The sequence below is a fragment of the Ambystoma mexicanum genome, chromosome 6p, assembly GCF_040938575.1.
Source record: "Ambystoma mexicanum isolate Mex_15411 chromosome 6p, UKY_AmexF1_1, whole genome shotgun sequence".
NCBI classification, from domain to species: domain Eukaryota; kingdom Metazoa; phylum Chordata; class Amphibia; order Caudata; family Ambystomatidae; genus Ambystoma; species Ambystoma mexicanum.
This window is the reverse complement of record NC_090935.1, coordinates 158,821,041-159,974,473: the sequence shown is the minus strand read 5'-3', so window position 1 is coordinate 159,974,473 and position 1,153,433 is coordinate 158,821,041.

The window sequence follows — 1,153,433 nt, the reverse complement described above, 5'->3', positions numbered from 1 at the left end:
TAAAAGTCCCTGCAGTGATGTATGCCCTTATTCCTCCAGTGTGCGGCCAATTGCACATCCAGCATCAGGGGGATAATGCTGTGTCCCAGATAGTCATGACTGGGTGATACAACACTGTACCATTGGCGCTGGCTGTGAGCCTGTTCCATGCTCTGCACGTAACCAGGGTGGGCTTCATGACATTGTCATTTCCTGTTTTCCTTACTGCCAGTGTGTGTAGGAGCCTTGTTGAGCCCCTTCCCTTCCTTTCAATGTCACATGTGAAGCCGCGGGGCCACCCTCCATCCAGTATGCCGCATAGTAGGCTTGAGCCGCGAGGAAGTAAAGCTCAAAGTCAGGGGCAGCTAGTCCCCCTTGCTCATGGTCTGGTTAACCCTTTCCATACAAACTTTGAACATGCCCCTTGGAGTTTGGAGAGGAAGGATCTACCCGGCCACACTGGGACCATGCTAAACAGATAAAACTATTTGGGCAAGATAATCATTTTAATTAGTGCCAGGCGGCCCATAAACGAGATTGGGAGATTGTTCCAGCGGTCTAGCTTGGTGCAGAGCGCTTCTATCAGATCGCTATAGTTGAGAGTGTGTGCTAGCTGTGTCGTGCAGGCTATCTCTACTCCCAGATATTTCACCTTTTGAGGTGCCCATTTAAGACCGTGTAATTGCCCAGGTTGTTTAGTAATGTCCGTGAGGGGAAACACTTCAGATTTGGCAGCGTTCAATCTCAGACCAGAGTATTCACCAAACTCTTTAACAGCTTCTAGTACTTTTAGTAAGTATCTCTCTGGGTTCCTTACATATAACATTATATCGTCGGTGTAAAGAGTTATAAGCTCCTTTCTGCCAGCGAGCCGTATCCCCGCTCGACTGTAACTAGCTCGCAGTAGATCGGCAAGAGGTTCGAACACCAGGGCGAACAGTAATGGGGACAGTGGGCAGCTTTGTCTCGTACCCCTGGCCAGTTTCAAGATTGACGATAGTGCCCCGTTGACACATACCCTCGCATTGGTTGAGTGTAGAGATATGGACCCATTTTATAAAGTTCGGGCCAAATCCATAGTTGTCCAGGACTCTGAACAGGAAAGGCCAATACACAGTGTCAAAGGCCTTTTGCATGTCCAGTGCCACTGCAACCCCTTCAGTGTTTTTAGGAATTTCTGGCAGTATGTTGTAGCAACATCGAATGTTTGGCACTGTGGATCTGCCTAGCACAAATACCGCTTGATCCTCATGGACGATGTGTGGCATTAGTGGGTTGAGGCCGTTTGCTAGTATTTTCGCGAAAACGTTTGCATCAGTATTTATGAGCGATAGCGGTCGGTACGGATCACACTCCTCAGGTGGCTTCCCTGGTTTAAGTAGCGAGGTTATGACCACTTTGCGCGAATTGTCCGGCAGCACGCCGGTTGTGAGTGCCTAAGACCACGCTGCGTAAAGATGTGGGGCCAGCACCTCTATGTACTCTTTTTAAAATCCTGCACCCAGCCCATCAGAGTCGGCTGCCTTCCCTCTCGGTAGTGCTTTTATGGCTTCTTTTATTTAAGTTAATGTCAGGTGGTTATCTAAGGTGTCTCTGGTTTCATTGGACAACAGGGTGGTGGGTCTCTTGGCTAGATAAGTGTCTATTTCTTCTCCTGTCGCCGTGCTTTGGGAGGAGTACAGGTCAGCGTAGAAGTCATAAAAGATTTCACTAATCGCCTCACAGTTCGTGACCACTACCCCATCTGCCCTGGTGATGCATGGGATATGTGTTTTCCCTTTCTCTCCGTGTACCATTTGCGCTAGCAGTTTAAATGGCCACTTTGCCATACCTCCATGCAGCCGTTGGCCTATCAAAGGAGCATATTTCGCGTTCAGCTGCTGCTCGGTAGTCGTCTAATTGTGATTCTATATCGGTCACTATCTGCGCTTCCAGGGCTGCAGCATATTGTTCCTGGAGCTTGGCTACTGCTATTTACCTCCTCTTTAATTCCCTCTGTATATCTCTAAGTACTCCCAGTTCTGTTGACATGGCAACGCCTCTGATGTAGGCTTTGAATGCTTGCCACAAAACTGCCTGACTTGGGCCGGAAAATTGTGTTTCATCCATTATTGTGTTTGAAAAATTCTGTAATATGCTGGAGCAGGCTAGTTTTATATAGTGGGTCCGCCAGTGCGGTTGTTTTGAATTGCCATGGTGACCTTTGTGGTGCGGCTTCAGGGTTAGCCAACGAAAGCAGACCGGTGAGTGGTCTGATAGCATCCTAGGTAGGATTCTAGCCTCCGTCAACCAGCTCAATACTCTCTGTGACACCAACCAAAGGTCTATCCTAGAGTGCATGTCGTGCACAGATGAGTTAAAGGTATAACAGATGAGTTAAAGGTATACGCCCTCAGAGGTCCCTTTAATGATCGCCAGGTGTCTTTCAGCTCCAGGTCTGCTAGGTGTGTACGTATTACCCGTGATGCACCAGTCAGGCGTCTGGGGGTGATTGATGTTCAGTCTAAATCTACGTCTTGTATAGTGTTAAAGTCCCCTCAACAAATTATCAGGACTGTAGGGTACCTGGCACATTTATGAAAGACCTTGGTGTAATAATCAGGATGTCAATGTTGGGGTCATAGACGTTTATCAGCAGTACTTCAATGTTGGCTAGTTTCCCATGTACCACAACGTATCTTACATTTGGGTCACTGTTGCAAGGTATGTGAAGGGTATTGTCTTATGTATCATTATCATGACTCCCTGGGCACTAGTTGAGTATGATGTGTAATATCGATGACTCCCCAACCCTGGCGCAAACTTACTGGCCTGATGCCCCAACAGATGTGTCTCTTGGAGGTATAATATCTGTGTGCTTATCCTATTCACATACGCCATTATCGTCCGTGCTTTCACAGGCATCCCAAGACCTCTAACATTCCAGCTCAGCAATTTTATCTCTGTTGGGGACCCATTAGTCATTTTGTCTCCTCTTTGCATGCTGCATTGTAACACTCCAATATCTTCCATATACATTGCAGTAACATATTGCTATTTGACTGTGCATTTTTTTAACTTTAACACCCCAACCAATTCCCTTTCCCACCTCCCTCACCCTCATAGTTCCCTGAACTTCAACTATGCATATCCCTTCCCTTTTACTCCCCTTTCCCAACCTTACCCTAGCCACTAAGCCTCTGCAGTGGCGGCCCGAACCCAGGATCAACCTCTAGTAATCATCACTTACAGTTCCCAATCTCCAATCATGTTTCTAGAACACATAGTTGAAAATCCCACAAACAAGGAGTCATACTCTTGACGCAATATGGTATATCAGTCGGTGGTAACGTCCAAAGTGTCCCCGCAGCACAGGTCCAGATCAGAATGACAGTTCAGTTAGAGATGTTGGCTACGCGTTTACGGCGGGAAGAATCATGTTGTGTCATCATTGTCTCCGGCAGGTTATTTCTCAGGGAGTGGAATGTTCGTTTCAACAAAACTGCCCGCCTCTTCGGGGAATGTGAAAAAATAAGTTTTGTTTTTATATTGCAAGCTCAGTCTGGCCGGGTACAACATTGCGTAAGGTATAATTCGTTCTTTGAACAACTTCTTCACTCCCATGAATGTGCACCTTTCTTGCTGTACTGCTAGGGTATAGTCTGGGAATATGTGGATCACATTGGACCCCATTTTCAGTTCTTGCTTGTCCCTAGAAGCCGTGAGTACCAGGACCCTGTCTCTGTAGTTCATAAGTCTTGCAATTATCGGTCTAGGATAGGCACCTGGTTTCAGGCATGCGGTAAGTGATCTATAGGCGCGTTCAACAATGAACGTCCCTGGCCAACCAGGATCTCCCAACAGGTTCTTCAGCATTTATTCAGCTGGTTGCTCCATGGGGCCTTTTAATGGGTCTTCTGGGATCCCTATTATACGAATGTTATTACAGCGTGATCTTCCCTCTAAGTCCTCACACTTTAGTTTGACTTCACTGAGGTCCTTGGCCATGCCAGTCACTGTGGCTTGTAGTGCTTCTAGTGTATCGTTGGTGGTGCTGATCCTGGTTTTGGCCTCCGTAATGCGGCTTGTGGTCTTTTCCAGTTAAATCCGGATTGTTGTGACATTGACATTGATGCTGTCTAATTTGTTGTTGAGCATGGCGTAGCTTTGCTGCATAGATGTGTTGACCACAAACACATCCATGGGTGCCATTTTCGTGGGTGAGGAAAGCTACTCAATGTGGTTTGAGGCGCTGGTGCTCATGGCGTTCTCCTTGGGTACTGGTTTCGGAAACGTATCTATTGTTCCACTCTTCTTAGCAGCAGCTCCTTTGGGCATTGTTCAGATTTGAGGGTTCCATCTCCCTGGTTATTGTTATATAATCTCACGAATTTCTCTGTGGTTGTTAATGCGTGTTTGTTTCATTCACTTGCTGCCACTTCTCCCCTGCTGATCTGTTTTCTCTCTCTGCACTGTGCACCTGGCCACCCTCTGTCCTTCGGGCAAAGGTACCTGCTCACCCTGCTACCTTACTGCACTGCCTCCAGGCCACCCCTTACAGTGGGGTCTGTATCTGTACCAATACAGTCCCCCACCCACTTCTCTTCTGCACTTATCAGATATACCCTATCTGCTTAACCTGGCACTTGCCACAGGCTGGCTGCGCTACCACCTTTATTTATTTATTTACTTGTACTTATTTATTGATTCTGTTCTCTCCTCTGTCCGCACTTTCCACCTTTCCCCCCTTCCATGCACTTTCCCCCTTTTCCCTTTCCCATGCACTTGCGCGTTCTCAATGTCACTGGACCTAGTAAGATTGTTGTTTTTGTTCTTCCCTGTTCCCCTCCCTTTGCCCGGTCGCGCTCTGAAACACTTGTGTACGAGCGCGATATAAATAAAATATCATTTCATTGTATTTCATTTCATATCATTTCATGTCATGGGTGGATGGGGCATACATGAGCTCAGTCATGTCAATGTCCGCAAGAGCTGATTACCTGAATGTCCTTGCTGTTTCTTCTGTGGTAATGCTTGTTGCGATGACCCTGTAGACTCAAAGTTGGACCATTCCCAGTCCTGCAGCCAGGCTGTTTGTGCCTTGTCCTCAAAGTGTAACTACTGCTTCTCTGCGTTTGTCATGGTTGTGTTGGAGTATGGAATGATCTGCTCCAGCGCATGCACGCATATGCTCACGTGGGTTATCCACCAGAATTTATTCAATGCTGCCCCCTGTGCTATGGGAGCTAGTGTCCCTCTGATGTGTGTCAGAGTCTGATGGTGGGTGGCTCCCAGTTGCTCTTGTGCAACCAGCGTGGGTTCTCCTGGCGCCCCCTCTCCGTGTCAGGGGCCGCATGTATGTTGCGGTCCAGTGCGTGCCATCCGCTGTTGTAAATGGGACTCAGTACCGTGTCCGCTTGTGGTCATTCGTCCCACAGATTCAGTAGGCCGTAATAGGCGCTCACACTCCGGGCCTTGGTACAGCTGGTGTCTGGGTGATCTGTTTTACACCACCATGCGATTTGTCTCGTCTTGTGAGGGGTTTGTGTGTCCTTAGGCAATTGTTCAGGTATGCTGCGCGCAATCTGTCTCATGTACAGGTTCAGGTGAGAGAATCTGTGCGGCTTGTTGTGTGCTGCACTGAACGTGTACAAAGAGGGTTGCGTCAATATGTGTCCCTCGTTTACCTCTGTTCGTCTCTCTCGTGTCAATCCTGCATGTGGCAGCAGTCTACGGGTCGGTGCTTGCACTGTCTATCAATGTTTCCTGCGCCGCCTTTGAGTAAAAGCAGAGGTCAGGTATTCCTGCTGGTTATGTGTGCTGCATGGTTGCCCCAGCGCTTCCGGATTGTTTAGCCCGATCCTTCCTGTGGCCCGTCTTAACGCACACAGCACTGCTATATAGCTTCTACGTCGTGCTGGCAGGCCGTGCTGAAAGCTCGGTCACTGGGCATTCCGATCCGGCGTAGCTTGAGGGGTCCGGGGAAGGTAGCCCAATTTCTCTCGCTCTGCGGGCTACGCTGGGGTTATGGTGTCTCTTTATGTTTGTAAAGTTCTCGCAATCTGGGCTCACCAACGCTTCTTCGCAGGTCCGGGGGTCCTTACAGACCTCAGCACTAATGATCCCTGCGTCGGATCGCTGCAAACAATTTGTGTTTTGGGTCTATGATACCAAGCGCCCAGTCCTGCTGCGGGTCACATGGTCCAGGCTGCAGTGTTCTCATAGAGCTCGCTGCAACCGAAAGTTTGGTGTTTCTCCTGTTCACCTCATATTCCTTTTTCACCAGAAATCAGATTAAATTCAGCTTCGTCGATGCTCTGGACTCAGACACACCACTGGAGCTCACACGGGATGCTGCATCTGGCTGTGGGCGCAACAGTGGCCCCTCACAGCATACTTAAAACTTTCTATCATCCTAATTGGTCTTGACCACTGGCATCCGTCTTCTCAATGTGGTAAGCAGTTGATTCTAGCCCAGTTTCGCACCTGCGTAGAATGGAATTTCCTGAAATGTCTATTTTCTTGCAGCACTTTGTTTTTTTTTATCAGCCTCGCTCTGATGCTCTCCCTTACATCATCCAACACCACTGCCATTCTGGTCACATCACCCATCTAACCTGGGGACAATTTAGAACTGGCCTTCCTCCCTCTGCTGTGCTCAAAAGGAGATCCCCAGTTGTGCACTGCGGTGTGAATCTGTGAGCCACCATTGTCCTCTTTACAGCATCATTGCAGTCTTTCCCATTAGACCACGCCCATCTAATGGCCTCTTTGATCACTGTATTATAGCTTTCCACAACCCTGTTGGTTTTTGAATAATATATTGTACTAGTTTTGTGCATAATGGCCCTCTCTTTAAAGTACTCACCCATTTCTCTCGATTTGAATCGGGAACCATTATCTGTAATAATCACTTCTGGATAGCCCTCACAACCACACAACTCCTTCAAAAATTCAATCACTCTCCCAGCTGTAACAGGTGGCGTCACTAAGAACTCCACTGACATGGTTAACACATCTATTACTACAACACAATGTGTATGACAGCCACCACTCCATATAGGTCCAATCACATCAATTGCCAGCTTCTACCATGATCTCCCTGGTAAGTCCATAAGAGTCACTGGGCATTTCTCACTCACACAAACCTTATCACTATTAGTAGAAAGGATACAGTTCTTCAAGATCCTCCCAATTTGTGTGTCACATGCTGGCCACCAATAGCTGTTCCGTATTCTGCATTTAGACTTCACAATTCCTTGATGACCTTCATACCCAAGATGCATCAGCTTCTCCCTGATGCCTTCTGGCGGTATCAATTTGTCTCCCCTCATTAGCATACCATTTGCGACACACAGTTCATTCCTTATGTTCCTGAAAGCTTCCATTCCTAATCTGTTCACAGTCGCTTTACACAACTCGCCTTCCATTAGTTCCTTGATGATTGCACTCACATTACTATCTTTCTACATTTCTTCATTCCATTCCTGCTTAGAAATCAATGGCTCTGATACTTCAAAAATTAGATCTTGATCTTCACAATCACAGTTGATCTCTATTGTTGTCATCCGAGAAAAACCATCTGCTGCATAATTCTTTTCTCCGGGTATGTATGTCACAGTAAAGTCAAAGGGCCTCATTACATGGTAGGCGGTAAGGGTTTACCGGTACCGCTAAACCCTTACCGCCTTACTACGAGGTCCCTTTGCGGTTTTGGGGAATTTAACGCCTGCTTTTTGCAGGAGGTAAAAACCAACCCGCAAAGGGACCAGGGAGCTAATTACGGTACCGCGATTTGCGGTACCGTAATTAGCGCCTTCCCCATTCCCATAGAGCCCTATGGGGCAAAAATGGGAATGGGGAAGGGCAATGGTGGAAGGGGGAATTACCGCCCCACCAACCTTGGAATAGGGCGGAAATTCCCCTTTCCACCAAGGCGGTGCCGTTATTTTACTGGCATGAACCATGGCGCTAATAGCGCCATAGTTCACCGCCATCCGTGTAATGAGGCCCAAACTCTTGTCATCTGGACACCGTGCTTCTTATTCTGCCTGACACTTTGTCCAGACCCTTCGTAGAAAAAATTTCAACCAAAGGCTTATGGTCGGTGTGCAACTACAACCTCACTCCCCAACCAAAACTTCTGAATTTGTCTGCGGTTAATCTGAAAGCCAAAGCCTCTTTCTCTATGTTTGCATAATCCTTCTCTGGACCTTTCAGTAAGTGTTATGTAGCACTTGTTCTGGGTGGTCTCCACTCAAATTCACAGCTGCAGGAAGATTAGCAGGGCTCACCGAAAGGACCGAAAGGCTCCTTGAACCGCTTCCAAAGTTGACAGACAAGTAAGTTGCGGCTCGCCGCGGTTTCTCGCTCGCTAGTCCATACTTTTTGTAGTTTTTCTCCTAGTGTCCATGCATAGTTGTACACACATGGACACTAGGATTATATTATATAATATTATTATTGTACAAGAAGGCTCTATAAGTATATTTCAGGATGCAGGTAATGAGCCCTGCTCTCTCCAGCCTCCTTCCAACGGTCTCTGCTTCTTCTGGATACCGTCACTCCATTCTGCAATCCTCCTATGTCACAGCATCCAGCAGACACGATACTACACATGTCCACCCTTCTATTTCTTCTCTCCTCCCTCATTCTCGCCTCCTCCCATCTTCCTCATTGTAAAGACTGGAAGGGGGGTATCTGTACTTCTGTCCTCTATTTGGTTGGCACAAAGGCACAGAGCACCCTAGCCAAGGTTCTCTATATGGTAGCTTGCACGAGCAAGCAAGGCTTAAGCACTCAGGAGGTGATACAGGCAGGTTCTTAAGTACAGTGAGTCCCCAAGCCACACAAAGGAATGTCCACACACTATGTTAGGTGATAACACAGCTTCTTTATATAAAAAAGATTCAGTAATATATACATTGAAATAATAACACTTTGAACTACTTTGGTAATACTTATTCAAAGATTGCAAATATATACACACTATGTGGTACCAAACAATGCTTGCATTCAGTAATAGATGCACTAACTACAGACAATATGAAATAGGCATGTGAATTCTTAAGTGAGGTGTAACAGCATAGAACAGGGAAGAAAGGCAGGTTAGTTATGAACAGTGGCAGAAGGCTTTCTTTAGACTAGATATACAATTCAGTGTGAGGATCCCCTACCTGGGCATCCTGTAATGGAAAAGTTAGAGAGTAACGTATCTTGTTTTCTACAGCCCAGTCCAAAAATGTTCAATAACCATCTACTTTCTTTTAAAAGGTTCTACCATCCCAAAATACCTGAGAGGGCACAGGAGAACAGGATCCAAGACGAATCTGGGACTCCTGGACGACTCCTGAGACTAGAAGATGCTAGTCCTCGTCACAGTACCTTTGGTGCCTTGGCAGACGAAGTGGCAGAGTTTCCCGGTTTCACTGAATGATTCCCTTGAGGATGTACTCCCCTTTGAAGAATGAGCCACTGCAATGCTGAGTCCAATAAGAAAAACGAAACCAAAGTCTTTCTGAAGTGCATCAGTTTTGCTCTTCGTGGGGCTCTTCGTTGGTCCACAATTTGCCCGACTGTAGAAGTCCTGGGAAGATGAAACTTGCTGTGGGCTCCTCAGAGGCTTGACAGATGTGACTAAGATACCTGGGACTCTTCAATGACTTCTGGTGCCGAAAAGTGCACAGGTCACTGTTGGTGTCGTGTTTCGGAATATTGCGGTTTTCGGACATTCAGTTTTTCGGTGCTGCAGTCACAGCACGGACCACTGGATGGCTCGTGGTGACCTGAACTCGACCACTGGAGTGGACCTTGGACCCTCACCAAGTCTGGATCCTCAGGACACCTTTGTTAACCTCTGGTGGCAGGAAACCCACCAGCAGACCCTTCTCTGCACTCAACGACTCTGGGCTCTCTCCAATGGGAAAAAGTAATCAATGAAGATGGCAAGGATGTACTTTGAATTATTCTTAGGCAGTTTGGAACTTTTGCACCTCCGGTGCCCAGCAACACTATGCCAGGGTATCCCCTCTTCTGGGCGGTAGACAGCAACTGCTTCCAGCGGTGACATCAATGGACTTGAGATGTCCAGGCACTCCTCTTCAGGACTCACGAAGACTCCTTCTACAGACGCCAGGCACACAGGACTGACTTCCAGGGTACTTCGGATGAAGAGTAGCAGGTTGCATGGTGGTCCCTGGTAGCACCAGGAGAGGTCTCCTTCGCAGGTCCTCTCTGGATCAGTGCTTGGAAGAACACGGCAGCTTTTGGATTACACAACGAAAATGCAGCAGCAGACTTCTCTAGATGGGCTTCCTCTTGCTTCAGCTTCCACTTCAGGTTTGGACAAATTAGTGAGCGAGAGGTCCACTGTTACACATTTGTTCCCATTCACTCAGCCTGAGACAGGCTCAGTCAACCAATCACGCAGAAGGGCATTCATGCAGGCAGGCAGCCAATCCGGCTCACAGGCATTCAGGCCATTCACTCCACCCAGACGACAACAAAGAATGTGGATTGGGGTAAGTACCCAGCCTTTCAGCACACTACACTGCATTCATGTTAGTTTCAGTCAGGGCAGTCACACACACCACACACAGACACCCATAACACAGAATGTGAGTTAACTTCAGACTCCATTCACACACGTCCCACCCCTAGGGTGTACCCACAACAGACAGCCTCTGGGAAGGCTCCAGTCAGTCTGACAGACAGCAGCCCCAGAGCCATACATGGTATTAGCACCCAACAGCCAGTCAGGAGGAAGGAAACAGAGACAGGGCTTCCCATGACTTTGGGAAACAAGGAAAAATACAATACAAACCAAGAGACCACCGTGGCCAATGTACCTTCTATCAGGAATCCATTGAATCCCGTGGCAGGGCCTGGGTGTCCAAAACAATGGAGAACACTCAGAGCCACTGCTAGGTCAGCGTGTACCTACCACCAACCCATACCCTGTTCTGTGGGCAACACACAAGTGCCCCAAACCACACATAAGGGGTACAAGGGTGTGCCCCCACCGATGGGTTACATAAGGGCAGATCATGGCTGTTGTTTACCAAAAGGAAAACATGAAGAGCTGCACTGCCAGAGGTCCAAGCTGGACCTCAGTGGCAGACAACCTAGAGAAAACACACACAGAGAAGTCGCAAGACAAGGACTGGGAGGCCCTGTCCCTCCTAAAGGCATTTCCAGCATCACACACACACTCCCCCCTCCCATCTTCCCCACACTCTCTTTTCTATCTCACTTCTCCTACACATCCCCCACTAAAGTTTGACCATGCTATACTCTGCCAACCCACCCTATGCTCTAATTGACCGCTTTGCACCACAAATTGTTCAGGAACTTTCGCCCATCACCTCTGCTTACCTCTATGCCTTATTCAATCTATCTCCCTCAACTGATATCTTCCAAGCCTGTTATAAAACAGCCACGGCCATACCTGTCCTAAAGACACCAACTGCTGATGCCTACAAGTGGTCATTCAACAGACATGCCTCTCATTCACTACCACTCCAAAATACTCAAGAGTGTTGTCTTCAACCAATTGTCAACTATCTCAAGGTCCGCTCACTTGCTGGCCCTCTACAATCTGAATTCTAGCTCAAACGGTCAACCGAAACTGTCTTCATCCATATCACAAAATATCTTATCACTTCCAATCACCTCCATTTGCATCCTTCTTGAACATTCAGCTGCCTTTGTTACTCACAAACTTAGCTCCCTCCTTGAAATTCTTTCCCTCCATGTCACACTTGGCTCGCAACTTTGGGGTTCTCTTTTACAGTGAGTCAAAACTCTACAAGTTCATCATGGACAGTACCACCACAGCCAGACCCACCCCCCTAAACATTAGAAAACTCCACCCACTTCTCGTGTACCACTCAACTAAAACTGCCATCTCTTCTCCTTTTATTCAGCAAACTGGACTACTTGACAAGCCTACTTCAATTTTTACACTTCTATTCTTTTACTCGACTCAACAAAGTCCTCAAGTTTGCAACGCTCACACTTTTTAACCTACCAGAACCTCCCCCCTTTACCTGCATTCACCATACTGGCTGTCTCTCCATGCAACCTCCATGTCTCTCTCTTTACATTCCTGCTACTTCTCTATAAATCTATCCAATCCATGGTCTTGCCCTCTACAGCCTCACTGAATAAATCTAACTGAACTCTCCTTCTCAAACTCCAGCTACTAGTCCCTTCAGAATCTAACAGTCCACCGCCACCCGTGCCTCTTCCCGATTTTGCTCCTATTCCCTACTTACCCAACGCTACTGGAATTCGCAGCAGCCTCGTGCCCAGTGGCAGCTGGTGAATATTTAATTGAAGGCTGGAAATGTTTTCCAATAATATGTAGGAGTGACTGGGCGTAGTGAGTGAGCCTGAACCAACCAAAGGCATTTTGGCTTGAGGGGACTGTTATCACCTGAGAATATTGTTTAAATAATGGGTTAAAATGGGGCATTATACAGCACACCTTCTGAGAAACATTTGTAAAAAAAAAGACAGACCGTTTGCAATCAGGTTTATAGGGTAAAACATGAAAAGATGCAATAGATGAGAGTCATCAACAGTGCACAGGACAATTTTCCAACTGTTTTCATGATACCTTTGCCAATATATGCAAACCACACCAATATATGCCACTATTACCAAATAATAACATACTCCTGATGGCTTTGCCGGTATATAAAATGCCATACCACAGTAAGAAAGTTTATCTAGACTGGCTATCCCAATGTAGACCAGTCTATCCATATATTAACTGTTATCATGATTGCTTTACCCTAAATGCCCAGTACACAAATGCTCTGCCACAAAAACAAAATATATACTGACTGGCTCACCAATGCAGGCCATTTTAGCTATGTAATAACACTTATCCTATTTGCATTGCCCTTGATACCCAGTAAAAATACCAAACCACTGTATGAAAACATGTCCAGGATGTCTGCTCCAATGTAGGCCAGTCTAGCCATGTAATAGTATCATGCTTGCTTTATACTTGATGCCAATTAATGAATTCCATGCCACAGTAATTACATATATCTAGATTGGCTGCACCAATGTAGACCAGATGAGTCCCATAAAAGCACTTATCATGTTTGTTTTACCGTTGATGTCCTGTACAAATGCAATGCCACAGTGCGACTACATGTCCAGACTGGGTGCACTAATGTAGGCCAGTCAAGCCACCTAATAACATTTATCATGTATACTTTACCCTTAATGTCCAGTAAAACAAGCCATGCAACAATAAGAAATATCCAGACTGGCTGTACCTATGTTCTCCAGTTTAGGCATATAATAACATTTATCATGTTTGATTTACCCTTACTGCCCAGTAAACAAATCCATGCCTCAGTAAAATGTATATCCAGACTGACTGCAGCACTGTAGGCCAGGCAAACCATGTAATAACACTTATCATGCCTGCTTTACACTTGATGCTCAGTAACAAATTCCATGCCACATGTAGCCTGTAGCTCCCCTTTCCCTGCTAAAATTGTAGGCCGAAAGCACACACACTTATTCAACATGCACACTCTCAATCAGATGCATATATATTAGATACACTTGCTCATTCACACGTACATTCATACAGCATTCAGACAACCCTTTACATACGCAATTACATGAAAACAAACATACATACATTCACATGCAGAGATATTGAAAAACTCATACTCAAGCAACCCCACGTTTCATGATTACATACAAACAAATGCACAAACATGCACATTCATAACTAATTGGCTTACCTGCTCGCTCCCTCAGCACACTACTGCCAGACACGACAAGATGGGACATCACTTTTCTCCTCTGAGCACGCTGACTGACAGCAGAGGAGTCCTCTCCTGTCAGTCAGCGGGTGTATGCTGTTAGTGCAACAACGAGAGCCAACGGGACCAGACTTTTGAAGACCCGCCGACAAACAAAGGAAAAATGTAGCGGGGGGGTACCAGAACCAGGCAGCATGCCCCCCCCCCATGCAAATAAATCACACAGGACGACTGCATTGCCTGCACCCCCATCCATTGTGGCTAGCCGCTTCTTTGTAGGTTGTGTTGCTGGTTTACACAATCTACAAGACGCATGTTATGTTTGCTTACCATCAAACCTTTACCTGGCATCAGTCTAGATAACATGTCCACAGGTGTGGCTATCACTACAAGTTACTAGATACGGTTTAGTGGCTAACTTGTTGGCTGTATTACCAAGAGTCCTAATTGTTGATCCAGGTGCGTGGAAACAGTCTAGTCATACTAATTCATATACATAAAATGCATCTACGTTCGCATGAACTCAGGGGGCACCTATCCAATCAACCTCCAGTCCAGAAGAATGAGTTGACCCGCAGAGGATTAATCCTCTCCCCTGCAATGCACACTGATGTCTGCACCATGTTCCCTCGCACCATGATATCTTCAGGAAAAACATACTTAGATGTTTTTCTTTAGTACCATTGCCATGTGGCTGTGGGCCTTAATTCAAGTAATGCACAGGACACCTCTCCAACCGCAAACACTGCCCGCCACCCCCTCTTTCCACTGTGTGTAATTTGAAAGGTACCGGCTTCAATCCCAGTAGGTCAACTCAGGGGGTTAATGCGCTTGTGGCAAACATCGTGTCTAATCTGTAAATCCTAGGTTTGACTGTAGGTGGCACAGAGAGTCAATGTGCCTGCTACAGAACTCAGCGGGAAACCTCCAGGTCACAGGTTTGATTCTTAGTAAGGTAGCTTGGTTTATCACATAAATCAACAAGCAGACGGAGAGGCCAGGCTCAGCAATTCGCCCATCTGGTGTGGATGAAACCAGTGGCAGTGTGCTACTGAGTTATATGATCTACGCTTATGAATCAGATCAGGATACAATGCACAAAGTGTATGATCACAGGTGTATGCACCGCCAGGCACACACTGCCTTAAAGAGCATCATTCCTGTCCCTCTGTAACTTGAAGACAGACGGACACAGACTGTATTTTTGTAATGCCCCCCCTTGAATGTTCTCATTAGAGACTGCCCCTGGGTGGTAGCGGTGTGTGGTATAAATCAACACATGGGCTCGCACCTTTATATCCCTTTTACCTTTTCTGTGAGATTGCGGTGGCATATTGGATTCATATGATAACAGGTTTCTATATAGCGTGCAAACCCGAATTCCCCAGGCTTCTAAGCACTGTAGGTTATTATTACCGAATTTAATATGCACCCAAAGTATTGACCTAGGTTGGAACTCGGAGGGATGGAGAGGCGTTTTAGCCCTGCTCGAACTTGTGGAGTGCAGGCTGGCTCTGTGTCAGTGACAGTGCTTAATTTGTGCAAAAGAAATAAGTGCCAGGGACCAAATATTTTCTAGCACTCCTATGACACTGTGGGTGGACACCACTGAGCTTCCCCGCCGAACCCCCATAGCTTCTCTCCACGATATTGACATATTTGGGGTTACACATCTGCTCATTGTGGTTGATGGTGGCACTGATTATCACTACTTCATAATTAAAATGAGCCTGAGACAATAAGTGCCTGGGCTGACACCCCCACAGTGAGCGTGGAATAGATTTACCTCGGGCTACTCTGATTGTCAGCTTGTGCATTTTGGATCCAGGCTGTAATTGTGGTTCCCGAGATTTCCCTCAGACCCCCTGCTATCTCTAGAAGTGAAGATGGGGGCGTTATTGTCATGGCACCAGCGGTGCTTCTTGCTAGTTTGTCACGCCTAATCCCAGCCGCTAAACGCTAAAGATTCCGACAAAAGGTGTTTCTGAATACCCTCCAGGGTGGTTTGGGTGGGACCACAAAGCTCGCAGGGGGTGGGCGAGGTTCCCACTCCTCAAAGGTTCGTTCCCTGCGGGGCACACGCATCACACGCTCACACATAGCATTGTTTACAAAGCCTTTACCAGCAGTATTGTGAGCGGAATAGGCAGGAGATGTTTAAAAGTAATGAATTTGGGGAGCGACCACCCGCCTAAGCGCCTGAGTTGGTACATGCCAGGGCACATTGTACAACCTGGGGCGGTTAGCACAAATCCTTGGATCAGACTGAATGAAACGTGAATGAACTGAACTCGTAATTCTGTTCTCTGTGTTTAGTAAGCCCAAGTGGTGCAAACTGGGTCAGGGCACCACAGGAGCTCATCGCATCCCCTGGAACCACCTAAGGGCCATGACTCCTTTTATTCCCCTCCTGATAATCATATGGTGGAGAGTAGAGGGGGATCCCATACACTGGGAAGAGCTTTACCGAGGTCACACCTGATTTAAGGGTGCCTGAGGCCAGGAGCACTAACTTCTGGCTTTCCTGGTGGATGCTGGTTCCCCCCAAAAAGAAACAATAGGCACTCTTACGCAGATGGTCTCTCTCCTGGGATGAGCCCCAGCCCCGCAGCACCCGCATTCTCAGCACCCCTATCGGGGGCAGGGCTGATCTGAGACCCAACAGTGTCCATATTACACCATGCAAGCAAACTCAGCAAGCAAGCCATACCCTCCTGGGGGATTATACACCAAGGATATTGCAGACCTAACTGGAGAGCAGGAGCGCTGTACTGGTTGTCGGTAGCCACATACCTTCCTACATTTGAAAATCATAAACCTTGAGATGTATGCCCCGCCCATAGCCACACAAGACTCAGTACTATTGCAAAAGGTTCCGCCCACACGACCTGCCCACATGTCAAAAAGTTAACTATACTGATTGTTTGATGGGGATGTGCAAAAAACGGCACCAAATGAAACTGTCCTGAGCATATTTCGTAAAATAGGGATTCCGTAGGTCTTTTTTTTTTTTAGCAAGTTGTTGCTTGTGTTTTTGGGAATAATTAATACATCAGCTGGGAGAGGTCTGCATTGTTTCTGCACATCCTTCAAAAGGAATGGTGGAACTGAATGGTTTGTGTTGACCCCAAGGTTTCATTGTTACTAGATGTAAACTCCAGAGGTAGTGCATGCACCCGGCCTCTGTCCCAGATGGGCTGGCTTGCTCCAGAGGTACTTCCATGCATTCAGCCTCTGTTCTGTCACAGACAGACTGGCTTGCTCCAGAGGTAGTTACATGCATTCCGCCTCTGTTCTGTCCCAGATGGGCTGGCTTGCTCCAGAGGTAGTTCTATGCATTCAGCCTCTGTTCTGTCTCAGATTGGCTAGCTTGCTCCAGGGGTAGTTCCATGCATTCAGCCTCTGTCTCAGATGGACTGGCTTGCTCCAAAGGTCGTTCCATGCATTCAGCCTCTGTCTCAGATGGGCTGGCTTGCTCCAGAGATAGTTCCATGCATTCGGCCTCTGTCCCAGATGGGCTGGCTTGCTCCAGAGGTAGTTCCATGCATTCGGCCTCTGTTCTGTCTCAGATGGGATGGCTGGTTCCAGAGGTAGTTCCATGCATTCAGCCTCTGTTCTGTCCCAGATGAGCCAGCTTGCTCCAAAGGTAGCTCCATGCATTCAGCCTCTGTTCTGTCCCAGATGGGCTGGCTTGCTCCAGAGGTAGTTCCATGCATTCAGCCTCTGTTCTGTCCCAGATGGGCTGGCTTGCTCCAGAGGTAGTTCCATGCATTCAGCCTCTATTCTGTCTCAGATTGGCTGGTTTGCTCCAGAGGTAGTTCCATGCATTCAGCCTCTGTCCCAGATGGACTGGCTTGCTCCAGAGGTAGTCCCATGCATTCAGCCTCTGTCCCAGGTGGGCAGGCTTGCTCCAGAGGTAGTTCCATGCATTCAGCCTCTGTCTTAGATGGGCTGGCTTGCTCCAGAGATAGTTCCATGCATTTAGCCTCTGCCCAGATGGGCTGGCTTGCTCCAGAGGTAGTTCCATGCATTCAGCCTCTGTCTCAGATGGGCTGGCCTGCTCCAGAGGCAGTTCCATGCATTCAGCCTGTGTCCTTGATGGGCTGGCTTGCTCCAGATGTAGTTCCATGCATTCAGCCTCTGTTCCGTCCCAGATGGGCTGGCTTGCTCCAGAGGTAGTTCCATGCATTCAGCCTTTGTCCCAGATGGGCTGGCTTGCTCCAGAGGTAGTTCCATGCATTCAGCCTCTGTTCTGTCCCAGATGGGCTGGCTTGCTCCAGAGGTAGTTCCATGCATTCAGCCTCTGTTCTGTCTCAGATTGGCTGGCTTGCTCCAGAGGTAGTTCCATGTATTCAGCCTCTGTTCTGTCCCAGATGGGCTGGCTTGCTCCAGAGGCAGTTCCATGCATTCAGCCTCTGTTCTGTCCCAGATGAGATGGCTTGCTCCAAAGGTAGCTCCATGCATTCAGCCTCTGTTCTGTCCCAGATGGGCTGGCTTGCTCCAGAGGTAGCTCCATGCATCCAGTCTCTGTTCTGTCCCAGATGGGCTGGCTTGCTCCAGAGGTAGTTCCATGCATTCACCCTCTGTCTCAGACGGGCTGGCCTGCTCCAGAGGTAGTTCCATGCATTCAGCCTCTGTCCTTGATGGGCTGGCTTGCCCCAGATGTAGTTCCATGCATTCAGCCTCTGTTCCATCCCAGATGGGCTGGCTTGCTCCAGAGGTAGTTCCATCCATTCAGCCTCTGTTCCAGATGGGCCGGCTTGCTCCAGAGGTAGTTTCATGCATTCAGCCTCTGTCCCAGGTGGGCCGGCTTGCTCCAGAGGTAGTTCCATGCATTCAGCCTCTGTCTCAGATGGGCTGGCTTGCTCCAGAGATAGTTCCATGCATTCAGCCTCTGTCCCAGATGGGCTGGCTTGCTCCAGCGGTAGATCCATGCATTCAGCCTCTGTCTCAGATGGGCTGGCCTGCTCCAGAGGTAGTGCCATGCATTCAGCCTCTGTCCCAGATGGGCTGGCTTGCTCCAGAGGTAGTTCCATGCATTCAGCCTCTGTCTCAGATGGGCTGGCTTGCTCCAGAGATAGTTCCATGCATTCAGTCTCTGTCCCAGATGGGCTGGCTTGCTCCAGAGGTAGTTCCATGCATTCAGCCTCTGTCTCAGACGGGCTGGCCTGCTCCAGAGGTAGTTCCATGCATTCAGCCTCTGTCCTTACTGGGCTGGCTTGCTCCAGATGTAGTTCCATGCATTCAGCCTCTGTTCCGTCGCAGATGGGCTGGCTTGCTCCAGAGGTAGTTCCATCCATTCAGCCTCTGTTCCAGATGGGCCGGCTTGCTCCAGAGGTGGTTCCATGCATTCAGCCTCTGTCCCAGATGGACTGGCTTGCTCCAGAGGTAGTTCCATGCATGCAGCCTTTGTCCCAGATGGGCTGGCTTGCCCCAGAGGTAGTTCCATCCATTCAGCCTCTATTCCAGATGGGCCGGCTTGCTCCAGAGGTAGTTCCATGCATTCAGCCTCTGTCCCAGATGGTCTGGATTGCTCCAGAGGTAGTTCCATGCATTCAGCCTCTGTCCCAGATGGGCCGGCTTGCTCCAGAGGTAGATCCATGCATTCAGCCTCTGTCCCAGATGGTCTGGATTGCTCCAGAGGTAGTTCCATGCATTCAGCCTCTGTCCCAGATGGGCTGGCTTGCTCCAGAGGTAGTTCCATGCATTCAGCCTCTGTTCCAGATGGGCCGGCTTGCTCCAGAGGTAGTTCCATCCATTCAGCCTCTGTCCCAGATGGGCCGGATTGCTCCAGAGGTAGTTCCATGCATTCAGCCTCTGTCCCAGATGGGCTGGCTTGTTCCCGATACTTTTGATGCTGCTGCATTGGCTTGTGCTAGCAACATGTTCTTTAAAGACCGAATGACGGCTGAATCTCCTGAGTTCCTCTGCCTCAGCAGCAGGGCCAGGGCCGGGCAGGCACCACGCTACGGCCACACACACAGACAGGTAGAGCTCAGCAGACAGGGCGGACTGCCCTGACATCCGGTCTCATACAGTTCGTGGTGTGAGCTTTACATGTAGCCAATATGAGTGTCCTTGCAGCAGAGACTACTAGGGGTGTTGATGGGGCTATAGCCCCGGGTGTTTTGGTTGTAGCCCCGGATAGAAGTTCAGGAGCTACAACCAAAAGACTAGCTAGCCCCGAGTCCCGACAGTCCCGACTTTAGGGTAGCCCCGGATCTTTTCCAGACCTAGCAACACCCTTGCTTGTAGCTATTACAATATAATTCAAAATGCTGTTTTGTCAAGCTTTCATTACTATGAGGGAAGCGTCAGGCATATAGTGGGGACACATTGCTACTGGGACACCGTCCCACTCATCTCTCCACCTGAGAGGCTACCAGCTGCAGTCTTTTGTAGCCAATCAGATGGAGACATGGGTGGAACCGCAGCAGCTCTGGGCGTGCGGCGTAAATCCCGGAGCCTCCGGGCTAAACCCAGATGTTAGGCATGTATGGGTAGCAAGTTTGAGCTGGCATCTTTTAACAGTAGTTACTGTGCATCATTTGGGATTAGTCCTTGGTGAGGTGTCCTTGAGAAAGCCACGTTTTGAGATATTTATGAAAATGGAGAATTGTAGGGGCATTCCAAGTCGATACTGGGATCAAGTTCCAAAGGGTGGGTGCTTGACAAGAGAGAGAGGGAAAGCAGGGAATCAGTTTGCCGATGCAGGGAGGGGGTTAGGCACGGACAAGTACAAAGGATCTCCCTGTAACCTGGGCTTTTCAACTTGGGCTTCTTAGTTTGGGTATAGCTGCAGAAGAAACTAACCTACTGACCATTCTCCCATGCCTTCAAAAATCCCGTCCCACTCCCGGGAGGCCTACGGCACCATGCAGTAGCATACAGTTGTCATTTCTGCCAATCAAACCTCATGTGTGTAGAATATCAGTGCATGTAAAAATCGCTCCTCAAACAAAATTCGTTCTTCTTCAAACAAGGACTCTGATGCTGAAAATCTACATTTACCCCACGCTTGTAATACTCCAGCCAGCATAAAACTATTTGAGTTCAGACCCATTACAGCCCAAGAAACTAGGAACATTATTCCGGTCCTCCAGCCAACTAACTAACCAGAAGACCCATGTCCCACTCGCGTCATGTGTCGATACGCCATGCCCCGCTATCATGCAATTTGTTAATGTATCTTTTAAAGACTCTACTTCCAGAAAAGCTTAAACAAGCATAGATTGCTCCAAAAACAACCTTCTCTTGACCCTAAAGTATGTAAAAACTACCATGCATTTGCAAATACATTGTTTCCCTTGAACGTACTAGATACGGCTGCCACTATTCAATGCCAAACTTTCTTAGAAAATCACTAGCTGCTGGGCATTGCCAGACAGGCTTTCCCCCACACAGAGGTAATGAATTTGCACTCAGGGATATTTGGTGGCATAGGCGGCAAAGCCTGCGAGGGGGCCCCAGAAACAACCAGACACAAATATTCTTTGGAATGCAAAATGGCTGCATTCTTTACATTTCTTACATCATCAACAAATGCCACAAAGCCAGACATGAATCTCATCACCAAAAGATTGTTACATCATCATTACGTCATAGTTACATCACCAATTACATCATACTAGAGTGGTGCCATCCCCTCAATGCTCCAAGATGGGCCTGAGGGAAATATGTTACCCCCTAAACTGGTCAGACCCACTCCCCTGGGCGATTGAGGACCGCTCTTTGAGCCCCTGGCATGACACCTCACCATTCCATATCGAACCTGGGACCATAACCTGAATCAGCAATAAATCACCCTTCCAGTGACCCAAATGGTTGAGCCCCTAACTCAATTCAATGCAATGTGCCCCAGCCTACCGCCACAAGGCCACTTGCCAAGGGCACTCCCCACCTTAAGCAATAGAGAATCCAGAGTTAAAATGGGAAACTTTTTTGATCATATATTGACCGTGAGGAATCCTGCATTTCCCCCATCCTATTTAACATCGCTATAAAACCCCTTCATGATAAATGACATCCAGGTCAACCCCACCACTCTATTACCTATTATAAATATAGCCTATATGTCTAAAGGTATCCATATTTAGCATTTATTTTAATTGTGTAGTGTAGCCTCAAACTGTTTATAGCCCATTTGTGTTAGTCAGCCATATCTCACACTTGGCATATTTATGTAAAACCTCACCTCTCCTATTTACTATAATATGCCTACATGCAGTAAGCCCAATTGTGCAAGCTAGCCAAATTCTGCTTTTAGCCGAACTGTGCCAATCCTCTTCTGTTAGCCCAATTGTGTCATGCAGCCATATTCTGCTTTTAGCCTAACTGTGTCAGGTAGCGATCCTCTGCTTTTAACCCAATTGTCATGCAGCCACACTCTGTATTTAGCAATTGCATGGACCACCCACACATCTCACTGAGATAGAATTTTGAAGATTAGCCACATGTTGCATTTAGATAGATTTGTGAAGATTAGCTACGCGTAACACTTAGATAGATTGGGAAGATTAGCCATGCGGCACATTTAGATAGAATTGTGAAGATTAACCATGCTCACTCTTAGATAGACTTGTGAAGATTAGCCACAAGTCACATTTAGATAGATTTGTGAAGATTAGCCACGCATCACACTTAGATAGACTGTGAAATTAACCATGCGTATATGGAATTGTGTCGATTAGCCACATAGACAAATTTAGAGACTAGCTAATGTACGAACCAACCCACTCCTGCTTCCCCCAACAAACCACCAAACACTATACACACCCACTGGGCTAACCAACCTACACACTAACACACACCCAACACAAGTAACACAAGCTTGCAACAACAAACCTGGACACTGGAACTTACCCATGCGGATACAACAAGCTTGTGCTCACAACCTGAAATACCATCCACTCTACACATGAAACACACAGACACACTCCTACATAACAAGTAGTCACATAGAAACAGTGGAGGCAATGGACCTTACCCTTATGGATACAATAAGCCAGTGCACGCAACCAACCATCTGCAAGCCAACACACACAGACAACAGTTTCTCCTGGTTCTGGACCTAACCAACCCTGTCCTCTTTCTTGCAGAGCCATCTGAGCCCCTAGAGACAGTGCTTCAGTGTTAGCAGTGCATGGTATAAATCAACATAACATGACATAACTTCATATTTCTTTTGGATATGGACTACCAAACTAGTATCTCTCGAATACAATATATGTTCAATCATCTGGAAAGATGGATGATGATAGACGATCTGCCACATGGTTTGCTTTATTTTTTCTTCTCAACAGATCTGTTGGGAATGAGTAGTGCATGTGCTTACCATGCATATGGGAGGAAGGACCCAGGAAGTAGCACCCTTCGGGGTCTCAGGTGAGGAGGGCGACTGGGTGAGGTCCGGTTGTGGTGTGGAAAGGTCATTGATGCGGGAGGGAGTTAGGGGGAAAAAGAAGCGAGATCTTGCCTTGATCTTGATTGGATTGTGTAAGAATACAGTCCTTACTCTCCCTTTTTACCCTCCCCCCTGCCCCCTGTCGGTCATGCAGCTCTTATTTCAGTCATTGCAGCTTGAAGCAGCAGGGGATCGAAGCTTTCGTGTTTTGTTGGGAGCACTGCCAGAGTGTGGGTTCATGAGAGTCACTCTTAGGCTCATTGTTCAGGTGGCGTCTTGTCCATCATCCTCGCGAGTGTCAGTTCTGTTATGAGAGAACCCACTGGGGAGGGCTTTGTTCTTAAATTCCATCCATAGGGCCTCAGTCCATGCCAATTTGCCATGTAATATTGGTGTTATGAGTTCCATTATACATATGTTGGTGGCAACATTGATCCATTCGCTTTTGGTAAGTGCTGACACAGATTTCCACTTCATGACGAGAGTCGCTCACGCTGCTAGTAGCAATTGTGGTGCGAGATCTTTTACCCTGACCCATTCATCTTCGTTTTTCTCGAGGCCAAATAGTATGAGATTAGGGTCAGCTGTTCTGGCGATACCGTCAATCTCTTTAATCCAGCCTAGGACTTCGTTCCAAAAGACTTGTGTGCGCCCCCACCACATGTGCCAGTAATCAGCGTCCTCGCCGCATCTTCTCCAACATTTCGGACTTGTTGTTTGGAACATTTTGGAAAGTCTAACAGGATCGTATTGCCATCTATGTAACAGTTTGATTGCATGCAGTTTGTATTGGTTCGAGATGGATATTTGTGTGGCAGCTTGGCACATTGTGTCCCATAGATCCGGGGTGATTTGTTCTCCGAGGTCCTTTTCCCATCTGTCTTTGAAGGAGTCCGTAGACCCACCTCTTCCCTTTATTAGTTCCTTATACATTGATGATATTAGGCCTTTCATTTCTGTCCTGGAGTCGAGTATCTTCTCAAAGGGTGTAAGGTCTCTCATCAACTTGGGCTTCCATATTGGCCTCGTCAGAATGCCCTTTATTTGTATGTACTGGAAAGTTTATAGCACGCCTATTCCAAGGGCTTCTGAAAGTTCTGGGAGTGGTATGAAGGAGTCTTTCCTTTGTAATTGTCCTACTCTCTCTAGGCCGGCCTCTCACCATGCTTGGAACCTTTCTACATCTGGGATGTGATCATTGATCCCAGTTGACCACAGGTGGCTGAGAGGAGCAGGCCATGTTGTGATGTCTTGCATATTTTTACCCTGCGTCCAAATGTCCCATATCGTGCTCAATATTGGGTGTTCTTTAAGTTTCCTATGGATCCTTTTCTTAGGGGACCAGAGCCATTCAGATACTGTAGCTGGCGAAAAGTAGTGGTTGTCCATGTTGACCCATTGGATGTTCGTGTGGTTGCGCAGGTGGGGAATCAGAACTCTAAGTTGGCAGGCTTCATAGTATTTCCGTAAATCAGGGAGCCCCACCCCACCCTTATCTTTTGGGAGTATTAGGGTCTTGTATGGTATTCTCGGTTTCTTCCCTTGCCAAAGAAATTTAAGAATGATTCTTTTGATTTCGATAAAGTAAGTGTTCAGGATCCTAATAGATAACATTTGGAAGGGGTATAAGAACTGAGGGAGAGATACCATTTTATTTGCGTTGAGTCGCCCCAGCCAGGAGATAGTAAGCTTATCCCATCTTATCAGATCGGCCCGGAACCCCTGTAACAAAAGGGGGAAGTTCGTCTCATATAGGTCTCTCAGGTCTCTTGTGATTTTTATCCCCAAGTATTGTAATTTTGAGTGCTCGATTTTAAGACCCATTGTGGAGAACCTGGTGGCATTCGCTTCTTCTTGCCCTTGTAGGGGGAAGAGTGTGGATTTCGCTTTGTTTACCTTAAACTCTGAGAGTTTCCCATATTCTTCCAACAGAAGGAGAGCCCTGGGGACCGAGGATACGGGATTGGTAATATGAAGAAGGATATCATCCGCATAGAGGGCTATTTTGTATTCTGTTGGACCCAATTGAATACCCTCTAGTATGGGGTCTGGTCTCATTGTGATTGCTAGAGGTTCTAGAGAGAGTGCGAAAAGGATAGCAGATAGGGGGCATCCATGGCGGGTTCCGCGTTTTAAGTTGAACCATCTAGAGTATTCACTGTTCACAAATATTGACACCTTGGGGTCTGTGTATACCACATGTATTGCCCTCCTGAACCTTGGGCCCATCCCTACTTTACGTAATACTGCTTTCAAAAAGCCCCATTCTACCCTATCGAAAGCCTTTTCTGCGTCGATGGAAAGCAGGACTGGGTCGTTGGGCATGGTTTGGGAGGCATGGATAAGATGCAATGTCTTCCGCATTTTGTCGGCTTCCTGTCTCCCCAGTATAAACATGACTTGGTCGGGATGTATGAGTTGCGGCATTAATGTTTCAAGCCTTGCGGTGAGGATTATCGTTTAAATCTTCGCATCGAGGTTGAGTAGGGGGATAGGACGGTAAGATCCACATTTTGTGGGGTCTCTCCCATCTTTGGGGATAACTGTGATCAATAATTTGGTGAAAGAGTATGGGGGTCTCCCTGAGTCCATTACTTCATTAAAGAGTTCTGTTAGAAAAGGCGTTAATGATGTAGTGAAGCTTTTATAGAATACGGCTGTAAAGCCGCCTTCTCCTGGGAATTTACCTATTGTAAGTCTTTTTATTGCCTCCTGGACCTCCTGCTCAGATATGGGGGATTCAAGTATTTCAGCATCTAAGCGAGGTATTCTCGGTATGTTTATTGAAGAGTGGTATGTATCTATCTGTGGGTGCTCAGGATCAGTTTCAGAGGAGTAGAGGGCCTTATAAAAGTTGGCAAAGCTTTCGGGGATAGTGGGATGAGGCAGGGACATCATTGACGATTTCCGAGACCCTTCGCTCAGCTCTTTGTTCTCGAAGTCCGGCTGCTAATAGTGCGTCCGCTTTGTCTCCCTTTTCATAGAATTTTTGCTTTAGGAGTCTTAACTTGCGGACTATGTGGTCATGTTCTAGCAATTTCAGTTCGTTTCTTTTCTGTTTTGCTCTGTTCATTTTCGTGGCGTCGATCTCTGTGTCTCTCCTGATGTCGTCTTCTAGTTGACGAATCTCCGTTCGTAGTCTCTGTTCGATGAGGTTTCGCTCCCTTTTCTTTGTCGCTCCTTCCCTTATTAGAATCCCCATCCAGATGTCCTTTCCCACTTCCCACACCGATTGTTTTGATGCTTCCCCATTGTTATTTATTTCAAGGAATTGGATGATTTCAGTTTCCAGCTCCTCCTTTCTTTCCAGAGGCTCTCATTACAGTGCCATTTCCCACCCTTAGTCGGTAGATTCGCCCATTGCATGTCCGTGAGGACCATGTCATGATCCGACCATGTGATAGGGGTAATTTACGAATGTGCCACAACTTCTGGAAGTTCCCTGGATAGGTATATGTATTCAATTTGGGTGAACGTACTATGGGGGGTTGAGTAAAAGGTGAAACCTTGTTCATCGGGGTGGAGGTCTCTCCACATGTCTCTCATGTTTTACACTTCCATTATCCTCGCCAGTTCAGTTTGCTCTGCTGTACCCTGGTTTTTTACGTTAGGGTTACCAGGTTTCCGACCTCTATCAGGATCTGCCCACTGATTAAAGTCGCCACCTAGAATGATGTGGCCCGTTGCTTCAAGCAGTATCTTGGGAATCACTCTGTTGAGGAATCTAACTTGTTACGTGTTTGGGGAGTAGAGGGTCGCAATCGTGACAGTCACCTTGCCTATATTTCAGTTATTAGTAAGGCTCGGCCCTCCACATCAGACCATGTCTTGATGAGTTCAAAGTCTATCCCTTTTTTGATGAGGATGCATGCCCACCGCACCCTTTCTCAATGTACTGGAACTCCAGAACTCTGTTCCGGTACGCTTCCCTAGAATCTTCCGTTCTTCCCCTTTCATGTATTTCGTTTCCTGCAGAAGGAGGACATCAACCTTTGCCCTGCAGAATTCTCTGGCTACAAGTGATAGTTTTGTTGGTGAGTTGAGCCCCTTTACGTTGAGTGTCCCAACTCTTAGATGGGCAGAGCTCACTGTGTCAGTGTTTGATGCCATTATTAAGTTTCATGGGAGAGTGCCCTTTGTTGTGTGATCAGTGTTGTTTCTTCGTTTTGGAATGTACGCTGCCTTGGTTATCTTGAAATAATATTGGTGCTGCTCTGGCCCCTTCCCCCCTTTCAAACACCTTTGTCCCCTCCCCCCTTCAGTTCCATGTTGATGGCGTCCGAATGAACTCGGTTGATCGTACCGAGTTGGCATCGAACCACCTGTGTGTGCCATTACATCACGCCCCTTGACCAGTTTTGACATTTCTATATTGAATGAGCCCCTTTCTGGTTCCCCCCTCATGTCTTAATTACAGTCCTGATAATTTGTGCATGCTATCGTTTCTTCAGGTTATTCCAATTTCAGTTAAGTAGATTTATCTTACCAGAATCGCCTAGTTTCAATTGTCCCCCTCCGGAGAGAGGTTACCTCTTCGGAACTTCTGCAACCCCTTCACTTTTCTTCTCTTGGGGCCTTGGATTCGCCACTCCCGATTTTCTCTCTGCGTTTCTCCTTGCTTGTCACCCTCTTCTTGAGGGCCAAGGAGGTCGGAGATGCATTTCTTAATCAGGCCTTAGTCTAAATCTGGTTCCTTCATATTCAAATGTGAGCGAGAAGGGGTAGCCCCACCTGTATCGGATGTTTTTCTCCTTGAGTTTCCTCGTGAGGGGACCACACATCTTCCTGAGGGCTAGTGTTAAGGAGAATAGATCTTGATATATTGAGATTTGGGCTCCCCCTAGGGAGATCATGTTGCTTCTTCTGGCTTTTTCGAGAATTCGAGGTATGTCTCGAAATCAGTGGAATCGGGCAAGAACTGATCGCGGTCCTCCCGGAGGGCCACCTGCTCTGTGGATCCTTTCTGTCATTGGTTCGTCCACAGCGTCGTCCGCTACCAGCAATTTGATAATATTATGATAATATTATGAAGAGTTTCTTTTAAGTCCGTTTCTGTTTCGCCCTTCTCTTTCCGGGATTCCAAAGATGCGTAAGATCAAGTTGCATCTCCAGGGTGTCAATGGAAGCCTGGTTGTTCTCTACCCCCTCCAGTCTCTCTTCCATGTCATCTAGTCTTTGGGTGATTTTATCTATCTTTCCTCCTATGTTGGAGCCCAGGTTTTTAATTTCCTCCAGCAAGGCTGCGATATCTCCTTTAGTTGTCACAGCAAGTTCGTTCCCCACAGCTGTAAAGTTCGCCATCGCGTATTGAGTGGTTGTGAGCGGAGTAGGGGAGTAGGAAAAGGGCGCCAATTTTTGTCTGACGCTCATATAGTTCACTGGCGGTAGGATCAGTTGTGCCCTATATGCTCTAGGGGCACCAGCGCAGCTTTAGATTGAGAGGTGGTAGGTGATGACTTTGGGGATAAGCTTCAACAGTAAGGCTCTGTTTTCACCGTTCCAGGAGACTTCTCCCCTCACATTGGATCCATAGGTGGGCACTGCGGGCTGCGGAACACATGCATACATGGTGGCGAGGGTGCCCAGGACCCTGAAGAAGGGGTGCGCTTTGGGCCATATGAGGTTCCCACCAGGCTTTTGTTACAGACGGGGTCAGCAATGGTTCCCTCCAGGAGCCTCGCGTGGAGTGTTGCCCTTCTTCTTTACCTTTTGAGACAATGGGGAGTAGGTTAATTCAGGCTGGGGAGAGAAGTCTTGGGGGTCACTTGCGATATCACTGCAGGGGGCGAAGGGTGTGCAGGGGCACGGACCTATCTAGTTCCTGGTGATGGTGATAGTTTCCCTCAGAGACTCCTGACGGGTCCTTGTGGTTCGTGATTCTTGGCTATATGCGTTCCATACAGTGCCGTGTCATGGCACGTGGGACCCGATGCTTCCCCCTCCGGCACTGTGCTGTATACGTATTCTGTGTCGCGTGACGGATTACTTTCACTTTACCTGGCCTCAGTGCTTTCTAGCAGCAGGGCCGCGTATGAAGGCGGTGGAAGTTGTATGCCTCTCTTCGTTGCACACTGCGAAAGCAGTATGGGAGCTACTCGGGTCCTCGCAATCATGTACCTTTCGGAGGGGGTCTGGTGGAAATCAGGCATCATCCCTACGTTGCCTGGTGTGCCCTGCTGTCTGCTGGTGCCGCGGCTTCTAGGGCAGTGGGGCCTGCTCCGCTGCGGCATCAGGAGCACCCCCGGAGTACTGGTGTCAAGTACACACGGGACGGGGGTGCAGCGACGGGAAGGTGGTTCGTAGGTTAGGACGTGCAGACTATCCGCTAGCGAAACTCCTTACTTGCTATGGAGCTGTGTTCTGCCGGGAGGATGGGTTCGCTGGGATGTGGGCGCTGAACAGGCCGCAGCTCCCCCGTGTGCGCCACACGTGGGGAAGGTCTCCGGTCAGGGCGCTTCTTATATCCCTCCACTAGAAATCCTCAATTTCGGATCGAGAGTCCGGGTCCTCTTCTGTTAGTCTATTCCACGCTGGGGTATCACAATCTTTCCAGGCGATCAGACGCCACGGTGTAGAATCCGCCCGCGGGGCTAGAGGTTCCACGAGCAGGATCTCACTTTCGATTTCGTCAGGTCCCAGGAGTCTCCGCTTCTCTTGTCTGTTTTGGGGGCTTCAGAGCTCCGATTTTCTTCGGAATTTTTCTCACCCAGAGGGGGGGTGTTGCGATGATATATTCATGCACTATTTTCGCGGCGGGGTCCCGGAAAGTAGGGGCTCAGTCCGTTTGTCGGGGCATTGGAAAGGGAGTTCACGCAAAGGACATGGTTGCCTCTGTGCCCCCTGGTGGCCAAGGTTGAAATTGGTTATTTATAACGTGCTTAATACTAGATGAAGTGTGGACCTAGAGATCGAACCTTTGTTGCTCTGCGTCGTCTTGCTTCCAAGATGAACACGTTGTCCCTGAGCTATCCTCCCGAGACCTGAGGATGCAGGCGGAGGAAATTATGAGGGTTGTAGGGGTGTCCACTGCATTGGAGGAGAGCCCCAAGGGGACAGGGAGAGAAATGTTGTTTTAACGCAGTGCCATAGTCGGGCCCGGGAACCTGGGCTTTGGCAAAACCAGCTGGCAGGAAAACATCATAGATCTTTCAAGAATTGGCTTGGATTAAATCAAGCCAAAACTGAACTATTACCGTTGTTGATTCCACAATTTCTGTAAAAACTCTTGACACTTATACTAAAATCCATTATCCAGACATACCATAAATTTGAAAAACTAAGATCAAAACCTTAGGGATTAGGCTTGAGTATGAACTCTCAATGACCCTTAAAATAATCAGGTATTTAGCTCAAAAAACGATCTTTTGATGCTCTTAATGCAGATCAGATCTATTTTATTAGACTCATATTGAGCCACAATTGCACCTACCATCATCTATTTGTAATGCTTTGTATGCTGGATCTACTGAAAAGATCACCTTGTAGTAGGCCCAGAATAAAATGCAATGCCACAATAGACAAACAGCGGGACCTCTTCATTAAAATGCCAGTCTATCCACTTTATTACACATACCATGCTGGCTTTATCATAGATGGCAATAAAAAAGTCATGCCACCAGAGTCGTTTTTATGGGAGGACAAAAGGGGCACTTGCCCAAGGCTCCCACCTTGGATGGGGGCCCCAAAAGGCTGCCTGATCTAAAGAAGTAAGATTCCTTTGTTCACAACACTTAAATAGCAAACATCAGGATATTGTATGGCATGGCGCTGAGGCTCTGAACCGAGTGCCTGTCTGTTTTGGCAAGTACATTCTGCCTCGATCAATTCACCATGTAATGCTTTCTGTGTTCACTGTGGTATATTCATTTTATTTTATTTTATTTTTTACATTTGTAAAGCGCAACTGCAGCCCGTGGGCATTGAGGCGCTGTAAGCGGTGCGTAGGAAGGCTTGATTAAGGGTTGCAAAAAAGCCACCGCAAAAGTGTTCTTAGACATGAATACAGTGTTACGTAGGCAGAGTTCCTAGGTTGCGGACCAAAAAGCATGCACATTTATTTGAAGAGGCTGGTCTTGATGGCCTTGCGAAAGGCAGTATGAGAGTCAATTTGTCTGGTGTGCGGTGGAAGAGAATTCCAGAGGGTGGCTGCCATGGTGGGGTGCCACCAGCACGCACTCTGCGGGTTTTTGGCACAGTGATCAAGTTGGAGTAGGCCTCTCTGGATGGCCTGGGTGCCCAGGGTTTAGAGACTCTCTGCACGAGATATTGGGGGGCCTGATCGTGGAGACATTTGTGCGTGAGGGCAAGAGTTTTGAAGATAATTCTTTCCTTGACCGGTAGCCAGTGGACCTGCCGCCTAAGGTCAGAGATGTGGTCCCTATGTGATAGTCCTGTGGCTGCCCTGAAGGCATTGTTTTGGACTAGTTGAAGTTTAGCAAGGTTTTTCCCTGACGTACCTATTAGAAGGGCATTGCAGTAGTCCAACCTTGAGCCAATTATTACCCTGGCGATGGTGAGGCAATTCTGTTGGGAGAGGTACGGTCTGGCTGCGGTGAGAAGTTTGGAGTAATAGGCTAAGGAGGATGCAATGGCATTGACCTGCCTATTCATGTTCAAGTTCGGGTCCATGTATATGCCCAGGGCCTTGACCGTTTGGGAGACGGGGATATGAATGTTATCCATGGTGAAGGAGTTGTATTGCTCGTCCAGTTTGCTCAAGGTGGACGGGGATCCAATAAGCAGAAGCTCAGTTTTTTCGCTGTTGAGGCATAACCAGTTTTCTGCCATCCAAGATTTGATTGTTGAGTAGATGGAATTGAGCGTGTTCAGGTCGGACATGTAATCCCCCGAGAGGGGGATAAGCACCTGGGTGTCATCAGCATAGTTCGTGTATGAGATGCCCAGGGCATCAAGGATCTTGAACAGCGGCCTCATGAAGTGGTTGTAAAGGGTTGGGGAGATGCAAGATCCATGTGGGACGCACATTGGATGATGCTCGGGTCAGCGCAGGAAGAGTCGGAGAAGACCTTCATTGCTCTTTCCTGCAGGAAATAAGTTATCCAATTGCAGATAGCAGGGGAGAAATTGGCTGCGGTGGCTAGATGGTGGCAGAGGGTTTTATGATCCACCAAATCGAAGGCAGCTGATAAGTCCAAAAGGAGGAGTAGAGCACGTTTGCCTGCATCTCTGAGGTCGTCCATCTGATTCTTGAGGTCCAGAAGAGCCGTTTCAGTGCCATGTCTTGGCCTGAAGCCTGACAGCCGAAGACCAAGAAGATGGTTCTCTTCGAGGAATGTTTGTACTTGCAGGTACGCGGCTTTGTCCAAGATGTTTAGTAAAAAAGGGACAGTGGTGATGGGCCTATAATTCCCTGGGACCGATGGGTCTAGGGAGGGTTTTTTGCGGAGCGGACGAACCCACGCTTCCTTGAGCTCAGCTGGATATATAGTTTGGTGTTCCTTGCGGCACAACTCTTGTAGCATTCTTTCCTTCCTGTGGGAATTATGTTGATCATGTGCAATAGCCAAATTTGAAACGCATATTGCTAAATTGAGTGCCACAATGATTCAGAAGTTAGCTCAGTGTGTTAAGCACGCATTGCAGAGATATGCGTTCCAATGCAAGATTAGAATAGCACATTCCTGTAAGGCTGGCTGAGCCTTTCCTATGTCTGAAGGTTATAAACCTGCCTGCGTATGTACTTGTTCTTGCAGCACAACAAGTGCTATTATCAGCAATGCACCTGCATCAGATAAGGGTTGCTTTAAAAACGAACTTGGGATCCTTATGGCGAAAGTCTAGAAATTGGGTTGTTCAAATGGGGTGTTATAAAACCTAGGCAATCGCCTCCAATGATGAGCATAAACTGTTACTCCAATAGATGAATAAGTATCCAAATTTGGAACCAAAGCATCAATGCTTGTATCCTTGCTTTACAAGTCGAAAATATAGTGATCCTGGCCAAATCATCTAATATCTCGCACATTACTGTACTGTCTTCTGTGAAGTCTGCCTCCTCGCATGCTGGGTGACAACATTTAGCCCATTACTTGATCTTTCGTCTTATGGAAGCCGTTTGAGTGGAAGGGGTGGTAGACAGAAGGGAGTGGACCAGATGGTGCAGGACTCTGGCAAGCATATTTTAAAGTCTGCTTGTTTCACACAAAAAAACACTTTGCATTTTTCTAAAAGTCAATGGGTTTTCTGCACGTTTATAAATGATAATTTCACAAGTGTTTTGGAACTATGTAAAACCTTAAAATACAAAAGACCTACCCAGATTAAATCTGTTAAATTACACTGATTGGTATGCTGGTACTTATATACTTCTCTTGATGATGGAGAGAATGAAACTAGAATAATTCTGTGTTACACCCTTCAATAATATTTTGTTTTTAAAAATGGTCATGTTTGGTAATGTGATTGGAGTACTTTGTAAATCAGTTTCATAAAATTAGATTATTTTAGTTCATGGTATTAACTGGTAATGAAAAGTGTTCAAATGCAGAAATTGCAGAGTTGGCACACATCTGAGATTCACCCCTTAACCAGTGTGTGTAATGCTGGGCATATCATTTAATCTTGTATTGCCTGGCCTCTCGAAATTGCCAGTCCCTAAACCTTTCAAAATTGTCAGCCCTTCAGAAAGATTTCCTTCTCAGGGTATGACCTTCAAAACAGCCTCACTCATGGTTTCACTGGCTATAGTGTTGCTTCCACTATAATAGTGAGCATTGATATATTGCACACCACAGGATCTCTAATGACAACACTATTTGAAAACCATGTCCAACTTATAATCTTTCTGGATACAGACACCTCCCTTGTAGTTTCTAATCTACATCCACTATCTATGCTATGGTATGTGTAATTTTCTCCTTCCTACCAATTAGTCTCCTCTATCCATGCATGAGCACGTTTGTGTTCTGTGAGGCAGCTAATGTGAGTTATCTGCCTATTCTGGGTTACATGTAGCTTTTACATACAGCCCTGCATTAAGACTACAGGCTGTGTACTTTCCTGGATTCTATTGATAAAAAAAGTCTCCTGAATCGATGCTAGAACAGAAGTAACCTCTTCGTAGACTGATAATGTTGGCCTTCAAATGGTACTTGTTTATCATTTCATTCTGATTAGTGCACGAAAGAAGAGGATAGGGGATTTAAACATCCTTATTTTTAATGCTGTGAGGCAGTATATCAACCTATGGTTTGTGATTGCGGCAGGGGGGGTGCCAGGGGACGGGGAGCAGGGCAGATAGTCTTGATCATGTAATTCCTTTGGTTTGGTGGGGGGGCCCAAAGATGTCCGTGCTCAGGGCCCCAAAAGGGCTTAAGATGGCCCTGCATTCCACAGTCAGAAATGGCTTAATTGGCTGCACCAACATTCTTGTTTACCCATGTAATAACGCAACCTCTGTGTGTTTTTATCATATATGCCCAGAAAAAAAAGCCATTCCACAGTAACAACGGGCTCGACTACCTGCCCAAAATGCCCGACTAGCCAAGTAATAACACGACCATGCTTCTTTTATAATAGATGCCCAGAAAAAAAGGTCCTGAGTACGAAAGGGCTAGACTGAATTGTTTGCCTTCTAACTGATATTATGGTCTGTAATTCATAGTCACTGTCTATATCACGGTGTCCATGTACCTCAACTTCGATTATTTGTATAACGCCATTTGGAATTTCATCATATGCCTGTATGACCCATTGCCTTGACCAGCCCGCCTGCTCTTTGCTTTCATTTGGCTTGGCTTGACTATGCCTATTGTATCTTGATTGACTACGCCCTTCATATCTTGATGCCCTAGCTTTCACCAGTGATTTGCATCTTAGTATTGCCAGAAACGCGCTAATTACAATATGATGCCATAGATCACACCATAGATCCCGATACCAGTATTGACCAATACTGATCTCCATATTAGCATTGCTGACTTGTCTATTTTAAAAATTGCCTGTTTGCATTGCTAGACTACTTACACTGTACGTTTATTATAATAGTATGCACAGTATGTACTGCTTATCCCCCTCGTAGCCAACTCCCCTATCAGACAACGGTGGACTAGTCTACCTGTTCATTGACCTACCCCTACTACTGAACTAGTCGACTACCAGATTGTGCATTAGCCCACACTGCCGATACTACCATGTATGTATGCAAATGTTGAACTAGCCTACTTTTGACCATCTTATTGACCTAGCCTGCACGATCTGCTTTAGTCTTGTCACACGCATTATCATCCTTTTACACCAGTCTGTAAAACCTATTGCACAAACTGGCTTAGTCGATACCCCTTCATCCACACGAGTGTGGCATTACTCTGATTGCCTCCAATACCACTACTGAAAGCCCATGATAATATGCTTACCACAGTTTATAACCCTGGTGCCTTTTGCATACCAATCATACTTAACGTCCTTGGATGTCTAGTTCAACCCCCAGGCACACAAGCCCTACCAAGCTTGTCTAAAATGTCATCAGTCTCACCTTTCATTGAACAAGTCAGTTATTCCACATTCAATATATTCCCAAGTAATCCCTGCACTCTAGGCTCCAGGAATTCTAGACTCCGTTCTAGATTATCTAAACTCTTTGAACCTCTCACCAGATCTATGCCACCGGCAAATATAAAAACCAACCTCTCTTTATGCCAGAAAGTATGTAGCTCTAACCTCGCCATTACTAGCCCAGGCCTTCAAGCTTCCACGAAGTTCCACAAAGTGCACAAACCCAAGAAAGTGGATTTAACTACCTCCCCTACCTGTGCCATGGCCAACACCACTGCCCACCCTCTTAAAGGAGCCCTAATAAATGCCAGATCCCTGGTTTCTCACGCAACAGACATCTCCGACCTGATATTGGCAGACAATTTAGATTTCCTCGCCATTACCGAGTCATGGCTGCACGCAGCAGCAGGACCTATGCTGGCACTAGCAATCCCGGTTGGCTACACAGTACTCAGACAGGATAGAGATAATGCACGAGGTGGAGGCATCACCATTATCTCCAAATCCAGCCTTGCCATGAGACTTTATCCCGCCCTAACCTGCCAGTCCTGCGAAATATGGTCAAACGCCCATTGGTCAACTCCCAGACTCTTAATATTTACTTAATCTGCAGACCGCCTGGCCCAATCGAAACTTTTGAGGAGGATATCTATTCATTAACTTTCCAATAATCTTAAAACTACCTCTCAAGTACTACTCTTAGGTGACCTTAACCTGGGTTTCAATGACCCTCTGGACAAATCTGCCATAGCCACAGCCAACATTCTATCAGAACTTGCCCTATCCCAAAAAATGTATGAACCTACTCACAACAAAGGCCGAACCCTCGACTCGGAGGCTGATTATAACTGCACTGCCAACATCACTGCTATTTCACCGCAACACTGGACTGGCCACTTCCTCCTGTCCTTTACATTCTCTACCACCAGACCTCTACCTCTAGTTATCCCTTCTGCCCCTCCCTGCCCAACAAAAATAAAAAGAGCATCACAGCTGACAAAGTGATTCCTGCCATCCTCCTTACTCTCATCTCGGCTGATAACCTAGATCCAGGAACATTGGTTAACGAATATAACAAAATCATGCTAACCACGCTTGACTCTATCGCCCCTATGAAACTCAGACTTAGTAAGCCCAAAACTCATTTGAATAAATGTTTCACCCCCATTTAAAAGACTTACGACTACTTAAGAGAAGCTGCAAAACTTCATGGAGATTACTCCCATCAGAAGTTAATAGAACCAAATTAACAGAAAAGGAAATCCACCAGGCTAAACGTGACTTCTACAACAGACGCATTTCCAACGCTAACTCTAGCATGAAAGAAGTATTCACGATCTTAAAGAAACTAGAGTCTCCTATCCCTACTGCCGATATCTGTACCAAAGATAAAACCTGGTGCTCAGACATGCAACAGGCACTCTCGAACAAAGTTGCCACCCTCCAACAAAAAATATCCCTGAAAAAGCAGCCCTTAACCCCCCATCTCACCCAAATAACATCACTCCCGAATCCCCCTGCATGGCTACATCTTCTGAAACCCGTGCCCGATTCAACTTCACTAAAACATCTACCCTAGAGATTGAAAAAGTTATTCTGTCACTCAAGCCTTCCAACTGCCAAGGCAACATTTGCCCAGCCCAGCTGAAAAAGGACGCTGCAAGAGACCTCGCCCATTTTTCTCCAAACATATCAATGCCTCATTTGCGTCACGCATTATCCCTGCCAACCTTAAAAAATCTTGGGTGCTCCCATTGCTAAAAAAACAAACCCTTGACCCGCTCATAACCACCAACTACGGCCCCATTACGACTGTACCCTTTCTGCTAAAAATTCTTGACAAGGTCGCCTACCTTCAAATTAAAACATTTTCGGGAATTTCACAAACTCCTAGTAGCACGACAATCATGCTTCCGTCCCCAACATGGTACAGAGACTGCCCTCATCGACTTGAAGACACAAGTTGATGAATTAAGAGACAAAGGGAAAACAGCCCTCCTCCTGCTGCTAGAGGTGTCAGCCGCATTCGACCTCGTGGACCATGGGGTCTTATGCAGCCCTCCAGGCTCGGCCACCCACTTCTCTATAGAGGCCATAGTCTGGATTGAGTCTTTCTTGAGCAACAAGACTATGAGGGTCTTCTCTCCCTTTGCAACGGCAGACCCCATCCCTATCACGTGCGGGGTTCCCCAGGGTTCTTGTGTTTCCCCCACTCTATACAATATATTCCCTAAACCCCTTTTTGATGATCTGGACCATCTTGGCATCACCTACACTAATTATGCAGATGATACTCAGATTCTCCTCCCACTTTCCGGGGATTATGTTATTGATTTGGCCTTGGTGAATAGAGTGTATCTCATCATTCAGGCATGGATGGTGACCCACGGTCTCTGCCTGAATGATGACAAAACTGAACTCATCATTCTGGGCACCCCTACCAACCTCAAGAGATTAGGCCAGGAATACCCCTCCTTTATTATCCATGGTAACCTCATCAAGGTGGCCAAGGATGTCAAGACCCTTGGGTTCTACCTCGATTCCACCCTCTCCATTGACAAGCAAGTGAATTCCATGGCCTCTGCCACTGCCTATACCTGTAAGGCAAACCCTTTCTGTCTGATGACAATTGCATTATCCTGGCCAGAGCCCTTATACTCTCTAGGCTGGACTATTGTAACATCCTCTATATCAATGCTAATAAATCAATTATCCAGACGATACAAATCCTCCAAAACAATTCCCTAAGAGCAGCACTTGGCATGGCTAAAAGATCACACATATCAGTGATTAGGCACCAAAATAACATATGGTTTGTAAACCATCAAGAAAATACAACTAAAAATAGCATCCCTCACCTACAAAGCACTGAATAACTCTGCCCTACGCTATCTTACTGATAGATTCCATAGGAGAACCTCAACTTGACCCACAAGACAAATGAACACCAATTGCTTCAACGTCCCGCGATTTAAGCTTTTTAAGGTTGGCGGCTGCAGCTTCCATGTCAAAGCAGCCCAACTATGGAACTCCCTGCCTAACCTTATCAGAAGAGACCAACACTATCTGAATTTTAGACACAGCTACATCAACCTGCTCAAGTCTACAGATCTTTAAGACCGTCACATGTATGACTCACACTTTGTACTGTATACGTGTGATCCATGTCTACACACTGTAGTTAAATCTGTATATCCTGTATGTATCCTGTGTATATTATCTGTATATTCTGTATGTATCTACTTTACTGTACTCTTCGATGCTTTTAGCTCCTATTTTGGTACTACTATTGCCTATATTTGTTTTGTAACCATTGTACCAAGCCTTGCATATTCTGTAACTGCTGCGCCCTGATACCCCAGGGTTTGGTGTGCATTACAAATGATTAAACAAACAAACAAACAAACATAAATGTGTTTTTTATGTTTTTCACAGAGATCTTGCTGTCAGACATCCGATGATGTCCGTTGTGCTCCCTGTTTTAGATAATTGTTATTAAAACAGACCACATCTTTTGCCAACTTTCTGAGTTGGTTTTAGTATTGATGTTTGAGTAATTTCTCCATCCCCATCCACCCTGGAGAGTGTAACCTTGTCTTAAAGAGCCTAAGGGTTCACGTGGTAGTAAAAAGGGGAAAGTTTAAAAGGCCCATCAATAAGTAGGTCAGTGGGGTAGTCTGAACATCGGACAGCCTCTGCCACCCAGCCGGAGGAATGCGAGGTTTCCTGTGGAGAACAGCCGATATCGTCAACTTGCAAATAAAGAAGATACAGGTGGGATGTGCCCCTCTTTCACAAAATCCCTCCTGGATCCCACAGGCGCTATGCAGACCGAAGGTGAAGGTGGCCCATTTGAGGAGGAGGCAATCCCGAGAGTCCGGACCCGAAAGGCGAATGGTGAGTGGATTGAGGAAACTGGCAAATTGTGGGAGCGGGGTTGTGGTACCACATAAATAAGTAACGCAGGGTCGGTGGACATAAGACGAGGAGCGTCAAGGGGGAAAAGGTGTTTTGGACTAGGAGAGTTCCATAAGAAAATCTCAGAGTCCTAAATTAGAGGAAGTAGAAAGAGTTGTCTTAAAACCCAAGGGAGTATTTTAGGGGCTAAGAGAGAAAGGGGTATATACCATGGTGTGCATGAAAAGAGTTGACTAGTTTGTTTGTTTGTTTTGATATTTTCTGTATTTAAAAAAGTTTCGAAGAGTGACAAAGATAGGCTGTGTTAAGTAGAGAAAAAGGTTATTATTCATCTTAGGTCATTGTTGGTGCCAACCATATAGATTGAGATTATTGAGAATTAGAGGCTTTGAGCGGCGATTGTTGGTGCGCGCTTATATTTATTATTTTCCTGAAATGTATTTTGTGTAAAATCGCTGGTAAGTATAGACAGTCAATTGAGACTTGTCCTAACGGTAGAGTTACACCACTGATGCACATGTGCAAGACTTTACCAAAAATATGCCCAAGATCAAACAGTACAGTGCAGAACGGATAAAAGGCATAGTAGATATTTATGTTTATGCCGTTGCCACAAGGGGGATCATTAGCGAAGGCAGTGTTACAACACATGACCACATACTTGCCTGTAGTGTACATGGGAAAGAAATTGGAGAAAAGGTTAGTTAGTTTAGAGCGATGGAAAATGTACCAGGAGGAGTGGGAGTTCTGACCCCTAAGGAATGGATGCTCAACTTGAGCAGGGAGGAAGGTGTTGAGCCTTCTGCTCCCCTTACTCCGCCAGAAGTAAATGGTGATAGCACAGAAGACGCAGGACTGTATCAGTTAAAGGAACTGAAAGCAGTGACTGGGTATAGCAAACTGATATATGAACTGCCCGCTTATGGTAGTGACGATAGTCAAGAAGAGACTAAAAGAAAGGAAGAGATCTTTAAGGTCTTACAGGGCAAGGAAGAGAAGACTGAAGGATCAAACGTATCTTTAGATGCGTAAGTGCTTGGCAGCTCTTTACAAATAAATAAATACAAATACAAATAGAACGAGAGATTAAAAGATGGAAAGGAGAAAAAGACAAAGCTGATGAGATTACACTTGTACAGAATGAATGGATGGGTGGACAAATATTATTAAAGCTTGATGGGAAAAGTCTTGATGAAGTTAGGCAAAGGGAAGACCAATACGAGCATGATAAAAAAGACAGGGAACGATAAAGGAGATTGAGGGAAGATGAGAAGAAGAGAAAGCACAGACAAAGACGAACACAGATGTATCAGGAGGAGGAAAAAAGAAAGGAAGAAAGGGCAGAGGGAGCAAAGAAAGTATGACAACAGGCAGAGAGCACTTGAAGAACAAGACAGGCTAGAAAAGAAGAGAGAAAAGGATGAAGCTCAGAAATTACGAGATAAAAGAATGCAAAGATGAAAAGAAGAGAAAATACGTAGAGCATACGAACGAAGGGAAAAAAAAGACAAGAAGACGAAAGGGTTAGACAGGAAGCAAAGAAATAAAGGGAATTAGATGAAGAAATGGAATAAAAAAAGGAGGCAGAGGGAACACGACATTGAGCATTTCGAAAGGGGTTATTGGAACCATGTCCACCAATATCATGGAACCATATAGAGAAGTTTCTCCTGCCACAGGGAGCAACGGCAGAACCACTTGGGATACATTTAGAAGAGTTTGCCTCGTTAAAGGAGGCAACGCCAGGACCATCTAGGGTAAACCTTGATGATAATTTTGACATAGAAAGCATCTGAGATAGGATCGATAAAGTTTATCAAGAAATGAGGGCAACAGGTGAATGCGGAAGATGAGGAAAAAAGGATCGATCTTCAATTGACTGGTCCGGAGGCAAAGAAGGAAGCCTGTTTAGTCTCGAGCATAGAGCCTTGTCTTTGGACAGGCTAAATTTGAATAGAGATGAAAGAGATGACAGCCTACAACTTGTGGACTACATATGTTGGACGAAGAAAGAGAAACCTTCTGAGGGGAGGAGGGAGAAAGCGCATATGGTCCTGAGGATGCATGTCGTCAGATAAGGAAGTAAAATGGTCTGATTTGGACATAAGGCTAGGATGCCAGATCCCTTAGCATATCCTGAGCGCCCTAAAGGACGATCACATACTGAAAAAGGAGAATTGCCACCATATTTGAGCAAGTTAATGTCATTGCCAGGTAGAAGGCAATGCAGAACCATTGTCCCTGCTTTAAATAGGCAAACAATGGGAGCTGATTGAAAATTTGGGTTCACACAATTCCCATTATTGGAGAAGGGAAGAGCTAGGCCACAGTATATTCCATGGCCACAGGTGGATAAAAATAATTTAAGATGTAAACTACCTAGTTTAACAGCGGGTGCAGGTAAATGGATTTATGAACTAGAAGAAATAACAGGAGGAAACACTCTAGCTATAAGGGACATTAAGGGTCTCCTAGCAGCCATTCTTGGGGCGAGGGCTGATGACATTTGGACACGAGCAGGCTACACAAGTGTCACGGCACAGAATTCAGCTGATGATGGAGCAGCATTTAATAATTACAGAGCAGACGTGTGGAGAGCTCTTAAGGTGCAATATCCTGACACGTCATATATGGGTGCAATTATGGCGCGTAAGATGCAAGAAGACGAAGATCTGCTTGCTTACATTTAAAATATTCAGGAACAGTGGACCTTGGAAACTCGTGAGCCATGGGGGAAAATAGTGGCAGTATTTTACCACATTTTATGTCAGGGACTACCGGAGCAAGTACAGAGACAGCTCAAGAAATTAGTGGGAATGGAAGCAAGGCCTTGGGCAGAGAAATAGTTGACTTTAGTGTACCACTGTCAACTATTGCAAGAGAAAAACAAAAGAAGGAAGAGGCTAGGAAGCTTGAGGAAGCTAAGTTAGTTCAGAAGAAATTGTCAAAATACTCCATAGAAGGAGCGGTATTGGCAAGCGGAGAAGGGCTGAGAATTCAGCAACAAGCTATGGGTGCATGACAGGAAAATAATCAATGCTAGATGGACCAAGGAGGAAATGGGTTTATGCCGAGAGGCTGAGGAATGGGTTACAGAGGGAGAGGTAATTTCCAATATAATCAGAGTGGGTTTCAGAATATGCAGAATGATAGCCAGAATATGCAAAGAGGGTTTAATGAAGGAGGGCAAGTTAGAAGAGCACTTTCTTTATGTTGGACGTGTGGCATGGCAGGGCACATAGCGTGCATATGTGGAAGCCAAGGGTTTGTACAGAATGGCCAATTTTCAATAGCGGGGACAGCTTATCCTCCTGCATAAGGTCCACAAGTTAGGAATGGGTTTGCACAAGATCAGACGGTGTATCAAGCACACGTGCTGCAAATGCAACAAGCACCACAAATACAGCAAGCACCATTGAACCCACTGCAAGGACAGACACAGTATGCACCCATGCAGATACAGCAGAATGCAAACACAGGGCAGTTATTAACTCCTAGAATAGGAGGTGCTTCTGTAGTGGGAGGAAGTCCTTTCACAGGTACATGGATGAGCATATATCCACAATAGGACAGCTCACAGGGCGACTTGATGTGTTCAGGACTATCGGTGACACTAGACCACCAAAAGGAACCAAGTGTTGATGTGTCGATAGGAGGTAAATCTTTTTCTTCTTTAGTAGACACTGGTGCAACTCGCTCATCTATACGAGAGGGAAAATATCCGTTATCGGGAAATGCCATGAATGCTCAAGGCTTCTCTGGAGCTACAAGTAGAGTTGCTTTTACTGATGCGTTGCCAGTCTCTATAGGAGAGTTTGACATGTCTGTTCCATTATTGCATTCATGGCAGACACTGCTTAATATCCCGGGACGAGATATAATGACGAAGCTTAATATGACGATTTCTTTCACTGATGACGGAATAGTGTTTATGACTCCAGGGATAAACTATTTAAATGTGGGCAAAATTATTATGGCATTTACAGGGCACATGGTTCTGCAGGGAGCGCCAATGGAACCTGAAGTCTTCCACTATGAGGTATGCATTTTGTTAACATGGCTACCCGGCTTAGTGGTAAAGACTATAATAATACCTAATGAATTTTTATTTAGACCACAGATACCTACGGACAAAGAGGCGGGACAAACTGTTCCTCTAGAACTAGTTGCATCCATAGTATGAGGGGAATTGGCCATGCTCGAAAGATTTGACAGAGGCATGCCATGGAGGACAGTCATTGCCATTGGGGAAGGGTATAGACTGACTGACGTCACAGATGAGGATATGTTAAGAGGTGATCCAGCAGATGATGAAGTGATATTTGAAATGAACATTACCTATTGTATCAAAATAGAGTAAAGAGATGTCCCACAGTAAATGATGATTGTGTGACAGCGTCCAGTATATTTTGACGAGGACTTAGAAAAAGTATCAGCCTCGTTATGCACTACCAGCCCCTATGGCAAAGGCCTATTTAAGGGGGTGGGAGAAGTTAAGATTAAACTGAAGCGAGGAGCAATTTTACCTCAAGCAAGACAGTATCTCCTGTCTCGAGAAACAGATGAGGGTATTTTAAAAACTATTTCTGCACTGATGGAACAAGGTATCTTGGTGACGACAGAGTCACTGTGCAATACCGCAGTGTAGCCTGTGAAAAAATCAAAGGGGGGGGGGTTGTGCCGTTTAATTCACGACATGAGGCCAATTAACAAGATTGTAGAGGCAGAGTTTCCTCTAGTTCCAAATCCTGTGACCATACTATGTAGTATCCCTGTTGAAGCACAATATTTCACTGTGAGTGACTTGAAAAATGAGTTTTTCTCAATCCTGCTGCATACGGACTCCCAAGATCTGACGTCATTTACTTCTCACCAGACCAAACTGAAAACCACTTGCTTACCTGAAGGGTATTGTGAGTCCTCCAGATGAACCTAGGCAATATTGATTTGAAAAGTATTGTTTTGGAGTATGTAGATGACTTTTGGGTTTGTTTATTAGGTTATAAAGCGCACCGAACCCTTAGGTATCTGGAGGCATTATAGGTAGGTTTCAAGTTTCGTTTACATAGATAGTTTCAGTCATTGTCTACAGGCATCAGTTCTCAACTTCGACGTTACAGGCATCATAAATGAAAATATTACTGACAATATATACAAAAAGTCCTAGTAATACATACATAGTTAGATTTATAAAAATAAATTACATGGCAAGAGACAGAGTTATGCCTTGACGAGGAAGCTCAATGTGTCCAATAACACTTCATACGTCCTTAGTGAGGAGCCAACCTTTAGTGTTTCTTCTAAAATTGTAGAATGACTGGTCTGTTCTCAATGAAATAGGAAGCAAGTTCCACATTTGGGCGGCCATAACAGGAAAGCTACTGCCTCCTGTTTTTTTCAGATTGTATCTTGGGACAAAAGGGCAGAAAGAATTGGCTGACCTAGTCGGGCGTGAAGATGTTTTTTTGATAATATTTTCCATTAATTAGAGCGGGGCTGCATTATTAAGACATTTGTAGGTGAGCGAGACAGTTTTGAACTGAATTCTGTCATGGATAGAAAACCAGTTAATATTCATTCTAGCCTCTGAGATATGATGTCTCCTAGGTATACTAAGGGATGTTCTGGTGGCATTATTTTGGAGTATTTGGAGTTTGTTGGCAATGTATTTACTCGCCCCTAAACAGAGGGCGTTACAATGATCAAGTTAAAATAGAATTAAAGCTCTCGCAAGCGTGATGCAACTTTCTATGAAGAGGAATGGTTTACAGGCCTGTATCAGCTTGCAAGTATAGGCTGTTGCGGAAGCAGTAGCCTTAACTTGTTTGCCTAGGCTGAGAGATTAATCTAGGTAAAAACCTAAGGTTTTTTCTTCCTTTGCCACTTTAATGTCTATGCCGTCGATGTTGAAGGCTGAGTATTTGCTACTGAGTTTGTTAATGTTGGCCGATGCTCCTAGAATTAAGGGCAGATATCGTCCTGACACCTTGATGGTTTAAGTGAGGCAATGATCTTTACCACCTCTTGGGTAGTGACTTATGTAAATTTGAAGCACAGATAGGGTTTCAAGAGTTGATCTCAAGCTTTTTGGTAAGAACCTGATGTAGACATGTTCTGATTTTGTTCTATGATTTTTCTATGGAGGAGTAGGATTTTGTTGGAAAGAGCATTCTGGATGTTGGTGCACCATACTTGATCCTTAGTTCACGTGTCCACAGGAGGAGTAGGGGCTTCCAATTCTCTAACGATAGTAAAGAGTTCCTTATTGCTTGAACTAGCTTTATTAATCCTGTTGTTGTAAGTCTCTCGTTTAGTTCGTAGTATTTCAGCTTTATATTTCGCAGAAATGTTCAGCTAGTTACATTTGTTATCCTTATTTGGTAGGTTTGTCCACTGAACGTCTGATTTACTTTTTTCTGCCCTCAAGGCTTTTAGTTGACGTGTCAACCATGAGTTCAAATAAGTTCTAGGTTTACTCTTAGACAATTTGAGTGGGGCAATAATATCTAGGGCTTGTGTGATAGTGGAGTTATATAAATCCACTAAGGTAGCTGGGTCAGAAGTGGCTGGCAGTGGGTTCAGGACCGGCAGCAGACGTGGCAGTAACCTATCTACTATGATGTTCCTTTTATCCCTAGGGATTAGCTTAGTATTGATAGGTGGCGCATTTGCTTGTATCTTGAATGATATTAAGTGATCGTTGGTCCATGACTTCAGTTCAATGGAGGTAATCTCTGTTTCAAAATTGAGATCAGCCCCAGTCTAAGGATTTATCTTTATTGTGGGTAGGCTGATTGACTCTTTGTGTGATGCTCAGTTCAGTAAGGGTGTTTGAAAACGGCAATGCATGTTGGTCGTTAGGGTCGTTAAGACTAATTTTGAAATCTCCTAGCACTAGTATTTGCAAGGTAAGTTTGGTGTTGGCTGATATTATGGTGGTAATGTCTTCATGGACGGGGCCAATGGGACCTGGAGGTTTATAAATTAGGTTCACCGTTACGGTGCATGACTCAGAGATGGGAGTTTCACAGAGAGTAATTCGCAAGACTGGACATGAGGAGACGAGGATATTCTCAGCCCTAGGTTCGATTTAGCAATAAAAGCAATGCCATCCCCTCTAGAAGCTTCTCTATCTACTCTCAAGATAGTATAGTTCTCAGGTATGACAAGAAGGAGACACAGGCCAGCCGCTGCATGGAGCCAAGTCTCTGTAATGGCTAAGAAGTCTAAATTATCAGCAGTGATCAGGTCCGCTATGTCTATGGCATGCGCTGCTAGAGATCTTGCGTTAATTAAGGCACCTTTAATAAGCACCGTGTCTGTATTTGGAATGTTAGTAACAGGGTTTCTTTGACTCGTTCTGTTTTTTTTTTGTATTGTTGGACTTAGTGGCAGGATTCTTAATCACAGGTCTTGGTTTGGTAAGCAAGCAGGTCTGTGGACGGTAGGTCTGAGTAAATCTTGAGCAAAGCCTGGCATTTCTAGCTCCGATAGAGCATGGTATGTTAGGTGCTAGTGTAGTGGTGGAACATTTTGGCCCTTGGTTAGGGGGTGATGTGCCTTCTGAACTGGTAGAAGTGGCAGCATCTATGTTATAAAACTTGCTTTCTAGTTTTAGCTCTGGTAGGAAGGTAGTCGATTTAACAGATATTTGTTGGAGGCAAGATTTAAGCTGAGGTAGGAATTTTGTTGGCTTAATCCAATGTGGTATTAGAGTTGGAGTGGACATGGCAAGGGACTGGCCCTCAAAGTGTACTGGAGTAGTTTTCAATCAGTAGAGGAAGCAACAATTTGTCAGGGAGACACCTAAGAGCATAGATAGTATAAGAGGAGCGGTGAGCTGGCTCTGAGGGTGAGGCAGGTGAAGTTGCGTCGAACCAAGGACTAAGGCCTCCAATATGCTTAACACTGAACCAGGAAGTTAAGGTACATGATTGCAGGGATTGGAGTATACTTATACAATGTGCATGAGGTAAACTTCCAGCTATGGCAGATGTCCTATCAAGTAATCACCAAGTTAACACTTTTGCACAAAGTCAATATAAACAGCCAGTAAGTACTGGCCTTGAACGACTATAGGTGCATCAGGATAAATAACTATAGTTGGCAGGTTCAATTTACAGGAATAGATGGATCAGGTGGTAAAATTCAGCTATTCCCATGCCTAAGGGCAAGTATCTAAAATCGTGATTTACAACACAAGCATACATTTATGCAAACAGGGAGTATCGATGGAAACAGACATAAGGTAATGCAGTTATGAGGAGCACTCATGAAACAATGGTATGAAGGTAACAGTAGGGACCACGGTTTCAGGTTAAGGACTGGACTAAGAGTCTCAATAGATCAGTAGGCAGAGTTGCAGGTATTCACATAATTCGGGCAATCACTGCCGACTTGGGTGGATAATGGAACACAGCAGCGTGGCCCCAGCACGGACCAAGCGCAGACAAGGCCTTTTTCTTTGGCTTTCTTTGCCTGGCCGGCTTCTGCCTGCCGGCGCACTGGATTGGAGGCTTAAGAGGCTTGGTTGCTGGGTGACAACACAAGCCGCCTCGTTGTGGTGCTGTGTGCCACCGCCCATTTTAAGATCAGGCAGTAACGAAGAGGGATGGACGAGGGAGGGATAAAATATAAAAAAAAATCCTAATTACGCTGCTCCGAACAGATACGAGTTAGGGTGCACCTCACCCATGTGGAGCTCACCACTTCACTGCGGTAAGGTAGAAGATTAAGAGTGCGATCCTGGCAAGGGTCGTACGGCACGCCTTGGGAAGTTGCAGCTGGACGCTCCTGTGCCAGCTGAGATCGGGTGAAGGGTCTCCTGCCCTCTTGGCTTCTGATTATGCTGTGTCTGCAACCAAACACAGACAAGGCCTTTTTCCTTGGCCTTCTTTGCCTCACCTGCTTCTGCCTACCAGCACACTGGATTGGAGGCTTAAGGGGCTTGGTTGCTAGGCGACCACACAAGCAGCCTCATTGTGGTGCCGTGTGCCACTGGCCATTTTAAGATCAGGCGGTAGCAAGGAGGGATGGCACACACCCACGTGGAGCTCACTGCTTCACTGCGGATTAGGTAGATGATGAAGAGTAAGATCCTGGCAACAGTCGTATGGCATGACTTGGGAAGTTGCAGCTGGACGCTCCCGCACCAGCTGAGATCAGGAGAAGGGTCTCCTGCCCTCTCCGCTTCTAATGATGCAGTGTCTGCAACCAAATGCAGACAAGGCCTTTTTCTTTGTCCTTCTTTGACTGGCCGGCTTCCGTCTGCCGGCACACAGGATTGGAGGTTTAAGGGGCTTGGTTGCTAGGCAATCACACAAGCAGCATCATTGTGGTGCCGTGTGCCACCGGCCATTTTAAGATCAGGCGGTAGCGAGGAGGGATGGCTGTGGGAGGGATAAAATGCACAAAAAGTACTAATTTGCTGCTCTGAACAGATACGGGTTAGGGTGCCCTCACCCACATGGAGCTCACCGCTTCACTGCGGATAAGGTAGATGATGAAGAGTGTGATCCTGGCAATGGTGGCCAGCTGAGATTGGGAGAAGGGGCTCCTGTGTTCTTTACTTCTGATGATGCAGTGTCTATTTTGTAGCACAACAGACGACAGCAGGCAAGACTCGATTCAGTTAATGATTATCCTAGCAGACAAGGGATATAAAGTGGACAAGGAGAAGTTACAGTATTGCCAAGAAGAGGTGTTGCATAGAGGCCAGTTGATTTCACATGAGGGAAAGAAGGTTACACCTGAAAAGGCTGAGGCAATTTTGAAAACTGCAGAACCACACACAATAAAGCAAATGCAGCAGTTTCTGGGACTATGCAACTATGTTAGAGCATGGATACTTGATTATTATTCATACACAACACCACTTTTGCAGGCTCTGAAAAAGGCACAAGTGAATAATGAGAAAATAGAATGGACTGAGGAAATGCAGGAAGGGTTTGAAGAGTTAAAGAAAGCAATTTGTACTGCTCCAGTTTTAGGAATTCCTAATTATTCTGAAGAGTTTCATCTGTTTTCGCACACAAATTGGACAGTTATGACAGCAGTGCTTACACGAAGGACTACACTGGGATATAAATCTGTAGCATATTATAGTGGGATTTTAGATACAGTTATGAGAGGACACTTTCCTTGTGAACAATCACTGGCAACAGCCGCATTCGCTATTCGGAAGTCTATGAGCATAGTGATGAGGTGTTCCATGACATAATTTGTTGAGCATGCTTTGTTTGCCATTTTGGAAAAACCTAAGGTTATGTTGACATCCCAGAGAGCATCTGCCTATGAAGGTGTTATATCTAATCCTGCAATTAAAATAGTCAGGCGCAGAATAGTGAAGCCTGCCACATTTGTGGCTGAACCAGCAGCAGAGGGTGAGCATATGTATGACTGCGCAAGTTATGAAGAGTCATATGAGGACATACCGTGTGTAAAATAAAACACGCTGACCTGAGGAGAGATTCTCTTAATTGACGGGTCATCAAAAAACTATCAAATGAATCGAGAAAAATTGACTGGGTCTGTTGTGGTGAGGCATAGAAAAAAACGGGGAATTTGAAATTGTGGCAAGCGTGAGGCTTCCATTAAAGTTTTTGGCACAAGCTGCAAAATTGGTGGCGCTTATTATCGTGCTTGAGAAATACCAAAGAGAGGAAGTGATGGTGTACAATGAATCCGCCTATGTGACGTCAACAGTGCATGCAGGGCTAGCATGTTGGAAAAGGAGGAGCTACCTCCGAGCGGACCGCACTGCCGTGCAACATGCAGATTATTAGACAGATTTATTAAGGGACTACAGCTCCCAGCAGCCATTGTGATAGTTAAATGCGCAGTTCATACTAAGAGATGTCATTTCATCTCAAGCAGAAATGAAGCCGCAGACGAAGAAGCCAAAAAGGATTCAAATTCTTCAGACATTTTGAGTTTTGATACTCCTCATATAAGAAAATGAGAAATTATGGCTGTGGTAATGCGGGAAGGTTTTAATCATTTGCCGAAAACACAGTTAATGGGTATTCAAGGTAGTGCACCGCAGAAAGAGCAAGAATTGTGGAAGCGGAGGGCATGTTCTCTATCCCCTCTGAAGCACTGTGGCGACAGGACAGCACAGGTAAACCAGTGATGCCTGTAGCCTTATTAAGGGTGGCGTTAGAACAGATACACTGCCCTGCATATGTAACTAGGAAAAGTCTTACAGCAGCTATTGTGGACGACTGGTTTGTACTGAAACTGTTAGAACATGTTGCATTTTATGTAGTAAATTGCATCGTATGTCAAAAGTTTACTGCTGGGCACACATTGCAAACAATCAGGTGAGTATTCCCTCGACCAAATGGTCCTTTTCAGCATTTATATATCGATTATGTTGATCTGCGAAAGTTTGTAGTGGATACATAAAGTGGTGGTTTGTCCCTTTTTACAGATGGATTCAAGCAGGTCCATGTAAACACCCTGCTGCCACTTGCGCTGTGAAGATTTCATTGCGAGAAGTATTTAGAAGATAGGGAGTATGTGACGTGTTGAGATCCGACAAAGGCCCACATTTTGTTAATGAATTGTTTGAACAGATTAGCTTGTTATTGAAAATAAAATACAAGTTCTCTTCTGCTGATTACCTGCAAATGAACAGGATATTTGAGCGTCTCAACAGTCTTCTAAAAGAGAGGATGGCTACATTGAAATTGTCACTAATAAGGGATGGCTCTATTGCCTGCCCTTAGCATTATATGAAATAAGGAATCAGCCCAGGTCAGACCACCATCTCACACCCCATAAACTAATAACAGGGAGGTAAATGAGAACGACTCTGACACCTCCATTGAGGAGTAGGAGTGATGCCCAGAGGAAAGCTGAAATGTTAGGAAATGAGTTACTTGCTTATTTGAAATGTATGACTGCTAGTATCTCTGTCATTTCAGATCAATACAAGCGCAATACAATACAATAGAAAGGCGTCTCAGACACAGATGAAGACCATTCAGCAACCGGATCAAAGGAACTTTTATCAGTACCAAGACTTTTTGAAGGAGACACTCTATTGATATGTAACTTCACTAGGAAGTGGCACGAGCACCATTTCAGTGGGCAATACATTGTAGAAGACAGTAAAGGTCCAGGGATGATGTGCATAGATTCACCTCGGAGACGTCAACCCATATGCTGGTGAAATTGGAACGTCCCCACCCAATTCGGAAGGAAGTCCACACGAAGTAGTTCAGCACATGCAGACTCGATTGATGACAATGAAGAAGGATCCTTAATAAATAGTACACAGGTATCACCAACATCAACTTCTTAATAGTCTATAGAGCCTCCAGCAGACCACCCAGACATTGAACTATCTCTTCTAATGACCCCACTCCCCAAGCCCAAAGCAAAATATATCATACTAGGAGATATCAATCTAGGCTTAATGATGCAATAGTCCACAAAACCACTGCCTTTCATAATGCACTGAGAGAAATGCAATTCACCCAAATAGTCAATGCCCCACCCCACTCCAAAGGTAGAATCCTAGATTGGATCTTAACTATAAACTATAAAATTATCCTGGACAGACCACTGCTTAATTCGCTTAAACTTAATTATTACAAATGATCGAGTCCTCCCACCAGCCCCGCCCATGCCGGGTGAGTAGAAATTCTCACAAACTCGCCCCGCAGACCCCCATTTTGGAGAAATTACTCACTGCACAACCCTCAATTAGCATCTCCCCTGACAGCATCTTTTCACACTACCAAATTGTCTGAGCACAGCCATAGATGAAGTAGCTCCTCGCAGACCTAAACCTTCAAGACTCAAATGCAGCAATTCATGGTACAATGAGGAACTTATTGAACTAAGAAGAAAAAAAAGAAGAGCCTGAGAACATCTCATTATAAAAAATCCTCCCAGTGAAACCAAAAAAGAACTGCTTAACATCTGTAAAACCTATAAACTCACAGTGATCACACATAAAGGCAATTCCATGAACCTCTGCCTCTCAAATGCAGCCTCCAACAGCAAAGAACTGTTCTCCATTATAAAAGAACTAGAAACGCCCTGCCCACCTCCTAACCCATCCTCAGCAAATAAAGATTGGTGTACCATCATTCAAGTTGCACTAGCCTCTAAAATAAACAAACTTCAAAACATTTCAATACAAAGAAAATCTCTAGAACATAAAAATGAATTCACCCCAACACCTCTAGTCGTTGCCTTAGATAACATACCCAAATTCCAGTTCAACCAAGTAACACCCACCCAGTTTCTCAACACCATAGCGTCACTCAAGCCTTCTAATTGCAAAGGCGATAGCTTCCCAGCTAAATTAATTAAAGCCTGCGCCCCTATTCTAACTCCCACCATTACCAACTTCATTAACACTTCCTTCAACACAAACTCCATCCCAGTCAATATCAAAGAAGCTTGGGTAACTCCCTTACTCAAAAAACCCTCACTAGACCCTACCATCCCCACCAACTACTGGCCCATCACAACATCCATTTTGAGCTGAAAATCATAGACAAAATTGCATATACACAAGTCCAAGACCACTTAGAAAATAACCATCTACTAGGAGACAGGCAATCGGGTTTCCGCCCCAGGCACAGTTCTGAGATAGCCCTATTAGACTTGAAAAATCAGATGGATGTCATCAGAGAATCTGGAAACCTCTACATTCTATTGCTGCTTGACCTCTTGGAGGCATTTGATTTAGTGGATCATAACAAACTATGCCACACACTAGCAAAAAACTTCCACTTCTCCAAGGATGCCACATTATGGATCAAACCATTTCTCTCTGACCGCACCTCCGGAGTAGCCATCGGCGATGAAGCAGCCGATCCCATAGCTGTTCCAGTAGGTGTCCCACAAGGCTCGTGCCTCTCCTCGACCCTCTACAATGCATATACCAAACTTCTTTTCTCGGCCTTAGATGCCATGGGAGTAATTTACATGAACTTTGCAGATGACACGCAAATAGTTATCCCCATCACAGGCAATCTAGAACAGGACACCATCAGCATCAACAAAATCTACGCACTCATCCAGAACTGGATGGCAACCACAAGCCTCTGTCTCAATGGAGAAAAAAACAGAGATCCTCATAGTAGGCACTCCCACCCACTTAGAGAAGCTACATCCAGACTACACATCCATAGTCATAGATGGTACTCCCATCAACATATCCAACCAAGTCAAAACCCTATGTGTAAACACATTACCTCACTTGTATCCTCCACATCATATACCTCCAAACTCAATACACTTAGTCGACCCCTCCTCACACCCCAAAACTGCATAACATTGGTAAAGAGCCCTTATCCTCACCAAGGTCGATTATTGATCGACCTTGAAGCGCTTTGAAACACATTGTGTATAGGCGCTATACAAATAATCAATTAATCAATCAATCAATTGTAACATACTCCTATTTGGGACCTCCAAGAAAAACATAAACAAACTGCAACTTCTACAAAATAAGGCTCTGAGAGCAGCATTAGGTTTAAGCAAAAGAGAACACATTACACATACTAGGAGAGAAGCACTTTGGCTACCCATACAAGCAAGAATACTCCACAAATCCCTCACTATCACTCACAAATGTGTCACCTCCAAAGCCCTGACCTACCTCAATCAATGCCTCACACTTAATACAATAGTAAGATCACTCAGATCTAGTGCCAACACCCACCTACGGGTCCCCAGATTCAAGAACACCAGATCAGGAAACTCCTGCTTTACCGTAGCTGCCCCCAGAATCTGGAATTCACTACCAGCCAATATCTGCAATGAGCTCTCCCACCCTCAGTTCACAAAACTACTAAAAACCTAGCTTTTTGATAAATATGAACCTTCCGATGAATACCACTGTTATGTAAATATGTTTCTGTAAGACCATTGTAACACTTCAGTCATAAATCACACTTATTAAGTCTGAAAGATTCCTATGCACTCCGACTATGTAACCGACAAATGTAATGTAGGTCTGTAAGTAATCTTGAAAAACTACGCTGTGATGCCTCCGGGTTTGGGCGTACAATCAAATACATAAATACATAAATAAATAAATAAATAAATAAACAAATAAATAAATAAATAAATAAATAAATAATGTGGAATCATGAAAATGATGCAGTGGATGGAAACGAGCAAGTTCAACATGGTATGGGAAATCGCCACTGGTGGGGACTAATGTATTGGTGCCTAATAGATGTTTGCACAGCATCTATTATTGTTTTCCTGGTTCCATCAATACATGCTGCTTACCTTGCAGGTACAAAGAAGGCAGCAGTCCCTCTGATTCTTCCCACACCAGTGACCCTTTCAGACATAACGGTTGCACGAAGGCCAAGACCATATGTGATTTTCCCTACACCAATGACAAATGCAAAGTTACCTAGCTCTCTGACAAGTGCTCCTATGTTTCTCCCTGAAAGAAGATCCATGTTTGATATATTACATGATCATTATGTACAGACTCACCTTGCAAAAGAGAGACCCAAGAGAAGTGCAAGAGAAGATGATTATGAGTTAAATAATTATCTAGACAGTACATCACACTTGGGGAACAACATGTGGTATCAGCACATGAAAGTGGTGGGCATGAGAACCTCTGAGGAGAGCTGTTATGTTTGTGCTCTCCTACCGTATGCATTGGGGAATTCTGAAATATTCATAGCTATAGAAATAGACATCCAAACTGCTCATTGCCTGACGCACCTTGCACTCTGCCATACAAGAGGTCAATTCCAGGGTCGAACAGCATACTTGGTGTGGGTGGCAGAATGGGTAGCACCAGAAGAAGGCGATTATGTTCAAGATTTGAAGACAAGAGTAAGACCACACACCAGAGATCATGTGATAAGATACAAACAGCCTGAAATGAAAAGGGCAGGAATCAGATGGGAGATAAACAGAAAGCTCAATTGCCAAGGAAAGACTGATGAAGAAATACAAAGACACTCTCCAACATTCTACATCACTACCGGGGGATCATCAAGACTGTCATCAGTTGGTTGAAATCCTAACTTGCTAACTGCAACAGTTCATCCAAATGGATTCCTAGAGATCACAAACCCTACCCATCACCTTTGTAGTCCAGTAAGGATCCATCCTCTTCCCCCTTAATCTTCAACTTGAACAGGGAACTGCCCATAATCCTCCAGATGACATGTAGCTCTACCTCAAGATACCCTCCATCAAAGACATCCACAGACTAAAGGCCTGCCTGCCTCACATCGTTATATTATTAGATCCTCAGTGCCTACCTAAAGCTCAACTCCTCCAAGACCGAATTCCTACTGCTGACCAACAACACCGAACACCCAGACATCCAGCTCTGGCTCTTCACTAGGAACCTCGAGGGCTTCATAGCCCAGCTGACCATTTGTGCCAAGTCCCTTTGGGTCTACACCGACCGACATCTCTCTTTCAAGGAGTACAGAGCAATTAAAACACAAACTGCTTGGTACCAACTTTCCTCCCTGCAGACAATCAAGCCCTTCTTCCCAGCACCCAACGTCAGATGTTCTGTCAAAGCCTTGGACCTCTACCACTTGATGGTAGCAATGACCTCTTGGAGGGTTTTCCGGCAACTGCCTGGCTGCCTTGCAAGTGTCCTCTGTGCTGCAGCATGACTCATCAAAGGACTAAACAAATTCGAGCACATTACCCAAAACTTCATCAAAATGGAATGGCTCTCACTGCAAACATGTTACACCCTAATTCCTGCTGAATCATCTACAAGGCTGCCATCTTAAGTCTCCAAGCTACCTCGCTGAGCTGTTCGGCATCTTCAGAGGCCTGCGATCCACCAGTGTTAAGGACATGTACAGACTTAAACTCTTGAACTGGAGAAGACGTAAAGAACCAGAATATAAAAACACCCAGACTCTGTAACCACTTCCCTACCAACACCAGACTTGCCCCCCTCTCTTCTACAAAGACTTGTGAGAATGTAATTGTATTTTCCCTTTTTCCCTCCCTTTCCCTGAAGCGCTTTGAAACATATTGTGTATAGGCGCTTTATAAATAAACTATCAATCAATCAATTTCAGGAACAAACTCGAGACCCTCCTCTTCAGGGATGGCTGCTCCCTAATATCTAAATGCACACATCCTCTTCTCCCCACAAAACCTAAGACTAGATGATCTGCTCCCTCCTGTTTACTCCTATTGTGCTTGAGGATCCCTTGCTTCCTTTTGCCTTCCCTGCCCATCCACGCTGTTATCTCCCCGCTGCCTTGTATCTGTGCTTCCTCCACTGTGTGCTCCCGCCTATCACTCAAAGTTTTCTGTTGCTTCCGACGCTAGGTCTGTGCTCAATAAATACAATAATAACAATAAAAATAATAATAATTCATAATAATGTATATATTTCTTTGCATTTGACTCATCTGCAGGGATCCATCACTGTCACTCTAACACGCTTTGTCCCCAGGAGGAGAAACTGAGCAAATGCGCAAGGCACTGTCCTGCTGCGGCAAGCAGGATCCAACAGTATCCCTTCCATGGAATCAACACTGCCTGCAGGTTACCAATTAGATGCACCTGCTCTCTGCCATACCCAAATAATGGCCGGGTCACATTTCAATGTACGTTTGACTTACGGAACAAGTTAGCGTCATATATGCTGTCTTGTGGACAGCTTTTAGTCCATGCAGACATTGCCTTATTCTTGATTTAGATAGCATCAATTAGCAAGGATGAGATACCTAAGCTTTAAATTTGTGTGTTCCTTAGAGGGTGTGTCTTGCATGTGTACATCAATCAAAAGAAATTGCAGTGCAAAAATATCTAAAATAGCTAAAATTTCCTAATACCTATAACTCCATTGAACCATACAATTATTTTCCATGCTAATATTGCAATTCCCATCTAAAAGCTTGAAATAATTGTGTGAAGGAGACACGAACATAGAGAGCTTATGATTGGGGTCATAAACATTTACTGAATCAAAAAGGGGTTGGAAAATGCCTCACTGACCCTAATCTACAAGGTATTTCCTTGCCTCAACCGAAACTAAGGGGTCTGTCATTTCTCAAGATGTCCAAAGCAAAAATATGTCCTGTGTCAGAAATCATATCCTGTCGCTCAGACTTTAAATCTAACTGTAAGGTGCAAAGGATATTGGGCTTCATCACAAGTTGGGCAGTATCCCGGCGGTAATACTGCCCAACTGTAATAGCGTTAGCACCGACCGGTCCGGAGGTATTACGGTTTGGCGTTTATTGTAAATCCCCATTCCCCATTGGGTCCAGGCGACCCAATTGGGAATTTTCAGCACTAATACCGCACGCTAATACAGCTGGCGGTAATACAGGGCGCTAAATGGGATTTTCACCTCCAGAACAAAGCTGAAGGTAAAACTGTACATTTAATGCCCAACTCGTGATAGAGCCAACTCTTAAATGCGGCAGTAATAATGTTACCACCTCATTTAAGGGCTACTGGGCAAAGTGCACAATTGTTCAAATCCAACACAAAGATATACCTCCAACTAAAAACGTCCAAGTGGATAATGTTCACAGTTCCAGGGAATGGCTTCCTTCCCCAGATTCATTTTGACCAATAAGAACAGTTCAAACAAAGAATATCCAATTTTTTTCATGTAAGAGGATAACTCCCTCCTCCTGGTGTGTTAACAGTTCTCAGGGAAATGGCTCCCTTCCCAGGTTTTCTCCTCCCATTCAAGACAGTTCAAAATTCCTTGGGTTTCTCTTTTAACTGTATTACAATTTGGATACAGGTTCCAGACTTGCATGTCACCTGGTATACTCCCCTTGCAGACTGTTTTCCACAATTAGTACAATTCAAACTCTCAAGGGGCTGGATCTTCCTTAATGTTCTCTTCCTACTGTACCGTATTACACGCACTTGACTTTGCCTGGTGTACTCTCCTGCCAGGACTTGTATGCAATCACTTTTCCTTTCATCCATGAAGTATTTGTACAAGCTTGGCTTGTCAAGGCTTGTTTCCTAAAGTTCAGTTCAATGTTTGCTTCTTCTCTCACACATTGGGTCTCTACCCCTTTTCTAAGACCATTCACTTTTATTCTGCTTTCTTTCCTGTGATATGGGTTCAGTGATCTGCTCGTAGCATGGTTCACAAATGTGTTAATCTCTTCACAGGCTTTACTTTGTGTCTCTTGCGTCACTTTCATGAACCAGCACACACTGTCAGGCAACCCAGTTACTAGTCCGTCTTGCCTTGGCTTACCGTTCAGTTTAATTGTCTTTCGCATTTCTCTGCTTCTGTTCCGCTCAGTTTGCTGGCTGGGCATGCATCCCATTAGCCACTGTGCCTTCGCTTTGTTCTTCTCCACTGTGCCCCATTCCCACTGTCAGGCATTCTCGGCTGGCAGGCTTTCTATATTCTGGCTTTCTCTCCGCTGTCTAGATTCGCCTCCACACCGCTTCCCATGGTGTGCTGTCTATCAGCGTTCTGACCGGTGTCAGCACAGGCCGCGGCACAACTCAGCCTCTGCAGCTCTCTCTCTGCTGTCTGCCAGCTGTGGCAGATTTAAACTTCCCGGCATGACTGAACAACATCCAAAGACTAGACCACTCTATTGGTTTACTGGCCGTAGTCATCTTCATTGCTCAATCCCTCTTTCTCGTCTTAGTTATTACTACACTGTTACTTATATGATTTTGAGGAAACAGATATTGGAACTCAGTGAGAGTGATCATTTCTACTCCTCGCCTCTTCCTCATCTCAGTTGTTGACACATTGTTTCTTGTGTGATATTGAGGAATACTTGAAGTAGACCTAGCAAGTGGTTGAGGGAGAGTGTTACAATATTCCATCACAGGATAAAGAATGGAGGGAAGATCCTGTAAAGGGTAAAGGTGTATGTGACTTTCTCCAATGATGTCATGTCATCTCCCTGAGGGTCGCCTCCCTCTGTGTTCTTCCCTCATATAGCCGTCCCCGGGGTCAGGATCAGGTAGCGACTGCCATCCACTCGCCACATGTTGAAAAGCTACTGCCAGAAAAGGAGTGATGACATTATCAGATTCATCACATGATATAAATCTTTAAAATCCTTCTCTCCATCCTCACCGAAAGATCAATCTGGCCACTGCACTAAATGACTTCTTAGGTATCCCTCTCACAGGGCAGCTGAAATAGGGATCACCTGCTTTATCCCAATGGCCTACTAAGATTCAGTAGCAGGGACTGTCTGGCTACCCCACATTGGTAAATCCAAACTAGAGAACAGCTGGCTAGCAATGGGCATCTGGATTATATGAATTCATGCTTTGCATTCGGGTGGATGCGGGCCTCCTCGCACTCTTGCAATATAAGGTTTGGGTAAATACATTTATATCCGAATGCCTCAGTGTCTTGTAGCATTTTTGCCATGGGATGTGCTAAAGGAAGAACTCTGATGGTTTGTTGCAAGTAAACTAGTTAAAAACATGTGGCTTTGCAGAGGTGATGCCTTTATTAAGATAATTTACTGTGTTGTCTTGAAGGCTCACAACCAAATATATTAGCCTGTTAAAAGTACCATCTCTCCATTAATTCTTCATTCTTCTTCCCAGTTCTAACCATATGATGTGTCTCACCTCAAGGCAGGCAGCCAGAGAAATGAAGGCCTAAATAAAAAAGATATATATATTCTAGGCCACTCCCTTGTGTCTTCCCTGTAGAGTGGGGTATAAGGGCCCAGCAATACCCATTATGCCTCCTGTCCATAGGGCAGGTACTCCAAGGCAAGTAGATATTTATGAATATTCTTTGTTCTTTTCTATATCTAGGGGAGGAGGCACAGCGGCCCACCATGAGCCTGCCTAGCCTTACTTTAATGGAGGTGATGGTGCTTTGCAGAACCCCTCCTCAGCGCAGCTTGATCCAGCTCCTCCGTTCCTGTTCTGTTCCTGCACGCCTGTGGAGTTGAGAAGACAGGTGAGGATGGATTGCACTCCTGGCATATGCAGGAACACTAGAAGACCCACAATCTTGATGCCAATGATGTCCTGTTTGTGTAACGCTCACCTGATTCCTGCAGAGGCGCCGGTCTTGACTGGGTGAATGCCGTATCTTCAAAGGTGATGTGTAACACACGGTTGGCTCTTTGGGCTGGACCTCTGTGCACTGTATGTCTGACTCGAAGAGTAAGATGTCTGCAGATAGAAAATATGGGATTAATGAACTGGGGTTATTGGGTGCCTCTCTCCTCTTCCCTTTCTCTTCTCCTGTAGAACCCCAAAGGTTAACACCCTCACCTTAGGTAAGTGAACGCCGAGCTCTCCATCTGCCTCGGGGCAGGGTGCCGTAACCAGTTTCTTCACTGGATAAGGGTGCAGGCCTCTTGACCTCAGAGGACTGCTGTCCGTCGTTAACTGCACGAACGGTAAGTTCTGGGCACTTCAAATGTCTTAAAAGTCTTTTGTAATGATATCTCTTGTTTTGCAGGGTTCCGGCGATGGCGGATGGCGGGCTGATGAGAGTTGAGGATCGAACCCGCGTGAGGAATAGAAGCGCCTGGAAGCACGTAAGTAAGCGCTTGTAGCCTGCTTCACAATGCGCACTAACTGTCCCTTTTATCTTGCAGGTACAAGTTCGGAGCTTTAGAGAAGCTGAAGGGTGCTGGAATACCCACTGGATTCGGCGTGGGAAGGAGTAATGGCACGTGAGTAATAAAGTTGCCCAATGTCTTTAAACGCACCTTCTTTTGTCTTTCAGATGCGGGATGCAGCGCCGAAGGCCTCCGGAGCGTGCAAAGAGCTGGTAAGCTTTTGTCTTTCAGATGCCGGAATGCAGTGCGAAGACCTCCGGAGCATGCGAAGAGTAGGTAAGCCTTTGTCTTTCAGATGCCGGAATGCAGCGCGAGGCGTTGGTGACAGCCGATGGACCAGGTAAGAGATGCGCTGCCACTGAAGACCATAGTGCTAACCTGTTCTTTCTTTGTCTTTACAGGTGCTGCTGAAGACCGGATTCCAGGATGGTAAGCCTTTGTTCCCTTAGGCCCAGGATCAGAAGCAGAAGACACGATGAGCGTTCTGCTGCAGAGAATGCAGAATAACGCAAAGCAAGATTCATCCATCGGGTGTGGTTTAAATAGCCTCCTGTAGTGCTTAGGTGTCTCCTTCCACAGCCACGCCTAAGAAAAGAGTTCCTGCTTTCCAGAAGAGTTCCAGTGTTCTGAACCTAGGGAGTGGCTCCTGCCCCACCCAACAGGAAAAGTAGTCCCAAACAGAAGAGGGTCAGGGGTTCAACTGGCAGGTAAGTAAGCAGCATGGTCTGCTGCAGGTAAGTCCACCCAAGCATTATGAGCCCGGCGCTTCCAGCGCCGGGACTGGGCATCTTTATGAGCCTGGTGCCACTGGCGCCAGGACAGGGTCCAAAAGGTCCCAATTGGGACTGGCTGGCACTCGGAACCGGGGTTATGGGTCTGCTTCCAAGGGAGTCGGGCAAGTCCTGATCTTTTGGAAGCAGAGATCATGACAGCACCCCCCCTCAAGGCCCCTCCCAAACCGGGCTTCTCCGGGGGTTTGGGCTTGTTAGGAAATGTTCGATGAAATCTTTTGATTAGACGAGGCGCGTGGACATATTCTGCAGGTTCCCAGGATCTTTCTTGGGGACCGTAGCCTTTCCAGTCAATCAGGTAAAATAGTTTAGATTTGGAGATCTTGGAATCCAGGATGCTTTTGACTTCAAACTCGAGTTCTCCATCAACTAGAATAGGTTTTGGAGATGTAGTTAGTCGGGTTTGAGGTTGCACGGGTTTTAATAGAGAGACGTGGAAGACCGGATGTATCTTCATGTGAGGGGGCAAGTCCAACTTGACCGCTACTGGATTTACTATGGTAGTGATGGAATAGGGACCAAGGTATCTTGGGTTGAATGTGCGTGGTCCTTTTAGAGGTAGATATTTGGTGGATAACCAGACTTGATCTCCTACTTGATATTGGGGGGCTTCATTCCGATGTTGGTCTGCTCCTTTCTTGTATTGTTCTTTAGCCCTTTGAAGGTGAGAAACGGCTTCCTTAAAGGCTTGGGTGATTGTAGAATGCAGGTGGTCTACTGCTGGTGTTCCAAGATCTTGGAGTGGATCCAACTCCGAGGTTCGAGGGTGACTACCGTATAAAAGAAAAAACAGGGTCTTCCCAGTTCCCGAGTGGACAGAGTTATTGTAGGCATATTCGGCTATCCAAAGGATATCTTTCCAGGTTTTTTCAGTTTGTTGTAGCATGCAGCGCAAATACTGTTCCAGAGTTTGATTGGTCCTCTCGGTTTGTCCGTCGGTTTGAGGGTGGTGGCTGGTCGAAAGTCTCACATCAATTTGAGCCGACCGACAGCAACCTCGCCAAAAATGAGAAATAAATTGACTACCTCGATCCGAAATTAGAACTGAAGGAAAACCGTGCAGTCGGACGATGTTTTCGAGAAATTCTCGGGCCAGAGTTGCTGCTGTTGGTAAGCCTTTGAGTGGAATGAAATGCGCCATCTTGGAGAATAGGTCCACGATTACTAGGATCGTATTGTATCCGGAGCATGGAGGTAGATCGGTGATGAAGTCCATAGAAAGCGTATGGCAAGGGCGAGGCGGGATGTCAACAGGGCGTAAGAGGCCGGCTGGTTTTTCCTTTTGACTCTTGTTTTGGGCGCATACTCCACAGGACATTATAAAGTCTCTGATATCTTTTTTCCAAGACGGCCACCAGAAGTAGCGCTTGATCTTTTCAGAGGTCTTGGTCATACCGGGATGTCCTTCCATTAAAGAATTGTGATAACAAGAGATTACCTTTTTCTGTAAATCTGTGCTGGGCAGGTATAACCGTTCTTGGAAATATAATAGGTTGTCCTTCACCGTAAAGTCCTTTCCCTGCAGATGCCAATTCTGTATGTCTGCTGGAGTTACCAGTAGCCTGGCTTTATCCTTAACTTCCTCTATGGATTGTGTGGCGATTACACCTAGAATTCTTTGTTCGGGAATGATAGGTACAGGTTTAGGATTGATCAAATGTTCTTCCACTCCCATCCGAGAAAGGGCATCAGCTTTACCGTTTTTTGTACCAGGTCGATAGGTAATTATGAAGTCAAACTCGGCAAAGAATAGTGCCCAACGGAGTTGCCTAGAGGATTGAGCTTTTGCGGTTTTCAAATATTGCAGGTTTCGGTGATCTGTAATCACAGTAACGGTGTGTCGGGCCCCCAGAAGATAATGCCGCCAAGCCTTAAAGGCGGACTTGATAGCTAGAAGTTCCTTATCAGTAATAGTGTAATTGATTTCAGGAGGCGAGAATTTGCGGGACCAAAATGCCACGGGATGCAACTGATTGGTTACTGGGTCCTTTTGTGATAGAACTGCCCCCATGGCAAGGCTCGAAGCATCAGTTTCAACGATGTAGGGGAGCTCTGGGCGAGGATGTTTTAAGATCGGTGCAGAGATAAATCTAGTCTTCAAATTCTGGAAAGCTTGTTCCGCCTCGGTAGACCATTCAAAACTTTTGTTTTTCTTTAACAAGGCGGTGATGGGCTGGACTATTCGAGAGAATTCGGGGATAAACCTGCGGTAAAAGTTAGCGAAGCCTAACATGCTTTGAACACCTTTTACGGAGGATGGCGATGGCCATTTGAGAATTGCATCGACCTTCTTTGAATCTATACGCACTCTGCTAGGTGATAATATGAATCCCAAGAATTCAACTTCAGTCACGTTGAAAACACATTTTTCCAACTTAGCGAAAAGTTTGTGTTGACGCAATCTCTCGAGGACCATTTTCACGTGTTTCCGATGTTCAGTTTCCGATGAAGAATAAACGAGGATGTCGTCAATGTAAACAACAACACACACATCTATGAGCTCTCTGAGGACATCGTTCATAAAATATTGAAAGGCGGCCGGGGCATTGCAAAGTCCGAAGGGCATGACCTGATATTCAAATAGCCCATACTTGGTGCGGAAGGCCGTCTTCCATTCATCGCCCTCTTTTACTCGTACCAAGTGGTAGGCTCCTCTAAGATCCGGCTTTGTATATATGCATGCTTTTCTGACTTGGTCCAGGAGTTCAGGGATCAAAGGTAACGGATATCTATTCTTAACGGTGATCTGGTTCAGGGCGCGATAATCTATACAAGTTCTAAGGTCCCCTTCTTTTTTTGGAACGAAGAACAAAGCTGAGGAAGCAGGGGACTTGGAAGGACGAATAAACCCATTCGCTAGGTATTGATCCAGGTATTGTCGGAGGTGAAGATTCTCAGGCTCGGTGAGGGCATACATTCTAATACAAGGAGGAGTAGATCCAGGTATCAGGTCTATCTGGCAGTCATAAGACCTATGAGGAGGTAGAGAGTTAGCCTGATCCTTCCGGAAAACATCTTGGAATTCTAGGTATTCAGGAGGTAACTGAGGAGCCTCCGAGGAAATTGCTGCCAGTGCAACACCAGGTCGAGGGTGACAAGTAGAGACACATTCTGGAAACTGAACCGTTCTTGCTCGCCAATCGATCTGAGGATTGTGCTTCTCTAACCAAGGAATTCCTAGAATAATCTGGAACTGGGGGGCCTTGATCACATCGAACACGATCTTCTCATGGTGTCCATCTTGACTTACTAGCGTCACTTCTTGGGTGGTATGCGTTACTGGTCCGGAGGCTATCTCCGTACCATCCACCGTAGTAATGACGTCCTTTACAGCCTTTGGACAAAGAGTCAGATTCATCCTCAAAACCATTTCATGATCCACATAATTGCCGATGGCACCGCTGTCGACGTAAGCTTCAATCGCATGTAATCGATCCGGATGTTCAGGGCTAATGAGGACCATAGGTATCACGAAATGCGAGGTCACGGAACTGGTTTTAACGCTCGGCAAGAGGACCTCTATTCTTGTCGGGCGAGGTTGTTTCCCTGCTCAGAGTTTGTGACCCTGGTAACTTCAGCTCCTACTGCCTTCTTGACTGGTTTCACCGGACAGTCTCGAAGAAAGTGCCCCGAGTTTCCGCAATAGAGGCATAATTGCAGCTGTTTTCTCCTTTCCCGCTCCTTTTGTGTTAGTGGTCCTTTCAGGCCCCCTATTTGCATGGGTTCCCCGGAGTCTACTCCTTTGGTAGGAGTTGGTGGTTTGGAAAATACTCGAGCATCAAACTTGGAACGATCGGCCTTCCTGTTCTGCAGTCTGTGGTCAATTTGAACGACTAAGTCAATATAGTCCGAACAGTCTTGCGGGGGATTCACTACTTGGGCTAACACATCTTTGAGCTCTCCACGTAGACCTCTATAAAACAGCGTAATCCTTTTGTCCTCAGGCCATCGAGTTTCCACTATCAGTCTGTTGAAAGACGCAATATAAGCCAAAAGGTCTTGATTACCCTGTCGCAATGAAAGGAGCTCATTGTCCAAGGCCTGCCCCTGTGAATGTCTTGCAAACAGTTTTTCCATACTGAGCTGAAAAGCTCGAAAATCATGGAGAACCGGATCATCTTGATTAACTAGAGGGATCGACCAGTCTGCCGCATTGCCACTAAGGTACGAAAGCACAAAAGCTACCTTAGCTTGATCAGTTGGAAAGGCTGCTGGCCGGCATAAGAAGTGCAACCGGCACTGATTAATAAATACTGCAAACCTCTTTGGGTCACCAGAAAATCGTTCGGGCGGAGCCAGAGGTACATTCCCAGGTAGGTTGATCTGCACTGGGTTCGTAGAGGATGTTGAAGGAAGATTTGCCCCTGATGCGGGTAACAGAGTTTGTCCGGCTTGTGACTGTAGCAATTGTCTAGTGAGATCGTGTGTTCGCTCCTTGGAAATAATCAGTTCCCTTCTTAGAACATTCGTTTCCTGACGGGCTGCATGCACTTCTGCTCTTAGTTCCCCAAGTAACTGGGCTAGCTGGTCGGTATCCGAGGTTTCCATAGCGCCTGGGTGGGAGTTTTGCGATAGGCTTTGCGTTCTGTAACGCTCACCTGATTCCCGCAGAGGCGCCAGTCTTGACTGGGTGAATGCCGTATCTTCAAAGGTGATGTGTAACACACGGATGGCTCTTTGGGCTGGACCTCTCTGCACTGTATGTCTGACTCGAAGAGTAAGATGTCTGCAGATAGAAAATATGGGATTAATGAACTGGGGTTATTGGGTGCCTCTCTCCTCTTCCCTTTCTCTTCTCCTGTAGAACCCCAAAGGTTAACACCCTCACCTTAGGTAAGTGAACGCCGAGCTCTCCATCTGCCTCGGGGCAGGGTGCCGTAACCAGTTTCTTCACTGGATAATGGTGCAGGCCTCTTGACCTCAGAGGACTGCTGTCCGTCGTTAACTGCACGAACGGTAAGTTCTGGGCACTTCAAATGTCTTAAAAGTCTTTTGTAATGATATCTCTTGTTTTGCAGGGTTCCGGCAATGGCGGATGGCGGGCTGATGAGAGTTGAGGATCGAACCCGCGTGAGGAATAGAAGCGCCTGGAAGCACGTAAGTAAGCGCTTGTAGCCTGCTTCACGATGCGCACTAACTGTCCCTTTTATCTTGCAGGTACAAGTTCGGAGCTTTAGAGAAGCTGAAGGGTGCTGGAATACCCACTGGATTCAGCGTGGGAAGGAGTAATGGCACGTGAGTAATAAAGTTGCCCAATGTCTTTAAACGCACCTTCTTTTGTCTTTCAGATGCGGGATGCAGCGCCGAAGGCCTCCGGAGCGTGCGAAGAGCTGGTAAGCTTTTGTCTTTCAGATGCCGGAATGCAGTGCGAAGACCACCGGAGCATGCGAAGAGTAGGTAAGCCTTTGTCTTTCAGATGCCGGAATGCAGCGCGAGGCGTTGGTGACAGCCGATGGACCAGGTAAGAGATGCGCTGCCACTGAAGACCGTAGTGCTAACCTGTTCTTTCTTTGTCTTTACAGGTGCTGCCGAAGACTGGATTCCAGCATGGTAAGCCTTTGTTCCCTTAGGCCCAGGATCAGAAGCAGAAGACACGATGAGCGTTATGCTGCAGAGAATGCAGAATAACGCAAAGCAAGATTCATCCATCTGGTGTGGTTTAAATAGCCTCCTGTAGTGCTTAGGTGTCTCCTTCCACAGCCACGCCTAAGAAAAGAGTTCCTGCTTTCCAGAAGAGTTCCAGTGTTCTGAACCTAGGGAGTGGCTCCTGCCCCACCCAACAGGAAAAGTAGTCCCAAACAGAAGAGGATCAGGGGTTCAACTGGCAGGTAAGTAAGCAGCATGGTCTGCTGCAGGTAAGTCCACCCAAGCATTATGAGCCCGGCGCTTCCAGCGCTGGGACTGGGCATCTTTATGAGCCTGGTGCCACTGGCGCCAGGACAGGGTCCAAAAGGTCCCAATTGGGACTGGCTGGCACTCGGAACCGGGGTTATGGGTCTGCTTCCAAGGGAGTCGGGCAAGTCCTGATCTTTTGGAAGCAGAGATCATGACAGTTTGGCTCTGGGGATTATAGGACAGTCACCGCAGATCCTGCTCTCTGTGGCAATGACATTGCACACTTTGAGCAATTGGCAGATGTCAGCTTCTCTGGACTAAGGTTACATTCAAGATGAGAGTGATAGACACAATAAACTTTAATGTGCTCCTAACCATCAAACACAAAAACATTGGATTTCACCTGCCTTGGCGTCTCAATATGTTCAGATCAATGGGAAGACCTATGCCAGCCTGCAGTAGCAACGCAAAAGGAGAGCCCTCATTAACCCTGGGGCAATGCAGTATGAACATGAATGCCACGAGATTACTATTAATGAATGTCCTTCTTTTAGCACATCTTGCTTAGTCGTAAAACCTTGGCACTCCCTCCCCAGAGAAATACAAACTATGAAGTACAATCTAAAATTTGGAAACCCTTTAAAAACCTGGCTCTTCAGCTCTGAACGAGATGAAAACGATTGAACACCCACGTACCAGGAAATGTACACACAACTGAGAAGGAGTGGGGAATATGCCGGATCGGAGTGGAGTACAGGGTAGAAGAGAGGCGTCTGAATGGAAGATGTGGTTTTTGGGACCTAGGGTGTACCCTTCTCTATGGAGGGTCAAAGGGGAAACAGGAGAGGGCGATAGGGCCGACTTAATTGGACAACTGATAGAGGGATTGAAACAAGAGGCAAGAGAGGTGTCCTGATCTCGGAACAGATGGTTCACAGGAATCAAACCGCTCCCCCAGAAGAACCCAAGGGGGTGGTAATTTTCTGCACAGCATAATGTAGGAAAGGGGAACGGATGTGGGCGGCACTTAGTCTTAACACATGGGTAGAAAAGGTACTGCCACTAAATAACCCTACTAAAAACCTGCCCTCCTGCATACACTGTAGAGGTGGTAATTGCAGCACACCAGAATATACGACAGGGAAGGTATATGGGCCACAGTTAATCAGAACAGAGGGGGTAGGAAAGGACACTACCACTAACCAACCCTATTAAAAACTCACCCTTATGCATACACCTCTCAAACGCAGAACAAAATACAACCATACCTCTACAGCACAACAAACCGCACACACATCACTACACAAGAACAAAACAAACCAGCCATAGCCTCGCCCAACAGCACATGGTGGCTCCCAACTGAAAAACCCACCTACGCTCAGTGAACAGTGTCAACCGAACTGACGCTGCCAACAGCACATCACAGCTCTCTTGCCCCTTTCTCCCGCTCAGTCCTACTAACTCTCCTCCTCCCTCCTCCCCCTTGCTTTACAGATCGGCCAGAGTGTCAAGAAACCATGCAGATGGCAACAGTGCACGGTATAAGAATCTTTAACATAACATAACCTAACATAAGGGATCTACATTAATAGCATGGAAGTAGATTTTCTGGGGAATTTAATGATGGATAGACAAGAGAGAAGATAGTGATCCTTCTTCGGAATCTAGGGGACAGTGAGAACTCTCCAGGCACAGAAGCAACAGGTCCACAAGAAGGTCAACATCAACCTCTTATAGATGGGATAGATGTCACCGGACACACCCAGTCCTCCCCAATCAAGGGGGGAGGGGGCATTGGTAATCTTCATAGCTCCATGTTGGCCCAGGAATCCTTGTTTTTACCCTTATTTACCGCAAGCTTGTAGAGCCTGAGCCTAAGGCACAGAAGATATTGATGATGGTCAAGGCATATAGGGCCTTTCATCTTTATTTATTCCATCAGTGGCAGCTGGTTGGGCACTGTAGAGTGAGGAAAGCCAAGGAAAGATGAACACTTCACTTGTATTAGCTCTGGGGTTGATAGAGGTCAAGATAGAGGTCTAATGTAAATCTTGTCACACCTGCTAAACTTCAGGCAAGGTGAGTGGCAAGTGGAAAGGGTGGGTATTGAAATAGTTGGTCCCATAGACTCTCCTACATTTCACACATAACAAATGTATTCTGATTAAGGTGGACCATGCCAGCATGTATCCTGAGGTGATAACTATGAGAATAATCAATTGCCAGAGCAGGGGCCAGGACTACTCTGGGGATGTTTACCAGAATAGGATTCCCCAAGGAAGTTGTCGGTGGCAGGGAACCAACTTCAAGTGACTTTACATGCAAACTTTGTGGCAGCGAAGTGGCGTGTCTTGCAAATCGTACACCACATACAATCCTAAGACCAAATGGTTAGTTTGAGAGATTCACCAAAACATTGATTAGCACGATGAGTGCTCTGGCTGAATCCCTAAAGCAGAAGAATTACATCTGGATGGAGTTTGATACATTTCCTTTGAGTTGCTCTTTGACCACACTCTAAAAGGTCCCCTAGACGTATTCACAAAGAAATGGGAAGACTATTACTGGCATGTTATTTTCTGTCACCTCCCAGGACCTGTGGACTCCCCACTTAGTCTCTACTTTCTCCGGTTTCTCCTATTCACCCATTAATGCTGGCACTAGATGGGCAGTACTCTTGGCATACTTTTCTTCTTCTTGGTGCATCATTAATGTCTTTCACTCATTAATGTCTTTCACAATGGCACTATCATGGCCCAAGGTTCTCAACCTACTCTTCGCCTTCTTGACCCTGCGCATGCCCTCACTCATTAACTTCCTCCCTTCTCCTACTATTCCTCCTTCCCCCTCTCTAACCTCTCCACCACCACCGACGGGGGTTCAAAGTTGGTAATTAGCTTCATGTAGCTACTTTGAATGCTTGTTCTGCTGTCAGACACTCCTCTGACATCTGTCTCCTGCTTGAATATGTTGACGTCGACATCCTAGCTGTTACCGAGACGTGGTTCAATGCCAGCTCTGTCACTCTTCTTTACACTCTCCTTCCTGAAAGCTACAAATTTCTCTCCAAACCCAGGCCCAACCGATCCGGAGGTGGAGTGGCCTGATTTTTCCTGAGTGGATTCCTACTTCTATCATACGTGCTCAATCCTACATCCCTTTTGAATTCCTCATCTGTAGCCTCAGGGTCTCTCCTACTCTCTCACTCACCCTTGCTACCATCTACAGGACCCCTGGCCCTACCTCTCGCTTCATCTCCGAATGGGCCGACCTCACCTCCTCCCTCTTGACCTCTTCCAAACTCCTCCTCCTCAGTGACTTCAATATCCACCTCGACTCTCCTGAATCAGCCACTTCATGGTTCCGTGACCTCTGTGACTCCCTCTCTCTCACTATTCTTCCTTCCGTTCCGAAACCACTCAGCCGGACGCAATCTTAATCCTCTCATCTCTGGATACATTCCTATTACTGACCCAGTCACCACCCCCCTGTCCTAGTCCGACCATTCTCTCCTCTCGTCCAACTTGGGGTCCCTCATCCCTCTGTACTAGCGGCCTCCCGCACTACCAACCTCCTTCGCGGTCATTCAACCGATGAAGTGAGTGTCAGTCCCTGCTTTTGCCTCCACTTTCATTCCCCTCCCACTCCTGCTTCTGACTCTCCCTCTGGCTCTGTTCTCGCTAACCTTCACTTCTCCATCTTTAACACTCTTGACACCCTTGCCCGTGTGATGAATATCCACCTGAAGCCTGCCTCCAAGTGCAACGGCTGGTATTCATCCTTTAACAAACTAGCCAGTCGCCTGCTCCAGAGGCAAAATCGTTTTTCTATCCGTTCCAAGAAGAGGGCCCACCGGGCACTGGACTGGATGACCTCTTTCCTCACTAACCACCCTTCCCAGCTGCAACTGGGCCCTTTCTCCACGGAATAGGATGAAATGTCTGAATAAAAATTACCGACCCCACCAAAAGTCCTAAAACACACACCACAAAAAGTTCTAACTACCAAAAATTCGAACTTTTTGTGGTATGTGTTTAGGTGGGGTCGGCGTGAAAACATTTTGTTTTAAAAAGGCTGCGAGGGGCTGGGGGACACCCCTGCAACTATCCCGACAGAACCACAAAAATAAATTAAAATGGGGGCTGTGGGGGTTTCCCCTGCAATATCCCGCTCACTATACTACAAAGTATAGTGAGCGGGGATTGCGTGGGACACCCCTGCATGTTCGTATGGGAAATGTACGAACATTTTGTAATTGCGCATTTCCCATGCAAACATTTCTGTTGCGGGAAAACTGCCACTGAGATATCACGTAGATCCTTCTCCACTACCACCTCACTCTCTAGTTGCAGCGCCCTCCTGGGCGCTATCCTATCAGCATGGCTCTTCAATATCTACCTCGCCCCTCTTGCTCACATGATCTCCTCCTTTTCTCCCCATTTCCAGTGTTATGCTGATGACACACAGCTCTCCTTCAAACTTCACTCTACTACCTTCTCTTCCTCCTCTCTCATCCCTGATTGTCTGACCGCCATCCAGGCATGGTTTTGGCTAACGAACTCTGTCTTAATGCAAGTAAGATGGAGATCCTTCTTATTGGGATACCTGCACCCTGTTACCCTCCTACTCTCTGGCTGCCCTCCTTGGGCTCTCTACCCTCACCATCCTGTGAAGCCAAAAACTGTGGGGTCATCTTCGACTACTCTCTCTCCTTCACCCCTCACATCTTGGACCTTGCGAAGAAAGCCCACTTCCAGCTCCACCTCCTTAATGGGATTCTCCCTTTCCTCACTTTTCCCCAGAAGCTCAATGTCTCCAGAGTTCTGTCCTCTGTCTTACGATTCCTGCTTCTGTCCTCGGTCTTACGATTCCTTCTACAGAGGTTTTGCTGGGTTTTGTCGAGAAGGGCAAGGTTGTTGTCTCTCCTCGTCAACCTCTTGATGTTTGCTGCCATTCTCCTCCTCTTGAACTGCCGGGTCTGGATAGCTGTCTCGTCGTGCGGTCTGCCTTGCTCGTACTGTGCTCTCTTGCTCCCCATTTTATCCTTGTGGTGAAGGGAAAGGGCCATCAGGTATTTGTGATTCTTGTCAATTGCCAGACTTTACTTGACCATTGTATTTGGACATGTCAGATCAATGGCTCTGGTGTTAGTCCGTTGTGCGAAAGTGTTCGTGTTGGGAAGGGGGGCAGTATTTCCAAATGTCCTATGTGGTAGGATGGGGAAGAGGTATTGAAGGGGGGGATACTGTGTCTCACCGGTCAGTGTCCCACTCCCACTCCCTGAGAGCACCCCATCCAGGTGATCCTCCCTCACTGGTCCAGCCCCAGGAACTAGATCCAATAGCAATGGCCGTGTCCTGGCCACTTGGATGACAGATCCATGGGGACTAGCTAGGGAGACACCTTCAGGTTTCTCACATAGCCATATTCTGCATTTGGCCTAATTGTGTAACACAGCCATATTCTGCATCTAGCCTAATTGGGTAAGGCTAAATTTGATGTTTGCATCTAGCCTAATTGTGCACGGTAGCCTTATTTCTGCATTTAGCCTAGCTGTGTAGAGTGGATGTATTGTGCATTTGGCCTAATTGTGTAAGGTAGCCCAATACACATCCACACTGTTGGTTTAGGCTAGTTATATTCCCCTGCTGCACTCTGAGATAGAACTGTGCTGCACGCTAAAGCTAGCCATTCTGTTCCACCCCATGGTTATTTTGTATTGAACAATTCTGCGCCCTATAGCTAGCCACTGTGTTGAACTGTGCTTTGCCCAATAGTTAGCCATTGTGCTTCACAATTAGATAGAACTAGCTGATATACCCGGCATTGCCTGGCCGTTCATTCCCCCATAGGTACAGGTAACTGTAAAATTTGGTGCAGATTGGTGAAACGGTATGCAATTGTACAAGGAACAATGCTTTGCACTAACCTACAAACACATTTTGACTTTTTCTGAAATACAGGGAAAGGCGTGGGGTGTCCAAATGCCATGAAGCCAGTAATGTGTGGAGGGTCCTAACAGGTGACTGTGCAAATTCTGGTGCAGATGTGCGAACAGATGTGGAATTGTATAGGGAACATTCACAAAGCAACAAACCCACCCACACACCCACACATTTTCACTTTTTGCTGAAGTCCAGGGGAAAAGTGTGGGATGTTCAAATTTCATGTAGTCAGTAGTCTGGAGGGTCCTAACAGGTGACGGTGCAACATTTAGCGCAAGTTGGGGAAACAGTGTGGAAAGCCAGAGACTTGTGCTGAAATCCAGGGAAAGAGGTGGGGTTTCCAGATGCCGTGTAACCACAAACCTACACATTTTCACTTTCATATATATAGATTGATTGTGAAGATTAGCCCTGCACAACTCCTCGAATACTAGCTACCAACCACGATCAATTCGGTCTAGCTGCACACATAATCCCACATACTCCTAATCACGGCATAGTGCCACATTCATTAGAATGCAGCTACCACACACCCCCCACAACAGCCTAGCTGTACACATACTATCTGTCCCAAATACTATGCAATCCACCTCCAGCATTAGAATGCAGCTATCCCCCGCGATAAATCAAGCCTATCTGCATACATACCTAGTGCACACACGCACTATTTATTTTTCTGACCATTTACACTTACTTGGACTGCGGTCCCCAAGGGCATTTAACCTATTCCCATCAACATAACATTTTAATTTGTATTTATTGAAAGACACAGAAGGAGGTTTAACAATAACATGTACATAGCACAAAAGCATGGCCGTGGGACTTTCAGAACCTGGTGCTTTACAATTTGTAGAAGTGCAGAAATTAATAGGAAAACATTAACGGATGCTTGGAGAAAGTGTGGTAAGTGGGTAGAAACCTATAAGGGAAGGAGAGTTGGAAAGAAGGGAACCCAGGAACTTGCCAAAGAGAGGCTCAAACCAGCCCAGGAAGCAGGGAAGCACCCAGAACCATCCCAGGCAGCAACAGAGTCAGCATGGGCCCAGAAACCAATCCAGGGAGCAAGGGCTGAGGGGATACCAAGAACCAGATCTAGGGTGAGTGGCAAGGAGTAAAGCAGTCAAGTAGGGAGCTAGACCCAGCCCAGGGAGAAAGGTGGGCAGGGGGCAACCCAGAACAGCCCAGTGAGCAAAGGGGAGAGGGACGAAAACCAGACCCAGGGTGTAAGGGGTGGGGGGACACAGACCCAGCCAAGGGAGCAAGGTGAGGACCCAGAACCAGCCCAGCGAGCAAGCGAGTCTGGTGGGGAACCTGAAGTATCACAGTGAGAAAGGGGGAAGCGGATGCCGACCTCAGCCCAGGGAGCAAAGGTGGGGAGGGGATGCAGACCCCAACCAGGGACAAAAGGGGAGGGAGGATGCAGAACCCGGCCAAGGGAGCAAAGGGGAGGAGGGGCGTAGACCCCAGCCAAGGGGGCAAAGGTAGGGGGAGCACAGACCACAGGTAGAAAAGGAGCGGGTGTACGCAGACCCCAGCCAGGAAGCAAAGGGGAGTGGAGACATAGAACCCATCCAGAGAGCAACGGGGAGGGGTACAACCTGAGTGCAGGGAGCAGGGAAGTCAGGTGGGGACCCAAAACCAGCTAAATAAGTCAGGTGGGACCGAGAACCTGCCCAGGGAATAAAGGGAGTCAGGTGGGAATCCAGAAGTAGCCCAGGGAGAAAAAGAGAGGGAAGATGCCGACCAAGCCTAGAGAGCAAAGGAGAGGGGGATGCAGATCCCAGTGCAGGGAGCAAAGCGGAGGGTGGACGCTAACCCCAGCCCAATGAAGCAAAAGGAAAGGGGTATGCAGACCCAGACCCAGGGAGCTAAGGGGAGGGAGTGCAGCCCGAGCCCAGGGAGCAAAGGAGTCAGGTAGAGACCCAGAAGTAGCCTAGGGAGCAAAGGAGAGGGAAGACACAGACACAGCCTAGAGAGCAAAGGGGAGGGCTACCAGGCCCAGGGAGCAAGGGAGTCAGGGACGACTCAGACTCAGGTGAGTGAGCAAGAAGGGAGGAGGGATTCATCCCCATCCCAGGGAGCAAGGGGGAGGGGAGACCAGAAAAAGCACAGGCAGCAAGGAAGTTCCCCTGAAACAGCCCAGGGAGCAAGGGAGTCGGGGAAGACTCAGGTGAGTGAGAATGCATGCAGGAGGGACCCATCCCCATCCCAGGGAGCAAGGGGGAGAGGAGGGCCAGAAAAAGCACAGCCAGCAAGGAAGTTCCCCTGAAACAGCCCAGGGAGCATTTTATAACACAATAGCTAAATGTTTTGGGAAATAAGATGAATTTTGGATTGCATCCATTTGAGACTAGAATTGTATAGAAAAAAACAAGTCTGTTTGTCTTCCGCTTCATTTGGTAGATCTGGATTTTCTTTGGCAGTGCTTTTCGGTACTAAACAGTGGAGAGTTATCCAAAGTCCATTTCCGTGCTTTAACATGGATACATCCTGAAATGCAAAAAGGATAAAATCTGTAGAAATAGTTTAAAAAGACCAGCAAAAAGCATCTAACCAACAGGTAGATCTTGAAAGGAGGTATTAAGGACTATCACTGATCTGCTGAAGATGTGCATGGCACAGGGATAGTTGGGTGAAAGGAAGCACAGTAGACAATTTGCACTGTACAATTTCCAACTAAATACATACAAAATGTGCATTGTGTGCATTTACAACGTCTTGTCGATGACAATCCAATGTTAATCTTCCCTTTTCTGCCATCAACTCTTCTTTGCCAAATTAAGGACCTGCAGTTTGTTCTGCAGGTAGCGTGCTGCTCGTCTATCTTTTATTACCGACATCCCAATCGCCCTTAGTTTCAGAGGGTTCGGCAAAAAATCTGTCACGAGAGGTATTTATTTCTGTGTATACAAGAAATTAAACATGATTAGGTTTCTCAAAACTGACAACCTGGATCAAGATATGGAAATTGTTTATATTTTCATATTTAATAAAACCACGTCCACAAGAACATTCCCACTTTTACTGTTTGTCCCATTTTCTCACACGTTTTCTATTTTCTGCATAATTGGTTATTTATTCACATTGTACCAACCTCGTGTGGAGTTTGCACAGTTCTTTGAAAAAAGCACAATACATAAAATATAGCACTGCAGGATTGGGCATATAGTTCCTTGTAGACCCTATCTACTGAACAACTTTACATGGGTATCAACGCTAGGATTGCTTCACATGAATGTCAGGGGAAGAGAGGAGAGATGCAGCAGGAGGAAGGATGAAGCTGATGTTTGACTTGAATATTGACAGAGAAAAATAAACATTTATTTTATTAGGAGCATCGACCAACTTATTTTTACTTAAGAGGTACTTGCTTCTTATGCGGTTGCTGTACCAGCAGTGGGATCAGATAAAACAGATGAAAGGACACATTTGAGCTATCTCTGTGTTTTTAATGGGAAGCCTATGTTATTTTAAGCCTTCTTTCTTAAGGTAACGGCTATACACCAGCTTCTGGTGTAATACAAGTGTCTTAACTGTGATTTGTAATCAATATGTGTGTCCTTGCATCTGTTCCTTGCACTGCAATCCTGTTAAACAGGTACTAGCAAAACCAAAGGTTTTGGCCCCTGTATAGGCATTTGATATGTACTGTCATAATATACCGAAGTGCTAACACCATTTGCCAGCTGTTGCCATTTTATGACCAGATAGTGCCATTATGTCAGTGCCTGCAAAATGACTTTCCCATACCTAAATAAAAACCCAAACTCTTGGCGTTGCCAATTTTTGTTTTAAATAGCAGTTATCACTGTTTGCTCTTTCATGGCACTATAATGTGCATGCAAATAAACTACAGAACTGTGGAAACTGATGAACTTGGCTCTCTCCCAGTGTCTAGGTCTGCTCCCGAGGAGCTCTGAAGTTCTCAGTTCATTGTTACACATGCATATGTGGTTTAAAGGGCCAGCACCACTAACATCAGTATCAGGAACAGGGAGTTGGGCGGTTGAGCATTTTAGTTTGGATTTGTTATCTTCCATTGTAGTTGTCTCTGATAGCAGGTTTCCCTTCTGGGTCCAGACCTCTACTTTCAGTAGTATGGCTCCAGTAGAGGCAGTCAGTGCCAGTAGTTTGCTCTTAACAAGTACTGTCATTGGCATACAGGTACACATTCAGAACAGCTGCCAGCCTGCACATAAAAAACACACAAACAAAAAGGAAGGCTGTATTTTTCATGCTGACTGGAAGTAACCCTTACCTGTTAAGACACCAATTTTACCAGGAGAAAACAAGCATTAGCAAAGCCAACAGTTTTAGCTTTTGGCTGGCATTGGATTCACATTTTCTAGGCACTGCCACAACAATACCACCTAGCAATAAGATGGCAATCGCTGGTACATGGTGCTATTTCTTGAGCATATTATGGCTGTGCCTGGCAAATGGCTAGATAATGGCAATAAAGTTGCATTTAACAGGAATTCAGTGCAAGGAACAGATGTAAGGATGCGTATACTGCTTATTAATTAAATGGCTGAAGGAACACTTAGTTAAGACTGTTTTATTATATAGGTGGACCGTTTAGATTGTTTGTAGAAGGATGCATAGAAAGCACACAGCTAGACAAAGAGAGATCCCAGAGGATATGTGTGGGTGGGAAGCGGCAAGTAGTGAGTGGGACTAACTATAGGGGCGAGCACGGCCTTAGGAGGTCAATGGATAGGTAAATGTCCAAAGACCACCCAGAACCTATGTGTCCCTCCTCACATCCCATCTCACACATCTTCACTTCTGATGACAATTGTATTGGCTTATATGTGGCACTTACAGCAGCAAACACCAGCCAAAGCTAAAAACGAATGACAACTGCTACCCACAAACGAGCAGCTACAGAGCAGTGGCAGCAGCAAAGACTGACACACCAGAAATAATCAGATGAGTGAAACACTCAAGAGACCAACAAGTGAGTCTGAGTGCGCAGAGCACAGAAGCATGAAGAAATTAAAGGCACATAGCAAGAAAAGACATGCAGTGACCACCACACGTAGAGGAAGAGATTGTCTCGTCCAAACACACACATCACTTCCCTTCTCGTTTTGTAACATTTTCAAGAGCTTGCCAAAGCAGCAGTGAAGGCACAATTTAAAACGTATAATACTACATACACACAACAAACAAGCATACCCTGAGCAAAAACATGCACATTTTCGAATAATTCAAATAATGGTTCATTGCATAACATATATTAAGACAATTACAAGAAGCTTTACTGTTTTCAAAAGGCTGTGGGCCTGATTTACAAAGGCATTGAAAAGCGCTTTGTAAATCACGCCCGTTGCCTTGTGAGGAACGCATTAGAACTGCATAGGCCCAATAGCTCGTGCTCCCAAACATTCAATCATGTAAAAGTGCCCACTCACGAGAAATTAAGGCTTATCTGCAAGCAGCCCGTTGCTGGCCTACAGAAAGAGAACAGCCGAAAAGATATCACCAGCAAAGGCAGAAAAGTCCAAAGGCTGCACGTAAAGAGTGCACAGCGCACGGAATAGCGACAATACCAAATCCCCACACTAGCGTGAGATGGGGGTTTAGATTCTATTAAAGACAAGAAGGCGAATATTATGCATCACAATCTTTACTCTGACATCACAGCAGCAAAGAAGAAAAAACTTTGTATAAAACTTTTTGAACAAATAACTCATTCCAGTTCCAACAATGCAATATAAAACATCCCAATTTAAAATGGAGGACAGGTCATGCCCCCAGTGTAGCTAATGGGCATAGAGCCAGTTCCATAAATGTCCCTTTCTCTAACACCAACTCCTCTTTCTGACGCTGCTCTTCCTTGGACGTTCACTGTAGAAATCATCCACGTAGCACGAGGAGTGATGATCCCAACGAAAACAGGTGAAACTTGAACTCTCCCGCAAACTGAACTTGGACGGATCTCCTATCAACCAGGACCTCTCACCCGAAATATGAAATTACCAAAGCACAAGTAAGGGTGGCGGGTGTTCTATAATATTCGCCTCCTTATCTGTAATAGAATCTAAACCCCCTTCTCACGCTAGTGTGGGGGATTTGGTATTCTATGGCAAGACAGGAGGCTCCTATTATGCAAGTTCAAAGCCCTTGCAGAACATCAACAGCTACGTGAGCAATGCATTTATGATAAAACGTTTTGAAAGTAGACTCTCTAGACCAATCAGCTGCTTTAAGAATCTATTCCAGGCTCCTGCCCAAGAAAGCGGCTTTTGAGGCCATAGCACCCCTAACCGAATGGGAACCAAAAGAGGAAGTGTCAACCCCCGCCTCCTTCATGACCCACCTAATTCATCTGGCCAAAGTGGAAGGGGATACTGTTTTATGGGGCTTCCTATAGGAAATCAGCAGCTGAGAGGTATTTGGAGGTCGCAGACTTTCAGTTTTCAATTCAAAACATTTCAAACATGCGATAACATACAATTTACTGTATTCTGTGAAGGCTGGATAGGATATTGAAGAAGTCATACACTTAGTCCTTTGTGAAACAAAAAAGGTAACCTCTTGAGGAGTAAACATTTTATTGTCCACATCTAAAGCTCTGATATCAGACACTCTCTTAATAGATATCAGGCACAACAACATAGCTAGTTTGGAAAATAACTTTTGAAAGGACAGATCCTCATTAGGGGGCCAGGCTCGGAAGAGATGTAATACCAAATTAACATCCCAAAGGACCGAATACTTAGGTTTTGGAGGGACCTTAATACAAATAGATTTAAGGGCTCTTCGCACTAAAAAATGTCTACCTACAGGTTCCCCTTTTACCAAAAGGTGTCCCGCTGAAATAGCAAACTGGAAGCCATTAATGGGTCTATAAGCTTTGCCTTCTTTAAATAAATCCACCAGAAAATTAACCACCTCTACAGGAGGGGCAGAAATGGGATCGGGGAATGGGACCACACACCAGCTAACCCAGCGGTGTCAAACTGAAGAGTAGCCCAACCTGGTAGAGGGGGCCCAAGAGTCCCTGATGACTGACACAGAGACCTGCGAAAGTCCTCGGAAGCACCAGGAAGAGCTGAAATCTTCCAAGCCATAAGGGAGAGGTGCTCCTGAAGGAACAGCTCGTGAGGAAAACCTCCCAGGCTCGTTAGTAACTGTGGATGAAGGGGAAGAAGACGAGGAATGTCTACTGACAACTCCAGGAGAGCTGGGAACCAAATCTGGGGAGGCCAAAATGGGGTTAGTATCACTAGCGTGACTTCTTGCCTGCGAACCTGAACCAATACCCTAGATATCATTGCAAAGGGAGGGAAGGCGTACAACCTCTGACCTGACAATCCTGTAGGAACGCATCGGTAGCTAGAGTGCCAGGATCTGGTCTCCAACTGAAGAACCTGGGCACCTGACAGTTTAGACTTGAGGCAAACAGATCCGCTGTAAACGGACCCCATAGAGATTCTATCTTGGCAAAGGGGTCCCTGTCTAACATCCAGTCGCTTTTGTCCTGAAGGTGTCTGGAGTTCCAATCCGCCACCTCGTTGCTGATCCCCAGAAGGTATTCTGCTTTTAACACAATATTGCGGTTGAGGCAAAAATGCCAAAATTCCCTTGCCAGATCGGCTAGGACCTTGGACCTGGTCTCTCCCAAATGATTGACATATCTCACTGCCAAGACATTGTCCATGCGGAGGAGGACACAACAATGATCCTTGAAGAAACTTCGGACTGGAAAGGACCCCGCTAACAATTCCAGACAGTTGATATGGAGCTCTTTCTCCCTCTCGGACCATTTTCCCCCTGTGGAAACCTGACCCAGCCTGGCTCCTTAACCCGCTGTGCTGGCATCGGACTCCAGAACTACATCCGGAGAGGGACCAAAAAATGCTTTCCCATTCCAGGCATCCATGTGCCTGAGCCACCAAAGGAGCTCCAACCTGGCTTCCGGCGACAGCACCACCATCTGAGAGTGAGAAATACATCTGCGCAGATGTCGAGCTTTCAGACGTTGCAACGCTCTGTAGTGGAGGGGGGCTGGGAAAATACCTTGGATGGATGCTGACAACATCCCTACTATTCTGGCCAACAATCTGAGAGAAATTTTGTCCTTCTTGAGGATAACCCGAATCTCTTTCCTTATCTTGGTTAACCTGCTGTTTGGGAGGAGAAGGATGCAAAGCTTTGAATCTATATCGAAGCCCAGAAACTGGATACATTGCGTAGGCTTCAAAATGGACTTTTGGATGTTTAACACAAACCCCAGGCTCTGAAGAAGAGTCACCGTAAATTGCAGATGACAGCGCAGATTCTGAGAGTTCTGGTCTAACAGGAGCATGTCGTCAAGATATATAATGATCCGGATCCCCTTGGACCTGAGAAGAGCCATCACAGGCTTCATCAACTTGGTGAAGCACCATGGGGCTGAAGACAGGTCGAATGGGAGGGAGGCAAATTGCCAAACCCGACCCCCCCACTGAAACTGGAGAAACTCTTGGTGTGGAGGGAACACAGGAACCACTAAGTAAGCATCCTTGAGATCCAACTTGACCATCCAGTCCGCCTGAAGAAGGGTGTCCCTGAGAAGATGGATTCCCTCCATCCTGAAGTGGTGGTATACTACAAAGGAATTGAGGGCCTTTATGTTTATCACTGGGCGAAACCCCTGATCTGGTTTCGAAACTAGAAAAATGGTACTCAGAAACTGAGAGGCCCTGTAAGAGGCTGGGACTACCGCTCCCTTAGAGATGAGGTCCTTGACCTCCAAATCTATTAGAGACTGTTTTACCTCATCCAAAACCAATGGATGGGGAGCTGATAACTGGCAATGAGGGGAATACATCTCTATGTGATAACCTTGGACTGTCTGTAACACCCAGGGGTCTGATATGAGGGACTCCCACTGTGGGAGGAACCTGGCCAGTCTGCCCCCTAGATCTCTGTGGGAAAAAAACTCTTAACACTTGAGAAAGTACCTGATGCTCCTCTGGACCTCCTGGTACCTCGTCCTCCATGTCCTCTCCAACCCGCATTTTGCTGAGGGAAAAATTGGTTATTCGCCCCCGAGCAGAGGAGGAATTATGTGCGCCTCGGGAGACAAACTGACGGGGACAGGAATGGCCCTGGGAGAAGCAGCTGGAAGAGCGGGCTCTACCTCGTCCGGCCTTGGGGAAAACCTTATGTGCAAACACCTTTTTAATGTTGGCCTGAGCTTTATCCAAACCTGTAAAAGGATGCACATACGCCGAAAGGTCTTTCAGAAAACTATCCCCGAACAAGTTTCCTTGAGCGGAAGGTCCTGCTTCCCTTTCTGACATATCTGCTAACTTTGAATCTAGTCCCATAAGCAAATACTTGAGCCTCTCTTTGGAGATTGAGGCATTTGCATTGCCGAGCAGGCAGACAGTCCTCTTGATCCAACCCCTTAAAACATTTACATCAATAGGTGAATTGGAGGACGCCGCCTCCTCAGCCATCTCAAAGATTTGTGTTACTGGGCCCAAAACATCTAACAGCTTATCCTGGCACTTACGCCAGGCCTTGTCAACCCCCTTTCTGCGGTCTTTACCCTTCTGAGCAAGAAAAACCGCCATAGGCTGATCTATTTCGGGAGTACAAGCCACCTTGTCTTGAAGGACAAGCCTAGGGCATTCAGACCTCAACTTAATTCTGTCTCCCTTAGGTAAAGGACGCCTGATCCAATATTCTAAGAATGAAGAAATCTCCTGAGAAGGTTGCCACTCTGACGATCTAGGGTGTAATATGATGGCAGGGTCAAAAAATGGAACACCATTAACATCTAGCACTGGACCCTTTTGTGCAGGGATAGAGCCCACCTTTCTTTTGCGTCTCTTAGGGGGCGAATCTGAATCCTCAGAGGTATCTGAGGTGGAAATAGGTATAGGGGATACTGCCACAGGGAGCTGTGCGTACGATGGCCAAGGGGTCGAGGAGAGGGGTTGCTGGGACTCATCCCGCTTGCGCTTCAGACCACTGCTAGGGGAAAACTCAGGGGACGTGACAGGGCAAGGACTGAGTTGTCCTGAGATATGTTTAGTTTTGCTGGTACATTTCTTAGGGGGCTGAGGCTTCACAGAGGGCCCCGCTTCCTGAGGGGGGTGAAAATCCCCAATGCGATTTATCAATCTGTCAAACGCTGAAGCTAGCGTATCATTGAGACCAGACAAAACAGAATCCAGAGAAGACTGGATTGCATGAACTACAGGCGAGTGGTGACTAGACTGCTCTACAACACTCTCCCCTTTCTTTGAACGCACCTGAGTGCTAGCATCCACAGACGCTGGGGCCTCCATAACAGTATAAGCAAGATTTGTGACAAAAGAACTGATAACCTCTGCACCAACCCAAAGTGCAGCTGAGGAGGCTGTCTAAAAGGTGCACCTTTGTGAAAAAAACAGCCGAGCAGGCTATTTAATATATATGTACACACACACCCTATCCGGGTGATCAAACTGGTTGCAGCCGAGCAGGCTAAATAAACAAATACACCCTAGCAGGGTGACAATACTGGAGGCAGCCGAGCAGGCTCTTCGTTAAAGGGAGTCACATACAAATACACCCGAGCAGGGTGGCTTTCTTGTGCTGGCTGTGAAAGCCAATAAAACCCACACCCAAGCAGGGTGACAGCATAAATGTTATAACATGCAACCAAACAGGCCTAGCCTGTGAACTCGTGGCTGTATACGCGAGCAGCGTATTATGAGGAGAACACGCAACATGTGTATTTCCAATAACGTTACTACAACAGCAGTACAGTATCTACATATAAATATAAATATAGTTAAGCGCAACGGTAAGAAGCTAAGCTTTTTTAGCAAACCGTGCGCGTCACTATGGACAATTAAAAGGAACGAGCGCCGGAACCAAAGGCGCTGTTGTAAACAAACATCCCCTGAGGGAGATTATGAAATGCGTGCGTCGCCGCCCCTGTCAGTGTGAGGCAGGCGCCGCAAACAAAAAGGAAAAACCAACCCGGCTGAACGCCGGCGTGTTCCATACAGAACGCTTCAACAATGTAGCAACTCAGGGAGCCCGGCGTTCTAAAGCGAACGCGGCTCCCAACACTTTCACGAATTCAGAACGTATTAAAAAAAGCAAACTCAATTTCAATGTCACAGTGCAAATAAAGGTCAAAATTCTTTCAAATAACACAAAGTAACAGTCTGAACTCCAACTGTCATACACTAAGGCAAGAACTAGGATGAGTGACTTAGCTGTGGCGTCAGCGGAAAAGAAAGAGGAATTGGTGTTAGAGAAAGGGACATTTATGCAACTGGCTCTATGCCCATTGGCTACACTGGGGGCATGACCTGTCCTCCATTTTGGATTGGGATGTTTTATATTGCATTGTTGGAACTGGAATGAGTTATTTGTTCAAAAAGTTTTATACAAAGTTTTTTCTTCTTTGCTGCTGTGATGTCAGAGTAAAGATTGTGATGCATAATAGGAGCCTCCTGTCTTGCCATAGAATCACTTCCGGCCACGCTCTCCATACAGGAAGTGATTCATCAAATTTGCTGGCCAGGGAACAGGCTTTTTCAGAAGGAATCCGTGCACAATTACTATGATTTACTTGCAAAGTACCACATACAAGCTAACAATGACAGGGAACACACAAATGCAGTGGCGGCAGGGCCATTGGGCAGAACGGGATGTAGCTTCCCCCCCCACACAGACAATACATAGTGCAGGTGGCTGCACCATTAACAAAGGTCTGGCAATTACTAACGTAAAACCTTTTATTGTTAGAAACTGCATTCTTATGTATACCTTTTAGGCAATTGAAATCTGGGTGTGGTATGCTTGCATGTCGGGAGTGATTGGTAAGAGGCTGGGGCAGGAGACAGCTCATTCTCACAACAGTTCTGAAGTGTCTGCTTTGAGACGTAAAGGAAAGAGTTAACTGCTTGTCACAGTGAAGCTGCACTAGAATAGTCGCTGGCGTTTGTCCATACGGGCTCCGGCAAAAATTCAGTGTACAGGCCGGCCTTTATTGGCATGGCTAGCTCACACGGGCAAATGACAGAGCCTTCAACCACTTCCCTTCCATATCTGCAGCCGATTCCAGTGTTGATCACACGTCCAGTTCAATTGTAATTGCAGCTGGCCGTATTGTGCACCCCATGATCCCTCCAACAGGTGACCTATGATCTTTTCTCAGGTAGATGATGGACATAAACCCATTTATATGGGCAGAGATGAACGACTCTGTGATTTTGCTTAGACTTTCATCTCTATCTATTGGGTTTGCTGTGCTGTTGGACTTGAGAGTAGGGGTCTGCAACCTTTCTCTCTCCAAATGTTTTGGACTGCAGCTCCCATCAACCTCAGCCAGTATATCCCAGTGCGGTGTCGAGCCTGTCTGGTAGAGACATCGGAACAGCTTGGCCATTGACTACTGCAAGGATTATTCTCTAAATTGCCCTCTATTTATTACGTTTTATTTTAGTCGAAGAAGATCAGTTATGTGCAGTGTTATCCAGATAATTGATTACACACTATGGGGCTCATTATGCGTTCCCCGGTCTGGAGAAAACGCTGGAAAAAAAGCAGGTAATTCCAGCACCAGCATTTTTTCCAGACCAGGGAAACACAAGTTTGCAGGTAGGGGCATTAAACTACCGGCAGGCCTGTCCTGCCAAGAATTGAAGCCCCTACTGGCAAATATATGCCGGAATTACTGGCACCGGTACTACCGGTGTAGGTAATTCCAGCAATCCTATCCCATGGAATGAAAACTTACCGGCGTCTCCGCCACCCTGTAATATTACGGTAATACCTGGATATCGGTCAGCGCAGATGGTATGGGCAGTTTCCGCCAGAATTACCGGCGGAATACCGAGAAGCTTGTAATGTGCCCCTGTATAATGAATAATGTGCACAAGAGAAATACGTATGTGTGCGCCACCGAAGAAACATCGCAGAAACCAAGCAAAGTATAAGAAGAGAAAGATGAGAAATTGCACAGAAAATAAATGTCCCTGCTCAACATGTTGCGTATGGCCTCCAAAAGTGAAAATTGCAGAGGCGCACGGCATTAATGTGGGGAAATGGAGAAACAACTAAGCATACATCTTGCAAAAATGTTTATCATCAAACAGCCTAGTAACTGAAAAAAGATAAAAGACTCAAAGTAGTATAATTCTAATTAGCCAGCATCAAAAGCGAAGTAACCTAAGTGTTTGGAACAAATGGTATGCAGTGATTATATCGAATACAAAACAACTAATTGCAAAATAACACATTTTGAAACAAACTAAAAATACGGTTGTGAGAGGGAATAGTGGTTTTGGGGGTGGGGAAAAAAGGATTAACAACAGGAGGGGTTCTAAAGGGGAGAACCACCCAAAAACAACGAAAAATGAATTTGTTATTTTGGAATTAGTTATTTTGTATTCGTTATTCTTTCATTAGTTATTATTTCATTAGTTATAATTGCATGTAACCGAACCAATTGTACCAGAGGTAATGGCCTGAGGTCTATGGCAGCATTCTCTTACGTACTGCAGACATGTTTTACAGAGCAAACAGGACCACACATGGCTGCTTGTCACTAGAGTTTGATACCATACAGTTTGAACCATGCAATTTAAGGAAGGGAAAACGAATAGTGCTCATACAGTTGCAGACCTCAGGAAGCCAGAAAAACAGCAGGTACTTCTCAGAGTTACACCACCATCCTCTATGCGAGGAGGGATTGTACTTGTCAAAATGGCTCTCACAAAACAGCAGAGATGCCGACAAGTTGTTTCTGCAGTTTTACCCAAGGCAGCGCAGAAATGAAAAGCAGCCTCTCAATTATGGAATCATACCTAATAGGGGTTTAACAAAACACTTGTCTACAATGCCTGCTTTTCCAAGGTTGCTCATCATTTCAGTTCTTATATGTATATTAGGTAGCAATGCAAAAATACTTCAGAATAAAGATTACCTTTAATGAAAATCGTTTACTTTGATAGCACTTTCGTGAAAGCAGCATACATAGAACATATTTACATCAAATTATCACCCAACCAAAGTTGGCTCTTATTTATCAACCTCAGGAGGATGACAGGCTGAGCTGACCATGCCGGCATTCCAAACTGGCCCTGCACATCGCTGCAGCTATCGCTCAACCTGCTAAGCTGCCTAACCTTTATAAGTGATAACCATTAAAACAGTATGGGCCACCTAACTCGGTTCCGGGTCCGTGGTCCCTGAATGGGGAAATACCGGGCCATTCCGACTTCTAGAGGGCCTGGTATTTCCCCATTCAGGGAATCCGGACCCGGACTGAAGTGGGAAAATGGAACACAAGGCTCCCACCAATCCCCTCACGCCCCTGGCCTAGAGGATCACGGCCCAGGCACCCGCCACAAGAGGAGTTTGCCCATCTACCAGACGATCAAATACCCTGGTACAAGAACATACGGATGTGCCCACCAGCCTGTCCTGCCCATGCCAACACCTGCGGCATGAATGAACTCGACTGAACCATGCAGCAGCAAAAGAACACATCGTTAGAGATGCCATGACGACTTAGCCACAGGTCAGCACACCCGTGCAAACATGCACACTGGACACTCCCACACCAATCCACACGAAGAACATATTCAGTGCTACGACGTAGGTGACGGACACACTCACTGACGCGCACCTTTATTATTTTTCACATAGGCTTTTCAAAATGCTGAAACGCAAGACGCATAATGAACTCATCTCTAACGCTTGCTCACGCTTCTCCTAAACCCATGCATTGCAATAAGAAATATAACGAAGACACGATACTGGGGATAAAACAATATGATACCATAACCTAAAGCGCGGTGTATCAAATGTCTCCACCTATGCACCAGGCCCAAGTAGGCCGCAAACAAGAGCTTCCATGAATATTGAATGAGCAAGAGTACAGTTGCTGACCCTGCAGAATAAGCCCGGCGATGACTGACAGTCAAGGGCACAATGTTGCAATCTCGTATGCCGCAAGCCGACGCCAAGGTCACTCCTGCAATTAAAACCAGGCACATAGTGGAAAATACAATATTAATTGTGCAGAATTCTGCCTCGACCACGGTCCCACCTCACGTGACCAAACCAAATCTGACAGGGTGCCAGGCCCAGGTGGAGGGAGGCACCGAAACCCCCGTTTCAAGACACCGGCAGATACAATGAAGCGATCCAATGGACATCTGCGGCAGTGGGAGTAGTCGGCCTTCAGGCATACCAATAAATCTTCACGTTGTCTGCACATAATCATAGTGAAACATTGTTGCAAATGACAGGTGCACCGCGAGCTGGGAACAACGATGGTCCCAGACTGGGGGGCTCGTGCGTGGACCAATCAGAATATGAGGCTCTTATCACTGACGCCATTAGCATTGACCAATCCCCAGGGATCCTCATGTAACAATTTTCGTGTATCAATTTGAAGGGACAACCAAATTATACCACCTGACTAACCCTTAACCACTAACAATGCTCTCTATACGTATGCTATACTAACCCTACCACTCGAGGAGCCAATCCAGGGTGGCGATAGGTTTTTTGCTAACTTTCCCAGGTGACGCAAGTAGCGCGTCATACTGAGGTAAAAAGGGCCTGCGAGCCCCACGAATTTCGAGAGAGTGTCAGGACGGACGCGTACGCTCCTTGACCATCCCTGCCGTTTTGTCTAATAAACAGCAGAATCACCTTGCTTCTTGCGTGTGTCTCATACTCATTTTTTGGGATATACGGGAGGAGTTGGGGTCTCCCTGCCCGGAGGTCCGCGGACGGCCCAGCCGACCCCGGCAGAATTTCCCCCCGACAAGTTTGAGGCACTTCTGAGATCTGTTTGAGGTCTGCTTTTATTTTATATTTCCTAGTGCTCCTGTTGCGAGGAGGCCCCCTCTGCCGCTGCCCCCTTTTGAGGACTACAGGACCATCGCGGAACTGCGAGAAGACCAGACAGTGCAATCCGGATATTGGCCTTCGGGAGCCGGTTGAGAAGTATCCCGCCCGCGGTTGGCGAGTGTCCGGACGTGGTCCAGACGAGGGGAGGTGGCGAGCCGCTTGGAGGGGTGCACGCAGCCGAGCGGCCCCGCATCAAGAGAACTTGGTGAGTATGCCACGCACAACAAGCAATGTGAAATTGTGAGGGATGGGGAAGGAATTGAATACGGGAGGTGTTACACAGGTGCGCGGCGAAGGTTTTGATAACTTAGTGTTGACAGTGCAATGAATGGTAACTGGACACGTGCGAGAGCAGTCCACTACGTTACGGAAGAGAAAGGGGCAGAGCACGAAAACATCACGTGCGGCTGCTCGTAGACACTGATTGGCCTAGGTCGCGACCGCGTGTAAGGGTGTGTGTGAGTGCGGTTTCTTACGATTTGGTGATTATTGATCAATGAGTAGATGAGGATCCCTATTGGTCGAGCAGGAAACTCGATAGATAGATGACGTTTCCCTGTAGGCGGTAGCTAGCTGGTTGCCTAATACGGAAGATAATTGGCTGGTTAAGCCCTCCTGTCGAGGGGCGTATCACACGCGAGGCGACGCAGCGTGCGCAGTCCGATTATATTGTTGATTACCTTGTTCCAGGCGTGACAGGAAGACAGCTGTGGGGTTAACGGGGGTAGATTGCATGCATACTTTTGAACCTTTAAAAACATATGAAGAACTTCCCGGTAGTTTGAAGAGATCGGTGACGTCACCAGTAGGGCTTTTTTTTATATAGGATATTCTCGAACACAAGGCATATTTTTTTGAGAGTGGTGGGGAAGAGAATTATGGTAAAGGTGTGGAAACGGAGGTAAATGGTAACGAGTTGATCGAGGGGAAGGTGAAAAAGGGGGCGTGGCTACGCACGGAGAACGCCGGCACGGCAAGCGAAAAAAAGGGGAGGAGGAGTAAGAGAAAGTGGGACGGCTGTATAAGAACGTCACAAAGGGCACGGAGCCGCAGGGGGCTATGTGCGCCTCGGCCGCAGGGGGCCGTACAGGTGTTCGGTAAAGGAAGAAAAGAAAGAAAAGAATATACAAATGCCAATTTTTCTTTAGCAGACTATCGCAAGTCCCCAAACTTACGGGGCCAGGTAAAGATCTAAGGCTGTATAGTGTAAACTGTTAGTAAGACAACCGCTACCAAATAAGGGAAGGACAACAAGTAAAGCGCTACTATGTCATACGGGGCAGGATCGGGAGGGTGGGGAACACCCTCACTACCCCGCTACAGCACATATGTAAAACACTGTTACCCCATAGAGAGAAACTGATCAAGTATAGCATAGAATGGACACAGGGGACGGACAACAAAATGACGACACCATGGCCGCCTAATGGCAGTTTCGATCCATATACCCAACATTAACTATTAAACCATCTGCATAACACATACAAGGGGAAGAAGTTAATGCACCACGTGGAGGTGTTTAACTTATGGAGGATGTTCCAAGGGTCCCGACCAGGACCGAACGGAATGTTTATTATGGGGGAACCAACGGAAGAAAAGAAGATTAAGGAGGAAAGAGAGAATGGGGAAAAAGTTAGTGAAAGCACACGGAACACGGGGAACGGAGAAGAGGGAGGAGAAAAGAGTAACAACAGAAACGAAAAGGAAGTAAAAAGGGAACAGAGCGACGACAAGTACTGTCATTGGCATACAGGTACATATTCAGAACAGCTGCCAGCCTGCACATAAAAAACACACAAACAAAAAGGAAGGCTGTATTTTTCATGCTGACTGGAAGTAACCCTTATCTGTTAAGACATCAATTTTACCAGAAGAAAACAAGCATTAGCAAAGCCAACAGTTTTAGCTTTTGGCTGGCATGGGATTCACATTTTCTAGGCACTGCCACAACAATCCACCTAGCCATAAGATGGCAATCGCTGGTACATGGTGCTATTTCTTCAGCATATTATGGCTGTGCCTGGCAAATGGCTAGATAATGGCAATAAAGTTGCATTTAACAGGAATTCAGTGCAAGGAACAGATGTAAGGATGCGCATACTGCTTATTAATTAAATGGCTGAAGGAACACTTAGTTAAGACTGTTTTATTATATAGGTGGACCGTTTAGATTTTTTGTAGAAGGATGCATAGAAAGCACACAGCTAGACAAAGAGAGATCCCAGAGGATATGTGTGGGTGGGAAGCGGCAAGTAGTGAGTGGGACTAGCTATAGGGGCGAGCATGGCCTTAGGAGGTCAATGGATAGGTAAATGTCCAAAGACCACCCAGAACCTATGTGTCCCTCCTCACATCCCATCTCACACATCTTCACTTCTGATGACAATTGTATTGGCTTATATGTGGCACTTACAGCAGCAAACACCAGCCAAAGCTAAAAACGAATGACAACTGCTACCCACAAACGAGCAGCTACAGAGCAGTGGCAGCAGCAAAGACTGACACACCAGAAATAATCAGATGAGTGAAACACTCAAGAGACCAACAAGTGAGTCTGAGTGCGCAGAGCACAGAAGCATGAAGAAATTAAAGGCACATAGCAAGAAAAGACATGCAGTGACCACCACACGTAGAGGAAGAGATTGTCTCGTCCAAACACACACATCACTTCCCTTCTCGTTTTGTAACATTTTCAAGAGCTTGCCAAGGCAGCCAGTGAAGGCACAATTTAAAACGTATAATACTACATACACACAACAAACAAGCATACCCTGAGCAAAAACATGCACATTTTCGAATAATTCAAATAATGGTTCATTGCATAACATATGTTAAGACAATTACAAGAAGCTTTACTGTTTTCAAAAGGCTGTGGGCCTGATTTACAAAGGCATTGAAAAGTGCTTTGTAAATCACGCCCTTTGCCTTGTGAGGAACGCATTAGAACTGCATAGGCCCAATAGCTCGTGCTCCCAAACATTCAATCATGTAAAAGTGCCCACTCACGAGAAATTAAGGCTTATCTGCAAGCAGCCCGTTGCTGGCCTACAGAAAGAGAACAGCCGAAAAGATATCACCAGCAAAGGCAGAAAAGTCCAAAGGCTGCACGTAAAGAGTGCACAGCGCACGGAATAGCGACAATACCAAATCCCCACACTAGCGTGAGATGGGGGTTTAAATTCTATTAAAGACAAGAAGGCGAATATTATGCATCACAATCTTTACTCTGACATCACAGCAGCAAAGAAGAAAAAACTTTGTATAAAACTTTTTGAACAAAGAACTCATCACAGTTCCAACAATGCAATATAAAACATCCCAATTTAAAATGGAGGACAGGTCATGCCCCCAGTGTAGCTAATGGGCATAGAGCCAGTTCCATAAATGTCCCTTTCTCTAACACCAACTCCTCTTTCTGACGCAGCTCTTCCTTGGACGTTCACTGTAGAAATCATCCGCGTAGCACGAGGAGTGATGATCCCAACGAAAACAGGTGAAACTTGAACTCTCCCGCAAACTGAACTTAGACCGATCTCCTATCAACCAGGACCTCTCACCCGAAATATGAAATAACCAAAGCACAAGTAAGGGTGGGCGGGTGTTCTATAATATTCGCCTCCTTATCTGTAATAGAATCTAAACCCCCTTCTCACGCTAGTGTGGGGGATTTGGTATTCTATGGCAAGACAGGAGGCTCCTATTATGCAAGTTCAAAGCCCTTGCAGAACATCAACAGCTACGTGAGCAATGCATTTATGATAAAACGTTTTGAAAGTAGACTCTCTAGACCAATCAGCTGCTTTAAGAATCTATTCCAGGCTCCTGCCCAAGAAAGCGGCTTTTGAGGCCATAGCACCCCTAACCGAATGGGAACCAAAAGAGGAAGTGTCAACCCCCGCCTCCTTCATGACCCACCTAATTCATCTGGCCAAAGTGGAAGGGGATACTGTTTTATGGGGCTTCCTATAGGAAATCAGCAGCTGAGAGGTATTTGGAGGTCGCAGACTTTCAGTTTTCAATTCAAAACATTTCAAACATGCGATAACATACAATTTACTGTATTCTGGGAAGGCTGGATAGGATATTGAAGAAGTCATACACTTAGTCCTTCGTGAAACAAAAAAGGTAACCCCTTGAGGAGTAAACATTTTATTGTCCACATCTAAAGCTCTGATATCAGACACTCTCTTAATAGATATCAGGCACAACAACATAGCTAGTTTGGAAAAAAACTGTTGAAAGGACAGATCCTCATTAGGGGGCCAGGCTCGGAAGAGATGTAATACCAAATGAACATCCCAAAGGACCGAATACTTAGGTTTTGGAGGGACCTTAATACAAATAGATTTAAGGGCTCTTCGTCACTAAAAAATGTCTACCTACAGGTTCCCCTTTTACCAAAAGGTGTCCCGCTGAAATAGCAAACTGGAAGCCATTAATGGTTCTATAAGCTTTGCCTTCTTTAAATAAATCCACCAGAAAATTAACCACCTCTACAGGAGGGGCAGAAATGGGATCGGGGAATGGGACCACACACCAGCTAACCCAGCGGTTCCAAACTGAAGAGTAGCCCAACCTGGTAGAGGGGGCCCAAGAGTCCCTGATGACTGACACAGAGACCTGCGAAAGTCCTCGGAAGCACCAGGAAGAGCTGAAATCTTCCAAGCCATAAGGGAGAGGTGCTCCTGAAGGAACAGCTCATGAGGAAAACCTCCCAGGCTCGTTAGTAACTGTGGATGAAGGGGAAGAAGACGAGGAATGTCTACTGACAACTCCAGGAGAGCTGGGAACCAAATCTGGGGAGGCCAAAATGGGGTTAGTATCACTAGCGTGACTTCTTGCCTGCGAACCTGAACCAATACCCTAGATATCATTGCAAAGGGAGGGAAGGCGTACAACCTCTGACCTTACAATCCTGTAGGAACGCATCGGTAGCTAGAGTGCCAGGATCTGGTCTCCAACTGAAGAACCTGGGCACCTGACAGTTTAGACTTGAGGCAAACAGATCCGCTGTAAACGGACCCCATAGAGATTCTATCTTGGCAAAGGGGTCCCTGTCTAACATCCAGTCGCTTTTGTCCTGAAGGTGTCTGGAGTTCCAATCCGCCACCTCGTTGCTGATCCCCAGAAGGTATTCTGCTTTTAACACAATATTGCGGTTGAGGCAAAAATGCCAAAATTCCCTTGCTAGATCGGCTAGGACCTTGGACCTGGTCTCTCCCAAATGATTGACATATCTCACTGCCAAGACATTGTCCATGCGGAGGAGGACACAACAATTCCCCTGATCCTTGAGGAAACTTCGGACTGGAAAGGACCCCGCTAACAATTCCAGACAGTTGATATGGAGCTCTTTCTCCCTCTCGGACCATTTTCCCCCTGTGGAAACCTGAGCCAGCCTGGCTCCCCAACATGCTGTGCTGGCATCGGACTCCAGAACTACATCCGGAGAGGGACCATAAAATGCTTTCCCATTCCAGGCATCCATGTGCCTGAGCCACCAAAGGAGCTCCAACCTGGCTTCCGGCGACAGCATCACCATCTGAGAGTGAGAAATACATCTGCGCAGATGTCGAGCTTTCAGACGTTGCAACGCTCTGTAGTGGAGGGGGGCTGGGAAAATAGCTTGGATGGATGCTGACAACATCCCTACTATTCTGGCCAACAATCTGAGAGAAATTTTGTCCTTCTTGAGGATAACCCAAATCTCTTTCCTTATCTTGGTAAACCTGCTGTTTGGGAGGAGAAGGATGCAAAGCTTTGAATCTATATCGAAGCCCAGAAACTGGATACATTGCGTAGGCTTCAAAATGGACTTTTGGACGTTTAACACAAACCCCAGGCTCTGAAGAAGAGTCACCGTAAATTGCAGATGACAGCGCAGATTCTGAGAGTTCTGGGCTAACAGGAGCATGTCGTCAAGATATATTATGATCCGGATCCCCTTGGACCTGAGAAGAGCCATCACAGGCTTCATCAACTTGGTGAAGCACCATGGGGCTGAAGACAGGCCGAATGGGAGGGAGGCAAATTGCCAAACCCGACCCCCCCACTGAAACTGGAGAAACTCTTGGTGTGGAGGGAACACAGGAACCACTAAGTAAGCATCCTTGAGATCCAACTTGACCATCCAGTCCGCCTGAAGAAGGGTGTCCCTGAGAAGATGGATTCCCTCCATCTTGAAGTGGTGGTATACTACAAAGGAATTGAGGGCCTTTATGTTTATCACTGGGCGAAACCCCTGATCTGGTTTCGAAACTAGAAAAATGGTACTCAGAAACTGAGAGGCCCTGTAAGAGGCCGGGACTACCACACCCCTTAGAGATGAGGACAATGACCTCCACATCTATTAGAGACTGTTTTACCTCATCCAAAACCAATGGATGGGGAGCTGATAACTGGCAAGGAGGGGAATACATCTCTATGTGATAACCTTGGACTGTCTGTAACACCCAGAGGTCTGATATGAGGGACTCCCACTGTGGGAGGAACCTGGCCAGTCTACACCCTAGATCTCTGTGGGAAAAAAACTCTTAACACTTGAGAAAGTACCTGATGCTCCTCTGGACCTCCTGGTACCTCGTCCTCCATGTCCTCTCCAACCCGCATTTTGCTGAGGGAAAAATTGGTTATTCGCCCCCCGAGCAGCGGAGGAATTATGTGCGCCTCGGGAGACAAACTGACGGGGACAGGAATGGCCCTGGGAGAAGCGGCTGGAAGAGCGGGCTCTACCTCGTCCGGCCTTGGGGAAAACCTTATGTGCAAACACCTTTTTAATGTTGGCCTGAGCTTTATCCAAACCTGTAAAAGGATGCACATACGCCGAAAGGTCTTTCAGAAAACTATCCCCGAACAAGTTTCCTTGAGCGGAAGGTCCTGCTTCCCTTTCTGACATATCTGCTAACTTTGAATCTAGTCTCATAAGCAAATACTTGAGCCTCTCTTTGGAGATTGAGGCATTTGCATTGCCGAGCAGGCAGACAGTCCTCTTGATCCAACCCCTTAAAACATTTACATCAATAGGTGAATTGGAGGACGCCGCCTCCTCAGCCATCTCTAAGATTTGTGTTACTGGGCCCAAAACATCTAACAGCTTATCCTGGCACTTACGCCAGGCCTTGTCAACCCCCTTTCTGCGGTCTTTACCCTTCTGAGCAAGAAAAACCGCCATAGGCTGATCTATTTCGGGAGTACAAGCCACCTTGTCTTGAAGGACAGGCCTAGGGCATTCAGACCTCAACTTACTTCTGTCTCCCTTAGGTAAAGGACGCCTGATCCAATATTCTAAGAATGAAGAAATCTCCTGAGAAGGTTGCCACTCTGACGATCTAGGGTGTAATATGAGGGCAGGGTCAAAAAATGGAACACCATTAACATCTAGCACTGGACTCTTTTGTGCAGGGATAGAGCCCACCTTTCTTTTGTGTCTCTTAGGGGGCGAATCTGAATCCTCAGAGGTATCTGAGGTGGAAATAGGTATAGGGGATACTGCCACAGGGAGCTGTGCGTACGATGGCCAAGGGGTCGAGGAGAGGGGTTGCTGGGACTCATCCCGCTTGCGCTTCAGACCTCTGCTAGGGGAAAACTCAGGGGACGTGACAGGGCAAGGACTGAGTTGTCCTGAGATATGTTTAGTTTTGCTGGTACATTTCTTAGGGGGCTGAGGCTTCACAGAGGGCCCCGCTTCCTGAGGGGGGTGAAAATCCCCAATACGATTTATCAATCTGTCAAACGCTGAAGCTAGCGTATCATTGAGACCAGACAAAGCAGAATCCAGAGAAGGCTGGATTGCATGAGCTACAGGCGAGTGGTGACTAGACTGGTCTACAACACTCTCCCCTTTCTTTGAACGCACCTGAGTGCTAGCATCCACAGACGCTGGGGCCTCCATAACAGTATAAGCAAGAATTGTGACAAAAGAACTGATAACCTCTGCACCAACCCAAAGTGCAGCTGAGGAGGCTGTCTAAAAGGTGCACCTTCGTGAAAAAAACAGCCGAGCAGGCTATTTAATATATATGTACACACACACCCTATTCGGGTGATCAAACTGGTTGTAGCCGAGCAGGCTAAATAAACAAATACACCCTAGCAGGGTGACAATACTGGAGGCAGCCGAGCAGGCTCTTCGTTAAAGGGAGACACATACAAATACACCCGAGCAGGGTGGCTAACTTGTGCTGGCTGTGAAAGCCAATAAAACACACACCCAAGCAGGGTGACAGCATAAATGTTATAACATGCAACCAAACAGGCCTAGCCTGTGAACTCGTGGATGTATACGCGAGCAGCGTATTATGAGGAGAACACGCAACATGTGTATTTCCAATAACGTTACTACAACAGCAGTACAGTATCTACATATAAATATAAATATAGTTAAGCGCGACGGTAAGAAGCTAAGCTTTTTTAACAAACCGCGCGTGTCACTATGGACAATCAAAAGGAACGAGCGCCGGAACCAAAGGTGCTGTTGTAAACAAACATCCCCTGAGGGAGATTATGAAATGCGTGCGTCGCCGCCCCTGTCAGTGTGAGGCAGGCGCCGCAAACAAAAAGGAAAAACCAACCCGGCTGAACGCCGGCGTGTTCCATACAGAACGCTTCAACAATGTAGCAACTCAGGGAGCCCGGCGTTCTAAAGCGAACGCGGCGCCCAACACTTTCACAAATTCAGAACGTATTAAAAAAAGCAAACTCAATTTCAATGTCACAGTGCAAATACAGGTCAAAATTCTTTCAAATAACACAAAGTAACAGTCTGAACTCCAACTGTCATACACTAAGGCAAGAACTAGGAGGAGTGACTTAGCTGTGGCGTCAGCGGCAAAGAAAGAGGAATTGGTGTTAGAGAAAGGGACATTTATGGAACTGGCTCTATGCCCATTGGCTACACTGGGGGCATGACCTGTCCTCCATTTTGGATTGTGATGTTTTATATTGCATTGTTGGAACTGGAATGAGTATTTTGTTCAAAAAGTTTTATACAAAGTTTTTTCTTCTTTGCTGCTGTGATGTCAGAGTAAAGATTGTGATGCATAATAGGAGCCTCCTGTCTTGCCATAGAATCACTTCCGGCCACGTTCTCCATACAGGAAGTGATTCATCAAATTTGCTGGCCAGGGAACAGGCTTTTTCAGAAGGAATCCGTGCACAATTACTATGATTTACTTGCAAAGTACCACATACAAGCTAACAATGACAGGGAACACACAAATGCAGTGGCGGCAGGGCCATTGGGCAGAACGGGATGTAGCTTCCCCCCCCCCCCCCCACGGACAATACATAGTGCAGGTGGCTGCACCATTAACAAAGGTCTGGCAATTACTAACGTAAAACCTTTTATTGTTAGAAACTGCATTCTTATGTATACCTTTTAGGCAATTGAAATCTGGGTGTGGTATGCTTGCATGTCGGGAGTGATTGGTAAGAGGCTGGGGCAGGAGACAGCTCATTCTCACAACAGTTCTGAAGTGTCTGCTTTGAGACGTAAGGAAAGAGTAAACTGCTTGTCACAGTGAAGCTGCACTAGAATAGTCGCTGGCGTTTGTCCATACGGGCTCCAGCAAAAATTCAGTGTACAGGCCGGCCTTTATTGGCATGGCTAGCTCACACGGGCAAATGACAGAGCCTTCAACCACTTCCCTTCCATATCTGCAGCCGATTCCAGTGTTGATCGCACGTCCAGTTCAATTGTAATTGCAGCTGGCCGTATTGTGCACCCCATGATCCCTCCACCAGGTGATCTTTGATCTTTTCTCAGGTAGATGATGGACATAAGCCCATTTATATGGGCAGAGATGAAAGACTCTATGATTTTGCTTAGACTTTCATCTCTATCTATTGGGTTTGCTGTGCTGTTGGACTTGAGAGTAGGGGTCTGCAACCTTTCTCTCTCCAAATGTTTTGGACTGCAGCTCCCATCAACCTCAGCCAGTATATCCCAGTGCGGTGTCAAGCCTGTCTGGTAGAGACATCGGAACAGTTTGGCCATTGACTACGGCAAGGATTATTCTCTAAATTGCCCTCTATTTATTACGTTTTATTTTAGTCCAAGAAGATCAGTTATGTGCAGTGTTATCCAGATAATTGATTACACACTATGGGGCTCATTATGCGTTCCCCGGTCTGGAGAAAACGCTGGAAAAGAAGCAGGTAATTCCAGCACCAGCATTTTTTCCAGACCAGGGAAACACAAGTTTGCACGTAGGGACATTAAACTACCGGCAGGCCTGTCCTGCCAAGAATTGAAGCCCCTACTGGCAAATATATGCCGGAATTACTGGCACCGGTACTACCGGTGTAGGTAATTCCAGCAATCCTATCCCATGGAATGAAAACTTACCGGCGTCTCCGCCACCCTGTAATATTACGGTAATACCTGGATATCGGTCAGCGCAGATGGTATGGGCAGTTTCCGCCAGAATTACCGGCGGAATACCGAGAAGCTTGTAATGTGCCCCTGTATAATGAATAATGTGCACAAGAGAAATACGTATGTGTGCGCCACCGAAGAAACATCGCAGAAACCAAGCAAAGTATAAGAAGAGAAAGATGAGAAATTGCACAGAAAATAAATGTCCCTGCTCAACATGTTGCGTATGGCCTCCAAAAGTGAAAATTGCAGAGGCGCACGGCATTAATGTGGGGAAATGGAGAAACAACTAAGCATACATCTTGCAAAAATGTTTATCATCAAACAGCCTAGTAACTGAAAAAAGATAAAAGACTCAAAGTAGTATAATTCTAATTAGCCAGCATCAAAAGCGAAGTAACCTAAGTGTTTGGAACAAATGGTATGCAGTGATTATATCGAATACAAAACAACTAATTGCAAAATAACACATTTTGAAACAAACTAAAAATACGGTTGTGAGAGGGAATAGTGGTTTTGGGGGTGGGGAAAAAAGGATTAACAACAGGAGGGGTTCTAAAGGGGAGAACCACCCAAAAACAACGAAAAATGAATTTGTTATTTTGGAATTAGTTATTTTGTATTCGTTATTCTTTCATTAGTTATTATTTCATTAGTTATAATTGCATGTAACCGAACCAATTGTACCAGAGGTAATGGCCTGAGGTCTATGGCAGCATTCTCTTACGTACTGCAGACATGTTTTACAGAGCAAACAGGACCACACATGGCTGCTTGTCACTAGAGTTTGATACCATACAGTTTGAACCATGCAATTTAAGGAAGGGAAAACGAATAGTGCTCATACAGTTGCAGACCTCAGGAAGCCAGAAAAACAGCAGGTACTTCTCAGAGTTACACCACCATCCTCTATGCGAGGAGGGATTGTACTTGTCAAAATGGCTCTCACAAAACAGCAGAGATGCCGACAAGTTGTTTCTGCAGTTTTACCCAAGGCAGCGCAGAAATGAAAAGCAGCCTCTCAATTATGGAATCATACCTAATAGGGGTTTAACAAAACACTTGTCTACAATGCCTGCTTTTCCAAGGTTGCTCATCATTTCAGTTCTTATATGTATATTAGGTAGAAATGCAAAAATACTTCAGAATAAAGATTACCTTTAATGAAAATCATTTACTTTGATAGCACTTTCGTGAAAGCAGCATACATAGAACATATTTACATCAAATTATCACCCAACCAAAGTTGGCTCTTATTTATCAACCTCAGGAGGATGACAGGCTGAGCTGACCATGCCGGGATTCCAAACTGGCCCTGCACATCGCTGCAGCTATCGCTCAACCTGCTAAGCTGTCTAACCTTTATAAGTGATAACCGTTAAAACAGTATGGGCCTCCAAACTCGGGTCCGGGTCCGTGGTCCCTGAATCGGGAAATACCGGGCCATTCCGACTTCTAGAGGGCCTGGTATTTCCCCATTCAGGGAACCCGGACCCGGACCATCCCCATTCCCATTTGAGCCCCCATAGGGCTCAATAGGAATGGGGAGCATACTAACAACGGGCCCGTTGTTAGCATGCTGGTTCCCTCGCGGGACTCGCAAAGGACGTCTGGTCTGACCAGACGTCCAGAGCGGGTCCTGCGAGGGGACCTCGTAATGAGGCAGTACAGGGTTAACAGCGCCGCACCTTTACCAGCGCCGTTAACCCCTTACCGTCTCACTTGTAATGAGGCCCTATGACTCTTTATGCAGTCTAAATCCATTACAGTCTCAATATATGGTCCGATCCTAATCTGAGTTGTTTAGATAGCTATTTACAGTTGACATTTTTATTTTCCTACTACATCTAAAATAAATGCAACACAAACTGTTCAGCTTGAATTGTTTATCAACCTTAAAAACGGTAAAAAAACTCTAACAAAAATGTTACAACTAGATCAACATTGTTTCCTTAACAATTAAATACTAGATCAATCCAGAAAAAATGTGTGGCTGGATATTAGTGAAACAGGATTACTTTTAATGAGAAACAACTTGTTAAAAATCCAAAATAAATCCTCCAACCTAAATCAAGAAAATCTTCTCTTGTAAACAATCCAAAATAAATCCTAAATAAATGCTCAAAACCTGATTACAAGCAAAAAGTAATCCAAAAACAATCAAAAAAGTGGATTTCTTTTATGCTAGGGCCTAGTGACATAGTGGGCCTCTACCAACAACAACTGGCTTAGTGGTCCTCTGGTAACCCTGAATTCTCGGTGACCTATTGGGTCTCTACCAATATCCCCGATTGCCTAATGGTCTTCTACTGGGCCTGAATTACCCAGTGGGCTAGTGAAAGCACCTTCCTCTTCCTTTCCAAACCCTAGTTATCCTTATGGGGCCTGAAGGGCCATCCAAGGAGCAGGGCCGACCTGCAGCGGTGGATCTCGCCTCCCTACAGACCCGGCCTTGCTCAGATCTTCTTTCCCATTGCGGCAAGACTAGATGTTGTCCTTACTGACGTGCCGTACAGTCTCCTCCTGCACCTGACTCACAGGGGAAATAGAAACACAAAGAAAACCAGAATGCCACCCTAACAGCTGAACAGCCGGAGCGACAAGCTCATTATGGGGGGACATCATTGTGCTGACGTCCTACACACAGGAAGCTGTGGAGAGTGGCGACCTTTCAAATGACGTCCCCACCCCCACAACACATAGACGTGTACATCTTAAATGTTCTCTGTAACTTTGATGTAAAACCTGAAATTAATATCTTAAGCGGCCGTGTAGGATTTCAGCTGCCATGAAAATGCCCTGGAACAACTCCATAAACAAATGGTAGTGACACCTTAAAAGTAACTTTCAGGAAATGCAGACAAGGGATAGATAGCTCAGCAAGTTAAACACTAGCTTCAGAGATGCCTTCAGATTAATATGTGCAGTCTACAGTCAAGGTTTCAAATCCCTAAGGGCTTGTTATGTTGTTATGACATTTATATAGCGCCAAAGCCCTAGGGAATCCAGGCGCTCACTCACAAGCAGAAAGAAGTACAGTGAAGATGGCTGATGTTTATGTGAACAGTGTCGTTTTCAAGGATTTTCTGAAAGTTAAATGATTTGTTTCTTCTCCAAGGGCTTGAGGCAGATCATTCCGTGCATATGCCGCAAGCACTGGGAAAGAACGTCCATTTCCACACACTCTCTTGGTCCTTGCCACTTTTAGAAGCTGGGCGGAAGTTGATCGAAGACTACTAGTGGGCTGGTATTTGGAAACTCTTTCCTTTAAATAGCTGGGTGCACGCCCATAAATGCACTTGATCAAGGTCAGGGAATTCAGTAACATTAAGCTGGAGATAATAACATGTTATTGCAAAGACTTTAGATGCCCGAGGACTCCAACTTGATGAGGCACTTCGCGTGTCTCCAATAGATTTCCAGCAATCGCCTTTTTGCACTCTGCTTTGCGTTCTTCGGTGTTGGGGAAGTGGCACGCTTTCGGAGTTAGCCATGCTTTACGATGTGGGCAAGAAGAAGAGGAAGGATCTATGTGATCACTGTGCCGCCGAAAATCCCGACAAAAGAAAATGCTGGCTACAAAAACGGCCAGGTGCCGTGATCACATCCATCACTTTTTCCAACATCCCCAGACCCGCTGCCCCATTATATATCGACTTGCCTTTCAGCTGCACATTTCTGCTAGGAAATTTGTGGGCTCCGATCGTTTACCCTTTTTATATATCGGAACCAGCAAAGATCTCCTACTGGAAATTGGTATGGGGCCTTCAATACCAACGTTTGTGTACAGAACAAAAACCAATTTAGACAGAAATTCCGGGGCCCTCTTCAGTACTATTTGAGAGACGGTGCGGTCCCGGTGATTCTTTGAGCGTGTTGATCTTAATCTCAATATCACCCTCACCAAAATAATGTTGTAGCTTTTCTTTGTACCAACTTCCTCACAGTGAGGTCACTCAGGATAGTCAAGGGTGCAGCTAATATTTTCAGTCTATACTTGTGCACCAATAATTCTAGTCACCTGCTTTGCTTTGATAGATTTAGTGCAACCTAGCAATTGCCACATCTTTCTTGGATCTTTTAGTCTTAGCCACTGCGATCAAATGCTGCCACTGGGTATTTTTACAGCAGCATTGCCACCATTTGACCCATCTCCTGTATTTGTTTTTATTGCCCGTATTACCGTATAAATGCCATGCGTGGTTAACTGTTCTTTTTTGATCTTGCGTACCGTCTTCCTCATTGTTCTTTTTGCATCTCTAATTTCTTTATCATAATATTGTCTATTATTCGTTCTGGACATATAGACATAGGTTCCCTTTTGCATCGCCAGCCCTGTCATATATGTTTGTTTGTTTTATTCACTTATAATGCGTACCAAACCCGAAGGTAACCGGGCGCAGCAGTAAAGAGTATGCAAAGCTTGAGTATGGTATCACTCATGGTATCAGTTATCCATGACTCAACCCCATCTGCAGTCTGTCCCTTTAAGTATTCGAACTTTCTCTCCGAGTTGGAGGCCATAAAATGACCCGCTTTTTTGATGTTCTTCTACATCCAACTTATCCTATTACCGCTCAGGTTTACTTCTAAGTCCCCCACTTGTATCAATTTGTCCTGAACTTCCCAGCCTTCTAGAGTTAATGCTAGTAAAATTCATTTTCTTTGGCCCATACTTTCCTGATGCAAGGTATCACAGGGTCATTGATGAAAAAACAATCCAATGTTGTAGTTTTTGTGTCACTTTGCCATGTTTGTTGTCCTTAGTGGTCACCCACTCACTCGGCCATTCCACATGTAGCATCCCCAATCGAGCAGAAAATCGAACCATAGGTTCCCTTTCTGGTTGACGATTTCATTTTAGATACACTATTAACAAAATCAGCCTTAGGTATTTCACTCTGGCAACAGAATTGTGCACTGAAATCCCCATCTCAATAACGATAGCCTTTTGGGGTTATAGGTTAAAGTTTTGAATCAAAAGGGTTGAATGTCAAAAGGGTCGAGTCAATTCGACCGAAAAAAAGGAACAAATCATTTTTTTGTATATTATTTTTTTTGGGGGGGGGTCCCCCACCCCAAACCCCTGTTTTTGGTGTTAAAACACCCTTTTTACCTATATAAATCCAAAAATAAATGATACATTAAAAAAAAAAATTCAATCCGTTTGTTTTCGGTCGAATGCACTCTCATCTTTGGCATTCGACCCTTTTGATTTCATTACTTTAACTGGACACCGCCTTTTGGTCCCACAGTGCGCAGGTGCCACTGATTATCTCTGAACCTGTTTCCATTATACTATCCATGTACTTGTTTCCCGGGAGGGGGGCTCCCGGGAGGGGGGGCTTCATAGATATTAATAATACTAGGCTTATTTCACTGTTTGGAAAGCTGGCTCTCACTGCCAATACCAATGTATTTTCACTGGAAGTGTTTATTCTTACAACCCTTATATGGTATTTTACCCCAATCACCAAACCCCCCTTTTTTGCCATTACTTGCAATATTTGGTATCATCTATATTGAGTGCAGAGGTCAGAAAGTTTTCCTGTAGGAGAAAAATGGCATTCTTCAAAAGCCCTCTAAGTGAGCCTTCTTCACTCATTAGATGACCAAAACCCTGGTATTCCAAGTGCAGACAGTCCAAGTACAGTTCTTAGATGGGGCCTTCTGTACATTGGATTCAATTCGCCATTTCAATACTCCCAATGCACTTGCCTGTAGTGTATCAGAGTTGTCCTTGTTTTCCACATGAGCACCTGCCACCATCCACACTCCAGTGGGTTTCCCATGTTTTGGGTCTGATTACTAATCGTGGGTACAGGGTCCACTGCTGCATCCAGCCGGTACCCTAATTCCTAAAATCTGCAGTGGTACCTTCGAACCTTGCCCACCGTTTTAGACGTGCTGCACTGCACTCCACTGAATTGATGGTTTAGGCATTTAATGGGTTCAATGTACTGAGAGAGCCCGATTCATGGAATATTTCCCTGGTTCAAAGTGAATTTGCACTGCTGAAAAATGATTTTCCACTGCCGACACAAGCCCTGATTCATGGGACCGTGTGCAAAGTGTATTTTTGTAGTGCAAAGCCTGGGCAAAGTCAGCACATAGTAATTTTTGCAGTACAAAATGACTTTGCCCGGACTATGCACTGCAAAAATACACTTTGCACAGTTCCATGAATCAGGGTTTGTGTCGTCAGTGCAGAGTCACTTTGAACCGGGCAAATATTCCATGAATCGGGGCCAAAGTCTTTAGTGTCCAGAATTCAAAGTGGTAGAATTAAACGTAATATGCTCATGAAGTCTGCTCGCTCTACTTATTTTTCCGGACCTTCTGCCCTCCGTTTTATCGTAAAAGCTGGTTGACCTTTGCTTAAATCCTCTTCTTCGACCGTGGATGGTTTATCCAACTTGTTTCCTTTTACCCCAGAAATAGCAGAGCCTATTTTCTCCTTTGTCGTAATTGGTACTGTAGGCATATCCTGCATTATTTCACCTGCCTGGGTATCTGGTCATTGCATTGAATGCAATAGCATCGAATGTCTTACCATCGAAAAAATTGCATCGAAAAAAATGCATTTAATACATATTATAATGGGTTTCAAAGGTTAAAAAAAGGGGGTTGAGGGGATCCCCCATTATATTAAAAATTTTAAAAAATGCATTCGATGCAATTTATTTTGATGCATTTTTTTTTATAATGAATGGTATGTCGATGTGTGGGATGTACTGATCCACTAGTCTCTGCCCTGTGACATCACAGTGTGCTGGTGGCACCAGAACCAGCAAAATGGCCGCAAAAAGCCCTATGTGAGATAAACCTATGAAAATTGCGCTGTGAAACCGGAAAAGATGGCTGCCAATCTACTTTGCCTGTGTCAGTGGTGGAACAGGAGACCACACTGCTGAAACCTGTCACTGGGCTGCCCACAGAGTGAAAATGGAAACTACATGAAAGGCAGTGTTTTCTTGCAAGTAAACCCAGAAGCACTCTGTAATCCCTGTTTCCTTGGTTGCTGAAAACACAAAGGGCCTCATTACAACTCAGGCGGTAAGGGGTTTACGCCGGCGTAAACAGCGCCGACCCTTACCGCCTGAGTACCAGGTCCCTTAGCGCCATGGCGGATTTAACACCTGCTTTTAGCAGGTGTTAAAATCCATGGCGCTAAGGGACCCTGGAGTTAATTACGCCACCGTAATTTACGGTGGCGTAATTAACGCCTTCCCCACTCCCATTATGCCCTATGGGGCAAAAATGGGAATGGGGAAGGGTAAATGGGGATTGGGGACTTACCGCCCCGCCAACCTCGGAATGGGGCGGTAAGTCCGCCAACCACCATGGCGTAAACATAGTTTACGCCATGGTGGTAAAGTCACGGCCCAGGCGGTAACTTACCGCCTGGGTCGTATTGAGGCCCAAAATAATGGTTCAAAACATCAGAAAATATCCAACATCCTTGCTGGGTGTTACCCATCACCTTATTTAAGGAATCCACATGAGCATACAATGTCCGGAAAAGCAGAATCTATCACCAGAATATCCACCTAAAAAAATGTGCTTTCCTGTGAAAATCGGTCAAAATATGGGCGCAGTACCACCGGCCACCTGTATGACAACTGTCATTTAATTCCATTAGAACAGGGGTGCACAACTGATTTGACAGAGGGCCGAAAGTACCTTACATGAGGACTATAGTGGGCCGAAAAGTAAATGTGGGCGGGGCGGTAGGGGGGCCGATAGGCGGGGTGTGGCAGGAGGCTTTTTAAACCCCCAATTTGTATTAAACACGTGGAAAAAGAATATGTTTTTGAGGGGTAACGATTTTTATTTGCATTTCAAACTTACATTTTGTACTACACATTTTCCATTGTTATAATTTATTTCTATTTAGTTATTGTATCTCGTCTGTTTAATTAACTTATATATATTTTATTTACCCTAGATTGGACATTCCGTTATTTTGGACTGCTATAGTTTGCTGTTTGGGTGTCCCAAGAGGAGTATGTCCTTTGTTGAGTCAGGTTTCCTCAAAAAGCAAAGGCTGTACATCTCCTAACTGTGCCTGTTTTAGCTTTATTATTGGGTTCACTCTTGGAGTGTAACACTATGCCCCATGTCTCCCACCCCCAACCAAACACTATGCCCCATGGCCGCCTCACCCCCAACCAAACACTATTCCCCATGGCTCCCTCGACCCCCAACCAAACACTATGCCCCATGGCCCCCACCCCTCAATCAAACACTATGCCCCATGGTCCCCTCAACCCCAACCAAACACTATGCACCATTGCTCGCTCAACCCCCAACCAAACACTATGCCCCATGGCCCCCACCCCTCAACCAAACACTATGCCCCATGACACCCTCACCCCCAACCAAACACTATACCCCATGGCACCCTCAACCAAACACTATGCCCCATGGCCCCCTCACCCCTAACCAAACACTATGCCCCATGGCCCCCACTCATCAACCAAACACTAAGCCCCATGGCATCCCCACCCCTCAACCAAACATTATGCCCCATGGCACCCTCAACCCCAACCAAACACTATGCCCCATGGCACCCTCACCCCCAACCAAACACTATGCCCCATGGCACCCTCAACCAAACACTATGCCCCATGGCCCCCTCACCCCAACCAAACACTATGCCCCATGGCTCCCTCAACCCCAACCAAAGACTATGCCCCATGGCACCCTCAACACCCAACCAAACACTATGCCCCATGGCCCCCACCCCCAACAAAACACTATGCCCCATAGCCACATCCCTTAACCAAACCCTATGCCCCATGGCACCCTCAACCCCAACCAAACACCATGCACCCATACACACACCCGAACCCCCCGCCCCCAACTCCGAACCCCCGACCCCCCAAATCTGCACACACAAACATGCACCCATACAGACCCGAACCCCCCAACCCCCAAATCAGCACACTCTCAAACAAGCACCCATACAGAACCGAACCCCCCACCCCCCAAATCAGCACACACAAACTAGCACCCATACAGACCCGAACACCCCACCCCCCAACTCCAAACCCCCACCCCCCAACTCAGCACACACACAAACATGCACCCATACACACCCGAACCCCCCACCCCCCAAATCAGCACACACTCTCAAGCATCCACCCATACAGACCCGAACCCCCACCCCCCCAACTGAGCACACACACAAACATGCACCCATACAGACCCGAAACCCCCACCCACCAACTGAGCACACACACAAACATGCACCCATACAGACCCGAACCCCCCACCCCCCAAATCAGCACACTCTCAAACAAGCACCCATACAGACCCAAACCCCCCACCGCCCAACTCAGCACACACACAAACATGCACCCATACAGACCCGAACCCCACCCCCCCAACTCAGCACACACACTCTCAAGCATGCACCGATACAGACCTGGCAGGAGAGGTGGGTGAGTGGGGTGAAGGGCAGGTGGATGTTCGGTGTTCGCGGGAAAGTGTCGGTGAAGGTGGATGCAGGGAGTTCAGAATGGAGGAGGGGGGAGGAGGTGATGCTGAATCGGTTGAGGATCGGTCATGTGGGGCTGAATGACTGTCTATTTCGAATAGGGAAGCGTGAATCAAGGGACTGTGCGGTGTGTGGGGTGCCTGAAACGGTGGGACATTTTTTGATTAGGTGTGAGAGACATGTTGCAGAGAGAGAATTGATGAGGGTTCGGTTGACTGCGTTGGGTGTGGCTGAGCTGAGTGAGAGGACTTTGCTGGGAGGTGATGGGGAGAGAGGCAGGAGGAGGAGTAGTGTGATGTTGGATTTTGTGAGGCAGACGGGGAGGTGGGAGGAGTTGTGAGCTTGGATGGAGTCAAGTGGTGATTCGTGGGAGCGGTGCACATCATCCTATAGGATGGGGTAGCGCCTGCGTGGGTCCGCCCACGCATCCAATAATTAAGAAGAAGAAGAAGATACAGACCCGAACCCCCCACCTCAGCACACACACAAACATGCACCCATACAGACCCGAACCCCCACTCCCCCAACTCAGCACACACACTCTCAAGCATGCACCGATACAGACCCAAACCCCCCACCACCCCCCAAATCAGCACACTCTCAAACAAGCACCCATGCAGACCCAAACCCCCCATCCCCCAACTCACCACACACACAAAAATGCACCCATACAGACCCGAACCCCCACACCCCCAACTCAGCACACACACTCTCAAGCATGCACCGATACAGACCCGAACCCCCACCTCAGCACACACACAAACATGCACCCATACAGACCCGAACCCCCACCCCCCCAACTCAGCACACACACTCTCAAACATCCACCCATACAGACCAGAACCCCCCACCCCCCAAATCATCATACAAACAAGCAAGCATGCACATTTACAGACCCTGCATCTCAACATACACCGCACTTACACTCCAAAACAAACATTCATGCACACCCGACACCCCCATACCCCGCATCTCAACATACACAAAAAAACATTCAAATCCAAACATTCATACACACCCGACACCCCCCCACACACCACCATCCCCGCATCTCAACATACACACAAAAAACATTCAAATCCAAACATTCATACACATCCGACACCCCCCCAACCCCACATCTCAACATACGCATAAAAAACATTAAAACCCAAACATTCAAACACATCCAAAACCCCCTCATCCCCGCATCTCAACATAACACACAAAAAACATTCGAATCCAAACATTCATACACATCTGACACATCCCACCCCGCATCTCAACATACACACAAAAACATTCAAATCCAAACATTCATACACATCTGACACCCCCCCACCCCCGCATCTCAACATACACACAAAAAACATTCAAATCCAAACATTCATACACATCCGACACCTTCCCCCACCCCGCATCTCAACATACACACAAAAAACATTCAAATCCAAACATTCATACACATCCGACACCCCCCCGCATCTCAACATACACACACAAACATACAGCAAAACAGACCCGACACACAAACACAAACAGACCACTTACCGGAGACGTGCTGGAAGGCAGGTAAGCTGGAAGTCGCTGGAATCGTACTACAGCTGGCGTGGTCCAAGGCTGAAATGCCTTCCGGCATTAAGCCTTATGGATCACGCCAGCCATAGTGCTGGCACTCCATTGGTGCAGCACACACGCACTACGTGGCTCGTAGGAGCGACGTGGTGCGTGTGTGCTAAGCCAATGACGGCCAGTGTTTTGTCTGGCCCGGAAGACAACAAAGACTTTCCTAATGGAGGGCGGGCAATGCTGCTTGCGGGCCGCCCTCCATTAGGAAAGTCTTTGTTGTCTTCCGGGCCGGACAAAAGAGCATGGTGGGCCGCAACTGGCCCACGGGCCGTATGTTGTGCACCCATGCATTAGAAGCTTAAACTTGTGCAGTTAAAATGAAATGGTTGGAATTAAGTGACTTGTCATCAAAAGTAATATAGGTTACAACTATTTAATCTCTATGTTTTAAAACACTGGAATTAGAGTTCTGTTTGCCTGTTTTAAAATTATAAGTTTATTTTAAGCATAGAAAAATGTAAACAAAGTGTTTTTTAAAGGGAGCTGATGCAAGCCAAAGAACTACAAAACTACAAAGCAAATTCCACAGCTTGCCCCAACAAAAGGCACCTCCCTTCTGCTCTCTGGCCCAGGAACTCACATTCAGGTGTTGATGAAAAGGGGAGGAGATTTGGGCTGCTGCTCCTTGGAGAGACAAAGGATTTCCTTGATTGAAAAGATATTAAGATGCAAGTGTCAACAGAAGCCCCTGCCAGAGGAAAGAGGCAGGGATTGATCTTGAGCCACCAGAATCTTTAGGGGTGGGAACAGACAGTTTTGTTTATTCTTAAAGCACAGAAAAGTATATTTTTGAAAAGGACTGACAAAGGACTGTGCGAATTTGTAAAAACTGGACAATTACAGTATTGTTAATGTGAAATTATTGGTCACGTTTTAAAAGTACTCAGAACTCTGTGCTATGTTGAGGGACATGACAGCAGAATTTGTGGTTTTGTAGCAATTGTGGTGATGCCAGAAACATGAAACTTCATATGATTATGCCCAGATATCATGCGCACATTTGTGTAAAATTGTAGATAAATCAGACATTGGGTCCCAGACCAAAAGTGTGAAAAATTGCCAAATCTAGACCCAAGCTCTCACCACGACAGGGCTCGGATGAATACTTGCTCCACAAAATATGGGATAGAGATATGCTATTGCTATCAAGTTTGTAAAATTGTAAATATGTCTTGTATGAAAAGTAGATTTCATGTGCAAAAACAGAGGGGAGGTCTTCGCTGGATCATGAAACACATCGTCATGATGACACTCTGTTCTTTTCTCAAATCAAGGGAGAGGAAAGACCCTAGCCAATAGAATACCAGGGGGTGTGCCTAGTAGAATTCATTCAGCATACCCACCCCTTTAGAAATTACTTAAATAGAGACAGCTTAGGACCTAAAAACACATACATTCACCCACCAACCGATTGCTGGCAGAGCACTTTGCAAGAGAAATCCATATTCCAGACTCCAGAACTTTGAAAGCAGAAAGGCCCATTTCTAATGCTGAACCCTTCTCAGCTTGGCCTTTAAAAATCCAGAAACCAGATTTTACCCCAGACCTCTATGGGGAAACCAAAGAACAGCCTGGTTGTGCTGTTGCTGCTTTCCTGCTAAGAATTATTGCCCGAATCCATAGATCCAACCCAGTAGAGTCGTGCTGTGACCAGATAGCTGCGAACCAGAACCCGTGAGATGCACTCCAGTCCCACCGTGCAGTGTCCAGAGTGCCTTGCTGATTGCAGAACCAGAGTGCCTTGGGTCTAATCTGGTGTGCTAGCAGAATTCCTGCCCAGAAAGTATCCCTGACCAGATCCCTGATGGGTCCATTCCAAACATTGGTAGTGAGTATCCATAGCATAGGATTGTCACTAGCATATGTATTGTCCATAAGTTATCTCTATCCAAACCCATTCTCTTATTTCCAGAACTGAATTGTTTGAATATTTTGTCTTGCCTGAACTCCTTCTTTTACACTAAAGTCCTTTGTAATAGTAGTGTTAAAATGATCTTTTGCGCTGATATATTTTCTGAAGAAAGGCAAGCGTCTCAGCAGGCCAAACCATCCAGTGATATCCTGGCTTGGTGGCTGAGCTGTCGTGGAGTTTGCATCTTCATAGTGTACCCCTAGTGTAAAGAAACCTTGTTTGTAATTTTAAAAAAGTGCATCTTTATTTTGCAAATTTTGCCTCTTTCTGAAAAAAACAACCTCCACAAAACCTTCATAACTTCACCGTTTATGCTAGAAACTAAATATAAGTGTCTACTTGAAGCTAACATCCTAAGCCTTCCAATGACCCCACTCCTTATATCGTTTGCCGCAAATTTTTCGTTGGGCTCAAATCTATCACGTGTGAAATAGCTTTTCTATGCATCCGACCTCAGAATTAAGTTTATAACTTGCTAGTTACTCAATAATCATTGCTAGTGTTTGGCTGATACCATACAAAGCGGCTCCCACAAGTATTGAACAATTTTAGTGAATTAAATCAATTTTCAGTGTTTTTACCATTTCATTCAAAGCCACATTCAAAACCATTTTTGACAAGTTTTCAATCATTCCTGTTTCTCTCTCTGTGTTTGCTGGGGGAAAATTGGGATTGATACTATTTTGTTGAATTCTGTATTCCTGAAACCTGTTTTATCTCCTTCCATCTCTTTAGATTGCATATTGGGGGGATAGAGTAGTGTACAGGGGGAAAGAGTAATCACATTGCATTTTGATTGAACCCACACAAAAGTATTATTCTATGCTGCATTATTTTTCCTATTATTACTCCGTGTGATTGAAGAGATTTATTGTGACATCACCCCATTAGGGATCATTGTATAACCATTAAAGTAGTGTGATATATATATATTGTGAAATACCTAAAATAAATATTTTTAACTTTGCAAACCAGCCTGTTTCCTGGTTCAGTGACACCGGGGTGGAGGATTCAAAGAGAGGGGCGTGATATAAGTGGTACATCATTCAGAAATTACAGATTGCTGAATTACATTTACAGATTGCTCTAGTACAGGTGCTCTTCTTATCCCCTCCCTGGGGGGTGGTCCGAAAGGACTGCCCTCGTCTTGGCAACCATACTCCCTGCCCTCGCCCACCCTGTTGGTGAGCCATGGTGCAACGAGCCCATAGGTCAAGGGCCCTAGTCCCCCAGTCCAACTGCATGCATGTCCAACACTTAGATGGAATTCTGAACACTGACCTGCGCCACATCTAGACAGGATTGTGAATGTTAGCATGTGCCACACATAGATGGAACTATGAAGGTTAGCAATTGCCACACTTAGAATTGTGAACATTAGTATGCGTCGCATCTAGATAGGATTGTGAATGTTAGCATGTGCCACAGATAGATGGAATTATGAAGGTTAGCAATTGCCACACTTAGAATTGTGAACATTAGTATGCGTCGCATCTAGATAGGATTGTGAATGTTAGCATGTGCCATAGATAGATGGAATTATGAAGGCTAGCAAATGCCGCACTTAGATGGATTTGGGAATGTTAGCATGTCCCAGACTTGGATAGAATTCTGACCGTTAGCCTGAGTCGCTTCTTTATGGGACTGAGAAGGTTAGCAAGTGCGACCCTTAGACAGAATTGTGAAATTTAGCATGTTAAATATCATATAACTCACTAACCAAAAAAAGCTTGACATTTCTGCATACTTATCTCACTCAAAACAATCACACAACCATCTCTCGCACAACAACCCGCACACACTTCACAACACCGCAACAACACATAAGCCGCACCAACAGCACACGAGGACTGACATCGATCCGATACTCGCACCAAAGCTCAGCACCCCGTGTATACCGAGTTGAAGCTGCCAACAGAACACCACTTCTCTCACTATCCAACTCCATCTTCACCCTACTAACCCATCCCACCTTCTCATTTGCAGATCCGCCAGAGCGCCTGGGGACCAACTCCGTTGGTGATGGTGCGCAGTACAAATACCTTTAACATTTAACATTTAACATAAATAAATAATTACGGGTTTCAATTGTGCATCACACTCTATGCATTGACTTAGGTGGAGTGCCGGGTTGAAATCACTTACAAGATGGTAGGAATTCGATGCAATGGCTAGGAACCTGTTACCAGTGTTTTCCAGATCTGACTGTTCACTTCTTGTTTTGTCATTAATTAACCAGCTTGTCGGTACACCATGTGGCCTAACACCCCTCTTCTTCTTCTTCTTCGCCATTTTTGTTGACATTCTTCATGGTTGTTGTTAGCTGTGGGGTGTTATTTATATGTTTTATTTGGTTATTTATTTTATTGATAGTGTCATGCGTCATCATTACTTTGGTTGTACATAGGTTGCCGGCGTGTTGTCTGTCACGTCGCTTCTTTTGTCGCCTTTGCTTTCTTGTTGGATAAATTGAGGAGGCATCATTAATATCCTCGCTACACTCATCCCGGTCGATTCTCGCTTCTACTGGCCTCGGTTCAGGAGTATTAATGACTTCTAAAGGCTGGGGAGCGGCCTTCTTGTAAGTCTGCCTCTGCAATCAGGGCACTCAGTTCTCGATCCTAACCAGGTGCGCAATCAGTATAAATGTGGCCTATCGGGTACCTTCTTACAGGATTTTACCACTCAGTCTCAGCAACACTTTCATGGCAAACTGTAGCGATGTTAACTGGGCTTGTACCTCATTTTGTGAGATATATCTGCGATTACACTTGCCTCGTCACAATCCCGCCATACACAAGTTTGGAGATGCATGGTGTGTGTATATGGCATTAGGCATAGAGATGTTTTTTTCATTTATAGCTTCCGTAAAATTTACAAGGCTTTTCATATCGCTTGCCACGTCTGTTCCCACACGCCTTTCATTACCAATAGTTTTCTGCAGCGTGTAGCCCAGTGCTAGCAAAGAATTGCTATTATCTATTGTTGCCAAAGAGGGGTCCATAATGGCCTCTGCATTGCTATTCGCTGGCCCCAGTTTCCATAGCTCGTTCTGAGATTGAACCTGTGAGACGTCCTTTGACTGGGTTGTGGTCTCAGGAGGAATAAATGCTGGGGTTTTGTAGATTTCCTTGGTTTTAACATCTGTGGTATGGGTCGGGCATGTAGCAGACGGATCCAATTTTTGCCCATTAGAACTAGTGCCAGCACTTACTTACTTACTTACTTATTTATTTATTTATTTATTTATTTATTTATTTATTTATTTATTTATTTATTTTGATATTTGTAAAGTGCTCCGAGCCCAAAGGCATCTGGGCGCTTGTTGCATAAGAAGTTGGTTACAGTGTTTGCATGTTACATTAGGATAGTATTCGGTTACAGTAGTTGCAAGATACATCTAGTTACAATTTGATGGTGAAGTTCTCTGGCAGATACAGTACAGTCATGACATAGTGAATTCAGATCCATGAAGGTATAGTTAGGATGCATGAAGCTGGTTGCAGGTGACTGTAGACATGTAGTTCTACTGGTTATCTTGGGTAAAGAGCAAGGTTTTGAGACCTTTAAGGAAGAACCAAATGGAGGGATCTGATCTCAGTTGAAGGGGAAGGGAGTTCCATTGTTTAGCCGCAATCACAGGGAAGCTGCTTCCTCCAGCTTTTTGGCGTCTGAATCTAGGGATAGCAAGGCACTTAATTTGTTTTTTCTGTATGGGGCATTGTTCCGCAGATTATAATTATTTGCCTGTGTTCTTAACTTGCCCGGCATTTTTTTATTATATGGACCCATAGCCAGGGTCGGACTGGGACAAGAAATAGGCCCGGACGCCCAAAAAAAAGTGTCCCACACCTCGCCTCAAAAAAGTGGCCCACCCCTCGCCTCAGAAAAGTGTCCCACCTCTCGCTCCAAAAAAGTGGCCTACCCATCGCCCCAAAAAAAGTGGCCCTCAAACCATCATCGGTGAATGGCGTCAATTCACAACTTTACAGAAAATGCTGCTTATGGAGGCTTCATGTGTCTGTTACATTACAACACAAATCATAAAATAACATAACTTTGCATACAGTTCTGTGACAGGGCCACAGCTCGTTGAGCCTCCATCCAGGGCCATAACGAAAAGAAGACCCGGGGCTACAGCCTCCCCAGATCCCCCGCCCACCGGCAACGCCCCCGCTCATGGGAACTCCTCGAGCTCACCCCAATCAGGCCCATCAACAAACCTTGCACGCAAAGTGCCCCCGCCAGCACGTTCCTCAAAGCCGTCCTCTGAGAGCCAATAGCTCAATTGGAGTTGCAAACCGCTACTGGTGCAATAAAAATGTCTTAACCAGGTCATCCCAGAGCCACTCGACCCATAGACATTCTGTGTGACCTGCTCTGAAGTCCTGTCGAAAACAAACACTGACAAAGTCAACAGCTGTGACCTGTACACAAGTGGCATTTCTCAGGCACTGCTATTATATGCCCAAGTACTCGCTCGCACCATTTTGCGCCTACTACCATCAATGGGCAGGTAATACCACTACAACCGTACCTGGCAAGTGCCTTGGCCATGCCTACACAGAAGCCCAAACTGTTGGTATTGCCAATGTCTTACACTTGCATACAGAATGCAGCCCAGGACTACTCCCATTCTTCAAAAGGCCTTTGAACATTTCACTCAAATCCAAGACTTGTTACTTTACTGGCTGAAACCCTTATGAATGCGATTGGCAACCGCATAAAACAACATTACAAATTCAAAGAAGCAACACCCTATGGGCCACAAGAAAGGGAGCGCCCTCCTGCCCCCTAGGTCACAACATCCGACCACATCTCCTTCAGAATATCACAAGGACAAAAGCTTTGCCTTTAAAATGACTGTATTTGTCAATGGGGGTCTGAGTAAGTATTTTTGTCCGATCCAACCACTTTATTCTCATGTTATCTTTTCACTGCTAGCACGTCCCAAGGCACCAATGGTAGCAACCACTGGCACCCAATGACCCACTTGGTGCCCCGTCATTCTCCCCCCCCCGTATCACCTCCACTGTACAAAGATCCATGCCACCTGCCTTTTGCCACAACTGCTGCACCCACCCTACCTCTGCATGTTCTCCACACAAGCACGTCACCCCACGCTCGTATAAATCCACAATAAACAAATACAGCGTGGGATTTTCAGCACGCACAGCTGCACTTACTCCGGTGATACCAGGGTGACTACTAGCTGCATTCCCTCTATTGATAGTGAGTGGCTCACAACTGCACTCACTACAGTGGCACCCGAGTGACACACAGCTGCACTCACTCGATTGCTCACAGCTGTACTCACTTCAGTCATACCTGAATTGCTCAGATCTGCACTCACCACAGTGGTACCCAAGTAACACACAGGTTCACTCACTACAATGATACCAGAGTGACTCAGAGCTGCACCCACACCGTGATACAGGGGTGATTCACAGGCGCATTTACTCAGAGCGCTCAGGTTTTCCGTGGTCATGCGTGAGAAGGCAGTCCAGACCTGTTTTTACTTGGAATTCTGGGGGTTGTAGTTTTCCATCTTTCAAATCAGAAATAAAAAAACGAAAAGTTCCAGAACTCAATGGGGAAAAAATGGGACTGGATGGCCAGGGGGTTCTTGAGAGCACTGATTAAATTGCACTGATGTCCGAATAACTGCAAACACACTGGCTGACTGAAGTCACAGCTGATCAAACCACTAAAACAGAAGTAACCCACAAATACTCTCACTAGTGCCCCCTCCCTCGCCTCCCACAGTAGTGCCAGAGCGCCTCATAGCTGCGCTCACTCGTCCCAGTGATTCTGAGGGGACCCGAAGCTTCCCACACTCTGCAGTGATTTACAGCAGCTAGGAATATACCAGCGGACCTAACCCCCCCACCCTAAAGGCTGGCATCAGCTGAAGGCTGACTACTACCCCAGTGCTGCTTCAAGTTGTTTTGGAAACAGTCACGGTTACATACTTACAGTTAGTTACAGTATGCTTACTTTGCTTGCTGTAGGAATACAGGATGGTGATAGCTAAACAAGCAAGATTGGTACATACAGTGAGAGAAAATAATTGCACGTATAGCTGATCCTATAGAGATATACACACACAGAGCAAACCATCTGTGCAGATTGTGGCCTCAGCGCACATGGCCTTTTCTCTGCAGTCTCCTCTCTGATGCAGCCTGCGTGGACCTGTCCAAAAGTCCTGCCAACATGCCCCATCCTACTCAGATGGCAGTCCAGTTCGGTTTTCCCCCTTCGATTTTCCTGATTTGTGGTCCTGAAGTTACCCAATTTCAAATCAGTGCTACAAACCATCCCCTGAATGGAATGGGTCGTGTTGACATGTATGATGCGATTAGTCCACACTGCTATTGAAAAGTCTCGAAAGTCTTGCAACCTTGATTCTAGGGACATGGTGAGCAGCTATTGGCCTATATTTACGTATCAATAGCATACGTGCATCTTCAGAATCCCAGTTTCTGGTCATGTAGAAAGAGCCAGCGAGTCAATCACAGCTAAAGTGAGAGTTTCGATTTGGGCAGAAAGTAAGAGGCCACTGCCCTTGCTTCGGCAGGTAATAAACATTTGCAATATCACCAAGTTAAGAGGTCGAAACACACCTAGCTCTCAATCAGCGGGCCACTCTCCTCTGCATGTAATTACTGCTTTCTCCCTTGGAACCAAAGCGATTTCTCATAACCAGTGATTTGCGCTAGAAGGGAGCCGCCCCCTCCCTCCTCATGGGAACAGCCTCCCCGGTCCAGTGCTTGCCGCATCCCCTGAGGACCACAGGCCAGGAACCGAAGGGGAATCCGAGAGAGCCTGGCCTATGGGACAGTGGCAAGATTGCACGCCAGGCCTGTGTTTCTGACACGCTGGCATGCCAGGCTAAGATAAAGCTATGGTTCTGGCAAAAGTATGCAAAGAAGCTACCTGTAAATTCAGCTCAAGCCACACTAGCACTCACCCAAGCGTCAGTTCCTTACAAAAATAAAAAGCACCTCTAAAAAATAATAAACAAACACACACACAATTTTCCTGCTCCGGTCTCCTCGATTCTTTGGAAGGGGGAGGGCAATGGTATTTGAGGGCCTTACCTTCTCCTGGCCGGTAGCCTACATTTCCAGGAAAAAAGCAGGCCCAGGAACAGCAGCTGAGGCATAAGCTGAAGGCTGACTCTCTGCACATGGGAATGACCGAGGCCAGACTCTGGGCTCCTGGGTCCAGGATCCCTGGGCTGAAGGATCGACCAGCGCTCGATCAGGTGAGATGTAGGGGGCCCAGCTGGGAAGCCTTGGATCCTGGTCCACCACGCAGCTCACTGCTTCAACTTGTGGCGGGCACTGGAGGCGGTTGCGGAGAGCAGAATCTGTGTAATACAAAACACTGGGAGGGAGCAGGCCGGGCTGAGGCAGCAGTGAGCACCGCCCAGCCCTGCCGCTCGCTCCCAGTGTTTTGTAACACTGACTGCTGCTGGCGCCAGGGTGTCGCGGGCCGCGGCAGTTGGCCGCTGACTCGCCGCATTTATCAAAGAAAGGTAGCACTTCAGTTTAACCTTTCTCTGCATCTGCGGCGGGTCGGCGGCAGCGGGCGCGGGGCTGCAATTGCAAAGGATCTGTAAGTTAATTACAGATCCTTTGCAACTTGCATCCGTCCGGCGAGGCAGAGGCCCTGGGGGCTGGTTCCTTAAGTGTGAAGCCTGGGCCGAAACCGGCCCACGTGGGCTTCAGGAACCGGCCCCCAGGTCTCTCGCCATGATTTTGCATCGGCCACGGGCCGATTGGCCGACGACCCAATCCGACCCTGCCCATAGCTCTTTTTGGCTTAATTAACTGCGTGCTTTGTGGATCAGAAGCTTGTGCTTTATATGCACATTCGTACGGAGGTACTACTGTAAATATCAGCGAGTAATGCTGTGTCCACAGATAATTGTTCCATACTAACTAAATCAGGCACTATCAAAAACGAGGTGTTTGGCAAATCACACTTGCAGTACCTCAATAATACAAATGGCAATCCACTCTGATCAGCCGTGCAGTCATGCAGGCCACATTTGATGATAGTCCGCAACTAGGCGAGAACCACTTGTTAATGGAGGCACCACAGCTATTCATGGCGCTTGCTGCGTACCATATTTTTGGCTGCTTCTGCTCCTCACAGCCCTCCTCATTTCCTGCCGCAAACTGCCACTGAATGTGCATAGTCAGAACTTTGCGCCAGCATTTTCTGTAATGTGTGAGATCAATTGTCGGCCTCTTCTCCAAGGCCCACGATTTTGACACATTAAAGAAAATGTATATAAGGATAGGGATAAGGAGGCAGCGTCCACAGCGAAATATTTTACTGAGTGGGCGTTCCCAGATACCGACCCTCCGTGCCAGGAACACCAGGAACACCAGGAACACTCTGACCACACTCCGCCACGCTCCGCTATCATGTGGAGTGTTTATCAGCTATGCACCGCCTTCTCCAAAGCAAATGAAGATAGACTGCCTCTCCTTTCATCAGGAACACTCGCACCACACTCTGCCACGTTCCCTCACAGTGTGGAGTGTTTATCAGCTGGGCACTGACTTCTTCAAAGTAACTGAAGATAGACTGCCTCTCCTTGCACTTTGCTGCAGTCTGTTCCCCCGGGAACACTCGCAACACACCCCGCCACGTTCCTCTACCATGTGGAGTGTTTATCAGCTTTGCCTATATTTAGGCAATAATGATGTTGGTGCCAGTAAAACCAGGAGCAACCGGTGTCTGTGCGGCTGTGTTTTCTAGGTGGGTATTGATTTATACACTGGAGATCTTTTGCTTCCAGGTGGAAGGCCTGAAGTGTTTGACTTGTCATGGTGTTTTGGTGCATTGGTGAGGTTTGCAAATTGATTCCAGAGATGAAGATTTTAGAAGTGTTTTGACTGGGGACTGGTGTTTTCTTGAGTCCTATTAACTTACCCCCCTCTCCCACCCTGCCTTACAGATCCGCCAGAGTGCCAAGAAGCCACGCAGCACTGTATATGAACTTTTAACATAACATAACCCCGTGTTTTGGCTTGTTTAATCAGCATGTTGTGAGTTAAAGGAATAGTGCGCTTAAAAATGTTACTGTTCCCATCGTTCGGACAAGTCGTTATAAGCATACAGTGATCAATCATAAAATATTTTCCTATGCATCTTACCTTAGTTTTCCTCACTTTTACACATGCGAAAACAACAGGTTGGGCGCGGCCATCTTGTGCGAATCCTTTCTGTGGATCGAACGCCCTAAGTTCAAGTGTGCTTGCAGCAATAAATCAAAACACCCGCCCCCGAAGCTGACATCAATTGTCCCAACGATCTGCTCCACCTATATTTATTGCATTTGTGGCCAGCGTAGCCCAACGTGCCACATCATGACCCACACCAGCAGAAACAGGAAGATAAACACAAGCTAAACACAGACTTCTTCACACAGAGCGTACCTTCTCTGTCTTGCCCTAAATAGCATTTGTGTATAGAATATTTCAATAATACATCAACAATAGTGTGCCATGTTGCAAGTTCTTTTATTTTTCAAAGAATGTTCACCATAAATGATAAACTCCAGGAAACAAATGATTTTTTAATTTTGCAGTTAAGTGGGAGCTGACGACAGTTGCATGACTCCTAAGCTACGCAGATTACGATAGACGCTCAATGTTCTTTGTCCTTTTGTGTCCTTGTCTTGACATATGGCACATCAGCAAAACAATTTAATAACCACCCTTGGTGCTCCATGTGGGAGAAGACATGTCTTTTTTGCAGTTTCAAAGCCGAACGTTCTTGCTTCTCTGAGTTCTTACATCATGAATGCTGACATGTTGCTCCTTGTTGCCCGAAACGCAAATGTACATATAGGGCTATATCTATCGTACCACTTAACGCTGATTGAAAAAACACAGTTTATGGTACTCTTTCAGTGTTGATTCCAGAAGCCGTCTGCTGGCACCTGGAAGCTATGGCATGGGCACTACAGTACAAAGTATCTGAAAACAAAACACAATAAAAATACATTTCAGTAGCCGTTCTTTATTTTAATATAACAAGTTACTGTATAACTCAACTGTTCGAAACCTAATCATAAGCACAACACAACCAATATTTAACACACAAATGAAAATGAGGTGTACTACTCGAGACCACGAGTTGCCTACAATTTGAGCGCTGTGAAGTAGGTATAGCTCCCAATGGAATGGAGAACCACATGGAGAAAAAAAGAACAAACATAGCAACCATTCAGCTTGAACCCCGGACAGATGTCATTGTAACAAAGCTTGCAAGATTACTGTTCGAAAAGCGATCACAGTGCACACGGACAACATTTACCCCACAGTCAATTAATTATTATGCATACAGCACCGCACCCTTCTCGTTTTTAATCCCAATAAAAATGTATGTAAACTGGAACGTACATAAATTCTGGAAATTCCATGGTTAGACTTTTTCCACAAGCAACCACTCTGTACGATGTATCACACACTTTCACACTAACTTGGCGGTACATGTCCACTCTCAATATAGTTAAAGTTATCTTTTTTTCCTTCTATTCCCCACAACTTATGTCCTTTGAGCAATTGCTGCCTAGAGTTCAAGGCCAAATTACAATATGGCACTTGTCCTATTCAAAGGCCGAGATGTTTAGCTTTCAATTTCGGCAAAGAATGTGGGTAAAAAAAGCAATTGAGGCGGGACAGTGTTTCAGAACAGGAACTACAGCTTGAAACATTCATCTAAAGATATGTTACGCCACGTAAACGTGTCTACATTCACGAAGTGTGTGCGTTGATGTAACGCACAAGTGTTTATCAGCCCTCAAATGAAATTCCAAATAAAGATAACTTCACCCTCCTCCAGAACTGTTTCATTCAACCAAGCGGATTACCTGTTGATAGAGTAGCCAGCTCTAGCATATTATCGTGTCTTTCGCAATGTAACTTGTGTGAGTTAGATAGACCTTAGCATTAGCTACATGGAGAGATGATCCTAGTTTACACATGCTGTAATCAATAGACGGATGAGCAAAAAACCAATAGTAGCCTTCTGCCCCCTATGTAATACTGTTATGTACACTGTCTTACCAATAAATGGTGCATGTTCAGACACTGTGTGTGACACACTCTGTGTGTCAGAAGGCTGAGCATACCTGGGTGGCAGGGCCATCATAAGCACTTTTGGGGCCCTGGGAACGGACATCTTTGGGGACCTGCTCCACCAAACCAAAAGAATTAACATGCTCAAGCATGGATAGAGGAGACCAGAAAGCTACACATACCATAGCATGGATAGTGGATGCGGATTACAAGCTACCAGGAAGGTGTCTGTATCCAGATAGAGTGAGATTATAAGTAGGACATGGTTTTCAAGTAGTGTTGCCCTTAGAGATCAAAAGAGTAAAGTGCCTTTGGTGTGCAATATATCAATGCTCACTATTATAGTGGAAGCAACACTATAGCCAGTGAAACCATGAAAGAGGCTGCTTTGAAGAATATACCCAAAGAAGGAAATCTCTCTGAAGGGCTGACAATTTTGAAAGGTTTAGGGACTGGCAATTTCGAGAGGCTAGGCAATACAAGATTAAATCAATCACAATACCAAACATGACAATTTATAAAAACTAAATATTATAGCATGGATTAACACAGAATGATTCTAGCTTCATTCTCTCCATCATCAAAAGAAGTATGTAAGTACCAGCATACCAATCAGTGCGATTTAACAGATTTAATCTGGGTTTGTCTTTTGTATTTTAAAGCTTTACATACTTCCAAAACACTGGCTTGTGAAATTGTCATTTATAAATGTGCAGAAAAACCTTTGACTTTAAAAAAAATGCAAAGCTTTTTTTGTGTCAAAGGAGCAGACTTTAAAATATGCTTGCCCAAGTCCTGCCCCATATGGTCCACTTCCCTCTGTCTACCACCCCTTCCACTCAAATGGCCTACATAAGAAGAAAGATCAAGTAATGGGCTAAACGATGCCACCAGCATGCGAGGAGGCAAACCTCACAGAAGACAGTACAGTAATGTACGAGATATTAGATGATTTGACCAGGATCACTGTATTGTCTGCTGGCAAAGCCAGGATACAAGAACGAATGCTTTGGTTCTAAATTCGGACACTCATTTATCGTTGGAGGTGATTAACTAGGTTTTACAACACCCCATCTGAACAAACGAATTTCTAGACCTTAACCGTAAGGATGCCATGTTTGTTTTTATCGCAACCCTATATGGTGCAGATACATTGCTGATAATAGTACCTGTTGTGCGGCAAGACCAAGTACATATGCAGGCATGTTTATAAACTTCAGACATACGAAAGGCTCAGCCAGCCTTACAGGAATGTTCTATTCTAATCTTGCATAGGAACAGACATCTCTGCAATGAGTGCTTAACACACTGAGCTAACTTCTGAACCATTGTGGCACTCAATTTACCAATATTAATTTCAAAATTGGTTATTGCACATGATCAACATAATTCCCAATATACCACCGTGAACACAGAAAGAATTACATGATGAATTGATCGAGGCAGAATGTCCATTCAATTCAATATTCAATTACAGTTTATTTTTAATTGAAATTTTATTTTTTGGCATTTATGATTTGTCATTGATAACACCTCCAGATGTGAACGTGAACGCATTTCACAGGGAGCTACAAATCATTTGAATCTGGAACTACGCTTTACGACAAGTTCGGATTTTGGAGGATGAATGCTCGTTTGCAATATTTTGTGGCATTGTATGGGCCCTGGAAACAAAATCAGCTTCCAGTCCATGAGTATGCAATGTCAGATCTTTGACAAATTCAAAATCCATTTCCTCGTATATTGGCTTGGCCACCCATTGTTTGCTTCATTTTGTAAAAAGCCATGTAGTAACGTGGCACCCGCAATTTTCCTGAAGCTCCCGCTTCATCCCTACCTAGGTTATTGTTATGGGCAAGTACGGCTAATTTCGTTCTCGCCTCCATACCATCTATGCCGAATGTGCATTCTTTTGGGCCTGTACTTTAGGCACATATTATGGAACACCTCCAAATTTCCAGTGTGACAGAAATCGGTGAGTCCCTTCAGGTTTTTGGAAAGTGTTTTATCGTACACAATCTTTTCAAGTGCTTTGTGTGGAGGTGAACATGGCACCAACCACTTCTTCTTCCGTTCCTCCTTCCTCGCCAACGGTCCATGTGCACATTCGTGGAAATGTTGGTTTTCTGTCCATGCGTGTACATTGGTACAATGGTGCATCAATGAACGACATTTCTCAAGTAGAATTTTCACAGATCCATCACAAGTTTTGGAACTCCACCAAAGATGGTTGCTGATGGACTGACACTATTTTATAAGGTTTTCCGAACCCTTCTTTTTCCCAGCAGCTGTCATTTTTTAATTGATTGATTTAGCAACGTGCCATACAACAAAATGATGCCGAATGTGTGGAAATTGCTCTCGCATGGCCTTCGCTGTTGAAACGTGCCTGTTGGTGGCTATCACGTCTATTTGCATTTCTTCACCTGGATTGCAGAAGTTGAATGAATTTGATGAAGCCATGTTTCTCCATGGCACCAGACGATGAACATTCAGACACCTGCACCACGACAGAACTCACAATTTTATTACTTACCATGTCTTGAAAGTGGTAAGTGCAGTACTTTGCGTAAAATCCTGGACTGTCACACTGTCCATCTCCAGCTAACCAGAAACGCTTGCCAGAGAATGTACTGTGCACTGACATCTGTTCAACATTCCAAGCATGACTAATAGTAGGGAATAAAAATTGCCTTTGATATTTGTAGCATTGAGTTTTAGCAAGGAACTCAAGACCCACAAACTGACAAAAACTGGAAATCTTGCTGAACAGTAAAGCTGCTGAACAAAGTAGATTCTCAGCTGGCACTTTGCCGAGCATCGGTTGTGCAGACCATGTAAATGTATTATGGCAGTGGACGCAGGTTGCTTGGATTTTCAGGTTGGTGCTTTGTAATACGTGAGACATTTTCACCAATGGATCCCCGCATATCTTGGCCCCGATTGTATGTTCACATTTGAGCATGTGTACAATCTCTATCAGGCAGCTATTAACACGATGGGCCTCATTACGAGTTTGCCGGTACAGTAAGAATGGTACTGGTAAGCTTGCCAGTACCGCTGTTACAGTACCTGCAAACGATGAGTGCTGCTCGCGGGTGCCTTTGCAGCACCAGGTCTGGCCTGGTGGCCGTCCCGGCACCCGCGAGTAGAACATGACGGTACCACCGGTACCGTATTAACAGTACCGGTACTACCACCCTCCCCATTCCTATGGAGTCCTATGGGGCTCAAATGGGAATAGGGAAGAATTTTTTCCGGCCCCAGAAAAGTGCAATTACAAGGTCGTAATGACTCGGTAATTGCCCTTTTCTGGGCGCCAGCCTCGTAATGAGGCCCAATGTACTTTTGCTCCTTTAGTAGCCAATCGTCCTGCAGCACTGATTTTTGTGAGTCGATGGTGGTGGAAAAATCCTCAAGACTTTGCAAACTGAAGTCGAGATCATCTGCAAGATCATCTGTCGATTTCGTTGAAGCTTCAACCTCTGTCAGTTTATGATGTGATAATTCAACATGAATTGGAGAAACAGCTAAATTTGAGTGATTTTTTGGTAGAGCATTTTTAGAGGGTGTAGATTGTGGGAAGGGGTCGGAAAGCAGTTGCCATGCATCATCACTTCCTTCATTTTCATGTGCTCGACTTTTCACAAAGTAGCAATGGTCCAGTCCGACTTTGTAAGGGTCGCATGTGACATTCCATTCATTTTCCGGCCACTGGACAAATGCATCACTAGTCTGCTTGTTGACTGAGCCATGCTGCGCCTGAGATATTAGTTGCTCCAATGTGAAATCGGTTTGGCAAGCGACAACTTTGGTTACAAGCAATGTCTGCGTCTTTATACTCCTCTTCTGGGCTTCTTAAAGAATAAATAGAAGAAGATTCTGAATGTATTGCACACATACAGAACATAAGATGTTGCAACTAAAAACCTAGAAAGACTAAAACTTCTGCTCAAAAGCTTGTGAAAATCAAACTGATACGTTATTTACCTTTGGTTTCTTGATTTGCTACGAAACAGTGGCCTTCGCTTTGCGGACGGCGACATCAAGCTGCAAAAAAAAAGTTTTATTTGGTTTTAATACAGCAAATTTCATTTCAAAGCAAACAAACCTAAGTACATATTTGCAAATCGAAATCAACTAGACAAACTGGAAAAGATTGCGACATAAATAAAATGTATTCATAATGCAATGTGATGCCCAATTTGACTTCATATATGTATACTTCAGTTTCATGCGCCTCTTCTAAATCCACAACTGGAGCACATTCCTTCAATCGAGTAATATACAAAAAAATACAATGTCAGCCAGAGCGCATAATAAATGTTTTCATTCGACAGAGCACCTCCAAGCTAAGTATTTTACATATAATTTGAACCATATACTGTTAGGGTTGCTGTCGCAACACAAATAGAACATTAGTAAGGATAAAACCTTGAAACGAGTGTACATGACTTGATCATAACATTCAGTTCATATTTCACCTGATATCCATTTGAGTTCAAACATGGACTTGATTTGAGGTCACCCTGTAAAACATAGTGACCACAATGTTGCACTGCAAAGTATTTTGCTTTGTAATGTGTCCTTGGTAACTGTTCTGCGTTAGGGCGAAGTACAACGTTACTACCAAAATCAGAAAAGTTTAAAACAGTGCCCAGCTAAATACATATATGTCTCAAAGTATATCCAAAGTCGGATGTACTGTGATTCTTGAAAGTGAAATGTAAATAAAAATACCTCAAGCTGTGGACCTATTCCAAAGGAGGACGAGATAGTAGTCGAAGTACCACCATCCACCTATAATACAGCACTTGTTTTAATATGGATTAAGAAGCGAAATGAAACAGAAAAAATGTTATGCAGAAAAAGGTACACACTGAACTGAAATGCAGACAATGGTACACACGTACACAAACCCATACCTGCCACTTTGTACAAATAGCCAGTACTGCACATAACACATTTTGATATGTTTACATTGAAAGCATACCACATGCAAGAAGTTTAATCGCATATAAAGAGTAGTGTAATATCATTACTTGGTATGTGTATTAGGTTGATGTTGACTCCAGAACAGAAATTGATGCAGAATCTTGCGTGTTCATTTTCAGCCCAATGTCTAAAAATAATACAATGGAAAAGGAAAATTAGTAATTGAAAAGTGGAATTAAGCAACGAGATAAAATTTCACTTTGTGCAGGTCGGAAGGGCTCACCATTGGGATAGAAGGCATGTTGGTGGTTTTGTTGCTTGAGAGGGTCTGTTCTTCCATCAATATGCTCTAATTGAAGAAGGATATGCCAACCAACACATTTTCTAAACATAATTTCTAAGGGGCACTGTGGAAGTTTTCATCAAGGATCACATTTACTGGTTAGAGGCTCGACAAAGCGGGTAAAGATGAAGTATACTAAGATGAAATATTTGACACTTGTGTTGAATCCGGTGACTATGGAAAATGGAGTAACAGAACAGTGATGTTGATAAACAGATGGAAGATAATACTTATTAATGCAGACCATCGTCACACATACCAACAAACATAACAAACTCAACATTCACTACTCACCTCACCAGCCGCATGAGGAAATTGAGTTGGGATGGTATTTGGAAGCAATTTAGGAAGAACTCAACAGTCGACGTTTTTTTGGGTACCTTGACTGATCATACATATCCTGGGTGAAGTGCAGACGCGGAATTGATTGGCCCTCACATCGGCCAAGATTTCCGGTGCCCTAATTTCAATCTCATCCACTTTACAACTGCAGTTTCTAAGGCATCTTCCTATTAAATCAATATCCTTTGGGAAAACATGTAGGATAGTACCCAGATCTTCTTGGTCATGGCTTGCAGAAGTGCAACCGAGAAACAACCATTATGGCATTCTTGAAAAGTGCGTGAGATCTGTATAAAAAACTATGAACTATTAGCACGGATAACACAAGATGAATGTGAATAAAGCAATTTGCACCAGAGATTTGTCTTTAAAGTTTAATTAGAATAAAAACAGAAAAGCTGTGTGACCTAGCCCAGTGAACTACGCCAACTTCAAAATGTGCATCCGAAATTTGATGGCATAGTTGCCCTTAGAAAAATGAAGGCGGGAACCCTTACAGCACAAGTCCCCACTATATGCTAAAAGAAATAATTGTAATACACCACAGAGGTTGGATCTACCATCTGACTTGCTTTGATCCTAGTGATATAGGTGGACGTGTGTTGCTTTTGGAAGAATATACTGAACCACAGCATTAGGGCTGTGGTAGGTGTTCAGGAATGATCAGTGGAAGGGGGTCAGATGAGTATCAGCATGAAAGCAACTGGGGGGTTGGGGCTGGTGGGACCCAGGACTAGAAAGGATTGGGGTTGAGAGGGCACAGGCAGTTTAGGCGAGATGAATTCACACTTTGGATATGGCTTGTCACAGTCCAACGCTCTCCGCAGATAACATTCTTTTGGTAATGATACTGCAGAATTGTAACAACGGTATGGCAGGACTTTTGTAACAACAGTGCTCGCGTAGTTCTGACAGGGGGATGTGATGGTGTGTTTGGGCTTGCGGTACAAGGCACTGGGGAAAGTAGAGCTGCATTTCTACAGAGGGATGGATCATAATTTGGAGAAAGTAGGAGAAAAACATGATATGTCAAAGTCTCTGTAGTAAAAATTACATCAGATCTAGAGTATATTTTCTCGTTACTTGGATTGCGCGGCCGAACTGTTCCATGAAGTTCGTGCATAAGCACCATCATAATCCTCAACACGGAACTTGTGAGGCAGGCTGCCCTAAAGTCATGCAGCTTAGCTTGGTAACGCAGAGCGGTGGTGTGTCGTCTTCAGCTATGTAGGCCGAGAATCCAGAGCTTTCTCGGCAACAGCGGTTCTTTACCTCGGTTGGCATGACCTCGCAACGATTGCAGGTACACCACGTTGAAACGTCTTCCATGCGACTCCGCTGCGGCTCATGCTCAGGTGATTGATCTTGTTATGTTATGTTAATAGCACTTTTAGAGCATGCGGTCACTCAAGGGCATCATGGCGCTAGAGAAAAGAGGAGGCAATATTCTAGGCAGAGGTTAACCAAACAGATATGTTTTCAGTGATTTTCTAAATGGCAGATGATTAGAGAGAGTTTTCATGGCCAGCGGGAGACTGTTCCACAGCTGTGCCGAAGCGAATGAAAAATACTGATCTCTGATGCGAGCCCGCCAGAAAGATGGAACTACAAGCAGACTAGCAGCTGCCGATCTTAGATGTTGTGTCGGGCAGTAACGACTGAACCTATCGCGGAGATCCTCTGCCCCTTGGTCATGTAGAGTGCGATGCACCAAGCAAAGGGCCTTGAATACAATGCGCTGTTTAACAGGCAGCCAATGCAGTGAACGCAGTACTGGGGAGATATGAGCTCCATAAGGGGAGCCAGTTGCCATCCAGGCAGCCATGTTCTGCAAACGCTGAAGCCTCTGGACTAAGCCCTTACGTTGGGCCAGATAAAAAGTATTACAGTAGTCCAGCTGACTTAGCACTAAGGCTGCCACCACCGGAGGGCGAAGGTGAGAAGGGAGAAATGGTAAGACCTTTTTTAGAATTTTTAGGTGAAAGTGGCCTGACTGACAGACTGCCGCCACCTGTGAGTCCATCAAAAGAGACGCGGACATCACAACACCTAAATTCTTCACTTTCTCAGTAGGGACCGCAAGGGAACCAAGAGAGGAAGGCCAAAAATAGGACACCCAGAGTGACAGGTCAGGGGGAGAACTGACCACCAGTACCTCTGTCTTGTCTCCGTTCAACTTCAGCCAATTGTGGCTCATCCAGGGCCCCACGGCAGTCAGACACCGCGGCAAGCACAACGGCACAGCAGCCCAATCCCTATCTAACCGGATCAGGATCTGTGTGTCGTCGGCATATTAATAGCACCTGATGCCGAAGGAGCGGATGAGACACACAAGAGGCCAGATGTAAATGTTGAAGAGAATAGGAGACAAGGCAGATCCCTGAGGGACACCACAGCAGAGAGAGAATAAGCCAGAAAGAAAGGGAGAAAGAGAAAGATTTTGGGTTCTGTTGGCCAGGAACGAGGCAAACCAATTCAGCACCTGGCCTGCATCTTGTTGTCTAATTCCCCATCGTTCCGGCAGCCTTCTCTTTCCATCAGTTCCTCCTCTGAATACTCAGGTTCGTACTGGTAGGGCTGTATTGTTGACATTGCACGACAAAGATTTAACCAAAATGCAAGTAACGAGTGAAATTGGTTCTGCTACTCTAAGTAACGGTTTGCAGGGGCTTTGTACTAGTAAAACAGCTCAACCGAGCAGAAACGAGACACAGGGGGATCTAAACTAAATACAGTGAAACTGTTGACTAAAAAACTAGAGTGTTGCCTGATCAGAAACGGTATATTTATACTTCTTGAGGAAAGCGGTGTCCTGCCATTTCCATGGAGACACGTCAATAACTTGTGGACAGAGAACTTTGAAACGAGATGTACATTGGCATTGTTGAAAGAGCCGAATCTGTCTGGTGATGTCTGCTTCAGAGGCGGGTGTTTTGATTTATTGCCGCGAGCGCACTTGAATTTAGGGTGACCGATCCACGGATAAGATTATCACAAAATGGCTACACACAACACGTTGTTTTCACATGTGTAAAAGTCAGGAAAACTAAGGAAATATTTTTAGGATCGATCAGCGTATGCTTTTAACGACTTGCCCGAACAATCGGGACAATGCAATTTTTGAGCGCACTATTCCTTTAAAATGGTTGAAATATGAGGTTCTCCATGTGTTTCTTGTTCCTCAAGGTGAAACACAATAGAGCACAACATAGAACCAAGCAGTGTGCAAAATTGGGGAAGCATATATGTGAACACAGCAGTGTACAATATAGAAACATTGTGCTTGCGTGGGTACCTAGATGCGAAACACAATTGAACACAATATAAAACAATGCAGTGTGCTATCTCCGGGAAGTCTAGGTGTGGACACCTAGGCTGCAATGTAAAAGCAGTGCAATGTACTTTCTTTGGGATGAACGATACAGCACAAGATACAGGCACCGCAATGTGTTTTCTTAGTAATACCTAGGTGTTGGCCAGTATAGCACAATATAGGAACAATTCAATACTCTTTTGTGGGTGCCTAAACATGAAAACCATTGAAATACCAAAAATTAACAATGCAAAGTGCTTTTTTGGGGGATATCTATATATGAAAACACAGTGCGGGCCAGTATGGACAATGCAACATGTCTGTGCTATCTTATGGATATCTAGCTTTGAAACATAATTGAGGGCCGTTAGTTGCAGCGGGTAGTTCTTGCAGCATCCCCACTTTCCCCCCACCGTCTCCCTCGCCACACCTTCACAGGAGTATGTTTAGGTAACGTGGGCAAATAAGGAGGCCCTTATTACAGCCGTTGCGATGCAGCCACAGCGGCATTTCTTGCAGGAGCCCTCCACAGAACTGCCCAGATATACGTGAGGACGTAGTCTCACATAGAGGGAATATGACCATCCAGAAAGCCCTTATTTCAACCACTGCTGCGCTTTAGCATGCACGACGGTTGCACCAGGCAGTTTTTGCAGATCCATAAGACACCAGATTTCAGCTGCATTGAGGATCTCCACTGGGGGGATGTGTAATGCTTAAGTATATCCCCCTCTGATATTTGATTTTCTATGGGGGTTTATAGAAGACTTTGCACTGTCTATTTGGGGAGCAGCCAAAACAACGAACAATTAAAAAATTATCAATTGGGCATCTAAATTAACTAATTTTACTTGATATTGGTTCCTTGCCCAGATGGTGAGAAATCCCCTTGAAAGGCAGGGAGGGCTCAGGATGGGCACAATGGCTCCGAGTGGCTGACTTTGACTCTGAATAGCCAGAACGGAAGCAGGTGCAAGTGGATCTAGTTCACCTGGCCGAAGCACCACCCAACTTCTTAGTCTCTTCGTTTCTGCTCTTAACTCTTAGATCAAGGGCATCTCTCGTCCGGGCAGACGAAGAAAAGGGCAATTCCTGTTCGAAGCAGGAGGGCCCACGGCCCGAACCCCTGCTCATACAGCAGGTAAGCATGAACCAACATGTGTTCTCTCCCACTGTCCCCACAGGCCATCCCCACCATCATCAGGCAACGCCAAAGTCAACTTCTCTGGTGCTGGGTTGAGGACAGGTGCTCCTCAACCCAGGCTAAATTGTGCATTTGTAAACGTTTTATTCCCGTACCGCAGCACATTTGGGCCCGCTCCTCCCTCCCTTTATCTCGGTTGCTTCCTTGTCTGTTGGCCCCCCCTTCCTCCATCCCAATGCGCTCCCATTTGGTTGGCATGCCCTTTAAATCGGCCACCCAAGTCACTCCCTGCTGGGGCAGACCCCTCGGCCAAGGATCAGAGGCTAAGGAAAGCTCCAGTGGTGTCTGCCGGTGTCCGCCGTGGTAGCACATAGCATGCAGCCGTCGACTTGCTGCGACTGATCAGGTAAGTGGAATCTGGGTATGTTGTATTGTGCTGTGCTCAAAAACGTAGCCTTTTTTCCCCCTTTTGGGAAAGTCGAATCTGGGTGTGTTGTATTGTGCTCAAAAGAATAGACGTTTTCCCCCTTTTGGGAAAGTCGAAACTGTGTGTGTTGTATTGTGCTGTGCTGAAATACTTAGCCAACAACTTGGCCATGTGCGTTCCCTCGCATCTTAGGTCCCCATATCCTGTTCTGTCCCCCCTCCTGCGTTTCTCTTCCTTCCTCTCTCATCTCAGCACTTCCCTCTTCGATCTATTGTGTACTATTCTGACACTGTCTTGTGCTCGACTATTTTTCTGGAATTACTTTTCATTGACTGAATACATCTTCAAGGTTTTCTCTGCCTTGTTGACTGTATTGTTGACTGCATTGACTTGGTGTTTGCTCTCTACGGTTCTTGATATTGTGCTGCTAGCCACAGTTTGTGTATCACATTGCAATTGCCTGCATTCTTCACTTCTAGGTCCCCTGCTGACCTCTGTGTTTTGCTTTTGGTCCCGTATTGCATCTGCTTTCTTTACTACCAGGTTCCCTGGTGTGAGTTGTGCTTTACCTTGGTTCTGTACTAAATCTGCATTCTCTACTTCTGGGTTCCCAATTGTGCTCTTTTCTTTCTGATAGTTCTGTACTGCATCTGATTTGCAGGTCCGTTCTTGTTCTTTGCTGTGCCCCCCTCCCTTTCGTGTCCCCCCGGTGTCTCCCTCCTGTCTGCTCCCCCCTTGCGTGAACTCCCATACCCCATCCCCTGCCTGGGCTCCCCTCTTCCCTTCTCCTTTTATTTCCTCCCGCACAACCTATGGTGCTCTCTGTCTCACCTATCTTTTATAACTGCTTTTCTATCAACTATCCTATCCCTCTCACAAAGTCTGGCAGGAAGAAGTGCAAAAGGGACATCCTGGTCTCCAACCCAGGCCTCCCTATCGCTGATACCTATACCAGTGCTTCCTCCAGACAAACCCTTACCAACATACTCTTTGTCGTTCCCTCTCCAGGCCTATGGACCCCCCATATAGTCTCTGTTCTCTCTCCTTTTTCCTCTTCTCCCATTAAAGGTGGCAACCGTTGGGAGGCCCTCATGGCCCCCTTCCACTCCTCTTCTACCATCATTAATGTCTACTTAAATGGCACCGTCTTGGTCCAGGGCCCTCAGGCCAATCTCCTCCTCTTTGATAGATGCTTCCTGCGCCTTATCATCTTCCTTTCCTCTCCTGCTATCCCTTCGTACCCCTCTCTGGCTCCTTTGCTGCCTCCTTCCTCTGCAACCTCTTCAGCACCCCCTGATGCTTCCCTAGCCACCCTTTTGCCTCACTCCTCTGGCACTCTATTCTCCCTCTCTGACTACCCTGCGTTCCTTTCCTTCCTCCTATGCCCATCCTCGGGCACCTCCAACACTTCCGCAGGTGTACCTCTGGTTGGAACCTGTCCCCGGAAGTCCTTCAAATGTGGCAACCTGCTCCACATCACTACTCTCAACTCTCGTTCAGCTGTCAAACACTCCTCTGACATCTGCCATCTCCTGGAAGAGCTTGATCTGGATGCACTTAGTCTCATCGAGCCTTGGTTCACGGCCAGCTCTGTCACGTGTTTCAACAATCTCCTTTCCGATGGCTACAAGATCCTCTCTGAACCCAGAACCAGCCGTCCCGGTGGGGGTGTGGCCTTGACTTACCCAGAGTAGATCCCTGCTTCTATCATTCAACTGCAGCACTACTCCTCCTTTGAATGCCTGGTCTGCAGGCTCTCCTTCTCTCCTGGCCTCTCTCTCACTGTGGGCACTATCTACAGGCCGCCTGGCCAGGACACCCTTTTCCTCTCTGAGTCGGCTGACCTCTCCTCCTTGCTCTTTGCCTCTACTTCCCAACTTCTCCTCTGGGACTTGAACTTCCACCTGGATGCTACCAGCCCTTTTTCAGGACTCTTTCGCAACCTCTGCGATTCTCTCTCTCTCTATCTCTCTATTCTTCCCTCGGGCCCGACACACTCTGCAGGGCTCACCCTGGAAGTTCTGATCTCATCAGACCTCCCCTTCTCTAACCCTCTCACCACTCCTCTCTCTTGGAGTGATCATTTTGTCCTTTCTTCCCACCTCTCTGTCGCATGAAACGTGTGTCAGTTGAGGCTTTTGCTGCTACTTTCTCTCCTCATCCTGCACCTTTGGCTGTCTCACACCCTGACACATCCCTCTCTAACCTTCATCTCTCTGTCTCTAACACTCTGGATATCCTTGCCCCTGTCATGAGGATCAGCTTGAAGCCAAAATCCAAGTGCAACTCTTGGTACGATTCCGACCTCGCCCCCTTAAACGCAAGTGTAGGGCAGCAGAGACGAAGTGGAGGAGCTCGGGCGCTCCCTCTGACAAACTAGCCTGCCGCCTGTTCCAAAGACAATAAGTGAGAAGAGAATCTACATCCAAACCTGCATCTCTGAGGCATCAAACAACTCGGCCAAACTTTTCAAAATCTGCAAGGAGCTGGCCAATCCTGCTGCAGTCTCTACCTCTCCTGTTCCCTCCAAGGCCTTCTGCATGGCCTTGGTCTCTCATTTCACTACTAAAACCGAGGACATCCTGTCCACCCTCTCTTCCTCTACTTCCTCTTCCTCCTCCTCTATCACTCCTGGCCCGTCTGAGGCCGTCTCTCCTCCTCCTTTCTCCTCCTTTCCCCTGTTCACCCCTGTTTACCCCTAATGATGTTTCTAGACAAGCCCGATCTATGAAAGTCTCTTCAGAGCAGGTTTTCCGCTGCTCATCCAGAACTATCAAGGACCACATCAACACCCTTTCTCCAGCGTTGGCCGATTTCTGCAATCACTCTTTTGCCACTGGAACCTTTCCCTCCCCCTTAAGCACTCCGATCCTTCTTCACCGGCTAACTATCGCCCGATCTCCATCGCTCCTTTCCTGGGGAAACCCTTGGAAAAGCTGGCCATCTCCCAGCTTAATCTACATACTGGATCTGTTGGTTACCTCCACGACCACCAGTCTGAGTTCAGAGCTGCAAGAAGCATGGAAACCGCTCTCCTGAACACCCGTGAAGACTTGCTCTCCAATCTTGACCCTAATCTCCCTTCTCTCCTCATTCTCCTTGATCTATCCTCTGCTCAAGACATGGTCAACCATGTCATCCTGCTCAATCGTCTCCAGGACAAACTTGGTATTACTGATCAGGCCCTGTCCTGGTTGACCTCCTTTCTCACCAACCAATCCTCTTAGGTCCAACTGGGGTCTTTCCTCTCTTCCATCCCTATCTCTACTCGTGGTGTTCACCAGGGGTCTAACTCTCTCCCTGGCTTTTCAGCCACTACCTGGCACCTCTTGCCCCACTGCATTGCTACTTTCTGCTACAATTTTCAATGTTATGTGGATGACACTCAGCTCTCTTTTAGACTCACCTCAGCCAGCTCTGCTTCTTCTCGCATACCAGAGTGTCTGGTTGCAATTCAGGAATGGTGTGCCGCATATGATCTCTGCCTTAATGCCAGTCAGACTGAGAGCCTCCTCATTGCGACACCCGCTCCCTCCTTTCCTCTCTCTCTCTTGCCGTCCACTCTGGGCCCTCTTCCTGCTCCTTCCTGTGAGGCTAAGAACCTTGGTGTCATCTTTGACTCCACCCTCTCCTTCTCCCCTCACATCTCTGACATCTCTAAGAAGTCAAACAATCAGCTGCATATCCTCAGAGGTATTCCTCCCTTTCTCACTTTCCCCCAGAAGCTCCTTTCTAGGATGGACTATTGCAACAGCCTCTTTCTAGATCTTCCTGACTTTACTCTTTGACCTTTACAACTTATCCAGAACTGGACTGCAAGACTTGTCCTTGGCCTCAGGCCCAGGCAGTGTATCTCTCCAGCTATGAAATCTGTTCACTGGCTCCCCGTGGCTGAAAGGATCAACTTCAAGTCCCTCTGCATTGTCCACAAGGCGTTCTGGGGCCTGAGACCGCTCTACCTCCAACTTTCTCTTCCAAAACATCTCTCTTCTCGAGCTCTCACTCATCCACCTCCAACTCTCTGAGGGTCAGACGCTTCTCCAAGCACAGAGTTGGGGGCAGATCGATCTCCTCGGCTGGTGTCTCCCTCTGGAACAGGTATTGTACGAAATTACCTAATGCAAAAAGTCCGACCCCCAAAAGTCTGACCCCCATTTTTCCGCAGATATATATGTGGAGGGCGGGGCTAAAGTTAATATTTTGGTAGTCAGACTTTTGCATTCGGTCATTTCACGCAGATACCTGGAACAGCCTCCCTGCCTCTCTCAAACTTGAATAGAACCACCTCTGGATCCGGAAGCAACTCAAGACCTTCCTTTTCACTTCCGCTTTCTCTTTTCCTCTCCCTTGCTGATGCACCCGACTGCTCTGCGCCCTGGTCACCCTCGAAACTCGTGCCCAGGCTCCTGCATGTCCAGTTGCCCTTGCATGGCCTCCGGGCTCCCCAGCATTTAAGGATCTGTATCTGCAACCCTACAGTCCCTTCTCTCTGCACTTAAGAGCCGCCCGCTGGCTACACTTGTCAGTTAACTGCACTTCCCCCTGGCCCACCATCTGGCACTTCTCCCCTTCCCTCTTCCCCGCACTTACGTGATCTGCATGACACAAGGGCTAGTAAGATCATTATTTGGACCTCCCTTGTTTCCCCCTCCTTGTCTTGTCACACCTGGAAACACTTGTGTACAGGCACGTTATAAACGCCACATCATATCATATCAATAGTGAGCAATTGTTTAGCTCTTACTCAGGGTTAGTGTTTTTGATTACTACTTGACCAATTACGGATGCTGAGAGTGTTCACTTCTCCCCTCACCTGCTTTACCTTTGTTATCAATTCTCCAACATATCAGAATTATAGTGGAAATGTCTGAGCTACTTTTACATCCCAAATATAACTTTTGAAGGGGGTGTCAGACTATGGTCATTCCTCAAGCCAGTGAGGCGTGCTCTTGCCTCTTACAGATACCTGAGACATGCAACTAGTTGACAGCTGCCGTAGGATCACATTGGCTGTGTATGTAACGTTGAATTGTCTAAATCTACACCTCGAAGTGCAAAATTGCGACAAGCCTATCACTGACAGCAAAACAAAATGATAACTCTAATAAATGAAGCAAAGGAACTGACTACAAAGTTGGACCTTGAAAACTCTTTTGATCCAGATAGATAAAAAGGGAACTAATCCCAGAGCGTCAATCTAAAAGGCAAACAAAGTCACTGATTTCATAGCCATGTGAGTTTTGAGATGATCCACGAAACAACTAAAAGTAAAGACAAAGACAGACAATTCTAAGGCTTCATTCAGGGGCATAAAAAAGACATGCAGTCACACAGCAATCCCTGGATGAACAGAAAGAAATTAATCGGATTTCCTCCCTGCCCCCATACAGATGTGGTAGAGCTGATTTGAGGAAGAAAAGGTTTAAAAGAAAAAAACGGTCAGATTGCAGTGAAACTTGGCCACCCAACCAGCATCTCTTAATGACTCTTGTCTTCTCTAAACTCATCCTCTTTGGTCCCCCCCAAATATGCTTTCTGCCCTTTCGACAAGATCATTAACTTCGCTACCACGACTTTCTTAGAACTCTGTTACCTCAGACCTACTTGCTTGTTCTGTCACCAGACTGGATGGCTAATCATGCAAAACAGGGCAAGACTGAAATTCCTTCTCCTGGGTCACAAATCTATCGACTGTAAGGCATTACTGTATACATCCTCCTCTGTCCAAATCTATAAGTCTTCTCGTAATCTCCGCTCTGCCTCCTCGACTACCCTTGTGGCTCCTCGCCCTCCCTGTGCTTCCTCTCGCTTCCGCTCTGTCCCTTTTCTTGCTCCAGGTGCATGGAATTCTCTTCCATGAGACATCCAAGAAATAGTCCACAGGCTAGGGTAGACCACCGAGGATGCTGCATGGCCTTTTGGAACACACCAGTTCCAATCCTAGTCACAGCACACGAGGAGCATCTTCAAAATCCCTCCTGATCAGGGAAAGTATTTCAGCAAGCATAATACGTAACCCTGACTCGAGAGAATAGCTTAGCAGCAACGTTCTCACCTTGGAAACAAGATGACGCGCAGCAACACGGGTTCGATCCCCGGGTGTGCGCTTAGAATCCTCTGGGTATTAAACGCATTATAAATAACCTATTATATCTCATCATAACCCTTTAAGCTTGACCTTCATAAACCCATGTATACGAGCCGCCCTAAAACTGTGAGGCACACCAGTGCACACCGTAGGCAGCCAGGCAACCAAGTCTTTGGAGCGCTGACCAAATCCACCAAACGATGCACCTCTTGAGTTACCGGATATAACAACATTTCCAAAACGAAGACCGTAAGAGTAGGTCCCTGACCTTTCGACCTGCTTGGAAAATAGGTAAGCCTTGACCTATTGGATAATGGAAGAGCCAGGAGGTAATCCAGTGAGGAATGGAGAAATTAAAACGTGGCCTGATTTAGAACTGAAAAGGGCAGTGCTCTATATAACCATTTAAGGGGCCAGTCACCAATGAAAGGGCTGTAGTTGCAACCCATGGATTGAGACCTTGAAGATCTGAACCCTGAACGAACCTGGGATTCATGGTGCTCAAACCAGATACAACCCAAGGGTACTGAAAAGACAAAAAGCAAACAATGTGTGCCCAGAATATGCGGAGCGTCTTTGGCAATCCTCACTACAGACCATCCTGGTTTCATAATTAAAAGTAATAGAACTAAAGGAGGCTTGAGCCAAAGCCGGACCCAATGGAGATATGATCATGGGAAAGGAAGCAAAGGACGGTGGCCTTGATCAAGCCTCTAATGGTGACCAACCCCCCCAAAACAAGGCTGGTTTGTTTGTTTGTTTGTTTATTTATTTGGTAATGCGCTCCAAGCCCATGGGCAGTTGGGCGCAACAATACAAGTATACTCGAAGCTTAGTTGCATAGCCTGACACAGGCTGTTACAAGGACAGAGGAGGTTACAGCAGAGGAGATCAGTGAAACAGTACATATGGGATCATAACAGGTGAGCATTAGAGGAGTAGCGTCTTGACATATGTATAGCAAAATCAGCTAGGTAGGGATGAGTATCATTACATATCATTGTCATGCAACCATTTGAGAACGTTACATCTAAATCTAGTGTAGGGTAATGGGCGTCTGAGGTCAGGAGGGAGTGTGTTCCATGATTGTGCAGCTCTAACAGGGAAGCTAGATTCCCCCGCCGTGGTAAGTTTGAATCTCGGGACTTCAAGTAAGAAGGCGTTAGCAGATCTCGTCAGTCGGTTTGAAGGGCCTCCAGTTGATTCTTTCAGCTAGGTAGGGGGGTGCTTGATTGTTGAAGCATTTGGACGCGAGAGAAATAGTTTTAAGGAGGATTCTATCCATTATCTTCAGCCAGTGGGCCTCAGTCCGGCATATGGAGATATGCTCTCTACGTGGGATATTCAAAGCTGCTCTTAAGGCATTATTTTGTAATCTCTGGAGTTTGTCAGTGACTGACCTATTTGCACCTCAGTATAGGGCGTTGCAATAGTCCAGTCTGGACATGATAAGGGCATTAGCCAAGGTGAGGCAGCTGGCACTGGACAGGAATGGTCTGGCAGCACGGATGAGTTTACACGTGTAAGTGGTGGTAGAGGTGAGGGAGTTCACTTACTTTTTAAGGGAGAGAGCTGAGTTGAGGTAAAAACCTAGAGTTTTAACCTCTCGCATAACCTTAATGGTGTTGTTATCAATGTTAAATGAGGCATAGTCCGGGGTGAGTTTAGTTAGGTTATGGTCTGAGCCAAGCAGCAGGATTTCAGTTTTATCATTGTTCAGGTAGAGGCCATGGGTGGCCATCCATGCCTGAATGAGGATGTATATTTTGTTCACCAAAGCCAGGTCCGCTACATAGTTGCCCGAAAGGGGTATGAGGATCTGGGTGTCATCTGCATAATTTGTGTAGGTGACACCCAATCTGTCCAACTTGTCGAACAATGGCTTGGTGAAGATGTTGTACATAGTGGGAGAGACACAGGATCCCTGTGGGACTCCACATGTAATTTGGATGGGATCAGCACAGGTAGAGGTGGAGAAGGCTCTCATGGTCCGGTTGGCTAGAAAAGATTGGACCCATGCTATAGCTTCCCCTGTGAAGTTGGCCGCGAGCTTGAGGTGGTTGCATAAAACTGCGTGATCCACCAAATCAAAAGCTGCTGACAAGTCCAGTAGGAGTAGCAGTGCTGTTTTCCCACTATCCTTGAATTCCTCAATTTTGGTTTTAAGATCTATCAGGGCTGTCTCATTGCCATGGAGAGGGCAGAGGCCCGATTGGCGCGAGCCTAGTAGATGGTTAGCTTCTAAGTAATCTTGAATTTGGAGATAGGCTACTCTATCGATGATTTTTAGTAGGAAGGGTACAGTGGTGATAGGCCTATAATTGGTTGGGATGGATGGATCAAGGGTTTGTTTTTTAAGAGGGGGGAGGAACTAGGATTCTTTAAGGTTGGCTGGCACTGTGTTAGATTTGAAAGAGGAGTTAATGAGCTTCGAGATAAACAGGGCTAGATCTCTAGCTGCGTCCTTTATTATTTGAGCTAGGCAACTGTCACCCTTACAGTTGGAGGGCTTCAGTGAGAGGATAACCTTTTCAGTGTCGATGATGGAGATCGGTTTGAAGCTAAAAGGGAGGATAGTATTAGGATCAGTCACTAAAGGTACTTGATGATCAGAGGGAGAGAGGGTGTCCTTTTTATTGGTTATTTTGAGTTGGAAGGTGGAGATTTTATTTGATAGGGCGTTCTGTATATTAGTGCACCATGTCTTGTCCTTGGGGACCGTGTCAGTTGGTTGGATGGGGGATTCCATTTCCCGGAGGATGGCAAAGGCGCAGGGAGGTGAGGTGCTGAGTCTGATAGGCAGAGTGGTTTTAGCGATGATGGCTAGTCCACCACCTTTACCATTAGGTCTATCTACTCTGTGGATCTGGTAATTGTCAGGTACAGCTAGCATCAGGGAGGGTCCTGCTGCCTTGCGGAGCCAAGTTTCTGTTACGACAAGGAGGTCGGTGCTGCTATTGTTTAGTATGTCAGCAATTTCAGTTGCATGGGCTACCATGGATCTAGCGTTGATAAGGGATCCAGTAAGTGATAAAGTATTCTTAGGAATGGGAAGGCTAACAGCTTTATCTGTGTACTTGTTTCGACTTAGGTGTTTCTTTTTGGGAAGGTGAGTGGGGTTTGTGGCCAGAGTTGAAGGTTTCGTGGCTTGAGTTTGCTTATCCAAGTGCGTCTGTATGGTTAGGGATCTAACGGTATTGTTAACGCTATTTCTTTTGGGTTCATATATGCAAGGTAATCTTGCCCTAAGTCTCAGGTTTCTGTCTGTGGGGGGGCTAGTGCTGTAGGTAGCAAAGGCCATGATTGTGGTTAGGAGGGTCAGGGAGGTCAGGTTTCTGCACATGGTAGTGGGAGAAATTACTCCCTTACTTCGCTAGAGTGTCTAGGTAGGGTGTCGCAATATAGAATGCGGGTGGCTAGCTGTAGCCAGGGGTACACCTGCTAAATAAATGGGAAGTCGGGGTTACAATAGTGGGCCAAACGTTTACTTAACACATACCACTGAGCTGGGGCAGCTATAGTAATTATGTGCTGCGGTGTAAGGACAGGGCCAGGGAAGAGTGGCGACATTTTCAAGCAATCTAGATGCGACAAGCTTCTGTAGACTAGAGATGGTAATAACAAGGCTAGCTGAACACACCAGGGCAATCAGAGTGCAGATTGTGCACCCATGTGCTAGAAGTGGCAGTAAAGTAACAGGGCTAGCAGGGCACATCAAGGCAGTAGCTGGCTAACTAGTGTATCAGGGCAAACTAAATGAAAAATGCAATCAGGCAATAGCAGGCTAACTAGGCATATCAGGGCAAACTAAATGCAAAATGCAACTGTGCACCTATGTGCTCGAAATGGCAGTAACAGGGCTAGTAGGACACATCAGGCAGTAGCAGGCTAACTGGCATATCAGGGCAAACTAAATACAAAATGCAATCAGGCAATAGCAGGCTAACTGGCATATCAGGGCAAACTAAATACAAAATGCAATCAGGCAATAGCAGGTTAGCTAGGCATATCAGGGCAACGTAAATGCAAAATGCAACTGTGCACCTATGTGCTCGAAATGGCAGTAACAGGGCTAGTAGGACACATCAGACAGTAGCAGGCTAACTGGCATATCAGGGTAAGCTAAATGCGAAAATGCAATCAGGCAACAGCAGGCTAACTGGCATATCAGGGCAAACTAAATACAAAATGCAATCAGGCAATAGCAGGTTAGCTAGGCATATCAGGGCAACGTAAATGCAAAATGCAACTGTGCACCTATGTGCTCGAACTGGCAGTAACAGGGCTAGTGGGACACATCAGGCAATAGCAGGCTAACTGGCATATCAGGGCAAGCTAAATGTGAAAATGCAATCAGGCAATAGCAGGTTAGCTAGGCATATCAGGGCAAAATAAACGCAAAATGCAACTGTGCACCTATGTGCTCGAACTGGCAGTAACAGGGCTACTGGGACACATCAGGCAATAGCAGGCTAACTGGCATATCAGGGCAGACTAGATGCTGCTGTGCCCCTAAGTGCCGCGGATATCTACAGTAGAGGGGCTATATATGAAAATAACAATACAAAATAACAATTACAAAATAATAATGCACTCTTCTAAAAAACGAAATGAAGGAGTACTGGTTTGACTTCGCAGAATACCATTTAAAATAAATAAGTAGCAAACATAATACCTTACACAGGAAAATGTTTTGGGTCGCTTAATGTAAAGAATAGTACAACTTAAAATATGTTCAGAAACTGGATGAATAAAATACTACTATCTAAAAGGAAACCAAGCGGAGCTGCCAAAAGCGCAAAGGTCTCCCCCCTCGGTGGCCTAGTGCCAGTTTCAGGTAAACCACTGAGCTGCGCTTCACAGAACATGATTTTTAATATCCACATCAACCAGTCTTTGATTTAGAGCCTTGCCTCGCAGCACTGCTGTTCTGACTTATCTCCCTTAAAGAAAAACTGATTTACATTGTTGTCTGTCAAATTCAAGAAACATATTAAATTGCAATTAGCATTGTGAATGGGATTCACTTACCCAGAAGTTACATCATCACAAAGGGGTTCATATCTTTTGGAACAGCAAAATGAACGTTGCCTTCAAAACAAGAACTTACATGTTTGATCTTTCTATATTTGACATGCGTGATACTGCAGCTTTGATTCCTATTGAGCGTTTGCGGCATTTTGCAGATAATTAATACGGAATCACAGGGAGATACATAATGTACTCCAGATTACAGACCCTCAGCCATGGTGGAAAGGCCAGCATGAACACCGAAACAATATTACTTTTTTTTTTCTCTTCCCAAAATAGATGTTATTAAAACATTTTGTTTGTGTTTTCAACACATGTGCATGTGATCTGGTAATTCAATGGGCCAAGGGACAGGAATTTACAGCACCTAGACATCCACCTTCATATTTTATGTTAACATTATCTCACAGATCATCAATCACTCATTACATAACGGCGAGCAATTTGAAAGCACAGATCCGATTCGATATCTGGGTATCCTTTTCAATAAATTCATCAGAGAATGGCAGTGGACGCAAGATCATAAAAAAGTGAGAATGAAAAGATTGGCCTTACAAGGAGCGAAATAACACGCAGAATATGGCAAACTCAGCTAAAAAACGGTAATTATGTTTTACCAGGCAGAAGGTGATAGCCGCAATAACATTTGGAAGCGAGGCAGGTTTGAATATAAGCCGGGCAATATGGGAAGTGTTACTTTTGGCGTAAGGTCCTCCATCTGCCAAGATACGTTTCAATCATCGCAATTCGCTACGAACTTGGACTGCAGTCACTGTATGAGATGGTTCTCTGGAAATCGGTGGCCCTGCTGAGTAAAATGAGCATGACCTCTTCAGCTGATCCCTACCTTATCCTGAACCCAACCCCGGGCAAACCGTATACTGGCATGCTAAAAGAATGGACCGGAAGGTCCGTGCTCAACTTGTTATTGCGGACATTACATTAGATAAACTTGAACATAACCCCTGAGCAGCAAACAGAAAATAGTTCTACTGCGATTGGATAGAAACTATTCAGAAAAAAATCTAAATTTGTAACCTCATTAGATCTGAGCCATGAGGCGAGGGCACTCACAATTATTCCAAAGTACTTAGAAAGGTTCCCTAGCCGATGCCACCGAGATCCATTTCTGAGGCTACAGCTAAACCTATATCCAACCAAGGAACTGTTGTACTTGAGGCATCTCCTAGACATCACGGATAATCGTTGTCACTTCAGTGATAATGATATGAAGTACCTGAAACATCTGACAATTGAATGCACAGCGTTAAACTTGCAAAGGAGCCTATATTTGGGAATATATTCACCAAAAAACCAGGACATGGAAGAGTGGTGGCAGACAATAATAACTGGCCGGAACTACAAGTACATTTGTGCCACAATTGATTTTCTTGACAACAATTTGATTAATTATATGCAATAAGCCAAGAAGGAGATAGATAAGAATAATACTAGCAGAATATCAAAAGTAAAAGAGTTAAGATTTTATGTTGGATTGGAATTGCATTCGTATGAAATTATTAAAATATAATAAAGTTTGTAATAAACTAAATTACAAAAAAAACCGAATTCCCAATTGTGGTGACGTGTTATGCTCGGCTCTGTGTGATTTCCTCCAGGAGATTTGGTCGAATCTAATGAGGATCAACAGTGAATCCAATTTTATGGACCCAGGAAAGGAATTCCCTCATATATGTCTTTACATGCTTGCATGACCGACAAATGGGCCAGTAAATGCCCCGGACCTGACAACCTTGCCAACAGTAAGGTCTGTTTCCTGGATACACCTGAACCAATCTCTGCGGGGGGATACTGCCAGCGATGTCAAAGCTTCAACGCATGTAATTTGTATTGAGCCACAATGGAGACTGATGTCATCGACCTAAAAAGTGAAGACCACAACCCATCATCATTGACTCTCTACGTCAGATTTCCATTGCTCCAGAACTCTGAACCTATCTGGTGGTTCAGCCATTAGGATCGTTTTATAGATTTGATTTATATCAGACCTTTTGCTCCTCCCCAGATCAACAGTACCTTTCCAAAAGGAGTAAGTTCTCCAGATAGATTATTTCCCCATTTTCTATCTGTGAGGACAACTTTAGGTTGGAGATACAGGAACATTTATTTATCTATTTGTATTTATTTATGCATTATTTATGCATTTGTTACAGTGCACAAGACCCGGAGGTATCACGGTGCTAGTACAGTTGCAGAAGACCTGCATCACAAGAGGAGTCAATAAGTCAATGATGGTATGAGATCTGGCAGCCTGTGAAGAATCGGTGGCAGCTTAGTTGTACTTGTTGAAGAGCCAGATGTTTAGGAGCTTTTTGAAGGCTGGGAGCCAGGGCTTGTTTCTAATAGTTGCGAGGAGTGAGTTCCACAGGGTAGGTGCGGTGAACACAAAACTGGAGCCGCCCGCCTGTTTTTTATTGAATCTGGGTTTTGTAGAACCAAGGCAGATGAGTATCGTAGGTGGTGGGTGGATTGACATTGGTCTACTTTTAATAACCCCTGCAATTAGCAATGGACCTATAATTCCCCCTTTCCCACATTTATCCTGCTCTGTCCAGTCCCCCATCGTACCGTAGATGAACCTACCAGGGTCAATCATGTTGTCCCTAATAAGGGGTACCCAAATACAACTCAGGGGTAAGGGCTATGTGGATAGCCATCCAATATCCTTGCTCTCCTTCCACAAGACCCACAAGACTCCCAGGAGGTTGTGATGCAGCACCCTCTCCTGTGATTTAATCCTACAGACATATAGCTAAACACCATATGGTACTGGAGACAGGAATGCATTTTCAAGCAAAACCGAAATCTTGGTGATCTGACAGACTGGATGGACTACCATGAACCTTAGCTGGGAGATCTATAGTATGTTTCTAGGTCTGGGAAACCCACTGAAGATGACAAGGGTCCTATATCCAATTTTATATGTTGCCACACCCCATGGAAATGTCAATAGATGGTTTCATATTTCAATAAAAAACGTTTTTAGACACTTAGATGTGTTGTCTTTAGCCATTTTTTTAAGTCTTCCTTGATATCACCCCATCCGGCCAGATAATTCTCAGCATACATAGTTTCAGATGGCTTTGTAATTACAATCCCTAAATACTTTATTTTATCTTCTCCATAAAGAAGGCGAAGGGTACTGAGTATACATATATAGTTTTACTGCTTTGGAAATCTCACCCATGGGAAAAGGCACAGACTTCCTGAGATGCACCTTAAGTCCTTAGTTCTGTCCATATATCCTGATTTCTTCCATAATCCACAGTATTGCGGTATAAGGGTCTTTAAGAAAAATCAAAGCATCCTCTGCAAAGATGGCCAATTTATAGTGTGTTCCCAGGATCTGGATCTCTTTTATCCTGTGATTTCCTCTTAAGCACAATGCCAATGGCTCCATAGCTAAGGCATAGAGTAACGGGGAAAGCAGGCATCTCTGGCTCATGCCTCTATGTAGGAATATGACCTCAGACTCAGTTGCGTTTACTAACACCTTCACAAAGGGTACTGAGTAGAAATTTCTTAACCAATTTAGCCAATTCCGTACCAAAGCTAAATGTCATCATGAGGCTTTCCAAAAAGCACTAGCTAACCCTCTCGTAGGCCTTCTCTGCATCAAAGGCCAGCAAGACTGAACCAGCTCCTGCCAGAGCTATCAAGTTGTGGGTTTTCCTCATATTGTCAGTACCTTGTCTGCCCATCATGAATCCCACTTGGTATGGGTGTTTAGGGGGCAGGTAAATGTTATTTCAGCCTAGAAGCTAATACCCTGGTTGGCATCCAAATTAAGTAGGGAGATTGGCCTGTATGACGAGTGTCCATCCTGTGCCCACCTTAGGTATCCTAGATCCAGCTGCTATAAATACCACTCTTATAGTGGCTTTGCTGCTTTCCTAGAACAGGATACAGGGAACAGTCTCATCATTGTTTGCTATCAGTGTTTTATTTCCTCCAGAGTGGATTCACAGAATACCTTATCCCTTACCACAATATTGTTCCATTGCCATCTATTCTAATTCTTCATGGTGGCCCCCAAATGAAGCTCCTTGTCCACCATTTCCTGGTCCAACCATCCCACAAATGTTATGAAAGACATCTGCAAGAACCCCTCCTCTTTAAAAAAAAGTAAATAATCTATTCTTGTAAAGCATTTATGAGGGTTAGAAAATAAAGTATATTCCCTAGTGTCTGGATTTAATTCCCACCAAATATCACATGTGTATTGGGCCATGTATTCTCCAAAACCCGAGCCTCCCAAACTCCTTTCTTTATCAACCACTCCAGACACGACATCCTGTCCAGTAATGGATCCCTTATGATTTTGAGATCTCCCTCCACTATCCTTATGCCCTCTGCCCGCCCATCGATCATTACTACAGATTTCTCAATTAAAGTCAATTGTTGAACATTCAGGTCATTGAGAGTTATCCATTTACCCATCCACTTACCCTTTCCCATCAACATCCCCACCGCGACATCTTCCTTGATCTATATTCCATCCAAACAAATATCAGGTGCTAGGATAACTCCTGTCCCATATATTTTTGTACTAGCTGAAAACCAGAAACGTTGGCCAACTTTCCTATACATTCCTATATATCCCTAACATAGCTGACGGTACTGCCTATCAGCACTTAAAAATGTCTAATGTTGATTGTCCCTAATCTATGTAAGTCTACCCATGCATTGTCCCTGGTGACTGTTCCATTTACTCTATACCACAACCTGGTCAATTCAAACTCACCCCATTGTAAGAAGCTCACTGCTTCCGGTTGCTCAAATCTGATATCTTTTCTATTGTACATTCTTTTGTAATCAATAGAGCATTGTTCTTTCCTGCATATAAATAAATAAAATAAATATATAGTGCATCTTCTGAATGAACAGTATTCATAGTTTATTCCTACCAATTGCCCTCCCCCAGCAAGGATCTCTTAACAGGAGAGTTTACGCGTTTAACATTTAGGGTGGAAATTCTTATTGTTTGAATAGCCATTGATGTAATTCATTCAAAGATAAGTCTGCAGTCTTTCTGAACCTGCGGGACAGGAGTTCCCCTTCCCCATCATAAATTGAGCTTGTTCTCCCAGGTTCAAATTTTCCTAACCCCCCAACACTCTAATTATTCTCCCCAGAACCATATGATTACCACTAAACATTATAAACTATAACTTCCACTCCAACAAGTGAGATGCCCGGATGATTCCAGACCACGGTAGCACTTCCCCTCCCACTCATCACCACACAGTAACACATTCAATCTCAAAAGCATCCTGCACTCTCACAGTTGCTTCATGAACGATATAAGCACTGTGTTACCATTCCTCTCACATGTTTGTGCCTTTGTAACCTTCCAAATATAGGCCCTCATTCCGAGTTTGGAGGTAAGTAACGTCCCTTACCGGCATGGTGCAAATAGCGTGTCCGTGCTGGCACCAGTCCGCTAATTAAGGACTTTTACGACTACCTAGCGCCATGCCTCAAAAGGCTCCCAAAAGCCCTTACTGGCATGATGCTAGGCGCATATAACACTTGCGACATAGTGCAATGCGACATTAGCGGTGACCGTAAATAGCGGTGACTGTAATTAGCGAACACCGCTATTTACGGTCACCGCTAAATAACGGAACTGGAAATAGCGTCATTGCACAGGAACGGGAAGGAGCACGGCGGCCATCTTTAAAAACACAAACCATTGTCATCCTCAGCACACAGGACCCCTGGGACACAGCTGATTGACTGAAAAGTACCCCCTACGAGCAAAGAATGCCTAAAGCTCAGAAGAAGGGATCTGCCCGCCTCCGAAAGGAGAGATTTAACCAGGACGAACTGCAGATGCTTGTGGACACTTTGTATGAGCATGCAGCCACAGTCTTCAGCAGCAACATGAGGAGAGAGGCAGTGCTGCGTAAAAAAGAGATCTGGGCACTTGTTGCCCAGAAGGTTAGCGCAGTGGGCAACACACCCAGCACGGTGAAGGATTGCCGTAAGCGGTGGGATGATCTGCGCCTAAAGGTGCGCAACATTTTATCTGTAAATCGCAACCAGGCCATGGAAACTGGAGGGGGACCTAGTTCACCCATAAAGCTCGCCCCGTGGGAGGACACATGTGCAAGCATGATTGGGTCTGAATCGATTGAAGCCGTAGGTGAGATGGAGTGTGGCACCACGACATCTGCTGATGGAGGGGAGTGTCCAAAGTAAACACTGCTAAGCCAAATCTGATGAAAGTCAATGCCAATGTCTGTCCAAAGAGTCACGCCATGGTCGGCCACACACTCACTCCTGTAAAGTAGGCTGAAGCAAGTGAGACACATGCTGATGCCTGCTGCAAGGCCATATCGTACATGACACATACCACACAAAGTAGGAAATTCCACGAGGCACACAGCGTGCATGACCAAAATAGTGAGCATTTCAGACAGCACTGTTCCTGGGAAACATGAGTGACTCCAACATATGGCTGCTTTTACCACCCATGTATCAAATGACGTGCCTATCCCAACACAAATGCCTCTTACCCAAAATTGTGTGGATGAGCAATTGTCCCAATGTATGTATGATGCCTATCCAAACATCACTCATGCCGTCTCTCTCTTCCACCCCCACAGGCAGTGAGCATGACAGCGAAGATCAGGACACCACCTCTGCACAGGCCACACCCAGTAAGAGGTCCCTGGAGGACATCAACCACCCGTCAACTTCCAGGGGACAAGTCAGGGGGCGCCGTGTCCCAGCAAGCAAGCCACTGCAGGGACACATAGCACCTGTCCCACCAAGGCCCGTGGGGGGCACACCATCCCCACCCACTGTTCTGGCTGGAGACACCTGTCAGACACCCCATTTGGAGTAGTCCAGTGTGGCTGGGGAGGCGGCAGCCACGGCACCCCTCACAGTGGAAGGCAGCCATGATGACATCTGGGGCACCATTGAGGATGATACAATCGATGTTGCCCATACCAAAACCTAAATTGCATCCCCCCAGGTATATACGAGCGATACCGTTAACACCAACACCCCAGAGCAGTTTGCCCATGACGACACCCAGGGACATATCAGTCCAGTATCCAGTGTTGGGGAGGATGAGCAGGCTGGGCATTCCAGCCACATACCCAGCACACCCACAGGTGCAGCCGCAGGACCACAGCGGTCTGACATGCTCACTGCACTCATCAGAGAATTTGTAGAGGACAACCGTCAGGCCACAGTTGAGTGGTGTACAGAGTTGTCAGCACTGGGCCGGTCCTTTACAGACAACACCAACCGCCTCTGTGAGGAGGTCTCGGGCCTCCGGCAGGTGCTAGGGTGCATCCCTGATGCCTTGGAGGCAGGTCGTCCAGCCCCACCACCTCAGCAGGAGGCCACACCATCCTCCAGCAGTTCAACCCAAACCAGCCCGCTCCGCCGGTCGGTCCGTGCACACGCCGACGGGACATGCCACCCCCTGTCTCTGGAAGTGCCGAGTGAATGTTATGGCAGCCTCATGTAGGCTTTGTGGACTCAATGGGACTTGTGTGGGGGAGTTGTGGGGGGAGCGGTAGGGGGGTGAGGGTGTGTGGGGGAGTTGTGGGGGGATGCGGGAGGGTGTGTGGGGGAGTTGTGGGTAGGAGGAGGAGGTGAGGGTGGTGGAGGGTTTTGACACTTACGTTAATATTGTTACAATCAATACACCAGTTGTATGAAAAAGAAGACCTGAATGGACATTAATCATTGCGCATGGGTCATTTAATCATTCACAGTGCATACTGTGCATGTACCCCCACACCCAGTGCCCTATGTCCAAACATTGGGCCTCATTACACGGTAGGCTGTAAAGGTTTACCGGTACCGGTATTTTACCGGTAGCGGTAAATCCTTACCGCCTTACTACGAGGTCCCTTTGTGGGTTGGGGAATTTAACGCCTGCTTTTTGCAACCAACCCGCAAAGGGACCAGTGGAGCTAATTATGGTACCGCAATTTGCGGTACCGTAATTAGAGCCTTCCCCATTCCCATATATCCCTACCACGGACTCCCCAGGAGATATTTGATACACAAGTTGCCTTCCATGCACTAGCAGGCATGCCAAATTGTGTAGGTGCCCTCGACTGCACCCATGTGGAGTTGGTGGTCCTGCATTCCATGGAGGTGGTGTACCGCAACCGCAAGCAATACGATTCCATCGTTGTGCAGATGGTAAGCGATGCCGGCAAGATCATCAAACATTGTTGTGCCCGATATCCCGGATCAACTCATGCCTCTTTAGTCCTGCGGAACTCCACGCTACCACGCTTCGACATGCTGGACGACGTGCCTGGCTGCTTGGAAAGTAGCAGGACTGGCACATGGCATTGAAAAGTGGGGAGAGATGCACACACTACCATGCTGCCAATGTTGATGAGACTGCACAATGTACACATCACCAAACATTGTGCCCCAAACCATCACATACCATACAAGACACACAAATCCAATATGAAGTTAGGTCCACACCTATCACGACATGACTAACAGGAAACCACACCACACCCCATGACACGTGCACCACCCATCAGCGACCCTCACCCTCCGTAACGCCATCCTGCACCATGCAGTGCATATGCACCATATTGATGTCTCCAGCATATGACCACACAGGACAAGCATCCCTGGGAGTGCATCATACTGAACCTACTAGGGAATCCACAGTCCGGCACAGGGCCGGCACAATCACAGGAGTGCTGCATGTCACCATGGGAATGCCAATGCTGATTGCCCAATATTGCACAGACTACTGCAGTTCTCACAGGACACAACACCTCACTATTTTGACACCTTCACAGTGGTATGCATACACCATGCATGTGCAACTAGACGTCACACCATTAGAACACGGCACAGAACACATGGAAGGACAGTAAATGGTGGCAATGCATCCAGGGACATGTGCATATGGGCAACCATAAACTGCAGGCATGTGTGACTAGTACAGCTGTCCTGCATGATTACCCTGACATTTACCTTCATTTTTCTCTCATACAGGTGATAGTGGCTATCCCTTGAAGCCGTGGCTCCTCACCCCTGTCCGAAACCCACAGAACAGGCACGAGGAGGAGTACAATCATTCCCATACCCATAAACGTGTGGTCATCGAGCAGACCTTTGGCCTGTTGAAGGCATGATTTCGCTGCCTCAGCCGGTCGGGTGGGGCACTCCTCTACAGGCATGAGAAGGTGGCCAAGATCATCATGGCATATGTCATGCTGCACAATATGTGCATCCGCCGGAACGTGCCCCTGCCCCCTGACAAGGAACTACTACCACCTGATGATGATGAAGGGGAAGAGGAAGATGTGGCAGGACCTCATCACGGTGCCGATGCACAGGAGGGACGTGCTGTGCGGCAGTCCTTGATCGCACAATATTTCTGACACACATGTCAGCAGAGGGTGACATAATGAGCCTCATTACATGGAAGGCGGAGAACCATGGCGCTATTAGCGCCATGGTTCATGCCGGTAAAATACCACCCTATTCCAAGGTTGGCGGGGCGGTAATTCCCCCTTCCCCCATTGCCCTTCCCCATTCTTGCCCCATAGGGCATAATGGGAATGGGGAAGGCGCTAATTACGGTACCGCAGGCGTTAAAATCCCCAACCCGCAAAGGGACCTCGTAGTAAGGCGGTAAGGATTTACCGGTACCGGTAAAATACCGGTACCGGTAAACCCTTACCGCCTACCGTGAAATGAGGCCCTATGATCTCGGGATTCAGGGCCTCATCAAAATCTGCTGGGATACCGCCCAACACAAATAGTGTTGCTGCAACTCCTTTTCACTGTATCCCTATGCACTAATAGCACTGCAGTAACAGTGCCGCAAATGGTCGGAAAGTGGCAAGATTTACCTCCATCTGAAAGCTGTGATGAGGCCATGAGTCTGTTTTGGGTTTTGAACATACATCGATGAGGTTTAGAGGCCAATGCTACACCCATGTGCTAGACAAGACCCCCAGAAATAAGAGCAAAAGAATTTCTTTCATGGAGAAAATCAGTGAATTCAGGAGCAGTAAAAACACATTTACACTGAAAACTGAACATCTACAAAGCATACAAAAACGGATGCTATGGCCCTCATTAGGACCCTGGCGTTAAGGGGTTAACGGCGCCGTAAAATGTTGCAGCGCCGTTAACCCCTTAACGCCTTACTACGAGGTCCCTTTGCGGCTGCCGACCTTAACGGCTGGTCTGGACCAGCCGTTAAAGTAGAGACCCGCAAAGGGACCTTGAAGGTAATTACGGTACCTCAATTTGCAGTACCGTACTTACCGCCTTCCCCATTCCCATTGAGCCCTATGGGGCAAAAATGGGAATGGGGAAGGGCCAATGGTGAATGGGGAATTACCGCCCCGCCAACCTTGGAATGGGGTGGTAATTCCCCATTTCACCATGGCGGAGTCGGTAAGTTACCAGCGTTAACCATGGCGCTAATAGCGGCATTGTTTAACGCCATAGTCCAAATGAGGGCCAATAGGTTTGTGGTCAAACGGATTTGAAGAAAATATAATACAGTCGAGAAAAGCCGTCCTGGTCATACCAAACCAAACCTGAATCCATTACGGGTCTACATGGCTGCCTACAAGCCAACCTAATTAATATATTCACTTTGAATGCTGTAGTTGCCCCCCTGCCATGGTAGCCCTGCCAACTCACCACTGTAGGTGTACCTTTTTTGCTAGTAGGAACCCAATCACCATGCATGGTGCACTCAAGAGTACCTACAATGAGCACCACCAGGTAACCTGTTTTCCCTTGGGGTCATTGGAACGTGGAAGGGCAGAGGGAAAATACTCAATGAAGTCATTCTGCTCAGATAGACCATTTCACCATGTATCTTATGTACATATATAGCTATGCAACTCCGTTAGAATGTTAGTTTGATATATCCATGAAATGACCAACACACATGAAAATATCTGGGGGCAGAATAATTTCAGCAAAATAGGAGCCTCATATGGATGGATTATTATTATTAGAGCAGATATTGAGCATGAATCTAAATTTCGGTTAGTGACTGAGCACTTTAGAATCATTGGGAGAAGAAAACAGTGAAGGAAGCAGAGAAAAAGAAAGCAGGGAGCTCACGGGGGTGGGGGGAGACAAGAGTGGGCAATTGGCACTATGGGATCTACAAGCAACCAGAGGAGGAGCCAGTGGGGAGCAGATCACAGAGTCTCAGGTAGGATGGGGAGTAGAGGGTGTGTAGACCTAGGTGTTAGGGAGGAGCCATTCCTTGAAGAGGAAGGTCTCAAGCTATTTCCAGAACTGTAGAAGCGATGGGGCAAGTGTGATGTTGACAGGGAGGAGGTTCCAGAGTCTTGGAGAATAGACAGATAATGGCTGTCCTAGGGTTCTTTATTTCATGCACCATCGGAGTTCAAGTCTGGATGTTGAGAATCTCAAGATACAAGGTTTTCTGGCCTGCACTTGCACTTAAGCAAAACGTGAATGGCATGACCCATTATTTTCTTTTCATTTTAATAAGTGGAACAGATTTTAGAACAGTACCTGCCTATAGGCAAAGGGAAGGGGCCCAGAGGACCCATAAAACACCAGGCCATGTGGCAGACATTAATTACCAAGATGCCAGACATGGTAACACACTTCACACAGGCTTTATTGAAATGTGAGCCCAAGTGGCGGGCAAAATAACAAAAGAGTAGGGCTAATTAAACTAACTGTTGTCAGGATGGTTATTACCAAAGGTGGGTAGTGCTCTGAGACCACTGGATGAAATAAACTGTTACACAGGGAAGTGGAGAGTTCTCAAACAAAGGTACCCCCTGTTCATAGAAAGTCTGCACTTGATGTCCCTCAGTGGCAAATCAAACCAATACCCAGTGAGTTTAGAGTGTGTCCTGGAAACATCTTTTAGTTCTTTTCATTGTGGGTTTCTGGCGGATTCCATAACCTTTTCCTCACAAATCCCGAAGGCCCCTTCCCCATGGTTGTCAGTTCCAGGTTTAGGTGCATGCTCACTTCTTGCTACAGTTAATCCTTCCTTCCCTATGCACTTTGGCCTCAGTTATGAATTGTAGCCTGTTTGGTGGATTCCGTGAGTGGGGCCTGAGCGACAGGCTTTCCAGCAAGGAGTAGAGCCACAGGAGGACACAACTGCACTAAAGCTGGGACGACATTCTTGCTCTCTCTCTTTCTCTCTCTCCCACTTTCTCCCTCCCTTCTAGGGTTCTTCTTCTCCAGCCACTTGCCCCACTCGCTCTCTCTTTTCCATAGGGGCTCACCTCAAGTCTCTCTCCTACAATGCTTTGCACTACAAAGTATGCTTTCTTAAGTGTATCGCTTTAGGTCTTAGGGCCAGCCTCTGTTCTTTACTAATGTTCCACTCCACAAGGCTCTCTGCTACTCCTCCTATAGGCCTTCAAAGTCCTCCTCTTCAGCTCTTCAGTCTGTCTGCTAACTTCCCCTTCACCTCTTTGAACATTCCACTCCTCTTCCTTCCAACATTTCCCTTTCTCTCCTTTCAACCACCTCCTCCTCACTGATTTCTCCTCTTTAAACAACTCTCCCAACAACTCTACATCTCTTTCTCTTGTTCTTTTCTCATTTACCTCTCACCAGTATTTTTTAGTCATTTTTTTGTCATCTTATCTCCTTCCCACCTTTTCCCCTTTTAGGCCTCTTCTTCAAACCGTTGGGTCCCTCTCTCATAGCAATTATGATTCCCCAACTCTCTAACTCCCCCATCTTTTTCACTGATTTGGCTGTTTTCTGCACCTATTTGGGCACTTCTCATATAACAGAAAGGGTCCTTTACTTCTGCACTATCTCTCCCACCTCCCCGGCCTTCCTATACCAGCCTCCTGGGCACTTCATTACAACACCTTGTGGGTCTTCCTTCTCTCTGCTCACTAGTTCTCTTAACTCACCCACTTCAGGATCTGTCTTTCCCCAACTTCTTGGGCTTCTCCTGCATCCTCCTGCTTTCTTCTTACCCAGTCATCTGGGTCTCTCTTGCAGTCTCCTCTCACCATAACCAAGAGACGTTCCTCCAGTCGCGTCTCTCCAGCTCCTGTCCTTCTCATTCTCCTTCTGTTTACCTCTTCGACCAGCACTGACCAGTAACTCTACCACCTACTGATTTATCCCTGTGTTTTCACAGGGCTCTGTTCCCTCCTTCTAAACTCTCTTGGGTCTAATGTGGCTCGAGTGTGGTAGATAAGACGGGGGTTGACTGTCAGGCTATGCCTCTGAGGAGGCTTACATACCAAGTGTGGGAATTGCAATTGGCTCATCCCCCCATCTTCTTCCTGACAAACTCTGGTCATGCCACCCAGTGGGTCTCCAATATCTGCTGAACAGCAGCATTAAGAATTGTGCCTGCAACATTTAAGTTCTAACACACAACCAAGAGGGAATGATTCCATCAGGTATTATTCTACAGACAATTTGGCCTATTCACTCAACTGGGCAAATGCTTCAGATTTGACCGTCTTGCCTATAAGAAATAGTTATGTGAAAGGAGGAGGAGGAAGCCGGTTGCCTGTAGAGAAATGCTGCTTTATTCCAAAACAAGGTACATAGCTTTTTAGCAAAAGAAATCTGAGGAACTTGCTTCAGTCCCTTCAGCTTCCCTTCTTCTCAGGGTTTCTGCAATAAGGATGAATCTGGAGGACCCATTGTCTAGTCCTAGCTCCGAGGCACGCCTTCCTACAAGAGAAAGAGAAAGTCCTTCCTTACTGTCAACTTTATACACAGGCTGGTGATATTTTAGCCAATCAGATCTCTGGTACTGTGGTTGTTCACATAAACCCTCGCAGGCCTCGCCCCCTTTCCCCGGGCTCGCGGCTTGCCATGATGCCTTGTTGTATTGCTCCACCGGAGAAGACTGGGCCCTGTGACCGAGTGAGGGATGGGCCGCGTTACAATACGGTGAGTGTCCTGGATCAAGATACAGTAACCCGTTCCACGGGTGACCGGCCAGCGGAACGTTTAGGGCCAGCGGCTCACCAGCCTTGCTGCTTTCCTTCACGTTGGCGGTAGTGGGGATTCCCCTTTGTTTTGCTGCCATCACGTCTCCACGGGTCAGGTCGGTGTCTGCCCCACGGTCAGACCTGCTTTCTGCCCCTTCCTTGGCCTCTGGTCACCCCAGTGGCCAGGTTACGACGTCACGGGCTCGCTGGTTAGTACCTCCGGTTGTTGCCTTGGTGAGCCGAATGAGGGGCTAGTTGAATCCTGCCAGCTGGGGTCACCCAGGGACATGGAGCACTGTGCACCTTTACAAGTTAATGCATCTTTTGTATGCCAAAGAGAACATTCAGAAACAATCAAAATGTTGAATTTATTTAAACACATATTCAAAGACATATACAAAAATGTAAAAAATGTACTGACTGCCAACTGAATTGATTTATTTTATTTTAACATGTTTTTATTGGCATTTGATTAGGTACAACCAAGAATTTCAGTGTGTCGCTTTCCGTGCATGTCATACATTTATGACAAAGTTCAACAGTAACCTTTAAACAATACCCAAATAGTTTCCTACACGAGTCTTACGGTGTGTTACATAGTTTGTCGGAGTACGCATCCTGGTGCCCGGGATACAGTTCATACTCCTTCTCTCCTGGTGTCACCAGCAGCCATTGTCAGTTGGGTGCGGGTGGGCGGCCACACAAACATGGGGCAGGTGTGTCTCACAATGTGTGTCTCGCTCAGGGGGGTTTATCATCAGATGGGTGGAACATGTCCCACACCAGTGCCTTCCATGCGACCCATTTGTCATTGCCATCCGGCTCCGATCTATTGACCCCATCCTCCACACCTTGGTTTCCGCCTCCACCCACCTCTCAAATTCCCTGTGCCATTTTTCATATTGTGGCCCCAGCCTTTTTCCAGGACATGGCAATGGTTCTTTTGGCTAGGACGCATGCCAGGTCCATGAATCTAAGCACATGCTTGTATTTGCTAACCCTGGGGTAGGCTCCAAGCAAGCATTCCTTTGGTGACCATTCAAACCTTACTACGCCAGCTGCTCTGCAGACTCGTTCTATATGTGCCCAGAATCCGCACACGTGCCTACACCCCCAGTACATGCTCCTTCGCCTCCACACCATGGGCACAGTGAACAAACGCTCCTGTTGAATGTGGCTGCCCTGTGCAGAGTCATGTAGGTGCGGTATAGCACATTTAGTTGTATCAATTTAAAGCAGTGATGCTTTGGGGTAACCCAGTATCCTCTCCCATTCCTTTTCCATTATTACTGTGCCCAAATCTGCCTCCCATTGCTCTTTTAATGTTATGCTCGTGGGGTTGGGCGCATCCATTAGCATACTGTGCAGCCTTGAAACTGGCCGCCAGCCGTCGCCCAGGTTGTACATCAGCGTGAGTATTGGTTCCGCTTGCGGTTCTTCCGGCCAGCCATTCTATCTAACTTTAGCCACCTTTTGGACTTGTTGGTATCAGAGGAACTGTCCACCCGGGATCCCTGCTATCTCTTGTATTGAGTTGAACTCCCTAAAGTCCCCCTCTTCGTATACATCCCCCCATGTGTTTATCCCTTTCCCTTCCCATCTACTCAACACCGCCATGTCTGTGCTGTCTCGGCATGTGTCCGCCGCTATTGGCACTTCTGGGGATTAAGGGCGTGCAAGTTTCAGTAGGGCTTGTGTCCTCTTCCATATCTTCCTGCCTAGCGTTACAACCATTGGGGTGTGTTCTGCATCCCCGTATGTTACCCACAGTATCTGCCAACTGAATTGATGCAACACATGTACATAAACAGGAATTGAACAGCACAACATTTTCATCCAACATACACAGATGTAGAAAAACTGCAGCAGGCTTCAAGCCTTCCGCTTTTAAAAGTTTGTAAGTTCTAAACTTCTCTTACCACTTTAGGTCACTGATATATGGACTGGGTGGTTGGTACTACCCGCGATGATGGCTTCCAGTTCTGCGATGGGAAATGAGTCTGGCATGTCCATTGGGCCATCATCTTACCAGTGGTTACACTCTGGCCCTACCCTCTACTGGACTGATTTAGCCTACCTGGGAGCCTAACTGTATGGCCGACTGCCTCTCAGATTTCCTGGGCTGCTTCATAACCCTCTCTTGCTCTGGGTGGTTTTAGGAGAGGTTTCTATACTATCATTGGATGGGGCTAAGCGTACAGGAACTGCTGGTGTCATAGGGACCCCTGCTCTTTAAAGTGGCAGGAGCATCTACAGTTGCAATGTGACAAACCTTTACCTTACGCCGGTAGGATGGGCGAGTAGCCAAGGGAAACCTCCCCATGCAGCCACTTGGTCCGGCCACTGGGCCTCTGATAGCTGGCTGTAGTATCGTACCCCTTCCGAAAGTCACGATGCTGGGCGTAATGATTGACCAAGAGTTGAGTATGAGAGCCCATGTTTCTGTCACGTGAAAACCTTGCTACCATCACTAGGGCAGTTCCTGGAGCCAAAGTGGACTATGGTTCTCGTCTGTTATAAGGCATTGATAAAGGAGAAATAATGCGCAGATTGTCCAAAATAACGCTGTCAGAGTGGTGGTAGGCCTTCGAAAAAAGGATCCTATCTCAGAGGCAATGCGAGCACTGCACTTGCTTCCTGTAGCCTGTAGCGAGCAGGATTTCTTTCCGCATCATGGAATGACACATAAGTGCCTTTACGGCACCAGCTCAGGATATCTATCCAACCACCTTGCATGGTTGCCATCACCCAGGATGCTGAGAGCCAACAATGCTAGTCTCCTGCAAACTCTTAGAGCTCAGCTCGAGGTGGTGGCACAGAAGTCATTTAGCTATGCAGCCCCCAAAAATGTGAATGCCCTCCCCTCTGATCTGAGACTGTATCAGTCTTTCCCGAAGTTTAAACATGGCCTGAAAACATTCATGTTATTGATCTACTCTTCCCTGCCTCAACTCGTTCCTGCTTCCCTGATGCCCTTCTGCGCTTGAAAATCACTGTAATTTGCCATAATTTTAGTAGTGCAAATATTACAGCATTTGCCACAAGGCTTGAAGCCACTCCAAAATGGCCGCTCGCCATTTTTGCAAAACTCTCTATGCCTGAACAGTAACAACGGACTAAGAATTGTCCTGATTGGACAATGGCACTTTTATTCTGACCAATTGCGAGCCGGCAGGGTCAAGCCGGCCCACAAACCAAGGCACACAGAATAAGACACTTCCCTGTTGTGAGCCTGTCTGGAGCCTTTCGGAGCCCAGGGCCACGAGCCTTACACCTGTCACCTCTCACCCCATGGATCACCTTGCACCCGCTGCCAAACAGCTCTGTCTACAGATAATTGCCTGATGCCACCTAGAACATGCAAAGCACATCTAGGCACTATGCTTGCATCTTGTTCTTGCGGTGCTTTCTGTCACCACTTGTGATCTTGCCTCTACCCTGCCTTGCCTACATCTGGTAGAAACTGCACCCAAGCGCTGTGTATTTACTCAATGTGACATGCCACCACTCTGTCTTGCCTGAATTTAGTAGAACTGTTTCTAGGCGCTGTGCTTCTCTCATTGTGCTGCACACCTGTGACCTTGCCTCTACCCTGCCTGCCTGCACTTGGTAAAAATTGTACCTAGGCGCTGGGTACTTACTCAATGCGCTACCCACCTGTTACCTTACAATCACTACTTCAGCCTACACCAGGAAACTGAACTTAGGGCCCACGTTTCACTTGTTTTATAATTATTGCACCCCAATTTAAACGGTATTGAAACCACTCTTACCTGTCTTTTTTAGTGCATTTTATCCCATTTTGTGATTTTCGAATTTAGACGGACCCTGTTGCCATAATTGCTCCTACATGTTTGCACATTGCATTTTAGCCCATACTGTGAATTTTCAATTTAGATGGACCCTGCTGCCATAATTGCTCCTACATGTTTGCACATTACATTTTAGCCCATACTGTGAATTTTCAATTTAGATGGACCCTGCTGCCATAATTGCTCCTACATGTTTGCACATTACATTTTAGCCCATACTGTGACTTTTGAATTTAGATGGACCCTGCTGCCATAATTACTCCTACATGTTTGCAAATTGCATGTTAGCCCCTACTGGAACTTTTGAATTTAGATGGACCTTGCTGCCATAATTGCTCCTGCATGTTTGCACATTGCATTTTAGCCCATACTGTGACTTTTGTATTTAGATGGACCCTGCTGCCATAATTGCTCCTACTTGTTTGCACATTGCATTTTAGCCCATACTTTGACTTTTTAATTTAGATGGACCCTGTTGCCATAATTATTCCTACATGTTTGCACACTTTATTTCAGCACATATTGTGATTTTTGAACTTAGGTGAACCCTTGCTGCTAAAATTTCTCCCACTTGTTTGCTGTGCCGTCTCTTTGCCTGTCTCATAGTGCTGTGACTACCGTGCCGCTATCTGTCTGCCCACCCTAAACAGAGGCACTAGTGCCCCTTGAGCTCACTCCACATACGTTGTACCCCTACCATTAGTTAGCGCACCCTCACATAAATTATGTATTTGCCAGTTACTTATACAGTCCTACTGAGGACTATCCTACACTTACTCATCACAATAGATGTTAACATGTCTCACACTCCGCCGTCCTTGGCGTCTGCGACACCCCCGAATGACCCTAATAACTTAAAGAACATGATCACTAGACCATGCAATCTCTCCCAAAGAAACCTCAAACTTCGTGCCAGACTCCCCAAAATGTATGAACCGACAGCCAAATCTCTATACCTCCTCTCTAACAATCTGTCTTAGAAACCTAAGAAGTGCCCAGCCCAATACCAAAACTTCTTCACATAACCTTACTATTACTCAGCACCCACTCCAGATCAACAGCCAACTCCTTCGCGACTCTGCCACTTGCCCTAAACCCCAAAATACTGCGATACCTCCCACTGAGCCTACACTGCCAGGTACAAGAGAAGCATTAATAAATGCCAGGTCTCTGGTGGCACATGCCACAGAAATAGCCAACCTTAACTCAACCGAACAAATCAACTTCCTCGCCATTACGGAATCCTGGCTGCATTCAGCAGCCGGCCCAGCAATTATGCTACCCATTCCTGAGGACTACACCCTCTTAAGAATGGACCACACTTCCTCTCGAGGCAGTGGCCTAGCCATAATCGCAAAAACCAGCCTAGCACTGAGACTTGCTCCTCCACTAAAGGCAGACTCTTGCGAACTCCTGTCCGCCAAATTAACTACCTCAACTACTCAAACTTTATCTATCCACCTTATCTACAGACCTCCAGGCCCTTTAGGATCCTTTGAAGAAGATCTCACTAACATCCTTTCGGATAACCTCAAAAATACTTCACCAAGTCTACTTCTAGGAGATTTTAACCTTGGTTACAAAGACCCCTCATACCCCAATGCCACACAGATCAACGAGTCCATCGAGGAATTAGGCTTCGCCCAAAATGTAACAGGCGCCACCCACACTAAGGGCAGAACCCTTGATTGAATAGCGGAACACCATCGTGTGCCATAATCCCCTTGCCCTGGTCTGAGCACCACCTGATCTCTTTCTCCCTTGAAGTCACAGCCCCCCATCATACCATCAGTTTAGCTCCTGCTATTCCTACAAGGAGTAAAAAGAACATTACAGCTGACAAACATATTCCTCTGATCATCCCAACCCTGAATTCTCTCCCTGACTCTGTAGACCCACTTACCTTGGTCGAAGAGTACAATAAGGTAATGTCATCCGCTTTGGATAACACATCACCCTTGAAAATCAGAAAATGCAAACAGAAAAAATATGTCAACTCATGGTTCTCTCCCTATCTAAAAGCCATTAGACTTGAGAAACGTAAATGTGAACAGATATGGAGATCATACCCTTCTGAAACTAACAAAAACAACCTCACTAAACTAGCTTCTCTATACAAAAAAGAAATAATCCTTGCTAAACAAGAATCCTACAACTTGCTATCACCCAACACAAAAGAACTATTCACAATCATTAAAGAATTGGAAACACCTATCCAAGCCCCTGAGACCTGCTTTAAGGACAAACGCTGGTGCACCAGTATTCAGAGTGCCCTAGCTAATAAAATGACGACCTTACAGGCCAAAATTAACAATACAAATGAATCCCTCCTCCTCACCTCCAATTCCAACAATATCTCGGCCCCTGCGCCCTCGAACACCTTACCTCACACCTTGTCCGAATCACCTAAACCCCTCTTCAACTTTAAGAAAATATCCACTCTAGAAGTTGAAAAAGTCATCCTAACTCTCAAACCTTCCAACTGCCATGGTGACCCTTGCCCTGCACAAATTATAAAGGATGCCGCAAGGGACCTTTCCCCTTTCATAACCAAACTTATAAATGCCTCATTCTCTACAGGCACCGTTCCCAACAATTTGAAACAGTCATGGGTCCTCCCACTTCTAAAAAAACAAACACTCGACCCATCCATTCCCACTAATTATCATCCCATCACGACAGTGCCTCTCCTGCTTAAAATTCTGGACAAAGTAGCATACCTCCAAATTCAACAATATTTGGAATGCAACCACCTGCTAGGAGTATGTCAGTCAGGTTTTAGACCACAACACGGAACGGAAACCGCACTGATCGACCTTAAAGCACAAATAGATACCCTGAGAGACAATGGTAACACAGCACTACTTATGCTGCTCAACCTCTCAGCGGCGTTTGACCTGGTTGATCATAAGACTCTCTGCCACCACTTAGACTAGGCCACCCACTGCTCACAAGAAGCCATAGGCTCGATTCAATCCTTCTTAAATAATAGAACCATGCGGGTCTTCGCACCTTCAGCAGCCGCAGACCCTATTCCTATCATGTGTGGGGTGCCATAGGGCTCATGTGTTTTGCCCACTCTGTACAACATCTTCACGAAGCCCCTTTTTGATGATGTAGATGGCCTGGATATCACCTACACTAGCTATGCAGATGATACACAGATCCTCATCCCGTTGACGGGAGATTACGAAAAGGATTTGTGAACAGAGTATATCTCATCATCTAGGCATAGATGGCCTCTCATGGACTATGCCTGATTGATGAAAAAACGGAACTCCTCATTCTGGGCACCACGGCGAACCTCAATAAATTAGGCCATCTCTACTCTAACTTCACCATAGACAACAATAACATCCCAGTAGCCAAGGAAGTGAAAACTATTGGCTTTTACCTAGATTCCACTCTCACATTCAAAACACAAGTTACCTCCATGGCCTCGGCTACCACCTATACGTGCAAGCAAATTAGAGCAGCAAAGCCATTCCTTACCCCCAACAACTGCATTACTCTAGCAAGAGCTTTGGTATTATCCAAACTGGATTATTGCAACGCCCTATACATAGGCTGTAACAAATACATTACCAACAAGATCCAGATCTTACAAAATAATGCCTTGAGAGCAGCCCTCAACATTCCCAAGAACGTTCACATATCTGACTTTAGAAGAGCCAACAACTGGCTCTCCACCAAAGATAAAATCTTCCTCAAATCAGCCTCCCTAACTCATAAATGCTTACATATGGCCGCCCCACAGTACCTTACTTCCAAATTCCGGAGACAATCTACTAACCGCCCTTCCAGAATAGCCAATACCAACCTACTTCAAGTGCCTAGATTCAAACGTATGAAGACTGGTAGTAGTAGCTTCCCGGTCAAAGCTGCCCAAAACTGGAACTCACTCCCACCCTCTTTAAGAGAAGACATGCCCTACCCACACTTCAAATACAACCTCATCCAATGGATTAAGGAGCATGACATTTGACCCTCTACCACACTGCCTTACCACTGCCCACTGCCACTACTGCATATAATTGTATGTATTGTATATAAATGTTGCTTGATGTTCTCTGCTATTATTTGTTCATTTGTATGATATAGGCCAGCACTGTTTATCAACTTTTGTATTGCAACGCACCGCAATGAAACCTAAGCTGAACAATCCTCTTTTCCTACTTCTGCGTCCTGATACCTTTGGGTCTGGTGCGCATTATAAATATTTAAACAAACAAACAAACAAACTCTTGATCTGGCACTGTACTCATGATTCTTGTTTAATGTTATGTCCGTCATGTCTGCACTCCTATGCACTCGGCCTGTGCTTATGCGCAATACAAATATAAATAAATAAATAATATTGCTTGGATCGGCCGCTGTTTTCTCTCTTATGAAAGGGCATTACTTTTGGTCCAGGAAGACAATGATGATGCTAAAGGACCTGTTGGAGCGCTTCCTCGGGATATGAGCGGGGCACCAAGCACCCCAGTACCCCCATCCACGCAGCGCAGCAATGCCTACCTTGCTCACACATGGTCATCACTCAGGGATCAAGGCAGCCTGCTGGCAATTGTGGGAGCACACCTTTGCATTCTAGTATTCATAAGCAATCCAGCTTTAGGACTACCTGTAAAAGGTCTACATAGTACCAGAGGGATCATCCCATGTTTACAGTGGGAAAGTGGCCAGAATCTTGGCAGATCCTCACCAGCTCTATTCTTTGGTGGACACTGAAGAATTCACAGTATTTTTTGAAGTCTCTTCTCCAGAACACCTTTATCTTCACAGCACAGTTTAGCATGTATATAGTATCTGATCATCAGATTTCCCTTTCAGGGATTGAATTACCTACCTCATTGTATTATTTACGAAAAATAAGAAAAAAGCCAGGGCTTTCACACCCTTACCAGATGGCAATTCATCAATCACAGTGGACATCAGTAAAGAGAGAGGAAGAATTAGTATGAGTGGATCGAAGGAGAAAAGACCAGGATGGAGGCAGGGGGAAGTGAGAGGGAGGAAGAAAGAACCCAAAGAAGGGGGCAGTGAGGAAAATGGGGCAGACAAGATCTAAGCTCCTCGAGAGGTTCCCACGTTGGTGGAGGAACAAACAACCACGCTAAGTGAATTTTCTTAAATCCAGTCACTTACTTCCTGGTACTTGTAAATAAAACTCTTAAATCCTACAGCATGGGTTTCAGTCGTCTGTTGAGCACTCTGACAGGACAAAGCTCTTTAGTTCATTCCACCGCTGCTTGAGATCCTTCAAGTTGTGAGGTTCTCGCCCGTCATATTGACCAGTAAATCAGATGGCCACCCACAGCCTGTTAGTTATGCATTATCTAGTTGTGGTCCTCAGGGGCCCAAAAGGTCCCACATCCCTGACAGTTCCAGCCAATGTTGTTTTGCATTATCCAGCAGATATTGCCAATTCATGGTGGTATGGGGCCGTTGGGTGGGGGGAGGCTGGAGATTTCAGTGTCAGCTGCAGGCAGGTCACATGAGGTGGTAGCCAGATGCAGTGGGCAGCATAGACAGGAAGAATGCCAGCAGGTCTTACTGTAGTTGACTGTCAATGGGCAGCCCACAGACTTTCTCATAGGTGGGTCAAAGTGTACAGGTTTTATGAGGGACAGAAAGATTTTCAGGTTGACTTTAAAAGAACATTGTATGGGACATATGTATATGAGCTAAACAATTAGCCTTTGGCGCAGGCACGCTTGATCCCAATTATCTGCATAAATAACCTGCAAATTACTCATACATGCCCTTTTTGTTGTAAGTCCCCGCAGTTGTCTCGTTCTGTTATAACTACAAGGCCGGCCCGGAGCTCTAGCTTGGCCCTAGAAGCCAAACCACGACCCAAGCCACTGGGAAAATGCTTGTAAATTAGACAGAATACATATTTTGTAAATAATAGACCTGGCAAAATAAAAACATGTATTTATAATCACCATAGTCTACTATAACACGTCTCTAAATACGTTAACCACTTGCACTGAAAAAGCCCTCAAGCCTGGCGGGACACTGTTTCCATGGAAACTGGGTGCCCCCTTGCAATACATGGAGTGGCATGTGCACTTGCTGTGGTGTGGCTCAACACAATTATACTGTGGAAGCAATGTAAGTTATAGAGCTCTTCAATGCTCCGGGCTCGGGGGTTGAACAGAGTTTTCGGGATTATGTTCACATCACAGGTTGACAGGGCCAGTCGAAATGTACTCAGGGTTACCTACACTTCCTAAAATGCCACTGAAAGTTACTACATATCTGCCATATGAAGCAGCTCTGCAGTTTTGTAATCCTGTTCGAGACTGGATATTTTGGGAGAAGGAGGAGCGACTAACGCCGCTCTTCCATCAACCGAGATTGCGCGTAATCTTATCTGTAAAATCGTCTTTATGGGAGGGCAAAAGGGGCACTTGCCCAGGGCCCCACCTTAGAGGGGGCCTGATCTAAAGAAGTAAGATTTATTTGTTCACCAAACTTAAATAGCACATCTCTGGATATTTTATGGCATGCTGCTGAGGTTCTAAGCCCATTGCCTGTCTGTTTTGACAAGTACATTCTGCCTTGATCAATTCATCATGTAACGCCTTCTGTGTTCACTGTGGTATACATAGTTTGTGTTCCAGACACCAAGAAATCTGGCAGCGAGGCAAAGGCACATGATTCAAATGCAGAGGCATTGGGGCGAAGGAATATTTTGCAAGAAAAGGGTCTTTAAAGGGTTATTTTAATTAAAAATAAATCAAAAATCCACATCAGACCCTCACAAAAAAGGGTAATTTGAGGGTTATGGTCAGAGGATCCTCATTTCAACTTTGATGGGTTGACATATATGTAGAAACCTAGTCACAGTAGCCGAGGCATTCTTAACAAAGCAGTGTAAATTGGCATTTAGTTAATAACGGACGTGAAATAATAAAAGATTGTAGTTATCTTCCTCAATATATTATGCAATAAAATACATTTGAATTATCTATGAATTATCTATGAAGTGAGAACAATGAAGAGTGCTAACTTTTTTATTGTGTTTTGGTTTAATTTTAAAACCTTTCACATTTAATTTACATATACAATTAAAAAAGAAATATTATAAAAGTCATTGCCTACATTCAGTTAATACATTCTATGATACTTGGTTGCGATGATTTATTGGAAACATTGTCTTTATTACAAAAGAAATGACTTCTCTGAGGGGCCTCAACCTGTAAGAAAATGATTCTGCGTGGTTGGAAGTCTCAAGTTGCACCACAATCAGCAGATAGAATTGAGGAAATGTATAGACTTGCAGGCGTGGAAAATGTAATCTACAGAAGACAAAGGAAATTGAAGATTTTTGATAAAATTTGGGGGAAGTTTTTAGATATGTACTAGTTCCACTATGTTTTTCTTGAATTGGGGATCTGAGGGGGATGTTGGGGGTAGGTTATGTAAATCTTTTATTGACATATACTGAGTTTCTAGGTCTTTCACTTCTTTGTTACTTGGATTAATACTGTTCAGTTTGCTGAATACCTTTTATTGTATAAAACATTATAAATAACAAATAAATACAAATTAGATCAATTCCTAACAGTATTCAATCCATTATACTCCACAAATCTAAATAACAGAAATAGATATATAAAATTCTGTGCATTTTATCTACATTCCTTCACCGTCTCATCCGCCTGATATTCTGGTGCAACCGGGATATTACAGGCAGAGGAGAAACGGTAAGTTCCCATTCCCCGGGAATCCTGTAGGACTCCAGGGGAATGGGAACCCTGAAGCACCAGCACCATTAGTAACGGTGCCGGTGCTTCAGTGAGAAATCTGCCGGTAGGGACGTGAACTACCTGTAGGTCAGGCCTGCCAGCAGTCCACAGCCCGTACTGGCAGACTCTGAGTGAGCCCGTCGGGAAAAGGTGGCAGTAACAGTTAACAACACCTTTGTTTCTGGATCGGCTCACTTATAATGAGGGCCACAGTCTTAAAACTGAGTTTTGTGCCAATGAAGGGTGTTGTGCTCCCCAAATCTAAAATAACGAATATGTATGTAGAATTGCCTTAAACCAATACAAATGCACTACCGTAAAAGGACGCTATCTGCTTCAGAAGTGCATAGAGGTATTAGAATAATAAATTAGGTGCTTTTTTAAGTTTCCCTCAAGGATTTCAAAGATTACCTGAAGAAAAGAGGCCACAACTAGTGTTAGGAATAAGTGCTTGCCCTGCACACATTGTGCCCAGAACTCTTCACGTTTAAGGAAGGCCTCATTGAGAACAAATCGCAGGAAATGTTTGTGTCTTCTCATCCAATCTGCTTCACAGTCTATGAGAAGATGCTTTAAAGATTCTATTGTTAATTTTATAAAATCTGCAATGATGCTCCAACAAAGCTACATTTCGAATTGGACAAACGATGTCTAAGGTGCTCAGTACGTTGATGCGAAATCTGAGACAGCATTGTCGTTTGACAGGACAAGGGAATTTCTTTATGTAAGCCATGGGTGAGTCATACATTGAGGGTATTTTACAAATTCAGAGAATCACTTGTGACCAGAAAGATGTGACCAATGTTCAATTTCATCCACTGTTTCAATTTAGATTTCACCATGTTGAAATTCTGTCTCGATATTCATTTCCTGGAGAGAACCCTCACAAGTGCACTTAGAGAATGTAGTCCCAATGTAAAGACTGGAGGGGGTATCTACTCCTGCTCTCTATATGGCAGAGTAGAGGCACAGAGCACCTCAGCCAAAATGCTCTATTTGGTAACGTTGGATGAGCAATCAAGGCTTAAGCACTGAGGAGGTGATGCAGGCTGGTTCTTAGGTACAGTGTAGTCCCCAAGCACCCACACAGGAATGTCCACACACTATGTTAGTGAAAACACAGCTCTTTATATGAATAAGGTTTTGATTATGTACACATACAATAACACACTTTGTGCTCAGGCATTACTATAATGATAAATATATACAGTCTCTATGTGGTACCACAATTACTTCTTAGATTCCATTAAAATGCACCAACTGCTGACAGTTTCCAATGGATCGAATAGCAAAAAGGTATCAACCATAGAATTGGGAGGAAAACAAGTTGATTAAGCAATTGGCAGAATAATACTCTAGCTACTAGGTCACAGTTCTGTGTTAGGATCCCCCCACCTGGGCAAACTGTAAATAAGATAAGAAACAAGCCCATGCCATATATTGATTTAGCAGGGTCATATTTCCTTCTATAATTGTTCTACCACCCCAATGTACCTGGTATAGCAGAGTTCGACGACGGGTCGTCGACGGATCCTTCTTGAGTGAACTCCATTTAAGGCAGGAGCCACGGATCGTCGAGATTCCTCAAAGAAAAGGCAAACAATGGCATTGAGGCAGCAGCAGCTCCGATCTTGGCGGTGCTTGCTTACGATGGGTCGTGGATGTTCTGTGATGATGAGGCGTGCAGTGCACCTCGACGATGATAGTTAGTTGCCTCATAGAATCAATGAAGAACATAGGCCCAGCAAGGGCGGCGAGTTGTCAGCTTTTTTTGAGTCGCTATCGGGACTCGACCACGGCTGGCTTTCTGATCTTCGTTGGTGTCTTTGAGGACTTCGGGTGGTGGGAAACTCACTGGAAGATTCTCCTCAGTTCCTCGGCGACCTTGACATTCACTGGCGGGACTAAGCAGTCGACGGTGATGAGCAAGGGAGTCCTTGATTCAAATGTCTTAGGCAATGGAGCTCTGCAGCTCCAGTCAATGATGATGTCGTCGACGGCGATGGACTTCAATGTCCGGGCACTTCGCTTTCTATTCCATCGGCGGTCTCCCTCTCCGGTCGGCAGCCTTTCGATGACTGACTTCCAGGGAGCCTTGGTGAAGGTTAGCTGGTGCACGATGGCCCCTTGTAGCCCGAGAAGAGGTCTCCTAGCCAGGTCCTCTCTTGGATCAGTCCGTGACAGTCACAGCAGCATTCAGATTGGTGAAGGAGAGCAGCAGCAATTCTTATTCTTCCAGCGGGCAGAACAAATCACAAATGTCCATGCGTAAGTTGCATGTATTTAATTGATTGTGGGTCAGCCTGACACGTGTTTCGAGCTATGTGCTCTTCGTCCAAGGCTTGTGTAGCCTTGGTGTCAATCAATTGTCGAGTGACCATGGGCGCACTTATTGTGCAAGCTGTCATCTATATAAACCGCTGTTGTGTGATTCTATTCAATAGGTAATGGTAATTACCAGCCTTTCGCACATTGCTCGAAACACGTGTCAGGCTGACCTACAAACATTTAAATACATACAACTCACACATGGACTTTTGTGATTTGTGCGCAGTGTGAATGCAACCTTTGCGCTATATGTAAACCCAAGGGGACCATTAACCTCACCCTGGTGGAAACCTTAGAGCCATGAATTACGTTACAGGGACTGAGGCTCATGGGATACCTAACTAATTAATTATATCAGTCTAGAGCAGACAAAGCAGGGTTGTCAGCATTGAGAAAGCAGCACTTTATACCATACATCTCAAGGTGGAATTCCACCTGTACTTGCGCTCTGTCTTCTCAAGCAGAATGCTCACACTTGTACAGAAGGTATTTTGTCTTGGGATCAAATACACTGTTTGTTTAACTAATATGATAAAAACACTGTCACAAATGAAAACCATTTTCCTAAATTGAAAACCACTGGTTGATTTCCATAACTTACTGTATGTTTCTACAGTGATGCTGCATGCATTCGTTTTAATCCATAAGAATAAAATCCATGACTACGGGCAAGAGGTGTTATCTCACATATATCACCAAGGAGGGAAATTAAAGACATTACAACTTAGCTCATATTGAGTGTGAGATGCAGAGTGAGCCCTGGCTACACTTAGAGTTGTTGTTCAATCTGCTATGTATCTTGTATTACTGTACACTTAATCCATGTTGTAACCCAAATTATTCTCCCGGATGCCCTTGGGCCAGGTGCGCTCTATAAATAAAGAAATTACAAAAAAAATACCAGTTTCGTATGCAGGATAGAATTGAATAAAATAACTGAGCATTGTACGTAAGGCCTGAATTGGCATATGTCCTGTCTATATCATTGGTCACGGGAACATACAATCCTCCCCGTAACCTCAGGTCCACCACAGTATGAGCACTCTCCTTCAGTGCCTCCTGAAAAAATAAACCTGGTCTTCTCAGGTGGCTCTGCTCTCTGAAATAACTTACCTTACATTCAGGAAAATGCTTAAAGCTCACCTCTTCAAACTGGATAACCCTGCTACCTGATGAGGATTGTTCCATAGGTTCTTGGTCCATGACATGAGTTGATGTGAGGCACTTGCCTGGCTCCCTCAGTTCCTCGTGGCTTCGTTTTACAAACTTTGGTCATGCTCTTGCACCCCTACAATGGGGCCCCTTCTGTTAGGTAAAATTTTCACATTAGTGATAAATCTTGCTGACCTGTTATAAATAACCTATCATAACCCCAGAACATTATGCTTGGACTTGGGAACTATTTTACCTTGTCCCTAGGTGAGTGGGAATCCTTTTCCCCTTTCACATAATCCTGTACTCTTTTTATGGATGACCTTTTTAATGTCTCTCCATAGTGTATGGTTGGAGTTATAGTTTCCTATAATGTTTTGGCTTAGTCTGGGTTGGCCCTTTGGGCTCCCCCGTTAATTTCTCTTTCAAATAGTTGGGTGAACTACTATTCCAAGTAGTATAAGTTACATTTTGTATAAGTGAGCCAGCACACCCCAACTCATGTGGAGTGCTGGGGGAATACAACGTATCCCCTTTCTTACTTACATGGTAATATTTTGTTGCAATTGCAAGTTTCCTTGAATGGCTGGTGGCAGTGGTTTTACCTTAATGACTTTTAGTCTTCCTTACTCGCAGGCTGCTAATTCAGCCTCAGTAATGCACAAAAGGGCCACCATTTTGCCATAATTGTGGGCTCCTTTGTTCACCATTTCTTCTGTGCTTGCTGTTTGAGGTCCTGCACTGCCACTCTAGGTGGGAACGACCTCAGTGGAGGTTTTGTCTTTGGCAGGAATCCTTTGGCTTCCCCGCCCAGGCTCCAGAGTGTCTGAGAAGGCAGAACTGCAATCTGCTGCGGAGTCGACCACAGGAGCTGAAACCAAAGAGTAAGATGAAGAAGCAATGCCAGAGAGTCTGCTGTGTAACTAGAGCCTGCTGTTACCCTTCCGTCCAAGCAACCTGGGGACCCCAAAAAGGACAACATCGACCCAGAACCTGGTGAGACCCACTAGACACAAGAAGACCTGCATTTTGAGCCATCCCATATCATTCTGCATCTTTGCAGGGCTGCAATACCCCAATACCCTGGGGCCTCAAGCTATTGTGCGGCACATGATCTTCCAAATTTGAACTCACTCTGAAACTTTGTTGGCATCCTGCTGAAACTACTGAGACTATATTTCAGTTGAAAATGTCACCTCACCAGAGTGCTGGTCCCGATAAATGACGACAATACAACTGGCGCTATTCAGTCTTCTTCTGGCTCCTTAAAAGGTGCCAAAACACAGAACCACATCCAGCCATGAAGAAACTCTTGCCTGAAGCCTTCCCCATTGCTCCCTGCTGCAAATTCCCTTCCAGAGTCCTGTCTTCAGTCTTTACAACAAGGAATTCATCGACCAGGTTTTTGGCTGCAGACCCTGAAGACGTCCTGCTACAAACTCTTCTTCTGTGCTGAGGTACTGTGTTGGCTGGGGTACTACTTACCATAATCCTTTTGTGATTCCTGTGAAGCTCTGGGGGTGATTCATGTGATTGAGAGTCTTCTCATACTGATCGCCCAGGGCCATTGCTGGAAGCGCTCAAGGGTTAAAGGGATGGTCTAGTAAAAACTTTTATTTAAAAAATAGACAGGCAACATAAAAAAAAAATACTAGCATTCTCCATTTTAAAACTTCCTATGTAAAATTTTGAACTTTCAAGCTCAAAATTCTCAAAAGCAAGCACATGGGCGCATCCATTTTGTGAAATGGAGGCCCTCCTGTGCTGGCTTTTTCTTTTGCGGCACTAATGAAGGAAAAGCCAGCCAGCTGTAGTAAACAAAGGCTACCGCTGGGTGGCTTTCCCTTCATTAGTGCTGTAGGCGGAGGACGGGGACCGGAGACCAGAGCAGGAAAGCTGCAGCTGAATCTCGGTAAGTGCTATTTATTTTTTTTTTAAAAAATAAGCCCTAGCTGCAGTTTTTTTTCTAAGTTTTCCGGGCTGGAGGAGCTCGGAAAACTTAGAAATAAAACCGCAGCTTTAAAAACATTGTATTTATGTTTGCGGTCGCTTTTGAAGCGACCGCAAACATTAATACAACGTTATTGTGTTGGAAAACGCTGCGGTTTTTCTTTCCAAGTTTCTCAGGCTCTGACTTTTCCTGCAACTGTACCCTCTCTCACCCTGCCTACAGCTGGAACATGAGGCTGATAGGGTCCCTCTTCTGCCTCTAAGAGAAATAATGCTCCAACACCTCATGCCCCTGGACAGACCACCATCTCATTCTCTCTGTCACAAAACCCAATTAACACTCCCTCACCACCAGCATTAGCCAGAAGTACCTGCAACCATACAAAAGACAAGATCCTACCCTTTCTCAAAGTCCCGGACCTCAAGCTGCCATTCTCCAAAGACCCCCTTTTCTGGTAGATTTATATAATCTAACAATCAAAAAAGCAGTCGGCTCCATTGCCCCTCTAGCAAACAAGAAAGCTAAAGGAAAAAAAAACACATATGGGGTAATTCATAGAATTCAGCGCACAAGTGGCGCACGCGGCTGGCGCACAGTGTGCGCGTGCGACTTTCTGCGCCAGCCGCGTGCGCTAAAATCCATTCCTGCGCACAGCGTATTCATGGATTTTACCTTCCAAAACTAGCCGTGGCGCAGCGACCCTGCAGCAGCGCCAGTTACGCTCCCAACCCCTCCCCGTGCGCCATGCACAGCGCACAAATCCCGTACATGGCGCACAGGCCCCCAACCATGAAAACGCCTGTTAAACTCCCTGCGCACCCCTCCGAATACACGTACCCCGCTGCACGGGGAGTTTCACACGCGATTGGAGCGGGGTACGTATATAACTGGGGTTCGCGGGAAGTTTCACACGCGATTGGAGCGGGGTACGTGTATTTCGGGGGTGCGCAAGAAGTTTCACACACGATTGGAGCAGGGTACGTGTATTTCGGGGGTGCGCGGGAAGTTTCACACGCGATAGGCCCTGTGCGAGTGGGGTACGTGTATTTTAGAGGTACGTGGGAAGTTTCACATGTGATTGGAGCAGGGTACGTGTATTTCGGGGGTTCGCGTGAAGTTTCAAATGCAATAGGCCCTGAGCGAGTGGGGTATGTGTATTTTGGGAGTACGCAGGACGTTTCACACGCGATTGGAGCAGGGTACGTGTCTTTCGGGGGTTCGCGGGAAGTTTCACACGCGATAGGCCCTGTTCGAGTGGGGTACGTGTATTTCAGGGGTGCGCGGGAAGTTTCACATGCGATAGGTCCTGTGTGAGTGGGGTACGTGTATTTCGGGGTGTGCGGGAAGTTTCACATGCGATAGGTCCTGTACGAGTGGGGTACGTGTATTACTGGGGTTCGCGGGAAGTTTCACACGCGATAGGCCCTGTGCGAGTGGGTTATGTGTATTTTGGAGGTACGTGGGAAGTTTCACACGTGATTGGAGCAGGGTACGTGTATTTCGGGGGTTCGCGTGAAGTTTCAAACGCAATAGGCCCTGTGCGAGTGGGGTACGTGTATTTTGGGGGTACGCTGGAGTTTCACACGCGATTGGAGCAGGGTACGTGTCTTTCGGGGGTTCGCGGGAAGTTTCACATGCGATAGGCCCTGTGCGAGTGGGGTACGTGTATTTCGGGGGTTCGCAGGAAGTTTCACATGCGATAGGCCCAATGCAGTGGGGTACATATATTCCGGGGGTGCGCGGGAAGTTTCATACGCAATTTCGCTGTCAGAGCGGGGTACGTGTATCCAGTGGGGTGTGAGTGGAGTCCTACACATGAATTAGCACTGTAGGTCCTCCCAGGTGTCCCCTCTACCCCCTCCACGGCCCCTGCAGGCAGCCCAAACCACAGGGGACTACCCTGCACCCCAGGTCATGTGCCGCAGGCAGTCCTTCCACCATGTGCATGCTCCCCAGCCATGCCACATGTCAACTTGCACTAGTGATTACCAACTCATGTCCCCCAGCACCCCCACTCCCCAGCATTCAGGGGCACCTGCCAGCAGGCCCCCACTCATTTCCCCCAGCACCCCCGCCCCCCAGCAGTCAGGGGCACCTGCCAGCAGGCCCCCACAGATGTCCCACAGCAACCCCACCCCCAGCAGTCAGGGGCACCTGCCAGCAGGCCCCCAATCATGTCCCCCAGCACCCCCACTCCCCAGCAGTCAGGGGCACCTGCCAGCAGGCCCCCACACATGTCACCCAGCACCCCCACCCCCCAGCAGTCAGGGGCACCTGCCAGCAGGCCCCCACACATGTCCCCCAACACCCCCACCCCCCAGCATTCAGGGGCACCTACCAGCAGGCCCCCAATCATGTCCCCCAACACCCCCACCCCCCAGCATTCAGGGGCACCTACCAGCAGGCCCCCAATCATGTCCCCCAGCACCTCCACCCCCCAGCAGTCAGGGGCACCTGCCAGCAGGCCCCCACCCATGTCCTACACATGTCCCCCAGCACCCTCACCCCCAGCAGTCAGGGGCACCTGCCAGCAGGCCCCTACACATGTCCCCCAGCACTCCCACCCCCCAGCATTCAGGGGCACCTGCCAGCAGGCCCCCAATCATGCCCCCCAGCACCCCCACCCCCAGCAGTCATGGGCATCTGCCAACAGGCCCCCACACATGTCCCCAGCACCCCCACCCCCCAGCATTCAGGGGCACCTGTCAGCAGGCCCCCAATCATGTCCCCCAAGACCCCCACCCCCTAGCAGTCAGGGGCACCTGCCAGCAGGCCCCCAATCATGTCCCCCAGCACCCCCACCCCCAGCAGTCAGGGGCACCTGCTAGCAGGCCCCCACACATGTCCCCCAGCACCCCCACCCCCCAGCAGTCAGGGGCTCCTGCCAGCAGGCCCCCACTCATGTCCCACACATGTCCCTCAGCATCCCCACCCCTCAGCATTCAGGGGCACCTGCCAGCAGGCCCCCACACATGTCCCCCAGCACCCCCACCCCCCAGCATTCAGGGGCACCTGCCAGCAGGCCCCCAATCATGTCCCCCAGCACCACCACCCCCCAGCAGTCAGGGGCACCTGCCAGCAGGCCCACAATCATGTCCCCCAGCACCCCCACCCCCAGCAGTCAGGGGCACCTGCTAGCAGGCCCCCACACATGTCCCCCAGCACCCCCACCCCCCAGCAGTCAGGGGCACCTGCCAGCAGGCCCCCACTCATGTCCCACACATGTCCCTCAGCACCCCCACCCCCCAGCATTCAGGGGCACCTGCCAGCAGGCCCCCACTCATGTCCCCCTGCCCCCACGTGATGACGATCCTCAATCATGGGCCTTATGGCCAGCCACATCACACCCCACGCCACCCCAGCCCAAAGACCCAAACAAGTATTGCATCCACCCACATAGAAATGCCCATTACATGATACAACCCGAATGGCAAGTATGTAAATTAACACATGTCCGTCACACACAGTATGAAACAAAAATGTATTGAACCCAAAATGAATGTAATGAAAAGAAGGTGTAAACACCGAACAATATATCCACAGGGATGACAAACACAAGATGAATGTCCCACATCAATCTGTGTTTCTAGGACAGAAACTTGTACAAGTTGGGTTATTGAGAAAGTACCAATAAGCCCTCATTACGACCCTGGCGGAAAGTGACTGACCGGACCGCCACAGCGTAAATAGCGTTTCCGCCATTGCACGAAGGAGCAAAGTGCGGCCCATTCCGACCCATCGGGCACGAGCACCACGCCATGGCGGAAGTGCAAAGTCCGCGATGGCGGAAATGACCCCAAAACGGCCCACACCGCCGCCGTACGGCGCCCTAGGTGCAATACCGCCACCCCTCTTAGCGGTCACCGCAGTGTGCGCCTACTGGAAAGTATGGTGACTGGAAATATACGGAAACGGAAGTTAAAACATGGCCCCGGAACGGGAAACATCCCGCCGTACACCTATAAAACCACTAAAACCACACAACCACTAAAATCACTACCCTGAAACACACCCCAACCCGTCATCCACCCTAGCGAAACCAAGACAAATGGGAAAAGTAGCGAAGAAAGCGTGCGACCGCAAGCGGCAGGTCCACTTCTCCCGTGAGGAACTCACCGTGCTAACAGAGACCCTCCAGGAGAATGCTGCCGTCGTCTTCTCCACGCAAATGACCAGAACGGCACTTGCAAACAAGAAGACCATATGGGCTCTGGTGGCACAGCGGGTAAGTGCGGTGGGGACCGCACCCCGCACCCCACAGCAATGCCGCAAGCGATGGGACGACCTGCGGATACGCGTCCGCAGCATACTCTCTGCCAACCGCAACATTGCCACAGCCACCGGGGGAGGCCCTGAATCACCCATCAAGTTGACCCCCTGGGAAGAAATCTGTGCCTCCACCATCGGAATGGAGAGCATAGAGGGAGTCGGAGGGATGGAGAAAGGAGTGCAGACATCCGAAGATTCAGGTAGGTGGGCCAAATAAAACAATGCCAAATCCACACAGTCCATCCATGTGAAGTACCATGCGTCCACATAGTGCAACAGAAACACATGTCCAGGAGAACGTCCACACACATCGGCCTGATAGCGCACGTCAAAACCCACAATAAATACATAAATAATTAAAAACCCCTAAAACACGCACTACACGTGCAGCAGGCACACCCTAACTGCAGGCTGCCAAACAACTGCACCCTCACTCCACACACAAATGAAAGCACCTCCAAGGCCCCGACCCAAATCACCCTCAGGTACCACTCCAATGCATGTGATACAATGCCATTCCAATTCCCACAGACCCATCAATAACCCTCGCCCTCCTTTACTCCACCACAGGGTCCGATCCAAACGACGAGCTTCAGGACACCCCTACCAGCACACCTGCAAAGAGGGCCAAGACCAACGGCCAGAGACCCTCCACCTCAGCTGCACGCATCAAGACACGGCAGCAGCACAAATCAGGTGGCAGCACAGAGGAGGGAACATCAACAGGCACCCCAGCAGCCAGCATGCCCACAACACCACTACCACAGGTCCCCCCAATGGATGCCACAGAAGGCACTGCCTCTGGTGGCAGCAGCACCATAGGTGACACCCCATTGATGGCAGCATGCTCGGACACCGAAGACGGAGATGTCGAAGTCAGACCCATCCATGACCTGTCCCAATCCCCCTGTCTGTCCCATCCCGTACAACATGAGGATACCACGCAGGGGCACCCACAAGACGACGACTGGCCATCCCCCACAAGCCCTGTGGCAAGGCAACATGAGGACAACAGCCCCTCTGTGACACCCCCGCAAATGGCCATGGCCCAGCAGAGGCAACAGTCCCTCGACCAGTTAATCGTGCAACAGCAGCAAATGGCCACGCTCCTCAAGGACCATGCCGATGAATGTGGGGGCACTAAGGCAGACATAGAAACATCAACTGAGACACTTAGGGCAGAAATGGAGAGAGGTACAGAGACGCTAAGGGCACAAATGGAGAGTAGCACCGAGAGCCTGAGAGTCCAAATGGAGAGAAGCACCGAGAGCCTGAGGGGGGAACTGCATGCGACGTCCAAAGACGTATGTGCCGAACTTGCCGCAGTGCGCCGTGTGCTCACAGAGCTCTCGCAAACCCTTAGGGACATGCATGGACGTGAGCAGGCAGACACATCATCCGTTGCAAGTTCCGTCCAGGGCAGCCCCCAACGTAGATCTGGGAGGAACCTGCGCTCCACAGGCAGGGGTGCCCCTGATACCCGCAGAGGGGGCTTGCAATAGCGACTGCCCACTGACAATGAGCATCTTTGGACACTGGTGTTCGGGGGGGAGGTAGGAGGGTGGAGGGGGTGTGTTGGGCTCACTTGGGTGGCGGGTCGATAGGGTGTTCAACATGATATCACATATGCCATAAACAGTGCACGATCAACCAATGAGATGTGTGGACATTGATCTTTGTGTACTAGGCCATCATAGGCGTACAGTCCATATTGTGCATGTCCCAGACATACACAGTGCCACGAGTCCCGTGTCCATGTATCAGCCACCAGGCGTGAGTGCTAGAAGCATGCATCAATGAGATGCTGACGAATGTCACGGGCCTCCGGTGCCTCGCAGACTCCATGAGGTGCTGCCACATCCCCACCCTCATCATGACCATCATCAGGTGCTTGCAGTTCTGCGTCAGGGGGCATGGGCACATTTCTACGTACGCACATGTTGTGGAGCATGACACATGCCATGACCATCTTTGCAACCTTCTCATGGCGGTACAGGAGTGCCCCGCCAGACCTGCTGAGGCAGCGGAAACGAGTCTTCAGTAGGCCGAATGCCTGTTCGATGACTACACGGGTACGTGAGTGGGCATGGTTGTAGTCCTCCTCATGCTGGTCCCGTGGGTTCCGGACTGGTGTGAGGAGCCATCTCTTCAGTGGATATCCAGCATCACCTGTATGTGGACGAGAAACGCATGATGTGGAATGCCATTGCTACGTACGCACACCCCCCCCCTTCCTGCCAGGTCATTGCCAAATCACATACCCCACATAATCATGCATGTAATGAGACTCACCGAGTAGCCAGGATCTGTTCCCTGCGTGTCGCTCCATGTAGCGTGGTATTGTAGAGTTCCTCAAGACCATAGAATCATAGGTTGATCCAGGGAATCGGGCACAACAATGTGTAATGATCCTGTTGGAGTCACACACCATTTGTACATTCAGGGAATGAAATTGTTTTCGGTTGCGGTACTGGGCCTCCATGGCATGTGGGACGACCAATTCAACATGGGTGCAGTCGATGGCACCAATGCAACCCGGTATGCCGGCAAGTGCATGGAATCCCACTTTTGTGTTGGTAATTTCCTGCTCCGAGCGTGGTAGAGAGATGTAGTCGTCTGCGTGCTGCAGGAGGGCATCGAGCACTTGCAATAGTGTCCGTGAGAACAGTGGCTGAGAAATGCCATGCAACTGTCCGACTGTGTGCTGGTAGGTGCCTGTGGCCAGGAAGTGGAGTACAGACACCACCTTCAGTAGGGGTGGGATGGCAGTTGGGCTATCTATCATGCTGACAAGGTCAGCCTGTGTCATGTCCACAATGGCGGCTATGGTGTCCCGGTCCAGACGGTAGAGGGTGTGGATCTGCTCATCAGTGAGGTTGAACGGATGTGCTCGGAGGCGTGGGATTGCGGGCTGCCTGCGTGGTGGTAGTGGCTGTGCTGGCGGCCCTTGCTGGCCCTGCCTTGGCCTCCTCCTCCTCCTGCGTCTCCTCCGTGCGGCCGGTTGTAGTTGGTGTTCGTCTTCTTCTTGGAGTTGGAGTACTTGCAGTGCTATCAGGTCCCCCAGGGCCAACATCGCGAGTCCTGCCGGTAGCATTTCGGTGTGGTTGTGGGAGGAGACTGGCTGTGCAATTTATGTGTTTTCAGGCTGTATGGCCTCCACCTGTGGTGATTCATTCCACCTGTGCAAACTGCTCTCCCCTTTGGCCGGGCACGTCCCGCGCACAACGCTGCAATTCGGGGAATGGCATCTTGCTATTGCAATCATGTATTTGTACCCGATGGCCGTGTAAGATTGGTTGATATGTTCATTCTGCTGTGGTCCCATTGTTTCCCATACTATCTGTGCAGTCGCGAACAGACTTGTGAAGGGTCAGTGGAACGTAGTACTCGAGTAACGTTGGGCCCTCATGCATCACTGTACCGAGTTGCAACGACGGGCGGGGCGTCCCATTTGTGGGTGAAGGCAGTTGCCATTTTCACACACAGCCGCACTCGATGGAATAATTAGTGATTTCAAACGGCCACAGATGCCTTTTCGACGTGATGTTGCAAATGAGGAATTCGAAGGGCGGCGCTTTCGGTTTCCAGCTAGCGGCGAGGAGATGCCCACAGGTCTGACTGCAAATATAACGTTCTATTGTTCAATGTCCTTGAGACAGGGGCCATGGCGAGGAAGCAATGATTGATATGAATAGTTTGGGATGCGCAATAGCTACGTCGGCGATGAGGCCGGCCGTTCCCAAATAAATGTTACTTCACGACACTGGAATTACGGGCTGGGGCACTGTGGATTTTGCAGGCTGCATAACGCACAGACTCAATGGATGTTTCTAATGTCATGTGAGTAATTATTCAGGCGTTTTGATCCCGGGATGAGGGAATGATGGATGGATGCATGGGCAGGTGATTTGATACAGAGTTTGCCATGTACAGGGCTTCTTGGGATCTATCCGCCTCCCCTACGCTATGTGATGCAGGGCTGCCATAGTGGGACCATCGTCTATCTGGCCTTGTTGAGCCCTCCCTGTCTCGACGCGCCCTCAGACACTTGTGTCCATGCACGTTAACATTCCCATCTGATGCATTCTGTTTTGACACACGCATGCACAGGTACACTCGTTTGTGATGGTGTTTGCACCTCGATATAGATGGTTATGAGTCGCAAGTGGTTTTGGGGTGGTGATGATCCTTTGGAGTGGGCTAGCATGCATATGGCTGTGGATTTAGTGTGATCATTGAAGTGAGTTGTTCGAATGTAGTTCTGATGGCCATTCTGTTCTTTTTCTTTTCTTTTGGTTGACAGGTATCTCCTCCCCTTTTGCCACTGCCATCTGTATGCCACTCCTGCAGATGGGTTTTACTCCCGACACCTGCTGCTTCGTGTTAATCAGTGGAGCAGCATTACGATCTTATGGGACGATCGCCAATGGCCCACATGCCCTTACGCAGTACTGGTGGCTCGGAGCAACATTTCGGCCTTTCAGCTGGACTAGTGCCTCCCCATTGGGACGGCCCTGCGGTTCTGTGCGCTTCCATGTTGCCTTTTCGTACGTGAATGTGGCTCTGTGTACCATGAGGGAACAGGGCGTCACACAAGTAGTGGCTGGTCATTTCTTGCGGATGCAGCCCACAATGGTGAAAAGTGTTTTGGAGTTCATGGCCTGATGGCTGTATGGGCTTGGTGATTTTGATGTGCATTAAATTTCCATTCTGATTTGGCCCGTGTAGCGTTTTTCTTTGCAAGTGATGTGGCATATGCCTATTTGGGGGGCGATGTATTGTGGGGAGATCTGCATTGGGTTCCAGCTTCGGAGTTTAGTTGCGTGGTACTGTACTGGGCGCGTTTGCCTACGAAGCCCGTGAGGTCAGGGATGGGGGCTGCCAATATGACAGTTTGAATGTTGTCATGCTCAGGGGCGGGGGATTGGGTTTTGTGTGACAGATGCCGGTCAGCCAGGTGGACTGGTGGAATGATGTGATTCTCGGAATATTGCTGGTCACAGGTGCCTGTGTTTGCGTGCGTTTCTTGGTGGGGGACTGTGGTCATGTCCATTGGGATGGCTTCTGTATTCGTGCCATCTGTGCCCTGCAGCTCCCATTGGCCCCTGTTGTGTTTCTTTTGTTTGTTGGCATGCATGGGTGACTTGTACATTTCAATGGTTGCATTGTGACTTCATTGCACCTACGGGGAGTTGTACTTTGTGGGCAGGGAGCGGTGTACAGGCACTCAGTGGGGCCGTTTACGGTTGATTCGCGATGCCGTACTTCTCACCATGGCGGAATGGTACATTCCGCCATGCTTGATGGCGTTAGGTACATGTCCGCTAGGGTCGGAATTGGCGTACCCTTGCGCCATGGTGGTGTTTGCGGTTTGGCATGGCGCGCGCGCGCGTGCTTGGTGCAGTTAGCGTTGGCGTTCACTACGGTGTCGCTAATGGCTTCGTACTTTGCGGTGACGGGTCATAGTCGCACCGAGCGCTATTCGATGGCGGTATTGCATTTCCGCCATCGTTTTCCGATTTCCGCAAGGGTCGTAATGAGGGCCCTAGACAAAAGAGAAATCACTCCAGTGTGGAGCTCCACACGGAGTCAATTTAAAAACCAGCAGAATCAACCCATAATTTGGGATTTTCATGTGTTTTGTGAAGTACAGTCTTTTTATATGTTTTATATATTGTGTGTTTGACTATGAATTTTATGTAATATGATCATTTTAAGAGTGTCATAATTAAATAAATATATGTATTGAGAAGTATATTTGGTAATATACGGTTTCTTGTGTTTGTCATTCCTGTGGATATATTGTTTGGTGTTTACACCTTCTTTTATACATATTATCAGTCTTATCCATGTGGTAAGGAGTGTGTTTTGATCCATTAGAACATGGTTTTTGCCGTTTGAGAAAAATGTAATGAAAAGAAAACACACAATAATGTGAAGAAGAAATTAAACGCAGGATGTCCGGAAAATAAGCAAAAATATGAAATCAGAATCCAAAGAAATCCAAATGAAAATGTGTCCAAACCTCAGTCCAACAAAGCAAATCCAAGAGAAAAAAATAAGTGAAATCCATTGCTCCATGGTGAAATGAAAAAACAAAGACAAATCCACTGTTCAACTACATACAAATCACCAATCCAGGGACCAGGAGCCCAACAAATGAAATGAAACCTACAAAAAAGACTACCTAATAAAGAACTATATACAAAAACGTGGTGCACTGTCCAAGTGCCCCAAAATAAACAAAAACAGAAAGGAAACCTAACACTATCTAACTATACAATGGCGGCGGGCAAGTCCTGCGGCTCACTCTGTGCTGTCCCGGGCCAGGGCATCATCAAACTCCATGTCGATGTCCCGGAGGCGGGCCTCAGTCCTGGCCCTGAGGTCTCGCAGGGAGGCACTCATGGCCTGTTCCAACTCCCTGCGAGTTGCCTCGAGGCACTCTGCCCGCCTCAACGCCCGACGCATGGAGAACTCTGCCCTGACCAGGGTGAGCCGCGCCTCTTACGCCCGCCGCCGCTCCGCATCTATCCACTGGCCCAACCGCTGCCACACGGAAGACACTCCCATTCCTGGGTCCTCCTGCCCTCTGGCCGATGCATGCCCCTCCGATGTTGATGGCCCCGAACCATCTTTGCTCCCACCTACAGCCTGCTCCTACTGCTGCTGCGGTCCATGTGCCCCGTCCGATGGTGCCTGCACATCCTCCATCAGCTGGTCTCCAGTTGTGGTGTCCACCCCTGCTGGACCGCCGACTCCCGACTGTGGCAGGGATGTGAGCTCCACCAAGCTGGCTGTGTTGGTCAGGCCAGGTCCACAGGGGGCCCTGGTGGAATCTGGGCCCAGAAGACGGCAGAGAGAACGACTGGCACATAGTCTCCACAGAGGAGGAGAGGTTTACCAGAGGGCGTGACACATGTAGGAACCCACCGACCAGGGCCCCTCCCAACAGTGCCACGTTGCGACGCTGCTGTTCGTGATGGCGTGTGTTCTCCGCCCAGGAAGAATGCACGTCATCACAAATGTCACGCATGCGCAACGCGTTACCAATCAGGACGGAGCCCATTCGGTCATGGGACCGCTTGTCCGCAGGTAGTGGAGAGGCAGATGACATGGCACTCTCCCCTACCTGCGGATGGGCCTGGGACGGGGCATCACTGCTGGTGCATGGTGGTGCAGTCACAGGGTCAAGGACAGGGACATGCACAGGCCCCTCCGCGGTGACCTGTTCTGCCTCCTGACCCTGGCCCTGGACTGCACCACTTGCACCAGTGGTACTACCCCCACCAGGCCCCATGTGCGTCTCGGTAGCGGGCTCCTCCTCCTCTGTGGAGACCACCAACCTGGATGTCTCTGTACCGTTTTCTGCCATTGCAAGCCCCTGTGGGGGCTCACCCGGCCCTTCTGCCACAGCCGTAGTGGCAGACGCGGCACCAGCCCCCTTACTCCCGGATGATGGCAAGTCCTGGGAGGGTGGCTGGGCCTTGCGTCGCTGCCCGGTGGAGGCATCCCCGCCGCTTGGCTCCACAGCGCTGTCTCCGCCCTCTTCTTCACTTGACGCTGCGTAGAGGGAGACATAGAACACAAGCATCAGGGTACAGTACAACATTCCCCTAGACAGGAAGCAATAACACATGAGTTGCAGTGTCTAACGTCACTTCCATCCCGTCCCTCCACAACACATGGGTGAATGCACACAACACACATGCATGAACAGGCACGGCACCTGCAATCAACATCAGCATCCATGTACAAGGGTCTCTATTAACCAAAATCTTGCCTTCAAACTCACATGCATCATGGCTCACACTGATCCCATGCACACATATCACCGGAGGGTCATGCATCATGCCTTGCACACCACAGACACAGTGGATAGACACAGTGCATACAACGGTAACCGCACTGCATGAGTGAATGTACACATCATCACAGACATGTGTCATGAATCCATGGCATACCTAAATCACACACGCACTTCTCAGACACACACACATGTGCACCATACATGTACATGACAGCAGCACCCATCCCTCACACCCCCACCATGTGCAAGAACAGACATTGGCATGCTTTCATGGGTGCATTTGCCATACAGCTACCCATGTTGCATTGTAACTCATGCACCAACCATGTGGTTCACACATTACTGGTCTCACATGCATGACCATGATGTCCATGCACACACACATCCATACATGGCCTATGTCACACATACCGGCAAGTATCAGACTACCAGCACACTGCAACATGCCCTGTCTCACACACCAATGCTTGGCCACTTACCGCTCAGCTCCAGAGGGGTCTTATTCTGCAGGATCTGGGCGTGGAGCGCTGGGCCTACGCGTTCCAGGACCCTCATCTGGATGTCACCAATGCTGACCCGGCCCCCCTCCGCGAGGCACCGGTCCTTGTAGAGGGTCCTGGACCTCAAGTCCTCCCAGCGCTTCTTGACGTGCTTGATGTCACGGGTTGCCACCCCCTCCACGTTGATGGCAACCACTACGTCGTCCCAGATCCTCTCCTGTCTGTCCTTGTTGGCGTGTGATGTTCCGAAGAGGGCATCAAAATGCCCCAGGACATGCTCCACCAGGACACCAACTTCCTTCACACTGAAGCTGGTGGCCCTCTGCCTCTCTGGCTGGGGGTCGCCAGTGGTCTCAGATGGTGTTTGCCCCGACTTGGCGACCCCTGAGGCAGGCGTGGGTGGGCAACTGGGTCCTGGGGCTGGGCTGTGGAGCGATGGTATCCCAGTCGGGAGTCTTCTGTTCCAGCAGGGGTGGGCACAGCAACTGGAACCCTGGCTGACGTGCAGGCACCAATTAGCAGGGCACGTGGGCAGCAGGCAGGCAGGCAGCAGCAGATGTCAGGTGGGAGCGTGCTCGGGGCTCTGGGGGGCAGTAATTCGGCCTTCTGGGCAGGAGCGTGGTCTTCCGTGTGTTGTTGCGTGGCCAGCTTGATACGGAGTGAATTGGCACGTGAAAAAATTGCACGTCAGTGTGTAATTGGAGGAAAGGCCCTTAGCGCGTAAGCGCGTCAGCACACGTATGCGATTTCATTGGACCAAATGCCCTTAGTGCGTAAGCGCTTCTGTGACATTACACACGCGGGCGTGTCCCTCGTGACGTGGGCATAGTGGTTCAGCGCGTGTGAAAAAACTGCACGTCCGCGTATGAATGCGTGTAATCCGAGGAAAGGGCCTACGCGCGTAAGTGACATGACGCACACAGGCATTTCCCTCAGCACAGGGCAAAGGTGAGCGAGGCCAGCAGATCGCTGTACGTGCCTTTTCGTGGAGACCGACGTGTGTTCCTGCTTTGTGTTGTTTCGCACGCCATCACAACTTCACAGCTATCAAAGACGTATCTCTTCTTTTGGCAGGGGTATTGGCTATGCGTGTTTTTCTGCATCGCGCTAGTCAGACGGTGAGTCGCGCACGCTATTTTTCCCACTGTGGGTACCCCTGTGTATCGCACCCATTTTCGAGGTCCTAGTAGCCTGCGTGTCCCATGCGTATGCGTTTTTCGTGTTACTGGGTGCCACCGCGTACTGCGGGAGGTTGATTCCATGCACATAGGCTGCAGGGGTGCGTGCACGGTTTTACTGCAGTTTTGGGGTGCCTGAGCGTTGCGTGACCCATCACTACATCACCGGGGTCACATACAGCCTTGCAGGTGAAGGGGGGGTGTTAACATCTTGCATCCCAACCCCTTCGCTCCAATTACCCAGGTCAATTGTGGTATACACCTCCCATTGGCACTCCTCCATCTGTGCCAGCACTACTACATCTGTGCCATGGTTGGGAGGCCACCAAAGGTGAGGGGCGCCTCAGCTGGGCATCCTCCTTGTGGTGGGCGTGGTCGGGGACGTGGTCGGGGTGACCAGGGAGTAGGGGGACTCCAGGGTGTCCAGGGTGGCTGCAGAGAGGGAAGAGGCAGGGGGGCGCCACTTGAGCATGATGTTGTGCCATGTGTCAGTGCAGTCATGCCACCACCCCCTGTGGTTCCGGGAGATGCAGCTTCTTCATTTGGCACTGGCGCCCGTGTGACCCGGCAGTCTGTTTCATCGACTGCCACGGGCCCAAGGGCTTGCGCAGCTGTGGACACCACCACCCAGGCTCAGGGTCTGCCGGCGCAGGCTGTGTTGGCACTTGAAGAGCCCTTGGAAGATTTCCAACAGGCCAGGAGGGAAACCGAGGGGCACGCAGGGCTGCCCTGACCAAGACACGTGTCCCTGGGGCAGTTATGTCATCTGCTGCCCCGAACAGCTGGGTGTTGGCAAGTGCAGGGGCAGATGCACCCAACAACACCCCGGTTGTGATTCTGCCAACCAGGACAGTTGCAGTCAATGACCCTGCCACAGCGAATGTTGCTGTGCAGGGTCCATTAGAGGGCACTCAGCTGCCACTGACACAAGTCAGGCCTTTGGTCGTCCCTCCACCTGCCACTCCCTTGGCTCAATCCATCGAACCCACTGGCCATACTGATCAGGGCGGCATTAGCCAGTCAGGGTGTGCGCCAGAATCCAAGAGGAGGAAGGTTGCACCTGCAGCACAGGCTGGGACCCCACACACAGCCACAACCTCCTGCACGTCGAAGGAGAAGCCTTTCTGCAAACAGGAACTGGACTTCCTCGTGGACTACGTGCGGGACCACAGCCGTGACATGCTAGTGGGTGCTAATTGTCAGACTACGGCTGCCCACTGTGATACCCACTGGAAGCAAGTTGCGGAACATGTGAGTGCATTCGGCCATGAGGTGCGCACCGCGCTAGAGTGCAAAAAGGGTTGGAATGACCTCAAACGCAGCGCTAAGGCTAAGCGTGCCTCAAATTACAACTTGACTCTGGTGACTGGCAGTGGGCCTGCACCAGAGGAGGAAGACCTCACTCCGCATGAGTCACTCGTTGCAGAGTTCATACCATCTGAATCGGTCGAAGGAGTGGGAGAGATGCCGGACTTTGATGTCCAGTCCAGTGAGTGTTGATGCATGTTTGTCGAGGACGTGTGTGTTTTACTTGTGTGATGTGTTGTGCATGACTGCCACTACATGTCACGTGTACATGGTTCTGATGTGCAAGTTATGCAATGCTTCCCTGATGCATGTCTACTCTGCTGGATGGTGGACATGTGGAGCAGACGGGGACTGTCCGCATCACCACTATTGCACCCTACTCACATGCTGGTTACCAGTATGCCCCTCCGGTCCATGTTCCAGCTCACTGGCCCTTCTGCATGTAGCGTGGGGTGACCTTCCTCTCAGCCCAGGGACAATGCCATAGCATGAGTGACGTGCATGTGTCCTCTGCCTGCATGTGGGTACTCCATGTAGGCATGCTCCCTTGCCCCTCCACCCCCCGCTCTGCACCCCAATTCCACCTTTGCACTGGTCTGCTTCAATATTGCCGTTGGGTACTTCCCTGTTTATGCGTCCTGTGTACATGCTAACTTCCAGCGGCCAATCTGCCAGACATATGCTGTGTCGTACATCCTTAGTACTTGATGCAGGGTATCTCACTTGTACTGTGCAGAGGTCATGCTCCATGTGCATTCCACGCATGCCCCTATGTGTCCTTGACTGGATGATCACTGTAATACAAGTCCTGGTTGACATACATTGCATGGCATTTCATCAGCCTTCCCATGTCCACTGTGGCTCAGTACTGCGTTGCACACATGTTTAGGGCCTGACAGTCTCTGTGTGTCACAGGCCTCAGCCTGTTTAATGGCCAATGACTCTGTCCAACTGGTGTAGTGTCTTCTTCACACGTAGGTGTACTCCAGAGGTTTCATCATGTGTCCTGCTTACTGTCCCATCATCATTTACTGTGTTGTCACTTGATTCACATGATGCTGTTGATTCTAGTCAACACTGTCTGTCAATACACAGTTCTATGTTCGCCCTTTAGATACCATGCTAGGCATCCCTGCATTTGTACTTGGGGGGAGGGGTGGTTTGTGTTAGGAAAGATTTCTTAATTGTGGGTAATTTTCCTTCCATGTGGCAACCCCTAAACTTTTTGCTGTTGTTTTCACCAGGATCTAGACTTTGCCAGAGAAGTGCAGCCTTCTGCCGCACTCCTCTGGGCTTTTGCTCCATTCTTACGGGGAAACTGACATGCCCTTAAGACAGTCAGTACCGGGAAACGTTGTTTTCCGTAGTTTCTTTATCATGTTGCAGCTTTCGCGCAACATGACACAAGAGGGCACTGTAAGCTAAGTTACTGCTCTCTTGGGTCTCTAGCCTTCTACAGGCCATAGATACCCTCTTTGGATTGATAACGAACGGTGCAAGTGAATCACGGACGGGACTGGTGGCAGTGATCGTTTCTTTGTGTTTTTGAGCTCCTTTTGCCGTTTAAGCGCGTTTCTCGCGCTTAGCCCAAAATGGTGGCCTGGCTCCCCCAAAATGGCCAGACCACAAGGCTTGTTGTCCTGTCCGCTGACCGTCTTGCCCCCTTCACCTTCCACAGGTCGAGCCGACCCGGGGCCTTCCTTATTTGGGCATGTACTTTCCCACGAAACACAGATGCTTTTGCGGGCTTCTACACGCCTTGTGTGTGCCTCCAGGATGTGGGCTGGGATGTCTGGTCCCAATACACATCATGGGTGCCAGAGAGTCTAGGGTGGTGTGAATGCCTGGGACCTCCGTGGTCCGTGATAGGTCCACGTATGGTGTGAGTGTTTTGTGAGCAGATCTCCCATTGGGTCCCCTCCGTTTTGGCGCGAAGGGAACCGTGGATAAGAGGGGCTGGAAATATCAATACCATGTCGATCTCCTGAGTTCTCACGAACAAAGGAATACAGGAGCCAAGTATCCTGCAACCACGAGGCTGAACCGAGGAATTGCTGGTGACCCGCTAAAGGACTGCTCCTCTGCACTGCTGTCGCTTTGTGAAACCCTTTCTACCTCGGATTGAACGAGAAGGCCTGTACTGGTACTTCGGCCCTTGGAATAGTGGGAACAACTATTCTCGGCATCTTCACCATCTCCTGCACGTAAGCCTTCGGAAGTGTCTCTGGGCCATCCAGCAGGCTGACCAGCCTACCCAGGAGTCTTGCTCTGTAACCGCCATCAGGTTGTGTTGTATTACGAGTCCTTGTCACTCTCACATGATTCGTACACTTGGCATTCCCAGGTCTGAAGTGAGGAGTGTACATTTGGCTGGAATACACACGGCCGCTCCGTTGCCCTGCTGTGGTAACAAACTGTGCGGGTTCATTGCATTTGGCACGTCCCCAACTCAACTTCTGCTGCTGCGGAATCTACACGACGACGAGACGTCCCCTGCTCCTATCTGAACCTGCCAGCACTGAAACGGACGCGGAGAAGCCTGGGTCTGCTTGCATCGGGGACCGGTGAGTAGCATTGCTAGGAACTGGTCGCCCTCCTGCAGGAGCCCATAGCTTTTCCCCGCTGTGTCAAACAGCATACCTTTCCGTACTCGCGCTCTGCTTCTGCCCACAGTGGAGGTTGCGCTTGAGTCACGGAGCTCTGTTCATCTTCATTTGTTCACCAAACTAAACTGCCTGATTCCCTCCAAGAGACTCCCCTTTTTGCCCGTTGGCACCAGCGTGTGCAGGTACTTTTGAGCACAAGGCTCCACTCTTCGTAGGGCTTGGACTTCCTTTTAGTTAGGTGCCTCTGAAGGCGGACTGGGTCTAATTATTATTCGCACTGCCTGTTTTCCTCCCCATCCAGGTGGTCTACACATTTCGTGCGTCTAACTCGTTAGACTCGTTTCTATTTGTATATATATTGTATTGGTTTGGTATGTGTTGGTTTACTGGAGTTTTATTGTGATTTCTCGCTACGGTCAATGTTACAAAGGCCTTGTAATAAATGTGTATATATTTTTAATATAACACCTGTTTGGAGTAATTTCTAAGTGTCCTTGCTTTGTGTGCTCATTGCGGGCTTTCAGTCACCCTCACCCCTCTTGAGACGTAGTCTTGACCGCCGCGATCGCTACCCTGATTGGTCTGGCTTGTCCAGAGGTTACCCTGTTCCAAGAAACTAGGTTGGCCTTCTGAACCTCTGCGCCTCCAGGACAGAGTTCAGAAATCCGTCTTAACAGTTTGCTTGTAGACATGCTACCCATTGAATGCACATTGCACGTGATGTCTGAAGTTGACCTTGCACTGCCTTCACATTTTACGACACACATCATGAAGTTCTTGTATATGTAGATAGTGAGTAATGTACATATTTGCTGCATTGCATTGACCCACTTCAGTGCAAACTGACACCTTTTGACATGCCTAATCACAGAAGCAATTTCAAGTTGACACAGCATGCATGGCAGGTTCTATTTTGTGTGTGACATGTCTGCTTGATGTGTTTGGTGTCTGTGTGTGTGTGTGTTGTGTGCTTCTAACATGTGTAGTGACCTTATTTCTCTCTACTTTTCAGATGATGACGCAATGGAGCCAGAGGATGGTGTTGTCATGCCAGGCACAGGGTTGTTATCACTACAGCAACCCGGCACAAGTGGGGGTAGTGGGGTGGTAGGCCACAAAAACCCACATGTGCTAGAGTCCATCTTGTCTCTGGCTGGCAATGAGTCCAGCCTTGATGACCACTCTGACGTCCATGTCGAGTTGGACGAGCATCAGGTCCATATGTCAGGGGTGAGTGATTCTGATGTGGACACTCCTCTGTCCGTGACACCTGCACTGAGGGGTCAGACAGTCTTGGAACCTCCGCCTGTGGTGGATCGGGACGCAGGGTCACCCTCCACACCAGTCACTGATGTGCCTGGGCCATCACGTCGACGGAGGCATGTAGTCGTGCAGCCGCGGGCAGTGCCAACACAATGAGGACACCCAGTCCTTGGGTCCCGCAGGGGTCAAGCCCAGCAATGCGGTCGCCGCGCGCAACCGCAGTATACTGAGTGGGAGCAAGACATGACTGCCAATTCGGAACGGCAGGGGGCAGCAATGGAGAACATCGCTGAGAGCATGGAGCGTGTTTCCGTGCTCCCCCTGCTAGGCAGGTGCTTCTCCAGCAGCAGGCGGCACGGTCCACGGCCCGCTCCCTCAGGCTGGGCATGGCGGCCTCAGACAGGGCACGCAAGGCTGAAATGTCGTCTCTGCGCCAAGCAATTGCTGCTCACGCAGAGGCACACATGGAGGCCTTGAGACACGAGTATGCTTCCCTCAGATCCACTCTGGGTCTCCTTCTGATGCCCCAGAGGGAGCGGGCAGAGGAGAGGTTTGCACAGCTTGAGCCTACCATCTCGGCTGAGCTACATGCTTGCCGGGAGGTGCAGCGGTTGTCCAGCCAGGCCTTGCAGGAGGAACTCTGTGTTACACGTGCTACCTTGCAAGAGGAAGCACGTGTATCACGGGAGGTTCTGCATGCAGATCTACGTGTCATCGCCACACAGAACCAGGCTCACCCGTCCGGCAGACTTGCTGCCGACGAGGGGCAAGCTGCGGCTAGGCGTGGTCATGCTCCTGTGTCACGTCCTCCTTTCCAGGAAGAGCCAGACTCGGACGACAATCTATCTCCCACATAGGTCGGGTTGTGCAGGCTTTGAGCCCATGGAGGTTTTTATTTTCCTCAGCATCTTCACATGAGGGTGTTGCCAGCACCCTGTACCTCCCCCCTCCTGGGTCCCTCCCCCTCGGGTCATATGTGCCCATTTTATATTTTTATTTTAGTTTAGTTAGTTAAGTTTCTGTTTGATAGTTAGTTTAAATAGGTAATATAGGTTTTTCATAATTAGTGTAATTAGTTAATATAGTTTAAAATTGCTTGTCTATTGTGCTTGCATGTGACGGTGTGGTGCTTTGTGGCTTTTGAAAGCATCCACTGTCTGTTCCAACTGGGCCCTTCAAGCTTGTCTTGTGTATGTGTTTGCTGCTTGGGGTCCTTGACTCACATATGCCACTCCTGCTTCCCTTATCCATGGGCTCGCAAGGATGGTTCGGTGTAACAGCCTATTATACAAGGGCTTTGGACTGTCATATCTGTGGCATGTCTGCTGCTGTGGAACTTGTGTTAACACCCCTAGTGGGGATGATTGGGGTGTAATTGACCACTGTTCTTCTTTTGCTAGATGGGGTGTTTCATGATTCATGTGTAAATTCATTGCTATGCATTGTGTAGTATGTTTCCTATCTTTACTGTACATGTGCTTGTTGCAATTCATGCCGTAGATAGTGTGTTCCACACTTTGGCTGTGAAAGACAGACTGATGGTGTGATTTCTGATGTACGTCTCTGACATGGTCCAGTCATGAAATGCCTGAAGAGACACACACAGATGAATCTAAAGCATTAATCATGTGTTTCATGGCTTTTCTGCAGGGGGATGAGGCTCCAGACCACCTTTGCCAGCAGACATGGGCCATTGGACGTCTGGAATCTGGACACATTTGGTGGTGCCGACATGCGCATGTGTGCGCAAGCAGAGGAACAGGGATTGCGATCATACATCCGAAAACTGCTGACGTGTTTCAAGGGACTCCAGGCAAGGTGAGCAGCACAGGGGGGTCACAACACAGCAAACCTTCCACCAGGCCAGTTGTACATGCATGCTTAGTAGCAGCACTGACGGTGAGCTTGGACAAATATTGGTGTTGAAGCGCACAATACAGCTCAGATGTGTTAGTGGACTGATGGCTAGTTGATGGGAAAGTTGTCTGGGGCACCTGCAGGGGCAGTGGCACATACCCTCCGATCCACCATGGTCCATTGAGGCACTTGTATTATCCATGTAGCGTTCCGAGACATGGAAAGAAGCAGCTCACAGGGACAGACAGCAAGGGACAGACTTGGGTGCAGTGCATTTCATTTCCAAGTAGAATTTGAAACATGCACTGCCTACTTTAGTTTGGTCATGGTGGTACACAACTTGTTCTGAAGTCATACCTTGCTATATGCGTCTGTCTGCTTACCCAGGGAACATTGTGTGTGAATCGTGACACATTGGTGTTCCATTTGCCACGCACCCACCAGCGCCAGATTTACTGCATTGACTCTGTATGAACCATCACAGGGGTAATGTTACGTATGGGAACGAAGCATCCACACAAGATTGTCTGTTTGTAGAGTAGTTTGTTACTTTGGGGCATATTTGGTGGTGTGTTTGTGTGTTTTGGGCACACACAGATTATTAACTGTGGCTCTCTTTGCAGCATTGAACTGCTCCTGTTACCGGACCTGAGAGTGCGCAGGCAGGAGGCCAGCACTCACCCCAGAGATAAGTTTCTCTTTGACTTCCATTTGAGTAATTTGCTGCTATGTGCATGATGAACAAGTTTGGTCTAATTGTGTATGTGTTAATGTGAGTACTACATTTTTGTGCATTCCCTACTTTCCCGTGTCAATTCTACTCCCCTCTCTTGCCCCTCATTCCGGTTTTCCAGTATGCCAATGCCTGTTCCGACTGCATATCCCTGGCCCTCCTTCCCCAGCAGGGTCTCAGAGGCCTGTGTGAGTTTGACCTTGCAGGCACCCAGACCACGGTGGGGGTGGTTGGTTCGTGCCACTCCTGCGCCTGTACACGGGAGCTGTGACAGTACACATCCGTTCATGGTGCATCATTCTATGTTATGTACCACACATGGTACACATCCTGTTGTGACATTGTTTTACTGTGCTACCTTGGTTGTTAACATCATTGTGGTAGTACTTGGCCTTTGTGGCGTACTGCTACTTCAAGTCATCTACTGGAGGCTGTTCTGGTTTGTTTTACTGCCTGCAGGCAATTTGCTTGGCTTCTGTGTTGGCCTGCTTAGAGTTCTCTTGGATTTGGTGCTTTTGCAAATCAAGGTGGACTCTGAGGGTGCTGGCAACCTTTTACACACAAGGTGGGAGATGGTGACAAAGGGGAAGGGTGATCCTGTGGCCAGGTGAAATTCAAGGATGAAGGCTGAATAACCCAGGTGCAGTTGTTCAGTGGGTCGTGGTGATTTGTGAGGGGGGGGTGTTTTGTTGTTGATAGTTGCCTTGCCCTGCAGTGTGATGGGCACCCTGACATTGTAATTGTGGTATCCTATGTACATGATGTATTCTGCTGATCAATGCCTGTTCATGTGTTGTGTTTACCTTTCAGGTGTGAGGGGATAGTTGTGGTTTGACATGCTGGGGTATACACATGGTGAATGTTCACATGTGATGTGTAGAGGACACTGATGGTCACTTGATTGCACATGCATATGTTGAGTGCATGTCCCTACTGACCCACACACTCACACTATAATCCACTACATGTACAACCACCCTTCCATGTCCACGTGTACACTCTGTTTGCCTTCTGGTGCCCACTGTGTCCCTGCAGCACATGTTCTATGACCAATTGTGGATGCTGTACATGCCTAATTTGCGTTTTGATGTAGTTTGTCGCTTAGATGTGATGCTCAGCATGTGCATCACACACAATGACTGTTCACTGTGTTGTGCGCTGAGCCGTGTGTTGCAGGAGGTGGACACGGCACACAGAAGCTGCAGTGTTGATTTTTCAATGCACATTGTGCATGTAAACAGGCATTCATTGTTATGTTACAACTTCGACTTTTGGAATGCATTTGGGTATGACTTATTTTGAGTGGGAGGTTGTTGGTCAGTCATTTCATCTGATTCCATGTCAGGCATCATTGTCTGATGCCAATTTACATTTATCACATGGCAATGTGTACTTTATTGGTACTGTGTTGGTGTATGGCTATTGCTTGCCATGTCATGTTGTGGTTTGGGAGGGTTTGAGTGACATACCAGTGATAGTCATGGCCTGTTTTGCAGGTCTGTGTGATTCACACCTTGTATGTGTGCCTTTTGGTCAAACAGGATTGCTTGTGTTTAAGTAGCCAGGGATGCACACAATGTGGCAATTCCATGGCAACAATCTCAGGGTGGTAAGGTTGTGACAGTTGACTGTCTCTTTGTCATCATCGATTGTCACCTGGTATGTGCCAGGCCTGTGTGCACTCCGCAGGGTTGGGAGTTTAGGTGAAAAATGTGGCCACAAGCTGAGTCCAGGCTTCCTCGCCATGTGCCCTATCACCTCCCATGGGCAGTGCCTGTGCCTGTGGTTGGGGATGTGGGGGCACCACCATGTCCACCGGTACGCCCTGCCATGTTGCAACATTGTGCAGGACACATGCTACCACAATGATCCTGCACACTCCTGGGGGTGCATAGAGTAGCTGCCCGCCAGAGCGGTCAAGGGAGCAGAAGCATGACTTGAGCACTCCGAATGTGTGCTCCACTATGGCCCTGGTTGTAATATGGGCCGCGTTGTATCTTACCTGGGGTGGTGTGGTGGGGTTCCGGATTGGCGTCATCATGTGGTTGCTCAGAGGGTAGGCACTGTCCCCTGGAGAGGTGACAATGGTTGTGATTATTGGGGTTTGTGTATTTATGTGTGTGTGTGTGACATGCATGCATGTGCACAGGCATTTGTACTCACCTAGGAGCCATGTGTCGTCATGCTGCCCAGCTTCCAGGGCCCGGCTCAGGGTGGACATTCTGTATATGAAAATGTCATGGGTGGAGCCAGGGTAGTTTGCATAGACAGAGGTGATGATTCCCTTTGCATCGCATACCACCTGTACGTTGATGGAATGCCAGTGCTTGCGGTTTCGGTAGATATGCTCAGTGGCCCTTGGTGGACGTAGGGCCACATGGGTGCCATCTATGGCACCAAGCACTTTGGGGAAGTGTGCCACCCTGTAAAAGTCCTGGACAACGGCCTGCCTTTCTGCGGGTGTTCTGGGCATGTATATGTGCCTGTGGACTGAGGGGCGCGCTGTCATGATTGCCAAGACCTGGTGTAGGCAGCGTGACTGCGTGGCCTGTGAGACCCCCCCCACTATGGCAGTAGTCTGCTGAAAAGACCCAGTGGCCAAAAAATGCAGGACATTGAGCACCTTCTCCAAGGGGGTCAATGCTTGGGAGCAGAGGGTAGGGGATTTAAGGTCATCTTCCCTCTCCCTGACCAGGTCTAGGATGATACTGGGTGGAAACCTATACCTGCAATAGACCTGGTCATCAGGCATCCCAAAAAGGCTTGTCCGTGGTGAAAAAATGCGTGCTCTGGCTATTCTCCTCCTCCTGCGGTGTCCCACGATCAGTGCTGCGACAAATGGGGCATTCATCGTAGCTGTATATACGTGTTTGTTGTTTGCGCGCACTTTTATACTGTGCGCGGGGACGCTTCTACCTGCCTTCGTGTGGCGGACGCGTTGACGCCTGTACTCGTCTTTTGATGTTCGCGGGTTTCCCGTATTCGAATCCATGAATACCGGTTCTTCGCGTGCGTGTGGGCGTTCCCTGCAGTACTTCCCCAGTTACGCCTTCTTTCTACGTGTTATTCCCCATTCTGTGTGTTACGCCCACTGTTCTACCTACTTTTGTTGTGTGCACCGCGCTATGTGTTCTTTTGCTGTGCGCGTAGCGCACGTCGTTTGATGACGTGTGGGCCCCGCGTGCGCCATGCACAGATTTGGTGCACAACCAGTGGGAAACAAGCACAGCGCCTTCCTTGAATCGTGTGCTTGCTTTCTCATGCTTGCGCCACCTTGCGCCTGCTTGCGCTGGGATTTTCGTGCACGTTTCTTCAATGAATCGGCCCCATAAACTCTTGGTACACTAAAGAACTCCAGGAACTACGCACCCTCAAGAGGACTGCGCTTACCAAGTGCAAATCTGATCCCCAGAACTCCACTCTAGAAGCCTACAAAAAAATTGCCACACAATACAAAAAAGCCATCATTCTAGTGAAATCCACATCCTATAACACCAGAATTTCAAATGCTAAATCAGAGTCCAAATAAATGTTTGCCATTTTCAAGGAACTAGCTACCACAGCCTCTAGCACCCAAGACCTTGTGAAAGACGAATTGTGGTGCTCGAGCATTCAGCCATGCCCAACAAAATAGATCTCCTGCAGAACAAAATTAAATCCCACTACAATGCCCTGCCTAAATCTGACCTGCCCAACTTGCCTACAAAAAAGTGTTAGCACTCCTTGAACACCTAAAAACCTCCAATTGCAAAGGGGATACATGACCGGCTAGCATCATCAAAGACTGCGCAGACACCTTAGCACCTTTCTTGACAGCATTCATAAATGCCTCTTTCACCGCTAGCATTGTCCCACCGTGTCTGAAAGAAGCCTGGGTTCAACCACTTTTGAAAAAAACATTGTTAGACCCGGCCTCTCCTAACAAATACACAGCCATCTCCACTGTACCTTTCCTTCTAAAAATTCTAGACAAAGCTGCATACACGCAAATCCAACAATTCCTGGAAAAGAACAGCATCCTTGGTAAGAGACAATCAGGTTTCTGCCAAGGTCACGGGACAGAATCTGCCCTACTAGATTTTAAAAAAGCAACTAGGTGAAATAATGGATGAAAGCAAGCCAGCACTGCTCCCCCTCCTCAACCTGTCTGCAGTGTTTGATCTTGTCGACCATAAGACACTCTGCAGATAACTCATGAATTCAGCCCATGTCACACCTGAAGCCACTTCCTGGATCACCGCCTTCCTTGAAGGGAGAGCTATGAAGGTGTTGCGCGGCTCCAACCACCATCCACTGCAGAGTTCCACAAGGCTCCTGCACATCACCAACACTGTATAATATGTTCACCCTTCCACTCTTCAGCAAGTTGGACAATCTCGGCATAGCTTACACAAACTATGCTGCGACACACAGGTCCTCCTTCCACTCACGGGTTCTTACGAAAAAGACTCAGAAACACTGTGCAAAACCTATGCCACCATCCGAGCATAGATAGCAGCAAATGGGCTGTGCCTCAACGGTGATAAAACCGAGATCCTTTTAGTAGGTCCCAAGGAAACGCTCAATAAGCTTGTCAAACAATACAGTACCTTTAACATAGACAACACCCAGATCACTGTCTCACCATCAGTTAAAACCTTAGGAGTATACATTGACTCCACGCTCTCCATGTCGCACCAAGTCAGCGCCATACCCTCCTCGGCTGCATTCATGACCAAACTGATAACTACAGTCAAACGCTACCTATCCTCTCAGAACTGTCTCTCGATAGCCAGAGCACTATTGGGTCAAACTGGACTACTGCAACGTCCTAATTGTATTTGTATTTGTATTTTATTGAATTTATATAGCCCTTTACTCCAAAGTGCTTTGCATAAGAACAAGTAAACATACAGCAATCATAAGATGACAATTGAACCACAACCTGATAACAGCATAAAGAACAACTTACAATATTGCAGCGGAGAGGAGGGTGTGGGAGGTGAGCAAGGGAGTGGTAGGTGTTAGAGGAGGTAAGGACGTGGGAAAGAGTAGGAATGTGAGGGAAGAAGAGCGGAGAAGGTGAGACAAGAATCAGGCGGGGGGGAAGGGAGGAAGGGGATCGGAGGGATGGAGAGGTAAGGAAGAGGAGGAGTAAGAGGTAAGGGTAAAAGGGAAGGAAGGAGGTAGGCAAGGTGGGGTGTTAGGGAGGTGAGTGGAAGAGGTAAGATTTTAGAGAAGAGCGAAAGGAAGGGTAGGAGGCAGAAGAGCGGATGTGAAGGGGGAGGCGGTTCCAGTGGAAAGGAGCAAGGAGTTGGAAGGAGCGGACGCGGGAGGGGGGGCAGGGTGGAGGAGGAGGAGAGAGTAGGAAAAGATTAGCAGAGCGGAGAGGACGAGAAGGAGTGTAAAAGGAAAGAAGGGAGGAGAGGTAAGGGGGAGCAAGATCATAGAGGGATTTGAAAACAAGACAGAGGAACTTGAACTTGAGCTGGGAGTGGAAAGAGAGCCAACCTAGTGAGGTGAGGGAGGATGAGATGGAGTCAAGAGGTGAGAGAAGGCATAGGGAGCGGATGGCAGAGTGGTAGATGGATTTAAGAGGGGAGAGATGAGAGGAGGGGAGTCCGAAGAGAAGGGAGTTACAGTAGAAGAGTCTGGAGAAGAGGAGGGAGGTAATTCAAAGTTTAGTGGCGTGAAAGGTAAGGAGGGGTCGAATTTTACGAATGTTATAGAGGTGAAAGTGACAAGATTTAGCAGTGAGAGAAATGTGGTGAGATAGAGAGAGGAGAGGGTCAAGATGGAGACCAAGGTTGCGGGAATGGGGAGAGAAGGGGAGCTGGGTGGGGGAAAGACTGGCACCTCAGGTAAAAATCTTAACAGATTACAAACCATTCTAAATAATGTGCTCAGGGCAGCTCAGAGCATTCCCAAAAGGGAACACATCTCAATTGCAAGGCGTCATGCCCACTGGCTCCCAGTGAAAGAATGCATGCTATTGAAGACCCTTGCCACAACACACAAGTGCCTCTCGCTCACAGCCAAACGTTCACATCAAGCAAATCAGTTTAAGGCCCCTACCTACAAATGAAACAGAGCGGGAGGCTTGAGCTTCCTATTCCTAGCTCCTAAACAGTGGAATGCCCTCCCTACTACCCTAAGGAATGAGAACTCCAACCTTTCCTTCCCCAAGTCACTCAAAACCAAGCTCTTCAACTAGCCCATGTCACCACAAGAGGCCCACACCTATTGTCATCATAGGCAGATCCTTTAATTTGCTCTGGCTCCTCTGTAACCATGGAACTGTCAAGATTGTAACTTTGCCCAATATGTCTTTGTTAATATAACCAACAACTGTCTTGTAACAGGGTCACTCTAACCCTGGAACCTTTAGACTGTAACTATGCCAATGTCAATGTATCCATCAAGTACCTTGCTACAGGTTCACTGTAACCAAGAACCACAGACTGTTGTTTCATTGATTTTCTTGCTTCATGTAACTAAGTAAGCCTCGCTGTAACAGCGCCACGATGCTCCAGGGCCGACTTGCGTGCTTTATAAATGTAAAAAATAAAATAAAATAAATAATGCAATAGATTAGGGAAGGAATGGATAAGAAAAGGATTCTGCCTTAAAAAGTATAACAAGTGTTTTAAGTTACTTACTTGTGAAAGAGTTGGTTGGTAACTGTCCTTCTGAAATACAAGCATTTACAAAAGTTCTTATTATCCTTTGAATGTGTTTTGCCATTCTGAAAAGTATATATAAGGTTATTTTACACACCTTTGACCTGTGACTTGGGTCCCCGTCTTCCCAAAAGTAATGCTGTTGGCTTCACCTAACTATTTCATTCAGTATATAAGTGTATAGGTTCACCAACTGGGTCTTGATTCCCCTGACCTGCTACATAGCCTGTCTAGAATAAGTCTGCCTTTGGTGTTACTTACCTTGAATTGCTGTGTCCAATTCTTAATATGTGTATTGTGGGTTTTACTAGCCTTGGTCTGCCTTGGGCGATTCTAAAATAAGTTAGAGAGTTATTGCTTGCCTCAATCCGTGTTCCACTGATATACAAAGCGACTGTAATAGTTTATTATGGAATCCGTACAGAAAAATGAAAAAAACAAACGAATGGGAGATTTGACCGATTTTCGGCCGTACGAAAATGATGTATGACTAAAAGTTTTGAACAAGTCCCCAATTAAGTGCCATTACAGTGAACAAGGGCTGCAGGGGCTGCAAGGGTGTCCCCAAAACCGTTGTTCACTGTAGTGTCCTCCAACACAGTCGGAATAAAGTTAAAAAAATAAAAAAAGAGGACCCTGCTGCGCCGGCTCCCATCCGCGCAAATGAAGAGAACTTGCGTTGAAAAGGGATGCAGGACACGGCGGGACACAAGGAGGTGTGCCGCCCCAGGTAAGTAAATGGGTGGGTGTGCAAGGGGGCAGTCCGAAATGTCTGGAGGAGAGAAAAGTAAAAATTATTTTCTGTAAAATAACTTTCAATTTGTTTCTCCTTCGGACATTTCAGATTTGTTCATTTCTCAGTAATCCAATTATTACACCATTAGGTCTTACTCAACTTGTCTAACTGAAGGTTATCCTAAATGTGTTGTAGGTTCATAGTGTCCCATGAAATGGTGTTCCACTATTCAATAAAGTATACTTGCAACACTGGGTTGTGCTTCCCCTGAATCTGCTTAGAGCCTTTCCAAAATATTCACAGGGTCCAGTACTTACCTGGAAATACTTCTGTCTTTCTTAAAAGTGTGATACGGTTTTACTTTCCCTGATTTGCTGAGTAAAATAGTTGGTGTGTTAATACTTGTCACTGAGTAGCTTACGGCACCACCAGAACGTATATGAGTTGATTTACTAACTCTGAAATGAGTTCTAAAAAGTAAGGTTAAAGGCATACATGTAACAAAGTTGGTTTGTTATGTGATTTCATAATTGAGTGTCACTGCATGACTGACAGGGTCTACTACCCTTGCATTACTGACTGTATTCAAAAAGTATACATAACCTGGTTTTACTCCCCAATAAAAGCTGATTGCATTCTGAATGTGAATAAGTTTACCTTACCTTGACTACTGATTGTATTCCTCATGAGGTATTGAGTTGGTTTTAATAATTGTGCTTATATTTATTGTGATAGTGCTTATTTACCCAGGATTCATCTTGGCCTACTTTTATTTAAATAAACCATTTACTTTTACAATACATAGGGGGTCATTACGAGGTAGGGGGTAACCCTGCTGCTTTATAGGCTCCATTACCCCTTACCGCCTCACTCGTAATGACCCCCATAGTGTTTAGTGTTTCTTTGGACCATATGTATGCTACAATTTCTTTGTATCATGCTACAGGCTTCTCTCCCTCATATGATAAGCCTGGCGTCTCTGTCTATGCTGCAAAAGCTCAGGTGGTACAGCATTATGCTAAGAGTGGAGTTGTGTACTGTCTCAGTTACATGGTTTTACTAAGCCCTTAGTTGGGCTTCGGAAAGACTGTCTTAACACCTTCCAATGGGGCCTGTGGCAGAGGCGTAGACAGAGTAGGGCCTGAGCGGGCAAAGCCCACCCAAAATCTGTAAATGTCCACTCAGCAGCGCTGTGTGGGCATTTATAAATGTGAATGTAACTGCGGTGGGTCTGACTAAATTTACAATCGCGGCTACGCCTCTGGCCTGTGGCCCTCACTGCTCTACTGTTTCTGCACTGTCTGTTATCACTGGAGTTATATGATGTCAGAGGTCCTCTAAAAGTGATTCTTCAAATTGTGTTCTACATAAGAAGTCATACTCTTACATGGTTTCATAGACTACAGTGTTTGGTCCATTTAAATAAGTTTTTTCTTTTGTGCGCATTGCAGGCCGAGGGGTCTCCATCTGCTACAGAGTTTGTGAGAGGGACACTGCTCTCCATCTTCTACACAGTATGTGAGTGGAACACTAGTCTTCATCTGCTACACAGTATGTGAGTGGAACACGAGTCCCCATCTGCTATACAGTATATGATTGGAACACTGGTCTCCATCTGCTACACAGTATGTGAGTGGAACACGAGTCCCCATCTGCTACACAGTGGCGGGCCTGGCGGGCTGTCAGGAACCCGTGAGCAGAACTCGTAATGCTGCGGCCCGGTATGAACGGTGCCGGTGCCGTACCGGCACCGTTCATACCGTGGCCGCCACCATTATAATGAGGCCCATTGTCCATGTGGAAGAGTAGAATGTACAAACTACTATCCAGGCATTTGATTGGATGTGGCGGTAACTAGAAGCTTCAATGAGGGCTTCAGGCTGGGGAATACAAGAGAATAAAAGATACCCTGTAACATTTAACAATATAAAAACATTTTAAATAATTTTCATTAGATATGTTGATTTACAGATACAATAAGTATAAGGTATAACAATATAAACGTATATTGTTTGTAGCATTTTCTGCAGTGCTGCAGTAATATAGTCTGAGTGCGCCGACAACAAAGCAATCTGGTGATTGCCTCCGTGAAGGAGGAGGGCCACAGAAACGCAGCGAGGATAAACTATTGACCGCTCGCGCAGCTGAGAAACGTGGACGTTTACCTCAGTGCAGCTGAAGGCTGTGCTCCACTATAAAAAGTGGGGGTTGGGAATTTCAGGCAGCTCCTCTTCCTCGTCAGGTTCAGGGGTTTGACCAACTGCCTTCACCTTAGGTGCAGTCGAGTTATGGAGAATGTTTCCTTTCCCTCTTCTTTGTTTCTTGAGTTCCTTAGCCTTGGGTTTCCCCTTTGGCTTTGGCTCAACCTTGGATTTGGCCATGGCAGCCTTGGTCTGCGACCTAGTGCGGGGTCGTACTGCTGTATACCCCACAAGGCCTAGGTCTCTGAGGTAATTTCCCAACAGAACTCTCCCAGGAACCTGCCTCTGCACACTCAGAGGTATCCTAACTCCTTCGCCATTCACTGTAAGAGTTACAGGCATAACTGGGAACTTGAGAGGGGGTCCATCAGCCAACTTGGTGGGCATCAGAGGAGCTCTGGCCAGTACTTCTGGGTTTACCAATTTGGAGTCCACCACAGTTCTGCTGGCCCGAGTGTTCCTAATGGCAGGGGTGTCTACACCATCTACAAGTACACTATCCTTACAGTAATGCTTTCTATTACCAGGGATGGAGGCATATGCCTCAGCTACCCTAGGTTCCCAGGATCCCCAGGAAAATAAGACTACTTCAGATCCTATCCCACAGGGTAATGAATCAGAAGAGAAGGATGCCCCTGTGAGTATCTCGTCCTCATCATGAGAGAAGGCCATATTCTCAGAGTGGACACCCAAGCTTTTGACCTTGGATCAGTGATCCCCCTTCACAGGGTCACTTGCTCCACAAGCCACACCATATTGGCTTGGTCTTGAGATATAGGGAGCCCTAGAGTAACCAGTGCTGTGCTTGACGTGGTCACTCCAACTACCCTGGACATGGTCTTGTGACATACCCTTATTAAACATGCTGTGGCCCTTATGGGAACAGGAATTTTTCAAATGTTCCACACACTTTCTCCTTCTGCTTCTTCCCCTCCTCCTGGTTACTAGAAGCAGGGTTGTCCTTATGGGACACCCCACTGGATACCCTCAAGTCAGCTGCAATGGCCAACTTCTTAGGATCAAACTCCTTAGAGTCAGCCAAATGCTGTTTAAGATAAGGGGATCACGAGGCAAAAATGTGTTAAAGCAAGACCAAATGAATCATACCCTCAAATTTGGTTGCCTAATAACCTTCCACCCAATCAATCAGTCAAGGTTTTCAGGGATTTCGTTTTATATGTGGCCTAAGTACTGCATTCTTTCTTTTTGTACTCTCTAAATTTCTTCAAGTATTGGGCAGGAGTCTTCCCAAACTTTCAGAGGTGAGTTTCCTTTAATTTCGCAAAGTCTTTTCTGTCAGCCTTTGACATTTCCCCAATAGCACTGAAGCCGGAGTGGGATAGTCGACTGAGGAACCATGCAATCATATCAGCATCCGCTACTTCTTGTACTTCACAAGCATACTCAAATGCAGTTAACCAGTCCATGATGTAATTCGTTTCATCATACACACTAAGCAGATCTTTAGAAAACCTAGGATGAGAAGAGGGGCCAGATCCATTCCCAGACCTTCTGAAGGAACTATTGATAGCCTGTAACTTGGAAAGCTCCAACTGGTTATCCCTGTCTTTCTGTCTTTCCAACTTCTCCAGCTCAAGCTTGGTTGTGCTGAACTCAAGCTCTTTCTCGCTGAGCCTAAGCTTCTTTCTCTCAAGCTCCTTCATGGCTTCTGCTTCAGAGGAGACAGATAAAACATTGGACAGGGGGTCACCCTCTTCCCCCTCTCTCTCTCAATGATGGCAGCAACCGTAACACCTTTACTGTTACTAGTGTTGGGAAGAAACTAGGATCCCCCTGAACCCTCAAGTGCTTTAGAGTTAGGCAAGACGTCTTTAAGGTGCTATAATGGACTAGGGGGGAGGAGAGGGACTGGGAAGGCTCTCTCATGAAAAAATAATCACATACACAGACTTAGATGAGCACTGAAGAAGGCAGTTATTGTCTAAATATAAGGCGCAATTAACTATCAGTTGGATAGATTTGTAATTTCAGATACCAGGCCTTTTTAAAAGCTTAACTAGTGCTGTAGATGAGTCAAACTCCCCCTCCTTCCCAGAAGGAATGTTGTCTATGGGATTCAAAATAGACCGCAGGCTTAGTGTGCAGTGTCTGTCACCATGGCCAGCACAAACTGACTCACCAGGTGTCCACTGTCCATCCAGGGTCCATGGGCGTTAAGAATAGGACTCACATGTTTTGTAACATTAGCAGGAGGAGTGAAATATGGGTAGAATTAATGAAAATTGTTTGTACATACATATCTTTCGTTTTTCCTTGGGCTAGGCCTCAAGGTGTGTAAAGGTCTGCAGTGTGTTTTTGCATAGCTAGCAAAATGTAGAACAGTATGCCCTAACAAAACCGTTGACAATGAAGAAAGAAGGCTTTGGAGCATCCCTATTATGGAAGAAGGAAGGATTTGGCTGAAGTCATGATCCAGCTAGAAGTGACTCTCCATACCAAGCCAGGCCTGTATAAACCCCTGCTTGAGACCACTTTGGCAGCCAGGAATGGCAAGAGGGACTGGAGAAGACTGTTCAGGCAGCAGAGTCCTTTGCTACCATCCTCATTTTGTAAGATGACACTTGTTATCCTTACAAGATCGCCTTTTTTAGTTGTTTACCTAGAGGGGTGTATTAATTCTGGACTGAGCGTAATTAGGGACACCCTTACACTAGGAACAGCCCTACCACCTTCTGCACGATCAATAGAGGGAAGAGGTGCAATCCTATTTTCTTGCCAATCTATAATCGTTTGGATTCATTCAGATTTTGTACCAGTAGGAGTCCTACCTCTTTATGGACAGAGCTTTCTTAAATTGTCAATATTAGAAAGATTTAAAGCAGTGGCCGTGTTTTTTCATATTATTAGTTTAGCAGATGATTTAAAATTACTAAGCGATCAAAACTCACAGTGTTTCTGTGTAACGGTAATTCAGGCACTACACCAATGTGCAACATCGGAGAACCTTAGATGTTATCCTCACCGCTGTACACCAATTTGTTAGAATGGATTTCTAAACTCTGGCCTGGTGGACAGATGTGTAGGAGGCCACCCTTGTTAGATGAGCAGGTGACACTTCCGAGAAGATAGCCAGACCAATTCACGGTTGCTTGGAGAGCAGTCAAGGCTAAATCCCAGGAGGTTTGAGGGTGACCATTTTTTCTTTTCTTTGTTACTTATCATGGGTCTCCAATGAGCACACAGAGTGAAACACCAAGAATCACAATTAGACAGTAGTATACAAAAATACACTATCTATTATAGGCCCAATAAAAACACAAATTGAATAATGAAAATGCACTAGTAAAACATCACACAAGCAACACACTATGGGCCTCATTACGGGTATGGAGATAGCCACGCCGCTTTTAGCAGCATGGTACCCCCATACCGGGTACCGGGTACCGGGTCCGGGTTCCTGGAATGGGGAAATACCGGGCCATTCCGACCTTGGAGGGCCCGGTATTTCCCCATTCCAGGAACCCGGACCCGGTACATCCACATTCCCATTTGAGCCCCCATAGGGCTCAATGGGAATGGGGAGGATGCTGACAATGGACCCATTAATGACGGGCCCGTTTTTAGCATCCTGGTCTGCTAGCTGGTCCCGCTAAGGATGCCTGTTTTTACCAGACGTCCTTAGCGGCACCCGCCAGCAGACCTCGTAATGGGCCGGTAGAGGGATAACGGGTCCGACAGCTCTACCGGCGCCGTTATCCCTCTACCGCATTCCTCGTAATGAGGCCCTATGTAATATATATTTACACACTCATTGGAGTCGGTGTGAGAACGTTTATAGCTACACCAACATCTGTAAGGGAAAAGGGTGAATAACTTGTAGCATCAACAGTCTTCAGAGATGGCAACCCTAACTTTATAAGTACAGCCCTAAAATGAATGTAACCTTGTGCTCAATGTTCAATGCGCGTGTAAAAGCACATGGTTGTGCGTAAAGTTCACAAAGTACTTCTTAGAGAGAAGGAAAAAGTTAGGGGAAGAATTCTGAAAGGGGTGAAACAGATTCCAAGAGTGAGGATCTGCTACGAGGAACAAAGTTGTCCCCGTCTTTCAGAAGGCTTTAGGTAGCGAATACTACCCAAGTAAACAGCAAGACCAAAATTGACCTTCTAGATTTAAATGCATTTGGATGAACAAAGGGTCACTGGTAAATGACGTCACTACTCACCTCACTTAGCTCGGTTTTGGTCCAGACTTGGCAAGTCTAGAGGTGGTCACCAGAGGTATGATTTCCTGCCCTTCGTTCGGCTTCCAGATGCACAGGCGCTGAGGGTGCTGACACAGGTCCGGTATGGGACAGGAGCTGTTATTCTTGATTCGGATGAAGAACAAAGAAAACACCAATGCAGCAGGACTCAGGGCACTGTAAGGAATGCGGGAAAACCACCTTTAGCGACCAGCACTGTCGCACAGTGATGCAGTGGGACCCGACTCTTGTGGTATCATGCAGCATCCTATTGAATGGCCCAACGGTGCTGGCATGATGAAATTCGGCAAATGGGTGCTTATTTGGATAAGATGGGATTCCTCAAAGAAACTCAAAATGGCGATGCTCCTGCACAGCAACCTAGGATTGAACTGGACTGGCCACTCGATGGCCCACTGACACTAAAGTGTCACTGGGCCATCCCACGGACACAAAAGAAGTTACAAGAAGTATGACTGTGTGGGGAAGTGTCTTTATATGGCTATACAATTCTCCAACAACTGGCCACGAAGAAAGCGGGGGGGGGGGGGCAGTCCATCAGGGGGTTTGATCACAGCAGTAAAGAATACACTGATAACTGAGCTGAAGCTGCGTTTGGACAATACATATGGTATTTTGGCCAGTGCAGTAAAACTGAAGAATATCTTAGGAGGGGCCCCAGTGTTACTGGTTAATGTGTATAATAACAATAACAAGACGAGTATCAAACTGTCTCGTATTTTGAGCAAACTATCCGAAATCCTTGAAGTTTCTTTGTGAACACGGTAGAGTTTATATGCTGATGGGGGGAGAGGGCGACTGGAACACATTCTGTTGTGAATTGGAAGGGAATAGGCAACCAAATCAACGTAGGAGACAGGACGGAAAAGAATGGGTGGCTTTTTTTTTTGTAAGTGGGGTCTCTTAATGCTTAACGGAAATTGCAAAGAAAAATGAATTTAGTAGGTTGTGTAGTGACTACACCGTAATGGAAAAATCTATTATGTCATCCTGCCTAGAACTTTAAATTCCACTAGGTGTGTTGAGTGTCATGATCCCCTAATAGCAATGATTGCTTTTAAAACTCAGTCAATCCTGATGCCTGGTTTAACACTGTCAAGAGGGGGTAATTGATTGGTGAAGAGGTCGTTTAATGAGCATAAATGCATGGAATACTTTAATGATCTCTTAAATAAAACCCATCTACCTGAAAAAATTGAAACTTTGAGAGTGGGCTCTTTCCCCTGCTTTCTTGATAGATTTGTTAAGGGAGGAAAAGTGAAGAGGATGAATACGTGGACCAGACTCCACCAATTTGATTGTTTGGCGCAGAAGCGGAAACAAATCGTGCAAAAAGAAATATGTTGGGCCTGGAAAGATTTGATAACTAAAGAATCTTTGATTGGACGAGTACAAAAACTGAAGCAAAAATTGATTGGTATAAATCGCTCCGATACTATTGGTCATATCTAGAAGGTGAACATTTTTTGAGAATCCTTCTTAGCAAGGATTCCCAAAATTTCTGGGGGGTTATTAACAATCTGGTTCATCCTCAGGATGATAAAATAGATAATCCCATCTCAGAAGCAGTATGGGGTGAACGTTTTGAACTCATTTACAGGGACCCAGCAATTATTGGTCAAGATCCACCTATTAATGGTCCATAGAGATTGAACATCTGGGTAGCACAAATTGAGGAAGTTATTAGAAAGTCCTCTAATTCAAGAGCAGCTGGACCGAATTGCCTTTCTAATGCTTGTTAGGAAATATTCTCAGAAATCTGCTAATTCCTTCCACCTTGGAGACCACCAGCAACTTTGCTGTATTTTGAGGACTTGATTTTTTTAACCTGGAGAGAGTGAGACCCTTTTTCCCACCCTCTCACATATTTTAATGTGATTTTTGAACTTTGTGTTTCTTTTGGTTATGGAGCCTGACAAACTTCATAGTCATCATCTTTTACATTGTGTCACAAAGAACCTTCAGTGCAGTGGCACAGGGAAGTCTTCCAGATTTTGCAAAGGTTTAAATACCTTCTCTGACATAAACTACTGTTTCCCAGAGCAGTAGAGTGAAATTGACGTTACTTACATTTGTAACTTTCTAGACCCAGCACACGCTATCTTACATTAGGGTGCTGGAGGGGTTACTTAGTATCCCCTTTGTCTAGCTTCTCATGTAACATTTTTATGTTACCCTTTCCTCACTGAATGGCTGGCGGAATTGGTTTACTTTTAACTACCATGGTGTGCATTTACCGCGGGCAGCGTTTGCAGCTGCAGTAAAGCACCCAAGGGTGCCATTTTTGTCAAAATGGCCCGATCTTCTTTTTTCACCATTTCAGATTGGAAAGGTCCTTCTTGAGATTTACTCTGCTTGCCAAACCAGGTTTGGTCCCTTTGTGTGCTTTGCCTTCGGCGGGTTTCATGAGTGAAGCCCGCTTCTGGCTCCCGGGTGTCTGCTGGGGGCAGAATGTGAGGGAGGTGCCCGAAACTCCCTGTGCTTAGTCTCCTAGGAGAACCAAATGCACTCTGTAGTGATTGGCCGGCTGACTGTCCGGCAAGGACAGCCACCCTGCTGGGTGACTGACAGCTAGGCTGGAATGAATGGGAGAGAACTGAATAAAAGGCGAGGCTTTTGGCTTGGAAGGCAGGGTCGACCACTGGATGAAGGAACCGAAAAAGAACTTGAAGAGGACGCCTGCTGCAATTCCTGGACCGTTGGTTTGCCCGATGAAGCCCTGCTGCTGTGCTGAAACTCCAAATTCGTATCGACAGAGAACCCCCTGCAAGGACAACATCTCCCCTTGAGTTGGTGGGACCAATCAACTCCAAAGTAAGCCACCTGGACATCTTCTCGGAGCTGGTTGAATTTCCACAGAGTTGCTGCTGGAAACCGAATAACCAGAGAGAGGAACACCAGATTGTGTGCATTGCTTTTAAGTTGGCCGGACACCCAGGAAGCAGGACTGACCGAGCCTGAGCCTCCTCAACAGAGTGCGGGACCCAGAAGCAAGGAAAGTCCATCTCAACAGCCAAGAACCACAGTGTTGCTATTTGCGGTAGCCTGAAGTGCCACTTGTTTGAAGATTGCCGGTTGCGAGCGGTTATCATCCCGTTGCTGTGCCGGAGTCCCCAGAAGTCCTCCCTCTTGTCCCCACGACTGAGGCCCAGGAACAGAGAGATCTGCAGAGCTGCACAGGAACAGAAGCCATCTGCTGCACTTTTTTTTCAATCCAAAGGTACTGAGAGAACTTACCTCTTATTGTAGAGTTGCTTGCATCCTCTACTACTCACAAGCCTAAACAGCTTGTGGCCCTACATTGATTATTCTTTTCTTACTTACCTACCAGAAGTGCTTCAGCTCATATAAACTTTTGCCCATTGACATTGGCTTAACCTATTAAACTGAATGACTCTGCTTAGGGAATCGAAAGTATTTGCCAGCTTAAGAATATTTGTGATCTCTTGTTTGTTCTAATACCCTTTTCCTTTGACCAACTCCTAAGAATGTTCTAAATACAATAGTAAGATATTAATGTCCCCAGCACCCTAGCTATTGAAGTCACCTAAGGGTGTAGGTTGTGGCTGTGGGCCATCCCCAAAAGGGTCTTTAATGATTTAGAAATTTAGGGGGTCATTACAACCCTAGAGGTAGCCATGCCTCTATTTGCGGCATGGCTACCTCCATTCCGGGTACTGGTTCTGGTTCCTGGAATGGGGAAATACCGGCCATTCCGAACTTGGAGGGCCCGGTATTTCCCCATTCCAGGAACCCATCCCCATTCGAGCCACCATAGGGCTCAATGGGAATGGGGAGGATGCAACCTGGTCTGCTTGCGGAACCTGCTAAGGACGCTTGGTTTTACTAGGCATTCTTAACGGGTCCTACGAGCAAACCTCGTAATGCGGCGGTAGGGGGTTGACAGGGTCAGTAGCTCTACCAGCCCCATTAAACCCCTACCGCCAGGGTCGTAATGACCCCCTAAGAGTGTGTCGTTTTGGAGTGTATTTGTATGTTACTTTTATATTGCTCCCTTCTGAAGAAGGCTTACTCTAACTGACTGATAAATAAATAAATAATTTCTTATTCAAGAAACCTTGTGTGTGTTTATTTGAATACTTGTCAATGTGAACCTTTGTCTAACTCCCCTACAGCTCACATTGACCCCTCTTGAGATAAGCCTGGCTACTCGATCACACTACCAACCTGTGTAGTACAGACCTATACCAAAGGTTGGATCCTATTGCCAGGAGGTCAGGGGTGTTGTAGTGCACCCAAAGGGTACTGCATACAGTCTTGCCTAACAAAGCTCCCCTAAAGCGTAATGTTGAGGCATGGGCTGTGATTTTATTCCTTCTATTCCATTAGGTGCCGGCAAATCAAGAGGCTCCAAGCCATTGGAAGCGATCACTGATTGTTCCTATTTTCAAGAAAGGCGACAGGAATAATCCATCTAACTATCGCCTCATTTCAATGCTGGCTTCTGAAAGTAAAATATTTGCCAGTGTGGTCTTGCAGGAATTGCAGGATTGGACATTAGCAGCTAGTCGCCTAACAAAATTTCAAATAGGTTTCAGGAAGGGCATTTCCACTTTGTTGAATGGTTTAGTGATTTCCTGTATACAGGAATATGCCAAGATGGAGTCGGCAAGGCAGGTATTTGACATGGCGATTGATTTCTCGATGGTGTTGGATTCGGTGATTCGTTCACGCCTTTGGGCAAAGTTGCATGCCTGTGGTATCCGCCATTCTCTCCTGGCAATACTAATGTATCTACATACGGGGACGGTTATACAGGTCAGACTGAACAGACACGGGCCTTGTCGAAGGAGTTCTAGGCCCATAGGGGGCTGATACAGATTTGTGTATTGGACCCCTGTCTGTTCAACCTGTACTTGGCTGACCTGGGGATATGGTTGGGTGCAGGGAGTTTAATTGCCCCAATCTTGGAGACCTGCGGGTATCTCACCTCACTTACGCTGATGATGTTATCCTGATGGACTACAGACAGATTGGGCTACAGAAACTGGCCAGTGCAGTGGAAACCTATGCTAAGTTAAATGAGCTTGAGGTAAATTGTGTCAAAACAAATGTATTGAGATTTTGTAAGAACAGTAAAAAGCCTCTGGACTTCTCCTGGTCAATGTGTAGTGAAACGGTGTTTCCGAAGACGAACCATACCTATTTGGGCTTCTCAGTAGATTCTGGCCCTAATAGGGGAGTTGTTCTTGGGCAGATGAGATCGAAAGCAGAATCACTGACTGCCCAGATGAGAAAAATGTGGGTGAAGTACTGTTCATTCTCACTTATCCCAATATTGAAGTTCTATAACATGAAGGTTGTTCCAGCTCTCATGTATGGACTGGAATAGCGCATGTTTATCAGGGTCTCGATTGGGACAAATGTAGGCTATTATTTGGAGAAAAGCATTGGCTCTGCCTAATTGTTGACCATTTGTCGTGCTTCGTTTAGAACTGGGCCTGAATTCTCTGGTCTATACTTTTAAGTGGAAATTGTTGGCCCAGTGTAGGCTCATATTAAAGCCTCTGTCGAATAGTCTATATGTGGATATGGGAATTGCTTAGGAGAGAGGTAAGTGTGCTCCACTGGCTGAATTTGGTAACGCACTGTAGCTCATTTTGAGCGAGTCTACTGCAAATGGGGATTTGTTGGTTTTTAACCCTGGATTGGTTAAGAAGAAGCTGAGAGAGTTGGATTGGTGCACTACATTAGAAAAGGCCAGTACATATTTGTATGGGCAACTCTTGAGAAGGTTTCCGAATCCTTATTGGCGGGAAGACTTCCTTAGACTGAGATTAAACCTGTTATTAACTGGAGAAATCAAGAAGATCAGGTCTGGCGGAGAAGTGAAATATGTGGAGGGCTTGGGAAACTGTCCAATGTGTAAGTCTACTACTACTCTGCAGACCCGAGAGCATACTGTGTGAGGCGCTACAGGCCGTACAGATGCAGAGGTGGGAATTAGCCAAAAGAATTTTCTTAGGAATCCAGATTTTGTGAATAATGAGATACTATGTTTTAGGCTGTCCAGTGGGGAGGAAACGTTATTAACTAGAGCAGCAGTGAAGTTGTTGTTTTTTTCGCAGGTATTGTAAAACCTTATTAATTGGCCCTTTAAGAACGCCCGCTAATTTGCATTTTGCCTTTTTCTTCTGCGTGTTTTGCATGGGAGGAACTTTGAAAGGGAAGGTAATGAATTGATTGTTGTTTGCTTATTTGCACATACAGGGCTTTCCCAATTAGCACTTGAAGTAAAAGTAGAAACAATACTGTGAATCAAATGTACATTTTTGAATTTTTAGAATTCCTTTTATAACGTTAGAATATTGATGTCATGGTTTCTAATTGTATTTTTTTAATAGTTTGTGTGCAGGTTGACCAGTTTCAGCCAGCATCGCGATAAAGATTGATTAGATATTAGATTACAGTGCCCTTTTGTAATGTGCTAAAATAATTATGGTATAGAAGTTATGGTATGGAATAGCAATGCTAGTGGTTCTGATTAATTTAAACCATTCCATCAATACATTTTTCGTTTTTTGGAAAAGCAGAGTGTCTGTAAACAATACTAGCCAGTGTGGCGCCCGCAGTCATGTGATGTCAGTTAGCGCGATCTCATTTCCAGCGACATCACCCTGCCTGGTCCAAGGTTCAGCCATAATGTTCCCCCTGACTGCCCATAACTTTAAATGTTGGCGTCGCTGGCACGACGGTGCTGGCACCCCGCCTAAACTGAAAACCATGCTACACTTAACCCAGCCGTCCATCTTTTGGTCAATCTTCGGTTTGCTGTGTTGTGAAGCCAGGAGTGGTTAGTCACTCAAGCATTGCTTCAAAAGCATGTCAGCAGGACACATAAAGAAGCTGTCATACAGCTGGGAGCTCTTGTGTGGCATTTGCTCAGCACACTATCTCCTAGGTGCATTGGAAGGGTTTTGTCAGGACTGTTGCGACGTGAGATAAAGATGCTTCGTTGCCGGAAGTCTGTGTCCCAGCTGGCTCGAGCTCATGAGTAGCAGCATGGCGCCCTGCCACACCCATGCGCGTGCTGTTCCGCCATGACTGCTGACTCTCAGTGTGGACACAGACTCCTCTTTCAAAAGCCGCCCTTCCTGAAGGACACGACGGCGAAGGCTGTCCAAAAAAGCTCCCCCTCTCTGGGGTTTGCAGTAAAAAGAGATATCATTAAGGCCGCTGCCGCCTTATCTGGCTGAAGACGTCCTGTACGGTCGTGGCTTTGCTGTACAGGCCATGGACCAGATAGGCTTCAGAGGGAGTGGCCTCAGCTATAAAACTGTTGCTGGACTTCTGTCAGGAGGTGCTTCATTTCTAGCCACTCAGAACATTCTAAGGGGCTCAACACGATTTGGGCGGTATTCCGGCAGTAAATCTTGCAGAATAGCAAGCAAGGGAATTACCATTACCGCCACTTTGTCCGCGGCATTACTGCCGGATTACAAGTGGAAGTGGCAGAGGTAATCCCCATTTTTTTAGAGCCTATTAGACTCTATGGTGCATTTTTTTGGTGGAATTACCGCTGGCGGAATTACAGCCACTGTAATTCTGCAGATTTTGACGATTTTCGGTAGAATGCGGGTGGATTTACCTCTAGCATGATGCCAGAGGTAAATCACCCAATCCAGGGCCATACTGGTACTATGGCGGTGCGGGAAATGTGGCAGTAATTCCGTTACCAGCAAAACAATATTTTTCTGCACCGCCATACTCGTAATGAGCCTCTTACGTCTTTAAGGCACGAATGCTGGTTTTCTTGCTTCTCAGTGGGCGGGATATGTACATTCTTTAGCTGGGATTGAATGAATTGGCTCATAGGAAACTGTGGCAGCAGGTGGACGGAGTTAGCATGTGGGTGAATGCAGGTGAGTATGAGTGAATGTGAATGAGTGTAGTTATGCGTGTGCATGTAGGGGCGAATGTGCATGATTGAATGCAAGTGACTTGGAGGCATACGTGGGTTAATGTTGGCAGTAATTTGAGTGAGTACACTTTTATATAGTGCAACAGTGAACCAAGTGGGTTCTAGGGTTTATAGTGATATTTTCAAAACACATATTTTTGAATGCCATTTTCTCGACACCAAATTTGCTGAATGTTTTTTTTCGAATGTTTTTTTTTAAAGTTTTCTTTTTAATGCGGGGTTCCCCCAAATCCCCGTTTTTTTAATTTAGACTTTTTGTTACTAACGAATCCCAAAAAGCATAAAATAAAAAAATAAAAAAATAAAAATATTTCAGCAAAATGTTTTCGACATAATGGTCATTCGAAAATATGTTTTCGAAAATATGACCGCATACCGGGTTCTAGATGTTGGCATATTTTTGCAAGTGGGTTATCATGCCCAGGAGCAGCCTGGGCCCCTGCTGTCACACTTCCACAATTCATTTTTCTCGAGTGTCCCACGCTACCACGGGTCACATACGCTTTCTTGGATGATCTGAAAGAGAAAGTTACCCGCAGTGGGTCAGTTTTCTGCATTTGCAGTCTAGAATCCGCGGGCCCGGAAATCCGAGGCACAAAAGGTCATGCACAAAAGTGTGGCATGCAGTGCGTCGGGCTTCTGAGGATGTAGTATCTAGAGCGCACACAAAGCAGGAAGGAGGCAGCTGGAGGCCGCAGCAGGTAAGTGCTGGTGGGTCGAGTGAGCGGGTGGAGAAGGTTGGAACGGTGCACTTACCGGCTAGGGATTCAGGGTGCATTCCCCAAAAGGAACCGGGAGAGGGCCGGTTACATAAGGCTGCACATGCAGTACGTGGCTTTTCGTGCTGGAATCCGCAGGTACGGCCTTTTCTACCTGTCCTTTTGACATAGATCCATTTTCTGTCTACGGTCTAGAGTCCGCGGCCCCAGAAGCCCGAGGCACAAAAGGTTGCACACATAAAACTAATCCCAATTACATAGGATGGGGATTGGTGAGATACCGACAGACTGTATGTGCAATGGTATGTTTTCCATGGGACAGTTGATTCCATGGCCAAGGTTTCCCAACAGAGGTGCAGTGGCTGTCTCTGGGAATTAGCTTGTGCTTTGGGTTGTGAAGATGGCATGATCTTGAGAAGCGAGGGGCTGCAACAGGGGATATGTTTAGATGAGTCAAAGGAGGTGTTTGGTGCTTCCCACCTTGTCATATCAGAACTTGGTTATAATCACTAACATGTCCCCCTCTGGTTTAGTTTGCAGTGTAATTGCAACATGCACTGCTGTACACATGGATTGACTCCTTTGCAGTGCCAGATAGTAACCGTCTGGTAATCTAGACATTTGGGGGGATACCTCAAGAGCAGCACATCCCTGGGAAATACGTGCATTCTGTGCAGCATGAGTTTGAAATCCTGGTTGGTCCAAATCACCCCTTCATCCTCCCGATGTTGATACATTGAGTACCACGAGTGGGTAATAAATGTGACACCGAACACTACAGCACTTAGAAGCTAGAACAATCCAATATGAAGCGCTAGATCACCAAATTAGTATATGAATACGAACACACATTAAAAATGATGATCACATAAACAACAATTGTTGGCTTAATCACAGGATTGACCTCTTTGGGATGCCTTTAGGGCTCATTATCAGTTTTCCGGAATCCTGGCGGTAAATCAGCCAGGATACCGGCAAACTGAAATACTGATACGGCACTCAGTCTGGCGTGATTACCGCTGGATTACGAGTGACAGTGTTGGATGTAAGTTCCCATTCATGGAGTCCCACTCGACTCCATGGAGTATTTTACCGTCACTGTTAATACGGTGCCGGTAATACCAGCAATATTTGCCAACAAGCTGTCTGATTTACCTCTAGATCTTATCTGGAAGTAATTCAAGCACCTCACTGGCCAACTTGTAGATGGCCAGTGCGGAAAGGTGCCAGTATACGTTAATACAAGCATGTAAATTCTGCACCGGCCGGCTCATAATGAGGCCATCCAGAGTCTTTTCATCCCCATAACTATCCCGGCATCACCTATCGGATCTTTGGAATACCCACTCTAAGTAAGCAAAATGACCCTATATTTGAGGATTTGGAGGGGGGTTTGCCCCTATAAGTGACCTTTAACCTAGCCCCGGTGTGATTCTCTTAAGAGGTTTTCATGCCAACCACTTTCTGTACATTTTGCTTTGAGAGAGGCTTCATCATGGCGGTTCTTGGAGTGTTTGCTTCCTTTATAATGAAGTGGTTCCCAAATGAACCTGTGTGTGCAGTTTGTTTTAGAGACAGTTGGGCCTCATTACGAGGTCGGCGGTAACCAGCAGGTGCGACCTGGGGGTTGCCGCCAACCCTGTAACACCGAACCCGGCGCCTGACTTCCCGGTGCCACCGGGACATTACAAGCCCCGGGAGCGCAGGAAACCAGGCGACAGATTTTGTCACTCTCCATTTCCATAGGAGAGGGGAGACGGAAGCGCTGGCACCATTGCGAATGGTGCCGGCGCTTCTGTGAAGAATCTTCCTCCCAGTGCCGCTGCGCCCCGGCATGGTCAGAACTGTCAGGCGCAGCTGCCGCAGCAGGCAGACTCGTAGTTTGCCGGTCCCGATAGAAGGGTGCCAGCAAGCTTACAGGCACCCTTGTTTCCGAACCGCCACACTTGTAATGAGGCCCAGTGTAATGGAATGAGCCCACATTCATTTAATGGGAAGGTGGGCAACAAAAATAGCCCCCGGACCTACCTTTAAGAGAGTGATTAAAGACATTCACATGCATTCCCCATTTATAAATAACTTCTACATGGGATAAAGTACACCTTACGGAACGTTACAAGGATATTGCAAGTCACAAAGCAGTTCCGTGACCAAATAGGGGAACGAGGCAGAAGTCTGAGCTCCTTTATAAGGTCACGGAATTCTGAGGTGACTTGCAAATATCCGTACATATGGGCATATTTTATTCCTTATCATATATACATGGCCACACACTGTCATCTGCTTTAATATCTGGCCTCTTGCTTAATCTAATGTAAGATATCTACCATTTGCTGTTCCATATAATTCACGTAGAATGTGTTTGGATTTAAAAAAGCTCACATGCAGCTTCTAATGTGTGACAGAAAAATAGTTTGAGCAGTTTCATAAAATGAATCGAAACAAACGTTTTTATTTTGTGCTTCAACATAAGTAAAAACATGCTGATTCTTGATCCCCGGAAGTGCACAAATTAGAAAATCTTCCATAAATCTCGTCAATAAATGTTTGTACAGTGTCACAGGAAACCATTTTTCAAGCACAGAATTTGAAAAGCTGTCACGGCTTTAAGTGCAGCAGTGACAGCAGGGGTTCTGCTCTGTGCTGGCTCAACCAGCAGGCATTGTGATGTCACAACTGAAGCGTAATAACTGATTACAGAGCCGTTGTGATGTCATTTTCATATTACAGGTCAGTTGTGATGTTACAACTAACCTGTAATAAGAACATTATTTCCAGACTTTTATACGGTTATTGCGGTTATTGCCATGTATTATATATATGATATGATATATGATATGATATGATATTGTATGCCATTTATAACGCGCCTTTACACAAGTGTTTCAAGATGCTCTAATACTGTCTGTGCATGGATCCAATCTCACCCCTATCTCTTCTTTAATTCAATGAGGCTCCTAGGTTTAGGCAAAGGAAAAATTATCTCCAGAAAGAAGAAGCAGGAGCACTCTTGGTGCCCGAAATAATAACAAATGTTACAGCCATTTTATCCTCCCATCCAAATCCAGAGGCTGACCAAATGAGTATGTATGGTTCATAGTTACACACTCTATAAAGTTAGGGTAACTGTTCTGAAAATTGGACATCAAGCCTGTGCATGCTGTACTTCAAGCACACAACCCTTTCAAAGAGGCGTGGTCATTCTTGTGATCCCCAAATGCTCTGCGTTTTAATGCAAATCAGTCTCCAGCCGTCATTGGTGCTGTTTGTTCCCTCTGCCTTTCGCATAGAGCAATTTTAAAAGAGCACGATATGAGTGTGCCAGACTTCCTTAGTTCCTTAGTTGGAATGTTAACAATCTTAGTACAGTTACAATATTTTCTTTTCTTTAAAAGCTCCTTTTGCCAAAAATACACAACATTTTGTGTCTCAAAATGTGGTGCTGATTGGAAAAGGTTGCCCTCAGAGTAAAACCAATAATCTGTTTCTTCTGTGAGCAATGAATGCATGAATCAACTTTATTCGGATAAAGTCAACATTCATTCAAGTCATGGTGCAATAATATATTAAACATAGAATAAAACAAATAAAAACATTAATTGATAAAAAAAACAAATACAGACCAATTAAAATCCATGCAAATTAAAGATCAAAAAGTGTTAATTAATTGGTGAAGAGAAACTCAAAAAAATATCAAGACCTTTCACACCATTCATTACCTAAATCCGCAATGATGAAAGATGCAATTTTTTTTATTTGTTTTTTAAGTCTGCCTTGGTCTATTAGAAAACCTGTCACACAAAATACAGAATAAAAAATATGAAACATCAATACACTGCAGCGTTATTTATTAGGCAATAAAAAACAAGAAGGGGGCATTACTGCTTTAGGTAATGCCCCGGGCCCATAGTTACAGGGCCGAGCGAATTGAAGGCTTTAGCGCAGGCCACAGGGCATTACCTGAAGTGGCAAATCCCCCCTGAGAAGGGCTTATTGCAATATTTTTCATTTGCGAAATGCTTTGCGTTTCGTAACTGTAAATAGAAAAATAAATGGCCACCAAGGAAGGGGAAGCGAAGTCTGTTCTCCCGAAAAAAGAGGAAAAGTAGACAAAGAAAATGGCCGCCATGGAAAGGTGAGAAGGGTAGTCCCTTCTTCCTTTCCACGGTGGTGTTTCACAGATCAGGAGCGGACGTCCTGTTGTTAGAAGTATTCCCAGCGCGTCTGCTCCTGAAAAGGATCCAAAAGGAGAAGTTCAGAGGGGGGAGGGAGGGACATGTGTGTATTAGGAGGGGGAGGGGAAGGGGTAGAGGAGCACTTACCTTATTCCCCGCACAGTGAAGATGGCGGCCTCCAGCCCTGAGGAGGCTCAAAGCAGCGGGATTACTGTGTGGTAATACCCCCGTTCTGAGCATCCTCATTGGTTGGGAGGCTGCCACCCCCGCCAGCTACCAAATAGGCAATAAGCCACGAGCAGGGGGCCATGAACACTTCAGGTAATGCCTCTGGGCCCATAGTTACAGGTCCATGTGAACCAAGGGCCCTAAATCAGGCCCCGGAGCATTACCTGACGCATGAATGCCCACTTACCTTGATCCCCGGCGGGGAAGATGACAGCCTCCATCCTGAGGAGGCTTGGAGCGGCGGGGTTACCATGTGGTAATGCCCCTGTTCAAAGCCTCCCAATATGCTGGGATGGGGCCACCCACGCCGCTTGCTAATGTCACATAAAGAATTATCAATTTTAAACTGATACATAAAAAGAGAGAAAACTAATTAAAATAATCATCTCATATCTTGCATGTGACGAGTAGTTTCCAGTTCAGAAAACATAATCTGCATGCTCAAGACTCATATAGAATTTTATGTTGCAGACCAAGAATCATCAAAGATGGTAATACATTGAATCGAAGCAGAATTGTGAATCTCCGTAACTGGCCGGTAGAAGTAATCACAAAATATTTAGTTGGCATTAGATAATTGAAACTTCGCCTCAAAAACTGTCAGAGTTTTTTTAGTGGCCAAATAATTGATGTTCGCACATCTGTCCATAGAGTAAATTCTAATAGTTATTTCATCAGGAGGGTGGAATGCATTGAAAGATCTATAGACCAATTAATTTTATCATGTAAGTTTATACAAGAGGTAACAAATTCCATCAGCACCCTGTCCGCCCTAATCATGTTGCCAAAAAACTCTAACAATGTGTTTCCATCACAAGTGATCACCTTTTTACCGAAGTACATAAAGAGACAAGACCCAGTCTAACAGCTTCAATGGGAGGCAAGTTGCCAATGCATAACATGTGGGAATGTCAGGGAACATTAACAAGAATTTGAAGGCGGGCTTGCAATTTAACAGGCCATTCAGGAGAGGAACTAAAAGATCTCTACCCTTTGGTTTATACAAGGGCTATAACAAAACAAAATGTATGAGCGTCTCTACTCTGGCCTCGACACAAGGTCACCCCTAACTCTTTTCGTTCTCACTTTTGAATCCCTTTTTTCCATTAAGTGTTCTTAAAGGGAGTAGGGCAAATCTGAATCGAGGCAGTGTTAGCCAGTGGGTCCTGTTGGTGACATTGAGAAAATAGCCCTTACAAACGTTTTGGGGAACATTTCCTCCTTCGTCCTACCCCTTAAGAATTGAAATTGAACCATATCTTTTTGAGAGATCTTTTAGAATCAGTGGGCATAGAATCTGTATTTTCTATTCTTGTAGATGGTAACAATATGGTCTGCTTTTCGAAAACATCTCTGGGGTTGCTTGTGGTTTAGCGAGCAAAGAATGATGGTCTTGAGGGTTCTCCAGAGCGATGACAGTGGTTAAGATTAATGCTGAACCTTCCAGCCATCACCTCTTTTGTTTTGCTTTAGTCACGCCGAGTGGGACAGGTATGGCCAGAATGGCCAGACGTGGGTCCTGTGCCTGCTGGGCCTAGAGACCCAACCTACACCTCACTGGTGACGCCCAATGAGACTGAAATATGTTTGGGGATGCGTGTGGTCTCGTGCAGAAGGCATGTGACCAAGAAGTTTGGGCTGGACTACCGCTTTGGGGTGGGACCGAGCTTGATTTGCATATGGTCTTTCCCCTTCTGTAATGGCTTGTCAGACGAAGAACGATGGTCTGAAGAGTTGCCCAGAACGATGCCAGAGGTTAGGATAAATTCTAAACCTTCCAGCCATCACCGCCTTTGTTTTCCACTTGTGGATAATGCATATTCTTGTGAACCTACGAATACCCCAATTTCCCTCGCTCTGTTGGGTTAGATGGTCATCCTATTTCACGTGTGAGTTAAAACATAAGGCCAGGTAATCATATTAATCACAGTGGGTTATGCTTTGGCCTTTGCAAAAGATATGATGAAATGTTTATTGGACCTAGCAATACACATAACATCTTATGTTGATGCCTTAACTACCAGACCATGATCTGCTATGCACCGTATATAAGTATCTACCAGTTCCTGGAGTACTCTGGGTGTCCTAGCAAGCATGGCAGCATCATTGGCATAGCAACAAACTGGTAGGCTCCTGCCTCCTGTATGGGGTACATCATATATAGCCTCCCCTAGTGCTACTGGCAAGGATTTAATACAGCATTTGAACCAGAGGAGGCCAGGACATAGCCTTGCTGGTGCCACCTTTTAACTTCCAAAAACCCTGTTAATACACCCTCTGCCACTCCACCAGAAGGAAAGATGGCTGTCCATTCACAGCGGCGTTGTTTATATGATGTACCTGTCCACGAGCTCAAAGGCAGATGCTGAGTCCATCATTGTCATGCAGACTGGTGGATGCAGCCTGTGGACACATATTCAACCAAAATCAAATGAAACCCTTCATTAAATATGAATCCATGTCACGTGTCAGATAAAAACCTCTCAAACCCATTCTAGCAATATTGATAAGAATCCTGGCAAAGAAGTGCTATCTAGCACAGTAATGGAACCAAAGGACTTCGGTAAAGCCCGATCACCCTTTTTAAATATTAGAACACAGTCTCCAGCTGATCGGAACCCTAGCAGTCATAATGTGAAGAACAACGCCAACAATGGAGCCCACGTTCCAGCGTGAACAAATTGTTGGGAACACCGTCAAGTCTAGGACTTTCCCCAATGTGTTGCCTCCCCAGGACTATTGAAATGTCCTTCAGCACCATGGGCGTGATTTGCTATCCCCTCAGAGATTTGATATCCCCTCAGAGATTTGATATCCCCTCAGAGATTTGCTATATCCTCAGAGATTTGATATCCCCTGAGAGATTTGATATCCCCTCAGAGATTTGATATCCCCTGAGAGATTTGATATCCCCTCAGAGATTTGATATCCCCTCAGAAATTAGTGACCGAGCTTGCTCAAGCCTGTCACTGTCCAGTGAGGTCCCTCCTCCTTACAGCGTGGTAGTCTGTAAAGGCGCCACATATGTCATGATCAGCTCTGCTTGGCCTTTATAATAAGCCTTTGTAATGTTTGCCACAATTCCCCAGAGAGTTTGTTTACACTTAGATTTAGCTGCTTTAAGGACGTGTATCCAATTCTTATCAGTAATTAGGGTGTGGCGTGCATTTAGTTCATGTCTTTTCCCGTCTGCCCTCTGTACTCAAGATTCAGTGGTTTCTCCTCCAGAGGTGATTAATAGTTTTGAAGCTTGAAAATACTATTCAGCCATAAGCACTTTGTTCTATTACACCCCCCGTACACACAGTCTTGTTCAACCATTACCAAATGCTACCAGCAGCTATTCAAATACAAGACATATAGCCTGTTGCATCACCCTGTAGACACCCTGTCATTTAAGAGATGACATCCCACAGCAACCTAACACAGGGTTTGTAGGGAAAGGATTGAGACCCTTTAACATGTATCCCATTATGGGCTAGGAAATGGGACATTAAAAATGCTGCATTTTGTGTGCTGGCCACTGATTAGTTGGTAGTACATTTAAACCACAGCATTTTTACAATATGCACAAACACTTATGATGAACAGAACAATAGGACCTGGTAGCATAGACCCATTGTCCCTTACAAGGTTTGTCAGAACCCCAGAACCACTTGCACAGCCTAACTGCATCCCCTTCTCCTCCTCATGTATGGGCAATTTGCCCACAAAGTGATAGTTACTACAGGATTCTTGCGCTTACAATGGGCCTCATTGTACATTTAGTGGTATCCCGCCAGTAAATCCGGCAGGAGACCACCAAATGGAATTACTGTATCTGCCACTTGGTCTACTGGAATTATTCATTCAACAAAGAAAAAGTCCACACTGTTGTGGCTGTGGTTGTGCCCGTGGGCTAACATACCAGTAAGAGGGCAAAGGGAACTAATATTAACACAAGGTACTAGTACGTGTGTAGGTTGGCCTATAGGAAGGTGTAAATGAGTTAAGGTCCTACCACTGGTCCAAACCTAAGTGCCCCATTTGGGGTAATAGCATCTACATATAATTGGTATCCATCATAATACAACACATCAAGGATAGTCATACAAATTATTGTAAGTTAGAGACAAGACTTTATGTGCAAACATCCATGCAAGAAGTGAAATAAATGCCCTAAACCATGAGGGCAAATACAATCAATAAAACATTTTTGAGGTTACATACATGTAAAATTCCTTCTAAACATAAATCAGAATGCAGGATTGCTAAACAGAAATTATGAATTTTATTTGTTTATTTATAAAGTTTACACATAGATAATCAATCAAACAATCAGAACAATAAATACTCAGCAAAAATACACAGAATAGCAGAATATTATATATACATAACTTGCAATAAATCAGTAAATACTCAGAAAGTCATCCCACACCTTTCCGTACAACCTCAACTTCCCTTGCCTCTTGTAAACCACCCTCTCCTTGGATGCAAGGGCAGACATCCCCTCAACCCAATCATCAAGAGAAGACGCATTCCGCGACTTCCAGCCCCTGAGGACCAACTTTTTGCCCAGACAAGCTCCACGGAGTAAAAACTTTTTCCGTGACACAGAGAGATCATCCAGCAATTCTCCACCTCCCAAAATCATTGTCATAAAATCCAATTCAACATCCAAATCCAAAACACGCAGACAGGCACCACAAACATCATGCCAAAATCCCCGTACACGCATACATTCCCACAACAGATGTTCCAGACTTCCCTGTCTATTCCCACAACACCAGCATTCATCTGAGTCCATCAGCCCCCTCTTAAACATTCGCTCCGGGCTCCAAAACACTCTATTGAGGATCTTTATCTGTCTTGACCGTTCCACTATATCAATTGCACAGAGTTTAACATTCGCACACATATCCAGCCACATCTCAGGCGAAATCTCACACCCCAACCTCCTTCCCCATTCATCTCTCAAATCAGAATTTTCGTTATAAGCAGACACAATACAATTATATATCCTACTAGCAATGGAAAAACCACCTGGCTCCCTCTCCATTAGATAGAGATTCACCATTGAACTTCCTAGCTCTGCCACATCACCGATACATCTTTTCAATTTCCTGAAGTCTTCAGTTCTGAAATTATCAATGTGAAACTTTGCTCGTAACTCATGTTCCCCAATCCACCCTCCATCCACCAGAACATCATCAATCCAGAGCACCCCGCCTAGAAACCAATCTGGCCAGAATAAAGACCTGCCCCCGATAGCAATCAATGTGTTCAACCAAATGGATGAGTGAATGGTCCTTGAAGCAACCGAGCCCAACAATTCATGAACCTGTCTCCACGTCTCTCTCAGAAAAACCGTCAAAGGTGATTTATTACATGACTTGTTTGTCGCCGTGAGAATTGCCCTTGGAGGGAGCGGACCCAACATACTAGCCTCTGCAATTACCCATTGATCAGGCAAATCCATCAAAAAAGGCACAATAAAATGACTTGAAAAGGCTAAATGATATGCCCTGAAGTTTGGTACTCCTAGACCACCTTTTTCTACTGGCAACTGAAGTTTCCACAATTTAAGCCTAGGCGGCTTATTATCCCACAGGAATGACTGCAACAAACCATCAATTTTTTTCCAGTAATGTTGACCAATTTTCATCGGAAGCATACCTAGAACATAATTAATCTTTGGAGCTGCATTCATTTTGATAGCGTTCACCTTGCCCCATAGGGACAAATGAAGCAAAGACCACCTCAAGATGCTCATTTTTAAATCAGTACAAACCTCATTCATGTTTACCACAACCATCTCATCCACCAGTGGGGTTAGACATATACCCAGGTACTTCAGTTTCCTTTCACACCATTGAAACCCAATCCCAGTAATCAAGTTCTTGTCACAATATCCTGAAATTGGCAACACCTCAGATTTAGACCAGTTAACCTTAAATCCAGACACTGCATGAAATCTATCCAAAACATTCAGCAAGGCCGGAAGGGACACTGTTAAATTCTGTAACAACAAAAGTAGGTCATCCGCATAAAACCACAACTTTTGGTCAGCACCATGAAAACTCAGACCCTGTATCCCCACGTCACTCCTTAAGGCAATCGCCAATGGTTCCATGGCCAAAACAAATATCAGGGGGGATAAAGGACATCCCTGTCTCGTACCCCTCCATAGCACAAAAGAATCTGACAATTGCCCATTAGTTCTGACAGCGTCAGTCGGACAAGCATAAAGCAAGGCGATCCAAGAAATAAATTCCTCTCCCAAATTCATGGCACGCAATACTGAAAAAAGATAGTCCCAATCAACACGATCAAACGCTTTCTCCGCGTCCAAGGAAAGCACCGCAACATCATCATCCATATCCTGTGCATGTGTCATCAACAACAATAAGTTCCTAATATTGCTAGATGTCCTCCGGCCATGAACAAAGCCAGACTGATTAGTGTGTACTAACTTCACAAGAAGATTCTGCAAACGAAGGGCCAATAGTTTTGCAAGGATCTTATTATCAGTATTAATCAAACTGATCGGACGGTAATTTGAAGTCAAACAACCATCTTTATCCTTTTTTAGAAAAAACGATATAATGGCATGACTAGTAGAAGCAGGAAGCAAACCTCCCACCCTGGATTCCATGAACATATCCCGCATAAGTTCTACCACCGAATCAGGTAAGAGGGAAATTATGAATTTTAGTTAAAAAGGAAAGAAGAAAAAATGGAAAAGTCAATGAAGCATAAAAAGAAATAAAGAAAATATTTCTCCCAATGTAGTAGCATCAACACTGGAAAAAGGTAACAAATACTTTTTTCAATATTATATGGTCATGATAAGTATCAATCAAACCCCAGTGTGAATATTTGTTCATACACCAATGGGGTGGGGTCTGCCAGCGCATGAGGGGGAAAAACAGGAAAAAAGAACAATGCTGATATGACAAAAATGAATAAAGCTAATTCACTAGACAGTGATCTCAGGAAAACAACTGAGTTACTGAACAAATGTTTTTGTAAATCCTGACTAACTGAAGAAACAACAAAACATGTATTGTTATAGACGAGAGGTCCAATGTAGATCAGATGTTATTCTGAGGGACCTCCAATCCCCTCTAGACAATATTGCGTTTGGGCGGTCCCAGCTCCGCCTTCATCAGGGCAGTGATAGCAAGACCCTGTGAAAAACAACGGGGAAAAAGAGGAAGGAATGTTTTAGTAAAAAGAAAAGAACTGAATTCGAAGGAAAACAGAAAAAAGAGAAACATGTGTAGAAAATGATGAAGAGAATGATTTATATGGAACAGAATTATGTAGAAGAATTGCTAGAGTAAAAAAAATGCAAAGTGCATGATCCTAGTCATGTTTGCAACTCACATCATGCCAAAGTCTAAATTTCCTAACGTGTTGGGATCACCTCGTAACATGCTAGTGTGACCCCCCCGAGGAGAACAAAAGGACCTGGCCAGAAATCCCCTTCTGAGAACAAAAACGCAAGGGACTTGGAACACACCAAACGGAACCCGCCCCCCCCCCTGGGGGATGGGGTGAGGGTGAAAGGGCGGAAAGAGAGTACAATTAAAATTAAAATTAAAACCCCAATTCGGGCATAAGTGGACAGTCAAAGCAAGAAATTGCCATGGAGATCGTAAAGATAACTTACCAAAGGTGATGGTAAAAAAATGAAAAAACCATGGCATGTAATAAACAGTTCATGCATCCAAAGAGTGCATGTGGCGTCTCTATAGAGAGCTGGGAAAAAAATGTATTAGTTCCCAAAAAAATCTTGCAGTCAGTAGCATCCGACCGTATTCCACATATCTGTGAATCTAGAGAGAGAAAGCATAGTAGGGTATAAGCATATCTGTAAGCTTGGCCCGTATGGAGGAGAAAAAACATGAAGCAAAAATATTACCTTGAGCGTGATCCTTATGCTGCGCTCAACGAAAAAAGTGAGCCCATTATAGCTCGTTGGGAAGTGACTAAGTCCTGTGTGGTGTCAGTTAAATGGGCGGCTGCCTACCAAAGGAGATTATATCACCAGATGCGTACGAGGTCCGTTGAAGAAACCAACCTGGACCAAAAGAAAGGAAACAAAACCCAAATAAAGGGCAGTTAGCCTTCAAAGTTGTAAAACACAGGAAAGAAAACTCGTGTGTAAGGAAGCTGTAGTGCAGGTGGTTCAGTACTTGTTATTAGGTGTAGCTAAGTTCCATAGCGAAGAGCTTAGGCAGATGGGGAAAGGAGGGAAAGACAGCCTCCGGCTGGCGCCTGTGCCGCGCTGCAAATTCTGCTGCGACTGGCTCCTGGAATGCGGAATGGGAGCCTTTCTATTTGGAAGGATGCCATGACGTGTGGAGGCGGGCGTTTGGGCCGGTGTCTGGTAATAGGCGGGGCACCCAATCAGGACCCTGTGTGTCCCCCGAGTGGCAGGGGGTGTGTGTCCCGCCTAGCCTATCAGCTGGGATAGAGAGTCGTAGCCGGGTTGTAATAAATACAACACAGCGTCAAGCAAGCAAGTGATAGATGTTGGGGCCGGCGTCTGCCTGGAGACACAAAGGAGATCGCGTTTCTTCGTGCCGCCTCTGACTAATTAGAGAATCCAAAGCCCGGGGGCATGATGGTCTCCACGGACCAGTCCAGAGGGGACACCCCCTTCTGCCAAAATATTGGTCGAGGAAAACTATGTAATTGAGAAGAGCAGATCCTTGTGCGTTTAAACACGCCAGGAATTAACCGCGTGAGATGGTTCTGGGACCCGAATTGCACCCGTATTGTTAGGATCTGTGTTACACCCATGTTGTTAGGACCCATGTGACAGGGACGTAAATCTCCTGACCGGCTCCCAAGGTATCTGGCTCTTGTGCAATGGGAAGTCTAACTAGACATGGAATTCTGCCAGGAAAGGAAAAAAATGGTGGGTGTGCATGTAAACAGTGTATGCATACCGGGACTGAATGGGCTTGTGGAGGCAGTCCCGGGTGTAAATGTATGCAGCAAGTTAAATAAACTGGCGGTCCCTATCTAGGGATAATATGGAAGACAATAAAACCATAAGAAAGCTCAGCTCGAAAAAATTATCTAAAAATAATCTCTGTTAACAGTGAAGGATTCAGGAAGGAGGTAGCTCATTGAGACCATTGTCCAGGGAGTCCAATCTGTACACCCATCTCTTTTCCAATTCGAGAAGTCTGTGCTGTACATTTTGACCTGTATGGATCCTATCAAGGACCCACCACAAGATGTCATCAGGGGTATGGGAGTTGGTCAGGTAATGTGTGACCAATGGAGATGTAGTTTTCTTACACCGGATCCTCGAGCGGTGTTCTAAGATCCGAGTCCCTACATTCCGCATGGTTTGTCCCACATATCTGAGCCCACAAGGGCATTCAATACAGTATATCACTTGACTGGTCTTGCAATTGGATTGATTGTTTAAGACCCATTGGGCCTCATTACGACTCAGGCGGTAAGGGGTTTACGGCGGCGTAAACAGCGCCGACCCTTACCGCCTGATTCCGAGGTCCCTTAGCGCCATGGAGGTTTTAACACCTGCTTTTAGCAGGTGTTAAAATCCATGGCGCTAAGGGATCTTGATGTTAATTACGCCACCGTAATTTACGGTGGCGTAATTAACGCCTTCCCCACTCCCATTATGCCCTATGGGAGTGGGGAAGGCGTTAATTACTTCCCCACTTCCCTAACGTAGTTTACGCCATGGTGGTAAAGGTACGACCCAGGCGGTAACTTACCGCCTGGGTCGTAATGAGGCCCATTGTCTATCGCCAATGTTGAATGTTTGGATCCTCTTAGTAAATTTACATACCGAACAGGATCCGCAAGGATAGTGTCCGGTGACCTTGCGTAAGTTCCACAGGCCTGTGCGGAGTGGAATTTTACTGTATGAGGAATGAACTAAATGATCTCTGATGTTTTTTGCTCTTTTAAAAGCAAAGCGAGGTATAGGCTCATCCACCAGTTGTAATCTAATAATGGGCCAATATTTTCTGATCATTTTTTTAAAATCAAAAACATTGGGTCCATGAGTCAAGACGCATGTTAACCTTGCTGCATCAGGAGTATTCGGTTCCGGCCGTGATATCAAAAGTGAATCCCGGTTCATGAACCTAGCTCTCTTGGTAGCAGTATTCACCAACCTTGGGGTATCCACGTATGTGTAGGCGCTGACCAAGTGCTTCGGCATTCTCATAGAAATCTTTCAGAGAAGTACAATTTCTTCTGATTCTTAGTAATTGCCCATATGGCAAGTTCTGTTTAATATGTAGTGGATGGTCACTTTGATAATGAAGGAGAGTGTTGCAGTCTGTAGGTTTCCTGAATAGGTTACAGGCTAGTTTGTTTTTGAGACCTGTAATCGCTAAATCCAGGAAGTGTATCTGTGTAGTACTATGTTCCATGGTGAATTTGATACTATTATCACAAGTATTCAACCATTCAAAAAATTGTTGGAGGGATGTGTCGTCGCCTGTCCAGATGAAGATAATATGATCGATATATCGATGCCAGTGAGAGATCTTGGTGCACCACTGGTTGATTTGACTGAAGATGTATTTTTTCTCAAAAGAGGCCATGAAAAGAATGGCAAGGCTAGGTGCAAATGTTGCACCCATAGCTGTACCTTTGACCTGCAAGTAAAACTGATTGTCAAAAGTAAAAAAATTCTTGCATAGAGCAAACGTGGCTAATTCAATGATGAATTCTGGTGGTACCCGGGATGGGCCGGTCTCAGTGTGGTCCCGGGTCAAATGTTCATAGATACAATCAATCCCTGCATCTTGTGGGATAGACGTATATAAGGCTTGTATGTCCATGGTAACCAAAAGTTGTTTGGAACCATCAAACGACAGGTTCTCAAACACCTGAATGGTATGTGTCGGATCCCTGAGATATGATTGGGTTTTGCTGCTCAAGGGTTTAAGGAAATAGTCAATAAATTGACCCATGGGTTCCAAAATGGAGCCGCAACCAGAGACATTGGGTCTGCCAATAATGGAATTATTGGCAGATTACAAGTTGCATGAAGGGTGGGAATTCCCCATTCCATGGGGGCCCATAGGAATCAACAGGGGGATTGCTGTTATCACCGGCACCGGGATACATAGAGAAAGAGAGAGGGAGAGGGCGATAGAGAGATATAGAATCTGCCTATGATATGCTGGGTATAACTAGCTGAACATATTTCCTTATGTTGTTACTTCAAAATTCTGTTCTGGATGCGCAGTTACCTCTGACCACAGAATGCAATAAGTACCTACACTTTGTCTTAAGGTAGTTAATGATATGTTCACCCATTAAAACCATTATGTTTATTTTTCTTTGACCATCATTCTGTTCATCCCTGTGATGGTATGTGGGGTTTGTAAGTGGCGGTCCTTCGGAAGGTCTCTAGTTCCTTTGAATTTTCAAACCAGAGGCATGCGGAGTGCGAACGCAGAGTGCAACAGTTCTATTCGTTTTTATTCTGTGTCTACAGCTATGGTTACGGGTGGAGTCCTCAATGGGAAGATTTGAAAAACACACAGATAGCATGTAGTGCTCGAGCAAACTGCGGCTGCAGAGGACTACAGTTGGAGCAGTTTTTTTGTTTATGGCTACCGTTGCAGATTGAGCCTTTCTTTGGCAGATTTTAAAAACACAGAGAGAGCATGTAGCATGAGTGTGGACCAAAAGTACTACAGTTGTAGTGGTTCTTTCTTCAGTGTCTATGACTACAGTTGGTCTGCAGAGTTAAAAAACACCCAGAGACTGTGTAGCACTGCTGTTGAGTGCAGGCGCAGAGTGCTACAGTTGGAGCAGTGGGATCAGGCTGTAGAGCTGGCAGGAGCATACAAGCAGCAAATCAGTTTAAAATCTTGAAGCTTAAAGGCAATGATGTATGCTCTAAGAAGTAAAGGTGAACAGGCAGTCTTGCCTAGTGCAGAAGAGATAGCTCCTTCAAAGGCTTTGAGTAAACAATGTGTAATGGCACTTGAGGAGAAAGCTAGGACATGTGATTGTGATTCCGCAGGTAATGAAATGGCCAAATCACAAATCACTGACTCCTTCAGGAATGTTGTTTCCAACATTATTACCAAAGTAGTGCACAGCAGCGCTCCCTCATGTGGTCCAAGGAAAAATCCAAAATACTATTTAAAAAAAAGGAGTGAACACGGTGCAAGAAAAAACACAGCTTTATTAACCCAAAATGGCCGGGAGAAAGACAAACGGTCGGAATTGAAAACCATCTCAATCTGCCACTTCCAGGCCACAGTATTTAAGGCATACAACCCATTAACGTAATCGTATCGTTGCAACACTTTTACGGTGATTATAACCTGTTGATTGGCTGCTCGTCAGCAAGCCCCTGTTGGTATGCACGTTCAGATCACAGCTCCTCCCAAACGATTCAGAGTGCGGAAAATATGTTAAAACTCTGAGAATGCACAAAGAGTAGTGTAGGGGAATGGGGGGTTCCTATGGGTGGAAATTATTGACAGAAGACACGTGTATTTCAGGAGCTTATAAACCATTGTTTTCCAATAGTATACTTTAGAATATTTTTGCATGTGTGTGACACTTACAACACATAGAGTTAACTTTAAGAACAGGCCTGAATCCTCGCATGCAATGTTGGAGACACAGAACAACGAGGCCTCATCTTTTTGCTTGATTATTGCATTGCATTGCAGTTCTCAGGCACAGTGAGGATCACACACGCACACCCATGTATAAGTGTATCAGGTTAGCCCTTTGAATAATTAGGCATGAATGTTAGAAGTTGAAGCAAACGAGTTGCCGTTCAGTACGAAACCCATATTCATGGGAGCCGGGGCAGAGGTCTTGGGCTTCCGAAACAGGAACTGAGATGTACGGTACTAGTGCCCCCCACAAGAATGGTAATTTTATTTGAACTACCAGATGCACAGGAATAGCACTCCTAAATCCTTCATGAATTGGATGGATTAGTGAGACACTAGGTCCATTTCCAGGGAGGGGTAGCTGAACTAGGGGGCTGAGCACAACAAGGACTCTGATTTGGACCAGGGAGAGCAAAGGGTGAGGTCAAATTATAAGATAATGATGGGAAGGCATGATGGGGCGCCTACGTGTCTGGGGTGAGAAAAGAGTTGCCTTGTTTGCAAGGACCAGACTGACCTCAAAGTTATCGGGCAAGTTCATGTTGACGACCAGTTGCAGATCACGTGATTAGGAGTGAAGATAGAATGTTGCCTTTTTAAGCTTAACCAATTAACTTGCAGTGTTCTGAGGTGAATAGCTTGTCACCGAAGTGGGGAGAAGATGGTGAAAGAAACGACAACACCAATCGGCACAGGGGCTATTTGGAACCATTAGCATGTAAATAGGCAGCAGTGAATGAGGGTGGGGGATTAATACTGTATGTCGAATGCGTCATGTATCACGATTTTTGTGTTTATAAAGTGAACTCCATATTGATGAAGAGAGAGAGAGACAGAGAGCTCTGTGGCAATGACTTATAATACCAAAAGGGTGCACTCGTTTTTTCCCTAGCGGGTTGTTCTTTCTATGTCTGTTTGTTGTGGAGTTACCCTACATTATTGAAGATCCCAACATGATCTCAGACTGCCCTCTGAAGACGGGGGATTCCTGGTCACACATCTGGAGGGGGCCGCGGCCACCTGCAGCAACCAGTCCCCTTTGTGCGCAGGTTCGAGAGGTTTACAGGAGCTATGTTATCAGAATTCTGGTCGCTTCATTTTATATAGAGGATTGCGGTGTAACAGTACCCTTTCCTATGGTAATAGGAAAGAAGACAGCACTGTGTAATGGAGTGAAATGGACACAGATAGAGGCCCCGTATATTTAGTGGGTCTGGGATCTCTCTGCCCAGTAAAGGGGGGCGTAAGAACATAAAGTAATTGTGGTAGATGCCCCTGTGGGCCTGGGATCTCCTCACCCGATTTAAAGGGGGTGCTAGAATGAAAGTAGACCTTTTCTGTGTGATTGTTATTGTTGGTAATTTGTTTTTGCGATTAGTAGAAGCTGCGGGACGGATTAATGTGCTGTGTTATGTTATAGAAGATTAAGAGGAGTGAGTGGGTGTGGGTGTGTGGATAGTATGTAAGGAAGTATTGATGGGAGGGGTGTTAGGGAAGGGTATTGGTTGCTGGGGTGGAGGCAAAGGCAGTCTTAACATTGTAAAGGAGTAAGTAGGGGTGGCTATGATGTGGAGCCGGCAACCCCCATTGGAGTATATGTGCAAAGCTCTTCCTTTGTATCGAGAAAAGATTCTGGATTATCATGAGGAATGGCTGGCAGAGACAAAAGGAGGAATGTATGAGCCATGGGCAGAAAAGGGAACAAATAACAGAGATATATTGAGTCATATGTATACATTTTTGGTAGCCAAATATTAGGGGAAATAGTTGAAAAATAGAAATGAGGTCTTAGAGTTATGGAAAATGGTAGAGGATCTGGAGGATGTCCCTACAGAATCCTTTAAGGTAGTGTGCGAGGTGGGCACCCCTCGTACTCAGACAACAATTATGCCCACTGCCCCGAGTGGCCCTGCTCTCCCTGCTGAGGCCAACCAATGTCCCCCGTTAGGATATTATCCTGCACGTACTGTGTCAGGATATACAAAGCCCACATATATCCCATTACCCGCTACAGCTCAACGGCCACCTTTGCTGGCTCAGTACCACAATCTCCCTTACCCTATAGCCTCTGCTGCTGCGAGGGGTAAGGCATCAGGCATCAGAAGGAACTGATACAAAACCTCAGAAGGAGCTAGTAGAGGCAATAAAGAATTTGGCTAAAATTGGATAGATGAGATGAACAGTGGATACCTGTGGGAACAATTGAATGGATAGCGGAAGATATTTAGTTTCAAATAGATAGTACAGCGATCAAGAATGCAAACATAGAAAAGGACATAGAGGAGAGGAGGAGGCTAGGTGAGAGTTTGGATTATGGTACAATACGGCCAAATGATGAATATGATCATACGCGAGAGGAAGAGGAAGGGTGGGATACGGTAGACGAGTTGGAGGAGGAGGAATGGCCGCCTGTCATTTCCCCATGGGTGGAAAGCTTGTGTGGACCTAGGTTGAGGAACAGGTATGGGTGGATGGCAGTAGCTAAGTGGCCAGTGGTGCAAAAAAAGAAAGTGGTAGAGAGGGTAGGAACACACTTTCCGTTGTTACACAAGGTACCTGGAAGAGCACAATATATACCATGGGCTCACATGGATAAAAACAGTCTCATAAAGGCACTCCCTTCACTTACCACTGGAGCAGGGAAATGGATATATGTTTTTGAGAAGCAAACCGCTGGTACATTTTTGGCTGTAGGGAACTTGAAAAGCTTGTTTATGTTGATACTGGGGGATCAGGCTGAGGACATATGGGTTAAAGCTGGGTACCCGGGTGGGAATTTTGGTGACAATAGTCACAATGGAGCTCATTTTAATGACATTAGGTACTAACTGTGGGTGGCACTATGGCGCACATATTCAAATATGCCTGATCGACAGTCAATCATGCAAAGGACAACGCAAGATGATGAGGATCCCACCCCTATATATTGCATATACAGGAAATGTGGTGGGCAGAAACGGGAGATTCCTGGGATCGAGCAATTCCATTATTCTATTTCTTAGTTAAAAGGGGTCTTCCGGATCAGGTACAGAAAGCACATGACAAGATAGTTTGGATTGAGGCAAAGGATTGGGCGTAAATTCAGTTTATTATTATTCATCATTGTAAATGGTTGAAAGAAAAGAGGAAGGAAGCCACGCAGCGATCACATGTGGAGGAAGCGAAACTGGTTCAAAAGAAGGTTGCAAAGGTCACGTTGGGGGAGCTGTAGCGACTGTGCAGACTGAAGGATCAGCAGAGGTCAGGGCAGTACAGGCCGATTTGCGAGCGTACCAGTGTGGGGAGGTGAAAATGATTGGCAGGTGGGTATCAGCCTCAGTATCAAGAGGGGGTTCCAAGGGGGTTTCAGCAGGGTAGAGAGGGGTTCTTAGGACCCCTTGGGGGATGAGGAGGGTTTGGAGGAATGAGGCCTCAGGGAGGAGGAGCAGGTCAGTGTTGGCCGTTTGGCAATGTATCATTTTTTGAGAAAATGTAGAAGCAGGCAATGATTTGTATATCTAAAGCAAAAAACTTGTCTGGTGAGACTGTCTGATGAGACCTGTTTGTATATCCCCACCAACAGATGTATCCTTATCCCCAGGGAGCTACGGCCCCATACCCACAGTAGTACGGACAGTTACCCCCAGCAGTTACATGGTGTGTCATTGCCTGCTGCCCCACCATCTTTTCTGCAGTTGCCAGCTCCAGGCTCCAGTAACATGCCACTGTATGCAGTATATCAAGGACTACAGCAGGGTCCTCAAATATTCACCAGTAATGCTGTGCCGAATGGCACAGTGACACATTATCAGCGGGTCACCATGATTGGAGGGAATCCATTTATTTTCCCAGGGACAAACACATATCCAGATTAGGACAGCCTTATCCTGTCCAGTCCTAGTGTTCACCACCGATCCAGATGAGGAATCGTTGGTGGGCATGGAGATAGGAAATAAACCGTTCATTTTTATGGTGGATACAGGTGCGACCAAATCATGCATTAGTGAAGGAGAATTCCATTTATCAGGTGAGGTCATGGATACGCAGGGCTTCTCTGTGTCAATTAAATTGGTCCTCTTTTATCACTTAGAAATTGATTGTTAACAGGAGAAGGATGATGATTTAATTGTAATGATAAAGGTTTTTCTTTTTAAACAGGATCATGTAACATGTACTTGTTCTTAATTTGTTATGTTTCTTTTAAAATCAATAAAACATTTAAATAAAAAAAATAAAATTAATTTGGTTCTTTTTTTCAAATAAATTACCTATTAAGGCAGTGGGCAGAGAGGTGTGGGCTCCCTTGTTGTATTTCACTGCGACCCTGATCAACTTGTTGGGAAGGGACATTATGAGTAGTGTGAAGGCATCATGAAGGAAGACACAGACTACAGACTTAACGTTCAAAATAAAACACTTTATTAAATCAAATGCCAGGATGGTAAAAGGCCTAACGTGCTCTATGATAAGGTGGGATTTCCCTACCTAAATGAAACTAAGGAAAGTCTGTGCCCAAGAGACCAACTCAAAAGTCTGTCTGTGTCCAAAAACCTATACTTGCCCTCACAACTAAAGCTAAATGTGGAGGGATGTCAACAATACAAGAAATAGTGTTCAACTCAAAGTTCTGAGTTTCTTCCAGCTCGTTGCTTTCTTTCAGCTCCCTTCCCCAAGTGTAAAACAGTTCCCCAAAAAGTCTTAAAATGACCTTTCTTAAGTTCAAAGTGATACCGTTCCAAACAGTCCTCGGGGGGCCCCCTCTCCAAGTTCCAAGTAACATAGTTGCATCAGGTGCATCATTAATGTCTATCACCATGGCACTATCATGGCCCAGTGCTTTCAGCCCAACCTCCTCCTTCTCGATAGGCGTCTTACGTCTCTTTTCAACTCCCCCCTCTCCTGCCACCCTGCCTTCTCCTACCCCCCTTGTCACATCCCCCCAGTGGTGGCACCCCGCCCCTGTTCCCCTCCTAAGAAAACATTTAAAGGGGGCAACCAGCTCCACGTAGCTACCCTCAATTCTCACTCTGCTGTCAAACACTGCTATGAAATCTGTCACTTCCTTGAAGACCTTGACTTTGACCTCCTTGCTCTCACTGAGACGTGCTTCAAGGCCAGCTATGTCACTGCTTGTGACACTATTCTCCCTGAGGGCTACAAGATCCTGTCCAATCCCAGACCCTCCCGGTCTGGTGGCAAAGTGGCTCTGATTTTACCTGAGTGGGTTCCTGCCACTATCATCCCCACTCAATCCTACTCATCCTTCGAATGTCTCATCTGTCTCTCCTTCCCTCTTCCTTATTCTCGCCACCATCTACAGGCCCCCCCAGACCTACCACCCTCTTCCTCTCACAATGGGCGGCCTGCTCCTCCTTTCTCCTGGCCTCCTCCCCCAAACATCTCTTCCTTGGGGACTTTAACATCCATCTTGACTCTCCATATTTGGCCACTGTACTCTTTCACGACCACTGTCACTCTCTTTCCTCCACCATTCTTCCCCCTGGCCCTACCAACTCTGCTGGGCACACCTTGGATGCTCTTATCTCAAAAGACATCCCTCTCGCCTCTCCTCTTCCGCCGCCTATCTCCTGGTCTGACCACTCTCTCCTCTCCTCCCCCTTGAGCTCCCCTGTCCCATGACAATTCCTCTGCCCAAACTGCCAGCATGCTTCTCTGTCACTCGATCAATGAAGCTATGTTAGTTGCTGCATTTGCCTCTACCTTCATCCCTCTTGCCGCCCCTTCCTCTGACTCTCCTGACTCTGCTCTGGCTAACTTCCATCTTATTTTCTCAAACACCTTGGACCTTCTTGCCCCTGTCATGAGGATCTGCATGAAGCCTGCCTCCAAATGCAACTCTTGGTATGACTCCCACTTGGCATCTTTGAAACACAAGTGTAAAGCTGCTGAATGGAAGTGGCAGGCCTGAGGGACATCCTCTGACAAACTAGCCTGTCGCCTGCTCCACAGTCATATATATGCCCACCATCTGCTCCAAGAAGAGGGCCCATGTCCAAGCCTGCATCACTGGGGCCACCAATAATATGGCTGAACGCTTTCAAATATGCAAGGAACTTGCCAATCCTACTGCAGTCTCATCCTCTCCTCCTCCCTCCCAGGCCCTCTGCAATGCACTGGCCTCCCACTTATGTTTGTTTGTCTGTTTAATTTATTTGTAGAGCGCTCCGGACCCATGGGTAGAAGGGCGCTTTAAGGATATGGTTACAGTCATGAAATATGCATTAACATTTACAAGGTACATCAATTTACAAAGAAAGATTTACATAATTCGACAATTTACATATAATACAGGTGTGGTTGCGGCTGTTAGATATTGGAGATGAGGGTGAAAGCTACTCTTTGTTCAGTAGCCAGCCAATAACCAGTTTCCTAAAGATCGGGAAGGACTCAGTGGTTTTAATTTTGAGTGGTAAGGTGTTCCAAAGTTGGGAGGCTAGCACAGTGAAGCTAGCGCCTCCTGCTCTTTTTAAGGCGAATCTGGGCACCAGTAGGCTTAAGGAGTTGGATGATCTGGTGATTCTGGATGAAGATTTTAAAGTACATTTGTTGGGAAGGTACGGTGGGGCTAGATTATTTAAGGCCTTATGAGTGAGGCAGATAGTTTTGAGGTCGATCTTTTGCTGTATGGAGAGCCATTTGCACGCTTTCCTGGTTGTAGAGATGTGTTCACGCCTTGGGATGTCGAGTGCTGCGCGTAGAGCATTGTTCTGCTCCAAAACCCAGGACATCCTGTCCTCACTGTCATCTACTCCCTCCCCAAAGCCCCCCTTCTCTCACCTCCCTTGGTCTCCTTACCCCCACACTCTTCTCCTTCTCTGCCACTATACCAGATGTGGTTTCTTGAGTAGTCTGTGCTATGAAAGTGTTCCCGTCCTTCAAAAGCCTTCAATGACAACATCACATCTCTTGCCCCACTCTTGGATGACCTCTGTAACCATTCCTTTGCCACTGGCTCCTTCCCACAACCCCTCAAGCACTCTCTTGTGCATCCACTCCTAAATAAACCACCTGCTGACCATTCTTGCCAGTCTAACTATCACCCTATCTCTATCGCCCCTTTCTTAGCCAAACTCTTGGGAGAAGCAGGTCATCCCCCAACTGACCCTCCACACGGAAGTGGCTGGCTGTTCAGGTACACCAGTCTGGTTTCAGAGAATCCAGAGGCATGCTAATTGCTCTCCTGAACACCAGTGAAGACCTGCTCTTGAACGTGGACACCAACTCTTTCTCTGTTATGATCCTCCTCAACCTTCCTTCTGCCTTTGACACAGTCAACCACACCATCCTCATAAATCGCCTCCATGATATCCTTGGCATCTTGGACTGGCCACTGGCATGGTTGACATCCTTCTCTTAAAACAACCCTCCCAAGTGCAATTAGGCCCTTTCCTCTCCTCTACCTCACTCTCTTCTTTAGGGCTGTATCCTATCGCCATGGTTCTTCAACATCTACCTAGCCCCTCTGGCCCACTTCATCTCCACTTTCTCTCCTCATTTCCAGTGTGACACTGGTGACACACAGCTCTCCTTTAAGCTCCCTTCCTGAGGTATCACGCGTAGTTACAGACATCGTAAATATACTTTAGTAGCATTAAGGTACATACATATTGGAAAAAACGGCAGATTACATATCATGGACACATTAGTTGTAATTGCATAGGTTATATTTACTTAGTTGCATAGTCAGAATAGTGGTACTTATTTAATTAACATTGATCCGAGGTGGACAGTGGCCTCCTCCTTTTAGTTGATCATCAACTGTCTAGAATTGGTTGAACAGCCAAGTTTTTAATAGTTTTTTTGAAGCATTGGAAGGAGTCTTCCTTTTTGATGTTTAAGGGGAGGGTGTTCCAGTGTTTAGGGGCCATGACTGGGAAACTGCGGCCCCCAGCTCTGGAGCTTTTATATCTGTGTACCACGAGCAGCGTGTTATTGTTGGATCTAAGAGTTCTGTTAGATTCTTTTTTGATAATTGATTTGTTAATATAAATAGGCGGTTTCTTCACATACTTGACTGCCATTCAGGCATGGTGCTCTTCCAATGATCTCTGCCTTAATGTCAGATTCTTCTCATTGGGGCACCTACTCCCTGTTTCCCCCCACTCTCTGGCCACCCTCTTTGGGTCCACATCCCCTCACCCTTTTGTGAGGCAAAAACCTTTGGAGTCATGTTTGACTCCTCTCTTTCCTTCTTGCCACACATCTCCGACCTTGCCAAGAAGTCCAATTTACGGCTCCACCTCCTCAGAGGCATTCTCCCTTTCCTCACCTTCGCCCAGAAGCTCAATGTCTCCAGAGGTCTGGTTCTCTCTGGGCTGGACTACTACAATAGCCTCTTCCTCAATATGCCTTGTTCCTCTCTTCGCCCCCTACAACTAATCCAGAGTAGGGCTGCAAGACTTATCCTTGTTCTCAAGTCCAGGGACTGCATCTCTCCAGCCCTAAAATCTTTCCACTGGCTCCAGGTGATTGCAAGGATCAAATTCAAGACCCTTTGCATCATCCACAAGGCTGTCTGCGGCCTGGGACCTCTCTATATCCAGGTTCCTCTCTCTAAATACCTCCCTGCTAGAGTTCTTCGTCCTCTAGCTCCAACCCTCTGCAGGCCAGATGTTTCTCCAAGCAGAGAGTGGGAGGTAGACCCTCTCTCCCCGGCAGGTTCCTCCCTGGAACAGCTTTCCTGCCACCCTCAGACTTGAGCCGGATCTCCTTCAGTTCTGGAAACTTCTCAAGACTTTCCTTTTCTCCTCTTCCTTCTCTCTACACCTCCCGTTCTAATGTCCCTCTGCTGCTGCGACTGATACCTGGTCCTTTCTGAGTCATATAAGGACAGAACACGCCCGACCAGTCCCCTCCAGCATCCCTTACCAGCACTTGCCCCTCGGTGCCCTCCCTGGACCAGCCCGAATCGGGTCCTTCTTGTCCATCGCACTTATCTGCCCTTCCCCCTTTCCCGTGGCACTTGCCCTCATTGGCCCCCTCCCCCTTGATGCCCCCTCTCCTGTACTTCACTCGCACCCAACCCTACCCTGCCCCTATTCCTCCCGCCCCAGCACTTATCTCCTTTGTTCCTTGCACTTTCATTGTAGGATTATTACAAGGGCAATATAACCGTCACTGTTTTCTTTTCCTTTCCTATGTCCCCCCACACCCCATTTTTTGTCTTGTGCCGCCTGGAAACACTTGTGTATAGTCTCCATACACATTCCCAATAAAATACATAAAAATAAACACGGAAAGTGTAGTTCCTCAAGTCTCAGGATTCGCTTCCACCACCACAATGTCCTTGCCTTCTTATGACTCTATGCTACACTTGCACCCTTTTCCATAATCAGTTTTCATGTGGGCACCTTGGCTGTTCCATTCCACATATAATATGCTTAACTTCAGGATAGCATGTAATTCTTAACTTCAGGATTTCATTTCATTTTGCTTTCAATATATATTCATACCGTTTGAAACTTACATTCAGTTCGGTATTCAATATGCCTTTGTTTTGCTTAAATTTAGCGTTCTATTCAGTTTGATGTTCAATGAGCTTTGGTTTTGCCTTTGTTTCGCTTACATTTAAAGTTCTGTTCAGTTCGGTAGTCAATGTGCATTGTTTTTGCTTAAAGTACAATTTCCATTCAGTTTGATATTCAATATTCATTTATTTTACTTCAGCTTAAGTTTCCAGCAACCAGAGATTTTTGAAAACATTCTCTCTTGAGACACGTGACCACTTCGATGCAAAGTATTTCTTCTTAAACTTCAACAATGGAGATATTCTCAACCGTAAAATTTTGAAAAAAACGCTCTCTATGCGACCTCTCTGATAAAAAGTAAACTTCAACAATGGATATGTTCCTGCTCATGCACTCGTGTACCAAGTTAAACCGGGTGTCTCATCTGTCAGAAACTTACCTGGCTCATCGATAGCTTTCAGCAACGTGGAGCACAGAAACTTCTGCTTCTGTTGCCAGGGGTCCAAATCCTGCCCCTCGGACACTCCTGTGTCTGTTCATCAGCACAGGGGAACAAGCACTTTAGTTGAAAGGGAAAGATGCAGCCTCTTCACACGGTTCCCTTCTCTGCCTTCAATCTGTCCCACGAGGCCCCAACTCCTACACGATGCTTCGTGGGTTCACCTCTCTCTGCAGTCCACAGTGTCTTGGCATGCTACACATGGCCAACCAACTCACAGCAGTTGCCTCTTACAGTTCGCCACACAGTGACCAGTAGTGCTGCTCCTCCCTGTGGTGCTCTCTCCATCTCATTTATACACCTGCAACCCTTTAACAGGTTGCAGGTGTGCTTTCTCAATTAAACTTGCCTGACCATGATTAAAGGGACATGCCTAACCTTCACAATACTTTAGAGGCATCTTCCTCGTCCCACTACTAAAGTGGTGAAATGGTATAGTGTTTATCACTCCTAGTTTCCTCTTCCTTGTCGGAAAGACCCAAAAAGATCAAATATAAAAGACTGAATGGGACATTTAGCTGAATTCCAGCCAAAGAAAATTCGAATGGCTGAAAAATGTGTCAAAATGCCCCATTTGGTGGCATTATAGTGAACAAGGACACCGGGGGCTGTGGCGGTGTCCCCCCGCTCCCGCTTGAAGAAAGTAAAAAAAAAGAAAAGGACCGTGCAGCACCGGTTCCTGATCACTGAAGACAATGGGAACAGGCGTTGCAGGGACACAGCGAGTCGGCGGCACACAGGTGTGTGTGCCGCCGATGGGTACGTGGGTGGGATCGGGTTATCCAAAATGGCTGCAGGAGGGAATACTGAATGTTATTTTTGAACAAATAACATTCGGTCATTTCTTCCTCTGTCAGTTCGGATACAGTAAATTCACCCAATTTCACACATTGAAGGGCACTTTCTTATGTACGGGTCAGAAATGGTATAACTTTGCCACGCTTCAATTGTACTGTTTGGCTTACATTCTGTTTGAAAATAAAGTAAAACCTAGTATAAAAAATATGGCATATTAAATGGCAATAACATTCCTGGTAAGGACATTATTAAGGGTTATGGGTAAAAGATGATGAGGTTCAATCCGAGTTTGGCAGCATTTTGCTGGGGTGTTTCTGCAGAAATTCCAATTTCACAGTTAGGGCCTCATTACGAGTCCGGCGGTAACCGAGGTGATAAAACCGCCTCGGTTACCGCCGGACTCGTATTACCATTCCTTCTCCGTGACTCCTGGAATTACCGGGGCATTACAACCCCGGTGTCCCAGGCATTCCGGAGGCGGAATGGTGTTAATCCCCATTCCCATTGAGTCCCAAAGGACTCAATGGGAATGGGGATCATGGAAACACCGGCACCATCTTGCGATGGTGCCGGTGTTTCCTTGTCCGCCTGCAGGCGGGCGGTGTTAAACCCGCCAGGTCAGACCTGGCGGGTTTGATGCCTCCGCCTGCAGGAGTCGTGATCACCCGGTATGGAAACAACGGTGGAGGCGGGTTTACTGCCACCGTTGTTTCCATACCAGGCGAGTTATAATGAGGCCCACTCTTATCGCCAATCTGTCTAGTGGATTTAACGAATGGCTGCATGGCAGTGGTATTCCCCACGTAGGACTCTGCTGGGGACTTGGTGGATTTACAGAAGATGGTAATTTCACCTATTGTAAATCGCATTGAAATGGAGGATTTACACCCAGTAAAGTAATGGAGGTAAATCCTTCACTTCAAGCAAACAATCAGAAGTCAGTGGTGTGGTAAAAGTGTCATTCATTCTGTTACTCCTCAAAAAGGTGTGGCAACAGAGTCGGACCATCCCGCGTTTTTTCGTGGCTCTTTAACCATTCCATCACTCTGGATACGACACGGATTGCCACCCACAGGGCTATCCCGCGAGTTTGCTGTTTGCCGTGACTGGGGCACGAGCTGAGTGCTCTCCACAGACTTCTGCGCTATTATGAACCAGCGCTGCAGTCTGCCCTGTTCATGACAACCACCTTGCATAGCCAGGGTCAGCCATATGTTCACGTGCTTGATGGCAAGAGTGGTGATGAAGATTGAAGGGTCATGACATCTGTCCATGCCGCCCTCAATCACTTATCCATAGTGAATTGAAGGCAGTCCTGAAGAAAGTGAGTACATTCATTTAGGAAACCAATGAAACCGGTCGACTTCGAAACCACAGAAATCACAGGTTCCTGCCTTGCCACACCTTTTGGGCACCGCATTTTTTCGGTGCCTTCGAGTGTGTGACATTTTTCCTATGTCTTCTTTACCAACTGCAATACCTGCATGTCAGTACGAACAAATTTAGTGTTAAAAAAACTCTTTGGGTTAACATAAACCCTAGTTAGTAGAAGGAAATAGATAAATTGTATTATCTTTTTTATATACAGTAGCACACACTAGTTTGGGTCTACAGGCCAATAAAAAGAAATCAGTTGCCAGAAGTAGAACAATCAACCGTGTGTGTTTTTATAATGCCAATGGCGCCACTCACAGCACTTTTCAAGCAGTTTTTGACGTCAGTGGTCAGCCCCAGCCAATACTTTTCCCAAGCAGCTGCATAATAGAATTGTGTTCAATTTCTTTCAAGTTTACTGTCTGCTTTTAGATAAGTGGCACACCAACGCAAGATAAGTGGCACACCAACGCAATCTAGTACAAGAGGGACACTAGGTAGGGATGGTTAGAAATTCTGTCTATCCTTCTGTCCTCTCTGCTTGAGCTTTTTTGATGCAAGCTGTAAGTTGGGGCTCTCCCTGCTGTGTTCCACATCGGTTCCCACTTGAGGAGCCCGTTTGGAACAACGTGTTGCTATTGCTATTTTAAAAAATCAGCTGGGTCTTTGTCCCCCAATTGTGTGATAGCAACAGAGTTACCGCCAAACATTCACTGCACCGCCAAACTCTGATGAGGCTCTTGGACTCTCTGGAATGGTTAGTCACATGATAGATGCTTCATAATTATAATTAAATGCACTCCTTTATTGATTGTATACAATTGCCCTTCAGTAAACCTCAAAGAAACAATGTAGCAAAGTGCAAGTTAAACTCTTTTTCTGACTATGCCAAGGCAGGGGTGCACTCTATCTGCTCTATTGTGTATTTTGACATTTGAGGTGCAACCCAGAGCTCACTGGAAGATTAAAAGGCTGGTTACAAATAAATCCCTGCAGGTCTGTAATCCTATTGAGTAATTGTCATAGTTTGAACAGAACCTTTTGCTGTTCAAGGGTTCACTCGTAGACAGCAATTTGCAGCATCTTTGCCACATGCCCCATTAGTCTAGAAAATGCTGTTCCCATCTCGCGCTACAAGTTCTCAACCTGAAAGTAAACGAGACATCTGTCCATTTTTTTTATTGGAGTCTAAAGGTGTAAATCCAGTCCAAAGCTTCTGCCTAAAATATAAAACCACATTGTGCTCCTCAAAAAATGAAACAATTTGATTCAGCATTTTGTTGGTACTAATGGAATAATGATTGATGGGTGTACTTTGAGGAACTCGATAGTGCACACGATGTGGTTTACTCCGCAGATGTAAGATTGCTACCCATTCGGTGCAAAGGATGATCGAGTCCGACATTTTACTATCTCAAATAAGCATTGCCTTTGGTTTCTTTGTAACTCTGTACACGTTATGCACTTGTATTTAATGTAATCTGCTCTATACCCAATTAATATGAATTTTCTAAAGGACACTTTCATCTTCTGTATGATCTCTTGGGAGACTTTTATGAGGCACTCAGTGTTACGGACTTGGTCTTGATGGTCGTGTAGATTAGTAAGCCTCCGTCCCCAAGTACCACACAGACAACGAGATATTCAGTGTCTGTGCAGTCTTTGAGGCCACAGGATTTTTTGTGAGCCGTCAGGTCTGGAACCGGGAACAGCCAGAAGGACCCCTGGAGCACTGCAAGGCAATAAGTGACTATCAAAACAATGTGCGTGTAGTACAATAATACCCAGCAAGGAAAAGAGCACCGCTTACCTAGTGTATAGGAAATGACACCCAGATGGATAGTGGGGCCCTAGACGGGGCTTAGTGTGCGAGACACTGTGGATGGGCGCACACCGAGGTTTGAGGCAATCCAGGTTATGCAGCCAGGCGAACGCCTTGCAGAGGCCGGTGGCCAAGAATACCAAAACACAACGAAATCCGTGAGGCAATCCAAATCCAAGTCCGAGGTCGTAGAAATATACAAGGCCAAAGTTCAAAGGTGCCAGAGGAGTAGACAAATCAATCCAGTAGACAAATCCGAGGTCGTGACAGAGTTCAAGCCAAAGTTCACAATGCCAAGGGTTAGACAAAGGCAATCCAGTAGACAAAATCCGAGGTCGTGACAGAATCGTAGGAGCAAGGTTCAAAACAAGGAACAAGAGCCGTCCAGTACTGAAAGAGTTCACCTGTGAAGCAACGCTTCCGTGTTCCTGGCCGCTTTTGAATCCTTGAGAGAAATCACGTGATGCGTGTCACGTGATGCGGAAGCGTTGTCGCCACGTGACTCCTGGTAGTGCTCGCCCCCTCACGTGATGCGTGATCGTGTTGGCCCTCTCACGTGACGCGAGGATCGTTGCAAACGATGTGGATTGTTACGGGCTGCCAGTGGGAGTCTCCATTGTGCTTTCCAGCGCTGGGATGGCCGGTAAACCCCTGTTCCAAACAGTGTCCTGGTATGGCGGGTAAGATGATGCAGTCTCCGACTGCCAGAGTGCATAAACGGGATCCCCTGATGGATTTTGGCAGAGACATGGCGTGCGGAGGGAGCAGGGAGAAAGCGTGACACTCAGAAACTTGTGTAACTAAATGTTCAGATTGTTGGAATAGAGTTTAGGATAAAGCGTTTGAGAAGGAGGAACCATTTAAAGAAAGACCCCCCCATTTGTTCATTCCTTTCTAAAGCTGTTCACTAGGCCTGTACCCCACCAGCTCAGCTGTTATGATTCCTCCTCTCCTGTCCCCCATCGGTCTTACATAGAAAGTAGTGTCAGTGAAGTATTGGAAGAACCCAACATAACCCTTTGTACTCGCAACATAAAGACACTATTAAGCTGAATGAGTACTTATTTGTTTGCCGTGGGGATCAGACCACTGCACCCGCCTGGTCCCCATATGACTTTGGATGATGCCCTGCAGCCCGGCCTTTACCCCTGCGACCATTCTGCTATTTCTTAGGGAGATATTTCATAGCATTAAGGGAAAGACAGGGACGCACAGGCTATATGCAGTTGAAATTTGAGGGTAACGGAAATCAAAGTCATTACAAAGTCGGCTAAATATATTTCTTTTGTGAGTAGTGGTAGGCACCCCAGGAGGAGCGGCTCCGTCTTGAAAGTGCCCCCCTGACGGTATCTGATTTCATAGCAGATACCCCTGGGAATCATTGGTGCCACTTGAATTTGGGGTGCCAGTTACAGCAAGCAATATTTACTGCAGAAGCCAATCTCAAACAGGCAAGAGGATTTCCCTGGATCGTTCACATAATATAATGGTTGGGATGGCTCTGTGTCGGGGTGCAGGAGACTTATTCCTTAAGATGGTCCTGAAGAGGTTAAGAGCACGGGCAACAAAGGTTGTTCCAATATTATTATGTCTGGAATAGGAAAAGGAAAAAAAAATCCCCAAGTGAACACTCTAGAGCCAGAATCATACCAATATGTATTACAAATGCTTGTGTGAACACTTTACCGTTGCTAGATTTAGGACTCTCAGCCGACTCGGCAAATGAAGGCTCTCGTGAAAAATAAGAGCGTGCAATTGGAAAAATTAGTGGCATATCCAGAACATCTCCTATTGCCCATCCAACTGTACTCTGATAGGGTGTGAGCATGCTTATGTTTACTGTGTTTGGTTCTAAAACTGCTGCTCAAACGTGCAAAATTTAACTTTTAAGACCGTTTCTTAAAATAAATTGAAATTGCTTTTACACCACTATACTTACCTTGCCTGATACATTTTACTATTTTAAGAATTATCCCTACTATACTCTGACTGGAATTGATTTTGAAAAAGGTTCAGTCTGTCGCAACTATAGCGAGCTACCTTAGTTTTGGGATACTTGTATGGTGTTTTCTTGCTTGGATTATTGGTTTGCTGCATGTGGAGCTTGAGACATTGCGACTGACCAATGCCAGAAAAACATGTAGAGGAAAAAAAAAACACAGAGACTCCACTTGTGCGCTCCAAATATCAATATACTGTGACTGGAACCTGTGGGGTTTGCTGAGAAAGAAAGACTTCTGACTGCTTTTAGAGAGGTCCTTCTCCGATTTCTGCCACTGCATCACGCTACCGCACCTTAAACAGTATTTACTGCAGGCTGGATGGGCCGCGTGGTGGACGTGCCCTGCATGCGCGCCGAGAGTGCAACAAAGGCAAGAGCGTCTCGGCCAAAAGGATGACTTTTGTTTACCCTTTTGTTAGAGAGGTGACTGATACTGTTACAAAGAAGTATACCCTCTCAGAGCTTCTCAATTTGGCCCCACTGGGCTCCAAGATGCCTGCCGGGTCTCTGAAGGGGACACAAATTTGCTCTAAAAGCAATGTTTTTCCTAAAAGTACAGATGTAACCTTGACTCTTGGAGGTAAAGAAATGGCAAGAAATGGCTAAGGGCCCTATGCAAGATCAGCTTGGGCATAACATACTTGAGGAAATGGTCCCTGATCTGTTAAGCATGACTGAGATGTGGTCCTCTGCTAACATCCGATCCGGATGTTTGTCAAATGCTACCCGATTCCTATACTATAATCTGCTGTGATGGGCACCCTCTCGGTTGGGGGGAGGGGTCTTGCGATAATCCATGGTATTTCCCTTAAGTGCTTGCATATCCCCATTGAGCATTCCCTGCCAAGCTGCCCCCAATTTGTCGATACATCTTTTAGTGATATATCAAACACCCTCACAAAGAATAGCAAGTGTTGTTACAGAATTCTCTCAGCTGATTACTGATTTGATATTGAAGTACCCCAATCTGGTTTTGCTGGGGGATTTTAATCTTCACCCCAATGATCCTTCTGACCTATATGCTAAAATTCTGGTGGCCAGCCTGACTCACTCTTCTCTCAGTCTTCATAATTCCCTCCCTACTCATCGTAGTGGAAATACAATTCATCTTATTTTCATTTTTTGTTGACGTTTATTGTGACAACATTAGTTTGCCCAGCAAAAGTCTCTCACTGCAGACCAGGTGGTTCTGGAGCAGAGTGGATGCCACCTTAATGGCAGATCATTAGGAGGAATTTGGGTGATTTTCACGTATCCAAAATGGCAGAGGAAGAAATGACCAAATGTCATTTGTTCATAAATAACATTCAGTATTTCCTCCTGCAGCCATTTCGGATAACTGGATCCCACCCACACCTTACTTACCCGTCGGCAGAACACTACGCTGTGTGCCACTGACTCGTTGTGACCCTGCGACACCTGCTCCCATTCACTTCTGTGATCGGGAACCGGTCCTTTTCTCCTTTTTTCTTTTGAAACTTTATAAGAACGGGTGCAGGGGATATCCCCGCATTCCTCGTTGAAATTATAGTGAACAAGTGTGCGGGGGACAACCCTGCAGTCCCCGCTCACCTTGTTCACTATAAAGCCACCGAATGGAAGATTTGGTGAATCTTTCGGACGTTCGACATTTTTGCACAGCCGAAATTCAGCCAAATCTCTCATTCAGACTTTTATATTCTGTCTTTTGGGTCATTTCCCATTTGGAGTAGGCTACCAACCACTTTATGATGGTCGATGAGCAAGAACCTTGTACTGCCCTTCTTAAGGCATTGTCTAAGGTAGCTGATGCCTTAGCACGAGTAGAGTCTCGGTTTGGTCAGTCTAAGCCCTCTGCGCCTTGGTTAAATGGTCATTTACCAGTCTGTAAACAAGGTTGCCGCTGCTTGGAGCTGAGATGGCGGACTAATTACAACCCGAAGCCTGCATAGCTTACAAACATGCAGTATAATATTATAATAAAATGATAGTTATGGAAAAATCAATTTTCTATGCTAACTGGATTACAGAGGCAACCTATTCCTCACGGGAGCTTTTCAACGTTGCCAATGAACTCTCTTCTATTCCTCCGATGACGAAAGACAAAGCACCCAATTCTCAGGTGCAGTGTGAGGCTATTAATGTCTTTTTAAAAAAATATGTTTAGCTGTATCCGGCCGGCCATCATTGACAAGAATCAGACATTCTGTATGACGCACCTGAAGATCAGTCCTACTACTAATCCGGATATATCTAACTCAAACAGGCTTTGCCAGTTTTAACCCATGGATGACCTTATTGTCTCCAGGGCTCGTAATCATCTTAAATCTGCATCTCCCCCAGATCCAGTTCCTCAGCCCTTCAACACTGGATCTCATCAGGGATGATTTCAACTTCTTTAAAGCATGCATTTGTGACCCCTCTTTTAAAAAAGAAAATCTTGATCCCACTAAAGTGGATAATTACCAGCCTATATCTTTGCAGCCGGTATCGATTATGCTTATGGAGGCAGTGGCTACCATGCTTTTTTCTCATTTTCTGGAAGTTAACAACTGCTTGCATCCGTACCAATCCAGTCTTAGGCCTTTGAGGGGTACGGAGTCTATCATGGACGTTCTCTTGGATGATCTAGCTTTGCTTCAGGACCGGGGAGGGGTCGGAGTTTTGATTCGTCTCTACCTCTCTGTGGCCTTTGATACAGTGTACCATGGCATTCTCCTGACCTGGTTGGAGTATGCAGGGATTTCAATGGTTCCTCCCAACTGGTTTGCCTCTTTTCTTTCAGAGCGTACTCAGACTGTTTCTTTCCAGGCCTGTCGCTCTTCTCCCTCGTTTCTTTCATGTGGGGTGCCGCAAGGATTGGCTCTTTCTCCACTTTTGTTAAATCTATATTTATGCCCATTGGCGATCTTATCTCTGAGTCTGGGGTTCACTTTTATGCGTGTGCTGATGATACTCAGCTGGTGTTTCGGTAGGGCTCCCCCACCACTGAGCCTCCCTGTGAACTGAGAGACTGTTTATCTCTATTGGTAAATGGATGTCCCCTAATTGGCTGTAGCTCAACGTGTAAAAAAACAAAGCCTTCAGACTGCTACTAACACCTGGAGCTCCCAGTTTTGTCCAGACTCCCTTGGCCAGTGCCCATTATGTCTGTGAAATGTTTAGGGGTGAGGCTTCTCAATTCCGGTTCCCATGAAGCCCAAATAACGGCAGTCTGCAATACGGTTTCTGGGAACCTCAAAATATTAAAGAAGATTCGTCTTCGTCTTGCCGTTGATTGCCAGACTAAGGTAGTTACTTTAGCGATCTTGGGAAACTTGGACTTTTGTAAGAGGGTCTATCTGGGGCAGGCAAAACAACAGGTGCAGCGGCTGCAACTATTACAAAATTCTGCAGCTAGGCTAATCTTAAATGCTCCCAGACTGACCCCATAGTGGGCCTGCTATGACAACTCCACTGGTTGTCGATGAAGGCACGAGTGAAGTTGAAAATCTTGTGTGTGATGCATTGGGCTCTTCGTGGCACAGGCGCCACTTATTTGAAAAATAAGCTGAACCGCTACCGTCCCACTATGTGCCTCTGATCGTCTTCTCTTGAGCTCTTGAAAGTTCCTCATTATCAGCGTGCTCGATTGGAGGGCCATTCCTTCTCGGTTCTGGCTCCCACTCTGTGGAATAAGATTCCTCTTTTCCTTGGGGAAACTGAGAAGTATTTGCCTTTCCGCAAGACACTTAAAACCACCTCTTTAACACAATTCTCTGCACACTTGGCTATTCTCCCTCCCGGAATGTCCTTTTCTGCTCAGCGCCTAGACGCCTACGGGCTGTAGCTGCACTTCATAAATCCTGGTACAATACCATACTCTAAAGGAGGGAAATCTGTTCTTAAAGGTTTGCAACTTAAACTGAAAATTAAATTCCCGAGCCCTGACTGGCCCTTAGTAGCGTAGATACGTATAGGGATAATTTACCATAGACACCTCAAATTGTGCCTGGTTCAAAGAGGCAACAGTAACTTAAAACTGTCTATATACTAAAAGAGCTAGTATTTGTTGACAGGTAGTGAGTAACCGCCCTCCCTACAATATTTTAACTGGGTCATTGACCCCTGGGTAGGAACCCGTTTAGAGGGGAGGACACGGTTATCTCACTTGTGACCTAGACAGTCCCTAGATCAGACCACTCAGAGCACTGCCATTAAGATATCATTCTCGAAGAATTTTTATTTGATATGTTGGCAGGTTTTTACAGTTATTTGTTTCAAACTGGATGGATACCATCTAGCCCATTTGCTCATAGGCCCATTTGCACGATGCCCATTTGTTCTCCTTTTTCTAACATATTTCCTCCCGAATATAGAATAATAGATTTCCTCCACGTTCAGTTTCCGAGGAAATGTGTTAAAAAGAAAAGAATTCGATCAAATGAGCCTTTAGCAAAGTTTCTTGAGCAAACATCATAGAACCGGTGGATATGTTTTGGATAAATTAACTTAGCAAAATAATAGCACCCCGGTTTTAGTATGGGGGAAAGCCCCTCTTGTAGTGAAATAGATCAAATAGATATAAGGTTGAGAAACTGGGGAAGGTTAGTTGGCCCTGTGTGGGAAGATGAAAAACCTTTCGGCATTTAGGGAATGATGAATTTGGTAATGTAAATGAGGACTGCAGTGAATGGTTTTATGATTTTCTACACTACAATGTGTGGGATACGAGGGTAATGACAATTGGTTACATGATAGGGACCCTGTAGTTATGGTTAAGTTGTCTTTCTCATGGGAATAGCAGTTTTTAAGTGGCTTATAACTTTGAAGACCTTTGATTAATTAGTTTGAAACTTTTCAAAGAAAGTATAGACCAACATCAAATGTTTTTAGAAAGTTTGACGGTTTCATCCAAGGGGTTGGGTGGGGCAAAGATGTAGAGGAGGTCCCAAAGCATTTGAAATCTATAATAAGAACCAATATGGTTTAAAGATCTTCTATGTTCCCAGTGCTCTCTTAGAGCTCTGAGAGACCATTTTGTTGCCTTTTGCTGAATTGCATTCTGGTATTTAGAGTCTTCCAGTCAGGGTCGGACTGGGACAAGAAATTGGCTCGGACACCCAAGAGAAAGTGGCCCACCCCTTGCCTCAAAAAAGTGGCCCACCCCTTGACTCACGACCCTTGACCTCTGATGACATCACCAGCAGTGATGTCATTTGACCCCACCCAAAAGTGACATCCCAGGAAGCGATGCAACAATACCTTTCAAACATTGACAAAACAGGAAGTGGCATTGTTCATAAGTACACTACGAAAAAAATGGTTATGATTTCACTAATGTGATATACATTTCATACAAGAATGAATCACCATATGTATCATTAATACCTGTGGGTATAGATCCATATTGTCAAATTACTGCGAATGCAAGCAAACGTCCAGGGCCAAATGATAACATATTATTGTATAGCACTTACGCATAAGCTCTTTTTTCTAGAACAAATATGCACACAATAGATCCCAATCTGTGTTGGTACTCATTTATCGACCTCAGAAGGATGGAAGGCTGAAATGGCTTTGCCGGGATTCGAACCTGCAGATCACACTCACATCATAGCAGCGGGCACTCAACCCACTGAGCTATCATATCCGCTATAGTAAAATGAAAAATTATTCTGTAGTGGATACCATTAAACTGATAACTGAGATTTAAGAGCAGACCAGTTAAGTTCATCTGCAGGTCTGGTGCAAAGTTGGCCGCATGCTGCAGCAGCATGTGAATGATGCATGCATCATAATTTGTGATGCACACATCATGCATGCAAATCAATCATCCTTACCTTGCTTTGATGAATTATGCCGTTGCGGGTGCTTTTTGTTTGTTTCAAAAAACAAACATTTCAACCGGCCCAGGCGTGGGCAGAAACCGGCCCCCAGGGACTACACATGATTTCGGCCCGGCCACGGGCCGATTGGCAGATGAGCCAATTCAACCCTACTCCAGTCAAGATGGGGGGAATAATGACACAATTGTACACTTTTTGCCCAACACAGTTATATAAGGATTTATATATTTGAGAGACACTATGGCATATGTAATTTTCAAGTTATCTTTATAAAGTAGAGAATTGTTGAAAGTCAGACAGGGGAAATGATGAGAGCAAGTAAGCCATGAGTAGTTGCCCATGATGTGACAGGAGAGGTTGCAATCCTGGACACTAGTGCAGTTATTTTCCCCTGATTGTGGCTGCTTTTCAGGGCACAAGTAAAGGACACATGTCGGAGGACAGCGTAACTTTGTTTCAGAGGTTGGATGCAACCCCTTGGTTTTTTGAGGTTGGAAAGCTTGCTCAAGTATTTGGCTACCATGATTTTGCTCAGCTTGTCATGTTCCCAGTGCAGACACTTACTCACAAGACCAGAAGCACTTGTCTCGCATTGAGATTTTGTTTTCATGGGAATATTTCAGTATAGATTGTTGGGTTTAAAGGTGAGCAACTTTAATACTTTGCCAGCCTATTTATTGGAACATTTCTCCAGTATTTTTAGTGAGCTCATCTGTGATGTCATCATTGTAGTCATAGACGGGGCAACAGGAGGCACAAAGTTAAGGTGGCTTTCGCTGAATTTCCAGGGTTTTGTTGTGTTATGTTTTCTACCTTAACTGATCTTTAACTAACGTTTTTTGCATTGATAATATATATATATATATATATATATATATATATATATATATATATATATATATATATATATATATATATATATATAATTACACAACCTATTGCAGTGGGTGTGTAGTTATTCTTAAGATGTTCAAACCATCGGAAGAGCACTTTGTGGGCGGCTTTTAACTTTGGTGCTGTTTGACGAATCCTCACCAAACCTTGCAAAATAAGTATATGTTAACTCCCTAAGGAGTATGCAATGTCTGGTGCGGTTTTGTCAAGGGGAGGGCAAAGTTATAGGGCGGGTCCCAAAACGGATTTGCACCAAACTTACACAAGGAGCGGCGGCTTGGTCTTGAAAGCATGCTTTTGCAAATTTGGCATAAATCCATCCAATAGATTTTTTTAAAATGGCAAAAAAGTAGGTGATAAGAAATTAGTGATATCTGCGTTTGGTACGCAGATTTACATCCTGATTCGGTGTCTGCAGACCATTCTGGACCAATCAGAAACGCGTGATGTTTGCGGACATTGTATGCACCCACTGATTGGTCATGTAAAATGTGAGATGCGTGAAAACATTTGCAATCCATGTTGGATTTGCGAACTGCGCCCGTAGTCCGCGAACATTGTGGTAAAAGAAATAAACAACACAACATTACACTTATCAAACTAACTAAACAATGTCTCGGGAGGTGAGGGGTGAAGAGGATGCGATGGGATATGGTCATGGAAATGCAAACATCTGGTGTTTTTTTCATCTCCAATTTCCGTGAACATCTCAGATGTTCGGGGACATTCCGGTAAATTTCACAAACTTGCCAAAAGTTCGAGGACATCAATGCATATTGCTGCATTATATGATCAGTGAAAAGCAGTTTTTGGATGGCTTATAACTTTGGCACCACTCAATGAAAATGCATAACCTTTTGCAATATTATCTAGGACCCAACCCCAAATGGATATGCAATGATTGGTGCTGTTTCGCCAAGAGGATGCAAAATTAGAGGGGGGAGCCCAAAATGTTTGAACAGCTTTTAAATTTGGTGTCGTTTGACAGATCTGCATCCATGTCTGCAAAATGATTTTAGACCGAGCTTTGAATGTTTTTTCAAAGTTTGGTGGGATTTTGTCAAGAGGGGGCAAATTTACAGGGAGGTCTCAACATTTTTTGATGGCTTATAACTTTGATGCTGTTTGACTAATCTGCACAAAAGTTTGCAAACATAATGTGTGATGTCATCTATGATGTCCTGGGTGTTAGTGTTAGCAGTGCATGGCAGTAGTGCAAGTTATGGTTGCATAGATTACGATAACTGGTGAATTTCTTTTATTTGTTTTTTTCAATTTTACTAGGAACCATAACATGCCTTTAAGAACGTTTTTTCAATTAATTTGATAGGTTTTTATTAGTGCACCTTAATCATAACTCCCCTTTAGCAAAGTATTTTCACTGAATTTATATATGTGTGAAAATCAGTAGTTAAGACAGAATTAAGGTGATCCAATTCATCACAACAAAACCCTTGAAATGTGGTTGTGTGGGAAGTGACAAAGCAAAAACAAAGAGGTGATGGCTGGCAGGTTTAGAATTATCTTAACCACTGGGATTGCTCTGAGCAACCCTTCAGACCATCGTTCTTCACCTGCCAAGCCAGAAGGGGAAAGGCCATATGCAAATCAGGCTTGGTTCCATCCCAAAAAGGGCAGTCCAGCCTGAACTGCTAGGTCACATACCTTCTGCACGAGAGCACAAGCATTCCCAAAAATGTTTCGCCCTTGTTGGGCCTCATCAGTGAGGAGTAGATTGGATCTCTAGGTCCAGCAGGCACGGGACCCACGTCTGGGCATACCCGTCCCACTCGAGGTGACAAAGCAAAAACAAAGGAGTGATGGCTTCAAGGTTTAGAATTAATCTTAACCTCTGGCATTGCTCTGGGAAGCCCTCCAGACCATCGTTCTTTGCCTGCCAAGCCAGAAGGGGAAAGACCATATGCAATTACTCTGGGAAGTCGTGTTATTTGTATCGATTCTTGGAGCTTTGTGCCTGTGCTGTATTGTCACAATTACTCTGGGAAGTCGTGTTATTTGTATCTATTCTTGGAGCTTTGTGCTTCTGCTGAATTGTTAAAACTGCCCGGGCAAGTTGCAACATTTTAACCGAATTTCTTGGCCGCAGTGAATTGGGAGGGGGAGGTGGCGGCGTACTGCAGGGAACCCTTTTTGTTAAAGTGATATTAGTTCGTATTACGCAGGGGCGGGGTTCCCAAATAAAGCCAAGACATGGCTAAAAGGAAAGCAGAAACGGCTTTATCCCCAGGGACAAAACCAAAGAAAACCTCACAGATATTCAGGCCGATCAAGGAGGTAAATACCCTCATTACAGAAATAAAGGGACCACTGTCAGACATCAACAGTATTGATTGTTTAATTGGAAGCGCACAGACAGTGAAGTGGAAGATAGCTTTCATTTCGATTGCGTGATATGAGTAGGGTTGACTTATAGTTTGAAGGGACAAGTGGATCTAAGATGCCCTTTCTGTATTGCTTCTGTTTTCTTTTTTAAGCTTGAATACATGCTCTCTGCTTTGCGGTGGGTCACAGGTTTCTACATTAAATCTGTTACATTTTGAAGCACATTTTGAATGTAGTGCAGTTTTCGCAGTTGTGAAAGACTAGCGCTTATTTTAGGACAGATCTAGGTTATTATGCACTAAGGATGTAAAGTCAGTATCAAAGCAAAAGTAGATTTAATGTTCTTCTTTTCATATTATTTCTAGGGTCGAGGAATTAAAATATATATATGAACCATTTCTTTAAAGCAGGTTATTCATTTGTTTATTTATTGGTCACTTATTTGGCTCTAACACAGTTAGCAAAACTGTTTCAAAGCGCCCAAAGGGCAAACCGGGTGGTGACAGGGGACAATGAATTACAGCAAGGATAAATAATTGCATTAATAGTACAAACAAATAATGAGAATAAAGGGAAGGGGGGACGGACCTACTATGCTTTTTGAGTGTTCAGAACGTGAGATACGTTCAGATGGACTTTAAATACAAAGCTTACTATAATTTAGTATTTTATTGACACCGTTTGAATTTTAACGGGTAGTGCATTACAACGTGCATGCTCGTTGTTAATTATTGCTATTTTTATAGTACTTGCTACATATAGTTATTGTACTTTCTAAGATATCGTGGGGTGTGCCTGATGTGTTTTTGAATCTAATTTAATACAGTGTATAAGGTGAGTGTGGACACATTTGTATGAACTATTTCTCCCCAACGGGTTGATGCTAGTTCCCACTTTTAACAATTCTAACACTGCTTATTAATTTAATGGAAAACAGATTACATACACCATGTCTGGCTATAACACACTATCAAACTTGTGGAGCTATATATTACTTTAACAATTGAAGGACTAATAGCGAGTGTTGCGTGATGGTTTAATCACTTTGTACATGTGCATAAGCAATGTATTCATGTTTTTAGATCACACCAAAGAGTCATTGTTTCTGAGCTTTGGCTAGGAGTGAAGTCAATATCCTTCGACAATCTCCATGTCTGTTAACGGTTCTAACTTGCCTTTGTTTTTCTGTCCATGGTGTTGAAGATGATTATGAGTTTTAATGATGGCTTTTGAGAGTTTGAATGCTTTAGGTGGGGAATGTTGAGACTTAACATTTCAGCTTTTAAGGAATTTGCTTGGTGGCTAGACATGTGGTAGCGTGGGATGTGACCAGGGGGTGTATGTCAACTCTTTGGGTTGGAAGGTTCTATTAGGTGCTCTCTATACATAGGGAGGGTGCAGAGAAATGGGGGTTTGTTGTTATGTTAGCTACTTGCAGTTGGATTCCTCTTTTGTCCAAGGATCCCCAAAGAAGGGTTCTTTTTTTAATTTTGACAATTTTACAAACTGTGTTATTATTTTTATTGGATCACCCGATATCACAGATTTCAAAAATGACACTAAGGGAGAAATTACGATAGGTGTTCTGGAATGTATGGTATAAATAACCCACTGAAGAGAATCAGATTTTGCGACATTTGAATGACTTGATCGCGGATATTTCCTTGTTACAGGAACCACACTGGACAAATGAAGAGACAGAAAAACTGCAAAAAGGATGGGTAGGAAAGTGTACGGTTCTTCTTTCAATTCACATTCTAGAGGTGTTGCCATCTTGATTAGGAAGAATATGGTTATTCAAATCCAGAATCAGTACTCGGACTTGGAAGGTAGACTGGTGACACTATTGGTAAGAGTAAAAGGTGAGATGTTAACTTTCTTTAACATTTGTGCACCAACAGTAGATAACGGTTCATTTTGCAGGTATGGAGCGCAAATCTTACACGAACAGAGCAATAAGAATATCATCTTGGGAGGAGACTTTAATGAGGTCTTAAACTCGTTGTTAGATAGAAGCAATAACAGTATTCTGAGATGCAGAAGCGGCCAATCAGTGGCCTTGAGTGACCTGGTTAAAGAACACAGTTTGGTGGACACTTGGAGGATGGAAAATCCTACCGCCAGAGAATAAAGTTTTTTCAAACGCTCATAGTTCTTATTCTAGGATAGATATGATTTGTATCAGCTGGATCAGCAACAAACTATGTTGGTGGAGCCTTTCGAAATATACATTTATCGGATCATGCACTGGAAGAAATGTGCTTGAACTTACGATTTAAAAATTCACTGAGTTCAGTTTGGAGAATGAACACCTCACTTTTGGATGATGATGCTCTGTTGAAATCGTTAGTGGGGCAAGTCACTACATTAAAGAGAATCATACAGGTGAATTGGATGCAAGGACCGCGTGGGAAGCCTTTAAGTGCACAATTAAGGGTTTTCTGTTCGGGCTGTATAGCGGGAGGAAGAGGAAAAACTTGGAAGAAGTGAAAGATCTGGATAAAAAGATTAAAGAGATACAACACGAAATGATGCTTAACCCCAGGAATGGTAGAGTCCAAGTACTACATATACTTAAAGGTGAATACAACAGGAAAATGTCATAACATGCAGAAAATAAACTTTTCTATATCAAAAGCAACTATTTTGAAAAGGGAGAAAAATGTGACTGCTGGCTAGCACATCGTTTGCGGAAACAGGAGGCGGATCGAGCGATTCCTATGATTATGAAGTTGGATGGATCAGTCACACATGACCGCAAGGAAATAAGTGATGTTTTTAGGGACTACTATATGGGACTCTATCCAAATGAGTCATTGGTGACGGGGAAACCTGATGGTTTTGGAGTAAGCTCTGAGATGGGTAGTTTGACTAACACAAAGAGAGTAGGCCTGGATGGTGATCTTAGTTTGGTCAAGTTAAGATATTTGGTATCAGGTCTGCATTCTGGGAAAAGCCCCTGTCCAGATGGGCTTCCTGTGGAATTTTACAAAAGAATGCCAGAGTCGGTCTTTGCGCTTTTACGTGATATGTATGTGGCCTCATTGTCCAATGGTGGATTACCGAAGACTACACATCATGCGTCTGTTTCATTACTATTGAAGATTGACAGGGACCAGTCTTCTCCTTCGAATTACTGACCAATAAGCCTACTAAACACAGACAATAATATCTTAGAGAAGGCCTTGGCAATAAGACTTGTAAAGGTATTACCTAATTTGGTCCACCAAAATTGGGCAGGTTTTGTGAAGACATGCCACGAATAACATGAGGAGACTGTTGCAAACAATTTCAAATTAATAGACATGAGGATTTTCCTTGGACACAGAGAAAGCGTTTGATCGCATTAATTGGGAATTTCTATATGCAGTATTGAGGAGAATGGTATTTGGTGAACCGTTTGTAAACTGCATGAGATTGTTAAACTCTTCTCCAATTGCAAATGTGATGACAAATGGCGTGGGTTCTAGCGGTTTTCCCCCAGGGTGTGGGACCAGACAAGGGTGCACATTATCACCCTTATTATTTGTACTTGCAATCGAACCTCAGACACGAGGAAGACATCTATGGAGTTCATTATGAAGGAATGGTTCAGAAATGATGGCTGTACGCGGATGACTTGTTGGCGGTACTGAAATATTTGGACAATTCTGTTCCTAAATTGATGGAGCTGATTACGGATTTCAGCACTAGGTCTGGTTATAAGATAAATTGGATGAAATCTGAGGCATTGCCACTGACTGTGAGCATAAGGAAGAAACAGATCGCCAAGTTGGGATTCAAATGGTACTTGGATAAGCTGAAATATTTAGATGTATGGTTAACAAGCGAGATTGAGAATATGGTACCAGAAAATATGAAAGCTATGCTGAATGGTCTAAAACAAGATCTGGAGAGATGGAAGCTTTTGAAACTGTCTCTGTGGGGAAAGGTGAATGAGCTTAAAATGGTCTCAACACCGAGGATTACATATGTGCTCAGCATGCTACCTTTGAAAACTACGAAGAAGATGTGGAAGGACTTGGACATTCTATTACACATTTTCTTTGGGATAATAAGCCACCCATGAAGAAACTGTGGAAGTTGCAGTTACCTTTGGAGAAGGGAGGTTTGAGTCTGCCGAATTTCTTTGCATATCACTGACCGTTCTCGGCCAGGTTTTTCATGCCACTGATGACCCGGGATCCAGATGAATAGGCTAGGGCTGAGGCGAATTTACGGGGCCCTTTGACACCTTAGCGACTAAATCCGTGAGGGTGACCAAAGCTGACTCAACTTCAGAATTCCTGAGGACGTCTTGGAGTAGTTTGATGGAACTGTTGGGGGAAAAGTCGCATAAACGTCTTGACTCTTCTATTTGGTATAACCTGGTGATTAAGGAGAAAAATAAGTTGTTTTTCTGGCCTGAATGGTTTCCTGGGGGTATTCATTTTTTTGGAGACCTGAGGAGAGGTGGTACATGATTACCTGTGGACCAAATGCAAGCACTGGTAAATCTTCCAAATTGTCGTTCTCGTGACTATTTAAGACTCAAAAAGGCTTTTGGGCAGCTTTCAGAGGAGAATGCGTTAAATCTTCAGGTTTTAAACAGACAAGCGGATGTGCAGGGGCATCTTGCGAGTAAATATTATACGTTGATTGTGTCAAGGGCAAGGAACAATGAGGGCTTGCTGGATGAATGGAAGGAGATATTGAGGTGTGACTTGCCAGAGGAGCGTTGGTGGAGGATTTGTAGGAATGTCTGTCTTTCGTCTGTGAGTTTGGGAGAGGGATCACGTCAAATTAAGAGAGATTGCAGACACGTGGTATGTCTGATTCTGATCATTGTTGGGGTTGCATCCATATGGTAGGCACCCATGAACATATGCTCTGAGAGTGTGTCAAAGTGAGGAATTTCTGGGGGAGAGTCTGCATTATTTTTAACAAGATTTTGGATCGCTCTATGTACTTTGATTTTGCCACCCTAATCCTAGGAGATGATGAGCTGCTAGAGAAACTTTGTTCTGCCAAAGGAAATGGATGTTCAGAGGCTCGCTTGTTGCAAACAAACTTATTTTGAGAGTATGGAAATCTAAGAAGACTCCGAAAGAGGGGGATTGGTTGGAGCAAAAAAATAAACTTGCTGTTATGGAGAGAATAATATTCTACCGACTTAAAAAAAGAACCTTATTTGAGAAGATTTGGGGTAGATTTTTGGAACTGTACTAACACTGTACTTTATTCTGTCTGTGGGGGTTAACTTGTAACAGGGATGTCATTTGGGGGTCACCAGGGGTCACATTTGCGACCCCTGAGGTCTCCCTTGCTACCCCTGTGGCATCATTTGTACCCCTAGAAAAAAAAGATTTTTTTCCAACTTTTTTTTTTTTAAATGTAACTCCTGGGCTGTGGTCAGTGTCATGTGGCTCTTTATTTTTGGAGTCGCTGACTTTCTTGTTCAGGCCGCTTTAAAAAAAACGGGGTTCCACAAGTGTATCACTTTGAGCAGTGACGCTAAATGGGAAAGAATAGGAATAACACTTAATTTGGCTTTCTGGAATTCTATCTAATAATTGCTAGACTCATAAAGGTTTATTTCAGGCACACTTCAGGGGGTGAGTCACTGATTTAGCCTGTTCTTAAACACCTCAACTCAGTATTTCACCGTTCTGAGGTCGATAAATGAGTACCAACACAGGTTGGGTGATATTATAGGTATATTTGATATATATAAAGCGCTTAAGCGTAAGTGCTATATAATAACATATTATCATTTGGCCTTGGACATCTGCTTGCATTCACAGTAATTTGGTAACATGGTCCCATGCACACTGATATTAAAGATACATATGGTGATCTATTCTTGTATGAAATGTATATAACATTATAGTGATATCGCAACCATATTTTTCATAGTGTTCTTAGGAACAATAAGTGATGTCCCTTCCTGTTTTGTCAAGGGATGAAAGGTCGTGTTCCATCGCTTCCTGTGATGCCACTTCGAGGTGGGGGGTTCAAATGACATCACTTCCTGTGATGTCATCAGAGGTCAAAGGTCATGTGATGTCACTTCTGCTACCCCTGGCATTTTGGTGAAATGACGTCCCTGACTTGTAAAGTTGTACATTTTATAAATTGCAAATCTTTTTTTACATAAAAACAAAAAAAAGAATACAACCTGAAAAAAAGCTGCTGGAAAGCCACTGGAGTTCGTGGCTCTTCTAACCTATGGTGTCTTAAGTGTCAGCAATATTTCCACCGAAGTAATTTTGTCTTCTGGACATCTTCCTGTCTAGCTCATCTAATACCTGAAGTGGGCAATTTTGAGCAAAATGTTGAGACATTACTCTCTGTACCTTCTCTGCAGAGTATAACCTTGCATTAAAGTCTCTCAATGCAGAAATAAAAGGAATGCATTATTCCCTGTGGACCAATGGTTGTTTCTGGCTATATTCCAAGTATACAGTTGGTCAAAGCCCACAGAAATGAAATATCACAATTAATGGACTATGATGATTATCAACTTGTTTGTCGACCAATATACCTTGCACTCGATGCAAGTCAGAAACTGAGACAATAGACGCTTGCCTAATATAGTGTCTCTGGTCTAGTGTTTCCTCTGGTGATATGCAGCATATAGTATCAAACTTAGTCCAGTGACACCAGACATGCATTTCCTGTTTCCCATCAATCCCATCCATTACAAAGATTTTCAATTTGCCTCATGCCATGGCCTCGCATTCGTCCAAATTTCACATGCCGTCAATAGCCCACTCCCTTGAAAATCAACTCTGTTCATTGGCATCATCGTCATCATCCTATGTATCTACTTAAAACATTTTCAAATAATTCCAAAAGATCTGGTAAGGAGAGTGCCAGCAACACTAGGAAAATCACTATTGTAAAGATAGATGTACCACAACAAAATACATGTCATTTCAAGGCAGATAGATTAAACAATGAAACGATACATTTTAATTTGAGGGCCTTATAGTGCACTTTTTGATCCTCCGGCTGGAATATGACAGATTGCATGACCTTCATAGAAGTTGCATGTTCACGTCCAAGGTTTTATTTTGTCTGGATGATTGCATAGTTTCACAAGAGATCCTGATAATCTGCGTTGCCTGCTTTGGCTACAGGACAGACCCCATTCTAGGACATCATTCTGCAGGTGATGTTCTAGTTCCATGGGAGCACTGATCCGTCTTCGTCCCATGGCAAGTTCATTGCTGGGCCGCTTTCAAGGCTGGTCTTTTTCACATCTGTGATACCAATTGTGACAGAATGCAATCTGCAAGGTGTACTCGCATGGATGTTTTCCAATTGTAGGATGAAAATGAAATTGATTCTGCTGGGACGTTTGTTGTGTCAAACCCATCCACTTTTAAAATATGCCCTTTAGTAAGAACGTGGGGTCAGTGGTTCATCTTGGGTTGGCTTTTGACCAATGATGTGAGTGACTTGGGCAATGCCATCTATATAGTGGAAACATGTGAAGCCTGAAATGTGATAATGATAAAACTGAGTGGTAGCTTTTCATGGTTTCTCCTTTTAAAAGAATCCGTTTGCATTAGGTAGATGAATTAATATTACAAAGGTTATTTTTCAGCACCAAAATATACTGGTCGGAGAAAGTATCATATTAGTTATGAAATGTATTTGATTGTGCCTGAATGCTCATGCCAGAAAAAATGCAACCCATTAGGGAAAAAAGGCCAGGAGATTCTTGTAAGGATAACAAGTTTTAATAGAACATAAAGTAGGTAGGCCAGCAAAGAAAAGTAGTACACGCAGAAGGTTATAAGGAAACACATTGTCACTACTGATGTCACATATACAGTGAAAATCTGCGTGTCTGGTTGGTAAGACCCTATACATGGGTGGCCTGCTCCATAGGGGATACCAGGCTGCTATTGGTCACAGCCCCGTCCGCACGTCTCCCATCACGTGGGATCAGCTGGGCTCATAATCTCCATGGAATGAAGGTCACGTTCCTCATTAGTTACTATTGTAAGACAATGCAATTCTATCGTTATGGCAGGCACCTGCGAAACTCTGGCACTGCCACAGGGCAAGTGTTAAGATCATGCTGACCCACACATTCTTCTTTGATTACATATCACACTATCCGCACCCACGGTTTCCACACCCACTTTATAGAGTGTGTCATTATCAAATAAGGTGGAATGTACGTGTTCATTTAGATCTTTTATGACCACTGGGTTTATAGTTGGTGGTCTGGGGGCAACTACTATGGTGGGATTTAGGGGCTTGTACTGTGGCAGTTGTTGGTGTCATAACTCCTGCAGGGCTGGGTGGTAGTTGGAGGTCTGGGATAAACATGCATGGTGAGGCCCATGCTGCTGTCTCGCGGCAGTGCAGGACGCATTCCTTCTTGGGATAACAAGTATTTGCAACAATTATAGAACAAAGAGAGGTTTCTATGGGTGCTAGCAGCGCAGGTCTTTCTACCATCAGTGCTAGGGCCTGTTCAGGTTTCTCCGTTGGGCCTGTGTTTACCGCGCGGCCATGCGTGACGTCTGTTTCAACCAGCACTACAAAACATGGTGCTTACTTATATGCACGCACTAGGTCTATACATCTGTGTTTCATGTAATATTGTGGTCGTGCAGGGTTTCTTAGCACACCATCTCCCCTGGTACATCACACGGTTATAGGTGATAGGATCTAAAACAAAAGGATTGAATGCCTTTTTTTCAACACCAAAAGGACCGAAAAAAAAGGGTAGAATTTTTAAAAAACATTTTTAGGGGGGTTGCCCCCCAATCCCCGTTTTCATTAAAAAAAACTTTTTTTTGCATACCAAACTAAAAAATATATAAATAAATAAATAAAAAAGCATTCAAACCTTTTTTTTCCGGTCCTTTTTGATTCGAAAAAAAGGGCATTCGATCCTTTTTTTTTCGATCCTTTGGCTGGACACCACATCACACATGTATGTATGGGATTCTCCTCACTCTAAGGGGCATAGGGGCGTGGGAGAGGTTGATTTCCTTCCCAACAATTGTTAAGCATTATCAACCTACAAATTTGATTGTAGATGCTCATAAATATAAACCAGTAAATTTCAAAATAATAATGCTGTGGTAAGTGCAGAAAGAATGTGATGTCCATACTACTTTAAACCTTGATAATTGTGTTAAACTTGCATTGGTTTGCTGTTGGGACAGAGCTCCCTCTCCCATTACTAAAAACAGATGGATGGCCCTTTGTCAAACAAAGCGATACATTTGCACCTCATCTCGATCTGAAGCAGGGAGTTTGGGAACTAGAGCTGAACCCATAGGAGTCTCCTGGAGTCTGCACAGCACAAGGTGATTACGACAGAGGATTAGTGAGTGCAGCCCGCAGCATTTGTTCTTGGGCGCATGGGTGGAGCTAGGGCAGACTGGCAGCTCAGTGGGAGAGTGGTTTATAGTGATTGCATCGAATGCCAAAGCATTGATTGCCTTAGCATCTAAAAAAAATCAATGAAAAAAAAGCATTGAATGCATTTCTTTTCTCTTTTTTATGGGGGATCCCCCACAACCCTTGTTTTTTTACTACTTAAAACCCATTATATTGAAAATAAAACCATTAACTTTGAAAAAAAATGCATTCAATGCTTTTTTAGATGCATTTTATCGATGCTTTGGCATTCAATGCTTTGTATTCGATGCAATGACTGGATACCGGGAGAGTGAGTCACTTCCACCAACTTACATCACCCAGAATGCTCAGCACCTGCCACTCAGCAGTTTCATCAGAACCAGTTCACCCTGAATATTAATGCAAAAGAGAGGGCACTCAGTTGGAACTGGCCAATCCCTGACTAGTGTTTGGGTGTCGAAACACTAGAAAAGGCACACTCTGTTGTTTAAACTAGTTGCAGATAAACAAACTCACATTCAGGAGTGACAGGAGAATCACCCATTTCCTAAACGTCCTCGAGGAACAGAAGGACTCCGGCTAAGTGAACAAATGGGCTGGTATGTTGATGAGGACTGTTGATGAGCACCAGAAACCCGGGATACCCAGTTACCTACAGGCCAGAGCAGAGGAGGCATCTGTTGTATTGTACTGCAGAGTCCCCCTGCAGTGTGTGGGACAGAGCTGCGCTATTGCTGGAGGCCCTGAGCCTGTCCGTGCAACGTTGGTGAGACACGCTACTCCTGTTTCACTTTCACTCCCGAACTGCCTGGTTTCCGGCTCTCCGGGTGCTTTATTCATGCGTCACGTCGCCCTGTGCACGTTGACGTGACGCGTACATAACAGCATCCAGTTGGTATGCTTCAGAACAGAAGAGCCCTCGGCACCCAATATCCAAGAAGACCAACTTCTGGCTGCTGCTGTTTCTCAGTGGACCCGAATGGATATTCTATTCTAGCTGCCAGTGGAACCATGACTCCCCGATGAATTGCACTGGCACCTGAGCCCTCCCGCCCTGCTTTGCATGGCCGTCGCGTCCAGGAACTGCTGCAATGACAAGAGTACTCTCAAGCCGACTCAAGGACCTCGATCCAACCAGACGGAACCACGCTTTGCACCCTCGAGCTGCCACCCGGCTGGGACTGAGCACTCCTTGAGCCGCATGCGCTCTACGCTCATGCATGCAGGACAGTGCATCTTTGCACGGCCACACAGTCCCTGATGAATGAGCATATCAACATGCTCATTTCTGAAAATCTGACAAATTAAAAAAGGACCCCTGTTCCACTTTTGTCATTTGCAGGATTCTCTGTGAATCTCGTCCCATGCGTTAATCTGAACCCTTGGCGATGGCTTGTGTCACTCTCTTCGTTATGCTTCTGCAGCATTAGTACCAGTGATCGAAGTGAGTGGGAGCAGTCGGGAGCGGTGTTCCACTACTTTTATTCTTTTCTATTTACCATTCCTCTACTTTTTATGACCATATTCACCATTCTATATAGAGGATGTGTCCATTCAGGTCCCTGTGCCAGTGTAAAGCTGCAATAGGAGCTTTAGTTACTGGTAATCTAGACTATTACAAAGCCCGCATAAACTCTCCTCTGCTGAGACCATAGTTCCACTAGTTTTTCCAGTACACTTCAACCACTGATTAGACCATAATTGTTTACAGCACCTCTTCTGGCATCTGTTCCCTGTAGCATCACAACCCACTCCTTCATGCCACGTACGCCATCATCTTTGTTGTGTAACATCTTGATTTCTAAATGAAACTGTAGCTCAAACAGATCAGACCCTATGCATAGAATGGCATGATAACTGCAACACCTGCTCCAGTCACTGATCAAAACGTAGCTGTTTAAATCCCACCTGTTAGTTGCTGCGTCAATAAATCCTGGAACAGAGCTCAGACTGACGTGTTCAGCCTGCAGGACACATGTTCAGTGCTTGACATGCTGGAACTCGACTCTTCAACCTGTCATATGTAATGCCAGAGACATGAACATGCTCCCAGACACTTCTTAGACAGTGGAACACCCAGCTTAGTAAAACTTAATGAGTTCATCTGCTTTGATGAATTCTGAATTATGCTGTCGGATGCACTTTGTTTAAAACCTTGCATTCAAGGAGTAATGATCCACCCTTAAAAAAGTAGCATCTGCACAGATTTTAGGCAGAACTGCAAAGTCACACCTAGATGAAAGAAGGCCTTGTGTTATAATTTCAAGAGAAATGAATCCTTAACCTCACATTTGGGAAAATAGGGGGAAATAAATTGAACATTTAATACTTTTACTGTATTGAGGGGGGAACGTTGTTATTTCTGAGCGGTTCAAGGTACAATTTGACAGTCACGTTCAACGATAATACATATTTAAAAAAAACAGTATTAGTGATAAAAACAAAACATCTGTAGCTGGTGCACATTTCCAAGCACCAAACTGAAGATTTCGAATAGAAGAGGCGATGTCCTAAGCTCCTGAGTGAGGAATGTGAACACACTAAAATGCATGGAGCCACAATGCATTGAAGACAACTAAGACTCCATTCTCTTCAATTTCAAAAAGATGCTGTTACTTTTTTACTTTCGGAGAGAGAGAGAGAGAAGGCAGAGAGAGGGACAGAGAGACAGAGAAAGGCAAGGGGTGTTAAAAAGAAGAACATTTGGTTAGCATGGCAACTAAACAAACGATTAGTATGCATCAACTGAAGAACAAATTGTTGCTGTCTGTGTCCTACTGCTCATCATACTTTCTTCTGGTAACATGTCTCACCTCAGACACGAGTAAAAAAAAGAACATGTCAAAGTCCTGTAATTTACAGAGTCTGAGTTAGTCCCAGTGCGTCTTCCCTTTCACTTCCTCATTCTAGACCATCTTCCTTGTCCTAGTCCCTCTTCCTTAATTCTGTTTCTCTTCTTAGTCCTAGTTCACCAACCTCCTTATGGATCTAGTTCTGCTCAGTAAAGATGAATTCTTGAAATCCATCTTCACCGAACCTGAGTAGCTGGAAAGGCGAGCTCGCCAAAGTGTCTGTCCAATGAACACATACTCATGGAACGTGTGGTCTGCTCTCTGTCAGGAAGCTGAGCAGGGTGGCACAAAACAGGATGTAAGGAGAGAATGTGGGCGGGATGTGGTGTTGTGGATTTGGTGGTGCCAGAGGGGACACACATTGGAATCTGGAGGGGGAAAGGGACGGAGACACTAGGCATGAGTGTGAAGTTGCTGAAAGGGGTGGGGGGAGGTTGCGGAGTATGGAGTCTGCACCCCCACTCCCTGGAGAGGACATAGAAAGCAGGGGAGAGGTAAGGAGCTGAATTGCATGGACCGATTCGGTGCAGAGGGTAGATTAATGACTCAATGACTCAGGGTCAGTGACTCATGATTCGGGGTGATGCTGTTCTGCGCAATCGTATAGAACCTCATCAAAGTTCTAGTCCATCTGCCTCTTTCTAACACTCCCTAATCCTTCTTCCCCTTTCTTATCCACTTCCTCTTCTTCATGCTCATCACCCTTCCTCTTCCTAATTTCTGTCCATTGTGCACGTGTCACTTCCAACTCCTAGTCCCCTTCCTCATCCGAATTCATATTTCTCTTTCAAGTCCTGGTCCTTCTTCCTAGACGTTCAGACTTGTCCTTCTTCTTAGTCAGTTTTCTATTTCCTAATCGATCATTCAAGTTCCTCATTTTAGTCCCTTATCCTTATAACTCGTCCTTTCACGAGTCCCTCATTCTCATCACGCATCCTAGTCCCTCTTCCTAGTCCCTCATCCTAGTCGCCTCCCTCATAATATTCCCCTCTCTGAGTCCACTTTTTACTCATCACAGTCCTTTGTGTTAGTCCCTACTCCTCAACATTACCATCCTCCTACTCCCAAATCCTAACTCCTCATCCAACTCCCTCGCCCACTTCTTACATTGTAGACTCACTTCTTTATCTGGGACCATTTTTCTCTTCCACATCCTAGTGCTTCATTCGTGTCCGTCATCCTCATTCAAATCCCTCTTACTTATCCCTCTTACTCTTCTACGTCGAAGTTCCTCATCTGCTTCCCCAACTCAACCCCTCTTCCTTGTCACTGACATGAAGCCGAGTGGTGATCACTGAGACACTCAAACATAGAGAATTGGGTTCAAATGAATATGGGTTATCATCATAAACCACCACCTCCCGGATCTTGGTACAGGATAATAGTCTTATCTTGCTGAAAATTATATCAAGTAGTGCATGCCTTCCTAGGGATGGTCACATATATCATATGTGACTGTAATATATTTTGGAGTGGTACAGTCCTACTTTTTATCACTGTAGTAAACTGATTGTTAGTGGTTACACCGATCATTTGCAGTCCAAGTTATAGTGACATAAACGTGTGTTCTAGCATTGATGATGCCATGCTGGATGGTACAGAGATTAAATCATTTTATTGGCCTTTATAACAGGCAGTTAAATATGCAGGCTTCGTGCCTCAGCTGGGTATGTAAGATGTTAGAAGTAATGAAACAGCGAGCAAAGGCTTGCAGCTCACAAAATAATAATCACATGATGACAGGGCCTTCAGCTTGCATGTTCTTTGAGCTGGGCGGTTCTTCTGTATATGTAAAATGCAATGAACAACTGCAAAACCCAAGACCTTTGGGTTTGCTAGTGCTTATAGTGACAGGACATCTACCTCCTACTCTGCTCTAGAAGATGTGACATTTCCAACCCAAGTGAAAAGGTGAACCAGACAACCACGTACATGTATCTGGAAACAGCTGCAATAGGTTTGAACAGTGGCATTGCCATGTTTCCCTAAAAACCAAATAACTTTGGAGTTCTTTTGTACGACCATACACACTTTAGCTCTGGCAAAAGGCTGCCAGCGTATGTACAATACTCATTGGGGCTAAGTCCACCCTGAATAGCATTGTCCACATAAAGGAGCACACCAGGACATTTGTTTAGCGCCATGGAGAAAAAGAGTTGGCACTACCAAGCCTGATTTTCAAATGGTGTTTCTCCTTCTGCAATGACCTGGTGGCTGGTCATAATGTAATTGTAATTGGTTATTTATAAAGCGCTTAATACCAAGCGGTTTCTAAGCGCAGACCCAGGTATCAAACCTGTGTTGCTCCACATCGACTTGCTTCCAAGGCAAGCATGTTGTCCCTGAGCTATCCTCCCAGGATAATGTTGTGGAAGGGGTCCCAGATCAATGCCAGTAATTATGATTCATCCAAAACCTTGAAACAATTACTCTTCAGTTTTGTAACCATGAGTGGGACTAGTATGCTCTGGTGTGGCCCCGAGTTTGCTATGCCTAGAAATCAAGTATATACCTTACTGATGACACCCAATGAGGCCCAAACATGTCAAATGTTGTTTGTGATCTCATTTACAAGGCAGACAACCTAGCAGTTTGGGCTTGTCTGCTCTTTCTGGGGTGCGATCAGCATGAACCGCCTATAGGCTTTCCCTTCTGCGTTGGCATGGCAGGCTGTAAAGCAATGATCTGAAGGTCTGCCCAGAGTAAACAAGTGGTTATGATTAATTCTGTACCTTCCGGCCATCATGTCTGCAGTTCTTCAATGGGAAGATGGACGTCCGACTCGTATTAAAACCAATCAAGCTATCTCAGAGACAGACCAGGACTGCAGAGTCAGGAGATGCTGGAAAAAACAGCTTTCTGTGAGGAATAAAGAGCAGTTTATTGGCCTGGGATCAAGGATGCTATTTCAAAGAATAATTGCAAGGTACAAGGGGAGTCATGTACGTAAGACATATTTCTCTTAGATTAAGCAAATGAAAAAACCTGTACGAGTCAAGTATTGAACAATTAAAGATGCAGAAAACCTATGTAAGATGGAGTGAGCAAGTCTCCAGAGGCCAAGAAGGGTGATGACACCCAGCTCAATTGAATCAAATAGCCGTAAATAGAAGGTTGAGATGACAAATTTGTGGTCTCGTCACACGTGATTCAGAAGTCAAAAACAAGGGCTATTCATTAAGCCCAAACAAAGATAATGGTGTGCCTGCACTCCCTTGAATGTCACAGAACAGGCTTGGAGATCAACTATAAATGAGAAGCCTTGGCTTGGGACCTGACCAATGAGATACAATGGACTAATTGGGAAAGTGGGGAGTAGTCAGACATCGCTTGCGGCGCATGAGTTTCATTTTGCTTATGTGCTGCTAACGAGCGAAAAGTCCATGGTTTGTCGAGCATGTCAACCAATCAGTGGGCTTATGTAGCGCCATGCAGTATTATACATATTATGTTCAAGGCGTGCCACCAGATAAGGGGCAGCCAATGAAGTTATTTATGCTTATACATAATATAGGTACATATGTTCCCTTAACCAATCCCTCCCTTCAATAGGTTTTTAATTTACCACGTAGGATGACATCATAGATGACACACATCGAAGTATAACACTTTGTATAATCATACTTGTGTGTGAGTGCGTGAATAACTGCCTGTTATTCACCAGATTGCCCTATTTTGTTTCTCTGCTGATAATAAAGTAGTATTTTGCCATATTCTTTGAGTCTGTTCAGTTATTTGGGTCCGAGACTATTATTGATAATTCCATCTAGCACATGAGACACTTCAAGGTGCTAGAGCACACATTCACAGGTGCCTAGCCTTCCACATTTTCACCACAGGTTTAGGAATGTTCATTTGCTGTAATTTTTCAGATATATGCCAAACGCGTACACTGTCAAATTCTGCATGGAAGTCAACACAACAGGAGCACAAACGTACACCAATAGCCATGTCTCCCCTGGCACTGGAGTAACCTTGCTGAAAATGTTCGGGGGGACTTGACATGTGATGAAAAGGTGCCCCAGCCAAATGAATGGGGACAAAATGGTGTGCCATGAAAGTTGGGGGGGACAAAAACCCCCATCCCCCCTAAAATTACGCCCATGCAGGCAGTGCATAACAAGGTGACACAATGATCTTTCAAACCTCTAATTTAGTAGAAGTCAAGTTTTTCCTTAAGCATTGTTCCTGCCTCCTACAGCTAAGAGTCCAAATAATACAATACCAATTTACTAAAGATTTTGCCGCTAGCGTCCAGAATGGTAATTGGCCTATCGGAACTGTCACACCTCAAGTAACTTTTTGTAACATGCGGCCATTGTTGCACTTCACGAAAATGTAGGCACCGTCCTTGAACCAAAGACCTCTGATAACAGTTTAAGCAGGAGGGGCGTCCACCAATCCGGGTACTGTTTATACACTAACAAGGTACGCAATCATGCTCAGCGTCCCACAAAGGTTCACATTATATTTCAAATGCCCTCAACTGACAGCGTGAAATGGTCAATATAAGGTTACTTGAAGGCGTCCCACAAATTCATTTAGCATTTACTGGTACTAACCACAAATAATTCTTTCAAATAATGTGCCCAGAATGGCTTATACCCATTATTTGAGCCTTGTAGCTAACTCATCGCAGTGGACTGTACTCACATAAATATATAAGTGCTCCATCGACCAAGTTCACACGGTTCGTTTCACGTGCTATGATATGGCAATTTGTCCTGGAAAATTAGACCTGTGAGATGTTGGAACACAATGCGCAGCAAGTCGAGACAGCTTCACAATTTTGGCAAAAATTGCAATGAAAGATGATCACTATGGAAAGGAGAAATAGAACGCAGAGTGACTCCTACAAATTTGCAGCTTATCGCAACACGTGTGCCCCCAACTGGGCGGCCCAAGGACCTTGAAGTGCAGTTTTTAAGATGACTGTATAGCAATGTAAAACAGGTGCAGTCACCAAGCCTTACATCTGAAATAATATGGTGTCATATTCAGAGAACTTGGATGACATTGAATTTCCACTTATGAGATTGTTGAAGTCCCGCCATTTCCAAGATAACATTTTAATATTATTTTCTTTTTATTTCTTTATTTTTATTGCATTTAATTGATTAACATTGTTTTGCAAAGAAAGAAAATAAAAAATACATTTGTATCCAATACCATTCCATCATGATTTTGGTTTGTCTATCAAGGATGTCCTTAAAACAGTTTGTCTAAGAGTTTGAGTACTGCAATCACGTATTGGGTTTTACTTCCGTTGACCAAAATATTCCACCATACTTCTGGGTCTAATACCGGGTGTTCGGACATCAGGATTCTGAGATGTTTAGTTCACTCATCTTTTAGGACTGGACAGAATAAAAGATGATGCTTCACAACTTCCACAGCAGATTCCTCTTTACAAAAACCACATCTGTTATCTTCTATCAAACCTCTTATTGCCCAGATCTCATTAGTTGGTTGAAGGTTTAATCGCGCTTCTATGAATTGATCCCGATACCGTCTGCTGGGAAATTGTTTTAGATAATTTGGTAACATTTTAATATTATTAGTGTTATTTTCGCATGCCACAGAGATATTATTTGCCAAATTTAGGACTGTAGGTAGTGAGGAACAGTCGCTCTTTGGTTCCCGCAGAAAGACCCTTTCCTTGACAAACTGTATTATGGGATTTCTTCAATTGCCCTCGAAACAGAACATCTGTAAATCCTCTTTCTGAGTAGTTAACCTTTTTTTGATAAACCCACTTATTAACAGATTTGTTATTTTCCCCTTACTTTTTTTGCACAATATAAATTAGAATCAAACAGTTCCTAACGCTATTCTATATACTCCCTGTTACACATTGTATGCTATGATATGATTTGATAGGTAATTTATAACATGCCTGTACACAAGTGTTTCTTGGTGCAACAAGACAAGGGAGGGAAGACAGAGGGAGGATAAAGCAAATGGCTTTGTGTCATTCAGATCCTGCAAGTGCGAGAACGAGAAGTGCAAGGGGAAAGGGAAGGGGGAGTACAAGGCAGAGGGGAAGGGAACACAGGGCAGCAATGCTCTGAGTAAGGGCATCCAGGGCAGCGCGGCTCTGGGTAGTGCAAGGAGAACAAAGGACTGTAGCGTTACAGTTACAGCCCCTAAGGGCGTGATAGGCCTGGAGGCAGTGCAGGGGTGACTGATCAGGAAAGAGCCTGGTACCCAATGAGACTCTGAGAGTAGCCAAGCAACCAGTCGCGACAGCAGACAAGCAGGTCAGCAGGCGAGGGAGAGAGAGAAAGCAGAGAAGAGGAAAGTTTTGAGCTATTTCAGGAGCTTCGGTTGGTCCGGCGCAAGTTGGAGCGATGCAGGGTGGCCATTCCAGAGAAAGGCACCTGCGGAGGAGAGAGATCTACCCCCACTCTCTGCCTGGAGAAAAGTCAAACCCTTAGAGAGTTGGAGGTAGCTGAGCGAAGGGCTCGAGAAGGAAGGTATTTTGGAAGAGAGAGTTGGATGCAGTGCAGGCCCCTGACCCAGAGAGCTTTGTGACAATGCAAAGGGTCTTGAACTTGATCCTTGCATCCACCGGGAGCCAGTGGAGAAATTTCAGGGCTGGAGAGATACGGTCCCTGGGCTTGAGGCCAAGGATAAGCCTTGCAGTCCTGTTCTGGATTAGTTGCAGAGGGTGGAGAGTAGAGGAAGGCAGATTGAGAAAGAGGCTGTTGCAGCAGTCCACCGTAGAGAGAGAACCTGGGCTCTGCACACAGTGAGCTTCTACGGGAAGTGAGAAAGGGAAGAGTCCCTGTGAGGAGGTGCAGCAGGTAGTTGGACTTCTTGGCAACGTCCAAGATGTGAGGAGAGAAAGAGAGAGTGGAGTTCAAGATGACACCAAGGTTTTTTGCCTCACAGGAAGGCAAACGAAGAGAGCCCAAGGCAGACGGCCAGAGTGAGAGAGGGATAGCAGGGGCAGGGTCCCAATGAGAAGGATCTCCGTCTTACTGGCATTAAGGCAGAGATCGTTGGAGGCACACCAATTCTGAATCATGGTTAGACAGTCAGGAATGAGCAAGAGAGGAGAGGAGCCTGAGGGGAGCCTGAAGGAAAGCTGAGTGTCATCGGAATAACACAGAAAGTTAGAGGAGAAGGTAGAGATCAGGTGGGCCAAAGGGGTGAAGTAGAGGTTGAAAAACCAGGGTGAGAGGATAGAGCCCTGGGGAACGCCCCAGGAAGGGAGAGAGGTGGCAAAGAGAAAGGGACAAAGTTGGGCCTGGGAGGGGCAGTCCAAGAGGAAGGAGTTCAGCCACTACAGGGCCTGATCCGTGAAGCCCAGGTTCTCACAGATCAATTGATCAGGATGGCATGGTTGACCGCGTCGAAAGCAGATGAACGATCAAAGAGGATGACGACAGAGGAAATGCTAGAATCAAGGTAAGAGAGCAGATCTTCACGGGTGTTCAGGAGAGCAGTTTCCGTGCCTCTGGCAGCTCTGAAGCCAGACTGATGGTCATGGAGACAACCAACATATTCATGGTGGAGAGTAAGCTGGGAGATGACCAGCTTATGCTGCCCACCTGTTGCTCAACCCTCAGACTTCTTAACCTATACTCTACATCTACCTGGCTTGCGAAAATCTCCAGAGCACCTTGGAGCGGCATGTAAAGCTGCTGCCCTCGCTCTATCATCTTCTCTCACCCCCTCCCCACTGAACCCTCTCGCTAACTCCAGGTGCTGCTGTGGCAGTCTCTGGCTACTTGGCGGATCGCTGGATTTCCCGCTTTCGCTTTCTACTTCTATGGCAGCTCTATTTTCTGCTCTATCCCTACTTGTTCTACTGGAACTTTCTTTAGAAACATCTTTTTCAGGCATCAGTCTATTTTGTTTTGCTGTGTGGGGACCTACTGGATCAAACACGCCTCAAAAAGTCATGACTCTTTCGTTTTTTGTCGGACCTGTTGTAACGTCAGCCCCTCCTGGACTTGTGCAATGTCATGTGGTGTGCATACATGGCACACCCCACGTGGTACGTTCAATAAAAAGGCTGCATGGCTTCCCGTGCGCCAGTTTCACACTAAATTCTCTGGCTCTTGTGTGTATGTCCAGCCAGCATGCAGGAGGGTGTCCGGCCCTAACGGCCCCCATAACAACTGGCAATGAGGTCTAATGAAACTCATGTGCTGCCTGGACTGACCATGTAATGAAGGGGGGGATCTGCCACGCAGAGCCCCACCATCCATGTCGGATCCTGTCCGGCAACCGTCAGCATGGCTGGCGAGGTCTGGTGGTTCAGGGGCGCCCACAGCTGTAGGTCCCAGTGTGGGCCTACATGCATCAACCAACATCGTAATTGACAGGCACAGTCCTGATGACGCTGGTCCTCCGACGAGATGGATGCATATTGAAGATTCCGGGGTGTGCAGTTGCAGTGCGTGAGTGAGAGGAGCGGTTTCCATCCCCACCCTGGAGTTGCCTCTGCAGTAAGGTGGTGCTACTGCCAGGGGTGGGGCTGGGGGTGGGGTGAGTTGGGGCGGCATCCGCCACAGTAATGGCACCAGAGGAGAAGGGCTGGCGTGGCAGACGCAGCCGCTGTGTCCACATGCAGCTGCCAGAGGGCACTCCTGCCTGGGGAAGGCGACGTGTGCCGCACTTGTTGAATGTAGATCCCTGCTGATACAAATGGTGAAGGGGTATGCTGCCTGCCCACCGCCGACACTTGCAAAACACTGCATCTCAGGGGAGAAATGGAGGCCGCGAACAAGCAAGGCTCCTGAGTGGGCGGAGTAAAGGAAAGAAAATCTCCTGCCAAAGAAAGAAAAGGTGGGTGCAGCGTTTGCCGGGTTAACAGCAAATAAAGGCTTCTGTATGTATGGTGATTCCCAATCCTCATGACTGTGCCTATCCTTGTGGCCCCACTCCACACAGTCAATGGTTGTGTTATGTCAGGCTGTCGTCCTGCACTGTCCTGAAGGATTCAAATGGATTCAGTAATTATGCACATTGAATGCTGGGGGCCCACATGTGGTAAGTGTGCTTAAAACGGTCCCATGTATGTTGGGAGCTGCGATCCCGCTCGTCAGTGGCAGACTTAAAGTGGACCCAGAGACTGTGCACGCTGTTGCTTGGGGGAGTTCCCACCTCCCATGTGAATTAGAGTTCCCCTAATGTATTTGCTGCCCTATAGACACCTACTTGACCCAAAGGGGGTATGTAACGGTAGAGCACGTGTTTGGCACTGTACGCTTGTTGCCTCATGTCATTGCTTTAATGTTTTACCCTTGGAATGGGATGTTGTAACTTAACCCCCTCTTAGTATCATGCAATGTCACGTGGTGTGCACACGTGGCACACCCCACTTGGTACGTTCAGTAAAAGGGGCGCACGGGACACTAAACTTTATGGCTCCTGTGTGTATGTCCAGCCAGCATGCAGGAGGGGGTTCGTCCCTGCCAGCCCCACTAAAAGGGCCTCATTCCGCGTAAAGGGAAACAATCCTCACCGAGACACTGAATTTGTTCCCAAATTGTTTGCTTTGCCTCTTATTGGTGTATTTGGATCCTCTACATCGACATCCTTTGGCCAACATTCCCGCTGTGTACCAGCCCGAATTTCAATGTTTGCCAATTGGCTTTCGATTGATTTTAAGACAAACATACCTCCACATTGTTATTGTTATATCATCTTCCAAGTGAACTTAAAACCATGTTTAGTGCAGAGAACGAATTTGATCCCAAATTATTTGGGTCTGTTGAGGTCTGCATTAGAGCGTTACAAACTAAAGTTTAGCACAGGAGAATCACTTTACATTGAGAGGGGAGGGATCGGCATTGAGTCTTTTTCTTCAATGATCTGCCGTTTATTGGACTCCTAATAAAATGGGGACTTGCAGAGAAAATGAGGACAAAAGGTCCGAGATTCCCGAGAGATTTATACTTGGCTCGACAAAAGTAACAGATTCTTCTTAAAGGGATGTTCCGGGACTTTTTTTTTATTGTCCCTACGGTTCGGCCATGTGTTTTTAAGCATAAATCGGTAGATCGTAGAAAACTTTCCTATGGACCTTACCCGACTTTTCGTCCATTAACGCACTCGAAATCAGCCGCCATTTTGTGATAATCCTATCACTTGCCGCATCGCCCTGGCTGACCTGCTTCTGCGGCACTAAATCAAATCCCCCGCCCTTGAAACAGACTTTATCAAAACATTCATATTCCCCACCTCTCTCCGTGACGTGACTGTGCTGCGTAGGCAAACGCGCCCAGGCGTCTTCTACGCGACTCCACACAAACCCGGAAACCAACACAGATCAGCTCACAACACAGCGCGCCACAATTCGGAATATGAAACTGTACTTTTAAATCAAACCGCAAGATTGTAAATTTGGTAAAGTACATTTATTGGACATCAAATGTTTAGAGAATATTCAGCGATTTGCATTTTTCTTTGCTCTCGATCCAAAATAGTTCGTCTTGAGGCAAGCGATGTTCGTGTGCAGTACACAGGGTGTTGGTTTACGATAAAATAAGCTCTTTGGTCGCACTGATAATCGCATGGCTGTTCCAACAACGAGGCACTATGCCACCACAACTGTATGTTGCATCTAGCCGTTAGTACCGCGTAAGGGCATACTTGTACTTGGCGATCGTCCCATAAAATGGTCAGGGTGGTAACGTTGTTCACGCGGAGAAGCAACTGGCGGTTGTAGAAGCCATCCGCCGGTGTCTGGTACTCGTGACACAGACAATAATGAAGGATGTACCTGTTTTAAAAACATAAAAAATGAAATTAGTCTCACCATCAGATCTTTATTAAAATTATTCATTTTATATATTAGGTCGGGAAATTATTTCATAGCTAGGACAGTGCAACTGGGTATTATACGTCAAGGGGGGGCTGTAGGATACTGAGACAGTCCCCCAGTGCAGGGGTTGACAGGGAGGCAGTGCAGGTGGAGAGTGGAAGGGCCCAGGACCGAGGTCGCAGACAGTGGACAAGTTGTAGCAGGGGAGAGGGAGAGAGAAAGCAGAAGCAAAGAGGAAGGTTTTGAGGTGCTTCCGTAAAAGGAGATGGTTCTCCTCAAGATAGTGCGCGGTACAAAACAATATGCCACATAGAACGAACAAGTACAACTTAACCCGTCTTTAAAGCTACTGTATAGTAATTAAATTGCGGTATAAACTCATCTAAAGAGTTACTTACATTATATTTGCATTTTCCATTGTGTCTGTGCGTAGGGCAGCCCCGAAATACCACTCCTTCTATGCCAACGTTATTTCTTCTAATGAACGAACATTAAATGGCTTTCGTTTCTGAAATTATATTCATTATCGTTTACGTTATTGCACCACACCCCCAAAAAGAAGTCTTTCGGGATGGTCCCGGCCTGTCAAGGTCAAATAACAATAGAACCTTATACTGAGTCGTGGGCCATTCCGGCACCCAGCAAAAAATCAAAGCAGCTGACCTTCACTTTGAACGAGCACACATTCCTAGTTAGCTACATTCAGTGTAAGGCCATCTCACAGGACTTGAAATTTACACTCCATCTTTGCATTTTGTCTGCGTGCATTTGCAGCCCCAGAGAACCATAAATACGGAGACATTGTATATTTTTTGAAAAATTATTTATATTACTGTTTGGTTTAATTTAATGCGCAAATGAACAAGGTTGGATAGACACATTGCATGCACACTGAGCAATCACTTTTATTTACACATTACATAGATACACATATTCAATGGGCCTGCAACATGAGGAGACTCGAGAGAACAGACAATCAAATTACAATCATTTAAACCGTGATGTGTATTTCTCAATGAGCTCTGCTTTAGGTGGACATGGAACAGAGGCAATGTTGGGTGGCAATGCAGTTGTCCCCTGCACAGGTTCGTTCACAACTCCATGTATGTGCCTATCTAGGACATCAACAATAAGTCTCTCAATAAACTCATATTGCATATCCTGAAACACTGGTTTGATCACCCATTGTTTACTTCTTTTAGTGAAGGCCTTATTGTAGCGAAGCGTCCCTAAAGTTCCGGTCGTCCTACTTTGTTGACGGCCAACATTATGGTTATGTGCCAAGACCGCTAGAAGAGTCCGATTTATCATGCCCTCCATGCCAAAATGCAATTGTTTTGGCCTGTACTTTAGGCACATATTGTGGAACACCTCCAAATCTCCTGTGTGGCAGAATTCCGTGAGTCCCCTCAAATCTCTTGTTATAGTTTTATCAAATACAATCTTTTCAATGGCTTTGTGAGTGGGTGATGAAGGAATCAACCACTTCTTCTTCCGTGCCTCCTCTGTGGACAAATGGCCATGTTCACAATTGTGGAAATGTTGGTTTGTGGTCCAGCGGTGAACGTTGCTACAGTGTAGCATTACTGACCGCCATTTTTCCAGTAGAATTTCCAACGACCCTTCACATGTTTTTGAGCTCCACCAAAGATGGTTGCTGATTGACTTGGACCACTGTGAAATACCTTGCATATCTTTTTTTTACCTGCAGCCGACATTTTTTTATTGATTGTTTTTGCAAGATGCCATACGTCAAATTGGTGATTTATATTTTTGTACTCTTCTCTCATTGTCTTGGCAATTGAAACGTGTCTGTCCGTGGCTATCAGGTCGATCACCATTCCCCGCGATTGTAGTTCTTGCAATGATGCTACAAAGCCAACTTTCTCCATGGCCACTGAGGATGTACTTTGTGACACCTGTACGACCACCGAACTCACAATTTTCTTACTTTCCATGTCCTGAAAGTGGTAGGTGCAGTACTTGGCTGAAAATCCTGGGCTGTCGCACTGTCCATCACCGGCTAGCCTGAACCGTTTGCCCGCGAATGTACTATCAATAGACATTTTTTCCATTCTCCAAGCTTCGCTAATGGCTGGAAATAGATAATCGGTTTGGTATTTGTAGAACTGAGTTTTCGCAATGAAATGGATTCCCACAAACTGAAAGAAAGACTCTAACTTTTTAAAACTTGAACCACTAAAAAGTGCAGCCGCTGCACAAAGTAGATTGCCTGCTGGCAGTTGCCCCAGCATGGGTTGTGCAGACCATGAGAAAGGATGATATTTTGTACAGGTGGCATGTATTTTAAGGTTAGTGCCTCGAATAGCACGAGTCACATTAATCAATGGCTCCCCACATACTTCCCCACCAACCGAATGCCCACATTTCATCCGAATAATAATATCAATCAAACAACTATCGAATACAATGAATTTGGCCTCTTTCCTTATACTGTCACTCTGCATCCCAGCTGGTTCGGCCTGTAACGTTGAGGACATGTCACTCACATGAAAGGTAGAATCTCTGATATCGTCTTCCGCTATGTTCAGTGATATTGATGGTGTTTCATTGTCGTCCACTTCATTCTCTTCCATTGCAACATCTGTTCCTTCTCCGGCGATGGGTGAATAAAACAATTTCTTCAACTTTCTCGCGGTCTTAGTTTTTGCGGGTGTGGATTCTGTGAATTGATCTCCGACTGCATCCGAACTACCAGGAGGACATTCACTATCAATGGCTGGTGGTGGTATAGCTCCGTTGTCAATCACTTCATATTCTTCCGATTGGCACGATGCATCTCCAGTCTCAAGTCCCTGCCAAAAGGTTTGACACGCAACATCTCTCGTTCGCTTCACTGTCTGTGTAGATCTAGTCCGTACACCCACTCGCAACTAGAGGACAGATTGGAAAAGGGATGTTCAGTTTAAACACAACTTACAGTATTGAACTATTAACAGTGAAAAACAACATAATATAGTGACCAGGACACTAACCTTCTTTTGCTTTCTTTTCTTTGAAACTTTCTTGCCTCGAACTTCAACATCAGGACGCTGTTGCTCCGACTCGTGTGTGCATGTCTCCACTTCCTCTTGCGCTGCAATGACTATATTTTCATGATAAGCACATCCATCACGCACTGACGCTCCATCGACTCCCTGAAACATAGAACTTTCATTAGTATGTATAATAATATTGAAAACACAAAATGTACTTGGGGACCAATACCCACGTACATCTCAATAGCAAAACACGAATGAACGCTTTGTGTAGAACATTCAAACGACAATTATTCACGCATTGTTGATCTAGTTAGATGGAACTGTCAAGATCCATACCTCGGGCTCCGCATAGACTTCCATTGATGATATTATTGAAGATGACGCTTCAGCAACTCCCTGAAACACAGTAATTGCATTAGTATGGTTTTCTATTTTGTTAAAAAGAACATAAACTTTGTGCAGGCGTCAACGGCTCATCTAAATAGACCTGCACAAATGATCAGTTGTCTAAAATAAATAATGGATATCTAAATATGATTCGATTTGCTCGATCGTTGGAAGTGTCACCACCCAGAGATCTGCATCAACTACTAGGGGTGATGTTCTTGTAGAAGAAGCTCCGTCATCTCCCTGAAACATAGTACTTGCGTTAATAAAGAAGGAAGTATAGCGGATGTAATCACGTCATATGATTTCGCTTGATCGAACTGTCAGTATCCATACCTCGAAATGCATAAGAACATCAAGGGACGATGTAACTGCGGTGCACACTTCTGCAAGCTGTTGCGCCGACCCGTAACTGCATGCTCCCCCTTCTTCTTGGACTAATGCTCCATCGACTCCCTGAAACATAGGACTTTCATTAGTAATGAACACAATATTGAAAAAAGAAGACACATAGGAGGGCGACGACAGAAGGACATATCAATGGCTAAAAACGAAAGAAACACTGTGTGTAACAATCACGCTACAAGAATGCAAGATCTAATGATCTCCATCGATGGAACTGTCCGGAAACGTACCTCGAGCATCTGAGTGACATCAACGGTTGTCGTCAATGCGTTGGACTCCTCAGCATCTCCCTGAAAGACAGTACTTGCATTATTTTGGATAACAATAATTATAACTGAAAACAAAGACTAGAGGACGAGTACAAGGGTGTACCATTAGGTAAAATAATCACACGATAAATTAAAACTATTGATTTACATGCCTAAAACAAGTCAGTGGCAGAATAGCTAAGTAAGATTACCCGATAGGCGCTTGAAGTGGCTGATGACTGCAATAACGACACGGATGGAGAATCTTCCGCCTTCATATTGAGTGGATACATAAATGGGGAAATTATTGTTAGCTAATGCTACACACTACCGCAAGGCCGAGAGATAAATCCGTAAACTTGACTCACCATTGGAGGGATGTGGACGAATACAGTGGGAATAGCGGTTGAGAGCAATTTTCGCTTCGCTCGCGGTGTGTTCTTCTTTATTAGCAATGATGTGGAGTACATGTCAGAGGTAAAGTGCCTGCTGCAGATGCGGTATCGATCACCCCTCTTGTCCGCAAAGACTTCTAGGACTCTACTTTCAAGCTCAGACGGTGGATATCCGCAATATCGGACCCATTCTCTTATCTGATCTATTGTCTTAGGGAAAACATGCATTATAGTACCTTCAGATTTGTTATGGGTCTTCGAATGGCAACCGCCAATGGAACAGGCAGGCATTGTGGAAAGTTCTGAAAAGTAAAGATCAACAATTCTCAATGAATACCAATGTGTTAAAAAATTAAATGACACATAAAAGGTTCAATGCAAGGTTCGTTTTGGTTGTTGGAACTATACACGTTATTCACATGCGGATAAGTATTTGAATAACTTTAAAAAAATAGAAAAATAATTTGACTAAACTCAGAACATGTGACTAGTTCCTTGCATGTACTGTCTTGAACGAAAAGAAAACATGGATGCAATTTGATGACTACTAGCAAATAGATATAATTTAAAAAAATTGGACGCAAAATGATTATGGTACATGGCCTTACCTTGACGAACAAACAGTTAGATGCAGGGATCAGAGTAGTTTCTTGTCGTAGAACAGGGAGCAGTTCACAGGTTGCAAACTGACGAGTTTGCTCGAAGTGGTCACGGAAGTTCACAGAGACGAAGAGCAGATAACCAGCACCTTCACGGGTTCTCATTAGAAATATGAAGTGGGTTATAAAGAATTCGAAACAGGGGTGTGTTTGTGAATGAATGACGTGAATATGTCGTGGCATTATGCGGATTGCAGGGGGGCATCCAGCGTGAGGGGGGATGCTTGGCAGGAGACACGGGGTCTGGAGGTAGACATGGGAACAACAACCCATGCTCTATAGACCACTTTGAAGTGTACATGGTCTTTGGCACCTCTTGGCCTTTATCGCTCCCTGACAGCTCCACTTGCCAGCGCAAGTACCCCGGTGCGAACTGCCTTTGATAGGGCGGGGGGGTTGGATTGGGGCGGTGGTCGTGCAGACAAGACACATGAAGACTCGTGAATGGAGACACACTTATGTGGATTGCAGGGGGGCGTCCAGCGTGAGGGGGGATGCTTGGCAGGAGACACGGGGTCTGGAGGTAGACATGGGAACAACAACCCATGCTCTATAGACCACTTTGAAGTGTACATGGTCTTTGGCACCTCTTGGCCTTTATCGCTCCCTGACAGCTCCACTTGCCAGCGCAAGTACCCCGGTGCGAACTGCCTTTGAGAGGGTGGGGGGGGTGGATTGGGGTGGTGGTCGTGCAGACAAGACTCGTTTGCCGCAGGGCCTCACCAAGGAGAGGCCATCTAACTGCATGTAAGAGGCAGGCTGCCGGATCTAGTACATGGAAGGCAGGGTGGTGAGTTTAGAAATACCTCAACCTTCCTGGAGAATATATGGGTGCAGTTCACCCTGGAGACCCTGGATGCCTAGGCAGTTAGTCAGCAGCAGGCTGGCCTGTGGTGGCTAGGCGGCACGGGCCAGAGGGGGTCATCTCTGTACCCGGTGCCCAAAAGGATGATTTATTATGATCAACCATATTGATTATTTACCTATAACCATATTTTGTATCAATAAAATCCAACAGCCTTTTATTGCCAACGCTTGAACAAAGTGGTGTGGTAACAACCATTGTTAAAATATATGTTGGGTTTTATTTTAGATCTTAATTTCAATTGAACATAAATAATAAACATTACACATTGTAAAGTTCCGGTTGCAGCACATCCAGGGAAAATCCGCGGTATTGTCCACTGTCGCTGGGGAAATGTTGTCTAATGGCAAGTACCGCACAGGCAGGTATTACTCTCCGAACGTGGTGTCCGAGCCTCCCGTGAAGCCACCAAGTGAAGCAACGATAGGCCACCAGCCTGTACCACCTGTGAAAAAGAAAGATGCAAACTGTATTAAAATGACAAAACTTTCTTATCAATGTCGATTCAGGTAAAAAATGTCATTCTGCTTTGAAAAAAATTCTATCTAGAAAATGCACAATATGGAACCAAGTGGCATCACTGACATCACAACCAGAGTATACTTACTCGTTACTCGGATTACGCGGACGAACAGTGCCGCGAAGTTCGTGCATAAGCACCATCATCATCCTCAACACGGTCCGTGAGAGGCAGGCTTCCCTGAACTCTGGCAGCTCGGTGATGCATTGCGGACTTGGCTCGCCTTCCGAAATGTAGGCCAAGCACCCGGAATTTTCACGGCAGCAGCAGTTCTCCTCCTCAGTTGCCATTAGCTCGCACCGATTGCACGTGCACCAGGTGGAGACGCCGTCCATGCGACATGGTCCAGGCTCTTCATCCGTTGACTGGTCCTCCCAACTGCCGTCCGAATCCCCATCGTTTTCGCGTGCTTGCCTTTCCAGTAGTTCCTCCTCGGTGTACTCGGGCTCGTACATATACGGCATTATTGTAGCCATTGTGTGGTAAAGAAAGTAAAATAATTTACAGAGATGGTACAGGTGTTCACAAGGCCTAGAAGCGGCGAAGGTAGCTGACCAGAGCACAGAAACGAGTCACAGAATACTCAAAGTAACACAGAGAGAGTAATGGAATCGAAAATCTGCTGCTGTGTGTTGTGAAACGGTGTGTTTATACTTATTGAGGAAAGAGGCGTCCTGCCATTTCCATGGCGACACTTCATTAGCTGAGGCGCAGCGATTGTTGACACGAGACGTGCTTTGGCGTTGGGAAATGGGCGGTACGGGTCTGCTGATGACAGGGGCGGGGGATTTGATTTAGTGCCGCAGAAGCAGGTCAGCTAGGGCGATGCGGCAAGTGATAGGATTATCACAAAATGGCGGCTGATTTCGAGTGCGTTAATGGACGAAAAGTCGGGTAAGGTCCATAGGAAAGTTTTCTACGATCTACCGATTTATGCTTAAAAACACATGGCTGAACCGTAGGGACAATAAAAAAAAAGTCCCGGAACATCCCTTTAAGTACTGGTTTCTGCCAGCAAGTACTACGAGTGCAAAGATGCAGAAAGAGCCCCCTGGAGGGGGCGCACCTTCAAGCTACGGGAGTGATGTGGTGACGCAAAGGTCATGGATTTAGTGATGTCACAGCGTATTTAAAATACACATAGTTGTGCTATACATCAGGGAGCTGGTGCTGCGCGGGGAAACACACGCGCAAAATGGCCCGTGCAGCAAAGCATTTTCACTGTACTTTCTTCCTTTTTATTCTCTTCTGTAGAGCGCTGTTATATTAGGCATGCAGCTTCAGCATTTCCTTGTTAAAAGAGACTTTTATATTACACGTGTAGCAAAGCTTTTCTTTTAAGGGTCTGTCCAACAGGCATATCTTTTAGCTTTCTTTCTAGCACTCTCCTTCGACACTCTTATATTATTGCATGGAGTAGGTAGGCAGGGCTAGGGTTAGTATGTAGCTAGAGCTGTATTAAGTAGATGTAGCAGTGAGCAAGAGATCCACCATGTTTTAACAGGCCCGTGTTAAAAACTGCAGTACTGCCATCTTTAGCTAAAGGCTACAGCTCGCATTTAATTGAATTTCATTTCTGCTGATGAGCAGAGAAACGCTGAGCAGTCACAGTTAGAATACAAGGAAGATGCCAGGTATTGTCTAATTAACTGTTGCAAGGAAGCATTTTCTCATCAGACCAAAGCTAACCCCCAGACAGCAGGTGCAATCCCACGAGATATGGGGCAACGCACAGTGGGCGCAGGGGACACAGTAATGGCGGTATAGAGACAAAATATTAAAATATCACTCTCAGTGGGTGTGGGACACAGCAGGGAACATGTTCCCATCATGCCGTGAGAGGGAACATTCGACAAGGAGGTGGTACAGCATATGTATACATATATACTGACCACATACAAGGGAAAAAATTTGAAGAGCAGGCAAAACATTTTGGAATTGTGGAAAATGTTCAAGGAGGTCGAAAATCCACCCACAGTAGGGGAAGGTAACAGTTCTAGCAACGTCACAATACCGTCCACCCAGTCTGCGTATCAACTCTTCCCGGTCAACACCCTACAGCCTGCAGTGCGATACACCAATCCTTGTCACATACCAGTAGGGGATGATAAAAAGTGAACGGTAAAAAAGAAATTAGATGGTAGTACCTTGGCCTCTGCAGGGCCTTTGAGTAATAGAGCTAGTGCCCCTACAACAACCAGAAGCATGGTTGTCGGAGATAGAGAAGACGCCTGTAGGCAGATATAGAATGTGTTAAAAAAAAGCAGAGGGGGAGCTAGAAAGGGTAGCACGAGAGCAAGAGGCGCGGACAGTGTTAACGCCAGACACATGAACAACAGGGAACATTTGGTTTAAATTAGATAGTACCCCATTCTGGATGCAGTCATTACTATCCAAAAAGAAGAGGACAGCTATTCTGCATGCAATGAATCAGTAAAGGAGGATGATGAGGGGGAAGAGGCGCAGGAGAATCTGAAATGTTGGAAAGATGTACGAGAGAAAGACAAGAGCAGAGATAGAGGAAGAGGTAGGGAAAGAACAAAAGGCCACCCAGAATATCAGTAGCAAGTAGTGCAACAAGCGAGAGCACAGCGCCGGCCCAGAAACAGCTCCCCTTGTTACAGAAAGGTCAATAGGGACCTCAGTATGTGCCGTGGCCACACATGGACAAAGAGAATTTGATTGACAGTTTTCCATCCCTCACGGAAGGGGCCGGCAAATGGATGTATGCCCCAGAGAAGCGTACAGCAGGGATTACTTTAGATATCAGAGACATGAATAGTTTGTCTGCCTTCATTGCGGGCAGAATATGGGCCCAGGCAGGATATGAAGGGGTAACCTTGAGTAATAATGTCCACAACAGAGTACCATTCAATAACTGTCGAACACAAATATGGAAAGTACTCAGACAGATGTACCCTGACACATCAGACATACAATCCATCTTCGCACACACTATGATGCCAGACGAAGACCCTGCACATTACATTCAGCAGATACAGGGAATGTGTTCTACCATATATTAGTGAAAGGTCTCTGTGAAGCAGTGCATGCAGAATTGGGGAAGGTGGTGGGAATTGAGACGAAAGGATAGCCCAAAAAGATATGATATGATGTGGAAATAGCACACAAATCACACTACAGGTGAGTAATGCAAGACAGGGAGAGAAATAAAATTATTAACGCCAAAAGGTCGAGAAAAAATTGGGGCAAAAGAAATTGGTTAAGATCAGCATGGAAGGTGCTGTAATTACTAACGTTATACCGAGGCACCCGGAGTACAACCTCGCACAGCGAGGGGGGCTCAATCAAGGTATGGGTAATGTCCAACATGTTGTGTATATTCCATGAGGGGGAGGATATGGTCAACAGGGATGGTATGCCCCACAGGGGTATGGCCAACCATGGGGATATTCACTGCAAGCAGGGTATTCATCCCAAGGAAGGAGGAACTATCAGAAAGGGAGGGGGCGGAGCTTGGACATGGAGGGCAGAGACCCAGACTTGGAGGACCATGTATTATTTGCGAGAGAATAGGACACTTTGCACGAGAAGTAGGAGCAGGCCCCAAGCACAGCATAATCAGGGTGGGCTCTCAGTGTACTAGACACCCACCTATCTCCCATAGCACCGGATACTGTCATGGGGCAGTAACCTGTTGACTAAAGACGCAGTATCACGCTATTCAGGGTTAACAGTGTTCGGATGGAGCCCCTTCCCAAATCCCCGATAGGCCAGCCACAGAGAGTTCTGATGTGCGCAGTCCTTTTGCTAACTGCAGACCCAGAAGAGGAACCCAAGGTTGCAGTCAAGATAGGCCAGAAAGAATTTTCATTTTTGGTCGACACAGGTGCTACCAAGTCCTGCATTAGGGATGGTAGATTTCCACTGTCGGACAAGATGGTGGACACGCTGGGATTCTCTAGGGCTGTTGTTATGGTTCCTACCACAGAAGATTTGATGCTCACTATAGGTGCACAACAAACTGTAGCACTCCTATTGTATTCGAGAGAAACACTGATCCACATATTGGGAAGAAACATAATGAGCAAATTGAATATTTTCATTTTCAGAAAAGGGCATCATGTTTTCCACCCCAGGCATTAATCACACACAAGTAGCAGCACTGATCCAAGCATTATGTGCACACAACACTCTGCAAGGTACACCGCTCCACCCAGAGATCTTTCTTTATGGGGTACTGGTATCGTTAGGATGGTATCCAGATTTTCCGATTGCCCACAGAGTTTTTATTCAGACCGGCAGTGCACAAGGAGATACCAGCACCGCGATCATAGTTCACCTAAAAGCAGCAATTTCAACAAAAGAAATGGTCATCTTGCATGACACAGATAATGACGCTATTGAAAGATGCACTGTAGTATGCATTAACCCCAACAACAATTGACAAATGTGACAATGGACAGCTCCTTGCAGATGACAATGATGTAGGGGAGGCTGTGTTCCAGATATGTATACCATGTCCGGTAGTTGTGGAACACAGAGAGGTCCCCAGAAAACATTGGTCTAAAAAATAGTGCTGCCATTCTTACAAAAAGATTTGAACAAGGTGACTAAGGAACTATGGACCAGCAGCCCACACGATGTCAGCCTGCTGAAAGGTATAGGGGTTGTCTGCATCAAACTGAAACAAGGGGCAATGTTACCCCAAGAAAGATAGTACCCTCTGTCAAGGGAAGTGGATGAGGGAATAGATGACACGTTTGTAGCATTATGGCAGAAGGGGAAAATTCAGATTTCAGAACCTCCATGCAACACAGGCATATACCATGTTAAGGAAGTGAAAGGGGGATCATGGAGAATGATCTAGGACCTGCGCTCATTTAACAATATAGTGGAGCCGGAGTTCCCAGTGGTACCGAACCCAGCCACCATTTTGTGTAGTACACCCACAGAAGTAACATGCTTCACAGTAATAGATTTGAGTAATGCATTCTTTTCAATACACTTGCACCCAGACTCACAGTACCTCATTGCATTCTCTTGCCATGGCACCAGATTCCAACACCCTGGATTACTACAAGGTAAGGTGAATCCCCACATATTTTCAAAACGGTGTTACAAATGGATTTTGGGAATGTGCATATGCCCAGCAAAATGAGGCAATACGTTGATGACACTCTTAGCTGACAATGGGCCTCATTACGACCCAGGCGGTAAGGGGTTAACGGCAGCGTTAACAGCGCCGACCCTTACCGCCTGAGTACGAGGTCCCTTAGCGCCATGGCGCTTAAAATCCATGGCGCTAAGGGACCATGGAGTTAATTACGCCACCGTAATTTACGGTGGCGTAATTAACGCCTTCCCCACTCCCATTATACCCTATGGGGCAAAAATGGGAATGGGGAAGGGTAAATGGGGATTGGGGACTTACCGCCCCGCCAAGGTCGGAATGGGGCGGTAAGTCCGCCAACCACCATGGCGTAAACGTAGTTTACGCCATGGTGGTAAAGTCACGGCCCAGGCGGTAACTTACCGCCTGGGTCGTAATGAGGCCCAATGGGTACAGTGTGGACAAGAACCTGTTGTTTCTTGTCTTTGCAGGTGCTACTGAAGGCTGGATACAGGAATGGTAAGCGTTTGTTCTTGCAGGTTCAGGATCGGAAAGAAGAAAACTGGAACAGACACGGTGAGCGTTCTGCTGCAGATGCAGAATAACGCGAAGCACGTTTCATCAATCGGGTGTGGTTTAAATAGCCTTGGAGTGATGAGGCGTCTTCCTCCACGGCCTCGCCTAGGTAAGAAAAGAGTTCCTGTTCCAGAAGAGTTCCAGTGTTGTATCCAGGGAGTGGAGCTTGCCCCACCCAGGTAAGAAAGTAGTCCCGGCTCACAGAGGATTCCTATGTGGCTGGTAAGTAAGCAGCATGGTCTGCTGCAGGTAAGTCCACCCAAGCATCTTCATACAAATTATGAGCCCGGCGCTTCCAGTGCCGGGACCAGTGACTTTGATGAGCCTGGTGCCACCGGTGCCAGGACAAGGTCCAAAAGGTCCCAGTGGGGACCGGCTGGTGCCTATGATGAAGGTTAGGGGCCTGCTTCCAAGGACGTTGGGCTGGTCCTAGCTCCTTGGAAGCAGTGATCATGACAGCACCCCCCCTCAAGGCCCCTCCTAAGCGTGTCTTCCCCCGGGGTTTTGGCTTGTCGGGGTGATTAAGATGGAATTTCTTGACCAGACGAGGTGCGTGGACATGTTCTGAGGGTTCCCAAGACATTTCCTGGGGGCCGTATCCTTTCCAATCAACCAGGTAATATAATTTAGATTTGGAGATTTTGGAGTCTAGGATGTTCTTTACTTCGAACTCAAGTTCTCCATCCACTAGAACAGGTTCTGGGAGTTCGGTCAATCGGGTTTCTGGTTGTACTGGTTTTAGTAAGGAGACATGGAGTACTGGATGTATTTTCATATGCGAAGGCAATTCCAATTTGACAGCCACCGGATTAATTATGGCAGAGATGAGATAGGGTCCTAGGTATCTCGGGATGAAGGTGCGGGGTCCTTTTAGAGGCAGGTGCTTAGTGGATAACCAGACCTGATCTCCCACTGCGTAGTGAGGGGCCTCTTTACGGTGTTGATCCGCTCCTTTCTTGTATAGAGCTTTAGCTCTTTGCAGATGGGCAGTGGCTTCTTTAAAAGTACGAGTGATCACTGAGTGCAAGTGATCCACAGCAGGTGTTTCGAATTCTTGGGGAGGATCCAGGTTAGAGGTCCTAGGATGGTTTCCGTATAATAGGAAGAAGGGAGTCTTCCCGGTTCCAGAATGGGTCGAATTGTTATAAGCGTATTCAGCGATCCAAAGGATATCCTTCCAAGGGTTTTCAGTTTGTTGGAACATGCAACGTAAATATTGCTCCAGAGTTTGATTTGTCCTCTCGGTTTGTCCGTCAGTTTGGGGATGGTGACTGGTTGAAAGTCTCACATCAATTTGGGCTAAGCGACAGCAACTTCGCCAAAAGTGGGAGATGAATTGACTTCCCCTATTGGAGACCAAAACCGAGGGAAAACCGTGTAACCGAACGATGTTTTCTAAGATTTCTCGGGCTAATACTGAAGCTGAAGGTAGGCCCTTCAGGGGAATGAAGTGAGCCATCTTGGAGAATAGATCCGCGACTACTAAAATGGTATTATACCCTGAGCATGGAGGTAAGTCCGTGATGAAATCCATGGACAGGGTATGCCATGGACAGGGAGGGATGTCCAGTGGGTGTAAGAGGCCGGCTGGTTTCTCCTTCTGACTTTTATTCTGAGCACACACACCACAGGAGATTACAAAGTCTCTAATATCCTTCTTCCATGATGGCCACCAGAAATGTCTTTTGACCTTTTCCATGGTTTTGGTAATGCCAGGGTGACCCTCTATTAATGAGTCGTGATAACAGGAGATTACCTGTTTTTGTATTTTCTCACAGGGCAAGTACAATCGTCCTCGGAAATATGGTAGGTCTTGGTCCACTGAGAAATCCTTCCCCTTGAATTGCCAGTCCTGTAATTCTGCCGGAGTTAGGAGTGATTTGACTGTAGTCTCGATGTCTTCAAAGGATTGAGCGCTGACCAAGCCCAAAATCCTTTGTTCTGGGATTATGGGTATTGGTTCAGGATTGGTCAAGTGTTTATCTATTCCCATCCGGGAGAGGGCATCTGCTTTTCCGTTTTTACTGCCTGGTCGATAAGTAATTATAAAGTCAAACTCAGCCAAAAACAGAGCCCAGCGGAGCTGCCTGGAAGACTGAGCTTTGGCCGTCTTCAGATATTGTAAGTTGCGGTGATCTGTCATTACGGTTACTGTGTGTCTGGCTCCCAAAAGATAATACCGCCAGGCTTTAAAGGCTGATCTGATAGCTAAAAGTTCCTTGTCTGTAATTGAATAGTTGATCTCGGGAGCCGAGAATTTGCGGGACCAAAAGGCTACAGGATGTAATTGGTGTGTGACCGGATCTCTTTGTGATAAAACTGCCCCCATAGCAAGACTAGAAGCATCTGTTTCTACGATGTAGGGGAGTTCTGGGCGAGGGTGTTTTAGAACAGGTGCAGAGATGAATTTAGCTTTTAAGTCCTGTAAAGCTTGTTCCGCCTCGGTAGACCACTCAAAACGTTTGTTTTTCTTTAATAGAGCGGTGATGGGCTGGACTATTCGAGAGAATTCAGGAATGAACCTGCGGTAAAAGTTAGCGAAGCCTAACATGCTTTGAACTCCTTTTACAGAGGTTGGTGAAGGCCACTTGATGACTTTCTTTGAATCCATATGGACTCCATTTGGTGACAATATGAATCCCAGGAACTCAACTTCAGTTACGTTGAAAACGCATTTTTCAAGCTTAGCAAAAAGGTTATGTTGACGTAATCTCTCGAGGACCTCTTTAATGTGTTTCTGATGTTCCTCTTCAGATGATGAATAGACGAGGATGTCATCAATGTAGACAACAACACACACATCTATGAGTTCTCTAAGGACATCATTCATAAAATACTGGAAGGCGGCAGGAGCGTTGCATAGTCCAAAGGGCATAACTTGATATTCAAACAGCCCATACTTGGTGCGGAAGGCCGTCTTCCATTCATCGCCCTCTTTTATTCGTACCAAGTGGTAGGCTCCTCTGAGATCCAACTTTGTATATATACATGCGTCTTTGACTTGGTCCAGGAGTTCAGGGATCAAAGGTAACGGGTATCTGTTTTTAACAGTGATTTGATTCAGGGCGCGGTAATCTATACAAGTCCTAAGGTCTCCTTCCTTTTTCGGAACGAAGAACAAAGCCGAGGAAGCTGGGGATTTTGAAGGACAGATAAATCCGTTAGCTAGGTATTGGTCCAGATATTGTCTGAGGTGAAGATTCTCTGGCTCGGTGAGGGCATAAATCCTGCTGCAAGGAGGAGTTGTTCCGGGTATCAGATCTATTTGACAGTCGTAAGACCTATGAGGAGGCAGGGTGTTAGCTTGGTCCTTCCGAAAGACGTCTTGGAATTCCTGTTATTCGGGAGGTAGTTTGGGAACCTCAGAAGAGATTGCCGCCAGTGAAACATCAGGCCGAGGATAACAAGTGGAGATACATTCTGGAAACTGAACCGTCTTTGCTCGCCAATCGGTCTGAGGATTGTGCTTCTCTAACCAAGGAATTCCCAGAATGATCTGGAACTGAGGGGCCTTGATCACATCGAACACGATTTTCTCCCGGTGTCCCTCTTGGCTCACTAACGTCACTTCTTGGGTGGCGTGAGTTACTGGTCCGGAGGCTATCTCCGTGCCATCCACTGTAGTAATGACGTCTTTTACTGCCTTAGGGACAAGAGGTAGATTCATCCTTGATACCATTTCACGGTCCACATAATTACCGGTTGCTCCGCTGTCGATGTAAGCTTCAATTGCATGCAAACGATCAGGACGTTCAGGGCTAATGAGGACCATAGGCACCACGAAATGCGAGGTCATGGAACAGATTTTAACGCTCGGCAAGAGGACCTCTACACTTGTCGGGCTAGGTCGTTTCCCTGCTCAGAATTTGTGGTACAGGTATCTGCGGCTCCTACAGCATTCTTAGCTGGTTTCACTGGACAGTCTCGAAGAAAGTGCCCCGAGTTTCCGCAATAGAGGCATAATTGCAGCTGTCTTCTCCTTTCTCGCTTTTTTTGGGTTAAAGGTCCTTTCATGCCCCCTATTTGCATGGGTTCCACGGTGTCAGCTCCCCTAGTAGAGGTCTGCGGTTTAGAAAACACTCGGGTATCAAATTTGGAATGATCAGCCTTTCTGTTCTGTAATCTGTGGTCCAATTGAACAACTAAGTCAATATAGTCTGAGCATTCTTGTGGAGGATTCACAACTTGAGCTAACACATCCTTGAGCTCTCCACGCAGGCCTCTGTAGAAAAGCGTTATTCTTTTATCCTCAGGCCATTGAGTTTCCACTATAAGTCTGTTGAATGAGGCAATGTAAGTCAAGAGGTCTTGATTACCCTGTCGTAACGAAAGGAGTTCATTGTCCAAGGCCTGCCCTTGTGCATGTCTTGCGAACAGTTTCTCCATGCTGGACTGGAAGGCCTGGAAATCATGAAGAACCGGATCATCCTGAGTGACTAAAGGGATCGACCAATCTGCGGCACTGCCACTGAGATAAGAAAGCACAAAAGCCACCTTGGCCTGATCTGTTGGGAAGGCAGCTGGTCTACATAAGAAGTGTAGGCGGCACTGGTTAATGAACACTGCAAATCTCTTTGGGTCACCAGAAAAGCGTTCGGGCGGAGCCAAGGGCACATTACCGGGTAGATTGATTTGCACTGGATTTGAGGAGGATGCTGAAGGATAATTTCCTCCTGGAGCGGGCAAAGGTGTTTGTCCTGCCTGCGTTTGTAGCAATTGCCTAGCGAGGTCCTCTGTTCGCTCCTTGGATATTATCAGCTCTCTTCTTAGAGCGTTTGTTTCCTGACGAGCTGCATGTACTTCTGCTCTTAGTTCCCCAAGCAACTGGGCCAATTGATCAGTATCCGAGGTTTCCATTGCGCCTGGGTAGGAGTTTTGCGGTGGGCTTCGCGTTCTGTAACGCTCACCTGATTCCCACGGAGGCGCCGGTCTTGGCAGGATGGTGTCTGTGACTCGAAAAGTGAAGTGCAGGACTCGATTGGCTTCCGGGGCTGAGCCTCTTCGCACTGTGTGTCTAACTCGAAGAGTGAGATATCTGCAGGTGAAAGAATATGGGGTTAATGATCTGGGGTTGTCGGGTATCTCTCTCCCTTTCCCTTCCTCGCTTTTCCGTGGAGCCCCAAGGTGAACGTGCTCACCTTAGATAGGTGAATGCTGGACTCTCCATCTGCGTCTGATGCAGGGTGCCGTTGCCAGTTCCTTCACTGGGTGAAACGTAGGCCTCTTGACATCAGAGGATTGCTACCGTCGTTAACTGCACGAACGGTGAGTTTCCGGACACCTTTTAAGTCCTTACAGTCTTTAGGTGCGTGGGCACGTTAATGTGGAACAGGGCTCTGTATAATGCTTTTTCTATTTGTCTTGCAGGGCTCTTGAGGTAGAAGATGGTGTGAAGAAAGCCGAAGTTCGAGCCAGAGTCTTGGAATGAAGCGCTTGGAAATGCGTAAGTAAATGCCGGTTGCCTGCTTTTCAAAAGCTCTCTAACTGTCTCTTTTCCCTTGCAGTTGTGAGTTCGGGTGTTAAAGAGACGCTGGAAAACGCCGGAGTATTTGCAGGCGCCCTATTGTGGCGGGCGCGATGGCGCGTAAGTAAAATACCTGTCTAATGTCTCTTCTTTTGTCTTTCAGGTGCAGGATTGCAGCGTTGAAGAAAACCGGAATTCGTGGAGTGCCGGTAAGTAATTCCACACAGGAATAACTATGCTTTTGTCTTCACAGGTGGAGGAGCAGCGTGAAGAGATGGTAGCTGCCGATGGATCAGGTGAGGAAAGCATTGCGCGTGAAGGTCGCCGTGCTAACTTGTTGTTTCTTGTCTTTGCAGGTGCTACTGAAGGCTGGATACAGGAATGGTAAGCGTTTGTTCTTGCAGGTTCAGGATCGGAAAGAAGAAAACTGGAACAGACACGGTGAGCGTTCTGCTGCAGATGCAGAATAACGCGAAGCACGTTTCATCAATCGGGTGTGGTTTAAATAGCCTTGGAGTGATGAGGCGTCTTCCTCCACGGCCTCGCCTAGGTAAGAAAAGAGTTCCTGTTCCAGAAGAGTCCCAGTGTTGTATCCAGGGAGTGGAGCTTGCCCCACCCAGGTAAGAAAGTAGTCCCGGCTCACAGAGGATTCCTATGTGGCTGGTAAGTAAGCAGCATGGTCTGCTGCAGATAAGTCCACCCAACCATCTTCATACAAATTATGAGCCCGGCGCTTCCAGTGCCGGGACCAGTGACTTTGATAAGCCTGGTGCCACCGGTGCCAGGACAAGGTCCAAAAGGTCCCAGTGGGGACCGGCTGGTGCCTATGATGAAGGTTAGGGGCCTGCTTCCAAGGACGTTGGGCTGGTCCTAGCTCCTTGGAAGCAGTGATCATGACAACAGGAAATGGTTGACTCACTCCAAGAATTAAAAAATGTGCTATGCTTAGCAACTACAAATTATGACAAAAGATATTTTTCTCTTCTACCATTCTAAGGGCCAAGTTATGATGGCTCTTCTTGCATAGGAGACATTAAAAGGCACAGCCCACTGGCCTATTAGAGTGGTCAACTAGACCCAATAATGCAGGGGCACTTTCCATGCAAACAAGCACTCGCAGCAGCAGCCTTTGCAATACAGAAAAGCTCCACAATCACTATGGGTTGTCCAGTGATGTTTCACATGAAACATGCAGTGTTTTCCATATTGGACATATCCAAAAGTACCCTCACCACTCAGCGAGCTTCAGGGTATGAAGTCACGGTGTCCAACCCTAATGTTAATCCAGCAACATTTGTAGCAGAACCATTGCAGGCAGGAGATTATGTGTATGATTGCACTAGCTACATGGTCACAGTTGATGGCCTCACCATAGTGCAGGAAGAATCATTAGAGGAGGAAGAAGTGCTCTGCGTTGATGGGCCATCGTCAATTGATCAGAAAACAGGTTTCGGCACACGTGGAGCATCAGTGGTGTGCTATCATGCAGAGGATTTTCCGGTTTGGGCCAAAATTAGATTACTAAAGCACTTTTCTGCACGAGCGGCAGAGTTGGTGGCATTAAAAACAGCAGTGGAAATGTCAGAAAGGCAGTGCGTCACCATTTACTGAGATCCAGTGAACGTTACCTTCTCAGTGTACTTGAGGTTGTCAAGATAGAAGAGGAGGGGATTCAGAAAAAGTGATGGCGCTCTAGTGCAATATGCATAACTATTATGATAATAATGTGTTATTTATGTAGCGCCTTAATCCAAAGCGCTTTACAGAGCACATATCTACATACAATATCACCCAAACGAATATGGTACCCATTTATTGACCTCGGAAGAACAAAAGGCTGAGTTGGCCTTGCCGGGATTCGAACCTGCGACCTGCACATCATACTCAGATCGCAGCAGCGAGCACTCAACCCGCTGAGCTATCTTACCGGCTATCTAGATTGATAGAGGCACTGACCCTTCCTGGATTACTGGCTACCATATAATTTGCAGCCCATACATAAGGTACAGATTTAATTTCCAATTGTAATAACAAGGCCAATTCAGCAGCCAAAGAAGCCTTCTATTTGCCACCCGATAAAAATTAATATGGGACACACAATACATAAAGAGATCCCATGCACACAACTGTGTCACGATCACCAATACTATTCACTGAGCCCTACACTGCTACACCTGTGACTCAGATCATAAAGCTACATGGATACATGCCACAAAAAGAGCAGGAACTATGGACAAAGAGAAGGTGCTCTTTATCACCTGCAGATTTGATTTGGAGACAAAACAGCACAGACAGGACTGTGCAGCCCCAAGAGCTGCGTACACCTGCCCTGGAGCAGTTACATAATCCAAAACACATTCAAAGAGTGCATTGCAACTGACATCCACAAACAGTGGTTTGTAGCAGATTTGCAGTACCATGTGGCAGTATAATACAATAGCCATCTAGAGACATAGAGCCAATTTACTGACGTGGTGACCAGACTCCTTAAATACAAATTCGGGACAATCCTAACACCAAAGGTCAAACCACGTCACCTTGTTCTCACCTCTTGTATCTCCCAAGTCAACCAACACCAAGTGCTTTTAACAAATAGGCACTCAGTCACAGTCACAATTTATAAATCACATTTTTAATTTCATAAACAACATAACACTTGATTTTATAAAACATTATTGATTAAAATTTGCAAAAATACATAAAATCCTTTTTACAAAAAAATCCCAATAAAACAATTCCCATGTGTTAATCACCTATGTGGTGTTCACCCTTGCATCACCTGCCTATACAAAACTTGATAGTGTACAACTTAAGGGTGACCACTTACTCTAAAGAGACCAAATGGTCGGTAGCTCATTAGTTCCCAGTTACTAAAGGATACTACTCTACAAGTAATATATCATTTAAGTGTACTCCTAACCCCATTAATGCTACCTTGGGGAGGATAAGTGTCCGAAATATCGGAATACTGTTTCTATTGTCACTTAATCACAGTATACTAAATTGCCCAACATGTTTCGTTCAAAACCAATTTACTATGACAAAGTATTAAAGAACTTCATCAGGGGGACCATCTGTACCCTTCACCAATATTTCTTCACATGAGGTAGATCCAATCTTAAAAACGACTCTTTGTTATGCACCATTAATTTTGTGCCACACAAATAATGACCGTATCATTCTTTGTCATAATTATTTCGACAACGGTTTCTGTAGGGGAGTCTTCAAACAAATATGTCTGACTGCTCAACTTCTGTTCCTAGGAGGTCCAAAAGAAAATAAGGTTTCAGGAACCATGATCTCAACTTTAATGCTGCCAACTATATCTGAAGTGGTTCTCTATACACGTGGTCGCGTTAACCAGTCAGCCTCTTCAAATCTTATGTGCCGGGGGGACCTTGATTCATGCTTAGAATGTCCAAAATATTGTGAGGAGGGTCTCTCTAATGTGTGTTCAAACCCGGTTTTCCCTGAATTCGGGTGCAGGGAAGAATGGGAGACAACGGTCTGCTGGGCTCCTGTCTCTGGAGTTGCTTTTCCGAGAGTGTCTTATTTTCAAAGTAAATGTTGCAAAGTACTGCAATATGTCCGAATCAATCCGGCAAACAGTGCTCTGACGAGTTTTGGCAGTATTCCTTATAATTGCATGACCTGTCGGTGGAACACCCGCAGGGCACACTCTCAAAATGATTAAGATGACATTGCCATACCCCGTAGGGCCTTTTTGGCATCTTCATATTGACTTTATCGCTATGACCCTCAGATGTATTACTTATCGATATGTAATTGTTGTGGCGTTTCCGTTTTCCCGTTGGCTGGAAGCAGGTCCATGCACCCATAATAGCAGGGGAGAATATTAATGTGAAGTTATTATATTTTTGGGCTGGTTTAGTATCTTTCTGTTTTTCTCTCTTTCCTTTTGTTCAAAGTAGAGAAGGGATCTTTTACTCCCACTGTAATAATGTACTTATGCCAGGGAGTAACAACATGTCTGTGCATAGGAGGAAGAGGGAGGCATTCAACCCAGATTTCTTTTGGACAGCATCGAGGACAGCATTGTGGGCAGGCTTCACACCGACTCTGACAACATGTGGTACAACCATATGAAAGCAGTAGGTGCAGAGTGGGCAAATGACATATGTTATGTGTGCTCTCTCAACCCACATGTTACGGGCACACCCAAACTATTCATCCCCCAAGAGGTACCACCACAAATAGCAAACTACTTGGTGCATCTGGCGTTGCATAACGTTGGGAACTGTTCCAAGGGCATAGGGTCAAAGTGAAGTGGGTGTTGGACAATTATATCAAACTGAAAAAGTTGGCGGTGCAGGAAGAAACTAAACATATAGTCCTGCATTATCTGAGAGGGGGGCAAGTCGGGGTAGCAGTTATTCATGACTCAGCACACACTGTCTGGCATAAATGAAATAGGGCATCCACTGCAGAGCAATGTTCTATAATGGCGAATGGGTGGAGTGTTGATAGGGTGTAGAGCAGAGGGATATATGTGGTGTGCTGAGGACATGGTAACACTTGAGTAGAAATTGGCACCCGAGTTGGCAAAGTAATATTAAGGCTCTCACTTGGATTGATGACAGAAATCAGCTTGTACATATAAAGGCACTCACAAAATATTCTTTATGTTTCAGGACAACAGGGACCATTCCATTGGGCAGTAACAAGAAATGTGTGAAAGTAATGGACCTCCTGAACCTGCAAGCTGGGACTGCAGCCCTCGTGGACCTGTATTGGGACTGTGGCATCCAAGCCTATGCCCAACTCCTACCATGCTGGGGCGGGCAATGCTGTTTGGTCACATTCCACTCCCCCACACTAGTAGTGCCGGAACAACTAGCTCTTTGAGGGGTGTCATACACACGTTCCAAATGGTCCTTAACTTTACAGAGGAAACACTGAGCAAGCAATCACTGGTCCCAGCAGTTGGCATATAGACTGGCAGCAATACCTGTGGAATTTCATCTTTTCAGCAAGGCTGCAGGGTTCTTCACTTCTCTTCTTGCACAAGGTGTACAGAAAGCTGCCAATGCAAAGTTGTTGCAGATAAATCGCTATGAGTTGCTGCAGATGGCTAATGGGACCGAGAGGGGGTGGAACGCCATCAAGGTGGAGTTGCGAGCCGTAAATTTTACCACTCTGCAGAATCGCTACGTACTCGATTTAATTACACCTGTGGATGGTGCGGTGTGTGCAAAAAATAGGAAGCCATTGATGCTTGTATGCACAAGCAAATGATGCAGAGTATGGCACGTTGTCAGAAGCTATCAACGCCTTGCACACCGCCCATGAGACAATAGTAAAAAGCACTAGCAGAGTGCTCGAACAGGATTGGTTTGATAAAATATTTGCTTGGATGCCAACTTGGTTGTCAAAGATTGTCAAAAAACATGTCCCAATTTTCATGATTGTTCTAATTACTTTCTACTCATGTCAAATGGGATTGAGATGTTATGAGGAGGGTGGGAGTAGTGGTAAATATTTGAAGTCACTTTCAGTTAAAGAATGAATAAAATATGTAAATTGATTTTCTGCAGCAGGCCCTCGCATGTTTTTTTCAAATTAAGTTGGCAGCATGTAATGAAAAGGGAGTTGGAACGGCAACGGGCCGAGCAGGTGCAGAGGGGCGAGGGGCTAAGGGAGCCAATCAGGAACAGGGGGTTGGGTGTTCCAGGGGATGCAACAATGTATTTGACCTTGCTGTTGTTTCCTTGAACTATCTTTGGTCCATTTGAGTGGGATGCTTTTGCCTGTGCAGTCTCCAACATAAGGATCCAATTAGTTTTGAGCAGTTTACCAACTTGTGTAATGAAGGATGCCAAATAAGTAAAATATTACGTTTTGTGCTAGTCAGCACTACATGATGTTATCGAGGGGTCGGATGTTCAGTGTTCTGAAGTCATGAAGAGGCAGTGTGTTCACGGTTCCAAGAAAGGGGCCTCCAATCAGAGTGTTTAATGTGTAGAGTTCTTTAGGGGTGTAGGGTAACTCTACAACAACCAGACATAGAAAGAACAACCAGCCAGGGGAAAAAGCTGGTGCACCCTTTTTCGACAAGACCAAGAGCTTTATTTTGTAGATAAAAAGGAAGATGGCGACAATGGTATTATATGTCCACTGCCACACAGCTCTCTCTCTTCATCAAAATGGAGTTCACTTTATAAACACCAGAATCGTCAATCATGATGCATTCGATATACAGTATTAATCCCCCACCTTCATTGGCTACCGGCTATTTACATGCTAATGGTTACATATAGCCCCTGTGCCGATTGGTGATGTTGTCTTCTCCACCATCTTCTCTGCACGTTGGTGACAAGCTCTACACATCGGAACACTGCAAGGTAATTGGTTAAGCTTACAAAGTCAACATTCTATCTTCACTCTTAATGACGTGATGTGCACCAGGTCGTCAACATGAATTCGGACGATAACTTCGAAGTCAGTCTGCTTCTTGTAAACCAGGCAACTATTTTCTCATCCCAGACACGTAGGCGCCCCACCATGCCTCCCTGTCGTAATCTTATAATTTTGCATCACCCTTTGCTCTACCTGGTACAAATCACAGAACCTGTGCTCAGCTCCCCCCTATGTCAGCTACCCCTCTCTGGAAATGGACCTGGTGTCCCACTAATCATCCAATTTATGAAGGATTTAGGAGCGCTATTACTGTCCATTTGGTAGTTCAAATAGAATGAGCATTCTTCTGGGGGGGGGGTGCTAGCGCCCTAAATCTCAGTTCCTGTTTTGGCAGTCCAAAACCTCTGCTCCGTCTCCAATTAATATGGCCTTCCTACTAAGCCGCAACCCGTCTCCCATTCAACTTCTAAGATTCCTGCCTAATTGTTCAAAGGGTTCACCTGATGCACTTATACATGGGTGTGCTTGTGTATTCCTCACTGCGCATGGGAACTAGAATGCAATAATCAAGAAAAAAGATGAGGCCTCGTTGTTCTGTGTCCCCAGCACGCCAGCGAGGAATCAGGCCTGTTCTTAAAGGTACATATTCTGTGTTATAAGTGTCACGCACATGCACAATATTCTAAAGGGTGCTATCGCAAGACAATGGTTTATGAGCTCCTGAAGTACGCGTGTCTCCGTCAATAATTTCCACTCATAGGTTCCCCCCTGTCCCCATACACCATTCTCTGTACATTCTCCAAGTTTTAATATATTTTCTGCAATCTGAATTATTTGAGATGGGCAGTGATCTGAACGTAAATCCTAACATTCCATGCCCCCTTTCGTTAATCCTTTATTAACTAGCCCAGCTAAATCCTTTCTTCTATAATCATCATCTTTGGGCACTCGTACCTCATGCACATGATGCAAACGTCCCCCATCTTCGTTTTCTGGGGTACATGTAATGTAAAGGGAATCCCTATCACCTGATAAATCGACCCAGTGTCCACATAATTCTCCGGGTCCAATGGGGGTGAAGTCAATGTTCCCAGGGGATCTATAGACCTCTCAATCCTCACCATTCATGGCTTATTTGCGTCCTCTGGTTGAGCCTGCCCATCCTTTGCACCTGGGAGAGCCATTCCCACCCCAATAGTGACCATCATCATTGTACTGTTCAGAATAGTCTTTGCACAGCATCGAAGCAACATCTGGCACATACAGAACACCAACAGAAGCACCACAGTCAGGACCAATATCTTCACTACTGCCCCAAACAAGGATGGCGCCCATGAAAACAACATGTTGAACCAATCTTCAATCTGCACATCTGCTTCAGTTTCCATGTCAGTCTTTAACTTGTTCTGTGTCCCTATGATGTGAGTCAGGGACCCCATCTCAGCATCATTTGGAAGTATATATGTGCAGCAGATAATCCTGTCTTTTTGCACACTCTGCCCACCATGGCTGTCAGGAGATCCAGGACATACCGTTTTTGGTGAGTTATTAACCAGATCGCCCTCAGCTCACTCTTCATAGCGTTTAAACCTTGTTTGGTATCATTTGCCAACTGGATCACTTCCCACCAGACAATCTGCAACCATTTGGTGTTTGCTGCAGCTTGGACTACTGGATCCAGGAGTGGAGCAAAGAATACATCAGTTTTGGTGTACAATTGATATTTATCTGTTATTGCTTTGAGCAACCATGACAAATCCTCCGACAGATAGGTTGACCTTCTCCTTCACTCGTTTATCGACCGTTTCTTCTTCTCTTTCTCAGGGGGTTGGATAGATGTTGAAATGGATTGCGACACTCCATGCTTGTGAGATGAACTTCAGGCACCACCAGTATAGCTGAGTGCAATGTTGTTAATGCTCATGTACCTCACCAGGAAGGAGGGAGATGCAGGTATGCTTTCTGACCGCATACCCAGTACAAATCCATCAAGGCTGCAGGTCCTTTTCCAAGATCTGGAGTGAACAGTGTCTTGTTGCACTTACCATTAGTGCCCAAAGGAACAGTTCCATGCCCTCAAAAACAAAACAGATAGTCTTCTGCTGATTGAGCTGTTACTGGTGTTTTTCATGCTTCAATCCATGTTAATTTTGATATATGTGCAGTCCATATTGTGAAACAGTTCTTGTGGACATTCCATGTCACTTCTTCTCTGAACCCTGTAAGCCCCCCTGCTGCGTAACTCACCACCGCCTTCTCCCATCTGTTTGACACAAACAGTACTCCATTCAATTTTAACATTGGCTGCGGCTGACATTGTGGTGCACCACCATTTTTAGCACACTTCTCTTCGTCCAAGTCCATTAGTACAACTTGTACTTTGTGCACCTGGAACAAACTGCGAAACTGACGCAGCACTAGATGCACCTAACACAGAGCCTCCAAGGTCGATATTTCTTGGGGTACTAACATTTTGGGTGCCCCAGACACATGGGGGATGAGGGAGCAGACATAACTCCTGTTATCCCTCTGTTTCCCTACTGAGTTCATATGGCTATACCACATGTTACTAAATTCTGGGTGGTGCACATCAAACATTGTATCAAACACTGCACCTTTGTATTGATTATACTCATTTTCTTAATTCAAGCCCCTTCTAACTCACCTCTTTAATTTCCAGATTACAGTATTTTGTATTCTCAATCCTTTAAAGTTCACTACCATGATAACATATTCGTCACTTGGTGTTGTGACGTCAAAATATGTGTCATGAAACTGATTGCACCACAACAGCCCACTTATATGACCTAACCGTATAACTTCATTAGACAAATACAAATAGAAACCAACATAAAATCCACACAAGAGAGGAATAAATGTTCTCCTGTTAAACCATATAACATTTGTCTCATAAAAAACTGCAAAAACCTGATAATTTATAGCAGAAAGCATCATTAAAAAAACACAAACCTTAAGTATCAATAGAACATTTAACCAGTAAAATGTGTCTTTACCTAAAGAAAAATCCCCTAGTTAAAAACACTCAAATAAAATACTTGTAGTTAGTGGCAATGTTTGCAGTGGTTTCCTAACATCAGACAAGTGCACCCACAGTCGCAATTCCGTAGCTTTGGCCTCAAGCAGAGTAGCATACATCACAGTGTAAGGTCTGTTGTATCGAGGCTCGCTCCACCTGCGGACAAGATGTTTCACATATACTCGATCCTCAGGAAACAATTGCAATTGTGGCGAGCTTGCAGATTCTAGTGCAACGCTATTCTCCCCATCTTCCATTCGACGTGGAGCAATCTGTTAAGAAAGGTATTTAATACACTTTGTTAACTGAGTCAAATACAAATGAAACTCGTCCCCCAAAATTAACACAGCCCCGTGAGCATCAGAGGCACTGCGCACCAGAGACAGCGGTGTGTGCATATGTCTCCCTGTCACAATTTCATGTGTAGAGGGGTGATGTTCTTTACAGGGCTGAGTCCTTAAACTGAACAGGGTCAGGGTAAGGCAGTTCACCCAGTTCTTCTTTGGGGTGGCAGAGCTTAGACAACTTTGTTTTCAATAAACCATTCATCCTTTCTACAACGCGGTTGGCCTGGGGGTAATAAATGGAGCACATATTATGTTTAATTCCAAAAGAGCTGCAGATTCCTTAAACAGCTCATTAAAGAAGTACGGCCCATTGTCACTTTTAAGAATTTTGCACACTCCCCATCGGGGGAACACTTTTCTTACCAAAAACATGGGTGCCGACTTGGCATCAGGATGTGCGCATGGACCAATCTTAATCCAACGGGAGAAAGGACACACTACAACTATAAATTAACAGAAGGAATTACACCTCTCACACATATCTACAAAGTCAATGTGGAGGTCACAAAATGGGCCAATCAGATGTGTCAGTGTGCCCCTGAAAGTTTTTAACGTTTGTCCCGTGCTATACATCTGGCAAACTGCGCAATTTGACATGAACATAGACAATTCCTGAATATTGGGCAGATCCCAATCTTATTGTATATCAACTGCAAAATGCTGTTTGGACACACGGGCGGGGTAGTGGAGTTGGTTGAACGCCACTAAGGTCAAATCCTGAGGCATCACCACCTTCCTGGTACTGGTCTGTCTCCACACTAAATCACTTAGGGACTGTTCGCACCCCCTTCCCTGCCATAATAATTATTCACTTTGTATCTCGATTATTTGTGGTGACAGGAAGCACAGTATATGGAACCTGCAAATGCAACTGCATTTTTGCAACCGCTGGGTGCTCAGGAATATCAGGTTCTGGCAAATAAGCGGCCTGTTTGGCTGCCGTGTCTGCTGCTTCATTCCCAAGCGAGATGAAGTCTGCACCACTTGTGTGAATGACACACTTAACAACTGCGGCAAGTGTGGGCTGTGACAGGACATGAATCAGCCAATCCATCAGGGCTACATGCTGCACTAGGGACCCATCCATGCTCTATGAAATCCTCTTCTCATCCATTTCGACAACCCAGAATAAACAGTTGTTGTAACAAAGGCTGAGTCTGAATAAATTGTAACTCAAGTGCTTGAATAAGAGCAACCAATTCTGCTGCCTGCACTGAATAATGACCTGGTAACCTCTGCTGCACAAAAGCCCCATACTCCCCTTCAACTAACTGTACTACTGCAGCCCCAGTATACCGCTGGTGTCAAGGAGTTCCCCCCCTTCTCACCTGAGTCCGATGTTTGCTGGATTTCTTGGTCGATGCCTTCTTGCGGACGGATCGGCTCTTGAATAAGGCTGCACGAGTCTCTTCCGACTCCAGCGTGTGTTCAAAGTTCCGGGATGCAACGATCCAGGAATCCGGGAATTTAAGAAAGTGCACAACTCAGCATACAAGTCCAGGAAGTAAGAAAGAAAGGAGAGGGACTAGGAATGGAGTTAGAAGGGACAGAATCAGGGAAGCAATACCGCGAGCTACGGCGCACACGTCTGGTCGCTACTTCGCAATAGCATTGAGACGCGAGGAGCCGTGGGGAGCGTGGTCTATTAATAGAACACGCTACATCCAACGTGTAAAGCGAGGAAGGTGTTTCACGCTGGACGGCCAGGTTGGGAGTACCAGGGAGTGCAAGCCCCGTTGAGACAAGGACCAGGAAGTCCAAAAGGGGAGCGTTCTGTAGGTCACGACAACATGCTTCCTCCGAAGACCCGTTCCTCCAGGTTTGCCCGGGTGTATGAGGTGAAATTTTCTGAGCAGTCGAGGGGCCGTGAGATTAGAAAGTGGTTCCCAGGTTCTTTCACTAGGAGGATATCCCTTCCATTCAACCAGGTATTGAAGCTGACCCTGTTTATACCTGGAGTCGCATATTCGGGACACTTCATATTCCAGTTGGTTGTCGACCAGCAGAGGAGGGGGTCTGCAGGATTTCCGAGAGGATTGGATGTAGGGTTTTAATAAGGATGTGTGAAAAACTGGGTGAATTTTCTTCCAGGAGTCTGGTAGTTTGATCCGGTATGAGACTGGATTTATAATTTCCTTGATAGGAAATGGACCATAGAACCGAGGGGCCAATTTGTTTGGTCGTAGATGTCGGGGTAGTAATTTCGAGGACTTGATCACCAATTGCATAAGAAGGCCCTGGTATTGGTCCTGATCCAGGAACATGAGTGATGTGGAACTGGTAATGGGCAAAGAAGTAGGCCCAACGCGCCTGATGACTGTTCCTACACTCCAATGACTGTAGAATTTGAAGATTCTGATGGTCCGTGCAGACCTGAACTGGATGTCTAGCACCCAGAAGTAGATGTCACCATTCAGTGAAGGCTTGGCGGATGGCTAACAGTTCCTTTTCCAGGACAAAGTAGTGTGTCTCACTGGGAGTCAGGGTTCGTGAAAGGTAAGCAATGGGGTGTTCCAGTTTATCCTCAAATTCCTGCTTCAACACCGCTCCTATGACGTAGTTAGAGGCATCCCTTTCCACTAGGAATGGTTGATTTGTGTCGGGTTGCGCTAAGATGGGGGCGTGCGTGAACTTTGCCTTTAAACGTTGGAATGCCTTATATTGCGGTGTAGACCAGATAAAGGGGGTGTCTTTCTTCAAGAGAGCAACGATCGGCTGAACGATCTCGGAAAAGGTGGATATGAACTTCCGATAGAAGTTGGCAAGCCCCAGGGAGGATTGAACTTGTTTCACGGACGTGGGAGCGGGCCATGCCAGTATGGCCTTTACCTTTGAAGGGTCCATACCAATTCCTTCTGGGCTAAGGATGAATCCTAGGTAGTGAACAGAAGTAACGTGAAACAAGCATTTTTCGGGTTTGGCTAAAAGTTTGTGTTCACTGAGTCATTGTAATACTGCCTTTACATGTTCTTCATGCTTTAGAAGGTCCTTGGAAAAGATCAATATGTCGTCCAGATAGAGAATGACGAAGAGGAATAACATGTCAAAGAACACCCTATCCATGAAACGTTGAAAAACTGCGGGGGCATTAGCTAGTCCAAAGGGCATGACTAGATATTCATAGTGACCAAAGGGTGTTCTAAAGGCTGTTTTCCATTTGTCTCCTTCCCGGACACGGATCAAATGGTAGGCACCCCGGAGATCCAACTTCGTGAATATTACGGTGCCTCTCACAGCTTCCAGGATATCCGAGATCAAGGGCAATGGGTACCGGTCTTTGAGGGTGCATTGATTTAAGCCACGATAGTCGAGGCAAGGTCTGAGTTCCTTGGTGTCCTTCTTGGGAACAAAGAAGAACGAAGCACCCGCGGGAAATTTTGAAGGTCTTATGGTGCCATTTTCAAGGTTGGTATCCAGGTATTCTCGGAGGGCCTTTTACTCAGGTTCGGAAAGGATGAACATTCTGCCGAAGGGAATCACTGCTGAGGGATCTGTATCTATGGCGCAGTCTTCAGGTCTGTGAGGGGGTAAGGCCTGGACTATGGCAGTTGAAAATGCATCAGCATATCCCTGATAGGCCTCAGGGACTTGTATGATATTGGAAACCATGAGTGGTGTTTGCTGGTTTTTTGGTAGTTCTTTAGGGGGTGTCAAGGAGGGATCCAAGAATAGACAGTGAGACATAAAAAACTCTGAGACTAGGAATAGTGATCCTGCTGTCCAATTGATATACGGATTGTGCTTCTGTAACCAGGGCATACCCAATACCATGGGGTAATGAGCTGACTTAATGTTTGTCAAATCTAATCCACTCTTGGTGATGGTTTATAGAAAGCTGGATCTCTTTAGTCTGCAGGCTTATGGGCCCTGAAGTGAGGAGTCTTCCTTCGATTGCTTCCACTGGCTGCATGGTGCTTCGTATCTCATATGGAATGTGATGACTAACAACCCAATCTTGATCAATGAATATTCCCATAGCTCCGCAGTCTACCAAGGCCAAAATGGAATAGGTCTTATTCTTGGAGGGCGATAGGAAGGCCTGCAGTATCATCAAATTGTTTTGTCCAGGAGAGTTCAAGGATGGAATTGATGTGGAGCAAACATCTCTCTCCCGAAGCTCTGCTCCATCTAGGATCAGGAGCTTGGTTTCCCGAACGGCGAGAAGGGGCTAGAGGACATTCCCTAACCAAGTGTTTATCTGAGGCACAATACATGCACAACCCCGTATGAATCCTTCTCATCCTTTCTTGTGGGGATATAGGTCCAGGGGAGGCTCCTATCTGCATGGGTTCTGGTTCAGTGACTGAGCCTGGGTTTGTGTCCGTCTTGGTGGTACTCTCAAAGGACACTTTCGGAGGATTTCCTCTGGATTTATTTATTTATTTATTTATTTATTTAAATTTATATAGCGCGCAAGTAACCCATGGGCATTGAGGCGCTGTTACTTGCAAGAGCTTAGTTACAGGCAAAGAAGCATTCATCAGTACATTATGTATTCAACAGGCATAGAGCTGCTGTTATGGTTGGTACAGTTGGTCATTACAAACAGTTTATGCACTGGAACATAGGAGATGTATTCAGCTGGTGCGAGGAATCTTATGTGAATAAGATGGTTTTTATGGATTTGCGGAAGGTGCAGAGGGAGGCCTCACCTCGGATTATAGGAGGTAGGGCGTTCCAGTGAGTGGGTGCGAGATATGGGAAGCTGGAGCCGCCAGCTCTGGCTTTTTTTACTAATGGCACAGAAAGCATGTTAGTATATGGTGATCTGGTTGGCCTCGTAGTAGAGACGGGGTGGATCCTTTGGGAGAGGTAGTCGGGGGCATTTCTTCTTCTCTGCCTTCCTTTCCTAGATATGAAAGTCTATCTGCATGGCAAGGTCCATTAGTGCCTGGAATGAGTTTGGGCGAGCTACTCTGGCCAACTCATCCTTAATCTCCTCATTCAGTCCTCTCCTGAAAAGGGTAAAACTCACCTCAGGGGACCAATCAGCTTCCTTGGCTAATTGCTTGAATCGTGTTACAAAGGTAAGCATATCCTGGGATCCCTGCTGAAAGTCTAACAGGTGTTCCTGGGCACTATAGACCTGCTCTGGGCGATCAAACATGGTTTTAAGGGCCTATATGAACCCATCATAGTCATCTAGGAGAGCATCGCAAGAATTAACGAGGGGCGTAGCCCAGGTTAAGGCATTTCCTGAAAGGTGAGAAATTATGAAACCCACCTTAGCCCTAGGAGTCGAAAAGTAGTAGGGCTTAAAAGTAAAGTGGACCAAACATGAATCCAGGAATCCACAAAGGGTTTTTGCCGACCCATCGTATTTGTCAACTATGCCGCCCAGCAACACACTTTCTTTTGTGGCAGAATCACGGGATAGAACTAATTGTTTGAGAGCAGCGTTTTCCGCCTTTAGATTCTGTACCTCGGTTGTTAGTTCTTGCATGCCACGCATCAGGTCCTGAACGGCCGCTTCCATGTCCATATCGAGTTTGGTCGGGTGGCGTCTCAAACTGTCAAGGAGTTCCCCCCTTCTCGCCTGAGTCCGATCTTTGCTGGATTTCTTGGTCGATGCCTTCTTGCGGACGGATCGGGTCTTGAATAAGGCTGCACGAGTCTCTTCAGACTCCAGCGTGCGTTCAAAGTTCCGGGATGTAACGATCCAGGAATCCAGGAATTTAAGAAAGTGCACAACTCAGCACACAAGTCCAGGAAGTAAGAAAGAAAGGAGAGGGACTAGGAATGGAGTTAGAAGGGACAGAATCTGGGAAGCAAGACCACAAGCTACGGAGCACACGTCTAGTCGCTACTTCACAATAGCATTGAGACGCGCAGAGCCGTGGGGGGCGTGGTCTATTAATAGAACACGCCACGTCCAACATGTAGAGCGAGGAAGTTGTTTCACGCTGGATGGCCATGTTGGGAGTACCAGGGAGTGCAAGCCCTGTTGAGACAAGGACCAGGAAGTCCAAAAGGGGCGCGTTCTGTAGGTCATGACAGCTGGCCTATCCACTGGGCAGTATTGAATACCCATCAACGAAAAACACCTCTCTATCATCTAAAGCATAGTCACGCACCTTAGGAATGTCATCCTCAGGGTCCTCATATGTGAAACAGTCCTGCACCTCGTCATCGTCATTAATGGATTCAGTCAAAAAGGTAGCCAGGTTTGCAATGTGAGTAGATGGGCTTGACAGGATCACTTCATATGCTGAAGCCCTTTGCATAGTTAACGTGGACTTGGATCTCTCCAGTATTTCAAATACAGTGTGTTCGACATACAACGTCAATGAGCACTCCATAACAATAGAGGCAGTTTTCTCAATGGCAAAAGCAGCAGAAGCCAAAGCTTGTTCACAAGGAAACTGTCCTTGCATAACAGACTCCAGCATGCCACTGTAATATGTTAGGGGTGTATGGCCCATTGTACTGTGTTGCTTCAAAACTGCAGTCATCATCTGAACATTAGAATGTGAAAAAAGATAAAACTATTTAGTATAGTCATGAGTTGCCAGTATCTGAGCAGTAGAAATGACTTTTTTCAATTCCTGAAAACTAGTGTCCATCTCATCCGGCCAAATAATAGCATTATGTGCTTCCGTAAGGGCTTGTAGCAACAGATGAGTGTAGCATGTGTAATCAGAGATCCATAATCTACATTAATTACATAGGCCCTCATTACGACCCTGGCGGATTTTTTCCGCCATCGGCGGACTTTTCCGCCATGGCGCAAAGTCCCTTTACGCCATGGTGGATGGCGGACTTACCGCCCCATTCCGAGGTCGGCGGGGCGGTAAGTCCCCATTGACCCATTTACCCTTCCCCATTTCGGCCCCATAGGGCTCAATGGGAGTGGGGAAGGTGTTAATTACGCCACCGTACACTACGGTGGCGTAATTAACACCGAGGTCCCATAGCGCCATGGATTTTTACGCCCGCAAAAAGCGGGCGGAAAAATGACCATGGCGCTATGGGAACTCGTAGTTGGCGGTAAGGGGTCGGCGCAGCTAACGCTGGCGCAAACCCCTTAGCGCCAGGGTCCTAATGAGGGCCATAGTCTGAGACATTTCTGTATATCCTTAAGCATCACTAGCTAGGGGGTTGCACGTAATGCTGCTGCACATTCTGGAGTCACTCTTTTAATGTTTACTGAAATCAATTGACCCAAATACAGCACCTCCTGCTGGCTGTACTGCATCTTTGCTCTGTGCACTTTATATCCTTTGTCAGCCAACAAGTGTAACAAGGCAATAGAGTCTTCCCTGTGGTGCTGCACACCAACAAATCATCCACATATTGGATAATGCTACTGGGACATCGATGTTTCCTATATCCTCATGTAATACACTGTTAAAGATACTTGGGGACTCACAGTACCCTTGAGGAAGACTAGCGTGTTGGAATTGGTTCCCGAAGAACGTACATGCTGTGAAATATTGTGAATCTGGATGTAAGGGTACTGAGAAAAATGTATTCTTCAAATCCATCACAGTAAAATGGGTTGCCTCAACAGGTATGTTACATAATATGGTGGCTAGGTTTGGAACCACTGGAAACTCTGCCTGTACAACATCATTAAGGGGGCGTAAATCCTGAATCATCCTCCAACAAGCCCCATTTGATTTTTTTCACTGGGTAAATAGCTGTTACACCGAGATTTAGATGGTACCATGATACCGGGATGCAAAAGGGCCATTATGGTGTCATGAATTCCTTCTTCCGCTGCCTTTGATAAGGGATACTGTTTAACTTGGGCCAACACAGCACCAGGTTTCAAGGTGATACGTATTGGCCCGACACTCCCTAAGCGCCCCACATCATACGGATTACTTGTCCACAACTTGACTGATACCAGGGACAAATCTTCAGAAGCAAAGGAGGGGACATTCCCTGCCAGTAAATTGGAACAGGCCAGGTGTCTGTATTGTATCATAATCTCACAAGGGACACACACTTTCAATATTATTTCCCCCGCATTTTCTTTATTCACAAAGAGGGCCTCATCTGAAAACATTTTTATTGGTCTTGTAGGGTCAATGCACAAAACTGTGCACCACTCCCCTTTATTAGAATCAACAGCTATCAACAATCCTATCCTCTGACACTAGAATCCCTTCTTTGTCAAGTACGAAGATCATTCCTGCAACTACTTTCTGTGGTTGAACAGGCAAGAACAAGAATTCAGAAGGTACTCGCCAGTATTTATTAGCCACCTGGGGCACTGCGCTGAGTAGTATTGTGATACCGGACAAAACCAAATCAGAGTGCACTGGTGTTTCACTTGCTGCAGACACGTTGCCCAAAGCAGGTAAAGTCAACATTACCCTCACGGGACACAAACACGCTGTTGAACATATCACAACCCTTTCAGTGAACAAGATGGTCATGTTGAGCATACTATAAGAAACCTGTAGGTATACTCACTCCTAAACCCCCTGGATCATCTTCTCTGTTTGCCAGGAAAAGGCCATCACTCTTGGATCCCCACCCTCGGGTTAGAGAAGCGAAGGAGGATCACCTGGGTGGAAAGTCCTTGGAGATTGGGAGCGGGGTGCACCCAGGCAAAACATAGTATCCCCCTTTCCCTTTTGACGAGCAACCTAACCTTCCCCAACCTTTTTGGGTTGTTGTAGGCCAGCTCCCCTCCTTTCCCCTCATGTGACACTTGACAGTACTGAGACGAGGAAGAGTCAGCTGAGAGTAATGAACACTATGCCATTTCACCACTTTAGTACTGGGTCAAGGAAGAGGCAACTAGGAGAGATGAACAGTATACTATTTCACCACTTTAGTACTGGACAAGGAAGATTCCTGCAAAGTGTTGTGAAGGTCAGGCATGTCCCTTTAATAATGGTTAGGCAAGATGAATGGCAAGATTAATTTAGAAAGCACACTTGCATCCTGTTAAAGGTTGCAGGTGTATAAAATTGGAGGGAGAGGGCACCACAGGGAGGAGCAGCAATGTGGACTGTGTGAGCAGCAGGGAACCTTATCTGAGGAGAGGTGAGCTGGGAGCAGCACGCCGCAATGTTGGGGACTGCATGGAGAGGTGAACCGATGAAGCATGGCTTTAGAGCTTGGGCTCCATGGGGCAGATTGAAGGCAGAGAAGAGAGCCATGAAGAGAGGCTGTCCCTTTCCCTTTCAACTAAAGTGCTTGTTCCCCTGTGCGGATGAGCAGACAGAGGTGTGTCTGAGGGGCGGGAGTTGGACCTCTGGCAACACAAGCAGATGTGTGTGTGCTCCGCGTTGCTGTGAAAGCTATCTATGAGACCGGGGAGTTTCTGACAGATGAAAAACCCTGTATAACGTGGTACGCGAGTGCATGATCAGGAACATTTGCATTGTTGAAGTTTACTTTGCATCAGAGTGGTCGCATGTCTCAGAGAGAACATTTTCAAAAGTCTATGGTTGATGGAAACTTAAGCTGAAGTAAAATAAATGAATATTGAATATTGAACTGAATGGAAATTACACCTAAAACAAAACCAATGCTCATTGAATAACAAACTGAATAGAAATTTATATTTAAGCAAAACAAAGGCATATCGAAAACCGAACTCAATGGAAGTTTCAAACAACATGAAACAAAATCCTGAATTTAAGAATTAAATGAAATCCTGAAGTTAAGCATATTATATGTGGAATGGGATAAAACTTTATGGGCCAAGCAAATAAAGAGAACAGCCAAGGTGCCCACATGAAAACGGATTTTTGAAAAGGGTGCAAGTGCGGCAAAGAGTCTTAAGAAGGCAATGACTTTGTGGTGGTGAAGTTAAAGTCTTGGGGAATCCTGAGACTTGAGGAACTAAACGTGTGTTCTTGGGGACAGAGCCGCAAGAACTTTCTGTGCTTGAACTGTGTTTCTTGGAACTTGGGGACGGGAACCACGAGGACTGTTTGGAACTGTATCACCCTGAAACCTAAGAAAGGTAATTTGAGACTTTTTATGGAACTGTTTTACACTTGGGGAAGGGAGCTGAAAGATAGCTGCGAGCTGGAAGGAGCTCAGAACTTTGAGTTGAACACTATTTCTTGTATTATTGACATCCCTACACATTCTTTAGCTTCAGTTGTGAGGGCAAGTATAAGTTTTTGTTCACAGACAGACTTTTAAGTTGAACTCTTGGACACCAACTTTCCTTAGTTTCATTTAGGTAGGGAAATCCCACCTTAGCATAGGTCAAGTTCGGCCTTTTACCATCCTGACATTTGATTTAATTAAGTGTTTTATTTTGTCCTTTTGAGTCTGTTTTCTGTGTCTTGATTTATGATGCCTTCACAAATGGTGTCAAAGTGGCATGCGGCTCAAACAATACAAGTTGGGGTCCCTAAGATTTAAAAAGCTAAGTACCAGAGCATCAGACCCCTCAGCAGCCATTAAAGGCTCTTTTGGGTTTGATATCTGTAGCAGTAGGGATGCAACAGTTCCTCCAGGTGAAATAAGATTGATACCCACTGATTTTATACTAATTCCACCCAGTGATACGCACATTAGATTGGCACCCAAATCAGGGCTGGAATGGCAGTTTGGGATTGAGTTCTATCGTGAGTAATATACCCAGACTTTAGAGGTGATGCTAAGGTATTATTACATAATCTTGGAAAAGACCCATTCCAAATACATCAAGGGGATCAAATTGCTCAAAGAGTGCTTGAGAAAGCAGTGTTTCCTAGGCTTACAGAAAACACAGACAGGGGAACTTGAGGCTTTGGGGAGGCTGATGAAACATCTGGCAGCCCTACCAACCCTGAATCTAGAAAGTCTATAGAGGGGGAGCCCGAGATACTTCCAGATTTAGTCTTTTCCAAAGAAACGTCTCATGATTAGATGAAGCATTTGTGCAAGTCTTATCAGAGACTGGGGGTCTAGAGAAAGGGGAGCCTTTTACTTTTTGAGACATGGACTTCTTTGTAGAGGAGACACCACTTCAGGAGGTTTGGTAAAAACCCAAGTGGTAGTATCTACAAATTGCAAGCAGATTGTTTTGGAGATAGCACATTTACATCTGGGGCAATCTCAGACCCATGAAACAGAAACACATGCCTGGCCTGCAATGGACGCTGACATCGAAACTTTCATGCAAGAATGTATAATCTGCCAAAACAAAAGCACTCATATACCACCTACCTGTTCCACCAATAGATTAAAAACCCAAGAGGTTTACAACTAAGTTTCCCCAATGGTATGATATGATTTGATATGATATGATATGGCATTTATAACGCGCCTATACACAAGTGTTTCAAAGTGCGATGAGGCAAGGAAGGGAGTGCAGAAGGAAGACAGAGACAACGATCTTAGTAGGCCCAGTGACATTGAGATCACGCAAATGCAAGGGAGGAGGGAAAGGGATAATGCAGGAGGGATGCGGGAGGGGCAGTGCAATACATAGGATAAACTGTAAAAAATAAATAAAATAAATAAAAGCAATAGGTAAAAGTGCGGCCAGCTTATGGCAAGTGTAGGGGTAAGTGCAGACATCAAGTGTCAAGAGCTGTAGGGGACTGTTGGGATACCGAAGCAGCACCAATTGCAGGGGTTGCAGCCCCCAAGTGCAGGGGTTTACCCGGGAGGCAGTGCAGGTGTGCAGCTGGCAGGGGAGGGGACCTGGGCCTGGGATCAGAGGGTAGCCACGTGACCAGTGCAGTTTCAGTCAGGAGTTCAGCAGGGGAGAGGAAGAGAGAAAACAGAAGCAAAAAGGAAGGTCATGAGGTGCTTCCGGACCAGGAGATGGTTCTCCTCAAGTTTCAGGGAGGCAGGGAGGCTTTTCCAGAGGGAGGCCCCAGGAGAAGAAAGATATCTACCACCAACTCGTTGCTTGGAGAAGCGACTGACCCTGAAGGAGTAGGAGGTGGATGAGCGAAGAGCTTGAGAAGGAAGATATTTAGGAAGAGAGAGTTGGAGGTATTGAGGCCCCAGACCCCAGAAGGCCTTGTGGACAATGCAGAGGGTTTTGAACTTAATCCTCACAGCCACTGGGAGCTAGTACAGAGGTTTCAGTCCTGGAGAGATACGATCCCTGGGCTTGAGGCCAAGGACAAGTCTCGCAGTCCTGTTCTGGATGATTTGTAGAGGGCTGAGAGTAGAAGCAGGCAGATCTAGAAAGAGGCTGTTGCAGTAGTCCAGCCTAGAGAGAACCAGAGCTCTGGAGACAGTGAGCTTCTGGGGGAAGGAGAGTAAAGGAAGAATGCCTCTGAGGGGATGCAGCTAGTAGTGTGACTTCTTAGAGAGGTCAGAGATGTGAGGAGAGAAGGAGAGAGAGGAGTCGAAGATGATCCCGAGGTGTATAGCCTCACAGGTGGGAGCAGCAAGAGGGCCAAGAGAGGCCGGCCAGAGAGCGACAGGAGACTGTGGGCATCTATGGGCTACCCCCTCGAGAAAGAGGATTAAAGGTACTACCTCTACTTTCCTGGGCGATCAATTGAAGTTTGTTCTTTTGATTTGCTCTGAAGACCCCATTGAGATTGAATGGGGACAATTGGTGGGAAGTTTAAGTTATGACAATTCATGGGAACCTCATTCCTATGCACGTTTAGAGAAAATTTACCATGAGAAAACATCTGGCAAAGAGAGGAGTCAGAAATGTGTCCTTAGTCCTTTAGATAAAAAAAGGAAGGACGATTCTCCCTTAAGAAAGATGTTCTAACAGAAGTACCCTCTTCCCCAGAAAGCCTGGAGACCCATAACATCAATGTAAACATTAGGCGGAGAGGGGGTAAGAGTCTTTCTTCTACTCAAGCATCATCAGATGATGGAAACACCTGTTATTCAAGCAGAGAAGTCAGTCACCTAAATAAACATCTCTTCTGAATCTCCAAAGGCCCTTTAAAATATCAAGAACCAGAGACCTTAGAGAGACTAGATTCTGACAATCTCATGATAGGAGCTGGGCATGGAAACCTTCCATCTTCCATAGGCCTTTCGCCTATCCAAGACCAGGAATGTTTATCCTGTAAATTCTTTGGATATGTTTCGAGATATTGCCCATTGAATATAATCGATCTCCCTGAAAAAAGAAGAAAAGAGTTTGGGAAGATGGACTCAAATGCGCTAACCTCTTAAATAAATATATACAGGCGAGTCTTAACAGTCTTGTAAATTTTATTAGTGTTTATTCACACTAATAATTTTTATTTTCCTTTTATGATTTCAAAAAAACATTCCAGATAAAGCTGCACACCAGTATAGAGTAATTCATATGGTTCAATGAATCAAATATTTCTCTTTCTCTTTCAATGAGTCAAATATTTTCATATATTACTCTCTCAAAATGAATCAAATATTTCTCTCTCTCGACACGTGTTTCCCCATTGTTACTCTCAATGGTTCTTCAGGAGAGGAAGTTTTAGTACTGAAAAGAAAAGAAAAAAAGCCAAATTCTTTTTTAGTAATGCTTTGGAATTTTTTTACCCAAATAATAATTGTATTAATTTCTACAAAGACTCACCGTTCTAATTTTCTGTTTGTTAACATATATCCTGTTTGTTTTTCCAAAAAAATATAATGTTCATCGGGCTATTTAGCTTAATTTAGTCTGTAGAATATGGATCCAGATTTAGGCTGTAAAAGGGAGAATGGGGGAAGAAGACAAGGTAATTGCTTCTTGTTTTCAGTCTATAAAGAGCGAAAGGCATGGTCTTTAAGAAAGGTTCTAATCAGATTTAAAGCAGGGAGGGTACAGGCTTCTCATTTGCTTACCTTATTTCCTTGGTATTCTTGATGATATTTTGTGGTCCTGTGCCGTGATAAGCACCCAAATGTAAGGATGTCTAACTGAAATTAATTCCGGCTATTTATTGCCGCGATCGTGACGTGATGATGTCATCACGCCACGCCCACGTGATTCCGTGTGGCGCGATGACGTCATCACGCACGTATTCGTAACCCGGCGGCCATTTTAAAATAGGTTAAGGTACGTTCAAAGATTTTTTACCAGTCTAGTTTTTATGGTAAATCGATCTCCCCACCACCTCATCATTAAGAGAACCCAATCAGATTCAAGAGGACCAGGAGGTAAGAGTTGAGTCATCATACAGTAACATCTTATACACTCAATCTCAGAATATGATGTTAGAAGGAGAGAAAAGCCTAAAGAAGTCTGGTGAAAAAGGAAGAATTTTAGGAACCAAAGAAAACCCCATGTCTTTCTATATACTAGAAATAAAACCACATACCCTGTTACCCTAGAGAACAAAATTCTCTGGGTGAAATTGGATACAGGAAGTATAGAAAGTGCCATAAGAATATAGTTACTTCCCCAGTGATGGAAAGACGGAGGAAAAAGGAGGGAGATCTGTATACATGTCCATACGGAAAGTCACCAGTTAGCCCAGATTTCAATTCCCATCTTGGGAAGACAAATAAATCTAACATTAGCAGTGATTTCCAACTTGCCTACTCAGTTAGTTATATGAACTGTTTTACCATAATTCGATAAATGGGTTTTATCAGGTGGCCCAAGTAAAGTCCAAGACTCTTACAGTTAGGCTTCCTCGCCTAATGAAATTAGAGCCTCTCAAGTCTGAAAAGAGAGAAGAATCCAACCTAAGGGATTTGAGGGGTTTCTTGGACTGTCAACGCTGTTGCTAGACAGCAGAATACCGGAAGAGCCAAGAGCAAGATACTGTTGACTTTCTCTCCCGATTTCCACTGAGGAAACCTGAAGGTATACTCACTCCTAAACCCCCTGGAACCTCTTCTTAGGTGGCCAGGGAAAGTCCATCGCTCTTGGATTCTGACGGTGGTGGTGGGGAAGCAAGGGAGGATCACCTGGGTGGAGACACCTTGGGGATTGAGAGTGGGGTGCAACCAGGCAAGACATGATATCCCCCTTTCCCTATGGATGACCAACCTAACCTTTCCCCAACCTTTGTGGGTTGTTGTAGGCCAGCTCCCATCATTTCCCCTCAAGTGACACTTAACAGTACTTAGACAAAGAAGAGAAAGCTGAGAGTGATGAACACTATGCCATTTCACCACTTTAGTACTGGAACGATGAAGAGGCAACTAGGAGTCATGAACACTATACTATTTCACCACTTTAGTACTGGGACGAGGAAGAATTTTGATGAATTGACTGTATCCAAAATGACCGAATGGTATTTGTTGGAAAATAACATTCAGTATTTCGCCCTGCAGTCATTTCGGATAACCCGATCCCACCCACCCCCTTAAAAACCCATCGGCGGCACACTTCGATGTGTGCCGTTGACTCGCCGTTGCCCTGTGACGCCTTTTCCCATTCACTTGTGTGAATGGGAACCGGCGCTGCAGGGTCCTTTTCTTTTTTTTTTTTTACTTAATGCAAACGGATGCCGTGGACACCCCCGCAACACCTACTGACATAACGAACAAAGGTGCAGGGGACACTCCCACAACCCCTACTCCCCTTGTTCCCTATAACACCATTGAATGGGGCATTTGGATGAATTATTCCACCGTTCAAAATTTAAGTTTGGCTGAAATGTATATTTGGTCTTTTGGGGTCTTTCTCAATGTGTATCAGTTATAATAACAGAATAACTGCAAAATACAAACACACCACCCAGACCTAAGCAGGAGACTCACATCACATACATTTTACAAGGACTAAAAATAATAATGATTTTAAAAAAGAATGTAGTGAAATTATCAAATCAAATCTCTAAGCATAGTATATTCCTGATATGATATGATATGGCATTTATAACGCACCTGTACACAAGTGTTTCTGAAGCAAACAGTCACCAATATGAACTCACTTATTCTCCTCTAGCCAAACAGTGAAGCTCTCCCAAATTTTCCCATTCTTTCTCATAACATTTCCTCACCTCCAGTCATCCCCAGTCTTCAATTTTTGGTGGGGTGGTTCCCTTCCACAACCAGCATTAGTTTCATTCTACAAATGACAGAGCTTATCAGTAATTCTTTCTTCCCCCATGTCCGACACCTATCAGTTCCCTCCCAAAGTTAAGTTACATGTCCACTTGATCTCCATAGAATATTATCCATTGCCTTTATTATTTCATTCCAGAAAGATCTAATGATACCCTATAACTAAAAGATGTGGGTGAGGTTACCTTCCGCCTTATTACACCTTATGTCCCCTCTAGACTCATGTCTAAACGTTTTCTCTAGTGTCCAGAACTTAATAAATTGAGTACACTGTTGGGTAAATACCAGTTCTTGATCCATCCTTGACCCAAAGTTTATTCTCATCATCACATCGATGTCCTCTTTGCCTACTACTCCCCATTCCTTCGCTCACCCCCAAACCATGCTTCATTCATTAATTTGATCTCTTCCTTACCCAGAATGCTATGAAAATGACTCATTCTCATACCATTTTCTTTAAGTATGTGAAGGAGATTTGCACTTCCTAGACTGTGTCTACTATTTCCTGTTAGTAACTCCGACAAGGCCTCCTGAACCACTTTGAACCTTTTTTCTTTTGTTCTTCCCTGTTTTCTTACACATATTTGAATTTTAGAAATGCAAAGTTCCTCACTTCTTCATCACGATTGAGATTATATTGCTAAATTCTCCTCACAAGAACTGTCCCTGATAAAGCCAGATTAACAAGGAACTGTAGCTGTGCGGCTGTGCAGCATTAGCAGATTGCAAATATTATCATGTGTGGTTTGCTTCCTCTGCGTGGCTTTTCTGTACTGCCCACACCATTATAAAGAAATAGCCATACCAGCGGTATCAGGTCCATCCTTGATATTGATATTTTATTTATATTGCGCTCGTACACAAGTGTTTCATGGCACATATGGCTTCTATAGGGGCAGTCAAGGCTTCACATGTTGTATTTGAGGTACGTGGGGATTCATGTGGTGAGGTTTTCAAATATCTATTCCTTAATTCACACCTTAAGGTCCACAGACAGGACCCCTACATCCATGTGTATGTCTTACCTGGGGTACACGTACATGTGAGTGGGGGTGATGAACTGCAAAACACACACTGCGGACTGAACCGCTTGTTGGCACTGTTGTTTCTGTATAATGACAGTGTACAGCGATAGTCTTGCTTGTTTTGCTCCTCCCCTCCCTTTCTGCACCCCTCTCCCTCACCTTTTTGTTTTCCTCCGGCTCTACCAGAAATGTTGTCAGGCCTAGTACGGTAGTCGCCTGTCTGTTTCCATTTCCTTCCCACTCTCCCCCTCCCTTCCTTATCTATAACTTAGCTCTTACCCTATCTGAAATGTCATCAGGCCGAGTACGATAGTTAATTTCACATCCTTACTGTTCATGGCCTGTAAGAATGTTATTGTATTTTCCCTTGTTCCCTCCCTTGCGTTGAAGCGCTTTGAAACACATTGTGTGTAGGCGCTATATCAATAAACTATCATATCATATCATACAGCACACAATAGAAAACAATGATCGAGAACTTAAATCTAAGCAGAGAAAACCTACGTTCAAATGTGTTGTGTGCCTCATCACAACACATGTATCCACAAGTGTCATGGTGTGATTATGCACTTTCCTAGGTGGATGCAAAAATGTGTGTCAATAGTTGTCAAGTGTCACCTTTCCACAGGGGAGGGATTTGAAAGTTATTCAGCCAGGGCTTCAGCCTCGCCATGCAGGCCAGTGAGGGACTCCTTAGAAATGGCCGCCGTCCTGCAAGGGAAGCTGTCAAGGGCACCAGCAGGCAAAGTTGTGTCGATTTTCTGAATGATTGGGCTGGAATCGCAAATCACCTGGACGTTCTCATAAATGGTCGATCACACTTGTGGCTGAGAGTGCTCTGTGGATGTAGTCTATAACTGTTCATTCACAAGGAAGTGAAAGGTGCTTATCATGAAAATCACGCAACAAACTAATGCAATGGCCAATGTCCTTTAGGAAGGCCAGTCCAAAGTGGCTATCATAACCCTTCTCGTTGTGGATACTGGAAGGTATTACCCAAATTGACCTTTTCAAATTGACCTTTTGTCCTAATTGACCTAATAATAGTGGTCCTAATTGACCTTCTGCACTATTGACCTTTACCTGTATCTTAGTTCTTGTGGGGCGGGTTTGGGATAATAAATAATATAAGGGGATTGGGGGGAGGGTTGCGGGGGGTTTCCCTCCGCATATATGTCCTAACTGACCTAATAAAATAGATCAATTTTCCCGCAAGCAATTCTCCCGCGATCAATTGTGATTAGAGCAATTCGTATACATCTGTTTTCACTTCCTGACACAATAGAATCACACCGGTCCCATTCATCGCAATGCAAGGGAAAGACTCACTGTCTAAAAATCCTTGTGTTTTGAGGCCTGCTATTCAGCAATATAAACAAAAGATTATTTATCTTTGTTGGGAGTTATTGTCTAAAGTTTTTTGTTTATGTTCTTTATGTGTGTGTGTGGGATTTAAGGCAGCCAGTACTGGGAAATATAGGCCACAGATCCTGTCCTTAGTACAGAACATCACGCCAGGCCCTTGGATGTCTGCCTTGGTTTTACACAGCACCCCTTCTTATGTGTTATCCATTTTCAAAGTCTTCAATTTTTGGAGCTAGCGCCTCCTAAACATGCACTGGCAAAGCCTACAGTTTGGGCTTTTGTGTAGGCATGGGATAGGCATTTGGCAGGCACTGACATAATGGTTGTACCTGGGCATAAAACGGCACCAGCTGGAAGATAGCCGGTCAAGTGGCACAGCGAGTAGAGCGCCCGCTTTGACACCCGTGCAGAGCCTGTTAACGCAGGTTCGAATCCCGGCGGGGCCAAACTCAGCCTTTCATCCTTCCGAGGTCGATAAATGAGCACCACACACCGTGGGTAATAATAAGCAGCGCTCAGATACCTGAGGGTTTGTAGCGCTATATAAAAGCCTAATTATTATTTTTTTATTAAGATGGTGTGAGTGCTGTGGCATATGATAGCATTGCTTGGAAAATGTCTTTCCAATGCCTATTGACCTTGTCAGTACTTGTTGTTAACAGCAAGACACCGATATATATTAAGAGGCTGAAGTCACACTTGTAAAAGACATATTTTGCACATCATTAGCACATTTACAGTTGCCATTACGCTATTAACCCTCTCCAGACTGCTTACCAATAACGCTTATAGGCCTAAGATTGATGTTGCTGCTTGAAAGAGCTAGCTCAAAGAGATCCCAAGAGGATGTGATTTCGGTGGGGAGTGGCAGGTGGTTGATGGGAAAAGCCACAAGGATTAGCATGGCCATGGTCAGACAACTAGTGTATAAAAAAAAATCAAACCACATCCACATGCTGTGTGTACCTTCTAACATGTCATCTGACCCGAACTCTACTAAAATGAAATAATTTTGGCATACAGGTGCTGCTTAAGTGCAACTTAAAAGCCTGAACTAAAAAAGTTGTTTGATTTCTTTAGTCTAGGGGACATTGGCAAGTTGAATCTGAACACTTGCATCCCTTGCTGGCAGAGAGGTGCTGTGCTTGCCTTCCTGGCCTGCAATTGAACACGCGAAGAAGCCAATAGAAGCATTGATTTGTGGGCTTTGAAGGACAGAGAAGAAAAAGAATGGCATATGTTGAAATAATGAGTTGTTACAAGTGTTTACATACAATAGCAATTTCTAGCATAATGTTGACTGTGTGGGCACAGATTTCCTTACAGACTAACACTTTGAGAGTCTCCAATGAGAAACAACAAGTTGCACTTCTTCCTTGACGTCATTCGTAGGTAGAAGACATCCTATCAAGCTATTTGCAGCGATTTAAAAATGTACTACATAAGTTGAAGTTATGCGCACTTTTGTTGCACAAGGTGCATAAGGGGTTTGCTGCTCAAAACAATTACAGCTCAGTTGCACAATTCCATTAATTTGGATACTGTGGAAGATCGTCAGCCTTTCTCTTAAAACGTTTTCTTCCAACTCCTTGTGTTAAGCAATGACATTCATCAGCTAACAGGGAGTGAAGTGCAAATTACACCTCAGGGCCAGATTACATTTTTTAGCTGGGTGTTATTTAGTTAGAAGGATTTCTAAATGTTTAAGCTTGGAATTGTATGACTTACTCTTAAGAAAGGTTAGCTGGAGCAGTGGTTCATCCTAATCACTGGAACCAGGAGTTAAAATGTGTTTCTGATGCGTTGACACCAAAGATCTGGTGTGGGAGACCCCCATTATTTTGCATTCAGAAAACTTGGTGGATGGGAACGGCATGTGCAAAGTTGAATAATCAGTCGCTTGAGTGTGCATAACAGAAATAAATAGTTCTCTACACACTGATTCCCAGTATTTGCAGATGCGCCCAAACATCTTGTTGTATGCCCACAGGGAAGATGAATCAACCCACCAAAACAAGCAAACGGCACATCGCTCTAACCAAGCTACAATTCCAGTCGCCTCAGACAAAAAACAAGTCAAACTCCAGACACCGCCCCTCTGGGCACAGCATGCTCCAGTGCACAAAACAAAGCACCTCCAGAAAGCTCATACGCACAGACGCCAGTTGCTCCTGGTTCTGCACGCATCAGCAGATAAGCGCAACATTTATCCTAGGCGTCTCCCCCTCACTAACCAACTCAACCACTTTTCCTTACAGAGCCACGTCAGCGCCTGGAGACCATGAGAACTGCAGTGGTGTGCAATATAAATGAACTTATCATAACATAACTTAGAAGCATAGAGAATGCCAACTCTGTCATTAAGCTATGATAATAACAAGCCTGTGAAATAACAAAAGTGCTGTCATTAGTCTACCATAACCAGGTAAAGTTTAGAGAAATCTGTTTCTTTGCAATTGCTGGCACACATCAGAGCAAAAGCAATTACCCTGCTCATAGCAGTCAAGTTTAAGAGCCCAAGCACTGAGACCGCGTCCCTTCAGGTCATGGCTGACATCCTGGCGTTGGCGCCTCCTCTCTTTTTATTTTACTCTCCCCCTCAGTGGCCTTTGATATGGTGCACCATAAAACACACCTTGCTATTCAGTCTGCATTTAAGGGCTTGGTGGAGCGAGTGTTAAACTAGTTTCGATCTTTCCTTTCCTCTCTTCCAGATCTCAAGCTGTCCAGTTGGGATCTTTTCGCTCTAGCCCCTAACCCAGGCAAGGTAGGGTGTCTCAGCTCAGGGGTCAACGCTCTCTCCAAATATATTTAATGTAATTGTAAAATGGAGATGGCGGTCTAATTGCTGAATGTGGGATTGCTATACGCCCATTTGCCAATGACAATCAATTTTAGCTTAAAGTGTCATCCCAAGAGAATGTTTCCTGCCTCAACGGTTGCCTAGATTTGATATAGCCATGGATGTTGGCTGTCAACCTAGAATTAATTTCAGACAAAACTGGGTTTCTTTTATGGTATTTTGAAACACAAAGTGGGGAGCAACAGTCTTGGCTGTCTTATCTTGCGGCTGTGTTAGAAACACAGGCTTTTTCCCTCTCTTTTGGATATTTGAACCTGAGTTTTTTGCATTGCTGCTGTGTTTAAAAAAGGAGGCCCTTTTCCCTCTCTTTAGGAAAGTTGAATCTGAGTGTTTTGCTTTGCTGCTGTGTTTAAAAAACTAGGCCTGTTACCCTCTCTTTAGGAAAGTTGAATCTGGGTGTTTTGCATTGCTGCTGTGTTTAAAGAACAAGGCCATTTCCCTCTCTTTAGGATAGTTGAATCTGGGTGTTTTTCATTGCTGCTGTGTTTAAAAAACAAGGCCTCTTTCCCTCTCTTTAGGGAAGTTAAATCTGGGTGTTTTGCATTGCTGATGTGTTTAAAAAACTAGGCCTCTTTCCCTCTCTTTAGGGAAGTGGAATCTGGGTGTTTTGCATTGCTGCTGTGTTTAAAAAGCTAGACATTTTTCCTCTCTTTAGGAAAGTTTGCAACAGGGTGTTTTGCATTGCTGCTGTGTTTAAGAAATTAGGCCCTTTACCCTCTCTTCAGGATAGCTGAACTTGGGTGTTTTGCGTCGCTGCTGTGTTTAAAAAACAAGACCCTTTTCCCTCTATTTAGGAAAGTTGAATGTGGGTGTTTTGCATTGCTGCTGTGTTTAAAAAACATGTCCCTTTTCCCTCTCATTAGGATAGTTGAATCTGGGTGTTCTGAATTGCTACTGTGTTTAAAAAACTAGGCTTTTTACCCTCTCTTTAGGAAAGTTGAATCTCAGTGTTTTGCATTGCTGCTGTGTTTAAGAAACAAGGCCTCTTTCACTTTCTTTAGGATAGTTGAATCTGGGTGTTTTGCATTGCTGCTGGGTTTTCAAAAATGAGGCCATTTTCCTTCTCTTTAGGAAAGTTGAATTTAAGTATTTTACATTGCTGCTGTGTTTAAAACACTAGGTGTTTACCCCCTCTTTAGGAAAGTCGAATATGGGTGTTTAGCATTGCTGCTGTGTTAGAAACCTAGGTCTTTTCCCTCTCTTTAGGATAGTTGAATCTAGGTGTTTTGCGTTGCTGCTGTGTTTAAAATAAAATAGGCTTTTTTCCTCTCTTTAGAAATGTTGAATCTGGGAGTTTTACATTGCTCCTGTCTTTAAAAAACCAGGCCTTTTTCCCTCTCTTTAGGAAAGGTGAATCTGGGTGTTTTGCATTGCTGCTATGTTTAAAAAACGAGGCTTTTTACCCTCTCTTTAGGAAAGTTGACTCTGGGTGTTTTGCATTGCTGCTGTGTTTAAAAAACAAGGCCTTTTTCCCTCTCTTTAAGAAAGTTGAATATGGGTGTTTTGCATTGCTGCTGTGTTTAAAAAATAAGGCCCTTTTCCCTCTCTTTAGGATAGTTGAATCTGGGTGTTTTGCATTGCTGCTGTGTTTAAAAAACCAGGCCTCTTTCCCTCTCTTTAGGAAAGTTGAATCTGGGTGTTTTGCATTGCTGCTTTGTTTAAAAAACAAGGCCTATTTCCCTCTCTTTAGGGAAGTTGAATCTGGGTGTTTTGCATTGCTGCTGTGTTTAAAAAACATGTCCCTTTTCCCTCTCATTAGGATAGTTGAATCTGGGTGTTCTGAATTGCTACTGTGTTTAAAAAACTAGGCTTTTTACCCTCTCTTTAGGAAAGTTGAATCTCAGTGTTTTGCATTGCTGCTGTGTTTAAGAAACAAGGCCTCTTTCACTTTCTTTAGGATAGTTGAATCTGGGTGTTTTGCATTGCTGCTGGGTTTTCAAAAATGAGGCCATTTTCCTTCTCTTTAGGAAAGTTGAATTTAAGTATTTTACATTGCTGCTGTGTTTAAAACACTAGGCCGTTTCCCTCTTTAGGAAAGTTTGAATCAGGGTGTTTTGCATTGCTGCTGTGTTTAAAAACCTAGGTGTTTACCCCCTCTTTAGGAAAGTCGAATATGGGTGTTTAGCATTGCTGCTGTGTTAGAAACCTAGGTCTTTTCCCTCTCTTTAGGATAGTTGAATCTAGGTGTTTTGCGTTGCTGCTGTGTTTAAAATAAAATAGGCTTTTTTCCTCTCTTTAGAAATGTTGAATCTGGGAGTTTTACATTGCTCCTGTCTTTAAAAAACCAGGCCTTTTTCCCTCTCTTTAGGAAAGGTGAATCTGGGTGTTTTGCATTGCTGCTATGTTTAAAAAACGAGGCTTTTTACCCTCTCTTTAGGAAAGTTGACTCTGGGTGTTTTGCATTGCTGCTGTGTTTAAAAAACAAGGCCTTTTTCCCTCTCTTTAAGAAAGTTGAATATGGGTGTTTTGCATTGCTGCTGTGTTTAAAAAATAAGGCCCTTTTCCCTCTCTTTAGGATAGTTGAATCTGGGTGTTTTGCATTGCTGCTGTGTTTAAAAAACTATGCCTTTTACCCTCTCTTCAGGATAGTTGAACTTGGGTGTTTTGCGTCGCTGCTGTGTTTAAAAAACAAGACCCTTTTCCCTCTATTTAGGAAAGTTGAATATGGGTGTTTTGCATTGCTGCTGTGTTTAAAAAACATGTCCCTTTTCCCTCTCATTAGGATAGTTGAATCTGGGTGTTCTGAATTGCTACTGTGTTTAAAAAACTAGGCATTTTACCCTCTCTTTAGGAAAGTTGAATATGGGTGTTTTGCATTGCTGCTGTGTTTAAAAAAGAAGGCCTCTTTCCCTCTCTTTATGAAAGTTGAATCTGGGTGTTTTGCATTGCTGCTGTGTTTAAAAAAACAAGACCCTTTTCCCTCTCTTTCGGAAAGTTGAATTTCAGTGTTTTGCATTGCTGCTGTGTTTAAGAAACAAGGCCTCTTTCACTTTCTTTAGGATAGTTGAATCTGGGTGTTTTGCATTGCTGCTGGGTTTTCAAAAATGAGGCCCTTTTCCCTCTCTTTAGGAAAGTTGAATCTAAGTATTTTGCATTGCTGCTGTGTTTAAAACACTAGGCCTTTTTCCTCTCTTTAGGAAAGTTTGAATCAGGGTGTTTTGCATTGCTGCTGTGTTTAAAAAACAAGGCCTTTTTCCCTCTCTTTAAGAAAGTTGAATATGGGTGTTTTGCATTGCTGCTGTGTTTAAAAAATAAGGCCCCTTTCCATCTCTTTAGGATAGTTGAATCTGGGTGTTTTGCATTGCTGCTGTGTTTAAAAAACAAGGCCTCTTTCCCTCTCTTTAGGGAAGTTGAATCTGGGTGTTTTGCATTTCTGCTGTGTTTAAAAAACTAGGCTGTTTACCCTCTCTTTAGGAAAGTTGAATCTGGGTGTTTTGCATTGCTGCTTTGTTTAAAAAACAAGGCCTCCTTCCCTCTCTTTAGGGAAGTTGAATCTGGGTGTTTTGCATTGCTGCTGTGTTTAAAAAGGTAGGCATTTTTCCTCTCTTTAGGAAAGTTTGAAACAGGGTGTTTTGCATTGCTGCTGTGTTTAAAAAACTAGGCCTTTTACCCTCTCTTCAGGATAGTTGAACTTGGGTGTTTTGCGTCGCTGCTGTGTTTAAAAAACAAGACCCTTTTCCCTCTATTTAGGAAAGTTGAATCTAAGTATTTTGCATTGCTGCTGTGTTTAAAACACTAGGCCTTTTCCCTCTCTTTATGAAAGTCGAATATGGGTGTTTAGCATTGCTGCTGTGTTAGAAACCTAGGTCTTTTCCCTCTCTTTAGGATAGTTGAATCTGGGTGTTTTGCGTTGCTGCTGTGTTTAAAAAAAACTAGGCATTTTTCCTCTCTTTAGAAATGTTGAATCTGGGAGTTTTACATTGCTCCTGTCTTTAAAAAACCAGGCCTTTTCCCCTCTCTTTAGGAAAGTTGAATCTGGGTGTTTTGCATTGCTGCTATGTTTAAAAAACGAGGCTTTTTACCCTCTCTTTAGGAAAGTTGACTCTGGGTGTTTTGCATTGCTGCTGTGTTTAAAAAACAAGGCCTTTTTCCCTCTCTTTAAGAAAGTTGAATATGGGTGTTTTGCATTGCTGCTGTGTTTAAAAAATAAGGCCCTTTTCCCTCTCTTTAGGATAGTTGAATCTGGGTGTTTTGCATTGCTGCTGTGTTTAAAAAATCAGGCCTTTTCCCCTCTCTTTAGGAAAGTTAAATCTGGGTGTTTTGGATTGCCACTGTATATAAAAACTAGGCCTTTTCCCCTCTCTAGGAAAGTTAAATCTGGGAGTTTTGCATTGCCACTGTCTTTAAAAACCAGGCCTTTTCCCCTCTCTTTAGGAAAGTTGAATCTGGGTGTTTTAAATTGCCACTGTGTTTTAAAACCAGGTCTTTTTTCCCTCTCTTTAGGAAAGTTGAATCTGGGTGTTTTGCATTGCTGCTGTGTTTAAAAAACAAGGCCTTTTTCCCTCTCTTTCGGAGACTTGAATCTGAGTGTTTTGCATTGCTACTCTGTTTAAAAAATCAGGCCTTTTCCCCTCTCTTTAGGAAAGTTAAATCTGGCTGTTGTGCATTGCCACTGTATTTAAAAACCAGGCCTTTTCCCTTCTCTAGGAAAGTTAGGGGGGTAATTCATAGAATTTAGCGCACAAGTGACGCACGCGGCTGGCGCACAGTGTGCGCCTGCGAATCCCTGCGCCAGCCGCGTGCGCTAACATCCATTTCCGCGCACAGGGTTTTCATGGATTCCAGCTACCAAAACCAGCCGTGGCGCACAGTGGCGCAGCGACCCTGCAGCAGCGCCAGTTACGCCCCCATGAACGCCTCTCACGCAGGGAAAAGCCATCAAAATCCCCTATCCAGCGCAAAGGGCTGCGCTAACCCTGTACCAGCACGGCAAGCGGGCTACGTGTATCACTGGGGTGCGCGGGAAGTACCTCACGTCATTTCAGCTGGGTACGTGTATTTCAGGGGTGCGCTGGAAGTTCCACACGCAATTCCATCAGGGTACGTGTACATCAGGGGTGCGCGGGAAGTTTCACACGTGAATTCAGCAGGGTACGTGTATATCAGGGGTGCGCGGGAAGTTCCACACGCGAATGTCCTGGCTACGTGTATTTCGGGGTGCGCGGGAAGTTTCACACGCGATATCAGCAGGGTACGTGTATTCCAGGGGTGCGCTGGAAGGTCCACACGCGAATGTCCTAGCTACGTGTATCTTGGGGTGCGCGGGAAGTTTCACACGCAATATCAGCAGGGTACATGTATATCAGGGGTGCGCGGGAAGTTCCACACGCGAATGTCCTGGCTACGTGTATTTCGGGGTGCGCAGGAAGTTTCACACGTGAATTCAGCAGGGTACGTGTATATCAGGGGTGCGCGGGAAGTTCCACACGCGAATGTCCTGGCTATGTGTATTTCGGGGTGCGCGTGACGTTTCATACGCGATATCAGCAGGGTACGTGTATTCCAGGGGTGCGCTGAAAGTTCCACACGCGAATGTCCTGGCTACGTGTAACTTGGGGTGCGCGGGAAGTTTCACACGCGATATCAGCAGGGTACGTGTATATCAGGGGTGCGCGGGAAGTACCACACGCGAATGTCCTGGCTACGTGTATTTTGGGGTGCGCGGGAAGTTTCACACGTGAATTCAGCAGGGTACGTGTATATCAGGGGTGCGCGGGAAGTTCCACACGCGAATGTCCTGGCTACGTGTATTTCGGGGTGCGCGGGACGTTTCACACGCGATATCAGCAGGGTACGTGTATTTCAGGGGTGCGCGGGGAGCACCACACGTGAATTGCACATGTGGGTCCTCCCAGGTGTTCCCTCTACACCCTCCACGGCCCCTGCAGGTGGCCCACACCACAGGGGCCTACCCTGCACATGTCCTGCAGGCACCCCATCCACCATGGCCATGCCCCCCAGCCAACCCACATGTCACCTTGCACTACTGCCCACCAACGCATGTCCCCCTGCACCTCCAGCCACCAGGGGCAGCCTCCACCAGGCCCCCACCCATGTCTCCCACCACCCCCACCCCCCAGCAGTGCAGGGGCACCCTCCACCAGGCCCCCACCCATGTCTCCCACCACCCCAACCCCCCAGCAGTGCAGGGGCAGCCTCCACCAGGCCCCCACCCATGTCTACACCACCCCCACCCCCCAGCAGTGCAGGGGCAGCCTCCACCAGGCCCCCACTCATGTCCCCTATCACCCCCACCCCCCAGCAGTGCAGGGGCAGCCTCCACCAGGCCCCCACCCATGTCTACCACCACCCCCACCCCCCAGCAGTGCAGGGGCAGCCTCCACCAGGCCCCCACCCATGTCTCCCACCACCCCCACCCCCCAGCAGTGCAGGGGCAGCCTCTACCAGGCCCCCACCCATGTCTCCCACCACCCCCACACCCCAGCCACCAGGGGCAGCCTCCACCAGGCCCCCACTCATGTCCCCTATTACCCCCACCCCCCAGCAGTGCAGGGGCAGCCTCCACCAGGCCCCCACCCATGTCTCCCACCACCCCCACCCACCAGCCACCAGGAGCAGCCTCCACCAGGCCCCCACTCATGTCCCCTATCACCCCCACCCCCCAGCAGTGCAGGGGCAGCCTCCACCAGGCCCCCACCCATGTCTACCACCACCCCCACCCCCCAGCAGTGCAGGGGCAGCCTCCACCAGGCCCCCACTCATGTCCCCTATCACCCCCACCCCTCAGCAGTGCAGGGGCAGCCTCCACCAGGCCCCCACCCATGTCTACCACCACCCCCACCGCCCAGCAGTGCAGGGGCAGCCTCCACCAGGCCCCAACCTATGTCTACCACCACCCCCACCCCCCAGCAGTGCAGGCGCAGCCTCCACCAGGCCCCCACCCATGTCTCCCACCACCCCCACCCCCCAGCAGTGCAGGGGCAGCCTCCACCAGGCCCCCACTCATGTCTCCCATCACCCCCACCCCCCAGCACTGTGGGGCACCTGCCAGCAGGCCCCCACTCATGTCCAACTCATGTTCCCCTGCACCCCCACCCCCCAGCACTGTGGGGCACCTGCCAGCAGGGCCCCACTCATGTCCAACTCATGTTCCCCTGCACCCCCACCCCCCAGCACTGTGGGGCACCTGCCAGCAGGCCCTAACTCATGTTCCCCGGCCAACATGTCATCACAATCTAGATCCCTGGTCCCTATGGTCAGCCTCCAAATGCAAAACACCCACCCGAGTATTGCATCCACCCACTTAGAAATGGCAATAACATGATAGAACACCAATTGTAAGTTTGGAAACAAACACATGTCCCTCACATACACCCAATGGGTGTCAGTGAATCTCAAAACCCATATCATGATATGCATGAAACCAATGAGATGATACTACACATTGAAGTTTGATCAAAAAATATGTATTAAAGGAAACATTAATTGAATCAAAAATAAACAAACAGAAATGGGAATGTAAAAAAATGAAAAGAAGCATGTCCGTGAAAAAAAGCAAAACCAAAAATCAAGGAATGGTGTCCAAAGTCACAGTCCACAAACGAAAATCCAATGGAAAATTATAATTGAAAGCCATTGCTCCATGGGTAAATTGTAAAAGAAAAAGAAAATCCAACAGTGAACTATGTACAGATGAACAAGCCAGGGTCCATTATCCCAACAAAAGAAATGAAACCTATCTAACAACACTAACTAATAAAAAAAACTATATACAAAAATGTGGCCCATTGTCCAAAAGGTCCAAAAAAAATTCAAAAACAAAGGAAACCTAACACTAACTACATAACTATGTACAAGGGCAGCGGGCTAGTCTGACGGCTCACTTTTGGATGTCCCGGGCCAGGGCATCATCAAACTCCTGCTCAATGTCCCGGAGGCGGTCCTCCTCCATGGCCCCGAGGGTCCGCAGGGCCATCGACGTGTCCACCTCCAACCCCCTGCGGATTGCCTCGAGGCACTCGGCCCACCTCAGGGCCCTCCGCATGGAGTTCTCCGCCCTGACCATCGTGAGCCGTGCCTCTTCCACCCGCTGCCGCTCCGCATCTATGGCGTGGCCCAACCGCTGCCACACGGAAGACACTTTCTGTCCTGGGTCCTCCTGCCCTCCGGCCGATGCCTGCCCCTCCGATGTTGAAGGCCCCGAGCCTTCATGGCTCCCACCACGTTGCTGCTGCTGCTGTGCCTCTGCCCGTGCACTGCCTCCTGCTGCCTGCACATCCTCCGCTGGCTGGGGTGCAGTCGTTGATGTGGCCACCCCTGCTGGACGTCCAACTCCCGACTGTGGCAGGGATGCCTCCTCCACCAGCCTGGCCGCACCGTCAGAGGCAGCTCCACAGGGCACCCAGGTGACTGATCGGTGGGAAGATGGCACGGAGGACGACTGGCACATAGGGGGTTCAGTTGAGGAGGGGGTCGCAGCAAGCCCCATCAAACGGAGGAATCCGGCCTGGGTGACCTGTCCCAGTAGGCCGACGCGGTCAACGAGACATTCGAGATGACGTGCAGTCTCCTAATGACTAAAGACTGCAGGTCACCTCGCATGGCCCGTTGACGCAACGCCACACCAGTCAGGACAGGCTCAACCCGGACACAGATAGCCACGTCCGCAGGCAGAGGAAGGCCAGTTGTCGTGAGCTCATCCCCTGCCTGAAAACGGGTCTGGACGTAGGCATCCCTGCTAGTGCAAGATGATGCAGGGACAGGATCAGGGACAGGATTGCACACAGGCACCTCCGCGGCAGCCTGTGCTGCCTCCTGTCCCTGGTCCTGCACTGCACCACTAGCACCAGTGGGATCCCCACCTCCAGACCCCATCTCTGTTGCTTGCACGGCCTCCTCCTCCACCAAACCCCCCACCAACCTGGATGACTCCGTGCCATCTTCCCCCGTTGGGCCCTGTGGGGTCCCAGCTGCCCCTTCTGCTGCCGAGGAGTCCAACTCCAACCTCCACCTCTTGGACCTCCCCCCGGCAGCTGCGGCCTGGGACGCGGCACCGAACTCCTCACTCCCCGACGAGATCACAACATGGGAGGGGAGCCGGGCCTTGCGTCTCCGGCTGGCGGTGGGATCCCCGCCGCTGTGCTCCACAGCACCTTCTCCGCCCTCTTCATCAGTTGACGCTGCAGACAGGGAGAAATAAAACACAGGCATCAGGGCACTGTACAATGGACACATTCACACATGACAGTTGTACATGAGTGGCATTGGCAAACCTCAGACATGCCATCACAATCCCCAACACACATGTCATTTCAACTCGCACACATGAGCCATACCACAGCCATATCGCAACTGCCAGCACCATCCATACACATACAACAGCATGAGCAGGCAAAGCTGAGCCAGACATCACATGCAACACAGGAAGTGCACTACACACCACCACACTTGCATGCATGTGTACACCTCTGCCAAGTGTCGCAGTGTTCAGATGGGCATCCATGTCACATCTGCCAATCAGGCTTCCACATCCCGCTGTCACATGCATCCATGTTGCATCACTGTTGCACCCTTGTCAAATACACACACATGCACATGTACACAGTGCTAATACATGCAGCTGAAAACAACATACATGCGTGACATCACGAACATGTCTACTTACATACACATTCATCCAAACATGTGTGCCCACGCAACTGCATTTGGCATGCAAGCCTACACACACAAACACCATCCATGTCTCACACATTACAGACCTCGCATGTGTTAGCCTCACGGCCCTGTACACCCCCACCCATAATCGACCCCATACAAACAGATGTGCAACCTGCACACTACTGAAACATCACCACACGCACAGCTCACAATCATGATGCATGTACACTTACCGCTCGACTCCAGACGGGTCTGCCTCTCAAGGACCTGGACGTGGAGCGCTGGGGATATGCGTTCCAGGACCCTCATCTGATCTTCCGACAAGTGGCCCCGGCGCCCCTTAGCATCCGCTGCCTTCAAGAGGTGCCTTCAGGGTCCTGGACCTGAAGTCCTCCCAGCGCTTCTTGACATGTTGTAAATCGCGGACTGCCACCCCCTCCGCGTTGATGGCAGTCACGATGTCAGTCCGTCCTTCCTTGTCGGCGTGGGAACTTCCGAAGAGGGCATCATACTGCCCCAGGACTTGCTCCACCAGGACACCAACTTCCCTAGCACTGAAGCTGGTGCCCCTCTGCCTCTCTGGCCGGGGGTTGTCAGTGGTGCCAGATGTTGCAGTGCCCGGCAGGGCACGTGGGCAGCAGGCAGTCAGGCAGCAGCAGATGGCAGGTGGGAGCGTGCTCGGGGTTCTGGGGGGCAGTAATTCGGCCTTCTGGGCAGGAGCGTGGTCTTATGTGTGCTTACGCGTGGCCAGCTTGATACGGAGTGATTTGGCACGTGAAAATTCTGCACGTCAGCGTGTCATTCGAGGAAAGGCCCTTAGCGCGTAAGCGCGTCTGCACACATACGCTATTTCATTGGACAGAAGGCCCCTCAAGCGCAAGTGCCCCTGTGACGTGACGCGCACAGGCGTGCATGGGCATTTCAGCGCGCTTGAAAAACTGCACGTCCGCGTGTAATCCGAGGAAAGGGCCCATGCGCGTAAGTGACGTGACGCGCGCGGGCGTTTCCCTCAGCACGGGTTAAAGGTGAGCGGGCCCAGCAGTTCGCTGTACGTGCCTTTCGTGGAGACCGACGTGTGTTGCTGCTTCCTGTTGTTTCGCGCGCCATCACAACTTCACAGCTATCAAGGACGTATCTCTTCTTTTGGCGGGGGTATTGGCTACGTGTGTTTTTCTGCATCGCGCTAGTCAGACGGTGAGTCGCACACGCTCTTTTTCCCACTGCGGGTGCCCCTGTGTATTGCACCCATTTTTGATGTCATAGTTGCCTGCGTGTCCCACGCGTACGCGTTATTCGTGTTACTGGGGGCCACCGCGTACTGCGGGAGGTTGAATCCACGCACGTAGGCTGCAGGGTTGCGTGCACGGTTTTACTGCAGTTTTGGGGTGTCTGAGCGTTGCGTGACCCGTCACTACATCACCGGGGTCACATACAGCCTTGCAGGTGCAGGGGGGCTGTTAACATCTTGCTTCCCACCCCCTTCACCCCAATTGCCCAGGTCAATTGTGGTGTACACCTCCCATTGGCACCACTCCATCTGTGCCGGCACTACTACATCTGTGTCATGGTTGGGAGGCCACCAAAGGTGAGGGGCGCCTCAGCTGGGCGTCCTCCTCGTGGCGGGCGTGGTCAGGGACGTGGCCGTGGTGACCAGGGAGTTGGGGGACTCCAGGGTGTCCAGGGCGGCCACAGAGGGGGAAGAGGCAGGGGTGCGCCACTTGAGCACAATGTTGTGCCATGTGTCGGTGCAGTCATGCCACCACCCCCTGTGGTTCCGGGGGATGCAGCTTCTGCATCTGGCACTGGCGCCCGTGTGACCCGGCAGTCCGTTCCATCGACTGCCACGGGCCCAAGGGTAGTGGTAGCTGCAGGTGCAGCTGTGGACACCGCCACCCAGGCTCACGGTCTGCCAGCGCAGGCTGCGTTGGCACTTGAGGAGCCCTTGGTAGATCTCCAAAAGGCCAGGAGGGAAACCATAGGGGCAGGCTGGGCTGCTCAGAACAAGACACGTGTCCCTGGGGCAGTCATGTCATCTGCTGCCCCGAACAGCCGGGTGTTGGCAAGTGCAGGGGCAGATGCACCCAACAGCACCCCGGTTGTGAGTCTGCCAACCAGGACCGTTGAGGTCAATGACCCTGCCACAGCTGATGTTGCTGCGCAGGGTCCATTAGTGGGCACCCAGCTGCCACTAACACAAGTCAGGCCTTTGGTCATCCCTCCACCTGCCACTCCCTTGGCTCAATCCACCAAACCCACTGGCCATATTGGTCAGGGCGGCATTAGCCAGCCAGGGTCTGCGCCACAGTCCAAGAGGAGGAAGGTTGCACCTGCAGCACAGGCTGGGACCCCACACACAGCCACGACCTCCTGCACGTCGAGGAAGAAGCCTTTCTGCAAGCAGGAACTGGACTTCCTTGTGGACTACATGCGGGGCCATAGCCGTGACATGCTAGTGGGTGCCAATAGTCAGACTACGGCTGCCCAACGTGAGACCCACTGGAAGCATGTGCGGAACATGTCAGTTCATTCGGCCATGAGGTGTGCACGGCGCAAGAGTGCAAAAAGCATTGGAATGACATCAAACGCAGCACTAAGGCTAAGCGTGCCTCTAATTACAACTTGACTCTGGTGACTGGCGGTGGGCCTGCACCAGAGGAGGAAGAGCTCACTCCGCATGAGGCACTCGTTGCGGAGTTCATACCACCTGAATTGGTTGAAGGAGTGGGAGAGATGCTGGACTTTGATGCCCAGTCCAGTGAGTGTTGATGCGTGTTTGTTGAGGACGTGTGTGTTTCACTTGTGGGATGTGTTGTGCATGATTGCCACTACATGTGACGTGTACATGGTTCTGAGGTGTAAGTAATGCAATGCTTCCGTCATGCATGTCTCCTCTGCCTGCATGCAGGGACTCCATGTAGGCATGCTCCCTTGCCCCTCCTCCACCACTCTGCACCCCAGTTCCACCTTTGCACTGGTGTTCTTCAATCTTGCCAATGTGTACTTTCTTGTTCATGCGTCCTGTGTAGATGCTAACTTCCAGCGTGGAATCTGCCAAACATATGCCGTGTGGTACAGCCTTAGTACTTGATGCAGGGTATCTCACTTGTACTGTGCATAGGTCAGATGTCCCGCAGGGACATGAGTGCCCATTCATGCTCCATGTGCATTGCACGCATGCCCCTATGTGTCCTTGACTGGATGATCACTGTAATACAAGTCCTTGGTTACATACATTGCCTGCCATCTCATCAGCCTTCCCATGTCAACTGTGGCTCAGTCCTGCGTTGCACACATGTTTAGGGTCTGACAATCTGTGTGGCTCACAGGCCTCAGCCTGTTCAATGGGCAATGACTCTGTCCAACTGTTGTTGTGTCTTCTTCACACATGGGCGGAATCCAGAGTTTTCATCATGTGTCCTGCTTACTGTCCCAGCATCATTTGCAGTGTTGTCACTTGAATCACATTAAGCTGTTGATGCCAGTCAACACTGCCTGTTAATACACAGGTGTATGGTCAGCCTTTTGATACCATGCTAGGCATCCCTGCTTTGGTACTAGGGTGGAGGGGTGCTTGGCTTCTAGATATGGTACACATTGAATGCACAATGCACGTGATGTCTGAATTTGACCTTGCACTGCCTTCACATTTCCTGGCACACACCATGGAGTCCTTGTACATGTAGGTAGTGAGTGGCATACACATTTTCTGCACTGCATAGACCCACTTCCATGGAAACTGCCACCTTTCAACAGGTCTGATCACAGAAGCAATTCAAAGTTGACCCCGCATGCATGCCAGGTTATATGTTGTGTGTCACATGTCTGCCTGATGCGTTTGCTGTCGGTGTGTGTGTGTGTTGTGTGCTTCTGACATGTGTAGTGACCTTTTTTCTCTCTATTTTTCAGGTGATGACGCAATGGAGGCGGAGGATGGTGTTGTCATGCCAGACACAGGGTTGTTACCACTACATCAACCCGGCACTAGTGGGGGTCGTGGGGTGGTAGGCCACGAAAACCCCCAAGTGCTACAGTCCATCTTGTCTCTGGCTGCTTATGAGTCCAGCCTTGATGACGACTCTGACGTCCATGTTGAGTTGGGTGAGCATCAAGTCCATGTGTCAGGGGTGAGTGATTCTGATGTGGACAGTCCTCTGTCTGCGACACCTGCACTGAGGGATTAGACAGTCTTGGTTCCCCCGCCCGTGGTGGATCGGGACGCAGGGTCACCCTCCACACCAGTCACTGATGTGCCTGGGAAATCACATCGACGGGGGCATGTAGTCGTGCAGCCGCGGGCGGTGCCAACACAGCGAGGACCCCCGGTCCTTCGGTCCCGCAGGGGTCAAACCTGGCAACGCGGTCGCCGCGCGCAACCGCAGTATACTGAGTGGGAGCAAGACATGACTGCCAATTCAGAATGGCAGGGGGCAGCAATGGAGAACATCGCTGAGAGCATGGAGCGTGTGGCCCGATCTGTGCTCCCCCCTGCTAGGCAGGTGCTTCTCCAGCAGCAGGCGGCACGGTCCACGGCCCGCTCGCTCAGGCTGGGCATGGCGGCCTCAGACAGGGCACGCCAGGCTGAAATGTCGTCTCTGCGTCAAGCAATTGCTGCTCACGCAGAGGCGCACATGGATGCCCTGAGGAAGGAGTATGCTTCCCTCAGATCCACTCTGGGTGTCCTTATGATGTCCCAGAGGCAGCAGGCAGAGGAGAGGTTTGCACAGCTTGAGCGTACCATCTCGGCTGAGCTACAGGCTTGCCGGGAGGTGCAGCGGTTGTCCAGCCAGGCCTTGCAGGAGGAACTCCGTGTTACACGTGCTACCTTGCAAGAGGAAGCACGTGTATCACGTGAGGTTCTGCATGCAGACCTACGTCACATCGCCACACAGAACCAGGCTCACCCATCCGGCAGACTTGCTGCCGACGAGGGGCAAGCTGCGGCTAGGCGTGGCCAGGCTACTGTGCCACGTCCTCCTTTACAGGATGAGCCAGACTCGGACGACCATCTATCTCCCACATAGGTCGGGCTGTGCAGGCGTTGAGCCCATGGAGGTTTTTTTTTTGGCTCAGCATCATCGCATGTGGATGTTGAGCAGCACCCTGTACCTCCCCCCTCCTGGGTGCCTCCTCTCCCCCCCGGGTCGTATGTGGCCATTTTTGATTTTTCTTTTAGTTTAGTTAGTTAAGTTTCTGTTTGATAGTTAGTTTAATTAGATAATGTAGGTTTTCCATAGTTAGTGTAATTAGTTAATATAGTTTAAAATTGCTTGTCTATTGTGCTTTCATGTGACGGTGCGGTGCTTTGTGGCTTTTGAAGGCATCCACTGTCTGTTCCAGCTGGGCCCTTCAGGCTTGTCTTGTGTATGTGTTTGTTGCTTGGGGTCCTTGACTCACATATGCCACTCCTGCCTCCCTTATCCATGGGCTCGCAAGGATGGTTCGGTGTCACAACCTTTTACACAAGGGCTTTGGACTGTCATATCTGTGGCATGTCTGGTGCTGTGTGACTTGTGTTTACACCCCTAGTGGGGATGATTTTGGTGTTATTGTCCACTGTTCAGCTTTTGCTAGATGGGGTGTTTCATGATTAATGTGTACATTCATTGCTATGCATTGTGTAGTATGTTTCTTATCTTTACTGTACACGTGCTTGTTGCAATTCATGCTGTAGATAGTGTTCCACACTTTGGATGTGAAAGACGGACTGATGGTGTGATTTATGATGTGACTCTCTGACATGGTCAAGTAATGAGATGCCTGAAGAGACACACACAGATGACTTTGAAGCATTAATCATGTGTTTCATGCCCTTTCTGCAGGGGGATGAGCCTCCAGAGCACCTTTGCCAGCAGACATGGCCCATTGGACGACGGAATTCTGGACACGTTTGTTGGTGCCCACATGCACATGTGTGCACAAGTAGAGGCACAGGGATTGCAGACCTACATCCTAGAACTGCTGACGTGTTCCAAGGAACTCCAGGCAAGGTAAGCAGCACAGGGGGGCCACAACACAGCAAAGCTTGCACCAGGCGAGTTGCACATGCAGGCTTAGTCACAGCACTGAGGGTGAGCTTGGACGAATATTGGTGTTGAAGCACACAGCGCAGCTCAGATGTGTTGGTGGACTGATGGCTGTTGATTGTAAGGTTGTCTGGGACACCTGCAGGGGCAGTGGCACATACCCTCCGGTCCATCGAGGCACTTGTATCAACCATGTAGCCTTCCGAGACATGGAAAGGGGCAGCTCACAGGGACATACAGCAAGGGACATACTCAGGTACAGTGCATTTCATTTCCATGTACATTATGATAAATGCACTGCCAACTTTGTTTCGGTCATGGTGGTACACAACTTGCTCTGAAGTCATGGCTTGCTATATGGGTATGTCTGCTTACCCAGGGAACATTGCATGTTGTGTGAATTGTGACACATTGGTGTTCCATTTGCCACGCACCCACCGGAGGCTGACTTACTGCATTGACTGTATATGACCCATCACAGGGGTAATGTTATATGTGGGTACGTAGCATCTACACCAGATTGTCTGTTTGTAGAGTAGTTTGTTGCTATGGGGCATGTTTGGTGGTGTGTTTTTGTGTAATTGGCACGTACAGGTTGTTGACTGTGGCTCTCTTTGCAGCATTGCAGTGCTCCTGTAACCAGACCTGAGAGTGCGCAGGCAGGAGGCCAGCACTCAAAACCAGAGCTAAGTGTCTTGTTGTTTTTCTTTCAAACTGCTCTGCATAGGCTTGCTGGGGGGTGCACTAATGCATGGATGTATGTGTAATTCAATTTTGTATGTTTTCTTCCCCCTAATCACCCGGAATCCTATGCAATTTTGAACCCTGTACCCTCTACCCGGTGTTCCTGCTTCCCGTACCTATCCAAGCAATGTTCTCTAACCCTCTTTCCCGCTGGGGTTGCGGATGCCTGTGTAAGCCCCAAACTTGCAGGCGCCAAAACCCTAGAGGGGGTGGTTGGTTCGTGCCACTCCTAAACCTGGGCTACAGAAGACCATGACAATGATGTCCAAGTTTGTTTGGATTGTGTATGTGTTCATGCAGGTAGTACATTTTCGTGCATTCCTTACTTTCATGTGTCATTCCTCCTCCCCTCTCCTGCCACTCATTCCAGTTATCCAGTGTGCCAACACCTCTCCCGACTGCATATCCCTGAACCTCCTTCCCCACCAGGGTCTCAGGGGCCTGTGTGAGTTTGACCTTGCAGGCACCCGGGACACGGTGGGGGTGGTTGTTTCGTGACACTCCCGCGCCTGTAGACGGGACCTGTGACGGTACACATCCGTTCATGGTGCATCATTCTATGTTATGTACCACACATGGTTCACATCCTGTTGTGACATTGTTTTACTGTGCTACCTTGGTTGTTGCATCATTGTGGTAGTACTTGGCCTTTGTGAGGTACTGCTATGTCAAGTCATGTACTGGAGGGTGTTCTGGTTCGTTTTTATGCCTTGGATTTTGTGATTTTGGAAATGAGTGTGGATTCTGAGGGTGCAGGCACCTTTTTACACACAAGGTGGGAGATGGTGACGAAGGGTAAAGGTGATCCTGTGGCCAGGTGGAATTGAGGGTTGAAGGCTCCATGACCCAGGTGCAGTTGTTCAGTGGGTCATGGTCATTTGTGAGGGGGGGGTTGTTGTTGATAGTTGCCTTGCCCTGCAGTGTGATGGGAACCCTGACATTGTAATGGTGGTATCCTATGTACATGTTGTGTTCTGCTGATCAATGCCTGTTCATGTGTTGGGTTTACCTTTCAGGTGCGAGGGGATAGTTGTGGTTTGACATGCTGGGGTGTACACAAGGTGAATGTTCACATGTGATGTGTAGAGAACACTGATGGTCACTTGATTGCACATGCATATGTTGAGTGCATGTCCTTGCTGACCCACACACTTGCACTCTGATGCACTACATGTACTACCACCCTTGCATATCCACGTGTACACTGTTTGCCTTCTGGTGCCCACTGTGTCCCTGCAGCACATGTTCTGTGACCAATTATGGATCCTGTACATGCCTAATTTGCTTTTTGATGTGGTCTGTCGCTTAGATGTGATGCTCAGGGTGTGCATCACACACAATGGCTGTTCACTGTGCTGTGCGCTGAGCAGTGTGTTGCAGGAGTAGGACACAGCACACAGAAGCTGCAGTGTTGATTTTGCAATGCACAATATGCATGTAGACAGGCATTCATTGTTATGTTACGTCTACAACTCTTGTAATGCATTTGGAAATTACTTATTTTGGGTGGAGGTTGTTGGTCAGTCATTTCATCTGATTCCAGGTCAGGCATCATTGTCTCATGCCACTGTACATTTTGGACATGGCAATGTGTACCTTATTGTTACTGTGTTGGTGTATGGGTATTGCTTGCCATGTCATGTTGTGGTTTGGGAGGGTTTGAGTGACATAACAGTGATGGCCATGGCCTGTTTTGCAGGTGTGTGTGATTCACACCTTGCATGTCAGGATCATCCGCTTCTCAAAGCAACTAGCTGGGGGTAGATCTCTCTCTGCGGCAGTGCCCTCCCTCTGGAACAGCCTTCCTGCCTCACTGGAACTTGAGGAGAACCATCTCCGGTTCGGGAAGCACCCCAGGACCTTCCTCTTTGCTTCTGCTTTCTCTCTGCCTCTCCCTTGCAAAATTCTTCACTGGAACTGCACTGGATCTGCAACTGGGCCACTCTCACCGACCTCGGTCCCTGGCCCAGCCACTCTCCACTTGCACTGCCTCCCTGGCAACCCCTGCACTGCGGTACTGTCTCTCTATCCCTACAGCCCCCCCTTCCCAGCACTTGTCTGCACTTACCTTTGCAGTTGCCACCAGCTGGCCTATGTATTTGTTTTTGGGTCTACTTACCCTGTACTGTACTCCCCCCTCCCCTTCCCCTTGCACTTTTCCCTTCCCCCTACCCCTGCACTTGCACAATCTAATGACACCTGGCCTAGTAGTACCGTTGTCTGTCTTCCCTTGTTCCCCCCTCCCTGCCTCAACGCACCTTGAAATACTTGTGTATAGGCCATATCATGTCATGTCATATGTGTGCCTTTTGGTCACACAGGATAGCTTGTGTTTAAGTAGCTAGGGATGCAGACAATGTGGCACTTCCATGGCAACTATCTCAGGGTGGTAGGGTTGTGACAGTTGACTGTCTCTTTTTCATCATCGATTGTCACCTGGTATGTGCCAAGCCTGTGTGCACTCCGCAGGGGTGGGAGTTTATGGGAAAAATGTGGCCACAAGCTGGGTCCGGGCTTCCTCGCCACGTTACCTGTCCCCTCCCATGGGCAGCGCCTGTGCCTGTGGTTGGGGATGTGGGGGCACCACCATGTCCACCGGGACGCCCTGCCGTGTTGCAACATTGTGCAGGACACATGCTGCCACAATGATCCTGCACACTACTGGTGGTGCATAGAGTAGCTGCCCGCCAGAGCGGTCAAGGGAGCGGAAACGTGACTTGAGCACTCCGAATGTGCGCTCCACTATGGCCCTGGTTGCAATATGGGCGGCGTTGTATCTTACCTGGGGCGGTGTGGTGGGGTTCCGGATTGGCGTCATCATGTGGTTGCTCAGAGGGTAGGCACTGTCCCATGGGGAGGTGTAAATGGTTGTGATTATTGGGGTTTGTTTATTTGTGTGTGTGTGTGTGACATGCATGCATGTGCAAGGGCATTTGTACTCACCTAGGAGCCATGTGTCGCCATGCTGCCCAGCTTCCAGGGCCCGGCTCAGGGCGGACATTCTGTATAGGAAACTGTCATGGGTGGAGCCAGGGTAGTTTGCATAGACAGAGGTGATGATTCCCTTTGCATCGCATACCACCTGTACATTGATGGAATGCCAGTGCTTGCGGTTTCGGTAGATGTGCTCAGTGGCCCTAGGTGGACGTAGGGCCACATGGGTGCAATCTATGGCACCAAGCACTTTGGGGAAGTGTGCCACCCTGAAAAAATCCAGGACAACGGCCTGCCTTTCTGCGGGTGTTCTGGGCATGTATATGTGCCTGCGGACTGAGGGGTGCGCTGTCATGATTGCCAGTACCTGGTGTAGGCAGCGTGACTGTGTGGCCTGTGAGACCCCCCCCACTATGGCAGTAGTCCGCTGAAATGACCCAGTGGCCAAAAAATGCAGGACATCGAGCAGATTCTCCAAGGGGCTCAATGCTTGGGAGCAAAGGGTGGGGGATGTAAGGTCATCTTCCCACTCCCTGACCAGGTCTAGGATGATATGGGGTGGAAACCTATACCTGCCATAGACCTGCTTGTTAGGCATCCCAAAAAGGCTTGTCCGTGGTACGAAAATGCGTGCCCTGGCTATTCTCCCCCTCCTGCAGTGTCCCACGATCAGTGCTGCGACAAATGGGGCATTCATCGTAGCTGTATATACGTGTTTGTTGTTTGCGCGCACTTTTATACTGTGCGCGGGGACGCTTCCGCCTGCCTTCGTGTGGCAGACGCGTTGACGCCTGTGTGCGTCTTTTGCCGTGCGCGGGTTTTTTCCCGTATTCGGATCCATGAATACGGGTTGTTCGCGTGCGTGTGGGCGTTCCGTGTAGTTCCCTGCAGTACTTCCCCAGTTACGCCTTCTTTTTCATGCGTTATTCCCCATTCCGCATGTTCCGCCCACTGTTCCGCCCACTTTGGTTCTGTGAGCCGCGCTATGTGCGCTTTTGCTGTGCGCGTAGCACACGCCGTGTATGCCTGCGTGCGCCATGGCTGGATTGGGCGCACGGACAGCGGGAAACACGCGCAGCGTCTTCCTTGAATCGCACACGTGCGCGTGCGCTGCGTTTCTCGCGCTTGCGCTACCTTGCGCCTGCTTGCGCATAGATTTTCGGCGCACGTTTGTTCCATGAATCGGCCCCGAAATCGGGGTGTTTTGCATTGGCACTGTGTTTTAAAACCAGGCCTTTTTCCCTCTCTTTATGAAAGTTGAATCTGGGTGTTTTGCTTTGCTGCTGTGTTTAAAAAAACTAGGCCTATTACCCTCTCTTTAGGATAGTTGAATCTGGGTGTTTTTCATTTCTGCTGTGTTTAAGAAATGAAACTTTTTCCCTCTCTTTAGGAAAAATGAATCTGGGTGTTTTGCATTGCTGCTGTGTTTAAAAAACTAGGCCTTTCTCCCTCTCTTAGGAAAGTTGAATCTGGGTGTTTTGCATTGCTGCTGTGTTTAAAAAACTAGGCTTTTTACCCTCTCATTAGGAAAGCTGACTCTGGGTGTTTTGCGTTGCTGCTGTGTTTAAAAAACAAGGCCTTTTTCCCTCTCTTTAAGAAAGTTGAATCTGGGTGTTTTGCATTGCTGCTGTGTTAGAAATCTAGGTCTTTTCCCTCTCATTAGGATAGTTGAATCTGGGAGTTTTGCATTGCTGCTGTGTTTTAAAAAAACTAAGCCTGTTACCCTCTCTTAAGGATAGTTGAATCTGCGTGTTTTACATTTCTGCTGTGTTTAAGAAATGAGACCTTTTTCCCTCTCTTTAGGAAAAATGAATCTGGGTGTTTTGCATTGCTGCTGTGTTTAAAAAACTAAGCCTTTTTCCCTCTCTTAGGAAAGTTGAATCTCGGTGTTTTGCATTGCTGCTGTGTTTAAAAAACTAGGCTTTTTACCCTCTCTTTAGGAAAGCTGACTCTGGGTGTTTGGCGTTGCTGCTGTGTTTAAAAAACAAGACCCTTTTCCCTCTCTTTAGGAAAGTTGAATCTCAGTGTTTTGCATTGCTGCTGTGTTTAAGAAACAAGGCCTCGTTCACTTTCTTTAGGATAGTTGAATCTGGGTATTTTGCATTGCTGCTGGGTTTTCAAAAATGAGGCCCTTTTCCCTCTCTTTAGGAAAGTTTAATCTCAGTATTTTGCATTGCTGCTGTGTATAAAACACTAGGCCTTTGCCCTCTCTTTAGGAAAGTTTGAATCAGGGTGTTTTGCATTGCTGCTGTGTTTAAAAACCTAGGTGTTTACCCCCTCTTTAGGAAAGTCGAATATGGGTGTTTAGCATTGCTGCTGTGTTAGAAACCTAGGTCTTTTCCCTCTCTTTAGGATAGTTGAATCTGGGAGTTTTCCATTGCTCCTGTGTTTAAAAAAACTAGGCCTTTTTCCCTCTCTTTAGGAAAGTTGAAGTGGGTGTTTTGCATTGTTGCTGTGTTTAAAAAACTAGGCTTTTTACCCTCTCTTTAGGAAAGTTGACTCTGGGTGTTTTGCATTGCTGCTGTGTTTGAAAAACAAGGCCTTTTTCCCTCTGTTTAAGAAAGTTGAATCTGGGTGTTTTGCATTGCTGCTGTGTTTAAAAACAAGGCCCTTTTCCCTCTCTTTAGGATAGTTGTATCTGGGTGTTTTGCATTGCTGCTGTGTTTAAAAAATCAGGCCTTTTGCCCTCTCTTTAGGAAAGTTAAATCTGGATGTTTTGCATTGCCACTGTATTTTAAAACTAGGCCTGTTCCCTTCTCTAGGAAAGTTAAATCTGGGTGTTTTAAATTGCCACTGTGTTTTAAAACCAGACCTTTTTTCCCTCTCTTTAGGACAGTTGAATCTGGGTGTTTTGCATTGCTGCTGTGTTTAAAAAACAAGGCCTTTTTCCCTCTCTTTAAGAAAGTTGAATCTGGGTGTTTTGCATTGCTGCTGCGTTTAAAAAATGAGGCCCTTTTCGCTCTCTTTAGGAAAGTTAAATCTGGGTGTATTGCATTGCTGCTGTGTTTAAATAATCAGGCCTTTTCCTCTCTCTTTAGGAAAGTTAAATCTGGGTGTGTTGCATTGCCACTGTATTTAAAAACCAGGCCTTTTCCCTTCTCTAGGAAAGTTAAATCTGTGTGTTTTAAATTGCCACTGTGTTTTAAAACCAGGTCTTTTTTCCCTCTCTTTAGGAAAGTTGAATCTGGGTGTTTTGCATTGCTGCTGTGTTTAAAAAACAAGGCCTTTTTCCCTCTTCTTCGGAAACTTGAATCTGAGTGTTTTGCATTGCTACTGTGTTTAAAAATCAGGCCTTTTCCCTTCTCTAGGAAAGTTAAATCTGGGTGTTTTGCATTGGCACTGTATTTAAAAACCAGGCCTTTTCCCTTCTCTAGGAAAGTTAAATCTGGGTGTTTTGCATTGGCACTGTGTTTTAAAACCAGGCCTTTTTCCCTCTCTTTATCAAAGTTGAATCTGGGTGTTTTGCATTGCCGCTGTGTTTAAAAAACTAGGCCTGTTACCCTCTCTTTAGGATAGTTGAATCTGGGTGTTTTTCATTGCTGCTGTGTTTAAAAAATGAGACCTTTTTCCCTCTCTTTAGGAAAATTGAATCTGGGTGTTTTGCATTGCTGCTTTGTTTAAAAAACTAGGCCCTTTTCCCTCTCTTTATGAAAGTTGAATCTGGGTGTTTTGCATTGCTGCTGTGTTTAAAAAGCTAAGCTTTTTACCCTCTCTTTAGAAAAGCTGACTCTGGGTGTTTTGCGTTGCTTCTGTATTTAAAAAACAAGGCCTTTTTCCCTCTCTTTAAGAAAGTTGAATCTGGGTGTTTTGCATTGCTGCTGTGTTAGAAACCTAGGTCTTTCCCTCTCTTAAGGATAGTTGAATCTGGGAGTTTTGCATTGCTCCTGTGTTTAAAAAACTAGGCTTTTTTCCCTCTCTTTAGGAAAGTTGAACTGAGTGTTTTGCATTGTTGCTGTGTTTAAAAAACTAGGCTTTTTACCCTCTCTTTAGGAAAGGTGAATCTGGGTGTTTTGCATTGCTACTGTGTTTAAAAAACTAGGCTTTTTACCCTCTCTTTAGAAAAGTTGACTCTGGGTGTTTTGCATTGCTGCTGTGTTTAAAAAACAAGGCCTGTTTCCCTCTCTTTAAGAAAGTTGAATCTGGGTGTTTTGCATTGCTGCTGTGTTTTAAAAATGATACCTTTTCCCCTCTATTTAGGATAGTTGAATCTGGGTGTTTTGCATTAGTGCTGTGTTTAAAAAATCAGGCCTTTTCCCCTCTCTTTAGGATATTTAAATCTGGGTGTTTTGCATTGCCACTGTGTTTTAAAACCAGACCTTTTTCCCTCTCTTTCGGAAAGTTGAATCTGGGTGTTTTGCATTGCTCCTGTGGTTAAAAAACAAGGCATTTTCCCTCTCTTTAGGAAACTTGAATCTTGGTGTTTTGCATTGCTGCTGTGTTTAAAACTCAGGCCTTTTCCCCTTTCTTTAGGAAAGTTAAATCTGGGTGTTTTGCATTGCCACTGTATTTAAAAACCAGGCATTGTCCCTTCTCTAGGAAAGTTAAATCTGGGTGTTTTGCATTGCACTGTGTTTTAAAACCAGGCCTTTTTCCCTCTCTTTAAGAAAGTTGAATCTGGGTGTTTTGCATTGCTGCTGTGTTTTAAAAACAAGGCCTTTTCCCCTCTCTTTAGGAAACTTGAATCTGGGTGTTTTGCATTGCTGCTGTGTTTAAAAAATCAGGCCTTTTCCCGCTCTTTAGGAAAGTTACATCTTGGTGTTTTGCATTGCCACTGTGTTTAAAAACCAGGCCTTTTCCCTTCTCTAGGAAAGTTAAATCTGGGAGTTTTGCATTGCCACTGTCTTTAAAAACCAGGCCTTTTCCCCTCTCTCTAGGAAAGTTAAATCTGGGTGTTTTGCATTGCTCCTGTGTTTAAAAAACAAGGCATTTTCCCTCTCTTTAGGAAACTTGAATCTTGGTGTTTTGCATTGCTGCTGTGTTTAAAAATCAGGCCTTTTCCCCTTTCTTTAGGAAAGTTAAATCTGGGTGTTTTGCATTGCCACTGTATTTAAAAACCAGGCATTGTCCCTTCTCTAGGAAAGTTAAATCTGGGTGTTTTGCATTCACTGTGTTTTAAAACCAGGCCTTTTTCCCTTTCTTTAGGAAAGTTGAATCTGGGTGTTTTGCATTGTTGCTGTGTTTAAAAAACAAGGCCTTTTCCGGCTCTTTAGGAAAGTTAAATCTTGGTGTTTTGCATTGCCACTGTGTTTAAAAACCAGGCCTTTTCCCTTCTTTTTAGGAAAGTTAAATCTGGGAGTTTTGCATTGCCACTGTGTTTAAAAAACAAGGCCTTTTTCTCTCTTTTTAGCAAAGTTGAATGTGAGTGTTTTGCATTGCTGCTGTGTTTAAAAAACGAGGCCTTTTTTCCACTCTTTAGGAAAGTTGAATATGGGTGTTTTGCATTGCCACTGTGTTTAAAAACCAAGCCTTTTCCCCTCTCTAGGAAAGTTAAATCTGGGTGTTTTGCATTGCTCCTGTGTTTAAAAAACAAGGCATTTTCCCTCTCTTTAGGAAACTTGATTCTTGGTGTTTTGCATTGCTGCTGTGTTTAAAAATCAGGCCTTTTCCCCTTTCTTTAGGAAAGTTAAATCTGGGTGTTTTGCATTGCCACTGTATTTAAAAACCAGGCATTGTCCCTTCTCTAGGAAAGTTAACGACTGGGTGTTTTGCATTGCACTGTGTTTTAAAACCAGGCCTTTTACCGTCTCTTTAAGAAAGTTGAATCTGGGTGTTTTGCATTGCTGCTGTGTTTAAAAAACAAGGCCTTTTCCCCTCTCTTTAGGAAACTTGAATCTGGGTGTTTTGCATTGCTGCTGTGTTTACAAAATCAGGCCTTTTTCCGCTCTTTAGGAAAGTTAAATCTTGGTGTTTTGCATTGCCACTGTGTTTAAAAACCAGGCCTTTTCCCCTCTCTAGGAAAGTTAAATCTGGGAGTTTTGCATTGCCACTGTGTTTAAAAACCAGGCCTTTTCCCCACTCTTTAGGAAAGTTGATTCTGGGTGTTTTGCATTGCCGCTGTGTTTATAAAACAAGGCCTTTTTGTCTCTTTTTAGGAAAGTTGAATGTGAGGGTTTTGCATTGCTGCTGTGTTTAAAAAACTAGGCCTTTTTTCCACTCTTTAGGAAAGTTGAATCTGGGTGTTTTGCATTGCCACTGTGTTTAAAAACCAGGCCTTTTCCCCTCTCTAGGAAAGTTAAATCTGGGTGTTTTGCATTGCTCCTGTGGTTAAAAAACAAGGCATTTTCCCTCTCTTTAGGAAACTTGAATCTTGGTGTTTTGCATTGCTGCTGTGTTTAAAAATCAGGCCTTTTCCCCTTTATTTAGGAAAGTTAAATCTGGGTGTTTTGCATTGCTACTGTATTTAAAAACCAGGCATTGTCCCTTCTCTAGGAAAGTTAACGACTGGGTGTTTTGCATTGCACTGTGTTTTAAAAGCAGGCCTTTTTCCCTCTCTTTAAGAAAGTTGAATCTGGGTGTTTTGCATTGCTGCTGTGTTTAAAAAACAAGGCCTTTTCCCCTCTCTTTAGGAAACTTGAATCTGGGTGTTTTGCATTGCTGCTGTGTTTAAAAAATCAGGCCTTTTCCCGCTCTTTAGGAAAGTTAAATCTTGGTGTTTTGCATTGCCACTGTGTTTAAAAACCAGGCCTTTTCCCCTCTCTAGGAAAGTTAAATCTGGGAGTTTTGCATTGCCACTGTGTTTAAAAACCAGGCCTTTTCCCCTCTCTTTAGGAAAGTTGATTCTGGGTGTTTTGCATTGCCGCTGTGTTTATAAAACAAGGCCTTTTTCTCTCTTTTTAGGAAAGTTGAATGTGAGTGTTTTGCATTGCTGCTGTGTTTAAAAAACTAGGCCTTTTTTCCACTCTTTAGGAAAGTTGAATCTGGGTGTTTTGCATTGCTGCTGTGTTTAAAAAACAAGGCCTTTTCCCCTCTCTTTAGGAAACTTGAATCTGGGTGTTTTGCATTGCTGCTGTTTTTACAAAATCAGGCCTTTTCCCGCTCTTTAGGAAAGTTAAATCTTGGTGTTTTGCATTGCCACTGTGTTTAAAAACCAGGCCTTTTCCCCTCTCTAGGAAAGTTAAATCTGGGAGTTTTGCATTGCCACTGTGTTTAAAAACCAGGCCTTTTCCCCTCTCTTTAGGAAAGTTGATTCTGTGTGTTTTGCTTTGCCGCTGTGTTTATAAAACAAGGCCTTTTTCTCTCTTTTTAGGAAAGTTGAATGTGAGTGTTTTGCTTTGCTGCTGTGTTTAAAAAACTAGGCCTTTTTTCCACTCTTTAGGAAAGTTGAATCTGGGTGTTTTGCATTGCCACTGTGTTTAAAAACCAGGCCTTTTCCCCTCTCTAGGAAAGTTAAATCTGGGTGTTTTGCATTGCTCCTGTGTTTAAAAAACAAGGCATTTTCCCTCTCTTTAGGAAACTTGAATCTTGGTGTTTTGCATTGCTGCTGTGTTTAAAAATCAGGCCTTTTCCCCTTTATTTAGGAAAGTTAAATCTGGGTGTTTTGCATTGCTGCTGTGTTTAAAAAACAAGGCCTTTTCCCCTCTCTTTAGGAAACTTGAATCTGGGTGTTTTGCATTGCGGCTGTGTTTACAAAATCAGGCCTTTTTCCGCTCTTTAGGAAAGTTAAATCTTGGTGTTTTGCATTGCCACTGTGTTTAAAAACCAGGCCTTTTCCCCTCTCTAGGAAAGTTAAATCTGGGAGTTTTGCATTGCCACTGTGTTTAAAAACCAGGCCTTTTCCCCACTCTTTAGGAAAGTTGATTCTGGGTGTTTTGCATTGCCGCTGTGTTTATAAAACAAGGCCTTTTTGTCTCTTTTTAGGAAAGTTGAATGTGAGGGTTTTGCATTGCTGCTGTGTTTAAAAAACTAGGCCTTTTTTCCACTCTTTAGGAAAGTTGAATCTGGGTGTTTTGCATTGCCACTGTGTTTAAAAACCAGGCCTTTTCCCCTCTCTAGGAAAGTTAAATCTGGGTGTTTTGCATTGCTCCTGTGGTTAAAAAACAAGGCATTTTCCCTCTCTTTAGGAAACTTGAATCTTGGTGTTTTGCATTGCTGCTGTGTTTAAAAATCAGGCCTTTTCCCCTTTATTTAGGAAAGTTAAATCTGGGTGTTTTGCATTGCTACTGTATTTAAAAACCAGGCATTGTCCCTTCTCTAGGAAAGTTAACGACTGGGTGTTTTGCATTGCACTGTGTTTTAAAAGCAGGCCTTTTTCCCTCTCTTTAAGAAAGTTGAATCTGGGTGTTTTGCATTGCTGCTGTGTTTAAAAAACAAGGCCTTTTCCCCTCTCTTTAGGAAACTTGAATCTGGGTGTTTTGCATTGCTGCTGTGTTTAAAAAATCAGGCCTTTTCCCGCTCTTTAGGAAAGTTAAATCTTGGTGTTTTGCATTGCCACTGTGTTTAAAAACCAGGCCTTTTCCCCTCTCTAGGAAAGTTAAATCTGGGAGTTTTGCATTGCCACTGTGTTTAAAAACCAGGCCTTTTCCCCTCTCTTTAGGAAAGTTGATTCTGGGTGTTTTGCATTGCTGCTGTGTTTATAAAACAAGGCCCTTTTCTCTCTTTTTAGGAAAGTTGAATGTGAGTGTTTTGCATTGCTGCTGTGTTTAAAAAACTAGGCCTTTTTCCACTCTTTAGGAAAGTTGAATCTGGGTGTTTTGCATTGCTGCTGTGTTTAAAAAACAAGGCCTTTTCCCCTCTCTTTAGGAAACTTGAATCTGGGTGTTTTGCATTGCTGCTGTTTTTACAAAATCAGGCCTTTTCCCGCTCTTTAGGAAAGTTAAATCTTGGTGTTTTGCATTGCCATTGTGTTTAAAAACCAGGCCTTTTCCCCTCTCTAGGAAAGTTAAATCTGGGAGTTTTGCATTGCCACTGTGTTTAAAAACCAGGCCTTTTCCCCTCTCTTTAGGAAAGTTGATTCTGTGTGTTTTGCTTTGCCGCTGTGTTTATAAAACAAGGCCTTTTTCTCTCTTTTTAGGAAAGTTGAATGTGAGTGTTTTGCTTTGCTGCTGTGTTTAAAAAACTAGGCCTTTTTTCCACTCTTTAGGAAAGTTGAATCTGGGTGTTTTGCATTGCCACTGTGTTTAAAAACCAGGCCTTTTCCCCTCTCTAGGAAAGTTAAATCTGGGTGTTTTGCATTGCTCCTGTGTTTAAAAAACAAGGCATTTTCCCTCTCTTTAGGAAACTTGAATCTTGGTGTTTTGCATTGCTGCTGTGTTTAAAAATCAGGCCTTTTCCCCTTTATTTAGGAAAGTTAAATCTGGGTGTTTTGCATTGCTACTGTATTTAAAAACCAGGCATTGTCCCTTCTCTAGGAAAGTTAAATCTGGGTGTTTTGCATTGCACTGTGTTTTAAAACCAGGCCTTTTTCCCTCTCTTTAAGAAAGTTGAATCTGGGTGTTTTGCATTGCTGCTGTGTTTTAAAAACAAGGCCTTTTCCCCTCTCTTTAGGAAACTTGAATCTGGGTGTTTTGCATTGCTGCTGTGTTTAAAAAATCAGGCCTTTTCCCGCTCTTTAGAAAGTTACATCTTGGTGTTTTGCATTGCCACTGTGTTTAAAAACCAGGCCTTTTCCCCTCTCTAGGAAAGTTAAATCTGGGAGTTTTGCATTGCCACTGTCTTTAAAAACCAGGCCTTTTCCCCTCTCTTTAGGAAAGTTGAATCTGGGTGTTTTGCATTGCCGCTGTGTTTATAAAACAAGGCCTTTTTTCCACTCTTTAAGAAAGTTGAATCTGGGTGTTTTGCATTGCCACTGTGTTTAAAAACCAGGCCTTTTCCCCTCTCTAGGAAAGTTAAATCTGGGTGTTTTGCATTGCTCCTGTGTTTAAAAAACAAGGCATTTCCCTCTCTTTGGGAAACTTGAATCTTGGTGTTTTGCATTGCTGCTGTGTTTAAAAATCAGGCCTTTTCCCCTTTCTTTAGGAAAGTTAAATCTGGGTGTTTTGCATTGCCACTGTATTTAAAAACCAGGCATTGTCCCTTCTCTAGGAAAGTTAAATCTGGGTGTTTTGCATTCACTGTGTTTTAAAACCAGGCCTTTTTCCCTTTCTTTAGGAAAGTTGAATCTGGGTGTTTTGCATTGCTGCTGTGTTTAAAAAACAAGGCCTTTTCCCCTCTCTTTAGGAAACTTGAATCTGGCTGTTTTGCATTGTTACTGTGTTTAAAAAATCAGGCCTTTTCCGGCTCTTTAGGAAAGTTAAATCTTGGTGTTTTGCATTGCCACTGTGTTTAAAAACCAGGCCTTTTCCCTTCTCTTTAGGAAAGTTAAATCTGGGAGTTTTGCATTGCCACTGTGTTTAAAAAACAAGGCCTTTTTCTCTCTTTTTAGCAAAGTTGAATGTGAGTGTTTTGCATTGCTGCTGTGTTTAAAAAACGAGGCCTTTTTTCCACTCTTTAGGAAAGTTGAATATGGGTGTTTTGCATTGCCACTGTGTTTAAAAACCAAGCCTTTTCCCCTCTCTAGGAAAGTTAAATCTGGGTGTTTTGCATTGCTCCTGTGTTTAAAAAACAAGGCATTTTCCCTCTCTTTAGGAAACTTGATTCTTGGTGTTTTGTATTGCTGCTGTGTTTAAAAATCAGGCCTTTTCCCCTTTCTTTAGGAAAGTTAAATCTGGGTGTTTTGCATTGCCACTGTATTTAAAAACCAGGCATTGTCCCTTCTCTAGGAAAGTTAACGACTGGGTGTTTTGCATTGCACTGTGTTTTAAAACCAGGCCTTTTCCCCTCTCTTTAAGAAAGTTGAATCTGGGTGTTTTGCATTGCTGCTGTGTTTAAAAAACAAGGCCTTTTCCCCTCTCTTTAGGAAACTTGAATCTGGGTGTTTTGCATTGCTGCTGTGTTTACAAAATCAGGCCTTTTCCCGCTCTTTAGGAAAGTTAAATCTTGGTGTTTTGCATTGCCACTGTGTTTAAAAACCAGGCCTTTTCCCCTCTCTAGGAAAGTTAAATCTGGGAGTTTTGCATTGCCACTGTGTTTAAAAACCAGGCCTTTTCCCCACTCTTTAGGAAAGTTGATTCTGGGTGTTTTGCATTGACGCTGTGTTTATAAAACAAGGCCTTTTTGTCTCTTTTTAGGAAAGTTGAATGTGAGGGTTTTGCATTGCTGCTGTGTTTAAAAAACTAGGCCTTTTTTCCACTCTTTAGGAAAGTTGAATCTGGGTGTTTTGCATTGCCACTGTGTTTGAAAACCAGGCCTTTTCCCCTCTCTAGGAAAGTTAAATCTGGGTGTTTTGCATTGCTCCTGTGGTTAAAAAACAAGGCATTTTCCCTCTCTTTAGGAAACTTGAATCTTGGTGTTTTGCATTGCTGCTGTGTTTAAAAATCAGGCCTTTTCCCCTTTATTTAGGAAAGTTAAATCTGGGTGTTTTGCATTGCTACTGTATTTAAAAACCAGGCATTGTCCCTTCTCTAGGAAAGTTAACGACTGGGTGTTTTGCATTGCACTGTGTTTTAAAAGCAGGCCTTTTTCCCTCTCTTTAAGAAAGTTGAATCTGGGTGTTTTGCATTGCTGCTGTGTTTAAAAAACAAGGCCTTTTCCCCTCTCTTTAGGAAACTTGAATCTGGGTGTTTTGCATTGCTGCTGTGTTTAAAAAATCAGGCCTTTTCCCCTCTCTAGGAAAGTTAAATCTGGGAGTTTTGCATTGCCACTGTGTTTAAAAACCAGGCCTTTTCCCCTCTCTTTAGGAAAGTTGATTCTGGGTGTTTTGCATTGCCGCCGTGTTTATAAAACAAGGCCTTTTTCTCTCTTTTTAGGAAAGTTGAATGTGAGTGTTTTGCATTGCTGCTGTGTTTAAAAAACTAGGCCTTTTTTCCACTCTTTAGGAAAGTTGAATCTGGGTGTTTTGCATTGCTGCTGTGTTTAAAAAACAAGGCCTTTTCCCCTCTCTTTAGGAAACTTGAATCTGGGTGTTTTGCATTGCTGCTGTGTTTACAAAATCAGGCCTTTTCCCGCTCTTTAGGAAAGTTAAATCTTGGTGTTTTGCATTGCCACTGTGTTTAAAAACCAGGCCTTTTCCCCTCTCTAGGAAAGTTAAATCTGGGAGTTTTGCATTGCCACTGTGTTTAAAAACCAGGCCTTTTCCCCTCTCTTTAGGAAAGTTGATTCTGGGTGTTTTGCATTGCCGCTGTGTTTATAAAACAAGGCCTTTTTCTCTCTTTTTAGGAAAGTTGAATGGAGTGTTTTGCTTTGCTGCTGTGTTTAAAAAACTAGGCCTTTTTTCCACTCTTTAGGAAAGTTGAATCTGGGTGTTTTGCATTGCCACTGTGTTTAAAAACCAGGCCTTTTCCCCTCTCTAGGAAAGTTAAATCTGGGTGTTTTGCATTGCTCCTGTGTTTAAAAAACAAGGCATTTTCCCTCTCTTTAGGAAACTTGAATCTTGGTGTTTTGCATTGCTGCTGTGTTTAAAAATCAGGCCTTTTCCCCTTTATTTAGGAAAGTTAAATCTGGGTGTTTTGCATTGCTACTGTATTTAAAAACCAGGCATTGTCCCTTCTCTAGGAAAGTTAACGACTGGGTGTTTTGCATTGCACTGTGTTTTAAAACCAGGCCTTTTTCCCTCTCTTTAAGAAAGTTGAATCTGGGTGTTTTGCATTGCTGCTGTGTTTAAAAAACAAGGCCTTTTCCCCTCTCTTTAGGAAACTTGAATCTGGGTGTTTTGCATTGCTGCTGTGTTTAAAAAATCAGGCCTTTTCCCGCTCTTTAGGAAAGTTAAATCTTGGTGTTTTGCATTGCCACTGTGTTTAAAAACCAGGCCTTTTCCCCTCTCTAGGAAAGTTAAATCTGGGAGTTTTGCATTGCCACTGTGTTTAAAAACCAGGCCTTTTCCCCTCTCTTTAGGAAAGTTGATTCTGGGTGTTTTGCATTGCCGCTGTGTTTATAAAACAAGGCCTTTTTCTCTCTTTTTAGGAAAGTTGAATGTGAGTGTTTTGCATTGCTGCTGTGTTTAAAAAACTAGGCCTTTTTTCCACTCTTTAGGAAAGTTGAATCTGGGTGTTTTGCATTGCCACTGGGCCTCATTCCGAGTATGGCGTTAAGGGATAGCGGCCACCGGTAACGAGACCGGTGGCGGTAATCCCTTACCGCCATACTCCGAGTTCCCTTTGCGCCCTCGTCCTTAACGCCTGCTTTGAGCAGGTGTTAAAGTCGAGGGCGCAAAGGGGCCTCCGAGCCAATAACGGTGACCGTAATGAACGGTCACCGTTATTTGCATCTTCCCTATTCCCATTGAGCCCTATGGGGGCTCATTTGGGAATGGGGAAGTGCCTTGGTGAATGGGGAATTACCGCCCCGCCGACCTTGGAATGGGGCGGTAATTCCGCCATCCACCAAGGCGCTGCCGGTCCGGGTACGGCGTCAACCAAGGCGTTAATAGCGCCATTGGTTAGCGCCGTACTCGGAATGAGGCCCACTGTGTTTAAAAACCAGGCCTTTTCCCCTCTCTAGGAAAGTTAAATCTGGGTGTTTTGCATTGTCGCTGTGTTTGAAAATCAGGCATTTTCACCTCTCTAGGAAAGTAATTAAATCTGGGAGGTTTGCATTGCTGCTGTTTTTAGAAATCAGGCCTTTTCCCTCTCTTTAGGAAAGTTGAATCTGGGTTTTTTGCATTGCCACTGTGTTTAAAAAACAAGGCCGTTTTCCCGCTCTTTAGGAAAGTTAAATCTTGGTGTTTTGCATTGCCACTGTGTTTAAAAACCAGGCCTTTTCCCCTCTCTAGGAAAGTTAAATCTGGGTGTCTTGCATTGCCGCTGTGTTTAAAAAACAGGCATTTTCGCCTCTTTACGAAAGTAGTTAAATCTGGGTGTTTTGAATTGCCGCTATGTTTAAAAATCAGGCCTTTTCCCTCTCTTTAGGAAAGTTGAATCTGGGTTTTTTGCATTGCTGCTGTGTTTAAAAAACAAGGCCTTTTTCTCTCTTTTTAGCAAAGTTGAATGTGAGTGTTTTGCATTGCTGCTGTGTTTAAAAAACGAGGCCTTTTTTCCACTCTTTAGGAAAGTTGAATATGGGTGTTTTGCATTGCCACTGTGTTTAAAAACCAAGCCTTTTCCCCTCTCTAGGAAAGTTAAATCTGGGTGTTTTGCATTGCTCCTGTGTTTAAAAAACAAGGCATTTTCCCTCTCTTTAGGAAACTTGATTCTTGGTGTTTTGTATTGCTGCTGTGTTTAAAAATCAGGCCTTTTCCCCTTTCTTTAGGAAAGTTAAATCTGGGTGTTTTGCATTGCCACTGTATTTAAAAACCAGGCATTGTCCCTTCTCTAGGAAAGTTAACGACTGGGTGTTTTGCATTGCACTGTGTTTTAAAACCAGGCCTTTTCCCCTCTCTTTAAGAAAGTTGAATCTGGGTGTTTTGCATTGCTGCTGTGTTTAAAAAACAAGGCCTTTTCCCCTCTCTTTAGGAAACTTGAATCTGGGTGTTTTGCATTGCTGCTGTGTTTACAAAATCAGGCCTTTTCCCGCTCTTTAGGAAAGTTAAATCTTGGTGTTTTGCATTGCCACTGTGTTTAAAAACCAGGCCTTTTCCCCTCTCTAGGAAAGTTAAATCTGGGAGTTTTGCATTGCCACTGTGTTTAAAAACCAGGCCTTTTCCCCACTCTTTAGGAAAGTTGATTCTGGGTGTTTTGCATTGACGCTGTGTTTATAAAACAAGGCCTTTTTGTCTCTTTTTAGGAAAGTTGAATGTGAGGGTTTTGCATTGCTGCTGTGTTTAAAAAACTAGGCCTTTTTTCCACTCTCTAGGAAAGTTAAATCTGGGTGTTTTGCATTGCTCCTGTGGTTAAAAAACAAGGCATTTTCCCTCTCTTTAGGAAACTTGAATCTTGGTGTTTTGCATTGCTGCTGTGTTTAAAAATCAGGCCTTTTCCCCTTTATTTAGGAAAGTTAAATCTGGGTGTTTTGCATTGCTACTGTATTTAAAAACCAGGCATTGTCCCTTCTCTAGGAAAGTTAACGACTGGGTGTTTTGCATTGCACTGTGTTTTAAAAGCAGGCCTTTTTCCCTCTCTTTAAGAAAGTTGAATCTGGGTGTTTTGCATTGCTGCTGTGTTTAAAAAACAAGGCCTTTTCCCCTCTCTTTAGGAAACTTGAATCTGGGTGTTTTGCATTGCTGCTGTGTTTAAAAAATCAGGCCTTTTCCCCTCTCTAGGAAAGTTAAATCTGGGAGTTTTGCATTGCCACTGTGTTTAAAAACCAGGCCTTTTCCCCTCTCTTTAGGAAAGTTGATTCTGGGTGTTTTGCATTGCCGCCGTGTTTATAAAACAAGGCCTTTTTCTCTCTTTTTAGGAAAGTTGAATGTGAGTGTTTTGCATTGCTGCTGTGTTTAAAAAACTAGGCCTTTTTTCCACTCTTTAGGAAAGTTGAATCTGGGTGTTTTGCATTGCTGCTGTGTTTAAAAAACAAGGCCTTTTCCCCTCTCTTTAGGAAACTTGAATCTGGGTGTTTTGCATTGCTGCTGTGTTTACAAAATCAGGCCTTTTCCCGCTCTTTAGGAAAGTTAAATCTTGGTGTTTTGCATTGCCACTGTGTTTAAAAACCAGGCCTTTTCCCCTCTCTAGGAAAGTTAAATCTGGGAGTTTTGCATTGCCACTGTGTTTAAAAACCAGGCCTTTTCCCCTCTCTTTAGGAAAGTTGATTCTGGGTGTTTTGCATTGCCGCTGTGTTTATAAAACAAGGCCTTTTTCTCTCTTTTTAGGAAAGTTGAATGTGAGTGTTTTGCTTTGCTGCTGTGTTTAAAAAACTAGGCCTTTTTTCCACTCTTTAGGAAAGTTGAATCTGGGTGTTTTGCATTGCCACTGTGTTTAAAAACCAGGCCTTTTCCCCTCTCTAGGAAAGTTAAATCTGGGTGTTTTGCATTGCTCCTGTGTTTAAAAAACAAGGCATTTTCCCTCTCTTTAGGAAACTTGAATCTTGGTGTTTTGCATTGCTGCTGTGTTTAAAAATCAGGCCTTTTCCCCTTTATTTAGGAAAGTTAAATCTGGGTGTTTTGCATTGCTACTGTATTTAAAAACCAGGCATTGTCCCTTCTCTAGGAAAGTTAACGACTGGGTGTTTTGCATTGCACTGTGTTTTAAAACCAGGCCTTTTTCCCTCTCTTTAAGAAAGTTGAATCTGGGTGTTTTGCATTGCTGCTGTGTTTAAAAAACAAGGCCTTTTCCCCTCTCTTTAGGAAACTTGAATCTGGGTGTTTTGCATTGCTGCTGTGTTTAAAAAATCAGGCCTTTTCCCGCTCTTTAGGAAAGTTAAATCTTGGTGTTTTGCATTGCCACTGTGTTTAAAAACCAGGCCTTTTCCCCTCTCTAGGAAAGTTAAATCTGGGAGTTTTGCATTGCCACTGTGTTTAAAAACCAGGCCTTTTCCCCTCTCTTTAGGAAAGTTGATTCTGGGTGTTTTGCATTGCCGCTGTGTTTATAAAACAAGGCCTTTTTCTCTCTTTTTAGGAAAGTTGAATGTGAGTGTTTTGCATTGCTGCTGTGTTTAAAAAACTAGGCCTTTTTTCCACTCTTTAGGAAAGTTGAATCTGGGTGTTTTGCATTGCCAATGGGCCTCATTCCGAGTATGGCGTTAAGGGATAGCGGCCACCGGTAACGAGACCGGTGGCGGTAATCCCTTACCGCCATACTCCGAGTTCCCTTTGCGCCCTCGTCCTTAACGCCTGCTTTGAGCAGGTGTTAAAGTCGAGGGCGCAAAGGGGCCTCCGAGCCAATAACGGTGACCGTAATGAACGGTCACCGTTATTTGCATCTTCCCTATTCCCATTGAGCCCTATGGGGGCTCATTTGGGAATGGGGAAGTGCCTTGGTGAATGGGGAATTACCGCCCCGCCGACCTTGGAATGGGGCGGTAATTCCGCCATCCACCAAGGCGCTGCCGGTCCGGGTACGGCGTCAACCAAGGCGTTAATAGCGCCATTGGTTAGCGCCGTACTCGGAATGAGGCCCACTGTGTTTAAAAACCAGGCCTTTTCCCCTCTCTAGGAAAGTTAAATCTGGGTGTTTTGCATTGTCGCTGTGTTTGAAAATCAGGCATTTTCACCTCTCTAGGAAAGTAATTAAATCTGGGAGGTTTGCATTGCTGCTGTATTTAGAAATCAGGCCTTTTCCCTCTCTTTAGGAAAGTTGAATCTGGGTTTTTTGCATTGCCACTGTGTTTAAAAAACAAGGCCGTTTTCCCGCTCTTTAGGAAAGTTAAATCTTGGTGTTTTGCATTGCCACTGTGTTTAAAAACCAGGCCTTTTCCCCTCTCTAGGAAAGTTAAATCTGGGTGTCTTGCATTGCCGCTGTGTTTAAAAAACAGGCATTTTCGCCTCTTTACGAAAGTAGTTAAATCTGGGTGTTTTGAATTGCCGCTATGTTTAAAAATCAGGCCTTTTCCCTCTCTTTAGGAAAGTTGAATCTGGGTTTTTTGCATTGCTGCTGTGTTTAAAACACAAGGCCATTTTCCCTCTCTTTAGGAAAGTTGAACCTGGGTTTTTTGCATTGCTGCTGTGTTTAAAAATCGAGGCCCTTTTCCCTCTCTTTAGGAAAGTTGAACCTGGGTGTTTTACATTGCTGCTGTGTTTAAAAAAACTAGGCTTTTTGCCCTCTCTTTAGGAAAGTTGAATCTGGGTGTTTTGCATTGCCACTGTGTTTAAAAACCAGGCCTTTTCCCCTCTCTTGAGGATATTTAAATCTGGCTGTTTTGCATTGCCACTGTGCTTAAAAACCAGGCCTTTTCCCCTCTCTTTAGGAAAGTTGAATCTGGGTGTTTTGCATTGCTGCTGTGTTTAAAAAGCAAGGCCCTTTTCCCTTTCTTTAGGATTGTTTAAACTGGGTGTTTTCATTGCCACCACATTAAGAACCTAGGGCTTTCCGCTCTTGAAAGCTGCATCGGTTTTGCACTGAGGTACAGTTAACTGTTTACCATTAGGCTCCCCCTCTCCCCTCTGGTAGTACCCTGTATTGTTGAGTATTCCGTTAGCTCCTTCTTTGTATTCCCTATTGTATAGGGACATGCACCCCCTCCCCCTCAAACTGAATGTAATGGAGCTAGACCCACTCCCTCTCAAACCGAATGTATATAACTTGTTAGGGTGATCAATGACTCTAAATATTGTTGAAATCAGAAATGTACTGCCTTAGAGGAAAGCGCTTTAAAGTACGATCTAATGCGGGGTCAGAATGTCATGAACAGTAGAGAATATGTCAGGTAGTACATGTTATGATACATTATCAAAGAATCTAGGTTTAAAACTAAGCAGACCTGACGTTAAGGGTAAAAATAGGTTGATCAGGCATTTCGTAATTGGTCAGCCATTTTGGGTTTGGGACAAAGTCAGGCACTCTAAGATGGATGCTGGGCATACAAATAAGTGAATTTCTGTAAAACCATGCTGAAACGATGAAAGAATTACCTCATGATAGTTCAGTGAGAGTTCAGTAGTCAAGGACATGGGGCCTCATTACAAGTACTCCGGTCCGGAATTAACACTGCCGGTAAAACCATAACGGCACCGTTTCCATGTCCGCCCAATCATGACCCGCGGCCCCGGTAATAGCACCACCCTAAACCGCCACCGCGGAAATAGGGTTCCCGTTAAGTCCGTCTGCACGGAAACCCCTCTGTTACCGTCAACATGAAACACCGTGAGCATCACAACTAGCGCGGACACGGAAATACCGGCAAAAAAATGGCGGAAATACCGTGATCACGGTGGCGGAACCGCCGCCACCGCGAACATGGCGTTATACACTGCCTGCTGAACTGAATCAGGGCACAGGTGCACCAAATCAGCCCAGCTGGACCTAGCAGGCCACTGGGAGCCTACAAAAGGGCCACACCCAGCCCAACACAACACAGAACCATGCAGGCAGCAGGTCTAGTAGCACTGGGACTGGGCCTACTCAACCAACAGGCAGCACTGCACATGGTGGCAGTAATGGCGCAGAGGAGGAGGCGTAGGCGGAGGAGGCGCAGGCGGCAACCAGCCAACCCTGCAGCTATGGCAAACCCCATTGCCCAGCCAGCCCGACCCCGCCGCCAGCCAGCAATACCACTCATCAGGGCCTCACCCTGGAACCTCACCCCAGGACAGATCCACACCCTATACTGGCTGGACCGTGCAACAATCCTGCACATCACCGCCATGATTGAGGACAACATCAGCAGCCTAATTGACACCCCCACCGCCACCCCCCCCCTCTTGAAGGTTGTCTCAGTACTGCATTTCCTTGGCACTGGCACCTATCAACACACGGTTGGTGAGCTGCACGGCATATCACAACCGTGTTTCTCCAAAATCCTGGTACAGGTACTGGATGCCCTGTTGCGCCATGTGTCGGAACACATAGCCCTACCCCACACCCTCCCCAAGGTCATTGCCACCAAGTTGGCCTTCCATGCCATAGCAGGCATGCCAAATTGCATAGGCGCAGTTGACTGCACCCACGTCGAGCTGACAGTACCACATGCAATTGAGGCGGTGTTCTGCAATAGGAAACAGTATCAATCTTTGAATGTCCAGATGGTTTGTGATGCCATGCAACTGATTACACACTGCTGCGCACGTTTCCCAGGCTCATCACATGCCATCGCTGCCACAGCCAATCCCGTCACTGTCCCATGAACCCTGTGCCACTGCAGACACCCACCCTCAATTGAAACACTGCCTCAAAAAGCACGAGAGGCGTGTAAATGAGACGACGTGTATTTACTACTTCCGTACAGTGGAGTCACTCTGCCATGTGTGGACAGCACTGCACCATGACATGCACACAATCAAATGTCACCCGCAGGGCACAGTAAACATGCAAGTTAATGTGTAGGCCCATATGCAGTCAGCGACATACCTCGTGATGCCCAAAACATACCTCCATACACTGCATGGTACATATGCATGAATGAATGATGATACAAGAATGCACAGCAGCAGATGAGGACATGATGCCACAAACACTGACATGTTCCCCCATCTACATCCCATGTAGGTGATGCGGGATATGCACTCACGCCATGGATGATGACACCTGTACGGAGACCAAGGAACAGGCATGAAGAGGCATACAATAGGGCACATATCCGCACACGTGGAATGATTGAGAGAACATTTGGACTGCTGAAGGCCCGTTTCCGCTGTCTGAGCAGATCTGGCGGATCACTGCTGTACAGCCCAGTGAAGACGGGTAAAATCACGCTCGTATGTGCCATGCTGCACAATATATGCCCGCGCAGGAACATCCCAATGCCACCAGACGCAGATGAGGAAGATGGGGATGGAGATGGAGATGGGGATGGGGATGGAGATGGGATGGCACCGCCTCCCCCTGGGGGTCCACATGATGGCCAGAGAGCACGGGATGCCCTGATTCGCATTTACTTTAGAGTCACACCACATTCACAGAAATGCACAAACATGGTGACGACAATGAATTAATAGTTGCACTGCAAAATAAATGATCAATGTCCACACATGTATGTCTTGATTTGAAATGGTGATGTATTGATGTAATAACAACAGGGAAGAAGGTGCATTGGTTAGGGAAGCTGTACACCCGGGGCCACCCACCACCCAAACGTGCCCACCCCCACCCAGAGCCCATTGTTCAATCCCCAAAACTACCTACCCCACCACCCAAACGTGCCCACCCCTCTCACACCTTTGTAGTCCACATGTGTCCTGCACTGCCCCACACACATGCCATCACTTCCGTGTGCGCTTCTGTGCCTGTGCAACCTTGCCCGAGGGACCCGTTAGCCTACTCGAGCGCCTCCTTGGACTGGCAGTAGTGGAGCTGGATGGGGTGGTTGTGTTTGATTGGCCCGAATCTGGGATTGAGGGCATCCGTGCCAGATTTGCCTGTTGGCCAACCAACATGGCCTCTACAAGCCTGGAGGTGTGGTCATTGCCCTCCCACACATGGCGTGCAAGGGTTACTATGGTGCTCGCAAAGCGTCCAATGGACCTCGACAGGCGACGCTCTGAGGCGCTGTAGCTCTCCCTCTGCAGCCTGGATTCCTCTAGCTGCCTCTCCACCAGCTGGGTGAGGGTAGCCTGCTGGTCCTCCATCCGCTGCATGCGGGCATTCAGTTCGGCCATGGATGGGGTGGGCGACCTCATGGGACTCCCCAGTGAAGTGGGGCTGAACCCCAGCTCATGGAAGGAGCCCAGGTCTTCCAATGTGGGCATCTCCCCCTGTGGCCCCGTTTCCGAGTGCTCTTGCGGGGCACTGTTATCACTGCAGGCCGCCCCCTCTGCATGCTGCTGCCTTCGGTGTTGTGTTGGGTGGCCATGATAGGTTCCCGTGGCACCTGTCTAGACTCAGCCAGTGTGGAGACGGTGGGGATGTCGGTGGTGGTGGTGTGCCGCACATCTGTAGTGGCTGGTAATGTGGCCAGAGGTGCAGAACTGCCGGCAGCATCCTCCTGTGTGGTGGCGGTGGCTAGTGTACTTGCCGGTGCAGATTGGCTGGCCTGTTGTGCAGTATCACTGTCACTTGAAACGGCTGTGGGGACACAAAGGGCATGCAATTAGTGTTGTTGTGGTGGCAGATGGGTGCATCACATGCGTCATTGAGATTGTACATTGAATAGTGTTAGTCACATGCATCTGATTGCTGGTGTCTGCATTCAGTGATATTGGTTGCCATACGGATCATGATGGGTCCTTTGGCCCACACATGCACTGCCTGGGGGGGGGGGGTTGTAAATGGGTCCTTTGGCCCACACATGCACTGCCTGGGGGGGGGATGTTAATGGGTTATTTGGCCCACACATGCACTGCCTGGGGGGGAGGGGAGTGTTGTTAATGGGTCCTTTGGCCCAGTACTCACAACTGCATATTTACATGTGGCATTCATGTTTGGGCACTTACCGGCATCTGCAGGTGGGCTCACTCCTGCCTCAGCCTGCCCGATCCCATGGATTCCCTCTAGGTGGAGGACGCTGCTGCAACGCTCCTCCCATGCTTGCAGCCTCAGTGGGGAAGGGGGTCCTCCGCCTGTCCCACTGCTGCGTTGGCGGTGCGTGGAAATGAGGTTGCGTACCCTCAGCCTCAGGTCGTCCCACCGCTTGTGGCAGTCCTTCACGCTCCTCACTGCCACGCCCACAGCGGTGCACTTGCGTGCAGCTCCGGCCCACACCTCCTTCCTCTGCTGCTGTGTGGCACGCTGTTGGTCCGCGCTGAACAGCATCTCAGCATTGTCCACAATGTGCTCCACCAAGACGGTTAGCTCCGCCTCGCTGAAGCGCTGTTTGCGCTGCCTCTGAGCAGGAATCCTGGCAGACATGCTGGTGGTCCCTTTTGGCTTCTCAGAGTTAGGATTGTGCTTGTGCTGGCTCTGGATGGCAATGGATTGTGCTTTTATATGATGGCCGCCTCTCTGTTTCCTGTTTTGGCGATCATGGTATTTCCGGTTCTGTGTCCGTGGCGGCGGAGGCGGAAACGGGTTTTGCGCCACTTGTGGCTGCGTTATTTCCATTTCCGTGGGGTTTTCCGTGATGGCGGTAACAACGTTTCTGAGTCCGTGTGGTGCGCGCGACCGACAGCGTGTAATCGGACGGTTTTTCCGCAACCTTGCGGACACGGAAACGTTTTTACCGCTGTCACGGATTTTGCACGGTCCCGGACTGGCAGGTTGTAATGAGGCCCCATGGTGTTTTGATTTTTAAGCTCTAATCTTGACAGTGATGAGCCGGGGGAGTGAGGTAGTAGTCAAGGGTAGATAGTAATGGTTGTAAGTAGCTTTTTCAATTAGCAGAGAGAACACAGCTGATGCCCATATTTGGGCATCTGGGACAGGAAGGCATGATGCTGTTGCTGAAATTATCTCAGGATTGACAACAGTAGTGTTCCTTTTTTAAAGGTCAGTTACAGATGTAGGTATGACATGGGAGCTTTGTGAAGTGACAGTTCAGTCAACCAGTCCTAGAAGGGTAAGGGGCTTGTCCTGGAGTGCCTGAACCAATGAGAGTGTTCTGCATCAGATAGAGGGAGCTGAGCCAACGAAGAGGTGTATAAAAGGGAGGATGAGCTCAGAGATTGTAGGAGAGTTCCAGAGATCTATTTGATGCTGTATGGTGTGTCCTGCCTGCTGGAAGAAAATAAACTGATGTCTTTGAAAATTCTGCTTCAGCCTCCTGATTTTCTTCAGAGTGCCTTCCTTACCCAGAGAAACTAATGTCCAAAGAGAGAGGGTGATGGGACCCTGATTTACACTTGGCGAGCCATGCCAGGAGTCTTAGGATGATGGGCCTCATTACGAATCAGGCGTTAAGGGATTAACGGCGCCGTAAACGGCGCCGACCCTTAACGCCTGATTACACGGTCCGTTAGCGCCATGGTGATATTAACGCCTGCTTTTTGCAGGCGTTAAAATCCATGGCGCTAAGGGACCATGGTGCTAATTATGCCACCGTAATTTACGGTGGCGTAATTAGCGCCTTCCCCACTCCCATTATGCCCTATGGGGCAAAAATGGGAATGGGGAAGGGTAAAATGGGAAATGGGGATTTACCGCCCCACTCACCTTGGAATGGGGCGGTAAATCCGCCATCCACCATGGTGTAAACGTAGTTTCCATGGTGGTAAGGGTACGACCCAGGCGGTAACTTACCGCCTGGGTCGTAATGAGGCCCGATATCTTTCTTCGAGACAAAAAGACCCTGGGAGACAATGTAAAGCATGCTATAGGGCCTGAAAGAGGGGGAGAGAGAAAGAGAGAGAGGGGGGCAAACTGCAGTTGCCCGCACATCCCTAAAACAAAAGGGTTTTGCAGGCCTGATAGCATGGGAGAGGGCATTGGCACCTGGGGGTTGGAGAGGGCAATTTTTTGGCAGTCTTCCAAGAAAAATAATTTCAGTTATTTTTGGAAATCTTCAAAAAATATTGAAATTGGGGCTTTTTCAGGGGTTCTCAGAAAAATTATTTAATTATTTATTTATCCTCTTTAGGGAGACCCATTTTAGAAAAGAAATATTCTTGATCATTTTTAAAGTTTTTTTTAAAAAAATCTTTGAAAACACTTATGGGAGACCCCTCTTAGAATAAATAGTTTGAGATTCTTTTAAGGGGCTTTCAGAAGCAAATTGAATCACTTGTGGGGAACCCCCCTTAGAATTTCTTGTTTAAGAAGAACAATGTTTTTAAAGTGTAATATAAGTAGTTAAGAAGAAGTAACGGAGAATGGAAATAAACTCAAGACGTTGCGCGTTATGGAGTTATTATGCAATTGGCTTGAGGAGATGCAAAGCAATTGAAAAGGCTGTGAGATGAGAATTGTCACAGTAGGATACGCCCTGTGCCTACATTTTAAAGAACGTAACAGATGAAATCCCGTAGTGGAAGCCATAAGAGACGAGTTTGGTTAAAGACGTAACTTAAAGACGTTGGTTGAACTCTGTAAGAGTATTCATTAAGAGGGCAAGACTGGTCTTAGAGAAAAGACAGTAGAGAAAATATATGTGACTGGTCGAGTCTGTTTGTTTGTCTGTTTTGTTTTATGTGTTGTATTCTGTGTTGTATGTTGTGCACTTTGCATTTGTGTATACATATTTAAGTATTACAGAGAATGCATTTTACTGAGTTTAAAATGAGAATGCATTTGATTGAGTTTAAGGAAAATTTGGCAACGAGCCAGAAATTAAAATGTTCAATTATGGAAAAAATAGGATGAAAAATATGAGCTAGAGATAAGGATGTATAGTTGGCCGCTGTTTAAATTATGGTAAAAACAATATTCAGTAATGCAGAAATATTCTGAAAAAGTGGTTGCTTTGAACCCGTGTAAAAAATTAAATCCAGTAAGTACTGGGTTAATTCTTGCATTTGCCAAAAATAGCCAGGTTAAGCTGTTTAAATAACTATAGACGATAACATTTCGCACTTGGCTTGTCGGAAACAAAGGACAGAGAAAAATATGCTTTTTGAGGAAAGAATGATTTGTGCTTTCCAAAATGCGCATGCACTTTGAGATCTCTGCAGTAGAAAAACACAAGGATACAGAAGGTTAAATCTTTTATATTTATGGAGTCAACACCTTCAAGAACTTAAAAGGCTCTGAACGGCAGGAAACCACGCTAGGTTTGTTAAGAGATGAGTAGTGAATAAGGCCTGACAAAGATTTGAAAACATTGTGTTTTCCTTTGCAGCTAACTGCGTAGCCAGAAAGCTGTATTTCTGCCAACACAGGCCTTCCTAGTTTAATAACTACAGATAAGGAAAACAGCAGCACATGAGAAATGTGAAGACTAAAAAATATTCTTTTGAAAGGAAAATGATGTGTGTTACTTGACATAGTGCCAAGATCGCCGCACACTACTGGAGAATGAATAATGTTTTGCTTAAAGGATTAAGAAGATGACCTAAGCAATTAAAATCAAATAATTTAAGATCGCAGTGAACAGTCTCTTGAGCAGAATGTGATTTAGACTGTGTGCACGACAGGCATGACAGTAGATAAATGATGCAAAAACAGATGTCAGGAAGGTTTTTGTTTAAGGACGGAGCAATTTAACTCTTTAAGTTATTGAGATGTTGAAAAAACTGATGTTTTAAATTGAAGAGCTGGACAGCTTGGTTTGCTTTGTATTGTTGGAGCTCTTTTTCAAGAAGTATTTGGGCTGAGTCTCAAATATGAGAAAAGTGCTTTGGTCATGTTAGCTAGCTGACAATGGATGCTTTTTGATAAATGCATTTTGAGGAATATCCATAGGTTATTTGGTTTTATGTGTAGCAAATAATGTTTGCACATAAGAAGAAAATTAGGCATTTTATTTGTTTAAATGAAATGGGTTTTCTTCTGCGCCATGACTAGGATTTGAGAATAAATGGATCAATAGGCAATTTTTGCTAGTTGACAAAATGTGATAAATATATGTCATAAGGGAAGCAATAAATATTGAGAGAAAGCATGCAGAAGCATGCACCTGAGAAGGTATGCATACAGATGCATACAAATGGAAAGGCATGTATGCAGATGCATGTAATAGGAGGCATTTATGTAGATTCACTGACATGAGAAAGGGCACACACACATGCAGACACATATAGAGAGGTGTACATGAGTTTATGGAGGTGTAAGTAATCTGTGCATCATGGACAATGCATTTTAAGAATGTGCATGCACACTTGCAAGAACACACCAACGAACACACAGAATATTTTTCATAAGTAAAAATGAGGCTGACATAGAGAACAGCTGACTTTTTTGGGAAAAACTAGGAAGGGCAGAGATTTGCATATTTATATTTAGAAATACTGAGATTCTTGCAGATGGCAAGTGAGAATGAAGACCAACAATTATACTTTAACTTCTGTCGTAAGCAAAGGCTGTTTAAAGTAGATAAGAAAGCAGGTTGGGAAAACGTTGGAGTAGCATTGAGGTTGCAGGAAAAGAATGTGGCAGATATCAGCACATTCTGTGCTGGCTCGAGGAAAAAGCTTGCGAAGGTCAAAGCTGATCAAACAGAGAAAATATTCAGGAGTAATGGGAAAAAAATAGAAATCACAGACAAGTGTGTGCATTGCTGGCAGGCTTTGGAATCAACAGCTAGCACCAATGCAGGCTAAAATAAAAAATTAGAGGCTTGTTCTGCCTCAAGCATGAGAGCCTTGTCTATGGATAGGTTGATTTAAAATAGAAATTGAAATGGGAAGAATCACACGAGTTAGGGACAGGCTATGTCAGACCAGGACAGAGCAACCTTCCGTGGAGAAGAGGAAGGTAATTCATGAAGACCTGTGGGATGTTTGCAGTTCCATGATCAGAGAGGGAACTCGTCACCTTATGTGAACAGGCTCAGGTCACAGCCAGGAAGAAGGTGGTGCAGAGCCATTGCCCTTGCTATAAACAGACGATGGGAGATGAGGTAAATGTGAGTTTGGGATTCCACAAGTTTCTTTTGTTAAGAAAAGGGAAGAGCCAGGCCATATTATATGCCTTGACCCCAGATGGGTAAGAATCATTTAAGGTGCAAAACTCAGAGTCCAATTTTGGCATTGGGAAATTGATACATGAATTAGACAAAATAACAGAAAGAGGCACATTAGCTATAGGGGACGTTAAGGGTCTCCTGATTGCCATCCTTGGAGACAGGGCTGATGACATTTGGTCGGCATTTGAGAATTACCGCGTTGAACAACGCACATGATGTAGCACCGATCAATAATTGCAGAGCAGCAGTCTGGAAAGCGCTTAGAGTGCTGTATCGGGATGTCACACTCACCTGTATCTCTGTGGAGCGATGGATGAGCCTCTCTCGACCCGAGTCTTTACTTCCCCTGTTTCACCCTGAGGAATACCTGTCAAATACAAGGTGTACACTCAGACCTGAATTCACCCGATTCCCCTGGGCCCTTCCCTTCTCTTTACTGTGTGCTGTGATGTCCCCCTATGGGCTTACCTTGATCTTTAGTAGGGTGTGCACTCCATCCTGCATTTGCAGGGGTGCAATTCACTCATGTGATTGGTGCCAATGTCTGTAGGCTGAGTTCAGATGCCAAACGCTGTTTTATGCCTTCACAGCGAGGCCGAGAGTTCAAGGCGCCAGTTTCTTCACTGGCTAGAAAGTCCTTCCCACAAGTGAACATTACGCGAAGAATGTTGAGTGTCAAAAATTGTCCCTATTGTCTTTGGTTGCCGGTATGTTTGTGGGTGAGTAGCGCTGCGTGTAGAAGCTAGCTGCTGGTAGGTTTGCGCAGCACCTTCAATTCGAGCGTGCCTGGTAATGTCTCTCCCTTTTCCTTGCAGGAGAAATTATGTGGTATTATCGCCTCGAGTCCGATTTCAGCGCTACTGGAGACTTGGTGGTTAGGTAAGTTTGCACGGAGGCTTTTGGTAAGTATGCACCACGTAGAGAGAGAGAGCGCAGTGAAATAAGTGTCTGCGTTATTGGAGCGAGCGCAATGGATAATGTCTCTTCTTTCTTACAGGAGTTTGTGCGCTCGTGCAACTAACCTGGATTCTAGCATCGCGGGAAGATTCAGTGAGTATGCGCAGCGTTACTGATGTGCGTGTGTTAACGCTGTTCTTCTTTGTTCTTAAAGGTGCCAGTGTAGAAGTCACCTCTTGACTGGAGATAGCTGCAGCGTGGAGTAAGAACCAGGTAAGCTGAAGCAGGATGATCCGGAGCAGGTAAGCAGAAGCAGGATGATCCGGAGCAGGTAAGCAGAAACAGGATGATCCAGAACACGGCAAGTGTGTTCCTGATACAGTTCACAGTAAGCAACACGAAGCACTGGAAGAATCTTGGGCTTATATAGCCAGCCACACCCAAACACTAGAGAGCTCATGAGTTATCATGCACTTCCCGTTTGGCAACAGGAAGTAGTAACCAGGAAGTTACTACAAACACTAGGAAGAAATGAAAGGAGGGATTTGTTATCGGTTCGTTGTGTGCCTATTCCAGGCCTGCCAAGCCTCCACCCAGCTTGCCCCAACTACCTGCCTGATACACATGACACCCAATGGTGTGTGTGAGGGCTTTGGTTTCTCAGGATGGTCCAGATGGAATTTCCGCACCAATCGGGGGCATGCACATGATCTTTCCTGGGGTCCGCACCCCTTCCAGTCAATCAAATAATACAGGGTCTTTCATACTTGTTTTGAATCTAATATGTTCTTTACTTCTTATTCTGGTGCTTCTTCACCCACTTGTATGGGTGCGGAAGGTGTGGAAGATTGGGTTCCTGGGTGTGCGGGTTTTAATAGTGACACGTGAAATACGGGATGTATATGCATAAGTTGAGGTAACGCCAGTCTCATGGCTGCTAGATTAATTACTTTTTATGTATCTAGACAGAAATTTCTTGGGACCCTTTAAAGTAATGTGTCTAGTTGACAGCCAGACCGAGTCTCCCGCTTGATAATCTGGGCCTTTTTATCGAAGGCGATCAATGTTTCTTTTCTGTGTTTCTTTGGCTTACTGTAGGTTCCTGCTGGCTTCTCTGGCTGCTTTCATGATGCTGGCATGTAGATTCTTTACTGCGGCATTTCAATATTTTCTGGTGATCGTAGACCGACGTTCTGGGGTTTCGACCATATATAGTAAAGAAGGGTGTTGCTTGGGTTGATGAATGTGTTGAGTTGTTGTAGGCATACTTTGCCATCCATAGAATTTCTGTCCAGCTTTGGCTTGTTTGGTGTAATAGACAGCGCAAATACTGTTCCACGGTCTGGTTCATGCGCTCGGTTTGGTTGTCCGTTTGAGGGTGGTGACTAGAAGACAGACGGACTTCTACTCTTGCCAGGGCACAACATATTTTCCAAAAACGAGATACAAATCGGCTGCCTCTGTCAGAAACGATTATGGTAGGGAATCCATGTAACTTGACGATTCGGTCTAGAAAAACCTGGGTCTGAGCTGAGGGAATACCTTTTAGAGTTATGAAATGGGCCATTTTGGAGAAGAGGTCCACTACTACGAGGATGGAATTATAACTTGAGTTAGGAGGTAGATCAGTGACGAAGTCCATTGATACTGTGTGCCAGGGCGCTGGCGGAATGGTGATTGGCTAAAGGAGGCCAGCTAGTTTTTGCCTGGATGTTTTGTATTGTGCACACACCTCACAGGTGCCTATGTAGGTGGCAATATCTTCTCGCCAAGTTGGCCACCAATAAGATTTGCTTACTTTCTTCATAGTTTTGGCTATACCCGGATGGGCTTCTAACAGGGAGTCGTGGTAGTCTTTTATGATTGCTAGTTGCAGATCCTTAGTTGGAATGTAGAGGCGTTTTTGTTGTATGGTAGTTTGTCTTGAATGGTGAACTGATCTCCCTTCGTGTCCCAAGCCAGTAGGTCTTCTTCAGACATATTTTCTTTTATTGTTCCCTGCAGAGTATTTAACAGAGATGGGCCAATGCAGAGGCCAAGAATTTTATGGCTGGGTATGATCTCCACCGGGTTAGGGGCATTGTAGACTTCCTCTCCTGTGCCAATGCGGGATAAGACCTCAGCTTTCGCGTTCTTAACTCCGGGCAGGTAGGTGATTACAAAGTCATATTTCATTAAGGATAGGATCCAACTGAGCTGCCTAGAAGACTGAGATTTTGCTGAGCGTAAGTATTGCAAGTTACGATGATCTGTTATTATTGTGATGGTGTGTTTTGATCCTAGTAAGTAATGTCGTCATTCACACAGTGCACTTTTGATTGCTAAGAGTTCTTTCTCAGAAATTGCATAGTTTAATTCTGCTGTGGAAAATTTCCTTGACCAAAAGGCAATGGGGTGAAGGCATCCGGTTTCAGGATTTTGTTGAGACAATACGGCCCCCATGGCAATGCTTGAAGCGTCCGTTTCCACGATGTACGGTAAATCGGGGTGTGGGTGTTAAAGAATTGGGGATGAGGTGAATTTTGCCTTGAGAGCTCGGAAAGCTTCTTCCGCCGCTGATGTCCATTCAAACTTTCGGTGTTTGCGCAGCAGGGACGTTATTGGGTGTACAATATGTGAGAAGCGTCGATAAAAGTTTGCAAACCCAATGAAACTCTGTACTCCCTTTACAGACGTGGGTGAGGACCAAGTGATGATTGCCTCCACTTTTCAGTCCCACAGGGCATACCTCAAACCTGTACACCTCCACATAAGTCTTTCAAATGTGGCAGCCTCCTCCACATCGCTTCTCTCAACGTTTGCTCTGCTGTATAACACTCCTCTGTCATCTGCCACCTCCTTGAATAACTTAACCTGGATGTCCTCTCTCTCACCGAGACATAGATCACAACCAGCACTGTCACAATGATTGATGCTCTCCTCCATGTCGGCTACAAGATCCTCTCCGACCCCAGAACCAACCATCCCAGAGGTAGAGTAGCTCTGATCTTTCCTGAGTGAGTCCCTGCTTATGTCATTCCTATGCAGGTCTATTCCTTCTTTGAATGCCTGGGCTGCAGCCCCTCTATCTCTCCTGGCCTCTCCCTGACTGTGGCCACCATCTACAGGCCACCTGGCCAGGTTGTCCTCTTCCTTTCAGAGTGGGCTGACCTCTCCTCTTCTCTCCTTGCCTCTACCTCTCAACTTCTCCTCCACGGAGAAGTCAACATCCACCTGGATGCTTCTAATCCCTCCTCGGGGTTCTTCCGCAACCACTACGACACCCTCTCTCTTTCCATTCTACCCACTGGTCTGACACAGTCTGTCGGGCATAACTTGGATCTTCTCATCTCCTCAGGCATCCCCCTCTCTAACCCTCTCACTTGGAGTGACCACCGTCTGCTCTCCTCTCACCTGATGCTCCCTTTTCCCCAGGCTAAACCCAACCCAGCACTGCCACCCACCTTCTGGGTCATTCGGTCCATGAAATGTGTGTCAGTGGATGCCTTTGCCTCTACTTTCTCTGCTTCTCCTACACCTGTGGCTGACACACACACTGATACAGCCCTCTCTAACCTGCATCTTTCTATCTCCAACACTCTGGACGTCCTTGCCCCGTCATGAGAATCCATCTGAAGCCTACCTCCAAGTGCAACCCTTGGTATGACTCCCACCTCTCCACCCTGAAAGCAAGTATTGGGTGGCTGAAAGGAAGTGGTGGGCATCAGGCGCATCCTCAGACAAACAGACTAACTGGCCTGCTGCCTGCTCCAAAGGCAATGCAGACTGTTTGTCCTGTCCAAGTAGAGAGCCCACATCCAAGCCTGCAACTCTGCAGCCTCCAACTACACGGCCAAACTCTTTGAAATCCGCAAGGAGCCGGCCAATCGTTCTGTAGTCTCCACCTCTCCTGTTCCCTCCCATGCCCATGTATGGCTCTGGATTCTCACTTCACCACTAAAACTCTGGCCATCCTGTCCTTTCTCTCCTCTTCCTCTCCCTCTACCTGTCTCGACGCCCATTGAGCCATGTTGCCCTCTCCTCTTCCCTTCTCCTCTTTCTCTCCTACTACACCTGACAATGTTTCTAGACGAGTCCGATCTATGAAAGTGTTCTCCACACAGGTGCTTCCCTGCTCCTCCAAAATCTTCAAGGACCACATTGACACCCTCACTCCAGCCTTGGCCGATGTCTGCAATAACTCTTTTGCCACTTGAACTTTCCCCTCTCTCCTCAAGCACTCCCTTGTGCACACCCTTCTTAAAAAGCCTTCTGACGATCCTACCTGTCCAGCAAACTATTTCCGGATCTCTATCACTCCTTTCCTGGGAAAACTCCTGGAAAAGCTGGCCATCTCCCAGCTTACTCTCCACACTGAATCTGTTGGTTGCCTCCATGACCATCAGTCTGGCTTCAGAGCAGCTTGAGGCATAGAAACTGCTCTCCTGAACACCTGTGAAGATCTGCTCACTAATCTTGATTCTAGCCTTCCTTATGTCCTCATCCTCCTTGACCTTTCTTCTGCTTTTGACATGGTCAATCACGCCATCCTGATCAATCGACTCTGTGAGAGCCTGGGCATCATGGATCAGACCCTGGAGTGGTTGTCCTCCTTCCTCCTGGACCGACCATGCCACTTGGGTCTTTTCTCTCCACCATCTCTCTCTTCACATGTGGTGTACCCCAATGCCCTATCCTCTCACCCTGGCTCTTCAATGTCTACTCATCCCCTTTGGCCCACCTTATCTCTACCTTCTCCTCTAACTTTTAGTGTTATGCGGATGACACTCAGCTCTATTTCAGGCTCCCCTCCGCCACCTCTTCTCTCTCGCTCATTCCTGAATGTCTATCTGCGATTCAGGATTGATGCACCTCCAACAATCTCAGCCTTAATGCAAGTAAGACTTCGATCCTTCTCATTGGAACCCCTGCTCCCGCTTTCCTTCTCTCATTCTTGCCGCCATCCTTGGGCCCTCTCCCTTGCCTTCCTGTGAGGCAAAAATCCTTGGTGTCATCTTCAACTCCACTCTCTCCTTCTCTCCTCACATCACGGACCTTGCCAAGATAGCCCACTACCAGCTGCACCTCCTCAGAGGTATTCTTCCTTTTCCCACTTTGCCCCAGAAGCTCACTTTCTCCAGAGCCCTGGTTCTCTCTAGGCTGGACTACTGCAACAGCCTCTTTCTCAATCTGCCTTCCTCTACTCTCCACCCTCTGCAACTAATCCAGAACAGGGCTGCGAGACTTGACCTTGGCCTCAAGCTCAAGGACCGCATCTCTCCAGCCCTGAACTCTCTCCACTGGCTCCCAGTGACTGCAAGGATCAAGTTCAAGACCCTCTGCATCATCCACAAGGCTTTCTGGGGCCGGGGGCCGCACTACATCCAAATCTCTCTTTCTAAACACCTTCCTTCTCAAGCCCTTTGCTCTGCCTCCTCCACCTCTCTAAGGGTCAGACGCTTCTCCAGGCAGAGTTGGGGTAGATCGCTCTCCTCTGCAGGTGCCTCCCTCTGGAATGGCCTCCCTGCCCCACTCAAACTTGAGCCGGACTACCTGAAGTTCCTGGAAGCAGCTCAAGACCTTCCATTTCGCCTCTGCTTTCTCTCTCTCTCTCCCCTGCTGACCTTCCTGTCTGCTGCTCTGACTGGTGGTATGGCTACCCTCAGAGTCTCACTGGGTACCAGGCTCCCTCATGACCAATCGCCCCTCCACTGCCTCTGGGCCCACCGCGCACTTAGGGGCTCTAATTGTAACCTACGGCCCATTGCCTTCTTGACCTTTCCTAGAGCCGTGCTGCCCTGGCTGCACTTACTCAGAGCAATGCTGCCCATATTACACTTCCCCTTTCCCTCTCCCTGACACCCCCCCTGCACTTTGCGTTATTGCACATGCACAATCTGAATGACACATGGCCTAGTAAGCTCGTTTGTTTTGCCCTCCCTCTGTCTTCCCTCCCTTGTCACACCTAGAAACACTTGTGTAGAGGCGCGTTATAAATGACTTATCATATCTGTCTTGAGCAAGGGTGGTATTGCACTTGAAATCCATCTGTCGCCTCCTTGGCCTTCTGTTCGACTGTACACTATCTAATAATATTCATGTAGATTAAAAGACCCGGATAGCACGCTACTACGTCAGCTTTTAAGGGGATGCTACCCCATACAGCAGTACGTTTTATTCCTTCCAACTTTTTTCAGTCGGCGGTAGTCCTCTCCCATAGCAATAGGCGTAGTGTGCCTCTTTTAGGGGTTTCAAACTGTGATTGGAGACGGCAGAGATTAGCTCTCCATGCCGCTGCCCGTTTGGTATTGAATGCTAGAAAATATGGCCATACTTCTCCCATCCTCATTTCTTTATATTGGCTCCTATTCCGCAGGGGAGTTGCTAGGTCTGGAAAAGACCCGGGGCTACGCTGATGTCGGAACTGTTGGGACTGGGGGCTAGCTAGTCTTTTGGCTGTAGCTCCTGAGATTCTATCTGGGGCTACAACCAAAAGATCAGGGGCTATAGCCCCCTTAACCCCCCCTAGCAACGCCCCTGCTATTCCGTAACCTTATCTTGCTGCAAAATGCGTATTTTCGTGAGACTCACAAACATATTTGCCATTTGGTATCCTCCAAATGAGGAAGGTTTGTACACCAACAAACTACATCCTGTACCACCAATGTATATAGAATGACTTTGATTGTTTATTTGGTATTAGGTTAAAAGACTTCTTTTTTTTAAAACAAATACAACAAAATACGATTTAGGAAGACCGCTCTGTGACCGCACAGAGCGGTCTTTCTAAATCGACTGTCAACCCCTGCAACGCACAAGAGTGACAGGCACGCCAGGACCCGGAAGTGGCTGCTATGGAGAACGGGTCAGTGTGTGGGTTGCGTGCGTGTTTGTGTGTGTGTTTTTTTATTTTCGGGGAGTGTGGGGGTTGAGGGTGCTGAGGGGAGAGGGAGGGTTCGGATGGAGGAGGAGGGCGAGGCAATGCGGATTTTAGCTTTTTGTAAGCTGCCCAAAATCAGCGGGGGAAAAAAACGGTCTTCTTGTTGTGTAACCTACAAAAAATTAAATTATCACATAGAACCGTTTGCGTTTTGCACCTGCAAGCTTTACTTTTCATACTGAATTTACATTTTTTTTTCTCGGTTGTTCTGGATCTTTCTGATGATTGCTTATGGGGTTCATGCTGTTATAATTGTATTATCTGTATTTCCATTTTACTGCGGTTCTTATTTTGTATCATTTGTAGTAGACAGCTTTTATTAACATATGTTTGAACAGCACTATCTTAAGTGTGTTAAATCAAATTTAAATTGATAAATACATGTGTCATAAATGGCATTGATGAGTCATTTTGGTGATGGCCCATTGTCAAGTGCCTGGTTGCGTTGTATTTGGGTTCACAGGTGTGGTGGTTCGATCCTGGACCTTCTTACATTCGCCAGTGTTCCGGCAAGTGGTCGGTATGGCATAGGGACCGACCTCTGGGGTCCCTTCCATGAGGAGCAAAGCAGAACAGGCACTCTGGGCCGCTCCCCACGCGACAGGGCTGCTGTTCCTGGATTTACGTGGCGTAGAGACAGAGCGAGGCGCTGGCAAGGAAAGCTGGATGGTAGGTTGGGTAACAACCTCAGTGGAACAGCAGGCAAAATCCAGAGTCAACCAAATGAGGCCAGGCAAATAAGGAGGTAGCCTCACCGACCAAGACAAGTCAGCCCAGGGGCAGGTCAGGCCAAGGCCAGGCAGGCAGAAGACAACAGGGAATTGAGGTAAAGGGGAATTAAGGAGTAACAAGAACAGAGCAAGAGGCTAGAACAGGATTGAAAGGCAGGATGAAGAAAAGAAACCGGTGAGCAAGCAGACAGGTTTAAATAGCCCACTGCTCCCACGGAGCGTTCATCATGAGTGACACCATGCGCTAAAGCTCATGTGTAGGTAAGCAGTGTCTTGGCCCCGTGCATGTGCACTTGACAGAAACTTGCCACTGCCAGCAACGGGATTGCCACCTTGACGCCCGTCCCTGCTTTGGTGCCCTCTAACACGACCTCGCCCACCAGCCTTTCCCGTTCCACATCCTCCAACGTGGGTACAGCCACCGGGTAATGTGTCGCAGGTCGCACTGATGACAGGCCTGGGGCATGACACCCAAACACTTTTTTAACTTGTCATTGAATACCTCTTGTCAAAGACTACAACACTTTCAAGCCCACCTCAGTCATATGTGGAGCCCTGCCTAGAGCCGCCAAATCTGCCCTATTCCTAAACATACAACATACTTGCATTTTGGTGTACATTTTCATATCTGTGACTAAACCATCTGCTATTCTTGACAAGCTCATTTACAACTGTCCCGCAACTGAAATATACTGAGACCCTCCCCCTCCAATGCATCTTTACAGGTGTTCCAGTGGATGTCATCTTGAAGAAAAAGATCTCAACTGTTCCAAAACAGATTTCATGGGGGGCAAGTTCAAGCATGAGAATAGAGATTCCATGCCCTATGCCAATTACCATGACCATTTATCTTCCATCCGGAAGAACCAAAACCCATAACTGGCACTTAAAATAATGAAAACCACATCAGTGAGATGGTATGTCTAGAACAGGTATCTACAAGCTGTGGCTCGCCATATAGTTTGGACTAGGACTCCCACGATGCCACTCAATTGACTATGCTGGCTAGGGATGATGGGAGTTGTAGTCCAAAACATCGAGAGACCCGATGGCTACAGATCCCTGGTCCAGGACACCTCAAAACGCATACCCACTCAGCTATCACCAGACACAAGTCTGACCGGCGTGATACCCTATATCTAGGTACCTATGGCTTTGCAGGACCAGCTAGACTGTATAGAAATGTTGCACCAAGGTATTATTCAAAGCAAGCATGAAACACACCACATCAATTCCAATAGCTTTCAGTATCATTTATGCTTGCATTTATGCTAATCAAAACACTGAAGAGGAAGCTCGCCTACAAACGAAAGACGAGCTCCCGCACCACAAGCTGGTAAGACAACTGTGATCTGTGACCAAACTGAAACCCATTGCCTTAAGATGTGATTGGCAGCCTTAAGGGACAATTGTTGTCAGACCTTGGAACACCAACCTAAGCGGATGCTTCCCCTATACTAACAACGGAAACAGCATCAGAAAAAGCATCACAGAACTGCTATCCACTGGTAAATGACCACAGATGATTGTCCAGAAATCACCATAAAGGGGAATGTATTGACACTGTAAGTGCTGTATATTCATATCTGTGTATGTCTAGGTATTTCTAAAGAGAAAAAAAACAGCTGGAAAGCATTGGCGAGGAGTACAGAATTCAACTGAAGAGGGAGGAGAGCGGGGTGGAATAGTAGTGGGAAGGGAGCAGTTTTTGGGGGAGAGCAAGACGTACATGATTCAAAATATGAGGTGAAGATTAAAGGCCATAGTCACCAGGGTCCTCCAGCACTGCAGAAGGCAAGGGAATCACCTCACTACAGCCAAAATTCGTCGTTGCTCCCACCGCTTATAGCGGCCTATTGCACTTCATGCTATACTCTGATTCTTTGCGACAAGACCCTCGACCTACGGCTCACTGTGACGCTACGCCACACATTGCTCCTCCACTGCCGACAATACCGAATCAACTGACACTGGCGGCACGTCCACTTTGGCATAATCCTATTTACTGGCATTTTATACCAGATCATAACACTTCACCTCTTGTTTTCATAAGTGATATTGTACTATTGTGCTTGCTGCATGCCTCACATGACCAAAATGCCCACCTTGCTTCACTATTGCCCGTTGTAATGAGCTGATTGTTATTGTTACTGCACCTACTAGTGCGTAGACCCTTTGATGTACTAGTGTCACACTACGCCAGGTTACATTGTATTACCTGTATCCCTAACTCCTGATTACTGTATTGCCCCTCTCTCGTAACTTACTGTGAGGTTTGTACCCTACCCATGCATTTCATTGCTTTGTTATGACTAGGATTTGCCTCGCCTATTGATACAAACTGATCCTCATTACTTTCAGAGTAACCCACTTACATTGTGCCACCTCTGTGTTGCGCCCAAATTACTGACCACAATAAGCCAGCATAGCCATGAAAGAACTCAACCTAACTCCAATTAGCCAGCATAGCCATGAAAAAACTCAACCTAACTCCAATTAGCCAGCATAGCCATGAAATAACTCAACCTAACTCCAATTAGCCAGCATAGCCATGAAAGAACTCAACCTAACTCCAATTAACCAGCATAGCCATGAAAGAACTCAACCTAACTCCAATTAGCATATTTAGCTCTCTGATTTACTGGATCCTGCCAATAAAAGTGATCATCCCAACTTGCCATCACGTGAGACACATGAATCCCTCTACTGACCACAGGGCGCCTACCGTCCGTCTGACACTGTCACCTAACCTACCACTATCAGCTTTGATACCACCATCTAGCTTCTTACCACCTTGTGTTGACTATGCATCTATTCGGCCCTACTAGACAATGCCATCAGGTTATGTCACTGTACCAAAAGTACCACACCCACCAAAATCACTTCCCAGCTACAATATAACAACTCTACACTCCCACCCATCCTGATACCACGAATGATATTCCACACCAAGCAAGCATATTAATTACTCCATTTACCCGGTGTTGCTGCACAATCCATAGAAGCCATAGACTTAACGCTAGATTCACACACCATCGCCCTAGACTAAATGCACAAGACACTACCTCAGGAATCACTACAGTTGCTGCCTCACATGCCTTGGAAACTAGCCTAGTACCACCCAATGTTCTACACAACACCTTATATAAATTATAGAGAACAACAAAGTACAAATCCCCACTCACACAGACAGACCCATGTTACTCAGCGGATTTCCAAGAATGATATCAAAGTTTTCTTCAATGTTGTAAAAAATTATCTAAAAAGTACAAACATATTTGTTAAAAAACAAGTACAAAGTGCACGTGACAGTACTTAATTATACCATATTCATTGACAGTTATTCAAAAAAACGATGTCAAAATGACTTCGGGCAACAACACCTGGAAAATTACAATAACATATACAGGTGAGACAATAATCCCTTGCCGGGTTTCAAAAGAAATAGTAATGAGAAAAAGACACATATGACTAGTATTATTCATTACTAGTCTTTTTGCCTCGACATGTTTCAGTTCTACAGAATTAATAAAGAACTTTCTTCAGGAAGAACACTACTTTACATGTCACTTTGGCCTTGACAAAACTTCTAAGAACACTTAAGAGTGTAATCTCGATCCTGATTTTCACGGAGGGGTATGCTGGTAGGGGGGAGATAAAAAAACAAGCAAGGAGCGAGATTAGCCCATTGTCTATGTTTACAATCAAATTTAAAAAGACAGTTAGAGTTCCGTCTACCAGGAGGTAAAAAAATCAATGATTTACCTCAAGGCTGGGTGGTTAAGTCCTCAAGCATGTACTGGAATTTCAAAGTATGCCAGTCCCACTTTTCCCGAGGACGGGGACGGGGACGAGGCAACATGAACCATAAACGAGGCAGAGGCAATCAGAACCACAATAGAGGGCGTTTTTTTTTATATCAGGGCCCCCCCAGAGGGACATGGGGCGACAATTTGAAACAGACCCAAAGCGGGAGTCGCTTCTAGTTAATCTATCTGACTACGCTCTAAACGCCATCGAACAAAGGGTACTTAATAAAGGACTTGGCGTTGTTATCACTAAGACGCACAATCCTTTTCAGTTCCGTGTTGAATTTCAGAAATTGCTGCACAAAATCCACCTCAAAGAATTTTTTGCCATCGAGAGCTATTCTGCCCCCAATGTAATTAATTGCATGGGTCTTCGCCCCCCCGTCTACTTTTTGTCCTCCTGGACATGCCTTTTCTCCAGAATCTCTGGTGTTCGAAAAACGAGTGTTAGCAGAGGTTGAAAAATTAGAACAGTCCAAAAAGACTACGTTCTTCAATCTAACTAGAGCTGAAAAATCTGCTCTTACAAATCTAGCTCAGAATCAACAGATTATCATTAAGAAGGCTGACAAGGGAGGTGGAATAGTGATTCTCAATCGCACCAAGTATGTTGAAGAATGTCATCAGCAATTGTTAAATGAAACTTACTACAAAAAATTGAGCTATGACCCCACCCAAGAGCTAATGCTAGCCATTGAGCTTAAAGTAACCAAAGCGAAAGATCGTGAGTGGATTAGCCCGCAAGAGAGTGCATTTCTCATTAATAAAGATCCTTCAACCCCTAATTTCTATTGCCTCCCGAAGATCCACAAAACTCTTGTGGACCCCCTGGGTAGACCCATTGTGCCAGGGATAAATTTGATATTAGAACCTCTGTCAGTTTTTGCAGACCACTACCTAAAGAGCCATGTGCAAAAAATGAGATCATATCTTAAAGATACGAAAGACGTGATCAACAAAATCGAAAACATGGAATTTGACCCTCAAACCCAGTTACTGTTGGGTTTGGATATAGTATCTTTGTATATGAATATCCCCCAACAGGAAACTATCGAGAAAATCGAAGAGATTCTCCTTACTCGCACAGACCAGGATCCAATGCCTACTTCATTCATCATGTGGTGCATTACCATTGCACTTACAAAAAACTTTTTTCAATTTGATGGAGATTTTTATCAACAGATAGAGGGTACCGCCATGGGGGCCACGATGGCCCCCAGTTTGGCAAACGTATACGTAGAGTTTTTTGAAAAACAGTATTTGTATGTACCGAACCCGTTTACACAGAATATCAAAACGTGGTTACGGTACATTGATGTTGTTCTGGTGGTATGGCAAGGCTCCCGAGAAATGGCACACGCTTTTCTTACATGGTTGAACAGTCTCAAAAGACATTTGCAGTTCACCATGACCCTGGAACAAGATAAGATTAATTTCTTAGATCTAACACTCTACCATGTTAATGGTACTATTCTTGTTAAGCCTTTCCACAAAAGTACGGAGAAAAATTCCCTTTTACATTACCAGTCCCATCACATTAAGCACTTGAGGGACAACCTGCCTTATGGACAGTTTCTTCGACTTAAACGCAATAGTTCCACCGGAGAAGCCTACGAGGAAGAAGCTCAACATCTAAAAGTTAAACTCAGAAACAGGGGGTACCCTAGAAAATTAATAAAAAGGGCAGCGAAACATGCTTTTAATAACAACAGAGAAGCCCTTTTAGATGAAAACCCCAAAAAACAGATGGAAAACAAAATGGTTTGTGTGAATACTTTCACCCACCACAGTCTAGCCATTCGAAATATTATCTCCAAACATTGGAAACTGTTAAGGACAACTAAATCGAATCCAGAATTGCCACTTTTTGCCTACACTAAGTCTATGTCAATAGGCAATAGGGTGAGCTCTAGTCGATACCAAGGATCCACGACAACCACGAGTAACATCAGAACCCAATGGGGCCTCCCCCCAGTTTTGGGCCATTATCCATGCGGGAATTGTGCTGTCTGCAAGTTGACGTTGTAATATATATCTGATTACATGCCCATGCGGTCTACACTATATCGGGAAAACTAATCGGAAGATAAAAATTTGCATTACAGAACACAAGAGCTGTTTAAGAAATAAGGTGATGCAAGCACCCCTGGTAAAGCATTTTGTAGAGAACAATCATGGTGTAGAAAGTTTTACTTGGACTGTTCTCCTTGTGATTACAGGCGACAATCCAGGTCTTAAGAAGAAAATCCTGATCTATAAAGAACACAATCTTATTTTCCAAACACAAAGTGACCGTGTTGGCCTCAATGAGTCTATCGAATGGCACAAGATTAAATAAACTGTCTCCCCTTCATGAGTATTTTGCAGTAGTATGCATGTTAAGCATTGTGCCCACCATTGGGAGTAAAGTTGTGTACCTCCGTTGTTGCTACTTATATGATGGTATCTGCTACATTTAAGCTTTCCAGGGGTTTGTCGTTCGATGTAATCCGCATCAATGTGAACTGTCCTAATGAGTGGACTGTCAGGGAGGCGTGCTCTGTATTAAATATTAGGATACCCCTTTCATTATATCTCCTATCGGGGCACCGCCTGCTTCATTGGTATAGCATTTGGCTTTTGATCGGACCACGATGCAAAGCAAACAACATAAACAACGGACTACATGTTTTTAGCTATTTTCTTATTTGTCTATATTAGCAATAGCAAGATGGCGCTGTTTACAGTCTCCACGGCGTCCACCGCGTATTGTTGCAACCGCAAGTTTAGATTGGTTTTCTAAACGGACTGAGAGCGACACACCGTGTCCATCTTTTGAGGGTTTATTTGAACACAACCCCGTTCACGGTAAGCATCTTTAATGAAGTGCTGCACGAACTACGATGCAAATGACCTTCGGGTGAAATGTTGCTTTTAGGAAAGTGAAACACACGCCAGAAACTAACAGCCTTTTTTGTATGTTTGGTCCCCTAGGGTATCACTACCAAATTGCCCGTTAGAGGCTCTGTGCCTACCTTGATTTCATCCACTTAGGAAGAAACTCTAAAGACACTATGAGTTGACAGCCAGTGGTTTGAAGGTAAGCGAGGGTGCTGTGCGGGAAACTAACGGGACCTATGTAGTTTCTCTTGAACTGTGCTATTAGGGCCCGCACCTATGTATTGGGAGCGCCTGGTAGTTCTCCAGGGTCAGTTCCCTTTTCCTTCCTTTTCTTTGAGGGTTTTAATGATATGAAGCATTCTAGATGCTCACAGCAGCTCTGTATTTTTTTCGGGGCTCTCCATTAAGTCTGACACTCATTTTCTGCATTATTACAGATTACCTTCCCTGATAAACTTCGGGAAAAGTGGGACTGGCATACTTTGAAATTCCAGTGCATGTTTGAGGACTTAACCACCCAGCCTTGAGGTAAATCATTGATTTTTTTACCTCCTGGTAGACGGAATCTAACTGACTTTTTAAATTTGATTGTAAACATAGACACTGGGCTAATTTCGCTCCTTGCTTGTTCTTTTATCTCCCCCCTACCAGCATACCCCTCTGTGAAAATCAGGATCCAGATTACACTCTTTTAAGTGTTCTTACAAGTTTTGTCAAGGCCAAAGTGACATGTAAAGTAGTGTTTTTCCTGAAGAAAGTTCTTTATTAATACTGTAGAACTAAAACATGTCGAGGCAAAAAGACTATTAACGAATAATACTAGTCATACGTGTCTTTTTCTCATTACTATTTCTTTTGAAACCCGGCAAGGGATTATTGTCTCACCTGTATATGTTATTGTAATTTTTCAGGTGTTGTTGCCCGAAGTCATTTTGACATCATTTTTTTGAATAACTGTCAATGAATATGGTATAATTAAATACTGTCACGTGCACTTTGTCCTTGTTGTTTAACAAATATGTTTGTACTTTTTAGATATTTTTTTACAACATTGAATAAAACTTTGATATAATTCTTGGAAATCCACTGAGTAACATGGGTCTGTCTGTGTGAGTGGGGATTTGTACTTTGTTGTTCTCTATAATTTACTCTTGATATACCCCCATATATACAAAGTACCAAATAAGGGGGTTTCCCTTTTATATATGGTTCTACACAACACCTTATCACCTATAAAAGCTACCCTCATAAATGCCAGATCCCTTCAGGCACACGCCCTAGATATCACAGATATCATAACCTCACACGATCTTGACTTCATTGCTATTACTGAGACCTGGCTGCATGCAGCCTCAGGCCCCGCACTTGCCCTTGCCATCCCGGACAATTACTCAATTATCTGTGAAGATAGAGATGCTAGCATCTCGAAAGGAGGAGGCGTTGCATTCATACACAAGACTTCATTAGGCTTGAGAAAAATTACCAATCTTCCCATGCCCTCAGCTGAACTTTTATCCGCCAAACTATCTACATCACCCACCTCTACCATTACTCTGCATCTCGTTTATCGTCCGCTGGGCCCAACCTCCTCATTTGAAAATTACATCTCACACCTGTTATCCTCCAATACTATCCTTGGTGATCTCAACTTAGGTCTACATGACCCTAATGACAAGAAAGCCTGCACCCTGAAGGATACCTTTTCCGAATTAGGCTTCTACCACCGGATCTCGACTCCTACCCACAGTAAAGGCAGAAGCCTTGATTTGTTAGCTGACCTGTAAAGTCGACCCCCCTCTCTATTACCCCCTGCGCCTGGACCGACTATCATCTCATCCAGTTTAACATTAATGAAACTGCCCCATCTACCTCACAAACTACTCATGTACCAGCCATGATGACCAGGAATAAACAAGATCTAACCCTTGATAAACTCAGCCCACTTCTGGAGCCAATCACTAACCCCACCACATCCTCATCAGACCCTACAGTACTAGTCGATTTGTACAATCACACTATTCTCAAAGCGATCAATACACTAGCGCCAATGAAACTATGAAAATCCAAACCACGCACCCACCTCAATACCTGGTACACTCCCCATCTTATATCCCTCAGGAAAATTAAAAGAACATCTGAGTCACTATGGAAAAGGAAAAACACTCCCACTGCAGTAAACAAAGCCAGCTTTGCCGCAGCCTCATTCAACTATAAAATAGCTATAATTCAAGCCAAGAAAGACAACTATAATTACCGTATTTCTAGAGCGGAGTCCAAAACCAAGGAATTTTTCAATATCCTGAAGGAGCTAGAATTGCCTGCTCTGCCTCCAGACACCTGTATTAAAGACACCCAATGGTGCACTAACATACAGAATGCTCTCCAAGACAAATTACCATGTTACATAACAAAATAGAAATGAAGAAATCCCTCATCTCCAACAGTGACCATATTCCGAACTGTCATACTCCGATCAAGGGCACACAACCCCAATTTAATTTCTCCCCACTATCCATCAAAGAGGTCAAAACTATTATTCAGAAACTTAAACCTTCTAACTGTCAAGGTGATGCTTGCCCTGCCCCCATTGTCTAGGATGCTGCCAAAGAACTAGCCCCCTTCATCACATCCGTCATCAACACCTCATTCAAATCTAGCGTAGTACCCAACAACTTGAAAGATGCGTGTGTTAGACCTAGACATGGAACTGAAACTGCTCTCATTGACCTTAAGACCCTCTACTCGACCGATCAGCAGCTTTTGACTTGGTAGATCATAAAATCTTGTGCAAACACCTCTCATCAGCTGCAAACTTCTCAGACCAAGCCAATGCTTGGATTAAGTTGTTCCTGAACAATAGATCCATGAGGGTCTTTGCACCATCTGCCTCACCAACCCCTGTCACTTGTGCGGTGCCCCAAGGTTCATGCGTGTCCCCCACTCTTTACAATGTTTTCAACAAACCTCTTTTTGATGAGCTTGATTATCTGGGTGTCATCTACACTAATTACGTGGATGACACACAGATACTCATCCTCATTACTGGTGACTACACCGTAGACAGTGAGACTCTCAACAATATTTACACCATCATACAAGCCTGAATAGCGAAATATGGACTCTGTCTTAATGATGACAAGACAGAATTGCTCCTTCTGGGCTCGCCAGCCAAACTGAATAACCTGGGTGCATCATTCTCCTCCTTTAACATAGAAGGCAACTTAATTAAAGTCGCCAAGGTGGTGATAACACTAGGGATTTATATAGGTTCGGCATTAACATTGACCAGACAAACCAATGCCCTAGCTTCTTCATCAGCCTACACTTGCAAGCTTATTACAGCTTGCTGACCGTACCTCTCCCCAGCCAATTGCATCACACTATCTAGAGCCCTAGTGCTTTCAAAGCTAGATTATTGTAATGCACTTTACCTCGGCACATCTCAACAAAACCTTAACAAAATGCAGGTCCTGCAAAATAATGCCATTCAAGCAGACTCTCGCTAAAATGGCTTAATATCAACCAAAGAATAGCTTACAAAACCCTGTCTCTCACTCATAAGTGCTTGTCTAACCAAGCACCCATTTATCTGTCCAATACTATTTCTCGCCACACATCTTCACAACATATTAGATCTACCATGAGGCACTGTGTCAATATACCTCGATTCAGACAACAACGTGCAGACGGAGCCAGCTTCCCTGTCCTAGCGGACAGAAAATGGAATGACCTCCCACTCTCCATAACGGAAGAACAGTCTTACCACGCATTTAGGAATAAGACCAAAGCCTGGCTCTATGAGCAAGATAGGCGACCAATTGCTTGAGTTTATCTCCTACTTTGCAAATCTGATATATATATATTTTAATGTGCTCCTCTCATTGACCATTCGCTATTCAGTGTACATTCCTGTATATTGTGTATCATTATAATTGTCTGTATATCGCAATATGTAAGTTAAGCGCCCAGTTGCCTAAGGGCTCGGTGCACTCTATAAATAAATAAACTAAACTAAACTAATCATCTGACATGCCTTGGTAATAAAGTCCAGGTGCATACTAGAAGAATGCACGTGTACTGCTTTCTCATTCTTACACTTCTCGGTTTGCAGGCCGTCAATGTTGTGCCATCTGGTGCACGTTGACCTCTAAATATGTTGATATTTTTACAAATATGATCTAGTGGGCCAGCCAATGTAATTGTTCGAGGATGAAGATAGCGCAGTCAAATTTCTACCAGATTGTGAGGAAACAGGCTTTGGCATAGGGGGTGCACTTTGGAAGGTCCAGGGAGGAGCCTGAAAACACCTGTGAGAAAATCTTGTTGCAAGAGGAGTGAGAGTAGGGACCACAAAATTTGAGGAATGAGGATAGGTTGCAGTCCATGGTGAATCCAGAAGAATTCATGCTAGCGGGCAGATAGGATCCTCACAAGTTTTAATTCCTTAAGCTAGTTGTGAACTTGCGTGCGCTTGGTGGTGCACACAGGGAGGATGAGCACGGTCTTTGTGGGATTCGGTTTGGTTTAGGTGCTTGGCATCTAAGCCTGGATGAGGAGAGAGGATATTTTTCAGTCGATGAATGTCACGCAATTTACTATTATGTAAAACCGTAGTACGTTCGTGTATGAGTCAATGTTGACATTGATGTTGGCACGTTCTCCCAGTGGTTTCAAAACCAGGTTGGCGATATTGGGGAGAACATGAACCCTTGCATAAAATCAACCGGCTAAAGCACGGTGTTGTGGTATCCATCTGGACAAACTGGTAGGAAGTGAAAAAAAGCAGGAAAGAATTGTCAGACCTCATGGGAGTGACACACTTTAAATCCTAAATCCTTCTAGCAAGCGGCCGACAGTTTGTCTGATATTCCATGCCCTGATTCATCCTAGTGTTTCTGATGAGCCCTCCTGTGAGGCCTCATCAGAGATAAGACAACGATTGCGACCCACGAGAAACCATCATTGTCCTATTTTCCTGTGGGAGGCACCCCTCGGAGATTGCTGTATAAGGGCTCGACTGGTTGGTAGCAGGCTTTGTTTGATTCTGGTGGGGTTACACTTCGTGTTCCCCTACAGGTAAGCTGTGTGTACATTTAGTACGGAGTCCAAAGGGCAAACATTGTTCCTACGAGAGAGTGACTGGTATACGGATGTTGCAATGTATGGTCACGGCTACAGTGTTCTTTGAAGAGTGGGGGCTACAATACATCAAATTAGGTATGATCTGTTTGTGAATGGCATCTAGAGTCACACCTGAATCCACCCCGGAATGGAAGCCTGGGAAGACGCGCATGAAAGTCAAATGTAGCAGCCTGAGTGATTGGCTGGATCCATATACTTTGAATGAATGCAACCCATGTGACTGAGAGCTTAGTTACTCATTCAAACCCTCATTTCTCTGAGGAGGGTTTGCATCCTTACCTTGTGAAAGCTAGGATGGGTCTCAAAGCCCTGAAGATGATGCTGGTCCAAAGAGGAATCTTGTAGGTGCTCAGCTGGACAGCGCTCTAGTTTAGGAACTGCTGAGACATCAAAGGACTGCCCGATTATCTCCATACTCAGACTTCTAACGAACGGAGGGCATCAAGAAACGAGCAATAACTCAGCTTAACCGAGCAAGCATAATTGAGTCGCAAGTCCTCAATAATCCCAAGACCCCAAGAAATCCTTGCTGCTCAGGTCCTATTCTGATCAGCCGCGAATAGGTGGAAGAAATAGTCAATGGGTGCACCAGAAACTGACACAGCTGGAGACCAAAGTTTGTTATTCAAGACAGAAAACTATGCTAGGACTCAAAAGCATATAAATATGTCTTAGGAAGTTGTGCTTGACCTGGTCACTCGGCTGACTCTGGCAGTCAACCCACCTTGAACTCTAAATATGCCGAAGTTGTTTCCAGATATGGGCAATGTAATTGTTCGAGGATGAAGATAACGCAGTCACATTTTTACCAGACTTTGAGGGGGCAGGCTTTGGCGTAGTGGATGACATTTGGAAGATCCAGGTATGAGCCTGAAACACCTGTGAGAAATTCTTGTTGCAAGAGGAGTGACAGCAGGGACCACATAACCTACCTACCTTGAAAACACTCCAACACTGTACTGAAGCATTGGAGCCTGCACCCACAGGTTCTATTGTGTGGTGTAAGTGACAGCCATCCAAGTTGGTTTGTGGATGACAGCCATGCAAGTTGGTTTGTGGATGACTGCCATCCAAGTTGGTTTGGTGGAGACAGCCATCCAAGTTGGTTTGTTGGTGACAGCCGTCCAAGTTCGTGGTCATCTTGAGGGCCCAGCAGTTTGTCTATGTCTCCTTGACTAGTGCCTGGTGTGAACACATTATAAATGGACGGTTGAAATGACACATTTAAAGGTGCTTATAACTTCCATTAAAATCTTGCTATTGGTTAGAGAGATAGAATCTGTGAGAACAATAAATGAGCAGTATGGAATGCAGGCTTCTACTGTATATGATATGATATGACATGGCATTTGTAATGCGCCTATACACAAGTGTTTCAAGGCTCAACTGTAGGTAGCCTAAAGAGCAAAGAAAATGCTCTAATTTCCTTTAACACAATAAAGTATGTTTTCATAATATTTCTGTGGTGACCTTAATGTGTTATCCTGTATTCTTGTCTACCATGTTACTCAGGAATGTCAGATTCCTAATTTAGAGCAATGATGTTGATGAGAGACTTATGATCAATGATGTCAAAGAGGATATCCATGTCGTGGATGCTGTCATCGTTGAACCAGAGATCACTTCTCAGGGTTCTTGCTAGGTCCGAAAAAGATCAGGGGCTAAGCTAATGTCGGGACTGGCAGGACGCGGGGATAGCTAGCATTTTGGTTGCAGCACCTGAGCTTCTATCCGGGGCTAAAACCAAAAGACGAGGGGCTACAGCCCCTTTAGCCCCCCCCCCAGCAACGCCTCTATCACTTCTCAACCATTTGTTTGCCTGCATCCAGTTGTGCAAGCATGTGCTGTACTTGCACGTGCCTTTTTGGTAATATTTTGAGGAACAGCGTCCCTATTTCCTAGATTTCAAATGTTCACTGCCCATCACACACACACACACACCCCTAATCCCCCCATCCCCCTCCGCCCCCCCGCGGGTTAAGCCTAAACCCATGATAATGCATGAGGATCCACCCTTGTTGATCAAGTCGTTGATGATGGATTCTATAATCTTTCCTTGAAGAGAAGTTACACTTACCTGTCTACAGCTGACATGTTTCCATTGCGTTTCTTTGTTATATGTTGGCAGAACCTCTGCATTGCATAACTCATTTAGTTTCTGATTTTTTTAAGCAATCCCTATGGTACAGACCAAAAGCGGGTATATTAGAATGATGTTATAAAATATACTTTAGCCGTAAAATGGATCCTATTTTTCAGATTGAGTGACTACAGCTATTGGTTTAAACAATCCAACCCCTTTGATGAAATGTTCTTTGACGACAGCCCACCTTGGCCGAACGGCGGACTATCAGGGATCGGCGTATGTGCTTACCACAGATATGGGAGGAGGGGACCAGGAAGTGACAGCTGTTGGGGTATAAGGTCAGTAGGGGGACCAGGGGTAGGTACGGGTGTGGGGAAAGGTCAAGGAGGCGGGGCAGTGGGTAAATGGAATGGGAATGATGCAAATAAGTCACTCATGTGATACACGGACCGAAGATGAAGTGCATACAATATCAGGCTCTTCCTGATGAAGTGCATAAAATCTTAGACGCTTCCTGTTGAAGTGCAGAAAATCTTAGACTTTTCTTGATGAAGTTCATAAAACTTAGACTTTTCCTGCTTGGAACAGTTCTTATGAATCCGTGAAGTAAGCTTTTATTGTAATAAGGATTGCACCAGGTTTGGCCAAGCCCCCACCTGTTTCTGAGAATGCATGAAGATATAAACTGAGTACTGGTCTATAAACAGTAAAACACTAAGGGCCACAAAACTACCATTAAGAGTGGAATAGGTCATGCGACACAAGTAGGATGTGAAGTAGTTTCATTCACATATGTAGGGGGTTGCAGAATACCCAGATAGGGTTACACAAGTCATATAGACATGAGTAGGTAGGGGGAGGGTGCATGTTGCTGCATACACGGGCACGGAATTATGAATGGCAGCAAGCATGGAAGACACGAAGAACAGGACATGGCGGAGAATGAACAGAAGTAGCACCATTATTTAGTCCAAACTCTGCAAAGCCTCAATTCTGAAACACTGCAGCCTGACATAAAACTGCTTAACACAAGATTCAAGGCCTCACGATGCTCAGATGAGCCCCAAACACCAAGGTCAGTGAGCCGAAGGGAGTTCTGCTTAGCAAATCGAAACCACACCAGGTAACGTTTCCCAGGGCAAGAAGCTACCGTGCCAATTGATCTCATAATGAATGAATACACAGTGCCCCAATTGGTTGCCGAAGGAAAGCACACACAGAAAATCCAATAAATAGATGAAATTGAGCTCTGAACAGTGGTCCTCTACCACGTGATCCAAACAATGGGAATTTATTCCATGGCCAATTAGATAGTGCACCTGCTATTTTCTTAGTACATTCAGACATAGGGCCTGATCACGACCTCGGCGGTAACCCTTAAATCTGGCGGTAGCGCTATTACCGCCGGATTTAAGGGTCCGCCGAATCAGGGCTTTGGCGGATTTCGCCCCAGCTCTTGGCTGGGGGGAAATCCGCCAAAAATGTGCGCTATTACCGCCGACGGGAAATCCGCCGGCGATAAGAGCGTGAATTTTCCCCATTGAGCCCACTGGGGAATGGGGCATTCCCGAATGGGCTCAATGGGGAATGGGGACTTCCAAGTCCGCCCAACTCGTGATCCTGCGCTATTAGCGCCGGGGGCTATGGCGGTCGCGCTAATAGCCCCCGCGCTAATAGCGTTAGCGTTACCACCGAGGTCGTGATCAGGCCCATAGAGCCGACAGGCCAATGCCACAAACAGACTAGCAGAAAAGACCTCAGGTCTGGGAGCAGTAAGAGAGAAACTTCTTTAAACTGGATCATAACAGTTCACCCATATTTCCTTCCTCACCACGTATCTTGGCACCTTATAAAATTGTAGAGGCTAGATGAGCACATAACTGGCCAATCATACCCTGTTGTTCATATTGACTTGTGTAGTAGAATGTCAACCAATATAATTTGTAGAAGGTTGAACCTAGGAGGAGTGTAGAAAGACCAATAATAACAGATAAATATATGTTCTATACTTGCAAAAAAGACTGTTCTTCGTTGTTCATGCGCTAAGGATGACAAGGTATTCAGATTAACATTTTTGTATTTTTCTATATATTGTGATCAGCACCTCTGTTGTGAAAAAAACCTCAACACGTGTTTCATCACTTAACATGTGGATCTTGAGGAGGTAAGTCATATTTTTATGTAAGAAATTGTTCCTTCCGGTGTTGTGACTTTATTTATCTTGTTTTGCACTTCAGCGTAAATTCTTTTAATTTTGATTCTTATTTGAAGTGCAATCTACTTCAAATGTTTTGAAAGTTGTTTTAGGCAAGAGGACGTCGAGAAAGAGAATGCTTCCTTTTCTCCTGGGCTCTGAGCTACTCTACTAACAAATCAAGTGCGAGAGTAGATGTTTTTGTGATAGCGGTTACTAGCTACGACGAGAGTGATGGTGATTTCTTTGTTTAAAAACGTGTTCTTCCTGACACCATTTTGAGATTGTGTTTCGTATGCTCGGCCAGTGGCCATCTCTATCAGGATGAAGCTGGGTTTTCTCGTGCACTTGGAGTTACTCCGCTAAGTGGTGACTATGAGCGATTCTAGCTGAGGGAGGCACAGCAATAAGCACATGGACCTCTCAATTCATATCTTTCGAGACTCCGACAGCTAGCACTCTCATCCACACTGTGTGATGACACAGATGCAGTGCATGCAGGATATGCAGGGGTGTTTCCTGCTAGGCTACACCCCCAAATCCTCAGTCACCCGGCATAACATTCCGGTGCATTTTGGAGACAGGGCGGCTACAAGAACTCACAGATGCAATGGTGGAGCATATGGAAGAGGCTATAAAAGCCCTAAAGGTTGAGCACCTTAAGGCAGTGTATGTTCGCCCACCACCATGCGGAAAGGGCACCAACAGAGATTTGACGTGCCAGGAACAGGCCTAACCTTTGAATTGCACACCCAAACTTTGTGATTATAGTGGTGGTCTTCTGCCAGATGCCGGGAATAATCCTGTCTCAGATCAGATATGCGGGTGTTGTAAATGATCTCATCACGTTGCAAAGTGGCAGATTCCCATGAGAAGGACCATGTAAGGCCAAAGTGGCCAATGTCTAACTCCCCGCAGAGGAATGGTCAATCACATCCAGTGACAGAGACATGGTCGAAGAAGTCTTCTTCATTCCAAAAGACTTTGGGGCCACGTTGAGCAAAAATGGTAGTTTCGGGGCAAGGTAAGAACTGACGCAAAGCACATTCTCTTTGATACAGATGGGCCGCTCATGGTGACGATGAAGACCGATTCCTCATGATCCATCCATTCCTGCATTCTGTAAAGCCAAAGGTGACCTTTTATACCTATTAAGGTTCTTTACCCCTGACAGAGCACGGAACCCGCACAACAAAGCACATCCAGTTGCGAACGCTTGTGCTTTAATCGATAGCCCACTACTTGCCCCACTGGGCGGCTTTCTTCAGGTGGGACTCTGTGTGGAGGAAGATTCAATTTTTAACAGAAGCTCCCACACAGAATGCAGGTGTTGTCTGCGCTTGAGTGTGTGTGCGTGTAGGGCATACCTCATTTTTGAAAGTTAGAGCCTATATCGCGAGGTGAACTCCCTGATTTATTCAACATTCCATTTTATTCGACCGTTCTCTACATGCCCTCAATGTACCTTACCGCTCTGGCTCCTTGAAGCGAATGAAGAGCCTCAGTCTCGGGAGGATAGCTCAGCAGCAACGTGCTCGCCTTGGAAGCAAAACAACGCAGGTTTGATCCCAGGGTCTGCGCTTAGAAACCTCTGGGTATTAAGCGCATTATAAATAACCTATCATATCATACAGCATTGTAATAGAACGGCATTACGTGTTGCCCCCTATAGACATTAGTTGTCTTAGGTTTATTGGGCAGTGTGGTTAGGCCGCACAAGCGGCTGGGGGAGGGGTATCGATGTGCTGCCAGTGCCCCCAGCCGGCATTGCCAGCAGCATAGGGGCAGAGCCAAACTCCCTTCTGTTGCAAACCTTTCTCAAATCACAGCTGGCGAGGGTTCAGTTCCGCACAACTGACACATCAAGTTCTGCATCTGTACTCGTACTCCTGGTGTGAATCAGCAGAAAAGCCCTCCACACCCAGCAGATGGGCGACCTTTGCTACTGCAGTTCAGTCTTGAGTGCAGACTGCACGCGCCCTAAGCCCAGTGACTGGATGTTTTAAGAAATTCCGATTCTGGACAGGCACGAGTGCCCAGTAGAAGTTATCCTTCCTTCGTATTTTCAAACGTAAACACCTTCTCCTTTCTTTGAATCAAATAATCAGAAAAACCGCAGCGGCGTCATAGAAACTTCTAACTCGCTCGTGTGTAACCGCTGCACAGAGATTCCCATCAGCCTTTAGGGCAGTAGTGTGCTACAAATAACGTGCTGCGTCATCAGCCTTCTCGATCTTTCTTTGAATGCGTAAATTCATAAACTCTTTGCCCCATGAAGAGGTCAGGGTTGTCACACTCTGGGTCATGCTGCATCGGCTTCTCTGTAGTTTCTCCCTAAGGTGCCCCCAACGGCACATGGCCACACTCTGCCCACCCTATGTTCCATGCCACCAGGGGTACAACTCTGCTGAAGGGAACATCTGCTCTGTCCCCATTAAACCTTTTATCGGTTCTTATTTGTCATGGGGGTTTGTGTTACACAATTGGCAGGGGATAGCTCAAGCACAATGCGCTCTCCTCCATGACAGGACTACGCTGCAAAGGACTCTGCCGTGGGTCATGGGTTCAATACCCCAGTTGGCCCTACTCTTCCCTTCGCCCCCGTCCCTCCGCCCCGTCAAGGCCCAGCTCGAAGAAGGAAGGGATTGACGGAGGGAGGAGGGGTGGGAGGTATACCAGGCAATGGAAAACAAGGAAAGGGGTCTGAGTGAAGGCAGGCATGACTGATTATGAGCTTTGGAACCCCAAATGTCTCTTGTGCACCAAGTGCAAGAGCATGGGGGCTTTCCAATGGTCTGGCCAGGACACATATAAAGGGCACCATGGAAGGAACCATCTATTCCCTTAATCTGGGGGATTAGAGTAAATCCCTGAATTACCTTGGTTTACGGAGCGCGAACCTTTGGGGCAAGTATTGAAAAAAGAGTTTTCTGAGACGAGTCCAAAATAGGCATGGTTTCACCAAGTTCCTTTTCATTCATTAAGAGTACAGTGATATTGGTTTCAAATCTCCCTAAATGTCTGTTAAGGAATTACCTAATCTTCTGTTTCTACTCAGCCTGACCCCCACATTTAAAATATCACAGATATAGGTGCCATCATGGCAGTGGACTTTTTCTTGTACAAAAACAGTGCTTGAAGCACCCCCTTTATAACCAAAATAGTGGAATCTTTTGGAAGAGCAAAGTAAATAGGTATTGGGTAATAAGATCGCAGCAAAAATGTTCCCGGCAAAAAAAATCACGGCAAAAATGCTGTGGTTTGACCCGGTAAAGGTGTAGCCCCTTATACCATTTAAGGGGAGTGGGGGTCGTGGGGGTGTCCCCCACCCCCTTTAAATGGTATAATGGGTCCGGGGAAGGCGGGGTGTCCCCCCGCATCCTTTACATGATTGTGGCGTAAATATTTAGTGGCAGGTGTTAATGAATCCTTATCAATCTCTATGGTTGGCCCCGCCTCCTACTCTTGTATAGGAAGGTCCTGTTTCCCGTGCACTCTGCTTGGCATTCTCAATGTGCCTTTAATGCTCCCAAACAAAGCCCCAGCGCTCACCAGGCTCAGCCCTCCATCCAATGGACCCTCCCTATGTGGCAGCCACACAAGCATCAAGGGTTAGGGGGACTGTGTAGCCTTGGCCGGGCCACTCTGGGCAGGTGAACGTTGTAGCCTGTCCCTTGTGACTTTGCCCGAGCCTGTGATGTCCAGTATCGTTTTGTTATATTTATTATTAATATTATTATGGTATTTAGTGAGCACATACGTCGCTTCGAGAAGCAACCGAGTGCTTTACAACAACAGTACAAATGCATAACGCAGCACTTTACAGCGGTAACAACAGAACGTATATACAGCGGGTGGATACAGAGGGACGCAGAGGACGGGTGCAGTTCTACTGAGTGGTTGGAGGAGTGAGGCAGGCGGTGTCTAGCAAGACAGGGGGTGCGAGGGGCAGCGTGAGGGCCTAGGTGTTGAGAAGTGGAAACTCCTTGAAGTGGTGGGTCTTGAGTTCTTTTCTGAATTGTAGGAGCGTGGGGGCAAGTCTGATGCTGACGTGGAGGAGGTTCCATAGTCTTGGGGCATAGGCAGAGATGGCTTGTTTTCTGGTCCTTTTTGAAGCAGTGTATTTTAAGTCTGCATGTGTCCTGGCTCCTGGTGGGGCCCTGTCCACCGGAGATGCTTAGTTTCTCTGTGTGGTAGCTGGGTGACTTGAGGGCGACTGCTTTATAGACGATGCAGCAAGACTTGAAGGTGATGCAGGCGTGCAGTGGGAGCCAGTGAAGGTCGTTGCCACTAGGAGCGAATCCACCAATTCCTCTTCCAACCTTACCCCTTCTTTATCCCCTCCTTCCTTATAGCTCCCACTCCCTTTCTCCATGTCCCATATGTCTGCAACGTGTCTTTTGGACTTCGACTCTCGTGATCCCTCACAGCAGACTATTGTGGTTTGGGCTGATGGGAGTTGTAGTCAAAAACATGTGAAGAGCCAAATGTTGAAAACCACTGTCATAGTCCTTTGAAATGGCCTGATAGAGGTATTCAAATCTACATAGGAAACCTTCATGCACAGGCTTAAGTCAGAATAGAAAACGCACACCTGTTGTAGCCAAAAATGTGAATACAGAATAAGGCTTGTCAAAAAAAACAAAATCGTGATGCCCAAGTCCAGGACTGCCTTTGAATAAAGCAAATACCATTAATTTAGATTTTTTAATAATTAGAAGCTCTGTTCTATTTGAACACCGCAGGGCAGTCGAAGACACAGAGGTTATAATAAAAGGAATTGAAAACACCTGCGATCCACTGGACCTGAGGGGTCCAGAAGAAATAGGCAATTTCCTTATAACATGAAGGAGTTTAGGCAGGGTTTACTGAGGAATGTTTTCCATCGCAAAAATGCAATTTCATATCACCAAAGCCCCATCCGGCATGCCTTTCTGAGCCTTGCCTTGTTATCTGCTGTTGCCGGAATTGGACTACGTGGCATCATGGAACTTTCCAGAAGCCGTCCACACAAAATGATCCTTCTCTTCCCTCAGCGATACGTTGAGTAATCAGTGATCCCCGGGTAGATGCTGGCAGCTTAACAGATATTGGCAGGACCGCTCCTGCTCGCGATGGCGTAAAGGATCTTTACACAACGTGCTTGGGAGCGGAAATTACTCCGCTTAACAAAAAAAAGTATGCATGATGTTTTGGCCCGAGGCGTGCGCTGAGTGCGCGCGATTTAATTGCTGAGTTTGTTGGGTAATGCACAGTGTGCATCTGGTTAATGACAATAGCAAGGAGGCGTAGAGCAACTGCCTGTTGTGTAAGGAACAACTTTGATTTCCATGTATGTAACCCAACCAGTTTGATCAACAAACTTATGAAACACTTTCCCTGCAGTTGTCCATGAGATCCTGTTACAGTGGCAGTGCTCACCATTGTAAAAACTTCTGAAGGGGTTCTGCTTGTAATGCATATTAACATCCCAGCGAATAAATACATAACCTTAATTAAATCAATTGCTCTGTGCCCTGCACTTCGGGCTGCCCTGGCATTGTTATAACATGTCTGCCTGCTCCCCTCTGTCCATAACCTTTAAATCCTGCGTTGCACCCGTGTGTTTCCAATTTAACTTTGCAATGCTGGATTCTGTTCAGTTTCCTCTTGTGCTGCTGAAAAAATGCTCAATCCAGATTCATCGGCCAGTCTTATGCGCCTATGCACAAGTGTTTCAAGGCGCGACGAGGCGAGGGAGGGGGAACAGGGGGAGGACAGTGACAACCATTTTACTAAGCCAGGTGGCATTGAGATCCCGCAAGTGCAGGGGAGAGGGGAGGGGGAAAAGTGCCTGGGGAGGGGGGCAGTGCTGTACCAGGGATCACAATCGCAAGAAGTGCGGCCAGCAGGTGGCAGGTGCAAGTGTAAGGGCAGACAGCGGGTGTCATACTCTAAAGGTGTCGCATCCTTTCCCCTGAGAGCTGCAGGAGCAGCCAGAAGGATGTGACGTCACATCTAGGGAGTTCTATAGGTCAATGAGTTGAAGAATAGTTCTTTTGTTGGGTTTCCGGGTCATCTCCTCCAAAGACATTAATCCGCCCAACATGAGATGCTGTCGGACTAGAATTAGGACAGCAAATTCCAAGGCATGGCATAGAGGCGAGTATTATGCAATCTCTTTTCATCTTTATACAGCAGCAAGAAAAATAAATGTTATAGAAATCTTTTAAAACAACTACTGGTCCCAGCATCTTCTCCACTCCGTGATAGTATTGTATCCCACACCAGGAGATGAGTATTGTTGCTTTCTCATTTTAAAAATAGGGTTGGTGAGGTGTCTTTGGTGAAAGACTGTGTCAGTATTGTGTATTGTTGAACTGAATTTCCTGCGGCTGGTCAGGCATGCGCGAAAGCCGCATTAAAGATACCTAACTGGGCAGAAACAAGGGAGACATTCAGGGCTCTGCGCGGCACCGGCATAGGTTCCACCAGAGACAGCCATGGCTCCAGATATAGAGGGATGGTAGTGGGGCGCAACTGCCCTGGGATGAACCAGCGGGAGACCAAAGCTCACTCGGTGTTACAACAGTGTTGCAGCTGTTGGTCCACATCCAGGTTAAAGGAAAGAACCTGGTGATGGAACTGACAGTGACAGCAACATAAATGAGGGGCTTGTTGCTGGGGAGTGAGACTGCAGATTATATGGGAAGGTTACAGGTCCAGGCAGAGACCACAGATACCAATGAATGGGCACCATGGCAACAAGGAGGCCTCAAAAGGGCCAGCTCAATCCAAGGCTCCTTTTGGGTCTGGGGAATGGCAAACACTTTTTTCTCTAGCACAGTGGCACAGGCATGTGAGCGCTCGGTGAGGCCGGCAGCTAGCAATATCAGCCAGGACGTCATGGCAGAGCTGGATTTGAGTTTTGGCAAATCTTTGGCAACAGCGGTGAGGCAAGGCCTTGCTGAAGGAGGCATACGGCAGGACGATGTGGGGATTGATGCTTAATGACATAAAAGGGCACATAGTCACCGTTTTGTCCAGGACAGCCAGTCTGCTGAGCTGGCAGATGAAGAACAGTCCAGTATCCCCATGGCTTTGTCGTTTTCGGGCATGTCAATGGGTGGTGACTTGAAAACCCTAGTTGGGGCCCTGGGCGGAGGGGAGAGAATATCGCCACAAAAGAAGTTGATATTGGACACCCTAGACTCGTTGTTTGGAGAAGACTGGTGGAACTCATCCTGGGGCGATCCAGATTCCCTTCCTCTGGTTCTTTGTCTTGATGAACGCACCCAGTGATGAAAGGGTGAACATTACTGGAGAAGAACCGTGCACCTCCGGAATGGCAGCCCATTTGGGGGGCACATGGTAATCCTTTTGGAATTGACTCATCCGATCTCTTTAGACACACTTTGTTCTCCCACATGTGGGGAGGTTTGCACAGTTTTTTTGAGCAGAAAGCTGGACAGTGATTTCAGAAAGAAGATGCGGGATGAATGCCTGAAGCCCTCCTTGAAAAGAAAATCACACTGTCCTGAATATTGATCTGAAATTGACTGCTTTGTTTTCTCAGTATCGGAAAGACGTCTCCATGGGTGCTGACAGGGCATGGACTACTTGCCAAGACCATCTGTTGAATGTGGTGGGCCCAGTCCTCAAAATACCGGACATGATATGATATGATATGTTATTTATAACGTGCTTAATACATAGAGGTTTCTAAGTGCGGACCCGGGGATCGAACCTGTGTTGCTCCGTGTTATCTTGCTTCCAAGGTGAGCACATTGCCCCTGAGCTATCCTCCCGAGACCGGGACAGAAGAGGTCCGGGTTACTGAGGAACCCTTGGATACAGTGGTTGTTTCCAGTTGGGTCCAACTGGCCATTTGTATTATGGGTGAGACTAACGCCTCTGTGAAACAAGTACAGGTGAAAGGCATGTTGATGAAGATTAATCTGAAACTGTTATGCCTGGTGGATGCCCGACCCAGGGTGGGGCAGAGGAGGAGCTTTTTGGAGAGGTGTCTGTGAAGGATATTGATACATTTTGTCTCAGCTTTACCACTCTGGATAAAGCACAGTCATCTTTGAAGAAGCTTTATCAGCTTTGGGTTTCCGCTCCAGCTGGTCGAGCTATGGATCAATCTGCCCACCATGCCCACGCCATCTCCAGGCAATAAAAGACCCTTTCCATAGAATGCTCCAGGTTATCAGGGGTTCTGACAACAGCCTAGAGGCATAGTCGTGTTCTACTCCCAGAGAGGGCATCGTGGCAGAGGCACAAGAGGAGGTAACAATCAACCTAGTAACGCATTCCAACATTTCTGGGGAGACATATGATGGTTGGGGCAATTCAGTATTTCTTCAAAAATGTGATGGTGCTCTCAAGAGATCCTTGGGATCTAGATACCATCAAGTGTTATCAAAGAGGATGTTTGAGAATGTCTCAGCAATCACAGCAGCCCCTCTACTTCGGTGAGGGCAGATTTAGGAGAAGGTGTAGGCAGGGAAATCTCTCAGTTGTTGGCAAAAATAGCCATTACAAATGTGTCTCCTCGGTCCATCCAATTTCATCAGAAACATCTTTTTGGTACAACAGAAGGACCAGGCATTTCGACCAGTGTTCAATCTTCTGTCCCTCAATCAGTACATGGTGTATCAAGATGGACACAATTGCATTGTTGAGAGTAATGATGAGGCCTGCGATTGGCTGGCGCTTTTTGACCTTAAGGATTCGTATCTTACTGACCCAAAAGCCCCAGAGCACAGTAATTTGTTTTGCTTTCAGAGGAAGCAGAGTCCATTTCGGTTTTCGTCTCTACCCTTCAGCCTATCATCTGCCCCCCTGTTGTTTTACAAAACGATTGCGTCTAGTAGTAGGTTAATTACACCTAAGGGGGATTAAGTTGTTCTTTTATTTGGACAACATTCTTATCATGGTCCCTTCCTCAGAAGCGCTCAAGTGGCATTCATGGCAGATGGTCAATTTACTGATGGTGTTAGGATTTCTCATCGATTGGGGCAAATCAGAAACATGGCCAGACCACAGCTTGCACTTTCTCCGTCTCAGGATAGACTGTGTCTCCTCCAGCCTCTGTTTGCCAATGACATGGGTACGCAATATCAACACAGAGTTGATGATTGCATTGCGGGTACTGTTTCTGGCTCTCTGGCAGCTGGCCAGAATTGTAGTGCTGATCACAGCGTCGATACAGGCGATATTCCCTGCCCCCCTTTCATTACAGAGTGCTTCAGAAAATGAAGAACCAGGGGCTCCAAGATGGCACATAGTATTCCACCTGACAAATACACCCTCAAATTAATGGGGGAGGGGGGATATGTACTCTGCTGTGCACACCACTACACATAGATTCCTGGTTGATTTTCTTAGCAAATACACGCCATTAAACCTCCTAGCTGCAAGGATTACCAATCTAGACTCATGGTCCCCTTGTGAGTCCACACCAAAGCTATACAATAAGCGATGTGTTGGTTTATCCACTGAGCATAGTCCATCAATTTAGCTGCATGAGCTAGTAAGCATCGTTCATATTCCTTATTAGGAGTTCATACAATATGTAACATGAATTTCTTTCTTTTTCCAACACTTTTTTAATGTTCTAGTGGTGACTCGACCCCTTCTACCACAAGTCTTCCTCGGGGCCTACAAATCACCTTTCTATAACGTTATAGTAGACCTCTTATGAAAGGAATGTTGTCCAGGTATGGAGGACAATCTTCCTTAAATGCGTGTGTCCATACTGAGGACAATTAGGACACATAGCTTATTGTAGTCCACCAGGCTTGGACTTTCTTCAGAAGCGTGAAACGAGCTGCGCTGACGGCTGCACCGGGTCGTTTTCTGTACCTCGACAAGTCTAGTGTTGGAATCAAATGCCAGCCTCAGTGAGTGGGGGGCTTGCTGCAGTGGGGTTTCCACTGGAGGACAGTAGTCGCACGTGGAATGCAGCAAGCACATCAATTGTTTAGAAATGCTTGCAGGCTCCTTTGCAATACGAAACTTCGCAAAGTTGGTATTGCACAATTGCAGTTCGGATGGACAACCGTTCGGCGGTTCGTTTTTATGTACAACCTGGATGGAACAAATTCCAATGAATTATTGGATCTAGCCCTGACCTTTTGGGAATTCTGTCTCTCCCACCAATTGAAGGTTCAGGTGATCTTCACCATGCGTGTGTCCAATATGATGCGGATTGGTGTGCACGCTACTGGCATGATCTGGCAGATTGACATGTTTAGCCATCGTTCTTCTAAACGTTTCAGGTTCTTTGGGCTCCCTTTCAAATTGGTCTCTGCGTCAACACAGCGTTTTCAGCTGGCAGCCGGACCGGCGTGCTCGGGGTATGGATGCATTGCTGAAGCAATGGGACAGAGGTATCATGTACGCATTCCCGCCATATGCCCTGATCCTCACAGGGCTCCAGTCCGTGAGATAACAGTGCGCAGAAGTGATGTTGATTGCACCTCTGTGGCCCACACAGGCCTGGTACCCAGAGGTGCTCTGATTGTGCAGGATGTTCCTTGGGTGCAGCAGAAGTACCCTGAGGACCTTCAGAAACCCAACAGGAAGTTTCATCCTATAGTTCTGGACGGCTCTCTGCATCTGGTCATCTGGCCGATCTTGGCGGCCATTGTGCACCACACGGAATTTCTGAGCCGGCTGCAATGCTTGTCAGACGATCTTGGAACCCCACTGATCCTATAAATCCATGTGGGCAGCTTGGGTGCGTTGGTGTTATTTAGGGGATTTTGATCCCCATCGAGCCCCTGTAGCGGTAGGGAAGGAATTGTTTGGTAGAACTGGCACAGTCCACCTCTTATCGGATGGTCAACCTGCAATCTCTGCTGTGTCCACCTGCCATGACTTGGTGGACAGTTTCCCAATAGGAAGCCATCCACTTAGTTTGTCATTTGCTTAGGGGATTGCGTATTCCAATGCCCCGTTATCCCTCAAACAGGTCTCCATGAAGCTGGTCACGCTTATGCTTCCGGTGGCATTCGAGCAATTGCCGGACATATGATTCATGGATAGTAAAGGTGGCATATTTACTGCTTACAGGGATTCCCTTTATTTGTATTGTCGCACTGAAACAGATTCTAAGGTCATTGATTTTCCGGAATTTCCAAAGAAGCCGCAATGATGTGTTGTACAATGTTTTAAGATTTACAAGCAGGTCACGGTTGCTTTGAGGAACTCTGCTGGGGCGTTATTTATTAAATGTTGGAAGCCCTTTGCCCCGATTTCCACGCCCACTCGAGCTAGGTGTGTTAAGATGGTAATGAGGGAAGCAAGGATAGACACTGAGGTACTTGCATTTTGGGCTGGAGCCAAATTGGAAGGTGTCCTCAGAGCAGCCAATTGGGCTAGTGCCACAACATTGTGCACGCTTCAATGGCTGTCTTGGAAGAGCTTTGTAATATGCATAATAGGAGCCTCCATGCCGTGACTTAGAATACCGATTGGTGCTAGGATTTGTAGTAGGAGCCTCCTTGCCATGACTTAGAATACCGATTAGCGCAAGGATTTGTAATAGGAGCCTCCATGCCATGACATAGAATACCGATTAGCGCTAGGATTTGTAATAGGAGCCTCCATGCCATGACCTAGAATACCGATTAGTGCTAGGCTTTGTAATAGGAACTCCCATGCCATGACCTAGAATACCGATTAGTGCTAGGATTTGTAATAGGAACCTCCATGCCATGACCTAGATTACCGATTAGTGCTAGGATTTGTAATAGGAGCCTCCATGCCATGACTTAGGATACCGATTAGTGCTAGGATTTGTAATAGGAGCCTCTATGCCATGACATAGAATACCGATTAGCGCTAGGATTTGTAATAGGAGCCTCCATGCCATGACTTAGAATACCGATTAGCGCTAGGGTTTGTAATAGGAGCCTCCATGCCATGACCTAGAATACCGATTAGCGCTAGGATTTGTAATAGGAGCCTCCATGCCATGACTTAGAATACCGATTAGCGCTAGGATTTGTAATAGGAGCCTCCATGCCATGACTTAGGATACCGATTAGCGCTAGGATTTGTAATAGGAGCCTCCATGACATGACCTAGAATACCGATTAGTGCTAGGATTTGTAATAGGAACCTCCATGCCATGACCTAGAATACCGATTAGTGCTAGGATTTGTAATAGGAACCTCCATGCCATGACCTAGAATACCGATTAGTGCTTGGATTTGTAATAGGAGCCTCCATGCCATGACCTAGATTACCGATTAGTGCTAGGATTTGTAATAGGAGCCTGCATGCCATGACTTAGGATACCGATTAGTGCTAGGATTTGTAATAGGAGCCTCCATGACATGACCTAGAATACCGATTAGTGCTAGGATTTGTAATAGGAACCTCCATGCCATGACCTAGAATACCGATTAGTGCTAGGATTTGTAATAGGAGCCTCCATGCCATGATTAGAATACTGATTAGTGCTTGGATTTGTAATAGGAGCCTCCATGACATGACCTAGAATACCGATTAGTGCTAGGATTTGTAATAGGAGCCTCCATGCCATGACCTAGAATACCGATTAGTGCTTGGATTTGTAATAGGAGCCTCCATGCCATGATTAGAATACTGATTAGTGCTTGGATTTGTTATAGGAGCCTCCATGACATGATCTAGAATACCGATTAGTGCTAGGATTTGTAATAGGAGCCTCCATGCCATGATTAGAATACTGATTAGTGCTAGGATTTGATGGTCAGTCCTGATTCTATTAATGGCCAGGAGGAGTGTAGACCAGCCCAATAATTACTTGGTTCTGTGTTCTTTTGCCAAGGATGCAGGGGCACATTATGGCCTGATGTTATACTAGAACCATTAGACTATTATTATTATTATTATTATTATTATTATTATTATAGATGGTGTCGACGGGATTGTTCCGACAGTTGATGGCTTAGTCGCAAAGAGTTTACGGCCGGGGTGCTGCGGTCGTCAGCGAAAAGAAGATGATGTCACGATGGCCAGAGGAAGTTACGAGACGACCATGGACTTGACGAAGGAGGGCCATGGACTATTGGATGCTGGGAGCAGTAGTTGTTTTAAAAGATTTCTAGAACATTTATTTTCCTTGCTACTGTTGAAATAAACATGAAAAGATAATACTCGCCTCCATGCCATTAATAGAATCACGACTATCCGTTCAATCTTCGGACTAATCGGTATTGTAGTTAAAGCTCTTTATCATACAGAGCCCATGATATTAACCCAATGTTTTAGCATAGGGAAGATTGCTGTGTTTGCATTTATGTATTATCACGTTTTCTAAAAACTCTTGTGGTAGGTTTGCAAAACTGTGGGCGAGGAACCATGACCTCCACAATTCTGATGCAGATGTTTTGGCATTGAACATCGTGATTTGTTCCTGCACATTACCAGATGCGCCTGCACCAACCTCCAGATGCCACATTTGTATACTTGCACACAGTGCCTGAAATGGAGATGCAGAAGTGTAGGTACTAACTATACCAGAATACCTGCTTTATGTTGAGAAGTGCTGGTACTCCTCCATGAAATGTATTGACTCCCTGCTGAGAAGGGACGGTACTGTCTTTCAAATAAAAGAAGTGCAGGTACTCAGGACCGGCAAGTACCTGCCCATTTAAAGCACTGCCTGCATATTAATGGGTCAGGTTGTGGGCAGGGCTGCCCAATCACATGGCATCCCTTTTTCCCAAATGGGTGTGCAGCAATTTCACAAAACTAACTTCCATACTCGCGTTCATCAAATAGAGAATCACCTGTTTGCTCATAGCCACAATGTTACAATAGTTACAATAATGTTACATAGTCACAATGGTGGAGTTCAGAATGGGTAAAATCCAGATGGATGGATGGTATGGTAAATTCCATTCCTAAGAGCTAGAAGCAGACTGAACATGTAGAATATTTAGCACACTGTTTGGCAATGCCGCCATGTCACCTTGGAGCAAAGGTGAGACCACCAAAGTGGAAAAAAGCACTGGGCCAACAAAATAATGAAATTAAGTCCTGTACTTGGTTCCAGGTAAGAAGCCACAGCACATGCGCCATGGTGGTGAGGTAGCAAGAAGAGTGGCTACACGACCTCCTGCCCGCCTCTCTTAAATACAGCCTGGTCACCTCCTTGCACGATGGAACTACATGGAGGCCATCTTGCTTGAGAAGGTTTCCACCTATGTATAACTGAAAGCAGGGGCTTCTGTAGGCCTAGACCAATAGGCAACTTCTTCCAAACCCTTGGAAGCCAGGGCATGTTTGCACAGCACAAGTAATTACAAAAAATAGGAAGCCTGGGCCCAGCGATTGCCTGACACATGGCAAAGCCTAACCCTGAAGCACACACCCTACTTCTTTCCAGTTCCTTTGCTTCTGTGCACTTCAATGTCTGAGAAGAAAAAAACAGGAAGCAAAATGAGTGGGCACCACTAGAAAATTCATCTACTTGTAAAAGGTATACCAAATCTCAAAAAGATACCAGTCTTTTCAGAAGTAGTCCTTTGTGCAGGAGCAGGCTGTAAAAGGTTTGGAGACACCCAAGCCAACAATAACAACTGAAGCAGGAGACCAGGTGGAATACCCAGTCATACAGCCGCTCTCCGAGATCCCAATCTGGGTTATAATTAATTTCAGATCATATAGGTATTCAGTATCAACTGTAGAGGTAATGTTAAAAAAAAACCAAAAAATGTTGTTATGTTTCAACGATGATTTTATCTGTCAAACCATAGTTTTATGAAAAAAGTAGAAGGTTGTCACTAAAGACGTTTTAGTGAGGAAGAATTTGCCACAATAACTCAATAATCAGACTAAGTTATGCCAATGCATTTATTTCGGAATAGATATTCCTTCATCAGGGCAAGTCTAAACAGCATAAACATTATATGTACATTCACATAATTAAAACAAACAGTGCAAAATCCAAATTTCACATACAATACGAAAATTATAAAGTACATACCAATAAGTAGTGTTTGTAGAAGCAAAAGGTAGACCGAAAAAAAACAGAAGAAAAAGGAAAACCAATCAGTATTTAAGGTAAGCGCTAACTAAATGTAGCTATGTATAAAGAAAATAGTCAATTACCTGAGAATGGTAAGTCAAACGTAGCAAATTGAATTAGGGCTAATATAGTCAAATAAACAAACTGCCCCGCCGAGCTCAGTGAAGTACGTGTCACTGAAAAGCGGTATCTGTAAGCAGGAGGTCGTGTTAGTTTCTTTCAAGAAGCGTTCCTGGTTAAAAGCGTTGTTAAACGCCTCATTGCTAGCAGAACGTGTATATAAAGCTTACCGTCACAGAGAACGGAGTGGAGCAGTTCTCTCTGGGTCTGGCGATAGCAGACTGACCTCGCCGCATCGGAGCGTTGCTAGGCAACGTTGTAATATACGACACGTGATCGCGGCCCCTCTAGACGGGCGCGCGCTATGTGTCGAGGCTGCAATAGAGCCAGTGGGCTTGCGTAAGTAAGAAATAAATATTTATAGGACCTAATAGGCTCATAATAGGAAAACTAGACATTTCAAAATAGAAATTCACAGAGCGAAAAAATCATAGAAAGTGAAGAAATCCTCAAAACGAACCCTTGGCTATACGATCACAGTAAATTGTCAAATTGTCAAAACATCACCAATGAAATGGATTGAGATTCCTAATTAGATACATAACAATTTCAAAGATTTTCATCACTCACAGGTATACATCAATGCTGCCAGTGGTGTCGTCCGAAAGGGCGGCACCTTGAGTCCTGGACGGAGGTCCAGGAAATGCAGCATTTGTAACAGTAATACATTGTGTTGTTGCATAGCCACCTGTAAATATAATACCAGAGTGTACCACCACGATTTCAAGTTATCATCCACAATCATATCATTTGGGTCATGGTCCCACTTGTGCCTGAAACTAAATTCAAACAACTAAGTCCAAACAGAGAGAGTAACATGCAATTAAAGAAAACAATGATAATTAATCTCCTCGTTTAGTCCATTAGGGACTAAACTACCAAGTTTGTCTATCCAGAAGGTCTCTCTGCGATTCAGGCGTTGGCATAAATCTTCATGAGGGTTGTTTTTGGTTAGTACCTCCAGAATCACAAATCTTATCTGTGTCACATTATGTCCATTGGCCACCCAATGTCGTGCCACAACTGAGTTGGTATTTGCATTTCGGATAGAGGACCGATGTTCACCCCATCTAATTTTGGCTGTTCTTGTCGACTGTCTGACATAGAATTTACCACATGGGCATTTAATACCATAAATAATATTGCTGCTATCACATGTGCCATTATTGAGTTATTGTGGCAAATTCTTCCTCACTAAAACGTCTTTAGTGACAACCTTCTACTTTTTTTAGATACATTGTTATGTATCTAATTAGGAATCTCAATCCATTTCATTGGTGATGTTTTGACAATTTGACAATTTACTGTGATCGTATAGCCAAGGGTTTGTTTTGAGGATTTCTTCACTTTCTATGATTTTTTCGCTCTGTGAATTTCTATTTTTAAATGCCTAGTTTTCCTATTATGAGCCTATTAGGTCCTATAAATATTTATTTCTTACTTACGCAAGCCCACTGGCTCGATTGCAGCCTCGACACATAGCGCGCGCCCTTCTAGAGGGGCCGCGATCACGTGTTGTATATTACAACGTTGCCTAGCAACGCTCCGATGCGGCGAGGTCAGTCTGCTATCGGCAGACCCAGAGAGAACTGCTCCACTCCGTTCTCCGTGACGGTAAGCTTTAGATACACGTTCTGCTAGCAATGATGCGTTTAACAACGCTTTTAACCAGGAACGCTTCTTGAAAGAAACTAACACAACCTCCTGCTTACAGATACCGCTTTTCAGTGACACGTACTTCACTGAACTCGGCACGGCAGTTCGTTTATTTGACTATGATACTCCAAATTCAATTTGCTACGTTTGACTTACCATTCTCAGGTCATTGACTATTTTCTTTATACATAGCTACATTTAGTTAGCGCTTACCTTAAATACTGATTGGGTTTCCTTTTTCTTCTGTTTTTTTTCGGTCTGCCTTTTGCTTCTACAAACACTACTTATTGGTATGTACTTTATACTTTTCGTATTGTATGTGAAATTTGGATTTTGCACTGTTTGTTTTAATTATGTGAATGTACATATAATGTTTATGCTGTTTAGACTTGCCCTGATGAAGGAATATCTATTCCGAAATGCATTGGCATAACTTAGTCTGATTATTGAGTTATTGTGGCAAATTCTTCCTCACTAAAACGTCTTTAGTGACAACCTTCTACTTTTTTCATAAAACTATGGTTTGACAGATAAAATCATTGTTGAAACATAACAACATTTTTTGAGTTTTTTTTAACATTACCTCTACAGTTGATACTGAATACCTATATGATCTGAAATTAATTATAACCCAGACCACTTCAATGTCTGAGACATAAAAAGACAGAGAGCAGAGATAGTGGGGAGGTTTCTTGATGGAGAGGTGATATAGATTTAAGAATTCAAGAGTCACTATGTTTATTAACCTGGAATTACTTCTATCTAGCGCTCCGCCACCCCTGCGTATCGAAAAGAGTAGCCTGAACTGGATGAACCGAAAAAGGTCACATGCAGTTTCTCGTGCCGCTGCGTGGGCTGAAAAGAGTCACGCAGTTTCACGGGCAGTTGCGCAATTTGAAAAGAGCGGCATGAAGTTTCTCATGCTGCTGTACGAATCGAAACAAAAACTGTGCAAAAGTACTGATGGAACATACAGGCAAAGTTCCTCGTGCCACTGCAGAAACTAGTGTGGATCAAAAAAAGGACCACGCAAAGTTTCTCGTAGGGCTGCAGCGAACTAGCACGGAGCAAAAATAATAACCACACAAAGATTTTTGTGTCGCTGTGCGAAACTAGCACGGATCGAAACACTGCATAAAGTTTCTCATGGCACTGTGCGAAACTAGCACAGTTCGTAAAAACCCACACAAAGTTTCTGTGTCGCTGCACAACACTAACACCAATTGAGAAAAAAGACCTGTGTGAAGTTTCTCATCTAGCTACACGAAACCAACATGGAAACAAAACGCCATGTTCCACACAAAACCGCACAAAACTGGGAAATATGTCATTGGCGGTAAAAAACATAATGCTGATTGCGCAGAACAGGCGGAAGCAAATTCCAGTGTGAATACAGACATTTTCCCATAGCAGGCATGTTTTGCCCACCCTATCTTCTGTGTCCATGTCCCACACCCTTCAGATTCCCAGGGAAATTACAAAAGACTGTATTACAAATTGAGAGGAGGCTGTAAAAATAACACCAAAAGACCCAGTCAAAAATGATTTGGACTATGTTTTCACCAAACCGTAAATCCAGTCCCAGTGATGACAAACAGCATGACACGTGGCCCATTTGTGGTTTCCCGTTTGCCTGGCCCTTCTGAGAATAGTGCCTGCAGATCTAACCAAGATATCCCCATTGCTTAATTAACCACACAGACTAAAACCAACAACACTGCAAACCAGTTTCCAAATGCAACTGGTATAGTATCTAATGTCCACCCAGGTAAGCACTGATCAGGGACCCCTTAGACACAGCATAGACTGTCAGTTTCGCTAGGGCAGGTTAGGGTGCCACCCACAGTCTGTCTTACCCAAAGAGCATGAATGCCTTCTGTCGCAAAAAGGTCCACAAGGAAGCCTAGGTCTCTCCCACTCAACCTTCTTCCATTTGGTAAACCAGAGTCATGGAGCTACAGCCGGTGTGACTAGGGTGCATGGCTTTGTGGCCCTCTCCTGAAAACTGTGAGAGGTCCCCAGCAGAGATCCCCCTTAACAAAGTCCCTAATCGTGTTTGGTGCTGTATTGTCTTCTTGCATACCTCTGTGGAGCTGAGAGCAGCGCTCCCTTCTGTCTCAGTCTGAGCTGCTACCTTCCCATCTTGACAGCGCTGTCAGAAAATAAGTCTGTCACCCACTCATGACCACCTCTATGAGAATACCAAGTCTCCTCGGCCAGCAGCTTCTGTGTGTGGCTACCACCTCCTGCAGTCCGAGCAACACCGACTCACTCTCCTACAGGCCCAGCAACACCGACTCGCTCTCCTGCAGGCCCAGCAATACCGACTAACTCAACCCAGTCCCATAGGGAGCATCCTAGGCCAGTCATTCCAATCCATGATTCAGCCTGGACCCGGAATGATTCTCATAGTGTCCTCTTCTGTCATTAGTCGTCGTTTCGCAACCTGTAGACCTTAGCCTTCAGTCAAACAGTACAGGGTGCAAACTCATGTTTTCCAGCTGGCACAAATGGCTTAACATTTCTGACTTTTGATTAGCAACAATGATTTATCTAAGCAGCTACTGTTTTGTAAAAAGAACCATCTGGCACTCATCACATAGGTGACATGTTAAATGATTAAAATACAACATACAGTATTTTACTTTTTGTAATGAAATGTCGCACTGTAGGTATTTTTTGTTTTTTATGTCGTGGTCAAACGCTGGAGAGATAACTGAAAAGCTGCACCAGTGAAGATTGTTAGCACCTGTACAAATGTCTTGCTATATTGGCTGATAAGTTGCTCTAGCAAGTTTTTATAAGCTGCTGCCACCAGGGACTCCAGATGAAGTTGCCAAATAATATAATTTGAAGAGCAAATTCTGCCAAGGAATCCATTTATTTATTTATTTATTATTGCATTTTTTTATAGAGCCCAGACCAAGAACTATCACTGCGCTAGTACATGGTCAGGATATGGTCTTACTCTGTTTCTGTCTTGGCTTTGGCAATGTGTGTTTATATCATGTGATGATCTGTATTTTACAAAACATGGACAGACACTCTGATATGGTCTTACCTTTGTTGATTTGGCTTTGGCAAACTGTTTTTATATCATCTGATGATCTATAGTTCACAACACATGGATAGCAAGTCTTACAACTCTTGGGGTTGTGGGGTACATTTATCAGCCCAGGATAACTCCTCTACATCACCAAACCACATCCCAGCAATCAGCAGCAGAATTGATGCACTGGCTCTGTTGAGCATGATTGCCTTGCAGTAAAACTGTGTTTTGCAGTCACCAAAATAATGCCGGCACTGTCTCACCAGACACACATGGGGCAAGATGAAACACAGAACACCCCGAGAATTGCTGCCTTTATTTTCTTTATTTGCGCCAGAGAAAAGAAGTCAAAGACAGCATTGCTATGCTACCAGCTCAAAACTTTTCACTGAAAAAGAAAATATTCTGCCTTTTAAAATGACTGCGCACTGATGCCCTGTCCATCTTTTCAACAGTACATAACTTGGTTCCAGTGTGATCCAGCTATGTTCATCCATATTCAGGTTGTGCTCCAGCAAATGGGGGCATTCCTCATTGAATGACAGGTGGTGCCAGGCAAGATCTGTGAAATAGCAAAGAACTTCACTCGAAGCCGTGTGGCGAGCGTTTTCCTATTGTGCAACAAAATATCACAGGCAAACCCTTCCAAAAAGCCCTCTCTCTCTCTTAGCTCATTCAGTATCAAAGGACATTTTATTTTGAACAGAAACATGACTGGGGCTTTGGAAAGGTTCAGAAAATGGATGCGAGGAAGGCCACATTGTAAAGTGACATTCAAGGAAAATTAACCACTTGTAAAATGGGGTGTTTTGCCAAACAGGAAAAGGTCTGTTTAAAAGTGAAATGTTGAATTAAGCACCTGTCCTTGCAAGAAATGTGATAGGGGTTTGTTTTAAAACATATACGGGATATTTAATTCCAACAGACTTGCTTTCTGGTTCAGGAAAGAAAAATAAATAATAAATACATTTGCTGTGAGGCTAGCAGAACAGGTTTTTTGAAGGCCCTGGCTTCAAAGTATCTTGCTTCCTGAGAACAGGATCTACCTCCCCCCAAGTGGACCAGCCCCCGGGGCATATGAATAGGCAAGGGTGGAGGATCTTGCTCCCTCGTCAGTCAAAGGGGCAGTGCTCCATCCTGGGACAATGGATTTCCAGGACACATAGGAGTGACTTTCTGGGGGGCACCTCCCCTCAACTCAAACTGAAGAACTTCAAAGGCGAATCCATGACAACACTGGGCTAAACTGACCAGAGCCTGACATTTGGCTGTGACCTGGAAAGGAATGCCCTTATTTGGAAGACAAAGCTAGCCCATCTGGGGCAATAGACTGTTCTTATTTAATAAATTCAGGCTTTTATTTCTGCAACCGAAAAACGGCATAATGCGATATTTTTACAGTTCAAATGTAATTTTTGTGTCATTAAAACAAGACATCGTAGCTTTCCCTAGCATGTGAGGGACGCAAACATCAAGAAAATGTAATTCATGGGAAAAGTAAAAAGTATACATGGTGCAACTTTGAAATTTAATGCAAACATGCTCTGTGATAATAGGTACACATATATAAAATTGTAGAATTTTAGGTGAAGCGGTTCCCACTAGAAATTGCGAAAGATTATTAGAGCGACTAAACAACATCGTACAAACTTGGGAATTGGAATAACAGGATCTGTGTAAAATATGGCCTTTACTTGTGTGATTTGCAAAAGCGCCACAACTGTAAAATGTGCAATTTGTGTCATAACTGATTTTGGCAAAAAAGAACTGTGGGAGGGCCATGGCATTGTAAGCACACACCATAAAACTGATGGCATGTCCCTGAAGTCCAAACGGCTGACAGGAAGGCGGTGACAGCCACCCCTGACACCAATCTAGCTGTTAGAGGCATGTCAAGCCAAAGATCTGCCCCATAGTAAATCCTGTGATGTCATCCGCCTTATAAAAGGTGGAGGCTCAGAGACACAAAGGGCTGACTGACCGGATTTCCAGCTTCAGCATATCCCGAGATCCAGACATTACTACTTGCCCTGCAAGATTTCAGATTTCAGTTCCAAGAGGGGGATAGTTGATCCAGGCCCTCCTATCTAGGCAGAACCACCCTTCAGAATTAGACCCTACAGAAATCCCACTAATTCAGGGAGAAAGGGGAAAGGTGGCTGAATCCTCATTGGGATTATCCAGCGCTACCTGCTTGCCCTGCTACATGCTCTATCCAGCTGATGCGCCAATATGCTATGACCAGACCCTTGCCTCGCTGTTCAGATACCCGGTTGGCAGTCCAAAATTCCAAATTCAAGTGCTTATTGTAAGCATCACCCCATTCCATAGCAAAACGTAGGATATCCCATTCTGATACTTTGCCCTTTGTTCCACCCTATCAGTAATCCTGAAAGTACTCTAGTAACTGTCTAAATTTATCAGAATCCTCTGTGCATCCTGTTTTTGATCTGCATGTGTTAGCGCCATTCTTTCCCATCCTTTTAGTCCATTACATAAGTCCTTAGTCATATTTGGAATAAACAAATGAATTCCCACATAAAGAGACACACTGCGTGTGGGGGGTTAAGACTGCAGCTTAACCTGTTTCACAGGTGGCGTTCCTCTGTTCTAGCCACTAAAATATAGTTTCAGTAAAACTTATCATTTCCTTTTTAAACCAATTTTTCCCTGTGCAACCGCTTTCATTTAAAAACTGAGTTTCCTTTCCTGTTAATAATCTAATCCAGTCATCCTTTCAGAGTTACCCTTTCACTTTCATATTATCCCTGTGATGTGTAACTGTCCCTTAGCATAAAAATTGCATTCCGATTGTGTCTGTTGAACCCGTTTTTCAAGCTGTTTTGACATTTAAACCCGTGAAAATAAGAAAATGCAATTTCTCCACCTGTGATTTGGCTGCACTGTGTTTTTCCTTCTCAAGACGATTTTCTGAACTACATGCCCGTTGTTAGGACATTGCTTTGTAGTTTTCTAGTGTTCTTACATATCTGATACCGTTATACTCATTTGTGCCTTTTCCATTCAACCGCACATGTAAAATAAACATTTAGTAATTTCGCTGTCTGTTTTGCTCAGTTTTCAAGGGAGCTAAATACAGTTTTTCATCTCCTATTCAGTGGGGCATAGTGTACCTGACTCGTTGCTACATCTCCCCATCCACACAAAGTTTGATTAATAGGGGTTTGAGGGAGTGTTGCAGGGGGAATAATTAACTGTGATACAATTTAAAATCCACTCAAAAGTTAATTTTGCTTTCTTTCAAGTGTGTAGTGTTTATCTTACATGAAAAGGTCAAACTAAGTATATTCCATAATTTTCCGGGTAATTATCACCACATTGGTGATTGCTGCCCTATATTAAATTTGTGTGATTTCATTTGGATTTTTAAATAAATAAATATTGTATTCCTCTCCACCGGCCTGGTTCCTGGTCAATTGTGGCCCGGGGTATTTGTAAAAGGGGGTGTGAGACGGGTTGGGTGCCATCTCAATCTGAATTCTTAGTAAATAAAGTAAAGGCGTTTTAATTGTGCGCTGCATCCTAGGCCAGTAGCAAGAGTCCTGGTCTGGTGTGTGACGCCCCTTTAGAATCCTTAACAGGGTTCCCAATATTCCCTCTCACCTTAATCAATGTTTGTTATATTGATATTGCTGAGTTTTTAAATACTCTTGGCTCGGGTATTGCTTATAAACCTTCTTTTGTATGAAAGCTTCCCTACAGGGTTTTTGGACCTTCCATCAACTCGCGCGCCTGCTTGCACAGCCACTTCGGTTCAATAAATATAATTTTTGTTGATTTTGAATAGTTTGGCATTCAAAAGTGTTACTAGTGCTTCTTTCACTCACATGCGAGTAAAACTACCTGCTGCGGACACGTTGATAGTGTTGGAGCGCACCAGAGACACAGGCAGGCTGTGAACTCACCGGGTAAGTCGCTCGATCATGCTCGGCTTGCTGTTCGCAGGTCTTCTGTCATTGAGGTTCCTCGCGATCAGGCAAACAGCCTCCTCTGGTCCACTTCTGCTCGTACAACTCTGAAATGGAGCTTCCTCCACTCCGGAGAGGCTCAGGTGCAACCCAGACACCTGAAGCCTCTAAAGAGGGCAAACTTCCCTCGCTGCTTCTCCATTCCGCTGCGCGTGCTCTGCACAATGAGCATTAAATGGGCAAGCATCCTTTTCTCACACTTCTCACTGCGTATCTTCTACAAATGGGATAACTCGAGGCAAAGACCCTCTCAGGACCCGCCACCTCTTTTAGCTTTACTGTGGTCCTGGCGCATTCTTGCGCCTCCAGCTTCACTTTCTTCTGCATACCCTGCCCAACCTGCTTTCTCCTCTCCTGTTGCTCTCGCTGCTCCTGCGGTTTGTGCTATTTTACTGCCTGCACCCGCGGGGGCTTTAAGACTCGCAGTGTTACATCTCGGTTGAGCCAGAATTCTGTTTGGAATCGTTGGAGGAGAATTTATGGCATATTTGTTCCTTCCTTCAAGATGGCACCCACTATGCCATGTGTGGGTCTATTTTCTGTCCTGGTTGCTGCCTCCTTCCCGATTCCCTGTCGTTCTAGTGTCAAAACAAGTCTGCATGGAGTGCCCGGTGCGTCGCTGCTCCTTTTCCATATGTATCGTAAGTTCGATCCTTTTCTCTTCTGTATATAATAATAGCTAATTAATTGTTCTATCCTTTACTCTGTGCCTATTTCCGATTGTAGTGACAATACTCTTGAAGGAGTGCTTAGGGAAGACTCCTCGATCTCACGCTCCAGTATCCTAGTTCCGCTATGTTCTGCCGTAGAACCTACAAGGGAATCGAGCCTTTCCTTATACTGTTTTCTTCTTTCCTGCACTCAGCGCAACATCACCAGGCATGCTGCGTTGACTTTGAACAACACAAGCCACGTTACGAACAACACAATACGGGGGCTAAACTGACATCCTCATAGCCCAGCTACATTATCCTGCTGTCAAGAATAGCAGACAGGATATCCATCTATCAAAACTACAGTGGAACACTGCAGGTAGGAAGGGAGGGGCAGTGGTTCTGGAGGAGGCTTTTCGTTATACCACAGTGCTGCTTCTGATCAGGTTGGTTGCATACTGTTTTTGCACTCTTTATGTCAGCATATTTATGCCTAAATACATGCATTAGTGTCTACTATAACACTCAGTCTCCCTCAGGTGTGGGTCATTTACACTAATTAGCTGACCACTCCCACAGCAGTATTTCTCAGCATCCCTCTTCCTCGTCCCAGTACTGTGGGAATTGTGGGACTTGAAGTCCCTGCCAACAAAGTTTGTTTTTCTAACCTTTTCTACTTTGCTGATTTGATCTCTGCGCTCTCTACAATATTTATTGAAGGAGTATCAAACAAATTATTTGTCAGCTTTCTTTGAAAAGAGGATTAAGGCTTTCGAGACTTTTGGTGGTTATTATTTACAAACTTACTTCCATTACCCCCTTTTGAGTTAGGAACGTTTTTTAGCTCCATGGGTTTGAAAAGTGTTTTTATTCCCTTTTCTCCTCCTGGAGTTCTGTTTGATGTTCCCCACATTAAGATGTGCTAGCTTATTGAGACAAAAAGCTATTATATACTGGGGCAATTGCGATATGTGGCGGTAATTGTAATACAGTTTGGTGGTATGTCGGCAGATTTACAGCTGAGATACCACTAAACAAATAGTGAGACAATATCTTGTTGCATATCCACCAATCTGAAATAAACCGAGTCCTTCTCTTTATAATAAGCAAACTCTTGCAGTCACTCAATAAAAGCTGTCCTGCCATCCTCTTCCCACTTGATCTATCCCCTGCCTTCAACACCGTCAGCCATGCCACAATTCTTGACTAGCTGGAAGAACACTTTGGTATTAATGACTGTGCCCTCAGGTGGAAGTTTTCCTTTCTCCTTGAGAGAGGGGTCAGGTCAGGTCCTTTTGCTGATGACACCCAAATATCCTAGGCGTGAGATGGTAACCCCCCCATTAGCATCCATTTGGGTTGCCACTTCCTCTTTCGGGCTCAGATTTGGAAGTTTGACAACAACTTGCGCCTCAATGAAGCTAAGACTGGACACATCTACTTGGGCTCTTCAAGCCCTCCCTCCTTAGTGTTTCCTTTGCCTCCTCATTGGACCTGACAACTACCATGATTCCTTCCTTGAAAAATCTGAGAGTCATCTTCAACAGCTCACTCTTTTCCCCCTCATAATTTTGAGCCTTCCAAGACTTCTTACTTCCAACTGGACTTTCTTAAACAAGTTCTAGTCCCCTCAAAATTGGAAACCCATAACAACCTTTATTTAGTTAATCTTAGGTACTTGCTCCACCTACTCCAGGTCCTACAGAAAAAGGTGGCAAGGCTAGTCTTTATCCACAGACAACATCGCTCCCGCCCGGTAATCCTTACACTGAACCCCTCTAGAGGCCCGGAGCATCTTGAAAGCCCTCTGTATAAGCCACCATGGCTACTCGGAACAAAGCCCGTGTACCTCCAGCATCTGGTGACCAAATACCACCCAACTAGGTTCTTGGGATTGGCCTTATCCACTTATTTTATAGTCTGGTGTTCCACGACAAGAAAGATCAGGGGCAGGATAATTAGAGATTCCAGAGCCGGTCTATGGGACTTTCATTCCTTCTCTCATAGACAAATAAAGCCACCCACACTCCAAGAAAGAACTTAAGACTCACCTTTACAAGGAACCCTTTGATCTTTCTCCATCTCAAAGTTTGTCCAGGATGAGCACTGAAGCAGCAAACCTTCTTGGGCTATTGGTAACGTGGTCCTCCCTGTCTACCATCCTTGTCCTGAGATGCTGTTCACTTTCTTCACTCTGTGGCCTCAGTTACAATTATAGCGACTGGTGAATCCCAGAAACTGCACCTTCTGGCCAGAACTATGGCTTGTTGTGTCCCTCATGACCACGTCTAGTCAGGATCTTGGGTGCACTGTACTGTTAGACTGAAGCATGGTCTACTACCTTATCCTATTTGCACTTACCTGATGTGTGTTCAGAGGAGCCATATCTGTGTAATCCCCGTTCTGCGTTTTGATGTACTGTGGGTATCTGCTTGTACCCTTGCACTTGTCTGAACTAAATGTGACAAGGTTGTAAACATCAGCTCCATCACCCTTCCCCATTCTACCTGTGGCACCACAAAGTGCCCACGTTCACAAAGGGCACCTCATATATCAACAATACATAAATGCGTAAATACACCCTAACCGAGCCAGAACATATGATGGCCAATATCGTCTATGAGCCTGCGCTAGACATAGCCGAGAGCAGAAGCTCTATATGACCATGAATTATGATTGTCAATCTCATTAAGTCTTTGTTAGTAATTTTACACATTTTTTAGACTTATCATTATGAAATAGAGTGAGTCATATAAGTGTGGTTTATTAGGCGGTCTTTGACTTTGTGTGGAGCATGAGACCATTAACACAGGGTAATTTAAACTGCCTTAATTAAAGGCCTGTTACTAGCAAACGACAACTTGGAAAGATAGATGAGACTCTAGGAATTTTTGATCTTTAGGATCCCCGTTACCAGAGTGGTTGGGGTAACCTTGGGCTTAGAATGTGTTCAAACTGTGGGAGCAAAGAGAACAATGTTTTCATCCTCAGACATCATCATCAACCACGGCGTTTTCAAGAAAAGCATCCCCACAAGATAGAGGATGAAAGGAGCATCATTTGATGGCCTTAGTATCAATAGGGGTAGAGTGACGGACACACTCAGGCATGTCCCTCCAAAGATGATTTAACAGTCCTTGATATTTTAGGTGCACGTGCTCCGAGGATCTCAGGATAGGTTATACTTAGCAACGCCTGGCTCAATGTGAACATTAACTGGGCTGTAACCTTTGGCTGCACTGATTTGTGACCTATTTTTGCCAGGATGATCACAAGTAACCAGTGAGGATTACAGAACATGGCCTTTAAGTGTTTGTCTCAACATTTAAGAAGGGGTGCCCTAGACTAGTGGACATCTCCAGGACACACCCAATTGAATCACAGCCAATAAGGCATTCAGATCATCCAAACACAGCAATAGAAAGGGGTAAACTAACAATACCAGGTTTGAAGCTGACAAGAGGGAAAGTAAACTACTGAAACACGGTGTATGGTGCATAAAGCACCGCACGGACGAGCTCCAGGTTACCCAGCCAATTTATCTGTACCTTTATAACCCTCCACTTTTAAGGCTCTCTTTTTTAATGCTCGCCCCATGTGACAAAATCCCATATTGGCCAGAAAATGTACAAGTGGGAACAAAGGCTTCTATATCCAAATTCGTATCACCACTTGGCTCAGAGGTGATACGACATAAAAGTCTGCCTACTTCACCTTACTTTGGTAACATGGGCCAATGGAAGATTAAACTCACCAGGCCGGTAGGCCAGTAATGGAAGCTTCCAAACAACAACAAAATGGTAAGTACTAAAGGAAAAGTACAAGTGTGGCTGTATACAAATACAGTCTTTACTAAAAGCACAAGGTATAAATAAAATATAAAGGACATAAAGTACAGAAAGTACAGGCAGAATAAGCATATGTATAGGCAATTGTGTAACTAGGAAATGAAGTGGAAAAAGTAGTCCACCACACCACAGCACTCCTTATTACGGGTGCACAGAAATGTTACCAAATTACCCCATCTGACACAAGCTACATTGACTTCCTCTCCAAGCCAGAATACTATTTAACAGTATATGTATCATCTATAAAAGCAGTCACGAGCAGCACACCACCATATGTGGTACATAAGCTCCACATATCTGGTGGCACACGCTCCTCACGCAGCAAATCGACAAACCAGCTTGAATCACAACTTGTCCGCAAATAGAGGACACTCACACAATCCTTCCTATCTCATGCACCCACTCTCCGGAACTCGATCCCAGCTCATCTTCAAAAGGAAAACTCCAGATTCTCCTTATTAATGTCCTTTTGTTTCCCAGGGACCTTACATCAAGGGTCTCCTCTCTCTTCTGCTCAGCTCTCGTCATCCCTATGAAAGGGCTCTTCCCATTCCATTTATATGTTAATCCCAGCAAGAGATATTTGGCTTCCAATCATCCAATACAAATGTGATTATTTCCTTAGTGGGATGGCTCCCACTAGTGGAGCTGCTATGGGTAAGTACTAAGCATGCTGGGAGTTCCAAAATGGTGGGAGGGCACTTCCCTGTCTCTAGGCTCCCATGCAGCCCTAGTTCCTTCCATTTCATGCCTTCCTGAGAACCAAGGATCACCCCTGTTGAGTTGACTGTTTTGGACTCAGCTCAACATTTACAAGACCCCTGTTCATATTCTGGTGAAGTATGAAACTGTTACTTGGGATCACAGGGGATAACCTGGGTTTGGCTGGCACCATTTAGTGTCATCTCTCCAAGAGGGGCTGCCTTCTCAAAATGTGGCGCTTTCCTTGTTTGGCCAATCAGTGCAGGGCACGTTTAATAACATTATTTCTGTCAAAGCTAATATGGCAATAACCTTGTTTCTAATCATACCACAATATTTCCTTTGGTAACATGTTGCTTTATAACAATCTCTGATTATTCAATATCCACTGACATTTCATATTCAATTCCTACCTGCCATCAGGTGTGGTTTGAACATTGAATATCAATTAGCTTTAACATGCTGCCTTACCAATTAGGTTAAAACCTCACTGTTGCCATGGGGTTGTGGTCCTTAACACTCCTTAATGATGAATATTATACTTGCCCTGACATGTATGTTTTAGTACTGATAGGGTCACAGGAGACAATGGACAGCTGTGTAATAATAATAATTTCGCATCTGAGCGCTGCTTATTATTACCCATGGTGTGTGGTGCTCATTTATCGAGCTCGGAAAGATGAAAGGCTGAGTTTGGCCCTGCCAGGATTCAAACCTGCGTCTGCACGCATGTCAAAGCAAGCGCTCTACTCACTGTGCCACTTGACCGGCTATATGTAACAAATATCTCCCTAGTGCTTATGTACACTAGCGGGAGATTACACGAAGAAGATGCGACATATGTTCTCCAGTCCTTTGCACACTTGAGGCTGCAGTGAACTTTCTAGGGAATGGTTTCCATTTCACCTTCCAGCTGCTGGGAGGTATATGGACTGTGCGCAGCATACGTGTACATATATCCACTGTAAGTATGGCAGTGATTCAGTTACGTGTCCTATGAGTCAGAGGTCAACTCATGTATAACTGCTGACAACACCATTTAACCACAACACATATGGAAAAGTGTGTCTATTTGGCAGGAAAACCTTTCTTTCAAGAACCATCTTCACTTTCCAAAAATACACATCCTCTTCCCCTTTGAAAGAAAATAGACTACTTGAAGTTCAAAAAGAGGCCTGAAGTCCCACCTAGCCCAATCCATGCATGCCGTGTAATAGATGTTATGTGTGACCCTCCCCTGTGCATTGTCCTTTTAAGGGGATGTGTCTCTCCCACGTATATTGCCCCTTTACTATGTCATGGCCCAAGCTAATAAAAGGAGACCCTGCAGGTAAGTGCAGCAGAACAGCTGCAGACTCCAGAAGAGGAGCTACTGAGTCTGTGTCTCATTGCATGTAGGCTGCAGGCCTACACCTGGAGGCACAGGCCTGCAGGCCCTGATGTCATGGGACCCTCGTGCCAGGACGGTGGCAGAGGTCCGCATGGTCAGGGGCCTGGCAGGCTGTGCTCCCACCCCCGCTGGTGCTGATGCCCCATAGCACCAGGGGGCCTGTTGGATGTCCAGGGCAGGCCCCATCTCCCACAGGCACTGGGCCTGTAATGTGCTGAAGTGAACAACACCTGGGGTGCCTGCCGGATGTCCATGGCTGGCAACCCCCAACATTGGCTACGAGGAAGTCAGACCCTTCTTTTCGGAAAAATGGGGAGAGAGGACGTTGATGAGCCTCGCCAATCTCCCGTGTGTGTGTTGAGAGAGGAAGACGAGGAAACGAGCACCAGACCCCATCGTAAGCCAGGAGTGGCTGGCGCCCCACCGTCTGCATCATGGTGGAGGACGGCCCTTCCTGCGGTGAGGTGTGTGCCGCGGCACCCAGCCGCAAAGTAGAAGACAAGCGGTCGTCACCGCGAGAGAGGGTATGCAGCAGGGGCGCCGAGTACGGGGGGGCTCCGGGGCCCAAGCCCCCCCCGGCAAAATCGAGTGGGGGCTGAGCCCCCCCCCGGGCCGGAGAGAAGTGATGCAGTATCGATGGCCCTTTCCATCGATACTGCAGCACTTCAATCTGGCCCGGGTAAAAGCGCGAGAATGTCGGATTAAGCCCCCTCCCCTCTAGGACTCCTATTGGTGTATGGTCCTGGAGGGGAGGGCTTAGGGGCGAACCGGAAGCTTCTGTGTTTTGCTTCCGGTTCGCCCATGTTTAAAGCAGGAGCGGCAGCGGCAGCAATAGCAGACGTTTCCATCCAGAGAAGCAGAGAGAGCAGAACGTTCGGAAAACGGCAGCAGCAGGTAAGTGATTTTATTTTTATTTTGTTGCCATGGTTAGGGGGTGGGCGAGGTTCCAGGGCACACAGTGCTCCAGTCCAGTGTTGCCAGGTCCGCTTATTATAAGCGACTTTGGGCTTGTTTTTGCCCAAAGTCGCTTATAATATTTGGAGGTCGCTTGTCGCGGTTTTCGTCCGCTTGTTGGACCGTCTGTGCGCGTGTAATTGGGCTTGTTTATATTGCTGTTAAGCCCATTACACGTCGCACAGAGCGTACTGCACTGGGCTGCTGCAGCACTTGACGGCAATTGCTGCTTTGTCTTGCTCTCGGGTGCGCCCTGTATTTTGCATATGCTTAAGTGTTTGGCACTGATGGGATCGTTACTTGCCCACCAGGTGGCCCATCACTGCCAAATGCCTAAACATATGCAAAGAAAGCGCACTTTAAAAGTGTTGTCATGCAGGCAGACACATGTAAAGATGTAAAGAAAGGGATTGGTTTAGTTTAGCAAGCGTCACTAGTCTATAGCAATATTATCCTGGTGATATCCCCAGTGCTGACGCATTATCCACTAACATCCTTTATTTATTTATTTTTTTAAAACTTTTTTTGCAAGACTGGGTTAGAGGATTATTGGAATCTATATACAACATTTTCTCAGATGTATTCAGGAAGGCCATGTTTCTTTTCAGCTTCCAATTGGCCATGTTACAATATTATATAGCGCCTTGGATTAAGGCGCTATATAAAACAATAAATACAAATATTTCAGGGCCGTATTATTTTGCAATCTGGGACTTCTAGTCACCATGCAATAAAATATTGTTGTTCTAACACACTATGTCAGTGTTCTGTCTATGTATGTTTTTCTTGTTGTGTTATGTTTCTTACTTTTGAGACCTTTCCACAACTTTTTAGGTGCACGCTTGTTTTTTCCGCTTATTTGGATGGGAGTCAGCTTGTTTTGGGCTTGTTTTTGAAGGGCATTCAGCTTATTTCTTCCTTCCGACCTGGCAACACTGTGCTCCACTAGGGTAGCATCAGGGGCCCACAGCACCCCAAAATGAGAGGAAGCGGGCACTCAAAGTCCCCCAACTAGGGAGACAATTTTTTTTTTTTTATTTTTTTTTTTTTTTATTATTGTTTGATCAAAAAATAAGATTTTACAATACAGACTGTAGGTTCTATCATCATCGTTGTCGTCAGAAGCTTTGTCAGGGTTTTTCTCTCTTTTGTGGTTAGGTTCGCACAGTTAGTCTCTATTACAGCGTTCGTTTCATCTGATTCGGTTATCTGTTACTTTTCATTTTCATTTAATAAATTGTTTTCGATGTGTCGGACCATTTGTGCCATTGCAATTTGCCATGTTGTTTTTTCTCCTCCTATTAGTCGTGCCCACCATGTCGCTTCTTCTGCCAAAATGTCAAACCCTGCCATAGGTGCAAGATATTGTGATCTGATACTAGCTGTGGCTGAGCAGCTCATGATTAAGTGTCTTAGTGTTTCTTTTGGAGGGTCAGAATTGGTTTTACAGAAGCGGCATCCATTTGTTATAACTTGTCCGCGAGTGTGTAGGATCTCCCTTGTTTTGTACAAGTTTAGCCGTGCACGCAGGATTGCATTTCGTATATGTTTACTTGGGCATTGATTGACATATCTTTGTAACTCGTTCCTTTTTAGAGTGTTACCAGGGAGATGCAAAGTGAGTTTCAGTTTGGATGCGTTATCTATTGTCATAGCCCAGTCATTGTCTTTTAGTTTTTTTAATATTCTGCACGGATTGCTTATGAGCTCCTGATCTTCACATGCGATGATCTTCAGAATTAGTTGATTTTTGTCTTGCCAGTCGTTTAGCATTTTGCATTTTCTGCTGTTCATTTCGCATTTTAGTAGCTTAAAGACTTCGTTATTGTGTGCAATTAGACATTTTCTGTACAACATGAGGGAGTTGCAGAGGACTGTACATTCTAACGATAGTAGACTCAGTTCACGCCTGATTGCTGACCCTGATACTGACGGTGGAAGATGTAATACTGTGCGCCAAAACAGCGCTTCCAACTTAGACCACAAGCCTGTTGGCAAGGTGGGCATTGCTTCTGCTAGGGAGACATTTAGAATCTGCAGCGCCCCAAGAGTTGAGGTTCACAGGAAAGGCCCCAGGGGCCCACAGTGCCCCAACCACGTCGATTCCAGGGCCCCACTGTGCTCCACTAGCGTGGCATCGGTGGCCCACAGCACCCCAATATAAGAGGAATAGGGGACCGACAGGACCCGCACTAGGAAAGATGTCAGGGGCCTAAACTGCCCTAACTAGTGAGGTGGACCCAGAATGCACGAACTAGGCTGGTATCAGAGGCTCCTAGGGTCCCAATTGGGGAGATATCGGGGACCCACAGCGCCCTAAGAAGAGAGGGTCCAGGGTCTCACAGGGCTCTAAAGAGGGAGGCTCCAGGCGTTCACAAGAGGGAGGATGAAAGCAACAGGGGAGGGATAGACTGAACCAAGAGAGGAGCGTTCTGCTTTCAAATGCTCCAAGAGACTGCATACATGCAGAGCTCATGCACCCACATGGTGTAGAAGGACCGTTTTGTGGTTGATGAGTTCCGCTGAGCCCATGAAGATCTGGCAGCTAGCGCTTGCAGTAGGGTGGTGTGTGGAGTCCAGTCAGCCTGCTCCCCCTCCCCTCATCTGCCTATTCCCAGTGTAAACTCTGTGTAAGAGAGAGATGGGTAAGAGAGAGATGGCGATATGGGGCCTATCTCTAGAGACCAATGCTGGGAGGGCAGGCAGGGGGTCTTTTTTTACGGCCTTGTTATGCCTGCATGCTTTGCTGTGAATGATGCTTATGTCTTGTAGAGAAAACATTCTATTTTACGGCTGTTCAGGTCTAGATGTTCTCTGATGCGTTCTTTGAACACATTCTATTTTGTTTGTGAGACGTTTTTGACCGAGGAAGTGGGGAGGGGAGGGAGTTTTATGGATATTTCCCCACAGCCCACTCCCAAGATAGTATTTGTCTGGCTCAGTAGCCAAGTGGGGTGGTGCAGTGGAAAGAAAAGTCGGCAGCAGATGCTTGAGTGTCTAATTTGTGGATATGTGAACTGTTAATAATGCATTGTGTGCTTCATATTTTCTCTAGATGCTTGTTTGAAACAGTGGCTTCTGTGTTGTGAATGCAATAAGGCAGTACAAAGAGGTGTATGCTTGTTTCTTGGAAGGTAAGATGTTATTAAGCATAAGTCCCTAACTCTATCTGGTTACCCAGAGGTAACATTTTAGCAAATGTCACTTGGGCACAGCATCTTTACAGTAGGTTAATGCAAGAGGTGCCAGCCATAATAGCCAGGGTGCCTCTATACAGCATTTGAAGTGTATGGGGTCATAAATAATGGACAAAATGATATGCACGATGTGCGGGATGCTATGTACTAGCTTCTTGTTTCCAAGTGGGAGAATCATGTCATCAAATCATGAGAAACCTATGGATATCTACTGTTAAATTACCAGGCATCTGGACCTCGTGGCCCTTGGAAAAAGACAAAACTAAAGATCACCCCCTGAAGGTGATACATTGATTGGTGATGAACTAAACCTAATACAACAAAGTCACTAAGCTCAAATAGAAATATAAGAAAATGTCTTGCATCAAGAAATACATTTTGCATGGATTATAGCAACCAATTTTCTTTCTTGCAGTTGTATGCCAGTTAGACGTTTTGAGACATTATACATAGCAGCGACCGCTTCACCCACGTCCCCTGGAAAAGACGCAAAGTGATCATGGAGAGGTTTATTACAAGAACCCCAGCTAAACCAAAGCAGAGTTCCCATGTGCCTGACGAAGCAGTTGTAGCAATTTCGAGCTACACAGTTGCATCAATCTGCCAGGCACAATGCGTGGAAAGTATACCAGATGCGCCTACAGTCATTGATGTTGGCAGCAGCAATGTGACACAAGAATGCTGCCCAAACATGAGTGATTCGAATGGTTTTAAGTCCCAGCAGGGCCGCACTTTTCAAAGGAAATGGTTAGAAACGTATAATTGGCTTAAATATGATGAGTCTGTTCAAAAAATGTTCTGTAAGGTATGTCAGTCTGCTGATGAAAAGGGCGTGCCATAGCCAAAAAGTAGCCGTGATAAGGATGCCTGGAATGCTTTTGTTAAACATGGCTTTAATAATTTTAAGAAGGCCATAGAGCGATGTAACGGCCATCAGACTTCAAATCTTCATCGGGCGGCTGCAGTGGTGCTAGTATCTGTGGAAAGGGGTACAAATGTTGTAGCAGCTCTGTCGTTGGGCCACCTCAAGCAGATGAGGGATAACAGAAGTGCGCTGTTGAATATCTTGACCACATTGTTGGCTTTAGCTCGGCAAGGTCTTGCAATTCGGGGCCATACTGATGAGGATTCTAATTTAAATGCAATTCTGTCGCTTCGTGGCAGAGATGTCCCAGAACTTCAAACTTGGCTTCAAAGAACAGAATACAAATGGATGTCGCATGACATAGTAAATGAAATGCTGGCAATTATGTCACATAATTTGCTCCGTGGCCTAATGAAAGAGATTCATGATGCAAAATTCTTTTCGATTATTTTGGATGAGACTGCTGATGTGTCAATAAAAGAGCAGGTCTCTGTAGTCTTTCGTATTGCAAAAGAGGATCTTCAGGTAGAGGAGATTTTTTTGGGCTTTTATCAAACGTCTAGCACTACATCACAAACTCTGTTTGCCATTTTAAAAGATGTTCTCCTGAGGTTTGGCTATGATATGGAAAACTGTCGGGGGCAGTGTTATGATGGTGCTTCCAATATGGCTGGACATCGACATGGTTTGCAGACATTGGTGCAGGAGGTGGCACCACAAGCTATTTATGTGCACTGCTTTGCACACAATCTGAATTTAGTAGTTCAGGATGCAGCTATGGGCACTGCCAAGTTCAGGGATCTGTTGGTTTTTGTAAGGGAATTGATTGGGTTCATTCGAAATTCCCCAAAACGGCTTGCTTGTTTTGAACGTTGTCAAGAAGAAGGGAGTGTCAAACTGCTTCCATTCTGCCCTACCCGATGGACCGTTCGAGCAAAATCTTTGAAGACTGTACTAGCTAACTACAGTTCTGTAATTGAATTTCTGGGACTTGCAGCCGGTGACCACAATGAAGCGGGAGCAAAAGCCCATGGGTTGCACTTGCAGCTCCATAAACTCGAAACCTATCTAGGTCTTAATCTTCTGTACTTGGTATTTTCCCGTGTTGAAACTGTGAACACTGCTCTACAGAAGGTCAATTTAAGGTTCCATGAAGCAGCGGTTATGATTGAAAACCTTAAGACCATAGTTGCACAACTGCGTGAGGGATTTGAAGACTTCTTCTCAAAAACCACATCAGCGGCCAATGATTTAGATGTGGAACTAGAGGAACATTTTGTGCAAAGAAGGGCCAGGAAAATCCCACGGCGCCTGGATGAAGGGTCAGTTCCTCATGTTTTTGAGTCTCCCAAAGACCTCTATAGACAAGGTTATTATGAACTCATGGACCTTACATTGGTAGCTTTGTCAGAACGTTTCAATACAACTGCATGTGACCATATGGTTAACATTGAACAATTTGTTACAGGGAATGCCTCCAGTGATTATGTCATGAATTTTTATAAGACTGACTTCCATGAATGCAATCTAGAGTTGCATAGAAATATGTTCCTTGAACTTATACAGAGGGATAAGACTCCGGTTATGTGTTTTCAGGATGTCTTTGACTTGTTCCAAGGTGAAAGGGGTCGTCCTATGCGCAATTTGTTCCCAGAACTGGCACGACTGCTTCAAATTGCAGTAACCATCCCTGTATCCTCTTGTTCTTCGGAGCGTTCATTTTCATGCCTTCGGCGCATCAAAACCTACCTGAGGGCTACAATGGGCCAAGCTCGATTAAATGCTGTTGCTTTGCTGCATGGACACAAAGATGAAGCTGCACATCTGGATGTTGAGGCCATTGCAGATGAATTTATTCAACGAACTGTTGTCCGTAAAAATACATTTAGCCTGGGGAAGGTGCTGCAATAAAAACAGTTCACCTGTTCTCCTCTACAGCAGCACTTGCTTGGTAGTTTTTAATGGGTAAACGTCTTTACTTCTCGTTTCCCTTGAATTGGGAACTTTTTTTGTGGTGGTGGTACTCCACCTTGCAGCTGTACCTTCTGTTTAGCAATCATTTCATTCTCCCATGTTGCTCTGCCTTTTGAGGGAGGGCTACTACAACCTGGATGATTATAGAGGGGTGGAGTAGGGGCAGTGATAGCTTACTGGAATGCAACTTGAAGGCTTAAATCTCCTTCTTTCTTGACTTTAGTATATGCAGTACATGCTAGCCAATGTTTCCACTGTTCTGCACTGCGCGCGACCCCACCCCTGCGCGCCCTTGCACCAAGTTGGCGACAATATGCAAATTTTCGGTCATGGCCAGTGATGTCACTTCCTGTATTTGAGCCCCCCCCGGGAAATTCATAAGTCGGCTCCCCTGGTATGCAGCGCTGCTCTCCAGCTTGCCAAGAAGATCCCAATGGTGAGAGACCTACAGATGCATCCTCCCTGGCCGTGGCCCTCTGGGAGGAGGGTGGTCGTGCGGCCGGAGAGAGAGCCGTCCTGCCCCGTGTGGCATCTGCAGGGCTGTGAGAGAGACGGACAGCGGTCCTCTGCTGCATCCTCCGTGCAAAGCCGCCGTGTCACGCCTGCGGCCACAGCACATCTGCCACTGCGGAGAGAGGACATGCCGGGGCCCCCATCGTGACAGTGGAGACTGTTCCGATCGGGAGCAAACAAGAAGAGGAGGCAGCAGAGGTGCGGCCACTACTGCAGCAGTGTACCGCCCCCCTCCCGGGTGAGTCATGCTGCTATCCCCAGTGGTACCCACCACCGCGAGATAAAGAAGTGTGCACCCCCCCCCCAGTAAAGAAGTAACGAGCGGCATCCACTGCGAAAAGAGAAGCCGTGCTGGCTCTGCCCCCTCTCCCCTGCAAAGAAGTGAAACGGCCGCTGCTGCGACCAAAGGCAGGGTGGAGATTCCCCTGCGCAGCCAAAGACAGGGGGCAGAGGAGCCCTGTCTGCAATCCTCCCTGGCCAACCTGGACACCTCTGCGGTGTCCGCCGCCGCAACAAGTAAAAAGTGAAAGCAGCTGTGTGAGATCCCGGGCTGCTGGGTGGTGTGATTGATGTAGGCCCTGCAATCGCTGGAACTATGGGTGCCGGCAGCCCCCGCTATGTGATCCTGGGCCGCCGACGGTGAAGACTGCAGCTCTCCTGTCATAGGAGCAGACGTGCAGGGAAGTGAAGGCCCTCACTGAGATCCCAGGCCCGCCATGTTGAAAATTCAAAATGCTCCAGTGTCGAACTGGTGAGGAGGAGAGGCTCCCTGCGTAATTCCCGGGCCAGTGGCGGTGAATAGTGATAAGCTCCATGTCGGAGCAACAAAAATAAATCATTATTGTGGCAGCACAGATGTCTGCAACCATTCAGTGCATGCAGCCCCAACAGTGATCCTGGGCTCCAGCGGTGGTGAATGGTGATGTGCTCCAAGTCAGAGCAGAGTGTTATACTAACGCTCCATGCAGGCACTCTTACTATGCACCTGGGCCAGGAGGCGGTGACTGTTGGCACATGTAACAGGATGAAGATGTCCCTCTACAGATCCTGAGCCCAATGGGGGGCGGTGACTGTTGGCACATGTAACAGGATGAAGATGTCCCTCTACAGATCCTGAGACCAATGGGTGAGCTACCGAGGAGCCCCAAGTCAGATGGCAAAGGATGCCCAATAGAATCCAGGCCCGCAAGCAGTAATGTGAATTGCTGCGCACTGCACCAGCACTGCACCTGTGATCACCTACCTGCACAGTGCCACCAGAAAAACGAAGGGGGAAGCGTGTTGTGTCCGTGTGGCAATGCACGCGTGCACTAAATGCATAAAACGCATAGACGTATGCCCGGGGGAACTGAATAATAAGCAAGAACCCCACTACCAGTGTCCCCTGGGCACGAGTATTCCACTACCAAGGGGGCACGCTTCTGTCTGGAGAAGAAAAGGACTCTGTACATAAAAGGCAGCAACTTGTTAATCAAGTGTGGCATTGCACCAGCACCAACGATGGCCACCCTGTGGTTAACATGGGACTTCCACCCTCATGCTCATCAAAACTCTGAGCCAGGGCATTTGGACATCTTGCGCTCTGCACACTATACACCTCACTAACAGTGCCATCGGGAAACAGGACACCCTGACATGGAAGATACCTTCCATGTCAGGGTGTCGAGGGCCTGCAGGTGGCCTCGACACCCTGCCACTAATGTCCCCTACTGCACCCTCTGAGGACTAGGGAGCTAGTGGCCCTGACTGCCTGCCAACGTCACCCGGCGTGGCATCCGGTCAAAGGACCAGGTCGACGTGGCCTTCGGGGGAGATACCTACCGGCCCCCCAGGAGTTCAACCATCAGTGGAGGTCTGACCAACGAACACGGGTGACCCTGACACTCCCGGGAGGAAGCTGTGCACTGGGCAGGTCAGGATGAGTTCGATCCATCCAAAGGAATATGACTGATCACGTACTCCATGTCAACACAGGCTACAGTGCAGAGCTAATCCACCAGCACCACATCATAACTCCAAGCGCAGTGTACCTGAGCGCACTGCACTCTGAGCATCGTATACCTGACTACTTCACTACCAGTGAAATGCCCAAAATGTGCACCAATGATCGCCTTTTACAAATGAAGTACGGTATTGACCCAGCACCAACCATGGCCTCACCATGGCCAGAGTGGGACTTTCACCCTCATGACCCTCACAGTTCACGGCCATGAGCACAAGGACATCCTGCGTCCTATGTACCGCCCACCCCCAGTATGAATGAGCAAGTGATGCTGCCTACGCAGGGCTGAACAAAGTGAGGGGCCCCAACTCCGAGGAGGAGGCACTAGGCACTGTCAGGTGATTAGAAAGGGTGGCTCCCACCACGCACCTGTGACACCAATCCAGCCCAGCGTTCCCAGCCAGACATGGACTGGTGCACTGTAACAGCAAGCAAAAGGGAAGGCCAACCAGCATAGAAGTGATCATCTCCTGGCACAGCGCCAGCGAAACACAAGCCACCCTGCCTGCCACACTAGTGGCCCTGGCTGCCTGTCACTAAGGTCTCCCTGCATGCCATGTCATCAAAGGACCAGGTTAAACGGGGCTTGAGAGAAATATCTGACGGACCGCCGGAGTTCAGCCGACAACTTGTGTCCAACCAGAGAACCAGGCAGCCCTGGGCCCCAACACCAAGAATCAGTGCTTTGGGCAAGACATGGTTTGCAGCTCGACATGCGCGTTTGTGCGCTCTCCTGCACCCCTGGAGGAAAGAGACACTCCAGACTAGGGGAACTTCGCTGAAGAGGGGGTGAGTGATGTCCTGTCTCCCCACGCCCTATCAACAGCACATGGAGTGGCGTGGACGCCCTGCGACCTGAGTCTCGCTGCTCTGAACATCAAGGGACTATGCTGATATGGCCCCTGGTACCCACCATGTGCAGCTTTGCCGGCCGTAAACCTTACCATCACCTGAACCCGGGAAGTGACTCCTGAATGGACGCTGATGGAAGACGAACTGGTATCCTGCAGTTCTGCAATTGCTAAAAGAGGACTCAGTAATCCTGTTTGTTGTGATGCTGTGAACCTGCATAGTAGTTATATGCTTTAAGTGGTCTTCGTAAAGAACAACATGTGAAGCTGTGATCCCACCGTTGCGGGGTGTGCATATAGCTCCGGCCGCCGACCATGGCGTTTTAGCAGTAGTTGCAGTTCCGAACCCCAGGTTAATAAAGGGTTTTGAAAATTGTGGTAGGACTTCCTACATTCCACCGGCAGCTCACTGACCACAACTGTCACCTGCTGAGTATGTTTAGAATGGGTTAGTATGTGTCATGTCTGTAACCATTTGAGTCAGCTATGTATGTGTTACTGGCATATCCTAATGTCTGTCTACCCCGCAAGTTCGAAAGTGATAAGTATTTTGTCGTTCTGTAATGGGTGGGATGCATGTATGTCCCAGCAATGTTTTGTTTGTTCTTTATGAAAAAGGAGAAATGTTATGTGTGACCCTCCCCTGTGCATTGCCCCTTTAAGGGGATGTGTCTCTCCCATGTGTATTGCCCCTTTAAGATGGGCCATGACTGTGATATGGCCCATGCTAATAAAAGGAGACCCTGCAGGCCCATGCAACAGAATGGCTGCAGACTCCAGAAGAGGAGCTACTGAGTCTGTGTCTCGTTGCATGTAGGCTGCAGGTTTACATGTGGAGGCCCAGGCCTGCAGGCCCTGATGCCGTGAGACCCTCATGCCAGTATGGTGGAAGATTTCCGCATGGTCATGGGCCTGGCAGGCTGTGCCCCCACCCCAGCTGGTGCTTATGCCCCATAGCACCAGAGGGCCTGCCGGATGTCCAGGGCAGGCCCCAACTCCCAAAGGCACTGGTCCTGTAATGTGCTGAAGTGAATAGCACCTGGGGTGCCTGCCGGATGTCCATGGTAGGCAACCCCCAACAGTAGACACAATCCGCCCATATTTGGTGTATCCCAAGCACCTCCTTCAGTAATGTCTGCGTCACCTCGCTTTCCTTCCACAGTTCTGAAGCAGCCCCCGCAAAATGAGAGCTTTAAAACAAAATAAATCGATGTCATTATCGTCTTATAGCAGAATCTTGTATCAGGATTCGGCAACAACCAGAGTCGGTCAGGCAGCGCTGGAAGTTGTGTTGTCAATGAAAGATATCCAGAACTGAGAGGGCCATTCTAGGCCTCATCCAACATGGCATCCGGACTTTCAAGATACCTCCGGGAGCATCTTTTTCCTATATCTGAACGTATCATTCAGATACGTCACATCTCTCCAAGTCCTGCCGGTTGCAATAACGCTTTATTTCCCATACAGACTGTCAATTTTACCTCTCTTCCAGTGTCTTTGTGTGTTCCCAACCTGACTTTAATCCGTTCTCTGCTCTCCTCACTCTCTCAGTTACCTGCCCTCTTGTGCTGTTCCCTTCTGGATTACCTCCTTCCTGGCATTTGCTTTTGACTGGCTTTTAACTACCCACGAAATACAGGACATCCAAGTCTCAATTTACGTGTTTTCACACCACAGCTTTTTTTTGTACCCATATCAGGTTTTTCCCCTTTTCCTTGGTCATCTCATGTGGGGTCCAGTGTCATCCAATTCTATGTCATAACAGGAGGCTTCATATTATGCATTACAATCTTTACTTCTGAACCACCGCAGCAAAGAAAAAGCTTTTACACACAAAAAAGTTTAAATAACAGAACTAAATAAATTTCACAGTCAATGTAAGGGGAACTCCCCAATCCAACATGGAGGACAGGTCATGCCCTGCAGATGACCAATGAGCAGGGACCCTCCTCTATATATGTCCTTTACTCTAATCCCAACTCCTCTTTCTTTGCTGCTGACACCACAGCTAAGTCAATACGGTTGAGGTGAACGTGCACAACCTGCTGTTATTTCTGTTAGAACTGATTTAATAAGATGTTTGATATAGTTCAATGGGGTGCAAATCCACTGGTAGGGTGCCTCTGTGAAATGGCACGCAAAGTGTAAGCAAAAAATGGGACCTTGGCTGTGAAGCCAACGGTGTGGGCTGCACACCCAAATACCACAGATGTGGTATAATTCGCTTTATATAAGCTTTCAAATGATTTACTCAAAAATTTCTCTCCATTTCGGGTGGGTTTTTTCGAAGTATGCTTGTTTATTTTCACATTGGAGCTCCACAGTTAGAAATCACTGATTTAGGCAGATACATCAGATGAGTTACAATTGGCCTATGTATTTCGGATTCATATCCTTCCTCAGGGCCAGCTCATGCTGGTTAGTACCCTTTCTAACCAATTACCAAGTATTATAATGTCCCACCATCAATTACCCATGAGTATTCGTGAGATTTCACACAATGTTCATATCACAATGTACCATATTCATAGAAACCATCAAGCACACATTTACAGGTAATCAGTGCCATATTGCCAAATTGAGGAAATGTGCATAGGGCCAGTTCACAGTTACCACCAGTTCGCCATCCCACACTGTCGAAACACAGCAGTAGCAGTCAGTATGTAATGCATATAGCCAATTCATTATTGCCATAGTGTTGTAGGTTCATGCAAAAACAGTCAATTTCCATTTGTATGAAGTATATTGAACATATACATGCGTGTTTTCATGTTGCCACGTATAATATTGGAAGTACAGGATAAAGAAAAAATGGTAATCTAAATTAGCAAGATTACTTGTTTCCGAAGAACTTGTTGTTGCAATATTCTCCTCCAGTGCTAACATAATGTTACACATGAGTACTAACCTGTGCCTGTTTCTGCCAATACGTGATCTAAAACAGATAGATGAGAATATAGAGGCAGTAAATTCTAATTGCCGCTTTTGACATTGCTAGATCCCAGTGTACAAACAGATTCATGATACGTCGTACCCTTGTGCTTCAAACGTGGACTTGTAAAGCAAATTTCTGCTTGTTATGAGAGCGAACCATGCGCTGCAAAAGATTATGGAAAATCATGATCAGAGCGCTGGTGGCATTCTATACTAATGTACTGCTGCCATGCAGCATTGTGCTCATACGTCATAATAATTGGTAACTGTCTACGGAGATGTTGCAGGTACGCGCGCTTCATTGCAGTGTTGATAAATGTGTTGGGGAAGTTACCATGGGAATGCTGAAAAGCATGTGATGGCAGCGGCCATCTTAAGCTAGTTAGAACCATGATAGATGCTTACCAAAAACCCATGTTTGTGCTCGCAACTCGCACTATTCATAGTGTCACTCTGGAGATACAACCAAACTGTCTTGGAACAAAGACACAAACTAATTTTGTGTTAAAACCAAACCGAATTCAAAATAAATACTTGTAACTTATGGAGGATATGTGTGCTATACTATCCTGTGTGTGTCTCCTAGTACTGTTGATACATTGGAGATAAGCGCTGCTTGGAAGACATAAACAGCTAAATGTTGTAGTAACAGCATCATGTTTCATGAAGGTTCGACCTTCCTGAAAAGCTCTTAGTCATTAGTCCCAGCGGTAAAAAGGTTATGTAAATATGGCACGTGTGAAATACATATTGCATACTAACCTAATGGTGTCTCTTGGTGTAATTAGTGCTGCATTAGAGATAAGTATGTCATCTGAAGGCTCAATCAGGTAAGTATAGATGTTAGTGTCTGAAATTATGCAGTTACGCATATTATTATGTTATATGCGTATTCAGTATCGTATATTATCATCCTGTATGTACCGATCTGAGCAGTCACCTTAAATAGAGTTCGATACTCATTATCATGAAATTTCACACATTAACCATCTAGTACATAAACTCTAATGTACATTTGCAATCGGGTACCCATACTTTGGTATGCACATCATTGTGTCCATTTTGATACCAAACATGAGTTTAACAAAAGATATGCATTATCACAAAAAACAGCTTAGGTCCAGTTACTCGTTCATTCCATTTGGTGCTAACAAGTCTAATCTCTCGATCCAAAAGGCTTCCTTCTGTGCTCGCCATTTCTTCATATCTCTGTTCTGTCCTCCTTTGGTTGGTATCACTTCCAATATCAAAAACCGTAGCTGCGTAATTGAGTGTCCGTTGTCCTTAAAGTGTCTTGCGACTGCCGAGGCCTGATTGTTGTTTCTAATGTTTGATTAATGCTCATTCATATGTATTCGGACCTTGTGTGACGTCTCACCGACATAATACTTCCCACAGGGGCATTTAATCGCATAAATAGCATTTTCTGATAGGCCTGTGGCGTGTTGTTTAAGTTTAATTCTTTCTCCTGTTCGTGGATGCGTCACCACACTACCTTTGATGACATTGTTGCAGTTGCCACAACTCATGCATGGATATGCTCCTGGATGCTTATCTGGTTTGATTGTAAGTGCTTTGCCTCCGGTGAAAACTAACATATTGCACAGATTATTACTTTTCTGGTATGCAAACACTGGTGGGTGCGGGAACAGGTCTTTTGTTCTTTCATCGCTAGTGAGTATGTTCCATCTGTTTTGAATGGTTGCTTTGAATGGAAAATTTGGCTACAAAAACTAACTCTGGTTTTCTTGGTTAAACGTTGTTCGCGCTCTTGTGTATCAGTCTTAGCACGAGACACAGATAAATAAGTCTCTGGGTACCCTCTCAGTTGTAGCCTTTCTTGTAATTTTCGTAACTGTATTTGACAATCTTGGGGATCACTGACAATTCTTTTTATTCCCAACATGTGTCCATAAGGAAAGTTTTGTAAGGTATTGTGGGGGTGAAAACTCATCTGATGTAGAAGATTGTTCTGATTGGTTTGCTTGGTATTGTTGATTTTGTTGTCCTTAATTACTGTTTGTACATCAAGGTAATGTATGTCTGGATTACCTATTTACAATGTAAATTGTATCCGCCTGTCGATGCCATTGAGGTACACCAAAAATTAGTCCAGTTTGTTCCAGTCTACTGTCCACGCCCCAAAGATGTCGTCTATGTAGCGCACCCATGTTTTTAGATGTTGCTTCCATCTATGATTGTTGAGAATATGTGTAGTTTCAAACTGATACATGGAACAGTTCTTATATGCTGGCGCCATGGTAGCCCCCGTAGCTGTCCCAGATACCTTTGAGTAATATTTCTGGTCGTACTTGAAACATGAATGTTTAGAAATAAAATCCAGAAGTATCATCAAAAACTCTTTCTTTGCTCAGATTACCCCTGTTTCTAGTAATAAAGTTCCAACCGCTTGTTGCCCCAGATCGTGGGACTACTAGTGTACAGACTAACAATGTCAATGCCAATTGTATATAGTATGTCATCTGCTGTTAGTACAATCCCATTGAATATTTTAAGAAAATGGGTAGTATCTTTAACATATGTAGGCGTAGCTTGGATGATGGGTTGTAAAAAGAAATCAATGTAAGACCCAAGTGGTTGCAAAATACTTTGTGTGGCGGCCACTAATGGCCTCCCTGGTGGATTTTAAAGTCGCTTGTGTATTTTGGGTAGGGTATACAGATGAGGCATTTTGGGATGAGTGGTTAGCAAGTATGAATTTGTTTTTGTGGTGATCCATTCATCATCAACAGCTCTGTCTAGTATCTCTTCTAGCTCCTTCTTAATGACTTGTATCGGATCTTGTTGTAATTGAACATATGTACTAAATCCGATAGTTGTCATAAACATTCCTTGTGGTACTGAGTGGTATCTTGAATCATTACTGCTCCAATATTATCTACCGGTCGAATAGTAATAGAATCTTCGGTAAATAAGGTTTTGATTTGTGATAGTTCGCCTCTGTTGAAGTTGTGTCTCTTGGGTGCATGGAACTGCACTTTCTTCAAATCGTTCAATACAATTTTCTGAACAATGTCCATTGCTGGTACATTAATTGGTGCACAGAATGTACTGCTAGGTTTGAACTCTATGTATTCTGTGGCTGTTTCTGGTGATGTTGTTGTCGGTGGTGATTCTGCAAAGAATGTTCTAAGTTGAAATTTGCGGACAAACTTATACAGTTCCATTTGAGTCTGGAATTTATTTGTGCTGTATGTAGGCACAAATTTGAGGCCTTTTTCCAGTGCTTGTACATCTCGTCCTGATAGAATTATTTTGGATAAGTTAACTACTATGTCTGATTCATTTGAAGTCTAGTCAGCATTCTTTGGTTTCTTCATCTTCCCTCACCTTGTCCTCTTCCTCTGTCTAAAAAACCTGTGTTCCCGATATTCGAGGGTTGTGTTTGTCTTGAGTCAGTCCCTGAAGTACCAGCTGCTTGGTTATCTGCTGCCGTCATATCCCCTTGGGCTTGGGTGTCTGATGCAGAACTACTATTACCGCTAGGTGCTTTATTAGGTCGTGGACCTTGTTGTTGATACTTGTCTGACCAAGTATATACCTCGTTGTTGAGATAATCGTATTTGTCACTTCGGAACTTTCTTCCCTTCCATGCTTCCAGATCTTTTTGGTAGCTTTCTAGTTTTTTGTTAATATCTGCGAGTATTTCCATGAAGGATTCAGCATCAGTGATGTCTGTAATGTCTTTAGACAAACTCTCAATTTCTTTCACCAGTTGCTCAATATTCCCTGAAAGTTCTCCAATGGTCAGCAATATAAGATCGAGTGAACATTTATTAAGAATCTATTCCCATTTTTCTACAAAGCCTTTACTCTCTTTACAAAGAGTGGGGCGCAGTGGTATGCACAGTCCTCTTGGTATCCTCTGAGCTTTATAATATCTACTAAGCGTTACAGTATGTAACTTGCGATTAATAATCTTCCTGATGGTATACTCCAATTGCTGATGGTCACTCCTTCTAGTTGTGCCTTACATGCTAGTCAGTCGTTGGCATAATACATTTTATTTCATATATATTACATATTATAGTGTGTAGAGTGTAGTGTTTTACTTATAGTAACACTTTTACTGCTTTCACTTTAGTATCATTAAGTTTGTATTATATTGAAGTGTTGAGGTCGCGTGAGACTGCCGCTTTATTATTAGCGGTTTCATTTTGTTGCAAGACCAGCTCCGCTCCGACAGAGTTTTCCTAGGTTCTTCAAGCCCAACGCGTGCGGTCCTTCTGGAAGCTTTTACTTCAGACCTGACGCGCATGGGTCTTCTGTGCTTAAGTAGCGCCGGTCAGCCCGACCCACTCCAGGCCCCACATACGCCAGTCTGTCTGAGACTTTTCGCTTCAGACCCGACGCGTGTGGGCCTTTCTGCTACGATAAATGTCCGCGTATGCGGCAGCACCAGTTGGCCCGCCCCATTTCAGGCCTACATGAACAGGTCTGTCAGAAGTCTTCACTTCAGACCCGACGCGTGTAGGTCTTTCCTGCAATAAATGGTGCTATTACCTTTGGATTTTTTAGCCTGGTAGGCCCCGCCCATTCCATTCCCAATGCACGTGGGCCAGGCAGAAGAGAAGCTGTTGCTTCAGACTCGACGCACGTAGGAGTTTTAATATATTTTAATATATTGTAATATATTTTAATATATTTTGGGTGTATATATATATATATATATATATATATATATATATATATATATATATTTATCTGTATTTTAATATGTTTTGTGATTGTCTTCGATAAATTCGCTGGTGTGCCACTCACCCCTGCCCACGTGCAAGCCTTTCAAAAGCTTTGCTGTTGTGCACGGGGGTCTTTCTCGTAAATGACATTTTCTCTGGAAAATTTTGGCACAGCTAGTTCGCCTTGCTATAGGCGTTCCAAAGCCTGCTCGGCTTCAGGTTTTGTCTGAATTCTGGTGCGAGGTTACCCCCTCATGTGCTGCTCGGTGCCACACCCTACTAGGGTGAGCAGATTGGATGAGCGCTTGCGCATTTTGTTTTCTCTGTTGTGGCGACAATATTAGCTGTGTGTAAAGAGTTTTAACCCTTACCTGATAGGTTTGTGGTTATATTAAATACAAATAAAGAATTATATTTCATTTCCTTCTATCAAATGTTAGAGGTTGGGGAAAAGTTTGTTATAGACCTGTAGAGGGCCTTCCCTGCCTAGCCAGCCATTAGTACCGCAGACCGTCCTCATTGGGCACTGCTTGGGTCAAACCTTATTTCCTCGCTAGCCTCAGCATTTAATAGACCTATAAAAGAGTTCTCTGATCTCTACTGTAAGGGAGAAACGGAACCGAAAAATTGAGCCAAACACCGACTAACCCAGCGGTTGCAAGCTGAAGGGTACCCTGACTTATTAGAGGCTGCCCCAAAGGCCTTTATGACACAGATAGAGTCCTGCGAATGCCCTCGGAAGCACCAGGAAGAGATGAAAATGTTCTATTAAATAAGAGAGAGGAGTCCCTGAAGGACCAGCTCATAAGAGAAACCTGCCGGGACAGACAGAGGCCACAGGTGGAGAGGGACAAGACTATTAATATCCACCGTCAATTCCTCTAGGGCTGGGAACTACCCCCGGGAAGGCCAACACTAGCATTGTCCTCTGCTTGCGCACCTGAACCAGGACTCTTGCTTTCATGGCAAAGGAGAAAAAACATACGAAAAGGGAACCGACCAATCCTGGAGGAAAGAGTCTGAAGGCAGTGCACTGGGATCCAGATTCTAATTGTAGAGCTGGGGAACCTAGCATATAAGGCACGAGGGAAAGAGAACCACTTAATCGGAACCCAAAAGTACAAGACCTTGGCAAAGAGAGAGTCCTGTCTAACATCAAGTTGCTCCTGTCCTGGAGATGTCTTGGAAAAAAACAACCATAACAGAGTTTCTGACTCCTGTAAAATATTCCGCTTTGAACATTTGACTATGCTCCAGACAGCTGACATGCAGTTGCTTCAATAAAGTGAACCGCCACTGCCCGTGGAAACCTCCTATCCTGGCACACCCAGCTCAGTCTGCTGGTATCTGACTCCGGAAAGACATCCGGAGAGGGAACGGAAAATGTGCTGTGTCATTCTAGGCATTCATGAGCCTGAGTCACTAAAGGAGCTCCAATCTGACCTCAGGGAACAGAAACCTAACTGCAAGAAAGACAGATTTGTGCGAAGATGTTTGGACTTGAGGTGTTATAATGCCCTGTAATGGAGAGGGGAGGGAACGATGACTCCGATGGAACTGTTCATCTGCCCACCCAGGTTAGCTATCTGTGGGGATACCTCCCTTTCAAGGGGAGAAGATGGATTACTTCCTTACGTAGGAGAGTCTGTTGTCCGGAAGGATGAAGATGCAGAGTTTAATCTCTTGTTTTTATAACAAAAACAACCCCAGGATTGTAAAAGGGACACCGCTAACTCCACCTGATTCGAAAGAGACTGCGAACTGTAACCTAAAACAAGTATAACGTCAAAGAGATATTATCCGAAACCCCTTGGACTTAAGGTGAGCCATCATCCTTTTAATTAACTCTGTGAAGCATGAAAATGGCCAAACCGAAAGGAGGGACATTGGCAAGTAAGAGCTCCGCAGTGGACATGAAAGACAAAACTCTTGCTAAAGAGGAGAAACAGGATCCATCTGGTACTCATCCTTGAGGTCTAAGTTGATCATACAATCCAATGATGGAAGAGGCAAGGAAAAAGCAGACACAAGAGGGGAAATACTCAAAATGAACTCCTTTTACTGACTGCAAAACCTGCGGATATGAGGTGAACACTTCCCACTGCTGAAGAAAAACCTGGCTAGCCTGCCTCCTAAACTTGTGAGGGAAGACAAAAACCTCTAGCATGTGAGGCATTACTGGAGGCAACCTAGGTCTTGCAGCACACCTGCTGGTACAACCTCTCTAATGGAGCCAAAAACATCTTCAAGGGTAAAACTGGGTTTGTGCCCCTCGAGCAGAGGAGTAATTGTGCGCACCTCTTGATGCGCCTTGCCTGGTATGGGTAGAGCCCTGGAAGAAACAGCCAAAGGAGCGTGCTCTATTCCCCTGAGGAGCAAAGATCTTAAACAGTACCCTTCCCTAATGGCAATTTGGGATGAAGAGATATGCGAAGAGATATGTGGAAATCTAGGTGTTAGTGATGCCGAGCAGGCTAATTTTCCCCAAAATCCAGCCCGCAGTACTTGTAAAACAATAGGCAATCAGCCAGTTCCAAGTCCATGTGACCGGACCCAACACATCCAATAACCTGCCTTGACAACTCCTCGAACTCATCTACCCCCTTTATTTGGTGTCTGTCCCTTTGTGTGGGACCAAAAGAATACTGTGAAGTGGTCTATTCCTAGAAACAAGGCCACCTTTTTAAGAAAGAAGGATGAAAAATGTAACCCCCCAGCAACGAAAACTGACCCTTTTTTGAGGAGAAAAAATGGGGTCTAAGTTAATCTTGCGCCTTTCTGGAGGCTAATCCCAGACCTCTGGGCTGTCAGTAGAAGAAATAGGGATTGCGGGAAGCAACTATCAGATCCAAGGAGGAACAGTCGGTACTTCTCCTACTCACTTTCCTGATCCCTTACCATGGGAGGAGCAGGGGGTGGGGGCATGGGAGGACTGAGTTGTTCTGTACCTTTATTGGATACACTAATGCACCTACAGGGAGCTTGAACCGGAAAGAAGAAATCCCTCAATGGGAAGGATGATTACTATGCTCACTGCATGACATACACATAGACCTGTGTATTCTGAGTGGACACAGCCTACAGGCGCTGTCCCACCCGTCATATTTATTTGGAATACGACAGCCAAGAGTTCATCAAGGCATCTCAGAAGGGCAAAGGCAAAAGCTTCCTCCTGCCATGGCCAGCCTAAATAACTAAAAAAGGCTCCATGGATCTGTCCTTTCCTTTGTTATCTGCTGGCGGCAGCCTTGCATACTAATAGAGTATACTTCAAACAAGCCCACATAGGGCCCAGCTGATAGAGGTTAACAAAGGAGACAGGAAACCCCAACAACCTTTGTTATGTACAGTGTCAATGCAAAGCCAGCTCCTGCCTCTCAGTATCAGTGCAATAACCTGTCATATCCACTATGTATTTACAGTAGTCATCCACGCAGGGCAGCCACATTCAGAAGGTATGAGTATGTGGTTTGGCAGCGACCAAAAGTCTGGTCCCGCCACAGCTTCAATGGAAACCTGCCACTTTAATCAGGAACCACAGAGAGGTCAATTAACCAGAGAGGCCCTTTGATCCACAGCAGACAGGAAGATGGGTGCGACTTAGTATTACATGTTTTCACCCTGTTACCTTTTCTGTTGCAAAGTTCTCTGGTTATGACCTCATGCATACAGGAGATTGTTTGTGGGGACCTAAGATTGGTTCATTAAGGTAGGGTCAGCCGACGCCAATAACTGGGGTTTATTTCGCTCTAAGAGAGGGTTAAGCCCCTCTTCTGGCAGATCATCTGAAAACTTTGCAAGGTGTAAAAAGAAGAATTCATTTGGACCATGGTTGAAGGTACAATCTGAAGTTACAGTCTGCCTTACAGCTTCCACCAGTGAAGGACCAAAGTGGGAAGCAAGATCCCTCCCCTAAACATCTCCCAGGGAACAGAGGGAGATACTGAATCCAGAGGAGCCTCCAACAGCTCCAGAACCGGTACCCAACCAGCATAGAGCGTATCCTGCTAGGCTCTGCAGCAAGCTTCCTAGGTGGGAAATACCAGAGAGTCTCTGAACCAAACCAAGAACAAGGCAGTTTCCCGCAACACTCTTCTGAGCTTTGGGCCATCCGCCTTAAAAGACGACACAAGAAGCCCAATGAAGATGCTATGAGGCGTGTATCGACAAGCCTCAACCAGCGTCCGCCTTAAATGACATTTTTGAGCCAGTTGAGCCCCTTGAGCTGCAAGCGACTGCACCGCTGACTGTTGTCATGCCGCAGCCGTTAATGTCATCCAAGATGCCTCGACCAGTGCTTCAGACCCGCTAACCAGCAATGAGACAATGATTCCTGACCTGAGCCACCGTGAAGGCCAGCCTCTAACCATCCGTCCAGCCTCGCTCGCCAAACTGCCTGCCACATGATACCCGCAGCTGTCTTCCATCTTGAACTCTGTCGCAACCGACCCGACCCTGTCGAGCACCAAGAACCTCTACAAGCACAAATTACATTGCGGTTCTGTCATCCTGGTCCTTCCCCGATAGCCCTTAGTGACATTTTATGACCCATTGCTCCCAGTACTGAAACCCAATATCCCTGAACTATTGTGATTAATTACTTTACTGACTAACCTCCTATCAGTATCCGGAGCGCATCCCTTTTCCTTCTGGAAACTGTCTGACCTCTGCATTCCTTTACAGGGTGGGTTGTATTTTGTAGTGTGCGCAAACTGTCTGTTGATTAATAATAAAGTAGATATTTGTATACAACATTGACTGGACAGTCCCTTTTATCATTGGGTAATAATTGTATTTTCACTGTGTTGCAACTAACCAATGATCCACAACCTTGTGGAGATAAGGCTGCCGTTCTGTCCACATTCCCAAAATTGGACAAGGAGGTTTACAATGTGCTTGTGTTTCCAATCTGTTTGGATCCCTTCTGGTGTAAATAAAGGTGTGGGTCTGATTGATGGTTTAGAAACCGATATTCATTCCAGGACCAGTGGTGTCCCAGAAGTTGATTTATCACATTGGTGGCAGCGGTGGGTTCTAGTTGGAGCCTTGCGCACAGCTTAGTCACCCAACGATAAGCGTACTGTTCCAAGCAATGTTTAGACACTGCTAGGTATTAGTAATAATTATGGATCTTGACATATAGACTGTGAAAGGCATGAGCAAGAACAGCCTGTGCGTCCTATGTCAAGAGAGGGGACTTCCCCACAACACTAAGGTTAATAAACCTGAGTTGCTGACCAGCCTCCAAGTATGGATAGTAGCGAGGGCGGTCGGGGAGAAGACCCCAGGGGACGGGCGAAGCCCCGTGTACCCTAACAGAAAACACATTCCGGGAAGGGTGGAAGATGACGAGGAAGACAGCATCAGCAGTGTTTCTTGCCAACCATCCAGCTGGGGGGCAAGCTTGGTTTCTCAACACTCAAGAGTGTCAGTGAGATCGGCGGCTAGTGCAGCATCCCGCAGGTCCAAGGCCTCTAATAGCACAGTAATTGTTCCGGCTGTTAATGAGGTAGAGGCTAGAAAGCACCTGCTTGAAGAGAGGAGACTAGTGTTAGAGGAACAGAAACAGCGGGACATGGTCACCATAGACCTTCGCAAGCTGTTGCTTGAAGAGCGTAAGGAGGAAAAAGATCCACCACTACCGAAATCAGCAGTAGTGGCTCAAACCAGAGTGCCGGAGATAAGCCTCGGCAGCACATCCACACAGACCTAGTGCAAGCTTACGAAATGGGGAAGGACATTTTTGACTGGTTTGAAGCACTCTGGATGGCTTTTTAGCTACAGAAGGTGGACGAGGTACTGTGGGGTGCAGCCCTTATGAGTCGCTTACCAGGGACTGATGCAATTCTAACTCTTAGAAAAGGCCCATTTATGAAAGCATGAAGGCGGCCCTCCTCAGGAAGTTCCATATGATATGCTATAAGTCATTTATAACATACCTGTACACAAGTGTTTCTAGGCGCGAAACCCCAGAACAGTATCTCAAGAGCTTGAGAGAGCTCAGAAAGAAAAGTGGGCAGACCTTTGAAGCGTTCACACACTTGTCGTTGCAATATCAAAGCGGGTGGATGGGTGGCTGGTAAAAAAGGGATGTGCAATTTGATTGTGTGTGAGCGTGTTTTGAAGAATTGTGAGGTTGACCTATACCAGCATCTTGTGGACAAGACTATCACAGACCCTAGGGAGCTTGAAAAGGTTTGTGAGTACTCAAGTCCATAAAAAGGCTCAGGCAAGCACACCCAAAACTGAAGAGAAATCTTCTGACAAAAAAGTAAACAAGGATGGTAAGGACAAAGGTCCAACCCACTCCTCTTCGAAAAGTCAAGTCCCCAAAAGAATGAAGGGAAATCCCAAAACTTTAGTTCAACTGTACACACTGAAAAGAAGAGTGCAGGCACCCCTAACACTGGGACACCTGCGTTCTCACCACTGAAAAGTTGGTATGTGTGTAAGGATCTGGGCCATAGGAGCGGGGATCCTGTGTTCAAGCCATAGTGAATGTTGGTCTCATTTAAGAGGTCATCCTTAGTGTGGGCCTCCTTGAAGAGGACTTCTCACTAGGCTAAGGAGTGGCTGAATGTGGATTGGTTACACTGAGTGGAAACGGTGCTGGGTCTCCAGAAGAGATTCCAGTTCCCAATAATGCTCAAATCTATTTACAACATGTGTACATAAATCGACTAAAAACTCCTGCCATCTGAGACACTGCGTCTAGCATCACTGCTGTCACCCAGCAGTGGGTACAGCCAGGCCAATATATTGATGGGCCTGATTGTGGCATCAGTGGGTTTGATGGAAAGAGTAAGTGCCCCTTGGTTATAGTAGAGTTCAGCCTGCGAGGTGAAACAACCCAGCGCCGTATAGCAGTGCAAGACTCCATCTCTGTCCCATGTCTGTTAGGTAATGATCTTCCTGAACCCAAGATAGTCGCAGCAGCTAGCCGATCGAAGGCCAAAGAGATTGCCAGAGTGAACACTCTCATTTCCTTAGGGCCTGGAGTGCTTCCAGAGAGCTTGTTGGAAGGACCGGCGTGGCCGGTGGCCCCTAGTCCAGTTCCACAGATTGCTGAGATGCCTACTGCTGCGGGAGAGGGGCCAGTAGCCACTGAGGGCCCTACTTTGTTAGTAGGGGTCTAAGTGACTTCAGAGTTGCCTGGCGCAGTGCAGAAACAGAGGTTGAGGACAAGCTGGGCGCAGATCGGAAGAGCCTGCCAAAGCTGGATGGGTTTGCATCAGCAGGGGGCCCAGTCCTGGTGTCTTGGAGACGAAGAACAAAGGGGAAATCTATCAAACAAAGTAATTGAATGATAAAATTGATCTCTATAATCTCTACGAGTGCCGACTGTGGTCACCTCACGGAGCCTAATCAGGGGCACTCCAACTTGTGCATGCAGTATTATCTACGCTTGGGACATTTGCCCCCCCCCCAAAAGAAAATACAAAGCAACCATTGCAGGAAAAGCACTTTCCATTGCAGGAAAAGGCCGCAGTGTTGTGCGATGCAGGTACGCAGGAGACTCTGCCCGGCGACACATAGCACGCAACGCAACTTCCACGCTCCAGAGCCTTTAAGAACCGAGGATCGGATCCTCTGCGGCAAAGCACTCGCAGGACAAGACTGCAATGTTGTGCAATGCAGGTAGGCAGGAGATGCTGCCCCATGACATGTAGCAGGCAATGCAACTTCCACGCGCCAGAGACTTTAAGAAACAAGGATCAGACCCTCTGTGCCAAACTCCTTTCTTGAAAAGGCTGCAGTGTTGTGCAATGCAGATATGCAGGAGATGACACGTATTACGCAACACAACTCCCACGCTCCTGAGCCCTTAAGGACTGAGGATCAGACCCTCTGTGGCAAAGCCCTCGCAGGACAAGGTTGCGCTGTTGTGCGACGCAGGTACACAGGAGACACTGCTCGATGACACGTAGCAAGCAACGCAGCTTCCACACGCCCGAGCCTTTAAGAACTGAGGATCAGACCCTCTGTGTCAAAGCCCTCGCAGGACAAAGCTGCTCTGTTGTGCGACGGAGGTATGCAGGACACACTGCCCGACGACACGTAGCACGCAACGCAACTTCCATGCTCCCAAGCCTTTAAGAACTGAGGGTCAGACCCTCTGCGGCAAAGCCCTCGCAGGAAAAGGCCATGCTGTTGTGCGGCACAGGTACACAGGAGACGCTTCCCGATGGCACATAGAATGTAATGCAACATCCAAGCTTCTGAGCCTTTAAGAACCGAGGATCAGATCCTCTGCGGCAAAGCCCTTGCAGGACAAGGCCACAGTGTTGTGTGACACAGGTGCACAGTAGATGCTGTCCAATGACACGTAGTACGCAGCGCAACTTCCATGCTCCCGAGCCTTTAACAACCAAGGATCGCACCCTCTGTGGCAAAGCCCTCGCAGGACAAGGCCACGGTGTTGTGCGACACTGGTACGCAGTAGATGCTGTCCAACGACACATAGCATGCAATACAACTTCCATCATCCTGAGCCTTTAAGAACCGAGGATCGGACCCTCTGCAGCAAAGCCCTCGCAGGACAAGGCTGCGGTGTTGTGCGACACAGTTACACATGAGACGATGCCTGATGACACGTAGCAGGCAACGCAACTTCCATGCTCCCAAGCCTTTTAGAATTGAGGATCAGACCCTCTGCGGCAAAGCCGTCACAGGAAAAGGCCATGCTGTTGTGTGGCACAGGTACACAGGAGACGCTTCCCGATAACACATAGAATGTAATGCAACATCCACGCTTCTGAGCCTTTAAGAACCGAGGATCGGATCCTCTGCGGCAAAGCCCTTGCAGGACAAGGCCACGGTGTTGTGTGACACAGGTACACAGTAGATGCTGTCCAACGACACGTAGCACGCAACACAAATTCCATGCTCCCGAGCCTTTAACAACCAAGGATCGCACCCTATGTGGCAAAGCCCTCGCAGGACAAGGCCACAGTGTTGTGTGACACAAGTACGCAGTAGATGCTGTCCAACGACACGTAGCACGCAACGCAACTTCCATGCTCCCGAGCCTTTAAGAACCGAGGATCGGACCCTCTGCAGCAAAGCCCTCGCAGGACAAGGCTGCGGTGTTGTGCGACTCAGTTACACAGGAGATGATGCCCGATGACACGTAGCAGGCAACGCAACTTCCACACGCCCAAGCCTTTAAGAACCGAGGATCAGACCCTCTGCGGCAAAGCCCTCGCAGGACAAGGCCGCAATGTTGTACGATGCAGGTACGCAGCAGACGCTGCCCCACGACATGTAGAAAGCAATGCAACTTCCACGCTCCTGAGCCTTTAAGAACTGAGGATCGGACCCCTGCGTCAAAGCCCTCGCAGGACAAGGCCGCTCTGTTGATCATCGCAGGTACGCAGGACACACTGCCAGAGGACACGTAGCACGGAATGCAACTTGCATGCTCCCGAGCCTTTAACAACCAAGGATCGCACCCGCTGTGGCAAAGCCCTCGCAGGACAAGGCTGCAGTGTAGTGCGACGCAGGTGTTTGGTGGCGATGGGGTAGCGGTGCAGACTGTGAGTGTGGGTGAAATCTCCATTCATCTGCTTCCATAAGGTAAGAAGGTGTGTGGAGGGAGAGTAGCATTGCTGCACTTCACGCAACTCCCCGACCTTGTGTGTCCGTCCCCTTCTGCCTGTTCCACATGTGCTTCCTCATGCAACTTGGCCCACTACCCCGATCCAGCGCCTCCTTTTCCCTTTGGCCTGTTTCCATGTGCACTTCCCCACACACTGAGGGCCAGCTTCCCCCGGCATTGCGCATCCTTTTCCCCTTCTTCTTGTTTCCACGTGAGCTTCCCCACGCAACTTGACCCGCTTCCCCAGGCCTTGCGCATCCTTTCACCTTCAGCCGGTTTCCATGTGCGCTTCCCCACCCAACTTAAGCCCTGCTTCACCCGGCCTTGCACGTCCTTTTCTCCTTCTGCCTGCTCCATGTGCACTTCCCCATGCTTCTTGGGCCCTCTCCCTCCTCTTCCTCTTCTCAGGTCCTCTGTGACAAGTGTATTGTTTATTTGTTTTGTCTCTGCGCTCTCATGCTCTATTGCATTGTGACTATTGTTTTGTAGAGTTGTTACATTGCTTGCATTTCTCTTCTTACTCCTCCAGATTCTCTAGGATTTCTAGTGTTGGCGTATTTTGTTTTGCACTCTAAGGCTCTATTGTATAGTGACTTTGTACTTTATACTTGATGCGTTGTTTGCATTTCTCTTCTCACTCCTCCAGGTCCCCTAGGATTACCAGTGTTGCATATTCTGTACTGATCTACACTTTCACAATCTAGAGTGTTGTGACTATTGTATGGTACTTTTGTTGCTTTGTCCTGCATTTCGCTTCTCACTCCTCTAGGTCCCTCTTGGGTTACTAGTGTTTTGTGTTTGTAACTTACTTACTTCCCCCCTCATTTGTGCCCCTTGTGTGTGACCCCTCCTGTATCTCCCTCCTTGAGTGCCACTAGTGTGTTACTCCCCCACCACTCCTGCTTGGTCCTCCCCTCCTTACTCTCCGCCCTGCACCCCTCCATGGTGCCCCCAGTCTCCTCTATCTTCTCTAACTGCTATTATTTTTTTTTTTTGCTATTATATCTCATATCCTATCCCTCTCACTTGGTCCGGTTGTAAGAAGCTCAAAAGGGACATCCTGGACTCCAACCCAGGACTCCCTATCCCTGATACCTACACCAGTGCTTCCTCCAGACAAACCCCACCAACATCCTCTTTGAAGTGCCCCTCTCCGGGCCTATGGGCCCCCATCTGGTCTCTGTTATCTTTCCTTTGTCCTCCTTTCCCATTAATGGTGGTACTCATTGGGAGGTCCTCCTGACCCCCTTCCACTCCTCCAAGACCATCATTAATGGATATTTGAATGGCCTCATCTTGGTCCAGGGCCCTTAGCCAAATATCCTCCTTTTCGATAGACACTTTCCGCGTCTCATCAACTTCCTTCCTTCCTTCTCCTGCTACTCCTACCTACACTTCTCTGGCTCCTCCGCCACCTTCCTCCTCTGCACCTCTCTGGCACCCTCTTCTTCCTCTCTGACTACCCTGCCATCTCCCCATTCCTCCTCTGCCCACTCTCGTGCATTTCTAACACCTCCGCTGGGCATACCTCATGCCTGTACCCCTCCATGGAAGTCTTTCAAATGTGGCAATTGGTCCACGTCGCTACTCTTAACTCTCGCTCTGCAATCAAACACTCGTCTGACATCTGCCGACTCCTCAAAGAGGTTGATCTGGATTGACTCGGTCTTACATGGTTCGCGGCCAGCTCTGTCATGAGTTTTGACACTCTCTTCCCTGATGGCGAACCCAGAAACAACCGCCCTGGAGGTGGAGTAGCCCTGATCTTCCCGGAGTGGATCCCTGCTTCTATCATTGTTACTCCTCTTTTGAATGCCTGGTCTGCAGGCTCTCTATCTCTCCTGGCAGCTCTCTTACTGTGGCTACCATCTACAGGCCACCTGGCCAAGTGTCCCTATTCCACTCTGAATGGACTGACTCCCCTTCTCCCTCCATGCCTCTACCTCTCAACTTCTCCTCCTCGGAGACCTCAACATCCACTTGGACGCTTCTAGCCCCTGCTCTGGGCACATTTGCAATCTCTGCGACTCTCTCTATCTCTATTCTTCCCTCTGGCCCGACTCACTCTGCAGGGCACAGCCTAGATGCTCTGATCTCGTCAGACATCCCCCTCTCCAAACCTCTCACCGCTCCTCTCTATTGGACTGACAACTTTCTCCTCTCCTCTCACCAGTCGCTCTCTGTGCCCCAGGTTAAACATGCCCAAGCACTCCCACCCACCTTCTCGGTCATCCGGCCCATGAAACGTGTGTCAGTGGAGGCTTTCACCGCTACTTTCTCTCCTCCTCCTACAACCTCTGGCTGACTCACACTCTGACACAGCTCTTTCCAACCTTCATCTCTCAATCTCTAACTCCCTGGAAGTCCTTGCCCCTGTCATGAAGATCTGTTTGAAGCCCACATCCAAGTGCAACTTTTGGTACGATTCCGACCTCGCCACCTTTAAGGGCAAGTGTAGGTTGTTTCAGAGGAAGTGGAGGGCATCAAGCTCATCCTCCGACAAACTGGTCTGCCGCCTGCTCCAAAGGCAATATAGACGTTCTGTCCTGTCCAAGAAGAGAGCCTCCATCCACGCCCGAATCTCTGCAGCCTCTAAAAACCCGGCTGAACCTTTCAAAATCGGCAAGGAGCTGCCCAGCCCTGCTGCAGTCTCTACCTATCCTGTTCCCTCCCAGGCCCTCTGCACGGCTCTGGTCTCTCATTTCACCACTAAACCTCAGGACATCCTGTCCACTCTCCTCATCCACTACCTTCTCTTCCTCTCCCTCCACCATTCCAGGCCCATCTCCAGCCTTCCCTCCTCCTCCTTCTACTTTTTCACTCCCAACGATGTTGCTAAACAAGTCTGATCTATGAAAGTCTTGTCAAAGCAGGTGCTCCCCCGCTCCTCCAGAACCATCAAGGACCACATTGATACCCTCGCTCCAGCCTTGGCCAATTTCTGCAATCACTCTTTTGCCACTGGAACTTTCCTTTCCCCCCTTAAGTACTCCCTTGTGCACCCCCTCCTTAAGAAGCTCTTTGACCATCCTTCCTCTCCGACAAACTACTGCCCGATCACCATCACTCCTTTCCTGGGTAAACTCCTGGAAAAGCTGGCCATCTCCCAGCTTAATCTCGATACTGAATCTGTTGGTTGTCTCCACGACCACCAGTCTGGCTTCAGAGCAGCCAGAAGCACAGAAACTGCTGCCCTGAGCACCCCTAAAGACATTTGCTCCAATCTAGACTCTAACCTTCCTTATATCCTCATTCTCCTTGATCTATTTTCTGCTTTCGATAAGATCAACCACGCCATCCTGATCCATCGTCTCTGTGACAACCTGGGCATAACTGACCAGGCCCTCGCCTGGTTGACCTTTCTCTCTGAACGACCCTCGCAGGTCCAAATTGGGTCCTTTCTCTCTACCACCTTTCTCTCTACATATGGTGTTCTCAAAGGGTCTAACATCTCTCCCTGGCTTTTTAACCACTACCTGGCACCTCTGGCTCACCTCATCTCTATCTTATTTTCTAACTTTCAGTGTTATGGGGATGACACTCAGCTCTCCTTCAGGCTCCCCCCCAGCCACTTCTGCTCTCTCGCTCATACCTAACTCTGTCCGCAATTCAGGAATGGTGTGCTTCCAATGATCTCTGCCTTAATGCCAGTAAGACTGAGATCCTTCTCATTGGGACACCTGCTCACGCTTTCCCTCTTTCACTCTGGCCACGCGCCCTGGGACTTCTACATGCAATTTCCTGTGAGGCAAAAAACCTTGGTGACACCTTCGACTCCACCCTCTTCTTTTCTCCTTCCATATATGAAGTCTCGAAGAAGTGACACTATCAACTGCACCTCCCCCAGAAGCTCACTGTCTCCAAAGCCGTGGTTTTCTCTAGGCTGGATTACTGTAACTGTCTCCTTCTAAATCTGCCTGCCTCTACTCTTCGTCCTTTGCAACTAATCCAGAACAGGACTGCAAGCCTCGTCCTTGGCTTCAAGCCCAGGAATTGTATGTCTCCAGTCCTGAAATCTCTTCATTGGCACGCCCTGTGGCTGCAAGGATCAGGTTCAAGACCTTATGCATCGTCCACAAGGCTTTCTGGGGCCTGGGACCACACTGCAACCAACGCTCCCTTCCCAAGCATCTTCCTTCTCGAGCCCTCCGCTCATCCACCTCCAACTCTCTGAGGGCCAGACGCTTCTCCAGGCAGAGAGTGGGGGGTAGATTGGTGTCTTTGGCTGGGACCTCCATCTGAAACACGTTCCCTGCCTCTTTCAAACTTGAGCAAGACCACCTAAGGTTCCGGAAGCAACTCAAGATCTTACTTTTTGCTTCTGCTTTCTCTCTCTCTCCCCCTGCTGATGATCCTGCCTGCTGCGCTAACTGATTACCTGGCCGCCCCCTGAATTTACGGGACCAGCCTCCTGCACAACCAGTTGCTCCCTGCACTGCCCCCTGACCCCGCTACCACTTAGGGACTCTATCTGCAACCCTACAGTCCCCTGATTCCGTACACTTATTGAGCCACCTCTCTGGCAGCACTTACCGTGTGACCACTGCACTCTCCCTCACACCCCAGCACTTCTCCTTCTCCCTCCAGCTTGCACGTAGGCATAGTAAGATCATTTGTTTTGCCCTCCTTCTGTCTTCCCTTCCTTGCCTTTTCGTGCCTAGAAACACTTGTGTACAGGTGCATTATAAATGACTTATCATATATCATTAATCCAATGACTTTGCATTCCGATTCGTCCTCCGGCACACCCGGTCCAACCTGAAGAATTTTAATTACTTCTACCTTTGTCTGCTGGGTGCACCCATCATGATGATTCTCTGATGTGGAGACTGCACCAGGCCACCTGTAACCCACTCATGAGAGAAGTGAGCTTTGTGAATACTGTAGTAATGTTCTTGTTGTACATTACCTATTAGTGTGCTGGTTGTCAGTGGAATTTGATGGTGTCATGTGGAATGTTGGTGGTGTTTGAATGATGATGTGTGAGGTAGACACTAAGAGTTATAGTGTTCAATTGAGCATGAATAAACCTATTAACTCACCTAGTTTCCTGCGTGGTGTGTAGCAGAAGAACCCCAACTGTGATCACTTCACTTGTGACGAGTTTGGAGCTGCTGAGAAGGGAGAGGCACTGCCCATGGAGAAACCCATCCAAGGAGGTACCGGTGAATACTTGCAGGCCGGGCAGATCAAGGAGAAGATGTCAGGAGTCCTGTTTGACGTTTCTCCTAACGGAGAGGGGAGCGAGACTAGCAATGTGCCTGTGTCCGGGTGCAGCAGGAGTCCTGTGGCCGGGCAGCACGGGGGAAACAGTTGTTAGAATCCTGTGACCTGGCGATACAGGTGTAAGTCAGAGGCCAGCTAAGCCAGCTGCATCGTTGCCACATGGAGGCAGTTTTCATGTACTGGCACGGTGCCTGCAGTATGGATGGCACAATGGGACAGGTGCAGGTGTCTACTTCGGCCAGCCGGCGCAGTACTGAGCCTGGGCTGGGCAGTCAGGCAAACAGCGTTGTGCCTGTTTCAGAAGAGGCAGGTGTCCAGGTTGGCAAGGGAGGCCATGCTGGGAATGGAGGGGTAGTGAGGATTTCCATGCCCTCAGGTGGTGAGAAGGGTCTGGGACCAGTGAGTAGTGTAGATTACGGTGTAGTGCTGTTCATAGAGTGGGGAGAGTTGCAAGCTATAGGTAGTTGGGCTGTTATAGGTAATGCTGGCTGCAAATACAGTAGAGACAGAGATATGCCCCGGTCCGCACTTCAAGGAGTTATGGTGACATCACACAGGTTTCAGGGAGCGAAGCAGCCCCATCCCGTGGAATGTAGCATTACCATGGTATGCAGCCTGGGTTCTCTTGCCAACATAGAATGCAAGGGGACAAAAAGGAATTTTGCAGATCTCATGAGGCCTCCATTTGGCGATCCTGGCCATGGAACAGAGCAACATAGGTGTTGTCCCTCTGACGTGTTTTTGCCCGATGAACCAGAGTGAAAGAGGGGTCGCCCCTCCAATGCGCTTTTGGGCATTGATCGAGGCCCCATATGCACTGTGATTTTGGGCACGGATCGATGCCCCATCTGCACTGTGCGAGAGCAGTCCTCCAAGGAGTTGTGTGTGGAGTGTGGCGGACCGTTTCAGGGAGCTGGATCTGGATTTATAGGGGTTTTATGTTCAGCTGAAGGCCCTCAATCGGTCTGAAGACTGAGTAGTTAAGTTGGATTAGGAGTATGGGTGAGGCCTGTGATTTTCGTGTTGTAGTGCCAGTGTTGTGGCCTCTGAGTTAGTGTTCTATTGTGGGTTGGTCATGAGATGATGTTGTTTGGGGCCTGTAAGTGTTGGGTGAGTGTTCATATTGAGGCCCCTGGTTATTCCTTTGGTGCTATTTAATGTTGCCAGGTTTATAATGTTTCATGCCTTCATCTATTACCTGATATTCTTGTACTGGCGGGTGTGGGTAATTTACCTCGTGGGACACTCTGTGTTTATTTTCAATCCAGGATGTTTACTAAATTTACTAGTGTTGTGGGACAGTAATTCTTGTTTCCTTTTGGGGGCAAACTTTGGACATGTGGGTGTAGGGTATGTCGTAATTTTTATGGTGGACATTTACTTGCTTGATGCTCATTGAAAGTACCTTGCAGGATGGCATTAAAATGTTTTTGCACTCATGCTGTTGCGTTAGTATGGTCTCTGTTTGTGTTCAGTGGTGTGCAGGGTGGTGTTCAGTTTGACTGTTGCTTACAATTGTGGAGGTTGTGTGAGGTGTTTTAGGCTGTTGGTTACTGAACCCACGGATGGGCCCTTTAAATCAGTAACACGTCATACAAGGATGCCTATGCAGAATAACTCTTACACCAAATAATAAGACTGATTCAGGAAGTTGGCAAACTTTCTCCTCCAACTTTTTTATTTTCAATTGTCTAAAGCATGGACTTACAACAGACATCGACAGATGTTCAATCATGCTCTCAATCATTTTGCATGAAAAACACACTTAAGTACAAAACATTTGTCATAAGTGACATCATACTATGTGGCAAACTAAGAAAACCTATGGGAGATTGTGATAGACTCAAGGGGAACATCTAAGTATACTTTCTTTAAGGGATCGGGTTATGATTGGGTCTCTACAGTCAGGTGGACAAATTATGCCCACCCCTAGTGCAAGTCACCCTCATCAACTACTAAATACACAGTAAATCATTGGCTATCAAACTATAAGGCCCTTCGTTTTGTGTTTTGTGGCCTTTTACAATTGATTGGCATGCTAGTAACCCTCTGGAACATTTGATTCACTAGCAGCTCGTAAGCTGGTACCCCAGGTGCTGATGGGTGGACTTGACCATGTCTCCCCACCCAATTAGCCCTACGTCTCTCATCGCTCATGCCTTCTGCCATTCAGATTTTCCTTGAACTTGGCCTTGCAAATATCACTGCTCCTGAGAATAAAATGGAGTATGGGCACATCCTTATCATAGCTCAGGTCTGCGCATCCACTCCTATTTTCTCCCTTGGCTCACGTGACAAGACTCTGTATTTCGGCCTGTTTTGCAGCATTTAATTGTCTTGAATTAATAAACTTGGCACTCATGGTGTTCTTTCTTGCATCTCAACAAGGGTTGATTCAGCTTCTCACGGTCACTGTTCTTCAAGGATAGATAACCAGTTATTGGCTGCTCCATCCTTTGACATCATGCCAGACAGCCATTCCAGACCCTTCCTCGGTCTTTAGCTGCTTTTCTCTCTGCGCCACAGTCCTCCGATCCTTCTTTCTTCATGGGTCTGAGCTTACTAAATATGTGACATCGATGTCCAGAATTCTACATAATGGTGGCACTGCCTGCAGTGTACTCATTGCGTATAGCCAGCCTTTATGATCACTTAATCTACTTGCGTTACAGCATCTGTGCAGTTATAAAATGGCTTTCATTTTCGGCTGTGCTCTGCACATGTGAAATCTTCATTCCACTTATGAAAGTTTACTCGATTCTTTACTTCGTCATCAGATTCTATAAGATCTATGCATCTACTTCTTTGAACATCCTTCTCAGTGCGTCACGTTCATTTCTTGTGACGTCATCAGCCTCTTTTCCTCTTATCTTCATATTCCTTCGGGGATCTCCTCCAAGAGATTGTCATCTCTGTGAGGGTACATCACATAGGGTTTTCTTAATAGATACCTTGTCTCGAAGACTCTCCATGGAATTGGCACAATCAATGGCGTTGCACATGTCTCAATTTCTGGTTTCCAACATATAGGCAAGGTGGGGGCGGGACTTCCTGTAGAGGCATTCAACTGCTCCTCTACATTACAGAGTTTGACTGTTGGTTACAGTCAGGGTCGTCGTGTGAGGTGTTCTAGGCTGTTGGTTACAGTCCGTCAGGGTGGTCGTATGAGCGTTTGTGTTGATTTAGGCTGTTGGTTACAGCAACAGTGTGACTGTTGGTTACACTCAGGGTGGTCGTGTGAGTTGTTTTAGGCTGTTTTTATTTACAGCCAGAGTTTGACTGTTGGTTACAGTCGGGGAGGCTGTATGAGTTGTTTTAGGCTGTTGGTTACAGCCAGAGTTTGACTGTAGGTTATAATCGGGGTGGTCATGTGAGGTGTTTCAGGCTGTTGGTTACAGTCGGGATGGTTGAGTGAGTGTTGGTTTGTTCAGTGCCATTGAACGGTGCGTCTAGGAGTTATTCACTGTTAGGCATCTGCTATCCTATGTGCCCGGTAGATGGCATGGGTTATCTACATTGCAGTGGTTGGTTAGCTGTGTGTGCTGTGCAGGGTCCATCGTTTTGTTTTTTCTGTGATAGGTGTACTGCTTACGTGGCTGTTTGGTGACAGAATAGATCTGGTTTTCTGGTGAGAGGTCTTTCCATCTGCTATTTCATCGGTCTCTTACTTGTTGTGGTGAGAGGTGTTCATGTGTTTCTCACTTGTGGTTTTGCTGGCAGGTGAGGTCGGGGCTAGTGTGTTCATTTGCCACGTGCGGTGTCTTCTTTTGTGTTGTTGTAATGAGCGTACGGGGAGGAGAGGTGTAAAAATGTGTTTTGTGTTCATTCAGATGGTGTGTGTGATGAATGAATGGGGGGGGAGAAGTGTAGTAATGTTCTTGTTGTACATTACCTATTAGTGTGCTGGTTGTCAGTGGGATTTGATGGTGTCATGTGGAATGTTAGTGCTGTTTGAATGATGATTTCTGAGGGTGACAGTTAGAGTGGTCTGAGATGGTGTGTGGATGGGCCAGTGTTTTTCCTGTGCTACACTAAGACTTATAGTGTACAGTTGAGCATGACTAAACCTGTGAACTTACCTGGTTTCCTGCGTGGTGTGTAGCAGAAGAACCCACACCGTTATCACTTCAAATACCTCTAACAGGAATCAAAATAAAGATATGCTAAACAGGAGCACAGAGTAACTCCTGGGTATCCATCATCACCCAGTTTTCAGGAGCTACCTTGGAGGGAACAACAAACTAGCGCCTGTACATTTAAATTCCACTTTGGAGGCAAACTATGTACCCATTATAGAAGCCCTGTTATGGTTTGAATGTCTTTTGAAGTTGTCCTAAAGCCCTTTTAGACACATTCCCAAACAACTATAGTACGACGTCAAATAGGTATGTGTGTATAGCACCAGTTGACCTAGAGAGTCAAATGTAGCTCCTGTGACCTCTACGTCTCATGTTAACCAGGCTCTACTAGTCTATAAGCAGGAGCTAACTATCTTCCAGCTACTGGAAACCTGCCTCTAAGCGCAGTAACACCGTTGTTCAGCTCCCCCAATGTGTACTGCAGGCCTGCTCAGCCCCCCAACATCCAGTCAAGCTCTGCACCTTTTCACACATAAAACTCTGATGCTAACAAATAAGCATTCTCTCGAATATGTTTCTAAAGCTTTTTTAGGCCAGTCTATACCACAGAATCCCTGTTATTTAACAGCGTGTGTTCCTGTTGTGGCATTATCGCTTATCTATGTCTCCTGATTATTTCTAATTGGTAGATTCCTGCTTTTTCGGTATTCCCTTTGCCAGCACATTACATTTGCTATCAATCATTCTTTTATTGCATATTTTTCTTCTTGCATCCCTCATTGCACATTTAGGTGTAATCCTTCAGTTCAGGCATGATGCCAAATTGAGATCCAAGTTTGTCTTAGAGAGAGCATATAATAATAATATTACTTTTTTTATATAGCAGTTAATTCCACGTTACTTAGTCTCCCAAAACACGGCAATAATAATTGCTCAATCCAGTGTTAATTCGATGTTTCAACTTCAAAAGGGTGACGAGCTGAGTTTGCCCTTTTTGGATACCAACCTGTGATTGAAGATCACGTAAAAATGTCAGAGGGAGTGTTTAACTTGCTGAACTATCCTACTACCATCCCTGTGTTTGTGGCTAACTGAATTTGGGTGCCTTTGAAGCTCGTGTATAGCACCCGAAAAACAACATTACTGGGTGATCTGATCCCCACTGTTTCCTCGACTAGTTACATTTAGCTCCCTTTATCCCAAATTGCCTGCACTCCCACTCCCCCAGTTGTCAGTCCCTCAGCTCCCCTATACTGATCTCTTGTGATCAGCTTCTCTCAACGTGTGATAGGATATGATAGGTTATTTATAACGTGCTTAATATCCACAGGTTTCTAAGCGCAGACCCGGGGATCGAACCTGTGGTGCTCCGTGTTGTCTTGCTTCCAAGGCGAGCACGTTGCCCCTGAGCTATCCTCCGCATGTTGCCCCTACGCTATCCTCCCGTGTGACTAGGCTAGGTCTGCGGTCCAAAATACCCTAATAATAATAACATTGGAAAACTTTAGTCTCTCTTCCACATCTACTATGACATAATTTCCGAATAACCCAATGACACCCTCAAGGAGAGTGGTATCGTGCAGGCAGGGTGGTGAGGGGGGGGTCAGGGGGCAGGTTGCCCCCCCCCAGTGGCTCTTTCAACATCCAGACTGTGATAGTTGGGCTGGCGGGTGGGCTAAATTGTCCTCCTGGCAGTAGGACACCTTTCCCGTTCAGTACCCTCAATGAGGGTGCCGAACGGGAGGGGTCCCGCTGCCAAGACAAGGGCCCTCATTACGAGTTTGGTGGCAGCCATGGAGCTATTAGCTCCATGGCTGCCACCAAACAGGGCTTGTATACTGAGTTCCTGCAATGGGGACTTACCGATAAGTCCTCCTTGCAGGAACCATTCCCCATTCCCATTTGGGCCCCCATAGGGCTGAACGGGAATAGGGAGGGAGGTATCAACGGGCACATTACAGGTGTCCCGTTGTTAACTTCTTCTTCCCCTCGCGGGACCCGGAAAGCACGCCTGGTTTCACCAGACATGCGATCCGGGTCCCGCGATGGGAAGCTTGTAATCGGCCCTGGCGGAATGAAAGGGGACGTTCCCGTACCGGCCCCCTTCATTCCGTCAGCGCCAGCCTTATAATGAGGCCCAAGGTCTGTGCTGAGCAGGAGCACACGATAAACAGGTGTCTATGTCCCACCCCGCTCTGAGCCGCTGCAGCCTGGAGCAGTGCGGGACATGGACACCACCACACAGTGCTCCTTTGTGCCCCTCCAGCTCCAGCCCTGTGTGCATTCACTAGTCCGACTTTCTGAAGTCGAACTAGTGAATGCACTCGGAGCTGGAGGCGCACACACGAGCACTGTCTGGTGACTTTTATTTCTGGCCATTTAGGATGAACCCTTGGTTTATCATACATGCCTATAAAAAATGTCACTTTACAGTAAGAAAAGGGCTAGACTGGTTGTCCACAAATGCCAGTCTAGCCCAGTTGTAAAACCAAGTATGATTATTACTTGGCTAGACTGCATTCGGGATTGGCCAGCGATGGTGTCAGGGCCTTTCAACTTTTTCAAATGAAAGGGGTCTCGACCGCCAGGAATGCTACCAAAAATTGCCCCCATTTGCCAGTCAACAGTCTTGTAACACGGCAATATATTAATTTCTCTATTTTCCTTTTGAGGTTTAAAATGTGCACTTTGCAGCACTCGCATTACAAACTGTGCTTTCTCTTCCCACGGGATAGGCAGAGGTGATATCACCTCATTGCCTTCTAACACTGATTCCTCCACATCAGCCACTTGCTAACAAAGAAGGGTTTAGTGCTCCCTGATGGCTAGCTGTCTCATGATAATCGGCGGCTATTAACCTTACCTTTGTCGCCATTGTAATGTATACACCCTATGGGTGCCTTAGACTGTTTTCGTTCTAAGCAGGGTGCCCCCTAACCATCTTGTTCAAATGGGCCTCACACATATTCAGCTGGGCCTGAGGCTGTCAGTCTAGCCATTTCTTACTGTGGCGTGACATTTTATCTCGGCACCCATGATCAACCAAGTATGCTATGTGTTATTACTTGGCTAGACAGGCATTTTGGTGCAGCCAGTCTAGCCCTTTCGTACTGTGGCATTACCTTTTATCTTGGCACCCTGTCCGGGACAGCAGTGTTACAATAGGCTCCTATTTGGCTTGGCTGCCTGCAAACAGCAGTCTGGAGCAGGACACGGACAGCAGTGTGGCCATATGCTCCTGCTCTGCACCCTCCATGCACAATAGGGGGCATAGCAGGAGCATGCTGTGTGTCTCACTCCAGGCCGTTGACTGCACTGCAGGCCCAATAAGGGGAAGAGCCAGAGCAAACAGCTCCCTGTCCCACTCTTGTCCAAATGTTGCAGGAAGATGGTCCGGAATCAAGTTATCATATGGGGGCAGGAACAATTGTTTGTCAGTTTAGCATTAATTTTCCAAGGTGCATTTGGGGCGGGGAGGAGCAGGACATTTTGTGTGGCTCCCCCCATCGCCCACTCCTGCAATCCTGGATATTTCCCTGCCCTCACGCTACATCTTGCAAAGGACAGACAGCTCCCTAACCTCACTCTGGTCATGCATGCTCCCCGTGGGAGACGTTCTGCATTTACATACCATCCCTCGCAGAAATCACAGCTTCAAAGAGATACAGAAGGTTGCCAAGAAGCCTAAAATTCATTCTTGAGCAGAGCAGTCAGACAGCCCCGCACAGTCACAGGAGACACTGGGAGCGAGCCCAGCTTTGTTCTCAGGCATGGAGGAAAACAAGACCAAGAGTCCTGGCAGACTTAAAACAGGAAAAACAAATTGTCTCACTCGTCTCCTGGGTGGAAGGAAACATCCTTGGGGAGCTGCGAGATGTGTTAAGAGAGCCAGAGCCTTGGTACAGGAGGCAAGATTCACACTTTAGATGAAGGCTCCCTTTCGCCACGTATTGATAATCATAACAATGCATTTCTTATATAGCACTCCTTACCCACAGGTCTCATGCCACAGACATAACAGAAGACATTATTATCCCACAGAGTGGGCCACAATTGTTCGACCACGGAAGGATAGAAGGCTGAGTTCACCCCCCTGGGATTCGAACCTGGCCACAGCAGGCTGTGCACAGATATCAGAGGTGAGCGCTTAGCTCACTGTGCTATCTGACTGGCTGATCTGACCGGTTCCTAAACGTCCCCCGAGGCATTCTGAGATGTTCTTCCACCCTTTAGTTGTCTGGCATCTGGACGTAGCACGATGCAGCAGTAAATGCAGCAAGTTCCGATGCCAGTGCCAGGTTTAATTGGCAGGTAATGGAGGCAGGAGGCGAAGTGATAGAATGGTGTGGAAGGAGAGCAATGAATCCAGCAACAATAAAATGCAGGTCCCGAGCAGAGAGCAACTTGCATTTCAGGGAATAGCAGCAAATTTAACAAGCAGTGGCAATGACATCAGTTTTGGCTTTTGTGGAGGCACGGGAAAGGCACTTTCCAGGCACTGTCATACTGGTATCGATGGTAGCAGCTGCAAAAGGCACGAGTACATGGGCATCTAACATCAGTGCCTGGCAAATGCCTAATACCTATACACATGCCAAAACTGTTGGCTTTGTCAGTGCTGGTTCTAAACAGGACTGAGGTGAAGAACACACACAGTGCTTATAGATAGAATGACAGAAGGCAGACCTGGATAAGACATTTTTATTACACCTGTAGCACGTTTACAGCTCTGATTAATTCACTACCTCTCAGAGGAGTGCTTTAAAAAAATGGCAGCACTTTGAGCACACAGTTTGATCGTAAGGCATGATAAATCTATCTCGAAGAGATTGCAGAAGGATGTGTTTTAGGCGGGCAGTGGCAGGAAGTGGGTGGGAATAGCCATTGGGATAGGCATGGCCATGGACAGTCAGTGGATGGGTAAATAACTAAACAACACGTACAAGCTTTGTGTCCCTCCTCAGAAGTCATTTCTCCCTAGTTGTACTCTAATGCAATATTTTCGTCTCCACGCCACCTGTTACTCAAAACTAAAAATGGTCTGATAAGGATGGTAATAGTGTAAAAGCAAGGATTTAGCTGCAGACGTACAAACTAGTTTTAAATGAGCTGACCAGTCCCAAGGGTCAGACGACGTCCATAATACACCCAGGGGGATTTTGGGTTGTATACGAATTGACCGAGTTACAATTGTCCGAATGACAATTGACCTTTTGCACAATTGACCGAATTTTAAAGGTCAATTAGTACATATATGCGAGGAGAAACCCCCCCGCAACTCCCCACCCAATCCAAAACCCCTGCAACCCCCCACTCAAACCCCTTGTATTATTTATAATACTAAACTAACCCATTACATATATAAAAAAATAAAAGGTCAATTGTGCAAAAGGTCAAATAGGACCAATAAAATTCGACCAATTAGGTCATTCGGTCAATTGTATTCGGTCAATTTGGGTAATAACGGATTTTGATTGTTTCCTGGGCTGGGTGGTTAAAAAGCATGGCAATCCGGTCAGCTCCCAGGCTCCCGTGCTTTTGCCAGTCGAACTACTGGGAGACAAGCAGTATTGGCAGCCAGCATGTACATGCATTAGCCCCATCATTATTATGAGAACAAACAGGCAAGAATCGATTGGGGGATCACGCCTCAGGCCTCTCTCGCAATGAGATACGGGTGGGGTGGCTATAGGGTTCTGTTGCATCCTGTTCCTATGCTCCTTGTCTCCCATGCATGCATTGCTAAGGTAATATCAGGGCTTGGGTTCTAAAAAAAAAAGGGGGTGGGGACTCTGACATCAAAAAGGGAGGTGACGTCACAGGAAGTGCATATACTCTAAAGTGAAATATGGAATTTTCATTGAACTTCCTTTTCCCAATTAAAGAAAGTGCCACAAGACAAATAAGCATTTGCTGAGAGAACAGATGTTCCTAATACATTGCTGGCTAAGTATAAGGGATACTCACCATTAATATCTAAAAATCTATAACAAAACATCATGCATAGCAGAAAGTCAGTATGAGCTATTTCACGACCTGGGTTTGACTTTTACTTCAATATGCATCAGCAAATATATATTTTTTAAATTGCTTAAATACCCGCGTGTTTCATCAACTTGTGCCCGCTAGTTAGTAGGTGTGGAATATTCAGAATTGGTACCCGGTGAGTGGGGTGTTGCAGTCTCCCAGTCAATGAGGAGGCTCAGAAGGGGGTCTTTACCACACGGTATAGACCCCATTCCTAGTCTCCTCCAAGCGGGAGGCCGCCATCTTCCCTCACCGTAATCAGGTAAGTGTGCTCCCCTGAACACTGGTGTTACCATTCTGCCACACCTACCTCCCATTTCCACATATTAAGGCCCCCGCAACCCCTCCACACTTACCTTGTGCTTCCCTCTTACTTGCCGGCACCCGCAACAGCAGCATTCCCGACGCATCTCTGACTCACAAATGGCCCCCATGGAAAGGGAGAAGGGAGTAGCTGTGGTTTTCTTCTCCCTGATCCATGGTGGCCATCTTTTTTTGTAGTTTTTTCTCGAGTTGAGAATCAGTTAATACGCCATTCCTCAACCTGAGAAAAATACACTATTAGTACCCAGGTATAATGTGCCGGGGTACTAATAGCAATATAACACTCGGAGGGGGGGGCATTACCGGTCATGTAATGCCCTGGGGCTTACGATAAACTGTCACTGATGCCTGGGGGCATTACCTTACTGGTTATGCCCCCCCTCGGGATATATTGCTTAAATGTTCAGTCTCTTTGAGAAGCCGAACCTCACCAGGATTCCGTAGATGGCAGTTGGTGAGAAGGTGGCGGCTACCCCTTATTTTATTGAATGAACTCAATTTATCTTCACTCAGAATTTCCTTGAGTCATTTCACCGTTTTCCGTCATGTAGTGGTAAAAGTTATGGAGTGTGTTACCTCAGGAAATTCCTGGCCAACATGCCAGGGATTTATTTAGAAGAACATTCACAAGTGCTTGTCTCTGCATTGTTTTGTATGCAATCCAGGCCACTTTCATTCAAAATCAAAAAAGGCCTGCTTTGTAGAGATTACATGGTTACAACAGGCAAGGAAATGGGCAGGAAAGTGGGTCGTGGGGGACTTTATCTGTCATTGTATTTATACTTTTGCTCTGCAGATGTGCCCGTTTATAAATCATCAATAGAATAAATAAAATAAAATACATTTATGTATGTGGTGTGTTGAGAACAGTGTTCAGGAAAAGTGGAGAGATGTTCCAGAAAAAGAGACCCTATTTGACAGTAAAATAAAGACAAAGCTATTTGTCAAAAAATTTACTTGTAAAGAAAAAATACACATTTTCTGTAATTCGGCCACATGAGCAAATGTTCACTTCGACATAACTTCCAGCCAGTGAGAGTACTGGAGGCTGATGGCCGTATTACATAAAATAAGTCTGTGTTACTTACCTGTAACTGTATTGCTCCAGCATTGGTATATTTTATAGATTCACATGCCTGAATATTCCCCATCGTCAAATCCCCCAAAAACAGTAGTTGGGCAGTAGACAGGAAAAGAGGCCTGCAAGCCCCCCACCAGAGGTGTCAGGTAGAAGCTCCCAGTGGTAAGGACCTCCCCAGCAGATGGAGCCTCTGCCCAAGACTGCCAGCTTGCTGAATTGCTTACCCTGGTTGAGACCACTCATTTCTCCAGCCTTGGACTTTTCATAGATTCACATGCTTGAATTTTGCCCAACGTCAGACTGGGAATCCTCTGTAATTTAAAAGTTATTATTTACATTAAACGTTCCACAGGAAAATGCAATACAGAAAGCCCCATTGGCCTGTATAGCCATTCACTTGTGCAGTCGCTCCACCTCCTTTGATCCTTTTAGACCCACACCAATGAGGTGGTAGAGCTTAAGCTCCAGCCCAGGCACCCATCTTCGGATTTTGAACCGTGGAGACTGAGAGGCGATGACTGACTGGCTATAGAGCAGCCCCCCCTCAGGGGAGGAGGGCAGGCGAATGTGAATCTATGAAAGATATCAATTCTGGAGAAATACAGTTAAAGGTAAGTAACAAAGACTTCTCCAGCATTGGACCTTTCATAGATTCACATGCTTGGATCGAACACAAATCAGTAAACAACATGCTATGCCTGTGAACATATTAAAGAGTTTATCTCTACATAAACAGAGCATTTGCACCTAAAACACTTGGTAAGGAACAATAGCAGGGAAGGGGGGATACATCGTCTGCTCCTACCTTAAGGGAACATCTGCTGAAGGACTGCCTGCCCAAATGCCATTTCTTTTCTGGAATCTTCCCCCAAGCAGTCATGCTTGGCAAATGTATGGAGCGTGCTCCAGGTGGCCGCTTGACATCTGTCCTTCAAAGACACTCTCGCCCGCAATGCCGTTGATACTGCTCTTCCTCTGGAGGAATGTGCTGTTGGCGGCGAAGGGAGTGGGTCGCCTTTTGACTGATGACAGTGGGTGACACAATTTGTTACCCAACGAGACAGACCCTGCTTAGAAATACATTGCCCCTCGTTGCAGCCTGAAAAGGTGACAAAAAAGTCTTGTTGAGGATCAAAAGTGCTTTGTCCTCTGAATGTAGAATTTCAAAGCTCTTGAAATGTCCAAGGAATGTAAAGTCTGTTCGGATACAGTTGAATGGTTGCTGAAAAGGTAGACAACAATATTCGCTCAAACAATGTCATCTCTGATACCAGCTTAGCAATAAACTTTGGGTGCGAACTAAGAATAACCCGATCCTTCTGGAAGTTCAGGAGAGGTGGTTTGATGGATAAGGCCTGCAGCTCTCCAATGCACCTGGCTGAAGTGATGAACACCAGGAAAGCCACTTTCAATGTGAGAAAACGCAGGTCACACTTATGAATTGCTAATTGTTCCAAAGAGGCCATTGGTTGGTTGACTTTGTTCCTCACGGACAGAATATCCAGAGTACACTGGTGTGACAAATGTTCGCATGAGTCTAACATCTTCTGCGGTGTCCCCGAAGGAGCTAGTCTCTCACCACTCTTATTCAATCTGTACCTTTGCCTCTTTTGTGAGGTTTTGGATAACATCATGGCCTTTTTCACCAACTGCGCTGATGACACTCAGCTAATGGTGGAACTGAGCAGGGATTATGGTAAAGACAACCAATCAGTTAATGACCTTTATAACATCATCAAATTGTGGATGGGCCATAACTGGATGTGTTTAAATGGTAATAAGACCGAGCTGATGGTCGTTGGCTCCAATCAAGCCATGGCAAAATATCATCAGAATATGATCGTTCCTGACAAAAGACACACACATCAAAGTACTGGGTAAGGTTAAAACCTTGGGTATGACCTTGGAAGCCTGTATGACCTCAAATGTTCAAGCCATGTATGTGAGCAAAAATTGTTCATACTACATCAGACTGTTATTAGCAATGAAACCCCTACTCAACAAAGTTAATTACACCACCATAGCCAGAGCTACTATCCTATCCCCCATGGATTATGGCAATGCACTCTTACTAGGTGCAAGTAAACAATGCATTACAAAATAACAAATTATTCAAAACAACGTAGTCAGAATAATCATTCAAAAAGCAAGATCAGACCATATCAGCAATGCTAGAAGGGAGCTACATTGGCTGAGGATTAAATCTCTCACACTTACACATAAGTGCCTGTATGGAAAAGCTCCGGCCTATCTTAAATCTTAAATAGTCAGCTACACGCCAGTCCGTGCATTGAGATCAGAGGCTCAAGAAAGCTAATGGCCTAGGTAGATCATTTCCCAACTGGGCAGCCGCTACTCTGAATTTCAGGCTGCTGTGAGGCGCACTATGCCTTCCCATGAGCTGTTGACCTGGGCCCACTGGCGGTCTAGTTATTCCTGGATGGGCCTCATTTGTAGTCTGCAATTCAGTATGAGGAAGATACAGGAGGAAGTCATGCCCAGGAGGGACTTGTATCATCATAACATGGATGTTGCATTCTCGGGAAACCAGGCAACTAGCCCTAGTATAGTTGCCACTCTCTCTGGTGATTGTTGCACCCTTGGGATACGCGTATCTAGATCTGCCTCCAAACACTGAGGTCTGCGCCGGCAGAGGTGATTACTTTTCCTGTTGATTGTAAAGCCCAGGCTTTGAAGCAGGGATGTTGTTCGTTCCCCTGCCCTTGACACTACCCTTGGAGAAATTCCCTTTATGAGCCAGTTGTCCGAGTACAGGAAGACCTCTACTCCTGATCTCCTGATCTCCTGATATCCTGAGGTGGGTGGCCACCAGTACCAGACACTTTGTAAACACCCTTGGTGCTTAATTGAGTGCAAAGGAAAGTGCCCTGAACTGAAAATGGTCTTTCCCTACCGAGAATCGAAGCTACTGTCTGTGTGTTGGGTGGACCGATATTTGAAAATAGAATTGGACACCAGTGTCCATTTTTCTTCCCGATCAGGAAAGAATGTGAATAGAAACCTTTTCCTTGTTGCCGGAGAGGAACCCGCTCTATTGCCACCTTTAGTAGAGGTTTGTCTACCTCTGCTGTTAGTTGTTGTAGTAGATGAGCCCTTCACGGTTGTGGAGGGCGAGATTGGGCTCAATGGAGGAACTCAATTGTATGCCCTCTTTGCACCACCTGCAACATCCACTTGTCTGATGTGATGAGATGAGATTCCAGCGCTGTAGGTTTTGGATTATCAGCCCTCCTACCGGGGTGCGACATGGGAGGCACGGCATCCTGGGGTCAATTTCTCTTGGTCTGGCCCCTGTTTTGGCCCAATGCCCTTCTGCCCTTCTGTGACTGATACCTGGAAGAGGTTTGCTGGTATCTGCCTCTTGTCTGGTAGGGCCTGACAATGAGCCTTGTGCCAGGAAGAATCTGGCGTAAAATCTGTACTTGGCCCCTGAAGCTGGAAAAGAACGAAAGGGGAGACAATCTTTGTCCTTATCCCGGAGTGAACTGATTGCTCTTGCAGTGTCAGTGTCCGACTTAATGCCCTTTAGATGGTCATCGATATTTTTTCTGAAGAGCTCTTGGCCCTTGAATGGCATGTTCAGTATCTATACCTGGACCTCGTGCCTAAAGTTCATGGCCTTCATCCAAGCCTGGCATTGCAAAACTGTGATGTGACCCACCTGCCAAAATCTGCACTGGGTCACATCTATTGCAGCATCAATCATGTGCTCAGAAGCGCTTTCGCCGTCAGTGACTAGGGACTAAGCTTCTTCCTGATAGTACGCCGGCAGGTGTTTGACCAGTCTGGACATTTTGAGCCATAGCTCTCTATCGAATCTGGCCGTCATAGTCATTGTATTGCACACTCTAACCGCCAGCGACGCAGCTGCAGAGACCTTCATTCCCATGGCCTCGAGCTTCCACCCTTCATTGTCTGGTGGGGCTGCAAGTGGTGATACTGGTTTTACAGCTTCCTCCTAGCTGCTACTGTGAAGACGAGTCTGGTTTTGGGTAACCTTGTAGACACATAGGTGCCGAGTCGGAGACTTTATGTTTCTTTTCCGGCCTTGCAACCAGCGCTGGTGTGAAGAGCGATGTTGCTAAGATCTTTTCACCTGCCTCCCAGATTGTGTCCAGGATTGGAATGGTGGTTACTGTGCTTCGTTGTTTGTCTCCGTTTTCATAGAGAACTGACTTCTTCTCCTCAGTGGCTACCTGAATTTGAAAAATAACAGCCGACTTGGCTAAGATAGAATGGAATGAGACTATATCATCTGGTGATGACGAGCCCCACAGAGAGTCGTGTTTCCTTTTGCTTCTCAATTATATGGGTGTCCCATTCATCCGGTTCCTCATTGGGTGCATCTCTGGGGAGTTCTCCCTCCTCAGGTTCATCATCCTGTTTCAGGATCAGAGAAATCCCTGAAAGTGTTGTCTCTGTCATCGGGATCAACCAGTTCTTCCTGCCACTCCGAGACCGTAATGGTAGACGTGCTCTGACAACCCTAGTCCTATGTGGTGAGGATCTCGTGGAGATGGAGAACGTCTCAGTTTCTGTGGTGCAACTGGTGGTGAATTGCACCTAGGTAATCAGCTGTGGTGTGAGCGATGTCTGCGCTTACTAGTCACTGATGGAGATCTATGTCTAGTGAGCACTGAAGGTGACCTGCTGCGGGTGGGTCGACATGATGTAGGCGACGTGCTCCTGCGAGGCATCGTTTCGTCCTGCCTCGGTAATGGGGTAGTCAATCTAGCCCTCTGGCACCCTTTGGAATTTGTCGATTATCCTCTGCATCAACTGCATTAAGGCAGGTTCGAAAGGGTCTGACGAATCCTCCATGACAGCCTGTCAGTGAGGGCTTTGCTCCTTAGGCTGTAGTCGCTGTAGTTCCTCCTCCACCTCCGAATACTCCTCTTGTAGGATGAGGTCTGGAAGTTCAGCCCTTTCTGTGACTGGAGACAGCTTTGCAGCTGTTCTGATACTGCCTATAGATTCCCCTGTCAAAACACTACTGTGAAAAATCTGAAGATGGGTGCCTAGGGTGGAGCTTAAGCCCTGCCACCTCATCGGTTGGGGTCTAAAAGAACCAGAGGAGGTGGAGGGACTGCACAAGTGAATGGCTGTACGGAGATATCTGTATGGCATTTTGCTATGGAAAATTGTATAAATTATAACCTTTAAATTTCAGAGGATTCCCAGTCTGATTATGGGGAATTTTCAAGCATGTGAATCTATGAAAGATCCATTGCTGGAGAAATGAGTGGTAATACTATTTCACATGCGGTGTGATGAGAGAGAAATAACAGGGGAAGTCATTCAGCAAGCTGGCAGTCTTGGGCAGAAACTCCATCTGCTGGGGAGATCCTTACCAGCGGGAGCTTCTACCTGACACCTCTGGTGGGGGGCTAGCAGGCATCTTTGCCTAGGTACTGCCCAACTATTCTGATGTTTTTTGGGGGATCTAGTGGAACCCTTCTGCCCCTGGTTTTCATCTCTTGTGAGTTACCCCACAGGTGTTTCCACAGTTCTATGTGATATTTCCAAATATTGAAACCCAAATGCAAAAAGAAGAGATTTTTTGGGGCTGATTTTGTGAAGCCTTCAATATTCGAAAATAGACCGGCATTCTAGGATGTATTTAGAAATACTGAATAACCGAAAAGAAGTGGTCTTTTATATCAGTCATTAATGCGGGAGGGAAAAATTAAACGACCATTTCCACCATTGATAAGTGACAGACCCTTGGAGCTTTCCGGAAGCCTGGTAGAAATGGTGGAGCGAATGGACAGACAGGCATTTGTTTTGTGATCCCCTGGTTTTATGCCAGGCAGGAATATAATGAAAATGGCTATATGGCCCTGATATATTGTATATATCAGGGCCATAATATAATTGTACCTTCGGATCTTGCAAGTTGTAGGAGCGCATCCCGGTCTCGATGATTTAAGAATCTCACGATCACGGTGCGTGGGGGAGCGCCAGGCAGTGGTCTGCCTGCGGGCATTCGGTGCGCTCTCTCGATGGGAAAGAACTTTGAAAAGGATTGCAAGTCAAACAGATCTGTTAGCAATTGTTCCAAAAAAAGTTCCATGCAGGGCCCTTCTTCTTTCTCGGGGATACCAAGGATGCGAACGTTATTGCGTCTGGACCTCCCCTCGCTCTCCTCCACCCTGGCCCCCAGCGTCTTGAGTGTGGCCGAGATTCCTTGGATCTGTTGCTGCACATTGTGTAGGCCGTTTTCTGTCGTCGCGATCCGTTGTTCTGCCTCTCCAGTACGTGCTGACAGCTTCTGGAGGTCGTGTCTAAGGAGGGACACGTCGAGGCTTATGCGATCTATCTTCTGCTCCATAGATGAGCGGGAGTCTGCAATGGCCGCCATAACGTCTTTAAGCGAGAGCGCGTGTTCAGTTTGCATCTCGTCGGGATGTAGCAATTGGGAGTCCGTCTGTTGTGATGAGGGCACAGTATATTGTTCAATTCTGTTCTGCATGTTGGGCTTCCTCGTTCTTTCTTTACCCATGGTCGCACCCTGATCCTGGGGCACTAGCTCGATAACAGTGTTCTTACCAAGGGCTTTCGGTAGCGTCCTCTGGGTCGGTCCCGTCTCAGTCGGGCGAGGGGTGGTGTGGTTGGGCACACTGCCTGCCCAGGTGGTGTTACCCCTCAGCGGGCATCCGCAGCTTCGTGGCCCTTAACGTGTGTCCGGGTGTGTACCGTGGGTTCGGCATGTAAAACGTTCTTGCTCTCCAACCACGGCGCCGCTGGGTTCTTCCCGATGGTGTACCTTTCCCACTTCGCGTGCCCTGCGTCTCGGGGCTGTGGTCTCAGTGCAGGAGGCGTCCGACGTCTAGGCGGTGTTGCCGGTTCTTCTCCTTCTCAGGGGGCCCCCTCTGCGAGCACTGGTTCTGCAGCACAAGGCACGCCGTGCCGAATGCCTCGGCCCAAATGATATATGGGTTGGTGTCTCAGCCCAATGTGTTCTTCCAAGATCTGCACTCCGGACCTTCCCGTTCATCGAGGCCCCCCGGTCCTCGAGTGGCCGATTCGCCGGATCTACTGCGCACTTGAGCGGTTGGTGAGGGAGGCTCGGGAGCCGCTCTCGATGAGGCCCGGCTCTTCTTCGCAAATGTGACGGGTGGGGAAACCAGTTTGTGCCCTGGGGGACGGGAGGGGGGGTGTCGGGGGCACATGTTGCAGGGTCTTGCTTCGGTCGTCTTGGCCCGGGTCCTTAGGGCTGGGGCGAGTCGTCCGCCTCCCCCGTCGTTCCGCTCAGATCCGGGTCTGGTTCGTCGTGAGGTCGCCTCTTAAGGTTCGCACAGGAGCACACTAGCTCCTTCCGCAGTCTGTCCCTCGGTAGAAACCGTCGCAGCACCTCGTCACCCAGTGTGTACCGTTCATTACGCTTCTTCACTCAGGTGGCCATTTTGGGAAAGCGCCAGGCGATTCTCCGTCCACCTTCGCCTCAACGTATCTTCGTGCCCGGCTTTCGAATGTTTTCACCGCCTGGACTGAGTGAGCACCACGGTTCCCTCTAAGCGGAGAGGTAGTTTTAAAGTTTTATAATTAGCGATATCAGGCGTTTTATCAGGATTCATGCAGCGATCGCGGGAGCGACGAAAGGCTACGTCCTTCTCATCGCGCTGCTAGCCACGCCCCCCCCCTTCTTTTGTACTTTTTTGCTTTCCTTTGTGTTCTGTCTCCTGTTCCATTTCCTCTGCATTGTTTTTGAATCATGCCGGTAAAGTAGCTCAACAGGTTTAGCAGTCACTGCTGTGATCTGTGTGTGATCTGCAGGTCGCAGCCTTGAGTCCCAGCAAGGCTAACTCAGCCTTTTATCCTTCCAAGGTTGATAAATGAGTACCAGCTTCGTTTGGGTGATATTGTATGTATATAAGTTCTATGTAAAGTGCTTTTGCTTTCATGCTATATAAATAACACATCATTATCATTGAATCTATTCATGGCCTTCACCCAACTTATTTATCATCCCTACTGCAATGTTAAAACAGTCTGTGATTACTCCTCTCTCAAAAAAAACAAAGTTGGATCCTGAAGATTTGCAGAACTATCGGCTAGTGGCAGGGCTTCCATGGCCTGGAAAAATCTTAGAGAGGATTATAACTTCTCAGTTGCAGGACTATGTGGACACGGAATCTCTGCTTGATCCCCTTCAGTCTGGCTTTCTACCGGATTTTGGTACCAAGGTGGCACTGGTGGCAGTGTGGGATGACCTCCTTGAAGAGGCAGATCAGGGAGAGTTATCCCTAATGGTCATGTTGGATCTCTCTGCGGCGTTCGATACGGTGGATCACTGTATCTTACTTGGACGGCTCGGGGAGACCAGAAACATCTCTGACCATGCACTGAGGTGGTTCCAGTCTTTTCTGTCAGACCGGGAACAATGGGTCAGACTGCGTGGGTTTCTTTCAAACTCCCTCGACAGGTTTGTGGTGTCCCACAGGGATCCTCTCCCCCTTCTGTTTAATCTATACTTACACCATTGATGGACATCTTGAGGAAGCACAAAGTGAAATTTCATTCATATGTTGATGATACCAAAATGTTCATCAAAATAGGGAAGGTGGACGAGACCTTTCAGACGATGAACAATGCTTGGAGCAGTTTAAGGGTGAATGTCACCCAATTGGCTTCCCCTGAATGCTGGGAAAACAGAGGTAGCATTGTTTGGCCCAAAACCTCTTCTGGAGGGTAGCAGTCGTCCAGGATCGCCTTGCTTATCGGCTCACACCTGGCTTTTGCCCCAAAAATAATAAAACTGGGTTATATCTGGCAGGGGGACCTGGGGAGCAAAGCCCAGGTTAATGCCAAGGTGCAGTCAGTTTTCAGCACCCTGCGCCTTCTGAGACAAGCTCTTCCATTTATCCGAGCCAAGGATCACGCGGTGGTAGTGGCAACCCTGGTGAATTTGTGCCCGGATTATTGTAATGGCAGTTGGCAGGCATCCCTTCTACAAAAATTCAGAGGCTGCAAAAAGCCCAAAATGCGCTGTTAGACTTATCTTTAGAGTAACAAAATGCCCCCCAATGTCAACCCTGTGCCGATCTTTGCACTGGTTTACGGTGAAGGATCTTATTGTTTTACTTTGCCCGGTGTCCAGATTTGTAAACATGCTGGTTCCCAGTTATCTTTCAGACAAAATAATTCAGTACCAACCATCCCGACAGTTGTGGTCTGGCAATAAACCTCTGCTGCAAATTCCCCCTTCAAATTGTGTATTTAGGGGTGATCGTAGGTTTGCAATTTATCGGCCAAAGTTATGGAACAAGCGTCCATTGGAAATTCGGGCTATTAAAACACTTAGCTCTTTTCGCAAAGTTGTAAAAACCCAATTGTTTAAGTAACTGTAAAGGTATGGTACTAATCAGGGGCGTTGCTAGGGGGAGGTAAGGGGGCTATAGCCCCTGATCTTTTGGTTGTAGCCCCGGATATAATCTCAGGAGCTACAGCCAAAAGACTAGCTAGCCCCCAGTCCCAACAGTTCCGACATCAGCGTAGCCCCGGGTCTTTTCCAGACCTAGCAACTCCCCTGGTGCTAACGTAGGGGCCTTCTCAGTTCTGAGGTCTGGAATCTGGTAGAGGTGCTTTTTCCCGCATTGTTGCTTGAGTGTATTTAGATTCCAGCTGCGCCCAGATACACTTTGGTTCGTTAAGTGCGGTATATAAATTACTCAAAGTCTAAATCAATGTCTATACCCCTTCTCATTCTTTATGCAAAAAAAATCTCTCTCTGCTTGTTAGTCCTAAGCCTCCCTGTGCTGAGTGTCGCGTCCACTCTTTCACTCTCGTCTTAAAGTTCATCTCTTGTATCCCTCAATGTAACTTCGTTGTATTGTCCGTGACGATTCCTTTTTGCTTCGTGCACTCGTTTGACCATTATGTGTGTTCAGCGCTTTGGCGAAAGGGGCGGAGAAATCAATAAACACTAATACTAGAAACTGCAACCGCTAGACAATGCTTGTTACCACTAGTTGGTCTATTTCCTTTCTGATAATCAATCTGTCTGATCGACTGCTGATCACTACACATACACCCCTACTACCACAATCAAATACCTCTCTCTCTTCATTGTGTATTTCTCCAATGTGTCTGTGTGCTTCTTTCCTTACTCCCGCTCCCCCTCACCTTTTCCCTTTATCTCTCGCTCCACAGTGCAAGAGCCATTTATTGTGGATGCAGGCAGGCACAATACCCCATTTACCAAGCAAACCTCTGCATATTAAGACCACCATCGTGGTGATGGTGCCTGTAACATAACACTTGCAATGGGGTCATTCTGCCTCCTCTGTATCTTGCAGACTAGCTTATACCCTGTCCAGCTTTACCTTGAGTCGGACCCGGCAATATTCTAGCTAGCAATCGATGCATAACTCTCAAACTACCCTCATTTGGAGTGTATCACCTGGCGTGCACTCATGTTCCTCCTCATACTCAGCCCCAATGTCCCTATAGACTTCCATTCCTTACATTCCACCAACCTGTCTTTCCTCGTACTCCAGCATCCTGAAAGAGTACTTTCACCTTATCATTGTGATCATACGCAGGGGCGTTGCTAGGGGGGAGGCTAAGGGGGCTAAAGCCCCTGATCTTTTGGTTGTAGCCCCGGATAGAATCTCAGGAGCTACAGCCAAAAGAATAGCTAGCCCCCAGTCCCAACAGTTCCGACATCAGCTTAGCTCCGGGTCTTTTCCAGACCTAGCAACTCCCCTGATCATACGGGTATTTATTGAACACGGACAGCTTTGGGAAGCAATGGAGTGCTTTACAATTCCTCGGGAGAAGTATATGGCGAGGTAAGCAGATCACAAGGAATGAATACAAGGGGGCAGGGCGATAACACCCGGGAAGAGGTGAAAGGGTTTTAAATGAGGCACATTTTGAGCAGGCACAGTTTCGCCGGTCAAACTGGGAAACAAGAAGAATGCTTGGCAACATGGCCCATTCCAATCTGTAGGTGCGTATCCAGTCCTGGTTTTTTTCTTTGCATTCTGGGATTTTTAGTTCTGCGTATCCAGTCCTGTTTTTTTTCTTTGCATTCTGGGATTTTTAGTTCCACTTATCCCATTATAAAAATCGGACTACATGTCCCAGAATGCAAAGAAAAAACCAGGACTGGATAACCACCTACAGATTAGAATGGGTGTTGTTGGTAACTATGAAGCAGTATTGGCAGCCACCATGTTTATTGCATTAGCCCTGTCATTATGATGAATCCCTATGGATTCTTCGGACATTTTTAAAAAATAGGCAAGAATCGATTGGGGGAAGGAATCGAGCCTCTGGCGCCTCTCACAATGAGATATGGGCGGAGTGGCCTCTAGGATTCTGTTGCAGCCGGTTGTTCCTTTGCTCATTTGCTCCTGTGCATGCATTGCTCAGTTCCTAGCAGGGCTCGGTCCTAAATAAGAAGTGGGTGGACTCTGACATCCACGATAGGAAGTGACGTCACAGGAAGTGCACATACCCAACAGTGAAATATGGACATTTCATTCAACTTCCTTTTCCCAATTCAAGAAAGTACCACGGGACAAATATGCAATTCTTGTTCATTTGTGCAAATCACTTTCTTGCTCATTTGTGCCTTGAACTGGTCAGAGTTCAGAGCCCTCTTTTAGAGGCAACACCCATATCCCCAGAACCAGCGACCTGGGGGTGACAGCATCCCCTCTGTAACAAACGTCGAGCTCCACAGCCCCCACTGAACTGCAAATCATACTTACAATTATAGTTTTGCACACATATACATTTTAAAACTATCAACAAGCATACGACCAACCCAAAAACTGACATGTATTTTTCCGAGACCTGCCTTAAAAAGTGATTTAAAGAAACGCCCCTTTGCTTTAGCCCCCCCTTATAATTATAGAGCAACATGCTGCACAACACTGGCGAGACATTGCCCTTGGGCACATTCTCATCTGCCTAAAACGTCCTTGGAAGCATTAGCTCAGTCGCAGATAATAAGAGGTCTCAGCCGGTTAATGCAACTGCTGCAGAGAGATGTGGTGCAACTTGTTGGTCGCGTGCCTTCTCGGACTCGCCAATGGTGCACTGTGGATCAGGTCGACATGTCAATGTGGGAGAGTGTGACCTCTCAGTGCACTGAGATGCTGGTAGTCCTGACCTATGCCGCTTGCTTAAAGGGATTTAAAATGCACCATTTACCACAAATATTTCGCAAATGTGCATCTTCAAGTTTTACTTAACCAAAGTTGGCTGCGAAAAGTAGCCCACTTCAAGACACGAGCCTGGGCCCCCTTTTTTGTTACACAGGCCTATCCTTAGTTCCACTCAGACCCTGGATGTAGGGGGTTGGCCTGGATTCCAGCGGTATATCTGATGGGATACCAGAAAATGCAATTACTGTTACCCACACTTGTCTGCCGGTATTACTGGCAGATTACAAGTGCTGGTATGCACGGTAAATCCCCACTCCATGGACTCTCATAGGACTCCATGGGGGAATTCTGACGCTATTACGGCCCGTGTTGGTAAAAGAAGCATATTTTTGCCGGTTCGGGGTCAAATCCCCCCTACCAGCAAAGTTGTTGTTGGCCAGTCCGGTAAAAGTGCCGGTAAATGTTGTTACCGACACTTTTACCATGTACCGGCCAACTTGTAATGAGGCCCTCTGTGTGTTGGGTTCCGGCCCTTGCACAGGTCAGATCATTGCCTGAGGTGCAGCAGAAAGACTTGCGCAAAGAAGCAACGCAATTTCAGGGGAACGCCTGCGCGCGCGCATCCACAATTCCCTTCAGATTGCGCAGGAACTGAGTTAAGCGGGAAAGTGATAGCAAGCACTTCAATTAATCTAAGCTTCCACTGTGAAGTTCACAGAGTTATTAGCATAATTTGTTGTGTAATGTTTCAATGTGGTAGGGGTTTTGGTACAGGGGCAAAGTAAAGCACCCTGGCGTCATGGGGTCAGTAGACGAGGTGGCCTGCCAAAGGCTGCCTTTGTGAATGGGCTACCCACTGGGGCCATCCCCTTGCCCCTCTTCCGGGGGGGATAGCAGGAAGGGTTTGTTCCTTTCTTCCACTCTAAGGGACCCTACATAACCCTGTTCAGTGAGGGTGAGCTGGCCTATCAGAACCGTAGAAAGGAATTCATGCCAGGGTATAGGGAAACGCATGGTTAGAAGGGTGGAACTGTGTGAAGTTTAGGTAATTTGTTAATGTCTAAAAATAAATTTAAAAAAGTGCCCCTGCTGGGGCCATAAACATCCGCTCTGGTGTCTGTTATCCATCTGACAGGGTCTTATATCGGACAGGTGGGAACTCGGGGTAGCCCATCCCCTTCTGCAGGAAGGGATAACATCAGTTTTATTTTGCAGGTTGCCTAGTGCCCCTATGCTTGCTGCTGGGCTTTGCTGAAGGAGGTGGTAAGTAGTGGCCCCTCATTAGCCTGGGGTTTGAAACGTGAGTGAACAGGCAGGCCAGGGCTACACAAAACAACGATCAGCCCTACCCAGCATTGTCAATGGTGAGGTATCATGGGAGCCATAGGCCAAACCTTCTGGAGATCCGCAGGCTGCCCATGCCTGATAACTGCCAGTCAGTCAGGGTATGGAAGATTAACCACTCTTGCTTGGAACACAGCACTTAGGTCCTTTGTTAAGTTGACTCCCTTATTTAAGTGTAAGCAATAGGGCAAAGCAGATGGTAAGGTGTTGTTCTTGGTTCTTCAAAAAGAATGCCAAGTTCTGTCCTCCTGACACTGTCGCGAGCTACCCTGCTTTTTAAGGTTGTGTGACCCACATTAATGCTGTGCTGATCCACGTACAGTCTGGTGATTCTGAGTGATGGTCTCTGGCTTTATTTCTTTAATCTCATGACATTGGGGCACCACCTTGTCTTTGCCTCCCCCTTGGGCCACTAATAATGTCCATTGCCCTTCAACCAATTCCATAATAGGCCATTTCCTCAAAGTAGTCCTTGACATTCTAAGTGTGCTTACAACCAGTGCCCTATCTGGCCTTTCAAAGTCCACGACAAAAACAGGAGACACATGGATTCAGTGCTAAGACAGCCTGGGAAACCCCAATTTACACAGAGGATCAGGAGCCAGAAAAAACCTGGACTCAATAACGGAAATAGACCAAATGAAAGGCAAACCCCAGCTTTTTTAACATCCAAACAAGCATAAAGAGTAATTTCTCTCAGCGTGCTTATCAAAATCAACAGTGACTTTGTTATAACTGACATCATACAGTAATCTTAGCTACCAAAACCTATAGGTTACGGGGGTTGGTTAAGGGTATTGGCTACATATACATTCTATAGGGGTTAAACCTCTGATTGGGCAACAACAATCTGATAACTCCTCCTGAGACCACCTCTAAATTGATAATAGTCATCTCTACAATAGACTATTGGTTGGCAAAATACGTACTAGGTGGCTTAACATTGGGTTTTTTGATTGGTTGGTGTTCTACTGACCATTTCTGGCCCACTGCCAGTTTGTGAAGGAATGAGCTAGACAGAAGTAGGGAGGAGAGAGGTTCATGAACTGCTTTCCCTTCAATGAAAGAAAATACCATGCCTTCTTCCTAGGCCATGAACCAGGGTAATTTCTTTGTGGTTGGCCTTGTACGCCATCGTGTGTCTAGGAATATGCATGAGGAGTGAGGCAGGGGTCCTATCTGTGTTTGTTGCTAAGTAATTATTCAATTATGGGTCACGTGTGCTGAGACCGTGTTTGGAATTATTTCACCCTGCATTTGTTGGGATTTTAACTAATATTAATGTGAATGTTATGGTTTCTTTTACCACTGGGGACACTCTTGGGTTATTCTTCATGGCGTCTATTGGCTTCTTGTTGTCCTGCACCTGGCTAACAAAGACTGGTTGTTCTTTTGATTAATCTAAGAATATATGGCTACCATTCTTCCTTTGCAATGTTCCTATCCTCCCTTTTTCATGGTAACCTTGGCTTGGGTTGCTAGCTACTGTCTGAGCTCTGCACAGATCTGTATTTCTGTTCAGCATTTTGAGCTCTCATGAAGTCTTGAGGCCTTTCATTTACTTAGAATTATGCTCCGCTTCCATTTTGGAAAAGATGGCTGCCCATTGCTCTTGCATTACTATTTTGGTGAGCTATATTCGCATATCGTTCATGTTGCATTCAGCTTATTCATTGCTTATGTTAGTATTCTTCATGTCTTATGGATGCCATGTTAATATTCCTCATCTATAAATGCATATAGTACTTAGTGTTTGCATTCTTGAGTGCACATTTGCTTCGTGTCTGATGCATGCACATTGTTGTTTCATTGTCGGTTTGTTTAGTCTTGCCATCTTTAGCTTAAATTGTGTCCATCTCCTGTTGTACCTGCCTGGGATATCGGTGGTACAGTTTCCTTAGTAACGCTTCTCAGCTATGCAGTGTTAAGCCCAGGGAGGGGTAGTAGCTCGGGATGATGTAACCATTTTACTCCCAACATCAGCATGTGTGGACCCTCCCTGTACCTAATCATGTTTTGGTTTCCGGTGAATTGCAGCATTTATGTAGGTTGGCCAGGTCAGTTCCATCATGTGAACACTGCAGTGCAGCATCCTAGGATCTCAATATTCTACTAGCTATAAGGGAGGGGCTTAGAGCAATGCATGTTTCTCTTAAGACCAGATAATATGCATGCTAACCATCTGTAAGGACTTCCCACAGAAGACAATTTCCAAGTTCGAGAACTGGAGCTATTGTGAACAATGCCAGCTGCTGCCACTGTACAGTGAACACTCCCCATCCTACATTGTATCTGGTCCTGCACCAGTCGGTGTGCCAGCAGTGCACCATCCCCAGCTTGTGGCTGAGAGTGGTGCATTTGTCCCGCATGACTGTAGTACACCACCTCTGGATCTGCTCTGCTCCTGCATCCAAGACCAGCCCTGCACCTCTACCACTCTGGGCCCTACATTATTCCTGTTCCTTCACCACTCTATGGTCTTGTTCTGTGCCACTCGAGGTCTCACACAATGCCTGTTTAGGCATCACTGCTAACCCTGAAGCACATCTCGCACTGCCCTTCTGATCCTGTTCTCTGCCCCCCACTGCTGCTGTAACCCTGTCATGCAGCATTGTTTATGCACTGTGCCTGCAATCTATCTTGTATATATATATATAGACCATACAAAGCTCGTCAAACATCCCAGGAGCAGCATTGTGGCACAGCCTATGAGACTCATGCTTCTCATCTCTTCCACCCAAATGTTTCCTGTTGCTGCAGAATTTCCGAACCTGATGGACTGCTGAGCCTCCCCACCTATTGGAGGCAACACCACACAGAAAGAAAAGATATAATAAAATCTGCATCCAGCGGGGAAAGCCAAGCAGGTAAAATGGGTCCTACATAAGAGCCAGAGCAGGAACAACATCAGTGTGCATCTTAAGCCTGGGGCACAGCATTCCAAACCTCTGGAGTTGAACTGCGAGAGAGGGGACCTAAGATGGGGATTTAAGATGGTAGCCTCTTGACTTACCGCTGCATGCCGTCCCCTCACCTTTCACCCCTGTCGAGAAGAAATAAATATAAACATACTGGATCAACAGGGATTAGCACCAATTTGAGAAATCAATCTACTGTTTTGAAGCATCTACGTTATGTTTTGCTTTCTTCAATTTCCATTGGTGATTGTGACTTGGATCGTGGAGTGTGTCGCTGCTTTTCCTATTCCCTCTGCTTCTGGCTCTTGGCCAGCTAACTCTTGCTGTTTGCCGTGCTCCAACATGTGGGTAACAACTGTGTTCTCCTCTCTGCTCTCTGCATTTTACCTCCTCTTGCTTTACCCCGCGCTTACACTGTGTTTGCTTGGCTTTGGCCAGTGCTTGCTTTTTTTCTGTGCACCCAAGCTTGCTGATGCTGGAGGGCTGGGGCGGTTGGCCTGTCGCCTCTCCCCCTAAACAGTATAGATAAATGCAGAGCATTGAAAAAATATCTTTAGGCTTTTTCTGAGCAAATGCAATATAATAAAGTGTAGAATTAATTGCAAGCTGCTAACTTTAGATAGACCTACGTTCTCATCTTCACTTATTCCAAGTAATGAGAGTTCTGGTGTCTGGTCCAAAGCCACTTTCTCCATTGCAACTCTCGACAGCAGTGCCCAGCATTCCTTATACATGCAGAAGGAAGCAGGTAATTAGTCATATCTGCTGGGCTTCATGAAATAGAAATCAAAGATATTCCAAAAGCAGTGGCAGTGCCAGGGGGCGAGAAGGCGAGCCCGGCTGCCTCCTGGTGCCCAGTTTGCCCCTGGCCTCCTGCTGGCTCCCTATTAGATGCCGCCCTGGCATCAAAAGCTTCTTTTGCTGTTGACCAGAAGCAGCCAGCACTATTAGAGGACAGGAATCCTTTTTTTTGTAAAAAGCAGAAAATGTCAGCTTTTACAGCAGTTCTGCATGCAAAGTAAGAAATGGATGTAGTAAATATAATGAGCACTAAAATTAAGGCTTATACTGACAAGCCAATAATTAACAATAACCCGCACATTTTCGTTTGTGGACGTGTGACAACAAGAGGATCAAAAACCAAGAAGGAGCAGAATCTGGCCAGCATAGATCGAAATAATTTAAGACAAGATTCTCAGAAAGAGGAGGAAAGAAATATTAGAAGAAACAAAACTAAACTTAAAAGCAAAGAGAGACATTGTCAGCAACAGATCACAGAGACTAGAGCTTACAGCCTACAGCCTACATGGTAATTTCATAGAGGAAAGAAAATACCTTGCCTTAACATTTAGGAGCTCTGGTATCCTCACCTTTAACTAGTGATTATAAGATTAAAAATATGACAGGCAAACAAAAAATTGAATACATTATAGAAAATAAATGGAGACTCTTAAGCAACCAGAAGTGAAGTGGGAGGTGCTGCCACTGCTTAGACCTGTGAAAAAACCCTGAGGCTGGAACAGGAAATAACATTTAAAAATAAGGTGGATGAGGGGGATGACGCAGATGTGGGATGTTTCAACCCACTAGTCCAGGCCCTGCAACATTACTGTGCATTGCTTGCATCAGGAACATCAGAATGGCCACTGGAAAGCATTCTGCTCGCTAAAAATCACCCAGAAATGCGCAGTAAAAATCAGAAAAATAGGCCGCCATCCACTTCTGCCTATGTCAGTGGTAACACAGGAGACCACTGCCAAAACCCATCACTTGGCTGCCCACAAAGCAAGGCTGATTGCAAAAGAAACACAGAGCAGTGTGAAAATCCGTTTTTTCTTGGTTGTCAAATTTTCAAAAAATAATGGCTCACAAACCACCCAAAAGATCCAACCTCCTGTTGGGTGTTGAACATCATTCTACTTCAAGAATCCACATACATATAATGTCAGCAGAAGTATATGTTATATGAACAAAGTCCACTTTTGAAGATGGTTGCTGGAAAGAAATCTGTCAAAAATGGGTGCAATACCATTACTCGTCTCTGTCAGACGCTGGCGATTTCTAAATCTAACAGGAGAAACAAAAAAAAAAAGCTAAATATGTCAAAGAAGGGATTTCCATCAAATGCGATATATGGTGTCACACATTGATTTTCATGTTGAAAAAGACTGGAATTGAAGATATGTTTGCTTATTTTAAATGTGTAACTGTAATTTTGCACAAGGGACAATGTTAAAATGGACTATAAGGTAACCTGATTCAGCTAAACTTCCAAGAGGTTCCCCACACTGAGCTTCAAACACATTCTACACATCCTCCCTAAACAAAGGAATCTTTTCTCCTGTGCTCTACTGAGTATCTGAAAGGCAAGTGTGAAAGGAAATGGGAGGGGCACTCTGGCATGTGGCTCTGGGAAAGAGACAATGGAGTCTTTGAACTGAATGGAAATGCTAATTCGGGTGTAACTGACATCAACTGCCCTGGCAGGAAGACAAGCCATGTGACTCTCTGACTCAGCCAAGCTTTGGAGGCGGGCCATTCTGAAAATGTGGATTTGAAACTGGACTAAATATATGTTTAAGGAAAAGACTTATAAAATATTGTATTTGTATTTGTTTTATTTGTATAGCGCAAACCAGGCCCGGAGGCTACCGGGCGCATATCTTAGCAACAATGGTTACATAGTATTCCGACATATCAGGTAACATTTAAATTGTACTGCACTGACAAAAATATGAAGTTTAAAGATTATTAAAATGAAAAATTCACTCACAGTTTAAAACTAATCTGGAATCTGTGCGACATTCAGAGACTGAACCACAAAATGTTTAATATTGTAGCTATTGTGATTATGCTAGGAACATGAAAAATTACAGGAATTGCCCAGAGGGTATGTGCATGTATGTGTAAAAAAATCGTACAGATCCGAAAATGTTTAACCAACCAAAAGCGCGAACAATTGTCATTTATGAGCCAAAACTTGTAGGAAGATAAGATTTTGACAGAAACGTACCTTAGGCAATCTGTGATGTGTATATGTATTAATAACAAGCTGTGCATATTGAAAATATGTTTTTTGGGAAAAATAGATTTTCTGGGTAAAAGCAAAGGGGTGGTTCTTCCCTAGATTGTAAATGGCAGCATCACTCTGACACATGATGACACCTCATGACACAGTGTTCCTTTCTCAAATCAGGGGACAGGGAAGTCTCTGACCTATCAGATCCTTAGAGGGTTGGGCATAGACAATCAGCCTCCCCACCCACTTTGGAAAATAGATAAATAGGGACTGTTGAGGACCCAGAAGGACACACTCTTTCACTCATCAACTCATCCACTGGCGAAGCACCCAGCAGGAAGATCCAGACTCCAGAACCTAGATCCAGACTCTAGAACCTAGATCAAGACTCCAGAACGCTGAAGCAGAGGCCTAACCCAAAGAGCTGAACCCTTTTCAGCAGGCCTTTAAAAACCTTGCAAACCTGATTTAACCCCTAACTTCCACGGGGGCCTAACTGATCCTACAGTCTGGCTGAGCTGTTTAGCTGCTACTGGCCAAGAACCGTGCTAGAACCCAAGATCCAGATCAGTCCAGCAGAGCTGTAACCCAGATCCAGTCCAAGAGGCCGTGCAGACCAGAGTGCCTTGGTGAGAGCAGAACCCAGCGCCTCAGACCTGCCCGCTGGCGAGCGGAGTCCAAGCCAAACCTTTGACCAGATCTTTGACGGGTCCATTCCATTTTAAACCAGAGTTGTGAGTATTTAGCGTAGAACTGTCCATAGTCATCTCTTAGTTTAAAGTAATCCATCCAACCCATTCCAATATATCCAGACTGCATTGTAGAATCTCTTTTGTCCATTCTGAATCCTTTCTCATCCATCTAATCCTGTGATAATTGTTAGTGTAAGCCTACCTGTTTGCAATTCAAAGCGCAATTTCATTTGAAATCTTGAGAAAAATCGACCTTCACTAAAACCTCTGTAACATTTGAACCGTACGCCCTAGAAACAAAATTTAAACATCCTCAGCTTTCAGACGAACCCAAAACGACATTCCAATTCCTTATAGTTTTTCCGTAATCGCGTTTCCCGCACGCGGAAAAGTTGCCACGAATTTGCATTTGGCTCAATTTCATTCCATGTAAAACAGCTATTTCTTGCTTTCAACTTCTGTATTTTATTTTCCATTGGCTAATCATTCTATAATCATTGCTAGTGTTGACCTGACCCAATCCAAAGCAACTCTCACTAGTGCTGAATCCTAATTTAGCGAATTAAAATCATTTTAGCATTTTTCCCATTCAATTCTACCACATTTAAAAGCAATTGACCTGTTTAAAATCATTACTGTTCTCACTAAGCTTGCTGAGGGGAATCGGGATTGAAACTGCAATTGTTGATTGTTATTCCTGATACCTGTGTGCCCTAATTCATTGCTTCATATTGCATATCGGGGGGAGTGAGTAACAGGGGGAAAGAGTGATCCCATTGTCTTTGATTGAAGTCACATCAAGTTTTATTTCTGTGTTGCATTCTTTCCTATCATTGCATTTCCTTGAACCCATACAAAGTATTCTCTGCTACATTATTCTTCCTATTCCTACTCCTAATTGATTAAAGAGATTGTTGATATTGTCATATTCCCCATTGCTGATCATTTTTCATATTCATAAGTGTGATATTCAGATATTATCCATATTTATAAAAGTGTGATATATATATATTGTTCAATTCTTCAAATAAATCTTTTAATTTGCAAAACAAACCTACTTCTTGGCTCAATGAGGCCGGCGGGATTCAAGTGGGGCGTTATATAAGGGTGCATCATCCAGAATTAAAAGAACTTTTGACACAAAAATATATAAATAAGGGCTTCCATTGGGCATCCCATACTAGGCATTGACTTAGTTGGAGTGCTGGATTGAAATCACTTACACAGACGATATTGTGTTTTTAAGACAAGAACTGGACTCCTCCACTGTAGAGAACTTAGAGGCTGTTACCCAAGGAAATTGAGAGCCCAAGTATATAAATCAGAAAGGAGGAGAGAAGGGAGAAGAGCGGACGCAGACTCTCACAAACAGTGCAAACAACACACAACAAGAAGTGATGAAGCTTAAGGTAATGACTAGGAAGGAGGAGGAGAGGAAATAAGAGACAGAGAAGGTGAAAAGATAGGCAAGGGGACCATTATGGAGTAAACCAAGACAAAATACAAGCGAGACCAGGAATGGGATCAACAAATGTAACAGAAGAATGTACTCATGAATGCCCCAGCAATCAAACATTGATTGAAGGAAGTAGTATTCTACTTACCTCAATGAGAAAGTATATGGATATCACATCTTATATGCTACATTGATAGCGGATCAATGTGATATTTGGACTGCAAAACTAAACAGATGCAAAGAGAAAACATGGTAATGGAATGAAGGTAGCGAAATGGAAAATCAGGTAGACTCTCAAAAATCTGAACTTAAACTCCACACATTTGACATCCGTGCAAACATATAGAGAATCACTCTCTCCATTTCATTGGCTTAACCTGAAGTATATGAAGGAACCACCACAGGTGTCATGTGTCGCCCTGCTCTGCGATGGCCTTTGTGGCGACAATGTAAAACACGCCCGCTTAAGAGCATTCGTTTCACAACATACTCTGCTTCCTACAATATGGCAGATGCCATGATCTGCGCCTCTTCAGTGCACTCTAGTCATCCGGGATGTGCGTCATCAATGGTCACCTCAGGAGCCTCGGTCAATGCACTTAGCCAATCGAGGAGTGCAGATCAGTGCGTCTCAGCACTAAGGTTTAGCGACCTTTAGCTCAGTGCTCTTTGCATTTCTCCTTCCGAGCTACTCTCTTTTGCCTTCTTTTCTTCCTTCTAGTTTTTATCTTGTTGGTTCTGTTCCAGTCTTTGCTTTGCTCTATGGCTGTCATTCCCACTGGGTTATGCCGTTGGGAATTCTGCTAGCTATATTCCTACTCCTTCCCTCCTCTGGTTTGCTCTATGAGCCATTGATTTTCCATGGCCGCGTGTCTCCTATGTTCAGCAACATCTGGGGATAGTACTCATCTACGGAGCACTGGGACCGTCTCCTGTCCGACCATCGAATGTTTTTTTCACCCCTCGTGGGTTTTTCCCTTTACTGTTGGGGTTAACTCCGAGAGTGACGCCAGCTGTCGCAGCCATTGCCGGATGGTGTGGCTTCCAGAGAAGACCGCCCATTTCTACAGGATTTTCATTTGAGGGACAGGTTCAAAAAGAAGAAACCACCCAAGGCTGCTCGTAAACCCGCAGGTTAGCGCTGAAGTTGACAACAGTGCAAAACCTGACAACAGGTATGAGACAATGGGCCTGATTCACAGAAGAATTTTATAATAGTGCAAACCCATTGGAAAAATCTCTAGGAATCAGGTCCAATATACATCCCCATAAAAACATAAATGAGCCGTGCTACAGATCATACAAGATGAGAATTAAAACCATTAACACAGTTTAAATGCTGGGCACTAAGGCGTATCTCCAGTATTCGTCTAACTTGAAAATAATCAGTAGGCAAACAAACATATATGCTAGGAAAAAACAAAATGATAGTTCACATTGTATGATCAACTGGGATTATGAAGAACAAGCAGCACCTAAAGACAGTGAAAAATACAAGTTGAAGTCATAAATAGAAAGATAATGATAAAAGCATGTACTAGTCTGGACTTGGGATGGAGGCCAAAATAGGGAAGGCCTTGTGGGAGACCCCAGGCAGAGCCACAATTTTGGACACGGGATTAACAGACTCAGTGAGGTTGTGTTGTGGCAATAGCAGGCAAGCCACACTGAAGAAGGCAAACACCAAGGAATGCACTAAAGTCCTTGTTCAGGTCAGACATTGGGAATAGATGTATTACTGGCAGAGAAGTCGGCTTATTGCCGGCAAAATACGTTAGGCACAATGGACACAGATAATTGGCTGCATGGGACACAGAGTGGAAGAACATAAAACTAAACATAATAGCAGGGTCACACATACGCGCACACTAAAGATACAATGGGCCTCATTACGAGTTTGGAGGTAGCCATGCCCTTAATAAGGGCCTGGCTACCCCCAATCTCGGGTCCGTCACCGGGTCCCACAAAAAGGGACTTACCGGGCCATTCCGACCTTGGAGGGCCCGGTAATTGCCTTTCGCGGGACCCAGAGCCGGTACGTCCCCATTCCCATTTCAGCCCCTATAGGGCTCAATGGGAATGGGGAGGATGGTAGCAGCGGTACCGTTCATAATGGTACCGTTGCTACCATCCTGGTCTGCTCGCGAGTGCTGCTCTGCACGCCTGGTCTAACCAGGCATCCAGATCCGCACCCGCGAGCAAACTCGTAATGTTGCGGCATGGCAAGAATGGCACCTGTCATAATGAGGCCCAATGTCTGCTATCCATATAATCCAGGAACACAGGGTATAAGGACCAATGTGCCAGGAGCCAAGCAACTACAGAGATCATAAAGTAACAGTACAAAACGCAGTGAGCAGGCAATGTTGAAACTAAGTACAGTGAAGCGTCAAGGAAGTATCCAAATAGAGAGTGACCAGGCTTCTTTCATGTACAAAATACAAACACAGAAGCACTTGGCAGAAATAAACCACAAGCACAGGAAATATAATCAGGGCTTGTCATAACAGGAAGAAAATACAGGGAAACTGTGGTCAGGGGGTGAGTGTGTAATTCATAGGCAGGGGAAAGGAAATAAACAGCCACATACAGTGTGAGATGCATGCCAAATTTTGGTAAAATGAAAAATACAGAAAACCCACAGTAAACTCAAGTGACATATATGGGAAACACAAGTGAAGGCTGTCAGGGGTCCATCCATATGTGGAGATTGTCATGTCCACACTAGACTACAACACAACACTGACTAACCCTAAGGAAACAATGTGTGAATACAGGCATGTAAGGGGTGAGTGGGGAAGGAGTTAGAGGGAGGAAGGAGGGAGGAATAGGAGGAAGGGGGTGTGGTTTGAGAATAAACCCCATTCCTCATGCGAAACAAATGCTAATTTTAATTGAAGCTGAAGCAAATCTAAAAAAGGAAAACTTAAAGCTGGAAAAAACAAACATTCTATATAAATTTCAATAATATATTAAACAATGAGCAATCTGAACCACGACTTTAAACTTACAAATTGAAAATAAATCTAAGAGAAATATATTTCAAGAGCTGCAGGAAAGAAACTTGATTTAACTATTTTACAGGAAACGCGTGTTACTATAGCAGAGATGAAAACATTACGCACCTTCCAATATGGACTGAATGTTTCACCTCAACAAGAAATAAAGGCAAGGAGGTGTAGCCATATTTAAGCATTCAGATGTTAGAATGGGGAGGAGCCAACGTGGTGGTCTGAGCGTGGTGATTATGCCACTGCTATTAGCCCCATCACTGAAATAGATGTGTAACTCTGACAGTGTGGACCCTCCACCTGTGTGCTCTTTGCCTGCCCGACACTGGATGTGCCAGAGGTGAGCCTGTGGAAGTTCCCCAAGATGAAGACCTTCAGAGAAGATTTGGCACTGTGCATCCCTGAGATATACAAAACAGAAGACCTGTGATTTATGGACCTGCAAATTCAGTGGCGCTTGGCTGGATTGGAAATGAAGTCGGGTGCACTGCAGCAATCAGTGTTGACAAGGACAGTCTCTTGAGCTACTTGTCTTGGGAGGATAGCTCAGCGGCAACATGCTTGCTTTGGAACCAATACGACACGGAGCAACATGGGTTCAATCCCCGGGTCTGTGCTTAGAAACCTTTGGGTATTAAGCGTGTTATAAATAACCTATCAGATCATACCTTGTCTGTCCTACTTCTCAGGCTTTGGCCCAGGTCTGAATACCATGGAGGTAGCATGTGTGGCATTTTGGCAAAGAGCTTTTTTTGTGGGTGTATTTTCTCACTTTGGTCCTCCATCTTCATGAGACCTTCTCCACCTGACTTCCCTCCACGCATACCGGTGACCGGTTATCTTTTCATTGAGTTGTTGGGGACCGCCACCGGGCTAGACTCTCTCCTGCGCTATCCGCTGCCAGGAGCTGAGGAGGTAATTTGTTACGAGTGCCAGTTGGCTGCCGATATCTGTAGGCTCCTGCTGTGACTGGAAGGCCTAATCTATATCGGCTTCTCTCTACCCAACATAATGGATGAGGTTGGCACTTACAGCACCCCATGTGGCCTTTGGGATCTGTGGCACCCCCCATCAGCTTCTGACCACTCAAGTTGCAGTGTGCGGTTGGCAGGCAAAGTCATGGACTGGTTGTCTGCAGCTGCACCCAGGGACCTACCTGTACTGCTCTTCATCTGCTGCACTATGCCCCTGCCTGACCCTGTGAGCCTGGGAGTGTTTCTCTGCTCTCCTCTGCATTCGGCAGAGGATTTTCTAACCTTCTTGCTGTGGTTACCATCTGAGGGTATCTTCCCTCCTCAGCTGATTGGTGTCACCTTTGCTCTGCACACGAGCTGTACCTTCACCCGCCTCCAGATAAAAGCTATGTATGCCGGGAACAACAACTATGTTTCTTCTCGATGGCGGGTACGTGCTCAATAAACACTCAATACAAAAGAAATTAAATAAGGTTGTGTTTTTGGAACTGCTGAAGGAAGACGCGTCTTCTCTTCCATGTTCATTTAAATGTATTAAGAAAGTTGATGTTATGTTATTATAGTTTTATAAAGTGCAAACGTTCGACGGGAGCCATCTTTGAAAATGAAATACAATTATAGCAGTGAGGAGAGAGCTAATAGTTTAGAGGATTGGAGGCTTTCATAGGCAATGTTACCCCATGAATCCTGTTCCTCCCCTAAAGTCAGTTCCTCTGCAAGTTCCATGATGCTTGGAAATATACAGCTCCAGAAACAGTGGAACATTCTATGGTACCATAAGTATCACAAACAGGATTGCACCTTTCCCAGGGGCCTGAGAGGTTGCAGGTAAAATGGGCACTCATGGTTGGGATGCTACCACCATTCCCAGGGGATTGAGAGGTTGTGGGTAAAAAGGGCACTCATGGTTGGGATGCTACCACCATTCGAGGGGATTGAGAGGTTGTGGGTAAAAGGCGGACCAATGGTTGGGATGCTACTACCATTCCCATAGGCCCGAGAGTTTGTGAGCAAAAAGGGCATTAATGGTTGAGATGTTACCAGAGGTTGTGTGTAAAGATGGAGCTCATGGTTGGAATGCTACCACCATTCCCAGGGGCCTGTGTGGGGTACATTTACCAGCCCAACAGAAATGCCTGCATCATAAAACTGCATTTTAGCAGTTACAAAAATAATGGCTGCACTGTGTCTGCTGAGCACATATTGGGCAAGATGAAACATAGACACCCCGAGAATTACTGTATTTATTTTCTTCATGTGAACCCAAAGAGAAGAATTCAAAGGCAGCCTGGCCCCGCGCTGCTGTGCTGTCATTTCAAAAATGTAAAACTGCACAGAAAAATGTCTGTGTTAAAATGACCTTGTACTGGTGCTACTTTCATCTTTAATCATCACCCAGCTTGGCTTTGGAAAACACAGCCATGTCCAATTATATTCAGGTTGAACACCACCAACTGAGGTCCTTCCCTCCCTGAATGGCATTTTTGTGTCAAATAAAGTCTGTGAAAAGCAGGAATTCATTGCAGTCCGCACGGCTAACATTCACTGGGGGAAACAAAGTAATACACACAAAGCACTTCCAAAGAGGCTCTCTCTCTCCTTTGCCTGGTGTCAGTTTCAAAGAACCCATTTCTCAAACATATATCTGTGTGTAGAAATTGACCAGAGCCATGAAAGCCTTCAGAATGAAAATGCGAGGAAACCCGCATTTGTCAAATGAACATGAAAAATAAAATAAACCTGTGTTGCACTGCTTTGTAAAACAGCAAAATGACATTGTGAAAGCTGAATAAGAAATAATACTGTAAAATGCCCAGAAACAACTGTATATTTGGGGAAGAAAAACTGCAAGGTATATCTTACTCTGTGTATTTTATTTTCCCTCACAAAAAGAACTTCAGCAGCCTGGCTGAAGCTCAGGCATTCCTGTTAGACCCGTTTTGGCTTAAAGGCCAAATTTAGCACCTCCCTGTGATTTGATACTGACAAGTGTGATAATTACAGGGTGCCTCAGACTGCATGGCAGAGATGCTCCCAAGAACACAGGGGGATTCAAACTCATGCGTTTGCCTCAGAAGTGTGAAATACCCTGCATTCAAACTGAAGGACTTCAAAGGAGGAGTCATGACAACCTCTGTGCAAGCTAACTAGGCAAAGACATTTGGCTGGGGGGTTGCAAATATTGCCCACCTTTGGGAACAAAGCCAGCCCATTTGAATTCAAATACTTTTTACGTTAAGACAATCATTTTGGTAATCTGAATAAGCAGTAATGTGAAATTATGATGGTTTTTATCTAATTTTTGTATCAGTAAGATGAGACGATGTGGGTCTTCCTAGCATGTGGGGGACGTGAACGGCATTAAAGAGGCATTTCTGGGGAAAGCGTACATAACACAGACGTACAAATTGATGGAAATATGCCCAACAATGTTAGGCTTATGTGTGAAAGGTTTTCCACAGAAATTGCAAAAGAGTGCCAGAAGGGCAAAGCAACATCGCACAGACTTGGGGTTTGAAATGGCCTATTCCTTGTAAAATGGCATATTCCTTGTAAAATATGGGATCTGCCTATCTGATTTTCATGAGGATAACAATTGTAAATGTAAGGGTTTTGTTTCATAACTGAATTTGGCAAAAGTAACTGTGGTGAAACAAACACATCATAAAACACCACCCTAAAACGGATGTCACTTCCCTGGGTCCAATCCGCCTACAGGGGGTGGCGACATCCACAGCCTAACCTAGCCTAACCTTGCCCATTTTAGAGGTATGCCCAGGTTACTTCCACCCACATAGTAAAACAAATCTCTGATGTCATCCTGCTTATAAATGCATCAGAGTCAGGACATTCAAAATTCAGGGCATTCAACATCCAGACCTACAGGCATTCAACTTTCATCATTCACCCTGCAAAACTCCAGACTCCAGAGCCAGGCCAGAGGTAGCTGATCCAGATCCAGGCAGAACCTCCTATCCAAGCAGAACCACTTATGCAGAATTAAATCCTACAAAAATCCCAATCATTCAGGGAGAAAGGAGGAAAGACTGCTGACCCCTTTGGGAGAATCCACTGACCAGACCTGTCCTTGCCCAGCTGATGCACCTTGCTGTCCATTGTGACCAGACCCTGATTGCCCCTCTGTTCCCTTAAAGGAGAGCCCCGCCACTGCGCAGTGAGCAGATCCTTATCCCGCTGCCCAGAGACTCGGTTAGCTGTCCAAACTACCAAATTCAAGTGCCCTCATCAGTAACCAAAAAGCTACATACATCGTTCTGTTATCTTGCATTCTGTCCAACGCTATAAAAAGCCTATAAGTACCGTAGTAAATTCTTAAATTGTCAGAACCCTCTGTGCATCCCGTCCTTAGAAGAATCCGTGTTAGTCTCCATATGTAGGCGCAATTCTTTCCCAAACCATTTCAGTTCTTTTGTGTAAGTCCTTAGTACTATTTTGAACAAATTAATTCATTTTCCATAGAGATGAACGCGGCGTGAATAGGTTAACCTTGCAAATTAACCTCCTTGCATACCGTGTCTTTCTTTAATAATCTAGCCACTAAAATATAGTTGCAGTAAAACAAATCATTTTGCTAACAAAACCGAGTTTGCCCGTGAAATTGTTTCCCTTTTAAAATCCAATTTTCCTGCCCATAGAGAATCCCATACCGTCATCCATGAAGTGTCTCCCTTTCACTTCAGTATCATGCCTGTTATGTGCCTTTGTACCTTATCAGAAAAAACGATTTCCGATTTTTTATTTCTTAAGTTGTTTGCTTGTTTTAAACCCGTGAAAACTAAGAAATTGCAATTCTGCCACATGTGATTCTTGCTGCACTGTTTTCCTTTGCAAATTCAATTTTCTCACCTGTATGCATGTTGTTTAATACCTTGACTTGTAGCTTGTAAGTTTTCTTGCTTCTTTAATACAGCCACACAAACTTCTGTCTTATCCATTCAACCGCATATGTAAAATAACTATTCAGTGAAGTCCGAGTGCCATTTTGCTAATTTTTCAAGGGTTTTCAATTTGTTTTGGCCTCCGATTCTGAGGTTTGCCTATTATGCCTGACTACTTGCTACTCCTCTCCACCCACACAAAACGTGTTTAACAGGAGTTTGGGGGAGTGTTGCAGGGGGAATGTATAACAGTTGTGCCATTTAAGAGTATTACCAAAAAGTAATCTTGCTTTCATTCAGTTTTGCATTGATGTGTCTGATGTTCGAAAGTTAAATTAAGGGTATCCTATCATTTTGCTGTGTGATTGCTGCCCTATCTTGAATCTGTTTGATTTTCATTTGAATTCAAAAATAAATAAATATTTCATTGTCACACCGGCCTGGTTTATGGTCCATTGCGACACGGGGTGTACTTCAAGGGGGTTGTGAGATGGGTTGGCTGCCGTCTCAAAGCTGAACCTGAAAATTAATAAAGTTATAAATGTATTTATTGCCCGCCACATCCCAGTGGAAAGAGTCCTGGTCTGGAGTGTGCCGTGTCTTTAAATCCGTGACACTTGACAGGCTGTGTGTGAAAAGGGCACTAATGGTTGGGGTGCTGCCACCATTCCCAGGGGCCTGAGAGATTGCGGGTAAAAAGGGCACTCATGGTTTGGATGCTACCACCGTTCCCAGGTGCCTGACAGGTTGCAGGTCAAAGGGCACTCATGGTCTGGATGCTACCACCACTCCCAGGGGCCTGAGAGGTTTCAGGTCAAAGGGCACTCATGGTTTGGATGTTACCACCGTTCCCAGGGGACAGACAGGCTGCAGGTCAAAGGGCACTCATGGTTGGAATACTACCACCACTCCCAGGGACTTGAAAGGTTGCAGGTCAAAGGACATTCATGGTTGGGATGTTTCCACCATTCCCAGGGGCCTGATAGGTTGCAGGTCAAAGTAAGGGCAATCATGGTTGAGATTGTACCACCACTCCCAGGGGCCTTGAGTGGTTGCAGGTCAAAGGGCACTCATGGTTGGGATACTACCACCGCTCCCAGGGGCCTGAGAGGTTGCAGGTCAAAGGGCACTCATAGTTGGGATGTTACCACCGTTCCCAGGGGCCTGACAGGTTGCAGGTCAAAGGGCACTCATAGTTGGGATGCTACCACCGTTCCCAGGGGCCTGAAAGGTTGCAGATCAAAGGGCACTCATAGTTGGGATGCTACCACCACTCCCAGGGGCCTGACAGGTTGCAGGTCAAAGGGCACTCATAGTTGGGATGCTACCACCACTCCCAGGGGCCTGAAAGGTTGTGTGTAAAAAGGGCACTAATGGTTGTGAAGAAAATGGTACTTAGAGAGTGGAAGGGGAAAGAAATTTGGAAATCGTTAAAGGGCCTGAGGAAGATCCCGATTGGCCATCCTAGATAGTCATTCACAGAAATAGTGCAAAGGAGGGACTATTAGAGAGCATGTGAGGGACATTTCTTGGGACATATGCCTACACACTGCCTCCCAGCATCGCTCACATGGTACACAGCGACCGGTCGCCGCTCTTGATTTGATCAAAAGAACCACGCTTAGAAGATGCCCTGCTTTGGTTTGCCTGCTTGCATTATGTTTTTTATTCTTCTCTTACACCCTTAACCGCGTGTTCCTATATAGCAGAGGTCATGCGATAATGGGTACTTTACTGCAAAATCCAGTAAAGATCATTTTAAAAGGAATAAAAAACAAAGGAATGACTAACTCCAAATTCCCATGGAAATTCACTGGACACAAGGACACAGTTCGAAAGTAATGGACATTCTTGTTTCTGTTCCCTAAAGCGCTGCCCCCAGGTGCTTTGTGGACCCCAGTATGAACAGAGGTGGGAGGCGGGATCACCCCCTTGAGCCAGCCGACTGCTTCCAAACCTGCCCTTCTACAGACGAGTGACAATATTTTTACAGATGTTCCTTTTCTGCCTCATCAAAAACGACCTCCATTTAAACTCAGTGAAAATGTGTCCACCAGATGTGGCCAGCAACATGGGACCAATCGCCAACACCCCCACCCTCCTCCCGGACGACCCCTCTCGCAGGAACGAAAACTCAAATATGCAAGTTGCCCTTGTTTGCCTTTTCTGACGGAGAGCTCCTTCACACTGCATGTCATTTCACTCCTGTTTATTGGCTGCAGTGTCTATTTCACCTGATGGGCGCTATTTTATATGTGACAATCAGTTTAGCTTCAAGAAATCCGTGTTAGCAATACACGCAAACCGTCCCAAACAAAACTTTGGGGGCATCTCAACAATAAGGCCTGAGTCCAAGCAGCAGACCATATTGTCCTAAGTGTGTGTACATTGAACAGCGTAACATATCAAGCATTTCACTTTTGAATGGGAGAAGGCCATGGTTCATACTATAGCAATTCTGAGTGGTTGCCTAGGTACCACCTGTAGGGGGCACCAGAGGTTGTTAAATTGGCACTGCAAATATGGCAAAGGAGTGCCAAGAGGCACTGCACCTAACGCAGCACAACATTTTGTACTGGCCCTGATTGAGGTGGTAGACAATTGACTTTGTGGGGTGCGCCATGTTAATAGTCTGAATTATTCATCTGAGCGAATTCAGCACTTAGAGAGGTCCCGGGGACCAAAGATGGCCGCCCACTGTGGAGGCGGAACACTGAGCTGTCCCCAGAGCCCCTACACATGCACCAACGCCTCTTGCTTTTTAATGAGCGCTAGGGACTTTGCACAGCCTTTATGCGTGGGCGTGAGTGAACAAGTCCGAACCTAACTGAGTAAGCGCAAGGCACTTCCCATCCCCGGTAGAACACTAACATCTCGATGGAGGTGGGACAGCTAGTAGGTCCCAGGGGGAGTTTACAGAGGCATCGTTTTAGGGAGCCGTCCGTAAGCTAAAGCAGCAACGAGACAGTTGCTGTTACAAGTAGGAAGAACTAACCTGGGGTTGCAGAAGCCCAGAGTAGGGAAGAGATCCCAAGGGAGACAAGAGAGAGGGACAGCCCTAGGGCCTGCAAACTAATATGGAAACCCTTGAACTGTCCTTGAGTCCCAGAGTACTCTGTGTGCCACCTGTAACAGAATCGTATAGGGCCAATAGGCATTTATCCAATTACCCATCCAGACACGAATAAATGCCTTATTTAAACAAATTATTTATCTCCTGTGTGTTATGTTGGTCCACCATAATAGTTAACATTGGTCAGACCGTAGACCCATAGCGCTTCTAAACAAGCATTGGCAACGCCAAGAGAGTGGGCTTTTGTGTAGGCATGGGAAAGGCACTTGCCAGGCACAGCCATAGCATATTAACTGGCCATTGATGGTAGCAGCTGCAAAATGGTTTGAGTACCTGGGCATCCAATAGCAGTGCCTTGCAAATGACTAATACATATGCGCAAGTCAAAACCTTTGGCTTTGCCAATGCTTGTTTTTTAACAGGAATTCAGTGAAGGACGCACATAGTGCTTATAAATCGAGTGGAAGGCAAACCTGGTTAAGACATTGCTGAAGGAAAACCTAGTTAAGACATTTTTATTACACTAGTAGAGTGTTTACAGCTCCAATTATGTAATTAACTCTCAGAAGGCTGCCTTCGAAAAACACTGGCAGGCACTTCAAGTGCAACGTTTGATGGTAAGGCTTGATTAAAGCAATCTCAAAGAGTTCCCATTAGGAGGTGTTTTGGGCAGGGAGGGGTGGGTACTGGATGGGAACTTTAGCAAGGCCATCAGCAGTGTATGGGTGGGTAAATAACCACCAAACACCTACAAGCTGTGTGCTCCTCATCATATGCCATTCCTCCCTAACTGTACTGTCATTAAATAGTTTCGGCTTATAGGTGTCGCAAGAGCCACCTAGTAGCCCAAACTAAAAGTGTGTTTTAACTGCTTTGTGGAAAGACAAGTGGGATAGTCCTTCTTCCCCAGTGCGCAGCACAAACAATCACTTCTACGCGATGCCATTTTTGACACATATGGCATATAGAACACCATGTTACATGTTTAAGCTGTTTAGGCCCCTCACAGCTCCAGTTAAGTCGGAGGCCTAACGCACATGGAAACATAAAGGAACTGTAACTAATGACGTCACACCATGGTAAAATCTGCAAGCGAAGGGATGCAGATGGTAAACTAATTGACGTCTCTGTGTCTTTACTTAGGCACGCAACCAACACAAAGACACAGTACATTAAAATCATTTGCCAAGGATCACACAGTTTTGTCAAGTGGCAAAACAGGGATTGGCTCATTCTACAGAGGGAGTGTACCAGTGGTGCCCCCAGACATTTTTCATAGGGGTTCCCTGATGAGATACCTGGGGTGGCACAACAAAACAAACACAAAACCTGCAGGCGGGCTGGTGGGGGGGGGCAGCTTTTATATAAAGTTGGATGTGGCCCCCCTTGACCTGCCCTTGTTGACGCATCTGAGTGTAGCGTGCCTCTACAGCCTTCTTGGCAGGGCAGAGCCCAGGGAAGGACAATGGCTTGCCCACCCGCTAACATCAAGTTATGCGACATCTTGACATTGGTTTTACCTTGGTTAAATATGCATCTGTGCGGTTCTCTGTAGTGCAATGTCAAAAGTAAGGAAGACAAAGCACAAAGGGCCCGATTCTTTGATATGCACCTGTTTTATTTTATTTGTAGCATTTGTTAGACGCCCAAACCAGGCGTTATCACGGCATAGGTTACAGAAAGCTTACTTATCTGGTTACAGGGTATTTGCATTAAACTACAGGCGGTACTAGCGATGGATTGGTTACAGTACAAGAATTTACAGTAAGGTACAGAAGAGCCAGGTTTTAATAAGACTCTTAAAACCATGGTGGGAGAGCTCATTTCTAATGTGGGATGAGAGGGAGTTCCATATCTTAAGGCCTGCTACTGGGAAGCTGCCCCCCCCCCTGCCCTAGAACTCTTGAACCTTGGGACAAATAAATGAGTGCGGGAGTCGGATCGAAGTGCTCTAGTGGAACTTTTTTGGGAGATTGAGTTGTTGAGGTGGGGGCAACCTTGGTGATGCATTTGTGGGTGACAGAAAGTGTTTTGAAGTGGATTCTGGCTAAGATGGGTAACCAGTGTACTTTCCTCCTGATGTGGGATATATGGTCGGTTTCTTTATAAGCCAAAGGCTGCCCTTAAGGCTTTGTTTTGCAACAGCTGTAATTTGGCCAGGTTTGTGCTTGTGGTTCTTAGAAGGAGAATGTTGCAGTAGTCTAGTTTTTATAATATTAGGGCTCGAGCTAAGGTGAGGCAGTTATGTGGGGTCAGCAATTGACGACTGAGTGCAATGAGTTTAGCCGTGTAGGCAATAGAGCATGAGAGGGCAGTGACATGTTTGGTCATCGTAAGGTTTGACTCGAGGTGGACACCCAGGGTTTTGACCTGTTTGGGAACTGGGATGGGTGTTCCATCAATGGTAATGGAAGCGTAGTCGGCGTGGAGAGTTTGTATTCTGGAAGGGGAGCCTACGATGAGGATCTCTGTTTTTTCATCGTTAAGACACAAACTGTTGGTGGCCATACAACTTTGGATAATGGCATACTGTAGAAAAGACATGGGAGACGATGGGTAAGTGCAAGATTTATTTATAACAGGCCCGCTCGGAGGGCTGAACAACCTTCATCTGCCAACCGTCTGCTCTCTGCCTCGCGACCGCAGTGTAAACAAAGAACAACAAGGTAGCAAGGCAGAGAGTCAGGCTGCCATTCGAACATTCCTTCAATGACAACATCTCTACACATACCTCTTGTTAATGTTGGCTGAGTCTTGCTCATGGTTACCTGTGATAAGAATGAGGATCTGAGGGTCGTCAGTAAAGTTTGTGTACATACTCCCATGGCATCCAGGGCCATGTCCAGGGCTGTTAACTTGTACCTGATTCATAAAGGATAATAAATACAGCACATCTGGAGATAACTGGAGAAAATCTGTGAAAAATCCGAAGATGACTGGAGAAAATCTTTTGATGCACAGAACATCCCCAAGATATCGCTGAGGAGAACCTTGTGAACTGCATTTTCACAAGAGCATCTCAGAGATGGTCCGGGCATCTCCAGATTGGCTCCAAGTTTAGTCTTTGGGATCCATGCATATGAGAGCAGATGCAGATCAGAAATGCTGCCAGGCATCTCAGATTTGCCTAAGTGCAAATGTTTGAGGATTAACACCCCTATTTATATGTTAAAATCACTGGAACTATATTATGGAAAGCTGATCAAAAGAATGATGTGTCTACATCTCCGTGAGACAATTCTCTAGCAAACCAAACGGGTCACAGAGGTCCACCTGGCCAAAGAGTCTGTAACCTGCATAGGCCTGTCTGGGGAGTGGCGTGGGGTGGTACGCGCTACCCCTGTAAATCTGAATGGTCACCCCATTATACTACTCTATGATCATTATGTGGGTGTGCACTCGTACTTCATGCCACCTCTTCATAAGTCAGTGCCCTACTTGGGCCACCCCAGTCAAAAGAGTTTGGACACGCCATTGGTAACCTGCTCACACATTACACGTTTGCCATGCCACAGATCTGCAAAGGGTTACCTGCTTCACTTTGTTTTAGCAGCTCACTGTGCCAGTACCATCAGGGGGTCAACGATGTCAGAGTGGGGTTGCCTTGTAATCCTTGTGGAGTGTCGGAATAATGGGGGCTAGCTCCTGCTTCCACATCCCCTTCTACCTCCTCTAACCTACATGTATGTGGTTACCAGTCAAATGGTCGAAAACATTTGGTCGACAGACAATTTGGTCGACACCATTTGGTCGAATGCCAAATGGTCGAATTTTTTTTTTTTTTTTTACCCATTTTTTGGGGTTTTTTGGGGGGGTCCCCCCCCCCCCATCCCCCTTTTTTTTCTTTTTTATTTTTTTTCCCCACACGAAAACCCACAAAACACATATATATATAAAAAAAAAAAATCGACCATTTGGCATTCGACCAAATGGTGAATTGCAGTCGACCAGTTTGTTGTCGACCAGTTGACTGGACACCCATGTATGTATATATTCATAAAGCACTCTGATATTTATGTGTGAAACATGTTGACCCTACATAAAACTACATTGACCAATAGACACTATTTACACAGTAAATTTTTAATTTCAGTGCAGAACTGGTAAATTGTTAAGTTGGGTGCCTGGCCAAGCACGGCACTGACACCAGTGTGGGAACAGGAAACATCTTTACTGAGTTCCAATTCTGGGTACAAGGTACCGAAATGCATTTAGGCCACACCATGTAAGTAACATGGACAGAACATCCACTGGCATCCCATCTTCTCAACTGCACATTCACAGAGCTATTCAGAACATAACATTCTCACACATGGCATTCTATGTCAGTCACTCACAGCATTCCATTGAAACATGGCAGGGTGCAGGGAAAGACAAGACACAACATATCTTACCCCTTAAACAACACAAGACACACCTAAGAAGTAAGAAACATACATACACATGCAACAACACATGTACATCCCTCAACTTCCAAAACAAATCTTCCGAACAATGCACCCACACAAACCTTGTAGCCATCCTCACCTAGTGGGACATTCTGCACCATAATATGCCACTCCCTTTCCTCTACCACTAAGGGATAGACACCAACCACTGAACAAAAGGATACCACATTCAAGCTTTCAAGCAATATCAGGCTTCCAGCCCCAAACCACACGACTGAGGCAAAAACCATGCCGTGCGGGCATGCAAGGTGTGCCCCTGAGGGCACAGAGACTGATCACCAAAACAGCTGTCCACTACAACATATCAGGGTACCCAAGATGGCACAGAGAGCAGATCTCCCAAAGCTCACACAGAGAGCGGAACTCCCAACACACTGTGCACCACACACTCATCATACCACAAAAAAACTCAGCCCCCAAATACACCATTAACCATTCCAACTGCAACTCACGGGCTGCCCACCATAATATTTGCACCATTTCCAACATGACAGGGCACTGCAAGTACCCCGGTTAATCGACACCCCACAGAAAGAGCACTACAAGTACTCCAGGTGTCGACACCCCACAGGACACCTGGACTACATTCCACAACTTCAGCAACTCCAATTCAGAATTCAGAAAGCGAAGCACAACCACACCTCACCATGACACATGCACCAGACACTGCAGAAGGAATATTCTAGACAGTCATCACAGTTCACTAAACACATAAAGATACACCTTCCTAACTGTTTTACTTATGTTACAACCTGTGCAGTTGAAATTCAAATTCTAATTGAATTCTTCAGTAAAAATCCAGCCTGTAAACTAAAATGGTTAACAGAACATGCATAATAACTTGCATATTACCCTATTAACGTAAGAAGCCAATGTCCTAACTAACTTTAAAACACAAAGTCCAACCTGTAAAGGAATGGGTTACAACACTCTTAAAATTTGTGCACACTAAACCTTAGCAAAACAAAACTAAATGCACAATAAATCTCTCTAAACAGAGGCCACGACTTCCAAAACACAAGCACATCAACAAATGTAGAATATTCAACAGGCCTGACATCACACTATTCTAAAACTCAAAGGTTAATGAAACTCTTAAGCCTCTCTCTATTCAATTGAGATCTCCCTGAAGAAATTCAAGAAATCAGGATCTAATTCCTGGAGTACCAATAAATTGCTATTTTCTGGACTTTCTATTACAGCACCACATAAAGGACAACAATATGAAAGAAGAACTCCTCTCTTCTCCATCACTGCCTCCTGGTGCTGTCCAAAACAGTATACACCTGTTGTCCCACAGTGCCCTGAGGAGACAGGTCCGCCTCCCTCTCCGGCTCTTTTAATCACAATCGGACCTACTTCCTTCTTCATTCCAGCAAGATTCGCCCGTTTCACCGGGATCCCACAAGAGCCATCAATATGACAGGTGTGCCGGTCTTATGTAAGTAGGTCTGCCCCTCAAAGTAATAAAACCATCACCAGTTTCCTCCAGCAAAATCTGTGTTAGCTCTTCTCTGGCCAGCACTGCTTTAATTCTTATGTTGCCACCTGGAAACTGGCTCTTTCTCTGCCCCTCGCGGACACACTTGGTTCCTGCAGTCACTACTGGCCTTCCTTGGCCTGGGTTGGCTGCCCCGCGCAGGCTCCAAACTTAGGCTTGAATGCCACGTGCAGCAAAGTTACTGTCTTCCCGTGGCAGCGCTGGTTTGTCTGCCCCTTGCAGACCCGGCAGGCCCTTGGCCCCACAAAGTCTCTGTCTGCCCCTCGCACGCCCGTTGGGCCTTTGGCCCTGTGTTGAGGTGTCTTGATGTCACCATTCTGTGACCTCACACTTGTTATGCTGTGAAGTCCTATGAGAGATCAGAATGTAAGGGCAGCATTAGCTGTGCTCCATTCTAGGCAGTTGAGCCGTTGTTGCTGAGTGAACAGGACCTGCTTGGGTGGTGGTGACGGCTGTTCCCACTAACATCTAAGTTGTACCTGCATTGCCTGTCCTGCACTTATACAATGAAGGAGGCACTGCATTATACACATACCTGGAGTCTGCTTCTGTATTTCCGCATCCCACACCCTGCAGTGTCTCTGCCCCTTACAGACCCGGTAGGCCCCTCGACCTGCAATATCTTTGTCTGCCCCTGGCAGACCCGATAGGGCCGCAGGACCTGGCCCTGCCTTCTCACATCAAAGGCTGGCCCTCACTGGCCCCACTGCAGCCCGCAGAGCTCCTTCCTCGAGAGAGGATCTTCTCTTGTGTGGGGGGCGATGGATGTCAATTTGCCTTCCCATGTGCTGTCCCCCCAGCACAGCCAGCATCCTTGTCTCATTGTTAAGTTGGGTTCCTGGCCAAGCGCAACACTGACACCAGTGTAGGAACAGGAAACATATTTACTGAGTTCCAGCTCCGGGGACAGGGTACAGGAACACATTTAGGCCACATCAGGTAAGTTACATGGACAGAGCATTCACCAGCATCCTCTCTCAGCCAACCCATCTTCACAACTACACTTTCACAGAACCATTCAGAACATAACATTTTCACACACAGAATTCCATGTCAGTCATTCCCAGCATTCCATGCCTACTGGGCAGGGTGCAGGGCAAGACACAGCATAAATCCCACCCTATGTAAAAAGAAAAGTGTCATAAATAGGCCAAATAGGGATTAAAAACAAAATGGAAATAAATGTGTTGTGAGACCCGTTTTGTTCTGGACTCAGTCTGACGCCCCTTCCTGCAGTCCTGCCCAATCTCTAGGGACTGTGGGCCTCATCATGAGTTGGGCGGTAACACCGGCGTTATTAGCGCCGGAGTTAATAACCCTACCGCCAAACCCCCCGGTGCTAATAGTGCCGGATCACGGGTTTGGCGGAACGGGAAATCCCCATTCCCCATTGAGCCCATTCGGGAATGCCCCATTCCCCATTGGGCTCAATGGGATAATTTCGCGCACATACCGCCGGCAGATTTTCCGCTGGCGGTAAGAGCGTGAATTTTCGGCAGATTTCCCCCCAGCTAGGAGCTGGGGGGAAATCAGCCGAAGCCGTGATTTGGCGGCCCCTTAAATGCGGCGGTAATAGCGTTACTGCCGCACTTAAGGGTTACCGTCAAACTCGAGATGAGGGCCTGTGTCTCTACATTTTAAGTAAACAGAAGCCTGGGGCTGCTGATCTGCCCATTGGCCTACTGTATTCCAAATTATGTAACACAATTTCTCCCCCTGGGTCCTGCCTTCAAATCTTGACGAACGCCTTATATTTCTGTAACATATTTTGTTTCTTTATTTTCATGTCAACAACTGTGCATGCTTGCAATAGCTTACTGGCGAACATGGTGGATGAAAACCCAGAAAATAATTGTAATTAGGCCTTGTGCAGAAAATGGGGGAGCAGTAACAATGTTTGAGCAAGACCCGATGGAGTTTTCAGGTCACTCCATGTTGAATCTCTTGATTCTTGACTCAACATAGATAGTATAATACCAAGGACACCAGTTTTGCTGAAACCGCATCCAGTAGCAGCAGTTTGTGCCTGGTTACCTGAAAAGGTAAAGCTGGATACCAAGAAGGACTCTGAAAAATACACTCGAAAATACAATCAATGAAAATTAAACGGGACCGTTTGGGGTGTAAAATATGTCAGTCGCTACCTACTTTCTTGCCCCTCGTAATTAAATGAATCGTCTTTCAGTGAGCACAAAGCTTTCCAAAGGCAACATTGCCATCTTTTGCTGCAAGATTGCCCTGCTTACAGTTGCTGGTGTTGGCCTCACAGGACAGGCACTAATGTGCACTGATGTGTATGTTCATTATTCTCAAAGTAAGTGACCACATACACTGCGATGGTCGCTTTGGAATGCACAGGGAGGGATGGGAGTTGCAGCTTGTAAATAGAGTTAGTAAGGTTTGATTCAAACCCCTCCATGTTTCACCTGGAGCGGCACGCACCCCATGCAGCGGCAGCACCCTCACCATAAGGATTAGGTATGAGTGGGGGCCCAGGCCGGCTTGAGAGCCTGAGGTGCCGAATATGCTTCTTCTGGGAGCTTAGAAGTGGGGGTGGGGAGGTCCTGAAGGGTCGGGGGGCTTTCAGTTTGTGTTAGTCACTGGAGCAACCCAGATGTGACCTGCCATCTGCATTCCCAGCAGCACTGCAGCTGTCAGGAAACACTGTGTATAGACTTGCATTTCAGACAACAGTCCTGTTTGTGTGGTACCGCTGGCGATTATCAGCCCGTATCAGGTGCATTCCCCAGCAATAACCATCTACTAAGCTAAAAATAACCTGCCATTATCTTTCGCACGAGTGAACTTTGCTTCTCTGCAGGGCATACAGTAGGTAACTTGCTGGGCCTCCTATATAAATACAAGAAATCAATTCACTTTGAAAATACCACTAGAATGATTTGCTAAATTGATTCCGAGTCATGGTACAGAAGCATTTGTTTTGTAGTGTGTTTTCTACCCCTGTATCTCGTCCCTTTACTGCTGGAGCCTGCAACTCGCCAGATGTTTTGGAGTACAGTTCCCATCAGCCGTAGCCACAATAGTAAATGGTGAGGGATCATGGGAGTGATGGTCCAAAACATCTGCAGACGCTTGAGCCCCATACTAACATTCAGAAATCGTTCAGAACATGTTTCTACTATTATAATTATTAATGGGTTGCAGTAAAAAAAACACTACTCGGGGATGGTATACTAAATCCTTAATGGACAGCTGCCATACTTTACTGTGATTGCATTTTACTATGATATGATAGGTTATTTATAATGCATTTAATACCCAGAGGTTTCTGGATCAAACCTGTGGTACTGTGTGTCGTCTTGCTTCCAAGGCGAGTACGTTGCCCCTGAGCTGTCCTCCCGAGAGGGTTTGTTTTATTTGTGAGGATAGTCATTTTCAAAATAATCAATGATGATATCTTTAGAATTCTCTATGCCTGGGCATTTAGGTTCTCAGTACCCATTTGCTGCTTGCAGGTTAATATCTCCATCACTAAAGGGGAAAATAAAAGACATAACTTGCTGTTACAGTGATCTGATACCCAGAGGTTTCTAAGCGCAGACACGGGGATCGAACCCATGCTGCTCTGTGTCGTTTGTTTTCCCGCTGAGCGTGTTGCCACTGAGCTATCCTCCCGAGAACACTACGTCATGTCTGGACACTCAACTAATGGTGGCAGAGGGATTTGTTCTTTAGAGGGCCACATGTCAGCCCCTGAAATGTAAACATGGTTTGGTTGGCAGGATTTGTTACCCCCGCACCCCTTACTATACACTACTCCCAGCATGATATATTTAGATTTTGCACAAACACTGATATGTGTGTCCTGGACCCTGTACCTTTTACCAGATGTTACTGCTAGCAGTATTTCGATGCTGCTGGCAGGTCTACACAATACTTGTGCGGCTTCGCTGAAGTGGTCTATGCTCCTCCCACTGTAAAGAGGAACAGCTCCATGTTAGGAGGGGCACATTACATACTTTCTTCTCGCTTCCACTTCTGCAATGACCTGGCAGCCTCACATCCTGCATCAGGGCACACGCACAGGTCTAAAGTGAGATGTGCGAGAGGAGGGCATAGTGACTGTCAAAAATAATTCCAGCTCAACAACTGCATGTTTCCTCCTGTATCCAGCGGCTGTTTTACATACATGTTTGATTCCAGGTCATGTGTATTGGTTTCACTTGGCATTGATAAACCAGTAGACATAGCTTTGTTCTCTTTTGCTTCCCCTATATGATCCGAAATTCACGAATAATAAATACATTTACTCTTAATCATTTACTATTTTGTTTCATGTTTACTCTACCGTGAGAAGTATTCATGGGCATTTCCCTTCCATGCCTAAGCTTCTTCCACACATTTTTGGGTAGATTTACCTCCAGCAATCAATGGGGTTCTTTTTTAGTGCCATGTAATAATGTCCCCTCAAAAATGTCTCCTGACAAAAAATTACTTTGCAGAGACATTATTAAATTGAACCCCCCACATTTTTTTTTTTTACAAGGAGAGCAGGGGCCATCCCTGCAACCCGTCCCCATACATAATGTCACCATCTATATTGTCGCCGATGGCTTTTCCCGGCGACATTATGTCTGTGGACATTATGTATGGGGACATTATCACCTGATACCCTTTTTTACCCACCTCATAAAGGTACCTAATGTATCTGCCCTTCCTTATTATGACCTACTTCTTGTCCATAACCAGCGCCTTGGTGCTCATGGGTTTAGTGTGTTTTACAAGGGCAAACAATAAATAAATAAATAAATAAATAAAATGACATCAGAGAGAGTTTGTTTTGTAGTTTATCATATTGCTGGATTAAAACAAAACAGCAGGAAGGAGTCCTTGGGGTAGAGAGCCAAACACATTGAGATTAGGTGAAGAGCAGCGAGCACAATGGTGGCAGGAAACAGATAGAGAGGAAAACGCAGAGAACATGCTGTGGTTAAATGACCCGGATCCTTTCCATGAATTGGCGGTAGCATGCACCACCACAGCAGTGTCAGTTTCCACTTGCGGTCCATCCCCAATTGACGGCAGTGACGTCAATCCGCCGCAAAAACACAGGTCGCAGTTTAACAATGAGAAAGAGAATGTGCAGCCTTCGACTGAACTCGGAGGCAGGCTATCCTCGCGGACACCGGAAGTCACGCCCCAGAGAGATTCAGTTCCAATAATTAGCCCCAAGGACGCATTTGAAAATCTCTTCATGAAGCTCCCCCTATCATCACCTGCTGCGTTTATTCAATGCTGCAAGGAGAGTCTTGAAGAGGAACTGAACAGCCAGGATTTGAGGGCCAAAAAGAAAAGGGGAGGCTATGTGCATCGACTATGCCAAGCCTCAGCTCGTTGCTGTGGTCTTTACATAAGAAACAGGGTCAGTTCTGGGATCTGACTTCCTGACCTTGAAGCAATCTGTGCTGCAGTTCCATCCTCCATTTAGATGGGTGCATGCCCATTGCACAACCGGTTCGGGGAGCGATGCCAGATATATTTGGCGGGTGGTCCTGTTGCAGTGAAAGTTCTCCCGTGCTGATCGCAGGTTTCTTCCGTGTTTTGATGATGCAGCCAGAGCAGGTGGTCATGCACTAGAAATCATCAAGCACTCCACAGATATTGAAGGTAAACCTGACGGGGTCCGGTCTTTCACAGGTAAGAGATACCTGAGCAGCGATTCTTTCGGTTCTCATCGCGTTGCCTAGGAGTGCAAACGCTCAGTAACGGGATTGAACAAACCAACCAAAGTTGCCCCCGTTTAGATCCATCTCAAAGAACGTCTAAACAGGACCATCTTTCGGGCCAGTATCTTCCCTCTGAATTATCTCCGGGAAAGCACTTGCTGAGTTTGTTATGCGCAATGCTCAATTTAGTGTCAGACTCTGTGTGACCTGTCCCCTGGAGCTGGGGAGACGATCTTGGGAACATTTAATTTCTGCTGGAGGCTTGGACGTCTGATCTTTTCTTGGACTTCACAAACATCTCCAAAGATCTCCAGTAGCTCCTGGAGAGCAGTACTGTTCCCCCAAACTCAGCTACCTACTCCTGGGTTGGGGTCCCGGGTCAGAGGGCCCCAAAGATAAAGCACCGAAAGAAGAGCGCCTTCATGTGACCTGCCTGGCTCTGCGCTCTTTGGGAATTGTTTTGCCCATAAAAAGCTACACATGTTTTAAAATAAATAGGAGTCATCGAGTCCGCGGTGGAGACTCAGAAGTAAGGGTTGGTGGATGTCCTTCCAACTGCTCTTTATAGTCAGATTGGCACTTTTATAAATATATTGACTACTTTTTTCTGTCTTTATTATATGTTTTTACTGGCATAACACACTCTCCAATAAAAAAATGTTGTCTCTCATTATGTCCATGCCTCCAATCCTTTGTGTAGCCGCAGATGGTCTCGGAATGGAGTCGGGGGGATTGGAGGTAAGGTACTATTTGACGCGGCTAAGCACACAGTCTCTGAAATGTCCCTTTTTCATTCTTTTTTTTAGTACCAAAAATTAAGCATGTTTGACAGCTGCCCAATGAAAGGCAGGAGAGAGAGAGAACAAAAACAATTCTAGCTGTGCTCCTTAACAGTGATTCCAGCATCTGCCTTTGCAACTTTGTATCCGTTTCTCAAACTACAATATGTTGAACCACAGTCGCATCCTAAACAGACTAGCCAGGCCACCCAAGAGAGGGCAAAGCCCTAACATTTTACAGAAGATGCTCAACCAAAAGTGAAAACGACCTTTTCCTCAATAGATCAAATACCAAAATCCTCCTACCAGGCATAACCATACCCAAATCCCTATTCATTTTTTAAATTAATAATATCGTGCAGCCAAAATGACTTTTAACATGTCAAACACAAAATTCATTAGAAAAACATTCAATCGCAGAGAAATTTAAAACAGTTTGTTACATATTATTCAACCCACCAGTCCCCGGGTATTCAAGCTTATCACTCCAGCCCATTAAGTACTAAGCGCGCAATTCTTAATACTGTTATAAATTCAATCGATAGAGAAGTCTTGTTAACCAAGGAACGCCTTTGCCAGAAGTCCTCTGTCCCTAACCAATTATCATAATGAACAAAATGGGTAAATGAGGAATTTACTAAGTCTCTAACCCCCGAAGAACTCTATAAAGACATGTTGCAGAGACTGCTTCGTAGGGCATTGACATAGAGAGTAGATGTCATTCAGGTCTTGCGCCTTTGTTCTACTTGTTACGATTTCTCCCGTAGGTAACAAGTTTAGGCGAAAGCTTATTAATGTGTCCCTTCCTCTAGCATATGGAAATTTCACTAAGTACGCCGGCAACACAGCTTTAGGTTTGTCTAAGAAAGAATGACTCCTGTGGGACTTCATCCTGCAAACTTCATCTATGGTCTTTATCCAGTCCCACTCCATTAAGCCATTCTTTACCTTTACCATTAGATCCTTTAGTGTTTTGGGAAATATATTTAATATGTCAGCAACAGTCTTTGTTAATTTTCTCAAATACATATTTGAGTGCTTAGACTCCCCCACAAGCACCTCCTTAAACAGTGTATTACACCTGGACATCATGAAAAGCATTGATATAGCTGCAGCAGTCCCCAATACATATGAGCCCTTAGGGAGTTCATACCCAGCTCATAACGGAGAGCAGCAATTCTGAAATAACATCAGAAGATTCAACAGCCTCTTCCACATTCTGCCCTCCAGTCGCTCCCAGTTAAGACCCCAAGCTAGGGGCTCAATGTTCATCCATAGAGCAAAGTCGGTATCACTTTACCCTTATAGAACATGATCAGCGACAAAGTCGAGAATTTACAACACAGATAGACTTCATTCGGGAGAGGGCTTGATCCCTCTTAGCCTCTAGCCTTTCTTCCACCCATTTCCTATTCGGATTGGTCAGCGATCGAAAACCAAGGTAAGTACAGTCCTTGGTCAGTGTTATGATCTTTCCAGGCGAAACCCAGCTAAAGTCCACCTTTTTCTTTGTTGGATTTGAACATTTCATAATCTGGGTCTTTCCTGGATTAATAAGGAGCGAATTTCCATCAGCATAGGTGCAAATCGCCGTCAACAATTGCTTTATTCCCTGCGGAGTGAAATCCAGAAAAATAATATAATTGGCGTATGCCAACCATATGATCTTTATAACTCCAATCTTCAGACTTGCTAGTGCATGTTTCTTTAGTGACCTATCCAGATCCGCTAGGTACAGATTAAATAGGCTGGGTGCCAAAATGCAGCTCTGCCTTACTTTCCTTTCTGTTCTTATCAGGGAAGACAGATGTCCGTGATCATCCAGCGTGACCTGCATAGAGGTATTCTCGTGTAAATAAACAGTTGCTGCTAGCAGGCCAGGTGGAATACCCCAGAATCTTAATTTCCCCCAGAGACATGATCTATTAATAGTGTCAAATGCCTTGGAGAGGTCCACCATGACCATATAGAAAGGGCACTTTCCTGTCTCCCAGGCACTGTCCAGGAGCATATTAACAATTAGGCTGTTTAAACTGGAAGACATACCCTTCCTAAATCCTTTCTGGCATCTATCCAAAACAGCCTTAATTTCTACTCCGCTATCTAATTCCCTCATCACTGCCCACACAAAGATCTTACTGTCTGCATCAAGTAGGGCAATCGGACGATAGTTGATCGTGTCAGTCCGATTGTCCTTCTTATGTATTGGTATAATAATAGTGGTCTTCCAACCATCCAACTGTCCCGACCCTTTCTAAGGGCAACAACATTTTCAAATAGTGCAAAAAGAAACCTAGACCAAGTAGCCTGATCTGATTTAAGGATGTCATTTGTCAGGCCATATAGGCCGCAGCTCTCAATGATGAGGACTTTTTTTATCAGAAGCCCCACTGTCTCCATTGATATCTTAAAAGACCAGGGTATTTCCTGGCACTTTGTAACACATTCTTTATAGGATTTACAAAATGCCGTCCCATAGTGCTCTAACCACACCTCTTCTGAGACCCTGGTACCCTGGCTCTGCAGCTGGGTATTTTTCCCCTTGTTCACTTATGCCCACACATTTCTGGAATTCTTTGTTATCGGGGTAGTCAACATAGATTCACACTGCCTTTGCAATTTTAGATGTTTATTGGATCTGTTCCAGTTTCTAAATTCTACCATCAGGCCTTTCTTCTCCCTATTTTCTTTTGGGTCGGGGATAATGATTTTTTCTAATAATAAATACGTTCTTTCAGAGATCTCTTTTGAGAACCCAAGTTTCATATTGAAAGTTATATTTATGTTTTATTTTTACATTTGACTCTCCCCATTTGGGATTTGTCCAGTTCCCATATAAATGATTTAAAATGATCCAGGTCGCAGCTCAAAGCTAATTGATCCGAGGTTAAGATCATTAGCTTTTCTTTCAGTTTACTATTCAGCAGTCGACCATTGCCATTGAACCTGGCCAGTCTACTACCACCCTGATTTACCACTAAATTGGAAGGGCAGCCCCACTTGGCTCCTCACTTGGAAACATTAGTCTTAAAGTTAGTATGTTATGATCACTTTTATTTGTCGCTTTTATCACCATTTTTTCCAGATCTCTCAAAGATTTCTCTTGAGATGATAATATAATAATAATAACTTGCATTCATATAGCGCAACAAACCCTCAGGCATCTGGGCGCTGCTTATTATTACCCACAGTGTGTGGTGCTCATTTATCGACCTTGGAAGCAGGAAAGGCTGTGTTTGACCCTGCTGGGATTCGAACCTGGGTCGGCAGGCAAGATGCCAAAGCAAGCACTCTACTAGCTGTACTATCTGACCGGCTAGAGTCAAGGATAGACACAGATTTATAATTCTCCCATGTGAGGGCCGGAGTGAGGTCTCTCTCCACACTCCCATTATAAATTACAAGATCCCAGCCATCCAAGAAGTGGAGCCACTTCTTTCCATTGTCTACCGTTAGGGGATTTTTATTTCCATATTTCGTATGTGTGCCACTTCCTCGTGATCTAGTCCCTCTACTAATACTTCAGCAATCTGTCCCAAATATTCGAACAGGTCGCAGTGCGCAGGATTATAATATAAATGTATTACCAGTAGACATCTCAACACTCCTTCCGAACAGAAATATAATTGAGCTGCAAGAATGCCGTAGTAGTCACATTTTAGTCTGATTACTTTTTTGATTTTGATCTTCCTCGTTGCTATGAGAAGCCCTCCAGAAGAGCGGCCAAATACTTTACCAATTGCCATCGGCTCTAATATGGTAATGCTGCCCATTCTTAATTTGTGTAAACGCCATTTTTCATAGGCGTTTATGACATAGGATTATGTCATAGGTTTCGAAGATGTCTTTGCTGGTAACATCATTTGTAAAACACCTGTGGCCCCTTGTGTTCAAACTAAATACATTTATGCACTCCTTTGCTAAAGTGAGGATTTCTTAGCCTCGAACCTCTGACACATGTCTGTAGAATCTCCGGCAGCAATGACCACACATAACCATTAGCATTCGCCTGACTTTTATTCACCCCTACTTCCAACTTTCCCAACTATTTATCTACAGGTACAACCCAATGATTTTCCTTCCTATCGGACTCACTTCCTCTGAAAATGTTTGGGCCTCTATAGACTGTTTTTTTGGGTGACACCTTATAGCCTTTATCTAAGAGATTATTGTGTGCAGCTACGAAGGCGTTACCCCTAAACGCGCCTGGAGTCCTATTTCTACTATGTTTGTACAGTATTTGTTGGGGAAATGGATGAAGTCCAAATCATGGGTAGACAACAGGTATAGCTCTGGCACATCTTTTACAATCTTCAAAATTGCATTTCCATTCAAAGTACAATGATTGGATCCATGATCTACATTTTCCAAACAAACATGTGGGCGCACAAAGAAAAAATTGGAAAAGTCTACGTCATCTGGGGATTTTCCCAAGATTTCCGGTCTTCAATGTCATGATCCGTAGCACGTGTTGGGCCCTGAACATTACCATGGGTTCCAACTTACTGTAAATCTGCGGTTTATTAGATGTAATGACCAGGTCATCAGGCGCTCGAGTTACTTGTGCAGGTTTAGTATTCCTAGTGACCGGAACTGCCTCAGCAGAAGAAGAAGCAGTTTTATTTTTCCCCATTTGGAAAATGAGGGCACATCTGACCTCAGTATTTATCCCTTTTTCTACAATGTTATCGTTCCCTAACAGTGTCTCCACTTGAGTTTCTACATTGACCCTATCCATTTTCAGTGGGGAGCTCATTATTTCTAGTTCACAATCTGTTTGCTGTTCTGCATTCTTCTGTCTACGACGTTAGTCGATATTTAAGTTCTTATGTGTCTCCTCAACGGCCATTACCAAATCTTCCTGGAAAGTTGTTTTGCCTTACCCTGAGCCTTAATCTGAAGCTGTCTCTCCTGCAGCCCTTTCACTCGCAATGTATTACCTGAATCTAGCTGCAGAGGACTGTCTGTTGTACTGGATTGATCATCCGTGCTTTTACCCTTCGGTGTTGTACGTTATTTTCAACGTTGTCTTCGATCACGTTGGAAGTCGTAGAAATATCTAAGTACCTCATGTACTTTCATGAACTGTTGCTGTTACTCAAATGTTTTTATTTGTTTATATTTCCTTTCCTTTTCCAATGCGATTTCGAATTCTCTGCCATTCGCTTCATTCGGTTATTCAGCCAATTGACCGGCAGCAGCTTCCTTTTCTAACCCTACATTTGGGTGTTCCTCAAAAGCTACCTCTGGCACAGCTGCTTGATGATTTTCTCCACAACAGACCCTCATTGGTCCTAAGATCTGGATCCAATTGGCTCAGGTTGGGTCCTATGCATATTGTTTGGCATTTGTAGTGGCTGTACTCGGAAACCTCTCTACAAAATTCTGGTAGAGTTTTGATGTAGATGTCAAAGATCTGACTTATTGGTTCAATTCTTCTTGCATATCTAACGTTGTTTTTTGAAAATTCTGGTCCAGTATGCTCCGATTTCTGAGATGGTCCTGTAACATACTCAAAGTTATTTTTAGTTCGCTGGACTGCAAGACGTTAGCTGATACAATGTCCTTTATTTTATCATACAGGCCCACTAAGGAGCTTAATACTACACTTAAAGCTGAAATCGATGGGGAGATCAGCTTAACCCTGTCGTCCACAGCTTTAATATACAGAGTTTGTCTAGATGTTACCTCAGGGTAGACAATTGATATTGATATTTTATTTTTATCGCGCTCGTGCACAATCGAGTTGTTTACTGGATGTTCAATCAGAATTGAGTCATGTTCCATGTTGTAGACCCCTTGCTAGTCTATTTCAAAAACATCTATGATGCTTAGGCCGGGAGGAAGTAGAATAGCGGCATCCATTCTTGGAAGGGCTTCTATCAGAAATAGCCTTTCCCATGTCCCTCGCGTTCTTCTTTAAAAGGTCCCTCCTGCTTGTGGAGCGTTTTCCTAACTTTAGGGAAAAGTCCTTCATTTTCTTTTGGGACCTGGTCATATTTCCCAGTTGCCTTCCTGTGGTGCCCGAGAGACTGCATCCTGTGTGTGGTGCACCTGCGCTTTAGTAAATAAGGTAGTTTGGTCTGTTGAAATGGCGAGAAGCTGATTTCTCATGATGCTGTCACTAGTCGGATCTTGTGTAACCGACAGGGTTTTCGCTGTGTTCAGTGGTAAGCCTTTCGAGGGTCGAAGTTAAGGTCTTTCTCCCGGCTTTCGCCCCGGTGCCATTTCCCTGCCGGAGGACATTTTTTCTGTTATCTGATGATCATTATCTCATCTTTAGTCCCCGAAAGTCTATCTGGTGTCTTATTCACAGACTGGGAGGCAGAAGATTCCCAGGTTTCTGAGATCTCTTTGCCACCGCATAACACATCTGTTACGGGCCCCACTTGCATAGCTGTGTTTTCTTCATTCAAGGCACCGTTCGTTACCACACTGGCCGCCATGATTGCTTGTTTAACCAAGTCAGCTTGTTTCCCTTTCTCTGGGCGTCGAGAAGCAAAGTTCCTTTTTCCTTGGGAGCCTCCTCTCAGCTGTTTCTTATTGCTCCGCTGGTCATACATATGCAGAGAGTCGTTAATCACTCGTCTTTCTCCACAAGGAACCAGTAATTAGAATTTTAGGTTTAATTTAAAAGTGAGAATCTGTTTTGATTTTATTAGGGGTCTCAAAGGAGATCACGCAGTCACCCCCAGCAAATTCTCATAAGTTATGAGTACCTGCTCCAGCTGCTACTATACTTCTGCCTTCTCCCAGCTCTTTAGTAGCTGTAAGAGGAAGCTACGCCCATAACACCATATGAGTCTTGACTTGTTATTACAATTATACAGACTACACAGTTCGCACACACAGCAAAAGTATTACCTGCCACTCACCCGTCGAACTGCAAAACCGCTGCTACACTTGAGCTCACACTTGCTGTATCCCTACTATTTAAGTACCCCAAATCACAGCCCTCCTTAGCCCTACACAGCCTCAGCAGCAGGTGTTGATAAAAAATAAAATGTCCATCACCTTTGAGGCGGCACTATCTATTATTCCGAGGGCGAATGCAGATACCTACGATTCCCCCTTTCAAAACAATCTTCTTCTGAAAGCTCCACTTTCCCAATACTAAGGTGGCCCTGATGAGAGCCTTGGGGCTGTCCCTCATAGGGTATTGCGATAGCACCTAGGAAAATCAGGTACCCAATTGGCTCTTGACCTAAGAATATGAGAACTTATCACCAAGGTCCTGAAAAAGATCTCTGCAGGCTACAAGTGGAAAACATAATTTAATTTTCTCCCTTCAGCACCAATTATTCATCAAACGGAAATACAGTATCCTATGCAGTGAAAACTCTAGGCGTTTACCTAGACGCTACCATATCATTAAACAGGCAGGTCAACTCTATTGCCTCCTCTGAGGAACACACTACGAAGCTGATTTATGCCTGCAGGCCATTCTTATCTATTGACGGCTGCCTCACGATTGCTCTGGGACTCATAGGATCGAGACTGGACTACTGCAATGCCCTATTTGCAGGCACCTCCGTGCTAAACCTCAAGAAACTGCAGAATAATGCTCTTAGGGCCACCCTGAACATCCCCAGGCGTGAGCACGTTACGTTGGCTTGGAAAAACGCACAGTGGCTCCCTATAAAGACTGAAAAGATCCGGGCGCGCAAGCGTCCAAGTTATTGCCATTGAATACTGGAACACCCTTCCACCTAAATTGTGAACTGATCAATCGTATTGGGTTTTCCAAAACCACTTTGAGACTCTGCTGTTCACCCAGGATGCCCCACCTCCGGAACCCCATCTCTAAAACATTTCACCCCTTCACTTATCAGATCTTGAATTTTTGATTATGTGATGTACTGCTTTCCTTGTAACTAGCGCCCTGATTCCTAAGGGTTTGGTGCGCTTTACAAATGTTAAAATAAATAAATAAATAAACAGGCCCTAATCTCCTAATGGAAGCTGCAACTCACTATGATCCTTCAAGGAACCACAAAAAAAGCCAACTAAGGCAGAATCCAGGTCCATTCCCAAGGAAAAAGCCCACACCTGTAGAGCAAGCTACCCTTGGACCCCAACTAGCAATCGAACAACTGTAAATTCAGGAAAGCATGGATGACAGTCCAATTCCAACTTCAAGATGGTTACCTCCCAGCAAATATAATTATCCTGGGCATTACATGTTGTTAAATCTCTTTTAAAGAAATAGAGACTATATTGAAGTAGGTAACTATATGAGTTACTTAACTTTTGGGAAATGTTCTTATCTCTCTTAAGTGTAAAAAATGTATTTGGGTATTTTACTATTATAAGATTATATTTTTACTTTTTAGTTGAAGTTGGTCGTCAGGACATTCGTTCACACAGAAGAATAGTAATCAATTTGGATAAACTAATACATCGAACATTGAACGAGAGGCAACATATTTCTTATATGGTTAGTAGTGGACTACCTTAGGGAATATAAGTAGAGACTAACATCTTCAATTTACTTATCGATACATTTTCTACACTGTAGGGAATCAGCTATATATTCTCCTGATGAAGGGCTCTAGAGTAGATTGGAAACACGTAGAGTAGCAAAGCGATTCAGCACGTATCCTGATGACACAAATACTGAGTATTTCTAAAACTCTTTTGTTAAACTTATGCTAGCAGCAAATGTTCTTACATGTTATGTTATCCAATATTTATATTGTGACCATCAGCACAATAATGTTCTTACAGTGCCTGCCCTTGTCCGAAAAGGTGGCATATTGGGACCCTGCCAGGGTGGTACCAGACCTTAGTATCTAATCCATTACAGACAGGTGTGCATCCATAGTCAGTTCTGTGACTTTCAAAGGTTTGGAGATTGTTTTCTTTTACAAGTACCAAAGCATTTATGGAAAGAGATTTAAAACCCTTTAAGTGCCAAGGACGAGGTATCTCGTCCTTGGGATTACCTCCCCAGTGCCAAGGACGAAATAGCTCGTCCTTGGCACTTAAGGGGTTAATGAAGGATAAAATGTTAGAAGGATTTGCATGGTTAAATACTGAAATCACCAAAAAAGGCCTTGGCACTGGGGGGAAAACCCATGGCAGTTAGTGACATCAAAACATGTCCTTCCATAGAACATGCCAGTGGTAATTTATGGTAGCCCTGACTTCATCCATGCTAACCGTTATGCTGCCCTTGCAACCACAGGCTCCGATCAGTGCATAATTTGTAACAAAATAAGTGCCAGGACCCAAGTATTTTCGAACACTCCTGTGATACTGCAGGTGGGCAGTTCCCCACCACTGCTGTCACCTCCTGTAGCTGCTCCCCGCAATATCGACTTATTTGGGGTTACACTACAGCTTGCACCGGCTCATTGTGGTTGATGGAGACACTGACTATCACCACTTCATAATTAAAATGAGTCTGAGGCAATAAGTGTCGGGGCTCAACAATAAGTGCCAGGGCTGATCCCTGGCAACTACCCCCACATATTAAGCACTGGGTACAATGTCAGCGGGCAATGGCAAGAAAATAAATCAGAAAGCAAGCACCGTTCACAGGAGCCATGTTTGCTTTCTGTCGTTCCCAACACTTGCCCCTCCAATCCCATTGCCCAGTAGGAGGATGCTGAGAGAAAGTGCAGGGTAGGGGTGTGGCACAATTTGCGCTCTCTTAGCCCATCAGCAGCCTTACATGTGCTGCTGGGAGGAAGGGGCGGGATAAGGTGTTGAAGGTGAAGGCAAGCCCCCCTAGATGCTCACACCAGAAAGAATACAACCTGCTAGGGAAAAAGGCCAATACAACTCTTGCAAGGATAACAAGGTTTATTTCCACAAAAATAGGTGTGCCAACAAAGAACTCTGCGCCGCGGAACGTTCTGCCAGAATCTGCATGAGCAGGACCTTATGAGGGTACAAATCGTCATCAATGAAGTCATTACATACAGCACAAACCTGTGTGGCTGGTTGACGAGACCCAATACATGGGCGGCCTGATCCATATGAGATGCCAGGCCATTGGTCCCAGCCCCGTCCATCCATCTTCCTTCACGTGGGCGATGTTCATCCGTCATCGGTGCAAGGCTGAGTAATTAGCAATTTATTCGCAAAACAAAACAATGCATCTCTATCTCTGTAACAGTGCACCTGGCATGAGCAGACAGGGGCCCGTGGGTAAAACTCAGGCCACACTAACTCAAACACTTCACTCGCTCCCAGGCAGGCCGACATGTCTCCAAGGTCTTCCATCCTCGTTTTGGGCAATAATGTCATCCCTCCCTGCACCTCGCAGCAGAAATAATGTGACCCAGATGTGAAGGCAAGTACACACCGCTTCCCGCCCTTAGCTATCTCTCGCTAGCCCCTCAGGTTACACAATTCTTAGGTGTGACAGACCTAACGCTAGAGGAGGAGAAGTGGCCTTTATTGTCGAAGATCACCACCCCATTCGATAAGTCCCCTCCATCTTAAACAATAATAGCGACATCATCTCGATTAAATAGTCCACCTCCCCTAATAATACGGTCGCCATCACCACATCTATCACCCACCAGGGCCCACACTCTCCTTTGAAGATGACCTACTTCCCCTTCTAACGAACAACCTTAAGCCTTCAAGTAATACTCCTGGGAGACATCAACCTGGGCCTCAATGACCCCTCCAACCCCTGCACCATCTCTAGCCACTGCCCTGTCTGATCTCGGCTTTGACCAACGTATCTGCGGCCCTACGCATATAAAAGGAGGAAAATTAGACTGGATCACGGATGCCAACTGCCACATCACCTTCAAACTCCCCATGCCTGTGGTCAAACCACCATGTGATCTCCTTCTCTCTTCCAGTAGCCCCATGTGCCCTAGCCTCCACTAGCCCCCACCCCCTATTTTTTCCTGCAGCTCCCGCAGACTCACCAAGGAGAACCTCACCCCTTTTCTCAGTGTACTCAACCCTGACCAACTGGAGTCTACCAACCCAGAGGCCTTAGTTCTACACTATACCACCACCCTCACCAACGCCAATTACACAATTGCCCCCCTGACGGCAAAACCATCCACTCTAACAACTGGCTCACCTCTGAACTCTCTACTCTCAGAATGGAAAAAAGACTAGAAGAATCTAAATGGAATAACAACCCCTCCCCATCCTCTTAACAGGCCTTTTCCACCAGTCTAGTTATGCAAGAATGCCATCATATACGCCAAGGCCGCCTCTCGCAACACCAGAATTGCCAATGTCAACTCTGACTCAAAAGAATTGATTGCTAGTCTGAAGGAACTAGAGACTCCTATCCCCCTAGTTACAACACTCCTCAAGGACTCGACCTGGTGCAACTCCTTTCAAACCGCCCTACTACACAAAATTGATAAGTTACAAATCAAAATCAGAGAAAAAAAGCCAGTATTCAGCAACAATCTCCACCCATGCATGCACGCACCTATCAACATCAGCCCAGTCATACGCCCGGCAAGCCTAATAAAAGACTGCTCACTTGAGATTGCCCCTTTCATCACGGCATTCATCAATGCCCCCTTTAACTTGGGCTTAGTACCCACCTGCCTCAAGGAAGCATGGGTTCTCCTGCTACTGATGAAACCCACCTTTGACCCTACGATAGCGAATACCATCCCATCACAATTGAACCCTTACTCCTTAAAATCCTAGATAGAGCTTCCTATCAACAAATTCAATGCCACCTAGAATCCAACAAAATCTTCCACCCCGGGCATTGTACGGAGTCAGCACTCCTTGATCTAAAAATCCAACTGGACTCTATCAGGGACGAAGGAAAACTGGAATTGCTTCTTCTCCTCAATCTGTCTGCAGCCTGCGATTTAGTCGACCACAGCATCCTATGTACCACCTTACATCCACCGCTGCCTTCTCTCCAGAAGCTGCCTCTTGGATAGCCTCCTTCCTAGAAGGAAGAGTGATGAAAATCTTCTCTGACAGTGCATGCACGTCCCCTTCCCTCATAAGCTGTGGGGTTCCCCAAGGATCCTGTGTCTCCCCTACGCTTTATAGCATCTTCACTAAGCTACTCTTTGACCTCCTGGACTCCCTCAGCATAGCTTACTCTAACTATGCCGATGACACTCAGCTACTCCTCCCACTCACAGGCTCCTACCACACTGACTCTGCTTCCCTCAACTCCACTTACACGGCGATCCACGGCGATCCAAGCTTGGATGGCGACCCATGGACTGTGCCTCAATGATGAGAAAACGGAACTTCTCATTGTCGGCCCAACAGCTGCCCTCAAAACTCTTGACTCATTCTACTCCAACTTCAACATTGATCCCCGTCTCCTCTTCGGTCTAAACATTGGGTGTCAACCTCAACGCCACCTTCTCCTTAACACGACAAGTAGGCGTCATTTCCTCAGCTGCAGCCTACACAACTAAATTACTCAACGGTGCCAGACCCTTCCTATCAACGGACAACTGCCTAACTGTTGCCCGACATTGGTAGGTAACAAGGCTTGACTATTGTAACGTCCTCTTTGCTGTCACCTCAAATCAGAACCTACAAAATCTCCAAACCATACAAAATAATGCCCTACGTGCTGCCCTCAATATCCCACGGACAAATCACATCACTGCTGCAATTAATGCCGCACACTGGCTACCCATCAATTAAAGAATTATCTTCAAGACACTCTCATTCCCTCACAAATCCATCCTCCATATCTTACACAGAAAATTGTCAAAGTACAAACAGGCCCACAAGAACACCCTACGCGCACAGACTTGTCCAAACCAGGTTTAAACAAACTAAATCTGGAGTATCCAGCTTCCCAGTTCTGACCGCTAAGTACTGGAATGCCTTGCCCCCAACCCTCAGAGCCAAAGAATCCTACTGGATCTTCCACAAAACAATAAACACCCGGCTGTTCACCGAGTCCAACCTCATCACCATATTCTATCCGGCTTTGCTCGCATCCTATGTACTTGTTCCATTAATTCATGATGCTAATACTAGTACTTCAGTGTTGGAAACTTTACCTGTGTAACAACCTTTGACTTGCCCTTCCACAGGCCCATGTAACTGGTAAAAAGCGGCCTGATACCCAAGGGTTTGTGTGCGCTCTATAACTGGAAAAAATAAATAAATAAACCTTGCTTTCTGATCTTTCCTGATTGATCGGGGCTCTGACAGTTTTACGATCAGTGGTCTGGGACTGCCTGGCACCTTGGAATTCAGGGGCCTTGGGGCTATGGCATTTGAGTGCTATAACTTAGGATTGGGACTGGTGTGGGACTGAGGCCCGTGCCCTCCTTCTCATGGGATAGTATCATGCAGAGACACGCAGCCCTCCCCCCGTGGCCTTGCAGGGCACTTTCTTCCCAGAGCACAGCAGCAACATTTTAGAACAATGAAGAGTTTATGGATCTGTGTGGCTCTGGCCTTTCTCATCGCTTCCCAAGATACAACCAGGTTTCATCTACATGTTCGCGGCTTACGCTTGGGGCTGGCTGCCACTCTGCATTTTAGGCCTCACTCCCAATATGGCTGCTAATATCTAAGATGGCATCTGTCTCTCTGTGTGTATTACATCTAAAACCATGCAATAATATGATTGTGTGGAGCCCTTGAGGGCACCCACCTACCCACCTGGTCTCCTACATTGGCATCTGTGGTGTTTGCCTTATTCAAAAGCGCTTGGGGGTGTGGGAAGATCCGGTCTCCTTCCCAACATTGGTAAATCGCCCTGTGTGATTCCCAAGGCCATGGCAGGGGTAGCTGTGACTGTGCTGGCAAAGCGAGAGTGATACAGCGTTCCACTCGCACTATTAATCCTTTCTATATATACTCCATATACCCTGGCAACGCTCTTCGCAACTTATGCATGTGCTCACTCCACACACAGGTGACCCTGGGCAGGGGCAGAGGTGGCCAATGCTACGAAATGGAGCAATACTGCCCAACACCACCAATCACAGCCATCCAGAAACAGCAGGAGCCCTAAATGTAAGAGGGAGGGAAGGAAGACTCATCTATGCCAGTGCGTCCTTACCCTTCACACAAGGGGCCATTAACAGCCAAAAGATGGCATTGCTGGGGCATTTGATGCAGTGTGTGGCATTTGATGGCATGACCTAGACATGCGATTTATCCTAAATACGATGCTTGCACCAAGTTTTCAAGTCATTAGCTCACACATTAAGGCATTACTGGGCCTTTTGAGGCTGCACTTGGCTTATGATGACAGCAGCACCTGGACATGTCAGACTACCTTACTTAGAGTGACTAACAGGCATGAAGGACATTAACTGTCAAAAGGATGCCAGTGCAGGAGCATTCCAGGCTGCAATTCTCCCACGATGACAGTGCTTGGACTGAGTGTACCTTACATATGTTGACAATACAAACTATTTGGGCTTTTTCCTGACATAGGTTGGCAATACACCTGAGATGAAATTGGCATATTTAGCAATACCAGTACATGTGAGGCTGTACCACATAAAACTGGCATGTGAGGATATAACAAGCATAAAATGGCAGTGCCTGCATTTGGCAGGCTGCACCTGGCATATGATTGAAGCACCTGGGCATACGTGGCTTTATTTGGCAAAATGATACCCGTTTACGGCATGCAGTACTTTATCAGGCATGGGATAGCAGCAGCTGCCGAGATGAGGATGGACGGCCATCCCTTATATCTCTTTCTGTACAAAGTGTTTTAGCATGTGCCTCTATTACATGGTTCCACCCAATCACTTTCAGTGACTATTGCACACCTGCACAGGTGTCAACATACCTTGTCCCAAATTCTACCACTAGTATGCGCCCACCAATATGAAAACCCAATAGTGTGCATAATTCTTCAACATGGTCGCTGGTCGTTGTGTTATTTTGCCCGGGTCCTCTTAGATCTCAGGGGAGGTTCTTTACCTCGGTGTATTCCTGCAGGACCGTTTCCGTTAAATGTATTGTTTAACAACATAGGCTATCGTACAAAAAGAAAAAGTGCACTGCAACATACCCATCAAGCATACACACAATGGCACATCTGTGGAAGGATTTTAAATACCCTGTATATTGCTACCTACTAAAACTTGTATGATATCCATACTCAACATTTTATCATGGTATCCCATGAATTCATAAAGTGCATATCAAGTATGCAATGAGAGTACAATCCTGAAACTCGTTATCAGAAAAGGTATAATAATGTGTGTCATGCCTGATTCCTCCTGCGTCTAAGCACTGTAATAACAGGTGATAGTATTACCCAATTTCATTGTTCTCAAAAATGAACCCTCTTCAGTATAAACGGCTGAGTTGGTGCTGGAGAGGTTCGAAATTATAAGGTGCCAGCATCCCCCAGAAGAGAGGTAAGCCTCATCCCATGATCTATCCGTCTGTGTGTGAGGAATTCGACCATCCACATGGGGAGTGGGCGCTCGCCTGGACTTTTTCTGAAGTTCTGTAATTAAAATTAATGATCGGAGATCAACCTCAGAAAATGTGTGGGCCTAATCCGCATACATTGTCCTCTGCTCACCGCACAACAAACACATAGTCAGGTGTACTCTGGGGGACACAGCCTACAGACGCAGTCCCTACTGTCACATTTAGCTGGAATGTGACAGCCATGGGTACATCAAAGCTGACACGACCCTCGCCCAAAACCCCCTCTGGCAAACCCATTGGCCAGGTGGAGTCAGGACTCATACACCATGAACAACAATGTGCTTGAGAACTACTTTATTGTATTGTCAGCCAACATGGAGGCATCCACATAGCTTAGTTCCTAAAATACAAGCTATGCGGTCTAGTGTTTTGGGTGTGGCAGGCCTGGAACTACTTTCCCTGGTACTACTTTACCTGGGCTATATAAACCACACCCTGACTGCAGAACATGCTTTGTTTTACTTTGCAGCTTGCAACGTGACGCTCACCGTGTCCAGCTCTTCCCTCGAACCTCAGAGAAGCAGAACCTGCAAGGAGACTAAAGGAACATCATTAGCAGCAGCATCTTACCTGCAGTCTTCATCTTTAAACACTCGCAGCTACTGAGAACAGCTTCCTCGAATCTGCACGCCTCCCAGACAGAACGACCTGAAAGAGGAAGATAGAGGCAACATTAAAGAAAGCTGTAGAGACATTTACAAATTACGAACTGCTCAAAAGGCTTACCTAGCTGGTCACCTCTCGGCTGGCACCACTCCGGACATTCCACTCGCGCTGAAGAACACCGCAACCTACAAGGAAAGAAAACACAGGTTAGCAAAGGCAAGACTTTGCAGTGCTGTGTATAGCGCTTACTTACCGCATCATAGCACTCTTAATGCGCCATCATTTACCAGCGGGGCTCAACCAAGCCAGTTCGCCACGCTGAAGCTCTGCATACCTAAGGGAGAAAAAAGAGACATTTTAAACAAAGAAAGGCATGCAGGATAGAACAGCAATAAGACCTACCTGAACAATATCAAACGGGCCGTCGTCAGTGAAGTAACTGGACCGCACTCGCCCATGAAAGACAACGTGCCCCTGCAAAGAAGGCAGGACAGAGAGCACGCCTAATTCTACCACAAGGTGAGGAGAGGGCGCCAGAGGGACTGAAAGCATACAGGGGTGGAGGGAGGATACTTACCCCAGTCGGTCAGTCTTGAACACAGTCCTCCTGTATTTTCAGGTAGAACCTTCCCCGCAGACCACATCAGGGCAAAGCTGAGAAGCGTACCAGCGAGTAACCCAGCTGGGTGGCGTCCCCATGGATACCAGGTGAGCGTAACAGAACACGAAGCCTAGCATAACAAATCCACCTGTGCGCTGTGGAGAGATCAGAAATGGACCAATTGGCCCAATTACTAGGAGATCTTCGTGCTGGGGTTCATTCTGCCCGACAAGAGACTAATGCCCTCCGGAGAGACCTAATAGTGACCAAAGAACGCACTGAAGAGATTAGCAGGCAATACTTGCAATCACAGGCAGGACAGACGCCTCTACCTGGAAGCAATCCAACGATGCAAAACCCTGCCATACCACCCACTCCATTACAGATCACGTTACCTGGAACAGTGCCCCTGGCACCACCAGAAAGGTTCTCAGGCGACTCACAGAGTTTTGCAGCATTCATCAATCAGTGGCGCCTTCATTTTCTTTGTAGGCCTGGAGAATTTCCAAACAACCAAGCTCGGGTAGCTTTTGTCTTATCATACCTGAGTGGTAGTGCAGCAGATTGGTTGGTGCCGTTGGTAACCCATGACGATCCTCTATTACATGGCTTTGGGGGGTTCCAGAGAGAAATGGAAAAACATTTTGCTCGCCATACCCAGGAACAAGCAGTAGACAATGAACTCTTGTACCTCCGACAGGGGAATCAGGACTTGTTAGCGTACATTGCTAACTTCAACAGACTGGTTGCCGAAGCTAGTTGGCCAGAAAACAAAAGAACCACGTTATTCCATTGAGGCTTACAAGGCGAATTAAAGGACGTCTTAGCCCAGGTGGTTGATCCACCCAGAGACTGTGCAGAATTCATAAATCTGGTCATGCAGCTAGACCACCGGTTGCAGGACCGAAGGCAGACCGGTCTAAGACGGACCCTCGGACCGTGTATGTTCGACCAAGGGAAAACACATCCTGTGTACCTGAAAATGCTGTAGAACCCATGCAGATTGGAGGGATAAGGCCTCCATTAATAAAACAAGAGTGGGACAAAAGACAACAACAGCTTTGTTTGTATTATGGGAAACCAGGACATTTCCTGAAGTCCAGTAAAACCCCCAAGAAGAACAGTCGGGGCCACAGAGAAGGATGAAGCTAAGGAATCGGGAAACTACAAATCTCGACAAACATAGAGGTCAATTTGTCGAGTGAGAAGAAAGAGTTGCTGACCTCGCACTTTGCAATACCAGTGATCTTAATTAACCACCAACAGTCATCAAGAATGCATGCCGTTGAAGCATACATCGATAGCGGAGCAGTTGGAAATTATATTGATCAATAACTGGCAGCAGAGATGGGGCTTCCTTTGTGTTCCAAGCCAACTATGGACAAGGTAACCACCGTGGATGGGACAGAAATCGCTTCCGGACCAGTAACCCAGTGCACAGCCAAGGTAACCTTGCTGTGTCAGGACGGACATCGGGAGTCTATTTCATTCGATCTCATCAAGGCACTTCAGTTCAGGCTAATACTAGGGATGCCATGGTTGGTTGCTCACAACCCTTTCATAGACTGGCGAGCACGAAAATTAACCTTCCCCGGTGGCTGCTCCCCTGCCTGCTATTACCAAGAGGAGAAACCTGACGTCTGTATCCCCATGACTCCCAGAGTGACAGTATCAACCCTGGGAGCAACTAATACCTTGCCAAGTGAATACCATGATTTCCAGGAGGTTTTCCGAAAGGACCAAGCCAATACATTGCCGCCGCACAGGCCCTATGACTGTCAGATTGACCTTGTTCCTGGTGCACAAATCCCTTGCGGCAGGATCTACGCTCTCACAGAACCAGAAAACCTTCATTTGTAATCCTATTTAGACCAGTACCTTGCAACGGATTTTTCCGTCCTTCGAAGTCCCCCGCAGCCAGTCCTTTGTTCTGCGTACCGAAAAAGGAAGGAGACTTGAGAACCTGTATTGACTAGCGCGCATTGAACCAGATCACAGTGAAGAACCGCTACCCCTTACCACTTATCCCTGAGATGCTAGACCAAGTTAAAGATGCCCACATTTATACCAAATCGGACCTTCGAGGAGCGTACCACCTGGTCCGAGTCAGAAAAGGAGATGAATGGAAAACTGCCTTCCGTACTAAGTACGGCTTGTTTGAATATCAAGTCATGCCCTTCGGGTTATGCAACACTCCTGCGGCATGCCAATATTTCATGAATGACGTCTTAAGGGAGTTAATTGATGTGTGCGCCTTAGTGTACATAGACAATATCTTAGTTTACTCAGCCTCGGAACAAGATCATGTCAGGCACGTTGGTTCAGTCCTCACCAAGCTCCGTCAACATCGCTTGTTTGCAAAGCCTGAAAAATGCTTTTTTCACATCACCAATGTAGAATTGCTTGGTTTTATCCTTACTCCAGGAGGCATCAGAATGGACGTGCACAAGGTAGATGCCATTCTGAAATGGCCTTCACCGACGTCTCTGAAAGGGGTACAAAGCATGCTGGGCTTTCCAAACTTCTACCGCCGGTTCATCCCAGACTTCTCTCGGGTTGTGCACCCAATCACAGTACTATTACGAAAAAATAATAAAAAGTTTGCTTGGACCTAAGAAGCAGAAGAAACCTTTCAGGAACTTAAACAAAGGTTTACCTCCACTCCAATCCTGCGACATCCTCGTCCAGACCTCCCTTATGTCGTTGAAACTGATGTGTCCAGTCTCGCAATGGTGGCTGTCCTTTCACAGAGAGACCCGGAAACCAGACAGCTACATCCTGTGGCCTTCTGGTCAAAAAAGTTTGCGCCTCCAGAGATTAATTATGCCATCACGGACAAGGAACTCCTGGCTATCAAATCCGCCTTTAAAGCCTAGAGGCACAACCTTCTGGGGGCCAGACACACCATTGCAGTCATCACAGACCACTGAAACCTGCAACATCTCAAAACAGCCAAGGCCCAGTCCTCGTGCCAATTACGGTGGGACCTTTTCTTCACCGAATATGATTATGTAATCACATTTCGACCAGGAGTCAGAAACGGAAAGGCAGATGCCTTACCTCGCATGGGCATAGATGAAATAGTATGTACAACTCCAGACCCAGTACCTATTATACCTGAAGACAAACTCTTGAATATCACGACAGCCTTAACACAAGCAGAACTACGAAAAGAAATCCAACAGACAATGAATCCTGATGCCTACCTTGCATGGCAAACTCAAGGAGAACAATATACCATCAAGGACCACCTACCCTTTTTTAGGGATCTCCTATATGTACCCAAAACGGAATTACAACAGCATATTATTTCAAACTATCACAATTCACTGATCGAAGGGAATTCTGGGATCGCCAAAACCCTAGCTAAGGTGAAAGAGAACTTTTGGTGGCCTACCTGGCGTAAGGACATCATTCAGTATATTCAGTCCTGCGGTGTCTGCGAACAAAATAAATCACAGAAACAAAAACCATCTGGTCTCCTACAACCATTGGACATTCCTCCAGTTCCATGGCACACTCTTTCCCTTGACTTCATCACTGATCTACCTCCAAGCCAAGGGTTCAACACCATCCTTGTAGTTGTGGACTTATTCTCGAAGATGGCCCATTTTATTCCTCTCAAAGGCCTTCCAGACGCAGCCACTTTAGCAAAAGTGTTCCTGGAGGGCGTGGTTAAGCTACATGGCTTCCCTTCGGTTCTGGTCTCTGATCGAGGCAGCCAGTTTGTTTCAAACTTCAGGAAAAAATGCTGTGCAATGGCGCGTATCGACGTTCGGCTATCTACCAATCACCATCCCCAAACGGACGGCCAAACCGAGAGAACCAATCAGACAATTGAGCAATATTTACGGTGCATGCTGCACCACGAACAAAAGAATTGGAAAGACCTACTATGGATAGCCGAATATGCATATAACAATTCTTTGCATTCAAGCACGGGACAAACACCCTTCTATACCCTTCATGGCAGACATCCACGTACCTCTGAACTAGGCCTTCCAGCCAGCTTGGAAACGCCAGCGGTAAAGATTCTACACACAACCATTACTCAGGCTTTCAAAAGGGCAAAGGAACACCTTATTCATGCCAAAGAAAAACAAAAGAGATTCACGGACCAACACCGGAAAAAGGCCCCTGATTATCAAGTAGGAAACAAAGTTTGGTTAGCGGCTAAATTCATACCCATCAAGGGAACCCAGACCTTTCATCCCAGATTCTTAGGACCCTATACCATTAAGGCAATTATCAACCCAGCAGCCATGAAACTGGATTTACCACCGAATCTACAAATCCACCCGGTATTCCATGTGTCCCTCCTGAAACCAATGCAAACTGGCACACGGATTGGGACACCACCTAAGCCCATACTTGTTGACGGAGAACCAGAATTCGAAGTCAAAGATATCTTGGACTTTAAATACTCTAGGACCAAGCTATATTATCTCGTCGATTGGAAAAGATTTGGACCACAAGATAGATCCTGAGAGCCCAGTGAGAATATCCACGCACCACGTCTAATCAGGAAATTCCATCGGAACTTCACAACCAAACCTGGGCCAGACAGAAGCAACACCATGGGAGGGGCCTTAGGGGGGAGTGCTGTCATGACCCTCGCCCAAAACCCCCTCTGGCAAACCCATTGGCCAGGTGGAGTCAGGACTCGGGCCTCTAGAGCCTGGCATCCTCTTCAAAAGCCCTCCTGGGGCCAGTCCTGGCGCCTATGGCGCCAGGCTCATACACAATGAACAACAATGTGCTTGGGAACTAATTTATTGTATTGTCAGCCAACATGGAGGCATCCACATAGCTTAGTTCCTAAGAACCACGCTATGCGGTCTAGTGTTTTGGGTGTGGCAGGCCTGGAACTACTTTCCCTGGTACTACTTTACCTGGGCTATATAAACCACACCCTGACTGCAGAACATGCTTCGTGTTACTTTGCAGCTTGCAGCGTGACACTCACCGTGTCCATCTATTCCCTCGAACCTCGGAGAAGCAGAACCTGCAAGGAGACAAAAAGAACATCATTAGCAGCAGCATCTTACCTGCAGTCTTCATCTTTAAACACAGCTACTGAGAACAGCTTCCTCGAATCTGCACGCCTCCCGGACAGAACGTCCTGAAAGAGGAAGATAGAGGCAACATTAAAGAAAGCTGTAGAGACATTTACAAATTACGAACTGCTCAAAAGGCTTACCTGGCTGGTCGCCTCTCAGCTGGCACCACTCCGGACATTCCACTCGTGCTGAAGAACACTGCGACCTACAAGGAAGGAAAACACAGGTTAGCAAAGGCAAGACTTCGCAGCGCTATGCATAGCACTTACTTACCGCATCATAGCGCTCTTAATGCGCCATCATTTACCAGTGGGGCTCAACCAAGCCAGATCGCCGCGCTGAAGCTCTGCATACCTAAGGGAGAAAAAAGAGACATTTTGAACAGAGAAAGGCATGCAGGGTAGCAACAAAAAAAACTAACGAACAGCAACAAGACCTACCTGAACAATGTCAAATGGGCCGGCGTCAGTGAAGTAACTGGATGGCACTCGCCCATGAAAGACAACGCGCCCCTGCAAAGAAGGCAGGACGGAGAGCACACCTAATTCTACCACAAGGTGAGGAGAGGACGCCAGAGGGACTGAAAGCATACGGGAGTGGAGGGAGGGTACTTACCCCAGTCGGTCAGTCTTGAACACAGTCCTCCTGTATTTTCAGGCAGAACCTTCCCCACAGACCACATCAGGGCAAAGCTGAGAAGCATACCAGCAAGTAACCCAGCTGGGTGGCATCCCTGTGGATACCAGGTGAGCGTAACAAAAGCATCTCTAAAGGGGAAAGACAAAACCTTCATCCGGCCATGATCAACCTTATTAAAATATCAAAGGCTCCATGGATCTGCCCTCTCTATTGCCTAAGTTCTGCTGGTGGCAGTGCATACTGATGATAGTTAATTGAAACAGGCCTGCAACAGGCCTGAGCGCAGAACTGACAAAAGGGGGCAGGAAACCCAACACCTCTTTGATATGCAATGTGTCAACTAGAAGCTAGCTCCCATCCCTCTGTATGAAGGGCAGTGAATGGCATGTCTGGGACAACTGTTTGCAGTAGGCAACCCTTGCAGGGAACCCCCTTTCAGAGGGGAGAAGTATTTGATTTGACGGAAACAGAAAGTCTGTTCTCACCACAAACTTAAAGAGAGACCTGCACTTTGATCAGGAGCTCAATTAACCAGGGAGATACTTTGATCCACCACAGACAGGAAGATACATGTTGTCACCCCTTACCTTTCCTGTTCAAAAGCAGTCTGGTTATGACCTCACGCATAAAAGAAGATTGTTGGTTTGGACCCAGGATTGGTTCATTAAGGTAGGCTTAGCCTGCACCAATCACTGGGGTCCATTTGGCTTCAAAAAAGGGTTGAGCCCCTCCTTTGGCAGATCATCCGGCGACTTTGAAAGGAGTAAGAAGAAGGACTCATTTGGACGCTGGCTGAAAGTACAGTCTGCCTTACAGCTTCCACCAGTGAACAAAGGTCAGTATTTCCAAGGGAGAAGCAAGATCCCTCCCCTAAAGATCTCCCAGGGAACAGAGGGAGATACCGGACTCAAAGAACCCGTCCAGCAGCTTCAGAACCGGTACCCAGCCAGCACACAGCGTAGTCTGCTAGGTTATGCGAGCAAGCTTCCTAGGTGGGAAGTGCCAGAGAGCCTCTGAACAAAGGACAATGCCGTTACCTGCAAAAACTCTCCTCAGCTTTGGGCCATCTGCCTTAAAAGATGACACAAGCCATGCGAAGAAGCTAAGAGTGCCACAACAAGCATCAACCAGCGTCCATCTTTTAAGGACATTTTCGCGGCAGTTGAGCCCTCGCAAAACGACCGGCTGTTCCACTGACTGTTGCCACACTGCAGTCACTAAAGCCGTCTGACGCGCCTCGACCAGCATTCCAGATCCGCCAATCAGCAAAGAGACGATTCTTAACCCCGAGCCGCTGTGTAGGCTAGCCTGCAGCCGTCCGTCCAGCCTTGCCAGTCGCCTTATACCCGTAGTTGTCTCCTGTCTTGAACTCTATCGAAGGAGCTGCTAAGCATAGTGTGCTAGAATACAACCTTGACTGGACAGGCCTTTTATCATTGGGTAATAATTGTATTTCTGCTGTGTTGCAACTAATCAACGATCCAGATCAAGCAGATAAGCTTGCCGTTCCGTCCATGTTACCAACATTGGACAAGGAGGTTTATAATTTACTTGTGTTTCCAATCTGATCCCTTCTGGTGTACTAGAGGGGTTGGACTGATTGATGGTTTGGAAACAGATGTTCATCCCTGGACCACTGATGCCCCTGAAGTTGATTTGTCACAACGTCATTGATTGCTGCCATTTCTCTAATGTTTGTAACAGCAATTCATTAACTAAGTCACCATCCCCCTTTTTTCTTTTAATATATATGGGGTATATCTGTATATGCAGGATGGGACGTTCCCTTATATATATATTTCTTGTATATGTATGATCAACTTTGTTTCTTTATGCAGTTTCGACATGTCTTCGGGGTGGGTGGTGGGCGAGGGAGTCCACGACGGGATAGTTTTTATTGATGACTGTTGAATTTAAAATGTGAATAAAGAAAGTTAAAAAAATACAATTTTAAAAAAACAGTCACTGACACATTCCTGAGTCTCTCCACCAGGTTCTTGCCCACAATAAAAAGGCCTGCTTCAAGAACATGGTACTAATTGGCACCTTGGTGTTGTCAATCTAACCCCAAAGATCAAGGACTTAATAATAAATCAAAATGGTAGCCTTTAAGGTGGGCAGATAGGTAGGCATACATGTATATTTTTATGGTGAAAACCAGTCAGACTCTCCTTCTGTATTTACAAACCGAAAATGACATCTCTGATATGTGCGTGACTGGCACCTGTTCCCGCTCCTCACATGAAGTCTTTCACATCCCTCCGTAGGCTTTAGAAATGGGCCCACTGAGAAACACAGGTCTGCTTAGACCACAAGCTGACTGAGTAACAAGAGGAAGCTTGACAGCTCAGTCTCACTTCATCTCACATTTTTGTACAATACTTATAATATCTTTTTCAATGTGCAGGATCTTTTCACTATTAGCACCCGGGGGAGTGGTGCCATCCAATAAGGAGATGAGGAGCATGTCTAATGTAAGCCATGCCCCCCCAAATTCCGCACACCACGCACCCTTCAATACCTGTACTAGCCTTGAGTGATCACAGGACACTTGCATGGTAGAAGGAGGTGTTTATTCTGACACCTGAAACATATGGAGTAAGAAGGGTTTTTGAGTCCGGGGTAAGGGCGCAGGCCGGTACTCACAGTTTAGTTCTTTTGGTCCATGCAGTTATCTTCACTGCATAGCACATGTGCAGGGGTATTGGTATCCCCTGCTAGCGTGAGCTCCCAGGAGGCTGCCCTCAGCCTTGGAATTACGCTCAGCTGGAAAGGGGTCTGAAGACGGGGCAGACTCATGGGAGGCCTTATTCCTCTCAGTAAGAGGATCGCCGGGGCCCAACTGTCTTCTGGTGCCTCCCGTCTGGCTCTGCTCCATATCTCACTTTTCTCGCGCTTCGCACCGACCTCTCGCGAGACCTCGCTGTGTTTTCTGCAGCACTTTGTGAACGTGTATTCTTCTTATTTTCTTTCTTGATAGTTCACTTGATTCTGTCGATTTGTCCTCTAGGATCCGTTCATTATCTTCAATCAGTATCTCGTGACGTTGTGCACACTTTCCTATAACGTCATTAGTACATTTTCTTTGCTCTTTCCCATATTCCTTCAGGGAGTTCCTCCTGGAGGTTGTCATCACTTCGAGGGTACATTCGATCGGGCTGTCTCAATGGGTATCTCCTTCCAAATACTCGCTGCAGTATTGGCACGTTAGCTGGTGTCAGGCAAGGCACAGTCTCATGTCTCCAATAAAAAAACGGAGGTAGGAGGGCAGGATCACCTGCGGATGTATACACTGCTTGTCTACAGATAAATAGGTATGTCTAAAACCAGTGTGTTGCTCTGTGATGGACTCAGGACAGGCACAAGGAGGCCACTTGCGGCAGTAGTGTGCTTTAGAAGGGACACAACATAACATAAGATAACCTGTGACTAGTAATTTTGCCCGGCCTAGAAGCCAAGAGAGGCCAAATCCAGAACAGGCTGGAAGGCAAATGTAGATGGAGACAGGGGCGTAGACTTTTGGTACGTATTGGGACTTTCACACAATTGGCCTTTCCTGGGGTGGTGTGGGGGGGCCAGCCCTCAGAGGATCCGCTTACTCAGCGCACCTGGATGGAGACAGGGTTGGTGAGGGATGGGCCTGATGTCTGCCCTCCTTTATGCTGTGGCAGTCGGGCATACTTTTAAGGGCGGATGTGCCGGCGGCCCTACGAAGGCCATACAAAGGCCTGTTGAGAGCCTGTTTGGCCTCACTTCGTCGCCCCATCCAAGGGAAGAGGGCAGGAGCCCTTTCCCCATCGCTGCAAAACGTAACAGCTGGTAAGCTGCAACGAAGGCCTGCCTGGCCTTGTCCTACTTCCTGCCTGACCCCCGCATGCCGGGCGCATCGCGGCGCCACAACGAGGCTAAGCCTCGCTTATCCTGCTCATTACATCCGCCGGCAGGCGGATGTGCCGGCGGCCCTACGAAGGCCATACAAAGGCCTGTTGAGAGCCTGTTTGGAGCCACAGGAGCCAGGGGCCACGAACTCTGCCCTCACCGTTCCAGCCGCAGCAGCACACCACGGAGGAGGGCGGGAGCACTAGCCTCCTGAGCCGAGGAGCATCTTCAGCTACACACGGTTCGGCCGTACTTCAGATCACCCTGCCTCATCGAATTCCCTCAAGGGCGAGGGTTGCCATCATATCACAGTCAGGTATGCCCATCGTGCACATTTATTGTTTCCCAGCTGTACGTCGAGTTCTGAGGCGCAACGCGTCTTGAGAATCGACTGACTTCGTCGGATTCTTCCGCCTGCCCCTGCAATGGCGGGCGCATCGCGGCACCAGAGTGAGGCTCTGGCCGCACGAATCAGCTGTTGACCTCCCCATTCATAATTATCCCCTCCGTCGGCAGGCGGGAACGCCGGCCTCTCAACAAAGGCCCGCACTAAGGCCCCTGTTTGCCCCCTGTTCGCCTCCGGAGCCTCGCAGCCAGTGTCTACTCGGACCTTTAATCCATTGCGAGTAGAGGGGATACCCTCAGTCTACACTATTGTGCTTTCTGGTATGTCTTCTACTACTCCGCAATCATAAACATTTGAACTCGGTTTCTTTCACCTTCGATAACTGTTTGCTACATACGCTTATGCCCCCAACTCTGCCGCCTCTATGCGTTACTGCTGCCACCTCTTAATAGTACAGTCATTTTCAGCCCCTAGTGCTTTATGCCTCATGACTGCTATTGGCTGTGCCCTTTGGTCGCTAACTGACCACTGCAATTGTGTTGTGCCTTATGGTCGCTAACGGACCACCGCAACTGTGTTGTGCCTTTTGGTCGCTAACGGACCACTACAATTGTGTTGTGCCTTATGGTCGCTAACTGACCACTGCAACTGTGTTGTGCCTTATGGTCGCTAACGGACCACTGCAATTTGTGTTGTGCCTTATGGTCGCTAACGGACCACGGCAATTGTGTTGTGCCTTATGGTCGCTAACTGACCACTGCAATTGTGTTGTGCCTTATGGTCGCTAACGGACCACGGCAATTGTGTTGTGCCTTATGGTCGCTAACTGACCACTGCAATTGTGCTGTGCCTTATGGTCGCTAACGGACTACTGTAATTGTGTAAGTGTCATATGGTCGCCCTCACGATCCTTACCAGACCACGCGCGCTTAGACTCTACTAGGTCAACATGCCCCCCACCAACAGTCTAACTACTGCAAACTCTCCTCTGTACTCTTTCAGTATCCTACTTACCAGACTGCTGCCCACCCTTCTCCTCCTTATACTGCACTCTGGCTGCACTGCACTTTACCTTACCACCACCTCTATCTACCACTCTTACTTGCATCACACCTCTACTATGCCATCCCACGCTCACCACACCAACCCCTGTCTTAACAACCCAGCCCTCGGGATCCAGCACTTCGCCACCAGACCTTCACCTAACTTACCCTGCTCTAATTCCTTGAGAAATGCTAGACTTGGCTCGCGTTTTACCCACGCTTCCCATCATTTAGCTCACCGCATCAAACTGCCTCTCCCTTTGTCACCACCCACACTCTCACCTAATCTACCACCATCTTCCAACTCCCCTAACTCAAACAATATCAAAGGCGCGCTAATCAACGCCAGATCACTCCCAGCTCACGCCCTAGAAGTAGCTGACTTGATCATCAACCTTGACCTCGACTTTATAGCAATCACTGAAACCTGGCTCCACCCAGCTTCAGGTCCTCTTCTCTCCCTCGCCATCCCTCCAGGCTACAACATTATTAGACATGACCGGAATTCCATCCAATCTAAAGGAGGTGGCATCGCCATCATCCACAAAAACGCTCTGAACTTCCACCTCTCAGCCACACATCACTCCTCCACTCTGGAAGCACTGACAGCTAAACTAGCTGTCACACCTAACCATTCTATCACCTTCCATCTACTCTACAGGCCACCTGGCCCACTATCCACCTTCGCGGAGGACCTCTCTAACATCTTCACACACAACACCAAAGCTATCTCCCAGGTCTTGATACTGGGGGATTTTAACTTAGGCCTCCACGACCCCAAGGACACTGCTGCTTCGTCTATTGACAACATCCTCACTAATGCTGGATTCACTCAGTTCCTAAACCAACCCACCCACAACAAGGGCAGAACCCTTGACTGGCTAGCCGCCCTCAACTGTCCCATCAACTTCACCTCTAACCAACAGTGCGCCTGGACAGACCACAACTTAATTACATTCAATATTGAGTCCAAAGCTATCAGCTCCCTCACAACATTGCCCCGGCTATGGCCACCCGTAACAAACGCAACATTACCTGCGATAGACTCCTCCCCCTCCTCCTTCCAGCTCTCAATGACCGGGATCCCTCATGCTCTGACCCTACGGCCTTGGTCGACACATTCAACCGGGCCATGCTTATAGCCTTAGACACCATCGCACCCTCGAAACTGAGAAAATCTAAACCTCGAGCCCACCTAAACTCTTGGTTTACACCCCATCTCAGAGCCCTGCGCAAAGAAAAACGAATTGCAGAATCCCACTGGAGAAGCAATCACTCGCCAGCTAACAAATCACGCGTACTCCTGGCCACCCTTAACTACAAGGAAGCTATATTCCAGGCAAAAAAAGACACATACAACAAACGTATCGAACAAGCCAAATCTAACACCAAAGAATTGTTTAAAATCCTAAAAGAACTTGAAACTCCTGTTACTCCACCTGACACCTGTACCAAAGATAGCACCTGGTGCTCCAAAATCCAAGAAGCTCTCCTAGGTAAGATTGCCACTCTCCAAATTAAAATCAACAACAAACAATCTAGCCTTCAATCCAACCCTCTACAGATCCCTATACCTACCATAAACCTCTCTAGCACAGACTCTCTGACTCCTTTTAGCTTCTCTCCACTCTCCATTCTCGAAGTGGAAAAGATCATCACTAGCCTTAAACCGTCCAATTGTCAGGGTGACCTTTGTCCTGCACCTATTATTAAGGAAGCAGCTCACGACCTAGCACCATTCATCACTACGCTCATCAACTCCTCCTTTAGCTCTGGGATTGTACCGGACAATCTCAAGGATGCGTGGGTCATCCCGCTTCTGAAAAAACCTACCCTGGATCCCAGCATACCCACTAACTACAGACCAATTACCACTGTACCTTTTTTACTAAAAATCCTTGACCGCGCGGCCTACCTACAAATTCAGGAATACCTTGAATCAAATAAACTTCTGGGACTCAGGCAATCAGGGTTCCGGCCTCGCCATGGCACTGAGACCGCCCTTATCGATTTAAAAACGCAGATCGAAGAGCTCAAAGACAAAGGCAAACTGGCGTTATTACTTCTCCTGGACCTCTCTGCTGCTTTTGATCTTGTCAATCACAAAATTCTCTGCCATCACCTCAAATCAGCCGCACATTTCTCAGAAAATGCCTCTACTTGGATCAGATCCTTCCTGGATAATAGATCTATGCGCGTATTTTCCCCACTTGCGGCCGCACCACCCGCTCCGGTCTCTTGTGGTGTGCCTCAAGGGTCTTGTGTCTCGCCCACGTTATATAACGTGTTTACCAAACCCCTTTTCGATATTCTGGACCATTTGGGCGTCACGTATACCAACTACGCTGACGACACACAGATACTAATCCCCATCACAGGAGACTACACAACTGACTCCCGTGCCATCAACGCCATCTACCAGGTCATCCAAGCGTGGATAGCCCAACACGGCCTCTGCCTAAATGATGAAAAGACAGAGCTCCTCATTCTTGGTTCACCACAAAAACTCACTAAACTTGACCCTGCTTTCAAGTCTTTCACCATTGATGGGAACACCATCCCTATTGCCAAGGACACGAAAACCCTAGGGATTTACATCGACTCAACCCTATCCTTGACTAGACAGTCCAACGCAGTCTCATCTGCAGCAGCGTATACTTGCAAGCTCATCACCGCCTGTCGCCCGTTCCTAACCACTGCCAACTGCGTAACCTTGGCTAGGACCCTCGTACTATCCAAGGTCGACTACTGTAATGCCCTCTATCTAGGTACTAATCTCCGCAACTTAAACAAGCTACAAATTGTCCAAAACAATGCGATCAGAGCGGCCCTTAACATTCCTAGGCGCCAGCATATATCTGACACCAGGCGCAACCTGCACTGGCTCTCTATCCCACATCGCATCTCCTTGAAGTCCCTGGCTCTCACACACAAATGCCTCCACAACCAAGCCCCTCGTTACCTGGCAAACAGATTCTCTTTCCACAATTCCACCAGACCTCGCAGAGCGGCCCAAGCCAACTGCCTTGTCATCCCGCGTTTTAATCTCCAAAGATCAGGTGGAACCAGCTTCCCCATCCTGGCAGCCAAACTTTGGAACTCACTCCCCAATGACCTTAGAGCAGAACCTTCCTTCCTGAAATTCAAACACCTTACCAAAGCTTGGCTATCCGCCCAAGACAGCTAACACCAGCTTACTGCCCTACTTGCACTTTGACCTACTCTGCATCCATTATTAACTATCCTGTAAATCACTGCCTTATCTATATTCGCTTGAATGTATATTTTGTAAATTTTGTAAATCTTCTTGTAATACTCCTGTAATACTCTGTCACATGCCTTGTCATGCCTTCATCTTGTTGTAACTAAGTTAAGCGCCCGGTTGCCCCTGGGCCTGGTGCGCTATAGAAATAAATAAAATACTAAATACTAAATAATGTTGATTGACTTTGGCTGAGGGCTGGTCAAGCATCGACGACCCTCTGCATCACTTGAGTACCATTGTTAGCATGGGCGTGTTGAAACTATGCACAAGCAAACAGGAGAGCAAACCCCCTTTTAATTACTCCTAAGGCCCGCGAACGGTCAATAATAGACACTCTTTTTGATGAGCTCGGATTGCATCGTTTTTTGTTGCCTTTTAAACGTGTACTTTTACTGCTGTTGTTTTTTAACGGGGTTTAACCCCCATTCAACCCACCCCAACCAGCTCACCCTGCCAAACCCACCACGCCAATCGATGACCCCAAACACACAACAAAGATATCTTGGACTTTAAATACTCTAGGACCAAGCTATATTATCTCGTCGATTGGAAAAGATTTGGACCACAAGATAGATCCTGAGAGCCCAGTGAGAATATCCACGCACCACGTCTAATCAGGAAATTCCATCGGAACTTCACAACCAAACCTGGGAGAGACAGAAGCAACACCATGGGAGGGGCCTTAGGGGGGAGTGCTGTCATGACCCTCGCCCTAAACCCCCTCTGGCAAACCCATTGGCCAGGTGGAGTCAGGACTCGGGCCTCTAGAGCCTGGCATCCTCTTCAAAAGCCCTCCTGGGGCCAGTCCTGGCGCCTATGGCGCCAGGCTCATACACAATGAACAACAATGTGCTTGGGAACTAATTTATTGTATTGTCAGCCAACATGGAGGCATCCACATAGCTTAGTTCCTAAGAACCACGCTATGCGGTCTAGTGTTTTGGATGTGGCAGGCCTGGAACTACTTTCCCTGGTACTACTTTACCTGGGCTATATAAACCACACCCTGACTGCAGAACATGCTTCGTGTTACTTTGCAGCTTGCAGCGTGACACTCACCGTGTCCATCTATTCCCTCGAACCTCGGAGAAGCAGAACCTGCAAGGAGACAAAAGGAACATCATTAGCAGCAGCATCTTACCTGCAGTCTTCATCTTTAAACACAGCTACTGAGAACAGCTTCCTCGAATCTGCACGCCTCCCGGACAGAACGTCCTGAAAGAGGAAGATAGAGGCAACATTAAAGAAAGCTGTAGAGACATTTACAAATTACGAACTGCTCAAAAGGCTTACCTGGCTGGTCGCCTCTCAGCTGGCACCACTCCGGACATTCCACTCGTGCTGAAGAACACTGCGACCTACAAGGAAGGAAAACACAGGTTAGCAAAGGCAAGACTTCGCAGCGCTATGCATAGCACTTACTTACCGCATCATAGCGCTCTTAATGCGCCATCATTTACCAGTGGGGCTCAACCAAGCCAGATCGTTTAAAAAGCAAACGTGTAAAAAGCCAGCGGCGAAAACACGCCAATCGGATGAGGTTTTATGTGGGCTTGTCTTTGACTCTGATAATGAGCCGGTTGGATGTATTTTATGCTAAGATATTTCTTCACAACGTTAAACTATCCTCTGTAAAGGATCAATTTATTTAAAAAAATCATAAAAGATGCAGGATATGTAGTATGGCTATTGTAATATAGAGATCCATAATACTTTATGGTTTGTTCTATTCACAATGTTAAACTGAGCAATATACTCTTACATTAATGCAATTGATATCACATTTTGCTATAGTGCTTCATGACAGATCCAACCACTTCTGGGAGCTGTAATAGTTTGGCCTTATATAACATGAGAGTGGTCCTTATCACTCAAAAATATCTCCCCCCACCCAGTTATTGCCTGATGCTCAGCCGAAGGGCAAGCACACTTTTGAAGGGCTATATATCTATTGTTGCTGTCATACAAAAACAAATAATGTATGCATCTGCTCAAGTCAGAATGTCTAGAATGAAGACACTATTGGCTACATTCTGATTGGTTTAGAGGATATCAATAATGACTTCCAAGCCAACAGTTCCCAAGTGACTGCAGAATCAGGAACCTGAACATGATCTGCAAAAGGAACTCTACTGGGGCTCCTTCACACTACTGGCATTCTGGTGAATGGTAGTGCAAGTAGCACAAGGGGGTAGGCCGAGAGGGTGACTTCGATGATTGCGATAGGGGGCCTGCGAAAGGTTGCACAGGAAAGAACTCTTCACCAGTCTTTCTGAGCAGGTAAGTCAGGCAAGTATGTCTGAGCAGAAGCAAACACCAGGGCACACAAACATTTGTTGCGCACGTGGTAGGCAACATGGCCAATTAGCTAAATATTCGAGTGATGTGTTCCAACCAGTGCTTTAAATGGGCCAATCATACCCGGCTCTTAGTCCCTCCGCTTCTTATTTTTGAGCATTTGAGTACCTGCACTTCTCAACAATGACGGTACCGGTACTCAACTATGTTGCAAGGTGAACATGAAAACTGTTCATTTCACTTCATGACAATTTAAAGGACAAAGCTTCTGCAGCCTTTGCTGGGGAAAGCAGCTCCCTCTCCGTCCACCTCTCTCTCCACCACTCGCGGTTCCCATATGTCGCCTTCGGGCCCACCCGGCAGAACAAAAGGAGAGATGAACATGCATCTACTGTGCTCTCAGCACACTAGTCACTGCGAAGATCCTGCGATCCCTCACTGAAACCCTGCCTAAAGTCTCCTCCCATATAGCCAGGGAAGGGCAGGCGCTTCCTGATCCCAACCTTGGGTGTGGTGTACTGTAAGGGGATCACCTGGGTGCACAGGGCCCAGGGAAGTGAGACGATTCCGTGGGAGGAGACACAGAAAATTTCCTCTGACAGGCAGATCTTTACCACTATGCCAGAAGAGGTTATGGCTTATTGCCATTTTAATATCTCTCAACCTCCTATTAAATCTAAGGTGGTGCACCCTAAGGTTGTAACATCTAAACCTATTATACTAAAAGAAGGAATCCTTTTGGTCCCTTAAAGAAAATGTCTTCCTCAATAACAAGGGTACACTACAAGGAATAGCAAAAGTATTGCCTTCTCTACACCATCGTCCTCTAATAAAGTTAAAACATGCACCCCCTCTTTTAAAATTACCAAGGGAATTAAATCTTCCATAAAAATAAATACCAGAAGTAGAAAAACCTGACTTTGAGAAAGTGAACTAAATGTCCCAGAATCCCATAGGGACTGAGAGGAGGAAGAGGGCTGAAGAAGCATGTAGATGTAGAAGACAGGCAAGGGACAGGCAATTACCATTATTGGTTTGCACCTGAAACCTATTACCCCACCGAAGAGGCATAAAATGCTGCAGCAGGAGAGGCAAGAAGGAAGGACCTGGAGCAGGAGCTGGAAGGCTGGCAGTAGTAATAGAAGGATAAGGGCGCACGGCTGGCCATTCATGAGGAAGTGTGATCACTTAAGGGATGCTGCCATGTGGAGAGAGCAGACTTTACCTGCAAGTTCTCCTGCCTTGCCATGGCTGCACTGAGAGAGATGTGCTGAATGTTAAGGTTTTCCCAGGTGCGCCTAGTGACTGTAATTGCTGAGCCGTGACTATGCTGAAAGCCAAAGCCCATGGCAGAAAGCAAGCCAAGGGACCGAGGAGTGAAGAAAACTCTTGGTTGGCGTGGCTAGACCTGAGACACCTGTGCTGCAGAAGGGTGTATGTCCCAAATGTGCACAAAGCCGCAGTAGAAGTGAAAGAAGTGAGGAAGGTCAAGATTCACACAAAAGCAGTGTTCCTGGAGCCGGTGAGTGAAGCTTGGCGTTCAGGTTCACTCCTAAAACCTTGCCGGTAACTGTTTCCAGCTCTAAAGTGACTCACATAAGAGTAGATGCGAGTATAAACTGTTCATCATCATGAAAATATTGCTAACAATAGAAATGTATCATGTGCACTTATAGTAGAAGTCGTGGTGCTTGCGCAAGAAGAAAAGCATTTCATCTCCCAATGTTGAACTATTAACGTTGCCGGAGTAGTCGCGCGTCCTTAAAGAGGGAACAGTTGCTAAAAACATTCAGAAAACCCTCACATTGACTTTCACAATTGTTACAAATCCTTACAACATCAAAGGAAGGTCGCGTGTGGCCAATTATGATTCCCGACATTAGTTAGAAAGCATCTCCGTGATAATACGTGGGAAAAAAAGCACTTAAAGTTAAAGATATACATTAAAGAGTGGTCATGAGGGCCTAAATCTGTTTCCCCTTTGAAGACTGAACCTTGTAGCATTAAGAACAAGTATTCTTTAAACTTAGAAGTTGGTGTACTAACAAGAAGAGCATGCATTACCCAAGCCAAGAGATGAACCCTTTCTGTAGTGAATCAAGCTCTGTATAAATCTATCCACCTGATTTGTGAAGTTGTTAAAAGTCCAATGTCCTCTGATACAAGTGTGACATTGTTACCCAAAGTTGGAAGTGTGACAATACCGCTCCAGGGTGGCTTCTGGGACCAAGATGGAGTGAATAAAGCTGGGCAAGGGATCTGGGTGCTTGTAAGAAGATTGAGCAAATAATATGTTACGTTGAGACTGCAGAAGTTGAGAGAAAGTCAGTCTGGAAGCAGAGGCAGGTTATCCTTGTAACAGTACGGCAGACAGAAGAGTCAAAGAGGCTGCCCCTTTTTTGGAGCATAGGAAGGATGAGTGCCTTGCCTACATGTAGAGTTCGAAAAGTGTTGTATTTAAATGCCTAAAAATCCCGAAGTGTCAAGGTGAAGTAAATACCAGAACTGTGGTTGTGTATAACACTGTCAGTGGATGTTACATTGAAGGTGGTTGAAGTAGTGGCATACTGTGGAACAAAGGAGTCTGTTCCCACAGTAACAGTAGGAGAAGTGGTGGTTGTTAAGGGGAAAGCAACAACGCAAGAAGAAGCATCCTGACAATTATACCAAATAAATTGCAGAGGTAATATCCATTTGTGAAGTTCTAGAAGGAGAAATTGTTAATATATTCTTTGAACTTTGGCAAAACAATCTTGCAAAGGGGATATCCAGGATTAAAATTGGTTCTATTTTCCTGGCTGCAACTGGAAGACGATCTTTTCAAACAAAAGAACTGTTACCGGTAGATTTTTGTTTGCCCTTTTGTGTTTACTTGAAACTTACAAGAACTCGTTGAAGACTTTCCTTTTTCCTTTTTGAACATGTGGTGAAGTTGACTTTGGACAATGATGGGGAAGGGATTTATCCACAACTGTTTAAGGTCATCCAACTGCTGGTTAATTGCTGTTAACTCTTTTATGTAGTTTATGACTTACTTTGAATGTTTTGTTGTTAAGTGTAAGGACCAGTTTGTTTATGTGAGGAGTCATCCCTTTAGCCTTTACACTAGGCAGGGAATTCCCTGATAGAGTAGGATTAGCAAGGAATTGTTTGAAAACCTTTTCTTTTTCGTAACATGTTTAATTGTCAGAAAACTACAAGCAGTTGTCCGCCTCATACTACTGACCTCTCACAGCGCGGAACACTGTTTCGCTAAGGGGGCTTCACCCGTTACCATTGGTGTCCTTTGATGGAGCAGGGATTGATTTCGAAACCCTGGGAAATTAAGTTTTTAAAGATATTTCTTTGTTATTAGCAGTGCCTATTCTAATATGTAAATGTTAAGTAATTGGAGTTGTGACGGAACGTTTTTGACTGAAAATTCTCACACAGCTCGTTACCTACCAAAATTCTTGTTAGGCAATAAAAGCAAGCAATAATAAAACTCCCCTTCTAAAGTTGAGTTTACAGCTATGATATCTGCTAGTGTGATATGCAAAAAAGAAAGGCTCATTTAATATAGATATTCAAACTTTCTTAACACAATGCATGCCAGTAAACTGGAAGTTTGTGTGTAAGGATCTCAAATGCACTGATTTACTAAAGTGTGTGCTTCTTGGCACATCATTTAATCTGACTTGTAATTTCCTGCAAACAACAGGGTGTGCTTAAAAGGACCTGTGCCCATGGTGCCGTGCCGAACCGACCAGTGGCAGAAGCACTGCACCGGAATGTCCGGCATCGTAGTTTGGTGACTACTGGCACTTCTTTTTTTCCCATTTAAAGCATTGGAACCAACCAGCAACATGTTTTTCAACATATGTGTACCCAGTATGTGTGGCGCGTTAGCTGTTTTCACCTTTTCAAATGCTTGAGTGCATCACCTTCGGTGCTGGGGAAAAGTTTCATCATGGTTAGTTATGTCTACTGAGTGCATACATTATCTATTGTGAACCATCAAAGCAAGTTGCTATGTATCCAACCTTTGCTGAAATGACTAGTCAGGGTGTAGACATTATCAGAATGCAGATGTCAATTTCTGTCATTTAGTCGAGTGCGCCAACAGCTAAATATGTTAAAACTGTTGTTTTAATGCATATCCTGAAAATCTTTACAATTGTACTTCCTTCGACTAAAACGTGTGTTCTTGAGCGATGGGTTGATGGCTGCTTTGTTCACGTATGTCCATGTTCAAGAATCTCTGGTGATTTGTTTTACATGCACTTGCACTGCTGTTCAAGACATAAAGAAGAGTTTAATGAAGATTTTGACTAGACGCACCGCCTTCACTGTAGTAGCTTACTTCCACGTCTTCGCCTCCTCTTTCATCTTCCTTGCAGGCAGGAGGGAGTGTAAAATGGTGCCTTATTGTGAGGTTGTGGCGTGCACAGCACAGTATGCAACGTGCCACACTTTTGCAGGTGTGAACATTAGGTTAATGCTGGAGACATGAAGCCCTCATAACCTACTTTTCAAGATTTATTTATTTATGTACAGGAGCAAAAATGCTCTTTTGATCACAAAAGAACGTTCAATAGGTAAGCAATCAGAATTGACAGAAAACAATGAGCTTCTTACAATGGGGTGAGTTTGAGGGACATCCTGACCAGGTTGTGGAGGGGAGTAAATGGAACAGTCACCAGGGACACATTCATAGAACAAGGACAACCAACATTGGAGATTTTTAAGTGCGGGTGGGCAGTACAGCCAGCTGTAATCTGGATTTGACCATGTTGGGTGAAGTGCTACAGTGGAGGCAGAGGAAGTGAGGGACAGAGGCATGTCAGAAGCGTGGAGAAAAATGTTAGCTAGCAGGCAGATGAGAGATAGGTTAAGACAGTGGGCCTCATTACACGTTGTGCGGTAAAAAATGGAATTTAACGGCATGGCGCTATTAGCGCGACCACCCTCGCAACAGGCCGCTAATTGCGGCCCATTATGAGTACGCGGACACGAGCATCGCGCCATGCCGTAAATGACCCTACCGCCATGCCACAAAATCACCCAAAAAGCCCCTTACCGGCTTCGACCATAGTGCTGATAGCACCTCTGCCCTCACGCTACATGCAAATAGCGGTCACCGCTATTTGCGGAGACCGCTATTAGCGGTCACCGCTATTAACTGTCACCGTAAAAAAGCGGAACCGGAAATAGCGTCATCGCACAGGAACGGGAAAGAGCACGGCGGCCATCTTTAAAAACACAATCCATTGCCATCCTCTGTATCCAGGACCTCTTACCAGAGAACTACGACTAGAAATCATCCTGGATAGCCCGAAGATGCCAAAGACCCTAAAGAAAGCTGCTGATCGCCAACGTAAGGAAAAGTTTTCAAACGAGGAGCTGATAATGCTCACCGAGACACTTGCAGCTAATGCAGAAGTTGTATTCAGCAATGATATTGTCATGATTACGGGGTTCCCTCGCAAAAGAATTTCCAAGATTTCCTGCTGGTCTAAGGATAGGTAGGTTAGACTCTTCCTCATCACCCAACATGGCGGCCTGATGTTACAACCTCTAGTTTGGGCCAGCAGTCTAGTTTTCTGTCACTCTGGAGTATTTAAGCCCCTCCCATTTGCTCAACGGCGCTTCGCGTCTTCAGCTGTTTCAGCGAACGCTTACCGCGGTTCAGCCCTCTGACAGGAATTCCTCAGCTTCCTCAGTATTTCATAGATACCCTTTTTGTAGTGCCCTGGTTATTGCTTTTTCCGTCCAGTCCGCAGTCCCTAGTTCTGTGAACCCTGTGTGAAGTTGGCGTTCGTCAGCGTTAAGCTGGCAATATACGCCTTTCCTTTTGGCGTAATTTGTGAGGAGAATTTTCGAGGCGCTCGTTCCAGTTGTCGCCCCTTGTATTACAGCAAGTATTTTCACTCATCTAGTTTTCTCCATTACTAAAGGTGCCATAGGGGCTCTTCACACGTTCGTTCTTAGTGCGCAAGTGAATGCTAAAACCATACTAGTTGTATCTGCCTCACAGAGCTAAGGGAGTTGTGTGGAGAATATTGTTTCTAGGAATAGTAGTGTTCGTGTTTTCTGTCATCATCAGGTACACTAAGTTTACACATTTAGGAATCTAAAATCTTTCGAGTTGTGCACTTCAGTTTTTAGACACATTTGGGTGTTTCTTGCAATTAGTTGGCTAGCGACACCATTCCTGTATGAACACGTTTAGGAAGTGTACCCTTTTAGGTGTTTCTAGGAGTTCCGTAGTGTTCCCTTCATTCTCCAGTCACAGTTGTGTAGTTCTGTTGATAGGTAAATTCCATATTGGGCAATTCATCCTTCCTTCTCACATCCCTTCTTCAGAACACGCGCCCCTGCACAGAAGCAGGATGGAGAGCTAACTAAATCACCAACTAAGGTAACCAAACTATGCAGTTTTTTGGAAAAGGTTCTTATTTTCCCCTACTTCAGGAATCATTCAGTTATTTGGTGTGGTAATTTGTTTTTATGGCATAGATTGAGAGTCCAGTTGGGATAGTGAACAAAAGATAACTGCGCACCCTGAGAAGTTTCCAAATATCACGTGGTGTCCCCGAGGAGTCTAAGGTAAGCGTTACAGAACGCGAAGCCAGTCATAAAAATATTCCGCCTGGGCATCATGGGAACTTCTGAGGTAGATCAGTTAGCTCAACTACTGGGAGAACTTAGAGCTGAAGTCCATGCAGCCCGGTCCGAAACCGGTGCTCTTAGAAGGGAACTGGGAATCAATAGGGAACGAACTGAAGAATTGGCTCGCCAGTTATTACAGAATCAGGCGGGACAGGTTCCCCTTCCCCAAGGCAATGCCCAAGCTTCCTCATCTACATCGCCCTCAGTTCCAGTCCAAGTGGTAATTCCAGGAAATATTCCCTTAGCCCCTCCTGAAAGATTCACGGGGGACCCAAAAAAGTTTGCAGTGTTTTTAAATCAGTGTAGACTACATTTTTTGTGCAGACCTGGGGTTTTCTCCACTGACCAATCAAAGGTTGCTTTTGTGTTGTCTTATTTGGGTGGTCACGCAGCAGATTGGTCCATACCTTTGGTTAATCGGGATGATCCCGTGTTACAGAACTTTTCGGAATTCCAGCGAGAGTTAGAGAAATTGTTTGCTCGCCATTCACAAGGTCAGGCATTGGACAATGAGTTACTGTCACTCAAGCAGGGCAATCAGGAGCTGCTCGCTTATGTGGCTACGTTTAATCGATTAGTGGCAGAAACTAATTGGCCTACAGAAAAGAGAGTGACATTGTTTTATCGTGGTCTGCGCAGTGAGCTGAAGGATGTTCTCGCTCAAGTTGTCAATCCGCCCGAATGTCTCACAGAATTCATAGACCTGACAATCCAGTTGGATCATCGTCTTCAGGATAGGAGGACGGATCGAGCTCGTCAGGACAGTCGACCCTTTGTAGTCCGTTCAAGGGAACCAGTGTCGAAGTCAGGATTAGATGTTCCCAATGAACCCATGCAGTTGGGTGGAATTCGAGGCCCTATTTCCCAAGCAGAGAGAGAGAAGAGACGACAGTTGCAGTTGTGTTTGTATTGTGGCAAGGCCGGTCATTTTTTAAAGGATTGTCCAGTAAAACCTTCACGGAGGCCTTTAGGAGGAATCAATCCGGATAAAAAAGAACAGACGGCGGAAAACTCCAGTGCCCGACAAGTTTAGAGGTCCGCTTGTCGAGCATGGAAAAGGTTGCAGCGACCTCACACTTCGTGTGTCCTATCGTCCTTTCTTGCCCGAATAACCCCACACAGAGGCATGCATTGGTTGCATACATAGACTGTGGGGCCATTGGCAACTACATGGATCAACATCTGGCTAGTAAATTGGGATTCCCTTTGAGGAATAAGTTAGAAGCTGAAAATGTCTCCGGGGTGGATGGCACACCTTTGGTGTCAGGTCCCGTGACCCAGTGCACTGACCCCCTCATAATGCTCTGCCAGGAAGGACACAGGGAGAGGATCTCTTTTGACCTGATTCAAGCTCCTCAATTCCAGATCATCTTGGGAATACCTTGGTTGGAGAAGCATAACCCTGTGATCGATTGGTGTTCCCGGACATTGAAGTTTGACTCCAAGTGTCAGAGTATGTGTTTTTCTGCAGAAGGTTCGAAAGATGCCAGGCAGTCTGAGATGACTATCAACACCACCTTGGGTCTCATAGGTTCATTACCAGTACAATACAAAAAATTCCAGGATATTTTTCAAGAAGAACGACAGGCGGAAATTTTGCCCCCTCACAGACCTTATGACTGTCAAATTGATCTCATTCCAGGGGCTCAGCTTCCTTGCAGCAGAATTTATGCCCTCACTGAAAAAGAAAATGCTCATCTAAAGACTTATCTGGATCAATACCTGGCCAATGGGTTTATTAGACCGTCCAAGTCACCGGTGGCATCTCCTCTCTTTTTTGTGCCCAAGAAGGAAGGGGATTTGCGAACCTGCATAGATTACAGGGCACTGAATCAAATCACGGTGAAGAACCGCTATCCTCTTCCCCTTATTTCGACCTTGCTGGATCAGGTGAAGCAGGCACGAATATTCACCAAGCTCGATCTTAGAGGTGCCTATCATCTCATTCGCATTAAGGAAGGCGAGGAGTGGAAAACCGCCTTTCGGACACGATTCGGGCTCTTCGAATATCAAGTCATGCCCTTCGGGCTTTGCAATGCTCCTGCTGCCTTTCAGGCCTTTATGAATGATATCTTTAGAGAACTACTGGACATCTGTGTGGTGGTCTATGTGGACGACATTCTAATTTTCTCTGCAAACCTGGCGGATCATGTAAGGCACGTGACATCGGTGCTTCAAAGGCTCCAAGACAATTCTCTGTATGTGAAATTGGAGAAGTGTCATTTTCATGTCCCTGAGATTGAATTCTTGGGGTTCATTTTATCTTCAAGTGGAATCAAAATGGACAACAGAAAGGTTGATGCCATCCTGTCTTGGCCCGCTCCAACTTCTGTCAAAGGAGTTCAGAGTTTTCTGGGATTTGCAAATTTCTATAGGCGTTTTGTTTCTGATTTCTCTCGCCTAGTTCATCCTATCACCTCACTACTTCGAAAAAACAGGAAATTCGAATGGACTAATGAAGCTGATGAGGCATTTAAGAAATTAAAGGAGCAATTCACTGCTGCACCTGTTCTACAACATCCAAGACCCGATCTTCCGTTTGTAATTGAGACTGATGCTTCAAACGTGGCTATGGGAGCAGTGTTGTCTCAGCGTGATCCTGACACCCAAGAACTGCACCCCGTAGCCTTCTGGTCAAAGAAGTTCTCTGCTGCAGAATTAAACTACACCATTACAGATAAGGAGTTTTTGGCTATAATTTGTGCCTTGAAGGAATGGAGGCATCACTTGCTGGGCGCACGACACACGGTGACCATCTTCACCGACCATCGGAACTTGCAATACTTACGCTCTGCTAGGGCACAATCTTGAAGACAGTTACGATGGGCTCTCTTTCTAGCTGAATATGACTTCGTTATCACCTTCAGACCAGGAGTGCGAAATGGTAAGGCTGATGCCTTGTCTCGAATGGGTAACGGGGAAGAAGCCTATGTGCCAGTGAATCCTGTGGAGATCATTTCTGGAGAAAAGATCCTGGGAGTAATGAACACAATGGACTCTGCCTTTGAAGAATTAAAAAGAGAAATTCAAAACCACCTCACGCAGGATGAATTGGTGAACTGGGAGTCCAGAGGAGTAGGCTTTACAGTACAGGAGGGCCTTCCCTTTTATCAGGAACGGTTATACTTGCCTACGCCTCAACTACAAGAAAAAGTGGTTACCAACTATCATGACGCTCTTTTGGAAGGTCACCCCGGAATCAAAAAGACCATGGAGAAAGTTAAGAGATCATATTGGTGGCCTACTTGGAGAAAAGATGTCATTCAGCATTTGAAAACTTGTGGTAACTGCGCTCAAAACAAGAATCAAAAAAGGAAACCTGCAGGCTTGCTTCTTCCGTTAAGTGTGCCACCAACCCCCTGGCACACCATCTCCATGGACTTCATCACCGACTTGCCTCCTTGTGAAGGGTTTGACACGATCATGGTGGTGGTGGACTTGTTCTCCAAGATGGCACATTTTATAGCATTGAAAGGATTGCCATCAGCCGCAGTTCTGGCAAAAACCTTTTTGGAGAATATCGTGAGGCTGCATGGCTTTCCTACGGTGATAATCTCTGATCGAGGTAGCCAATTTGTTGCAAAGTTTTGGAGAAGATGTTGCGAACTGGCCAAAATCGATGTACGTTTGTCCACCAGTCATCACCCCCAAACTGACGGTCAAACTGAGCGAACCAATCAAACCTTGGAGCAGTACCTCAGGTGTATGTTGCATCAATTGGAAGACACCTGGCTTAATGTTTTGTGGATAACTGAATATGCATATAACAATTCTGTCCATTCCTCCACTGGTTTGAGTCCTTTCTACACCTTACATGGTCGACATCCACGCACCTCAGTTTACGATCCACCTGAACCGTTAGAAATGCCAGCAGTAAAATCCCTGCATGAAAAGATCACCACTGCCATCGCTCAAGCTCGAGAACAATTATCCATGGCTAAAGAATCCCAGAAGAAATTTGCGGATAACAAAAGAAGTGTGGCACCAGAATATGAGGTGGGGAATTTGGTTTGGCTAGCCACCCGAAATCTGACCTTGAAGGGGTCTAGAAAATTCCTTCCCCGCTTCCTGGGGCCTTTTGCGATTGAAAAAATCATCAATCACGTGGCCATTAAGTTAACCCTTCCAAAAAACATGAAAATCCATCCAGTATTTCACGTCTCTCTTTTGAAGCCTGTTAACCCAAACACACGAATCTCCAAAGCACCAGCCCCTGTGGTCGTAGATGATGACCAACTAGAATATGAGGTCAAGGCCATCTTAGATTCCAAGATTGTGCGTAACAAGCTATTTTACTTAGTAGATTGGAAGGGTTATGGCCCTCAAGACAGAACTTGGGAACCCTGCGAGAATGTTCATTCCACTAGGTTACTCAGAGTTTTTCACCGCAACCACCCGTCCAAACCAGGGAGGGGGAATTTCAGTTTAGGAGGGGCCTTGGGGGGGAATACTGTCATGATTACGGGGTTCCCTCGCAAAAGAATTTCCAAGATTTCCTGCTGGTCTAAGGATAGGTAGGTTAGACTCTTCCTCATCACCCAACATGGCGGCCTGATGTTACAACCTCTAGTTTGGGCCAGCAGTCTAGTTTTCTGTCACTCTGGAGTATTTAAGCCCCTCCCCTTTGCTCAACGGCGCTTCGCGTCTTCAGCTGTTTCAGCGAACGCTTACCGCGGTTCAGCCCTCTGACAGGAATTCCTCAGCTTCCTCAGTATTTCATAGATACCCTTTTTGTAGTGCCCTGGTTATTGCTTTTTCCGTCCAGTCCGCAGTCCCTAGTTCTGTGAACCCTGTGTGAAGTTGGCGTTCGTCAGCGTTAAGCTGGCAATATACGCCTTTCCTTTTGGCGTAATTTGTGAGGAGAATTTTCGAGGCGCTCGTTCCAGTTGTCGCCCCTTGTATCACAGCAAGTATTTTCACTCATCTAGTTTTCTCCATTACTAAAGGTGCCATAGGGGCTCTTCACACGTTCGTTCGTAGTGCGCAAGTGAATGCTAAAACCATACTAGTTGTATCTGCCTCACAGAGCTAAGGGAGTTGTGTGGAGAATATTGTTTCTAGGAATAGTAGTGTTCGTGTTTTCTGTCATCATCAGGTACACTAAGTTTACACATTTAGGAATCTAAAATCTTTCGAGTTGTGCACTTCAGTTTTTAGACACATTTGGGTGTTTCTTGCAATTAGTTGGCTAGCGACACCATTCCTGTATGAACACGTTTAGGAAGTGTACCCTTTTAGGTGTTTCTAGGAGTTCCGTAGAGTTCCCTTCATTCTCCAGTCACAGTTGTATAGTTCTGTTGATAGGTAAATTCCATATTGGGCAATTCATCCTTCCTTCTCACATCCCTTCTTCAGAACACGCGCCCCTGCACAGAAGCAGGATGGAGAGCTAACTAAATCACCAACTAAGGTAACCAAACTATGCAGTTTTTTGGAAAAGGTTCTTATTTTCCCCTACTTCAGGAATCATTCAGTTATTTGGTGTGGTAATTTGTTTTTATGGCATAGATTGAGAGTCCAGTTGGGATAGTGAACAAAAGATAACTGCGCACCCTGAGAAGTTTCCAAATATCACGTGGTGTCCCCGAGGAGTCTAAGGTAAGCGTTACAGATATGCACCGGGAGGCCCTCATAAAGAAAAAGGCCATCTGGGCCGAAGTTGCCCGCAAAGTCAGTGCGGTGGGCACTACCATCCGGAGTGTGAAGGACTGCCGCAAGAGGTGGGACGACCTCCGGGTTCGTGTCCGGAACATACTATCGGTCAACCGTAGCCTGGCAATGGCGACAGGAGGTGGCGCAGATTCCCCTTTGAAGTTCAACGAGTGGGAGGAGACCTGTGCCTCCACAATTGGAGTAGAATTCATAGAGGGCGTCGGAGATATGGAGCTTGGTGTGGCCATTTCATCTGATGGAGGTGAGTGTATACATCAAACAATGCACAGTGAAGGGTGAGGGGTCCCCCAAATATGTGTCCATGACCAGGCCATTGATCCAGCCACAAACATACATGCATGCATCATTATATACACGTGCAACACAGACCCATCCATGCATGACCCACCCAACATCCCCATCACAAGAATCAATATTAAAGAGGCCCCAATGCATAGAGCCGCATGACATAAAGATTCTGCATAAGGCACGTAGAACCATTAACGATGATATATCCTATTTCTGTCCCCTACAGGATCACCGACAGACACCGAAGGCACATGCACTGCAACACGTACTCCCCCAGCAGCCAAAAAGGCCAGGATGAATCAGAGAGGGGACACCGCCACCACCTCCAGGGGAACTGGGAGGAGTGTTCATCATCAGAGGGCCAAAGGCAGCAGAAGCACCACTTCCACGCAGCCTGAGGGCACAGATGCCGTCATTGCTGAACCCATGCCAGTGTGCCCCATCATAGGTGAAATCATCACAGAGGGCACGCACCGGTTCGACTGGTAAGGCAGCAGCCACCGCACTGCTCACTGACGAGGAGGACGCCATTGATGTCCTGATTCATAGCCATACACCCAGCCCAACACGGTCCATTGAGGAAAGGCCAAGGGCAACGTCCATATCAGGTAGCCATGGAGGAAATGACACCCACACCGTTGAAGGGGCATGGAGCCCTCAGGTGTTTTCACCTGATGCCGGAAGCACGGACCAGGGCGCACCAGCCAGCCCAACAGCACACCCCCCCCCAACCTGACCTTGCAACCGTTTGTCGGAGGCAGGAAGAAATTACTGGCCTGGTCGCCCAGCATGTGGTCGAGGCAGGCCGTCTAAGGGATGACCTCAGCACATTAGCAGGGCAAACATGGGAGGCCATGGAGGCCTGCACTGACAGGATCTGTAGGGAAATGTGGCAACTCTGCCAGGCCATTACACGCATTGGGGACATCATGGAGCGGCAATACCAACCCCCAACACAGGAGCAGCCGGGCACCTCCTCCTCGGCAAGTTCCCGACAGACAAGCCCCCTGCGCCGCTCCCAGCGCAACCTGAGGCGCCCCACATCATAACCACCCAATGGAGGGGGAGGCCCTGACGCTTAGGTCCAGCAAGGACTAGGTGGCACATGTTGGAAAGACACATAGACACTATGGGGCTCACATGGGGGTGTTGTGGGGGGAGGGGGGAAAGGGTGTATTCGGGGGTGTTGTGGGCGGAGGGGCGAAAGGGTGAATTTGGGGGTGTTGTGGGGGGAGGGGGGAAAGGGTGTATTTGTTGGTGTTGTGGGGGAGGGGGAAAGGGCATTTACACAGTTGGGGTAATGCACGTTTTGTCCACATTTTGTTCGCAATACACTGTTCTGAAGTTGAAACACAGGCGTAGTCTCCATCATTGTGTATGTGTAAGTTATTGTGGACAGGGTACTTTGTGGGCCTCAAAAAATGCATCAGGGCAACAATACCCATCTCCATCCATTATATTTCACCTTTGTACCTGATGAAATTCCTGATTCAGATGCTGACGCACATCGTGTGCCTCCTTGCCATCGCCTCTTGCATGTGGGTGTGGATGGGTGATATTTGGAGACATGGATTGTTTTCAATGATGTGCAGCTCAAATATGCATGTGAGGTCTTCTCAGGTACATTGTGGCCTTCCATGATGGACTTTGCCGTACATCTGTATGTCCATTTGTCTGACACACGACAGTCAACACCCAGTTGGAGTATGTATCTCTCCCCCCCAATCACAACACCATGTGCATGCCCTGCTACTCACTAACTTGCCACGATTGTTGTCCAGCTTGTCGCTGCATGTTGCGTGGTATGGTTGAGTTCTGCAGGACCATTGAATCATGGGTTGATCAGGGATATCTTGCACTACAATGTGTGGTTATCTTGTTTGCGTCACATGCCATTTTGACTCATATGGAGTGTACTTGTTTTCTGGTTTCGGTAGACTACTTCATTGCGATGTGGGCCCACCAATTCCACATGGGTACAGTCCATGGGCACAATGGTACTTCGGATTCCTGCCAGTGAATTGAAGGCAACTTTGGTGTTTGCAATCTCCTGGCCAGTCCGTGGCAGGAATATGTGTCCACGTGCATACTTCAGGAGGGCATTGTGTACCTCGTTCAGTGTGCATGAGATTACTGGTTGTGAGATGCCATGCATCTGCACCACAGTATGCTGCTAGGAGCCTGTGGGCAGGGAGTGGAGCACAGTCACCACCTTCAGTAGAGGGGGGATTGCAGTTCTGATGTCTATGAGGGTCAAAATGTTGTCATGTTTCTTATCCAAGATGCTGGTGATGGTATACCGGTCCAGACGGTACAGGGTAGTATCTACTCCGGTGTTGGGTGAAATGGACTGCCTTGGATCCTGGGGTTTGTTGGCTGCTTTGTGGTATTTATGGGTGCCCTGGTGGTGCTTTCTGCGCCAGTCTTGCCCTCCTCCTCCTCCTCCTGCATCTCCTCTGTGCTGCCTGTCGTTGTTGGTGCTGCACTGCAATCATGTACTCAAGCCCATGTCATGCTGCTGGTATTGGGACCATCTTGGTGTGGGAAGGGATGTGGTGTGCTCTTTTGTGCTGCCTGTCTCCATTGCCTCCACCTGTGCTGCTTGTGTCCACCTTTGCCAGATGGGAACACAGCTCAGGTCTCTTAACGGGTGGTTTTAGATCCCATTATTAGCGCCATGCCGATAAGGGGTTTTTGGGCCTTTACAATGCCGCTAATGCCATGTCCGCATGGCTTGTAATGGCGTGCTATTATCGCCATGGCGCTATTTCTGTACTGGGGGTCGCGCGCACAGCCTTGCCACTATTAGTGGCACCGTACTTACCGGGTCCGCTAATAGCGGAGGGTACAGGTCGCAATTGGCTTGGGGAATTAACCGGTTTTCCCTTACGGCACAACGTGTAATGAGGCCCAGTAACTTGGAGGTGATGAGGTAGGCTTTTAGTTTGGTTTTGAACAAATCTGTGTGGACTGTTTCTCGGATGTCTGGGCGAAGAGAATTCCATGCAAGTGGAGCAAGAAGAAAGACAGAGCAATAGCGGGAGGAAGCACATTGAGGTTGAGGAGCCACAAGGGTAGTCGAGGATACAGAGTGGAGAATACGAGAAGGCTTGTAGAGTTGGATAGGGGAGGATGGATACAGTGGTGCCTTACCTTGGATAGATTTGTGAACCAGGAGAAGAAATTTAAATCTGGCCCTGTTTTGCATCATCAGCCTCCAGTCTGGTGACGGTTCGAGGAAGTAGGTGTGAAGTGAGGGAGTTCAAAGGATAGTTCTGGGACTTTTTTTTTTATTGTCCCTACGGTTCGGCCATGTGTTTTTAAGCATAAATCGGTAGATCGTAGAAAACTTTCCTATGGACCTTACCCGACTTTTCGTCCATTAAGGCACTCGAAATCAGCCTCCATTTTGTGATAATCCTATCATTTCCCCCCATCGACCTGGCTCACCTGCGTTTGCGGCACTAAATCATATCCCCCGCCCCTGGAACAGACTTTATCAAAACATTCATATTCCCCGCCTCTATCCGTGACGTGACTGTGCTGCGTAGGCAAACGCGCCCAGGTGTCTTCTACGCGACTCCACACAGAACCCGGAAACCAACACAGATCAGCTCACAACACAGCACGCCACAATTCGGAATATGAAACTGTACTTTTAAATCAAACCGCAATATTGTAAATTTGGTAAAGTACATTTATTTGACATCAAATGTTTAGAGAATATTCAGCGATTTGCATTTTTATTTGCTCACGTTCCAAAAAGTTCGTTTTGAGGCACGCAATGTTCCTTTGCTGTACACAGGGTCTTAGATCATCTCACAATACAGCCCCTGAGCCTGACATCAGCAGACGCGTACCGGCCATTTCCCAACGCCAAAGCACGTTTCGTGTCAACAATCTCTGCGCCTCAGCTAATGAAGTGTCGCCATGGAAATGGCAGGACGCCTCTTTCCTCAATAAGTATAAACACACCGTTTCACAACACACAGCAGCAGATTTTCGATTCCATTACTCTCTTTGTGTTACTTTGAGTATTCTGTGACTCGTTTCTGTGCTCTGGTCAGCTACCTTCGCCGCTTCTAGGCCTTGTGAACACCTGTACCATCTCTGTAAATTATTTTACTTTCTTTACCACACAATGGCTACAATAATGCCGTATATGTACGAGCCCGAGTACACCGAGGAGGAACTACTGGAAAGACAAGCACGCGAAAACGATGGGGATTCGGACGGCAGTTGGGAGGACCAGTCAACGGATGAAGAGCCTGGACCATGTCGCATGGACGGCGTCTCCACCTGGTGCACGTGCAATCGGTGCGAGCTAATGCCAACTGAGGAGGAGAACTGCTGCTGCCGGGAAAATTACGGGTGCTTGGCCTACATTTCAGAAGGCGAGCCAAGTCCGCAATGCATCACCGAGCTGCCAGATTTCATGGAAGCCTGCCTCTCACGGACCGTGTTGAGGATGATGATGGTGCTTATGCACGAACTTCGCGGCACTGTTCGTCCGCGTAATCCGAGTAACGATTAAGTATACTCTGGTTGTGATGTCAGTGATGCCACTACTATTTCATGGTCGTCTCCCACATATAAAATTACATCTACATATCATTCGAACGCATGTAAATTGGTTCCATATTGTGCATTTTCTAGATAGAATTTTTTTCAAAGCAGAATGACATTTTTTACCTGAATCGACATTGATAAGAAAGTTTTGTCATTTTAATACAGTTTGCATCTTTCTTTTTCACAGGTGGTACAGGCTGGTGGCCTATCGGTGCTTCACTTGGTGTCTTCACGGGAGGCTCGGACACCGCGTTCGGAGAGTAATACCTGCCTGTGCGGTACTTGCCATTAGACAACATTTCCCCAGCGACAGTGGACAATACCGCGGATTTTCCCTGGATGTGCTGCAACCGGAACTTTACAATGTGTAATGTTTATTATTTATGTTCAATTGAAATTAAGATCTAAAATAAAACCCAACATATATTTTAACAATGGTTGTTTTGATTTTTTAAATGAATCTAGTGTGTCTCCATCCCGGCCTTGCCTCCTCCCCCAAAAATACTTACCACACCACTTTGTTCAAGCGTTGGCAATAAAAGGCAGTTGGATTTTATTGATACAAAACATGGTTATAGGTAAATAATCAATATGGTTGATCATAATAAATCATCCTTTTGGGCACCGGGTACAGAGATGACCCCCTCTGGCCCGTGCCGCCTTGCCACCACAGGCCAGCCTGCTGCTGACCAAATGCCTAGGCATGCAGGGTCTCCAGGGTGAAATGCACCCATATATTCTCCTGGGAGGGTGAGGTATTTATAAACTCACCCCCCTGCCTTCCATGTACTAGATCCTGCAGCCTGCCTCTTACATGCAGTTAGATGGCTTCTCCTTGGTGAGGCCCTGCGGCAAACGAGTCTTGTCTGCACGACCACCGCCCCAATCCACCCCCCGCCCTATCAAAGGCAGTTTGCACCGGGGTACTTGCGCTGGCAAGTGGAGCTGTCAGGGAGCGATAAAGGCCAAGAGGTGCCAAAGACCATGTACACTTCAAAGTGGTCTATAGAGCATGGGTTGTTGTTCCCATGTCTACCTCCAGACCCCGTGTCTCCTGCCAAGCATCCCCCCTCACGCTGGACGCCCCCCTGCAATCCACATAAGTGTGTCTCCATTCACGAGTCTTCCTGTGTCTTGTCTGCACGACCACCGCCCCAATCCACCCCCCGCCCTATCAAAGGCAGTTCGCACCGGGGTACTTGCGCTGGCAAGTGGAGCTGTCAGGGAGCGATAAAGGCCAAGAGGTGCCAAAGACCATGTACACTTCAAAGTGGTCTATAGAGCATGGGTTGTTGTTCCCATGTCTACCTCCAGACCCCGTGTCTCCTGCCAAGCATCCCCCCTCACGCTGGACGCCCCCCTGCAAACCGCATAATGCCACGACATATACACGTCATTCATTCACAAACACACCCCTGTTTCGAATTCTTTATAACCCACTTCATATTTCTAATGAGAACTTCTTTGCGCTTTGCTAGTCAACCCGTGAAGGTGCTGGTTATCTGCTCTTCGTCTCTGTGAACTTCCGTGACCACTTCGAGCAAACTCGTCAGTTTGCAACCTGTGAACTGCTCCCTGTTCTACGACAAGAAACTACTCTGATCCCTGCATCTAACTGTTTGTTCGTCAAGGTAAGGCCATGTACCATAATCATTTTGCATCCAATTTTTTAATTTATATCTATTTGCTAGTAGTCATCAAATTGCATCCATGTTTTCTTTTCGTTCAAGACTTTACATGCAAGGAACTAGTCACATGTTCTGAGTTTAGTCAAATTATTTTTCTATTTTTTTTAAAGTTATTCAAATACTTATCCGCATGTGAATAACGTGTATAGTTCCAAGAACCAAAACGAACCTTGCATTGAACATTTTATGTGTCATTTAATTGTTTAACACATTGGTATTCATAGAGAATTGTTGATCTTTACTTTTCAGAACTTTCCACAATGCCTGCCTGTTCCGTTGGCGGTTGCCCTTCGAAGACCCATAATAAATCTGAAGGTACTATAATGCATGTTTTCCCTAAGACAATAGATCAGATAAGAGAATGGGTCCGATATTGCGGATATCCACCATCTGAGCTTGAAAGTAGAGTCCTAGAAGTCTTTGCGGACAAGAGGGGTGATCGATACCGCATCTGCAGCAGGCACTTTAGCTTAGACATGTACTCCACATCATTGCTAATAAAGAAGAAAACACAGCGAGCGACGCGAAAATTGCTCTCAACCGCTATTCCCACTCTATTCGTCCACATCCCTCCACTGGTGAGTCAAGTTTACGGATTTAGCTCTCGGCCTTGCGGTAGTGTGTAGCATTAGCTAACAATAATTTCCCCATTTATGTATCCACTCAATATGAAGGCGGAAGATTCTCCATCCGTGTCGTTATTGCAGTCATCAGCCACTTCAAGCGCCTATCGGGTAATCTTACTTAGCTATTCTGCCACTGACTTGTTTTAGGCATGTAAATCAATAGTTTTAATTTATCGTGTAATTATTTTACCTAATGGTACACCCTAGTACTCGTCCTCTAGTCTTTGTTTTCAGTTATGATTATTGTTATCCGAAATAATGCAAGTACTGTCTTTCAGGGAGATGCTGAGGAGTCCAACGCATTGACGACAACCGTTGATGTCACTCAGATGCTCGAGGTACGTTTCCGGACAGTTCCATCGATGGAGATCATCAGATCTTGCATTCTAGTAGCGTGATTGTTACACCCAATGTTTCTTTCGTTTTTAGCCATTGATATGTCCTTCTGTCGTCGCCCTCCTATGTGTCTTCTTTTTTCAATATTGTGTTCATTACTAATGAAAGTCCTATGTTTCAGGGAGTCGATGGAGCATTAGTCCATGAAGAAGGGGGAGCATGCAGTTACGGGTCGGCGCAACAGCTTGCAGAAGTGTGCACCGCAGTTACAGCGTCCCTTGATGTTCTTATGCATTTCGAGGTATGGATACTGGCAGTTCGATCAAGCGAGATCATATGACGTGATTACATCCGCTATACTTCCTTCTTTATTAACGCAAGTACTATGTTTCAGGGAGTTGCTGAAGCGTCATCTTCAATAATATCATCAATGGAAGTCTATGCGGAGCCCGAGGTATGGATCTTGACAGTTCCATCTAACTAGATCAACAATGCGTGAATAATTGTCGTTTGAATGTTCTACACAATGCGTTCATTCGTGTTTTGCTATTGAGATGTACGTGGGTATTGGTCCCCAAGTACATTTTGTGTTTTCAATTTTATTATACATACTAATGAAAGTTCGATGTTTCAGGGAGTCGATGGAGCGTCAGTGCGTGATGGATGTGCTTATGAAAATATAGTCGTTGCAGCGCAAGAGGAAGTGGAGACATGCACACACGAGTCGGAGCAACAGCGTCCAGATGTTGAAGTTCGAGGCAAGAAAGTTTCAAAGAAAAGAAAGCAAAAGAAGGTTAGTGTCCTGGTCACTATATTATGTTGTTTTTCACTGTTAATAGTTCAATACTGTAAGTTGTGTTTAAACTGAACATCCCTTTTCCAATCTGTCCTCTAGTTGCGAGTGGGTGTACGAACTAGATCTACACAGACAGTGAAGCGAACGAGAGTATTTCTTTCAGTTTGTGGGAATCCATTTCATTGCGAAAACTCAGTTCTACAAATACCAAACCGATTATCTATTTCCAGCCATTAGCGAAGCTTGGCGAATGGAAAAAATGTCTATTGAAAGTACATTTGCGGGCAAACGGTTCAGGCTAGCCGGTGATGGACAGTGCGACAGCCCAGGATTTGCAGGTGTCACAAAGTACATCCTCAGTGGCCATGGAGAAAGTTGGCTTTGTAGCATCATTGCAAGAACTACAATCGCGGGGAATGGTGATCGACCTGATAGCCACGGACAGACACGTTTCAATTGCCAAGACAATGAGAGAAGAGTACAAAAATATTAATCACCAATTTGACGTATGGCATCTTGCAAAAACAATCAATAAAAAAATGTCGGCTGCAGGTAAAAAAAAAGATATGTAAGGTATTTCACAGTGGTCCAAGTCAATCAGCAACCATCTTTGATGGAGCTCAAAAACATGTGAAGGGTCGTTAGAAATTCTACTGGAAAAATGGCGGTCAGTAATGCTACACTGTAGCAACGTTCACCGCTGGACCACAAACCAACATTTCCACAATTGTGAACATGGCCGTTTGTCCACAGAGGAGGCACGGAAGAAGAAGTGGTTGATTCCTTCATCACCCACTCACAAAGCCATTGAAAAGATTGTATTTGATAAAACTATAACAAGAGATTTGAGGGGACTCACGGAATTCTGCCACACAGGAGATTTGGAGGTGTTCCACAATATGTGCCTAAAGTACAGGCCAAAACGATTGCATTTTGGCATGGAGGGCATGATAAATCGGACTCTTCTAGCGGTCTTGGCACATAACCATAATGTTGGCCGTCAACAAAGTAGGACGACCGGAACTTTAGGGACGCTTCGCTACAATAAGGCCTTCACTAAAAGAAGTAAACAATGGGTGATCAAACCAGTGTTTGAGGATATGCAATATGAGTTTATTGAGAGACTTATTGTTGATGTCCTAGATAGGCACATACATGGAGTTGTGAACGAACCTGTGCAGGGGACAACTGCATTGCCACCCAACATTGCCTCTGTTCCATGTTCACCTAAAGCAGAGCTCATTGAGAAATACACATCACGGTTTAAATGATTGTAATTTGATTGTCTGTTCTCTCGAGTCTCCTCATGTTGCAGGCCCATTGAATATGTGTATCTATGTAATGTGTAAATAAAAGGGATTGCTCAGTGTACATGCAATGTGTCTCTCCAACCTTACCCCTCCCTTCACCGTGCAGTAGTGCGAACCACCCGGGTGTCACCTGTGACTTTGCTCTCGAGTCTCCTCATGTCGCAGGCCCATTGAATATGTGTAGCTATGTATTGTGTAAATAAAAGTGATTGCTCAGTGTACATGCAATGTGTCTATCCAACCTTGTTCATTTGCGCATTAAATTAAACCAAACAGTAATATAAATAATTTTTCAAATAAATATAGAATGTCTCCGTATTTATGGTTCTCTGGGGCTGCAAAGCACGCAGACAAAATGCAAAGATGGAGTGTAAATTTCAAGTCCTGTGAGATGGCCTTACACTGAATGTAGCTAACTAGGAATGTGTGCTCGTTCAAAGTGAAGGTCAGCTGCTTTGATTTTTTGCTCGGGTGCCGGAATGGCCCACAACTCAGTATAAGGTTCTATTGTTATTTGACCTTGACAGGCCGGGACCATCCCGAAAGACTTCTTTTTGGGGGTGTGGTGCAATAACGTAAGAAACGATAATGAATAAAATTTCAGAAACGATAGCCATTTAATGTTCGTTCATTAGAAGAAATAACGTCGGCATAGAAGGAGTGGTATTTCGGGGCTGCCCTACGCACAGACACAATGGAAAATGCAAATATAATGTAAGTAACTCTTTAGATGAGTTTATACCGCAATTTAATTACTATACAGTAGCTTTAAAGACGGGTTAAGTTGTACTTGTTCGTTCTATGTGGCATATTGTTTTGTACCGCGCACTATCTTGAGGAGAACCATCTCCTTTTACGGAAGCACCTCAAAACCTTCCTCTTTGCTTCTGCTTTCTCTTTCCCTCTCCCCTGCTACAACTGGTCCACTGTCTGCGACCACGGTCCTGGGCCCTTCCACTCTACACCTGCACTGCCTCCCTGTCAACCCCTGCACTGGGGGACTGTCTCAGTATCCTACAGCCCCCCCTTCCCAGCACTTGTTCTGCACTTACCTTGCACTCGCCACCAGCTGGCCCTATGTATTTATTATTTTATGCTACTTACCTTGTACTCCACTTCCCCCCTCCCCTTCCCCTTGCACTTTTACCTTCCCCCTACCCCTGCACTTGCGCGATCTGAATGACACCTGGCCTAGTAGGATCGTTGTCTGTCTTCTCCGTGTTCCCCCCCCCTCCCTGCCTCGCCACGCCTTGAAACAGTTGTGTATAGGCGCGTTGCAAATGCCATATTATATCATATCAGTGACGAAGTGGTCCACTGGCGCTCAGGCGGCTCTGAAAAAGGCGGAGGAGAGGGAGTGGGTTACTGGAAATGACATATAATACCCAGTTGCACTGTCCTAGCTATGAAATAATTTCCCGACCCAATATATAAAATGAATAATTTTAATAAAGATCTGATGGTGAGTGAGACTAATTTCATATTTTATGTTTTTAAAACAGGTACATCCTTCATTATTGTCTGTGTCACGAGTACCAGACACCGGCGGATGGCTTTTACAACCGCCAGTTGCTTCTCCGCGTGAACAACGTTACCACCCTGACCATTTTATGGGACGATCGCCAAGTACAAGTATGCCCTTACGCGGTACTAATGGCTAGATGCAACATACATACCGTTGTGGTGGCCTAGTGCCTCGTTGTTGGAACAGCCATGCGATTATCAGTGCGACTGAAGAGCTTATTTTATCGTAAACCAACACCCTGTGTACTGCACACGAACATCGCGTGCCTCAAGACTATTTTGGATCGAGAGCAAATAAAAATGCAAATCGCTGAATATTCTCTAAACATTTGATGTCAAATAAATGTACTTTACCAAATTTACAATCTTGTGGTTTGATTTAAAAGTACAGTTTCATATTCCGAATTGTGGCGCGCTGTGTTGTGAGCTGATCTGTGTTGGTTTCCGGGTTCTGTGTGGAGTCGCGTAGAAGACGCCTGGGCGCGTTTGCCTACGCAGCACAGTCACGTCACGGATAGAGACGGGGAATATGAATGTTTTGATAAAGTCTGTTTCAGGGGCGGGGGATATGATTTAGTGCCGCAAACGCAGGTGAGCCAGGTCGATGGGGGGAAATGATAGGATTATCACAAAATGGAGGTTGATTTCGAGTGCGTTAATGGACGAAAAGTCGGGTAAGGTCCATAGGAAAGTTTTCTACGATCTACCGATTTATGCTTAAAAACACATGGCCGAACCGTAGGGACAATAAAAAAAAAGTCCCGGAACTATCCTTTAATGATTTTGTTGAGAGGACAGAAAGCATAGCTGGGGAGACCAAAGAGGATGTTGTCACAGTAGCCCAGTTTAGTGAAGACAAGAGTGGTTAAGAAAGGTTGAGGTGAGCTGCAGTTCCAGTTTTGGAGATGAAAGTAGAGAAGGTGGCAGAACAAAGGTTGGGGCACTCCAGCAAACATGACGACAATACTTTTGTGGGAGGCACTTCTGCACAAGTCTAACAACGACAACAGTTTTTCAAGGAATGGAATTGCAATGGCCAGGTTGTCTGCTGGCTCCAACTGCAGCTTGCGTTTTTCTAACATCTCCCATCAGGGGACTTCCTTTTTTGCCGCCGGCACCTGTTGGGGAAAACCGAAAATCAGCGCCCCTCACTCCCATACGCTCCTTTTCTCCAACCGATACATCTGTAAGGCTTGACCCGCAAACATTCTATATACACCGTTTCTCTTGGGCGCCTGCTGCAGAGAACATCCGCTGTGGCCTGTAATTGCATTTTCCAGATAAGAGCACAAGTCAGCCATGATAGCACCGTCACATAAGGTAATGGCCAAAAATGTCGCCCTCTTAATTACGACAGTGGAAAATGCTGATTTTTTTGTTTAGACCCCCTTTACACCACATATATATGTGGGGGGGTATAGGATATAATATTAATATGGGGAGCAGTGGTGACCGCTTGCATAGGGTGGGAGGGCACCACCCCCCCTTCACGCCACTGAGAGAAGAAGAAACAACTCTTTTTTCCTGTGCGGATTCATCGCGGAATTAAATACATTTTTGCAGCACAGCAGATTCATGATTTATTAACCTGCCGCTCTGCTGGGCTGCAGTGCCAGGCTTGCTCCTGCCCAACCACTACAGCAGCGGGGCGCGTCCGGATCTACGTAGAATTCATTAATTTAATGCACATGTGGAGTGCGTGGAGCTTGTAGCTCCAAGCACTGTACGTATCACAGCCTCTCATTTGGGAGGCTGTCGGGGCGCTGGAGAGATAGCCCCTCATTGTTGGTGTTATGCGCAAACAGCGCAGCAGGAGACCTCCTCAGGCTGTCATTGGCTGTTTACCAGCCAATGACAATCCGTGTGTGTGGAGCGTCACAGCCTTCTTCTGGATTGGAGCTTGTAACGTAAGCAGTGCAGGAACGGGACTATGAGGAAATCAGGCCTATAGTGCTCCGTCGATTTTTTGTTTCCTTTCTTTCTTTAAGCTCCCATGGTTGTTTTAAAAATATGCAGCAACTCATCCGCATGGCCTGCTCATCAGCAGCCACTTGTGACTGTTCGCGCCCTTGCCCCTTTCAGCGCAGGTGCATTAAGACGCGAAGAGGTAAGAATGACTTTGCTCTTTTTTATTTTTTCCATTCTGCCAGCCTAATATCATTCTTTTGAGGAACGACGGAATTCAAATGGGGCTTGTGAAGTGCAGCAGCTCTGACGGAGCTGTCAAACGTAATGGTGTTTATCTGAACACATAGGCCGCAGATAAGAATCTCCCGCCTTTGATCTCGAGAACTCCTGCCTCTCCCCTCTGCTCTGGCTGACAGCTCTCAGATAATGGCTGCGTCATTGCTTTGCCAATTGCAGTGTTGATCGCACTGCGCCATGAGAAGGCATACAGAGAGTTGCCAGCTTTTACAGGAGTGGCCACGTTCTAGCCTTTTGAGCACTCGCTAGGTTGCGAGATTACAAAACCTTTTCCCCCTCTGTCACACTGGTTGATTTTCAACACGTCCATTGATCGCCCTATGTTCCGTGTACTCGCGCAACATGGGTGAAAACATTGGGTGGTAACAGACAAACTGCAATAGCCCTGCATTACAAAAATCATAACATTTCAATGCATTTTTGCATAAGGCCGAGAGGGTTAGGATTAAGGCATACGGTTCCCTTGTGCAAAAGTACATTAAAAGAATATGTTTTCTGCAAAAGGTCAATTTTTGCTGTGGAGCTAATTTAACTTGCAACGATGAAAGGTTTCTATAATATTCTGCTGTTATGCATTCATACTTTTATTGTACAATATTTCTTGATTTTAGCAGTCTTTCTGAGGTCCCAGACGTTGAGCCATGTTCCATAGGCCTGATTTACAAAGTGTTTTCATTGGAATTGCACCATTATAAAACGCTTTTGTAAATCAGGCCCAACATAATGCCTAGAGCCCCCAAACTAGCCTCAAGAGTGTTCTAGCTAAGTAATCTTTTTAGTAAACAATAGGTAGCCATCCCCAGGTATGTATGGCACTGCCCTGCGTAACCAATTGAGCGTCTGCTCTTTTTAGTTTGGGCTATTAGGTGGCACATGTTGCCTTAGAGTACAGATAGGGAGAAATGGCATATGAGGAGGGAAGCGTGTAGGTGTTTCATTATTTGACCACTCATTACTGGCCATGGCCCTGCTTATCCCTAGGGTCATGCCCACCCATTTCCAGCCCCTACCTGCCCAAAACACCTCCTCGTGGGAACTCTTTTAGTTCAAATTAAACAAACCTTATCATCAAACCTTGCACTCAATGTGCCAGCCAGTGTTTTTTCAAAGCAATCTTATGAGAGTTAATGACTTAAATGGAGTGTTGCTTCTGAAAAGCAATCGGGTAGAGCCGTTGCGGTACTTGCACCTTATTTTATGATTATTAATGATCAGCCTGAGATTAGAAACTTTTATTATGACGCATTTATACAAGGCCTCCAGGCTCCAGTCCTAACAATGTCATTTATATCCTGGACCCCCTTCTGAAAGTTGCAAAGTTACACTTCATTTACTGTCATCTGTTCATTGCTGTACTTGTCCTCATACTATACAATGATGAATTGTGCATGCATACATCATAGTACCAGCTATTTTCAATACAAGCTGCTGTAAAATACACCATCACACCTGCACACGAAAGAATAATGTACAACCATTAGTATGTAAAACCTAATGTTTTTTATGTCATATTTCGGTGGGTTTTGGACAGTAAATAGCACATTTTGGAGGCCATTTTTCAAAATAAATTCCGGGGGAGAACCCCCCTACAACCTCCTTGGCTGGAGTGGGCTTGTGCGCTGTGCACGCTCGCTCCCAAATTACACCTGGGAACTTTATGCCCCACCAGCTTTAAAACTCACCAGCCGCCACTGATGGGGAGGATGCAGAGGGCCTCCCCCTGCATATATATGTGGTGTAAAGGGGTTTTAAAAAAATAAATAAATAAAAGTCGTCATTTTCCACCGTCGCAATTGTGAGGGTGGCAGTGATCACATAGATCCCCACAGAATCGACACGACAGTGCTACATTAGGACAGCTGTTTGTTTCAGTCATTTGGTCAGTTTAGCACTGGGAAATCAACATCAAAGTCTACTTAAATAAAGGTGTATCTGTTTCCCTGCAATCCAAAGCCTCATTGTTTTCCAAGGACGCATTGCCATGCTGCCATTTTGGCTCTATCAGCGCACCGTCACATGCATGCTGTGCCGTACTAACGACCAGGGGCGCCGAGTACGTGGGTGCTCTGGGGCCCGGGCACCCGTCGGCAGAATGAAGTCAGGGCTGAGCCCCCCTGAAGTCAGGGCTGAGCCCCCCTCCCGGGCAGCAGAGAAGAGACGCCATATGTATGGCCCTTTGTTCCAACCATACTGTGTCTCTGTCTGGCGGCCCAGGTAAAAGCTGGGTAAAAAAATATGTTTAGAATTGAGGGACAGATGAAAACCAAGAGGCTCTTGCTTTGCATCTGTCCATCAATTTCTAAAAATCGTTTTGGGTTGGGTGTACCTCTACATCTGTGCTCCCCTCTTGCATTGCATTCATTGCATCTGCGGAGGGAGGGGGCAGGGAGAGGGCAAATGAGACTTTTTGCGTGTCTCTGAGTGTGCACGTGGTGAGGGTGAATGCTATGGGCGGGGAACAGAGACGTTGAGGGAAGGAACTCCCCTGAATTCTAAGGAAGGAAACAGCATGGCAGAGGTGGTGGAGTGTGGGGTTAGGTGGGATCACCTTCTTGGGGGGTTTGGCATGGTCGGGGTGGGCAGTAGAATTTGATAATTCGGCATTTTGAAGACCACACAAATTGGCCGAAATAAATCGTCTTTTTTGTATTTGTTCTTCAAAATGCAGAATTATCACATAGAACCCAGTATGGACCTTGCCATACTGTTGTTCTTGTTCAGTGTAATAGCATTAAATGGGACAGTACTGGCAGGGCTGCTGTAACCCTAATGGTGCAGAGCTATTGGGCTTCTATAGAGACAGTAACAGAACTTCTCAGCAGGGCTATGTAATCTATATGAGCCAGCACTTTCTAGTAGAGCTGCCATATTTGAAATGGGCAATGCTGGTACTCCTCAGTTAGCTCGCTATACTCTTGAGGGGGTCGTACTGCTGTTTGCCAACAGGGCTTCTATAATTGTTGAATCTTCTCAGCGGTAATACTATGCTTTTGTTGAGGCAATGCTAGTTCATCTTAGTGGGGCTGCTATACTTTTGATGGGACAACATCAGCACTTCTCAGTTGAACTGCTACACTCTTACAAGGTTTAGCACTTCTCAGCCGATTTATTTATTTGTATTGGTTAATTATAATGCGCGTAATACCCAGAGGTTTCTAAGCGCGGACCAAGGGATCAAACCTGTGTTGCGTGAACCGAGGGAATCGAATCTGTGTTGCTCCGTGTCGTCTTGCTTCGAAGGCGAGCACGTTGCCCCTGAGCTATCCTCCTGAAGATCTGAAGTACATTTAATGATACAGAACCAGAACTATTGAGCAAGTCTGATTTCATCGTCATCAGAATAACTCAACACTGTTGTGGTTATACAAGAGCTAATATATTTAAAGGGATGGAATTACTCAGACTGTAGCAGCACTATTCAATAACCCAAAGTGTTTAAGCATAGTTAATGTGAAAATACTAAACCGCTCACTGTTGGGACAGTACTGCCACTTCTCACAGAGGCTTCTACACCTTTTATGGGGTAGCACTGATCGCGCCTACTGGACAGCTTCACTTTTAATGGCACTTCTCAATAGGGCTGCTATACTACAATAGGAAATGACCAACACTACCACGCAGGGAATTGCATACTCTTGATGCCACCGAAGCAGCACTTCCACCCACCACAGCTGCTTTATTTGTAATGGCACAATGCGTGTACTTCTCAGCCACTCTGCTTTACATTTAAACAGACCGAATTGTCATTTCTCAGCAGGACTGCAACACTATACAATGGTATGTTGAGTACTTCTTCACCACAAATGTGGATTCATGGCACTCTCCCAGTGTCTAAATAGTAGATCTGGCTACATTCAATTGGCAACAGCCATGTCCCGAGCTGCCTGCTGTCCATAAACTGGCACTCAGGATGTTGGAAGCCGTCATTGGGCAAGAGATAGAAGGCTTGTGTCTGTAAGATATAAGAATGTATAATTGTCTTCCCAGATAGGAGACTGACTCCATTAATATACATGGGGTCACTGAGATGACCAAGAGTGAAACTGTACATTCAGTTGTGAGATTACCAGCAACAGGTGATACTATGCTCCATGGAGTGAGGTGCCCACTCAATATATCACACTGTTTAAAGATGTGAAACCCATCCTGAATGCTTGCCCAAAGAGCCTTGGCCAGAATTTCACACTGAAGAAGTGAGCATGTGATCCGGGGTATGCAGCCCACACACACGCAGGGGATTCCCATGCTCCCACTTGCGAAATTTGACCCAAATTAGTGAGATTGTGCTCCGAGGTAGGAGGTACACACACAGTTTTTGCTCTGAGGTTTGACACACTCACAGAATGGGCACGCATTTCCTTCTCCCATCCTAGTTGTCTTGCTCTGCCTTTTGAGGGCTACTACAACCTGGATGATTACAGAGGGGTGGAGAAGGGGCAGTATTGGCCTACTGGAATGCCACTGGAAGGCTGAAACCTCCTTCTTACTTGGCTTTAGTATATTCAGTAGCCAATGTTTCCACTGTTCTGCGCCCCACCCCATTGCACCAAGTTGGCGACTATGTGAAAATGCGCTCATATAACTGCTGGTTTAGTTTCAGTTTTAGTTTAGTTTATTTATTTATAGTGTACACCAGACCCTGGGGCATCAAGGCGCAAGACATAAGAATATGTTCAGCTTAGTTACATAGGTACAAGAGGTACATCAGGGATACATTGGGGCATACATGAGAGACTAAATAGAAAGTATAAGGGTAAAATACACAGTAAGTGTCCAATGTGGACTAAAACACAGTAAACGAATCAATATACAGAAGAATATACAATGGAAGAGTATTAGCAATCAAGTAAATGGTTAGCAGAATACTAAGGCTGGCATCTAAGTAGTAGAGGCGGCTGTGGTATGGCTATAGCAGGCACTTTACTTGTCATTATCTTTCAGCCAGTCAGTTATGTTCTGTCTAAATTTGGCCAAGGATTGGTATTCTCTTAGGCAAGGAAACAGGGAGTTCCACAGTTGAGCTGCCTTAACTGGGAAGCTGTGACCCCCAATGGTGGATAGTTTGAAGCGTGGTACGAGGAGTCAGTTGGAGTTGGCTGATCTGGTCGGTCTGTGGGATGTTTTTCTGATAATCCTATCAGTAAGATATGGCGGTACTTTATTATTTCGCCATTTATAGGTCAGGGTTGCGATTTCAATCAAATTGTATCGAAGGTAGATAGCCATTTGTATTTTCTCCTGGTGGAGGAAATGTGTTCCTTTCTATTGATCATGAGTGCTACTCTCAAGGCATTATTCTGGAGTACCTGTATTTTTTGGATGATATGTTTACTCGCACCAATGTAAAGGGCATTACAATAATTCAATTTAGAGAGTATGAGGGCTCTAGAGAGAATTAGATAACTATTAGTGGAAAGAAATTGTTTGCTTCCTCTGATTAATGTACATGTATATGCACATTAGTAGCATATACCAGGGAGTTGACTTGTTTGGTAAAGTTAAGGGTGGCATCTAGGTAGAAACCAAGGGTCTTCACCTCCTTGGCTACTTTGATGTCATTACCATCAATGGTAAAGTGGGCATAGTCTGGGCTTAATTAGGATAGGTGAGCCGTAGTGCCTAGGATGATAAACTCCGTTTTATCATCGTTCAGGCATAGTCCATGGGTGGCCATCCATGCCTGAACGATGGCATAAATTCTATTCACCAAAGCCAGGTCCAAGGAGTACTCTCCAGTCAGAGGTAGGAGGATTTGGGTATCGTCTGCATAGTTTGTGTAGGCGATACCCAAATGGTCCATTTCGTCAAAGAGGGGCTTGGTGAATACGTTATAGAGAGACGGTGATACACAGGATCACTGGGGTACACCACAGGTTATAGGGATAGGGCCTGCTGATGCTGAAGGTGAGAGAACTCTCATAGTCCTATTGCTCAGGAATGACTCGATCCATATTATGGCTTCCTTAGAGAAGTGTGCTGCAGAGTCTAGGTGGCTACATAAAACTTTATGGTCAACCAAGTCGAATGCAGCCGAGAGGTCTAGGAGGAGGAGTAGGGCTGATTGGCCCTTGTCTCTAAGTTCATCTATTTGGGCCTTAAGATCAATTAGAGCTGTTTCCGTACCATGTTGGGGTCGGAAGCCAGATTGGTGAGATCCTAGTAAGAGGTTGGATTCCAAGAAATTCTGGATTTGAATGTAAGCCACTTTATTTAGAATTTTTAAGAGAAATGGCACAGCTGTGATAGGTCTGTAATTAGTGGGTATGGTTGGGTCAAGGGTTTGCTTTTTGAGGAGTGGTAGTACCCAAGATGATTCTTTCAGATTATTCTGGATGATACCAGATGTCAATGAAGAATTAATAGGTTTAGATATGAAGGGTGCGAGTTCTCTAGCAGCGTCCTTAATAAGTTGTGCAGGGCATTGGTCACCCTTACAGTTGGATGGTTTGATTCCAAGTATGACCTTTTCCACCTCAATAACAGAGACTTTTGAGAAGCTGAAACGTGTTTCTTGTTCGTATTGTGGCAGGGGTACTATGCTAGGAGTAGTTTGAGGTGCTAGTGAGGCTTTCTTATGGGCAATTTTGGTTTGTAAGTTAGAAACTTAGTTAGTAAGTGCATGCTGAATGCTGGAGCACCACATTTTGTTTCTAGAACAGTTTCTTGCGGTGAGATAGGTGTTTCTAGTTCTTTAAGAACCGTGAACAGCTCTTTGGTACTGGATTTAGACTGTTAGATTCTGTTATTGTAAGTCACCTGTTTGGCTAGGAGGATGTCTTTCTTGTATTAGGTTGAGATATTGGTAAGGCTTATTTTATTTTCTGCTGAAGGTGAAAGTCTCCAGGCAGTTTCACATTTTCTTTTGAGTAATCTTTGATTCTTTAAGTGGGCGGTGAACCATGTGTTGAGGTGTTTTCTTAGGTTTACTCTTCCTTAGTTTGGGAGTTGCAAGATCATCGAGGGCAGTATTCATGACTTTGTTATAATGTTCAACTAGAGAGTTGGGGTCCAAGGTATCAGGTAGGGAGTTAAGGTTAGGCAGTATGTGAGGAAGTAATTTGTCAGCTGTTATATTTTTTTGTTCCTCGTGAGAGTTGGTGGGGCAAGCGGGGTGGTCTGAGCTGTGGCAGATTTAGTTGCCAATGTAAATGACAAGAGATAATGGTCAGTCCAAATTTGTGGAGCAATGGTCGTGATAGTAACATTGCAGTTGTACTCTTCGATCCAATTGAGAGTTTGTCCTTTGTCATGAGTGGGTAAATTCACTTTCTGTGTAAAGCTTAGTTCTTTCAATGTATTAGCGATGGCAGTAGATTGGATGTCCTTGGTATCGTTGTAGCCTAAATTAAAGTCACCTAGCACTAAGGTTTGAGAAGTGTTTTTTAAGTTGTTGGACAAGGCCATGGAGATGTCTTCATGGAAGGTTCTAATAGGACCTGGTGGTCTATAGATATGAATATTCAGCGTTAGGCATTTAGGCATTTGCAAGATTTTAGAGTGGGTGTAGTTACTAATCTCATGGAGAGGTTAATTTTAGAAATAATTGCTATTCCTCCTTCTGGAGAGATATGTCTGTCCACTCTCAGGATAATGTAATTATCAGGGACTGCCAGAGAAAGGGCAGGGCCTGCAGCATCGTGTAACCAAGATTCTGAGATGGCCAGGAAGTCAAGGTTATCTGTTAGGATGATGTCAGATATTTCGGTTGCATGTGAAACTAAGGACCTTGCACTTATTAGAGCTCCTTTAAGATTGGGTAGATGGCTTTCAAATGCATATGGCACAATGGAGCTAGGTTTGTCTATAGTAGTCTGTCTAGGAACGTTGGGTTTAGGTCTTTTATAATTGGCCAAGCCTGTATTAGGCTCTGCGGCTACTTTGTGGGACTATTTTTTAGGTGGTTTAGTTGCTCTATTTTTTTAGCTGGTAATTCGTGCAATTTAGATAAGCGTGCGCGCAAACTTAAATTTCTATCAGCAGTGCTGCATGGCGCCTGTGTGATAGAAGGTTCTTGCTGTAGGTTAAATTTATGTGCAGATATATCTGACATGGTGGGGCAAGTAGGAGTACTGTTTAGGGTCGTCGTAAAAGTGATCATAGTAGTCAGAGTATTAGTGGTCAGGGTGCTAGTCTGCGATACTAAGCAGATAATAAGGGCGATGCGTAGCGTTAGCCACACTGTCTTGGGTAAAGCACCTAGTAGGAGTCTAATAGGACGCCGAAGGTACATAATGACAGTAGGTTGTAGGCAGTCTAAGTTAGGCACAGAGGGCTGAGGTGGACTAATTCAGGAGTAGGCACAATGAAGTGCAGAATTTACGTGTAAATACAAGTGTACATAGTAGGCTAAGCTATTTTCAGTCACTATAGGACACAGTTGGTAAGGCTAGCAAAGTTAAAATCTTAACACAGTAGACTTCAGAAATGCTCCTAATCAGGCAATACTGCATAGTAGACTAAAGGTGACATAGTTCGGGAGAAAACACAGAGGGCTTCAAGAGCAGTAATGCATAGTGGAGCCGATGGTGATATCACTTCCTACATTTGGGCTCCCCACGGGTAATTCATAAGTCGGCTCCCAAGCTAGCGACATTTGAGAAGTTAGCCGAAATCGCTTGCAACTACTAGGAAGCCACACTGCACATTATAAATGAGAACTTGATGCTGCCACTACGTACTGTCATAAATTGGCACATTAGTGTTTGAAATGCAGACCAATTTTGCAAAAGGACAGATAGACGCATGCCTAGAGAGTCCCCCGACTCCGAAGGCCAACATGCACATGATTCAACCTCCCCTTGTAATTGTGCCTGGTGCCAAGTTGCAGTTGGCCCAGACAGATCTGCTAAAGGGATTGAGGGGATGCCCCACACACGACAGAACCAGAATTGTCATGTGAGACAGGCTCACACCCATGCTTGAGAATGGTGTCCTTCACATTCCGAGCCAATTGGAGGAGACCACGAGAGAAAACAGCAGGGGAATGGGAACAAAGCAAGGTATCCGAGAAAGGAATGGACATTGGGGGAGATAGTGGCCCTGTGGGGTGTGATGATAGTGCAACACATTTCTGCTTTATACAAAATGCAAATGATACGCCTAGCAGAAAACGAAAGATAGACACAGAAAGAAGACTAAAGACCAGAGGCGTTGCTGGAGGGGGGCTCATGGGGCTATCGCCCCGGGTCTTTTGGTTGTAGTCCCGGATAGAATCTAAGGAGCTACAACCAAAAGGCTAGCAAGCCCTGAGTCGCGACAGTCCCGGCATTAGTGTAGTCCCGGATCTTTTCCAGAACTAGCAACACCCCTGCTAAAGACATAGACAAAAGGCTGTAGATGACTGCAGTGGAGAGTCTCTTGGGCCTTTGTGTAGGCATAGCAAAGGCACTTTCCAAGCACTGGCGTAGTGGTATTAACTAGCCACTGATGGTGGCAGCTGCAAAATGGTGCAAGTAACTGGGCATCTAATAGCAGTGCCTGACAAATTATTATTATTATTTATGTATTATCACATGCAGCTCACCCATATGTCTTAGTGCACACATATAAGAACAGACAGACAATACGAACAAAGAAAAATCATGCAGCAAAAATATTAATGAAAGCAGATCATTTTAACAGTGCTATGGGTACCAATTAATCATTGAAGTTAAAAACAATTGTCCTTTTTGCTTTCTTAAAGAAGAGCACATTAGGCAAGGCATGAAGACATGTTGGTAGGTTGTTCCAAAGATCAGGCGCACACAGATTAAAACTTGTTCCACCAAAGCTGGTTCTCTCCATTAGACCTTAGTGATCTAGTTACGGGAGCATCGTGCAAGCGGTCAGTAAGATAGTTTGGGGCTTTCCCAGCTCGACAATTATAATTAAGTGTACAAATGTTATCTGTGAACATGTGGTGAACCGGAGCCCGGTGAAGTATTGTTCTAGCTTCTGTAACATGATCCATCCTGTCCAGTCCACAGACCACTCTTATTGCACCATTTTGTATAACCTGAAAGGTGTTAAGATTAGTTTTTAAAGTGCCTGCCAACAACCTGTTACAGTAATCAATTTTTGAATTGACCAGGGCACCAGCCCCAAGAGTCAGATTATTAGTAGATAAGTAAGGTCTAATCGGCTTAATCAGCTTGTTGGTGTATGCGCAGGTTGATTAAGTGCGCTATATGTTTTTTCATGGAGAGGTTGGAATCACAATATAACCCAAAGGTCTTAACTGATGGCACAACAGGTATGATGAATTCAGCAATCTTTTTTTTTTTTTTTTTTTACTTGTGTATAATCAAAGAAAAGATTTTTACAAGGATGCAACCTGGGAATAAGGGGAGCATCTAGAGATTTGGGAACAAAGTCACAGCGTGTCGTGTGCAATAGTGGTCTCGTAGGTTTTCTGTGACGCGTACATCAGATGCTAGGAGCCTTGCCACTGGAAGTGCCTGGCCAATGGAGCGCCTAGGTTGCAGCGTTGATTTTGTTGAAGGCAGCTTCCATTATTTTGGCCGTCGCAGCAGCCCAGCGGGATTTTTCGCCAGATATCAATCGGTACCACCATGTTTGCTCATCGATCAGAACCGAGTCGAGCCATAGGGGAGATAGAAAGGCTGTGCGAACTTGAGCTAAAGCGGAGCAGTTTAGGAGAAGGTGGCGAACGGTCTCAGTAGAGTCCGGAAGTTTGCACAGTCTGCATGTAGTATCGGACGCCAACCTTCTCATCGCTAAGATTTCCCGCGTATGAAGCAGATTTAAGCGCGCTCTTAGAAATATAGAGCGAAGCTTTTTGTCTGGAAATCTCAGACAGTACGCCATGGGAAGTTTCAATTTATTGTAAGACGGTGGAAGATGAATAAGGAACTTGGTTGCCGCCGCTTTATCAGAAGTGTTGATCCAGTCTTGTAGTTTCAATTTTTCACTTACTCTTTGTGGGTTTGAGATCAGGTCGTTTAATGTACAGTGTAAGTCTTCCAGTTTGGTTCTTTGAAGGTGAGTCCAATTTTGGACAGCCTTACAGTTTGATGACTCGAGTTCTTGGCCGATGATGTTGGAAATTGGCAGGCCGTCCTTAATAAGAATCTTCCTAAAGTTGGCCAATGAGGACCCACTGACAGAGGCACTTAGTGATAGGAGGCCCAGGTCTCGTCTGATGGCTTCGATTGGAATGGCGGTGGGTAGGCCTAGGAGCGATTTCCAAATATAGGCTTCCAGAGACCGCCACAGTGTGGACGGAACAGTGAACATGGCGTCCATGCCATAGGTCAGGGTCGGGACCATTTTACCTTTGTAGAAATTAATGGCCGGGACTAGCGAGAATTTGCCGTACTTTCTGTCGATCGCTCTTAGTTGAGATGTAAGTTGTTTAGTTTTAGACCACAGACGTTGTTGCATTGTGAGTTCCTGTGAGGAGCCATCGAAGATCACACCTAGGTATTTGAAGTGCGAGACCACTTCAATGTTGGTTTTACACACTGACCAGGGTCGGGTTTTTTTCTTGGAGCGGCCCGATCTGGAGAGGATCATGATTTTCGTTTTCGTCTGATTGATCTGAAGATTGTTGATGGTCATATAGGCTTCCAGATTGTCCAGCTGCCGCTGGAGACCGATCGGGGTTTGATCAAACAGAATCAGGTCATCCGCGTAGAGAAGGCTTGAAAGGGAACTGTTACCAAACTTCGGCGGGAAGCTTCGGACCTGGGCTTCCGAGTCTTTGTAGTCCCCCAGGAAGGCCACGAACAGAGCAGGGGCTAGAGGGCAGCCTTGTTTAACTCCTCTGTAAGCGGGGATTTCTTTAGACAGTGCTCCCTGTCTGTTCAACCGGACACTGAGTGTATTGTTGGTATGGAGGGCTATTATTGGTAGTAGCACATCTTTCGGGCAGTTCCAGTTTTCCAGCTTTCTCCACAGTTTGCATCTCTCAACTTTGTCGAATGCCTGAGAGAGGTCGATGAACGCCACGTAGACTGTGGGGGACCCTTGTTTTATTTTGGCTTTCAGAATGGTGAGTATGAGGATGTTTAATGCGGTGCCGCCGTTTTTCTTGAAGCCCGATTGGAATGTGTCACTGCAGGGGGCCAATTTCGCCCATCGGTTGAAATGGTTCAAGAGGAGAGACGCAAAAAGTTTACCCATTATGTCCAATAGGGCGATTGGGCGATAGTTTTCAGGCGCTTCCCTGCTTCCTTGTTTGAAAATTGGGATAATGATTGCTTTGGACCATAATGCTGGAATTTTTCTAGTGGACCGACAGTGGTCAAACAGAATGCTGATAAAGCTGGACCATTCCAGGTGATGTTTCTTTAGGTCTATGTTCGTCAGGCCGTCTGGGCCCGGAGCTCGTGAAGATTTTAGTTTTAGAATAGCTGTACTTATGTCTGCTGGAGCTGACAGATCGATCCAGGGGGCGGCCGTAGTGTCAAAAGACGTGATAGTGGCAGAGGGCGGGCTGGCGAAAAGATTGGTGAAAAATGTGACCCAGACTTGTTCCGGGACTGCGTTGATCATAGTTGAGGATGTGGTACCATGGGAGGCGTTTACCAGGGACCAGAAGTCCGCGGTTTTCTTTGACATTAAGACTCTCGTCATTGATTCCGCGTCGTGCTGGTAAAGTGCGGCTCGGCGCGCTCTGATCCATGATTTATAGATTTTATTTTCATTTTTCCATCGGTCCCATGCATCAATGGTGTTATCAGCCTTGGCGCGTCTTCTGAGTAGTCTCAGTGCTTTTTTTCTCAGTGCTATTTGTTTATCGTACTGATGAATATTGGCTTTTGGGGACGCCAACCGTTGTTTCACATGATGCATATGCTTGAGGAGCATAGGTAGGTAGTTCGGCCTTGGTGATGGAACGAGAACCGGTTCTGACTTGATGTCTGAGACGTACTGTTGAGTGATCGTTCTGATGTTGGCCGGTGTCAAGCGGAGACGCGTTAGTTGGGGGTTCGTTTCGACCGATGTCCGGTAACTCGGTGCAATGCGGCCGGATGAAGGCCAGGATACTGTTAGCATATTATGGTCGTTTGGTAGAGTTTTGACTACACGAAAATCTTGAATAATTGCACACAGTGCTTGGGAGGCGAAGATGTAATCTAGAGTGGCGGAAGACCGGTTTCTCTCCCAAGTCGGTAGATGTGACTGGCCTTCTAAGATCCAGGCAGCGTTATGCAGGTTCCTTGATGTCATCAGGGTCGTCCAAGCTTGGCCCCTGAGCTCCGCTGGTGTAGTGATGGTCGAGTTTCGGGGAATTTTTTGTGGTTGAATGCATTTCGCGTTGAGGTCCCCGCAGATAAGTAGATAAGGGGTGTTCCATTCACTAAGAATCTCGTCGATTGCCTCAGCAATAGTTTGGCAGAAGAGTGGTGTCGAGGACCTTTGTGGATTCCAGTAAGTAGTGAGCAGAGCAAGCGGTAGGACTGAGGACTGCTTTGCTTGTGGTGTCGGGAATTCATGTGCCGGGTTCCATTCAATTAAGACCGCCAGCACCTCGTAGGATCTTGCCGTTGTTTTGATAAGTTTTAAGTTTTGATCTGACCGAATCCCAATCAGAAGGCCAGCTGAGGGGCGGCCTAGTCGGCCTTTAACAGCTGGCGAGATCACGATGTCGTAACCGTCCATAGATGGTTTTTCCTGGAGCCATGTTTCCTGGAGACAAAATATGTCAAATTGACCTAGGTCTACGGTGTTGTGATCGGTTAGATGGGAGTGTCCTCTGGTGTTCCAAGAGGCCAGCGATAAGGCCTTTTGATAAAATTGGGTATCGGCTTCTTTTGGTAATTGCTATCTAGTGCGCTTTAATGATAGAGCATCTTTTATCCATTCCCATGGGCCAGATGGAATTGTCGAGTTTATGCTAGCCGTCGGTGAAGATGGTTTACGTTGCGCCCGGAGGCTGTAATTAAGCCGGACTCTTCGCGGGGACTGGTCTCTCCAGCTGAGCTTTCTGTTCTCCCGACGTGGTCTATGGGCTTGAGAATGGGGCGGGCGAGTCTTAGCAGGGTCTTGTTTTCTAATATATTGGCTTTTCTGTGGTGACCGGTTTAGCTCGGAATGTACCGAGACTGGTCGTGTCGAGCGGGCAGGTGAGTCTAGGCGCGTTTTCGGAGACCCGGGTGAGAGTATGAAGTGAGATTTCAGTTCACTTCTACGGTTATCATGTCGGTTAGATGGAGTGTGGGCGCTTGACCTTCCTTTATTATGGTGTGTTTCTCTGATGGGGATCTTGGGATCCATAGTCGGTAGTTCCGAAAGCCACAAGCCTTGGGCTTTTAAGTCTTCACCGGCTTGGCGGCAGATGTCTTGTATTGCGGAGGAATAGATGTGGAGGTAGGCTTTAGCCTTATTGTCTCTGTGATAAGGCTCAATCCACTTAAAGTCAGCCGAGTTTAGGTTCTTTAGGGAAGGTAGAGACGATGTTATCCTTAAGACAGTGCTTCTGTTCAAGATGATATATTTGTCTTTGCTAGAAATTTGTTCTAGCTTGAAAAGGCGGGTGGGGTTGGCCCTCATATTGTCAGCATGTTTTGGTGCTTGCTTTCGGGATGGGCAGGAGCCTGACACAGGCGACCTCGTTGATCTGTTTCTTGGACTTGGTCTTCTTTGTGTGGCCGTCGCATGTCTTGGAGGGTCTGTATTGCCAGCACCCTGAGTGGACTTGTGGGGACTCTGAGTCGTCAATGAATGGAGTTGGGGGACCTCTGAATGCTTAAGGGTGGAGGTAGACGGAGATGATTGTGAGAAGATGCCTTTGGAGGGACCTACCTCGGGCGCTGCTTGAGCGTCGTCAGATGATTCCATCAATATGAGACTTGAGTTTGGGGAGACTTCCGTTACGACCGAGGCCTTGGGTGGGTCCGTTGCGCAGCTCGCTCGAATGGGGCCACGAGCATCGGTGTGGTGGTTGAGCGTCAACATTCCGAACTCATCCTTTCGTTGGATCCGTTGGTGGGCTGGGACAGGAGATTGCTCGGTCATAGCTAATTTTAGAACTTTCTTAGCTGTGGCCGTGTTTGTGCTTGACGATGGTTGTAGTTTATTCGCGAATATTGTTGCAGATTCGATGAGATTTTTCGGGTGGGGAGTCTGCGTTGATTTGTGTAGTCGTATGTTTGGTGTAGAGCCTTTTTTCAAACAGGAGGGAGCTGCGGCCATGGGCGACACAGGGCCTGCCTCCTGACTTGTTGTATGCGTTAGGTCGTACTTCAGGTCGATAGCTGTTATATATCCTTCTAAGAAGGTAAGCTTTGACTGAATGTTCGCCAAAATGGCCGTGTTGTCTTTTGAGACGTCACTTAACATTTCATACAGCTTGCAGAATGGGGCCATAGCAATGGTTATGGCTGACATGATTGTGGTCAGATCTTTTCTGTTGTTAGGGGACTCTTTGTGGGGCGATGAAGGAAGGTCCCCTCTTCTTCCCGTCCTCAGTGGCGTGTCTCTAGTTCCTACGAATGCGGGGTTCGCAAAGGAGTGTCTACGGGTGGGATTGGTGGATCCAAAATCCCGCGTAGACGATGGTCTTGAAGCTGGTGGTCTTGTTTCGAAGATGGGGTCGTCCCGACAGAAGAACTGGGATGCGGGGACTGGGTGATTGAACTTGGGCGAGGGAGAGGTTAAGACGGGCTTTACCTGCAGGTGGGGGGGCGTTTCTCTGTGTGGCCCTGCTATTGGTTGTAGTAGGTCTAGAATGTCCGTAAAGCCCTGAAGTGGCAATCCGGTGGTATTTATTGAATCTGCGTTTGCGGATGCCACCCGCCCCGGGGTGGGTGGTGGTTGGGACCTCGCCAGCAGGTCTGAAGGTGTGACCGAAGTATCAACAGACTGGCAGTCAGAGCCCGGATGGGGATCAGTTGGTACGTCCAGTGAGGATCCCAGGAGGTGAGTGCCCAGGGGCGGAGTTGGCCCGACTGAGGATAGATAAGGCTCGGTGGACGCTGTAATTTTCCTGGATTTGGGCACTGGAGGGATCTCGTCAAAAACTTCCAGGATTTCCGCGTCTGATAGTTCAGAGTCATTGGATAATTTTCTTTTGCCTTGTGTCTTGAAAAAGTTCATCAGAGCGTTTCACAAACGCGGGGTGGAGAGGGCAAGTTTTGCGTAGCCCTTTTTCCTTTGTGTTTGCTGTGAAGCAACCTTTTTATTCTGGTTGCTAGCTTTATAAGAGCCGGGCGCTGGATTTTGCTGTTTCTTTGTCGAAAGAGTTTTGGAGGTTGTGGCTGCAGCCGCCGTGGGCTTAGGTGGCAATTTGCTTTTCTTCTTATGTGTTAGTCTTTTTGCAGGATGGTTAGTGGGAAGTTTGGAGCTGGAGTTATCCAGTGTGTCAGGGGAGATGTCGGAATCTAAATCCGGACTCTCCTCGTGGAGGGCAATCGCAAGTAAAGGGTCAGTATGGGTGTGGGAATGCGTGGCATCGTAGGCCCTGTTTTCCGGAGAACCCGTTGAGTCTAGAGGGGGCGCTGTGGTCACTGGCATCAGAGGTGGCGTAGACAAACTGGATGACAGATGTAGGGTAGTCTCTTCGGCGTCCTTAGGTGTGGTTAGGTTCCGTGAATGAGTAGGATCACCCGTGCCAGGCGAGGCCGGTTGGACTTCCTGAGCCAGGTGGATCTGGGCCGTGGTGGTCCGAAGGAACGGGCTCTTCCGCCGGTTGCAGGGATTCTCCAAGTCAGGAGAATTGATGATCCGCAGTGTAGAGTTCGCCGCTTCTGCCGCGAGCAGGGCTGGTGCCCGTCTGCCCGTATCATCACGGGTGCTGGGCGCTTCGAAGGTGGCCGCTGGCTTTAGGGTGATAACCGAAGATGTCGAGCAGCGGGCGTCGTGTGCGGCCGCTGTCAGCGATGTGGCCACCCTCAGACCCCCTGGCAGGGGCCCTCCGGCTCCCGCACAGCCCGGGTCACTCGCTGAAGCGGTGGGGGGCGGCCATCATCGGTTGGTGCTGACGGGCCTTGTCGTTGGTCATGGAGGAGACCATCAGATAAGACTGAGGAAGTCTTGTGGTTGAAAGCTAGAGGCTGGCTCGAGGTGAGTGGGGTCCTTTTCGCGTGGCTCCTTGATAAGCGTTGATCTGGATCCTCCTCCATCTCGGATAAAGGATGCTGGAAGGGGAAGGCAGGGGGGGAGGGTGGGAAGGAAAAGGGGAAAAAGGAAGGAAGACGGCACGAAGGGCCGGCACAGGATCGGGGGTGGAAGAATAGGAGGGAAGGAGCGGGTGGGGCGGGATGGGGTGGGGTGGGGAGCAGGAGGATAAGGTGTCAGTGACAGCAGGTAGCAAAGATCGGTCGACTGAGCAAGACCAAGGGGGCTCAGAGCTCACTTTTAAGCTCCACACTCGTTTCGATATTCTGTTTCTGTTGAGCACAGCTCATTTCAGTTCAGATTAGGTTCAGAACAAAGGGGAGCCCCGATAGGGGGATAGATGGCAGTGCAGGACAAAGAAAGGGTAACCGCTGGGCGGTAAGGGCACTGAACGCCTACCTCTGTGTCCTGGCAGTTCTCATGCAGCGCTCTTATGTCGGTGAGTCCGCCCGACAGCCCCGGCTCCCGGAGCGGACTGGAGCAGACTGGAACTCTGCCCGGAACTCCGCGCGGAAGAAGGGTTTTTATGGAGGTTGGGCTTGTTTTCTCCAAAAGCCCAGCCCCGGCCAAAAGCAGAACAGCAGAGGAAGCAGCACGCACGTCCTCTCGTGGTGTGGGATGGAGCAGACTGGAACTCTGCCCGGAACTCCGCGCGCGCTCCGCGCGGAAGAAGGGTTTTTATGGAGGTTGGGCTTGTTTTCTCCAAAAGCCCAGCCCCGGCCAAAAGCAGAAAAGCAGAGGAAGCAGCACGCACGTCCTCTCGTGGTGTGGGATGGAGCAGACTGGAACTCTGCCCGGAACTCCGCGCGCGCTCCGCGCGGAAGAAGGGTTTTTATGGAGGTTGGGCTTGTTTTCTCCAAAAGCCCAGCCCCGGCCAAAAGCAGAAAAGCAGAGGAAGCAGCACGCACGTCCTCTCGTGGTGTGGGATGGAGCAGACTGGAACTCTGCCCGGAACTCCGCACGCGCTCCGCGCGGAAGAAGGGTTTTTATGGAGGTTGGGCTTGTTTTCTCCAAAAGCCCAGCCCCGGCCAAAAGCAGAAAAGCAGAGGAAGCAGCACGCACGTCCTCTCGTGGTGTGGGATGGAGCAGACTGGAACTCTGCCCGGAACTCAGCAATCTTAAACTGATCATATCTCTCATCTAGCTTGTTCAGACGTTGAACAGTTCCGACAATGAGCAGCTCGGTTTTTCCATCATTGAATGCAAGGGAATTCATAGCCATCCATGCCTGAACAAGCGAGTAGGTTTTATTTATCATAAATGAGTCGAGATCATAGTTACCTGTCAACTCAAAGATCACCTGTGTGTCATCAGCGTAGTTGGTATATGTCACCCTAACCCTGTCCAACAGATCAAATAAAGGACGGGTGTAAGTGTTAAAATGTGTTGGTATACAGACAAGACCCCTGAGGGACACCACAGAAAAGTGAAACTGGTGGTGCCTTAAACTCATCAACTGAAACTCTTGAAAGTCGTGGGACAAGCAAAGACCCAATCCAAGCCGATGAAGAGTCAGAGCAATTAATGGGCTTAGTCAACCTCTTCAACATCAAGGGTGGTCCACGAGATCGAATGCTGCAGAGAGGTCAAGAAGCATTTGCTTGGCAGTCCTGCCTTTATCAATGATCTCCACGAGGTTAGCCCTGAGATCAAGTAGGGCAGTCTCGGAACAATGCATTGCCCTGAAACCAGACTGGCGAGGACCAAGAAGACAGTTGATTTCAGTGTGTTTCGGAAGCTGCAGGTAAGCCGTCATTTCCAGAATCTTTAACGGAAATGGAATCTTGGTAATCGAACAGTAATTCCCAGCAACCTCAGGATCAAGCGTCTCTTTTTTAAGAGTTGAGTGACCCACATCTTTTATGAGCACATAGGAACTATGGCAGTCACAAAAGAGCAATTAACAATGTTGGTAATGGGTGGCGCAAGACAATGGATGGTACTCTTAACTATACTCGCTGAGCAAAAGTCACCCTTACAAGAAGTCAGCTTCTTGTTGGCATGATTTCAATGATTTCGATCTCAGAGATCGCCTGAAAGTTAAATGTCAGTGGAGAAAGGTTAGTATGCATGCAGTTACTATATTCAAGTGATGAAAGCAAGGGGATATCCTGCATGCCATTTTGATGGAATCTTATGTTACGTTGATGTTGCTCCTTTTTCCTGGCAAATTCCATCTGGATGTTCAGACACCAACTATCACAGTTTTGGGGCAAGTCTCTCATGCTATTTTACCTTACCTTCCAATTCCTTAAGAATGAAAAACAACTCCCTATGGCTGGATTTTGCCCCTAAGATTCTATTATCATAGTTTTCCTTTTTGGCAAGCAAGATCGCATTCTTTTAGCCTGCTGCCTCAAGCTGGTTTGTATGTATTGTCTCAGGATAAGGGTCTTTTTCACCTGTTCAGTTCACATGTTCTTTTTTTTTCAATGCAGAACAACATTGCTGTTAAACCGGGTCTTCTGTTTTGCTTCGCTTTTTACAATCCTAACTCTTTCCGGGCCAGTAGATCAATCACCCTGGAGGTAATCTCCTGGAATTGGCATGCTAAGACATCTACATCATAGGATAAAGTTCTATTAGACCGTATCGGTAAGGTGAGTTCAGTAAAGGCTTGTGGGGTGACCATCCTCAAGTTTCTCGCCTTCTGATACAATCTTGGGTTAGTATTGACCCATTTTCTAATGGAGCAGGGAGACATAATTCAAAATATATTAAATAATGACCCGTCCAAGGATAGGGATTTGTAATAATGGAAGAGATGTGAAGATTGCGAGATAGTATGCAATCAAGGGTGTTGCCTCCCTTATGGACAGATGAGGAAATGTGCTGAGAAAAACCCATGCATCAAATGCTAAGCCAGATGCCATAGCCTCCTGATCTAATTCTTTATATGCCCAAAGATTAAAATCACCCAGGACCATCATATATGTTGTAATTTTCTGCAAATCCCTCAACAGAGTAAACAGTTGCTCCTCAAACACAGACATATCTCTCTTTGGAGGTGTGTACAATGCTGCAAAGTTGATTGTAGTGTTGTAATCAATGCTCAACTTAACAAACAAATGCTTGCACCTATCCAAAATGGCAGTACTAGTAACATGCATGTTGAAAGAGTCTTTAAAAATAATGGCAATACCCCCTCCTCTCGACTCCTTGTGTTCTGCTCTAATGATCCTAAAACCCCCTGACGTGGCCAGCTGAGCTGCATGGGTGGTGGTGTCATTAAGCCACGCCTCGGTTATACATAGAATGTCTAGATCTAAGGTAGTTGCCAGATCTGAGATTTCCATCTCATGAGAATCCAAGGATCTACTATTAAGCAAAGCAACTTTCAAATCATTCAAGTTACGATGAAACAGGGTATTATTAGATCCTCCCAATCCTCCCTTTTGGACTAAGGAACCAGAATCAGGAATTTGATAATCCTGCAATGTAGATTGCAAGTCACATTAAGGATGTGCAATTACGGTATCACATCTACCTGCGCGAAGGAAGTCAGTCTGCTCTCCGCCAAATATAATCCCTGAACTTCAGAAGATAAGTGAGTTTGTGCATTCTCACTAACAGGCGCTACGACTACAGGCATTGTTACCAAAGCCAGAGTAGTGGACAAGGCAAAATAGCCACTTAATGGCATAGCCTCTGCGTTCACAGATGCACAGAATGTTTCTCTAGAAACCATGTCATTAATAACGGAGTATCACGACTGGCACTATGGGCTACGGGATTTGCTAGGTGATCAGCTATATCTTCGTCTTCACTCGATTGATAACCCTCCCCAATCTCTTCCTCCTCACCTGAATAGTCCAGTTTCTTCCGGCGGGTAAGTCCTGTGTACGGCTTCTTCTTTTTTAGAAGATATGGTCTACCTCGGAAAGAAGCCACCGTGACTCTCAGACAGAGAAAACCCACGGTGACTCCCCTCCGCGACAGCCAGAGGGGAAAAAGCCACTGGAACGGCAAAAAACCCCTGGATCCAATATAGACGTGAAGGTTGTGGAAGTCGTCGGCACTGTAGTAGGTTGAATGATCCGTCGCCGAAAACCCAGGAAATGGTAAGGTCGGCGTGATTCGGTTTACAGGTAGATTCCCCTCGGGGTGGAGGACAAGAGTGAACGGAAAATCCGCGAGATAGAGTATCCTAGAGCGAAGTAAATCTCAGCAGAATTTCAGCACGGGAACAAAACACAGGAGAAGGCAAGCAGGAACCAGAGAAGGGGGGGGGGCCCGTTGGGAACGGGAGGAGGAGAAAAAACAGGAAGTTTTAAGGAAAGTGTGATAGTAAGGCAGACTATCGGAAGGAACACTAGCGCAAGCAACAGGGCGAGGAATGAACTCAGTTGCAACGCGCCGAGCCGCCGGCAGCCGAGTGAGATATACAAACGGCGGCGGCCATCTTGAAAACAACTAGACCGAGTCTGATAGGCGAGGAGGAACGTAATGGAACATTTTAATGGCGTCCTTGTGTCCACCTTCGCCACAAACGCCAGTCGCTGGCGACCGTGACAGTATGCCCCCTCCGAAGGCTTCTCCCACCCGGCCTTTCTGGATGTAGTCGGTGGAACTTGTGTAACAGTTGAGGAGAGTGAATATGGAACTGTGGTTCCCAGGTGTCTTCTGAGGAGGGATACCCTTTCCAATGAACGAGATACTCAAGACGTCCCCGATGATAACGGGAGTCCCGTATCCGAGAAACTTCATATTCCTCGGAAGCCGGAACTGGCAAAGTACACAGCTTGGGGGATGCTTGTTTCCGGGTATCTGACACAAAGGGGCGTAAGAGAGATGAGTGAAACACGGGATGAATCCGCCTGAGTCCCTTTGGCAACTTGAGGCAGAAGGCCACAGGATTTATCTTTGAAGTTATCTCAAAGGGTCTGATGTAGCGGGGTGACAGCTTAGAAGGCCGAACCCATCGAGGAAGGAACTTGGTGGACAGCATGACCTTGGAACCTTTGTCCCAGGCAGGAACTTGACTCCGGTGTTTGTCGGTTTGCTCTTTGTAATGACTGCTAGCCTTAGAGAGGCTCTGACAGGCTGTGTTGTGGGCCTCCTTGATCTGCGCAAGGGTGTTCTCCAAAGAAGGAATGTTAGTTTCCTCCCAGAAACTCGGAACTATGGACTGCGGGTTGTATCCGTAGGTACAAAAGAATGGGCTAGTTCCTGTAGCCGTGTGGACAGCGTTATTGTATGCAAACTCTGCTGTGGGAAGCAGGTCCACCCAATTGTCTTGCTGTTTATTGATGAAACACCTTAAGTATTGCTCTAAGGTACCGTTTAACCTCTCGGTTTGTCCATTTGTTTGGGGGTGAAACCCCGACGAAAGAGCTCTCTCAACGCCCAAAGAATTGCACAATGCTGCCCAGAATCTGGAGGTATACTGGCTGCCCCTGTCTGAAATTATCTTTTGAGGAAGCCCATGTAACCTAAAAATGTCCTTGAGGAATACGTCAGCCATGACCGAGGCGGACGGGATCTTTGTCAATGGAGAAAAATGTGCAAGTTTCGAGAAAGCGTCTACGGTTACCATAATGCAGGTACAGCCTCGGGATACCGGTAACTCCACAATAAAATCCGTAGAAATGCATTTCCAGGGGTCAAGTGGAACCGGTTCCTGTTGTAACAGCCCCATAGGTTTCGAGGTGGTATATTTGCTTTGTAAGCACACCATACAGGATTGAACATAGGCTTGTGTGTCAGCCTTCATGTTGGGCCAGATGAAAGCTCTTTGGAGAAGTTCCAGAGTACCTCGTACTCCTCGGTGACCTGCAGTCTTGGAATCGTGGCACCACTGAGTGACTCGTCTTCTGAGACTATTGGAAGGAATAAACAGTCTTCCACGGATAAAGTGCAACCCGTCCTTAGTGGTGACCGGTTGATTTCCCATATTGAGAGTAGGTTCTTGCAGGCAGGCTCCTCGTACTTCTTCCAAGAAGTTAGACACTGTAGATATGATCCGGGTACGAGGAAACATAAACTCCTTTCTGTAAGGGAAGATAACATCGTCTCTGCGGGAGAGAGCATCGGCAACTAGATTTTGAGAGCCAGGGATGAATGTGATGACAAAATCAAACTGGGCGAAAAAATGAGCCCATCTGGCCTGGCGGGTGTTATAACACTCTTGCTGCTTGAGTATTTGCAGATTTTTATGGTCTGTTCGTATCTGGAACGGGTGTAGGCTCCCTTGGAGCAAATGCCTCCATTCCACACAAGCCAATTTCATAGCAAATAATTCCTTCTCTATGACTGAGTAGTTGCGTTGGCTAGGATTTAAAGTTTTCGAGAAGTATGCCACCGGATGCTCTAGGTCCTTGACTCTCTGAAGAAGAACAGCACCTACGGCTGCTGCAGAAGCGTCAGTTTCCAGGATAAAGGGTAGTAGCTGATCTGGTTGTTTCAAGATAGGAGCTGCACAGAACTTTTGCTTTAAGCTGAGGAAGCTTTCTTCAGCCTCATTAGACCAGATGAAAGGACCTGTGGATTTCTTGAGAAGGGATGTATTAGGAAGAGTGAGTAAGGAAAAACTTGGAATGAACTTCCTATAGAAATTCGCCAGCCCCAGGAAACGTTGAATATCCTTAACTGAAGAAGGCGACGGCCATGACAAGATGGCATCCACCTTCCTTGGGTCCATAGTAACCCCTTTGTCGGATAGGATGAATCCCAAGTAAGACAATGAGGATTGAGCAAATGCACATTTCTCAGGTTTTACCAGAAGACTGTGATGTTGTAGTCTGCGCAGAACTTCCTTGACATGTCGGGTATGTTCCTCCTGGCTCCGTGAGAAGACTAAAATATCATCCAGGTAAACCACTGTGTTAAGGTTCAGAAGGTCGGAAAACAATCGGTCCATGAATCTCTGGAAAATAAATGGTGCATTGACTAGGCCAAACGGCATGACTTGGTATTCAAACAACCCATAGGGAGTGCGAAACGCCGTCTTCCACTCATCTCCTGTTCTTATGCGGAGTAGATGATACGCATTCCGTAGATCAAGTTTAGTAAACACAACAGAGCCTTGGACAGCCTCTAGAATCTCTGATATAATGGGCATAGGGTATCGATCTTTTATGGTCACTCTGTTTAACCCCCGATAGTCGATACAGGGCCGCAGATCCTTGGTATCCCGTTTGGGTATGAAAAACAGAGAGGCCCCAGCGGGGGATTTGGAAGGTCTTATGAGTCCATTTGCTAAATTATCATCAAGGTAGCATCGGGGTACAGCCTTCTCCGATACTGAGAGGGAATACATCTTCACAAAGGGGACCAATGCTTGTGGCACTAGGTCGATACCACAATCCTCTGGGCGATGTGGAGGAAGTCTAATGGGGGTCTGCTCCTGAAAGACTTCGTTGTATTCTGAAAGACATTTCGGTATGCAATGGATGGAGCTGCCTTCAACAGCAGACATGGTCTTTACAGTTGCGAATGTTGGTTCTGGAAGGCATTCTCTTAGGCAAAAGGCGGAATGAAAACTTAGTAGATTCTTAGACCAATCCACCGTTGGGTTGTGTTTCCTGAGCCAGCCTATTCCTAAGATGACAGGGAAATGGGCCACCCGTATAATATCAAACTTTATGATTTCAGAATGCTGGTGAATGGACACCTGAATCTCCTCGGTGGTGTGAGTAATGAGTCCTGAACATAGGGGTGTACCATCCACTCCTTCAACCTTTTGGTCCTCCTTTTTCTCAATCCTTAGCAGACCCATCTTATCAGCCCAAAAGGTGTCAAGGAAGTTTCCAGCCGCCCCACAATCCAGTAGAGCCTGCGTCTCTACCTCTCTCTTCCGGAAGCAGAGTTTTATGGCAATCACCATGAGACACACATCTTCGCTCATCTGAGATGAGGCCACAGAAAGTGTAGTGTAGGAACAAGGTGTAGCCCCTCGATAGTCCGTTCCGCTGATTATCGAGGGCGGTCGTTTCCCGATCTCCTTGGGGGCACATCGGGACAGTCTCTCAGAAGATGGTTGGCTGCTCCACAATATAAACAAAGGTTCCCTTCACGTCTCCTCTTCTTTTCTTCGGCAGTCAACGGAGATCTGGTGCTTCCGATCTGCATGGGTTCCTCTCTGGCGTGACGCGATACAGGTGAGGAGGAGGCGGGGGGTATATCCAAGAAAGAATGTGGACCTTGAGCCTTCTTCCTTTCGTTTCTTCGTTCCATCAGGCGGAAATCGATTCTTAGAACTGCAGTTTGAAGATCTAGAAAGGTGTCTGGGCGCGGGATCCGGGCAAGCTCATCCTTGAGCTCTTCTCGCAAGCCCCGGCGGAATATGGTATACTGGGCCTGCTCTTGCCAACCTGCCTCTGCAGTGAGTTTCTTGAAAGTGGAGATATAGGATAGTAAGTCGGTACTCCCTTGACGTACATCCAGCAGGTCTTCGCTAGCCACGTGTGAGCATTCGGTTCGCAAAAAGGTGTGTCGCAGTAGTTCCTTAAAGGCCGCATAGTCCTGCAACACTGGGTCTGATAGGGATACCAATGGAGTAGCCCATGCCAAGGCGTTTCCCGTCATGTGCGTGATCATGAAACCCACCTTGGAATGATCTGTGGAAAAGGCATTCCTGCGGAAGGTGAAATGAATATTACAGGCTTCCAGGAATTCCTTAACCTTTCTTTCCGAGCCGTCGAATTTACCTGACACCAGGGGTAGTGGGGGTAAATCAGTTGTCTGTTGTTCTCTTGCAGCTACTCTTTGTTGGAGCGCCACGTTGTCAGCTTTTAGTGTTTGGACCTCTACGTTGAGGGTTTGGACAGCTGTCACCAGCTCTTGCAGTTGTTGTGGCGTAGCCATGTTTTCTTTTGGGCGTTGCAAACTATCACGACTGGCACTATGGGCTACGGGATTTGCTAGGTGATCAGCTATATCTTCGTCTTCACTCGATTGATAACCCTCCCCAATCTCTTCCTCCTCACCTGAATAGTCCAGTTTCTTCCGGCGGGTAAGTCCTGTGTACGGCTTCTTCTTTTTTAGAAGATATGGTCTACCTCGGAAAGAAGCCACCGTGACTCTCAGACAGAGAAAACCCACGGTGACTCCCCTCCGCGACAGCCAGAGGGGAAAAAGCCACTGGAACGGCAAAAAACCCCTGGATCCAATATAGACGTGAAGGTTGTGGAAGTCGTCGGCACTGTAGTAGGTTGAATGATCCGTCGCCGAAAACCCAGGAAATGGTAAGGTCGGCGTGATTCGGTTTACAGGTAGATTCCCCTCGGGGTGGAGGACAAGAGTGAACGGAAAATCCGCGAGATAGAGTATCCTAGAGCGAAGTAAATCTCAGCAGAATTTCAGCACGGGAACAAAACACAGGAGAAGGCAAGCAGGAACCAGAGAAGGGGGGGGGGCCCGTTGGGAACGGGAGGAGGAGAAAAAACAGGAAGTTTTAAGGAAAGTGTGATAGTAAGGCAGACTATCGGAAGGAACACTAGCGCAAGCAACAGGGCGAGGAATGAACTCAGTTGCAACGCGCCGAGCCGCCGGCAGCCGAGTGAGATATACAAACGGCGCCGGCCATCTTGAAAACAACTAGACCGAGTCTGATAGGCGAGGAGGAACGTAATGGAACATTTTAATGGCGTCCTTGTGTCCACCTTCGCCACAAACGCCAGTCGCTGGCGGCCGTGACACGGAGGCCTTATTCATAGCAGATACCGGCCATTACATCAGCATAGGACCAGCATTTTGTTGGTGCTGTGTTACAAATAACAACATTAGAGAGGTCAGCACTCAGCTGTTCGATTGCTTTCAGCCGGTGCATAATGAATTAAAGGGCCCCACCAGTGATACCAGATCAGAAAAGCCAACACAAATGTTGTGTAAATTAAGTATGGCGAAGCACTTACTTTTATGGCCATGAATATGCACAGCCAGAACAGCAAAGGTCCAACGGGACCGGTGCATGCCAGCTTGGCTCTGAAGCATCGATGCTGAAGCGCATGATAAGTTATTTAAAAGGTAGAAAAGGCTGCTGGTAGTTGCAGTCTGTATTGTGTGCACTTTTCTAATTACTACAAGCTAACACTCCTAAACACACAAGTGTTCCAGCCCACAAGAATCACAGATGAAACACACAGTATTTCTGCTTACAATTGTAACAATTGAAGAATCACAGATGAAACACACAGTATTTCTGCTAAAAATTATAACAATTAAAGAATCACAGATGAAACACAAAGTATTTCTTTTTGCAATTCTAACAATTCAATTCAGATCTAATAAGTCAGCAGATGAAAGCAGGGTGTTTTAAATATAGGGCAGACTGACTTGGCTCTGAAGCGACGGCGCTGAAGCGCCTGATTAGGTTTTAAAGATGCAAAAGGCTTCTGGTAGTTACAGTGCGTATCATGTGCACTTTGCTAATTAGTACAAGCTTACACTTCCTAAACATACAAGTGTTCCAACCTGCAAGAATCACAGATGAAACACACATTATGTCTGCTAACAATTGTAACAATTAAGGAATCAGAGATGAAACACACAGTATTTCTGCTCACAATTCTAACAATTCAATTCAGATCTAAGAAGTGCCTAATAACAATACACAAGCCAAAACATTTGGTTTTTTCAATGTTTCAATGATTGGTTTTAAAAGGACTTTAGTTAAATACACACATACTGCTTATGAGTGTCTGAAGCCAGAACTGGTTAAAACATTTTTATGACACCATTAGAAAGTTTACAGCTCCAATTAAGTCATTACCTCTCAGATATCTGCCATGAGAAAACACTGGCAGGCACTTCCAGCAGTGCAAAGTTTGATGGCAAAGCTTCATTAAAGTGAGCTGAAAGAGTTCCCAGGAGGATGGTTTTTGGGCGGGCCGAGGTAGGAACTGGGTCGCAATGACCATAGGGATTAGCAGCAAAGAGCCAAATGGAACCAGTAACACACTCCTTTAAGAGAAATCCCCTGAAAAGCTGTGGAAGGGGGAATGAAACACTGTGCATCCCAAACAACACTAATCCAGGCGTCCTCTGGCTAGCTGTTGTCCCTTTGTCCTGTTCCCCAGGTGGGACAAAACAAGGAACCAAGGTTTTTACCACCAAACCATGTGTATTAGGTGGCCATGGGCAAGAAGCCCTAAAAGCGCAAGAGGAACTGAGACTTAATAGGCCACAGGTCTGGCAGGTAAATAAAAAGCAAGACCACGATACATGAAAACATAAATATACTACAGTGGGCAACATTTCAAGTTCCTGAGGAGGGAACTCTGGTGGACCCACAGAAATGAAGTGCTGGCGTGACCAAAGAAGAAAGATGGATTGGGAGAGTGTTGTCACAGCAACTTAAATGGCTGAAAAGGATGTGCTTTTGTATTGGGATGTTTTGTGCTTATGGTGCCTTTTGGTGTCTTTTGGTGTCATTTTGGCTCGGGAGGATAGCTCAGTGGTAAAGTGCTCACCTTGGAAGCAAGATGGCATGGAGCAACACAGGTTCGAGGCCAGGTCCGCACTTAGAAACCTCTGGGTATTAAGTGCGTTATAATTAACCTATCATATCATGTCATGTGACATATGGTAAGAGACGGGGTGTGTACTGGGGAGAGAGACCGCGTGTTCTCTCTTTGAGAGATTCCCTTCGATCCAGTGCATGAGAACAATAAGACTCTTTTCCAACTCTTTATCAACTAGGATCAAGTATAGTGTCTACTTTGTGAATAGATTGTGCTAAGAAAATACCTCTTTTGCTATGGATATTGTAGCGTGATTGGAAGGCCTGCGCCTGCAGGCTGCCCCAGGTGAAATGCAATGAATGAGCAAGCGTTGTCCAACTAAGTGTAGTGCCATGTGCCTGCCCTGCCCGCTATGACGATTTTCATTTGGGCTACCATTAGGGTGACCAGACATCCCGGTTTTGCCAGGACCGTCCTGGAATTAGGCCCCCTGTCCCACAGTCCTGAGAGTTTGTTTTTTTTAATTTAAAAATACACGTTGGTTACCACTGCAGAGATGCAATACATCAAAATGACATCCGTTGATAATAAACAGTTTTCTTGCTTTCATTATCATATGTGTCACCCTACAACCTTTCAGTTCACAGCTGCCTGGCTGTGCCACGGGAGTGCATAAGGAACTCAAAGTCGCTAATAACAAGCAACGCAAACGCTCTTTTAGTTTTTAATATGCTTAGTGACTGTCACAGCCAAATCTGCACTTTATATGGAAGTAGAGAAGTGCTGGAAATTGTATTTATTTTAATGTGCGATCCTACCTAATGGGGTGGGAGGAACTAGGGACGGGGGCTGGGTAGGTGGGAGAACTGGGGTTGTGCGGGTTGAATGGGATGGCAGCGCTAGTCCTACTTGGATGTTTGTGGCCTGTCGCGTTTTTTTTTATTTTCAAGATCTGGTCACCCTAGGTTCCATTGGTGGTGAGGAGACGGTTCCCCTCTTGAGGCATTGCTGAGATATTCGGGAATCCATCTGCATATTCCGCTCATTTACAAACTCCCACCTGTGCCAAAAAGGCACAGCGGCTGAACCATGATCTCCAGGAGTATTGATGAGAGACTCAATCAGAATTGCTCCGGGAGCCCTGCTTTTTACAAGCAAGGATGTAGAAAATAAATCAATACACCTGGAAAGTGCTGAAGTTTGCATCTTATGGACATTATCCAGTGTGTAGAGTAGCAGACGCACATGTCATTTATAGAACCCACCTCCTCACCTCAGTCATATTGGAAGAACAGCAAGAGAGCACTGTGCATTACACCTTGTATCATCCCAACACAACATCGAAGGTATGAGAGATGTTATGCACTCAGACTACCGTATCGAATGTATCCCCGCACTGATGTGGTCGACATGAGCCTGCAGACACCACTAGACATAGAAGAACTATAAGCAAAGTCTGCCACGTGTGAAGTGATGTTATGAAGAAGAGAAGATATGTGGGCGCACTAAACCGGATGTATGGATATCTAGAGAAGAAACATCTGACTAAAGTGATGTAGTAAGCATTTTTGTGAATGTGAAGAAAACCATATACACTAAGAAGATAAATTACAATAGATACAGTAGATGTATATACGCAGAAATGCAAGGTAGATAAGACAATGTAGAAGCTTGCTAAAGTAGAAAATATAAGGCAAGTAAAGCAGCCATGTTGAGAAAATGGATGTCGGCATCGTATAATAGTAAGCGAGAAGTCTCGAGGAGAAAGACCAAGACTGCAGAGCTGACAGACGCTGGAATACAGATTTGTGCAAGAACAAAGGATATTTGCTTGTCTCAGAATCAAGGATGTTGCAGCAAGAAGCAACTGACAGGCACAAAATGAGTCGCATAGAGGATAAGCCATGTGCGCAAGAAATATTTTTCTTAGATTAAGTAAAGGAGTGAATAATTGTGAGTGCCAAGTGTTGAACAATCAAAGATGCAGAAAACACATGCAAAACAGAGCAACCAAGCCTCCAGATGCTGAGGAGAGTAATAGCACCCAATATAATTGAATCAAACAGCACTAAATAAAAGGACAGAATGGGAAAAAATCGTGGTCTCTTCACCAGTGATACAAGACCAGAAGGCAAGGAACATTCATAAAGCTTCAGACGAAGATATAGCAATGTACCTGTACTCCCTTTAAAGTTCTTAGGAAGAGAACAGTCAGCAAGATCAAGTACAGAGAAGAAGCCTTGGCTTACGGCCTAACTGATGAGAGATGCTAAGCTAATTAGCTAAGTGAGACAGTTGTCTGATGTTGTTCCCTGGCACCTAGGTTTCATTGTTTACGTGCTGCTAACAAGCCGAATGTCCAAGGTTGGACGAGAGTGCCAACCAACCATGAGGGCCGATGTAAGGGTGGACCATACATTGGTGCAGAAGCCTATCCGCTGCTATTATGCTATAATCAATATTTTATGTAGTTAGAGGTTGTTCAAGGCGTGCCTACCAGATAAGGGGCAGCCAATGATGGTACTAACACATATGAATTATAGGTATATACGTTCCCTTAACCAAGCCCTCCACCCGGTATGGTTTAACTGTTTGCCACGTAGGATGACGTCATAGCAGATTTATGTTGAAGTAGAAAACCTTATGCATAATTGAAATGCGTTGAGAGTGTGTGAGCTCCAATCTGTTTGTTTGCCAGATTTACCTACTTTGTAGAGCTGATAATAAAGTAGTATTTTGCCATCTGCTTTGAGTCTGTCTGGTTATTTGGGCCTGAGATCACTTATTGCGGTAATCCCATTCGGCTCTCTAATGCTCCAGGTGCTACTGCACAAGTGATTTAGTGAAGGCCAAATTTGACAACTATATGAAGCAACACCAACCACACCTGATGCGCCACAGCAATCCTGGTGACAGGCATTTCTAGCCTGTACAATCAAATGTACTGATGATATATGGAGGTTTCATAGCCTCTTAATCAGTACACAATAAGATTTGTGATAAATTACTTGCGAAGAACATTTTGTCCATGGTGATGCCCACAAGCATCAATCCTTAATACAGTGCCAGTTCTTTAGGAGGGACTTACAATGAAAAGTACAGAAAAGTGAGTGTAAATTGCAGAGAATAATACAGGTACATTTACATTAGCTCAGCAGGATGAGCCGGTAAGATAGCAAAACGGGTTGAACGCTCGCTGCTGTTATCTGTGTGTGATCTGTAGGTAGCAGGTTGGAATCCCAATAAGGCCAACTCAGCCTTTCATCCTTCCAAGGTTAATAAATGATGACCACTTCACAATGATAGATTTGAAGAACGCCTTCTTTTCTATCCCACTTCATGAGGAGTCACAGGACCTGACATTGTTTCTATATAGAAACACCAATGGAAACACACAAGACTACCTCAAGGGTACTGCGAGTGACCCTCCATATTTAACCGGGTGCTCCAAATGGACTTAGGGAACATACATTTGGACAGAACGATTATCCAGTACGTAGACAGCATCATGATTTGTAGCAAGTCAGAAGAACAGTGCAGTGAAGATTCCATGCGATTACTGACTGTGTTAGCAGAAAAGGAATACAAAGTAGACAAGGCAAAACTGCAATATTGCCAAAACAGCAAGGTTTTGGACATGGGACAAATGATATCACAGGAAGGCAGGAAGGTGACCCCAGAAAGAGCAGAAGCGATCTTCAGAACGCAACCTCTGATGACTGTAGGCAAATGCAGCAATTCTTGGGTCTCTGTAATTACTGCAGAGCATGTGTGTTTGACTGCAGCACATATACAAGACCCCTTTTAAGCGGGCCCTTGGAGGTTCGGAGGGGAGATTGTAACATAACATGTACATAAGAGATTACTGGAGCATTTGAGGTATTAAAAGAGGCAATATGCACAGCCCCAGTGTTAGGGATTCCCGATTATCATTGGCAGTTTTATTTGTTCTCACACTCCAATGGAGCGGTGATGACTGCAGTGCTCAAACAGAAAATGACTTTAGGCCACAAACCAAAAGATTACTACAGTGGGCGATTAGACCCAGTTATGAGAGGACACTATACGTGCAAATAAGCATTGGCTGATGCTGCACTGCAGTAGAGAGGTAGAAGTAGAGAAGTTAGCAAGCGTGACAATGGGCTCTAGTTCCATGCTATACATTCTCAAAAAGCCCAAGAGCACACTGACCACACAAAGAGCATCAGGATATGAGGTGATTATCTCAAATTCGGCAATAAAGGTAGTAAGATGCAGAGTTTCTCTTTATTGATGGTTCTTCAACCATAGAACAGACGACGGGGGAAAGTCATACTGGGACGGCAGTGGTAAAAATAAAGCCAAGCATATTCAAAGTAGTAGCAAGCACAAGGTTGCCTTCACATTTCTCAGAGCAAGTGGCAGAACTAGTGGCTCTCATCATGGCATTAGAAGCACACAAGGAGGAGGAGATCACAGTGTACTCTGACTCCGCCTACGCCTATGTGACATCAACCGTACATTCAGGACTGTCACATTGGAATAGGTGAGGCTATCGATGCGCTGACGGCCCAACAGTGCAGCACATGCCCCTATTGGCTAGACTCATAGATGCACTACAACTCCCATCAGCCATAGCAGTTGTGAGTTGCCAGGCATACATGAGGGGGGAGGATCTGATTTCCCGCTGCAACGATGCCACAGACACATAAGCAAAGCGAGCAGCATATTTCGCTGAAATAAATGAGTTTGAAACACCACCGTGGACGCGGCCATCGCTATTGGATCCAGTTCCTGGGGGTGGACCAGTGAGGGAGGATCATCTGTATGGGGGGTTCTTGGGGAGTGGGAGTGGAACACCAACGAGCGGGGCGTGGTATCCCCCTTCCTTTGACATATTTTTCCCATTCTCTCATGTAGGACATTCAAAACCACTGCCCCCTCCTTTCCAACACAAACACTTTAGCAAAATACAAAGGACAACGGACTAACACCAGAGCAGTTTACCTGACATGTCCCAATGCAAGGGTCAGGCAAAGTCCGGCAATTAACCTAAATCACACACACCTGATGGCCCTTTCCCTTCGCCACAGGGATAAAAGATGGAGCCCGAGAGCACGGCAGACAGCAGGACAAGACAACTAATCAAGTGCAACAGTTCGAGAAAGGCGGCAGAAATCGAGAGGAGCCCGAGGAGAGAAGTGACCTTGCCCTTTTTGTACCAGACCCGAGGAACCTTCATGGAAGAGAGCCTAAGACAGCAAACAATAGCTCAAGTGTCTTGCAGCAGATGTCAATGGTACATGGGGCAAGCCTACGCCGATAAACTGGATTGAGGGAAGCTACCACAACCGTGTTACCGGCCTTGATTCCAATGAAGAGGAAAGCCAAGCAGTTCATCACAGCTGGTGAGTCGAGGGGAGAGCCGATAAGAACCAGGCTGTGTTGAGTGAAAATCGCAAAGTGGCAAGTTTCTGACCAAGTTCAAAGAACTGTGAAAGAACTGTAAAAGGTGTAAAAGGGGAAACCAGATGTAGGGAGTAACCAGCACTACGTGGGTGCTAACTCTAAAGACTCTGGTCGATCCCCATCTGAACAAAACTACTGATATCAGAAGGTCGTAGGAGAGCCATCGAAATAGGTCAAAGTGGTCATACTATGGGTCAAGCAAAATCCCTGTACAATCGAAAGACTGATCTACAAACTGTATGAGAGAAAGGGAAGTGAATCCCGCAGTGAGAGAAAACAAGAGAAGCAAATCCCAAGAGGGGCAAAGTCCAAAGTACCAAGAAACAGTGTGTTGACAGAAGTGAACCTGGCCTTGGGATGTCCGCTGGAACTGTTTAAAAAGACATTAAGATTTGTGAAGAAGGAAAAACCATAGTGAACCGGATCGTGGGAAGCTAAGATTCGAGAGGGGTCAGCGCCCGAAGAGGGGGACCCCAGGGTGGAGAATCCTCAGCCTAAGTGAAACCAAGAAACAAACTTTTATTTTTTGACTGAACTTTTAGTTTTATTATTTTGATGACATTAGGTCCTCGAAGGCAAGAGACTTTCAAGTGAAACAGGACTTGGCCATCAATAGCCCTGATAGCTGAAAACTGACTGTTATCTTGTGCTGGGAAAGTTCGAGAGTGTGCTGTGCTCCACAATCCTACCTTACCCCATGCTCAAAATGTGGTGAAGGGAGACACAGGCTACCACATCCTGACATATTATTTGACAACACTTCTTTCTTTTCTTGAGAACTATCCCACACCCCTTTTTGTATTAGTTGTAAGGTTTGGCAATAGGTTTCTTAATATAGGCCTTTTTTATTTTGACACATTGCCACTAGGACTGCCTTATTTTTCATTTTATCGTTGATGCTTGCTTCCATCTTAGATTTAGGTTTAGATTAGGCGTTTTTCCAACCTGCATACAGTATTCACAGTTCAATAAACATCCTTGAACTGTGTTCACTTGTGTTTGTATTACTGGTTGGCACCATGTGTTCTTCACAATAGGTAGAGGTAAGGTGGTTTTCTTGGTCTCTTGAAAATACCCAATGAACTGGTCTCTAAGGGCTCACTCTGGTTTTATGAGTTCTTTATATCTCGTGGGAGGTTCATGGGATTCCGTCTTTTCCCAGTCCCATACTGGATAGTTTTGGGAATAGTAATGAGGGTGTCAGCAGTCCTGGGGTGAAAACTCTCTATAGGGAGGTGGCTTCCCGTTTTTCCAAGCTTCCATAGGTTCGTCTTTCAAATCTTTTGGACAGTGCCTAGCCAAATGCCCAGTTCCCCTACATGAAAAGCAGATAAGGTGGCTGGTCTGCTTCCTTTAGGGTTAGATCTTTTGACTTCTATTCTTTCCTTCGGTAGCCATTCCTTGATTTTATATGACCCTCCTTGTTTGTCTACTCCCTGAGGTTGGGGTCAGTGGGTAGGTTTGTAATCTTTCAGTTCCTCACCTCGATGTATTGACTGTAAGTGTTTGGCTGCATCTGAGTGGTTTTGTGCAGTTTCGAGGGCCATAGCTAGGGTAGGTCGACTTAATTGTAATATAGCCTTTTGTAAAAAAGTGGGTAAGGAATTGGTGAACTGTTTAAATGTAATCATTTCTATTAATTCTTCCAGGAATTTGTTATTGATCCAAAGGGCTACAGTATTTTTGATACGTTCACCTATTTCAAGAGGGGTTTCTCTGGGATTTAATCTAATGGCCCTTAATCTCTGTCGATAGAAGTTACTCTCTTCAATAGACCTTCTTTGATGGATGTAAAGTTGGCTCCCTAGGCAAGATTGAGTGGGTGGTAGGCGGTCTGTAGTTCTCCTTTCAATAGGGACCCCAAATAACACCTCTTTAGGTTTTCTTCCCATCTTCACTGTTCGGCTAATCGTTTGAAATTCAGAATGAAGTTCCCTAGATCTTTGCCTTCTAGGTACGCGTGAAGTATATCCCTTGCGGTAGTGGGGGTCTGGCTTGCAACTCGACTAATTTTGTCAAGTTTTCTTGAAGTCTGGCTTTGGCCTACATTTGATGGACCGCCAACTGGGCTATGACAGCTGCTAGGTCAGCCATTTCTTTTGGTGGCGTAAGGGTTCCTTCTGAAGTTTCTTCTGAATTGAAAAAAAACAGGCTTCAACTCCTTCAGATAAAGTTTCAAAGTCGTCTGATTCTTCTGAGTCTGATTCCGCCAAAGGGCATGATAAAGGTAGGTTGGTCCATTAGGTAATCCTAATGGACCCGCAACCAATGGTAATTAGGTACCAAAAAAAAAGGTTGAGGCGGCTTGGGTTTAGGACACTAGGTCTAATGATGGTAAAAGCTGGTTGAATTTTCAATATTATTTGATCCCACTGTTGGGTGTTATAATGAGAGAGTGGGGGGTATCTAATAGTACTTGAGTTATAAACACAAGTCTTGTTGACTAGTCGGGATATGTAGTTGACAGAGCAAAACCTCTTTCAGAGTGGATAAACAATCAAAGTAAAGGAGTTCAACGATTCTATTTTCCCCTTCTGGTGGTACACAAATTATCAGCAAGGATTTTCAATTTGTATCAATTGAATCACATCCCACCTCGGACACCACGTGTAAGGAAATCATGGTATATACAGTAAAACAGACGCAAGTGACCACAGTTCAAGGGTGTTTATTGAACTTTAGCAAGCATGTGATAAATGCCTATCTAACCCTAAATCTAAAGATGGGAGCAATCTACGACCATCAAATAATAATAATGCAGCCCTAGTGGAGTCTCGTCAAAATAAAAGGGCCTATACAAAAAAACAATGATTGCCAATCCTTACCGCTAATTATACAAAGTTTGGGGTAGTGTTCATGAAAAAGAAAGACGTGTTCACAAAATGATATGTCAGGATGTTCAGGTGGTTGGCCTCCCTTCCCCATGTTTTCAGCACGGGACAAGGCGGTTCACTTGAGCAAAGCACACACTCTGGCTTCTTCGGCACAAAGATACAGTTCAATTACCAACATCAGGGCCTTCTGATGTGCAAGTCTTACCTCTCAAAAGTCTCTTGCTTCAGAGGGCCTGATGTACAAAAACAAAAACACAAAGTTCCTTTCTTCTTATAAGTTTTCACTTCAGGTGATTCACCCTGAATCCCGCACAGCCAGGCTCAGACCCCTTTCATATAACAATCATTCTTTTATGGATCCCCCTCTTTGGGGCTCAGATCTCCTTTTACAATGTTCAGAAAAAATTCTTTTTTGGGTGACTCACGGTTCAGCCCGTATCCCCCTCAGCCGGGCTCAGACCCTTCCTCTTATACAATTCATCTCCCTCGACTGGGCTCTGACCCAGTGGCGGCTGCTATCATAGGGCGGCCGGGCGCCGCCCTCCCAGAAAAGAAGGAGAAAAGAAAGGAAGCTAAAAGAGATTCAATCTGTGAATTTCTCTGATTGAATCTCTTTTAGCTTGCATTTCCTTTGCCAACAGCACGGGGCGCTGTGGCAAGGCAACAATAACAAAGGGCCGGCCCGGCTGCTTTCATAGTGGGGCGCGTCCCATTTTACGTCTTCCTCTTTCAATAGTAGAGTGCGTGGAGCTCGTAGATCCACGCACTCTACGTAAGCCCTTTTAATTAGAAGGCTGGCGGGGCGCTTCAGGGGTGGCCCCGCCAGTCTAAAATGTGCGTAAACAGCGCATTAGGGTCCGGGTCATCAATGAAATTCCCTCCCCTCCCCTGCATGGATACAGTAATGTCATTGGCTGTATGCCAGCCAATGACAACCCTTGCATTGGCTGGCAAACAGCCAATGACATACTGTATCTATGCATTGGTACGACGGCAGGAGTCACGAGTCGACGCAAGCTCTGCTTCCCGGCCCTGAAGACCACCACCAGCCCAGCAGAGATGGCCTGGACCCTGCTCCACACGACACGAGTTGCTGGCGGGTAAGTAGTAGGTCCCAGCATGTTGTTTGTGTTTCCCAGGGCACGGGGACATGGTCCACAGCCGGCCCAGTCAGCAACGATGAAAGACGTGTAGGCCAGGGCTTACGTCTTTCAGTGTTGCTGACTGCCGTCAACTCATTGGGGCATGGGGCCTTGTGTCTCACTCGAGTGAGTCTCCCGCGGGCCTTGGTGGTAGCGGGCCCGGGGCCACCTGGCCTGGACCTTTAGCCCCGGGCCTTGGCCAACGCGGACAGCAAGGCCCAGGCAGGCATGCTGCTGCCCAGTGCGGACCGCTGCCGCGTAGAATCTCGACTCCATCCAAAATGTGCCGTTTAATATTTTCTGCATTTTTCGATAAAAAATGCCCAAAATATAAAACGCCACAAGTAAGTCGCCAGGGAGAGCCCTGGCAGCGTGAGGGAGAGGCCTGGCCGCCTGGCACAGTGGCACCAGCACCACAGCTGGTGCGGCGCCTGGTGGCCAGGCCTAGCACAGATGTTGAATGATACTCTTGGAAGCAGGGGTGGTAGCGGTGCGATGTTCACTTGGCAGATGAGGGTGGGGGTTGATGTGAACAGATTAATGGCTCTCAGACTCATTCACTTTTTAAGCAGTGGAGTTTCTTTGGGAAATTTAAAAATAAAAATGAATTGATGTCCGGCAAGGCCTACTCATTGGGTTGGAGAGGGGTGCCACTTTCAGAAAAATCCCTTATTCGCCAACTCGCTCTTTACGGCCACCTCCCCTGTTCATTTGGCCCTCTCGTCTCTCTTTTACCCCCCTCTTTCCTCCACCTCCCTTTCGCCCCATGATGTTTCTACATTCATCGTCCTCCTATCTCCATTACCCCTGCCTTTTCTCTCTCCCTCTGCCCTTCCCCTTCCCCCGATCCCCGGGTTCCTGTAACAGAAGGACTCGGGCAGGCGCTGCCAGGGGTCGCCCAGGTGGATAATATCGGAAAAGACAGCCTTTTTGCTGCTAAGCCCATGTCTCCTCCAGATCCGCGTGCATTAGCAAGGGGCGCTTTTAAGGAATTTGAATGCACTCTCATTTGAGCGGGATTCTCTCTCGCAGCCTGGCACTGCCACAGGGCTGCCAGCACCGGGGAGCGCAGCGAGGCTGGGAGCAGGAAGGCTGACCCTCCCACCACCCTAGTGCGGGCGGGCGGGAAGAGAGAAAGGGGGTCGCAGCCCTCCACAGGAGACGGCCTTTTCCATCAAAAAACCTGGGCAGGAGAGAGAGAAGGGAGGAAAGGGAAAGCGGGAAAGGAAGGAAAGGAGCTGCAGAATGGAGAGAGGGAGAGCGAGGCGAAGAAAAACGAGCGAGAAGAGAGAAGTAAGGTGAGAGAGGTGAAGGCGCGGGAGGGAAAGGGAGTTCTTGATAAAATGGGGGAGTGAGAAAGGAACAGGCAAAGAAAAGGAAGGAGGGAGAACAAAAGAAAAGAGAAAAAGAGGATTGGAAAAGTAGAGGGTAGAGTGCGTTGACAGACAGAGACAAAAAAAGGAGAGACAGGATGCAGAAGTAGAGAGGGGGTGGCAAGTAAGGAACAAGGGAGAAGGGAAAGGGTGCACAGGAGAGATAGAGGAGAAGACCAAAGGGGAAGTGGAAAGAGCGAGGACCAGAAAGAGAGAGACAGTGTAAACAGGAGGTGTCTAAAGAGAAGGGCGCCAGAAAGGTAGGCGGTAGGAGAGGAGACACAGGTAAAAAATACACAATACAGCCGAGGGCTGGAACGAATTGACTAGAAGTACTGGGACTAAGAGTAGCAGATGGGGGGCATTAGAAATAGAGAGTTACACAGGAGAAGAAGAAGAGGGAATGCAATGAAGAGAGAAGGGACAGTGTAGAAACGTGAGATAGAAAATGTGAGAGGTGAGTCGAGAGATACCCGGTCCCCGGGGCAAAATCTGAGTGAGGGAGTTCGGCAGTCACAGGGGATTGTGGAATAATATATCATGCATAGAGAGCAATACTGAACCATTGAGAGGGGTCTGATGAGCGGGAAAGAATAACGAGGGGAAGTGGGCAGGGGGTGGGGGAGATACAGAGGGAAGAAGATACGGATATGGCTTACAGTGGTGAGAGAGACATAGTTTATAATGGATGACACGTGAGTACGGGTCAACAGAAAAGCGAGCAGCCCGCAGGGTGAAGGGTGCAAGGGAGCAACAAGTGGGAGAGCGGGGCGAGTGGGGAAGGGAGAGCGAGAGAGGTAGCAGAGAGATAGAGAAAGAGAGAACACAAGGGGGATATCGTCAGAGCAGAGCACCAGTCAATATAGAGAAGCGAAAGGGTAGAGCAGAGGAGTGAGAGTGCGAGCAGGGGAGAGGGGCAGCAGAGGAGAGAGGGGCAGAGGAGAGAGAGCGCAAGCAGGGGAGAGGGGCAGCAGAGGAGATGGCGCGCGAGCAGGGTAAAGGGTGAGCAGAGGAGATGGAGCGCGAGCAGGGGAGAGTGGTAGCAGAGGAGAGAGGGGTAGAGGAGATACAGCGCGCGAGCAGGGGAGAGGGGCAGCAGAGGAGTGAGTGGCCAGGCCTAGCACTGCATGATGCGGGACTCGGAGGGGTCGCAGGCCGCGGCTGGGACAAGGCCACCTTACTTTGCCCCCACAGTTTACCATTTACGTGAAAATGAATTATTCCCATTGTTTAACCCGTGGTCGAGAGACTACTCAAAGAAACAGGAGGGAAACGCTGGCCTCTTTGTACACTTTACTGTACCTTATTTCGCAGCCGTGTGCCAGTGTTTGACATTGTATTTATTCATTTGTAATGCGCATAGACCGGGCAGAACAAACTGCATCTGGACGCAGGTTTTACGTGGATTGCATTAAAGCTTTATTAAAATATGCATGGTGGTATTAAGAAAATAAATTAGAGAAATGTATCAAGGCAACGCAGACTGATGGGGCCCAGGGGCCAAGACTGAAAGATTCCTGTCTCCTCGGCGGACAAAAACGTGATGTTGGCCCAGCCAATATATATTAGTGAGCAGAATGGAGGTCCGCTCCCACAAAGAGCCAATAGCCATACATTCGATTCTTTGCCTGACGGGCAGGCAGTGCAATGATTTCCACAGCAGGGAGATCAAGGCTGATTTTAGAAGATGAAAAATAAGTAACTGCAGCATTTTGTGCTGCCTGGAGATGTGAGAGCCGTCGCCGGGGTATTATTGAGTGTTCATTTCGTTTGCCATCCAACTATCGCCATTTTAATCATTCCTACGGATATCTGTGTAATAATTGATTGCATTGCACTGATTCAGCCCCTTGTGCCCCTGGCTTTGTCATCAGCTTGCCAACCAGCAGCAGGGGCAGTGTTTGCATTATTTTCCTTGGACTAGACCTCGGCTGAGGGCAGCTGCTGCAAATGATATGATATGATATGGCATTTGTAACGAGCCTATACACAAGTGCATAGAAGCCTGAGGATGCTCTTCAGCCTAGAGGATCAAGCCAAAAACAGCTTAACACTTGAAAGATTGGACAAATTGCTTTCCAATGCTCCGAGCCTCAGTAACCCATGACTCACGCAAGTCGCAACCCAAACAGCAGGGGCAACCAGTAACGGCTGCATGACAAACATATGTTTCCATCATTACTGACTATATAATGAATTTCTTTATGCATACACCATAGTACCAGCTATTCTCAATAGAAGCAGCTGTAAAATACACCAACACACTTGCACACGTAAGAATTGTGTACCACCATTAATGTGTAAAACCGAATGCTTTTTTCATATTTCGGTGGTTTTTTTGGACAGTAAATTGCACATTTTGTAGGCCATTTTTCCAAAAATTTCACGGGGGTAACCCCCTGCAATCCCCTTGGGGGGTGGGCTTGTGCGCTGAGAAATTTACGCCCCACCAGCTTTCAAACGCAGAAGCCGCCACTGCTCTGACCAATTGCAGTTCGCATTCAACTATCGAAGACTTTTGAATGTGCACAGGATTTAGCTTGACCCAGTGCAGGATCACTTCGATATCAAGATTTCATTTTCCACAATTGTCAATTAATTGGATACCTAACAGAGGCCTTAGAATGAGCACCCATGTGGCGCCGTACCACTCGGTCTACGGTATCTTGTGTGGCCTCCCAAAATGCAATCACATAATTCGTCTGCTTTTCAATTATATCCGCTCATACAATGTGCTGTTTGCAATCTTCATTCTAACACAGGCTGGTTTGGTATCAGTCTCTCTGACTCACCGGCTGTGCTGTCTTTACTGGCGCTGCTTTGTTATAGAAGCCAAAGACAGTACCAGGGCAGTAATCGTTTCTCCCTGTCTTGGTTATCGACACGGGAGAGCCCCGGGTAGCTCTGATGCACAATGCGGGTTTGTTCAGCTTTAGTTCCCGGTCTTAGGTTGTTTACTTTTCAAGGTTCATGAAAGTAACGGTCTGAAAAGGTCAAGGGCACTTCCCTCCTTGCAACCCTCTCTGGTCTCGCCGTCTTTCTCCTCGTATTGTACTGCCCTCTGGGAACTGCTGTTTCCTCATGTGCTGTGACTTGCTCAGAGTGTGTTTTCCTGCTCCGGCTTTTATCTGTGTGGGGAATCTATCTATCTATCTGTGTATCTATCTATCTATCTATCTATCTATCTATCTATCTATCTATCTATCTATCTATCTATCTATCTATCTATCTGTGTCTGTCTGTCTGTCTGTCTGTCTATCTTTCTAGTTTTATCTATTGTGCCACTTACCCAAAGGCCTCAGGGCGCTCACAGGAGAATCACACAGAATACCGTTGAAGAAAGGCCCGAGACTAAGAGCCTACAAGCAAGCTACATATTGGAAAGAAACGTATATGAGGGGGGCTTATTAGGGAATAGGTAAATGATTTAAAATCAATCAAACATATTCGATTCGGCATCAAACAGGAACGTTTTTAGGTGTTTCTTAAAGAGGACCGTTGAGTCACTGTCAGCTACATTTCTGGGGAGGGCATTCCATACGGAAGGTGCCCAGGAATTGAATCTGGCACCACCAATTTTCTTGAGGGTGGAACGTGGTTGTATCAGACAAATGGTGTCATTGGAGCGCAGAGAGCATTCATTGGGTTTCTTGGTAATCCTGGTAGTCAAGTAAGAGGGAGCTTCATCATGAAGACACTTGAATACTGTGACTAAGCCCCTGTGCTGTAGTCTGTGTTGAATAGGCAGCCAGTGTAGGCTCCTTCTAACTTCTGTTATGTGTACTTTGCATTTGAGACCACAGACAGCACGTACAGCCCCATTCTGGATTACTTGCAATTTCTTTAGGTTCATCTGAGTGGTGCCATTAAAAGGCTATAGCAATAATCTAATTTTCAGTTTACGATAGCAGCTGCTATCATAGCAAGATTTATTTTAGACAAGAAAGGGTGGATATGCCAAAGTAGATGGATATAATAGCAACAGGATGATTTGAGATAACTGACCTGACGATTGAATGTTAATTAGTGGTAACAAAAAACACCCAAAGTCTTGACAGTTTTGGAAACAGAGATAGAATGTTGAGCAATAATAGATTTGTCATAACTGGCGTCAAGATGTTCCGTTTTTGTGGGGTTCCCAAAATAAGAAGCACGGTTTTTGCATTGTTAATAGCTAATGAATTCAAGGCCATTCATTTTTGGATCTCGATGAAAATGTGATTAATGTGCTTAGAGTCATCAGTATACACACCCAATAGTTTAAAGACAATCTGTGTGTCGTCGACATCATTTAAGAAATAAACGCCCATTCTAACCAAAAGATCACATAGAAGTCTTGAATAAACATTGAGTAACAACAGGGAGAGTTCTCCTTGGTAACGTTCATACTTCTTGGGCCCAGGAATTAACTAAACCAGGCTGTAGCTGAGTGGGAGCATTTACCCACTGTAGATAGTCTATCCGCCAAGAGTTGATCAACACGATCAAAATCAGCGGATAGATCTAATAACAGAAGTAATGCTGTATTACCCCCATCAATAATACCAGCAATATGTGATTTCAAGTCGAGTAAGGTCGACTCAGTCCCATGATTCGGCCGAAAGCTGAATTGCTGGGCAGCTAAGATCTTGTGATTTTCTGCAAATGCCTGATACTGCATATAGGCTATTTTATCCAGTATTTTTAACATAAAAGGGACATTTGTTATGGCCCAGTAATACAGGCCCCTACAGGGTCCAGGTTCTCTTTTTTTTAAGAGGAGCGTGACCCACACCTCTTTCATATTTTCCGGGACATTAGACTCTTGAAAGGAGCGATTTATAAATCTGGATAACCAAGGAGCCAGGGTGGAAATAAACTCTTTGAAGAGCAATGCAGGGAAGATATTGCCTTTGCACAAAGTGGGTTAAAGTTTAAGAACCACATTGGTAACCTCCTCTATTGAGACTGTTTCAAAAGTTAAAAGAGAGGAATCAGGGGCAGGTGTCTCAACCATGTTACTGGACGAAACAGCAGGTGCAGGTAATGAGTTTACTTGAGCACTTATATTCTGCTGATGTTTCCGAGTGTTGTCGACAAAACTGTCATGGATGCATTGGCACCACGTTTTATCTGCAGGTGCAGGGGAAGTGGTGGAGCATCATTTGAGTTCCTTGAGAATAGAAAATAGCGCCTTTGGTCGTGATTTGGCTTCTAAGATGTAGAGGTTTAAATGAGTTTCTTTGGCCTTGAAAATAAGAGATACGTCAGGCTCTGGTGTTAGTCTGTTTTCGCTCATAATGAACTGTCTCTGAGAAAAGGTTTGTGTTGGTGAAGGGAGTGGGGTTTGAGTTCCTAGTTATCCTACCTGGTAGGATGGGAAAAGATGTTATAGGAAAGGGGATACAGCGTCTCACCATCTGGTGTCCCACTCCCACTCCCCGATTACCCCTTATCCAGTTGATCCTCTCACACTGGTCCACCCCCAGGAACTAGATCCAAAAGTGATGGGCGTGTCCTGTCCACCTGGATGACAGATCCCTGAGGACTAGTGGGTGAGAGACCTTCAGGTTTCTCACGCTATTCATTTAAGGCAGATGGAGAAGACTGTTCCCATCGAACCACATGCAGAAAGATACATAAGACATACAGGTTCAAAGCTGAACGTTATGTCTCACGGCTTAGGAGATCGGAGAAGATAACTTATTGGGAACATGCAGCACCTTCAGGACCGTTCCTACTACCTTGAGTTGTTGCATTTGGCCTGGTACCTGTCCAAGGCTCCAAGGCTGAGAAGATCCTTTCTGTCCAATCCCTATTCACTGTCTAGAATAAGTTCACACTATGTTGCATTGGCCAACCACCTTTCACTAACCTGTAACTTTGTATTTAACTTTGTATTTGATACCTTTGGAGGGGGTCTCAGGAAGAGCCACCAGATATGGCTTGCCCAATGAATACACTAATCCATTATGTTCACCTCACTAACCAATCCCTTCCCATGTTAGGTTTTTGGGATGTAACCATGTTTTGTGATGTCACATACTAACAGAATCAGCTGACAACAGCCTAGAGCTTGAGGAGAATTCTATAATCCTTGTGGTTTGAAAGTGTAATAAAGACAGTTGAACTTTGTCCCATAGCTAGGTCTTCCGTTCATGGTGCAGGGGATTTCCAAGGCCCAGATTCTCTTGCATATAGGGGGGGGAGGCTACTAATAGTTCCCTGGCCACTATTACACCAGTCTCGACCCCACCCCAAGTGAGGAAGGGCAGATCCTGGGTATCGGCACTAATATGTTACAGGCTCATCCTGCGCCCCCATGATCCCTTGGGTACTCGGACACAAATAATACACAGGAGACCAGAAGTAGAGCAAAATGGCATGTAATGCAAACTGATCAGCGCATTGGGAGGGCTGCTCAGTGCTCTACACCCACAGGTGTGGCTAATCCTTATATACAGATGGAGTGGCTAAAACCATTCTCCACCCATAAAATAGCAAATATAATAACAAGCAGGTCCATTGGATAGAAAAGGCAGAGTATAGGTGCAGTTTCAAAATGGTTTCTCTGTCATATCTGTGAGGCAGCCTCCGGCCTTGGGGATCTTGCTTCAGCCATCTTTAGTCACGCCAGCTATGTACTTCTCAGGAGGGAGCCATTAGCTGGACGGCCTGAGGCATAACACACATTCCACTGGCCTTTGACCTTGCTTGGCGCGGCTGTACAACCGTAGCCAGTATCATCGCATCAGAGGAACCTAAGAGGAAACCTAAAAGAAACCAGAATCAGAGTTGGTCAGACATCCACAGATGGATGGCTTAGTAGAAAGCTTTAATAGACCCTTAAGAGCACCCTAAGAAAACTTGTAGAGGCGGACACAAACATTTGGGACATTATGATCCCATGGGCCCTATTCGCAATCAGGAAAGCCCCACAAGCCTGCCTAGGATTCTCCCCATTTGAACCTTGTACAGAAGAGATCCATGGCAGCTACTTGATATGCTAAGGGAAATATGAGAAGAGAGAGAGGAGGCTATTGTACCATTGTCCCAAACAGCTTAAAGGATTGAAAAGTATATGACGCTAGTGAGGGAGATTGTCCGTTCCCATCTGTACAAAGTAAAGGATCAGCAAAAAAACCCATTGTGATAAAAAGATGATAGCCTGTTCCTTTTCTTTCAGGCAGAATATTCTTGTATTGCTTTCCACTTCAGATAATAAAATCCTATATCGCTGGCCTGAGCCATACGAAGTGGTAGAACAAACAGGACCATGTAACTACCTTATTGCCCAACCTGACCATAGAAATAAGACCCATATATATCACATTAATTTGTTGAAAGAGTGGAAAGAGGACCCCGTAGAACAAAACTTGGTTGCAATGGCCAGTCTTCGATCCAACACAAGAATAATGGGCTAATACCATCATATCTCCCCTCTTTCCAACAAAAAGATAAACAAGAGCTCATAAATTGTTTTCCTGATATCTTTAACGAAGATACATTAGTGTATGTTCAAGCTGCACTCCAATCTGCTACAATTAAATAATACAGTTAAATCACTTAGGTGTCCTTAGGCTGCTGGGTGCAAAACTACAGTTTTGACACGAGTAAACAGTTTCAACAATACACATTTGAACAGTGTCCTAATTAGGTGGACACTCCTGTCCCCTGCACACCTATGGTGCTGTCTAAAATGGCAGTAAAAATGTTTGTCATTAGTTATAAACAATTAGTGTTCATTCTTGTTCAAAATCTCTCAAAGATACAATGTTCTCCAAGATCAAAGCTTCATTTAATATTTTATAGGAAAAGATAAAATGATAAACAGCAACATCGTTGATTTATGCGGCCTAGACTCAGAGAAATGGTGGAGTCTAATATATGACTGTCGAACTCCAAGAATAAACTTTGTAACGGTCAAATTTCTAGAACAAACCCTTAAAAGGCTAGACCATATCGACAAAGAAGATGCATTGTAAAAAGTTAATTTGGCATAGCTCAGAAAACGTGTTGTTTTATTGTCTAATTTTTCCTAACCTTGTTTTTAAATAATTTTCAAGTATTCCATTTTTAATTTGAATGGCCTTCTTATGTTGGATTTATTTTAGTAAGGTTTTTTTTGTTCTTGATCTCTTTTTCTCTACTTGCCTATGTTTGATCTCTTGTTCATGCTTGATCTATTGCTAAACAATTTTTTTCTTTGCTAATTGTGCTAATTTGCTAATTTTCAAACAAATAGTTTAAACATCAAAATAATAATGCTCAATGAGTTTCAGGCAAATCCCTTCTTCGGGAGTTGATTGTCAATTCTTCTCAAAATGTCCAGTTATATCAACAACGTTAATTTAAATAGATTCATCAATGTTCATAAAGTTCATCCCATCACACTCTATGTACATATATTTATCTTCCTCTTCACATTGGATGTACAAAGTCTCCATACATCTATTCTATATGGTGAAGGACTTGAAGCATTGGAATGGGCACTACTTCAAGAAGAATACTTTCAAGCTAAAAATATTTTCACTTTAGAGTTAACAAAAATCATTATATACAATAACTACTATAGATTTGGTAAATACTACTATTTACACATCTGTGGCACTTCAATGGGGTCAGCAATGGCCCCAGTACATGTGAATGTGTTCATGCACAACTTTGAAAAGAAATATGTACTTGAGCATGAATTATGGTCAAAGAAATTATTCATATGGAAGAGATTCATTGACGATATCTTTGGTATCTGGATAGGCACGAAAAAGAACTTGAAGATTTCTATGAATACTTAAACACATGCCATACAAGAATTAAATTCACTTTGTAGACATAATCATCAAGTTTGAAAACTACAAATCGGAAACTACAATGTATCGAAAACCTACGAATGTTAACAATAACAAACAGTACAAAGTTTACAACCACCACATCTTAAGGCTAATCTCCCCTTGAGTCAATTTTCAGATAAAAAGAATCATATCTGATGAGAATAAATTAAGTGAAGCCACAGATGAGATGACCAACAGGTTTCAGGAGAGGGGATTCCCTGATGACATTTTCACTGAAGCTAATTGTTTATAACTAAAGACTAAAAAAATGTGGACTGCCATTTTAGACAGTACCATAGGTGTGCAGGGGACGGGAGTGTCCACCCATTTAGGACACTGTTAAAATGTGTCTTTAACGAAGAACCAGGAATAGTGAAAAAGGTCTTTCATTACATCCATGCTCCTCCTGGAAAGGTTGTTAGTTTAAAACCATACAGTATATCTGAAATCCGCAAGGAAATAGTCATTCCGGTGGTGGAAAATATGCTGTCTTCAAATATCATCGAACCCTCTCAAAGTCCCTGGTCATCATTAAATGTCCTGGTGTCTAAACCAGATCAATCATGGAGATTCTGCATTGACTTTAGAAAGCTCAACACAATGGGCCCCATTTCAAGTCCAGCGGTAACTCAGCCGGAAAAAACGGCAGGTTGCTGCCAGACTTGGAATGAATTACCGCCTACGTGATTGCCGGAATCACCAGGGCATTACAAACCCGGTGACCCGGTAATACCGGAGGCGGAATTCCATAAATCCCCATTCCCAGGGAGTCCCATAGGACACCATGGGAATGGGGACAATGGAAACACTGGTTCCGTCTATGACAGAGCTGGTGTTTCTATTTTCGTCTGCAGGCGGATGGCGTTACGCGTGCCAGGTCAGACCTGGCGGGAGTGACACCACCCGCCTGCACAACTCGTAATCTGCCGGTCTGGAAACAACGGTGGCGGCGGGCTTACCGCCACCATTGTTTCCAGACCGGCAGGGTCACAATGAGGCCCAATATCTCAGTTTGACAATTATCCGATGCCAAGAATAGATGCGTTTATTGATCAACTGAGAAATGCAGTATATCTCTTAACGATTGATCTCACTAAGGGCTATCGGCAGATGCCGTTAAATTTAGCGGACCGAGAGAAGACAGCTTTTTCCAACCCTATAGGTCTATTTCATATCAAAGTCCTCCCTTTTGGACTCGATTTGGCCCCGGCCACTTTCCACAGGCTCATGGACCAAATCCTTTGTCCCTTCTCTAAATTTTGTAGCACCTACTTGGACTATATTGTTATCCATAGTAGAACTTGGGGAGAACATATCGTCCACATATACAAGGTATTCTAGACTTTGTGACAGGCGGGTCTCACAGCAAACCCCAAAAGGTGCCATCTCGCACAGTCAGGGGTGTGTTATCTGGCATTCTTTGTGGGAAATGGCTTAGTCCAACCAAAAACAAAAAGGTTCAGGCAATCCGGGAAACTCCAGTACTGAAGACAAAGCACAATTTAAGTGCCTTTGTAGGATTAGTGGGGTATTACAGAAGATGTATCCCAAACTATCCCACCATTACTGCCTCTTTCACGGATAAACTAAGGAACACCGAACCCCAGAAACTAAAATGGCAAAAGGAAGACCAGGCCTGCTTTAACACCCTAAAAGCCATTTTATGTAACGAACTTGTGCTGAAAGTCCCTAACTTCGAAAAAGTATTCCTCCCGAAGACAGGGATGCTTCGAATAAGCGTTGGAGCAGTGTTATTACAGGCAAATGAAGGTGTTGAGTATCCTGTACTGTATATTTCCCAAGAAATATTCCCTAGAGAGAGTAATTTTGCTGCCATAGAGGCCTTAGCAATCAAGTGGCTGGTGAGATAACTAAAGGATTAACTCACAGGAAGGTGATTTAGGTTGATCACTGCGCCCCTCTCACTTAGTTGAGCATCCGTAAATACACAAACCCCTATGTGGTGTGCTGGTTCCTCGTTCTTCAACCCTTCTATTTCTCTGTGGAACATAGAAAGGGAAAAGATCAAGGAAATGATGATTTCCTCTCCCGATTTACCTAAGAAGATGAAGAAGCCAGCGACATTAGGGCAAGGGTATGTGATGAATCCCTCGGTATCGTCTTTTCTCCCCTGGAGGGGGACCATTCCCATGAGGTCAGGGAGGTGAGGCCGCTACCCGATAGTCCCCCTGGGAGTGGTACTCAGCAGGATGATCCCGTGGGTGGGGACCATCTCTGTGGGAGAGGTGAACACTATCGAGGGAGAAAGCAGTATGACAATTAGCCCTCTACCTTTCAATACCACATCCCCACATACTGTTAGGGCCACAACACTCCCATTCTCTGTAACCATCTTTCTGCTGCTAGTTACTTTATGAAGAGTAGACCTGTCTATCAGTATGAGAAAAACCATACTGTGATGAGGAAGAGTAAAGAAAGCTATGTCTCTGTAAATATTGACACGAGGAACAAGAAAAGAGGAGTGAAGAGCCCTGCGTGGAGCCAAAGTGGACATATTAGCTCTCACACAAGGTGGACAAAGATAAACAGAGAGGAAGGAGTTCTCTTGAGGTCTGGTCCTCCCAGGTGGAACCATGAGCTGGAATAAGCTGTCGTGCGGAGAACAGGGACCGAAAGAGACTGGGACGCCAAACACCCAGCATACGAGTCCCAGCAGAGCGTGCCGGTGACACACACACACCAAAGTGTGAAAAGTAGGTATCCTATATGGAACCAGACAGTGGCAGAAGGTACCTTTGTACCTATTAGGGCACCAGGACTGTGGAACCGCTGCACGACTTCCAGGGGTGAGATAAGTCCAGAGAAGAAGAGAGCCGGCGAGAGAAGCCCAGAGAAGCTGGGAACGGGTGACAGAAACCTAAAGACTCTGAGAGCTGGCGAAAGAAGCCTGGAGAAGCTGGGAGCCGGAGAGAGAGGGAGCCCGCGGAGCATGGATATGGCTCAAGCCACTGGGGTTGAAAGAAACTATAAAGAGAACTATGGTAATGAATCGGAAAGTACTCCACCAAGCAGGGCACAGTGCAAAAACCTTATTGAGACCCTAAGGGGTGCAGTTGAACCAAGTCAGGGCAAAAGAGAGATCCCTGTGGTAAAACCAATTGTTGAAAACAATCAAGCTGAGTACAAGAGTCAGCATGTTCCTCGTACCAGTACTTGGAAGAATTCCAGAGAACTTTATATGCCAAGTAGAGCCTGGCAGGTTAGTGAACTGGGCCTGATTGAGAGACATTATAAACCTAAGAGAGGGGACTTGAACCCAAATGCGGAGAGGATTGAAAACTGTCGTGCTCGAAACATTGCCAGGCAGGTTAGTGAACCAGGCCTGATTGAGAGACATTATAACCCTGAGAGAGGGGTCTGGGATCTGAATGCTGAAAGGTTTACAGAATTGTATCTACGAAACAATGCCTGGCAGAAAAGTGAACCGGGCCTGAGTGAGAGACATTATAAGCATGAGAAATGGGTCTGGGACCCCTCTATGTGGAAGAGAAGACCAAAGGAAGAGAGATACCCTTTTGCAAAATACAAGAGAGGACCAGGGGAGGAGAAAACTATCCTCTGGCAATACCATGGACATCATTGTGAAAGATAAAAAGAGAGCCTGGGAAAAGGATTCGGGAAGTGAAACATATTCCCCTATCTTTGTGGAACTGTAAAAAGAGTGCAGGCATAGGGCCATGTCTAGTGGACCGGTAGTCTTTTAAAATGCAGAGTGGACACGACAGAAGGCCATGCTTAATATACATGGCCAAAGTCACTGGCTAGTGGGCCCGGAAAGCTTGGAAAGTGGCCATGGCCAAAGGCAGTGGCCACCTAGTGGGTGTAAAAGAAACCTATTGAGGGAACAAATACAGTGGGCACGGACGAAGCTAGTGACTTGGTAGTGTTGTAAAATATACAGTGGGCATGGCCAAAGGCCCTGGCTAGTGGGCCCAAAAGAGAGGTGGAACATGTGCAGGGCCACGGCCGAATGGCTAGTGGCCCGGTAGTGTTTTCAAATAGAGAGTGGGCACAGCTGAAGGTCCTGGCTAATGGGTCAGAAAGTAGCCACAGCCACTCAGTGGGTGTAAAAGAAACATATTGAGGGAACATATACAGTGGACACAGCGGAAGACCGTGGCCAGTGACCGTGACCGTGGCCAGTGGCACATAAAACAACAATGGTATAACAAAACCCTTGAAATTCACTGAAAAAACTTCAGTTAAAGTTAAGTTGACCAGATGCATAACAACAAAACCCTTGAAATTCAGCGCATGTGAGAAGTCATGACCGGTTTAACTCAGCACATTCCCGTTGCAAAGCCCATGAGCACATACATATTATAAGAGAAGGGATTCACAATGACATACAAAATGGCACTATCAGGGACATCAACAGGAGTTAAGAAGGAGCTCTAATATTGTCACTGCCTGATCTGAAGAAGATCTGTGAGTTTATCCTTTAAATTACATGAATCTCTAAGTTACTGGCCTCAAACCCACTCCTTCTGGAGAATGGGAATCAAACTCAACTTCAAACTATAAAGCATAACATACTTCCAATACAAAATGATAAATGGATCCCAGTTTAAAGCCTGGGTTTATTGTCAAATGGGAACATTAGACTGTGCACATTCAGGGAGGGAGTGATCAGATAAGGGAAAGGGGGGCTAAGAGGTGGGTTGCAGCTCCCAGGGCTGAGAGATAGAGTACTTTGGTCTAATTGAAATTGATCATAAGGGAGTGAAGAGCCAGCCAGTGTCAGATGGCCAATGGATGAGCAAAGATCTTCAGGGGTAAAGTTGGGGAAGATGATGACATGGGTTTCTAGACCAAAGACCTGATAGTAAAAATCAAAGGAGGAGATTGTTTCTCCAAGAGAACAGGTAAAAAGACAAAGATATTTGGGCTGAAGAAAGAGCCTTGTGGCACCCCCATTGGAGGTGGAGGGGTGAGGGGGTTGAAGGTATTTTGGATTCCAAGACCAATTGTCAGGTGTATCGACCCACATTCAAGTTATTCTGCTGCAACATTTGGTGCTGTGGGCTTAGAAAATCCAAGATGGCCGAAAAGCCCCCAATTACGCCAGAATCCAGGAAAACTGTGCAGTTTTTGCGCACACCAAAATGGTCGCCTGACCTGCCACCCACCAGTGCGAGCGTGATCGGCCAGAAGCGCCATGAGTGAAATGTTGTGCCAAAGGAAAAACAGCAGTGCCTGTTAGCTCAAAAAGCGCTTTGAAATCACCTTTGTTTCTCTGAATGCAAGCTCAAAATGCCTATTTCAAACATTGCAAGATATTCAAAAATCTTACTGGACACCAGCAGACGTCTGGTAGAATGAAGTCTTGTGTGCATACCAAATCTGGAAAGATGAAGAGCCTAAAATAATGTTCATAACAAAACTGGCTGAGCTGTGGATGTCAGCAGCTTAAGTGAAATGGGATTTAAAGCTACTAAAATCGAAATGTTTAAAATAAATGAGTGACCTACTTTTGAGTGTCACATAGGTTGCAACTGTTTAAATGTCATAGTTTTGAACTTGGAATCAGCGTTCTAGCTGCATGTGTCAAAATTGATTTGAATGAAGAAAAATGGGAACAAAAGTGACCTTTGGCTGAAGCCTGGCTTAAGGAGATTGAATTCTGCCCGGCACCTACCCCCGACAGGAGTTGAAACTTGCCCAGCAACTGCATTCACAGGCCTGGCCTGCCTTCTGCTGCACCACCAAAAGGAGATTACACCTCTCTGATTGAATCAGGGGAGGGGTACCTGGGACTGCAGTGAAACAGAACAATGGACTTCCAATTGCTCCAAGCAATTGTTAAATCAGGGGGTCGTAAATGGCTTACTCTTGGAAGGAAATGGGAGGGGCACTGCCGTTGTGAGCTAGCTGAGCTTGGAGGAAGTGGACAAACCAGAAATTCACCATGTGCTTTGGGAAACCACACCCCTCTGGGCCAGAGCATAATTTGAGAAAGATGGATAATTCATAGTACATAATTGTCAAAATTATATCAATAATATTATTCCTGTGATTTTTCTGTGCTCATTTTAAGAGGTGTTAGGACTCTGTGGTATGTTCTGGGGGGAAGTGGCAGAAAATAGGGTATTACTCCAAATGTCTGTATGTTAAAAATCTGACACTTCATCATCTGATGCCCATATTACTTGCGCACATTTGTTTAGAGATTGTGTTCTGGATGAAAAGGGCAGAATTCTGTCAGAAGTGAACACAACATCTTACAAAGACAGGGATCGGATGGTTTGGCGCTACAGAAAATATGTTAACCAGACATATAATATTAGAAAAATTGTACCTAGATAAATATGCATTGGAATCAAAAATAGATTTGTGTGCAAAGTGGCAAGGGGAGTGTTCTTTCTGTATGCCATAAAAATGATGTCTCATGACATGGGATGACTCACAATTCAGTTCCCCAGTCAGGCGACAGAGAATCCTATAGCCTATCAGGATCCTCAGAGGGTTCAAACCTGTGAAAGTGTCATTTGTCATTCTGAGCTTTACTTTATTTCTGAGAATCTACCTCCACTAAATCGTCCGTATCTATTGAACCATACGTGGTAGGAACGAGATTTAACTTTCGTTTTAAAGCTAAGATCCTCAGCTTTCCAACAAGCCCCAACTGACTCAAACTTCTTCACCTGTCAAAAATAGCTGTCTTTTGCTTCAACTGATAATCATTCAGGAATCACTGATAGTGTTGACCTGAAGCAATCTTAAGTAGCTGTCACCTACCCTGAATCTCCTATAGGGAATTAAAATCATTTTTGGCATATTTTTCACTTCATTGCAAATCACATTAAAAGTATTTCTGCATGTTTTAAAAGCATACCGGTTGCTCCAAGCTTGCAAGGGGGGAACTAGAATTTGTATTGCATTTGATTGTATTCCTGAAAACTGTGTGCTCTTCTTCCATCTCCTTATATTGCATGGGGGGGGGAATGAATTGTCGAAAGAAAAAGTGATCATATTATCTCTTGTTGAAACCATATCAGTTTATCCCTGTTCTGCATTCTTTTCCATCATTGCATTTCCTTGAAATCATAAAGGATTCTCAGCTACCTTATCCTTTCTATACCAAATCCTAAGTGATTAAAAAAGTGTGCTAGTGTAATATTATCCATTGTTGATCACTCTTATATTCATAAGTGTGCTATCAAGTATTAATTTATTTATAAAAGTGTGATATATATATATATATTGTTTAATTTTTCAAATAAATCTTTTAATTTGCAAAACAAACCGACTTCTTGGCTCAGTGAGGTCAGGGGGATTCAAAGAGAGGGGCGTTATACAAGGGTTTATCATCCAGATCTATGAACCTGTCATAAAAATATATAAAGAAGGGGCTTCCCTTGGGCATACCAGACTAGGCATTGACTTAGTTGGAGTGCTGAATTGAAGTCACTTAACAGAGTGGGGGATCGAGCCGGGACATCTCATTAGAACTACCACGTGTGCAGCTTAATACAGTGTGCTAACTGACAGGATACATAAGTCCTGTTGGATCACCATGCTGTGTTACACTGTAAAAGCACCCCTCGAAAGAAGGATGCTCTAAGGAGACGGTCTGTTTCGCAAAATAAAATACTAACTTCTGTAAGTCAGGAAGGAAATCAATTTCCAGAATGATGACCTTGGTAGATATCAAAATAGCCAGAGAGCACTTCTTACATAAGCTATTTGTGAGAGGCGAATGGACGGAACAGTACCAGATGGTGTGGTTGCAGGCAATCGCACCCCAGATCACTGCAACAGGGTCAGACACATGGAGAGATCAGGGTCCGTTACATGTGGCCCTGAGTGAACTATATATGGCCCCTAAAGCCAAAGATGAGCACGACAAGATTGTCAGGATAGCGGCATATTTATATTTATGTATGAGAGGCATACAGGACAAATGTGCTGAAGGCCAAGATCTGGCAAATAGGCAACAGATGGCATTAGAGAAGGCCCAATCTGACCTGGTCTCTTCTGAGCAGAGGCAGCACAGGAGCCAGGAGTCAGAAAATGAGAGTAGACAGTATCCCATTAAAATCAAAGAGGATATGGGTATCCTGCAACAGGAAAAGTCTGACCAGGATACCAGATTTCTGGCCTTGCAGAAGGAGTACAAAGAAGGCCTGGACTCCCTACTACAGAGTCAGAAAAAGCTGGAGCAACAACTAGACTTCAACAGGGCATGCACAGAGCAGGTAGCCACCCTGCAAAGTAATCTAGATAGAGTGAAGGCAGAGAGCAACAAACTGATTCTGAAAGACCTGGATACCCAGACAGAATTTGAGGAGGAATGTCAGAAAGCTGGTGCCTTTCAAAGGCAGAGGGATGACCTGGCGGCACAGATGCAGGCTCTTAGTCAGGAAAGGGACACCTTAGGCCAAGAAGTCTGCCGATTAAAAGAAAAAATTGAAGAAAATCATTTGGCCCTCCAGGGACTGGGTGACCTCCAAAAAGAGCATCAGAACTTGTTAGAGCACACAAGGAGGGTGGAAGATGATTTGGCAAGAAAGGAGCAGGCCAGTAGGGATGGGACTCAGGAGGTAACCCTCCTGCAGCAAAGACTGACCCAGTACTCCAAGACTAACCAGGAAGCACAGAGAGAGAATGAGGCTCTCTGCCAGGACAATGATAGGCTCCAGCAACAGGTAGCCATGCAGGAGAGACTGATAGAGTCTAGCAAGGCCTTGACTGAGGAACTGAAAGCACAGGCTCTTGCATGGCAACAGGGAGTAGGGGCTGATAGGGATGAGGTTCGCTGGGAAAGGGAAACACCTGAGCATAACCTCAGGAGCCCTAGTACCAGAGGCCTTCACCTCTCCCAGTCCATGGACTCTGCCACCCCCATGTCCCCTGGCGCACATGAGCACAGGGCCACAGGGATGGCAGATTACTATCCAGCCAAAAGTTTGAGGCTCATAGGCCAGTACCACCCAGGAATGGATGGGCGGGCATCCGGGTATGGGCACCTAAGTACAGTGCAATTTAGTGGGGAACCCCAGGAGAGTAGGCCCACTAAGGGCATCCTGAAAACCTCTGCCCAGTTAGGTCAGTGGGGGTGGGGTGGTACCCATCAAATCCTGGCAGCAAAGAGGGATCTGAAGACTCCTCTGAGCATCACAGGACACAGGAGACCAGGTACCCACATTCTGCCAGCCATTACCAGGCTCGCAGAATCCGGGAAAACCTGGAAGATTAGACGGGCACCTCTGGGAGCAGTGCTTCTGAGTCAGAGGATGAATGGATCAGGGTTGCCCAAACCAAAAAGGCCAATAGGGCAAAAAGGGCCTTGCTTAAGGACCCCTTAAAACACATTAAGGCAATAAGGAGTGTCATCACCCCTTATCACAAGGACGCCAAGTATTCTGTTTGGGAACACTTGGAGCTTTACGAGCAAATGATGGAGACTTTCCATTTGAAGGACAGCAGTAGCTGCATCCAGTAAGTAAAATGGACATTCTCCCCAGAATACTCCAGTTTCTTTGCGGGGCTGGAGGACCAAAACCATTCAAGATTGTCCACATATAGGGCAGCCCTCTTGAAAAGAATTTCTGTTCACCAGAATCCCCAAGAGGCTCGCAAGGCAGCCTACAATTTGCAATGTGGGGAGGATCAGGCCCCACAAGAATTGAAGTGTGCCTTTGCGCAGACTACCAAAAGGGTGCGCCTGGACAGTAAAGAGTTTGTAAATGCGTTTTTCCATGCCTTACCCAAATACATAATGACCCAGCTAGTGAGAGATTTTCACAAGAAAAGGTCACTAGACCGGGTCATTGAACAGGCTACCCGGATCTATGAGTTGCAGAAGCCCATAGAAAATAAAAATAACGCCCAGAAAAGCCCGAAATCAACCAGCACCCCTGCTGCTGCTAAGGTGGCAGAGGTAAAGGTTGCCCCCATTTTAGATTTGGAGATGGGGGGCCTAAAAACCTGCCTGCACCGAACAACTCTCAGCCCAGAAGGCCCTTGGGCCAGTCACAAACAGGGAGTCAAGGAGGTAGTCCCACAAATGGGATCCCTCATTCCCCTGATTATGTAAATCCCCGTTACAAGGGAAACCGACCCATCCTGGGTTATGTGTGGACTCCTCCGGCCCAAGGGGGGGGGGATCCAGCCAAGCACCTAACCCAGGGATCTCTCCTCCTAACTTCCCACAGAAGGGCAGAAATTCCCCAAATACTGGGCAGAACTTTTTTCCCAGGTATCCACCCAACTTCCAACCCCAAAATCATCCACCCTTCTTTCCCCAATTCCCTGAGTCCAGACCACCTAATCCGGGAGAGGGGAGGCCAAGGGTGGAGGGGTACCCAAATCTTCCCAACCTGGGGTACTACCAGAGAAGGGATAGCTTCCCGGGATCAACCCAGGGGAGAAAATAGAACCCCGTATCAGCCTGAGCGGGTTTCACAGTTAGAACACCAGGTACAAAGTATGGCACGGGATCTGGGTCACATGCTGAGGGCGCAACAGAACCCTCAGATGAGCATGCCAGTGGAGAATGCCCCAAATTCTGGACCTGGTGCTCCAGAACAATGACGGGGCAGCACCCCGACAACCCATCGGTTCCCAGGGAGGAGGCACAAGGGGAAGGGGGATGTAAAGCCTTGGAGGAAGCTTCCTTCCCCACTTGTAAACAGCCACTGGAAACCCAGGAACTGGAAACAAAATCTCCTATCCCTGAAATTCTGCCACCCAAGGAGCAGAGAGGAGGTAGGAAAAACAAAGGACCCAAACAGACCCATTTTGTGGAGGAGGTACTTATCATCCAATTTGAGGGAGAGGGATCCTCAGAGGATCCTGGGAAAAGGATCTTTTCCTTCAGAAATGGGGGAACTCCTCCCAAAGAAAAATGGGTCCCAAGAGATCCAAATCCAGACTGGGTAGATGTGGGGACTGAGCTAGCGCCGCCGATCATCTCATCCCAGAACCAACAGCATTAAGATCCCCTGGTTCAAACCCATTCTGGTGACTGCCTCCAAAAAGGGTGGTGGGGGTGTGGCCCAGTACCGGAACCAGGGGAACCCACAACAGCTCTGATTTCCAATTGCCAACTTTTTCCTGCAGATTCCCATGACTCTCCACAGAATTCTGCCCAGATCTCTTCTCTCTCAATGTCCAAAACTAAATAATTAGCCCACCAGTTGTCCAGAAATGTGCATTATCTGTGCCCCCTTGAGGAGAAGGAGGGAAGATACTATGCCCTGGTACAAGTACAGGGGCAGGGTACAATTTTGGCACTGGTGGACACTGGATCCCAAGCTACCCATTGTCCAAAAGCGCTTTTGATGACCTAAATGCAGGAAGGGGGGAGAATTACTGTATTCCTCTCACCTCTCTTCCTGTACAACTTCAGAACTTTGACGGGAAGGAAATTCCCGTTGAGGGTACTGCAGATTTGGATATTAAAATTGGGCGACACAAGGTGAAACACCCAGTCATAATAGTGACTCCAGAGGGCACCCCTTGTTTACTAGTGAATGACCTCCTGAGAAGGTTGTCACCCCTAATTGATTGCGTAAACAAGGTCCTCTGGAGCCAGACTAGCCGACCAATAAAATTAAAACAGGGTGTCAACCATGTTAGTTTAAACGGCACATGCCACATGGTTGAACAAAAATCTGACCAAGTAAAATTTCACTTCCAGAACAACCAAATTCCTGATGTGACAGTAATAGCAGTAGGACAACAGACCGGTGATGGTGGGTCCTCTCTATTTCTGCAAATCAACCTTCCTTCCAGTTTAAGGTGGTATTCCACACTGGAAGGAAAAGCTCTGAAATTCTTTACTAATCCACAATCAGACATTCCCACTCCAATAGTTCCGAAAGATGTGAAATCAGCTCAGAGCCTGGCTGATATTCAGCACATTGGAGAGCAGCTGTTCATCCCTGTTCAGTTAAATGATGGGAAGGACTCTGTTCTCGCACGAGTGTGTGTGAACAACGGTAAGAGCTTCATCAGCGAAGCCATGTTCCGCCAACTCCCAAAAGATCCAGCCATTCCCACATTCAAACTGATAGACAAATGGGAAATGGATCTGGAAACACCCAATTCCAAACATCTCCTGCCAAGCAGGTGTATGCTCAAAATCTCCATTGGCAACAAGAGCATAGTCTATAATTGTTGGGTCGTGCGAGACGTCACTGCCGCCTTTTACTTAGGCAGTGACATTCTCAATCGCTTTGCTATTTGGAGCATTTGGACCTAATAAACTTCAAAGCGTGGTCCTGATTAGCGGATAATCCCATGGGTTTTGATGATCCAGAAAAAGCATTTAGGCCAGCTCAGTTGCTACGTTATGCAGTTGAAATTCAGATTAAAGAGGAAGTCACCATCCCAGAAAGGACCCGACAATTCTCCCTGGAAGTGAAAGTTAAAAGAGGACAGAAATTGAAAAACCCTGATGCTTATATTCATCTAAATGCTTCTCTCCAACAGCAAGGGTTGGGGGTAAACCCAACACCATTAGTCAACATAGAACATGACACCATTCCAATAGAGGTGGATAACAGCGACTTAAAGAGTATTACTCTAGCCGCAGGCACCATTATTGGAATGGCGGTTGATGACCGACATTTCTCCATTGATTTAGGAAATGAACTGTTAGGACCAATCCCCAAGGACTGTTTTGACAGTGACAGTGATGACAATACAACACCAGACAGGATCTTTACCCGGCATGGGGGGAACTTCCTGGTGTACACTTCCTGCCCTTATGGTAAGGAAGATGTGACTTGTGACTTCAGAAGGGATGAGGTGATTTTCCAGGTCCATGAGGGCTGCCTTTCCCACCTGAAGCCTCCAGTCCAAATCCGCATTCTGACCAGGGACTTCTCCACCCAGCTGGAGGAGGCCGCTGAGATAGCAAAACCAGAAGTCTTTCCAGGCTTCAGGCAGATGGTGGAAGAGAGAGTCAACCTAGCTGATGCCTGTGTGACTCTGGAACAGGAGCAAAAGTTGAAACAAGTTTTCTTGGATTTTCAAGATCTCTTTGCGGTAGACTCATATGACTGTGGTCGCACCGACATCCACACAACAACAATTCCCATGGACCCTGGCATGACTCCAGTTTTTGTGAAGCAATATTGCGTGCCTCTCACATCCATGGAGTCCCTTACTGAAATAATTAAGAACCTTGAGTCTCGGGGAATAATCCGTCCAGTACACAGCACCTTCAATAATCCGGTGCTGGGAATATTGAAGCCAAACGGCCAGTGGAGACTCTGCGCCGACCTTAGGGAGCTCAACAAACGGGTGCATACTTCCCGATGGCCTCTTCCCTACATTGACCAAGGGCTGGCCCAGATCCAGGGCTCACAGGCATTCACTGCAATAGACCTGACCAATGGATACTGGACCGTGCCTGTCAGTAGGGAGGACCAATACAAACTGGCTTTTACCTTTGGGGGCCAGCAGTACACATGGACCCAGACTCCCTTCGGATACCTCAACTCCGGCAATGAATTCAACATTTTCCTACATAAGGCCATGCCCGACCTGGGTGCGAGGGGTAACCTGGCTTATGTAGATGATGTCCTCATCAAAAGTTCATCTGTGTAAGAACACATAGCGGAGATCCGTTATGTTCTGACACAGTTGAGGGCCGCCGGAACAAACTTTCCTTTCAGAAAGCACAGTGGTGTAGAGCCCGTGTTAATTTCTTGGGGCATGAGATTCCCCAGGAAAAGAAAGTGGAAGCATTTCAGAAACTAAAAGACCCCACAACTCTGCGGGAACTAAGGAGCCTCCTTGGACTGACTAATTACAGCAGAAAGTTCATTGAGGGCTATGCAGAGATCACCAGACCCCTGATTCAACTCTTGAAGGGGGAGGTCAAGTGGGAATGGGGTCCAGAACAATCCGAGGCAGTGAGACAGCTCAAAAGAAGTCTCTCACAAGCGCCCTGCCTAGCTTACCCTGTCAGAAACAAGGAGTTTATCTTGGAGACAGGGTTCTCTATTACATGCTTGACTGCAGTATAATATCAAAAGCATGACAAGGTCAATAAAGTAATCTCCTATGCGAGCAAAACTTTATCCTCCGTGGAGGAAGAATTCAACGATTGTGAGAAGGCACTCCTGGCAACGGTGTGGGCTTTGAAGAATTACCGCCCGTTTATCCAGGGGTAACACATCATAGTGGAGACCCCACACCAGCCTCTGCAACAACTCCAAAGTGACAGAATCCGGGCCGGAAATGTGAGTAATTCCTGAATTACTTCCTGGATTCTGTCAATGCAAGGTTTTCCTGTGGAGGTCAGATATGGCCAAAACAAGAAGAGTCCCCTCGCGCAAGGTCTGGCTGACTTGCATGATTGTGTCAGAGAAAACTGTCTCGAGGACAAAAGTCTAAAAATCAAGGACAACATGGAGGCATACCTTAATTCCCCACACAAAGTCTTTGAAGAAGACAAGTGTGAGGGAATGCCCACTGTCTATGTGGACGGATGCTCTTAACATGTTGACAACAACGGGGAGAAAGAACTGGTGGCCGGCGTAGGGAATGCATGGGTGAATGAGTCCCCAGAACCCTCTGCTGGATACAAGATTGGTCCCCGAAGTAGTCAGGTGGCAGAGTTGATGGCTGTGTATCAAGCCATCCTCACTGCTGTCCAACATCAACTCCACGAATTGGTCATAATCACAAATTCAGACTATGTACGGAACGGGTTCGTGGAGCACTTGGTTAATTGGAAAACCAGAGGCATGTTATGTTCTTATAACAAACCCTTGAAACATGGGAAGTTAATTCAAAACATTGATGATCTGGTCACCGTGAATGGGATGACCATCTATTGGCAGAAGATCAAGGGTCATTCCAAAGTAGAGGGACCAGACAAAACTGGAAATGACTTAGCTGATCAGCTGGCCAAAACCAGGGCCATCCAAGGGATCTAACAGAGATTGAATCCCTGTTGGGGGAAATCCAAGTCACTGCTATCACTAGGTCCCAGACAAATGCTCACAATGATCTTTCAACTGCACAGTGGAGTAAGGAGACCCCAGAATCTGATTTGATTACGGCTCAGAAGGGGGATCAATAATTGGTAAGTTTTACCAACACATTGAGGACCCTGAGAACTTTCCCCTGACGGATACCGATTACATTGGGAAAGAGGACCTTAGAGTGTTGATGAAATGTTGAAAATGTTCCAAATCCAAGACGGTTTGTTGGTAAGGAAATCCCAAGCTGGCCATGATCAGTGGGTCGTCCCTACCTCATTCCGAAGCCTGATGTTAAGTCACGCCCATGATGCGGCCATAGGGGGTTTCATAAAACACTTGAGATCTTAAGAGAGGCTGCATACTGGCCACACATGGGGCAGGACCTCGACCAATACTTGAAGGGGTGTCTTGTGTGTGCACAATTTCAGCCAACATCCCTCACACACCGTGCGCCTCTCCAAAAGAAGGAGATGACACTGCCATGGTCAGATTTGCAAGTCGACTTCATAGGCACCGTGATTGGCTCCTCTAGGGGAAATAAGTACATGTTGTACTTATTTAGGGGTAATAAGTACACTCCTAAGTGATTACAAAAGTGTGCTAGTGTAATATTATCCATTGTTGATCACTGTTATATTCATAAGTGTGCTATCAAATATGAATTTATTTATAAAAGTGTGATATATATATATTGTTTAATTTTTCAAATAAATCTTTTAATTTGCAAAACAAACCTACTTCTTGGCTCAGTGAGGTCAGGGGGATTCAAAGAGAGGGGTGTTATACAAGGGTTTATCATCCAGATCTATGAACTTGTCATAAAAATATATAAATAAGGGCTTCCCTTGGGCATACCAGATTAGGCATTGACTTAGTTGGAGTGCTGAATTGAAGTCACTTAACACAAGTCAAGGTGCTGTCAGAGATGTACAAGGCAAAACAAATGACAAATCGGTCTTGGATTCCTAAATCCACGAGGGCAGAGAGACGAGAGGGGTGGTCAACACTGATGAAAGCAGATGAGAGAGTAAGGAGGTTACGGTTAGAGGGGTTAGAGGAGAGTTTGGAGTGTTGGGCTGTGGTGAGGTGGTTGATGCATGAATTAGGGCAGTCTTCAGGAAGTGACAGATCCTGGTTGAAGGAGGTCATATAGATCATTGCCTCCTAAGTAGTCAGAGATACTATCGCAGACCACTTGTTCCAGGATTATGGAGTAGTAGAAAAGGAGCAATAGTTGGAGTGATGTTTGGGGTCAGTAGAGCGTGCTTTGAGGATAGCTAGAGCAGTAGCCATTTTGAAAGTGTTGGGGGGTTACATCCCAGAGGAGAGAGTCAGGTTAAAGAGCAAGGAGAAGTAGGATTGGTGCTAGGGATTTCATAGTTTTTTGAGGAAAGGGTCCATTGCAGCACACATCAGATTGGCATTGGGGTGTATAGGGCACACATCATCAGGGGAGCTTGCGGAGGTGAAGTTGGGAAGGAGGAAGGTAGAGAAGGTAGAATCTGGTAGATAGAGCCTGGTTGAGAGGAATTAGGATGTTAAACTCTCTTTCACAACGTTATGCACATACCACACAATATTCCTTTCTAGAGGTTGGTAGTACTTAGGTATGACATGCACCTGGCATGATAGAACAGTGGAGTGGAGTTTTAACCTGAGTCTTAATTATTTGAAATTAAACCCCAACCGCATTACAGTCAGGCACAGTTTGGGCATGGCATTCATACTGATTCATAACCTACTTTGTCACACAATGTATCTTTTGGTGCCGATACGTTCAGTGACGCTAATAGGCATCTGTATGATATAAACTCATCTTCCTAATGCCAAGGGGCTCTCAAAGGAAAATGCCATCAAAAATCTGCAGCACAGTGTCTCATGAGGACCACATTTCTGGAAGGCTGCCGTTCTGTCTTTGGCCCATGTACAGAGGAGTTTACATGTATCCAATAAGAAGATTTCAGCGAGCTGTATCAATACCCCCTGGACCAGAAGCCACCCTGGGGTGGGCCACTGACATCACATTTAAACTGACCTGCTTTTGTTGGACAAAGCACCCTTTGCTGCAGACTCCCACCCTGACTTCGGGAGAGTACAACTCGCAGATGATATTGTGTCACAGAGCGCATGCGCTGGACACAGAAAGTCTTATTTAATGGCGGCTGCAAAGCGTAAGTGGCAGCTTTGCACACTGCCGGCTTGCCCGGCTTCTTTCCTAAATTGCCCATGCATGCTGCCTAATTGCCTTATTTCATTCTTCTTCGTATCTGTTTTTGTTGACTACATGTGTGCTCATGTGCCCTGCTCAAGCTTGTGCATATTCCCTTTCGTATGGTTTCTCGAGTTACAAACAAATTAGTCTTCACTTTCTGTTAACATTTCATGCTTCACTCGTTTTGAATGATAAGCTCTTTTTTACACAGTCATGCTTGAATGTCCTCTTCATAAATCTGTGACCATTCTAAGCCATGTGATATGCAATGACCTCTTCCGCTCTGGGAAGAATTGTCAACAGATAAATAAGTTCATTCTGGTTAGGCTCTCTCCTCCCTTGCAGGTTTTCACAGAAAAGTTAATTCTGATATAGCAACAGCACACATGTATTACTTTGATTTGTGTTTTCAGGATTGGTTCTACATACTCACAACAGCTTTGCAGTTACATATCTACAACACCAAACATAGACCTGTTCATGCCTCAGTTATATAACACACACTTCCCTGCATAGTTACACTATCATGGCACGCACACGCCCACACACACACACACACACACACACCCACCCTTATGAAGTAACACTCATGTACCACACCAACATGGCTGTACATATGCACATCTATATCACGTGCATTTCGACTTGGTTACAACAATAACAACTTTTGCTCTATGCGGGGGTTGCATTGGCCTCCAGGCATGTCTTAAAGGCATTGCACTAGTGCGCAGTTTCTTGAACGAAGCGCATCTCCCACATGACCTTTCTCATGGGCAATCCGCAATTAAGTAAATCGTAGTAACTCCAACCCTCACACCAGCACTCAGGCGTCACTGTGTGATCCTGCTGACATTGCCTGCCCAACATGGAGGCATGTGAGAAACCCGATACCAGAGTCTGGGCCAGCAGTGCAGCGGTCGCTGCATGCACCTCTCACTTCAATGCAGAATTTAATACGTAGAACCTTGCACACATTGGCCCTCATTCTGAGCATCAGACAAACTTGAATTAAAAAAACTGGCCAACGAATACAAAAAGCGATAATTGACGCCAAGGGCAATTCATTCAATACTAGAATCACAAATGCCAAATCCAACTGTAAGGAAATATTTACCATCTTCAGGGAGCTAGAATCTCCTGCCCCCAATCCGCAAGCCATTCAAAAGCCTGGTGCGCTGACATCCAAGCAGCCATGCTTCATAAGCTTGACATCCTGCAGGACAAAATCCGAGCCAATCAACTCCATCCACACACCCCGTATCCTGCCCAACTACCCACCCCCACCTATGAGGCATCCAATACAACACTCTTTTCATTCAGAGAGGTCACTGAGACTGAAGTTGCCGCAATCATGAGGAACATCAAACCTTCCATATGCAAAGGGGATATTGTTACGCTCACCTGACTCCCACGGAGGCGCTGCCCTGGTTCGCGCTGCTGTGACCTCTTCTAAGGTGATGCACAGGGTTCGGAAGACGGACTGGACCGGGCCCCCCAAATCTGACTTGTCTGGCTCGCAGAAGTATCCTTCTGTAGGCGAAAATAGGGGATTAACTGTCTGCGGGGTAATGCAATCGGCCTCCCACTTTCCCCTCTCACCCTCCTCGAAACCCTTCTGTGATTCCTCGTAGCATCTCACCTTAGGGTCTGGAAGGACGAGCTCTCCATCCTGCTTCTGATGCAGGGGCGCGTTGGTATCCAGTTACATCACTGGATTTTCGGATTGGTGAGAACCAAACTTGCTTGGCTTCCAGGTACGTTTTTTGATAAGAGGTTCCCCTTGTGTCCATGCATTAATGTACTAATGCTTGTGTCTTTTTCCCCATAGGGGCCGGGGTACGGAATTCCGGGGAACAGGCACCGACCCGAGATGGGAGGTGAAATCCTTGTAGAAATCAGGTAAGTCTTTAATGAGCGTTTTTTGGTAATGTCTTTTCATTCGCTCATTAACGCTGATGTCTTTTTTTCCCCTTAAGGGGCCGGGGTCCGGAAATGCCAGGATGCGGCGCGGACCCGAAATGAAGAGGGAATGAATCAACAGGTAAGTCTTAACATGGAGATTTAGCTTTCCTTATTCCCTTCTCTCTCTCACCTTTTGTTCTGGTCTTTTTCTCCCTAGGCGCTGGGGCGTGACTGCGAATCCGTATGATCGCTGCTGAACATGGAGGCGCCCTGTAAAGGTGAGTGGAATGCGGCGCTGCAGCGAGCGACACGATGAGCTTTTAAATAAAAGTTTTCCTTTTCAGGATTGTCGGCGTGATGTCTCCGGGATGCGGATTTAGCAGGTAAGGACTTTTCCTTCTTCTGTTCTCTTCTTCTCTTCCTTTGCAGATGATCCAGGATGCTGACAGGCGTGGCAGAAGTCAGGATGCAGGAGCAGACACGGTGAGCATCCAGCTGCTAGATGCAGAACAACGCGAAGCACGTGTGGCTGTTCGGGTGGGGTTTAAATAGCCTTGGAAGAAGTTCCAGGTATGTATCCTTCCTCCAATCAGGTATGTATCCTTCCCCGACCAGGCCCAGATGGTAAATTAGTCCCACAGGTAAAGTAGTTCCTTTCAGGCCTCAAGGAGGCCGGGATCCTGCAGCATGGTCTGCATCAGGTAAGTGCACCCAAACACTCCCATAATGAGCCTGGCGCCTATGGCGCCAGGACTGATGTCTTTTATGAGCCTGGCGCCATAGGCGCCAGGACACTGTCCAAAGGGCCCCTATATGGGGTTGCTGGGTCCATCCTTGGGGACTGGATGTCTGCTTTCGGGGACGCAGGGCTTCAACCGGCTCCCCGGGAGCGGGCATCATGACAGCACTCCCCCCAAAGGCCCCTCCCAAGGTTGTTCCCTCCGGGGGTTTTGGTTTGTCTGGGAAGAGTCGGGGGAATTTCCTGACTAATCGAGGTGCATGCACATGGTCGCTGGGTTCCCACGACCTCTCCTGAGGTCCGTACCCCTTCCAATCAATTAGGTAGAACAGTTTTGACCTAAACATTTTTGAGTCTAAAATGTTCTTCACTTCGAATTCGGGCTCCCCATCTATTAGAATAGGTTCTGGAGGTTTGAGTAGTCGGGTTCCGGGTACCACTGGTTTCAGAAGTGACACATGAAAAACAGGGTGAATTCGCATACTAGCTGGTAAATCAAGTTTAACAGCCACTGGGTTAATTATTGCCGTAATAGAATAGGGTCCCAGATATTTTGGGTTAAAAGTTCGAGGCCCTTTGAGTGGTAAATGTCTGGTAGCTAACCACACTTGATCCCCAATCTGATACGGAGGTGCTTCACTCGGATGTAGATCAGCATTCTCCTTGTATTTTCTCTTGGCTTGTTGTAAATGCGTAGTTGCCTCTTTGAAGGCTTGGGTAATTGTAGAATGCAGATGTTCTACTGCAGGCCTTCTGAGGTTCTGAGGTGAGTCAAGGTATGAGGTTCGAGGGTGATGCCCAAACAAAGTATAAAAAGGACTGTGGCCAGTTCCAGAGTGTACCGAATTATTATATGCATATTCGGCTATCCAAAGAATGTCTTTCCAGTTGCTTTCAGATTGCTGTAACATACACCGTATGTTACTGCTCAAGTGTCTGATTTGTCCTCTCGGTCTGACCATCGGTCTGAGGGTGGTGACTGGTCGATAATCTTACGTCGATCTGCGCCATTTGACAACATTTGCGCCAGAAGTGGGAAATGAATTGGCTTCCCCGGTCAGAGATTAGTATAGATGGGAATCCATGTAGCCGAACAATATTTTCGAGGAATTCTTTGGCTAGGACAGAAGCTGAAGGTAAACCTTTCAAAGGAATAAAGTAGGCCATTTTGGAAAACAAATCCACAATTACCAGAATAGTATTGTACCCCGAACAAGGAGGCAGGTCCGTAATAAAATCCATTGATAGGGTGTGCCAGGGTGCTGGCGGTATGTCTAGAGGTTGAAGAAGACCGGCTGGTCTTTTCTTTTGACTTTTATTTTGGGCGCAAACACCACAGGACATCACAAAAGATTTAACATCTTTTCGCCAAGAGGGCCACCAAAATTGTCGTTTCACCTTTTCCTCTGTCTTGGCAATACCGGGGTGTCCCTTTATTAATGTATCATGATAACCGGAAATAACTAGTTCGTGTAATCCTTATGTGGCAGGAATAAGCGTCCTTGGAAATAAGGTAAACCATTAGCTATGGTAAAGTCTGATCCCTTTTGTATCCATTCCTGTAAGGTTGTAGGGTCCAGGAGTTGTTTCACTCTGGCTTGAATGTCTTCAACCGTCTGTAACGATGTCATGCCTAGAATCCTCTGTTCGGGAATTATTGGTACTGGTTCTGAGTTTGTATCAGATTCTCCCATTCCAATTTCGGGATAAGGCATCTGCTTTGCCATTCTTGCAGCCAGGTCGATAGGTAATCACGAAATCAAATTCAGCGAAAAACAAAGCCCATCGGAGCTGCCGTGATGACTGAGCCTTGGCGGTTTTCAAATACTGTAAATTCTGGTGATCAGTGATCACTGTGATGGTATGTCGAGCGCCAAGCAGATAATGCCGCCAGGCTTTAAAAGCGGACTTAATGGCTAACAGTTCTTTGTCCGTGATTGCATAATTAACCTCGGGTGCCGAGAATTTTCTGGACCAAAATGCTACGGGATGCAGTTGGTTGGTTTTGGGATCTCTTTGGGACAGGACAGCTCCCATGGCTAGGCTGGATGCGTCAGTCTCGACGACATAAGGGCGATCTGGACGCGGGTGTTTCAATATAGGTGCGGAGGTAAACTTAGCTTTTAAATCCTGAAAGGCCTGCTCGGCTTCTTCAAACCATTCAAAACGTTTATTTTTCCTCAAGAGTGCAGTAATGGGTTGTACCACGCGTGAAAATTCCGGGATAAACCTGCGATAGAAATTGGCAAAGCCGAGCATGCTTTGAACCCCTTTTACAGAGCTAGGTGATGGCCATTTGAGGATGGCATCCACTTTTCTTGAGTCCATTCGGACTTCTTTGGCTGTCAGGATGAAACCTAGAAACTCGACTTCTGCGGTATGGAAAACACATTTCTCCAATTTAGCAAATAGTTTGTGTTGGCACAGTTTTTCAAGTACTGCTCTGACTTTTCTGTGATCAGATTCCGAAGAGGAGTACACCAGAATGTCATCGATATATACGACAACACAAACATCGATGAGTTCCCGAAGGACATCATTCATGAAGTATTGGAAGGCAGCCGGCGGGTTACACAATCCGAAAGGCATCACCTGGTACTCGAATAATCCGTATTTAGTACGGAAGGCAGTTTTCCATTCGTCGCCTTCTTTAACTCGTACCAGATGATAAGCCCCCTGGAGATCTAACTTGGTGTATATGCAAGCGCCCTTCACCTGGTCAAGGAGTTCAGGGATCAGAGGCAGAGGATAACGGTTTTTAACCGTTATCTGGTTCAATGCGCGGTAATCGATACAAGTTCTAAGGTCGCCTTCTTTTTTGGGCACGAAGAACAAAGCCAAGGATGCCGGGGACTTTGACGGGCGAATAAAACCATTAGCTAGGTATTGATCCAAATATTGTCTCAAATGCAGATTCTCAGGTTCGTTAAGGGCATAAATCCTGCTACAAGGGGGTTGTGCACCGGGCACCAGATCGATTTGGCAATCGTACGATCTGTGAGGAGGTAACGTGTTGGCCTGTTCCTTTTGGAAGACGTCCTGAAAGTCTTGGTATTCCGGAGGTAGTTGCATGGAGGCAGAGGTTACAGATGCTAGATTAATCTTCAGGTTTTCTGGGTAGCAGGTTTGTGTACAATCCGGGAAGGTTATTCTCTTAGCTCGCCAATCAATTCGAGGATTATGTGTCTCTAACCAAGGGATTCCAAGAATAACCTGAAACTGTGGAGCCTTATTTACATCAAACACAACACCCTCCCGATGGCCGTCGGGACCAATACGAGTCACCTCAGTAGTGGAATGTGTTACCGGTCCAGAGGCAATTTCAGTTCCATCGACTGTGGTGATGACATCTTTGCTGGTTTTAGGACGGAGAGGGAGGTTAATCCCAGAGACCAATTCACGATCCACATAGTTTCCAATAGCCCCACTATCGATGTATGCCTTTATTGCATGCAACCGCTTAGGCTGTTCTGGATCTATGAGAACCATTGGCACAATGAAATGCGAGGTCTGAGAGTTAGTTTTCAAGCTCGGCAAGCGGACTCCTACACTTGTCGGGCAGAGTCGTTTCCCGAAACAGAGTCTTCATGGTTTTTATCAGCGGTTCCTACCGCCTTTCGGGGCTGTTTTGCCGGGCAATCTCGTAGAAAGTGTCCAGAATTCCCACAATAAAGACATAATTTTAACTGCCACCTCCTTTCACGTTCTTTTTGAGTTAAGGGTCCTTTAACCCCTCCAATGTGCATAGGCTCAGAGACATCAACTCCCTTGGGATTAGCATGGGTCTTGACCAACACCCGGGTCTCAAACCTGGACCGGTCTGCTTTTCTGTTTTGAAGTCTGTGATCCAATTGGACCACTAAGTCTATATACTCTGTGCATTCTTGGGGCGGATTTACAACTTGGGCCAAGACATCTTTAAGTTCTCCGCGTAGGCCTCGATAAAACAACGTGACTCTTTTATCCTCTGGCCATCCCGTTTCCACAATTAGTCTATTAAAGGTTGCAATATAGGATAGGAGGTCCTGATTGCCCTGTCGCAGGGATAGAAGTTCGTCATCCAGAGCCTGCCCCTGAGAGTGTCGAGCAAATAACCTTTCCATGCTTGCTTGAAACCTTTGAAAATCACGGAGAATCGGGTCATCTTGAGTAACTAGTGGAACTGACCAATCGGCAGCGCCGCCGCTGAGATATGACAATACAAAGGCTACCTTGGTCTGATCATTAGGGAAGGCCCCAGGTCTGCATAGGAAGTGCAAACGACACTGATTCATGAATACGGCGAATCGTTTGGGGTCTCCAGCAAAGCGTTCAGGTGGAGCCAGCGGCATGTTTCCAGGTAGATTAATCTGCACAGCGTTACTGGAAACCACAGGAGCGGGGTTCCCTCCGGAACCGGGTAGAGGAGTTTGCCCAGCTTGACCTTGCAAAAGCTGTCTGGCCAGGTCATCAGTTCTTTCCTTTGATATTATTAATTCCCTCCTGAGGGCATTAGTCTCTTGACGAGCGGCATGTACTTCGGCCCGTAATTCCCCCAGTAATTGGGCCAACTGATCAGTCTCAGAACTTTCCATAGCGCCTGGGTGGGAATTTGTAGGAAGGCTTCGTGTTCTGTTACGCTCACCTGACTCCCACGGAGGCGCTGGCCTGGTTCGCGCTGCTGTGACCTCTTCTAAGGTGATGCACAGGGTTCGGAAGACGGACTGGACCAGGCCCCCCAAATCTGGCTTGTTTGGCTCGCAGAAGTATCCTTCTGTAGGCGAAAATAGGGGATTAACTATCTGCGGGGTAATGGAATCGGCCTCCCACTTTCCCCTCTCTCCCTCCTCGAAACCCTTCTGTGATTCCTTGTAGCATCTCACCTTAGGGTCTGGAAGGACGAGCTCTCCATCCTGCTTCTGATGCAGGGGCGCGTTGGTATCCAGTTACTTCACTGGATTTTCGGATTGGTGAGAACCAAACTTGCTTGGCTTCCAGGTAAGTTTTTTGATAAGAGGTTCCCCTTGTGTCCATGCATTAATGTACTAATGCTAGTGTCTTTTTCCCCATAGGGGCCGGGGTACGGAATGCCGGGGAACAGGCACGGACCCGAGATGAGAGGTGAAATCCTTGTAGAAATCAGGTAAGTCTTTAATGAGCGTTTTTTGGTAATGTCTTTTCATTCGCTCATTAACGCTGATGTCTTTTTTTCCCCTTAGGGGCCGGGGTCCGGAAATGCCAGGATGCGGCGCGGACCCGAAATGAAGAGGGAATGAATCAACAGGTAAGTCTTAACATGGAGATTTAGCTTTCCTTATTCCCTTCTCTCTCTCACCTTTTGTTCTTGCCGTTTTCTCCCTAGGCGCTGGGGCGTGACTGTGAATCCGGATGATCGCTGCTGAACATGGAGGCGCCCTGTAAAGGTGAGTGGAATGCGGCGCTGCAGCGATCGACGCGAAGAGCTTTTAAATAAAAGTCTTCCTTTTCAGGATTGTCGGCGAGATGTCTCCGGGATGCGGATTTAGCAGGTAAGGACTTTTCCTTCTTCTGTTCTCTTCTTCTCTTCCTTTGCAGGTGATCCAGGATGCTGGCAGGCGTGGCAGAAGTCAGGATGCAGGAGCAGACACGTTGAGCGTCCAGCTTTTAGATGCAGAACAACGCGAAGCACGTGTGGCTGTTCGGGTGGGGTTTAAATAGCCTTGGAAGAAGTTCCAGGTATGTATCCTTCCTCCAATCAGGTATGTATCCTTCCCTGACCACGCCCAGATGGTAAATTATTCCCACAGGTAAAGTAGTTCCTTTCAGGCCTCAAGGAGGCCGGGATCCTGCAGCATGGTCTGCATCAGGTAAGTGCACCCAAACACTCCCATAATGAGCCTGGCGCCTATGGCGCCAGGACTGATGTCTTATATGAGCCTGGCGCCATAGGCGCCAGGACACTGTCCAAAGGGCCCCTATATGGGGTTGCTGGGTCCTTCCTTGGGGACTGGATGTCCGCTTTCGAGGACGCAGGGCTTGAACCGGCTCCCCGGGAGCGGGCATCATGACAGATATATGCCCAGCCTCCCTTATCAAGGAGTGTGCTGACCTGCTCTTACACTTCATCACTGCGTTCATCAACGCCTCCTTTGCATCAGGATTCATACCCTCCAGCCTAAAAGAAGCTTATCTTCACCCCCTTACTAAAAAAGCCATCTCTTGACCCATCCAATCCCAATAACTACATGGCCATCACCATTGTGCCCTTCCTTCTTGAAATTCTGGACAAGGCAGCCTACCTGCAAGTCCAGAAATTCCTAGAGTCAAACAATATTTTAGGTGCCAGACAATCCGGATTCCGTCCTGGTAACGGAACTGAGACGGCTCTACTGGACCTTAAAAACCAAATTGACGATAACCGAGACACAGGCAAACCTGCCCTACTCCTCCTCCTAGATCTCTCAGCAGCATTTGACTTGTTGCATCAGAAACTACTCTGTCACCACCTCTCTAACTTTTTATCACCCAAGGCAATCACATGGATTGCATCCTTTTTGCAAGGAAGAGCTATGCGTGTCTTCTCAGACCAAGCAGCGGCTTCCCCAGAAACCATCCTTTTTGGAGTCCCACAGGCCTCATGCCTTTCTCCCACGCTATACAACATTTTCACCATCTCTCTATTCAACACTCTGGACTCGCTCAGCATCATGTACACCAATCATGCCGACAATACTCAAGTCCTCATTCCTTTGTCCGGCAACTATAAGGACGACGCCAAAAACCTGAATTCTATCTACTCCACCATCCACACATGGATGGCCGAAAACTGCCTCTGCTTGAACGGGGATAAAACTGAACTTCTACTGTTAGCCCCCACTGACTCGCTGATCAAACTTGATGACCAGTATTCATCATTCATCATCGACAACACTACCATCCCCGTTTCACAATCAGCCAAAACACTGAGAGTCTACTTAGACACTAACCTAACTATGTCTAGACAAGACAGCGCAATCTCTACCTCGGCAGCCTACTATTCCAAACTCCTCAACGCCATCAGACCATTCCTATCCACCTCAGACTGCCTGTGAATTGCCAGAGCCTTAATTGGCTCAAGGTTGGATTATTGCAATATTCTCTTCATGGGAACCTCGACCAAAAATGTGGAAAAACTACAAACTATTCAGAATAATTCCCTTCGTGCTCCTCTGGTGATCCCCAAATGAGAACACACCTCAGCAACCAGACAGCAAGTGCACTGGCTGCCTGTCCGCCAGCACATCCTTTTCAAAAAGCTTGCCCTCACGCACAAATGCATACACCGCAAAGCACCCCCCTACCTATCTCACATAGTCATCATTCCTCACACCGTCAGACCTACAAGAACACCTTAAGCCAACCTACTGCCTGTTCCCAGAGTTAAACGGGCCAGAGCTGGTGGTGCAAGCTTCCCTTTCATTGCCTCCAGACACTGGAACTCTCTGCCACTTGCCCTCAGAGCCGAACCTTCTCATCTCGCTTTCCGCAAAGCAATCAAAAACAGACTGTTTGCTTAAAACAAATGTTTAATTCTGACAACTGAACCATGCTGGTCATGCACCAAACAACCATATCCTATTTACAATGAAGCTTGATATGCAGCTCAACATGTAACCCGTGCTGCACTATCACAAGCGTAACCATTCCATCATATCTGAATTTAGGTATGGGCGAACGCAACCTAATCTCATACCGAAGTAATTCATCCATGACATGTTGTCTCTGAGATAATGTAACCTAGCCGCATTCCATGTATCCTAACTAAGCCATTATCCGGTAGCAGCGCCTCGATTCCTCCGGGCTGTGTGCGTGCTATATAAATGCAAATAAATAAATAAAATGAGTTGGCCGGTCTGGAAATAAAGTGCCAGTAACAGCGTATACCTGCACCTTTCCGGACCGGCCAACTCCTAGTCCTGCCAGTAGTTCAGGCCCCTATCAGCAGATAAATGCCTCAATCAACAGCACCGGTACTAACGGTGCTGGTGATTCGTGCAACCCCAGTTACCGGCGTTATCAGGGGGCAGAGATGGCACAGAGGTTTCACCATATTCCGCCGGAATTTCCAGTGCGATACCCGGAAACTCATAATGAGCCCCATAGTCTCCATAGAAGGGGCATTGAAGTATGATGCCCATATCCTTTCAAACTTTATGCATGCCAAGCGCTTCATCGATTTCAAATAGTGTTTATGAAATGGCCGGGAGGACAGCTCAGGGGCAACGCTTTTGTCTTGGAAGAAAGAGCAACACAGATTCGAATCCTGGCCCTGGGTATTACATTGAATTAAAAGGGAAACATTTATTTGGGAAATGGAGAGAGGGGGCCAGGTTATTTCGCACCTGATAGAAATTGACGAGATGGTCTTTGCAGCCGTTTTGCTGCTTGTGAAATACAGAATGGAGAAAGCAGGTTTTGCCTGAATCCATACTGCCGAAAGATTTTAGAGCTGGCCAAAAATGAAGCAGCCTGATTTGTGTACCATGTTTGACGCGTGACATTGAAATAAACAGATTACACCTCAAAGTCCCACCTCGCAGACTGGAGAAGTGGATCAACACGCTTCTTTCTTATTGTAAAAACAGAGAGAAAACATCAATTTGTGTGCTCAGGTTTCTTGCCTTGGTTCAGCACGATAGATGCATTTGAAACAAGTCCTATTCCCCAGCACACAGGCAGAATAAAACCACAAAACCATTTAAAGACATTAACATTTCATGTAATATGGATTGTGGCAAGACCTGACTGCCCACTCCATAATATACAAGCAGTAAAATGGGTGCTATGTGGGTTGGCTCACTTTTTAGCAACTGAGTAAATGCTATTCGTCTGGTCCAATGACTCTCTCAGATCGTGACCACAGTACTCTGGGACATGGGCTAGTTGACCTCATAATCACCAATGGATACTTATCTCTATCCACGTTTATTTCTCGCTACCCCATCATCCAGGCAGTCTGGATATGGGCAAGGGCGAAGTCTGCATACTCAGTTGTGTGCACGAGACCCGTTGGATTGTTCCCACATCTTGAGTCCCCTGAGCACGCAGTAGAGGTCAAACAAGAAGAGGATACTTCCTTGGAGATGGTCGCTAAGCAATATAGGCAGCCCTAGATGGGCACCTTGACTCAGTTGTGGCATCTGTCCGGGTGGAGGCAGGATCAACCTTTGCATGAATTAGTTGCATGTACGAGTGCAGTAGTGTTGGCACTACACCACAGGCAGGGAGTGCCAAAGTTGGGGACAAGAAATGAAGTTCACAAAGCCATCCTGGCTATATAGGTGGCTTTTCTTCTTTCAATTCAAGATTTACAGTATTATGTGTGCCTGTGCTCTATGAGTCAATGTCCCCAAGGACACCCAATTCTAGTCTTGGACTTTTCTTTTCTTTTACTTTAATTTGGCTTTAGTTAATTGTATTCCATTGAGGTGACCCAAGTCTGCAACTCACAGAATGCAACTGATGGAACCATGAAAGCTTAGGACTGGGACAAGGGGTCCCCAATGACTTGGAGTCCCCCAATGACTAGGAGTCCTCTAGTAACAGCTTGCAGTGGCCTTGTCCTCTATTATTGTGCCTGCCTGCCTGAGTTACTCTAAATCGCAGTGCTTCCCAAAAACACTTTCCTTATCGCTTGCTGCTCCGAAGAGCTCACCATTTCCAGAGGTGCTCTTCATTACATGACTGTTCTCTCTAACATGGGTGTGCTAAAGGAAATCCGTCTATTAAACAGCACCACGAACTTCACCTCCTAAAGGCTTCCAAGGGCACATTCTAAATCTTGGGAAATGTGAGTCCCCTCCAGACTAGCATCTTTGCTTGTTCTGGCTGTAGTTCCGGGTCTGCAGTATATGGATCGCTGGTTGCTCAATTATAAGTATCCCACTTTCCATAACATCTCTATCCTTTTTATAGAAACCAGGGGCTAAGAGGCCCCACAGCAAGTTGCCTCCAAGATAGTTTGGAGGCTCCACTCACCATTTGTTAAATTGAAGATCATTCTCTCCCTTTAAGTGACACCATAAGCGGTCCATATATGGATCGAATAAAGGAATGCTCTCCCTGCTATCTCCCAAATGTTGCAGTTCACTTCCTATGCCTTTATCATTTTCATACAGGCATCACAAACCACTTTGAATTTCCCTATTAATGTATGATATCCTCAGGCTATCGAACAGGCGGAGATTACAGTATTTGTTGTTTTTGTTATACAGGGGCTGATTAATGTTTGCAGCTGTATTCATGAACTCACATATTCACCTGACAATCAACCAAGTGCACCATTTTGTATCGTCCCAAAGAAAGGAAGTTGATTTGAATTGATCAATGTTTATATATTTTATTTTGGGCTTTTCTTGAGCACGTACCCAGCTTGGGAAATTAATGGGGCACTGTACATTGTTTGGGGTTACAGGCATACATTAGATGGTTTAAAGGGGAATGGTCTTCAGAGCATAGCATATTCAACTGACATACCATTTAGGTTATTAGGAATACTCAACATTTACAGTTGTTGGGGAACATTTAACAGTGATAAAACTTGAGCTCAGTTGCGTTCCATCCTCAAGCGCCTGCACTCTCCGAGAGGACTCACCTGCCAAGGTTGTTCAATACTATTCCCAGTGCTTGTTACATTAGCTTTTTCATTAGGTCGCCAGTAGACATTGCAAGGCTCATCAGTGGCGCTACCATGGGATCAGAAAATATCTTGAGTAGGGCACACAATTTTCACCCAGCCTACAGCAGGATCCAGTGAGGTTTATCAGAATGCCAACAATGATTAGCTGCAAATATTTAAATATATACTGAATGGAATGTATTTGCACATTTGTTTGGTATCATGAACACCAGTTTCCATTTTAGAATTCAGCGGCTCAGTGACCACTGCCCTAACATACCAAGGATAATGGGCAGTTCCCATACTTTGCCATGATTACATTGTTTCCGACATTTTACTTTAACCCATTTCCATCCATCCAGTCACTACATATTTTGAGAAATAATAATAATAATAACAATAATTTTCATTTATATAGCGCTACGAACCCTCAGGTATCTGAGCGCTGCTTATTATTACCCACTGTGTGTGGTGCTCATTTATCGACCTCGGAAGGATGAAAGGCTGTGTTTGTCCTGCCGGGATTCGAACCTGCGTCAGCAGGCTCTGCACAGATGTCAAAGCAAGCGCTCTACTCGCTATGCTATCGGTCCAGAAAGCTGGCCAGTCCTGAGTATTATTGTAATATGTGTCAGTGATCCTAAGATACAACTATATATTGGCTGCATTCTTGTTAGCATCAGCGTGAGCACCAGCGCGTGAGGAGCCAGCCAATCAGCTTGCCTGAAACACAGGCTTGTTTAGACAGTGCAAGCCATGTACCATGCTGACTGCCGGCAGCTGCTCCATTCACCAGCATTGGAACCTGCTCTCCTCTACCCCTCTGACCCAAACCAGCACTTACCGGATCCTCGCGTCAGGCATTGCCACCTCACCTCCCCACTAGAATCCCAATGCCCCCACCACGTCAACCGGCGGGGGGCTCCACTGTATCTATGGTGACCAGGTTGCGCGCGCTGAGTGCAGTGTTATGAATCAAGGTTGCTTGCAGAGATGCCTCATAGGGGCAGTCTCATTGCAAGGCCGTTAATTGATGCAGATTCAGGTGGAGCATGTCACAGCATAAGCAGTGCAGATGTATACAGTGGAGTACAGCCACCGCTGAGCCATCTGGGTGCATCTCTCCTTCAGGTCTGACCTATCCAACTGCTGCTCATTAGACATGACCACAGAAGACATAGCTGGGGTTCCATAAGCAGTCCCGCTGCCCTCAGACAGGCTTGAAGATGTAAGAAACAGCATATGGTCACGTCTTAGCACCTTGGACATTTAGCCCGGCCGATGCTTATAGCCCTAATGCCATGTTCGGCAGGCGCTACAGGTGATAACAGCCCCCTTACCTTCTTAAACTGGGTGGGATGCCATTGCCACTCGGTGCAGTCCACCCCACTCGCCATCCATGTTTCATCAATTATGTTGGAAAGGATGAAAGTGCAAGGCTGTCTCCGGAGTACGCAGCACTCAAGATTGGAGCCTCAGTATGAGTTTGGAGGAAACTGAAGAAATTGAGGGAATGGAAGTGCCTCAGGTTGTTTAAGTCCTGATTGAGCTACACAACCAGCAGTAGAAAATAGCTCAGGTACATCCATGGAGATATTATCACCACAATAAAAGAGAAATTGGGCCTCATTACGAGGTGGGCGCAAAGCGATACCGGGCACCATTAAGGACGTCGGTGCCGGTAATCCCTTTGCACCCTATTCCGAGGTCCCTTCGCGGCCCCTTCCTTAACGCCTGGTTTTACCAGGTGTTATGGATGGGGCCCATTAAGGGTCTTCAGAGCTAATAACGGTACCGCAATTTGCGGTACCATTATTAGCGCCTTCCCCCTTCCCATTGAGCCCTATGGGGGCTTGAATGGGAATGGGGAATGGCTTTTTCAATGGGGATTTACCAGTCCCGCAAAGGTCGGAATACACCGGTAAGTCCCCATTGAACAAGGGCGGACTCGGTACCGGTATTGGAGGTAGTCATGGCGCTAATAGCGCCATGACTACCTCCAACCTCGTAATGAGGCCCATTATCTCCAGTGTAATTATCACGCGTAATAATTTCTCTGTTGTCAATGAAGTCCTATACAACTGCAGGATGGGGACTAAGCACAACTCATAATCAGGTTTCAATTGCACAATTGCTGCTGGTGGTAACTGTAATTCAGTTTCACAGTATTAGCACTGGTAGTTCCTCCAATCTCATAACAAGGCTTGTAATTTCTTAGCGTAGACAATGGGCCTCATTACGAGGTAGGAGGTAAGGGATTACCAGCACCGGTAAGGGTGCCGGTAATCCCTTACCGCCATATTCCGAGGTCCCTTAACGGGTCCCTTCCTTAACGCCTGGTCTGACCAGGTGTTAAGGGCGGGACCCGCTAAGGGACCTCCGAGCCAATAACGGTACCGCAAATTGCGGTACTGTTATTAGCTACTTCCCCATTCCCATTGAGCCCTATGGGGGCTCAAATGGGAATGGGGAATGGTTCTCAGAATGGGGGCTTACCGGGTCCTCCAAGGTTGGAATGACCCGGTAAGTACCCATTCTGAGAACCCAGACCCGGTATGCGGTAAGGGTGTAGCCATGGTGCTAGTAGCACCATGGCTACGTCCTACCGCGTAATGAGGGCCAATGACTTTCTCCCAGATCCAATTGTTGTAGGTATCTGGAATTTGGAGCTGGAAAGTTGGATTTACGCCAAATACTCTTGAGAATAACAGACAGTGTGTCTGTCCAAAACTCTTTATAAATGTGCATTAGATGCTATTTATATGCAGTTCAGTCTCTGGCACTTCCTCTGGCGAACAGTCAGGCGTTGCTACGGTTCTATAGACACCTTTGAGCGTGTTCCCTTTCACCCCTCTGCCCCTCACACCTCCACTCCTCCATCCACTCACTAGTCCACCTCCCACTTCCGTACTCCAATATACACATATGCATTCATGTAATTGGTTGATTTCGACCAAATGTACACGAACAAAGTGTACTCTTTTAAGAGAAAGTCTGAGAAAAGACGTATTAGGGTTCACTACCTTAGCCTGGCCTACCAGGTCACACCTTTTACCTGCTCAGTCACATTTTTCTTACCAGTTAAAAATTGTACTCCTAATTTTTTCTAGCCCCGGGAAAGTGGCTGAGTACTTTTCTAAGGCTAACGCAAAGAAGTATTTTGTTTCCTCTCAACTATCACCAGTGCAACCCCAACCATCAATTACCAGCTGTCAGGAGGCGTGTGGCTTTTTTCACTTCCTCTCATATCCGAGAGGTGAATTGGGCCCATGCCAAGAGCCCTGCAGTTGCGACAATATCCGGTATGATTTATAAATACACAGATATCCTCGCTGCTTATTCTGCAAAAGTGTGGATCTTGGAAGCAATCCAGCTTCCACCTCCCCCCACTTTCTGAAGTATTCGATGGTTGACAGCCAGAGCTGTAGTAGGGTATTGCCTCAGACTCTTTGCTTGATAACGTTGTCCGAACAAAAAACACTTATTTGAGGAAAGAAAGCAGATTCATCAACCAGGTAAAGCAAATGAGCAACACAGGTTTGGGTAAATTCCTCAAGCCATTCCAGAGAATGACACTCAATGTGCAGGTGAAAGATGGTTTGAAGTAATGAACCATGCCTGGATGTGTGTAAAGGTTGTCTAGTTCAGGATCATTGCCTGGCAGGTGACTGGCATATAGGACAATAGGGAAATGCCGGCATGGCCTGTCCATCTGGCTAGAGTGGGACATTTTTGTGGGCCAATGTTTGCCAGTTTGATGAGTTCAAATGCTGCAGAGCCAGTAGTTTTAGACAATGATCATTCTGCAGGAATTGGGTTCACTGAAAGAGAATAACGCACATAACCACATGGAGATGGTTATTGACCTTCTCTCAGCCAATCAGAATCTTCAGAGTGCAGTCAAATACAGCTTGTATTGACTGATATGTTGTCTCCAAAAGCAAACAGGGAAAAAACTATGCAATTTCCATGTAACAATATTTTCAACAAGTCACTTCCTCTCTAGGAGAACGTTTTTTGCTGAAAAATCATATTTAACATGCCCAAGAGAATACTAAAACATTGGAAAATGCATTCACTTTCTTATAGAGAAACTGTTTACTTTTAAATGACACCTAATGAAAGTTCATGCTAAACTCACTCCTATTTTACCAAGCTTACAAATAAACCTTGTTATTTAATGACTATAAAATAAAAACACATTTAATTTACTTACTCTGTTTGTCTATTTACTTTACCCACTGTTAAAGTAACGTTTTTGCTTCCTCACAAAAATTCCAAACATGGGCCTCATTACAAGTGTGGCGGTCTGGAATTAAGGGTGCCAGTAGAACAGTACCAGCACAATTTCCGGACCGCAGTACTACAACTCTGCGTTCCTGGGCCATTGCGCCTGGCAGTTCTGAACTGCCGGGCGCAACGGTCCCTGTAGGCAGAGCTGTCATGAAAGCACCGGTACTGGTGCTTCCGTGTCCCCATTCCCATGGAGTCCTCTAGGACTCCATGGGAATGGGGACTAACATTTTCTGACGCCTGACTTCTTGATCCGCTTGGACTTGCAATGTCCCAGTGGCACCGGGAAGTCAAGAGCCGGAAAAGTGTTACGAGTCTGGCGGCCACCCGCTTGTAACACCGGCAGGTTACCGCAGGACTCGTAATTAGGCCCCATATATTGCTATTACCACTTGGGATAATGACATGCCACAAAGTTAGACCTGAGGCGAATCCTGCGATAACAACCCCCCCTCCTCTATAAGGCGATAACATTGAAATTAGGATACCATGGGATCTTGGCGGTGAGATTTCCCAATGGACTACTGCCTCCATTGCAGGGGTCTATGTGTAATCTCAAGGTCACAGGTTTCGAATTCCGGATGGTAAACTCAGCCACTCATTCATCAGGAAGTTGATATAATGAGCACCTTTGAGTTTGGCAACAATATACATTTCTGTTAATGTTTGTTTGTTTTATTATTTATAATGCACAAGCATACCCTAGGGTAACAGGGCGCAGCAGTTACATGTATACGCGAGGCTTAGTTACAACAGCAAGAATATATACAACAACAAGAATTTATACATACACAATGATAATAATAACTGGATTATATACATATATACAGATAAACAACTATGAATAATTATGTACAGAAGGAGAGAATATGCAGGACTTGACACCTATGAGTGTAAAAAGGCTTACGTTTACAGCCATAGAACAACTTTATAACGGAAGTTCTGATAAGGCAGTTCCATTCTGAGGGTTGGTGGTAGGGAATTCCACAGTTTTGCTGCTTTCACTGGGAAGCTGTTACCCCCTATGGTAGAGCGTTTAAAGTTAGGGACAGAGAGGCAGTCTTTGTAGACTGTTCTTGTGGGTCTAAGGGAGGTCTGTCTGTGAAATCTGTCAATCAGATAAATCGGTGCAGCGTTATTGAGTGACTTGTGAGTGAGTAACACGGTTTTTAGGAAGAATTTTGTCTTTGATAGAAAGCCAGTTGTTCTGTTGGCTGTGTACTGTAATGTGATTTAGCTAGTGTCAGACAGAAAGGGTTTGGCTCCACGGATCTGCTGCTGCTGTAGGTGAGAAAACCCTCATAGTTCTACCATTAAGGAATTATCTGATCCATGTGATAGCCTCGACGGAGAAGTGAGCTGATGTGTTGAGGTGGGTACAGAGGACAGAGAGGTCGACCAAATCAAATGCTGCAGAGAGGTCTAGGGGGAGGAGTAAGGCGGCTTGGCCATTGTCTCTGAGCTCATCGATTTGTGTTTTAAGATCAATAAGGGCCGTTTCAGTCCTGTGTTGAGGACGGAAGCCTGATTGTCTAGCTCCTAGTATATGGTATTCTTCCAGGTACCTCTGTATTTGTACGTAGGCAACCTTATCCAGGATTTTTAGAAGAAAAGGTCCGGTCATGATAGGTCTATAGTTGGTTGGCGTGGCTGGGTCAAGTGTGGGTCAAGTGTGGTTTTTTTTAGAAGTGGAAGTACCCAGGATTGTTTTAAATTGGTAGGGATAGAACCAGTGGAGAAGGAAGCATTGATTAGCTTTGTGATGAACAGAGAGAGGTCTCGGGCAGCATCCTTGATGAGCTGTGCGGGGCACAGGTCTCCTTGACAGTTGGAAGGTTTCAGTGACAAAATGATTTTTTCTACTTCAAGTATGGTGACTTTCCAAGCGGTTGGTTTCCAATAGAGTAGGCTTCACAGTTGGATTAGGGGGGAGGGGTCATTCAAGGAGGCTTTTTTACAGGAGATTTTGTTTTGTAGGGTAGCAATCTTGTTAGCTAAGGCATTTTAGATCTCTGAGCACCAGTTTGTATGTTTAATACAAGTATCGGGTGGTGCTAAGGGGGTCTCTAATTCTTTAAGGATGGAGAATCATTCCTTCATGTTTGATTTAGCTTGGGATATGCGGGAATCAAAGGAGGTGTGTTTTGCTAGGCAGATTTCTTTTTTGTAAAGGGCTGAGGGTTTTGTAAGTTTGAGTTTATTAGCTGCTGTTGGGAATTTTTCCAAGTAGCCTCTCAGTTTCTTTTTTGCTACCTTAGGTTTTTAAGGAATGATGTATACCATTTATTCAAGTGCGTTTTAGGCTTACTCGGTCTGAGTTTGAGGGGGGCGATTAGGTCCAGTGAGGTGGACATGATTTTATTGTATTCTTCGACCAACGTCTCAGGATCAGAGTTGTCAGGGAGAGAGTTGAGTGTGGGGAGTACGTTTGGAATAAGTCTCTCCACAGTGATGCTCTTTTTATTTCTCGTGAGTGTAAGTGGGTCTTGCTGATGGGCATGGGTAATGGTCTGCTGGTGGAGAGCATGAATGAAAACAGATGGTGATCAGTCCAGGCTAAGGGTGAGATGGCATTAATGTTAGCCAGACAATTGTGGTCAGCCACCCAATCGAGTATTCTGCCTTTGGCATGTGTAGGTTCCATACTTCTTTGGGTAAATCCTAATTCAGAGAGTGTGTTAAGTGTGGTTGTGGCATGTTGGTCTGTCGGTTCTTTGAAGCCCATATTAAAGTCCCCATGTGTAAGTACCTGGGTCGAGCTTTTAAGGTTGCTGGCTAAAATAGCATTAATACCCTCATCGAATGTGCCTATTGGGCCTGGCGGACGATAGATCACGTGGATGTTCAGAGTTTGGGCATTAGTAAGTGGAACTTTAACAGAGAGCAATTCGCAAGAGGGGACATTAATAGGGGTCACTGATCTCATAGTGAGACTACATTTATGGATGATGGCAACACCCCCTCCTCTGGAGTTTTGTCTATGTTTTAAAAAGCACCAAATTGTTGGATACGACCTTTACCAACTATTAGAGAGAACACATTTATACGCAAAATGATCTAAGGGGCACCTGCCATGAATCTTGGCCACTGGGTTGTTTATGTGTTGTCTCGATGGTGACACACTTTATAACATTAATATGTCACGGCTGCAGTTTTAGCCCCTGACAATCCTGTTGGTGGCCCCACCACAGGAACCACAAGAAAAAGTCCAATGGCACAGATATGACATCACCGGCAGAGCTTGAAACTGAGAACAAGCTGGCAGGAAGTGAAAAGGAAAAGCTGCTCTGTGGCTAGCGGCTGTCAGGATGCCTTATTGAATACATGTAAACACGCAAGCCGCCACAGAGGACATGTCCTTGCACTTGAATTCTAAATTATTCCCTGACTTGACAAGCTGAAATAGTACTGTCGCTGAGGGATTAAGGCAATGATTCCTTTAGGATTTCTGTACAATTTAGAAACAGGCTACAATGCCGAGGGTGATGTGTGTTGTGAAACAACATGAAAAATGGCTTATACCTCCGGAAAAGGCCTTGTTTTCACTTGTCGTTATAAAATGATGCTAGCTTGTCATCAAGGGGAAGTCAATTCTTTTGGTTCTCCTTTAGCTTTCCTTGTCAACAAATAATCTCAGTTCCCTCCAGACCCGCTCATTCTGTAGAGTTACTCCTGCAGAACACTAGCTTATCAGATAAGGTTGCCATATTTCCCCAATTTTCGGTGTCCCAGATTCTTGTTGAAATTGACCAATTGTCCCTGATTTCCGGGGACAGTTCCTCCAATTGGTCAGTGGCAAGAGTTGAAGAGTGATTGACATGTTTAACCTCTTCTTCCAGCCTCTATTAATTCCACCCAAGGTGGAGGCCATTGTCTTTGGAGACCCTTTTAATCTGTGGTGCTCTCAATTCTACCCTAGAAGGGAAAACACCAGAAAACAGAAACATCTCACAGGTACAGGAAAAGGAGGGACACGCAGATTGTCACAACAACAGCAGGACTAAAATACACTAAGATATACTCCTCCTTAGTGGATCCAGAGCCCCTGCTGGTCAACCAGACCACCCACATCCAACATTAACTCATTATAACATCGCTCTCCCTTGTTTTTTGACAACCTGCATTTGTATGCAAGAATTTGAACGCTAACTCTCACCCTCTCTTTAACCGGAGTATCAGAGAAACACAATGACCCTCACTATAAGGTTGGTGGAATGGGTTTACCGGCACCGGTAAAGGTGCCTGTGCCGGTAAACCCGTTCCGCCCTATTACAATGTCTCCTCGCGGGACCCGCAATGGGCGCCTTGAAAAACCAGGCATCCTTACCGGGTCCCGCGAGCGGACCAGAGAGCTAACAACGGGCCCGTCATTAACGGGCCCGTTGTTAGCTCCATCCCCATTCCCATTGAGCCCTATGGGGGCTCGAATGGGAATGGGGATGGACCGGGTCCGGGTTCCTCGGACGGGGAATTACCGTGTCCGCCAAGGTTGCGATGGCCCGGTAATTCCTCATTCGAGGAACCCGGGCCCGGATTGCGGTATGGAGGTAACCATGCCGCTAAAAGCGGCATGGTTACCTCCAACCTTCTAATGAGGCCCAATGTTGTGTAAATGCTCTCTACTAAAGGGAATAGAATGGGACTGCCTGCCATTGTTCGTAGGCAGCATAGTGGCAAGCATTGAGTGTATGTACATGGCAGCTGCAGGTACACATGTCTCCTCTCAGCCTTAGCAGTTTAAAGAGTGGGTCCAGTTCCAGCTGGCTAGACTCTGGTGCAAGAGAGTAACAGTATACATGAGGATGGTGTGAGGTTGAAGGAGTAGGAAGGTATCTGACGGGAATGGAAGGAGAGCTATAGAGCAAGAGACAGGACAGGGTGAGACAACATCTGGGAGAAGGACGAGAGAGAGACAAGGGTTGGGAGTGGCAAGCAGGAGAGACTGTTTGGAGTCATGCTAAGGATGGGACGAGTGAGCTGGAGGTTGGCCATGAAGCCAGAAAAGAGTATTGTGGCATAGAAGAGAGACCTCTGTGGGATAGAAGACACCCAGGAAGTGCACCAAAATGGCAGGTGGATGGAAGTCTATAGGGGGGCCACACCTATCCAACAAACCTCACCAGGGTGTACGCAAGTCAAAGTGCAAGCGTCAACCGTGTCCACCGCATGGCGCATGGAGGGCTGCACTTCTACATCATAGCGCTCTGAACAGCCTGCCAGTGTTGACCCGAGATCAGATCTAGTAAGAAGGGAAACTCCTCTATCAGGAGAGAACCCTAAGGAAACAGCCCAGCATGTAGCGCCTTTCCAAACGTCTGTCCACCCAGGAGCTTTCCACCTGTGACCTGGGTTATTCTGCAGCTCAAGGGGTGGTCCAGAGATCCAATGAATATGATATGATTGGTTATTTATAACGCGCTTAATACCCAGAGATTTCTAAGCACGGAGGCAGGGAGCGAACCTGTATAGCTCCGTGCCGTCTTGCTTCCAAGACAAGCACGTTGCCCCTAAGCTATCCTCCCGACACTATGGGAACAGATACCACCCATGAGGAGGGAAGATGGTGATGAACACTTCTTTTGGGTTTGAGTCATAGGTAGATTTGTGGGACATTTGTGTTGACACCGCCCTGATGTACTGCTTCAAGAACCCCATTGAAACAAGAGAGAGATGCTTGTTGTTTTGGAGATTTGAGCTCCCTACTACCCCCTTCTTCACAACGCATTCGGCCCTTCTGAGCATTATCCTGACTCCTTGTTTTGTTAAGTTGGCAAGCATCCGGACAGCTTAAGTTACTAGGTACTTTGAAGCGTTGTTTCTAGCAAGTGCTTTAAACTTCAATTTCTGTGTCTGATTCTTATATCTGGGAAAAAGGTGATCGGCAGCCATTCAAGAGTCCCACCACAGTGTGAACAAAATGATTATTAGGCTGATGCTATATATTTTCTAACATAATATTGAATGGAAAAGTGTAGTTTCTATTTGACCTAAGATGGATAGTTTTCTGCAGTGCTGCAGAGAAAAGATTGAGAAAGCAAAAGCATAGGGTTTTCCAGACTACCAATCCGCCTTATATTACTTCAGTGTATTGTTTGTATTCAAGGCCTCTTTTAAACCTCTCCCTTGCTTTTCTTTCAGCAGAAGCCTGGACATTTCTGTTCAGTGTCCTCTGGTGTAATAATTTACATTAGATATGCATAGGTTCTCGCAGTGGAGATAACATTTACTTCACTGAGATCTTCTTTCCATTGAGAAATGGCTCCCCTCCAAGTAAAGGCAGTTGTACTAGTACATGAACAGAGCAGGGAAAAATCAGCACCAATTCTGTAGGATGTTAACTTCTGCTACTTAGACTTGACTATCAAAGTTGGAATAGTAACATGATGCACAATAGGGTGGCAAAGAGATCCTGCACTTTGGTAAAAACCCTGAATTGGTGATGCTAGGAGAGTGGGTAACTACACTCAATAAGGGCTGTGCAGGGAACTCCCACACTAGAATACTTAAGGAGAATGGCCAATCCCTGGCAGTGGACACCTGATGTGACTGTGAGCTTCTGGTGGAAGGGTTTGTTCTGCTGGTGGGGTTGGGACTGTGTCTGTACCTCACTTACTGCACTGACACTAGTGGTTGGAGAATGACGCAACACATACTTCAGGAAGAATGTCAAGTGATTGAAATTAAATAAACATGGGTCTTAGGCAGACTTTGGCGACTAATAATATTGCCTTGTTTGCATAAATATTTAGTGGAGCAACAATATGCTAATGGGTTTATATCCCGGAAGAGTGTTGGATCATACTGCTGCCAATGCAGGGTTGGTGATACAAACGCTGCTGCAGTATTTTGTTACTAAGCTTTACAGGTGGGGTGGGGCTAAGGGTGCAGATTGGCAAGGATTAATAGGGCACAGGGGTACCCCTATGCTAAAAAGAACAGAAATGCCATTGCTGGAGCTTTTACCATCAGCATTCTGCTGACCTCAATGCGACCCAGACCTTGGGAGCATGAGGTTTGGTGCTGTATATGCCATGGGCATATCCATCGCTATGGAATTTGAGGACAGCACAATTATAGTAGTGCATTTTCCTTTAGTAGCTTACTCGTGAAGTGCTTTTAATTGAGTACTTTTTTCTAGGCAAGATTTTACACATAGGACTACAGCACAGGGAATCTCCCCTCTCTGCATCTCCGATTTCTGGTTTGCCCGTGGACGCCTGGTGGGACAACCTACAGCTACATCAGGTGAGGTGGTATGGGCGGGGAGTACAGCCATTACTGTGCTCTGGTAAAACCCTGCCACTCCTATGTTACTATCACCTACTCTTAGCATTATGCAGTCTTGCACTGTACTCTTTGTTTTGCCTTGTATTTCACTTAGATGAATTGTGCAGATTAGCATACAAATTGAATCTGCTTGAATAGGGTCAGCCTATGTGCTGTGCTAAGACACATTGCGAAGGACAGTGTTTTTACTGCTCCTGGTGAGTCTTGAAGGCTAGCCTCTACTTTGCTTTCAGAAGTAATTTGCAGGGAAGCCATGTATTGCACGTAGAAGATGGCGAATCTAGCCTATGCGTCTCACACAATAGATTTATGAGGATACACTCCACTTACATGAAGTGTGAGGGTGGACAATATATTGCACTTGAATGATTTTGATTTTGAGGGTGGCCAGTGTGTTGTGCCCAGACGAATTGTGAGGCTAGTCAGTATATAGCACCTAGATGAGCTGCTAAATCTACTTGCACTTGTGAACTCTCAGACAGCCAATGTATTGAAATAAGGAGTGCAAAGATTAGGAATTTGGAAGAATTGTGACGGTTGGCCTATGTATGAGAAAAGTTACCCTTTGGGTGTACTCATGCGCCCAGTAATCGTAGTATTTCTGAAATAATATTTGCTTCCACACGATATCAATTGGTGAGAGATTTATTGCCCTATATTGATGACACGTGTTTCGACGTCTACAACGTCTTTCTCAGATCAGGGCTTCAAAAATTAGTATAAAATGTGATTTTTACAATTTAAGAAAAATAAAAACAAAAAGAAATAGTCCCAAAGTTGGTTGCAAATAGCACAATCAGTGTCATGTTGTTTGGTAAATAGACAAATAGAATTTCACAACGCCATGTTTGTTGTTAAGCAAAATAAGTATTAATGCATACATTGTACAATAAACAAAATTAGAAAACACGCAACATGGCCATGTTAAAAGGAGGGGAGGAGGTTTGAGGGAAAACAAAGAAAAGAAAGAAAAAGAAAATAATACAATTATATTACCATTCATAAGTATGGTACAAAAAATTGAGAGCTTTTTTGTCATCTTGGTCATATTGGCTTATTTCCTCTTCATTATATCCTTACCCGATAGTGATTATGGCTTGAAAATGTTCTCACAGTCTTTTCTTCCAGTCATGGGATAATCCCTGTCCTAATAATAAATACATTTACATTTTCTCAGTCAATGAGTCTGTGTTTCAACATAAAAAATCAACAAAATTGTTGTAATTCCCTAACTGAACATTATTGTGCGTAATGCATTTATAGAAATTGAGCATTATAGTGTTAGTGTTCTTATTCTCTCTTGACTATGGCTTTGCACAGGCTCAAATATTCTTTTACTTAGCTGTCATGGTTTGCCACATTCCGTACGTGGCAAAAAACCTTGTTTATGTTTGTTGTGTGCCTTGAGGTTTATTTACGTCTCGCGTGTCTTATTCGCCTTTGGGCTTAACAGTCTATTTCAACTCAGTACGTAAGCAGGGACTATGAGGGTCCACGTGTTGCTATTCTGTTTCAGAGAGTGATGGTGGGTTAGTATTGTTGTAAAACAAACTTTCGTCTTCTGCGTGTTGTGCCTTCCTGTCCTCGTATTACTCTGTCCGCCCGATTGCAGTTTGTTTATGGGCTTGCGTTCCTAAGTGCATTAGTCCTTCTGCTCTTTCTATTTTGGCCGCAATTTTTTGGGCTGATTTCAATATGTGGTAAAGTGTCTTGTGTTTACTTGTCCCAACTCGCTTCGTTTAATGAAGCACATCTATACAAAACAATTTCGGTTGCTTGTGGTGTTATTCATATCATTAATAGTCAATACTAGATGTCGTATTTCAAATTTTTGATAATATTTTTTACCTCTACTTCTTTCTTGAAAAATACGTGTTCCTCCCTCTTGTGTTATTTAGTGATCTTTGTATGAGAAATACAGTTCCATTTAACTATAAATATTTCATTATCACCTATGTATAGTAGATGTACGTTACCTTATGGATGTCTGCTTACTGAGTTGGGCTTGTTTTTGACTTTTTCGGAACCCGTGAAAAGTTACCATTTGTTCATGTGCTCTGATTAAGAGACGATGTTGCATGCCATGAGGGTTTTCAATCAATGTTACAGCAAGTTGTGCAGATATAAACATCAAAGACAGTCTACAGAAAAGAGTACATCACATTATCAGAATTTAGACCTTTCTCAACTGTACGAAATCTGCAGATCATTTTCGCTTCTTCCTGTCTAAGTTTGAGTTCCTGATTTCCTCCCCTTGGTCCTAGGGTTACTCTTTTCAGACCTACAAATTTTAGAGTTTTTTTGTCCTTACATTGGTGCTCCTTTTGCCAGTGTTGGGCCAATGGCGAAATGGAATGTTGGTTTCCAATGGATGCTAAATGTTCTCTGATTCGCGTTCTAAGTTCTCTTATGGTACTGCCTATGTAGATCTTCTGACATTCACAGATTATGGCATATATGACATATTTTGTTCTACAATTAATATGTTCGGAAATGGTATGTTTAATGCCATATTTGTCTTCAAAGTTTTGTGTACTGTTCATTGCGTGTTTACACATTGTACAAGTCCCACATTTCGTAAATCCTTTTGTTTGTCTTGCTAACCAAGTTGTTGTGATGTTTGTTTTTAAGTCTGGTAACAGAGATGGACTTAGAATGTTCTTAATGGTTCTTGCTTTTTTGAATATAATAGTTGGGGTGTCTTTGATGTATTCTCTGATATGTGGATCTAGTTGTAGAAGATGCCAGTTCTTCTTGAGAATATTCCTCAAAATTCCGTTATTCCTGCAATAAGTCGTGATGAAACTGACTTCTTCCATTTTGTGATTGGTTTGCATTTTAGAAGTTAAAGTCTCTGTTCTGTCCAAGCTTTTAGCTTTTCTTTGGGCCTTACTGATAGTTTGGGTCCCATATCCTCTGTCTTTAAACCTCCTTGAGAGTAAATGACATTCTTCCTCAAAGGTCTCTTTTTCTGAACAGTTGCGCCGGGCTCTTACATATTCTCCACTTGGAATGTTGCGAATGACTGAGTTATGGTGACAGCTGGTTGCATGTAGGGTTGAGTTTGCCTCTATCGGTTTTCTGAAAGTTCTGGTCATCAGTTTGTTATCTTTCCCATAAATGTTGAGGTCCAAGAAATCTATTTGTACTTTGTTGGAATTTCCAATAAATTCTATCCCCATTAGGTTGTTATTTGCTCTTGTTCTGAACCTTTCCAAATCAACATTGTCTCCTTTCCATATTAAAAGAACATCATCTATATACTGAGTCCAAAGTATCACATTTGATTGGTATGCTTCATCTTTGTACACATGTTGATCTTCATACATTGCCATCATCAGATTGGCGAGTGAGGGGCGAATTGTACCCCCATCGCAACTCCTTTAGTTGGAAGATAGAAGTCTCCATTAAACAAGAACACATTGTTTTGCATGGTTAATAGTACCATTTCTTTAAGCATACTAACCGACTGAAATTTGGATGCTGATTCTTTAGAGAAAGTGTAATCAAGAGTGTCCATCGCTATATCGTATCTGATAGAAGTGTATAGTGACTTAACATCCCAAGTGGCTAATATGTAGTCAGATCTCCATTCGATTGAAGTCAATCTTTTGATTGCTGAAGTAGTATCCTTAAGGTATGCCTTTGTTGTGTTCACCAGAGGGCTCAGAATGTTATCAATATACTCTGCCATGCTCATTGTTGCCCAGTTGATTCCACTAACTATAGGTCTCCCCTCTGGTATTTGGTCAAACTCCTTGTGGATCTTCGGTAAGAAATATATCGTTGGTAAAGTTGGCTGTTGCATGTCTAGAAATAATCTCTCCTCGTCTGTGATTAATCATTGTCTATGCCAGTTTGTGATTGCATCTTTGAGTTCTAGTAAAATTTCATGTTTAGGATTCCTATCAAGTTTTTGATAGCATAAAGGGGCATTGAGGTGATTCGTGGCCATTGTTACATAATCTTCTCTGTTCATGACAACAATTTTTCCTCCCTTTTTCAGATGCAGAATCAGAAGGAGACCTACCCAGGAACACAGAATCTACAGAGAAAACAACAGAGGGAAAAGGATGCCTCAATCAAATCAGACAGTACAAGAAAAGTAACAAAATTAATTCACAAAAACAAGTATGTTTTTTATTACCTCAGAAGACCGATCCGCTACAACAAATCCCAGGAGGAGGGGTAAGCGGGGGGGAGGCAGACACGGGCAACACAGACGCTCTAGAAGATTTCAGAAGGTTAACCAGAGCTGGGGCAAGAGAGGCAGCCAAGAAGAACAATCAAATGACTTAGTCCTAAATCTATCAAATTACCAATTGAAGACAGAAGACCTATCCCTGCTGAATAAAGGATTTTCTTTTGCCCCGTCGATTGATTTTGATACAACCGAAGTACACATAGATTTGTTTAAATTCGTCCGGAAATTGAAATTGAAGAAATACTTAGCAACACAAGTTTCGATGTTCCATGCCAAAGAACCAGACATTGAAGAAAGTGATTACACCATCAAAGACTTAAGTAACATTCACCTATTGAGCTCACTGCAAGATATATCAGAACGACCCATTCATGTTAGCATACAAGACTTACAGATACAACAGACTAGTCTTCAAACAAAAGACCTGAAATTAAAATCTAGGTTCACTCCACAATTAGTGCCAGACAACCTTGTGGATACCTTTTACAAGGCAGTTACCAAAGATCTTAATGACTTTATAGACAACAAACAAAAAAATAAGACAAGAAGTAAACATTTCAAACATGAATTTGACAATTTAACCAAAGCAGAAAGAATGGCACTGAAGCAATTGAAACTGAATGAAAATTTGACTATTAAAGCTGCAGATAAGGGAGGAAAAATTGTTGTCATGAACTGAGAAGATTATGTAACAATGGCCACGAATCACCTCAATACCCCTTTATGCTATCAAAAACTTGATAGGAATCCTAAACATGAAATTTTACGAGAACTCAAAGATGCAATCACAAACTGGCATAGACAAGGATTAATCACAGACGAGGAGAGATTATTTCTAGACATGCAACAACCAACTTTACCAACGATATATTTCTTACTGAAGAGCCACAAGGATTTTGACCAAATACCAGAGGGGAGACCTATATTTAGTGGAATCAACTGGGCAACAATGAACATGGCAGAGTATATTGATAACATTCTGAGCCCTCTGGTGAACACAACAAAGGCATACCTTAAGGATACTACTTCAGCAATCAAAAGATTGACTTCAATCGAATGGAGATCTGACTACATATTAGCCACTTGGGATGTTAAGTCACTATACACTTCTATCAGATACGATATAGCGATGGAGACTCTTGATTACACTTTCTCTAAAGAATCAGCATCCCAATTTCAGTCGGTTAGTATGCTTAAAGAAATGGTACTATTAACCCTGCAAAACAATGTGTTCATGTTTAATGGAGACTTCTATCGTCAAACCAAAGGAGTTGCGATGGGGGTAAAATCTGCCCCCTCACTCGCCAATCTGATGATGGCAATGTATGAAGATCAACATGTGTACAAAGATGAAGCATACCAATCAAATGTGGAAAGGAGACAATGTTTATTTGGAAAGGTTCAGAACAGGAGCAAATAACAACCTAATGGGGATAGAATTTATTGGAAATTCCAGCAAAGTACAAATAGATTTCTTGGACCTCAACATTTATGTGAAAGATAACAAACTGATGACCAGAACTTTCAGAAAACCGACAGAGGCAAACTCAACCCTATATGCAACCAGCTGTCACCATAACTCAGTCATTCGCAACATTCCAAGTGGAGAATATGTAAGAGCCCGGCGCAACTGTTCCGAAAAAGAGACCTTTGAGGAAGAATGTCATTTACTCTCAAGAAGGTTTAAAGACAGAGGATATGGGACCCAAACTATCAGTAAGGCTCTAAGGAAAGCTAAAAGCTTGGACAGAACAGAGACTTTAACTTCTAAAATGCAAACCAATCACAAAATGGAAGAAGTCAGTTTCATCACGACTTATTGCAGGAATAACGGAATTTTGAGGAATATTCTCAAGAAGAACTGGCATCTTCTACAACTAGATCCACATGTCGGAGAATACATCAAAGTCAACCCAACAATTATATTCAAAAAAGCAAGAACCATTAAGAACATTCTAAGTCCATCTCTGTTACCAGACTTAAAAACAAACATCACAACAACTTGGTTACCAAGACAAACAAAAGGATTTACGAAATGTGGGACTTGTACAATTTGTAAACATGCAATGAACAGTACACAAAACTTTGAAGACAAATATGGCATTAAACATACCATTTCCGAACATATTAATTGTAGAACAATATATGTCATATATGCCATAATCTGTGAATGTCAGAAGATCTACATAGGCAGTACCATAAGAGAACTTAGAACTTAGAACGCGGATAAGAGAACATTTAGCATCCATTGGAAACCAACATTCCATTTCGCCATTGGCACAACACTGGCAAAAGGATCACCAATGTAAGGACAAAAAAACTCTAAAATTTGTAGGTCTGAAAAGAGTAACCCTAGGACCAAGGGGAGGAAATCAGGAACTCAAACTTGGACAGGAAGAAGCGAAAATGATCTGCAGATTCCGTGCAGTTGAGAAAGGTCTAAATTCTGATAATGATAATGAGATTTACTCTTTTCTGTAGACTGTCTTTGATGTTTATATCTGCACAACTTGCTGTAACATTGATTGAAAACCCTCATGGCATGCAACATCGTCTCTTAATCAGAGCACATGAACAAATGCTAACTTTTCACGGGTTCCGAAAAAGTCAAAAACAAGTCCAACTCAGTAAGCAGACATCCATAAGGGAACGTACATCTACTATACATAGGTGATAATGAAATATTTATAGTTAAATGGAACTGTATTTCTCATACAAAGATCACTACATAACACAAGAGGGAGGAACACGTATTTTTCAAGAAAGAAGTAGAGGTAAAACATATCATCAAAAATGTGAAATAAGACCTCTAGTATTGACAATTAATGATATGAATAACACCACAAGCAACCAAAATTGTTTTGTATAGACATGCTTCATTAAACGAAGCGAGTTGGGACAAGTAAACACAAGACACTTTACCACATATTGAAATCAGCCGAAAACATGGTGGCCAAAATAGAAAGAGCAGAAGGACTAATGCACTTAGCAACGCAAGCCCATAAACAAACTGCAATCGGGCGGACAGAGTAATACGAGGACAGGAAGGCACAACGCAGACGACAAAGGTACGTTTTTACAACAATACTAACCCACCATCACTCCCTGAAACAGAGTAGCAACACGTGGACCCTCATGGTCCCTGCTTACGTACTGAGTTGAAATAGACTGTTAAGCCCAAAGGCGAATAAGACACGCGAGACGTAAATAAACCTCAAGGCACACAACAAACATAAACAAGGTTTTTTGCCACGTACGGAATGTGGCAAACCATGACAGCTAAGTAAAAGAATATTTGAGCCTGTGCAAAGCCATAGTCAAGAGAGAATAAGAACACTAACACTATAATGCTCAATTTCTATAAATGCATTACGCACAATAATGTTCAGTTAGGGAATTACAACTATTTTGTTGATTTTTTATGTTGAAACACAGACTCATTGACTGAGAGAGTGTAAATGTATTTATTATTAGGACAGGGATTATCCCATGACTGGAAGAAAAGACTGTGAGAACATTTTCAAGCCGTAATCACTATCGGGTAAGGATATAATGAAGAGGAAATAAGCCAATATGACCAAGATGACAAAAAGGCTCTCAATTTTTTGTACCATACTTGTGAATGGTAATATAATTGTATTCTTTTCTTTTTCTTTCTTTTCTTTCTTTTCCCTCAAACCTCCTACCCCTCTCCCCCTCTCCCCCTCCTTTTAACATGGCCATGTTGCGTGTTTTCTAATTTTGTTTATTGTACAATGTATGCATTAATACTTATTTTGCTGAACAACAAACATGGCATTGTGAAATTCTATTTGTCTATTTACCAAACGACATGACAATGATTGTGCTATTTGCAACCAACTTTGGGACTATTTGATTTTGTTTTTATTTTTCTTAAATTGTAAAAATCACATTTTATACTAATTTTTGAAGCCCTGATCTGAGAAAGACGTTGTAGACGTCGAAACACGTGTCATCAATATAGGGCAATAAATCTCTCACCAATTGATATCGTGTGGAAGCAAATATTATTTCAGAAATACTACGTTTACTGGGTGCATGAGTACACCCAAAGGGTAACTTTTCTCTTCCACAAACTGCACCTTCCTAATGGAGTAGAGGAATCAAGGACTCCATTTTTACTCGGGTCAATGCGACCTCATATACCAAGTGCCTAAATCAAGACAAAGGGCGCAGAGTTCTGTTTCACAAGTACCTCAAATAGATTCCTCACCGTTCTACAGGCCTATGTATGACAACTCGGAAGAATTGCGAAGGTAGCCAAGATATTGCACTTTGAAAGCTTTAAGGGTAGCCAATGTTCTAGGGGTGAAGGGTTGAGGTTAAGGGGGTAGAGTAGGTTGGGAGGGTCATTGTGAAGGGCTAAGGATGAATGGGCTAGGGTCAAAGGGTTGTATGTACATATTTAGGATTGAAGGATATGGTGAAAACCAGTATTACAGTAAAAGCTTTAAAAACCGATATATTCTTAATAGTTTCCGGTCAAGGAAATGCCAGATAACTATGTTTTGGAGCAAGATAACAGAGCAAAGAGACAAGGAAGTTTGGTTATTCAGGCTTTCTCCTTTGTTGACTAGCTCTGACAGCTGACATTTGGTTAACCAGCATGTTTCGTTATCTGACATCATTGGCTCCTCCCAATGGTGCTGGATAATCAATCCTTTACTCACCGTAAAATCTCACCGTTCTACAGGCCTATGTATGACAACTCGGAAGAATTGCGAAGGTAGCCAAGATATTGCACTTTGAAAGGTTTAAGGGTAGCCAATGTTCTAACCACCCCTACTCTTGCTCCTCTGCCACATACCTACCAGGTAGCACACACACCCTATGGGCCAGCCACAACACAGGCAAAACACACAAAACACACATCAAACAAACACCTGCAAACAACAAACAATCCCTGACACTGGGCCATATCTCTCTGGATACAGCAAGTCGGTGTACACAGTCAAACTCACTTAGAAAACTGACAACTGACTTGCATAGGACGCCAATTCCTCCTGGTTCCTATAGCATCAACAAAAGAGCACAATTTATAGCCTATCCCTCGTCGTTCACTAACCCCCCAGCCCCTACCCTTTGTCTTACAAAGCCACGTGAGCGCCTGGAGACTATGCCAACGGTAACAGTGCATGGTATAAGGCAACGTAACATCACATAACATAACAACATAGAACAGGGATACTACATTAGGGGTGAAGAGTTGAGGTTAAGGGGGTAGAGTAGGTTGAGAGGGTTATTGTGAAGGGCTAAGGATGAATGGGCTAGGGTCAAATGGTTGTATGTACATATTTAGGATTGAAGGATATGGTGAAAACGGTGTCCAGACATTTGGTCGACTGAAAACTGGTCGAATGACATTTGGTCGACGCAATTTGGTCGAAAACCAAATGGTCGAATTTTTTTTTTTTATTATATATTTATTTTTCGGGTTTTCGTTTTTTAAAAAAATGGGTTTTTAGGAAAAAAAAGGGGGTTGGGGGGGGCCCCCCCCAAAAAAGGGGGGAAAATAAAAAAAAATAAAAATTCGACCATTTGGTTTTCGACCAAATTGGTTTGACCATTTCTCTGGTCGACCAATTTTTTTCAACCAAATGTCTGGTACTCGGTGAAAACCAGAATTACAGTAAAAGCTTTCAAAACCGACATATTCTTAATAGTTTCCGGTCAAGGAAATGCTGGATAACCATGTTTTGGAGCAAGATAACAGAGCAAAGAGACAAGGAAGTTTGGTTATTCAGGCTTTCTCCTTTGTTGACTAGCTCTGACAGCTGACATTTGGTAAACCAGCATGTTTCGTTATCTGACATCATTGGCACCTCCCAATGGTGCTGGATAATCAATCTTTTACTTTATGTCTGAGACCCTTCATCATGACAGAACCTCTATAAATTATAAATTCATATCTTCATTTTAACAGTTTCAGTAATGGTAAAAGAAAAGGTTTTTAGACTGATGTCAAAGTGTTTTGCCACATATCGCCTCATCCGTGGCATGCATTAATACAACATTTATTTATCATTTTTATTTGTTTTGCACCAATCAGAGGATCTGATCACTGATTTTGCATGGGTAGGTAATGAGAGGTCGGAGTCTGAAGGGAAACCCAGTTTTTGACTGCAGAAGAAGGCAGTGTCAGAGCAAGGCCAAAAGTGAGCTTGGTGGTTAATTCAGAGTTTTGTGGCCGATGTTTCCAGCCAGTTGCCATTCTTCCAAAGGGGTATGACTGTCATGCTGGGGTGAAAGGTGGCAAATGTAGGATCTTGGAATTTGTTGAAACACACAAAGAACTGAATATCTTTGGCATACGTAAATAATATGAAGCTAAAGGTTGTGCTAAGGATAGTATTATATGTTCAAGGGAGTGAGAAAGAGAGTGAACCCCTGGGGGACGCCAGATCATGGGGTTTGGGAGGTGGATTGGAAGGAATGGGGGAAGGACGTCATTTTGACTTCTGTTAGATACAGAACAGAATTGGTAAAGCGAGCGAAAGGCTTTGAATCCGATGTTTTGAACAGAAGCAGAGAATTGTTTGATCTACAGTATTTAGTATAAAGCTGCAGACATGCCCAGGAAGGATAAGAGCAAATGTCTGTCATCAATAGAGACCGATCGCATGTCATCTCAGTCCGAAGGTATTATTTACTGCCCCGCGTTGTTCGCATACAGCACCCGGGTTTCATCGAGGAGAAAATGGTGTTCAATGTAAGTTTGGATCTAGTATAGCAACACACGGCAGGATTTTGGCAGGTAAAGAGGGGAAGGGGTGATGGAACGGAAATGATTGAGAATTAATTAGTGCTGGGAATCGTTTTTGAGAAGTAGAGTGTTTCCAACTCATTTATAATCCACTGGGATAATTCCATAGGTGATGGTAGAATGAATGAAGAGAAGGAAGCGCTAGAAGAAGAAAGCAGAGAGGTCCTTGTACACGGAAGAGAGCCCGGGGCAGAGGAGAGAGTGTTCCTGATCCTGGAAAAGAGACATTGGTGATCGCAACCAGAAATGGGGGTGATGGAAGGCTAAGGAAGCAACAGCTCGATGGAAGAGGTTGGGTAATCGGCTGAGGGGGAAGTTCTCTAGTGTAGTGCCACAGTGCATAGTAGCTACTTGGTGGTTGAAGAAGTTGTATTGCCCATTTTGTGAATTTTTCAATGATCTAACTTTAAAAATAAATGTAAGATGGCCGCCTTAAGGGTGAGGGCATTGGGAGAGTTAAAGGTTGAAAGGTTGAAATTCCTTCCTTGGTGTTGATTACTACAGCCTAGATTCCATAATCACCCGCAATGTGATGTTAGTGGCAAGAAGGCTTATCCTTTGCTCCTCCGGAATGCCTAGCGATCATCCATGCCCGCCAGGCAACTGATCTGAGCAGAGCAGTATCTTTTTGCAAGGGTGGCAGCATAGGTGTGTGAAGTTCTTCACTTACAACAGATAATCTGCCAAATTGGATTTTGTAGTTTTTTTTTTTTTTAATATACATATGTTGTGGTAGCAGGACAAACAATGCAACAGAGGATTTAGAAAAGCAGCGTCTTTTCCTCCTAAACTGTGTCAGGCCCTGCAAGCGGTTATTGCGCCAGAGCTTTCAGCCCCAATGCCCTCTGTGGAAGATCCGTGCCTGAGCGCACCGGTGCAAGCCCAAACTGAAAATCAAAGTAACCCTCGTGTAAGCTGTTGTTTCCTCCAATAAATAATAGATAGTGGGAGTGTCACAAGAAATGGAAAATGTTAACAAACAGCTCCAGTGTAACTCCAGTAAACTATCCAGTACTAACCGGCAGTGTTCTAAGAGGTGAGGCGAGAATAGCAAAACTACAATTTTTACTTCTCTGGAAAGAAAGGCAAACCTGCCATGAAGTGCAATAATTACAGCCCTTCATGGCACCAAGGAGGCAGACTAAGCCTGTGGAGAGCCTCTGGAGAGCTCGTTAACCTGGAAGGTTGCCCTAGTAACAGTGGTGAAGAGGATGGCTCACAGGCAGAGCTCTCCAGAAAAATGAGCCTGCATGCTGCATCTGTTCCGACCATAGATGCTCGCGGTGCAGACCTGAGGCAGAGGCCACAAAGAGCTATTTGGTTAAAATAATTCTCAGAGTTTAGTTATTTAATCCACCACCGTATGTGTAAGCATGCATCGAATTACATCCCTCGCGGTTCAGCGTTGCTTCCCCTGGCTCAGCAACTCTTTTGCACCCTTGCCTTGCTGTAGTCCGAGTCCAAGCTTGCCCCTGCTTGCTGCAAATGCTTCCTTCACCGACCTTCCACGCTCGCAACTGAAGACACAGTGCGCAAGCCAGACCTCTGAAACTGACGCCACATCCGACTTCATTTTGGCACATCCATTACCCGGGCTTGCTGAGAAAGGAAGTGCAATGCAAGACACTGGCCTGGGTCCATACAGGATGTAATGAAAATGTCACAAGTCAGATGATAAACAAAATAGAAACTGACTTCCTAAGGCCAAGAGCTATTGAAATTGCAACAGCACGAATCCTGTTGATCTTATGAAAGTGCACCGTTGCGGCACAATATCACTGGTGCTGCACAACTACATGCATATATATCATTTAACCACTTGGTGTTGTCTTGATTTTCCTGTGAACCAAGCTGCCTCCAGCGCTAACTTCTTGCCTAAACAGTACGCTACAGTAGCCATCTTTATTGGCAGCCTGCACTAGCACGCAATGTTGTACATTCTTCATACCAAAGATATTGCATCTGTGTTATTGCATCTCTGTTAGCTTTACCTGGCATCTATGGTAATTTAGTGCATGCTCCATCTCTTTCTCTGAGCACTCTGTTACTCTCTCACTCTGCATTTTTCTTTCTCTCTTTCACGCTATCTCACTCTATGGGCCTCATTACGAGTATGGAGGTAGCCATAGTGAGATTAGCGCCATTGCTGCCTCCATTCCGGGCTCCAATACCGGGGTCTGTGAATGAGGAATTACCGGGTCATTCCGACCTTGGAGGACCCGGTAATTCCTCCTTCACAGAACCATTCCCCATTCCCATTTGAGCCCACATAGGGCTCAATGGGAATGGGGATGAAGCTGATAACGGGCCCGTTAATAACAGGCCCGTTATTAGCTCCTTGGTCCCCTCGCGGGACCCGGAAAGGACGTCTGGTTTTACCAGACGTCTGCTCCGTGTCCCGCAAGGGAACCTCGTAAGAGGGCATCCCGTAATGAAGGGTGCCGGTCCTGTACCGGCACCCTTCATTACAGGACCGCCAGGGTCGTAATGAGGCCCTATGTCTGTCTCTCTGTAGGCAAGAGACACAATGGTAGGTGCACATTTGCTAGAGAGACCTCAGTAATGGCTGACAGCAGAACCACTAGAGAAGGGTGCTTGCTCTGTTTTTTCATAATATATAGCAGCACCTCGATGCCCAAGGGCTGCTGTGCGCTATACAAATGTAATAAATAAATAGTACAATGAGAACAGCAGTGACAGAGGCACAACCCGAGGAGGGGAGCGGCCTTCTAGTCGAAGACATGCATTGTCATTGTGTGTGTTCTACGGGAGTGTTGACATCACAGTAAGTTTGCATGATTTATTTACCTCAGCTCTAAGACAAATGTTCAGTAAAAAGGCGAGCGCTCCCACTCCACGCCATTATACCACGCCACTACCACGCCAAACGACAAAGCGTCATAGCACGCTACAGTAAAAGCGATAGTCTTGATACTCTAGAAGTCTCTGACGCTCGGCGGATGACTGAAGAGGTGAAAGCATTAGTTGATATTCCACATTTGGTGGATACTGAAATGGAGGCCATGAGGACAGTGCCCCCCACTATTAATGAGTCCTGATGCAGAGGAATCAAGCAGCAATGGCCAAGCACATGACATATACGAAGTACGCCCTTTGGACGTCAATGCTGAAACTGAGGTCTCCCAGCCTATCACAGACTCGAATATGCAAACATCCCTCTCATGCCCTCCATCATCTTGTTTTAGCATGACACTTCTTAACGGATGTATGTGATTCCTTCGAATATATTTCCTAATGGAGATTTCACCAAAACCATTTCACTGAAAAGCAAAGTCTTCTTTTTTTCTTTTTAAAGTGGAGGGAGACCCTTAACCACAATCACCCCTCGCTACCCTAACTTATACCCATACCCCACAGCCCACCTATTAAGCATTACACATATACCAGTTCCCCTACCAATTTCGGTGAAATATATTCAGTGAAATCTCATTTGGAGAAAGGGTATTTGAAGAAATATACGGTAACGCTTCTTAACACACGCTTCTTAGTTCAGCATGGAGTGGAGGTGGAAGACTATCTTGCTTCCTCCAACCTTGATATATTGGGTATCACTGAGACATGGCTGAATGATACCACCAATGTGGCAGCCTCTTCATCTGTTCCACAGAATTGTATTATTCTACGAACAGGTCGGTCAGACCAGAGATGGAGAGGAGTGGCACTCCTGATTAAGAAACATTGGGATTGTCACATAGTGAAACACTCTGCTCTAGATGCATGTGAGAGCTTGCTCATCAAAATAAAAAGGAACTCCAAGTTTTCTGTTACTATACTTATCATCTATAGACCCCCCGACCCAAGGACATGTCCTTATTTAAGGAGCAACTTTTGGCCCTTCCCAATAGACTAATTAAACCTAAATCTCTCACCATTATTTTGGGTGATTTTAATTATTGGGCCGAAGACAAGCAAAATGGACTGGCCAGTCCATTACTTACCGCATTGAATATTATTGGATACACCCAATGGATTAGGGATCCAACACATAGGGATGGTCACACTATTGATTGGCTACTTATCCACTGGCTGAATGTTCTAAACCCAGTTTGCGCTTGATTTGTCCGTGTTCAGACCACTTTATGGTCAACTTTACAGTGTGCCTTCCTGATACTCCTACCTGTCTGGATAAATTGCCAAGAATCTTAAATAATCGCCGTAATTTTAGGAATGTTTCCCCATCCAAATTCATCTCATGTCTTAAACCCAAACTGCATCCCACCCTGACTCACTTGAAAATGTTACAGCTCTGATCACCCATTTCTCGTCTGCTTTTTGCTCTGTAACTGAGGTGCTAACCCCAGAAAACACTAAATCAAACCTTAGACCCTAAAATAAACCTGCTGGATGTGAAGAACTATAAGAAAATTATCACTGAGGAAAAATCTAAACATTATAATATGAGAATCAGCAATGCAAAATCTAGATCTAGTGAACTGTTCGAGGTCGAGGGCAAAAGTACAGACAATCGTAACATCAAACGAGATCATGCCTGATGTCAAATGATTCAGGAGGAATTCTCCAATAAAATCCTTGGCCATCAAAAAAACTATCCACACACAACAACTTAGCTCTAGCATCTTAATGCAAGATGGATCTATACCAGATGCCTCTACCACCAATTCTCCAACACCTGAGTTTAACTTTAAACAATGCCCTGAAGCAGAGCTTCTTGAGCTAGTTACCAATCTTAAACCTACACCATTCAGGGGTAACATCTGTCCTGAAAATATTCTTAAAGAATCCCTTGCCTTTCTGATTCCATGGATTACCAGGATGGTTAACTTATCTTTCAGTAAGGGTGTGGTTCAATCTTCTCTCAAGGAGGTATGGGCAACCCCTCTACTGAAAAAGAGTTTGCTTGACACATCCTCAGCTAAGAAATATCGTCCAATAACCAATGTCCCGTGGTTAGTGATGGATGGCAGGCTCCTGTAGCAAGGGGAGTTTCATTGCCTGCCAGAGTAAAATGAGTACAGTCCCATCTATAATGAATTGGAAGAAAGGAAACATTTGTGGCAGCTAGTCCCTTTCCGTAATGGGCATCTCTAGAGTTGTTTTCCTGTGAGAGGAGAAAGTGTGTTGCTAGACAGGCATCAAAGATGGAATATGAATATCTCCAAAGGTGAGTCGAAGAAGTATGTACCTTGTGAGAAAGGGAAACACGCGGCTGCGCCGTACACCAGATAACCCACGTATCAAGTCTCTATCTATTAGATAACTCTTGGGTGTCCAAACAGGTGCCAGGTATAAAGTGAAAGAGTGGGGGTGTGTAAGGTTTCCTCCCACACATGGATACTGTATTACAGGGCAGTGGAGTATGAGCCAGACTTTGGCCAGTCTATTGAATTTCAGATGCAAAAGCTCCATTCACAAAACCAAGGAAAGGATAAAGGAGCTACCCTCTAGCATTTTCCTAAGCTAAACTATCACTTAACCATTTATGGTATGCGCTCAATAGTAAATAGGTCCCCAGCAGCCGGTCACTATTATAAAACTTTCTAAATATTGTGTGTCGATAATGTGAGAGTTTCATCTTGATCTCAGACAGGTCTGAGTGTCCTATTTCCCTGCAATTAATAGGTGGAGGCACGGAGTACATAACCACACATCAGGCAAGTGAGGGGATGGCATAGCCAAGAGAAATTTCCACCTGGAGGGGGTAGAGGATTATGGATGCATGAAATCATCATTTTTAATGGTCTTGAGTAACCACCCAACCTCCTAAATACTCCCGCCCAACAACACTTACAGCTCCATCTTTCAACGGAAGGGTACATGACAATCAAAAAGCATCTCACTAACACAATCGATACAGTGTTTGACACTTGGAGCTAAACAGATGATTGTGCTTTTACTAAGAACATCAAAAACACCACCACAGGCACCATTAAGTTTCAAGAAGCGGGAGTTTAATAGGGTCTTCCTGCTACAAGTTACTAGGAATAAACAAAGCATATCCACTAATGTGGGTGGGATCCTTATCTAAGGAATACTGCAGTACTTAAATATCCCCCCTTTGACACTCCTCTGGTCACAATAAGTCTTTTCTCACAATGCTGTTGTCTTTAGCAATTCTCTTTGGGTGCTACGGTAATAAAAGCTGCTTCCAAAATAAGTCCTTGGGCCTCATTACGAGTTTGGAGGCAGCCATGGTGCTATTAGCACCATGGCTGTCTCCAAACCGGGCTCCATTACCGGGTTCCTGCAATGAGGAATAACCGGGCCATTCCAACATTGGAGGACCCGGCAATTCCTCCTCGAACAAACCATTCCCCATTCCCATCTTAGCCCCCATAGGGGGCTCAGATGGGAAGGTGGCTATGCGACACGGGGTCAGGTAAGTACTATGCAGAATGTTTAGCTGAATCTGCCTGAATCTATGATTCCTGGACACCGTTTTGGGGAATGTAAGAGCTCTGTTCCATTCCCCTTCAGACATTTCCTGGCCTATGTCCACCTCCCATTTGCTTTTCATATCCGTACTCTGAGGATTTGGTATGTCGATCAGGTGGCCATATATTTGCGAAATGGGTCTACCGCCCTCTCCTAAATTGTACATCAGAGAGAGGAATGGGTCTGTAGGGCTCAATGGGAATGGGGAGGGAGCTAACAACGGGCCAATTACAAGAGGGCCCGTTGTTAGCTCCCTGGATCCCTCGCGGGACCCGCTATGGACGTCTGGATAAACTAGACGTCCACATCGCGTCCAGCGAGGAAACCTCGCAATAGTGCGGAATGCGTTTAACGGCTCCGGCACCATTACCGGCGCCGTTAAACGCATTCCGCAATAGTTCTAATGAGGCCCCATGTCTCTCCCTTAGTTTTACTCACAGCCTCTTATATAGAAAAGCCATTCCAGAAACTCAACTCATGTCGTGGTGGGATAGGGGCCTTCCCTGGGAAGCCACGGGATGGACATTGCTAAGTTGTCTCAGGCACGCATGTTGTAGCACTAGATATTTCTTGAGTAGTAAGTTCTACAGCATCTCGCAGAGGTTATGTGGGCCCACACAGTGTCGAGGAGCTAGACGAGATTCGAGTTCACCAAGCTGTACTGGGGCCCTGAAACTAGGCCCTGAACATGGAATCTCCCAGGCCCTTCTTGTTCTCCTTGCTGAGCCAACACTGACCTCTACCCACGGTGCCTGATTTTGGAACTCATCTCTAGTCCTCAAGCTGTTTGTCATCTAACCACCTTGACATTCTGCCACATGCTTGTTCCCCCTCCCACATGGACCTGACAGCAAATAGACATCTGTTGACTCACTTACTACCTGTCACTCTACCTGTGTCTCCAAGTCACTTCACATTGTCCCCTCTCGCTCCTCATGAATTTTCACCTCCTCTCCAACTCTCCCTCTTTCCCCCTTCAAATTCCCAACACTCGCCTCGTCAGGCAGTCCTCTAATTTCATCCTTCTTCACCTTGTTCCTTTATCAGAAACTCCTCCACCCCAACTCCCCCTAGATCTCTGACTCACCACAAACTCCTCCTGCACCTCCAACTGCTTCTGCTTCACCACCTCCTCTGATCTTCCTCTTGCTTCTGCTTCACCACCTCCTCTGATCTTCCTCTTGCTTTCCCTCTACTCCAACTCTCACCTTAGACTGTCCCTTGTTTCAGGTTTCTATATTGGTTTCTTCCCCCCACATGGACGGGGCTTACAGAAAGAACTTGCTGCTGAGTGTAGTAATCTGTTTGGTTAAAAGATTGGGTAATTCAATGCAACTTCCTGTGCTAAGGTGAGTCTGTGTTCACTTTCCCTGCCTCTTCCTCCTGAGCCTTTAAAAGGCTGGCCCACCATCTTGGAATTTTCCGACTTGTACACGTGCAGCTATATGCTGGTCCCGTGCTAGTGTAGATCGGTTCCGCGGCCTCTCATGAATGCATTGCAACTTGGTCAGCTGCAGCGGCATACCCGCGCTGGCTAAGCATCACAAATTCTACTGTGCAAAGACACATTTTTCTCTGGTAAACTACTGATATTTAAAGGGCCAATAGTAACTACATGTCATACCCATCCTTTGCCACAGCAATTTCACTATTTTTCACTCACTGAGTAAAATATAGTGAAAAAATGGATACCTCTCATATGTGACCGCAAACGTATTTTGATGGCCGTGGGCCAACCGTTTCATGCACGATATGACAGAATATAGGTTTCCGAGTTTGCCAATGAACGGCCATTTTGATGTAACAAGAATCGCCATTTTTCTAACCGTTGCTCATTGCTTTCTGTTCTTATTGCTTCACAGTACATGTTCTGCTTACACTGCTCGACTGTAAAACATTGGGCCTCATTACACGGAAGGCGGTAATCCAGGGTGCTATTAGCACCCTGGACCATGCCGGTAAATTACCGGCACCGCCTTGGCGGAAAGGGGATTTACCGCCCCATTCCAAGGTTGGAGGGGCGGTAAATCCCCCTTCCGCCATTGCCCTTCCCCATTCCCATTTCTGCCCCATAGGGCTCTATGGGAATGGGGAAGGCGCTAATTACGGCACCGCAATTTTGCGGTGCCGTAATTAGCTCCGAGGTCCCTTAGCGGGTTGGTACTTAACGCCTGCAAGAAGCAGGCGTTGATTCCTCCAACCCGCAAAGGGACCTCGTAGTACGGCGGTAAGGGTTAACGGTCACCGTTGCCATTAACGGTGACCGTTAACCCTTACCGCCGTCCGTGTAATGAGGCCCATTGTTGTCTGCACATAAAAGGACAAGGCCACAGGGCTGCGAGGATAACAAGAGTTTGTTGAAACACAACGTAGGCAGCACCAGGAAGAATGCCCGGCTCCCTCCCAAATGTAGCCTTGAAGGAGAGCTGCAGGGCATTTAATCATTTTGCAGCTGCCAGCCAGTCTCGTTGTATGATAGACTATGTTAGAATAAAGCAGCTAAAGGCTTGAATTATGCTCTTCTTACGCCCCCCCTTTGCTGAGGCCCGTTAGAGCGTGTCGGCTCACGGGACACGAATAGCACCTCATAGATAGCAAGGTCTGGAATGCAACTCTCCCCCATATGTTGCTCGCTTCCAGGAACAGAAGCGCTGTGTTCTGTTCAACAACTGAAAGATGCCTCCTCACTCACAAATTGCAAATTGTTACTAGAATAGATATTTGAAGGTGTCATGGTTGTCGAAAGTGTCCATCATCACACCAAGTTAAAAAAAAACCAAGAAAGGGGGGTGTTAAACATGTCATAGCTGATTGTTTGATATGCATTTTGTATATATGTAACTGATGTACGTAATTCATTCTCTTGCGTCCCTCGAGGTCTAGAGATACACGTCACGGGGCGTGAGACCGAGTTGGCCAACTGAGACTTTTGCTTTGCAATAAACCCTAGCTTTGGGAATACAACCTCGTGTCTGGCGTATCTATAGTGTGTGGTGACTCGCCTTGTTTCCATAGACGTAAGGGACCCCTAGGGGCCCCTGTCAGTAAGGTATGAGTTCTTGGAGGCTAGGAGCAAGGGGTCGAAGGAAAAGGATAGAGGTATGGATGCCTGGCCCTCATAAAACATTGTGGTAAAATGTGGCAAAATGGCAGGTGCAATGATCTGTCATAGAACCACTCTATATGCCATGTGGAAGTCCGCTAGCCCAAGTCCCCGGTGTTGTACAAGAGACGAGGGAAGCCTCCCAGAGGCGTTGAAAGGGAGGCCTGAAGGGGCTACAGCCCCGGGTCTTTTGGTTGTTACCCCAGATAGAAGCTCAGGGGCTACAGTCAAAAGGCTAGCTAGCCCTGAGTCCTGACTGTCCCGACATTATGGTAGCCCCGGATCTTTTCCAGGATTAGCAACACACCTGCATCCTCCCCATATGGCCCTGGATCCCACATCATGTAGTGGGTGGTGGGGCTAAGCCCTGTGATTCACCCAACATGCACATTAATGTTGCATGAAAGGGGCATTTGTCACAGTCCGCACTGACCTAATAAAGAGATGTGCTCTATCCGTCTTAACACACAACGGCAAAATCAACTCACTCAACATTATCACGATATACAGCGAGTCCATCAAGGCTCAGGTTCCCCTAAACACTCCTCCACATCTACACGACCCCAGTGTAAGACCAATTTAGGGAGGGTTTGCCACATTTTGGCAGAAATCACAAAAATGGATAGCTGATAGATGGTATAAAACAAGGCCCGTTGGTGATGGAAGGAGGCATCAGTCTAACAGGGCCTCTGCCCATCACAGGCAACAGACTGGGGACACATTTGCTATGTGAAAATCCAGACCCATCCCCATCTTAGTTGGCTGTAAGTACCAAAAATGTATTAACCACTAGACAGATAAGGTCTTAAAACTGCTGTGAAAGAGGCTATTCTAATGATCATCAATGTCCCTGTGGAGTCCCTCCAGTAAGTGAGAGACTCCCATGGGAAGAGGTGGCTTGGCAGAGAGTGAGTTCTCACTGGAATCCCAAATGGCCCTTTGCATTAGAGCCAGCAGGTTATCTCTGCCACCCTGGGCAAACAATGGCAAGCAATACGCGTTCTGTGCTTTTTGTCATTGAGTTTGTATTAAATTATTTGGGTAGCCTACCGAAGAGAAATGTTTACAGTGGATTTATGGGGTGCTTCGGCAGAATACTGGTAGTTTGAATGTATATATAAGCCTACATTTAAATGTTGGCATGTGGGAGGTTTGCTCCTTTTGACACAGGGACTGAGGGGGATGGGCAGACAACAGATGACCTCTCTCTTGATTCATAGGTTTTTATGGGATGGGTTTGGCACGCTCACTGAATGGCAGGTATGATACATTTTACTATTGATCATATTTTTTGACTTTTTATACTCATTTGACTCCTTGTTATACTTTTGAGCAGAAAAAGGCTCAATTCGCCGAAACAGGTATTAAATAAATCAAATTCAAAGTCAAATCTGTGGTAGATGATCTCGTGGGAGGTTTCTAGCAGGTGCATGTTGGACTCGCTAGAATTTCAGAACTTGATACTTAGAGAGACCTAAAAGCTCTGAAAAGTCCAGGCGAGATGACACAAAGACTTGGGCAAAGAGACAGGAATAGATGGAAGTATTTTTCTTCAGCTGTCTTAATTGGCTGGGACAGGATCCAGTCATCTTATCTGGGAAGTAATGTTTACTTCGAGTCAATGTCAAGTGAGAGTCCATCTGCCACTTCTAAACTGCACACTTTCTCAGAGGGTTGAGGACCATTGCCCAAAACTGGAGGTCATAAGAATGTCCGCCTTGGAAGGATTGCATTTAACTTCTTTTCTATTCATCCAGTTGCTGACTGCTGTCAAGCCCAGAGCAATATGTAAGTTTGTAATAGAGTTGGTATCAATAAGCTGTAAAATAACCTGGGTATCATGTCCAATCTTGGCCGGTGGCTGGAGATATATAGAACAAAGAGGGGACTAGTAACTGGAAAGGTTTGGGTCTATTTGACCTAAAACATTTGACCTAATCACATTTGATCAAATTTATATGACTTTTTTTCAGTATCAAATGTGGGGGAGAACCCTGCAAACCCCCCCCCCCACTTCCCCTCAACCTAATCTATACCATTACCCACCCAATATATATATTTAACTAAATTTGACCGAAAAAAAGGTAAAAGAAATTAGATCAAATGATTACGGTCAAATGTTTTTAGGTCAATTATGCTAATACCACTGGAAAACTGGGGAGTCAGAATCACTTATAGAAAAAGAGTGAAAATCTTGAATCCAAGCATGCATCCTATACCAGAAGAGCAGTATTGCTTATAGGGTCGAATGTGGCAGAGATCTAAAATAAACATTTAATTAAAAATTCGACAAATGATCCTGGTGGATTTTGGTGTTTTCCTTGGTTCTGTAGTCTGGTGGTGGAGAGAGGAGACGGCCTAAAGGAAGTGTCATTTGGGGCCTGTTCTGAAGGTGCCCACTGGGCTCTGGGCTCTCATGGGTTAGTGGGGCTCATGTTGCAGTGAAGAGATTCAAGGAGTCGGAACGACCTGCTGAATACTGGCCCAGTGGTGACAAAAGAGATTGCTTGCACAAGCTAAGAGTGATTGAGGTTGTGTACAAATCGAAACACACGGGTGTTGCCCTGATTTCATTTGAGCCCTCGTTATTGGCTTGGCAATAACCAACAGGCCTGTGTGGGACCACTTTACAACCCCCTCAACCGAAGGCGCTAGGCAACCTGCCACTAATAGATGGGACCAATATTTTAATGAGCAGTAATAAACATTATCATTCCTATTCCCTGGCACACTTCTAAATAATTACACTGATTAATCTTAGTCCTGAGGTGATCCTTGTCTTCCCGGTTCCTGCTCCCTCAGCCCTCCCTCCCGTAAAGGGCCATCGACGGACCCAGAGTGTGTACCAAAAGCTTGGGGACAGGGATCACACGCTCTGCTTACTGCTGCTTTGCGCCATGACAGCGGACCTTTCCCCAAGCCTTCTCCGCGCTCCGGCATGTGTGGTCACCTCCTCCTGGGATCCCCACCTGAGGACCAGCCCGGCACTTCTTTCGTCCCTGCACCGCCCTGCTGCCTCTAGGCAGACTGGCAATGTCCTCACTTTCACTGGGGCCGCCACAACGATGCCAGTGCCTCCTTTCCTCACTGGCCAGCCCCTCTGCTCTTAGGGCAGGCCGGTAATGCAGGTGGCCCAGGTCTTGCTCTAGGGCGGCTGTGCTCATGCAGCCTTTTAGTACATATCCATAGGCTCATCAGCACTGGCCCCGATGTGGGCTGTCAGCTCCTGACGCCACACAACCTGGTCCCAGGCCTCCTCCCTGCTCATCAGCCCAGACTGGGAAGCCCTGATTTTCACCCAGGCCAGACTCCACACATGACCCAGAGCTTCCTGCTTCTAGGCCCACCCGGCTTGTCACCTAAGTGGGCTGACATCCATCAGGACCTATGGGTGCCTGGACTGCAATGGGCATGCAGCCCCGGGATCCCGGCTCATGGCTCACACCGGATTTCACCCGGAATATGCAGCCGTGTTCATAACCTTCACGGTGCCCTGGCGATCTGCTTGCTCTCTCCTTTTTCCATTATTTTCAAGTTTTTATTCTTTTTAAAGTTATCTCCCCTTCACAGTGCACTCTCTAGCCAGTGAAGGCCTATCCATTGTTATTCTTTCTTCAAAGTTCCATTCCATCCAGTCCCATAATGTGGCTGGATGACGCAGCCCATGGTCCATAAGAAAGACACAGGTGAGTCTTACAGTAACAAAGAAAACGCATGCACATTCTAAAGAACATACCTTTCTTTCCACCGGGTGTCTGTGTCTTTATTTCCCTGTATCCTCTAAACGGTGTGAGCTGTAGAACCCTAACTATTCAGGCCCTAATTGGGCCAGGGGCCACATGATGAAAGTCATAGACTGACATGTGGCAAGCTACAAACTGGAATTCTTGATGTCTCCAAGGGGTGGTTGGGCTAGATACGGGAAGGTTGGACAAGGCGAGGGTGGCAAAGCTGCAGACATTTTCAAAGGCTTGACAGGAGAAGTGGGAAAAGCCAGTCAGTAGACTGTAGTCTTTTCCAACTCTTAGGTCAAGGCCATTATTCTAATCATTGCCAGAGCGGGGGGGGGGGTGATATGATGATGGATTTCAGATATGTTGGGGGACAGCAAACAGATGTGGCGTCTACGATAAAAAACGTGGAGGTCATTGATTCTATTGCAAAATGACTATGGAGGTTTCAGGACAAGGAAAATGGGAGATGTCATGTTTTTTGGTGTAGTGGATGAAAGCAATTACATGAGTCTGATCTAGGCAGGGTCAAGCAAGGAGGCTCATGTAACGACGAAGACATAAGCCGCTCATCTGGCTCCTTATTCAATATTTGTTTTATTTTTTATATTTTTATATGGTTTAATATAACCTTTATAAAATTATTTAATAACACATCACAACAATTGTCACAAAGATAACAAAATATCACAATTCATACTTGGCCATAAAAGAAGAACGTATCTAAAATGTATTTAAAATACAGTACATGCATTTCATTACGTCAGTATTAGGGAAATGTGGATATGCACCCTTCATCTGGTAACCTCTTGCATGTTCCCGGTAGTCATAACTGGACATCTTTCTAGTAAATCTCGAATGTACTGAATGGCTGCCATCGACAGACGATTATTATTTCCGTTAAGTATCCTGAACCAGAATTGGTCCGATCGCATAAAATTATCATTATCAACAAACTGCTGGAAATATTTCTTTTGGATCATTAAAACATTCAATGAAAAGATGTCTCAAGGTTTCTATTACTTCACCAGAACAACCAAACCTACTTTTCCTGAAGTGGAACAGCCATTTTTGTCTTACATGACAAATGTCTCTAGTAGGAAGGAGGTGAAATCTCAGTTGCATGAACAGTACTCTATAATATATACGTGGGAATTTTTTCAGGTACTGTGCCTCATCACGTGTTGGGCGGTATCCCAGCTGGGATACCACCCAACTGTAATAGCGTTAGCACCAACCATGCCAGTGGTATTACCGCCGGATCACGGATTGGCCGTTAACAGTAAATACCCTTTCCCAATTGGGTCCATCGGAAATACTGCGCGATAAAACAGCGAGCGAAATGGGATTTTCACCTCCAGAAACAAATCTGAAGGTAAAACAGCCCATTTATTGCCCATTTAGGGCCCAACTCATGATAGGGTCAGCCCTTAAATGAGGCGGTAATACCATTACCACCTCATATAAGGGCTCGTTAAACTTTTTATTATCGTAGCTTAATTGTGAATTGTGAATGGGTTTTAAAATCGAATTTTATTAGCATGTTGTCAATAATGAGACAGCCATTGATACAACATGCATCATACCCATTCCCAAACCATGTAAGCCTTCTCAGCCCCTCCCTCCTGCTGCATCCCTGTCATAGCATCCTTCAAGTCAAACCACAATACAGAAAGAACCAAAAAAGCAATCTGCAATCTGTTAGCCTGATCCCACCAGTCTAATGGGTTATTTTCCATATTATGTGTGAAAGGGCAACCAAATCTCTTCAACTCTCGTTGTAGACTCATTCAGGATATGTGTTAAATATTCCATATCATAAATCGCCCTGACATTTTGGACTCATTCTTTTTCCGTACGGGTCGGTTTCAATTGCAAAACTGTACCACACAGCACTTGTTGGCCACCAACAGAGTACGCACCATATGATCCCCCACATTATCTACCTCTTCCTCCTCATACACCCCAAACAAGATCCACCATGGTGTGAGGGGTTGCGAGATGCCGTCAATCCCCTTGATCCAGCAGAGTACCTCACCCCAGAATGTTTGTATGTGGACACATCCCCACCGCATATGGTAGTAGTCTGCGTTCGGACAGCGGCACCTCTAGCAACGTGAATCTGCCCCCACGTGCATTTTAGCTAGGAAGACTGGTGGATGGTGCACGTGATGCATGAGCTTAATCACCTGCATCCTATACTGTAGGGACAGCATAGAGTGTGAGACCTTCCTGCACATAGAGAGCCAGAGGTCGTTAGTTATGTCTTTCTGGAAGTCTTTGGCCCATTTGTTCCTGACGTTTAGACCGTGAAGGTTCCCCGCCTGCATCAGCGTCTTGTAGATCTGCTATATTCGGCCCCTAAAGGCCTTGTTCTGCAAGAGGACTCATTCAAAAGCAGTTAGATCTCTCCATATGTTGTCCCCCCCACCTCGGCTCATTGAGTAAGCCCTTTAGTTGTAATTACCAGAAGTGAGAAAGCTACCAATTTTGAGGCACTCTTCTAATCTGTTGAGCGACATACATTTCCCCTCCTCCCACAGTTGCCCAGCTCTGTTGAGACCAGCATCATACCAACTTTGACATCTTAAGGGTTCAGTTATATAATTATGGATAGGGGGGGTCCCAGGTGCAGCTAAGGATTGAAGGCCAAGTTGATAGCCATCATGTATCTGCATTCTCTTTTCTAATTGCCCACAGCGCTGTGATCATTGGGTGCTGCACAGCTCTGTTAGGGATCTCTTTCTAGGGGTACCCATAGCCATTCACCTAGTGTGACTGGGCTAAGTATTGTGTTATCCATCTTCACCCATTACTTGTCAGAGCCCGGATCCAGATGGTCTATCATTAGGTGCAGTTAGACAGCCCTGAAATATGCCTCCATACCTGGGAATCCCACCCCTCCCTCGTCCCGCGGAAGTGTGAGTATCCTACATGCTATTCTAGGCCTAGCCCGGGTCCACAAATATTTCCAAAGTCTCTTTCATACTGTCTCTAGGAACTGTGGGGAGCATCTGGAAGAGAAAGAGGGACTTTGGGAGAACCACCATTTTAACAAACCTCAACCTCGCCATCCAAGACAGGTTCAACCTGGTCTATCGATCTAGATCCTCCTGCACCATGTCCCACAAAGGGGGAACATTCCCAACAAATACATCTCCCAGGTCCACTGGAATCACCAACCCCAGATACTTAAACCCCTCCAATTGAACCAGAGAGCCTAATCCCTCACATAGTCTAGCTCTAGGGAGTCCCAGGGTCCCACCGGATGTGCCACTAATTTTCCAAAATGTATTTTGAAACCTGATAGATGCCCATATATGCACAGTCCCCTCAACAGATCTGGGAGGGAGATCTGCGGTTGTGTTAGGTACAAGGGAGCATCATCAGCGAATATACTCAATATTATTCATCATCTCCTATGTGTACCCCTTTAATAAGGGCGTTGGATCTAACATCCAGCTCCCATGGTTCCAAGGGCGTTCAGAAGAGGTGACAAGGGGCACCTCTGTCGGGTTCTCCTTCCAAGCGGGAACTCCCTAGACTCCTCTACGTTTACAACAACTTTGGCCCTGGGCTTAGAGTAGAGGGCAGACACCCAGCTCTTCCATTTCCCCCCCATCACCCTCAAAAACATGGTCCCTCTCAAAAAGCTCCAGCTGACTCGATCAAAGGCCTTTTCGGCATTGAGGGATAGGATCAGGGCACCACTATCTTTGACTGCAGGAGAGTGTAGCACATTAAGGGTCTTGCAGAGATTATCAGCTCCTTGATTGTTCATAATGAGACCCACCTGATCGGGGTGAATCAGCCTCGGGAGGTGGATCTCCAGATTCAAGGCCAATATTCTGGTGAATAATTTGGCATCTATGTTCAACAATGAGATTGGTCTATAAGCCTGACAATGCGTGGCGTCTTTCCCAGGCTTTCGGGATGACCACTTTTTCACGCTTTGAGGATCGTCGGCAGGATCTCCCCTATCTCTCATATGGCATTAAAGAGCTTCGCTATCGGCTCCACTAGGGTCTCTTCAAATTGCTTATACAAATCTGCTGTATAGCCATCTTCCCCTGGAGCCTTTCCCATTTTCAGCCGCCCTATAGCTAATGATACATCCTCCGACGTAATGTCCATTTCCAGGGGGGCCACTTCCTCAGCCTTCAGTCTAGGCATTGCCAGACCACCCAAATAGTCCCTAATGGCACGTTCCCCTGGTTTAGGGCCCTGAGTGTATAGTGTTTCATAATAATCTGCAAAACAGTCAAGGATCCCCTCTCGGTTCTTGCAGTCCCTCTATCTCCACCCTTAGCCTGTTTTCAATTAGCCCCCTCTCCCATTTCCTCCTAGCCCCCTCTGCTATGAGGAGTCCCCTAATCGTAGCTTTGGCAGCCTCCCACACCGAGGTTGGGTAGCCCTCACCTGTATCATTAGTTTAAAAAAAACATGAGGATCTATTGCCTGAGGAATTCATTAAAGACTGGATCTCTGAGCAAGACATCATTAAAGCACCACCGTGGGGTATTCTCCTTCTATCCTCGAACATCCACTCAGCTGTCACTGTCACCATTTCATGGTTGGACCACACCATTTCATGGTTGGACCACACCATTTCATGGTCAGACCACGTGACTATCTCTATTTTAGGTGAGGAAATATCCCCCTCCGGTGAGTGTGGGGGTGAGAAAAATGTGTACCCACTCGCTTAGAGGAATTTTGATCTCCACACGTCAACTGAATAGTGATCCTCCAGTAGGTGTGTGAAATCCCTGTTATCCTTCTCCAGTGATTTATCCCCTCTCCCCTTCACCGGCCTCCAGCCAACCTGAGGGTCTGCAATAATATTAAAATCGCCTCCCACTAGCATAAGGCCTTGCCCCAATACTCAAGGACCGCAAACTATTTCTTCAAAAAGATTACGATATTTGGGACGTATACCATGGCCAGTGTAATTGTGACACCATCCGCCCGACCCTTAATTGCGAGGAATCTTCCTCCAAACTACCTGCACAATTGTATTGCCTTCATTCGAAAGGTCCTCACCAGCACAATCCCCACACCCTCCTTTTTATGATCCTTATGCAAAGGCCAAACAATTTGACCAACCACAATGGGTATTCTTACCCATGTTTAAAGTGGGTTTCCTGTACAAACAGTACTAACAGTTTAAGTTTGCAAAACATGGTATATATTAGGGACCTCTTATTGGGGAAATTGAGCCCTTTAACGATTAGGGTTGCCACCCTCAAATTAGATATACCCCAGTCTTATGAATCTCACCATACTTTTCACCCAAGACCATTCTAGGATCAGAAGAGAGCCCTGAGTATGTGTGCTGGAATGCCCCCCTACCATTCCCCCATCCCTCATCACAAAACATAACCACCATCAATAAGCAATGCACCAAAGAGTAAATAACTAGGGCATAATGCCCTCCAAAGATGAGACACCTGGATGTTTCCAGGTCATCAGGTAGAATGAAGTCCATCATCCAGCCGTGCCTCACATTACCAGACAAGCAAATGGAAATCGGCACTGCATCCTTATGTTAGTCCAAGATCTATACCAAGTCCCGGCCTTGCCCCTCATCTTAGGGTGATGGTTGCAAAGCCTGAGGCCTCCTTGATCTTCTGGAGCTGACATTTCTGCTGCAGCCTTTCGGTTGGGCAAACGCACTTTTAACATGTTCTGTCATCTGACGCTGATTGTCTTGTTCTGGCTGGGTTTCTTCTTTCTGCAGTTCCTGAAGGAGCCTTGCTGCCTCGTCGCCCTGATGTAATGCATAACTCTCACCCTTGTATTCAATAGCCAGTGCAAAGTAGAACCTCCAGCGATAGCGCACCCCCTTTTCCTGCAACCATCTTGTGAGAGGCCTGCACCGGCATCTTTGGTCAAGGATCTACGCAGAGAGGTCCTGGAAAATCTTTACTCGTGCTCCCTACCATTCATTTGTACCAACTGCCTGGGCCCTTTGAAATGTTTCCTCTTTATCTCTATAGTTGTGTCCGGGGCCTCCACCAAACACTGTGCCCCTGTTGACCCGGTCAAACCTGATTATTCTCCCGGGTAGGGGGCCGATTAACTTATGCAGAGGCCGTCCCAGCACCAGTTCCAGGTCCTGAGGCATCTCTGATTCCTTTCCCAGGAGACCCCATATTCCCAGGATATTCCTCTTCTCTCTATTTTCGATGTCGTCCATCTTGCACCTGAACTCCATCTCCCTACGCTCAAGCTCCGTAAACCTCGCCTCCATTCCTGTTTCAGCAATATCAGCCGAGCGTTGGTTGTGTTCTAACGCCCCCACCCTATCTTCAACTTTCGTGACTTGGTCCGTAAGCACCCACATATAGCCCTGTAGCTCTGCATGAAATGCTTTCAGTTCTGCCAGTACAGTGTGTATGTCCTGTTGTATGCCTCCAAAGGCACCCAGGTCCTTTGTGCCATCCTTACTTTTATCCATCTCCTCAACCCTTGCCGTATGTGCAGCACCATTGTTGTTCCTTCTTCCTTTCCTGGGGCGCCACGTCAATCTCATGGCCAGCGTGGCTGTCCTGACCGCGGGCCCCTGCGTCACCACGGCCCGTCCCTGCAATCGGCATACAGCTCTTTACGCGCCTCCTTAAGGGGTTGAAATATTTCCATGAGACTCAATGTAGGGCCTGATAAACACAGCCTCTCTGTCCCCTGCATGGCATGGTACTCAGTGACCACCTCCGAAATACAGGCCTACTCCATGCTCATTCCTTCATCATGGTGTCAGAGACAGGCCATGTGCCTCCTGAGCATGTCCTTGCACTGTCTACCCGCTCTGCCTGAGGGGTGACTCACACTACCCATGTACAGCAGGAAACAATGTGATTGTGGCCTGTCACTGGGGGCCAGCTCTGAGGCGTGCGGTCACCTTCACCAAGGGGAGTCCACTCCCCCTGCAAATTGAACTGACCACCTTCTCTATCCACTCTCTGCGACTCAGGCCCGGCCTGTGTGACTGCCTGGGTACAGCACCAATGTGAGCCCTGCTCCGAAGCAGCGCCTATCCTCCTCCTCTCCTCCATACCTTGCAGCAGGGGGTCTGACCGCCCTCTATGCCTGACTCAGTCCTTCCACCGGACCTCGTCACCAAGGCGACGAATGACCCCGCATCCACACTGCAGCTGCCGTCCGTCCCTAGAACGGCTCCTGTCGACGGACCTCCTCGCAGGGCAGGCAGCCCCTCTACTCGCCTCACACCTCCACTCCGCAGGAGAGAAGGCCCCGCTCACCCTGTGGGCCTCACGCCACTCTCTTCCATCAGCAGGGCCTGCTGCACCTCAGCTCAGCGCAGGCCATCAAATTTGGCATATGTCCCCACCAATCGCTCCACACGAGACCCTTATGGGTTTCGTTGTCCCCACTCCAACAGGACACCTTGAATTCGCTGTCCCCACTCGTCTGGTGCTTCACGTCATCCAATTTGTATGACTGGTCACGGAACTCCATTCACACGTGGACATTCTGTTCTGCGCCCCCTGGTGGTCTCACCAATATCGTTTTTTAACGAGTTGCAGGGTTGCAATTAGTCCCTCCTTGGATGTATTTATTTTATCCAAGAGAACTAATTTACTTGAAATCCATTTATTTAGAGCTAATCAATTTCCTTAAGTCACAATATTATAAAGGTCAATGCAGAGGGAATTCCAAGTAGGCACTAAAATGTTCCTATACAAGGCAATGCGTTCTCGTTCAATCATTACTTTAATTGATATAAGAGCAAGCTCATATCTTATTAGTGCCACTGAAACAAAAACAGGAATCCCTAAAGGGATTCAACATAGTTTGGCCTCCACTTTTAACAAGCAAAATTGGGAATTCCGAATTCATAGATTAACGTGGGGATTATCTTCGCTTTATAAAATGTTATGCAAGGAATGAGGGTAAACGTCCCACATTTGTTATTTACTTTTTTCCTTTGCACTGTTAGAGACACCATTTTTTAAATTTTATTTCAGTAAGCTTTGATTTAATAATACCTTTGTAATATAACTGAAATCCCAGGTATTTATATGTATTCAACTTTTCTAATGGTTCTCTCCCGAGAAACCATGTATACTTTGTTGTAAAAGGCTTCCCAGTACCTGATGTAATTAGTATTTTAGTTTTACTTACATTAATTCCAAGATACAAATATTTGGTAAATGAGTCGAAGCAATTAAGAGAGCATTGGCGCCCCATTGGTGTCTAGTAATATATAATCATCTACGTATGTAAGATAATGAATTTCTTTCTTGCCCAGACGAGGAGGAAGGGATATCCTTCAAAGCCAACATTATGTCTGCCATACACAGGTTGAACAAAGAGCGAGCCATCACTCACACCTCTAAATGTTGGCGTAGGAGAACAGAGGGACCCCTCCCCATCCAACCGGATCTGAATATGCAAGTTGTTGTGGAGCTGGCTCAAAATATCCAATATGAAGGGAGGGCAGCCCCAAGACTGCAACTTATCCCACAACCTTCCCCTATTTACTCCATCGAAATCCATAGTCAAATCAATTAGTTCACAATGAACGGGTTTGTTGTTCAATTGGGCTTGTTGAATTAAATGAAATATAAAACCATTTAAAGTTTTAGGAATATTTTTGAATATTAATGTTTCTATTTGATAGTGTTTATGAAAATGTTTGAATAAATTGGTTCCCAAAAAAAAAAATACATTTAAAGAAGCTCTCAGGTTTTTTCAAAAGCCTGCCTGGTTGGTATCAACATGACCAGTAGATTCTGTCCATAAATTCACTCTTTTCAGCACTTTGGACGCAAAGATTGTACTGGGCACGTCCAAAAGTGCAGTTGGGCGATATTTAGCAGGATCGTTCCTATGGCCCTTTTTATAAACAGGAACGACTATGGCTGTACTCCAAGAAGAAGGAAAAGTTTTCAAAGCTAAAATGCTTGAACAGTGTGTAAAGAATTGCCGCCCCCACCTCGGGGTCACCATTCAATGTTGTATTAGGAAGGCCATCCAGGCTGGGTGCTAGGAGTTGTTGGATATCATCTTAATTCGCCCCAGTAGCTCCTCTAGGTCAATCACTAATAGCGGACATACGATAGATCGGCTGTGGGCAATGAGATCTGTTTGGAGAGCTAGCATATTCTAGTGCATATTATGAGGACCAGGAAACTTCAGAGATAGCCTTCATCACACTACTATACACCTGCTTACCTGAATGTATCAGATCCCAAAAGTTATTGTTACTTCTGTTCATTTAAATTGCCAGCATTTTCTCTGAGTCCTGTTGTAGTCATTGAACATTTTACCATTGAATCCAGTTTTTATAGCTTTGATTTCTCTTCCTTATCTCTATCTGTCTTCCTTTCACCCCCCCCTCCATACATGTTTACAGTATCTGATTTCTTTCCTAAGATATTTTCTTTTTTCTACCACCTGTATATTAAAAGCTTGATTTTTAGTTTGCAGTGAGTTTGACCTGTATAGTACGCCCTTAGCAATGTTTTTGCCATCTTCTCACCAGGGCTCCAAATTCCTGAGGATGTAGAGGGGCCTCTGCAGCTTCCCGATAAGAGCACAGTACAATATTGTGCATCCTACTGTTAAAGCGACTGACCGCTTTCTCATTCCAGCTTATTTGGATGGTCCGAGCCTCGGACAATATTATTACACAAAGGAGCTACTTGCTTGCAGTCAATGTCCACATTGATAGAATAGGTTAGGAGGGAATAGACGCTTGGGAATCAATCACCTCAAAAACGGTGGCGATGGAATGGATGACCTATAGGGCCCAAGGGGATGCGGACAGGTTCCAAAAGGAGTGGGGAAAAATGTTATGTTTCCTGAAAAGCGATTTTGTGCAACAATGGTGCCCCAAAAACATTTGGGTGGTGGACTTGGGCAGACATACTGGTATATACAGAAGAATAATGGAGAAAGGACTACATATTTCAGAAAATGCGGAAATTGGGAAGTGGTTCCGGGAGGGGTGTGGGGGGAGGTCTGAATTTATTTTTAATAAATGGCAATAAAAATATATTTTTAAAAAAACAAAACTGTACAGCCATGAAAAAAAGCACTGAGGAGAAGACCTAGTCTATTATGGAAGAAGGCCTTTGTTTCGCTAAGTATGTCTGGCCAGAGTGTCCACGTTGATGTTCCCATTGAATCGCAGCAGATTCCAGGGAATTATTTTTATCTATTTAATAGTTTTTTTTTAAATAAAAAAGCGCCTAATACCATATCTGAGTTTGGTTTATAAGTGTGGATTGGGGATTTGAACCTATGGCGCTTTGCTGGTCTTGCTTCCAAGACCAGCGCGTTACCCCTGGGCTATCCTCCATTCACGGCCATTCAAGTCATGCATCCAAGTATTCCACTCTCTACCTTTTTCCAGCAAGACATTTGACTCCTGCTCGTGCTTGCCCTCTCCAAACGCTACTTCCATACAACAACAGCTTAAGTCACCCCTGACTAGAACCTGAGGGGGCCCCCTCGCTATGTGCCAGTCCGAAAGTATATCATCTATACTATTAAGAAAAGGTTCCGACCGGGTCATTTTAGGGTTCCAATACACATTCACCAGCAATCATGCATTTCTCTTACTACCCCCCTCTTCAGGGGGTATCAATGCTAGGGCACACATTATCACACTTGGCTGCACCCAGTAACTGTCGCATGTTCATGAAACACTGAATGGACATGACCATCTTCTGCCTCGTCTATTTCTTTCATGAATTTTTTCATGTGTTCATGTGTTTGTGTTTACAGAGTTTTTCAGAGTGGAGGATGGAACAGAGAGTGCTGGAGCACCGAACAAGAAAAGCTGGAACGCACAGAGGTAACACAAGCAGATTGTACAGAAGGTGGCCTCAATCGACCCACTGGCAAGTACTGGACAAGGAGCACAAGAACCTAGCAATCATTATGAGGGCGGAGCCTGGAAAAGCCTTTTCTAATGGGGTCCTGCAGCAAGGAAAGGGAAACAAGAGAGAGGTGAGTAGGATAGGAACGCATAAGGAGGAGGACAAATCCAGCTGACGAGGCACTAAAAATAATAATATAATTATTTATATAGTGCTTCATGTCTGCTCCCTCCCACTTCCAAGCGCTGTAATAATAGGCGTTAGTATTACCCTATTTAGTGTTGCTCAATTAATTGATCTGAAAAGGCTGAAGGGCTGAGTCGGCCCTAGTAGGATTCGGACTTGCAAAGTGCAAGCACACCATGCCAAACGTGAGTGATGAACTTGTGAGCTATTCATTCAATTTGCCCTAAGTGCTTGAGCTCAAGAAAGTACACAAGGTAGATGGTAAAATCTACTCAAAAAGAAGGGTACGCAGTAAACCATCAAACTGTCAATGAACATGTACAGCAGATGCAGCTGCTGAGGTTCCAGTTAAAAAAAATCCAAAGATATGAGCAAGTACCTTAAGAAAGTGCATGTGTGCCCAAAATGTTTGGCTTCTAGCATGTAAATCCCCTCTGCGTGCCTCCGTGTGGTGTTTAGTGTCTACGTACTTGGTGTCCGGATTCTGCACAATTAGGACCACTCCCGACCATCCTGCCCACTCTCTAAGCAGCGGTGGATGTTTTCGCAGTATTCCCTCCCATTCCAATTATGGTTAGCGGTTAAGGAGCTGTGGGAAGAGTAGAAGATAGAGGATAACAGGATATACAGGGAATGTCCATAAAGATATCCATCTCCAAAGGTGTTCAAGAAGGAGTGAGATCTGGGATCAACGCCCAACCATCCTGCTCTCTCACTAAGCAGCAGTGGCGTTTTGCAGCGTTCCCTTCCCGCACTTATTGGAGTGGTGAAGGAGCAGTGGGAAGAGTAGTGGATAGAGGCTAACAGGATTTACAGGGTATTCCCAGACAGATGTCAAGAGTATCCAAGAGAAAGTGAGTTCTAGGATCAACATTCCAGGCCATACAGGGCATTCCCAGACAGGTGTCTATCTCCAGGAGTGTCCAAGAGAAAGTGAGTTCTAGGATCAACATTCCAGGCCATACAGGGCATTCCCAGACAGGTGTCTATCTCCAGGAGTGTCCAAGAGAAAGTGAGTTCTAGGATCAACATTCCAGGCCATACAGGGCATTCCCAGACAGATGTCTTTCTCCAATAGTGTCCAAGAGAAAGTGAGTTCAAGGTTCAACATTCCCGACCATCCTGTTCTCTCAGTAAGCAGTGGTGGTGCGTCACAATGTTACCTTCCCTCATTTGTTGGGAGCAGAGATGGAGTAGTCGAAAGCGTAGAAGACCAGAAGGATAGCTCATGGCAACGAGTTGGTCTTGGAAGCAAGACAATGCAGAGCAACACAAGTTTGTACCTCGAACTCATGCTTAGAAACTGGTCTCTGGTATAAAGCGCTTTATAAAAGCATTGCGCTCCAGGGATGTTCAGGAGAAAGAGGGGTCTGGGAGCAACTTGTCCGACCATCCTGCTCTCTCACCAAGCAGTGGTTGTGTTTTGCAGTGTTCCCTTCCCTCACTTATGGGGAGTGGTAACGGGGCAGTGGGTAGAGGCTAGCAGGATTTACAAGGAATTCCCAGACAGATGTCTATTTCCAATGGTGTCCAAGAGAACGTTAGCAGTACAATTATGGATGTTGGGCAGTAGGTGCCCAGCAGACCCTAGCAGTTAAGTCATAAGCAAGGGTGATTGGTATGGGTGCCATCCTACCCTCTCATGCCCGTTTCTACAAACATCAAAACTAAAAAAAGTACAAATAGATTGTTAGCTGCCCATCTGAAACAAATGATCTGCGAAAGACAGCAAGTACAATGTCCTGTATTAACAATTCTCCCAACTGTTAATGAAAATGGATTCCACCGTTCAACCTCAGGCCTCTTGCCACACAAAATGGAGGTTGTTGTGTAATTGAAAGACACAGTGAATACAAGAAGAGTCTCATTGGCATCAGCAACAGTTTGGAGCTCTTGAACCGCTCAAAATTAAAACAGAACGTAATTGGCCGGGAGGGTATTTTAGGGGCAAAGAGCTCGCCTTGGGGACATGATGATGCCATGCAACATGGGAACGTGTCCACCTCTATAAGTGGCCAGTGGCGGAGGCAGCCAGCGGGCTGCCTAAATAGCAAGGCCACCTTATCTTCTCCCAGCCCAGAGTGGGCCACCACATGCAGGGGAGGGAATGAGGGTGGGCTGGGATACTGCTGCTTTTCATGGCATAACAGGAATACCTGCACGCTTAAAAGTATAATATGCAATTTCACAAAGAACAGAAAACATACAGGAGGGGTGTAACTCGCTAGAGACACATCAACATCATGGGCCTCATTATGAGCACGGTGGTGTGGAAAAACATGGCCGTAATTCCGTTACCGCTGCATTACCGCACCGCCCAATTACAGGTTTGGCAGTGAGGTGGAAAATGGTTCCCACCTGCAAAAAGCTCATTCAACCCATTAGATAAGACCACATCATTCCACCTATTCCCGTGCCTCCTTCCCTGGATGCAAATAGTATTAGAAACACGTGTTACAACCCTGTGACATTAATGGCATCAATGTTATGCTAACGGACGCATTGTTGTATATGACTCAATAAACTTTAAATGTAAAAAAGAAAAACACATCTGGCTGAGAGGTGTTCCCCTTCTGTGGTTGTGTTTTAAATATTGCAAAGTAGATGCACATCGATATAAAGAACTAGTTCCCGCACCTCTGCAAACATTCCCAGCGCCTCATTAAAATGTGGGCGTATGGGTTGGGCTTATTGTGCATAGGCGCATTACTAATATCCAATAAATAAATAATAATAATGCCAAACTGAGCTGCCAATAGAGCTTCCAGTGGTAGTCATGTTTCACTTTATTTAAGTTAATGGTTATTCCCCATTTAGAGTGCCCGCTGGACTCTATTGGGGACAGGTGGAATTACTGGATGGACTAACTCCACCTGGGTCATCACTGCCATTATGTTTATGTTTATTATTTGATAATGCACACAAAAAAACCAGGGGTAGCCGGGCGCAGCAGGTACAAGGTTACTTAAGCTTGGGTTGCATACAGGGAATAAGAAGCATATCAATACAGTACATACATGTCAATACAAACAATTGGAGATGAAAGGCCCATTGGGCGGTAATAGACAAATTGTACATTACCAATTGGCAGATTTTTGACAAACCCCATAATAATGCAGAGCAGTCAAATAAAAAGCAGTCTTGTGAAATACCGCCTGTTACCATTACCGCACAGCTGGCAGTGATGCTACAGCATACACAAATGAAGCCCAGTAATAACTGTGATTCTCCCAGCTCGGGCCCAAGCAGGCGGCTTTGACTGGGCAGCCGCTGAAAGGGATGTAACACCTTTGATTGCTAACACGTGGTAAGCATCACCCACAAATCGGGAGGTACTCGACGCACACCGATATTTGAGGGCTTTAGGGGTCTCCAACTTGTGGCACCCCAAATGATTTGGATTCTATCTCCCAGAAGCCATAGCCTAGATCCGCGTGTACTCTCGACTCCCCACCCTACCCGAGACTGGGTGATCTGCTCGCCACTGTCTCCTCTCCTGGTTGCTTGTAGATCCCTTGCTGCCAATTGGCCACCCTCGCCCTCCCCTGGTAGCGCCCCGCTTCCTTTATTTATCTCTGCTTTCCTTACTGTGTTCTTACCCCTACGATTGTAAACCGCTCCGTTGATCCCCGAAGCCAGGTCCGCGCTCAATATATACCGTAATAACAATAATAATAATAATAACAGCCAGAATAGTCAATGTTGAGGGACAGTGGGTGCAGTAGTCAAAAACGTCTGCCCTGTAAAAGGCTTAGCACCCCAGGCTTAGGGCTTTAAACTTGACTCCCAACCCACCCAGGAAGCAGCGCCACTCCACGGATGCGGGCAGCCCTTTATCAAGAGATAGAAAGCAATTTGGATTCTAACCCTGGCTGTTAGTAAAGTGCATGAAAGCAAAGAAAGGCTGCACAGGCTTTCTTGGATCGAAACCTGTGGCCTGCAGGTTTCACGTAGGTGAAACGTAGCACCACCTGAGCTATCTTCATGGTATGAGCAAATGGCATACCTAAACCATTTACCATACTGAATCAGTTCTATGTCCATTCTTCGACCTTTTTTTTTTCAGCGAATATTTTCTTATTATTTCTGACCCCCCTCAATCCCCCCATCACCTATTATGTATCCCTATACACCACCCCACCCTACCCCTTATAGGCCCTACCCCCTTTTACCCCCATATTTTTCAATGTTTTTTCGGCAAAAGATTTTCAGCAAAAAATTCTGCGGAAAAAAAACGGGGAATGAATGAACGTCGCACCACCAAAACAAACAGAAAACTATGCCAGCCCTCTCTCTATCTGTGAAACCTTAACCTGATTGTGCTAATCGGCGGTGACAAAGAGTGCTGCCGGAATGGCACAGGACACAGGAAGTTGACAGCAACACAAAAGAGTGGCATGAGCTGGCATGAACTGGCACCTCCACATACTGTTTGCGCAATCTGATAGTGGGTGGTTTCACACGGGTCTTTATAAACCAGTCAGGTGTGTGACAAGTTCTTCAAACAGAAGGCTCCACAAGGCAGGACTCTCTAGTTCCTGTGTTTAAGAGGAATTCTTTTTCTTTTTAGTGGTTATATCTAGGTCTGAAATCAACAACTGCTGAAACAGATTGTGGCTGACTAAAAATGGGAGAGGGATTACCAGATTTACCTAAAAGGTGCAATGACAAAAACTCACTTCAGTGTATCCTTGGGTGTGCACGCGGGTGCTCAAATCATTGCAGTACAGCGCAGAAGGAATCGTGACAACCAGCTAATGCATATTCATGAGTCGGCTGTGTTCACAAAGATGCAAACATCAGAGAGGCAGGTGCGCAACACAGCAACGGTGTGTGTGTTGCTCCATATTAGATTCCTAATCCTATGCTAATGCAGAGATCTTCTGAGGCAATAAGCCTTGGGTCTATTCATCAGGCGCTTGGCGGTGTGGTAAAAAGTGTCAGTAATTCAGTAACTGCCACTTTTTGGGTGGCAACAAAATAAGCCCCACTTTTCCCGCATTACCAAGCACAACAAAATGATGAGTTTGGATGCAAAGTGGAGGATTCACCTCCAGAATAATCTCCACTTTACCCCCACATATCTGCAGATTTACCACGCAGCATTGGTGCTGGCGGTTAATCCACCAAATCCCCATGGTTATGCCACAGGGCGTAGTGGCAGTAATGGTAAACGAGTTTGGCAGTAAACTGACAGTTTTAACACTGATATACCACCCACCGCGCTATGAGGAGCATAATCAAGCAAGGACACCTTTTCATGCTTTATTACCGCATGGCAAAACCTCGGGGGTATATAAGTACGACTGCAAGCAAAAGGATGCTTCTGACCCTAACATTATTTTTATTACAGTGGTAGGGATATGATCTGTCCGCAGGTGTCCTCTCTGCCCGCACCAAGAAGAGAACCCACATCCAAGCCCGCATCTCTTCGGCATCTAACAACTCGGCCGAACTCTTTAAAATCTGCAAGGAGCTGGCCAACCCTGCTGCAGTCTCTACTTCTCCTGTCCTCTCCCAGGCCCTGTACAAGGCCCTGGCTTCTCATTTCATCTCTAAAACTCAGGACATCCTGTCCTCTCTCTATTCTCCCCTCCTCCCTCTACTCCCTGCTCTTCCCCTGGCCCTTCTTCGGCAAACTCTCCTCCCTCCTTCTCTGCCATTCCCCTGTTCTCCCCAGACATGGTTTCTAGACAAGTGTGATCTATGAAAGTCTTGCCAAAACAGGTTCACCCCTGTTCCTCCAATACCATCAAGGACCACATTGACACCCTGCCTCCTGCTCTGGCTGACTTCTTCAGCCACTCCTTCGCCACTGGAGTCTACACCGAAGCACTCCCTTGGGCACCCTCTTCTTAAGAAACCCTCTGCCGACCCTTCCTGCCCAGCTAACTATCGCCCAATCTCCATCACTCCTTTCCTGGGCAAACTTCTGGAAAAGCTGGCCATCTCTCAGCTTAATCTTCACTCTGAATCTGTTGGTTGTCTCCATGACCATCAGTCTGGCTTCTGAGATGCCAGAAGCACGGAAACTGCTCTCCTGAACATCCGTGAAGACCTGCTCCAACCTTGATTCCAACACCCCCTGTGTCCTCATCTTACTGGATCTCTCTTCTGCATTATACAGTCAACAATGCATTCCTGCTCAACCGTCTCCGTGATAACCTGGGTATCACCGATCAAGCCCTCGCTTGGCTGATTTCCTTCCTCTCCGATCGACCCTCCCAGGTCCAACCTGCGTCCGTCCTCTCCTCTATCTCTATCTCTGCCTGTGGTGTTCCCCAGGGGTCTAATCTCTCTCCCTGGCTGTTCAACCAATACCTGGCATTTAATGCCCCCCGCATTGCCGCTCTCTGCCCCAACTTCCAGTGCTATGCGGACGACACTCAACTCATTTTCAGGCACCCTTCCGCCACCTCTTCTCCTTCCCTCATCTCTGACTGTCTGCCTGCCATCCAGGAGTGGTGTGCCGCCAATGATCTCTGCCTTAATGCCAGTAAGAATGAGAGTCTCCTCATCAGCACACCTGCTCCCTCCTTTTCTGTCACTCTCTGGCCGGCCTCTCTTTGCCCTCTTCCTGCTCCCACCTGTGAGGCTACAAACCTCAGTGTCATCTTTGACTCCACTCTTTCCTTCTCTCCTCACATCTCTGACGTCTCTAAGAAGTCACACTACCAGCTGCACCTCCTCAGAGGAATTCTTCCTTTCCTCTCCTTCCCCCAGAAGCTCACTGTTTCCAGAGCCCTGGTTCTCTCTAGGCTGGACTACTGCAACAGCCTCTTTCTAAAACTGCCTGCCTCTACTCTCCGCCCTCTGAAACTCATCCAAAACAGGACTGCAAGACTTGTCCTTGGCCTCAAGCCCAGAGATCGTATCTCTCCAGGACTGAAATCCCTGCACTGGCTCCCAGTGGCTGCGAGGATTAACTTCAAAACCCTGTGCATTGTCCACAAGGCCTTCTGGGGCCTGGGGCCTCAATACCTTCAATTCTCTCTTCCTTCCTAAATATCTTCCTTCTCAAGCTCTTCGCTCATCCACCTCCAACTCCCTCAAGGTCAGTCACTTCTCCAAGCAATGAGTTGATGGTAGAACTCAATCTTCGGCTGGGGCCTCCGTCTGGAACACCCTCCCTGCCTCTCTGAAACTTGAGGAGAACCCCCTCCAGTTCCAGAAGCACCTCAAGACCTTCCTCTTTGCTTTTGCTTTCTCTCCTCCACCCCTAAATGAAACTCCACTGGTTACCTGGCTACCCTCTACCTGGCTACCCTCTAATCAGGGGGCCCAGGTCCCCTCCCCACCAGTTGCACACCTGCACTGCCCCCTGGCAACCCTTGCACTCAGGGCCTGTTTCTGTATCCCTACAGCCCCCTTCCAGCACTTGAAACCTGATGTCTGCACTTACCCTTTCACTTGCCACCAGTTGGCCGCACTTTTTTTATTGTCTTTTATTTATTTTATTGTTTATTTTATTTATTGTCTAATTTATTTTATTGTTATCCTATGTACTGCACTGCCCCCTCCCCTTTTCCCCCGCACTTTCCCTTCCCCCCTCCGCTGCACTTGCTCAATGTCACCTGGCCTAGTAAGATCATTGTCTCTGTCTTTCCTCTGTTCCCTCTTCCTTGCCTCGTCGCGCCTTGAAACACTTGTGTAGAGGCGCATTATAAATGCTACATCATATCATATCTAAGGATTAACTTGTCGATTATTATGCAATTTTCTAGTGGCCACAGGAAACACACAATTCACATTGTGGCTGCTGCTTGTGGGTATCAGGCTTTTTATAGCCTGTCAGAGCTTCTCTCATTTGCAGAAGTGATGCTGTGCCTTGTCGTACACCCTTTACTGCTGTAAATAGGGCTTCCGTCCACAGAACATCAAGCCATACCATTAACAGGGTGTGTGCTGGGATATGTTAGACCACTAATCATACCACTAATGTGTCCTGTAATGTTTTATAAACTTGTTCAGCACTTTGGCCCAAAGTTCTATACAAATTAAATCAAATACAAAAAATATAAATTCTGCAGGTAATTCTGCTATGGTGGAAATACGGGATAGTGAAGTTCACAGCTGCCTCCGGTCTTCCCTTGCTGAAGTGGTCAGCATTTCATCTATGTATTGGAATTATGGCAGGCTTTGAAGCAAGTAAAGCTGTGTTAGCTTCACTTATCTGCTCAACTCATCTTTTTTGAAGCAATAGTCAGTCCCTAAGACTGACAGTGCAGGGAGACTGTTTATCCCATTTCTGTTACCCTGTGATTTCATTATGTAACACACATAACCTTAAGTGGAGTGCTACAGGGGTACTTTGAGTCAGGCTGGTGACAGTGATACGTGTTCTACAACCTTTTCCGGGGCACTATTCTGAAGCATCTTATTTTTAACGCCATAATGCAAATTTTAGTACAACATTTTTAAAATGGCTTCTCCATGTGATGTAAGCCCTTTCCTTTGGCCAGCTTACTTTTATGGTCATTTTTCTGATTTCGCAGGTCAAAAAGCCTCATATAAATATCCTGCTCAGGACTCCTAGTCAAGAGCTTTATGTGACTGAACTGGTTGAAACTGGGATTGTGGCCATCTGGTCCCACTCCACACTCCTTCCAAGTGGTGTCTGTTGCTGGGAAGATTAAGTGGCAGATCATAATTGGACAGCCTTCACCTGTTTCAATGGTGCAAATCTATCCATCTATCTATGCAATTTGTATATAGCGCCATTCGCCCATGGGCCTCAAGGTGCTCACAAGACAGAGACAACAAGGAACATAAAAAGGAACATGCCGGAGGATAAGGAGGGACATAGAGAGAATTTAGCCTGTATTCATATCAAAATGGTAGGTTTTTAATTGTTTTTTTAATTGGGCACTCGACACACATACCTTAAAGAAAAAAGACACTTGGTGTTCAGGCATGGAAGCTTGAGCCTCCAATCTATTTAAAAAAGACTTGCGGTTGATGGAGGAGAGTATCTTTATTAGAACGTAAGGTCTGCCTGAAAGGAACCTTTGAGACTTGGGCTGAGAGATAATATGGAGCTTTTCCTGCAAAGCACTTGGACACCAAGGTAGTGCCTTTAAACCTAATTCTTTGACTAACTGCCAACCATTGCAGTTTCCTGCGAGCCTCGGACACTTGGAACGGACGACCAATACCACAAATATCACATATTGCTCCATTTTGAATCACCCGAAGACTCTTAGGGGCCAATTCATAGAATTCGGCGCACAAGTGGCGCACGCGGCTGGCGCACAGTGTGCGCGTGCGGTAGGCTGCGCCAGCCGCGTGCGCCGAAACACATTCAGGCGCACAGCGTATTCATGGATTCCAACATCCACAACCAGCCGTGGCGCAGAGTGGCGCAGCGACCCTGCAGCAGCGTCAGTTACGCCCCCAAGAACGCCCCTTGCGCAGGGAAAAGCCATCAAAATCCCCAATCCAGCGCAAAGGGCAGCAGCAAACGCAGTGCGGGGAGCGTGTATTTCAGGGGTGTGCGGGTGTCCCCACACGCGATAGGCCTGGGTACGTGTATTACAGGGGTGCGCGAGAAAATCTACACGCGATTGGCCTGGGTACGTGGATTTCAGGGGTGCGCGAGAAATTCTACACGCGATTGGGCTGGGTACGTGGATTTCAGGGGTGCGCGAGAAATTCTACACGCGATTGGCCTGGGTACGTGGATTTCAGGGGTGCGCGAGAAATTCTACACGCGATTGGCCTGGGTACGTGGATTTCAGGGGTGCGCGAGAAATTCTACACGCGATTGGCCTGGGTACGTGGATTTCAGGGGTTCGCGAGAAATTCTACACGCGATTGGCCTGGGTACGTGGATTTCAGGGGTGCGTGAGAAAATCTACACGCGATTGGCCTGGGTACGTGGATTTCAGGGGTGCGCGAGAAATTCTACACGCGATTGGCCTGGGTACGTGGATTTCAGGGGTGCGCGAGAAATTCTACACGCGATTGGCCTGGGTACGTGGATTTCAGGGGTGCGCGAGAAATTCTACACGCGATTGGCCTGGGTACGTGGATTTCAGGGGTGCGCGAGAAAATCTACTCGCGATTGGGCTGGGTACGTGGATTTCAGGGGTGCGCGAGAAATTCTACACGCGATTGGCCTGGGTACGTGGATTTCAGGGGTGCGCGAGAAAATCTACACGCGATTGGGCTGGGTACGTGGATTTCAGGGGTGTGCGAGAAATTCTACACGCGATTGGCCTGGGTACGTGGATTTCAGGGGTGCGCGAGAAATCCTACACGCGATTGGGCCTGTGCGAGTGGGGCAGTGTATTACGTAGGTGTGCGGGAAGTTGAAGAGGTGAATTGCCAGTGTGGGTCCTCCCAGGTCTCCCCTCTACCCCCTCCACGACCTCTGCAGGCAGCCCACACCACAGGGGACTACCCTGCACCCCTGGTCATGTCCCGCAGGCAGCCCATCCACCATGGGCATGCCCCCCAGCCAAGCCACATGTCCCCTTGCACCCCCACCCCCCAGCAGGCCCCCACTCATGTCCCCCTGCACCCCCACCCCCCAGCAGTGCAGGGGCAGCCTCCACCAGGCCCCCACCCATGTCTCCCACCACCCCCAGTCACCAGCCACCAGGGGCAGCCTCCACCAGGCCCCCACCCATGTCCGACTCATGTCTCCCAGCACCCCCACCCCCCAGCCACCAGGGCCAGCCTCCACCAGGCCCCCACACATCTCACAGCACCACCACCCCCCAGCCACCAGGGGCAGCCTCCACCAGGCCCCCACCCATGTCTGACTCATGTCTCCCACCACCCCCACCCCCCCAGCCACCAGGGGCACCCTCCACCAGGCCCCCACCCATGTCTCCCAGCACACCCACCCCCCAGCCACCAGGGGCAGCCTCCACCAGGCCCCCACCCATGTCCGACTCATGTCTCCCAGCACCCCCACCCCCCCAGCCACCAGGGGCAGCCTCCACCAGGCCCCCACCCATGTCTCCCAGCACCCCCACCCCCCAGCCACCAGGGGCAGCCTCCACCAGGCCCCCACCCATGTCTCCCAGCACCACCACCCCCCAGCCACCAGGGGCATCCTCCACCAGGCCCCCACCCATGTCTCCCAGCACCACCACCCCCCAGCCACCAGGGGCAGCCTCCACCAGGCCCCCACACATGTCTCCCAGCACCACCACCCCCCAGCCACCAGGGGCAGCCTCCACCAGGCCCCCACACATGTCCGACTCATGTCTCCCAGCACCCCCCACCCCCCAGCCACCAGGGGCAGCCTCCACCAGGCCCCCACACATGTCTCCCACCACCCCCAGTCACCAGCCACCAGGGGCAGCCTCCACCAGGCCCCCACCCATGTCCGACTCATGTCTCCCAGCACCCCCACCCCCCAGCCACCAGGGCCAGCCTCCACCAGGCCCCCACACATCTCACAGCACCACCACCCCCCAGCCACCAGGGGCAGCCTCCACCAGGCCCCCACCCATGTCTGACTCATGTCTCCCACTACCCCCACCCCCCCAGCCACCAGGGGCACCCTCCACCAGGCCCCCACCCATGTCTCCCAGCACACCCACCCCCCAGCCACCAGGGGCAGCCTCCACCAGACCCCCACCCATGTCCGACTCATGTCTCCCAGCACCCCCACCCCCCCAGCCACCAGGGGCAGCCTCCACCAGGCCCCCACCCATGTCTCCCAGCACCCCCACCCCCCAGCCACCAGGGGCAGCCTCCACCAGGCCCCCACCCATGTCTCCCAGCACCACCACCCCCCAGCCACCAGGGGCATCCTCCACCAGGCCCCCACCCATGTCTCCCAGCACCACCACCCCCCAGCCACCAGGGGCAGCCTCCACCAGGCCCCCACACATGTCTCCCAGCACCACCACCCCCCAGCCACCAGGGGCAGCCTCCACCAGGCCCCCACACATGTCCGACTCATGTCTCCCAGCACCCCCACCCCCCCAGCCACCAGGGGCAGCCTCCACCAGGCCCCCACCCATGTCTCCCACCACCCCCACCCCCCAGCCACCAGGGGCAGCCTCCACCAGGCCCCCACCCATGTCTCCAAGCACCCCCACCCCCCCAGCCACCAGGGGCACCCTCCACCAGGCCCCCACACATATGTCCCCCTGCACCCCCACCCCCTAGCATCCAGGGGCACCCTCCACCTGGCACCCACACATGTCTCCCACCACCCCCACCCCCCAGCCACCAGGGGCAGCCTCCACCAGGCCCCCACCCATGTCTCCAAGCACCCCCACCCCCCCAGCCACCAGGGGCAGCCTCCACCAGGCCCCCAGCCATGTCTCCCAGCACCCCCACCCCCCCAGCCACCAGGGGCAGCCTCCACCAGGCCCCCACCCATATGTCCCCCTGCACCCCCACCCCCCAGCCACCAGGGGCAGCCTCCACCAGGCCCCCACCCATGTCTCCCAGCACCACCACCCCCCAGCCACCAGGGGCAGCCTCCACCAGGCCCCCACACATGTCTCCCAGCACCACCACCCCCCAGCCACCAGGGGCAGCCTCCACCAGGCCCCCACACATGTCCGACTCATGTCTCCCAGCACCCCCACCCCCCCAGCCACCAGGGGCAGCCTCCACCAGGCCCCCACCCATGTCTCCCACCACCCCCACCCCCCAGCCACCAGGGGCAGCCTCCACCAGGCCCCCACCCATGTCTCCAAGCACCCCCACCCCCCCAGCCACCAGGGGCACCCTCCACCAGGCCCCCACACATATGTCCCCCTGCACCCCCACCCCCTAGCATCCAGGGGCACCCTCCACCTGGCACCCACACATGTCTCCCACCACCCCCACCCCCCAGCCACCAGGGGCAGCCTCCACCAGGCCCCCACCCATGTCTCCAAGCACCCCCACCCCCCCAGCCACCAGGGGCAGCCTCCACCAGGCCCCCACCCATGTCTCCAAGCACCCCCACCCCCCCAGCCACCAGGGGCACCCTCCACCAGGCCCCCACACATATGTCCCCCTGCACCCCCACCCCCTAGCATCCAGGGGCACCCTCCACCTGGCACCCACACATGTCTCCCACCACCCCCACCCCCCAGCCACCAGGGGCAGCCTCCACCAGGCCCCCACCCATGTCCAGGAACAGAGACTTCCATGCTGTCATGTGTGCAATCTGCACAGGGCTCCCCATGTCACATTCAAACACATGCAACAACCATGCGGTTCACACATTACAGGTCGCACATGCATTACCATGATGTCCCTGCACACATACATGCGTACATGGCCTATGTCACACATACAGGCAGGTATCAGACAACCAGCACACTGCAACATGCCCTGTCTCACACAGCAATGCTTGGCCACTGACCGCTCAACTCCAGACGGGTCTCCCTCTCAAGGACCTGGGCGTGGAGCGCTGGGTGTATGCGTTCCAGGACCCTCAACTGGATGGAACTCATGCGGCCCCGGCCCCCCTCCACAAGGCGCCGGGCCTTCATGAGGGTCCTTGACCTCAAGTCCTCCCAGCGCTTCTTGACCTTCTGGATGGTGCGGGTTGCCACCCCCTCCGCGTCCTCTCCCGTCCTTCCCTCTTGGCGCGGGACGATCCGAAGAGGGCATCATACTGCCCCAGGACTTGCTCCACCAGGACACCAACTTCGGTGGCAGTGAAGCTGGTGCCCCTCTGCCCCTCTGCCCCTCTGGCCGGGGGTTGCAACTGGTGTCAGATGTGGATGTGCTCCACATGGCAACCCCAGGGGCAGGAGTGGGTGACCAACTGGATCCTGGGGCTGGGCTGTGGAGCGATGTCATTTGAGTCGGGACTCTTCTGTACCAGCAGGGGTGGACACAGCAACTGGACCCCTGCAGATGGCTGATGTGCAGGCACCAAATGGCAGGGCACGGTGGCAGCAGGCAGGCAGGCAGGCAGCAGCAGATGGCATGTGGGAGGCTGCTTGGGGCACTGGGGGCCAGTGAAGTGTCCTTCTGGGCAGGAGCGTGGTCTTCCGTGCGTTTTCGCGTGGCCAGCTTCATACGGAGTGATTAGGCACGTGAAAAATCTGCACGCTGCGTGTAATGCGCGTAAGCGCGCGTGAAAAACTGCACGTCCGCGTGTAATAGGAGGAAAGGGCCCATGCATAAGTGTGCGCGCGTGAAAAACTGCACGTCCGCGTGTAATGCGCGTAATCAAACGTGAAAAAGTGCACGTCCGCATGTGACTTGACGCGCGCGTGCGTTTTCCCTCAGCACGGGTTAAAGGTGAGCGGGCCCAGCAGTTCGCTGTACGTGCCTTTCGTGGAGACCGACGTGTGTTGCTGCTTCCAGTTGTTTCGCGCGCCATCTACTTCACAGCTCTCAAGGACGTATCTCTTCTTTTGGCGGGGGTATTGGCTACGCGTGTTTTTCTGCATCGCGCTAGTCAGACGGTGAGTCGCAAACGCTCCTTTTCCCACTGCGGGTGCCCCTGTGTATCGCACCCATTTTCGATGTCATCATAGCCTGCGTGTCCCACGCGTACGCGTTATACGTGTTACTGGGTGCCACCGCGTACTGCGGGAGGTTTAATCCACGCACGTAGGCTGCAGGGTTGCGTGCACGGTTTTACTGCAGTTTTGGGGTGCCTGAGCGTTGCGTGACCCGTCAACACATCACCGGGGTCACATACAGCCTTGCAGGTGCAGGGGGGCTGTTAACATCTTGCTTCCCACCCCCTTCACCCCAATTGCCCAGGTCAATTGTGCTGTACACCTCCCATTGGCACCACTCCATCTGTGCCAGCACTATAACATCTGTGCCATGGTAGGGAGGCTACCAAAGGTGAGGGGCGCCTCAGCTGGGCGTCCTCCTCGTGGCGGGCGTGGTCGGGGACGTGGCCGTGGTGACCAGGGAGTAGGGGGACTCCAGGGTGTCCAGGGCAGCCACAGAGGGGGAAGAGGCAGGGGTGCGCCACTTGAGCACAATGTTGTGCCATGTGTCGGTGCAGCCATGCCACCACCCCCTGTGGTTCAGGGGGATGCAGCTCCTGCATCTGGCACTGGCACCCGTATGACCCGGCAGTCCGTTCCATCGACTGCCACGGGCCCAAGGGTAGCGGTAGCTGCAGGTGCAGTTGTGGACACCGCCACCCAGGCTCAGGGTCTGCCAGCGCAGGCTGCGTTGGCACTTGAAGAGCCCTTGGTAGATCTCCAACAGGCCAGGGGGGAAACCATTGGGGCAGGCCGGGCTGCTCAGACCAAGACACGTGTCCCTGGGGCAGTCATGTCATCTGCTGCCCCGAACAGCCGGGTGTTGGCAAGTGCAGGGGCAGATGCACCCAACAGCACCCCGGTTGTGAGTCTGCCAACCAGGACCGTTGCGGTCAATGACCCTGCCACAGCTGATGTTGCTGCGCAGGGTCCATTAGTGGGCACCCAGCTGCCACTGACACAAGTCAGGCCTTTGGTCATCCCTCCACCTGCCACTCCCTCGGCTCAATCCACCCAACCCACTGGCCATACTGGTCAGGGCGGCATTAGCCAGCCAGGGTCTGCGCCACAGTCCAAGAGGAGGAAGGTTGCATCTGCAGCACAGGCTGGGACCCCACACACAGCCACGACCTCCTGCACGTCGAGGAAGAAGCCTTTCTGTAAGCAGGAACTGGACTTCCTCGTGGACTACGTGCGGGGACACAGCCGTGACATGCTAGTGGGTGCCAATAGTCAGACTACGGCTGCCCAACGTGACACCCACTGGAAGCATGTGGCGGAACATGTCAGTTCATTCGGCCATGAGGTGCGCACGGCGCAGGAGTGCAAAAAGCGCTGGAATGACATCAAGCGCAGCACTAAGGCCAAGCGTGCCTCAAATTACAACTTGACTCTGGTGACTGGCGGTGGGCCTGCACCAGAGGAGGAAGAACTCACTCCGCATGAGGCTCTCGTTGCGGAGTTCATACCACCAGAATTGGTCGAAGGTGTGGGAGAGATGCTGGACTTTGATGCCCAGTCCAGTGAGTGTTGATGCGTAGTTGTTGAGGACGTGTGTGTTTCACATGTGGGATGTGTTGTGCATGATTGCTGCTACATGTGACCTGTACATGGTTCTGATGTGTAAGTAATGCAATGCCACCGTCATGCATGTCTCCTCTGCCTGCATGCGGGACTCCATGTGGCCATGCTCCCTTGCCCCTCCTCCGCCACTCTGCACCCCAGTTCCACCTTTGCACTGGTCTGCTACATTCTTGCCAATGTGTAGTTTCATGTTCATGTGTCCTGTGTAGATGCTAGCTTCCAGCTTAGAAACTGCCAGACATATGCCGTGTGGTACAGCCTTAGTACTCGATGCAGGGCATCCCACTTGTACTGTGCATGGGTCAGATGTCCCGCAGGGACATGAGTGCCCATTCATGCTCCATGTGCATTGCACACATGCCCCTATGTGTCCTTGACTGGATGATCACTGTAATATGAGTCCTTGGTTACATACATTGCCTGCCATATTATCGGCCTCCCCATGTCAACTGTGGCTCAGTCCTGCGTTGCACACATGTTTAGGCTCTGACAATCTGTGTGGCTCACAGGCCTCAGCCTGTTCAATGGCCAATGACTCTGTCCAACTCCTGTCATGTCTTCTACACACGTGGCCGGCCTCCGGATCTTCCATCATGTGTCCTGCCCACTGTCCCAGCATCATTTGCAGTGTTGTAATTGAAATCACATTAAGCTGTTGATGCCAGTCAACACTGCTTGTCAATACACAGGTGTATGGTCAGCCTTTTGATACCATGCTAGGCATCCCTGCTTTGGTACTGGGGTGGAGGGGTGCTTGCCTTCTAGACATGGTACACATTGAATACACAATGCACGTGATGTCTGATTTTGACATTGCACTGCCTTCACATTTCCTGGCACACACCATGGAGTGCTTGTACATGTAGGTAGTGAGTGGCGTACACATTTTCTGCACTGTATAGACCCACTTCCATGCAAACTGCCACCTTTCAACAGGTCTGATCACAGAAGCTATTCTAAGTAGACCCAGCATGCATGCAAGGTCATATGTTGTGTGTCACATGTCTGCCAGATGCCTTTGCTGTCGGTGTGTGTGTGTGTGTTGTGTGCTTCTGACATGTGTACTGACCCTTTCCTCTCTATTTTTCAGGTGATGACGCAATGGATGCAGAGGATGGTGTTGTCATGCCAGACACAGGGTTGGTAAGACCACATCAACCCGGCACTAGTGGGGGTCGTGGGGTGGTAGGCCACGAAAACCCCCAAGTGCTGCAGTCCATCCTGTCTCTGGCTGTCTATGAGTCCAGCCTTGATGACGACTCTGACGTCCATGTTGAGTTGGATGACCATCAAGTCCATGTGTCAGGGGTGAGTGATTCTGATGTGGACACTCCTCTGTCTGCGACCCCTGCACTGAGGGATCAGACAGTCTTGGTTCCTCCGCCCGTGGTGGATCGGGACGCAGGGTCACCCTCCACACCAGTCACTGATGTGCCTGGGACATCACGTCGACGGGGGCATGTAGTCGTGCAGCCGCAGGCGGTGCCAACACAGCGAGGACCCCCGGTCCTTGGGTCCCGCAGGGGTCAAGCCCGGCAACGCGGTCGCCGCGCGCAACTGCTGTATACTGAGTGGGAGCAAGACATGACTGCCAATTCAGAACGGCAGGGGGCAGCAATGGAGAACATCGCTGACAGCATGGAGCGTGTGGCCCGATCTGTGCTCCCCCCTGCTAGGCAGGTGCTACTCCAGCAGCAGGCGGCACGGTCCACGGCCCGCTCACTCAGGCTGGGCATGGCGGCCTCAGACAGGGCACGCCATGCTGAAATGTCGTCTCTGCGTCAAGCAATTGCTGCTCACGCAGAGGCGCACATGGATGCCCTGAGGGAGGAGTATGCCTCCCTCAGATCCACTCTGGGTGTCCTTATGATGTCCCAGAGGCAGCAGGCAGAGGAGAGGTTTGCATAGCTTGAGCGCACCATCTCGGCTGAGCTACAGGCTTGCCGGGAGGTGCAGCGGTTGTCCAGCCAGGCCTTGCAGGAGGAACTCCGTGTTACACGTGCTACCTTGCAAGAGGAAGCACGTGTATCACGTGAGGTCCTGCATGCAGACCTATGTAACATCGCCACACAGAACCAGGCTCACCTGTCCGGCAGACTTGCTGCCGATGAGGGGCAAGCTGCGGCTAGGCGTGGCCAGGCTATTGTGCCACGTCCTCCTTTCCAGGATGAGCCAGACTCGGACGACCATCTATCTCCCACATAGGTCGTGCTGTGAAGGCGTTGAGCCCATGGAGGTATTTTTTTTTGGCTCAGCATCATCGCATGTGGATGTTGAGCAGCACCCTGTACCTCCCCCCTCCTGGGTGCCTCCCCTCCCCCCCGGGTCGTATGTGGCCATTTTTGATTTTTCTTTTAGTTTAGTTAGTTAAGTTTCTGTTTGATAGTTAGTTTAAATAGGTAATGTAGGTTTTCCTTAGTTAGTGTAATTAGTTAATAGTTGAGTTAGTTTAAAATTTGTAGTCTATTGTGCTTACATGTGACAGTGCGGTGCCTTGTGGTTTTTGAAGGCATCCACTGTCTGTTCCAGCTGGGCCCTTCATGGTTGTCTTGTGTATGTGTTTGCTGCTTGGGTTCCTTGACTCACATATGCCACTCCTGCCTCCCTTATCCATGGGCTCGCAAGGATGGTTCGGTGTAACAGAATTTTACACAAGGGCTTTGGACTGTCATATCTGTGGCATGTCTGGTGCTTTTTGACTTGTGTTGACACCCCTAGTGGGGATGATTTAGGTGTAATTGTCCACTGTTCAGCTTTTGCTAGATGGGGCGTGTCATGATTAATGTGGACATTGATTGCTATGCATTGTGTATTATGTTTCATATCTTTCCTGTACACGTGCTTGTTGCAAATCATGCTGTAGATAGTGTTCCACACTTTGGAGGTGAAAGACGGACTGATGGTGTGATTTGTGATGTGACTCTCTGACATGGTCAAGTAATGAGATGCCTGATGAGACACACACAGATCACTTTGATGCATTAATCATGTGTTTCATGCACTTTCTGCAGGGGGATGAGGCATCAGAGCACCTTTGCCAGCAGACATGGCCCATTGGACGACCTAATTCCTGACCCGTTTGTTGGTGCCCACATACACATGTGTGCACAAGCAGAGCCACAGTGATTGCAGACCCACATCCTAGAACTGCTGACATGTTCCAAGCAACTCCAGGCAAGGTGAGCATCACAGGGGGGCCACGAGACAGCAAAGCTTGCACCAGGCGAGTTGCACGTGCAGGCTTAGTCACAGCACTGAGGGTGAGCTTAGACAAATATTGGTGTTGAAGCACAGAATGCAGCTCAGATGTGTTTGTGGACTGATGGCTGTTGATAGTAGGGTTGTCTGGGACACATGCGGGGGCAGTGGCACATACCCTGCGGTACACCAAGGTTCATTGAGGCACTTGTATCAACCATGTAGCCTTCCAAGACATGGAAAGGGGCAGCTCACAGGGACATACAGCAAGGGACATACTCGGGTGCAGTGCATGTCTATTCCACGTACTTCATGATAAATGCACTGGCAACTTTGTTTTGGTCATGTTGGTACGCAACTTGATCTGTAGTCATGGCTTGCCATATGGGTCTGTCTGCTTACCCAGGGAACATTGCATGTTGTGTGAATTGTGACACATTGGTGTTCCATTTGCCACGCACCCACCAGCGGCTGACTTACTGCATTGACTGTGAATGACCCGTCACAGGGTTGATGTTATATATGGGTACGAAGCATGGAGCACAGATTTTCTGTTTGTAGAGGTGTATGTTGTTATGGGGCATGTTTTGTGTTGTGTTTTTGTGTAATTGGCATGTACTGGTTGCTGACTGTGTCTCTCTTTGCAGCATTGCAGTGCTCCTGTAACCGGACCTGAGAGTGCGCAGGCAGGAGGCCAGCACTCAAAACCAGAGCTAAGTGTCTTGTTGTATTTTCTTACAAACTGCCCTGCATAGGCTTGCTGGGGAGTGTACTGATGCATGGATGTATGTGTGGTCCTATTTGGTATGTTTTTTACCCTAATCACCCTTGATCCTATGCAATTTCGAAACCTGTACCCTCTACCCGGTGTTCCTGCTTCCCATGCCTATCCAAGCAATGTTCCCTGACCCTCTTTCCCCACTGGGGTTGCGGATGCCTGTGTAAGCCCCGAACTTGCAGGCGCCAAAACCCTAGAGGGGGTGGTTGGTTCGTACCACTCCTGAGCCTGGACTACAGAAGGCCATGACAATGATGTCCAAGTTTGTTTGGATTGTGCATGTGTTCATGCAGGTTGTACATTTTCGTGCATTCCCTGGTTTCATGTGTCATTCCTGCTCCCCTCACCTGCCACGCATTCCAGTCATCCAGTGTGTCTACACCTGTCCAGACTGCATATCCCTGAACCTCTTTCCCCACCAGGATCTCAGGGGCCTGTGTGAGTTTGACCTTGCAGGCACCCGGGACATGGTGTGGGTGGTTGTTTCATGAGACTCCAGCGCCTGTACAGGGGATCTGTGACAGTACACATCCATTCATGGTGCATCATCCTATGTCATGTACCACACATGTCTCACATCCAGTCGTGACATTGTTTTGCTGTGCTACCTTGGTTGTTGCATCATTGTGGTAGTACTTGGCCTTTGAGACGTACTGCTATGTCAAGTCATCTACTGGAGGGTGTTTGGGTTCCTTTTCATGCCTTGGATTATGTGATTTTGGAAATGAGTGTGGATTCTGAGGGTTCAGGCATCTCTTTACACACAAGGTGGTAGATGGACACGAAGGGTAAAGGTGATCCTGTGGCCAGGTGGGAATGAGGGTTGGAGGCTCCATGACCCAGGTGCAGTTGTTCAGTGGGTCATGGTCATTTGCGAGGGGGGGGGGGTTGTTGTTGATAGTTGCGTTGCCCTGCAGTGTGATGGGAACTCTGACATTGTAATGTTGTTGTCCTATGTACATGTTGTGTTCTGCTGATCAATGCCTGTTCATGTGTTGTGTTTTCCTTTCAGGTGCGAGGGGATAGTAGTGGTTTGACATGCTGGGGTGTACACATGGTGGATGTTCACATGTGATGTGTAGGGAACACTGATGGTCACTTGAGTGCACATGCATATGTGGAGTGCATGTCCTTGCAGAACCACACACTTGCACTCGGATGCACTCCATGTACTCCCACCCTTGCATATCCACGTGTACACTGTTTGCCTTCTGGTGGCCACTGTGTCCCGCCAGCACATGTTCTGTGACCGATTATGGTTCGAGTACATGCCTAATTTGATGTTTGATGTAGTCTGTCACTTAGATGTGATGCTCAGGGTGTGCATCACACGCAATGGCTGTTCACTGTGCTGTGCGCTGAGCAGTGTGATGCAGGAGTAGGACATTGCACACATGAGCTGCAGTGTTCATTTTGCAATGCATCATGTGCATATAGCCAGGCATTCATTGTGATGTTACGTCTACGACAGTTGTAATGCATTAGGAATCGACTTATTTTTGGTGGGACATTTTGTTGGTCTGTCATTTCATCGGATTCCGGGTCAGGCATCATTGTCCGATGCCACTGTACATTTAGGACATGGAAATGTGTACCTTATCGTTACTGGGTCGGTGTATGGGTATTGCTTGCCATGTCATGTTGATGTTTGGGAGGGTTTGACTGTCATGACAGTGATGGCCATGGCCTGTTTTGCAGGTGTGTGTGATGCACACCTTGCATGTCCAGGTCATCCGCTTCTCAGAGCAACTAGCTGGGGGTAGGTTTCTCTCCGCAGCAGGGCCCTCCCCCTCAAACCGACTTCCTGACTTGACCTTGAGGGGAACCATCTCCAGTTCAGGAAGCACCTCAAGACCTTCCTCTTTGCTTCTGCTTACTCTCTGCCTCTCCCTTGCAGAATTCTTCACTGGAACTGCACAGGAGCTGCAACTGGGCCACTCTCACCAACCTCGGTCCCTGGCCCAGCCACTGTCCACTTGCACTGCCACCCTGGCAACCCCTGCACTGCAGTACTGTCTCTCTATCCCTACAGCCCTCCCTTCCCAGCACTCGTCTGCACTTACCTTAGCAGTTGCCACCAGGCGACCTATGTATAATTGTTTGGCCTACTTCCCCTGTACTGGACTCCCCCCCCCCCCTTGCACTTTTCCCTTCCCCCTACCCCTGCACTTGCACAACCACAATGACACCTGGCCTAGTAGTACCATTCTCTGTGTTCCCTTGTTCCCCCCCCCTGCCTCATTGTGCCTTGTAATACTTGTGTATGGCTCATGTCATGTCACATGTCATATGTGTGCATTTTGGTTGCACAGGATAGCTTGTGTTTAAGTAGCTAGGGATGCAGACAATGTGGCACTTCCATGGCAACTATCTCAGGGTGGTAGGGTTGTGACAGTTGACTGTCACTTTGTCATCATCGATTGTCACCTGGTATGTGCCAGGCCTGTGTGCACTCCGCAGGGGTGGGAGTTTAGGTGAAAAATGTGGCCACAAGCTGGGTCCGGGCTACCTCGCCACGTGCCCTGTCCCCTCCCATGGGCAGCGCCTGTGCCTGTGGTTGGGGATGTGGGGGCACCACCATGTCCACCGGGACGCCCTGCCGTGTTGCAACATTGTGCAGGACACATGCTGCCACAATGATCCTGCACACAACTGCTGGTGCATAGAGTAGTTGCCCACCAGAGCGGTCAAGGGAGCGGAAACGTGACTTGAGCACTCCGAATGTGCGCTCCACTATGCCCCTGGTTGCAATATGGGCAGCGTTGTATCTTACCTGGGGTGGTGTGGTGGGGTTCCGGATTGGCGTCATCATGTGGTTGCTCAGAGGGTAGGCACTGTCCCCTGGGGAGGTGATAATTGTTCAGATTAATGGGGTTGGTATATTTGTCTGTGTGTGACTTGCATGCATGTGCAAGGGCATTTGTACTCACCTAGGAGCCATGTGTCGCCATGCTGCCCAGCTTCCAGGGCCCGGCTCAGGGCGGACATTCTGTATATGAAACTGTCATGGGTGGAGCCAGGGTAGTTTGCATACACAGAGGTGATGATTCCCTTTGCATCGCATACCACCTGTACATTGATGGAATGCCAGTGCTTGCGGTTTCGGTAGATGTGCTCAGTGGCCCTAGGTGGACGTAGGGCCACATGGGTGCAATCTATGGCACCGAGCACTTTGGGGAAGTGTGCCACCCTGAAAAAATCCAGGACAACGGCCTGCCTTTCTGCGGGTGTTCTGGGCATGTATATGTGCCTGCGGACTGAGGGGCGCGCTGTCATGATTGCCAGTACCTGGTGTAGGCAGCGTGACTGCGTGGCCTGTGAGACCCCCCCCACTATGGCAGTGGTCCGCTGAAACGACCCAGTGGCCAAGAAATGCAAGACATTGAGCAGCTTCTCCAAGGGGCTCAATGCTTGGGAGCAAAGGGTGGGGGATGTGAGGTCATCTTCCCACTCCCTGACCAGGTCTAGGATGATATGGGGTGGAAACCTATACCTGCCGTAGACCTGGTCGTCAGGCATCCCAAAAAGGCCTGTCCGTGGTGCAAAAATGCGTGCCCTGGCTATTCTCCTCCTCCCACAATCACTGCAGCAACAAATGGGGCATTCATCGTCGCTGTATATACGCGTTTGTTGTTTGCGCGCACTTTTATGCTGGGCGCGGGCGCGGGACGCCTCCGTGTGGGCGGACTCGTTGGTTTCCCGTATTCTGGTGTCATCGCGTGTGATCGGAGGGCAGCGAGCGTACATGCGATTGGCCTGGGTACGTGTGTTTCGGGGTGCGCGGGAAGTTCCACACGCGATTGGCCTGGGTATGTGTGTTTCGGGGTCCCGTGAACTTTCACACGCGATTGGTTGGGATCCACGTGTGTACTGTCATCACGTGCAATGAGGGATACTCCCTCGCACGTCACGTCACAGACGCGCTCACGCGCTGAGGGCCTTTGGTCCAATGAAAATGCGTATGCGTGCAGACGCGCTTACGCGCTAAGGGCCTTTCCTCGAATTACACGCTGACGTGCAGAATTTTCACGTGCCTAATCACTCCGTATCAAGCTGGCCACGCGTAAGCACACGGAAGACCACGCTCCTGCCCAGAAGGCCGAACTACTGCCCCCCAGAGCCCCGAGCACGCTCCCACCTGCCATCTGCTGCTGCCTGACTGCCTGCTGCCCACGTGCCCTGCCATTTGCTGCCTGCACATCAGCCAGGGGTGCTGTTGGTGTGACCACCCCTGCTGGAACCAAAGACTCCCGACTGGGATTCCATCGCTCCACAGCCCAGCCCCAGGACCCAGTTGCCCACCCACTCCTGCCTCTGGGGTTGTCATGTCGGGGCCAACTCCATCTGTGACCACTGACAACCCCCGGCCAGAGAGGCAGAGGGGCACCAGCTTCAGTGCCACCGAAGTTGGTGTCCTGGTGGAGCAAGTCCTGGGCCAGTATGATGCCCTCTTCGGAAGTTGCCGCGCCGACAAGGAAGGACGGACTCGGATCTGGACTGACATCGTGACTGCCATCAACGCGGAGGGGGTGGCAGTCCGCGACTTCCAACATGTCAAGAAGCGCTGGGAGGACTTCAGGTCCAGGACCCTGACCAAGGCCCGGCGCCTCTTGAAGGCAGCGGATGCCAAGGGGCGCCGGGGCCACTTGTCGGAAGAACAGATGAGGGTCCTGGAACACATATCCCCAGCGCTCCACGTCCAGGTCCTTGAGAGGCAGACCCGTCTGGAGTCGAGCGGTGAGTGTACATGCATCCTGATTGTGAGCAGTGCGTGTGGTGATTGTTCAGTAGTGTGCAGGTTGCACATCTGTTTGTATGGGGTCGAGTATGGGTGCGGGTGTACAGGGCCGTGGGGCTGACACATGCGAGGGCTGTAATGTGTGAGACATGGATGGTGCCTGTGTGTGTGGGCTTGCATGCCAAATGCAGTTGTGTGGGCACACAAGTCTGTATGAATGTGTATGTGAGTAGACATGTCCGTGATGTCACGCATGTATGTTGTTTTCAGCTGATTGTATCAGCGCTGTGTACATGTGCATGTGTGTGTATTTGACAAGGGTGCAACAGTGATGCAACATGGATGCATGTGACAGCGGTATGTGGAAGCCTGATTGGCAGATGTGACATGGATGCCCGTCTGAACACTGCGACACTTAGCAGAGGTGTACACATGCATGCAAGTGTGGTGGTGTGTGTACATGTGTGGTGCACTTCCTGTGTTGCATGTGATGTCTGGCTCACCTTTGCCTGCTGATGCTGTTGTATGTGTATGGATGGTGTTGGCAGTTGCAACATGGCTGTGGTATGGCTCGTGTGTGCAAGTTGTAATGACATGTGTGTTGGGGATTGTGATGACATGTCAGAGGTTTGCCAATGCCACTCATGTACAACTGTCATGTGTGTATGTGTACATTGTACAGTGCCCTGATGCCTGTGTTTTGTTTCTCCCTGTCTGCAGCGTCAACTGATGAAGAGGGCGGAGAAGGTGCTGTGGAGCACAGCGGCGGGGATCCCACCGCCAGCCGGAGACGCAAGGCCCGGCTCCCCTCCCAGGTTGTCATCTCGTCGGGGAGTGAGGAGTCCGGTGCCGCGTCCCAGGCCGCAGCTGCCGGGGGGAGGTCCAAGAGGCGGAGGTTGCAGTTGGACTCCTCGGCAGCAGAAGGGGCAGCTGGGACCCCACAGGGCCCAACGGGGGAAGATGGCACAGAGTCATCCAGGTTGGTGGGGGGTTTGGTGGAGGAGGAGGCCGTGCAAGCACCGGAGACGGGGTCTGGGGGTGGGGATCCCACTGGTGCTAGTGGTGCAGTGCAGGACCAGGGACAGGAGGCAGCACAGGCCGCCGCGGAGGTGCCTGTGTGCAATCCTGTCCCTGATCCTGTCCCTGCATCATCTTGCACCAGCAGGGATGCCCATGTCCAGACCAGTTTTCAGGCAGGGGATGAGCTGACGTCAACTGGCCTTCCCCTGCCTGCGGACGTGGCTATCCAGGCCCGGGTTGAGCCTGTCCTGGCTGGAGTGGCGTTGCGTCAACGGGCCATGCGAGGCGACCTGCAGTCTTTTCATGAAGAGACTGCAGGTCATCTCGAATGGCTCGTTGACCACGTCAGCCTGCTGGGACAGGTCACCCAGGCCGGATTCCTCCGTCTGATGGGGCTTGCCACGACCCCCTCCTCAGCTGGACCCCCTACGCGCCAGTCGTCCTCTGTGCCATCTTCCCACCCATCAGTCACCTGGGTGCCCTGTGGAGCTGCCTCTGACGGTGCGGCCAGGCTGGTGGAGGAGGCATCCCTGCCACAGTCGGGAGTCGGACGTCCAGCAGGGGTGGCCACGTCAACGACTGCACCCCAGCCGGCGGAGGATGTGCAGGCAGCAGGAGGCAGTGCAGGGGCAGAGGCACAGCAGCAGCAGCTCCATGGTGGGAGCCATGAAGGCTCGGGGCCTTCGACATCGGAGGGGCAGGCATCGGCCGGAGGGCAGGAGGACCCAGGACAAAAAGTGTCTTCCGTGTGGCAGCGGTTGGGCCACGCCATAGATGCGGAGCGGCAGCGGGCGGAAGAGGCACGGCTCTCAATGGTCAGGGCGGAGAACTCCAGGCAGAGGGCCCTGAGGCGGGTCGAGTGCCTCGAGGCAATCCGCAGGGCTTTGGAGGTGGACACGTCGACGGCCCTGCGGACCCTCGGGGCCATGGAGGAGGACCGCCTCCGGGACATAGAGGAGGAGTTCGATGATGCCCTGGCCCGGCACATCCAGAAGTGAGCCGTGGAACTAGCCCGCTGCCCTTGTACATAGTTATGTAGGTAGTGTTAAGTTTCATTTTTGTTTTTATTTCATTTGGACCTTTTGGACATTGGCCACATTTTTGTATATAGTTTTTTTTATTGGTTAGTGTAGTTAGTTAGGTTTCCTTTATTTTGTTGGGATGATGGACCCTGGCTTCTTGCTTTGTACATAGTTGTGGACTTGTACATACTTTATTTTTTAAAATTATCCATGGATCAATGGCTTATGTTTTTTTTTCACATTGGATTTTGTTTGGTGGACATTGACTTTGTAGTACATTACTTTGGATTTCTATATTCTTTGATTTTTTCTTTTTTTTGGACGGACATGCTTCTTTTCATTTTTTCCATTCACATTTCAGTTTCTTCATTTTTGTTTCTATTCATCTTTCCTTTAATACATTATTTATTTGTTGCACTTCAATGTGTGGTGTCTCATTGTTTTCATGCATTTCATGTTATGTGTTTTGAGATTCACTGACACCCATTGGGTGTATGTGAGGGACATGTGTTTGTTTTGGAACTTGCAATTGGTGTTCTGTGATGTAATTGCAGAATATGAGTGGGTGGATGCAATACTCGGGTGGGTGTTTTGCATTTGGGGGCTGACCATAGAGACCAGGGATCTGGACTGTGATGACATGTTGGGTGGGGAACATGAGTTGGACATGGGTGGGGGCCTGCTGGCAGGTGCCCCACAGTGCTGGGGGGTGGGAGACATGAGTGGGGGCCTGGTGGAGGGTGCACCTGGATGCTGGGGGGGTGGGGGTGTTGGGAGACATGAGTGGGGCCTGGTGGAGGGTGCCCTGCACTGCTGGGGAGTGGGGGGGATGGGAGACATGTGTGGGGGCCTGGTGGAGGGTGCCCCTGGATGCTGGGGGTGGGGGTGCTGGGAGACATGTGTGGGGGCCTGGTGGAGGGTGCCCCTGGATGGTGGGGGTGCTGGGAGACATGTGTGGGGGCCTGGTGGAGGGTGCCCCTGGATGCTGGGGGGGGTGGGGGTGTTGGGAGACATGAGTGGGGCCTGGTGGAGGGTGCCCTGCACTGCTGGGGAGTGGGGGGGATGGGAGACATGTGTGGGGGCCTGGTGGAGGGTGCCCCTGGATGCTGGGGGTGGGGGTGCTGGGAGACATGTGTGGGGGCCTGGTGGTGGGTGCCCCTGGATGCTGGGGGTGGGGGTGCTGGGAGACATGTGTGGGGGCCTGGTGGAGGGTGCCCCTGGATGCTGGGGGGTGGGGGTGGTGGGAGACATGAGTGGGGGCCTGGTGGAGGGTGCCCTGCACTGCTGGGGAGTGGGGGGGATGGGAGACATGGGTGGGGGCCTGGTGGAGGGTGCCCCTGGATGCTGGGGGGTGGGGGTGGTGGGAGACATGTGTGGGGGCCTGGTGGAGGGTGCCCCTGGATGCTGGGGGGGTGGGGGTGGTGGGAGACATGAGTGGGGGCCTGGTGGAGGGTGCCCTGCACTGCTGGGGAGTGGGGGGGATGGGAGACATGAGTGGGGGCCTGGTGGAGGGTGCCCCTGGATGCTGGGGGGTGGGGGTGCTGGGAGACATGTGTGGGGGCCTGGTGGAGGGTGCCCCTGGATGCTGGGGGGGTGGGGGTGGTGGGAGACATGGGTGGGGGCCTGCTGGCAGGTGCCCCACAGTGCTGGGGGGTGGGAGACATGAGTGGGGGCCTGGTGGAGGGTGCCCCTGGATGCTAGGGGGTGGGGGTGCAGGGGGACATGAGTGGGGGCCTGGTGGAGGGTGCCCCTGGATGCTAGGGGGTGGGGGTGTTGGGAGACATGTGTGGGGGCCTGGTGGAGGGTGCCCCTGGATGCTGGGGGGGTGGGGGTGGTGGGAGACATGAGTGGGGGCCTGGTGGAGGGTGCCCCTGGTGGCTGGGGGGTGGGGGTGGTGGGAGACATGAGTGGGGGCCTGGTGGAGGGTGCCCCTGGATGCTAGGGGGTGGGGGTGCTGGGAGACATGTGTGGGGGCCTGGTGGAGGGTGCCCCTGGATGCTGGGGGGGTGGGGGTGGTGGGAGACATGGGTGGGGGCCTGCTGGCAGGTGCCCCACAGTGCTGGGGGGTGGGAGACATGAGTGGGGGCCTGGTGGAGGGTGCCCCTGGATGCTAGGGGGTGGGGGTGCAGGGGGACATGAGTGGGGGCCTGTTTGAGGCTGCCCCTGCACTGCTGGGGGGTGGGGGTGCAGGGGGACATGCGTTGGTGGGCAGTAGTGCTAGTTGATATGTGGGTTGGCTGGTGGGCATGGCCATGGTGGATGGGGTGCCTGCAGGACATGTGCTGGGTAGGCCCCTGTGGTGTGAGCCACCTGCAGGGGCCGTGGAGGGTGTAGAGGGTACACCTGGGAGGACCCACACGTGCAATTCACGTGTGCTGCTCCCCGCGCACCCCCGAAATACACGTACCCCGCTCAATCGCGTGTGGAACTTCCCGCGCACCCCTGAAATCCACGTACCCGGCCAAATCGCGTGTGGAACTTCCCGCGCACCCCCGAAATACACGTACCCCGCTCAATCGCGTGTGGAACTTCCCGCGCACCCCTGAAATCCACGTACCCGGCCAAATCGCGTGTGGAACTTCCCGCGCACCCCCGAAATACACGTACCCCGCTCAATCGCGTGTGGAACTTCCCGCGCACCCCTGAAATCCACGTACCCGGCCAAATCGCGTGTGGAACTTCCCGCGCACCCCCGAAATACACGTACCCCGCTCAATCGCGTGTGGAACTTCCCGCGCACCCCTGAAATCCACGTACCCGGCCAAATCGCGTGTGGAACTTCCCACGCACCCCTGATATCCACGTACCAGGCCGAATCGCGTGTGGAACTTCCCGCGCACCCCCGAAATACACGTACCCCGCTCAATCGCGTGTGGAACTTCCCGCGCACCCCTGATATCCACGTACCAGGCCGAATCGCGTGTGGAACTTCCCGCGCACCCCCGAAATACACGTACCCCGCTCAATCGCGTGTGGAACTTCCCGCGCACCCCTGATATCCACGTACCCGGCCAAATCGCGTGTGGAACTTCCCGCGCACCCCCGGAATACACGTACCCCGCTCAATCGCGTGTGGAACTTCCCGCGCACCCCTGAAATCCACGTACCCGGCCAAATCGCGTGTGGAACTTCCCGCGCACCCCTGATATCCACGTACCAGGCCGAATCGCGTGTGGAACTTCCCGCGCACCCCCGAAATACACGTACCCCGCTCAATCGCGTGTGGAACTTCCCGCGCACCCCTGATATCCACGTACCCGGCCAAATCGCGTGTGGAACTTCCCGCGCACCCCTGATATCCACGTACCAGGCCGAATCGCGTGTGGAACTTCCCGCGCACCCCCGAAATACACGTACCCCGCTCAATCGCGTGTGGAACTTCCCGCGCACCCCTGATATCCACGTACCAGGCCGAATCGCGTGTGGAACTTCCCGCGCACCCCCGAAATACACGTACCCCGCTCAATCGCGTGTGGAACTTCCCGCGCACCCCTGATATCCACGTACCCGGCCAAATCGCGTGTGGAACTTCCCGCGCACCCCCGGAATACACGTACCCCGCTCAATCGCGTGTGGAACTTCCCGCGCACCCCTGAAATCCACGTACCCGGCCAAATCGCGTGTGGAACTTCCCGCGCACCCCTGATATCCACTTACCAGGCCGAATCGCGTGTGGAACTTCCCGCGCACCCCCGAAATACACGTACCCCGCTCAATCGCGTGTGGAACTTCCCGCGCACCCCTGATATCCACGTACCCGGCCAAATCGCGTGTGGAACTTCCCGCGCACCCCGGAATACACGTACCCCGCTCATTCGCGTGTGTAACTTCCCGCGCACCCCCGGAATGCACGTACCCCGCTCAATCGCGTGTGTCACTTCCCGCGCACCCCCGGAATACACGTAGCCCGCTCATTCGCGTGTGTAACTTCCCGCGCACCCCCGGAATACAAGTACCCCGCTCAATCGCGTATTTTACTTCCCGCGGCGCCACTTTTTTGATGCGCTGGGACTCTACCGCCTGCCTTCGTGTGGCGGACGTGTTTCAGCTTGTGCGCGGCTTTGGCTGTGCGTGGGTTTGCCCTATTCCATTCCATGGATACGTGTGGTTCGTGTGCGTGTGGGCGTTACCTCTGCTTCCGTGCAGTGCATCCCCAGTTACGCCCTTATTTTCGCGTGTTGTTCCCCATTCCGCGCGTTACGCCCCATGTCCCGCCCACTTTCTGCTGTGTGCGCTGAGGTTGTGCGCTTTCACTGTGCGCGTCGCGCACCGTCGCGCACGCCTTTCGCGATGTTGCAGTGACTTGTGCGCCATGCACGGGTTTGGCGCACATCGCGCGGTGAACACGCGCAGGGACTTCCATGAATCGCACGCGTGCGCGTGCGCCTGTTTTTTTCCGCTTGCGCCTGCTTGCGCCTACTTGCGCGTAGATTTTCGGCGCACGTTTGTTCCATGAATCGGCCCCTTAATATTCGCCTGCGAGGTTCCAACAAGAAGGCTATTACAATAATGTAGCTTGGTGTTAATTGTCGCTGCCACAATCGTAGCCCTGTTAGACTCCAAAAGATAAGGACGGATCTGCTGTAGCAAGCGGATGAAATAAGAGCAGGAAGACTTAAGATACAGAACATGTTTTTTAAAAGATAAGTGGGAGTCAAAGAAAACCCCCAATGTTATGACTGAATCAGAAACCGTAATATTGTTGCCCGCACTAGAAAAGCTATTATAGGATAAGTCAAGATGATTTAACTTTTTTGGGGTGCCTAGAAAAAGCAGTTCAGTTTTCTTGTTATTTAAGGCTAGAGAATGTGTGGCCATCCAAGTCTGTATAGCACTAAAGAATCCATTTACCCTATGGATACCTGATAATTCTATCACAAGCTGGGTGTCGTCTACGTAGTTTGCGAATCATACACCCAGAGAGGATAGCAAGTCACAAAATGGTTTGATATACATTTTGAATAAAAGTGGCGACAGTCAAGAGATCTGAGGTACGCCACACACCAAAGAAGCCATTTGTGATTGTGCCTTAGTCACCTTAGTCACAAAGGTGACTCTTGGGCCAAGAAATTATCTTAACCAACACGCTGCAGAGCCAGTATATCCACCAACCTTAACCAGTCTAACTACCAAGAGGGCATGGTCAACCAACTCAAAGGCGGCCGACAAATCCAGAAGAAGTAAAGGTGCCTGTCCTCCCTTGTCATTTATCTCTACTATATTGGATTTAAGATCCAGCAGTGCAGTCTCGTCCCATGATTCACATGGAACCCAGACTGACCAACTGCAAGGATATTGTTTTGTTCCACAAAGTTTTGATATTGATTAAACACCATCTTGTCCAGTATTTTCAACATGAAAGGGACATTTGTGATAGGCCTAACATTTCCAAGATCACTAGGGTCTAAATCCTCGTTTTTTAATAGAGTTGAAATCCAGGCCTCCTTGATGTTATCTGCCACAGAATCTTCAGAAAAGGAGCGATTGATCAAAGTGGTCACCCAGGGCACAAGAGAACTCAAACTCTTGAAACAATGAGGCAGGAAAACTATCCCCTCTACATGATCCTTACCATTAGTGAGCTGGGACGACCCCATGTACTGCCTTTTGGGTAAGAGAGGATCTATGGAGCCCTTCTGAAGGTCGTCCACTAGAGTCAAGAATATGAAGACGTGAACACTGCTTTGAAGGCCGGAAAAGTCCCTGCTGATGGGAAACAGCTTTTCCCAAACCACCCACCAAGCAATCTCTGCTGTCTCTATTGCAATATGGGAAGAGCCTTGACTCTGTTTTCCTTCTTTGGACTGATGAGAACAACCATTTCTGCATCCTGTAACTGCCCCTGGCTGTTGGTGGACTTTTGCCATTACGCATGACCCTCCTGTGGATTGACAATTCGCCAACCAGATCTATCTGCTCTAAGGGTGGCCCTTCTGAGCTGGAGCTTGGGACTCTGCAGGACCTCAACTTGTGGCCTAGGAGCATTGATGCCTGCATCAGCTGCTCTCCTTCCTGAGGAGGGGCCTGCTTGGAGCCTGTTCTTTTACACCACCACGAAGCGGGCCTGCTGACCCCTGACCAGGTTCCTTGCCTGCTGCACTTCACATTATGTGCACTAGAATGGCAGGGATTGTGGCTGCTGGTCTTGGGTTCCTGGCCCATCCTGCTGCAATGCTGCTGGAACCATCTACCCGGCCCCAAACCCGACACCTATTTCAGCCACGGCACCCGCAAAACCTGGACACCCACTGACATGACTAATGACAGAAGTAAAAGACTCCAGCGATTCTGAGTACCCCTGGGGTTGTTGCTTGGAAAATCAGAGTTCACTGTGCAAGCGCATATACCATTCCTTTGTGCCCCTCCTTTGCCCAGAGGAATTGCATGGGGGTAAAGTTCACTCCCTATCACTACCGTTTCCTGTCTAGTCTGAGATTCCCCAGGGTGTGGTAGAATTGAGAGTGTACCCATCATTTTGTCATAAAACTTTTGCCCAAAAAGTGCACTTTTAAACTATCTTTTACATAGCTGTTGGCTGAAAGCAAAACTTTTTCAGAGTGTAGCGGGTTATTACACGGTCACACTCAAGTCAGGGAGCTCCTTCCCCCACAATGAATGTAGCACACAATGAATCGCTTTGATTATTTCCGGTTCTTTTTGATAAGGCCTCCAACCCATCTCGCACACAACCCCAACAAATACCCATTGCCACAATGATATGATATGATATGATATTTATAACGCGCCTATACACAAGTGTTTCAAGGCGCGACACAATGGACTAGGAACCAGACCAGTGTGTATTAAGAATTTATTTATTAATTTATTTATTTAAATCAAATATCACCAATAGATTACCTCAGCCACCAATGTTGGTAAAACGGGCAGGTAGCCACCAGACCCATAAACACTTACCGGTGCCTGACTTGCCGGTAACACCGGGGTATTACAACCCCGGCGGCTGGGAAGTCAGGCGCCTGTAAAATATTGTTTCCCATTCCTATAGAGTCCACAGGACTCTATAGGAATGGGGACCACGGAAACACTGGCACTGGTAATATCGTTGCCGGTGCTCCTGTGAAACTCTGCGAGCGGGTGCCGGTCCGCCCGGCACGTCAGACCTGTTGGGTGGGAGGGCACCCGCCCAGCAGAGTTGTACTTTGGTGGTCTGGAAACAACAGTGCCAGTAAACTTACATGCACCATTGTTTCCGGACCGGCAAGGTTGTAATGAGGCCCAATGACTTCTGTAAAGGCACTAACATAGAGATATGCTGTGACAATTAATTTCTTTTAATTCACCCACCAAGACAGAAGAAGAACAATTCTATACACAGTGATGGCAGATTTGTTAAGCATTCTCCCAGCAACCCTCACCCTCCAAACATCAATTAGGCTTGACTCTTTTGAATGGAAGGCAGTGGCGGGGAGGGGGAACACATTGGGCCTCATTACGACCCTGGCTGTCGCCGGTAATGATTTTTTACCGGAACCCAGAAAAAAGCAATAACCGGGTAATGCCGACCTGGGCGGACCCGGTAATTGCCCTTTTCTGGGCTCCGGTAAAAATTAATCCCCATTCCCACTTGAGCCCCATAGGACTCAATGTGAATGGGGAGGATGCTAACAACGGGCCCGTGATTAGCATCCTGGTCTGCTAGCCGGTCCCGCTAAGGACGCCTGGTCTGGCCAGGCGTCCTGAGCGGGACCCGCAGCAGACCTCGTGATGAGGCGGCCCGGAATGAACGGTGCCGGTCCCTTACCAGCACCGTTCATTCCACGGCCGCCAGCGTCTTAATGAGGCCCATTGGATTTTGAGTATTACTCACTGAAACAATATGCGAGACCGAAATGTAATGGGAAAAAATTGTTTTGCAGAGCACAATGGGAAAATAGGTTTTTAATTACTTAGCACAGCTGCAATGAGAAACAATAGAAAGGAATGGGACACTTGTTGTTCTACACCTAAAAAGGACAGGCAGGGCTTCGGGATATTAGTCAGCACACAATAGGAAAATCGATTTTCGGATGTTTAGCACAATTTCAATGTGAGACAGAAAATGCAAATATGAAATTCGTTTTTCAGAGCACAATGGGTAGACAGGGGCATTTTCGGGGTTTTTTGCACCTTGACCATGCACAGCCACTACTGGGATTCCCACTTCTTTGTTTTTTTCTTTTTTTTTTCAAACTTTATTTCTTATTTTCAACAAGAAAGAAACATATCAAGTACAAAGCAAATGTTACTAGGCCAACAGGCTGTCATCCAGGTAACAACAATAACCTGAATCAAAGAAAACAATAACCTCGAAATGCATATTAACCGCAACACATTTAAAAACGTAGCCATGAGCGGTGGCCTGACATTCCCAAACATAACAGACAACACAAAACAAGAGAACATAACAACACAAGCACCCTCCCCCCCAAAATGTATCCATTAGACATGATGCAAACCCATTCTATTACACAATTCCGATCAAGATGGTTTACCCATAAAAATCCTTGAAATTCCCCCATTGTTCATCATAACGTGCTTCTTTGCATTGCTTATAAAACAAAGGGGGTAATTCATGGATTATTTGCATGGACAAAAACGGGATTTGTGCGCCATTCTGCCCTCAAATCCCCATTTGTTAAACAGGGATTTGCAGGCAGAATGGCGCACAAAACCCGTTTTTTTCCACGCAAATAATCCATGAATCAGGGACATAGTCTTCTCATATTTAAATAGAACTTGCATATCTAAAATCCAATCCTCTACTGTTGGTTTCTTTCTTGTCTTCCAGACCTTTAATATCTGTTTAGTAGCTACTAACAGAACTTTGGCAATCCAACGCGATATTACCCAATCATATTTGCAACCATTCCTTGGTAATTGCAAAATGATTGCTAATGGATTCCGTGGATAGGTGATGCCCAAACCTGGTCAATCCTATCAACCACATCCCTCCAGAAATGTGTCACTCTTTCACAACTCCACAACATATGAAGCAAACTACCCCTCTCTTTCCCACAACCCCAACGACTGTCACCATCCACCATTCCTAAAGCATACATATGGGCCGGGGTCCAATAGGTTCTACTCAATATTCTCTGATGAGTGTAATGCAGTTGTAAATCTGCTTTAGCTTTAACCAAAACTCCTCAGACCCTTTCCCATTCATCTTGTGTCAGTTCTCTACCCAGCTCATCCGTCCATGACAACCTCAATTTTCCCTATGAGTTCAACCAAATATTTGACACCTTTTGTGATCCACAGGCCAATATTTTGAGGACTTCAGGTTCCCGTGAGAGTGATGCATCCATCATCCGACTCCTTTCATATATTAAATCCACCAATTCATTGTACCTTCGTAACTCTCTATCATGCAGTCCAAATTTCTCCACTAGTCCCTCAAAGGAAACCACCCCTTCATTGCTCCAAACATCACTAACCTTTAAAATACCTCTACTAACCCAACTTCTCCAATTTAACGTTCTATTATTAATCTGTAGACAAGGATTATGCCAAAGTGAGGCCTCTTCATAAACAAATAATCCCTGCCCATTTCCCACAATCAGTGATGCCAATGCGTCTTTTGTAGCCAAAACTGTTTTTAAACTCCGCACCTTCCCAGGTAATGTTCCAAATGAATACAGACACTTAATGTCATACGGCAAAAACGTATGCATTTCAATCTGAACCCACCAAGGCATCTGGCTTGGTTCCTCAATAAAATAGCTAGACGTCTTTTTCAATAAAAAAACGTTACTATAATTCTTAAGGACCGGGTATCCAAAACCTCCATCTTTGACGCTGCGGACCATAATGTACCATGGAATTTTGGCTCTTTTCCCCTCCCCCATAAAAAGTCCTGGAATAATCTATCTATCCGTCGAAGTACTTTCTTTGTAAAATGTAAGGGCAACGACTGAATAATATACAGGAATTTTGGTAATAAAAGCATTTTAATTGCATTAATTTTAGCCCATATGGACAATATGAAACGTCCCCATTTCCTAATGTCTTTATGGATGACCTCTACGGTTCTATCTACATTATAATCCACTATCTTTTTTATGTCGCAAACAATGTGAATACCTAAGTATTTTACGCTTACATTCTCCCATCTACAATTCCAGCCTAACAATTGCCCCCGCCTTGGCGAGTCCCTTACCGGAAACACTTCTGTTTTCCCCCAATTGATCCGGTAACCTGATAACTTCCCCACTTCTTCAAAAACACCTTTCAACAATTGACCCCCCTCTGCAGGATTACTCAAAATAACTACTACAGGGGGGCGTGGCTGGGAGCGCCACTGATGCGGTCGCTCCATTAAAGCCTCCTGTGGATGAACCGCCGCCGCCGCGAATATTATGCGGTTACACTCTAGCTCCGAGACCGCCAATGCCATCTAAGGTGACCGGAACCACTCGGGCACAACATGGCCCAAGCTAACTGAATAACGCGCGCGCGTTATGCCTGAATTCGACTCTCAAACCCGGCACCCGATGCCGGCCGCGAAATACAAGATAGCGGACGCCAGCGAAGCTCAGCGTAGAGAACAGCCCAAGCTGGGAGGAGCTGCCGGAGAGCCGAGTGGTTAGATACAGTGACTCCCGAGAACGTGAGCAGCCGTGGATCCACTGCCAGCAACCTGCCTGGGACCAGGAGAAGGCTGAGCCGCCCGTGAGAGAGAGCCGCAGCGACATCCACCGCTGCCCAGCCTTCGGGAGCTCTCCCACACCCGGAGTTCTGACGAGGGGGACCGGCATTTGAGGTGCTCCCCCGCCGATGAGAGGCGCCGGCGCTTAACAGAGCGGGCCCCGGAGCCGCTCACCAAGGACTACAACGCAACCGAATGGGGGCTCCTCCCCTCCTTCTAAGGCACGGAGCACATCGACGCCAGCCCGGCTTACTCTAGCGCACAGCACGCTGGTGAGTCCTCGGCTAAGCCCTAACTTGATACAAACTCCTACCCCCCGAAACCTTCCTGGGGCACCCCGGCCCACGCTCTTGACCAGCTCACTGACCCAACCTGTAACGAAGCTACGAACCTCGGGCTCCTCACGGCAGCCACAACTGGACATACGCAGTCACTCAATCAGTCAACCCACAAGCATTTGCAGGACTCGATCTCCGGAGAGGCCCGCCAAGAGGGTTCCCCGACAAGGCCCCCTTCACGCTTTTGGGCCCCCCCAGGCAGCCCCCAGGATCGTCTCGACGCAATCCCTCCTATACAGCCACCATGTCCAGGCAAACAAAGGGCGGTAAAGCCACAGACATTCCCACTATGTTCGCAGGGGCGGACAAAGGTAAGAAACTGGACCCTCTCAAACTGACCCCACAGAAACAGACAGAGGAAAAAGACGCCCTGGCTACCAGTGGGGACCTGGTGGCCTTCATGGCGGACATTAAGTCTGAATTTCGCTCCTGCCTAGCCGAACTCGCATCCAAAGTAGAGCAGACTGACCAGAGGGTAAAAGAGGTTGAGCAAAGGCTGGGGGAGATCAAGGACTGCTCACAAGCCCACACTGCCTCCCTCGGAGAAATCCAGCAATCCATCAATGACCTCCAGGGCAAATATGAGATCCTAGAGTTCAAACAAGAGGACCTCGAAAACAGGGCGCGTCGCAATAATCTTCGAATCCGAGGGGTCCCATCCTCGGTCCCCGACAACAAGCTAGCAGAATACGTGGGGGATTTCTTCTAAGCCCTGCTCCCGGATTTAGACAAATCCCAACTGCTGTTAGATCGAACCCACCGACTGCGCCCACGTCGGGGAGTAGACTCCGACCCTCACCCAGATGTGATCACGAGGGTTCACTTCATCACAACTAAGGAGGCTATTTCAGCGATTAGCCGTACGGGAGATGACCTCTCATTCCAAGGCAACTCCCTACAGATCTACCAAGACCTTTCATTGCTCACTCTACAGAAACGGAGGGCGCTCCGCTCCTTAGCACTCTTTCTCCAAGACCAAAAGATACGGTACAGATGGTTATTCCCAACGGCGCTACAGTTCTCTTACCAGGGCTCTGTTCGACGCATCAGCCATTTGGAAGACGCAAATAGAATCATGCACCCAACCTCACCTAGGGATACCCCCTCACCGAATCATGAAAAACCTGGGGACGCTGAACCTTTCTCCCTCCCCAAAGCCCAGGCGATCTTCTTGGTCAAAGATCCAGCGAAACAACAGGAGGAGATAACTGGGGATGGAGCTCCCTTCAGAGATCTAAGCTACATTGCCCACAACTTGATTACCTACACCCACTTTGGAACCACCAGCTCACTTTCGAATAAATAGAGCTCCTCGACGGTGGCGGTGGGCCACAACCACGGCTCATACCCACTCCGAGAATAGAACCAACACTGAATCCTTGGAACCCAACCTTGTTTCCTTTATTGGCCCAGTTGGCCGAGGGTGCGCCCACACACACAATGTCGGCCCACCCGCTAGTTATGATTACGCCCCCCAGTTGGGGGCGCATGTTAAAACCCCAAGTGCAGGATGACACACTTCTAACTCGCATTAGGAATGGCAGTTGACCCATCCCCGCTCGGCTTCCCCCCCTGTCCACCTGCTCGATTCACAGCACCTGACCCGCTGGCAGACCACCAAACCCTGAAACTTCTCTCCTTAAATGTCAATGGGCTGTACTCTCCTGCTAAAAGGAAGTCAATCCTATGAAAACTTCAGGATGAAGAGGCAGCGGTAGCCATACTCCAGGAGACGCACCTGCTGCCATCAGACGTTGCTCGGCTCCGCTCCCATGGCTACCCCCTCCAGTTCTTCGCCTCCGGAGGAACTAAAAAAGGGGGCACTGCAATCCTATTTCGGAAGGACCTAAACCCACAGAATATGGAGACAAAAACTTGTTCGGAGGGCCGCTATATAGCAGTCAAATGTCTTTTGCTGGGAGACCTATATATTTTTATTTCGGTGTACGCCCCCAACGCTGGGCAATCACACTTCTATGACTCACTGGGGTCCTCCCTCTCTCCCTTCATAGAAGGCCAAAAGATAATTGGAGGAGACTTTAACGGCGTTGCGGACCCCACAAAGGGTAGATTGCACCCCCCGACCCCGAGCGACTTTTCTCAGGCACTGAGCCTCCTCAGGATATTTCGGTCATTAGAGGTGGTCGACGCCTGGCGGGTACTTCACCCCACCGAAAGGGACTTCTCCTTTTATTCAGGCGTCCACTGATCCTTCTCAAGGATTGACCTCCTCCTAACTTCCCCTCGGACTCTAGCGTTTGTCAAGGAGGTAACCATCGGGACAAAGGCCCTATCAGACCATGCCCCAGTATTCTTGGAAATCCAGGTCCAGAACCCAAAAGCTGACTGCCCACGCAGGTGGACTTTATACGACCCGATCCTCAATGAGATGGCAACAAGAGACAAGATTGCGAAATCCATGAAGACTTTCTTTGAAGAGAACCCTGCCTCTGACACCTCGGTAGCGAACACTTGGGATGCCATGAAAGCGGTGATCAGAGGCACTCTAATCGCCCAGGGTGCGGCCTACTACCGGAAGAGTCGACAAACACGGATAGCCCTGGAAGAAGATCTAAGAGCCGCAGAACAAGTCCACAAAAGGAAGGGCTGGGCCCCTAGAGCACAGAAAGTCTTGCGGATCGCCAGAAAGAAATTGGAAGCCCATTATGCGGAGCAGACCGCCCTTCTCATGGCTGGGGCCAAACAATCATATTATGCGTTGAATAACAAGGCAAATAGATTCCTGGTGGCCAAATTAGCCAAACTAAGGCGAACTAACACTATTGCGGGCCTACGTGACCACAACGGAGTCATCCATTCCTCGGAGACCAAAAAGCAACAATTGGCGGTGGACTACCTCACCAAGATCATGACAGCCACCCCACGAAACCAACCACAACAAATGGAATACCTAGAAAAAGCAGCACTCCCCCGACTCTCTGACACGATAAGAGAGAAGCTGGAGGCGTCCATCACAGAAGAAGAGATTGGGGAGGCCATCAAGACTCTCAAATCACGAGCCCCAGGCCCAGATGGTTTCTCGGCTGGGTTCTATAAACTATTTAGGCCCCAACTGGTTCCCCCTCTGGCCACGCTCTTCAACTCCTTCAGAGATACTGGATCTGTGACGCCCTCGATGCAGGAATCGACCACCATCCTCCTACCTAAACCGTGGAAAGATCCAAGGGACTTGGCCTCATACAGGCCAATTGCACTACTGAACATTGATGCAAACCTTTACTCTAAAATCCTGGCGAACCGCCTGGGTCCCATCCTACCTGAGATCATCCAGCCAGACCAGGCTGGCTTCATCCTACACCGGGCAGCTGGGGATAATATTCGGAGAACTCTTAACCTGGTGGACCTTGTCACCCGAAACTCACAGAAATTGGTCCTAATCGCTCTGGATGCGACCAAGGCCTTCGACAGGGTGGACTGGACATTCATGAAAAACACCCTGGGAGCCTTCGGCTTTGGCTCAATATTTCAATCAATGGTACTAACTAACTATGCAGGCCCGAAGACATTTCTAAGAATCAATGGACACACCTCGGCCCCGATCCCCCTGACCTGCGGGACTATGCAGGGCTGCCCATTGTCCCCACTGCTTTTTGCCCTGACCATGGAGTCCTTTGCCCAAAGAATCAGGCTGAATAGTCTAATCAAAGGCCCGATGGTCGGCTCTCTGCAACATAAAATAGCTCTGTATGCTGATGATGTCTTGCTCATGCTTTCGGAAGCCAGCTCATCCCTGCGACACATACTGGAAGAAATAACTAACTATGGAGAGGTCTCCGGCTTCTCAGTGAACTTCACTAAATCTATGGCTCTAAGCATTGGCCTCACCCCAGGAGAACGGGAACCATTGGCTGCAATGTGCCCAATCACATGGGAAAGAAGGGTGATCCCTTATCTAGGGGTCTATATCCCATCAGACCCGAAGACACTTACAAGGCAAACTTCCCCCGGCTATTTGGGGAATTGGAAGGGGACCTGAAACGCTGGACATCACAAGAGATCTCGCTGCTAGGGCGCATCACAGCGTGCAAGATGAACCTCCTTCCGAGGTTCCTTTATGCCTGCGCCTCCCTCCCCGTGGCAATCCCCGCCCCAGCCCTCCGGAACCTGCAGAGGAAGATGTTGAAATTTATCTGGAGAGTTAAGAAGGCAAGAATTCCTCTGAAAATGCTTTTAGGGGGCTCAAAATTGGGAGGCCTGGGAGTCCCGGACCTGCAGGCCTACAGGGTGGCAGCCCAATTAGCACAGATCCACACATGGCAGATAACTACAAACCGTCCCGGATGGGTGGAGCTGGAGCAATCACGAACACCACTACCACTGCGCCTCTTGCCACACATCCCACCCCCTCTCTGCGCACATTGGGGGGCCCTCCTCCTGGCAACTAATCACACTCTGAGGTCCTGGGATTGGGCACTGAAGCGGAAAGAGATTCCAAGGGGCCTGAGCCCTCAATCCCCGATCTTCCTTAACCCGGCCTTCTCGCCTGGCGCGAGCCCCCGTTACTTCCAAAATTGGATAAAGGGCAGCCTTGAAACTATAGACCAGCTATACGGAGAGGGGACACCCCTAACATTCGAGCAATGTAAAGAGAAATTTCAACTCCAGGAACGGGACAGGTACACTTACATTCAATTACGTCATTGGGTGTACACACCCCCAAACTCAGCGGGCAGCTACACGGCCCCCTACCTCCCTGGAACTAACGCTCAGGGACCTCCCGGCGCACGGGAGAATATCCACCCTATACAGGCAGTTCTTAGGGGACTTCCTGAGCACAAGAACATGCTGCATGGCCCAGTGGGAATTGATAGAAGACCAAACCTGGATGGACATCTGGACGCGGACGCACGCCTCGTCTAACTGCATCACTAACAGGGAAAGCACCTACAAAGTCATGCTGCGGTGGTACTACCCACCCCTCCGACTGCATCAAATGAACCCCCAAATAGATTACCATTGCTGGAGGGGGTGCGGCCACCCGGGCTCCTTTTTCCACATATGGTGGACTTGTCCATGGATTCAGCAATTTTGGAAGACATGCCTAGAGACCATTGCACGAATCACTGGGTCAGCGATCCCGCTAGAACCGGAGCCCGTCCTGTTGGGAGCCCCGATCCACACGATCTACCCACGGGCCGGCAACAGAGCGAAATTGCTGACCCAATGCCTACTAGCCGCGAAAACGACCCTCCTTGGCCCAATGATGGATGAAGCTCTGGGACATTCTGGTAGCGGAGAAGATCACAGCGGCAAAGGCGGGAACCCTCCACAGATTTCAGAACGTCTGGGCCCCGGACCTAGAATACGACCAGCGATTCCCGGCCCTAACCTATAAACCCATTAATGCCCGTTGGACCCTGAGGGATCGGGGAAACCCCGAAAGAGACACATAAAGACTGGGGTGTGGGACAGACAGCTGAGCTGGACGGAACCCGGCGCGGAGGTTGGGGGGGTGGAGGGGCGCATGGGAGCGTGTGGGGGTTAACATGCTCAAAATGCTGCAATGATGTTATAAACTGTTGTATAATTGTCATCCTGCCTTGATTTAAAATAAACAAAGTTAAAAAAAAAAATAACTACTACATCATCTGCATAAGCTAAGACTTTAATTTCTCCATCCCCCACATACAAACCCCCAATTCCCCTATGTTGCCGAATATATGCTAACAAAGGCTCTAATACCAAATTAAATAACAAGGGGGACACTTCTGATTTAGCATGAAGGGGATCAATAGGGAATTTCATTTTTACACCCTGCGAACACACGTGGAACAAGGTGTTTTGGGGATAATTATTTTGGCAAATCTTTATGACTATAACAGCTCACAACACACTGGGAAAAGGTTGTTGGTTTTGAATGCCAACAATGCAGATCCCATGAATTAAATGGGGGAATGTATTGATTTACTTTGCTAAATATGCTAAGGATCTACACAGGCAAACAGGGTATTGTTCAATGGGAAAATAACTCAAACAATGCTGAAAAATATATGAGGTCTAGACACTCTATGGCTTTTGGGGGGCAGTTCTACTTACAGGAGAGGTCTGGACTGGGCATCAGACGGCATCAGAACACACTGCTGGGACAGCCAAAGGGGTCAGTCAAGAGTCTCCTATCTTTCCTCCAATGGGCCCCAATCAGTTTATATGTCTCCTGGCTCCTGTCTCCACTGCAAGACTTAGGCCCCACTGCTGGGATGTTTCTCCAGGCTTCAGCAGCAGGTCACCGCTCGGAATTATTGGAAAAAGTCCTGCTCTGAGGTAAACTGGCTTAGTTATAGGGCAAATGATATCAACAATGTGTCATGATTCTCACAAAAGGGATTGGTTTATTATCCATACCCCCCTCCCATCTGGGTCCTGATAGGACCAGGGCATGGGGGAGTGATTTGGCTAAGCAGTGGAAGGAGAGAGCCTCATCATCCCATTTTGACAGATTGGCTCGGTCATGTTTTTGGACTCAAAATATCTGAACACTTAAGTTCCAAAACTTTACATGTATGAATACATTTTTGACAACTATATTTTAAGGTGAATCAGATGAGACTTGTATAGACTCTGCGCGTCCTTTCTGTGCAGAGATACAGTTTTTCTTCATTTATTCAGGAACCATATCAGTGAAAAATATGGCATTTTACTGGCGTCATATTAATTATGATTGGCATGCTTTATCAACTTTTTGAATCTTGAAACACTTGTGTATAGGTGCGTTATAAATGCCATATCATATCATATAATCTCTGGTAATCACGAGAAGGCCCAAATCTTATTTTCATTAATAACTTTAGTTGTGTTTATACCACCAACATTGTTTTAGCATTGTTAGAGGAGGTTAACTGGCACCTTTAATAAAAGCCTAAAATGACTGTTGTGCAATGTAAATTGTCCATTTTATGCAATAAAATGCAATTCTCCCATTTTAAAGCAATGTGCAGTTTCACTCCTAAATTGATAGAAATCATCTTTTCTTAAGTTTCACTACTGCTCTGTAGGCACATGACGTCAGCAGAGGGATCTGTGTTTAGATTTCACCCCCCCCCCCCTTCTTCAAGGCGTAATGGGCTATAACGGCCGTACTAATGCACTTTTTATGGGACTTGTGTGCTGCAGAACAGCCTTAACCTTATCTGCTCTTCCCCGCATTTCTGATCTAAGAAGTAATACTTTTCTTGTATATTTAAGGAATGGTTCTGACGAATGAAGGCAGCCAGGCCTGAATCTCCAAGGCAACAGGGAGGTCCTGGAGTTTGGTTTCACATCTGAAGAAATCACTGTCCCTGTCCCTTGCAGTAAACAGTCTTTAAACTCATACATACATGCACATTAAATGAGGCACACAGTTTCAAAAATCCATGCATGTTGTTTTGAAATTGTCCATGTGGATAAGCTTGTGATAGGCAGAAACCATGTTCACATTTTGTAAGTCTGGTGAACATTTTGCTGTGCATATCATTAGTCTAGATGAGGGAAAACAAAATGACATGCTTTTATTTATTTTACGTTTAAAATGCTACATTTTACTGCGGCTGCATGAAACACAATTCTGGCATTTCATTTGAGATACTGTGCACTGCTGTTTCCGGAAATATCAGTGCAGCCCTCCATGGATTTGTCAAACATCATTTCCACGTGCCTTTCCTTCCCTTCATCAAATGCACTGTGCACATTTTAGCATCTTGAAGTTGAGGCCCACTTTCTGTGCTTTTGATTTGGATTCACTAGGCCTTATGTCCGACATCCTTTCTATGCTGGCCTTTTGTTTTGGTGAGCCCTGATAACTGACTCTGGCCTCTTTATTTATGGCATCCGCAGCTATTTCTCACCCCACAAGGGTAACTTGGAGTTTCTCTATCCCCCTTTCAGATATTTACCTGGGACTTGATCTCTTTGAGAGTCTGGAACTACTTAACTGATAGGGAAGGACTGCTTAAGTTAGAGCCTGGCTTCTACTCTAAGAATGGGTGTGATATACAATATATGTTTCTGCCCACTTTCTTATAATAGTGCTTTGTAGTGCATAGGATTTTTAAATTAAATTAATTCTTTTATCTTTTGTTATGCGCTTAATACCAGAGACCCGTTAAGCACGAACTGGTATTCAAACCTGTGTTGTTCTGTGTTGTCTTACTACCAAGACAAACGTGATGTCGCTGAGATATCCTCCCAGCCGGCATTCAGCATTCTTAAATTTAACCTGCTTGTGTGTTAAGGCCTAATAGATAGAATATTTGTATGCTTCTTATTACTTGGCTGTGTGTGTTGCCAACTGCACTCACATACCAGCCCCCTGATCTCCTAAATTTGTCTTACTGCTCAGTCTGGTTTGGTAAGACCCAGTGTGAAATCCCTTGCCCATCACCTAGGTTGTCCTCTCAGAAACCCTCTGACAGGACTAGTTCTCCAAATCCCTCCTAACACTCTCCATCCACATATTAAATCTTCTTTGTTGGAAATTGCAGAATAGATGGCAGCAATTCTCTTTGATGTAATTCTGAAAAGACATATATTATTTCATTTGGTGGCCCTGTCTCCATATGAGACTCACAGTTTGATTGAATACCGATGTTGGGCCCTTCTCAACTCAAACTCCTTATGTTACGAATTTAGGAAGCAGGTTTGATATTGCTTTCACTTGGGTCCTTCAAATGAGTCAGGTGTCTTCTTATTTTTTTCATCTGTGTCTACCTGGGGCAAGAATTGTATTAGCCTCTGAATTAATCGAGCCAAGACTGGATTCTTCAAACTCTCTTTATATAAGACATTTGAAGTATCGACGGTATCCAGTGATGTTACCGAAAAAAAACAACAAATGAAATTTTATCGAAAAAAAAATACTGAACAATAAATATATAGGGGGTGGGGTAAGTGGTTAAAAGATGTGCATGGTGGTTCGGGGGCATTATAATTGTAAGTAAAATAGGGGTTTACAATTCAATAAGTTTTATTATTTTCGGTAAAATTTCATTCAGTAGCATTTGGTTTGGTAAAATCACATGGAACCAGTACCAACTTAATGGATTCAGGTTATTCAAATTGATTTTGGGTGTCTTGTATTCAGCCTACAATGATCCGTTCCATTTCACCTTATTTTACAAAACTGCATTGTCTTTGTATCAGGCAGCAGATTATTCTGCGAAGTGTATAAGGCCTCATTGCGAGTTTGGTGGTTCTGAGCAGTAAATCCTCTGAGATACCACCAAACTGTATTACCATTGCCGCCACTTGGTCTGACAGCATTACTGCCAGATTACAAGTGGCATTATGTGTTGGTAGTCCCCATTAATTGGAGTCCAAAGGACCCATGGGTGATTTTGGTGCTATTACTGCCGGCGGTAATACCACTGAGTTTGGTGACATTGGGCAGTACTGAAGATTTTTCCTTCACCTCACCCTCAAACTTGTAGTTGGGCGGTGGAGTAATGCAGCAGTATACGGTATTACCGCCAAATTTTACCACACTGCTAAACTAATAATTAGACAATGCCTTGTAGACAGCTCCCTGGCTTCGACTTTGCCTTCTTTTCTTTCGTCAAAATTTAAAACGTATGCCCCCAGAAAAGACCTCTGGTTGTCCAAAGATGCATTGCTTGTGTTTCCTAAATACTGTTTAGCACACAGAAAAGGATTCGGCTTATCTGTGCTTGCATCAACGTTATGGAATTCTCTTCCCTTTTTTCAAAATGGGCCCTTCAAAATGGGCCATGTTAGAGTGAATTTTCATTTCTGTGCCAATTCCCTTTAACCGTAGAGACCCCAAGCTCTTTTGCTGGACTCAGGGCTTTTTAGTTTTAACTCCTGAGTGAGTGGGGCTTTTTTCTCACTCTCTCATGTGTTTTTTCTGACTAGGATTTGTGTGTTTCTTACTGTTTACTGGAGTCTGGTAAACTCCATAGGCATCTGCTTTTTGCATTGTATCACACAGCACCTTTTGTGCAGTGCCACTGGGAAGTCCCTTGGACTTCTCCAAATGTGTAACTACATTTTCTTGGGTGAACTACTGTTCCCAAGAATAGTAAGATGACTCCTGTCTTACTTGCCTTTTCTTCTGTGGGTCCAGCACACACCACCCTATGTGGAGTGCTGGGGATTACATAGTAAGTAACTCCTGCATCCCACTGCTCATTTAACATTCTGTTACACTAACTCACTTGAATGGCTGGTTCCAGTGGTTTCTTTTTTTACTATCTTGTGCCATGTATCTACATGCTGAATCCTCAGCTGCAGTGCCGCACCCAAGGGTGACTATTTTACCAAAATGGCTCCTGTATTCTTTTTTCGCCATTTCTTGTCAGATAGTTCCTTTTGGGTTTTTATTCTGTTGTTTGAATCAGGTTTGAGTCCTTTGTATATTTTGCCTTGGGTGGGCTTCAGCCCTGAAGCCCGCCCAGGCCCCAGTGTGTCTGGAAAGGCAGGAAGTGAGGCTTTGTCCCTAGGTGAGCCTGAGTGAAACCAGTTCTGATTGTCCGGCTGGGTGATTACCAGCCTAAGCGTGTGAATGAATGTGAACTTGCTTAAAAGGTGAGGTTTTTGGGACTAGAGGCATAGTCGACCATTGGAGGACATAATACGACGAAGATCTGAAGAGATGCCAGCAGCGCCCTCCTCGAACGTGAAGTGCCCGATGAAGCCCTGCTGCTGTACTGACCCCGTTTTTGTTTCGACTGGGAAGACCCGCAAGGGGCTATGTCCTCCCTTGGGCTGGTGAGACCAACTAGACTTAAAACAAGCTTCATTTTGGCGTAAGCCCTGACTTGCTGTGCCTTTCCAAGGCCGCAGAATCCCAATGGCCGGGGACTACTGACAATCATCAAGTGCATTATCTTCGGAAGTGTAATTCCTGCCAAAACTTCATGGGCATCCACAGGACTCTACAGAAGCAGGAGATATTCACCCAGAGTCCGCTCACCAGAGTCCAGGACCGAGGGATCAAGTAACTTCTAACTGGAGCTGTTCATTCTTTTTTGGCACTGAGAAAAAGGTGCCAAAACCACAAAGAGCTGCTGAATTAAGGAGAATCCATTGCTGCCGACTCCCTCTCTTGAGTGCTTCCACAGGAGCCCACCAGACATCTTCCCATTTGTCACCATGACCAAGGACCAGGAACAAGTGTCTGCTACACCGCAACAGGAAGGTTTTGAGCTGGAACCAATTCTTCAGTTCACAGATACTGTGGAGCTTGGGGTACATCAACCCTTTGTCATCTCTGGTGCTTCCTACCTACGGGAATGGTATGTTGCCCTCTTTAGAGTTGACCTCAACTCACTTGCACTGTCCTTCCAGCTTGTGCTTCTTCAAGGTGGCTCCTCTTGTGTTGATGTGATTTTCTATTTGGACTAATGACTATTTAAGAAAACTTCTAAGAAGAGAGCGAGCATGAGAACATTCAACTAGCACATCGACTTTGGCAGTCCTGTCTCCCTGGCCCATTCTGAACCTATTGGCTTTGGCAGTGCTCGTTCCCTTGCATGTTTTAATTGTTGAACACTATTACTGCTGGAATAAAAGACTGCCTACATCCCTCTGTGAGAATCTAACTGTTTTTCTAAGTACAAAGTATTTTCCGATCTAACTATAACCTTTCCCTCCGTATAACTCAATATTGCAATGGTGATCACAAACAAGTGTTTTTACTAACCTCAAATGACGTCACTATGTGCTGGAAAATGTATAACACATGAAAAGTTACTAAACTGCCTTATTACTTTTGTTACAAATGTAATCCTAACTTTGGGATTAATGTTACTATTAGCTGCTGCTTTTTAAAGAATGCTTTAAATATGTGTGTATATATAAATAAATATTTATGCTATAACTTTAAGTGTGGACCTGTTTACTTGGATACCTGTATTCACTGATTTCATTGTACAACTCTACAGCTCACATTACCCCTCTTAAGATAAGGCTGGCTGCTCAGTCACACTACCAACTTGTGTAATATAAGCCTATATTAAAATGTGGGGTGCCTAATAGCAAAAGTCTTGTGTAGTCTGTGTAGAGTGGATTACAGTGACTATTGGTTGTACTTGTGCCCAAATAAATTCTTACCCAACAGGCCCTTCTATCAGTAGTAGTTTCTGATGTAAGGTAAATAATTTTCTTTTCAGGGCCGCCTTTCTTGTATAATTGTGTTCTCTTTCTTGCTAACCTCCTTCTGAGCTAGGGCCAGTTTACCACTTGCGGTAACCGTGCGCTCTACAAATGCAATGAACCTAACATTTCATGTTAGTTGCTGGTAAGGGACTTATTGCTGCCTCTGAGTCACCCTATCATTCTGAGGTGGAGAAGAAGTACGGATGAAGAGGGAAGGAGGAGTAAAACGAAGAGTGAAGATGGAAGGAGGAAACGTGCTAGCCATCCTCGTTGCTTCCATAGTGCTTTAGACCATCTCAAAGCTCAGCTGGGGAAAGCAAGGGGGGGTGGATTTTACAGCAAGAAGAGGTGCAAGGATGGAGAAGAAAGAGGAGCACGGTTGCTATGAGGATACTCCAATAGAGAAGGAGGGTGCAATGGTGCACCAATAAGAAAGCTGCCAATGAGAGCGCTAGTCTGGCCAGTGATTCTAGATCACGGCCACCAACTCCATGCCTCTGGTTAATTTGTCACAGGTTAAGGTCGCCGGACAAGAATGTTCCTTGCTTAGAAACAGAGTCAATCCCCATATAAAGTTGTGACAGTGGAGTCACCTAGGCACTATAGACAAATCCCCCACCCACCCCCAACTTATAGTTTAAATAGCATTGATGCCGGACGATAAAGCCATGCTTTACACCTGAAGCTAAAAGTAGTTCTCCACTTTGAAGTTGTAAAGTTTGAGATCTTTCCATAAACTCTAAACAAGAATTACACGCATGTTGATCTGAGCCAACTCCTAAAGCATGCAGTGACTGCTGAGCTCAGTCACTTTACCGCCGGCAAAGCACTTAACCGTGTTTTCTCTGAATGTTAAAACATTAATTGACAGGAAGCACCAAAATCCCGCCCTAATGGCTACCCTATTAATCTGATTTGTGTTCATTTATTCCAATAGGCTCTGTATTGTAAACAGGACCTGGAGACGCAGGAATGGGGCGTGGCAGAGAACCTCCATTAGTGAAAGCCTGGCGTTCAGTAATGGAGGGGGAGGAGGGGGAATGTGATGTAATGTGGCTGGGTTTCTGCACAGCACAACCTCTGCCATTGTGGTGGCCTCCAGGCGCTACATCCTGAAAACAAATAGGAATGAGCGGAGAGGGTTGTGCAAGATGCAGGACATGAGGTCTGTGTGGCTGCTGATCCATGCAGCCATTCTTGAGGAGGGGGTGGGGGCTGTTGTACTATTCTATGTCAGTTGGGTTAGTTTGTGTTGCCATTAGTGGGCCTCAGGTGGTGTTGTCCTTCGGCTTGATTGCTTGCTAAAGAGCTACGCTTGGTTCTGTGGAGGGATGTAGTGTGATGGGAGTGGGGTGATTGGCAAGGTATGGAGTTGCATTAAAAGGGGACACCACTATTCAGGCCGCCAGGCTTCTGCCATGCCTCCATTTGATAGTTGGTGTGCTTGGTTATAGGTGGACAGATGGAGGGTGAGTCAGTTAGTCAGGGGATTGGTAGGTTATTAAAGCTCATTTCCTTGAGTGCTGCTTGCTCACTTGTTTCCGTTTTGAATGGACAGCACCACATGTGGTAGTTTTTCTGCCACACCACACTGCACAGTCACTAGCTTCACTCATGCGCAAGTAGGCCAGTGCAGTAAAATAACGGTTATTCGGTTACCAACACTTTACTGCCACATTACCACACCTCCGTACTATGAATTATGCAGTAGGGTTGAAGTCTTAACTGCAGCAAAAAAACTCGAGGTAAATCTTCAAGAGAGGGAGGCACTTTGACCTCTGCCCTCTCCCCCTCACCATGGTCAACTAGGACTGCTGCGGGTTAAGGAAGATGTAAATAGCTTAAAAAGAACAGGTCAGATGCAGACTGGGGCAACGCGAGAAGAGAAAGGGGGCAGGGCAATGATAAGGCTACAAGGTGGCGGAAAAAGGTCCAGAATGTAGTGGAGGGGAGTTTCCGACGAAACAGAGCAGGAAGGAAAAAAGGGCGTTCGAGAGCCGGAGATAGTCACCCACAGAATGGGACAGGAAAGGGGAGAGAGACTTAATGGTTTTAGAGAGGAGACAAGAGAACAGGAGAGCAATATGAATGGAAGAGGATGAGAGGCTCAGCTGAGACAGGAAAGGAGGAAGACAACGAGTAGGAGGCAGAGACAGAAGTGGAGGCTGAGGCAGAAGCAGAGACAAAGACAGAAGCAGAGGCAGAGACAGAAGTGGAGGCCGAGGCAGAAGGAGAGAGGCAGAGAAAGAAGCAGAGGCAGAGACAGTAGTGGAGGCTGAGACAGAAGTATAGGCAGAGACAGAAGTGGGGGATGAGACAGAAGCGGAGGCAGAGAAAGAAGCGGAGGCAAAGACAAAAGCGGAGGCAGAGACAGAAGTGGAGGCTGAGACAGAAGTGGAGGCTGAGGCAGAAGCAGAGACAAAGACAGAAGCAGTGGCAGAGACAGAAGTGGAGGCCGAGGCAGAAGGAGAGGCAGAGAAAGAAGCAGAGGCAGAGACAGAAGTGGAGGCTGAGACAGAAGTGGAGGCAGAGACAGAAGTGGGGGATGAGACAGAAGGGGAGGCAGAGAAAGAAGTGGTGGCAGAGAAAGAAGCGGAGGCAGAGACAGAAGTGGAGGCTGAGACAGAAGTGGAGGCAGAGACAGAAGTGGAAGCAGAGACAGAAGTGGAGGCCAAGGCAGAAGCGGTGACAAAGACAGAGCAGAGGCAGAGACAGAAGTGGAGGCCGAGGCAGAAGCAGAGGCAGAGAAAGAAGCAGAGGCAGAGACAAAAGTGGAGACTGAGACAGAAGTGGAGGCAGAGACAGAAGTGGAGGCCGAGACAGAAGCGGAGGCAGAGAAAGAAGCAGAGGCAGAGACAGAACTGGAGGCAGAGACAGAAGCGGAGGCAGAGATAGAAGTGGGGGCAGAGACAATAGCAGAGGCAGAGTGTGAGTCATAATAGGGAGAGCGTTAGAATATGAGAGCGATGGAGTGAGGCAGTATGAGGAGGATGGACTGGGAAAGTATAAGAGGGAGATGGAGTGAGATAGAATAGGAGGGGGATGGAGTGACATAGAGTGCCAGAATAGGAAAGGAAAGACCACCGTTTGAGAGAGAAAGAGATTGTGAGTGAGGAGAAGACAGAGAGACAAAGAGAGAGAGAGGGAGAGAGAGAGAGGTAGAGAGAAAAAAAAGTGGGAACGCCCCAATCACTTATAGGGGGTAATAGAGGACAGACGTTTGTAAGATGAGAGAATATGGGAGTGAGTAAACAAGACAGAACAGTCGGAACAGTAAGAGAACAGACAGAAGAGGCAAAGAGGCAGGAAGAATGGGAGTGAAACTATACAAGAGACACAACAGAAGAGGAAAAGAGAGGCTTGGTAGAGAGTTGAGTGAGAAAGAGCAGCAACTACAGGAGAGAGAGAGAGGGATCAGAGATTAAGAATGATAGAGAGTCAATAGACAGACTGTAAAGTTTAGAGAGCCAGCAAACTAAAGGGCGCAGGGCTAAAGTAATAAGAAACAGTTCTCGAGGCGCATAGAGTCAGAAGGGAATGGATGATGTGGAGGGATAATGGCGATTGGAAAAGTGTTTAAGGAGGAGAGCTAAGAGGCTGCACTTTGGAGGATGAGAATTGGAAGATATTGCAAGGGGTAAGGTGAGGGACCAAGAGAATGGCAGTCCAGCCCAGCGAGGAAGAAGGGAGATCGACAGAAGCATTAAGGAAGGGAGTGGAGGACAGCATACAGTCAAGGATGGGTGATACTGTGTAAGTAAGAAGCTGCAAGGAATTGAAAAATAAATTGATAAGGATATGAGGGAGTCTGTTGCTGAGTTATACTCTACAAATCCCATTCATAGTCGCTAACCTTTTTATGCTGTCTGCTTGGGTTGCATGCTCATCCTCCATGCTTCTGAAATTAAATACCCTGGGCGATGAGGTTGGCCGAACCCTCCCATCACATAAGCACACTTCTCAACTCTCCCTCATTTGGATAATGACACTCAGCAAACCAAATGCCTGATAATGAACTACTGGGACCATCTCCCTTTAACACCTGTGACGAATCATGGGATTCAGTCACTTCTCCCAATGGGGGAGCTGTGATACCCGCCCTAGGGTAGAGGCAAGCGGGACCTCACCGGGAGGGACTTCCTCCATGTGGACAAGGACTCCCGTTCCAATGAGGAACTCCCTCCAGACCTCAATCAGCAACCCACCAATGTCAATCTTGTTGGAAGAAGACAAGAAGAATCCTTGTACATCTGTTACTGTGATGTTCTGTCTGAATCCAAGTACCTGCATGATACTGAGACGAAGAAACCCAATAGAGTTATAATGAATGTGGTAAGGACAGAGAGGAAGGACTTTCACAAGATGCTGGGGAAGTACCAGAGCAGCATCATAAGAGTGGGAGGGGAGAGAGCAAGCCTGGGAAGTTCAAAGCTGCGCCAGCAGATTTGTGAGAGAATGAGAGAAGCTGATATGACTTCCCCCGAGGATAGGAAGATTACACTTATCAGTGCCTGACATGCACCACGAAGCAGGCAGGCTCTGGAGAGACAGCCAGACCAGTCCAGTCACGTAGAAGGGATGTCCAGAAGGGACATGGAGAGAGAGAAACTTGCCCAGGCAGTGATGCTGACAGAGCGGAAAAAGGTTCTTGGAGGGAACTACAAGGAAGTGATGCTGCTTCTTAAGGCATGAGAGAATACCTCACGTACAACGAGACCTTGTATATAGAGGTACAGGAGAGAGTGTCTGAAGAAGAATGAAGCATGGTTGAAGAAGGTGTCCTAACCGAAATAAGAGAAGCAAGCTGGAAGCAAATGGGAGACCCGGTAATACGACACCCGGCCCACACAGGTAAATGGGAGAGCAGGAGATCCGGTAATAACAAGCAGAGTACTCAAACTCAGCACAGTGAGACCCAGTCATTTAGGAAGAGTGATGACGATCACTGGGATCCTCATACCCATGCCAGTAAGAAAGCAAGTGGCCAAGAGAGTGAGAATCATTATTGTGATCTTCATAATCTTCCCAGTGGAAAACACAGTAATGCAAACTGTGACAATAGGAAGATTGGTTATAATTCTCAAAAGATTAGTTGTACATTAGGAAAAGAGAAACTGATTCACGACAAGGAACACCAGTCAGGAGGGTCTGGCCAAACCAGGAGAAGGGGAAACTAGGAAGTTGGAAAAGTCCCCTAAGGGAACACATTAATACAACGGATAGACAAGAACCATCTGAAGAATGTCTGCTAACACAATAGGGCTAAGAAGTCACCCCAGAAGAAGGGAGTCATTGTCCTGGACTTTAGTTGTTTGTATTAGTGGTAGGATCAGAGCATCTTAGTTTTGGACGGAGGACAGACTTTTACTTTGGACTTCACTACTGACGACGAACAAACTAGTTAGTTGTGTTAGGTAGGGAAATCCATAGCTTAAGGAAAGTAAGGCATTTTTCTTATCATTTCAATAAAAGCTTCTAAGAATGGCAAACTTTAGACTGTCTCCTCCTTCTGACCCTCCACACTGCCTGTGGAGACTCAAGAGTTTGAAAGGTAAGTGCTGTTACCTAGTCTCTCTGCATGCTCCCTACTCGGAGCCACCCCTAGGTTTCAAGCTTTGCAATGGTCAGGCTCCTGCTGGAGCGTGTGCCGTCAGAGGTGGTAAAATTGGCAGCAAGGTTGGCAGGCATTTGGACGCTCATTACCTCTCATGCGATACAGGTGATTTTGAGGAGAATCCTCGAGGGGATAGGTATTCATTGTAGATGACGCAAAATAGAGGTGACGTGGTTGAATTTCTTGGAATCAGTTATCAGGTGAGTTGCAGCATGATGGACCATGATGAGAGGGCCAGGTGTCCTTCAGGGAACCCAGGAGCGTGTTTCCCACACGTATGTAATCGGCAGGGTCTATACAGTGGTCCAGAAGTCCTGTGGTGACAGAAAAGGCTAAATCGTGCAGAGCAGTATGTGCTGATATCAAAAAGTCTGAGCCCAAATGCTAGTGTGCTGCTGGAACGAGACGCTACTATCGATGATTAACTCAATGGCTTTCGCAGGGAGGACAAGTTGAGGTGTAAACCAAACCAAGTGCATATCATTGAGCCATCCTTGGATGGGTTTGTGTTTGGATTGGTATCCTAATTGAATGCATTCTGTTTGGGGGTGGGGGCTGAGCTTCAGGTATGTCCTTGTCATCCATATATTAATAGTGGGTGGGATTACTAGACGCATTTGATGAGTTACAGCTGATGAATATTGGTGTAAAGGTTGAAAATCACTGGGTTGAGACCTGTGGAACTCTGCAGGTAATCGGGCACTTGTCAGATATGAACATGCCCATCTAAACAGCTTAGTGTTTGATAAGCAAGAGGAGAAACAATAGAGAAACACACCTAAGAACCCAATTCTTTTCACAAGGAGGCTGGTGAGAGTGTGGTGGTCAATCATATCAATGGCGCTGGAATGGTCCAGAAAGACCAGGAGCCAGGAGTCCCCTTTTTCCATGATCTGGAAGGCTACATTTGGGATGTAACCCAGATTGTTGATCCCGACGCCGGCTGTGGTGGTTGATCTGCTCATGCCGTTGATTGGCTACTGACTTCTCAATGATTTTCCTGATAAATTGGAAGCTGGGGATTGGCAGATAGTTTTTGGTGTCCTCTAGGTCCGAGGTGTTTTTTTTAAGGAGAGGGTGGATCAGTACGAGACGTTTTATGCAGGTTAGGCACTGTAGAAAAAAATCCAACAATGATGTACCCAGCCAAAAACACAGCTCAAAGAAGAACCAACTTATTGATAGAACTTGGACGCAATTGATAAACGCTATCAGGGAGAAATGACAGGAAAGAGTTGATCCAAAGCTAAGCAGCCCTTTTGGCATTTCCATTGCCCATGTACTGGGTGACCAAATATCCCCAACAGAAGGCAACTGTGACGATACTGATTGGCAAAGGCTATGAAATGGAACAGGAAAAATGATTCCTCTGGAAACAAATATTCAAGTTAAGCCCCAAACCACAAGCATATTCAGTCCAACAAAAGAATCCAGAGGTCAGAAGTGCCTTTGCAATCGCAAGGGTGTAGATATCGGAATTGAATACATTAGGAAAAGAATGGGGCTCCTTGACTCATCTCAATATCTCTGTAACTTCAACGAGCCCAGAAATGTGAAACATGTTTTGTGAAAGTGTCCATGGCAGTTTAAACTATGTAGGTCTCACGGAAACATTCAACTTTATAATTCATCTTTTACAAGATTTCTTTTTGAAGTCCCACAGAGGGCCGCAGAATTACTCTGAAGGTCCACGCTGATGAGACGCCCTGAAACATGAGGTACAACTGTTTAAACAGGCCCCAGAGCCCTGTAGAGCTTATGCTGTCTGCAAACTGTTGACTTGGGAAGGCGAATGTCTGGCCCTCATTTTAGGTTTGGATATTATGATAGGTTATTTATAACGCGCTTAATACCTAGAGGTTTCTAAGCGTGGGCCCAGGGATCGAACCTGTGGTGCTCCTTGTCATCTTGCTTCCAAGGTGAGCACGTTGCCCATAAGCTATCCTCCTCCTCATGTGGATGTACTACTTAGCAACCCTGAGAAAGCGAAGAAAAAGTACTCGACCGCTGATTGGGTTTGGAGAGTGCCACACTGCGAGGGGTCCAAGGCATTTGACAATTTAAGAGGAGAAGTTAAGGTTCTGAACTGCATCCCTCAATATTTGTGGAAATAGCCAAGCCCTGGGTTCAGGCGTATATTTTTGAGATTTCGCCTGAACTTACTCCCGACCCGAGGAGTTTGGGGATTGGGGTGTAGGTTAACTAATGAGGAAGGGGGTTGTAGGTTTTGTCAACTAGAGGAGCAGGAAACATTGAAGCATTGGTTCCTCAAATGATTAGATGCAGCTGAGGTGAGAGGCCTATCTTTGGATACATTCATGGAGATATTCCGAGCCTTGTCGCTGGAGGAATGGTGGGCGGTTTTGATAAGTGGAGAGAGACCACCTTTAACATTTGCAGTGATCAGATTTTTCAACAACTGAATTTATAAATGTAAAGGTTAGTTTTAGATTACTTTTATGGGAGGTTTTACATGCTGAAAATATTTGATATTACTGATAAATTGATTTTATGTATCTTATTAATCAACAATGGTGGGATTGGCCTGTGAAATATATAATATTTGAATGATGACATATCTTTTCCTTTATATTACTTAGCGAACGATTTGCATGAAGCAAGCCATAGCGCTTCATTAAAAGAAAAGTAAATATTTCTTTTTGAAATGACATAGAGGACTGCAGAATTCCTCTGAAGCTGATGAGACACACTCAAAAAGTGAAGTACAACTGTTTAAACAGGCCCCAGAGCCCTTTAGAGCTTATGCTGTCTGAAAACTGTTGAATTCTTATATTTTGTATTTTGTTTATTTTCCTCTTTTGTAGCGCCCACTTACATCGTCCCTCCTCTGATGCCCACTTCTCCATCTTCCAAATGCAAAACAAAATGTCTAACCCTCTTTGCATTTCTCACCATATTTTTCCTTTTAACCATATTACATAAGGAGGACGTACTTTCAGAAATTGTTTAATCTTTAAAAATTACTCCAAATCGGAGATATTCCCGTTCACAAACATAACTCAAAAACCTGTGTGCGAGTACCCTCTCCGCTGGTCTCCAGGGCCATCAGGTATTTGGAAGTCCAGGTATCCTTATCCACACCGACCGTGCTAGCTGGAAAGTACTCTGCAGTGGCACAACAGAGCGATTCTAAAATAATGGGATGGCGCTCCCTCCCACTTTCACTAGACGGGAAACTGTCACTGATTAAGATGATTCTGGTTCCTAAATTACTTTACATCTCGGGGGAATGATACCGGTCTGGCCAGGGAAACAATACTTCGACAATCTGCATAAACTGTGCACGCAATTCCTGTGGCATGCTGGTGCGGTTCGTAAAAAATGGCCACATATGACTCCGCCTTATCAGAGAGGGGGATTCGCTGCCCCAAACCTGACACTATATTGGACTGCTGCACAAGCCCAACACGCCACATACTGGTACCCGAGTCCAACGGTACCGCCATATGTTAAGTTAGAAAAGCTTGCAGTGCCCGAGGTAAATATTGTGACGCTAATACTTTGTCACGACTATGTGGCTGATTCCCCGTGCGATCCCATTGCGACCACACTGCTAGCATGGAATCAACTGTTACGCCCGACAACAGAACCTCGCCCTTACTACAAATGGCTTCCTATCTGGGGATTTCCTGGCCTTGAACCTACACATGATACACTTCTAGCTCAACACTGGTTGGCATTGGGGTACCAGGCACTGATCGATTTATTCCCCGAAGGGAAGTTCATTATGCCCCAAACATGGTGCCCGGGCCACTCCGGGTCGGCACTCGAGATGCTGTAATACTACAGGCTCCGAGCTGCCTTTCGTGCCATGTGGCCTTCCTGCACGGATGAACCCCCCGATACTCCGGTAATCGGCCACACAGCCAACTCGAGCAATGCCCGTGAAGTAGTCTCCTCTTTATCTAAAATGCTGCTAGGAAAGTCGCCTGGCCAGCCCCGTAAAGCTCGTAATGAATGGGCAGAGGAACTTGGCCTCGAGATCTCAGACGACATGTGGAAGAGAATGTGCTCCCACACAAACAGGGTGTCCCTCAACTTCAGGTTTAGATGCATGCAACACAAACTATTAAATAGATTGTACTACACCCCCTATAAAATCGCTAAGTTTACCCAAAATAGTGTACACACCTGTGCTTGGTGTCGGGCGGAAGGGGCCGACCATTCGCACATGTCTGGACGTGCCGGGCACTAGGTGACTTCTGGGATGAGATCCTGTGGGCCCTCTCGGACATTATCGGTGCAGTGGTCGACCCATAACCGCTGGGGGGTGCTATTTGGGATATGGAGCACAGATGACACCAGGAAGATTGCTAAATACGTGAATGTAAGTTGTATGGTGGCCAAGAAATGTGTGTTGCAAAGCTGGAAAAGTCCATCTCCGCCAACCTTCAAAACGTGGCTAAATGCATTTACCTGGTGCCAGACCTGTGAGGAGGAATACATCAACTCCCTCCCACCGCCCTCCCGCCCCAAGAATGTGTGGACTCCATTTAGTAGTTACCTTATTAGACAAGCAGAGAGTACATCCGGAACATCCTCTCCCGGGGTCCCACAAGTGTAATCTGAAATGTCAAGGCACGTTGCAATTATCTGCTTTGTAAAATGTATTACTTTTCTCTGTGTGAAACCGGGGCTTTGTGTTAGCTAATTGTATTTTATGCTCTTATGATTGTGTTTGCTGTAAACATCCACCAATAAATAAAAATTAAACAAATTTTTTAAAAAAATCATGATTTATTCATAAATTAATAACACATTTTCACACAATACATTTAATCAATTTAAGATACATTTGCAACTGACTGCAAATATTGCTAAAATGAATGAATGTCACGCCCTGTGACCGTAGCACCATCCATATACCAATCGTTCTCACTAGTCTACATTCATACTTTACTCAACCAAAACTATTATAAGGCGGTCAATGAATTGACCTAAGGTGCAAAGTGCTGTAAACAACGTCAAGGCACCATTTCTTCTTTAATGGCCCGTGTCCTTTCAATTTTGGATATAGACCTGGCCTTTGCCTGCCAATTTTAAGATTGTCACCCAAAGGAGTCCACTTAAAGTTTCCGTCTCCATCTTCGGCACCATTGTTCCCTTATTGCAGTTCCCTTCTGGTATCAATTGGGTCGTTTTGTGTATTTCTTCCATGTTTATTATACCTGATTGTATGTAAATGCTCGATAAACTTGAAACTGAACTTGCCTTGACTCTGCCCAGATGAGGGATAATAGTGGGGGATGTAAGAGTGGGCGGGGGGAGATGCTGAAGTGGATAATGAAGGGGGAGTTCAGAGATAAGAGCAGAGAATAGGAACTCAGGATGCGGGGGAATACCTGGCTGCAGGTACGAATGCTATGTAGGTTTGCAGATTTACCAGAAAGTTGTCAGAGAGAGTGGAGTCCAGCAGTAGTTGATGGTCTTAGCCATATTGGAAATGTTGCAGTCACGTTTTATGACAGTATTGACAGGATGATGGAGCGTTACAAGTAGCAGGCCAAGGGCGGAGAAGAGATTTTGGGCGCCAGGGACTCCGTACATGAGAAAGATAGCGAGAGGGATGGGAGCACGAAGTTGGTTGGATATGTGTTCGAAGGAGGGAGTAAAGTCCGAGAGGGGGAGATGTTATGTCCTTGCTGATCATTAGACAAACACCAATGTTTTTTCCAGTCAGTCAAGAAGAGTGAGTGAGGTGATGAAGTCATTGTGGAGGGAAGCCACAGGGGCAGGATTGGGGTTTCAGTGATGGCCATCACTGAGAGGTTGGGGTGATGAGAATCCAAGTGATCCGTGAGAAAGGATTTTGTATTGGGATCTATGTATTTAGCTCAAACCTGTCCTGCTTGATTCCCCAGACTGCCGATCCCCTTTTACTGTATCCCACGCTCGGATGCTGGCTTCACCAATTTGTTTTTTATCAAATTGGCTCTTTTCCCTTATGCCTCTTTCTGCATGAATGGAGGGATGTGCCACCCATACTACCCATTCCCCCTTGATCCTCTGCCCACTTTCCCTTTCAATCACTGGTTACGGGGGTCCCTACTCTTTTTCTTAACCCTCTTCACCTGCCAGTCTCATTACACCACCTACTTCGGCTACAAATCTTGGCTGTGCTGCCACTCCTTGTTTCACTCCATCATCGCTGCTGTCAAAATTTTATTTTAATCAGCTCGATGCCTTACCAACCTGACCGGCCCCTCGCCAGCCTTATTATAGTCATTAAAAAGGGGGGAGGATCCTGCCAGGTGGCTCAATTCTTTGGCATTCCTTCTATTTCAGGAAATACAATGGGCCGGGCCGGTGTTCGTGACCATGGATTGTGATTCTGCAGAAAGACATTTTATTGTGCAGGGGTTGCTTCTCCAGAGTTAGAGCGATAAGAGGGAGGAGATTGAAGGGTGTCGCTGAGGGAAGGAATTTGGGGTAGATGAGGTTTGAGTGAGTGTGGAAGGAGAGAGAGGCTTGGCCAGGGTGCTTTTTGGAGGGAGAATAGGGATATCGGTGAAAGAGCGTGAGAGGGGAGACGGAGCATGGAGGCGGGCAGATGCACTATGAAGGAGGGAGAGAGCAGATAGTAAGAAAGTAAGTTGGCAGGAACATTGTGAGGGGAGACAGAGCAGGGGTGCGGTGTGGCGAGTCTTGCAAAGTACACAGAGGTGGTGATGAACTTGGCATTCAATCAAATATACCAGTAGTGACTAACAGTAAAACTTCAATGCATGTAGTCCAGTAGCAAACAAGAGAAAACATAATGCGAGTAAACAGGAAACAATCAACAGTCAAAAAGGTCAGCAGGCAGCAACTAACAGTAAAACCATTAATGCATGTAGGCCGGTAGTCACCAATGGTAAAAATGAATGCAAGCAAGCCGAGCGACCAGCAATAAAATAAAGGATGCCACTAGACTGCTATTGAACTATAATAAACAATCCAGGAAGCCCAGGAGTGACCAGCAGTTGTATCGCTCATGTTGGGGTCGGTGCCTTTCTAGGGGGTCTGATGGAATGGTACTGTGGGGACAGTGGTTACAGGTATTTAAGGGCAAGGGGATAAATCACAACAGTAAAAACAAAGATAAAAGGCCGCAGTAAAATTGTCAGTAACAGAATTACTGCCCCTTTTACCACACCGCCATATCAGGGGCTGGTGCTAATTCCACCGGTGGAATTAGCACCAGCGGAATTAACACTGGCAGAAATACTGCCAACATCGGGTGGAATTAGCTTTGGAGGCAATTCGTCCAGCGGAATCACCTCCAAGATGCAAAAACGGTATTGCTGCTGCATCACAAGTTGAAATACTGCCGATAATGGGCAGTAATTCCACTACAAACACATTGCAGTTACCACCTCCTAAAAGGTGTGAGTAAATACAAACAGGTGACGGAAATCAAGTCACAGGTGCACACAATCTACTTAGATTACATGAGGTAAATGCAAACAGGTGATGGGAATGAAGTCACAGGTGCACACAATCAACTCAAAAAGATTACATAAGGCCCAAACCTGACCATAGCAAACTTTACAACACCATGCTGCCACTAGGACTCGCAAACTGGGACATGCAGCTCATGTAGCTGCAGAGGCAGGAACTGCAGCACAGGGCACATGGCACTGAGAGGAGGAGGGGGAGAAGGAGACGCCATGCAATGCATGCCGCCATTCCCTGGGTCAGTCTCTCACCCTGGGCATTGACTGATGCCCAGCTCTTTACCCTGTACCGGCTGAACAGGAAAACGATAGCAGAGGTGCTGTCCACGATCCACGACAACATCCAGAGCAGGATCAATTTCAAGACTGCCCTTCCTCGGCTTCTGAATCTAGTGTTGGTGCTATATTTTCTATCCAGTGGCACCTTCCAGCACACTGTGGGCATGCTGCATGGCATGTCCCAGCCCACTTTTTCAGTTGTGCTTGGGCAGGAGCTGGAGGCATTACTGTGCCATGCATCCCACCACTTCTCCCTGCCCACTACTCTCACACAGATAAATGCCACAAAGGCGCGTGTTTACGCGGCAGCCCACAACACCAATGTAATTGGTGCGCTGGACTGCATCCATGTCGCGTTGGTTGCTGCCCCCAAGCAGCCAATAAGACATATCGGAACAGGATGCAGTCCCACTCCATGCCAATAACACACTGCTGCTTTCCTGGATCCACCCACAACGCCATGGTCCTGCATAATGGCGCCCTGGCTGCGTACACGGACAGCAGAGGGGAAAACAAACATAGTTGATGGGTGAGTAAAAGTGCCATTACACAATATAATGAATGGCACAGCACATGCCCAACTCAATGTGAATGGGGGGAGGGCGAATTACTCGTACAGATCAATTCATGTGCGAGTTTGGGTACAACAAATATCTATAGCTGGTGGGAGCAGTGTTTAAGTTTACCCCGGACCGGTTGTCTGAGTGGAACATAAGATCTGTTGTTCCACAATGAAAATATCTCGCTTTCTCACTGAATGTTCCTAAAACACTAAAAAAATGCAAACAAGAAAACGAAAAATCATATGCATGCAAAATACGTTGTCCTGGGTCATTGCCCTGGGGCACCCTACGTTCATCTGTATTATACAACATTCAGTGTTGAACGTGAACCTTGTGACTGCTTGGGTGCCCCGGGGAACGGGACTAGTCACAGGACTCAGTGTCTCAGACAAGAGCACAGCTCATGTGACTGCTGCAAACACAGACAAATCGAATGCAAAATGTAATCATTTAATGTCATCAGTCATTCGAACATAGTTTCCTAAATTTCAATGCTGATGTGACCCCTCCTCTCTCAACTGAACTATTACTGAAGTAGGGGCATTTTTGACCTGAGGTCTAAAAACTATTATCAGTTAAACTGTAGCTAAGTTTTGTTTTTGGCTGTTTTTATGTTGTCTTGTTTAGATGCAATGTTGCTGCAATTTTTGCATCATTGATGCATTGGATACTGTACGCAATATAACATTCTTGTACAGCACCCTGATACCTCTGGGTCAAGGGTGTGCTTTAGCAATTTCTCAAAATAAATACGAATATGTTTTGATTTCTAAATAAATATGGAAGCAGAGTGTCCCTAAAAAAGTACTCGGTGAGGTGAAAAGGTCAGGTTATTCCCCTCCCTCCTAGACACTCCCTGTGTCTTTTGTTGTATCATCTACAAAGCAATTCACAAAATAGTGAAAATACTCAAGATCACAGGTGACATGTGCTCAATGAGCCCTCGTGAGCCCCCCAGACCAAGAAAGTAAAGTCTTCAAGTCAACAAAGCGGCCTGCTGCTAAAAGAATGTGGACTATAGAAGCATGTGCCCCGTAGAGGGCCACCAACAGTCCAGGAAGACTCTAAAGACCCGGATTTACCACTCCAAGACTAAACACCTCATTGCCAATGGCCATGGGCACGCCAAAAGGTGGAAAGGCAGTCCAAGGCCTTCTCTCTATCCCAAGTACTCACTTGAGAAGCCCATCCACCCAACATGGGCTGCAAAATAAGTACACGGGACACAAGTCACTGCATGTACACCTGGAATCAGGCTTTCTGCACATACGATGAGGAACATGACCACACTGCCGCAAATGAAATGCAAAAGACACCCTTAACAGATGCAAGCCAGACACCGGGAAGTGGAATGACACATGGTATAATTCATATATTCTGCATGCATAAATGCCTGCATCCCCAGAAACATACCAGCCGAGTAAAAATGCGTAGGATCATGTGGTCCTCCCCCAGCAGGCGGTGACACCAACCACTCTCTGCCAACACCCAAAGTATATTCTAACCCCATTGCAAGAAGCTCACGGCTTCCCATCAAATCTGATTTCTCATCTAATGTATGTTCTTTTGTGATCAAAAGAGCAGTGTTCCTCCTTGTATGAATACATGCAATAAAATAAATAAATATATCTGTATGTTTCTATGGGATTTATAAAGCTCAACCCTTGCTGGGAATAAATGCAGCGCTGTACACAGAGGACGCTCCCAGCAAAATGCAGGCAGGTTGTAAGGTAAGCAGAAGTACTCTACATACCTAAAACATATTCCATAGGGCCAGTGCATGGAGCTTCTCGCATAAGCCACACATAGCAAGCACCAGACAAAGAATGGCGCATAAACATCAAGGACAATGTACATCCTACCTGTCAACAAAAGTAGTCTGTTGACTAACAACATATGCTTGGCTGTTGGAGAAAATCATATACAGTAACAAAAAGCAAGACTGTGGGTAACTGTTATATTGTGGTGTTAACACCCGTTCCAAGGGCTGGAACGGGGGTAACGGCCCGGCAGCCCAGGTTAATGGTCCAAGCGAAGCGAGGGTGTTTAACACGGGATCTGGCCCAGTTACCCACCATTCCAGCACTTGGAACGGGGGTTAAAGCCATTAGCACCCCAGGTAACCGGGTGTTCAATGAATGAAAATACTGATCCGAAATGGCCGCCATGGTTTTAGAAGGCGGGGCTCCGTATGGAGCCCCTCTTCTATCACCATGGCGGCCAGAAAGGTGAAGCTCCTGCGGCGGCTGACAGCCACCCCCGTAATCATTTAAGTGAGGATGGGAGGGTTGGGGATATTTAAAAAACAGATACAGGAGGGGGAAGAAGGAAGATGGCAGCCTGTGGTGGGGAGGCAGCGGGTTCCATGGAACCCAACGCTGAGATTATAGGGTTCAGCCCACGATCCGCAGAATCGGATTGGCTGCGCCCCCTACCCCGGGTGTTAATCTACTTTTCTTGCTCACGCTGTTGCTGAGCAACGTCGCTTGTTTATACTAGAGTGTGTGTACAGAATGTTAGTAGACTGGCGAAGTTCTGGAAGTGAGAGGACATTTGGTGAGGGACGATGCATGGCGGTGTGAAGATGGTGTTCTGAGGGTCTCTTACTTACGTTATTCTATTAACCTGCATATTCATAAACAACTCAACTTGTCTGGTGTCATCATTTGAGGAACTCACCCCGTAATAGTAACCTATAAGGAACAGATCTTAAATTGGCAAAGTATCCTGGCAGGTGAGTTATTTCACTTCACAGGTATCGTATTGCCAGGCAAATGGCCTACAGTGTGCTTTTCACAGACTGCCAGGTAGAAAGCTGGGCCACAAGTAAAAACGTATGGCCCAACAACCTCTATGTCCCAGCAACAGGTCACAGGGGTCACTTGGGGGTGAGACAGGCTCAGCAGCAGGGAGAGAAGGGAGAACATGTGTGGCGTCAGCCACAGCCAAAGTAGCCTACAATTCTAGAGATGCTGCTGTTAGACTTGTGGGCCTACATTTCACAGAATACCTGATGTGGCAGCCATTTTGGGGCCTTATTTAAAAACCACTCAACTGTGATTAAGGACCCCAGCATGAGAAGCTTCCCGGCTATGGAAGCATTGTTCTCCTAGCAACAGTGGCAACCCAGCACTGCCTGCAAGTCAGAATCACTACCACAGCAGTACACGCAGCAACTTCTGCAGCTCTGCGCGCCGCTCAGCTGACAGGAAGTACAGCCCGGTTCCTTAGCTACACGCCGCTCACCTCAGAGCTTTCGCACAACTGCCTTTGTGTATTTTTAGGAAGTCCAGAGCTTCCAGATACATTTATGCCAACCATTGTCGCTAATCCAGAGTACTTTTTAACGCCCCCTGGTGCTACATGGAAATCTAAGGTTTGAAGTGATAAATGGAAGTAAAAAATGTAGCTGTTCTCTCGCGGGAATTTGAATCTCTTCCAATACTAAAGCACAAGCTTCAGCAAAGACTAACCTTACCTAATGGACCCAAGAGGGGTCATATGTCTACCACCACCCAACCACAACAGCCCCACTCTCCTCTCTCTACACCCACACACTCACCCAACCCCACTCTCTCTACCCCACCCACCCACTCACCCACCTCACCCCCAGTCTCTCTCACGCCACCCACACCCGCTCCACTCTCACTACCCTTCCCACCATCCTACCCGCACTCTCTCTCCCGCCACCCACATACAGCCACTCTCTCTATCCCCACCCTCCCACTGTTTTAGTGGGTGCGTGCATAGTGTCCATAACGCTGCCGCGTTAAGATGGGTTTTATTACCAGTCTACTGCTATACTCTATACCGTCACCACCAATCATTTTAATGATAAACCAGACACATTATAAATGGCGTTGTTAAAGTCCACTGGGGTATTGGAGAAATTATCAGTGGTAAATGTGTCAGCAATAATTTCCACATTTATTGGAGGTGCGGTAGAGGAAAAACTCCCAGCCAAGTGGTTTTCACCTCAAAACTCAAATATGGCAGTTTCGTAAAAGTGTCGATAATCCATTACCACAACCTTTTTCTCACACCCTCATAATCATAATTATGGCCTATTGGGTATGAGGGGGGCGGACATGCGGAGTCCGGCGGGTCAGTATACATTTAGCAGTAATTCCATTCTTGACGCTTTTTTAACACTAAAGGAATTAGCTCAGGTTTTACGGCACCGCCGACTTCCAAATGTGATCTTGAGGTGGAGGATTTGCCTCTGGCATGGTGCTGGAGGTAAACACCCTGCTACAATGCCAAAAAGTTGCCGATATACAGCGGGCAAGATGAACACCTTTGGTAAATATTCCAAATCTCCAATGGAGTCCATGGACTCCAAAAATAGAGATTTACGCTGCCATGTATCCACTGGTTACATGGCAGTAAATCCACCGGATCCAGCGGCCGTAACGGTAACTGGGTTTGCCAATTTTTCTAGAAAATTTGAAAAGAGGCATTTTTTAACATATAGGTGATTGCATGTATTCAAAACTCAGCCACATTTATAGTTTATATATAACAAAATATGACAGTGTCTGAATGTTTTAGGGCACTCAGGACCATGTTAGGTTCCCAGGCGCTTAACAATCAGCATTGCCCAGGGGGCTCTGGGCAATAATATACCAGAGTCGAATTTGAGGAAATAGAAATTTAAATTGTATAATTTTGAGTGAGAGCCATCAGCTTCCTTGGTTATGTCCTTATATATACATATATATATATATAATATATATATATATATTTGATTATTTATAATGTGCTTAATACCCAGAGGTTTCTAAGCGCAGACCCGGGCATCGATTGTCGCTGCGCGTCGTCCTGCTTCCAAGGTGAGCGTGTTGCCCCTGAGCTATCCTCCCAAGACACGTGCATGCATCCTTATTTAGAGCATCAATCCAACACAGCTAATTGACTCCTACAACCACAGTATTGTACTCCAAGCATTAATGTACAATATTGCGGGGTTGCGTCACTTTGTAGTTTCATTCCATATTATATAAATAGTACGCAAAAAAAAGTTGCTTTAGAGTTAGTGAGGAGAGATGACCGGAGTTGTACTCCGGTCAGCTAGTTGCGAAATGTGCAACTCTTGAACGATTTCAGGCCCCACTGCCTCAAGACCCTCAACTGAACAAAACTGTCTGTACCTAGAAATAGGTTGAAAGCTGGAATTAGATGTTTCTGCGACATTGAGGAAAACTCAAGCCCCTTTCTTTGTCAACAGGGAAAGGATACTTATCCTAATTCACCAATTTACAACTGGGAGGCTGGCAATTATAGCATGGTAATGAGCCTACCCACAGTCAATGATGCTTAAATACATGATCTGTAAACGTTCATAAAAATGTTGTTCAGTTGGAGGTAGTTGTTTTCTTCCCCCTGCTCTCCCTACATTTTCTTTTTGCATTAAAACATATCAAAGCTTCATTAGTATCCTTTGACAGCTGTGCCTCTTCTGTTGCATCTTGGTCACCATGGAAACAGAAAGGTTGGGTTCTCAATTTTTCGAAAGACCTCGTTAACCATTTCCATGGTGGCCACCTTTTTGGTCCTTTTTTTCCATGTTAGAAAAGATGTTTGCTCTTCAAAATGAAATACCAAAGCATCCACTGCTTCTGGAAGCTAGGTCTGCACTCACTAAATACAATAATAATAAATTCGGTTTGTAATGGCGACAATAACAGCCCTCCTCTAAGGCAGGCTCTTCCTATCTGATGTGGCCCAGTGCCCATCCATTATTATCTTAATAATACATTGATTTGCATTACAAATAAAACGTGTCTCCCGTTCCAAGAACTGCACGAGTTAACTTCATCATCAACAAGAGCCTACACCCTCACTTCACTGCGATAAGTGTAACTCAAACTCTGGTTAATTAAAAGCTGTTATTTCCCCAACATGCGAGCAATAACTCTTAAATATTGCTTCCTCAATTGCACTTTATCTGCATTAATCGTAATTTAATAGTATAACTAATTTCAACTAATTTCTTATTGAGATCTGAGCAATAATAAACCCCTCTGAGGTCTGTGTACATATGGGGAGGAAGGATAGCTAGGGGCAACGCGTTTGTCTTGGAAACAAGACATCACAGCGCAACACAGGTTAAAATCCTGATCCCCCACTTAGAAACCACTCACTGGTATAACGCACGTTATAAAAGATCAATTATAATTAATAGTACCCAGACCGAGTGCCTGAAGGCACTTTGTTTTCAGTGTGGGAAAGGGGTTCACACCTAGAAAGGAACATCTTTCTCTCACTGTTAACAGTAAGGGAAGATGGCTGCCATGATCATCAAAACAGAAAGAGCCCTCTTTCTATTTCCATCACCAGAAGGTCCTCAGCAGGGTCACAATCAGGGAGGCTGCTGATGAGAGATGAAAGTAGCCAAACTGCTTGGATGGTTAGAAAAGGATGAAAGGTAACAGAAATCATAGATTGTGAACAGCAGGATAGCAAAGAAAAGAGTAGGGATTGTGCAGCAGGATGGACAAATTAAGGGGGAGATAGTGAAATACATAATTATGATTACAGACCAAAATTGGCTAGCATTAGCATTTAAATGGAGGGAAAAGGAAGATTGATTATGCATGGGGATTACTTGTGTATGCAGGAGACAGAGGAGGATCCAAATAATTCCTTTTCTGTCAAGAGCACACTTACCACATTCTTACAAAAAGGAAAAGGCAGAGGTAGGATGCTCCGTAAATGCTCTTAAAATAGCTTGTATGGTGCGTTAGAGTCAATCATTTCACACTGTTGTTACCCCCATGCAGCATGATCCCAGTCTTGTTTGTTTGTTTATTTATTTATAAAGTGCACCGAACCCTGAGGTATCTGGGCACATAATCCTAATCTTTAGAATCCAGCCTTCATATGCACATTTTGCCCATATCTCTAAGCCGAGGTTAAAAACTACTCCCTAAATGTGATGCCCAATACATTTGATATCATTTAATTGTGTAATGACTTCAGTGACATTTGTATAAATATAGACACATCTGTCATGGTGTGTTCACAATTATTGGTGCTTGAAATATCCAATTACATATGTTGGCTGTGCACAGAATTATTTCCTGTGCTTCCCTTGTTCAGTGACAACCCTATGGTTTAAGGTGGATGGTGCAATTGACGATCTAACAAATACCTGCTCGGTTTGTAGATGTCAGTTCCCAGGCTAGTAAATTGTGGCAGGATAATCAAGGAAAGATTGGGTCCAAATCAAATATTCACAGGCCACTATTCAGAGTAGAAATGCTGCTACAGCACTACCTGCTCCAAGGCGTTGATGAGCCTGCTTTTATGAGCAACACAAGCCAGGCAACAACCATAGCAGGCAAGTATTAAACAGATTCATGCCCTTTCCTATGGAACCATATACGGATTGCAAGATGATATATTCGGGGGATCACTATCCAGGCCTCCATGTGACAGAGAGTAGAGAGGCTTAATGCATTGTACATGAGCTTCCTTAGCACCATGTCCGGCTGCATGCAAAGCCAAAGCCTTGCTCGAGTATCCTTGGATCACCTTCAGGTAGTAGGGACTGAATTCAAAGATGACCTTCCTACATACACTGAAAACATCGCCTTGCACAAAGAGCACAAAACAAGGCTGTGTACGACGGGTGCATGCCTGAAGGAGTATTGGGAGGCAGAATTGGCTGCCATATTGGGTGGTGCAGCTTGCCCAGCTCCTCAGTCTTTCTTCCTGCCACCAGATGAGACGCTGAGCATAACATCGGTCTGTGAAGGTGTCGTGGGTCCTGTAAGGCACAGTTCTCTGGAGTTTGGCCGGTCCTGTGAATGCCACACAACTCTAGATAGGCAGATCTAAGTGACCCCCAAACTCATTTATGTGGCAAGTGACAGGATGTGTTAGGTGGGTCGGGGAGGCAGAAGTTCAGTTCTGGGCAGCGAGCCCACCTGGGACAAGAGGGACATACACGTCAAAGGATCCCAGTCTTGTCATGCATTCTGCTTTGCTCCCAAATTTGGCCACAACTTTCCCCTCGCTCTTGAACTTACCTTAAGCAGTTTAAAGCCTGAGGCGTGCAAAGTGCTTCACCTGCTTTGTTATTTGTGAACTGTTTCTCTACCTCCCCCTCCTATTAGACATGTTTCTGCAGCTTTGGCCTTGCAGGACGAATTGTGTGTAGGGTGGGAATGGCCCAAGATATGAGGAAACAACCAGAATAGGAGTGGTTATTAAAGCAAGCTGAAGAGGATGCACTGGGTAGCTTGTTAAAGCAGCATGTCCCAGGTGGCCATGCAGTGTACGTACGCAGTGTACGCAACAAAAGTCCACACCGCAGTTCAAAGGTTGCAGAGCTCAAAATCCAAAAGTACTTGTTTTTTATTGTATTCATTGGGTTAGGGCACTAGAAATTGAATCAAACTGCGGCAGTTCGGGTAAGAATACTTTGTGCCTTAAATGTGCACGATGATGACCTAACTGCACTTGCAAGTGAAACAACACTTTGTGAAATCGGCAGTATAGACAGAGCAACAAGTACTGATACCCAATTTAATATAAAGACTTTGATATCTGATTATAATTGAAAATGTCCCCTGTTGAAAAAGTGGAGTGGACCACAGCCAACACGTGTTTCAACCCTCCTAGGTCCTTTTCAAGGCCTAATCAATCTCTTATAAATATGGCTATATGAGGATTCAATAAACTCGTGAAGGTAAGCTACCTTATAAACCGGCTTGTGCCTAGCAAGTATGGGTAGTTTCTTGTTTATTAACTATTTGAAATGTCTGTTGTGAATCTATTCTTTATTCTTTTAGCTCTATTACTCGAATCAAACATGTGCAGTGATTGGAGCACAGTGTAAGCTAAAGCACTGATCTATCGTTCCTATACATATTATGTTGGATGTAAATAGGCTCAGGCTGTGTTCGGCCGAATCAGCGTGGTGGCGGCGTGCGGCTTTACCGAAATTAATTATTTTTTTACTTTAGAATTCTGGCCTGGATAGATCTTCCAGACGCTTCGGCAAAGTCTGTCTCTGGGCCAAAGGAGGCCTCACTGCTCCTGAATTCCTCTCAGGAGGATGGCTTTGCTCAGCCAGGAACCCGATTGGCAGTGCAATCACAACATCTCTTTTCTGTGCGGGGGACGTCTCGGTCTCCAAGATATTCTCGGGGCAAGGACTCCGAGGTGTGCTAAATAGTGGCACTTTCCCTTTGCAGTAAATAGAACTTCTGACTGCGGGATTGGTAGGTTTCCTATCCGACCACACTAGAGAATTGTATGGGCCAGTCGCTCAAGCAGCCTCTCACTTTATTCTTCAAAATGATGAAAGCGCAGGTTTTAGGCTGACTGATGGGGCTCGAGGCACCATTGGGGGTCAGATAGTACCACCTACTATGTGATGTAGTGCCTAGAGGAGGAGAAGGGTGGGACCCTCGGGTTCCTCAGCCCATCAGCAACAAGGGATGTAACCTGATGATGGTAGAGACAGGGAAGCCAGTAGATCAGAATAGGAGGGAGTCCTCTGCAGCGAACACCGGGTCCAAGGCCTGGGAGATCTGGCCCCCCTGATTTGAAAACAGCTCTTGGATCCAGTACCCAGGAATAACCCTCAGGGCCCAGACAACTTAAAAACATAACTTGCCAGCCTTTCCACCTCCTACGGCCACTGAAAACCTGCGAGAGAGTCAGGCTTTCTGTTCCATCCAGATCACAATGGCACCTAAAAGATAACACTGAGCATGCTGGCCTGAACCTCCCCAGTGAAGGTATTACCCAAATCCCATAGTAAACCCTTTAGCCCCACAAACTCCTCGCAAGGAGCAAAAGTCGCATGGATCATAATGTAGCTTTCACATCCCAGCAGGGGGCCAGACATGACGTTTAACGGCCCGCCAACCCGAGCTTTGTTAGGTCCAAGTGAAGCCAGGGCCTCAGCTTGGGCTGCGGGCTGTTAAATGTCATGTCCACCCCTGCCAGGCGTGAAAGCTATTCGCACCCCAGGCTTTACCAGGGTTCATATAGTTTGCTTTTTTTATTTTTCATCCGATGGGAGATCAGCTCTGCTCGAACCCATCTCCCATCAGAGAAATAAAAATTCTTTTTTTAAGAAAAAGCAAAATGGCAGCCGCCATTAACATGGAAAAGGGACTCAGTCCATTTTTGGATGACGCCGACGGTGGCCATGTAAAACAATGTTCCAAAAAGGCTGCCATCATCCGAAAAGGGACTTAGTCCCTTTTTCATTTCAATGACGGTGAGCATTTTTTTTTCAGTTTATTTTTCCTGCGGTTGCGGGCGGTGTAGGCACATTCGTGCCCGGGAAAGGCAGGTTGTGACTGGTCAATCTGTCACAGATGCAAATAATGAATAAGATGACTCTGTGACTTCTTTAACAATAGAAATCAGAAGACAACTATATTAGAAAAAGGACTAGTACTCCCTTTGCCCACAAAGACAGTGGTCAATGGGTCCCACTGTGAAGGACGGTCCAGCATTTTACAGCTGTTTAATGCAAGGAAAACATTATGTGACTTTTCTGTGATGGCAGATCAAGTATTTGAAAGACTGTCTGTGGAATACGATGAATGCTGTGCAGTTGGGCGGCAGTGCATGGACAAGACTGTGAACCCGGCAAGATGGAGGACTCCCTCTTTAATGGTTCACCCGGTGGATCAGTTTTCCCGATGAGAGCCTGTCATGGTCCAGTTAAGAAATCAGATTTCAATTTGGGAACCATTCCCTAGCGGACCGCTCGCCAGGTAGATGGCATGATAAAAGGTACTTGAGCTGTCACTGCAGGGTGACGGGTGTTTGTCAAAGGAGAGCAGTGGGAGGCCAGGGCATGGAAAGCAAAGGTGGAAGAGTAGAAAGCTGCAAGCAGCAGAGAATAGTGTAGGTGGAAAGAGCGGAAGAGCAAAGAGAATAGGAGACATGGTGGAGACTAGGAAAGCAGAGTAAGTGAGAAAGAAGGCCAAAGGCAAAAAAGAGTGGGAACACTCATATACACCGTACGAGAATGAACGACCACAGTAGCCCTAGGAAATGGGGAGAGGGAAAAGGGAAAACGTGAGGTATTCCTTGGATGGGTGTAGAGCAGATAAGAGTATCATAACTCCAAGACAGAGGGAGAAAGGGAACATAAAGAAGGGGAAAAAGAGTAGGGCAACTCAGAGATGAGTAGAAGAGAGAATGAAAAAGCAGGAGGCAAAGGATTATGAAGAAAATCTGAGCATAGTGAAAGAGAGGTTCCTTCCAGAGGAGTGGACAGCCAGACAGGCACAGAACAGAAGAAGACAAACAAGAAGGGAAGTGGAAGAGGGTCGGATCATTAAAGGGGTTGAAAAGGAAGAGGAGACGGGAGATACAGGGAAAAGAGAAGCAGTGCAGGAAATGGAGGAAAAGAGTAGGGCTGGGTAATCTTTGAGGACCCGAATCCTGATGGGTTTGCAGGATATCCCTCATTAATATGCAGGAGCAGAAATGTGCATACATTGAGAATCACTGAATGCAAATGTATTTCATGAATATTAATGAGGGATATCCTGAAAACCTGTCAGGATTCCGGCCCGCCAGGCCGGGAGTTGGTCAAGCCTGGAGTACAGTGACCCTGCAGAGGTAGCACCTTTACAACTTTTGCTGGTCAGTATTAAGAGGTACAAACCCAACACTCCCTGGGTCCATCCAGTTAGGCCTGGATAAATGTGCCCTGAAATGTGGGCAGACCTGAACCAAGCTTGGAATCCATGACTCCAGCAAGTGAGGGGGAATACCTAATGGGCGACCATAATCCTGACTATAGCAATGAGGTCATAGAAGACCCAAACCTACTATGAAAAAAGTTTAGGGGACACTTAAAACCCCATTAAACCTGGGTGAATTTAGTTTGGCCACCAGGAGGAAGAGTCTTAGGAAAGTGAGGGATAAACAGACAGACTCTAGTCGCAGAGGAAGAAGAAATTTCTCCTTTTCCATTTCCTTAGAAGAGTTCCTATACATCTATGTGTTGGTGCTATAAAATAAACTTAACTCCCATTTCTTGAGCCTTGAATGGTCTGTTGATCTCTCGCCTGTGACAGTGGGCATCAGGAACTCTCGAGACTGATGCCTGCTGACATTCCATGGCTCTATAACTCTAGTTCCGTTCAATCTGAAGTCTAGAATTGGCTATGAAACCTTCTTTCACTACAGCTCCATGCTGTCGGAAAATTCTAAAGCTTATAGAGCAGGAGTTCCATAGCTCACCAGGTAGGCTAGGACCAGCGGATATTATGACTCACTGTACATTTATTATAAGCTTGCATAATAGCCAACTCCCTTTCAGAGGCGCAAACAAAAGGGAAACAGATCTGGCAGCTCCTTGATGACACTGAGTACCGTCAGCCAGGGCTGGGTGGCCTTCCTTTGCACATAAATATGAGTGCCCAGCAACAGACATAGTTAGCTCCAAGAAAATGGATTCTGTAATTCACATTATGCATTTTGGGACTGGATTACTTGGGCCCGCATTACGAGTCTGCCGGTAACCCTCTGGTGCTACCGGCGGGTTACCAGCAGACTGGCCTTACCGTTGCCAGCACCGATATGCCGGTGCTACCAGGATATTACAGGTTCCGGGAACGGCAGAAAGTTCCCATTCCATGGAATCTAAAAGGACTCCATGGAATGGACTCGCCCCTATCACCAGCAACGGTAGCAGCAGTGGCAGTGGTTGGGGCAATTCTTTGCTGGTAGGGGCCTGAGCTCCCACCAGGTCAGGCATGCTGGTAGTTCACTGCCTCTACCATTCAAGGCAGAGTGTGCTGGTCTCACACCAATGCCAGATACAGTATTAACAGCCATTTTCCCCGCATTTTTCCCAGACCAGCACCCTCATAATGAGGGCCTTGATCTTCCGCTCTTAACATTATTCCACCACTCATCCACTAATGCGATAATCCATAGTTGTGCTTTTTTCATATTTTTTCATTTTTATTGTTCATTTATAATGCACTTAATACCAGCGGGATCAGATTTCACACCAGTGTTGCGCCTCGTTGCCTTGCTTCCAAGACAAACGCGTAGCCCTGGAGCTATCCTTCCTCCCCGTAGATACTCTATGTGCTGCTGCCAAGGTTGGCCTTTTCTGTGTCTTTTCTCGTTGTTCAGCGCACACGAGGGATTGAGTACCTCATGTTCAGGAGCACCCCTCTGTAGCATTGCTAAGTTGTCTTAGAACCTCACCTGTGAGAATGTTAACTTTCACTGGTGACTGCTGTTCAGTACCTAAATAGGAGGGTCAGAATTGCTGTTTGCGCTAATCAACTAGGTTTCCCCAAGCTAAAGCACTATTTGATGTTGTAATTATATCAAGCCTAGACACCAGGCGGAGAGACGATGGTTATTCTAGAGGGAATACAATCACACGCAATCAATTAATCAACCAATATAATATTTATCTCAACATATTGAAATATTCCAAAAAAGCACATACAAATTATTACATTTCAATGATGTCCCCCATAACTAATACATGGACATGTCTACATAGGATTTGATGGTGTCTTTTGCTTTGCTGGTTGGAGGAGTTTAGTGTGTTCTAGAATGTTAGGATCTAGGTAAGTGGAACACTAGACAATGTGCTCTCCTTTTGGAGACTCCCTCCCTGGGAACCTTCTCTGTTAGTGCATGGATCTGGGTTCCCAACGTACAGTGCTTAGTATCTAACTATGGAGAAGTGTTAAACCTCCCTGAGGCAGAGTCTGGGCATACATTAGGAGTATCAGAACCTCATCCTATAGAGGGTTTTTGGCGCCATGACCCCATGCAGTGGCAGAAACTGACAGGCGAAGAGGCATAAAGGGGGGCTAGTCCCAGAAAAAGAGATCAGTCCTAGTAGATGGGAGGTAAGGCACAAAGACCGTACCCAGAACTAGTGCTAAAAGCATGAGAACTATCTCCCAAGCTCCTCTAATACTCCAAAATGAGGCACTACTCAATGATATGATATGACATAATATGATAGGTTATTTATAATGTGCTTAATACCCAGAGGTTTCAAAGCATGGACCCAGTGCTCGAACCTGTGTTGCTCCTTGTCGTCTTGCTTCCAAGGTGAGCACGTTACTCCTGCGCCATTCTCCCGAGACAATGCTCAGGGATTAAGCAAACGGATCTCCACCATGTTAACTGTGTTATTAACTAAATGTTGTGCTGCTCTATATGTTATCTCCCATAATAGGGCTAGCAAGCTATCGAGCAAACTAACTGCTGTGCCTCAAACTGTACCTCCCAAAGAAGTCTGTATTCACTCGCCCTATTCCGTAACTCAAAATGAAGGGCGTCCAGTAGGGTGTCCCCTTTGGCGCCTGCATGTGCTTTCGCTCCATTCACCTGAACTGAAGTAAATAACTCAGGATGCTCAGGAAATGGCTTTTCATAGGAAGTGATGTGGCCATTGAAAAGGAATGCATGCATAGCAAGTAGGATCTACTGCGCAGCACATATTTATTTGATGTAATGCAGGAAGCCTTGGGCGGCCATGTGCAATAAGGTGGTCCTATAAGCAAGAGAGAGGGAATGATCCGTTTAAATGCATATTTCCCTCTCCTGTATCCATGAGCATAATTCTGATGATTAAAGTGTCAATGACGCTTTACAAAATGGGGGAATGCTACTTATGTGCAGTGGTTCCTTGTTTGATCCCAACTGGTCAGTCAATCTGGCAATCCCCTTTGAGATTAGGCACACAACATCCCTCAAGCAAAGCCATTGGAAACCAAGCAATCAATCCTTCAAGGACTTCCCTCCCAGTGGAGGCTCCCATCGAAGACCTCACCAAACTACCACCTTGCATGGGCTGATGTACCTCTAACGAACTAGGACTGCAGCTCTCTTCTCCCAAAACTCAACACACCCTCACAAACAACATCAACCACCATGCGTGAGTGAAGCAGGGCACCCTCAAGCCTAAACTTTCAGCACCCTGAAATTGTAATTGTAATGCGTTATTTATAACGTGTTTAATACCCAGAGGTTTCTAAGCGTGGACCAGGGCATCGAAGTTGTGTTGCTCTGCGTCGTCTCGCTTCCAAGATGAGCACGTTGCCCCTGAGCTATCCTCCTGAGACTGAAAGGGAGACTATCCACCCTGGAACTCAACCTCAAAAACATACCACCAGAAAACAACAAAAATATTGGTGTAAAACCTGCAGTGCATGCGACCTCGCCCTGCTCAAGAAACTTTGTGCTACACGCAGGTGACTGATCAACAATGCCATAGTCAACTATTATCAAAACACCATAGCCCAGGCCAACAATGAAAGCAGGGCCATCTTCAAAGCCATCAAGCACTGCATCAACCCTCTGCCCGACCCACCCATAGCACACTCCATCAAAGCATCCATCGCCATCAAGTCTTTCTTCATCAGCAAGAACAACATGATCCACCAAACACATAGGCACCAACGCCACAACTGACAGCACACTACACATCGCATCTCGCAAAACCACAACTACCTGGACAACTTTCAAGACGCTAACTAGGGTAGACCTCACTGCCACCTTAGCATCCCTCAAGGCCACATCGTATGGAGATGACATCCTTCCTGCCTCCTTACTCAAGACCCTTCTGACTGAGGCACTCCTCCCTTTCCTGGCAATCATCAACAGCTCCCTAACCTCCTGGCTTCAGACCCAGGTGCAGCACAGAAGCGGCTAACGTCAAGGTGATCGATGACCTTAAAATCCTTCATGATCCTTGCCTTTAAGTTTTCATTGACCTCTCAACAGCATTTGACACAGTAGACCGCCAGACACTCACAGACATTCAAAATCCTCAGCTGGTTCAAATTCTACCCTGCGAATCACCAACAATTCCTACAGATTACTCACTCTACCATCACCTGTGGAGTCCTGCAAGGATCCATCCTGTCCCCCGTGATTTTAAAACTTTACATGGAACCCTCCTCTCTCCACACAACATCCACATTCACCAATACGCAGATGACACGCAGCTCTACCTCAAGATATCCTTCATCAAACACATCCACAGGCTCAAGGCTTGTCTCACATTGATCCAGTCCTGGGTGTTCAGCGCTTACCTGAAGCTCAACCCCTCCATGATTGAATTCCTACGGCTGACCAACAACACCGAACACCATGACATCCAGGCTTGGCTCTCTGCTATGAACCTCGAGGAATTCACACCCCAGTTGGCCCCCTGTGTCAGGTCCCTTGGGTTCAACATCAACAGACACCTCACATTCAAACAGCACATAGCAAGGCAGACACAAATGGCCTGGTACCAACTTTCTCTCCTGTGGAAAATCAAGCCCTTACAGAAAACAACTGCTGTCCAAGCCTTGGTCCTCCCCTACCTGGATGATGGCAATGCCCTTTTGGAAGGCCTTTTCGGCGACTACCCTGGCACCCCTGAAATTTGTCCGGCATGCTGCAGCAAGACTCATTACAGGACTCCACAAATTCAACCATATCACCCCGTCCCTCGTCAAACTGCTCTGGATCCCACTGCAAGCCCCATCTTCAAATCCTGTTGCATCATCTACAAGGCTGTCATCCTGAAGTCCCCAAGCTATCTCACTGAGAAACTCAGCTCTCCAGATGCCTGTGATCCACTGGAAGTGAGGACATGCGCAGACTTGAATTACGACAGTGCAGGAAGGAAAGAATCAGAAGACAGGCCTTCTCTGTCAGTGCTTCAAGACTCTGGACCGTCCTCCCCATCAACATCGACTTGCCCCATCACTTTCACAGTTCAGGAAAGAGCTCAAGACCTTCCTGTTCAAGGAATGGCTCCTCTTGACACCTAGGTATACTCACCCTGCACTCCCCACCCTACCTGAGACTCTGTGATCTGCTCCCCACTGTCTTCCCCCCGTGCTGCCAATTACCCACCCACCCTCTGTTTGCTCCCTGCTCTTTTTTTATCTGCTTCCCTCACTGTGTTTTACCCCCTATGATTGTAAATCAATCCGTTGCTCCCTGAAGCTAGGTCAGCGCTCATTAAATACAATAATGATAATAATAATCCCAAGACACAGTTTGGGGCACTGCGTGAAAAAACAATATTATTGCACAGTGGGGTGGTATAAACTCTGTGGTTGGGAAAGAAAATAACCCCAGGTGTCCGTGCCCTGTAACTGCCACAGGCAGCTCTAAAACCATGATAAAAGGATAAAACAAGTAGCCAATTCATTAGCCGAGTTTAAAAAAGGGTGTAGACCCTCGAGAATATTCAGAAATCCATGACTTTGCAGATGGCTCTCGCGAGCCAATCCCCCGCCCTGCTAAAGAGGGCAGATATTTGGAAAATGACCCTTGTTTATACGTCCATTATGAAATAATTGTGGGCATGACATCTGCCAATGTCCTCTGCAAACTTATCTTCCAGTTTATGCCACCCAGAGTCTGATCATCAAGGTGAATTCTGCCGGGCTGTCAGGGGAGATATGGACCAGTGAAGGTTTTCCTACGCATGTGTCAGCTACAAGCATGCATCATACATGGCCTCTTAACCTGTGGATGGGCTTTTCCCTCCCTCCCCAATCTAATCTTTCAAAAAATCAATAGATCAAATGTTGCTGCACCTGCTTCACTGAATGGGGTCCTGATCCCCACCTTTTGAAAGGTCACCAATGTCTGTGCCCTGTCAACTTTCAACATTAAACCAAATTACCCTTTTTTATATACAAGAAAGTAAAACCCTTTACTCTTTGCACGGCTGTTCTCTCTTGTGCAAATGTAGGGCTGCTTCTTGCACATGATCCAGGCCCCGCGTCATTACTTTTCATTGCCTCTGTTGAGTTTCACTGCATGGTCCCTGCAGGACACCACTGTTTCATCTAGTAGAGGTTATATTGCATGCAGAGTATCTACCAATAAAATGGATTCCTCCGCGTAAGCTGCTATTGAAATCTGTAGGGCTGCTAGCCGTGCCTTACTTTTATTTATTTGTAATTATAGTGTGTTACAGTTTAAAATTAAACTTTTCACATGTATGTAGATAATAGAATACAATATAAAAATGAGCATTACTTATATTCGTGCCATCTCAGGCCTCTCTAGACGGACCCATATTACAGCTTCCAGGCGGGATCTTCATTGGTTGCCTGTGACATAGAGTCACCCATAAATTGCTCACGTTGACCCACAAGTGTCTTCTTAAATTTGCTCCAAAATATTTGATGGATTGCCTTGCTCAGTATGTTCCCTCGTGCACACTCGGGTCTGAGAACCGACTGAGAATTGTTCAGCCCAGGTTCAAACAGGCCAAAGCTGGTGGACGCAGTTTTGATGTCCAGGATCCAATTGCCTGGAATGCTCTTCCACAAAGTCTCAGATATAACCCTACTACCACGGAATCTGAAAAAAGGCTGAAAACATACGTCTTCAACCTACCTCTGAGTAACCTATTTTGTTTCCTATGCCTCCCTGCCCTCTGGATACTGTATCTTCTGGTCCTACTTTTATTGTTTGTGCGTCTTGTTTGTTGTGTTTGCGCGCTCTGAGGCCTACGGGCATGTGGCGCAATTTATAAAAGCTCTAATAAATAAATATGCTAGTGATATACAGTTTTAAAGTGAAAAAGACAGAAAATGTTGTTGATAAGAGTAACATTTCAATTGCTAACCAAAAATGGATCCGCACAATTATCAATCAAATTTGGTGCCCTTTCGTAGAGTGCCTCCAACATAAATCACCCCTCAGCCTATTCACATTATGTGCAGTAGGTCATAGCAGATATGTGATGCGTAATATCTATCTAGCCCGATATGCAATGCGTAATGTTTCCAGTTGCTCACAATGCAGATGTGTCTTGGTTTCGCATTTCCCACCTCTATGGTGAAGGCCACATTTTCTCATTTGAGCATCTATGCAGTTCCTAGGACATAAAACCTCTAGCACCTGCAGTAAATGAAAGCAAATTAACATTAACACTCTCCTTGGGAACTGAGTAACGTATAATTGAGCTGGCAAAAAGATAAAGTATTTTTAATATCATCAATCATTTGTTCTTCATTAGGCAAATGACTATAATTTCTTATCCAATCCCATTCCTTAGTATTTTGTTGTAATTGATTCTAATTGATTCACCAAATCTTCTATATAAAAGACTAATCCGTGTTCCATTGTAAGGTTTCACAATATTACTCACTGAGATCCGCTAAATAGTTCCTCTCTTTACAGCCTCTGTATGAGGATCTCCAGGTTGGTGTGCTCCTTTGCCACATGTATGTTTAAATAAATAATGCCTATACATGTCAAGGCCTACGCAGAGCAAGAATTAAGGCGCAATGCCATACGTATACATTGGGCCAGCATGCACTTTGGCAGTCCAAGGACAGATACATGAATACATTGTTTCTTACATTCTTAATACCGCAGATCAGTCTCTAAGCGCGAGACAGGGATTCAAGCCTGTGTTGTTTTGAGTTGTCTTGCTTCGAAGACAAATGCTGACCATAAGCTTATGCCTAAATGGTCAAGCCAATTAGCTGTCAAATTAAACCTTGCTTAATCAGCATGCAAGATCATTGTGGTGCTATTTGGTTTCTAGGCCATGATAAGAGCTATCCTCTGTTGTAGGTACTCCTGTCATGTGTACGCCACTAGTATGCAGGTTGGAGGGCATAGGGGCCAACAGGCATACCTGATTCTTCCCTCCATTGGTTGATGTTTGATCACTCCCTGGATGAGGTACCTGACCTGGATGAAGGAATAGTCCGCCATAGACCTCGATAACTGCTGTTAGAGATGGGGCTTCCTAGTTGCCTTTGCCATTATCTGCCAAAGATCAAGTCTGTTCATAGCAATACATTCTTCATTAAAATCCAAGCATGTGACGTACAGGGGAGATGTCTTCCTGATACTGAACGGTTTGAAGATATGCAGAAGCATTAATAGAACAAAGCCCCTTTCCAACCCCAATTGGATTTCATTTAGGGCTTGGCTACCTACTGACCCTGCTTTAAGAACTCCTGGAATCATGTTCTTGCAGAGTTTTGCATCAAAGCACATAATGACAATGGGCCGCTAGGAAGTCCGATTTCCAAACGGTTTACCTGCAACAAGAGTCAGGAACGTCCGTTGCGATACCAATTGCCACCACTATGCTTTAAACTGTGTGAAGCATTCTGGAAGAAGGGGTTTCAGCCTCTGTGCTTTGCTGCTTTTGAGGCTATCTTGCCTGGCTCCTTTGATCTCGCATGAGAGGGCTTCATGACTTTATCCGCCTCTTCTATGAGCTCTTTGATTATTGTTCTTTCTTGTGGGCTGTCTATTTATTTAATTTATTTATTTATGTTTGCATTTATATCAGCGCACAAAACCCTGAGGAATCTAGGCGCTAGTTACAGAAAGTCCAGCGTACAGATCACACAAAAAGTGAGAGAACACACAAATGGGTTACAACATAGTGGTAGGTAATGGCAGAACACTTTGGCAAAGTCTCATCTCATGGTGCAGGGGCTACTTCAAGTGTGCAAACAAGCATGAGGACACAATCAATGTGTGCACACAGTCTATCAAAGCCTCTCCTCATAGTGCGAGGGCTGCTTCAGGTGTGCAAACAAGCATGAGGACAAAATCAATGTGTGCACACAGTGTGTGAAAGGCCTCACATCATGGTGCAGGGGCTACCTCAGGTGTGCACATGGTGCGGGGCACCTTCAGATGTGCAAACAAGCATGAGAGACAAAACCAATGTGTGTACACAGTCTGGCAAACTCTAACCTCATGCGGCAGGGGCTGCTTCAGGCCTGCAAAGGAGCATGAGAGCTAAAGGCCCGAATTATGGATATGTGCGCAGATGTCCTGCAAAGACCACGTGTTGAGAAGGACACTGCACAAGCCTGCGCACAGAATAAAAAATGCACAGCTTGCGAAATTCATGGAATTCACTGCGCAAAGTTACCATATTCGCAAGTCACGCCCGGAACTCCCCCAACAGACAGCCAGAAGAGCTACCTTAGAGTGCTCCCCCGGGCGTGAATACACACACCCTTCAAACAGTGCGTGGGGCCCCCTGCAAACAAGCGTGTATCTCAGGGACCCCGTGCAGGTTCACCCGTAACTGTTGCCAGCACCCTGCTAACATGCATATGAAAAATCCTAACTCAGTAAAATCTACGTGCAAACCCCCATAAAATGTTGTGCACCCCGCTAAACTGCGTATGTGCACCCCTAATTTAGAATGGACCCCTGGTTGTGTACACGCACCCCTAAATCCGATAAGCAAACCCACCTCTGCACTGAGATTCCCATGTGCAAGTGTACTTACGCCTGTCTTCGGGTGGCGTAGCGATCGAGGGATTTGTGTGTCCATTACTATGCCAAGAGGCTGTGTGGGTGGTTCCATAAATACGTGTTGTTTGGCGCAATTGTGGACGTGCGAGGGATTGACTGTGGGCCGTCCCTCAGAACGCCCACTTTTCACAAGTTCTTCCCCATTTTCTGTGTTCCGCACCATTACCAGCCCTCTGTGCAAGCCATGTCCACGCTCTGCATGGGCATGTGAGTACACAAACAGGTGAGGCTACACCTCGTGCAGGGGGCTACGTGGCAGTGCAGGGTGAAAGAGTAGTGTACAGTTAGGAGTGACAAGATGAGACAGACCTGAGCGGTAAAGCAGGACAAACACCCACTTGCTGTAGTTGCATGAGTTGCTTGAGTGCACAGACAACGTGTGTGGCACTTGTAGTCAGTCAGGGGAAGCGTCAAGCGATGGTTGCGACTTAATTATTGGGGAAAAAGTCAACTTTGCTGCCCTCTTGGTGAGCAGCGTCATGAACAGGCGTAAAAGAAAGGTGCCATTATGATGTCTTTGCAGGAATGGTACTGAGGGAATATAAGCATACAGACAAGCAGATGGTAATCAAGCATAGGCAACCTTACCTATTGCAATCACAGACTGCAGCGAGAGGAGTGCGCAAATTCAGTAAGTCGGCAGGTAAATCAGGATAGGCATCTGAGATCCGTGAAGTAGAAACAGGTCAGGTGACAATAGCGGGCCAGCAGCCAGCGGCCATAGCTGGACAGGGTCAGACAGGGAAAATACTGGAGGCCTTATAAGACAGCCTCAGAAGGGGGCTGGCACCGCCTGCCACCTCCCACGAAGCAGATGCATTTCAAGACCAGGTTGTTAGGTTGTTAGGTGTTCCTCAGAGTTGGTCACTTTGACATAAGCAATCAGGCTACAGAACTCAACTAAGTGCCTCTGTGTCATTGGGACATTGACACTTGCAGTATCGTTTTCTGTTCCTTTTGCTACTGTGAGCCAACATTGTTTGCAATTCACCTGTGCTGCCTCTATGAACTCAACGGGTTTGGCAATCGTGTCCCGCTTCTTGGCGCATGCAGACTTGGACTGATGTCTTAGGAGCTGAAGCTGCTCAATGCCTTCCTTTATCTAGCCTGCATGCTGAAGAGTCATTTTAAACTTTTTGAATTCTTCATCGACCCAACCCATACAGACACAGAATCTATTTGTCCCTTTGCTCTCAGTGGTGAATTTGACGCTTTTGAGATGCAAGATTCCAGGATCCTGATCAGATCTTGAAGCAGTTGCATGTGACCCACATGGCTGATGTTTTGTCTTGAGTCTTGCATTGATTGCCATCACTGGAGCAACTATTTAATAGTTGATCGGTGTGTTCAGCCATTTTCCAATCAAACCCGGGGCCTCCCATTGGACTTCCTTCTCTCTGCCTGGTGATGTTACAACATCAAGGAGAGAGTGATAGTCGCATTTTACTCTTGGTGGGAACTCAAGGTTTTCAGACAAGTCCTAATCTTTCAGCCAGACAAAGATAGAGTCCCTATTATCAAAGGAGATTTTGCATTGCTAGCTTAGTGAGTCCAGTTTCAGATCACTGTCATTTGCAAAGTTATGAGTGGTGACCAAATCAAGCAGGATTAGCATCTTCTCACACAAGTCACCCTTATTAGGTTTTATAGGAACATCATGTTCTAACCTTTCATTGCCTGGACATCAATGTTTTCCTATGGAAATGAGAACCTAGCCACATGCACTGAGGGACGATAAAGGATCATGTTAGCATTGCTTGATGTGTAAATAGTCCTATTCATGTAAGGTCTCATTGTAATCTCAACAGATGCAGAGGTGAGATTGAAGTAGCCCTCATTGGATCAGCTATCAGTCATAATATTAAACTGATTGGAATTCTGTCGCAGAAACTATCGGGCATGGTGCATGCCTACACTGTCATCAGAGCGTTTTAGTGGTGGCCGCTGTACCTGTTCTAGAGCAGATTCGTGTACAATAATATCTCCCCGTAAGGTAACAATGGGGCCTATTTGCAGCTCCCTTTTTCTTTTGCTAGCTTGGCTTGTGTGATGAGTGATTCATAAACTTGTATTTAAAAACAAAGCTATAATATCTGGGTGTACACCTGACTCCAAAACTACAGGGATTATATGAGGCAAATTACCTGCCTCTGCTTCGTAAACTCTATACGGAACCGGAGATACTTTAAAAATGTATAATTTACTATTTGGGATGAATTAACACGGTTAAAATGACATTTCTATCAAAAATTCTCTTTGTCTTCCAAATGCTGCCCATCAAGGTGCCAGGTAGGATTCTAGAAGAGGTTACATCCAAGATATTACTTTTTCTGTGGCAAGGGGAGAAACCACGTATAGCGTACCACACCCGGACAATGCCTAAAGAACGTGGAGGGGTGGGGCTCCCAGACACAGAAAGCGATTACAGGGCCTCACAACTGAGAGTAATAATACCTCACTTAATAAATGGCAGAAGCAAACAATGGGATTATCCATAGAACTGCCTCTTACCCCCAGTTACTCTAGGAGAATGGCTCTGGGTGCCGATGAGAAAAATCACCAGGAGAATCATAAATCATGACATTCTGAGACCACTATGGGAAAGCTGGAGAAGGAGCAGAGACACTATGGGCCTCATTACACGGACGGCGGTAAGGGTTAACGGTCACCGTTAATGGCAACGGTGACCGTTAACCCTTACCGCCGTACTACCAGGTCCCTTTGCGGGTTGGAGGATTTAACGCCTGCTTCTTGCAGGCGTTAAAATCCAACCCGCTAAGGGACCTCGGAGCTAATTACGGCACCGCAAAATTGCGGTGGCGTAATTAGCGCCTTCCCCATTTCCATAGAGCCCTATGGGGCAGAAATGGGAATGGGGAAGGGCAATGGCGGAAAGGGGATTTACCGCCCCTCCAACCTTGGAATGGGGCGGTAAATCCCCTTTCCGCCAAGGCGGTGCCGGTATTTTACCGGCATGAGCCATGGCGCTAATAGCGCCATGGCTCACCGCCGACCGTGTAATGAGGCCCTATAAGACTTACTACATGCCCCTCCGCCCCATAGTCATAGTCAGGCACCACCGATCCAGGATGATGTAATAGACCCTTTGAGGTTTCAGAAATGGTTTGATGGAAGTTAGAAAAAGTGGGGCAGTTATGGAAGGAGGGAACTTTCAAATCGATACACCTGCTGGAAGAAGACTTAGCTATCAGGAAGCTCTCGATATTTCATTATGTACAATTGAAAGAAGTGGGTAAGGCACCCACATGGAGAAAGAACTTGCAGCAGGATCTGACTGCCTTTGAGAAATGGTTAAACACATGGCACAGCAGGTCTCATCTCACAGCTGTACAATACCATTGTCTTAACCAGAGGCATTGCTAGAGGTGGGCTGATGGGGCTATAGACCCGGGTATTTTGGTTGTAGGCCCAGATAGAAGCTCAGCGGTTACAATCAAAAAGGCTAGCTAGCCCCCAGTCCCGACAGTCCCAAAATTTGCATAGCCCCGGATCTTTACCAGACCTAGCAACACCCCTGGTCTTAGCCAAAGCCAATAATGAGGGTTGGGACGCCGACAGGTGGGAGTTAGACTGTGGATCACAGATCATTGACACACTGTGGGAAACAATGTGCATAGAAGCTCACAAGCCTTCTGTAGCGTACCTATGCAAGATGCATGGAATCACCTTGCTGCATAGGAGGCGACATGATCCACAAAGGCTGGCTAAAACGTTTTCAAATGTTAGCCCCAAGTACTGGAGAGAGTGTGGTACGGTGGCATCGTTCTGGCACATGCAGTGGGTATGTGAAAAGTCACAAAGGTTTCAGAAAGAGGTTCTTGGGTGGGTTAAGGGAGCGGATCAGATACATAGAAAAGTGTGCCTTCTGTTGGTACTTTTTGGACTCCATCGAGATGAGGAGGATTGAGTAAGGCTATTTATTTATTTATTTATTTATTTATTTACCTGCTATTGGAGGCCAGAGCCTGTTTGGCAGCGTCTATGCTCACATGGCGGGAATGGGTCATGAAGGCATGGTGCCTCTATGAGATGGAGAGGCTACCCGCCTTACTTTGGGACGCAGGCAACCGTGTGTGGATGCCTTTCATGCAGAAATACTACAGTAACACAAGCAATGACTCACTGAGGGCTGAAACGTGTACTAGAATGTATGGTCAATAAGGAGACTCATTGGCCATGGCAGCCGCGGAGACTGCTCCATATGGACACAGTCATGAACGTGATCTAAATAGCGGAACTTCATTGCAGGTGCTGAGACACATGCTCAAATGTTAATGTTAAATGAACCTATGCTATCGGGCCCTGTAGGGCGACGAGGGCTGGGTTATGGGACATGGGTGGGGGACTGCACTGGATGATCTGGAACTTAGAATAATAGTGGGTAAGCGAATTGAATCATTTGAGTTTGTACTATGTGCTTGAGTTTTGTTACCCTGTAGTCAAAAGAAAAACTAATCAAATAAGTGAGGACTTGCACTATATTGGGATTGGTTGTCTATGCCACAGTTTCTGTTGTGTTCCAGGATCGGTGGATAGAAGTATGTATGGCATGTATAAAGCGCAAGCATACTTCGGGGAGCGACGGTGGGCTGTTCTTTGGGGACGCAGCCAGGGGATGCCCACTTTCCCCTTCTGTTCTTTTATAGCCTGGCAGATTCCGAGCTGGATAGAATATGATATTTCCATAGCTAAATGCTGCCACACGGTGCAAGTGTACCCTCCTCGGTGCCCCTCGTTATCGTACCCCCTGCTGTATATCTGTTCTGTTGTTACCTCTGAAAATCGCTTGGTTATGCATCTGTAATGTTGCAGACCTCTGAAAGGCGCTCAGTTATGCATCTGTAATTTTGTACACCTCTGTAAAGCGCTCCATTATTCATCTGTATTGTTGCATAACTCTGTAAAGCGCTCTGTTATGCACCTGTAACTTGTATACCTCTGTAAAGCGCTCCGTTATACATCTCTATTGTTTTATACCTCTGCAAAGTGCTCCGTTATGCATCTGTACCTTGTATACCTCTGTAAAGCACTTGGTTATGCACCTGTGCCTTCTATACCTCTGCAAAGTGCTCCTCATCTGTACCTTGTATACCTCTGTAAAGCGCTCTGTTATGCACCTGTACCTTCTATACCTCTGCAAAGTGCTCCTCATCTGTACCTTGTATACCTCTGTAAAGCACTTGGTTATGCACCTGTGCCTTCTATACCTCTGCAAAGTGCTCCTCATCTGTACCTTGTATACCTCTGTAAAGCGCTCTGTTATGCACCTGTACCTTCTATACCTCTGCAAAGTGCTCCTCATCTGTACCTTGTATACCTCTGTAAAGTGCTCTGTTATCCTCTGTACCTTGTATACTTCTGTAAAGAGCTCCGTTGTGTATCTGTATTGTTGTATACCCCTGTAACGCGCTCTGGTTGTGTATTTGTATTGTTGTATACCTCTGTAGAGTGCTCAGTTGCTTCTTGAAGCTAGGTCCGTGCTCACTAAATACAACAATAATAATAAAAAACGTCTCAGCATGAAGAGTTTTTACTAAGGGCAATCCATTGAGATTTACTGACTCATATCTTCGAAGCGGTTATATTTCATGTGTGCCTAAAGCTTGTTGAAGATTGAAACGCAGATGCCAATGGTAACAATACGAGGAAATAAACTAGAAGGCCTGGAAAGTAAAGTGCTATTGGCTGAAAAAAGTCAGGGATAGCGGAAGATGTCACTAATGACATAGGGCTCCCTGGCAGCTATATTCACCTGCTTCCAGACAATATTCTGTGCTCCTCCTAAAACATATCCTAGCCACAGTCTATTGAAAAAAGATCTTTTACCCAAGTCTCCTACATTAATATCTACAATGCCCTTTGCTGTTGGTGAGGATTTTCTTTTACTTCTGTGGACATCAACTCTTTCACAGATAAATATCAAACAATGGTTGTGCTTCTTCAACCTGCCTCTGTATTGGTATTTGTTTATTGAAGAAACAGACTATATCCACCAGAAACACTTACACCAGTAATAACAGGAATTGGAGCAATTCTATATCAGTTGCCTTACATTTGAGGGAATGATAATTACCATCTGACCACTTGGTGCTGGACAGTACATGTTACGTAGAGCAGGAAAAGAGTAAGACCTCAAAAATGCCGATGACACGCAGCTCTACCTCAAGTTATCCTCCATCGCCATGTGCCAGTGCCAGCAAAGAGTCCCACCGGCATAGCTCGACAACCCATCCAATTTCCTTTACAGACAGCCACATAACCAATAAGGCCCTTGCCATGGGCGAGTCTATGTATATGGCTGAGAAACTGCCTGTGTTCGAGTTTGGGACCTGAGGACCTGAGCTATTTGTAGGCTGCTGATGCCAAAATTCCGGAGGCGAAACTTTCTTCTTGTGTTCCAACAGCCTGGAATTCTGCTGTCGGCCATTTTAGCCCTGCTCCGGCCCGGATATGTTTCTGTAAGATTCTTAAGACCTACCTTTTCACTTGCTTATCCCAGTACTTGTCTTCTGCTCTTTTATTTGGTGTTGATTGTCACATTTCACATTTATTTGATGATGATTTTCTTTCTTTTTGCTCTTATCTGCATGCTACTAGTGGAAAGAATTGCTTATTAGATATTTTTTATCATCTTGTTAAAATAAATCTGCTTATTATAAGTGGTTATTTATAATGCGCTTAATACCAGGAGATTTCTAAGCACGGACCCGGGGATCGAACCTGTGTTACTCTGTGTCATCTTTCTTCCAAGACGAGCGTATTGCCCCTGAGCTATCCTCGCGAGACGTTATTATTGCTCCCGTACTGTCCAGCCCCTCCTCTATTTAAGTGTTAGGTCACGCCTATTCAATGGATCACAGAAAGGTAGAGACGGTCCACATGAATGGCGAAACACTGCATACTAAGCATAATAATAACTCATTTAAATAGCGCTTTTACCCAAAGCGATTTCCATAGAACATTTTAATATATAATTCTTATTACCCAATCGAAATTGGTACTCATTTTACCGACCTTAGAAGGATGAAAGGCTGAGCTGATCTTGCCGGGATTTGAGCCGGCAGATTACACGCAGATTGCAGAAGCAAGCACTCAACACACCAAGCTATCTTATTTATTTATTTATTTATTTTGACATTTATTTCAGCGCACCGAACACTGGGGCATCTGGGCGCTGGTTACAGGAAGTGCACAGTACATTGGGTACAGGTAGGTAAAGAGCGACACAGGTTTGTGAGCACAGTTTGCCTCGTGGGGCGGGGCGCTACATCAAACATGCAGTTACAGGTAGGTAAAGAGCAACAGAAGTTTGGGTGCACAGTTCAAACATGCAGTTACAGGTAGTTAAAGAGCAACAGAAGTTTGGGTGCACAGTTTGGAAAGCCTCACCTCATGGTGTGGGGTGCTACGTCAAACATGCAGTTACAGGTAGGTAAAGGGCGACAGAGTTTTTGGTGCACAGTTTGGAAAGCCTCACCTCATGGTGTGGGGTGCTACGTCAAACATGCAGCTACAGGTAGGTAAAGAGCGACAGAGGTTTGAGTGCACAATTTGGAAAGCCTCACCTCATGGTGTGGGGTGCTACGTCAAACATGCAGTTACAGGTAGGTAAAGAGCAACAGAAGTTTGGGTGCACAGTTCAAACATGCAGTTACAGGTAGTTAAAGAGCAACAGAAGTTTGGGTGCACAGTTTGGAAAGCCTCACCTCATGGTGTGGGGTGCTACGTCAAACATGCAGTTACAGGTAGGTAAAGGGCGACAGAGTTTTTGGTGCACAGTTTGGAAAGCCTCACCTCATGGTGTGGGGTGCTACGTCAAACATGCAGCTACAGGTAGGTAAAGAGCGACAGAGGTTTGAGTGCACAATTTGGAAAGCCTCACCTCATGGTGTGGGGTGCTACGTCAAACATGCAGTTACAGGTAGGTAAAGGGCGACAGAGTTTTTGGAGCACAGTTTGGAAAGCCTCACCTCATGGTGTGGGGTGCTACGTCAAACATGCAGTTACAGGTAGGTCAAGAGCGACAGAGGTTTGGGTGCACCGTTTGGAAAGCCTCACCTCATGGTGTGGGGTACTACATCAAACATGCAGTTACAGGTAGGTTAAGTGCGACAGAAGTTTGGGTGCACAGTTCAAACATGCAGTTACAGGTAGGTCAAGAGCGACAGAGGTTTGGGTGCACAGTTTGGAAAGCCTCACCTCATGGTGTAGGGTGCTACATCAAACATGCAGTTACAGGTAGGTCAAGAGCGACAGAGGTTTGGGTGCACAGTTTGGAAAGCCTCACCTCGTGGTGTGGGGTGCTACATCAAACATGCAGTTACAGGTAGGTAAAGAGCGACAGAGGTTTGGGTGCACAGTTTGGAAAGCCTCACCTCGTGGTGCGGGGTGCTACATCAAACATGCAGTTACAGGTAGGTAAAGAGAGGCAGAAGTTTGGGTGAACAGTTTGGAAAGCATCATCTCATGGTACGGGGTGCTACATCAAACATGCAGTTACAGGTAGGTAAAGAGCGACAGAGGTTTGGGTGCACAGTTTGGAAAGCCTCACCTCGTGGTGCGGGGTGCTACATCAAACATGCAGTTACAGGTAGGTAAAGAGCAACATCGGACTAGGTGCATAATTCGGAAAGCCTCCCCTCATGGTATTGGGGGCTATGTCAATCATATAGCAACAGAGAGGTGGGAAAAAACATAATTCATCGGGCATAATGACAGTAGGATGTTCACCATTATATAGACCAAAACAATCAGGCAATAGCGTGAGACATGGGGTTGGTGAGTGTCAATACGCAGTGGGAGTGAGTCATCAGGTAGCGTAGGTGATACAAATCTGGGTCCCACACTCGCAGGCATTGATAGGTGCACAGGTCACTGAGCACAGTGATGGGCGTGCGCTCTGCCGGTTTGTGAATTCCAGTGACGGTGGTGTGCAAAGGATGGAAGAATCAGGCTGATTGTCATGGGTTGCTGACCGGCGCCTTGCTGGCAGAAATCTTAAAGGAGGCGGGAGGAGTGGCTTGGGTGAAGCCAGTAAACGGTGATGGGCTGAATATGGAACCGTTACCGGCAGATCTCCATTGCATAACCAAGTGGGAGCGATGGATGGGTTATCTCTGAGAGCAAAGTAAAAACAAGTGTAGGAGACAGTGGATACATATGAGGGGCTGAGGCACCTCTTACCTGCACGAAAGGCTGGGTTGGCTGGAGATACGTAGGAAAAGTCATCAGGAACAGGCTATGGAGACTTCTTGGATTGGTAAGAAGTGGTCGTTAGTGCAGCCTGGCCGTCACGCCAAGACAGGCAAAGACAGGAGCCTTATGTCCGGGCCTTAGTTAAGCGGGTTAAAATCCCTAAAGTTTGGACTAACGAGGCTGACGCGCGTGACTTGCACACACAACAAACCGAGGAGGGATTTTAACCCGCTAATTTGCAGAATGCAAACTACAGAGTTTGAAACTGGACCTTAACCATGACGTTAGTTTTGCTACAGACTGGATATGTGAAATATATGCCCTATCGTTTTGAAAAAGGCTCAGGGTGAAGCCGAAACGCATGTCAATCTAAAGGGCAATAGAGTGAATTGTTCAAAACCTAACAATACAAACACTTGGAAAAAGAATACTTTGTGGCGCAGTTATTTCATGTGAAAGCTAACTGTTTATTGTCATCTACGGAGGTAGGAATAACTTGGTTCCTCCAATTAGGTCTCACTTTAACGTGACACGCTTTAAATTACATTTTAAATAGGTCGCAGAGCATAACAGGTTGTACCACGACTAAAATATCCCACCATCATTTTACACATGAATCTCAATAAGACCCTGGACCAAAGCTGTTATTAGAAAGATCTGGCGACCATTTATATGATAAATAACAAGAACTTCAAAGAATAAGCCTGCCATTGCCATGCCCGAATGTGGACTACTCCAACAGTAGGGACTGTAAAAAGGTGACTGTTGTTGGCCGCAGAATGGAATAGTCAGAACGGATGTACGTTATAAAAACGTAAACGAAAAGACCGAATTACCAAATCACAGACACCACTAGTCCGCATTTTGTAATTCAAACTTTTGGGGGGGAGGGTTTGTGGTCCATAATACTGAACTAGAGGAGCGGGGGATACCTCTGCAACCCCTGCACCCCAAGTTCAGTTTTTTCGTAGTAGGTATTTTATACTAGACCGCATGCACACTATTTGTGCATTCGGTCTTTTATATACGATATTTTCGTCCAATCCCGTCAGAACGGCTAAAGTCAAATTAATTTAGCTTGGCACTTAGATTGAATGCAGGTGAAGATGCATGAATGTTCCTTGTTCATGTAAAGATGAACTCTGATGTGTTCCCTTAATAAAGGTGAGGCTGCCCTTGGCATGCTCTCAAGATATATACCCATTGTCTTTTAACTTTTATGACTGGTCCTGCCCACTGGGGACTGTGTTATACACTTACTGTAACTAGTGCATAGATGCCTGAGGGTTTTGTGTGCTGCTATAATTGTAAAAATAAATCAATAAATGGGTCCGAATGTCAGTAGGAATCGTAAAGATTGTGCAGGCCCTAAATGGCATGCTGCTAGGGACCAACAATACCAGAACACGAAGCCCCCAAACTCTGAGCATATCTACTGAGAGATAGGATAATTCTTTAAATTATTATGCAGCTTCCCATATCTAGAAAGCGTAGGAGGGCTCTTATCCTGTGCTGTCTTAAAGAAGAGAAGAACCCCAGATGAAGGCTTCGGCGTCCTTTCACACATGTCTTATCAGACATAGTTCTGTTCTCAGTCAGAAAATGTCCCTATAATGTTACATCTGTGTCATCCATTTTGAGCATGTAGGGCTAGTTTCCTTGTCTTCCAGACAACAAACAGGCCAGGTGAGAAAGGACCCTGCATGTATCTGCATGTATCTCATTAACCCTCAATTTGGCCATCATGTCTACCTGTAGTTCTTACTGGATGTAAACAGGGTGCTCTGTAAAGCCACCCCTGGGCTCCACCTGTACCCCCAACTACCATTTGGTATCTAGCACCAACTAGTATTGTACTCACAATCAGGTATGTAAGAGTACACACAGTGGTCATACCAGGCTGATTAAACTGACAGATGACCTGATTCAGATCTCGTGCTAAAAAGTGTGTGGAAATACGACATTCTCCCCTCCAGTTCCCAGCACCATCATTCTGAGGTGGGTGGAAATATTGGGGGGGGGGAGATGTCGTGCCTCCCAGCAGCAAAAGCTTCTAAAATTACACATTGTAGGGGAAACATGTGCTCCAGTGACAATGCGAGCATTTCTTTAAAGACTGCCACTTTTCTAATTCAAGGAAGTTTCAAGGAAGTTTCCTCAAACTTTCATTAAACTAGAAAAGTGGTGCTGCAGTCTAAGAAATGCTATGTTTATAAAGGAGAAACGCGTGCAGTGGAGTTGAACGGCCCCTCAGAGGTGTCGTACTTTAACTCCTTTTTATGTCGTGCTAAAGCAGTGCTGCTGGTAGGAGAATCCCCTCCAAGTGGCTACCCTGGATTCAGAGGCGGATCTAACGGTCGCCAGGCAGACAAATAGCGACGGGGCCCCTGTCCCAGGCCCCACCCCTTCCACACAGCAAAAGGCCCTTTCTGTTGTGATGTCCCTCCAGTTCGAGTTGAGTCGTGTGTGTGTTTGTTCTGCCCTTCTTTCACAGTGTCAAAACTTTAGCCTAAAATTGTGAAAGAAGAGCAGAACTGTTACAGTGTGCGTTTGTTATTTTGGGAATGGGGAGGCAGGCCACCAGGTATGAGTTACATGTTGGCTGTGTTGGAGGCAGGACACCAAGTATGGGCCAAGTTTCTTGCCTTATTCGCTAGCGCCGCGGTTTCCTTCCCTAGGCGCTACACTACAGTCCGAAGCCGTGAAGGGAACTGCCGCCTGCACTGATGTGCGCCCTGAAGTTGGGGGCTGCCCCAAAGGAAGCCCCAGGACAGGGACCGTCCCTAGCCGGTTGAGTCAGAGACTCAGGGCCCGGCTCAGAGGGGAATTCATGGACCGCAGCACTGCGTATAGCAGCTGCACGGCTCCCCTGCAGCACACAGGCTGCCCTCAGGGGCCCACCTTGTTACCTCTGTAGCTCTCTGAGCGTGTTTCTCTATCTTTCTTGTCCGGCCCGCCTTCTTCTCCCTTCCCCTCCATCGCCCTATCTCGTTTTTCAGCTGTTTCTCTACCATTCTCTCACCTGTGTTCTTCTCTAACCCCATCGCCCTTCCCCCACGACTTCCTCTTCCATCCTATGTTCCATCTTTCTTTCTCTTTACTCACTTTATATAATATTTCTTACTACCTCTCCCAGCCTCCCTGTCTTTACTTATATTTCTTTCTCCTTCGTTCTCATCCCTTCATCTCACTTCTCCCTTGCCCCTCTGACTCCCTCGCCCCTCTTTCTCATCGTCCTGCTCTTGTGACCACACTTAACACCGCCCACCCAAAGCTCCGCCTCCATGACCTGCCCACCTAGGGCCCACACCAGGTGCTCCCCACGGGGCCCTTTGCCTTAAATCTGCCACTGCCTGGATTCCTGATGGTTGCTACGGCTGTTGTCAAGCCGTAAATCAGGCTCATGCAAAAGCCGAGGCTTTCATGTCCCTGCACCACATTCTTTCCCTGTCAGAATATGGTGCATTTAGAAATGTGTTGTTCCGCCTTGGAACAACACATTTCTATTTGCACACAGACCTCTGAATCAGGCCCAGAGTCACATACTCTCAATCTCACAAATACGTCATGTTATGTGTTAATTGTATAGGGCCTTGGGACCATAGTCAGGGCTTCAAAGTAGAACTGTATCTGATCAAATAGGATAAACAGTACATCCCATTTCAGGAGAAGGACATTGAACAATAAAATTGCATGCACATGTAATTTGAGATGACAAGTATTATAATGATAGATTTAGCAGACTATGGGCCTCATTACAACTGTGCCGGTCCGGAAACAACGGTGCCGGTAAGCCTGCTGGCACCGTTGTTTCCAGACCTACTGGGCTGGACGGCACACACTCGCAGAGTTCTCACGGGAGCATGGATACTGTTGTTAACGGTGCCGGTGATCCCATGTCCCCATTCCCATGGAGCCCATTAGGACTCCATGGGAATGGGGACTTACAAAATTGCTGGCGCCTGACTTCCCAGCCACTGGACTTGGAATAGCCTGGTGGCACCAGGAAGTGAGGCACCGGTAATTAATTATAGGTCCGGCGGCTACCTTCCGGTTTTACCAGCACGGTTACTGCCAGACCCGTAATAAGGCCCTATATCCTGGGTGTGTGGTGCCGACGTTCCTGCAGCATGAACCCCCATGCGTGTGGTCAGTCACATCCCCACCATCTCATGAGGTGCTCACCAGAGCCCCCATACCTCATTTCACCCCAGAAGCCTCCGAGTTATCTAAATCCACACCGGGCCCATACAAGGGGCAAAAGGAAATTCACTGCGCCAAACCGAGTCCCTGGATGGAATAGAGTGCTCCTCTCTGTGGATCCAATGGTGAAAAAATGCCACACACCCGGGACAGCCTTCCAAATCCTTCATCGATCCTCATAGACACACTACCATATTGCCTGTCCTTAACATTGGAATATTGTGCACCCACCTGGGGAGAACCAGCCATAGCCATACTAAGTGCAATGGAGCAATGAGCTCCTCCTTCCCATTAGCCACTATTTGGACCACTGAGATGATGAGCCCATCAGTACACTGTACACCTGAAAAGTGCTCTCTCGTGTGGTGTCAAAAGCTGACAGAGTTTGTGACACAGCAGGCCTCTTCCCCTCCCAGAAGGAAGGCCCATCTTAAAATTCCACGGCTACCACGAATGCTCCTCCAGGCCTGGAGACAGCACCCACTTATGTCCCGTGACCTAGCCACACACTTCCATCAAGCAGGTCCAGGCACAAAGGCTCCCCTGGATAACTCCAGCTGGGGCACAAAAAAGTAGAAGAGGCAGTGCAGATTCTCTAAACCAGCACAGAAGGACCAGTTAACTGAGTGCCCACTGGACAAGCGGAGATGGCACTGGCTAGAAGTGGGCCGCCATATTCGTTTGGTGTATAGCCAAGTCCTGTGGCCTTACCAGAACAAGGGAAAGCTACAGAGGAGGACTCAGATCATGTACCCTTCCCTACCAAGTTTCCCAGTTCCATGCATGACACCTCGAGCCAGTCCTGGTTTTTGCTTCCAATTGCATGCCGGCACTTGTAGTTTCCTTTTTCCCATTGCAAGGGTGGGTCTACAAGTCCGAGCATGCAGTGCAAAAAAAGAACAGGACTACTGAAAGAATTGTGGTGACCAAGTGATTTCTTTTAAGGTAAGTTTATTCAGACGGGCCCACCAGCACCAACACGGACAACAGTCAACCGTTAATGGCCGTGTTCCAGTTTCACGACCCTAATGGAACTTCGAGCACAGCTCGTGAAACTGAAACGGAAGGCAAAAGTAAACAAACATGAATCATTACATATCTCGCTCCCCCAGAACAGAAACTAAAACCCTAAGAAATAAACATAACAAATATAGCATATACTAACCAACAACAACTAAAAGAAATTCATATTTGCGATTATCATTGAACGAAATCCTTCAACCAACTCGGTTTGCGTGCAAGTCTCTTTGAGGCATCATTGTTAGTCACTTTATAACCTGTACTTGAGGTATCACTATCATCCTCCTCACATGTCATTTGCTCATCACTCACACCCTGAGGTTCCTCACAATCTTCATCCCTCACTATCTCAGCTCTTGCCAATCTTCCCTGAGACCACACTTCACCTCCTTCCAAGATGACAATGCTTCCATGCACCACAGCAATTCTCTTTGGTCCAATGAATTTACTATCCACACACTTTTGTGAACACTAGGGGTTCTTCACTAACACCCAGTCTCCAACTTTCCACTCCCTACACTTCGCACACTCTCTCCAGTCAAAATACTCTAAATTGATTTTCTGCCCCTGTTCTATAAGTCTCATAATAGCGTTTCTATCCACTACAACTGCACCTGCCAATCCTAGCCAACCGGGACAAAGCTCAGTTCCTGGTTCTCTGCCCTTGAGTGACTCAAAGGGAGACACTTTTGTAGTGGAATGAGGAGTACTTAAATAACTCCACATCATGTGATTTAATGCATCTCTCCAGTTTTGTCCAGTACGCATTGCAAGCTGAATAACTCCCTTGATATACCTGTTGACCCTCTCAACCAATCCATTAGCCCTTGCATGATAAAGTGCCGTTCTGATGTGTTTAATGCCATATCCCTCTAAAAATGTCCTCATAAACTGGGAAACAAACTGCACAGCATTGTCAGATACTAATTCAGAAGGACAACCCTCCATGAGCAATACTTTTTCAAAGAAACCAAATCTCTAGCCGTCACTTCCCTGGTTGCTTCCCACTCCTCCCATTTGGAATGAAAATCAACAAGAACAAAAATGTACTTGAATCCATCACCCAAACCCGCCACGGGTCCCAAAATATCCACAGCCAGTTTCTGCCATGGTTGAACCGGCACAGTATTAGGAATCAAAGGAACCTCTCGCACAACCTTACTTTTATCACTCAGTTGACATACATTACAATTTTTTACAAATTCTTCAGCCATCCTATCCATCCTGGGCCACCAGTAACTATGTTGCACTCTCCTCTTGGTAGCTCCTTCTCCTTGGTGGCCTTGATGTGCCAGCTCTAACAAACCCATTTGCACCCCTTCAGGCGGAACAATACAGCCCCTTCTCAGTCAGCTTCCCACCATACTCAACTCTTCTCTGACTTCCCACCAGGTCTCAAACTTCTTCTCAAGGACCTCCTTGTCAGGCCACCCATCCACAGTCCACTGCTTAATACGTTTAAGATCCTGATCTACAAGCTCAGCTTGTTCCCATTCCCTTCGGTCCACACTTACTAGCTCGGCAAAAAAACAATCTTCACAATCCTGAACTTGTACTGGTTGACCCCCATTACACAGGCATTCTTGACAGACAATCTACCACCAAGTTCTTTTTTGCCGGCAAATAGCTAACATCAAAATTGTAGAACTGAAGACCAAGACCCCATCTGCTTATCATTGGAGATCCCACAGCCCATCTGCCACTATTAAACAACTGTACCAAGGGTTTGTGGTCTGACCTCACAATTAACCTTCTTCCCCACAGAAAGTATTTAAAATTATTGATAGCCCGGAACATGGCCAACGCTTCTCGCTCTATAACTGAATAATTCTCCTCAGCTCCTTTGAGGGTCCTAGAGGTAAACGCTATAACTCTATCAACTTTATTGGTATCATATTGTATCAAAGTGGCTCCTAAGCCCAATTTCCCAAAGGAAGGAGCTTGTACAATACCTTGTTTAATCTTTCTAAATGCTTCCTCACATTGCGTGGACCACTGAAATTTCACCCCCTTTCTCAATAAAGCCCTTAAATGAGTGGATATGCTAGCAAAATCCTTCACAAACGTATGGTAATACTCTGCTAGCCCAAGACATTACCTAACTTGGTCCTTATCTGAAGGACATGGAGCTCTCTCAATAGCATCCACGAGACTCAATTTAGGTTTGATACCATGACTCGACACAACATGACATAGGTACTCAACACTGCCTACAGACAGTTTACACTTGCTCCTCCTTACTGTTAGTCCAGCCTCCCCCAACCTCGACACTACAACTCTCAACAAATGATCATGTTCCTCACTAGACTCAGCAAACACCAAGATATCATCTTGGAAAACGATCACATTCGGAACACCATCCATCACCGTCTCCATCACTCTCTGAAATACCGCTGCTGCCGATGCCAAGCCGAACGGCATCCTGCAATATCTAAATGTCCCTTCAGTAGTGATGAAAGAAGTGAGATGTTGACAATCCTCTAAAAGTGGAACCTGGTGGTATGCTTTCGACAAGTCAATAACTGAAAAGTTATTCGCCTTGCTCAACGTAGCCAGCTTTTCACTGATTATGGGCAGGGGATGACGGTCTACCAAAATGTTCTTATTAAGATCCCTCAAGTCCACACATAGGGCCTCATCACAAGTTGGACGGTATGCTATTAGCGCTGGATCACGGGTTTGGCGGTAATGGAATTCCCCATTCCCCACTGAGTCCATTCGGGAATGCCCCATTCCCCATTGGGCTCAATGGGGAATTTATGTGCTCTTACCGGCGGCGGATTTCCCGGCGGCGGTAATAGTGCGAATTTTCGGCGGATTTCCCTCCAGCTCAGAGCTGGGGAGAAATCCCCCGAAGCCCTGATTTGACGCACCCTTACATCCGGCGGTAATAGCGCGACCGCCGGATTTAAGGGTTACCACCAAACTCGTGATGAGGCCCATAGTTTTATGCCCCCACTGGATTTTGTAGCTACGACAACTGGCGACAACCACTGTGATCCTTCCACCCTCTCTATGATGCCTCTCTGGAGTAAAGCTTTAATCTCTGCCTTTACTTTGTCTTTAAGATTCTGCAGAACAAATCTGACTTTATGTACTTTTGGGACAGAACCTTTCTTTAACTTGATTTCATGCTCATAACCTCTCAATCTCCTCTGTGAACACATTTGGGAACTCCTTTTTCCAATGGTCCCTCACAACAGCAATCACAACGGGGAACTCAGCATTGGCTTGTATTCGTATCCCCAGCTTCTTCTGCTCACCCCATCCTAAAACCTTCTCTGGTTACAAAAATGTCAGCTTCACAACTCCTCCCCTTAAACTTGATGGTAGCAGGACACTTCCCTAGTACGCCTATCTAGACGTTGCCATATGCATAGAGTTCAATGTCAGGTTGCTTCAGATGCTCCATCTTGCCATTAACACAGTTTTCGAATGTCTGTCTAGACATTATTGTCCACGGGGAACAACTGTCCATTTTCATGGTAACTACTCTGCCATTTACCATAAAGACATCATTGGGTACTTTCTCCCCATTTGACACATCTGCAATTTCGAGCACATGTTTAACTTGCGTATGTTGGCATTCTACAACATTTTCTTCTTGTTTAGGACATCTTGTATTTGTCTCTATACTTTCTACTGAAGAATTCTCCCTGGAAACTCTGGCAAAATGCTCCTTCTTCTTGCACTTGAGACAATTGGCATTTCGGGCAGGACAAAACAGATTTGAAGAGACATGTCGAGTACTGCCACACTTAAAACACTTTAAACTTTTCCCAGTGTTGAATTTCTTTCCACTCTTGATTGCTGCAACTTCATTGACTTGCTTCTCTGACTTCATATTCGCCATATACTTGGATGTCTCCTCCATTTCTCTCGCCACTTCTACTGCTTGTTCGAGAGATAGGTCCTTTGATAGTAGCTTTCCTTGTACCCTAATGTTGTTTGTGCAGCGTACCAGCTGATCACGAATGAGTGAATCAGTCAAAGGTCCAAACTCACATGAATGGCTCAAGGTCCGTAGTGCGGCAATAAAGGTTTCAACTGGTTCCTGAAGTTCTTGGCCCCTTGAAAAGAACTTATGTCTTTCGAAGGCGACGTTCTTCCTTGGCTCAAAGTGCAATTGTAATTTCCTGACTGCTACTGAAAACTGATCTTCATCTCCTTGTCCCACTTCTGTAGGTTCTGACAAGCCATCAAAGACACTGCGTTCTTCCGTTCCCAAATTGGGCAATAATACAGCCCCCTTCCTAGCTGGAGCAAACTTAACTCCCCCTATGGCAATTAAATAAGTTTGTTTGTTGTTTGTTTGTTTGTTTGTTTTATTATTTATAATGCGCAAGTGTACCCAGAGGTATGAGGGCGCAGCCTTTACAAGAATTTTCAAAGCTTAGTTACAGTACACATAGATAATACATAAGCAGAAAAGAGATACAACAAGATTATTTACAAAGTAGCAGTGGGTCCAACAGGCCGATATATACATGGAGCAAGAGGGCACGCGTGGTTACAGTGTGTGCAGGTAGCACAGGGCATTTAATTGTCTTGGTGCGTATCCTGTTTCAGCCATGAGATTACCTTGGCACGGAAGCTCTGAAAGGGCAGGTCCATTCTGAGATTGGGAGGTAGGGAGTTCCAGAGTTTGGCTGCTTTCACCGGGAATCTGTTGCCCCCAATGGTGGCACGTTTGTATTGGGGGATGGATAAGCAGTATTTGTAGGCTCTTCTAACAGGTCTTGAGGAAGACTGTCTGTGGAATCTATTAATCAGGTAGGTGGGGGCTGCATTATTGAGAGATTTATGGGTGAGGGATGCTGTTTTTAAGAGAATGTTATCTCTGGTGGAGAGCCAGTTGTTCTGTAGGCTAAGTCCTGTAAAATGTTCTCTTCTGGAGATGCCTAGAGCTGCTCCAAGAGCGTTGTTCTGTAAGGTTTGCAGTTTATAGGTGGTGGCCTTGGAGGATCCCAGGTAAAGGGCGTTGCAATAGTCAAGGCGAGACAATATGACGGCTCTGGCGAGTGTGAGGCAGCTGGAGTCTGACAAGAATGGTTTGGCTGCACAGATTAATTTACATGTGTAGGCAGTGGTGGATGCCAAGGAGCTCACTTGTCTTTTGAAGGAGAAATTGGAATCTAAATGGAAGCCCAATGTTTTGACCTCCTGACCGACTTTACTGTTGTTCCCATCGATCATGAAGGAGTTATAGGCCGGGCCAAGTTTCTTTAGGCTGAATGAGGTGCCTAGGATGATAAGTTCTGTTTTATCATCATTCAGGCATAGTCCATGAGTGGCCATCCATGCCTGGATGATGATGTACACCCTATTTAGCAAGGACAAATCCTTTCCATAATCTCCAAAAAGCGGAAGGAGGATCTGAGTATCATCTGCATAGTTAGTGTAGGTGATACCCAGATGATCCAGATCATCGAAAAGGGGCTTTGTAAATATGTTGTACAGTGTAGGGGAGACGCAGGAACCCTGAGGCACGCCGCAGGTGATGGGTATTGGGTCTGCTGCCGCAGTAGGAGAGAACACCCTCATGGTCCTGCCATTAAGGAAGGAGGTAATCCAAGTGATGGCTTTGGCGGAGAAGTGAGCTGAGGTGTGGAGGTGTGAGCATAGGACAGAGTGATCAACCAGATCGAAAGCTGCAGATATGTCGAGGAGGAGGAGGAGTAGGGCAGCTTGCCCATTGTCTCTGAGCATGTCGATCTGCGCCTTCAGGTCAATGAGTGCGTTTCAGTCCCGTGTAGGGGACGGAACCCCGATTGTCTGGAACCTAAGAGGTTATGTTCTTCCAGGTGCTTCTGTATTTGGACATAGGCAACCTTGTCCAGAATTTTTAGTAGAAAGGGAACGGTCGTTATGGGTCGGTAGTTTGTGGGTATGGCCGGGTCCAGACTGGGTTTTTTCAGAAGTGGAAGTACCCAGGATTGTTTAAGGTTAGTGGGGATGAAGCCGGTGGCGAAGGAGGCATTAATCAATTTCATAATGAAGGGGGAGAGGTTGCGGGCAGCGTCTTTAATGAGCTGTGCTGGGCATATATCTCCCTGGCAATTGGAAGGTTTCAAAGTCAGAACGATTTTTTCAACTTCAAGTGTATTGACTTTGGAGAACTGGAAACGGGTGAGATCCGTAGGCATGAGCTTGTCCGGTGTTTTAGAAGGGAGAGTGTCATTCAAGGAAGCTCTTTTGATGGAGATTTTGCTCTGAAGGGTTGCGATCTTATTTGCTAAGGCTTTTTGAATTTCTGAACACCAGTTTTTATCTTTGGCACAGGTGTCAGGGGGTGTTATGGGGGTTTCTATTTCTTTGAGGATGGAGAAGAGTTCTTTTATGTTGGATTTTGATTGTGTTATACGGGAATCAAAGGAGGCTTGTTTGGCCAGGTACATTTTTTTTTTATAAAGTGCAGATAAATTGGAAAGTTTGATTTTATTTGCAGCTGAGGGGCATTTTTTCCAGGTAGCCTCACAGTTTCTTTTTTGCTGCCTTAGGTTTTTAAGGAATGGTGTGTACCATTTGTTGAGGTGTGATTTCGGTTTTCTGGATCTGAGTTTAAGAGGGCCGGTACGGTCCAGCGAGGTAGTCATGATCTTGTTATATCCTTCAACCAAGAACTCTGGGTCCAGGTTGTCAGGAAGTGTGTTGAGTGTGGGAAGTAGGTTTGGGATGAGTCTTTCAGCTGTCATGTTCTTCTTGTTTCTAGTAAGCGTGGGCGGCGCCCTGATGGTAGGCGTAGACGGTGGTCTGTCAGTAGAGAGCGTGAACGATACCAGGTGGTGGTCGGGCCAGGCTAGTGGTGAGATATTTGTGATATTCGCTAGGCAGTTGTGGTCGGCCACCCAGTCAAGTGTTCAGCCTTTTGAGTGCGTGGGTGCCGTGCATCTTTGTGCGAAGCCTAGTTCAGTGAGAGTGTTGGCTATAGAACTAGCGCTATGGTCTCCCGGGTTGTTGTAGCCCAAGTTAAAGTCTCCCAGGGTGAGGGCTTGAGTGGAACTTTTGAGCTTGCTGGATAAAATAGAGTTGAGGTCTTCATCGAAAGAGCCAATAGGGCCAGGCGGACGATAGAACAGATAGATGTTGAGGGTTTGGGAGATTGTGAGAGGAATTTTTACTGCTAAGGTTTCGCATGAGAGGGCATTGGTAGAAGTGGCTAGTCTCATGGTAAGGCTGCACTTATGGATAATAGCGACACCCCCACCTCTAGAATTAGGGCGGTCTTGTCTCATGATAGAGTAGTTATCTGGGACTGCCAGCATAAGCATAGGGCCTGCTGCTGGGTGTAGCCAGGTCTCGGTAATGGCCAAGAAATCAAGGTCTTCTGTAAGGATTTAATCTGCAATTTCTGTGGCATGTGCTACTAGCGATCTGGCGTTGATCAAGGCGCCCTTGATTTTAGTGTTAGCTCTATTGTTGAGGGTAGAAGCTCTGTTTTTTTAAGTAGTGGTGTGGCGCTTGTCCTGAGTGGGTTCAGGGGTGCCCTGGTTGAAGGAGTTATGAGGGAGTGTGAGGTTGCGGTTTTGGGGTAAATGGAGAATTTTAGTAGGGGAATTAGGTCGGAGCATTCTAGAGTTCTGTGTGGTGGGCATTGAGCGGGCAGGGGGCTCATACATTTTGGCTAGTATAGCTCTAAGTCCTAGGTTCCTGTCTATGGTGGTACTAGGTATGGTGCATGGATATTAGGTCTGATTGGAGCTGGCGTGTTAGGTAAGTGTTAGGTAAGTGTGGGACAATCTTGGGTGTTAGTGCAGCGTTTAGGCTAATCAGGAAGTAGGCAATCAGAATGGTGGTGAGTGGACACATGCTAGATTCGAAATATGGCAGAATGACTAAGAGTACATTTAGTAGCACCTACAATAATGGCAAACCGAGAATAAGGCGAGATAGCCACAGTACCTAAATCAGCAGCTAGATTCGAAAATGGCAGAATGACTAAGAGTACATTTAGTAGCACCTACAATAATGGCAAACAAAAATAGGCAAAGTGACTGCAGTACCTGAATCAACAGCTAGATTAGAAATGTGACTTTTTGGCTACAGGGCATAGGGCAACAGCTAGATTCAAGTGATGCAATTTAGCTAAGTACATTATATGATAACTAGAATGAGTGGAGCGATGATATGAAATAGCATGACTGGTATGCATAACGTGATAGCTAAGTTCAAAATCTAGCCTTATGGCTAAGATACCTTAGAAAGCAGCTTGGCTCGAAAAGGGCAGTGTGGGTGGAGCACAAAACATATAGCATGGTTGTAAGAGGCAACACAGTTGATAGGCATCAGTTAATGGGTGGAATAGGATGCGAGGAATCTGTAGGCACCGAGTTCAGTATAGTACAAGTTGAGGTGGCTGGGGATGCACAGCAGGTAGTTGGGAAGCGGCGGCGTTGGAGTTACCTTAGAGTTATTCAGGCGCAGGGCCAAGGGGTCTCGCAGGCAGGGCGGCAGAGGCGGCACGAACAGGCAAAGAACAGGCGACGGCCTTGTTCTCATGGGCCTTGCTGGGAGTGGGCCGGCTATGCCTGCCAGCATCCAATCCCCAAATAACGAGCGCGACAGCCAATCAGCATCAGGTAGGCTGCACAGTGCCTGATTAGGCAGTGAAGATATACGAGGTCAGGCAGGCGGCCATCTTTGGCGTGCTAAGTTCCTTGTGGAACCTGATGGCAGGCGACTTCGTTCGCAACTGCAGATCTATACTGTGGTGGACTGCATCTGTGGAGATGCCGGTAGAATAATTGAAGTAAAAGCGGATTCATGTGCATTTGCATACAAGCGCAATGCTTACCGCATTCAGGCAGCAGCGGGCGGGGATCTGCTCAGCTTCATGCTGGGTGCCTTCTGCTACTGCAGATCGGATCTCGTCGGCGCGGGAAGGGGCAAGGGAGCTCCAGCTCCAGTGCCAGCCAGGTGAAGGAGGACCACAGGCAAAGAACAGGCGACGTGGCAAAGTGTTATATAGCTTCTTCCATCTGTCCCATCTGATGACAGTAGTACCAGGTTCTGATAGGAAAGGTGGGGAGGAGACATGCTGGCAGCTGCCATTGTTGCTAATTTAATTGCACAGAAATATATGAGTGCGTTGAACTCTTTCACTTAACTGATGGCAAATCAAATTAGTGCTGCAAACATGTAATTTTGGCTGTAATTTTGCGTGGTCTCTGTACTATTTCACTGTCCTTTTAGTTCAGGCTTCTATTTGCCTTGAGCCTTCCTTGCTGCCATATGGATGTAAAACCAGGCCAGGCTGGGCTAAATGCTCTTTAAAGCAAACAGTTGCTTATAACAGTAACTGGTGACTGGTGGTGCCCCTCTACACAGCTTCATACGGTAGAGGAAATCAATACAAACCAGTGGGCGTGACAGGGCCAGCCCACAGAAAGCAGGAAGATGACAGGCACCTCTTCACAGGTGCCCGTCGGCCGCTGCAACGCCCAGGGGATGGGCGGAGCGGATAATGCGTTCACAAGCTGTGACCCAATCCAACTTGAAACAGCCCCTTTCTGTGCCGCCTCTATACTTTGTGCGATGCAGAGCCACACCTCTCTGTCAGCACGGACTGACTTTAGTCTGCTGGCCGCTGCGACACCGCGGGGAGAGGCAGAGCGTCCCTCCTGCATCGCACTCCTACGCCGGCTCCCAGCCGACGCAGACTGTAGGTGTGCGCTCCGCAGCCCGGACGACAAGAACCAAAGTGCGGCGGGCCCACCTCGACACCTCGTCACCAATGAAAGAATTGCGGTGACCAAGTGATTTCTTTTAAGGTAAGTTTATTCAGACAAACCCACCAGCACCAACACGCCCAACAGTCAACCGTTAATGGCCGTGTTCCAGTTTCACGAGCCTAATGGAACTTCGCGCACGGCTTGTGAAACTGAAACGGAAGGCAAAAGTAAACAAACATCAATCATTACAACTACCTCAAAGATTCCACTCAGAACTGGGAAACTTGACAGCTGTGCATACATTAGTGAGGATTGTTCCTGTCATCATCACAAATGATGGCGGCACAAACGTAACAAAGTCATGTCTCTGATCTGTCCTCTGTGGTGGACCCCATCCAGCTCAGCTCACTTCAGCCCATCTGGCATAAGAGGGCATAAGAGGGACTCAGCAGCATAACAAATAAAGACAAACAATAAACCAATAAAAGGTATTACAATCCCAGTAGAGCACGCTGGGCAAGGGAGAGTGGTCGCAGCAGTAGAGAGGGAATTCGTAGCTGATTCTTAACTTAACCTCCATAGCTTTTATTGGACCGTCCTACCTGTCGGCCATCTTGTTCTCCTTCTTGAAATCCAGCATGAAGTGGTGCAAATGAGAAATATACCTGCCTGACATTCTGGATGCTGGCTCCCTTTATTCTGAAACAGTGTAAACATGGCTGAACACTTAAAATCCCTAGCAGCTCTCCAAAGAGTTACAATGAAATACATTTGCAAAATATGTCGGCAAAACTATTTAGTTGATCCGATTTAACATCAACTAGAGGTGATTTTACACTGATGCCTTTGCAGCCAATCACAAACCTACCAACAACCAGCAGAGCCTGCAGAGGGCCCTCCCAGCACACAGCAAATATGTGACAAAGGCCCTCATTACGACCCTGGCGGAAATCGTGGCGCAAAATGCACCATGGAGCACGGCGGAAAGCTGCCGATAGCGCCATGGGGGTTGGCGGATTTTCCGCCCCATTCCGACCTTGGCGGGGCGGTAAATCCCCATTCCCCATTTTACCCTTCCCCATTCCCATTTTTGCCCCATAGGGTATAATGGGAGTGGGAAAGGCGTTAATTACGCCACCGTAAAATACGGTGGCGTAATTAACAACAAGGTCCCGTAGCGCCATGGATTTCTCCGCCCGGAAAAACCAGGCGGAAAACGCTCCATGGCGCTACGGGAACTCGTAGTAGGGCGGACGGGTCCGCCGCGAATACCGCTGGCGTAAACCCACTCCGCCAGGGTCGTAATGAGGCCCAAAGTGAAGGAAAATGGGCTTGGTAAAAATTCTATTTGCATCCAAATGTGTCACCTTTGCTCCATCCGTTATGTCACATGGGAGCTATTTAGTGGTTTTGAATGGCTTCTACTGTCTCTACCAGTGTTGGCTTCTCAAACGTTCCTTTTCTGTATTTTGGTATTCGTCCAAGTTAAAGTTAGCCTTGTTTTACCCATGTTGTCCTCAGTGACGTCATTTAGGAGTCAACAGGGGTCGCAACTGTGTCCCCTGACGTCTCACTTGCTACCCATGTGGTCTCCCATGCTGTCCCTAAAAATAAAAATAAAACATACATATATATATATATATATATATATATACTTTTTTTAATGCTAATCTTGGGCTGTGGCCAGCGCCATGTGGCTCTTTGCTTCTGGAGTGGATATTTTTTTTAAAGAACTGGTGTTCCACAAGTCTAAAACTTTCAACAGTGATCCTAAATAAGAAAGAATGGGAATACCAGATAAATTGTCTTTCTAGAATTCTATACAATAATTGCTAGACTCATTAAAGGTTTATTTCAGGGGGTGAGTCACTGATTTAGTCTGTTCTTAAACACCTCAACTCAGCCTTTCATCCTTCTGAGGTCGATAAATGAGTACCAACACAGGTTGGGTGATATTGTATGTATATTTGCTGTATATAAAGCGCTTAAGCGTAAGTACTATATAATAGCACATCATTATCATTTGGCCATGGACGCCTGCTTGCATTCACAGTAATTTGGTAATATGGGCCTATACACACTGATCTTAGCGATGCATATGGCAATCCATTCTTGTATGCGTCAAGGGGTGAAAGGTCATGTTCCATCCCTTCCTATGATATCACTTCGGGGTGGGGTCAAATGACATCACTTCCTGTGATGTCATTAGAGGTCAAGGGTTGTGTGATGTCACTTCCGCTACCCCCGACATTTTGGTGAAATTAAGTCCCTGGTTGTCCTGTGGAATGAAAACTGCTAACATGTTGAATATGTCTCCACTGCAGAGCAGGGTGTGTGGTGCTATACACTGTACCTTCTTTCCCTGCATAATCCCTCTCGCCTTTTGTCTGTGGCACTTATCTCCTCTTTGCCATCCTCTCATCTTCCCCCTGATCCTGATCCTTCTGTAGACTATGGGGTGGAAACCTGGGGCCGGAGCAACACTCAGAACAAGCTTCGGCAGTCTGGGACTACTAGGCTGGTGGTTTGGTGCGGTATAAAACACTATTCACATGACATCTTCAGATAAGATTTGGAAGCTGGAGTATTTTACTCCCTATTTTTTTTTATTTGGGAGTACAATTATTTTTTAGGGAGTAAAATGTATTACAATAACCAATGGAAGTATTTTCGTATAAGCTTGCAAAAAATGTTTAACTGGAAAACAGAAATGTTCTTGTAATTATTTCTTTGCACCTAATTATTCGTGCACATTAAAAGAAACACCTTTGCTTATTTGAATCAGGCAGTTATAATCAGTGGTCAAAGTGAGCGGGAGTGGTCGGGAGCGATGCTCCTATACTTTTTTAAATGACCTTTTACAGCTCCTATACTTTTATTTTAAAAAGAAACCGTTCCGGAATAGTTTCGTTTTAAAATAAATGTGTAGGAAGAAGTTGAAACTTGCACTTTCAGTACACTGTACTGAACGTTCCCTTAAACAGCAGGTGCAGCTGTTTGGGGGGGTGTATTGTCTGTTGGAGGGGATGTGGTGATGGGGTTTGCAAGGAGTGGGTGGAGGCCAGCAGGGGACATAGTTCCACTACTTCTTTTTGTACACTTCCACCACTGGTTATAACAGTAGTTTCTTCCTCTGGTACTATGTGCACTACTGGTCCAAACATATCCATGGAGCTGTGTGAGCGAAAGCAGAGTCACAAGGTCCTACGTGTCTGTTTCCTATTTTTTGTGACAGTATTTTTACTCCGTATTTTAATTTTTGGGGAGTATTTGCTTATTTTTAGGGAGTAAAAGTGTCCAGTACTCCCCTCATCTGTAGGGCTGTGCACAATGTTATCCAGTTTTACGCAGACTCACCCACAGAAAACCCTGATCACATAAACATTTCCCGCCTTTAAAAGAGAATAAAATGAAGATCAAATAATTCCCTTCAAATCAGCTTCTCCAGTCTGGGGAAAAGTTGAAAATAGGGAAAAATGAAATTGGAAAAAGAGAATTGGATCTAGCATAAGTACTTTGAGCTGTGCTTGGGATGTGGATGTCTCCAGGGAAATTATCGGAAACGTACCCTAACCAACTTTACCTAGGCCACCATTTTTGAAAGAAATCAGATAATAGACGAGATTAGATCTGCATTATTCAATGTTTGTTTAAAAGGCTAGGCTGTTTTGTATTGATTTGCAAAGTCCAGCAAACTGGTACGGCGCGATCAGACAACACAAGCAAGCAAAAACAAATACAAATGGCTAACTTGTCCTCTGTGTGAGAATAGGTGGGTGACACAGTCACAAAGATAAGCAATCTCCCATAGTAGCAGTACCAGTGACCTACCTCCACATAAGGCTTATTGTGTTATTGACACATTTTGACACTTGACCTTACTTGTGAATGGTTGTCAACCTAGATTCAGGAATGTTAGTAGTGAATGGAAACTGACCTGCCAACCGCGTGCCAGAGTGATTCAAGCATTTGTATCCCTACCTCTGGCGTAACAAGACACACACCATTGCCAAGGCAAGGCAAGGCACGAGACCCTTCCTGATAAGGAAGGCTTCAACTTCTTCTGCAACTGTAGAGAAATGTCGCTGGTTCAGTGAATATGGTCACGCCTCTTCTACTAATAATGGAATAGTTTCAAAATGGCTATTGTTTGCCCTTTTAGCCGCTGTGCATGGACTCCATTTCAAGGCTTGGCAGAAGCAGATCTGCATGACACAGGAAGCTATGCGCCACACGCTGCCATGTTGGGGACTTATAGTATGGTTAATGCTGGACCCCGAGCAATCTTGACAGTCGCATCCACGTTTGTTGGCAAAGGGTTTGCTCAAGCTCCTGAAGGTTTGTGTTAGTCGCAACTGAAACATTATAAATATTGTTGCCCATCCAATGAATTATAGGCAATTACAACTTGGGGAAGGAAATGACGAGGGGATTCTTCATTTCCTCTCCATGACTTTGTAGGAAAACACTTAGGTTTTTGTAGGTTGTTTGCATTTAGTTAGAGAGATACACTAGCGAGACAATGGCATAAACAGGCCGCTATTGGGCTGAAGTGTGTAATCTCGAGTTGTTTTGCGATTATCAGTTGGTGTGTGATCGTAGAGTAGGCTGTTCTCTGGTTGTTTGGACATCGAGTTTAGCTAAAATATTGAGGACCAGAGTGAGGCACCATACCCTGAGTTAACCTGGGTATTTATGGGATGGGTCGCTAAGGCAAAGTGTTGCTGTCTTCCTGCCAGGAATAGGGCGGCCCTCTGACATTGCTGTCAGTTTGGAGGGCAGCAGGGGTTCAGGATTCAGCAACCCCTGGGCGAAGCACCATGATTGCTGATTTATGGACGGGTGCACCAATTCATCAGCAGAATAAAAAATGGTTCACCTGAAAACAAAATGGTCTAGTTGACAAGCCACCTTTTGCCTTTTGTTTCGATCTGACCAGTTACTGGGTGACAGGGATATTAACAGTACTCAGGAGGATAGCTCAGGGCAACACGCTCGCCTTGGAATCAAGGCGGCGCGGAGCAACGCAGGTGCGATCCCCGGTCTGCGCGCAGAAACCTCTCGGTATTAAGCGCGTTATAAATAACCAATTACAATAATCCTATGGCAATTATGAAGACACAATGGGCGTCATTACGGGTCCAGCGGTAACCCTGCCAGTGCTAGCAGCGGGTTGCCGGCGGACCCGTAATAATCTACTGCGCCTGAATTCCCGGTGCCACTGGGCTATTACAAGACACATGAACACCATTAGCAACGGTACTGGTGCTCCCGTGACAAGTCTGCCTATCGTGGCGGCTGTGCCCGGCTCGGCAGACAGCCTTGTAGTTTGCTGGTCTGGAAACAAGGGGTGCCGGTGAGCTTGAGCGGCAATATTTTAATGAGGCCCATACACTCCTAACTGGCTTTGCAACATGGTGCTGCACTAACCTGAGGAACTACTCACTGTAACAAAATGACTGACAAAATGACTACTGCTCTAAAATTCCTACTCAGCCTCATGCTGCTACTAAAAAAGCATTGATTCCAATCACAATGGTGAAACAGGCACAGCTCGACAGGTGTACCTCCTTTGACTCTTGTGGTAATGTAAGCCGAGGACAGGCTATACAGAAACATCCAAAAAAGCAATAGCATAGGGGTACCAAAATAAAAGAATGTCCAACCAAGGTTCTATAGAAATCAGGAGACTTTAATGAAACTAAAAATGCATAAATACTTATCAAAAAAACGATAACCCATCCTTGCAGGAGAAGATATAGAATTTGCAGTCTTTGTTATGTTATAGTGCATTGTATAGTGCCTTATGTACCATTGGTATGATCTCAAAGCACTGTGGGTTGTACGGCCTCGGGGACAGTGGTCCGAGTCAATTGAGAGATTGGTGTAGTAAATAGTGTTTGCATGCACTTTATAAAGAAAGGGAGCACTCTGGGTCTGGAGACTTGTGTTCACAGGCAATATTTTCAGCAGCAAAATCAAGATCAATAAATAAGGTTGTTTAAAGGCAAGGAGCAAGGTCTTAAAATGGCACTATGGTGCTTCAAGGCATGCCTGGGGTAGCACTACTTCATATACCTTTTAGGCTTGTTGTTGGTGCTCGACATGCTTCCAGGTGTTTCTCAATGGGCAAGTCAGTGAAAAGATGTTTCGAGTCAGTTGTTCCAAATCGTTTGAGTACGTTCAGACAGTCGAGTCGGCTCAAGACCATCCAGCTTTGTGATGTGGCCCTGTAGTAGTGATTGACTCAAATCAGGTGAAGAACAGCCAGAAGATGGTTGAGTCAATGGTTTGAATCAGTTGAGTTGACTAGAAGAGGTCCAAAAATGTGATCAGTGGCAGTCAGCATGAAAACCACTGGAGTGCTGGGTGGCAATCGTTGAGTCAGAAGCTTCAAGGCACAAAACCAGATTAAAAAGTGGTGAGTGTCAAAGACAGCTCTGGGTGCTTGCACCAACTCAGAAAAGTGACTCAAAACATTCAAGAAAGCTCAAAATTGGATTGAAGCAGGGCAAACAGTTCCCAGAGCTGGTTCTTGATGTTTGTTTACTGGGGGACCACATTCAGAGTCTCCATGGGCAAGATGGATTTTTTTGTAATCTAGTTTCCAGCAAGGAAGCTCTTCATAGAGCACTTGCAGTGGTTGTTGCTTCCACTGACCAAGTTCCTGGTATCACTAGTCTCATTTATCTTGCAGCAGGTCTTGTGCAGCCAGAAGGTCACCTCTAAAGTTCCTATGGGATAGATGAGGGAAGGGTATTTCTCTCTTCTTTGACCTTTTGTTTTTATCTCTAGGAAAGAGGACTTTGGAGCAAAATATACCCCCAATACACTTAAAGATGAAATCTTTCTTCGTCTCTGGACCATAACTGATTCTCATGTTCTCATTCTCTTAAATGGGCAATCTGACATAGTTTCTATCACTGTGGTTTGGTCCCGTTCAAGTATTCTGAATGAGGTCTAATCCTGGTTGATGTGCTCTTTTGCCTGGTGTTGTCAATACCAGACTGTTTTGTCTGTTTGCCATGCATCAAAGAGGCTGTAGTAATTACCCTTCTTGTATGATTTTCTTTAGCCTAGCAGAGCCTTTCCTTCAAAACACAGGGCCTCTCCCTGCCTCATGGTGACATATACAATCCTCCTGGAAGATCGTGAGTCTATCCCATGGATAACAGAATACTTTTGCTGGGGATGAGCCCAAATTGTCTGTTTTGGGTGAAACTCAGTCCCAGACAGGGAATATACAGACGGTCCTGACAGGAAGGCCATTAAGAAAAAAGAAAATATTAAAATGATACTACCATGTTGTGACTGGTATAATTTTTTTATCCTAGAGGCCATCATGTCAAAACTAGATATGGATTATCTTTATTATTTCATCTTCCACAATGCCCTGGGAGCACACAATTATATTATTTTGGATTAGTGATGCCCACTGTTCAAGGCAGTCCCTCGCTGTTTGAACATTGGGTTCCAAGTCAGCTGCTGAGAGATGTCAGAAAACAGGCTGCAAAGAGTTATATATTTGCACTATGCTTTCCAGCATGGATCATATATGATGTGAGTCTGAGTGTACTGTCAAAGGGAGAATTATCAGTGTCATTTTGGGTTAAATCACAGATGGCCTCAATAATCCACTGAAAATAAGGGATTATTTTATACAAAATTGTATTATGAAGGAAATTTACTCTTCTTGGGAGGTTGTGGTGGATGTGGTCTACGGGGTGTCTTGGTCGATATTCAACCTTCCCTTTGGTTCCTTCCACCCTAGCCCAGGTGTCCTTATTCCCCAACACAACTTTCCAAGTCAAAAATCTACAGCAAGGTAACAACTACCATCTGAATCTACTATGAGCTAATGGAGGACCTAGAGGCAATAGTCTTATCTATTTCTCTCACTCCTCTTCGCTCTATCAGCATCTCTCGCATCTTATCCTCCTCTCCTCCCGCCTCCTGTCCTATCCATCATATTCTCTCTACGCTACTCCTCCTCTGATCTGATTAGTCTTTCTCTATATCCTCCTCCTATCTCTTTCACACTCTCTCTCTCCCACTTATCTCTCCTTCTCTTTCCTCTGCTATTACTGTCTCTTACTACTTCACTTCTCCTTTCATTTCCCTCCAATTCCACACTCTCTCTCTTCAAGTTTTCCCTCTCTCTTTCTTTCTCCTCAGCCATCTCTCTTTCCCGATTCTCTTTCTCTCTTCTGCTAATACTCTGTCCGTTCATCTACCTAGTACTCCTATCTCCTCTCCACCACCACCCTCCTGTCTCTCTTTTTTTGAACTCACTCCCACCGTCTCACAGACTACTAACTTCTGCCCTCTCTCTATACCCCTCTCGCTCAATCTCATCCACTTACCATGTCCCAGTCATACACTCTCTGCGCTGTTATAATTGGCTCTAGCCTTGCTCAAACAGAGCACCTTTCTTGCCACTGCTGCAATCTCTGCACCACCTCTCACCACCATCAGCTCTCTACCACCTTGTCTGTTTGTCCACCTCCTCTGCCTTCCCTCTTTCTCTTTCTTCCCTCTCTCTCTCTCTCTCTCTCTCCTTTGTTTGCTTTCCTCTTTCTCGCTCTTTTTCTCTTTCCCTCTCCTCTGCTAATACCCAGCCCTTCTGTCTAAATTGTGCTCCTATTTCTTCTACACCACCACACTCCTGTCTTACTCTCTCTCTCACACCTTGCTCCCACCATCTGACACGTCACTAACCTTTACCCCCTCTACACTCCTCCATCCCTCTCTATACTTCTCCCTGACTCCCACTGGCTCGTCCTCTCTTGGCCCTCTTCCTGCTCCCTCCTGTGAGGCTAAAAACCTTGGGATCATCTTCGACTCCACGCTTTCCTTCTCACCTCACATCTCTGACGTCTGTAAGAAGTCACACTACCAGCTGCACCTCCTCAGAGGTATTCTTCCTTTTCTGCTCCTTTCCCCCGAGAAGCTCACTGTCTCCAGAGCTCTGGTTCTCTCTAGGCTGGACTACTGCAACAGCCTCAAGCCCAGGAATCGTATCTCTCCAGGACTGAAATCTCTGCACTGGCTCACAGTATCAGCGAGGATTAAAGATATAATTCACTCAAAAATGTTACTGGCTAAAATGATGGCCCATAATCAAATATATATATAAAACATATTTCTAAACAAAGTTCCTATGTAAAGTTTTGAGCAAACGGGGCTCAAACTCAAAAATTTCAAGCACTAGGAGGCATCCACTTTGTGAAATGAACGAGCCTCCTATGCTTGTATTAATCACTGCCCTTGCAGCATTAATGAAGCAAAAGATACCCTTTGGTAGCTTTTATTACATCGGCTTTTGCTTCATTAGTGCCTGAGAGCAGAGAATGTAGACAGGAAGGCCGCTGCCGGTAAGTGCTTTTAATTTCATAATTTTTTAAAACCACTGCAATCATAAATACAACTTAGTTGTATTTATAATTGCTGTGGTTTTCTTTCTAAGTTTCCCGGGCTCCTCCGAGCCAGGGGAGCCCGGGAAACATAGAAAGAAAACCACTGCAATTATAAATACAACGACGTTGTATTCATGACTGCAGCGGCTTTCGCTTTGAGTCTCTCGGGCTCTCCCGACAACTTTGATCCAAACAGAGAGCACGAAATTGTTAGATGTCGAATTAGATCAATTGTATTTTGTTTATGTTTTAATCATTTTTGTTTTGGGATTTTCTAACATAGTTTTTACATCTTTTTATGATAATTTGTTAATAAACTGTGATTGTGATATATTAGTAACCCACTACCATTCTTTGAATTTAATTATAATTATGGTAATACCACCTCTGCGTCACCTGTGTTTTGTTTTCTCTAGCCAAGATTGTAACAACTGGGTAGCTTCTTTGGAAATTATGTTTATACAAGTATATTGACGTCCTTTTCCAAAAAAGCACCCTTTACAAAAATCGAGGACTTGTCGTGCTAACCTTGTGTTTACTACTCTATTTGTGGTACAAAAGGTGCGTGGAAAGGTAACGGTTTACATATTAGTGTTGCCTGGACTTTGACAGCCACATTGGTGCTTACTGTAGACTTCAATAACTGGGTTTTGAGGAGCAGAGCAAATTTAAAAATGTACGGTTTGTACCAGAAATTAGTACGATTTGTAAATATTCAAATGTTCAGGTTCAGGCTCTTCATAATGCTTGAGAAAAATGAAATACCCAGTTCCTCTATGCACTTGGCCCCAGAAGATGCATCTATGACTTTCAATGACACAGGACAGACATTAAAGGGGACGTTCTCTCAGGAATTGCATTGGCCCAATATATCAGGCATGTATTTTTGAGCATACATCGATCGATCGTAGAAACATTTCCAATGCATCTTACCTTAGTTTTTCTCACATTAACACACACATGCGAAACACACGGGTCAGGAACTGCTATCTTGTGCTAATCTTATCAATTGATCCATCACCCAAAATTCAAGTGCCTTTGTGTCAGTAATCACCCACCCCTGAAGCTTACATCACTAGTCAAAACGATATGCTCCACCTATTCTCATGACGTTTGTGGACTGCGTAGCTAAACATACTCTGTCATCATATACATCATAACGTTACCTATCACAAAACCAGGAAGATCAACACACACATCCACACCCAGACACAGTGCAAAAGTTCACTTTCTTTTCACAGAAAATAAGTTATACTTTTAAGAAAATACTAATGGTCGGTAATTCAACTGTGGATACGGAACAATTTTGGCTTACATGTTTGGCGGGGAGGACAGCGTCTGGAGTAATAGCTGTAGTGAGTTTCATAAAATCTCTTGAATTGGTAGCAAATACTTTTTAATGAAATATAAGATTCTGATGAATTGTGTTTTAGTATATTGGATGCTGCTGTTTTATTTGAATCGTTGTTTGTAGAATGAAATGTGTACAAGTCATGATGTTAAGGTTTTATTAGAAGTTTGTTCATAAAATGAACTGTTTATATATTCTAATCTTACAGTATTATGAGAGGAAATGTCGATATTTGCTATTTTCTAACTTTAGAAATGTTAATGGAATTTTTAATTTTTCTTTTTTTTCTTTTTAAATTCTCTCAAATTGTAATCATTGTATTTGTTATTAAAGGTTGAATCTGTATCAGTTAAACAACACTTAAATATATTTGCTTTTATCTGTCTGACAATCTTGCAACTAGTTATTAAACTATATCTGCGGATGTTAGCAAGGCCCTTATATAACAATGTATTTATGCTTTACAAGTAGGCTGTTAATACAAAGATTCTGCTGTGGAATGAAAATGCCATTGTGACCGTAACACATCTTTACCAAATGTATGACAGCTGTAAGCAATTGGACAAATGTCTAATAACAATAAACTAATTTTATAGACGTAGGATAATGATAGAGAGTCTGCTACGGCTGGATACCTATGCCATTGTAACAAACATCTTTAGCAACTGTGTGACAGCTATAGGCAATTGGATGAATGCCAGTAACAAATGACTTCTTCTATACAAGATGACTGATGATACACAGATTCGGCTATTTCTGGATAGATATGCCATTGTGACCAAAAATCTTTAGCATCTGTATGACAGCTGTATGCTATTGTGCAAATGCCGGTAACAATGGACTTCTTTGTTACAAGTAGGGTGGCGGTCCACAGATTTTGATATGGCTGGGTGGAAATGCCAACATAACCAAATACATCTTTACCAACTGTATGACAGTTGTAAGTGTTTAGATGAATGCCAACAAGCTAAAGTTTAAAGAGACTGAAACAGAAGTCATCATATGCAGCCGTTCTAGTTCCATTTGGGATACACGTTTGAAGCATGATGATTTCGGTAAAGTGGCACAAAACTGTTGAGCAGGTTCAAAATCATGGAGTTATGGTAGGGAGTCAGGAATCTCTGATACCAAAAGTGAGCGCAGTGTGAAATCCTGTTTTTTGCAATAATAATAAATACTTTATTGTGATATAATCCAGAATAGGATTTTACACAACTCATACATTTCTCCAACACACAATTATATATAAGCAAACATATAAGCAAATACAGAAATAAAAAATACAAAATATGACACAAGAAAATACAAAATCTGAATAATCTAAAATGTATTAGATTTATTTATACAAAATTACGGATTAAATAGCACAGTCATTTTCATGTTCTTGAGGTATGGGAATTGGCCAGCCGACCAGTACCCATATCCCATCTGGAGGAGGAGTATCCGCTTCCTTCTTATAACAGAGTCAGGTGGATCAATATAAGGCCTGATGGAGGGGACAGAGGGGGGTCCACCAAATAATCGGAATACCAGCATTCAATATGGGTTAGATCATACCAGGACTAGGGGCTTAATTTGTGTCCACACCCTAAAGAGCACAAGCTGGAGGCCTAGGGAGTCAGTGTTCAAACAGACATACCAGAAATCTTCCTCTCTTATCGCCTCATAATTATGGAACCAGTTTCCATATGCACTCATATATGTGGTACCCAGATTAGGACAGAGTGATAGCACAAGGGGGGTGGATTCAAGTATTCCTGCTCCCTGGCATATTCGACATAGCCTAGCCTCATGTGGTATCTTCAGCCGTGGGCCAATGATAGTAAGGACCGGTAACTGGTTAGTTCTTAATCTCAGTAAGAACTGTCTCACTTCAAGGGCCGGGCATAGGAGTAGACAGGCCTGAGGTTTTAAGAATCTATGTATAATATGAGAGACTGCCTCATATCCACTCAATTTAGATAAGTGGTCTGAATTCGCACACCAATCCCACTTATTCAGTTTGTCCTCAAATGCTTTTTTCTGGTGGATATACGGCAGGTGTCTCAATTTTTCATAGGCCCAATCATCCTCTCTAAATAATGATTCATTCAGCTCTTTGTAAGTACGGCCCCGTGGATGTTTTTCTATGTCATAGTTATTCCCTGCCAGTTTAAGCAGTTTACAGCTAGGATCTGCTCGTGCTTTCAAGTAGAAAGAGCCTCATGCACGTAGTGCCATCCCTCTCAATGAGATAAGGCCCAATTCTAAATGCAGATATTGGACCGTGCAGGAGGTTCCCAAGCCAAACACAGTATGCCAATAGTGGCCTTCTAGGATGTTAAGCCATGTCAGATATTGCATAGACAATGCCTCCAGGCCATAAAGGATGGCAGGTACAAAGCATTGCTGGTACAATTTCAATATGCCAGCCATAGTAAAACCTGCTGAACCCTTTGAAAATGTACATGCCTGGAAGGTGAGCAATTTTGCTCTTCGCTTTTTATGTTTCATTATGGCTTCATAGTCTGATAATGCTTTAAGGTCCAGCCCCAATTAGGGGTATTGCTCCACCACCGCAATTATTCCCACGTTGGAGTCTATTCCAGTTTGTCTGGGGCCCTTTCGTGCAATTGTCATTATTTTCATTTGTTCCAGATTGATTACGAGGCCTAGCTGTGTAGAATAGACTAATAATTAATTCAGCATGCTCTTTATGCCAAACAAGGTACGATCAAATAGGATCAAGTCGTCTGCATAGAGCATTCCTGGTATGGGAGTCTCACCCAATTTGGGAGGGCAATTTGACTTTAATGAGATACGCACCAACAGGTCAGCTATATATAGGTTGTAAAGCATAAGCGCAGTTACGCAGCCCTGCTTTACACCTATATTGGTGTTCATTTTATCGGGCACTTCGTCTTGGTCGTTAAGACGTATCCTAGTGGTGGTATTACTATGCAGGACTATAAGTATATTTAGGATCCACCTAGGGCAGTCCATAACCTCAAGTTTTGACAACAGGATATCCCGCCCCACCAGGTCGAAGGCACTGCTGAAGTCTACAAAGGCAATATACAACGTGGCCTTCTTGCTACTTGTAGTATTGTTAATTAATTGGTCAAGGACCGTGATATTATGGGTAGTACTAGCCCCTGGCCTAAAGCCCGTTTGGGTGTAGTTAAGTATCTGTTTTCCAGTAAGCCAGGTTTCTATTTCTTAAGAACCAAGATGTTAAAGATTTTACTAGTTACATCCAGCATGAAGAGTTGTCGATAATTAGCAGCAGATGTCTGCTCACCGTTTTTATATACTGGGATTAACACGGATTTCTTCCAAGAGGAGGGTAACTGTAGGCAATACCTGTGCCCAATTTTGTAAGTCCCTTTTTAATACAGCATTAGCTAAGCCATTTTGGCCTGGGGCATTGGACGTTTTTAAATTCATAATGGTCTGTTTTATGATCTTTTAACTAAGAGGGAGAGGCCAGGTCTTTACCCCCGTCATGCTGCTAGTGTTAATAGCGTTCTCTTTATAGAATTTATTGGAAATATACTCCCCCTTTTTTCCCCGGAAATGAGGTTAAGCGCCCTCAGCTTCTGTTCTCCCCCCGCCTGGGCTAGAACATGCCAAATTCTACGGCTATTCCTACTACATCGGGCTTCAGCAAACTTCTGCCATTGGTTTCTTTTTAGTGTCTGGCGATACCTTCTTAACCACCTACGATAGTTTTGTTTTGTCTCTGTGATCTCATTATTTAACGAACCCTCGTCAACTTCAGCAGTTTTTTGCATTCCTATAGCTCTTAAGGCTCCTCCCATCATGCGTTTCTGGTCCCTTATGTTTGCATCAAAGGTTAATCATCCCCCCTTCTTCCAACTCAGCCCCAGGGCAGGGCTACCCTTAAAAAGTGAGTGAGTTAAATCTGATATCCAACATTCAATATCCTCAGGGCTCTTTCCCCTCATTAGCTGTTTAATGTTATTATGGTTGGGGAAGGAGATATTGTTCATCTTATCAATGTTTAGCTGGGTCTATCTGATCTTATTTCCAGTGTGGTTAGGTATTATCTCTCTACAGAAGCCCCCCTCGGCCACTTCCCCACCTCCATCCACACTCAACGTTAGGGTGCCATGATCACTGTAGTTGTTCAATATAACACTTAGATGTGTGACATATCCCAAGAGACACTCAGAAACAGCCATGTAGTCAATCACATAGCGCTTTTTTCCTACTGCCCAGGTTTCTTTGCCCGGTGTGTCCCCCCTTGTACGTCCATTTAGTAAAGTCAAATTTCATTCCTTAAGAATGTCCAACCATATTCTCCCTTTGCTATTACTCTGATGCAGGGGTATTTTACATATGTTCTGTACATAAGGATAATTCCCACATCCCTCCAGGTCAAGGCATTTGGCATTCAAGTCCCCACAAAGTATAGCCGATGTCGCTTTTTCCCCCATACACCAGGTGGTTAGCAGTGTGTCGAGTTTATCCCCCAGTATTTCAGTGTTCCACTCCGCAGGGGGGTCGTAGATGTTAACGATCAGGATTTCATTACACCCTGCCCAACTACCCGGTGGGCTTATCTGGATCACCAAGATATTTCCCCCCAGAATATCCTGATAGATCAATTTAGGGTTATATGAAGATTTAACACATGTCAAAAAGGCCCCCTTTGGTCTTCCCCTTTCTCCCCTTATTGCCATGGATTGATATGTTATATAGCCATCGAATTCCAAGTCAAAAGTTACCCAAGTTTCCTGTAATATGAATAGGTCAGCTGTCAGTAGAAAGTCATGGGAGATCCCCTCATTCAACCAATGGCTAAAGCCCCTCTTGTTCCAGCAGATGATGGTTGAGGTTCATCCTCTTTTTTTCTGAGCAAACAGTCCTTGTAACCACTCCCACCCTTACTCATCACTGAGCCTTTGTGCAGGTTTTGTCAAAGTTGTTATGGCAGGGCTAGTGGAACATACACAAGTGCATTTCTGACAATTTTCCAACCTCGGCTCTGTCGGTATAGGCACATCCAACACATATCCTAAATATCCCAGCGATGCCCGATTTGCCCTTATCATAGAGGTAGTTTTGGGCAGACAGCAGTGGATTGTTGTAAATTTCACTCCATTTATTCGTGAGGGTTCCACAAAATCTACATCACTGGAATTTAGAATTCGTAAAGATGGTATTTTTGAGAAGAGGGCAAAAAGTGTAGGTTGATTAAATTGAATGCTAGATTTGCCACCCTCCACCGTGATATGGTCACGTTTTTTATGTCAACCTTACCCGGCCCCACGGGAACAACTCCCCCCACAGTAGGTATTTCGGGGGGGGAGGTTTAGAGTGGGCCACTGGCTTCTGCATGGGCACTGATTCCGGGTGATGTGGGACAGAGCCTGTTTCAGAGCAAGAGGCCGACTGATCCACAGAGTGCTGGTTTATGTGAGCCGCTGTTCGTCCATCAGTCAGCTCGTCAGGGTGCCCACTGTTTGGGCCGATCTTCTTTTCCTTCGTGCGGCCTGTTTATGTTGTTTCTTGGAGATGTTTTTACCTGGGAGTTGTGGGGTGGAATTTTGCGAAGGGGATTAGCTTTCTTCAAACATTTATTAGCCTGTCTTCTCTGTTTCCTAGATGGATGAGCCCCAATCGCTGGAGCCCCCACAGCTGCCAGAGGAGGACCATTCTCCTCCTGGGTTGTAATGTCCTTGTCCACAGTCAGCAATGGATTTACCCTAGCCCGACTATTTTGCGGGTTGGCAGATGGGGGTATTCCCCAAAGGTCGATACGGGGGATAGTGGGTATTTTATTAGGTGGCCTCAGGAGTTTGTGGAGGGCAAGAATCACCCTTCCCTGTGCTTTTAGGTCCTCATGCATCGTTCCACATAATTTTAGTAAGATTTTAATGGCAAAATTGAGTGTGGCATTGCTTGTTTTCGAGGTTTCATGTGTACTATGCTCGATTGTACAGGTTCATGTGACAAGTTTGCTGAATCAAACGCCATATTGCGGCTAGCTGATAGACCTGGTACCCTAGGAGGTATTACAGGGGTAGTAGAAGAAGTCTCTGTTTGGGATGCCAACAACACATAGATGGGGAGTTCTTTATCCCCTGGTATTGGAGGTCCACTAATTCCTCTGGCAGGGGTACGGTGGCCCCTTCCCCCTCCTGTATGTCTGATGCATTATCGCTAGTTACAGGGTGAGCCGGTATCTTTTCTCCAGCTTGTTTACCCTCTTGTGTTCCCACACGTTCTTACAGTGCATAGCACAATTGTAGTAGGGAATCATTGTCCAAATCTATGTGGAGGTAGCTGCCTTCTCCTTCTAATTGGGAGGTATTGCATTCATTCGGCCCAGTCGTGGCCGCAACTTCCGCAGGTTTACTAGAGAAGTAGGCATCCAATGGGCCCTTTTGAGGGACTATGAGCTTATCTCCAGTTTCTTTTGTTCCCCCGCTTTCCAAGGCTGTTTTATTGCCCATATCAGTCACTTTGTTGGAGTGTAGACCATAGGGTTTCCTTCCCTGTGTCGTCGACATTTTATTATGGTTTGTTGCTTTGCCCGGCATTTTTAGTATCTTTATTACCGGAGCTTGGAGGGGAGGAGGGGTAGAAGTCGGGGGGATGGGAGAAGATATTTGCTAACTGTTATTCCAGTAATCCACGTGTATCAACAAAGCAGACCCACACTGGGGCCGAAGGGCCGAGGGCTATGGCAGTTACGACCGCCACACTCCCGAGGTTCCCTTACGGTGGCCGTCAGAGCAGGCTATATGGTCAAAATTGGCAGCTGCAGATAGGAGTATAGTATGGGCCGGGGCCTTACAGTTTACAAGGTTATGTAGAAAAGTACCTGCTTGCTCCTTCCTCGCTCCCTGAGGAACACGAGAAACACACTGCGCACACCGCGTGCTCTGCGATGTAATCCCTATTTGAAGTCCGCCCTCTCCAGAGGGAATAATAGATAGCAAGGACAGACTACTGCAGGTCCACAGCTCAAAGCGTCCTTTCCTCCAAACACGAGAAACACACTGCGCACACCGCGCGCTCCTCGATGTAATCCCTATTTGAAGTCTGCCCTTTCCAGAGGGAATAATGGATAGCAAGGACAGAATACTGCAGGTCCACAGCTCAAAGCGTCCTTGCCTCCAAACACGAGAAAAACACTGCACACACTGCGCTTAAGTTTTTCGCAATTAAATACCCAAGACCTTTACTCCCTTTTTTACATTCAGATATTAAGTCAGACTTGTGAACACGAATACGACTTCAGGACTGGATGACTGTAATGCAGTAAATCCGGGATTTCCCCAACATTCTAGCAAGCGATTACAAAGAACGCACAACGATCAGGGCTGTCACAAGATGTGGTGAGTCCCGGGACAAAACATTTGGTGAGGCCCCCTTACAATATTTTGCACTGTGCCAGCGCGGCACCTACACAAACAGGAGACTCGATAAATCTCTCCTTGAGTTTGTGTGCAGGATCCCATATATGGTTTATTACTACAACTGCAAATCAACTGCAGTAAAGTTAGATTTCTCTAATGAAGAAAGGTTTATGCCAGACTAACTTTTCTATCATATGCATTAACTATATATAGGATGGCATGAGCTCTCTGCTCTGCCACCTCCAACTCTCTGCGGGTCAGTCACTTTTCCAAGCAAAGATTTGGGGGCAGATCTCTTTCTTCGGCTGGGGCCTCCCTCTGGAAACAAACTCCCTGCCTCTCTGAAACTTGAGCAGAACCATCTCCAGTTCCGGGAGCAACTCAAGACCTTTCTTTTTGCTTCTGCCTTCTCTCTTCCTCTCCCTTGCTGATCACCTGCCTGATCCATGCACTGCTTACCCTCTGAATTCGTGCCCAGGTGCCTGCCTGTCCAGTTACAATCCCGCACTGCCTCTTGGCTCCCTTGCACTTGTGGTCTCTATCTGTTACACTACAGTACCCTCTCTTGCACTTATTCTCCACCTGTTGGCTGGATTTATGAGTACCCGCACTTGCCACCCGTTGGCTGCACACTTGTTTCTCCTTTGTTCCTGCACTTCTCCACCCTTCCCCACCCTCTGCAGCTCTCCCCTCCCCTCTTCCCTGCACTTGCACGATCTGAATGACACAAGGCCTAGTATGATCAGTGTTTTGTCCTCATTTTTTGTTTCCCCCTCCTTGCCTTGTCGCGCCTAGAAACTCGTGTGCACAGGCGCTTTATAAATTCCATATCATATCATTAAAGAGCATCCTGCCCCTATGTGTGCATTAAAACACGCATCATAAACAGTGACAAATGATGTACAGTGGAGGCTGGTGCATTTCTGAACTTGAGGCTTAAATGTGTGTGCCAATTATGCAGGATCAACAGAGCACAGTAAAGGAGACCAAACCAAACAGGGGTTGCTTGAGGGGGGTTTTCACTCCCAAGAAAATGTTTGAAACATTGGACTAAAATTATGAATTTTACAGCACTTTCTTTGCAAAATTGGGTAGAAATCCATACAGTTTGCACTTGGTTTTGTATGGAAGCACATGGAAAATCCCAATATTTGCAAATCACAAACCGTGCACAAAAACATTTTCCAATACATTTCATGCCACCTTTCCACACAACATATGCTAGTAAAATATATTCATGCTTGTTGTTCTCATGTATGTCCATGCATGCTGCATCAATATGTGCCATTTTTACCATGTACGGACTCACAGCCAGTAAAATTGCCGTGCCTCAGAAACTCCCAGCCAGTAAAAATGCCATGCCACAGAAAGTATATCCAGGCTGACTGTGCACCATTAGTGTTATTACAGGCTAGATTGGCCTAAATTCAATGTGGGCCAATGTAAACAATTAGTATGTTTGCTTTAACCATGATGCATAGTCCTGTGCATTAAGGGTAAAGCAAAAAGCGCACTGGCAATGCTAACAGTTTGGGCTTTCATGTCGGCATGGGAAAGGCACTTCTGTATTGGTATTAGCTGGCCGTAGTACCTGAGCAGCTAATAACAGTGCCTGGCAAATGCCTAGTACTTATACACAAGCCAAAACTGTTGGCTTTGCTTGTTTTTAGCGGGACTTCAGCTAAAGATACGCAGGGTGCTTTTAAATCGAATGGCCGAAGGCAGACCAGATCAAGACATTTTGTTATACCAGTTCCGTGTTTACAATTGCAATAAAGTAATGAACTCTCAGAAGACTCATTTGGGAAAACACTTGCAGGCATATTGAAGGCAAAGTTTGATGGCAAGGCTTGTTTAAAGCTAGCTCAGAGTTCCAATGAGGAGGTGTTTTGGGTGGGGAGGGCAGGAACTGGGTGAGAATTGCCATAGGGATTAGCATGGCTATGAGAAGTCAATGTGTAGGCAAATAACTGTGATGTTCACCAAAGTAGATTGCTCGTACCGGCCGTATTCCAACATGGCCGCACCAGAATATGGCCACATCAATACCAACAGTCTAGTCATTTTCCCCCAGGATACACTGCAGAACGCTGAGGTCACTTCCTCTCCTGCATATCAGCAGGAAATCCCAAGAGTTCTCTGCGTTGCTACATTTTTAGTAGTATACAAGCGCTACGTGAGTCTAGGATTTCCTTATATCCATTACTCCTTAATCCTTTATTTCCTAAGCTCTCCTCGTAACCTTTCTCTTCTATTCGGTTCCCTTGGAGCACAGCGTTTGTTCGAAACGGGAAGCCCAAACTCGATTGGTGCAAGCCACGCCCCCTGAGCGCGTGGCTGCAATCGGCTCTATCCCAGGTTCAGTATTTAGGTCAGTTGTCATCCCCCAAGGCAGCCTTATTTCAGATTAACCCTGCATCCATATTCCAAGTGTTTACTCTGTGACTTACATTTGTTTCAGCACAATCCTTCATGCTCGGACAGGAAGCATCAGGCGGAAATCCAGATATCCATGACCAGCTGCCCAGCAGTGTCACTCGAGTTATTAACTGGTAGGGTTCCGCTCACCTATTTAGACCGGTTATTCCACTGGGAAGCTATTCTTTATCTATATCTGTTTCTTACCTGATCTCTCCTCTGGTTATTCCGCAGTCTCTCTTACCAACCAAGGGCACATCTTGCAACAACCAGGCAGCTCTTGCCTATGGCGGTTACGCTCACCTGGCTCCCACAGAGGCGGCAATCTGGACTGGACTGCTGCGGTCTCGACCAATGTGACGCGTAGGGCCGAGATGACGGACTGGACTGGCCCACTTAGCTTCGTTTGCTTGGCCTGTAGGAATATTCTTCTGCAAGTGGAGAAAGGGAATTAACCACCCGTGGAGTTGAGCGTAAATCCCCCCACCCCGTTGTTCTCCCTACTGAAGACCTTGGATGTCCCCGCTTATAGTCTCACCGGATGATTTGAAAAGATGAGCTCTCCATCCTGCATTGAGCGCAGGGGCGCGTAGATAACCAGTTGCTTCACTGGCTCGAAGGAATTGGTGAGTTCCAGGACAATATTGACTCCGATATTCCCGGCAAGACGCCGTAAGTATGTAGTTCGTAAGAGTTCAAATGCCTGACTTTCACTCTTGTCCGATTCCTTGCAGGTTGCAGCTCGACCCTACTGAAGAGTTCCTTGTGGCAACCGGTAATATTCTGGTAAGGATTTGTATTATCCAACACAGTTCGATAAAATAATGTCCATATGTAACCTGTTGCTTTCTCCCTTATTCAGGCGCTCAGAGAAAGTATGAAGTCTCGGGGAATAATGCCTCGGGTGGTAAAATCAGGTAAGTCTTTTGTGGTGAGGAGGGTTCCCCTTGTTAGTCCCTTTGTTTCACCTTGCTGTCCTTTTGTTTCCCCTTAGGGGCCGGGGTTCAGCTAGGATGCAGTGGAAGCTGCGCCGACCAGTGAGGAGGAATAGTACCCCCAGTGGTAAAATCAGGTAAGTCTATGGGGGGGTATTCCTCTGTGTATTCCCTTGGCTCACCTTGCTGTTCTTGTCTTCTCCTTAGGTGCCGGAGTGCGGCGGGAACATGCAGGAGGATGCAGTGAAATGTGAAGATGATGCGAAGGCCGGTGAGTTCAGCGCGGCGCTGCAGCAGGCGAGGCAACGCGCATATAATAACTTCTTTCTTCCAGCTCGAAGGCGTGATGGATCGGGAATTCAGGTAAGGATCAAAGGTATTGCTCTTGTTCTAACCTTTCCTCCCTTTTTCTAGGAGCTCCAAACTCGAGGCGGGCGTGGCAGAAGACTGGATGCAGACTTGCAGGCACGGTGAGCGTTACACTGCTGGATGCAGAATAACGCGAAGCGTGTGCTGCTCTTCTGACGTGGTTTAAATAGCCTCCAAAGTAGTTCCAGGTAAGTATTCCTCCCCAGCCCCACCCGAGTAAAAAATAGTCCCTAGGTAAAATAGTCCCTTCCAAGCCTCGTTTGGCTTGGAGCTCTTGCAGCATGGTCTGCATCAGGTAAGTTTGCAGTATGGTCTACATCAGGTAAGTTTTAATCTATGAGACTGGCGCCTATGGCGCCAGGACTGACTCTCCATATGAGCCTGGCGCCATAGGTGCCAGGACTGCACCCAAATAGCCCCTAGCAGGGGTTGTTGGGCTTGCTTGGGGTAACTTGATGCCTGCTTCCGGGGTTGCTGGACTTGGTCTGGGTCCCCGGGGGTAGGCATCATGACAATGGCAACCTGTGGTAAAGTATCAGAACCCCAACAGGAGATTAACGTTCCGTGTTGGACAGCTACCCTAGGCTAACCTCTATTTCTTCTCTCATCTTCTAATCTAGTCCGAGACCAGAGTCTATAAAACCAGACACTAGAGATGAAACTTCATCCCACTCCTGGTCGTCTCGTGGAGACAACGCACCCCAGCATTTCTCCACAGGGTTTTTCCCCCCGTGAGGGTTTCCCTGGGAGTCTCCGGGTGATCAAGCCTTTGTGCCGGGCCATGGAGGGGCTCTCAGGGGGATTTCTTAATTCAGCTGGGAAGCGTACGGAGCCACCTATCCAACCAGATCAGTTTCCCGAACAGCAATCGGATCCAGAACCTATCGCTCGCCTAGTCCAGGTAGGTGGATCTTTGCTTCTATTCCATTCATTCTGGGCAAATTAATATAAGTATAACAGTTGTAAGTATAAGCATAACAATAACTAAACAACATCTATAAGTTGTGTGTCCCTCCTCATATGCCATTTCTTCCTATCTGTACTCAATCCTGTCATTACGACGGATCTTCCCAGATCCAGAATCTGGCAAAAAAAGACCCACCAAATCTCAGATACAGCTCCACAATCTGGGAAATCTATGTGCACTATATGTTTATTTTAGAATGCTGTGTTTGTGCTTTAAACTATGTTGGGCAGGGATTTGAACCGTGGTCGCTAGGTTCCAAAGTGAGACATTTCCCCACAAGACTACTTGAGGTTCTGAGCGGGAGCCCTGTGAAATCAATTGTCAATGTTGCCCTGTACTTGAAATATTGATGTTCATTTTTTAGGTTTAAAAGGGGTGCAGATTTTGAACTTTGCTGATGATAAATCCTCTGAGGGGAAGAGGCAAATGTTCATGGGGTGACTAAAATACCTGCCCTACACCCTCCTAATCCTCCTAATCCTCCTGTCGCTGGACCCTCTTTCACTGCGGTAGGAGGGATGCCTCAGAAAAAAAGTCTATTTCCACCTCTGTCTGTTTGCTAAAGCAATAGTTTTGGCTTGTTGGTGGCACACCGAATAACCCAAACAAAAAGAATGCTGTGCAGTGACACAACACCATTGAGCAGATCGTTAAGGAGCAGCATCAAACATGCAGAACACAAAAACCTTAACTTCTGGTCTCAGCTTTTAGATAGCCCACCTCGCCAGAGATTACAATAGCATTATGAAAGTAAACAGCCTCTGAATTGGGGTGAAAGGCACGACTAGTGGCCAAAGGGAAGGTGCAATAGCTCTTTGACTTCCTAGCTGGGTTCAGGGAATTGGGAGGGGAAAAGGGAGCAAGGTTGGCTGAAGATGTGTCAGGGCTGGCGGGGGCCCATTTCTTTTTGATGTTTGGGGCACTCCTTGCCTTACTGATTGGAAAAATAGTCCAAGGCACCTGTGGAGTGCTTAAATAATAATGAAGTCAAAATAATGCAGCAAGGTGGTTAAAAGCTGCAGATTGTCAGTAGGTTTCTGTGTCATAAGATTGGCAATACTTGGGGAGCCATTTCAACTGTATAAGCTGAAAGGGCCAGATGCCATCCCTGAGAGGGGAGACCAACAGCGCAATGGGTTTATTGGCCCAACTCACTATCCGCTTTCAAAACTGTCATCCAGTCCCTGCCAGGTTGACCAACAGAGCCGTGGCCAGATGGAACAGGACACAAACGTTAAATGGTGCCTGGGCTTCGCTGTTAACAAAGGCCCTGCAATTACTAACATGAAACATTTCACTATTAGCACCTGCATTCATATGCATACATTTTTAGGTAATTGAAATTGTGATTTTTTGTATTTTGTATTTTTTGTGTGATCTGGGGTTAGCACTTGCATGCCAGGGGAGTGATTAGAAGGGGAGTGGTGACATGAGACATCTCATTCTCACAGCAATCCTTGAGTGTGACGTTTCAGAAATGAAAGCGAGAGCTAGCTGCTTCTAACATTAAAGCTTCACCACGTTAGTCTAATTCCAATGTGGCAAGATGTTAGATGCCCCCACACAAGTAAGGTTGCCCCCTCACAGCCACTGAAATTAGCGCCTCTCCCAGCATTTGAAGTGTTAGCCCCTCCCCGTCTGACATTTTAGCCTAGGTGCACCTCTGATCCCATGAACCCACCCCTTAATTAAGTGTCCCCCAGGGCGGCTTCATTTAGGGGCAGGGCTGAACACACACTCACATAAAACACTTTAACCCATGCATTCATCCACCAGTTACACAACTCCCTACATGCATGCATACATAAAACCAAACACAGCATTGACACAAACATAAACACCAACATGCACGCATGCATTTATGCACATATACATACTACCTTTAAATACACATATATATATATATATATACACACATTTAATTTAAAATAAAAAACACTTACCTTACCTCCATGCACCCTTCAAAAGCATCCACGCAGCCGACACGTAGACATGCTGCCTGACAGGAGAGAACTCCTCTCCCATCAGTCAGCTTGGTCACGATGGGCAACGTGAACACACTGACTGACAGGAGAGGAGTCCTCTCTTGTCATTCAGCATGTCCACATTGTCAGCTCAATAACGGGAGGCAGCAGAGCTCACTCCTGAGCCCTGCTGTCTCCCATTATTTTACTGTTTGTTGCAGAGCCAAACGGCTTCGCAACAAACAGCAAAATCATTGCAGGGGAAGCACAGTCCCCCGTGTGAATAAAAGGACACAGATGGACTGTGCTGCCTTTGGCTACCTTCTGCTTAGGCGAGGGTGCAGCTAGGCCCCCAGCAAGAGCAAATTTGCCCCCCATGCACCACCTTGTGACAGCCATGACAACGATACACACCATTTATACCTTCAAATGCATGCGCTGCAAAGCACAAATGAAATGGCTCCCTGTTACAGTGCACAGGATCATATATATAAAGAGGATATAGGCTACCCCTCCCTTCTACACGTATAGGTATGAGAAATGCACACACCACTATTACAGATACCTTAATTAGTATGTATTTTCCATAAAGCAGATCATCACTTTTTGTTAACAATAAAAACGATTGTATTTATCATCATACTCTCTAAAAAAAACCTGCATTCAGGCTTGGCACTATAACTTAAACCACATTTGTTATATGCATTAAGCTTCTTTTATCCGAGCCACTGCAGATCAACATATTAACATTCACATGGTGCTTAGCAGCAAGCTCTTTGACCATGCGGTACAACTGTGAGGGGTGAGCAAACAGTGACTTTTTTGTGTTGTTCTTCTTTCAATGCATATTACAAGTCGACAGATTTGGTGTTTCCAGCATGAGATGAGTCTTTACAGCTCTTAATGTGGCTCTTCTCATGCTTTCCTCAGGACTGGAATTAACAGGGGGACCCCTGTGTTTATTTACGCTAAAACATAATGGAAATTATGACATTAGTAAAGGGTGTATCTGCATATGTTTGCTTTATCAAACGAGAAATGGCTGCTACTCATACCTGTACTTGGACTTTTGGTGTATTGGGCTGTATTTTTTGTGATGGTGTCTCATATACACCAGTGAGACAATTTCGATTGGCTTTGGTCCTTTTAGTTGATTTAACTTTCTTGATGGCGCTTTTTCTCACGTCATCTGATTGGTTCTGAAATGTCATGAGAACAGTTTTGTCACTATCTGCCATATAAAATAGCATAATGACTTCAGCTCTAACTATGGAGGGGCCGTTGAATACTATTAAACGGCCCCGTCATGGTGAATAATGAGCCTCAGTTACCAAAATGCCGGCGTACGTGCCGTTCAGACTAACAACAGCGTTGCTAAGTAACCACTATCCTTTCCATGCTGTGACACGAATACGGCCAACATATTTTGAATGGAGCAATGGCTCCGCTAAACACCAGCAACTTTGCACTATGCCAAAGTACAAACGAAACCTTGAGGCCAGTAATCGGCTCGGCTGGAAGGCTAACGCATTATTCTGGTCATCCCCTATGAGGCAAGAAGCAAATCACACCATCAGAGTGGGGAGACGCTAACAGTTGTCGAATACACGATAACAAGTCATACTAACAAACATTATACTACCCCTGGGTATCGAGGGTGGGATAATGCTGACCTTTGTGTCTTTAATAGAATGAAGACTTCCCTGAGATGTACGCCTGGGTCAAGACCGAAGGCGAGCATTATGCTTGTTCAAAGCTATTTATGATTGTTCCAGCAATCTCAGATATTGGCTTAAAAAAAAGGTCTTAAATGTTGTATCAGAAGACCAGTCAGCTGACTTCATAATGTCCTGCAAAGAACCCTTGCCGCAAATACTCTAGATGCCATAGCGCCTCTAGCTGAATGCGCACCAAACGCACCCAAATATATACCTGGTAATTGCCTGACCTCCCTAACTCACTTGGCAATCGTGACAGAGGCAGCAGAGTGATAGGGTTTTCCTACATGCTATTAGTAACTGGGTCACCCCTAGCGGCCTAACACTAGCTGTCGCTGTCTCATAATCTTTAATGCACTGTGGCACACAGAGCTTGGGGTTATCTGGGAAATAAGGAAAAGAGATTACTTTAGAAGCACTCTTTGTCTGTTTAGCTATACTGAACGCTACTCCTTCTGGATACAAAATCTTCCTGTCTATTTCCAGCGCCTTCACATCTGAAGCCCTCCTACAGGCTACCAGACAGAGCAACATTGCTAACTTTCCTGATAGTCTTCCTGATAGTCTTGACATTGCCAACTGAGTGTTGTCACTTTTGTAAACGCCCATGGTGCCGAAGCCAGTCCGAATGGTAGGCATCTGAATGGCCAACTCTCTTCGTTCCACCGCTTTCGGAACTGTAAGGTAAGCATCCTTCATATCCAACCTTGCTAACCAGTCCCTCTGTCAGAGGATATCTCAGAGATGAATCCCCTCCGTCTTGAAGTGTCTTTAAATCAGCCATCCGTTTAATTCCTTCAAATTGATAACTGGTCTTGATTTTGTTTTTCTGTGCACCTGAAATATATTGCTGTAAAAACCAGGCACCTAAAGCAAACTGCACTCTATCGCTCCCTTGCTCGCTAGGCTGTGCAACTCTGCTTGCAACAAATTCACTTCCTCTTGTGTCATGTGAATTGGCTGGGGCTCTGCCCTCTATGTAGGCATATCCTTGAATTCTTGGCACAAGCCTGCTACTTCTTAGAGCACCCAGGAATCACTTGACAATTCTTGCCCTATGTTTAGAAATAATTTCGTCCTACCCCCTACTACGGAAAGGTCTCCGCTCTGCGCACTTACCACCTGAGGCAATCTGTTGTCTATAGGTGCCTCTCCCTCTGCGCCCTCTGGAGTGTCGAGTCCTTGTTGGGGAAAAGACGTTGTGCTCTCTAGTTTCCCAGTATTGGGCCCGGGAACCATGAGGCCTTCTCTGCATACTGAATCGTTCAGCCCCAATGTCGACTGGTCACTGCAAAAACTCATCCTGGGAAGTTTTTATTTATTGAAGATTGAGCCTTCTTCATCTCTCTTGCGAAGGCATCTCCAAATAACATACCTTGCTCTCCCTCGCCGGCCACTTAATTAGCCAAGTCACCGAGCTTATAGCCTATTTTTAAAAGTAGACTCCTCCTCCTTTCTGAAGAGAGCATGCAGTTGGCATTGCCTAAGAGGCAAACTGCACGTTGCGCCCAACTTGCAAGGGTTTCTGAGTCCACAGGCTCCCCCGTATTCTTGGCCCTCTCCGCCAGGTCCATAATTTTGGCCAAGGGCCCTGCTAAATCCAGAACTTTGTCCTGGCAGCCCTTCCAGGCTCGACCTACACATTTGCTTACATCCCTGCACGTCTTCATGACAAAGGTCACCATTTTGGTGTCTAGCTCTGGAGCGTCCGTGACTTTGCCAGGCAAGTCCGGCCTAGGACACTGAACTCTCATTCAGAAGTGTGCCTCCTGATCCAGGGGCTTCATGATCCGCTGTGCTATGCACAAGGCCACTTTGAGCGAGGGCACCTACTCTGTTCACTTGGGGTGCCTGATAGCTTCTGGGTCGCACATATCAACCGTACTGTCATCCTCTTCCCCTTGTACTGGGGTGATTTTAGCTGCCTGCTTTTGTGGAACCTGCTCGTCACTGAATACCTCCTCGTCATCCTTTTCATCATCGGCAGTCGAGTACCGCCGTCATCATTCCCTGCATTATCTGCCCCTAGGGTATAGGGTACGGGGTAAGACGTGTGCCACTGTCGCCTTTTGCAAAAAGGCATTGGTTTATTTAATGAAGGTGTCAACCACTTCTCAGGGCTCTTTGTTATCCCCTTCCTTATGGCTCGGGGGGGTAGGAGAGGGCGGCCTCTTCCAAGCTTTCTTACTCCCCACTTTTTCAACCCCAGAACTGGGGTGTCTGGCAGATGTACCCTCTCCTGGGCTGTTCGCCCTTTTCGTCCTGTGCACTCCCTCTACTGGGCTTCCCTTGGTGGCCAAGATGTATTCCAAAACTTCCCGTTAGTCCTTAATAGGTTTCACTCCTGAGGAAACTGCCATCACTAGAGAGTCTCCAAGGACCTTCCTAAAACTCAGGGACAAATCGCTGTCAGCATCAGGACGTCCTCCATCCACTCCTTCTCACCCCACTCCGGGGAGGTGCTCCTAGACACCATGTTGCCCAGAGGGTACAACTTAGGCTGAATGTAAAATGTATTTGAACCCCTACTCCAAGCTGCAACAATTGCTAGTGTAAACAGCTAGGAGTGCCTGGTACTGATTTTTGAAATATAGTGCCCACCTTATACTTGAAGGCCTGCTTTTGAGGGCCACCTGATCTTCCAGTACACTCAGTGACAGGTGTCACCGAATAGGCTATTCTTGTGTAGATGCTGTCTCTACACTAGCTGTGTACAGAGGGGTTTCTAGGGGGGAGGCTGAAGGGGGTATAGCCCCGGGTCTTTTGGTTGTAGCCCCGGATAGAAGCTGAGGTGCTACAACCAAATGCTAGCTAGCCCCGAGTCCCGCTAGGCCCGACATTAGCTTAACCCCTGATCTTTTCTAGACCTAGCAACACCCCTGGCTGTATACACAGAATGTTGCACCAAAATCTGTTTCCAACGTGAAACGCACTTGTAGCAGGAACCGTACTGAGTTACTTGGTATTGTAGTAGGAGTAATGCTGTTTCATAGGCAGAGCTGAATACGCTATGATGTTTATATATTGAGAATTCGGAACGTGCGTATTTACAATGCCATTATCGGCATTCCCACGTTTGAATGTGCCCGGGGTCCTGAAATGGCACAGACCACTTCACTGTCACAAAACGAGTCGGATTCATTATCACGCCGTTGCGGTCCTTGCGCTGTAGACGGAGCAGCCTTGTAAACTCCTTTTGTCCCTTAATCGACGGAGGCTCTATCGCGAGAGCGGGACCGGGGGCCTCAAGTGAGCATGTTCGCTCATGGCTCCGGTCACAGCTCCACGTGAACCCGGATATTAGCAACAAGTCATGCACATTCATGCTCAATTAAACAGACATGTCACACATGTGCTGAATAACGTACGCTTTTCCCTAGCGCAGTCTAAAAATGTCCCCAGCAATGTCTTATATAAACACAAAAGAACACATTAAAATGTCAATATCGAGAGTACACTGATCACCCCAATTTATCTGCTGAGTGAGCAGCTAAAAGAAAGAGGATGGGACCCAGGTAGGATGTGGGTCATAAGGGGACCTGAGCGACGATTGGTGGACATTGGAGGACAGAGGAAATTGTGGAGATTGGTAGTCCCTTGAACGTTTATTTTGTTTAAGATAAAATGAAGAAAAGGTTTATGTTTTCAAAAGCAGTTAAGGAGCAGAATTAAAGAAAGTTAAGTCCAATGCTCACCTTCGGTCTTGACATAGACTAATCTTAACCTCTGGCATCGCTCTGGGCAACCCTCCAGACCATCGTTCTTCACCTGCCAAGCCATTATAAAAGGGAAAAGACCCTATGCAAATGAGGGTTGGTCCCATCCCAAAAGGGACAGTTCAGCCTGGACTGCTTGATCACATCCCTTCTGCATAAGACCACAAGCATCCCCTCTGAGGAATTCGACCATCCACACGGGGACAGTGCACTCACCTGGCCTTTTTTGATTTTTTAATAATGAAAATTAATGATGGGAGACCAACCTCCGAGAAATGTGTGCGGCCATTCTGCACCCATTCCATCTGCTTCCTGCACAAAACCATAGTCACATGTACTCTGGGAACACACAGCCTACAGGCGCCATCTTCCCCTGTCATATTCAGCTAGAATGTGATAGCCCTGGGTACATCAAAGCATTCCAAGAGGGGGTAGGCACAGGGTCCTGCAGCCATGAGCAGCCTCATTTAAATATCAAAGGCTCCATGGATCTGCATTCTTTTTGTCTACTCCGGCTGGAGGCAGTGCATACAACAAGATTATTGAAGCAAGCCTGATGAGGGGCTCAGTTGCCGGATAGACAACAGGAAAGGCGGGGCTAATGCCCATTTGGTATGCAATTTGTCAACTTGAAGCTAGTTCCCACCTCTCTGTATGAAAGGCAGTGAATGGCCTGTCTGGGTCCAGCAGTTACCGCAGGTGTCCCCGCAGAGCAGACCCCTTTCAGAAGGGAGAAGTATGTGATTTGGGTGAGACAAGAAGTCTGTTCTTGCCACATACTTCAAGGGAGACCTGCGCTTATTCAGGAGTCACCGAGGGCTTTGTTAACCAGAGAGACACTTTGATCTACAACAGACAGGAACATGGGTGGTACTTAGGTATATCTTGTCACCATTGTCTATCCTGTTGCAGAGCACTCTGATCCTGGCTTCATGCATAACAGAGGATTGTTGGTGGGGACCCAGGATTGGTTCATTAAGGTGGGCTTAGTCTGCACCAATCACTTGGGCCCTCTTGGCTTTAAAAGAGGGCTGAATGCCTCACTTAGCAGATAATCCAAAAACTTTGAAAAGTTTAAGAAGAAGGATTCATTTGGACCATGGCTAAAGGTACAGTCTACCTTACATCTTCCACCAGTGAAGGAAGTCCAGGAGTTCCAAGAAGGAAGCATAATCCCTCCCCTAAACATCTCCCAGGGAACAGAGGAGGATACCAGACTCAGGGGACCCATCCAGCAGCTCCACTACCCGTACCCAGCCAGCACACAGTGTGCCTTGATAGGTTCTGCCAGAAAGCTTCCTAGGTGGGACGTGCTGAGAGTCTCTGGACAAAGCGCAAGGCCGTTGACTGCAAACACTCCCCCGAGCTTTGGGCCGTCCGCCTTGAAAGGACACGAGCCCTATGAAGAAGCTAGAAGGAGTGCCACACAAGCAACATCTAGTGTCCATCTTTAAAGGACATTTTCGAAGGCCCCTAGAGACAGTTACAACCCTTTGCCCCATTGGTGCTGCAACCGAATAACCTTGAACAGTAAGACTGATTACTTTACCAACCTACTGTCAGTATTCAGAGTGCATCCCTTCCCTTTGTGAAACTGTCCTCAGTGTTCCTTTACAGAGTGGTCGTATTTGTAGTGTGCTCTGTCTGTTGTAGTAATAATAAAGTAGATATTTTTATACAACCTTGTCTGGAGAGTCCCTTTTATCATTGGGTAATATTTGTATTTCTCTGTGTTGCAACTAACCAATGATCCATGACCTTGCTTTCCGTCCACGTCACCAAAATTGGCCAAGAAGGTATTATAATTCACTTGTGTTCAGATCCCTTCTGGTGTACTAGAGCAGTGGGGTTGATTGATGGTTTAGAAACCGATATTCATCCCTGAACCACTGGTGCCACCGAAGTTGATTTGTCACTTCCCCAGATAAGTTTTGGCCTCGTTGGGCTTTCATGAGTGAGGAATAGCTCAGGTTTCTAGGCCCAGCAGGCAAGGGAGCCTAGTCTGGGCATACCTGCCCCACTCAAGGACAATATCAAAAACAAAAGAGGTGATGGCTGGAAGGCTTAGAATTGATCTCAACCTCTGGCATTGCTCTGGGAAAGCCTCCCAACCATTGGGTGGGTGAAGTCACTTCCGCTGCCCCTGACCTTTTGTTGAAAGGCTGTCCCTGACATACAGTACAAGATTGAACTACTATTCAAATCAAACACATTACAGCAACAAATAAAAACAGGGACCCCATAGAAGCAGTCACCATTTCTTCCCTATCTACCGGAGTAACGCAGCATAATTTGATGTTCACGATTATATAGTTTTTGACATGCACATGCAAAATAATCTTGTAATGCAAAGATGCTATTAAACTATTACATCACTGTAAATGTATTAACATTTTTATGATTGCATGCATGCACTATTAATGCAACGTGCTTCCCTACAAAAGTAGGCAGATTTCAGGCGGTATTTTGAAACACTTTTGAACATGGAATCCAAGAAATCGAGGTCACCGTTGGGAGATGTCCTTGGGGATGTGGTTTCATATCTGGTTTCACTTGAAGAGTAGCAGCCTGAGCTTTGAAAAAGCATTAAGGGAAGCCTAAAATGCGAATTAAAGGATCAATAATTCCACACATCAGCCTGCACCTCCAAATGCTTTATCAGAACTCATTAGGCAAATTGACCAGTGTTTACCAGAAATGCGCAGCGAAAGGTATCGTCAGGGTTATCCGAGGTCTGGCCCGACATCTGAAATCTTGTGCCCCCCAGAGTCCACAGTGAGTGGTGCTGCTTAAAGGACCTTAATAGAAAGGGGACTTACACAGGAAAAGCAATCAATGGCGGCGCCGCGGGTCTGACAGCAGTAATCGACCCTAAGGCCCATGAGATCAGGGGAAACTGCAAATCCATACGCACACTTACTGTTTCATGTCCAATCACTCGGACTCCAAACCTTTGAAGTGTTACGGTTTGGGGAACAGTATCAACAAAATGGCGAATGGAAATATAGGAACCACAAACATACATGTATTTCTGCACTGGTGCTACACAAGTTAATACTGCAGTGCCCGTTTGGGATCAAGCACAGGATGATTCTTGCTTGCTTATAAATCCACTTTTCAACATTGTTCCTCGCAGGCTGATTTCATCGAGGACCGGTTGTACAGCCCAATGTCGGTGCTGCAGAAAAAATATTCTTCCCTTTCGGCCCCCTCTTCCCTGTCTGTTTCCGAAGCGGGGGACACCTTTACAACTTCCGTTTCCTCCTCTGCCTAGGCCCATTACCAATAATCTGCTCGACGGGTCACACCCCTGTCTCCTGACCCACTTTCTGTTCAGGACATACACTCACACACACGCATACAGGCACACACATACACACACACGCATAAATGCACATGCACACCCAAAACCCTCCTCAAACCTCCTCCTAACCTGACAGTCCGTGCCATGCGCAGTTCCCTGAAAGGCCGCCTTGTGACGAAAGTGGCCTTTTGGGTAAATTGCTGTGGTGAACGGAATCCATCCCCCCGCGACCCAGTCCATTGACCTTAGTAGGGAGAGCCAATTTCCCTCAGGTATGCCTAATGCCCACTTTACTCTTTATTTTGCACATTTAATTCCAATGAAAACTTGAGTGTTGGCGAATGCGGTAAGGCGATTTTCAAACCGCAGACTGAGGTGTTCTGTGGTAAGAGGCAAAACAAACCTCTGGCAGATGCGATGGCAGATAACACATGTCTCGGGGAGATGACAACTCTTGCTGGCTGGGATGATGAAGATAGAAAGAACCAAAATAAACCACATAACAAGTCTTGTTATACAGCACCCTGTTAACCAGAATGCTCTATAAAACGGCTCCTTACTGTAGTACTGTGCAGGTGAAAGAAATGGCAGATAAAGTTTTGAGGCCGGAAAACCAAGGGTCCACATAACATAGTGGGAGTAAAATAGAAGGCTGGCAAGTTTATCGTGATCTTTTACTCTGTTTTCCAATTTTCTGGCACCCAGATAATGGGCATTTGATTATCCAGCCTATTTGTTTATTCAGTTGCACTGGGTTTCTATTGGTGCAAGATAATCAAACATTTATTAACCTGCCATGAATCAGTTCACAGCTGGATGAACACCGGTTTCCTCTGTTGAATAGTAAAAAAAACCACATCCTACTAGGTGGTACACTGGCCACTTCAAAACTCCCATTCAAATGTACTGCTTCCGTTGGCCAATCCCACTCGTCAATGATTCAAGTTTAGGTTCTCAAGCAAAATATATTCGACCTAAGGCCATCATACACAAACTGCAAATAAGTGCCCTCACAAGCAATCTTGACCTTCAAATTCTCACACTGAGCAAAATCCTTTGAGTAATTGATATAAGCCAAAAAATGGAACTCACTACAGATACACTTTGGATCTTCTGAGAAAGATGGCTATAAATTATAGTTGATTCAAAACAGAGCAGCACACCTAATCCTGGTATTAAGGGAATTTGACCACCCACCTAATCTCTCGAAAACGTACACTGGCTCCCGGTCAAACAAAGGATTGTGTTTAAAACTCAGTCACTGGTAGAGGCTTCCAGAACACTGGGCCTCAGCACTTAATAAACAAATACAACACCTACAGGCCACAAAAGGGAGCTTCTTCCAACAAATGGATGCAACCCCCCTATGCTGTACAAGGACAAGAAGTATCATGTTCGCAGTCAGAGAACCCGAACTGGAGTATAATCAAGCTAGGAAGGAATGGAGATCAGCAATCGATCACTTGAAATCCCAGAAAAGCATTGAAAATCAAACTGTTCCAATGGCGGCTGTTGTGTCAGGGCGCAAAGGTTTACTCCTCACTGATTTTTGCACTAGGTAAAAAGATGTAAGTATAGATGCAAATTCTCTTCATGATGAAGATGAAGTTGATAAGATTTAAATTCTAAACTCACATCTCCAGCTCAGCGCGCTGTGATGCCTTAAGAAACGTACCTCAGGGGAGTGGCAACGGGGGGTGCACCCGGCACTACGTTATTTCCCTTTTCTGTGGTAAGGAGCTCACACGGCTCCATACAGAAGCCCTAGAGTTTAATATTGAGAGGCTGGCAGGGCAACAGTGGTCTGGCACTGCTACCTCTCAATCGTGCACAAAAAGCATGTGTGATCCTCACCTTATTGGCAGGAGACTTCGGGCAGCGCGGGGGCAACGCATCCGGGTTACCACTGTGTGGCGGCATGGAGAGGAGGCGATGCATGAAGATACAAACATCACTATGTATGGATGGATGTGGGGGTGCATGCGTGCAAGAGGTTGTCTGTGAGTGTGCACTAGTGGATGTGTGTGCATGTGAATGAGTATGCCTGTGTGGGTGTGAGCGAAGTGTGTGTATGTAATGTGTGTGCGGAGGGATGACAGTTACAGGGGGGTTGCTGGTGAAGTGAGGGACCGGCAGTTATCCAGGGAGAGAAAACTGGACCTTGAGAGTTAGAACATACATGTCTTCATACAGTTCTGAGTGGCATTGGTGCATTATGGGCAAAGCCAATTGGACTAAGTGTGTCCACAGCTGGGAATGCTGGCATATATTGGTGCAGTCAGCCTGGGCATATTCTGTTACATTGGAATTACTGCATTATGGGCATAACCAACATGTTTCCTTGGGTTGGAACGCTATTATAATATTTGGAGCAGATACTGCCAGCAAGGGCATGATTTCTTGCATTAATATTACAGCATTATGGGTAAAGGCAACATGAGCGTGTTCTTGCATGCGGGATAATGTCATATATTTGCATATTTTGCATTTAAATGTTTTATTACAGTGGCATTACTAGCATTATGGGCAAAGATGATGCGAGTGTGTTCTTATGTGGAAATACTGGCATATATTGCTAAACTGGCATATATTGTGTGTGAAAGAATCAATAAAATGTCTTGGAATATGCTCCTGTGTACTGTTGGTGACCTAGCATCTACTCATGTTTTTCATGTGTTACTCTATAAAGCAGGTTGTACATTTGATAGCATTGACCCACTGTTTTACCCAAAGTGTGCTTATTATTTTCATACATTTCTCGGGGGGGGGGGGGGGGTGGGAACTGCCCAAACCTCATCACATTTGTGTGAAATATTTACCCCCCCCCCCCCACCAACGAAAACAAATTCAACGGTCCTCACTGTTAAAGAGTCTCTAATCCGGCCTTCACTGTATCCATTCTTCAATACCTCTGGAATGCATTTCATCTCAATATTTTCCATGATACCTATATCCTACTTCACACCCTATTCCTACTCTCTACCCATCTCTAGCTTCTCCCCCCTCAGTGCCCACTTAATCTCTTAAACTTGGAATCAGCTCTGTTGTGCATGCAATGTGTTACAAAAACCTAAATAATGCAATATGACCCACACGCCCAGAGGTCATGCAGCGGTTAGTATTTGCTAGATTTTGGACCACCCAGTGGAAATATTCCATGCAATGTCTTCCTGCATACTGACAGTGTAAAAACAGAGACACTTGAATTGATTTGCATTGCAGGAAGAGATCTGCAAGAATAATGAAAGGATGCCATCCTTTAGAATAGACAATGCCTTCCTGCATGGTAGAGTAAGGGCTTTATTGACAATGAAAACAATGCAGAGGTGAGCCAGAGAAACAGAGGTACCCTAGAGGTGTATAACACTCTGATAGGAGATGGCTGAGCTGCTGAAGGTATCAGACTTGGAACGTTGACAGATGGCATGGCCTGGCAGGGCCCTACACCCCACCCACACTCAATGCTTTTTGAGAAATTAACCCAAGAGAGTGGCTTTCTCTGCACTTACCCCAGTCTCAACCAACCCGGTGAACGTGATCCTCCCCCTACCTGTGACCCTCTGTGCACTTGCTCGATCCGTACACAGCGCACCTGAAGATCCTCTGTCTGTTCTCCCTTGTCCTCGGCCCTTAATTGCACTGTTAAAACTGCAGAATCGCTGTCAGGACGATTTGCTGTCTCCCAAACTGTTAATTGTATTCTTCACGCACTTACTCTGTCTGTGCAGACTATTATCGTCTCAGAATTTCAAGGGCTCTGAGCGACTGTTTGTTTTTTCCCCATGTACCCACTCTCCTTGAGCGCTTTGAAACACTTGCTTGTGTATAGGAGCAAAAACAAGGGGGGTTCTTGGAGTTTCTCTACTACCGGCCTATATCCCCGGTTAGAGTCTCAACCAGAGTATTTAGCTCACCATGCTTTCACAGAAAAGAAATGTCCTCTACATATCAGTTTAATCCAGACGTGGAACCCTTGCACACTGTTCTTAGAGTGGCACAGCTCCAGCTCACTGACGAGGGAGGCCCGACCAGGCCGAAACACGTGTCTGGGGTTGCTGTTGGTACTCTTGTTCAGACGAGAATTGCCTTGCATTTCGGTGCTGGACTGCCCTTGGGCAGGACAAAGACAGATATGTAGTGGAAATTTCTCTTTTGTGAAAGGTTGGTAAGCTAAAGACTCTGGTTGAGACTCAAACCCGGGATAAAGGTCGGCAGAGAGAAACTCCCAGAACCCCTCTTATCTGTGTATAGGAGCTGCATAAATAAACAATACCATACCAATACCGTGATAGACTGACCAAAAACAGTGGCATAGAAAGTGTAGTGTTTGTACTCTTTTTCGCCACAACATAATGTGTCAAAACAATTGACTTCAATATGATGGGACATCTCGGGAGGATAGCTCAGGGGCAACGCGCTTGCCGAGCAACACAGGTTCGATCCACGGGTCCGTTCTTAGAAACCTCCGGGTATTAAGTGTGATATAAATAACCAATTACAATTACAATTTTTCACGCCTGATTCAGCAACTGTAACTCACACAAAAGCCAATAAGAGTAACTCATTTCAGGACTGAAAAATAGAGATGATAGGATATCATACATTATGTGTGGTACTAATACTGCCAGTCAATTCATCCCCTAACAGCAATACCATACATCCAGCATTAGTGTGCAATTGCAATACTGCCTGCAGCATCACTGTGGAAGAGTGGGGAGCTCAGCATCGTTTACCACTCACAATAGAGCCTAACATCCATACAGCACGAACGTCTCTGATTGGTTGGTATCCAAGAACCTCAATAGATGCACAGCCTTTGCCTTGGGGTCTACCGGGCAGTCCGGGCTGGCTCATAACTCCTTTATTAGGAACCCGTTTTCCTTGCTCTCCCACCTGCAGCTGCATCTCAGTCTTAGCCAGAAGGCACTGACTGCTCTGCATCTTTTCAGAGAGGTCGAGGTACCTTTTAGTACCTTTTAGACCGAGTTAAAGTCCCCTAATTCCTATCGAAGATCGAAGACATGGTCCATATAAGTGATGTGCCTTCTTTCAACAATTCAATATCAATGCATATTTATCTAGACAAATCCCACAAAGACCTGTTTGGTAATTTGGACAGAGGCTCTTCTGCCATTGTTTGAACCAATAACTCACATTTAGCAACCTTGGCCACCAAATTCTGGCAATTTGACTTTAGATTGCCTTTGGGGTCTCCTGTCGTTGTTTATTGGCTTGCTTTGCAGTATGAGGTATGGTCTCCATGGGGCACATTAACCGTCTTTATTGCCCTTTGAGTTGCATATGTGCATCTTCCCCCGACTCCTCTGGTGGATACATATGCGGGTGATATTAACCTATGGTGATCTTTCTTCCTATCACTCTTGGTAAATTTAACAAATTGATGTTTGATATAAGATGCCAGCATAGCTTCAGAAACCATTGCGATAAGACCATCAACCAACAGGCTAGCAGGATAATGCAATCAGGCACATCAATACAGGATACAAATGCATGCCCTGATTCACTCAGACTCCCACTGGAGCATCTCAGATTGTTACTGACTGACTTATACCTGATTCATAAACCCTGATACTGAAGCAAACCTGGAAATGCCTCAAGCTTCTCTGAGATGCCCAGGAGCAAAAGAGATTTACAAATGTTCTTTTAAAGGCATCTCCTCATTTTTCTCCAGGGCAAATCATTGTGAATCACGCCCACAGATTCTCATTGCAAATTAGCACCCAAAGGTGCAGGTGAACGCATACTGCATCTCATGATCCAAGTTCACGTTCCATCCTGTAGCCTGCACCTTCCTCCCGATCTCCTCTACTACCCCATGTTGTGGTGCTCTGGCACCCCCCCTGCTCTCTCCTAAATGCTCCTCCCTGACCTCACTTACCTTCTCTGCCGTCCCGGCTCCACAGGCTTCTTGGGCTACATGGCGTGCCATATCATAGCAATAGAAGACGTGCTCCAAATTCATTCTTTGGATTCCTTGCACTTTCTTGTATTGACTCAGAGAACAGCATACTAGTACGTTCTCACCATTTAGCAATAGTTGGTTTTCACTTCGACCATATTGTACTCTTGCGATTTGCTCATTTAGCTAACCCATTGACATACTCTTATATGAGAATGGAAGATCCTAAAAATGCCTCTGCGTGAGTGGTCTGGGAGAAAGACAACATGCCACCAACTCTTCAAATTGCCAACCTGATTCTTTCATATTTGAATTTATTTTTTTCTTACTGATTGAGTGTTTCCTTAGCCTTGAATGGGTGTAGACAGCCTGATGGCAGATGAGGGTGATGCACGATTGCAGTCGCAGTGTGAGAATTCCTCTGCTCTAGTTCCTAGAATTATGTATTTTAGTAATTCACTGCTTCTCTGTGCAGGCAGGCTTATCTTTTTCAATGTTTATTTATGTATGTATTTGTTTAAATGAGATTAACAAGGGAAGGTGTGTTGGGCACAGTATTTACAGAAAGTGATGAGGTTGGGCATCAATGTTCCCTCTAAGCTGTGCGCATCTGCGCTTGCCCAGCTTCCTTCTGGGTGCCGCTCAGAAGAATTTTAGCAGCGCACAGAGACAATTCCCACCTATTCAAATAAGATATCATAAGGCACAAGTCACAGTAGGTACCTAATATTTGCTTTCGCTCAAAATGAAGCTAAATGATACTAACTATTCTTGATATTCGGATGTAACCTATTGACATTGCCCTACTATGCAAACTTGACCTCAAAAACCTAAAAACTCTAAAAATAGAATACACCTACACAAGGTTAAAAATTAATATGAAAAAGTGGCTCCATGAACTGAAGATATGCCTGCACACCTCAACTAAATGTTCTTCCCTCTACACCCAGGATCCTATTCTTGACCCTTCTACACTTATATTGTATGACTAGAACTTCGCCCCAGGCCACATACAGATGTTACCAGACAACCTTGACTCTGCCTACCTTCGCTCAGCAAAAGGTTACAGACTTAGATACAAGTCTTGGTTTATGTTATAATATGAATGACTTTCTAGCACAAGAATTGCTGTTACTCATAGCGCCTTCTTAAAAGCATTATCCTTAATATGTAACCCGAGCGTCAGCTGAAATATCGGGTACTGACTGTAAGTAAGCAGGCTACTAGGATATTTAACCTCATCCCATGGTTCCTATTTTTTGTACATATGTCAAAAAAGCTCTTTGAAGAGTCCCCCTTGCCAGTTAACGCATTGTAAATCTCAAATATTAATTTTTGCTAACATTACCCTATGATTGGAGAGCAACATTGCCATATCATTCACTTGGCATGTAAGAGATAATTGGTAGAGACTCTGCCTGGCATTATTCATATATAAAATGAGGGCAACAACATTCAGATAACTAGAATGCTTTTGCTATACAAAAATGGTTTCACTGAGCACTTATCGAAACCTACACAACAATTGAAAGGTGGGGTATGTTGCAAACAATCTTGTATGCACTTTTTAGTAATTGTGCACAGGCAGATTTATGACATTTTCTTAAACTGCACATATCTTCATGAAGCTTTCAATTGGATTTGCTTGAAAAGTATTGTGGGTATGCAAATATCCCAGTTAGAGTTTTACTTCTACAATCCCTCACTTTTTACAGATCCATGTCAACTAATATTGGAGGCTAGCCCAGGAGCCCGGGAGGGGAACAGGTGAAAGGGAACCGGAGAACACTCCTTTGGGGTGATGAACAAATCAGCAACTTTAAAAAAACAAATCAGATGTTTTAGCAGTACCGTACAGTGAAGGAAAAGTGTTTGTTTGCTCAAGGCGAGAAAACTATAGTAATAGCCTAGGAAACTGCACCTTCTATTTATTTGTATGCTCAACTGTTGAGGACTTTTCAATATATTAATGGGTTTGCATTTATTGCTTCTAGCATTCCCATGCATTTTGTTCAACTGATAACAGTGAATTTCAGAAGTCCCTAGTTAAAGAAGTAGGTACTCAATATGTTGTAACGGTGAGCATTCCTGCCAATAGCTTCTTTAACTAGGGACTTCTAAAGGGCAATAAATCTGATTTTCTTCAACGGGGCGCCAGAAGAAATCTTGTTGATTTTTGTCTAGGCTGTGGTGATCAAGGGTGGGTAAAACGATAGGCTGTATTATGTGCCCTGTAATTTCACTTCCTATGTCAGGGTTACAATCAAGGCTCCAATACGATTTTACCCCATGCTTGGAATAAAAAGATTTTTCAGGGAGTAAGAAAGTAATTGGCTTTGCCAGTTGGGATATTTCAAGTTTATTGAAATATTTTCTTTCCCCTTAAAATTCCTCTTAAGATCATGGAGTAATATTATTAAAGTTCCTACCAATGACACTGCTCTGATGGTCACTGATTCGAAAAAAGATCAGTGGAACTTTGTGGGCAGAAGCAGGGGGGTAGATTCCTATAAGTTCATGGTTTCCCATTTTTGGTTTTGTGTACATTGCCCTGTTTCTGTCATGGCTACTGGGCAAGGGCCCAGTACTTCACTTTTTGCAGTGTCCCAATGGACCCAGTCTTGGAGCCTATGGCACCAAGCTCATTACAAAGTGTGCTTAGAGCACAGGACAAAGAAGGCACGTGCAACAAGGCCGGGCCAGGCCCTATTAGCACCAGGCAAGGCATGTGCAGAAAACAGGAGGCGGAGCAAGGTGGGGCCACAAGGTGGGGCCTAAGGGGAGTGGCTGGGGCCAGGCTATATAAGCCGGCCCCACCCGCATACTGGCACTTCGCGTTAGTCTGCTAGAGCAGCGTAATGTTTACCGCCGTCCAGAAGACCCTTACCTGGTTCAGCATGTGCGTCTTCAGTCTTCGGATTCCTCCAGCATCTTACCTGTTCAAGCACGTGCATCTTCAGTCTTCGGAAACCTCTAGTACCTTACTTGGATGCAGTCACACCATCGCTGGAAGCACTGCCATCAGCTTTCCACTCTGCAGCAGTCGCGCACATCTTACCTTGAAGCCTCACCATCGCTGGAAGCTCTTCCATCAGCCTTCTACTCTGCAGTCGCCACGCGCATCTTACCTGGATTCAGCCACGCCACCGCCCGACGAAGCACCGCTATCGCTTCCGACATTTGCAGCAGCCACATTCATTTTACCTGTCTTCTTGAAACCTCTGCGGGTGCCGACCAACATCCTTACCTGTCCCGAAACTCCCAGCAACATGGGGCCATCTTCGAGCATAGCACCCACGCGAATCTTCATCTCCGGCAGCCTGCAGGAGTTCGGAAACCGCTCACCGGCTAACACCGATCACCCGCACCTGCAAAGGGAATAAGAAACACAAGGTGAGCAATCACATAGACTTTAACACGTTAAAGCAGTGCAACTCACGAACTTGGCGCAACTTCTGGAACTGTCTATTTACCACTAGTGGGTTGTCCGGAATAGACTTTTTCACCATTACACGCTCCTGAGCCATCTTCATCACTAAGGGGAAGAAAGAGCAATACATGGTTACGAACAGTAATCTTTGGGGAAGAATTAACATAAAGAATACAGACAACAAACATAGCTATAAACACTTACCTTCAAGACGGAATGGTCACAGCCGGCCTGGACCTCCACAATCTGGACCAGTGATGCAACTAGGTCCATCCACAGCGCCACTGCTGAAGGAAAGCAGGACGGAGAGCTCCTTCTTACTTAAAAACAGGTGAGCTTGCGTGGGCAAACTCCTGCAAACTACATTTTGGCACGAAAGGGTCGAGAGGAACCGCAACACCATCACGCTATCCTCACTGCCTCTCATCTTCTCTCAGGAACAGTTCCAGCATTCCGGGTCCACGAAAACGTAGCAGTTGGGGGAGAGAAGTGGTCCGAGGGAGTCAACTCCTGGGAGGGCTCCAACCGTGCCCCAACGCCCCCGCAGAGACCAGGTGAGTGTAACAGTTTCTAATAAAATAGTATATGCCTACTAGCTGTAAGGCTGGTTTTGAGTAAATGTCACAACTCACAGAACAACATTATAATGTGGATAGTAAGCAGAGGCCCAGGAATTCAGATTATTATAATTCTGTGGTGCAGTTATTCTGATGCAATTATCATCCTTACATAGATCATGAGAAGCATTTTCTCCCGGCCCTTGAATTACTCCATTAACGTGGCACATGAACACCTATTGGCATGTTTTCTGACATATTCCTTTCAGTTGCAATTATTCCATTTGTAAACATTACATAATGTCTGCATTTTTTGACAACCACATCAGTGATTAGCGATACTTGTTATTTGTAATAAACAGGAGTTTTTTCCCAATGGCATTACACACTTTCTGCATTGTCTCTGAGCAGTGTTGACAAATGAATAGCCACAACTAAACCTATTTTTTATCCTGAGCATGCAAAGCATTTTTGTGCATACACGTTTTTATCTATCTGGAGTACTTTTGGTAGGTACTATAGCATATCTTGAAGTCTTGGACTGGTTGATGAGCTCTCCTTATAGTCACATATCAATATTTGATTTTGTAGCCTTTTTGTTTGGAAAAAGAGTTGTAAGATGCTCCTTTTACACTGATTTGTAAAGGATTGCAATGCTTGGGAAGGGGGAATTTCCTTCCAAACTCTTCGGAGATGGTAGCTCACTAACTACGCATGATCACAAAGTGGCTTTCATCGTTATTCAGTTGCGCACATGAAAAATAATGTGCGCACAAAGTCTAATAATTTCCGCACTTAGAGAAAAATAATTAGAGGGTACATTGTTGGGCAGCCTAGCTTTGTAGAGGAGTGAGAATCCATCTGCCCTAACTTCTCTCAAGAATGATTTCCTTGTTTGTAATTGGCTGGTTGTGTCCCAGAAGGATGGCCCTTATCCTAGGTGCAGCAGGCCTTCCTCCCCTTTGTCCTTAGAAGATCTCTTATGGTGAATAGCACTGCGCTACTGTAATGGTAGGTTTTTAGGACGCATGCTCTTTGTTTTCTGTTTTCTTTCCCAGGTTAGTGTGAGAGATCTCCATTTGCAGTGTTCTATTTTGGATCAGTGCAGTGATTGGGCTTCTTTACCTATGTCTCAAAGCCTCTCAAAGATGCACTCTGAAGCTAAGGGACCCCGGAGCAGAAAGGACAATGCAGGGCATGGATGCGAATATTGTTGCATTCATGTGTCTTTCTTGGTCTGTTGCAGGCCTGCTCTGTTGATACCCATCCCCTGCCTCCACCTGTTCAAAGTTTACAGGTTGACGGGGGAGGTAGCAACCAAAAGTAGCCCTTGAAATGTTTTTCAAAGTGACCCCATATGACACCGTGTGAGCATGCTCAACCATTTTAAGAAGTGTTAGTGGGGGTTCTCCCACAAGAAAAATTGGAAAAATGTGGGTAACCACACAAGAGAGGCCCAGGGTGCAGAGGTTCGCTGGGAAATCTCCAGAGTTCCCTATAAGCCAGTCAAACCCCTACGCAGGGTGCAGAGGCCATCGGGAAATCTCCAGAGCTCCCTGTATACTAGTCCACACCCTGCCCAGGGTGCAGAGGCCAACTTGGAAATCTCTAGAGTTCCCTGTAAGCCAGTACACCACTGCCAAAGCTCCTTGATCAGTTCAGGGTGGAAGATCCAAATTGGAATTCCATTTTGCTCCTGAATGGAACATAGGTTGGCAAAGTCCCATGTTGCCATTCTCTAGATCAGCGTAGGAGAGTATGGACTCTCCCATCTAAACAATGGCGGAACAGCTGTGTGAGTCACCTACCAGTAAACTCCATTTTCCAAGAGGATGAGGTTTACAAAAGACTTTGAGAGACTCTGTTCTGGAGCTCTACATGAAACAGCCATACCTTCCCCAAACTGACTGTGGCCTACTATTAGGCTTTCAGGGACAAAAGGACATGACATTGCCTGATGTGAGGAGGTCCGATGTAGAGGGGAGTGTGACCGCCTTCCTGTGCAGAAACCCAATGTGTCAACAATGTGAGTTTACAGGGCTGCCTGCTTTGCCTGAGACGTGGTCCCCAAAGAGCAATGCATCCTTGTGACTCCTGACCGCTTTTGATAGTTGCAAGCGCCACACCTGGAACCGTTCAATTCTTCAGCTTCTCCGTCCAGCAGCAGAGAACACTGTGACTTCCTTTGGATCAGAGCTATGGCCCAACCTGGTCAGACTGGGGTTGCTACCTTGGCCCAGTGCATGTGCTGGGGAAAAGAGCCACTCTGGAGTCAAAGTCAGGAAAAGATTCAACTATTGTATGATGGGAGAGCTGGAACCTTAGCCGGGGGGTCTCCCTTTGTAAAGAACATAGGAGCATTCCCGTTTACAACCCTACTCAACCAAACATCAGGGTGACCTAGAAGAGTTTACATGGTGATAGAATACAATGGAAAGAGGGGTACATAGAGTGTCAATCTTCAAAAATAAATAGGGATGCCGCTGTAGCACGTTTATCGCCAGCTTTATAACGCTGTCACATTCATACAACAATCTGGTCAGCCTGGTCACACTCGCATCAGCCTCCATCAGAAGCCAGTCTGACTCTGTTATCCTCAAAAGAAAATTCATGCCTCAAGGCTCATTCAGAAAAGACATTGGGCCTCATTATAAATTTGGTGGTATCTCTGCGGTAAATCCACAGAAAATTCTGTTTTTTGGCTGTAAGGTTATGGGATTACCTCCAGCCTTTTGCTGGAGGTTTTTCCTCCATCTTGCCTCCAAACCCACAGCTCAGCGGTACTGTGATTCAGTGATGTAGTGGTAACCACCGTTTTTGGCCACACCGCCAAACTCATGATGAGGCCCAATTTGTCCAGAGATACTGCAAACTCTAGATCTTGCAGGAGAAGAAACGTGTGAAAACGTTCAAAAGCGGCCAGCCCCATAGACTTTGTGCAAGCAAGTTCTTCGTTCTGCATGACTCCACGGAGTAGGTGAATACACGCCAGAGCATCCGCCTTCATCACATCAGAGATGATCTCCAAACAGAGCTTGCCCTATTTCAATCATTTTCTTATGTGTCAGAGTCCAACACAACTTAGGAAACACCCAGGGAAGTGCAGCCACCTCTTCCAGCAAGGAAATGTATTGTTTCCGCTGGATCGTCTCCAAGGTTTGGACCTAGGCAATAGTTTAGGTTCTTAAAGGGGGTGCCTTATTTTTCTAAACAGTTTCCAATCTCCTCTACATCCTCTCCTGCAGTTTCTTCACAGCTTGTGCCTTTTTGTTTCATATAGGAAGTTGTTTTATTTATTTATTTATTATAATTTTTGGTAACGCGCCAACTCGCCCAAAGGCCTCAGGGTGCACAGGAAACGAACAAGACAAGACAACAGGAGATCTGAGTCAGTGGGAGACAAAGTTGAGTTTAGATTGAGGGCGCTTTTGAACTCAGTCGTAGATTGGATTTTTTGAGTTCGGGAGAGATGGCGTTCCAGATAGCAGGGGCCAAGACATCAAAGGTTGTCCCCCCATACCTAGCCAGGCGGAATGTTTGTTTGTTTGAACCGACTTGTTTGTGTTTGTAGCTATCTATGCTTAAACTAAATAGGTTCTCATAATAAAGAATTCATATACCAGGAGGCATGACAAGATTAGAGCCTATGCAGATGGGGCACGAATTACTTTTTATGTTATTAAGGGTATCCTGGGGCAGGTGAAAGGTGGGAATGCAGGGTCCTTGAGGAGAAGAGGGGCCAGGGCACAGGTCAATGCTGCTTGTGGATCTTTGAGCTCCAGAATGTCGAGATGAAGAGCCACAGCATGAGATATTGGGATCACAGTGCCGAGGACTGACAGGAGGGATCCAGGACAGATGTGGGGCTGCCAGTCGTGAGGTAGCAGCTGGCCTAGGTCCTTCCGTGTGTGGTTCTGGAGCCTGTTGGTGTCTCTTTGTTCAGTGCATTAGGTGAGTGCCTGGTGCAAGGTGGCATGGAGTTGGCTTGGTGATTCAGAGGCATTGAGGAGGGCAATCGTCCCCTATAAATCTGTGCTGGTGACAATACGGGTGGCTCCTCATTAGCCCCGTGCAGTAGGGAAGATACTCAAGCCCCGCGCAGTAGGGAAGATACTCAAATCATCACTGGGGCCCTAATGGATAGTGACCCCAAAGGAAGAAGGAGGAGAGAGCAAGGAGCCTGCTGGCCCACTTTGGGGTCCTTCTCAGCCACACCCCTCTGTGAAGCATTCAGCCAGAAGTAGCCCAGATAAGCAGAGCTTACATGGGGTACGCGGGTTTGATAGTTGGGCCCTGGGAGCTCGGAACTTCAACTGAGGACGTGGTAGGCCCCTATGCTAAGTAGAGGTGAATCTGACCATCAGGGGAGAACCAGGTGCCAAATCTCCTGCTCCCAGGTTAAGATGTTTGTTATGTTATGTTATTCAAATTTGTAGTGCACACATTCACCCAAGGGCATCTTTGCACGCGAAACTCTACTGCTAGGCTAAAAACAGCTACGACTTAAAATGACAGAGTTTTCAGGGACTGTCTAAATTGAAGATGATTCTCGGTACACCTGAGAGCGAGCGGCATATCATTCCATAATTTAGCAGCAGAGAAGGTAAACATGCGTCCTCCTACTCCGGATAGCTGGATTTCTGGAATGATTGACGCGAGGCCCATCATAGTAGGCATGTGTGCCACCTTTGCGGGTTGCAGTGTGATGGGCAGGGTGGCAGAAGACTACCCAATGGCCTTGGCCTGGTGCTCCCTTGTCAGCTGCAAAGAGAGTGGAATAGACACCATTTTTGGTAGAGTAGTGATGAAGCCCTGAGAAGTGAAGTCTGCTGGAGTGATAGGTGGAGTTCCCCTCCAGGACAATAGCTGGTCTAAGTGCTGCCACTGGAGGCCCACTCACATAACAGACTCTGTTCTCCTTTTTAGAGTTTGGGGGTCCCAGAGCCTCCATCATGAGCCCCTGTAAAATTAAACTTTAGAGGGACGAGAAAGACCTGTCCAAGCCACAAAACCAAACGAAAATTACAAAGTACACAACATGCTACAGTCACCCAGACACCAAGGAGTACAAATCCTTGAGTCACCCAAAATAATGGCAGTTTTTGGAGGTCCTTAAAGAATCAGTAAAAACATATCACCGAGGCACTGTGGGAAATAAATCCTTGATGTTGTGTACATTTCAAATGTATTTTGTAGAGGAGTCTGTCAAATCTTTTTAAAGCAATATCAGACATCCCCAAAAACATATATATGTGATTGAAAAACAAATGGAAGAAGTGGCGACAAACCTATGTGTACAGTGCCACATTCAGGACTTCTATCTCTGGGGGACATTCTGTAGCCTCAGACTTTTTACCCTGCTCAGAGACATGGGTGCACACCTTCATCACCCTATGTCAGGGACAGAGCCCACGGGAATGAGCCCTCCTCCACCCCCAGACCAGCTGGAAAGCAAAGGGTGCGCTGCAACCTAAAAATAAAATTGATGATAAACAGGAGATGGGCTACGCCCTGAGGCCTTCTACCCTCATGAGACACAAACATGATGGATGTTTTGGGAAGCCTAGGGAGACCACGTTTAATGCATAAAAACACAAAAACAGAATTTCTAATTGAACCTTCCATAAACATTTTCTCCTATCAATACTCTCTTCTATGTTCCCCGGGTGTTAGTTCTTTTTGAGGAATCTGCACCACGAGGCAGCCCTCCCTTAGAAGCATCACAGGTAGAGACATAGGGTGGACCTGATGAAACAGGCCCCTTACCTTTACCTGGCACCCCTGTGATGAATTGGATTCTGCAGGAGTAGAACGGTAAGTAGGGGTAAAATGGGCCACTCAGCCATCACATTTCTACACACCAAAACACAACGCAATCATAAATGTAAAACAGGGACAATCAAGAGATGTACCTACTTCCCCTTTTGTGGTAGCGTGGGCCGAGGGAAGGCTATAGTCTCAAGAGGGCTCTGAAGATGAACCAGTAGTTACCCAAACAGCAGAGTATTACAGTAAAAAATAAAGGGACTGTCCAATTGAGAATTCTATATAAATATAAACACGATAATAAAATACACTATTCATAAGTAGAATGAAAGAGATTACTATAAAAAAAACTCCCCAAAGAAAGGAACCTAGAAGGAGCAACAGACTGGAGAAGGTAGCACTCTGAGTGTAGTTCCGGAGGTGGTGGGCAGGGTACTACCAATAAAATGAATATGGGGTTTAACACAGGAGCGACTGGTACCAAACTAGTCTTTACGGTCTATGTGGAAGTGGGAGTAGTTCGCTGTCACAGTACCTGGATTGAGTTCTTGTTGTGCTGACGTATCAGATCCAGGTTCGAACGCTGATGCGAGCTGAGCAGGCACTGTCAGGCTATCCAAAACCGGTAGATCGCTCTCACTTTCTTCTTCTTTCGATGAGAGTTCCGGTTCCACTTCGGAAAGTGTAGAGGAGGACTTTTTCTTCTTGGTCTTATTATCCATGTAGAGGAATGGCTGACCCCGAGAGGTAGCACTATGCCCACCGAAGAAACAGCTAATGAAAGGGACCTGCCTCCTGAGAGCAGCTGATTCGAAGGGAACAAGCCGGTAGCTCAAAAAACCTTCGCTTCGGTAGAGTCCGTAAGATGGAGTCCGAGGATGGTGAAACGGGACCCTGGTGTATATTGAAGTAAGCTTCTTAAATCCAGAGACGAATGCAGGTAGGTATGAGAGGGAGAGGAGCAGATGCAACAAGCATGCCGGGTGCAGAGGGAGAAGAAGGTATGAGTAAGTAGATAGCTTGCAAAGCAGCAAAAGTGAACTGGTAATCCGGAAGGAGACAGCACGGTAGCTGCATAGAGAGCAGGAGCACAAGCGGTAAAGAGAGCCAAAAGGAGGAAGGCACAAGAGGGAAAACGTATGTCTTGCCAAAAGGGAAGCGAGCGGAGCCCTGTGGTTGCAACGCGAAGTGAATCAGCTGATGCACGCATAAGTAGGCATAAGAAGGCATGAACCCGTTCAAAGACTGGAACTTTGAATCACGTTAAGGAGAAAGGTGAGGGTGAGATCAATGGAGGAGCTTCCACCTCTTCCACAGGCTCCAGGGAAGCCAAATGATGACAGTATGCCCCCTTCTTTGCCCTGGCGTGCCGTGCTTACCCGGATGAAGTCGATGGAATCTATTGATGAGGCGAGGAGCGTTGATGTAAGAAACCGGCTCCCAGAAGGTTTCCATTCTACTAGGTATTGAAGGCACCCCTTGGAGTACTGTGAATTCCATATCTTTAAGACCTCATACTCCTCGGTTTCCTGGGGAACTGAGGATCTAAAAGCTTTCTTCTTGCGGTTGTAAGGATCTTGTATACACGTGCGCAACAAGGAGGAGTACAAAACTGAATGTAGCCTGCTTAAAGAGGGTGCAATTATAGCCTAAAGGCCACTGGGTTGATCTGGGTAAGGATCTCGAAAGGACCGATATACCTCGGGGAGAGTTTGGAGGGACGAGCCGATCTGGGCAGGTATTTAGTAGCGAGCCAAACTTGTATTCCCACATTTCATTCCAGGACCTTTGCCCTGTGTGAGTCTGCTTGCACCTTGTCTCCTTTTTTCAGATTTTCAAACGCCTCTTTGTGACCTAGGAAAATGTCTTTCAGGAGAGCATCTATGAACGGATCTGCGGTAGTGGGGAACGTGGTTTTTGAAAGGAACTGCGGATGGCGACCATAGGTGCAATAAAACGGGGTCATACCAATCGCAGTATGTACAGTGTTGTACACGAATTCAGCAGTGAGGATAAGTCTGCCCAATTGTTCTGACGAGTATTTATGAAACATCTGAGGTATTGTTCCATGGTATAATTAAGCCTTTTGGGTTTGTCCATTGGAATGTGGATGGTATCCAGAAGAGATTGCTCTATCAATACCCAAGAGTTTTCATGATGTTTTCCAGGATTTTGAGGGAAATTGAGAGCCTCGGTCGGAAGTCACCAAATCTGGCAAGCCATGAAATTGAAAAATTTCTTTGAGAAAGACCATGGCGGTTTCCGAAGCAGTTGCAAAACCAGTGTCATGAAAGGAGGTTCATGGAAGATGTGGTCCCGGTGGAAACTCCGCTAGTCCTGTTTCTATCTCTCTGCAACTATGTATCTCTTCCCCTTTAAAAGCAGGGAAGCCACGCCCCCTCAATGCATTGCAACTGTGTTGCGGTTTCCTCGCTCTCTGGTTCTCTCGTAGTTCCAGCCTTCCTTCGTTTCTTCCTGAAAGCCCTCCGTAGCGTTTCTTCCTGAGCTCATTTCTTCCTGCCTATCTGTCTACTGTTGTTACCTTTTTCTGCACGCAGTAATTCGAGGTTTTCCGTCATTGTTTACTTTCACTTTCTGTCACGGCGCTCGCCGCTTTTCTTACTCCGCCTCTTTCAGGTATCCTGACCACTTTGCTCCCGTCTCGGTGCCTTCATTCTTGGGGTAAGAAGTTTTCCACTTGCAGGGGTTTCTTTTTTACACGTTAGTACGGTGACCTTATGCGCTTGTACCATTCTCTCCTTATACCAACTTAACCTCCTTCTATCTTTTCCCCTGATATTTTCCTTGGTTTCCTTTCTCCTTCTATTTTTTCACCGAAGTTTCATCTTCCTGTCTCTGGTCCTCTTCCGCCCTCCATTTTTTTCTTCAGAACTACATTTCCCAGTTCGCATCTTGCCTTCAGAGTTTTGTCTCTTCTTCGTCCGCTGGATCTCCATCATACCAGCCTTCAGGATCAGATTTAAAGAAAGAACAGTTACTTTTCAACTTACCTGATTTATTCAAGTCATTCTACTGGATCGGACAAGCCATCACCTCCACACCTTCTTGCCATTCCATCTATAGGGGTTTTTTGTGCCACAGGCTTTTTCCCCTCCGTGGTCGGCACAGGGGGATTGTCATTTCTGTCTGTGACTGTTACTCAGCACGACAATTGTGGCGAACTCCCGGAACAGACCTTACCTCTTCACAAAAAAAGGAACGCCTGATCTCTCGGCAACGACTCTTTCCGGATCCGACCTCTCCTCCGGCGAATCGGATCTCAAAGCACAGGTGAGCCCCACTTTTGATGACAGTTTGCAACGCCTAAAGATGGCTACGGCAGAACAGGTCCAGGAGTTGCTGAACGCAGTTCAGACCCTGTCTATGGAAGTACAGGGGGTTAAGGCTGAAAATGCAACTCTTCGCCAGATAGTCGCTGCCAGAGACGCCCACCAGACTGATCTTCCACCCTTGTCTTTAGCAGTTGGGAAGTTTGATGGAGCACCCAAGAGAGTTAAGGAGTTCCTGGATGCCTGTATGGTATATTTCACATTTAGACCGGCTACCTACGCTTCGGATCGCACCAGAGTGGGTTTTCTCATCTCTAACATGATTGGAAATGCCCTGGCATGGGCCACTCCATTGGTTACATCCAATAATCTGATTCTACAAGATTACAACGCCTTCACTATGCTTTTTCGACAGACTTTTGAGAGACAAGAGATCGGAATCGCAGCCGGCGAAGCCTTGTTTGATATCAAACAGGGTACAATGGATCTTTTGTCATATATCTCGAGTTTCAAACATGCATCTCTCAAGCGAAGATCATTAAAGCGAGATTTTGTAAATTTTCTCTTTTACCTATTATTACATATTACAAACAAAAACTCGTACCTGTCATCCTGTATGGCGCTGAAACACAACGTATCATGTCGTATACCTATTGGGCCATTAGAGAAGGGCGATTTTGGCGGCAAATCTTACAATTACCAACCTCGCAGCCCCTACCACTTGTAAGACATGAGCTGGGGCTAATCTCCCTATATGCAATTTACAAATGGCACCTATGCACCTTATATCGCAAATGTCTTCTAAATCAAACAACAACAGGAATAATCAACACTATATCCCAGTATCTATTAAATTCTATGGATATTTTCCCAAAAACATGGCGACAAAAAATCCAGTCTATTATAAAGAAAGCCCAGATACATCCAACTTTACTGTTAGCAAATCCAAATAAAGCAAGATCAAAAATCTGGGAAGATGACTGGATTCGAACACGTTTAGCTTGTACAAACTACAAACATTTTGAAGCCTGTCCATTTGAATTAAAAAGCTATAACAAGGTGGCTGACTATATGGTAAGATCCCCTAACCCACACCACCGGAATGGATTCATGAGGTTCAGATTAAATCTGTGGTTGACCAACGCGGTAGTAAATCAGCGGAGCAATGGTGATAACCAAACGCTCTGCCGCTTCTGTAACCAACAACCAGAAACTCTTCGACACCTATGTACAGAATGTGCCAGCTTATTTCCATTGCGCGGCACCCATTTCGAACCGCTGTTTGTGGACCAAGAGATTTTGACCTCAGAACAGCTATGGACCATATTATTTCATACCAATAGAAAAACAGTGAGATATGCCATAGTCAACTATTTACAGCAGCTCAAAATTCCGATGTATGCTCGGTTAAGAAATTGAGCTACGAGCAGGTCTAGGTGTAAAATGTATTAATGAAACACCACGGAAAACATTGTTAATCTATTCTATCTACAAAAGATCTAATTAATTTTGTTCTGTTATTTATTTTTTGATATCTAGAATACTTGTTAAAAGTGTACTCTTGTTTTAAAATTGTATACAAGATTTTTAATTTTTCTATTATTTTGGAAAGTTGAAAGGTCTAGATTGCGATCAAGACCAAAGCAACTATGAAATAAAAAAAAAAAAAAAAAAATATCTCGAGTTTCAAACGACTGGCTGCAGAAGTAGATTTGCCTGAACCGGTCCAATATACAGCATTCAGAGGGGGCTTACATGAGGATCTGAAAGACGAGTTGGCGCGAGTACCCAGACCTACTACCTTGGCTGATCTTTTTACGCTCGTACTTCAAATCGAATACAGGATATCGGAGCGTAGATCTGAGAAAAAGAAGAGTCGAAACCCAATGTTACCTGTATCCGGATCTCCTTCATCCCTACCACTATCTTCAAACCGTACTGGGGACGAACCGATGCAAATCGGCACAGCCAGGGGACCTTTGTCATCTACAGAACGAAGCCGACGCCGGGACAAGGGTTTATGTCTTTACTGCGCCTCTGATTCTCACCTGTTGAGGGATTGTCCTGAGGTTCCCCCACGGCGTCGGGGAAACAACGGACCCCGGTCTTAGAAGGAGCCGCTTACCGGGGTTCAGTCAAAGGCTCACCTTGTGCACAAACATCAGGAGAGGACTCTCGCCTCATGGTTCTTCAAGCAACCATATCCAAGAAGAACCAACAAAAAAAAAAATGTCTTAGCCCTTATTGACAGTGGAGCTGCAGGAAACTTCCTTGATATCCATTGGGCCAAACAAGAAGGCATCCATCTTGTTGATAAACCGGAAGAACAGAAGGTAGAAGGTGTGGATGGCCGTCCGTTAAGTTCTGGACCTATTGTTCAGGCTGCAGTGGACCTTCAGCTTTGTATCTCCCATCATCATGAAACCCTCACTTTTGATGTTATAAGAGCAGCTCACTTCCCAAATCATTCTGGGAATTCCGTGGCTTCGCAGACACAACCCGACGATCAACTGGTCTCTTAACACCCTGAAATTTGAATCCGAGTACTGTGATCAACGATGCAGAGTTTCCCGAAGCGAGGTTTCCAACAAGATGAAAGAAGCTGTGGTGACTTTTCCGTCCTTCTCATCAGATTCGCTCCCAGTCCATAATATTCATTCTATCTTCCAAGAGTTTGTCGACGTATTCGAAGACAAGTTACCTAAGGCTTTGCCTCCACACAGACCCGAGGACTGTGCTATTGACATTCTGCCTGGCTCTACGGTCCCATTTGGACGCATGTTTTCTTTAACCATTCCTGAAAAACAAGCACTAAGAGAGTATTTAGATCAAAACCTTCAAAACGGTCTCATCCGACCATCTAAGTCTCCAGCTGGGGCGTCTCTATTTTTTATTTCCAAGAAAGATTCGAAAGAATTACGTCCTTGTATTGACTATAGGGGCCTGAATAAGATCACAGTGAAGGATCGCTACCCAATGCCTCTAATAAGGGATATACTGGAAGCCGTAGAAGGATCACGCTTGTTCAGCAAACTTCACCTCAGAGGTGCCTACCACCTTCTCAGGATTAAAGAAGGGGACGAATGGAAGACGGCGTTCTGTACTCCCTTTGGACTGTACGAATACCGGGTGATGCCCTTCGGCCTAGTCAACGCCCCGGCAGCCTTTCAGAGGTTTATGGACCACCTTTTTGCTGACCTTCTGTTTGTCTCAGTTATTATATACTTAGATGACATCCTGGTTTTTTCGCGACACCCTCACCAACACCAGGCTCATCTCATGGAGGTCATGCAGCGACTAAGACGTCATCAGCTGTTTGCGAAACCGGAGAAATGTCTCATTGCAATATCTTCAGTACCCTATCTAGGTTTTATACTATCCGAACAAGGAGTTAAGATGGATCCCAAGAAGGTTTCCGCAATTCTTGCCTGGCCCTCCCCTTGCAATGTGAAAGAGGTATAAGCCTTCTTAGGTCTTTCCAATTTTTACAGGAGATTTATCGCCAACTTCTCAGAGCGGGTACTACCTATCACAGCCTTATTAAAGAAAGATGTTCGGTTTGAATGGAATTCTTTAGCAGAACAGGCATTCTGCGGGCTTTAGCAAGCCTTTTGTTCTGCACCCATCCTGAAACAACCCGATCAGAGTCGACCTTTTATTGTTGAGACTGATGCCTCTGCTGAAGCCCTAGGAGCCGTGATTAAGCAAGAACATAATGGAGTGGAACATCCGATCGCATATCTCTCTCGCACTCTATGTCCCAGCGAGATCAATTACTCTGTAATTGAAAAGGAATTGTTGGCCATTAAACAAGCCTGCTCTGAATGGAGACATCTTCTCCAAGGATCAAGACATCCGTTCGAGATACGCACCGATCACAGTAATCTCAAGGTGCTTCAATATATGGAGTGCAGGAATTCCCGCCAAGCCCGATGGGCATACTTCTTTGCTCAACATGATTTTTACATAACATACCTTCCAGGAAGTAACAATATCCTAGCCGACAGTTTATCTCGCAGTCCCAACTCCTTCAATAATCCACCTTTTGAAGGCGAGGTGTTGTTTCCTAAAGTCCGTTTTATACAGGTAATTTCGAAATTCTTGATAGACGTCAAGAAAGCCTCTCCACAAGTCCTACTTCCACTTCCCAGAAGTCTATCAAGCCGATTAACTACCAAAGAAAATCTATGGTTTTACCAGGGGAGACTTTTCATTCCAGACACCAGGTTACGAGCACGAATCCTTCATTGGGGTCACGATTCTAAGATAGCGGGACACAGGGGTGTCACCGCCACATCCGAACTCATAAGTCGGATGTTCTGGTGGCCGAAAATGCTTACTGACATCAAACTTTATGTACATTCCTGTCCTATCTGCGCCAGAAGTAAGGGATCCACATCTAAACCGGCGGGTTTGTTACATCAACCAAGACTACCTTTGACTCCATGGTCTCATGTCTCTACTGATTTTGTGGTGGATCTTCCCAGATCAAAGGGATTCACAGCGATCATGGTCACAATCGACAGTTTCAGCAAGATGTGCCATTTCTCGCCCTTAAAGGGGATTCCCTCTGCTCCCGAAATGGCACAAGTGTTTTTGAGAGACGTGGTACGTCTCCATGGTCTCCCAGAAACGATCCTGTCAGACAGAGGTTCACAATTTACCTCAACATTTTGGAAGATTTTATGTGCTCTTTTGGGAGTAGAAAGAGCTCTTACTTCCGGATACCATCCTCAGTCCAACGGCCAAACGGAGCGACTCAACGCAACCATGGAACAATATCTGCGTTGCTTCGCCAATGAACAACAGGACAATTGGGCATCTCTCCTCCCCATGGCAGAATTTTCGTACAATAACACTGTTCATTCTGCTATCAAGATGTCCCCGTTTTTCTGTGTCTTTGGTCGTCATCCTCGTTCTTTCCCTTTGAGTAACATCCCCAGTTCTTCTATACCTTCGGTGGACTCTCTTCTTGATGATATTGCTAGGATACAAAAGAATTCTATCACTAATTTACAGGAAAGTCGTCTCCGATATAAGCTCCAAGCAGATGCTCACCGCACTCAGACTCCAGGATGGCAAGTGGGAGATAAGGTATGGCTATCAACAAGATACTTACCTAGATGGACTCATCCCTCCAAGTTGAGCCCCAAGTTTTTGGGTCCCTTCCCCATCACGGCCCGCATCAATCCGGTGGCTTTTCGACTGAGACTGCCTTCTCAGCTAGGCAGAGTTCACCCAGTCTTTCATTCCTCCTTGTTAAAGACCTATCTCCCGGATCTCCACCATCGGAAGAAGGTCTTTAAGTTGCAAAATAAGAAACTGGAGCCAGAAGTCTATGAGGTGGAACGTATTCTGGACTCTCGTTACCATAGAGGTAGACTACAGTACTTGGTTCATTGGAAAGGATACTCTCACGCGGAAGTCTCTTGGGAACCTGTAACCAACATCTCCGCCCCCAGATGTCTACGACAGTTCTATGCCCTTCACCCAGGTAAACCCGGGCCTGTCGCCCCAAGAAGGGGACATACTGTCATGAAAGGAGGTTCATGGAAGATGTGGTCCCGGTGGAAACTCCGCTAGTCCTGTTTCTATCTCTCTGCAACTATGTATCTCTTCCCCTTTAAAAGCAGGGAAGCCACGCCCCCTCAATGCGTTGCAACTGTGTTGCGGTTTCCTCGCTCTCTGGTTCTCTCGTAGTTCCAGCCTTCCTTCGTTTCTTCCTGAAAGCCCTCCGTAGCGTTTCTTCCTGAGCTCATTTCTTCCTGCCTATCTGTCTACTGTAGTTACCTTTTTCTGCACGCAGTAATTCGAGGTTTTCTGTCATTGTTTACTTTCACTTTCTGTCACGGCGCTCGCCGCTTTTCTTTCTCCGCCTCTTTCAGGTATCCTGACCACTTTGCTCCCGGATCGGTGCCTTCATTCTTGGGGTAAGAAGTTTGCCACTTGCAGGGGTTTCTTTTTTACACGTTGGTACGGTGACCTTATGCGCTTGTAACATTCTCTCCTTCTTATACCAACTTAACCTCCTTCTATCTTTTCCCCTGATATTTTCCTTGGTTTCCTTTCTCCTTCTATTTTTTCACCGAAGTTTCATCTTCCTGTCTCTGGTCCTCTTCCGCCCTCCATTTTTTTCTTCAGAACTACATTTCCCAGTTCGCATCTTGCCTTCAGAGTTTTGTCTCTTCTTCGTCCGCTGGATCTCCATCATACCAGCCTTCAGGATCAGATTTAAAGAAAGAACAGTTACTTTTCAACTTACCTGATTTATTCAAGTCATTCTACTGGATCGGACAAGCCATCACGTCCACACCTTCTTGCCATTCCATCTATAGGGGTTTTTTGTGCCACAGGCTTTTTCCCCTCCGTGGTCTGCACAGGGGGATTGTCATTTCTGTCTGTGACTGTTACTCAGCACGACAATTGTGGCGAACTGCCGGAACAGACCTTACCTCTTCACAAAAAAAGGAACGCCTGATCTCTCGGCAACGACTCTTTCCGGATCCGACCTCTCCTCCGGCGAATCGGATCTCGAAGCACAGGCGAGCCCCACTTTTGATGACAACCAGGTAGAGGAACAAAATGTGCCATCTTACTGTACATTTCTACTGTAACCATTATAGCGTAACAACCCCTTGAATGGGGCAATTCTACTATGAAATCTGTAGAGATGTGACTCCATGGTCTGTTGGGAGAGGGACTCTGCTCCAAAAATCCAACAGGTCTGCCCATACTGTGCTTGCACTGAGCACATGTGGGACATGAGCGGACGAATGACTTGACATCCGTACGGATAGAGGGCCACCAGAAGGATCGTCTGATGAGGTCCGAGGTAGCATCGACCCCTTTATGGCAAGCCGTCTTGCCTTCATGGCACCAGGAGAGGACCTTTCTGTGCAGAGAGGGATCGAGAACCACCAGTAGATTCTTGTAGAAGAGGAGATTGTTGGTCTTCTGATACGCAGAGACAAGTTGGTCATCCAGCAAACCAGTAGAAGCTTCTTTTATGTCCTGCAGTAAGGTATTGACAACTCCCAGGAAACAATTCCTTTGGAAGAGAGGTTCTGAGGTATAGACTCTAGAGGAAGGGTGAACCCACATTCGCGATAGTCCATCCGCTACAAGGTTATCCAGCCCTGGAATATAAGAGAACGTGAAATAATACTGGGCAAAAAAGAATGCACACCTGGCTTGGCGGACATTGGCACAGTCCATTTGTTGAAGGACCTTAAGGTTCCTGTGGTCGGTCCTAATCTCAAAGGGGTAAGTGGATCCGTGTAACAGGTGTCGCCATTCTGGTAAGACATGCTTCATGGCCAGAAGCTCCTTCTCTATCATCGAGTAGTTCAGTTCACTTGGTTTAAGGGTTTTAGACAAATAGGCAACAGGATGTTCATGCTCACCATATAGTTGTTTGAGGACGGCCAAACAGAGGCATCCGTCTTGACGATGAAGGGAAGTGACTGATCTGGTTGTTTGAGTATGGGCGCCGAACAGAACTTCTCCTTGAGAAACCAGAAAGCATCATCGGTCTCGGAACTCCAGGAAAAATATAAGTTTTTCTTAAAGGAATGGTGCGGTCAGAAATATTATTGTCCCTATGGTTCGGCCATGTGTTTTTAACCATAAGTCGATCGATCATACAAACATTTCCTATGCACCTTACCCGAGTTTTCGTCTCTTGAACACAAGTGAAATCAGGCAGCAGGACGCGGCCATCTTGTCATAATCTTATCACTTGCTGCATCGCACTGGGTGACCTGCCTTTGCGGCACTAAATCATATCCCCCCCCCTGAGCCTGACAACACTAGAACATCTCGTGTCAACATTCTCTGCGCTTCAGCCAATGACACGTCGCCATGGAAATGGCAGGATGCCTCTTTCCTCAATAAGTATAAACAGACTGTTTCACAACACACAACAGCAGATTTTCTATTCCATTCCTCCCACTGTATTTCTTTAAGTATTCTGTGACTCGTTTCTGTGCTCTGGTCAGCTACCTTCGTTGCTTGTAGCCCGTGTGAACAGATACCAGTACCATCGCAGTAAATTATTTTCGTTTGTTTACCACACAATGGCAACAATAATGCCCGAACTGTACGAGCCCGAGTATTCCGAGGAGGAATTACTGGAAAGAGAAAGATGCGGAAACGATGGGGCTTCGGACGACAGTTGGGAGGATGATTCAACATATCAAGAGCCTGGGCCTAGTCGCATGGACGGTGTTTCCACCTGGTGTACCTGCAATCGGTGCGCGCTAATACCAAACGAGGAGGAGAACTGCTGCTGCTGAGAAAACTCTGGATGCTTGTCCTACATATCGCAAGGCGATCCACAGCCACAATGCGTTACCGAGCTGCCAGACTTTCGGGCAGCCTGACTCACCCGATCCGTGTTGAGGATTTTGATGGTGCTTATACACGAACTTTGCACAACAGTTCACCCTCGTAATCCAAGTAACGAGTAAGTATACTCTGGTTGTGATGTCAGTTAGGCCACTACTATTTCATGGTTGTCTCCTATATTCTCGTAACTTCAATATGTCATTGTCATATCAGTTTAGTCTTGCAATTCTCTAGTAATAGTCGCATAAAAGTTGTTCAATATTGTGCAGTGTCTAGTTAGATTTTGTCCTGGCAAAAATGCCATTGGATACAAGAATTGTCATTTACAACTAAGGTTTAATACACTTATATTGGTCATTTAAAAACAGTTTCTATCTTTCTTTTTCACAGGTGGTACAGGCAGGTGGCCTATCGTTCGTTTACATGGTGGCTTCATGGGAGGCTTGGACACCGCGTTCGACAAGTAGTACCCACCTGTGTCGTTGATGCCATTAGAGAAACTTTCCCCATTAGAGAAACTTTCCCTCGCTGTGCTGCAACCAGACCTTTACAATGTGTAGTAGTTTTGTGCCATCAAAATAAGAAACCAAATAAAACACAACATATTTTTTATCAATGGTTGTTTCAGTTTTTAAGTGAATCAAGTGTGTTTCCATTCAGCAGTGTTCCGGTGCCTTGTCTGCACGCCCCAGGCCCAATCATCCCCCCTCCACTATCAATGACTGTTAGCACCTGTGGCCATGCCCTCCCAAGGGGGGCAGGCAGGGGTGGGAACAGCCAAGGTGCCAAACACCATGTACACTTCAAAAGGTATTTTACGCCCAGGGGCCATTGTTCACATGGCCTCCTCAGACCCCGTGTCTCCAGGCCGGCGCCCCTTGAAGCAGGCCACTCCCCTGCAATACACATAAGTGTGTCTCCATTCAGCAGTGTTCCAATGCCTTGTCTGCACGTCCTAGGCCAATCCATGCCCCCTCCACTATCAAAGGCAGTTAGCACCAGTGGATGTGCGTTGGCAAGCGGTGCTATCAGGGCGCGAACGACCAAGGTGCCAAACACCATGTACACATCAAAGCTATCTTTTGCGCAGGGATCATTGTTCACAAGGCCTCCTCAGACCCTGTGTCTCCAGGCAGGCTCCCCTTGAAGCATGCTGCTCCCCTGCAATACACATGTGTGTCTCCATTCAGCAGTGTTCCGGTGCCTTGTCTGCACGCCCCAGGCCAATCCATCCCCCCTCCACTATCAAAGGCAGTTCGCACCAGTGGATGTGCGCTGGCAAGGGGTGCTGTCAGCGGCGTGAACATCCAAGGTGACAAACACCATGTACACTTCAAAGCTATCTTTCGCGCAGGGGTCATTGTTCACATGGCCTCCTCAGACCCCGTGTCTCCAGGTAGGCTCCCCTTGAAGCACGATAGAACATTCAAGTGACGAGTAACATGTTCTGATTTTCAACACATCAATGAATTGTTTGTGAAAATTATCCTATAATACAGCCGCCCACGCTGCACTTGTTTTGAGTGGTGCCCAAAAGAAAGCGTGCAATGAACAATGTATGGTCCAATTCCTTCATTCTCACATTTTTATGCAAAATAGTTTTCAAATAATGTTGACCTTTATTTTGCAGAATTTACAACAATGCCTGCATGTTCTAATTTCAGTTGCCCTTCGAAGACTCATGACAAATCTGAAGGCATTACAATGCATGTATTCCCTAAAACTGTTGATCAAATAAGAGAATGGGTCAGATATTGCGGAAATCCACCGGAAGAGCTTGAAAGTAGAGTCAAACAAGTCTTGGAGGACAAGAGGGGTCATCGATACCGCATCTGCAGCCTGCACTTTACCTAGAATATGTACGACACATCCTTGTACACAAAGAAGAATCAACTGAGAACAACTCGAAAATTGCTCCCAAACGCTATTCCGACTTTATTCGTGAAAATGCTGCCACAGGTGAGTCACGCTTCCGGATTTAGCTTTACGCCTGTATTTTCGGTGTAAATGTCACTTATAATACTTTCAATATTTATATGATTGAATAGCTGTTTAAATAATGACTATTTTGCTAAACATCAGTCCTTGTTTTTGAGAACCCTCATAGAAAATTGATTTATTGGCACAGATAACTATACTATATTATTCATTTACATAAGCATAATGTTCTCGTATTCAGTCTCCTTAAATACCACTTTTTAATGTTGGCATTTGTAAATCGAATAATACTTTCCCTTTACAACTCCATGACTATCCACCGAATATGAAGCAACAAGATTCAACATCCATGTCTTGCCTGGAGTCATCAACCGCTTTGAGCGCGTATCAGGTAATCTTACCTAGCTATTCTGTTCCAGACTGGTTTTATGCACGGAATTTTAGATAATGTGATCATATTTTCGCAATATATCATTGCTTTACACAATGTTTATCGTGGTTTGGTATTGATATGTACCTCTATCCGCGTCCCAATGTGTGTGTTTCCAATATTTTCATCCTTAGTAATGCAATTACTGTGTTTCAGGGAGATGTTGAAGCGTCCACTACAATTACAACATCCCTCCTAGTAGATCCGGAGCCAGAGGTATGGGTCTTGACAGTTCAATTGAACGAGATAATCTGATCATATTTACATATCGTGGAATTGTTTTACACAATGTTTCATTCGTACTTTGCTATTGATATGTTCATTTGTCGTCTTTCCAAATTGTGTGTCCAGTTTACAATATTTAATCCATACTAATGAAAGTACTGTGTTTCAGGGAGATGCTGGAGCGTCCTCTAGAATTACATTATCCCTTGTAGTTGTTCCGGAACCAGACCTTGTAGTTGATCTGGAGCCAGACCTTGTAGTTGATCAGGAGCCAGAGGTACGCGTACTGACAGTACCCTCTAATGAAAGAAAGTCGGTCTAGTTATTTGTGTAATGCAAATGACTTATTTTAAATGGATACTCTTTTTTGTAGGGATGTATACAAGATCCGTATATTGAACGGGAAGCACGTGGATCTGAGTCAGTGCGCCAGCTTGCTGAGGTTATGTTAGAGGAAAGAAGTATTCAAAGAAAAGAAAGAAAAATAAGGTTAATTATAAACAGTTTATATTTTTGGCAATTGTTTTGTGCTGAGGCCTTCATTATATGCTTTTTTTTAATGTAAATTATACAACACTGTATGTTGGATTTACACTGAACATCCCTTTTCCTATCTGTCCTGTAGTTGCCCGATGGAGTACGGACTATGCAGACACAGACAGCGATACAAATGACAGATGCCGCTTGCCAAACTGTTTTCACCATGGATGAACTATTAATTGAGGTGCGGCGTGTTCACACACAAGATGCCTATGTCCAATGGCCAGAAAATGAATTTAATGTGACCGGCAAATCCAGCAAAGTGTTTTTGGACCATTGCTACAATGCGTCTGCTCCGCCAGAAGAAGATGAAGTTGAATTTATAGAAGATAGTTTTACATTACTCGCTGAGCACTTGACACAATCGACACCCGCCAAAAAAATGCACCCCAAAAAACAGTCGACATTGATGTTTTCTCCTATCCATGCTCAAGTAACAGATGTTGAAATGACAGAGACTGAAGCATCAACACTATTGACCGATGAACTAGACAAAGATATAAACTATAGTATGTCTAGTTTGGCTGATATGTCCACAACGGTTCAGTCCGAAACAACAGTGTTGCCAGATGACAGTCTAATAACAGAGGCCAAATACATAGTATTCGACAGCAGCTTGATGGAGATTATAAAGATGCTGAAATGTGTGCATTCATTGCGGGGGAAGTATGTGGGAAGCCATTGGTGAACGTGACTTGTCTAACACAAGGCAGTAACCTCAAAATACATGCCACCTGGGAAAAGTTACATAAAACATTTTCATGGTCCGCTCAACCGATGCTAGGGAAACTGCCAGCTGGCAATCTACTGTGTGCAGCAGCTTTACTTTTCAGTGGCTCTAGTTTCACGAAGATATCCAGTTTCTTTCAGTTTGTGGGACTCCATTTCATTTCTAAAACGCAATACTACAAATAACAACGTGATTATCTATTCCCTGCCATTAGTGAAGCTTGAAAAATTGAACAATTGGCTATTCAAAGTACATTCTCCGACAAACGGTTCAGGCTAGCCGGCGATGGACAGTGTGACAGCCCCAGATTTTCTGCTAAGTACTGCACATACCATTTTCAGGACATGGAAAGTAAGAAAACTGTGAGTTCAGTGGCCGTGCAGGTGTCCCAATGTAAATCCTCAGTGGCCATAGAGAAACTTGGTTTTATAAAATCACTGGGAGATCTACAATTGAGGGGAATGCAAATCGACCTCATAGCCACGGACAGACACGTGTCAATAGCCAAGACAATGAGAGAGCAGTATCCAAATATTAAACATCAATTTGCTGTATGGCATGTTGCCAAATCAATCAATAAAAAAATAACGGCTGCAGGGGAAAAGAAGGTTTAGAAAGTATTTCACAATGGTCCCAGTCTTTCATCAACCATCTTTGGTGAAGCTCCAAAACATGTGATGGGTCTGTGGAAATTCTACTGGAAAAATGGCGGTCACTAATGCACCACTGTTCCAACGTTCACCACTGGACAGAAAACCAACATTTCCACCAATGTGAACATGGCCCTTTGTCCCCAGAGCAGGCACGGAAGAAGAAGTGGTTGATCCCATCTTCACCTCCACACAATGTCCTTGAGAAGATTGTGTTTGATAAAACTCTATCAAGAGATCTGAAGGGACTCACAGAATTCTGTCACACAGGAGATTTGGAGGTGTTCCACAATATGTCCCTAAATTACAGGCCAAAGAGATTGCATTTCGGCATCCAAGGGATGAAATCCAGGACTTTACTAGCGGTATTAGTGCATAACGAGAATGCAGGCCGGGAACAATCTAGGACTGCACGAAACTTAGAGATGCTTCGCTACACTATGGCCTTTACGAAAAGAAGCAAAAAATGGGTTATCAAACCAGAATATGAGAAAATGGAATTCGATTTTGTGAAAGATCTTATTATTAATGTCGTAGAATCTGTTCAGAGCACACATACATTGCCACAAAACATTGCCAACGTGCCATGTCCACCCAAAGCTCGTTGAACAGTTCAAATCCCGGTACAAATGATTACCATCTGTTTTTATTTTTGCCAAAAATGTTTTTATAAAGTGTCCAAATAAACTATGCAATGTGTCTTTTGAAATATATCCTCTTAGACCATTTTAAAAAAAAATAGTACAATTATTACAATTGCTTTCACATTTCACAGTTTAGTCGAGCTACTGTGGGACCTTCGTTTTTCGTGTTAATGACCAATGGATAACAGTGTGTAAGAATCTTTGGGTTTTGGCAGTTGCCTTGCCATAAAGTTCCCCAAACAGCTGAATATCTATCTGCTCATCACACAAAAGGGATTAGACCTAGGCTACATAAAATACTAGGCACACAAGAAGTACTGACTGTGAAAACATGCCATGGGGTAGGAGGCCATGAGATAAGCAGAGGTGGGCCTATTATTAGACACATTTTGACCCCGTTTTTGTATTACATCGACTATAATTTGGGAGTAGGGGGCATTCTGTCCTTGGCAAGTATCCCCTACCCCTCAGCAGCGCCACAAACGACGAGCAGTGACATCCCCCAATTTTGTCCTCCAGGGCCTGTGCTTCAAAATTCATGTTCTCATGGATGCGTTGACACGGGATGTTGCAAAGTAAGAATGTATGTTCATTGTGAGTGAAGGTCACCAGCTTTGAATTTTTGCTTGGGAGCTGGGAGGCCCACGCGTCCCATGCACAGTTTAGGGTTCTATTGTTTCTTTACATTGAGAGACAGGGACCATTCCGAAAGGGATTGAATTGAAGGGGGGGTGTAATACTGTATGATATGATAAGGTTGTCCATTCCGAAACTGGACCTAGTTACGTATAAGTTCAGTTTATGAAAAATCATTGACACGAACGGAGGAGTCTGCATTACGGTCTGCATTACGACAAGAGAATGGAAATGCCGAATATAATGTAAGTTTCTCTTTAGACAATTTTATACCAGAACTAGTCGAAATACGAATAGCTGACCGTTATTGCTGGGTTACATTGTACTTGTTCGTTCTGTGTGGCATATTGCAATGAAGTGCTAGTACAACCTTTGTGTGCTGGGCTATCTACCGGGCACATGGGCAGGCCAGCATTGAGACGCATGTAGACCACCACTGGTTTCACACTGGTTCTACGCTAATAAATCATTACATTGTGTGTGCACCTCGAATTGTTGCCTCAGTTTACGCATTATGTTTAGAGCTCCACATACTCCATTGCACTATCCTTGGAAGCAAATAGCGGAGTACTTTGATATTCCAGATTGTATTCTCTCGGTTCACATTGTGTCACCTCTGCGCTAATAAAGAAAATGATTAATTCTAATAAAGATCGGCTTCTGAGACACATTTCTATTTTTATGTTTTGCAAACAGGTACATCGTGCCATTCTGTGATTGTCATCTATTCCAGACCCCGACCAATGAATTCTTCAAACGCCAGCTGCAGCTACATGTCAATTACTGGATTTACTTGACAATTTTTTGGGACGACAGACAAGGGCCAATATGTCCCTATGCGGTACCAGCGATTAGGAGCAACATAACAACCTTTACGGTGGTCTAGTGCCAAGTTGATGCACCAGCCTTGCAATTCACTGTGCGACCGAAGGGCTTAATTTATCCAAAACGAACCCCTGTGTACTAAAAAGGAACAGCGCGTGACTGACGATAAACATTTGTGGATTTGCGGATCGAGAGCAAAGAAAAAAAGTCCCATTTTGATTGAATATGTCAGACGCTGAATGTTATCGAAACATTTAATGTGAAATACATGTACTTTACCAATTGTACAGTCTTGCTGTTTCCTTTTAAAGTACAGTTTCATACTCCTAATAGTGACGCACTGTGCTGTGAGACGATGTGTGTTGTTTTCCGGGTTCCGCGTCTAGTCGCGTAGGTGACGACTGGGCGCGTTTGGCTTCACTTCCCAGTAACGTCACGGAGAGAGGCAGAGAATATCAATGATTTGGTGATGTCAGGCTCAGGGGCGGGGGATATGATTTAGTGCTGCAAAGGCAGATCACCCAGGACGATGCGGCAAGTGATAAGATTATGACAAGATTGGCCGTGCCCTGCTGCCTGATTTCGCTTGTGTTCAAGAGACAAAAACTCGGGTAAGGTGCATAGGAAATGTTTGTACGATCGATCGACTTAAGGTTAAAAACACACGGCCGAACCATACGGACAATAATATTTCTGACCGAACCATTCCTTTAAGAAGATCTGTTATGGGTAAGACAGCCCAGGAGAAGTTAGGGATAAACTTGCGATAGAAGTTCGCAAGTCCTAAAAACCTCTGGATGTCCTTCACGGTGGAAGGAGTCGGCCATTGTAGCACAGCCTCTTCCTTTTGGGGATAAAAAATAAGGATGCCCCAGCCGGACACTTTGAAGGTCTGATAAGGCTGTTCTGAAGGTTGTCTTCCAAATATTCCTTCAATGCCTGTTTTTCAGGTATAGTGAGTGAAAACATGCGTCCAAAGGCTGCTAAGGTGTCTTCCTTGAGGTTGATGGCGCAGTCTTCAGGTCGATGTGGGGGTAGGGCCTTAGGGATCTGGTCATGAAAGACTTCCTTGAAGCTGTTGAAACAGGTCGGTACACAATGGACACCGACGACAGAAGATTCAACATTGGTGTACTCCTTAACAGTGTTCCGTACTTCAAGCAAATGGAAACAATGGGAGGAACAGTAGTCAGACGGAAAGTGCAGCGTGTTCCAGCTCCAATCGATATAGCGATTGTGTAACCTTAACCAGGGTATACCCAAAATAACAGAGAAGTGGTCCGCCCGTATGAGATCAAAATAAACCGTCTCCTGGTGATCAAATATGGCTACTAGCATGGGCACTGAGGTGTGGGTAAGGGGTCTTCGTCAATGCCTTCTACTGCTTGATTCTCCTTCTGTGCTTGACTGGGTCTTTCGTCTCTCTGGGCCCAAACAACATCTAGAAAATTACCAGCAGCCCCACTATTGATGAGGGCCAGTACTTCAATCTTCTTATGGGTGAGAAGGAGATGTACACGGACTACTAGTAGTCTTGAGTCCTGCTCCTTATCACAGTTATGGGTGACTAACAAGGAATCCTACTTCTCACCCTGGCTTCCACCTAAGACTGGGGTCTTTTGTTTCCCGTCATCCTTGGTGGTACCTCCGGACAGTCCCAAAGCAGGTGGCTATCAGCCGCGCAGTACATGCATAAACCGTGTTCACAACTCATTCTCCTCTCAGTCTGGGATAACGGCCCTCGGGCTGATCCAATTTGCATAGGTTCATCCTTTGTGTAATGAAGCCAGATTACAGAAACCTTGCTCCAGTGCAAGTGCAAAAACGTATTCTTTCAATGCATTTTTGTACCAGGGCAAAGTTTGCCCTAGTGCTTATTCGGAAGCAAATTAGCGCTAAGGCAAACTTTGCCCTGGTGCAAAAATGCATTTAAAGCAAATGTTTTTGACACTAGGGCCGTTTTTGCCGTGCAAAATTGCAGTTGCACCAGTGGAAAGTTTCGGTAATCTGGCCCTTGGTCTCCTATTATGAATTTTCTACACAATACCAAATGATAGTGCTCCTATACATACCCCTAAACTCATAAGAGCTGTCTCGTTGTACGAAGGGTAAATGGGGGGCACTTATACGCTTTTTGGACCGTTGGGGAGTGACATTCTCAGTTGAACCAGGGTGACTATATTTACTGTCTTCTGCCTTTAATGACAACTACTTTGTAATTGATTGTTTTGTGGCCTTGTGAAACCAGAAAAAATAAGAACTGCTTTTCCTGATCACTTATGGTTATGTACTATGGGCCCGATTCATGGAAAACTGCGCATTGATCCAGCAAAGCGGGCGCGCCGAGAACGACTCTGCGTGGCCCTATGTGCAAAGTTTCCAATACGCTTCGTGTATTCATGCATTCAAACGTGCATTTCAACCCGACATGCAAAGAAAACCGAGCTGCTCGAGGAACGCCCACCACACGCCCCCATGCAAACCAAAAACATAGCCATAGACCAACCATTCCGTAAACCTCCGCGTCCACCACTGACCCAACACCCAGCACCCCTGCGAACCTGCGCAAGCTTCCTCTGGGACTCACAGGAGCTTACACATGTGCTATATCAATTGGGATGTGACAGCAATGATCACCGGTATTACCATGCACTATGCTTAAACTCAGGCCTCGCTTATTTTTAGAGATTACCCTTTCACCAGCATGGGGTACTCATGATCATCATAGTTTGAGTAGAGGGGGCATGTCTTAAATGTCACCCCTGTGTTGTAGTGACTTTGCTGTGGCTGCAGTGGTCGAGTGGGCATCTTGTGACCTTTGAACCTGCTTTGCGCCATGAACAGAGTGGGTGCTGCAAGTCAGGCTACTGATGTAGCAGGGCACAAGTGCACTATGCTTTTGGCATGGAATTGTGACAAAGGGGGATCTGGTTAGCATATTACCTCTTTCGGGATGGAATCTCTTGCATCATTTTAAGTACCAAAAATGACAGTACTTTGCACTGTTGCCAGAAGGCAATTCCTCACAACCACCCACTGTAGAGGCGGGGCAGTAGATGGTCCCACCCCATATTGACCCACGGGCAGGCCTCTGCTTCCCTTACATGCCTCACACCAGGGTGCACATCAACACTCTTTCTTTCTGTCCCATCCCCCTCATCAAAATTATTATGCAACACTTTACACCTCTACTTAACTGCGAACAGTGACTATCCTATTGATAACTATAATCATTAAGAACTTTAACACATGTATGACATCTCCCTTGATGTCTCATTGATGGCGAGATATTGGTGTTTTCGTTATAAATTCGAGTACATACATACATATATATATAAATACATTTATACATTACCAACAATAAGGTACACACATTGGGGATCATTACAAGGTTGGCGTTAGGGGTTAACGGCGCTGGTAAAGGTGCGGGTGCCGTTAACCCCTTACTGCGGCATTATGAGGACCTTTAGCGGGTCCCGCTAAGGGCGGCTGGTTTTACCAGGCGCCCTTAGTGGGAGCTGCTAAAGGACCAGCATGCTAACAACGGGCCCGTTATCAACAGGCCCGTTGTTAGCATGGTCCCCATTCCCATTGAGCCCTATGGGGATCGGATGGGAATGGGGATGGGTTCCCTGAAAGGGGAAATACTGGGTCCTCCAAGGTAGGAATGGCTCAGTAATTCCTCATTCAGGGAACCTGGACCCGGTGTGCGGTAAGGGGGTAGCCATGGCGCTAATAGCACCATGGCTACCTCCAACCTCGTAATGGCCCCCATTGACTTCATATTACAAGGGAGGGCCTGCTGCAGTCATCCAACCCTTCTCAGTACCAGTGGGTGCTGTCTGTGGTGGTTGGTAGCCTGCCCCACTAATGGAAAAGGAACTGTTGATTTTCTGGGTGGCCCGACCACCAAGTGGGATCACCCGACATCACAAGTGCACCCTAACCAAAAACTGTTCTTAGGCAGTCCTTCGGTCATGAAGGACTGTCCCCCCCCATTTAAATATAATTTTAAATAAATAAATGTGGGTCCACCTATCTCACCACTGTGACCCACGTCGATACCTTCACTCTATGTGACATCAGTGTGCCCTGCAGCAGGGCCACTGCACTCATGGCTGTGGTTCTGCAATGCACACTCTGTTCTTCAGTTGCCCCAATATCCTGGGTGGGCTGCCTGTCACCACTGCACCCCTGCAACACTGTTCAACGTCAGGTGGTATCACCATTGCTATGGAGATAATGATGTCACTAACCACTGTGTCCACGAAAGTCACTCGACACGGCCTGCCCCTCCCTTCGCTGTACCTGAGCGGCACAAGGGGGCAGCCCACCTGTCCTGCTCGAGCTTCGGCTGGCGTGTCAGAAGTCCCTCCACCTCAGGCAGCTCCCTCAAGTCGAGAAATCACCCACCAGCCCCCTCACCTATGACACCACCACAGGTAGCCCCACAGGTCCTTGCACAACTCACCAGCCCCCCCACACCTCCAACGCCACCTACAGTCAGCTCCCTCAAGCCCAGACACCACCCAACAGACCCCCTCACCTCTGACACAACCCCAGTCTGGCCCTGCCACATCATCCCCATACCCGTCCAATGTTGATCAACAACTTACCTCCACTCCACTGGCCTGCCACCAACATGATGTACACTGGCCACATACCCACCCATATACTTAACCACTGAGAGCACTGATGCAGAATCCATGTCTGTAGCTAATCACAGTACCCCCTGGTACATCACAACCAGTGGCACAGCAACAGCACAGCTGAATGTAGCAGCAGCTATACAGTGAAATCACCATGTGCAAGTCACATAGTAAAGCAATGTAATGCAATTTGACATATCATTGTGCCTGTGTGCCACTGCAATGGCCTCAAAGTGCTGTAGGTGAATGACCTAGGAGTCCAAGAAATCGCTGATAGGACAGAGTCACATGTAATGTGAGTGCATAGTAGCAAGCAGCAGTCAATAAATGAAGGGGCTCAGGTAGGAAAGCATAGCATTCCAAGCCTCTGCAACTAATACAAGATGAGCAGGCATGTGTTTGGGTGATGGAAAAGGAAGTCTGAGAGTGTGTGAGACAAGTAGATTAATAATGTGTACAGCCAGATATAAAATAAACTCACATGTGGAGATGAAGCATTCCAGTGGCAGATGTGCAGCTTGCATGAAAACATCCACTGCCTGGTAGCTGAAGTATATAGGTGGCACCCCCCCACAACGACTGCACAATTGATGAGTGTATGCCACGCATATACAGTTAAGCCCCCAACCCACGAGACAGTCACAGAACATATGCATTCCAAAATCAAAGTAAACATAATGCAGCACATGCACAAAGAGACAACAATAACTGTGATGAATGAAGAGAAATCTGTATTATCAATATTTGTATTTATTTATTTATTTATATATTTATTTATTTATTGCTTTATTTATTTATTTATTTTGTTTGTTACATGCCAGAGTCTGCTGGCATCAGGGTGCGAAAGAGAAGAACAGAGATCACACAAGAAGGACTGAATCATAGTTAATTAAATAGTCTTTCAACGTTTGCAGAAAGTAAACAAGTTCCTGGCCATACGCAGATCTATCAGACGTTTGCTTCAGGCCAGAGCTGCCTGAACCAGAAAAGAACGGCCACAACCTTTGACACACTTGCTCCTAGGACAAAAAAGGAGCATAGAATGCTAGACCGAGTGGTTCTTCGAGATTGCAGCAGAGTAATGCAATCTCGTAAATACCATGGTGCTGATCCTTTTAAGCATTTATGTATGATAAAAACCAATCATACATAAATTCTATCAGAAAGAATAACTCCTGTCTCACCTGTCAGACCCATTCACTCACACCACTCCAACATGATGTATGTCCCCACTTTCAAAAGAGCCAAAGCTAGAGGTGCCAGCTTCCAACATCTAGCACCCGAAAACTGGAACACCCTGACCACGGCACTCAGAAACGAAGCATCATACACAGTCTTCCGTAAAGCACTTAAAACCAAACTGTTTAATTAATCTGTAACTGTCATTTGCCCAGCTACACCACAACCATGTTCCCCTGTAACCTAGGAACATATTGCCATCTATTAACTTTTAACGCTACTGTGTTCTTGTATCCACTACTGTCTACACTGCAATCATGTTCCCCTGTAACCAAGGAACATATTGCAAACCCAACCTATGTACTTGTAATTCTACTATATGTTTGTATCCATTATTATCTACTACTGTCCTCCATGTTCATTCTTTGTCCTAGACTCTATCAACTAAGTAAGCCTTCTGTAACCGCGCCACGATGCGCACGGGCCATTTGTGCGCTTTATAAATGTGAATAAATAAAATAAATAAATATGATGGTATTCACCTTAAAGCCAATTTTAGTCTCAATTGGTAACCAGTGTAAGTCCTTCCTACGCATGGAGATCGGGTTGCATTTAGGTATATTTTTCACAATTCGTACTGCATCATTCTGTAGTAACTGTAGCTTTTGAATGCACCCTTTGCTTCCTCCATTTAAAAGGGCGTTACAATAGTCCAACCTAGGCATAATGATGGCTCTGACCATTGTAGTACAAATTGTCAGGGACACGTAGGGCTTCCCTAGTCACTATAATCACAGATGATATTGAAGTTTTCTCACTCCGTTGTCCACATTAACACTATGAAAAACTACTACGTGGAAAGGGGAAATGTCCAAGGGAAAATGTGAACAAAAGTAAAAAAATGAAAACCACACAATGAACTATATACATAGGCAGTGGGCTCAATAGTCTCTCATCACGTCCTCCAGGGCAGAGTCACATTCATCATCCTCCACTTGGAGGCAGGGCACCGTTCGGTCCTGGATGGTTTGCAGGCTCTCCCTCAACCTCCTCTCCTCCCACTTTGCATCCCTGCAAGCCTCCTCCAGTATGGTAACCTGCTTCAGTGTCATTCTCTCCAACACCTCTGCCCTGGCCCTAGCAACCAGTGGCATCCTATCCGCTGCCTCTCTGCCATCAGCTGCATCCTGAAGTCCATCCAGACGCACACCAATTCCCTAAATCGCCTACGCTCCTCCTGCCAGGTGACCGAACGATGCTGTCTCTCTTGCCTCCTCAATGTTGTTGGGCCTTGTGAGGATTGTGCTTGGCCACTCCTGTACTGCTGCTGCTGGCCAAGCGTACCCTGCACATGTACCCCTGCCGTTTGGATGATGCACTACGTGGGGGTACAGTACCAGCACTGTCCTGATGTGCATGCTGTCCCACTGATGCCCGTTCCTGTGTAGGTGCGTGGGCAGGCACAGTGACCACCTCTTCTGTACTTGCCGGGACTTCCATCTGAGGTAGGGACGTGCTGACCACCAGACTGAGCGGTGTGGCTAGGATTGGAGTAGAGTGGACCGTGATGGAAACTGGCAACGAAGGCACCACAGAGGATGACTGGGGCACAGATGAAGCAGTGGAGAGGAGGCAGCTATATGTGCCAGCGCACAGAGACCACCCGAGAGCAGCTCACGTGCCAGCTGGACCAGCTAGAGGGTCAACTGATTTGTGATGCTGTGAAAGCATTGCACAAACTCCCCCACATCATCACAAATCGAGCCCGTCTACCTTGTAAATCCAGCGAGCAGAGCGTGCGTCATCTCAAGCGTGATCTCCCTGGCCCCAAGGAGGGGGGGGACGATCTAGGTAGAGTCCTCCATGACAGTAGTCATTGCTGCATCAGATTGAGCAGGTACAGGAGGTTGGGCAGCTCCCTCCACTGTGCACTGCACATCCTCCTGTCCCTGGCCCAGGGGTGCAGCCTGAACACCCTCCTTGATGCTGCCAACAGAACCTGTGCACTGACCTTCATCTGCCTCCTCCTCCTCCACCACCTCCTCCATGTCCGTGGATGACTCCAGAGAGCCTTCCTCTCTGGATCGCCCCCCCATTTCCGCACCCTGGCCCACAGAAACTGAGGAGTCCCCAACCACAACCAACTTCTGGAATGCCCAGCAGCTCCGCCCAATGGAACTTGCGCTCCCCCAGCCAACTCACCCTCAGATGAAGTGGACTCAAGTGTGGCTGGCCGGGGAGTGCGCTTTGGTCTGGTGGTTCTGTCCCCGCCCTTCTGCTCCACAGCGATGCCTCTGCCCTCTTCACGGGCTGCAGCAACTGTGGAAAATTGGAACAAAAAAGATTGACATCAGTAATTGTCGTCAATGGATGTGTGGCATACACAACATAAACATAAGAAATAATGCAGCATGTTTCAACCATGAACTCACACGCACACAATGCACACACACATGTACATGCACAGGCAAACTGCATGTCGAATGCTGCATGAATGGAGTGTGAAGGTTGAATCACAGTCATGACACATGCACATGTCAACAAAGCACATTGTAAAGCGGCCAACAACACATCACCAAAAACAGGAAACGCCACCATACTAATGGTAAATGAACACAAGTATGACATGCAGCCCTGGGCATGGGCACAGCACCAGCGCACCTGCCCACTCAAACACAGTCACCTATGTGCACATGCGACAGCATGACCCGCAAGCAAGCAACATGTACAGGCACACATATCTGGGAACAGATTGCACATGTCAGGGGGCCAAGCATACATATATTGTATGTACACACATACACTTGTGTTCCAAATGCAGTGGCATGAGAGGTCACTTCCCTGTTACGGAGCTGTCAATGCATCAACTTAACATACGCATGCATCAATGCACATTACTCTCAGCAGATGTGTCTGCGTGGATTCACTGTCAGGTGTGCCACACATGGTGTTGTCCATCATGCATGTCACTCACATGCCCACACCATAGTATGTCTGCATCTATCCTGTTCCAGAACTTGGTCCACAATCTCACACAGCACGATCCCATGTACAACAAGTAATTGATGCGCAATCTGCCAATACGTATACAAATGTGATGAGGAATCTGCAAACCTGCATGCCACACATATGCTGTACAGCATTGGCCCACATGGATACTCACCAGCAGTTTCTAGACGACTTCTCCAGGCCCAGAACTGGAAGCGGCGGTCCGGTTAGAACCTCTCAAGTACCTGCAGTTCTACCTGGGTGAACAGGTGGAAGCCTGCACGTTGAACCTCCATGGTGGGTTCCCTGCCGAGGGCTGCCACCACCTTGGAATGGCTATGGATTTTGAGGTAGTCCCAATGTTTCCAGACGGAGTTCTTGTTGTGGACTGCTACCACCTCCGCGTTGATGGCAGCTGTCATCTCATCCCAGATTCTCAGCCTTGCGATGTTGCCCAGCTGTGTTGCTGGGTTGAAGAGGGCATTGTAGGTACGCAGGACCCGATCCACCAGAATACCAACTTACGTGGAGGTGAACTTGGCAGCCCTCTGCCTCGATGTGGGGGTGCTGCACCCCTGTGCATTGTTTTGGGGGATTCACTTTCACAACTGACGTGATAAATGGAAGTGATTCTGCAGCACTTGTCACACTTTAGCCATTAGCAGTATTCCCATCATTCTGGATGTACTTAGTAATTGACGGCATGCATTCTCTAAGCATCTGTACTCTGTGTATTTTGGTACTCCAACACTTGCCTCACTGACTCTGATGTCTCCTTACTGCCACCCTTCTACTCCCCCCGCCCCATGTTTCCTATGGGGCGCTGCATGTGTACCCTGTCCACGCTACTCTTTGACCTGTGCCACTGACCACTCCACTCACGTATCGCTTACATGACCTGCCCTGCCGCTATTCCACATGTAACACATACCTCCATGGTCGGGTCTACTCATCCTCAGTTGCTCTGCTTCATGGCATAGCTTCTGGTGACACAGATCTAGCCATTTGTGTACATGACTCCACAGGACAGGTTTGTCACACTTGCTGCATGTATGGTTGTACAAATATGCACATGTGTGCCCCTAACGGACTGCTCCCATGTTACCCAATCAGGTCACTTGTACATTGTTTCTATATGTTCTCTACACCAGAATGTATTGCATGATTTTATGATTACATTGCTTGTTCATCTAATCCCGCACTGTGAGTGACTGCACAGTGTATGTGCACATTTTGAGCCAATGCATGTGTTACATCGTCCACTCCCCACAGCTTGTTTTCATCTGTTGTCCCCCTGGGAGTTGCCAGGGTACCCTGGGATCCATGCACTTACTGGGATGGTCTCACACAGCGTGTGTGGTCTGTTGGTGGGTGAGTGAACGGCAGTATATTGTCCTGAAGTCCATTTACAGTGGTGTCCAACAGGGGGAGGTTGTTGGTTGGTGCAGGGTATGGGTATGTGGTTGTAGGCACTTCTTTGCAGGGATGTTGCGTACATGGGTCTCTTTCTGCTTTGCATGCTATTGTGGGTTGTGCATGTTGTTTCTTTGATGTTGTGCTGCTGATTGACCTTTCACAGGTGGCCATTCTTTACCCATCTGCACTTTTCCATCACCCACTTTGTACTTCATCGCCCACTAAATGTGGTACTTTTCCATCTATGTGCCTTCCAGGCTCTCTGAATAGGCTTCTTGCACAAGTGTTCATGTCTCTGTCTTCCTCTCTAGGTCAAGTTCTCTCTGCCCTCACCCACTGTGGCATATCCATCCACATCTCCTCAACAACAAGTCTCCAGCTTGCACCGCTTGTCACCTGTACATCCCTCTCTCGCCCCATTCCACTGCTAGGCAATTGTCACTCTGTGTCCTGTCTCCCTCTTGCACTCGGTCATCCTTCGACACTGGGTGGTCCATGCCTGGTTCCATGTTCCATACAGGAGTTGTCATGGCTGTCCAGTATCCTTATGTTGATGCAATACATGTCTTTCAGAGTTCCAAATGGGTTTTCAGGTGGGATGCAGTGGATACGAGCCAGGTAAGTACCCTGTGCAGATAAGTGAAAGGCACTCAGGGTAGCACTTGTGTTGTCGTTGGTGGCAGGCAGTCTGGCACTGTGTGGGGTTGTATTTCTTTTACTTGTATTGAGGTGAGCGGGCCCAGCTTCATGGGTGCATGTGTAACATGGTGATGGTAAGCTGGTGGGTCTATGCATGCTGTTTTATCAAGACAATCAGGGTGGCACTGGTTGTGGGTGATTGTTGTGAGGGAGACTGTCGCTGCGGGGCCTTTGTTGGTGAGTTGTCACAATGGTGGCAGGTCTGGCTGGATGGGTGCTGGGACATATGGTGATGGGAGGGTAAACGGGGGCCTAGTGACCTCTGATGGGCCCATGGGATCAGGGCTGGCCCTCAAATACCTTAACACAAAGTAGCTGCACCTCAAGGTTAGGGTGCAGGATGCACATACTCCAACACTATTCAATAAAGGACCACTCAAATGGATCAGCACAGAGACTGTTAAGTTCATAAGGGTTTATTCACCATAGCTTGACACAGTGCAGCCCTAACACTGTGCCCATGTTCCCTGCTCCAAGAGAACTCTCCCCCCAGCATGACACAGACACATTTATAGCAAAATGAGAGAGAGCAAAATGCCTCCACCTCTCCCTGCACATCTTAAGCAACTATATCGTTACATTAGCTCATTGCCCAATTAATTTTAATTGGACTAAACCCTTCAACAATGAATTACGTTCTAACATGCATTCCTCACTCTGTCTCGGTGCTCGGTTCAACTTATAATTGTGCAGCTGGACTTTTCAGATAAGAGTTTCGACCAGGCCTGTCTGGTTTCTGCTTCTAAATCAAGTTCCTGAAGGCTTATGTCCCTGAACGTCTCAACTTTTAAGATGAGCTCATTATCACAGACTTTGAGCACTACTCAGTTCTTCATTTTTTAGTTACAATTTAAGTACATGCATTTTTGTTAAAGGCATTTAGCCCAGTCGATTTTCTGTCTGCATATAGAATGTCTCATTGTCCATTCTGTGCTTTGCCACCATACTGCAACATGGTAATGCCATTTTCGACTTTATAAACACAATGCCTTTGAATGTTAGTATGTTGTAACATTATAAAACCCATTTTCATATAATTCAACACCACATAAGTCCCTTTGACTTTCTCAGGTTAGGTTTAAGTGGAGGGGGCTTCACTTCATTCGGCTGTTGATTCAATACATATATATAGGTTAGGATCTCCATTTACACTCCCCCGTCTTTAAAGTTCAGTTGTTTGTAAACCAACAACTTTAAACCATATTCTATTTCTATTCACCTTACCATTTATCTAAACATTTCTTAATACGATCTTATGATTTGGCATATACTAACTCATTGTCATACTAAAACAACCATGTGTGTCTTATTTCCTGTAATTGTGTGCCTTCAATCTAACTGTATGCCTTGGACCATTCACAGCTATTGTGAGACTCAAGAGGTTTGGTCAAGCTTTGAGGTAACCCATTCGCCCAGTGTCTCTCTGTATGTCAAACCTTGTCTGCAACTCCCACCCCAACAAAGTACAATCTTTCCTTAAGCATCTTCTCCTGCCCATGAACATCATTTCACTTCGTCCCTTCCTTTTGTCCATACTTTTTCCTTTTCATTATCTTCCTTTGTAGTTATCATGAGTTTGGCATTAGTGGACCGTCTGTGTCCTGTCGTCTTTTCTTTTCCGTTTTCACCATCCATTTCCCAGGTTCTTTTGATGCTTAGACCAGAAGTCCATTGTTGTTTCTTTATCACGAGGTTCAGTGTTTTTTCAAGAGTGTCTCTTTTCAAAAGGGTTCATTGTTAAATAGGTCCATAAGAGGGGACAGTTCAGCATGGGGATGCAGGGTTGGGGGAGTCCCTTTGCAGACATAATTCAGCGTCAGGCTTTCACTGGGTTCCTCTACGACCTTCCTCTCTCCTCACGCGGTTCAATGTCAATATCCCAAGGCATACAGGTCCCTCGACGTATACCTGTAATATAAAACGGAATGAGTTTCTTTTGTAAATAACCGGGTCTCTACTTATCTAACACATTTCCTTAAAAACCTTTTTTCGCATTGGCTATTATTACTTATTCCCTAAAACTGAGACATTCCCTCTTATTTGACACCCCTGCCTCCTAGACAAGCTACAAAGCATTTTCTTTTAAACATTTCCCTTTGTGGGTCATTTTCACACCATAACTAAAATACCCCCCATTCCTAGCACTGTGTCAGCTGGCTTAGACAATGATTTTTGTTTACAATACCACATTATGTCCATCATGGGACACATTCTCCCTTCCGGGTGTCACATGCAACCCTAAGGAGACAAAATAGTTAAAGAAAAGATGTCGTCTTCTTTCCTGGTCTTCTAGGCACGTCCGTAGTAGATGACAGGAACGTCCTTGAGGATCCCCGTCATCTGTAGAAAGTCAAGAAATAAGGAAAAAGTCATTCGGGCATTTGCAAGGGGTCAGGTTTTCTTCCAGACTTTAAGCTCCTTTCTCCCTTTCTTTTATCAAAAATACTCTCTGGGTCATTCTCCCCTATTCGTTGGTGCACATAAACGATTAATTCCCATACCACCCCGCGGGGATACTTAGTTTTGCTAGGTTCTTTGCTCAGTTTAGCTGTATTCTTCCAGGTTAGCAGAAAATTCTTCCTGGATAGCAGTAAATTCTTCCTCAGCTCTGCAGCCATTCTTCCTGGTTAGCTGCACATACTTCCTCAGCTCAGCAGCCATTCTTCCTATTCTTTTTTCCATTAGTTGGACCATGGTCTATGCTTGCGCTTTGTGTTCATCCTAGGGAGATAAAACAGAGGCGTTTCGCTGCACACCGTCCCTGTCTAACTTGATCTAGCCTACCCCTGTCTTCTAAAACTATGGCACCAATTCTGACTACGTGCCTCCACCTTTATTGTTCCCATTAATGTTTTGCCTATTCTAATGCTTGCATACCTCTATTATCATACTCCATTTGACATTATGAACATAAAAATACCTACTCACCTTCAATTTTACTTCAGTTTTCTGTGGTTGTCTGGTATGGCCATGCTGTTTATCTATTTCTCTACTCTTTCCGCACCTGATAATACCTATCTTGGGAAAACAGCTAACTTGTGAAGACCTTGTGTCTCTTGCTACCTTTTCCTGTTACTCACCTGGATCCTCTTACCTTTAATGTTGGTCAATTGCGTGTTCACACCCTTTTGGCGTGAACTAGTACTTACCTTTTTCTCTTTTCTCCCTAATTTATGGCCATGCAGATGATTTCTTGTGCTTCCACGCAAGAGGTCCATAGCTTGTCTGTAAAATAAATCAACATTGTTACTGGCATTCACAAGTTGTTTTGCTTACTTCACCATATTTACTTTAAAATTGTTTGTGCGCATTTTCCTTTGTTTAATTGACCCAATTTTATCGGCCATACTCCTTTTCTTGTTCTTCATGGTCTCTTGATGTTTTTTATTGCCCAATGCTCCTTTTTTCTGTTAGCCAGGAACCCTCATAAATGCTATTTATTTTCCACATGCTTTTGAGTGTATCCCTTATCCTTTTATTCGTTTTTCTTTTTAAGATAACCACTCATTTTCAGTGTTTCCTGATTTATTTATTTGTTTATATGTTTATTTATTTTCTCTGACCACTCCTTTTGCGCTTCCTCGCCTTTTCTCTAAACCCTATCTTCTTATCTCTATATTCCGTTTTCCTTTGACTTTCCTCATCCCTTCTTTCACGTACCTTTGCTTTTCTTCTAACCTTTGCTGTTACTGTCTGTCACGTTCATAGGCTGCTCTTTGGTTTGCGATCGAGCTGCTTTCCTTGCTCTTTGCGATAAAGCTGTTCTCGCCCTAGCCTAACTTTCCTTCTTAACCTTCCATCCCTTAACGACTTTTCTTTCCTCTTCCTCTGTGCCTCATCTAACTTCTCTTTAAGTCTCCCATCATCACTTCCTTTCCCATCGAGTTTCAATGAGATTTGTCCTCCCATCCATTCGTCCTTTGTAAATGCTACCTCATCAGTTCTATCTTCACTTTCTTTCCTCTTCCTTCCCTCTCTCCCTTGTTGAGAGATGCCCTTGTCAGTGCTTGATCCCCTCCTTCATTAACGCGTCATCGTGTCTCCCCTTGTCCCTAGGCTAGGGATGTGCGATTCTTGTCCTTAACCTTCTCTTGCTTTTTGCTACTACTGTATGAAGGTGACTCATAAGCAGGGTTACCATAACTTGTGGTTGCTTTTAGCTCTCTTCAATGGGCACAGTCCCCTAGGCTTACTTCCCTCGGCTCCTGTTTCAGGCAGGGCAGGCGTTGCGGCAGGTGTCTTAACCCCCCCCCCGCCTCAGTGCATATTTCAACCAAGCTGCTGGAGGCTCTTCCTCCTTTCCTTGCTCTTATATGTTTCCCGGGCTTATCTCTATTTTTATTGATATCCTTATGTGAGTCCAAACTTCCCATTACTATGGGCGAGCATCAAATGCAGCGAGCTCCAATCCAGCCCCTTCCCACAAATTATTATTATTTTTTTTTTTCTTCGCCAATTTACTTGAGATCATCAATTTATGTGCGATTCCTTCTCAACTGTAGAATCGCATTAACGTTTTGCTTGATTTCAACCAACAAGAAGACAAAATTCCTTACAATTGACATACAACAGGACATGTATAACAGACACTTGACAGATTAAACAAACACCAGCTGGACACACATATACCTGCCTTCTAATGAATACCCCGACATGGGGTTTAAACGAACCCCATTTGTGCCATCTTTAATCGTCACTGTAGCCTATTGTGGGCTCTGGGTTCATGTTTCTTCTGACCGCTCTTTAAAGTGCAGGAACAAGGCGAATCCTTACTGCTTTCTCTCGGGTGCGCCCCCGGTATTCCTTACGTTCCCGGTATGCTTACTTTTTCTCTCGGGTGTCCTCCCGGTATCCTACAGTTATTCTCTCGGGTGCCCTCCCGGTATGTTACCGTTTTTCTCTCGGCTGCCCTCCCGGTATCTTACCGTTTTTCTCTCGGGTGCCCTCCCGGTATGTTACCATTTTCTCTCGGGTGCCCTCCCGGTATCTTACCGTTTTTCTCTCGGATGCCCTCCCGGTATCTTACCGTTTTTCTCTCGCGTGTCCTCCCGGTATGTTACCATTTTTCTCTCGGGTGCCCTCCCGGTATCCTTACGTTAACCACTACTGTTCTTCATGATTCTTATTTCCTCCTGCTCGCTCTTTTATTTATTTTCCATAATCCCCTATTTTATGGCTGCCTTCATTTTCCTTGAGGCCAACTGTTTCTACCTCATGTTTGTGAATTTTCATAATTCGCAGCCTGCACCTGAATTTCCAAAATATGTAATTATTTCTTTGCCAGGTCATACCGCTGGCTATGTTCATTTGCAAAAATACTATCATTCTTTTACTTCTCGCTCACCCAATCTCATTGGCCTTCTGCCGCGTTCATGCCTGCACAATTGCTTGTGTTTAACTTAAGGCATGCCCCAACCAATCATGCTTGCCTTGATAACATCAACACTGTCATCATGCTTTCACGCTTTGTCATTCAAGTCTTTCTTCATTCATCTAATTCCTATGGTTCCAGAATCTCAACCGCTCGTCTCAAACCAGATGTTTTTCCCTATTTAATAAAATGTTCTCCACTCCGGCTGACAAGGCCTCAAAATTGTAAACTACCACCCCTGGTATGACTCCATGCAGACTGTCCTACCAATCAAGGTGGAGCTCCTCCAAAGAGTCTTTAGGAGCACCCCGAAAACCCTCTTCACTACATGTGTGCTATCCCCAAATTTCCCAAAAGCAGGTCGCAGGTGATCCAGTAACCTCCTTTAATTTTAGGGGGCATTCTAATAAAACATTTTTAAAAAATATGATAGAACGCATGAATGGCAATAGACCATTCAGCTATAGGGCAGTACCTGCCCCGGTCTGCACGTTGATTTTAAAACCCCATGTAAAATCACTCGCTCCTCATCTCATGAAGTTTATCACTATCTCTTTTTAATTCTAACACTAATCCGCGTTGCAAGGTCTTGACCTCAGAGTTAATGTAAACTGCCATTTTAGGTCTATGTGCTATTTTAGGTTATCTCTGTACAGTCACCCTGTGTCTTAAAATGGTGGACAGTGTCATTCCGAATGTAACATGGCCGTCTTGACCTCCGTGTACACTCTAATGTGTAACTTGCCCGCAAGCCACATGTGGGGGTCATGAATTGAGACCTTGTCCTTCGCCGACCTGTGTGTAGAGGATTACCTATGTCAATGAAGCTAATCTGTGAGCATATGTCAAATACAATGTATCCAAATACTGAACTGTGGACACTTGTTTGACTACATTGTATAAAAACTGTTTGAGAAGGCTCTGCAAGAAAATACACTATTGCCATTGAGGCTTGTTGGCGAATGTATTAAAGGCAAACCCTAAATGTACAACGCGTGAACTCAGCGCGAACCCTAGATCTGTAATACATTAACCAATAATAACTCACAGTAGGGTTAAACATCCTATTTTCAAAGGTATATAAAGCGAGACTATTTTGATGTACAGTCCCACTCACTGAGCACACTGAACCATGCTGGAGTTCGAGGTGTTGTAACGAGGGCCTGATAGCTTATCGGTTACATTGTCCTTTGAAACTGTTCTGTGTAATATAAAGATCTTTGTATGTTCCATTGTAACCTGTGTTTGGTGTATTTCCTTTTGGGGTAATCAGTCTCAATATCTTTTCCTTGTTTTTACAACAGCGCCCCATTGAGTGACATGTATGAGGCTGGTGGCATTCACAGATATGCACAGACACAGACTCTGCCCTTTACAGGATCTCTGCTAGCGCGAGGAGACAGCTAAATTAAGCTATGACCTCCATTCTCTGGCTCCTTCAGAGCCACGCATGCTATAGAAAGAGACATTCATACACTGACTGCCATATTCCATTTGCCTAAGTTGCTGGCAGTCCTGCATGTATGTGTCCCTGTGACTGCTGGCGCAATGACCCAGCCAATATTTTCTGGGATGCTCGGCCAGGGCCAGATTGCTACCTGCACTAGGCTGCTTGTCACCCCACAATGTAAGGGAATCGAAATGGGGCTAAGACCTGTTTCATTGTCATCATTGGTTTCCCCATTAGGTGCGCAGGATGGTCATGCATCTTTGAATTCCCCCTTCCTATACAAGGACAAAAATTCTCATTTAACAATTCATTTATGCTCGCTCACTCTGCAACATAGATGTTAAAAATCACCACTACCGCTAGCATTCTATTTCCGTACAGCACTAAACCATACATAAACACATACACATGCGTCCCTGCAGGGCCTACCTAGGTGAGAAACTTTTTCGACATGTAATGCGAGAAGCAAGCATTTCTTGAATCCTGCGCTGCTCCCCAGTGCTCCTGCTCATGGACTCCTTGTTACCTACTGCTGTCCCCATTCACCAAAAGGACTAATGCCACAGGGCTAAGCTCCCCGTCTCGTCCCCAAATCATGGAATGCTTTTTCTAGTGGATTTGGTGCAGAACCATTCCTTCTTATTTCTAGCACAATTGTCAACCCCGCCTTGGTTATCTTCCGCCATATTTTCTCTCAGCAGTTTTCTGCACTCATTCTCCTTTCGCTAACTTAACCACTATACTGTGCCCTTACGCAACATACTCCACCCAGTGTGAGCCCGGCATGCAGCCCATTCATAACAACCACAACATACATCTATTTGTCCCACAATCACAGGCGATGCTTCATCACGCAGCCCCTAGTGTATGCCCTTTACTGTAATCTGCAAGCCCCTTCTTTTTACTAGCACCACAATGCCTATGGGCTTCTGCATGCTCCGTGCTACTAGGAATTGCTCATTCCTTGCCAAACGATAGTAGACCCCAGAGACGTTTTTATTGGAGTGCTCATGGGGTGGCTGTCCCGGGCCCCCACAATGCTGCCTGATCTAAAGCAATATTCCAGTTTACATTGGGCTAAAATAGCTCATGTCAGGAAAATTTGACTGCATGCTGCTGAGTCCTCAAACCCATTGCTTGACGGTTTTCACAAGTACATTCTGCCTTGATCAATTAAAAACGTGCACTGCCTTTCATTTTCATTGTGGAATACATAGTCTAGGTAACACAATCTTTGTAGCATTCTTTCCCTCTGTGGGAATGTTGCTGATTGTGTGCACTAGCCAAAGTGGAAATCCATATTCATCCACAGGGGTTCAGAAGTGTCTCAGTGTGTTAAGCGCTTATTGTAGGGATATGTGTTCATGTGAAGGATCAGAAGGGCACATCCCAGTGAGGCTGGCTGAACCGGTTTTAAATCTGAAGTTCACAAATATACCTGCACAATTACTTGGGTTTGCAGCACTGTTCCTGCACCATATAGGGGTTACAATTAGCTTGCTCAGCTGGGCAGTCTTAAAACCTGAGCACTCCCTAAATGATGTGCATAGAATATCCATCCCAGCGGAAACCCAGTGTGCAAATTCGAGACTGTGCAGAAAATGTGTTCATGCTTGTATCCTTGTTATGCCAGTAGACGGTACAGTGATCCTGGTCAAAACATATAGGATCCCTTGCATTACTGTGCTGTTTTCTGCGAGGTTTTACATACTTGCATGCAGGAAATCCCTTTAATAATGGGTAACTGATGCTAACATCATTCCCACGTTGTGTAACCCCTTCTGTGATATTCTGGTTTTTATAAGTTGTCAGGTTTGGAAATGCGGGTTGCATACTTTTGCAGATGCTAACAGTATCTTGGTTCTATACTAGAAGTGAAGTAACCTCTTTGCAGATTTATTAATGTTGGCCTTCAAATGTTTCTTGTTTCTCATTCGGAACAGCGCAAGAATGGAGAGGGTAGAGGCCTCAAAAGGGCGAAAACATGCTTAATTTGAATGCTGAACAGCAGCATGGTATGTCTCATAGAGAGTACGGTGTCAGGTAATACTGAATATTCCCATATAGATGCCTCTCATGAGAGAAGCGCGCAGGTTATTAGTAAGAATGCATTTCTTGTTAACCTCATTGGCAGCGCGCAACAGATGTCTTTCGACCGCACTCATTCATCCTTATCGGAATGCTAGGTTTAATCATCCATCTTTTAAGAGCTGGGATGTCCGCTTACCAGTACTAAAATGAAAGAATCTTGCAATGTTTTCCACAACAGGCCGATGCATTAATATGTAATCAAGCCCTTTTCCTACAATTGCTGGGCTGCTCTATCATAAAACACATTCATAAAACACATTCATTCTACATGCAATGCACTCTGTCTTTTGAAATTAAATGCAATCTCTAAAACACATGCACTCAAACATTTTATAGATCACTGAAATAACCTCACAATTACATCGGCTGCTAGCATGCCCACCAGGAGTCAAAATGAAAACAGGTGATGACCCAGCCAGATCTGAGCCCTGCGTTTGCCCGCCATCCCACAGAAATATTTGGCTGCCTGTCTTTTATAAGATTCTGTGTGATCATCACTTTCCGACCTACAGGTACTTTCCCTTTGTATCTGGTTTACCAAACAATGGTATTTGCCCGCAGGACACTCCAGTCAGTAGTTGAGGGTTGCACAACAGCTCCCATTGTACCACTCTATTTTCTCTTTGTCCTCTACACATAACCACGTTGTAGACCACAACTACTGCCTTGGGCCCGCACACTCTCCAGCAGGACCCATTCGGATTGGCCAGTTCCTTACAGATTTTAAAGAGTTCGGCCAAGTTGTTAGATGCCGCAGAGATGCGGGCTTGGATATGAGCTCTCTTCTTGGTGAGGATGGAGAGCCGGTATTGTCTTTGCAGCAGGCGGCAGTCCAGTTTGTCAGAGGATGAACATGAAGCACGCCATTTCCTCTCGGCTACCCTGCACTTGCGTCTTAGGGTGACGAAATCTGAGTCATACCAGGAGTTACACTTGGCTTTGGGCTTCAGACGGATTCTTATGACAGCTTGAAGGATAGCAAGAGCAGTGCTTAAAGTGGGCCGGGGCCTGCCAGGGCCGGTCCCCGGCAGTCTCCAAAAAGTAGGACTTAGCCGGGGCCCTGCCGGGGCCCCCCATCCCACACAACATTGGCGGGAGGCATTATCCCGCCGCGGCTGCAGCCGCGACGGGAGATGCGCCCGCCAGTTTAATTTCAGACGAGCTGACAGAAGTGCCAGCCAGGCACAGCGTCGCTGAGGCTGGTTGGCACTTCTGTCAGTCACTGTAACTTCCCTGATGACCCCTCATCAAGTTACAGTTCCTTTGTTTGCCCTCCATGATCTAATATGCAGATTAGATCACGGAGCCCGCGGCTTCGCAGAGGGTGAAAGGCGCCTCGTGCTCAGTGATCTCTTCTCAGAGCAGATAGATCACAGAGCCCGAGGCGTCTATCTCCGTTGGCAAAGCTTTATAAAAGATGCCTTGAATTGTATATGTTTCAAGCCATCTTTTATAAACGTAGAAATATTTCTATGTTTATAAAAGACTGCTTGAAACGTGCACAATTCAAGGCATCTTTTATAAAGGTTTGTCGATGGACAAAGCCACCTCGGGTTTTGTCCGTCCTCAATGCTTTATAAAAGATGCCTTGAATTGTTTACGTTTCAAGCCGTCTTTTATAAACATAGAAATATGTTATAAATGTCTATGCTTATAAAAGGTTGCTTGAAAAGTGCACAAACCATAGTAAGGTAAGCACACAAGTGTGCGTAAATTACTATGGTTTGTGCACTTTTCAAGCCACCTTTTTATAAACCTAGAAATACGTAACATTGGTATGTTTATAAGGCTTGAAAGGTACACAAACCATAGTAGTGCGCATACAAATATATAAATGCTCACATACATTTATATATTTGTTTGCGCACCTTACAATGATTTGTGCACGTTTTAGGCCACGCCCACAATGGAAGCCACGCCCCCAAACGAGGGCCCACCCTCAATTTCTTACCCCGCTTAAAGCACTGAACAAGAGTATCAGATATAGAAGAGTGGAGCATGGAGAGGGCTGAGTCAGGGTGAGAGTCAGCCAAAGAGGGAGGAGGAGGTGAGAAGTTGGCGGCGAAAGCCTCAACTGACACGCGCTTCATGGGTTGGATGACTGAGAAGGTGGGTGGCAGTGATGGAGGTGGCTTGGCCTGAGGGGTAGGGAGGGTGAGGTGGGAGGATAGGAGAAAGGAGAGAGGAGTGGAGAGAGGGACAGAGAGGGAAAGGTCTGAGGAGATCAGAACATCGAGAGTATGCCCTGCAGAATGAGTCGGGCCAGAGGGGAGAATGGTGAGTGAGAGAGAGTCACAGAGGTTGCGAAAGAGTGCAGAGGGGGGACAGGAGGCATCCAGGTGGATGTTGAAGTCTCCAAGAAGGAACAGTTGAGTGGTTGAGGCCAGGAGTGAGGAGGAGAGGTCTGCCCACTCAGAGACGAAGGAAGAAATCTGACCAGGTGGCCGATAGATAGTAGCCACAGTAAGGGAATGGCTAGGGGAGAGAGAGAGCCTGCAGACGAGGCATTCAAAGGAGGAGTAGGCCTGCGTTGGAGTGACAGAGGCAGGAATCCACTCAGGGAAGATAAGGGCTACACCCCCACCAGAGCGGTTGGACCTGGGCGCGGAGAGGACCTTGTAGCCGTCAGGTAGGAGCGTGTCAAAGCTGGTGACAGAGCTGGCCGTGACCCATGTCTCAGTGAGACCGAGGACATCGAGGTCAAGTTCTTCAAGAAGGCATCAGATATCAGAGGAATGTTCGACAGCAGGGCGAGAGTTAAGAGTGGCAATGTGGAGAAGGTTGCCATCCTTGAAGGTACAGATCTGAGGTACGCCCTGCGGAGGTGTAGAAGGAGCCCGAGAGGGGGCAGAGAGGGAGGGGAAAGGCAAGGTAGCCAAGGAAAGGGGAGGGGGGACAGCCACAGAAGAAAGGAAGTTGATGAGGCGCGTGAATGATCTATCAAAGACGTGAAGGTTGACCATAGGGCCTTGGACCAAGACGGCCCCATTAGAGTAAACATTAATGATGACCTTAGAGGAATGAAAGGAGGCCAGGAGGGCATCCCAATGGGTGCCACCATTAATGGGAGAAGAGGAGAAAGGAGAGAGCATAGAGACTATAGGAAGGGTCCATAAGTCGGATGAAGGAACGACAAAGAGGATGTCGGTGAGAGTTTCCTTGGAGGAGGCACTGGTGTAGGTGTCAGCGATAGGGAGGCCTGGGTTGGGGGGATGATTTAGTGAGGAGAGCAGGATAGTCAATAGAGAAGCAATTAGAGACGATAGGAGAGACAGAGACCACTATAGAGTAGGTGGGAGAGGAGGGGGTGGACGGAGAGGGGGAGACGCTGGCGAGAGTAGGCAGACAAGATAGCGAGCGGCAGTCAGGTTGAGCAATAGGACAAACTCTCAGGGTTAAAGAGCTCACAAATGCTCAACTTTAGAACCAGTGAGAAGCCACCTAAGTTTGAGAATCCTGAAAGGGGAGAAAAAGGCATAGTTTTCACAATGCAACATTTTTAAATACTGATACAGTGCGTATTGCAACAACATGTGATTTCTCTCTTTTGGGAATTAGACTTACATTCTTAATGACTCCAAATTCATTTGACTCCCAACTTTGAAAAATAGGGAGTACAATACTCTCACTTACAAATCTTATCTGGGGCACTGTTTGTGCACTGTTTGTGCATGCTGTTGTATATGTAATGTACGCACTAAATGTTCCACTCCCAGATACACATTCTCAGGGTGTTGTTATGGGCATGGAGGATAGGCCACAATTCATCATTGAATGGCACATGGGATGTAGGCTCACTGTGTGTGCCCCACAGGGGCAGGTTTTTATGTGAAGTATGATTGCACCAGCTTGGTGTATGCAGCCTATACACATGTCCATTGACCAGCCAAGTGCAAAGGTGGTGCCTGTGGGTGCGGGCAGATGCGAGCACAGGAGGTGTCCCACCTGCATTTCCACTGGTATGCCATGCCATGTGGCAACATTGTGCAGTACACATGCTGCCACTATGATTTTAAATACTACCAGTGGTGCATATAGCAACACCCCACCAGAGTGGTCAAGGGAGCGGAAACATATCTTCAGCACTCCAAATGTGTGCGCCACTACAGCCATACTGGCTACATGTGCTATATTCTATCTCACCTGAGCTAGTGTTGCAGGATTTCGGAGTGGTGTCATCCTGAATGTTGACAGTGGGTGGCACTGTCCCCTGAAAATGTGTACATGTTTGTTATTGGCATTTATTGTCAGGGTCTGTTGTTCAGTGTGTCACGTGCATGCATGTATGTGACAGTTCATACTTACTGATGAGCCATACGCTGCCATGTTTTTCTGATGCCAGTGCCCAGTGCAGTGGTGACTAGTGGAAGATGTAGCTATCATGTGTGCTGCCTGGAAATTTGGAATACACTTCCATGATAATTCCATTAGCATCACATATTACCTGCACGTTAATAGAGTGCCAGTGCTTTCAATTCCGGCAGATGTGCTCCATCAATTGGGGACTTGGGGGGCATAGCGCTACATGTGTGCAGTCAATTGCACCTATTACACGTGGGAAGTGTACTATTGTGTAGAATTTCTGGATCACTGTCTGTCTTTCTGCCATTGTTCGGGCATATATATGTGCCTGAGCACACACGTATGTGCTGTTATGCATGACAATACCTGGTGCATACAGCAGGATTGTGTGACCTGCGATATAACACCAACTATTGCTGTGGTTTGCTAGAAGGAACCAGTTGCAAATAAAAGGGGGTAAGGGTCTGGGAGCAGATGGGGGGTGATGCTAAATCATCTTCCCACTCTGTGACTAGGTCTAGGATTAAATGGGGGGAATCTGTACCTAGCATATACCTGGTCATCTGGCATGCATCCCAAACAGCAAGGTGTGTTGTGTGAAGATCCAGGTCCTGGGCATCCTCTTCCTCCTGTGGTGTCCGTGCACGATAGCTATTGCTGTTGCTGGGTTCATCGTGGCTGTAGACGTTTGTTTGGTATGCATTGCGTGCTTTATGCACATTGGATCCTATGCGCGTTGAAGTTTACACCTGCAATCATATGGCAGATGGATCACAGGGTTTGCGTGTACCTTTTCCCGATGCAAGTTTGCACGTTTTGATCCATGAAGGCGCTTGGGTTTGCGTGGGAATGGGCGTGAATTTGCTTAGATGTGGAACGTCCCTTAACATGCCCACATTTTGCCTTGTTCTTCCTCATTTTGCATGTTCTGCCCCATATTTTGGATTCTGCGTAGGCCCAGCCCACACTCTGCGAAGAATCTCACACAAGGCACACGACTGCTAGCAGAGGTGTGCCAGACCTGTGCAAAGTCCACACAAGTCCCGGAAAGGTACTGCGCAGTCGATTCCTTGAATCGATGAACTGGGTTTTGCGCACAGAAGTGCAGGCTATGTCCCAAATTTCCACGCAGATAATTCCATGAATCAGAGCCTTCATTGTTTAAATTATAGCGATTATTTCCATTTATTCCTGAAGGGAAGCCTTGTTCTTGGCCAGCTTCCACAAAGATGTGTGTGCGTGTGTGTGTGCACCTGTGTTTAACACCCATGAATGCCACAAGCCACTGTCTCTCTTCACCGGGATGTGAGCTCAGTATAAGGATCTTAACTCCTTTGGGATTTTCCTTTGAGCCTAGAGGTCTAATATAGCCATTTTGTAAATTAATGTCATGTGAGTGTAGAATTTCCCTTTTGTGTCTTAGGAAGAGCAGCTTTGAAAGTTCTCACCCATTCATTCCAAGTCACAAGTCCTGTGTTTAGGACTTCTATTATCCATTTGCACCCGGGAAGGGTGCTTAGCCAATCGGGTGGTTGGAAATGCAGACGAGAACTGCCAGTGTACTATGGTGATGACATCTTGTTTTTATTTTATTTCTACAGGAGATTGTGCTCACACAATCCTCACAAAGCCTGTCTCCCATGGAACTAATAAAAATAACCTATTTGGGCCTCAATATTGACCCCGGGTTAGGCAGAGCTTGTCTGGGGTGTGTAAATGCCAGTAACAGACCTGAACACTCACCAAGGCCCCTACTTCACTTAGGCCGGCTTTGGTTCTGACTGGCAGTCCATTGCCCGCCATACACATCTGTCGCCGCAGGGGTGATAGCTAAATTCACCAATCCCTGCTTCCTAAATCCCTTAGATGAATCTGATTTATCTAAGGAAACTGCCTTTCTCTGAATGTCTGAAAAGCGTCAAACGAATCCTCAAGGACCCTTCAGGACAGATTGCGTTAGTGCGCAAACCCACTTCTGAATGGGATACCTATACTCATCCTGAAGCCTCTGTGTGGGAGCGAGGGGCCATTAGGCCCCTCTCATCCTCTACTTCTCAGTACAAAACTTGGACCAAGTGCCTCCAGTAGTGGGTTTGCCCCTTGCCCTTATGCGATGTTAACTTTGGTTGACTTTCGCGTAGATGGGACCACTGAGCAGGACACGGGGCATGCATCTTTGTACCCCCTTTCAACTCCATCTTGGTGACTAGGCCTCACTGCGATGGTACAAAAACGCCTCTCCTCCCTTACTCGCAGCAGTGCGGCCAGGGCGCAGGGCACATGGCCCCCACCCTCGTTCTCACTCTGACTGGAAAACTCTGCGGTTCTATTCTCACGCTGAAGCTGGAGGTGCTCGCAACACATAATAAATGTAACACATCACTCTTCCTCTGAGATCACTGTCCTGCATGTGAACCAGCATGAGCTAAGCACATAGCTCGTCCATCTCCACAAACGTGTCCTTGCCCCCCGCACCCTCGGCAGTAGAAACTTACTGCTAGTGTGACCCTGTGTCCCTGCAAGATATTCCTTTCATGTGCCAGACCACTGACTACGCCATGATGCCCACCAGCTGCAGTATATCGTTGCCTACCACTAACAATTGCCACATACCAGATATTCTTATGAGTGCAGACCTTAACTTCAACCAGTACATTATGATGGTCAAGATATTCCTTTCATGTGCCAGACCACTGACCACACCATGATGCCTACCCTGCTGCAGTATATCGTTGCCTACCACTAACAAATGCCACATACCAGAGATTCTTATGAGTGCAGACCTTAACTTCAACCAGTGCATTATAGTGGTCTAGACCCTTAACTTAAAACCTGTATAATCCAATGTTATTGATAGTATAGATATATGTGTGACTTTTATAGAGACGTGATAAACTACTGAAAGACTTTGAACAATTGTTATATGGTGCATGCATTTTTGAGAATATATTATGTTAGCTTAGATAGTGACCACCCTGCCTCCCAGCGACCTGACCTTCACCCATTCGGAGCACAGATGACTGATGTCAACCCACCCTCCAACCAAGCAACCAACCAGGAGGAAGAAATGCCACCCACCCCTGAGGCATCGTGTGGACTGACCAATCCAGGACCAACGTAGTATCCTATGTTAGTTGCGTCATTTACCCTATAAAATGTAATGTAATGATAACTTGTGTCAGAGCGCTCTCAGAGATCTTTTGAATGCCATTCATTAGATAAACCTTGCCTTGAACTCTCGCAGCCTGCTCTCTTTGCCTTATTCCCCGTCCGAGGTGTGTCTGTTTTATTCTTTTGCACGTGTAAAACAGGGAGGGCACAAACACCTCTATAAGAGAAGAACAAGTTACTTCTTACCTTGTAACGTTCTTTCGACGGGATGTTCCTCCGACGTATTCCTCATCTTAGATCTTAGATATCTCCTTCCAGCTCTGCTGGCCTCGGAAAATTTTTTCTCTCGAGGGCGCTGCGCGTCGACGTCCTTCGAGTCGATGTCCCTCGACAGCCGCCGTATCGACGTTCGACGTCATCCTGCCTATAAAGGCCGCGCGCAGCGTCCGTTGCTCAGTTCCGTTTTGTAGCCCACAGTATTACTGTCTGGACTAGACTAATCACCCTGAAGGAGCGTAAGCTGCAACAACAAGGGAAGTAGAACTGCGGGGATGGATGGGAGGGTCGATGAGGAATACGTCGGAGGAACATCCCGTCGAAAGAACGTTACAAGGTAAGAAGTAACTTGTTCTTCGAAGGGATTGTGTCCTCCGACGTATTCCTCATCTTAGATAGGCTCCCATAGCAGTATTCTATATTCGGAGGAGGGAGTACTGACTTCACACTGTCTTCTATTGATGAATAGAATGCAGTACAGCCCTTCCAAACCTAGTCTCTTGACTGGAAGAGGAATCCAGAACGAAAAACGTGTAAAGGTATGGACAGACGACCATGTAGCGGCCGCACATATGTCTTTAACCGGCACGCCTCTTTTGAGGGCCAATGAAGCTGCAATACCTCTGGTCGAATGAGCCCTAAGGTTTTGAGGGGGCTCTTTCCCTGCCAGTTTATAACATTCCAGAATGGCTAGAATGATCCATCTGGAAATGGTCTGCTTAGTTATTGGTAACCCCAGCTTGTGAACTGTGTAACCTACAAACAGCTGGTCTGCCTGTCTTATCCTGGCTAGTCTACTAATGTAAAAACTTAAAACCCTCCTAGGGTCTAGTCTGTGTAACCTCTCTTCCTCTTTCCCCGGGTGAGGAGGAGGATAGAAAGATGGTAGGGTAATCTTCTGAGTGATATGGAATTCAGAAACCACCTTTGGGAGGAAATTAGGCTTCACTTGCAGGACAACTTTGTCTTTGTGAAAGATTGTATGAGGGGGTTTACAAGAAAGAGCGTGTAATTTGCTCACCCTTCTAGCAGATGTAAGTGCTATTAATAAAACAGTTTTAAGGGTAAGGAATTTTAACGAACAAGAATGGAGAGGTTCGAAAGGTGTACCCATCAGGAAAGTTAGTACTAAGTTTAAATCCCATAGGGGAACTTCGAATGGTCTTGGGGGATAAACATTGGTTAACCCCTTTAGAAACTGTATTACCAAGGGTAATTTGAAATAGGATGGTTCTTCCGCAGTACGCTTAAAGATGGATAGCGCTGCGAGATAGCCCTTAATGGTGCCAACTTGAAGGCCTGAATTTGCCAAATATAGTAGGAAGGACAAAACCATTGGTGTACCACATGAAAATGGGTTGATATTCTGTTCTCTACACCAGCTGCAAAATCTGTTCCAACGGCAGCGGTATAAAGACTTTGTTGCTGGCCTCCTTGCCGAAAGCAACACCTCCATAACATCATCAGGGAGGTCCCAATCCTTGTACCTCAGCCGTTCAGAAGCCAAGCGTGAAGGTTGAGGGTTTTGATGTCTGGATGGAGAACCTGACCTCCCTTCTGTGAGAGTAGGTTCTCTCTGAGTGGAAGTCGAATTGGAGGGCAGATGGACAAGTCTAGAAGGTCCGGGTACCACGTTCTCCTGGCCCAATCCGGGGCAATTAGGATCATGGTTCGCCGGAATCTTCTCAACCTCCTGATCATTTGAGGAATGACAGGGACCGGTGGGAACGCGTACAGAAGCGGAAACTCCCAGTCCACTATGAACGCGTCTCCCAGAGCTCCTCTCGGAGGAAATTCCCTTGAGCAGAACAGGTCGCATTTCCTGTTTAGGCTGGTGGCGAACAGATCTACCTGAGGGGTTCCCCAAAGGGCGAAGATCTCTTGAAGGACTTCCTGAGCTAGCTCCCACTCGTGGGAGACTGTGTTCTGCCTGCTCAGAGCGTCCGCTGTCAAGTTCTTCTCTCCGGCTAGGTGAACTGCCGATAGAGAGATTCCTTCTTGGATTGCCCAAAACCAGAGCTGCATCGCCTCTGTGCACAGGGGTAGTGATCCTACGCCTCCTCTTTTGTTGAGGTAATGCATGGCCACCGTGTTGTCCGTCATTACCAGGACGTTCTTCCCTTGTACAGCTGGCAGGAAAGCCTTCAGCGCAGGTCTGATGGCTCTCAGCTCTAACAGGTTGATGTGTAGTCTGGACTCCGATGGAGACCAACGACCGCTGATGGTCAAGTCGTTGGCGTGGGCTCCCCACCCCGTGAGTGAGGCATCCGTGACTACTGTTATCTCCGGCCAGGGTTGCCAAAACTGTTCTCCTTTCAGAATGTTCGCCTGACAGGCCCACCACTGAAGGTCTCGAGCCACCCTGCCGGGAACCTGAAGAAAATCTGTCATTCTCCCTGAGAATTGTGACCACTGAGTCCTCAGTGCCCACTGGAGGGATCTCATTCTCAGGCGAGCCTCTGGCACAAGGAAAATGCTGGATGCCATGAGGCCTAGCAACCTCAAAAAGTCGAAGGCTGGGAGACGTTGGGCATGCTGGAATTTGGTAACCATCTGTAGAATATCTTGAGCCCTCACCTCTGGTGGCGAGGCTTTTCCAAGGGAAGTATCCAGGATCGCTCCTATGAACTGGAGTCTCTGCGATGGTATCATTTGTGACTTCTTTAAATTGAGGGAGAAGCCCAGTCTGTGAAGGAAGTGGCACACGTGATTTAGCTGGATCTGAGCTTGTTCCGGAGAAACAGCCCTGATCAGCCAATCGTCCAGGTAGGGGTAGACGTGAATCCCTTCCCTCCTTAGACTTGCAGCCACTACCGACATTAACTTGGTGAAGACCCTCGGGGCGGAGGTCAGCCCAAATGGCAGCACTCGAAATTGATAGTGAGAGTTGCCAATTGCGAACCTCAGGTATTTCCTGTGTTTGAGATGGATAGGCACATGGAAATAAGCGTCCTGAAGGTCCAGAGATACCAACCAGTCCTGGAACTGAAGGGCCTGGAGGATCTGAGAAAGTGTGACCATCTTGAATTTGTCTTTTCTGAGGAATTTGTTCAATTCTCGCAAGTCCAAGATGGGTCTCAGTCCTCCGTCTTTCTTCGGAATGAGAAAGTAAGGGGAGTACCAGCCCTTGTTCCTCTCCGCTACAGGTACCGGTTCTATGGCACCTTTCTCTAGCAGGTCCAAAATTTCCTGCAAGAGGAGCGGATCTGGAGCTTTTTGAGAGCTGATCCCCGGTGGATGACTCTGAGGTATACGTAGGAAAGGCAGGCAGTAACCTTGGTCGACTGTTTCCAATGCCCAAGCATCTGACGTGATAGCCTGCCATACCGTCAGATGTTGAGTCAATCTGCCTCCTACAGGTGTCCTGTGAGGGGAGTCCTCAGAGTGGTTTTGGGGCGGCTGATGCAGATGCCGATGGTAAAGAGGCACCTGCTGTTGCTGCGGCTTTAGAATATCTACCCCTTCCACCTCGGGTAGCTCTTCTTTGACCCCTTTGAGCCGGTCGTCCTCTACCTCTTCCGAATGCGGAGTAGAAGCGAAAGGACTTGCCCCTCGCAGAGGTTCCAGTGGGACGAAAAGGAGTCTGACGGATTGCAGCTCCTAGGGATTTTGCTGCAGCTTTTGAAGTTTGCAGTTTCTCTAAACTGTCATCCGCCTTTTTCCCGAACAAAGAAGAGCCATTGAATGGCATGTTCAAGAGCCTGGCTTGCACATCTGGGGCAAAACCCGACTTTCTCAACCAAGCGAATCTCCTGGTTGATGTACTTGCCGCCATTGCTCTGCTGATACTGTCAGCCGAATCAATGCCCGTCTGGAGGGATTCGCACATAGCGTCTTTACCGTCCTGTATAATATTCAGGAACACATCCCTTTCTTCTCCCTCCGGGATGCAGTCAGCCGCTGTAGAAGCACACTCCCAAAGTGTATGGCTGAACCTAGCAAGGGTGCAAGTAGCATTAACAGACTTTAACGCCATGCTACATGCTGAAAAGACTTTCTTTGCCATAGCATCATATTTTTTATCGTCCCTGTCCTGTGGGACTGTAGGATAAGCCGTCTTGACATCGGTAGAGGATGCTGCTTGTACCACCAGACTTTCTGGGGATGGGTGTTTAGACAAAAACTCTGGGTCTGTGGAAGATACCCTGTACTTTGTAGACAGTTTTTTATTTATTGCTGGTATTACATCTGGGGTTTCCCAGTTTGTCATGATCTTTCTCTGAAGAGCTTTATGAAAGGGCACCACAGGATCCTCTTGTGGGCCTTTGTCAAGAATATCCGTGAGGTCATCTTTTTGGAAAGATTGTGAAGGTGCAGACCACCCCATGAACTCTGTAATCCTGGCCATTAAGGCTCTGTAGGGGGTTTCAGCATGCTCCCCCGGGTCTGGCTTAGCAAACTCCACCTCAGGGGAAGTGTCTAACCCACTTGCCTCATGTAAAGAATCATGAAGATCCTTTAATCTGCGCTCTTCAGAGGAAAATTCCTCTCTAACTGGGGTTACAGGTCCCTGTAACTCAAATGTGTCTTGTTCAGACAATTCACCCTCTTCTAAAATTGAGGATATAGTTCTCAATTGTTCTGAACTCATAAAGGGAGTAAATCCCATTTCCAAGGCAGAGGGTGCCGAACTTGTCATTATTGGCCTCGAAAGCGTCGATGTCGTCGACGCCGACGTCGAAGGCTTTGAGCGTGGCGTCGAAAACAGAGGTGGAGGCCTCGAGGACCTCGACAGAATTGGAATTCTACTCGACAATATCGATGCCATCGACATCGAGGGCCTGGGGATAGTCACTGGATGTGTGGTAACCGTGACTTTTCTTGGCGTCGACGCCGGTGTCGAGGCCGGCGTCGAGTCGACAGACCCGTGTATCGAAGGTCCCCTCGACAACGGCGTCGAAGACATCGACTTCGACGTCGACGGAACCTTCGTCGACGGCGTCGACGGAACCTTCGAGGAAGGTTTGGCGGTCATAGTCCTGCTCGAGGGTTCGAAACGCGCTCAAGAGGTTTCTTTCGCCGGGTACTGCGACTCGCAGTGTTTTTGACCTTCGGGTCTTTCGACCAGAGCATCGCTCTCGGCAGTCTTCGAGGGGGTCGAGGCCGCTTTCTCGAAGACGCTCATCATATTCTTTCGGAATTCCTCCCATTCAGCCCGGGAACTATGTTTCGTGGGGCAAGGGATTCTTTTTGGCGAAACAGAGGAAGAGGAAGACGGAGAAGGGGATCTTCGACGTCTCCTCTTCGAGTGCTTCGATCTCGAGGAGTGATGAGACCCACTCCGAGACCTGGAGCGCGAATGGTGACGAGGAGACGAATGTCTCGACTTCGTCGAAGAAGAAGAAGCTTTAAAAGTCTTACCTTTCTCCAGCTTCCCCCTACGCTCCTTCAGGGCCTTAGCTGTCATGGACATACAGTCCTCGCATTCCGAACAATGGTGTTCAGCTCCCAAGCACCACAGACAAATTCTGTGAGGATCGGTCAACAACATCTTTTTCCCACAATCTCGACATTTTTTGAAGCCGGATCGAGGAGTTGTCGGTTCCGACGAGGAAGCCATCGAGTACGGATCGAATAACTCGAGGTAAATAGGATTAATCTGACTAAGAACTGAGCAACGGTATTCCGAGGCACTGAGTAAGCGCGGAAAAACGGAACTGAGCAACGGACGCTGAGCGCGGCCTTTATAGGCAGGATGACGTCGAACGTCGATACGGCAGCTGTCGAGGGACATCGACTCAAAGGACGTCGACGCGCAGCGCCCTCGAGAGAAAAAATTTTCCAAGGCCAGCAGAGCTGGAAGGAGATATCTAAGATCTAAGATGAGGAATACGTCGGAGGACACAATCCCTTCGAACATTGCATCACTCTCTTGATCGTTTTGGAGAAGCCAGAGCCTCTCCCTTATGGAATCAAACACACTATGAAATTCAAAGATGAAAGACTGTCGAGAGACCTTAAATGGTCTGGCATTCATGAACAGAGGTTGGCAAGGGGAAGCCACCAACGCCTTGCGACAAAGTACAACCACATCAAAGGGCTTTGTTGTAAGAAAAACAATTTTCAGCTACCATTTAAACACTTTAAGAGATGACTAGATGTTCAGATTCCTTTATTCAGAGCTAACATTTCCTGTACATTCACAGTCATCAGTTGATACTGAGACATTTGCAGTTTTATGCTTAATGCATTACTCGAGTTTACAACGGGGGAGCATACATCTACTTGCCTTAAACCACAAAGCTGCTTAAAATAATGCAAGAGATGAAAAGCTGTATATTACCGGGCTAATCCTTAAAGTAAAAAGTCGTATCCACAGCTGGAGACATTTTGGGCCTCGTTCATGGAATTATTAGCACAGTGCATAGTGACTTTTCACTGGTGCAAAGTGACTTTGCACTGCCAACAAACACCCTGATTCATGGAGCAGTGCAAAGTGACCTTTCACTGGTGCAAAGTGACTTTGCAATGCCAACAAACACCTGATTTATGGAGCAGTGCAAAGTGACTTTTCAGCAGTGCAAAGTGACTTTGCACTGCCCAACAAACTTCCTGATTCATGGAGCAGTGCAAAGTGTATTTTTGAAGTGCAATACATTTTACACTGGTCCATGAATCAGGGTGTTTGTTGGCAGTGCAAAGTCACTTTGCACCAGTGAAAAGTCACTTTGCACTGCACTAATAATACCATGAATCAGGCCCCATACATCAGAAGAGGCTACATTTTGAAAAGGGTGATGACTTGCCCATGTATTATAAAGAATAAAATACCTCAAATGTGCGCATGAAGAATGTTGCACCTCTCCGTGGAAGTCTGTGACCTTATAATGGAACTCGTTCTTCGGCCTTGATTTCCCTATTTTGTCGAAAAGGTAATGGCCGACTTGCAACACATGGTGGGAGGTAGTTGTTGCCATATTTAAAATGTAATAATGTACCTCCTTAAGGTAACTTGGGCGCGTTACCCTCACTAAAGAGTCCAAAAGTAGGGAAAGGAAAGGTAGAAATAAGCCAGAAAATAAACAAGTGCAAGAATTAAAAAAAAGCTAAAAAAAACTCAACAAACAGAAACTAATCTGCCATTACTCGCAAAACATACCTCATTACGAGTTGGGTGGTGCCCCTAAAATCGGCAGTAAGTCACCTCTGCACTACCACTGCATTACCGCACCATCCAACTATTGTTTTGGCAGTGGGGTGGAGGAGATTTCTCCAGCAAAATGCTGGAGGTAATTCCACCACCTGACTGCCCAAATGCAGACATTCCGGTGGAATTACCGCCGATGGAATTGCGCAATTGCTTCTCATACTGCCTTTGGTAATTCTGCCGAAATCCCCATGGACTCATATGGACTTCATAAACGGGGACTAACACCACCTTACTACCACTTGTAATCCAACGGCAATTGTGCCGGACCAATGTAGCGGTAACAGTAATGCAGTTTGGCGCTATTGAAGCAGTAAATCCGCCAGAATACCACCAAACTGCTAATGAGGCCCTAAACATATATAGGGCCTCATTAGGACCCAGGCGGTAAGGGGTTTACGCCGGCGTAAACCATGGCGCCCCTTACCGCCTGAGTACGAGTTCCCGTAGCGCCATTGTGATTTTTACACCTGCTTTTTGCAGGCGGAAAAATCCATGGCGCTACGGGACCTTGTTGTTAATTACGCCACCGTAATTTACGGTGGCGTAATTAACGCCTTCCCCACTCCCATTATGCCCTATGGGGCCAGAAATGGGAATGGGGAAGGGTAAATGGGGATTGGGGACTTACCGCCCCGCCAACCTCGGAATGGGGCGGTAAGTCCGCCAACCCCCATGGCGGAGTTGGCAGCTTAGCGCCATGGACCATGGTGCTAATAGCGCCATGGTCCTCCGCCAAGGTCCTAATGAGGGCCATAGAAACTTGCTGAAGGCAATTTCTTAAGAAAAATCCAAAGGAAGCACTTCCAGTCATAACCTGCTCACGTTCCCAGGGAAAGAAAACCAAAAGTAAGGTTCTCACTCGGGCCCACAAGAGTAGCACTTCATGGGTTCCTCATGTTTTGAAGAAACTCGCCCACTGTCCTTTCGGGGCAGTAATTTCCGGATATTCAATGCATCTCAGAATTGTATGGCTTTCATTGAGCTTTGAAACTCGACTTCCTCAATCAACGCCTCATTAAGGCTCTTCTCCATCAGCACTCCCATTGGTGGATTTCCTGCTACGTGTTACTTTGATCCACAATCACCAGCATCAAGACCTCTATAGGTCAGAATTATGTATATGACATGTCAATAAAAATAAAATGAAAAGAAAACCTTTTCTGTGGTCAAAGATTTACTTCTCAAACAATCGCACCACTGCAACATGTCGCGGGAGGGTTCTCCTGTCTGCTTTAACACCCGCTATAAGCTGGAAAAGCGCCAATCTCTTCAGGATGAAGGGTCTCTGTTGACGTCAATATTGTCCCAGAACATTTAGTTCTGTAGACGTGAATGCCACACAACAGCTATTAGAACTTACACTCATCTATCATCGCTTCATTAAGGAGATCCTTTTCGTTGCTGATCTCACCATGCAAACTTTGAGGAAGGGCCTGCCCATGTCTGATGGGAACCCGGTGGAGGCACTTAAACTGCTCTGTGGGACGCATCCTCCTCCCCAAAAATAAAGGGAGCTTTTTTGAAGTGGAAACACAGAGGTCCGCCTCCTTCAAAAACTAACAAAAGGTTGTTTTTTTGCATAGTGTATTTTGGCACTAACCAAGGCTTTGACGTACCCTGATGGGAAGAGCCATAGCTGGGCTTTAGAGGCCCCAAGCCATTCCCCAAGTCTGTTTCTTTGATGTGTTATCTTTTATCATTGGGCTGTGGCTGTGGCAGACACACGTGTTAAATGGGCCTAGATACCTGCTGACCCTGCCACCCTTCCCGCACTGCCTCCTGGCCACCCCTTGCATTGGGGACGGTATCTGTACCCATACAGGCCCCACCGCTCCCCCCACCCCATTTTCTTCTCGTTAATCACTTATCAGAATTACCCAGTTCTGCTGCCATAAGCACAGCGCTTGCCACTTGCTGGCTGCACTAACCCTGTTTATTGCTCCATTATCCATTTTATTTATTATTTATCTGGTTCTCCTCTGCTCTGCACTTTCCACTCTCCCCCTTCAATGCACTTTTTCCCCTTTCCCTTCCCCATGCACTTGCACGTTCTCAATGTCACTGGGCCTAGTAAGATCGTTGTTTTGTTCTCCACTATTCCCCTCCCTTGCCTTGTCGCGCTCTGAAACACTTGTGTACAAGCGCGATAGAGCGCGATACAAATAAAATATCATATCATATCATATCACTAATGGCCCCTCTCCCTGACAAGTCACAGTTCACTGGGAAAAGGCCATTAGCATTCCAAAGCCCCCCTTCAGTGTATTCTCCACAGTAAATTCCTGCATCACATGAGCCTGAAACAGTGTAATGCATGCACACTTGCACATTTTATTCAGAAGATGCGTGTGTGAAAAAATTCTGTGATGTGAAGGCAAGTAGGGCAATACACAGAGATGCCTGGTTGTTTTGTGCAGGTAAGACATTTTCAAGACAGTGTGTTTTAATTGTTTATGGATTTCGGGAATAAGGGTTGTTTCAAATGAATGTTTGGGGTGTTTTCTAAAAATTGGGATGAGCATGGGTACAACTTTAAACTGAGTGTGCCACCACCGGGGATGGGAACCAGCTGCTAAAGAGATCCGTAAGAGATGTGACGGGTACCTCGCTACCACATTTGAGTCATGCCACCTACAACCAGCAGGGCCTTGAAGGAGGAAACAGAGGCCTCCATTCCTGCCGCTGCTGTGTCATGTAGTTCTAGATAAATTGCTTCAAAATAACAGGACATGTTATCTCATACCATGGTTGGACTACTCAGCTTTTCTAGGCCTCTGAGGCCAGCGGTTTTATATTTTATTGATGAATTCTATAAGAGCCGCTTATGTCATTTAGACTGCTTCTCTCTACCTAAGTATCTCCAATGCCACAAATGATTAACAAATGCACAGTCCGACAGTTCATCAGAAGGTTGGTATAATAACAAATTACAGAACCCCATTTGTATGCTGTCACAGGTGGCCTTAATAACTCAGAGAGTCGCACTGAAGGTTTCACGGGTTTTATTACAGTACAGCACCCAGCATGAAGACTGCTGTTCTGAATACGGTTGAAATTGCACAATGGAGACGTAGGCAAGCTGTTTGCTCATAGGCACCGGCGACAAAAGAAGTTTGGGAAGTGGCACTAGGGACGTCCCTCCTGCTCGCACCTCTTGTGGGATTCCCAACCTAGCACAGGCATCCGTAACCCATGGTTAGTGCTACCGACCAGTAACCCCTACTGTCTACCACTGCCTTCAACTAAAGATGTCTACCTGAAATCATGGCTCTCTAACTCCCTCAGGTGCTTTCTAACTAGCCCTACACTACCGATGATTAGAAGTAGTGGGTGGTGTGGTTGCAGCTTGGCCTTCAAGCCCTTTATCTCCGGACTGCTCTACTCCTCCCCTTACTCTCCTCCTCACGTCGTCATCTTCTTTGATGCTGCTACCTTCCCTCCTAGTACTCTCCCCTCTATTACTACTATGCCTTCTCCACACTAATACTACTCTCAATAGTATGGCTCTCAATGTTTTTGCCCTCATTACACCCCACTTCCCAGTTGACTTTCACGCTGGTAGTCTTCGCCTCTTCCCTTTGATGTTTACTCCTCTGTCCGTTCTACCATTACCACTCCCTCTGCCCTACTCCAGCTCTTCCTGACTCTACTACCCTTCTCTTGTCCAAACTCAGCAATATGGTGCGCTGCTCACCCTGCCACTTTTCTCACTCTCACTACTCTCACTTGCCCCACTTCTCTCCTACACCCTTCTCCTCACACCCCACTTCTACACCGCTCTCCACTAGCCCCACTCTCTCCAAACACGCTCTCCTATTTAAACTACCTTCTACTATTCCACTGCCCTGTTCCTATCTCTAACAATGCCTCTATCTCTCTCACAACTTCTATACACCCCCTCCCCACTCCCTCCACTACACTACACTACACTACACTACACTATACTAACAATTGCTACCACTCTCTCTTCCAAGTTCCTCACTTTTGCTAAGCTCTGCCATCAACTCACCAACACTCTGCTCCTCTGTCCATCCTCGATCTGGTCTCTTGATCCACCTTCACCTCCTCTTGCTACCTCACCCGAACAACCTACACTCTTTTCAGTCTTCCTTTATTGGCTGGTGGTTCAGATCGTTGAAGGGACATGCCTTTCACAGATCTCTTCCCCATTGACTGCAGTGCTCACCTCACACTCAGCACCAATCAGTGCCTGTTTTTATTTCCAGGACCCAAGTGATAGACGTTAAAAACCTCTCTAACCAGCCCCCTTTTCCCGCACGATTTTCCCGACAGTCTCTGAGTTCCCCTGTCATGCTGTGTGGCTGGAAACTCATTATTCTGCTTAGGTGGTGAGTTTGATGTTTTCCTGGGGTCCTGGTCACTGCCGCGATGTGGTGATGGTCCTTGGGTCATTTTGGATGTTGCAGTTCTTGTCCCTCCCTCGTTTGGATCCAGTTTGAGTTGTCTGTGTTGCTCCCGGGTGGAATCTGGCACACACGGTTCTGCAAAAAAAGAGAACAAATGCCAGCAACTGTCTGGGAGGTGTTGAAATTATGCAGTGCACGAATTTCAACCGTGCACGAATTTCAACCGTGCACTAATTTCAGTGGGGCCACTCATTTTAACAGAAACAGTGTGCACCAGTTTAAAATGAAGGTATGGAGTTTAGCATAGCATAGTGTAGTGTAGGGTGTTAACAACCTTAACTACTACCAACACTAACAATGATTAATTATAATTCTACTGACATTAGTAATTAGATGGAGGTCTGAGTGGGTTTGATTAGGCCACAGTCTGCTGCAGGCTGTAAGTGTATAAATTCACACTGCAATGTTGGCATAGGAAATAAATACGAAAAGTGAAACATGACCAGCAGTGTGCATTGCTGCGTGGGTGGTAGTTTGATCTCTTTTCACAGCAACAGATACATTGTAGTACATTCTGCAATTATGTAATAAAAATGTGTGTGTACTTGACGCTGCATGATTTTTGACATGACTTCCCCATGTTTATTCCTCTATAGAACTTTAAAGGGACGCTTAGGAGTAATTCTCCGGCTAGTCCATACCCTCCCGGCAAAGTACACGCTGTGTGAGAATGACATCTATGAAATAATTTCATGATATCCGTGAGGTTGAGTGATTAATCCAAAAGAGACAGTAATATGTGGGATAATAAAGTGTTATTTGTTTAATTTGTTACAGAGGCTGGACTTAATTCGAGGCCACACCATATTCATTTGAGGTTAGTGCTATGTGAGACTTTAGTTTAATTGTATCTTGCAAACAGAAGCTTTAGATGACAAACTCTCATCTGTCATGTGTTATAAGTATACAGATGAAAATGATAATGTTACTTCACTAAATTGAAATGAGAACACAAGCCCTGATGATGGATGTTAAATCCGAAACGCGTCTGCAATTATGTCAAGTTAATTAGAGTTGATTGTTGATGGAAAATAATGTTGTAAAAACATAACTTTTTTGTTCTGACTTGCACTGTGGGGAATTGGTTGACACCTTTCTCTGATATGATATGATATGATATGATCGTTTATTTATATAGCGCCTATACACAATGTGTTTCAAAGCGCTTCAAGGCAAGGGAGGGAACAAGTGAAAATACAACCACATTCTTACAGAGGCCATAAACAGTCAGGATGTGAAATTAACTATCGTACTCTGCCTGACGACATTTCAGATAGTGCAAGAGCTAAGACATAGATAAGGAAGGGAAGGGGAGAGTGGCAAGGAAATGGAAACAGACAGGCGACTACCATACTAGGCCTGACGACATTTCTGGTAGAGCCGGAGGAAAACAAAAGGTGAGGGAGAGGGGTAAAGAAAGGGAGGGGAGGAACCAAACAAGCGACTATCGTACTAGGCCTGACGATATTTCAGATTGTGCTGGAGGGGTGATGGGGAGGAAAAAAACAGTAATGGGAGGGTGGAGGAAGCAGACGAGGTTGCTATCATATTAGGTCCAGGGACAATTCTGATAGAGTAAGTGCATAGAAGAAAGTAAGGGGAGGATATATGAAAAGGGAGGAGGGAAAGGAGGAGAGAACAGAGAGTAAGTAGTCAAAAAGAGTGGAGAAGCAAGAGTGGGAGCAAATACAATTGCAGAAGTCAGTAGTAACACATAATGTTGCAAGCCAGGATACAAGATGAAGATGGGAACAGCATGATTCAGGGCCACCATGAGTACAAGATGCAAAGGAAGAGAGGGCATGAGAGTTGAGAAAGAGTGACGCACCGTGAATGCATGAAGTCCATAAAAGTCAAATCCAGCATTGGCCACAAGACGGTGATGGTGAAGGAAGGCACCAGGTGGGCGGGGCTTGCTAAGTGGTGAAAAAGAGCAGCAAGCAGGAAGGCACCAGGTGGGCGGGATTTAAGCCAGGTGACCTAGATCCACTTGCACCTGCTCCCCATCTGCAAAGGAAAAGAAGCTAGAGGGCTCCTTAAGTAGAGAAACAGAGCGGCAAGCAGGAAGGCACCAGGTGGGCGTGGCTTGCTAAGTGGTGAAAAAGAGTGGCAAGCAGGAAGGCACCCGTTGGGCGGGGCTTGCTAAGTGGTGAAAAAGAGCGACAGGCAGGAAGGCACCAGGTGGCTTGGGCTTAGGCCAGGTGACCTAGATCCACTTGCACCTGATCCCCATCTGCAAAAGAAAAGCTGGAGGGCTCCTTAAGTAGGGAAACAGAGCGGCAAGCAGGAAGGCACCAGGTGGGCGTGGCTTGATAAGTGGTGGAAAAGAGCGGCAAGCAGGAAGGCACCAGTTGGGCAGGGCTTGCTAACCCAGAGGTTGTTGGCTGAGGATCACCCGAACAACAAAGCATTTCAGTTTATTACACATAAGCCTTTTTGGCTAAAGTTTTCTTCCTTTGTTTTGATTATATACGTTTGTTAAATATTGAATGAGGAGCTACACAAGCATGTACTTAAGAATGCGAACCATGTAGGACGACGTTTGTCCCCAGAGAGTGCAATTGGGTTACCTGTTGGCAGGGGTGGACTGGGAACCAAAAGAGGCCCTGGAAATAATTTTGAAAGTGGACGCCTATTACACATTTTTAGCAAGCCCAACCCTTTTCCTATGGGGAAATCTCCAGAGTTCCCCATAGACCAGTCCACCACTGCCTGTTGGCAACAACAGGTTTGGTGGAATTACAGCAATGTGCATTGTGGACTTAGATTCAGGGCACAGTGAGGTGGTAGAATGTGTGATTGAAAGAACTATTTCATTGTTCAAGCTGGTGCAAGTCAGGAAGCAGAGGATGTCATGTTGCACATTTCATCTGGGCTCTCTGAAGTATTAAACATGAGTGCTGTCCAAAGGTCACTGTAGAAAAAGCCAGAAAAGGCTGGAAAGTGTGGTGATTGGGGGGCCCACGGTGGTGGAGTGCGGGCCCCTCCTATATCTGGGCCCTGCGCGTAGCGGCGCTGCGCAAGAACAGACAACGGAGACGTCCGCTTGCTCCGGCGCTCCGGCTCCAACTGCCGCCGGGCGCCGCCTTTATTAAACTGGTGCGCATGCGCCGGCTCGTGGGCCGCGCATGCGCATTATGTGTACCACGTACACAACATCCCTCCTTTTTCCCCTCAAACAACAAAACATTAAACATGGGGGCCAACGTGGCTCAAAACATTTTATACTTAACAGACTTTGTTGCTCAGGTCGCTGAGTCCATAATGAAGTCTTGGAATCTTTGTGGGGGGCGGCGCCCTTCCCTGCGGGGATACCTTGGCGGGCCCCTTTCGAGGTTCTCTGGCTCCTCAGGGTCTCTGGGCGGTTCAACGTTCTCCGGTGGCGCTTCTGCCGCCTGCCTTTGGCCAGGATCCGGTTCTCCTTCAGATGTTGCTGGTCCTATGCGTTTGAAGAAAGACACATTTCTGGTCACTGTCCCACGCGCGTTCGCCGCCGTGATCATGGATCCCTTGACGTGGGTAACTCCCATCGGGTGTGTTTCATACGTCATTGAGAGTTTCCCCTCCGGCTTCCTGTTTCGGACCAGGACGGTGTCTCCTACTGCTATCTCCTTTTCCGGTAGCCTCCGCCTCATTGTCTCCTTCTCGTTTCTCGCGGCCCTGTCCGCTGCCACCTGTGCGTCATCAATCACCCCTGGGCGTCGTTCTCCAGTTTCCGGTATCAATCCTCTTGGTATTCGCTTGAACAGTGCCTCGGCGGGCGCGATTCCGGTGGACTGATGTGGGGTGGATCGGTACTCACGGAGGAATTCGATCAGGTTACGGCGCAGGTCTTCCCCTCCATTGACAGAGATGCGAAAAATTTTGTTAAGTGTCCGCATGAAACGCTCGACTTCTCCATTGGCCCTCGGCCACAGTGGAGTCACTTTGCGGTGCTTGATTCCTCGTTCTGCGCAGTACCTGGCAAAACGCTGCCCTTGGAACGGGGCGCCATTGTCTGAGCAGATCTCGAGCGGGAAGCCGTGGGTGGCGAAAATTTTGTCCATGGCCAGGATGGTGTGATCGCTGGCGGTGGATTCCACGAGTTCCACCTCTGGGTACCTCAACCACTGGTCTGTCACTACTAAGAAGTATAGGCCTCTGCCGGTCGAGCCGAAGTCTGCGTGGACGGTACCCCACGGCACGTCGCTCCGTGTCATGGCTTGAATGGGCGGGCTCTTATCTGCCGGACTCGCGGCTTGGCAGGGGATGCGGGCCTTTACGAATTCGGTCACTCGGTGTTCCAGGTCGGGTAACCAGACTTTGAGCCTTAGGCGCGCCTTCATCTTAGCCATGCCTTGATGTCCTGTGTGGGCTAGCTGGAGAACCCTCGTGACCAGGGACCTGGGGATCACGATCTGTTCTCCCCGCAGTAGCAGGCCGTCCGTGGACACCGAGAGCTCGTGTCGAGCCTTCCACAATGATTGTAGGTCTCTCTGCACCTCCGGGTTTCTTCTGGCGTTGTTCAGGAGGACGTCTCGCCATTCCCCCGTGGCTACCGCTCTTTTCACTCGCAAGAATGCCTCGTCAGAGTTCGAGTAATCTGCAATGTCCTTCCTCGACAGGGCCACTGGTAGGGCTGATTCAACGACGAGATGCACAGCGTCCCCAGCGTCAGACAGCTCCACCGGGTTCTGGGCGTCCCTCGTGCCTGGGTGGCGGGACAGGTAGTCTGCGGGGTTGTGGGTGCCTGGGCGGTACACCAACCTGACGCTGTATTCGATGAGCGATAGCATCCATCTTTCGATACGGGGAGGCGGCTTGGAAGAAGTGCCGGACAGGATGGGAATCAGGGGTTTATGGTCTGTGACCACGACGACAGGCTTGCCGAGGATATATATCCTGAAGTGTTTGCATCCCCATAGGATGGCAAGGGCCTCTCTCTCGATTTGTGAGTAGCGCCTTTCCGTGTCGGTGAGGGCCTTGCTAGCGTATGCTATGGGTCTCATGGCACCCAGTTCATCGGCCTGCATGAGGACTGCCCCTAGTCCTACAGGGCTGGCGTCAACGACGATCTCTGATTCCCGGCTGGGGTGGAAGTAGGCCATTGTCTCCTGCTCTGACAGGGCCTCTTTGATGGCATTGAACGATCTTTGTTCCGTCGCTGTCCATTGCCACGGTATGTCATTCCTGGTAAGTGCTCTCAGTGGTTCTGATAGGGAGGCCAGGTCTTTGATGAATCGGCCGCAGTAATTGACCATCCCCAAGAAGCTCCGAACTTCTGCTGGAGATGTGGGTGGAGGTGCATCTCTTATATCTTTCACTTTGCCAGGATCAGGTGAAATGCCGTTCGCGTGAAAGGTGAACCCGAAGAATTCCAGCCGATCTTTGAGGAGTTCGCACTTTTCTTGGTGCAGTGTTAGACCTACCGCCTGGAGCCTCTCAAACGTGCGTTCCAGCCTTTTAAGGTGTTCGCTCTCTGACTTGGCGAAGACCAAAATGTCGTCGGACATGTTAATGACACCCTCATTAGGGAGTCTCATGTCCACGCAGATGCGCACGGCCCCTGGTTGTTTCGGCTTCGGGGCTACTACGATGGGCGAAACCCAAGGAGTGGGCCCTTCTACCCGTTCGATGATGTCTCGGTCCATTAGCTGTTGCAACTCGTCCTCCACTTGTGCCCTCAGGTGCAATGGAATTCGGCGGTGTTTGAGGGCTGTCGGCCTTACGGACTTGTCGATGTGCAAGCGAATAGGGTCTGCGTTCAGTTTGCCGATACCCTTGAAGAGACTCTCGAACTTGTGTAGCATGCATTTCAGATCTGCGTGGTACACCCCAAATGTGAAATGGACAATGTCAAGCGCTTCTGACGCAGCACAGCTCAGCAGAGAATGGGGGCTGACGTCGGTGACGAAGAATCTTGCCTTGATGGAGTTCTGTCCATGAGATACTGGGGCGACAAACGCACCCTGGATGGGTAAGGGGGAGTCTCCACCGAATGCGTATATCCTAGCCGTTGATGTTGACAGTTCTGGTGGGCCTGGCAGGGCTACGTAGTGCTTGGTGGCTAGCACGCAGACTGAGGCTCCGGTGTCAATAAGGGTGGGGGTGGGGGTGCCTTTGATGTTGACGGTGCACTTGGGTTGGCGCTTCGTGCTGGAACTTTTCGCGATGCTGGAGATGAAGAAGACTTCTTCCTCCTCCTCTTCTTCTTCTTCCGCGAGGTCTAGGTCTAGCAGGCCTTGATCAATCGAGGCGATGCCTCTCACTCTGCGAGTACCGCCTCGCCCCACTCTCTCTGGTCCTCTCGCTGTTGTGACAGGGACAGCCGCACGGCACATTCTGGCAAAATGACCTGGTGTACCGCACCGAGCGCATGTCCTTGACTTCGCCGGGCAGTCACCGCTGTGTGGGAGGTCATACCCACAGTTCGAGCACGATGGGGCGTTGCTTGGAGTGGGCGCGGTGTCAGGCCTTCTCGGCGCCCATCTCGACCTACTCGCAGCTGACCGTCCTACTGCAAACGCGTGTTCGTTGTGTCCTGGTCGCGAGGCAGCGTCCATTTTCGCGCCTCTGGCCTCTGCTAGCTCATGTGCTCTGCCTAGGTCTAGAATCTGCTGGAGGGTCAGGCCAGGCTCCCTCAACACTTGCCTCCGAAGTTTTCCGGAGCTGCACCCCTGCAGTAGTTGGTTGCGGACCATTTCCTCTTCGTCGGCCCATCTGCAAGAGGTCACCAGGTGTCTCAGGCGGGCGCAGAATTTGTCTAGGGGTTCATCGTCCAATTGTTTCTCAGCGCCCATGACAAACCTGTCAAAATCCACATTGGCCATGGGTAAGAAGTGGTCTTTGAGTGCCTGCTTGACCGCGTCGTATGTGACCACGGGGATGACAAGGGAGTCGTAGATCTTGTGGACTTCTGCGCCTGCCGAATAGATCATGGTTGCAATCTTCTCGTCATCATCGTTAACCCCAGCCGCCCTGAAGAACATGTCTAGTCTTTTGACCCACAATAGCCACTTCGGGCCTAGCTTGGAAGGGGGCCCAGTGGCATCGAATTCCGGCATGGGGGCTAGGGAGCTGCGGGCTCTGCGGGGGATCGGGGCTGCGGCACCCTCATCGTCAGCACCATCACCCATTTTAGTGCTGGGTACTCACGGGTGGCTGTCTCGACCCTGCGGTAGTGTTGGGAGCGAAATCCCCTTTTTTCTTCTTTGTTGCCACAGTCCTGCGCCAGCAAGACTGTGGGCGTTCCAAAAATTGCTTTCTTTTTTTTTTTCAGGTCTTCCAACGCCGTTGGCGAGTGGCGCACGAGCACCCTGTTGGGCCGCAACCACGGTCGCCACGTGTGATGGGGAGCGGGTAAAGAAAATGGCCGCCGGTGCTCCGTCGGTCCGTGACACGGCGGACTCAGTCACTCCGTTGCTGCCGGGCATGGAAGTGGGCCGTGGCTCCACCTCGTCGCCAGTGTGGTGATTGGGGGGCCCACGGTGGTGGAGTGCGGGCCCCTCCTATATCTGGGCCCTGCGCGTAGCGGCGCTGCGCAAGAACAGACAACGGAGACGTCCGCTTGCTCCGGCGCTCCGGCTCCAACTGCCGCCGGGCGCCGCCTTTATTAAACTGGTGCGCATGCGCCGGCTCGTGGGCCGCGCATGCGCATTATGTGTACCACGTACACAACAGAAAGATCCTCGGGGGGGTGTTGGCCAAAAGATGGGTGGTGATTGACCAGCGGCATCCCATAACATCACGATAGAATGTATGAATATGGATGGAGACGCAATAAAGAATGTTTTTGAAAATAAAGGCAGAGATGAGTTGAAGGAACGAAGGAGAGATTAAAAGCTTGGGGAAGGAGTAAAAAGGGGTCTGGATGCACAAAGAACGAGTGCAGATAAAGGGGAAATAAAAGAAAAACTAAATTTAAAGAGGTCGGATTGAGTGCTGTGAGCTATGAGGTTGCAGTCTGGACAGAGCGAAGGGCTCGCTGCAGAGAAGGGGATGGGTGAGAGAGTGTAAGAGAGAGAGAGAGCCGTAATCCAAGAGGCAGCTGTCCGTGAGACGAAAGAGTATCCAGGCAGGCAAAATTGTCAGGAACTAAGCTCTTGGTGAGTATAGTTGAAAGAAAAGAAAAACAGAGAAATAATTAGAGCAAACTCATGTCAAATTAGACATGAAAGGGGGTGAAAAAACATTTGTTCTTTAGGCGGTTTGCAGCACTGCTAAAGTTTATCACTCATACTTTCAAGGCTGCGTATAAAAATGCATGAGGTTTGCCAAGTTTGCTAAGGAGTAGCTAGTTTTGCTGGACGCAAAAGAGAAATCATTGCCTTGGGTGGGGAATGTTAAGGAAGTTCATGCCATTACAACTGCGAGTATCAATGCACTGACAGATAATGAAAACTGTGTTTTTGCCAAGCTATGCTTATGCCTTTCTTCCTGTTTCTTGCAAGTGTTCAAGGAAGATGTAATGCTGATGTTTTTCACTGCAAATTCTTTTTTATACCGCATTGTGGAATAAATACAAAGTGCCTGGGGACATAATCGTGAAAGCCTGTGTGGGTTTTATTATTTTGTCGCCTGTTCATTTTGTGATATGTGAAGTCTGCTGTATCCAGTATAGTCGATATGAAAACTTTGGGCCACATTACGAGTCAGCCGGTCTGGAAAGAACGGTGGTGGTAAATCCGCCACCACCATTGTTTCCGGACCGGCTGATTAAGAGTCCTGCAGGTGGGAGGTGTCACTCCCGCCAGGACTGACCTGGCGGGTTTAACACCACCCGCCTGCAGGTGGATAGGGAAACACCAGCACCATTACAGCAGATTGGACTCCATGGGAATGGGGATTAACAGAATTCCGCCTCCAGAATTACCGGGTCACCGGGGTTGTAATGCCCCGGTGATTCCAGCAATCACACAGGGAGAATGGTAACACGAGTCCGGCGGTAACCTGCCGGAATTTCCGGCACGGTTATCACCGGACTCGTATTGAGGCCCTTAGTGTGTCTAATGTAGTGCTAAGCCTGACATTTTGCTAGCCAAAGATCACAAATAAAAACAAAGCAATAAACAGGTGACTGATTAACAAATTCCCTACACTTTATCAAACAAAAATCCTAACAGAGGCATTGGGAGGTAAAGAGTGGTACCAGAAATTGGATTTGGAGCACATGAGGGATTTCTGGGGATTGGGGACGCCCCAGCTCCCACATCACATGTCTGGGGCAGGACGGGTTCTGATTTTGAGAAGGGCATCACACCCATCCCCTTCACAGGGTCATCATCCTGACCCGGTCACAATGTGCACCTCTAATATTAAACTCAAATGCACAGATAAACATAGATTGTGGGTTTTGTATGCAAGCCTTAAACCCAGAGTAGGTAGCAACCTGCACTCAAGAGATTAGACCTAGGCCTCTTCCTATACTAGTATTTAAAACACAGAGTAGAAAACAATGTCACACTTGTGGAATGCACCCTGTGAATGAGCCACCTCCAAGCGTTATGTTGGCTTAGCTAGGAGGCCCTTATAGCCTCTTTTTCCTGGGTCCTCAATATGGTCCATGTGCATTGAAACAGGCTGAGATGAGCTCACAGCGTTTCCAGATACCCAACCCTGGGCCATGTTGCAGTGATTCCCTACATGTAACATTTTAAAGCTAGTCAATATGTCACCAGGAGCCACTAAAACCTGAACGTCTGTGTTGTGGGGTGGGCGTGACCAGTAGCGGTCCTCCACAAGGGGTCAAACCTTTTAGAAACCATGCCTGCCCAGCACCCCCCAACATGGCGATTAATGGTGTTAACATGATCTGGGTGATGTGTTAAAGGGTATCCAGTCACTGGGCCTCATCACGACTTGGGCGGTAACAGTAATGCTATTAGCGCGGGCGGTATTAGCCCTACTGCCGAACTCCCCGGCGCTGTTAGCGCCGGATCACGAGTTCAGCGGTAAAGTAAGTCCCCATTCCCCACTGAGCCCATTCGGGAATGCCCCATTCCCCGTTGGGCTCAATGGGGAATCTTCGCGCTAATACCGCCGGCGGATTTCCCGGCGGTAATAGCGCAGATTTTCGGCGGATTTCCCCCCAGCTCAGAGCTGGGGCGAAATCCGCCGAAGCCCTGATTCGCCGGACCCTTAAATCTGGTGGTAATAGCGCTACCGCCGGATTTAAGGGTTACCGCCAAAATCGTGATGAGGCCCACTATGTCTAAAACAAAATTTCAAAATACCAAAATGTCGAACCAAAAGTGCAGAAATATTTTTTTTCAAATCTACTGTTTTATTATTTTATAGGGTTTAGTTTTGTTTAGTTAGCAAAAAAGATGTTTCTAAATAAAAACGAGGAGTTGGGGGGGGGGGGATCCCCCCAACAAAATTTTTTTTTCAAAAAAGGCATTTGAATTTTTTTTTTCCGGCACTTTTAATTCGACATTTTGGTATTTCGAAATAGTGACTGTCGGAAAAGTCACTATAAACCGTGTAAAAGGGGATTGGGAGCGGGTACTATAGTATCCGGAATGCGCACTGGTACACAGCCAGGGTGTCATGCAATTCCCCACTGAATCGGTTGGGGTTCCAGTGCTTTGGTCTTCTGTCCTCTTAGGGTTAAAGGTTAGGGGGCGGGAGGGAAGCTGATAAAGGAGATGCAGAGTAGGCACTGGGGCTCTTGAGGTGCAGGTAAAAGCTGCGCTTGAGCCCAAAAACAGCAGAAAGTGCTAAAGAACATCCCCAGAGGTGGGCGAGGAGACCCCTGGTTTATGTAGTTTGGAGAGTGGACGCCGATGCAAACGAACAGTGTATGGTTTGCGTCAAATAAACTGAAATGCTGCTCAAAGTCTTGCAGAAGTACATTTCTGCCATAGGCTGTAGATACTGAACTGGATTTTCAATTTTCGGAGCTCATAGACAGCAAAAGTAATAGCCCGAGAGCAACTGTTGAGAGCAAAGTGCTTGTGTTGGGAAATTCCTCTGCATTCACACATATGTCATTAATCATGCATGCATAGTTAAGAAATATACACTCTGGAATTCCTGCCAGCATGCTATAAGGAAACATGACACGTGATTAGAGGAATTAGGGATAAATATACCATACAGTGGAGGATTGAAGGAACAACAACTGCATCAACATGACCCTTTTTCATTTATTTATTTAGTGTGTTACAGTTCAACTGGACTTTCACACGTTTCCTATATTATACATGGATTATGTATTTCATACCTATGTATAACAACCTAATAAAATCATCCATTTCAAGGCTATACCATGTAAAGAAAAATTGTAATACACATTTCATCACAGATTTATAGACACATAATAAAATAAATCACAGTGCTTACTACCATAATTATAAATAAATGTCTAGCCTACTATACTAAATTCCAAGTTGGTCATATCCTGAACCTGTGTGCTACCACTACTCACACTTCCATTTCTTATCGACATGTCCCACAGCCTACTTAGGGAAATCGTTAATGGCATATGATTATCTGATAAGCATCTCTTACAAAACCATTCTGATTTAATGTAGTCTACATTATGGATACATTTACCTAACCACAATACATATTAATCTGCCATCATAATGCATTTGGTGAGCACGTGCCTATATTAGACTCCTTGACCCTACATGACCCGCGATGCAGAACCATTCTGACGCCTATGCACCTCACACGCCCACCTCCCCACCTCCCCTCACATCCACCAAATATAGATTGGGAAAGCATTTGGCAAAGTCCAGGTCCAAGCCTGCACCCCAGTCACTGGGGACGCTGAATAAAACAGGAGCCACTAATGGTTTGGGGCCAAATAATGTGGAATGTCAAAGACCTTCCGCCGCATCTGAGGTATTGGGCCTCATTACGACCCAGGCGGTAAGTTACCGCCTGGGTCGTACCTTTACCACCATGGCGTAAACTACGTTTACGCCATGGTGGTTGGCGGACTTACTGCCCCATTCCGAGGTGAGTGGGGCGGTAAGTCCCCATTAACCCATTTACCCTTCCCCATTCCCATTTTTGCCCATAGGGCATAATGGGAGTGGGGAAGGCGTTAATTACGCCACCGTAAATTACGGTGGCGTAATTAACAACAAGGTCCCTTAGCGCCATGGATTTTAACACCTGCTAAAAGCAGGTGTTAAAACCTCCATGGCGCTAAGGGACCTCGGAATCAGGCGGTAAGGGTCGGCGCTGTTTACGCCGCCGTAAACCCCTTACCGCCTGGGTCCTAATGAGGCCCATTGTCTTCGAATTGCTGCTTCAGGGCAAAAAACTATTGAGGCTTGGCTGCCTCTAATTTCATTCGCCAAGAACTAGCACCACCACCTGTGCACCAGGGTAAACTGTGGTTTAATTATATGGGTTTGTGGAACATTCCAGAATCTACGATGAGGGCAGCAGTGCTGATAACACAAGTGCCCAAGAATATTTGAGGTAATTGTCCTTTCATGTCGAAAAATCCAAAGAACTATGTATTGGGCAAAGGTTCGGATTGGGGCACAAAATTGTATTGGGCACCAATGAAAAAGTGTCCCTGAGTTGCAAATTAATTCCTTCTCTGACAGGCTGTTTGAATAGTAGCCAAGGGGGATTTTTTTGGGATAAAATGTGTTGCATATTGTGCATTTTAAAGCTATTTACTCAGCCACACTGATCAAAACTAGTAGACAAGTACTGAATTAACTTAACAAACTGGCCCACATTGGGCAAAAAAAGTGGCCCACTTTGACCCCAAAAACTGGCCCACACTAGCATTTTGCATTTTTGGTTCGGGCATTGCCCTGTAGGCCAGTCTTACTGTGTGTTTAGGTTTTTATTTACTTTAATATTTAGGACGTGCAAACCTTGCCAGGTGCGGCAGAAGAAGGTGCGTACACGAGTCATGAAATAGAAATAAGGCTATAGTAACATGCAAAGAACAACGATGAAGCGAGAATTTACAAAAACGGAGTCTGGGCCATGGAACAGAAAAAGAAAAGAAAGTAGTCACCTGTCCCTGGAATTCAGAAAATATTAGTGACCTTGAGTCTCTGTGAACTACGAGCGCGGGAGAAGCAAGCACCGGGGAGCAGTGCGGGAGTTCAGGGAATGGGAAGCTTTCATGGACGAGAATTATGAATGCGAATTCTGATGTTAAAGAATTATTTAAAATTCTTAAAGAAAATGAAACTGTTGCAAAACCCAGAGGCAACATAACAAAAACAGGAGCCGCCTGTTGTCAAGACATTCAGGACGCTATGCAAAATAAATTCTCCACTATTAGGGATAACATAGCCCAAAAAAAGTCGAAAAATCAGTTCACGCAGAACAACACATCGAAGAGCTCGTGTCTGGGTGATTAACCCGGGGTCATCAGAGCCGTCCGCGGATCTCCGGGCTGGGAGGCCCCAACTCCTCCCGTGTTTCCCAAAAGGGGTATGAGACACACACAAGGAGCAAGGTGGTTCTGCTGTTTATTATAAAAACGGCAGGGATGGGTCTCGGATCGTACGCGTCCGTCCAGACTCTCACCCTTAGTGGGGCTCGCAGGCCCTTTTTACAGCAGTATGACGCGCTATCTGCGTCACCTGGGAAAGTTAGCAAAAAACCTATTGCCACTCCGGATTGGTTCCCCGAGTGGTAGGGTTAGTATAGGGTACATATGGAGAAGGATATTAGTGGTTAAGAATGAGTCAGGTGGTATACTTGGGCTGTCCCTACTATTAGATACTTGAAAATTTCTACAAGGGGACCCCTGGTGATTGGCTAATACTACTGGCGTCAGTGATGAGCCCCCCTGTGTTCTGATTGGTTCTCCCGTGAGCCCCCAAGCCTGGGACCATTGCCGTTCCCAGCTCGCGGTGTACCTGTCATTAGCAAAAATGTGCAACTATGTGTTTATGCAGGCAACGTACAGGTCTGCTCATGGGCTTGTGAGCAGGTCGTTTCTATCGCCATAGGTGTCCATTTTGCCGCTTCGTTGTTGCAACCTGTTCCCCAGACATGGGACCCAGGCGACTTTCTGTCTCGTGGGTCTGGCACCTTGTCAGATCGGCTTGGTCACGTGTGGAGAGACCGTAGCTGGAGCAGAATCCTGCACATTAGATTTGTAATTCGTTTCTGTGGGCTTGGCTTTTTTACAGTTGTAACCTTGGCGCCGGGCTGGTAGCACGCGAGTTGCAACATCGTGGCCTTGGCTATGAGTCCTTGCTGGCCCTCGTTCTGCATGATCAGCACTTGTACTCTTGCTCTAAGAGGATTTTCCTGGTGAGGATCTTGTTTGCGGCCTACTCGAGCCTAGTTCATGGGTGGCGATAAATAGTCCATTGTATGGAAATCGCGGGTTGACATGACGTCACAAGCAGTGTTAGGTATACATGATGGTGTTGTCACAGGGCAAGTAGTGGGAGAAGTGTCAGCAAGCATATACACGAGCTCTTCAGGCGTCTTGCATTTCTGCATTACTATATAAAAACCTATGTGAAAAATAACAACGATCCACGTTAGTGGGTGTGTCAGTCACCTACGTCATAGCACTGAATATGTTCTTCGTGTAGGTTGGTGTGTGAGTGACCAGTGTGCATGGTGGCATGTGTGTTCTTGGCAGTTGGCTAGGTCGTTATGGCATCTCTAACGATGTGGATACTTGTGGCTGTTGTCTTAGTCGAGTTCATCCATGCCGCAGGTGTCGGCTTGAGTCGGACAGGCTGGTGGGCATACCCTTATGTTCCTGAACCAGGGTATTTTGTCTTCTGGTAGATAGACAAACTCGTCCCGTGGGGGGTGCCTAGGCCGTTATCCTCTAGGCCATGGACTTGATGAGATTGGGGGGAGCTTGTTTTCCCATTCTCCCACTTCAGTCCTCCCTCTGGTCGGCTTGTCGACCACAAACATATCTTTTTCTTTATCTCCTCTTACTCTCCATACTTTAGATATTCCAGCCAAGTGTCCATAGTGGTTGACATGATCTTCGAACGACCAGTACATATAAACACAGCTGCCGCCTGGTTTGCAGTATACCCATCTTCCAACATAGCTTCTCGGGTTTCTTGGGTTCTCCAATTTTACAGATGGCGGATCCAAGTGGTTGGTAAGGATCTGTTTACGCAGTCTCTCTCTTTCCTTTATTATCATGTCGGTGTGCTAGTTGTCATCAGTTGGCATCAAGGGGTGCATGCTGACCATTTCTATCATTTCGTCTGTAGTGTGTGCTTTCCTGGCCTTCCAAAACCTTATTACAATCAATACTGCTGCAGCTAATATTATGCATCCAACTATAATCTTTAGTCCATCTGACAGCCATGATGGCATCCATGACCATATGAATGAAAGCCAACTAGTATCCTTCTTTACCCCTTTGTTTTCTTCCATCATTTTGGAGTGCATCTGGGCCAGTTGTGATACTGCTTCAGTAAGTGTCCCATTATCTGCATCGTTAGCAGGGGTAAATGCGCAGCATGATTGTCCAATTTTCACACAAACTCCTCCTTCCATAGCCGTGAGAAGATTCAGCACATATCTGTTTTGTAATGCTACCATTCTTACCGCTCGTAGCTCTTCTTTTATGGCATTGAATCCATTTACTGTCAAATTAATCATCATCATCAGTTCCCACCGGGTGATCTGGAGCCATTTTGCGTTCGCATATGCTTGTAGTCCTGGGTGTATTTTGACGAGAAGAACATTGCAGCCCTGCTAAATAATCTGTGTTCTGGTGGGATGGAGGTGAGTGCTGTTTCCGATCTTCCCCACAGGTAGTTTCCTGTCAGGGGTTCTCCTTGTCTTTTCATTCTTGGTAGAATGTTATTGTTGTTATTTTTCTCTCCTTCATGTGATTGTATTGACCTTTTCCTCCTCTTGTTTCCTTCATCCATCTTGGGAAATTGGCAATGTTAAATTGTTTTTGAGGCACTACCAGTGACGGTACGTTGTTGTGTACCATGGTACATATTCCATTCCATGGTCCATTATAACTGCCGTTCCAGTACCCCCCTCTGGTAGTTCTACTACGCTTCCACAGTTGGTGTTGTATCCCACATCCACATCTCCTTTGTGTTGGTAGCATAGTTTGGGTGCTAGTATGCTTATTGGGTCTTCATCCTTCTCCATCCACGTCAGCATGGGTACATATTTACCCTACGTCGTCCAACATCTGTCGTTGTGCTCCTGTATGGTGGTAATATTTTCTCTTGTTATCATGTTGCTCCCAACCACTCCTATTTCCCATTCATTGTTCATATATATTTTCACAGTTATTGTTATCAGTGGTCTCTCCATGCATCATTGTACACTAGGAACTTTAGTGGCGTACCAATCACATGGCAGGTATTCTAGCGTTACTTTCTTCATTTCTCCTTTGTCGGGGCCATCCGTCATGTATCTAAATGCTTCAGCATGTAAGCTGCTTTTGTGGTAGTTCAAATATGTCTTGAGAAAATTATTTTCGTATGGGTATGTGTCCCTTGTTTTCCACTGCATTCTCACCACCATCCCTTGGAATCGTCCCCTCGTTTGTAATAGTGCTAGATATATTATACATTGCACTGTTTCTTCCTGTATTTCAGTGGCAACAAATGTTCTTTATGCGCTCATGGCATATGGGATCAATGAGCAGACATAGCAGTTGTCCTCAGTTGTCTGCTTACCAATTTGGGTCATGTGCTGGTACCACATGTTGTTTGAGACGTGTGCTGAATCTGTTATGTAATTATCGATACCTTTATTGTCAGTATATGTGCTGCGTTTAACTCTACCTCCCTTACCTTTAGGGTTGCTAGTACCACCTGTTATCATACCTGTTGCAGCCGTGGGAGGGGGTAGGTTAGTTTTGGATGCAGCCACAAAATTGGTAGCATAGCTTTTCTGCCATACAGAGGCAGCCAATAGACCAGTGATGACCAACACTCCTGACAATTTTATTACAAGAGCTATTCTCACTGGCATTTTTGCTCTTAACACGCTGCATTCTGGCAGCTTATTCTTGCGACGTTAAAGGTGCCCTCCTGAAAATCCTTAATGTGCTCGTTATTATTGTTAGTATTTGTTAGTTAAGCTCTCCCTATCAAGTAATCGTTCAGTGCCCAGGCGAAGAGCTGTTCCCACGCTAATCTTAGTGACCTATCTCTTAGAGCCGGCAAGTGCTCGTGAAGATGGGGAAATGATTGTTCTATGGCCAAAACAAAAGCGGTGTAATATATACGCATACCCTTCTTCTTTTAGGTACTTTGGCCTTCTTATATGATATACAAATTGGTGTAATAGGGCCTCAGGGGTGTTATCATCTGCGAGCAGCATCTACTCCTGGGCAGAGGACACTGTTAGTTACTTCACTTTCTAAACAATACAATGATATGCAGTACCTGCATGTGCGAGAGAAAATAGAAGAAAAACATACAACTGTTTTATATGTGTGTGTGTAACATCCAAGTTTGTTGTACAATGTCATTCAATCGGTGGTGGCCTTGGTGGGGCTGGGGCTCGGGGGACTGGGGCTGGGTTGGGCAGAAGTTTGTTTACTTTGTGATCTCATGACCATGGGGTGGGCTATGGGCAAGTGTCCAAAGTCTATGGCAGTGTTTGTGACCGGGGAGTGGTCAGGGGCAGTGACACAATTGTCCTCAGCGGTGGTTGCTGTATCCTTCTCTGTAGCCAACGTTGTTGATGTTGTTGGTCTTGCAATGGCCCTGTTGTCAACGCTAGGGCGAGTCTTATGTTTGTAGAGCTTCACGTTGTGTAGGTGATTCCAGGCACGCTTATCGTGCAGCTTCACTGCTCTAGAAGCCACTTCCTCCACCAAGTGGGGCCCAGTAAAGCGTAGGCTGTTCCACTTTCTATTGAAGTTGCGAAGTAACACATGATCTCCATCCGCAATAGTGCATAGTCCTTCCTTCTCTTGTTCCTCGTTGGTGTCTTCTTGTTGAGAGCTCTTCGACCCACCCCGCGAGCGCTCGAGCTATTGAGATACAAAGGCGACACTAGTAATCAAGGAAGACACATATTGATACATTTCGTCACCAAAAGCAGTTGCAGTGTTATCATGGTCAGTAAAGACTCTTGATGTTGGCGTTAAAGAAAGGCGCATTTGACGTCCTGTCACCACATCGTGGGGAGTGAGGTGGTTATCAGATCCTGGCCTATTCCTCAGCTCAAATAGAGCCAGCGGAAGACAGTACAACCAGCTCTTTTTAGTTGTCTGCTGAATTTTTGCAATTTCCTCTTTTAATAGGCCATTCAGGCGTTCACAGATACCGTTGGCCTGCAGATGGTATGCACATGCAAATTTATGTTTAATACCCAGCAAAGATGTGATGTGCTCAAACATTTCATTAGCAAAGTGTGAGCCGTTGTCCGACCGCAGCACTTCGCAAACACCCTACCTGGGGAAGACCTCTCTCACTAGAAATTTAGCTGCTCTAAACGTATCCGCGTGTGAGCAGGGTCCGGCCTCGATCCACCTGGAAAATGGACATACCACTACAATCATGTACCTATGACCTTGACATACATTGATCATATCAACGTAGTCAATATGGAGGTGTAGGAAGGGTCCTTCAGGCCGGGCTATAGTACCTTTTATCACTTGCAGCGTGTGACCGGCCGTAAACTGTTGGCATGTGAGGCAGTTGCTGATGAAATTAGTAACATGAGAATTTAACTCGGGGCAGAACCAAGCCTCCCTAATTTGTGCTGCAATCACTTCCTTCCGTGTGTGTGCTGGATGATGAAGCTGGGCCAGGGCGGTGTTCAACAGTGCCAACGGCATGACCACCTTTCCAGTATTATTTTGACGCCACAGCACGTCTGTTGGGGACATCGTACATCCTCTCTTTACCCACAGTTCCTTTTCTGCCATTGGTGCGGCTGCCTGCAATTCCATTATCTGTGTTGCAGGGAGATGAATGTACCCCTCCTTCATCATCATCGGTCTTACCATTGACCTCCCCCTCCCTCTCTTTGATTCTGGGGGGGTCCATCTTTCACCAAAATATGCAGCATGCTTGGCATGTGCGTCTGCTGTTTCATTACCTTTTGAGATATAGTCATCTCCATTAGTGTGTACTAGACACTTAAACAAAGCTATCTCTTGGGGGTCATTAATTACTTCAATCAATTCTGCTAGCAATAGGGCATGTTGTACTGGGGTGCCATCAGCTCTTATAAACCCCCTTCTCTGCCATTTTATCAACCCGGAATGCATTGTTGATGTGACATGCTCTGTCAGAGTATATAGTAACTCTTTTGTCGACACTTTCCTTTAGTGCCAAAATCAGTGCAACCAATTCCGCTGCCTGAGCCGAATAATGCTGCGGTAATTGCACGCATTTTACTGGGACATACATCAAATCTTCCGTCATTTTAACTACTGCTGCCCCAGTTATCCCATCGCTCTGGTCAATGGTTGATGAACCATCAATATACAATATCTCACCCCCTTTAAGGGCATCCTCCTCCACCTTCCTTGTGCTTGAGTACATTTCAATAGTCTGTGTGCAATCATGGGCATAATCACCTTCCTCAACAACTTCCGCTATGAATCTGGCTGGGTTTACGTTACTGCATCTGACAATTGTCAATTCGGGTCTGGATAAGATAATCTTGTAACCTGACGCCCTCTGTGTGGTCAGTGTGGACTTAGGTTTTGTTCAAAATTGCAAACAGTGCATGTTCCACAAATAATGTGGTGGGGCACCCCATTGTTATCGATGATGATTTTTCCACCGCAAATGCAGCTGCAACGGACCCTGTTCGCAAGGGAAATGTCCTAACATGACAGGGTCCAAGTGACCGCTGTAGAAAGCTATCAGCTTGTGTCCCATGGTAGTTTTCTGAGTCAATACTGCTTTCATTAGTGCTGAGTCGCAATGTGAAAAATGAAAAATTGATGTTCGTAATTTGGAGTGGCTAGTACGGGAGCTGTGGATATGGCGTGTTTCAACTCATCAAACGCCTCTTTCATTTCTCTTGTCCACCCCAATCTCTTGTCCCCTTTTTGTGCCTCTCTTAGTGCTTTGAGCAGGGGTCCTATGTATGAGCTGTAGTCAAAAACCCATGCTCTACAGTAGTTGCATAGGCCCAGGGACTGCTGCAGCTCCCTCACAGTTTGTGGTTGTGGTCTGTTTGTTTTGGCTTGTGCTCTTTGTGGTGCAATGTTTCTTCCGTGCTGCGATATTAGTTGGCCAATGTATAGTACCTGTTCCTGACAGTACTGTAACTTTTCCTTGTCTACCTTGTACCCCTTTTCAGCCAACACTGTCAGCATGTTTACTGAGTCTTCCCTGCACCTCTCCTCAGTTGTGCTGCAAATTATTATTTCATCAACATATTGCAGCACCGTGCTCTCCATTTCAATTTTTCCCAAATCCATCTGTATTACCCTGTTGAAATTGAGGGTGACTCGCAGTGCCCTTGTGGTAACCTTGTGTGTTTCCATTTTGTATTCCTGTATGTAAAGCTTGTCAAATCTTGTGAATCTGGGTGCAGAGGTATTGAGAAAAAGGCATTTTTGAGGTCAATCACGGTGAACCGTGAGGCCTCTGCTGGTATTCCACATAGTATCGTAGCTGGGTTTGCTGCTATGGGGTATTCTGCCTCTACAATGTAATTCAAGGACCTGAGGTCCTGGATGAAACGCCAAGACCCTCCTTTAGCTTTGCGCACTGGGTACACAGCCGTGTTACATGCTGACTCTGATGGTACCAATATGCCATTATTTATCAGGGCTGTTATGGTTTCGTATATGCACTCGTCTGCCTCTTTTGACAGTGGGTATTGCTTCACTCTAGGTAGTATTGCGTCCTTTTTCAACTTTATTTTTACTCCTCCAATGCTCTTTATGCAGCCCATGTCCTAGGGACTTGTGGTCCACAGTGATGCTGGAACCTTAGCCATGTCTTCTTCGTAAAATGGCACTGGGGTAGATGCAGGTGCCTCCAGTGCCATTGCCATTTTCAGTGCTACTTGCTTGTATGTCACTCTTAACCAGATGTTAACACTCATCATAAATACCATCTCTCCTTCTCCTTTGTTCTCTCAAAAGAGCTCTTCATCAGACACCTGCGTGAGCCTGCATTCCTCAGCCAGTGCTATTACTGCTCTCGATGCTCTCCCTTCCCTGTATTGGGCATGTACTGCCATGTAATCTGCAGTTGCTATAATGCTCTCAATGCTCACCGAAATCACCTTCCCCTCCTGTTCACTAGCTGGTGTCTCGGGCCTGAATAAATATGCTGCTGGACTCCTCCAAATCTTGCCTTCTATCCCTGGCATCCATGCAAATGCCATATCTGTTCCATATTGGAACAGTTCTCCATCCACAGGCTCAGCTCGAGCTACTGTCGGGCCACAGTAAGCTTGCAGTATTTGTTGTGCAGTAAGCATGTTTATTCCTGGTGTGGAGCATATTATGCCGTTCTCCGTGAAGGAGATCGTCATATTTAATCTGCTCATTATGTCCCTTCCAAGTATGTTCGCTGGTAACTCCTTTGAATACAGGAGTGTGACAGACATGTCATAATCTCCTATAGACAAGGAGATGTTATCAGTAAAGGGAACCAACCCTCTAGCCCCAGAGAATCCTTGAGTGTGCATGGCCTCGCATGACATTTTAAATTTACCCTCCCTTATGCAAGACCTAGTTGTCCCAGTGTCAACAAGGAAGGAACATTTTTTGTCACCTATCACTACCTCAATGCGTGGTTCCTCCGCACTATTAGGTGTTATCGACAGGATGGGACACACCAAGGACGTCTGTGAGCTGTCCTATTGTGGGTACAGTGACTGACCGCTTCCCGTGTAAGGGTTGTGTCCCAAGACAGTCACCCTCCCCAACTGTGTTTGTTGTAGCGGTGTATCAATGGGTGTCAATTTACGGTCCTGTATTTCAGTAAGCTGTTGTACTGGTTGCACTTGGTGTTGTTGTGTTACTGCCACCTGTTGCTGCGGTGGTGTGTATGTCTGTAACTGTTGTTGTGGTGCAGCGTAGTGGTGCATCTGTTGCTGTTGCTGTTGTGTTGATACTTGCAGTTGTGTGTTGCTCTGTTGCGTTCCCTGCTGTTGCTGGTAAACCTGTTGCTCCCTCATAGGCCCTGTGGTCCCTGTCCCCCCCAGGCTGGTGGGGTGTGCCTCATTCTACATGTGCGTGACATGTGTCCCAACATACCACAAACCCAACATACAAGTGGTTCCCTGGCCTGCCATGGGAAATTCTCTGCATTGTCTTGGTACCCGTGTTGCCGGTTGGGGTAGTAACTTCGAAATCCTCCCCCTTGCTGTTGTTCATGTTGGCCATACCCTCTCCCTCCCATCATTGCGCCCCTTCCCCGGGGGTTGTTATAACATCCATTTCCCGGTGGCATGTACCCTCCACCTGTGGGAACCGTGTATGGTGGGGGTGGTGGCATCTGTTGTGTTATAAGTTGTGGTGGTTGTGGTAATGGTACTATTTGTTGTTGTGTGGAATCTTGTGCATCAACTACTTGCGTGGGGTTTGGTGCCATTATTTCTGGTGTAGTTATTAGTGCTCCTTCCACGGTATACTTTGTTAGTTTTTTTCTGCACTAATTTTGCCTCTTCTGCTTTCCTATCTTCTTCCTTTTGTTTCATCTTTTCTTGCCACATCCTACAGTGCTGCATTATTGTTAGTTGTATTTCCGGCCAGGCCTTAGCTTCCATTCCCACTATCTTCTTCAGTTGTCTTTGTACTGTCTCCGGGAGCCCTTGTACTAGCATGTGGTAAAACATTGCTGGTGTCTTGTTCCATTGCTCCCTAGTTTCCAAGCGCCACTTCTCCTGAATCTCCTGTATATAATCAACAGGATCTTCATTCTCACGCATCTTGCGTGAAATAATTGCTCCTATATCTGATGTGTCTGGGTACTGGACCCTCAGGGCCTGCCACAATGCATGCCTGCAGTTGGCAATGGCGCCCTGTCATGTGACATGTTTGTTACTGTAACTCCGGGGAAGCCTGCCTTCTTCCAAATGTCATCTGCCGCGTCCCCTAATATTGATATTAATAGTCCCTTCACATCTCCCACTGCTAGTTTCTGTTGCGCGGTGTGTTTTTCCATCTCGTATATCCATTTCCCCGCTCCTCCGCTTAGTGATGAGAGCCTGCACTTTATATTCTCCTTATCAGCATGCTTCCAAGGGACATATTGTGGTCTAGCCCATCCCCTCTCCAATAGTGGCATTAAATTGTACCCCATCTGTCCCCGCCCGTTGTCGCAGGGTGGAATCTGTACACTCCTCCCCTTCCTCTGTGTCAAGTAACTCTGCTGCCATATCTATATTACTGCTGCTTGTCTTATCTTCTCCTTCGTTTCTCCTGCCTCTCCTATTACTCTCTTGGTTCACTGCAGGTGTGAGTGGCCGTTCTTCCTGCCTGCGTCCTGGGAGGTCTCTGAGCCTGCCGATGTATGGTGTGTGTTCAGCCGCGGGTGTGGGTGGGCGTGTTGGGCATGATGATATGGATGTAACTGCGCATGTTGTTCCTCCTGCCACTTCTCTTACCTGCTCCTCACTTTTCTTCTTCCTTCTTCTTGCATGCCCATGGTGATTCCCTGTTAGCACGTGTGATGTACAATTTATCTAAGCTCTCCCTACCGCCGCTTCTTCCTTCTCTTCCCGCGCCCTCTTCTTCTTCGCTGCAGAATTCACCCAGGAGCGACAACCCCCAATCTGTCCTGTTCCCCCTTGCTGTCACCGTTTTTAAGTCTATTAAATCCGTTCCTTTCTGTTCGCCTCTACTAGTTACTCCCCCTTGCTCTGATGTTGTAGCCACTTCCGAATCCCGACGCGCCTATGTTCTTACCCCAGGCTCTAGTTTCCTCTCTCTGCTCTCCTCTTCCTTCTTTTCCACTATTTCACCACCTATTTCCTCTCTCTTCTTTTTCAATTCCTCCATCACCTCACTACTTACCTTCGCTAATATCCTTTCTTCCTCTATCCTCCTTTCCCATTTCTCTTTTTCCCTTTCTGAAATGCTTTCTATTACTTTACCTTCTTCGTATTTCCTGGTGCTTTCAGAGAGTATTTTCTTCTTCCATAGTTACATTTCCTTTTCCTTCTCTTCCTCCCTCCTCTTCATGTCACGCTGTGCTGCTCGGGAAACCCTTTCCGCTATTGCCTTCATCCTCTCCGCTTCCCTCTCCCTCTCTCCTTCATTCTTTCTAACTCATCCCTACTTTCCTTCCTCTCCTCCCTCCTTCCTCGTGCCTCTTGCTCGAGCTGCTTAATCAGTGCACTCCGCTCATCCCTCAATTCAGCCAATCGTTCCTCCAACATCTCCTCCTCTTCCTGTGACAGCTCTCCTTCACTTGTATTACTCTCCTCACCCCCTATTCCAGTACTATCTGTGTCGTCCTTATTCATTCTCCTCACCACATCCTTTTCTTCTCCTGTTAATGTTCCTCGCAGCTTTAAGAGCACCTGCGCTGCTAACCATTGGTCTTGTCCTATGTTCGAAATGTGCTCCTCGCTGTTCTTCCCTCCCTTTGTGCCCGCCTGCGTGCAACTCGTACCTACCGTGCTCGTCACCTCCTCCCCCCTGTGGTAGCTACCTGTAGCGGTATATGGTGGAGGGCTGTACGTGGGGTTTGAGTACCCCTCAGCTGCCATTTAGTTGTTGCCTTGCGGCTTCTCGTAACTCAGTCACAGGATATAATCTACCTTCCTCCTTCTTCACTACCTTCGCTAGGGGCACGTCTTCTGTCCCTTCCCTCTTTACTTCTACTTCATGGCCATTACCAGACCTTTCATCCCCATTCCTGTCTCTTCCCGCGCACTGTGCACTACTGGTCTCCTTTTCCCCGTTTCCTTCTTCCTCCTTAATCTATTTCCCCTCCTTTGTTTCTTCGCTCCCCTTCTCTTCTGCTGTCCCTTCCACGGTGAACATTCCGGTTGGTCCTGGCCGGGATCCCTGGAACATCCTCCACAACTTAAACACCTCCACGTGATGTGCCAACTTCTTCCCTTTGTACGTGTTGCGTATGTGTGTCAGCAGTGAGTGTTGGATGTACGGTTCAAAGCTGCCGTTTGGCGGCCATGGTGTTGTCATTTTGTTGGCTGTTCCTTGTATCCATTCTATGCTATATTTGATAAGTTTTTCCCTGTGGGGTGACAGCGTTTTGCAAATATGTTGGAGGGGGGTAGTCAGAGTGTTCCCCCACCCTCCAGGTCCCGACCCGTATGACATGGTTATACTGTTCTTTTAACTCCCCTCAGCACAACCGTTGTTACCTGGCCCCGTAGATTGTGGACTTTCGACCGTCCGCTAAAGGTAAAACAATCAAGTAGAACAATTACAAGTATAAAGTCCTTTTCTTCTGTTTGTTTCCTTCCTTTGATACCAGCGTTCTCCGTGCACGGTCACTTCCCCCTTTTCACCCTTCCTGTATTTGGGGGTGGCCGGTGTTCTCCGTGCGTGGCCTCCCCACCTCTGTTGTACTGCCCTTATCCTCTGCTTACTCCCCTATAACCCCTCAACAACGCGATGTGGTCAAGGTGTCCTATGAAGGCCCTACGGGTGACGTCACCAACCTCTTTCAACTACTACCGGTAAGATCTTTACACTTCAAGAGAGCATGCAATAAGTGTTAACTTCTTTTCCCCGTTAACCCCACAGCTGTCCTCTTGTTATGCCCGAAACAAGGTAACCAACAATACACTCTTATAATCGGACTGCGCACGCTGCGTCACCTCGCGTGTGACACGCCCCTCGCCGGGGGGCTTAACCAGCCAATTATCTTCCGTATTCGGCAACAATCTAGCTACCTTCTACAGGAAAACGTTGTCTATCTATCGAGTTTCAACTGCTCGATCAATAGGGATCCTCGTCTACTCATTGATCAAAAATGCCAATTCATAGGAAAGCCACACACACCCCCTCTACAGGTGCCCACGATTTGGACCAATCAGTGTCTACGAGCAACCGCACGTGGTGCCTTCTGGCTCCACCCACCCTGCTTCCACGACGTGGTAGAGGACGGCCCTCGTGCCTGTCCCGTTACCGCTCACTCGCCTATCAACACCTTCGCAACACACTGTAATAACACCTCCCGCCGCCCTTATTAAAACTCCTCCCCCCTCCCCCACAATGTCACATTGCTCGTTGGGTGTGCCATACTCACCAAGTTATCTTGATGCGGGGCTGCTCGACTGCGTGCACCCCTCCAAGCGGCTCACCACCTCCCCTCGTCTGGACCACTGTCATGATCTCTGCTTCCAAAAGGTCAGGACTTACCCAACTCCCTTGGAAGCAGACCCATAACCCAGGTTCCGAGTGCCAACCAGTCCCAATTGGGACCTTTTGGACCCTGTCCTGGCGCCAGTGGCACCAGGCTCATAAATATGCCCAGTCCCAGCGCTGGAAGCGCCGGGCTCATAATGCTTGGGTGGACTTACCTGCAGCAGACCATGCTGCTTACTTACCTGCCAGTTGAGCCTCTAATCCTCTTCTATTTGGGACTACTTTTCCTGTTGGGTGGGGCAGTAGCCACTCCCTAGGTTCAGAACACTGGAACTCTTCTGGAAAGCAGGAACTCTTTTCTTACCTAGGCGAGGCTGTGGAAGGAGAGACCTAAGCACTACAGGAGGCTATTTAAACCACACCCGATGGATGAATCTTGCTTTGCGTTATTCTGCATCCTCTGCAGCAGAATGCTCATCGTGTCTTCTGCATCTGATCCTGGGCCTAAGGGAAAAAGGCTTACCATCCTGAATCCAGTCTTCAGCAACACCTATAAAGACAAGAAAGAACAGGTTAGCATTACGGTCTTCAGTGACAGCGCTTCTCTTACCTGGTCCATCGGCTGTCACCAACGCCTCGCGCTGCATTCCGGCATCTGAAAGACAAAGGCTTACCTACTCTTCGCGTGCTCCGGAGGTCTTCGCACTGCATTCCGGCATCTGAAAGACAAAAGCTTACCAACTCTTTGCACGCTCCGGAGGCCTTCGGCGCTGCATCCCGCATCTGAAAGACAAAAGAAGGTGCGTTTAAAGACATTGGGTAACTTTATTACTCACGTGCCATTACTCCTTCCCACGCCGAACCCAGTGGGTATTCCGGCACCCTTCAGCAGCTCCGAACTTGTACCTGCAAGATAAAAGGACAGTTAATGCGCATTGTGAAGCAGGCAACAAGCGCTTACTTACGTGCTTCCAGGCGCTTCTATTCCTCACACGGGTTCCATCCTCAACTCACTTCAGCCCGTCATCCGCCATCGCCGGAACCCTGCAAAACAAGAGACATCATTACAAAAGACTTTTAAAGACATTTGAAATACTCGGAACTTACCGTTCGTGCAGTAAACGATGGACAGCAGTCCTCTGAGGTCAAGAGGCCTGCACCCTTATCCAGTGAAGAAACTGGTTACGGCACCCTGCCCCGGGGCAGATGGAGAGCTCGGCGTTCACTTACCTAAGGTGAGAGCGTTAACCTTTGGGGTTCTACAGGAGAAGAGAAGGGGAAAAAGAGAGAGACACCCAATAACCCCAGTTCATTAATCCCATATTTTCTATCTGCAGACATCTTACTCTTCGAGTCAGACATACAGTGCACAGAGGTCCAGCCCAAAGAGCCAACCGTGTGTTACACATCACCTTTGAAGATACGGTATTCGCCCAGTCAAGACCGGCGCCTCTGCGGGAATCAGGTGAGCGTTACAACCACGTCTGGACACTCGCCAACCGCGGGCGGGATACTTCTCAAACGGTACCCGAGGGCCAATATCCGGATTGCGCTGTCCGGTCTTCTCGCAGTTCCGCGATGGTCCTGTAGTCCTCAAAAGGGGGCAGCGGCAGAGGGGGCCACGCCGCCATGCATCCTCGCAACGAGAGGTCTTGAAAAAAGAAAAAAGAACTAAAAAGGGTAGACCTTAAGAGATCTCAGCAGTGCCTCCAACTTGTCGGGGTGATTATCCCAGGGTCGGCAGAGCCGTCCGCGGACCTTCGGGCTGGGAGGCCCCAACTCCTCCCGTGTTTCCCAAAAGGAGTATGAGGCACACACAAAGAGCAAGGTGGTTCTGCTGTTTATTATAACAACGGCAGGGATGGGTCTCGGATCGTACACGTCCGTCTAGACTCTTACCCTTAGTGGGGCTCACAGGCCCTTTTTACAGCAGTATGACGCGCTATCTGCGTCACCTGGGAAAGTTAGCAAAAAACCTATTGCCACTCCGGATTGGTTCCCCGAGTCGTAGGGTTACTATAGGGTACAAATGGAGAAGGATATTAGTGGTTAAGGATGAGTCAGGTGGTATACTTGGGCTGTCCCAACTATTAGATACTTGAAAATTGCTACAAGGGGACCCCTGGTGATTGGCTAATACTACTAGCGTCAGTGATGAGCCCCCCTGTGTTCTAATTGGTTCTCCCGCGAGCCCCCAAGCCTGGGATCATCGCCGTTCCCAGCTCGCGGTGTACCTGTCATTAGCAACAATGTGCAACTATGTGTTTGTGCAGGCAACGTACAGGTCTGCTCATGTGCTCCTATGGTGTCCATTTTGCCGCTTTGTTGTTGCAACCTGTGTCCCAGACGTGGGACCCAGGCGACTTTCTGTCTCGTGGGTCTGGCACCTTGTCAGATCGGCTTGGTCACGTGTGGAGAGACCGTAGCTGGAGCAGAATCCTGCACATTAGATTTGTATTTCGTTTCTGTGGGCTTGGCTTTTTTACAGGTGTAACCTTGGCGCCGGGCTGGCAGCATGCGAGTTGCAACATCGTGGCCTTGGCTATGAGTCCTCGCTGGGGCTCGTTCTGCATGATCAGCACTTGTACTCTTGCTCTGAGAGGATTTTCCTGGTGAGGCTCTTGTTTGCGGTCTACTCGGGCCTAGTTCATGGGTGGCTGTCGGGGGAAAATTCTCCCGGTGTCTGTTGGCCGTCCGCGGACCCCCGGGCAGGGAGGCCCCAACTCCTCCCGCGTATCCCAAAAATGAGTATGAGGCACACGCAAGAAGCAAGGTGGTTCTGCTGTTTATTAAAAAAAAAACGGCAGGGATGGGTCAAGGATCGTACGCGTCCGTCCTGACTCTCTCTCAAAATTCGTGGGGCTCGCAGGCCCTTTTTACCTCAGTATGACGCGCTACCCGCGTCACCTGGGAAAGTTAGCAAAAAACCTATCGTCACTCTGGATTGGTTCCTCGAGTGGTAGGGTTAGTATAGCATACGTATAGAGAACGCTGTTAGTGGTTGAGGGTCAGTCAGGTGGTATACTTGGGTTGTCCCTTCTATTAGATACATGAAAATTGTTACATGAAGACCCCTGATGATTGGCTAATGTTAATGGCGTCAGTGATAAGTGCCCCATGTTCTGATTGGTCCACTCGCGAGCCCCCCAGATTGGGACCATCGTTGTTCCCAGCTCGCGGTGCACCTGCCATTTGCAACAATGTGTAACTATGTGTTTGTGCAGACAATGCGTGGATTTGTTCATATGCTTGAAGGCAGACTACTCCCACTGCCGCAGATGTCCATTGAGCCGCTTCATTGTTGCTGCCTGTGTCTCAAAACGTGGGACCCAGGCGTCTCCTCCCTCCTGGGTCTGGCACCCTGTCAGGTTCGGCTTGGTCACGTGAGGAGAGACCGTGGTTGAGGCAGAATTCTGCACATTTAATATTGCATTTTCCACTGTGTGCCTGGCTTAGTTTGCAGGTGTGACCTTGGCTTCGGCTTGTGGTATGCGAGTTTGCAACATTGTGCCCTTGGCTGTCTGTTCTCGCCGGGCTCATTCTGCGGGGTCAGCAAGTGTACTCTTGCTCGTTCAATGTTCGTGGAGCCTCTTGCTTGCGGCCTACTTGGGCCTGGTGCATAGGTGGGGATGTTTGATGCACGGCACTTTAAGTTACGGTATCATATTGCTTCATCCCCAGTATCATGTCTTCGTTATATTTCTCATTGCAATGTATGGGTTAGGAGAAGCGTCAGCAAGCATTTTAGATGAGTTCGTTGTGCGTCTTGCGTTTCTGCATTTTTGAAAAACCTATGTGAAAAATGATAAAGATGCGCATCAGTGGGTGTGGGGGTGTCCGTCACCTACGTCATAGCACTGAATATGTTCTTCGTGTGGATTGGTGTGGGAGTGTCCAGTGTGCATGTTTGCACGGGTGTTCTGACTGTTGGCTAGGTCGTCATGGCATCTCTAACAATGTGTTTATTTACTGTTGAATGGTTCAGTCGAGTTCATCCATGCGGCAGGTGTCGGCTTGGGCAGGGCAGGCTGATGGGCAGGCTGGTGGGCACATCCGTATGTTCCTGTACCAGGGTATTTGGTCATCTGGTAGATAGGCAAACTCCTCTCGTGGCGGGTGTCTGGGCTGCGATCCTCTAGGCCAGGGGCGTGAGGGGATTGGTGGGAGTCTTTTGTTCCATTCTCCCACTTCATGGCGATACATAATCCATTGTATGGAAATCGTGCGTTGACATGGCGTCACAAGCAGTGTTAGGTATACGTGATGGTGTCGTCACAGGGCGAGTGGTGGGAGAAGCATCAGCAAGCGTATACACAAGCTCTTCAGGCGTCTTGCGTTTCTGCATTACTATATAAAAACCTATTTCAAAAATAACAACGATGCACATCAGTGGGTGTGTCAGTCACCTACGTCATAGCACTGAATATGTTCTTCGTGTAGGTTGGTGTGTGAGTGACCAGTGTGCATGGTGGCACGTGTGTTCTTGGCAGCTGGCTCGGTCGTTATGGCATCTCTAACGATGTGGATACTTGTGGCTATTGTCTTAGTCGAGTTCATCCATGCCGCAGGTGTCGGCTTGAGTCGGACAGGCTGGTGGGCATACCCTTATGTTCCTGAACCAGGGTATTTTGTCATCTGGTAGATAGACAAACTCGTCCCGTGGTGGGTGCTAAGGCTGTGATCCTCTAGGCCATGGTCTTGATGAGATTGGGGGGAGCTTGTTTTCCCATTCTCCCACTTCCCTCGTTTGTAAAATGCCCATCGATCCCCCAGTTTCACTTTAACCATATATCTGTGCCGGATGTGTCGTCCATAGTAGAACAACTTAAAACCACATGTTGGAAAGACGACCCATGTTCTGCTATTATTATTAAAACATGCCCAATCCCTCTACTTGACGCTATATGTACATTTGTCAATGTCTCTTTTCTTGAAGGCCTTTTTCCATCTGATATCAAACAAGCTTGGGTTTTGCTAATCCTGAAAAAACCAGGCCTTGCTATTGACAATCCTTTGAACTATAGGCCTATCATGAACATACCATTTTTACTGAAGATCATAGACCGAATGGCCTATAGTCACATTTCTGAACATCTTTGGCATAGAAACAGCCCTATTGGAGCTAAAATCTCATCTGCTGGATTGAATGGACAAAGGTTCTGCCTCTATGCTCATGCTCCTAGACCTGTCAGCCGCATTCGATCTGGTAGATCATGCGATCTTGGCTGACAGGATAGGGGAAGTAGTTAACTTCTCCTTTGAGGCAGCCCAATGGATTATCTCTTTTTTCAAACAGCCGTGTCTTCATTGAGGAAGCTAAAGCTGACCCCATTTATTATCATTCTGAGTTCTGCAGGGGACTTGTTTGTCCCCCTGTATCTATAACATCTTTACTACCCCGTTCTTTGACACATTAGATCAGGAGGAGTGTTGTTTAGCAATTATGCAGACGACACTCAGTGTGACGTCCCCCTTGTAGGCTCCCACTCTTCTGATGAAGAGGAAGTTAATAGAGTTTATTCCCTAATAGACAACTAGATGATGGACAATACTCTCGCCCTCAATAGGGAAAAAACTGAATTAATGTTAGTTGGCACGCAATCAATGCTAGCCAAGCTATGACCTCTCTATCACGAATTCCACTTGGGTGATGTGATTATTAAGCTACAGAAGAAAGTAAAAACCTTGTGCTTGGTGTTTGATCAGCACTTAGATATGAAAGCCCATGTGGGAAGCTTAGTTTCCTCTGCTGTCTACTTCATAAAATTACTTTCTCATCTTCGCTCCCTCATTTCCCAAGCAAATGCTGAAACCCTACCCAGAGCCATAATGGGATCGAAGCTGGATTACTGTGGCAGCCTTCTAATAGGATCTAGTAAAAATACCATCAATCGACTTCAAGTAGTGCAAAATGGGGCTGTTAGAATAGTGACTGGACTAAATCGTCGTAACCATGTCTCACAAGCAAGGAGGTTGCTGCACAGGGTCCCTGTAGCCTCTCGAATTCACTTTCGACTTCTGACAATAACCATTATTAGTTAGGCTTAATGCCTAGGTATTTACAAGATTTGATTTCTAATAAATCAAACAGTCGATCTCTCAGGTCTAGCTTACAGAACATAAGGACCATACCCAGAAGTAAGTCCAAGAAGATAGAATAAGGAGCCTTTTCTATAGCTGCCCCTATGGCCTGGAATGCTCTCCCCTTAGAACTTCGAGATCAAGTCCTGCTTACCAGTATTAAGCATAAACTGAAGACCTGGTTATTCTCGTAGTCCCTGCATCGATCAGACTGACGTGCACTGCCTTCTGATTAGGGACCCCTCTTCTTTTAATGTCCTTTGTTTTATGTACGTTAGCGCCCTAACGCCCAAGGGTTCATGGCTGCGCTTAAATATCGTAAAGTAAAAGTAAAGAAACTTTAATCGGCTAAATAATCTGAACCCTGTCTCTAAAACCTTCATCTTCCGACGGTGGTCAATTTCTTGCCTACCTGTAAGTGTGGCTGGGTCCGTAAGTCCCTGAAGAGAGAATTGCACCATTTTAATTTAATGTGCGCTTCTAGTGACACCAAGTGGAGGTCACAGATGGCAGGGGGAACATATTCCGGATTCCTGGCCTAGCAAATCATCAGCCAGTCTGAATGGCTCAGAAGGATAGCTCAGGGGCAACGTGCTCGCCTTGGAAGCAAGACGACACCGAGCAACACAGGTTTGATCCCCTTAGAAACCTCGGAGTATTAGGTACGTTATAAATAACCTATCATAACATATCATGGGTGGTACCTGTCATCATTGGCAAAAGGGCACATTTCAGCTGGCCATTAGGATGCTAGTTGTCACCACCTCGGAGTTAAAACACAAGTGATTGGATGGGGGCTTGGAAGGAGAAAGTTCTAAAGCGGTACAAATTGAGGGTTTTGGGCAATATTTGCAGCAACGGAGAGTTCCGATTCAAGCAAAAAAGCCAAAGGAACAAGGATATTCAACATTTTAGAGGGTGCTGTGAAAGTCAAGTTTGCACCAAGAAGGCAGAGCCGTTCAGGCTAAAGAAAAGAGATCATGACTTGAATGGATTGAACATGTGAGAATGTGATTAGCTGCATCAACGTATGGTTTCGCCAATCAGAGGCAACTCCCCAGGCAGTGGGGAGTTTAAACTCACAATCAGCACATGTAAAAAAAAAAACATTAAAATAACAAGGAATTCAACAGACTGTAACTTGAAGTCTCTATGTTCAGTTATACAAGCCACAAACCCACGTGGACAACCTTGCTACTAAACAATCAGCTGGCGCTGAGATTTTGTAATGTTTTTTTAATAAATTAGATCAAAATAACATGTGGAACGTATCCCACAATGTCATTGGATAAGTGTAGGCTGGTTAAGTGTTTACAAAATCAAGGTACTGGAGAGTGGCTAGTAATAATAATACAAGATTACTCTGTAAACCATAAGAAAAGAGATTAGGGAAATATATGTATGTATGCAACCATAATTGTGGGCATTCCCAAACACAAAGCAAGTAAAGAAATGCATAGTTCCCAAGTTTACTTGTTCCATGCGGAATCTTTAAGCCAGTCCTGTGTTTTCGGCACTGCATGCTGGCACTCGTAGGCTCAATCGTGCAATGGTAAAAACAAAACTACAAGTTCCAGCATGCAATTGGAAGCAGAAACCAGGATTGGCTCGAGGTGTTGCACATGGAACCGGGAACATTGGCAGACAGGGAAACGATACTGTGAGCCTTGCTTTCATGTAAATTCTGATGCATTCAGGTAGATATTATTCAGTCTTTACCCAAGGCAATGATTTCCTACTTATTCTAGTGATGTCAATCACTAGCTCGAAAGTTAAAGTGAGAAACAGCTGTAGCTGGAATATCCTACTTCATGGAAATAATGACATACCGTTTCTGACATGATTGTGTTTGTTACCTGAGAAGGAATATGGTGCCCTGTTGCGCTGTTTTGCTGCGCGACTCCTCCACACCTGCATGCAGGCCCTTTCTGATAAGTCTGATTTGGCCACGGTTTGGTGGAGGTAAATTGACAAGACGGTCGGTGGCTTTACTAAGTAGTACTAGCAAAGCATCCACAGCAGCCTGATGATGTAATTGTGTGATGGAACCTTTCAAATGGTGTCCCAGGTATACCTTTCCATAGATCATCAACAGGAACACATATCCCAAGAACCTTGGAAGTACAGCAGCCATGCATATTCCATGATTAGCATACGCCTAAAACAATGATCCTAGATAGAAGTGACATTCTAAGTGCTACCATGGCAAATGCCATCGAGCAACCGGTGTCGAATAGTCTCGATTGCTCCCTCAGAGGAACATAGACAGCAAACCCAATGTTCTCTGAAAATAAAATAAATCCCATTCCTAAGTGTATTCCCCTGCTTATCTCCCTGTTTTCTTGCAGCCTTTTGAAGATGACAGTCCCAGATCCAAGATGGCAGCGACATACTCGCTTTCTTTGTAGGGAAGCATAGGAATATATAAGGTTCTGATGGCAGGTGAAAAATCTGTTGCAACTCTCAATGCGTCCATGCTCACCACTGGATTACTCATCACTTGGTCTACCCTCTCTGCTTCAGACATGTGGGGCTGATTCATGGAAGTATCTGCGTGGAAAATAGGTACTTGCGCACGCCACTGCGCGCAAATCTGCCTTTGTCGATTCATGTAACCAAATGTGCAGTACTTTTCCTGGACTTGCGAGGAGTTCACGCTGGCTTGGCACGTCTGTGCGAGCCGTCGAGAGTATTGCGGGAGACCACAAGCAGAGCGTGGCCGTGGCTTGCGCAGAGGGCTGGGAAGGGAGCGGAACACCAAAAATGTGGAAGAACTTGCGAAAAAGTGGGCGTTCCGAAGAATGGTTTGCAGGCAGTCCCTCGCACACCCACTATTGCGCGCCACGAGACATATTCATGGATTCGATCGTGCAACATCTCGGCTGGGAAATGGCCACACAAGTCCTTCATACGATCCGCCACCCAAAGGCAGGCGTAAGTACACTTGCGCATAGGATTTTCAGCGCACAGGTGGGTTTGCGTGTCGGATTCCAGGGTGCATGTACTGAATCAGGGTTCCGATGTAACTTAGGGGTGCATGTAAGCAGTGTAGCGGGGTGCAGGAGCTTTTTTATGGGGGTTTGCACGCAGATTTTGAGAGTGATTGCTGAGTTACAATTTTTAATTTGCATGTTGTCGGGGTGCCGGATACAGTTACGGGGGACCCCACGCAGGGTCCCAGAGTCACAGGCCTACTTACAGGGGACCCCACGCACTGTTTGATGGGTGTGTGTGTATTTTCACTTGGGGAGCGTGGCAAAGCTAGCTGTTCTGGATGTTCATGCTTTGCATGTGGGCATGTTGGGGGCATTCCGGTGCTGTAAATTCCATGAATATGCAGGGCGCGCATTTTTCTTTCAGCGCAGGCTTGCACAGTGTCCTTTTTGGCATGCGCCCCTTGCAGGATTTCTGAACACATTTTCATGAATCAGGCCCATGGTCCACATACTGGAATAATTCCAGTTGTTTTCCTGCCTGGTGTCTTTCCTCTAAAGGGGTTCCACCTATGCAGCATTATGCAAAGTAGGAGACCCTTCCTGGAAGCCATCTCACTGTCTCTAGTTATACTACAGAGAAAATGAGATGGCTTACACAGCCAGCTACATGAATCTGAATGATTACAAGCACACATTTTCTTTATAAAGCTATACGTTACTACTTCCCATATCCTCTTTGCATTCCCTAACATTATCTTCCCATTTATTCATATTTCTTTTTATGAGCACAATTGCAAAATGTTCATTTGTGTGCTTCATTATAGTTCTTGAATTTTTTATTGAGTATAGTGCAACCAAACAATTGCCTTTTTTCCATACTGTATACAATATGCTCAAATACAATTCTATGTTTTTAGAGACTGAACTACCTTCACTCGTTCCGTAAACTTGATTTAGTCAAATGTTTGGAACCATGAAATCAGCTCTAATGTTAGAGGTTTGAATCCCTGTAAAATAGCTTAGTGGGATAATGGGCCTATGGCAGGCATCAGTGTAACTTGAAACCCTCCATCTCTCTCTCTCTCTCTCTCTCTCTCTCTCTCTCTCTCTCTCTTTCTCTCTCTCTCTCTCTCGCTTTCTTGTGCTCTCCCTTTCGCTCATGTACACCCCCTCTTCCTCTTTCACTCACTCTCTCCCAAACACACAAACCCTATCTTATATTCTTTATTGCAGCCATAAAATGTCCCTGAGAGAGACCTAGTGGAAGCCTTGTAGTTTGGATTGACAGGCGTTTAAACTAGGAATGTACATGTTGAGTCTGGGTCTAGGGATTTACAACAGCTACATATTAAAATCAGGTTATGGACCTGTATTCTCTTACTCCATTTTCATATTAGGACAAGGTTAGGAAGAGACACCCATCTAATCCACTTGATGAGGGACAGAGTGGCTCCCTGTGTTTTTCTCCCAGTCTGTGCCGTGTCTCCCCCACCCACTACCTACTGGTCTCCCTGTGCCTCTGTGGCCTCAACCTGGTTAAGTGTACCTCACACTCTGAAATTTGCTATGGTGCTCTCTATCGCTCCTATCTTCTCAAACTGCTTCTCCATCTTTTATCCTTCACCCATTACTTGGTCCGGCAGGAAGAAACTCAAGAAGGACATAATGTGCTCTAGCACAGGCCTTCCGATTGCAGGCACCTACGTCACTGCCTCTGCCAGAGAGACTCTCACTGACATCCTCTTTGTCGTTCCCTCACCCGATCTATGGACTCTCCATATGAACGTTCTTCTCTCTCCTTTCTCTTCCTCACCCATCAATGGTAGCACACGCTGGGAGGTCCTTCTTGCCCTCTTCTCCACCTCCAGGGACATCATCATTGTCTACTGCAATGGTACCATCATGGTACAGGGTCCTCAAACCAAACTTCTACTCTTTGATAGGCTCCTCCCTCGCCTTATCAACCTTCCTTCTCCTTCAGCGCCAGCTCCTTCAGCATCTCTGGCCCCCCTGCCAACTGTGCCCACCTCGGTTCCCTTGTCACCTCCTAACCACCCTTCTACCCTCATCACAGGCTCTTTGCTGCCACCCCCGACATTGACAACCTCATCAGCCCCCTCCTCTTTGGTGAACCTGCCACCCACTAACACAGTATCTGGGACTCCATTGCCCCCTGTGGCCCCTCCCGTACTGGCTCCTTTCTCAACCACTGCAGTCCTGGCTCCCTTGCCGGCCTTGGCTCCTCCACCCCCTTCTACCTCTGTCCCTCAGGCACTCTCGCCGCTTATGCAGGGGACCACTGTCCCCTGCTCCCCCCGTAAGTCTTTCACAGGTGGCAATCTCCACCAAATTGGCATGCTTAACACTTGCTCAGCTGTCAAACACTCCTCCGACATCTGCAACCCCCTTGAACTCCTGGATCTTGATGTTCTTGCCCTCACTGAAAGTTGGTTCAAGGATAGCTTTGTCCCGAGTTTTGACACACTTCTCCCATAAGGCTACAAGATACTCTCTCTGCCTAGACCAAACAGACCAGGAGGGGGTAGCATTAATTTTCCCTGATTGGATCCCTTTGTCTGTCATTCCCACTCAGGTCTACTCATCCATTGAGTGCCTGGTCTGCAGGCTCTCCCTCTCTCCTAGCTTTTCACTCCTGCTGGCCACCTTCTATCAGCCACCTGGTCAGCCCTCCCTCTTCCTTTCGGAATGGGCTGACTTAGCCTCCTCTCTCCTTTCCTCCTCTTCTCAACTCCTCCTACTGGGTGATCTCAACATCCATCTCGATTCACCTGATTCCTCAGGACCTGATGTGATGGTGGTTGAAAAATAGGAGTAAGCACAAGGGCATTGCCCAACTTAAAGCCAATTCAGGTGCTCTTAGTATGCAGGCCAAGAAATGCAGTGCTCAGACAACCGCAAAAACAGAGAGAATGTTAGAGCACAAACAGGTCTGCATTGTGCTCCATAACCACAGACTACACAAATGTTAATAATTCAGCTTTGTTCTAGTCCTCTACATGCTGGGTCTCATTTTGAGCTGGCTGGCGTGGTAATTATGCGCCGGTTTGACTGTATACCAGCATGTTACCACACCGGCCAACTACAGGTTTGCCTGTAAGGTGGCCGGAATGATATGATATGATATGGCATTTAAAACGCACCTATACACAAGTGTTTGAATGACCTTGCGCTAAAAGCGGGAGGTCACTCTGCCTCCTTACCGGCAAAAATAGCCGGTATTCCAGTCGCCGGCCATCCCGCTTCCTGTAATAATGGTAAAATCTCTAATGGAGTCCTAGGGGACTCCATGGAATGGGGAATTACCACCGGCTACCGCCACTTGGAATCCGGCAGACATTTCACCAGACCAAGTGGCAGTAACAGTAATTCAATTTGCCGGTATTCTGGCGGATTTACTTACAGAATACCGCCAAACCTGTAATGAGGCTTCTCTCGTGAGTCTCACACTTCAACGCTTTTACTGTAGCATTAAAGGTAGCATAACCAGCCAGTATTGCAATGCCATTCACATTAACCTCAGGTTTAGTTTTACCTTCTACGAAATATCCTTTGTACAGTGCTCCATTGCTTACTAGCTAAATCCACAACGTACATACACCCAAACAGTGGTCTGAGCATGACAAAACACTTGATTACATACTACAGGCTGGTTGCCATGGTCTGGGCACAATATGTATTTTTTCGGATAAGGTATTGGCGCTATGAAACTGCTGTGGTGGTGACTAAAAATGAAAAGCGGGAATTAGGGGACTCAATATGCATTTATCAGAAAACAACAACCAGGGATTAGATTTCTAGATGGCCCTAGAGCACAAAATCAAGCAAATACACTAAGCCCAATTTTGCAGTGTAATAGGGGATTAATTTGTAATGTGTCTGTCTTAAGAAAAGGCCCACCTTTCACATTGGAAAACTGTTAATTACTACATAAACAAAAACAAATATGAAAATTCGTTTTGTGTGCTCATTTTTCCTGCCTTGAATACAAAATATTATGGAATACGGTTCTACCACATTTGCGTTTGTCCTTAACCGGCTTGCAGAAATAATGGGCATAAACATTTCATTGTATTGCAAAAAGAAATCTGTGTTATATGGATTGGAAAAAAAATCCTGCTCGCTCTTTTGTGTCGTTTTTCACAAGTAGCAAAAATAGTGCTAACTGCCTTTGGTACATTTTTATAAGCAGTGCCAAAGATAAAGAATGGGGCAGCTGATGTTTGAGAACAAGGGCATCATTACGAGTTGGGTGGTATTCTGGTGGTAAACAAATTACCGTTTCTGCCGCTTGGTCCGATGGAATTACCGCCAGATTACAAATGGCAGTGGCGGTGTTAGTCCCCATTAATTTGGAGTCCATAGAATTCCATTGGGAAATTACTGCGGCGGTAATTCTGGCAGCAGTAATTCTGATGAAGTTGTCGCTTTTTCGGCAGAAAGTGGGAGGATTTACCTAAGTCACAAACTCCTGGGCCAAACTCGTAGCATGGCGGTGCAGGAAAAGTGGCAGTAATTCCGTTACTGTAACTTTTTTTCCGCACTGCCATACTCGTAATGAGGGCCAAAATGTAACAGACGTCTGAGCCTGCAAGATTTCTGTAATCTAAAGGATAGCTCTGCAGCCAGAGCCTGTAAGATCTGTCTAACATGGTGGATAGATCGGCCGTCTAATGCATAAAATAGAGAGAAATGAGTAACATTTCCTTATATATTCTCATCCATGTACCATTATATTATTAAGTATTTACTGGGAAATGTTAGGATGATCACATTTACGGTATTCACCACGTTGGTCGAAATTAAAATGGTTGCATTTTTTTTAAACTACATTTTTTATTGCATTTTTTACTGCAACTAGCAAGATGGTTAGTAGAGTTCAGGTACATAAAAGGCATGGGGGGGGTAGGTGGGTGAGGAGATCTCCCCCGCATTTTGTGTTAAAATATCCTGAAGAAAAATGGCGTTCCAACATAGATCGACCTCTACCATTGTACAAGATGGTCTGCTATTTGGAAGTGCTCAGTTAGCCCAAAAAACACAATAAAAGTGCTACTGACATGGAAAAAAAAGGAACTGTATTTCAATTAATTCATATGCACTAAAACTAAGAATTGTTTACTAATGAGTAACTAAAGGTGAAACAACGCATTATTAGTCCATAACTACTTCATAGTTGCTAACATGATCCATTCCAATCTGTAGGTTCTTATCCAGTCCTGGTTTTTTTTGCATTCTGGTACATGTAGTCTGAGTTTTATAATGGGAAAAGTGGAACTACAAGTCCTAGAAAGCAAAGAAAAAAACAGGACTGGATAAGCACCTACAGATTGGAATGGGTCATGTTGGCACTACACTACTTACTAATTATTGTGTAAGGTACAAATCGCGACTGGGTCTGTGTTCACGCCACTCTAAATTGTGGCTCATTAGTGTCAAAAAGTGAATCCCACTTAATGGTGTCAAGTGAAAACTGTTGAGACCCACTAAGAATGCCATTTAAATGTTGTATATATCCAACTGTAAAGCACACCAGTGATATCAAACGAGTGCTCTTCGGAGATTAACATAATGCACACGGAAAGCAGACACCTTGGTATAATGGAAACCATGTGAGATTCTCCATTGAACCATGGGTGAATCACCTATAAATCACTCATCCAGAATAGAATCACCCCAGGGTCAGAAAGGTTTAATTACCCATTCCTAAATCTTTTCAAAAAGTTTACTACACGTTAGCATGCATGGATTCATACATTGTTTTATTTTTAGTTATTATTGTGATATGGCTTGTAAATCAAACATGTATTCTTGGTGCACCTTACGGCTCATCCTTCATACGTCTTATTAATTGAGGGGAGAAAATGCAAAGATGGCATCGTTGGTTTACAAGATGGAGTGTTAGGTGTCTGTTTTCTTTTCACTGGGTGGAGCCCTCCAGTTCGAATAATTCAAAGTAAACAAATAATAGGGCTGTTTCACAAAGAAGTCACTCGGAGTAACTCTGACTTACTCCTAAAAGTAAGCCAGAGTTGCCCATAGTAAGGTCAAATATCCCTCTCCAGGTGGAAGTCAAAGATAACAAGGAGTTAACTATTCGTGAGTTGGTCTTAATCTTGTGATCTGTATGTATGGCACTCATGGCTTGTATCGCCCAACCCAACCATCGTTAATACCCGCCCATTTTCTCTGCAAGTGAATCGAAAGCTAACTCAGCGAAATCACGCCCTCATGATCCAATGGCCCTACTCAGTCAAGATGTTTGGTCAGCTCTGCCCACAGTTACTTTAATCGATTTCGAATGAAGATAAGTGCTGCTTGTTAGCATTTCCTAAACTCCTTTCTTGAATCAGGATAAGAGAAAGACCAAACCCCATAGGCGAGTCATCTGAATATTCCGTTTCACTCATGGAACATATATGGCCTCAAGGGAAACACAGAGGACCCAGAATGGCTGGAATTCATCACTGGCTTTGAGATTTTAAGTCTTCAGGAAATATGGACAACCGAGCCAACAGAATGGCTGGAATTCATCACTGGCTTTGAGATTTTAAGTCTTCAGGAAATATGGACAACCGAGCCAACCTCTCGAGCGTTATTCTGCATACCACACTCCTGCAACAAAGCGTCCCAAAAGCAGACCCACCGGTGGATTAAATATTTGCATTAACCAGTCCCTGAAGGCTTGCGTGGAATTCACATACCTAGAAACAATATTTATTTTTCGGTGAATGTATATTTGAGACCCGAGGAAGGAGAAGAATAGTTTGAATCTATGTTAATCTCATTATCTGAGTTAAAGAACGTGAATACAATGGTGGTTGTTGGGGATTTGATTTTGCGGATTAAACCACTTTCATCAACATAATCCCTTATTGAGTTGGAGGATCAGATCTGGGGTACCCCACACCTTGAAACAAACCCCGTTTGTTTTCCCTAGGCCGAGGGCCTGCAATGGGAGAACAACAAGGGACAGCTCAGCACGTCCGACCTATGGAGGCCAACACAGTATCCCATATCTATTTTATTTTGATGGCTGTTCACCTACAGGAGGTGGGCAGTGAAGCCCTTTGAATTGATTGAGCGTTTCAAGCATGATCACAAGCCACTAACATTGGGCCTCATTCCGGGTTTGGAGCTAGCCATGGAGTAATTAGCTCCATAGTTGCCTCCGAAACCGTCCCAAATCCGGCATGGTGAATGGAGTAATCACTGGTCCATTCCAGGGTTGGAGACACCGGTAATTCCCCATTCACCTTTTGCTCTTCCCCATTCTCATTTCTGCCCCATAGGGCTCAATGGGAATGGGGAAGGAGGTAATTACGGCACCGTAAATTACGGTACTGTAATTACCTCCGAAGTACCTTTGCGGGTCCCGTACTTAACTCCTGCTAAAAGCAGGAGGTATGGAAGGACCCGCAAAGGGACCTCGGAATACGGAGGTAAGGGATTACCGGCATCAGCACCCTTACCGGTGCCAGTAATTCCTTACCTCCAAACTCGGAATGACCCCCATTGTCTCTTAACTCCTCCTCTGATAATTTCAGAGACAGAGATTGCACACAAATCTCCACTAACTTTTGCACAAATGATTTTGCCAGCTTTATAGCAGAGACTATTTCTGTTTTTTGATAAGCATGCCAATTTATTAGAACGTCTGCCTTTTCTAAAGAGTACATAATAATGAAAAGGGTCGTCTAATTTTTTGTTTGTTTGGGGAGGTTTCCCCCAATCCCCTTTCCTAACTATGTTTAACTATTCCCAGCCCCTTATCTGCCCTTTCCTATGACCCCAAAAAATGTTGATGACCCTTTTCGTTATTATGTAATTGTTAGAAAGGCAAACGTTATAATACCCGGCAATGAAAGGACAGTATACGACCAATTAACCTTATTGCACCATCGGTTTCACAGACCATTAGGATACAGGGCGAAAAAGGGGCTAAACAGAAGACAAGTGTAAATTGTTATGACAGGGATTGCAGAGTTGCAAAGGCCAAATTAGTCAGTGAAGTGAAAAAAAGGGGCGATAAAGGAGAAGCGACGTGTTAGGAAAAGCTACCAGGAGCTGATTGCAAAGAAGAAGGAGGAGATTGGGAACAAATAAAGAAAGCCTCTCAATTGGGTAAAAGCAGAGATTTTTGGCATATCATTTTAATTGTTCTTTGCTTCCAAGACAAAGGAGTTGCCCTTGAGCTATCCTCCTGGCCATACCAAAGCTATGGGTGCAGGGAACATGAAAGAGAGTAAGGAAAACTCTATGGGCCTCATTACACGGATGGCGGAGAACCATGGCGCTATTAGCGCCATGGTTCATGCCGGTAAAATACCGGCACCGCCTTGGCGGAAAGGGGAATTACCGCCCCATTCCAAGGTTGGCGGGGCGGTAATTCCCCCTTACACCATTGCCCTTCCCCATTCCCATTTTTGCCCCATAGGGCATAATGGGAATGGGGAAGGCGCTAATTACGGTACCGCAAATTGCGGTACCGTAATTAGCTCCCTGGGTCCCTTTGCGGGTTGGTTTTTAACGCCTGCAAAAAGCAGGCGTTAACTTCCCCAACCCGCAAAGGGACCTCGTAGTAAGGCAGTAAGGATTTACCGGTACCGGTAAAATACCGGTACCAGTAAATCCTTTCCGCCATCCGTGTAATGAGGCCCTATGACTCATGTGGAATGGGTAAGACGCTTACAAAATATATAGAACAATGCCTCTGGCAATCTAAGAGCCATTTCAGAGGTAAACCCATGTGGTACAACGGCAATGTTATTCCCACATCAGGAAATTATACAAGGTATAGACAAAAATGGGGAATGTCGCTGGAATTGGATTACAGCCCAGCAGATTTTATTTGAAAGAATACCCAGAAATCTGGGTTCCTTTTTCTAACAAATGGGGAGGTTCCTCGTAGCTGGTAGGGGGCGATTATCATTCCGATTCACAAGAAAGGACACCTTAACAGCCCATCTAATTATCACCCGAGATTTCCTTGCTGGACGCAAGGGTACATTTTTCGGAAAGGATTTTACACGTGAGGCTGGAGTGCTGGTGAGAAAGCCAGAAGGTCTTATCATTCACACAGGCAGGTTTAAGAAAGAGCGTCTCTACGGTTGATCAGTTTTTTTAGATTATATTGTATTTCATGCAAATTATTTCTTATTAAAAGCAACCCTTATTTTTAGCATGTATATGGCCTCATTACAACTCCGGCAGTAGCCACCAGAGTTGTGATTTTTGTACGGCGTCTTGCTTCACGGAAACACCGGAGCATAACAGCCGTGGAGGTCTGTGAAGTCAGGTGCCGGGAAAATGTAAATCCCCATTCCCATTTGTGTCCTGTAGGACTCAATGGGAATGGGGATGAAGGAAGCACCGGCACAGTTAATAACGGTGCCGGTGCTTCCAAAAAAGTCTGCTAGCCGGTGCCGTCCTACCCGCCAGGTCTGACCTGGCGGGAGGGATTGCACCCGCTCGCAGACTCGTAGTGTGCCGGTCCGGTAAGAACGGTGCTGGTAGGCTTACCGGCACCATTGTTACCGGACCGACAAACACTTGTAATGAGGCCAATAGACTTACAAACTGCCATTGACACAGTGCCCCGCCAAAAACTATGTTCATGCCTTGACTGGATCCGTTCCATCTGATCTCAGCAAGAAGATACTACATACGAACACATTTCAAGGGATAAAGGGAGACAGAAATAGAGATTACACAGAATCCTTTAGGATTAATATGGGGGTGCGGCAGGGATGTGTTCTGGCACCCCTTTTATTCTCAATGTAGATAAATGAGGTGATAGAGAGCTTAACTGCCCTATATGCTGACGCCCCAAAGATAATGAAGTTATATTAATTTCTAACAAATTGGTAACCTTGCAACACCAATCAACTACTCTTGCACACCTAGAGAAAGATAAGGGACTGAAAATAAATGCATCAAAAATTAAGACAATGCTGTGCCAACCACCAAATTTACGATTCGGGGCAAGTGGATTCAGATGGTCGACTCATCTCATTTGTGTCCCTGGGAGTCTACGTAGATAGAAATGCCGACAGGAAAATGCAATCGGAAAGAAGAATCAACACCTTAGCAGGTAAGGCTGTTGTGAATCTCTCCAAACTGCACGCTAGGTATATTGATTTCTGGCTGTGGCTGCGGCACTAGGCAGATCAGGCTTTCAGGGCTTTATTTCTACTAAGATCTAAAAGAACATAAGATCTTAAAGAAATTGCTAAGTATTTCATATTCTGCACCATCCATTCCGATCAAAATGGAGTAGGGCTGGTGGGCTAGTGGGGTACATAATCAGAGGTCAAATTAAATCCCCTATTGCATTGGGCAACGATTTGGAGCAGTGATTATCTCACTGGTACTGAGTGATTTTTTAACCTCACTAGAGGGTTCAGATTTACCTTGGTTCAAGAATATCAAGTTGATGCTTTGGAAGCTGTGCTTGTCTAACTTGTGGACACATCCCTGTAAACATGGTAAACACACCAAAACAATCATGAAAGCGACCTATACGAACTGGTGCTACCAAAACATTGTGATCTCAGGGCAGAGGGCGAGCTTGTCCACACAGTACCTAGAATTGAAACTGCCATTAGGGTGTTGATCCTATTTGGATGAGCTGGAACCAAAGGAAGGCTCTCTGATGCTGAAACTAGGGTTAGGAATCTTACCCATACAAGCTTTTACCGCTTCATGGGATACCAGCATAACAGTAAGATATTGTTTTTGCAAGTTCCAAGATGAAACAATTGAGCATTTTTTTTCTTTTTCAGGCCTCTTCATGCCATCCCAAGAAGTGTTAGTTGATAGTAGTGCTTAATTTGTGGGAGCGGGGGGAGGAGGACAGGATTGCCAGGGGTCAACCCTGGCACTTATTTCTGAGCCCCAGTACTTATTTATTTCTGATCGCAGCTTGATTACATGGTGGTGTAGTCATAGTGATACAGCAATCAACAACAGTGTGCACTGGGCATGGTCTCTGCTTCCTTGGCTGCCTCATTCACAATCCTGATAACCCAGGTTGGCAGAGCAAGGCTATTTATCAATTTTCCTGATAGCACGATATGATATGTCATTTATAATGCGCCTGTACACAAGTGTTTCTAGACACGAGTGATTAGCAATGATTTGGAAGGTGACAATGCTAGGGACTGATGCTGGCCATGCCATGGCCGCTTACCGCTCCTCGAAGCCTGCATGATATTGTTGCAAATTCTCTACTGTAAAAACCAGCAGAGTACATTGACAACAACAGGACAGACATCGGCCAGCAGCCCCAAAACAGGGGCAAAGTCATAAAAAGGCCAATATCGAAGAAGAGTGGCTGTCATAAGTCCCATCTTGCTGCAGTGTTTGAAAGGCACGTTAATCAGTTCAGTATAATGCTTTTGCCTGGATGTGTCCATCAATTTACCAAAAGGAGGAAAGCATGTTTGCTATTCTCTCTGTGGATAGATGGATAATATGTTCCACTTGCCTCCGATAGGAGCAGAGTGAAATGTTAACGATGATGTGTTTTAAAGAAACATTTCAACTTTTAAGCAAACGCACCACCAACATGATGCAGGTCAAGATGGCCGCTTGTTTTCTTGTAGCATTCTGGCAATTAAGAATGGGCCAGCAAAAGTAAGTCCCTTTTTTGATGCGCTGGTTCCCATGGGCACTTGGCAAGCCAAAGAACTATAACGCTGGTTATTGTTTGCTGCTTTTTTATACTATCGCTAAATATCCAAAGAGTATTCATTTTTGTATTATTTCGCAAGCTGTTGTGGGTGATAACAAATATTGTTAAATATGTCCTAATGTGCAAGTCAAAGGAGAGAAACTCATCACAATCATGGTAAAGGGCAGCAATACTAGGAATTACACTATTGGCCTCACTTAGATTGAGGTGCCAATAACTTGGAACGTGAAAAATAGAGAAAAGTACCCCGTGTTTTTCTTACATCGCAGGTCATTTTGATTCGGTCTACTAGAAGGAAGAGAACAACAGCAACAAGTGTTTCACCACTCTGTGTAGGAAATCCTCTAGCTTCTCTGCCTGTCCGCCCTCACAAATTCCGCCTGCCTTTTACTTGTTACATAAGTACAGATCAGGTGGAATCCATAGGGACTCATTGTAATGCTGGTCGCAATGCACGTACATGGTGGCCGGTGTTGCCACTTCCTTTCAGGTCAGGGTGCAAAAAAAGGCATTGGCAGACGGGACCGCGCAGATTCCTATGGTTCTTCCATGGAGAGCGCTGCGTACAACGAGTACAGGGCTGTGGCCAAAAACAATGGTAATGCAATGGCAACCACATTACCACTGCATTACCGCCACATGAGTTGGAAGGTAATGTGGAAAAAAAAACTCCAGCAGAATGCTTGAAGTAATTTCTCCAGCTTACCACCTAAAAAGGGTCAGATAGGCGGTATTACCGCTGGTGATAATTCCACCAAAATCCCCATGAGTCCAATAAACTCCTATAAATGGAGACTAACGCCACCTACTACCACTTGTAATCCAGGGGTGAATTCGCAGGAACAAGCAGTAGTAAAGACAAATCCGTTGGGTGGTATTTTGGCAGATTTACCACCAAAATACCACCAAGCTTGTCATGAGGTCCTTACCACAGTACTTGAAATTATCCCTGTATCTGCAGTGACCTGAAATGAGCAAGTCACGCACGCTGTATTTTATTTTGCATGGCGCACGCAGGCAGTAGCAGGAAGAAAATCTAGGTCATCTGACCAAACTTATTGCGGTGAAAGTCAGATTGAATGTATTGTCCTGAGTAGACATTCAAACCACAGTCAAATGCATTTTGTTCAAATTGAAAGCATATATGTATGAAATACACAGCAGTCCTAACGATGTAGATGGGGGAACCGCCAAAGCACCCTTCATGTCCGTCCCTTTCTCCGACTAATCACAAAAAAACACTCTGCTAGCCCTCAAATAGTCCCTTTCCAGGCTACTATCACCCTGTCCTTCACACACAGTCATGCCAAGCACTCAGTTTAAAATATATATTTTTTTTGTGAAAATGTTTTTCTATCTTTGTAGGCACCTTGCGCTGTTGTGAAAGGTTGAGTCATATGAATAGCTCACATTTCTGACTTTTACATTCAACTACACAAGTGACAACTGTCTAACAATCGCCCGTGCACTGGTGGGTGCTAGGCTTGGTTACTGTAACGTCTTGTTCACCAGCATATCAGCTCGAAACAATAAAAAACTCCAGACCATCCAAAACAACGGCTTACGCGCTGCACTTAACATCCCGAGATCTGAACATAACTCAATCGGCAAGAGAGCAGTTCATACACCCATGGACTGGTCTTACCTAAATTCAAATATGTCAAAGCAGGAGGATCTAGCTTCTCAGTCTTCGCTGCTAAGCATTGGAACTCTCTCCCGCCTGCTCTAAGAGCTGAAGATTCCTACTGGGCTTTCCACAAAGCCCTCAAAATATGACTGTTCACTCAACGTGGATTCTCCCTGTATCAAGACCAGTGGTCGAAGTGTGCGGAAAGAAGTAGTGGAGCTATGTTCCTGACTGTCCTGCTCCCGCTCTCCACAAACCCCATAGCCACTCCCCCTCCCACACACCATACAAACCCCCAAACACATGCGTCTGCTGTTTAAGGGAACGTTCAGTGCAGTGCACAGGAACTGTAAGTTTCAACTTCTTCCTACGCTTTATTTTTACAACGAAACCATTCCAGAACGGTTTCTTTTTAAAATAAAAGTAGAATAACAGTAAAACTTGATTAAACAACGTAGAGGAGCACTGCTCCCATCCGCTCCCTCCCACTTCAACCACTGATGATGACGCTCAAAACCATACCTATGTACTTCTGCATGTAACATCACTATGGAATTACGCTTTTGCCCTCGCCCAGGGCATCATATAACTGGTTCAGCACCCTGATGCCTGAGGGCTTGTGTACGCTTTACAAATGCAAAAACAAATAAACTAACTTAGAAAATCACTACAGGCGGTGTTAAGTGATGTCGAAGAGCTTGTAACAACTGCTTAAAGGAGGAGACTTAAATATTCACTCCAAAAACCTCCCGGACTGTTGATGTGGAGTAGTTCCTATCGAGCGCATGAGAGTGGGGGCATCACTTTGGTGGTTAGGAACGCAGACTCCTTCCAAGGGTTGGAACCGAGGATGCTATGTGTTGAGCGGGGTTGAGGGAGGCTGAGGCTAGATGGAGATGGCTGGGCCAGTGGGCCTGTATTATGCTCTGCATTGACAGTAGTAAGAGACCTCACCATGCCAATCCTATGGTTGAGCAGAGAGAGAGATCGCGAAGTCAGGTGGTGCAGGACGGAGTTACCCTCAGCAGGGCCTTTGGGCCAACGGGTACATCTGACAGTCTCACTGGAGGAGACAGTGAACCTGAAGCTGTCACTACTTCAATGCCCCGTGGAAACCTGATGCATGTTTTGATCATCAGCCAACTGGCGGTAGAAGATAAGGGAGACAGCAGGAGACAGGTACTATGGCAGGCAAAAGACATAACAAGGAACCAAGGGATTTCTTTGCTCCTTTCCCCTGGCTGTCCAGAAGTAATGCAGAAGGCACTGCACCCGTGCCGCCTGAGCCTGACATGCAGAGTCACCTCCATGGGGTGTTGGCAGTCATTACTATGCGACATGCAGAGTGGCTTCCATCGGGTGTTGCCAGTCATTGCTATGCAACATGCAGAGTGGCTTCCATGGGGTGTTGGCAGTCATTGCTATGCGACATGCAGAGTCGTTTCCATGGGGTGTTGACAGTCATTACTATGTGACATGCAGAGTGGCTTCCATGGGGTGTTGCCAATCATTACTATGCTACAGGAAATTGTGGGGAAAGTAGAGAGACCAGTATCTTCCGGTGAGTCGCCAAAGGAAATCGTGGTGAACTGTGTACGTGGAGTAGAACTGGGCAAACAAGAAACAGTATCTCAGGGGAAAGCTCAAGAGGAAAGATTGGGGCAAGCTGAATACCCAAGACCGAAAGAAAAAATGTCTGGCTCAATATTAATTCTTGGTGGAAAGCTGGAAATGTAACCGTCGGTGGCTATCGCATGTGTGTGCGTGCAGTCGTTCCCCATATCCTTAACCACAGATCACTTGTGCACAACTCTTAAATCGTTCCCTGATTTTACGGTGATAATGCGAGTGCTATCGTCCCATGCAATAGCACCTACCATATTCCTACCAGCACTACAGCCTGTCATGACCATAACTAATACCTACTCAGGGACGATGCTGAGCAGCCATGACCCTCTCACACCCAGCCAATGGATGCGACTATATGCCACACGGCCTACAACGAATCAACCGTGTCCTACAAACATTAAGAACTCGAAACTAGGCTCTCGACTAAATAATACCCAGCTGCTGCCTAACCACCACATAACACAATCAAGGAGGAAGGCTACACCTGCTAGGTCAGAAAATAGTAACCATGACATCCACAAAGACAGTAGCAATATGCCCACTGCTGACAAAAATACTCAACTCAACTCCTAATTCTGTTTCCCCATTAATCAAGGGTGCTCTCAGAAACGCAAAGTCACTTCTGGCACATGCGCTAGATATAGCTGACCTCATCATAACAAACAACTTAGACTTACTAGCAATCACCGAAACTTGGCTCCAGGCCGCAGCAGGCCCTACTCTATCACTAGCCATACTGGAAATCTATACTATTCTCAGAGATCTGATAGAGAAACGACTAGAGGAGGCGGAGTAGCCATCATTGCTAAATGTCAGCTTGGCCTAAGAAAACTACTAAACCAAATGCTCCCTTCAGGAGAACTCCGATCAATCAAACTACCACTTACGTCTGCAAGCACCTTAACTATCCACCTCATATATATATAGATCCACAGGCCCTATATCTTCTTTTGAGGAAGACATCACACAACTCCTCTCATGGAACACCAAACCAGGTTCCCAAATCATGATGCTGGGAGATCTCAACCTAGACTTCAATGACTCCAAAGATGACAATGCACTAACTTTAGCCAACACAATCACTGAGTTTGGGTTCTCTCACTGCATCACTAATCCTACGCACAATAAAGGCAGAAGCTTGGATTGGCTTGCTGACCTAAACTGTGACAACAAGATATTATCCAACTCTCCATGTGCCTGGTCTGACCCCCATATTGTCTCCTTCACTATCCAAGACAGCCGAGATCAAATTCCGGCATCAGAAACAATCGGAATATCACAGTACAGAAATGATTGCCTTTATTACAGCCCATCATCAATCACCCTACTTACACAATATTGGACCCCACCTCCCTCGTGGAGCTGTACAACCATACCTTACTTCAGGCCATAGATAAAGTAGTACCATTAAAAATGCATAAAGCTAAGACGCTTGCACACCTAAACACATGATTCACGACCAACTTTAAAACCTTATGTAAGAACAAAAGAACAGCAAAAGTGAACTGGTTAAAATACCTGTCAGACTCTAACAAAACAAAGTTTTCTACTGCCTCTAATACGTATAAGGCGGCAATCCTCCAAACTAAAAGCGATACTGACATAGAGAATCCTGAACGGCAACTCTGGAACCAAAGAGTTGTTCATCATCCTGAGAGAATTAGAATCCCCTATACCGTCTCTAGAATCGTGCACTAAAGGCGCGATCTGGTGCTCGAACATACAAAAACCATTACTAGACAAAATGTCACTCTTACAAACAAAAATAGAGACCAAAAATCTTAGCCTGACAGCTGACACACAATACTCAGAGACACTGAATCCCCCATCAACCACTGCAGACCATTTGAGTTTGCCTCTGTCTCAACAAGGGATGTAAAATGAATAATAACTAGTCCTAAACCATCTAAATGCCAAAGGGTCATCTGCCTGGTAACAACTATCAAAGAAGCATCAGTGGAGCTCGCTCCATTCATCACCTCGCTAATAAACGCATCCTTTGACGAGCATTGCCCCTACTAATCTGAAAGATGACTTGGTCCGCCCTCTACTAAAAAAACGACCCTCGACCCCAACATCCCCACAAATGACAGGCCCATAAAGACAGTAACCTTCTTACTGAACATTTTTGACAGGGTGGCATACAAACAAATCCAAGCCCATCTAGAAGTGAATCATTTCCTAGGCCTTCGATAATCAGGCTTCAAACCAGGTCATGGTACTGAATCAGCCCTTATAGACTTAAAAACCCAAATGGATGAGCTAAAAGACAAAGGAAGCTTAGCCCTCCTCCTCCTATTCGATCTATCAGCTGCCTTTGATTTAGTCAACCACAAAGTACTGTGTAAACACTTGACCTCAGCTGCCCACTTCACCGCCAAAGCGTCCACATGGATACAGTCGTTCCTTGCCAACAGAACCATGAGGGTTTTTGCACTCTTGGCAAAACAGCTGACCCTGCCCTAGTCACCTGTGGAGTACCGCAGGGCTCCTGTGTCTCCCCTACATTATATAACATTTTTACCAAGTCACTTATTAACAAATTGGACGACATGGGTGTCACCTACACTAACGATGCGGATGACACCCAAATCCTCATTCCAATCTTAGGCTCCTACGACACTGACAGCAAACGCCATCCACGGCCTCTGCCTTAACGATGATAAGACAGAAAGTAATGCTGCTCGTCAGATCGCAGGCCCGACTATCCAAACTTGACACTGAATTTAACTCCTTCAATATCGATGGCATCGACATTAAAGTCTCCAAGGAAGTGAAAACTCTCAGCATCTATTTTGATTCCACCCTCACTCTCACCAAACAAGTGAACGCTACGGCATCAGCAACAGCCTACACATCTAAACAGATTAATGCCTGTAGACCATTCCGGTCACCCAACAGTTGTATTACCCTGGCTAGAGCCCTTATACTTTTCAAACTTGATTCTTGCAATGCCCTTTATCTAGGGACGAACAGACGCAATATGAATAAATTACAAGTACTACAAAACAATGCATTGAGAGCGGCACTTAACATCCCAAAAGCCAACCACATCTCATCAGCTAGACGAAACGCCCACTGGCTTCCTGTTCGAGACAGAATCATGTTCAAAACATTAGCACTCAGACACAAGTGTCTCTCCAACTCAGCTCCAAAATACCTAGTGAACAAATTCACCAGAAATCACTCCGACCGACCTACATACATACACACTGCTTAAAGATTCCAAGATTTAAGTTACAAAATGCTGGGGCTAACAGTTTCCCGGGTTCTAGACGCTATACTATGGAATTCCATGCCTTTGGCTCTTAGAGCAGAACCCTCCTTCTGGAACTTTAGAAAAAACGTCACATCCGCACTCATCTGTCCTGACTTTGTCCAGCTATGTCATTATTTTGTCATAACTATGTAATGATTTTCCCTCTATCTGCTATGTAATGATATGCAATGATTTGTTGTTGCAGTCTCACAACATCTGTGTAACCCTCAAGTAATGCGCCCAGATACCCTAGGGTTAGGTGCGCTATATAAATAACAATTAAATTAAATAAATAAATAAAAAATAAATAAATAGCAGTAAGCCCGTTCATATTCAGAAGGCATTTTGACTCCCCTGTAAGCGCATGGGATTCTCTCAGGGAGGTGGTGGTGATAGCATTTAATGACCTTTGATGAAAGCAGCTTAAAGTAAGTCATTGGAAGAGGAGGGTATAAAGATTTATTTATTCCTAGAGGTTAATGCCTTCTCCATGCTTGGATGGCGTAAACTGCTAAATGTAGGGACATCTTTAGTTGGCCTCAATGTGCCATTCGTGATTTGGTATTTGGCTAAGTTAAAATTTGATTTGTGTCCGTTGAACAAGTGGCTGATGAGCGATTTTTGCAATGGGCTGACTAAAATCAGGGACGGGCGAGACTGGGGTCCACACCTTGAAGCGTGTCTCTTGCTGATACCTTCGTGGGTTTCTCTTTTAGAGACCGTGGGCAGTTGGGGGCATTCCTACATTTGGACGAGTTATATATATTATGTTGGTTTTGCAAATGCTGTGTTATTACTTTTACTCCCCTGTTGCCCGTTCATTTGATTCGCACACAGGTCCTTTATATTCTTTTTCTATCTTCTTGCTGTTGACTTCCCTTCTGTCTTTCCTTCATGCTCTATTCAATTTTTAACGGAAGCCCCATGTTCTGGAAATGGAATGGAAATATTTGCATCGCTGTGTTTTGGTACACTTCCTCTTGGGGTAGCGCACCTCTTTTACAAACAAGGATTGGGTGCTTAAGGTGTTTGAGGTTGATGTGTTCTCTCATTCAAAGTTTTGTCCAGCTTCTAAAGAAAACTTTTTTTTGTTGAAAAATCAGTACTGTGAAAATTAAAAAATTAAAAAAATTATCCATAGGCAGGATTTGAGACCTAGCTTTCATTTAGGCGAGCAGGGTGGAAAGTGAATCAGTGAAGCATTGAGATCTTCAGTACATTTAGTTGTCATTGATTTTTATTTCAAATTTAGGCATTCAAACGCTGAGTGGTGATTATTGCTGGGCCTTGTGCTTTGAAGACTCAAATAGAAGATTGACAATTGCACAAATGCATTGACCTTTTTTTAGGACATAATTAGGAGATTTAATGAAAAATCGTTTGACATTTAGAGGAATCAGACCATACTGTAAGACTGTAGTACAATATCACGAAAGTCGATTAGTTTTATGCAATCTTCTTTTTTCTCTTCTCTCTTTCTCTCTAAATTGTTTTATGCAATGTAATCATTTGACTCAAGAAAAAGAGAATTATATTTTAAAGGTTTGTAACAAACTATATAAAATAAAAAAAATGAAAAACAAATTTCAAACTTTTAACCAAGTAGATTTAGCAACATTCTATGTTACATAATGTACGGTTGCTTAAACACACATTGAACACACAATATCACTATCATTTTTTAGCAATTCTGGGATACCAAGAAAAAATGAAACAGTCCCTGGGCCTCATTTCACAAGTCAGGAATGTGCAGTCTTCCTAAAAAGATGTAATTTTTCTGCCATTCAATCTTGCCATAGTATGAAGATATCAATGATCAATCATTGATTTAAAATAGACTTCACAATCAACAAAAAAGAGACGGTAGTCATGAAAATTAAAGATTCTCTAAAATCCCATGGAAATGGAGTATATTAGAGGTGGTACATAGGCAATCGTTTTCTTGGGAGGAAACTAAAACAAAATATATCTAATCAGTTAAGATGTTTGCACTGAATGTGGTTGTCATCCGGGTTAAAGTGTCTAGGGAAGGAAAGGAACACTATCTTTAGAGACAGTTTTCAGTGCAGTGTTCCTTTACACACCCCACTGCCAAACACCTGTCCTCTGAAACTGTGCGGCCATGCACTAGGCCTGTATGCCTCATCAAAGGACAGGTAGTGAAACATGTGATATGTGTACCGTGTGTGCACATATCACATTTCTGTGATGTGTGCCCTGACCTTTATCTGAACCGGCACCGAGATGTGGTTATTGAAAGATTTAGAATGCCAATCTCCAAGCAGCAGCTGGCTAGGCAGCATGTTTTAAATTCCTTTTAAATTCCTTACTTTAATATCAGATGCTTTATCTAATCTAACAATATAATAAAAAGCCAGATGTATGTTTGGCCCTGCATGTTTGTCCAATACAGTCATAACTTCGCCTGTTGTCACCGCTAGAGGGAGCTGTTGCCTTACGATATATAGTGGTCCTACTTTGTTGATGAAAACCTGCACTTTGGTCCCTGTACACAGGCTTCTACACTAGTTTTTAATAATCAAGGAGTGTTTCTGTGGGGAGTCGGAGAGCAGTGTACGCCGGCTAAGAAAGTTGCCTGTATTGCTTCTTGAATGCCTCAAAATCTAATTTATGTTCCTCCGAATAAAACACGATATTGACATTGTCCTCAGTGGCATGGCAGCTCAGTGGTCGAAGTGAGCGGGAACGGTCTGGAGCAGTGTTCCACTACTTTTATTTTTTGCTGTTAACAGCTCCACTACTTTTTGCAACAATTTTCACCATTACGGAACTGTCCTTTATTAAGTAAAAGGGATGTACGTGATTATTTCATACACGAAAATGTCGAATTCGAAAATGACGAATTTGAAATGCCCATTACAAAATAATCACGCACATCAACCCTCACCCACTATCCCACCACCCTCCACCCTTCATACTTACCTCTGTGGCCCACTAACCTGCTGCTCCTCTGCACGTCTCTATCCCTGCGACAAGGAGTTCGGCCTCCCCAATGAGAGGCGGAACATCTGTCGCAGGGAGCTTTTTCATCTTTTTTTCAACTTTATTTGTCCCGGGTTTACTTTTTAGGGTAGCAGGGGACACCCGTGCCACCCCCAATTTCCATTATTTTTGAGTAAAGAGAGAGGGGACACCCCCGCAACATTTTTGTTTTTGTGTTTTATTTCAGTGCCGAATTAGGCATTTTCTCCTACTTGATATCTTTTCTTGATTTTTTTGATGGATACCAAGTTAAAACACACTTCTCAATTTTACCACTGGATATCAGTTACAGCTAATTCTGTTTCAACTCAATTAGCTGTCAACCAGCATGACTGCAGCCCTTGAAAAATGTGTTGCACATTGCTCCCATCCTTCCTACTCTGCCCCCCACTGGAGTCACAGTGCCACTACATTTTGGTACACTTCTATCACTGGTGCAGCTAGTGCTGAGGAGAGTGTCCCTGGTGGGCACAATTTGTGTGTGCTGCCCCACATGGTGCATAAGGCAAATAGTGGTTCAGCTCTGAAAGGGACCCCCCCTAAGTACTGGAGTGTCCTGGTGACTGGAGAACCAATGCGTCCCGAGCTTGCAGGAACGGGGTGCTTGCTGGAATAGAGTGGCCGAAGTGATGGCGTGTGTTTCTTTGTTGGCCATTTGGCAGTGAGAGCTACTCGTGTGTGTGAAGTAACAGTATCGCTGTAGTAATGGTAGGCTGCCAGTGCCCTTATCTCCTGTGACAGTGCCCTAATTTAGTGGAAATATTCACCTTGTCTATGAACCTATGTGCGCCTGTGATCACAAACTTGGCAAAGACTGCTGGAGGAGTCGCTCTCATTAATCGTAACACTTGAGTTGTGGTGCTGTATTGCTGCAGATCATCTGATAAGGGAGAGGAATATGAGCACTTAAGAGGTTGTCTGCTACATTCGCAGCCGCTGCAGAAGATGATGATGAGAGTGTGGATTTAAATGCATGCATTACCGTGCCTTATAGGAAGTAAGGAAGTGTCAAACATCTAGGACCGATCCCTTGCCAGTTCAAGGCCACTCTATGAAAATCCAGCTCCCTTGATCAAATGCTTTCTTCTACTCCTGGCAATGGTCCAGCTTACTTGATCAAATGCTTTCTTCTACTCCAGGCAATGGTCCAGCTTACTTGATCAAATGCTTTCTTCTACTCCTGGCAATGGCTAGTTAAGGGCACAATAGAACCTGATCAAGCATCATAATGTCTGCAAATAATCTAGTATTAGCAGAACTAAATGTGTCTTTCTCAAAACCAGTCTGATCTTTATGAACACGAACTGGTAAAACGTTAAACTCTCAGTCAAGACCATGGCAAACATTTTACATATTGAATTAATTAAAACAACGGCGGCCAGACACTGGTCAATTAAATGGGACCTGACTGGGTTCACTGAAGACAGCAATGCTTTCAAGAAGGTTCCACTAGACGTGTCCTCGGAGACAAACTTTAAGGGGGTGAGAGGGCGGCTGGAAAGCTGAATCAGGAGTCTATCCTACTTTGGAGTCTTCACCATTCTGAGAGGGCTTATGAATTACTGGTAGGGACACAGGTTTCTCTAGATAGTCAAACAATGTGTTCTACTGTGAGGCATGCTGTGCTTCATTTAAATATGTTATATAGACCTAAGGCAATGAGGTTTATAAAGAGTTTGATAAACAATCCATGAATGGGTTTTCAATCTTCCCCAAGCAGTTGAGTTACCCCCTTTGTAAAGGGCTACTGTTTTGGATTTCTCACTTGTTTTATTTAATTTCATGATAGAGAGTGTGAAACATGAGGAACAGAAAGATAAAAAGAGTAATTGTGCAGGCATATATTATACACACAAACATAGGCTTCCACTTTATGCGCCATCCTGGTACTTGTTTCTACATGTCTCCTGTTTACTACTATCATGAGGGTTATATTCTCAACACAAAAGGGACCACGAAAACATGTCTCATGCCACTTTCGCGTAATGTTTTTCACCAATATTAAATCACCAAAATACAACTTGGGTGCCGATAAAGGTTCAGTTGAGCTGGTTGTTGAATTGCCGTCATCTGTGTTCTGAGACCAGCCCCCCTGGTACTTGAGTTGATCTGAAATGAGAGAGATGCTAGAGGTCATACATGTCAAATAGTCATGCAATTCATCACCTAATGTTTTAGTTACACTCTGGGCATCACTTCTACTTCTAGACAGGGGTGTGAGGGGCGTTCTCATTCGCTGCCCAGTCACTAGCTCGCGAGGAGTGAGGTGATGGTCTGAACCTGGCGGATTGCGAACTTTGGAATCCGAAGAGCATATAATGCTAGGGGTAGGCAATATTGCCATCCGAGAGGCCCTAGGAAAAGCAGGACACTGCTCTGATGAAGCCATTAAATGTATATCCTCCCTTTTGGAGGACAGAAACTCCAAAAACACCTGGGGCGGACATTCCACTAATTCTAACTCTGTGGATTGTGGCGTCCCACAGGGAGCAAGCTTCTCCCCTCTCCTTTTTAATTTATACATTTGTTGTCTCTGCGCCCTCCTCTCACAGCTGGGGATTTATTTCACTAATTTTGCAGCCGACACACAATTGATCATTGAACTTTGTAGTGACCATGCCACAGACAACAGCAGACTGTCAGCCATCAATAACACCATAGAGAGTTGGATGAAGGCTCACTGGATGTGCCTGAATGGTTCAAAAACAGAACTCATGACATTTGGCTCCACAAAAGCTCTATCTAATCTAAGCCCTGCCTATTCTACATTTAACATCAAAGACTCCAACGGTGGGCAGTCATAATTTCGAAAAAAAAATGTCGACAGACAAAAATGTCGACAATAAAATGTCGAAAAACAAAAATGTCGACTTTCGTTTTTTTAAATTATATATTTATTTTAGGGGTTCGGGAGTTAAAAAAAAAGGGAAACATTAAAAAAAAAATTAAAAAAGGGGGGTGGGGGGGAACCCCCCCATTTCGAAAAAAAAATGCATTGAAAAAAAAAGTCGACATTTTTTTTCGACATTTTTTTTTCGACATTTTGACTTTCGACATTTTTTTTTCGACATTATCACTATGAACCGACTCCAACATCGGAGTCATAAACAAAGTTAAAACACTTGGCATGTACCTGCAATCCTCTCTGGGATCAGAGGCACAGGTCACATACCTTAAACCAACGTGGGCCGGGCAGGTCAGCTGGGCTCATCCGGGCGGTGCTGTTGTGCCAGGCGTGGCCAGTGTCATTGATGAACGTCTTCCTTGGCTTTCTGCCCTAAGGGCCACGCACACCCCATTCATTCAATACTGCAATATTATCTTTCCCTGTAAATCCTACAATAGGTTATTCTAAATGTTAATGCAACACAGGAGGAATGCACCTAGAGTGGGGTCCTTTGGTAATACATCAATACATGGTTACCATCATCCTGTTGACCGGGTAGCATAGGTCACGAGGTTGGGTCTCAGGGCAAGGGGCGAGCTGTCCAAGTTATCATGTCGCATTAGAAGTCATTATGAATGTGTTCCTACAGTGTTGCTATGATATCGGGTGTCCTAATTTTACAGGGGCCATTAACCTGGGGTGAGCTGGTGGGTTGTTGAGCCTAAGAAAGGGTGCCTTTTGGCCTGCGTTTATAGCCGGGGTTTACTGCTGGGTTGTAAATAATTCAGGTGGCTGGCCGCGGCCCTGGGAGCTGCGGGGGAACGTGAATGCTTGAAGTGGCTCCAGCCGAATTGGGGGAGGTGAGGCAGAGCAGCACAGGCCTCTGCTTTCCGTCTGGCAGGCTTCAATGGGGAGGGAGGGGGAATGGCCTTGGATATGCCCACAATGGTATTTTCCTCGTATGTTGCAGATTATGTAAAAGAGGCATAAACATTCATATAATGCACAATACTCATTGAGTCTTTTCAAAGCTTATGTTTCTACATTGTTAGTGCCTTTACATGGCCATTTCAAATGCGTTACCAATACCCATTTTGCAATTGATAACTATATGTTAAGTATTTAACAACCACAACATTTTGTTACATTTTATGCATGCACGGTAAGTGAGGTAGTATTAAGGTTGGTGGAGCACGCAGGAACAACTGGCCAATGAGACTGATGGCAGTGACACATGGTGAGCTTGGACATTCGAATACATTCTATGTATTTTCGTACACAATTTACATGAGCTCCCAATGTGGTTGCACTTGTCTTCCTTTGCACTCTAGCAGCATTAGTTCAGTTATGGCATAGGGCCTTGGAGCACATTCTTCTCGGAGAAACATATAACATTAAACCCCTGGACACTTTTACCATTTGCGCATAGCTACAGGGATGTGGGTATTTCAACCAGAATGCCACATGAACACACATTCTGCCATCTTCATGGAGGTTACATGTTTTATCAAAAGGTCATGGAGAGAAGAGTTTCATCACAGGCAGTTTGCTAATTAGTATTTGGGGGCTCTACTTTTGTCGGGGGACCATTTTACAGTTCTTTTCCACCCCGACCCTGCTGGCCGGGTCATACTGAGGACAGTGATACACTGCGGAAGGTGAATGTTACAGTGTTTGCTTCTAGCACTAGCTCATGTCCGTCTGTTCGTGGGAAAGGGCTCTCAGCAGATCTGCCAGGGAGCTGCGGCTGCAGGGACAAGTGAGGACTCTCCAAGGGTGGGGGCCGCGCTGCGGCGCGCAGGGGCTCACGTCATTCTGGTTTCACAAAATGGTTTCCAGGGCCTAGCTTAATACAGCACGTTTGGTCAATGTTTCAGCCAGTGGTCCACCCGCCACCTGGGCCCTGGTGGCAGGGGGGACCCCCGACGAGCCATGGACTTCACAAGGGGGGGAGCTGTAGGGGAGGGGGGTCTCTTGGACCTATCCTCCCATACATTTCCCCCCTTTTGTTACTTAAGTAACGAATACTGTAACTGCCTCAACCTCTGGCGTTCCTCTTCTTCAGCTACTGCCTCATCCCATGCAGGGGTGCCTTTTATGGGCATCCATGCCCTACATACCCCTCGCAGGCTTTCTCCCCTTCTAGCATACTCGTCTGGTGTGCAGGTCATATATATACAACCTCCGTCCCTTTCCAAATCCACCCATACCTCCTCATACCACTCGAGTTCATGGGGCTCTTTACTACATCCCCGCTGTGGTATATGGGCACCATCTGGAATCTTGGTGTGTTTTCTGCTCCTGTTTGTACCTCTACCTGCTGCATATTTTGTATTGTACCGCGAGCGTTGCCCATTGTCACCATCATCATTGCACCATTTGGTACTGCGTTTGCACAACATCGAAGACCCAACTGGCACACACAAAAAATAAAAAGGAGGAACACCACTGCCAGTAATTTAACAGTCATTCCCAGCCATGACGGGACCCACGAGAAGAGGTTGTCGAACCATGTGCTTGCTTCTGCGCCACCTTCCATTTTCATTCTTTCTCCTAGGTTATGTACGGCTTTGATCACGTGTGATTGGGTACCATTATCTGCATCTTCGGAAGGTACAAAAGTGCAGCAGGCACTTCCAATTTTTAGGCAAACACCTCCGTCCATCGCTGTTAACAGGTCTAAGACATACCTATTTTGCATGGTCATTAGCCGCAGTGCTCGCAGTTCCACTTTTATTACATTAAAACCTTCTTCAGTGTCATTTGCCAGCTGGATCAGCTCCCAGCGTGTTACTTGGAGCCGTTTTGCATTTGCCCTGGCCTGGATGCTGGGGATGAGTGAAGCGAAGAAAGTCTCTGCAGAGCTGAACAATCGATATCTGTCTGGGATCTGTGCCAGTAGTTCTGAGGATGCTTTTGATATGTAGTTCGACGATCGTCTGTTCCGAGACAGCATCTCCCCCTTATTACCGGAAGACAGGACATATAATTGTGATTCTGCAGTTGGTTGGGCCTCATTCTGCTGAGCGGTCTCTCGCATTTTCTTGCTCCCATCAATGTGGCTCTCCGTTATCACCATTAGTGCAGAATGTAGGGTGGCCAATGAGCAGCTGCCGCTCCAGGATTGTGGGAGGTGCAGGTATGCCTGGTTGCCACATACCCAATACGTGTCCATGAGGGCCGCTGTCCCTTTTCTCATATCCGGGATTTTGAGGGTCTTGTTGCAGTTTTTGTTTACCCCCATGATAGTTTTCCCGTCTCCCTTGAAACATAGTTCATAGTCTATTTCTTTCTGTAGTTTGAATGGCTTTTCAATGGTAGTCACCCAGGTCAATTTTGAGATGTGCTCTTTCTATACTGGTGTACATGTTTTTTCTATCCACTGCAGCTTCTCTGGTGCCACACCTCGCAGCGCTTCAGCTTTGCACATTATCTCTTCATCTTTCCACTTATTTTCTGAAAATAATGTCCCTTGTAGTATAAAAAATGGTTCTTCCAAACATATCACTTCTTCCGCTTTCGGGTAGCAGGTCTTCTCATTCGGCAGCATTTTAAAAGTTACCTCGTGTGCCTGGAAGGTGTTCTTAATTCTGCACAACGTGAGATGAAGGAGACATTGGCATCCACAATAGGCAACTATTTTGGCAGCAATAGTTTGGGTGTACCTGAAGCATGGGGAATGAGGGAGCAGACATAGCAACTCTCGTTTGTTGTTTGTTTTGCAGTTGCACTCATGTCTGCATACCATTTATTTGTCTGGTGGGGGTGTCGTGGGTCTTCCATCTTGTCCAGCCCCAACCCGTAATACTCGTCGTATTTTCTCCTCCCCACCTCCCTTTTCCTCCTATTATTTCTAAGATATCTCCCAGCTTAATGGGCGAGGAACAGTCTAGATCCCCCTTTCTTCCCTCCGCCCCCCTTTTCCCATTCATTATATAATGCTGTGTATATCACTGCCATCTCTTCATTCTCTTTCTTTATTCTATCGGGTAGTGTGTTCTCTATTGTGGGGGTGGTTACATGGGTGGGCACGCTGGTGGGGGTGTTGTAGAGCCATGATATAACAGAGGGGTTGCGATCATTTAAACTGCAGGCATTGTAATCGGAGACATTTGGCAGGGAAGTTGTGCTATTTTGCATTTTATCCTGCATTCTTTCATTTGGCGGGGTAACAACATTGGGCGTTTTTGTGTAATATCCCCATACAAGTTTAGATCCGTCCCACCTCAAAAAATCACCTTCTTTAGTATCCGCAGCTGTAGTTTGATTTGTTACATTAATCCCGTTATTCCCTCCCCCCTCGTTCATCTCGATAGAGATGAACGCTATGAACCAATAAATAACCAAGCCAAACATCATTGTAAAAAATAATGTAATGCATACAGACAATCCACACTCATACGAATATCTCCACCTTTCAGCTAAAGCATCTCTACATCTAATCAATCTATTCGTTGCAGGCTGCCCGTTTGTTGCCATGGTAGTTCCTGTTTGAGATATAAAAGTGCATTAAGTACGTGCATGTAAACATTTTTGTTGGCACTGTATGTACCAGGAGGTCATAAAAAGGGAGATGGTTGGGGTGCACAGAAAAGGGAGCAGAAAATACATATATTTTACACTGTTATTTTCAATTAAACACTTTTTTTTTTCATTTATCTCGATCAATAACCTTTAATAGAATTGTTTCGTTAACAGCTTTATTTATCAGTTACACTCCTCCATTCATCTGTTCATGTTCACTCATCATTTCCATTATTTTTGTTTACTGTTGTTTGTACTTCCCCATCCACTTCTTCCTGCACACTAGTATATGCCTTCCGCACATCTGTCAAATGTATCCAATACCTGAGTCCTTTCACCTTTACAGCTGTGGGTGTGCAAAACACTACTTCGTATGGCCCATGGAACCTTGGGGCATTCCACCGGCGCACAAAGCTCCGGACATAAATGAACTCTCCTGGCATTAGTTGTCCTTGTGTGTCCGGTTCCACAAAGGACACCGTTGTGTTCCCGTCTTCCCTTGTCAATGGTGGTGAGAGCTGCCTTGAAATTGCACGCGCTGCCCTAGTTAACTTCTTCAGGTAATCTGTGAATTCATCTCCTAATATGGTGGAACTTCTGTGTGCATCTGAGGGTTGGTGCAGTGGGGAATGTGCTGTGTGCATCTGTCTTCCTGTCACGATTTTGTGCGGGGACAGATGATGATCCTTGCTCGGCTGATTCCTCAGCTCAAACAGTGCAAGGGGTAAGCAGTAGATCCAGTTTTTCTTTAATGAAAAACACAATTTAGAGAATGTTCCCTTTAACAGGCCGTTCATCTTCTCGACAACGCCGTTACTTTGAGGACAATGCCGTTACTTTGAGGATGATAAATCGAGCAGAGTTTATGCTTTATTCCCAATAACGCAGTCACTTCCTTGAAGAGTTTGTTCACAAAATGAGTGCCGTTGTCTGAGCGAATTACGTCACAAATACCCCAGCGTGGGAACACTTCCCTCACTAGGAACTTTGCAGCGCTTTTAGCATCAGGACGCGCACATGGACCCGCTTCCACCCACCTGGAAAATGGACATACAACGACTATCATGTAGCGTGCCCCATTACACCTCTCCCGCATGTTTGCATAATCAATGTGCAGTTTTCTGAAGGGCCCTGTTGGTTTTGGAATTGTCCCCCTGAGTGTCCGTAGGGTCATCCCAGAGTTATATATTTGGCAAGTTGTGCACTCCATTGTCAATCTAGATATGTGTTCCTGGAGACATGGCACGAACCAATCTTCCTGTATCTCTGCCGCAATGTGTTGTTTAGTATTGTGCGCTGGAAAGTGTAATTGCTGGAATGCTATCTCTAACAGTTTGATGGGCATTACTACTTTTCCTGAGTTATTTTGGCACCACAATAAGTCTGTTGCCGATTGGCTGCACCCCCTTTTTTCCCACAACACTTTTTCTTCACTACTTGCACCTTCCTGCAGCTCTAGTATTTGCGATATGGGCATGGCATTGTATCCTTCTGGAAGCTCTTCGTTCGTCTGGTGCTGCAATAGGTACTCACCTGTTCCATGTCTTTCGAAATACGAAGCCTCCTTGGCAGCAGCGTCTGCTGCCGTGTTTCGTAAAGACACAACGTCGGTGTTGGACGTATGTGCTTGGCATTTCACTATTGATATCATTGTTGGGGCTTTCAGGGCCTCAATCAATTCCTTCAACAGTTCGGCCTGTTGCACTGGGGTCCCATCCGCCCTTTGAAACCCCCCCTCCGTGTACGGTGGTCGTCATGTAGGCTGAATCTGTGTATATCGTCACTGCACATCCCTTGGCTGCATGTAATGCTTCTATTAGGGCGATAAGTTCTGCTGCTTTGGCTGAGAAATGGGACGGAAGGCGATATTGTACTAACACTTCATACTCACCTTCTTCTAGTCTCACTACTGCTAGTCCCACATGTTTCTCTCCTGTGTCCATGTCAATTGACGCTGACCCATCTACAAAGTACACCTCTCCCTCGCTCAGGGCATTTTCACACACCACTGTGCCCTCCCCTGTTTCTCCTGTGTATGTTGCACAATTGTGTTCTTGCATGTCCTCTAATGTGCATGGTTCTGTAATAAATGTTGCTGGGTTTACTGTCCTGCACCTCACTACATGAATATTGGCGCTGGACAATATTATCTCATAGGCGGTTGCTCGCTGTGTAGTCAGTGTACTCTTTGATCTTTCCAGTATTGCGAACAATGAGTGTTCCACAAATAATGTGACAGGGCACCCCATTACTATTGTGGCACTTTTCTCAATGGCGAGCGCAGCGGCAGCGAGGGACTGCTCGCACGCGAAGTGACCTTGCATTACTGCATCCAATGTGCTGCTATAGTAGGCCAATGGTTTGTGTCCTAGGGAAGTCTTTTGTGTCAGCACAGCCGTCATAAGAGTCCCCTTGCAATGTGAGAACAGGTAAAATTTGCGCTCATAATCAGGATTGGCGAGTACTGGAGCACTCAAGATCAGCTCTTTTAGCGACCCAAACGAGTCACTCATTTCTTTTGACCACTCTATTTTCCTGTTCTCTTGCTGAGCCTCTTTGAGTGCTTGCAGTAATGGTCTGGTGTAGGCTGCATAATCTAGTATCCATGCTCTGCAATAGTTACACATTCCTAAGAATTTCTGCATCTCCTTCACTGTGGTTGGTTCTCTCACTGACCTTATTGCTTCCACTCTGTCAGGTACTTTTCTTTTCCCGTCCTTTGATATCAGCTGTCCCAGGTACAGCACTTCTGACTGGCAGTATTGTAGTTTCCCTTTGTCCACTTTGTACCCTTTTTGGGCCAGCAGTGTCTCTTCTGCACATCTCTTCACTCTGTGCGCAGATGAGCAAATCGTCTACGTACTGAATGATCGTGCTTTCAACTGTTAGGTTACCCAGGTCTTCGTGTAGTATGCGGTTAAATATGCTTGGACTCTCACAGTATCCCTGAGGTAACCTGCAATGCTCGTATCTCTTCCCCCCTAGTGTGAATGCTCTCAAGTATCTGCTTTCTTCCGCCAAGGGGATGGAGAAGAATGCATTTTTCAAATCAACCACTGTGAAATGTGATGCAGTTTTTGGGATACTGCACAGTATGGATGCAGGGTTCGGGACCAAAGGAAATTCTTTTTGTATGACGTCATTTAGGGGGCGTAAATCTTGGATCATCCTCCAAGCCCCTCCCTTCGCTTTTTTGATCGGATTGATACAGGTGTTACATGGGGAGTTTTAGGGCACTATTATCTCCTGTGCTAGCAATGCATTTATTGTCTCTTTTATCCCTTCCTCAGCTTCGCGGGACAATGGGTATTGCTTCACTCGTGGCACAATTGCCCCTGGTTTCCGTTTGATTACCACTGGTGTCACTCCATGCAATAATCCTACATCATGGGGGCCTGCTGTCCACAAATTGTTTGGCACCAGTCGCATGTCATCATCAAAAAATGACGGTGGTGCTCCCACCACTGCCATCAACTGGACGGGCACTTGTCTTGTTTGAATTAAAATGTCACAGGGTATTGCTATTTCCATTATTATCTCGCCATCACTCTCCAAATCAGAAAAGAGATCCTCATCAGATAAGTCTCGTAGGGCAATATCAACATTGATGCACAGTACAGTGCGCCATTCACACCCATCTATGTCCATCCCAATTACTGCAATCCTTTTTGCTGATACTTGTACGGCATGCAGGTCTAAGGATACCACTGAACCTGGTGCTATGTCTGGGCGTACTATTGGGCGGAAGATAAATTCTGCTGGTATCCTCCACTCTAACTTTATTAGCTCGAGAACTACTTGGGCCAGTGTTTTTAATCCTTCGATAAACATTCTTTCGTCCACTGGCATGCCGCGTATATTTCTGGTGCTGTTGCCCGGGCATGTACCACTAACATTATGCGTAATGGGCATATTCCTGGGGTTGAGCACACTATCCCTCTTTCTGTAAATGATATTGTCATGTTAAGCTTGCTAAGAAGGTCCGTTCCGAGCAGGTTTATTGGCGATTGTTCATAATACAGTAAGGGTGTCTTTACCGTTTTACCCCCCCACTGTCACATCCAAATCTTCTGTGTAAGGAACTTCAATTACAGCCCCAGAGAACCCCAGCGTCTCTAACTTCCGGTTAGATAGCGGAAACCGGCCCTCACGGATACATGATTTCTCGGCTCCCGAATCTACCATAAATATGAACTGCTTGTCTCCTATCTGCGCCCCTACCAATGGTTCCTCCGCTGCATCGTAGGTGGTAGATAGTACAGGACACGCAAGTGTTCTCTGTGGGCTGTCCTATGCTGGTTGTCTCATTGTCCCTCCCTGGCTGAAGACGTTCCCTGAAACTACTGACACACCACTATAGGGTGCCGGGGCTGATGCTCCATTGGCATTCGTTGCGAAAGGGTTGCCTGGGGTGTAGTGCATATTGTCGTTGTTTTGTGGTTGATTCTGTGTTCTGTAATGGTGCGCTTGCCTTTGCTCTGCGTACCCCTGTTCTTGTTCCCTCTGTTGTCGTCCCATTGGAAGACCGTTGGGCTTCCCGGGTGGGGGTTACCATAGTGTTCCATCTCTTGAAATCCATTGTTCGCTCTACTCCTGCACTCTCTGGAAAAGTGCACCCACCTCCCGCAGTTCCAACAGCTTCCCTGCGCACCTCTGGGACCTTGCCATCCATTTCCTCTGTTTCCCCCGTATCCTTGTCCACCCCCTCTGCGACCCCTGTACCCACCTCGTCCCCCTCGAGGGGCCCAATCTTGACACTGCGGACCTCCGTTCTGCTCCTGCTCGTTCCACTGTAGTTGCCCTGCTCCTGTCCAATTTGTTGCTATCCTCCCCTGTATTGCTACCAGCCCCTCCTCCTCCTCTTCTCCCTCCCTGCTGTGTGGGAGCGCGGCTACTGCTGCAGCAGCCTTCACCAGTTTAGTTAATACTAACTTTGCCTCGTCTGCCAATCTTTTTTGCGCTATCTCCTTTTCCCTCTCCTTTATTCTTTTACAGTGGTGAACTATTATGCTCTGTATTTCGGGCCACCCTTTCGCTTCAATACCTGCAATTTTGTCAAGTGCCTTTTGTACCTCTTTAGGGAGCCCTCTCTTTATTATAAAGTAAAATAATGAGGTTGACTGATACCAGGGCGTGCCCGTTTCCACTCTCCACATCTCCTGGACCCGAAAAATGTAATCCATAGCATCTTCTCCATCATTCATCGTACACTGCATGACTGACTGCAAATCTGGGGTGTCTGGGAATGTCTCTCTTAATGCATCCCACACTCTTGCACGTACTGTGTTAAAAGAGGCACCATCATGGCGATTGCAGTCTAACGTTACCCCCGGGAAGCCAGCCTTTACCCATACTCTGTCAGCTTGATCCCCAACTGCCGATACTAGCAAACTTTTCACATCCCCTATTGCTAGTGGTACCCCAGCGGTGTGTTTCTCAAATGCATATATCCACTTGCTTGCCCCTCCTGATAGCGGTGGCAATAGCTTTAACAAATTGGCCTTGTCCATCTGAGCCCAGGGTATGTAATTCGGCCTCCCTCCTCCCCTGTGTATTAGTGGGAGTTGTAACTTCCCCTTTGTTGTCTGATCTGTACTCACCTTCATTCCGTTCTTTCCTAGTGACGCCATTTTCCCCAACCTATTCCTTAGTCGTCCTGTCCATTCTTCTTCCATTGTTCTTCCCGAACATGCACCATCCAACCCTCATTTCCTCCTCCCATCGCCATGCTTAATCCTTCACTTTCCTCTAAATCTTCTTCTATATCGCACAATAGTTCCTCTCTACCTCCTGTGGCCATAATCTCATCGTCAGTACGCTCCTCCCTCTCCTCCAGTTCAATTATTCGAGTTGGTTCTTCTTGTATCCTGAACAGTATCTCCCACTTCTTCCACCCTTCCTCAATTGTTTTATCATGACTCTGTGCTCTTGATGTCAGCTCTGACCGAGCAGCATTAGCCCCAGTCTGTTCACATATGCTTTTTATCCTCGAGAGCTGGTCTTTTGCTACAGAGAGCCTAGACTCTAGGTCTTCTGTTAGTTTCTCTATGTTTACTATTGGTGTACTTACCTGGTTGCGCTCTCTATGGCTCTCATACGGTGGGGGTGCCGTTGGCCCTCGAGTCGCGGTGACTGATGGTGGGGGCACGTATGTGGGATCACTGTATCCTTCTGCGGGCACTGGTTTATTTACTATTGGGTACAATTTAGTTACCTCTACTGGTGGTTCCCCTTCTTGCAACACCTTGACGTCTTTTGGTATCAGCAATGGATTGTCAGTAGTAGATGGCAAATCAGTACCTAGCTCTCTTTTTTTGGGAGGGGGTACTTCTTCAAACAATCTCCATAGATCTAATATTTCTCTTCTATTATGTAACTGCTTCCCCTTGTATTTTAAACAAATGCATGTAGCTACCATGTCCAGGACACTCTTGTCAAACGACCCTCCTTCTGGCCATATTTGGGGTAACCCTTCCCCTTTTAGTTCTGTAATCCACTGATCGTGATATTTCTTAATACGTTCAGCATACCCAGGTAGATTCTTACAAATATGGGCCAATGGTGTCTCTGCCCCCATGGTTTGTGGTTGCTCTATATATATATATATCACTAGATATATCTATGTATTTGTGTATCTCTGCGTGTAGGGACCTGTGTGTGTTTCCGCCACCTGGGCAATATGAGAATGGGCGTGCACAGCCTCTATTCCGTATAATTTATGGGGCACATACAAAAGCAAACCACCCTGTGTACACCACCAATATCTTCAGCACATTTATTGAAAAAATAGTCATTTTACTGCATCAGGCTCTTCCCCGTAAAATTTCTTCTGGTCACACTTACCATGACCACACCATAATTATGCACTCCTTACCACTTTTACACATTCATCTTGACAAAATATGTTCTGACACATGTGATACATGCACACCAATAGGCAACACTCTATTCACAGCTCAATTTGTAATCCCTTTCCTCCCTTGCTAGTTGTCCCTTCCTTTCTTAATCTCATATGAATTTGTCTTTTGTAGTTTGATATAGACTTGTCTTTTTACCTCAGTTATTTTCTTTTTTTTTTTTTTTTTTTTGGTACTAACCTTGTCTTTTCCCCATAAACCCAGAGAGAGAAGAATAGAAAAGATAGCAGTTACTAATGTATTCACCGTGTCTCCCTTTTACCAGACACCTTAATCTTATTACTTCTTCATATATTCCCAGTACTAGTCAAGATAGCACTATGCTGCGCCGCCTTCTACCCCCTTGCGGAGCTAGGTTCCCGTCTCTTTATCTCTTTTCACCTCTTGATCCTAATGGCCATATGCAAAGAAAAAGTAAAGAAAGCCTAGAGTGGTTCTTAGTATTCTCAAAGTGTCCCCTTTTAAATAACCTTGTTCCCTGTCCAGTTTTCTTCCCCTGCTCCCTTCATGGTCGCTCGCAGTTAATACTCACGTGCCCGTCTTGAACCGAAAGTCTCCGAACTGGGTCCATCCAGGCAGTGTTGCCGTACGCTCAACGGACTGCCCCAGCTCCGGCGAGCGGTACTCAAAGGGGATTTTTCAACCGGGATCCCGTATCCTCTCTCTGTTGAGTGCGCACTTCTGAGCGTACCGATCGCCGTTGGCGGGCAGCCTACCGGAGCCGGCGCACCATGCGTATCCCTTTTCGACCGGAGATTTTCGTGCCAAAGGGGACAGTAGGGATATATTTAAGGAAAAATAATCACGCTGTCGGGGTCACCACTGAAGGCGAGCGTCCCCAGATAGCACGATCCTCCCCACAATGAGAGACAATAATGGACTCTCCCAAGATGGGAATAAGGCTAAGACAAAGTGCGGGTGAACTTAATGGGAGTTTATATAAGTCAAAATAGGGCATGCAACGGACTCTGCAAACTCCGAGAGCACTCTGTCTGACACTAGCAAAGACAGGCGTATATATTTACAAAAAGCGTCATAAGAACCTACACACTATAGGGGGCACATGCTCGTGGGGATTGGGTGGCGACGACTAACTATAGGTGCAGCTGTGATGTGGTGCGCTGTGGTTGGTGGATGTCACTGGTTGCCAACGTGGGCCGGGCAGGTCAGCTGGGCTCATCCAGGCGGTGCTGTGGTGCCAGGCGTAGCCAGTGTCATTGATGAACGTCTTCCTTGGCTTTCTGCCCTAAGGGCCACGCACACCCCATTCATTCAATAATGCAATATTATCTTTCCCTGTAAATCCTACAATAGGTTATTCTACAGGTTAATGCAACACAGGAGGAATGCACCTAGAGTGGGGTCCTTTGGTAATACATCAATACATGGTTACCATCATCCTGTTGACCGGGTATCATAGGTCACAAGGTTGGGTCTCAGGGCAAGGGGCGAGCTGTCCAAGTTATCATGTCTCGTTAGAAGTCATTATGAATGTGTTCCTACAGTGTTGCTATAATATTGAGTGTCCTAATTTTACAGGGGCCATTAACCTGGGGTGAGCTGGTGGGTTGTGGAGCCTAAGAAAGGGCGCCTTTTGGCCTGCATTTATGGCCGGGGTTTACTGCTCGGTTGTAAATAATTCAGGTGGCTGGCCGCGGCCCTGGGAGCTGCGGGGGAACGTGAATGCTTGAAGCGGCTCCAGCCGAATTGGGAGAGGTGAGGCAGAGCAGCACAGGCCTCTGCTTTCCGTCTGCCAGGCTTCAATGGGGAGGGAGGGGGAATGGCCTTGGATATGCCCACAATGGTATTTTCCTCGTGTTTTGCAGATTATGTAAAAGAGGCATAAACATTCATATAATGTACAATACTCATTGAGTCTTGTCAAAGCTTATGTTTCTACATTGTTAGTGCCTTTACATGGCCATTTCAAATGCGTTACCTATACCCATTTTGCAATTGATAACTATATGTTAAGTATTTAACAACCACAACATTTTGTTACATTTTATGCATGCACGGTAAGCGATGTAGTATTAAGGTTGGTGGAGCACGCAGGAACAACTGGCCAATGAGACTGATGGCAGTGACACATGGTGAGCTTGGACATTCGAATACATTCTATGCATTTTCGTACACAATTTACATGAGCTCCCAATGTGGTTGCACTTGTCTTCCTTTGCACTCTAGCAGCATTAGTTCAGTTATGGCATAGGGCCTTGGAGTACATTCTTCTCGGAGAAACATATAACATAAAACCCCGGGACACTTTTACCATTTGCGCATAGCTACGGGGATGTGGGTATTTCAACCAGAATGCCACATAAACACACATTCTGCCATCTTCATGGAGGTTACATGTTTTATCAAAAGGTCATGGAGAGAAGAGTTTCATCACAGGCAGTTTGCTCATTAGTATTTGGGGGCTCTACTTTTGTCGGGGGACCATTTTACAGTTCTTTTCCACCCCGGCCCTGCTGGCCGGGTCATACTGAGGACAGTGATACACTGCGGAAGGTGAATGTTACAGTGTTTGCTCTAGCACTAGCTCATGTCCGTCTGTTCGTGGGAAAGGGCTCTCAGCGGATCTGCCAGGGAGCTGCGGCCGCAGGGACAAGTGAGGACTCTCCAAGGGTGGGGGCCGCGCTGCGGCGCACAGGGGCTCATGTCATTCTGGTTTCACAAAATGATTTCCAGGGCCTAGCTTAATACAGCACGCATGCATATGATCGTCTTCCTCTACTGGCTCAGCAACAAACGTGGCGGGATTCACTATTTTACATTTTACAATTTTAATCATTGGGTTCAAAATCATTACTTCGTAAGCTGAAGCTCTCTGGGATGTCAATGTACCTTTGTGATTCTCTAAAATGGCATACAAAGCATGCTCCACGAAGAGAGTCATAGAGCAGCCCATTAAAACACTTGTAGACTTCTCAATTGCAAACGTGGCAGCTGCCAATGACTGTTCGCAAGGAAAGTGTCCTCTTATAACTGGGTCAAAAATCCCACGCTAACACGCTATAAGTTTGTACCCCAAGTTAGTCCTCTGTGTAAGTACTGCTGTCATGACTGTCCCATTTGTGTGCGAAAACAAATACAATTCCTCAGCATAATTGGGAATTCCTAAAACAGGGGCTGTACAAATTGTTTTTTTCATCTCCTCAAACCCTTCCTCCATTTCCTCAGTCCATTCTATTTTTACTTTATCCACTTGTGCTTTCTTTAAAGCTTGCAAAAGAGGTCCTGTTTATGTACTGTAATCAAACACTCAGGCTCTAACATAGTTGCTTAGCCCAAAAACTGTTGCATCTGGTTTACTGTATTCGGCTTTGCGGTTTTCATAATTGCCCCAGCCCTTTCAGGTGTCACCTTCTTTCCTTCATGTGAAATTAACTGCCCTATGTATAACACCTCTTATTGGCAGTAGTGTAACTTCTCCTTGTCTACCTTATATCCCTAGTCTGCTAGGATAGTCATCAACTGAGTAGAATCCGCCTGGACTCATCTTCTGTGGTGCTACAAATTAATCATCTACATATTGTATCACCGCACTCTTAAGATCAATATTACCTAGATCCATCTGTAAGATCGATGGGGCAAACGAGTATGCCTCAGTCAAGTTTGGCGAAATGTAAAGGAAGTCAAGTCTTGTGAGTCTTTGTGCAAAGGAAATGAGAAAAACGCATTTTTCAAATCAATTACTGTGAAATATTGAGCTTCCACGGGGATACTGCATAGTATCGTCGCCGGATTAGGAAGTAGGGGAAACTCTGCCTCTACAATCTGGTTAATTGGTCTCATATATTGTATAAATCTCCACAACCCTCCTTTAGATTGTTTGATCAGATACACTGCAGTGTTACAAGGCGATTCTGATGGCACCAGTGCTGAAATGGCCTGAAATATACACTCAGAAGCCTCTCGAGACATGGAGTACTGCTTTGCTCGGGGTAAAATCTCTCCTGGCTTAAGCTTTATTTTGACTTACCCTATTCGCTTTAATAAACCTACGTCATAAGGGCATGTGGTCCAAAAGATGCATGGCACCTTCTCCAAGTCTTCTTAAAAAAATGCTGGACACTGTCGTATTATTGCCATTCACTGTGGGACTTCCCTTTTCTCTATTCGGATCCAGTATGTGATGCTCATAAAGAACAACACTTCATCATCTTTTTAGTATTCCATGAACATGTCATCATCAGTTATGTCAGTCAATCTGTACCCCTCTTACAGAGCTATCACTGTCCTCCATGGTCTACCCTCATCGTCTGTTCTCTCGAGCATTGCCATTTCCCTTCGTACTATGGCTGTTTCTAATTCTATAGGGATAATCTGTGCGCCATCTTCATCCATCGATATTTGTGGTCTAAACAAAAACTCATCAGGTATCCTTACAATATTTCCCACTAAGCCATGTAGCTATGTCAATAAAATGCTCACTACATACAGAAAAACCTCTGGATCTACTGGAACGCCTTGCAGAGCCACTTGCCCTGTAAATGCCAGTATAAATTCACTGACGTTCAAATAGTGTATTCCTGGAGTGGAACACACTATCCTTTGATCAGTAAAACGAAATCGTCATGTTAAGTTTTGTCATTAAATCTCTGCCCAAAATGTTAACCGCGTCAGTCGTGAATACAACAAAGGAACAGACATGTCACACTCCCCTATAGAGACTGGTAATTTGTCAGTAAAAGCAACTTGACTCGTAGCTCCAGAGAACCCTTGAGCATTCATGGCAATTCCTGACATTGGTTATTTTCCCTCTCGCATACAAGAGCGAGTAGCCCCAGTGTCTACTAGAAAAGAAAACAATGTGCCTACTATGGTCACATCGACCTTTGGTTGCTCTTAGGGTTCTGGTGTCACAGATAGTACTGAACACATCAAGTCACCCTGTGAGCTGTCCTATTGTGGGTACAGGCTCATCCCCGTCCCTGTGAACGGATTTCCTCCCACCACAGTGGCACCTCCTATTCTGTGTGTCAGCGCTTGTCCTGTGGTTGCATACTGCTGTGTCTGCATAGGGGCTTGTTACGACTGCCCTTGTGGTGGATTCATTTCAACTCGCACTTTCTGCTGCACCTGCTGCACTTACGGTGCTTGTGTGTGATACAATGTCTGATCTTGGGCAAACCCTTCTCTAGTCTGTGTGCTATATGGTAGAGGATAAACTGTCCCCCCTCTTGAAAATGTGGCCGTTCTGTACGTTCCCTTGGCTCCCATATACAAGTGCAATATGCCCTGTCATCCCGCTAGTCCAACATATTGGGGGTGCCCGCCTGACACGTCCCCCTTGGTATATCCTCCCTAGGTACTCAGATTATCATGCTGCGTATTCTGAAACCCACCTTGATTAATTTGAAATCCACCTCTTCCTCTATAGCCCATACCTCTACCTCTTGGCAAGAACCCATATCCACCTTGGTCCATCGGGTGCTGATTACGCACCTGCGATGCACCCACTGCTTCCGGTATTCCCAATCCATCTCCGCTTGTCCATACTGCCCCTTCTATGGCAAATGTTGACAATTCTTTCTGAACTGACTTGGCCTACTCGATTTCCCTAGTATCATCTTTCTTCTTATTCTTCTCTTGTAATAACAGACAGTGATGTACTATCGTCAGCTGTATCTCTGCCCACGGTTTTGCTTCCATCCCCACTTGTTTCTTCATCTGTCTCTGTACTAGATCAGGCAACTCCTGACATAAAATGTGGTAAAATAATGCCACTGTTTTTTCCCATGGCTTGCGGGTTTAAAGTTGCCATTTCTCCTGAATGTACTGAATGTAAGCAATAGGGTCTTCATCTTCCTTCATCTTAAGTGTCATGATTGCACTCATGTCTGATGTGTCTGGATACTGTACCTTGAGAGCCCTCCACAGATCTGCTCTACAATTATTACACGATGCTCCATCATGCGCTGTGTTCTGTGCTGTCACACTTGAATACACTGCTCTCCTCCATATGTCATCAGCCCTTTCCCCAAGAATAGCTGCCAGGAGACCTTTTATATACCCTATGGCCAGTGTGTTTCCTCCTGTCATTGTTTCTAACTCACAAATTAATTTCCCAGTGCCCAAAGTCAAACTCGGGCGCTTACACTTTAAATTATCCTTGTCTATCTGCATCCATGGAATATATTGTGGTCTTGCCCCCCCTTTTGCCAATGAGGGAAACTGTGTGAATCCCAACCCACAGTCGGCACCGATTGTTAATCTATCCATGGCAGGGACGATCGTCCCTGTCTGTCTCCTTGTCAGTAGTAACCTTAATCTGCTCACATATGGCGGTGACTCTCCCTTCTCACTATACGATCGTTCTCAGGGACTCTCCGGACATGCTATGCGATCTGGCATTCTATCTTTAGGTTGTTGCAGATCAGACCATTTTACTTCTTTGTCAGGCTTCCTCCGGGGACGCACACGCTTCCTCCTTCTTCCCCAAGGAAGGATTCTCTTTCCTCGTCTGATATGTCGTGTTCCCAACTAGTGTGACTATCATCCCCTTCACCATTGTCTACGTTCAGTCTGCTTAAGGATGATGCTCTACGTCCATGACTGAGTAGATTTTCTTCTTTGCTTCGTGATTGAAATGCTAGGGATTGATCCTTCTTCCCTCGAACTTCATACTTGCTACCTTCCTTTAATTCTTGATAGGTTTTATCGATCCTTTCTGCGATGCTTACCGCATCAAAATGTTCTTCTTCAGCTACTGCTCTAGATGCCCCTGGTGTTGCTTCCTTTATCGGAAGGAACTCTTCTATTCTATCCATTCATATTTCTGGACAAGGCCCTATAGATTCCTTACAAATAAGACGGGTATCAAGACCCCGCTGTCTCCTCCTTCGTTCTATTTCTTTGTCTAATTCTCTTCCCTTTTTTGATTCCCTTCTAATTCGTTCTTCCTCTTGCCTTTGTTTTTCTCTCTTCACTCCTTCACTTTTGGCCCTTCCTTTTTGCGCTTCCTCCTCTTCTCTCTTCTTTTCTCTTCTATCCCTGTCTTCTATTGCTCTGTCTATTGTCATACTTTCTTTGCTCTTCTCCGTTCTTCTTTTATCTCATGCTCCTGCTGATACATCTGTTCTCATCGCTCCCTGCTCTTTATTTTATGCTCGTCTTCTTTCAATCTCTACTCGTGTTCCTTGTCTTTTCTGTCTTGTTCGTTCTTATCTTCTCTTTGCCTAACTTCCTCGATACTTTTCCCATCAATTTTAAGTAAAATCTGTCCACCAACCTACTCGTTCTGCACGAGTGCTATCTCGTCAGCCTTATCCTACTCTCCTTTCCATCTCTTAATCTCTCTGTCTATTTCGGTCGACATATTTGATCACTCTTTTCTTCCTTGTCCTGTATGATCTTATAGATCTCTTCCATTCCCTTATTCTCCTTTGGACTATCATCACTGCTATAAGCAGGAGGTTTGTATATCAGATTACTATACCTCATCGCCACTTTCTGTTCCTTTAAAGGATACAACCCTATGTCTTCCGTACTAGTGATTTTTACTTCAAGCGAGGCAAGTGGAGCTGAGGGCTCATCACCTTCCTCCTTGCGCTAACTAACATCTACTCTTCAGGTGGTGAATCTTCCCTTTCTTCCTGGTACATTTTCTAGAGCTCTAGGATCGCTAATATTTTCTCTAGTTTCTTCCGCGTGTACGCAGCGTGCAAGTTTGTGGTCATGTGTTGCAATAACACTTTTGACAGGGATCCCCTTATGGCCATGGCATGAACATTTAATCTGCCGTGCCTTTCACCCATTCCGCACTATACTGTTTGGGCTTGGGCGTGTGCTTCGGTAATGTCTTACATAAGAGCATCAAAGGAGTATCTCCCATAATGACAAGTCTCAATTGACTGTCAATACTTACTGGACTTATAAAATAACCTTTATACTTTTGCTTAAATCACCACTTTTTCAATGCTTTTAAAAAAACAAATATGAGAGCACACCATCAATCGCTGCTGAAGCCTCTAGTTTCTCAATTAGCTATCTCTACCTTTGGATTGTTACCAACCTCTTCGCTAGGTAGTCACTATAGCTCTTCAACTTTTTCCCTCAATTATTTCACAACTTTTTTATCGCTTTTCGATAATTTTAAATAACAAAAACGCATACAGACTGGTCGACTTTACACATTAATAAACACTCTGATCACCTTTTTCTCTCCTGCCCCTATTTAAATACCCTCTACAGGGTTTAAGACGTCACATTATGCAAACCTATTATATTTTTCTGCTCAACTCAGACCTCTTCTTCTGAACTCCCTTGAATTCTAGGCGCTTTTCTTTTTCTCTTCTTCACATAATATTTCCCATTACTCAAAAAATGATCACAATCCCACCCCCTTCATTTGCCAATCCCATTAGTCTACTCACCATTTGTTCGATAATCGGCTTCGAGGCCTTCGGAATTGTCTCCTCCTCCAATCCGACCAATTCGGCTTCCATCCGCAGAGCGCCCAAGGAAACCAGGCAGGGATTTCATCAAAGAGGGACCTGCCCACTGTCTTGGTTCTTCTTGCAAGTTTTTCTATTGGCCGCTCTCCACAGGAAACCCCTGTGATCTTCCATCTAATGGCGGAGGATACCCGATCGTCCGAAAGACTGGGGCCAAACTAGTTTGAATCTTGAACCATCCAACACTGCTACCACGTGAGCATAGCGCCCTTTGGGTAACGTGCATGCAGTGGATGGGTTTGCAGAATAACTCTGACACCAAATAATCGAACCAACTCAGGAAGATGGCAAAGGTTGCTGTTTTATTAACAATTATCTAAAACAGGGAGTTACAACGGACGTTGGCTCGAGTCTCTTGGCGCATCTGATAAAAAACATAGGGCCTCATTACAAGTTTGCTGGTCAGGTAACAACGGTACCGGTAAGCTTGCCGGTACCGTTGTTACCGGACCAGCAAACTACAAGTTTTGCAAGCAGGTGTCTCTCAGCCCGCCAGGTCTGACATGGCGGGCGGACAGGCACCTGCCCGAAGACACTGACTGTAGCACCGGCACCATTCTGAATGGTGCCAGTGCTACCGTCCTCCCCATTCCCATTGAGTCATGTTGGACTCAATGGGAATGGGGAGTGAAAAATACCGGCGCCTGGCAATGGGGAAATACAGGGTCCGCCAGGGCTGTAATAGCTCTGTATTTCCCCTTTGCCAGGCACCGGTAAAATTTGCAAGTTTGGCGATAGCCTGCTGGTTTTACCGGCAGGGCTACCGCCAAACTTGTAATGAGGTCCTAGACTTTATACTAGGAATTCGTCAGGGGTGACGTCATACTGCGTGGCAAATAAGGAAAACCTATGAGGGATTGTGATACGTTCAAGGGGAACATCCGTTTGTTTGTTTGTTTATTTATTTGGTATTGCGCGCCAAACTCATTAGGTAGCCGGGCGCAGTAGCGGTCAAGACAGCTTAAGCTTGGTTATATAATGTGTACAAAGAAGCATAAAATATACAAGACAGTTTGAAAATAGGTTGCCTATACTAGCTAAGTATACTTTCTATAAGGGTCTGGGTTGTGATTGGATATCTACTCTCAGGTGGACAACTAATGCCTACATCTAAAGCATTGTCATCTTTAACACTATTAAGCACACAGTATATCATTAGCTCTCAAACTATAAGGCCCTTCGTTATATGGCCCCCTATAATTAGTTGGCACGCACTGCTCACTTAGCAGCAAGTAAGCTCAGACCCAGATGCCAGGAGGTGACTGTGCCTCCCACCAAATTAGCCCATCATCTCTCATCACCCATCCCTTCTGCCATGATGATTGTCTTTGAAATTGGCCTTGCAGAGTATTCTTGTCTCTGGGAATATAAGGGAGTGCGAACACGCACTATTGTTATTCTTGAACACCACGCTCAGCTCTATTTCCATCCTTGTCTCACGTGACAGGAGACCACGATTTGGTCCATTTTGCAGCATTTAAATGTCTTAAATGAATAAAACCTGGTATGCATGGTGTTGTTATTTTGCACCTTAACAGGGGATGATTCAGCATCTCACAATTACCGCCTTCAAGAATATATAACAGCCTTGCCTGCTTCAGCTTTGACACCAGACCAGAAAGCCCTTCCAGACTCTTGCATGATCTCAGCTAATTCATGCTGCAACACAGCTTTCAGCTTTTCTCTCCATGCATCCTAGCTTACTAAAATTCGCATGACACTGATGTCCAGATTCTACACAATGGCAGCTTCGTCTGCAGTCTATTCACTACTTATAGCCAGCTTCTAAAACTACTTGATCTACTTGCGTTACAGCATCTGTACGGTTTGAATTTTTCTGCAGTGCTTCTCACGCATGCAATCTTCTCTTTGCATATGAAAGTTTACTTGATTCTTAACTTTGTCATCAGGTTCTATATGGTCCATACGTTTTCTTCATCAGCCAGTATTCTCCAGGCATCACGCTCGTCTCTTGTGACGTCACCGGCTCCTTTTTCTCTCTTTTCATATTCCTTCGGGGAGTTCCTCCCTCAAATTGTTGTCTCTTCGGGAATACATTAGATAGAGTTTTCTCAGTGGATACCTTCTTTCGAATATATGCCGCAGAATTGGCAAAACTGGTGGTGTCAAGCATGACACAAACCCAGGCTTGCAACATATAGATGATGTGGAGGGCGGGATTTCCTGTAGAGGCATGTAGCTCCTCCTCTACGAGGGAGTGGATGGGGATTCGAGCTCTCGAAGGATGGTGAATTATCACTCGGCGGGAGGACGCTTAGATGAACTTCATTATCCCAGAGCTGAGACAAACGGGTCTGAGCGACTTCACCAACCACTGCAGTCAAGTCTATACCTTCCCAACGTCTGTGAATGATGAGCCCGCCATACTGAGATCAATTGCTTGCAGCTCCCATAGGAGGAAAATTCAGCATTATGGGGTTCATTACGATTTACTGTCAAATTCGATAGTAACTTTGCTGCCACTTGTAATCGGATGCCATCTTCCCTAATTACGGATTGAAAAATAGCAGTGTTAATCCCCATTTTTGGAGTCCGTATGACTGTAGTGGGATTTTGGATGAATTACAACAGGTTGCAATTCTGCATACGGGAATTCCTCCATTTTGTGAAGGCAAAGCAAGAGAGTAACATCCAACAACATCCTGGAGGAAACATTTCTACTTTTCCTCCAATCGCAGACTTTGACAGTGCGGTTAAAGAGACACTAATTCACCAACAAAAAGCTTTGTTATTGGATTTAAAATGGCTTTTTTACACCACCGCCAAAAGCTTAATGATGGCCCATGTGTACGATCATATTTTGGATCTGGCTACTGCTTTCCTTGTAACACTTACATTTGTTAAAACATGGGCAGCACTTTGATGCCAGGAGGGAATTAATAGGTGCTATAGGGGAATGTAAAACTACACTTATGAATCCGCCGTTCCCCAGTGATAGAAGTGTACCAAAAAAGTAGTGGATCTGTGACTCCGGCGGGAAACATAGTAGGAAGGAAAGGTGCAACATGCTGAACATTTGTCAGGGGATGCAGTCATGCTGGTTGACAGCCAATTGAGTTTCAGCTGTAACTGATATCCGGTGGTAAAGTGGAAAAGTGTGCTTTAACTTCATAAAGAACAGTTCTGGAATGGTGAAAATGATTGCAACAAGTAGTGGAGCTGTTAACAGTAAAAAATAAAAGTAGTGGAACACCACTCCCGACCGTCCCCGCTAACTTCGGCCACTGCCGTTCCCTCCATGAACCATATCCTCTCCCTACAACACTCTGCATGCCTTCTTTCAATGTCTTTGCAAGTGTACCCTGAATAGTCTACCCGTCGAATTGTATCCTTATTATTACACTGTATTAGACTGTATTCCCGTGTTGTACAGCTGCCTGTTGCTGCACAGCAGCTAGGTTTGCACTCTAAAAACGAGCACATAGATATACACAATGCCCCATGACCTTCATCTCTGGTTTTATGCTTTTGAAGTCACAAAATAAGTTATTGTATGTGTATGTGGGCAAACCACCAGTGATAGCCTTAACGCTGAAAGATTTTTTTTTTCTGTTTCTTACACATCACAGCACAAATAAAAAGGTATACAGCAATGAAGGTTTTTTCAATCTGTAATTGCTGCATGCCTCAAAGGTAACAGTGTCAAGGTCACCTTTAGCTACATATCATGAAAACACACTGGAACAGCAAAAGATAATTCTCATTTCCATTAAATGAGCCAATTCGATATGCTCGAGCAACTTGGTTATTAAGGCATACTTTTGTTTAACAATTTGGGTATTTTTTCATACTAAAGCATTTTTTCATTACACGTTTGGCAATGTGGGGAAAAATGTGTCTGTAATTCCGTTGCCACCAGTTTTTTGTGCCGCAACATAATTAACACAGTTTTTCACTTACCGGCAAATATTAGGTTTTGGCAGATTTACCACTGGCAGAATTACTGTGTGGTAAATGCACCGATTTTGGGAGAAAAGGTGGCGGATTAACCTCCAGCTTGTTGCTGAAGGTAAATCCTCCACCTTACCACCAGAAATCAGTGAAATCGGGGGATTTACTGGACTGTAATTCCGCCGATTGAAAAATCCGTCCAAGATCCCACAGGAGTCCTATGGACTCCACAAATGGGGATCTGACACCGCCCTACCACCACTTGTAATTCTGTGGTAACTCCACAGGACAAAATGGCAGTAACAGTAATCGAGTCTGGCGATAATTTGGCAGATTTACCGCAGAATTACAACCAATCTCATAATGAGGCTCAATGAATTTATAACAAAAGCCATATGCTATCCCAGCAGCAATGACTTGATGGTGGTTCTAGTACCATACTTCTTTACGTAGCAACCCTAAAAATCTTATCATCAGGGTTCCCACTGCCTTAATATAGGACATGCATTATTTTCAATAAGGTTCCATAATAAGCACATTATTACCTTTATTTCCGACCCGTTTTGTAACATTAGGGACGGTTTTCTTATTTCCCTTTCTTCAACCCTTTTATCCTTCATCGTGGTCACCGCGGAACACGTAATTGCCCCCTCCATTTTCATCCCTTACCACAACACACCTTTATACTGTGGGGCCGGGGGTAGGGCACTTGAAAATCATTAATTCTGACCTCTGTTCTTGATCTTTTTAACCAGGTTCTTGAAAAAATTCCCTTGGCAACTTGGCTGTGCTATTCAATTACAAGATGTTATTAATTTTGAAGCCTTACTTTAACACTGGCTGAAGAAACCTGCGGCACGCGGAAGTTCCCGCGGCTGCGCAAGTAACTACTTCAGTTGGCATAGAGAGACAGCCTTTACGAGGGAACAGCATAGAGCGATATTTAATGGAGACGCGTTTGTTTAACCACTAGCCCTGAGTTTACTCGGGTTACTCAGAAGCTTTTTCAGTCGTACCATTCCACCTGGCGTGAGAGGAAACCACTAATGGTACCGCGCATGCCATTGGGTAAACACTGGCTCGGGGCACTCCATGCCTGGCCCTTTCCGAAGCCACACTCTTTCTGAGCGCGTGATGTCACTGCGTGCAGCCACGTATCGCCATGGCGACGCCGTCCATGAAGCTCAATGCCCTCACGCTCTAAAAACCTGGCCCATATTTAGATATTTCACATACACATTCTTATGATATTTACTAAAACACCACAGGATGAAGTGCACCAAGGAACGTTGCACATACACTTTGATTCCTACCTTCATCTCGTCGGTCAGTAATACATTTAGAAACACACCTACATTCCTACACCCATTTTTTTCAGATTCCTACACAGTTAAAAGATCTGTCTGAGGTTTTTAAACCAGACAATACGAAAACAATAGAAAGTACTTTGTTGGCACGACAAGTCAGACACGTAGTGCCAAAGTAAGCAGGAAGGGTACATACCACCCAGCAAAGGTGATTGCAGGTCTTATGGTAATTGTTCCTGTTGCCATATCGGAGCACAACTAAGCTTAACATTTAGGACCTGATTCACAAAAGCGTTTTATAATGGTGCAATCCCATAGGAAAACGTTCTGTGAATCCGACCCTTAGTGGGGGAAACATACTTGTGTGGGGCACCTAATAACTTTACTCATTCTAATAAGACTATTCTGGAGCAGCTTCAATGGTTAAGCAGTTAACTCCTTCACATCTGAAACTACACACTTAAGGACTGCTGTAAGAATGAGCTGTCTCCTCCCTCCCCTCAGCTCCCCTAGCCCCTACCCTCGAAATTACTCCCCTGACATGCAATAACACCCCATCACGATTTCAACTGCCTAAAAATGCAGGTGCTAACAATGAAAATCTTTACATTAATAATAGCCGGGCCTTTGTTAACTGTGCAGCTGGAGCCACTGTTTATTGTGTGACTCCTGTCTTGTCCGGCCACGGCCCTTTAGGTCAGCCAGGTCAAGTCAACATACCCCACATTTTAATGTCGGTGTGTTATGAAATGACGAGTCAGACAGCGGATCTCTAAGGCCACAATGCCGCACTGCTGCTGCTGGGACCGCCGGCTGCCAACTGCTCTCCCGCATCGTTCGTGAAACCTGTCAGTGCTCGAACCATGCAGGAGATCAAACCACAACCGAGGGCGGGGGGAGAATTTACTGCCAAATTACTGTCACACTCGTAATGAAGCTCTACGACTTGCCGTTAAAGTGGAGCATTCACCTGCAGCCAAGCAATGGAGATAAATCCTGCAACTGAATGCCACAGCCTGGAGAAATTACCACAGAGGTGATTACCACACGTGGTAATGCCTCTAAAGCAACCATAGAGTTGTACGGCCCTCATGAATGGGGACTAACACTTCCATAACACACGTGTAATCTGCTGGTAATTTTGCCGGACGGAGTGGCAGTATCAGTAATTGATTTTGGCAGTCCTTTCTATCGAAAATACCGCCAAAATTGTAAGGAGGTCCATTATTTCTTCTTCCATTTTGCTTACAAAGTCTTGTTGTGCCTTGAATGTTTCTTTCAGTCTCTATCTCCTTTGTTTTACTGCACATTCTCTCCATCCTGTACTTTAATCTGGTTCAGCGAGTCTCTTGTTTCTGTCTGGTCTATGAAAGAAGAACAAAGAGAAGAGGGGGCGCTAGAGAGCCCACTGCCAAGATGGCTGCATCTCTGTGAGCTCCTGATTAGCCTTACGTGAGAGGAGGCAAAAACCTGACCCACTGGGGCCAATTCAAGCTGATGATCGAGGGAAGTCCTTCTGTCTGGCAGGACTAGCAAACAGCCGGGTCTTGTGAGGAATGGAGCCCTAGAAGTGCTGCGATCACATAATGCACCTCCGGCGTGGGAGGCAGAGTGCGCGGCTCGGAGTGTGCTGCGTCCGAATGCCTGTGCATGCCTTGGTGGGGGTGATCTGCTTGTTGCAACAGCTGCAGTCACAATTCCTAGCAGGGAACCTGAGCCCGATTGAGCGGAAACGGACAGTGAAGGGTCCGCCAGCAGGGGCCCGTGGGCGCGTGGCTCGGAGTGGATTGCACCCGAGTGCCTGTGCATGCCTCGACGGGCGTGGGCTGTTCGCCGCAACAGCTTCCGCTGCTGCCATTGGCGGGGGGCCTGAGTCCTCCTGGGTGGGGAAGGACGGAGGAGAGCCCCACGACCGGGGATCATAGGCAGCCTGTGGCCCTGCATTCTGCAGCGGCAGAGCCGAGGGGGCAGCCCAGCAAGCAAGAGGAGGTGAGCCGGCAGATCAGGAGGTGTCAAGGGACTCAGGCCACCGCTGGTGATCGAGACTGGGAGCGGTGGTTGGCCCCGGCCAGGGGGAAGAAACCTCGCAGCTGAGAGGTGAGGTTAAAGCTGGTGCGGGAGAGAGTGGGAGGGTCTGGCTGAGGACAGCAACACCACCGAGGACCCTTTGTATAACTGCATGGAGGACCACATCGGCGGGTCTCCTGCGGCGCTCAAGGCCTACAGCGCTTCCAGCCTGTGGAGACTTGTTTGAGCCCGTCTGTAGTGCCATTGGAGGTGCTGCGGAACGAAGCAGATCCAGACATAAGCGGTCCTTGAGTCCCAGGAGGCAGAAATGCAACTCAAGGGCCGCCGAAATAACCTGGGAGTGGGCCCCATCCACCCACGGTCCGTACAGGCAGAGGCACCCACCCAGGGGCAACCGAGGGCGGGTCTGACCACCAGAAAAAACAAGCAGGGGCTCTCCGGGAAACGAGAGGACTGGTGATGCTGACAGGGACTGCAGAGAAGGCATATTGCAGAGCTGGGCCCATAGCAAGAAGGATAACACCCGGCCCGTAGTAGCACATAATTAAGTAAGCTCCAGCCTGAAAGATCTGGGCGCATGGCGCACGGCCTGCTCAAGGGGCTACACCTTGCATGCACCACGCATGGACAAAGCAGCAAGGGGAAAAACAGAGGCACTGCAGTGGGGCGAACACTCAGGGGAGGCAGGTGGAGATGACAAGGGGCGGAGCTCCATCATTGGATAACAGTGGAGGAAGTCCTTGGGAAACCAGACGGTCCCATCTGAGGAGCCTAACCAACCGGCTGCCCGCAGAGGTAGTGGGTAGGGACACCTGGGACAAAGGGAGTAACCCAGTATAGAAGACCACCGGAGGTGCAACCTCCCTTGCTGAGCCAAAACAAAACACTGTCTGGTGGTTGTGATAAAACCAGTAAAAACCCCAGGCTCAGCGTGCCGTCAGCCCCAGTAAATTGCTCTGGCGTGCAGTCAAACATGAGCAGGCCATGGAGGGCCAGGGGTGGGCACGTATTTGGAGATAGGCCCATCAGCACAACCGTGGAGCAGGTAATTGATGTCAGTGTCCCATTGAAGCTTTATGGTGAAAGGCAATAAGAGGCAGACCTGCCTACCATTTATCCAGAAGAAAGGACTGCGGGAGGATAGTGAAAAGCTGTCAGCCGCACCAGAAATACCTACGATGGCGGCCACCTCATCCTCCCCTGGGGCGTCTGCCAGTTCAGACGGAGATGCCCCCGTCGGAACTGAGCTTGGTACTGGCAGAAATGCAATCCGGATTTGCCGCCATCAACACGAAACTGGATGGACTGACTTATAACGTGGATAGAATGCAGGAGCGCATACACAAAGAAAGCAGCTGAACATCTGAAGTGGAGACCAGGGTTGGTGCGCTTGAAGATACCAGCAATGAGACAACCCAGGCAGTGCAGGAACTGTGGAGAGAGGTGAAGGCCATAAGGGACAAGAACGAAGACCTCGAAGCGCGATCAAGAAGGGACAACATCAGGGTGGTGGGGATACCATAGACACAACAAAACATGGAGGTATTCATGGAATCCTTCATTAGAGATGTGCTACAGGGCCGAACGCTGTCCTCTCAATTCCTAGTAGAAAAAGCGCACCGGATATCACAGGTTGCCCCGCGGCCGGGACAGAACCCACGCCCAGTGATAGCAAGAGTTTTCAACTATCATGACCAAGATGCCATTTTGAGAAGAGCGAGAGAACTCAGAGACCTTACATTTGAGAATGTCAAAGTGTCCTTTTACCCAGTTTTTACCCCGGCAGTCCAGAAAGCCTGTATGTCCTTTTTGGCAGCGACTGGGCAATACAATACTCCATGCAATACCCTTCTAAACTGAGAGTCCAGCATAATGGAAGAGCTCCATTATTTACAGACTCGGAATCTGTGCACCAATTTATCGAATCCTTGCCGAGGTGAACTGCCGTATTATAAATCAGTTGGGACCATATGTTAACCGACCAGGAACGGCACACGCAAATCGCAAAGATACACATTGACAGCATCCGTTGGACTATTGGATACAATGACTGCCTAGGCTCCAATTGGTCAGACTGAAATGGAGCTAGAAATGTAATGAATCAGTCTGCTGCATTTGAAAAAAGCCTATTGGAGAAAAGTCCTCCACTCGAGGTTCAGGGAGCTGGAGGTCGCTTGGGAAGTGGTGTCCGGCCCCCCGGGCTGTAGCCCATGTTAACTACACTGTTGGCAAATCACGTTGGGGGGATCCATTCACTGCTGGTTGGGGGTGGGCAGTGTGGGAGGGGAGAGGCAGAGTTGGGGTTTGTTGGGGCATGGAAGGGGCGAGTGTGGCAAGGTTAGGTTAAATCAAAAAGGTTCACATCTCACCAGACAGGCCACTAGATGGTTATCTGGATGTTGGGGAGCGCAGAGCGAAATAGCCTTTCTCTTCAGTCCCCATCCAAGCTATGGCACATCACGTAGTTAGCTGGAATGTGCGAGGGCTTCACGACCCACGTAAAGCTTGTGAGATAATGCAGTACTGCGAAAGACATGGGGCAAAGATAGTTATGCTACAAAAACCCTACCTCAAAGGCAGAGGGTATGAAGGGGTCGCCAGGAGCTGGGGAAACTGCAAATACTTCACTACATACTCAGCGTACTCAGCAGTGGTGATGACGTTAGTACACAAGTCAGTGGGGTTTCGGGTTCGGGAAACAGTGGTTGACCCGGAGGGAGATATTTCACTGTCTGAGGTTGTGTGGGAAACACGATGCTCACGTTGATTAACATTTATGGGCCGAATGTTGATGATCCCGATTTTTTCAACACCTTGCTAGGACTTAGCCAAAAATACTTGCATACTAATATTGTGTGGGTGGGAGACCTTAATGTGACTTTGGACCCCAGTAGGGATAGATCAGGAGGGGAGAGGAGGCGTACGAAGGCGACCAATGCGTTGCTGAAGGCCATGGAGGTACTAGAACTGGGGGACATATGGAGACAGATACACCTGGAGGGGGAAGAGTTCTCGTATCATTCCACAGCTCACAACACGACAGCCAGATTAGACTATATTCTAGTGTGCCCCTATCTTGTGCATTGTACAGAGGACTGTGTGCTGCTCCCGAGAATGTTCTCGGCCACTCCCCAGTCCTATGGTCTATGCGTTTGGACGTGGTAGCACCCCACCCCCATTGGAGATTCAAACCAGCAGCAATGTCAGACATAGTGTTCAAGAGCGAGATACTCAGTCTGATCAAGCATTACTCTCAGGAAAATGAGGGCACAGTGTCAGGGAGAAGGATGCTCTGGGAGGCATTCAAGGTGGTATTGAGAGCAGGATGCTTGTCCACAGAGATGGGAGTGCTGAAGCTGATTCGTAGACAACTGAATGAAGCAGAGCTCAAAATTAAAACCAGAGGGTGGTGGTAGACAAGAAGTGCACCCCGAGCTGGCTCGCAAAGTAGAGGGAGGGGCTGGACTGTTTCCATGAGTTAGTGGACCGAGAGGTCAAATTCTTTGTCCAACCCACTATGGCCCACAAGTACGGGGAGGAGGGCAGGCCAGGCAGACATTTGACAGCACTGGTACGGTAAGAGCGAGGCTATAGGGAGATAACAGCAGTAAGAACAACATAGGGGGAGGTAGTTGTGAGACTGAGCGAGAACGCAGCGGTGTTCCGCAAGTACCACGATACTCTTTACGCCTCAAGGGGTACTCTACAGGAAGATAAGCTTAAGGAGTACATAGAGACAGCTGCTCTCCCTAGGCTCAGCGCTGAAGCCAGAGAGGCTTTAGTAGTTCTCATCACGGTCGAGGAAATTCTGGGCACGATGCAGGCCCTCCCCTCCTCCAAAGTACTGGGCACCGACGGGATAACGGCTGAGTTTTATAAGGAATGAGGTCTGGTGGTAGCTCAACACCTGTATGGGAGGAGGGACTGGTGGTGGGACAACTTTCCCCATGATGCGGGAGGCAGTGATAACGTTGATTCTCAAGCCGGGTAAGGACGCACTGGATTGCTCCTCTTATTGCCCGATCTCCCTGTTGAATCGAGATACAAAAATATTTGCAAAGGTGATGGCGGACCACCTGCTCCCACATATCGCACAAATAATTCACAGGGATCAATCACGGTTTATCACAGGGAGGTCGACCTCTTTGAATCTCAGTCACTTGTTTGCAATAGTGGCCCAGATAGACCCTAATATACAAGTGGTAGCGGCATTATTAGAAATGGAAAAAGCATTTCATTCCGTTGAATGGAACTACGAGGTACTATCCTAGATAGGGAACCCGGCATACTTTCTGAGAGCAGTGCAACTTGTGTACGCAGGGGCGAGTGCCCAGATGGGCATCAGTGGCACGAGGTTGGTCGTATTCAGGCTGGGGCGCGGCACCATAGAAGGGTGCCCGCTCTCGCCATTGCTCTTTGCTATCGCGATAGAGGTGTTGATGAACAGGCTGCAGAGGTTTCACGGTCCCAGGGGTCTATACATGGGGGGGGCTAGCGAGTTAGTCTAGCTATATGCGGACGATGCAATCATATACATTAGGAACCCAGACGTCAACCTAACCCCGCTTACTCAAGAAATAACCGCTTTCGGAGAAGCCCCCGGACTCAGACTAAACCGTTCTAAATCATCTCTGCTCCCGTTAAACAAGGTCACTGCCCGCCCGTCAAACATGGAAGGTTATGATTGGGAACAGGCAGTGGTAACGTACCTGGGTATCAGAGTCAGCAGGCATGCCCAATCCCTACTGGGAGACAATCACAAGAAATACTTGCATGCCTTGAAAACTAGTGTGGACAGGTGGTGCAGGCTTCCAAACACGCTCATGGGCAGAGTTGCGGTGGCTAAAATGATAGTGATCCCAAAACACCTTTACATCTTTCAGAATATCCCAGTGTGGCCAGGGATAAGCTACTTCCGAGAAGTGCGGTCCCAATTGATAAAATTATCTTGGTACCCGATAGCTCCACGCATAGGATGGGAGGCGCTAGCCTAGCCGTGGGAGAAAGGGGGATCTGTGCTCCTGACATTGAAGTATACTTCCTAGCAGCCCAAATATTGTTTGCTAAGTTCTGGATGCTGGGGTCACCGCTGACCCCACATGTTCTCATAGAGTGGGGTTCGGTGTATCCTTCCTTTCTTCAGGGAGTGCTGATTTCTTGCAAAGCCGCAGACGGATGTAAATTTGACCCGGTGGCCTGTACAGTGCATGCCTGGAGGAGAGCTTTAGTGAGGCTGGGAGTGGTGCATCCCTTTGACCCAGGCATTTCACTGTGGCATATCGAAACCCTGGCGCCGACCTGTCATGGGTCCATTGTGCAGGACTGGGGGAGGGCGGACATTGCTCGATTGGAAGACATGTATCCAAACGCGGTGTTTGTTACGCAAGAGGAGTTTACTGAGAAGATGGGGACGGGTTCCAACGTAAGTTACAGTATTTCCGGATGAAGGCAGCTTTTAAGGAATGGTCCCCGGCATTCCCAGATATCCCGCATACAACCCCTCTTCTGCAATACATTAGAAGCTCCCCCAGGTGCTGAGGGGTGGTCTCGACTATATACAAAATTATTCAGGCAGATTCACCTTGTGAACCCCTGAGGTGCAAAAGCAAGTGGGAAGAGGATTCTGGGGTGACTTTAACTGGCAAACAGTGGGCGGTGGTGTGTGGAACCACACACATGAGAGCCTTTAGCTCCAGGTTACAGCAAATCCAACTTAAAACCCTCCACAGGGCATATATCTCACCTGCAAGAGTACTCCAATATGACAACACAAAGCCTGCTAATTGCCCAAGATGTAGGATAGAACCAGCTGATATAATACACATGCTGTGGTCTGGTAGTGGTCTGAGGGCCTACTCGGGGGCGGTGACCAGTGTCATGACTGAGGTTGTGGGGCAGGATGTTCCCTGTACAATATTATGCTGTATGTTCGGGTGGTTGACAGGGGTGCCACAGCGATATCGCAAGCTAATAGCGACCTGCATGATTATAGCTAGAAAGTGCATCCTGCTGAAATGGACAAGTGCAAACCCCTGGGAGTGAATCATTGGCCGATGGACTTAGTCTGGTTGAGTGACGTTGATAAAGACTATGCAACCCTCTGTGGGCTGCAGAATCGACCCAAAAACATTTGGAACCCTCTCACAGCCTATCTAGCAGCAAGACGGGGGTGGGGGGTCTGGGAAACTCTCTACCAGCACGAACACAGCCCATTGACTTGTTCTTGGGTGGATGGCACCTGGGATCTGGCGGCAAGAGTTACTACTCCGACCTGAGGCCGGAAGTGTTGGTGTTGGGCAAAACAGCTATGGTGTGCACATCATCCTGAGAGGAGTACGGGGCAAAAGGGGCATCGGGGACCATCTAAGCGCTCTGATAGAATTTTGTACGTGACGCACAATGTAACTGCATGGTATCTCCTAGGATGTTGTATGGTATTAATGTGGTTGAAGAACAAGGTTCTGAAGGGATTCAAGAGGTACAATTTGAAGGGTAGAGGAATAAATAGTTCAGTGCAAATCTCTACCAGAAACTAAGAGAAATGTCCTCCAGCCTGATGTCTGCATGTGAATGTACCTGTGGCCCCAATGGGGCCAGCTTGAAAGAGCTACATTCTTGTCCCATAAGGGAAAACCTAGAAATAAAGACACGGACACCAGGGTTAATGGGTAATTTATTTTATATAGTGTCTGTGTTTCTTTATGTGTGTGTTGGTGCAGTGGAATAATCCATCCAGCCCACCATGGGGCTAAATGGAATGCTGGAAAGAGAGCAAAGGGACAGAACCCCCTGCCTAAGAGTGGGCTGGGCAAGGGAGAAAAGAAACCATAGTAGATTCTAAAAGAAAAGACTGTTAGAGAGGACAGTTGGGAGAAGAAAAGCAGAAAAGGGGAAAGAAACAATCGCAGTGGGGCAGAAGTCAAAAGATCAGCCCCCTAGGGGTGCCGCAACCATGGGAAGCCCCCTCCGAGGGCCCATAAACATTGTGGTGCCAGGCCACGTGTGGGGGTCAGCACAGCAGGTACACCATGGGTTCAGGCAGCGTGCCAGGAGCTGTCTGGCCACCCACGGGGCTATTGGTGTGACGGCCTGCCCAGAAGCCAGACAGGAAGGGTCAAGTGAATTTAAATGGACTGACCGGCGTCCATAAGGCTACCCATGCCAAAGGTAAGAAGAGCTGTCCAATCCAGGCCACAAGAGGGGGGCAGTCTTAGCCAGGCAGCCTAGCCATGTCCCTTAGCCAGCCATCTCGTGCCTGGCAAGGTTTGCCCTTTGTGGAAGTCCCCTCTTGCCGTGCATTCCTGGCAGCCTGTTAGGTGAAGAGCGTTGAGGTCTGCTGGGTTCCAGAGGACAGAGCAGTGTACACAAACCCCAAGCTGCCTCGCAGCACAGCCCGTGTGAAGAGCGGGATGATGAAGGAAGTCCTGGGCTGTCTCTGAACAACCCCAGGCTGCCACAACGAAGCAGCCTGGCTGGGTCCGCGAGAGCACACCGGTCATGGCATTGAGCCTTGCGGCGTCCCCACAGTAATGGGGATGTGGCCTGGACTGACAATGGGGCTGCGGCGCAGCGGTGAAAACGGCACCAGAGCCATGCCAATGGGAATGCACCTGAAGTGAACATGGCTCTGCAGGGTGTGCAGCGATGTGAGTGACTCCCACCAGCCTATAGGGGTTAAACCCTGAAGATCTTGAAGGCTGCGGATTGCAGCAGTGAAGTTGGGAGGGGCCCCAGGTAATGGGGGGCCTGCCAGGAAGAACCGGTGGCCACAGGGCATATCAGTGATGTGGGTGAGCCCCCAATCGGGCACAGGGCCACCCAAGAACATTGTGATGAGCACAGGGTGTGTGGGTGGACCCATGTGGTGGACGGGGGCCGCCAGAAGAAAGAAGAAGTGGGGCCAGGTCCCATGTGAAATCAGGTCCCCAGCCGCCAGCAGCCACCAGAAGGACAGACCCATGAAGGTACTGTGAAAGGGGTGGCTTACTGCAGCAGTCACCCCATTGTGACATAATGTATTATATGTTTTATATGTTGTATGTTTGTGTATAGATATTTTCATTGTATAGTAAGTGTTAGGGAGGAATGTTATATAGGGTACTGTACATATTTATAAATACTAGGATTGTTAAATAGAGGGGCTAGATCAGGAGTTAAGTAGGGAAAAAGTTAAGTAGCTGTGTTATTATATATAAGAGTAATGGGGAAAAGATTGCAGAGGGGGTGGGAACCCTGGCATAAGGCAGAGGAAGGAAGAGGCCGCCTGGGTGTGGGACCACCAACGGAGACTATCCTCAGGTCTCACGCTTCAGTGGAGGGTACCAGGAATTAGGCAGGGGGTCTGTTGCATCAGTGACCCCTGCCAGGAATGGTGGGCTGGCAGAGCAGATCCCCATTTTAAGGGAACCCACGTCAGGGGCAGGTATTATGAACTAGGAGTGTAAATGTTTAATAGGGGAATAAGTCTTGTTTCTTTTGTTTGTTTTTTTTAAATAAAGAATGTTCCCCACTGGGATCCCTATAAAATCTCCTGTCATCAGCAATTTTATTTTAGAGGTGCAGCGCCCCTCCCTATCCAGCTTTCCTGGTTCCCATGGGTTCTGTCCCTGCCCTGTGCAGGGAAGGAAAGGAGTGCTCCCTGGCTTGGGTTAGGACAAGAAAACAGGGTCTACACATAGATCATTCCAGAGGGCGTCTCCAGCAGCTTCAAGAATTCGCACAACACAATCTTTTCTCCTGAAATTCATCATCACTATAGACCAGGATGTCATGGGCCTGAAGAGTCTAAGTGGGCAATACTTCTTAATCTTTAGCTAGAGGTTGGCAGGGCCTCATAGAGTTTGGCTATAATTCAGAGGGCCTTGAAGCTGATGCAGGCAGCTATAGAGCCAATGCAGGGAGAGAAGTGCTGGTGTAATAAGGTTCCAAGGGTGTTTTGGAAGGCTATGGTACAGACCTTTCAAGTATTTCAGACATGAGCTCATCATTGCCTTAATCACCTGCAGACATGCTCTGGAAAGGTAGAACATGCGTAAGAACATGCAGCTGAAAGTGATATTTCCTTGTGATAGTTTGGGCTAGAGGAGATAGGGACAAACAAACCAACACAAACTATTCTTAGGTTTTTAGTAGCAGCAGAGGGGGGTTGAGAAGCACTAAGAGTCGACAGCCAAGTGATGGGTCGACTGGGAGCGGTGTCCAGATAAAAACTCTCTGTTTACAGGCATTAGGACAGCTGCAATCATCTGTCATCCGGTACAGTACTTGTAGCAGTCAGGAGGAGATGCCATGCAGGTCTGAGGAAAGGTCACAGAGAAGGAAGGCAAGCTGCATGCCATCTGCAGAAGTTTAGAGAAAGGGGCGATGAAGTCTGCAAGAGGGTTTAGGTATTTATTGAACACAACGAGGGGGCGTATTTTTGTAGGATCCCACATTTGGAAAAAGAGGGGTTAGAGAGGAAAGGAGGTGATCTGAATGGTAATTTAAGGACTTTGCGAACCCCCAGGAGGTCTTCAAGGTGTTAATCAAGTTCCATTGCTTGTCAGCGTTCACGCTGCTGGTAAGACTAGGAGGATGAGGATGATGAGGGTGTTGCTATCAAGAGAATTTAAAAGTACATTGCTCATGAGAAGAGAAGCCATCTCAGTGCTGTTTGCTGGTCTGAACCCAGACTGATAGTTATTTAATAGATTGTGGAATTAGCACTAGACATTCAGCTTTTGCGTTGGCACTTTTTCTAGTATCTTGCCAATGAACGGAGTATTGGAAATGGGGTGTGAGTTAGCCCGGACAGTGCGTTTATCATTTGTTTTTATCTTTGGAGCAGGGAGAGGTGAGTATTCTTGAGGAAGCTAGTGAAGGTTCTGGATTCCAGTGAGAAGTTAATAAAAGCAGTGAGAGAAGGTGCAAGGGGGGCAATGTTGTCTCTAATGGCCTCCACAGGGTATGGAAAAACCTGCTGACATGTTTTTTCTCATTTGAGTAATGTCCGTCTGAGAGATTGGTTTGAAGCTGGAGAAGGTGAAATCAGCTTTTTTTCTCAAGACTGGGGGCCTCATTATGATCCAGGTGGTAACCATGGTGCTAGTAGCGCCATGGTTGCCGCCGGTATTTTACCAACTCCGCCATGGTGAATGGCGGAATTACCGCCCCATTCCAAGGTTGGCGGGGCGGTAAGTCCCCATTCACCATTGGCCCTTCCCCATTCCCATTTTTGCCCCATAGGGCTCAATGGGAATGGGGAAGGCAGTAATTATGTTACCGCAAATTGCAGTACCGTAATTACCTCGAAAGTCCCTTTGCGGGTTCCTTCCTCAACGGCTGGTAAAACCAGCCGTTAAGGTCGGGACCCGCAAAGGGACCTCGTAATTAGGCGGTACGGGTCTAACGGCGCCGACACCTTTTACGGCACCGTTAACCCCTTACCGCCTGGGTCGTAATGAGGCCCTAGAAAGAGGCTTCAGATCCAGCCAGGCCAGAAATCGTTTGAAGAGCCATTTTGCAAATAATGAGGGAAAGATTATCTTCCAGAGCTTGGGATGGTACTGGAGTAGACGCACTCCATGGGGGACTACAGGCCTCTGTAGATTCCAAGAAATACGTCCACAGGATTGTTGGCTTGATCAATGAGGTTGTGCATGTAGGATTTTTTCATTTTCAAAATGGTGGAATAGCATCCTTTCAACACATGCTGTTTTGTCTTCAGGATCATGGTTTTGTGCCGGCAGCATTCTATGGCTCTTTTTTCATATTTGGAAGTGAGCATCCTATTGCATCACCTAAAACCTTTAAAAGGTTCCTACTGAGGCTTAGCACTGGGGCAGTGGGATTTCCTGTGAAGTGGCTCGGATCGACAACCAATCCATGAGAGTTCTAGAGGTTCTACATGGGGTGTTCTTAACGGGAGACACTAAGTATGAAATCTAAACAGTAGAGTCCAGTGGTTCCAAGCCCCAACAAAGGGAGGCCCAAGTGCCACAAATCTCTCAATTGCCTGTCCTAAGGAAAAACAATGTACACTACACATTTAAATTCAACACATGTATTAGTAAGAATTGGGGTGTACAGCAGAAATTCAGCTTCGAGTAGGTATTAGGCATAGAAAACAGAAAACAAATGGAATAAGGAACAGATATACATATTTTAAAGTGGTGTGCTTTTAATTTACAAAGAGATTTTCTTGTCGACATAACTTTATTTATTAAAAAGACCACTATTCGGCTCCGTATTCGGCCCCAACCGAATACTTGGCCAATTATTCGGTATTCACCCGAATACCTAAATCTTCTATTCGGTACACCCCTAGTAAAAATATAGTATTCTATTTGTATCTGATTATTTCCATGTGCAGACAACAAGTAATACAATTTCTGCAACAAGAAGACCCCACCTCCAACAAGAACACTAAATATGACACGGATCATAAAAAATATAACATTCAATATAAATTCAGAGACAAAAAAGATAAAAGTGCTTTATCTACATGTATTACTAGTTAGTCAATCAACAGGAGGTGGCTGAAAGCCAATTTTACACATAGGTCAAGACAATAAATGAAAAAACAATCATATACAGATATATCTGTTTTGTAGTTGATTAATTTCACATAACTTATTTCAAAGGTCTACTTAAGTTTCAGTGTTTTCCGTTCATTTACAATTGAAAGGTTTGCTTCTAGAACTAATAAGGCATTGTTATTAATATGGGGACATCTCAATAATGCATGGTATATAATATTGCAAGATTGTTTAGTTTGTTACCGTGCTAATTAGCCCACCTTTCATAAGTACTTTACTTTAATCTTTAATTATTTGGAAAATAGTAATTTCCATTAGAAAATATACAATATAAACACAAAACAACCACAACAGTACATATACAAAATGAATAAAATAGGGTAAAACAGCATGTAAACATAATGCATTAGAATAAGCAGTTCATAGAAAATTCTGTTCACAGTAATTGGCTATGCAACAAGAAAGCGCTTTCAATATATGAGTAAACGCACTGTGCTGTGAACAAGACAGACTGATAAAAGAAGCCTAAGGGCTGATTGAACATGTCTCATTCCCACACCCTCAATGTTTGGAGGAGGAATCTCTTCATCGGAATCACAAAGATAGGGCAGAAAAATAAAAAGTGTTGCAAGTCATGCGCATTGTGCCAAGAACATCTGCATTTCTGCCGAGTAGTACTGATATTATGTGGAAAGGCTGCTGTTTCCTTTGTGAAGAGTATGTTTGAGATGAATAATAATTGCCCTTTTCCTTGGGTGTAGCCTATCTTGGCAGCTATGGCAGTGATGTTCTTATGATAAAATTGCACACTTTGTTTTTGCGAGTCGGTTCTCCTCCTGTTATTTGCTTGATGAGAAATAAAGCGGTCCTCAAGCTCCCTTTCTCCAGCATTGCCAACCGAAGGTTCCTCCCTAAGAAAGCGCATGCAGCAAAGCTTGCAGTGAGATGACGTTATGTGATTTAGCCAGGGCGAGGAGCCGCTGACGTTCGAGGTAATTAAGTCACTCACCAAGGTTCTAGTTAGTGACAGGTGAGAGTTCCCCATAAGCGTAGCCAGTAGATTAGTGGTTGTGATAGTATGAGGTCTTCTATGTGGACCAGGTCTAGTTCTTTGTGTAGAGGCATGCCCATAGTTTTCCTCAGGAATTGATTTTCACTGACCTAGGCTGCCTTTGCCAGGTGGTAACCCTACATGGCTGCACCATAGGTCAGCAATGGGGCTAATTTTGCAGAGTAAATACGAACAATGTGCTCTAAAGGCAGCCCGCTGAGTCTTAGCCAGATCTCAGAATTGAACCATTGATTTGCGAGGCCTTCAGTGTTTGTTCCTTGATGTGTGAGGACCATCTCAGGTCACGGGAAATTGTAATACCTACATAACGAAAAGTAGTGACACATTCTAGTTTCTTACCTTCTATGGATATCGCGTTTTCCCATAGTTTGCTATTACCCATGAAGCCACGCCCCTGTATGCTCGGCCAGAATAAATGCTTGCAAAGATAACAAGTTTTAATCGCAGAGAACTCTGCCGCAGGAGAACGTTCTGCAAGAGTCTGCATGAACAACACATTATAAGGGTGTGCAGCGTCGTCAATTACATCATCACATACAGTCGAAAATGTGCAAGACTGGTTGGTTAGGCCCCATGTATGTAGGTGATCTCGGGCTATGATTGGCTGCGGCCTCGTCTGCTTGTCTCTTCTTACGTGGGGTCAGCTGGGCTCATCTTTCCAAGGACCCGAAGGTCAGGCTTTTCACATGTTGCTGTTCCATGGTTACTTTACTACGATAACACTACTAAATATTATGGCATGCACATGGGTAACGTGGGGACTGGCACGGGGGAAGGGCCATAAGCATGCTGACCCACACATTCTCTGCTTGATTGCACTCTACGCACCCAAGACTTTCACCCTCGTTTTGAACTATAATGTATTCCTCCCTGTACCTCCTACTACAAAGAATGTATTTATGGGATAAGGTGTAATGGTTGTGTTCATTTACATCTTTTATGGCCATACACAGGACAAGGCTGTGGTGTTAAGCGACGCAGGTTCGCAGGAGACGCTGCCCGCCTTTCCACTTAACACCTTTGTTACGTCCATGCTACCGAGCCTATATAGTCTGAGGTTCGGGACCCTCTGTGGCAAATCCCTCCAGGACCAGGCCGCGGTGTTGAGCAATGCAGGTTCGCAGGAGACGCTGCCCGACTTGCCACGTAACACGTTTGTTATGTCCACGCTACCGAGCCTATATAATCTGAGGTTCAAAACCCTCTGCAGCAAAGCCCTCGCAGGACGAGGCCACGGTGTTGAGCAATGCAGGTGTTTGGCAACAAAGGGGTCGGCGGCGTAGACTGTGAGAGCGGAAGTTTCACCCTCCTGTCTGCGGCCGCCAAGTAAGAAGTTGGGAGTTTACTTGCTGCTCTGCACTTCCATGCCTTCCTCCCGCACCCTCCACACTCGCTTCACTCGCATTCTTGCCCCCTCACCTTCACGGCCTCTCGCACTCTTCCCTTGCTCCGCCCATTACCTCCGTGGCTGTGTGCGGTAGCCGCCTTGTCCCTCGCAATCCTTGATTGCGTGGCTCCTCACTCCCCCCTGATTGTGTGTCCTTGCTATCACCTCATGATCCCCTGACCACATGCTCCATGCTTGCCTTGCGCCCTAGCCTCGCAATCCCTAGTTGTGTGGTTCCTCGCCACCCCCTGTTCATGTGTCCTTGCTTCCTCCTCGCGCCCCTGACTACGTGCTCCGTGCTTGCCTCGCTCCCAGCCTGCGTGGTTCCTCTCAATCCTTGATTGCGTGGTTCCTCGCAAACCCCAAATCGTGTGTCCTCGCTTCCTCCTGCGATCCCCTGACCATACGCCCCACGCTTGCCTTGCGCCCTAGCCCATGTGGTCCCTTCGCAATCCTTGATTGCATGGTTCTTCGCAACTCCCTTTCACGTGTCCTTGCAACTTCCTCGCGAATCCCTGCCTCGTGCTTGCCCACATGGTCCCTCGCAATCCTCGACTGTGTGGTTACTCGCAACTCTCTAATTGCGGGTCCTCGTAACTTCCTTGCATTCCCTGACTGGCAGCCCCGCGCATTGCCTCACGCTGCGGTCCCTTGCAATCCTTGACTGCATGGTTCCTCGCAACTCCCTTATCACGTGTCCTTGCAACTTCCTCGCGTTTTGCTGACCGCTTGCCCCGTGCATTGACACTCCGGTCACTGGGGAAGAAGTTGCAGAGGCCATTAAACGTCTTAAGTTGGGGAAGGTGCCCGGGGACAATGGCTTCACCCCCGGCTTCTATAAAACGTTCACTGCATTCCTTACCCCCTTCCTGGTGACCCTATTCAACCACATCTTTGAAACAGTACAGGCACCCCCATCCTTTGCCCAGGCCCTCCTAATGGTCATCCCAAAAGAAGGTAGAGATCCAAAACACTGTGGGTCGTATTGCCCCATATCACTCCTCAACATAGACGCCAAGATATACGCGAGAGTAATAGCGGCCAGATTAGAAACACATCTACCGAAATTAATACACACGGATCAAGTCGGCTTTGTCATGGGGAGAGAAGTGGATACAATGAGGAAAACATTACACTTGATATATGAGGCAAAGGGGAGGAGTGACGACTTGACCCTCCTGTCGCTTGAAGCCAAAAAGGCCTTCGACAGAGTGGACTGGGAGTTCCTAGAAAGGGTTCTAGTCTGGATAGGTCTTGGCCCCAAACTACGCTGCGCCATTAAGGCAATATACTCAGCTCCCCAGACCTCTGTGGTGGTGAACGGTGGCTACTCAAGGTGGTTCCCACTAGAAAGAGGCACCAGGCAGGGCTGTCCATTATCTGCCATACTATTTGTGTTGTCCCTCGAACCTCTGGTGCAGAAGCTTAGGCTTGACAAAAGAGTGGAAGGAATTAAAGTAGGGGACCAAGAATACAAACTAGGCCTATATGCCGACGATATCCTCCTGCATACAACTAACACCTTAAGTTCGATACCGGCCGCTATGGAGATAATTGAGGAATACGGCCAATCGGCTGCCCTGAAAATCAACACAGGGAAATCTGTCCTCCTCCCGACAGACAAGAGTAGGGACTTTCACCCCTAGGGATGAAGGTCAGTCTCACTACGGTGCAGTATTTAGGCATCAATGTGACTCGTGATCTGGGTGATCTATTTGCAGCCAACTTCCCCCGATATTAAACACAATACAAAAAGACATTGAACGGTGGACAAGGCTCACCATCTCATGGATGGGCCGACTGAACACCAATAAAATGGTAATCTTGCCAAAGCTGCTTTATCTATTCCAGATGCTCCCCATCCAACTTCCCAAAGAATTCTTTGTCACCACCAAAAAAGTCCTACACACCTTCCTATGGCGAAACATAAAACCCAGGGTCCCTGCTGCCTTACTTCACCTTCCAAAAGACGATGGCGGGGTAGGTCTCCCAGACATAGAGCTATTCTACAGGGCAGTGCAACTGCAGGTGCTAATGCCGCACGTCAGACAGCAAAAAGACCCCCAATGTATAGGGCTAGACAACCATCATCTCCGCCCTTTTATCATGGGAGAATGGTTATGGGTACCAGGACCCCAACTGCGAAACAGCATTAAAAATCACCCCATCGTCGGGACCATATGGGCCATATGGAAACCAAATAAAGGAATGAAAGGAGTCATGACATAGCCCTCCCCCTTAGCGCATCTATGGGCTCCGGGTATACCAGGATGATATTCCCGACCCAGGCAGTTTTGAATCGTGGTACGAGGCAGGGCTTGAGAGGGCAGGGCAACTACGGAGGAATAACGCTTTCATCACTATCCAAGATCTGGAGGAAGCCCTCGGTATAAGTCCGCTCTCAGTTTTCCAATACTTAAAACTGAAAGGCGCCATGACCCAGGAGGTCTGGAGGGAGGCTTTACAGAGGGATCTCACCCCGTTCGAAAGAATTTTGGATACGTACATAGGCTCCAAGGGACTCATCAGTGTGATGTATACAGCACTAGTTGGAGTCAACACAACCCCCTCGGTCACCTTGAAACAGAAGTGGGAAAAAGACCTTGGGAGAAATCTCCCCCCAGAGACATGGCTTAAGATATGTAGAAGGACTTCGAAAACCTCTGTCTCTTGTCATTACAAATTACATGGGATTAAGCTTTTATATAGGTGGCAATATGACCCACTCCGGCTAGCCAGGATGTATCAGGATGTAAGTCCTTTTTGTTGGCGGGGCTGTGGCCAGAAAGCGGACTACTGGCACCTGTGGTGGGGATGTAGCACAGTCCAGGCATATTGGGATGAGGTGCTCAGTTGGATCAAAGAGCTTGAAGCAGAGGAGGGGGTGAAGCAGCCACTCATGATCCTATTTAGCTTTGTCGAGACAGAAGAACAAACACTTAAAGTACCCAAAATGACACATGGGCTCCTGCTTGCTGCGAGGGCCTGCCACACAACGGTGTGGAAAAGAACAAGTCTACCAACCAAAGCTGAGTGGATCAATGTCTCCCGTAATATTTTCAATATGGACCAGCTAACAGCAGCCATTCATGGTGATCGCACTTCCATTGACAATGAATGGTCCGGGTTCCGAGCCAAGTACATTACCTGAAGTTGAGTGTGCAATACGACACAGTCAAAGCGTTGTTACGATGATCTGCCTATTACTTTAATGTTAATTCCAAAATGTCATATGCAAGTACCACGCTCCTAAAATAACTCATTTGCCTATGAACTCCTTTTCCGGACTACAGAAAACATTGAGAACATCTGTTGCCTCAAGGGTTGCAGGGTGGGCGGAGGGGGGCAGGGGTCAACTTGGGGATACTAGTTAAATATGAGCAATTGTAAAGCAGTCAAGTTATTTCATACTCTTTGTAATGAAAACTGCATTATTTATGTTGAAGAACAATAAAACCAATTTTCAAAAAGAAAAGGAGCGGGGCTATTATACACCACTGACTCACTCCTCAAGTAATTCAGAATGCCTACGTTGTTTTACCTCGGGTCCCCAGTCTCACTCTTATTGATAATTTGAGTGCATTTAAACTAGGACTTGCAAGATGTCCCCTGGCATTCCTAGTGCACACAGTACTTCCCAAAGCTTGCCATGATTAATGCAGTGAATGAAGTTGAAAGGTCCATGAAGCCCAGATAAATCGTTTTTTGTAACCAGGGACATACTTGTCCATGTCCAGGCTCAAGTTCAGTATCTGATCGACTGCGCCGATTCCCTAACGAAAGCCATACAGGTACTCTGATATGATTTCTGTGACCCAGTCCATGATCCTCTATGCAGCACCCATCCAAACCATTTTGCTGAGGTGTAAATTAGAGAGATTGTATGGTAGCACGATGGATCATGTCTGTTGCCTTTCTTAAACATCGGTACTATGATCGCTTCCCTTCAAGAGTCTGGCATGGCCTTCAGATGTAATATCACATTAAAAATCAGAGTAGCTACTGGGACCCGCACCACCATCTCATCTTTGAAAAACTCGAGCCGGATTTTTATCCAATCCAGCTGATTTGCCATTGGCCATCCCTGCAAGGGCTTTGGCGACTTCATTCATTGACACCACCAGACTGGTACCAATCGTGTGCAAGTGTTGTCTCAGTCAGCTGTATCTAAGATGCTCTCGCCACTCTCATCACGTGAGTTATCATATAGTGTTGAGAAGTGTTTGATCCATTTGACCTCCACCACCAGGTCCATGTGATTGTTCAGGGGCTTTTCATTAGAATATAATCTGTCGGCGATGGACCAGTACTCCTTTAGGTTGCTGGCCTTCTCTAGTTTCAACCAGGCTTGCTTCGCCAGTTCCTGTTTCTTATTTTTCAAGTGCCTTCTTATAAAGTGCTTTGGCTTTGGCTATTTCCTCTCAGTCTCTAGTTGCTGCCTAAGTGCAGATGGGATGGTTTGTTTTTCCAACCTACATTTTACATTAAACCACTGTGCATTGCCTATTACCGTTTTTGATGTGGTAGAGCTTTTCCTGAATGCCTGACTGATGGTTGTTGTTATGTCAGCCCAGGCTAGCCGTTCATAAAGAGCTAAGCTCTCATTGATCAAAGCTTTAGTGTCAACATTGTTTCACAAGGGGGTGATCAGTGAAGGAAACAGGGGCTAAGGAAGCAATTGAGGAGTCTGGTACCACATAAAGATACTGAGATTTGGGGCTCTCTGTGAGATGAGAGATGCAATTTAAGCGACTGACCTGTCAGAAGCAGCAACAGTGAGCAGAATGTGATGAATTGCCCTGAGATCCTTATCTCATCTCCCTGAATGCGATAAGCAGGGTGACAAGGATCCCAGGAAAACCCTCCCAGGGAAGAAAACCCTGTTGGTCCGGATGATAGATGGTCGTAGCTGGCCGACTCAGATGTGATGTTGTTCTCTGTTCGTCTATCGGCGGGGAACTGTAAACAGCGTTGATGAGGACTCAATAACTGGAACCGTCTGAGACTTCACACAGAAACACTGTAGCAACGAGAAGGCAAAGAGAATGAGAATGTGGTAAAACTGAGAGAGAGAGAGAGAGAGAGAGAGAGAGAGAGAGAGAGAGAGAGCCTTGTGAGATCAGGTGGGACCTGCTAAGTATGCAGTAAGAACAGAGGACATGCCTGCCCGTGTCAGGCACGGACGGTAAGTCAGAAGCTTGGGCTCAGGATCAGGAAAGGGCAAGCGTTTCGTTCTTCTCAGAGACGCAGGGATAAGATCTTGAAGGAAAACACAGAGCAATGTAAAGGAAGAGCAATTAGGAAACACATACATAAGATCTCAGGAAATGATAGATGCAGGAGGTAGATCTACTACAAAATCAGCTGGAAATCCTTTGCCACAGTTTAGTAGGCACAGTAGCTAGAACTAAATGTCCGAAAGGAGGCCTTCTCGGAACGTTGGACTGAAAAACAAGCCACACAGGAGGAGGCATAATCCCGTACATCCTTGGCTATGTCAGGCCACCAAAAACGTGAATCATGAGAAAAATGAAGAACTTCTTTGCATAGTGAAATGGAAGAAATCAAAACTTGCCATCATGGAAGCAGCAGTCACACTCATGGGACAAGTTGTGCGCTGCAGCCATCTCCCCATAATAGGAGTCGAGCGAGATAGTGTCAAGTTTCAGTGTCCGAAGAAAAGTCAAAAGAGCACACATTGAAACAGCATTGGGAAACTTACGCTCTGACAAAAAACCCCTACCTGTTGCACCCAGCTTACAAGACAAAGCCTCAGCCATGTGATTCATTCTCCCCGGAAGGATGTTAAACTTGACATTGTAAGGGGGAAAAAAATAAGCTTAACTGGCAAGTCTACTGTTCTGCGTTCCGCATAGCAGGAGCTCATCTCGGGCTGCAGGAGCAGTGCCTTCTACATTGCCAAGTGGGCAGGTAAGCCCGTGGGCCCTCACTGAAATCTGACCGGCGCGAACAGCTGATCTTGCTAGCTTCGCAATCGGAACCTGCATGATAGGAGATTGCTTGCATTGTCGTCTTAGATGCAAAGTAAATATTGTCCTCTTTGCACCACAGTTAACCACCAGGGTTAAAATGTCTAAGATGGTCGTCGCATAAGTTTGGGACCCCCTCTCTCCTTTGGACTGACGCTTTGATGCTGATTGGTCTACTCTTGCTACATCTACCAATCACGAAACGCCAGCAGGCCCTGCAACAAAGGCAACAGAACTAAGGCTCCTGTCCTGAGCCTGTCGGAGCTGGGAGGAACTTGAGTAACGTTCCCTATTTTCGCTACCCTTCACGTCCAATCGTACCCACCATTGTGTTCCAGGCTGCACAACCTTTACGCTGATACTGTTCTCATGGACTCACAACTTTTGACTCTTTAGCGCTGCCGCACTACTTCTGCTAAATCTACACCTGTTAGTCACACGACAGTAACAATCAGCCGTTCCGAGTTCTTATCCAGAGGTTTGCTCATACAGTCTTTTTGCTCGCTATCTGTTATCCGTGTATACTGGCCCATGCATTTGTGTATTTTTTGCTCTCTGTTGAATGCACTAGTACCGATGCGCACAATGCCCAGATAAACTATTACTATTCACAGTTTCTACTGCTGCACGCTAATGCTGATACGCATTGCCCAATAACTCATGCACAACTGGTGTTCCCCAGCAACCTGCTTATTAGCTAACTTTAGCAATTGTACAATCACCTTACTCTATGTTGTGCTTCACGATTGCCTCCCGACTTCATCAGCACTTCTCATGTGACATTGTCCGCAGTATGCTAATGTGCGAACACAATGTTCAGTATCATTTTTGCCTCCAATCAAAGCCCTACTAGCTAAGTTACGTTTTTACCTCGCACACCAGAATAGCATGCTCCTTCTGGATCAAGGTACTAATCGCCTTGTCCTGTAGGCTAGCATATTAATTACATTGGGTAGCTTGTATATTATTTTTTTCTGCCACTGTATTAACACCCATTGCATAATCTGCTTCTGCCTGCCTCCTGCCACTGCCCAGCTGATCAGTGTGGTCAACCTTGTTTCCCTTCCAATGCACCAATGTGTGCCAATATTAGTCAACATTCATCCTACCTTCTCACTCTGCAGAGCACACACCTCATTACATTAACCTTGCCTCTGATTCTGTTTCTACTGCCTGGCCTAATCACCCATCCTAATTCTGCATCAGTGGTGAGGCGTGATTCTGGTATGACATACTCCCCTCACCTTCCCCTACAGGAGATGGGCACCAGTATACATTACACACTTGACTCCCTCCTTGCTATTCTGGCCTCTCCCATGTGCTCGACTGCCACATCCTGCTTCCCTGTCTACCTGGCATGCAGGCTATTCAGGATAAGGTCCCGCACCAAACCTATACAACACCCCAGTCTCCCCAGGTCAACGGCCATGAGGAACACCAGGTTGGGCACACGTTCACATTGCTCCAATGCCCCTAACCGCACAAGAGCCAAATACACTGACACTTCGCCTCAAACGTCAACCAAAATATCCCCTCCAAGGCCTACCTCCTTCCTTAACAACACCCACCATACTCCCATAGTAAGACTCGCCACAGCCAATAGGTTTGCCCGGCCCACTTGGCCTCTCCCACCATCTTTACACAGTATTCCCAGCCATCCCTTCAACTAAAAATAGTACACCTCTCCCCCCCTCAAATGCACCCTCATAAATGCACGCTCTCTCCCAGCCCATGCCACGCAGATCTATGACCTCCTCACTATCCACGATCTTGACTTGCTACCCATCACCGAGACTTGACTTCATGAAGCTTCCGGTCCTGCCATTTTAATAGCTCTCCCACCAAGTTACTCCATTCTCCTACAAGACAGACAGCTGATGAAAGGGGGAGGAGTAGCTTTTATAACTAAAGAATCCCTCTCCCTTAGAATTCTCAACATCCCTTGGGAAGGTAATGCAGACATTATCTCCGCCAAACTTACCATTTCCCCAAATTTGCACCATCAAGATACACCTGGTCTACTGGCCCCCAGGCTGGGCCTCAGACTTTCAGGGGCATCTTCTCCACTTATTAAGTGAAAACCATAAGACCTCCAATAAAACCATTTAACTTGGCGCCCTTAATTTGGGCCTAAATGACCCAAAAGATAAAGCAGTCTCAGCTTTAGCAAAGGAACTTAAAGACATGGGCGTTGTGCAAAAAGTCACAACGCCCTCCCACTGCAAAGGTCGCACCCTCGACTGGGTGGCAGACCATAACTGATCCGCCACCGTCAGCTCCACCTCCTCTTACCCTTGGACTGACCATAACTTCATACAATTCTCCATTCCGAGAGCCCCTACTACCAAAACACTCACCTATGCACCTCCAGCCCAGGTTAGAAGCTGGGGAAAATTAACCAAGGGCAACCCTCTACCTTTGCAGGAAGCTCCTACCCTCATGCCAACTTTCTCTAATGACCCATGCTTATTAACAGATATCTACACAGACACCCTCACAAAAGCAATTGACGCTATCGCCCCACTTGAATGCAAAAAAACAGAAAAAATCAATGCACTTTAATTCATGGTTCACAGCCGAACTGCAAGCCCTACACATCTGTAAACGTAACACATTAACCAAATGGCAATCTAATCCTAGTGATTGTACCAAGGAAGACTTTAAAAAGTTATCTGTACAGTATAAAGTAGCTATTATCAAAGCAAAGTCAAATTCGTTCAACACAGATATAACAAATGCCAAGTCCCAGTCTAAGGAAATGTTTGATATATTCAGAGACCTAATCACACCCTCCACATGCCCTGACGAGGTCCCCAAAGATTAAGTTTGGTGTTCTAATATACAAGCAGCCCTGCTCAACAAAATAGAACTTCTCCAAAATAAAATCCAAGTTCAATATGAAGCTCTGCCCATGCCTGACCATCCGCCCTCGCCTAGCCACTTCACCAATCACCATCACAACGGCCTCTTCTCCTTCCGAGACGTCACTGAATTGGAAGTCCTCGACGTCCTTCAACTTCTAAAACCAGCTATCTGCAAAGGAGACATCTGTCCACCCAATGCACTGATTCCCTTGCACCTTTCTTGATGGTCTTCATTAATGCCTCACCCACTTCAGGTACTGTCCCGTGCAGCCTCAAAGAAGCATGGGTGTGCACTCTGCTGAAAAAAACCTGCCTAGGTCCCACCTCCACTAATAGCTACCAACCCATCACCACAGTCCTGGTTCTCCTAAAAATCCTTGATAGAGCAGCTCACAACCAAATTCAACATTTCCCTCGAGTTCAATTGCATCCTCGGTAAGCGGCAATCAGGGTTCCGCAAAGGTCATGGCACCAAATCTGCCCTTCTTGATCTCAAAAACGGAATAACATAAATTATGGACAAAGGCAAACCAGCTCCTCTGCTACTTCTGGACCTGTTGAATGCATTTGATCTTGTGGACCACAAGATTCTCTAGACACCTTACCCATGCAGCTCAATTCTCCAGAGAAGCCTCTTCTTGGATCACTTCCTTCCTGAAGGGAGACCCATGAAGGTCTTCTCCAACCAGGGCTCTTGTACAGCACCTTCTCTTTACAATCTGTTCACTAAACCTCTCTCCAAACTGGACACCTTCTGCATAGCATATACAAACTATGCCGATAATACACAGATCAAGATGCTAACGCTCTCTACAAGATATAGGCTACCATTCAAGCTTGGATGGCAGCAAATGGGCATTGTCTCAATGGAGACAAAACTGAGATCCTCCTAGTCGGCCCTAAAGAAACTCTAAGTAAACTTGGTAAACAATATAGCAATTTCACCATTGATAATAGCATCACCCCGTCTCTTTCGCAGTAAAGACACTAGGGGTTATTTAGACTCCACTTTGTCCATGACTCGACAGGTAAGCGCGATTGCCTCCACCTCCGCTCACACCACCAAACTAATAAATGCAGTAAAACCCTACTTGTCTAAACAGAATTCTTTGTCAATAGCTAGAGCCTCCATCGGGGCCAAGTTAGACTATTGTAATGTCCTCCTAGCAGGCACCTCAGCCAAAAATTTGAATAGACTCCAAGTCATTCAAAATAACGCTCTCATCGCAGCATTAAACATTCCTAAAAGAGGCCCCAAATTTCTCATGCCAGGCGTGCAGCTCACTGGCTCCTGGTCAAGGAACAGATTACCTTCAAGACGCTCACCCTGGCGCATGAGTGCCCCAATATCACAGGCTAATGTGCAGCTTTGATTATATCAAATGAAATCTGTTCCCGATGGGAGGATATGTGCATGGAGATTGGGATGGTTTGTTCGCTAATAGATCTCAAGATCAATGGGGTACCATCCATGCCTTCTACCGGGGTCTGGATCTGCTTTAATGTTTGGGGAATTTCGTGTTGATGGGCCCTTTGGTCATCAATAAATAGCCCTGCTACCCCACAATCCATTAACGCGGGGACACTCTGGATCTCCTTATCACAAAAGGGCAAAAATACTCTAATGACCACCATAGAGTTATGGGAATTAGATGGGATTTGTGACCCCTCCATCTGAATGAGGGAACCTAAGTATCCATCCTGAATCGTGGTTCCCTCTATGACTGGGAGTTTGCGTTTCCGAACACCTTGGTGGAGCTGTTGGACATTCCTTAATCAAATGAGATTTTGATCCACAATACATGCAGAAGCCCAGGGACCTATATCTATTGCATTCCTCAGGAGTTAGTAGGCCTCTGGCTACAGCATAGGCTCCTCAGAGTCTTGCTTGAGCAATGGAGGTAGAGAGGTTTCAGTCATCTGTCAAACCGTTCTACCCTTCCTGCGCTCTGAATGACATTCCTGAAAGCGGTAATCCATTAGCATGGTAAGTGTAATAATTTCTGCGAGATTCGTGGCTCGGGGTACCCGAGAGATCTCATCCTTAAGGTCTTCATTGAGTCTCCTTCTAAATATTGTAATTAAAGCATCATTGGGCCATGCAGTGTCGGCTGCCATTTGTTTGAATCAAGTGATATCTGCAAGAAAATCCATGGAACCCTGCTTGAAATCTAAAAACTGTTCCTGAGTGGAAACTGTGATTTCCTGACGACCAGACATGGCCCGAAGACTATTTGAGAAAGCAGGATAAGAATTCATGATGGGATTGTCAGTGGTAACTAGCAGCGTGGCCCACGCCAAAGCAGCTCCTGTCAGGTGGGAAATTAAATGTCTGACTTTGTTTAAGGGTCTGTATCTCTAAGGTTAGGTTTTGCACCGCTGCAACCAGTTGCTGCATCTGTTGGTCCATTATGGAGATAGCATCAAGACTATTATTTTCATAGATCGGGCGTTGCTATCTGTTATAACAAGACATGCAACTTAAATGACTGGCCTGTCAGAAGCAGCAACGGTGAGCAGAATGTGAGGAATTGCCCTGAGATCCTTATCTCCCCAAATGCGATAAGCAGGTCGACAAGGATCCCAGGGAAACCCTCTGGGGAAGAAAACTCTGTTGGTCCGGATGATAGATAGCCGTAGCTGGCCGACTCAGATGTGATGTTGTTCTCTGTACGTCTGTCGGCGGGGAACTGTAAACAGTGTCGATGCGGCCTCAATAACTGGAAGCATCTGAGACTTTGCGCAGAAACACTGTAGCAACGAGAAGGCAAAGAGAATGAGAATGAGGTAACACTGAGAGAGAGAGAGAGAGAGAGAGAGAGAGAGAGAGAGAGAGAGAGAGAGAGCCTTGTGAGATCAGGTGGGACCTGCTAAGTATGCGGTAAGAACAGAAGACAAGCCTACCGATGTCAGGCACGGACGGTAAATCAGAGGCTCGGGATCAGGAAAGGGCAAGCATTTCGTTCTTCTCAGAGACGCGGAGATAAGGTCTTGAAGGAAAACACAGAGCAATGTAAAGGATGAGCAATTTGGAAACAAGATCTCAGGAAATTATAGCATTAAGCGACAGCCAAGATGGAAACAAACTTACGAGCATCTTTACAAGAAAGTTTCAATGCACTGTTGTCCATGGCAGTGGCTCACTTGAGCCTTTCCTCATTCTGTACCAATGCCGATGGAGGAGAGGTCATTGCGGGGCACGTTGTCACTGCTGTAGCTGCACTGGTACTTCGAGCTGGAGGCGCCATGTTGGATGAGGAGGTGTAGGCAATGTAATGCATCCGGTGCCACCTTTGCCACACAGAATGTTGGTGAAAACGGGATGCAACACTCTGGTGTTTGGGCATAGTCAGACACAGAAGGGTAGGTGAGATGGGTAGCAGAGCAGAGGAATAGTGGAAGAGATAATAGTAGAGTTTGATATGAGCAAACTAAGGGATGATAGGAGGTAGTCAATGATGAGCAGATTCTAATGGATGCCCTTAACACTGTATCATATGTATGACCAGAGTCATGGAGGATGGTGATTTCTGCAGGATATGCAGCTTTTTACCGCCATATATATTTGGAAACCCAATAGGAGTGAGTTTGTCAAGAATGATGCATTTCCAGATCACATAATCATAGGAATAAATGAGCCTGAGGATGCTGGTGACAGTCTTACTAGAGGTTGATTTGATATGAGAGTCAGCTATAGGAAGCCTACGGTTGCACATAAGAAGTTGTTTTTCAAGTTTAGTTTTAGGCAAGAAAAAAAAAAGTGAAGACGTTACTAAAAAAGCAAAAGGCAGCAGAAGCCATGTGGTAGAGGCGGGGCAGTGGAAGAGGCGGGCAGAGGTCATCCGAGGAAGGAAAAGTGCAAAGGAGGGAAAGAACAGGTGTTAAATAAGAGAACTACGGACAGTAGAATAATGGCCATCGAGGCAGTGGAGTAAAATGGGCGGAAGAGGAAGGCAGAGGGTCTCGAGGCAAGGGAAACCCGTTAGGGAGATCTGGACAAGGATACGAGAGTGAAAAAAAAAAAGAAGAGGGTGGATGTTCCCAAAATGGGGAACTCCCGTCCCCTGCACACTATCTATAATCTGTATATACAGAAAAATAATTTGGCAGTGTGATGTACTCTCATAAGGCAATGTGTTGTAACGCTGTCGTATAGAGTAAACCAATGAGATTCATATATTGTAGGTACATTCATATAGTCTTAATCTACTGTGAGTCAAATTGACTAACACATTTCAATCAAAGCAAGATATAAATGAAAAACAGTAACAAGTTTTTTAACACAAGAACTTGGCTTTAATCCATAATGTGATCAACCAACGCGTTTCAAGATTTCTCTCTTCATCAGGGGTACATAAATCGAGAATTTTCATAGTTTCTATTAAAACAAAGAAATAATATACATTTTAACAGAATTATATAAGTGCGAATTAGTTAGCAACGAACAATCAGTTCAAATTTCAGAGCGTTTACTTTTGATGACTGCTATGGCAAATATCCTTATTTTTGTGAACTCATCATCATACAATTTCATAACAACATTTCCATGGAATCACAAAGTATTGATATGGCATAATAGTTGTGGTTTGCAGTTTTACAAATGCCATTACCTGCATTTTTCAAATAATCCAGCATTTCAAGAATCACAAATGAACAAAATTATGCTTGCTAACCTTGTGTGTGTAGTATAAAAAGGGTTCCTCTGGAGGTCTTGTCTCAAGAAGGACGTTAACATCCTGAGAGTTTGGTTAAGGAATACAGGTTCAACAATTACACGTGGTTGCCTATAACAAGGATCATAAATTAAAAGATAGCATATGGTGATTTATGAGTAGTATAAATGTATATACAATAATTAGGAGCTAAAAAGGTGTTAGTACTTTTCTGAGGAAAATACAAGAATGCATAAAAATGCTTAACACGTGGTTGTCTATTACAAGGATAGTGAATTCGAAGGAAGCTTATGGTTGCTCTAAATAAGCATATGTATATATAAAATGAATTGGATATATGTTCATTTCTAAAGGGAACATAAGTGTGCATAAGAAAAGCTAACCTTGTAGGAATACGTAGGAGTTGATTGGTTGCAGACATACCAACGTTAGTTGTAATATCTCGGGGAGAACACCTCGTAACTGTGAAAAAATCGAGCAGAGTATCGTTGTAATAAAGTGCTCTAAGCTAGATACGTGGCTAGATGAGCGTGTGCCCATAGAAACTTACTTGAAAGCGTTTTCAAACGATGTGTGAAACAAGACGCGGTAGCAGACGCCGTCGCGCTGGAACTTGATTGTCTACGGCGTTTGTTTACTATTTATAACGTCATAAAGGTGATGTAGGCACGCCAATGCGTGCCCATGACAAGTAGTTCTCACAAGGAAATGCGCACGCGTAGTGCAACATTTTTCTATAAGAAATAAACGAAAGCTGAACAAGTTTGCCGGCACAGAGTAAAAGAGCCTAAAATTTTCGATATATGACCCATAAAATCGGGCCAGATCTGTTTTAAGATAATGTGACAAACCACCATATGCATAAGATATATGCAGTGTCTATGGTGAGTCGCGAAGCATGCGCATGATGAAAATTACATGGTTGAGCAAAGAAAAGTTAAGGGTGTTCGAGTAGGAAACCATACCAAGACGGTAGTGGAGTGCATAATTTAATAATATCCCTATGGTCACAAAATGCATAGGTATTGGTAGGGAATAGTATTTCAGTAGTATTTCTAAGTAAAAAATGGCTTAGAAGATATGCCAAAATTCTCAACAAGATGTTATAAAATGGGATTATTCATAGAATAATCCAAAGTGCTGTTCCATTTAGGGATTCACAGTCTGTGAGGAGTAATTATATCTCCACTAGGTATTGACATAAGATTTATACAGATATTATTGTATACATCTGGCAAAGAGACAAATAAATGTTCTTATTCTGTACATGGTAAAACATGGTGAGAAGGGATAGCCCAAGGTAACAACAAGATGTTTATATTATGTAACATTTATGAATCTTTCCACAAAGAAATTCTCTCCACAAGGAAATTCAAGTGCTGTCCCATACAAGGATTCACAATCTGTCTATATTTGCGTATTTTTCCACCCATGTGTAGTATCTCAGATTACAGTGCAGTGATGTAGTTACTTGCCAATTAGGTGTTTACAAAAATGGCCCCAAATAATAGTCCTCATTAATACCTAGCGGGTTTAATGAGTCAAGGCGATGGATCCAATATAATTCTCTTTGGGATAGTCTTTTTTCGATATCGCCACCTCTGGGTAGAGGATGTAGAACTTCTAATACTACTAACCTCATTTGTGCAACATTGTGATTCTGGGCGCTAAAATGTCTGTAGACGGGTGATTTGATGTTTTTGGTTCTGATGTTTGATTTATGTTCCGTCCATCTTTCTTTGGCTTTCCTTGCTGTTTTGCCTACGTAATATTTACCACACGTGCAACTTAGCGCATAAATTACATTTTTAGAGTCACAGGTTGCATAATGCTTCAATGGAATTTTCTTGCCTGTGTGTGCATGTCTAATATGATCCCCTTTGATCACATTGCAGCAGTGTTGGCAGCTGAGTAGCGAGCTGAAAGTAGAGGTAGGGTGTTAGAGCAGTAACAATTAGAAGTATGCCAGACAGAGAGCGATGAGAGAAGATCAAGGCAGTGGTCTTTAGATTGTGGGAGCATGAAGGGGAACTGATGCAAAAGAGTCCTGGGCGGGGAGGGGCGGCAACAAAGACCTATAGCAATAACATGCCAACCTGAGAAAGAAGCCACAAGGGAAAGTGGCAGAGAAGAGCTAAAGGTCACAAGTGGCAATGGGCAACTAGTGCAGGAGAAAATGTTGTGGGAGAGGATGAGTGGTAAGTAGAATATAGATTAGTGAACAAAAATAGGGGAGAGTGGAGAGAAGGCACGGTGTGCAAGGGAAAGGTGAGTAAAGGGCAGGGGGCTACAGATGCAAATAGGTGGCAGGGGGTACCATGAGATTAAAGGTTATGTCCAGGATAATCAGACACAAGAGCAAGGGTGGGTTCCAAAGAGATGGTACAGATGAGCGGATAAAGGGGTAGGATGCCTAAGACAAGGTAGGAGGGTGTGTGTAGTGTCCTCACAGAAACTGAAGGAGGAGCACTCTGGAGGGGGAGGCAAATCAGAGAAAGACATAGAAGGGGAGGAGAGCAGTAGATGACCCAGTGCCACTAGGAGGAACAATAGTGGAGAGTCAAAGTCTGGAAGACTCATGGCAAGAGGGTGAGATACATCCTGAGCTGGTAGAGCCCAGAAAGGAGGGTGTAAGGAGCAGAAAGAGGGGCGGCAACAGAGGTGATGAGTGGGACCAGAAGATCTCCAACAGGTGGGTTGGGCCAGAAAGGGGGAGAGAGGTAGAAGGGATGTGTCAACAAGGAAGAGAAATAAGAGGGCAGGAGGAAAAGGGCAGACCTATAGCCAGGAGAACCTCCAAAGAAGGAAATGCATTGTGTAGAAGGAGGTCTGTTAAAAGCTACATAGACAGTGGCAGCATTAGGTGGCAGGCTAAATGCTTTGTACATGGGTAACGGACAAGGAGTCGGTTGCAATGACAGAAAAAGGCATGGCTAGACCAACAGCCAGGATGCAGAGGGAGAGACGTGGGTTACACCAGGAATCTTAGAGCATGGAAGTGTAAGCGAGTCAGAGGGAGAGGGTAGTTTGGTATGGCTGAGTAAAGGCATGCATGACATGTTCAGTTTGTTTCAGTTATTTTTGGTTGGGTGGAGCATCTATAGGAACTATCTGGGATCTCTGGAAATAAGTGATCTTCTAAGTAAAGCAGTGTCAAGGATCAACTACAAAAAGTTCAGTTTCTAGTGTCAGTGTTCGCCATCTGGTTTGTTCAAAATTATGAAGCTTATAATTTCCTAATCTTAAAATTCTTGCTCTTCTTGAGCCATTGAATTCTACAAAGAGACATTTCAAATGACATGGCCAATAGAAAAGTTCATCCTTGGGGTAATACGCCCCGTTGGCTACCTGATGATAATGGCACAAATGTCCCAAACATGGCCAGCATAAGAGTTATCAACTCAAATTCCTGCAAGGTAACCCATATCTAATTCAACAAAACACAAACTCTGCTCTTCCTGGGAGCTTGCCTTTAGAAGTTACTCCCAGGTTGGACTCCTCCCACCATCCCCTCTGCTCTCTGGATTCCAGGACCTCCCCCGGGAAGGGTTTCCGACCTCTGCTGCTTCACATACCAGCTACTTGGCATTGCAAACTTTAAGGATATCCGGTTCTAGGTGTTTTGGTCGAGGTTTTTTCGTCAAATTAGAATGTGTCTATTTATTTTTTTACTTTTAATCAATTTAGCTGCGAATATATGGGGGGTGAGCCCCACAACTCTGCCTGACCACCCCCTACATTTATTATAACGAATACCGACCCACTACAGATATTTGCAGCCAAAGAAAATGGACAAATTCTAATTACACTAATTTTACCTCGACCAAACCTCCCTATCCTGGGATATCCTACTCTCTTCAGGGTTTTTGACAGGTGACATCTGGACCTTGGCTTCTTTTCTCAGGAGTCACAGCAGGTCCCCACTGAGCTTTATCCTTTCCCAGGATTCACAAAAGGTTTTGCCTTTGTTACCCAGGGGGTTGCTGATGGTGAGTATGAAGGCATGGCTAATCAATTCCCCTGGGGATCAGGGACATTCAGGGGGGTACCTCCAGGAAAGTGTCCCATTTCCTGGCATCCCCAGGTGCAAACAGCTCCCAGAGAGGTTTTTCATGTCTTCAGGTTCACTATCACCTTTCTACGGGTAGCAGTTGAAGCCAGACCAGACGTCACTGTCAAAAAGGTCAGAGGTGAAGTAAAAGAAATGATTTAAGATCATGACTTGCTCGGACCTTGGGGTATTATTCACATCAGTAGTAGGAAGTACATACAAGGGCCCGTGATCGTTTCTGTATTTTTAGAGCACTCACAGCCGCATCTGGTCAGATAGCACAGCGAGCTGCGCGCTTGCTCTGAGATCTGTGGGCAGCCTGCTGATGAAGGTTCGAATCCTGCAAGGGCCAACAAAGCCTTTCATCTTCTGAAGTCGATAAATTGAGTACCACTCAGTGGGATAATAATATTAAGTTTTATTTCAGCACTTAGATACCTGGGGGTTTCTAGAGGTATATGAAAAAAACAACCAAGCACAAACTCAGTCTAACTTACACATCCATAAGTCACAGAAAATTATGCCACTTCCACCAACGTAAATATGTGTATTTCACATGGAACACGCATGTTTAGTGGAGTACCCTTTTCTTTGTGGTTGTGTCAGTAAAACTGTCACTCAATTGGTATTCACTGAACTTTACTCAATTTTCTTTTGCTTTACTTACCCCCAACAGTTCATGGTGTAAGAGTAGCGAGAGGTGTGAAAGTGAAAATGCGTGTGTGAGATGGATGGGGTAAGTGGAAATGCGTATCACAATGAGTGAGTCGATGGAGAAAGTGGAAATGTGTGTTACGATGAGTGAGTTGGATGGAGTAAGTGGAAATGTGTGTGTGGCAATGAGTGTGTTGGATGGAGTAAGTGGAAATGTGTGTAGCAATGAGTGAACTGGATGGAGTAAGTGGAAATGTGTGTGGCAATGAGTGGGTTGGATAGAGTAAGTGGAAATATGTGTGTGGTAATGAGTGAGTTGTTTGGAGTAAGTGGAAATATGTGTGGCAATGAGTGAGTTAGATGGAGTAAGTGGAAATATGTGTGGCAATGAGTGAGTTGGATGGAGTAAGTGGAAATGTGTGTGGCAATGAGTGAGTTGGATGGAGTAAGTGGAAATGTGTGTGGTAATGAGTGAGTTGTTTGGAGTAAGTGGAAATATGTGTGGCAATGAGTGAGTTAGATGGAGTAAGTGGAAATATGTGTGGCAATGAGTGAGTTGGATGGAATAAGTGGAAATGTGTGTGGCAATGAGTGAGTTGGATGGAGTAAGTGGAAATGTGTGTGGCAATGAGTGAGTTAGATGGAGTAAGTGGAAATATGTGTGGCAATGAGTGAGTTGGATGGAATAAGTGGAAATGTGTGTGGCAATGAGTGAGTTGGATGGATGTGGGGGAAGCATTTTTAGTGTGAGAAAAAGCTTTCTGCCATTTTTCCCATGCACAATTTAATTATCACACCAGTGAAATCGGCAATATAATGTATTCTTTTGTATTAATTAATAATCCAATTAATCGTTTTTTAAAGGGCATTCATTAAACAAATCACTCTGAATATTACAGATTCAGGTGTATAGACCAGATGTGTGAAATAATAGAGTGAGTGTTGTGCTTAAACAATGTTCTTCTATATACACCAGTGGTTCTTCTGCTGGCATTCTATAGGTGTAAGAGTGCTAGCTAAGTGTACAAGACAGAAGATCCCACTGGTTGCCTGGCAGGCGAAGGTCACATCTGCCTTTACTCTGCAGTCTGGTGAATACTGCTCTCAGGTGTAAGTTACAGCACACCTACACAAGCTTACACCAGGGATCAGATGATCAGACATTTGCACCCGGCCTAAAAATTGAGCACTTAGCATCAGTTCTGCTCCTTAGATAATATGGAGTGGACCAAACAGGTTGTGTCCCAACCTACATTATCCAACCACGTGTATACTACTAGGGCAAACAAATAATTGGAGTCCTGTTTTTTTTCCAGGTAACATAAAAAGAATTATGTTTGCCATATTTAATTTTAAGTTATGCAGCAAATGTGTTTATTTTTAAAAAAGTCCGCTTATTTTAGGTGTTGTGAATTTTTTTTTAGGTAATACAGATTGCTCCATTTCCTAGTATATAGTCGGCAAATTTGTGGTAAATAAATTGACTCCAGAGATGCAACGGGCACATTTTAGACAATTCGTCCGCAGGAGTAATTAGCACCAGAAAATGATGGTCTTAGAGAACGGCCCCTCAGTGATCTGGATGAAGCTGAATGTATTAAAAGGACTCTCATTCATCATTACTGTTCACAAAATGTCACAGGAGTGTATTTTGAACAGCCAGTTTCATAGCTTTGTTATGGTCCAAAACTAAATGTTATGGTAAAAAACGAAATAGACGTGTCCCAGAGTTCAGATGAATCATCGGAAAGGATGCGTGTTCTTCCAGCTGCCCTAGACGTGAGCATTTAAATTAATGAGAAAATAATGATGCTGCTTTTGCCTCAGCAAAATGCAATTAGACTACATGGCCAGAGGCCATCGTTCCCAAGACTGGGGAAGCAGCAGCAGCAAGTCCATACAGGGCAGCCCTTCCCTTGGAAGCAGTCACCTCACAGGCCCCCTTAGCCAGGGAGTGGAGTTTCTTCTTATTTATAAAAGGATTAGTGTTGCATGCAAAGCTTAGCACTGCTTTCTGGGCATACCCCAATGCTGCACATGGATCTATGGGCCTCATAGCAAGTTGGCCGGTGTGGAGTGGAATGCGGCGGTGTATGTTTGGTGGAAAGATGGAGGATTCATTCGGCTATGAGCAGTAGGTAAATCCACCAACTTTCCGCCCAATTTCGGCAGAATTACCGCATCAGAATTACCACTGTGGTAATTCTGCTGAAATCCCCCTGTATAGCGCGGTCGGGTTTCTCTAGCAGTCACCCCAATTATTAGCAGAGTATACCTCGGCCTCTCAGAAACTCCCAGCCACAAGAACTGAAGACTCACCCATGGGGCAAAGTTACTGTCATGTATTAGCAAATAAAAATAACAGGGATCACACCAGAAAAACAAGGTTCATCTAGAGCTCTCAGCTTCTAAGCATGTGTCACCTGGGTTTTATTCCGGTTTGACGCCACAAATCCAGGTCCCCTCCTGGAAACCTAACAAACATTTTATTGGTCAGTTTGGGTAAGTTATGTATAAAGAATGTATAGTTTGTTTTGTGATTGGTTAGCCATGTCCAGCGACTCCTCCTAAAACCACCTCTACTAGCACCCGTCTACAATGTTGCAGGGTTGCCCAAAGACCATTGGCCCTTGCAGCAATTTACATCCCCACGTGAAAGGTTAATTTGGATTGGGCAGAATGTGCCCGCCCAGCCCTGGGACCCTAAACAGTTCTCAGACTTCGCCCAAATCTGTGAGAGTGCAGTCAGTTAACGAATCGTGGGCAACACTTCAATCTTCCTCTCTCTGGTTCTCTGGGAACAGTCTTCTCTGGTTCATGTGTGTTGAGACCACGAAATCAAGCCTTTTTGTCTGTACTTATGAGGATTTTAGCCTGAATTGCTGCAGGTGGCTCACTATCTCGGTGGCTGGAATTTTCCTTCTTCCACTTTGTCCTTGGCTGGGTGTCCTGTTTCTGCTCGCCTCTAGCTGCAGTCTCATGTCAGCTTGTCTGTGGAGTCAGAATGTGTCTCTCTTTCTTGTTCGTTTCAGAGGCCCACAACTTCTATAGTATTCCTTATGGCTTCTCCATGTTAGTAGCAGTTAAGCAAGTGCAAGCTAAATATATGAATTCTGTGCATCTTGGGGTTTCAGCTCTGGTGAAAGACATGAATAACTTTAAACGGTGAAAAGCCTTTGCGGTTCCATGGTAGCCATGTGCAGGTGTACCAAAGGTTTGTCGTGCAACATGGCGCTGCTGCTGCCTTGAACCCCAGGCTACATTGGTTTTTAGTACCCTCTTTTGCAGATCAACAACATTGTATGCAATTGCATTTGGTGTGCAGCTCAGGATCAGCCCTCAGTCTTAAGCCTATACAAAAGGGGCACATGCCCCACACCTCCTAATGTTATGGAGGGGCTGATTTTGAGCTCATGACCAAAAGAGCGTGCAAATACGAACGTTTCCCCACCAGTTTCCAGCACCACCATTCTGAAGTGGGTGGAACTACTGCAGGGGAGATCTCCTGCTTTCCAGCCGCAAAAACGGATTAAATCACATGTTGTGGAGGAAACGTGCTCCAGTGGCATTGCAAGCATTTCTTAAAAGACTGACTCTAATTTAAGAACGTTTTACCTAGCTCCAAAGGTGTAGACTAATGATAAGCGATTTGGAGACTGCCAGAGTGGATGCAAGTCTTTGGCCACTGCGGCTAGTTGAGCACACCTGCTCCAGCTGCGATGGAAAAGGTCACCAAACTTGAATACTTCACCAGTGCGAATCAGACACACCTAGTAACTAGCCCTGCATGGTCCAACCCTGGGTGACTCTCAGAAAACAACATGTATATTCAATTTTCCATGTTACGTAAGCAGTTTCACAGACTCCACACCTACTGATGGCCCCTGAGCATCCATCTTCAGATGGTATGTCACAGTGGCTATGAAGGAAAGGGTCTATGGCACCAACACCCGAGGAATGTCAAAGGGGACACATCCTACAGGTGACACAGGAAGCCCCCTGACTATCTGTTCTCTCGTGATATGCAGGAGTGAGGTGGACCAGTGCAAGAAAGCCCCTTTGACAACAGCCATGGTACATAAGCTCCAAAACAGCAAACAATGGTACTGTTAAAGTCGACTGATATAAACAGGTCAACCAATTGGAGTATCCATGTTCTAGCCATACATTATGGGGAGGATAGCTCAGGGGCACCGTGCTCGCTGGGAGGATAGCTCAGGCGCAACGTGCTCGCCTTGGAAGCAAGACGACACAGAGCGATCCCCCAGTCCGCGCTTAGAAACCTGTGGGTATTAAGCACCTTTATAAATAATCTATACATTAAACCAGAAATAAATGAGAAACCCCAATATGAACTCAAGTAACGGGCAGAAGTATAATCTCAAAAGAATACTCTAGGGTAGGTATATTAGAGAACACTGATGCTTTCGTTGTTGTGCAATAAGTCACATTACAAACTATGAACCATAAGGGCACATGGGTCTATATACTTAGTGGTGTGTGAAATAACATCATTATTTATTAAAATACGACATATGGAAATGACACAATTGAGGTTTGTGTAATCCATCAAATCTTGGAGTACAAAATACATTCGTCAGTTATACTAGGGCAGACCCAATCTCAAGATGAGCAGGACACAAGATGGCCGCCTAGAGATCTTTGCATCTGGACTTCCGGATGTCTTTCAAAGCCCTTCAATAAAGGTACTAGTTGGCTTATGGTTTGTTAGGTGACAATAGTAATGAGCCAAAATTAGCATTTAATGAGTTTTGAATTATACCTGCAGAATTATACCCTTTTAATTATTGGTTTTCAGCAGATGAGCCGTTTAACTAGGTAATTAGGATGGGCTTGTTTTATGGAGCACTGCACACGTCAATGCTGTAGAATCTGAAGCATGTTGGTAGGGCATGTGCGCTTAATAGGGGGTTCTCAGCGTGGCAAACCACATTATCATTAGACTATTAGTATGTTTGCCAACTTTCTAGTTCCCTGAAGGATCCCTTCTAAGGTGTGTCTCTTTTACTGCAGGACCCACACGTCGCAGAAGAGCAGGCTGGTTGAGGAACCTTAAACTCAGCCATTCAGGGCCTTTTCAGGAAAGGTGATGGATCCCTTTCAGCCAATCAATGCCACAGGCCACATCAGTGTGGTAACAGAGGCGGGAGCTCGGCACCTGCAGGCACTGCCATAGGTTTATTTTAGAGAAATAATTATCCCTCATAGGGCAAACATCCAGCAGGCCTTTCACAAGAATGCCTGCTTCTCTGGTTTCCGGCTGATGCACGTGGTTGACGTCCCCTGCACATCTCACCTACCAGGTGCGATGTAAACATTGAGATCCAATGGGATGAAGGCTCTCGCTTAGCGCCAGGATGCCTTCGGGCCACGGTCACGCTTTAAAAATTGTATAACATAACAGTGGAATGGGTATATTTCATAGCCTGACACTGCCTGTAGCGATTGCTTCGACATTTGATGCATGCAAGCATGTTCTGATGTCGGTAGTATCAGAGTGATCATAAAGGGTAAGGGAAGGAGCCCCCCCCCCTTAACCGGGGGATCACATTCGGAGTTCAGTAAACCCTGCAGTCAATTTCTTCTCGGCTTCATGATCAACACAACTAAGGCTGAATAAATAAGTGATCCTCCCACAGACCATCATAAACAACTTTCGCTGCTTAACAGCAGATGACAAAGTGGGTGGTGGCAAGTGAGGAGTAAGGAGGGAGTGCCATGGCACCACCATCTCCTGGCTTTGCTCCCTCTACATAAAAACAACATGCATTGTTTCCCCTGTACCTTTCAGCACTCTCTTCACTTGGTCCCAAGTGGGTTTTTTAGAGAAAGCACCTGGAAATGGTGACATATCTGGACTATTGGTCCCTTCTCCCCATAGTGGAGCCACCCCCTTTGAGGCTAGGATTGTGAGCCTGCTAAGCAAGACCCTCCCTAGAGGTCTGGGCAAGTGGGACCTCACTGGGAGTGACTCCCCTCTCAGGGACAAGGACTCCCATTCCAATGAGGAACTCCCAGTCCAGCATACATCATCCGCCTACATGGGAATTGGAAACTCTGTTGTTACTTCCGTTTTGAATCCACTGCGTACTGACATTTCTTCAATCTCTTTGCATTCAGGTAATGCTGGATCTCACCTGAGTGCCACAGTCAAAGGAAAACGACACACCCAGTTTCTTTCTGATGGCCTTAAACCTTGAGGAATGTGGAAAGGAGGAGAAAGAATCCTACGCAGAGGCGAATCTCTGACGGGAAAACGTTCTGGAGGGGCAGGGCCACGCTTCACCACAGAGCCAGTGGTAGCCTGGAGACTATGAGAGATGCTTGCAAGACACTGGAATGTTGACATCCTGACTGACAATGAGGCCTGGGCCAGGAAGGAGACAGAGATGGTAAAGCAACCGCCTTGTCTGGTGGCGTGACCACACAGAAGCTGTGGTGGGCCTGTTCTCCAGTAACCAACGCTGAGATCAGACTGAAGCAAAGTGAGCGAAACCCCGAGCCCCAGACAAGAATTACATTAGCTGCCGAGCTGAGCATCAGAAGGGAAGCGAGCGCTCCCGAAAAGGGAACGTCGTGAAGAGGAGTGAACAGTGAGAATCGAGGCTGGGAGAGCTACAAGGGTTGTAGAAGCCAGATAAACCCGAACTGAGATAAATTAAGCCTATCAGAGGGCCAGACTGCTTCGGAGAGCCCTGAGAACCTGAACAAGTTGAATATTCATGGCTGGGATAGTCACAAGGGTTACAGGAGCCAGAGAAACCTGAATCGAGACAATGCAAGCCTATCAGAGAGCCAGAGGGCTTTGGGGAGCCCTAGGAAACCGAAAGACATTGATGCTCAAGGCTGGAGAAGCCACAAGGTTTACAGGAGCACAGAAAACCTGAATGGGAAGACGCCATATTGAGGATCTCCTAAAACAAGCCTAATAAAAGGCCCAAAGACTTTGGGGAGTCCAAGAAACCTGAAATAGAAATATCTGAATTAGGAAGAGAGAGAACCTGGAGGGTTCAGTTGTTTGAAAACAAAACAAGGACACATTTAAAAACCATGTGTAAAATGGTGGAGTGTAAAACCTTGTCTTTGTGAGTAGAGAACCCATATGAAATATATGAAGACTGAGAACTGTGGCATACAGAACCTTTGGAGAGGCTGGGGATTGTATTGCAAGGAATGTATGAACAATGACAAACTTTTCTTTTAAACCGTTTTTCGGAACGAGAACCAGGATTTAATTAACTTTTCTTTAAAACCTCTGACTGAGAACAAATCCATAATTTGGAATTTTTCAAATGCGCTTCTTGGAGAAGAAATATAAGTGTTGGGCCAGGCTGAAGCCAAACACAGAGTCTATTGCTCCAGGCTCCTTCTTTTTGTTAAGTTTTCTTAAGTGGTAGGGCCCGTTAGCTGAATAGGATTTTAACTAAGAACTTTTTTCTTTTGGACTCCAATGAGCACCCTTAGATTTAGTTTAGACCAGTATAGCAGTAGGGCTAGACAGGCATTTTCTTTTCTTTTTAATAAACACCCTTCAAACTTCTCAGTCTTTAGTCCGACTCCTTCTTCTGGTTTGCCACAAAATGCATGGTAAGGCCATATGGGATACAAAGTGTGATGAAAAATGTTGAATTCTATGCTAGCAAGGTGTTGCATCGTATCTTTAAAACATTGACTGTTCATAATTAATATTACCCGACTGATACAGAAGCCCTCATCGGTGCTTCCTCCATCAAGTAAATGTCATCTATTTACAATTAGGTAGTGCCTTTAAACTTGCTATTACATGTGCTTAGCAAATGAAGGTGGCTATGGGCAACATGGAGGTATGAACGATACATTCCAGAAGAACCAGCTACCACCGACAAGATGTTCTCAAAGGCAGAAATCAGTCCATCGTCGTGAGGAGTGTGGGACTACTATAGAAGATGGTCACTGCTAAATCTCTCCCATACCAGGGTCAGTATTTGATGAAATGCATGTGTTGCTCGAACTTTAGATGTTTTATCACTTATCACAGGTATGCATCGTTGGACCTCAACCAGAAGACGCCCAGGAAACCACAGTCAAGGAGAGGGTGACAAGTTAATTCAACTCACGCTCTAGTGACAAGATGGAACATGGACAACTCTTTGTACCAGCTGGCAAAGATGGACCGGTCAGCTGTGCCACGACTAAGACATTGGGGTTTTATCATTTCGCATTTGCAATCTATGAAGGTGAACCAGGAGACATTCGTCCATGGGGGTGGCATTGCATCTAAGGTTCTTGGACTCAAAAATATGGAAGAAGCTGATATATCTAATATTAGAGGTGAAAAAGCACAAACAGCCAAAAGAACTCAGAAAATGTGTGGAAATGCACTTGCTAACAACACCAAAAAGCAAGATCTTAACTCAACTCCCAAAATTTGTAACATCATCGCGCATCTTCAGGTGCGGCAGGACTTTACTAAGCGGAATCTTAGAGCTGGTTATCATCAGCTCATGCTTGATCACCCTCGTCATCAGCTTATTTTATTTTTTAGTAAACATAAAATGACGCCTAATAGAGCATCAAACTCTTTAGCAAAATTTGGGGAGGATAAGTTAAAATGGCCTCCGAATTCAAGGAAGTAAAACCAAAAGGAATTAGTGGGTTTCTACAAGGGGACGGGGAAGTAGTAGCTCCAGCACATAGATCAGAATCACTTGGTTGAAGTTCTAAACATTTGGAGGCGCACTAAAGAATTCAAGCTAATAGGTATTAGGACCCTTCTGTAGATCCAAGATGTAGTCCCTCGTTGTTTGGCAAATCAACCGAGCCTGTAAACCCAACACCCTGCGATGCTTCAAACACCATAATGCCAATGCCCACAAGCTCGGTAAACAGTGCAGATAGGGCACTGCTCTGATGCGGTGTCCAGTCAAACGATCGAAAAAAAAGGATCGAATGAAGTTTTGCTCGAATGCAAAAGGATTAAAAAAAAGGGTCAATTTTTATGTATTTATTTATATATATTTTTTAGTTTGGGTTGGTAAAAAAATGTATTTAATAAAGAAAACGGGGGGCTGGGAGGGGACCCCCCCCCATACATTTTTTTTAAAAAAATCGACCCTTTTTTTCGATCCTTTGACTGTCGATCAAAAGGCATTCGATCCTTTTGTGTTCGACCCTATCACTGGCAACCCTGTGATCTCAAGCCCCAAGGGAACCACTCAGTTAGGCATTGCATGGACGCAGAGGTATACACCACTGATTCTAGGTCTATGGTCAATACAAGTGTGAGCAATCAAAACAACAACCAAAGAGCATATGGCACTGGTGCATCCAGTCTCTGGTGAGAGCTGAGAGGGACACGATGTCCCAGGGCCGCTTTGCGCGCTTTATAATTGTAAAAAATGCTGCTTCACAAGGACAGGGAGTCAGGTGACCAAAGACTGCCTAAGGGTACGTCTGGGACACCCTCATCCTATTGTTGATGAAGCATATTCAGATGATATCACCCAGTGTCCTCGTGCACATGATGGGGAATGTAGGTTAAAGCACAGTCCCTTGCGGGATTAAGGAAAATGCTGAAATTATAATGCAGATTGCCATGTTCGAAAGGTGAAGAGTTAAACACTTTTTCAATGCGTATGGTGAGCTGTAGTTTGAGCTCCCGGGGCCCATACTAGATGGCATTCCAGACCTTTATGTCCCCTCAAATGGATTTAGGAAAGTGTTTAGATGTTTACTTCACAGTCTATCATGCAGTAGTGTACATATTATATGACTTTAAAACAGTAAACCCATACCTTTTCCAAATAAGAGAAGGGCCGGTGCAAGGTCCAGCTTTGGTGAAATGACATCTGTCTCCCCATCCCTTTCCAAATGGAGAGTCATTTGTTGGTTTTAGAGACAATTGGTCACACCCTTTAAGCCGCCATAAGGTGCCAAGAAGCCCAACCATGAGTTCATTAATCTTTTATGACACACTTAATACTGGAGACCAGTCTCTAAGCGTGGGACCGGGAATCAAACCTGTGTTGCTCTGCATTGTCTTGCTACCAAGACAAGTGCATTCCCCCTGAGCTATCCTCCCAGCCCTTTAGAACCCGATAACAAGGTCTACATCCAGCATTTTATAATATCAGATTTGTTGCCACTCTGCCAAATTCTGAGTTTCATGCTTGACACTCATACTCTGTCTCCTTTTGTGTGGTGCTAATTGCTGCCACAAAGAAAGCATTGCTGTATGTGGTAATCACCAGATTCGACAATGAAAAATCCCCATGGAGTCCAATGGGACTTCAAAATGGGGAATAACTAAAAGAGCCATATGGCTCTGAAGTATGCCCTTAAAACTACTGCATGATTACCGCATGTTGTAACGGTATTACAGTTTGGTGGTATTTCCAGAAGAAAAAATCTCCAAACTTCTAATTATTCCCTTACTGTTTAAACCATGCCCGAATAAAAGGCACATTTTAGGAAACGCCCACGAAACTGACACCTGTGTTACAGTGTTTATGGATCGTATTCCCACAAGCCCACAACCCCTGTTAAAGGGACATGCCCTGTAGTTTGTATTGTCACAGCTGTGACGTGTTCTGTGAAACTGTCCCACCTAATGACCTGGCCAAGCAGGCGTATCTGCTGCAAAACCACCCATTAAAAACAATATAATGCCGCAGTTGCATTTCAAAATGCACCTCATTAAACACTCATTACGGTTCATTTTCAATTGTACTATAATTACACGTGAACAGGTTTACGCTGGGGCTGTAATGCTTCTCAATGTGTGGCAATAGCGCCAGTCTATTATTTACTATTAATTAGTGAAATAAGGGCATGTGCACAACCTATTGAGTGCATAACTCATCGAAGTGCTTAGTTATGTAACCGAGGGGGTGTAGTGACGCACTAATGTGAGATAAAGGTAGTGTTTCCTGTTTACTTTTGGTTGCAGAGCTTGTGCGATTATGTAATTTGAGCTTCAGTTGCTGGATTATGAGGGCCACACTGGAAAGGATGCACGTGCTAGGTTGTAAGTCAGACCGGAAGGATATTGAGCAGGACATGTGCAGATGAACTCCACAGGTGCAGGAAGGAAAGAACCCGAAGACAGATTCTCCCTCTCAACCCCAGAGAATCTTGAAACTCCTCCCTGTCAACACCAGACTGACCCCCTCACTTCTACATTTCAGGAAGGAGCTCAAGACCCTCCTCTTAAAAGAATAGCTGCTCCCTAACACGTATGTCCACACACTCTCCGTTCCCCACCTAACCTCCGACTGGGCGATCTGCTCTCCCATGTCTCTTTCCCTGGTTGCTTTTAGATCCCTTGCTGTCAAATTGCCCCGTTGCCCGCTACAGTCGTTATCTACCTGCTCTAAATGTAATCATAATAATAATATTAATAATAACATTCATAATTGTAGCAATAATTATTATTAGTATACCCCTAGTTTAGGTTTATTCAAAATTCCTGTATGTAGTATTTTTCTACGTAGCACGAATACATTAGGAAACCCAAAAAACAACAGGTTAAAATGCTGGAGCAATTGCTTCTTTACCTATGGAAATCCCACAGAAGAGCCTTCTGTTCCATCCTTTTTTAGCTTGCCTATGCCATTTCAGAAGATGGCTAACCACCTGGAAAACAGTCTTCACGATGTCCCAAAGGGAACGGGCTATGTCACCACACTGCCCGGTGACACAAGCATCCTGCAACATGTTTTGGCTTCATCAATGAGTTGCAGCTTGATGTTCTAGGATATTCTAGGAACAGTGAACTCAGGACATGTCTCTTCAGGGCATCAGAGGGTGCTTCCTCCTTTAGTGATTTGGGGTGATCTATTTTTTTTTTCATTTGCAGACTTAGTGCCCCATTACGACATTACGAAATTTGCTAGTGGTTTATTTGCCATTTCCATCAGTAGGTTTTTGCAGCAAATCCACTGTACTACGAGTGGCGAAGTGGCTGTGTTATTCTCTTTTATGGAGTGCTGCTGGATTTAAAGTGAGTGGTCATTCCACAAGCGGGATATGGTAGTGCATTGAAATAGGCAGTAAATCAATCACCACCACATGCTAACCACACCGCCATGCTCATGATGAGTCACCTACTAATGTATTTCTTTTAGATGCTTTGGTGAGAATTTGAAAAAGAAAATAACCAAAACAATGAATTCCAATTCTGCATAAAAATGAAAAACATTGTTAAATGGTTATGTAAAGACATGTTTTTTTTTTAAAAAGAGGAAAAAAAAATAGGGAAGGTGGGATTAGATAGAAAAGAGCCAAGTCTTGACGGCCATGCAGATGATGATGATGATGAAGATGCCAAATGGCTCGAGGCAACATTGTTCAGGTTGGACTGGCCTATAGGTCAATTGGGCAATGCCAAAGTGCTGACCATCCAATGTGGGCCCATTTTACATGCATATCTAGGCCGGTAAACTGTGCAGGCTGATTCTCTGTGCTAACATATAACAGATTTTCTTAGCCAATGAGGCCTAGTTGGTGAGTTAGTGCAGGGTAGCAGCTGGCAGTTGTGACCAAGTTTACCGGTTCAACATGCTTTAGGAAGATACCACCTTCCAAAAAATCTTCAACAGGTACCACGCAAAAGGTTTGTTGAAAAGTGTCAGGAATTGGTATAAATGAATGTGGGCCACTATACAGTTCCATTTTGTTTTATGCATAAATCTATTTTTTACGCCAGTTTGACCCTGGTTCTTATTGTATTAAATTGACCAAAAGTTTCAATTTGATTGTTTAAACCACAAAGACTACACATGCATGATAGACCTGTACAGTGATTATATCATGTTTGTATAACTATTTTATTTTAATTTAATGTTTATATGTTTCAGCGCCTTGAAAATGACTTGTGTTGGTTTTGCACTTAATAAATAAATATAAGTACTACTACTTCACTCCCCCCCTAACGTATCTTCTTCCCCATTCCTGTTCATTTACGCACGCATATCTTATACTGGACACACCAAATGCCAGGCTCCTCCGCAAGGATATTTCTCCCAATCTATCATGATCCTTTGATTTCAAGGAACATGACGGCCCATCACTCTTCAGTCTAAAATCATTTTTAGAACAAAATTTGAAATACGATGGGAAAATACTTTTTGCAGTTCGCCACCTGACAATGTGCGCTACAAGGTGGGCTAAGTGTTGTCAAGCACTTGTAATGCAACAACTAGCAATTTTCAATGACACAAATTGCTTTGTGTCTATTAAATATTTTTAATTATTCCAGGCGCAGTTTTAGCAATTTACAAATGTTTTTATTGGCTTTGACATGCTTATTGCGAAGTTGCTGTAGAAGGTAGCTTTTCATCATTTTGTTGGTATTTGATGTTCTCTTTTATACTTTGTGTTGTTTTATCCCTATAATATAACTACATGATGCTTTATTAATGCCGTGAGCAGCTATCCAGCAAGTTCCATTAAGCAACCATCTAACTTTCCCTGCAGTACACAGCATTTCTTAAGAGTTGCTCAAACATTTTTTGCTGCAGCTAGAATGAAAATGACAACACTGTACCAGCAGGAGAACTTGTCAGGAAAGGGGATGAATGTTTTATCATTTTCGTTTTTTTCTGTATAGTGAGCCTGGGTTCAAAAGGCAGCAAAGTGGTCTACGAAGTGCTATTTCCACAGGCGTGTGAAGAGGTACAAGATTGAAATAATAGAAAAAAGAGAACCCTGGAGGTTATATAACATATATAAATAGTTATAGAACTGCCTATAGTGGTGCAGACTAATTATATTCTACTTGTGTTTATATTTTAACAGCAACATGACAGGCCACCAGTCCCTAGTCTACTTCTGTTAGTGTGTCGCTTGTATTGTGGCTTCTTGAAAACAGTCCATGCGGATAAAAGGTCTAAAACTATTCATTTAAATGAGCCCCCTTTTCTTATATTTACGTTCACGTTTTGGTGGTCTGGGGGTCATGCATGATGGGATGTTTGCCCGATTTGCACAATCGCATTCCCCTCTCTGGTTAGTTCACTAACCAATAAACCTTCAGCCATCATTCTATCATAGGCATCTTTTGGGATCCATGCCCAACACACTCCCTTTAAGTTTCCTTCATGAGTTGCATATTCTTCTAGGGGTCATGTCATAAAACAACGTTCTCCTTCTGCATCACAATCTTCTCAGTGGTGTGTATAATGTTCTGGGTCTGCTGGAAGGGTAAAACCTTATGCCTGGGGGCCAATGGGTCTATCTATGGCAACCATACATATTTCTTTCTCCCCATTGGACAGGTCTGTTTGTGTATGAGCACATATTGAGAGGACGGTGGCATCCTAAGATCTTAATGTAAGTGAAAACATTTGTGCTTGTGCTTTCTTCTTCCCAACCCCCTTTAAATACCCTAAAGCCACTTGTAGAATGCAGAGGCTTATGATTAAGACAATAAGAATAGGAACTAATAATTTATAAATTTTGCTCAGCCAAGAGGGCACCCAGGAAAACATTACATGATACCAGTCTTCATCAACAACTGGACCACTCTTCTTCTCCATGATAGTGTGCAACATGTGCAGGGCAGCAATTGCATCTGTTAGGCTGTTGCTTTGTACATTATTTGCTGGTACGAATGTACAGCGGCTTGTGCCAATTTTTGCACATATGCCTCTTTCCATAGCTTTAAGGTGGTCAACGACGTACCTATTTTGGAAAGTGGTTAATCTTCTTTTATTGAATTGAGTCCTTTCTTGGTAGTATTAGCAATCTAGAGCAGATCTCACCTGCTAATCTGCACCCATGTTGCTTCTAGAATTCCAGGTGCTAAAAGCAATGTGAAGAAGACAGTAACCTTGCTGAAAATCCTGCACTTTGAATGAATTGTGGCCAAACTGTCAGAAGAGGATTGTGAAAAGTAATTTTCTCTCTTACTCCTTTTGCCATGTCAAAGAGCTACTACCTTTTCACCTCATTTAGGGAGGGCTGCTTGGCAATTGAAACTACATGGCTTTGTGGCACCACCAATGCTGGTGAATGAAGAGTTGTTAACATGCAAGAGCCACACCAATTCCGTGGGAGCTGAGTGTAGGCCTGAGTGCCACAGGACCAATAATGGTCCATGATGACTACCATCCCCAATTTAAAGGCTGACATGTCCATTATTCTCTTACACCCAGTATTTGTTCCCACTTTGATAGTTACGTTATATCTAAAACATATAGACGGTGTATGAGATGCAGGATATGAAACATTTATGTTTTCGCATTTATTCAAGTTAACAATTTTGCATATTGCCTTCAGTCAGCGACACATATGTTATTCAAGTGCACAACACAGTTCTGCATCCTATTATCCTTTCTTCCTATTTCCCCTATGAAAGACATCCCCTATCATGTGCAGCTGTGGTCTTTGTCTGCACCAAGGCAGTACTTTCCCTTGTGTATTTGTGCATTTTTCTATACTCATTGAGGCTCATCATAAGTTTGCTGGTATGGAAATATGATGCTGATAAAAACGAATGCTGGCTACAAGTCTGCCATAAGGTGCTGTGTTCTACCGACAGGCATGACCTACCAGTAGATCAAGCCCCTACCAGCAGACAATTGCTACCATCACAGGCACTTGTATAACCAGCGCATGTGATTGTGGCATCCCCATCACACAGAGTCCTATAGGACTCCATGGGAATGGGGATTTCCTGGCATCTCTGCAAGCCTTAAAATCCTGGTAAAATTAGGATATCGGGTGGCACAGATGGTGCGGTAGTCTTCAGGTATCCCGCCGGAATGAGACACATAGCTTAAATGTAATTTCCCCTCTGTGTGGACCCTCCAGTGTGCATTCAAATAGTGTTTGATCCTAATCTATCTGCCATGTTCTTCAATTTTATAAGGTTGTCAACAAATACTGAACTTTCTTCCCATTTTGCACATGCCCAATGTCTGTGGAATACAGCTCTCCTCTTGCATAGGGCAAAATGAACTATACAGTGTATCATTTGGGGTTTTATTTCCTATTATAAAAGCAGTCTGGGGGTGCTGGTGGCATGGGGGATGAGAGAGCACACACAGTAGGTGTTATTTGATCTCTCTCTGCACTACTTGCATGTGGCCATACCACACATGTTCAATCTCAGTAGAGAATCCATTGTTTGTACCTCCCTCAAATCTTTCAGGATCAAAGAAAAATATATTTAAATCATTAATCCATTTATGTGCAACCAACCATTTATATTCCATCCAAAGAAAAGAAAGAGAGAAACAAGAAAAGACAATAATAAATGAAATACAAGGCACACTTTTCATGAATCCTTTGCATCTACTGATAAAATGTTCTGAAACCCGGTTAATAAGCAGATGCATAGAGTTTAAAACAGTTTTATTATATCTCACAACACTTACCTTTTACTGCTCTCCTTGTCTTTGGAAGGGGGGCGCTGCTCTTGTCTCTCTTGACATTGAATAGGTGGACCCATTGTTTACAACCCTGGAGTTTCAATGCAGTTGCTGTGGCGTTTTTGGCAATTAATGGACCCACAAATGTAGGGTTATTCCACTTCCTTACAAACTTTCTAATCAACGCCTGGTGCCCCGGGTAAAGCTGCGGTGGTGGTAGCAGCGATGATGCTTCTGGTGGTTGCAGACTTCCTCTTTTCCAGTAGCTGCAGCCGGCTGTTGTTGTTGAGGTGTCATCTCGTTTGAGATGAACTTAAGAGAATTGGTTATAGCCCTAGGATATTCATGAAATTTGGTCATTTTTTCCAACAGTAATTATTTTGAAGTAATCTACTTCGAAGCAATTACTTAAAAAAAAAACACTTCATTTTTTTATTTGGAGGTTGCTCCCAAGCACCCTTTCCCCAACCTTAGTACCTATAAGCAATGCCCCTCCCCAGCCCTTTAAACCCCCTAAACCATTAGCCCCTATATAATTGAAAGTGTTTTAGAAGTAATTATTTTGAAGTAAATGGGCCTCATTACAATTCGGGCAGTAGCGATGCCGGTAAATGCGGATTTGCATTTTTTCAGCACCAGCGAATGGGCAACAATAAGGTATGTCGTGTTCAGCGGACCCGGTAATATCCCATTTGCGTGTGCCGGCAACAAGGGCCTCCCCATCCCCATTCAGCCTCATAGGGCTGAATGGGGATGGGGACATCAGATGCACCGACGCATTGAAGGTACTGCCAGTGCATTCGATGTGCTGTGCTTGCAGGTGCCGGTCTGCCCACCAGGTCAGACCTGGCGGGCAGACAGAGTCCAGCAACCACAACACGTAGTATGGTGGTCCTGGAACTGCGGTACCGGCATGCTTATCTGTACCGTTGTTCCAGGACTGCCAGGGTCATAATGAGGCCCAATGACTTCGAAGTAACTACTGTCAGAAAAACCACAGGATACCTGCAATTCATCACCTTAAACAGTTGCAGACATTTCAGTATTTGAACATGCACGTGCAGGTGTTAGTGGAGCATGCATTCTTCTACCCATTACATTTTCATGCAGCGTGAGATGCGTGTCAGTGCTTGGTTGGTTCTGCAGTGTGAAGATGGCAAGTGGCAAGCAGTGCAGCCAATTTTTGTTCAGGGTAAAGCACAGTCTCCCAAGGCACTCTTTAAGCAGACCTTTGAGGCTTTCCACAATTCTGTTTGCTTGTGGGTGATAAACTGAGCATAATTTGTGTGGTATGGTGAATAAATCATTGAAAAAATGCTGCCCATTATCAGATCTCAGTACTTCACAGAACCCCAGCGGAGGAATACCTCACTGTACAAGGAACCCACTTCAGACGAACAGGATAAGGAGCAGACCACAATGATCCTATGGATCTATGTGATCACTGCATATGTATAATGCCAAATTTGAAAATGTTGCTTTTATTTTTTCAAATATTTTCCCACAATTATATGGGGGGGTGTAACCTGTTGCCATTCCCTTACTCCCCTCATATGTTTGATAAACCTACACCCCACACATATAATTGCAGGGAAAAGTGCATTTTGAAATTTGACATTTTCAGATTCAGCATTTGTACCTTCACAGTGATGACATGATCCCTGATCATGTCTTACACCTATTTCCCATATCAACATAGTCAATATGCAGTGGCTAAAGGGCCCAGATGGGCGAGGCAATGTTGCCTTCACTGTTTTTAGTGTGTGTCCTGCAGTATATTGTTGAAGCACTGCACATTTTGTTATGAATTCTGACACTCTCTCCTTTAAATTAGGAACACACCACTGAATTTTCTATACACAGTCTCTGAGACCGCCTCCCTGTCTCCTTTTTCCTTTCCTTTCTTGGTCTGAAACACAGCAGATTCACAATCGCGCTGCAGACGTCCAGGACTCACCCAGCCTGAAGTGTCAGTTTGCAACTCAATGCACAGGGAATCTCATGCAGGTAATTGATTGCCCTCCCTGTACCTATAAACTACAAGCTGGACATAATGCTTAATAACTCCATCCTGCTATTGATACAGCACAATGTGACTGGTTACTACTCTATTCCCTAAACAGATACAGATAATGAAGTCTCTCCCCCTTCTGGCACCGCTGGACCATTAGGAAACACCTATAAACAGCCCCCTGGCAGATAAATTCTATTTTTTACAAGGTCAGTCCATTGATCCATTTAAGCACGGTGTGAGCCCTATGTATATATTGGTAGCAGTCTGTATGTTGATACACCTGTCTACATTTTTATGCAGTATGTTTGCCTGCTATTTATTAATTGAACATGTTGGTGTTCCAACCCATGGGGTCCACTTATCACGTCCAGAAAAGGCATATCACCAGATAATTTGCCAAAACTTCCCAGAAATGATAGGATCTAAAAAACTTGGAGTGCCGCCCACACCATCCTACTAATAGATAGTGATGTCGACCTATATAGATCTAAACAGTATCTCCTAAAACCCATCTATAAGAGAACCCTTAGGAGCCTAAAACACACTGGAATACATGGGACATACAACACCTAACAAGCAGGATGTTGTACTAGCTGTTTATTATATTTCAAGAATTATACACAAGGTTCATGTTATATTTTCATTGTTTATGGGCTTTTTTCCTACTGTGTTGCTTGGTTACAGCACCTTGTTTTTGCCTGTATGCACACTGACTTTAGATTGTATGTACTGTTTAATACTAAATGTAGAAACTGATGTATGGTATCATATATGAAATGTATGAGTAAATGCTCCAAACTGTGTAAATGCACTGAAAATGCATCCTATATGCTAAAATTGCTCCAAAACATTCCAAAAAGTAAAGGTTGGGAAATTGAAATACCAACACATTATACATAAACATCTTTATTTTATATTCTGATTTATCGTCATCAATTACCAATATCTGTCCCCCCTCAAGCGCATCTTCCTCAACATTTAGTAAAACATAAACATCGGTGTATGTTGAACTGTCATGTACGTAATCTCTCTTCTCCATAGGTTCTGCAAGGTTGACAATGCGGCATCTCACACTTTTCATTGAGGAATTTGACAGAATTACCGTGTAGCCGGAGGCACTCTGTGTTGCGAGAGGGTGGATTTTTGTTTTTACAAAGTTGTGAACAGTGCTTTGCTAGTGGTTTATTTGCCATTTCCATCAGTAGGTTTTTGCAGCAAATCCACTGTACTACGAGTGGCGAAGTGGCTGTGTTATTCTCTTTTATGGAGTGCTGCTGGATTTAAAGTGAGTGGTCATTCCACAAGCGGGATATGGTAGTGCATTGAAATAGGCAGTAAATCAATCACCACCACATGCTAACCACACCGCCATGCTCATGATGAGTCACCTACTAATGTATTTCTTTTAGATGCTTTGGTGAGAATTTGAAAAAGAAAATAACCAAAACAATGAATTCCAATTCTGCATAAAAATGAAAAACATTGTTAAATGGTTATGTAAAGACATGTTTTTTTTTTAAAAAGAGGAAAAAAAAATAGGGAAGGTGGGATTAGATAGAAAAGAGCCAAGTCTTGACGGCCATGCAGATGATGATGATGATGAAGATGCCAAATGGCTCGAGGCAACATTGTTCAGGTTGGACTGGCCTATAGGTCAATTGGGCAATGCCAAAGTGCTGACCATCCAATGTGGGCCCATTTTACATGCATATCTAGGCCGGTAAACTGTGCAAACTGATTCTCTGTGCTAACATATAACAGATTTTCTGAGCCAATGAGGCCTAGTTGGTGAGTTAGTGCAGGGTAGCAGCTGGCAGTTGTGGCCAAGTTTACCGGTTCAACATGCTTTAGGAAGGTACCACCTTCCAAAAAATCTTCAACAGGTACCACGCAAAAGGTTTGTTGAAAAGTGTCAGGAATTGGTATAAGTGAATGTGGGCCACTATACAGTTCGATTTTGTTTTATGCATAAATCTATTTCTTACGCCAGTTTGACCCTGGTTCTTATTGTATTAAATTGACCAAAAGTTTCAATTTGATTGTTTAAACCACAAAGACTACACATGCATGATAGACCTGTACAGTGATTATATCATGTTTGTATAACTATTGTATTTTAATTTAATGTTTATATGTTTCAGCGCCTTGAAAATGACTTGTGTTGGTTTTGCACTTAATAAATAAATATAAGTACTACTACTTCACTCCCCCCCTAACGTATCTTCTTCCCCATTCCTGTTCATTTACGCACGCATATCTTATACTGGACACACCAAATGCCAGGCTCCTCCGCAAGGATATTTCTCCCAATCTATCATGATCCTTTGATTTCAAGGAACATGACGGCCCATCACTCTTCAGTCTAAAATCATTTTTAGAACAAAATTTGAAATACGATGGGAAAATACTTTTTGCAGTTCGCCACCTGACAATGTGCCCTACAAAGTGGGCTAAGTGTTGTCAAGCACTTGTAATGCAACAACTAGCAATTTTCAATTACACAAATTGCGTTGTGTCTATTAAAGATTTTTAATTATTCCAGGCGCAGTTTTAGCAATTTAAAAATGTTTTTATTGGCTTTGACATGCTTATTGCGAAGTTGCTGTAGAAGGTAGCTTCTCATCATTTTGTTGGTATTTTATGTTCTCTTTTATACTTTGTGTTGTTTTATCCCTATGATATAACTACATGATGCTTTATTAATGCCGTGAGCAGCTATCCAGCAAGTTCCATTAAGCAACCATCTAACTTTCCCTGCAGTACACAGCATTTCTTAAGAGTTGCTCAAACATTTTTTGCTGCAGCTAGAATAAAAATGACAACACTGTACCAGCAGGAGAACTTGTCAGGAAAGGGGATGAATGTTTTATCATTTTCGTTTTTTTCTGTATAGTGAGCCTGGGTTCAAAAGGCACCAAAGTGGTCTACGAAGTGCTATTTCCACAGGCGTGTGAAGAGGTACAAGATTGAAATAATAGAAAAAAGAGAACTCTGGAGTTTATATAACATATATAAATAGTTAGAGAACTGCCTATAGTGGTGCCGACTAATTATATTCTACTTGTGTTTATATTTTAACAGCAACATGACAGGCCACCAGTCCCTAGTCTACTTCTGTTAGTGTGTCGCTTGTATTGTGGCTTCTTGAAAACAGTCCATGCGGATAAAAGGTCTAAAACTATTCATTTAAATGAGCCCCCTTTTCTTATATTTACGTTCACGTTTTGGTGGTCTGGGGGTCATGCATGATGGGATGTTTGCCCGATTTTCACAATCGCATTCCCCTCTCTGGTTAGTTCACTAACCAATAAACCTTCAGCCATCATTCTATCATAGGCATCTTTTGGGATCCATGCCCAACACACTCCCTTTAAGTTTCCTTCATGAGTTGCATATTCTTCTAGGGGTCATGTCATAAAACAACGTTCTCCTTCTGCATCACAATCTTCTCAGTGGTGTGTATAATGTTCTGGGTCTGCTGGAAGGGTAAAACCTTATGCCTGGGGGCCAATGGGTCTATCTATGGCAACCATACATATTTCTTTCTCCCCATTGGACAGGTCTGTTTGTGTATGAGCACGTATTGAGAGGACGGTGGCATCCTAAGATCCTAATGTAAGTGAAAACATTTGTGCTTCTGCTTTCTTCTTCCCAACCCCCTTCAAATACCCTAAAGCCACTTGTAGAATGCAGAGGCTTATGATTAAGACAATAAGAATAGGAACTAATAATTTACAAATTTTGCTCAGCCAAGAGGGCACCCAGGAAAACATTACATGATACCAGCCTTCATCAACAACTGGACCACTCTTTTTCTCCATGATAGTGTGCAACATGTGCAGGGCAGCAATTGCATCTGTTAGGCTGTTGCTTTGTGCATTATTTGCTGGTACGAATGTACAGCGGCTTGTGCCAATTTTTGTACATATGCCTCTTTCTATAGCGTTAAGGTGGTCAACGACGTACCTATTTTGGAAAGTGGTTAATCTTCTTTTATTGAATTGAGTCCTTTCTTGGTAGTATTAGCAATCTAGAGCAGATCTCACCTGCTAATCTGCACCCATGTAGCGCTTGTTGCTTCTAGAATTCCAGGTGCTAAAAGCAATGTGAAGAAGACAGTAACCTTGCTGAAAATCCTGCACTTTGAATGAATTGTGGCCAAACTGTCAGAAGAGGATTGTGAAAAGTAATTTTCTCTCTTTTGCCATGTCAAAGAGCTACTACCTTTTTTGCAATAGTTCACCTCATTTAGGGAGGGCTGCTTGGCAATTGAAACTACATGGCTTTGTGGCACCACCAATGCTGGTGAATGAAGAGTTGTTAACATGCAAGAGCCACACCAATTCCGTGGGAGCTGAGTGTAGGCCTGAGTGCCACAGGACCAATAATGGTCCATGATGACTACCATCCCCAATTTAAAGGCTGACATGTCCATTATTCTCTTACACCCAGTATTTGTTCCCACTTTGATAGTTACGTTATATCTAAAACATATAGACGGTGTATGAGATGCAGGATATGAAACATTTATGTTTTCGCATTTATTCAAGTTAACAATTTTGCATATTGCCTTCAGTCAGCGACACATATGTTATTCAAGTGCACAACACAGTTCTGCATCCTATTATCCTTTCTTCCTATTTCCCCTATGAAAGACATCCCCTATCATGTGCAGCTGTGGTCTTTGTCTGCACCAAGGCAGTACTTTCCCTTGTGCATTTGTGCATTTTTCTATACTCATTGAGGCTCATCATAAGTTTGCTAGTATGGAAATATGATGCTGGTAAAAACGAATGCTGGCTACAAGTCTGCCATAAGGTGCTGTGTTCTACCGACAGGCATGACCTACCAGTAGATCAAGCCCCTACCAGCAGACAATTGCTACCATCACAGGCACTTGTATAACCAGCGCATGTGATTGTGGCATCCCCATCACACAGAGTCCTATAGGACTCCATGGGAATGGGGATTTCCTGGCATCTCTGCAAGCCTTAAAATCCTGGTAAAATTAGGATATCGGGTGGCACAGATGGTGCGGTAGTCTTCAGGTATCCCGCCGGAATGAGACACATAGCCTAAATGTAATTTCCCCTCTGTGTGGACCCTCCAGTGTGCATTCAAATAGTGTTTGATCCTAATCTATCTGCCATGTTCTTCAATTTTATAAAGTTGTCAACAAATACTGAACTTTCTTCCCATTTTGCACATGCCCAATGTCTGTGGAATACAGCTCTCCTCTTGCATAGGGCAAAATGAACTATACAGTGTATCATTTGGGGTTTTATTTCCTATTATAAAAGAGTCTGGGGGTGCTGGTGGCATGGGGGATGAGAGAGCACACACAGTAGGTGTTATTTGATCTCTCTCTGCACTACTTGCATGTGGCCATACCACACATGTTCAATCTCAGTAGAGAATCCATTGTTTGTACCTCCCTCAAATCTTTCAGGATCAAAGAAAAATATATTTAAATCATTAATCCATTTATGTGCAACCAACCATTTATATTCCATCCAAAGAAAAGAAAGAGAGAAACAAGAAAAGACAATAATAAATGAAATACAAGGCACACTTTTCATGAATCCTTTGCATCTACTGATAAAATGTTCTGAAACCCGGTTAATAAGCAGATGCATAGAGTTTAAAACAGTTTTATTATATCTCACAACACTTACCTTTTACTGCTCTCCTTGTCTTTGGAAGGGGGGCGCTGCTCTTGTCTCTCTTGACATTGAATAGGTGGACCCATTGTTTACAACCCTGGAGTTTCAATGCAGTTGCTGTGGCGTTTTTGGCAATTAATGGACCCACAAATGTAGGGTTATTCCACTTCCTTACAAACTTTCTAATCAACGCCTGGTGCCCCGGGTAAAGCTGCGGTGGTGGTAGCAGCGATGATGCTTCTGGTGGTTGCAGACTTCCTCTTTTCCAGTAGCTGCAGCCGGCTGTTGTTGTTGAGGTGTCATCTCGTTTGAGATGAACTTAAGAGAATTGGTTATAGCCCTAGGATATTCATGAAATTTGGTCATTTTTCCAACAGTAATTATTTTGAAGTAATCTACTTCGAAGCAATTACTTAAAAAAAAACACTTCATTTTTTTATTTGGAGGTTGCTCCCAAGCACCCTTTCCCCAACCTTAGTACCTATAAGCAACGCCCCTCCCCAGCCCTTTAAACCCCCTAAACCATTAGCCCCTATATAATTGAAAGTGTTTTAGAAGTAATTATTTTGAAGTAAATGGGCCTCATTACAATTCGGGCAGTAGCGATGCCGGTAAATGCGGATTTGCATTTTTTCAGCACCAGCGAATGGGCAACAATAAGGTATGTCGTGTTCAGCGGACCCGGTAATATCCCATTTGCGTGTGCCGGCAACAAGGGCCTCCCCATCCCCATTCAGCCTCATAGGGCTGAATGGGGATGGGGACATCAGATGCACCGACGCATTGAAGGTACTGCCAGTGCATTCGATGTGCTGTGCTTGCAGGTGCCGGTCTGCCCACCAGGTCAGACCTGGCGGGCAGACAGAGTCCAGCAACCACAACACGTAGTATGGTGGTCCTGGAACTGCGGTACCGGCATGCTTATCGGTACCGTTGTTCCAGGACTGCCAGGGTCATAATGAGGCCCAATGACTTCGAAGTAACTACTGTCAGAAAAACCACAGGATACCTGCAATTCATCACCTTAAACAGTTGCAGACATTTCAGTATTTGAACATGCACGTGCAGGTGTTAGTGAAGCATGCATTCTTCTACCCGTTACATTTTCATGCAGCGTGAGATGCGTGTCAGTGCTTGGTTGGTTCTGCAGTGTGAAGATGGCAAGTGGCAAGCAGTGCAGCCAATTTTTGTTCAGGGTAAAGCACAGTCTCCCAAGGCACTCTTTAAGCAGACCTTTGAGGCTTTCTACAATTCTGTTTGCTTGTGGGTGATAAACTGAACATAATTTGTGTGGTATGGTGAATAAATCATTGAAAAAATGCTGCCCATTATCAGATCTCAGTACTTCACAGAACCCCAGCGGAGGAATACCTCACTGTACAAGGAACCCACTTCAGACGAACAGGATAAGGAGCAGACCACAATGATCCTATGGATCTATGTGATCACTGCATATGTATAATGCCAAATTTGAAAATGTTGCTTTTATTTTTTCAAATATTTTCCCACAATTATATGGGGGGGGTGTAACCTGTTGCCATTCCCTTACTCCCCTCATATGTTTGATAAACCTACACCCCACACATATAATTGCAGGGAAATGTGCATTTTGAAATTTGACATTTTCAGATTCAGCATTTGTACCTTCACAGTGATGACATGATCCCTGATCATGTCTTACACCTATTTCCCATATCAACATAGTCAATATGCAGTGGCTAAAGGGCCCAGTGTGTGTCCTGCAGTATATTGTTGAAGCACTGCACATTTTGTTATGAATTCTGACACTCTCTCCTTTAAATTAGGAACACACCACTGAATTTCCTATACACAGTCTCTGAGACCGCCTCCCTGTCTCCTTTTTCCTTTCCTTTCTTGGTCTGAAACACAGCAGATTCACAATCGCGCTGCAGACGTCCAGGACTCACCCAGCCTGAAGTGTCAGTTTGCAACTCAATGCACAGGGAATCTCATGCAGGTAATTGATTGCCCTCCCTGTACCTATAAACTACAAGCTGGACATAATGCTTAATAACTCCATCCTGCTATTGATACAGCACAATGTGACTGGTTACTACTCTATTCCCTAAACAGATACAGATAATGAAGTCTCTCCCCCTTCTGGCACAGCTGGACCATTAGGAAACACCTATGAACAGCCCCCTGGCAGATAAATTCTATTTTTTACAAGGTCAGTCCATTGATCCATTTAAGCACGGTGTGAGCCCTATGTATATATTGGTAGCAGTCTGTATGTTGATACACCTGTCTACATTTTTATGCAGTATGTTTGCCTGCTATTTATTAATTGAACATGTTGGTGTTCCAACCCATGGGGTCCACTTATCACGTCCAGAAAAGGCATATCACCAGATAATTTGCCAAAACTTCCCAGAAATGATAGGATCTAAAAAACTTGGAGTGCCGCCCACACCATCCTACTAATAGATAGTGATGTCGACCTATATAGATCTAAACAGTATCTCCTAAAACCCATCTATAAGAGAACCCTTAGGAGCCTAAAACACACTGGAATACATGGGACATACAACACCTAACAAGCAGGATGTTGTACTAGCTGTTTATTATATTTCAAGAATTATACACAAGGTTCATGTTATATTTTCATTGTTTATGGGCTTTTTTCCTACTGTGTTGCTTGGTTACAGCACCTTGTTTTTGCCTGTATGCACACTGACTTTAGATTGTATGTACTGTTTAATACTAAATGTAGAAACTGATGTATCGTATCATATATGAAATGTATGAGTAAATGCTCCAAACTGTGTAAATGCACTGAAAATGCATCCTATATGCTAAAATTGCTCCAAAACATTCCAAAAAGTAAAGGTTGGGAAATTGAAATACCAACACATTATACATAAACATCTTTATTTTATATTCTGATTTATCGTCATCAATTACCAATATCTGTCCCCCCTCAAGCGCATCTTCCTCAACATTTAGTAAAACATAAACATCGGTGTATGTTGAACTGTCATGTACGTAATCTCTCTTCTCCATAGGTTCTGCAAGGTTGACAATGCGGCATCTCACACTTTTCATTGAGGAATTTGACAGAATTACCGTGTAGCCGGAGGCACTCTGTGTTGCGAGAGGGTGGATTTTTGTTTTTACAAAGTTGTGAACAGTGTGTGCTCTACATAAGGAATCACTGAGCAACTCATAGTTATTGTTGATGATTTTTCGATTGCAAAGGCAGCCCCTGCCAACGCTTGATCACATGGGAAATGTTCTTGTATTACTGGGTCTAAATGACCACTGTAAAATTCCAGAGGTAAGTGCTGCATTGTAGTTACCTGAGTGAGGACAGCCATCATCAAGTAACCATTAGAATGGGAGAACAAAGAAAACTATTTTTTGTAATCTGGTATTGCCAGCACTGGGGCGGTGCTAATCTCATGTTTCAGTTACTTGAATGCTTTGGTCATCTCTACTAACCAGACAATAACGTTTCCCACCTGGTGCGCTTCTTTTAATCCTTGCAACCGGTGGCTGGTGTATGAGGCATAATCTAATATCCAGGATCAGCAATAATTGCATAGCCCTAGAAAGTGATGCATTTCATTTACTGTAACTGGTTCTGGTGTGTTGTATATTGCTTCTGCTCTCTCTGGTGTCACTCTTATTCCATCTGATGATATTATTTAGCCCACTTCTTTTTGACAATCCTGCTGTTTTTCTTTATCTACTTTGTACCCCTTCGGCACTGTGTCAGGACTGTGTCAGGACCATCACTGAATCTTTCCTGCATTCATCTTCGGTGGTGCTGCTTACCAAGATGTCATCAACATATTGTATCACTTCCCTCTGTGACTGTATATTCCCTAGATCCATTTGTAGCACTCTGTTAAACACACTGGGTGATTTGCAGTGCCCCTGAGATAAATGGGCATATTGAAGTAATTGGCCACGGTAAGTAAACGCAAGCAAATATTGTGAGTCTGATTGCAATATGGTATGGAAAAGAAAGCATTTTTGAGATATATTACTGTAAAATACATTGCACTTGTGGGTATGCTGCATAAAATTGCTGCTGGATTTGGAACTATTAGGAATTCTGCTTCCACTATATTATTTAGAGGGCACGCATCTTGCATACATCTCCAAGCCTCTCCTTTCACCATTTACACAGGGTACACAGCCATGTTGCATGGGGATTCTGATGGTACTATAATGCTTTGCTGCAATAATGATGCAATGGCATTATATAATCCCTCATCTGCTTATCTGGTCATTGGGTACTGTCTCACTTGGGATAATAAAGCTCCTTGTTTTAGTTTTAGTCTTGCTGCCTCTGCTTATTTTAAAAGACCCACACCACAGGGGTTACTGGTCCATAATTCTTTAGGCATTATGTCCAAATCCTTCTGCAAATATGGTGAAAACGTTTTTGCTAACAATACTTTCTGGGGAAATTCCCTATGCTCCCTTATTAACTGGTATGGTATACACACTTCAAACATTGCCTCTCTGTCCTCGTTGTCATCTTGAAAAAGAAATTCATTGGTTAAATCAATCAAACGTAGCATTGGATCAATGCACAAGACCGAGCGCCATTCAATATCCTTGTCTACTCCATATAATATTACTGCTGTTTCCTTTATTATCACTCCTTCTAGATGCAATGTAATAATTGTCCAATGTGCAATCTCTCTAGGAAGTGCTGGTCTGAATATACATTTTGTAGATGAGCGTAACACCCTACCCTCTATTCTAGGCACCCATCCAAGTATTACCTGTACTCCATAAAAAAATAAATCAGGGTCTAGTGGCGCTCCTCGCAAAACATTGTGGCCACAAGATGCCTGTAGTACTGCCCTTGCCTTTGCATAGTGTATACCTGGAGTGGAACACACTATTCCATTTTCAGTAAATGAGATGATTCTGTTTAATTTACTCATGATGTCCCTACCCCATATGTTCACTGGCGTGCTTTTATTTCTTGTGTTCCTACTGTTATGGGTAAGTCTTCTGTAAAAGAAAGCATCATCATTGTCCCAGAAACTCCCTGCATGCCTATTATGATGTCTGATAAAGGATGCTCTCCTTCCCTGATACAGGTTTTGGTAGCTCCTGTGTCGGCCAGGAATTAAAATGTCTCCTATCTTGACTCCAACCCGCTGTGCCTCTTGAGGGCTTGGGTTACTGATAGTATCGGGCATGTTAGAGCCATCTGTGGGATATCCTATTGTGTATATGTACTGGTGCTTGAGGGTGTAAAAGGAATCCCCCCACACTTACTCAGCAAAAATGTGGAACAACACCTTGTGGTATCAAGTTCTTGCTCCAGTGCTGTGGTGGGTGTGGGGGGTTACGAGCATGTGCTTGCAGATGCTTTGGTGTCTGTTGCTGCGATGGTGCATCATGCTGTGTCATAGAAGTATATTGTGATTGCTGTGGTTTCATTGTGTCCATTGTGTTTGTCATGGGATATGGCATTGGTTGTGGTTGCGTCATACTCATGTGCATTTGGAAAGGGGTATTGTGTTGTTTTTGATACTGTGGATAATACTGCATTGTATTCTATGCTGGGACACCCTCTACCTCATAGGGACCTGAAACAAAAGATGCTGCACCTCTGCTTCTACATGTCCATACGTCCAATATTGTGCTGAAAATCTTCCAAACCCTCCAAATCTAGGTCCTACTCCATCACCTCCAACATCAAACCCTCTACCAAATCTGCTTCCGAATCCACCTCTGAATCCACTTCAAAATCTGCCTCTCCCCATCTGAAAACCTCCTCTTCCTCTGGGATAGTAGACTCCCTCTCCCCTTCCAGCAATATAGCCTGTTGGTCCTGTTTGTGACCAATCCTGTTCAAAGTGACCCTCCACAAGGCTAGTAATCACTGATGCTTCCATTGTAACCTTGGCTAGATTCTGTTCTGCTTTTTTCTTCTCCCTTTCTTCCCTCAATTTGCAAAATGAACTAGTATTGCTTGTATTTCAGCCCATGCTGTCATTTCTATACCTGCTATTTTTTCAATTCTGATTGGACCTCATTCGCTAAACCCTTACTCACAATGTGATGAAATAAGATGTTTTATCTCATTGTCCCATTGTTTCTAAATGCTATTTCTCCTGCCACTTCTGTATGTATTTTGAGGTGTCTTCATCTGCTTTCATTGTTCGCGTCATGATAGTGCTCATGTCCGATGTGTCTGGTTATTGTACTCTTAATGCTTTCCAAACTCGTGTTCTACAATTATTAAAAGACGATCCATCATGTGCATTGTCATTCAATGTCACTCCTGGATACCCTGCCTTCTTCCAGAGATCATCTGCTTGCTCTGCCAATATTGAAGCAAATAAACTCTTGATGTCGCCCACAGCTAAAGTACCTCCGGCAATCTGTTTTTCAAACTCATATATCCATTTACCCACTCCTGCTGTGAGTGATGATAAACTATTAATTAAATTGTCCTTATCAATGTGTGACCATGGAACATACTGTACTTTTCTGTAATAAAGGAAACTGTGTACCTCTTTCTTTGTACCGATATATATTCCCCTTTCTCTTCCCTTTCGCTACAAATACTTGTCATGGTAATCTTCTAAAGCTGTCCCCATAAAGAGACTCCTCCTGTTCTGCCTACTGGAGTTCCTCAAATTCGACCTCATCCATTGCATCGTCATCACCCAAATCTACATTCGCCCAACTTTCTCCAATATCACAATCCACTAAATCATACTCAATGCTGTCACTGTGCAATTGTTAATTTGACCACTCATCCTGTTCCTCTTCTATCTGTTCATCATTTATGCAAGGATCCTGAATTGTTTTGCTACTTATTCTAAACAAAATCCGTCCTGCCATCCATTTGTCCATAGTTACCGCTGCCCCATGTCCATCTCCTTGCCCATTCAGCCTGTCTTTCCTTTAACTGCTCTTCTAAATTTCACCATGCATCATTTTCTTACTGCAAAACGATTGGGTCTCCTGTCACGTCTTTAGATGAGTCTTGCACATTTTTATTTTCCTCCCCTGTGGGTCCTTATTTGGGTTTTGTATAGCCTGTTGCAGGCTTGAAGGGATAGTATCCACATACCGTCTGTGGGTGCAGGGACCTATACAGAGGAGGGGCAGTGGGCTGTGTGCGTATTTCAATGTTCACCTCCTTTTCATTTCCTCTTTTATCACCCTTCTCTTTCTCAAATATTTTCCCCAATTCTGTAAAACCTAATCAATTTTTTGTTTCATCTCTTTATATTTAGCTGTTAGATGCACATCTACATAACATATTGTAACATAACATATTGTAACATAACATATTGTAACATATTCTTAATGTGTGTGCCTTCCGTGGGCCACGATTGAAACATCTGCCCTGCTGTTTCATGTATCCATTCCTTATGATATTTCATTATTTTCTTCCTCTACTGGGGGGAAATTATTTACACAGGTGTACTAGTGGGGGGTGCATTTTATTTATATGTATATGTAGAAAGCACTTGTTAATGTACACACCACACTCAAATCCTTTCCATCAAATATCAAAACTACCAATAAACCACAATCAACAATATACTTTCACAAAAACCACATATTATACAAAACACATTGATCAATAATAGTACAATTCAATTCTACCACTTACTCTGCTTCTATAACCCGAGGGTATTCACACCTCCTCACACCCTCTTACCCGAGACAGAGGGAACCTGCACCTCCTCACACCCCCCTACGTGGGAAGGAGGGACAACCACACCTCATCTGCGTATATAACGCAAGGATATCCACACATCCCCACGTCCTCTTTCCCAGGATGGAGGAAAACCACACCTTCTCACTACCCCCTACCTGGGACAGAGGGAAAACCACACCTTCTTTACAATACACATGATAATCCAGGAAGTGCTGCCCTTCCTCTTATAGAGAAGTATCTACAGCCTTAATAATTCACCATAAACACACTCTCTTGGCCCTCTTCCTGCCCCCACCTGTGAGGCAAAAAACCTCAGGGTCATCTTCAACTCCACACTCTCCTTCTCTCCTCACATCTCCGACGTCTCTAAGAAGTCACACTACCAGCTGCACCTCCTCAGAGGTATTCTTCCTTTCCTCTCCTTCCCCCAGAAGCTCACTGTCTCCAGAGCTGTGGTTCTCTCTAGGCTGGACTATTGCAACAGCCTCTTTCTAAATCTGCCAGCTTAAACTCTGCACCCTCTGAAACTCATACAGAACAGGACTGCGAGACTTGTCCTTGGCCTCAAGCCCAGGGATCGTATCTCTCCAGGACTGAAATCTCTGCACTGCCTCCCAGTGGCTGGGACGATTAAGTACAAAACCCTCTGCATTGTCCACAAGGCCTTCTGGGGATTGGGGCCTCAATACCTTCAGCTCTCTCTGCCTAAATATCTCCCTTCTCGAGCTCTTCGCTCATCCGCCTCCAACTCCATCAGGGTCAGTCCCTTCTCTAAGCAAAGTGTTGATGGGAGATCTCTTTCCTCAGCTGGGGCCTCCCTCTGGAACAGCCTCCCTGCCTCCCTGAAACTTGAGGAGAATCATCTCTGGTTCCGGAAGCACCTCAAAACCTTTCTCTTTGCTTCTGCTTTTTCTCCTCCTCTCCCCTGCTGACTTCCTGGCTGAAACTGCACTGGTTACCTGGCCACCCTCTGAACTCGGTGCCCAAATCCCCTCCCCCGCCAGTCGCACACCTGCACTGCCTTCCTGGCAACCCCCGCACTTGGGGACTGTTTTCTGTATCCCTACAGTCCCACTACCAGCACTTGACTCCTGATGCCTGCACGTACCCCTGCACTTGCCACCTGCTGGCCTTACTTTTACTTACTGTTATTTATTCTATTTTTTCCCATGTACTGCACTGTCCCCACCCCCCTTCCCACGCACTTGCACAATCTGAATGACAGCTGGCCTAGTAGGATCGTTGTCTGTCTTCCCTCTGTTCCCCCTCCCTTGCCTCATCACAGCTTGAAACACTTGTGTATAGGTGTGTTATAAATGACATATCATATCATATTTTAACTAAACCACAGGGACTTCTCCATTTACTAGAGTATTCTTTTCTACTCAAAACTCCTCCTCCCCCTACAATAATAAAACCACAATGTTGTATTGTGCCTGTCTCTGGTGATGTAGCTGGTGATGTCATGTGGAATGTTTGTGTGTGGATGATAGAATATTCTTGGTGAGTGTTCTATTCAGTGACAGTTACTGCTGGCTGGCCCTGGGTGATGGGAGCCGGTGTCTGTCCACTACTTATGTCCTTAATGTCCTCAATGTGGTTTGTAACTATTAAGATGGAATAAACTTGCATGAAGTTAATTTAAAAAGCCTGGAACCTGCTTTTTAACAATGGCGACGAGGCGGTCTTTGGTAACACGTGTGCCACAAGTTGAAGCACTGAGGACCCTGCTGCGGGGAGTGCAGGAAGGACAAGCTGATGGTGAAGGACAACACCGCCCCCAGAAACCTTAAGTCCCATCACCCAAGGGGTCGTCAGGAAGTGGTCCTGACAAGATCCCCAGAGTGCAAGAGGAGCCGGAGGGAGAAGGGCCCATTGTCGTTGGGACCAGCTCCCATAGCTGTTGGACAGGCTGGAGCCCGTCAGGGAGAAGCCCAGATATCCCTCCACAGGGCGCGAGGGGATATGGAGGAAGAGAGCCTCATTGTTGGTGGTACCTGCCCGCATAAGCTGTCCCATGGTGCAGGGGAAGGAAAACAAGGGCCCCTTTTATGGAAGTGACTGGAGAGAGAGGGTTGGCTAGTAGGATTATGCAGGAACTGGCCCTTTTATTGTGATGACTATCTCTCTGTCTCACTCCAGTAGCCCATGGTACTTGGGAGTGCTTCGTTGGAGTGTCAAAGATTCAAAGCTGTCCATGAGATGTAATGATGCTATTTTCCATCCTGGAATAACCGTCTTGCTGGATCGTTCTAGCGGAGTTATCTGCTCCGTCTTTTTACAGTGTCAAGCAATGGTTTTGGTTCGTAATGCGGAAGAACTGATAAGGAATAGGAATTTCTCCGTAAAGGGAAGCGGCGGATTCACTGAGAATTATCAGTATGTGTTTGAATGGAGTTCTGCAACCCACTGTTGCTCGCTGTGACTGATGACGTCAGTCACGGATGCTGGGGAATCGGTGAAGAAAGGGAATGTTGCCTCTCCAACGTTCGGTTTTTGTGACGGACGACTTTCGCTCTGATCCCAGCAAAGTTTTCGAGTAAAGGACCTGGGTAAGCTGACGCGACGGTGTCACGTGTTTTATTCCGGAAGAAGTGCGGCATAAAAAGAGACGAGCCAGCGCTGTGGGATAAAGTCTTTGCGCTCTGTCTTCGCGCTCAGGTATTCGCAAGCGGTGAAGCGAACCCAAGCGCCCGGCTGATGAAAGGTCCACTGGTTGAGCATGACATACTGTGGAGTGGAATGTTGGTGAAGATAAGTCGCTCCGTTTCGGTTAGTGAAACGTGTTCTAGCAGCCAACGGAAAAGGTGACATTTATAGGGTGTTGTGTGAGTCCTATCAGGCTCTATGAACCATATTTTTCTGACAGTTATTATGCATTGTGTTCTGACCAAGTGACATAATACGATGGGATGATGACTGTCATACCTGTGTTTTGTTGGTTATGCTGCATTTAACATGAAGGCAACTTTGTGGTAGCGAAATGGTGGAATGACTTTAAGATAAGAATAGATGTTACATTTAGCAATGGCTCAGTAGGAGCTAAAGTGCTTTATGTGAAAGTAAATGCCACGTGATAGTATTACATGTATTGCATTTAACAGCAAACTAAGAACTCTAGGACCTGATAGTGCGATTGGTATGGCATGGGTGAATTGAATATGTAGAATTCGGATTTGGTGTACATATATGAAGTGACATTAAATGAGTCTATATTGGTAAGTGTGCTGAGCCAGGAATGTGACGATGGTGCAACTGTCAACGTTTATTTTGGTGAAAGATTGGACTAGAGACTTAACCTTTTTGAGGAATTGCAGGTTTGGAGTGGAGAGCAACCTCGCATATGGGCTTCTGCTTGCAAAAAGGTGTTAATATATTGGTCATGTAGATATCAATATGTTTCTATGGGATGGATAAAACTATGTTGGTCATGTAGATATCAATATGTTTCTATGGGATGGATAAAACTAACGTTTTTTTTGTAGGATTTGCAGCGTTTAGAGTTGCATGAAGCAACATGGACTGGTAGGGATTTCATCGGAGCTCTAATCACTAATGGACATTAAAGTTGTGATGGAGCCTATTAATGGCTATCGAGCCTAGTAATGGCTATCGATCTTTAGGATCATAAGAGTTGTGGGTTTGGTGTTTTGCTTCATTTATAGCAAAATATGGGTAATGCATTTTATTGTCTTAGAATGCATGTTATGAATTTGACTCTTATAATATTGTACATAATATGCAATATCGGTATCTGGATGGGGAAAGAGTCAGTGAGAGTTTGGTAACGGATTGCACTCACAGTTAGCATGGGTTATGCGTGTTTTTCTGTTTTTTAAACATGTGAGTACATTTTTGGGTAATGTGTGCTTGGTATGGTTTGGACAATGTATATATGATGCCATGAAGTTTACGTGAAGCGGTGTACTCATGTTAGGTTATTGGTAAAAGTTGAACTGCTAGGATGTAGTTCTAGAGCGGGGTAGCGCCCATGCTTTTGCAGTACAGGAGAATGCTTGTCTTTTAACTTTCGAGTTGGGTTTGGTTGATGAGTTTATCTCTCTTGCTAGGTAAAGTTTGAACGACTATGTGGGTTGTTTTAAGGGGAGGTAGCGCCTTCTCTATGGTTTCTTAACCTTCTCATCATATTGGACTGTAGTAGCTGACGTTGAAGGGGTAGCTGGGGACGCCTAGTAATGACCCGGTGATAGTGGGAGTGGTATGTCCATATCTGGTGAGTAAATTATTTTCTATGTTACTTGTGATTTTTAATGGTGGATTTTGTCTTGCCTCTTGGTTTTCAATAGTTTGACTTGGTTGAGGATGTCATTCTGGCTAAATATACTGTTTCAGTTTTCACCAGTTTCTGATGTTCGCTTTGGGAGTATGTGGCCACTGCTCTCAATGTGTTTGGAGGGATTGTACATCTTGGTATGGTGCGGTGTGTATGGTGTTGAATCCATGGGTGTTTCTGTTGGTTTGAGTGATGTTCAGTGTTTCCAGTCAGTACTCCCTGTTGATGTGAGGTTGTGGTTGATGGTTTTGGAGACTTTGAGGTCTTAGTTTTCTAGAGTGGCAGTCTAGAGACCTGCTGGAGATTCCAGGGTGGCAGTCTGGACATCCGAGCTGTTGTAGGCGGGGGCAGGTGGCAGGAGGTGAAGCACTTGTGTGGTGGTCTGGAATGTAGGTGATGTTGCCTAGGTAAAGGTTGGTCGGTCATGGGGTGAGAGCCCTGTTGCTTGTTCGTGGCAGGAACAGGTAGATGGATGATAGTATTTTTGTGAGGGTATTTGGTTTGCGGTTTGTCTGGGTATGATGTTTTGTTGGTTGGGGTTGGCTGTGGAAGTGTGTGTTTCTTGCTGGGTGTCATGTGTTTCTGTTCTTGGAAGGTGGTAGCTTTGATGTGGTGTGTGACTTGTTTTGTGCAGGTTAGGTTTGTACAGGAGGGAGGTGTGTTGTATTGTGCCTGTCTCTGGTGATGTAGCTGGTGATGTCATGTGGAATGTTTGTGTGTGGATGATAGAATATTCTTGGTGAGTGTTCTATTCAGTGACAGTTACTGCTGGCTGGCCCTGGGTGATGGGAGCCGGTGTCTGTCCACTACTTATGTCCTTAATGTCCTCAATGTGGTTTGTAACTATTAAGCTGGAATAAACTTGCATGAAGTTAATTTAAAAAGCCTGGAACCTGCTTTTTAACACACAATATTCTACACCCCTGTGGTTTTCATGGATGGGCACACTCACGTTCTATGCTTCTCCAGTGTCCATGATGCAGTCTCCTATCACAACTTCCTGCTTCACCCTGTTCAACAGGCCACCAGGGGGATTTCTCAATGATATTCTCATTGTCGATACTATCTACAGTGTGACAACCTAACTTAACTACCTCGGTGTGGTACAACTACCTATAGTGTTGCAGACTAATTCTACCTGTATTTATATTTTAACAGCAACATGATAACATGATAAAACACTTGTCCCTATTCTACATGTGTTAGTGGGTTGGTTGTATGCAGACTTCTTGAAAACAGTCCCGGTAGATAAAAAGCCTAAAACCATTTATTGAAGTGAGCTTCCTTACCTTATATTCACGTTTACATTTTGGGGGTGTCGGGGGCGGTGCATGATTTGATGTTTGCCCCATTTGCACCATCACAAGGTGGAGGGAGATCACTCCTGAGGGATAGTTGGCTCTTGGTTCTCTGGGTTTTACTAGTGTGATGAGAGACATCACTCCAGAAGAATACTTGACTCTTGGTTCTCTAGGTATCACTACTGTGATGAGGGAGATCACTCCAGAGGAATACTTGACTCTTGGTTCTCTGGGTATCACTACTGTGATGAGGGAGATACAGAGGAATACTCGACTCTTGGTTCTCTGGGTATCACTACTGTGATGAGGGAATTCACTCCAGAAGAATACTTGACTCTTAGTTCTCTGGGTATCACTACTGTGATGAGGGAGATCACTCCAGAGGAATACATGACTCTTGGTTCTCTTGGTATCACTTCTGTGATGAGGGAGATCATTCCTGAGTAATACTTGACTCTTGGTTCTCTGGGTATGACTACTGTGATGAGGGAGATCCAGAGGAATACTTGACTCTTGGTTCTCTGGGTATCACTAATGTGGTGGGAGACATCATGCCAGAAGAATACTTTACTCTTAGTTCTCTGGGTATCACTACTGTGATGAGGGAGATCACTCCAGAGAAATACATGACTCTTGGTTCTCTTGGTAGCCCTACTGTGATGAGGGAGATCACTCCAGAGGAATACTTGACTCTTGGTTCTCTAGTTATCAGAATACTTGACTCTTGGTTCTCTGGGTATCACTACTGTGATGAGGGAGATCACTCCAGAGGAATACTTGTCTCTTGGTTCTCTGGGTGTCACTACTGTGATGAGGGAGATAACTCCAGAAGAATAATTGACTCTTGGTTCTCTGGGTATCACTACTGTGATGAGGGAGATCACTCCAGAAGAATACTTGACTCTTTAGGCACCCTGGACCCCACCCAGCTTTCGTCCAACTCCCGTTACCTCTATGTTCACTGGGGAGTGCTGCCGGTTCTTCCCAGGGTCTCAGGTCGCTGTTGGTTCTACACATGATCTGCATGTATGCCTGTTTTCCTCCTCTTTTGTCTGTGTGGCTCCATGGAGCTGTAGCTGTGGCAGTTTCAGAATGTTTTAGGGACCACCTGGTCTATCTCAGATAGGCCACACCACATCTGGATTCTTCCTGCTTCTGCAGCGAGTTGTGTTCACTCTGGCTCACGTTGTTCTTTTTAGCTTCTCCTTCCGAGACCGACCATCTCTCAGCGCTTCGGCCAGCACAGGTTTGAATTTCCCAGGCCTTGCAGGACAGACGCTAGATTCCCTTGCTGCTCTTCCTGCTCCTGCACACCTCTAGTCTTTCTTCGGACTTCACTTTATATTGCTGGGAAGCCCCAGCGTAGTGTCACTGTTATCTTCATGACGCCTGGTGGCCATCTCGTCACAGTACTTTGGTAATCGCTTCTATTGTGTTTCTGTATGTTTCTTTGGTTCTTACTCAGCTCAGTCCTATCTGCTCTTACAGGTGAGCTAGTAGAGACTTCACAATAACATACAGTAGTAGTTTCATCTTAGGAGGGAGAAGGAGTCAAATGAAGCCATGGCTTCTGGGTACAATGGTTTAGGGATGTTTTTCATGCAACAAAAGTCTGTATCCCATGAGAGGAGTCTCTCCCTATGAGGTCCACCAGCTTTTACCACCCCTAGGGGAACTATTGGGTAGTGCCCTCACTTCCATAGTCTCATAGGGAAAGGCTCCCCTCTGGAGAGAAGTGATGAGATCCCGGAAATCGTCACATCCCCCCTCTCAATTTACCATCTCCTCCACCTTCTACCTTTCATCCATGACTTTCCACTCCCATCTCAACTTGTTACCAAATCACCTACTATACCCCTCTTCGGGTCTTTAAAATCTCTTCTCCCACTATTCACTTTCTCCTCTCTTTCTCCTCTCTCTCTGCCTGAGCCCCACCATCCCCCCTATCCTACTCGGTATCTTCTCCTCTCCTTTCTTGCCCTTTCATTCCGCTCTAAGCTGCTACCTCTTTCCTCCTTAAATACACCCAAAACCAGTACCAAATGAAGACTCTTTAGATTTGAAAAATGACTCACCTACTGGGCCCATGAATGCACAGCTGCCCTCAAAGCGTCCTTCAAAGCTTTGCTGATTGGTCTGCTCTAACTAGCATTGTTCCGCAGACCAAACTCTCGAGAATGTTGTCCATCATCTTTAATACCTTACTATTCCTACATTGTCGGCCACTGGTCTCCACCCTCACAGTCAGCAGTCACTGTTCCAAAGCTCCGGCTTAACCCCCAAGCAGTTTTCCTGCAAACATGAGGACTAGTACAGAAAAGCTCACTGTTTGTGTGGTAAATCACTGGTGAGTTTTTCTTGCCTTGAAATGTCGGAAATGTGCATTTGCAATTCCCTTGCAGATCCGCTGTCTTTGCTTGGTTTTCCTGGACATATTAAATGGGACAAATTAATCATTGTAATGAGTTTCCAAGGCAGTTCTGCTTCCTTTAAGACATCCGTTCCTTTTGGTGGCATTGCAATTCCACCATACATTTTTTGGTTAGGGGTGTTTAGGAAAGAAGGGGTTTATAATATGGGTTCACAATTAAAGATGGTAGGTTCCGGCATAACACAGGGTTGTTAATAAAATGGGATGAGCCAAACCCTAAAGATCACAGTGATCTATGGAGAGGAATGTTAAATCCAGTTGTTATGTGTGGAATCATAGGGCTAGGAGAGCCGCCCGCAGGAAAAGGGTTACATATTTGGAAACATCAGTGCAGAGTGATACTAGCACAATTGGGCACAGACGAAAAAACTTTGTGGTGGAATCCAGACCTGGTTAAGAGGAAGCTGCTCGACTGGGACTGGATTGAAATCAATGACAAAAGGTCATCACAAAAAGCTATGAAGAATACCCCTCCAGAAGCGAAAAGACGCAATACGCTTCCGTCCTATTTAATATTGTCACCCTGTAAACGCCTAAGAAGGCTATACCTGAAATTCCGTTTGAACATCTACGAAACCAAGGAAATCCTAATTCATCGCAGGAAGATTCCTATGAACAATTCGAAATGCAGGTTTTGTGCAATTGAAACAGAAGATCTAAAACATCTGGTCTTGCAGTGCACTAAATTTAAAGTCCAACGCGAAAAATGCGTCGGAAAGGAGAGATGCAGAGTTCAAACTTATGATCTAGAGGAATGGTGGAAGCACCTTCACATTGGTGAGAGCCGATCACTGGTGATTGCAACGACGAGATTCCTTGACCAAATGCAAACACGACTAGAGGCGACAACACCGTATGGGGAGAATGAGTGACCCCAATAGATGCCACATCCAGTAAGCCAGAAAAGACACACTCAGCAAACAAATAATACTGCAACTAAAGAAAGTGTGCAAATGAACTTTCTCAACTGACATAAGACAGGAACTAAATGAGATGAGTCAAGTGCAAGTTCACGACCAACCAGTCGCTTTTTAGTTATTTGAGCGTTTTTCTCTGTTTTTTTTCTGTCATTATGGAAATTAGGAATTAAGAATGGTAAAAGTAAAAGTTTTCAAAAAGTTTGTAAAAACTAAATGAAATAAACAAAAAAAAAAAAGGGTTACTCATGGATGTCCTTGCATTTTCTTCCCCAAACTGTTGCACTCGTCCCCATTGGCCAACAGATGGGTTCTCTGAACTCTGGCATCAGATCCCTGATGCTGCTCTTCTCCTTGCCCACAGTCCACCTCACTCTGGAGTAAGTGTTTCTTGCATCCTGGAGTCCCTTAGGTTCTTGTATGAAGATATTTCTTGCAAGGCTGGTGAAGTGCTGGGAGGCCCGGGACACCCTTCCTTCACACCCGCTGAGCCCTACATATCACAGAGTAGGTGGTAACACTTGACTCCCTGACCCCTCTAGCCCCATCACCTAGCCTTACACATCTTCATCAGAGGTTTGCACAAAATGAGGTTCAATACATGGAATATATCTTTGTATAGCTCAGACTCCTGCACTCCTAAGACTCCCTCAAAATATCCTATCAAAATCATATTGTCACCGATATTCAAATAGTCAACTTGATTCATAGGATTTGTTATTCATATTTAACACTCATAAGCAGCCAGCACGTGTTTCGGCCCTTTCTTGGCCTTCATCAGGGAAATTTCTCTTCATGTACCCAGTATGCACTTTGCCTTCACAATAGTGACCCAAAATAGCTCACTCCGTGCATTTTGGATATCTGATTGTATTGACTTATCCAGAGTTCACACTTTCACTGTAACTAGAGTCTGAGGGTAGCATAGGCTTAATTGACAGACTGTTCATATACACGTCATAAAATTGAATTTTACTTCAAAGTACCCAGGTGGGTGGAATGCCAAAGTACAAGTAAACACTCAAATCAGTCCTTCCATTCAGTCTTTCCGTTTTCATCTTTTTCACAAAGAAAATGTGGCATCTGTTTACTTTTGGCATTCAGAAAAGTCTTGTTATCAACGTTCATGTTATCGAGTGAGGATGATCGAATCTCATGCAGCATTCAGGAAGGCCATTAAGACGAGGCTCTTTGTTTAAAGGAGTTTCACTTCCTGCCACTTGCATACTTGTGTCTGCTTCTGTGTAACGTTTCATCTTCTGTATCATGTAATGAAATTATTGAGTATGTAACAGAACAATCTGTACTAAGTATTACTCTTATGGGCCGCATTCCTGTAACCCTGAATCAAGCCTTCTTACGTCTCATTATAGCGCCTCGATGCCCGTGGACTGTAGTGCGCTCTACAAATCCAAAAACAAATAATAATAATCCCATCTTAACTATTGCTGTTCTCTATATGTAGATCTTCGAAACTATGTGGGTCTACCCTCTTCGTTCTCTTTTGCATTTTGAAGTAAGAATTCTGATTAATCTTAATTTTCACTTCCAATGATTCTTACTTGGCTCGATTGCAATAGCTTCCAATCAAGCCGAGATGCGAGTATCGCTTTCTTTGTCTGCTTTTTAAATTTACGCTTTGGTTCCATCCGATCTTTGTTCCTTGATATCTCGTTGTCACCCTCCAATGACTCTTCGGTCTGCTTCGCAATGTATTCTTTCTGTTTCTCGTCCTCTGTGTGCCCCTTCACATTTTCCTTAATTTCCACTTATAGCCCCAGAATTGTGGAACTCTCTCCGCCTGAATATTCATTCATGATCAAATGTGGCTCAATTTAACAAACGAGTTCAGATTCGTTTTCTTTTTTTAAAGACAGCTTTTCATAATGATGATGTATTTCCATTAAATGTTTTCTGTCATACAAGTTACTTGTATGTCCCTGGGGGATAGCTAAGTGCGCAATGTGCTCGCTTTGGAGGCAACACAGGTTCAATCCCCGGGTCTGCGCTTAGAAACCCCTAGGTATTTAAGCACGTTATAAATATGCAACTAAGACAACAACAAACAAAAAAATTCTGTAACAGCGCCTCGATGCCCCCAGGCTGTGTGAGTGCTTTAAAAATGCAAATAAATAAAAAAATAAAAAATTTGCCTAGGTCATGCGCTTTGTCATTTACTGCTATTTTTGTACTGTTTAATTATTTGGTGCAACGCTATGGAGATAAGCGCTATATAAATACTGCAACAGGATAAACAGAAAATATGTTCCAGAACTATTTTTAGAGTGAGAGAGTACACCGATATGGGTTCGTTTACAAAGGGAAGTATGAGACATTTTAGTATGAGACATCTCCTCGTTTCCGTACCCTCACACTGCCCATCACCTTATAGGGTCTTCCCCTGCATCGGAGCGCTTCTGCATGCACCGCTTGGCACAAGGGAATAAGGGGCAAAAGCGCAAGCCACCCTGAAAGTCGAGGATACGGCTCTCTGCGCCGCTCTCCTCGTCCCTGATTCCAGCCTTCCCGGTCATTATCGGACATTAACAGAACAAGACTGAAGTACACGAGCATCACACCCCTGAGTGTAACTGGCTTGCTGCACAGACTCGAGCCCCGTTTCACGGAATGTTTAGCGCTGTACACTGCCAACCAACAACCTGATTCACAGAGCAGTGCAAAGTGCGTTTTTGCAGTACAAAGTGATTTTGCACCAGTGCAAAGTCAGTGCAAAGTGACTGCACTGCAAGAATACACTTTACCGTTATATGAATCAAGGTGTTCGGTGGCAGGGGAAAGTGACCTTGCAACGTGCTAGAAAAGATTCCATGAATCGGCCCCACTGGAACATGCCAACAGTGCCAAGAGGACTAAAGATAACAGGAACGTGATAATTGTCTTAAAGGAGGGATCATTAACCCTCAACATGCTTGATATGTATTATGTTATGTGTGGGTTTTATTCAGCGGAACAATCATGAGAAGGGTTTCTCGGCGCTGTCCAACGTTGAGCAAAAAGCCCGGAGACGCAGAAGTAATAAAAGCCCAGATCAGCAGTTATTATAAATGAAAAAGATGGGTTTTTAACTGTTTCCTGAACGCTAAGAGGATTGATTCCTTCTGTAAATCAGCAGGTAGAATATTCCAACATCTGGTGGCCTGTGCCAAAAATTAGTGACGTGGCCTGTACCAAAAATGAGCGACCCCCAGCTCTCTCTTTCCTATAGGGCGGCGGGGTCAGCCTTCTGTCCCGCCTTAGTCCGGCCGAATGTACCTGACTAGGACTGTTAAGCTTCGTTGCAAGAGCTGTGGCTGGTGCATGTTGCAGACATTTAAAGACTATGCACACACTTTCAAAAGCGTTCAGCTTCTTTACAGCCAACCAATGGAGAGGGCGGATCACCGAGGAGACATGCTGCAATGTTCCACACTTGCTTAGGAGCCTTGCTGCTCTGTTTTGTACATGTTGCAGACTGTTAATGGCATAATCAGGAAAGCCCAGGTAGATAGCGTTGTTAAAATCAAGGTGTGAGGAAACGATGGCCTGGTGGGTTGCTCAGAGTGATGCCAGCGGTCTAAACCTTTCAGCCATCACTTCTTTTGTTTTGCTGAAGTCACCCTGGGTGGGACGCGTATGTCCAGAGGTGAGTCCCAAGCCGCCTGGGCCTAGAAACCCAAGCTACATCTCACTGATGAAGCCCAATTAGGCCAAAACATGTCTAGGTTTGTTTGTGGTCTCCTGCAGAAAGGATGTGATATAGTTTGGACTGGGCTCCTGGGCTGCCCTCAAGTGGGCTGGTTATGCCCAGAGGTGGATCCAGTGCCTGCTGGGCCTATAGACCCAAACTAAACCTCACTGATGCCCCACAATGAGGCTGAAAAATGTCTAGCGAGGCTTGTACTCTGGTTCAGAAGGGATTTGACCGAGGAATTGGGGCTGAGCAGCCCTTTTTGGGGGTGGTACCAAGGCTGTTTTTCATTTGGTCTTTCCCCTTTCTGTAATGACTTGCCAGGCGAAGAACAACGGTGTGGAGGGTTGCCAAGAGTGATGCCATAGGTTAAGATTCATTCTAAACCTTCCAGCCAACCCGCCTTTTTGTTTTGCTGAAGTCACCCCGAGTAGGACGTGCATGCCCAGATGTGGGACCCATGCCTGCTAGGCCTAGTGATCCCGGTGGGATACCGGGAAACCTATAATGAGCCCAAATGTCTAATTTTCCTTCTTTAGCTGTAGTTTGATTTTTGTCACACATTGATTCAGGGAATTCTGTGTCTGGTTGGTCTTCTGCAAGTCACCTTTGGTGTCTGGAAGGTAGTCCTGCAGACTGCAGCCAAGTTAGTGTCTGGGACCAGGACGTTTTGATGGGATTCCCGCTGTCCTGAAACATCTCCATTAGCTTGCAGCATTTGATGGCAGGTTTTAGTATACCTTGGCCTTTCTTGACCACAACACTGTTTGCCTGGGCTATAAGCCAATTGTTTCTGGAGGGAGGAGGGGTCTTCACAGTCGGGTTATCTCTGGCTGGAACTTCCTCATTTCTGCTGATCCTCTTCTCTCAACACATCAATGGTTTGTTTGTGAACAAAAAACTAGAAATAAAGTGAACATAACCATTTTCAATCAATAACCATCATATACACAGACTGAGCCACCTCTGGTATCTGCATGCAGCCAGGAATTATAGGTTCCAATCCCCTCAGTGTTGACTCAGCCCTTCATTCTTCCAAGGTTGATCATTTGAATACCATCGAGATGAGTGATAATAACGCTGATTATCAGAGCCAAGATACTACTCAGTTTCATAGGCACGCAATGTACATCGTTGATATTATTTTTGCACAAAGGGATGGGTGGTTAACCAATCAGGTGGCTGGAACAGTGGGCAAGAATACACATTGTCAACCTGCTGTTTCCAGCCACCCGAGGCCCTTCCCCGGTTGGCGCTATTTTTTCTTTCTTTTCTGTTTAATGTGGGGAGGCAACCGGGAAACTCTCTCTGTTGAGTCCCCACCACATCCACCGAAACAATCCTTACCCCTTGCCCACCCCCCTTGTACTCCCTGCTTACCTGCTGGGCCGGAGATTTGTGCTCCGGTTCCGGCACCCCTTCAATCTCCCAGCCGCTGCAGCGCAAAAAAAACCCATAAATAAATATGAAAAAATAAAACTCTGGGGTACAAATGGCTTCGCTGTGACCTACCTAGGCGCGGACTGGCGGGCCATTTAAGGCCATGTCCACCCCCCACAGCCCGGGTGAAAGACATAATATACAAGTCCAGTGATCCCTCCATTGTGAGGGTTGGCCATCAAATGCCCACTTGCCCACATCTTTGGCCAGGTAATGTAAAGCTGTTGTGCAAAGAAAAACTGCCTTCATAGCTTAAGCTCTCCTGCCCCCTTCATACTGTGAACGCATACCCTGCGCTCCACCTTCTTCAGGGACATGCTCCACACAGCATCCCGTACCACGTCTGTCCTTTTGCAGCACAGTGCTCTTCCTGCAGACGGAAACTAACAACATGGCAAGTTTGCTCTGGGAATACATAGGGGCTCATCACAAGTATGCCGGTCCAGAAACAACGGTGCCGTAAGTGTACCGGCACTGGTCTTTCCGGACCGGCATACTACAGGTCTGCCTGCCGGAGCCGCTGTTGCTTACAGGTCTGACCCTGCCGGGCACAGCGGCCACAGTAGGCAGACCGTCACAGAAACACCGGCACCGTTAGCAACGGTGCTGGTGCTTGCATGGTCCCCACTCCATGGGACTCTATGGGAATGGGGAACAACATTTTACCGGCGCCTGACTTTCCGGGTTGCCGAGGTTGTAAATATTTACGGGTTCGGCGGCAACCCGCCGATACCACTGGCATTGTTACCGCTGGGCACGTAATGAGCCCTACAGTCTTGTTCATCTGCTGAGCCAACTCCAAGTGCATGACAATAGCTGGTAATTATTGGCAGTGCCACTAATGAGCCAAAACTAAAAATGTCAGCCCAACTAGGTCTCATAACGAGTTTGGTGGTAATTTAACACTACAGTTGCCAAATTACCGCCAGATGCGATCAGAGTTACCACCACTTGGTCCTGTGGGTTTACCATGGAATTACTAGGGGTGGTAATTTCCCATTTTTGTAGTCCATAAGACTGCATTGGGATGCCGAACTCACCACACACGGATTTACGGTATGGCAACTCTGCTGATTTTTGGAAATAAAATGGTCGATTTACCTCCAACTTGTTTCCGGAGGTAAATCCTCCACTTTACCTCCAAATTAATAATAAATTGCAGAATAAATTGCAGTAATTCCGTTGCCGTCAAAAAAAGTTGCAGTAATGGATTTACCAGCATTTCTTTCTTCCTAAAACACTGAACTTGTGATGAGGCAGAATGTACGCACTCACGTGCTCTAGACAGCGGCACAAAGTATAAGCGCAGCACTGTTCAAAATAAAGCTATATCTTAATGTCATTTTACAATGAGCATAATGTGCAGAACGCTAACAATGAGCATAATGTGCAGAACGCTAACAATGAGCATAATGTGCAGAACGCTAACAATGAGCATAATGTGCAGAACGCTAACAATGAGCATAATGTGCAGAACGCTAACAATGAAAAAACAGATACGCCTCATTTGCAAAGAAATGGATTGATGGTAAAAAAGCATGGGCCGGGTATTTAACAAAGGCCAGAATCAAAATATGTATCCCGTAAAGATGTTTTCAAGGCAAGGCAGAGCTAAGTATTTGGAATTAGATTACAGCACTCAGCAATTAACTTTTAAGAACCAAATCACTGAATTCAAAGACATCATTTAGAGTGGCCCACATTCTGGGAAAACCTTTGGAAAACTGAAATGCTCAAGGGAGTGCTTGCAACTATTGGCTCATTAGGTCACAATTATTAACATTTCTCTTGCATAAATTCTGTGAATACAGATTTGCAGCTAACAGGAATCTCCCTCCACCTTCTACTAACAATGCCAGTGCTTTTCAATCCTGTATATTCGGTTATATTAACGACTCCGCGTGCCGGTGTACCGCCGCACATGTCAGGATATCATTTCCCCTTGTTATATGTAACTTCATAGAATGCCCCACACCCCCGTTCCCCTGGGTCCAGGTTCCAGCTATACAATGTTCATTTCCATGGCACCATTGGTTTATATAGCACACAGCTGCCATTAGTATGACTTCGTACGAAGGTACACTTGCTGCATAGCTCAAGCACCGCTAGAAAGGAATCTGGTTGCGTGGTGTCTTGGATTCGGTTACTTGTATGTGTTGACTAGCAGGTGAAAGGTGCTGTTGGTGGGGTCCTCCAAAATGGTGCCATGAGCTTGTCACTGCTGGTAGATTATCCTGAGATAAACTGTGGGGTTCTGGTATTGGGTTTGGCCATACCCAATAACAACTGCAGCCTGAGTGGGGGTGTCAGGGTTGCACCTGCCGCGCATATCAGTGGCAGCATGAGCCAAAATGGGCCGAGTGGGGTAGGCGGGAGGGTTGCATGTGAACCTATTAAAGATACCAATGCTGGCGAACAGGAGTTACAGGTAAGTAACGTATTCCTTCTCAAGCATTGGATCTTCAATAGATTCACATGCTGTGAATAGATTACAAAGCAGTACCACATAACCACACTGGGTTGAGGCAAGCTCCTTGCAGCAAACTTACCACAGGAGACACTGACCTTACGCAAGCAAGTTACATAGAACCGCCAGGCCAACCGCAGACTCTGCAGCAGAATCCCTGTCAACGCAGTAGAATCTTGTTAATGTGGGAACGGACCTCCAGTTTGCTGCCCTGCAGATGTCTAGCAGGGGAACCCCAGAGACGAAAGTCATTGTGACGGCTACTGACTGGGTTGAATGAGCCTTGTGTCTGGCAGGGAGAGGCCTGCCAGCCTGCTGATGACAGAAAGAAATGCAGGCTGAGATCCACCTGGCAATAGAAGACTTGGAGGGGGCCTTGCCTACACCAGAGGGACCAAACGTCACGAAGAGCTGAGCGGTCTTTCGTAGTGACTGTTTGCGAGAGATGGAAAACGGCTAACACCACCAGCTCATTGAGATAATGTGATAATGATGTGTTATTTATATAGCGCCTTAATCCAAAGCACTTTACAGAGAACATATTTACATACAATATCACACAACCGAAATTGGTACTCATTTATCGACCTCGGAAGGATGAAAGGCTGAGTTGGCCTTGCTGGGATTCGAACCTGCGACTTCCAGATCACACACAGATCGCAATAGTGAGCGCTCATCCCGCTGAGCTAATTTACCATTGATAGGTGACAGAACATTGGGTGTAAAGTACTGGTTTGTGCGTAGACTAACCCTCAAGTTGTGGTAGTTAGATAAGGTGCTTTGCAAGAAAAAGCTTGAATTTCACCTACCCTTCGCGGTGGTGTAATAGCGACCAAGAAGGGTGTCTTCTAAGAAAGAAACTTGAGTGAAGCTTTTTTAAATTAAAGAGACGTCTACTTCTCACACCTCAAGTGAACGAGGAGATACATTGGGCCTCATTACGGGTCTGGCGGTAACCCTGACGGTGCTACCGGCGGGTTGCCGCTGGACCCGTAATATTTTACTGCACCTGACTTTCCAGTGTCACCGGGAGATTACAACTCTGGCTGCCCGGGAAGTCAGACGTTGGTAAAATGTAAATCCCCATTCCCATAGAACTCCATGGGAGTGGGGACACGGAAGCACTGGCACCATTGGTAATAGTGCCGTGCTTCTGTGACCAGTCTGCCTAATGTGGCCGCTGTGCCCGGCAGGGTCAGACCTGTCGGGCACAGTGGCCACAGCAATCAGACTCATAATTTGCCGATCCGGAAGCAAGGGTGCCGGTGAGCTTACCAGCACCATTGTTTATGGACTGACAAACTCCTAATGAGGCCCATTTTGGTCTGCAAGATTTTGATCCTTGCCCAACTTGTTTATCAATCTAGTCATAAACCTATAGCATTATACTCCATCGTGCAATTCTGGGTGGCATTAACACTTTACAGTTGCTCTCTCTCTCTCTCTCTCTCTCTCTCTCTCTCAGAGATTAGGTACAAGAAGTGATTAGTCTTGTGTTTGGAGCTATACTTAACCATTGCACGTGTCTTGCAAGAATGCCACCATCACACAGGGCGAGGAGGACGCATACAAGGTTAATCAAAATGTGCAGGGGTTCAGACAGAACTTGACAACGACCGCAGGAGCAGGCTGAAGGGTCCACAACGGTGTTTGTTATTGTTATGTTAATTATTAGTGTTTGTGAATATTGTAAGAAATGTGCTGGTTGCAAGCCATGCCAACCAATCAGTAGCCAGCATGCAGAAGTAAAGATTGCTTTGGTTTTAATCTGAGCAGGATCCTTTTCAAGGAGGATGGACATTTTCGGGAATGTTGTGTATTCTCGGCAAAAGAAGCTATTATAAAAAGGATTTTATTTCAGTGTACTAACCTTGTCAACTAGCTCTTTCTAAAATTAAACTATGTTCATTACTAATGATCACTTGCAGTGTATGCTGTAGTCATAATACGAATGTTACACTTGCCTTAATGAGCAAAGCAAATTTAAACAGCTGTGCTATCCAGAGATCAGACACAGCCTTTCTCAGCAATGGTGTCTATTAAATATTAAGCACATCACCCAGGGACCCTGGGCCCTCCTCTACTAGGGAGTGAATTACCAAATGTAGACATTAACTTTTTCGCCATCCCCTTAACCCCTTAACTGCCAGGCTATCATGAATGTCTATGCAGAAAGGACGAGCATACTTGTCCTTGGCGCTCAAGGGTTGGCATTGTGCCTTTTACTCCGCTAACCCCATTGGTTTTGACACATTTTGTGCTGCTTTAATGCCACCCTGTGGCCAAAACAATGCTACAGAGAGGAGAGAGAATGGAATGGGAGTTTAGAAGGAAACAATTTGGTTGTCATGACAGCTGGCAATCCTACTGGCATGCATTGGCTTCCCCACAGATTGTTATTGTGCGTGTCCTGCCACTCACCATGCTTTCTTCAGCCTGTATTTCCTGTGCAAGCATGAGTAACCAAAGGAAGACTTTATGAAGTCTGAGTCAGTTTCTCATCCTAATACTAGATCTTCCTCTTAATCCCAGTACCTCATCCCAGTCAAGTCTCTAATTTCTCTCTCACCCTAGTCCAAGGATCTGCAACCTGTGACTCTCTAGATGATTTGCACTTTTATTCCCATGATCCCTCACCATTGACCTTGCTGGCTGGAGCTGATGGGACTTGCAGCCCAAAATCTCTGGACAGTCAAAGGTTGCAGACCTGTGCCTTAGTCCTAGTCTGTCACTCTACTCCTAGTTCTATGGAGGCATTGAATCTGTTGGAAAGAACCTGACCACTTCTGTTTCCATGGTGTGGGCTCTTTTCTGAGGATTCCCGCAGGAACCCACAGGAACCTGGAATAACCGGATTACCTCCATGTTTGCACAGCAGAGAACAGTAATGGGGCCACCATCAAAAAATGATGGTCGCCATCACGGAGGATGCCTATGGAATCTGCATGCTCTTAGCACGTGATAAACGGCAGGCAGAGTTTGTAGGCATGCCAACATCTGTTAAGTATCAAATAAGTGATGCAGTGCTGAAGTATTCCATTAATTCAGATCTCCTGCATTGCCTGGATACAGATCTGCAGAAACATGGCTTCTGTTGGTTTTCATGCATCTGTACAATTTTGCACCCTAATAAAAATTATGGTGTACATGGTAATCATTTTATCGGCCGCTAGATGATGCAAAACCAGGAACATTAGAGAATGCTAGTAGAGGTGAAGCTGAAAGTGGAAGCTGGGTCTTAGGGCCAGGAAGGCTGCACACATGCCCAGTCCCCACTGCACAGGCATTGTAAGACAATTATACATATAGGGGTTCATTAGGAGTTGGCAGCTCCGGAAATAAGGTGCCGGTAACAACGCATACCGGGACCTCTCTGGACCAGCCAACTCCAAGTCTGCCGGTAGGGGCTCCGATCTACCTGCAGGCCTGACCGGTCTTTCCCCTTGTGTAGTGGCTTGGCAGGATGAAAACGATGGTCTGGAGGGTTGCCCAGAGCCGTGCCTGTGGTCATGATTTGTTAAAAACCTTCCAGCCATCAACTTTTGCTTTTGCTTCACTCACCCTATATGTCAGGTATATGCATCATTACAAAGCAACTGCTGGTGAAGGCTGACTGGTAAGTAGTCAATTATTGCCCAGTGCGGAAAATACCTTATTCAGTATCCCAGCATGCCCTGTGTCAGGGGTGGGACAGGGAGGACTGCCCAAGGGAAAGCCGCAGCAGCAGCAGCTATTCTGCATGTTAGAGAAAATGGGAGGGGATCTAGGGAACAATAGTGGTGGGATGTTGTGGGTGGTGCCTAGCCTCGCCACCCCCAAAACACCAGTAAATCGGAGTAACAGCGGAAAATGATTTGATCAAGCTCTCTAAGCAAACCAGCTGGAAAACATGATCTACCCGCACTCCTGCCAAACACCCCCTCGCTTCCTGAACTTATTAGATCCTTCTCCCCGACATTGCCCCTCCCCACACTTGGGCGCACGGAACCTTCTTCCTTGCAAACTTCCTGTTGCTTTAGCTTGAGGAGCACCCCACAATACTGTAGCAGCAAGTCTCCTTCAATTGGACAAGCACTAGGGCAGATGCACAGTAACCTTCTATCTCAGAGCATAATCGAGATGCCCTCCTTGTAGCCACGCCTCAAACAATCTCAAAAGCATGCTGCAATATGACAATCATGCAGGAAAGGCAAGTAGCTTTGGACCAATCAGAATCACTCCCCGCCTCGCAGAGTCCCTGTCTGACAACAGGTCTCCGAGTCAGCGAAGTAATCCAAATGTCTGCAAGACAGGTGAGGCACTCGACCGACCTACTAATAGAGAAAGCTCCCATCAATCCATGGTTTACAGAACTATCTGTCTCCAGGGGCGTTGCTAGGGCGGGGGCTAAGGGGGCTATAGCCCCTGATCTTTAGGTTGTAGCCCCGGATAGAATCTCAGGAGCTACAGCCAAAAGACTAGCTAGCCCCCAGTCCCAACAGTTCCAACATCAGCTTAGCCCCGGGTCTTTTCCAGACCTAGCAACTCCCCTGTCTGTCTCATATCTGTTATTCATGTATTCTTTTATTTGCACATATGTAAACATACTTGCCAACCCTACCGATTTAGACGGTAGGATACCGCTTTTTAAGCAGTCCTACCGCCTACCGATTTTTTCTTTTGTTTTTTGTTTTTGGCCTGGCTGCCTGAGGCTTGACACAGCATAATCAGCATCCTCTGGCATCATTTTGATTGATCATTGCGTGCCTGGCCAGCGTGAAAGAGACTCTACACTGCCCTATGCACCCAGTAGTCCAGGCAGTCACTATCAGCGTGAGATGCCTGCCATTGGCATCCCGTGACATTCTCTGGGCAGAAGCTGCTCTGTGCCTCATCATCGTGCTGTCAGCTCCGAGCTGGCGTCTCTCACTAGAAATTCTTCGCTGGTCTCGGTCTGTGCTCAGCTGAGCTGCAAATATACGGCTGCTAGTTGCAAACCCGTCTTCTCCCAAATTTCTGCAGGTAACATTTGTAAAGTATTACTTTATAAGTGCTCAGGCAAAAATGAGGGTGGCAGATCAAAGGATAGCACTGCGAAAATGACCATGTGTAGTCAGGCTCCAGAGGCACTGAAAAAGGAAAAAAGCCATACACTCTGCAATACATGCGTTTCAACTTTTGTGGAACAATTGCACACACACACACGTTAGGCTGCTTTTCCCTATTGATGTTTTCGAGCCAACAGCCCCTCGTGACTGGCTCTCAATAATGTGATTTGGCTCCTGTCCTAGAGTTGGAAAAAGGACTTGAGTTAGTGCAATAATGTCCCACACTTGTGCAGAAGCAACTTCATGAATGGGGGTGCCTGGATGCTTGAATAGCAAGGCTTTTGGGTAGGGGGCCATGTCGGAAAGCCCAGTGTCCTGTCATGTGGGGGCAAGGGGTAGAATCATGTCAGTGCTGCCTTTCCTCCGGGGCCCGGAACAGACCCATTAGCTCCATGACGTAGATTGAAACTTAGAAGGAAAAGCTTGACTTAATGAGCAGAGCAACACGATCTGAGGCGGGGAAGAGAGGGGGAAGAGAAAAAATCCAGAAGTTAAGCAAAGCCATGGGAAAAATGAAAGGATCAAGGAGGCTGTAGGGGGAGAGGAAAAGGTAGGTAGATGAGAAAGATGCGATAGGAGGTACTGAGGTAACAGGAGAAAAACAGGCAGATGGATGAGAAAGATGAAAGGAGGGTAGGAGGCACTGAGGCGACGTGAGAAAAAACAGGGGATAAGAAAGATGAGAGGAAGGCTGGAGGTACCGAGGGAACAGGAAAAAAACAGGCAGATGAATGAGAAAGATGAAAAGAGGGCAGGAGGCACCGCGGGAACATGAGAAAAAACAGGCATATGGATGAGAACGATGAAAGGAGGGTAGGAGGCACTGAGGCGACGTGAGAAAAAACAGGGGATAAGAAAGATGAGAGGAAGGCAGGAGGTACCGAGGGAACAGGAGACAAAACAGGCAGATGAATGAGAAAGATGAAAGGAGGGCAGGAGACACTGAGGCGACGTGAGAAAAAACAGGGGATAAGAAAGATGAGAGGAAGGCTGGAGGTACCGAGGGAACAGGAAAAAAAACAGGCAGATGAATGAGAAAGATGAAAAGAGGGCAGGAGGCACCGCGGGAACATGAGAAAAAACAGGCAGATGGATGAGAACGATGAAAGGAGGGCAGGAGACACTGAGGGGATATGAGAACAACTGTTAAAAAGCCAAGAAGCGATTAAGGGAGCCCCCCAGCAACTGCCCTATGATGCCATTTAGGAGTCTCATAACCTGACAATATATTTAGCTCTATATTACTTTTGTTCAGATGGAGCTTGACTCACAAGCTGTATTTGTGGGAGCCCTTGCGGCTGTTACTTCCGTTGGGGTGAGGCAGGTTTAATTAGTAACTTTTTGAAATATTTGATGTGTCAAGGGAATGAAAGGCATCAGGGCCTTTCAACCTTTTATTTGAAAGTGGCCATGAGCCTGAGAGAGGCCCCCAGCAACTGCCGCATGTTGCCAGTCAGCAGTTGTATAACACAGCAATATATTTTTCTCTATATTACTTTTGTTCTGGGGCTTGCCTTACAAGCTGCATTTGCGGGAGTCCTTGCGGCTGTCACTTCCCTTCGGGTATACAGAAGTGTTATCACCTTGTTGTCTTTTCACACCAGATCCTCCACAGCAGGCACTTGTACAAATAGAAGGATTTATAGCTTTTAAGTGGGTATTTTCTGTTCCAGCTCCCTGCTGGCTGGCCATCTCGTGATTTTCCGCGGGTATGTTTGAAGTGGAAAATATGTGTTAATGAGGAAGAAGCTGGTCACACTGCTCACAGCTCACCTATTTAGTACATTTCTTTCTAATGATGGGTCAGAGGATTTTTAGATAGGCCACACCAGCCAGTCCTTTCCTGTGATCTCTTCAAGGCCATATGTCACTTCAGGTCATTTCCTGTGGTGACTGAAGGCCAAAGTTCACGTGACATCATTTCATGGGATATCATCATTCTGCTAGTTACTATTTTCCTACAGATTTTTGGTCACAGAATGTTGGCATGTATGATGTAAAGTGTGGCACACTTGTGCCATCTAACGCTTTAACCTGCTGAATACTTTAATTAACTCCGGCTTCATTACAAAGAAGGGACATTTTTCTCCACCCTGTAGTTAATGGTCCTCATTAGAAGTTGGGCATTAATGGTATCACAAACACTGCCCACTTGTACCACCCTCTTTATCCTATCGCATGATGCTTCAATCTTATGTAGTTGTCCAGAGAATGCTATGCAAAGTAAATACCGCCTGATTATGATTTGAAAGTTCGCATGTAATTTCCGCAATTATTTTCCACCACCCAAACGGTGGAGATAAAGAGGTAAAAATCACCTAACATGATACAAACGCGCATTCCCTTATGCAAAGCAATGCCTTTTTTCACTTAAGGGAAAAAAGTTTGTATGTTATGCAATGGTTTATTAGGGAGTGTAAATGTGGTATGTATGTTATGCAATGGTATGCTAGGGAGTGAAAATGTGGTATGTATGTTATGCATTAGTATGTTAGGGGGTGAAAATGTGGTATGTGTGTTATGCAATGGTATGTAAGGGAGTGAAATGTGGTATGTATGTTATGCAATGGTATGTTAGGGAGTGTAAATGTGGTATGTATGTTATGCAATGGTATGTTAGGGAGTGAAAATGTGGTATGTATGTTATGCAATGGTATGTTAGTGTTACGCTCACCTGGTCTCTGCGGAGGCGTTGGGGCACGGTTGCAGCCCTCCCGGGGGTGAGGTCGCTTGGGTCCGACTTTGCCCTCTGTGCTTATGTGGTGACTGGAGGTTATAGGTGATGCTGCTCGGGTCTGCTCCTGCGTGGAGAATAGGGGACGTGAGTAGGCCAGCTTGTGCGCCCTATCCCCTTTCAGACCCCTTCTCCCAAACCGTGGTACCCATGGGATGCGCTGTCCCTGGAAAGCTCACCTGTTGATTAGTTTTGGCGAGCACTCTGTCCTGCTGCTTCCTGATTGCCTTTGTCTTTCCTCGTCTGTTTTTGTTATTGTAAAGTTCGCTGACTTGTATTGCTGTCCGTTCCACTTTTGATGTTTGCTCTTTTGCTTTCTTCCTATGCAGGTGATGCTGCCAACCCGGCAGAAGCTGCGGAGCTCGAGGAGACAGCTGGAGGGAATGAGGAACGAAGCTGCAGCGGTACAGTAGTTCAAATGTGGCGCAGCCCTAGGACAGATGTTCTAACCTTGTCTTTCTTCTTCTTCACAGGGCCCGAGTTCGTGGATGCGGAGTGCGGTGCTGCAGCGTCGGGATCAAGATCACATGATGTCAGGAGATGAGTCTGCAGATGAAGCGATGAAGCACCGGTTTCCTGGAGGTGAGTATGCAGGAGAACGCCTGGTTTCAAAGGTAAGTAAACGGGTTCAAGCGGTGGTGAGCGTCACGTTGCACGCAGATGCACAGTAACGTGAAGCACCGGCCTTAAGGATGGGGCAGCTCAGCTGAGATTCTGAAGCCACGCCCACCAGGATCAGCCTGCCTGCCACACCCTGCCACACCCGATGAGTCAGCACATGAAGACCAGGCCTAGGGAGCCACACCCGATGAGTCAGCACATGAGGATGTTCTCTGGAATAAAGTCTTTCAGCTCCCGCAAAGTTCTTGTAAAATAAAAATACCCCTGCACTGAAATAAAGTGTTCCTGCTCACATCTCTATAGGACTGAGTCCAGCCAGGGCCCCTGTGTTTATAGGGCCCAAAGGGACATAAGTGAGTCAAGTGACCCATTGCCCCATCACTAGATGGTGTTGTTTTTGTGTTCTGGGCCTGTGGCCATGACAGCACTCCCCCTCAACGCCCCTCTCATGGGTGGTTTCCCCCCTGGCCCTGGTTTAGTGGGGTTATTGCAGTGGAACTGCCTGATTAATCGTGGAGCGTGGACATGCTCACTGGGTTCCCAGGTCCAATCTTGGGGTACATAACCTTTCCAGTCTATAAGGTAGTATAACTTGGACCGGACCATCTTAGAGTCTAGGATCCTTTTAACTTCGTATTCTGGTTCTCCTTCAACTATTCGGGATCCGGTGGAGTATCGATCGCGTACCTGGAGCCTCATTACGAGGAGCGTGGTAAAAACGGGGTCATTACCGGCATGGAGGTACTAGCGGGTCCGTGCTCGTATGACGCTGCTAATAGCGGGTGATTACGAGTGCGCAAGCATGCGCGAACCCCCATGCCGGTAATGGCCATACCGGTATGCTGCTAAAGGCCTTCCAACCCCCCCGATAGTGCCATCACGGGATCCGCCGATACCACCTCTGCCTGGGAGGAACCCCATAAAACCAGACCCATTAATAACAACATGCTAATACCGGGCTCGTAATACCGGACCTGGAAGTAACGTCATCGCGTCGGAATGGGAAATGCTGCGGTGGCCATCTTTAAAAACACAATCCATTGCCATCCTCCCAAACCACCAGTTGCATTCAGGAGAGACCAGTGGCAATCCCTTCACCATGTCGAAGGCTACCCGTAAAACAATCTCCCGCCTGCGCAAAAATCAATCTCAGATGCAGAACTTAATATGCTGGCAGGCACCCTTGCAGCACATGCAGATGAAATCAACCTGCAGAACCTGAAGAGGGAGGTGCAGCAGCGCAAAAAAGAAATCTGGGAGGAGGTAGCCCGCAAGGTGTCGGCAGTCGGCATCACCCCACGGACAGTGAAGGACTGCAAAAAGAGGTGGGATGACCTCCGCCTCAGGGTTCGGAATATCCTGGCCAGCAACAGGAGGGAGGCCATGGCCACAGGCGGGGGTCCCCACTCACCTGCCAAACTGACAGGCTGGGAGGAGACTGCAAGCACATTCATTCAGATGGAGTCCATCGAGGGATTTGGGGAGATGGAGACGGGTGCAGCAACATCTGAAGATGGAGTTGAGTGACCCTGCAGATCCCTGTAGGGGAAACCATGACGTAGCACAAGTGATGTGGAAGAGAGCCTAGGCAAGGCAATGCATGTCCCAACACACACATCAACATATCCTTGTGCAGATGGAGGGCCAAACCCTTCCACACTGAAATGCATGCTGAGTGCCAATCCCATTACCAACACACAGTCAACACACATGGACCGTGCCCATGTAATACATCACACAAACCCCAACACAACGGCATGCGACCTGCCATGCATCAAACGCCAAAATGCCCCCTTCACGCTACCCTGTGTGACACACCTGTAAAATATGAATGCATGATAAATGTAATCCTCCACAGCACCATATTATGCATCTAGCATGTAACACCATCGGATGGAGAAGATGCCAGCGAGGATCCAACCGCAAGGGCATCCACGTCCCGGCCAAAGACAACTGCCACTGACAACACCACCTCCGGGGCAGCCTCGCAACCCACACCAACACCCAGGGCGCCTGACACCGTGGACACTGAGCTGCCTACATCAGTGGAAGTGGAAGGCGAGGCTGTTGACCCACTGAGCAACACTGCTACCCCAGTGGAGGAGGATGTGGACCAGGATGTACTGACCCATGTGCCATGTACATGCTCCCCAAGCCCGTGCCCACACCCCCACCCCACATTCAGCCCTCACCCACCTGCAGCAGTGCGGATCCCCTGCTGCATGACTCTGATCTTAGCAGCCTCCACGAGGACAGCACTGCCATTGCAGGCCCAGTCACAGCACCCTCGACCACTGCTCCTCCCACCAACAACCTCGAGGCACGGCTAGCAAGGGTGGAGGCAAGACATGAGTCCATGTTGGACAGTGCTCAGACAATATGTGGCCGATGGGGAGGCGTCAGAAAGCCCAGGCCATAGCAGCAACCACAGCCGCCATAGAGGTGAACACTGCTGCCATCAATGCCTCGGCATCATTGATGAGAGACAGTCTTGGGGCCCTCACGCAGGTCCTCACTTCCATGCTGCTGCACATGCAGCAGGCACAACCTCCACCAGCCGTGGAAATCCCCACGGCTTCTACCCCATCCACCAAACCCGCTTCCTCTGCCCCCACTTCCTCAGCACCCTCCAGCCCTGTGCGTCTAACAAGACGTAGTGCGAGGCACTCTGAAATGCTGCCCCCGGACAGCAAGAAGTCCAGAAAATAGTGTAGGGGAACTATGGGAGTGGCTCAGATGGTGTTGGTGTTGAACGGGTGAATTAAGGGGAGTTTACCAGGGGGTTTTGAGTTTACTGGGGCGTTTTGGGAATTTACTGGGGGGTTTTGGGAGTTCACTGGTGTGTTGGGGGGGTTGCACTTTCTCCACTTGTTATCAATACACCCGTTGTGTTAAAAGACATTCAATGGCTTGACATTGTTCATTTCATGTAAATCCATTTAATTAATGACGGTGTACAGTGCCCAATACCACACATTCCCTGTGTGCATGTCCACATGGACACAGTGTACAATGTGTCATTGACACATATCTATCAACGTCCCTGTGGGTCAGAAGTATTCGTCAATCAGTGATTGGCGTACTGCACGACCATCCTGTGCATCACGTACTGGCAGGGGTGCTGCTTCCCCTCCATCTTCATCCTCATTATCCTCACCCGGGGCATGCATGTCAGGTGGCAGTGCTACATTTCTCCGGACGCACATGTTGTGCAGCATGACACAGGCCATGGTGATCTTTGCTACCTTCTCAGGCCCATAGAGGAGTTCTCCACCAGACCTGCTTAGGCAGCGGAACCGTACCTTCAACAGGCCAAAGGTCTGCTCAATCACTACACGGGTACGGGTATGTACCCGATTGTACTCCTCCTCATGGCTGTTCTGCGGGTTCCGCACAGGGGTAAGTAGCCACCGCTTCAAGGGATAACCTCCATCACCTGCAAGCGAATACAGATAGGTCTAGGTGAGTCACTCTGAGCGGCCACCTTCAGGATACACAGTCATGGCCGCAGCTATTTGCTGTCAACCTGCACATGTCCCTGTAGGTATGCACAAACAAATATTGTTTAGATGCATTGTATACTGCAATATGGTGTGGTAATCTGGATGGCATTGTACAGATGATGCAGGATGATATCATGCATGCTGATGCGGATGTACTGTGGTTGTAGGACTTTGTTTTGCCTCCCATTTCTGCTGTGTATACTACACTGTGCATGGTCCCGCTAGCCATATTGGCACAGTTGCAATCCTATTCAGTCATGCATTGCTTGACATACCCATGGTGGCCAGGTTGTGCGTCTTACATGTTGTCATTGATATGCGTAATTGGGCAAATGTGTGCCAGTGATGTGTCATGTTGGGGTTGGGAGGTTCAGGTCAGGAGTGTTTAGCTCTGCGTGCATTCTCCACTCACCGTCAATTCCCACCCAGGTGGAGTATGCATCCCCCCCTTTCCCACCCAGGTGGAGTATGCATCCCCCCCTTTCCCACCCAGGTGGAGTATGCATCCCCCCCCTTTCCCACCCAGGTGGAGTATGCATCCCAACACATCACTACCCCAAAGCACTGCCATGGGCCAGTTAGCCAACTCACCAAGCAGCCAGGCACGTGGTCCAGCATGTCGCTCCATGTGACGGGGTAGCATGGAGTTGCGCAGCACCATGGCATCATGTGTTGATGCAGGAAATCGGGAGCAGCAATGTGTGATGATCTTGCTGGAGTCACATACCATCTGCACATTTATGGAGTGGTATTGCTTGCGATTGCGGTACACCGCCTCTATGGCATGGGGGACTACCAATTCCACATGGGTGCAGTCCAGGGCACCAACACAATTGGGCATGCTTGCCAGTGCATGGAAGCCTACTTTGGTGTTGGCTATCTCCTGGGCAGTCCGTGGTAGGGATATGTGGGTGCTAGCATGCTTCAGGAGGGTCCCCAGCACTTGTTTCAGCATGCATGAAAATAGTGGTTGCGAAATGCATGCAGCTGCCCCACTGTGTGCTGGTAGGTGCCTGTGGCCAGGAAGTGGAGCACAGATACCACCTTTAGTAGCGAGGGGATGGCAGTGCGTATTTCTATGATGCTGGCAATGTCATTCCCTATCATGTCCACTATGGTGGTGATGGTGTCCCGGTCCAACTGGTAAAGGGTATGGATCTGGTCAGGGGTTATATTGAATGGACTGGAGCTGATGCAAGGGATTGGTGGCTGCCTACGAGGTACTACTGGCTGCACTGGTGGTAATTGCTGGGCCTGTCTCGCCCTCCTTCTCCTCCTGTGTCTCCTCTGTGCTGCCTGTTGCTGCTGCTGTAGTTGTGGTTGTGGTTGCTGTTGTTGCTGTAGTTGTAGCAGTATAGGCATGTCCTCCAGTGCCATGATTGCAACAGCTAGTGGTATCATTTTGGTGTAGGAAGGGGTGTGGTGTGTGGGTGTACTCCTTTTATACTGGTCCAGGCTCCATTGAGTCCACCTGTGGTGATTGTGTGCACCTGTGGCAGTTGGCTTGATTGCAGATTGCTGTTTACGGGTGGTCCGCGATGCCTGTATGGCTGCCATCGTGCAGGCCCTGATTACCGCCTTTGGGATTCTGGTATTAACTCCCCAAAGGGGCACGTGTACGCACCCATGCCGGTATGAGGGGGCACGGTATGGGCGGTGCCGGTATTGGCGGGTTGTCGGGTCGTAATGCCCCGGACCCGTTAACGATGCCTGTATTACCATTCCGCCTTCCTTTTTTCATTACCTCCATTCTCGTAATGAGGCCCAATGTCTCCAGGCTTTGAATGCTGCCTTAATTGCTAGCATTTCTTTATCAGTGATTGCATAATTCAATTCAGGGGCTGAAATCCTGCGAGACCAGAATGCCACAGGATGCAACTGACCTGTTTCGGGGTCTAGTTGTGACAGGACTGCTCCCATTGCTATGTTAGAAGCATCAGTTTCGAACACGTATGGTAGTTCTGGTTGAGGATGCCGTAGAATTGGTGCTGTGGTAAATGCTTGTTTTAGCTCCTGGAAGGCTTTATCTGCCTCTGCGGACCAATTAAATTGTTTATTTTTCCGTAGTAAAGAGGTGATTGGGTGGACGATCTGGGAGAACCTGGGAATGAACCGGCGATAAAAGTTGTCAAACCCGAGTACACTCTGCACTCCCTTAATGGATGTCGGTGAGGGTCAGTTAAGGATAGCGTCTACCTTGCGCGTGTCCATGCATACGCCCCGTGGTATGAGAATAAAGCCGAGGAATTCTACCTCTGTCACATGAAAGTAGCATTTCTCCAATTCGGCATATAGCCGGTGTTACCGCAGTTTCTCCAAAACTGCCCGGACATGGTTGATGTGGTCCTCCTTGGTGGTCGAATAGATAAGATTGTCATCAATATAGACAAGAGCGCAGACATCCAACAGTTCGTGGAGCACGTCATTCAGGAAAAATTGGAACATCGCAGGGGCATTATATAGTCCAAAGGGCATAACCTGATATTCATAAAGCCCATATTTTGAAAGGCTGCCTTCCACCCATCTCCTTTTTGACTCTTACTAGATGGTAGACCCCTCGTAAGTCTAGTTTTGTATATATCTGAGCATTTTTTACTTGATCCAAGAGCTTGTGGATAAGCGGTAATGGGTACCGTTTTGGGTACCGTTTTTTACCGTGATCTGGTTCAGTGCTCTGTAGTCAATACAAGTTCTCAGGTCTCCCTCCTTTTTAGGCACAAAAAAGAGGGGCAAGGATCCAGGGGACTTGGACGGACAATTGAAGCCATTTAACAGATACTGATCGATGTAGGTTTTTAGATGCTGGTTTTCCTGTTCTGTTAGGGTGTAAATCTGGTTGCAGGGAACTTGAGCTCTAGGTACCAGATCAATTTGGCAGTCATATGGTCTGTGTGGAGGTAGGGTGTTTGCTTGCTCTTTTTGAAAGACATCTTGGTAATCCAGGTATTCGGGTAGTAGTGAACTGGTTGATGCCCAGTATGGTTTCTTTCTTCAATGAACCTGGGTTGGTAAGACCTTTTAATGAGAATCCCTTGCTATAACAGTTGTCGGCACAGTCTTGGGGAAAGGTCAGAACTCTTGTACGCCAGTCAATCCTGGGATTGTGGGTCTCCAGCCAGGGCATTCCCAATAACATCTGGAACTGAGGAGCGCCGATGAGATCGAAGGTGATGTTCTCTTGGTGAAGCATGACCTTCTCGGTGTAATGCGTCACTGGGCCGGATGATAGCTGAGATCCATCAACTGCTGTCGGAGAGGAAGGCCTATCCAGGTAGCCATATCTTGGTTCATGTAATTTCCCACAGCCCCACTGTCAATGTATGCCTCCAAGGCATGTATTTTCAAGGGTTGCTTGTGGTTTACCAGGGGCACAGGGATGACTAGATGTGAGGTCTGTATAGGTTCCTTTTCACCGCTCGACAAGTGGACTCCTACGCTTGCAGGGCGTTGGAGTTTCCCGAGTCCTGTTCTTCTTCTTCACCCTTGTCAGTTGCTCCAACTGCTTTCCTGGGTGGTTTCACCAGGCATTCTCGGAGATAGTGACCTGCCTTACCCCAGTACAAACAAAGCTGCTGCTGTCTCCTTTTCTCCCTTTCTGCCTTGGTGAGTGGGCTCCACAAGCCTCCGATTTGCATTAGCTCGGACTGATCGTGGGATTGGGTTTGATTCTCATGGGGTCGCACGTAGACTGACCGCCCCACGGCCTTGGCCCGATCCATCTTCCGATCCTGCAATCTGTGATCGAGCTGCACTGTCAGGTCGATAAATGCAGCAGATCTTTCCGCCCTTGAGTATGCCGTGCAAATAGTTTTTCCACTTCATGCTGGAAACCTCCAAAGTATCGAAGTAAAGGATCATCCTGGTTTACCAAGGGTATTGACCAGTCCGTTGCACTACCTCCCAAATATGAGAGTACAAATGCCACTCTCGCTTGATTGTTGGGGAATGCCCCAGGTCTGCAGAAGATATGTAGGCGACATTGATTCATAAAGATAGTGTACTTATTCGGATCACCTGTGAAGGGTTCTGGTGGGGCCAGGGGAAACCCCCCCTGGAAGAACCACCTGTACTGGTGTGGGCCGTGGAGGCACGGCAGGAGGGGCATACCCCGGCAGTGGGACCAGGTCTGCTTGTGCCTGGAGCATTTGCCTTGCTAGTTCATCTGTCTGCTCCCGATTCACAATTAGATCCCTCCTCATGGCATTGGTTTCCTGTCTTGAGGCATGAACATCAGCCCGTAACTCTCCCAGTAATCAGGCCAACTGGTCCATTTCAGAAGGTTCCATAACACCCAGGCAGAGATTCGAAGAGGCTTCACGTTCTGTTATGCTCACCTGTTCTCTGCGGTGGTGTTGGGGCACGGTTGCAGCCCTCCCTGGGGTGAGATCACTCGGGTCCGACTTCGCCCTATGTGCTTATGTGATGACTGGTGGTAATATGTGATGCTGCTCAGGACTGCTCCTGCGTGGAGAATAGGGGGCGTAAGTATGCCAACTTGTGCGCCTGATTCCCTTCCAGACCCCTTCTCCCAAACCGTGGTATCCATGGGATGCGCTGTCCCAGGAAAGCTCACCTGTTGATTAGTTTTGGCGAGCACTCAGTCCTGCTGCTTCTGGCAGTGGCGCTTGTATGATCTGGACTGAGTTCCTTCACTGGTCCCTTGCACGTGGTAGTCCAGTCCTGCTGCGACTAAGCCATTATACTTCAGGTAAGTGTTCCTGTTTACCTTTGTCTTTCCTCATCTGTTTTTGTTGTATTGTAAAGTTTGTTGTCTTGTATTGCTGTCCATTCACTTTTGATGTTTGCTCTTTTTCTTTCTTCCGTTGCAGGTGATGTTGCCGGCCCGGCAGAAGCCGCGGAGCTCGAGGCGACAGCTGGAGGGAATGAGGAACGAAGCTGCAGCGGTACAGTAGTTTAAATGCGGCGCGGCCCTAGGACGGATGTTCTAACCTTGTCTTTTCTCTTCTTCACAGGGTCCGAGTTTGTGGATGCGGAGTGCGGTGCTGTGGCATTGGGATCAAGATCACTGGATGTCAGGAGATGAGTCTGCAGATGAAGCGATGAAGCACTGGTTTCCTGGAGGTGAGTATGCAGGAGAACGCCTGGTTTCAAAGGTAAGTAAACTGGTCCAAGCGGCGATGAGCGTCACGTTGCACGCGAGTGTACAGTAACGCAAAGCACCAGCCTTAAGGATGGAGCAGCTTATATAGCTGAGCTTCTGAAGCCACGCCCACCAGGTTCAGCCTGCCTGCCACACCCTGCCACACTCGATGAGTCAGTACATGAAGACCAGGCCTAAGGAGCCACACCCGATGAGCCAGCACATGAGGATGTTCTCTGGAATAAAGGCTTTCAGCTCCTGGAAAGTTCTTGTAAAATAAAAGCACTCCGGCACTGAAATAAAGTAAAAGCACTACTGCACTGAAATAAAGTGTTCCTGCTCACAACTCTATATGAGCCTGCCGCCAAAGGCACCAGGACTGAGTCCAGCCAGGGCCCATGTTTTTATAGGGCCCAAAGGGACATAAGTGAGTCTAGTGACCCATTGCCCCCCCCCAACTAGATGGTGTGGTTTTTGTGTTCTGGGGCCTGTGGCTTTCATAGCTAGGGAGTGAAATGTGGTATGTATGTTATGCAATGGTATGTTAGGGAGTGAAAAAGTAGGCCGCTTGGACGCTTGTATTATGCAGGTTACACAGAAGGGTCACAATGGCCCCTTCTGTGAATGTTCACATAGGATGCATTAGTGGTGAGATCCAGTTTTGTGCCATATCCATATTCGTCTCCCAAACGGGCATGTGAATGCTTGCATTGTTGTTGTTGTTGTCCGAACATGACGTATGTCATGACAAACCTAGTCTGGCAGATTTGTCTAAAGAAGCCAACAGACTAACAACCTCACTTCTCAAACAACTCATTCATCACGCGTTCACCAACTCGCGGGCACAAAATACGGCTAAAACAAATTCCTCTGCCAACTTAGTCAAAACTCTACACCTCTCCAACCAACCTCTAAAACCCAAATACAATGCACAGACCCACCTTCCCTCTCAGGTGTCCCATCTGGAAACATACACCTCTGGAGAAACACCACAAGTCACAACACAGACACCAGTGGCTTCTGTTACTCCCAAAACCAGCAGGTGAGCATAACACCTTGTCATGTCCCCCTAACCCTCTAACCAGTCTCTCCCCCTTTGTTCTCTTACAGATCCACAAATCCCAATAACACACCAAAACATATTTTGGGAAATATGGTTTTCGCACCCGTATCGTCCCTTTACAACCTGATCTTTTGATATGTTGAATTGTGGTTGCTTACGTTGTCTCCATCTCCATAATGAGCGCAGATGGATGGTCACTGCGCCTGGTATTATGATAATTAACTATGAAAGGAAACTTCCTGATACGGTAAAGAAACCTCCAGATGCGGTAACAGAAATGACTGCATGGGTTAATTCGCAGGGAAACTCCATTGAATGCCACGAGTACCAGTGTATTCAAATATATGTTGTGAATACGTAATACTTGCTAACAGGAAGAGGGTCTCTGCACCTACAATTCTTAATTGGTTGTTTACCATGATATACACTTTAAGATTTTCAGGGAGGTTTTGGGTCCTTTTATAGGCCTCACTGCTTGACTATCACTCTAATATGCAGTATAGGTACCACAATGTAGGTCTATGTCCATAGCATCATGAAAATCCATGCAGAAATGACCAAGCATCTCTAAGGTAGATGGCTGGAGAGAGACCCTCCCATCTTACTCTAGGAGGCCATCCCCAGCGTAAGGCATCGTGCAGCTCACTAGCATGAGCGACAGGCTGCCTTACGCTGCCAAGGATGCTACCAACTAGTGGAGCGCACACAGCTAACTGGGCAAGGTGGCATGAAGATTGTGTTTGGAGGTCGCCCAACCCTCAAGACCTAGGGAATCTCAGGGTCACTATCAGTATTTGCGTCTTGGATGAGGTCTTACCGTTACCGCCACCTGACATCCCGGTGTTACTGGGATTCGCATGTGGGAATGGGAACACTGAAGCACCGGCACCGCTTCAGTGAGAAACCTGCCGGTCGGCGCCTGGACTACCGGCAGGCCAGACCTGCCGGTTGTTCAGTGCCCCTACGAGTCACTCGTAATGAGGCCCATTGTCTTTCACCAGAAATGCAGGATGGACCTTTTGGTCTCACAAACACACTCTTCCAACTTCGAGGTTCTTCAGAACTCAGCAGCGTGTTGATGGGGGGGGGGGGCATGCACCCTAAATTGTCAAGGTAAATTCTGTGGGATCACACGTCGGAATGCGACTTGTGATCACAAATGTTCTTTATGCCAAGACCTGGCATGTTAGAGATGCGAGGGCCGATGGTGTAGCTGAACCGCTCAACTGTGGGCGCATTTTCCTGTTGGAAGGCGCCGCTTAGGGTGGATCTTTGACGACGAGTGCAGAAGGGGGTCTGATGGTTGGCTCAGCTGGTGTTGCGATGTACAGAGCGATTTCCACTGTAACCACAAAAAACGTGCAACCTTTATTAATGTTTCAAGGAACGGAACCCTGCGTGCCGTCTGCGCCCTTAAGACTTGTAAGCATTAGAAAATGCATACATTTTAGAAGGACAGGTTTAAGAGAGGGCCTAACAAACACATGTGACAGATTTGATCTTCTTTGCACTAAAGCTCTGTCTTTCCGGGAAGCTGCATGGTGGAATCGCTGGGAACAATGGAGAGGGAGGCCAGGCTGTGACCTCCAATGGAATTCTGGGATTTATTTCGTCTGAAGGCTAAGGGTTTCAGAATGCAGTGCTTACTGGTGCCCTGTCTAGTCAGGCCCACATAATCTTACACAAACTGCTGGAGGCCACAGCTCAGCCCAGTCACTCCATGGGGTTCAACTAGCCAGTGGGAAGGCTCAGGGGGTTAATTGCCTGCGGCCTTTGATGTTTCTGGTTCTTGACCAAATGCATAGTGTGGGGTTATAGCAACATTTCAGACATTCCATTTAAGGTATGTGCAGTATAAACCTTTAATGCTAACTACTGGTAGGAATTTGCCTACTGTTGGGTGCCCTCTACCGCACCGCCTGCTGTCTCACAACCGCTGTCTTATTGTGTTTTAGGATCTCTAATATCTATTCCTTTTTTTAACCGAATTTCTTTGTGTGGCACAATCAGAAAACATGTGAGCCTTCATACACTTGCAAGTTTTTTATTTGACTCAGTGGCAGAATATGTAGCAGATTGTGGATGGCGTCAAATGCATGCAGCAGTGTTTGTCACATGTGCCTGCAAACACATTAGAGAGCATCAGTAAACAGGAGGCCATTGGACCATGAAGAGCGCGAGACTGCACTTCTAAACCATGGCAAATGGTCGTGTCATGTCACTTGTCAAGCACTTCTAAGTGAGAGCCTAGTTTAAAAAATAAATGTTTTGGGGTTTGTTTTCATTGGACCATACCCTTCCAATTCGTCATTGGATCAGATCATTGCAAACCTGAACGCCAAGAGACTGATTCATTTAGCTTTGTCCAGGAGTAAGCTAAACTTAATCCTGGAGCACATGAGTAATTTACTGATGAGTAAGTTGTTTCAAATTGACAAAAGGACTAACCAGTGATTCGAAAAAGTATGTTCAACTTTTCTATTGGCTTACTCCAAGACCTGCAACAGTGCGTGTTCCCAGAGATGGGATGCTGTGCGTGTGTCAACAGGATTATTTGAGCGGAGTATATGACCGCCCTCAAAAGTCTAACTTTACATGTATTGTGACGATTCACTAAATGTCGTCACTTTCTCCGATGGGGAACAGTGCAGGGAAGGGGGAGGAGGGGAAAAGGGGAGGGGGCAGTGCAGTACATGAGATAAAAAATAAAGATAAATAAATATATAAAATAATAATCACAGAGATAATAAATAAAAAGTGCGGTCAGCTGGTGGCAAGTGCAGGGGTAAGGGCTGACGTCAGGTGTCAAGTGCTGGGAGGGGGCTGTAGGGATACAGAAACAGTCCCAGAGTGCAGGGGTTACCAGAGGGACAGTGCAGATGTGCAACTGGCGGGGAGGGGACCTGGGCCCAAGATCAGCGGGTAGCCAGGAAAACCAGAGCAGTTTCAGTTTCAACCAGGAGATCAGCAAGGGAGCAGGGGAGAGAAAGCAGAAGCAAAGAGGAAGATCTTGAGGTTCTTCCGGAACCGGAGATGGTCCTCCTCAAGTGATGGGAGGGATGCCCCCTGCCCATAGGGAGAAGGATAAACCTCTAGGGTGTAGCACTTATAGGAACATCACACCCCACACACTCAAGCCTCTTCTTCCTCCGATAATCTCTTTGTAGAAACTAAACCTGTGTGCTCTTCTAAAGTAGATTATCTCAAAGGCCTGGAAAGTACTGAGATGAAGAAGAACATCAGGTCCATAGGTAATCCAAGTACTGGGACGAGGTGAAACACAGGAGCAATGAAGAACAATACTAAGAAGGAACTGCAGCGAAATAGACTTCCACAGAGGCGTCGTCCCGCTTATGCAATATATACAAAAGGAAGACTGCCTGTTGGAGAGATGCAGCCAACCAGGATGAGAGACTCTGAAGCCTGGGACACACGAGGGAGACTCTGAGCAGGCCAGGATGGAGCCGAGAGCAATCCACTCCCAGAGTCAAGAGAACAACAGGACTCCTTCATCTGATGGCATACAGACTGTAGTAAGAGGCTGGCAGAGAGTAACGCGAATGCAAGAAGCAGCGTCCATACTGTCACTCCAAGGGCCGTGCAAGAGATCCGCAAGGTGAAGTAACCAAGATGCAGAGAAGCCTGCACAGCACTCTGAGCAGCAGAAGGACGCCAGGAAGAATGGACTGTGCATCCCTGGTGCAGACAAGGTAATGGAAGAGGCGCAGGGACTGATAGGGGCCGGAAGGTGCGGGAGACAAAAACCCTGTACTAAGATTACGAGCAGGACAATCTTCCTCGTGGCAGTACTTGGCAGGTAAGTGACCCAAGTGGGCCTAACCAAAGAAGAAGAGAAACAAGGGGCGAGGATCCAAACCAAGAGTGCAGTGCGTGTCATCTTCCTCGTGGCAGTACTTGGCAGGGAAGTGGTCCAAGTGGGCCTAACCAAAGAAAAGAAAAAAAGGGTGAGGACCCAAACCAAGAGAGTGATACAAGTCATCTTTCTCGTGGCATGGACATGAACCAAATGGGCCAAACCAAAGAAGAAGAGAAACAAGGGTCATGTACCCAAAGTGATATAAGTCATCTTCCTCGTGGCTTTACTTGGCAGCAAAGTGTACCAAGTGGGCCATACCAAATAAGAAGAGAAACAAGGGGTGTGGACCACCAAACCAAGAGTGCGGTGTGTGCCATCTTCCTCGTGGCAGTACTTGGCAGAGAAGTGGTCCAAGTGGGCCTAACCAAAGAAGAAGAGAAACAAGGGGCGAGGACCCAAACCAAGAGTGTGATGCAAGTCATCTTTCTCGTGGCAGGGAAGTGAACCAAGTAGGCCAACCCAAAGAAGAAGAGAAACAAGGGTCATGTACCCAAAGCGATATAAGTCATCTTCCTCGTAGCATTACTTGGCAGCAAAGTGTACCAATTGGACCATACCAAATAAGAATAGAAGCAAGGGTTGTGGACCCCAAACCAAGAGTGCAGTGCGTGTCGTCTTCCTTATGGCAGTATTTGGCAGGGAAGTGGACCAAGTGGGCCTAACCAAAGAAGAAGAAGAAGAGAAAACCCAGGCTTGCGGACCCTCACAACATTCCAAGTTGGGGGTTGTAAGTGTGAAACCTAATGAAGAGACGACCAGGGGAAGGGAGTCATTCCCCTTCGTTGTAAGAGACTGAGCATAACTACCATGAGAGAGTCATGGGGGAGTCATTGGGTAGAGTATGGTTAGCCAGGTGTTGTAGTTATTTGTCCAGAATGCCTTGCAGCAAATTACACAGCCTCTCTCTGAGGTGTGATAGGCCAGGAGGAGGTGCCTGCCCATGGGTTTGCCCCACCCCCCTTTCTTAGGGATCACAACCTACTGCCCAAATTTGTCTGCCCCCTCACGTGGCTGACGCATACTCCTTTCTGGGGCTCTGTCAATGTATCTGACATCAAGCCCTCATGCTGACTGATGTCTAACCTCCTCAGCGGTTTATCATGTTCTTGACCCTCCAGCAGCGGGTTGGCTGGTGTTACCTTACTCTTCAGCGGGCAAAGCCTTTAAAAGGCAGATCTGGCATATTGTAATTGATATTCTGATGCATGACTGCATTTGGAGCAGACTGGGTCTGCTTCTCTCCCTCTCTCCTACCCCAACCCACTGTCTCTCTGTGGTGACACACTCTGATATTCTGCAGGAACACTTTTGATCATTCCTGAATTGTACAAGCACCATGGACATAAGAATTCCTGTTCCGCTGATTACTCTGCTTTGTTTTATTGAGCTTCTGATGGATTGCCTTCTGCAAGGGTGTGAAAGCATTTTATTATTATTTTCAATTACAATTATGCATTTAATTCTGTTTCTGAAAGGAGGATCTGCTAATCAAACCCCTCTCCTAAATGCTTCATGATAAAAATGATATTGCAAACATGTGCCTCTGCTGAGATAGTCCACAGACAGCCTCAGCACCAGCCTGCAGTGGCACAGGACAGGTGCAAAGGTCACATGTGCATCCCTAACAGATGGTAGAACCAAATGTGACAAGAGGCCAGTGGTCTTCAAACTCTGGGGCTGGCCCCCCATTGTGGGGTTCAAAGGATGTCCACGGGGTGAGGATCTCTAAAAAGGGATTACAGTGACTGCTTTTAATAGAAAATAGCAGTTATAGATCGTGATGTTCCCAGAAAAATATTTTTACTCAAGGGATTTTCGGGAGTGGGGGGCTCAGTATAAACATTTTTGAATACCACTGTACTAGACGGAGATTACCTTTTAATCTTCTGTACCTCGTATTCAAAACATATAATAATTGGGTACCTTAGTCAGCCTGGTGAAATGTAGATCTTTAAATATAAGTCATGCTTGATTGTGGCATGGTGACTGATATGAGCACACAATTAAACAGCTCCAGCAATTTGGTATCATACCAGTGTCAGCTCATTGAGTAGGCCTACAGCTATGACAGGGCTGATTTATATCAGCGTCTGGGCTGGATGTCTCCACTATAGTCATGTGGGACGATGTCCAGGAAGTGTTCTTCTTTGTTGGTATACAGTGAAAGTGTTGTCAACTAAATTGTAGTCAGTGAAAAAATTGTGGTGAATGTACCTTTGCAGTGAAAAAGTAGCCAAGCTAAAAGTATACAAACAATGCAGCGGAAAAAGTAGCCAAATAGACAATGCTGTTAGGGGATCTATTACGGTTGAGAAGGGATTGTGATTGGCTGTTTTAGAGTTAAGTGCTAGGGGTTGACAGGGGTTAGGGTTAGAGAAAGGCTAAGCATTAGGGTTAGAGTAAACATCTGGATTAGAATTAGGGTAAAAGCTACTAAACCTGCTGTTAGTGTAAGGAGGTTGTGGATGGGTTGTGATTGCCTGGTTCAGGGCAAGGACAGGGGTTATGGTGAGGCTAGAGGCAAGGGTCACAGTAAAGATTGTGGTTAGAATTATGGTAATAGTTAGGATTAGGGAGGTTGTGGAGGGCTGATGATGCAGAGGGTTTGTTAGGACTTAGGGTAAAATTAAAGTCAGGGTAAATGTTAGGGTTAGAAAAGGTGTTGGTGTTAGTCTAAGGTTAATAGAGTAAAGATTTGGGTTAGAGTTAGGAAAGGGAAAAAGAGGATGGGGAGGGCTGGTGATGCTGGGGTAGGATAGGGTTATGATAGACATAGGTGTTAGGGTAGAGTAAGGTTGGGAGTGTTTGAAAAGGGGTTAGGGCAAGGGTAAGGGTATAATTAGAGCAAGGATTTGGGTTAGGCTGAGGGCTATGGTTATTGGGGAGGCAGGGGCCGGTGATGGCTCATTATTTTGCATTTTATATAAAGCCGCATGCACATTGGATGTTTTAGAGCAGTGAAGGGTTAGGGATATGGATCATATGAGGGTTAGGTGTAGAATAAGGGTTGTAGTTTGCTCAATGGTAAGGGTTAGGTGTTGGATGAGGGTGACTATCGAAGGCTGGTGGTTGCCGGCTTTTATTAGTGCTTTGGGCCATTGTTAAGGTTACAGCCTTCTACTTTGGTATGTTTCAAAATAGCTTTTTTCTGGCAACATTCTTACTGGCAACATGTTCACACTGTACATAGCTTTTATGGAGCTTTTATGGAATGAGTGCATTTTGAAAACCACTTTTTGCAGACAACATTTTCTTATGACCACATTTTTCAGTTGACATTTTTATGATATAATCGGAATCTTGAGTTTTTAGAGGGAATAATGTAATATTAATTGGTGTAATTGTTTTATATGCATTTTGTTAAAGGTTTATTTTAACCAAATAACAATTTTAAAGAAAAGAAACATTACCTGGCTAGAGTTGAATTTTGGTGCATACAGTCTAGACATGATTCTTACGGTGACATGACATTTTATACTAGACAGCCAAGCTATGAAGCACATATGTATACGTATTATATGTTGTATTATTTCTGGGCATCTTGATAAAGCAAGCATGTATGCGTTATAAAATGGCTAGACTGCTATTTTGGGGCAGACAGTCTAGTCCTTTCTTAGTGTGGAATGACTTTTCTCTGGGTATCATGATAAAGCAAGCATGGTATGTGTTATTAATTGGCAAGACTGGCATTTTGGAGCAGTCAGTCTAGTCCTTTCTGGCTGTGTCAATGTCTGTGATGACATTTTGTACTGGCTTCCATCAGTCAGCAACTCTTGCGGGGCATGAAAGGCCTGGGTTGGAGAGCCATCATCAGCTACTACTTAACTTCTTCAAAGACCTCAGCACGGCAGCTCGCTCATGGATTGTCAAAATTGCAGCCCCTCTTTAGGTAGACTGAGCTCAGTTTTTTTTTACTGTTGTCAATGCAGTGAATTCTAAAGACCCACTGGCCATCAAAACGAGTTTGGCGGTCTGGAAATAAAGGTGCCAGTAGCAACGTTATGGCACCTTTTCCGGACTGCCAAACTATAAGTATGCTAGTAGGGGCACAGAACTCCTGGCAGGCCTGACCTGCTGGGAGTTGAGGCCCGTGCTGGCATGCTCTTCCCTAGTTAGTAAGGGTGCCGGTGCTTCAGGTTTCCCATTCCCATGATATCCTATGAGAGTCCATGGGAATGGGAAATAACCGTTCCGCCACCGACTATGATATCTCAGTAGCACCGGGATGTCAGGCAGTGGAAACAGTGTTACGAGTTTGGCACTAACCCGTCGGCTACCGGCAGGTTGTACTGCCAACCTTGTAATGAGGCCCACTGTGGTGTTATACGTTTCAGAAGACTGACGTGTTTTTAGAATTTAATTTTAAAGAGACACCACCAATCTTATAAAGGTATAACAAATCATCGGCAAGGGACACTTGTGGTGTAGTGGTTTAGTATTATCCCTCAGAGCCACCCTCTGGCCTTCCTCCACCCCGCCCCTTTCCTTCAGTTGTCATGTCCACGCCAAATTTTCATCATAGTAACTCCACTGACCGTTACAAATGTTTATGCTATCCTCCTGTTGGCACATAATGAATGCCTCAAGGAACGGTAGAATTTTCATATAAATGTCTGCTAGCGTGGTCCCTGAATCAAATGCTTTCCACTTTATAATACATCTTGCTTCAACCCTTATCTCAATTGGTACCGTATTCTTTCTGTTGATATCCAGGGAAATGCCAACAAATTAGCCCATCACAGTTACCACAATCGGATCATGATCGCTTCCCGGTCTAGTTGCCACCTTGAAATCACACAACAAATTTCTATGTTCAGGAGTCAATCAGTCTAGACCAGTTGTAAATGCCAAAGGATTTCCTGGCAGGACGATCACTAATACATCTGCCATTACATGTCCTAAGACCCAGCGACATTAAAACAATAGCTACCACTTTGCTGTGCTTATATTTTCGCTTTGACCTCTCAATAACAAGGCCTCCTATACCCCAGATGAACAACTTCTTCATCGGTCAACCCATTGATGATCTTAAGGGGTTCGAACTGGAGAATGAAATCTCCCATTACAATGATCTTCATCAACCCCTTTTGTTTCTCTCTCCAATCCCTGACTCTTTTTTCCAGGAGAGAAAACAAGGAAGGGCCCACACAACATGCCTGATGGTTGTACACATTTATGAGCAATACATTAGTCCCATCCATGCACCTTAATTGTAGTTCCGTAAACCTGTGGGATGTATGTGAATTGCAAAAAAACGATCAGGGTTCAACCAAAAAATTAAGCCTCCACTAGGCCTCCCACACTTGCCCTTTATCGCTGGAATTTAAAAGGTAGCGTAACCCTGAAGGTTGGGGGCATCTAGTGCCCATGTTTCTTGAAGGGTAATGAAGAAGGGGCACCCCACAGAGTTGATTTGATCATCCCCACTTTCCACCAGGTCAACCTTCTGTCAATGTATGCCCCCCAGCACTGATAAATCTAAACTAGCCATATTTCGAACTCCCTCCAAGGTAAAGTACCTAGAACCCACACTGCCTGTAAACACAGAAACCCCTGTGTGTGACACTGCCACCAGATTTAGAGGCTTATTACAATTAGGTAGAGAATATATCCGCGGACCCAATGTACCCAGACCTCTTTCGACTGTACCAGTAAATCGATTTTGGTGGGAATCCGCATTAATGTTAACTTCCACCCTAGCCAAAGGACCACAGGATGATGAAAAAGGCTTTGTTGGTATCGGGACTGACCGAGAGGATGGAGGAGTTATGCTGATCACTACTTCTAGGGTATTTGGAGGGTAGATGTCTCTGTTCCATGGAGAGAAGACCCTCCACCAACAATGGGGACTTTAGTTTCGCTTCGATATAATCTCGGAAAGGCGTGTTAGGCAAGCGTGTGCAACTAACAATTTGCTCCTAAATATTGATAGGCAGCCTCTCTTTGCCCTTAACCAGTGACACACCTTATCAAACCCTATTCTTGGCACATTAAGCAAGAAAAAACAAGAATTACAAGACTGGGTTTGGGGCTGTGGTTGAATTTGCATATTGTAATTACTCACCCCATGTTTGTCACCTGGCCCCTCCCAGATGTATGGTAATTCGAACTGGGTCAACCATGACTCTATTAGAGCCAGTTAAGATATTATTCACTTCTAAGCAAGTTTATTGTACAATCGTCCGGGGAGGAGCTACATGACAGCGCAGAGTCAAACTAACCCAAGTCTCACCGAACCACATAAGTTGACACATTATATACAATTTTGCAACAGCTCAAACACTCCCATATATTTTATATTCCCCCCCTTTTGCACCCCCTCCTTAAAATGCCTTCTGCTGATCCTACCTGCCCGGAAAGCTATTGCCCGATCTCTAGCATTCCTTTCCTGGGCGAACTCCTGGAACATCTGGCCATCTCTCAGCTTAGTCTCCACACTGAATCTGGTGGTTGTCTCCATGACCATCAGTCTGGCTTCAGAGCAGCCAGAGGCACGGAAACCGCTCTCCTGAACATCCATGATGATCTGCTCTCTAATCTTGACTCCAGCCTTCCTTCTGTCTTCATCCTCCTTGACCTTTCCTCTGCTTTTTACACGGTCAATCACGCCATCCTGATCAATCGACTCTGCGAGAACCTGGGTATCACGGACCAGGCCCTGGAGTGGTTTAAGTCCTTTCTTCTAGACCGACCCACCCAGGTCCAACTTGGGTCCTTTCTCTCCACCACCTCTCTCTCCACTTGTGGTGTTCCCCAGGGCTCTACCCTCTCACTCTGGCTCGTCAATGTCTACTTGGCCCCTTTGGCCAACCTGGTCTCTACCTTCTCCTCTAACTTTCAGTGTTGTGTGGATGATACTCAGCTTGCTTTCAGGCTCCCCTCAACCTCCTCTCCCCTCTCGCTCATTCCTGGCTGTCTATCTGCGATTCAGGAGTGGTGCATCTCCAACGATCTCTGCGTTAATGCCAGTAAGACTGAGATCCTTCTTCTTGGGACCCCTGCTCCCGCTTTCCCTCTCTCACTCTGTCCGCGCACCTTGGGCCCTCTTCCTTTGCCTTCCTTTGACTCCACTCTTTAGTTCTTTCCTCACATCACGGACCTTGCCAAGAAGACCCACTACCAGCTGCACTTCCTCAGAGGTATTCTTCCTTTCTCACATTACCCCAGAAGCTCACTGTCTCCAGAGCCCTGGTTCTCTCTAGGCTGGACTACTGCAACAACCTCTTTCCTAATCTGCCTTCCTCTACTCCAGGCCTTTTATCCTTGGCCTCAAGCCCAAGGACCGTATCTCTTCAGCCCTGAAATCTCTACACTGGCTCCCGGTGGCTGCAAGGATCAAGTTCAAGACCCTCTTCATCGTCCACAAGGCTTTTTGGTACAAGGGCCTGCATTACGTCCAACTCTCTCTTCATAAATACCTTCCTTCCCGAGCCCTTCGCTCGCTACCTCCAACTCTCTAAGGGTCAGACGCTTCTCCAGGCATAGAGTAGGGGGTAGATCTCTCTCCTGTTCAGGTTCCTCCCTCTGGAATGGCCTCTCTGCCCCTCTCAAACTTGAGCCGGACCAACTGAAGTTCAGGAAGCAGCTCAAGACCGTCCTTTTCACCTCTGCTTTCTCTCTCTCCCCTTCCCTGCTGACCTACCTGTTTGCTGCATAAACTGGTTGCTTGGCTGCCCTCAGAGTCTCACTGGGTATCAGGCTCCTCCATGATCAGTCTCCAACTGCACTGCCTCTGGCCCAACCTCGCACTTAGGGGCTGTAAGTGTAACCTCTACTATCCCCTGCCTCATTGCACTTACCCAGCACCGCACTATCCTGGCTGCACTTACTCAGCGATTGCTGCCCTGATTGCACTCCCCCCTCTCCCCTCTTCACTTTGCGCTGTCCCACTTGCACAATCTGAATGACACAAGCCCTATTAAGAGTGTTTGTCGTGTCCTCGTGTCTTGTCTTAAAACACTTATGTACAGACATGTTATAAATGCCATATCATATGATATCTCCCTCTGGCTACCCAACCTTGTCTTGTCGCGCCTTAAAACACTTGTGTATAAGAATGTTATAAATGACATAACAAATATCACATAATTACAATCCACCACCCAAACATGATTGGTCAAAACTAATACAAAGAAATCCCATCTTTCTCCAGTTCTTCTGTTCTCATTGTCCGTTTTTATCTTGACAGATCTGCGTGGTCTGTCTGCGAAGGATTTGTTTGCGGGAGGACAGCCCGCAGTAATACTGCTCGGGCCCCTGTTTTGACCGTTCATTAAAACAGGGATCCAAGCAATTTTTGTCCCCCGCCTCCTTTGTTACGGATGTGGTGGACACCATTGTAAACTCCAGAGGCCACAGATACGGAACATTGGGAGCGGAGGACACCCCCGCTCCTCATGTTCAGTATTTTCCAACCTAAATTGTTTGAATACATTTGTACTAATGGTAGTGACCGAATTCGGTCAAATCTACCATGTGTTCACATTTTTTCGATCAATTTGGGTGATACGATCTTGATTACCATCTTCAGATCATATTCATAGCACACCCCTCTTTGAGATTCGTCCGTGGTAGGTCATGACATCAGCACATCGTTACAAATTCATATACAAACATAATTCATTACAGGTCACAACTGGTCTGAAACCTCTTAACTCTTGGGGGGTGCATTTAAAGGCCCTAAACAGAAATCCCCTTGACCTGAAAACTGCTTTAAACCTTGCCACCAAAAACAGCTGTGCTTTGCTTTCCCTGCCACATAAGTGGCAAGCATTTGAACACTGCAACCCAAAAAAGGCCCTGCGTTTACTTTTATTCCATCTGAATGACAAAATGTTAAACATTTCACCAAAAACGGCCCTGCGTTTGCTTTTAGTCCATCTAAATGACAAAAAGTTTAGCAATACATCCAAAAACGGCTTTGTTTTACTTTTGATTTGCATGAGGGGCAAGAACTTCAACACTGCAACCAGAAACAGCTTTGTTTTCCCTTTCGTGTGAACAGCAGTCCTTGAAACACTGCAAACGGAAAAAAAAGCTTACACACGTGTGAAAAAGAAAAAATGACTTTAAAAGGCCACAGTGAAAAGATAGCCCTGTTCGCATTGAAATGTCAGGGAAATATGCTGTGGGAGGGTTGACTAAGCAGTGTACTTTATGTTTCCACCCACAAGACTTCAATCACCTTGGAGGAGGGTCATAATACCGGAAAAAACTGTTTTTGGGCTGAGGGAGGAATCTTCACAATTGAAAGCCCTGTTCTCACTGGAGGTCACACCTACTAGTGAATCAGGCTGCAATGACTTGTGATGTACTGGGGGTGTTATAATTCCCTGCTCTACCAGACTTGGAGGCAGGGGCTCAGGGACTTCAAGGGAAGCAAGTGTGGCTAAAAACTTGACTGGGAGGTGCGAGTTCCTCCTGCACCCACTTCCAAGGACAAACTGACAACTTCAAAGGGGGTAATAAAAGTCTTTGGTCACAAGCTGACCCACGGGAGCAGATGGCTGTGGGGGAACGAAGTGCCCTTCCCACAGAGAAGGACAGATCCTCCCCATTGACATTTAAAGGTTGATTTCAATTTAGACATTTTTCACAGCACTCAGAATAAGAAATAATTTAGTTTTATGCTATTTTTCCATGCAATTTCCAAGTCGTTTTTAAGAGACTAAGTGCATGTTCCTAGGATTAGTGGACTGAAATGTCCAATAAAGACTAGTTTCTGGCTGATCTAAAAATGGGACAAATACGACAGTTGGTGGAAAGATGGAGATGGAAATTATGAACATGCCTGCATATTTGCAGAGTTATAACTGTTATACATTGTGTGAAAATGAAATAAATGTGTGAAATGGCCATGCTACCTCGTACGGATTTGTCAATTGACTTATCTAATTCCCCATGACCGGCCACAACTGCATATCTGGTCGACATGGCCGGGGGCTGTATACGTATGAAGTTATGAGGCATAACTCAATTTTGCTAAGTAGTTGGCCTGAGAACAAAGAACGGTAATAAATGCCAAACAGACAGATGATACTCTCTTCCCTGGAACAAATAATGCAAGGGGGCGGAGAGAGGAATGGTAAACAGTTCTATGCGAGTGTTAGGGTAATTACAGAGTACTCCTTCTAGATTGTAAAGTGAGGGATGTAATTTGTGCTATATAAGGGGGACTGCACTGGGTTGAGGACACACAAACACACACACAAACAATCCATAGAGACAGAAGAAAGAGGACGAAGAGACAGCTGAACCTTACCATCTTGAACATTGCAGTGACTAGACCCCTTGCCCTAGTAGTCCAGAGTGTCCTGAGGTCCAGATGGCTGTCCAGAATCCCATCCAGGCAGAGCACAGTGACCAGACCCCTTACCCTAGCTGTCCAGAGTGTCCTGAGATCCAGCTGGCTTTCCAGAATCCCGCCCAAGGCTTACTTTGTAAGTAGCAAATAACCTCATCCCTAAACTGCATAGACCCTTCCTTTTAATGACATTACCTTCAATATTTCCCCCATTGAAACCCCATTGAAAATCCCATTGAAACCCTATTGAAAAATCCCATTGAAAGCCCCAAATTGCCAGAATAATTAATTTGCCTTACCATAGAAGAATCTGTGTTAGCCTGTGCATGTTAGTGTATTCCCTTTGGAAAATCTCTTAATTGTCTGTACAAATCCTTAGTATTTATTTTGAAGTAAATCAATTAATTCCCATTGAAATTCACGTTCAAAATCAACAACCTTGTTGAGTGGTTTAATTTAATTATTACAGTAATTAAAGTATTGCCTCAAAAGAATTAGTCTCTGTGTAACTGAAAACCTAATTTGTCTGTGTATTGTGTGCATTAACCCACAAACTCTTAATTTGCATCTGTCCTATTAAAACCCCAAACTGTAGTCCCATTGAGAGCAACCCCTTTTGCCTAAAATCCTATTTGTTATGTGCCTCTGTCCTTGTCCTTAAAAAACGATTTCCGATTTTTAAAGCTACACCCCATCCCTTAGCTGCCTGTCATTGTGAATCCCCAGTGTAAAACGAATTTCCATTTGCCACTGTATTTTTTTCCCGTTGCTTTGCTTTCTCCCAAAACCGATTTTTCCATTTCTTTCCTATGTTGCCCTGGTGTGCTGATTAGTATTCTATAAACTTTCCCTATCTCCTCAAGTGTAAGCAAAATGAATTTCCTTTCAACCTGTCCCCTAGCAGTTGTGAGTAACAATCAAAATCCCATTGTGCCGTTTTACTCCAAAAACGGGGTTTCACTTTCTTTGCTGGCTTCCACCTTGTGACAGTGGGCTTTACCCCAAATCCAATTTTCTCTCTCTGTTCTTACTCTTTGCCAGTGCCTTCCATTCAAAGGAATTAAGTTAGCTGATGTTTGGGGTGAGTGTTGCAGGGGGAAGTGCTAAACTTTGGTGTTATCTCTTTTTAAAATTGCTCTTTTTCTGTGTTGCCATTAAAGATTGTGAGAATTGTATCAGGATATCTTAACATAATGGTTTTGTAGAGATTAGTGCAATTGTGTACCACAACATTAGTGGCTGTAAATTTGTTTGATTTTCCTTTTTCATTAAATAATAAATTAATAAATATCTTATTGATACACACCGGCATGGTTCCTGGTCCATTGTGACACAGGGTGTTTGTGGAGGTTGGGTGGGAGACGGTTTGGAGGCCTACTCAAAAGAATCAGTGGTTTATTAAAAATAAAAAGCGCTTTATTGTAAGCCACATTCATTGTCGGGGAAGGAGTCTCTGTCTGGAGTGTGCCGTGTAATAAAACCGTAAAACCTAAATGTAATTGCACATGGTTCGCATGGATACTTCAAATGACTTGAGGAAAGCAGAATAAACAGGTTCCCTTTGAACTGGCGATAACTATCTCATCCACCTCAACTTTACTGGCATTCCGGAACACTCTAATCGAAATGACTACCATTTCAGCACGCATGGCACACCGGAAGATACAATCGAAACCCAGAGGTATGGGTCACTCTGTCCTCAAGCGTCACTTCACCCCATGTTTATTGCTGGTCAAAACAAATGTGCAGGACCCTTCTACAAGCTCCAATCCACTTAAAAGTGACTGCATCGGCTTTTGTGATACTGCAAAGCCATATACCCCTGGTCAGTTCATTGGCTGCCCGTCGGCTCAGTTAATCATTACTCATCCTCCAGCCTGCAAGCCTGCACAATTAGAATTTCCCAGTCACTTAAGATTCACTGCACAAACGCCTGACAGAAGAGGTTTAATACATTTATAAAGGCCCACTACATATAGATTTACAGAGAGCACACTACATGCAGATGTATACAACCCTGTGTATGTATATCAGTGTGCATGCATGTTTAATAACTGTCATGTTTCTTCCCTGTGGGTTCTCTATGACCAGTCCGCTTCCTTGCATGAGCACTATGAAAACTCCTTGTTGCCCAGTTTCTACACACTTCATCGCACATTATATCTGAATTGTGTAACTTAAACAAAGTAATAACACTAAAGTAACATATCCCATTCACATTTAACTACAATGGATACATATACAAAATTACATGCTGCCGCTAACTTTGCCACACCCCATAGTCACCAATATGGCACACGCAACATGAACCCCTCTTCATCGGTGGGACCTTTCCTGACCAACCCAACAGTACATTTTTAATTCCTTTTGAGGACAGGATTGGAGGACGGAGGAAGACAATTATGTAAAGTAGCAGTAGTCTTCAGCCTGTGGCTCGCCAGATGTTTTGGTTCACAACTTGCATGTTTTCATCACCATTGACTTTGCTGGCTAGGGATGATGAGAGTTATATCTCGAAATATCAAAGCTAGAAGACCTGTGTTTTAAGAAATGGTTGCGTACCAACCACAGTGGTCATTGTGAATCTAGAATTTGTCTGGGATAAATTAAATTATGGCAGATAAGAAATCACCTTCTACTTGCAAGGTCTGAGTGTTTGGGCCCAAATCTGTTGTCAGTGAAATTATGGCATTTGCACAGTCGGAAATGCACACGCTGCATTCACCAGTTAAGAGTATATCTCCATTTCCCCTTTATTCAGGCTGACACATGGACGTCTGAGCGTGATGTTGTGCTGCAAATGATGCAAAAATGCTCTTGATATCCTTTGCATGTGCAGTTTTAATGGTGGTCATTACAAGTTTGCGGGTACCGGCAAACGGAATTAGCATTCCCTCTGCCTGATATGCCAGTATTTCCGGGATATTACAGGTGGCGGGAATGCCAGTAATTCCTCATTCCATGGGAGGAATTACCTGGAGTACCGGCACCAGTAATACCTGTGCAGGTAATTCCAGCAGTTTTTTGCCAGTGGGGGCCTGATTTACCTTCAGCTCATTGCTGGAGGTAAATCGGGTAACCTCTACCGTCAAAACTGTAGTTTGGCGTGGCGGTAAAAGTATTCGCAATGGATTTACTGGCATTATTACCAGCACTTTTACTGCTCCGGCCGACCTGTATTGACCCCCAATGTTTTCTTATTTACCACCGGTATTGACATCATTTTCATTATTTGACTCCAAATCCTGTAAATAAACAAAATGGTGCCAAGACACAGTCTTTCATAAATGTTAGCGTAATGTCAAAATAATTGAGAGTCATCTGTTCTGTTTAACCGCAGAAAAAGTATACATCACTCATTGCAAGCGCCGTTCTCCTCAGTCACTGCCACCTACCTAGAATGGCAATTTTCATGCATTTTGCATGTTCCTAAAAAAGGTAGTATCCAAAATCGTGTTTCGATGTATGAATGTCCAGGTAATTTATAGCTTTGGCATGCCATATGTTGAGGGTCACGGCGAAAACACCAGACATGTGTATTTTCCGCAACTCTTACTAAATATTACAAGAAGGCATTCGAAAATGCGGTCACCCAACGCAATGACATTTTTCAGGACAAAGATCAGCACCCCAACTCCTGCACCTGTAAAAAATATGATATAGTATTGAAGAGCCAAAACGAACAGTTTTGAGTCCAGGCCCCACGCTCTTGGATCTGAAAGGCGGAGTAATTATCTCCCAGGAAGTTCCTCTTGAGAAGTTATTAAATGGTTGACTTCACTGTAATTTAAGATCTGCGCCTAGATGTGGGTTGCCGCTTGGTTCCCCAAATGGATATGCGCTAAACAAATTCTAAATCAAATCAAATCTAATTCTAAATCAAATCAAACTTAAGTTGTGTTTCCCTTTGCAATGAAGGTAGGCGGGAACGACTGCAAGTCTAAATGCCGGCTTTTAATCAATACTTTATTGGACCATTTTAGGGAGATTGCTGAGTGGTTATGTGATTTGAAGTCTACATCAATGAGAACATCTAAGTCGCAAAGAAATGGACCTCCATCTTGGAGTTTGCTTGGAGATTTGCAGCACTCTTGCAAGAGAGCTTGCGAAGGGGTTCTTTTAAGGATGAGAAGGCGACTTGTGGATAAAGTGAGTGTATTTCTTGCACTGGGAATATTCTAGCCAAGTCCAGTCTAGGATTTTTCCATTTAGCAAAAGAGTCTCCCCTTTACTACCTGCGCAGCACTGTCAGTCCTCACTCTGGCCCCCAGTATCTTGCGTCCTGAGGTGAGGGAAGGCAGTCATCTCTCCCCAGGCTCTTTCAGAGCAGAATGGGGAGAACTGCTGAGAAAAAGTGTTGACTACCCCATGTAAAGCAGGAAAGCAGTGGCAGAAACATGCTAAATAACCCCCCAAACACCATCGCCAGACAGCTACAAAAGAGACAGTTTCAGAAAATCTGAGCTCCTTCCAAGTAGCTGACAGCAGCCACCAAATGACTGCGTGAGGCTTGCATCCTGCTGGGACCTCTGGCAGTGCTGACCCCCCAAACACCATCGCCAGACAGCTACAAAAGAGACAATTTCAGAGAATCTGAGCTCCTTCCAAGTAGCTGGCAGCAGCCACCAAATGACTGCATGAGGCTTGCATCCTGCTGGGACCTCTGGCAGTGCTGACCCCGGAAACACCATAGCCAGACCGCTACAAAAGAGACCCGTTCAGAGAATCTGAGCGCCTTCCAAGTGGCTGACAGCAGCCACCACATGACTGCATGGGGCTTGCATCCTGCTGGGACCTCTGGCAGGGCCTCATCTTGCCTTGGAGGCATGGCTGCCTTCACCAAGAAGTCATCTACCTACTTAAAGGCGGGCCAGACTTTCTAAGACTTTACACCTAACCTATTTCACTTGAGAAATGTAGGTTTGCAAGAAACGTAAAGTGTGAAGGCAACCTACTTTCGGGTGGGCAAGCCTGGATGCATGCTGGGTACCCCCCACGCTCTCAGCCCCCTACAGGCGAGTCTCGCAACCAATTCTCTTTAAAGGCACCGGAATCTTAAAGGCACCGGAATCTACGCGCAGGCATATCAAACATGTTGCTGAGGCCATATACTTTAATGTGTACCCCTAATAAATCTGTGCTGGGGGGTCTTAACTATCTGCATAGGCCATGACCTCGCAGAAAGGAACGTGTCCATGTTCCTATAGGTATTCCATGTGTGCCCCCGCACACAGATATTTTGGACTACAACTCCCATGATCCTTCACCACTTTCAATGTTGGCTAGATTAAATGGAAGATGTAGTCCAAATCATCTGGATTGGCGCGAATTGAGCACCTATGCTGTGCATGGTCACAGAGTTCGGCCATGATTTACAAGATCTCTCTAAACGTAGGGGTCTGCAACCTGTGGCTCTCCATGTGTTTTAGACTACAACTCCAATGATCCCTCTCCATTAACTATTCTGGCTATGGCTAATGGGAGTTCGAGTCCAAAATATCTGGAGAGCCACAGGTTGCAGGCCCCTGGACTCACTATGAAGTTTATTTTCTCATGTCCTTAATTGGTTTGCAGTAACTGCCCTTTTCCCAGCACATCTCCTCTGCCATCTGCATGTGTGGAGCCTATGTGACAGCACGTGACCCCGAGTAACTTAGTTACCTGCACCCGCTGTATTCAGCTAATTTGCTGCATATTGTTAATGTGTTTGCCAACATTGTGCAACGCTTAATACCTTAATTCAGGTAATTAATAAGCACGAGAAAGTCCCCAAGGGCTGGACGTTGGTCATCACGGAAACCCACAAGCAGATCCTTGTCGCTATACGTTTGCTTCCAGCGCGTGATCCATTTTTCATCCGCTGTCTTGCGTGTCCTGTAAGTGCAGCCGCTCCCCCTAAGAGCTCGTGCGTGAATACTCACGGTTACGGAGGGGGGTCGCCGTTGTTTACACTGGCCGCATAGACAGGTGCCAGACTCTCTAGAATGGTGAGGCCGCCTATTTTTAGACCAGCGCCTGTATAGGAGTTCATTGTGCAAACTATTTCAAATGTCACCAGCATTTCCACAGCTGGACTAATGCACAGCGCCACGGCCGACCGCGGTACTCTGGGCCCTTCCAACTCCCCACAGTGGCCACCAACAGCGCCCGCCAATCATTCCTCCAATCGCCCTTCTTTTCAGAACCTGGGGGGCGGGGGGACCTCTCTCAGCCCCTGGTGGAAGGTCCATGCTGTGGAGGGCCCGCTCCAGGTCACCTGAGCGGGCCACGAATAATGTCGGACCACCAACAACAGGTCAAATCACCGCAGACACGCGGCGAGTGGGATGCAGGGATCAGCCTGCGTGGGCCGGATCACCTGCTGATGCAATTGCCGCTGGGGGCACCCAGCTTGCGGCGACCCTGGCGTGGGGGCGCCCACGAACACGTGGCAAGGCCCACAAACAAATGACCACACACAGACATGAGTTGCCGCTTCCTTGGGCTCTGCTGCACTCCCGTGTGCGTGCCAGCAAAGCCCCTTTTATTACGGAGGCGTCATGAGGAGGTCATGACGTTCTCTGACAAAAGAACTAGACCAACACACAACATTCCTCCTTTATTATAAACAAAACAAAAACCACCCTAGTGCAAACGGAACCTTATACTGGGTTACCCTTGGTGAATTCTAGTCCGTGCACCTCCAGTGCCCCTACATCATCACAGCAAACATCGGGTGCATTCCAGTCCAAGCACCACCTAATAGCTACTGAAAACTTAAACGTTAAACACTGCAAACAACAGGTGTGCTCCAGTCCGCACACCACAGTGCCCGACGGCGGGCTGCCTGAGCTCAGAAGATCCCGGGATCAAACTGGCCACTGTCGCTGGTACAGGACAAAAAAAATAAATTTTCTTCATCTTCCCCCTCTCCCATGTCATAATGTATTCCTCTGGGACCCTCCGCCACCTGGACCGCCGCCACCCTGGGAGCCTTTTTTCCCTTCGAGTTCTTCCCTCCTGACGTCCCCCCGATGCTAGCTGGAGTTGGGGTGAGGCACACCCGTGGGAAGTGATCTACTTTCCCGCACCTTCAACAGATGTGCCCCTTCACCAGGCAGTCCTGCTGGTGTGGGAGATCCCACCCACACTGATGGCATATTGTGACCCCAGGGTCTCTCCTTGGCCAGTCCCCCCTCCACATCAACTTTACTCCTTGCCACTTGCCGACAGCTTCCACCCCCTCGATCTTTACTCGCTGCATGGGGGCCTCCAACTTGAGGTGGTGTCTGGAGGAGTCCATGACTGAGGCCCGCACCTCCGCCAGTTCCTCGGCTCAGCGGAGGTCTAGTATTCGATCGAGGGTAAGTGCTGGATCCCTCAGGAATTGTTTGCGTAGCTTCGAGGAGCTGCAGCCGTAAATGATCTGCACTCTGATCTCCTCCCCCTTGAAGTTTCCCAGGTCGCAGGACAGTGCAATGCCCCGTAGATACCCATGGAACACATTTTGTCAAGGCTCCCCCCTTCCTCTTGCCTTGCACACCTCATCCGGAACCATTCATAGTCGCTGTTGCCCATGGGTCGAAAATACGCATTCAGGGCTGCGATGGCTGCACCATATGACTGATCTCTGGGCCTTAATGTCTTGAATAGGCTGTGAACGGTCAGTCTGGCGGAGTACAGGAGTGTTGGGCGCTTTGCTGCATCTTTGATCTCCATCACCTCAAAGTATAGCTCTAGGTTTTCCACCCAGGCTGTCCACCGGGGTCCCAAACTGGCGGGGGAGCCCGACATGTCAAAGGGGTGTAGTGGCGCAAACGGCCCTCGACATACGCCCTCATTGTCATCTTCAGCCATGGTTGAAGTTGGGCACTACACTTGTGTTCACAGCGGTTGGGGGTTGGGGAGTTCTCACAGTCCCGGAGCCGCCGGTATCCTGACACCTCCTGCCTCTTAGAGCTTGTTGCTGGCAGCAGGGGTGTCAGACTGGGGTACCCCTGTCAAGGTACTCACTGATCTGGGCACCCAAGTTTTCATTTGAGCCCTGACGGCCACCCCTTTTGCCCGCCACTGGTGATTGGTCTGGGCCGTGCGACCCAGCCTCTGCTCCCCCACCCTGGGGCACACGAGCACTCTCAGTGGAGCCGCTACCCCTGGGGCTGAGAGAAGTGAGAGGAAAGCACCACACAAGGGGGAGCGTTTAATAACATCCCCCTTTCCAGAGGGAGAGTCTCTAATGTTGCCCTCTCCCTGTTCTCCTCTTCCTAGGGACACTCTGAACCAGAACCCTTCACCGCCACAGCCCAGTTCAGCCGGTCACGCATCTTTTTTTTTTTTGTTGGCAGGCCCACTTCCTTTGTCAGCAGGCAGCAGGCCTCCCGTGTGGAGGGCACGACCCCTGCCATTCGCACGGCGAACCAAGCCCGGAACTCAAACCGGCAAATATCCTTCACACCCGGCAGCCCAGGTGTTCATGGGCCTCAGGCTCCTCTGCTGCCACATTCAGGACTGGCGGCAGGGCTACAGCAGCAGCTGCTGCACCCGGCCCACGCTGGGTCTCCTCGCGCCTCATGGGCACGGGCCTTCCCAGGTTCCGCCCCCTTCCTTTGTCCTGGGCCAGGGCCCCGCCACACCGATCTGCCACCAGTTCGTCTGTTCAGCAGTCTCCGCAACAGATGGTATCACCCTCCTGAATGGGTGTAGTTTTGGAGCATCAGCAGTGGGTGCCCGATGTCACATGTGCATCCAAAGGCCCAGGTTGCAGACGGCGACCGCACGCGCGGCTTGTTGACGCCGCCCACTTCTACGCGAGTCCGGCAGAGGAACTTCGATCCCTTCGGCGTTTCCCTCTGCGGGCACGCGAGGGGGGGCAAAGAGCTTGTTGCCAATGTGGAGGGCCCGCTCCAGGTCACCTGAGCGGGCCACGAATAATGTCGGACCATCGACACCAGGTCAAAGCACCGCGGACACGCGGCGAGTGGGACGCAGGGATCACCCTGCGCGGGCCGGATCACTGGCTGATGCAATTGCCGCTGGGGGCACCCAGCTTGAGGCGACCCTGGCGTGGGGCCACCCAGGCCAAAGCGGACAGCCTAGGCTACGAACACGCAGAGCCCCTTTTATTACAGAGGCGTCATGACGAGTCATGACGCACTCTGACAAAAGAACTAGACCAACACACAACACATACTCTAAAAAAAAAATCGAAATAAGATATTTGGCTTTCGTCGAGCTTTTTTGACTTCACAAAGTGACGTAAATGCAACACTCGCTGTGGTGCTGTTTCTTGCGTATGGTTTGCACCACCCCCACGTATCCACATAATATTCACAACACATTTACCAAAGCTTTACCACAGAGTTTGTATTTTTAAAATGGACAGGTCTGTACCGAAATGTAGCTTTGAATAGGTATTCGGCCGAATTTCAGCTATAAAAAAATATATATATATGTTCGTCTTGGGATGGACAAATATTGAGTTACTGGAAGCACAATGCGTGCGTGTGCAGAGATCCCCTGGTCCTGGAAAACTGCAAGAAGAGCCCACGAGGTCAGAGAAAACATGGTCAGGTGGCAATATTAGGGTTAAGGAAGCACAGGCGGCTGAAAGCGCGTCTCTCGCTAGATACAAGGAGGTGAGAAAATGAGTTAGACTGACCTTCTGCAGTGCCTGCGTGATTGAGAGTCTCTAGTGCCTGCGTGATTGAGAGCGAGGCTCCGCAGTGCCTGCGTGATTGAAAGTGAGGTTCAGCAGAGTCTGCGTGTTTGAGAGTGAGGTTCTACAGTGCCTGCGTGATTGAGAGCGAGGCTCCGCAGTGCCTGCGTGATTGAAAGTGAGGTTCTGCAGAGTCTGCGTGATTGAGAGTGAGGTTCTGCAGTGCCTGCGTGATTGAGAGTCTCTAGTGCCTGCGCGATTGAGAGCGAGGCTCCGCAGTGCCTGCGTGATTGAAAGTGAGGTTCTGCAGAGTCTGCGTGATTGAGAGTGAGGTTCTGCAGTGCCTGCGTGATTGAGAGTCTCTAGTGCCTGCGCGATTGAGAGCGAGGCTCCGCAGTGCCTGCGTGATTGAGAGCGAGGCTCCGCATTGCTTGCGTCATTGAAAGTGAGGTTCTGCAGAGTCTGAGTGATTGAGAGTGAGGTTCTGCAGTGCCTGCGTGATTGAGAGCGAGGCTCCGCAGTGCCTGCGTGATTGAAAGTGAAGTTCTGCAGAGTCTGCGTGATTGAGAGTGAGGTTCTACAGTGCCTGCGTGATTGAGAGCGAGGCTCCGCAGTGCCTGCGTGATTGAAAGTGAGGTTCTGCAGAGTCTGCGTGATTGAGAGTGAGGTTCTGCAGTGCCTGCGTGATTGAGAGTCTCTAGTGCCTGCGCGATTGAGAGCGAGGCTCCGCAGTGCCTGCGTGATTGAGAGCGAGGCTCCGCATTGCTTGCGTCATTGAAAGTGAGGTTCTGCAGAGTCTGCGTGATTGAGAGTGAGGTTCTGCAGTGCCTGCGTGATTGAGAGCGAGGCTCCGCAGTGCCTGCGTGATTGAAAGTGAAGTTCTGCAGAGTCTGCGTGATTGAGAGTATGGTTCTGCAGTGCCTGCGTGATTGAGAGTGAGGGTCTGCCGTGCCTGCGTGATTGAGAGTGAGATTCTGCAGTGCCTGCGTGACTGAGAGTCTGTAGTGCCTGCGTGATTGAGAGTGAGGTTCTGCAGTGCCTGCGTGATTGAGCATCTGCAGTGCCTGCGTGATTGAGAGCGAGGCTCCGCAGCACCTGTGTGATTGAGAGTGAGGTTCTGCAGTGCCTGCGTGATTGAGAGTGAGGTTCTACAGTGCCTGCGTGATTGAGAGCGAGGCTCTGCAGTGCATGCGTGATTGAAAGTGAGGTTCTGCAGAGTCTGTGTGATTGAGAGTGAGGTTCTGCAGTGCCTGCGTGATTGAGAGTGAGGTTCTGCAATGCCTGCGTGATTGAGCATCTGCAGTGCCTGCGTGATTGAGAGTGAGGCTCCGCAGCACCTGCGTGATTGAGAGTGAGGTTCTGCAGTGTCTGAGTGATTGAGAGTGAGGTTCTGCAGTGTCTGCGTAATTGAGATTGAGGTTCTGCAGTGCCTGCATAATTGAAAGCGAGGCTCCGCAGTGCCTGCGTGATTGAGAATGAGGTTCTGCCATGTCTGCATGATTGAGAGTGAGAATCTGCAATACCTGCGTGATTGAGAGTGAGGTTCTGCCGTGCCTGCGTGATTGAGAGTGAGGTTCTGCAGTGCCTGCGTGATTGAGAGTCTGCAGTGCCTGCGTGATTGAGAGCGAGGCTCCGCAGTGCCCGCGTGATTGAGAGTGAGGTTCTGCAGTGTTTGCGTGATTGAGAGTGAGGTTCTGCAGGGCCTGCGTGATCAAGAGTGAGGTTCTTCAGTGCCTGCGTGATTGAGAGTCTGCAGTGTCTGCGTGATTGAGAGTGAGGTTCTGCAGTGTCTGCGTGATTGAGAGTGAGGTTCTGCAGTGCCTGCGTGATTGAGAGTCTGCAGTGCCTGCGTGATTGAGTGAGGTTCTGCAGTGCCTGTGTAATTGAGACTGAGGTTCTGCAGTGTCTGAGTGATTGAGAGTGAGGTTCTGCAGTGTCTGCGTGATTGAGAGTGAGGTTCTACAGTGCCTGCGTGATTGAGAGTGAGGTTCTGCAGTGCCTGCGTGATTGAGACTGAGGTTCTGCAGTACCTGCGTGATTGAGAGTGAGGTTCTACAGTGCCTGCGTGATTGAGAGTGAGGTTCTGCAGTGCCTGCATCATTGAGAGTGAGGTTCTGCAGTGTCTGAGTAATTTAGAGTGAGGTTCTGCAGTGCCAGCGTGATTGAGAGTGAGGTTCTGCAGTGCCTGCGTGATTGAGAGCGAGGCTTTGCAGTGCCTGCGTGATTGAAAGTGAGGTTCTGCAGAGTCTGCGTGACTGAGAGTGAGGTTCTGCAGTGCCTGCGTGATTGTGAGTGAGGTTCTACAGTGCCTGCATGACTGAGAGCGAGGCTCCGCAGTGCCTGCGTGATTGAAAGTGAGGTTCTGCAGAGTCTGCGTGATTGAGAGTGAGGTTCTGCTGTGCCTGCGTGACTGAGAGTGAGGTTCTGCCGTGCCTGCGTGAGAGTGAGATTCTGCAGTGCCTGCGTGATTGAGAGTGAGGTTATGCCGTGACTGCGTGATTGAGAGTGAGGTTCTGCAGTGCCTGCATGATTGAGCGTCTGCAGTGCCTGCGTGATTGAGAGCGAGGCTCCGCAGCACCTGCATGATTGAGAGTGAGGTTCTGCAGTGCCTGCGTGATTGAGAGTGAGGTTCTACAGTGCCTGCGTGATTGAGACCGAGGCTCCGCAGTGCCTGCGCGATTGAAAGTGAGGTTCGCTGAGTCTGCGTGCTTGAGAGTGAGGTTCTGCAGTGCCTGCGTGATTGAGAGTCTGCAGTGCCTGCGTGATTGAGAGTGAGGTTCCGCTGTGCCTGCGTGATTGAGAGTGAGATTCTGCAGTGCCTGCGTGATTGAGAGTGAGTTTCTGCCGTGCCTGCGTGATTGAGAGTGAGGTTCTGCAGTGCCTGCGTGATTGAGAGTGAGGTTATGCCGTGACTGCGTGATTGAGAGTGAGGTTCTGCAGTGCCTGCATGATTGAGCGTCTGCAGTGCCTGCGTGATTGAGAGCGAGGCTCCGCAGCACCTGCATGATTGAGAGTGAGGTTCTGCAGTGCCTGCGTGATTGAGAGTGAGGTTCTACAGTGCCTGCGTGATTGAGACCGAGGCTCCGCAGTGACTGCGCGATTGAAAGTGAGGTTCGCTGAGTCTGCGTGCTTGAGAGTGAGGTTCTGCAGTGCCTGCGTGATTGAGAGTCTGCAGTGCCTGCGTGATTGAGAGTGAGGTTCCGCTGTGCCTGCGTGATTGAGAGTGAGATTCTGCAGTGCCTGCGTGATTGAGAGTGAGTTTCTGCCGTGCCTGCGTGATTGAGAGTGAGGTTCTGCAGTGCCTGCGTGATTGAGCATCTGCAGTGCCTGCGTGATTGAGAGCGAGGCTCCACAGCACCTGCGTGATTGAGAGTGAGGTTCTGCAGTGCCTGCGTGATTGAGAGTCTGCAGTGCCTGCGTGATTGAAAACAAGGCTCCACAGTGCCTGCGTGATTGAGAATGAGGTTCTGCCGTGCCTGCGTGATTGAGAGTGTGGTTCTGCAGTGCCTGCGTGATTGAGAGTCTGCAGTGTCTGCGTGATTGAGAGCGAGGCTCCGCAGTGCCTGCGTGATTGAGAGTGAGGTTCTGCAGTGTCTGCGTGATTGAGAGTGAGGTTCTGCAGTGTCTGCGTGATTGTGTGCCTGCGTGATTGAGCATCTGCAGTGCCTGCGTGATTGAGAGCGAGGCTCCACAGCACCTGCGTGATTGAGAGTGAGGTTCTGCAGTGCCTGCGTGATTGAGAGTCTGCAGTGCCTGCGTGATTGAAAACAAGGCTCCACAGTGCCTGCGTGATTGAGAATGAGGTTCTGCCGTGCCTGCGTGATTGAGAGTGTGGTTCTGCAGTGCCTGCGTGATTGAGAGTCTGCAGTGTCTGCGTGATTGAGAGCGAGGCTCCGCAGTGCCTGCGTGATTGAGAGTGAGGTTCTGCAGTGTCTGCGTGATTGAGAGTGAGGTTCTGCCGTGCCTGCGTGATTGAGAGTCTGCAGTGCATACGTGATTGAGAGTGAGGTTCTGCAGAGCCTGTGTGATTGAGAGTGAGGGTCTGCAGTGTCTGCGTGATTGAGAGTGAGGTTCTGTCATGCCTGCGTGATTGAGAGTGAGATTCTTCAGTGCCTGCGTGATTGAGAGTCTGCAGTGTCTGCGTGATTGAGAGTGAGGTTCTGCAATGCCTGCGTGATCGAGAGTGAGGTTCTTCAGTGCCTGCGTGATTGACAGTCTGCAGTGTCTGCGTGATTGAGAGTGAGGTTTTGCAGTGTCTGCGTGATTGAGAGTGAGGTTCTGCAGTGGCTGCGTGATTGAGAGTCTGCAGTGTCTGCGTGATTGAGAGTCTGCAGTGGCTGCGTGATTGAGAGTGAGGTTATGCCGTGACTGCGTGATTGAGAGTGAGGTTCTGCAGTGCCTGCATGATTGAGTGTCTGCAGTGCCTGCGTGATTGAGAGCGAGGCTCCGCAGCACCTGCGTGATTGAGAGTGAGGTTCTGCAGTGCCTGCGTGATTGAGAGTCTGCAGTGTCTGCGTGATTGAGAGCGAGGCTCCGCAGTGCCTGCGTGATTGAGAGTGAGGTTCTGCAGTGTCTGCGTGATTGAGAGTGAGGTTCTGCAGTGTCTGCGTGATTGTGTGCCTGCGTGATTGAGAGTGAGGTTCTGCCGTGCCTGCGTGATTGAGAGTCTGCAGTGCATACGTGATTGAGAGTGAGGTTCTGCAGAGCCTGTGTGATTGAGAGTGAGGGTCTGCAGTGTCTGCGTGATTGAGAGTGAGGTTCTGTCATGCCTGCGTGATTGAGAGTGAGGTTCTTCAGTGCCTGCGTGATTGAGAGTCTGCAGTGTCTGCGTGATTGAGAGTGAGGTTCTGCAGTGTCTGCATGATTGAGAGTGAGGTTCTGCAATGCCTGCGTGATCGAGAGTGAGGTTCTTCAGTGCCTGCGTGATTGAGAGTCTGCAGTGTCTGCGTGATTGAGAGTGAGGTTTTGCAGTGTCTGCATGATTGAGAGTGAGGTTCTGCAGTGGATGCGTGATTGAGAGTCTGCAGTGTCTGCATGATTGAGAGTCTGCAGTGGCTGCGTGATTGAGAGTGAGGTTATGCCGTGACTGCGTGATTGAGAGTGAGGTTCTGCAGTGCCTGCATGATTGAGCGTCTGCAGTGCCTGCGTGATTGAGAGCGAGGCTCCGCAGCACCTGCGTGATTGAGAGTGAGGTTCTGCAGTGCCTGCGTGATTGAGAGTGAGGTTCTACAGTGCCTGCGTGATTGAGACCGAGGCTCCGCAGTGCCTGCGCGATTGAAAGTGAGGTTCTGCTGAGTCTGCGTGCTTGAGAGTGAGGTTCTGCAGTGCCTGCGTGATTGAGAGTGAGGTTCCGCTGTGCCTGCGTGATTGAGAGTGAGATTCTGCAGTGCCTGCGTGATTGAGAGTCTGCAGTGCCTGCGTGATTGAGAGTGAGGTTCTGCCGTGCCTGCGTGATTGAGAGTGAGGTTCTGCAGTGCCTGCGTGATTGAGCATCTGCAGTGCCTGCATGATTGAGAACGAGGCTCCGCAGTGCCAGCGTGATTGAGAATGAGGTTCTGCCGTGCCTGCGTGATTGAGAGTGTGGTTCTGCAGTACCTGTGTGATTGAGAGTCTGCAGTGTCTGTGTGATTGAGAGCGAGGCTCCGCGGTGCCTGCGTGATTGAGAGTGAGGTTCTGCAGTGTCTGCGTGATTGAGAGTGAGATTCTGCAGTGTCTGCGTGATTGTGTGCCTGCGTGATTGAGAGTGAGGTTCTGCCGTACCTGCGTGATTGAGAGTCTACAGTGCATACGTGATTGAGAGTGAGGTTCTGCAGAGCCTGTGTGATTGAGAGTGAGGGTCTGCAGTGTCTGCGTGATTGAGAGTGAGGTTCTGACGTGCCTGCGTGATTGAGAGTGAGGTTCTTCAGTGCCTGCGTGATTGAGAGTCTGCAGTGTCTGCGTGATTGAGAGTGAGGTTCTGCAGTGTCTGCGTGATTGAGAGTGAGGTTCTGCAGTGCCTGCGTGATTGAGAGTCTGCAGTGCCTGCGTGATTGAGAGTCTGCAGTGCCTGTGTGATTGAGACTGAGGTTCTGCAGTGTCTGAGTGATTGAGAGTGAGGTTCTGCAGTGTCTGCGTGATTGAGAGTGAGGTTCTACAGTGCCTGCGTGATTGAGAGTGAGGTTCTGCAGTGCCTGCGTGATTGAGAGTGAGGTTCTGCAGTACCTGCGTGATTGAGAGTGAGGTTCTACAGTGCCTGCGTGATTGAGAGTGAGGTTCTGCAGTCCCTGCGTGATTGAGAGTGAGGTTCTGCAGTGCCTGAGTGATTGAGAATGAGGTTCTACAGTGCCTGCGTGATTGAGAGTGAGGTTCTGCAGTGTCTGAGTGATTGAGAGTGAGGTTCTGCAGTGCCTGCGTGATTGAGAGTGAGGTTCTGCAGTGCCTGCGTGATTGAGAGTGAGGTGCTGCAGTGTCTGAGTGATTGAGAGTGAGGTTCTACAGTATCTGTGTGAGTGAGACAAAGCATTCAATCCAGTGGTTTGCAGGGTAAGAGGAACGCTGCTTTCACTAAAATTCCCAGCTTGCACCTTCAGGTTTTTTTTAATGAAACTGTCTTTAAGGCGCTTAAGTACTTGCACGTTTCCCAAAATACAGCGTCGATATGTACTGTGTGGTTCAAGTAAGCACGTGTGACATTTCTTGCAACTCGAGTGACATTTCTCGTGCCATTCTCACAGGGAATACCCGAAGTCCTCTGATTTTCTCAGGGAGCAAAACAAATGACTATAATATTAGTCACATATGTGAAAGTACATATTTTGAACCAACAGTGTGTTTATCATGTTTTAAACTTTATTAAAAAACAACTACTTAGCTACGTATTTAGTTTGTGTTAAATACCGGGACAACTATTTGGAAACTAAATAAACGATTCTGTTCACCACGAATTGCAACTGGAGACTCTAAGGGGTGGGAGCCATGGGGCATAGTGTTTGGTTGGGGGTGGGAGCCATGGGGCATAGTGTTTGGTTGGGGGTGGGAGCCATGGGGCATAGTGTTTGGTTGAGGGGTGGGAGCCATGGGGCATAGTGTTTGGTTGGGGGCAATGGGGCACAGTGTTTGGTTGGGGGTGGGAACCATGGGGCATAGTGTTTGGTTGGGGGTGGGAGCCATGGGGCATAGTGTTTGGTTGGGGGTGGGAGCCATGGGGCATAGTGTTTGGTTGGGAGGTGGGGCCATAGGGCATAGTGTTTGGTTGGGAGGTGGGGCCATAGGGCATAGTGTTTGGTTGGGGGTGGGAGCCATGGGGCATAGTGTTTGGTTGGGAGTGGGAGCCATGGGTCATAGTGTTCGGTAGAGGGGTAGGAGCCATGGGGCATAGTGTTCGGTAGAGGGTTGGGAGCCATGGGGCATAGTGTTTGGTTGGGGGTGGGAGCCATGGGGCATAGTGTTTGGTTGAGGGGTGGGAGCCATGGGACATAGTGTTTGGTTGGGGGTGGGAGCCATGGGGCATAGTGTTTGGTTGAGGGTGGGAGCCATGGGGCATAGTGTTTGGTTGGGGGTGGGGGCCATGGGGCATAGTGTTTGGTTGGGGGCCATGGGGCATAGTGTTCGGTTGGGGGTGGGAGCCATGGGGCATAGTGTTTGTTTGAGGGGTGGGAGCCATGGGGCATAGTGTTTGGTTGAGGGGTGGGAGCCATGGCGCATAGTGTTTGGTTGGGGGTGGGAGCCATGGGGCATAGTGTTTGGTTGGGAGGTGGGGCCATAGGGCATAGTGTTTGGTTGGGGGTGGGAGCCATATGGCATAGTGTTTGGTTGAGGGTGGGAGCAATGGGGCATAGAGTTTGGTAGAGGGGTGAGAGCCATGGGGCATAGTGTTTGGTTGAGGGTGGGAGCCATGGCGTATAGTGTTTGGTTGGGGGTGGGAGCCATGGGGCATAGTGTTTGTTTGGGAGGTGGGGCCATAGGGCATAGTGTTTGGTTGGGGGTGGGAGCCATGGGGCATAGTGTTTGGTTGGGGGTGTGAGCCATGGGTCACAGTGTTCGATAGAGGGGTAGGAGCCATGCAGCATAGTGTTCGGTAGAGGGTTGTGAGCCATGGGGCATAGTGTTTGGTTGGGGTTGGGGGCCATGGGGCATAGTGTTTGTTTGGGGGTGGGAGCCATGGGGCATAGTGTTTGGTTGAGGGGTGGGAGCCATGGCGCATAGTGTTTGGTTGCAGGTGGGAGCCATGGGGCATAGTGTTTGGTTGGGGGTGGGAGCCATGGGGCATAGTGTTTGCTTGAGTGGTGGGGGCCATAGGGCATAGGGTTTGGTTGAGGGGTGGGAGCCATGGGGCATAGTGTTTGGGTGGGGGTGGGAGCCATGGGGTATAGTGTTTGGTAGAGGGGTTGGAGCCATGGGGCATAGTGTTTGGTAGAAGGGTGGGAGCCATGGGGCATAGTGTTTTATTGAGGATAGGAGCCATGGGTCATAGTGTTTGTTTGGAGGGTGGGAGCCATGGGGCATAATGTTTGGTTGGAAGGTGGGGCCATAGGGCATAGTGTTTGGTTGGGGAGTGGGGGCCATAGGGCATAGTGTTTGGTTGGGGGTGGGGGCCATGGGGCATAGTGTTGCACTCCAAGAGTGAACCCAATAATAAAGCTAAAACAGGCACAGTTAGGAGATGTACATCCTTTGCTTTTTGGAAAACCTGACTCAACGAAGGCCACACTCCTCGTGAGCAACCCAAACAGCAAAGTATAGAAAAATAACGCAATGTCTAATCAAGGGTCAATAAAATATATATAATTTAATTAAACAGACGATATACAATAACTAAATAAAAATAAATTATAACAATGGAAAATGTGTAGTACAAAATGTAAGTTTGGAATACAAATAAAAATTGTTACACCTCAAAAACGTATTCTTTTTCCATGTGTTTAATACAAATTGGGGGTTGAAAAAGCCTCCTGCCACGTCCCGCCTACCGTCCCACCCACATTTACTTTTCGGCCCACTATAGCCATCATGTAAGGTACTTTCGGCCCTCTGTCAAAATCAGTTGTGCATCCCTGCTCTAAGATATATAATTTTTGTTGAAAATCATGGTGTGTGGAGATGGATTTGAATATTAAATAAAGTGAAGTAGGGGCCTGTATTTGAGACAGCATTAAGAGGCACAGTGTAGAACTGTTTTGTACATATTTACATTTTACCTTGGAAGATAAAGTAGGTCATGTTCCAGTTGAAAAAATCAGAAGTAGAGCAGAGAAAATGGCAGTCAATGGGATTACCGCCATTTCGTCTTCGCCTGCGGGAAGCGGGAGGCCATAGCGAGTCATGGATTTTCAAACTGGAATTAATGCAAGGAATGTCTAGGTCATCCTCCAGAAATGACCCTCTTCAGCATGAAGATTCTATAGGAATCTGATAAAAAGGTGATGAGATCCACACAACACCGGTAAGGCTCTCCAGCTGTTCATTGCTACAAAAGCAAGCGGTGGGTGTAAAGCCCCTCAGACGCTTTCCTCTTCAGACACAGGTCCCAACTGACTCCTGTCAGAATGCCCTGTACACTCTAGAACACAGCAGGCATCCAATGCTGCTGGGGAAGGGGCAGATGTAGATCTATCTGCCATTGCGGCCGTGCACTGTACTCCAGGTCCTTTCCCTTCTCTCCCCCCCACACCGCCTGGCCTGCCTGGTCCTGCCATTGGCCCCGCTGCCATCTCAAACATTGGCCCAGCTGACGTCTGGGTCACGTGAAGGATTGCGTGACCCCAGAGCCCTTTCTACATCCTCTGGTTCTGTGCCGGCTGACTCTGTGTCAGTGCCTGCCATCTCGCCTGCCTTTGACTGTGCTGCTGCTGGGGATGGGACAGATGTGGATCTATTTGCCATTGCGGACGTGCACCGCACTGCGGGTCCTTTCCCTGCATCCACCAGCTCTGCCTGACCTGCCTGGCCCTGTCATTGGCCCAGCTGCCATCACCATCATTGGCCTAGCTGACGTATGGGTCACGTGAAGGATCAAGTGCCTTGCCCTATATCTCCATCAGCGTAGGGCGTCCTAAACCTTTGGGCGTCCCATTCAAAGGGCGGCCTTCTAAGGGTTCTGACTACCCCTGTTTGCCTCATCATGTGCCAATCACCTATCTATTTGTTCTTTTATCTACCTTTCTTATTTTGTGTGTTTCCATGCCTTGTCCTATCCCATCTAGGATAACCCACCATACTTTTCCTCAGTTGTCTTCTGCACGCACCCACAATCACGCCAATCTTTTCTGTCCTCTAATTGCTTTCGACGCTTTGCCCACATTTAATTTTGGCCTCCTTAACGCTTGCTCAGTCTGTGACAAATCCCACAAAATCCTTGGCCCTCATTCCGAGTTTGGTGGTAGTCATGGTGCTATTTGCGCCATGACTGCCACCAATAACGGGACCGTGTCCGGTTTGGTGCAATGGGGATTTACCGATCTAGTCCGACCTTGGCGAGACCGGTAAGTCCCCATTGCACCAACCATTCCCATTTGAGCCCCCATAGGGCTCAATGGGAATGGGGAGGGATCAAATAACGGGCTCGCAAATGTCAAGCCCTTTATTTGCGCCCTGGTCCCTTAACGGGTCCCGTCCACAACGGCTGGTCAGACCAGCCGTTAATGGAGGGACACGATGAGGGACCTCGTAGGAGGGCTGTAAGGGATTACCGGCACCGGTCTCCTTACCGGTGCCTGGTATCCCTTACCGCCAACCTTGGAATGTGGGCCCTTGATTTATTTTTTCAATCTAACCTACACTTTCTTTGTTTAACCGAAACCTGGATTACTCCCGATAATTCTTTTACTCCAGCCTCCTTCCATACTGCCTCTACTTTGTTTTCCAACAGTCCGCGTCCATCTAGGTGTAGCAAGGGTACTGGGGTTCTCTATACCCCCCTCTGGTCTCCCAACCTTTCCCTCTTTTGAATACCATTTTCCTCCTTTTTTACTTCCTTTTCCGTCTTGGTTCTTGTTGTGTATCGTCCCCCTGGTCTAGCTAGTGATGTTCTTGATCGTCCCTTATTTTTTCTTCTTTCTTCTTCTACACCTCTTTTTCTTCTTCAGGACATTAATCTCCCCTCCCCTAATTCATCTTACCCTTTGTTGCTTTCATTCACAAATTCCTACCATCTGCAATTCCTTCCTTTGCCCCCTTCCCATCAGTCTGGCTCGTGCCTTGATCTAATCTTCTCTTCACATCATTCTTCCTTTCCTGTGTCTTCCTGTCCTTTTTCTGTCATCTCTACTTTTTTTTTCTGTTTCTATTTCTTCTCCTGCTCGGCTTCTTCCTCTTCCTCGGCTAGCTTTAAGAGTCATAATCTTTCTTCCTTAGACTCTTTCTTTCTTCTTTGCATTCTTTCCCTTCATAAATCTCAAATTTCTCTTCCTTTTCTTCTATTATGGCTACAAGCACTCTGCGCTCTTCTCTACTATCTGTACTTGACTCAGTCTCTCCTCTGTGCCCCTTTTCTCCTACTCATAAAGCTCCTCAGCCCTGGCTTTCTCCTGACCTTATTTCCCTCTTCCACCAGCTGTGTAATACCGAACAGCAGTGTAAAATTCCTCATCTACTTCTGATCTTACAGGGCTCTCAGCTTTACATTCTTCTTTTGATTCTGCCTTACTTGCCGCAAAAGAATCATACTTCTCGGAACTTACACTTTCCCTCTCCCATCACCCTCGACATCTTTATCATCTTCTTCACAATATCTTGTCCTCCAAACCTCTTGATCTGCCTTATTGTCTCTTTCTTCCTCTGACCTTGCCTCATATTTTACTTCTAAATTTCCAAATCTTTGCTCAGCCTCTACTCCCTTGTTACTCCTCTCTTTCCTCCTTCTCCTAGTCTATTTCCGCACTCCATTTCATGGTTTTCCCCTCTTGATGACTCTGACACTTCTGCTCCTCTTGCCCGTGCCCATCCTACTGCTTCTCCTTCTGGTCCTCTTCCTTCTTCTCTTATCCCTCAGGTCTATCCTTATCTCACTTCTCTTATTAATTATTCCTGCGCAAACTCCTGTTTTCTGGCTGCTTTCAGCATGCACTTATTTTTCCTATTCTGAAAAAATCTACGCTTGGCCCATCTACTACCTTCCAACTTGCTGTCATGATGCCTACTCTCGGGCATCAGGACCAAGGCCATCAGCTCTGGGAGCAGGCATCCAGACATTTATTTAAACCTCAGCAGCCCCGGCTAGGGTTCAGTCGACGTGAGGCAATCAACAAGTCACCACCCCCAGACCGATGGTCAAACGGAAAGGACCAACCAGACCCTTGAACAGTACCTACGCTGCATGCTACACCAGACCGAAAGCAATTGGAAAGATATTTTATGGATTTCCGAGTACGCATACAATAACTCTGTACATTCAGGAACATGACAAAGCCCTTTTTATACCATATATGGACATCACCCTCGAACCTCAGAACTTGATTCGCCTCAGCACTTAGAAATGCCCGCAGTTAGTCATTTGCACTCTACTATTACACAAGCCTTTAAGGAAGCCACAGAACATTTGAAAGAAGCAAAAGAGAAATACAAGAAAAATGCTGATCAACATAGAAATGAAACTCCACAATACCAGATTGGGGATCAAGTTTAGCTGGATACAAAACATATACCTCTGAAGGGAACTCGGACTTTTAATCCTAGATATTTAGGACCTTACACCATTAAGGCCATTATCAACCCGGTGGCCGTCAAATTGGAATCACCCTCTAATATGCGAATTCATCCTGTCTTTCATGTTTCCCTTCTAAAACCAGTTCAACCAGTGACAAGATTAACCAAACCACCTGACCCCATCGTGATAGATGGAGAACCTGAATTCGAGGTAAAAAATATCCTGGACTCCAAGATGATTAAATCAAAACTTTTTTATTTAATCGATTGGAAGGCCTATGGACCACAAGAAAGATCATGGGAGCCTAGCGACCACATTCATGCACCTCGATTGGTGAAAAGTTTCCATCTGAACTTCCCAGACAAACCAGGGCCAAGGGGAATAACAACTATAGGAGCGGCCTTGGGGGGGAGTGCTGTCATGATGCCTACCCCCGGGCATCAGGACCAAGGCCACCAGCTCCGGGAGCAGGCATCCAGACATTTATTTAAACCTCAGCACCCCCGGGTAGCGGCTGTCTGGGTTTAGTCCTGGCGCCTTAGGCGCCAGGCTCATCATAGAAATCAGTCTAGGCGCCATAGGCGCCAGGCTCATAGACTTTACTTACCTGATGCAGACCATGCTGCAAAAGAGCTCAAGCCTACATGAGGCCTGGATGGGACTATTTTGTTACAGGGACTATTTTGTTACAGGGACTATTTTTTACTCGGGCGTGGCTCTAGGGAACTTCTTACCTGGAACTACTTTGGAGGCTATTTAAACCACGCCCGAACAGCAGCACACGCTTCGCGTTATTCTGCATCCGGCAGCGTGACGCTCACCGTGCCTGCAGCCAGCATCCAGTCTTCTGCCACGCCCGCCTCGAATCCGGAGCTCCTAGAATAAAGAGGAAGAAAAGGACAGGGTTAGAAAACAAACTTTGTTTGAGTCCTTACCTGATTCCGGACCCAGCACATCTCCGAGCCTGGAAAGGAAATTATTCCAGCACGCGCCGCATCGCCAGCAGCAGCGCTGCGTTATACTCACCAGTCCACAGCATCTTTTGACTCGGCGCTGCCTCCATCATTTTCTTCGTTGAAACCCAGCACCTGGAAGGAACAACAAAAGAAAACACAAGGTGAGCCGTGACAACCGACAAAGACAATCTCTTTTGCCACCATAGGCTTACCAGATTTATCACCGGAAGCATTACTCTTTAATTCGCCGCATCTTCTTATGCTGCACCTATAAAGGGAGAGAAAGCAACAAGTTAAATTCATTCAACTTTTACCGGACAGTGTTTGATAACACAGACTTTTACCTGAACTCCATTGGCTGCCTCCAGGCAATATTCTCTTGGAGCCAGCTGCAATCTAATGAGGGAATGGAACAAGAGTGAACATCGGACATATTGAACTCTTTGAACTTTATAAACATTGGAGCCAATATTCTTCCGGAACTCCTCCAGTACCTTCAAACCAGTGAAGTAACTGGTATCTACGCGCCCCTGCATGTCATGCAGGATGCAGGCTCATCATTTAAAAACATAAGGTGAGGTTACTAAAAGGGATATCGGAGGTGATCAGTGGTAGAACGAAAACAGTTGGGGAGGGGGCCATCACTAAAGTCCACGGGTGGCTAAATCCCTTTCTCCACTTGCAGGAGAATACTTCTATGGATCCAGCAGACAAGATTAGGCGGGCCAGTCCAGACTGTCATCTCTGCACTACGCATCACGTTGGTGGAGACCGCAGCTGTCCGGGTCCGATCGACGCCCCTGTGGGAACCAGGTGAGCGTAACAGAACGCGAAGATTCATTACAAATCCCCACCCGGGTGTTATGGAGACTTCAGAAACTGACCAACTGGCCCAATTATTAGGGGAACTTAGAGCAGAAGTGCACTCTGCGCGCCAAGAGACTAATGCCCTCAGGAGAGAACTGATTGTGTCAAAGGAGCGCACTGATGATCTTGCTAGGCAACTGCTGCAAAACCAAGCTGGGCAAACGTCCCTACCTGGGTATGGGGGGAATCCAACCACTATTTCTTCGAGCAATCCTGTGCAAGTGATTTTACCAGCAAATATTCCGTTAGCTCCACCCGAACGCTTTGCTGGGGACCCCAAAAGGTTCGCCATGTTTATGAACCAGTGCCGCTTGCATTTTTTATGCAGACCAGGAGCCTTTCCAAATGACCAAGCCAAAGTAGCCTTTGTATTATCATATCTTAGTGGCAGCGCAGCGGATTGGTCTATTCCACTAGTCAACCAGGATGACCCTCTTCTCCGGGATTTTCAGGGTTTTCAAGGGAGCATGGAAAAACTATTTGCCAGACATTCACAGGGCCAAGCCCTGGATAACGAACTTTTATCCTTACGACAGGGTAACCTGGATCTGCTAACCTATATCGCAACCTTCAATAGGTTGGTGGTGGAAACCGGATGGCCTGAGGAAAAGCGAATTACATTGTTTCATCGTGGACTTCGGGAAGAACTCAAAGACGTCTTAGCTCAAGTTGTGAACCCACCTCAGGATTGCGCAGAGTTTATAGACTTAGTGGTCCAACTAGATCACCGACTTCAGAATAGAAGGGCTGATCGAGCTAAGTTCGAGAATCGGGTATTGGTTAAACCCAACGTCGCCCGCAAAGGAACAGATCCATCAGAACCTATGCAAATCGGGGGAGTTAAAGGACGCTTAACTCAAAAGGAAAGGGAAAGAAGATGACAGATGCAACTGTGTCTGTACTGTGGAACCTCAGGACATTTTCTACGGGATTGCCCTATAAAACCTCCCAAGAAGGTGGTAGGAGTTGCTGATAAAAGCCACATAGAGCCTGATTCGGGAAACGACCACGCCCGACAAGCGTAGAGGTCCGCTTGCCGAGTTTAAAGAAGGACACTCAGACCTCGCATCTGATCATCCCAATGGTCCTAATTGATCCCAGGCAGCCATCATGTATGCACGCCGTAAGGGCATACATTGATAGCGGGGCCGTAGGAAACTATATGGACCACGAATTGGTGTCAAGGATGAATCTACCTCTTTGCAAAAAGACTACTTCGGATGTCATCACCACAGTCGATGGAACTGAGATTGCCTCGGGGCCTGTAACTCATTCCACTACAGAGATGACACTGTTGAGTCAAGATGGGCATCGAGAGACTATTGTGTTTGATCTAATCAAAGCCCCACAGTTCCAAATAATACTGGGGATGCCATGGTTGGAAAAACATAATCCTTGTATTGAATGGCGAGAGAAGAGAATAACCTTCCCGGATTGTGCACACACCTGTTACCCGGAGAAAACCTTGAACAAAGGCCTGGCTACAGTCGTTAACCCAATCGTGCAGTTACCTCAGGAATACCAAGAATTTCAGGATGTTTTTCAAAAAGAACAGGCCAATACATTACCACCTCAGAGATCATACGATTGTTAAATCGACCTCCTACCCGGTGCACAACCCCCATGCAGTAGAATCTACGCCCTCATGGAACCTGAAAATCTTCACCTACGGCAATACTTGGACCAATACCTTGCTAATGGCTTTATTCGTCCTTCCAAGTCTCCTGCATCTTCAGCTTTATTCTTCGTGCCGAAAAAGGAAGGTGACCTTAGAACGTGCATAGATTACCGCGCATTAAATCAGATTACGGTAAAAAAACGATATCCATTGCCTCTGATCCCCGAATTACTAGACCAAGTAAAGGACGATTGTATCTACACTAAGTTAGATCTCTGAGGCGCATATCATCTGGTACGTGTCAAGAAAGGCGACGAATGGAAGACTGCCTTTCGCACCAAGTACGGATTGTTCAAATATCAGGTGATGCCCGTCAGGTTGTGCAATGCACCAGCAGCCTGCCAGTATTTTATGAACGATGTCCTTCGTGAACTCATTGACGTCTGTGTTGTCGTATACATAGATGATATTCTAGTGTACTCCTCCTCAGAATCAGACCATGCTAAGCACGTGTGTGCAGTCCTTGAGAAACTACGCCAGCACAAGTTATATGCAAAATTGGAAAAATTTGTTTTTCATGCTACGGAAGTTGAATTCCTTGGATTTATCCTGATTCCAAAAGGAGTCCGAATGGACTCTCGAAAGGTGGACGCAATTCTCAAGTGGCCATCACCCAGTTCAGTCAAAGGAGTACAAAGCATGCTCAGATTTGCTCATTTCTACCGCAGATTCATTCCGGACTTCTCCCATGTGGTACACCACATCACAGCACTTTTGCGAAAAAACAAACGCTTCTTGTGGACCGAAGAGGCTGAAAAGGCCTTCCAAGAGCTGAAAGCGAAATTCACATCAGCACCTGTCTTAAAGCATCCACGCCCTGAGCTTCCATGCATCCAGTTCAGCCATGGGAGCTGCCCTGTCCCAGAAGGATCCTGAAACTGGTCAACTTCACCCAGTAGCCTTTTGGTCCAGAAAGTTCTCAGCACCTGAGTTAAACTATGCGGTTACCGATAAAGAGCTATTAGCCATCAAATCCGCCTTTAAGGCTTGGCGGCATTATCTTCTTGGTGCCAGGCATACCATTACCGTAATCACCGATCACCAGAACTTGCAGTATTTAAAAACAGCCAAAGCTCAATCATCGCAACAACTTCGATGGGCATTATTCTTTGCCGAATTCGATTTCGTGATCACTTATCGACCAGGCTGCAAAAATGGCCAAGCAGATGCCTTATCCCGAATAGGGATGGGAGAAGCATATGTGAACCCGGAACCGGTGCCAATAATTCCCAAGCAAAGGATTCTTGGCATAACTACTCTACAGACACTAGAAGATATTAATTCAAAAATCAAACAACTCTTAGGATCCAGCAACCCTGCTGGACTGGTTAAAGAAAGGCCCGGACTACTCAGTCGTCAATGACCTACCTTATTATCAAGGACGACTATTTCTACCATGCAAGGAAATTCAAGAACTAGTCATCTCCAATTACCATGACACCCTGATGGAAGGCCACCCAGGTATCGTAAAAACTGAAGCTAAAATTAAGAGACAGTTCTGGTGGCCCACTTGGCAAAAAGACGTAAAGTCATTTGTGATGTCTTGTGGCATTTGCGCCCAAAACAAAAGCCAGAAGAAAAAACCCGCTGGCCTTTTACAACCTTTGGATATTCCACCTACACCATGGCACACCTTGTCTTTAGACTTTATTACAGATCTACCTCCATGTAATGGATTTAACACCATCCTAGTTATTGTGGATCCTTTTTCCAAGATGGCCCACTTTATTCCTTTAAAGGGGTTACCTTCTGCTTCAATTCTGGCCAAGGAGTTACTCAAAAACATTGTTCGATTACACGGATTTCCTTCCGTATTGGTTTCTGACCGAGGTAGTCAATTTATCTCGCATTTTTGGAAGAAATGTTGTCCACTGGCGCAAATCGACGTGAGGCTATCAACAAGTCACCATCCCCAGACCGATGGTCAGACGGAAAAGACCAACCAGACCCTTGAACAGTACCTACGCTGCATGCTACACCAGACCGAAAGCAATTGGAAAGATATTTTATGGATTTCCGAGTACGCATACAATAACTCTGTACATTCAGGAACCGGACACAGCCCTTTTTATACCATATATGGGCATCACCCTCGAACCTCAGAACTTGTTTCGCCTCAGCACTTAGAAATGCCCGCAGTTAGTCATTTGCACTCTACTATTACACAAGCCTTTAAGGAAGCCACAGAACATTTGAAACAAGCAAAACAGAAATACAAGAAAAATGCTGATCAACATAGAAGTGAAACTCCACAATACCAGATTGGGGATCAAGTTTGGCTGGCTACAAAACATATACCTCTGAAGGGAACTCGGACTTTTATTCCTAGATATTTAGGACCTTACACCATTAAGGCCATTATCAACCCGGTGGCCGTCAAATTGGAATTACCCTCTAATATGCAAATTCATCCTGTCTTTCATGTTTCACTTCTAAAACCAGTTCAACCAGTGACAAGATTAACCAAACCACCTGACCCCATCTTGATAGATGGAGAACCTGAATTCGAGGTAACAAATATCCTGGACTCCAAGATGATTAAATCAAAACTTTTTTATTTAATCGATTGGAAGGGCTACGGACCACAAGAAAGATCATGGGAGCCTAGCGACCACATTCATGCACCTCGATTGGTGAAAAGTTTCCATCGGAACTTCCCAGACAAACCAGGGCCAAGGGGAAGAACAACTATAGGAGGGGCCTTGGGGGGGAGTGCTGTCATGATGCCTACCCCCGGGCATCAGGACCAAGGCCATCAGCTCTGGGAGCAGGCATCCAGACATTTATTTAGGCCTCAGCAGCCCCAGCTAGGCCATAGGCGCCAGGCTCATAGACTTTACTTACCTGATGCAGAACATGTTGCAAAAGAGCCCAAGCCTACATGAGGCCTGGATGGGACTATTTTGTTACAGGGACTATTTTATAACAGGGACTATTTTGTTACAGGGACTATTTTTTACTCGGGCGTGGCTCTAGGGAACTTCTTACCTGGAACTACTTTGGAGGCTATTTAAACCACGCCCGAACAGCAGCACACGCTTCGCGTTATTCTGCATCCAGCAGCGTGACGCTCACCGTGCCTGCAGCCAGCATCCAGTCTTCTGCCACGCCCGCCTCGAATCCGGAGCTCCTAGAATAAAGAGGAAGAAAAGGACAAGGTTAGAAAACAAACTTTATTTGATTCCTTACCTGATTCCGGACCCAGCACATCTCCGAGCTTGGAAAGGACATTATTCCAGCACGCGCCGCATCGCCAGCAGCAGCGCTGCGTTATACTCACCAGTCCACAGCATCTTTTGACTCGGCGCTGCCTCCATCATTTTCTTCGTTGAAACCCAGCACCTGGAAGGAACAACCAGTTCCTTCCAGCACCTGGAAGGAACAACAAAAGAAAGCCCAAGGTGAGCCGTGAGAACCGACAAAGACAATCTCTTTTGCCACAATAGGCTTACCTGATTTATCACCGGAGGCATTACTCTTTAATTTTCCGCATCTTCTTATGCCGCACCTATAAAGGGAGAGAAAACAACAAGTTAAATTCATGCAACTTTTACCGGACAGTGTTTGATAACACAGACTTTTACCTGAACTCCATTGGCTGCCTCCAGGCAATATTCTCTTGGAGCCAGCAGCAATCTAACGAGGGAATGGAACAAGAGTGAACATTGGACATATTGAACTCTTTGAACTTTATAAACATTGGAGCCAATATTCTTCCGGAACTCCTCCAGTACCTTTAATCCAGTGAAGTAACTGGTATCAACGCGCCCCTGCATGTCGTGCAGCATAGAGAGCTCATCATTTAAAAAGATAAGGTGAGGTTACTAAAAGGGATATCGGA